We start from the raw sequence: 1,153,433 nt of genomic DNA on the forward strand, positions 1-1,153,433 counted from the left end.
AATTTGTTGGTCACTTCAAAATCTGATATTTGTATTTGCATAAGAGTCTTATGGTACACATTTAAGAGTTATACCCTTCTAAGTCCACTGAAATGAGTAATAGGAATTGTCATAGCACAAACCTATGCCAAGTTATTGCAGCCTAGCTCCATTGATCTCAATGGGCTCAGAACACAGTAATGGTGCATAGATTGCACTGTTAAAACTTAAAGGTAGAAAGAAATAGATGCAATCAGCAGAACTTCTGAGTTGGAAAGTGTGTTTATGTGGAATTGTTTCAGTTGCTAGATAAGCAAGTCATAATAGATCTACACATTGGCAATGTGTACAGTTCTGCTCCTGAAACGATTGCCAGATGCAAATGGAGGAACACATGCTCCATTCCACTGTTTCCCAGCAGACGTCATCATGAGCCAACAGTACAAGAGAGCCAAAGTGTCATGGCAACTAAGGTAAGCAGATAAACCATCAAAGATGCAGAAGAGAAAGAGGAGAGCTTTAAATCAAAGGAAGGATCTTAAAATAGAAAGAGGTGCTTAAAAATGCAGTAATTTTATTCTTCAACACAAAGTCAAAAAAGATTATAAACAAACAGCCAAAAATTACTGTACATCAATGCAATGGAAAATATTTGTTCTAAAATAGGTATTCACAGTACTTTATTTCTGTCATCAAGCATTTTTGTTCCCTCAAGTACTAATAAAAATCCAGAACCCAATAAGCAAGGTGCTGCAGTTTAAAGTTTTACGTAAACTAGAGTGATGCTTAAAATCAATTACATGATATTCTTATTCCCCTCCCCCAGTCAAACCATTACCAATATCATATTGTGGACCTATATCATGCACAGTGCTGTTGACTATTTTCCAATGGCAAGGTCATTCAAATGTTGCTATTTTTTTTAAAGGATTTCTGGGGAAATGCAAGCAGATGCATTTTAAAGAGTTCTCCTCTTCTGTGTAAGCTCCACAGTTGTGAAGTCATAATGGCAGAGTAAAATATTATCAGTTATCTACACTGTGGGGAATACCAGGTCTATGTTCTGGCTTCTGCAGAATTATGTTAAGACCAGTTTTATTAAACAAATTAACTTAACTAATCAAATACAGTTTTTTAAAATTAATTCCCTACTAGTAATACTACCCACACAGGCAATTATGTTGACATATCTTCTACTGCCAGAAAATGCTTAGATACCCTATCTTAATGCAGTGAGTAACAAAGGCCTGTGTTTTCTTTTGACAGCCTTCCTTCCCCTCACTAAAACTGCAGCAAAACCAGGGTACACATGACAGAAAGGAAGAGTAGCAAGACCTCAGACTCCCCCAACCTTCTAGAACTGTACTGTGCAATCTGGCCATTTCATCACATTATCAGCTCACAACCTGATTTGGGATTGTTGCCTCTGAGGTGTCCAACTGCTTTATGGAGGAGGTCAGTCACATTCTCCTCCACAGCAGAGGACCCCCTACCATCTTTGCTGCTGTGGTATTGGTACTTATAGTGGCACATATCCTTCTGTTACATCTTGCTAGAACAGCAATAAAAAAACTGAGCCCAGAGTAGTCATCTCAAAGTAGTTTTGTTTCTCCTTTGGAATATTTATGATAAAAGGAAATAATATATGAAGGATTTTAAAGAAATCCTATGAGGTCAGTCAGCAAAAGAGGCAATATCACTTAATGTGAAAACTTGTAAACATTTTAATGGCCCACAACCATTACACTTTAATGGTCTGTGACCAGATCACTGCAGGTCATGCATAGCTTTCTGCAAAAAAAGAAAACAAAAACAAGGAGCCCGTGGATATCAAAATCTGTTTCCAATTTTCTATACATGCAAAAAAGTGAAAGTCTTATCACTGTTCAGAAAAAAACCCTTTTACAAAATTGTACACAGTGTGAGGGCACTTGCTAGCATTTCTGTAACAGAGATGGCATTATTCCAATTTAAATTGTGCTTTTAGTCTCTTCTAAATGTGTTTTTCCATGTATCTGAAATGCGAGAAACTCATAATACCTTCATGATACAAGTGTTTTTTTTAGAAAAGAGTTGCCTGGAGTGATGATTTAGAATTCTGAAAATACTCTGCATTCAATTGTGTCCTGAGAAGAGATTATTGCAGGTCCTAGCATCTTCAAAGCAAGGCGAGATGCAATGAGATACACCATTCTCATTGCCTCCTCTTGGGGTGTCCCTGAGGGGATTGTTTTAAAGTTACAATTAATTTTGCTTAACCCCAAAATTAAAGCATTAAACAATTATGTACCATAAATACAGAACTCTTAAATATTAGAAAAAATATAGCTGAGAATAATTATGGACTGGATGTCAATTAATGATCAAATATATTCCAGCATCGTATCTATTCCTTTGTGAAACCCTTGGCATCCTTTTTTGCAAACCTTATACTTCAGAGATTCTCCTGGATACCACTGGGAGAGGACCCAAAGAATATATTACTTTCAAATTCTTTCAGCATTAGCTTAGCTGAAGACACTGTGTCCTGAAATTAAACAGCCTGTTTATAAAATCACACACAATATGGAAACAAAAGAGTTCATAATTGGTTCATCGCTATACATTTGTGCTCAATTACATATACTTGAGAGAAACTGAAATCCATGTGGCCCCAAAAAGATATCCAGAGACGCATAGAATGCAATTTTATTAGATGTCCACATGGAATGTAGTCATGAAGGATGAGGTGTGGAATAGCAGGTGGCAGAGAAAAAACCATGATATGGCACAACACGATACCCTTATATACTCAACACTAAAATGATATGCAAAAATCCCTCACATCTGAAATACCATCAACTCATTTATTTATAATAAACTTGACTAAGTCAGAAAACACACATCATATTTGTCCATTAGATTTGTTGCACTGTCTTTTACATAAAACAGTACCTTGGAATTCACAAAAAATAAAGCAGCACTTTCTTTCAATACCAGCACTACTGTAACATACAATGTAGCGTGGCATGCAAATCCACAATGGCAGTCCTTACTGTTTTTGTGTTAACGGAATGGTAAGTTCCTGTTTCAAATATTAGTAGCACAGTAACAAGAAAAGTGTGCCCCCCCCCACTGGCTACAAAGGCAGTATTACACAGTAGTCTCATAAACATGGACCATGATGCTTATATGCAGTACTTTTCTAAAGTACCATAATAATCACCTTTGTAGAACAAGGATTCTGGACTGGACTGGACTGGACTATATTGCCAGCCAGAATTAATGTACATTTTGGTTTTCATTGAGACATCAACATTGCTGTCAAATCCAAGCCACCGATACTATTAAAGAATGTCGTAAATCCACTGCACAAAAATAACTGGTCCTGTTAGCAGAATCCATTGCGCAGCAAAATTTCAATGACATGTGTACACCAGAGAGTCTAAAAGTGTTCCAGATTTGTTACTGTTGGTAAATCAGATCTGTATGATGAGAGTCGTTCAGACTGAGCTGAGTTTCACAAGGCCACGTACTGAGTCTTCATGCAATGAGTCTTGGCTGGCTAGGCTGAGGACATGCATGGTATGGCTGTGTGTCATAGGATTCCCCAATGGCAAGATTCCAGGTGGTGATGGAGCTTCCTCAGGAGTAAGAAACTGATGACTGTCTGGATCCTCCTTCAATGGGATCATGTCTGACAAACCTGTGTCTGAAGTAAGATTTGGCATGGAGGAGGGTGGAGTTGGCTGCCCCAGTGTTAACACAGCACAGGGAGCACCGAGAGTGGTCTTTCCTGGTAAAGATAGCTCTTCACTAGTAATGCTGGGCTCACTCTGGAGTAGTGGTGTGGCAGCAGCCTGCAAAACGAATTTAGTGCTCTGAATGCACTGATCTTGATCACACTGAAGGATTCAAGGATGCCATAATAAAACACACAGCATATGGGAAAGGAAGAAGGAAAGAAATGGAAGGATGTGGGCAAAAGAGGAATGGATTGTGAGGAGAAAGAAGAGAGTTGTTAGCAAACAGTCTTCTGTAAACTTGACAAACAGAGCAAGCACAACATCTCAGTGTTTCAGGAAAGTGACAGCAGATATTAAGACAAGCATTTGTTGTAAGTAAGAGCCAAAGTTGTCATTTATCTCCAAGGAAACCATCTCTTAGTAATACAGATAGTTCACCCACAAGTAATTATTTTTCTGTGTGAGCCTGGTGACTACTCTTGGTCAGAGTATCACTACATAATACCAGGAACCTTTTCTAACAGTAGCTGGACAATGGAATTTGGTTCCAATTTCTCTAGGATGACTTCGCACATATGTCTAACAGACTAGGACCTCTAGGATGCTGCATCTATGGTAACTAGCTCCGTTGTCATTTTTACATGTTCAAAGTTCATGCTTTTGGCAACATGTCCTAGCTAACATGACACAGAAGGAGCTGTGAAGGAGCATGACACCAGCTAACATGATTTTTGATAACATGCTATAGGTAAAGAAAGCACCATACTATGGAAATTCACAGAAAGTGCACATTTAATGTGTCTCTTGATGCATAGTATGAACCATCATGCAGAATGCTGTGGATTTGAACATATGCATGCAAAGATAACCTTAATTATGAGTGATACTGAAACAAAGTTTCTGATTTCTGCCAAAGCTACAAAATAAAAAAGTTTAACTTTATGAAGTCAGTGGGACTACTACATATTAAAGGGCTGCTAAACAGGTTAATTGATTTTGCTGCTGTTAGACAGGACATGGGTTTGATCCATTATGAAAGGTCAAAGTCATACAAAAAAGCACCCAAGTGATTACTGCTTTGTACAGGCATATATAGATATGCCTACAAATAACTGGTACACTATAGAATGAGAACATTATATAGTTATTAGGCTATTCAGTTTCATGAGGGTCAAAAATAACTTACAAAATTAATGAAAATGTATACAGACGTAAAAATCAGCAATCAGCATATATTTCATAATGCAATTGCTTAAAAATAACATGCATACCGTTTTTGCAATTATTTTTAACAGTAGTGTTTCTCTTTATTAGGTTCATAAATAATATTAAAATTGTCATAATTTTGGGTTTTCTCTTAGTGATCCCGTTTTAAAAGTTTGGTTAAATTACAATTATTTTAAAGCAATTATAGCCTGCCTATCCAAAACAATTCCAGACAGATCATTTTGAAGGAGTATATAGTTCCATATTAAATCTGTATATTATTATTATGAATCACCATAATAAAAAATAGCTAGTTACACCCTTCTGGTTCAAAGCACTCCCCACACATTATCTTCAACCCTTAAACACCTGTGTAAATGAGGGAAAGTTGCTTGTCCCAAACCACATTTATAGCTAACTAGAAATAAAACACAGCGGGCACTAGCCGTTCCCAGCGGCCCTGGCAGCATTGGCAGGGCGGCTGGGACGGGCCCCCCCCAGAACGTAACCCCACAGCCTGGCTAGAGGCATTCCCAGGCGGGCAGGAATGCTCCCGGCAGCCTGGGAAGGCCTTTTTCAACCCTCCCAGGTGACAGGCTGTCCCCAGTGGGCGGGAATGTGAGCGCTCGCTCTGAGAGCCAGTGAGTGCGCTTTCGGCCATTGGGGAAGGGCTTTCCCCCCAAGCCCCCCCCCCACCCGGCCAAGACTCACGGCCTTCTCCGGGCCCCAGGAAGAAGGCCGAGGCCACCCCTACCAACCCGGCCGAGACACGCGGCCTTCTCAGGGCCCTGGGAAGAGCCTTGGCGCGTCTGATGTGGTTTACAGATGTGACATTTGAATTGGAATTTTCCGTGTTCACATCTGTAGCCACATTTTCTTGTGGCTTTTTCTGCATGGAGGAAATTGTCCTTATAGTTCATATTGCTACTGTCAATGCAGAGGCATTCACAAGGACAATTTCCACTGCCCTTTTCATGTTTCAACCCTCCACACCTGCCATTTCCACCACAGACCTTTTCAGACTTTTGATCAGTAATATTCATTCACTATATGAGCCTCTTGTGGTGCACAGTGGTAAGGCAGCAGACATGCAGTCTGAAAGCTCTGCCCATGAGGCTCGGAGTTCAATCCCAGCAACCGGCTCAAGGTTGACTCCATCTTCCATCCTTCCGAGGTCGGTAAAATGAGTACCCAGCTTGCTGGGGGGTAAACGGTAATGACTGGGGAAGGCACTGGCAAACCACCCCGTATTGAGTCTGCCATGAAAACGCTAGAGGGCGTCACCCCAAGGGTCAGACATGACCCAGTGCTTGCACAGGGGATACCTTTACCTTTACCTTATTCAATCACTATAATACTATTATAATGATGATCTATTGCAATATAGCCATTCCTAGCTTTCATTTTTTAAACAGTATATATCTAACCCTTTGCCAGGTTATAGAGAAAAATATGCAGCAGTACCTTTCCCTGTATCTTTCTGCAACAAAAAGGGCTAGAGTCTTACTTAAAAACAAATAAATCTAGGAAGCAGTCCATTATTACAATGGATTGTTATAATGCTACAGCAATATACTTACTACCAATTTTAACCCCCCCCCCCCTAAATTCTCCAGTGGAGGGGAAATAGCCAATGCATGCACTGAGGGAAGGATAACAGCACCAAAGTGGACGGGACCTGAAAAATATGCATCATCCTGTACACATGGTAGTCAAAGAAGTTTTGACTGGTCTTTCAAAAAAAATTATACCAAATCAGGACCTACACACTGTTCTTTGCTCGTTTGTTTGTTATCAAGTCACAGATGACTTATAATGACCCTTGGTGGGATTTTCAAGGCAAGAGACTTTCAGAGGTGGTTTTCCATTGCTTTTCCCTGCATCTCAAGCCTGGTATTCCTGGTAGTCCAAATGCTGACCAGGGCTGACTCTGCTTAGCTTCTGAAGTCTGATGTGATCAGGCTAGTCTTGGTTATCCAGGTCAATCCTCATTTCCCACAAAGAGGTGAAACAGTGGTTCTATGAAGATAGATCCAGGTGGGTGGTTGAGTTGGTTTGAAGTATGGTTCAAAGAGTCTGTCTTGAAAGAAATACCCTGTGATTTGATTGAATTGAATTAGGCATTGTAGGATGCCTAAACAGCGTATTCATAAATTCAGTTCTCTGCAGTAAATACATCATTTATTTAACTGTTTATTATATATTATTATAGCCTGAGGAAGAGTGCTTGCACTCGAAAGCTCACACCTTGAATAAATCTTTGTTGGCCTTAAAGGTGCCACTGGACTCTGACTTTATTATATTCCCCTGTTAATATATATATAGTTCCATATATATATGTGTGTGTGTGTTGGTCAAGGGCAGGGTTAATAATTTAAGGATAAAATGAAGAAAAAAAACAATCTTTAATAATTCTATAAGCTCTATGTATTAGTGTGCAGCTTTGTCAGGGGTCATATTTCAAATTTTTTCAGATTTCCTCTGATGAAACTGCTCGCGAAACGTGTAGAGGTTGTACAATTATTAAAGTTTTTTTTCCTCTGCACCAATTTGTTTCTTCATCTTTGTTTTACCTTAGTGAGGCCCCTTTTCCTCCTTGCTGATTAGTGGCATAGAAAGAATGTCTCTGAGAGCAGTGTGCAAAAACATTAGATTATTTATATTAAAATTATTTTGTATTTTGTCTTATTTCTCATTGCTCTTAGAAATGGCTAAGTTTATTTTAACCATAGTAAAAATTAATAATTGATAGTCATTTTTTAAAACGTTCTTTACTGTCACAAAACATTTTATTGTGAATGTAGTTCTCTGTACCTCAGCCTCAGTCCAGAAAAGCACTTAAACGAAAATCAGGGCCAAAATATTTATCATCTTGTACATTAAAGAGCCATCTTGAATAACAATTCACCTTTCACAGTATTCAGCTTAAGTAATAAAATAAGCCACTGTAACCACGTTGAGAAAGCACTAGAAAGCATTTGAAAGCTCTTTGTTTCTTTCAAGTTAATGCCAGATAGGCGATATTTTGAAGATACAATACGAAAAAAGAAATAAAGGTTCAAAACATATACAGAGAAAAAAGAACCTTTCCAAGTCAATTGGTACAATAAATTTTATGTATCAATAATTTTTTAAGGACCAACCAAAACGGTTTCTAGATATACTCCGTTTTCACAATTTTTCTTCAGTGGTTGATTCCTTATACTCTTATCAAACAATTTTATATATAAATAGGCCACCGGCTCTGTAAAGTATTGTGGGGAATGTCAGTCAAAAAACATTTTGAAAGCTCTTTGTTTCTTTCAAGTTAATGCCAGATAGGCGGTATTTTGAAGATGACAAAGGATGCCATTTTTACTAGGTAACAACAACAACAAAAAAAGCACAAACTCTGCATTATAATTTGGTAAAATTATTTTAGGGTTTTAAAATATATGTTCAAAATGTCCTTCTTGCAAGAACCCTGTAAAATGGACAAGGATTACTCTGGAGGACAGATTTTAAGAGTGCACATTATTTAACTCCAAGTATAGATTCATGTTTTGTGCTGAAATAGTTGCTGTATAATTTATATGTCAACAAAATTTGCATTTATTTATAAATGGAATATCTGTTCTTCAATTCAAATTTTTTTTAGTAACTAAGGCTGCTTCCACATGGTAGATTTTCTGTGCCCCAGCTCTCCAACAGGAGAGGGAGGAGTCACATAATCTCATCTTGCATCTGAACTTCTCCCATTACCTTTTGTGTTTTCCCATTGCCCTTATGATGTTCTGGGACAGGCTTTCTCAACTAGGGTTTTGTGAAACCTGGGGTTTCTTAATGTCCCTGGAAAGGTATCCCAAATGGGTGGGAATTAATTATTTTTAAATATATTTTTAAAAATTGTTAAACATTTATTGGGCGATATGACCATAGATGGTCATGTTGACACCCCCCCCCCCACATATTGCCATTGATTGGCCTGGAGGGGATAGGAAGGGGAAGAGCCCCTAGTAGGCATGTACACAGCTATGCTTCTCAACCATATTCTGCACAATTATACCACTTCTAGGATTTCCCAAAGCCTGAAGAATGTTTCAAGTGTTTCTCAATGGTAAAAAAGTTGAGAAAGGCTGTTATAGAACCTTGCTTTGTGTGATTTCCTTCTTGCTTGTTCTTTTGTATTAAACCTCTGAATAACAATACTAAAATGTAACACCAGGGAGAAGCCTTGGCCTCCATAGTCTATGTACCTTTAAGGCAACTGTCTGGATTATATGTGAAAGTGACTCTGCCTTTTATAGGGTTCAGGAGCTCAATCTTCCCTCTTTCTCCATGAGAGCATCAGAAAGAAAAGGTCTTGCATGTGGCCCCATGCATCTGCATGTATACAGGTGTCAATTACAGGAAATCAGATTCTGTGTTAGTAACATTTCACTTCTCCTTAAGGGGAGAAAAATGTTGAAGGTATCCTGCAGCAGGATGGTTATTACACAGGGGAACAAAGCTCCAGGTGGCATTTTAACACATTCCATCAGAAATTCTGCTACATCAGTAGCATTCAATAGCAGTGCCTTCTTTGAAGACATTTGTAAGGCGGCTACAGGATGAGTTCCTTCAATACTTCTTAAGGATTATAAGATCTGTTTTGGCTATAGTAGAGTTGTAGCTTCTCTTGACTGGCAATTAATACTCCCTGGATGGAAGAATGATATTTATTTAATTAATTAATTAATTAATTAATTAATTAATTTATATACCACCCTCCCCCTGAGGCTCAGGGCGGTTTACATGGAACTGGAGAAAAGACAGTACATGCCTGGAGGGAGCCCGAATTTTATCTGCCCTGGCCTCAACCAAAGACCTGGTGGAAGTCTTACAGGCCCTGCAGAACTGTGCAAGCTTGGTCAGGGCCCTCAGCTCTTCTGGGAGCTCATTCCACCAGATTAGGGCTAGGGCCTAAAAGGCCCTGGCCCAGGTCAAGGCCAGGTAAACCTCCCTCTTTTTCTTGCATTATGTTCTTGAATTGAGCTTTGGTAGTAAAGCAAATTCTGTCCTTTCTACACATATCTGACTCAAATTAAGGTTGTATTCTCCTGTAAAGCCTTGCATAATATTAATGTAAATAAGTGCCAGTTTGGGAAATGGTTTTGTAGGGGTGTTTGTCAGCTAGACTGAAGGAAAGTGAACTGTGGCTCATAAATGCTGATACTGAAATAAATATTGTTAGTCTTTAAAGTGCTATTTGATTTATTTTGCTGTAAAAGACTAACATGGCTACCTCTTTGCGGTCTATAAAAGGAAACCAATAATTAAAAGGCCCCTATGCAACAAGGGTCATGATCATAATACCTTTTCTCATACACACTGAATTCTTACCTTTAAAAATCATGTAGTCCCAGAGTAGCTGGATTTTTAATTTGCATTTTCTGAAATATGAAGCTGAAAATCTCCCCTGCTCAGATTTTAGAGTCATACATTGATAGATAAGCTCATAATTTTTATTAACTTGTTTTGAATTTTGCTATGTATAGCCCAAGAGCTTAATCTAAAATCTGTTGTCTTGCAGTCCATATACATGGAAGAATTATATCTGCTTAAAGAACAATTTCTCTTTGGATTTCTTTGTACACATGCAAAAATAAGCTGCTAAATAAGGCAGAACTTTACATTCTCTAGTGATGGAAGAGGGGGAGAAAAGTAATTTTTTTGTCCCTCCCTCACTTCAGTCTGCATATAGGTCTGCAACCCAGATAATAAACTTTCCCATGGTTTGAAGGAATTGTTGGGGAGGGCAGCCTTCTAGTGATGGCTGACTATGTCCATCCCAATGTAAAGTTCTATCCGAAATTGAAAGCCAAGGCTGCTTTCTGGGGTGTTCTACAAGCGAGTATATATAGCTATACATGTCCAGAAGTTAGAGCAGGTATAACAGAATAGAATAATACAAATGGGGAACCCATAAAGACTTGTAGGAAGCACTTCATTTCCCCCTATCCCTTTCACCACACTATTTCCTCTTTTTCTCCACCTGGTGATCACATGTCCTCTCCTTTCCCTACTTTTTTTTCTCCATTCCACCCATCCACCAACTTTTTAAATTACTCCCAATGTTCAGCTTTATTATTTATTTACCTCATTTACTTACCTCACCCTTCTCCCCACTGAGGACCTAGAGCAGGTTATATTGTTCACCTTTCCTCAATTCTATCCTTACAAGAGCCCTGTCAGGTACATTAGACTGAGATAAAGTGACTGGCTCACAGTCCTCTAACAAGCTTCCATGGCAGAGTGAAGAACCTGGGCTTCCCAGATCGTAGTTTCACACTCTTTTATGGAAGCAGTGGTGGTCTGGCCCAAGCAGAACTATCACCATACCACTATTAAAACAGCCCAAAAAACATGGGTCCTCTCCAAAGACCGAGCTAAATAATTCAAATTTGCATTCCCCAAAGAAACTAAAGAAGTCCGGAAGGTTACGGGTGTCATCTAAGAGTGGGTGGGGTCATAAATAGGTAGGTAACTAGATTTTACCTTTGCCCCTACTAAAAGCCTGGCAGAAGAGTCTTACAGGCCCTGCAGAATTGTGATAACTCCAACAGGGCCTTGTGTGCTCCAGGATTCATTCTACCAGGCAGGGGCCAAAACAGAAAATATCCTGGCTCTGGTTGAGGCCAGGCATACTTCCTAGGGGCCAGAGACCACCAGTTGGTATTCAAAAAACAGAGCTTTATTCGGGGGATATAGTGAGGTGGTCTCTCAGATGCTCAGGACCAGACTACAGACAGCCTTATGAACCAGTACCAATATCTTAAACTTGATACAGAATTCGACTGATAACCAGTGCCACAGTTGGAGCACAGGTTGGATGTGTGCCTGTAAGGACCCTGGCTGCTGCACTTGCCTGTTTCCTCTGATCAGAGTGCCACCTGCACAACTGGAGGAGACCGGGGTATTTTTGCTATGATAGGTAAGGAGTGAGTGAGAAGGGAAGGGGGAAGTAGTGTCTGGGTGTCTCTGAGAAGAAGAGAGGAGGTACCAGGGAGGAGGTTGAGGAAGCTAGAGGGAAGGAGGGAGTAGGGAGGTGGAAATGCGGGGAGGAGTCTGTGTGTGTATGTGTGTGTGTGAGGGATGGAGGGATGGAGGAACCAAACAGTACCGGAGCTGTTTTCTGTGTTCATAGATCCGGTATCAAAAAGTATCCAAAAATGGGGTAATGTTGAGAATTATATGTAATGTTATGGAGTTATGCTATAGGTATCATCGATACTACAACAGAACCCATATATTCTTTTTATCACTTACAAAATATTTGGTTTAATTACTAAATGTACTTAGTTTTATTTATTTATTTGGAAATATTGAAAACATAATTCTCAATATCAGAAGAAAATTTAAAAACTGTGTTTAAAAACACACCTATAATCTTACGCATATCACATTCTTGTTATATTTTTACATGACTGCTCAAGCTTGACTGAAATGTATGTCATCACCTAGTTTTTATTCAATCAAGTTAAACAATAAGGCTGGTTATCCATAGCATTGGGGGACAGTAGAGACCAAAAGGGAGAACAGCAATGAAGCTGCCTAGCTGGAAGGAAGATAAGCTATAGACCACAAAGAAGATATCGGAATCAGAACTTCATATGAACAATAAGGGGGAATGGTATACAATATTTAAGCAAGTCTCTTTTAATTCAATATCTAGCAATGTTCCAGAACATGATATAAAAACTATTTCCAGAAATAGTTGGAGAGGCTGTGCTCAATTGGAACTCATATCCATATGTGATAGGATTATCCATTCATTAAATGATTTTTGGGAAATGTTTTTGAGGAAATAGAACTTATAAAAGAAAATATAGAACCATCAGCTCCTTTAGCCCTTCTTAATTTGTTTTTGAATCATAATACATGTTGTAAACAAAAAACCTTTGGTGAACTTTATGATTGTTGATGCTAGAATGGTTATTGCTAGGAATTGGAAAAATGTTGAAAATTTGGTAATAGATATATGGTGCAATAAATTAAAGAAATTTATGATTTCCAGGGAGGGTGGCATATAAATAAATAAATAAATAAATAAATAAATAAATAAATAAATAAACAAACAAACAAACAAACAAACAAACAAACAATTTTAACAAAACTAATAATAACATTAAAGAGATCCAAGTGAATTGTAAAAGGGGTGAATTTAACTCAGTCTGGGAAAACCTAGTTAAATATAAGAAGAAATCTTCAGATTGCAATGTATGGGAAATTATGTAATTTTTATAACAATTAATGTTGGTTATGTTGTGTTGTTATTCATCTTGTGTTGTTTCTTATATATAAGTTTTTTTTAAAGCTATAGACCAGGTGTACTGGTGCTGTGGTTCAATCCAATAACTGACCACTTGTTAACTAGAGAAATACTTCTGTAAATGTTGGAAAATTTCCAGTGTGAGAATGGCTTTAAATCAAAATCTCGGCTCTTCAGTGACTATAAATAAGTCCATGGTAGAGGGACTTGGCCTGAATTTGGAATCTAGATATATTTAGTAACCATTGAATAGTCACCAAGACTGCTAATAACTTGCTTGGCCTAAAGGATTTATGATTTTTCTTCCAACCACCCAGCTAAGGACAGCATAAGATTACAGCAGCAAGGGAGAAAAAACCTCTTAAAGTCAAATGTACAAGAGGAACAGTAAAATAATCTGACACTTGAAGTCAAAGTTTAAATGTACAGATTTATTGGCAATCTCTTAGAGATTTGTATGAAAGCCTACAGAACGACAAAGTTCTCCTATGTAACTGGATTTAAAAGAGAGAACACTATTTAAACTATTTAATATCAAGATAAGGCAAGTGAATAATTCAGCCCTTATTTCCAGTCCCCCCCCCCACACACACACACATTCATGGAATTGCTCTGAAATTAAAATGGCTAAAAGTAGCTGAACAAATACTAAAAAAAATCTTATGAAGGCATATGATTTTGGGAGCCATGTATGTGCATTTGATTTTATAATTTCAGAAACAAATATTGCTAGCAAATATTAAAAACGATAAATTAAGCAATTCCTATCTCTCTAACTACTACATTGAGCAGATGGATTTCAACAAGTACTGTCCTTTTATGGACACAAAATTTAGAATCTCGGTTCTAAAAATAGTATTCTGATATGACACAAGAAGAGCATTTCCACAGCTATCAAAAACCTGCTTTAACAAACAAAGGCCTGACTGGTACTTATTCTCCTTACTCAGAGACTAGGTAGCAATGCATGCATCCAAAATACATAGGGCTGGATCTAATGCTGCCTACTGTTCACAAAATACATTGTTAGATCTAACCTTCATGATCTTGGACACCAGTACAGAGCAGAAGGACCACTCTTAATTCATGCTTAATGAAAATTCTCAATTAAGAGAGTTTCCCTACACTATTATCTATTTCTTGGTCTGGGAAATGAAAATGTACTGTTTTTAAAAGGACATCATAGTGTCATTGGCACAATTTTTCAACACCTAGCAATGCACAACCGGCAAGTACACTGGCCACATTCGTGTTCATAATAAATGCAAAATTCTCTTTGTAAAAATATTTTAATGCTGAAATAGGTTTTATGGAAATGTATCAGAAACAGTACAGCACACTCAACAGCTTATGGAGAAAAGAATTTAAAATATACTACTGGAATATCCAGAGTCAATCTCTGACTCCTGAACAGTCTTGTAAAGTATAGGTCACGCTTCCTGTACACGTCAATTTGCCTCAGTATTTAATATTCAAGATTCTGTAAGCAGAACAGCAGTCAATGTTGTTCATTAGTTTAGATATGGCAGTTTTTTATCAGTGCTTATGAAAACCTTGCTTCCTTACTCCATAAGCTTACCACAGCACACTAATGGAAGGCTTCTGAGAGTATCAGTTGCACAGTTAGTTTAGTGACTTGATTAGTTCACAAGAAAGTGGAGAAGGGAAACATTCAGAGGATTCTTGATCAATGTTATGGGATGGTTCCTACCATATTACTCTGAGACTGTGTTGCCCCATACATTGTAATGCCATTTGAGGGTGCAGTTGGCTGTGGAGTATCTGGCTGTATAAATCCTCTTCTGTCAATCAAACTATAAGATAATGAAAGGTATGGTTATGAAAACTTTTGATTAGAACACTTTAGTTAACAGTAAAACTGGGTTCTATGCTGCTGTGAGTGAGTTAATTAAAAATAGAGATATTTTTGAGTTTTTGCAATGTGTATAGTATGGATATGACAGAGAAAAGTTAACTACAATCTGGAAGTCACTTTCAAATTTATTTCACAGCATTGTCAAAATGACTCAAAGTGAATATACAACATTTTATTTAGTAGTATAAGTTTCTAACACAGTAACAATTAACAGTTTCTGTGATAAAACAAATGTCTGGCAGAAGATACTACAGTTTACTTTTGAGCATATGTTTCCACAGTTGCTGGGGGGGGGGACCTAGCATGACATAACTGTTAATTTATTAAATAGAGCTGTATCAGAAAACAAAAGGATAACTTTTAAGACATAATCTATAAAAACCAAATCAACGGCTGTGCTCTAACAAAAGATTTATTTCCAAATTCTTTGTTTCTGCTGCAGTAGAGAGATAGATGGCACCCAAATAATATGCAGGCCCCTACACAGTATCTGGTTAGCAGCCACCAGGAAAGGTGCATGATCAGCAAGTGGGCCATTCAAAGACTGTGATACCTACAACATAAATGGTCCTGCATGTGAATAATGCAATCCTAAACAGAGCTGCACCCTTCTAAGCTTATTGACATCAATGGGTATAACTCTGCTTATAACTGCATTATGTATTTATTTCTCATTGAGTGAAAGAACAGGACTAGGGTGAAACTCCCCTGACTCCCAAGAGACCCAAATAGTTTTATATGTCTTACCTGGGAGAGAGGGGCCCACAAAGTGCTGAACAACAGTTAGTGAAAATATTGCCATAGCTGTATGGATTGTAGTTTTCTTTACCTCTTTTACTGGACCAAGATCCCTTAATCTGGTAATAAATGAACACAGTACATTATTTATGTTTTTATAGCACTCTCCAGTGTATTTCACTTACAAATATATTTTATTTAAATATGTACATAACCTCTCAAATTCTCCAAAGGGTTTGTAAAAAACCCAAAACATAATATTTCAGCAAAAATAAATATCACTCTATGATTTAATTTATTCTTAGAAACTTGTGAAGTGGGTTACGCTGAGAAACAGCAACTTGCCCGAGATTGGCTTTGCTCTGCAACTTGGTCACCCATGGTCAAACATTCACTGCTTCCCTTCATGTAACAGACGGTGTCCCATACAGTGTCCAAAGGTAAAGGACTTTTCCAGCTGTTTTCCAAAGAACAGCCTTATGGAAGTCATATAACATTGGAAAACCAGCAGAAGAGAGTGCTAGGAAGGCTGAATGTTATTACCCAGAGAGAAGAGAGACTTTGTGTACACCTCTTGGCTCCTGCAGTTCTGCTTCCTAAGCAAGTCTTTTGGAAGCAGCACTGCCTGGGTCAAGAATCAAGAGGATGGCAGAAGAGAGAAGCTGTGGGGAATTAAATGCAGCCTGTACGTCTCCAGTTGCTCTGAAGGAAAACTGTTTGTGTAGTGTATGTCCCCCAGCATAGATCAGCTTTAAGGAAAGGTTCCATGCTGGCAACACATTTATTGGTAGGTTCCCAAAGTCTCCCACAAATAGCAGACAGAATGGTTACATGTGTTTTGTGCTGAACAATATTATTATTACTTTTAATACCCCGCTTTTCCCTCTGTGGGGACCCAAAGCAGCTTATCATATCATTATCCCCTCCTACATTTTATTCCCACAACAAAAATCCTTGTGAGGTAGGTTAAACTGAGAGAGTAAAACAAGCCCAGGGTCTTCTGGCAACCCTTCATGACAGAGCAGATCTTAACCCAGTTGCCCCAGGTCCTAGTCCAACACTCTAATCATACTGCCATGCCAGCTCTCAAACAGCTGTCTGTCTTCTTGTCTGAGGACTAGGATTCCAACCCAGTCTCCTCATGGCCTGTAGGGTAATGAACAAATCACTGTTTGTTATTCTGTCTGAGTTGAATGTAATGACAATGTGGTTTCTTGTAAACCAAGAAGTCCTCAATATTCGAGACACATGTAAGAGGGGAGAGGAGAGAATTTCCAAGGCTCAGTATGTTGAAGAGGGAGACAATTAAACAAGTATAACACTAAATAAAAAACTTACATCCTCATTTGTTGTTTGATTGGAGCTGATCAAATAAGTATGAAAACCTGAGAGTCCAACAATGGACCATACGGAGAAGAAACACACCACAGCTTCCAGCACAGTGAGTGAAAGTCAAGGAATATTACATGGAGTCAGTGATTGCCATTTACACATCATGGGCCAAGTTTAACCATGGTTCCTGGTCACAGAGGTCAAAATGGAAGCCTTGTGTTCACAAATGGTAGAGACAAGGATGTTGGGATAGGCATCATCATGCTGTGTTTGTGAACATGAAGAGTTCTCTTTGGAAGTGCTAGCATGTGGCAATCTTATGCAGAGTCAAGCAGCTAAAACTGGAATAATTCTGCATAGGATTACACTGTGATAGACACTCTAGTCTATCAAGGCATTTCTTATGCTTTTGTGTGCAGAAATACATTTGCCTACAGTCCTAGCTCAAAAAAGCAACTCATGTGGATTAAAAAAAGGACAACAAAAAGTATCAAGGATTTACATGGCTTACTTGAAGCCATGTTCTAATTTAGTAGCAAAGGCAGTACTAGGACAGCAGAAATAATTGCAGTTCCACAATGTTACAGAATGTCTAGATCAGGGGACCCCAACACGGTGCCCATGAGTGCTATGGGGCTAGCTGACTCCTATCCTGTCATGCCAATTATTTTTAGAAAGTGGGCAGTGTCAGGTGGGACTTTGGCAGCAGCTGCCACCACAGCACCACTGTGTGACTGAAGATGAGCTGGCACAACCATTCTACCTCCTCAGCAGCCATTTTGTGGCTGCACTTACCACACTGTGTCTGAATTTCAAAATTCCAAAGCACACAGGCTCAAAAGTATAGGGGTCCCTGTTCTAGGGAGACAGGGTGAGATTTATAAACAGCCTTGACAAGAATTGAAATATATTTGTACAGAGACAGAAAAACTCTTTTATCATCATACTTATGATCATTGTTATGGACTGCAGAGAAAGAAATATTGCCTCCAGTAAGCAGTTTTTACAATATGGTTACAGTTTTTAACTCTGTATATTTTAATGGCAGGGCTACATGTGACAGGGTTCACAGGTCCAACTTATGGACATCACCACAATTGTAAAGGAATCTAAAAGTGCCACCTCCAAAGTGGCAGTGCTACCCTACCCCAAAGCTTTTAAAAAGCAGAAATAGCTGTACACCCCCCACCCGCTATTTTAGGATTGAAAAGGCACAGGGGAGGGGAGAAGAATGCCTCAGTCCGTAATGCTGCAGGCCTGATTAGGACTTGGTCCTCATAGCATTTTAAAGTCCCTTTGAAAAGGTGATGGCAACAACAGGTCAGACCCATAGATGCTATCACTTCCAGTTTGGCCCTAGGCTTCCAAAAGAACATTTTTATCCAGGAGCAAGAATAAGGCAGCTACAACAAAGACAAAACCCAGACTTTTTGTTTGTCTTAAGGTCTTTCAGATGCTTGTAAACTGGCCAAATAACAATCTTATGTGTGTGTGTGTTAGGCTGATGAACTATATATTCAACTAAGGCATCAGAACTGCAACCACTGCCCTTCTCCCTACCATTTAGCATATCAAACTGGAAACACTGTTAAGTGAGCAGGTGAGGGAGAAAGAAATGAAATGAAGTGTGCGTACAACAGTTTTGGTGCCACCATGAATAAGGCAACCTTTAACAACAACAACAACAACAACAACAGCAATAACCATTTACACAGGGAAGAGAAACCAGAGCAAGCATAGGAATTCCAGAACTTGAAATTGGCAACATGAAAAGAATATGCGTCTGATATGACATTGCCCAAACACTTTTCTGATGGAAAGAGCACAAAGCACAATAGAAATTCAAATTTTCCTGTAAAATTCCTCTTTTGTTTCCAGTGAATGGAATGCCATTTTCCCCTCTGAATTCAACTCATGGGTCAAACATTTTATATTTATATTGGATGACGTTTTGGCTTGAAAAGACAACTGTTACAAATATTATGAGCTTGGAATTTTCTACTGGGGACTTGAACTAAAGTGAAAAATTGTAGTCCATGACAAAAGAAAGGGTAATATGTAATATTAGCATGTATGTCCTCAGTGGGTTTAAGTATTAGAAAATGGTTTTAGAAAAGCACCTACCAGGGCTTGGAGACAGTCACTGCTATGAGGTGTACAGCCAGGATTTCTCTCCCTGGGGAACTGAGGAAGAAAAACTGGGCAAAATTGCCTCTTCCTCACTGCCACCATCCATGCTATAGAGAACTGTCTAGTCACTGAAAATAATGTTTATTTTCTACTTATGGCATGGAACTATGTTGATTCAAACCAGAATTTATAATAATGGTGCAATTTTATTCTGTTTTGTTAGCAAAACAGCAACCAAATCATTCAACACATATTCAAATTGATTTTTCCCCTCTCATATACTTTCTTTTCCCAACTGGTACACCCTTCAATGCAAATTAAAACTAAATGGCTAATTGTTCCTGCAGAATAATCCACAAGTGTGGAATCAATTACCTTTTGATTTTAGAACAATGGAACAATGGAAAGGCTCTTTCATTTTCAGAGAGCTGAAAATCCTAATGCATCATTAGAAGGAATTGTAATTCTTTTAATTGTAGGCTATTGTATTTAGGAACGTAGTGTGTTAACATAAGTCATTTAAACAGAGAAGTGCTTGTGTATTAATACATGTTTACCCAATGAATGCACAAATAAGTGAACATGGTAGAAGTTATGCCTACAGACATTGTGTTTTTTAAGGACTGGGGCTGCTTGCAACTCACACTATTATTTATGTTCAACTCAAGTTAATAGCAGTGGCAGCTAGATACAGGTTACTTTGAGCATGATTACAGCTTCAAAATTTACATAAGCTAGAGAAAAGAAGTGCTCCAAGTTTCACAAGAATGCCTGGTATTAGCTTTTTCCTGTTCTCATATGCTGTAGCCTGGGATGCACTGGAGATCCACATAAAATCTAAGCCAATTCCCATTTTAATCTCAGGTAGTCAAAACATAGCATGTTCAGCACAGAGAAGGTGAGGGAGATAGAGATGAACAGTAATATGAGCTGAAAAAACAGTTGGCTGTTTTTTGGGCTGTCAAAAAAAATGGGATTTTTCAGAACTGCTGGATAGCTAAAGTGAAAGGGTGTTACAAAGGATCAGTCTCTTTAAATATCTTCTGGGTGAATTTCTCACTATGATAAGGCATTTAAAGGGACCGAGATAATTTCAAACATATTTGTTTTTGCCCTCAATTGAAAGCAATGGGGGATGGGGGCACCGTCTTGGAGACCCATAGAATTTGACCTCCTGGTCCAATCTAATCTATTTGAATCTTCGGTTTTTTTTTTTGAGGAGTGGCACTACCAGCTATACAGCAAATTTGGTGCCTCTACCTCAATCCCTCCCCCCTGCGAGCCTTGGATACCACCAGATTGATTCCCCATTATATTCTATAGGGACCTTAGGGTATAAGGCAGCTGGAAAAAAATCAGGATTTCCAAAAAATCCAAAATTCCAATACCATACCATACTGAAAAATGCTTGGGGGGGGGAGGTTGTACACCCCTAATAGCTACCTTTTCCATGAAATTCATTTGTATTTTCTTTTTAGATATATAGCTGCCAGTCACAGGTAAGCTGACATTTGCAAGTACTTTTAGCGAGTTCATTTTTATTGCTAGTCACCTTGATAGAACCAGCATATAGGCCTTCTAAATAAACACATTTATGATAATGCTAAATTGCTTCTGTCAATAAATTTAATTCAAGAAAATCATTTCTACTTCTAATGCACCACTAATTTTCTTGCTCAAATAGCATGATACATATTTACATAGGTTTATACAACTGTTTTAAATTTGAACTATAATACAAAACACTGTATATGTGACCCAGACCTTAACAGTGACATGGGTATTCAATTCTCATTCTGTTTGAGACTGCCACTGCTAATTTAACTAATACATTCAAACTTTGTATCACTTCACTATCTGTATGTCATACAAAAAGTATTTCCAATATGCTTAGTACTAACAGCACTCAGGGGCTTTCCGCACCGGGATCCTTGTAGCATATTGTTTGCTGAATGAAAAATCGCCATTTAAAATAGTGGAATTCGTCGTTATGCATACCTGCCTTTGTAGTGGAATCCAGTTGCCTTTCCATCGTTTCCCACAGGCTTCCCGTCTCGGCAAAAATCGCTAGAAAGGAAGCGCTATTGCTGAGCTCATCCTGCCCCTGGCCGTCAAGCAGCCAATGGGCGGCTGTTAGCATGCTCCCAAACAGCCCCTTTCCCTTTAAGAAAGGTTTTTTTAAAAAACACACACACACACCCGTTGCAACGAATATGCGTTGCTTCGTTGCAATGGAGAGACCCATCCAGCTGGCAGGTGTGTTTGAGCTGCCGTTTCATCGTTGCCACGCTCCCCCCGAGTGAAAAAAAAATCCCCCCTCCCTCACGGGCGTGATTTTCGGCCAAAAACAGTGTGAAAAATAAAGGGAAAATAAATCAGCAAACGGGCTTCTCTGTTGTTTGTGCTTAGTGACTGTAAACAGCTCTGGGGAGGGACTGCAGCTGGGGAAGCCTCACTGGCTAAATGGAGGCTCGCCGGTGCGTTGATCTCCGCTCGCTCGGAGAAAAAAAATGGCGATCGCTTCGCCGGAAGATCAGAGGAGAGAGCCAGGGGGAGGGACTTTGTAGAAACCACAACAATGGTAATGCACAGAACTTTCCCGCTAGTGTTGCAGATTGGTTGGAGGAGTGTAGCGCTTTCCGGAGGGTGAATCCACTTTTGGGGATTTCCCTGAAAGCGCTACAAGGAAGCGCTTTTTGCGGATCGGTTTCAGGTGTGTGGTAGATTGTCAACAACGTTGTGCATAACGGCAAATCGTTAGCGTTGGCAACCATTGGCAACCATTGTGCGATTTTGAAGGAGTGCGGAAAGCCCCTCAGCATTGGTATAGCTTTCAGTATGCAAAGCACTTAACATACGTTGTGTTAAGTGTTGTGATCCATATAATAAAGGCCAGTGTTATGCCTATGTTGAAGACAGGGGACTGATGCCGAGAAAGCCTCAGCTTAGTGAGTTACAGAAACAGTCTAAAAAGGAAGTTACACCCTTCTAAGCCTATCAACAACAATGGCTTTAGAAGTGCATAACTGAACTATGCTTCATAGCAGAGGCCAAAGTTGACCATGGGGGCCTCCTGAAGCTTATTTACTATCCACTATAACAGACATTTATTTACTATCCATTATGAAGTTCCTTTAAAATTAATGCAATATTATGAATGCAATGGATTTCAGTAAAAGGATATCTTGCAGGACTATCTTTGAGTGCACTTAAGAACCCTGCGTTCTGAGATCCTGTGAAAAGAAAATGTAAACATTAAATAATAATATAGCCGTGTGAAAAAAATCTAAAAACCATATTTTCAGAATAATTCAGTGTTTATTGCTAAATGTAATCTTGAAATGATGTTAAAACTACTCAGCAAAAATGGAAGTAAAATGGAAGTATCAGAGTTAACACATGCTGATACTTTCTCAGTAATACCAGTTGATGTCTGCATAGTTTCCGATAAATAAGACTTCTGATTATCCTTCTGTTCTTTTCTGCCCTAATATGGAAAGAAAATATTGCAAGCTGATTTTTCCATGAAATGTGTTCATGAACTTAATTTCTCGCAAAAAAAATGTTTCTGTTGGATCAGGAAATCCTGCCAATGATACCATAATGTGATTCAAATTCCAAGCTGTTTACAACATCCACTGGATACAGCTGAAAGAGGATAATCTGAGCCAGCTCTGAATCCCTATTGATAGATCTAGGCTCTGTCTCTATGGAACCTGGATTCCTTTAGTGTGTTTCAGAAGCCAGCTCTGGAAAAGCCTAAGTCCTACACACACAGTAGATCTTAGCAAGGAATTACATTGAAGAGATTGGTTATAAACAAGTCACTCTCACGTATTATCTAAGAACCTAAAAGACAGAGCAGCAGCAAAATATGTATTATTAAAATGCAAATATTTATTTCAATACATGAGCACATATAAAACTTAAAAACATCAACATATATCAGGCACTATTGCACAAATCCAAAACATTTTTGACATGTCTCATGGACTGTCACATGGAATGAGACACAAGAAAATACACTCAGGCTTAGAGAGGGCTTCAATAAGGGTGGCACTTGGAAGAATAAATAAATTGGGGGGGGGGGGGCTCCAAGAGATATATTTGGATACTTTTCATTAGTGTGGGAGCCTCTCCAGTCATATTGTTTACCACCTTATAATCTCCATTATGACATCACATCAGTGCATTTAAATATTAGACCACTGAAGAAGACCCCAAGAGGAGTTGGAGCACACTTGTCAAAATATTTTGGATTTGTACAGTAGTGCGTGATATATGTTGAAGTTTTTAAGTTTTATATGTGCGCATGTATTGAAATATTTTTTGCATTTACCTTAGGCTAAGTATTACAACGAACAATCCCCTTAAGGGGGGTGGCTGCCAGGCAGGGAGGGCGTTCTGGAGTACGTCGCTAATTGTGTATACAAGTTGGCTTACTTTGTTTCCTCTTGTTGTTTCACTCTGATGTACTATTACATATACCCCCAGAAGAGCTCTACGCTCCGCCACCTCCAACTGGCTACGGATCTCTGGCCCTAAAGAGGCACGTCGGGCCTCAACAAGCCTTCTCGGTCCTGGCCCCCACCTGGTGGAATGAGCTCCCCGAAGAGATCAGGGCCCTGCCGGAACTTCCACAATTCCACAGGGCCTGCAAACAGGAGCTCTTCCACCAGGCATTTGGTGGGGCCGACTGAGCCATAACACCTACAGGTGCCCCCCAGACTGAGGGAACGAACCGACTGAGGGATTGTCAAGTTATTGTTGAAGTGCCGTTCTAATTGTTCCAGTTGATGTGTTGTTGTTATTGTTATAATGTTATATTGATTTTGATATTGATTTTGATAGTGTTATATGTGAATGTTCAAAAATATTTTATGTAAACCGCCCAGAGCCATAGGGAAGGGCTGTATAAAAATATAAATATAAATAAATATTTTATTAATATATTTTTATTTTACGTTTTCTGCAAGCAGCTCAGGATACATCGTTCTCTTTTTCTTTCTCTATCCTTACAACAATCAAGACAACTAGCTTAAACTGTGATTTATATAAGAGCATCCAGAGAGCTTCATAACTGAACTTTATAACTGAATGGGGACTCCTGGACTTCAGTCTAGCTCCCTAACCACTATATTACACTGGTTATCAGTATCTTGCAAGCAGACATGCCACAAATTCAAGCTTCGATCATGGAGTACAAGTACCTATTTGATCTGGGATAAAACAGTATGTTCAGTATAGCAAACATAGAACTGTGACACATCTCCATATCTGGGATTAGAAAACCGAGACTCAATAACGTGTAAAAGGAATTAGTGTACAAGCAGAAATGTTGTCTCCCCCTCATGTGCAATGGTGTTTGGTGTATTTTCTTGGAAAACGTTGTATCTCTACAGCTGAAGCATCCCCACTACATCCACAGGGGATCACTCCCTACCAAAGAGGCTCTTATGTGACACAGAAGAAATGCAATAAACTGAAGTAAGCTCCCAGTGATACATGTCAATGCATTTTACACTTATAATATCCTTGGTATGTTACATATTATATACTTTCCATAACAGAAAATACTTCACTTCCTACTCTAATGGGGGAAAAAGATGTAGAGTTGGTTTTATAACCCGCAAGGGAGTCTAAATCAATTTTCCTTCTTCTCCCCACAACAGAAATCCTGTGAGGTAGGTGAGGCTGAGAGCGCTGAAAGAACTGCTCTGTGAGAACAACTTCTAACAGGACTATGACTAGCCCAAGATCACCCAGCTGGCTGCATGTGGAGGAGCAGGGAATCAAAACTGTCTTGCCAGATTAGAAGCCACCACTCTTAACCACTACACCAAGCTGGGTTAAAGGGGGGAAATGTAATTGTGCTCTCATACTGTGGGCTACCCCTCTATGGGTGAAAGATTTTTGCGATCTGAAGAGAAACCAGAGTATGGTCCTCTATGGCAGGGGTCGTCAACCCCCGGTCCGCGGACCAGTACCGGGCCGCCGGCAGCCGCGCCTGCCTCTCCTCCCCCCCACAGCAAGAAGCTCGCCAGGCCCCAAGCAAAGCGGACGCCAAAACGGCTGCTTTGCTCGCGGCCCGGCTAGCTTCTTGCTGTGAGAGGGGGGAAGAGGCAGGCGCGGCCTCTGGTACGCCAGTGGACGCAAACACGCATGCGTGGAGCTGCTGCGCATGCGCATTAGCACCCCCTGCTGGCAAAAACATGCATGTGTGGCGCCCGGGCCGGCAGCTCTCCCCCATTCCCAGAGGCGGTCCTCAACTGGAAAAAGGTTGGGGACCGCTGCTCTATGGGACACAGAACACGAGCACAGTTTGAGAATAAAATTCTAGGAAAAGGCAGACTCTTGAGGCAAATGAAGCCATTTTCCTTACAGCAGTCATGACATAAGTTGTTTGAATGTCTCCTGATAAAGGACTCTCACTGATCCATATTGTGGTGTAACTGCTCTTCCACTGTCACCCCCCCCCAATCTTTGTGAAGTACTGCTTTGTTTTAATGCTATTTCCTGATCTAGAACTGGAAGGAGATATCTTGTTATATTTGTCTTCTAATATCAGTATTTGGATTATTATCCCAACCCCAGATCCTTGAGCAAAGCTATGATTACATGCTTGTACACAAGATGTCCACACACTTTCTAGTACAATAAGTTGTATTGAGAAAACAGAAGTATAGAAAAGGGCCTAAAACTATTAAAAACCCACAAGCCTAAAGACACTTTCATATGAGTAAGCCCATGATTTATTTCTGAGTAGGCCCATGATTTATTTCTGTACTGGCTACAAATAATGACTTGGGTCTGAGTGGAGAACATCTTTTCGTCTGCAAAGCAAAATCATATCCATACAAGATAGAATAGTTTAACAAGTATTAGTCATAAACCCTTACTATAGGAATTTTTAAAACTGGCAGGTAATTTACAAAAACTCAACATGCTATATGAACTGAATAACTGGGAGAATGTCCAGTCCACAGGATGACAGAAAATGCTGCTGCTTTAGTTATGCATTTGATACCAAACAGCAGTCACTGGAGGGGTACTATGGACATGTGCACATGATGGGAGAGAAATCTCAGGAAAACAACTGGGCTTGACTAAACAGCTTGCACGTAGCCAGTATGGACTAAAAATCTTTTTAAAAAGAATATGGAGCTTAAGATTCCTGTCAATCAAAGCAGAGCTCCTCAACTATCTCTGTAATACTTGCCAAGGCAGAAAAAAGACCCATGGAAAGACAAAATGCCTTCCATTGGTGCTCAACCTATTTCTGTGTTACTCCATTAAAAAATATACAAGGAATTATAGCTAACAAAACCATTTAGTTACATCATTCATATTAAGGCTGGCCAAGATCTGATTATGAATAATGAGAAAGCTTTACACATACCCAAACCAGGTACACCATTTTGAGACTCATATTAAGAAAAAAGTAAAAATATCCTGAATTATCAAAAGATTACTATTAAGAATAAAGCATCTCAAGCAAATAGGTATATGCATAATCTGATTTTTACTTTATTTTTTCTAGCATACTTACGATGGATGACGTGGGTGATAACAAATGCAAATATAAAAACTGTCAGAAAAGACAGAGATAAAATGAACATATAAAAAAATCTGTAGTTTCTTTTTCCCACACAGTTGCCTACCCAGGGACAGTGGTGATCAAACCGTTCTGGAAAAAAAAACAAGATAAAAAAATGGAACACAATTAAGAAAAACAGATTATTTTGAGGGAACTGTTTTGAGAGTCATAGCAAGTAGTACTAAAGTTTCTGTCAAAAAGATGCCAATTATTTTACCATGCATAGTGTTCTTTTCTTATCCTGAACCGAAACACAATGATGTAATCATAACACTCAACATGCTGCTAAATATTCCTCGAAACAGCCGGAACACTGGCCATCCCCATTTACATCAAGAGCCCAAAATGCTGGATGCTTGAGGTATGTTGAACGGGGATGGGGTACTTTCTTCGCTCCCGGGGGTTCGTTTTTATGACTGTAAATTAATTGTTTAAGTACTATGGGGATTTTATTCTGTAGCCCGCTGAGCACCAGCTTGTTTGGGAGGTAAAAAATCAAATCATTAATTAATAGAAATTGTTTTCACATGAAAATTTTGTGAACTTTTGAGTAGAGTACAATATGTCATGCAAGTTCCTTGTGCACAATGCAACTGGTCATGGCCTTTTCCCATGTCAAATACATTCTGCATGTCATTCAACCTATACATTGCCTATTGACAGTTCTCTACTCTCCCATCTCATACAAGATCCACAAATTCTCCCACATTTTTCTCATGTCAGTTTGCTTTAAATAATTGTATCAAAGCTTCCTCTTCCAGGATTCAGTGAAAAACCCTTGGACTGGATCCAGTGGAGGACTTCCACTGACAGATGGATGAGGGTACTTTTGCTGATTCTCTTACATTGCTGCAAAATCTCTACTCATGTTATTCAGGGGGAGTGGAATTGTCCCTGTCTTGTCCCCTTAGATTAGAACAACATTTAAAGGGGCATTAGGGGGCTGCAATTAATAACAAATTAATAATAAATATTATTAATACCAAGGCGGTAGACAAAAAACAACTATCTATCTATTCCCCCCCCCCCCATTCAGCCAAGGGACAACCATCGTGCTGTTCTCCTAGTGGGAGTGAGGCACCAGATCAATCAGAAGGATACAGGGAGTCCTAGATTGAATGTCAGGACCCCACCCTGGCCTCAACCATATGCCTGGCGGAAGAGCTCCGTCTTAGAGGCCCTGCAGAAAGCTGACAACTCCAACAGGGCCCTTAGCTCTTCTGGGAGCTCATTCCACCAGACTGGGGCCAGGGCCAGAAAGGCCCTGGCCAGGGTCAAGGCCAGGCGAATGTCCTGAGGGCCCGGGACTACCAGTAAATTCATACCTGCAGAGCGAAGAGCCCTCCAGGGGACATAAGCCACCTAGCGGTCCCGCAAGTAAGCAGGACCCAGGCCACGTATAGCCTTAAAGGTCAATACCAAAACCTTGAACTTGACCCGGAAACACCGGCTGGATATGGGCCCTCCATGATGTCCAAGTGAGGACCCTAGCAGCTGCGTTCTGTACCAGTTGTAACTTCTGGATCAAAGACAAGAGCAGGCCCACGTAGAGCGAGTTACAGTAGTCTAGTCTGGAAGTGACCGTTGCATGGATCACTGTGGCCAAGTGGTCCAAGGAGAGGTAGGGCACTAGTAGCCTGGCTTGGCAAAGATGGAAAAATGCCATCTGGGCTACTTTCGTGACCTGAGCCTCCATGGAAAGGGAGGCATCAAAGGTCATGCCCAAATTCCTGGCAACTGGGACAGGTATTAGTAGTAGAAGAAGAAGAGTTGGTTCTTATATGCCGCTTTTCCCTACCCGAAGGAGGCTCAAAGCGGCTTACAGTCGCCTTCCCATTCCTCTCCCCACAACAGACACCCTATGGGGTGGGTGAGGATGAGAGAGCCCTGATATTACTGCTCGGTCAGAACAGCTTTCTCAGTGCCGAGGCGAGCCCAAGGTCACCCAGCTGGATGCATGTGGGGGAGTGCAGAATCGAACCTGGCATGCCAGATTAGAAGTCCGCACTCTTAACCACTACACCAAACTGGCTCTCTAGTAGCACTCCATCCAGGCATGGGAGGTACGCTTCCTGGTTCTGCCCTCTTCTACCCAGCCACAGGACCTCCATCTTGGAGGGGTTGAGTTTCAGGCAACTCTACCTGTGTCATCCAGCCACTGCTTCCAAACAACTGGCAAATATATTTGGGGGGGGGGAGTCTGGCCAGCCGTCCATTAGGAAGTAGAGCTGGGCGTCATCCGCATATTGGTGACATCCCAAGCCCATAGCCCCGGACCAGCTGGGCTAGTGGGCGCATATGGGTGTTAAAAAGTGTGGGGGAGAGTATCACCCCCTGCGGAACTCCACATGGGAGTTCACGAGGGTCAGATAACTCATCCCCCACTGCAACCCTCTGCATCCAGTTTCAGAGAAAGGAGACCAGCCATTTCAGCGCTGTCCCCCCAATCCCAGTTCTGTATTGTTTAACGCCTTTCCTCGAGGGCAGTAAGAGACCGAATTAATCTAAATAATTGTGTCGGGCAAGAGCTCATGGACGGGTAGAAATCTCGTTTTGCCGCTTTCACTGCATTCTCATATGCCTTCATAAGCGTGTGATGAGATGTTCTTGTAGCTTTGTCACGAATCTTCCTCCACACTCGCTCAAGCCCTCTCACTTCCTTCTTCCTCTCTCAAAGCTCCTGGGTATACCATGGAGCCTGTTTGAGGTGAAGGCAGAGAGGGTGCCTAGGAGCAATCTCATAAATAGTGGCTGTCAGGTGGGACTGCCAGTCCTCCACCAAAGCCATTAATGAGACACCGGTGGGCATCGGGTCCCACAGAGCATTCAGGAATCTCCATGGGCAGACTAATCCATGTCTCCATGGGCAGACTAAAATCTGTCCGTTACCCAAACGGGAAGGGGATGGTACCCTCAGTCGAGCCTTCATGGCGTGGTGGTTTGACCATGGAACAATGTTGTTCACCACCAGATCTACTGCTACACATGCACCAAAGATCAAATCGTGGATGTGACCAGCCTGATGAGTAGGACCATCAACAAATTGCGAGAACCCTCTCCATGGCTGACACTAGGTCCAGGCCAAGTCCTGAAGGCGGCACATCCACACGGACATTGAAGACATCCAGAACCAGAGGTTTTGGGTACTACAATGTCCAGGCAGCCACCACCTAAACAGGGAATCTGGAGGTGCAGTGGGTGATTGGTACACCAACCAGATAACCAGTTCTTGACCAACTCCTACTCTAGGCCGACACACACTGTCCCAGGGATCGATGGCGCAGGGAGAGCCCTGAAGGAGAAAGACTCTTTAACCAGGGTTGCCATCCCCCTCACCTCCCCTGGAGCCGGTGTTGGTGCAGGACTGAAAACCCGGGTGGTGCAAGATCTTTCAAGGTGACAGTCTCACCCTCATGCACCCAGCTTTCGGTCATGCAAGCCAGGTCCGCCTCATGCCTTGTGAAGTAGTCCCACAAGGCTGAAGAGGGATGCAGACAAACTGGAGTGTGTCCAGAGGAGGGCAACAAAGATGGTGAGGGGTTTGGAGATCATGACATATGAAGAAAGGTTGGGGGAGCTTGGTCTGTTTAGCCTCGAGAGGAGACGCTTGAGAGGAGATTTGCTAACCATATTCAAGTATTTAAACAGCTGCCATATAGAGGATGGAGCAGAGTGGTTCTCTCTTGCCCCAGAGGGACGGACCAGAACCAATGGGATGAAATTAATTGAAAAGAAATTCCGTCTAAACATCTGGAAGACGTTCCTGGCAGTGAGAGCGGTTTTTCGGTAGAACAGGCTTCCTCAGGAGGTGGTGGGTTCTCCATATTTGGAAATTTTAAAACAAAGGCTGGATAGCCATCTGACAGAGAGGCTGCTTCTATGAAGGCTTAAGGGGGTGGCAGGTTACAGTGGATGAGTGATAGGCTTGTGAGTGTCCTGCATAGTGCAGGGGGTTGGACTAGATGGCCCATGAGGTCCCTTTCAATGATTCAATGATTCTTATTTGGTTAGTTTTAATCCATTGATTAAAAAAAAGATTTTGGATATTTCTGCAGCTCTGGATCTTCCTTCAGTTTTGCAGAAAATCCCACCACCCAAGTCTACTCCATGTCCATTTTGTGGCTCTATTGATTGTACCCTTGGAAATATATTGATATAGCCAATAGCTGTAACGTTAAACCTTTTAACTTTCAAATATAGCCCTTATTCTTTCTTTTTGTTTCCTAGATTCAAGACATTATAGATTGTAATTAATTTAGCCATCTTTCCCTACCTGCAAATGGACAGAGTCTAGTAGAAGACATTTCATTTCAGTGTAGTGGTTAAACATTTGATTCCCCACTCCTCCCCCACATGCAGCCACATGGATGGCCTTGGGCCAGTCAGTTTTCTTAGGGTTGTTCTCATACTACAATTCTGTTGGAGTTCTCTCAGCCCCACCTAACTCACAGGGTGTCTGCTGTGGAGAGAGGAAGGGTAAGAGATTGTAGCCTCTCTTGAGATTCATCTGGTTGCAAAATGTGGGGTACAAAAAACTAGCATTCTCTCTCTCTCTCTCTCTCTCTCTCTCTCTCATATGTGACAGATGTTAAGTCCTGATTTGTATAAGTTTTTTGCAAGAGTTTATCATGAAAAGCAGGATCTTCTGCTTAGCTTTGAATTAGCCATTTCTTGCTGTCTTCCTAAAGGGATGCAAGACAGTTATATTTCATCAGCTATTTGGGGATTTAATAGTTTAGTAACCTGGAGGCTGTTCATACAATTACTGTTCATGTTGATAATGAACTCTTTTTATATATTATACTAGAAATATAGGGAATGGTAGAGGAGAGGAAGGCCTGGAGGATCATTGTCCATGGGGTCGCAATGGGTCGGACACGACTTCGCACATAACAACAACAACTAGAAATATAGCCCATTGCAGTCCGAAATGCAATGGGCGCTAGCAGCCCCCAGGAGTGAGAGTGGGTATGGGGGGGGGACTACCTGCAGTCCTTGCTGGAGTCCTGGGCTTTCGGCGGCGGTGGCCTGACGTTTGAGTCAGGTTGTTATGGGGTTGTTATGTATGAAGGCTGAATTGTACTTTATATGTATGTTCAATTGTCTGTGATGTGATTAAGAGTATGACTTGAAAATTTCCAAGAATATGCCTTGTAAAATTAACTAAAGGGGGGGGCAAAATATGACCTAATGAAACTGTGCCTGTTTTTGAAACATTGAAATCTCCTAATAAGTAGAAATCTTCATCTGGTTTGTGGGCGGCTTTCTTATCATAAGGACCAGCCACTTAATTATCAGATATAGTGATGAAGAATCATGAAGGTGGTAGGGAATTTGGATTCTTTCTGAGGCTTCATCTGGAAATTTTTCCACTCTCTTTTTTGTTTTAATGGACACTGACTTGTTCTCAACATTCCACAAACATTTTCAGTACTTATCAAGCCATTTTCAAGGCTCCCCCCACCCTTTGATCTATCTACAAAGCCATATGGGGGTAGCTCCATTATACAGCTTTAGTAATCCACAAAAAAACAACTACTGTTTTATTAGATATCATGGTAATTGCCTTTTATCAAAACAATGAGTGATACCTGTTGTTTATCAAATTGAGTTATCTTACTCATCATTCAGTACTTCAACACGAACTCTATATTGCTGTTAACTGAGCTTAACAGGGCTGAAAGAGCAGCTGCTATGTCTCATTAACCCAATGGAAATGCCTCACTGGTTTAGGGGGTATTTTTTATTTTTAATTTTGCCAAAGGAAACAAAGAAATGCCTGTCCCAATTCTCTTCCTACCTTGTTCTTTCTGGCATCCACTGTGTTTGCATGCAGCTGGAGAGCAGGGAAAGCAGCCAATGCTAGAGAGGTGATTGCAGAACAAATAAGGAACAACGACAACAGCTCGCTGCTGTTTGGTGGGAAAACTGACGCGGCAAGAGGCGCGAAGGACTCGGCGGCGGTGGCGGCCATCCTGAGGCGATTCAAGTCTTTAGGCCCCCCCGCCAGGCGACGCTGGCCCCCACGGCGAGGGCGCTCCGCAGGCCGGGAGAAGGCTGCCCGGCCCACCCCCCACCCGAAGCTCTCCCGAGCCTTCTTCCGGCCCGCAGAGCGCCCTCGCTGCGTCTACGACGCGGCGAGGGCGCTCCGCAGGCTGGGAGAAGGCTGCCCGGCCCACCCCCCTACCAGGCCGGGAGCAACTGCGAGCCGCGCTGCCCGCGGCTCGCAGTTGCTGGGGCTGGGAATCAGAGGGACCAATCGGCAGGCGCTTTGCACCTGCCGATTGGTCCCTCCGATTGTCTGTCATGAGGAAGGGTCCAATCCAGACCCTTCCTCATCCCGGACACATCCCGCCTCAGAACGGCTTACTCTTTTATTTAGTCCGTGGTGCCCGCGGCGCCACAGGCGGTGTACAGATGCTGCTCTGAGGGCTTTTCCGCACGCCATAAATATACTGAAATGCTTACCTGGTGCAGATACTACATTTTTGGCGTTTTGCATGACATCGCCAACATCCAGCGTCCAAGCAGCAAACCACTAGCTACATCCTCCATTTTAAAGCACTTGCTGGGGAATAGCATAAGGTGGATTTCCCAATCAAAAAAGCACAAGCTACAGGAGAGCAACTAGCAGGCCACACGCTAAAGAAATGTATGGATGAGAAGAAGCGCTATCGCCGTCTCCAATGTCCTGCCCTTGCACCTCCCTCCCTCTCTTAGAATCATAGAATTATAGAGTTGGAAGGGTCCATACAGGCCATCTAGTCCAACCCAGACTCTTCTCCTGGTGATGGGATTTTTTTTTTAAGCAAACTGCCTGGAGCAACAAATAGGTGTTCAAGTGTGCAGGCAAAGCAAAAAAATAATTATTATTTCCCAAGTTGTCATACCTCTTTAAATTTTCTCCTCCAATCAGGAATGATTCTTTCCCTCCCACCCAATCAAAGGACTTGAATCACCAAGGGCCTGATCTGGCCACCTGGGCTTCGGTGCCCATGAAAGTATCCTTAGGTCTGCAGTTATAATGCAGCAGTCTTTGGATTCCCCAAGGTTGCCAACAGGCCTGGAGAAAAATGTTCCATCCTTCTGAAACAGGCTGTTTACCAGATAATATTAGTTATCTCCATGCCATTTACAAGCTTCAGCTGCTCTTTTTCACACATTATGTCACTATTAAAGGGACAGGACATTTTCCTGTAGGACTGCCTACAATATTCTTTTTGGTTTATATGGAGCTTGGCTGGCTATATGGAAGATTTACACTTGCTCTGACACTGTGCCAAGTAGGCTGAGTCAAGCTGACTTCCTCCATCTCCATAGCCATCTAGGCCTAGCAGTTAAAATGGCCTCCTTCTGAAGTTTGCAGAGTTGAGAGGGTGTACAGTAAGCTTTTACACACAAAGGTCAATTAGCATTATCAAAAGTCACTGCTGAAAAAAATACAAAGAAGAAGAAGAGTTGGTTCTTATATGCTGCTTTTCCCTACCCGAAGGAGGCTCAAAGTGGCTTACAGTCGCCTTCCCATTCCTCTCCCCAGAACAGACACTTTGTGAGTGGGTGAGGCTGAGAGAGCGCTGATATCACTGCTCGGTCAGAACAGTTTTATCAGTGCCATGGTGAGCCCAAAGTCACCCAGCTGGTTGTATGTGGGGGAGCGCAGAATCGAACCTGGCACATTGACACATAAAACACAAAGGTCATAGTGCAAAACACTGGCAGCCTGGCTAGTACCATGAAGATTACATACCTCTGTGTTTGTTCAGCATTGTTGCCTCTTGTGGCCCCATTTGTACCACCATGATTTCATGATGTTTGACTACATGCATTTTGGATAATTTCCCACTTAATTTGAATAGAGATCTGTAGTATTTCATGCCTCCCATTACAATACAGTTGGGTTTTATTAATGTTTTAAACCCAGACTATGCAATATAAGTAAATATAAATAAAGTTTTTCCAATAAATATTGAAGACATAGTGACATCATTATGTCAGTTATTTTCCACTCTATCTCGTGAGAGAGCAGGTTACAGAACAGGTAAAAACATTGTAATACAGAAATGAAATAAAATACAATTATAAGTATTAAAACAAGAGTTAAGACTAATTGCCCACTCTTCTTATCATGAGAAAGAGGGGGAGGGTCATAAAGATGGCCATTTGAGTTGGTTGGTGGATTATGGTAGGGAGGCCAGCAGATCAGATGTTTTTAGGCCTCGACAATAGTTCTGGTGGAATGGCTCTGTATTACAAGCCCTGAGGAACTGTCTAAAGTCCCAGCAGAATTGTCCAAGGTCTTGGTTGACAGAGTATTCCAGCAACTCTGGCCAAAAAGGATCTGGCTCAGGTTGAGGCCAATCCGATCCCTTTAGGGCCAGGAATCCTGAACAGGTTCTGCTGACTGGATCTTAATGCTCCCTAGGGAACATTGTGAGAAAGGCTGTCCCAGAGGCGCTTAAATTCAATACCAGGTAGTAATTTGCAATGGCATCAATTGCCCTTGCAGAGTTAATTATTTTTTAAATCAGTTAAATTTCCTCCTGTAAAAACAGGATTCGCACATATTGACTCACCTTGATATCTGGCTATGTGATCATAACACAGGTAGTCAGAACCCCCAGCTCTCTCTCTTTCTCTCAATATGAATATGCCACAAACAGTGCTCACTGAGGAAATACATTTTTGCTACCAGTGAGCAAGGAAGGGCACTTGTGAACTCCCAGAAAAAGGCATTTTTCCCAGCCAGAAAGCCATGATAGGCTTCCTATATATCATAGGTCACCATTGAGTATAACAAGCACAAAGCAAACCCCCCACCCCAGGGTGGGGGAAATCAATAGTTTAATAGGCTACTACATTCAAGCTACATTATTTTCAGGGACAAATGCTCTGATTATGTTTATACAGCATTAAGAGACAATGTACTGATGGCTATATGTTAATTTGCCAAGCAGTTTCCAAGCTTTCTTTTTAAAGCAAGCTTCACTTGTGGGTTTCTACATTTACCTTTACTTCCCTCCACAAAAATTTCCAGAGTTATATTGTTCACAATCAACCACTTCAATCCACTTAGCGGTATCTCCTGCAGCAATAATAAGCTATTTGGGAATCATTCATCCAAGATGCTTTGTCTCTGGGCAAATTCCAAACCATTAAGAGCTAACAATCCTTCCATAAGTGGACATTTTTCCATATTTGAATACTATTCTTTTATATCTGGATATGTGGCGCTCAATCTGTTTACTGATAAAGACATGATATTCACTGAGATGCACTATGGATGGAAGAAGAAATCATAATTTCTTTATAGCAGTTACAGTCTCCCCTTCTTCTCAAAGACAAATTTAGGGCAAGAGAAATTGAAGCATTTATTATGTTGAGTTTTGTTCATGGAATCAAGGACACCTAAGCAATAAAATAACAAGCAATAATCAACTTCTCTCTGAAGGTAATAATCCTTCAAGAACAGGCAGAATACTTTAGATACATCTTCAGTGGATGGTAAACCATGACGTGCATAAAGATAATCTCCTATAATCCTATTTGTAACTTTAATTACTTAGATATTAAAAGATCATTCCTTAGAAATTCTGGAGAAATAGTTCCAGCCTTGTTTGACAAGAATGTTTCTCTAAAAACAGATAAACAGAAATAGCAATGACAAAATCCTTTATAACTTCCAGATGTTATGTAAAATGAGTTACCGGTTGTTTATTTCAGAAGCTGAATGCTGGCATTTAAATGTATAAAACGTGTACTTAAATATTTGTGCATTTTAAAGCACTCCTAATGAAAAGCTAGCCTTTTCTGGTTAGGCAAATATTTTAAAAACTGGCATAAAGACTGTATCAATCATTCTGGGCCATGATAATATTGCAGCAAATCATGCTTTGTTGGGGAAACAGCAAAGAGCAAAATTAGAGCAAAAAGTGGACAGAAACTACACAGCAGCAAGCAAGGAGAGATCTTTATTCTACACCTCTTCCCTTTGCTGTAACACTCCATAAACAGTACCTGTTTTATTTTGATGATTGGAGAAAAGAATGAAATAAACATGTGAGAGTACTGTTTGGCACTGCTCACAACTTTGCTAACTGTGTTACGAACTAAACTCATCCCAGCAACATAATATTGCACAAATGGGAAATACAATTAAGGAATATGAGTAGAAATAATCAGGACAGGAGAATAAAAAGGTGGAATTCTCACTTCCCAGTCTGACTTCCAATACAGTTGTGTTCATTTTTGTTCATCATTTTCAGAGAGTGTTTTTAGTACAATAACATGGCATTATGAATTATGCAGCAGCATGATGCAAGATTTCTGTGTCAGGTGTTCATATACTCTCTCATGACCTCACTCCTCATCTCATTAGCAGTCTGAGACAGCTACAGGCTACTCCTGTGGGCACATTAGGAAAAATCCCACCAATGAGTGGTAATGTGTATGGAAACTTTATTTACTTCAATGTTTATACTTCTCTTGATTATGATCTTGAAGCAGTTTACAACAAAGAGCAATTACATCAATTAAACTGGGTACAAAATAGCAAAATACATATCCAATAAAATCCAGTATAGTCATCATATAAAATAATACAAAATATATATAACCAATCTAAACTCAATCCCCCAAACACTTCTCAACTGAGAGATATGAGCACACTGAAATAGGTCTGCATTGCAGATTCTCTGAAGCTTTGTCAGGTCCTGTTGCACACAGGTTTCTTCTGACAGTGTGTTCCAGAGGGAGGGTGCCAGGATCAGGAAGGCCCTCTTCCCAGTGGAAGAAACTCTACCTGGAACACAAGACCACCAGGAAGCCCCGCAAATGAAGGGGGCAGGGGGAATCATAATAGGAGAGGCAGTATGAGACTTGGACTGAAGATTGAAGGCTTATTAAATAATAACGAGTTTGTTTGTTGGCCCTATTTCCCCGTCATGCTTGTCCCTAAAATAATTTCCTTCCAGACCTTATTTCAGAGTACATCCATCTTGATAAATTTTTACAAGTAGTTTAAACTCAAGCATCTTATTCTGTTTTTGTGGTGTTAAAAGTTTATATCTTTCCAAACATCCTATCAATTATTTAATATTTAACTTTTACTTAATACTTTACTTTTACTTAGTAAAAGTATATGTATTATTAGTATAATTGTCGTGCCCCTGCTGCCACCTCCCGTCTCCCAGGAGGTGCCACAGCAACCAAGGCCTGCAGCTGAGCCAATGTTGCAATGTTTAGGTTGCCAACACTGCAAGAATATTGCACACTGAAAAGCAAAATGAAAAATGGTCTACAATCATACAAGTAGGGAACTGTAAGGATTCACGAGAGAGAGGAATTTCTTCCTCTGCTCCTCACACACTAACTTTTTTCCTCTTCAGTCTTCCAGTTTTGTCTAACATGCCCAGTCTTTTCCCCAGTGTCAGTTTCATGTTGGAACAAACAACAACGAAAATCTCCCAAAACTACATGAGATCTCAGCAAAGTTTGCAGTTACTCAGGCAATCAAAAATATCTATGAAAATTTCATGAGGAATCCTTATCAGAACTTTGTGTTCCATTTTTCATCCCCCTTCTTTAAGCTTAGGATATTTTCACAAAGTAGTTTTTTACCCAGGTTGCAGAGACACCCCTGGCCCTGAGTCAGGGTTGTCAAATCTTGGTTGAGAAACTCCTGAAGGTTGAGAGTGGAACCTCTGGAAGGTGGGGACAGGAGAGGGATGTCAGTGGGGTACAATGCCATAGAGTTCACCCTCCAAAACAGCCATTTTCTCCAAAGGAATTGATCTCTGCAGTTTAGAGAGCAGTTATAATTCTTGGAGATCCCAGACCCTATGTGGAGGTTAGCAACTCTACTGGTAAAGCCACACATAGCTATTGTATATATGATTGTAGAGGTATTAGATAGAGACACTGCTTATATGATAATACACTACCTTATATACCTCTCAGCTGTGCTCCCCATATTGGTTATGGTATCTACATTGCGAAGAGGTCCTAGGTTTCAGAGTTTATGAAATGCATATCCACTAACTGTTATGGTTCAAAAGGAACAGCTCAATTTTTTCCAAGAAAAACACCAACTTCCAATTTTATATGAATCGCAGCATTAAATCTTATATGTGCCTATAACAGATACACACTGGGTGGTAAGTAGTTGCCTTATGGTTCTGTTCGAGTTGAGAGGAATTTTGGAAATGAAAGGCTCTGGGATACAGCAGTTTCTGTCCATCCCATGAGAGGATAGATGTACCCTCACTCCCCCAACCACTGAGGAAGAACTGTCACAGTGTACCAATACTGAACTGACTCCACCTAGTTCCTGCTGAGGGAGGCATATTAGGGGTACCAGAGCAATGGGTCACAGGGGGGTAAATATCTCATGAATGTTATGCAACCCAGCTCTATACTATTTAAAGCTGAAGCACAAAACAGTCATCACATAAAAACTGTCCCCCAAAACTTACTGAGACTTCTGTGTTTTGATGCCACAGAAGTTATGATATCAAAAACAACCTCCACCCTTTATTGTTGCTAGTTTCGAGTTCAATAACACCTTAGAGACCAAAATGATTTTTGGAGTATAAGCTTTTGAGAGTCAGAGTTCCCTTTGCCAAATTTGAAGCTTTGACTCTTAAAAGCTTATACCCCCAAAATCTTGTTGATTTCCAAGGTGCTACTGGAGCTAGCAACAATAAAGGATGTTATTACTGAGGCATGCATAAAATATACCATTTTAAATTAACATGCTTAGTTTTCCCTCTCTCTAAACATTCTTCCTAAAAGCCTTAATGCTAAATACAAATTAGTTGCTTTTGCTACTGGCTACATAATTTTTCTCATACTTGAAAATTCTCTCTAAGCACAAAGAGGCAACCTATATTCGAGGAAAGCAAGAGACTTCAGTTATTTAGTGGCATGTGAGAGAGGCTTTTAACATTTTCAGAAGCTTTTCTGTTCCCATATTCCAGGTTGGCTCAGCTCTAGAAAACTTAACCCCTGGAAAGGTCTCAGCTCAAAAATGCCAGACTGTATGAAATGGGCAGAACAACCAAGAAGAACTTGCCTATAAGAACGGGTGAAATGCAAAGTTCTGAAAGAAAGAATGTTTTTAATGTTTCTGAGTCGTGGAAGAAAAATTAGCAGTTGGTTGGTCGACTGAATGTACATGTTTTCTTTTTCTAGTCTGTGGCCCATGGTTAATGCTTTGAGATGTCCAAAGGTTTTTTTTCTAATTCTATGTTATTCTATTTCCTGCTTTTTACATTTAACACATTTAGTTGCATTGAGAGTTACATCCTTCTAAGCCCAATGAAGTCAAATGGGCTTAGAAAAAAGTAACAATGCTTAGATTACACATGACCCACTCATGCAAAGGGGTATTTTCATCTACAAGATGCTGGAGAATATGTAATAGAAGATATATATTTCATTGTATGAATTTCCTATAATATTTGAGGTGTTTCTTCCTATGTTAATAGTGGCACTAACACTACTATAAAGCTACAGTCCAATGGCACTTTAAAAACAAAAACAAAAAACCCACCACCACCATATATTCCAGCATAAACTTTGAGAATCAGAGCTCATTTCATCAGCTGCATTAAATGTACTTCCATAAGGCTGCAAATAACAGAAAGGCATGTGGGGGTGGAAAGATGTTATAAAATCAGGTTAGTTTTAAACTCTGCAGCTTTTAAAATAAATTTACTTTATAGAAACTTTTGTGCATCTGATGAAATGAACTCTGACGCACAAAATCCATGCTGGAATAAATTTTGTTTTATTTTGCCACTCCAGCTGAAACTGGCTACCCATCTAAAAATATTACTGATAACCAGAGTTTTCTAGAGTAAAACTTAGTTCGTTCTAACCAGGTTCTGGCCACTTTCCATGGGTATCTAGGGACTGAACCTATAGCTCCAGACTGTGATGTTAAGAAAAAAGCTTAATAAGCCTTTTATTATGGTAAAATGTCAGAGGTGTGGGTTAACTGAGATGGGTTTTATGTTGTCGGGGTTTTTTTTTTACTTTAATTACCAAAGCAAATACCATAACTTATAAAAATTAATCTAATTTTTGTTTAATTTCCAGCCTACCTTCCTCCTTGGACTCAAGGCAGGTTACATGTAAAAAAATCTGCATAAAACCCTATTCTAAAAAACAGCACAAATCCAACATTTACTAAGATGACAAAATCCCTCCTACCTCCTGCAGTCAGCAAACAAGGGTGTGCTAGATACTATACTAGGACTTGAGGAGGGCCCATTGATCTTGTTAACCTGGCCTCAACCTGGTGGAAGAACTTGGTTTAACAGGCCCTGCAGAACTTTGCCAGCTCCATCAGGGCCCTCAGTTCTCCCGGGAGCTCATTCCATCAGGTCAGGGCCAGGATTGAAAAGGCCCTGGCCCGGGTTGAGGTCAGGCGTTTCTCTCTGGGGCCAGGGACCACTAACAGATTAATACCCACAGAGCAAAGTGCCCTGCAGGAGGCAGAAGCAGACAAGTGGTCCCTCAGATAGGCTGGGCCCAAACCAAGGATAACCTTAAAGGTCAAAACCAAAACCTTGAGCTTGATCCAGGCCAGAACTAGTAACCAATGGAGGATTTTCAGAAGTCTGGCTCAGAAAAGTACAAATGATAGAAGCTTTGCAGTTGTGTTCAAGCTGAACAGAAAGCTTGTGTGATGAATCACTGGGGTTGATAGCAGGCAGAATGTTTGTTTTAGAAGATAACTGGATGGATGTGGAACCTTAGATAGCAAGTATTTGTTTCTGTACTCACCTACACAGTTATCACAAAGGCTGCAATGTGAGGCACGAGGAGGACGGAATATCTTGCAGGTAAAACAGTATTTCAGTTTTACTGTCTGCCCATTAATTACTACTTCTTTTGTTCTGGGAGGGGGACGGTATCCTCCTGAACTGGAACCATTTGCAATATCTAAATGTGGAAATAAAGAAAAAGTTACGCATTAAGATCTCTTTTGGTATGTTTGATATAAACACCTCACTGTAATATATATTGAACACTAGTGAATGTAAAGGAAATCTGAACTATATGTTAAAATCTTTGAAAAAGGAAAATGAATACCCAATGATCAATACAGCTTTTCTGAAAAGACCTCATGTTAATCAAGGGATTCTACTGGAAAATGTATAAGACTCAAAGGTTCACAGCCTCTCCCGTCCTCACCTCCTCAAGACAACACACAGCTAACAAGACAGATGACAAACATATATTCGTTCCCACATTTTCTTTTCATTTGTCCAATGTAGAAATAAACAACATCTTCTCAAAAAATAAGGGTTATTTTCAATTCATATAAGCAATCCTAGATCTACATATGGAGTAGAATGAACTGTTAACCTTTCCAGCCATCAGAATTCTTGTGGCAGATTAGGTACAAAAATACTTTTCCATGTAGCCTGGTCCTACCTCTGATAACTTAAGCATATAAAAGCATCAAGAAGACTCTTGATTTGGGGCTTTTTTCTTTCTTTCTTCAGACGACGAGAACCATAGAGGAACCAGCATATTAGGAAATTAAAGTACAGCTGCTAGGCTGGCCCCCCTCCCTTCACTTTTTAATTTCTTGGCCAACTTTGGGTTAAATATAACAGACTAATATATTTTTAAGAGCCAACAAATCAAAGAAATATATAAATATATACAAACATCTTTTTTCTATTCATTTTAAAATATATTTTTCAATGACAATTAATATAAACAATTTTGAGGGTTTTTTTCCAGAGTATACTAACATTTCAAGATGAAGATAATGGTTTTCGGAGGCATGAATGGAGTTTTAGGTCCACAGAAGGACAGAGCTAGAAATCCTATATTTGGGAAATTACTAAAAAATCCTAAAATTAGAGGTTGCTTGAAGGATCAAACATCCAAAAGATAGAAATTTCATTTTTTAAAGACATCAAACATATTCCATAATAGATATGTATTGGATAAAGCAGATATTCAACCTAAAATATTAGCAGATAATAACTCTATAGAAGTAGTTTGGCAATGAAACAGTATACCAAGAAGAAGATGAAAACTGAATGATGCTCTTTTATTACAAGGTGATATAATAAACAAGTGTACCATATATCTGGAAGAATTGAAAAGGGCCCCCTCCCCTGGCCAGGCAGCTTAAGGTGGTTTTGGGCTGCAGCTGGATCAAGTGGGGTGGGTGGGGACTGGGCAGCTTGTTAGCAGCCAGTCAGCAGGCTGGGAGGCCCTCGTTAGCAATCCCTCCACCACAATCCTTTGCCCAGGGCCCTCTCCCCTTACCTTCTGCTGGCCCCAGGCACTGAGGTGTCTGAGATTAAAGAGGCTAGAGTCCAGGGACGGAGGGCCACTAGGGTCCTTACTAGAACTCCTTGGAGGTTTCTCATTCAGCCAGTATAGAACCAACTTCACTGGTTACTGGTCTGCTTCCGGATCAAGTTTAAGGTTTTGGTTTTAACCTTTAAGGCTATACATAGCCTGGATTCTACCTATCTGAGGGAGCGCTTGTCTACTTATGCCCCCTGCAGGTCCCTCCGCTCTGTGGATAGGAATCTGTTGGTTGTTCGGGGCCCCCAGGAAACCTGCCTGGCCTCAGCCAGGGCCAGGGCCTTTTCAGCCTTGGCCCCTGCCTGGTGGAATGAGCTCCTGGAAGAGCTAAGGGCCCTGATGGAGCTGTTTAAGTTCCACAGGGCCTGCAAGACGGAGCTCTTCCACCAGGCATTTGGTTGAAGCCAGGAGGGGGTTGACTTGAGTTTGATCAGGGGTCTCACCCTTGCTGAGCATCCCTGTTCCAGGAAGAAGTCATTCATAGACTGGCTGCTACCCTGAGAAACATTAAGTTTGAAATGCTGGAGGCTGAACCCAGACATAGTGCCTCTGCAGCCATGCTTACAACTGAGCAGTAGTGCTGCAGCTGGGGAACGGGGTGCTGGGGCCGTGGCGGGGCGTCAGTATAAGCAACCAAGCATGCGTGTGAGTCTGCGCATGCCTGGCTCATTTTTCTGGCATGCCGGCCGGCGCGCAGGACGCACTGGCTGGCGGCGTCGGTGGCAGCAAAAAGGGAAGAGAGGGGTAGGGAGCAAGAGGACTGTCGGGAAGGGGTCTGGGGAGGGTGGGGGGTTAGCGGGTGGCGGGTGGGTGCTGGAGTGTGTGGTTGGGTTTTTGCGTTGCGGGAAGCGGCGGCGGGTCAGGAAAGGGTCTGTGGAGGGTGGGGAGGTTAGCAGGGGCGGGTGTGTGCTGGAGTGTGTGGTTGGGTGGGTTTTTGTGTCGCGGGAAGCAGCGGCGGGTCGGGAAGGGGACTGGGGAGGGTGGGGGGTTAGCTGGCAGTGGCTGGGTACGGCAGTGTGTGTGTGGGGGGGTGTCTGTGCCGTAGGCAGTCGCTGCGGGGCAGGAAGGGGCCTGGAGGGGGGGTAGTAGGACTTAGCCAGTAGCGTGGTGTTGGGGGTGGCGGGAAAGGAGCAGGGACGATGGCCTAGGGCCTAGGGCGATGGGAAGGAGTCCCCTGGCGGGCAAGGCTGGGCCAAGCAGCCAATGGGGAAGCGCCTCCCCATTGGCCGCTTGGTCCAAGAGTGGAACTTGTAGGGGGCAAATCAGGAGCCGCAATTCTCCCCTTCAAGTTTTTATCACGGACAAAGCCCGCCCTAACTCCTCCCCAATAGCCCTTAGGACTTTATTTTATCCATTCCGCAGGAGCAGTTAAAGATCTGGCCCTTGTAAGTAATGAGTTTGACACCTCTGATTTAGAGCTACAATGAAGGGTAGTTGGATGTCTGATTCTGAAACATCTGTAGACTCCCAAGAAAAAAACTGTTCCACTCTCCTAATTAATAAGGCTTTTAAAAACAATGTATTCTATTTGAACAGCTAACATTTAAAGGTTCCTGATATTTCTGCCATTTTGTTTTGCAAGAACATAAACTTAATCAAACTGCATAATGCGTACTTAAATCAACTGCTAACAAAGATAAATCAATAACATGAGAACAATCAACTATTCAAATAGAGGCTCTTGGTGCCAAGCTGCAATTAAATTAAAAACCTTCAAGTGAACTGAAATCTTTGGATTAAATCCAGAAAGATCAGAATGCATTCTATATCGATATCAGAAATTAGTATATGCCAGAAGATGAGTACCCTGCAAACCCAGTGAAGTTATTGGATTTTGTTTCAATCTTCTAGTGTGAATATTTTACATAACTGATTGAAAACATTCTTAACTTTGAAAAAAAAAACCCTACTGAAACACTCAGTCAGATCCTCAATCAGAAAGCCTTTGCTATTAGCCAAATACAAACAAATGAAAAAGTGAAAAATAAAAGTGCCTTCGGGATATATATATATATATATATATATATATATATATATATATATATATATATATATATATATATATATATATATATATATATATATATATATATATATATATATATATATATATATATATATATATATATATATATATATATATATATATATATATATATATATATATATATATATATATATATATATATATATATATATATATATATATATATATATATTCATGCTTCTATTCTAGGGTCCCCCAACCCCTGCTCTAAGAAGCAGAGGAAGAAAAATAAAATAAAAAATGGCTATCAGGCCCAGACACAACGTAAACACCGCTCCAGGAACTGCTAGAAACTCTATGGTGACATGCAAAATACGTTGTTTCAGAATATCTAACTTGTAAAGGATTAAATATATTATTCTAGAGCAGCTGTCCCCAACCCCTGGTCCGGAGACCGGGACCGATCCGTGGATCAGTCGGTACCGGGCAGCGGCTCCTCCTCATCCTCCTCCCCGGCTGCTGCCTCAGGGGCTGTCCTGCCACTCTGCTGCCGGCTCACCTTTGGTGCTCTCCAGTGGCCGCCATGGCTGGGAAGTCAGGGGTGCGGGCGGGAAAGCAAGTGGAACAGGGGCTCAGGCGGCGGTGATGTCCCTTGGTGAAAGACTACCCCCCCCCGGGCCTTAGTAAAATTGTCAAGTGTTGACCGGTCGTCGGTGATAAAAAGGCTGGGGACCACTGTTCTAGAGTCTAGATGGTCTCACAGGTGGAAGTGTTCACAGTACTCTTGTTACAACCAGCACTCTCTCCTTCAACACCCCAGAAAACAATGTAGTAATGGGCTAAATCATGGGAACCTCTGCTTAATTGCATTACATCAAGAGAAGGAGGAAATGAGGAGGAGCTAGCAGCTTCTGGAGGTTTTCCTGAAAAGATCTCTGGATGGGAGACAGACACCATCTGGCTCTAGAGGGTAAAGAGCTATAAATGAGAGCTACAGACTAGTACGAGTTATGCTAGGTTATCCATAAATTATTCTCTGCTACATTTATGCTAAATTATCCTGTGATTCATTATGATTAGCTGCAAGGGATAGAATGATTTCTTGCTGCAACTGACATGCAATCTGTAATGCAGGTATGAAATGTATTAGAAAGGACAGCTTTCTTATTTTCTTTGTTATTAACCTGATGGGATTGTAATGGATAGTTGCTTATAGATATATATGTAACTTAATAAATTTTAATTCATTTTTAAGGGTTTGAGTTTTTTTTTATATAAACCCTACCTTAAGAACTCATAGATAAACTTGACTGGGAAGTTGCTTAAGGGTTCCAAGAGTAACAGCCGAGAACCACAGCGCAGTGGGAGAGCCACATCTACTATTTTTTTTAAATGGCCAGAAGATACATGGGTGTCTAGGGTTGGGCGCTTTGGCATCCGAAGCAGCCATTCGCGCCCAAAGCAGCCAGCGCCACAGCGTGGGAGGAGAGGTGCCAGTGATGGCACATAGGCACAGAACTCTGCACTTGCATGTGCCCGCTGACTGGTGTGCCAGCGCCCGTGCCTCCCCTCCCCCCTGCGCCACAGCACTTGCTGCTTTGGGCGTAAATGGCTGCTTCGGACACCAAAGCCCCCAACCCTAGTGAGCACTCTTGCTTAATATTGCTACAGCTCCTAATTTTTCACAAAGCTTTTCAAAATATAATTATTTATAATTTTTCTTAATGATTCATCTTTAATTTGCAACTGAAACTTAAGTCTAACAAGATAGTAGAAGTGCTACTGGTGGGCAGAAAGTTTGACCCAGGATTTAAGGTGTTATACTCTCTGGATGGGCTTGCACTGCCCACTTTGAACTCCAAAATACTTTGCACTCCAAGGGACTCAAGCAGGTTCCATGAAAGGTGGGATGGAAACAATCAGTGGATACTTACCATGAGGAGTCATTCTCCTCTGGAATAAGGAGGACATCTGAAGAGTGGGTTTTGCCACTGGCATGTCAAGGAGGAGGGAGTTAAAAGGGAATAAGCCCTCTCTCCAGTTCCAGTCATGTGCCATGGTGTCCTTCTCTCTCAAGTTGGGAAACTCTGAAAGCTAAGAAACTGTTTGCTAACTAGGGCAGAGTCTGCACTTACTTTGTTTATTCCATTGTCAATCCTGTTGAATTCAGATCGATTTGAACTCGGGTCTTCCCGTTCTGCACGTGGTTAGGGTAGTTCAGAAAGCGGGGGGAGCCAAGCCTCTTTCTTTTCTTAAAGGGGTAACGGGAGAGAAGCCAAGCAGGGAGTCTCCTTTTTTTGGAGGGGGGGGGGAGAGGATCGAAGAAGGCAGAAAAGGGAGAAAAAATCCAAGACCAACAGAACTTGACAGAAATTAGGGGCTTCTCCTTTAAGGCAAGCTTGTCACATGGCCACCTTTGGCCAATCAGGGCATCTCTACCACAGAAGAGAGCCCTGATTCAAAACAACCTGCTTTCTCTAATCCAGATCTTGAAATATTGAGCATTAAAATCACTCTAAGATATTGCACAATAAAAGTAGGGTCACTCCGGATCAATCCTTCTTGCTGCAGAAGGAAAATTTTAATTGCCCAAAATCAAAATGGAAATAATTCTGTGTAGACGGCAGTAACTGAATTGACCTGGGATTGGAATAAAAGCTCTGAGCAGTTTCACCCAGAATTCTAATATAAACTCCCCAGAAGGAAATAAAGGAGGAAAACCACAACAGAGCAAGAAGGAGGAACTTAAGCTCTATGAACTGTGCTAATGTAAGTCTGCAGGAATCAGGCAAAACCTTCCAACATGTCTAACCGAACAGGAGAAAAAAACACATTAAACAACATATTGCAGCACATTTAGGACTGGGTGTGACCCAGGGGAGCAGAAGTCCTCCTTACTCCAGAGAAGCATGACCCCTCATGGTAAGTGCCCACTGGTCATTCTCCCTCTGGAGCAGAGGACATCTGCAGAGTGGGACCTTCCAGACCTAATCAGTTCTCTTTCCTATTAAGCCTCTTTATACAGTGTTAGGTCATTGGCTCAACTTGCCTACCATGCTCTACCCCAAATGGCAGTCACCCGCCAGTCAATTTTTTTACATTTCTCTTGCCTATGACAGTTAGGAACTTTAGAGTTTGAACAGCAGAAGAGTAGGCTAAATATTAAAATATTAAATATTTAAATATTTAAAAAAAATTTAAATATCAACATTAGTCTCAACTATTATACAAGTTCAGAGCATATTGACACATGGATAAATGACCTGATACAACCCTCCTCCCCAAAACCATATGCGTTTCACTCCCCTTGTGGTCTGCCTCAGAAGGTTGTTGTAAGGATGAAATGGGGGAGATGTCACTTTGGATCCCCATTGGAGAAAAAAGTGGAGCATAAGTAAATAAATAAAGATTATAGTGTCTACATTCAGGTTCTCCTAGGAACTTCTTCAAGATCATTTTCAGTTAAGAAGCCAATGAAATGTGGCCGTTCTCGGAGGGGGGGGGGTGATAGGGATAGTTAAAATGGATTACCGCCACTTAAACCTAACAGTGGACAAGTGAACTTGCCTTGTTGTCAGGCTGGAGGGGGGAGGGAGTAAAATGGAGGGGTGAAATGGATCCCAGCCATTTAAACCTAGCAGTAGGTAGACAACCCTGCCCCTCCATGAGGTTATGATGGCTGGGAGCCATTAAACTTCTCCATTTCCCTCTTCCCCTCAGGAGGAAGGAGAGAGAAAAGGAGGGGGTTAAATGGCTGGCAGCCATTACAGCATAACTGTGGATGGATGCACGTGCCCTTATGTTAGGCTGAAATAGCTGCCAGCCATTCAGCTTTCAGTTTTGCTTCCCCCTGCTTTGAAGTGGAAGGAATGAAAGGGATTGTTTAAATGGCTGGAAGACAGTACATACCACTAAGTAGTATTTGGTGTACTCAATTTCATCTGGAGTGGACCACTGTTCACTATTAACTGAAATTCCTGAGAAGGTATCTAAGATACCTACCTATTTTACAGTAAATTACATTAAAGCCCAAATATACATCATAATCATCTTCAAGATGAAGATAAAAATGTCTAAAAATGTTGACTATTTAGAATTCCATTAGGAAAAAATGGGTGTAGGAGCATCAGAACCCTACACCTTGAGGAACCAGCAGTACCATCCTAAGCAAAGCTACATTCTGTCCACTGAAGTCAATGAGCTCAGAAGCATGCTTGGGATGGCAACACAAGAAACATTAAACACACTGATAATTGAACAGGATACAACTGGGTCTTACATGCAAAATCCTAAGGGCAAATCCACACACCTAATCTGTTCTTGTCCTGTTTGAAAAACAAGCACACCTGCAATCTGGTGTGGAGCAAATAGGACAGCTAAGCAGAGAATCAGTGTCTTCTTGCAAAGTATACTTCATTTTGTGACTATGAAAATTGTTACCACCTCTTCCTTCAATAATCCTTAGATTTTTGTATCTCTTTCTCCAAAAAGCTCATGTAGCATTCATGGTTAGGCTGACACATAGTGCCTGTTACAAAGAGCTTATAAGATAAGAGTTGGGATTTATTACTGTACTAGCCAAAAAGCCCATTGCACGAAAAAATGCAATGGGCGCTAGCAGCCCCCAGGAGTGAGAGTGGGTATGGGGGGGGGGACTACCTTTGCGGCTGGCGAGCGGCTGGCGACTCCTGGTCTTTCGGCTGCAGTCCTGGTATTTCGTCTGGATCAGCTGGATTCCTGCAAAGCGCCTCTCGCTGCATCAGGACGCCGGGCAGGGAGGCTCCGGCAGCTGCGCTCCGTGCGACTGCCGGGGGTTCCCTCGGGCGGCGGCCTGCTGCCCGGCGCACCCCCCACCCGAAGCTCTCTCCAGCCTTCTCCTGGGCCGCGGAGCGGGAGAAGGCTGCCCGGTGCCCCCCCCCCCCGAAGCTCTCTCCAGCCTTCTCCCGGGCCGCGGAGGGCGCTCCGCAGGCCGGGAGAAGTCTGGCCGGACCACCCCCCACCAGGCCGGGAGACCACCCCCCACCAGACCCTTCCTCATCCCGGACACATCTCGCCCCAGAACGGCTTACTCTTTTATTTAGTCCGTGGTGCCCGCGGCGCCACGGGCGGTGTACAGATAAAGTTTATAGAAGAAGATATAATTACTTGGTTCACACTTAATAACCAACCCATCATTTGGACACTGAAGCTTTGCTTTGGCTTGGGCAGTTTCTCTTTCCCCTCTCTACCCTTTCATACTTCAGTTTCTTCCATGACACCCAGGTTCAACACTGCATCCATACTCCACAAATTATTTCTTGTGCAAATCTGAACTACCCTTTAAAAGAAAGTTGAGATTGGGTTCCACAGATTATCGCTGTTCCATAGTTGTAACATTATGGAATCCATTCCTCTTTTTTAACAAATGGATGGTGTTGCCATTCATCACACACAGTTACAAAAAAAGTGAAGGGACAACGACAGACCTTCTGTGTTACCTATTTGTCTTTCCAGATCTGCTGCTTCATCTGGCGTTGCACGGGGTAGGACTCCAGGATCACTGAAGCTAGTACGTAGCAAGGTCCCCATCACAAAAAAGAATAGAACTGCGCCTACTGCAGGTATAGCAGGTGTAATCTGATCTGATAAATATGGACAACTGCAAAATAGGGAATAAAAAATAAATTTAATTTAATTGCTGGGAGGAGGGGAACTACTGCATTGCTCAGAGATAAATCCCACAATTCCTCCTGATAATGATAAGTTAATAAAATATTGTTTTAAATTCTATTCCAACTAATAATGTATTGGGTGACAGATTCCCATCCCGAACATATAAACAGCATAGCTCCAGCTTTATTTCATAATTATCTGGTATATACTGTGATATTAATCTATATAGCATACTTCCCTGTAACCAAGGAGAAATCAGAAGCAGGTTGAGTTTTCCCTTCCCACATTTTTATCTTGGGAATGTCAGAGAGAGGCTAGCTGTATTTAGACATGAGGAACTTAAATCTGGATTTGGATTCCTAGCTGGTAGACAAGAAAACACTACAATTTACGCTATAAACACAATGTCTTCAGTTCCCAAGCTGTTCTGTCTCTTTCCCAAGTACTAGGGGGTAAACTTTTTCTTTCACACAGACAGCCCCCCAATCTCAAACAACTCCTTACCCACAATAATGCAGCATCTTATGAGAACATGGACACTGATACTAGAGCTTGCAAGAAACCCAGATGCCAATTTTGCAGCCATATACAATCCAGTGCCACAATTACTGGACCTAATAACATCACCTATACCATCAAAGGCTTATACACCTGCTCATCTTCCAACTTAGTATATGCCATCAAGTGACAACAATGCCCCTCTGTTCTCTACATAGGGCAAACAGGTCAAACCCTATGCTAAAGAATTGATAGCCACAAGTCTGACATCAAAAACCACAAAATTGAAAATCCTGTGGGGGAACACTTCAACCTTCCAGGACATTCAATAAGGGACCTGAAAGAAGCTGTTTTATTGCAAAAGAACTTCAAGAACAGGCTAGAAAGGGAGATTGCAGAAATCCAAGTTATTAAAGGTAAAGGTAAAGGTATCCCCTGTGCAAGCACCGAATCATGTCTGACCCTTGGGGTGATGCCCTCTAGCGTTTTCATGGCAGACTCAATATGGGGTGGTTTGCCAGTGCCTTCCCCAGTCGTTACCGTTTACCCCCCAGCAAGCTGGGTACTCATTTTACCGACCTCGGAAGGATGGAAGGCTGAGTCAACCTTGAGCCGGCTGCTGGGATTGAACTCCCAGCCTCATGGGCAAAGCTTTCAGATGGCTGCCTTACCACTCTGCGCCACAAGAGGCTCTTCTCCAAGTTATTACAACACTCACAACTGTGACCAAGGACTCAACAAGGACACAGATTTTTTAATCTCACTACACATGCTAACCTTGTTCAACTTGTGTATCCATATTCCTCACAGTTTATTTTGTGATAATGTGGCTGTAAGATAATGGCAATGGAACGGAATTTTGAGTTTGACTCCCTGGCCTTGGGATAAGATAGTTACCAGCAATTCCGTCAGGAATGTTTCACAGTTGTATGGAGACAGATGGGGCAAGCAGCATATGATGAGGTGAGAGCCTTTGATCACTGGCACAGGCAGCTTGGTTTCTCCTTGTGTTTTTGTAAACTACAACTTAATTCCAGGGGATTGATTGGCTTTTGACAAAGAGTTATCATTGGCTGTATTTGGTTGTGTGACACAGTCTTCTGAAGTAAAATAATTGATTTTTGCTATATATCCCCTGTCATGTAAGGGGTTCATAGTCTGAGGAAGAGTGCTTGCACTCGAAAGCTCATGCCCTGAATAAATCTTTGTTGGTCTTAAAGGTGCTACTGGACTCTGATTTTATTTTGCAATGACATTACAAGATTATTGTCATTATGTCCAAATTGTTCAATTAAATAGGTCAGTAGTTCAGCAGTGGAATAGGCTGCCTAAAGAGGTGGTGAGCTCCCCCTCACTGGCAGTCTTCAAGCAAAGGTTGGATACACACTTTTCTTGGATGCTTTAGGTTGCTTTGGGCTGATCCTGCGTTGAGCAGGGGGTTGGACTAGATGGCCTGTGTGGCCCAACTCTATGATTCTATGATTAGGTAAAGGCATCCCCTGTGCAAGTACTGGGTCATGTCTGACCCTTGGGGTGACGCCCTTTAGTGTTTTCCTACAGACAGACTCAATACAGGGTGGCCTTGCCAGTGCCTTCCACAGTCATTACCGTTTTACCCCCCAGCAAGCTGGGTACTCATTTTACCAACCTTGGAAGGATGGAAGGCTAAGTCAACCTTGAGCCGGCTGCTGGGATTGAACTCCCAGCCTCATGGACAGACAGCTTCAGACAGCATGTCACTGCCTTACCACTCTGCGCCACAAGAGGCTCTTCGAATGGCAGCCATTCTATGATGGCGGATTCTATGATTAAATGTGCTCAAATAAACATTGATAAAGATAGAGATTTAATCTAAACAAGAAAGGCTCTTTTTTGTTTCCTTCCAGTTTTGCATCATTTTGTTTAAAAGGTGATACTAAAGTAGAATATTTTATATATTAAAATGACGACTATTAAATGAAAGTCTATAAGAAGATATATACAAAGTTTTATTAATAGGATATACTTATTTTTATGTTCTTCTTATATACAATAATGATTAAATATCCTGTACCCCAACAGTAGCCCTGGTGGAGGCTGGGTAGCCGCTGGCAGGCGCAGTGGGCCAGCAGGCAAGGCAGGGCACCGGAGAAGCACTGCCTCAGTGGCCAGGCAGCATCTAGCCATGAGGCTGGCTGTGCTGGGCATGGCCGAATTGGCCTATGCGAGCGGAAGTGCAGGCCAGACACTGGACCTGTCCCAGACAGTGCTCCACCCACAGAGGCTATTCCAGAATATTAATACTAATAATGATAAGGATTTTATTTGACCTATCCTTAGCACAAGGTATCTCTAAATTAACAATTATACACTTAAATGTCCACATTGAAAAGTTATGCTCTGCTTAATATGTGATCCTATATTAACATGATTAGGCTAAGGCAAAAATCCACCCTGATCATGGCAACGCCTCCCCAACACAGCATTCCCATCCAACCCATGGGGTACGGGGTACACAGGGGCACGGGGTACCCAGGACGGCTGCCAAGATGGCAGCAGCCCTCATTCCAGCTCCTGCATTGTTGAGAAAGGAGCTGGGGGGAGGGACCTCCTTCCTGCCCACTTTTAAAGTTGGCTTACCTGCTGGTTTGTATAATATATAAATATCTATAATTTTACAAACATATCATGCCTGCAGTCTTCCTCCTGTGGATTCTCGACATTGTCAGCCGGTCAAAATTGTCTGTCACCCTCTCAATGCCCAATTTCCCTCTAGAACAGTAGCAGGTATCCCATCATCTCTTATTTTTATTTATTTTATTTCTTATATTTCTATATCACCCTCCCTGAGACTCAGGGCAGTTTACACAAAACATAGTGGTAATACAGCATAATTCATGACATCGCAACATCAGAAACATCAGAAACAATGATAATGGATTCCATATCTGAAGACAAGCAGAATTACAACATTTCTTAATAACAACATTCACTTCTAACCATGATCCCGTAGATGGTTGATTTGGGGTTAAATCATGAAGAGGGGTTTCTGGGGGCCCAGCAGATTCTGTCAGCCTCAACCAAATGCCTGGTGGAAGAGCTCCCTTTTGCAGTCCTTGTGGAACTGTGGGAGTTCAGGCAGGGCCCTGATCTCTTCAGGGAGCTCATTCTACCAGGTGGGGGCCAGGACAGAGAAAGCTCTGGCCCTAGTTGAGGCCCAAAATGCTTCTTTTGGTCCAGGGATCACCAGCCAGTTGGAAGTGGCAGATCATAAGGCTTTTCGGGGGATGTAGACAGAGAGGTGGACTCTCAGGTACACTGATCCTCAGCATTCTGGACCAGTTGAAGGTTCCGGATCAAAGTTTGTGACACTTCTGTTTTTTCCATACACACTCACAAGTGCTCTCTATTTCTAAACTGGATTAGGAAATTTCAGGCTAAAGTAGCTGAATATACAGAAAGTTTCCAGGAGAGATGCAATTTCAAGTTAGCTGTTCCTTCAGACTTAAATGCAAATAATTATAACCAAATTTAGCGAAATGTAGCGAAATTTAGACTTAGATGCCAATGTAGTGAAGCGATTCAAAGAACAGCATCTATTAGCACACAGTATTAGGAACAGAATATAGGTTTCATATTCAACAGATATATAGTTTGATTGTAATATTTTTAGAATATGAGGAAGAGTTTATTTTTATACCGCAATTTTCACTGCCTGAATGAGTTTCAGTGGCTTACAATTACTTTCCCTTCGCCCAGAAACTGGCCGAAGCGGTAACAGCTATGAAATTAAACAAGGCTCCAGGCCCAGATGGCCTTTCTGCAACCTATTATAAGAAATTAAATAATATATTATTACCTGTTCTGACACAGATGCTGAATGAGGTTGTGGCCAATTCTGGAAAATCACTCCCCAAATCGTGGCAGCAAGCGTCGATAACACTCATATATAAAGAAGGCATGAACTCATCATCACCGCATGCTTATAGACCAATATCACTACTTAACGTGGATTATAAAATTTTTGCTAAGGCCTTAGCAGAAAGACTGAAGAAATGCCTTCATGAAATCATTCATCCAGACCAAACAGGATTCATGCCCAAGAGGCATATGAAAAACAACGTCAGATTTGTTCTTAATGCAATGGAGGTGGTACGTGCTAAAGGAATCCAAGCGGCTTTTGTGTTCTTAGACGCTGAAAAAGCATTTGACAAGGTGCAATGGAAGTTTCTATTGGCCACTCTCACCCAACTAAAATGTGGGGATAATTTTTGGAACCTAATTAAGCATGTATACTCTAAGCAGGAGGCAAGAATTTTGGTTAACGGAATGTTAACTAAGGACCCTATTCAAATTGGGAAGGGAACTAGACAAGGATGTCCGCTTTCCCCCCTACTATTCAACCTGGTATTGGAGTCTCTAGCTTGTAAAATTCGAGCAAACACAAAGCTTTCGGGTCTTATGATTGCTGGAGAAGAATTTAAACTCAAAAGTTATGCTGATGATGTTGTCTGTGTATTAACCAACCCACTCTCCACCTTAGAATTGCTGTTTGAAGAGATAAATACTTTGGGGAAACATTCTGGATACAGGGTAAATCTCTCTAAAACTAAGGTTATGTTATTTGGCATGTCTGACTTGAATACAGAGATAATCAAAAAGACATCAAGGTGTGAGATCAACCCCAAGAAGGTGAAATACCTAGGAGTCCAAATTGGAAACCACTCTGAGACCTTGTTTGCAAAAAACTACGGGGAGCTTTGGTTACAAATCCAACAGGACCTTAAGAAGTGGAACAGTTTGAACCTTTCATGGTCAGCAAGAATGGCCACAGTGAAAATGTCAATATTACCAAAATTTAACTTCCTTTTCCAAATCCTACCAATAGATATCAATGACTCCATGGTGAATAAATGGCAGTCTGAAATAAATAAGTTCATCTGGAACTATAAGAGGCCAAGAATTGCATTTAAAATCTTACAAGATGACAAGAAGAGAGGGGGACAGGGCGTCACAAATTTAAAATTATATCTACATGCGGCAACACTGACAGCAGTGGCAGATTGGATAACTGACCCAATGACAAGAGACTTGGTGTTGGAAAAGGCAGATAGCAAGCAAAGTTTTCATGAAATGCTCTGGCCCTCCTTGAAAACAAAAGGAAAGGAAAAACCCAAGGTCAACTTTTGGACAAGATATCTCTTAAAGATCTGGAACCAATACGAAAAAAGACTCTGCTCTCCATCATACCTACTAAAATCGCCAATAGAGGCGTATTTTTCTAGACAGCAGCAAAAAAGAATAACATGCCCAATGTATAAGGACTTGCTAACGAGAACGGGTGAGCTCAAGAGCTTGCAAGTATTAAACAAAGAAGGATATGAGCTATGATGGATGGAGTATAATCAATTGAAATCTAGATTAAAAACAGACTCTGTGTGGTCAAAAACTCGCCTCTTGGTGATTTCGAAAACATGTTATTGCTCAAAAAACCACACCTACAGGGCCAGATCTATAAACTACTTTTGAAATATGAGACCGAGTCGGAACAAGTTAAGAACTGTATGATTAAATGGATGCAAAATTTGGGTTCTATAATTGCTATGGAGGAATGGGAACGAGTATGGATTAAAATTCCTAAACAAACCAACAGTCAGATTTTAAGGGAAAATTGGTATAAGATGTTTTATAGGTGGTATATTACTCCAAAGGTCATTGCAAAAATCTCAGATAGGCTTGATAATAAATGTTGGAAATGTAATAAAGCAATAGGTTTCTTTTATCATTTGTGGTGGAATTGTGAGAAAGCAAAAAAGGATTGGGCTAAAATACATATGGTGTTACAGGAAATATTTAAAATGCGATACCCAATGAAGCCTGAATCTATGTTGCTAAGTTTTCATCCAGGTGCTTTACCAAGTTCCTCTAGAATCCTCTTCTTCCATGCAACTACGGCGGCGCGGTTGGTGTGGGTGAAGCACTGGAAGACGACTGAGACCCCAACTATTTCTACATGGCTAGACAAATTAGTGGACTTAGCAAAAATGGCAAGACTCACTAACATGGTTAATAAGAAACCACCGGAAGAATATGACGAACAGTGGAGCAATTACCTGGACTTTCTTAAGAAAGACAGCAGCAACTGTTAGGTTAGGGCTAATATGCAATGGGAACTGACTACATATTTCTTGAGATAATATCAGACTATACTATGTATAGTATACATGTATAGACTATGTATAGACTATGTATTAATAATTACTTATTAGCTGGTCGCTTTATTCTTTTTTACCTTTCTGTAAACGCTTTATATAACAATATAAATAAAACTTTAAAAAACACACACAATTACTTTCCCTTCCTCTCCCCCCAACAGACACCCTGTGAGGCTAAGAGAGCCCTGAGAGAGAGACTGTGAGAACAGCCTCTAACAGCACTCTGACGAGCCTAAGCTCATCCAGATACATGTGGAGAAATGGGGAATCAAATCCAGCGCACCAGGTTAGAAGTCTCCACTCTACACCAAGCTGGCTCTGCTGAGCATAAATTATTTCCACTTTATATTTCTATACAACAAAAATGTCATTATAAAGAAACCAGGAGGATAAATTATAGCATGTTCTGAATATTTTCAAGACTATGTTTTATGACAGGATAACTGGAATCATTTAGGTGCCTTGAGGAAGTGGTAATATAATTCAAGGCTGATTCTGATCAAATATAAGTCCTCTTCCTAGAGGTAGTTTGTTTCCTTTAATTACAGTGATTACAAATTCACCTTGCTGTTCCCATATACATGGTACAAAGACATCTTGCCTAAAGTTGCGTTACTGTTCCAAATTCTGGGACAAAAACAACTGAAGCCATAAGGAATAGACACGTTTATTTTGATGGTAGTAGAATAAATGTTTGAAGTCTAATTCAACTCACATGCATGACAGAAGACCGAGACATGGAAAATTAATTCCTGAGGAAGGAAAATGTATCCTAAAGCAGCAGTTGGCGGGAGCTAGATACTATGAGATGACAACTAGTAATTATTTTCCTTGAGGACTTAATTCCCCTTCATGGGCTGCTTGAAATCCTACTCAGAATGCTGAAATGGAAAATTCTTCTCCTTTTCCTTCTTGCAGCTATGAGGACTAGAAATTTGCTTGATACAAATAAAATAAACATTTTATGATTTTGTGCAGGTGACTGGGTTTTGCATTCACAGAAATATTCTCTGCTCTTTGGCACAACTTTTGTATATATGCTAAGCTCTGCTTATCAGCAACTAAATTATACAAAGAATTATATATGTAAACCTCAGATATGCAGATGATACCACTCTAGTGGCAGAAAGTGAAGAGGAACTAAAGAGCCTGTTGATGCGGGTGAAGGAGGAGAGTGCAAAAGTTGGCTTGAAACTCAACATCAAGAAAACAAAGATCATGGCATCCGGCCCTCTCAATTCCTGGCAAATAGAAGTGACAGATTTTATTTTCCTGGGCTCCAAGATCACTGCAGATGGGGACTGCAGCAAAGAAATTAAAAGACGCTTGCTCCTGGGGAGGAAAGCTATGGCAAATCTAGACAGCATCCTAAAAAGCAGAGACATCACCCTGCCAACAAAAGTGCGTTTAGTCAAGGCTATGGTATTCCCAGTTGCAATGTATGGCTGCGAAAGTTGGACCATAAGGAAGGCCGAGCGTCAAAGAATTGAGGCTTTTGAACTCTGGTGCTGGAGAAGACTCTTGCGAGTCCCTTGGACTGCAAGGCGAACAAACCGGTCAGTCCTAGAGGAGATCAGCCCTGACTGCTCTTTAGAAGGCCAGATCCTGAAGATGAAACTCAAATATTTTGGCCACCTCATGAGAAGGAAGGACACCCTGGAGAAGAGCCTAATGCTGGGAGCGATCGAGGGCAAAAGAAGAAGGGGACGACAGAGAATGTGGTGGATGGATGGAGTCACTGAAGCAGTAGGTGCAAACTTAAATGGACTCCGGGGAATGGTAGAGGACAGAAAGGCCTGGAGGATCATTGTCCATGGGGTCGCGATGGGTTGGACACGACTTCGCACATAACAACATAACAACAATATATGTAAACCATTTGTCAGGTACATATACATGTTAGTTATTATTGTTTGTAAAATGCCTGGAATGAACTAAGAGAGAATATAAATTTTAAAAGGACAGGGTATTTACAACAAATAAATGTGTATTTATTAATTAGCTGAAGAGCTATAATCTCAATATCCCATTTATCTTTAGAGGGAAAAGATATAACATTGTGTGTTCTTGCTAAGAATTAGCAATCAATGTGGGTATTGTTCAGTTTGCTTTTAATGTCAATGAAGGTTTGATGTGAGCTTGAGGTAGGGACGGTGAACTTATCAGCAGATCATAATAGTAAGGGTGAGTATCTATCTTCTGTTCCCTCAGGACCACAACGAGGTTGATGAGAACCTGTGAGAAAACTCAAGGAGTTAACGACAGACCAAATGGGAGGGCTCTGAATTGAAAATGATCCTCTATGCAGAATTGAAGAAACTTCCTGTGAGCCGGTCTGATGGGAACATGCTGGTACGCTCCCTGAAGATCTAGCAATGTCAAGAATTCCCCTTACTCAGTGGCCTCGACATTGGAGCAAAGTGTTTCCATCTGGAACCTTTTGTATCTGACTAGTCGGTTCAGGTACTTCATGTCCAGAATGGCTTGCCAATTGCCGTTTTATTTTGGGACTGTGAAAAAGATAGAGTACAAGCCTTTTCCCTGGTTGTCTGGTGGGACTGGCTCTAAGGCCTGTATCTGGAAGGTGGTCTATTGCTGCTATTGTGCATTGTCTCTTTTCCAATTGCTTAGTGAGAAGCGAGTTTAGAAATCTTTCCGATGGGGTGCACTGAAATTCGATGACATAACCTTTGGGAACCACCTCCAAGGCCTATTGATTGGTAACTTTGTTGGAACTGTAACTTAGGTGGGACTGAGAAAGTCTACCCCCCACTGGGACCCCATTGTAGTCAGTCTTTCTCTGGCTTGTTGTCTCGCACGATTTTATCTGAGCGACCACCCTTGTTGAATCTGAAGAAACTCCCCTTGCAAAAGTGCTGCCCAGCTTGTGGTCAATTGGCTCTTCTGTCCTGACGGTTCCTAGGGAAGTAACCGCTGGAACAAAAGTAATTATTTGAGTACGGTCTTTTGTCATTCTTCCTAATGAATTTTGGCATGGACCTTCGCTTCTCCATAGAATCTGTAAGAACCTTATCAGTGCGTCTTCAAAGAGCCTCTTCCCCTGGAAGGGGTGAGCCATGTATATAGATTTTGAACACAAATCAGCCTGCCGGGCCCTCAGCCAAAGGACTCTGCATGCAGTGGAAAAGAGGCCTGCAGCTTGCAACACCGCCACAAGTGCATCAGTGACTAGGACCTGGAGAAACTGCTCGGCATAGTCAGGTAATGTATATATCTTATTTATTTGATTTTTATACCACCACTCCCATAACTGGCTCGCGGCAGTTAACACGTAGGAAGGGAACTACTTCTTGGCCATAAGCTTCACCCATTCCTTCCTGTATTGCCTTTCAGAAATAATCATGTAATGGGGAAATTTTGGCACCTGAGTCCTGTGGTGGAAAGAACTCAGAATTCCCTTTGGGCCTTTTAGACTTGCTGGGACTCTCCTCTGCATCCTCTGTGGCTAACTGCTTTAAATCTTAGGCAACTAGAGTTTTATCCAATAGGGAGTGATACTCTTCTATCTTAAAAAAAAACCTTTTGGAAGGTTCTGGTAATTCAATATCAACCTCCAGCTCCTCATCCACTAAAACCACTTTATACTAACGCCTGAAGCATGGGCAATAAAAAGGAAGAGCTGGAACTTCTCATGCTGATGGAAAGGTATGATCTAGTAGGCATCACAGAAACTTGGTGGAATGATTCTCATGACTGGAATGTAATGGTGGATGGATATGAACTGTTCAGAAAAAACAGAATAGATCGAAGAGGTGGAGGAGTGGCACTGTATGTGAGGAAAGGGCTTACCTGTCAGGAAATTCTAGTGAAGGAGAGCATATCTGCAGTGGAAAGCATCTGGGTGAAAATAAGCGAGGGGAAAACAAACAGTGTGGTGGTTGGTGTCTGCTACCGACCGCCTGACCAACAAGAGGATGTGGATGCTGCACTTTGTGAGCAGCTTGAGAAAATATCCAAACGGCAGGACCTTGTCATCATGGGTGACTTCAATTTCCCAGATGTGTGCTGGGAAACTAACTCTGCGAAGCGTCCTCAGTCATGCAAGTTTCTGACCTGCCTGGCTGACAATTTCATTTATCAAATGGTAGATGAACCCACAAGAGGTTCAGCCATACTGGACTTAATACTGACCAACAGGCAAGAGTTGGTGGATGAGGTGAAGGTGGTGGGGACCCTAGGGGGAAGTGACCATGTCCTCATAGAATTCCTTTTGAGATGGGGAGCCAAGGAAGCTTGTAGCCAGACGCGGATGTTGGATTTTCGTAGGGCAAACTTTAATAAACTCAGAGACATGATGAGTGTCATACCATGGACGAGAATGCTGGAAGGGAAGGGAGCATGTGAAGGGTGGGCGCTACTCAAACAAGAGCTATTGCATGCTCAATCAATGACTATTCCAGAAATACGAAAACACTGCAGGAGCTCTAAGAAGCCTATTTGGATGAACAGAGAACTTCAAGAGGAACTAAGAAAGAAAAGGAAAATGTTCAGGAAATGGAGGGAAGGACAGAGCTCTAAAGAAGAGTACCTACAGGTTACTAGGCACTGTAGATCAATCATCAGAAAGGCCAAAGCTGAGAGTGAGCTAAGATTGGCCAGGGAAGCCCATTGTAACAAGAAAAGATTTTTCAGTTATGTGAGGAGCAAACGTAAAGTCAAGGAGGCAATAGGCCCACTGTTGGGTGCAGATGGACAAACTCTAACGAAAGATGCAGAGAAAGCAGAAAGGCTTAGTGCCTATTTTACATGAGTTTTTTCCCACAGGTCAAAGTGTTTAGGCACATCTAGAGATGGCTGTAGCCAAAGGATAGTGTCTGGGTGGCAGGTTAACATGGATAGAGAGGTTGTCGAGAGGCATTTAGCTGCACTGGATGAGTTCAAATCCCCTGGTCCAGATGAAATGCACCCGAGAGTACTCAAAGAAGTTTCCAGAGAACTTGCACAGCCCTTGTCCATCATCTTCAGAACCTCTTTAAGGACTGGAGATGTCCCGGAGGACTGGAAAAGAGCAAACGTTATTCCGATCTTCAAAAAAGGGAGGAAGGATGACCCAGGAAACTACAGACCAGTGAGTCTGACCTCTGTTGTGGGGAAGATAATGGAGCAGATATTAAAGGGAGCGATCTGCAAACATCTGGAGGACAATTTGGTGATCCAAGGAAGTCAGCATGGATTTGTCTCCAACAGGTCCTGCCAGACCAACCTAGTTTCCTTTTTTGACCAAGTAACAGGTTTGCTGGATCGGGGAAATTCAGTTGATGTCATTTACTTGGATTTTAGTAAAGCTTTTGACAAGGTTCCCCATGATGTTCTGATGGATAAGTTGAAGGACTGCAATCTGGATTTTCAGATAGTTCGGTGGATAGGGAATTGGTTAGAGAACCGCACTCAAAGAGTTGTTGTCAATGGTGTTTCATCAGACTGGAGAGAGGTGAGTAGCGGGGTACCTCAGGGCTCGGTGCTCGGCCCGGTACTTTTTAACATATTTATTAATGATCTAGATGAGAGGGTGGAGGGACTACTCATCAAGTTTGCAGATGACACCAAATTGGGAGGACTGGCAAATACTCCGGAAGATAGAGACAGAGTTCAACGAGATCTGAACACAATGGAAAAATGGGCAAATGAGAACAAGATGCAATTTAATAAAGATAAGTGTAAAGTTCTGCATCTGGGTCAGAAAAATGAAAAGCATGCCTACTGGATGGGGGATACGCTTCTAGGTAGCACTGTGTGTGAACGAGACCTTGGGGTACTTGTGGATTGTAAACTAAACATGAGCAGGCAGTGTGATGCAGCGGTAAAAAAGGCAAATGCCATTTTGGGCTGTATCAACAGAGGCATCACATCAAAATCACAAGATGTCATAGTCCCATTGTATACGGCACTGGTCAGACCACACCTGGAGTACTGGGTGCAGTTCTGGAGGCCTCACTTCGACGTAGATAAAATTGAAAGGGTACAGAGGAGAGCGACGAAGATGATCTGGGGCCAAGGGACCAAGCCCTATGAAGATAGGTTGAGGGACTTGGGAATGTTCAGCCTGGAGAAAAGGAGGTTGAGAGGGGATATGATAGCCCTCTTTAAGTATTTGAAAGGTTGTCACTTGGAGGAGGGCAGGATGCTGTTTCTGCTGGCTGCAGAGGAGAGGACACGCAGTAATGGGTTTAAACTTCAAGTACAACGATATAGGCTAGATATCAGGAAAAAGTTTTTCACAGTCAGAGTAGTTCAGCAGTGGAATAGGCTGCCTAAGGAGGTGGTGAGCTCCCCCTCACTGGCAGTCTTCAAGCAGAGGTTGGATACACACTTTTCTTGGATGCTTTAGGATGCTTAGGGCTAGTCCTGCGTTAAGCAGGGGGTTGGACTAGATGGCCTGTATGGCCCCTTCCAATTCTATGATTCTATGATTCTATGAAAACCTCAGTGTCGGCTTTAGTGTTTGAATCACTGTCTGAAGACGGATTTCTCCCTTGGTCTGGACTATAATGCCTTTTCTTGGCTGCTTTAGTCAGGCAAGTGGATCTGGGATGGGAACAATCAGACTCATAAGCCCTGGTGGGGAGGGGGGAAGAATCCAAACAGCCCCTATTCCTGCATCTACAGTTCAGACCCCACTAAATAAGCTGCATCTGATCAGCAATACATTTATTTATCATCAACATCAACTCCTCTGAGGAAAATGAATGCCTATTGGGCCTTAGTGTTGCTGACTCCTGATGTGTGGATGCTGTTTCGGCCTCCTTGGCAGGAGAATAGCTGATCTCCACCTAAACAAGATGGCCACCAGGCTTCTTAGTCGCCTCAGGGGAATTGCACTCAGCCAAGGCGGTGGCAGAAGACTTGGTGCACTTTTTCTCATGCCCTCCACTTTTGGCTCTAACCAGATGTAGGACAGCATGAGAAGGTGTGCCCACTGGCCCTGCGAGCTGCTGATTGCCCTCAATGACCAATATGGCCAGATTGTTTTCGGAGAGCAAATCATCTACCTGCTTGGATGCCGTCATGAATGGGAATCAGGCTGACAAAGCCGCGGCTATGTCAAACTGCTACTGAGGAGGTCCGTTAAGGCACAAGGTACCAGGAACTCTCCAAAAAGAGAAAGGTAGAAATGTAAACTCTGCTAGAAGCGCTCTAAGTAATTAGTAAGTAAATAAGATTAGGAAGTAAGATTATTAGAATTAATAATGGAGTTAATAATAGAATCAAGCTGTTAGCATAACGAAATAGCTGCTCTCCCTGTAACAGAGACAGGAAAGAACTGGGGAATGCTGGCATACCCACACAGGAAACAGGAAGGAGAAAAAAGTCCTGCCTCCCTGAGACAAGGGGAGAGGAACACCCAAGATGTTTTTTGCTTCCTTGGGTGCAATACTGATGAACAACAGATTATGTTTCTACAATCTGGCAAAGAGCAGCCCTTTGCCACTCAAAAGATGTTTTGTGTGAATGTGTATTAATGTATTTATATTTCAGACATTACTCAAGGCTTTTTCTATTCTTTGTGCACCAGAGTCCCAGTGTAAACTGGACGTGTGTGCACCTGAGATGCATGGAACCTCTTCAGCTCTCCATCTGACCTGTGGAAAACATAATATAATCAACAAGTAGAGGACTTCTGACAGAAGGCCATACTACAAGGCAAGAGAAAGGTCAGCTATAATAAAAGTTAAAAGATTAGCAGACAAGCAGACACAGGCCTTATGTTAATTATGGCATGAGATGCTGTGGAAAAGTAAAGGTCTGAAACACTTAAACTAATTCTAAAACCATACAAGTTGACCTTTTAAAACACCTTATGAAACCTTGATTCAGTAAATCTTGGAGTAGGTGCTCAGGAAAGAATGAAAATCTTTCTACAGACTGAAACTAGAAATAAAGAAAAATACTGGTTCCAAACTCCTAATTTCCTCATCATGTCAACATGGATGTAAAACAACAACAACAAATCTTTGAGGGGAGAAAGAACAGCAGAAGTGGGATGACTAGCCACCGGCCAGTTTTCCCTTGTAAATGCCCATTCCCTCCTGTTTACAACAGTATTTTCCTCTTCACGTGGGACTCTTAACACAATATAAATGGGAGAACATGCTTGCAAGTAGTACACACCGCTGCTTTCCCATTACTCAGAGAACATGAAGTTCAGTTTAAGCTACCAGCCTCCAGATGGGGCTTAGAGATTTCTGGGAATTACAACTGATCAAGATCAGAGAGATCAGTTTCCTAGAAGAAAATATCTGCTTTTGCAGGCAGATTCTATGGCACATAACTCGTTGAAGTTCCTCCCCTTCCCAAATCTCTAGCAATTTTTCAACCTAGAGTTGGTGTTGGAATTGCAATCAGCAAGTAATTTGGTGGACAGCCTTGAAGGACAGTTGTTAAGCTGTTTAAACTGCTTCATGTTCACTAGTGCAGTGGTCACCGGTGAGGTTGCAATGGAAAACCCCTGCACACATGTCCTGGGGATTTCTGAGTTTAAGGTGGGCTCCCACCGACTTCCTCTTTCTTCAGGAAGAAGATCAGCATGAATGTGCTCTTATGCAAGGAGGAGCAACATCCTCTATTGGGCTCTGCTCTCTCTGCATCTGCTGCTGTCTGCCTGCAGCCTAGCCACAAGAGGCTTGCAATGTTTCTTTGTAACTACTTTAAGCTTTTGTACTCTGCTTCAGTAAGGGGACTGAAGCAAATGAATATGATATATTTTCTGTAAATAACCATGCAGTAAAGAGTCTCTTTCAAACTTCAGAGTGCTGTGAGTCTATCTGTGCCTCATCCACAAAGTAAACTAATAATTGCATATTTTCAAATGCTCTGCAGTTGTGTTTCTCTGGAGGCACTCAGGACCCAGCCAAGTCCAAAAATCCCAACAGTTGGCAACCCTAAAGTGTGTTCTAAATGCCTAGCTTCATGCTCAGTGAGAGCTGAGGGGCAGAGGTTCAAGCATTAGCAAGTCTAGTTCTACTCAAATACAAAGGAAACAAGGTCTACTCCATAGTGACTATAAATACTAACAAGTTAGTACTACAGTTCTCTGCTTACACAAACATTTTGGTTCTTTAGGACTCCTCCTCCTGAAAGAAGCAGGCCCAAGATTGCCTTGCTTCATCCTCACTTTTAAAAATAGCTTTTCCTGGCTTCTGAACAAGAATAAGTACTGCCAAGAAATAATCTTTCTTTCTCTTAGTTCTATATAGAGAAACTTGGCAAGGCAGCTTTTAAAATGGGGAGTGGGGAGCTAATGCATGCAGACAAGAACAATTTTTTTACACTGTAACATACCTAATAGCAGGATCCTGTACATACTTGCCTCAGAATAATAATAATTATGAAATAAAGCAAATAAAAATAATTGCCAGAAAGTAGATTTAGGTGGATAGAATAAAATCAGAGTCCAGTAGCACCTTTAAGACCAACAAAGATTTATTCAAGGTGTGAGCTTTCGAGTGCAAGCACTCTTCGTCAGACTAAGAACTGACCATCATAGCAGTAGGAATATATAAGCAAAAATTAATCCTGTTACATCAGTAAACTGTGTCACAGCATCCACACACAGCCATGTGATAACTCCCTGCCAAACCAGCCAATCAGAACCCTCGAACCATTGGTCTGGAGCAGTAGGACCAAGTTTGTTCTTAAACCCCACTGAACCCCAACTTATGTTTCAATGGCCAGTAAAATGCAAACAGTAAAGAATTTCTTTTTAGAAACGTTGTAGATATAATCATGCCATTAAAAATTTTTAATTCCAACATGCTATTCCATCACCAGCATGGTATAATGGTTAAAGTGTTGGACTATAATCTGGGAAATCCATGTTTGAATCCCCAACTCATGCCATGGAGTCATGCTCAGTGACCTTCAGCCAGTCACATTAATGTCAGTTAGCCCTGACTTGGGCCTTTTCTGCACTCACATTTCCCCTCCATTCTCAATCCTGCTGAATTCTAATTGGTTTGAAGCTGGATCTTCCAATCGATCTGCAGCCTTCCTTTTTCCCGACCCGAAACAGGTCCCACTAAGTGGCCTTCTGCACTACATTTTGTCCCCAGTGCCGGTTTCCTGTCTCCGTCCTACTTGATTGGGGGTAGGGGGGAATGGTAGTCGTGTGAAGCTCTAGCTGGCATTGAAGGAGCACAAGGCTAGAGAATGCCTTATATCCTGCCTTTTGTCTCCTGACTCAGCCAAACTGGGGGAGGGGCAAGTGGAGCACAAGGCTGCGCGTTTATTTTTATTTTTCTTCCACCTGTGTGAAATGGTGTATGGAGCGTCAGCATCAGGAGAGACCAGAACGAGGGGAGAAGAAACTCCAAAAGGCAAATCTTTGTTCATAGAGAAGTGGGCTTTTGGAGCACAGTCACTTAAAAAAAATCCCAAAAATGACAAAAATTAAACTTACGAGGGAATGTCAACTGGGAACTCCAGTTTTCCCACAGTCTTTGAATTGACATCCTGACCAATCAGAGACAGACTACTGCAATACATCAGCATTGGAGGCGCAGAGAAGGGGAAGGAAGTCAATCCGGCAAAATTCCAACATCTACACTTGTAATACTGGGGCTTTCAGAGTGATTTTCTCAAATGTAGCAAGTTATATGCACTGCGGGATATTGCGGATAAAAGGTATGTCACTGTGTCACTGTGGACTTGATCATAGAGGGAAATTTTAAAGCACCCCAAATCAAAACGGAGATCAAATAAAGTGCAGAGGGGAAGGGTTTATTCAAGCTCAGACAGGGTAAAAACCCGAGAGAAGACTTGACCCTGAATAACCCCTTCTCAAAAGCTAAGCAGGATTACTGTGGACGCAGGCAATGATATAGGCTAGGAAGAAAGTCAACAGGCAGAATAGCAGGGAACAAAGAATGCTGATTTTAAATGCTGTATATGGTTTTTATTAGAACAGTTTTATATCAATGTTTAACATGTATGCCGCTCTGAGCCTTTATAGGGAAGGGGGGTTATACATCTCATTTATCATTATCATCATCTCTTGCCTTGAAATCCCTACAGGTTCACCAAATAGGGGATTTCATGTCAAAAAAAATCATACCACTTGTGTTCAGAGCATGCACTTGGGAAGTCATTTGTTCTCTATTTTGAAGCCCAAGAGACCACCCCAAATATCTACAAGGCATTTTTGAGAACTAGAAATGTGTCTTTGTACTAACTTTTACTAAAACTAGCCAAAGCATCACAAAATAGTAATCACAAGCTTCACAGAAAAAAACATTTGCAACAACATCTTTTTTACAACAGCAGTGCAGGTTTTAAGAGTACTCTCAAACTTTTAACAGAATCTAAGATTCAGAATCGGTAATGCATTCTCTAACAAAACATCAGTCTTATTAGCCAGCACTGCCCGTCTAGAGACAAATTCCATTCCCTTTTAGCTATCTGACCATGGCATCCTACCGTGTTTCCCTAAAAATAAGACCTACTCTGAAAGTAAGACCTAGCCGTACTTTTTCATGCACCGCTAGTATAAGCCCTCCCCCGAAAATAAGACCTACCTCTATTTAGCTCTGCCTCAGTCATGCCACGCCCACTCCCGCCCACCCAGCCGGGGGGGGGGGAGCCTTCTTCCCCCAAGAGCTCAGGCACACCTTGGGGGTGGGGGGAGGTCCTACTAATAAAGCCAATGCCCCTGTAGGGCAAACGGTGGATCATCTTTGCTGGCAGCGCCAGAGAGGAGGACTAAGTCAAAGCTGGAAAGTTCGCCCAGCTTCCTCTTAGCGCCCAAGCTCCAGCTGCTCTCTGCAGGCTTCCTTCCACTGGTTTAACAAGGGGGACACAGGCTGCCCTGCAAAGACAAACCACCATTTGCCCTACACGGGTGTTGACTTTATCTTTAGGACCTCCCCCCCACTCTCAATCCATGCCTGAGCTCTTGGGGGAAGCAGGCTCCAACAGAGCATCTGCCCTGCTGCAGGCAGGGGGGGGGCTGACGCCCCCTTGGCCTTGCAGACGTCTTCTAATGACTTTCGGTTGGAATTTACATAGAAGGGAAAAATAACACTGGAAAGAAAAAAACTGAGGTGCTGTGAGGGCTTCCTGGCCCAACGGGAGCAGGGGGGAGGGGGTGTTTCCCTTTGAAAGTCAAGCTTTTTCAAGGCCATCAGTCAGTCCAGAAACCTGCAATAAGCCTCCGGTAAACTTCCCTTAGGGCTTTCCACACAGAGGCGGGAGGGTTAGAGGGAGATGCTAACATGCTTTGTTGAGGGGCCCGTGTACATTCAAGTGCCGGTGGAGCTGTGTGGAGAGTCCCGGATCAGCAACAGATGCCGCCTCTGCCACCACCACGGGTGAGCCGCACAGCCTTCCCTTTCCCTCCCACCCAACCTTTGCACCGTGTGGATGAGGAGCTGGGGCAGGGGGAGAGGCCCCACTGGCCAGTGGCGGCTGCCCTTCAGCTACATCTGCCAGCTGCTTGGCCAATGGTTATGGGGCTGGGAGATGGGGCAAGTGAAGCTGCTCCCATGAGTTTACAAGCGAGTGAGCGGAGCCACCCTCAATGAACACTGTTGTGAAGTGTCATTGGAGAAATATAAGACCTACCCGAAAATCAGCCCTAGTGCATTTTTTACCTAAAATTAATATAAGACATTGTCTTATTTTCAGGGAAACACAGTAGTATCATCATAATACAAGACACAGCTACTTCAGGAAACTTAAAGAAACATACAGCAGCTTTAGCATATTGATGACAAACAACTTAAAAGTCACAGTCTCATCAGCTAGTGTCACACAGATACTAAAAAAAACTCTGGAGAAAAGATCCAATTAGTACTCTTCAAGTCCAGTCGTATAGAAGGAAGTGAAAACAGTGAAGAATCACTCCTTTCACCCCTATTTGGAGTTCAACATGAATCAAGATGAAATGGATCAAATACTGCAGAAAGTTCCCATGGGACCAGCAATGAAGAATTTTCCATATCCTATTGAAAGTGGGATGGGTTTATTCTTTCACAATACATAAAAGTTTCCTGGTCTGATTAAATAATTGAGTTTTGTTCTATATAAATTTATTATCTTGTTAGACTTCTTCCAAAGGTTAACTATATTTTGACTACTGTCACTAATTAATTAGCATAGGCAAATGCTTTAAAACAGTGGTCCCCAACCTTTTTATCACCAGGGACCAGTCAACGCTTGACAATTTTACTGAGGTCCAGTGGGGGGGTAGTCTTTTGCTGAGGGACGTTGTCGCCGCCTGAGCCCCTGCTCCACTTGCTTTCCCGCCAGCACCCTGACTTCCTGTCACCCGCTGGGGGGGCGCTGCCAGCAGCAGCTGCACAGTGCCACACCGAGGAGGAGCCCTCGAGGCAGCAGCCAGGGAGGAGGACAAGGAGCTGTGGCCCGGTACTGACTGATCTATGAACCGGTATGCGGCCCCGCCTACAGCTCTGCCCCTCCCCCAAACACGATTCCTGCATGGGGGAGCCTGTCTTCTGCACTTGCGCCTTCAACCAACCAACCCGTCCAAACCGCAAGGAAGTCTCAAGGACGGCTCACCGAGGAGAGCCGCTGACTTCCTCCCCTCATGTCCCAGCCTTCTGCGCACAATGCGGGGTGTGGCAGAACACATGCTGTGCCTTCCCCCAGAAGAGCCAGCCCTGAGCCTTCCAGCTGGCCCCCACACCACCCCGCTTCAAAGCTTCTGTTCTCAGAGGCCACTCGCCAGATGAGAAACGCCACCTCCCCGCACCCGCTCCTCAATCCTCCCAACCTCCCCCGTGGGCTCGTCCACACTTCTCCCATGCTCAGATATCACCTGGGGCCACCACCCACTCCATGCCACCATTCCACTGCCCTCCGGGCCCAGCAGCGCCCCCTAGCCCCATACTTCCGTGCCTCTGCCCCTTTCTTTCCTCCCTTCTCTTCCCTTCCTCCATCCTTCCCCAACTTTCCTTGTTCCATTCCTTCTCTCCTCCCTCCTTTCCCCTTCACAAACATCCTCCCTTTACTCCTTCCTTCATTCCTTATTTCCTTCCAACTTCAAGGTGACCAGATTGTCCCACTTTTGGAGGGACATCTGGGGGCACCTGGCAAATTGTACTTATGTTGAAATTCAAAATATATATAATTACAATACTATTTTTGCATTCTATGCATTCTATGATACTTTTTGTTGCTCCATATAGACCAAATTTTGAATCAAGACCCCCCCCCCCCCCGTCAATGGTGTCCTGCTTTACCAATGTTAAAATCTGGTCACCTTATCCAAATTCCCTCCATTTCTTTCCTTCCTCCATCCCTTTCCACGCTGAGAGATGCGAGCATCCATTGTATCCCTAAATGCAACGGGCTTTCTCCCCTAGTACTTTGCTTATTATTCTTGCTTATTGGTTTGCAATATGACCTTCTTTCTGACAAACAATCTTAATAGTTATTCGATGTCTCTTATAAAATGTGTCAACTGACAAAATTAATTATCCAATCTACTACAGTCAAATATTCCATGGAGTTGAACAGCAAAGGGGGGATGCCTTAAGTAGTAACCTCCCTTTTCACTGCATTACAAAATTAACTAGTAGGAGTAATAGAAGAGAGGGCTCTTGTTTTCTATCTCTGCATGTGCCTAAACCAGGGATTCCCAACAAGGGGTCTGTGGGAGCTCTGGAGAGAGTTTACAGCATTTCCCCTCTTCCCTTAATGGACTCTGACACAAGCTAGGGAACTGCCTACTTCAAATGTTTCCCTTCCCTCCCAGTGAGCTTTCTAAAACAGAAGGAAGGGATCCTGAACCCTTCCAGAAGCCAGTAAAGTAGCACAATTTCCTACTTTATGTTATTGACTAGTATCAAAGCCCATTTTAAAAATGGGCTTTGAAAGGGGCGGCAGGCAGGAGGGCATGAAAGGGTGGCCGTGGCTCCCTTTGGTCTGCAAAGCGGGCTAAAGGGAGTGGAAAGCCCCCCCACCGGTGGCAACAGGGAGGCTGCAAACTCCACCCCCCCTGGCTCCCTCCCAGCGGGAGCGTACCTGCAGGCCGCAAAGCCCTGTTGCTGCCTCTCTCCTTGTGGGCGACAATGAAGGCTGCAGCCAAAAGGCTTCTAGCAGGCAAGGAGGGAGAGTGGGAGCTGGAGGGGGAGGGCCAATCAGGGTGGATCTGGACAGACAGGGCCCTGGACAGTCTCCTCCCAGCAGGCTGTTTCCCAAATATATAAGGGAGCAAAGCGAAATAGTGTTAAGGATTTGATTGGATTTACAAAACCACGCCTCTTGGTACAGCCGTCTTGGAGTGGTGTACAATGATTTAAAATCAGTAATACAATAAAACAAGATAAACTCATTTAAAACTGCAGTCGGCATCCTTATAATTCCTGGCCCAATCTGAATTATTGTTCTAGGATATGTGTGTGTGTGTGGGGGGGGATTTATCTTAGATGTTACTTGTATCCTGGCCTCAACTGAATGCTCAGCAGAAGAGCTCTGTCTTGCAGGCCCTGCAGAATTATAAAATGCTTTAAATACTGGTTGGCTATATGGCTGTTATTAGACAGAAGAACAGAGCCCCAGGGTTTGTTATTTTTAACTATGCAAATGCCAACTACAAGCAGAAAATTGAACAAGTTTATCAGAGGGGATGAATCTGTATTAATTCCTAGCTAGAAACATGCTGAAAATCAATACATAATTCCTTGTCTCTGAAACTCTTCCACCTATTCCCTCTCTTATTCCTTCATTTCCTCAGTGAACTCCTCATCCCAGCCTTCAGCCTCCATTTCCTATGCTCCCTGCTAGCCTCCAGGTGGGATCTGGAGATCTAGAACTACAACTGACCTACAAATTAGAGAGATCCCTGGGGATAAAAAACATGCTTTTACACTCTACTGAGGTCCCTCCCATCCCCAAAACCCACCCTCTCTAGGCTACACACACATATTTCAGAAATTTCCCAACCCAGAGTTGAAAACCCTGCTTGCTATTTCCTGATCCCTGAATTCCTGGGCTTCTGCCTGCAAGACCTATTGTTGCCTGCATCATCTGAATAGGTCAGCCAATGTAGGGATGTAAGACCCCCAGTGTGAGTGGGTCTCCTGCTCCCAGGCCCCACCTCCACTTTTGATCAACTAGCTGGTGATGGGGAAGTCTCACCTGACAATGCAACTTCAACATGATTCAAAAGTGATATGGTACTTAAAAAAAAAGGCTAAACAACTCTGTACATCTGAAATGCCTGAAGCACCTCTGAGAATATGTGCATGGGTACAGTAGCTTGTGACAAGTTGTAAAAGGCAGATATGGAAACTGGGAATGTAGTGTGATAGACTGTTGAAAAGAAAGCAATATCCTTGTGAATGGGAGCGATCCAAAATATTCATTTACTTACTTATTGTGGTATTTCTATTCTGTCCAGTCTTTGAAAATGCGGATTATGCATTAAATATAACAACAAATCCCTGTAAAATTCTCAAAAGTAATAACAGTTAAAACAATTCTATAATCTTTTTAAAAATATTTATCTATTTATTTAATTTTATTACATTTGTATACCGTTCTCTCCTAAGGCTCAGGGCGGTTCACATAGAATATATACATATATCAAAATAACCAGTGTTTCCCCTCAAAATAGCAGTGTCACTCTGACTCCCAATGTCATTTTTGGGTAATGTAAGTTATGTAGGGGACATCCTTTGGGTCACTCCTACTTATAAGGAGCATCAAAAAGGATTCTCAAGTATAGCAAAAAAAAAAAAAAAGGGTACTGAGCAAAACCCATAGAAGATCATAGTCTTAACTAATTATGTAGAATGAAAATCTAAATGGATTACTTCTTTGGTTATATGTTCTATAACTGAAAGTAAAGTCTTTGTCACATAAAGAACTGAGGGTTATCTGAAAGAAGAGCTATTTATTCTTTTCCTACGCAGCACCCTTTCATTATCCAAAGATGAAACAGCTGTACTAAATAAATAAATTTATGTTGCCATCCTAAGCAGGGTTTCCTCCTTTTTACAGCCACTAGAGTTAATAGGTTTAGATGAGTGTAACTCTACATAGGATGCCTATGTAATTGCACCTCACAGGAAAAAGGCACATTAGAATACTGGGTGAGCGCGGGGAAAATACTAGTACTAATAAAGCAGAATGATAACGAAAGTATCTTCAGTGATCAACAAAGAGGGAACAAAATAACCCAACCTGTTACAGAAGCTAGGAAACTAAAGGGTTGAGCAGCAAAAGAATATATATTATATATTAAAATGCAAATATTATAATCTATGTGCATATATAAAATTTAAAAACATCAGCATTAGTCATGCATTGTTGCACAAATCCAAACATACTGACACATGGATAAATGACCAAAAAACAAACGCATTTCAACCCCTCTTGGGATCTTCTTCAGTGATTTAATATTTAAATATGCTCATGTGATGTAATAAGGGGGACTATAAATGAAAAGGTTCCCACACTTATAGAATGTGTCCAAATATATCTCTCTTGGAGCCACCCAAATAAAATATTTATACTTCAAAGTTCCACCCTTATCGAAGCCCTCTCTTAACCTGAATGTATTCTCGTGTGTCTCATAGAATTCTACCACATTATAGTCTCCATTATTATCTGTACACTGCCCGTGGCGCCGCGGGCACCACGGACTAAATAAAACTGTAAGCCCTCCTGGGGCGGGCTGTGTCCAGGATGAGGAAGGGTCCTCATGACAGACAATCGGAAGGACCAATCGGCAGGCGCTTCGTGCCTGCCGATTGGTCCCTCTGATTCCCAGCTGCAGCAACTGCGAGCCGCGCGCCACCGCCCGCCCTCTCTAAGGTAAGCTTCCTTGCCGCGCAATGCCCTGTCCCTCCCTATCCCCAACATTCTAGCGCCCACTGTATTTTGTTTACAATGGGCTCTTTTACTAGTATCATATGAATGTATTTAAATATTAGACCACTGAAGAAGACCCCCAAGAGGGTTGAAACATGTTTGATTTTTTTGTCATTTATCCAAGTGTCAATAAGTTTTGGATTTGTGCAATAGTGAGTGACTAATGTTGATGTTTTAGAATTTTGTATGTGCACATGAATTATAATAAATGTGTATTTTAATATATAACATTCTTCTCCTGCTGCTCAACCTTTTGAATTCCTAATGCTGAAAATACTGGACATGATACTTAACTCCTGCTTCCCACTGACGGATTAGTATAGTCTTCTGACAACAACTCTTTTCTAAGTGGACAAATATTTACACATCTCCATCTCCATTATGTTTTAATATGTCAACAACACAAACATCCTGTTACAATCACACATGCCAAGGACCTGAGATGGGCAGGGGCTTCCTGTTATATGAAAATAAGGTAGAAAAACATGCTTCTGTGCCCATGGATGAAGCAGCCCCAAACACTTTCTCCCCCTAGCTACCCTGGTTCATTTATAGCTTATCACATTTATCCAATGAACCTTTCCCTCAGCTTCTGCAAACTAGAAAAAAAATGTTTTCTCATTGTTTATACAACCACTTACTTAGAGAGGAAAAATAAACCTAATTCTGCCAATTCTTTTCATCAGTCCAACTTCTAGTTGATGCATATATAACGCAGACAGAAGGATGCTGTTTTTTATGAGGTGATGGACAGATGTATCTAAATGTATTTAAATTATTTATTTACATTTCTAGACTTTGACTGTTGTAGGATTGCCAGTTCTAAGTGATGAAAAACCAGGAATTTTGGGGTGGAACCAAGGGGGTGGGGGGGATCTCAGGAGGATTCAATGTCATAGAGTCCTCCTTCCAAAGCAGCCATTTTATCCAGGGCAACCGGTCTCTGTTGTCTGGAGATCAACTGTAACAGTGGAAGATCTCCAGGCCCTACCTGGAGTCTGACAACGCTACTGCTCAGGCTACAATTTAAAGAACAAGTCTTCTGTGAGAAGAGGAAGGCAATTTAACTCTTCCTCAAGCTGGTGCCCTAGAACAGATAAAAAGAAACTTGGAAGTAGCAGTATATAGGTGGGGGGAAAGGTAAGGGGACCCTATATCATTTTCTCTTTTAAATCACAGCTTCAACAGCTATACTGTACATATTATAGAACTACATGCCATGTGCAGTTGTGCCCCCAAACTTATCCAAAACAAAATGTGCAAGGCAACTGGCAACAAGAGATCAAAAAGCTGTATAACATATGATTAAATAATTGCATAACAATCCAAGTAAAACTAGTCAACTATAAAAAATATAAATGCAGTCTGCAAACCTCACAAAAATCCAAAGGCTTGTAACAAAAGAGTATTCTCCCTCTCAGGAAAAGGACATAACCAACATTAGTGACAGTAAATCAGAACGAATTACTACCCATTTCAACCAAAAGGCTTGTGGAAAAATCCGCATCTTGCAAGCCCTCATGAACAACAAGGAGAATAAAGTGTGCTACTCCCAGATAAGATGCCGGGAGTTCTGTGATCAAAACTCCCATTAAAACAAAACCAATAATAATAATTATCATCAATAATCCAGTAAATTAACCTTTGGCCTGCCAGCTTTCAGTGAAAGTAATACGCACAGGTAGCAGATTAAAGAAGGTAGCAGATTAAAGATGATGTATAGAAGAAGACAATTTTTGCTATTTTTAAAATTTTGCTACTCAGTTGTTGGCCCATTGCAAAAATGTCCCACATCTATTCACTTATTCCTCCTCAGTCACTTTTTAACTTTAAAAAAAATTACTGCATATGCAATTATGACTATAAACACATCAATATGGGGGGGGGGGAGAAGAAGGTAACTTGAGACATGTCAAAGTAGTTGAGGCTATTCCAGGTCAAAACCAACTCTCTTTATTCCTCAAAAACAACAACAACTAAGGTGCCGCATGTTCATGGATTTACAAAAACTAAGTTGGAACAATACAATAGATGGGGAAATAAATATTGTAAAACATTTGTCCAGACTGATCACAGAAAAGTACTTAACACCTTTTTACAAATAAATAGAGAGTACTAAACCGTGACTGATTTAGGGGGCCAGGGGGCAAGATGCAAAATGCAGTTCCATACCATCCCTATGTCACACAAAACGCAGTGGATACATCTCTTGATATTCAAGATAAAAATGTAATTTGTGTCTTGCATTTGAACGGAAATGTGCAAAACTTGTTCTTTAATAACCCGCTGAGACACTGGGTACTGACAATCTCTTTTCTAAAAGTTGCCCATCCCAACAAAACTTTCAAAAACTCTTTAAAGAAAGGAATACCACCAAACTGTGCTTAAAAGCACAGTTAAAAACTATGTTAATTCTTGAGGAATCACATTTTCCAAAGACAGGTAGCCACCATTGGGTATATTAGTATACTTTATGTTACCTTAAGCACATCTACTTTAAAATTTTACTTGAAACCAAAAGTAGATTATTCAACCTCAAGTCTTCCCACACAGTGCAAACATAATTGTATCAATCTTGCTAAAGTATAACACTGACAGCCAATATCCATAGAGTAAACTGTGCAATAGAAGCCTGCTATATGGGGAGGGGTTGGAAAAACTCAAATGCCACTTACTCAAAGGCAAAGAAGAGTCCACTGGTCACTAAGATTAGAAGAAGTGTCAGGTAGAAGACTCCAGTCTGACGAGCCATCATGATCCTTCCATTGCAAAAGAATTTGTTTCTCCCTGGGAAAATTTCCCATTTTCTCCTAGAATCTGTTTTCTTTTTCTTATGGGGAGACTCCATGGGAGAAGAGGAGCTGTGAGTGCTAATCTGACTGTATTCACAGTCTTTCATGGGCCCTCCAGCACCAGCACCGGGAGTCATCAAGGGAGAATAAGGAGGGGGAACAGTCCCCCAAACTAATCTTGTTCAAGAGAAATATCCCAGAAGCCACTAGTAGTAATTTTAATTCTAAATCTTTTTAATATCATACCCAGTTAACTGTTAAAGCTGTCATTTCAGAAACCGTAAGCAGTCTTTCCCTTCTTCACAACAAAATAAAAAAGTTTAAATACTTTAGAACCTCATAATCATATAACAAAAGGAACTAGAAAAGTTAAAATATAAAGCAAGTGTCTATCCAATCATAAAATCGTAAAATAATTTTGAAGCATCGTGCCTCTTGCTTAAATTGCTCAGTGTGGTCTTGACATCCACATCTTCGAGGAGATCTTGATTCAGCTCTGGAGGCAAGTAATTTTGTAACTCAGTAGCTTCTCTTCACAAAGTCATATCATTCTACAAAAATAAACAATTCCTATTAATTCTTTCAAGTACATTAATCCAGATCCAAGACCAGCTGCTGAGAAACAATCCATAATATCCTCTTTCTTCCAGAGAGCTCTTACTAAACTCTGCACCTCACTGTTATTTTTCTTCTTGTTGCTCAGAATTACAAGGGGAATTATTTCCCTCAAGGTTCCCTAAGCGTGAAAGAGGCTGTTCTATATTACAGTCAAGCCCCATTACTGGGAGGGGGGGATTTAGGGAGGGCACAAGAAGCCAGTTTTCGTCTTTATTTGGCAACAGAAGTACTCTGCTTATCCTATTTGCCCCCTTTTTTAAAGAGGCAGTTGCAAGGTATGGAGGCAAGGTGGTTATTCCTCAGTCACAAGCCAGATCCCTGTTCGCTGGCTCGTTCTTCTGTCGCTCTTCTTTCAAGTGCTCTCAGGAAGCCGTCGTAGGGCTTCAGCTCTCCTTTCTGGCTCGGAAGCAGAAGTTATTCGCGCAGATGGGGGCGGCACGGAGGGCCTCTCTGCCCCGCAGCCATCCTGCCCCCTTTCCAAGAGGAGTTTTGCTCCCACGCCGGTCCACGAGTCCGCTCAGGGCGAGGGCTCCCCGCTGTCAATTGCCTTCCGGCCCCCGGCGCAGGCGCTCGGCGTCCGCTGCCTCTTTATCTGGGCTTGTCCCCCGCAGCCAGCCTCAGCCCGAGCAGAAGCCGCCACTTCTTCCTTCTCATCTCCAAGGGCCCCAGAAACGGCGGGCGGCTGCCGCTCCCCTCCCAGCGCGGCCCCGCTCAAAAGCAGGGGGAGGCGGCCGGCAGGGCGGGCGGGCGCGCTTACACGAGAGGCGGGCTCCTCGCTCCGCCCGGTCGCCGCTCCGAGGGACCTGCCGCCCTTCGGGGTCCTGGCCAGGCGCTGGGCGGCATCGGCGCGGAGCCTGCCTGCCAGGCGGGCGGGGGCTTCGCCGCTCTTTCCCCGTCAAGCGCGTCCGCCGACCCAGCTGTCAGCCTTTGTTCGCCTCACCGCCATCTCCCTCGAAGCACGCCGCGCCGCGATCTCCGCCCGCCCTCGGCAACCGGCGGCGATGTCTCCGGCCGTCCCCAGGCGGCGGCACCGCGAAGCTCTCCCTCTCCTTCCTTCCTTCCTTCCTTCCTTCCTTCCTTCCCTCCTTCCCGGCCGGCCGGCCAGCGAAAGGCCGCCCCGTGATGCTAGTTTACCTCACAGAGGACTCCCGCTCCCTCCCCCGCCCCTTGGCCACGTCTGTCTCTTCCCCTCCCCCTCTGGCCTTCTGGGCAACGTAGTCCTTTCGATTCTTAAAGCGCACGCTCTGGCGGCGATAGAAAGGCAAATGAAGTTCCTATGAGGGCGGAGGACTACAAGTCCCAGAGTGCAACAGACGTTTCCTTTCTTTTAATTTTGCCTGATGAAGCAGATCCTCAGGAAAATGTTTTATAAAGGGGTGTGTGAGAATGGGAGTTGGAAATGGGCGCAGCAGGAAGAACCAAAGGGACATGTATTTATCTGATACGTCATTGCTACAACATACTTCAACTGTGATTACTATTATTCCCGTTAAGTACTCCTAACTAGGTGTGTAGAGTTGCCAGGTTCCCCTTGGTCCCGGGATGGGGATGGGGGAGTAGGGCAGCCGGATCCAGGACGTATCTTTGTAGCACATAAGTAGCGCTTAGGCTGTCATTTCACAAATTGTATCCACTGAGGTATGTTTTGAATTCTTGATACACTTGGTTTTTCAAATGTATATTTAACCAAAAGAACAAACACCCTTTGGCTTTTGAATCCCTGGAGGATAAACTATTGCAGAGCAAAATAAGGCCGTATCTATTAAGCATAGAAAAGACTTCAGAAATGTATGATAGTATTGATGAATAAGACTTTGGCATTTAGTTGCTATTTGTTTATATCCTTTATTTGAGAATGGAGTCTCAAGGTAGGTTACAATAATTTTAAATATAAAACACAATAAATAACAGTAGGCTGATTCTGCACTTACTTTGTTTTTTCCATTGTGGATCCTGCTGAATTCAGATAGATTTGAACTCAGGACTTCCTCTATTTCCCCCCCCCCCCATTGAAAAAGAAAGTGTTCTACAGTTGATTGGGGAAGGTCAGAGCAGGGGGCGGGGAGAGGACTGGAGACAGCAGAGGAGGGGAAAATAAGAGGCAAATATCTGCTGAGAGAAGTTAGGGCTTCTGGAGTGCAGTAACTTTTAGACAGCCTTGCAACCGGGAACCAGGAAGTCTTTGAATTGAATTGACATCCTGGCCAATCAGGGAAGACTGCTTTGCTATGAGGCACAGAGAAGGAAGTTAATTTGCAGAAAGCAGAAACCTGCATACTTACTGATGGTGATTTTCCTAATATTGATGCTTATATCCACTTCTGGATATTGCGGGGGAAAGGTAGGGTCACTCTGGATCAGGGGTAGTCAAACTGCGGCCCTCCAGATGTCCATGGACTACAATTCCCAGGAGCCCCTGCCAGCAAATGCTGGCAAGGGCTCATGGGAATTGTAGTCCATGGACATCTGGAGGGCCGCAGTCTGGCTACCCCTGCTCTGGGTCAATCATGCATATTGCAGAGGGAAAATTTAAATTGCCCAAAATCAAAATAGAAATTGAATTCAGTGTAGACGGGAGGAATTTATTCAGCTGGGAGTAGGTAAAAAGCTGCATACAGACTACACCTAGGTCATAAGTAAATAAATAAATAAACCCTATTTACATTTAAAATGTTGCAAAGCAACAAATTCACAATTCCATAGTCGTCAGCGACTGATATTTGCAAGACCCTTTCAAAGGAGGTTATCAGGAGCTAATAAAGGATAGACAAAGGCAAAGAGGACCAACTTTTTGTGGGAGAGAATTCCATAACTGAGGTGCTGCTAGCAAGAAGGCCCTTTCTCTTATATTGACCGTACTTCAACTGGTGAAGACAAAATAAGGATTTTCAACTATGACCTCAGTGTCTGTGTGATGAGATATTATGGCGCCAGGCTGTTTAGGGCTTTGAAAGACCATCAGTTAATTAATTTAGAAAGCCTATATGTAATTTATGTATTTTATATAATATGTTGTAAGCTGCCCTGAGCCATCATCTCCAGAAGGGGTAGGCTATAAATTGAAAAACAAACCAACTCTGTATGTGCAAATAGCTTACATACCCAACCCTTTTAAATTATTAATATGTTCCACTACTTCATTTCATCCTTTCTTAGATTTTCATTCTACTCCAGTGTTCTTGAGTGGAAATACCTCATACCAACTTCTGGTGACTAGATTTATCTTTTGATTAGCTCTTTTTCTATGTCAGCCTCTCATTGTAACATTTTCCCCCACCACCTTCTGAGCATTTGACCAAGCCTGATGAATGTAGATGTCTTTCCATCTCAGAAATTCTGCTCTGACTCCCAAAACCGTGTTGAAATACTGTTGTTGTTCAAACAGCTGGGGTGGAAGGAATTGTATCTTTTCTACAGGCATAAAGTATATCCAACAAAGCTCCTGTAAAAATACCCAATGTTCCCAAATTTGTGAGGGGCGCAGAAACTCACATAATCAAAGGGACTTTTATTGCTATTTCTCCTAAGGGGTTCCCCTCCCCCCACTGCTAAATTCGGCTAATCTTTCAGGCTCAGACTGTTTGACTGCCAGCATTATCTCTTTCCCATCTTTCATTATCCCTTAGAGAGCAGGAATGACAAATACAAGGTTTTCCTTGCAAGCTGCAATAGAAATGTTGATGTGTAGCCTTAGCACAAATCTGGGTACCACAGTTCATAGCAGCACAAAGTACATCTAACATATTCAGATCAGCGGATCTTGTACTAGCACATGGCCAAGAAGGCTGCACAGGAGCTTCATGCCTTTCACATGAGTACAGTTTAAGAGAATCAGACACCTCTAGAGTGCATGTGTGCTAGGGACAGCTTATGGATGGTCTATTCCTTTAGGAATTGGCGGCTAGCAGTGCCGGTAGAATTTGTAGGGCTTCAGAATTTAAAAAACTGGTAGGAAAAGGAAACTGAACTTTGTGCTTCTCAACCATACAATCATAGAACTTAATTGTAATTATAACATGAGTGGTTTCACCATAATAAATTTGCTTCACAATCTTTTTTTTAAAAAAGCATTGTGGCACCCTACAACTATGAGATCAGACTCAATGACAATACTCTCTTAGTCACTGATTCTTTTTATATACTAATGTTCTAGTCTATTTTTATTTTACTAATTTTATTGCAGTAATGTTTAAAGAGGGAAGAGCAAGGAAATATAAAGCAATGATTCTAATTTGCATCTGAATATTTTTCATTTCTTGTTTGGAAAGCTGTTAAAATATATCTTCACACAAACGTGTACCATAAAATATGGTTGTTTTCAGCACAAAAAGCACATATGTAGAAAAATAAAGCCAATATCTTAAACTATTTGAATGACATGGCTCAAGTCAAATTGGCAATTATGAAGTAAGACGAACTACTGAAAGTATTAATTAGTCCATAAAGGAATTCCATCATTACCGTCAGTCTGAATGATCATACAATTAACTACAGTAGTTGTTTTCTCAGCTTATCTATAGATAGTTTAGTTACTATGGTAACAGGAAGATGAACATTCCAGTCCCAGTCAGTTACTTGGGGGTAAATATCATTGAATTCAGTGGGATTTGCTAGCAATGCCCTTATAACTGGAGCGATAACTACACAGATTAGATTCTAGAAGGCAAAAGTACATATTTTAAAGAGTTTATTTGGATTCTGACTATACAATGTCCAACAAATGTGAAATGCTATGATAATGGGGAATAAAAGCAGTATTTATATTTTCTTCAATGTATTTGTTCTTCCAGTTTATTTATATTTCTTCCAATCCAGTTAGGACTTCTTGGGGAATTTTAATTTAAATATGCATGGTATGTAGAATGTATGTTCTTTATAAGTCTTGCTTCATTAGCTACCGTACGTTAGCCTGAATTAGTGGTGGCTTACTGAATAATCTTATGAATCCCCGTAGCAACTCCAAAAAGCCCCTCCTTCTCATTGTCCTAATGCACAGTTAGCATTCTAGAAAGGTTTCTTCATCAACCATCTCTGATCATTTCTCATATGATTATTATGGTTACTAGTTTTAAAAACAGGCTGTAATACTAGTAACCATAATAGCAACCACATGGAAATGTAAGATGTCACTTTCAATGCATTTTAACATGCAGATTGGCAGGCAGGTGGGCTCCCGCACAGCATGGCAGCTTAGTTGGCACAGGGCTACAGAGTGCAGCCAGCTGGTCTCCTTTCACTCTCTGGTGAGCAGGAGCCCTGCGAGTATAGTGGCCCAGCCATGGGGGCTGGACTGCCAGTGCCATCACTGATCCTGCAGTGGAGTACAGCCAGCCAGTCTCCCCCACTCTTCAGTGGCAAGGAAGAAGAAGAAGAAGAAGAAGAGTTGGTTCTTATATGCCGCTTTTCCCTACCCGAAGGAGGCTCAAAGCGGCTTACAGTCGCCTTCCCATTCCTCTCCCCACAACAGACACCCTGTGGGGTGGGTGAGGCTGAGAGAGCACTGATATCACTGCCTGGTCAGAACAGCTTTATCAGTGCCGTGGCGAGCCCAAGGTCACCCAGCTGGCAGCATGTGGGGGAGCGCAGAATCGAACCTGGCATGCCAGATTACAAGTGCGCACTCCTAACCACTACACCAAACTGGCTCTCTTGGGCCAGGTTGCTTGGGCCAGCCTCCTCCTCCTCGGCTTACCTTCTGCCCACTCTTCCTCCTCCAAAAGGCTTGGAAGCAGGAGGAGGAGGAAGAGGAGGATGGGGGTGGGAAAGACCATGATTGGCTCTCGGTGGGAGAGTGTCCTTTCCCTATTGGATGCATGTCCCTCACTGAGGGCCATTTGGGGTGGGTTGGAGTGTGTTATACCTATGGCAGCCTTTCTGAAAAACCCCTGAAACATTATTCAGGTTTCAAGAAATCCCAGAAGTGGTACAATCATGCAAAAAAAAAAAAGTTGGCAGGCATAGCTGTGTACATGCTCCCCCAGGCCCCCCCTTCCCACTTTCTCTACACCCATTTTTGGTCATTTTGAGAGGGGGGTCAACATAATCATATGGTAATATCACTTGATAGATGTTTAACAGTTTTAAAATATATATATTAAAAATAATTAACTCCCACCAATTTGGGAAATCCTTTCAGGGCTGTCAAGAAAATGGTGGAGTAGTTTTCCACAATTCAGTTCAAAGCAGGAAAGTATTGAAAGAGTTAGGTGGAGCTACTAGCATGGTAAACACAGGTATGTACAATTTTGGGCTGGCACCTGTTTGCTAAGGGTTTGGAATCTGAGAGAATTAAAAAAACATCACAGATAAGGTGACATGTAGAGATCCAAAAGCATGATAAGGAATCATATTAGGAATAATATCTCATAAATTAGATTAGGAGAATGCTGGGTGAAATGGCTCATAATGTAAAATAGTGAAAGAAATGAGGAAGGCAACACATAGGCAAGAAAGGAAAACACATTTGTTAATTTAAAAAACTTACCAAAATCCTTTCCTATTTCAGTTCTTCCAGGCTCTCTTCTTAATGGGATGACTCATAATCAACCTCTCATTTGTTTCTTCTCTGATTTTTATTCTGAATCCTTGCCGGAGAACCCTAAATAGGCATTAATTCTGACTATGTATTGCTCCGATACTCTTGTGAACAAAGAGTTACAACGGTGCTGGATTTTCACATTGTGTCATATTGATGCTGTTTAAGAGACTATGCATGATTTAGAAAAAAAATATGCATTATGTGGATTAAACTTTTACTAAGAAATCTAATGCTGCTAAAGTTATTATACAAGGAAAATCAGAACCACATTATTCAGATACCAATATTATTTTATGCAGCAAAGCATGTATAATTAAAGGTATTATCTTCATCCACAGTGATAATATTTTCTAATATGAGTATGATACTTGACATTTTGTTTTTCTGTCATTAATACTTCCAAAAAGGTACCCTAAGAACTACCGCCAATGTTTTATTTGAAGCTGTAAAAAGTTAATTGTTAGGTTAATTACTTTACTTAAAATTGATTTTATATTTGAATCTGTCACAATATAAAGCTCCATAGCAAATGCTGATATACAATGATTTTGGCTCAGATTTTGACAGATATCATATGCAATTTTATTTATTAATTGATTGATTTATTATATTTATATACTGCCCTCCCCGAAGGCTCAGGGCAGTTCACATAAAACAGAACAGAAACCATATAGAAACTTAAATTAACAATAATGAATGAAATGAAACAACAAGCAACATGGAACAGTAGAGAAAATGTGGGAAACATTAAATTAACATACTGATAGCACAGTGGGTTGGGCAGAGTTATGGTGGGTGCCATAGGAGGGAGGCTCAGGGGGAGGGCCCTTGGGAAGTGATGGCATGGGTCGACCTCAACCAATGCCTGGTGGAGGAACTCCTTTTTGCAGGCCCTGCAGAACTGTTTAAGTTCTATCAGGGCCCTGATCTCCTCTGGGAGTTCATTCCACCAGGTGAGGGCCAAGATAGAAAAAGCTCTGGCCCTGGTTGAGGCCAAGTGAGCTTCCCTGGGGGCCGGGATCACCAGGAAGTTTGAAGTGCTAGAGTGTAAGGCTGGGGGGTATAAGCAGAGAGGCGATCCCTCAGGTACACTGGGTTCAGACCGCGTATGGCCTTAAAGGTGATAACCAGAACCTTAAGTCTGATCCGGAATTCAACTGGAAGCCAGTGCAGCTGCTGGAGGATGGGCTGAATGTGTGTCCTCCAAGGTGTTGCTGTGGGAACCCTGGCGGCTGCATTCTGGACTAGTTGCAGTTTCTGGATCAAAGTCAAGGGCAGGCCTGCATAGAGTGAGTTGCAGAAGTCCAGTCTAGAGGTGACCGTCACATGGATCACTGTGGCTAGGTGTTCCGGAGCCAAGTAAGGCGCTAGTAGTTTGGCTTGGCGAAGGTGGTAGAATGCCAGCCATGCTACCATCGCGATCTGAGCCTCCATTGAGGGGGAGACACCAAGAATCACCCCCAGGTTTCTGGCGGAGTGGGCCATTGATAGTTGCACTCCATCTTTGAAGGGTTGAGCTTATAACTACCCTAGTAGTAACAGCTTAGGCTAGAAGTACCAGTACATGATTGGTCAGCAATTTATGGATCATCTTTCAATTCTGAAACAAGAAAACAGGTAACCAGCTCTGTATTAATATGCCCCTGAGAATAAGCCTGCTGCAGTTACTGAACTTTCTGCAGACTCTGAATGCGTATAATAAGCTTCTTCTTCTGACATGAGTCTGTAGATGATAATGTAAAAAGCTACAGCAAAAACTGTGTGGAACATCCCTTATACAGTCTTAGCATCTACGGTGCTTAGCAGTGACCTAGCACTGCCAACTCTACAGTGTATCCTACCAATCAAAGTCAGCCTCACCCCATGATGTTGTGTCTCCCCCTTGTTTGCTGCTGGAAATGGGGCTGGCCCCTTCTAGCTCACAGGTCAAGCAGAGACTGCTGATGCTTTTCCAAAATCAAACTGGAAATCAAACTGAAGAGGTTAAGAGGGCCTCCGCCAACCAGCTCCTGGCATTCTTGGAAGAAATTTAGGCTCTTGACTCATACCAGTTGGGCTTCTGTCCTGGACAGAGAGTGGAGACTGCACAGGTCACCCTGATGGACGAGCTCCAGCGCCAACTGAATCGGGGCAGTTTGGCTATCCTTGTGCTTTTAGATCTGAAACTCAAACCCCCCCCCCCCAAGACAGAGGTCCTGTGGCTGGGTAGAAGGGGGTAGGACCAGGAAGCATGACTCCCCTGCCTGGATGGGGTGCAGCTTACAGCTGTGCCTGTGGCCAGGAATTTGGGGGTGATCTTTGATGCCTCCCTATTTATGGAGGCTCAGATCACGAAGGTAGCCCAAGTGGTGTTTTATCATCTATGCCAAGCTAGGCTACTAGTGCCCTACCTGTCTTCAGAACACTTGGCCATGGTGATTCATGCAATGGTCACTTCCAGATTACACTTCTGTAACTTGCTCTACCCAGGCCTTCCCTTGTCTCTGACCCAGAAATTGCAGTTGGTGCAAAATGTGGCTGCTAGGGTCCTCATGAGATCATCTTGGTGGGCCCATGTTCAGCCTATGCTGAGGCAGCTACATTGGTTATGAATTGGCTTCCGGATGAGGTTCAAGGTTTAAGGCCAACTGCGGCCTGGGTCCCGCTTATCTAAGGGACCGCTTGTCTCCTTATGCCCCTCACAGGGCATTGCGCTCTGTGGGTAAGAACCTGCTGGTTGTCCCTGGGCCCAGGAGGTTTGCCTGACCTTGACCAGGGCCAGGGCCTTTTCAGTCCTGACCCCAACCTGGTGGAATGAGCTCCCAGAACAGCTGAGGACCCTGACAGAGCTGGCAGGCTTCTGCAGGGCCTGCAAGACAGAGCTCTTCTGCCAGATGTTTGGTTGAGGCAAGGCTAGGGAGATCTGGCCCCTCCCTGGATAGGCCCCGTGAGGCACATGCCTGTCATCTGTGCAGGGCTATCTCGCCCAAGGGTGATGGTGTTTTTTCTTTGGACTTCTGGGGCCTGTGGTCATCAGCCAGTGGTGGGTGAGTGGAAGAAAATAGTTTAGGTCTTCCGTCATTACTGTTGATGGTTATTGTTGTTTGTGTTTTATGTGATTTTATGTATTTTACTAGTAATATAGCCCGCTCTATGCCGAATACAGCGGGCGCTAGAAACTGACCATGTCGGGTGGCGGCTCTCTTGGGCGGCTCTTGGGGCAGGCGGCGGCTCTCTCGGGCAGGGAGCCCCCAGCAGCCGCACTCCGCGTGACTGCTGGGGGTTCCCTCAGGCAGTGGCCTGACGCGGCTCTCAGTTGCTGGGGCTGGGAATCAGAGGGACCAATCGGCAGGCGCTTTGCGCCTGCCGATTGGTCCCTCCGATTGTCATGAGGAAGGGTCCAATCCGGACCCTTCCTAATCCTGGACACATCCCGCCCCAGAACGCCTTACTCTTTTATTTAGTCCGTGGCGTCCGCGGCGCCACGGGCGGTGTTCAGATTGTAACAGTCCTTGTGGGCCACAAGCCGACTGTACAGGAGTGGCGGTTGATAAATACAAGCATAAACAAACAAACAAAGTCACAGCTGACTTATGATGACTGTGTAGAGTTTTCAAGGCAAGAGACATTCAGAGGTGGCTTGTCATTGCCTGCCTCTGTGTTCCAACTCTGGACTTATCTGGTGGTTGCTCATTCAAATACGAAGCAGGGCTGACCCTGCTTAGCTTCTGAGATTGGGCTAGCTTGGGCTAGCGAAATTAGAGCTCCTAGGGAAATACATGTCCCTTGTGTTTGTTTTTTTTTCTAAGTCATAATGCAGTTGACATTTTTCTGCTACATTACAAAGTTAACTGCTATGCCCATGACCCCGTAGTTACTTGGGGGGTGGGGTGGTACTTTAAGTTAGTAAAGTTTAACACTAGGGATGTCAGCCTTCAAGTGACCCCAGGGGATCCCCCAAAATTACAGTTCATCTCCAAGCGACAGAGATCAGTTCCCCTGGAGAAAATGACCATTTAGAGGGTGGGCTGTATGCCATTATACCCCACTGAAGTCCCCCAAAGTATCTTGATTTTTCCAAACCTAGAGCTGGCAACCCTATTTAACACCCAAAGAAACATTTCATGTTCAAGCTCATTTAGCAAATTAGTCAGGCTAACTACAAGGCATTTACAGTTGCAAGTTGATGAGAGAGAGAAAAGAAATTATGTCCCTTTAATAGGCTTAATAGGGTGTTATTTATTAACAGGTGATATTACTTACCTCCCTGACAAGAAAAGCTTCACCTGCCTATTTCCATGCCTTTACCTCTGTCTACAGCTTAGGATCTTTTTCTCCAGGTCTGTTGGAAACCCTAAAGTATCTGTCCATGAAATCAGTTTAGCCAAGGGAGAAGCAAGCTATGCTGTTCCTCCTGACAGTGTTCCCAATGTGCCTCAAGACTGTTCTGGAAAGAGCTATCATATCCAGATGCTGATGTAACAGCTATGGCTTCAGCCCTAAACACATTTGCGCAAGCCAGCTTTCAATAAAGTTTTACATTTGTTTAGGGGCAGAGCTTCCTCTTTCAATTTCTTAGGCTCTTTGAAGAATGTCAACAAGGTAGAATGCAAATACAATTTTTAAAGATGAAATATATACTGAAATTTAGACATTTTCATGTTGAGCCTCAAAATCCTTTGCTAGTTCACAATTTTGTCATAACTCCATACGATATATCACAATATGATAATACAGATAGGGAGATGGGATGAGAACTGTCACTGAAATATAGCGTGACTTATCTAAGAATCCTTAATAAATTAATGGCAGAGACTAGATTCAAACTAGAAACAAACAATGCTGGGCTGGCTCTTGGAAAACCTCAATGGTATCACTTTACAAGGCATCAAAAGTAGCTTTTGCTGCAACATATTCCACTTCCTTCATGCGCAAACATGCACAAATATGCTTCCTATCACTACACATTTCAAGCCTCTGAATTGTTACCCAAATCTGATTTGTAATGGAGGCATTTTGGTCTCAAGGCTTTTAGTATCACCATGGGAGCATTCTGCAAGAAGGATCCCTGTGCGGTGGCAAATGATCTTTAGACTATTTTAAAGTTTCTGAGACGCTTGTCTATAAGCATTACTTTGGTATGTTTGGACCATCCTGGAATGTCTGTGTTTAAAATAAATAAGTAAAATATCTAAACAGAAAATAATATTTTATTTATTACCCACCCTTCCCTGAAGGCTCAGGGAGAGTAACAACATAAATAATAAACAATAAAATAATACATTATTAACATACACATATACTAGGTAAATTTAATCATTAAAATAATAAATTGTGGTTCAAAATTGATTTGGTCTAAAGCCATTTCTTTCCTTCAGTGAGAGAGGAGATGTAAACATGAGATGGTGATATGACTGATGTTTTGAGCATGGAGGCCAGAATTGTGAAAGAGCACATTTGTTAAGCCCATGGATATCCTTACCAATGATAGCATGACCTTTGCTGAAAATTTAAACTAATTGGTACAGGATGCTACAGCAGCAATCCTAAGGTTACTTTCCTGGAAATAAACATCACTAAATATCATGAGGCTTACTTCTGAGTAAGTACTTACTTCGCTCTACGGATATGAACTTACTGGTTGTCCTGGGCCCCTGGGAGGTTCGCCTGGCCTCGACCCGGGCCAGGACTTTTTCAATCCTGGCCCCAACCTGGTGGAATGAGCTCCTGGAAGAGCTGAGGGCCCTGTGGGAATGACCAGCTTTCCGCAGGGCCTGCAAGATGGAGCTCTTCTGCCAGGCATATTGTTGAGGCCAGGGTAGAGCCCGGGTTCTATCTTGGATCCCCAAGACCCATCAAGATCAATCAGTTCCTCCCTCTCTCATGGTCTCTGATTGAACAAGGTGAGGTTAATAGTTAATAAATTGTAATTTTAATGTTTACTGTGAACCGCCGCAAGACCTGTTGGCTAGCGGCGGTATATAAACCCAAAAATAAATAAATAAATACCTCTTTAGGATTGCTCTGGTCTTCATGGTAATATGATGTACCCCTTTAGGGGTTTTTATGATAGTATTATATTTTGATTCTAGTAAACTGCATCACTGGACCCAAGCAATGCGAGACAGAAATTTTAAATATATACAAAAAACAGATAAATCATTTATAGTAATGGGGGAAGCCATTACAGAAGATGAGAAAGTTCTACCTATGTATGTAAAGGTTATGAGATGAGATCCATTTGGAGTCAGCACATTAAGGCAGGAGTTTTATCTTTTAATTGAGTAAAAACATGTGTATTTATGATGCTATAAAACTGACGATCAATGACAGAATTAATTTTTTACTAGAATCTTTAGGTAAGGGGAAATGTTCTGGGAAAGTAATGACAGATCAGTCAAAAGGACTACTTCATATTTTATTTATTCATTTTAGACAGTGATTTGTACCATTTATTCCAAAGGCTCAAGGAAGGTAACAATAAACTGAATATATATACATAAAGTATCCATTTAAAATTAAATAAGTCATAGGAACTCCTTTCTGGCTTTTATGTCTAGACTCCTATGATGCTTTATGTGGGGCTGCCTTTGATCACTCTTGGAAAGCTTAACCCCAACTGCGAAAAGCTAATACAGAAAGAAAGCTTTCATATTGCTGCTGAAATTGTAAAGCTTTAAGTAAATCTCCAGGGGAATGGAATACTAGATTAGAAGAAGCCACTAAGAACATATCACTGTGTGACATTATGCTTCGAATTTCATACAGATTGTATGCAAACTAATGAAGAGCATGATTGGGGGGGGGCACTGCGAGGAATTATTGGAGGGGAAACAATTTGGGTTTCTCACCTTACTGGACAAAATCTCCTCCTCCGGGATTCCTTAAAACTTCACGCTGCAATCCTAAATAATTTTGTGGGATTAGGCTCCATTGACTGAAATGAGATTTGCTTCTGATTAGACCTGCTTCAGACTGTTTAGTCAGATACGGTTTCTGCACTAGGGTTTTGGCTCGGATTTGCATTTGTATAGGTCAAGTTTCTCATCCATTTCCACACTGAACTTCCCTTGGAATGGTAGAGGACAGGAAGGCCTGTCCATGGGGTCGCGATGGGTCAGACACGACTTCGCACCTAACAACAACAACAACAATTTTTATGCAAACCTGGGAAGCCGCCTTTTAGTAGAGGACCCTAGTGGTCCCTTCCAACACTATGATTCTATGATCCCTACTTTGTCTGTGAGTAGCCTTGTTGTGTAGCTTTCATTATTTGTGCAGGGCCAGCCAGCTGCTATTACACATGTTGGCAAGAAGACTGACACTTGAAGATTGGACCCCAGTAATTTCATATTTTAGATATCAAAACTAACATTTTGAATTGTACCTGGAAGGCAACACACAGTTGGTACAGATGTTGGAGTACAGAAGTAGGAAGGTATTTCTGGCTAGGAAACTGAACAACATATCCTAAGCCAGCTGAAGTACCTCCAAAATGATTTTATCTGTCTGTTACATTTGAACCCTGCTTTACCTCCAAGTAGATCATTTAGCCTACATAGTTCTCTCCTTCACGTTATCCTCACAACCTTAATTAGATTATGCTGTGAGAGAGTGCTTGGACAACAGTAACCCACCAAACTTCATGACTAAGTAGAAAATTGAATCTAGGTCTCCTCAGTGATCAACTGGAGGGCAAATAAAGCTCACTATAACTCTCTTCACTTAACATTATAAAAATAACCAAATTTTACAAAAAGCACTCTTAGACCGTTTCTGCACCAGAGGCTTTGCTCTGGGCTGCAGGCTGGAGTTTGAGCCAGGGCAGGTTGTCCCTCCTCTTCCTGCTCCTGCATCAGGGAGCATTTGGCCTGGTGCACCTCATTCATCCCAGATTTGTGCTCTCACACAGGAGCTGAGGCAGTGAAGTTTCCAGTGTGGAAACGGTCCCTATTACCTTTGTGGTTCCTAAGGGCTTTTCTGAATGCTACTGACATCCAGTGTTGTTAATGTAACTAAGGGAGGCTTCAGAGTAATGGTCCTCAATCTTGCCAGATCACAAGATTTACCAATAATGTTTATTTTATTATTTTGTGGGTTCATCTGCTGAAGATTTAAAAAATTAGCTTAAATGGAAACGTCAGTAGAACTAACACAATCAGAAAATAAATACACTTGTTACACATTTTATAGTTCCATCATTTTCCTTTCAAAGATTTGCAGTTAAATGTTAAACGGTGAAATGTCTCATTTGAAACAACTGCTAGCCCTATAAAACTATAATTTCGGCACAAGTAGCAGACTTTGCTGCCAAAAAGCTATGAATCAAAGTTCGAATTTAGAACAGCTGGCAGTGTATGCTGGGGAAAATGATCTTTTTCCTTCAGTCTTCTTAAAGCTGTCAAATTGTACTTAGTTTGAATGCTAATAATCAATGAATTAAGAACTACAATCATACATTTGCATTAAAATATTCCTTTATTTTTATTCTTCCTTTTCTGTAGTTTTTCAAGTTAAAAGTACTTTGTACATCTATAATTGTTTTTATTCTCTACATTTTCACATTTAGTAGTCAAAGGTTACTTTCACACAGGGATACAAATACAACCCCTGCCTAAAACAACAACATGCAAGGTGGAGGCAGACAGGAATGGTGTCCATATAACCCTAAACCTGCTTTGTTCATTGCTGCTGGTATAACCCAAAATCCCAAGTGTGGACAGATTTTTATGCAGAACCCAAATCAGGTATTATAAGGAGAGTTATTATTAGTATATCATTAATAATTATATTGCATATTTAGTGTGAGAAGCTCTTTATTCTGGGATCCAGCTACATGCAGTAATCTGTTTATAAACTAGCCAATTTCACACAGCAATTAAGAGGCTATGAAATCATTAGGGAATTCCAGTAATTTTTCGTGTATATGATGTAATGGCTTTGCTTGAAAGGCTCATGCTATGTCTATATAAACACAAATGTGTAGGTTGTTTACACATGGGGACTGTGACCAACATATAGCTGAATGGCCCGTTCCAGGTTTTTGTAGGCCCTGGGCAAGAGAGTATAATTGGGACTCATTTCCCATTTTGAGTCCCTGTTGGAAAGTAAGAGAGGCATAAATCAAGTAAATAAATAATTCTCTCAAAAGAACTCTGAGAGGTAGGTTAGAAAAAGCTATAGTGACCCAGTCAAGATCACACAATAAGTGTAGAAGGCTGAGTGATGAATTTTAAAACCCAGATTCATGCTGAACACTATCATCAAGAAGTTCTCTCTTTTCAATTCCGATATAGCACATGCTCTTGCTAAACCAGTGCAAAAGCTATTAATTGTTGAGCAGTGTTTTGTTGCAAAACAGAAAAGAATGTTTCCATGGTGTTTTGTTCACACTTAGAATATAAAAATTAGAATTTATGGACCATGCCAATTCATTAAAAAATTAAACAGAACAACAGAAAAATGCCCAATTTATTAGGAATAAAAATCATGACTATATTCTGAACTTTATTTTAAAAATTAATTTTCTCATAATTTGATCATAGATCTGAAATTTAAAATTATCTCATAATGTCACAATCATAGGCCCAAGAGTGGAATGATGGTTCTTGGGAGTAGCAGATGTGTTCTGAGCCTAGAATAACAGCACCAATTCTACCGTTTACCCACTGCTCCATCTGATGCCCTGTCAGGCCTGCTGGAGGCGGCGGCCGCCTGGACACTGCAGTTCAGGCTTTTGGTTCTGGGGGGCATCAATGTCCATGCGGATTCGTTGGCTCCAGGACTTGGTCCGGATCAGATATCAGCTATGTCAACACTGGGGTTCTTGCAAATTGTTGCTGGCCCCACTCATCAGGCTGGCCATACCCTGGACTTGATTTCTGGCGCTGGTGTTGAGGTGGATCTGTTGGCTAACAACACCATACCACGGTCAGACCACCATAACCTGAAGGTTTGGCTAAGGATGCTACCCCCTCCCTGTTTGGGTGATGGACGTATTTTATGGAATCTGAGAGGTTCCTGAATGCTCTGAGGGACCCGATGCCCTCTGGTGACTCATTGGAGGCCTTGGTGGAGGACTGGCAGTCCTGCCTGGTGGCTGCCATTGACGAGATCACTCCTGAGCGCCCTCTGTGCCCTCGCTTCAGACAGGCTCCATGATTTACTGCAGAGCTTCGGGAGAGGAAGAAGAAGGTTAGAGTTGGCTAGAGCGAGTGTGGCGGAAGACTCATGACGAGGCGGCAAGAACATCTCATTGCATGCTTATGAGGGCGTATGAGATGGCAGTGAAAGCTGCAAAGTGTGATTACTCCATGGCGGAAATGACGTCTGCTAGCTCTCACCCGGCCCAATTATTTAGGCTAGTTCCGACACTTACTGCCCTTGAGGAAGGGCGCCAAAATAACAGTATATCGAAGTTAGGCTGTGAGGCTGTAGCGGACTATTTTATGGATAAAGTTTTGTTGCTTCACCGCAACCTTACCACCACAGTTGATACAGAGAGTGAACTGGAAGCTTCGTGGCCATCGCATGGGTTTGGTTTGGTGGCTTCAGGTGGCTCTCTATATCCAAAGTGGCTAAATTGCTGAGGTCAGTGAGGGCGACTATTTGTTCCCTTGATCCCTGTCCATCATGGGGAGCTCTCCGCATTCCATAGAGCCTGCAAAATGGAGCTCTTCCGCCAGGTCTCTGGCTGAGGCCAGGAGGCAAGGAAGATCAGCACCCTTGCCTTACAGAATGGTCACTGCGATTTCTATCAGCCCCCCTCTCCACTTCCCCCCTTTAGATGGTGATGATCAAGATTTTATAGGTGGAGTTTTTGCTGCAATTTTTTGGTTTATAGGATTTTTAAATTATACGTATCAGTTTTATTGGTTTTATGGTGATATATTGGGTTTTTATCTTGGATTGTAACCCGCCTAGAGCCTCCGGGGGGAGGTGGGTAATAAACAAACAAACAAACAAACAAATAATAATAATAGTTGTTCAAGTTGAGCAATCAGCAAATAGGTGATCCCCTGAGGGATATTGCTAATCTCTCCCTCTCTTCGAGGGAATTACCTCAGAGGCTAAAGGTGGCGATGGTTCACCCTCTGCTGAAGAAACCATCTCTGGACCCATGGGACCCCGCCAGCTACCACCCAGTTTTCATGTTGCGTTTCTGGGCAAGGTAGTTGAGAGGGTGGCGGTGGACCAGCTCCTCGCATTTTTGGAGGAAACTTTGGCCCTGGATCCCTACCAGTCGGGCTTCTGTCCTGGCCAGGGAGTGGAGACTACGCTGGTCGCTCTGATGGATGATCTCCAGTGCCAACTGTATCGAGGTGGTTAGGCCATTCTTGTGTTGTTAGACCTTTGAGCTGCATTCAATGTGACCCAGAAATTGCAATTTGTACAGAATGCAGTGGCATGGGTCGTTACCAAGTCTTCCTGGAGGCCTCATGTTCAGCCGCTACTTAAACAACTGCATTGGTTACCAATTTGCTTGTGGATCAGGTTCAAGGTACTATTTTTGATGTTTCAGGCTTTACATGGCTTGGGCCCTACCTATGTATAGGACCGCCTGCCTCCTTATGCTCCCTGCAGAGCACTCTGCAGGTAAGAATTTGCTGAAGGTCACGGGGCTTCAAGAGGCGCACCTGGCCTCAGCCAGTGCCAGGGCCTTTTCAGTCCTGGCCCCTACTTGGTGGAATGAGCTCCTGGAAGAGCTGTGGATCCTGTCAGGACTCTTGGAGTTCCCAGGGCCTGCAAAATGGAGCTCTTCCACCAGGCATTCGGTTGAGGCTGGGTGGGAGCCCTGGGGTATTCTATCGGGTTCCCCCAGCTCCTACTGCAGTGCTAAACTGTGCCAGGAGCCTGATTCTACCTTCCCAGCTGGCTATATTCATCTATATTGAGGCTGATGCCTGGAGTATGGGGTAAGATCTTTTTAGGATTTTTAGTATACCACCATTTTGTATTTGTAGTTGTTTTAATGGGATTTTAAACTGATATTGCTGTATTTTTCTTGTTTTGTGAACTGGCGCGAGCCGATTTCTCAGACTGGTGGTATAAAAATGCAATAATAAATAAATAAACTACTGTGAGATGGACAGAACTGAAATGTGAAGAATTAGAAATGGCCACTTATCTCTGTAGGTCAAGATATAAAAACTAACTCTTCTTCTTACCTGAGAACATTTATCTATCAAAATAGAAGTTTAATTCTATCTCACAAGTGCCTTGATTAACTTATCTGCTAACATACATCAGTGGATATAGTAATTACAATGTCAGGCTAAGATCTGGGAGATCCAGGTGACCTGTGGTTCAAGGACGCTGTCTTCGCTTAAACTGAGCCAGAGTTATTGAGAGGCTAAAATGGAGAAAGGCAGGCTTATTTCCGCCATCCCGAGCTTCTTAGAGAAAAGGCAAGATAAAAATGTACCTAATAAATAAATGATTGTTGGATTTCCAAACCATTGTATTACTCTATCAAAATCAAAGTCTTTATTAATGTGGCCACAGTTCAGCAGAAGTCTTAGCAAAGTTACTGACCCCTAGAATTAGAGAAAAAATTAGCTTCCACACATAAATTAACTTGTAATTCAAAGGGAAGTACATATTAAATAAAATGATTGATAAAATTATTCAACTTCTGCTATGCGTACATATAAAATCTTAAGCCATTAGTATCTGGCAAATTTTACAAGCTTCTACACAAAACCTATGTGCTGAAACCAGTAGGTTTTCGTCTATAAGTAGCATTCTAGCATACACCCAGTCTGACAGATAAGATACCTTCTAAACAAAGAAAGGATAAACTTAGAACAAACCTCTTGATATAAGGGGCAACAAGGGGCAAAAGCTGGAATGACCCGGAACAGGCTGGAATGGGCATTAAACAAACAAGAGTATCACAAAAAAACAGTGGGATGCATTATGGACAGTTGTGAACAATTTTTTAGAAATGAAAAGGCAGAAATCCCACACCTTTATTAATCCTTACCAGGCTGAAAAGCCTCTGGGATGCCCCGGAACAGGCCAGAATGGGCTTTAAACAAACAAAAGTGCCACAAAAGACAGTGGGATGAATTACAGACTCTTGAGAACAATATTTTAGAAATGAGAAAGTGGAACTCTCACCCTCTTATTAACTCATCCCAGGCCAAAATGCGACTGGAACCCCCCGGAACGGGAATTAAACAAACAAGAGTACCGCAAAAAAAAGCAGGATGCATTAAAGACAGGATCAATATTTTAGAATTTAAGAAGTTGAACTCTCACCCTCTTATTAAACCGTTCCAGGCCAAAATGCCTCTGGAATGCCCCTCCCCCAAATGGGCATTAAATAAGAGTATTGCATTACAGACACTCATGGACAATCACTATCATCAGTATCATCACTGCGCTATTATCAGTAATCACTAAATATTATAAAGTTTAAGCTGCGTGCAGAAAATTCACTTCATGCCTCATTGGCTCTCCCCGGGGGTGTGCCACCAACCCATCCTTTGGGAGTGAGGGGGGGGGAGCGGGAAGTCCATGGTCTCATCTGCACAACCACCCTTTACATTTGGCCTCAAGTTCTTTTACCTCCTGTTTCATCTGCACAACCACTCTTTACATTTGGTCTCAAGTATTTCATCTCCACAATAACCTGTGTGGGAGGCTTCAAATGTTTCTTTTGCATAACAGCCCTGTTGTCGTCCCCCCCCCCCAAAAAAAAACACAGTCAATTCTGGCTGGATAGTTGATCTTTATAGACTGGAGATTAGCTGTAATTCCAGGGGATTTCCAGGCCCTACCTGGAGGTTGGCCAACCCTGGGGTGGAAATATTCCTTGACGTTTGAAAGTGGGGCCTCAAAAGGGTATAATGCCTCCGCAGCCACCCAACCAGCCACGTAGCACCCCCTGGCCTATTCCAGGTCAAGAAAACATTGCCTGATGGGTGCAAGTTCATGTTCTGGAATTCTTGAACCAGACATAGGTCAGGACCATGAGCTAGCCCACTGTATTACAGCATGCAATGGGCTTTACTACTAGTATGATATTGAATCTCAGATACTTTGGCCACCTCATGAGAAGGAAGGACTCCCTAGAGAAGAGCCTAATGCTGGGAGCGATTGAGGGCAAAAGAAGAAGGGGACAACAGAGAATGAGGTGGCTGGATGGAGTCACTGAAGCAGTCGGTGCAAACTTAAATGGATTCCGGGGAATGGTAGAGGACAGGAAGGCCTGGAGGATCATTGTCTATGGGGCCACAATGGGTTGGACATAACTTCACACCTAACAACATGATATGATATAAAAAGATAACTATATTAACACTCCACAGAAAATACACATGTTCAAACATACTTATAAACATGTTTGATTAGCTGAGGGAAGTGCTAAGTAGTTGTGCAAGGAGAGTTTTCTAAAAAGAAGTGCCAAGGCACCAGTCTGCTTTGTCTCCTACTCCCTCCCCCCCCTTGCCATATCTTTTAATGAGGTTATGGGGACTAAAGCGAATCACGCTCTGAGACACTCTCTTAACTCGATCCTGTGCACAAGTTATCCTCCGAGTTCACAGTTACTCCGGAGTAAGGAAAGGATTGATGCACCGCAATTTAAGACCACGCACAGCCATCCCGACGTCAGTTCAACAAGCCTACTACTCTACACAGTAACTGGCATCGGGTTCTTTCTGGGGCTGAACGTGATGCGTTCAGGTTTTAGACAAGCGCATAAACAACGCTCCGGGCGGGGGCAGGGGGGGGGGGTCTGAACTTGGTTCGTTTCCGTCGCTGAAGCGGAGCCTAATCTCGGCAGCACAAGGAGTGAATCCGCTTCCCTCCGTATCTCATCCGGGTGGAAGGGAGGAGGGAGCCGTCTGCTTTCCCACTCGCGGCGGCCTTTCGGTCTAGTGAGGCTCGATGGGGAGCACGGGGCCGGCTCTCTCCCAGGCGAGCTGCAGTGATGCCGTTCAGGGGAGCCTCAATGCAGGGACACCTCAGCCCTGGGAGAACCCTAAACCTGCCACAGCCCCGAAGGAAGCGCGGCAACAGCGGCCCTCCTTAATTAAAGGTTCCGAGCCCCATCCGCTCTTTGAGGGAAGGGAGGAATTTCTAAACAACGAGAGGTTTCTGGGGCTTCTGGGCTAGTCCACCCACCCCTTCATTTAGAAGCCCTATTTTCAATTTAAGTGTGTATGCGCATGGTGCTGGTTGTAGCTGCTTGGTGAGCTAATAGCCCTTTGTGCTGTGGGATGCTCTTTACTGTTGGTTCACACGTTTATAGAGTTGAGCTTTCACTTTAAACATAAAAATCAAGACCTGAGAAAGAGTACGGCTACTTCTGTAAGGGGAGTTGGAGCAGTGTGCAGAAAATGTTTTTTCCCTCCTGCTTGCTTAAGGACAAGAGAGCCAATGCACTCTGCAAACGCCTTTCAGTAGCCAGAAGGGAGTGCTTCTGTTGTGGGGGTTGAGATGAGAAGTTAAAAAAAATGCCTGGAAGACATTATGAGTTCTGAGCCTCGAAGTCAGCAGTTTCAGGGGGTTTTCCCTGCTGTATTTAGGATAAATACAGCTAGATCCTATACTTAAAAGTATAGTTTGTAGGTGGGTTCCTGGGTCCTAATCTTCCAAGAACTCGTTCATTTCAAAGTGAGAAAGAACCCTTTTTGCCACACTGCCAGATTCAAGAAAATGGATTGGGCAGAATGTTTGTAGATCAGAAAAATAGATCAAAGAGGGAGTAAGTAAGGCACTTGCAGCTAACATAAATGGGAGTTTTGTGATAATTTAGACAAGAGGACTCGATTGTAAAGTAAACTTTGGAGGGTTCAAGTTCACTTTGTCAGATACACAAAAGTAATTCCTTGTTAGGTAGAATTACATGTGATATATGAGGCTATGAAACAAAAAAAATGTAAATATCAGGCTCAAACAACCATGCTACCCAGGAAATATTCAAATCTAGTCAAGTACCAACCCAAAGGGTCTCAGTATGCGATAGTTGTTAATGTTCTCTCCATTGTTCTACCATTCTATTGTATTATCTAATTGTTACTACTGTATTATTGTTACAACTATTGAGTTACCTGTAAACCACCTTGAGCCCTAGGGGAGGGCGGTACATAATATAACAAATAAATAAATAATTACTAAATTCCTATTCTAGTTTTGCTAATACCTGTGATGGTTGAAGGAGGCTTTGTGATGAAACTTCAGTCTAGACTAAGCAAGATGCTGGTAATATAAGATTAACATGTAAGGGAAATTCGTCTCTCATAAAATGACATTTTAAAAATGCTCAGCTTACATAAATAATCTGAGTGTACATGTGTCTGGGCAATAATTATGCACCTGCAGCAATTGACCAGTGCATATGCACAATGTATGCATGTGTGATTGTATACAGTGGCTGCTAACATTTAGATGCACTCAAAATGTCTGGTTGTCTATACCTGTGAGGAAATGCATTAAGGATTTAGTAGGAGTCTCAGGCACAAGAGGGGCAAAGCCAGAGACCCTGCTTCTGGATGTGACATAGCGTCTTCAAATACCTGTTTTTCAAGGTATTTGTTCAAATAACAGCATGTTCAAATAACAGTTTGGCATAATTAATTCTGTGAAAAACAGGATTATAGTTCAAAAGAGGGAACTGACAGTGTGTAGCAACTCTGCAGAAGCACATGAAAGTGCCAGGTTACCTTGACAACTCTGAGGTGCTACAGGATCAGCCTTCTCCTAAGCTCTACCTCTGTGTGCTTTAATTTGTACCCTGGGCACACTTTGGATCATTCTGTAAGTCGGGCTAGATAGCTGTCCAGGGACTTTGGTTCCACTGGGAATTTTTAGGAATAGTAACATACAGTAGTTTGGCAGATTGACTGTTGCTGCTTTTCTCTTGGGAGCTACTGTCTATTCTTAATTTCAAATGGGTTTTAAAAGCATTTTATTCCTTACTGTGGGGGGGGATCTCATTTTAAAAAATCATTCTCTCCCTCCCTCTACTTGCTGTCTTGGTAGGTGGAGTTTTTCTCGCTACTGTTGCTACTGCAGGAATTCTAGCTGGTTTTGGTACCACACTTGCCATGGCCAAAAAGAAAAATCCTAACTGGTTCAATAAGGTTTGTATTTTTAACTTGTTTGCAATATAAGTTTGAAAATAAATAAATCATTAAAATTTAGCTTCATAATGGTTTAATTGCCTGGTTAGGGAAGCTTTCTTGGGAAACGAGGAAATTGTTTTTTATTTTATAGAAGATGCCATATCCATGCTGTAAAATATAGTTGGTGCTTGGGCCGATAAAAATCATTTTATATAACATGTTTTTTAAAAGCAGTTTAGAATATTTCTAATTTTCAGTTATAACAAACTGCCTGTTCTTATAAATAACTGGGTTTGAAATTCAGTCTGGAGTAATTTAAACATGCTAAAACCTGCATTTTATAAACTTTTAAAACTGAATATTGACCATATGTCAGGCAGGTTGAGTTAAAGACTGTTTCTTTTAATGTGACAAAGAGGAAATACCAGACTTCTGATGGTATTGCCTTGATTACAGCTGGCTTTCTACTAGCAGGGCTGGCAAGTCTACATGCCCTCTGGTCTCCAGGGGATCCTACTCTGTATATCATCATAATCATCTATGGAGCCCTATGGTGATCTTGTAGTCTTATTTTGTGCCCTCCAATTACCTGAGTTCTAAACAGGACTGATTTTATCTTCTTCCACTTCTGAAGGAGACATAGCCAGTGTGGTGTGTGGTACTTGGCTGCAGTTGCTGAGCAGTGACTGAGGGGAAGGAGAACCTCACGTCCTCACCACTTGCTATTGTAAGGTGATGGTAGAGGCAGGGGGCAAAGGGTGCAGCTACTGAATGGCTGTAGTGCCCAGTGTAGGGACAGGCTTATGACATCATTGTGGGGAAGCTTCTTCCTTTGATCTTTGTTTAGCAGCATATCACTTCCCACTCTGCTGGCCAGGTCTGCAGCATCAGTAGAATTAAAGGTAATTCTATATGTTGCCACCTCTGCAATAGCTTTGCAATGTGTTTAGTTGTGAAATTATTATTACTTATTATGAGTCTGCAGTCAATCGGCATAGACTTTAATTCTACCAGAGAAATACCAGTAACTTTCAGCCCTTGCTCAAGAACGCTCCGTACCAACCAATTGGTGGTCTCTGGCCCCAAAGAGGTATGTTTGGCCTCAACCAGGACCAGGGCATTCTTCATCCACCAGGTGGAATGAGCTCCCAGAACATACCTGAGCTCTGTTGGATCTAGCACAATTCTGCAGGCCTTGTAATATGAAGCTTTTCTGCCAGGGTTTGGTGGAGGCCAAAGCTGAATAACCTCTACTTATTCCAATGGCCCCACACATCCATCAACTAGTTGCCAACACTGAGTGGAAGAAAACCCAAATTATTGCCAGACTCATGCCTGCTCTGAGGGATGAAATGCCACTGCTGATTTTAACCTGTTTGTGTCATTGACTTTTAGAATTAATGTTAAGCTCAATTTTACTTGTTTTAACTTTATATTGTACACTACCCAGAGCCAGCTTGCTGGATAGGATAGTATAAAAGTCAGATCAATAAATGAGGAATTCTTGAAAATTACAACCCAATAACATAATGTATTTTTATTTGGAAGTAAGCCTACTTTTTCAGTAAATCTTACTTCGAAACAAGCACATGTAGATTGTAGACTTGGCATTGATGCAATGGGTGATGCTTGTTGCATTTACACAGACAGCATCAAACAGAAATCTGCTTTGTCTCTAAGCATCCCAACACTGCCCGCGGACTAAATAATGCGGTAAGGGGTTCTGGAGTGGGATGTGTCCGGGATGAGGAAAGGTCCGGATTGGACCCTTCCTCCGGACAGCGCCTGCCGATTGGTCCCTCCAATTCCCAGCCCCAGCAACTGCGAGCCGTGCACAGCGCGGCTTGCAGTTGCTCCTTTGCCGGCAGCCTGACGCGTCGGAGGCACAAAGCGCCTCCGACGCGTCAGGCCGCCCAAAAGGGAGCCGCCGTCGACAGACCGCCGCCTGGGGGAGGCCCCGCCGCCTGAGGGAGCCCCCACCGACAGCCGCCGCCACGGAGCACCCGCAGGACTGCAAGTACCTAGCGCCCGCTGTATTGGTCATACAGCGGGCTTGATTACTAGTCCACATATATTTTAGAAGAGAAGAAGAAGAAGAGTTGGTTCTTATATGCCGCTTTTCCCTACCTGAAGGAGGCTCAAAGTGGCTTGCAGTCACCTTCCCATTCCTCTCCCCACAACAGACACCCTGTGGGGTGGGTGAGGCTGAGAGAGCGCTGATATCACTGCCTGGTCAGAACAGTTTTATCAGTGCCGTGGCGAGCCCAAGGTCACCCAGCTGGTTGCATGTGGGGGAGCGCAGAATCGAACCTGGCATGCCAGATTAGAAGTCCGCACTCCTAACCACTACACCAAACTGGCTCTACAAATATATATTATGCCCTAGACATTAAGTATACAGGCAACTAGAAATGCCACTTCATTGAACAATCTAGTGGGCTTTAAATGAAAGAACAGTGTGCTTATGTCACTAAAGGATCAGTTGCAAGTTCCTGAATCACAGGTTATTTTCGATGGGTAGGCCAGCATGGCTAACCAAAAAATGATGTGACCTGACCATCATTTCGTCCTGCTGGCTCTGACTTTCTCTGCTCAGTAGACTGAAACTCCAATAGATTGAGGTTGGTCATTTAGTACTAAATTAAACAAAGCTTATTTCTTTAACTGTCAGAGCCATAACCACGGGGTTGCTTTGGGCCATGGCTAAGCATAATGTTCTCTTAGTTATTGAGGTCCACGAATGGGCAGCGTAGATTTATAGCATCCTAGTCCTAGATTGTTAATAAAGATGTTTGATTTTCCTCATACCACTCCTCTAGCCTGCTGCCTCTAAATTTTAAAAAGCCTGAAAATATGAAATGTTAGCAAGCAACAAAGGATCATCTGTTTTCCCGGGTCAGTCTTTTAGGATTTTAATGGGACTGAAATGCACAAAATGCCCTGAGAGATGAAATTTTAACTTTAAAGACAGCAAGCAATAAACATGTGACTAAAATATCTTTTCTTAAAATAGCAGCTTATAGCAGCTTTTTATCTTTTATCAATGAATTCCTTTCTTCTATGCCAAAGCAGTGGGGAAACTGCAGAGTGTTTTTTCTAGCAATTTGTTCTTCACTTGTTTTGAGGTTCTAAATAGCTTTCATGCACATCATATGACAAAAAGGTTCTGTAAACAAGATAACTCTTTGAGGAGAAATGGACTCAGATTAGTTATTTCATGTACAAACACTTTTTGAAAAGAACTGATAAACCCAGAGTAGTATTCTTCCATTATTACTTTTTTTGAGAATTCACTGTAATAGTATTCAGTAATGCCCAGCTTACTTTTATATGTTCTCTTTATACAAGGATTCATGAGATATTTCACCTATAACTAAATTTATATAGATTGAAGTATACTGTGAACATTATATATTGTGACAACAATTCAGTAAGATGGTTTATGTAGGTATGTAAGCAATAATGTACAGCTCTCATTGTCAACTCAGTCTGGTTGATCCTCTAGACCAGCCTTTTTCAACTTTTTTTTACCCTTGGGAAACCCCTGAAACCTTCTTCAGGCTTCGAGAAACCACAGAAGTGCATGATTAAGGTGACCAGATTTTAACATTGGTAAAGCGGGACACCATCGACCAGGGAGGTTCTTGATTAAAAATTTGGTCTAAATGGAGCAACAAATATTTTCATAGAACACATAGTAAGCAAAAATATTATTGGAATATATATATTTTTTTGCTTGCAACATAAGTATAATTTGCCAGGTGCCCCCAGATGTCCCTGCAAAAGTTGGACAATCTGGTCACTTTAGGCTTGATTATGCAGAATAAGGTTGGGAAGTATAGCTGTGAAGATGCCTGCCAGGGCCCCTCTCCTTTCCCATTCCCTCCGGGCTCATCATTGGCTATTTGAGAAGGGGGCAGGTTGACATGACCATATTTATTTATTTTTTATTCAATTTATACCCTGCCTCTCCTGAGTAAGTCCTCTCAAAGTGGCTTAGCATGATATGGTCGTAGTACCTGATAAAGGTTTAACAAATTAAAAAAATATATTTAAATTAATTAACTCTCACCCATTCAGGAAACCTTTCCAGGGCCATTAAGGAACCCCAGGGTTTCACAAAAATCTGGTTGAAAAAGCCTGCTCATGACAGTTGTGATGTTTTATGTAGTCTTAGGGTCTGATGAATGAGCCTCTTGTGGCGCAGAGTGGTAAGCAGCTGAAAGGCTGTCTGAAAGCTCTGCCCATGAGGTTGGGAGTTCGATCCCAGCAACGGGCTCAAGGTTGACTCAGCCTTCCATCCTTCCAAGGTCAGTAAAATGAGTACCCAGCTAGCTGGGGGGTAAACGGTAATGACTGGGGAAGGGAATGGCAAACCACCCCGTATTGAGTCTGCCATGAAAACGCTGGAGAGTGTCACCCCAAGGGTCAGACATGACTCGGTGCTTGCATAGGGGATTTCTTTACCTTTAGGGTCTTGATGGAGTTTAGCATCTAAAAAGAAGAGTAAGATGAAAGTATGTTCATAGCTTTTGGGTGTGCAATTGTGGTATCCCATAAACTTTTATTTTATTTATTTTTATTTTATTTTTTTATTTTATTTTTTATATTTATATACCGCCCTCCCCGGGGGCTCAGGGCGGTTTACATAAGAACAACAACAGTACATAAAACAATCTATTAACATGTGAATAACTTTACAATGATAGCCGTGTAACAGTATAAATAATATAGGCAGTACAACAATGCAACAATACGAATAGGTCCAGAGCATGTTGGTGGACCCCTGAGGGGGGGCAGGGGGGGAGCAGGGGCCTTCCAGTCGTTGTTGATTGTGTCTGGTCTCAACCAAATGCCTGGCGGAAGAGCTCCTTTTTGCAGGCCCTGTGGAACTGTTTAAGCTCCGTCAGGGCTCTGATCTCCTACGGGAGCTTGTTCCACCAGGTGGGGGCCACGACAGAAAATGCTCTGGCCCTGGTTGAGACCAGGCGGACTTCTTTAGGGCCAGGGATCCTTAACTAGTTGGTGGCAGTGGAGCGCAGAGCTCTTTGGTGGGCATAGGCAGGGAGGTGATCCCTCAGGTACACTGGGCCCTGACCACGTATGGCCTTTTAATGTTAATTTACCAAAATCTGAATGCGTTTCTCCATGATGAGATTAATTGTATAGACTTTTACATTAATGTAAATATTTAGTTATGGCAGGTACCCCAAGGAATTCTAGGGGCCATTTCGCACGGCTTCAAAATAGCACAATGGTTGCTAATTGAAAACGCTACTAATTTGCCTTAACGCACGACGTCGCAGACAATCTGCAACACTCCTGAAACCAATCAGCAAAAAGCGCTTCGTTGTAGCGCTTTTAGGGGAATCCAGAAAAGTGGATTCACCCTCCGGATAGCGATACACTCCTGCAACCAATCTGCAACACTAGCGCTAAAGACCTGTGCGTTACCATTGTTGCGGGTTCTTCAAAGTCCCTCCTCCTGAGCCTGTCCTCCAAACTTCCGGCGAAGCGATTGCCATTTTTTTTCTCCGAGCGAGCGGGGATAAACGCACCAGCGAGCCTCTTTCTGTTTAGAGGCTTCCCTGGCTTCAGTCCTTCACCTTTAGTCACTAAGCACAAACCACATAAAAGCCCGTTTGCTGAAATAAAGTCCCTTTATTTTTTACACATTAATTCAGCCGAAAATCGGGCCCGTGAGAGGGGGGGGGATTTTTTTTTTATCACTCGAGGCAGCGTGCCAACGATCATACAATCAAATGACAGCTCACATTAGGCAGCTGGATGGGTCTCTCCGTTGCAACGAATCTACCTAGATTCGTTGCTATGGGTCTGTTTTTTTTTTTTTAAACCTTTCTTAAAGGGAAAGGGGCTGTTTGGGAGCATGCTAACGGCTGCCCATTGGCTGCTTGACGGCCAGGGGCGGGACGAGCTTGGCAATAGCGCTTCCTTTCTAGCGATTTCTGCCGAGACCGGAAGCCTGTGGGAAACGCTAAAAAACGCAACTGATTCCACTACAAAGGCAGGTATGCATAACGACGAATTCCACTATTTTAAATGGCGATTTTTCATTCCGCAAACAATTTGCAACAAAGATCCCTGTGCGTAAAGGCCCTAGGTGTTGTAGATTTCAAGTAATTACTTATTATACTTATTATATTTTGCTTTTCTCAGAAGAAAAAAGAAAACCACAAGTCAGCTAACAAAAAATATAATTAAAATACAAATGGGTAAAAACTGACCACAGAGAAGACAACTTGATTTAGGTCTTGCTGCCCTTCCCATCCTGCAAAGTAGCAAATTACTGATAGAAGGGATAGGACAGGCAAGCTGATAAAAATTGCCAGGAACCCACTCCCTCTTCTTCGTTTACAGCACTAACAGAACTGGAATAATCAGGGCTTCTTAGAAGGAATAATTTTGAATATGCCATAGGCTTAGCATACGTATATTCACAGATCTGTAAAAGTTTGTACATGGGAGAAAGTGAAGAAAGTTTATCTGAGAGCAGTTTGAATATTCTTGCAGTGCAATCATAAGCAGATTTGCAGTCGCAGACGGATGCTCATCTTAAAATGGCATTGTAAGGGTGAATTTACACAAAATAATCTTCCCCCATTTGCTTGTTTGTTTTTTTAAAAACTATTCTAGGGTGTAGTTGCTACAGCTGCTTTACCAGAGAGTGGTGCATCACTTGCCTTACGAGCTCTAGGATGGGGTTCGTTGTATGCTTGGTGTGGAGTGGGAGTGATCAGTTTCGTTGCCTGGAAGGCTTTGGGCATTCACAGTGTAAGTATCTCTTTACCAACTGAGATTATGAAAACACCTGATTTTTTTGTTAGTCCTGACCTATACTGGTAGTTATTATCTTTTCATAGACTTTTGACAATCCTATTTCATGACACTGTGAATGTGTTTTTGTGTGCTTGACTCTGGCTTTCTTTATTTGACATATTTCTATACTGCTTTTTCTAAAAATCTTATAGTAGTTTCCAAATGTAAAATTGCATATACAATACATAATTAAAGTTGTCATCTAGACTCAAAGAATTGCATATAGACCCAACATTCACCCAAAAGCTCTTCTAAAAAGTTTTGCCTTTGTTAAACTGCAGAAGAGAAGGGGCAACATGTTCCAAAGAGGTGGAGCTGCCATTGAAAACATTCTGTCCAAGCTGAGGCTGTTTTCATCTCCCTAAGGAAATAAAAAGCATGACCTGGCTCATATATAAAGAGGTGGTCCTTCAAGTAAGTGACTAACAGTTTAAGCACCAAAGCGTGTGGATTTGCTAGTCGATTTTCACCCCAAAATGTCACCCCAAAATTTCTGTCAGATGGCTACCCAGCCTCTGTTTAAAAATCTCCAAAGATGGAGAACCCACCACCTCCCAAGGAAGCCTGTTCCACTGAGAAACCACTCTAACTGTCAGGAACATCTTCTGGATGTTTACCCAAAAATTCTTTTGAATTAATTTCTTCCCATTGATGGAAAAAACCCTCTTTTTTCCTTAAAAAAATGGGGTACTGAATCAGGTGCAGGCCTAAGGTGAGATACGCGGAAAGCCAGTTCAGCCTCACTATTTCCATCTATGATAATAACAAATGGTGATTTTGTAAATCTGAATCTCCTACAATCAGGGCTCATGTTTGTAAATCTTTAAATATTGCACTCTAAGTAGAATGACCAATGCTTGGATTTAATTTCTTTCTTTTTTGAATTTTTAAAATTCTGACCAATACTCTTATTAAAGCTTTAGTACAATGGCACCTTTAAGACCAACAAAGATATGCTGGCAAGTTATCTTGTCAGACTTCCAGGATCTCAAAGTAGCTGCTTTATTACAAAGGAACTTCAAGAACAGACTAGAAAGGAAGATTGCAGAAATGCAAATTATCACTACACTCAAAACAATGGCATAACCTGGACTCAACAAGGACATAGGTTTTTTATTTCACTATGCATGCTATCCTCATTCAACTCTTATATCCACATTCCTCACAATCCCCTTTTCTTTTTATTTTATTTTATTTGGGACAATGTGACTGTAATGTAATGTTGGTAATATGTGGTGTAATTTCAAATTTAACTCTCTGGTCTCAGGACAAGATAACTTGCCAGCACAGCTTGTCACTTGTAGGGATGCTTCCATGCTTGGGTGGAGAAAGATGGTGCAAGCAACTAGTCTCTTTTAATTATTTATTTTCACAACTGGGAAAGTGTCTGCCATTAATTACTAACATGGACTGTTTTATTTCTCCAATGTTTTTGTGAGCTACAACTAGAATAATAGAACCATAGAGTTGGAAGGGACCTCCTGGGTCATCTAGTCCAACCCCCTGCACTATGTAGGACACTCACAACCCTATCACTCATCCACTGTAACCTGCCACCCCCTTGAGCCATCACAGAATCAGCTTCTCCGTCAGATAGCTATCTAGCCTTTGTTTAAACATTTCCAATGATGGAGAACCCACCACCTCCCAAGGAAGCCTGTGCCACTGAGAAACCGCTCTAACTGTCAGGAACTTCTTCTGATGTTTAGACGGAATTTCTTTTGAATTAATTTCATCCCATTGGTTCTATGGCACCCTTTTAAATACTTGAACTCAAAAGGACAGATGAACTGTTTTAGCAAAGAATTATCATATGGCATCATATGTATTAATTTGGATATTATGACATAGTTTACTGATTTGCCACAATTTACTTTTGCCTTATATCTGTACGCTTATGATCCTTGTTCCATTTAGTCCAAGGAAGAGTGCATGCACTTGAAAGCTCACACCTTGAATAAATCTTTGTTGGTCTTAAAGGTGCTGTTGGGCTCCATTTTTGTTGCGCTACTTCAGACCAACACGGCTACCCACGAATCTATTAAAGCTTTGGGATTACAGAATGAGAATCATGCTTCTTTCGCTCCTTTATATCTGGCTTTATTGTCTTTATTGTCCCAGCCATTCAGTGTGGTTTCCTCATGGTAGATAGGGCAAGCCATTGGAGTCTTCATCTCAAAATACTGGACACAACCAGAAGTCTTTGGTCTGCCCTAAACTTTTAAGCACAATCCATAGTCTTGAAAGTTTTTTCACAGATATTCTTTTCTTTCTGTAACAAGCCAAAGCAAAACTACAAAGCCCAATAAGTCTAGCTTAAAAGTTAGTAGGGCTTTCTGAACTCCCTTTACAGTAATTCCCCACCCCCAGCCCTTTTGATGTTGATCACTCTAGGTATAAATCTTTCTGTTGAGTTAACAGAACTTCATGTCTCTAAGTAAATGGCTTTTGGTTCACAAAAGTGTATGTGGCAATAAACTAATTAGTGTTTTAAGTTGCTTTAAGACTCTTGTGCTTTAAGACTCTTGTGAGCCTCTTGTGGCGCAGAGTGGTAAGGCAGCCGTCTGAAAGCTTTGCCCATAAGGCTGGGAGTTCAATCCCAGCAGCCGGCTCAAGGTTGACTCAGCCTTCCATCCTTCCGAGGTCGGTAAAATGAGTACCCAGCTTGCTGGGGGGTAAACGGTCATGACTGGGGAAGGCACTGGCAAACCACCCCGTATTGAGTCTGCCATGAAAATGCTAGAGGGCGTCACCCCAAGGGTCAGACATGACTCGGTGCTTGCACAGGGGATACCTTTACCTTTACCTTTAAGACTCTTGTAATTTGGTAGAATTTCTGGTTTTTCATGTACTGCCACATAATCAGTTTTGACCATAAGCCACTTTTATTGTTTGCCACTTTCTGACAAATGAACTGTTATACTTGAAGAATTTGTTTTTTAGTTTCCATGTGAACAGTGATACAAACTCTATAAATGAATTTCTGTTAACTTGCATAATAAGACAAAATTAAATTTCACTACTAATAAATGGAGTATTAAACTTTATAGATAATTATATGCTGTGAGACCAGAAATGCTGGTACCAGCATCTACTGAAGTAATGTTTGATAACTTGAATACCTAAAAAATGATAATGTACAATGTGTGACTTATTTAAGACACTCCCAAGAAATCCCTCGTCTGTCAGTAATAGATCACTTTTGAGCAATGAGCTATTCTGGTGAAATATTCAAAGAAAGAGCCAAAGTTCCCATGTACCTGTTCCCAGATGAATTGGAACATGCACCTGTATTTAAGTGAAAGTTCATCAGGAGAAAAAAAATAGCACTTTGGCACTTCAAAGAAAATCATTGCCCAACTGGAATCTTGTTAAATGTCCTTAGAAGGGTCAAATACTTTGTATTTCAGGATACTTGCCTTCTTGATTTAGGAAGCCAGTTAAATATCTTTGCATTGTAGTTATTGGTCAGATGGCAGTACCTGAGTTTAATGGACAAACTATATGTGTTGCTGCCTTGCCATCTCTGGATTGCCAGAGCTGGATATTTCATAAGTGTTCTCACCTCACAAATTAAGTCCATCAGTTGACTGAAAGGAGGACTAGGTGAAACAATTGGCTGACTAGCCAGTACACATTAAACATTTGTAAAGTGTATGCGCTGGCAGAAGCCTTTGGTTTTCTAAATGCTGTATTGCCAGAAGGGAGCTACCAAAGAAGGAACATGAACTTTCAAAAAGTTTTGACAAGGTACCTCACCAAAGACTCCTGAGTAAAGTTAGCAGTCATGCAATAAGAGGATAAGTTCTGTTATGGTTTAAAAACTGGTTACATGACAGAAAGCAAAGAATAGCAATGGACAGTTCTCACAATGGAAGAAAGAAAGCAGTGAGGCAGCATTGTGGCAGATGAAGGTCAATGTTGGCAAATGTAAGTTGATGCACATTGAGATAAAAATCCTAACGTCAAGTATAGTGCCTGAACTTGTTGAGACTGAGTGGTCATAGTGGATAGCTCGAAGCATCAACCCTTATGCTGTTGCAGTGAAAAAAAAGGAAAACTCTATATTAGGGATAATTAGGAAGGGAATTGAACATAAAATGGCCAATATTATACTGACCCCGTATAGTTTTATAGCGTCACCTCAGTTTTGGCCACTGTATCTCAAAACTGACACTGCAGAGGTGAAAACAGGACAGAAGAGGGTGACCAAGAGAATTAGGGATTTGGAGCATCTTCCCTATGAGGAAAGGCTGAAGAGTCTGGGAATTTTCAGTTTACAAAAGAGATTACATTATGTATGGGGTGAAGAGAGCTAACAAAGAGAACTTTTTCTCCTTCCTCAAAATACTAAAATTTGAGGGAATCCAATCAAGCTGAGCCTCTTGTGGCGCAGAGTGGTAAGGCAGCCGTCTTACAGCTTTGCCCATGAGGCTGGGAGTTCAATCCCTGCAGCCGGCTCAAGGTTGACTCAGCCTTCCATCCTTCCGAGGTCGGTAAAATGAGTACCCAGCTTGCTGGGGGGTAAACGGTCATGACTGGGGAAGGCACTGGCAAACCACCCCGTATTGAGTCTGCCATGAAAACGCTAGAGGGCGTCACCCCAAGGGTCAGACATGACTCGGTGCTTGCACAGGGGATACCTTTACCCTTTACCTTTAATCAAGCTGATGGGAGGTAAATTCTGGATGGACAGAAGGCGATACTTACACTGAGAGTGATTAAAATGTGGAACTCGTTGCCAGGGGATGTGTGATGCTTACAGGTATAGACAGCTTTAAAAGGAGATTAGTGTGGGGATTAGCCATGGTAATTAAGAAGAACCTCCATGTTCAGAGGCAGCCAGCCTCTGAGTCCCAGAGCCAGGAGACAGCATGAAAACAAGGACTTGGCCTCTATGCCTTCTTGTTGGCCCTCCAGAGGAACTGGTTGGCCAGTGTGTGAGACAGAATGCTGGACTAGGTGCACCAGTGGTCTGATCCAGCAGGGCTCTCCTTAAGTTCTAAATAGAGAACTAATTTTGTGCAACATGGCAGCAGTGCTACTGCTTTAGTTCAGCGTAAAAGAGCACTAGGTGTTCTGGTTGCCTTGCAGAACTGTGAAAACAGAGGCAGTGTTGTGACATGCACACACCAAACAATACTGTAGAATACTATTTGGAGAAGTGGAATATCTTCACCAAAGAAATTTTTAAAGGAAATCTTTACTTAGGTGACATTGTAAAGCAAAACACAGTGTGGGAATACACATCGGGAAAATGCAGCCTAAAGATGCAGTTGTCCTTTATTGTACTACAGCTACATCTGCTGGCAGAAGAAGAAAAGAGCCAATTTTTAGACATTTAAATAGCAATGATCCAGTTGTAGTTTTAATTTGCTTTTCTTTATTGTAACATTAACCTTTAACACATTCTTTTTTGCTTTTCAAACGTACTTTATTTATTGGGAAGTCTCTGGCACACTCAGTTCCTAAATACTTTTAAGGCATGAACTGCATGTTGCATGTGATGTTATGCAATGGTGTCCTGCTGCCTTATTTGAAACAGCTAAACTGCTTCAGGAGAAAGAAATTCAAAGTGGAGAAGCAGTAGAGGAGGGGCAAGATACTTAATACTTCCCAGCACAGGATGCTTCTGTCTAAGAAACAGCTTGCTCGGAAACAACTCCCCTTGAAATAATTGGTGCCACGGTGTAGTGCACTGGCATCTGCAGTGCCTTTCTGACCGTTGTAATGAAACATAAGCCGGGTATTTGGTATTTTTGCTGTTTCTGCACTCTATGGCTCCTGAGTTGTGGAGATGTTCACTACATTCAGCTTTATGGCAATTTAATCTTCCTTGCTGTCTCAAGGAAGTATAGAAATATGACTAATAATATAATGCATTATTTCTAGCCTTACTGCATTTGCTTTAGTGTTGTTAATGGTGATAGTCTGTAGAAGTTCTTACCAGGAAAGTGGAGGAGATTCATGCTGCCACTGCCTATTGCAGTACTCCAGTGCAATCACTTGAAGCCAGCACAAAAATTATGGGGATAGAAGACTTTCATCCATCTATAAAGAGTAAACTACAAGTATACATGAGCCCCAATTGGAGGCTGCTTTGGGAGTTTTAACTGCTGTTCTATTTAGCTAACTGAAACTGCTGTACCTACCCGCTGTTGGTTCTTCAAAAGGAAATAAAAATTAATAGCTAGTCATTTTTTTCCCTTTAAAGTGCTAATAAAAGCAGAGATAGAGTTAATAAGCAAAACTAGGCAGAGGCATAAGGGTTAATCCCTCTCCGTACAGTTCCGAATCGAGGTTAGCATATGGCTACAATTTACCTTTACAGATGAACAGAAATCCATCATGATCTCCCAAGCAGCAGTAAATCTTGTTAATTGGACTTTTAAGTTTAGACAATACAAGCAAAAGTTAAATAGAGAAGTGTCTTTTGTTTTCAGGTAAGGGATCTACTGTGCAAACCGAAATGTCACACTACCTTGTACTTTGCCCAGCTAAGGCCCACTGTGAATCTCATGAAACCTTTACTTTATAACCTATATATACTAATGCAGTTGACTTTTTCTCAAATAGTAGTTATGCAGGTATGGCACAAGTGGTACCAGTACACACTGCAGAACATGGGGAAAAATATTCCAAAATCACACTTAACTTCTGGCCTTCAATTAGGTAGCTGGTTAGCTTATTGTAGTTACAAGTAAAACATTTTTCACATTCCCATAAAACTGTAGTTTGTCGTTATGCCAATAAGGGTGTCTTAAGTTTAGTTTGTACACACAGCAAACATGAATTTCCAGCCTCAGGTAGCATGCAGGCACATACCCTGAAGAAGTGACTGGATTGATTCGGATTTGACCCATGTGGATATATGCTGGCAGAATTGTCGTCGTTACTACATAACGCATATAGTAGTTCTGTGCCTAGTATACTTTGGGTCTTCTATTCTTCATTGTTCTTCTGTGTTTAGTAGGGATTTTTTCCTGCTAGCATAGAAAGTGGGACCAAGGATGAGCATATGCGCTACTTCATCCGTGGAGATGCAAGGAAACAGGTTAACTGCCCCAACACATCAGTGTGTGTACTTCTGGTGGGAGAGAAATGTTTACAATATACAAGTCTCATTGCCCTTTTCCACTTCAGGACTCTAGTGTAGCTTATATAGCTATTTTTAGCATCATGCTGTTGCAATATTCACTTTGTCAAAATCTGCTACATTTTGTCTTGTACGGTACTTTGCTCTCTAGAAATATTCATTTGATGATAATTGAACAAGAACATTATGTTCAGCAGAGAGATTAGTGAGAGAGATGTGTGCTGCACAAGAATCTTTGTCTTGAGTCTTGGAGCAAAAACTGCATTTTTCCTCTCCCAGAATAATTATAGGTGAATTGTAAGTATCATTGTGCAGCAGTTATTTTAAGGGAAAGTACCTCATGACTACAGCCTCTGTGCTAGCTCTCAGTTCCCATACAATGATAATAGCTATATTATGTCAACAGAAAAAAACCCACTTGGGATAAATGTGTTATAGTTTTCCAGCATTATGGCTGAATTGCTGTAATTTATTTTTAGCCAGAGGTAGTAAGCAATGTATCTTTATATTTAATTAAAGCTCCAGCTGCAACACTTTCCAGCTATGGAAGCATAACTTTGCCTTTTTGCCACTCCCAGTTAATGCTTTTATTTTTTCTTTAAAAAGGCAAGAACAAAGCTTTCAGAATTTGTAGTGATCCATAGTAATTAACAAGCAAGATAAACTGAGTAATAAAAGCTCTTTTGCTCATGATGCCCTCAGTAAATCAATTTTTATCACCTCAGAAAGCAGATGCTGTCTTTATTTCATAGCAAGGATGATTCATAAAGGATATTTGTGCTTTAAAAAAAATGTTATTACAGCGTATACATCTGCCAAATGTGAACTGAGAAAAATACTGTTAGGCGGGTTTCTCTGACCTTATAATTTATAATCTTCATGACATAATTTCGTATCTTTGTTTTGCACATATGTTAACCTTTAAAATGCTAAAAATAAATAGGCATTGTGTGCTTTGATTATGTGTAATTATAGTAGAGAATAATAATTTAAACTTATTTTGAATATTTATATTCCTACCCTCTTCTTATAACCAGAATTAAAACAATTAAAACAAACAAAAAGCATTGCATTAAAAAATATACATCGCAGTTTACTAAATAGGGGCAAGTTATGTTTAAGTTCTGGAGGGCATCATAATCTTGCTTGAACACAAAATGTTGAGTTTGTTTACTTATCTGCCTGAATATCTGATACTTGCATGAGCTATTAAGGCCTCCTATAGATCTAATGAGAGGAGTTGTTACAGTAGGACTGATTCCATACCATGTTGGTAGCATTGAAGGAAGCTGCCCAGGGGCTGAGATTATCAATAAATTACTGACGGCTAACATGTTGCTGGTGATATCATGTATTAGGCCAACAGATGGGAAAACACCAGTTTAGCTACCCTTGTGACTTGAGCCTCTATTGTTAAGGAGGTGTCAAAGATCACTCCCAGTTTCCTGATTGTGTTGTAAACTGCCCCCTGTCCAGCCTGGGAAGGCACACATCCTGATCTAGTCCCTTCCCAGTCAGAAGATGACTATCTTTAAAAACTGTCTGAGATGGTTTCTGTCACTCCTTCCAGAAAATGGATTAATGTGGTTGGAGGGGCATCTGCCTGATTGTCCATCAGGAAATAGAGCTGGGTTTCATCTGCATATTGGTGGCACTGAAGCCCCAAGCTCTGGACTAGCTGGGCAAGAGGGTGCATAAAGATGTTAAATAACATCAGGGAGGGAATTGCATCCTATGGAACCCCACAAGGTCTCTGTCATTGACCATGGAGAAAGGAGATAACCCACCGAAGGGTGCCCTCAGATTCCTGCGTTGATGAGGCAGTGAGCAAAAAGTTTCTGGTCTACCACATCAAATGGTGCTGTGAGATCAAGCAACACCAGTAGCGCTGACCCACTTCGGTTCATGAAAGTTTTCCACAAAATAGCAATTGGTTAACAAACAGGTAAATAGATCTTTGGGCACCGACTTCTTTTTCCTTCCCTGTTGAAGAGAAAGTGAGTCTTAGAGTGAACAATTAGGTTTGGGAAGAGATTTTAGCAATTGCTTTGATGCAGTGTCTTATGCTTTCCTCTTAATCCAGTGATGTTTTAACAGTTTACATCATCGGAACATAATTATTTCCAAAAAACTCAGAGCCCTAGACAGCCCTCCTCATTTAGATGGTCTGCTGGACTCTCCTGTGGAGTTCCAAGGAAATGGATAATTTCTTGATAACCAGCAAAAATCTCTAGAAATATGTTGCTAAATGTGTATTTTAGATTGTTTCGTGTCTGTGGATTATTAGCATTAGGTTCAGAAGTTTTTACTGTTTCATAATACAAATTTTCTTAAATAGTAACATTCTTAGGTTCTCTTTCTTTCATGCTAAGCAGCCAGCCATGGTCTCAATTGTAGTAGCTCAAGGGAGACTTTTTCAGGCTCATGAACTCCATAAGGGTAGAAGTGATCTTGAAAAATCGCCTTGAGCTAGTGAAAACTTTGGGCAGAGAGCGTTGCAAGGAGTAGGTGAGTGAAGTTTGGGGGACATGCACTTCCATTGATCTTTTAACCAATAATTTTATCCGTTCAACATAAACTGGCAGACTGCAGATTTTAAAGTTTGAGTTGTTCCCCCAAATAAATTCTTATATGGGGCGAGCCACTGTCTGTGGACCTGACTACAATCTCTACTATGATAATAAATTTTAATTTAGACTGAAATCCTCTCTGCAGCTCTTCAACATGGTTATGGGTTCATATGGAGGTGATACCTTTTGGATTCTTAGATCTGTTATTCCAAATAATACATGAATATGTAGAAGCATCTGAGACTTGTAAGGTTTAAAAGGGGATTTTATTTCCTTGTCATTATTAGACATCTTATACATTTGTTTAAAATCATTCCGAAGCAGAGCCAGCTTGGTGTAGTGGTTAGGAGTGCGGACTTCTAATCCAGCCAGGTGAGTTTGATTCTGCACTCCCCCACATGCAGCCTTGGGCTCACCATGGCGCTGATAAAGCTGTTCTGACCGAGCAGTGATATCAGGGCTCTCTCAGCCTCACCCACCTCACAGGGTGTCTGTTGTGGGGAGAGGAAAGGGAAGGCGAATGTAAGCCCCTTTGAGACTCCTTTGCGTAGAGAAAAGCGGCATAGAAGAACCAACTCTTCTTCTTTATTTTAAGTGAATTGGTGAAACTAGAACCCCGCTTAATAAGGATAATACAGTGGTTCTGCATAGGGTGATGACAGCAGTCACATCTGACATTTTTTGGGGGAGGGGAATATGTACGCATCAGCATCTTGCAGCAGTCTTTTAATTAAAACCAAGATTTCCAAACTTAGCAGAGAGCTCCCACTCTCATCTTTATGCAATGCAGTTCAGAGAAGAGCACATCATCTGTTTTTAGTCCCAGTCAGACCTTTGGCTCAGAGAAACTCATCTACTTTCACAGTGGAGCTAAATGTAAGCAGCTCTTAGTGGAATAGAAACTGTTTGCAACCATGTCCCTTTTTTGACCAGCCTCCTTGTGGGTAAATAGATATATGTGGTACCCTTGATGTCAAGTTGCACCTAGTTCCTGTGAGCATGGGGGGGGGGGACAGTTCCTCTGTTGAAATTACAAAGGCCAGCAAATTTAAAAAAATATTTTTGACACCAAATGAGATTCACAGATCTTGTTGGGTGTGAGGAAAGAAATTACTTGCTAGTCATATTAACCATTTTGAAGATAAATTTGAAATGAAGCACAAAATGTAAAGTCCATTAAAGCCATAGTGGGTAGTTTAATCTTGTGTTGTAGTTGAATTCCCCTATGCACAGGCTCTTGCCTGTTCTATTCTCTTCCAGTAGACTAATTTCTTTTGACGAAATGTAATCTCCAAAGCAGAAAAGTTGTTTGCAGCCATGCTAGTTCATATTCCAAAACCTATTTCGATAGTAGAATAATCATTGAAATATGATTACAGAAATTACAAAGCTGTTTCCATCTCAACACTGGTTTACCAGTACTATCCGTATATGTTTTAAACCTAAAAATCCCCATGTCATTTGGGCCTTTCATAGTAGAGAGAATACTTTATCCCCTCAGCCTTATCACAAATGTTAAATCCAGTCATTTTCTTGACTGTTCCATCCATGTGTCATTTTCAGACAGCAAATGCCAGAGATATATTCTTGGTGGATTTTCTCCCAATTGTGGAACATCATTCCCCTAAAGATCCATCAGAATCTGAGCCAGAAGACTTTCTAGATAGAAGAACCATGAAATTTCCCTTATTGAGTTTGGCATCAGATATGGGATAACTTCAGCTACTCTTAAATAGGTATTCAGTTTTTATTGGGTATAAGACTATTGTCATATGTCCTAACTGGGTGTCATTTAAATAACAATAAATACAAAGTAAATCTTACCAGGATCTGAGACATGACCCCTGTAAAATGTCTCACAGAAGAATATTCTGTCGGAGAAGAAAAAACCTAAACAGTCTACTAGACAAGCCATTGCTAACCCTGACACTCCAATGATTATGAATAGATGTAAAAGTGGCACAACTGCACTTTTTCATGTGACATCTTGTCAGTTATATACATTTAAAAAGCCGTATGGAATGAAAGATGCTTTCAGGGTTCTGTATTTTTGAGCAAATAATTTTGTCCTCTAATTTTAAGAATTATTTGAGATGGTATTGGTAGATTATATCCTTTTTATAGCAAGACAGACAGACATCCTGAAGTGGAACAGTTGCCATGATTTTTTTTTCACCCATTGAGGGTAATCCCCCCCTTTTTTTCAGGCAAGCTCCTGACAGAGTGGCTCCTCAGTGGAATAGGCTTCCTCAGGACTTGGTGGGTTCTTCTTTGGAAGTTTTTAATAGAGGCTAGATCAGGGGTAGTCAAACTGCGGCCCTCCAGATGTCCATGGACTACAATTCCCAGGAGCCCTTGCCAGCATTCGCCAGCGAATGCTGGCAAGGGCTCCTGGGAATTGTAGTCCATGGACATCTGGAGGGCCGCAGTTTGACTACCCCTGGGCTAGATAGTCATCTGACATAAATGCTGATTCTCTGATCTTAGGCAGATTGTGAGTGAGTGGGCAGGAAAGGATGTGCCAGTGTTTGTCTCTTGTGGCCCTTTCTTGCATACACAGGAAATTGCTAATTGCTGCTTTGGGATGGTACGTGAATTTCCTCCAGGCCAGGCTAGATTCTGGTGATTTTTGGTGGTGGTGGAGGGATCATTTGGGCATGAAATTGGGATCACTGTGGGTGGGCAGGTAGTTGTGAGTTCCTGCATTGTGCAGGGCATTGGACTACATAACCCTGGAGGTCCCTTCCAACTCTATGATTCTAATATGAAGAAAAGTTCTAAGTGAAATTTTTAGGAATTGAATTGAGATCTTAAGTCGACCATTGTGCACTACCAATAGTTCATATAGGTTTAAGTAAAGAAACAGAATGGTATCAGAAAATTATTTCTGCTAGGCTTAATGTATTGGAGCAGTGGCCTGTCACATGCTAGCAAAGAAAGAGAGGGATTTCACCATTAAGTGCAGTCAAGAAAGGCCCTTCACATCTATTTAAGCAGCCTCTTTAGGGCAAAATATTTTTTTTTTTTTTTTTTTATAATGATTTTTTTATTTTCATAAAGATAGAAATATAATCATCATTTGAGAATATACGACCCCACATTGACTCCACAGTGATATAAACTTTTGCCCAAGACTCTAAGAGCCATGAGTCTAAGAGCCGTCCGCATTTCCACTACATTAAAAAAAAAGAAAAAAAAAAGGCCTGTTTAGATATACAAAAGAAAGGTTATACAATCTAAGAGCTATCCTAGCAGATATTTCTAGGTTTGAGTTAGATGCTTAACATTAAACATTTCTTATAGCACAGTATGAGTTTTGGCCCTGTATCAATACCCTGATGAAGGGAGAGGAAAGTAGGGCTTTGCCTTAAAGATGTACAAAGAAAAAAAATTACAAAAGGATTTCATAATTTCTCCTTATCCTTAATACAGATACATCTACAAACCATTTATACTTGACCCATTCTAAGAGCCATCCTGAAAGGTATAAGTTGAGAGCTTTGCATTTTCTACAGATCAATATGGGCTTTGGCCCTATAACAATACACCAATAATAAAAAATAATAATAAGGGGGGAAAGCCCCATTTTATATTTCCAACGCTAACGATTATATTACCTACTAAGAAAAAGAAACAAGAGAGAAAAAAGGCACTGCTTCCCCTTTTTCATAAAAGTAGCAATGTAGAATATAGTATATGTTGTTAATACAGAGAATAATAAGATTTCCAGGTTTAGATTAAATGCTTAACATTAAACATAAAACAATATAAGCTTTCAGTCTTCTATAGCTTCTCCTTATCCTTGGTTCTGATACATCTACAAAACAATTTATGCTTGACCCATTCTAAGAACCATCCTAACAGATATATTTTCAGATTTAAGTTGAAAGCTTAACATTAAACATTTTCTACAAGTCAGTGTAGGCTTTAGTCCTAGGACAATACACTAATAGAAGAAAGAAAAAATAAGGGGGGAGAACCCCATTTTACATTTTCAGCACTGATGGTTATATTACCTATATGCCTACAAAAGAAAAGAGACAAAAAAAAACAAGAGAGAAAGAGACACTGCTTTCCCTTTTTCATAAAAATGGAAATATAGAATACAGTATAACATTAAACATAAGACAATATGAGCTTTCGGTCTTCTTAAGGGGGTCTCATCTCGAGGCTTGCTACATCTTGTCGTTCCCGTAAAATTATATTCTGTCCCATTGGCCTTTGGCGTAGAAAGTGCAGTTGTACTCTTTCCCGCAGAGTATGCATCGATAAATCTTGAGGCCGTTGCACCTCCTGGACTCCAGTATCAATACAATTTTTTCCCCAGAGAGATCCTTTAAATCGGTTACTTTCACTGCAGATCCATATTTCTTTTGATTGATTTTTGTACACTGTTGCTTTGAGATGGCTGTATGTCTTTTTAAAAAGGGTGTCCTTATTTGGGCTGCAGAACTCCGGCATCCCATTTTCCGTCTCCAGAATTTCAGATTTCTCTTCTACTGTTGGTTTTCCACCTTGTTTAGAGCTGTCATCAGCCACTGTTATTGATCCATTATTCCTGTTAAAGACGTCTTCCTTGGCATCTTGGATCTCCTTGAAGATATGAATTTCAGATTTCTCTTCTGCTGTTGGTTTTCCACCTTGTTTAAAGCTGTCATCAGTCACTGTTATTAATCCATCATTCCTATTGAAGACTTGTTCCTTGCCATCTTGAATCTCCTTGGAGATATTTTTGATCAATCCATCTAAGAATACTTTGTAATCTTGGGTTTGTATCTCTATTAGATGAGCCAATCTTTTTAACATAGACATGATTTTGACTTTTAAAAAACCCGGCCTCAAACAATTTTACAAGTGGCCAGTAGAGGTCCTCTGTTTTATCCTCTAATGTTCCGGCACAGGCATGTGACGTATTAGAGTCAGTTAAGGCACAGAGTTCTCGTGAGATTTTCACATTCACAGCTCTTATCTTCTTATCTTCGAAAACCAAAACAATTACAATAAGAGCTTTTGCCAATTAATTCGAGTTGATTTGAGTCCTTCTTCTGCTTAGTTAGGAGAATTAGCCTGCCTCTTAACGAGGTGGCTTCAGGCAGAGCAGAGTAAGAGGAGGGGGGAAACAAAAGGCTTTGATGCAGGAAGAAAGACGAAGAAAAAAAAAAAACGAGAGATACTTGCAGTAAATGATGTTTTGGAACTCAGCCGATGTCCTCCCCTCAGTTCAAAGCGTTCATTTGTAGTAAATCATCATGTAGGGTTGAAGCAGATACTTTAAGATTAAAGAAAGAAAAGAAAGTCCGAGGTAGAAAATGGCAGTCGTCCTCTGGACCTGGAACGCTGACAGCCTATAATCCAGGGAGATACACTCCCTAAAGGATTGGAGACGGCCCCAAGAACTTCCTGGGTAGAAAGGTGAGGTGGGGTTTGCGTACCCCTCCTCTTTTCTGCCAATTGCTTGCACAATTGACCCCTGTCAGGCTTCAGAGATAGCAGAGCAGATGCCCTGCCACCCTCTCAGGACGACATCTTTAGCCACACCCCAGGGCAAAATATTTTAATCAAGCTGAACAAACTTGGCATGATTGAAGCCCACAAGGGTTCTTTGTTGGGAAATAAATGTCCTTTACTAATATTGGAGGAGCCATGCCCTTTTCCTCTTCTGAGTGCCCTCAGAGGATCCCCTTCTCATTCCCTTCCCACTAATGAGCTCCATTGGGCTTGAAATTCATTTGCCTGTTGTCTTTAAATAAGAGTTTTATATAGTTCTTGTTAGAAGAATCCATTTTCTACTGTTAACACAGCCAGGCTACTGTGATCAGTACGAATCAGAATAGTGAATTATGTCGTAGTGTAATATATATTATTAGAAAAGAGCAATAGCCCAGTAGCATCTTTAACAAAATTTATGGTAGCTTTCGTGAGTCACTGGATTCTTGCTCTTTTCTACTGCTGCAGACAGACTTACACTGCTACCCATATATTATTAGAGTTGAACTTCTACTACATAGAATAAAATAGTGCCCTATAAACCTCTAAGCAGGACAATCCATAACTGCTTTAGGCAACCAGTTCCTTTGGTCAGCTGACCATGCAGACTGGGAATTATTCCTAGGAATCCCATTAACCCTGGACTGCTTGTTTTGGAATCCCTTGACTGCTGTCCAATGCAGAGTTAAGCAATTATATTTAACTCTGTGGAAATTATCCTTGTTCAACTACAGTCTGTAATTAGGCATATTACTTCAGCTGAGACAAAGCTAGTGTTTATTATTGTATTCAAAACTATTGCTTTCTGTGTCTCATATCAATTGTTTCCAATAAGTAAAGCATATGCGAATAAATTCAGATGACTGTATTGGCCCTTATTGTATTGCTTGCCTTTAACCTTCCATCAATTTCCCTTACATCTGGACTATGTGAATGGAAAAGGGCTTTTCATTCTTTTTTTCTGGATCAGCACCACTATTATTATCCCAGACTGAGAGATTGAACCTACTGAGGGAGTGTCAAAGTTATTGTTGAAATACTGTTCTAGTTGGTATGTTGTTATATTGACTTTGGTAGTGTTCAATGTAGTGTAGTGATTTTGGTAGTGTTCTATGTAGGGAAGGGCGGTATAAAATATAAATAAATAAATAATATAATTTCATGGGTATTTGTGTTTTCCCTTCTCTTCCGTTCCCTTCCCCTGGAGGTTTCCTTTAACAAAAGTATACCATTTGTTTTGAGCTTGATTAATACTGGTGACATTGCCTTATAACTGAAGACTGAACCCTATTTCAAGACCAAGTTTCAATCTCTGATTATGCGGGTCATCCTAGTTAGTATTAATCATAGCTAACCTCAAACTTTACGTAACATGACATGAGTAAAACAAACAGTCAAGTCAAAGTTCATCAGTCAAGGGAGCAGTAGGTACACATATGTCACTTGGTGGAGGCTTCCTTTCCAAGAAAGAAGGGGGGAAATACACTGAAATAAGTATCTGCACAAAGAAATCCTTGGGTTTTACTTGTTTGGGTTTCTGTCTCCCCATTAAAACATAAGTATTGATTTATTATTCCAAAGCTCTCTTACATAATGTGTTTAATACATTTATTTCTCTATCCTCTCTTGTAGATAAATGAATTTCGGAACAAAATTCAATCTATAGTTCCATCAGTTCCCAAAAATGCAGAGCATCCAGTTGAATGGGAGGACATACTGAAATCTAAGTGATCAGCACGTGGAGGCACTTAGATTGAACCTCTAAAATTGCTAAGGACAGACATACTGATTATATGAAAATGTGTTGCTTTAAAGACTGAGGAAGAAAAAATCATTGTCAGTTGGATGCACCACAATGAAGCCTTAGTTTACTCAAGCTAAAATTTGCTCTTCGATTGTGGATATTACAAGTGAAGCTGGAAACTAATATGAAGAAGCAAGCTCAATATGTTTCAGCTAAACAAAAGAGGCTAATCTCAGTGGTAAATATCACTACTACAGCTTGCATATGTTCATCTTTTGGGAGGAGTACAGGAGTACAGATCAAAGGTATAGTGTATAAAGGACAAAAGGCTACTGCAAGTCAATGAGCTGATGGGTGGCTACACCTTCTGTCTAACAATGGTGTTAGAAAGGCAATTACAATAAATAAAATACAAAAATATCGAATGTCAACATTCACTGTCTGTATTAGTGCCAGCAACCAAGAGCCAACAAAAACTCAGTACAAGAGATTTTAAATCAAAAGACAGTCAGCTGAAAGAAAGAAAAAAATTAAAAGGGACCACAACCTTACTTATATGGCCATGCCCTGAAAGGAAGCAAAGTCTGTTACTTTGATCCAAGTACCAACAATCTCCTGTATCACCAAGGCATTTTGCTTCCTGCCAGTCAAAGAGCATATTGAATTGACATAAATGGGTGACAAGGGTTAGATGAAGATTTTAAAAAGTCTCCACCCTACAGCCCCTGGTTTGATTTGTAAAAGGCAGGGGTAGGCAAACTGTGGCACTCCAGATGTCCATGGAATACATTTGCTGTCGGGCTCATGGGAATTATAGTCCATGGACATCTGGAGGGCCACAGTTTGCTTACCCCTGGTATAAGGTGTTTGTGGGGAGAAGCCCTAAGCTAATTTGAGTATGTTATGCTAGAGAAAAGCAAAGACAGCAAGCCTCTTCTACACGAGAACAATTTGTCTTCTCCTGGAAGGCTATTTCTATGTTCTTAACATTATTAAAGAAAAGAAAATAACTCTGTGAACATTGTCCTTTAGAAGATATAATTGTGATGTTGTGAGCCAGGCCTTCAGATGAGTAGGACCTTGATCATTTCTAAATGTATTTAATACTCCCAAGTTGCTACATACATTAATTTCAACTGATAGAGGTAAGATGAGTCAACATCATGGAAATTTTCAACCTGTGGTTCTAAAAATACTGTTTCAAATTAATTCAATTTTAGTGTTCCCATCTGGGCAAAATAGTTGTTTCAATAGTTCAATGTTCTGTTGATGGTAAGGGGTCAATTCTGGGGATCTTTTTCCCCCAGTATTGGGAAATTAGTTAATGGGGTAGAGTATTTAAAAGCCAATGTTATCATTTACCATCTGGATATTGCATTCTGATTACATTATGTTTCACCTTTGCCTCCCTTACTGTCATTATCTTGTGCAGAACATGACAAGAAATTACATTTATGTCCTGGAGCATAAAGAGTTATAATCACGCTGTTAACAAGAAAGATATTTTTCATGGACCTAAAGAGGAGCAAACTACACATTATATACCCAAAATAAATCCATTTCACGGATGCTGAGTACTAGAAGCTTTACTGGGTGAAATGTAAAAAACAATCTGTTGTCTTGAAAGCACAGACGTTTTCTGCAGTGCCCCTGATCCTCCACATTTCTTAGTTGGGGGGGGGGGGGGAATGCTGTTCTAACAAATTACAAAGATAATCTGACTCCAGTGGTAAAGAAGAGAAAGAAATCTTACTTACAAAAATAGAAGCACATCTTACATGACGTATTCGTGTACGTACATTGAACTTATAGTGAAGGTTAGTTTGCCGTAGCTACAGCCCAGGTAAGAGAGAGTACAGGAGAGGTTCTACTGACGAGGGAGGTCAGCCAACTGCCATGGGTTTCTAAGTGAGAGGATTCTCGTAACCCATTCCCTCCCAAATATTTTTGCATGCAGAGTTACAATGTCCAGGATACATTGTTCTGGTTTCAATTGTGCAAAAATATGATTAAAAATCTTAAAACCTGTACCTAGTATATTGGAGTATTTTATGCTGTTTAATCCTGTAGGTATGAACTTCAGTGCAGATGAGGCCTTTTGTGTTAAAGCAGCTGGGGGGAAGAGGGGGGAGCAGTAAGTAGACGTTGCTTGCACTGATTTTCTATGTATGTAAATGTTATTGTTGTTAGTTGCGAAGTCGTGTCTGACCCATCACGACCCCATGGACAATGGTCCTCCAGGCCTTCCTGTCTACCCACATGCTTCTCAAAGCTGATGGAGAAAATGTAGCTTCCAGGACTCCTGATTTTGAAGAAACTTAATGGAGTGATCCTGTTTTGTTAGAAGGGGGTTAAGAAGGAAAAAAGTCATGGATTTGGGATAGTTTATATGAAGTAAACTTCAGATATATCTTTTTATGCTAGAGAAACTCTACTGGTTAACTGTTGCACCTTGTTATGACCTTACTACAATCCCTGTGAATATATTTGAAATAGAATTTAGCTGCTTTTTCTGTGGAAAGAGGAAATAAATATTCAGAGTTCCTCACCACAACAGAAGAAAGAAATGTCAGAGCTCTGCTTTTGATATTCTCCCTCTCTAAGGAGCTCAAGGTAGCATAGAAGAAGAAGAGTTGGTTCTTATATGCCGTTTTTCTGTACCCGAAGGAGGCTCAAAGCGGCTTATAGTCACCTTCCCATTCCTCTCCCCACAACAGACACCCTGTGGGGTAGGTGAGGCTGAGAGAGCCCTGATATCACTGCTCGGTCAGAATAGTTTTATAGGTGCTGTGGTGAACCCAAGGTCACCCAGCTGGCTGCATGTGGGGGAGTGCAGAATCAAACCTGGCATGCCAGATTAGAAGTCCACACTCCTAACCACTACACCAAACAGCTCTCAGGACTACTCAGAGGCGGAGACTCAGGGTGCAAAATTCTGAGAGCTTCCTTTTGCTCAAATGTTTTTCATAAAGAGCCACAAATTCATGGGAATTTGTTGTGGTTCTTCAGTTTGGTTCTCTCTGCACATGTTGGATAATGCACTTTCAGTGTGCTTTTGCTGTACAGGAAAATCTAAAATGCATTCAAGGAGCATTACACAATGTGTGTGGAATAAGCCTTTGCAAACCTTGCTTTGTGAGCTACAAAATTCATTACGAACTTTAGTCCATCAGCTGGTTAGTGCCCATCCCTATGGATACCTAGAATGTATTTCAAAGCACATTCCTGAAATTCAGCAGAATCTGGATGCAAAAAAATTCATACTGTTGAACTACAACAGGAATTGAGCTTCTCCATCGACAAGCCGCATCAAGTAAAACAGCCACATCAAGTAAAAAGCATGTTTACAAAGTGCCTAGAGCCTCCTTCTCAGACAATCATGTAACAATATTCTCAGGGCCGGACAGGGTGAGAATAGTTTACCTGAGTAAGAAAGTTCAGGTACTCTGATCTCTCACCCTTTCTGTTGCTTCAACATGTGATGCAAATATGGGAAAAGCCACGTTGACTTTTAAGTATATAAACTCAGCCTTGTTCTGGACAGGGTCCCTCTCAAGAGTCTTCTCCAGCACCAGAGTTCAAAAGCCTCAATTCTTTGATGCTTGGCCTTCCTTATAAAACAATGTATTTATATGGATGCGTGTAAATACATTGTTTTCTTTGTCCACTATCAATGCCATGTTGGGTTTCTTACTAATCTAGGGGATGAGCCCGTTGCATTCAGGAATACAAGTGCTAGATGGTGGGTGGGTGAAAGAACTCTGTGGATGTCCCCTCCCTCCCCCAGGACCTGGAAAGGCTGCAGGCCCCCAGCAGGGGCAGCTCTCATCCAGCAGCCTCTGAGGCTGGGAGGGAAGTGGAAGAAGGGGGGGTGGTCAGCGGAGGGGGATATAAAGCCTCCCTGAGTGGGTATTAAGTGCAGAGTGGCACTTAAGCCATGAGACACACTCCTCCTCCAGGGTCTTACCAAAAATATATTATGTGGAACAGATAGGTTTCAAGGGAACAGGTCTATTATTCATTAAAATATAAGTGGGCCATTTGTTCTCATTCCATCCTGATGTGTTACATGTACGGTCAAAGATATCAAGAAAAGGCTGCAGAAATATGTAATTCAAGCTCTTATGGCTACTTTCCTTCAAGCTCCTTTGATCCAGTGATTTTGAGCAGCAAATAGAGTTTTTATATCTTTAAGGAAAATATGGTGGAGAGATACTTGGCCACTGCCAGCATGGTCTTTTGATCTCTATCTTCCAACGCATAGGGGACTATTGTCTTTTAATGCAGTGGAAAGTAATTTAGTTAAACTAGGGACAATCCATAACTCGCAATAAAATTGTCACAAGGACATTCTAATAGCATATGGGACAGGGAGTCACAGTTTCAAATCACACTGGCAAAACCTATTTGAATTAGGTAAATTACTATGTCTCTCATGTGGGACAGCTGAAGGGGCTGTGGTCAGAAGTGCAAGCATGACCTATGTCTACTAGTACAAAGTCATTTTGAGCCCTCAGGGAAGGGTGGCATATAAATTTTAAAATAAATAAAATGCTGCTAATTGAAGTGAAAAACAACATGGATGGAAGAAGGGAGTAAAATCAACCCCAGACACTCATATCTTTCTCTTATGAAAGCAGTCAGGCCAGCTGAGTTGATTTTCAGCTGAGAAATCGTGTGGTGGGAAAGAGTTAAAGAGCCCTTCCACAACCCCACATCTCAGTCCTGTTTTAAACTACATGGACAACTTGTTAAAAACTGGGATGGCATTTGTTTACCGCAGGTCTAAAAAAAAAAAACGCTGAAAATGCTGGGGGGGCGTCACCCCAAGGGTCAGACATGACCCGGTGCTTGCACAGGGGATACCTTTACCTTTAAAAGAAAAACAGACTCTTTATGCAACTAATTCAAGTAATGTTGGGACTATCTGCTTTTTCATATGATAATGATCAGTAGTATAACTGGATTCAGAAAAGGACTTCAATATAAAAATTTAATGAATTTACTGTGATACTATTTATAATTAAAGTATTAAAATGCTTCATGGACTGTCTTACAAACCTCATTAAAAGTATGTAAGGAATGGTCATTCCCACAGTGCCAATAGGGATTGAATTCGAGGGGCATGGCTTGTCTGAGGTAGTAAAGTGAGATCACAACAGAAACAGGATTTGAACCCAGGAACTCCTGATTTCAAGCTTATTCTCATCCTCTGTGCTTTGCCTTCCCAGCAATGTTCCTGGGAGAGCGAATTGATTTGTGTGATGCTATTGGCAGTTATATTTGCTAATGAGTTAAGAATTAGGCAAAGTTACTTACAACTTTAAGAATCTTGATGCATGCTATCCTTAAACATCCCAATTCTAAACTGGAATTCATTCCTCCCAGTTCATATCACTTGGTAACATAGTTAAAAATCAATGCACTAGCAGGCAGCCTCAAGGTACTAAATGTAGCTTTCTCTAAATGCTAAGCAAATAGAATTGTAGATGAAATCCCCTGCAGTTGTCCACAATAAGAACAAATCATTATAACCTCCTCCCTGTTAAAATCAGTTACTGTGACTGACCTGCTTTTGAAATAGGAAAACTTTTGAGCCCAGCTATTTGTTTAACCAGTATACAAGAGATTGCCCCAGTAACTGTACCTTAGTCTATTTGATATGTATGAGGTTTTGAATATTTTATAATGGCTAAGGTTGTGTTCACTTCAGGCAGTAACTTCAAAAGGCATATACACATACAGATGAATTAAACTCTCAGTGAATTCTTTGTCTTCTAAATCAGCATGGAATAATAGTTTGGATTTTTAACATCTGCTTTGAAGATTTTTCTGGTTGGTAATAGTAACATCCATAAGGATGTTTCATTTTTAAAAAAAGAGAAATTATTTTGGTCCCATTTTTAAAAGATGGATAATTTGTTAATGTTTTATGTAAAGAATCAGGAGACGAATTGGAACTGCACCTTAAAGGAAGACATTGGGAGAAATGTTTGTGAACCATCACAATTTCTCAGCAAAGTATAGGCAAAAATTCAACAAACAACTTAAAGGACATAATGTACTTTGGAAAATGTAGAGATAATGTAACCTGCTATATTCATTGTTTGACTTTGATGTAAGCTTAAGCATTATACCATATGTTTTATTCTAGCATGAAATTAATCTTGGCTGAGTACCATTGTACAGTAATGATCAAATACCGCTAAATCCAGTTGGCTTGTTTTCACAAGGTTATGAGATGTCCACTGAGAGAGCTAGAATCTGATAATGTCACCAAGAACTGCTGTAGCTAAGATGTTAATGTCCCATCGTTGTGACCTTTCCAAGTGTTTGGGTGATTCTTCTCAGAATTTGAAGGAGTTTGAGCATGATGGAGCAAAGCACCAAACTAAGTGGCATGAATGGCAGTGTATCCTCCCACTCTTCTCATCTAAGTGTTGTGCTATTTTGTCTCCTATGCCAAGAGAACTTAAGGGCACCATTCTACATTAGGAGTGGGAAAGTTTCCAGTGGTACTGAAGGAGACCATTGTAACGCCTCCATTGAAAAAGGTACCATAGAGGTATCTTCCAACTCTATGATTCTATATCGATACCCTCTACTAGCCAAAAGTGTATCTCCCATCCAGTATGCATGCTTCTCATTTTTGTGACCCAGAAGTAGAACTCTTCAATTCTCCTTATTGAATTGCATCTTGTTCTCATTTGCCCACTTTTCCAGCATGTTCAGATTTCATTGAACTCTATCTTCTGGGCTGTTCGCTACTCCTCCCAATTTGGTGTCATCCGCAAATTTAATGAGGAGTCCCCCTACCTCCTCATCCAGATCATAGATAAAAATGTTGAAAAGTACAGACCCAGTACCGAGCCCTGTGGTGCTCCACTGCTCACCTCTCTCCACTCTGATAAAATAACATTGATAACCACTCTTTTAGTGCAGTTTTCTAGCCAGTTCCCTATCCACAACCATCCAAAAATCCAGACTACAGTCCTCCAATTTACCCATCAAAACATCATGGGGAACCTTGTAAAAGCCTTACTAAATCCAGGTAAACAACATCCACTGTGTTCCCACGGTCTAATAAGTCCATCATTTGGTCAAAGAAGGAAACCAGGTTGGTCTGACAGGACCTGTTGGAGACAAATCTATGTTGAGTTCCCCTGATCAACAAGTTGTTCTCCAGATCATTGCAGATTGTCTCCTGTAAAATTTGCTCCATTATCTTCCCTGTAATTGAGGTCAGACTCACTGGCCTGTAGTTTTCTGGGTCATCTCCCATTCCTTTTTTTGAAGATTGGGATAACATTTATTCTCCTCCAGCCTTTTAGCACCACTCCAGTCCTCCAAGAGGTCCTAAAGATGTTAGACAATGGTTATGCAAGCTCTGCAGAGCTTCTTTGATCACTCTTGGATGCACACCATCTGTCCCAGGGGATCTGAACTCATCCAGTGGAGCCAGGTGCCTTTCAACAACCTTTCTGTTGCTGTAAATCTGCCAGTCAGACGCTATACCTTGCCTACTATTATCCCTAGATCACAACTAAACATAATAAAGCTGAAGTTGACAATTCACTCCCTAGGTGATTGGCCCTCCCTTGGGGTGTGCCACCATAGGAGAGATCTCTGCCAATGAGGGCCCATCGGTTCAAATTGCACTCTTCCAATGAAAGCCAATGAGATCAAATTGCATGCAGAGAACTCATTCCCTACCTGATTGGCCCTCCCTGGGAGTGTGCCACTAATCAGGAGAGAACACTCTGGAAATGAGGGCCAGTCAGTTCAACTTACACTCTGCCAGTGAGGGCAGATCAGTTCAGTGTGCATGCAGACAACTCCCTATATGACTGGCCATACCTTTGGGTATGCTGCTAGTAGGAAGACAGCACTCTGCTAATGAGGGTCAATCAGTTTAAATTGCACTCTGCTAAAATTGCATGCAGACAATTCACTCCCTACCTCATTGGTCCTCCCTGTGAGTGTGCTGGTAATAGGGGGAGAGGATTGTGGGTGGGCAGGTAGTTGTGAGTTACTGTATTGTGCAGTGGGTTGGATTAGATGACTTTGGCGGTCACTTCCAATTCTGTGATCATCCCAATGAGGGCCAATTGTGGGACTTATCTGTCTTCTTATTCCTCTTCCTGATGCTTGCTGAGTGGAAGAGGTGTTGCTGCTGGTAAGTTGCCCATCCTCAGCTTCTTCCCACATTCCATCTCCCCCAGGCAAGGGAGGGAAGTCAACTGCTTCCTTTGCCTCCTGTGTTGCTCTCTCAGGTTTCAGCTCTCTGCTGGAAGGAAGCACAGACATGCTGCCAGAAAGTCAGAGATAATCATTATTTCAAAAACAAAATGTCAAGGGACAGGCAGAATGCAATGAATGTTTTAATTCTGTCTAATGAGTCAAGGGTTCATTCAGGCAGTCCAAGGGCATCAACAGAAGAAGGAGTTCCACAACACAGATCTCCCAGCCTCAAGTTAATATAGGCTTTAAGCAGCCTCATAGTCCTCATTCTGTAATGACTCCCAGTCTTCTGCAGTTAGCAGCTGTTTTGCTAACTTGGTGTGTGCCTTTCAGACTGGATCTCTCTTCTAGCACATAGCTGGCAGTGCTTAATTGGTTGAGGTGAGCCAGGTGGGCTGAAAAGGCAGGGAGCTGCAACTGGAGGCTGGACAGAGGAATGAGGATATCCTGTAATAACCTTGGAATCTAAGGCCCAGTATATCAACAGCTCCATTCCCTCCTGCTGGTCAGAGCTCTCTGCCTGTTGAACATCTGACTGGGCTAGGCTCTCATCCAGCAGAAGCTTGAGTGAAGCTGGGAGCTCTTGGCAAAGCTTTTTCTTCAAGGAGTCCTCTCTAACAGGACCTGTGCTCACAACACCTCCCTCTGGCCCTGCAGCTGTCCATCAGAGCACCCTTTGCTTTCCTCTACCCCTCCCTCTCGTCAGAAGGGTTGGGCATATCCAGAAGTCTCCCCTCCAGCCTAGCCCTTGGGAGATGTGGAAGGATGGGAAGGAGACACCCCATCACAGACTTACCTGTCCAGCCTGTCCTTTGGGAGATGGGGGGGGGAAGCAGCCCCCCAAAACCTTCCCTGTGTGGCTTCACCTTTGTGAGATGGGGAGCAGGAAGGAGGCAGCCCACCCCCGCATGGCATGCCTGGCTTTTGAAAGATGTGTTGTTAGATAGGAAGGTGGGGATAGTGGTGACCTGTGTTGACACTGTTGTATGGAGGTGGGGGTAGGAGGGACAGTGCCCCTCCAAAACAGCTTGTTTTCTCCAGGAGAACTGATGCCTTCTTTCCCTCCTTCCTCCCCTTCCTGCCTTTCTGTCTTTTCTTTCTCTCTTTTGTGCTCTGTTTCTTACTGTCATCCTTTCTTTCATCTTCCTGAAGGTTTCCAGGCCCCTACCTGGAATTTGGCAACCCAGCTGGCTGCATATGTAGGAGGAGTCAGGAATCAAACCCAGCTCATGAGATTAGAGTCTGCTACTCTTAACCACTTCACCACACTAGATTTCATGTTTGAGCAGCAAGCGGGGGGAGGAGGGCCAGAACCCAAGATGGGCACTGTGCAGGCATATGTGCTAGTACCCATTGTATTCCTGGGTACACCAGGTTTTTCTCTAGTGTTTTCATATTCTTAAGGGAAAACACACAGCCAAAACAAGTACTGAGCCTTTCTGCTTTCTCTCTGTCCTCTGTCAGACCGTTTATGCACTGGGAACTTCATTGCCCCAGCTCCCATGCAGGAGCACAAATCGGGGGCAGATGAATGTGCACCAGGCCAAATGCTCCCCCATGTGGGTGCAGGAAGAGGTGGGGCAACCTGCCATGACTAAAATTCAGCCTGGCATGAAACCTCCAGTGAGTAAATGGTCTCAGAGTTTCTCCATCATCACCCAACAGTGGGCCTATTGCCATGTTTACCTTAGGTTTTTCTCCTCCTGAAAAAGCTTTTGTTATAATGGGCTTTCCTGGCCAGTCCCAGCTCACCCCCAGCTTTAGCCTCTCCGATGGCTGACCTACTGGGCCTTGTAACCTGAATATCCTATTCTTTAGAGGTCTGTCATTCCCTCAATTTCTTGAACATTTCCTTTTTCTTTCTTAGCTCCTCCTGAAGTTCTCTGTTCATCCAAATAGGCTTATTGAGTTTATTGAAGTCTGCCCTATGAAGGTCTAACAGACACGTCTGACTATGAACTTCCTTGGCATGACATCTTATAAGAAATTCTAGGATGACATAGTCTGTACCTCCTTTACCCCATCCGCCAGCTCTTGCTTGTTGGTCAAGTATAGTCGAGTATAGCTGAGGCTCCTGTAGGTTCTTCTGTCATTTGATAAATGAAATTGTCAACCAGGCAGGTCAGAAAGTCGCCCAACTCAGGATGCTTAACAGAGTTTGTTTTCCAGCGCACATCAGGGAAATGAAAGTCACCCATGATTACTAGGTCATGTTGCTCAGATAGTCTATCAAGCGGCTTAAAGAGGGCAGTGTCCACATCTTCACCTTGGTTAGGTGGTCTGTAGCAGACACCAACCACTTAACTATTTGTTTTTTCCTCCCTTATCTTCACCCAGATACTTTCCAACAAAAGTCACTCTTCTCTAATATCTCTTGACAGGCAAGCTGTCTCCTCACATACAGTGCCACTCCACCTCCTCATCAACTTTTTCTATTTCTTTTGAGCAACTCACACCCATCCACTACTGCATTCCAGTCATGCTAATCATTCCACCACATTTCTGTAATGCCTATTAAAATATCTCTGTCTGTCTGAGAAGCTTGACCTCATGCTTTGGGCATGGGTATACAGGCACCTGAAGCCTCTTATCCTTGGTTTTATTTGACCCATACTTCCCAGGCAGGCCATAAGTATTTGCATTCCTATATTAGAATCCCTACATTGGACATCTCCTTCCCCTTGTGACTTTAGTTTAAAGTTTGCCTGATCCATCAATAGATATTAGCTACATAGATGGAGCAAACTTTCTGGGATAGAGATGCTCTGTATTCTTGGTGCTTGGGGGATAACAGTGGGAGGAGTTCTGGTGGTCTGGTCCCATTGATCAACCTCCTGATAGCACCTGTGTTTTTGTCACTGTTTATTTATTATAATGTTTATTTATTATTCGATTTCTTGACTGCACCCTCCCCCAAGTTGGCTTGGGGTGGTTCACAGCAATATTAACATTTAAAACCAGCACTCAGTAAAATACAAAATTTCAATAAAAGTATTGTTTCTAAAAATGCAATGTCTTCTGCTGTTCCACTGTTTTATTCAGATCACCATCATTCTGCTGGCAATTTTTCAGCCATGTTTATAATAATAGGGTGGTGGTGATGAAGGGAAGCCTACAACCGGGTGAAATATTAAGCTTAGGGGAAGACAAAAGGGGAGAGAGACCTGATATAGTTGTAATCTAAATTGCCCTGGCCTCAGCTGTATGCCTGGTGGAAGGCTGCCATTTTACAGGCCCTGTGGAATCTTGACAACTCCATCAAGCCCCTGATGTCCACTGCCAGCTCATTCCACTAGGTTGAAGCCAGGGTCGAAAAGGTCTTGGCTCTGGTTGAGGCCAGGCGAATGTCTCTGGGACTAGGGAACACCAGCAAGTTAGCATTGCTATATGCAATGTCCTTTGGGGAACATACTGGGAAAGTTGGTTCCTCAAATACAGAGTGTCAAACTGAATGGGCCACTGGCCTGATCCAGTATGGCTTCTCTTATGTTCTTCATGCATTTTACATTGGGCTGCCTTTGAAAAAATTTTCAGCTGGTTCAACATGTGGCTGTTTTGAATAGGGGCAAGTGAGATTGCATGCATTACATCTATTTGGATATATATTCCATGGCTTCCAGTTTGTCTCTCAGGCTACGTGTTCTTTTCATTTTTACACTCTTGTACTTCTTGGGTTCACAGTAGTTCAAAGATGACTTTTGCCATCATTAATCTATTCTATTTAATTTAAAACATTTCTATCCTGTTTTACAGCTAGTCCGAGAGGGCTGGTATATAAATGGAAATAATCTTTATCATCTCTTTGAAGTCAAGGCAACAAAAATGTCACAAAGAATATTCTAATTAACAAAATTAAAACAGATTTCAATATACAATTTATGTATTTGAAAGAGTTCTTACTTAAAACAAATAAGAGATAAAAAATAAATAGGATCATCAAACTCACAGACAAATCTAAAGAAATTTACCCTCCACCAAATGCAGGACTGCTTTACATGCAAAAGAAGGCACTGTTATCACCTGCTTCAGCAGGCTGTTTCACAGGACTGGGCCCATCCATCACAGAAAAAACTCATGAGCCAGCGTTGGCTGTATGGATAGTCCTCATGGAGGGCACCTTGAGGAGTGGATCAGCATTAGATTTATATGCTCCAAGTTACTGAACTCAGAGAGGAGCCTCACTGCTGCAATCTGCACCACTTGGAGCTTCCAAAACATCTTTGAAGACAACATAGGAAGTGCTACAGTTGTCCAATCTGGGAATTACAGTACCATAGCTAAGGTAGCAGGAAATAGATGGGGAGCCAGTTCACAAGCTGGATATAATTGAAAGAAGGCTCTTCTAGCAACAGCATTGGTCTTTTTATCTATTTGCATGGCTGGCTCTAGGAACACTCACAATGTCTTCACTCCATCTACCATGAAAATGCAATCTCATCTAAATCTGGTCTATCAGCACCAGTCAAACAGTCTGTCTTCCCAACCGGCCAAAATATCATGCTAAACTGTATCAAATGCATTTAAAAGATCTAGCGGTATAAATAGCAATGGATTTATTCAACTGTAAACAAAGGTTATCAACTAAGGCTCCAAGACCTGACATCATGTAGAGAGGCTTTGATGCATGTTTTCCCACCTTTGATGGTACAAGTTCTACAACATTAGTACTGAGGTTATGGAATTCTGTCCCACATGAGAGTCACTTGACATTATCAATTATTGGAAAATCAATACCGTTTGTATCTAATTCAATGAATTGTGATTTCCTGTTTAAAATATTTTCTGATTATAATACTCTATGAGTCTGTTACACCATTCAGTTCTCTTATGGGCTTGCTGGCAATCAGATGTGTGTTGTGAGTTCAGTGCTGCAGACTTATTCCTAGACATGAGTGGGTCAATTGATTCAGATGGGGAACATGGTATACTTCCCTCCTATACTATTTTCCAGACCAGAAACAGCCCTGAGGAGTCACTATAACCCCTTGAGGGAAACCTATGGGCAGCTTATCAATACTCATGTTTTCCTGAATGCTCCAGATAGTGGCTCCTGGGGCTGTTTCAGGCCAGAAAAACGACACAAGGGGAATATATTTATTTTATATTTATAGCCACCTTTCTGCTTGAGACTCAAGACAGATTGCCCAGAATGAGTCAGTACAGTTAGCAGGATGGAATATTCAATAAACAATGAAATAGGATTAGGATTGTAGAAGTCTGGGATCAACTAGAAATCTAAAAGACAGAACTGAAACATATGTATTAACATGACGTATTAAATGACATGAAAATTATATAGTAGAATTCTAGTTTCAGCAAACTATGAACAGTTATAAATCACAGTCCTTAATTATTTATCCAAGTAATGTATAACATTTTGCAGTGCAAAAATTCGCTTTTGTAGAAAAGCCTTCTTGAAAAATTCAGTTTTGAATAGTTTGCGGCGAGCCTTTCTGACCTCCTCAGGTAGGCCATTCATAAGATGGGGGTCACAGTGGAGAAAGCACATGTGTGAACCATTGTTGATTTTGGAAGGAACTCAGAAGTTGAGCTGTACAATAAAATAATGTAAAAATATTGATTATTTATTATAGTGCACAATTAAAAACAGGATAAAAACTACATAAAAACTATATGTGCTGTTAGTTCTGTATAGTTTTTATGAAGTTTTTATTCTGTTTTTAATTGTGCATTATAATAAATAATCAACATTTTTACATTATTTTATTGTACAGCTCAACTTCTGAGTTCCTACCTGTTAAGGCTGGGTTGTGTTCCTTTTTTTAGTTCTGGTTTTCCATTGTTGATTTTGCCCATTTGCAGGTTGGCAGGCACCTGCTGAAGGCCCTGCTCAGATAAGCAAAGCTGTTGGGTAGAGCAGTGGTCCCCAACCTTTTTATCACTGGGGACCACTCAACGCTGGGGACCACTCAACGCCTTTTACTGAGGCCCTGTGGGGGGGGTAGTTTACTCCTCTACTCTCAACCACTGCCCTAATGCTCTCTGATCGCTATGGTAATGTTTAAACATCCCTTCAAATTAAGATACAGACACGCCACAACAATGAACATAAGGAACATTTTATTTTCATGGAAATTTTAACTCATGACAATGACAAATCAATGGGAACCCTGAGCTTGTTTCTCTGCAACGAGATAGTCCCATCTGGGAGTGATGGGAGACAATGACACCCGAAGTGTGTTGTAAAGGGCCGGGGGGGTGAAGTAAAGGGCCGGGGGGGGGGGGAGAAGGCGTCCTTCGGGGCCCACCTCCAATTAGTCGAAGGACCACATGTGGTCTGCAGCCCACAGGTTGGGGATCGCTAGGGTAGAGCATATGAAGGATTGAGGGCATTGTATGTGATAGCCAGAGCCTTAAATTGAGCCTGGAAACTAACAGACAGCTAGTGGAGTGTCTGCAGAATAGGAGTAACATGCATGCTCTACCTAGTTCCCAATAATAATCACGTTCTGCACCAACTGAAGTTTCCAGGTTGATTTTAGGGGAGACTAACGTATAGTACATTACAGTAGCCTAGTCTTGATGTGGCATGGATCCAGGTGGCCAGATCAACCGTCTCAAGGTAAGGAGACATTTTACAGGCTAGGTGGAACAGGAAGAAAGTATTTTGGGGTTTGTTTGTGTTTTTTGTAGCTGCATTTTTACTTGCTTCTGCAGCAATGATATTTTTATTCTTTCTTATTTTGAAAGAAAGGGAAGAATAAATAAATTTAGTCTTCTAAGTGCTGCATTTTTGTGCCACTGCTAAAACCATAGAAATTGTGATGGTAAACTTACTGTCTCTGTAGGACAGCATGGTGAGCATATGTTTATAGGCCCCTAAGGGACAGCTAAGCACAGCATGATAGCTCCTCCTTATTTCTGAATACTGGATTCCATTAATGAAGATAAATGTACACTGCATTTCTCCCCAATACTACTCTTCCATGTTATGCCATTGCAATTGCTATAGTTGTAACTGCAGGAAAACAGCAATTAACAACAATCATGTAGTTACCACACAGACAATATCCTTCTGGTGTTTGAAGGATGTGATGCACACAGTTACCAACGGGACACAAAATCATCCCTGCATAGAAAAGTGAATTATTCTATGAAACCAATTACAGTCTCCTCTTTAATCTATTTCTTCTGTGCAATAATACTCATCATGAAATGAAGCAAAGCTTTTGAGGCAATCAAAATGAAGAGAGCTCTGGAAGCAAGCAGAGTTTTTCTGTGGCTAGGCATAACCGTTTGGATGTCCGAATTTTGTAAGTATTTCAGTTTAAAGCTGTTGTCCCTACTTTGGTTTCTCATCTCTGAAGTTATTGTGAACATTTTTGCCCCTGTAAAATATCTTCATGTAGTGATGCTATTAGACTACACAGTTTCTAGACCAAACCTGTATGATGAATTTGAGAGTACGGCTGCACAGGTCTTACTGAAGAGACTGGGCTATGCTGTTTGAACACATCTGATACTGTATTCCAGGTCATAAGAATATTTCAGTCTGTGTTAATGGACTACCATTGACTACCACCAACTGTCTGGAGTCAGGAGTTCTTCATCCAAAGTCTGTGTTCAGATGACACTGAAAAACAGAGATCAGTCTTAGCAGCCCTTGGAAATACTGTGGGCCTTACAGGAACTGCCTCAGATCTGAAGGGCCTGCAAAAGGGAGTTCTTCCACAAGGCATTCTGTTGAGGCCAGTGAGTGATCTGATATATTTTAATGGTTTTAATGTCAAATGGTTTTATTGACTATTGTATATTATTTGTTGTAAACCGCCTTGAGATGACTGTGCTGAGAGGGGCAGCTATAGAATAAACAAATAAACAATCACATTTGGATTCCTCCAGAGCACCAATGTCTCTGGCTTGTATGAAGTATAAAGAAGTAGCCATAGCAAAAGTTCTTTAAGGACCCCCACTTTCTAACAGTCTGATCTTCAGCATATTGTAAAGCAAACATTTGAACCATAGAAAATTAGGGTTGGTGCTGTGTAATATGTAAACCAGCTGAATGTCAACGCTGACTTCTGCTGGTTTATCACTACAAAGTCAGAAGCTGTTAAAGAGAGGGCTGAAATTTTTCATACCTTGCATATGTAAATACTGGCTGAATTATATTTTAAATAGGTATATTAAAATGTAAATTATTCATGATCTTTTGGACATGTGTGAAATTTGCCACCAAGTAGCTGGCAGAGAGCAAAGGTACAATAAAGATTGGTTTTGTCTTGCTAAGTCTTATTTTCACAAAATATGGTTGATGAAAAAAAATTGAAATTCAGTCTACTTCTTTCAGCTTGGCTTACTTCAGCTAATAAACAGAAGGGTTAGACCAAAAGAAAAAGACTGGCACAAGGTCAACCAGTGAGTATCACGGCTAAGTCCATATTAAGATTCAATGACATTATTGTGGCCAGGCTATTCTTGCCATAGACATCGTGGGATTGCCCTATATACATATCAAGGATGCTTTAGGCTGATCCTGCAATGAGCAGGAGGTTGAACTAGATGGCCCGAATGGCCCCTTCCAGCTCTATGATTATATAGCAGGTTCTCCTTGAAATCCCATTCACTTTTTCATGGATCCACTACTTAATGGGATAAGTTTAAATTAAAGAAATATCTATTTCATTGTAGCATGAAAATCTACCCTATTCGGCCAAGCAGTTTGATAGTGCATGTATAAGTAGTGCATATAAAAATAAAACTTTTTTTCTGCTTTCATTGAAATAAGCAGTAAAATCTTTGCATGAAGGGAAGTTGTGAATAAAGATCACTGGGCTGGGTTTATAAAAGGGAATTCTTGATTTTCTATGCATGAACATTTTTGTTCCAAATATAATTCTAGATTTTAGTTTATTTCACCAGTTTCCTTTCTAAGATTCTAATATAATTAAGAAAATGAACAGTAATAAGAACATGTACATATGTATGTTTGGACTTATATGTCTGCCCTTTCTGGGATCCTGACTTGGGGTGCTTTGCAGCATAAAACATCACATCCAAAACCACTAAAACAATAAAAACGGTTTAAAAAACCCATAACTGCATTTTGATTCTGTTTTACACTGGTATATGAGTTTACTAGTGGAACTACTACATATTCCAGGGGGGTGGCACCTGAAGGCTCTTGTAGGAGGGGGCCAGCTCTGTTGTTCTGTAGTTAATAGGCCCCAGTCAAATGCCTGATGGAAAAAGAGCACTGCTGGATTGGGCCAACAGTCCATCTACTTCAGCATTCTGTCTCATAGAGTGGTCAGCTAGTTCTTCTGGATGGCCAACAACAGGGAACAGAGGCCGAGGCCTTCTTCTGATGTTGTGTCTTGGCTCTGGGATTCAGAGGCTTAGAGCCTCTGAATATGGAGGTTCCCTTGAGTCACTATGGCTAGTGATTGTGGCCATTGATAGACTTATCCTTCATGAATCTAATGTCCTTTTAAAATCTGTTTACTCCTGTGGCCATCACTACATCATCTGGCAGCATATTCAACATTTTAATCATGTTCTGTGTAAAGTAGTGCTTCCTTTTTTGGTGTTACAGCAAAAGCTCTGTCTCTCTTGATGAAATTAGTAATCAAGTATTACTGAGTTGTTCCACATATTATGTTTCAATTTAACCAGGGAAGAAATCTCTGAACTTTCTCACATTCTCATTTTACCCATTGTTAAGGCCTTGTTTCTTTGTCTCTCTCCCTTCCCACCACCAGTTCAGTGTGTGTTTTGCTCCCTTTAGTGGTCAATTTGACATAAAACAGGTTTATTTCAAGCTTTTCTCCCTGCAATTTAAATCTGCAAAGAGATAAACTGGAAATAAAATCTGTGTTATGTCTAACTGACCGCTAGAGGGAACAAAACATATGCAAAACAAGAACAAGCCCCCCCCCCAAGACATAGGAAGTTATCAATGAGTAAAATGCCATTTCCACACAAGGAAAATGTCTCTGGACAGCCTTTGCATGTTGGCGACATATAGAGCCCCCTCCACATGACATTGCCAACACCCCAAGGCTGTCCAGTAGTTAGGTCACAATTTGGCCATTTTTAACTCACCATTTTGGGAATCCATAAATTGCAAGAACCACCAGCGAGCAACCAGGGATAAGACAGTATGGAGGGGGAAATGCATGATAGTCTGGTCAGCTTTGTCCCATCCTCGCACCCGCCCTCCTCCTCCATTTCCTGCTCCTAGTAATTTTTAAAAAATACATCTGTGTTGTGGCATTACCACATAGCAACATGGACATGCCTTAAAAAAAAAAAAAGATTAATTTCAGGGCTGGGGAGAAAGTTCCAGTCCAGGAGAGAACTGCTGTGCTGTGACTGGTGGCTTGCTGTGATGGACAAGCCAAGGAGTGGAGGGAGAAATTCATGTTTTTTTCCCCTTGCAGCCTCATCAGGATGCAAAAGCCATAATGGGGCAGAGGGAAAACGCGAGAGGAGTCTCCCTGTGAGGAGGGCTGCAAACGCAAGATTTACTATTTGTAAACAGGAAGCCACTCATGTTTTACCCCTCCATGTGGAAATGGCCTAAGAATGTGGAATATCCCTCTATCATAAGTATTACTATTGAATACTGTTATTTTCAGTTTCTGAGTTTGTCTTCATTTTTTGTTATAGCAATTATGTGTTATAGTTATTTTTATATTTTCACTAATTTCCATTGGTTATGGGTAGTACATTTATGCTTGTAATTTTGCATCACTCAATTGGGAAGAAATTCTCAGAGTTTGCACCTCTGACCCAAAGGATCCTTTATGTCAGACTTCAGGTGGATAAGAGAATGTACCCCATTCTGCAGATACTTACAGCATCACTTTAACAGGTATGAATTGGCATATCAATCCCTCCATCTCAGGATCTTCAAGACAGGGATCATCCGTTTCCAAACAACAATGAAATATGCAGGTAAGGAAATTTAATCACATCCTCTTTGACACACATATGTGGTCTCCCATTGTATCCTTCTTGTCAACATTTTTCACCCATTCAAGATGAGTTCTCTTGTGAGCCTGGCCAGGGGAGATATAATTCAGGCAGGGGGGGGGGGGAATAAGGGGAAAGATAGAATTTAGTTCACCTGGTCCAAGCACTGTAGTTTAGTTTAAAAACAGATCACTTGCTTGTCTGCCTGTATGAAATGAAGTGTTTGCCTCTGTTATCCAACATGGGTAGGCATGTTACCTATTGCTGAGACAGAAGACTTCTGCTTTTCTGAATAACTGTGCCTTCTGGTTAGTAGGTAAGAGTAAAGTTGTATCATTCTCTAGTATATGCAGTCCCAGATAACTAGATCATTAACACAAATTGTACTTATGCGTATGAACAATCAGAGAGCTGTTCCAAAGTGTCAAGGTACTGCAGTGATTGGTGGATAATGGAATTGTTAGATATAGAAAAGCCAATCTGAGTCAGCAGAAACATCTGTGCTAACTGTTCCTGTTGCGCAACATTCCTGTCAGATATGTATCCACTGAACCATTTTCTCCCTTTGCTGCCCCTAAGAAACTGAAGGCAGGCAGTAAAGCACCACAATAATGCTTAGATCCAACCATTTCTTTATCAGTACTAAATAGCTAAATTAGTTATAATATTAAAATTGATGCAATTTGAGCCAGATCTTAGTAAGACATTATTGAATGTGCATCCATAGGGATAGGTTTGTGTTGGAAAACTTAATAGGATCATACTTTGGGCCCTTAAACATTAATCTAGCCACATGGAGCCTAGAGAGGAGATCTGAGAGGGGATCTGAGAGGGGATCTGATAACCATCTTCATGTATTTAAAAGGGTGCCATATGGAGGATGGAGCAGAATTGTTCTCTCTTGCCCCGGAGGAACAGACCAGAATGAACGGGATGAAATTAATTCAAAAGAAATTCCATCTAAACATCTGGAAGAAGTTCCTGACAGAGCGGTTTCTCAGTGGAATGGCTTCCTCGGGAGGTGGTGGGTTCTCCATCTTTGGAGATTTTTAAACAGAGGCTGGATAGCCATCTGATGGAGAGGCTGATTCTGTGAAGGCAAAGGGGTGGCAGGTGACAGTAGATGAGCGATTGGTATGTGAGTGTCCTGCATAGTGCAGGGGGTTGGACTAGATGACCCATGAGATCCCTTCCAACTCTATGATTCTATGAATCTATGAATCTATGATGCTATGATTCTATGATTCTATGGAAGTCAATCATGTGGCCATTCCCCATGGAACTGGAACTTCTCCCAATTCAGCAGCTGGGATTCATTTTATGAACCCCACTTTATATGACCTGGTTCTTTACATGTTACGCCATCTATACAGGTCTTTTCCCTCTCCATTTTAGGAACTGTATAATTCTTAAAACCAGCATTCCCTTTTACTCTATATACTCTTACATTTCCCATTGCCTTTCTTTTTTATTTAGAAGTTAAAAGGCCTGGAAATTATCTATTATATCTTAGTTTTGAGAAACTGTAGCTCAAAGTTTCCTATTTTGTTACTCCTTGCTGTTCATTTTGGAAACGTTCTGGCGTTTATTAGCCAAGAGCCTGATAAGTTCAAAAGAAACTGAAGCCTTTGAAAAGACAGCACCAAGTAAAGATCTGAACAACAAGAAAAAGAACTGAATGTTTCTCTAGGGAATCAGACATAATGCACATGGCTTTGTGTAGATCTTGTCTTTGGTTCCGGTTCATATGAATTCATCCCTTTAAAAAGTCAATGTAAAAAGGAGACAAAACTCTTCTCTCACATATTATTTCATTTCAGAACTGCTGGTTTGACTCAGTTGTAATGTCAAAATAGTCATTCAATGTCAATCACAGGTTCAAAATAGATTTGGACATTCTAAAGAAGGGCTGTCTGCCACTGCACAGCCAAATGTGTTTGTAGCCAGCAATGAGGATTCCTAATAAATAATAATAAAAATATTTTCTTTGGGGGGGGGTGTACAGGATTCAGAAGTACCTGCAACCTACATATGTCCTCTGTGCAAGTTTCAGTTCAGACATTACAAAGACACAATGCCAACTACATGTAAAAGTGTATCAGTGCATTCAGTTAGCAACACATGGTATGTTGAACTTTGTTGTTGTTGTTATGTGCGAAGTCGTGTCCGACCCATCGCGACCCCATGGACAATGATCCTCCAGGCCTTCCTGTCCTCTACCATTCCCCTGAGTCCATTTAAGTTTGCACCTACTGCTTCAGTGACTCCATCCAGCCACCTCATTCTCTGTCGTCCCCTTCTTCTTTTGCCCTCGATCGCTCCCAGCATTAGGCTCTTCTCCAGGGAGTCCTTCCTTCTCATAAGGTGGCCAAAGTATTTGAGTTTCATCTTCAGGATCTGGCCTTCTAAAGAGCAGTCAGGGTTGATCTCCTCTAGGACTGACCGGTTTGTTCGCCTTGCAGTCCAAGGGACTTGCAAGAGTCTTCTCCAGCACCAGAGTTCAAAAGCCTCAATTCTTTGACGCTCGGCCTTCCTTATGGTCCAACTTTCGCAGCCATACATTGCAACTGGGAAGACCATAGCCTTGACTAAACGCACTTTTGTTGGCAGGGTGATGTCTCTGCTTTTTAGGATGCTGTCTAGATTTGCCATAGCTTTCCTCCCCAGGAGCAAGCGTCTTTTAATTTCTTTGCTGCAGTCCCCATCTGCAGTGATCTTGGAGCCCAGGAAAATAAAATCTGTCACTATCTCCATTTCTTCCCCATCTATTTGCCAGGAATTGAGAGGGCCGGATGCCATGATCTTTGTTTTCTTGATGTTGAGTTTCAAGCCAACTTTTGCACTCTCCTCCTTCACCCGCATCAACAGGCTCTTTAGTTCCTCTTCACTTTCTGCCATTAGAGTGGTATCATCTGCATATCTGAGGTTGTTGATATTTCTCCCTGCAATCTTGATCCCAATTTGTGACTCCTCTAATCCTGCATTTCTCATGATGTGCTCTGCATACAAGTTAAATAGGCAAGGCGACAGTATACAGCCTTGCCGAACTCCTTTCTCAATTTTGAACCAGTCAGTGATTCCATGTTCAGTTCTCACTGTTGCTTCTTGACCTGCATATAAATTTCTCAAGAGACAAATAAGATGCTCTGGTATTCCCATCTCTTTAAGAACTTGCCACAATTTGTTGTGCTCCACACAATCAAAGGCTTTAGCATAGTCAATGAAGCAGAAGTAGACGTTCTTCTGGTACTCCCTAGCTTTCTCCATGATCCAGCGGATGTTGGCAATTTGATCTCTAGTTCCTCTGCCTCTTCGAAATCCTGCCTGTACTTCTGGAAGTTCTCGGTCCACATATTGCTGGAGCCTAGCTTGTAGGATTTTGAGCATAACTTTGCTAGCATGAGAAATTAGTGCAATGGTGCGGTAGTTTGAACATTCTTTGGCATTGCCCTTCTTTGGGATTGGAATGTAAACTGACCTTTTCCAATCCTGTGGCCATTGCTGAGTTTTCCAAATTTGCTGGCATATTGAGTGTAGCACTTTTACTGCATCGTCCTTTAAGATTTTGAATAGTTCAACTGGAATGCTGTCACCACCACTAGCTTTATTGTTGCTCAGACTTCCTAAGGCCCATTTGACTTCACATTCCAGGATGTCTGGCTCCAGGTCAGTAATTACCCCATTGTGGTCATCAGGGATGTTAAGCTCGCTCTTGTATAGTTCTTCTGTATAATTTTGCCACCTTTGTTTAATCTCTTCTGCTTCTGTGAGGTCCCTACCATTTTGGTCCCTTATCATACCCATCTTTGCATGAAACGTTCTCTTCATATCTCCAATTTTCTTGAAAAGATCTCTGGTCCTCCCGATTCTATTGTTTTCTTCTATTTGTTTGCACTGTTCATTTAAGAAGGCATTCTTATCTCTTCTAGCTTTTCTCTGGAATTCTGCATTCAATTGGGTGTATCTTTCTCTTTCTCCCTTGCCTTTCACTTCCCTTCTCTCCTTAGCTATTTGTAAAGCTTCCTCAGACAGCCATTTTGATTTTTTGCATTTCTTTTTCTTTGGGATGGTTTTAGTTGCTACCTCTTGTACAATGTTGCGAACCTCCGTCCATAGTTCTTCAGGCACTCTGTCTATCAGATCTAATTCCTTAAATCTATTTGTCACCTCCACCATGTATTCGTCGGGGATATTATTTAGCTCATACTTGAGTGGCCTAGTGCTTTTCCCTACTTTCTTCAATTTAAGCCTAAATTTTGCAACAAGAAGCTCATGATCTGAACCACAATCAGCTCCTGGTCTTGTTTTTATTGACTGGATAGAACTTTTCCATCTTTGGCTGCAGAGCACATAGTCAATCTGATTTCTGTGTTGACCGTCTGGTGATGTCCATGTGTAGAGTCGTCTCTTGGGTTGCTGGAAAAGAGTGTTTGCTATGACCATTGTATTCTCTTGACAAAATTCTACCAGCCTCTGCCCTGCTTCATTTTGTACTCCAAGGCCAAACTTGCCTGTTATCCCGGTTATCTTTTGGCTTCCTACTTTAGCATTCCAATCCCCCATGATGATAAGCACATCATTTTTGGGCGTTGCTTCTAGAAGGTGTTGTAGGGCTTCATAGAACTGATCAACTTCATCCTCTTCAGCAGCAGTGGTTGGGGCGTAGACCTGGATCACTGTGATGTTGAATGGTTTGCCTTGGATTCGAACTGAGATCATTCTGTCATTTTGGGGATTGTATCCCAAGACTGCTTTTCTTACTCTCTTATTGATTATGAAGGCTACTCCATTTCTTCTGCGAGATTCTTGTCCACAGTAGTATACCTGATGGTCATCTGAATTAAATTCACCCATTCCTGTCCATTTTAGTTCACTGATTCCTAAAATGTCAATGTTCAGTCTTGTCATTTCTTGTTTAACCACGTCCAGCTTGCCTTGATTCATGGATCTGACGTTCCAGGTTCCTATGGAATAAAAATCTTTACAGCATCGGACTGTCTTTTCGCCACCAGTTACTTCCACAACTGAGCGTCCTTTCGGCTTTGGCCCAGCCGCTTCATTCATTCTGGCGCTACTCGTACTAGCCGTCTGCTCATCCCCAGTAGCATATTGGACACCTTCCGACCTGAGGGGCTCATCTTCCAGCGTCATATCGTTATGCCTATTGGAACTGTCCATAGAGTTTTCATGGCAAAGATACTGGAGTGGTTTGCCATTTCCTTCTCCAGTGGATCACCTTTTGTCAGAGCTCTCAGCTATGACCTGTCCGTCTTGGGTGGCCCTGCACGGCATAGCTCATAGCTTCACTGAACTACGCAAGCCCCCTTGCCACAACAAGGCAGCGATCCTTGAAGGGGGATGTTGAACTTAGCTGACATTAAATCCTTACATGGAATATGAAGATTAATTCCTTTTAAATCAAAGCAACATTTACCAGGGATTCTCTGGGAATGACTGTTAAGTCATTTTCAGGATGTCTTCAACTTTTTGTCACTAAATAGAAGAGAGTCATGGAATAAAAATGGTAATAAGCCCATCTGGAATATATGTCTCACATAAAAATCTAAAAGGTTTCCTCCTTCTGAAAACATTTAGCTAAAAGTAAATATGGTTCAAAGGAGATTTCCAGCCTTGGTAGAAAAGTGCATTAATACGGTGACTCTGCGGACATTAGTCACCAGCTCAGCCTCATTGCTTTCAGTGGGTTTCCTAACGGCATGTTTAGGACTAGAGTTTATAAGGTTGTAATCTTTGTAATATTTCCCTACTCTTCTGCAACAAGGACAAAAATATGCTGTATTATATACTATGGACCATGAAGCCTACTAGAAATTTAATTTTCTACTCAATCCCACTGCTTTTATTCCTTCAGGGAGTCTAGAATTACATAAATTGTACCTTCTTCCAATTCCTTCTCTATAAAAATTACACCATCTTACAATGTCTCTGGGCCACATTCTATTCTTTACATTCAAACTGTGACTAAAACATGTTACCTTATATAAAAAACATGAACTGGAAAAGGAGAATTTTATGGGAGACATTAATCTATGCCAAAGCTGTAAGTCAGTCATGGTAGATGGTATTAAATTTGCATGCTCTGCCCAAAGCGTATAACTTCAATGGTCATTCTGTCCAGAAAGGAAAACTATTATGGAAAGAAAAAGGGATTCATTTTGTGTCTATTTATTTGCCAAGCCTTTGTGCACCATCTCTCCTTATGAGTAACTTACTACACACAGCTCGATAAACAGTAGGAAGCCCAGTCACTCTTCCCCTCAGAAGAATGTGTCCAATGAGCTGCACCTCAGAAAATAGCATTACTAAAAGTATGTGCATATGGCATTATTAGAAATAAACGTCATTCTGTAAATTAATAAAGAAAACGTTTGCCTGATGTTCAGAGGTTTCATATGTGAAAACCTTCCTGGCATTAGCTCATTTCTTTGAGAAAACATTTGACCAGATGTTTTAACCAGAATGACAATATATGTCCATGTTGATAGACATCTGCTGTGTTCCCATTAAGGCGCACTAGGGCCACCATGGGCAGAGGTTTCTGTGTTGTCTTCTCAGTTTGCTTTAAGCCCAGAGTTTATGGAATCCCCACTGCTACCCTGAGGTAGAGATTTCAAAACCACTTAAGATGCTACTATCACTTTTCTTTGATCAAGCTGTCCCATCCTGTCTGACAGCTATGCAAATATTTAATGAGCAGGAGTGGTGTATTCATTTAGAAAGCTTTTTAAAAAACAAAGTATGTCTGGATTTATGTATCATTTCTAAAAACTCACATTTCAAGTACTAGTCCATCTTGTCTTTGCATTATTAAAATCTGATAATCACAATGATAAATCAAAGCACTACAAGAAAAGAGACTCCACTTGGGCCCTTCCTGATGGTCCCTGTGCCACACTGGACCTCTACACGGAATGCTTTTGCCAGAGGGCCCAGACTGCTGTGAACGTTATACCTTGAATAATACTTGGTTGGTCTTAAAGGTGCTATTGGACTCAAACTTTGTTCTACTTTCCATGATAGGAAGACTGTGGTTAAACTAATTGGCAAAGAAATCACCAAGACTTTCAATATTATTTTGTTGTTGTTATTAGGTGCAAAGTCGTGTCCAACCCATCGCGACCCCATGGACAATGATCCTCCAGACCTTCCTGTCCTCTACCATTCCCCAGAATCCATCTAAGTTTGCACCGACTGCTTCAGTGACTCCATCCAGCCACCTCATTCTCTGTCGTCCCCTTCTTCTTTTGCCCTCGATCGCTCCCAGCATTAGGCTCTTCTCCAGGGAGTCCTTCCTTCTCATGAGGTGGCCAAAGTATTTGAGTTTCATCTTCAGGATCTGGCCTTCTAAAGAGCAGTCAGGGTTGATCTCCTCTAGGACTGACCGGTTTGTTTGCCTTGCAGTCCAAGGGACTCGCAAGAGTCTTCTCCAGCACCAGAGTTCAAAAGCCTCAATATTATATTACTAGATTTTTAATGGAGGCAACAATATGCAGCAATTAGGACAAGAACAAATATTCAGGCATTCAGAAAATAACTGAAATTAAGCCAACAAGTGTGTGTGTGTGTTGGGGGGGGGGGGTAGGGAAACATTACGCAGAAAATCAGTAGTAATTTTTTTTTCTCCAGCAGAGGGAGGCCTAAGCATATCATAAAACCCAAAACTGGCCATCTGCTTCATCAGCCATCTCTTCTGCCTTGTCAAACACAGGAATAAAACTTGTGCCTCTGGTTTTCAATAATATTGAAAATTGATGGTCACATTTACCAAAATTTTCTTTGATAAATCATAAGGGCCGATGAAACAAACAATATATACAAAAATAGAGAAAAAGTATCTAGAAGCAGTATCTCTGGCAGTAGGATTGTACCATATAACATAATCATTTAAACTTTCAATTTCTTACCCTTGCAATTTTCTTAGTGACAGGTCGTGTTATACTGTTGTTGTTATATTTCTCTCAAAATTAGTGGACAATCAGTTTCAAAAAGAAAACTAATTAAAACAAGCAACAAAAGAAAATCCAGCCTCTTAATTTATAATTATGTCACTCAGTCTAGTGCTCCTGGAAAAGGGTAATTTAAAAGCACTACAGATTTCCAAACCATAAAATGTGATCATTAAAAAAAATTCCTGCTTCTTGTTGCTACTGCTCATATTGCACACAAGGACAACATTACGAGTAGTGATGTGCAGCCAGAACTTTACTAAGTGCAATGCAGCTTGAATCACAAATCTGGCAATACAAAGAATGTTCTAATAATTCAAGCAGAATTATTTCTGACATTCAGAAATGGTCAGAATCTTCTCAATCTGACAGTATTCTATCATCCAAAGTGCTGCACGAAAAAAATGGACAATTCAAAATAGTGACGAAGGAGAGACAGAACCTATCCAGTGGCTTATTTAGGCATAAGATGATAAAAAGTCTCTTATGTTATTTATTTAGGCTTTGACTCTGCCATTTTCTTATGTTATTTATTTAGGCTTTGACTATGGCAGAGTCAAAGCCTAAATAAATAACATAAGAGACTTTTTATCTTCTTATGCCTAAATAAGCCACTGGATAGATTCTGTCTCTCCTTCGTCACTATTCTGTCATCCAGCAGTGGGAAGGGCTGGAGCAGTGGTGGCAGGAAGGAGTATCTTACCATCAGCAGACAAACCCATGACAGGAAAACTGGGAATCAAACCATCCGGAGTGGTATTTTTGTGCTCAGCAGTTCCACACTCTGCCAATCATTGCACAATCCCAGAGGTTTGGGTGATGATGTCTTTACCATTCTATGTTAGAACTTCTTTGTTTATCTAAGGGATGCCACTATCTGGGGCTGTGCACTTGCTAGATAGATGGGAAAGGTGTTGCTTATATTCTCCAGATATCAACTTAACAGAAGGGGAGATTACAGCTTGTCCTTCTCCATGACAGTCTGATTTGGCATCTTTGGATGTCCGCTTCCTCAGGGTCATGGCACCCTTTGAGAAGTTCTTGAGTATGCTATTAAAGAGAAACTTCTGCATGATCCAGGCAAAGCATGGATACTGAAGAACCCATTTTCTAAAATGGCAGCAGCTAAAACATGTGCTGCTACAACTGTGAATGTAGCATATTGACTGGCTTTCATATGACCTCATCATAAATTATTTTCTTATTTTGTTATTGTACTTTACACTAGTGATACCCTGCCTGTTCATAAAAAGTGATAATATGAAAAACAATTAGAAGTCAATCTATTTAAAAAAATTAATTAGGATTGATAGGAAACATTGATAGGTGCCTTTTCAAAATTACAAGAGAAAATCCTGGACACAGATGATACAACAGGGTTATTCGATCTCTTAGAATGCACCCTTAAAGGCTATACATATCTCCTCAGTATCACTGTGTATATATGCCAAGATCTGCTGAAGTTAGTTAAATGATGCTCTGTTTTTAAATGTTGCAGCAGACAACACACCAATATGTACTGATGCAGAATGTGACCATAATCCAACAAATTCATTTGTATTTTAGCCCAATAAAATCAATGGGCTTAAGATTGGCTATGGTTACATGGGATTGTAGCCCATGTGCATAGATTAATTAGGGCTGAATATCCAGACTCTGCACCACAGGCAGGATCCAACCTTGTGAGGTCTATGCAGGTGTCCATCCATGTGGGCCAGAAGATTGTCATGGGGAAGGGGAAGACCTGCCCCATCCATGAGTAGCCGTCTGCTGACAGGAAGGAATAATTTTTCCTTTCCTATTGCAGCTTCCAGACCATCATGGACATTATACTCAAGTCCCAGAACACTGAGAATAAACTTTCATGGAGTCAGAAATGGCTGCTGGGAGAGGAGAGAGCTGTGAACACCCCCCCCCGCCCCCAAGTCAGCACTTTTTGTTTGGGTGCTACAACCCCACATCCTGGTCTGTGCAGTCTGGTGGCTATTCTGCCATCTACTGTCCTCCAGATTAATCCATTTATTAGTGAGGTTTACATAATTTGTTCATTTATAGTCTTGTAGTATCTGAATTCTCATTGTATTCATTATTGCCAAGTCTCCTGAATGTTCACATTGTATTAACATTTATATGGAATCATTCGCCCTTGGACAGTAGTTTAATTAGCAATGTTTGCAAGGGTTTCCTGGTCTGGAACGTGAACCATCAATTGTATTTACCACTAAATGGAGTTTAAAAAAATATTATAAATAATTCTGTGACTCAGATTGTCCTCTAGATCAGTGGTCCCCAACCTTTTTATCACTGGGAACCGGTCAACGCTTGACAATTTTACTGAGGCCCAGGGGGGGGTATTCTTTTGCCGAGGATGTCACTGCTGCCTGAGCCCCTGCTCCACTTTTTTCCCCACCGGCACCCCTGACTTCCCGCCACCCGCTGGGGGGGTGCTGCCAGCAGCAGCTGCATAGTGCCACACCAAGGGGACCCCCAGCCATGGTGGCCACTGGAGAGCACCAAAGGTGAGCTGGTGGCAGAGTGGCAGGGTAGCTGCTGAGGCAGCAGCCAGCCCTCGAGGAGGAGCCATGGCCCGGTATCAACTGATCCATTGTCCCAGTCCCTGGACCGGGGGTTGGGGACCACTACTCTAGATCATCGAAGAACTCCTCCCAAGACCTACCCATGACTTATTTGGTAGCTTTAGTGACAGCTGTGATGATGGTAGAAGAGGAGAAATAAGCACAAACATCCCTTCTCCTCCAGCTCCAGTGCCTTGACCAGGGGTGGCCAAAATTGTAGCTCTTCAGATGTTCATGGACTACAATTCCCATGAGCCCCTGGCCTAGAGTATAAATGCTACAGTATCCCAAAACTGGGAAAGTAGGGTGCCCCAACAGTCTGATATCTTTTTGTTTTTATACGTGCTAGGCATTTTGGGAACCACATAATTCCATGATTCCTGGTGCTAGGATCCCTGCAATGAACAGAGTCTAGAACATCAGGCATTTTGGGATTAATCAGGTGCATTTCAACAGGTGCCAGGGAGGAAGCAATGTATCCAGCAAGGATATTACCACTTAACAGGGAAGGTGGATTGCAAATTTGAGGGCATGATTTGGGGGACTCTCTGGGAGCTGCTCTCATACTGTCAAGATCCCAATGATATCACCAACAATACAACATAGTTGTAATTGGTTTTTGAATGCATCAACTTACTTTCTGGTTTTCTTAAAAGTTTTATTTGTGCGGGTCATTTCCAACATAGACTAAGGTATGTATTGGGCTTAGAATTAATGTTTTGTTTCAAACCAGATCTAAAAAATCATACATAATAACCATTGTTCATACAACCCTAAAGAGTTAAGAAATCCCATGATGCAATGTGACTGTAAGTAGAACATATGCACATAAGAACACAAGGAAGGGGAGAGTTTTAACTGAAGTAAGAAATAAAAAATACTGAAGGAATCAAAGTATCTATCATGACACGGATCTATCATGACACAACTATTCATGGATGGAATAGTGAAACTAAACACAGAGTTCTGCCTGCAACTATGGCATGTATGCTTTTCCTTAAGCTTATAAGACATAAAACAATCCAAAATCTTTACTACTTCCTTTCCCTGCAGTTGAACATGTATCACTGTTTCAGTTGTATTTAAGGTATACCAGAATTCTCCATCTTAGACTCAGCAACTTCAATAAGATATATATGTTATGATACACAGAAATGTAACTTTAATTTTTGAGCCATTCAAGATATTTCATATTAAAGAGAACAAAGGCTTGTGGAATACAGCGCAGGCCAGGAAGCTTTTTGAAAACTGACCATACAAAATCTTTTTTTAACTGTAAAGAAACAGTAATAGCAGAGGAGGGATGGCCTTTTTTTAAGCCCACTGAATTGACACTCAAAGCTATCCACAGAGATAACAGATATATAGAATGCTTACCTCAGAGACACTGCGGTTTTGAAAGGTGGTAAAAGTATTGACACTAGGTTTTCACTGTCATTGCCGAGGCAGGGCAAACTGTATCAAAAAGTTTTAAAAGCAAAATAGAGGTTAGATCCATTATTGATACTCTAAATTAAAAGAATAAATGAATCACCCAACTGTAGTTAATGGGCAATTAACATAATTCTGGAGTGGTGTAGCTGAAAGATAATGAAAAAGCTGATTGCAAATGAACCAGGAGTAATGTGGGAGGTCATAATAGCCCCATAACTCTGAATGAGAATTCTATTTCCCTTCTGATTCTGGCTGCTTTGATTGGTGAGTGGCTTAATTGGGTCATGAAATTCACCTGTCAATGAAGCATCCATGGAGGGAGGCTTTTGTGGCTCAGTGGAAGGCTACGATTTCACAGTGGGCAGAAGAGGGAAAGCGCCCTCTGTCTCTTGCTCACTGGTGCCCAGTGCTAGGTCTGCCTTGAGTGGTGCAGAAGAAGAGAATGCAAAGGTAAGAGATTGGAAGTGGACTGACCAAAAGATCATGGAGGTCACTGCTGAATATTTTTTTCCGGTGTAACAGCAGCACGAGGCAGACATGTGGCAGGCCTATGCTGCAGGCCTACACATGCTTGGAAGTAGGACTTGTTGAATATAGTGTGGTTTACTTTGAAGAAAACATGCAAAGCCTCAGGCTGCTGGGATCATTTTGGTTGGCCCTAATGAAGAATCTCCTTCCCTTCCTCTCTCCACAACAGACACCCTGAGAGGTAATTTTGACAGGACTGCTCTGTGAGAACAGCTGTAAAAAGACTGTGAACGAGTGGGGAATCAAACCTGGCTCTCCAGATTAGAAACTGTTGCTCTTAGCTGCTATACCAAGACGGCTCTTGATGTCAAGCGCTAAAAGAACTCACAACAAAACTTCTATAAGAAGAAAGCTTTAATGGAAGTTTACTCTAGTCACTATAACTCAAGAAGTCAAATCTACCCCACAATAGAATTGCAAGCCCTTTTCAATACAATTCTCCCGCCCAAAACTTGAATGTTCCCAAGGGGAGGGGTGCCTTCATCCCCAGGTATCAGCCCAGGCATCCTGCCAGAGGTGCTACAATTCGCACGTCCTTGGACTGGCCGGCGCCTATTGATAAGATACAATGTTGTTGTTACAAAAAGCAGAGCTGGCGAGCAGGGATCAAAGCACAAATAATTCAGAGCGGGCACTACAAATCATGATAACATGGGAACAGAAAACAGGCTTCGGTTACATAGAAAGCCAGGAAAAAGAATAGTGGAATACAGACAAGATGGGGTAGCCCCTGTTCATGGACAATTCATGGCAGAGAGCAGGTACTGATCCTGACATTCCTCCAACCCAAAAACAACTTCCCCTCACCCATTGTCCCTAGGTCTAGGGCACATGGGGAATTCCCGATGGAACGCCCAAAGTACTCTGGGAGCCTTGATATCAGAAGTCCCCACCCACTCCCTATCCCCCATAGGGAAATCCTTCCATTCAATCAGGTACTGCAGTTTGCCTTTATACCAGCGAGAGTCCAAAATCTTGTCGACCTCATAGTGGGTGTCTTTGTCAATGAATACAGGCACAGGTGTGGACAAGGGAGGGTGCCAGACATCCGGAGGCGGGGCACGTTTCAGCAAGCTGGAATGAAAAATGGGGTGTACATTTCTATAAGTCTCTGGCAAGGCAAGTTCCACTGTAACTGTATTTATCAATCTGGTTACTCGGAAAGGACCCACAAACTTGGCCCCTAATTTACGGGAGGGTTGCTGGCACCGCAGGTTTTTCGTGGATAAATAAGCCAGGTCCCCCACAGCCCAGGATGGGTTTGCCTCCTGTTTCTTGTTGGCCTGAGCCTTATAAGCCTGCTTGGCTTCCTCCAAGCACTTCACAATCTCTGGCCAGGCTTTGGAGATTTCACCAGCCCACTTCTGCACATCGGGGGCTTCGGGGGAAGAGATTTCCCAGGTGGGCACAGCTAAGAGGTCTGCCCCATAGACGGCTTTGAAAGGGGACACACCAGTCGAAGCATGCACCCCGTTGTTATAGGCAAACTCAACCAACAGGAGTAGGGACACCCAGTCAGTATGTTGATAGTTGATAAAGCAGCGGAGGTACTGTTCATGTATCTGGTTCACCTTTTCAGTTTGGCCATTTGTTTCGGGATAGTAACCAGAGGTGAGGGCTTGCTCCACCCCCAGCAATCTCAAGAGCTCCCGCCAGAACTTGGCAACAAACTGTGAGCAGTCTACTAGGGATTCCATGTAGCCGATATACGTGGTTGACAAACAGGGAGGCCAGCTTCACAGCCGAGGGCATCCCCATGCACGGGACAAAATGTGCTTGCTTGGAAAAAGCATCTACTACCACCCAAATTACACTTTTGCCGTGGCTAAGGGGCAAATCCGTGATAAAGTCCATGGTGACATCTGACCAGGGCCGAGAGGGGGATGGCAAGCTGCACCCAATCGCTTATTTGTCTAAAAAATTATCTGGCCCAGAACAAAACTGGGCAATTTGGGAAAAAGAGGCTGCTGCTGTTATATTGGCACTGGCCAATTTAACTGACTCCCGTGGGATACTACGCTTTCCTGGTCTTCGTCCAGGGTTCCGTCCGGGTCCTTAAAAGTCCCGCCAGCCGGAGCCCCCTCCCTGCCTCCCTCCCTCCCTGCCTCCCAGCCAGCAGGATGGCCGGCAGCGGCGCTTTGCTCTGGCTGGCCCTGTAGCTGGCCTGCATAGGCGCGCCAGGCAGAGGTCCGCCCTCAGTCCCCACCTGACCTGCGCCAATGCTGTGCAGGCACACAAGACAGGCTCATGGGAGAGGCGCATGGGAGGCAAGGTGAGCCCAGTCAGAGGGAGGGAGGGAGGCCGCTGCTACCGCGCGTCCCACCTTACGGTCCCTAAATTCTGGTCACCTTATGATACAGGCTAAATGTTGCCACCCCTGCTTTTCAAAAAGATCCATGTATTAATTTCTTTTTGCTGTTTATAGCTCACCTTTCCTCCAATGGGGCATTAAAGTAACTCAAAGTAATGTTTTCCTCTCCTCCACTTTATCCTTACAGGCTGAGGGCATGTGTGACTGGCTCCATGTCACCCAGCCAGCTTCCACAGCAGAGCAGAGTCTCAAGCCTGGGTCTCCCAAGGTCCAGGTCTCAACTACACATGGGATTCTTCAGTCTACTCATCCATGTGGCAGATAAGAATGAGGGCATGACTAGCACAGGGACCAGCCATGCTCACACACAAGTGACTCTGCATTTCTCTTAGTTTTACCAAGGTAGGCCTTTACTTTCTGTGGGACACATACAGTCTTAGCCTGTAAGGGAAGCACATGGCTGGTGCCAGTGGGATGGGTTAAATGGAATTTGGCTGTAGGTAAAGAAATGGCCCACTTAGACCAACAGGCCAAGTTTCATTATGCCTGAAAAAACAGGGTGTGGTGCTTAGACCTCTCTTCTTCCCCTTACTAGTGGGAGATGATTTTATAAAGGGCTGGGGGAGAAAAATATTAAAATAGGTTAAGGAGGACTGAAGAATTCATGCTGGGAAATATTCTAACATTAGGAGACAACTCTGGTGTAGGAAATTACTTCAAGAGAACACTACTAATAAAGGCCTGGGTATAGGCATTTGATGTGTTGCATTCATTTATGGGTCTTTTTGTCTCCCTTGCCTGTGTCCCACATGAGCACAAAGACTCATTTTGCAAAATGCCAGTGTTTGAAATAGTTTTCATTTAATGATGTTAGTGACAAGATCAAAAGAATAATCATGCCCATTTTTCCTTTGCAGAAGATCCCTATATCCAGATTTTAAAATGGATAAGTATGTCTTTACCTGTTCATTGAAGGGGAAATGGTTCTATTATCCCATTCTAAATTCTACACAAAATGGCAAACAAAATTGCAGTCCTGGAAAAAAGCGTGCACATTAGTTGGATTCATTGAATTTGTTTCTTTTTTAAATGGGCTCGCTGGAAAATGTTCATTTATTGAAAATTGCATGTCATCACCCCAAGTTCCTTTTTGACCAAGCTAAAGTAAACTATCACAGATTTTATGGGAGGAATTTAATAAAAACCTAAATCTGGGTTTAAAATACTATAGTTCATAAGCTGTTGTCTAGATGCCTCCCATTCCTGCTGAAATGCTGAATGCATAGTAAGAATACTATCAAAATGAATAAGCATATCATCAATAACTATTTTCATGACCATGATTGTCTCAGAGTTGCGGCTATATTCAAAAATAGCAGATATAATTCATATCCTGCCCCATCCCTTAAACGCATGTAATTGCAACCAAGAAGCTATTTGCTTACACAGCTATAGCAGATTGCTAGGAATAGGCTGTAATTCCAGGTGCGGGTGGCGGTGCTGGTGGTATACGGATTACTGTACAACCTAATTTCTGGCACATCCATTCCAGCTGTCTCCATTTGCTTCTAGGTTCAATTTTTTCTTTAAAAAGCTGCCCTGATCTAGGATTTCAGGTAAGCAGAATACTTTCTATAATCTTCTACACAGAACAAACATTTTCAGTATTTCCAGATCCCAGGGAAGAATTATTATAACACACATCTGTATGTTCATAGCATTAAAAAGCTAGAAAGCAAAATAAAATAGAGCAAAAGAGCACAAAATGGCAAAGATGTAAACTGATTAATGGCTGCACATGTAACATCAGCAGAGTTCAGCAATACACTTGGACTACCAAGTTTAGAGCATGGGCCAATCATGACAGCTTATTTTGCAGCTTGTAAAAGGAGCAGCTCTACCCAGAAGGCAGATCAGATGGAAACAGATGGATTTCTAAAATCAAACTGAACACCCAGGGCACATATTATGATAGTATCTCTGTGTTCATGTCTATACGCTGAATGCTGCCTTCCCAAATGGAAAAAATTAGTTATAGAAATTCAGTCATACTGGTTAGTGTCAGGAAATCCAGACCCAAATCTCCTGGGTTCCCAAAGCTAGTGTGCACAAAAAAAAACAATCCTTATAAAATATATAGAATGTATTAGACTAATGTTTCAGACAATTTTATTTCTAGACATTAAAGGTAAAGGTAAAGGTATCCCCTGTGCAAGCACCGAGTCATGTCTGACCCTTGGGGTGACGCCCTCCAGCGTTTTCATGGCAGACTCAATACGGGGTGGTTTGCCAGTGCCTTCCCCAGTCATTACCGTTTACCCCCCAGCAGCAAGCTGGGTACTCATTTTACCGACCTCGGAAGGATGGAAGGCTGAGTCAACCTTGAGCCGGCTGCTGGGATTACAGAACTCTAAAATCTGTATTACATGGTACAATCCTAGTCCCAGAATCAAAGGCTACAGTTTGTTTTCTGCATTGTTGTCTAAGGCAATCTTAACATAGTCAGGGCCTTTAGTCCATCAGAATCCAAGCTGGTTTTCTTTTCAAGGTTTGTAGGCCAATTAAAGCTTTCTGGCCAATCTGCATCAGGTGATTGTGGCAATCCAATCAGGATGTGTTATTGCTAGAACCCTCTAGAAGATTCGTTTATCACTCCTGATTCTCCCTCTCCCATCCTGTGTTTTACCAGGATATCATGATGAGCCAATTATCTCATTCCTTATTTTGACCTTGAAGATGATAGGCATGTAGGCAGAGAGGGCCCATTGGTAACACCTGAAAAATGGAATGAGTATGTAACCATACACATTAATCCTTGGGAGGAATCAGGAGTATTTTGCCTCACAGCTAGGCTCCCTGAAAAGCTCAGAAAACTTCTCCAGTACTGATTATGCACAGGGGGGGAGCTTGCATGGCATGGCTGGGCCAGAGCTTGCATGGCAGCGGGGCAAATTCCTGCTCATGCACGACATCAATGTCAGCCTGGTCCCCTCCCAGTGCTGGTCCACATTAGGGCAGCCTATGGCCCACAGAAAGGGAATGCTGATTTTTTTTTAGCATTCCCTTTTTTGCCACAGCCACCATAGGCAGTCATGCCAGGCCTTCCAGGCCTGGCTCCTCCCTTCCCTATGGTGGCCCAGCAGGGACTGTAGAGCCCCTTCTCATTTAACATACTGCTCTGCATGGGGGTTAGCCCCAGCCAAGCCATGTGTATTTCTTCTTTGCAACTCTCTGCAGATTTGAGGCCAATGCACAACGTTATTCTGCAGACAAAACTGGATGCTGTTGTGGAGGTTCTTTTGTCTCCTGTTTCATCTGCACAACAACCCAGTGCAGTAGGCCTCAAGTGTTTCAATTCAACAACAACCTGTGTGGGAGGCCTTAAATGTTTCTTCTCTACCACAACCTTGTCCAAAGTAGCCCTTTCTGCCTGGGGAGCTGATCTTTATACTCTGCAGATGAGCTGTAATTCCAGGAGCTCTCCAGGCTCCACCTGGAGGTTGGCTACCCCTGTGTTAGAAATATTCCTCAAGTTTTGGAGGTGGGACTTCAAAATCGTACAATGCCTCAGAGTCCAGCCTTCAAAGGAGCCATTTTTGCCTGCAGTTGTGAGGGAGTGGTGCAGGTGTGTCCCTCCTGGGCTATGGGCTATGGCCAGCCCTTACCAGCAACTGTTTGTATTCTGGGGCACAGACAGACAGACCAGCATCAGTCCTGTGAGTCTGGAAAGTGCAGGAAGATCTAAATAAATATTTACAGTCTGAAACTGTAAATAGTGAAGAAGTAAATGGCTGAAGAGACATGGAAACTGAGGTGACTTTTTACAACCTTGGCCTGGCAAATAAAAACCAGTATAAAAACCTTACTAAGGTCAATACTGCTGTGCACAGAGAGACTTACTCTTGGGGTTGCCAGCTTTCATGTGAGGCTCTCTACCCCACCTCCCTCATGGAGAGTCTGCTATGGGGAGAGAAAGAGAAGACGATTGGAAAATACTTTGAGACACCTGAGGCCTGCTGGGTCACTGCGGCCCATTCCCAGTTCTCTCAGACCTCTCACAGCCCCACATCTCTCATAGATTGTCTATTGTGGGGAGATGAAGGGAAAAGGTGTTTGTAAACCGCTTTGAGACTCCTTTGGGTAGTAAACAACAGGGTACAAAAATCCAGTTCTTTTTCTAAGGAACAACCATGAAAGAATCATGTGGGCACATAACATTTTATCAACAGTGAAAAATGGAGACTGAAGGAACAGGGTGGACACCTGTGTACTGTGACTACCCCACGTGTATTAGGGCAGGGGGACATTTTGATGTCTGTGGCCTAATTCACACAAGAAGAGAAATGACGCAGTACTGGGAGTAATTGGTTGCCATGTAATCTCCCCCTAAGAAGAGTCTCCAGTCTGATTTTCCCTTCTGAAGACATGGCTCTGGAAAGCTCATCTGTAACCGCTATGCCACAATTCCCAAAGGTCAGTCCTCTCCCACACTCAATGAACATTCCAAACCACAGGTTCTTGACACCCATATCTCCACAGTCATGCCCTCATTTACCTCCACGCCATGACAACCTCCCACACAACACACACATTCAACCCCATGCCCTTACAGACTGGACAACTTCTCCCCTTCCTCTTCCCAGTGCCAAGCTCTAGCGCCCATTGTATTCTTCGATACAATGGGCTTTGCCCCTAGTAATAGAATAAAACAACAACCCTTAAAATCCCCACACTTAAAAGATGGCAATTCATTAAAATTAACCCTCATCTAATGTCATTTTAAAGCTCTTTATTCCTATGACCATGGCAGAGTCTGCACGGGGCTTTTTATCCACCCCCATACTTTGTACTGCACTTGGCTTCTTCACCGGCAGTCAAAAGAGAATGCCAGCTGGACTTCACACATCACCTCTGCCCTCCCCCTTCTGAGCTTCCCCAATCAATTGCAGAACACTTTCTGTTTCAAGTTGGGGGAAAGCAGTGAGAAAGACCCGGGTTCAAATTGACCTGAATTCACAGAATCATAGAGTTGGAAGGGACCATACAGTCCATCTAGTCCAACCCCCTGCTCAACGCAGGATCAGCCCAAAGCTTCCTAAAACATCCAAGAAAAGTGTGTATCCAACCTTTGTTTGAAGACTGCCAGTGAGGGGGAGCTCACCACCTCCTTAGGCAGCCTATTCCACTGCTGAACTATTCTGACTGTGAAAAATCTTTTCCTGATATCTAGCCTATATCGTTGTACTTGTAGTTTAAACCCATTACTGCGTGTCCTTTCCTCTGCAGCCAACGGAAAGAGGATCCTGCCCTCCTCCAAGTGACAACCTTTCAAATATTTAAAGAGGGCTATCATATCCCCTCTCAACCTCCTTTTCTCCAGGCTGAACATTCCCAAGTCCCTCAACCTATCTTCATAGGGCTTGGTCCCTTGCCCCCAGATCATCTTCGTCGCTCTCCTCTGTACCCTTTCAATTTTATCCACGTCCTTCTTGAAGTGAGGCCTCCAGAACTGCACACAGTACTCCAGGTGTGGTCTGACTAGTGCCGTATACAATGGAACTATGACATCTTGTAATTTTGATGTGATGCCCCTGTTGATATAGCCCAAAATGGCATTTGCTTTTTTTACCGCTGCATCACACTGCCTGCTCATGTTTAGTTTACAATCCACAAGTACCCCAAGGTCTCGTTCACACACAGTGTTACCTAGAAGTGTATCCCCCATCCAGTAGGCATGCTTTTCATTTTTCTGACCCAGATGCAGAACTTTACACTTATCTTTATTAAATTGCATCTTGTTCTCATTTGCCCATTTTCCCATTGTGTTCAGATCTCATTGAATCATCGCTATCTTCTGGAGTATTTGCCAGTCTCCCAATTTGGTGTCATCTGAAAACTTGATGAGCAGTCCCTCAATCCCCTCATCTAGATCATTAATAAATATGTTAAAAAGTACCTGACTGAGCACCGAGCCCTGAGGTACCCCGCTACTCACCTCCCTCCAGTCTGATGAAACACCATTGACAACAACTCTTTGAGTCGGTTCTCTAACCAATTCCATATCCACCTAACTATCTGAAAATCCAGATTGCAGTCCTTCAATTTATCCATCAGAACATCATGGGGAACCTTATTAACAGCTTTACCAAAATCCAAGTAAACGACATCATCCAAATTTCCATGATCCAGCAAACCTGTTACTTGGTCAAAAAAGGAAACCAGGTTGGTCTGACAGGACCTGTTGGAGACAAATCCATGCTGACTTCCTTGGATCACCAAATTGTCCTCCAGATGTTTTCAGATCGCTCCCTTTAATATCTGCTCCATTATCTTCCCCACAGACTCACTGGTCTGTAGTTTCCCGGGTCATCCTTCTTCCCTTTTTTGAAGATCAGAATAATGTTTGCTCTCTTCCAGTCCTCCGGGACATCTCCAGTCCTTAAAGAAGTCCCAAAGATGATGGACAAGGGTTCTGCAAGTTCTCCGGAAAGTTCTTTGAGCCCTCTCGGGTGAATTTCATCCAGCCCAGGGGACTTGAACTCATCCAGTGCAGCTAAATGCCTCTCAACAACCTCTCTATCCGTGTCTACCTGCCACCCAGACACTATCTCTTGGCTACTGCCATCTCTAGATGTGCCTAAACCCTTTGACCTGTGGGAAAAAAACAGATTTAAAATAGACGCTGAGCCTTTCTGCTTTCTCTGCATCCTTCATTAGAGTTTGTCCATCTGCACCCAACAGTGGGCCTATTGCCTCCTTTACTTTACATTTGCTCCTCACATAACTGAATTTTTTTTCTTGTTATAATGGGCTTCCCTGGCCAATCTTAGCTCACTCTCAGCTTTGGCCTTTCTGATGATTGAAGAAGATATATACATGGTGCCATGTTGTAAAGCCTTTATTCTAGGAGCTCTGAAATCACGAATAAGTTAACTTTGGATAGGCAATATGATTTACAAGTGGTTTGTATGGCTTTGTGGGTTTTAAAAAAATATTTATTTATGCTTATTCCAGCCATCTCCTAATTCTGTTATGAATTCCCTCACACATTGCCTTGCCCAAATATGTGTTCATCTCACAGAATTTTTTTCTGGAGGTTGTATTTCTTATTTATTGTCACTACCATCTCCACCCAACGTCTCTCTTCTTTTTCTTTTCTACCTCTTTCCATATAATAACCCCCACTGACTCTCAACTTCCCCTCTCAATTGTTTCTCAGTTTTATGGTGTGAAGTCTATCCTTAATGTGAACACAAACAGACTTGTTTCTGTGCTCTTGAACCACTGACCGCTATGTCCCTCGTCAGTGACCAACAAGTTCACTCCAAGAATCCAAAGTGCATTGGACTGTTTAGAAGATGGCATGTCATATACAAAGTCTTTAAGAAGAACAAATGGCAGCCTCTCGTGTCTTTCAAAAGCCTTCCTGGTTGCATAAATGTTAAACAGACTTGGCTTTGCTGAGTTGTCAAAGGTACTTTGGCAGATTTTCAGCAAAGGCTAATGAAACTTGAATACCTAAGATCATGCTATTGTGCTCAGACACTTAATCATTCCATTATGCTTCTTACTGCATTCAGGTGGTTTGCCAGGAACAATTCAACCTATGGATCTTCCTAATTTTTGAACATCAGCCAGGGAATTGTGTGCCATGTAATTGTTGCACTGGTGGTTTTTCAAAGTATTTTCCAAGTATAGCATGCTGCTTTCTAAGGGTGCAGTCCAGTGCACATTAATTTGGCGGTAAGACCTACTGACATAACTTAGACTCTCTTCTCAGTAAATCTACATTGAACTGCAGGTTAACGAAACCTGCTGGACATATGCTATAGGATGCTTTAGTTCCTTCCCAATCCTATCCACTATATACCTTGATTAGCAACAATAAGACAGTATTGTTCCCCAATCCCTACAGTAAGGGTAACTGTGGATGCCATATTTTCTGTTTATATCCCACACTGGGGGCCTTTTTGAGGAACTGCAAGGGAAACACTTAGGAAATCTCCCTCTCCTGTGATTATGTCTGAAGTCTGAGCCGCCTAGCTCCCCTCCCCTTTCCCATTCAACTGACTCTTGGCTCCTGCCAACATTCTGTATCTCTTGGGCATGCATTCTCAGTAGGCTTTTATTTATCTGATAGTTAATTTATAAAGACATAGTTTTCTGTAAAGAGCCTCTTGTGGCGCAGAGTGGTAAGGCAGCCGTCTGAAAGCTTTGCCCATGAGGCTGGGAGTTCGATCCCAGCAGCCGGCTCAAGGTTGACTCAGCCTTCCATCCTTCCGAGGTCGGTAAAATGAGTACCCAGCTTGCTGGGGGGTAAACGGTAATGACTGGGGAAGGCACTGGCAAACCACCCCGTATTGAGTCTGCCAAGAAAACGCTGGAGGGCGTCACCCCAAGGGTCAGACATGACTCGGTGCTTGCACAGGGGATACCTTTACCTTTACCTAGTTTTCTGTATACTGGAAGAAACTTCTGCAGAGTGGCAGTACTCACCCCATAGCCCATTTGGCAACAATCTAAAGAGCCACATAACTATCGTATACCTTCTGTCTCATCCTGCCAAACTTATATGTATTATCGATAGATATTTGAAACTATAATATTTTTAATTACCCAAGTGCATCTGCCCATGTAGAATTGTCTCTCCTCACCACCTTAGCCAGCATTTGGTATGTGGGGAAAAGGGTATGCTTCTTTGACTCCCTTGTCTCCCTTGTGTGGCAGTGGTGGTTTTCCTCTTTCATCTTCGCTGCCAGTTTTCTGTCATTCCAGAAGCTGGCCAGATACTGAAATGAGGGTGGGGAGCTAGAGATGATGGGCCATTTACTTCCATCATTGGCTTGGGGGCTGCAGCTCAAGAATACTCACAGTTTACTTGTCACTCAGTCCCTCCAATGGTGGCTGTTTCAAGGTGGATAACACCTGCCACCTACAAGCCCTACTGGACATGCCTTGCCCAGTTTCCTGGAACATGGGGCAGGAACCACATTGGGGAAACAGTGGGCAGAAGACATCAAACCAGCAGGGCAAAGAGCCACAAGTGACATTGAGCCACTGAGTTAGTATCACTGTTCTACCATGTCTGAGGTGGCCCCCATTGTACTGCTTTCATGATCATAATGGGAGGCAGCTACTCTACTGTTAAAATGAGCTATATGCATTTTGCCCTTCTTCCAATGAATTCAGAGTGGCATACATGTGACTTATCCCATTTTTTTCCATATCACAGTTCCATGAGACAGATCCAGGGTTATCCACCAAGCTTCATGGCTGAGAGGGATTTAATCACCATAGTCTAAAACTCTACCACTATGGCACTTTGGCTCCATGTTGGCAGTCAGGGCCAGAGCATGGGCAAAGGGGTTACAGTGGGGAAAACCTTCAGTTTGGTAGCATTTCGCACATGAAAATTGACACTTGTCTTATTCACTAACCAGTGCAGAACTCTCATCTATGAAAAATCTTGATGTCCCTTTAGGCTAAGAGGAGAAGGATAATTAAAAAAAAATTAAGAGGAAGAACGGCTCAATGGACACTTAGATAGACAAGAATATTCTAATGCCAGTTTAATCTTCCCGCAAAGAAATACACATTATTAGAATGGCAGGAGGATAAAAACATTCTAGTCAGCAGATAAATGCATCAGCTCCTCTTCCGTTATCCCATCTCCACAGCCTCAGAATGCATTTAGTTGTCATCTGGCATTTCTGTTTTCATTCTAATTCTTTCTGCCTTGTTATTCTGTCAGTTTCTTAATCTATTTACACTGACTTTATTTTTAGTATGTCTATTGTGACAGCAAATCCTAGAATCGCCTTCGGTGTTGTCTGAAAATGGCCATTATCAAATCATAATGCCTAGCCAGATGAAGTCCTGTAAGGGCCCTGGGCAATCACTAGGCGTCCTGAGCAGCTGCCTGCATTTTAGTCCTGCATATCAATTCCCACCTCAGAGGGGACCCTGCAGTATTATCAGGAATGGAGGAAGGAGTAAGTGTATTTATTAAAATTTGGATTACAGCTCAGCAAAGTACTCCTTACTTTATTTGTGAAAGATTTTTAGTCTGCACATTAATAAAGCTGCTATCTCAATCTTTTATTGGTAAACTATGTAAAATGCAAATGATCTGGAATCCAATTAATTTTTAGAAAGTTGCAGCTGTTTTGGATCCTATTCACAAAGACATGTGTGTGGATGTGTATGAATATGCCTGCATTTGATTGCTAAGAAAATCAAGCCTTATTATTGAAGCCCTGACTTTGAAAATTTGAGCTATTGTTCATCTACGGTGCTTAATGCAAACAGATAATATCCAAATTGAATTGCGTGTTATTAAAAAGGACGTAAAATGTGGTTAATCCCAGACCAAGTCAAAGTATAGGATTTGAAGAAAGGCAGTTTATTTCATCTAATATCTTCAAAGGCATTTATTGCCCTGAGATACAAGAAATCATGTTTCCTTTATTACATCTACTGTTCTTATCTGCTCACAAACATCATGCCAACATGTGTTGGGAGCTGTATGTCTTATTCCACTGTATCTGTTATGGTGTGATGTTGTGGTTAGAGTGTCAGGCTAGGATCCGGGAGCTCCAGGTTGTTATCCCCACTCTGCTGTGGCAAACTGCAGGGTGGCCTTGGATCAGTAACATACTCTCAGTCTAATCCACCTCACAGGGTTGATGAGAAGATAAAATGAAAGTGAGGAGGACAACTGAAGGACATTTGGATCTCTATTAGGAAGACAGATGGGAAGAAATGAAGTAAAAAAATTATCTCATTGTTATATCTAAGGTAAGATGAGTCTATAAGAGGAACACCTTACTCATGGTGTTCAGGAGATGTGCCATTCAATTCCCTTAGGCTGTATACAGGGAATCTCATCTGAATCATCCGATAGTTTTTTATTCTGATCTTCTCAGGAAAATTTTGGGCATAATAAAAAAAAATTTTTTTACATTGTCTAATCCTTTACGTTGCTGTGAGTGACCCATATTTCGATGCCTTGTTTGCCATGACAGAATGCTTCTCCAACCCTTTGAGAAAACCCCTGGTGAGCACTTAAGCCACCCTTGCTGGAGTTGCTTACTTTATTATAGGCCTGATTCTTTAGAGTCAACAGGTCAGAGAAGATTTTGAAGTGATTAAAATATGGAATTTGCTGTCAAAGGATGTAGTAATGGGCTGATCGTGCACTTACTTTGTTTTTTTCCATTGTCAATCCTGCTGAAAGAGAGCAAACGTTATTCCGATCTCCAAAAAAGGGAGGAAGGATGACCCGGGAAACTACAGACCAGTGAGATTCTATGATTCTTGAATGTATCTTATTTGTGGTGATGCCTTGAAGACCTTGGAGAATTGCCAGTCCTTTGGATAGGTGTGTACTCGGAACTCATCAATTTGAATGTAGCCCACAATCCTTGTGTTGCAGCTAGCTAGCTGCTTTACTTCACAGGTTTTGCATTCTTGGAAAGTGTCAAAACCATTAAGGTTTGACCTCCTAAAATGTGGAATTTGCTGTCAGAAGACATGGTGATGGCTACAGGTATAGACAGTTTTAAAAGAGGATTAGACAGATTCATGGAGGATAGATCTATCAGTGGCTACTAGCTATGGTGACTCCACATTCAGAGGCACAAAACCTCTGATAATCCCAGTGCCAGGAGACAACAAGAAGGCCCCAGCTCTATGCCTATTGCTGGTCCTCCAAAGAAACTGGTTGGTCACTGGTTGGACAGGATGCTTGACTAGATGGACCATTGGTCTGAATCCAGCAAGGCTCTTCTTATGCTCTTATAACCTCTATGTATGGTTGCTGATCTGACCTTGGTTGGTGAACTACAAGATGGAAAGATCTGCTCTGGGAGAAAATGTATGCATCAATTTTGAGAATACTGGATTAAAGACATCTAGTAGGCTGCTGTGGCAAACAGAATGCTTTACTGACTTGTCCTTGGTCCAATCCAGGAAGGCCACTATTTCCCCCCTCTTTTTTATGTTTGTTAGTCACAGGTGTGTTTTTTTCTTGAGCAATAGATACATTCTAATGACACTTACTGGATATTCTTCCCTGAGAAATGCTGGAGAGAAAGCAAAAGGACTAATATCCTCTTACAGAGAAGTAGAGTTATTTTTATCTCTATCTTCTTGTTTGAGACTTTCCACAACACACACATATTCATATACATATATATATATATGCGCTTGTACACACACATATAAAGTGTAAAAGCATTGATATAGATATAAAGTGTTAAATCATTTCTAAATATTTGCTCTGTCTTGGGGGTTCCTCAACAAGCCATACATCTTGCTGTTTTAATTTCTCAAATGCAGGGGCAATGCACCTATCTCAAATGCACCATCTCCTGCCTATCCCTCACATTTGCAAATACAGCTATTTAGGTTAATGCAGTGCCTGGCAAAGACAATTCAATTTCAGTTTGGCTAAAACAACAAGAGTTTTTTTCTTTTTCTTTTTAAGAACTAAGCTTTCCAAAGAGTTAGCATTTTGGTATGAGTATGTTTTAACTTTTGTGACATTTCAGTCAGACATTTAAGGCAAACCGCATTATGTTTCTCTCATTATCAGATTGAGAGGTTTAATTAGAATCAGGGAATCAATGGTGAAAACACACAACTAGAGACTGGTCAAGTAAACCCAGTGAAATACCAGTCAAGCCCCTGCATTCTTTAGCTTTGGCCCTTTGTCTGATTTATTTTTTAAATGACATAATCGTTATGTGTTCCCCTAGAGACCACCTTTGCTTTCTGCTGGTGGTGCAACTGCATTGGTATGACCACATTTCCCTGTCTACGTTCAGAAATAACATTTCAGGAAACCTGAAGAGAAATTTGCTCAAGAACATTTAACCAAGACTGTCCAAAAGAAAAGGAAGCTGGTTTTGTAGAAATTTTGACAGACTAGCTGAAGTCCTTTGATTTGAGAAATTTGCACCACTCTGTCTGCCAGATTTTCCACCCTTTGACTTCCAATTATGGCTAATCCAGAAAACTGCTATGATCACCTTGATGTCTGGCCATCTAGCTGTTGATCGATGCAGAGACCCAGCAATTCTGGATGGGCCTGATCTTCTAATGTAGTCCAATGGCTAGTCCAGGCCTACAATTTACATTATAGAATCTCTTCAGACTTATCTTAGGTAATTTTCTTTAAAATCTTCTCCACCAGTGTTTTACAATTAATTTTAAAGTGTCTATTTCAGCATCATTTTGATGGAAACTCAGCCTGGCTCTATGCATATTCAGAAAATCCCCTTTGCTTAAAATTGCGTAGCTGCAACATCGGTGAGATGTGCATATCCGTTCCCATTGCTTTGCCCTACAGATAATAAGTATGCTTAGAAGATGTTAGATCTGTGCCTAATTTTTCCATCAGTGACTAAGCACCTTTCAGTCATTACCAGAGTCATTAATTTAAGTATCATCATTGCCTAGATGTCCTGCTCTTCTGTAGTGCCAAGGATGTCCAGGCAGCCATTGATTTAAGAGACAATATCACTTGCTTCCAATTTTATGAGGCAATAAACAGCTCCCGCATATTGATGAATGCGAAGGTGTTTGCTCAGCACATTTGCAGAGGCCGTTTATTACCAAGTGCTGTGCTTTAAAAGCAAATGAAACTGCAACTATTCTGTTTTAAGATTTTCGGGGATGGGGGTGGAATGGAGAACGAAGGAAATAAAAACCTGTTGTCTTTCATTCGGTCTTCCGTTTACCTTCCTCTTGCAAGTAATTAATATGACTGACATTACCCTGCTGATTTCCTTCTAGCTGAATGCTATAAGAAAGCACTTGGATTTCTGTTGCTGTTTTGAATGGGGATTAAAAAAAAAGAGTTCCAACACTACAAGAGGAAAAATTGATCATATTTCAGAGCTCAGTAGTCCAATGCTAACTCTAAACTTCTGGCTTTGACCTGCCCTTTGAAAAAACAAACATATTTAATGTATTTTTAAAGCATGTTTCCATAAATGAAGAATAGCTACAGACCCGCCAGCATTTTTCATTGTTCTCCTGGCAAGTGAAAAATATCGTAATGAAATAAGGATCCTGGTGGTTTCTCTAAACCTGACACAGTAGTCTTTAAACTGATGCTCCAACAGGAGAGGGGCTTCTCCTGGTATAATATTCTTTATGCTTCCTCTCAGCTAGCCCATCAGGAGTTGTTATTGCAAGATGATTATTAATTCCTCTTTCAGCATGATGTCCCATTTCACAGCTTTGCAACCAGGCTGATGAGAGTTGGTAAACTACAGGTGAGCCTACAAAAGCCAGCCGAATGCTTTTTGGATTTTGTTTTAGATATTAGGAGGGGGGTTGGGCTGGGAAAGCGAAAAGATTAATTGCATAGCTGTGTGCCAACTGTGTAGCTATGAGCACGCCAACCAAGAAAGAAACCTTTGAAAAATGCATTAGATGATCAAAAACACAAAACTGACTTATAGCTGGAGTAATCTCATTCTATCCTGCCCTCCTCATTTCCATAATAGTGAGAGATTAGGACTTTGTTTTCTTCTAAAATAGTGAGCCTGATCAGGAGATGTAATCTGCATGTGAAAAATGTTTTAAAATCCCTGATGATTTAGTCTATTAATCAATTCTTGAATCCTTTTCATCTACTAGCTATGAGAGTAAACAATACTGCTATAACTCCCTGCTCCACATTAACTCTAGGAATCCTCAGCACCTCTTCTTTCCCCCTTCTGCATTCACACAGACATTCCTAAAAAGCCCATCCACATTCTTCAGCTGTTTGCCATAAACTCCTTAACATTCTGCCTATTCCCATTGACCCAGCTATCTTTTATCCTTTGAACCTCTGCAACATGTAACACATGGACTGTTTCTGCATTAGGGACATACCTTGTTTTAGTCTTGCTTCAAATTTCCTTTGGATGCTCGGAGTCAACTCTAGCGTTTCTGCATTTGGGCTTTCTTCCTCTTATTTCCCAGGATGAAATTGCTACATGCTTTCAACGCTGAGTCTCCCATCATGCTTTATTCCATTCCTGTTTTTTAAATGTTTTTTTTGCAAAATGATGCCTGCTTTCACCTTTGTTTTTGTTGCGCCCCTTAATGACTGAAAATGGCGGGCACAGGGAAAAACCTTATTGCATGGATTTCCACACTGAGCAGCCCCAAATTAGATCCCATTAGACCCTGCTTGAAAATATGAGATTCAGTTTTCTGGGGATTCCTTTGCTGAGGGGCAATTCAGGACTGTGTCTGAAGAAGCAAATTTTAGTGCGGAATCAGACAAAAAGTAGACCCTTTAAAAATGCAGATCTGAACAATATCACTAGTGTGAAAGCAGTCTCAGTTCCAAAAGTTTCTGTTCTGTTCCCCACCACGTCAACTTACTTCTTTTGACACAGATACCATGGACTCTTCACACCCTCAGTTTCTGTGACTGTCCTCAGTTGATTCTCTTCTGGCAGAGTTTAGATATGCAAAGAGGAGCAAAAAAGCAGGCAGATTAAAAGAATAAAAGTTTTATTCTGAAGAGAAACAACTTTGTACAGAAAGAGGAGAAAAAGGACAGTCCCGGCAGTCTGTCTAACTGTTCTGTCTATTCGTTCAATCCATCTGTTCTGGAGGCAAGCAGGGAGGAAACTTCCTCAAAGGAGCAGGAAGTATCCAATGAGTGGATCAGGACACTGGGGGGGGGGGATTATTTGGAAAATATCCGGAAGTTCCTGATCCCACTATGCTGAATACACATCTCCAATGTCCCCTGTAGGATATACCTCATATCCTTTTGAATCATGCATGCTACAAATCTTTCAAAATCCAAAACACTTTTCCAATTGAATGCCTGATATTTCTGCTTGGATGTTTCATTCCCACCACAAATGTAATATGTCCACAACTGAAGTTCTTATCTTTCCTCTCAGGCCTCCCTCTCCTAGATACTCTGTGTCAATTAACAATATCCCATCATCCACCTACCATATGTGACTACACATAACCCCTCCTGCCTGCTTTTTTACTGCCCTCAGCAGACAGGTCAGAGGGCAGCAAGCTGTCAGCTGTGTAATTAGTCTCTTTCTTGACTTGACTTTGTTTAACTCAGCAATACCAGCAAGCAAGTTCTTCCCTGCAAAGATGCAGACAGAGGCCTTTTGTTTGCCCTTTAAAACAGGCCCATCCCTGTACACTAGTTGACTGCTGCAGGGGTCACTGTCCTTATGGCACTCTCTGATCCATAAGAATTCATTGAATAAGACTTTCATTCTTTAGGCCATCACCAAGAGGAGGGAGGGGCTTTTCAGATGGAGAAATCTGATAGTCACTGAAGTCCAAATGAATTTATTCTGTGTTTTTAAATTCTCCATTTCCTACACCCTTCAGTCCTATACACTACACCGGAGCCAGGGCAATTAAAACACACACACACACCAATTTCACTCTGGGCATTCATTACTACCCCTTCAAACCAAATGGAGGGCAGCCATGTTTGTTAATCAGAGGAGAAAGCCTGGAGAGGAAGATTAACACTTGTATGTGGTGGGGTTGACATTACAATAATAATAAATAAAATTATAATGAAATACAATTAACCCCCCCCCCATCCCTGCTTCTATCCCCTTTGTACCTTCTGCCAGTTAGCCCAGACTGGAGATGACATCAAATAGAAATAACATTAAGGGGGCATCAAGAAGGAGAGATGGAGGGAGGCCCATAAAACGTTGGACCCATGCCGCTACATTTTGTACCAGCTGTAAACTCTGGATCGGGGCAAGGGTGGCCCTGCATAGGGCAAGTTTCAGTAATTTAGTCTGGAGGTGACCATTGCATGGATCACTGTGACTAGGTCTTCCATGGCCAGATAGGATGCTAGTAGCTTTGCCTGGTACAGATAGTAAACCGCCTGCGCCCCTATTGGTTACCTCCAAGCTCTTGATGGTGTTCAAAGCTGTTCATTGCAATCTGTTATGGCAGGGGAGACATGCTTCTTCTTTTGGCCCTTTCTTCCCCAGCTACACAACCTCCATCTTCAAGGGCTTCAGTTTCAGGCAACTCTGTTGGAGCCATCCTGCCACAGCCTCCAGGCATCTGACCAATGACACTGGAGATATATTTGGCCAGCCACACATCAGCAGGAAGAGCTGGGTAACATCGGAATACTGGTGTTAACCCAGCCCAGATCCCTGAACCAGCTGTGCAAGAGGGTGCATTTAGATGTTAAATAATATCAGGGAGAGAATTGTACCCTGTGGCACCCAACTAGGGAGTGGGCAATAGCGTAGCTGCTCTTCCCTGATAGCTACCATCTGTCCCTGACCTTGAAGAAAGGAAGTCAGACAGCCGCTGTAAGGCCAACCCTCATATCCTCACATTAGTGAGGCAGCAAGCCAAAAGCTAACGACTGACTGTCAAACACTGCTGTGAGATCTAATAACATCAGTAGCACTGACCTGCCTCAGTCCAGCTGCCTTTGGAGGTTATCAGTGAGGCGACCAAGGCTGTCTCCACCCCATGGTCCTGCCAGAACCAGATTGGAATGGATCCAAGGGTGATGTTTCATCTAGGAAAGTTTGCAGTTTGTCTATATCAGTCCCCCTCAATCACCTTTCCCAGAAACGCTAAATGGGAGGATGGGTGGTAATTGGCTGGGTCCAGCAGGTCTAGGGATGTTTTTTTTCTTTCAGTAAGGGCTGAACCACTGCCTCCTTTAAGCTCCCTGAAAATGTCCCTGAATACAGGGACAAGTTCACAATCTCCTCGAGCTTTCATGAGCCACAAGGGGCAGGAGCCCAGGGGCCATCAAAGCTAGCACCCTATCCACATCAGTCTGTGTGAGAAGGAAAAATTGAAAATGGAAAGACTTACTTCTCACTAAGCAGGAATAAAGGTAAAGGTGAAGGTATCCCCCTGTGCAAGCACCGAGTCATGTCTGACCCTTGGGGTGATGCCCTCTAGCGTTTTCATGGCAGACTCAATACGGGGTGGTTTTCCAGTGCCTTCCCCAGTCATTACCATTTACCCCCCAGCAAGCTGGGTACTCATTTTACCAACCTCGGAAGGATGGAAGGCTGAGTCAACCTTGAGCCGGCTGCTGGGATTGAACTCCCAGCCTCATGGGCAAAGCTTTCAGACGGCTGCCTTACCACTCTGCGCCACAAGAGGCTCGTGCATGGGTTGGATTGCCAGCTTCATGTGGGGAAATACCTGGAGATTTGGGGGATGAAGCCTGAGGAAGGAGAATACCATGCAAATCAATCTACCATGCGTAACCAATGTGGGCAAAGTAGTGCGATCTCTGCCTCCAGCACCTGCCCTTGAGCCTGCCTCCCTCTCCCTTCTACCCAAACGGGGCTTAAAATTTTTATTTTTGAGCAAACAGCATGGAGAAGGGAATATGCGGGAGATGCAGCCTGATGGGGCAGGAGATGCAGCCTGATTGGGCTGGTTGGGTTGTTGGGGGTAGGTGTCAGTGGGGCCGGGCCAATTGGAATGCGCACAAGATCCGGACAGTCTCCGCCCAGGAGGGCTTTTCACAATCATAGAATCATAGAGTTGGAAGGGGCCATACAGGGCCATCTAGTCCAACCCCCTGCTCAACGCAGGATTAGCCCTAAGCATCCTAAAGCATCCAAGAAAAGTGTGTATCCAACCTTTGCTTGAAGACTTCCAGTGAGGGGGAGCTCACCACCTCCTTAGGCAGCCTATTCCACTGCTGAACTACTCTGACTGTGAAAAACTTTTTCCTGATATCTAGCCTATATCGTTGTACTTGAAGTTTAAACCCATTACTGCGTGTCCTCTCCTCTGCAGCCAACAGAAACAGCATCCTGCCCTCCTCCAAGTGACAACCTTTCAAATACTTAAAGAGGGCTATCATGTCCCCTCTCAACCTCCTTTTCTCCAGGCTGAACATTCCCAAGTCCCTCAACCTATCTTCATAGGGCTTGGTCCCTTGGCCCCAGATCATCTTCGTCGCTCTCCTCTGTACCCTTTCAATTTTATCTACGTCCTTCTTGAAGTGAGGCCTCCAGAACTGCACACAGTACTCCAGGTGTGGTCTGACCAGTGCCGTATACAATGGGACTATGACATCTTGTGATTTTGATGTGATGCCTCTGTTGATACAGCCCAAAATGGCATTTGCCTTTTTTACCGCTGCATCACACTGCCTGCTCATGTTTAGTTTACAATCCACAAGTACCCCAAGGTCTTGTTCACACACAGTGTTACCTAGAAGCGTATCCCCCATCCAGTAGGCATGCGTTTCATTTTTCTGACCCAGATGCAGAACTTTACACTTATCTTTATTAAATTGCATCTTGTTCTCATTTGCCCATTTTTCCATTGTGTTCAGATCTCGTTGAACTCTGTCTCTATCTTCCGGAGTATTTGCCAGTCCTCCCAATTTGGTGTCATCTGCAAACTTGATGAGTAGTCCCTCCACCCCCTCATCTAGATCATTAATAAATATGTTAAAAAGTACCGGGCCAAGCACCGAGCCCTGAGGTACCCCGCTACTCACCTCTCTCCAGTCTGATGATACACCATTGACAACAACTCTTTGAGTGCGGTTCTCTAACCAATTCCCTATCCACCTGACTATCTGAAAATCCAGATTGCAGTCCTTCAATTTATCCATCAGAACATCATGGGAAACCTTGTCAAAAGCTTTACTAAAATCCAAGTAAATGACATCAACTGAATTTCCCCGATCCAGCAAACCTGTTACTTGGTCAAAAAAGGAAACCAGGTTGGTCTGACAGGACCTGTTGGAGACAAATCCATGCTGACTTCCTTGGATCACCAAATTGTCCTCCAGATGTTTGCAGATCGCTCCCTTTAATATCTGCTCCATTATCTTCCCCACAACAGAGGTCAGACTCACTGGTCTGTAGTTTCCCGGGTCATCCTTCCTCCCTTTTTTGAAGATCGGAATAACATTTGCTCTCTTCCAGTCCTCTGGGACATCTCCAGTCCTTAAAGAGGTTCCGAAGATGATGGACAAGGGCTGTGCAAGTTCTCTGGAAAGTTCTTTGAGTACTCTCGGGTGCATTTCATCCGGACCAGGGGATTTGAACTCATCCAGTGCAACTAAATGCCTCTCGACAACCTCTCTATCCATGTTAACCTGCCACCCAGACACTGTCCTTTGGCTACGGCCATCTCTAGATGTACCTAAACACTTTGACCTGTGGGAAAAAACAGATGTAAAATAGGCACTAAGCCTCTCTGCTTTCTCTGCATCTTCCGTTAGAGTTTGTCCATCTGCACCCAACAGTGGGCCTATTGCCTCCTTTACTTTACGTTTGCTCCTCACATAACTGAAAAATCTTTTCCTGTTACAATGGGCTTCCCTGGCCAATCTTAGCTCACTCTCAACTTTGGCCTTTCTTATGATTGATCTACAGTGCCTAGTAACCTATAGGTACTCTTCTTTAGAGCTCTGTCCTTCCCTCCATTTCCTGAACATTTTCCTTTTCTTTCTTAGTTCCTCTTGAAGTTCTCTGTTCATCCAAATAGGCTTCTTAGAGCTCCTGCAGTGTTTTTGTCTTTCTGGGATAATTATATAATAGAGCAAAGTGTTAAAGATGGCTGCTGTAAGTGGGAGGGGGATTTCATGATCCTGATTGACTTGCATACCATTTTCCTTAGTTTCCTGACTTTTCCATACTTCCTACACATCCTTTTGTGTCCACATGTGATTATGAAAAACTTTGTACAATTCAGCTGGCTAGTGGCACTTGTATACCTAACAGGATTCTTTACGCCATTCCTTGTTCAGCCTACCCATTCTTTCTGTTTGTAGGAGCCAGAATTCTAAAAACCTCATGGCTAGTTTAAGCCTACTTCTCATAATATAATTTCCATTTTGATGTCTGTGTACGAAAAAAACACCTTCCAAAAAGCCAGCACAAAAGAACATAAAACAGCGAGCTATTTTAAAAATTCTATCAAACAGTATGTTCTAATTACTTCCCAATTCCAGCAAACTGCTTTATCTTGGAAATTTAACATCAGGATTATACTTTATTTCATGGCTTTTGTTATTTTAATCATAAATTAATGGGAGACACTGCCACGTGGAGTGTGCGTCTTTGCAAAGGTAGGTGGTCCTCAAATAACTGATTAAGCATTTAAAAATCTGCACAACCTACTCGGTTTTTAATTAGTTCCATAAATTACCATGAGGCACCATAAATCCAGCACCGTCTTTATTAGAATAATACACTGATACTGAGCTGACTTTTTTCCATTTGTAAAGTATTTTAAGAGGCTCACTAAATAATCCTGTGGGGTAAGTAATTATCTCTATTTGTAGAAGTGGAAACAAAGATCAAGATGAAATTACTTGCCTCAGAACAAAACAGATAGATTCTGGATATACAAGTCTCTTCCTGGATCTCAGTTCTGTCATCCCATCATTAAATTATTCTTCTTTCTTGAAGAATTTATAAAATGTGATAGACCCAGAATTTAGATTCTTTTATTGCCATACTGTGCAAAAGACAATGAATGCTGGACCTTGTCAATCAAATCCATTATGTTGTCCAAATTTTATGGGCAATTTCCACCCTCCCACAGGACTTCTTAGAGTTTCTTCTCCCCACCTGCATGCCACATTTTGAGCAAGTGTGTCTACCCAGCAGCCCGCAGACCCTTATCTTGTAATGTGAGGTTCAAGTGACTCCTGTGTGTATAACTAGATATCCTGTTTCCAATGCACACATGTACATGCTCAGAGCAGAAGTAGCCTGAATATACAGGAAGATATATTGTGCCTATTGCCTTCTTTAAAAGTTTCTGTCTTTTGGATATATGTATGTCTGGGGGTGGCTTCCCCCCTGCACTTACTGCCCTGTGGAGATGACAGGGAAAAGAGGGCCTCTGCAGCTCCACAAAGCCCTTTCCAGCTCACAAAGATGCAGTTTGGGTTCATGGGGTGGCTGCTACCTCCCAGTTGACACCATGCTGACTGGATGTCAATGCACTTGCAGCTGCCTACATCAACAAATTATGTCCTTCTTCAGTCCATCTGGAGACAGTTCCCAGAGCTTTGAACCAGGGCAGTCTTCAAGCTAATCCAGTCAAGAGTTATGTGATCTTCTGGTAGCTGAAGTATTTGTGAGTGAGAATTGGATATACCAAGTACTGGATAAGGAGACATCTTTATAGGACTACCCTCTACCCCAGACAAAGAGGCAAACAAAGCGGTTTGTGGAGCTGTTGAGCTATTATAGTTAGTGTATCCCCCATTATGCCACACATGCCTTGACGGATGCTCTCCGGAGCCAGCTGAATCGAGGTGGTTTGGCCATTCTTGTGATGTTAAAGCTGTCAGACGCATTTTATATGGTTAACCATGGGTTGTGGGCCTGTTGCCTTGCTGGAGCTGGGATACATGGGACAGCCCTTCAGTAGCTGCTCTCCTTTTTCCAGAACCAGACACAGAGGGCTGTGGTGAGGAGGAAACATATCACTCCTTCCGACTCCCTTATGGAGTTCTGCAGGTGGTGATCCTCTCCCCCACACTTTTCGACATTTTATGCACCCTCTGGCCCAGCTGATGCGGAGTTATGGGATGGATTGTCACCCAGCTCTATCTCCTAATGGATGGCTGCCCAGACTCTCCCCCGGAAACATTTGCCAGATGTTTGGAAGCTGTGGCTGGATGGTTGGAGTTGAGCCACCTGAAATCCAACCCCTCCAAGATGAAGGTCCTGTGGTTGGGCAGGAGGGGGACAGATCAGGAAGGGCATTTACCCAGCCTGGCAGGGGTTGCAACTTAACATTGCACCATCGGGATAGAGGTGGGTCAGCCGTGCTGGTCCTTCTGGATCTGTCGGCTGCCTTCGACATTGTGGACCATGAGTTATTAGTCCACCGTCTCGCCAGCATGGGGATACGGGGTACAGCCTTGTGCTGGATATGCTCCTTCCTCCAGCTGGTACGGAGATTTGGGTTGGGTTGCCATCAGTATGCTGATGACACCCAGCTATATCTCCTTATGGACGTCCACCCGGACTCTCCCCCAGAACCATTCCCCAGATGTTTGGAAGCGGTGACAGAATGGTTCGAGCAGAGTCGCCTGAAACTCAACCCCTCCAAGACAGAGGTCCTGTGGCTGGGAAGTAGGGGGCGGGAACAGGAAGCGCGTTTACCCACTCTGGCAGGGGCACATCTTACCATCGCGTCCCAGGCCAGAAACTTGGGTGTGACCATTGATGCCTCCCTGTCTATGGAGGTGCAGGTCAAAAAAGTAGCTGGCCAGGTGTTTTTCCATCTCTGGCAAGCCCCATTACTAGTGCCCTACCCCGAACACCTGACCACTGTGATCCATGTAACGGTCACCTCCAGATTAGATTTCTGTAACTTGCTCTACGCGGGCCTACCCTTGTCCTTGATCCAGAAACTCCAGCTAGTGCAAAATGCAGCTGCTAGGGTCCTCACCGGCACACCTTGGAGGGCCCACATCCAGCCTGTGCTGAGGCAGCTGCACTGGTTACCAATTGCTGTCCAGATCCGGTTCAAGGTTCTGGTTCTAACTTTCAAGGCTTTACGCGGGCTGGGACCCACATACCTGAGGGACTGCCTAGCGCCCTATGCCCCCCGCAGGGTTCTGTGCTCTGCGAGTGAGAATCTCCTGGTCGTTCCTGGCCATAGGAAAGCATGCCTAGCCTCGACCAGGGCCAGGGCCTTTTCGGTCCTGGCCCCCACCTGGTGGAATGAGCTCCCGGGTGAGCTGCGGGCCCTGCGGGCCCTTTCAATGTTCCGCAGGGCCTGCAAGACGGAGCTCTTCTGCCAGGTCTATGGTTGAGGCTAGGGCTGCCGTGGTACATCGACTGCTCTCCCCCGGGCTTCTTCTTGAACACCATTGACCTCCTTCTCCTCTGCCCCCCCCTTTTTAGGAAGGGGATCTTCTTATTGCGCCGCCATGTTGTGATGGTTTTAAGTCTTTTAATGGGAATTTTAATGGGGTTTTAAGACATTGTAACCCACCACAAGCCATTTGGGAGTGGCGGGAAATCAATTGAAATAACAACAACAACAACAACAACAATTTCCCCAGAACTTGGCTGTGACCTTGGAGGCCCAGGTAACAAAAGTAGCCAGACAGGTGTTTTTCCATCTACGCCAAGCAAGGCTACCAGTGCCTGACTGTCCTCTGAGCACCTGGCCACAGTGATCCATGCAACAGTCACCTTCAGGCTTAACTTTGGTAATAAATCTAGCAGGGATCTTCTTAATCTCTTGCTCCTGAAAATGGTTTACATGAGTTCTTCTACAGATTTCTGGGGAATGTGCTCAAGACAGGGGTGGTGACAGCCTGTTTAAGAATTTGTAGGGCCGGTAGCACCAGAGCCAGTTTAAGGATTCACAGGGTGCTGTTACTTATGCTGCAACAGTGGGGTACCCTTACCAAGGATAGTTGGAACTTTTGGAAGCAACTAACAGCTTCTTTTTGCGTTCTTGCAGTCCACAAGCTGCATTAGCATGAATCACAGTATGAAGGCCCCCTATTTGTATGGCACTGCAGGGCCCATGGAGCAGCAGGGCTGGTAGCATGTGCCACATGTGCTATTAAAATAAACCGGCCTCTGGATGGTTGTGGTGAGGATAGTGCCATGCTGCAGATTTAGTGGATTCAACCATTTATCCAAACAGATGGAAATGTATCACTGGGCTGACATTTTTGACAAGTTTTCCACTACATCCCCAATATTTCTTTCAATCTAAGTCTCAGCAGGTTCAGATCACATCATCATATTTCTAAAACATCATGAAGGGCCCATATCTAGCCTGTGCTGAGGCAGCTGCACTGGCTACCAGTTATCTTCTGGATTTGGTTCAAGGTTCTGGTGCTGACCTTTAAGGCCTTACACAGTCTGGGCCCAGCATATCTGAGGGACTGCTGGTTTCCCTATGCCTCCCGCAGGACACTTCATTCTGTGGGTGCTGATTGGTCGTTCCCGGCCCCAGGGAGGTGCGGCTGGCCTCGACCAGGGCCAGGGACTTTTTGGTCCTGGCTCCGACCTGGTGGAATGAGCTCCTAGAGGAGCTTCCATTTTTCCACAGGGCCTGTAAAACAGAGCTCTTCCTCCAGGTCATTGGTTTAGGCCGGGCAACAAGAAAGATCAGGGGGGCCTCATAGGATCAGAGTAGCAATAGTGAATACCGTGACCTCTATCTCCTTCCCCTCCAGTATGTTCCAGAGTGGGTTGTAGTTAGTTGTTGTTTTTCTGCCACAGCTTTGTTCCGTGTTGTATTATGTGTGGGGTTTTTTATTGGGGTTTATACTGTAACTCGCCTCAGGCCTATGGGGAGAGACATGCAATAACAAGGGCCTACCCTTGTCCTTGACCTGGAGAAGCCAGCTGGTGCAAAATGCAGCTGCTTTGGTCCTCAGTAGTACATCTTGAAGGGCCCATATGTACCCTGTACTGAGGCAGCTGCATTGGTTGCCAGTTGCTGTACGGATCCAGTGCAAGGTGCTGTTTTTATCCTTTAAGGTCTTATGCAGGTTGGGACACACATACCTGAGAGACCACCTATTACCCTATGACCCCGCAGGGCTTTATGCTCTGTGGGTGACAACTTATTGGTCGTTCCTGGCCCCAGGGAAGTGCTTCTAGCCTCAACCAGGGCCAGGGCCTTTTCGATCCCGGCCCCAACCTGGTAGAATGAGCTCCCGGGTTAGCTATGGGCCCTGCGGGAGCTTTCGGCATTCTGCAGGGCCTGCAAAATGGAGCTCTTCCACCAGGTTTATGCTTGAAACTGGGGTCAGCAAGGTAGATCAATGTCCTCCCCTCGGGTATGAATAGTACATCATCAACCTCCTTCCTCACCCCTCCTGTAGTAAGGGATGGGTGGGTTTTTTTTCCTGCCATGTTGGAATGTTTTTGTCTTTTAATGGGGCTTTTAATGGGGCTTTAATAAGACTTTGTAACCCGCCACAAGCGAATTCGGAAGTGGCAGGGAATAAATTGAAACAATAACACTAACAAGTTTTTGTTGCTGTTCCAGTATCTCCTGTAGCTGGTTGCACTGGTGGTAATAGAAATGTTTTTGCTCCTCAATTTAATTTATTGTTGATTCAGACTGTTCTTCTTTGTACTGTCAAGACCACTGACTGAGGGGTCTGCTTGTCTTGAAAGAATCAGGAACATTCTCAGTGTCAAGTATTTTTCAGTGTCCAGCCTGAGCATTCCTATCCTTTTAATGTCTTTTTAAAGGGGGATTTCGATATCTTCCAGTCCTATCACCCCAGTTGCTAGGCTTTGTGGGGCCAGGGGGAAAGAGGGCCAAAAGAGAAAAAGAAGAGATTTTTTGGTACCCTGCTTTTCACTACCTGAAGGAGTTTCAAAGCAGCTTACAATCGCTTACTCCTTGTCTCCCACAACACACACCTTGTGAGGTAGGTGGGGCTGAGAGTGTTCTGATAGAACTGTGACTGGCCCAAGGTCACCCAGCTGGCTGCATGTGGAAGAGTAGAAATCAAACCCAGTTCTCCAGATTAGAAACTGCCGTACTTAACCACTACACCAAACAGACCCTGAATTGGTGCAAGCATGGTTACAGCTGAAAGAGCATTGGTGCAGTATGAGGATGGATCCAAATCAGGTGACCTGTCTGCCACCTAATAACCACAATTCCCCAGCCCAGCTGCTGGAGAATGATACTGCAGAGTATCAAGACACTAGGATTCATGTGGGCGCTGGGCCGTGTGCGGCTGCATCCGAATCGGCTGCTCCAGGCTGCTGCAGCCAGCGCCTCACAGCGGGGGGGGGGGGGGGGAGGGAGGGTGCACGGTGCACCCTCCCTCCCCAAAGTGTGGCGCTGGCTGCAGCGGGCTGAAGCAGCCAATTCGGATGCAGCCACGCACAACCCTAGCGCTGGCTGCTGCATGGTCCCCTTGCCACCTGGTGGTGAATTCAGCACACAGCCCAAAAACTGGCCTTGTGGCTAAGTGGTTTTACCCTCAAGATCCATTAAAGGAATCCCCAAACCAGAGGAGGTGGGCCCACAGGCCCAAATTGACTTGTAACAAACAAATTTAAAAAAGGATTGGGGGAGGTGGGACAAATGTGAGCAGATGAACAGGGGGCGATCTTCCTGTGGAGCTGGCCAAAATAGAGGAGGGGATTGCTTTCCCCTGTCACTCAGGGGTTGGCCCTCGCTGATTAAACTAGTTAGCCTCAGTCTGCAGCTGATCTTTTCCCCTCCAAGCTAAGTAGACAACATGAAGATCTTTCTTGCCTTGCACTCCCCCAAACTGCAGATAGCAGAGCTGGGTAAACTTGTTCCATGCTTAGATTTTTATAGTCCAAGAAGTGATTTGAAGTTGCAAATTCGAGCATTATTCCAGCCAAAATTGTGGGATGTATTTATTGTTCTAAGGATAAATATCAGCCAATCCTATCTACTCCATCCCATTTTTGAGAATCAGCAATGTTGTTTTCATTCCAGAGCTGGCTGGCTTGCTATTGCCCAAACATCTTTCTTGACCTTCTTTATGTTTAGAGACATAGGAATGTCATCCAAGTGGCCTTGGTAAGGGATGTTTGTAGAACTTACTGTGGATATACTTTGTCTGCTAATTTTTTCTATAATATTACAGCTTCACTCTGAAAATCCTTTAGTGCAATTTCTCCTGATTCTGAGAAACTGACCAAAAGGTAAATTATCCCACACATGTGGCTGTTAGTGGCGCTCATATCTAAGAAGGGAATTTTTTATCAGTTGTTGTTTTATACAGGCATGTAAAAACATTTTATTATCTCTGAAAACCATATTTTTACACGTACAGCTTTCAAATGATGGGAAGTTGAAAACTATGAGTATATTTTGCTCCTGCTTTTAATAATGTCTACATGAACAGTACAGTCCTGCAAAAGCTGTAATGTATACATCTTCTATTCTAATTGTGTGGGCCCATCTAAGAATTGGGACAATGCTGAGGGAGCACATGATTCTGGAAACCTTGGTAGAAAGGGAGGAAAAGATTCAAAGGGATAGGAAAGGAGTGATAGTAGGTGTGGGAGGGCAGAGTGAAGGAGGGAGAGAGAAAGTAAAAGCAAGGATAAAGGAGGGACCAAGAGAAGAGATGATGGGGAGGGAGGGAACAAAAACAGGGGGAATAGGATGGCCAGTCCAACAAGTTCTTTGCAGGTATCCATTTATATCTATACTGCCAAAACAGTTTCACAAATATGGCTTTAACTATGCTTATAGAGATTTTGGTTTAGTTAGTTATATACCTACTAGGGACCAAGCCCATTGCATTCAGGAATACAAAGGATGCTAGATTAGGTTGGTGGAATGGAAGAACTCAGTGGATAGCCTCCCCCCTCCCCCCAGGACCTGGAAAGGCTGCAGGCAGCTGTTAGGGAACTCACCGGCAGGGGCAGCTCTCAAGCAGCAGGGATCTGCAGCCTCCAAGCCTTAGAGGGAAGTGGAAGGAGGTGGGGGTGGTCAGGGGTGGGGGATGGAAGGTGTCTGGCTGGCCGCTGGACAGACAGGCAAGCCGGTTGGAGGAGGAGGCACTCAATGTGGGATAGCCACCCTGAGTGGGTGGTAAGAGCTGAGACATGCTCCTCCTCCAAGGCCTTACCAAAAATATTACATGGAACAGATATCGGTACATACGTATTTATTTCTGTTCTTTCATTCACCAAGGCTGTAAATATTTCTGGATCTACTGAAATGAGTAAGTGCTTTAAAGACTTCTTGAACAGCAGTCTCTAATCCTTCTAGAATTAACTAAGGTAATATGCTTTTTGAGTAATTACCAATTCCCTAACTTTTAAATATAAAGGAATGGTTTTAAATTATAAATGTTATCACTACAAAGATGGCTTTCAGGAAGCTTTGAAAGATCCCCTTGACTTTCAGTGCAACAATGATATTCTGGGCTGCTTTTCATACATTGGGTTTATCCCATGCTTCTGGCTGACCCCAGGGTACAAACATAGTGCTTGTTCAGTCTTGTTGGCATCATTTCATGTCTCCCTGAACTCACCAACTTCCCAGCTGATACACTCAGAAAGAAAGAATTGTGTTGTACTTGGTAACTGGGCTCACCACAGCACTGATACAGTTGTTCTGACCGAGCAGTAATATCAGGGCTCTATCAGCCTCGCCTAACTCACAGGTTGTCTGTTGTGGGGAGAGGAAAGGGAAGGCGAATGTAAGCTGCTTTGAGACTCCTTCAGATGGGGAAAAGTGGCATATAAGAACCAACTCCTCCTCCTCCTCCTCCTCCTCCTCCTCCTCCTCCTCTGTCTTCTTCAAACTGACAGCATACACACTTTCTCCCACATGGTGATGAGGCATGATTCAGTCAAAGTAAAACATTCTAAATCCCACTGAATCCAGTGAAACAGATTTAATTTAATAAATTCCCTTGGATGAATCTCATCAATTTTGGCTAAATTGTGTCCACAGCCTCTGTGTAGGAAAGAATATTGCATGACTGAATGGTCCTTAACAGTCTTGTTGCTGTGACAGAGGTAGTAACAATAAGCTCGACAGTAAAAAAAAAGTTATTCTTTACATCCTCCTACTCTTCTCTTTTACAGATCAGTCAACTGTGCCAAATACATGTATATGAAAGCATATTTTTAAAGGATACAATGTTAAAAGACTTGAATCTTGTTGGTTTCAATGGGGAGAGAGCTCAGCATGCATGTCTCTTGCTCACTGAAATCAATTGCCCTTAAAAGCACTTACTTGTATAAGATTTACTATAGTGTACATGTAAAAAAAACACAGCTTAAATATATTGAAAACTCTTCCAGTATGTTGACCATTAGTTGGTCTGTTAACTATGTTACCTCAGAGTTTCCATTACACGTATCTCTAAAAATTGTTTTTCCTGGTCCCCCAAACATGGTAATTTTGAATTTATTACCACAGAAGCATGAAGTCTACAATCCTAAACAGGATTGGCTGTGCCTGAGCCCTCTGACCTAACTTTGAAAAGGATTGGGCGGTATGCGTACTTGAAGATATAAATAATATCTTGGTCGCATTAAATAGCTGCCCCCTCCTTCTCCCATCATAAAAGACACCTCCCCTCTACAAGAGCTGAGGGCAAACACCTAATATATAAACTGTTTCAAAGTTTGTTAATTATGAAGGGAGAAATGTAATTAGTCATCATAATTCTGAAGATCAGTTTATAGCCAGTCTTTTTCAATTAAAATTGCAATCTATAATTTTCCTGAAGGAGTTACATGTCTCAGATCTCAGCAGATTAAATTCAGTGTGTATTAAGAAAAATTCCATTAAAAGATGCCATAGAGAAAAGAATTGGCACAGCTTACGTAGTTCATTGGGGGGGGGGGATGATCTGGTGACTTTTTTGAAACTTGCAAGATATTAGCCTCCCTGAATAGAATATTGACCTATCTTAATTATGGCTTTTGCCAACAATTAAATATCTCTGGTATGTACTTCTGAAGATACAATTGTTGTTAGTATCTTGAGGTCCACTTGGCCAAAGTCCCTTTGATACCTGGGGTGAATGACAAGAGGGAACTGACAGATCCATAGGAAAAAGGAATGTGGAAAGTTTAAGAACAATTAATTTACCAACAAAATAGCTACATCAGCCCTGTGCTGGAGGAGATGGAGAGCAATGCTGATCTCTATCATCTTGGGTAGAGGTAACTGAGCCATTCTGTGGTATGTCTCCTCTCCTCCTATAGACCATCTTTTTCTATGGAAAATTATATCCCTTGGCATATGCGAGAAAAGAAACTAGTGGCTTTGGCCCAGTAGAATAGATTACAACTCTTTCTGGTAGCCAACAGTGTAATCTCTTGGGTCCTGTATGTTTGGGGGAGAGTTATAAACATTTCAAATAAATACATACATGCAGTACCCTGCTGGCATGTGATCACTGGACAGACATCATGGAAAAGCAAAGCCACGCTATCAGTGATGCACCTTCTAGGCTTGAGGCAGTGTGTGGGATATCCATTCTCAACCAAAGGAGGGGTTTTATCAATTTAAAAAACAAAGAGAAGATCTTGAAATGAAGAGCATTTTATTTATCACTGGTGATGTCACAAGCACTGCTTAACAGAAGCATACACACTGGTTCAGCCAGGGGTAATTTGAGGGGACTCGGTTCTAGCAGATGTCTTCCAAAACGCTATTGTGAAATGAATGAAACAGAGAACAAAGAAGTGAATATAGCACTAATTATAGAACAAAAGGATTGTGACCACCTTTCTGAAAAGCCTAACAGAACCCAAAGCTATTTTTACTCCCACACTTTCACCAAAGGCCACTTGAAGACTGGAGAGCCAGCACAACTAAACAAAGAGAGCACATGTGAGTGGAGGGTGGGCAGCACTTGTGCTAACTACTCATCTTAACAGACACTTCATATTTATTTTTGCCTTAGATTATCTGATCCATCAAACAAAATCCAGGCATTGTCTCGTACTTGGTTAAGAAGGGATAATTCAATTTTTCCCCAGCTGTACCATGCAAGAACAGAATTTGAGGATGGAGTGTTGGATGAAGCTCAGAAGTGAACAGGTGTGATGGCAAAACAATTTTCAGTTGTCAAGGTGTGGCTCAAGAGTTCTGCATTTCTACTCTCTCCTACATCAATCTGAACTAGAATAAATTGTGTACAATAAGCATAGCCACATATTTTTGTGATTTGCATAGTTCATTCACATCCCATAATTGAGTTTTTTTCTTGGCACAGGTCACCTTGATGAAGAATTTGGATTTTTGTTGGCATTGGTTAGAAGGATGTGCTCTCTTCCGCTGAAACAGATGTTTCCAACACAAAACTAGCCACAGCGATGGTTCTGTTATTATGGGCCCATTACTGGAAGTGCCAGTGGCTATAATTAGTTGGGGAAATTGATTTTGCAGGAAGCAGTGTGTGTTGGACCATGGAGTGTAGGTCGCACGCAGGTTAGTTGAGAGCTATAATTGGAAAGCTAAGAACGTAGGGAAGGCAGCCTCTTTGGGGAGAAAAGGACCAGTTGTCAGATCTAAATATATTTCAGTACAGAGAGGCTACCTACATGCTTCTCAAAGAGCATCTGATAGTCTGATGGAGAAAATGTAGCTTCCGGGACTCCTGATTTTGAGGAAACTTAATGGAGTGATCCTGTTTTGTTAGAAGGGGGTTAAGAAGGAAAAAAGTCATGGATTTGGGATAGTTTATATGAAGTAAACTTCAGATCGATCTTTTTATGCTAGAGAAACTCTACTGGTTAACTGTTGCACCTTGTTATGACCTTACTACAATCCCTGTGAATATATTTGAAATAGAATTTAGCTGCTTTTTCTGTGGAAAGAGGAAATAAATATTCAGAGTTCCTCACCACAACAGAAGAAAGAAATGTCAGAGCTCTGCTTTTGATATTCTCCCTCTCTAAGGAGCTCAAGGTAGCATAGAAGAAGAATTGGTTCTTATATGCCACTTTTCCCTACCTGAAGGAAGCTCAACGGTTTACAGTCACCTTCCCTTTCCTCTCCCCACAACAGACACCCTGTGGGGTAGTTTTATCGGCACGGATAAAACTGTTCTGACCGAGCAGTGATATCAGCACTCTCTCAGCCTCACCCACCCCACAGGGTGTCTGTTGTGGGGAGAGGAATGGGAAGGCAACTATAAGCCGCTTTGAGCCTCCTTTGGGCAGGGAAAAGCGGCATATAAGAACCAACTCTTCTTCTTCTTCTTCTAGGTGAGGCTGAGAGATCCCTGATATCACTGCCCGGTCAGAACAGTTTTATCAGTGCTGTGGCGAGCCCAAGGTCACCCAGCTGGCTGCACATGGAGGAGTGCAGAATTGAACACGGCATGCCAGATTATAAATCCACACTCCTAACCACTACATCAAACTGGCTCTCAGGGCCACTCAGAGGTGGAGACTCAGGGTGCAAAATTTTGAGAGATCCCTTTTGCTCAACTTTTTTTCATAAAGAGCCACAAACTGGATCAAAATTCATGGAAATTTGTGGTGGTTCTTCAGTTTGGTTCTCTCTGCACATGTTGGATAATGAACTTTCAGTGTGCTTTTGCTGTACAGGAAAATCTAAAATGCACTCAAGGAGCATTACACAATGTGTGTGGAATAAGCCTTTGCAAACCTTGCTTTGAGAGCTACAAACTGGACAAAATTCATTACAAACTTTAGTTCATCAGCTGGTTAGTGCCCATCCCTATGGATAACTAGAATGTATTTCAAAGCACATTCCTGAAATTCAGCAGAATCTGGATGAAAAAAAAATCATACTGTTGAACTACAACAGGAATTGAGCTTCTCCATTGACAAGCCGCATCAAGTAAAACAGCCACATCAAGTAAAAAGCATGTTTACAAAGTGCCTAGAGCCTCCTTCTCAGACAATCATGTAACAATATTCTCAGGGCCGGACAGGGTGAGAATAGTTTACCTGAGTAAGAAAGTTCAGGTACTCCGATCTCTCTCCCTTTCTGTTGCTTCAACATGACCCATTATGCACGGGGGTTTTAGCGCACATTCGGGGTGGAATGGTGGAACCGATTCGGGGTGGAACCGATAACGCACGGAGCCGGCTGCAACCGGCCACAGCTTTGGTGCATGCCGCCGAAAAATACGCGTCAGTGAAACGCGGAAGAAAGCACAGCTTCTGGGTGACCGGGGCGCAACCAGAAGCGGCGCCGGGATTGCCGCGTGCATAATCGGTTACTCTGGGTTTTGCTGCCGTCGTGCCCCGCCCCGTACATAACCGGTATGCGTCGCGTCTTCCCCCTCCGCGTTTTCCATGTGACCCGAAATCGCCGTTTCGGCGGCCGTGCATAATGGGAAATATGGGAAAAGCCACGTTCACTTTAAAGTATATAAACTCACCCTTGTTCTGGACACGGTCCCTCACACGATTGATATTTTCAGGCTTCTCTCCGAACTATAGATATACTTAATCATGTGAATTCACCTTGGGGCATCCTTGTTTGAGAAATGTGTAGGCCAAAACTCTCCCCCTGGTAATGTAATATTAAATTGCAGGGGTTGAAGAATACTGTCATATCTAGAGAATCAACTGTAATAATGGTGTCTCCCATCATTTGAAAGCTGCTGACAAATAACCAATGCTTGTATGGAGAGTGTTAGAAAAGCTATATCTCAGTAGGAGCTTAGGCTAGTGAGAAATGCTAAACATAACAAAAAAGAGTTCTTTAGTTGTGTTCAAAGTAAGAAAAAAGAGTAAGGACAGGATAAGACCATTGCGGGGACCAGAAAGTGAAATTGTAACAAGTGATGAAGAGAGGGCTGAACTGCTCCATTCCTACTTCTCCTCAGTCTTCTCTTGCAAGGGAATCATGCTCAATGTGGCAAAAGCTTATCATGTAATGAGGGGTGGGAACTGCAGCCTAGGATCACTGTAGGGGTAGTCCATAAACCCCTAGGTTGAGTCCGCACTTTGCTTTTTATCCTCTCCCAGCTCAAATAAAGCCCCCCTGCACTGTAATTAAGTTCCATTTTGATTTTGGGCACTTTAAATTTTCCCTCTGCAACATCCATGATTGATCCACAGTGACCCTACCTTTTCCCCGCGATATCCAGAAGCGAATATAAGTTGTTATATTTGAAGACCCAACTTTTAAAGCCCTAGTATAGTGTAGATCTTCTGCGTTTTGCTGGATTAACTTCCTGCAATGCTGATGTAGCAAAGCAGTCTTCCCTGATTTGCCAGGGAATCAGTTCAAAAACTTCCTGGTTCCCAGTTGCAAGATTTCCCTCCCAAGACTTATTTTTGCCCTGTTTTAAAGTGACTGTGCTTCAGAAGCCCACACTTCTCTCAGCAGAGATTTGCTTCTTGTATTTTTATTTCCACCTCCTCTGTGAGCTGCTGTCTGCAATCCTCCCCCCTCCACCATTAAGGAAAAGAAGGAAAGAGACTCCTGCTGTGCTTGGCTCCCCTTCACACTTTGAGCTTCCCCAATCAAGTGCAGAATACTTTCTGTTTCAATTTGGGAGTGGGGGGGGGGGAGAACAAGTGAAGTGCCAGAAGATGGGAGGTGGCCAAATGTTGTCCCCATCTTCAAGAAGAGGAAAAAAGAGGATTTGGGTAACTACTGACCTTTAGCTTGATGTTTATAGCTGGCAAAATTTTAGAACAAATAATCAGCCAGTCATTGAGCAGCTAGAGCAGATGGCTGTGATTACTAAGAGTCAGCATGGCTTTCTCAAGAACAAGTCCTGCCTGACTAACCTTATATCTTTTTCTGAGAAAGTTATTACCTTGCTGGATCAGGGGAATGCTGTGGGTGTAGCTTATCCAGATTTCAGTAAAGCTTTTGATATGGTTCCACATGATATTCTTGCGAACAAGTGGGTAAAATGAGGTATTGATCCTATTACTGTTAGGTGGATCAAGAACTAGTTGACAGTTGGAGAGGAGTGACGAGTGGAGTGCCTCAGTGATCTGTTCTGGGGCCTGTGTTGTTCAACATATTCATAAATTAGTTGGATGAAGGAATAGAGGGGGTGCTTATTAAATTTGCAAATGATACTGAACTGGGAAAGGTAGCAAACATACCAGAAGACAGAATCATAATACAGGATCCTGACAGGCAGGAAAACTGGGCTAAATTGTAGGGAGAGGAAAAGGAAGGCGAATGTTAGCTGCTTTGAGACTCCTTTTGGTAGAGAAAAGAAGCATATAAGAACCAACTCTTCTTCTTCTGTAAACATCCTGTTGAATAGGATTTATGGACTTCCCCATTATCCCTCTTGTCAGTCATGCCCACTTGGTGGAATTTAGAATATTTCTGACCACCACTGTACCAGATCTGTGTTCCCTGTGTATAACCTACTATGTTGGCAGCATTGAAAGTTTAATTGCAGCAGCAGTTGTAATTGGTACAGTATCAAAATCTAGTCCAGCATTATAGTTTTTATCCTGCAATAGCCTCTGAGCTCATGTGCTAAATCTTCTACCACAAGCAGAACCCCTCTATCTTGTATGGAGGCACCAACTACCCTATGGGACAGTCAGGCTCTTGTCTTTACAATGCTACATCAGCCTTTCTCAACTTTTTTAACCTTTGAGAAACCTCTGAAACTTTCTTCAGGCTTCAAGAAACCCCAAAAGTGGTCTGATCATGCAGAATATGGTTGAGAAGCATAGCTCAAAGGGGGAGTATCACCTCTGTGTTCTGGTTTTGACACCTCAAAAGGGACCTGATCTTTGTCCAAAGTCTTCTCTCTAAAGGGCAACTTTCAATCTTAAAGCCAATCCAAGTGGGCTTTTGAGGTGAACTGCTTGCACATCGGGTACTAAGAGACATTGTGGAGTTCGTTCAGGCATTGTAGGCAGTGATCAAGGTCTTCCAACTGAGCCAACTGAGCCATTTTTATGCTGCATTCTGCACATTTCTTCATAGATTCCTTTCTTGATCTACTTTTTTTAGGACTGGAGCAAAACAAGGAGAAATCAAGAGAAAAGAAAAAGTCAAGACAGCAAAGATGTTCAATCTCCACATTGGCAAATAAAGGACTGAAGGAATACTTGCTCTGCGCTGTCATTTGCCTGCTGGGCAAGGAGGAGAAGACCTGTGAGGGGAGGGAGCAGGGTGCTCTAAATCAGTGGTCCCCAACCTTTCTGAGGCTGGGGACCGGCAGGGCATCGGGCCGCGCCCACGCGGGCCACGCCCGCGCATCGGGCCGCGCATTGCGCATGCACAAATGCGCCATGCGCGGCCAAATCGCGGCCTGATGCGCGGCCCGGCCCTGATTCCCTCTCCCCGCCCTCCCACAGTAAGAAGCTTCCAGGGCCGCAAACTTGCGGCCTGGGAAGTTTTTTACTGCGGGGGGGGGGGGGCGGGGAGAGGGAACTGCGGCCCAGTGCCATGGCCTTCGCGGCCCGGCACCGGGCTGCTGCCTGCAGGTTGGGGACCACTGCTCTAAATCTTCTAGATAGCTTTTAAAGAAAAAGATCTCTATGGCAGACCTGCACAAACATGGTGTCCATGTGTGTCTGTACAGAGGCCACGAAAGTTAATGAATGGCTTACAGGGGGCTCAGATGGTCACTTGCTGACCATTGAGAGCTACCACAAGGACCACTCATAGTGATGGCTTCTTGCTGGTGAAGGGAGGAGCCTGGAGGAATACACTGAAGAGGAGGGACATGTTGGTGCTCTCTCAGCTCCTCCCTACCCCCCTCCCCAGATTTCCCCTGCAGCCTGCTGTCTACACACAGAAGTGATGGCCTCAGAAATAAAACAAATTTAAAAGGGGATTAGATAGATTAATGGAGGATAGGTCTACTAACCATGATGACTGAGGAGATCATCATGTCCAGGGGCAGTAAACCTCTGAAGCCCAGAGCCAGAAGGCAACATCAGTGGAAGGTCTAATCTCCCCCCCCCCCCACCAATATCTAGCCGATATTGTTCTACACATAATTTAAATCCATTACTGCGGGTCCTATCTTCTGCTGCCAACAGGAACCACTCCCTGCCCTCCTCTAAGTGACAACCTTTCAAATACTTAAAGACAGAAATCATGTATCCTTTCCTCCAGGTTGAACAATCCCAATCCCAAGTCCCTCAGCCTTTCCTCATAGGGCTTGGTCCCCGGGCCCCAGATCATCTTCGTTGTTCTTCTCTGAACCCTCTTAATGTTGTCCATGTCCTTTTTGAAGTGAGGTCTCCAGAACTGCATGTAACATCAGGTGGGGTCTGACCAATGTGGCATACAGTGGCACTATGACATCTTGTGATTTTGATGTGATGCCTCTGTTGATAGTCCAAGACTGCATTTGCCTTATTTACTGCTGCATCACACTGTCAGCTCATATTTAGCTTACTGTCCACAAATACCCCAAAATGATGTTCACACACTGCTATCCAGAAGTGTAGCTCTGATCCAGTATGCATGCTTCTTATTTTTGTGACCCAGATGTAGAACTCTACACTTCTCCTTATTGAATTGCATCTTGTTCTTACTTGCCCCCTTTTCTAGCATGTTCACATCTTGTTGTGCCCTACTTCTATCTTCTGGGATGTTCATTACTTTTCCCAATTTGGCATCTTCTGTGTATTTAATGAGGAGTCCCCCTACCCCCTCATCCAGATAGTTGATAAGAATGTTGAAAAGTACCAGACCCAGTACTGAGCCCCGTGACTCTCTGCTGATGAAATACCATTAACAACCAATCTTTGGGTGCCATTTTCTTGCCAGTTACCTATCCACCTAACCATCTGAAAATCCAGTCTCCAGTTCTTGTATTAGAACTTCTTTTGTATGTCCTTATAACAACATGGATGTTCGAGATATCAGGATATGCCTTATGTTGGTGTGTCATTGTGAATTACTAGCATCAGCATCATTTTTGAGTCTCTGTGATTCAGCAAGAAGTGTGTGGTAATGTCAGATTCCAATCCAAGGTCAGTAAGCTCAATGGGCTGCATTATTTCCTATATTCCCTTCCCTCCAGTCCTTTCTGGCATCAGAAAAGTTTATTCTTGAGTTTACAGAAATTTTGTTGACCAACAATTATGGTGGCTGCTGTAGGAAGAGGGACAAATAGGGATGTCAGCCTATGGATGGGGCCTGGGGATCCCCCAGAATTACAGCTCATCTCCAAGCAACAGAAGTTCTCATGGAGAAAACGGGCATGTAGAAGGTGGCCTTATACCCCTCCCCTGCCCAAGCTGATGTACTTTGCTTCTGCAGACTCCCCCCCCCAAGTCTCCAGGTTTTCCTAACACAGAATTGGCAACCCTAGGGACAAAAATCACCTGAGCTGGGGAAGCCTGACAGACTGTCTTGCCCCTAACCTGATGCTGCTTGTTTCCCACCCACTGGCCTTCATCATGTAGCCCAGAGTGGGGATGCTGACAGTCCTCCTTAGCCACGCTCCCATTCGCTTTCAAAAGAGGCCTGTCACTATTGGCTCCAGCTCTTTTGATCCCAGCCCTGATGTCAACCTTCTAGGATTCTGCCCTTTCCACCTGTTCCATTACTGGGGCTGCACTGATGGGAGTGGAAGGAGAGGCCGATTTTACCTCTTTCTGCCTCACAACCTCCCAACCCTACGTAGCTGTTAGTCCACAGGGGTCCTGCAGCTTTGGGAATAACCTTTCCTAGGATGAGAAATGTCTGCTGGAGGGAGGTGACTCAGGAATCAACTAAGTTTGAGTCCATTGCCACCATTAAGACCAACACAATTTAAGACCAGTGGCACTTTTAAGACCAACAAACTTTTATTCAAGGTATAAGTGTTCATATGCATGCACGTGGTCTTAAAGGCACCATTGGACTCCAACTTTGTTCTGCTGTTTCTGACCAACATAGTTACACACCTGAATCTATCAGGAATAATCTGTGAGCTTTGGTTCTATGGCTCCCTGGATCTACCCCAATGGTTGTTTTAACTGCTAAAGTATCTATGCTGTACCTTCTACTATAAAATATATTTGGAGGTTCAGTTACTTGACTTATGTATCTATTAATTATAGTAACTTATATGACAGGCTTCTTTTTAATAAGAACTGAAAATGCTTGTTGGCAGGGATGTCTAATGAAGCTAGCTCACATATGGGCTACTAGGCATTTCAGCATACAATCTAATTTTGAGCATATAGTCCAGTAATATCTAACTCAGGGGTAGTCAAACTGCGGCCCTCCAGATGTCCATGGACTACAATTCCCAGGAGCCCTTGCCAGCATTCGCTGGCGAATGCTGGCAAGGGCTCCTGGGAATTGTAGTCCATGGACATCTGGAGGGCCGCAGTTTGACTACCCCTGATCTAACTCATGGTTTCCAAATGGGAGCCACAAACAAAATTTGGTCATTTTTTTGGGCTGTGATTACATCCCAAGACGTATTATTAATAGGTAATGACAGTGGCACAGTCAAGTATATTGACTTCAGGAACAGATTGGTAGGGTTATTTCACATGGAATCTGGAAAATTCTTAATTAGGAAGGAAGGAAGGAGTTGGTTCTTATATGCTGCTTTTCTCTACCCAAAGGAGGCTCAAAGTGGCTTACAGTCGCCTTCCCTTTCCTCTCCCCACAACAGACACCCTGTGAGATGGGTGAGGCTGAGAGAGCCCTGATATCACTGCTCGGTCAGAACAGCTTTATCAGTGCTGTGGCGAGCCCAAGGTCACCCAGCTGGTTGCATGTGGGGGAGTGCAGAATTGAACCTGGCATGCCAGATTAGAAGTCCACACTCCTAACCACTACACCAAACTAGCTCTCCAGTTTGAGAACAGCTAGGTAGCAGTTAAAGGATAGAGAATATTCTCTTAGACCGTTTATGCACTGGGACCTTCACTGCCCCACCCCCGTCAGGAGCACAGATCGGGGGTGGATGAGGTGCACCAGGCCAAATGCTCCCCCATGTGGGTGCAGGAAGAGGTGGGGCAACCTGCCACAAGTAAAACTCCAGCCTGCAGCCCGGCATGAAACCTCCAGTGCATAAACGGTCTTAGAGATGCTGGTAGCATTAAGATTATCCAGCGGATAGCGCTCATTGTAACCCCAGAAAGATGGTGGAATTCACTCAAGCAACAATATATAAAGATATCACTGAATGTAACAACACAGAGAAAAATGATCAAAACTGAAACAATGGCAAAACAGTGTCTTCACAGTAGTACTGGCCTATAATCTCGTTTCCTTTCAGTGATAGTCTAATCCTAATGGGATGGATTCTCTGCACTGCTGGTGTACGTTGTACACTAGTATGTCACATGGGCTGATTCATGTGGGAACATCTCCATGCCACTGCTGAGGGTCCCAACAATGTGGACAATCATGGTGAGCCATTTTGTATGGCATGGGGATGCCAGTATCAGCCTGTTTCTGCAAGCCCTTTTGTGGACTGGTCCTAAAATGATACTTAGATTGATCCTAAAACCACAGTTAAAAGTAAAATTGCTGTCCTCACCTGGCCCTCCATTCCAGTCCATTACCTAGTTCTCTTACCTTCAATGCAACATGTTCTTAACCAGAGCCACAGAATGTTCCAATATTATAAGTTCGGCAGGAGAAACTGGAGTGCTGTGGAGAGACTTCGTACTGTCAAAGTGGCATAAATAGGCCTTAGTCAGGGTACCTTCAAAACAGACTTGTTAGCTGATGGTGTCATTCCACAGGCATTGTTCTGTGGCAAATGAGGCTCAACAGGTAAAAGTGCAAAGTAATGCACATTGGAGCCAAAAATTCCTAACTATAAATATACATTGATGGGGTCCAAACTGGAGGTAATTGACCAGAAGAGAGCTCTTGGAGTCCTGGTAGATAACTCACTAAAGATGTCAACTCAGTGTGTGACAGCAATTTTAAAAAGGCAAGTGCTATGCTGGTAATTATTAGGAAGGGGATTGAAAACAAGTGAACCAGTATCATTATACCCCTATATATATCGATGGTGCACCCTCTTTTGGAATACTGTTTTCAGTCCCGGCCACCACACCTCAAAAAAATAATATAGCATTAGAAAAGGAGCATAAAAGGGCAACTCAAATGATTAAGGAGATGGAACTCCTTCCCTATGAAGAACGGTTAAAGGGGTTAGGACTCTTTGACTTGGAGAAACCATAATTTAGGGGTGACAAGACAGGGGTTTACAAAATCATGCATGGGATAAAGTACTTTTCTCTCTTTCTCACTATACAAGAACTCGTGGGCACTGAATGAAAATAATGAACAGCAGGAAGCACTATTTCACCCAAAGAATAATTAGCACATGGAATTCACTGCTTCAAGACTAGAACTTTGAAAAAGACTGGATAAACATGTGGAGCAGAGACCTATCAGTAACTATTAACCAGAAGGTATAGATAAAACACTATGGGACAGTGATGCTCTGTATTCTTGGTGCTTGGGGGGCAACCATGGGAGGGCTTCTGGAGTTCTGGCCTCCTGATGGCACCTGGGGTTTGGCCATGGAGTGACAGAGTGTTGGATCGGATGAACCACTGGCCAGATCCAACATGACTTCTTTTATGTTTCTCTCTTGTCTCCTCCTTTCATTTAAAGGTCACATGTTCATAGATAGGGTTTCCTTTTCTGTCAGCACAAGAAAGGCAAATGACATTGAATAAGATTAGGTGGGTTAAAATAGCACTGAATGAGGATCCCTTTGACTTAGAATCATTCATTCATAATGATGTAAGCTGCTTTGGTACACACTGGGGAGAAAGACTACAGCTTTCCTAGAGGGTGCTGAGGGGGAGGCAATGGGAAACTGAAGACAGAGGGGCAGATAAAGGTAGGTTGGCTGTTTGGTGGGAAGGAGACAGGGCGGCCAGTTCCAGGTTGGGAAGTTCTCGGAGATTTGAGGGGCGGAGTCTGGTTTGAGGAACAGAGGGACCTCGGATAGGTGTCATGTCATAGACCATACCCTACAAAGATGTCATTTCTTCCAGGGAACTAGCACAGGTGAGGGCTGGAGATCAACCTGAATTACAACTGCTCTCCAGATGACAGAGTTCAGTTCCCCTGCAGAAAATGGCTGCTTTGAGGACTGGAACCTATGGTATTATATCCTGCTGAGGATGCTACCATCCTAAGACTCCATTCCCAATCTCCAGGAATTTCCTAACCTGCACCTAAGGAAAACTGATCTCTGGAGAGCTAACATGGTTAAGAGTGGTGGTTTGTAATCTGGCAAGCCAAGTTTGATCCCCTGCTTCTCCACAGGAGGATTGTGCTGTTCTGACCCAGCAGTCCTGCCAGCAGCTCTCTCAGCCTCACCCACCCCACAGGGTGTCTGTTGCAGGGAGAGGAAGGGAAGGCTTTGAAGCTCCTTCAAGCAGTAAAAAGGGAATATAAAAAACAACTCTTCTTCTTGTGTTCCCCCTGTGGTGGGTGGCCAGAAGCAGGTAGGAGACTGGGAGAGCGATGGGGGCATATAGAGGAAGTGACAGGCAGAGAACAGGGGGAGAGGGGAGGAAGCAAAGCTCAGGGGAATGGGCTAGCTGCTCCTGCAAGTTTCCCACTTGTTATATTATAGCAACTGACCATACAACTTGATGCTTTTTTTGCCAGCAGAATTCCCACTTGATTTAGTTTGTAACTGTTAACCTAGCTACTCTATTCTAGGATCTTCAGTCTCTTACAATAACATGCTCAGGTGAGCTTAAAAACACATATGCAAAACCCATTCAAACATTATAGTTTTGAAGGCTCTGCTGGTAGACTAGATATCAGCTAACATTTTCAGTAGATTATAGAATTCCATGGTATATGCTCTCTTATTTAGAGCACTCTACAAAGCGTATTTCCCCCTTTGCAAATGGTAGTGTTAGTACATTTGGTATTCTGATAACTGATCTGTAAAATGAATGCGGAAAGGTTAACATAAGAGCACGTGTGGACATTAGTAGCTAGGCCATTTCAACTGAGTATCCCAGATTATGAACATACTTTCCAAGGTTTCAACTATTTTGTTTTTTTTTTAAAGAGCAACACAAGAAGTGGTGCTCCAGCTGCTGATGATTCAGCTAATGACTTTTGATTATCCTTATGAGAATGCCTTGCTTTCTTCTTCAGTTTGGGTACAATTCTAATGCTTCTTAGCCTCATGGAGCAGGACACTTTCACTTAAGCTGAATGTAAAAAAAAACTACTTAAGGAAATCAATTCACTGGAAGAATACAGGACAGAATGGTAGTCATATTGGGGCTTTGAAAACATCCCGAATCCATGCACTTCTTAAAAAGACTTAAACAATAGGTAACAAGTCAGAAGGACCAGATATAGATTCTCATCACAGAATGCTTTGAAAGATTTTATAGCTCCCTAAATCAGTTTCTTTCTGTGATGTGCGGTTACAAGTGGGCTATAATTTAACATATACTTCTGAATGCATTGTTATACCAGAGACAAAGAGATGGAGACGGTTACTGTGGGTGATATGAAAGTGAGCAGATTACAACAGAAGAACATCTAGAAAATTACCTTTCGTGACACAGGGGAGTCACGTTTCAAGCTTAGATGATAATAGTATGTACTTTGCCTGTCTATGAAATTATCTTCTATATTAATGTGTTAGAGCAAGTTACATGAACAAGATTATTGGGATGCCAACTGGGATAACGTATTTTCTAGCAGCCCTACAGTAAATCAAAGGAAAGATGGAAAAATATGCAACTATTCTTAGTCAAGCCAACGAAGCAGGAAGAAACAGAAAAAAATAGTGTTTGAATGTTGTTCAAAATATAGTATCAAGTGAAAAGAAGGGTCTCTTTTGGAAACTGAGTAATTATTGATATGAACCTGTTAAGTTCTGCTCTGTTGGATCACTTGTTTAAGAGTTCTCAGGGGTTTGCCACAGCAAAATGGGAACTGCTTCCCCACAGCTGCTTCACATTCTGCAACACTATGTGCAAAAAAGAAAGACCTTGGTGCAACCAGTGAGGTGATCTGAATGTGGATTCTGGGGAGGGAAAGACTGATATGCCATTGATTCTGCATTCATGGGAAGAATGTATCATGCATGTTCCCTTTTTTGCTCACCCATGAAATAGATCCCAAACTTTTCAACTATCTGGTTAAGAAGGGTGCTAGTGCTATGGTAATTAAGGCAGTCTTCAGCTTACACAATCCAAAGGTCCACATGTGTGCTACAAGTTGTTTCCATTCATTTCCAGGAAGGAGCCAACTTTGTACACATGACAAAACATGCTTGTGAATTTTTCTTTTACCATGGATATGGAAACAGCAATCATTTGATGGATGAGCTTTGAACATCTGTTGGTCTACAAGAAATCACTGAATCAAATCTCTGGCTGTCTATACCAGGTGCGAAATATGACTCACACAAATTGTACTTGAAGTACAATTACTTCTGCCAGGAAACCCCCCCCAATAAATATTTTAATACTTACAGTATTTGCTGGCGTATAAGACTACTTTTCCTCCCTGAAAAACATGCCTCCAAGTGGGTGGGTCGTCCTATACGCCGGGTGCACTTCAGTTGGGATAGACATAGCTGCCCATAGTGGCCCATAGTACTGTAATGTAATGTAACAAACTCTATATTTTGAGTGGTAATGTTGGGGGTTGTCTTATACGCCCAGTCGTCTTATATGCCGGCAAATACAGTACTTCATTCTTGAATGCAGAACTTTTTGTGGGTGTACAGTGATCATCAACCCAACCTCATCATATGAGCTACTTTAAAACAAAACTGACAGATTCCATTTTTCAAAAGACAGTAACTTATTATGTCCCTTGAACAACAAATGGAAGATAATCCAGGATCAACCATTCTTGGTTGGAGGAAGAGGATATCCGTTGTTGTTACTTATTAAACTGGTTTGATTTCATAGTGAAATGAAACATTATTCAAAAACACCCATCACAGTGCTTAACAAGATTTAATGTACATTTATTCTTAACATGTGGAACATATAAAGATTTTATACTGAATAAATGATATTCATTAAGCCAGAGGAAAAGGAGGAATTTACATCAAGTTTTTTTCTTTGTTTAAACTACATTATTTTGAAATACAAATGCGGATTCTTCTCACTGAAAAATCTTTGAAGTTGTTTCTTCCTTTTTTCCTGTATATGCATTTTTTGTCTGTAGACAGGTAACCATTTTCTTAAATCAATCCATTCATAACCATTTCCACATCTTGATTTATAAAGCAAGTTGTGAGCAATTGCTCTCCCGAAATAGAGCATGACTTTATACATACAGAAACTTGTACATTACCCTCGTGGTGGTGATTTTTTTTTGTTATCATTTTTGGAGATATGGCCCAAACAAAATAATAATAATAATATAATAATAATAAAATTAATTCTACCATCACTTTGTAGTTACCACATCATGAAAAAAGAATTAAATCCTTGTATTTATAAAAAAAGAGATGAGGGTATGTTTAATGTACAACTTCTATATACATCACGGCCCTTAGGCAATAAAAAATATTTTAAAAATGATTAAAAGGAATTGTGAAGAACTGTCATTATGGAAGGTCTAACAATAGATACTGACGAGACAGTTCTGATGAGGAAGCAATTCACGTTGATCATCTTCAGGTTTGTGTTACAACCTTCCCTAAAGAATTTGTTTTGCTCCTACCCTAATGTAACCATTCTCCTGTGGAGAAACCCAAGATAATTTCCTATGCAGTCTATGGACCAGCCCCTTTCCTTTCTCCGCTACGCCTACATCACTAACATTCTTCTATTGCACAGAGCGCTTTGGGCAACGGTGAAAAGGGTGGTTGGGTTGTCTTTCCTTCTTGAAAAATAAACACACAGTAACTTGGTATGTTTCCCCCCGTACACTTTTGCGCTTCAGAGTGGTGAGCTTATTTCTCCCCCATCAAGTGATGTTTTGCAGTAATTTACCTCCCAAATTTCTGTAGTTCGCTTCCCGCCCCCAAATGTGATACAAACATGGAAAAAGGCATTGAAAAGGATATCTATGGAAAAAAGTGTGGCCTTTGAATGTACTAGACAGCAACTTTGGTTAAAAAAATAAAATAAAAGATGTACTTATACACATAGACAGCAAATATTAATTCCATAACTGTTCAAATTAATTATTTCTTTTAATTCCCAATTGGTAAATAGTGAATGGGGCAGAGGAGCAAATATTCTTTTCCCCCCCTTCTTCCTACACTGGATAAACAAGTACGGAAAACAGCCAGTTATATGTGACCCTCTAATCTCCACTCACACATGCTTGGCTTCTCACTTATGTCATAACTGTCCAATCTGAAAAAGTACATCACAGATGACAGATGCAACCAGAGAGTTCAGAACAGCAGATATTGAGATATCCAGCAAACGGCCCTCATGTAGAAGGAACTCTGAGCGGTTCTCCTCCACCCGGGCCATGGCCAACAAAGCCTTGGCTGCCCTGCACATCATGTCTACACTAGGCGGCTCCAGAGGTGGGGGTTGCATGTGCATGAGGTTATGTTGGCTCTGCTGGTACTGGGCCATGGTGACCCCATCCTCAAGGAAGCTTATCAAATTTCCGATGCTTCCCTTTTGCACGGCTATTGCCCTTGCTGCTAATGTGTCCCCCTGGGCAAGGTTTGATAAGAGTGCCATGGACATTTCTCGGCAGACTGGATTTTTGCGGTCCCCAACGTACCTAACTAAAGTAGCATAGAGTTTCTCCTGACGACTGAATGGGGGAGTGGCCAAGATAAGGTCCACATTATTGTCTTGGATACTGAGTTTACACAGGGTTTCCAGTACAAGTCTTTGAGGCGAAAGGACTGAATTGGGCCCCACAGTTGGAAAAGGATCCTGTGCCTCTGCAGATGGGCACACCATCCAGTGCAGTAAGCCATCCAAAATTGGCAAACAGATGCTTTCTGTGTAAGCAGATAAGTCTAGCTGCCCAGAAATATTGGCTAATGTGACCAATGTATTGTCCCTCAAGACTTCAAGGCAATCCCACCACCACTCATCTTTGCTGCAGGCCACCCCTTTGTCCGCTTCTTCCTCTTTTTCATATGTCTGTGGCGCACGTTTTCTTTCTGGGTGTTCATGATGGAGAAGGATCAGCTTTCCCAAGATCAGCACCAAGCCTGGATGTTTTGACATTTCAGCATCATTACCAGGCACAAAAGATAAACTGCGGACAATATTTGACACACAGATGCATCGCTTGGCCAAAGAGTCCTGCCAATGAGTTATGGTGCATAGTGGAGTTTCATCTCGACTCCTTGGCTCATCTTCTAGCAGCTTGATATTCCGATGACTTTTAGCCTGATGGATCCCAAATGGAAATTTACTGCTATCTGTCTGCGAAGCAGAGTCTGAGTCTTCGGACAGTGCTCCTGGACGAGCTGACAAGACATCATCAATAGTGGCTGATATGCTTTTGTCATGCTGCTCTGACTCTCTTTTCCCCTCCCCATTCTTCTTTTTACTTAAATAGTTTGATGGAGGAGGTGGTCTCCTGCAAGGAGGGATCTCCATCTTACTCTCAAAATGGGTCTGGATGTGCTCTGTTGTATCACCCCCACCAAGCTGCCAGTGGAGAAGTCCACTGTTGAATTCCTGAACACGCCCAAGTCTGTCAGATCTGTCAATAACAAAGAGATTATTTTTCTTTACAATTTTTATAGGCAGCTTGTCAAATTTACTGGCTTGTTTTGGCCTCTCAGTTGGTTCAGCAATGGCACCTGGGGGGGCAAGAACAGTGCTTTTTTCTTCTTCAGTTTTCTCGTTTTCCTCTTCCTCCTCTTCCTCTTCTTCCTCCAATTCATCAAAATAAGCAATACATTCATCATCATTCTCCTCTTCTTTTCTGGCATCTTGTATCATAGACTGGCCATCCTCTTTCCGAGCTGAATTATGATTTAGTACTTTTGGTCCTGGATGTCCCACTTCATATTCCATAAGGATTCCAAAAATATCAATCAGGCATTTTCTAAAATACTCCACCAAAAGTTCAAGAAAGCCAGATAACTGAGGAAACAGGGGGGAAAAAACACAAAATGTTAACAGGATAATTACAGAAAATATGGAATGGTGTTAGTAGAAAATGTTAAGATTTTTCAGTTTTTCTTCTAGTCTTCTGGTTTCCAAATGGACATTCAGACTCTTCTTCCAACCTATTCTTCATTCTATACATTAAAAAAACTTACCAATATAAAGGCATGTGCAAGCAATGAGGAAGAGTTGATCCTGATTCTGATTTTCTGTCCCATGGATAAAATATGTCAGTCGTGGTAATAACACTGACCATTTTGGGGCAAAGCAAATTCATTTTCATTGAGAATGTAACATTCATTTATTAACTCCATCATCAACACAACTTAAAGAACTCAGATACTTTGATACAATATCCACACACAAACTGATCTTTCAGAATGTACGGAATTAATTATATAGGCCATTTTAATTGCCAAGCTAAGAAAGAGCTCACAAGACATAAGCAATAGTCACAACCGCTTTCAGAGCTACAGTAAGTTCTCAAAAGTTTTTATCATGCTATTTCATGTTGGAATTTACAACACCCTAGGCATGTGCACCCCCCAAAAAATTTGGACCGTTTCTGGTTTTGAAGAGCCCGATTCGGACTATTAAAGGGCCATCTGAATAAGTGGATTTGGATCCGGCTTCAACTGAATAACCTCGGGGATGTCTGAATGGTGCCATTGAATTTATTGGTAATTCTGAGATTTCTGTCTTTCCCATGGCCTTGGGAGGGAGGAGGGTGAGTTCGAGGCTCCAAACTTTCAGGGTAGCTTCGGGGGTTTCTTCTCTGACTCCCCCCAGATTTCAAAAAGATTGGACCAGGGGGTACAATTCTAGGGGCTCCCAAAGAGGGTGCCCCCCATCCTACCTCCATTATATCCAATGATGAGAACAAATTAGACTTTCTATTCTGATCCTGAATTCTCACCATAAGACATAATGGGCCATTACTTCCAATGGTGAGAATTTATGATCAGAACATGGAGTCTATTTTTTCTCAAAATTTGATATAATGGAGGTAGGATGGGGAATCCCTAGAATTGGACCCCCTGATCCAATCTTCTGGAAACTTGGGGGGGGGGTGTGGAGCCAGAGAAGAGGCTCCTAAAGCTACTCTGAATGTTTGGAGCCCTAAACTCAAACCCCGGCCCCCCAGGCCACAGAGATGGCAGAAACCTGAACATTGACAAAGCAGGGAAATTATTCTCTTGGGTCTAGCATGCAGATGCCACCCTCCAGGAGATTATGGGGATAAACAGGAATTGCAGCTCATCTTCACACAGAGAGGAGTTCCCATCACCATCCCTGCAGAAAAGGGATGTATGTCAGAGCTGCAGAGGAGGGGTGTGGCTGGCTACCCCAGCAATGCTTGCATGCCAGCCTCCAGGTGAGAACTGGAGAATCAATGAAATCACAACACAGTCCACACAGAACTGGAGAGTAGGGGTTGCCTGACAAGGTGTGTTTATGGGGGGAATCTCCCAGCACCACTATGAGTTAAGGGATGCCCAGAGGCCCACCCAGAGGCCCACGGGGGGCCCAGAGGCCCACCAAACAACACAAGAGAGAGAAGGGGGAGGGGATGCCTGCTACTGGCTAGGTGGGGAGGCAGTGGCAGGCAGAAGAAATCCATCATTATGTTTGGTACGCAAATAGAAAATCCATTTGCCTAAAGCAAGCCTCAGAAAGTAAGGGGGTAGTGTCATGTGGACACCTTCCTCCTCAGCAGGACCAGCATGTGCACCAACTCTTATTTTCCCAGTGGAAGAGCTCTGGGTGGTCTAAGTACTGAATCCATGCATCCATCATCACAGGTTCTCCCCTCCAGCCTCCCCCCCCCACCAGAAAAGAACAGTTAAGAGAAAGACTAGCTGGTTTTTATACTCCACTTTTCATTACCCAAGGAAGTTTCAAACTGGCTTATAATTGCCTTCTTTTTCTCCCCCTCCCCCAGAGCAGACACTTTGAGAGGTTGGTGGGGCTGAGAGCTCTGATAGAATTGCTCTGTGAGAACAGCTCTGACAGGAGTTAGACAAGATCACCCAGCTGGCTGCATATCAAACACTGGTGAGGTAACAAATCCAGCTCTCCAGATCACAGAAAACAACAGCTCCCATGAAGATAGATCCTCCAAGGTCCAGTGCAGTAGCAGCCATACCGAGCTAGCCAGCAGACAGTAAACAGGCATCCCCTCCTCTCTGGGGAAGTGATCTCTCTCTGCCATGTGGTGTGATTTCAGTGGGTCTCCAGTGCCATCTGGAGGCTGGTATCCCTTGAGACTCCTCCTAGGGAGGCTCCCCCACACCTTGCTAGGGGAACTGAAGTGATCTTGCTTTGCTGTAATGTGATTTCAGTGAGTCTCCAGGTTCCACCTGGAAGTGGGCACCCCAGAATTGCTGGGGTGTGAAGCCACAGCAACTCTGCATTGGCATGCAGCATCCCTTTTCTCCAGGGGAGGTGATGGGAACTGCTCTGTGTGAAGACTAAGCTGTAATTCCTGTTTATTCCCAACATCTCCTGACTGAAGAGAGGCATCTGCATGTTAGAGATCTCTCCCACCCCTTCCTGCTTTGTTAAAGTTTCCATTTCCATCTTCACAGTGTCCTAGAGGGGGATAGGGGTTTCAATTAGAAGCTCCAATCCTTAAGTGTAGCTTGAAGACCCTCTTTTCTAAAGAGGATCTTTAGAAGATTGGACCAGGGGGTCCAATTCTAGAGGTACCCAAACTGGTAGGCCCCTTCCAGCCTTCATTGTATCCAATGGAACAATGCTTGCACTCGAAAGCTAGCACCTTTAATAAATCTTTGTTGGTCTTAATGGTGGCACTGGACTCTGATTTTGTTTTGTTTTGCTGCTTCAGACCCACTTGAATGTATCCAATGGAGTGAGACTAGACTAGAGAGTCTGAATTTCCACCATGGGATACAATGGAGCTGGATAGGGGCCCCTACTTCGGGTGCCCCTAGAACTGGACCCCCTGGTCCAATCTTCTTGAAATTGGGAGGTCTTTAGAAAAGAGGATCTTAAAGCTTCCCTGAAAGTTTGGAGTCTCTAACTCAAACACCACCCACCCACGACTTGGAGAAGACGGAAATGGAAAAATTCCCATAGAATAGGAAAGGCTGAATCGCTTCGGAGACATATTAATTACGATTCAGACAATTTGGATGGCTGTGATTTGGCCATACAAATCTATGGCATTTGCCACTCTGGACTGTATTCGGCCGTTCTGTGTCCGAAGCAGTCCTGATTCAGCTGCAGTGGCCCAAAGCACACATGCCTATTCTTCTATTGTTCTTGTTGTTAATGAAAGTGATATATATCACAAATGCAGCAGCAGGTAAAAAACTGGGATTTTATAAACTATTGAATATTTAATTTCTAAAGTTTAGTATATTTAATTTCTAAAATTTGACATCAGCATATTTCATATTTCTATCATTCTTCTTACCTGAGAAAGGTTGAAAGTAGCCACAGTACTGTCATCATACAGAAGGATATTAATAGTGTCTAAAGCCCAAGTACTTTCAGCAAGAAGACCTGATTTAAGAGACATCATCACTCTCCAAGCCTCAGGAGTTACTGGAAAAAAAAGAGAAGAATTTAATATGAATGCTTTCCAAATATTTGCAAGGCAGGTTTCAAATGGCAGACATCAGAGTTAAGAACAGATGGTTGTATTCTAGTTAATGGCATGAATTATCATTGCTTCATCACTGTATGCAACAATTCTACCTAATTACTAAGTGTATCACATAAGTCTTTAGATCAAACAAGCCATGCTGCCATTTTTTAAACTGGCTGAAGAAAACAATACACTAGATGGCAAGAATCATATTGTGATGCCAACTAAAGAGGTTGTTCTTCTAAAGATATAATATAATTTAGCTCTCTGTGTAACATTCTATCTCCAAATGGTAAAGATTGAAATCATTTTTGTATGGTCAAATAACTGTTCAGAAGCTAGGAATAATTGCTTTAATTTTGCAGTGTACTTTTCTGCCTATCAGACACCAGGTGCTCTTTCCACCAAAGACAGCTAAGTCTGTACAAACTACCTTGAACTTCCCATGAGAAGAAAAGTGAAAAATGGTCCTAAAGACTAGGGAATGGAACCTGGAGTGCCAGCAGTGGAAAACTGCTTGCAGCCTGAGCAATATTTGGAAATATTTATATTCCTTTATAAGATGCAACCAGATGGTATTCAGATAAGCAAGCATTAAGGGCAAAAAGGACACAATTCCTGCTCCTTCCTTTCAGCTAGCAAACCAACCAACTAATCGACAGACCGACCAACTCCAACACAAAACCATACCCCTTCTATTTTAGAAAGAGAGCTATCAAGCAAAATTTAAAAAGATTTTCGATGCTTTCATTAGCCTGTTCCTATGTGCCCCTGTGCCTAGGAAGCAGCTTCTATAGAGTGCGTTCACCCTGGTTCAATTGCTAGCTATCTGCATTGAACAATGCTAGTTAATATAAATTCTGGTGTGGTTTCTATAATGAAGTCTTACAAGTCTCAAGGAGTATCAAATTTGATAGTACCAAAGTCACAATTATAGAAAGAGCTCATCTGAATATTCAGTAAGCTTTTTTGTGTAGAAAGACTGATTGTTGGAACAATATTTGTCCCATGAAATGGGCTTGAAATTCTTTTAAGAACCATTGCCATTTAGTAGCATTGATATAACCTTGCTGTAAAATTATAGGTCAAAGGAAATAACCTTCCATAAACAGACAACAATATCCTTACCAATGTCTTTTGAGGTAATCTTCCGTCTTGGTTTCAAGACTGGTTGGGATGCTTCTACTGAGCCTGGAGGGAAAGTTATTTCTCGTCTGATTGGCGGTGGCTGAGTTGGAGGACCTGTGACCTGTGAAACTGGAACAGTGGGCATAACTTTCGGCATCTTCATGGAAGGCAGGAAAGGGGATTTACTTGGAGACATACGATTTTCCAAAGAGCGGGGGAACGATGCAGGACTTGGAGCCCGAGATATGTGGTTTGACATTGATGATGGTGCTTGGTAAGATGACTGAGGTCTAGTGATTGGTTGCATGGAAGTGGAGGATGACATGTAAGAAGGCTGGCGCTGGTTGACGTGAGAAGGCCACTGGCTTTCGTGGTTTATCCTCTGGTCAGCCACCATCATATCTTCAGTGCGGTTCATCCCTGGGTAAGGTGGGGCCTGTGCAGGGCCACCAGGGCCTTGCCTATTCTGATATGGGTAAGGCATATCATTTCTTGCAGGCCACATGTTCTGCTGGGGTCCTTCAGTTGAGGCTGATGACTGCATAGGGCCACCAATCATTTGAGGAGGTATTCCATGTTGTTGCATTTGTCCTGGACCCTGCATCCTGTCTCTGTTATAAGGATATGGATATTGTCCTTGTATGGGCCTTCTATCTGGTCCAGAGTAAGCACTGCTATACTGGTTGAACATATCTTGTTGTTGGTTGGTATACTGCATGTTAAACATATCTCCTTCATGGCGTTTTGCGGGAGGCCCATACATGCCATCCATATGACGTTTGTAGTTCTGAAAAGCAATACCAACATGAATAAAGGATACAGCCTAAGATGATGACTTTAGAGGTAGATTTTAAAATGATTGTGAGGCAATTGAGGGAGCATGTTCCTTTTAGGAATCTATTTTGATATGCTTACAATTGTATATTTAAAAGAAAAATCACTTTAGGATAATATTTCTCATGGTGCTGCTGAATCTGAAGTGATTTTTTAAACAATTGGTCACTTTTGACATTTCTAGACTTTTAAAAACTATCAAAGGTTCAAATGGAAGCTTTAAACTAATTATAGCTGGCAGTTCAAGGGAAAACTGACACATTTTAAAACAGATTTAAGGATAAGAAAATATATCTATAAAAATACACTAAGAACAGCATGCCTGTATATGGAATGTGAGAGGACTTTAAAAACATTACAATACAGTTAGAAGCTTGCAAAACAGCTTCTATCCCCATTCCTGGTCTGTACTCTCAGACATTCATGGGAGTCCCTCTATCATCTGAGGCCCTAGTGACTCCGTATCTCTGGAGCCTTGGACATAGGGAAGTTCCTGTGGTATATTGTTTATTGATTTAAGCAACTGGGAATGGCTGAGCTTCCTTGAAGAGCTTTTATCTCTGGATAAGGATGTACCTGGACAGTTCTGAATGGCACTTGATTGCTGGTTACCTGGCAGGCTGGCATATTCCAGGCCACACAGAGGACTCAAACAATACTTTTTGGCATAAATTCTGGCAACAGCTCTATTGTTATGCATATGAGTGTTGGTGCAAACCAAGGGTGGATCTGGCTTCCGAGTGGCCAGCAGACCAAATGCAGCCTCCCACACCAGCAGGCCACCTTTGGGGACCAAGCGATTCCCAGGTCAAGCTCCTCCTAACCACCAGGCCTGCTGGGCCCATGGGAGGGTGGTACTGGTGGAGGCCCCACAGGCGTCAGCCTCTATTAGAGTGCCCACTATCACCTGCACAGCGAGGGAACTCCTTCCGACCAGAAAGGTGCTGCTGCTCAGCATGCACCCAGCCTCTTAAGGAGGCCTCCAGTACTAGCAGAGCCTAGCAAGCAGGTGTGGGCTCCAAATGAAAAGGATCCACCCCTTAACATAACCATCAGCTGTGACAAAAGTAGTAAATAACAAAAATAAATAAGCAAAGGCATAAAAAACACCCAAAATAGGTTGGGAGGGTGGGGAAGCAATTGAAGAGCTGGGAGGCATGAAAGAGGATCAACTTAGGTGCGACCCTGGCTAAATAGCCACCAGGATCGCCCTGCCCAGCCCGGACACCTTGTGCCTTCTTATGTGTCTAGGTGCAAGGGCCCCAGTTGAGCTGGCTGCGCTCCCTCTTTTGTGGCTGGATCAAGCTGCGGTGGTAACTGGCAGTCCACTGCCAAGCCAGCACCTGCATTTGTTGTTTTATATCAATTTGGTAAGAATTAATAATGTATGATATCTGCAGCTATTCCCTCAGAATATAGCTGCTTGAAACACAAGGGCATTTTTCATTGTCATCTGAAAGTTTTCCAGCATCATCCTTTAAGGGTGCATTCACTGATTACTGATACAGATGTAATTGCCCCTTCAAGCCCAACCGCACTGCTAGGCAATAAACCCTGTAAACTGTCAATGCAGTACTCACATACTTGGACAACTGAGAAGTTGGCCTGGCCTTAGCCAGGGTCATTGCCTTCTTGGCCTATAAGAGCTAAGGGCCCTGCTGGAGCTGGTTCAATTTTGCAGGGCCTGTAAGACAGAGCTCTTCTGCCAGGCTTTTGGTTGAGGCCAGGCTGACATCAGATCTGCCCCTCTCTGGAAGTCTCCTGTTCGAATCTGCCATTGGTAACATCAGTCCTGGGGATATGGCAGATGGGGGAATTGTGGAGGGTGTTTAAAGGTCTGGGGAGTTATGAGGTTTTAGGCATTTTTTGTATTTTTAATTGTTGTTAGCCGCTATGAGATGGTAGGCCCAGGAGCAGCCACATATAAGTATAATAAACAAACTCCTACTGGTGTACAAGCTACACTGTCCTGTGTTGCTAATCACTGATTTAGCTCTTTGCAGTTGTGAAATATTCCAAATAAATGTACACAATCATGCATATAGCAATGTCCTTGTTGTCAATCAATTGAATCTATTTTAATATTTTTTTGCGTTGATCAATGTCCAAATACATAGATTTACTGACTGAATTTTAACTAATGTGGAATGATTGCTATAGATGTATACCTGTTGTTGATACAGTCCAGCTTGGTGTCCTCCGTAAGGTGGCTGTCCTGAAGGAGGTGCTTGTGCTGGATACTGCTGTCCATATGGTTCATGCCTGCAATGAAGAATGCACACTGCTAATGAATACTGGTACCAGTACATCAAGTTGGTAGAACATTATAGCTGTCTCTAAGAACTTCTAGAGCTCTTAATGAAATGTACCTTTTATGTTTATCACAGTTGATTTCCACAGCAAACACTTAAATTTAACTAGAAATGATCTGAACTCAGGTGGGTAGCTTATCAGAGTGAATCAGTACCTGCCGCTTTTTAGAATAAATTTTAACTTTCTCTATTGGCTGGTGAAAATCTCCACAATAACTTATAATGTACAACAAGCCAAGGTTTCAGAACTGAACGTATCACTGCAAGTAGAAAGCAATGTATGACCTGGTTGCATAAACTATTCTTATACTTTCAATTTTCTTCCCACTCCTTTGTGAAACATGGATGGATAATGCAACCAGGTGATATAAACATATATTAGTTATACATATCCACTTTGCTGGCCGGAGCCATGCAATTCAATGAGTCAAATCTCTGCCCTATCACAAATATGAGATTACCTCATTTATCAGAAATTGGATATTTCCAAATTAAGAAGATTAAAGGTTTTTTTTGGTTAACCTTACTGTAGGTAAGAACAAAATGAAAAGGGCTGGTTGATTCTGTTTGATCCACAATGTATTAGTAAAATATATGAATATATTGATTTTCTTGTACACACACATGTTGGTGCTTGTGAACTCCATTCATTACTAGCAGGAGGAATGAAACACAGACATAGTACACAATAAGAAGAACCATGATTTTATACTAAAATATTTAATGTGACTAAAGCTGTTGCTTGAAACTTCCATGTACCTCAGTAATACAGCAGAGCACTAGACTGAACATTGATTTTAGATTCCCTACTGAACAGAATCTGGTAGTGTGCTATGATAGCATAATGTATTCAAATCATCCAATTCCTGGTTACAGACACAGTCCTATAACCCATCTATGCAGCAAGCAAGCATATAGGAGTGGCATCAACTTTGATAATAGTGTCAACAGCTGATCCAAGCTGCCATGCTGGTGCAATTAACTAATCAGCACGATTGTGGCAGATGTAGCAGCCCCACCAGTGTCACCACCAGATGACTCATAGGGAGCTATATGCCACCCAAAATAGGGTGGAAGGGAGCAAGAAAAGACGGATGGATGAGGTAACAACCCTAAGGTAGTTCAGTCACAATGGAACCACTGGCACAATGAGTGTGTGTAAAGTGCTGTCAAAGCCCTGCTGATTCATGGCAATCCCAGCAAGGGGCATTCAAGGCAAGTGAGAAGCAGAGATGTCTCTTCTTCTACCCAAGGCCAACTCTTTAAAGGCAACTTTACAAAAGACTGTTCTATAGTGATTGAAGGTGTTTCCTGTAGTATTTAATATCCAATCTTTCATCCATTTTAGTTTAGCAGCTTGGTAATAAGGTTTAAGGTAGTGAACCTCCAAGCCCGTGATTAATTTTTTAATATACATATTACTGGCACCTATCCTAGGTTTCTACTTGTTCCAGATAAATGTATTTAATAGTGTCTGCCAGTTATTTAATAATCTTCTGGAATTTCTGTTGGGAGGTGACTAAATACATTTTTTTATTGTATTTATTCATCCAATGAAAGATAAGTTTAAAGTTTTCCAAGATTGAAGCTGGTTTTTCATTTCATTTATGGTTGAATCACAATTAGCCTTTAATAGTCTAATACTCCTGGGGGACTTCAATGTCCACGTGGATGTGTCATCTTCGGGACCTGGTGTAGCCCATGGCTACACTGGGGCTCCTGCAATTTGTTGCTGGGCCCACCCATCAGGCCGATTACACCCTCAACTTGATCACTGGCACTGGGATAGAGGTTGATCTGGAAACAACGTCAGCCATACCATGGTCAGCCCACTATGCCCTGTGGGCCCGGTTCAGGACACTACTCCTTCCTTATTTGGGCAAGGGGTGTATTTTAGCCCTCCCAGGGAGACTTTTGGATCCAATTGGCTTCCAGAATGCTCTGCGGCAGTGGTCCCCAACCACCGGGCCGTGGCCCGGTGCCGGGCCGCGAAGGCCCCAGCACTGGGCCGCAGCTCCCCCTCCCTGCCCCCTCCGCAGTAATAAACTTCCCAGGCCGCAAGCAAATCGGCCGCCAAAGCGGGCAATTAGCTTGTGGCCCAGCAAGCTTCTTTTTGTGGGGGGGGGGAGAGGGAAGCAGGGCCGCTGGCACAAACGCATATGCGCAGCAGGTCCGTGCATGCACGTTTGCGGCCGCACATGACGCAAATGCGCACACACAGACCTGTCGCGCATGCACGCGTGCGCGGAAGTGCAGCACATGGCGCAAACACACATGCTCGGACCTGCTGCGCATGTGTGGCATGCATGGCCGCCAGATCGCCCCCCCCCCCCCACCGGTCTGCAGCCTTAGAAAGGTTGCAGACCGCTGCTCTGCGGGACCCAATGCCTCCTGGTAACTCGTTAACAGCACTGGTGGAGGCCTGGCAGTCCCACCTGATGGCAGCCATAGACGAGATTGCCCCAAGATGTCCTCTCTGCCCTCGCTACAAATGGGCCCCATGGTACACCAGGGCAAGGTAGATGAAAGGGCCGTGGTAGACCAGCTCCTGGCATTCTTGGAAGAAACTTCAGCTCTTGATCCATTCCAGTCTGGCTTTTGTCCTGGCCACAGGGTGGAGACGCTGTTGGTCGCCCTGATGGCTGATCTCAGGAGCCAGCTGGACCGGAGCAGGTTGGCCATTCTCGTAATATTAGACCTGTCGGCTGCCTTTGACATGGTCGACCATGAGTTATTGGCCCACCACCTTGCCAAGACAGGGATATGGGGTACAGCCCTAGGCTGGTTATACTTTCTCCAGAACTGGACTCAGAGGGTCGCAGTGGGGAATGACCTATCACAGTCCTGTGGGCTCCCTAGTGGAGTTCCTCAGCGGGCAATGCTCTCTCCCACTCTCTTTAACATCTGAGCCCTCTGGCTCAGCTGTTCTGGAGCTTTGGGCTGGGTTGTCATCAATATGTTAATGACACCCAGTTCTATCTCCTCATCGATTGTAGCCTGGACTCCACCCTCATCGACGGCAGCCAGATGTTTGGAAGCCGTGGCTGAGTGGCTTAAGCAGAATCACCTGAAACTCAACCCCTCCAAGACGGGAGGTCCTATGGCTGGGTAGGAAGTGGGCAGATCAGGAAGAGCTCTTACCCGTCCTGACCGGGATGCAACTAACCACCATGCTCCAGGCCAGGAATTTGGGAGTGAACTTGGCTGCCTCACTGACCATGAAGGCACAGGTCAGGAAGGTAGCCCGCCTAGCATTTTTCTGTCTTCCTCAGGAGAGGCTACTAGTGCCCTATCTGTCTTGAGAACACTTGGCCATGGTGAACCATGCGATGGTCACCTACAGAATTGACTTCTGTAACTCCATGTGGGCCTGCCCTTGTCTCTGACCTGGAAAACGCAGCTGGTGCAAAAGGTGTCTGCTAAGGTCCTCACAGGAACACCTTGGAGGGCCCACATTCAGCCTGTGCTGAGGCAGCTGCATTGGTTGCTGGTTGCAGCCCAGATCCAGTTCAAGGTTTTGGTTTTGACCTTTAAGGCCCTATGTGGCCTGAGACCCACATATCTGCAGGACTGCCTGTTGCCCTATGCCCCCCCTGCAGGGCCTTATGCTCTGTGGGTACCAACTTGTTGGTCATTCCTGGCCCCAGAGAAACTCGCTTGGCCTCAACCAGGGCCAGGGCCTTTTCGGTCCTGGCCCCTACCTGATGGAATGAGCTCCCAAAAGAGCTATGGAGCCTTCAGGAGCTTCCAACATTCTGCAAGGCCTGAAAGATGGAGCTCTTCCACCATGTCTATGGTTGAAGCCAGTGCAGGGAGATCTGATTTATTTAACGTTTTCATGTTTAAAATCCAATTACTGCTTTTGCAATCCTTTGAAACTGTATTGAGACAAATCATCTCAGATTTATCGGTATTTAATTTATACCAGAAAGGTTACCGTAATGTGTAATCATTTCTTCAAGAGTTCTGCCAGATTGTTCAATATCTGTTAAAAATATTACAATATAATCTCTATAAAGGCCAATCTTATAATGGTTTCCACTTATTTTGATACCTTGAATTTCTTATTCTTCTCTCACTAAAATTGCAGAGTTCTAAAGAAAGAGCAAAAGGGGAGAAAGAGGGCATCCTGGATGAATTCCCATAGTAATGCCTATTTGTGAAGACAGCTGTACATTTATGCTTACCCTAGCAAAACAGTTTGAATAAATCAGATTTGCCCATTTCCTGAAAATATTACCAATACCAAAACCTGCAAGAGTTTCTAAAAGAAAACTATGTTACGCTCCGAATGACTTTTCCGCATCCGAAAACAGGAAAGTTGACTTAAGTTTCCCCTTCTTAAATATATCAAACAGATTACTAATTTTCTGTATGTTGGTTATATTATGACGATTTGAGATAAAACCTGTTTGGTCAGGAGATAAATACCTACCAATTATTCTCTTCAGGCGATTTGCTAAAATAGATGTTGAAATCTTATAATCAAAGTTCAGAAGGCTAATAGTTCTATACGAAGTGGTGAGGACAAGATCTTTTGAAGGTTTGGGAATAGCTATAATTTTGCTTTCAATCCATGATTGGCCATGGATGGAAAAAGTAAATAGAATTTTTTTTACAGAAATGATAACACTAATATAAATGCAATACCTGCCTATACCCCATTAGAGCTGTACTCTTTGTCACTTCCAACAGGCTGTAGATCCCTGGCCCTAAAGAGGCATGTTGGGCCTCAACACGGGCCAGGGCCTTTTCAGTTCTGGCCCCCACCTGGTGGAATGAGGTCCCCGGAGAGATCAGGGCCATGCCGGAACTTCCACAATTCTGCAGGGCCTGCAAAAGGGAGCACTTCCACCAGGCATTTGGTGGGGTTGACTGACCCATAACATCTACAGGTCCCCCCCACCCCAGACAGAGAGGTCGAACCTACCAAGGGAGTGTCAAAATTATTGTTGTTGAAATACGGTTCTAATTGTTATGTTATTGTTATATTGATATTGAAAGTGTTCTATGTAAATGTTCCAAAATCTTTTATGTAAACCGCCCAGAACCGTAGGGAAGGGCGGTATAAAAATTAAAATAAATAAATAAATAAATAAATAAAATAAATAAATACATACATACATGCATCAAGAAAAATAAATTGTCTCCAAATTTTCTCCTCTAGCATCTGTCATTAATGACATGATTGATAAGTTTAGAATTTACTCCACTGAGAGGCTGGGAAACCTTAGGACTTAGTGATTACTGAAATTCAAGTTATTCCATATAAAACCTGTCCTCAGTTTAAAATCTAATATTTCAGAATTTGAATACTTCCAGATTAGAAGTTACTTGAGTGATCTGATACATTCAGTTAAAGGAAAACCTGTCTTAAGAACATTTATAGCATTTTGATGAGTTATTAATAACACACAATAAAAATGTATATCTATAATCTATTCAATGCTTAAACTGGATAGGGTTTTCCTTGTTAGATGGCAAAAAACTTAGATAATAAACTAGATGATGCAAAATGGAAATTTATCTTTACTCAAGACATTGCCTTTACAGTATGCCTTGCACTGAGAGAAAATGTGATAAAAATGATTCATAACTCCTTTAAGATTGGCAAAGATTTATAAAATTGATTGGTTCTTTAAAGAAAATAAAGTGGATTTCTTCCACATGTCTTAGGTCTACATATGTGCCTCCACATCAGCACTCTGAATCCCCTTGGCACTGCTAGTTGGAATTGTCGTTGCCATTGATAGTTAATTTTTTTTTGTTTTAATTGGGTAATCAATTGTATGTTTTATTAGGGTTTTATCTGTAATCCACCATGAGACAGCTTGCTGGGAGTGGTGGTATATACATAAAATAAATTAATAATAATAAAATAATATATGATGGTAGAATGTGGGAAGGGATAATTTCGCAATGTATCTTATATTTAGCATGTTCAACTTAACTATGTATATAACTTTTCCCTCTTTTTTCTTGAGTGTATTACTGAATTAAATCCAATAATTAAAAAAAAGAGAGGGAAGCAGTGGTGTCTGCAGACTTTTCCTTGGTGGTCTCCTTTCCCTGATTAGCTTCCAAGATCTGATCAAATTGAACTATGCCATCTGCCTTCCTTCACCTGGCACAATAGACTCAGGTACAAATCTAAGAGCCCATCACAATTAGCAACCAGAATAGTATTAATACTCAATAAATGAAATTAACCTACATTACTTTATTCAGTAGTAAAACAGTAAAATGTCATGCTGAGTGTTCCCACTGTAACTTTATGTTTCAGGGGTAAATAAGGAGATAAGGAACTTATCCACCCTGCAGCAATAAAAGGTCTGCATGCATATGATCCCAGATTCACTTCAAGATTTTCTAGTAAATTAATTTTTGCCTATAAAATAATGTTGCCTGAGAGGTGTGCACATATAAGGTGGTTCCATATGTTTCTACAGGGCCTCTTGTATGACACACACCCAGAAAGACATAGCTCTCAAATTCCATATAATCCAGAATACCTCAATGAGTAAAGGTGGTTTCACAAAAGGAGAAAAATAAAAATGAAAGAGTTGAAGGGAATGAGTTCTGAGAAACAAGATAAACAACTCTAAAGGCTTACTTTGACCCTAGAGATCTGACTCTATTTATGCTAACTTGTGTAGGTGACAGAAGCCTGTGCATAAATATGATGACATTGTGGCCCAGGAGCAACATGTGATATGTTATTTGCTATGAGGCCTTGGAGAAAAGGTTAGAGCTGCATATCAAGAAATCCTTTTAAAGTGCTAGATTCGTTTATCTATAAAGGTCACCAAAGAAAGGGGAGCCCCAAAGCTTAGTAGAAGAATTACTGTATCTTGATTCAAAGTAAGACATTGGGAGCAATACTCAGCACAGATACAAAAGGCCTTCTGAAATCTCAAGTCCTTTACACACTCAAAATGAAACAACCAAAAGTTCTGGAAACATTCCAGGAAGCACTGTTGCTATCCAACCTTCACTGATCTCAAAGGAATTTACACCAAGCATTTGCACGCATTTTGGTGATGTGAACCATATCAGTTATGCTTAGTACACTGCAACCTCCTTCAACAGTCTGAAAAGGTAATGTCACCTAGTTCATACAGGTATTTCAAAAATATTGAATTATTGTTCTCCTACATGCTTGGGTCACTGTTTGAAGGCATCAGGTTGCTTAGACCAGGCACTCCCATATTGCCTTCAGGACCTAGACCATGATCCAACCTAAAAATAACAAAGGAAACCAAACGCTGTAACAAGTACTAATTTTCCAGATCTGGGAAGAAAAAAGACTTGTACTCAGCCATATTTTGCTCAAGATCTTTAGTCTGCATTCACAGTCTCACTGAGACCATTGTCGAAGATATTTGATTCTGCTTTGGTAGGGAAAATTCAGCCTACTGAACTGCAAGAAATCTGCAAGCAAATAAACTACTCATCACCAAAGGACACACTGCAAATTACACATACTCCCATGAATTGCTTTTCCAAAGTGGATTTTTTAAAAAATGCAGAAAGAGGGACTATATACTATCCATTTCCAAATATTTATCCTCTCAAAAGAATTTCACCGCAAGCTGTTTTTCTTCCTGTGAAGTAAAAGATACAGAGCTGGGATTGTTTCCCCTTGAGGGAGATAAGCAATGGGTAAGTGCGTAGGATTTAGGGCACACAACCAGATGACCAAGAAAGGACTGAGCAGCCCTTCTGCTAGTGGAAGTTAACTTGAAATGTGTCAAGAAAAAGACTAGTGTGGCTCACTGGGGCCCATCAACACAACAAATCTAAGCTGGCTGGAACTCATTTAATTTCAGTAGCTTCTGACAAAGAACCCTGTTGGAATGTGTAGTATTGGAAAATCTTTTATTCTTTCATAGACTTTCAAGAATTAGTATTTCCTTATTAGGATCAACAGTAGATAAAATAACTTGAAGTTATGCAAATTTGTCATCAAGCCATGGAGTTGTCATGTAGCATAAAACCTCTTTCCTCATTCTAGCTCATCAGTTCTCTTGGCAACTCCAACCGCGGCGGTGGTAGGGTCGGCATGCGTGTGCGCAGGTGCACAACACTCAGGGCAGTGTGGAGGCAGTCACTGCCATAGCTCCTCCTCCGCCTGCCACCGCCACTGCTTGCCACCCACTGCCTGCTACTGTCATCTGCTGCTGCTTGCCGCTGCTCTGCAGGGCTGCGCCGAATTGCTCTCCTGCTCTCCAGGGCTGTGCCGAGCTGCTCTCCATGGCCGCACCAGGCCAAGGTGATGGCGGCCAGAAGTGGTGGTGGGCGGCTGCAGGCAGTGGTGGCGGGCGGTGGCAGAGGAACCATGGCACAGGTCGTCTCCATGCCACCCTGACTGTTATGCACCTGTGCATGCATCTGATACACGCGCAGGCGCACAACAGTCGGGTTGGTGTGGAGGCAGCCATTGCTATGGCTCCTCCACCTCCTCCGCCTGCCACCAACCACTGCTGCTTCTGACTGCTGCCACTTGCAGCCACCCACCGCCACTTTGGCAACAACCAACCTGGGGACTTCACAGAAGGGGCCAGGCGACCCCAGGGTTGAAAACCACTGTTCTAGCTGGTGACATTTTAGTATTCACTGTTGTTCTATATCATTCCTTCCTGCTATAGATTTTTCAATGTGCCCATCCTAATAATTACGGCATCCTAATAATTATAATTCTCTGACTACTAACCTGCAGTATCAGTAGGGGCAAGTTCTTGGTCACTCTGCAGGAGCAATGCTCCTAAAACACAAAGGCAACATCCAGGCAAGAAGCTCAAACTATCAAAGCACTGAAAAGAACAGGCTAAGGAAGTATGATTTGTGTTTATTTGAAGACAGAACAAGAACAATGTTCACAATGTTGTTCTTACTAGTACTGCATCAACTTTTTAGGGAGGCTGAATTTTCATTTTGAAAGTTACTACTTATTATACACCAAAAATATTTGTAGAACCACCCACAAGTCACTTATTTGTACATTTTAATGTTTGTTGCTATTGCTCCCTACCTGTTTTTTGTTTCAAGAGCTTCTTCTTTATATAATCCAAAAAATCAAGGATCATATAGGAAATATGATACCACACAGGCAAGTAAAGCCCTTCTGCTGTCCTCAGTCTGAGAGCTTTGTGTCAGTGTGTGTAGAGGAAGCATATCATCCAGGCAATGAGGCCAGCGTCCCCATGTTTTGTTCTACTAGCTGTTCCATTACCTGTATCTCAAGCACTGCATCTCAAGACTTGCAAAAATCTAGCTGTAGCTGTATGCAGTTAAACATGAGTATTTGTGACATAATGTGTTTTGTGATAGGCACATAAGGGAAAATATTATTAAAGGTACAGTGGTGTAGATGCATGGCATAAAAGAGGCAGTGGTATGGCCATTGCTCAAAAAACCATCCTTGGATCCACAGGAGCCTACCGCCCCGTCTTGCATCTAGCGTTTCTGAGGAAGTTGGTTAAAAGGGCTGTTGTGGACCAAATGTCAGCATTCCTGCAGGAAACCTCAGCCCTTGACCTATTTCAGTCTGATTTCCGGCTTGGCCAGATTCCTGGAAGCAGTGGAAGCAGAGTCATCTTAAGCATGAAAAAACGGAGGTCCTATGGCTCAATGCTGAAAAAACGGAGGTCCTATGGCTCAATGCTGAAAAAACTGAGGTCCTATGGCTGAGTAGGGAGGGACCATGTGAGGAAGTATGTCTGCCCACCCTGGACGGTGTGCCTACCTAAGGGTTCTGTCAGTTACCCTCCCTGTTGAAATATTGTTCTAGTTGATATGTTATGATTGTTATATTTGTTATGATGTTCTGTGTAATTACCCTACGACATTTTATGTAAACTGCCCAGAGCCATATGGAAAGGTGGTATAAAAAGCTAAATATATAAACAAACAAAAAAACAAATAAAATTTTTAAAAATCCACATCTGGACAAGTAATTATTTTAACTGGAATGTGCAATCCAACATTCAACTGAATAAGCCCCTCAACCTATATTCTGCCCCAAATAATGAAGTATACATGCCGAGAGCTGGTTTGATGTAGTGGTTAGGAGTGCGTACTTCTAATCATAGAATCATAGAGTTGGAAGGGGCCATACAGGCCATCTAGTCCAACCCCCTGCAGGCCATCTAGTCCAACGCAGGATCAGCCCAAAGCTGGCAAGCCAGGTTCAATTCTGCACTCCCCCATATGCAGCCAGCCGGGTGACCTTGGGGCTCGCCACAGCACTGATAAAACTGTTCTGACCAAGCAGTGATACCAGGGCTCTCTCAACCTCAGCTGCTTTGAGACTCCTTTGGGTAGAGAAAAGCAGCATATAAGAACCAACTCTTCTTCTTCTTCTAGATTGTGGCAAGGAAGTATTCAGCTGGTTCTCTGAGACATGACCTCTCTTCGGCCACCATCTGCCCTTTGTACGTAGGTTTGCACTCTTTCTGAAAGAGCTGTGAAAGTCACTGAAAAGGGTGGAGGCACATTTTGCAAGGGACTGCATTTCAACGTAGTAATAATTTTGCAGTAGCTGAGTGCTACAACCTGAAAAAGCTATGATCAAATGGTACAGATTATCAGTCTCCTCCCTTTAACTTTCTTCTTTAACCACTCACCATTTACTAATTCCTGTAAAAAACAGAAATCTTATGTTCAGTTATTTTTTAATTAGCTCTGGAATGTACAGGACAGTGAATTCTGTGCCAGAGGCAAATGGAAGAAGGCTAAGAGAGTAGGTTCTTGTTCATTAATAGTCTGCCTTTTGAAGCCATAGAGACACTCACCTCCGGTCATAACCACTTCCATAGGGGAATTGTTGGCGCTGGCCAATGCCCATGTTGGACATTGCTCCAGAGGGAGTCTGGTTGTACATATCCTGCATTCCACTGTTGGGCATTTGTCCAGGGGTCATGAAGGGTTCACTGTTTCCAGGCACTACAAAAAGGAACAAAGAAATACACATTAAATGTATTATTTTAAAGTGCACAATCAAAAAATGACAGTAGCTAACATCATTTAGCTGAAGTCCACAGATCTGACTCTACCAAGGAAAATTGTCTGCTATCTGACAAATGCATGAATCATCACCGGCTCTAAGAAGTAACAGCTTCAAACCCACCTGATTGAAGAACAACTTGTAGTTTAGCATACCTTGGCCAAGGACTCCAGTCCCTTGTGGTTTTATGATCTCATATTTGAAAACAATTGGAACCATGTTAAGACAGTCTTCTGTTCAAGACCCAGTTTGTTAGTGTAAAGCAGCGGTCCGCCACAGGGTGGTGGGAGAGGGCGACCTGGGCCCTGCGCATGCGTGGCAGCCCCGGCGCATGTGCATTTGCATCCGGCGGGGCCACAAACGTGCACGCACGGCAGGGCATGAGTACACAAATGCGATGTATATTGAGTTGCATTTCACTGACTTCGCTGCCATCTCATAGGCTTTCATCTACATTTTATAAGATGTTCTCGATTCTTCGGCGCAAGTCTTCCTCCAAACTCACTCTAGTCGTTCAGTTCTCGCTTCTTCCGGCGCAGCTCCTCAGTATACCAGGGGTCCCGCTTGGGACAAGGGTGGAGAGAACGTCTGGGAGCTATCAATGGAGAAATGCTGGGAGGCATTGGGTCCCACAGAGCATTCAGGAATACAACTGGATCCATAAGTCTCTGCAGGCGAGCTGAAATCTGCTCAATGCTCAACTGAGATGGAGATGGCAACCTTAGCCTGATCTTCAGAGCATAGTGGCCCAGAGATGACATGGCCATAGTCATGACCAGATCTACGTTCAACCCTGACCCGAAAATGAGATCCAGTAACTCTTTCTTTCTTTCTTTCTTTCTTTCTTTCTTTCTTTCTTTCTTTCTTTCTTTCTTTCTTTCTTTCTTTCTTTCTTTCTTTCTTTCTTTCTTTCTTTCTTTCTTTCTTTCTTTCCTTTCCTTTCCTTTCCTTTCCTTTCCTTTCCTTTCCTGCATGTACAGATGAACATGTGATTGAAACCCTATATTTATCCAAGCACTGGCTCCTGGTTTCACTTCTAAAGTAAATGTGCATTGTCTCTTGCTTATACCTGGGTAAATGGACGTACATGCAGTACAAGTGTGCCGTGCAACATGTGAACAGGACTACTGTCAAACTGGAATAAGGTAAGTAGTAAAAACAGTTTAGATGCTGCTCAGCATATACCTTTTCTCATCCCACCAAAAGGGTCCTTGTTCGGTTCATAGGGCATTCTTCCCATCATATCTGGCATATTCATTGCTTGCTGATAGGGTGCATTTGGGGTCATGGAATTTCGCTTTGGGAATGCTGAATCACTTACATCTGAAAAAGGATCATGTACACTAATAGAACTATTCCTAAAGAGAGGGAAGAAAAAGAAGGCATTAATGTCACTAGAACACATTTGTCTGCATTGTGATATTGGATTAGATCAGACTTTCTCAACCAGGTTTTCACGAAACCCTGGGTCTTCTTGATAGCCCTGGTCTGATTTCCTGAACAGGTTGTAGTTAATTAAGTTCTAATGCATATTTTTAATTTTTTAAACATTTATTGGATGATATGACCACATATGATCCTGTCGAATCCCTCAAATTGCCAAGGCAGGCCTGTAAGGGGTGGGAAGGGGAGGAGCCCCGGGTGGGCAGTACACAGCTATGCTTCCCAACCATATTCTGCACAATCACACCACTTTTGAGGTTTCTCAAAGCCTGAAGAATGTATCAAGGGTTTCTCAAGGTAAAAAGGTTGAGAAAGCCTGGATTAGATTGTGGTTCCTGTAGTTCTGTAAGTTAATTGCTCTGAAAATCAACAGTTTTATAGTATAAGCAAGGATATCATTTGCATAAGACAGACAGAGCATTTGATGGCTGAAAGGGCATACAATTAAACAAAAACAGTGGGATACAACAGCAAAAATACTTAGCTTTCAAAGTAGGAACTCCCTCCAAGAGCTGAAACTAATTAGTCTCAAGGCAAAGTCTGATGATACCTACTTTCAACTTCACTTCAGATCTCCAGGCAAGATGGAAAATTTATCATGATGGAAAGATAAACAGTTTCACTGTACTTGGGACTACGCAGTTTCAAGTTCTATGAGAGTACTATCTATGAAGTCTGGGCACTGAGGAATAAGATCACCACTTGGTAGCAGGAAAAAAAGTGAATGGTAAGTGCTATTCTCCAGCACTGATACCATCCAAAGGGTGCCTTTGACACTCCATACAACCCCATACAAAAACTGTTTTCCAAGGAAGGTATGAATCATGGGAAAAGGCAATATGCACAAAACAGTGTTTTTGGCACTAAATCTAGTAACTGAAAGGCTCTAGGAGAGGTAGCCTATTGTACCTGCTGCCTTGTATGGGTGTCATCTGTCCATGAGGTGTAGATGCTGGTGTTGGAGGCTTGAGATCGCCTGGCACTTCTGTCATGGAATTGCTACCAGTCGATTGAGGGGTCTGTGGACCTTGAAGAGAACCTGAGTTTGCTGGCAGATACAAAAACGGAAATGAAAATGTTACATGTATGGTGTCAGTGGTTGAGGAAGGGCGGTAACTATTGAGCAGAGGGATGAAAGTAGCTCTCAATATATCACAAAGAAGTATTTTTGAGTCCCTGGATCCTCCTTGTCCATAAGATAATGTGTACATTATTAACTATTTTCCTTTCTTATATCTAAGAAATCAGCACACTGATTAAACCAGGACAATGGTCAAGTTCCGCAAGGGAGGCAGTATTAGAAAGAACAGTCAATAGATGCTTCACCCTCAAACTTTTTACAAAAACTGATGTATATTCCCTATGTCTAAAACTTCTGACTATTCAGTAGTGATTACTCATTAGAGTATTTAAAATACAACCCCTTCCCTATTTCAGATCCAAAGCAAAGAATCCCAAGGGGATAATTTTCGATTCTTATTACAAACCTCAAAGTAATATTTCAGCCATTGCTCTATTTCAACAGAAGATGCACATAGGCCACTTTCATTTTAATAGCACCCAGTTACAGAACTGTGAAGTGAGAGATCTTCATGCCTAGACTCATGGGCATCAATGTTATACAAATGTATTAGTAACCTATACAAATATGAGAACTAAAACACTTGTGGAATGTGAGATGAGAGGGAGAAACTTCCAGCAGTCTTAAAATATTTTAATGCTTTGTGTACTTGGAAGAACTGCTTGCCACAATTCATTGCGTCCTCAACTTTAATCAATTAATGATAAAAATAGAACTAAAGCATCAAATGCTCACATCTCAATGTATTTATTTATTTATTAGATTTTTACACCCAATGAGCCTCTTGTGGCGCAGAGTGGTAAGGCAGCAGACATGAAGCTCTGCCCATGAGGCTGGGAGTTCAATCCCAGCAGCCGGCTCAAGGTTGACTCAGCCTTCCATCCTTCCGAGGTTGGTAAAATGAGTACCCAGCTTGCTGGGGGGTAAACGGTAATGACTGGAGAAGGCACTGGCAAACCACCCCATATTGAGTCTGCCATGAAAATGCTAGAGGTTGTCACCCCAAGGGTCAGACATGACCTGGTGCTTGCAAAGGGGATATCTTAAGCTTTACCGCCCTCCCATATGGCTCAGGGTGATTTCAGTCAGTTCCATTTAGTCCTACCTCAATTTTTAAATTAGATTTAATTCAGATAAAAAACAAAAGCCAGCAAATATTAAAACATTCCTGCGACATTTATAGAAAAAATATACTTTTCAGGACAGTCAATTCAAATGATATAGTAAGAGAAAGGAAAGTAAGATTGCTGTGAATTTGTAAGTACTTGCTGATTGCTGGTTTTTTTCAAGGACTAGTTATAATAAACAGTTGCTAAATTGGGAGTATGGAATGGGAAAATGATCCAAAAGAGCTCTCTATAGACTTCAGCCAAGATACTGAAGAGGTCATTCTGAATGCCTGATGGTTTTTTGAAGGAACACCATATTCCAATAATGTAAATTAGTTACTTTATTTTAGAACAATTCCCTGTCCTATTTCACCCACAACCTTTATTTGGAAACCACCACAAAACAAAATAAAATAAAATCCCTGGAACACAAAATCATCCTAAAATCTCTCTGGATCATTGTTCATATTTAAGATGGCCTGTTCATTCATTAAAATGGCCTGTTCTTTACCTCCAGATACTAGTCACTCACTCTAGGGGGGGGGGGAACAACCTTACAGCTCCTGTAGACAATGTTCAATGTATGGTGAAAGAAAACAGAATTCTAGGGCACTGGTGCACAACATTTTTGGTATGGGAAACCAAGAGTTCAAATGTACTTGTTATGGTGACTTGCAGATTTACTGTCGCATGAATTTTGGACTGTAGGTTTTTGGCAGCCATAGTTTAATGCATTTTAATTGCAGGATTAATTAGTTCAAGTATAATGGTTAAAAACTAGGCAATCAATTTATATCATGCACCTATTAATATGGGATTTGTTGAAATATACATTGCATTTCCAAAGGTAATTACACTTTTTTCATGATAATGTAACAACACAACTATCTGATTGCTATAAAATGAGCTATAAAAATTAATCTAAAAACTTACAGTTATACAAACAATGTTAGAACAAATCAATAAGGTTTTAATAGTTTTTATTCACAATAATAAAGTCAATTTTGGCTGGTATCAGTGGGATGGCTAAGTTTTCATTTTGTCAACAAGTAATGTGTCATGATGTACAATTTTGTGCTCAGAAGTTAGTCTCTGTATTCAACAGGACTTACTTCCAGGTAAGGACTGCCTTGTAATGAAGACCCATTGAATTAAATAGAAGTTACTTCAGAGGAAACACACAAAAGCAGGCAGAGTGGGGGACCTGGCCAGTTCCTCACCTAGGAATACAGTACCAGGATCCCAGCCCCACTTACTTCTGCTCTAAAGTAGAGAATGTGAAAGCAAAACATGGGAAAGAGGTTGGGGTTTAGTTGGGTTGCTCCCTATTTAGCTGAAAACTTCAGATTCCGAACCGAAACTCCTTTCGCTCACAATGCTGTTTTAGAATGGAAGAATTACTCTGCATCCTGGATATTCCCTTTAAAATGGCAGTGCAGTTTTCTCCTTTTGGGAAACACCTCTATTTCTAAACACCAAGCACCTTTAATTTTTTTCTGACCATCAGCTCAAACCAATATATCCTGTCCAGACACATTTTGTCACTGTCACTAGCTAGTGTGAGGGAGAGAGCATAAGGTTATAAGATACAGGCTCTCATGAGAGGAATGTACAAGAAGATCATTCCATTCCTCCACCAGTACTGCCATGCTGATCACAAGCTCCATCCTGAGAAATGGCAACTTTAGAAAGCCAACCATTGCTAGTCAATCATCAATCAACACAGCAGGCTTAGTTAATTTTAAAAATGAAATGGAGTGTAATGAAATGGAGTTTAAGTTTCATATTTAACAGATGCTAAGTGCTCATCATTTTCCTAAACAGGCATTAAGCTATTCCCCTCATCCTCCAGTCTGCATTGGCTCTTTCTTTGCAGATGGCTGAAGAGCTGGGGCCAGAATTCTCCAGCAACCTAAGGCAATGAGTCAAGGATACTGTAATTCTGATGTTCCTCCCCCATGGACTACCAAAGCATAATAATCTTTGCATTATTTCCCATAGTCCTCCTTCTTCTGGAGGATACTCATGTATACACACAGCCTGGGAACAGGGTCGGAGTAAGCAACAGCAAAGAAGTGGGACAATCTGAAGCAGGCAGGAGCCTGTAGATGGTCATTCTTTGGGCCATTTGTTGCAACTGTCACAGCATGCACAAGGCACAAATGGCTCTAAAAGCACATCCCAGTGACTGACCGCTGAGGAACAACAAGGTGGTATTAACATCAAAGGAAATGAGGAGCAGGCAGTCAAAGGAAAAAAATGCAGCATAGCAAGACAAGGAGATCTGTTAAAAAACAAACAAACCTGGAGCAGCCTAACAAGGCTACATCAAAAGGGAGCCCAAAAGAATTCAGAAGCCTGCACCAAAACACTGTCCCCAGGGAAAATTAGGAAAGCAGCTTCAAAGCAACAGCTCAACTCGCCTAGTCCACTGGTGTGTGTGTGTTAAGGTCTAGGCAGCTCACCATTCACTCCCTCTCCTATGGTAGCCTCATCTCCCTCTTCCACTTCCTATCATGAGATGGCAAATAAAAGGGGAAGCAGAAAATAGTTTTGATGTAGCAGAAATGCTGCACAATGTTTCAAGTGGGTAGCCGTGTTGGTCTGAAGTAGCAAAACAAAAATCAAGTCCAATACCACGTTTAAGACCAACAAAGATTTATTCAAGGCATGAGCTTTCGAGTGTTTGAGGAAGACACTCAAAAGTTCACACACTGAATAAATCTTCGTTGGTCTTAAAGGTGCTAGTGGACTCAATTTTTGTTTTGCCACTGAATGTGTTTTGTAAGCACCTCCGAATTCACTTAACCTGCCCACTCAGGAGGAAGATGACAGAGCAGCAGCTTCTGTGATAGGCAAGACAGCATATGTGATCCTTTCCCAGCAGTTACTACTTCATCCTTTTTCTCTATAGATTGCTGGTTGGCTGACTTACTATGTCCCACTTCTATCACCTCAGAGATTCAGAGTGAGTTCAGCTAGGCTTCAGGCAAGGAGGAGAAGGAAAACTGCCATAAGCCAATAGGAATCCATCAACTAATTCCACAGGCTTTGCAACCCACTTGTGTGTTGGGATCCACAGGTTGGAAAACACTGGTCTAGAACCACCACAGAAGACACCTTTCTACATGCTGTTCCTATTTACTATATTTATATACCACCTTTCTGCCAAATTTTTCTTGTTGACTCATAAACTAAAGATTCAAATGAGTAGCCGTGTTGATCTGAAGTAGCACAATAAAATCAGAGTCCAGTAGCACTATGATCTTCTTACATGAAGATTACATATATTCCCTGTCATGTAAGAAGATCATAGTCTGACGAAGGGTGCTTGCACTCGAAAGCTCACACCTTGATTAAATCTTTGTTGGTCTTAAAGCTCACACCTTGATTAAATCTTTGTTGGTCTTAAAGGTGCTACTGGACTCTGATTTCATAAACTAAAGTTCATGATGAATTTTGGCCGGTTTGTCAACTGAAGTTCATGGCAGATCAACAGGCGTGAAGGGCAACAAATTAGAGATCACACGGGCACAAACTTTCAATGAAGCAGTTCACAAATGGATACATTTCCAGACTGTCTCTGCTCAATCAAAATGTTGACCAAACTTCAAAGCAACAGGGGGTATAGAATTCTCCATCCTTGGAAACCTGCACCTGACGTTTCCCAAAAGCACTTTTATGCAGCCATCTTCTTTTGGGGGGGGGGCATAACTTTGACCTCCTAAGTCCAATATGCACATTATTTGGAAGGCATATAGAGGAGCATCGTGGGAAGATCCCGTTATTTGATGTCTCTAGCTTGGCTGAGTCAATTATTTCCCAGTACATTTGTTGGGGCACCTTCTTTTTTGGGGGGGATAACTTGAACCCCATATATCTAATCCTTACCAAACTTGGAGAGCAGATAGAAGAGTCACCTGGAGCTCCCCTGTGAGTTTGGTGTCTCTAGCACAGGAACCTCACCAATTTGTTTGGCACTACATGAACCAGCTGACAAACTAAAGTTTGTTACAAGTTTTGTTTGTTTACAAAGTGATGTTTTGTTTACAAAGTGATGTTTTGTTTGTTTACAAAGTGATGTTCGCAAACTGAATTCCAGGAATCTTGATGCTGTTTGTGGTGCTTTTGATTTAAATCACTGGGAGTCATTTAAACCCCTGCTTTCTGTACTCAGCAGCCTTTTTCATGAAGTAGGGGTTTCCAGGTTTGAATGGCTCCAAGTATGGTTGGGTGCTTTGTTGCCCAAAGTGGCCATTCGCTCCCGATGCAACCAGTGCTGCGGGGAGGTGCAGGCGTCGGAGCACTGGCGGGCACACACAGGCAGTTGTGGAGCTCCATGCCTGTGTGTGCACCCACTGGTACGCTGACACCTGCGCCTCCCCCCCCCCCCAACACGGCACTGGCTGTGTCGGGAGCTAACGGCCGCTTCAGGCGCCGAAGTGCCCAATCCTAGCTCCAAGTCCTAAATCACAAACCAAACTGCAAAAATGCAGTTCATGTTCACTCCTATTCATGATTTGTGGCTCATGAACCAGGCACACCATGAACCAAAATGAACTACATTTTCCTAGTTTGTGCCCATACCTAATAAGAATTTCCTTACAAAATTGGAGTCCAATGGAAACTTTAAGACCAACATAGATTTATTCAAGCCATGAGCTTTTGTGTGCAAGCACACTTCCTCAGACAAACAGAATTCCTCCGAATTTCCTTATACATTCTTGTGGTCAGAAAACATGCAACAGGATATTAAAATTATGATGAAGTGAGTATGCACTTCTTCTCTTTGGCATCTTTCTGACACTTATTTTAAAACTGAATGTGATGTGAAACTCTTTTTGTGGCTCCTATTCCTTAATGCGGTCTTGAAGCAATTAGTCTGAGTAGCTCATCCACCAAATAAAAAAAGAGGCAACTGGTCACACGTTTGCCATTCTGCAACAGTGTCAGAATACCTTCCTAATATCCAAACTGGGATATAGAACTACAATACAGAAATCGCTTCTACTGTGTGTAGATTTCATTCACTCTAGTGAATAGATTAGAGAATATAAAGCAGCAATACTTGGGCTGCTGGTTTACACCCACACTTTCCTAGCCTGAAAGTGAGAATACATTCAAGCCTTTTATTAATATCCCCCAAACAAGATGAGGGAGGCGGAATGAAGGAAAATAAATATCTTCTACTAGCCAGTATTCCCCCTTCTCAGGATTAAAAAAGAGGAATTAGAAAAAAGAATGAAGCCTCTTGAAACTCCATTAATAAAAAGGCCTAACATGCTCTCTAGGATATCCCTACCTTTTGCCAGAAGCTACAAATGTATACTCTAAAGTAAACAATGGAAAGGTTACTGAAGGTTAAGTACATTCACATACTTCAGTCTTAACAGCCAGACACCACGCTGGGAAGATAATTTACACAGCATGAACTCAGTGCCCTAATTCTGACAAGGGTGGGGGAAGTGGTGGGAGGTTTAGCAGGATACGTCACATGTCCACAGTGAATGGAGGTCAATCAAAGGGCACCTTTGTTTATAACCCAGACCCCTATCTCATTCATCTTCCGCTGGGGATTCCCTGGTTGGCTGCATGACAGATTTTGTGACATCACCTGTCAGCTAATAATAGAAATTCAGTCAGCCACCTGCCAGCAAAGATAGATGGGTTTATGGTTACAGACTTACTAATTAAATGACTGGCTTTTACTCTCTTCCCTTCCAAGCCCCCCCCCCCCCTTTCTCAGCTGCTTGGGAAACTCAGGGAGCAGCTCCTTGGTGCTCTCAGATACAACAGTCTCTCCAAGTTTTACTTGCTATAATGAGCTCTCTGTTGGCAGTATGAAGACAGAAATATTTTGAATTGCCTTTTTCTTCTCTCTATCTTTCTCTACTGAAGTAGAAAGCAATGAATTAATCCACTTATGAAGAACACGTGAAGCTGCTGTCTACCAAGTTGGACCACTGGTCCACTGTCTTTGCTGATTAGCAACAACTCTCCAGGGCCCTAGACAAAGAAGGTCTTTCCTAACATCTGCTACCTGAGCTCTTTCAGCTGGAGATGCTGGGGATTAAACCTGAGACCTTCTGCATGCAAAGTATGTGCTCTACCACTGAACTATGGCTTCTCCCATAAAGAAAAAAAAAACAGTTTGTAGAAGGAGATTTAAATTCCTGCTTGTAGTCTTCTATGTAGTCATAGGGTTCCTATAGGAAGTGCCACAGTGGATATTGTGATATCACTGCCAGAGTAATACTGGGCCTGAGAAAAGCACAGGAATCCTAGAAAACATAGGAATGTTTGCAAGAGACAATCTGTTGTTGTAACATCTTGGCATTTTTTCTTATAATATTTTAGATTGGAGGGAAGAAAACATCATACATACCAGAATACATACTTCACTCTTGCTTTCAAACAGGACATTTACAGGCCAGTCATAACAATGCTTAAGCAGCTGTATGTCCCATTACCTTACAAAAAATTAAGTTTCAAGTCGGAAAATCTGGGTCCATAGTCTTAAAAAGTAAATTAAAGTAACTTGGTAACAATGCTTAAAGGAGTTGCTAGTTTACAAATATTTCTTGCTTGCATGTGGGAATATGTTCCAAAGTGATTTTACCTACAATAGCTCAAATATCCAGTTAACAATGATGAATGGAGGAAGGGGGAAAACCTGCTTCCACTAGTGGTCCTTATTTTCCCTTTTATTGCATGAAATTCATTGTCCTACCCTGCACATTCATACAGTTCAGTTTATCCTTTGGAACCACTGAACAGTAATATTGGCAAGTTCAAATTCACACTAGCCAAAGGATTCTTGTGCATGAAATGGATAAAGAGGCACATATCTGAATATTCCATACAGAAGGTAAAATGTGCTGAGTGGTCTCCATGAATCAAGTACATGTGTTTTGCCTGCAACATACCACATGTACAGGATTCCTAGCTATTGAGTATGAGAAGTAACTCCTGTACCTTCAGCTTAACCAGGTCCATTCTATTTCTTTGTGAGTAGCACAAGAACTCTCTTAGTGAGAGATCAAAATAAAATTTGGTACAAAAGTTCAAGACACCATTCTGGGGCTTAGATTTGGAGATGCAACAACATAAAGATGTTTATTAGCATTATGGGTTCCCTGGGACAAACAGCCATGTTAGATTGGAGAAAAGAGGGGAAGGGAGCAACAATGCTGTCTTCCCTACTCTTCCACTGATGACAAAGGGACAAGTTTGTCCTCTTCCCCAGCCTCATTTCAGCCCCCCCCCCCACCAACTGGCATGGCTGTTTACATGGGTCTCTGCAATTTCAGAAATTTTATTTCTGGGTTCAAATGAGTATGTGTGTGCTGGGAAGCATCTAGAAAACCGGCATCTGCTGATGCCTTATTTATTTATTTATATGTTACTTTTCTCTCCAAAGGGGACTCAAAGTGACTTACAACATTCTCCCCTTCTCCATTTTATTCTTCATGCTGACAGATTACTGGATCCTAGCCTATGTTTCCAGTTTAAGACGAAATTTGTCCTTTCATGTTTTCTTAGTGAAGATAAGAAAAAAGTAAAAAAAAAAATTAGTGTGATAGACATCTTGGGGATTGAGGGACTGGAATAAAATCTACTATAACTATTCTCTTTCTAAAATTCAATCATCCATAGCCATCTTCAATGAAGGGGAAAGGAAAGATACAAAATACACTGAAGCCAGTCTTCTCAAACATAAACTTCTACTAGTGAAATTCATTTATACCCTGAGTGACTCTGCTTGGAGGAAAACAGACGATGTAATTTATTCCAGCATACAAAATGTTTTCTCATTTTCAATACACACTGATGAGAACTCTATTTAGTAATTGACTTTGCATTAGTAAACTGTGATTCAGGGGGTAAAAGCAAAAACACTGATGGTCTGCTGCTTCATATTTTAGTGGGTTTCTATTTTATTTCAAAACCAAAACAGGATTATATAGTGTAGCCGGCAATATGGAGCTACAAATTATTTGAAAACAAAAACAACAAAAACAACAGCTGGATGTGAAAAAAGGTCTTTTGGGGTTGAGGTATATTGAATCTGAAAAATATTGGTATGTCCCAATATTCCTATGGTATTCAGATATATCCAGGAATCATAGAATCATAGAGTTGGAAGGGGCCATACAGGCCATCTAGTCCAACCCCCTGCTCAACGCAGGATCAGCCCTAAGCATCCTAAAGCATCCAAGAAAAGTGTGTATCCAACCTTTGCTTGAAGACTGCCAGTGAGGGGGAGCTCACCACCTCCTTAGACAGCCTATTCCACTGCTGAACTGCTGAATTTTTTTCCTGATATCTAGCCTATATTGTTGTACTTGAAGTTTAAACCCATTACTGTGTGTCCTTTCCTCTGCAGCCAACAGAAACAGCATCCTGCCCTCCTTCAAGTGACAACCTTTCAAATACTTAAAGAGGGCTATCATGTCCCCTCTCAACCTCCTTTTCCCCAGGCTGAACATTCCCAAATCCCTCAACCTATCTTCATAGGTCTTGGTCCCTTGGCCCCAGATCATCTTTGTCGCTCTCATCTGTACCCTTTCAATTTTATCTACGTCCTTCTTGAAGTGAGGCCTCCAGAACTGCACACAGTACTTCAGGTGTGGTCTGACCAGTGCCGTATACAATGGGAATATGACATAGAATCATAGAATCATAGAATCATAGAGTTGGAAGGGGCCATACAGGCCATCTAGTCCAACCCCCTGCTCAACGCAGGATTAGCCCTAAGCATCCTAAAGCATCCAAGAAAAGTGTGTATCCAACCTTTGCTTGAAGACTTCCAGTGAGGGGGCGCTCACCACCTCCTTAGGCAGCCTATTCCACTGCTGAACGACTCTGACTGAGAAAAACTTTTTCCTGATATCTAGCCTATATCGTTGTACTTGAAGTTTAAACCCATTACTGCGTGTCCTTTCCTCTGCAGCCAGCAGAAACAGCATCCTGCCCTCCTCCAAGTGACAACCTTTCAAATACTTAAAGAGGGCTATCATGTCCCCTCTCAACCTCCTTTTCTCCAGGCTGAACATTCCCAAGTCCCTCAACCTATCTTCATAGGGCTTGGTCCCTTGGCCCCAGATCATCTTCGTCGCTCTCCTCTGTACCCTTTCAATTGTATCGATGTCCTTCTTGAAGTGAGGCCTCCAGAACTGCACACAGTACTCCAGGTGTGGTCTGACCAGTGCCGTATACAATGGGACTATGACATCTTGTGATTTTGATGTGATGCCTCTGTTGATACAGCCCAAAATGGCATTTGCCTTTTTTACCGCTGCATCACACTGCCTGCTCATGTTTAGTTTACAATCCACAAGTACCCCAAGGTCTCGTTCACACACAGTGCTACCTAGAAGCGTATCCCCCATCCAGTAGGCATGCTTTGCATTTTTCTGACCCAGATGCAGAACTTTACACTTATCTTTATTAAATTGCATCTTGTTCTCATTTGCCCATTTTTCCATTGTGTTCAGATCTCATTGAACTCTGTCGCTATCTTCCGGAGTATTTGCCAGTCCTCCCAATTTGGTGTCATTCGCAAACTTGATGAGTAGTCCCTCCACCCCCTCATCTAGATCATTAATAAATATGTTAAAAAGTACCGGGCTGAGCACCGAGCCCTGAGGTACCCGCTACTCACTTCTCTCCAGTCTGATGAAACACCATTGACAACAACTCTTTGAGTGCGGTTCTCTAACCAATTCCCTATCCACTTAACTATCTGAAAATCCAGATTGCAGTCCTTCAATGTATCCGTCAGAACATCATGGGGAACCTTGTCAAAAGCTTTACTAAAATCCAAGTAAACGACATCAACCGAATTTCCCCAATCCAGCAAACCTGTTACTTGGTCAAAAAAGGAAACCAGGTTGGTCTGGCAGGACCTGTTGGAGACAAATCCATGCTGACTTCCTTGGATCACCAAATTGTCCTCCAGATGTTTGCAGATCGCTCCCTTTAATATCTGCTCCATTATCTTCCCCACAACAGAGGTCAGACTCACTGGTCTATAGTTTCCCGGGTCATCCTTCCTCCCTTTTTTGAAGATCGGAATAACGTTTGCTCTCTTCCAGTTTTGTTATTAGTTCACCTCATGCATCTTACCCCTGATTCCACCTGACCTTTTCTTTAAGTTAAATAAAATATTTTGTTTAGTTTGAACTTTCAGAAGCCTTTTCAGAAGCTGAATATAAGAAAGTGATTTTGTCTCTTCCCTCAGGTCCCTGAGCTGGACCAGCATGAAAATAGATATATTAACATGGCTGGTTGGACAGCCATAGACAACAAATAAGAAGAAAATAGATATAGGGGATGTTCAGCAAGAAAGAAGAAAAAAGGGAAAAACGTGTGTGACTGGGAGGGAAGAGGGCAAGATTGCCATAAAAAGGCTTTCATTTTATTTCATTTATTCATTTATTCATTCATTCACATTTATATACCGCCCTCCCTGAAGGCTCAGGGCGGTCTACACAGAACTGAAAACTATACAGGAAACATTACATATAACTAACTATAACATTAATATTATCATCAATTGATAATAACAGAGTAACCATATAACATATTTATCCATGGTTCCCTCCTTATATATTTATGAAACCGGCCTTGGGGAGGAACACGTCCAGCTGCCCGAGTAAAAATAGGGCCAATCAGGGTGCGTCCGCTTCCAGAGCAAGCAGAAGGACGTCACAGATGCGGCAGGTGTGCTTGGCGGGACGCGGGGAAGCAGCTGCGGTGGTGGGGGGAGGGGAGGAGGCATTCCTTCCCCGTGGCCTGCCAAGCAAGAGAGAACAACTTTGCTCCATCCTCTATAAGGCACCCTTTTAAATACTTGAAGATGGTTATCAAATCCCCGCTCAGTCGTCTCCTCTCCAGGCTAAACAGACCAAGCTCCCCCAACCTTTCCTCATATATCTTGGTCTCCAAACGCCTCACCATCTTTGTTGCTCTCCAAACGACTCACCATCTTTGTTGCCCTCCTCTGGACATGCTCCAGTTTGTCTACATCCCTCTTCAACTGTGGTGCCCAAAACTGAACACAGTACTCCAAGTGAGGCCAAACCAGAGCAGTGTAAAGCGGTACCATCACCACCTGCGATCTGGACAAGATATTCTGTTTGATACAGCCCAAAATCCCATTTGCCTTTTTAGCCACCAAGTCACACGGCTGACTCATGTTCAATGTATGGTCTACTAAGACTCCTAGATCCTTTTTGCACATACTACTACCAAGTCTCCTTTACATTTAACCCTATTGAATTTCACTTTATTTGTTTTAGACCAGTTCTCGAGCCTATCAAGATCATCCTGTATTCGGATTCTGTCATCTGTTGTGTTTGCTACCCCTCCCAGTTTAATATCATCTGCAAATTTAATAAGTATCCCCTCTAATCCCTCATCCAAATCATTTATAAATATGGTATTAGAGCTCTGTAAAATATTACACTCTCCCCACTGCCATTTTGCAGAGTGACCGCTGGCTCCACACCCCAGTACCTAACAAAGGACATGATACTTGTGATTTTTGTTCTAGAAAGTCACTGTGCAGTCATCACAATGAGTCTCTTTAGGTTTCTAGTTATCAAATCATGACTATCCTTCTCCTGTAAGTATATCCTTGGTGAGACAGGGAATGTCTTCTTTCTCAGTGATTGTTTCCAGATCTCTCAGTATTGTACTTGCATGTTTATCATCCTTAGTATCACTTTGGGATTAATATGGGCAGTTTCTGGGAGGGCGGTATATAAATATAATAAATGAATGAATGAATGAATGAATGAATGAATGAATGAATGAATGAATAAATATCAGAAAAAATAGCCACTTTTTCCTTATCAATTTCCCACCAAAGACTAGAGAAAAAGGATGGTAAGGAAGAATGCTCCTCTTCGAATTATTTCTGTACGGAAGCATCTTGATTCCTATTTACAACATGTCTATTTGTTGTTTAAGATCATATAGCTTTTTGAAAACAACAAACCAACCAAGGGTTTGTTAAACCCATCCCAGTCAGGCTTCCGGCCTGGCCATGGGGTAGAAACAGTGATGGTCACCCTGACGGATGACCTCTGCTGTCAGCTGGACTGAGGCGCCGCTTGTGCTACTAGACCTCACGGCAGCATTTGACTCAGTCGATCCTGAGCTTCTAGCTCACTTCCTTGCTGATGCTGGGATATGGGGGACAGCCTTCTAATGGCTGATCTCCTTCCCCAGTGGTAGCGGACAGAAAGTAGCAATTGGAGAGAGACAATCAAGCTGCCACCAGCTAACATGTGGAGACCCACAGAGAGCAGTCCTCTCCCCAATCTTATTTAACATCTTTATGTGCCCTCTTGTCCAGCTTGTGTGGAGGTTTGGGCTGAGATTTCATCAATATGTAGATGACACCCATTTCTTCTTCCTTATGGATGGCTGCCCTGACTCACCCCCAGAAGCCTTAGCCAGTTGACTGGAAGTAGTGATGAGGTGGCTCAAGCAGAGTTGTCTGAAGCTCAGCCCTTCAAAGATGGAGGTCCTACAGCTAGGCAGGAAGGATCCAAGCGAGGAAGTGCAACTGCCCAACCTGGATGGGGTACAACTATCAGTGGCTCACTCTGCCAGGAACCTGGGTGTGATCCTGGATGCCTCCGTCTGTATGGAGGTACTGATCACAAAAGTAACGTGGCTGGTATCTTACCACCTGCACCAAGCCAAGCTACTAGCACCCTAGTTGGCCCCAGAACACCTAGCCACAGTGGACTTCTGCAACTTGCTGTATGCAAGCCTACCCTTAACCTTGATCCAGAAACTACAGCTGCTCCAGAACACAGTGGCTAGGATCCCCACAGGAACACCATGGAGGTCCCACATCTGGCCCACTCTCCAACAAATGCATTGGCTACCAGTTAAATTCTGGATCAGACTTAAGGTCTTGGTAATTAACTTTAAGGCCATACATGGCCTGGGCCCAGTGTACCTGAGAGTCCACCCTGCTGTCTATACCCACCAAAGGCTCTATACGCCACATCCAACTGGCTGGTGATTCCTGAAGCATATCTGACAACCAGGGACAGAGCTTTTTCTGTCCTGCCTCCCACTTTGTGGAATGAGCTCCCAAAAGAGATTAGGGCCCTGCCAGAACTAGTACAGTTCTGCAGTGCCTGCAAAAAGGAGCTTTTCTGCCAGGGATTCGGTTGAGGCCAACCATAACAGCAACATCTACTGGCCTCCCAAAACTCCTCCCCATAAACTGATCTCTGACCAACCATGGGTTCACAATTAATATGATAATGTTGTTACCAGCAGGTAATGTAATCACTGTTCTTACTGTTGCTTCATTTGATGTTATTATGAATTGTACTGTACTTATGCCTGTGTTTCCCCATGTTCTATATAAACTACCCTGAGCTGAGAGGGAGGGCAGTATATAAATATAAGAAAATAAATACATAAATATTGAGGGAAACAGGTTTGCTGCAAAGTTGCAGAGTACAGTAGTTGTATGCAGTGTTATTCCCAGTCAATAAATATAGACAAAGATTAGAGAGAGAGGGGGGAAAACCCCACCAACCACGAAATACAAAGTTCCTGTTAAATTGCAATTGAATGGAATCTAATTTGCTGGTAAATTCTCATTCAGTCATATCATGCTGATATGTCCCTCTCAACTAATTTTTATTAAAGCATGGAGGTATACACATCAGCAGCATGATGCCCTGGGACACTTTAAATGCTCTCTTACCAGGTTTTTTTTAAAATTATTTTTCATGAAAGAATTTGTGTTTATGCACAGTAAAATTTTGACTTTTATTTAGAGACTAACCTGGGGGGTCATGACAACACAAAGGCACTGCTGAAAAGTGCTAGTGTATATCACACTGGAGGATGAGCAGATGAGTACCCTTCTGATATTCTGGTATTAGGACTAATCCTATTGTTGTCTGCGTAGATATGGGGACAGTTGAGTCTGTTCAAAAACCTAGTCCCTAGTTTTATGTCTCTTATGTCTCTATATGCTAGAGTGACTGTAAAATTAAACAAAGAACTCAAGCAATTCCAGCAAAAGACAAGGATTGCCAACAGGTTCTCTAAAACAGAAACTAAAATCCTGCTGTAATTGTGGTTAAAATACGGTGTTCAGTCTCTGTTCTCTGCATGTGCATCTCTTCACACCCATCCTTTTCTTACCAACTGTTCAGCTCCTGCTTTCCTTTATCTGTCCATCACAACATTTATGGCCCATTCCCTGGATTTCATCACTTCAACATCCTCCAATCTCCTATTCCTTTTCCAGAAGCCACTTCCTTCAAATCCCTGCATAACTTCTTTTTCAAGGTCCTCTGCTTTCATCAAATCTGGACCCTTTCTGCCTTCTGTGACATCACAGTTGCTCAACTGATTGCAACCACAAACACTGCCCCTTTAGTGCATGACCATACAGAATGGAAAAAGAACGTTCTGAATAATAAATACAAGTCTAAACAAAAATGGAAACCAACTAGAAGGAAGCTGGTATTTTTTAAACCATATACAATTTTAAAAGTCAGGAGAACTTTTTTAGCTGAAACTCAATCACAGCAATATCATAATCACTCACTCTCTATACTTTATGGCTATGTTTATAAGTTTCTTCAGCATATCTTCAATCCTTCTGACTTCCCTTCACTCCCCTATCAGCAACAGAACTCTCTCAGTTTGTAATGGAGCTAGATATTACCTTAACATTTTAACAAAGAAGTAAGTTCACATGAAGAAGGGTTTAAGTGCTCATGAAAGCACATATATATTCATATGATTTCCTATGATGTATCACTTATAGCAATTGTCAAACATTACCAAGTGATTACCAAAGATTATTTCACCTAATTTGCCAAATTTTCTAGGAACATTCATTTGTGAGACAGACAAGATGCCCAGAGTATATGTGTATCGCCATCACCACAGCACAACACTTCTAGAAAATAAAGTCTAAGCATTTCTTCTACTTACCAGGAGATGGCGGCTGAATCTTAGGTTGTTTCTTGGTATCTCCGGTGCTGAAGACTTCAGGAGGCGGCTCCTCCCCTCGTTCAATCTTGCATTCAAAAGCAAACAAGTACTGAATATATTGTTTCTTCAGGGAACTGGCTGCGCTGCTTGAAGTGCCCACATTTAGGTTGGTTGCCAGTTCACGCCACTTCTTATTTTTATTAACCTAGAAAAATTAAACAGCAGAATCAGTGAATTGCAGCAAAGTGAATTGATTAAACATGCATGTGTGCGTGCGCACACACAAGCACACACTTAATGCTTTGGCTTTTTTTATTTGCCTCTTTTAACTAATGCTCATTACTCCCACACTCAGTAATGCACAAACAGCATTTACACTTATAAACCCATTAAAGAACCTGCTGATAGCTATGTAAAATGCTCTTGCTTGTGGAGAGGCGTCTTCTGTTTGGCATTACTTCTCTGTTCCTTGCATTTTTGGGGGGTATACTTTGCACAGTTAGCCAATTTGTCTTCTATCTAATGTGTACTTATGCTCTTTGACAGACAAATATACATTCAGGCTCTAATTACAAAACAGATTCTAAAAACTAATTTAAAACGACAATAATCAGACTGTTATTTCACTCTTTAAGTCCTTTAGCACTGATATGAAAGCCAGTTTCTTCTCCAAAATAGCCACCAGATGAAGGATAATTTAGCCAGGGATTCTTGATTCAAATATGTAAATGCTGCTCTATTGGAATGCACCATATGAAACAAAAAACTATGGTTCTAGGTCTAACTATACAAATTATGCTTTTTTATATGCATGGGAGAGCCTCTTGTGGCGCAGAGTGGTAAGGCAGCAGACATGCTGTCTGAAGCTCTGCACATGAGGCTGGGGGTTCAATCCCAGCAGCCGGCTCAAGGTTGACTCAGCCTTCCATCCTTCTGAGGTCGGTAAAATGAGTACCCAGCTTGCTGGGGGGTAAAACAGTAATGACTGGGGAAGGCATTGGCAAACCACCCCGTATTGAGTCTGCCATGAAAACGCTGGAGGGCATCACCCCAAGGGTCAGACATGACCCGGTGCTTGCACAGGGAATACCTTTACCTTTTATATGCATGGAAAAATATACATGTTTTTTTCTTGCATACAAAATTTGTGGCATGCAACCACTTCTAATTCATGTACATGTGGTGATTTAGAAATCTGGGTATTTTTCTTGTATGAAGGCACACCACGTTAAAAATACGTAGTTGTTTTTATAAGCACTTAGTATGGGACAGTGAACACCTGAAAAACTGAGTAATTTTTACAGTACTTCTGTACATTCAGTTAATGGTTCAAATCCAAGTATTCTGATGTATTGTAGAAATAAAACAGAATGGAAAGTCTTGGATTTAAATCACTGCAAACTGGCATACATGTGGTACAGGACATATTGCATGCAGTGTTGTTCTGAAAATAACACTGGCTGTCAAAAGGAACCAAAGTACTGATCCTGAACCCCAGTACTTCAAAGCAAGCGTCACAGACTTCTGTAGCTTATGTGCAAGCTAGTGTGTTTTCAGCATTACAACCTAGATGAGTCTAATAGTTTCAAGCTGAACTGGTTTCTGCATCAAGCTGTTAAGAGTTGCATCCCACTGTGTGAGCCAAATTGACTTTTTGAGTCATATACCGATCAACCTTTAACCAAAATAATTAGATTTCATTATTCCATGTTAGCTGTCAAAGGTGAAGACTTTATTGTAGTTGTTGTTAATAATGATTTGCTGGCCAAGGAGACAGGCATTTATGCTTATTAAAGCCCAAAGAATGCTTGTCCTTAAATACAACTGTAAAACAGTATCAAGAACAGCTTGTCTAAGATAAAAACTGTCCATGTCTTAGACGCTATAATCTATAATCAGCTTCCACTTTTGACAATTATCACTGTTTTCCATAGTCCATTTTGTCAATATAATTAACACTAAACACGTAAACACTAAACATGTAATGAGCTCACTACTATGTACGCAAAAAGACTTCCCCTAAATACTTCAAAACATTTTTGGGGATTTAAAGCCAAGGTAAAAGTACACAGACAATACACCGCCTTCTTTGCACAAACCTATACTGAAATACATCCTATAAAAACTCAACAAGTGAGATCAGTTCTTGCTACCCAGATGGTACACTAGAATATCCAAGATTTTGAGCATTATATTCGTATAGCTCATCCAATCATTAAGGCAGGGACAAAAGGTCTCTTCCCAGTCTTCCAGAACTCATTCAAATCAATTATTTGATTCATTTTTGATAAAACCTCATGATTATGGGGGCAGCTAATGAAAATACCTCATTACAACATAGCTATCTAAACATGGCACATTAAATAATACAAATAAAAGGATACTAAGGGCCAGCTCACATTCTATGGTGGCTTTCATGTATGAGGGAGAGAATGTATGGGGCCACTGCTGACATGCAAAAGCAGGCATCATGTATATAAATCAGCACCTTGAGAAAGATGATGTATACATAGTGGCTGTAATCTGAGCCACTGTGGTGGTTCAAAACGGTGCTGCTGAATTCACAGTGGCCATGCTGGAAGTGCCGTCCCCCTATATGGAAGCACTGAACTGCATGAATGCTACTTCTGCACAAGTAGTGGCCAGTTTTGAGTGCAGTAGCATCCTGTGCACCCCTGTATCAATTGCATGTCCCCCCCCCCGACATTTCTACAGTGAAACAACGCTTGGGCAGTGTTACAAATGAAGATGTAATGGGGTGAGGTACACGAAAAAATGGAAGGTTCATTTACATGAAGCCTCTCTGCTTTCAGGGTCGGATTTACAATATCAAGCTATCAGAAAATAGTCACTTACCTGGGCTAAACCTCCAATTTCTTTAACGCAGACATAAAGCCTAAAAAGATCTAGTGGTTTCTTGCCTACAGCAGGTAGACTGGCTACAGGGGTACCCCTTTCTTCCATGAAGTTGAGATAGCGATCCACCCACAATTTACGCTCTGATTCATTTCCCAGCTCATACATTTTTGTGATCTTCTCTCCAGTTGTGGTGGAGGAACTTGATTTCTAAAGCAAAGACATATCAAAACAAGAGTTGGGGTAGGGACAAGAAGGGGAAAGATAGTAAGAAACTCACACGACTGACAAAGAGAGGATGTTAAACTAAAGCTATCACACAATAGTCAGGAATGAAGGCTACTAGTTCAGGCACAAACAATACATTCTGTCCACATGCTGCAGATTGTTATCTAATTTCTAAAACAAAAGGGCCCAAACTCCCCATTTTATTATTTTTATGATTCATCCATTTGATGAGCTTTGGATCTCAGAAGGCAAGTTCCTGATGATGCCTCAGTTTAAGTAGTTTGCTACTGAGCTATGTGACTTGCGTATAAAACACAAGAAACCTTTGAAACAAAGATCACTCAAAGTTCTGCATTCAAACAAATGACACACAAAAAAAAACAGCTAGAAAAAAATCACACCTTTTGAGAACTAAGAAATACGCAAGACTAAGCATTCCTTTCAAATCTAGATTTGAAGGAAGTCATCACTGGTATTTCAAAACTGCTCGCCTTCTATTAAATTGCAGTACATGAGTTGTCAAACTTCTTAAAAGAGAACAGCATGACATGATTGCCTGATGGAAGCGAGTTGCCAGGAGTACATTATATCATTCCTTAAGGGCCTTCTTTTAGTCTTCCAATTTAAATTCACTTTTGAATTTATGAAGCTTATCTGGCTTGGGTCCTTTATACATTACATACTACCTTTCCCCTTTTGTGTCAAATGTATGTCAAATACATGTGAGAAAAACTCCTAAAGAGAAGTTCACAGTAGCTACCCAACATCTGGAGACTTGCCAAGGTTTGATCCTTTTTTATTGCATGACTTCCCTTCTGTTTAGAGAGTGTATTGAATTCGGGGGGGGGGGGATGTTGATGTGGTGGAGATGCTACTTTTAATTTGGACTCGATTTGGTGAGCTCGTGTCTAGTTATTTGGTGCTTGCTTGTAACCTGCCATGCACTAGACTTAATGAAAATGGACTTCAAATACTGCCACAAGTGTTCTTTATGGTGCTCCCAAACAGAGAGGAACAGAAGGTTTATGATTGGATAATCAGATATAGGGAGTGATCATAAAAGTCACTGGTCCACTGTCAGAGCTAATGTAGTCTTTGGTTTATACCAGAACATGAATAGGTTTTTTATTTCCTTGTATAACCCTCTGGCTGAAACATGGAGAGTATGGAAAACGACCATTAAATATTAAGACTAAGGATAAGGTGGGCCCAGACATTTCACGTGTCACAATTCTTTTCTGTATATGTTGTACAATTCAGCAAAAGTTAAACTGTTCTGCGCCCCCCCCCCTAGACATCATGGGCAAATTACAAATGAGTTTAAATCTCTCTTAAGAATGCTAGGTTGATTGTGCCCCATTTTTTAAAATGAACTCATCCTGTCATTGAAACGTTTTGCTTTATAAGCAGAATCCCAATGTATTCATAGCAATATTTCCTATATATAATATTGTATGACACATAGGCTTATATAAAACCTGTTATCATATTTAATTGACAATAAACTCAATTTGGTTTATTGCAAATATAGGGAGGAGTGCAACAGAAGGCTGTGTTGCTTACCTGGATGTGCTGAATTTATGAGTAATTATATAATAAACCCTTTCATAGTTTCTTAATAAGGCAAACAAAAGACATAAATATTACACATCCTTTTGGAAGCTGAAATTTAGGGACAGCCTTGTATTTTTGAACAGTTACTCAAGTAATTTATTATCCTAGAAGAACAAATTATATTGGCTAACAACAGTGTTGTTAATTTTTATTTTTTCCTCACTTGTGATGTCACATGCTCTATAAGAGCACAAATGCTATCTCTGTTCAATACAACTCATAATAGTTTTTCACTCTGCTACCACACTGCCTATTACAAGAAACATTCAGAAATAATGGCCAAACAAAGGTTTTCAATTTTACACTGTGAAATGCTTTCTCTTATAAGGCTGTATCATCAGAGGAAGAAAGTAGTTTACAGCCTTTTCTCTGCCTGGCACTTGTACTGTCTACATAAAGAAAGTCGCTTTTCAACAAGATGGCAACAGGCCACAAAATGACAACATAATCTGAAAACATCACAATTTACAGAAGGCAAGAAGGACTTCTCACTGCAGGAGCCTTCTGACTGTCAAGTTCAGGGAAGTAGGTACAATTTTCTTCTAAAATGAAATGTTAACTTTGGAAGAATAAGGAAAAAATCTTCCCATAAAGGGTTTGAGTTTCAATTGTCTGCACCCCACAGCTACAGACATTAAAATTTTACATTTTGAGTGTAGTAGTGGTTAGTCAAACATCAATTGTGTAGCCCAGAACATGTTCTTCCTTTAAGAGAAGGTTTATATTAAACTATTATAGTATTTATTATACAGTAAAATTAAAGTCAATTCAACAGTGGTGGAATAAATAGGAGGAAATAGTCATAACTGCATCTATTTTTGTGGATATGTAATTACTTTCTTTTAAATAAAGTAATAATTCATGCTGGTATAAGTCAACCAAAAGTGTTGACAAATGAAGACTTTTGAAACAATATGATTAAGCATATAACCTCTACAAATTTTATTAAAATTACATTTTAGAAATTTGCCTGTTCTTCCTCTATTAAAGATTCTATTAATACTTGTAACACATTTTTTGCTCATGCACATGCAAGAAGTGTGCATGTATGTGCAATTAGAAACAAATGTTATAGGGGAAATAAACTCTTGCAAGGAGAGCAGTGCACCAGCATATTTTTGGCTGCCTGAGGAATTTTGCAGACTGCCTCTCTCTCTCTCTCTCTCTCTCTCTCTCTCTCTCTCTCACTGGAAGAACTGTGACATAGTCATCAGTCTGTTATTTGTATATGTTATTGTGAATGTGCAAAATGCAGAGACTGTTGACTATCACAGGGGAATGTTGACTATCCTGCATGCATCTGGTAAATGTCCAAAATTATGGAGTTATAGTAATTCACTTTGATAGCAATCATTTTGTGACTGCCTAAATTCAGGTCTCTGTCTGAAATAATGACTGCATAAACTAAACTGAAAGAGTAAGGTAATTTCTCCAACCTCCTTTACTCCAAAAATCTAAAGTGGTTATCTTATTTTTTGGTAGAAACAAAACATGCATTTCAAACAGGCTCCCTGGGGATGAATAATAGCTCAAAGAACTAATAAATACATATTTTTCTACTAAGATGTTCTGCACTTCCAGAAATCTTGAAAACATGGCAGTGTATGCACTTAGTATCTCCCTAGCCCCATTTAAGAAGAAACACCAAAATTTAAATAGAAGTCTACGACTAGTTTGTAGTACTCCTCCTTAAACCATGCATATACAGATATGGCCATTTTTAGAGGGAAAACCACCAGATGCCTTCTGAGACTCAAAGCCACTGCCCAGTTGGTCTGAAAACTAGATTGCATATCAATTGTTCTTTGACTTTCTGTACAGATTGTAAACATACAGAGTTCCTTTCTACCATGGTTAAAGCTTTCATATTAAGTATAGAGGGCTTTGAGGAAGAATCTCTGAAACCGCTCTTAAATACATATGGGACTGAGGATCTTTGTCTGTTAAATTTTTATGTAATTTTGCCCAAGAAGAGTAAAGCAGCCTGAGAAGCAATCCAACTGGAAAGACTATTGTTGGGTCAACATATCCTTTTCATCTTCATGGGCCAAACCAGACATTGATATACATAAGTAGCAGCCATGAGTACAGCTTTCCCATCCTGTCACCAAATTTAGTATGGTCTATTAGTCTTGATGCCACAACGTTTCTCTTCTAATGAAAACTGATAATATGAAATGGGGGGCATATATTGTTGTGGAAGCAGGAAAGGAGTACATTTATTATATAGTACAGAAGTGTGGACCAGACCTGTGTGGGTCATGGGAGAAGGCATGCAACATGTTTATCATAATATCTGGCTTGGCTGAACTGTTATCTGGCAGAATCAGGAGGATAAAAATGTTTCTGGAGGATCTTCAAATAGATAATCACACCTTCCTTTCCTTTCCCTTTGAGATATTATCTCCTGGGAGTATCCTGGTAAAAAATCAGGGATTAACTGAGGACACTTTGCTATGTTTACTGAACACTGTAATTGATGAGAGGGATTTCCCACTCTTTGTAGTCAGAAAAATGTTCTCAAAAACGCTATTTCCTTTTCTAATCAAATTAAAAACAGAGGGATTAAGAAAATTGTGATTCTGAATTTTAATTTATTTCCTCTACCTACATTGTTATCTGAAGACCATGTTGGAGTCTTCCAAGTGTGAATCAATATTATTTGGAAAGATTTTTAAAAATAATATTCTTTAAACATACTTAACCATGAACAATGTTTTTATGAATGCCAATATGCTCTGTTATTAGGAAATTAAACTGTATAGAACTGTAATTCACACAACATCTCATAATTTCTCATCTTGATTCATTTCTTTTTGCAATCTTAATAGCAAAGAGGGGGGAAAAAACAACAACAACCAGTTTTGTAAAGAGTTTGGACCCAGTAACAGAGACAGAATGTCTTCATCAACAAAGTTAGCATGCTTTGTAAGCTGATGCATTATGAGAAATACGTTTTCTTTACAACATTTCCTGAATTACATGAAAAGCAAACTTTTGTGATATATATAAATATCAGTTTACTTCTTTAAAAATGTGGATTGGTCCAAATTTTGCCCTCAGTTAATTTGGACCAAATTTTGCCCTCAGTGCAATTCCCAACCAAAGCTGATACAAAGAAGGATTAGCTACATGTATGTAACTAAGGGCAGAATTTAGCCTTTTCTGCATCACAATGAAAGAAAATCCTTTAGTGGATAAATAATGAAGAAAATAATCTACAAAACAAACAAGCAAGCATTAAAATATAATTAAGTACAAAAAAACAAAAAAACAGAAGCCAGAGCCACTTACAGGGCTTGATGGAGTCTTTGGCCAGCCTGGGCTGCCAATGCTATCACTTTCATCTCCATGAAATGAGGAGATGCTAGCAGAACTTGGGGACATTGGGGAAGGGACGGGCAGGTTGCCTGGGGTTGGGGGCTGAGAAATACCCTGAGAGCTGTAGCTATCCTGTGGGAGAGGAATAAAGAAAAAGGACAAAGGCAGGGCAAACTTTATTAAAAATGAAAAAATACATCCGATTTAATAAACTGACCAATTTTCTTTAATTGCATAAAGTTTAAAGAGAGAGACACACACAGAGAAAAAGCACAGACATATATAATATATAATAGTATTAAAATGACATTTGTTAATATCATTCAGAAAGTTTGCTGGATGCGTCGCTTTGCCACCATGCTTCCCTCAAGCTAAAATGGAGTGTCAAGCATGGGTTTCCCCTTATGATATAAAAGGAAAAAAAAAGCTGTTCACCTTATTTGTATCAAATAAGGCAGAAAAGCAAAATATCAAAGTATGCTGCTGCTGAAACGGCCAAAACAGGAAGCTATAACTGAAGTAGAGAAAAATGGTTGGAAGTATCAAGATCAAGGTAAGATCAGTTTTCCCCACCCAGCAGTTTAGCAGAACTCCCGCACAAATTTCTACTCAGATTTCTTTGCCCCCGTGAGTTAAATGCCATAAGAACTAGTAACTTTCAGATCCATACAATGAAGGGGAAAAAAAGAACACAAAATAAAAATAGTTTGCACGTGAATGGAAAACAGCATGCAGGATGGAACAGAAAAAAGGCAGGCTCAAATAAAAGAATGAAGGACAACATAGCAGAGTTCTGCTGTGCTAATCCATGACCACATGCAGCGGAAGGAAGTACCTTTTTGCTCTCAGGCTGAGGAGGCCCTTCTTCTTTTCCATCTGGTTTGAGAGATATGGGTAGCTTGGACTCGCCTGGAGTCATCATATCTGCAAGACCCATAGGTGCTAATCAAAAACAGGAGACACAGTTAAACATTAAATGGTTGGCTTTCCACTGTCTGAAATGGATGAGGCAAGAAATAATGCCCCCCTTAATGATGTATTACCCAGCAATTGGCCCTGAATATGTGTTAAATGTGTAATAGATGGTCAAAGTTTTCAAATCATTGTATTATCAAAACCACTTTATAATAAAATACATTTAAAAGTAAAATGTTCTTTACAAATTATTACATAATTCACTTTTTACTGCTTACTTCTCCCTTTTTCCTTGTCCCCACCCTATTTCCTCTTTCCATTCTTCTGTAACCCCCATACCTTTATGATTCCAGGCTTCCTTTTTTCCTTCTCACCCACTAATCAATTTACAGTTTATCTGCCCCCCCATCCTCAGCTATATTTATTTACTACATTTATACCCCACCTTTCTCTATAATGGAGACCCAAGGCAGCTTACATTCTTTTATTCCATGTTAGCTTCCCAACTCTGTGAAGTAGGTTAGGTTGAGAGTGTATGACTAGCCCAAGGTGATCCAAGCAGGATTGCATTGCAGAGTGGGGATTTGAATCTGGGGCTCTCAGAACCTTGTCTGAACTCTAATTGCTACAACACAATCAGTTTCGTGGGGTGGTTGTTATTGAACAACAGAGAGAAGTTAGACCCAGGTGAATCACTGAACTCAAATGGTATCAAGTCACCTAGTGGCAGCAGCCAGACCTAGCCCTGATTCTCCTGTAAAGGCCCAAAGAGTCCAGGAAAGAACCCCACCCTGCCTCCTTTCCCTGTCTTTTACTGACAAAAACTAAGGCTTTAATTGTCCCTAGTGTTTTGGTTATCTAGCAACACCCATTAAGGGCAATTTTTTTAAAACTTAAGTGTTGCTTGTATTATTTTTTTAAAACACATCGGACCTTTCTGAAAACCCTAGATTTTTGCACAAATATGTAGAAACATCTGTCTTCTCTGTTCATGCTCCAATCTCAGGATTTAAGTATCCACAGCTTTTGCCATACGGACAGTTAGATGTATTGATTATATATAGGGTTCCCATAACTGGCCTTGCAACCTGTAGGAAATGGGGGGGGGGAGTACAACTACTGGCAACAGCTTGGCATCATTTCCATGGAAAGCTCATAAGGGACATCACACCTCTCTAGGAATTGCTGGAAACTCTACCATAGATTCCCACAGAGGCATGACATCACTTAAGGGTTGGTTTTCCCAAGACATGACATCATAACATTGATTTAAATTTTTTCCCGATGCCTGTCAGAGCAAAGGCAGGGAAGAGAGGCTGGGAATGATGGATCCTCATATTGGGAGGCTGGCAACCCTAATGACATATACAAGACTCACTCCTGCCTCCTGCTAATGTCTTTGTTGCCGGCTCATACAGATCTGACTTTGTTCTCTGAACCAAACTCTTACTGCCATGCATCTCGTTATAGCACAGATCTATGGGCCAATAATTCAGATATTACTTTATTAGTGGACAGAGGTGTGAGTGATTCTCATACCAGCCATTCCAGCTAATAAATTAAGGCCTGAATTTGACCTTATGATCTGTTATGTGAAGCACAATGAAATCCTTATTATTATGTAGTAAAATATCTCATAATATATCTCTGAACCTCTTAAATTATCAAATCCCAGGTCTGCAACATACTCAATTGCAGCTACACTCTTCCCCTTGTAAATTATTCTGTAGAGCTGCTCTGTAGTTGACATGGGCATTCAACTCTTTTTCCTTCTTAAGAGAGTCAGCTGGGAACATAGCTGAATAGATAATTCTCAATCAAGGTAACACTTCTGTAACACTCTACAAATGTGTGCCAAATAAAATGTTCATTTCCCCCATTTTGAAGGTGTGAGAACTATATTACAGAACCATTGTTCCACTTTTTCTAAATTCCCATTTCACAACAAAGGCAAACAGAATTATTCAGATCAAAGATCTTTTATATGTTTCCTATGCCCTCACCTATATAAACAGTATGTGATTTTTGCTCCCAAATTCCAAAACACAGTTTTCATTACATAATTTTTATAACAGTTTTAAAAAGTCTTAGTTTATCATGAGCCTTGGGCCACGTCACAATGCTTGCAAATCTATTTAAAGTACTGCCATAAAGGCCTTTTTGGCCTTCTCTGTCACATATTCATTATTCTTCTTTCTATATCAAATTCTATAAGAGCCTCTTGTGGCGCAGAGTGGTAAGGCAGCAGATATGCAGTCTGAAAGCTCTGTCCATGAGGCTGGGAGTTCAATCCCAGCAGCCGGCTCAAGGTTGACTCAGCCTTCCATCCTTCCGAGGTTGGTAAAATGAGTACCCAGCTTGCTGGGGGGTAAACGGTAATGACTGGGGAAGGCACTGGCAAACCACCCCATATTGAGTCTGTCATGAAAATGCTAGAGGGCATCACCCCAAGGGTCAGACATGACTTGGTGCTTGCACAGGGGATAAAGGTAAAGGTATCCCCTGTGCAAGCACCGAGTCATGTCTGACCCTTGGGGTGACGCCCTCCAGCGTTTTCATGGCAGACTCAATACGGGGTGGTTTGCCAGTGCCTTCCCCAGTCATTACCGTTTACCCCCCAGCAAGCTGGGTACTCATTTTACCAACCTCGGAAGGATGGAAGGCTGAGTCAACCTTGAGCCGGCTGCTGGGACTGAACTCCCAGCCTCATGGGCAAAGCTTTCAGACCGCTGCCTTACCACTCTGCGCCACAAGAGGCACAGGGGATACCTTTACCTTTACCTTATATCAAATTCTGCTGCCAAAGATATCCACTTCTCACATCACTTGGGCATGATAACCCACCTTAAATCCCTGCAATGGTTTTTCCATATCTAGCACAGTCTTCTTATAAAAAGGTAAAGGTAAAGGTATCCCCTGTGCAAGCACCGGGTCATAGTTGACCCTTGGGGTGACACCCTCTCGCGTTTTCATGGCAGACTCAATACGGGGTGGTTTGCCAGTGCCTTCCCCAGTCATTACCGTTTACCCCCCAGCAAGCTGGGTACTCATTTTACTGACCTCAGAAGGATGGAAAGCTGAGTCAACCTATACCTACCTTCAAAGTTTCACTGTGTCTAGTCTCATTCTAACTTTCAGCCAGTGCTATTCACTACACAGCCAAAGTTGCCCATGATTTCTTGCTACACCACCTTTACCACCTTCAGCTACCTGAAGGTCTCTTGATCTGTAATGTGCACATTCTCCCTTACTACCTTCTAAATATGGAGCTCCCATTGCTTTACTCCTTTCTCCATGATCTCAACTATAGTCAACTTCATGCATAAACTGCTCACATTCTTCTCTTCCTATCTTCCCCTCTCCTTCCTCATTATTTATCGCTAATAGTACAGTATTTGCCGGCGTATAAGACTACTTTCCCCCCCTGAAAAACATGCCTCCAAGTGGGGGGGGGGTCATCTTATATGCCGGGTGCACTTCAGTTGGGATAGACATAGCTGTCCATAGTGGCCCATAGTACTGTAATGTAATGTAACAAACTCTATATTTTGAGTTGAAATGTTGAGGGGTCGTCTTATACGCCCAGTCGTCTTATACGCCGGCATATACGGTAAGTTAAAGCAAAGAACCTAATTCTTTTTACTATGAACCTGTAATGCACCAGGTACAATGATGGCACTACATAAACATTGTATTAGAAACAGCACATCCCTAATGGCCTTCCAGATTAAAGATCTGGCTGTTGAAGTTGCTAGTTTATGATGTTGCTGCTGATATGGAAAGGCTACTTTTGTCTCATTAATTATGTTGAAGATTTTTGATTATATGTTTTTAAATTGTATTGTGAACAACCATGGGAATGAGATTTGGTTGAAAGATGGTTAAAAATACTACCCCCTAAATAAATAATTATGCATACATATATCTTCAGCTATATCTATATATCATCATCATCAAAGGAATATAAAGCGATAAAACTAAGCATGAATTGTAAGTATATTTTACACAGTGCTTTGTATTAGATATGGAGATACTGTCTCACTACGAGTTACACTTCACTTTCTCTGTTTCCACCCAGAAATCACAACAAGTCAACAAAACAAACAGTTCCATTATTTGGTGGGCAAAAGGCATTGTATATTTCCTATGGAACATACAGACTGTCTAATTAAAACAGCACATTTGTATAACCATACAAAACAAAGGGAGGGATAAATAAAAATGGATGGCAAAATGTCATAGATATTAGAGAATTACAAAAACATCGGCCTGATAGTTATTGAGCTGCTTTGCTTCTCTGCACAACTGCAGCCTTCTCGGCAGCCAACATGTGGGAGAACAAGCCAAAGGGGAAGGGGGAGTTTTAAAAACACTTCACAGATTGCCCACTACAAAATGATTATTGCACATATTCATGTATTACTATGTTTTTGAAAATAATTAGTTTTAATTACAGCAGTGAGAGAGTGAGTAAGACTCTGGCGAATAAGCTGGCAAGCTTCATGGTGCTAATTTGCTAATATCTTTAGCATCACATCACTGCAGGTTGGGAAAATGGCTCTGCCAAAAAACCTACCCAGCCATGTGCCATATGAGTTTATAGCTAACTATGTACTCAATACTCATCCCTGAACTGCCAGAGGTTTCTAAGGGCTCATTTTTATGTTGTTATGGTGCATTTGCAGCGCAATCAAGCCTTAAAAGTCATCATCATGCAGAATTATTACTTAGCTTTTAAAAAATACCACTCAAGAGTCTTAAATACAGTAAGAATGGGAAGAAATTTTATTTTCCAAATAATGAAATGTTGAGTGAGAAAAGTTTATTGGAATCAGTTATTCCATTCTAATCTATGAATAAATGTAAACCCACAGCTAAACAGCTGAAGACAGTGCCAAATGCACAAAGTTACCTGAATTGCAACCCTGGACTAATTTACATGTCCATGGTCAATCTCTGGAGCAGAATCAGAATGGCATTTGGTGGCTGGAACATATTACATATCCAAATTACACTGCTTGTTGCTAGTAGAAATAATTTGTAGACTTCCTTGCAGCAGGTTTGCATGACTTGAGGGGAGTTGTTTGGGCAAATGGCATATTATTGAAGTGGCCACTGCTCACATCTGTAACAGCAGGCTTGCTGTTATATAATAATTTGCAAAGGGATAAGTGGGTGGGGAGTAGGTGTGGCCTGTCAGAGGAAGGGCCCAATTGGGCCCTGTCTCAGGCAGGTCACACCCACTCAGGACTTTGGCCCAATAATTGGGCCAAAATTCTGACAGGACCCACCCAGCCAGCCCAGCCAGGAGCAATCTGGAGACATCACTGCCAGTCTGCCCTTGACCACCGCAGGGAGAGGAGATCGGTAGGGCTGCCGGGAAGGATGAGAACAGAGGCTTAGACAGCCTGTGCCAGCCCTTTTAGCCCCAGGGCTGTCCTAACTGTTGCATCCAACTGTAACTTCCCTCCTTTTCTCCAGACCACTGACAGAGCCTGCAGGAGGCTGGTGAGTGCTCTCCCTCCCACTCCCTTCAGGCCTGCTGTGAAGGACCCCCTGGCTGAGGGGAGGGAGGTATTTCCGAGAGCAATGCAGGGGAGTCTGAGGGCATGGGGGTGGGCATTCCTTTTGGGGGGGGGGAGCGTTCCCCTTCTGCCAAATAGTTGGCTGACAGGGAAGCCACAGAAAATCCCCTTCTCACTTAAAATACTGCTCTGGCTGGTCAAAATGCTAGAAGTTATATGTATTTCTTGTTAGCAACTCTCTGCAGATTTGAGGCCTACTGCACAGCATTATTCTGCAGAAGAAACTGGATGCTGTTGCAGAGGGTTTTTGTCTCCTGTCATCTTCTCAACAACCCTATGCAGTAGGCCACAAGGCTTTCAACTCAACAACAACCTGTGTGGGAGGCGTTAACTGCTTCTCCACAACAACCCCTTCCAAAGTAGCCCTTTCTGCCTGGGGAGCTGATCTTTATACTCTGCAGATTAGCTGTAATTCCAGGAGCTCTCCAGGCCCCACTTGGCTACCCCTGGGTTGGAAATATTCCTGGAGGTTTCGAGGTGGGAGTTCAAAATCGTATAATGCCTCATAGTCCAGCCTTCAAAGGAGCCATTTTTGCCTGCAGAGCTGATCATTATAATCTAGCAATGAGCAATCATTATAATCTAGCCTATGTTAGAGGCTTGCAGACTGCAATTGGGAGGGAGTGGTGCGGGTGTGTCCCTCCTGGGCTATGGGCTATGGCCAGCCCTTACCAGCAACTTTTTGTATTCTGTGGCACAGACAGACCAGCATCAGTCCTGTGAGTCTGGAAAGTGCAGGAAGATCTAAAGAAAGAATATTTCCAGCCTGAAACTGTAAATAGTGAACAAGTAAATGGAGAGACATGGGAACCTTGGCCTGGGAAATAAAGAAACCCAGTATAAAAAACCTTACTTATGTCAAGATTGCTGTGCACAGAGAGACCTCCTCTTAGGGTTGCCAGCTTCCATGTGAGGCTCTCTACCCCACCTCCCTCACAGGGAGTCTGCTATGTGGAAAGGAACACGATTGGAAACTGCTTTGAGATACCTGAGGCCTGCTGGGTCATTGCAGCCCATTCCCAATTCTTTCTGACCTCTCACAGCCCCACATCCTTCACAGGCTGTCTATTGTGGGGAGACGAAGGGAAAAGGTTTTTGTAAACTGCTTTAAGACTCCTTTGGGTAGTAAACAAAAATCCAGTTGTTCTTCTTCTAAGGAGCAACCATGAAATAACCATGTGGGCAAATAACAAAATGGAGACATAAGGAGCAGGGTGGACACCTGTGACTACCCCATGTGTATTAGGGCAGGGGGACATTTCGGTGTCTGTGGCCTAATTCACACAAAAAGGGAAATGACAGAGAACTGGAAGGAATTCTTTGCCATGTAATCTCCTCCCAAGAAGAGTATCTAGTCTGATTTTCCCTTCATATATCTGAAGACATGGCTCTGGAAAGCTCATCTGTAACCACTATGCCACAATTCCCAAAGGTCAGTCCTCTCCCACACTCACCGAACATTCCAAACCACAGGTTCTTTTTTTTAAAAATAATTTTATTGTTTATTATTATATAAAGCATTTACAGAGAAATTGTGAAGAAAAAGCGACCAGCTGATATGGTTTGCCATCTCTTTTAACACAGATATTCAGTTCCCATCACATATTATTCCTAATCTAGAAGTTTTTATCATTTTTCTTAGCCAAGCGATTGTTAATACATATGAGAGTATGATCTGTTATAAGAATACATTCTGTTATTATCTTAAATGATATTAGGTCAGTCTCCTTCATAAATTGGCCCTGACCCAAGAATTACTACTGCCGTCTTATTAATGCCTATGAAATATGGTTTGTCATCCTCTTTTAGCATACATATTGACATACATATTCAATTCCCATCGCATATTAATCCTGATCTAGGAGTTATTACCATCTTTCTTAACAAAGTAGTTGTTGATACATAGGAGGGTATAATCTATTATAAGGATATATTCTATTATTGTCTTAGATGATATAAAGTCAGTTCCCTTCATATATTGGACCTGTCCTAAAAGTTACTACTGCTGTCTTTCCCACAGGAAGCCAGGAGAATACTCCATTGTTCAACTCATCTTTCAGGTGGTCACAGAAAATGAAATTGTGTTTTTTTCCATAGTAGAGTGTTTCTGATTGTCCTTCTGTCAGGGCCAAAGAAATCTCTTACTTGATTCTTGCTTGTAGTCGCCTTTGAGGAGGCTCTGAATCCTTTGTCAATCTGGATCTCTTCCTCTGGTCGCACAGGAATATCTCCTGATAGCTTCCTCGTTGCTGTCGCTTTTGAATAGACTCTTTTTATTTTGCTGATCCAAATCATTTCCTGCTCTGAATAGACTTCCAGGTTTTCGGTACTTTCCTTCCTTGAATCTGTTTTCCCAGGTTCTTCAAAGGTACTTTGGGTTTTTACATCTCTGGCACTCTCTCCCTCCAGTTGATTAACTTCCAGACATTGAAGTTTCACTTGATTTATTGTTAGCTGAGCTACGTCATCAGCTGGTCTCTCCGGACCCTGGGCTCCATCCAAAAGCTCCCCCTTAGTCCCACGAATTTCCTTTTCCAGCTTATTGACTGCTTTCAGTATCTTTGAGTTTCCTTTGCATAACAAATGGAAAAGCTGTGCCTTAGTTAATTCTTCCATAGTTCTAGGCAGTCACAAACTATAAACAGAAAGTCTCGTGAGGTCTCGCGGGAGCACGAGCGATCCCAAATTATCAGTTTGTCGATCTCCGTATCAAGTCAAATTCCCCCACTGAACTTTCACCAATAAATCTTCAAAGCACTCTCTTTGTTTGGTTAATGGGTATAATTAGCTGGGAGTCTCTCACTCGGCGAAAGAAGGAATTCGCTTGTGAATTGGTTGAGGGGGGGGGGAAGAGCTTGTGGGAGAAGAGAGAGAAAAGCCAGAAAGCTTTCAATTCTTACTGTTGCAGATTCCAGCTTCTGTCAGCTTCTGCTCCTGTCGATCTGGTAAATGATGGTCTGGGAAGAATGTAAGGTCAGCTGGTCGTTTCAAGCTTGTAAAGTTGTTTGCGACAAAGACGCCATCGTGACCTTGAGCACAGGCCGCTAATTAATCCGGGGAGTTCAGTCCTCCTACCTCCCCACGGATCTGTAGGACCCTCAGGATGCCGTTCCCGGTTCCTGGGGCGACCGGTGAGCAGATTTGCGTATCTGCTCAGGTCAGCCAGGTGCAGAAGCTCCTGACCCTCGGCATGGCTTAAGAGCTGAACAGAAGTCCAGCTTTTTTATGGCGCCATCTTCAGTCGTCTCCCAAACCACAGGTTCTTGACGCCCATATCTCCACACCCGTGCCCTCATTTGCCACCACACCACCACAACCTCCCACACAACACACACATTCAACCCCATGCCCTTACAGACTGAACAACTCCTCCCCTTCCTATTCCCACTACCAAGCTCTAGCGCCCGTTGTATTCCTGGATACAAGAGGCTTTGCCCCTAGTAGTAAAATAAGAGTGGAAATAAACACTTGGGGGGGGGGGCAGAAGTGGAGTAATTAGTTATGACCCATATCAAGAATCACATGCAATGCTGTTGCCTTGATCCAGCAACATCATGTGCTATAGGTCTTCTATATGTATTACTAATCTGGTTTCTGATGCACATCTCCATCTGCAACTTGGTAGCCATAACTAATTGTCCATTGGTATAGCTGGACTGAGATAACTGTTCTCTAGAGAGGGAGGTATCACGGCATTTTCAAAACATATGATTAGGAAAGTCTTTCTCCATCCTTTGATTCAACCTGACATATGAACATCCCTTTGCTTTCTAGCACAATGAGCATTATTTTGACAGCCCTTCCCAAATAGTGGAACAACACCACTGTACCTATTGTAGTAAATTAAAGCAAGCACGTATACACACAGACACTCATATCCACACTCTTCTTCCCTGATACTAATTATTTCCTCTCACAGTACTGACCATAAGGTTTTTAAATATTAAAAGAAGTTAACAGTAAAAACTGTGACTGAAAACCTATTGCTATTTAGACTCTATAGATTCCAGGAACTAGCTTCAAGCTAGTTGAAAGTAAGAATAAGTTGAAAGTAAGAATAAGAGAAAATACAGGTCAAGGTCCTGAAGCAGCTGTACTGCTCCAAATTTAGAACACTCAACAGCAACTTTGAACTTTGGTCTGTTATTATTATTATTATTATTATTATTATTATTATTATTATTATTATTATTATTATATGAATTGTCACAGTCAAATATTTGATGGTGGATAGTGTTCTGCAATTTGAGATCTAGCCATGTTCATGGTAATTGCTGATGCATCTTCACAGGAATCTTGCTGTTCCAAGTGACACTGTCTCCAGGAGCTGAGCTGCTGTTATTTGCTTTATGACTGACTGCACTATCAATAGTAGAAATTAGTAAAATAGTCTAACAATGTTCAAATTGTCATTCTCATCACAGTTAGTAAACCTTGGAAAGTTTCCCCATCCCTTGAACATTTTTTAAAAGTTAAGAGGTGTGGTTTATATTAATGCGACAATAGCTACATACTACAGTAGATGTAATGTAACAGCTTTAAAGGCATAGACCCAAATACTTTTTATGTACCGCCCTCCCCATATGGCTCAGGGTGGTGTACAAAATAAATTAAAATTAACAATAATTAAAACCAGCAAGACACATCAACAAATTAAAAATATAAACAAATACAAATATAAGTATCCAGTTAGCAGCATTGAGCAATGATGATGATGATGTTATCCGTTCAGTTGTGTCCGACCCTTGGCGATTCTATAGGAAAGTTTTCACCATACGTTGAGCAATAGCAGTCAGAAATTCGCTGCCTGTAAGTCTCCAGACCAGACATCATACAGTAGGGCGTTTTGTACGGGAGGGCCACAGATGTCATTAAGTCATTGGCCCCAACCAAAAGCTTGGCGGAAGAGTGCCACCACTCTGGGCATATATGGCCAGCCTCTTAAAGATAGAGGGACCTGTCTATTTTAGGAATTATGATCAGCCTGTGTATGAATAACCCAAATTCCAGAGGAAATCATATACTCTTTAAGAGGAACTTGGACTTTGAACTCTTTGGATTATAGAGGAGGGTTTGAAGAGTAAGGAAAGAAGTTTCTAGTCACAATCCAGAAAGTTTAACCAGTATTCATGCATTATATTTGTATTCCCTTCTATCTTCAAAGAGCATGGTATCACAGCAACCTTGCGAAGTACTCTGAGAAACAAATGACTTGTGTTCATAGAAACATTAGGGGCCAAGCCCGTTGCGTTCAGGAATACAACAGGTGCTAGATTAGAGGGGTGGAGTGGAAGAACTCTGTGGATGGTTTCCCCCTCCCCCAGGCACTGGAAAGGCTGCAGACAGTTGTTATAGATCTCACTGGCAGGGGCACCTCTCATGTGGCAGGGATCTGCAGTCTCCGAGCCTCAGAGGGAAGTGGAAGAAGGAGGGGGTGGTCAGGGGTGGGGGGTGGAAAGTGACTTGCAGGCTGGTGGACAGACAGGCAAGCCAGCTGGAGGAGGAGGCACTCAGGGGTCGGACTGCCACCCTGAGTGGGTGTTAAGCGCTGAGTGGCACTTAAACCATGAGACATGCTCCTCCTCCAAGGACTTACCAGAAGTATATAGTGGAACAGATATACTGAGTTAGACCATTTAAGTCTAGTATTACATATGCTGACAGTTAGTGGCACTCTAGTATCTTAAGAGTGTTTTCTGTGGCGTGTGGAAATATTTTTAACTGGAGCTGCTGGGGAATGAACATGGGACTGAAAATAATTGGTTTATAACAAGGAACTATGACTAATTGCTGATAGGAAAAACTAGTGCAACAAACAAAAAACAGTGACAATCTTTTTTAACCAGACTATAAGTCTTTCTTTTAAGCATTATTGGAATCAGCTAAACTTAAGTAAAAATATGTTGGATCAGGCCAGTGGCCTATCCAGTCCAACACTCTGTGTCACAATGGCCAAATCCAGATGCCATAAGGAGGTCCACAAGCAGAGCCAGAACTCCAAAAGCCTTCCCATTGTTGTCTCCCCAAGTACCAAGAATACAGAGCATCATTGCCCCAGACTCCGTGTTCCATCTATACCTTGTAGCTAATATCCATCAATGGACCTCTGTTTTATATATTAACCGAATCCCCTTTTGAAGCCATCTACTATTGTAGCCACTACCATCACTTAACGAGGCAGTGAATTTCATATGCTAATTCCTCTTTAATTCCTACAAAGTAATGGACAGAGGATCTATAAATATGCATTCAGAATTCTGAATCAGTTTTATTTGTTAGCCTTCACTGGTTAATTGTTGCCTGACCTAATAATCTTTTTCAAGACACATGAATGTAATAACAGGACTTTCTTATTCTGACACTGAAAACAGTTATGATATATCATAGAATCATAGAATCACAGAGTTGGAAGGGGCCATACAGGCCATCTAGTCCAACCCCCTGCTCAATGCAGGATCAGCCCTAAACATCCTAAAGCATCCAAGAAAAGTGTGCATCCAACCTTTGCTTGAAGACTGCCAGTGAGGGGGAGCTCACCACCTCCTTAGGCAGCCTATTCCACTGCTGAACTACTCTGACTGTGAAAATTTTTTTCCTGATATCTAGCCTATATCGTTGTACTTGAAGTTTAAACCCATTACTGCGTGTCCTCTCCTCTGCAGCCAACAGAAACAGCATATGTATATTTATATATTTATTTTTATTTATATTAGCTTTTATTAACTACCACTCCCGGACCCAGCCGGCTTGTGGAGGTTTACATTCAGTACCCAACAAAATATAATACTAATACAATACAAAAAAATAGCAGCAAGATCTCATTTATATCCTCTCCCCATCCATATCCGGCAACAAACCCCTACCACTGCCACAGCCTGAGGGGTTAATTCCTGCCCAGATGTCTGGCATATGGGGCATATACGGGGAGGGACCTGATTTCCTGGCCTGGCCTCAACCTGGTTGCAGGCAAATCCTTCTTGCAGGCTCTGTGGAACTGTGATAGCTCTGTCAGGGCTCTCAGCTCTTCCAGGAGCTCATTCCACGAGGTTGGGGCCAGGACTGAGAAGGCTCTGGCCCTGGTTAGGCCAGGCATACCTCCCAGGGACCGGGAACAACCAGCAGATTCAAACTTGCAGACCAAAGAGCTCTATGGGGAGCATAAGGAGACAAGTAGTCCCTCAGATAAGCAGGGCCCAGGCCACAGAGGGCCTTAGCGTTAAGAACCAAGACCTTAAACCTGATCTGGATATAATTCTGTTTGCCTAGGTTGGCTGTCCCCCGGGGAGGGTGGTATATAAATATAATAAATAAATAAACAAACAAACAAACAAATAAATAAAATGACTAAGAAGAGGAGCTGGTTTTTATACCCCACTTTTCACTATCTGAAAGTGACTCAAAGTGGCTTCCCTTCCTCTCATCACAACAGGCACCTTGTGAGACAGGTGGGGCTGAGAGAGCTCTAAGAGAACTATGACTGACCCAAGGTCACCATTGTACAAACACAAAGCTCATGATCAGGGCATATATATGCAGTTTGGAACACAGCTCTTGAGGAAGTAAGCGGCAGCAAAATTATAAGACCAAAGACCATTTGGGATCAACTCAGTTTTAAGAAGCAAATGTAAAAAAAGAGTTTTACCTTTTTTCAGCTGTAATAAGAACTAATTAGAAACATCTAATTGCAGTACAGGTATATTGCCATACATTTAGCAATATTACACCGTTTTACCTTTTTCACTTTAAATTTGAATTAATTCCCAATAGGGCGAGCAACTAAAAATCCTGCTCTGCATGGAATAAAATCTTAATATGTGCTTCATGTCTTTAAAAAGAAATTCCCTACTGCTTATCATATTTTTCCCTGGCACAATAACTGAAGAAACAGTTGTCATATTCATATTCACATTCACGCTGACTCTATTTAAATAATTGCTTGCTCATGTAAGCCTGTAACAATTTGTCACTATTCAAGAGACATTTTTGAGGGGGAGGGTATTCTTCTATACTATCTAAGAGCCACTTTTTGTAATGTCTATGTTTTCTTAATGGAACAGAGATTGTCCAAGAGACAGAAGTATAAATGGGAACCTGTAACACCAAATATATCCCACTGGTATGTGTACTACAATGGTTCTTTTGTTTGCCCTTTTCCTTCCCCAGAGCTGTAATTGGGGGCCACTTGATTTATTTTGGAAACCCCTGCAGTTTAGTCTGTATTCATTAAAAGTGTGCAAATTTTGCTATAGGCTACAATTCTATTTAATTTTGGGTCATGATCCTGAGGACTGCATTTGCAGGGGCAGCTTGGTTTTAGTACCTGGTTTTACTATAAAGTACAGCCAAGGTACAAGCACATTTGTTGGAGCCCAAGAACAATTGATTTAGGAATAGAGATTAGCATTAAAACTCCCCCAAACTTTCAGCTCATGTTGGAAACCTGTACTAGACCTATTATGTGCACTGATTTTGAATATGATCATCTTGGGATGGCAACCTTTATCATGAAAGCTTCTGAGGGTCAGAAACTATTTTTTTAAGCAGGTGATTAAAATAGGGTTAATGTGAGTTAGACCTCGATAGCACTGAAACCTGAACCTGCTTTTAGTAATAGAATCCAATCCCTGTCCAATAATAATAAAGGGAATACATGACTAAGTGAAGAGCTCTCTTCAGTGAATAAACTACGTGATAACTGGGATTGGGGCTTCTAGCTTATAGAATAGTACTTCCAGGGAAGCTGAATGTAAACTGCTTTAAATACATACAAATCAGTCTTGCTGAAAACATTGTTTTATTGCCTTCGCCACTTGGTGAGGACATCTATCTGTGCCCTCCACCCATATGGTTGAAAGCCAGCCTTATCATCCTCATGGCATATGCAGATAGCAAGCAAGTTCAGATAGCAAGCCCTTTTTGTATATCAATTTTCTCTCACGTGTTGTAACATATCCAAGCATCCATATTTGGGTAGTATCAACACAACCACAAAGATAAAGTCATCAGACCTAATAAGTGTCATAATATGAGTTAGAAGCATCTAAATTACATCCCTAGTCATCTAACCCTATTCTCGACACTATCTAATCAGTGGAGTAGATTTCAGAATTGGGCCTTAGGCATGACTTTAATTTAGTTGTGCCATAAAGTATAACTTACTGTTCAGGTTCCACCAATTAACTGCCATTGGGTTCTGCCATTAACTCCTTCAGTTCATATCATATGACATATGAATCTACTTAGGCATATTAAAATTCTAGCATTACGGTAAACCATATGCCAGAAGCTAGACTTTCAAGGCTTTGTTAATGTCAATAGCTCTGTTAAATGCCATCAGAGAAAAACTGGTATTACAAAATTGCTCATATTCCATTCCTATAAATACAAAAACATATGTTAAAAGGTACATCACAGTTTCCCCACAAATTATTTTGAGGGTATACAGTTGCTGGCTGCTAAATCAAAATTTAAATAACTATTTGAGTATGCTTTTGTGCAAAGTGATCTTTTTCAATTCAAGAGTCAATTTAGCATGCTGCTACAGTGATGATCAAATTTCATGATGGTGTGAATATTTTTAACTGTCTAAATGCAATTTGAACAGTCCCAGTTTTGCTGACATTTTCACAAATGTCTCCAATACTGCACAATGCTTATTGCGATGAACCTTTTAATATACACAGTTGCATTTGTGAAAAAGGGATACTAGAAGATAGTCACCATGGTATGTTTCTTCATAAACATAACAGATTTCTTTATCAGTTACAAAAAAGATTGTGGAGGCTGGTCAAACTTACAGAAAATAGAATTTCTGTTGGCAAATGAAATAAAGAGGTTTCTAGAAATGTTATCAACCTTTGCCCTGGGTGCTATGACGCATCAGCACAATTACTTTGATTCTCACCTAGTGCACCATAATTTGGATTTCAGCAGCTGTATTATTACTTAAAAGTTACTGCCTCATAGTACATTATTTTAAGTTCTTATTTATGTTTGCTGGACTGTTTTATTGCTTAAGGCCATTACTGTGGTCTGTTGGCTCTTTGTTGTGGCCAGTGGCTGAAACCAATATGCTGTTATTTCTACTACTAATGCTGCTACTACTTTCGTTCACCTGATACTAACTTTCTGCAGGGTAAACTCTGAATTAAGAAAAATGGAAGACAACACCTCAGAGATGCACAAACTGCTTCCTCAGAAGGAAGAAAGATGGAAGGGCCTGATACATAGTTAAATTATTTACAAATCCAATATTTTGGAACATATAACGCAATAAAAATACTATGACTACCTCACACAAAAAGACTGCTAGGATAAATGGCCTTGTACTGAACAGATTTCCACTGTATGAAATAACGAATGGCTGAATTATCTGAACAACCCCCCCCTCCCCCGTGAATCTTCCTTTAAACTGGTTATTCAAATTGCAACACATAAATCTTCGTAGGCAGGGCATTCTGCCATCTGTTTGTTGCTGGTTATTTTTGCAGCTCTGGGGGCCAGAGGAAGAGGGGCAAAAAATTACTACTGCTAAACAGCAAGCCAGAATTTATAGCACAGTTTCAATGTTCAAAAGTAATTTTATTTCAGCCAGGCAGACAAAACACATCACTACAAAACCCAAACACAGTATTACCTGGGACAGCTCTTGTGGGGAAAGCGAGCTATTATCTAATGGTCTGTTCAATAGTTCCTACCCCCACCCCCCTTTTTCATATGGACTAAAAGTGTGGTGCTCGGGTAAACAAATGGCTTTCTGCCTAACACTAAGAAAGGTAATTTTATTTTACATTTAAAAAAAACCTTTCTCTGATGAACCATTTTTTCTTTACCTTACCCTTTCTGCAAACACACAGCAAAACCACAGAAAATAAGTCAAGTAGGAATTCCTCTCTTACAGGTTATAAAAGCAGGGAAACAATTGGGTGTACTTTCAGCTAGCAGAAAATGAACTGCAAAGAGCAAGTATTAGGTTAGGCAACCAACATCTTTAACAAGTTGAAGAAAGGAGAAAATATCATTGTGTATTTCTGTGTGTGCATGCACAAGAAAGTAATCCTCCAGAACTATTCTATGATGTTAGCAATGGCAATAACTGTGCTGTGTTTAATAACGGTAGTTTATTTCACTGTTAGTGTTTAGAAATTTGTCCCATTAAAGATTCCATAATTTAAGCAGAATTTTTAAAATAAATAGGTTCAAATAATAGGAATGTTCTGCAGTATGTGGATTTCTTTTATCTTTGGCGAATGTGTCTAAAAGCACATTATATATGTTATTTTGATTGTTTTAGAAATTACTTGGTTTAGGATGCAACAGCTATATTTCTGGCTCTAGAAAAAACTCATCTCATCCCAGAACGGAAAAAGGCACTACGTTTACAGTGCCTAATTCAGGCATCTTCCATCCGTCACTGAATTGCCACAAGACTCTACTGTATATGATGCGGCAATCTGTGCTCTAGTCTACACGATCATTCCAACACACTCTGAAATGTTGCATCAGAACATTTCAAGGTCTATTCACACTTGTAAATTACCACATGAGGCCACTGATAGCAGCACTGCATGAGCTAAGTGAGTTTGCTACTGTGAATTTGCTAATGTTATATATGACATAACCAGGGTCAACATAGGCATGAAGACAGTTCTAAAATTCACAAAAAAATTTCTTATGATAAAGGAATTGACTTTGATAAAAACTATGAAAAATGTTCTCCACTGTGACCAGAAATCCCCAAGCTAATAAATGTTCAACTTGTACAAAACAGAGCTGTTAGCAACACCTTCTCAAAAGAAAACTCCAGCTAATACACCTCCTTTGCAACTGCAGCGTGTCTACTGGTGCTATTGGTGTTGTAATCAGAGACATAAAGCAGATTTCACTGGTTGCAAAGGGAGCAACATGCAAGAAGTGCAATGAGAAAGACATTTTGCTAGAATCTGTAAATGCTCATTTAACAGCATCTCAAGAATTGCCACGGAGGAGAACGGGCACAATGATCCTTATAATTAAATTCGCAGTGTTATGAAAGCATATTGTTCTCAACATTGCCTAGTGTGAGTCCATGATTCTGGTTCCCAATACACTATAATTCCTAATCACATGTATATGGTACTATTTACTCCTAATTGACTGCCACTGTATTCTTCAGCTGTATGTCCAGGAGAGTATTGTGGGCTTCCCACTGCAATGAAATACAAACACTTTAAGTCTCATTGAAAGAAGTATAAGAACTTAAGAAAAGACCTACTGGATCAGAACAGTGGTCTCTAGTCCAGCATCCTGTCTCACACTGTGGCCAACCAGTTCCTCTGGAAGGCCAAGAACAGGGGACAGAGGCCAAGAACCCCTGATGCTGCCTCCGGGAACTGGGATTTAGAGGTTGACTGCCTTTCAATGTGGAAGTTTCCCTCAGTTACCATGGCTAGTAGCCACTGACCGACATAACCTCCATGAATCTATCTAATCCTCTTTTAAAGTTGTTCATTCCTGTGGCCATTACTATATTGTCAGGCAGCAAATTCCCTATTTTAGTCACTCTCTGTGTAAACAAGCATTCTTTTTGTGCATTCTGAATCTACTGCCCATCAGTTTCATTTGATATCCAATGTATATTTGTGGTCCAAAAGGTTTTTTTTCTACCCCAGAATAGATACCCTAAAATGTCCTGGAATTTCAATAGCATGAAATCTGGAACTATCAAAATTTCTCACATGGACATTTCTGTTGAACTTCCAGAAGTCTTCACTGATAGAAGGACAGCAGGAGTTGTAAGGAGGGCAAAAGAATAAAACCTGGTGTTTTAAATATTGACTTGATTTGTCTCCTTGCCTGCACCAAGATAAAACAAACTGCAATTACCTTTTAAAAGGTAATGCATCACTGACACATTTGGCCCTTCAGAGAGCCAGTTTGGTGTAGTGGTTAGGAGTGCGGACTTCTAATCTGGCATGCCAGGTTCGATTCTGCACTCCTCCACATGCAACCAGCTGGGTGACCTTGGGCTCGCCATGGCACTGATAAAACTGTTCTGACTGGGCAGTGATATCAGGGCTCTCTCAGCCTCACCCACCCCACAGGGTGTCTGTTGTGGGGAGAGGAATGGGAAGGCGACTGTAAGCTGCTTTGAGCCTCCTTCAGGTAGGGAAAAGTGGCATATAAGAACCAACTCTTCTTCTTCTTCTAAGTAACTGAAATAGAAGCTGCTTCTTCAGACTTGGCTCTTAAGCTTGTGCTGCACTTTTTCCAAAGAGGAAATTAGTGTGCAACGTACGACCACCATTACAATCAAGCAGGAACGGCTAAGATGAAACAAGGTTTAGGATCCAAGCAACAGTAGAGGTCAGGATGATAGTTCTAACCTATTCCTTCAGTCACCTCCGTCAGTATTGGCTGCTAATATAAATGAGTTTGTTTGACATCTGCAATCTAGAACAGGCAGAATGGAGACAAAGTACATGTTATCCATACTGAGGATAATGTATGTAGTGGCATATAGTCACAAAATTACTTCTGAATCCAAAACATTGTGAAGTCAAGCTTCATGATTATTAGAGTCCAAATCCCACCCTCTAAATTCTCAGATAATCTGGAAAAGTGCATATACAAACCAATATAATTGTATTTTTAGTTAACTGATATAAAGAATACAGAGTGGTTTTGGACTACAAACTTAAATATGCCATCTGTTCATTACAGGGTGTTGTTTGTCAAAACCCAGTACAAGTCAAACTGGTAATAATATTGATTTGCACAACATTTTAGTATGTTCTTGACAAGTATATATATATTCAAATATGGATGCAATTTACTCCAGATTAATTGCCCTTGCAGTAATTCTCTCAATAGCCAGTTTGGTTATTACAGGAATATTCTGATCTTGTTTGTAGCAAACCCAGTTAAAAGTGTCACACGAGGATGACCGCACTGGTAGCTTTAATAAAAGCTTGAACCTCTGCTGTTCTCCCACAAACATTGTATTGCTATATTGTCTTCAAAACTATCTAGTTATTATGCAATATACACATTACAGCCAGGGTTTCTAGGCCATCCATTGTGGGCAGGATATGCCCCACCCCCATCTGTTGCTTCCTATTGCCATTCAGAAAGGTGGTAGCGTATATATATATTTTAAAGGCTATAGTTATCCCTAGACATCAGCATATCTAGGATTTGCTCAAAACTTGGTTTTAACACAGTATTTCAGACAATTCCTAGACAGGTGTGATGTGATATCCAGATTTTTCTGGAAGTGGCATCAAGCCATTGGCTGATGGCCATGCTGGATCTGGCAACTGTAATTACAATATATGAATGAATGAAAATTTCACACGAGGATGAAAGAAAGCTAGAATTTCAGTATTTACATGACAGAAAAAGAGTATCTAAACAGTCCCACATAGAAGAGACACCATGACAAGGGATTCCTGAAAGGAAAGTAAGTGTAAAATTGTTCCATAGTTAATATTTACATTTTTGTACATTTAATGGACAAAATATAATAAAAAGTAACATTTCAATTCTGAATTTCAACTGAAGTTAACAATTTTTGGTACCTTGATGACTGCTTCCAACCTGATAAACTGTCAATTGTTTTTTGAAATGTAACAAGTATATTGCTAAATTGCAGCGTCATCAGCCTCAGAAATGTGGATGCTTTCTTAGAAAAAGACTTGTCTTCTTTCAGACCAGCAAACTTCCAAAGTGGCCATACTCTGCTTATGTGAAACAATATAAGCAGATCTGAAGAGATAGCAGCAGTGTATTAAAAGTTTGTGCACTTCAATTGCAAACTCTCAAGTATATGGCACAATTACAACTGCCAAGGAGAAACTCTTTGTACCATTCAAGGATTCTGCCTTTGTAAAGGCAGTTACTCCTGCAATGTTACCCACCATTACCTGTGGAACTGTTCACCATGTTTGGTGCCATGCTGTAAGGAGGAGCTTGAGGATTCATAAGGCTGGAATTGTTGTTCATTGGCTGGCTGTAGGGAGAACTGGATCCCATGATGTTACTTTGATTCATGACAGGAAAGCTGCCTTGCCTGTGTGAAGAGAAAGCACACACACACATGCACAAACTCTCATTATCTTTCTTAATGCATAGGAACTTTAATAAGTCAGATAATTCATACCTCTAACACTCATAGATGATCTAAAGAAGTAGCCAGTTAATGTTTGCCTGTAGTGGGGAAGACAACTATTTGTTGGGTGCATCCTAATTTTTAGGCTGAGTCTACAGTCCAAGCAAATATCAAATAACCATGCAGATCTTTCAATGGAATACATGTTAATTTGACATTGATACAGCCTAATATTATGTACCGAGGCTGAGGTTCTTGCATGGCTGGTCACATTTACATTATGATGGAAGCACAGAAGAAAGAAAAGAGTGCTTGCCAGTGGTGTAGGTAGGAGGAGGCTATACAAATTAATATTTTTAAAGAAAAAGTTCTTTTGATTCCACTTCATCTATCATAATACGCAAGCAAGCCATAATAAGAATGAAATAATGTTTTACACACACGTTGTATTTTTTTTGCATGAAAACAATTATATTTGCTTATTAAGTGGGATGTTTTTTTTAAAAAGCACTCTTGCTATCAGCAAAAATTATAGATACACACAGCTGTATCACAAAGCTTTTTGGAGGTTCTATAAGGTTCTCTTGAAATGGCATTAATAGACTGATGATTGAAATCACTGGAATATTGCTCCTTGCTCCCAGAGTAGGTGTTGTAGGACTAATGCTTTCATTATGCTTCAAACATTTGGTATTGTAAAGGGAAGTGCTCTCTAACATCAAGGGAACTATGGTTTTCAATCCACAGGCAGAAATGTTCACAGGATATGATAGTCATGGAGGTGATCATCTTCTATTTTTCTGAACAAATATTTATCTAACATGAGGCCCTAGCCCTTCTCAGATGTTTCTATATAAGAGAGGTTGTATGATCCAATTTTAATACTTTTTGCACCTCTAAACATATATTTCGGGTACGGTGTCACACTCATTGTATGTATCATGACATAAACAGACTTGAACTCTTCTAAGTCCACACACTTAGAAGAATGGAATTGTTTATTACTCTAAAACAAGGAAAATGCCTCAATTCTGATCTCCCCCAGAGTTAGGGTTGCCAATCTCCAAATAGTGGTTGAAGATCTCATGGGATTACAGATCAGTTCTCCTGGAGAAAATTGCCATTTTGGAAGGTGGATTCTCCAGCATTATATCACACTGAAATCCCTCCCATCCCCAAATGCTAACCTCCTCTGGCTACACCCCTAAAATTTCCAGGCATTTCCCAACCTGGACCTGGCCACTCTACTCAGAGTAATTAAATTTGATAAACTCATCAATTTTAAATTCTACTTTACTGAAGCATGTTTTGTACAATCTCTCTATGATAGCTATCTGCCATTTCTCAAAATCAGCAGGATAAACATGATATTATAAAGACTCTGCCATTACCAAGAATACTAAGTAATATCACAAAATATGGGCAGGTCAGATAAAATAAATGCAGCCTACTCTAACTGTACTCTGATTAAAAATATGGTTAATTCCCATTAACCATACAAAGGAAAGGGATGTGTTGTCCTCATCGCCATTAATAGAAAAACACAACACATTTTCCTAAATGCCCTTCCTCAATTCGTTCAAAAGGCTCTACTAATGAAAACACATATAGTTAGTTTTACAATCTAACATTCAGAGTTATGCAGAGAATATTTTATTTATATTATATTTTAATGCTGGGTTAGGAAAATAAAAAACTGGCTTTAATATTTCTGGATGCTATGTGCATTTCTTCAAAGTGACAGAGAAAATGTGAATTTTTAAGATTTTTTTTTCAAGTCAGCTTTGCCCTTTGCTGCACAGAAGAAAAACTTTTCTTCTGTAAAAGAAAGCAAAGGATATTCTTTGATATGAAGGAGACCAATTGACATACAATGTCCTTCTGCTGACAAAGCTTATGATGAACAAGGGGGGATTTATATTTAAAATGCATACTTTTACAATTCTCCAAAGGGAAAAAGACAAAGGGAAAATGGATAACACAATTTGGCAATAACTGAAATATTGTAGTGAAATCAAGCTTTTCTTTATGTAAATATTGCACCTTTAAAAACGTGGTCAAACTGCTATGAAGAACAACCAGAGATGTTACCTCCCTCACATCTATTTATCTAGTCTGCTTTAACAAACATAGGAGTTTATCTATCTATGAAAATAGTGCATTAAGGCAAAACCAGAAATTAAACAATGTCCATCTAACTGAAAATGCTAACTTAGTTTTTATTTCAGGGCAGACACTATATAGATAGCACTTTTGAGCATCCAACACTTTGCATGGATCCATATGCATTTCTTTTTAAGACTTCAAGGAAATTTGACTTAAGGGAGGTTTTAGATCAATATCCAGGTAAGTAACTTAAAGAAAATATTATTCCACCATCAACAAACAGCTACTCCTGATCTTTTAATTTGACAACTTTCATCTCCGATATAGGGTTACCATATTTTAAAAGAAAAAATGGATATATTTCCTGACTGACTACTCCAAACAAGTGATCTCTATGACAAATCTAATTTTAAATACTCCTAGTATTTAAGCTCTGATAACTGCTACTAAATAGGAATATTCCTAACCATCCAAACCCAAAAGAGAATGCCCTCTAGAAAGAGGTTCTCTAATTATGGGGTTCCATGAAGGCAAAAATTTCTGTCTACACTAAGGTGACCAGATTTGAACATTGGTAAAGTGGGACACCATTGACTGGGGGGGGGGTCTTGATTAAAAATTTGGTCTATATGGAGCAACAAAATTTTTCATAGACCGCAAAAATAGTATTGTAATATATATATTTTTAAATTTCAACATAAGTACAATTTGCCAGGTGCCCCCAGATAGCCCTCAAAAAGTGGGATAATATAAACCAGAGTTCTCAAAACACAATACAAAGGTTATTAACTAAATGGCTCTAGGAGGCACAGAATGTCCACGGATCCAAATCAAACCACTGATTAAACTGTATGAAAAAATCAACCCCAATGATTATGCCACAAACAGAAAACTGGGTAGATGCTATATATACTAATACTATTTGTTCCTTCATGTTTAGTAGTGTCCATTCACATAATTCAGGAGGCACTTATAATAATTCAGGAGGCACTTATAATTAACAGAATGTGAAAAACATTCAGATATTTGAAAACATACTTTGAGAATGACAGTTCTTCAACTAATCACTGCAGAAAGACCCAGGTACGAAAACACGTCTGGACTACTGATTGCTTTATTTTACTATATAGAATCATAGAGTTGAAAGGGTCCTCCTGGGTCATCTAGTCCAACTCCCTGCACTATGCAGGACACTCACAACCCTATCACTCATCCTGTCACCTCCTTGAACCTTCACAGAATCAGCCTCTCTGTCAGATGGCTATCCAACCTGTTTAAAAATTTCCAAAGATGGAGAACCCACCATCTCCCGAGGAAGCCTGTTCCACTGAGAAACCGCTCTAACTGTCAGAAACTTCTTCTGGATGTTTAGATGGAATTTCTTTTTAATTAATTTCATCCCATTGGTTCTGGTCCATCCCTCTGAGACAAGAGACAACAACTCAGCTCCATCCTCTATATGGTTGCCTTTAAAATAGTTGAAGATAGTTATCAGATCCCCTCTCAGTTGTCTCCTCTCCAGGCTAAACAGACCAGGCTCCCCCAATCTTTCCTCATATGTCTTGGTCTCTAAACCCATCACCACATATAAACTCGATACCTCCCCCCTTCTGTTTCTGCATGATCCATCTGGTTTACAGACTGTATCCAGAGGCAATCTCACATATTGGCAGGCAGATCTCTTCCTCTTATACCTCTGTTCATGAAGGACCAACCAAGTGATAGGTAAGGGATTTCAATGGCATTGGGATGTGGGTGTGACAAGAAAAATGTTACTGTAACTCTGAAAAGACTAGACCTGAAGAGTCCACTAGGCTTGGCGTTAGATGTTAGCTGAAGGAGGGTGATATACAGCTGTGTTCCTAAACTCAATAAAAACAGGAAAGGAAAAGACAAGGATCCTAATAAAGGGCAGAAGCAGGATAAAGCAGGCTTGTTGTGTGAAAAAGTTGATCAGTACTCAGATGATTTCCATATCAATGTTTTGTCAAGAACACTATATTATCTAAAACTATCACAGCAGCAGAAATGTGTAGACACTGGGCATTTGGAAACAGTCATTAATTATTTCCTTCTCTCAACTACCCCTAGTTCCTGTTGTCCTGCTTTCAGCATATCTCCCTTGACTGCTGCACTGAGTTCTCCACCTTAGCTTCCCAGTAATTAGTATAGAGGTGCTAGGAAGACCTATGTAGCTTTCAGATAAATTACATAAACTCATTGTGTTTAGTATAGTCTAAAAAGCCTTGAGTGAGAAATTATTCAAGTTTATAAGGTATTCTAAGAAAAAAAAAGACATCAGATGTAAAGTGGTATCTTAGCTGACGAAACTGTCCTATGGTAGGCAGCCTATGTCAGGGAGAACAACTCTGCCAGAATTTTCTTTTCATTCTTATTCCACAATGCTTTTGCTTTGAATAAAACGGTAACTGACTGTGACAAACTGCTGCTTCCACTGTATAGTCCATTAAGAACTGAGCTGAGATCACCAGACTCATTTTGATTAACTTCCATGTCCATAAACACCAATAAATGTTCCAAAGACATTGCTAAATATATTTATATATGCATAAGGTCATAGCATTATTTGTTGGTTACCAGAGTTAAGTTTTTAAAAAATAGAGGAGGAGAATCATATGCTTCTGACAACATTTATTTTCAACAAAGGGCTATTTGATCTCGTCTATCTGAAAGACTTAGCTTCAAAACACACTTTCAATCTTGTCCTCTCCAACCTAAACTCTACTGAGGCTAAATTAAGATTAGCTGTAGAGGTGTTTAAAGCTTATTCCTAAACAGGTAGTGGCATTTTCAGATGAAAGCCTAACTGTTCAACTATGGAACAAATTCAATGAGCCACATAAGCAAGCCAGTGGGAGCTTTTTTGAGTAACAGAAGCAGGAGTTTTATCCAAGGTTAGGCAGTGCCAATGATTAAATATAATAAGATTTAGGGGAGGGGGGAGAAAACGTAAAAAAACATAGCACGTAGAATCTGCTGAAAGGAATTAATGGAGCCCCAGAGGTTCTCACACATGCACAATTACTCCCAGGTGAACTCCTGAATTCACAGTAAGATACATCATTTTGTCCATTTCTAAATTATATGAGCCTCTTTCCCAGGTATCTAATTAAGACAGGGCTTGTCCAAGATGCAGGCCGCTGGTGTAAGCTGTTAGGGCCCAGATCCCTCCATGGGCAAAGGGGGAGTTTGCCGTACCTCATTAGCAAACTATCACTTGCCCAGAAATCTATCAAGACTTTTACCCAGGAAGCTGACATAGCCATGTTGCACTCACACAGCTAACAAAATGTACATCCTCTACCTGGATGCCACAGCCCTCCAGGACGATTCTGGAACATGCAGATCATCATTATAGTTTCCACGAAGGCCCTCTACCACTGACCTTTCCCTCTCCTGATGTTATTAATGCTTGTTGATGTGATAATGGCATCTGGGAGCTTGTTCTTTTCCTTGCTAGTCTGCCTGAAGTACTTTCTCACACCTATGGTCACTCTTTCCCTTGATTCATCTCTACCTTAGCTATCCCCCTTTCTTAATTACCAGAGAGTGAAACATTTGGACATCCTTACTAGTCACTCTTTTGTCTTCACTTGGGAAACCCATTAGGGTATATCCTGAAGGTCTATTGCTGTTCTCCCTGACCTGGAATGAACTGGTAATTCAATCAAAGGTGTTTGTCTCGTCAATGACAGAGCCATCTCGTGGTCTCCATTTCTTTGCATCACCCTGGCGAATATATTAATTCTTTTGTTTTAGGGGCTAGCTGCCTGGCCTTGCCCTCCAGTCAAGAAACTGGGCATTTAAACAGAGATACTTAGTCATAGCCGTGTGTACATTGTTCCTGGGTCCTACACACACAACAGGCATGCAGGATATTTTGCTGTTTCTCTTTGGACTTCTCCATGTCATCTTTCTTTGACCCAAATCTTATACCCTCTAACTCTATACTTTCCTCTTGTGTATTTGTGTTAGTTTAAAACTGTGTTTCAATAAAGGTCCTTTTAATTTTATTTCCAAGTTGGTCTCTGTGCAACTCCCTGGTATACATTGGTGGAGATCTCATTTGTTACTCCTTTTGCTCAGTAGTCTCTCAGAATTTTGTAATTTCCCCATCCAATAGAAGTCTATTTTTGGTAACAGAGCCATAGTGAAAGTACTCCTGTCCCTTAGCTGTTAGACTATGGTTCTAGTTGTGATTAAGAGGAGGAAATGCATCCAAGTCACCAACCACCTAATGAGAGGCCTCATCTCTCCTCTTGTTCATGACCTGAGGCCTTTGTCATGGGTGGAAAATCTGTCAGTCAGGCCCAGTTTAAAGATTCGTGGGGCTCATAGCACCAGAGCCAGAGTGGGGCCCTTTTCATTGCTAGGTTCTGTCAAGTCATTTCTGACTCATGGTGATTTTATGAACCAAGGCCTACAATCCAGCTTGGTCTGCAGTCATTTCCTTAAATTTTTGTAAGGTCAATCTACTTGTCTTTAAGATCAACAGCCCTACTCACACCAACACTGAACATAGGCAAACATGGTTAGAATCATACTGCATCCTTCAACAGAGCCATGTGGCAAAACACTCATTTAGCTGAGGTTATCCAAAGCTTTGGAATGGGTTATGACCAATATGTGGATGTCATACAGCTTTATATCTAATTATTATCTATCAATTATGATCCCCTTTCTTACATTATATTGGCTGGCTGGGATGCACTCCCACATATCTGATACAATGTAAGCAGCCACACAACACATAGGAGAAGGCTATTCTGCACCTACTCCCCTATGAAACAGATAGTATAGGTATGGGGGGGATCCATAACACAGTCTGGGATGTACCACATTATTACTCTATTGGCTCAGCTGTGCTGCTGAGGCTCCTTTGCTGTCAGTATGTGTAAAAAAAGAAGTTATATAATATTGAATAACCTATTAGACTGCATACTACCACACTTGTACATGTAATTCCTGATGATAAGTTGCCATGCAGCGGACAATAATGAGGGTAGACCCACAATGAAGATACGATGTAATGTGAAATTAATCTTCCCAGGACCAAAATAAAAAACACTCTTCCTGCAGCAAAGCATGATTTTAAAATAAGATTAGTGTAGACTTTTATTCATGAATATATTAATATACTACTTTTCACTCCAAGCATCACTGTATCCTCACAGCAACGACCCTGCCCATTTGGGCAGGCTGGAAGAGAGTTGCTGGCCCAAGATCACTCAGAGAGCTTCCATTCCAGAATATGGATTTAAATCTCAGTCTCTCAGATCCTAGTTTGACCATAGGATGCTGGCTTAGGTTAGTATTTTGCATGGTCCTTCAGGCATCTGCTCCCTATTTCTACTTTTTTACTGATCGAGACACTAGCTCCTGCCAGTTTCAACAAAGCACATACTGTTGCTTCTACAAGGGGCAATATTTTAAGAAGCAATTAAAAAAAAATCTATGACATGCTATCAGGATGACTATTTGATTACAAACTATGAAAATGACTGTTAGGATGCACTCACAAATCAGAGGGCCCTGACCAAATTACCCTGCACGTTATTCGTGCCAGCTCTGCCATATGACAATATTTCCTTTCTCTTTTAAATGTCAGAGTATGATTTGAAGGGTTGTTATTTAAACACACTGACCTGCACAATAACCAGAAGTACTTAATTTAAATCTGACTTGAGATGGGTCTAGCTGTAAAAAGCTTATAATCTGTCATACCCTGACATCAAATGGGTTATTATAATGAGAGCAATTCAGGGGTTAGATCTGTGAACATATTTTCCCTGCTAGGATTTTCTTAGTGTCTCTTGCATACAATTTTATATAACCTTTCCTTTGTGCCACAACATGAGCGTCTAGGAAGATACAGTTATTAAGGAAAGTGGTAGATATAGAACAGACCGTGAGAGCTTGCATATACATGTGAGAACCATTCTTACTCTGTTACCTGAAATATTGCCAGAAAGCAGGCAGTTTTATGAAAACTGAAATACATAAATCTGCTCTACAGAGAGCTAGAATCATAGAATCATAGAGATGTAAAGGATCTCCAGGATCATCTAGTTCAACCCCCTGCACAACGCAGGAAACTCACAACTATGGGAATGCTAAGAAAGGGATCTTTTTTCAACTATCCTGGTAGAGCTGATGGAGCCTGAACCTGGGACTTTGTTCATGTAAAACAAGCAGTGTTTGACTACAAGCTATGCAGCAGGGGCTTGATATAGATCAGGACTATGGCATGGGGAAAGCAGAGGTTCTTGCCTCTTCCCAATGACATTTTTGGGAGCTGTAAGGTGGTGGGGGGGAATGGAATGTTATTTGTTTGTTAGGGGGATGCTAAGTATTTGTGTGTGAGGGAGGGATAGGAAAGAACTCCTTCCCTGTTACTGCTGTAAATTGCCCACTGCTGCATTTTTACACAGCTGTAGAGGTGGAAGCAATTGTGCATAACATTTCACAGAAAAAAAAAACCCTTCGAACATAAAAAGAGTTCTGCTGGATCAACAAATAGCCCATCTAGTCCAGCATCCCATCTCACATATTGGCCAACCAGTACCTCTAGATAGCAACAACATGGAATAGAGGCAAAGGTCTTCCCCTGCTGTTGCCTCCTGGCTCACAGATTGAGAGGATTAGTGTTTCTGAATGTGGAGGCTCCCATCAGTTACCATGGCTAGTAACCATTGATAGTTCTATCCTCCATTAATCTATCTCACCAGAAAATTCCAGTTTGATTCTGGGTTTTCCCAAACCAAAACTCCAAACTCAACCAAACAAAAGCCTTGAAATGAACCGGCCAGTTCAGGCTAGTCCTTTCTGAATCATAGAATCATAGAGTTGGAAGGGAACTCCTGGGTTATCTAGTCCAACCCCCTGCACAATGCAGAACACTCACAACCCTATCACTCATTCACTATAATCTGCCACCCCCCTGAATCTTCACAGAATAAGACAGAATTTCTTTTGACTTAATTTGATCCCACTGGATCTGAAATGGCTGTCATTCATTTAAATCTAATAGCTTGAGGCTCGCAGCCATTTAAACCATCCATTTTGCTTCTTCTCTTCCAAGCAAGGGAAAGCAAAACTTACTGCTGAAATGGCTGCCAGCTAATTCAACTTAGTAATGGATGGGTGAATCCACCCCACTGCAAGGTTATTACCTCCTGCTTGGAAGTGGGTGAACTGAAACAGATTGATGAAATGGCTTTCAGTCATTTCAATGGTCCGTTTCACTCCTACCCTTGGAAGGGTGGGATGTGAAATAGTGTTTAAATGGCTGATATTTATTTATTTGATTTCTATATCGCCCTTCTATATGGTGCAGAGCAGTTTACATACAACATCATAGGGGCATACATGGAGCAAATCAACATACAACATATTCAAATACCATTTCAGTGATTGATTTTGCTTCCTCCCACTTCCAAATGAGGAGTGTATCCATTTGCTGTTAGGCTAAAATGACTGGCAATCATTTCAGCAGTTCATTTTGGTTTTCCCCACTTGGAAGGAGGGGGACATGAAATGGACATTTTAAATGGCTTACATTCTTGGTGGGGGGATGGCCAAATTTGTGAGGAATTTAGTATTGTGAATTGGTTCATGCCCATCCCTAATTAGAGGCTATCATGCACTTTACACACATATGCAGAAGTTTACTGTATCAGGGCAAGTATCTGCATACATTAAAGAAGGATAAGGGCTGTTTGCATTACTTTGATAAATACAGGTAGCTTATTCTAATGACTAACAGTTCAATCCTAAGGAGAGTTCAGTCCAATCTTAAAAAGAGTTACAGTCTTTTAGATATATTGATGACTTTAGTATGATATAATTCTGCTCATGAACATTTAAACACACAACTTAGAATAGGGAGTCTTTCTTGATATAATGTAAACAGAATTAACCTGAATCAGGTTGCTTAGTGTGAAATTTGCTGTTATCATAAAGAAAATAGTATATCTCTAAACCTACTTCTTAGAAGGGAAATACACTGGCTGTTTGGAATCTGACATCAACAGGCTGGGAGAAGAAGCAAATGCCCTCGTCTGATTTGTTGGAATCCAAGAAATTCTCATCTTTTGACTGAGAAAAAGATTCAGAAGTGTCTCAGTAGTTGTTCAGGCATTGAGATTGGAACAATGGTGGCCCTTCAGTAACTAGAAGTGAAGAAGGCTCAATAAGGACCAATGTAGGTAAAGGGAGTTTTAATACTGGAGGTGATAGTCTGTGCTGAGTATAGTTGCATATTCAGTCCAGAAGACAGAAGCGGCTACAGGAGAGTCTGCCTATACATTTGCAGCAGTTCTGATGGTGGTTAAAAGACTGTTACAAAAAGAGCCGTCCCATGGTTCCTAGGACTGGCACTTTGATGTCAGCAGAGATCCTGTGGCAAATCACATAACAAATCAGGTTGAGGTGGGGAGAGATGGAAGGACATTTTGCAAAGAGTCATTCACTGTCCTTCTTAGAAAATGTGAATTCTCTGGATCTCTGGTGATCAATCCTAATCCACTGATAAAGTGTGAGGAAGTTGGTCCAGAGAAATGCTAAAAAAAAAAAAAAAGAACCAAGATGGTGAGAGGAAAGATGGATCACCAATGATCTTCTTGGATTGATGCTTCTCATGTTTCTTCCACCAACAGACTTGAGGACAATGCTTCTTCTTTGCTCATTTGTTTCTCCTTGACTTGAACCCAGCGCAGTCAAAATCAAAGGCTAAATTGGAGGTGCTGATAGAGACAGCAGGCTTTGCTGACAGAACCTTACGAGTCTCAGATATGACATGGGAAGCTAAGACAACTAATTTCCAAAGGACTTTGGGGGAAAAACACCAAGTCTAAGATAGCAGATGCAGTTATTGGATTGGACCCAGACCAAATTTTCCACTAACAAAAACTTTTGCCAACTCCCCTTTCTGCTGCAGACCCCCCTCATTTGGTCCCCAGCATTCCATATCCTGCAGTTTTTTGTGAACTGTATTTGGAGGGGGAGATAGGAAAGTGCCATTCAAATGATGAAAAACAGTCTGGATTCAACCCAATGTACCCTTCTATGCAAGGCACCTTGCTGCCACACTTCTGACAGTTTTTAAATATTATCTTCCCTATTGTCACAGACTAAAGGGAGAAGAGAAAAAAGAAATAAGACAAAGCTTGCTTTTTATACTATCTCATAGAGAATTCTCTAAGAATAATATTTCCAACTGAAGCTGCCATTACAGTGGAGAAGAGAGCAGAGCAGAAAACAACTCCTCCTCAGACATACATGCGGCTACATGGGCTCAAAAGTGAGGAGGATTTCCAATCTAAAAATCTAGCTCTAGAATGTTCTAAGCTGAGGCTCTCTTCAGGTGTAGAGCCCACTGGCATAAATGCACAGAGGCTATGAAGATGAACCATGCTTGGCCAGTTTCAAAGGGGAAGGGAAAAGGAGGGAAGGAATTCCAGGGCATGGGGACAAAGTATCATGCAAGTTTTAGACTTGCTTATGTAATGGCAAACCACGGTTTAAATGTGCACTAAGCAACAGAGAACTGCCCCTTGCTTAAGTAAAAATGTGACATTTTGTTACTGTTTACCAGCACAGAAACTATCCTATCTTGATATTTTGGCATAACATATATTGACTTTAGTTTTCAGATTAGGTCAGATATGTAGAATACATTTTTCTAAAAGTCACATTAAACATATGGCTGGAGGAAATACACAGAAGCGCAAGACTAAAACCTTTGAACCACATATGTTGTTTTGTCCTCCTCTGGAGAGAACCTTCTGGAGCCCTTTGGAATTCACTTGGGTTTTCACTAGCCTAAATAACTGGTGACATCCCCAGCCCTGGGCACTTCCTGGTTCCTCATTCATTTAAGATAATCTTTGCTGTGTAAAACCTTTATGATCTACTGCATAACTTTAAACATAATGAATTTGGATCATTGTAATGATTCAACAGGAGTTTCCTCTCTTGTTTTGGTATACTAGGATATATTTTTAAAAGACTGCTTTGAGGGAAGGGAACTAAATGAAATAGACAAGACTGAGCCATCTTGTTTATTATCTATAAAGCTCTGAGCTTTTTTTAAACTGCCAAATACGCCTTATATGGTGTGATCTTGAATTCCTCACTGCATTCTATAAAAAGCATGAACAAAAGAAATACTCCTGTTGAGAAAGAAAAAAAAAATCTGAAAGGAAATGGCTGAGTATTTTTGGTAAGGGAAAGGCGTGGGTTTTTAAGAAAATGAATCAATTCTGCTTGCAGATTAGCTAAACACACAATAGTAACTAACACATATATTTTATCTTTACTCTGAAAGCCACTTACAATGACAGGAATCAATTCACCCATTAATGAATTTGAGCCAGCTTTGAGGCAGAGAGCAACAGCTGTTTAACAGTTTATAGTAACACTAAACAATCATTCAGGCCAAAAAGCAAACTCCGCTTCATCCAACTGAGTCTAAAAGGGGATTTGTTTTTGGAAGTAAAACACAGCTGCCCTGATGGGAAGTTATGGCTTCAGCATCCAAGCAATGCTACTGGGACATGTTAGCTTTATTTACTGGATTCTTGCAGAATCCAAAATTTTGGAATTTCAGGATGGGAGTTCAGTGCCTGGGAAGAAAGACTTTAATATTATAGATACTAGGATACTGTGATATTCAACACAATCTATCTTGTTTTATTTTTTCTGTTTCCAGCAGCAGAAGTTTCATATTGAAGTTTTACAGTACGACACTAAATACTAAATGCTGTTCTTTGGTAAGGGGTCATTTAAAACATAATAGCTGAAATCTACCCAATTTCCTTAGCTTAGTGTATTGTAAGGTATCTACAGACTCATTAGTGTCCTGGCTTGCACATATATTCAAATATGAATATTTAATTAATCTTTTTGTCATGCATGGCAATTGCAAATATAAAAAGCATCATATCTCTGCTCAGAGGGAAGGTTAAAAGCAAAAAGAAACCCTCCAATGTCCGAAAGCTTCAACCCCCCCCCTTTGAATAAGATTAACGTGTCACAAGTGTACTTTTTAAAAGTATTATAATTTCCACCTGAGCTTTCAAGATAAAAATGGTTAAACACGCATGCAAAACTGTTGTAGATCAGTATGTTCTGTATTACTATTAAAATTCTTTATGGGAAAATCTAGAACCCCCAATATTAAATATTTTCCTTGAGAATTTTGACTTCTGAAATCTCTTGCCCTATTTTTTCCCTTTGGCATATTAGTGCACCATGCACATTAACTGTATTTTCTTGCTAGTAGCTCATAGTCTATCAGCAGCCTTGCACGCTCAAAGCTCTGGAGGAAATACAGAAAAACTGCTTTGCTGGCATTAGCAAGATAAAATATGAATCACAAATATAGAGGGAGCATTGGGAAATGCTCGTGGAGGGCTCAGCTGTGTATATAATATTATATACATTTAGTTCTATACAGTCTACACAATAGAAGAATCAATATTCTGAACTCCTTTATGCTAAGACCAACATAGTTATTCTGGATTTACAGGGGAGTAAATCAGATGGCTTATATCACTTGAATTATATTTCACCAAAACAAGCTGTTACAGGGTGCTTTGACTGTGCCATACCATGCTTCTTCTTTGGTCACTGGATTATGTACAGACTACGTACAGATTATGTACAGATTATGTATCCACCCTAAATTATCTAGGAGCCTAATATGAACAGAATATATATTCTATAAATAATCTTATTTTATCATGTATTAGCTGGACTGACAGAAGAAAGTTCCACATTTCAATGGATTTTCATTCCAAATAAGTGTGCACCAGATTGCAGTCTGAGAAGGCAGCAGGCATTTATGCCTCCAAATTACATATACTGGAGATTTTCACACCATAGAAATGGATCTTGCCTATGAAAATTCGTGTCACAGTGGAGCACTGAGGGTTCGATCTAGAGTAGCTAGTGCTGATTCCACTTGGACATGGGGGATTGCATCACTTGAAAAGTACCTTAAAGGCCAGATCCTTCTGAAAAAGCATCTAACACAGGGCTAAGAGTTGCTACTAAACACCAAAACTCAGCTACTCTACAGTGTCAAAATAGGTTACCATAAATCAAGCCTTACTTTCTAAGGAGCTTTAGTACTCCTCTGAATTTAACAAGGAAGCTGAAGGTAATGTTAATTTTTAATTATAATACTCCATTCCCACAATTTTCCAAAATTATTTCAGGATAGGACTCCAGCATCCGTAGATCAGAAAAATTACTTTATCACATATGAAGGACACCAACACCACCAAGTGATTCGGTACCACCTTCAGTGCCAGAGAAAATGATTGCTTGGTACCTTCTGCAGGGAAATCCTTGTATTAGAATTTTAGTAGGAGTGCAAATGGCTCTCAGTTCACTGGATAGATGATTTTTTGCCCTGCAGGCCAGGCTAAATGGTAAAATCTGCATGGATAATTTTCCCACAGAAGCTTCTCACGGTCTTTGGAGGCATTTTGTCATGCCACCCAAAAGCTCTGGCTAAAAATGGAGAAAACCAGCTCATACTTAGTGCAATATTTAAATGGGTAAACATTTTTACATGGTTATATGCTTCTCAGGTGAAAGAAAAATTACTATCTGCTACCATTGCATTGCCTAACTGTATCCACCTCAGTATCTAATGACTCTATAGTTCCAAATTGATAGGACATTGAATATTAGTTGTGATAGTTCTGCATTTCATCTGACCTGATGAGATTTGACCTGATTGCCAATGTATCAATGAATTGTGCATAGAGGTGCATGAATCACTATTTGGTCCTTTTTAGTAGATATTGTCAGTTTGTTCTCCTTGACCAGTTTTGATAAGGTTCTCGATGCTGCAAAAGCTCCTACCTGTAGGCTTGATTCCTGCTCTTCTTGGCTATTTTACGGAAGATGACCAGTGCTCCACTTGTGAAAACTGTTTATGCTTCCCTGTTGGAGGAGTTTTCTACAGCCCCTTAAAGAGGAAATTGCTGAACAAGCTGTCTCTGCCCAATTACTGTCTGTTTTTTAACAAAGTTTTAAGAACGGTGATGGACAGAGTGGCAGCTGAACAACTCCAGGGTTTCTTGGATGCCACATCTGCCCTTGACCCTTTTAAACTGGTTCCCAGCCTGATTTTGGGACAGAAAAGCGTTTCTAGTTTTGTTTACATATGGGTATGGATAATACCTCTTTATTGGTGTGGCAGGGTGTTTCTGTTAAAAAAGCATCTATAAAATAAGAAGACTGAAATACTTTAGTATTTTTTATTGGATCTGATCATTGTTGATGAGGGACTCTGTGGCCTGGGACTTGTCTTAGGGGCAATACACAGGTCTTAGTGTTGTCCCTGTTCATTAACTACTGGTGTTACACTTTTAATTGAGACAGTTTGTAGCTTTGAAGTTGGATGTTATCAGTATGCTGATAACACCAAGCTGTATATCTCTTTAAATATGCATCTGCCTCTGTTCTTGGCTGCTGCCTGGTAGCTGCAGTAAAGTGACTGAGAAAAGGTAAAGTAAAATGGAATCTAGACAAGAGCAGGGTGGTGCTATTTCTTAGATTCTGGGAAAAATTAAGGAATTCTATTAGATCCTGCTCTTCTTTTAGAAAAGAGTTCTGTATAGCAGCTTGGAATGCTTTTCCCCCCAGCTGTACCTAGTCCATAAATTATCTCCTTTTTGGATTCAGGTGACCTAGCCATGTTAACCTATGTTACAGTAACTTCAGGGTTGCACTACTGCTATTACATTTATGATGCTTTAATGTTAGATGTCTTAACTGTGTTGTTACCCACCTTGGAATTATAGATTTAAGTTAATTAAAACATTTATATTTCACCTTTTCTCCTGGCTCACAATGGTTTAAAATAAATATACAATTAAAACATCATGCAACAATACCCCTCAACTAATAATAATATTGGCATTCAGTAAAATGCATTAAAATGTTTGCAACCTATGCAACCTTTAAAAGTCTGGAGAATAAAGCAGTTTCATAGATTATCCTAAAAATTCTGAAGAATGGCTCCCTTCCTGGGTTCTCCTGTTTCATAAACTGAAAGTAACCACAGAAGAAGCATGGGTCATCAGTGATGCCAGGTGAGTATCTTTTAATGAGTATAAGGGGCAGTCTGAAGACTTTAGTTGGTGCATGGGGACATACAAGATGATAATTCAGATGAACTGGGTGCTGAACCTTGAAGAATTAAAGGACATAACCAGCAGCTTGAAGGACTAGATCACCTGCAAATACTAAGTTGGAAAAACAACCACTGATGAAAATGCCACTTTGAAAACGGTTCCAATCTGGAGGCCGTTTTGGTTGTTTTATGACGAATGAAAGAATTGTATTTATTGTTAAATTGTTTAAATGTTAATTATAGCCTAGGGTAGGTTCTTTTGTTATCATATTCATTTTGAACTCAAAACCAGCAGTCAATGAAGTTATTTTAAAATTGGTAAGCTGTGTTTCTAACAGCTAGACTCTAGCAACAACTGGGCTGACTCATCTAGTGTGATGGACAACACTAAAAATATAAGGTTCTATAAGTGATGATGTAAAAGTAACAAGAGAGTGAAGGATTGAAAAATCCTCAATAGACAGCTAGACCCAAAGCAGCAGCTTGCTCTGAGGGCAAAAGATGAGAGGGAACTGATATGTGACTGTGTGCTGGAAAGAGATTCATTCAATGGCAATACTCCTGTTTGGGGTCAGCTGTTTGAAATAATATTCCAGCACTCCATCAACTGCACTGCTTACCTATTTGCTTCCAGGCCAAATTCAAAGTGGAAGTAATTACTTCTAAAGCTGAGGGCCCTCATATGTCTCAAACCACATTTCTCTGCGTACTCCCATGCTCCAGCAGGTAGCCTCTGTCAAGATTGTCTATTTGGCAACAGACAGGTTATGAGGTTTTTTGTGTTAGCTCCAGTTGTCTATTTGGCAACAAGACAGGTTGTGAGCTTTTTTGTGTTAGGTCCAGTCTTTTAGAGTTGCTGGCCAGAGTGGGTGCAAATGACACCTTCACTTCCTGCAGGCAAGGAGGTGTATAAAATGGCTTTATTTCAAATGGGATTTATTTATTTATAATATGGCTTTTATACAGCCCTTCCTTGCAAGCAGGTTTGGGGTGGTTTGGAGGACAGATGGTTTGGAGAACTGGCTGTGTTGTTTTTATGTCATTGATGGACTGTGATTTTTTGTATGTTTTATGCTCTAGTAATTTGTTGTTGTTTTGATAAATAAATAATGCAGGATATAAACATTTTAAAAATAAAATAAATATACAGATATTGTCTGAATCACTTTCATGATAGCATTGAATGGTAAAAAATTCCTTTTACAAATCTCTCTGAATCAGAGAACCATGTCATATAATACATTTTGCTAACTGATTTCCCCTGAAGTTGCCTGTCAGTGAAGAAAGGAATAAGAAAACACGAAAAATTTATCAAATGAACTTCTGATGTAATAGATACTACATAACATACTTTTGGGCAGTTTGGGCTAGAAGCAATATGACCTTCTTCTTTTCAGCCTTCTCCCTACACTCAAACGGGTAAATTTCAATTCTGTGAATCTGAATGCATGAATTTTCCTTTTAGCCCCCCCCCCCCCCCCCGGTAGGGTTTTTTTTTCTAAGTTCTCTTTCTTTTCTTCCTGGCTTAAATTGGTTCCTAAATCCTAAATCCTAAACCAGCACAGAGAAAGACAACTAAGGTGCCTTTCTACTCATTCATTTGACCTAGGATAGACTGGGGCAATCTGTGCCTGCAGGTTATAGCTTCCTTCCTTTTCAATGAACATCCCCTTGGTAGGATGTGGACAAAAAATGAGATATGCTTAAAGACCTTTATAGAATCCAGATCACTAAATCTGCTTCTTTTAGAAGTGATAAAAACTACAATGAGTTTGCTCAGCAATGCTTGTGAGGGTCCATTTGTGTCAACTTGGGCAACCATCAAGGGACATTCCAAATTGGAAACCCCTTAAAACTTTAATCCCAAGTTTATTTGTTGCCTTTATTAGTTCTTCATATCCAACCAGTTGAGTCAGTCTAAAGCTCCCTTGTTATTGCCATTCTTCATTTTTATAGTGCACTCACTGTATCCTTCCATGGTAATTGCAGAGATTTGTCACATGTGAGCATATTCTCCTTATCCATAATATACAGTTTCTAAAAGTCTTGGTGAGGAAAAAAAGGAAAGCAATTTAACTCTTGCCTTTTCAAGGTTATTTGCTGCTTCCTGGGAATGGAATTACTCTTTGGCACTGTCCAAAGCACTCAAAAGATAGGCAAGCCTTTTAACTGGCTTGCCTCTACAGAAGTTAAAGTGCTGATCTTATTATAAGTATATTCTAGCACTCTGTTTATTAAAAGCAAAAATCTGCTACCATTCAAAATATTTGCCAAAGAATTATAAAATTGCAAGCAATTTTATTAACAGCAAACTGTTCTTTGGCATGGTCTCCTCTGATCTTAGACTTAAATTAAGTTAAGTACAGAAAATGCTCCTGCAAGTGAAAGATCTGAATCCCTGGCTGGTGTTTGGTCCTGAGAAACTACTCTGTCCCTTTGGGAAACAGACATGTGCTTGCAAAATTAGATTTCAGTTTTTCAACATTCTGTCTAGTCTAGAAATAAAAATGGCACAGTAGCACAGGCCATCAAGCTGAACTTAATGCTAATACATCCTCTGTACTGACAGTTGAATAACTTTTTAAAAATGTAAAACCTTTTTTTTTTTTTAGAGGAGTGGCATTCTGCACTAAATATAGGTTGATATAACTGACTGAAATCTCAGCTCTTGATCGCCCAAGTTCTGGTTAGCTTGCATTGATTTTCTGCCTCAGTAGAAGTGCATTTGCTCTGATGCATGCCATTTAAATTCATTTTCCACAGATGCTTAATGTGATTTGGCAAGGCAAGGCTAAAGTAGCTTTCTGTGCCTAAATAGGACTCCTGAGTTGGTAAGAGAGGCTCCTGTGGATTAGCAAAAGATAAACTCAGACTCCTCACACTAGTATCATGTTAGTGATTTACAATTTGACTTTACAAACATAAACACCATTTATATTTGTATATATAAAAATAAAACAACAAAACTCTGCTCATGCAAGTTCACCACTCATCCATTTCCATAGAATGTGAGTCATTACTGGATTATTTTCTCTGTTTTCTTTTCAAGTCCCAACCAAGGCTGACTGAGATATTACTTAAATGTTCAGAACCTTTACCAGTGACATTCTAAACACAGTTATACCCTTTTAAGTCTATTGATTTCAGTGTGCTCAGAAGGGTGTAATTCTCCTCAGGAAGGCATGATAAGACAGGCAACAGCAACTGCTAGTTCCTACAATTTAAAACTCCAATAGTTTTTCTTGATTTTTCAACATACCATGTTAGCAACAGCAAGTCTCATATATCCTAAGATAATACCTGTGTTCTTAGGTTTCCCAGTTGGACAATATTGGGCCTTACTATGCAGGGAATTCTGCTATACTGAAACAGAATTGAAAATTTCAAAACTAAACAATCTGTAGTTTTCACACACACACATGCACATTTGCACACGTGCACACATACACAATCTATTTTGAAAATGGATTGGGCAATTACAGGATAAAATGAAGGCTAACTGGGGAAAAAAACTGCAGTTAAATCATAATAAATATTTTAAGTCCCACATTCACTTATTTGCCTTGGTAGGGGATTAGCAAGTATACCTCTCCCATTTCAAACACATTGTCTAAACTTTGATATAATGGAACTTTTTGTGAGTCCCATTACTAACTCCTGAGACAGTTTTTGCCATCACAGTCTTTTGTTAAAAATTGAGTGTTATGTTCTGCGGGAGAGGCTTGATGTTGTGGTAACAACACAATGTAAGTATCAGTGTTTTATGATACCCAGACAACAATGACAAAAAATGGACGAAGAACAAGTAATGATGCAGAAAAAAAGACAAGATATTTAACTCATTTCCAGCTGATGAAGATTCTCATTTCCCTCTCAGGCATGAAGGAAATGGAGCCATGCCACAAGCCATGCAGTACGGGTGACATGCAGATTAAAAAAAAATCGAATTTCCTTAGTTAGTAAAAAGAAAAAGAAAATTGCTTCTCAGATGCAAGTATTTTACTGGATTTGGGGCACTTTTAGTAGCTAAAGGGCATGTAACATTTATTTTAAAAAATGTCAATATCCCACAGCAAGTCCAGTTTATGTGGCTACCTACCCGTACTGGTCAGGCTGGTGCATCATGGGAGCCTGAGTGTTGCCATAGTTGGGGTGCTGTGAAGAAAACATGGGGCGTCCGCCAGCCCCAGACTGGCTGGGATAAGCAGGCGACCTAATGTATGGTGGCCTAAAGCAGAACAAAAGAACAGCTTCTTTGGATTTGTACTGGACCATGAGCATGAACTATCTGTCAGCTAATATCCTTCCACAGAAAAGCAGGAATGAGTCTTAGTGTTGAGCAAGTAGCTTTTCATTTTATTTAAGAAATCAAAAAGAAAAGTGCTGTGCTTCCAGACTTCCAAAAACAAAGGGCTTGATGGCAAGTCCGCTGCATTTACTTGTTCCTTTTGCTGTAAAGTCTAATTATTGCACAGTTGTCCTACAGATGTTATATTACTAAAGGGGATACTATATAATGAAAAAGGCTTAAAATGTATTTTGTTACAATAGAAAGCTAAAAATTGAAAAGTAAGGTTTGAGAGGAAGATCTGGGGTGAAAAGGAATCAATTATTTAGTTTTTAAAATCATCATGTGAATCACAACCATATACTGTCAATTAACTTTTCAATTATAACATTTTTCCGATACCCATTTGCACTTTTGTAAGTTATTACTTATTCAAAGTAAAATACATAGAGCTGATAATCTCCACATGAGCCAAGATTTGTTTTTTTGAAAGGCAACTGGAATTTATCATTTTAAGAGAACACATTTAAATTATGTGTGCCTTATTCTTCAGTGTACAAACTTGAAGGTAACCAAGATTTAGCACTCCAGTACTATTTATTTGTTTTCTGACAGTGATAGAATTTCTCACATTTCTAGAATTAAAAATTACATTTTAAAGTTACATATGCATAATTAGTTATAACTGCTAAAATGAACTATCCTCCAAGTAGCCATTTTCCGCCTGAAGTGGCTCTTCCTCCAGAGGAAGCACTGCTTAAGTTGGAAGAAATCTCCTTACACTGGAGGAAGAATTCACGTTTGAGCTGTTAATAAATTCATAAATGAATAAACTTTGCTCAGTGGAGTAATAGGATGATGTAGGGTAGATGGACAGATTCCTACAGAAAATGAATGTGCTGTGTGTATAGCACAGAAGATATTATTTTCATAGGTCTTCTGAACTGTAGACATTCAATACCTTGGTATTCTGGCTTAATCCAGTAGACAGCAAAGGGACATGGAAAATTTATTAAAGTAAGTAGTTTATGGGTGATTATGCCGATGAGTAATTTTTTAAATTATTCAGTGGGAAGCTAACTGGATTACAATAACCACAGGACTATGGATTCATAATTAAACTTTAATCCCAGCTTTGCTATTCGAGTTATAAATCAGATATTCTGGTTAATTTAAATGCTTGTATTCATGACCCCAAGGAATAATGAAATGTAATCTGGAAGCTTCAAATGCTCAGGAGACAACAATGATTCTGTTAAAGCTGCTCTCTCCCCATCCCACTTCCCCCACTCCCCTTTTTGCCATATCCTTTCATAATTGCAGGGGGTAAAATTTGGACGTGTCATCACAAAATTATGACACTTACTGCTGTAAATATTCATATTTCTAGTTAAATACAAGGTTGAAATGGTAAAAACCCACCAGTATCATTCTAATTTCTTCTTTCAGTTACACCACAACCATCTCAAGTATGTCAAATACATTTTCAATTGTTTCAGATCCTTTCTCCTGGAAGCATACCTGCTCTGGGCGGAGTTTGCAGCAGCCTGCATCACTGCTGCAGCTGCCTCCTGTGCCTTACGGTTCACAGTTGGCATGGGTGGTCCCATCCCTGGGCCTCCCTGCTGAGATATGCCTGGAGAACTGGGGGTCATACTGCTCATGTTTCCAGGAAACGGTCTGCTCTGTATCCCAGCGGACGGTATTCTTCCCAGGGGCATGGTACCACAAGGTTGGCCTGGTCCCTGTCCATGCATCTGGTTGTTGGCATTTATACCCATACCAGGTCCTGGGCCACTGTAACTTGTGTTGGTCACTCCAGAGTACGTTGGCTGCCTGGAGTAGTTTCCTAAACAAAACAATATAACAGAGGAAAATGAAGTTACTACTTTTGATTCACTGAAACAGTCTGCTGGAAAATCTGTTGTGCAAAGAAGTTATTAAAGCTATGCAAGATGTGAGCAGGGATACCCCATTGTTTTATCCAGTATTTAGTGAGTATATGTGTTCTCCAGATCCAGCCAAGGCAAAGTGATGCATTTATCTTACTAGCAGTGATATCTGAAGGCTAGAGGTATGAAGAAAAGTAGGACAGACATGGTAACTATAGATGTCTATTCATTCTGCAACACCAGGACCCTGTCTAAAATTATGAGTTAAGCAAAACAATCATCAGAGAGAAAGCAGCAGCATTGTGTAACTGCTAAAGTTTTGGACTAGGTTTGGGTGCAAACCATAATCCCAGGTCTTCTGTGATACGTGCTGCTACCTTAGGCCAGTTGCTTTTTCTCAGTCTAACCATCTTCACAGGGCTATCAGGGTAAAATGTATGCTATCCTGAGCTCCTTGGGTAAGAGTATATAAAAAAGTTCTACGTAAGTAACAAAAACAAACATAAAAAAGGGAAGAAGAAAAGAGTATCTAGCTAGAATGGATGTAATGAAATATAGATTGCGGTGGTAACTGTTTTTTGCTTTTGTACTGTTTGAAAAGGGTTTTCCTACAGAAATTTCCCTTCACTGTCATACTACATATCTTAAGGTAAGAAATGGGCATCATCCCATTCCCCTTCTATTTATTAAAAATGTGATTTATTTTGGCATTGCCAGAATGCTGCCATAATTAGGTCATACTCCGGAAGCATTATGGTGTAGCTACAATTCCCACTGCTACATATACTTTTAAATAAGTGATTCCAGTGAAGATATATTACTTTCAGAGGAAATCAAGCAATACTATACACTTATTTAAAAACCAAGGACATATGTGTGGTTGACACACAGGAGTTCTGCAACATGATTAAACACAAATAGAAGTCTTCAGAATTCTAAAGCTAACATCTTGTTATCCTCCACTTCATGTTCCACTGCATCCCAGCCACAGGTAACACCGCCACAGGTAATCAATGATTCCAATATGGCAGATAAATAATTCCTTGATAGAACTTGTTATACACACTCCACTTCCAAACAGCATTCTTCTATTTCAAACTCTGTGGCCACAATCAAATTCTTTTGTGATATTGTATAGCTTCATTGTTTGCCTTGTATTTGCAAGCGTCAGGTATTACTTATATGGTATTACCTGCAATTTTATCTCGTACTCTACATTAAGCATGAATATCCTCATATATCATACATGCTTGCTGTACCTGACCTAGAAAATTTCCCTGCCTGGAAAAACCCACCAGCTATCATTACACAGAAACAGTGAAGATCTTTGTGGGTTAGGAGGCTATGTGGTACAGCTCACGAGCCTTAGGCAGCATATTACTGTTAATTTCAAGTAATTCAGGCTAACACAAGACAAATAATTCTTCTCTTTGGCAACCATTTGAACCCTTTTGAGTATTAATAGGGATCTTGTGTTCAAGGTTCAGAGATATTCACAATGGATCTTCAGATATGATTATAGTTTTTGAGATTGTAACTACACCTTTCAAATATATTATGAGAAATTGCAGTTAGTTTCTATAGGTAAGACAGATGATCTCCCCTAGCTGTTAAAGCACAAAGGTAGTGTATTATTATTAAACAAGCTATTGACTCACAGTAAACATCAAAAGTGCTGTCTCAAACACCTTCTGCCTTCAGGCAAGAAAGTCTGTTTCAATGCACACATATTTATTTCCCTGAGACACAACACCCTCCCATCTGAATCAAATCATAGCCCACTGCAGAATCAATCATCAATCAACAAGCAGTACTTAAAAAAGCACTTGGAATATCTCATGACCAGGGATGTTAAGGAGCTTGTTACTCTTATTTTTGCTTGTGGGGGTACACAAGAAACCAGTAAAATAAGCACTAAACACATATTGAGGGTGTATTTTTGCTGTAAAAGTGGCTTCGTTAAAATGGGTTGGGGGACAAGAGTGTGGTAACCTTTCAGAATAAAGATAAATATTTCCCCTCAGTACCTCAATAAATGAATGAATGAATGAATGAATGAATGAATGAATGAATGAATGAATGACAGGGGGAAAAAACAGGAATGAGAAGTACAAACGTATTTTCATGTTTCTCTAATAGATTAGTAATTTTTTGGCAATGGCTTTGACAGTAAACAGATGGGTGCAGCATTAGATACAATGAAGGCAGCAGATGCTGAGCCAGCCCCCATCAGCTGGACATATCAGGCAGTCAAGTGCAAGAGCCTACATTCTTCAACTGGGTACAGGTTAGCACAGCAGCTTTTGGACACTTGCAGGCAGCCCCTCTTCTCTTCAGCAAATGGATTCAGATTCCAGTTCATTTCCATAAATTAGCATGGAACCCAGGAACTTTGCAACCTCATAGAAAGAAGAAAGTAACTGAAGTCTCTAGTAAACTGGATAACAGGAATTAGACTAGATGAATAAAGTCATGGAAGATAATGGACATATTAATGTCCTCTACCAAAGACTTGAATACTTAAGCTTCAAAGAGGAAAATCTGGAGGGCTTTTTTGTACCTATGTTCAAGTGACTGGTCTCTTTGTTCATAAAAGTTAGCAGAATTAACAGTGCAATCCTAAACAGAGCTATACCCTCTTAAACCTACTGACCTCACCGCAGGTCAGAAGGATTACAATTGACATTTGCTTCTTTACATAAGTCTGTCTGACAAAAAATCAAACATATTTAATACTGAATGTTATAAATCAAGACTGTAAATCTATTTGGATAGGTTGTTTCATATATGTTTTATACGGTGTCAGTTTTGGATAATTATCAGATGAATCATATCACTATTATTAATAGCAACAAAGCATTTAAAAGTGATATAAATTCTACAAAGGGCTTCCATATTGATCACAGGTAAGACACTCCTAATGAACCAATAGCATTCAACCATAAAATGGCAGTCTGCAAGCACAGCTAATTTGCTAATGAGGAGTTTCTTTTCAGAAATTAAAATAAGAAAAGCATTTATACTCATACATTTGATATTTAAAATGCTGGATGCTGTTAATGAATGAAAAAAATGTAATTGCAATAGTACACAAACTAGCCTTTGCGTACATGCTTACCACTGGGACACATCAATATTTTTACTAACAGCACAGTAAAAATATTTGCCTCCACACTCTGTCATTTATTCAGTAGTATGTTGGCCAAGGCACATAGTCATCCATCCTTTGTACGATATGGTAGAAAGTTATGCTTCATATCTGGTGCAATGTTTACTACATGACACTAATAATAGTTAATGATAGGAATATTTATTTTATTTAGCACTGTGCAAGTTAGCGTTTTCATAGTTCCCTTTCTTGCCTAATAGCCAGAAACTCATTACATAGACCTTTTTAATTCTATCGGAAGAACTGTAGAACTCAACAAGGAAAGGGATATTATGTTTGTTATGTTAATTATATGTGTTTGTTTAGCATTAAAATCCAGTCCATTCACTCAGCTTGAATACTTAAGGTTTTACTATGAAGAAAGTATTTTTGAAACCTGAACAGTTTCAAAATAGATGGGAATCACTATGGTGAATAAAAAATCTAACATCGTATACAGCACATATTGGGAGCTTATTGTTGCTTGGTCTGCCTCATTTAAAGTCTTTACAACTTTTCGAAAAAATATTTTACAAACCAAATAAAATTTTCTACCAATTTGAATTATTTAATTCACAAATGTGACGGTTGCGTCTGTCATCTGCTCCCTCCCTTTCCCTTCTTAGTGGATGTGGAATTGGGTTAGTTATATTGAATTTTGCCACCATTCTTGTCTTAAGAGAGCCAGTTTGGTGTAGTGGTTAGGAGTGCGGACTTCTAATCTGGCATGCCAGGTTCTATTCTGCGCTCCCCCACATGCAGCCAGCTGGGTGACCTTGGGCTCGCCACGGCACTGATAAAACTGTTCTGACCGGGCAGTGATATCAGGGCTCTCTCAGCCTCACCCACCCCACAGGGTGTCTGTTGTGGGGAGAGGAATGGAAAGGCGACTGTAAGCCGCTTTGAGCCTCCTTCGGGTAGGGAAAAGCGGCATATAAGAACCAACTCTTCTTCTTCTTCTTCTTAACTTTTGTATTAATAGTATTATGTTTTATTGTGCTTTTATTGTTTTCGGAGATTGGTTTTTATGTGACCCGCCTCGATCCTCCAGGGGGAGGTGGGATATAAATTAAATAATAATAATAATAATAATAATAATAATAATAATAATAATAATAATAAGTGTAGCAGTGGACAGGTGAAAAGTGAGGCAGAGACATAGATTAATTGGTGAAGAGGCAGAAGAACTAGCAGCATTCAGTGATTACTTGTTCTTATGTCCACATCAGATACTGTAAAAGGACTTCTAAAATAAGGAGAAAATAATAATCCTAATGTTATACTAAAATTACTACTGTCTTGGCTTAAAATTCTATGAAGGAACAGAACTTAAAGGATTTAATTTTTTTTTAAATTACCAAAATATCCACAGACTGCTCCTAGATTTAAAGAAGGGTTCTAGTGCTCAACCTATATAAGACACCTTAAACCACAAGGAAAGACAGGATATAAATGTTTTAATAAATGAATAAATAAAATAATTTTCACAGTCCTTTACAAGTATTTTCACAGTCCTTTACAAGTATTAAGATTTCATTTGGATGTTAGAATTGGACTTGGTAGAACTCAGGAATATGTTTTAGACATGATAAAGGAGACAACGCAATGTTCTAGACTGCCTGATTCTGCACCTATTTTATCATTCGTCTCCTTAAGGCCAAATGGGGGAAAACTATGATTTTGTTCAATATATGAATGGTGGCAAAAGTGCCTTTCCTGCAATGGGTACATAGATCCAGGAGCTAACAGAAAGGATGCTCATGGCACCATTCAAACTATAATCTAATATATAATGTGCATATATGTGTGTGGGAGCAATAGTACAACAGCTGGAAAGCACAAGCAGAAATTTTGTCCAGGTATTCCCACAATACAGTATGCATAAGTTATTTCATTTCCTGGGATATTATCTTTCACAAATAAAAACACTTGATACTTCACCCCTATTTATAGCATGGCAGGAACTGAAGCAGAAGCAAGAGATGACATTACCTATTCCATTTCAAATCTATTCTGGCTGGACTTTAGGCAACTGGGGCTAAGTTTGTTGAAGTGGGGCATAAGGAGTCTACATTTCCTTTCACAGACTGCATATTCAGCCCTATTTTTTGGTATGCCAGACAAACAATATTTTAGGAATACCATAATCTGCCTAAACACTAATATCATTCAACAAATACAATTTTGTTCAATGCATAATTTCCATTGAACGTACAACCCGTTAAATGTAACTATCCAGTATAGAAAATAATTCAGTACGCAGAGACTCAGTCAAAAGGGCTTGTAAGTCAATGGATAACAATTTTTAAAAGGCATTTTGATGACAGATTCTGAATTCCTTCCTGTTCTGACTAAGAAATTTAAAAAATCTTATATCTAACTATAAAACATTTTCATACAAGAGAAAGGGGGAGGAGACCAGATAAAAAACTTAAAAGGAACGTAGAAGAAGAAGAGTTGGTTCTTATATGCCGCTTTTCCCTACCCGAAGGAGGCTCAAAGTGGCTTAGTCGCCTTCCCATTCCTTTCCCATAACAGACACCCTGTGGGGTGGGTGAGGCTGAGAGAGCCCTGATATCACTGCTCGGTCAGAACAGTTTTATCAGTGCCGCAGCGAGCCCAAGGTCACCCAGCTGGCTGCATGTGGGGGAGCGCAGAATCGAACCTGGCATGCCAGATTAGAAGTCGGCACTCCTAACCACTACACCAAACTGGCTCTCAGTTAGGGGGTTGCATTCAGCTAATCAGTTAGGGGGTTGCATTCAACTAATCTGAAAGATATTAATTCTGCAGAATATTTTTTTGCTATCTGAACTGTTTGAGACTGCTTTGTTGTTGTTGTTATGTGCGAAGTCATGTACGACCTATCGCAACCCCATGGACAATGATCCTCCAGGCCTTCCTGTCCTCTGCCACTGTCCTCTGCCATTGAGACTGCTAGATAGCTACAGTTGAAGTACATTTGAAGAACTCTCAATTGCTTTAAATGCCTTCAGAGTGAACTTTTTGGCCCATTCCGCACAAGTTAAATGTAGCAGGTGTGGCAAATTGTAAACGCTACTAATTTGCAGTTATGCACGACGTCGCACACAATCTGCCACACTCCTGAAACAGACCCGCAAAAAGTGCTTCTTTGTAGCGCTTCCGGGGAAATCCCCAAAAGTGGATTCACCCTCTGGAAAGTGCTACACTCTTGCAAACAATCTGCAACAGTTTCGAAAAAGTTCTGTGCACTACCATTGTTGCGGTTTCAGCAAAGTCCTTCCCCCTGGCTCTCTCCTCTGAACTTCTGGTGAAGCGATCGCCATTTATTTTCTTGGAGTGAGCGGAGAGCAACGAGCTGGCAAGCCTTCATTCACTCAGCGAGGCTTCTCCAGCTGCAGTCCCTCCACAGAGCTGCTTTAAAGCTCCCCTCAAGTCACCGAGCACAACACAGTCTCGTTTGCAAGTTCCCTTTATTTTCGGCCGAAAATCGCGCCCGTGCACGAGGGGGGGGGGGTTTCACTTGGGGGAGCGTGGCAACGATGAATTGGCAGCTCACACTCCAGCTGCCAGCTAGATGGGTCTCTACGTTAGGAGGAAGCAAGGAATCAAGGCATATTCATTGCAACGTGTTTTTCTTTTTCTTTTAAACCTGTTCTTAAAGGGAAAGGGGCACTTCTGGAGCATGGTAACAACCGCCCATTGGCTGCTCGTTTGATTGATGGCCAGGGGCGGGACAAAGCACGGTAAAAATCGCTTCCTTTCTAGCGATTTTTGGCAAGACCGGAAACCTGTGGGAAACAATTGAAACGCAACTGGATTCCACTACAAAGGCAGGTATGCGTTACGTCGAATTCCACTATTTTAAATTCCGTTATTTCTTTCTGTAAGCAATTTGCCACATTGATCCTTGTGCGGAATGGGCCTTAGCTTAGAGAAGACATTAAAAGAACTGTGAGCCCTTTAAATGTCTTATGCTACAGCTTGCTACAGCTTGCAAAAGGCATTTAAATATTAAAGGGACTGCATTTCCTTTAAAGTTTAAATTGGGGCACCTTCTTTGGGGGTGCACAGAAACGACCCACTAGCCAGTATTTACCAATTTAGAGTTGTTGTTGTTTTTTTTTTAAAGAGAAGCACAAGCAGCAATGCTGCAAATCTGGTGCCTCTCCTAAAAACAACAACAACAACAAGAAAAACAGCCCCTGAAAGCTCTAGATACCCCTTGATTGATTCTCTATTATAGCCTATGGGAGACCAGTGACTTTAGTGGTCTTCATAGGTTATAATAGAGCCAAAAATATTTATCAAATCTAAATACCATACTTATATTGGGATTTGGGAACATTGGGAATTTTTGATATTTTTGGGGTTCAATGCACCCAGCCCCCCAAAATACCATTTCCCCTCCACAATCGTACGACCAATATCATACATTATACCTAATAACAAAAAGTAATTAGTTAAATGCTGAAACAAAGATCAGTGGGTTTCAACTGAAGCAAGGGAGATAAAGGATTTGGCTAATAAAAAATTGCAGCAACTGCTTCAGAAACTTTACTGTGTGCCTAAGTAAAGTTCGGCAAACATCAACTACACTTTTATTAGAAACTGTATTCAGTCAGAACTAACATTTCAGACAAGCTTGAAAGCTATACACATTCACAAAGGATGAGTCAATAAAACTGCAGTAAGAAACACTGTAGAAATGAAGGTTCCATATCACTGGCTATAGTTCTTCAAATAAGCCTCTGAGGGCCAATTCAAATATTACTGTTTCCGTGCAGAATCTGCTGAAAAGCACTTCCCTTTGGACTGCTCAATGTGGCAGATTCAACTTTTAACAGCCCCTTACCTTCTGCATTGGCCAAATAAGCATAACATTTCCATGCCAGAACCACACGATCCTAGTGACTGCTAGAGCTGGTGTGGAAACATTATAAGTGTTTGGGCTCACACATGGGGCAAGAGCTTTCAAATGTTATACCCATCTTGTAGTGCGAATACAGTGAAGCATTTGGTAACTTCCCCATGGGTACTATAAATTATTCTTGAGTAGTTGCAAGATGGAGTGTGCTTCCATTGACCATCTGCAGAATGCAAGCCTCTTCTTTCTTAGCATTCAAAGAATAGGCTGTAAATCAACACAAAGCCAGATCCTTATTCCAGTTTATCTTATTTGTACTCCAGTTATCCATATCCATACTCCGAGTAAGAGAAAGCAGTCTCTACCTTGATGCTGAGAAAGTATATATTTGCTCAGTGAAAGTGTACTGAGAGACTGCAGAAGTAGGTATCTCTTGCCTTTTCCTTCAATAGCAGCTTCCTTTTTAAAATGTTTTTGAGAGCTGAAGGAACCACAAAAGCAATATGTCACGCATTAGAAGCTGTAGCATGAAGTGGAAACTGGATGCAATTGCCTCCCCTTACATAAGAGGTATTACAAACTTGTGTGTATTAACAAGTTAATGCCCTTTATGTTGGCTATGTTTCATTTGACTACTGTTGTGGAGTATGCATTACAATTATTTATTACACATATTTTCTTCAGGTAGTTATCTATTCTGGACCAAAGTGGTAGCTGTTTGCCATAACTGGACAAGATTGACTGGGCAAAAGTAAGTGGACACAAGAATGTGAGAGCAGTAAACCTGTGCACAGTTTTGGCACACGGTGAAATTCTCTTATAATTGTTTTATTACACATCCAGTTGGTAACTTAAGCCTCTGTTTCTTCTATTACCATAAAGTTACTGAAAATATAATGAGCCATGACACAAAAAAGGGAGTTGAATGGTGAGCTGGTCACTTTGTAAAATTATCTGTGGCTCTTTTATTATAATTCTAGACTATGCAGGAATCCATCCAGAGTCAACATGATTATTTGGCTATATATTGTTCATACCATTTTTATCTTTTACCATTTTAATCTTATAGTGGGCAAAATGGCCATTGCCATATTTTGCTGTGCTACTTTGTCATTTTACTTTATTGTTTATCATTTTATGTTTTGTTTGTTAATCTTCTTGCAGTTCTTTTAATGGAAAGGTGGGAAGACCAGACTAAAAATAAAATAAAGAATGGTGTAGAAACAGGTGAATAAATGCAGAAACAGCATACTTTTTCAGACTAAAGCAGTAATTGCCAATGAACTATCAGTAAGCTGAGCCATCTGTGCCAGACATAAAAAGGCAAACTCTTTCAAAAGACACTTCCTCGGTTAGTGTGCTATCATTTTATAACCACATGGATCTAAGCCAAGCCTGTCTCCTAAGTGCAGTAGTTGTGGCTATTGTTCTACAAGAAAAATCTGCCACATTTTAGAGGTTCAGCTGCAGCAGTGCCAAAATCTGGCACTCATACATTAAGAGCTAAGGTGACATTTATAATGTGGTAGCTCTTGAATATATACAATGTCGTTGTCACCTAAAGATATGAACCCAGCTCATCATTTATTACCAGCTGGCTCCCCCAAGAAAGGAGATGAGAATACTTTATGATAAACTATATTCCGGTGACATTTCTGTGGACCAAAAGGTATTGACCCGCAGCCATTATGACTGCAAGAGTTGAGTAACAAAAAGTACTAAGAAGTGAAGAAAACGGATAGTAACACAATATGCACGCCATCTATTCTTTTAAACAGAACTGCCAACTGCCATTTTGTCCATGCAAATCGCCACCCAGCTTTAGAGTCCTGAGGGTCACAGTGGGATGATGAGCAATGTGGAGAAGTGCTTCCACAGATTCCTCACTTGCAGCTGGTAGGAAGCAACTTACCTTCCTTTATTTAATCCTCTTCAAAAGCTTTTGACAAATTAATGCTACAGCTGAGTGTGAAAGAATATGACTGGCCCAAAAGTCATTTAACTTCTTATGTATATTATATTTACTTATGGACCTAATTGCTATGTAACAAGTTCTCCATAGGAATGCTTTTAGAATAACTCTTTTGAGGATAGTTCTAAAGGGTAGCTGTGTTGGTCTCCAGTAAGAGAGCTCAATTCAAGTCCAGTAACAATATTTGGGGGACATAACCTTTAGAGAGTCAAAGCTCTCTTTGCTGATGGAGCTTTGACTCTCAAAAGCTTGTACCCCAAAATGTTGTTAGTCTCTAATGTCCTGCTAAACTTGAATCCTGAAGATATCCATATATAAATATTCATACAGGAACTTAAAATATACATGAATTTTAAATTCTGAGGTACTCCCTCACCAAAGATCACAAGAACTCCTATGGGGTAAAGTTTATCCAAGACTCGGGCTATTTTATAAGTACAATGAAATCTAAGAATAGTAAAGATGGAGGAATTGAGGAACTTGCTTCTTTCCCCAGATTTTTCATATGGGAGAACACTTTCTCTCTTTCTAAGGAAATGATGATGATGTCATCCGTTCAGTCGTGCCCGACTCTTGGCAATCCTATAGGAAAGTCTTTGCCATGCGTCCCTGTCAATGACCGCCTCTTTCAGTTGGTCCATGGTAATCCCTGTATCGGCCTTGATCGTGTTGAGCCAGCGGATCCTTTGGCGACCATGTTTCCTTTTGCCACCGACCATGCTGAGCATTAATGATTTCTCCAATGAGTTTGATCCAAGGAAATAGCCTTCACTTATTCAGAAGTTATGTCCAGAGTCAAGGATGTACCAACTGCTACCAATCCCAAACTTAATAACTAACAGAGACTTCAAGTCCCAAGCTCAGAATGTATAGTAAGGAGGTGCACAACTGGCACTGATCTGTACTCCCAGCATGGAAAAAGCATAACAAATGTGTGTTTTTTCTCAAAAATGTTAACAGAAAAATACTGTAATACTCCTTAAAACATACCACATCTGTAATCAGGTACTATTAAAAAGAAATCATGAAAGGCTAAGAATGGTTACAATATTTCCCAATATATCCACAAATGAAGCTTTAAACATAAAATTAAAGGTGTGCGTACTGTCTTTTTTGGTGAACAAAATTTTCTATGAAATAAGCAACCTTTTAAAAGGTTGATTAAAGATCGATTAAAACCATGTCACTAATATGTTCATTATTTTACCTTGTGGCCCATATTGGCTTATCTGAGTTCCGTAAGTACCACTTGAATTACTCTGTGGAAAACTACCAATTCCAGAATGCATTTGACCTCCGGGGGAAGGATGTGGTGACATGGAAGGTCCACTTTGTTGAGATGCATACTGAGATAATTGAGGGTTTCTCTGTATGCTTGCCATAAAACCTAAAAAGAAATAAACACAAAAGGACAAATTAAGAACTTTCAAATATGGACTTATTTGCAAAAAGGAATTCATACTACAAGCTGGCTTCTCTGCCACTGAGAAAACTCCTCCCTTGGTGAAAAAGGCACCATAGTAGTATATAACTTATAAGACACCATTTATCTGTGTTGTGGAACCCCCATAGTGATTAGGCGAATGCTCAAAAAAGTTGCCCAACATTGTGAAAAAGAACACCTTGAAATTAACTACCAGAAGACCAAGGCCATGGCATTTGGCAAACATCCAAAATCTAGAACATGGATGCTAAATGGGCACAAAATTGAACAAGTAACCAAATTTAAATATTTAGGTGTATATATTCAAGCCTCTGGAGCAAAGAGCATCCATTATTCATATACATCAGAACTAGGGCAAAGATCAGGAAATAACATACTGAAATTCTATCAAACAAAGGGCAGATTCCTTATACCAGCAGCCCTGAAACTATACTCTGCTAAATCTCTAGCCCAACTCACTTATGGTGCATTTTTGGGTTCTCCGATATCAGATATATCAAGCTTGAAAGGGTCCAGTCTAAATTCTTTCTGGCACTCCTCCAACTTCCATGCTGTGCAACCAACTCTATGGTGCGCCTGGAAACAGGAATGTTAATGGTCCAAGACAAAATCTGCCGGTCAGCAATAGGAATGTGGCTGAAATTAATACATAACCCACATTGTATAGGTTTTTTTTAACCCTGAATGACAACTTCCAATCTTCTTGGACTAAAGCTGTTCACAGAGAAATCCAAAGTCTGGGCTTCTCCATACACTTATTATCCAAATTAGCTAATGATCAAGCTGCATCGTTAGTTAAGCAGCGGATACAAGACGACATCAACTGGACCTGAGTAAAGCTCCAAGTTTTTTGGCCCCAGTTAAAACAAGATATGTTCTGGCCCCTGCCACTTATCTGTCTCAACTGGTATAAGTAAAAAAAGGAGGGCATTTACCCTTGCAAGATGCTCTGTCTTGCCTTCAGCTCTTGTAGAGGGTCGCTATAAGAACATTCCCCTTACACTGAGACAATGTTTTTGTGGGAGTGGCGAAATTGATACAAGAGAGCGTATATTGTTCCACTGCCCTGCTTATGAAGACATTTGTAGCAACTTGATTGAACCACTCCTTAAAAAGTATTTAAAGCCAGCTTGGTGTAGTGGTTAAGAGTTGCGGCCTCTAATCTGGAGAACCGGGTTTGATTCTCCTACTCCGCCACATGAAGCCAGCTAGGTGACCTTGGGCCAGTTACACTTCTCTAAGCCCCATCTACCTCACGGGGCGTCTGTTGTGGGGAGTGGGAGGGAAGGTAATTGGAAGCCGCTTTGAGACTGCTTCAGGTAGTAAAAAGACACCCCCCCCCCCCGCAGCTCTTCTTCTATGAGTTCATTCTACCACCCACTTTTATTCAACCCAACAACTCCTTCTGCTCCTTCCCATCTCCTACTCCTGTCAAGTTACCAAGGAGATTGCATACCATGAGGAAATTTCCTCTACTCTTTCTGGGGCACAACCATGCAGACCCTCATTCCTTTACAATGCGAGTCTCACTGAGGCCACTCAGAGGCAGGGGGAACTAATCTACTGAATCCCAATTAAACCAAGTCACAAATGCAACACTAATCACACATTTATTGAGCAGTACCAAGAGCCTCTTGTGGCGGAGAGTGGTAAGTGGCAGAAATGCTGTCTGAAGCTGTCTGCCCATGAGGTTGGGAGTTCAATCCGAGCAGCCGGCTCAAGGTTGACTCAGCCTTCCATCCTTCCGAGGTCGATAAAATGAGTACCCAGCTTGCTTGGGGGTAAAATGGTAATGACTGGGGAAGGCACTGGCAAGGCCACCCTGTATTGAGTCTGCCATGAAAACGCTGGAGGGCGTCACCCCAAGGGTCAGACATGACTCAGTGCTTGCACTGGGGATACCTTTACCTTTTTACCAAGAATACTAGAAACAAAGTTAGCAACTGGGTAGTTTTCAGCAGTTTTTCTGTGCCTTTGACAGATGCACTGACAGACAGTGGGCAGAGCTGTCCCTATGAGCGCATGCCCACTGTTTGCTAAGCAGTTTGCTAGGGCATAGTAGCCAGTCTAAAAGAAGTGAGTTGGCATTCTACAGCAGAGCAGCTTGATGAACGCTGCTCACTGCAGCTACAGATCATGCAGTAGGCTCAGTAGGGTTGGCATTGCATTGTGAATACAGACATCCTGGTTTCCTAGAAGAAGAAAAGTTGGTTCTTATATGCCGCATTTCTCTACCCAAAGGAGTCTCAAAGTGGCTTCCCTTTCCTCTCCCCACAACAGACACCCTTTGAGGTGGGTGAGGCTGAGAAAGCCCTGCTGTTACTGCTTGGTCAAAACAGCACTATCAGTGCTGTGACAAGCCCAAGGTCACCCAGCTGGCTGCATGTGGGGGAACAAGGAATCAAATCTGGCTGGTCAGATTAGAAGTCGGCACTCCTATCCATTACACCAAGCTGGCTTACATGTTGAATGGATGGATGGCTTCCTGCAAAGACCCCAAAACAGACACAAGGACATTAATAGCAGAAAATGGTAACTGGGCTTTACAACTCTGGATATAAGGATCTTAGAGTTCTCTTGTCTCACCCCCTCATCTGTGATGGTTCCCACATGGTGGAACACATAACTTGGAGGACAATGCATATCCATCGGTTTTAGGAGTTTGTACTGGAACTGTGTCTGCGTTTTCTACTATCAAGGTCTGATCCTTTGAGGAAACAGAAATCATGAGTATTTGGCTAGCAGTAGGAAAAAATCAAGTGGAGTGCATTGTAGTCAGCTGGGACTGGAGCTGTGCCATGTTCCTACCTGCAGAGCAGTCTTTCTCTGTTATACAGGGATAACTTCATGTCAACAGCGTGATGATATGCTGTCAGCATATGTGTATGATAAACCAACTACTGGAGACTTACAGGCTGCTGTAAAAATATGTAAGGGTGAGATTCAAACCGGAGACGCTTAGGATACTGGGGAGAGAGAGTTGGGATACTTCCCCTTTCCTCCTGAAGACACTCTTGGTGCCACCCAGTTCTATGCTGTCACCAGGGTTACAATGATGTGATGCTGTTGTGGTACTATCGTATATTTGATTTACAACCAGCATAAGGTCTAGCTAGTATCCTCAATCAGACACATTACTTTGGATTGCTCCCTTAACAGCTTATGAATACAACCCCAGTGGTGTGGTTTGGATTGTAATTCCCATGTACAAATTGAGTGAAATTCAATATTATTAAGTTAATAAATATTTAAATGAAATAAACTGAAAAAAACAAAAAAAATGGCTAATAAAGAGTGAACAATCAATATTATGTAGAACGTAGCACCTCTAGGCAATTCAAGATAAAATAGATTTCACACAAGGGCAGATGTGAAAGAACTATTCAAGATCTTTGAACAGCATTGTTAGGGGACCTGGACACTTGCTATAAATATTCAAATATAAATTTGACATCTGGATGCCAAGGCAAGTATCACACAAGAACAAAAAAACACCTTTGCTTATTCTTGTTATCTTCTTAATTGCAGGGAAAACATCTCAGATGCTCAGTTTGAAACAAGTGGCTACCAGACGAAAACAACAACCTGCCTGCATATTCCGGAGAGATTAATTGACAATTAAGTTATTTTAGCTTAGTTAATTTGGTTGTAGTTACAATTGATAGCTCTCTGTTACCTTTATCCTGTCACTATAACATAACACAACAAAACATAAGGGCTGCTGTGGACCAAATATCAACATTCCTGGACTAAACTTCAGCCCTTGACACATTCAAGTCAGATTTCTGGTGGGTCCTCCAGACAGCCCCCCCCCCGCCCATGATCTGAATCCAAGCTGATCTCCCCATGGGTACATGTTAGAAGTTATAGTTGTAATGTGAACTATTATAATTCCATTGTTAACTTGGGAACCCACTGTTATGGTTGTTATTGTTATTATGATTGTGATGTACATCCTCTATGTTTTGTGATGGTATATAAATATAAGAAAATAAATAAATAAATAAACAACTTCTTGGGGTTCACAACCTGATACTGATGAAAACATTATAGAGGAAGAGTTTTGATTTGTGAGCAACAAAGAGTGAGTCTGGAACATTCCATGTTGATCCAAGCTACTCCAAATGATAGACAGAGGACTAGTAGGATCAGCATGGGGGAGGGTGGTACAGTCTCAAGAGTCAACTGTTGCTCAAAACAGACATTGTGACTTTCTTTGGGACCCCTCTACTCCAATCCCTACCTCTTTTAGTTGATTCATGATAGTTTGTGAAAAGCAGAATTTCTGCCTTTAGGAGAAACAGGTGAGTGGCTGCGAGCACCCCACAAAATGGCTCAGAGCCATTTAAAGCCTGCTTTTAGCTCCCTGCAGCTTTGCATAGGGAGCTAAAAGCAGGGTCATTTAAATGCTATGTTTCCCACAAAAAGCTGAGGGGAGCAGAAAGAAGGGCTTAAATGGAAGGGGTAAAGTGCCTTCCCAGTGGCTTTTCACATCTACCTTTTTGCTGGCTGTAGCTTGAGATGGTCAGGAGAACAGGAGAAAGGCAACCTCTTCTCCAGTGAACTCTTCTCTTTTTCTACTGGCTGTGCAGCCAAAATAAAGGGCAACCCCTCCTCCCTTTCTCCTGGCTACAGGGCCCGGAAAAACAGAGAAGGGAAGCCACTTCCTGGGCAATCTACACCTTTTCTCCTGGTTGTGGCTAGAAGAACAGGGGAAGTGCTGTTTTTCAGGTTGGCTATTGCACTCCTTTTAAAGCTTCAAGGGACTGCTAACGAAAGCTCAAAACAGCCACATGGCAGTGAGCACCTCCCCACCATGTAACTTTTTTGGGTGTCTTGTGCAGTCTCGTTTCATGTTTTAGTTTCATGTTTTAATGTTTAAAAGAACTACAATCCCTTTTAATGTTTAAAAGGATTGCACAAAACAGCTTGAAACAGCTGTGGGAGGGGGAGTTCCCTTCTATTCAGCTGTTTTGGGGGATTTATACAAAACCCTTTAAAAGGGACTATAGTGCTTTCAATGATGTTTCCAGAGTAACAAATCAGTCCAGTTTGTAAGTAGGCCTCCTGGCTCTGTGCTTGGCTTGTGGGCAGCCAGAGACACTGTACTAAATTGCCTCTTCCCAGCCAGCCCGTGTCGCACTACCCTTAAATAACTAGATTCATAGCATGGGAGTGCTCTTGGACCCAAGCCTCCTGTTGGATAAACAGGTGGCAACAGTGGCCAAGAGTGCCTTTTACCAGCTTTGACTGGTAGGCCAGATACAGTACTTCCTGGGAAGAAAAGATCTTTCAACTGTGGTGCTTGCCCTGGTAACATCTATAGAAGATTGCACTGAACTCTTTGTGGGGCTGCTCTTGACAGACAGGAGTGGGTCATATGAACCATATCACTCTAGTCTTGTTCCATCTACAGTAGCTTCCAGTTTGCTTCTAGGCTCAATTCAAAGTGCTGGTATTCACATTTGAAGCCCTGTAGGTCCTGGGACTAACATACCTTAAGGACCAAATTTTCTCAAACAAACCTATCTGCACACTCTGGTCATTAGAGGCCTATTTCAGTTGCCCCTGTCACTGGAAGCTAGGTGGGTGGCAACCTGAAAAAGAGCCTTCTCTCTCATGGCACCAATACTTTGGGACTCTTTTTCCAGAAAGTTGGTGCCTTTCATCAGCAAGTCAATCTTTTTTGTGTTGTTTTGTCTGGCATACACTTTGGGCTGACTTCTACAGTTATTCATGTATTTTAAACTGAATTTTATATTTTTAATTGTAATTTAGTTGTTTAAATGTTTTTTTAATGTTCACTACCTTGTGAACCCTGACTGGATGGAAAGATGGCATAAAATGTTTTAAATAAATAAACATTTTCCCAGGACTGGCAAAATTAGGCATAACACAGTGTGTTATTGGTGTGTAGATATATGAATCACACTGAAAGCAACTTGTTCAATTTGGAGATGAAGGTGATGCTGGCAGCATTCTCTCCTTGCTCTAACAGTAATGAAAGAAAGCATCCAATGAACCTTCATATAAAGGATCCCCAAGACACTTATTCTGATGAACATTTTGATTATTTTACTTGCTAGCCAAAAAGTAAAAGGGAATCGTAAATTAAAGATGAGATGGATAAACCCATTGTGAAAGTGTTTCAGACTTTCAAACAATGTTGCCTTGAGACATACAGAGCATACAATGATATTTATAGTAGATAAAATGGACCATTAGCCGAATACTATATTTAAACATCCAAATTAGCAATGGATATAACTCAGTTGATAAGTAAAGGCATTACAGAATTAGCTGGAAAAGAGTCAATGAAAAGTGGAGGTAGGTGCTATCCTTATCTAGCCTTTAGTAACACATGAACACACGTGCACATACACATGAAATGGCCTTATACAGAATCAGACTACTGTTCCATCAAGGCCACTTTTGTGTAGTCAAACTGAAGAAGGCTCTCCATAGCCTCAGTAAAGTACCTACTACTTTGATCTTGGACCTAGGGCCTTCTGCATGCTAACAGAGCCTCTACTATTGGGCCTCAGCACATCTCTATTATTCTTCACTTCACAAAATATGAACTACTTCATATCTAATTCTGAGGATGAAGGGTGAAGGCGGCTGGTAAACATCTGTAAAAAGACCATCAGAATACAAGTACCCATCTCTTTAAATTTTACAAACAACCTTTACAGTTTTATCTTCTTTTCAGAAACAGGCAAGAAGTTTTTCTATTGAGCAATTGCATTAACCAATATAAACACTTATATCAATGTTTTTAAAGAGGATTTTTCTAGCTGCCACCCAAACATGCAAGTTTCACAGGCCAATACAGCACATAACATACTTTTGTCTGGCATTCCAACCATTTATTTTCATGTTTGTATCTACTGTTACATACAGAATGACTGATGTGTTTCTTTGCACCAGTTCAACAAAAGATGTTTCTGTACTCATGTGATGAAGCAGTCATGCAGCCCACTGCCTTGGCAAATTTGTCTCCTACTGTACAGGGAGTTAATGCCAAGTCCCTTCCTCTCCAGGGTGTCAAGTTCTTAGTGACTATTCAATTTTTTACATATTTTAAATCTTCTACATTAAAAAAAAACTCTGTAATCTCTTCAGTGCTTATTTGTTTGCACATTTTTCTTCCCAAACTGAATTGCTTTAGTGAAGACAGAAAATAATGACCTAGCTAAAGCTTTAACCCAGACCCCCTAGTGTTCCACCAGCTGTACTATTAAGTTAAGTGCCTGAATTTCTCTCTGAATTCCTTCCCTGATACAACAAAAATCTCATCTATATAAGGAGACAATGATGTTTAAATATTTTACCTCCCCCTTTTTAATCCCCTTCCTATTGAGACTTGAAATTAATATAATCTATCATTGATAAATTGGAATCGAGGGAAGGATTAGACAGATCACCCAGATGGTAGCCTGGGGAAAAAATCCAACTTTCCTTATGCAGACTCTTCTCATATGCTGTCTGATATACATTGTATATTGAAAAACAAGGGACAAAAGGAACAACATTTGTGGGATTTGTCAATACAATGAAAGGGACTAACAACCAGCTGACCATGGAAACTTTAATCAAATAAAGAGCTGTGGATTGCCATTGACTGCCATTGTGTCTGTGCACTCACGCCCAGCACAGTTATTTAGAATACTCCGATCCTTCTCCACCCTTGATGAAGGGCGCCAAAACAATAGCCAATTGGATATTAGCTGTGAGGCATTCATAAGTCATTTCTCAGACAAAATCTTGACTCTCTGCCATGGCCTCCCTCCAATCTTAGACACATAAAGTGAACTAGAGGCCCCTTGGCCATCTTTGGAGAGAACAATGAGTTACTTCAGATGATTCTCATTAGCTGAAGTTGACAGGATGCTAACATCAATGAGGACAACCACTTGCCCAGTACACCCGTGCCCATCGTGGCTCCTAAAAACAACGGACATAAGAATAGGGTCTTCCCTCTTGGAAATAATCAACCTCTCCTTTTCAAAGGGAGAATTCCTGAAATTATTAAAAGAGGCGGTGCTGCACCTGTTGCTCAAAAAAACAACTCTGGACCCATAGGAGCCTAACAACTACCGCCCCATCTCATACCTAGCATTTCTGGGGAAGTTAGTTGAATGGGCTGCTGTGGATCAAATTTTTGGAGGAAACTTCAGCCCTTGACCCATGAGGCAGAAACAGCGCTAGTCACCCTGAGAGACAATCTCTGCCACCAGCTGGACTGAGGTGGGTCAGCGCTGCTGGTACTATTAGACCTGTCAACAGCCCTTGACACAGTTGATCATGAGCTGTTATTTTACTGCCTTGCTGACACCGAGATACGGGGTACAGCGCTCAAATGGCTGATTTCCTTCCTGGACAGAGGGTAGCAATAGGAGAGAAAGTATCTAACCATATGTGGAGTCCCACAGGGAGCAGTCCTCTCTCCTATCTTATTTAATATCTTTATGCACCTTCTTTCTCAGCTGGTATGGAGGTTTGGGCTGGGTTGCCACCACATAGATGACACCCAGCTCTTCCTCCTGATGGATGACTGCCCTCTCCCCTAAATCCTTAGCCAGATGCCTGGAAACAGTGATGAGGTGACTCAAGCATAGTCATCTGAAGCTCAACCCTTCAAAGACAGCAGTCCTGTAACTGGGTAAGAAGGGACCAAGTGAAGAAGCATGCTTTTCCAGCCTGGATGGAGTGTGACTAGCAGTAGCCCACTCCACCAGAAATCTGGGCATGATCCTCGATACCTCCCTCTCCATGGGGGCACAGATCACAAGAGTACCACAGCAGGCCTTCTACCACCTATGCCAAGCCAAGCTACTAGCACTCTACTTGTCCATAGAACACCTAGCCACAGTGATCCATGCACTTCACTAATACATTATAGAGAAACCACATCCGGCCTGTACTTCAGTAACTCAGTTGGCTCCCAATCAAATTCTGAATTAGGCTTAAAGGTTTGGTAATTATCTTCAAGACCATACATGGTTTGGGCCCAGTGTACCTGAGAAACCATGTCTCTTCCCAAACCTCGAAAACAGCCCTATGCTTCACCACTGCCAACTGGCTGGTGATCCCTGGCTCCAAAGAAGCACGTCAGACCTCAACGAGGGCCAGAGCTTTCTCTGTCCTGGCCCCGACCTGGTGGAATGAGCACCCTGAAGAGATTTTTGCAGGGCCTGCAAAAAGAAGCTCCTCCACCAGTTATTTGCTTGAGGCTGACCGATGCATCAATATCAGCTGGTCCCCCCTCAGATACCCCCTCCATTACCTGAATCCAACCTGACCTCCATAGGGGTTCTTATTAAAGTTGTTGTCCCTATTAAAAGTATTCTTCAATCAAACCTGCTGTAAATTCTGTTGATCTTAGAACCACTGTTGGAACTATTATTGTTGTGTTACGTTATAAGTACGATATATGTTTTGATGTTCTATGTTGTTTCATGTAAACAGTTTACGATGCTTCATGTAAACTGCCCTGAGCCTTATAGGAGGGTGGTATAAAAACCCAAGAAAATAGATAAATATTTGAGACAGTAAGAATCTGTAGAAATTATAACTGCTGTTATGCAACTTCTGAATGGGTAAGGCACACATGTGGTACTGTTGATGCAGGCAGGAAAGTTTTGGAGTTTTGAAAAAAGCCAGGTCTGGAGGTCTTGGCTGAGCTGTTGGTGCTTAGATCTGCTTGCTCTTGCCCACCTGGACAGTGTCCCACAAGATACTTGCCCAATGAGAATGCAAGAATGCTTAGGTGGCACAGACTTTTCTGCAGGTAGTCTCAAAGAGAAAAGATTAAAACTACAAAGGCCTGCATTCAATAGTATGGCTTTAAGGGAAAATGGGCAGCTGCCCACTTGCACAGTCATAGATTAATTACATTTAATTGAATAAGTCAAATTAACACATCCCATTCTGGATGCAATTAATAAGTACACAAAAACTGCATTGGAAGGCACCTGAGGTAAACTGTCTCCTTCTGTAATTGCCCACATCTCTTTAGGAAATCCTACATAACAATGAAAATGGAAGGAATACATGCAATCACACAGAACCAGAGGGGTGTTTTTTTTTAAATAAAATATTTATGTACTCTTTGCCTTGAATAAATCTGTTCCCCTTTTCTCTTTGGTTCATAAACATATGTTCTTTCTTACTCAGTTGTGCTCTGAATAACTTTTGCCTTCCTTAGTATTGACTGAAACATCTCAAGATTAAAGGATATGTATTACAACGTATAATTGTTTGATGTTCTTTGAAAATACAGATTCTGCAAAACTGATATCCTGTGTTTGGGTATAAAACTAAATCAATGCAGGTAGATCTTAGATAAGTAGATTCATAGTTTTAGGGAGAAGGAAGGTCAACTAAGGTTTTTTTCTTTGAGTTAAAATGTTTACCAACTGCAAGAGCATAGAAGGCTGAGAGTTCATACGTCATGAAATAAACCTGTCCTAGTAGTCAAATCATAATCAATAAGAGAGTAAGAAAAGCAGTCTTGGGATACAATCCCCAAAATGACAGAATGATCTCAGTTCGAATCCAAGGCAAACCATTCAACATCACAGTGATCCAGGTCTACGCCCCAACCACTGCTGCTGAAGAGGATGAAGTTGATCAGTTCTATGAAGCCCTACAACACCTTCTAGAAGCAACGCCCAAAAATGATGTGCTTATCATCATGGGGGATTGGAATGCTAAAGTAGGAAGCCAAAAGATAAACGGGATAACAGGCAAGTTTGGCCTTGGAGTACAAAATGAAGCAGGGCACAGGCTGGTAGAATTTTGTCAAGAGAATACAATGGTCATAGCAAACACTCTTTTCCAGCAACCCAAGAGACGACTCTACACATGGACATCACCAGACGGTCAACACAGAAATCAGATTGACTATGTGCTCTGCAGCCAAAGATGGAAAAGTTCTATCCAGTCAATAAAAACAAGACCAGGAGCTGATTGTGGTTCAGATCATGAGCTTCTTGTTGCAAAATTTAGGCTTAAATTGAAGAAAGCAGGGAAAAGCACTAGGCCACTCAGGTATGAACTAAATCATATCCCCGACGAATACACAGTGGAGGTGACAAATAGATTTAAGGAATTAGATCTGATAGACAGAGTGCCTGAAGAACTATGGACGGAGGTTCGCAACATTGTACAAGAGGTAGCAACTAAAACCATCCCAATGGAAAAGAAATGCAAGAAATCAAAATGGATGTCTGAGGAAGCTTTACAAATAGCTAAGGGGAGAAGGGAAGTGAAAGGCAAGGGAGAAAGAGAAAGATACACCCAATTGAATGCAGAATTCCAGAGAAAAGCTAGAAGAGATAAGAATGCCTTCTTAAATGAACAGTGCAAACAAATAGAAGAAAACAATAGAATCGGGAGGACCAGAGATCTTTTCAAGAAAATTGGAGATATGAAGAGAACGTTTCATGCAAAGTTGGGTATGATAAGGGACCAAAATGGTAGGGACCTCACAGAAGCAGAAGAGATTAAACAAAGGTGGCAAAATTATACAGAAGAACTATACAAGAGCGAGCTTAACATCCCTGATGACCACAATGGGGTAGTTACTAACCTGGAGCCAGACATCCTGGAATGTGAAGTCAAATGGGCCTTAGGAAGTCTGAGCAACAATAAAGCTAGTGGTGGTGACAGAATTCCAGTTGAACTATTCAAAATCTTAAAGGACGATGCAGTAAAAGTGCTACACTCAATATGCCAGCAAATTTGGAAAACTCAACAATGGCCACAGGATTGGAAAAGGTCAGTTTATATTCCAATCCCAAAGAAGGGCAATGCCAAAGAATGTTCAAACTACCGCACCATTGCACTAATTTCTCATGCTAGCAAAGTTATGCTCAAAATCCTACAAGCTAGGCTCCAGCAATATGTGGACCGAGAACTTCCAGAAGTACAGGCAGGATTTCGAAGAGGCAGAGGAACTAGAGATCAAATTGCCAACATACGCTGGATCATGGAGAAAGCTAGGGAGTACCAGAAGAACGTCTACTTCTGCTTCATTGACTATGCTAAAGCCTTTGATTGTGTGGAGCACAACAAATTGTGGCAAGTTCTTAAAGAGATGGGAATACCAGAGCATCTTATTTGTCTCTTGAGAAATTTATATGCAGGTCAAGAAGCAACAGTGAGAACTGAACATGGAACCACTGACTGGTTCAAAATTGAGAAAGGAGTTCGGCAAGGCTGTATACTGTCGCCTTGCCTATTTAACTTGTATGCAGAGCACATCATGAGAAATGCGGGATTAGAGGAGTCACAAATTGGGATCAAGATTGCAGGGAGAAATATCAACAACCTCAGATATGCAGATGATACCACTCTAATGGCAGAAAGTGAAGAGGAACTAAAGAGCCTGTTGATGCGGGTGAAGGAGGAGAGTGCAAAAGTTGGCTTGAAACTCAACATCAAGAAAACAAAGATCATGGCATCCGGCCCTCTCAATTCCTGGCAAATAGAAGGGGAAGAAATGGAGATAGTGACAGATTTTATTTTCCTGGGCTCCAAGATCACTGCAGATGGGAACTGCAGCAAAGAAATTAAAAGACGCTTGCTCCTGGGGAGGAAAGCTATGGCAAATCTAGACAGCATCCTAAAAAGCAGAGACATCACCCTGCCAACAAAAGTGCGTTTAGTCAAGGCTATGGTCTTCCCAGTTGCAATGTATGGCTGCGAAAGTTGGACCATAAGGAAGGCCGAGCGTCAAAGAATTGAGGCTTTTGAACTCTGGTGCTGGAGAAGACTCTTGCGAGTCCCTTGGACTGCAAGGCAAACAAACTGGTCAGTCCTAGAGGAGATCAGCCCTGACTGCTCTTTAGAAGGCCAGATCCTGAAGATGAAACTTAAATATTTTGGCCACCTCATGAGAAGGAAGGATTCCCTGGAGAAGAGCCTAATGCTGGGAGCGATCGAGGGAAAAAGAAGAAGGGGACGACAGAGAATGAGGTGGCTGGATGGAGTCACTGAAGCAGTAGGTGCAAACTTAAATGGACTCCGGGGAATGGTAGAGGACAGGAAGGCCTGGAGGATCATTGTCCATGGGGTCACGATGGGTCGGACACGACTTCGCACATAACAACAACAACAAGTAGTCAAATTCATTTAGTTTGGAATATCCACTGTCACTTTGTCAAGTCCTTCACCAATGAAAGGTTCCAACCATTATCTGTACCAAAGCCAGGGGCCTAAGGTTGAAAAAAACAATCTTATACAATCATGTAGATTTTTTTTCTACAGGGGTCTATTATTGTTAGCAATTGTATGAGACGGAGATATAATTTAATTCCTTCCCCCAACAACAAACTCCTCCATTTAAACGATAGTAAATAAAATTTATCTTTAAGAACGGAACTATATTTACAAAATAAGCCAGCAAAAATTCCAATAGCCAGCTGCTAGACTATGATATTTGTCTAGAGACTCAATTTTAGGTTTCAATACTGTTGGTATGATTATTTAGCTCAAACCTGTCTTAAACAGTTTACAAAGGTGGCTCCTTCTCTCCTCAGATATATCATTTCCATTTTACTCTTTACTGCTGTATATTTAGCACATGCCAAAACTAATAAACTCAGGCTCAATCTGAAACTGGCTGGAAAGTATAATACATCCAACATTCAAATTCAATCTGAAACTGATAGGTATCAGGTGTTGAAACTAGTACAAAAATTCTCTAAGAACACCCTTGCTTTGGCATTGTAACACCACTTTAAATGCTGCAGAACAAGAAAAACAACTTTCTGCCCTTGATACGCTCTGTCCAACTGAATCAAAAGTTGTAGGCCAATGTTTTCAAGTTGAGATCCTATGTCCAGTAGGAAGAAAAATACTACATTTCCCCCACATCTTCATAGTTTATGGAGCTAAAATGGATTTAAATGGAATGGAAGTCAAGCTACAACTGCTTAATGGCATTCCTTTTACTGTAAGTGGTGACCTTTCAGGTTTCCTGTAGTACTGTGAATTTAGCTCTTGTGAAAATGAGTGTTATAACAGCATGGCTATACAAAATATGGGACTCTTGTTTTGAGCGAGCATAGCTAGGATTCAGCCTGAAAATTTAAAAATAGAATTCTGACAAGAGCTGTATCATTTGTATTCATGATTGTATGACCCATTTAGAAAGCTTCCCAGAACAAAAAGAATCCAGTACCCTGGCAGTTGGTATTCTGGTCCACAAAGTGAGCGTCTTCCTATGAGAGATATACTACATACAATTAAATGTATGACCCCTATAATGTCAGCTTGCACTAAGATAGTCCTTAAAACTGTGGGACCAGTATATTTGAAACAATGTACTTCCTCTCCAGATCATTATGACTGGTTTGAAAAGGCCTTCTTACAGACTTTTTATTTTTACACAAGACATATGTAGCTGGAGAAAAGGGCAAAATTAATTACACCAACAAGTCTGAGATACATTCTAAAGATTAGATAAATATTCTTAGATGCCCCCCCCCCCCCCACAGCAGCTGTAACAGTGGCTGCTCTCTAGGAATCACAATGGATCAAACTATTATAGAAATAAGTTATCCTTAGAGCTTTCAGCTCCAGGTTGGAAAATTACTGAATATTTGGGGATGGAACCATGGGAGTGCTTGGGCCTCTGGCCAGGAGCTTCAGGTCTTCAGAAATCTCAAGGAAGCAGCGTACAAGACCCAGGTTTGCTTACAAGATTTTAATGAGCAATAATCAAGCTAATCGATATAGCAGGCTAAGCTCCCATCTGCTGGACTTGAACACATACTCACACAGAAAAACTTAGTCAGAACTTGAGATGAAATGCATATCTAAAACTAAGCATCTTATGCCCTAATTGCTGGCTATGAGTCAAAAAAACATTAATCAAGGTATCTCAAACACTAGGATTTGCTGCTAACAAGCATGAGAAAGAAGAATATTCTCCTGGGAGCAGCCTGACAGCTGCCTCCGCCCCAAACTCAAAGCAACTAAAGGTCAAGTGCCAGCCTTTTACAAAAATGGAGTTACAAAGACTATACAGGGAGAGAGAGGTTTGGGGACAGAAGCAACTTCAGCAGCCATATTCTCTGCCCCTCTGTTTTCAGATCTCTGTCTCCTTTCCTCCTGCAGCCTCTACCAAGGAAAACTATGTATTTTTACACAGTGGGGATCAAAAACAATTTATATTTTCTCTCCTCCTTTTTATCTGCACAACCCACTAAAGTAGGTTAGGCTGAAAATATGTGCCTGATCCAAAAGCATCCATTCAGATTCCACAGCAAGATGAGGATCCTATACCAAACTGGCTTTCATCAGGTGGCTCCTGTTGAGCAGTAAGAAGTAGCCAGGCCTATTTGTGTTGTGAAAGTCAGGTGGTAAGAAGTCATACACAGGTTGTTGCCAGGCCTAGGAATGTCAGTCTCCAGATAGAACCTGGAGATTCCCCAGAATTGAACTCCAGACAACAGATACCAGCCCCACTGGAGGAAATGGCTCCTTTGGGGGGTGGCATTTGGCTGAAGCTTCTCATCTTCCCTAATCATGCCCTTCTCAGAGTTTTCCACAAAATCTCCAGAAATGTCCCAACCTGGAACTGCCAACTCTAGCCTTCAACCTGCCTCCAATCATTTCACCTTCAAAAGCCAAAAAGTCTCCCCCTGCCTTTTACTCACAGAAACTGAAACATGGAATGCTGTGGTTGCCTAGCAACAGCCATGGAAGGAATCTGTTTTTTAAAGCTACAGGCTTTAAAGCTTTTATTATTTTAGTTTCTTGGAGATTTTTTGGGGGGGAGAGATTTCATATTTTTCTGAAGATTCAGGGCTCTGTTGAAGTTTGCAGAAAGATCTGTCTTGCCCACTCACAGCTCCAGTCCCCTGGTGTATCCAAATATTTGGGGTGCTTTCACTATTAGAATACAAGATTCCAGGTTGCCTGATGAAATAACTGTGGTTAGCATGTGCATACATTTCTCATCACTTGGCCTGTAGTTAAGTATCACGGTTTGGAAGTTTCTTTCAAGTGGTACGGCCCAATATGTTTCTGGTGAAGTTTACAGGCTCATTGGCTGAAATACAACGGTTGTCACAACTTTCAAGGGAGGAATGATAATGATGGGGGAGGTCTAAATAATTTGGCTGAGTGGATCAGGAAGTAATGGATTTTATTCTGTTTCAGTAAAGAATGGTTTAAGATAATCACGATGTGTATTTAAAGTATGAATGCTAAACTATCACCACTGAAACGGTTTGTGTCAACAGAGCATGAGCTAATATGAAGACTTTAATTGGGATTTATTCTGAAGATTAAGCATGTGTAACCCAGCAATCAAACTCACTAGTACATTATAAGCTTTTCTTGTATATAGAAGATATCTGTTTTTTAAAAAATTGATTTTTTTTGTGCTTTAAAATCAGTTTTATATTTTGGTATGTTTGATTAGGATTTTTCTTTCTTTGTATCCCACCTAAAGATGGCAAATAGATGTCAAGAAATAGTCTCTTTATCAAATGTCAATATTAAGTCATAATGATAACTGAGTAGAAAATGTGAGTGAAAAATTCCCTAAGTGATACAAATGACATCCAAAGAGATAAATATGTTTGTGTTTCATTAAATGAAAATAAATGGATGATGAAGTGACAGGATACAAATGATGTAAGTATGGAATATTAAAAGGAATAAGTAAATCAAGAGCTTGTAGTTACAGAAATTCATTGTATGTGTGCACAGGAAAGCACAAAGAGAACATCAAAATGCCTGATCACATCCCATCTGTTTCTGCCTCTTGCTGGATAACAATCTCCACTGCCAAAAAGCCATTTAAATTTACTACATTGCCGCTACTGATAAATATCACTTCTGTGAAGATCTAATACTAAATAAGAACTTGATTTTGAGATAATGCTTACATGCAGCTGTGTCAAATAGATCAAGGTTTTGCTCAGCTCAACACCTGGATTCTATAAGGCTGCAATTTGTTACCCACTGTGAGTATTTGCAGTACACTTTTTAAAGAACAAACCACTTTTCCTTCACCTCCCCCCAATGAAAAAGCCAAGAAACAGAGCAAGATGAAAAACTATCACAGGATGTAGAACATAAATGACAGGGAGAGGGGGGGGAAGACCCTTGAGGGGGAAGGATGAAAAGCAGGATATTGGCAAAGGGTGGCAAAGACAGGGGGCTTTTCGGAAGCACTCATGATGGGTACCTTCCATGCGGATCTGACAAGCACAGAATGGTGCCATGAAACTGCCTCCAGCCATGGAATACATTTTCCAGCACATCACAGCAACTGCAGTGGCATCAATTCTACTTGCAATCTGTGTCCAAACAGAAAAAAAAGTTCTCTGTGGTCCTATTTCAGCACATCTCAAGGACTAATTAAATCCTCATTACTTTCTTCTAATTATTCCAGAGCTCTGGGATTTGACTGAGCAAGTCTCTTATGCTACATCAGATGAAAAGGGTTAAATAACCTGTGCTGATTTTGAAACTCCAGACCTATTCCAGACCTTTAGCATATCATCATCAGCATTATCATGAATATTTAACTACATACTGCTGTGAAGATTATAATGGCGGAACAATTAAAAGGTTTTTTTTAATTAATTCTGACCCATATACATTTTCCTTAATAAATAAAGGCTTTTTAAGCCTCTCCTTCATGATAGTGTGTGCCACAGTAACAGCATGAGACCATTTAATGGTTCCATTATATGCTGTGTTTTTAGCTGCTCCAGATGTACTATTTTCGCTTGAGCATGATGGAAGAAGGGCATGCATACTGCAAACCAAGATCAGAACTGGCAATGCAAAATGGATGGGATCTGACGTGGGTTTCTCAGAATATAAGAAAAAAATAACACTTTCCCTAGCTCCTTTAATAGTGTTGTCAGTTTTAAATGCCAAGTTACAAAACAATATATTGAAATAGTATTAAATTAAGAATTGTGCATATGTGTGAACTAGCATCGGACTTATATAGATAGTATAATTTGCAATCCTATTTTGTAATGTGATCTTTGGGAATGACTTAAGGCAGAACCCTGCAAACTTTGGAGTCCTTGGGCTCTTTTGGAATTCTCACATAGGTGGCAGATGCAACTACAAAATGGCTGCTACAGGAGGCAATCACAGAATAGCTTCTGTGGAAGATGGAGCCATGCACACACACAAGAGGAAGCCCAAGTGCAGAGAAGGTGGTGGATAATTGAAAGATATATACTGGGGAAAAGAAGACGAGTTGATTTTTATCCCACCCTATTTTGTAATCAATTCAGCCCCCTGGATTAACAGAGTCTATTCAGGCCCTTGGCTGGAACAGTTATTGGAAGAAATTTTTAGGAAGTATTATGCTGTCATCTATTTTTCTATTTTTTCACTTCATTTTGATCTGTATTGTTAAGGGGTTTTATGGACTTTTATATATATTGTATTATTATTGGTTTTATTCTGTAAGCTGCCATGAGATGGCCTATCATGAGTGGTGGTATAAAAATCTTAATATGAATAAATAAATAAAATATGCCTGTATGGGCAATGATGCACAAGATATTGTGATGAGTTTAGTGACAGGCCTTTCCTTTCCTCACATAATATATATTTGTATTCCTTTCATAGCGTTAATAAATGGATTGTGTTTTGTTTCTTTTGTTGAAGTAGTAACGCTCTCAAAAACATGTTTACCCAAATTCTTTGTAACTGGGAGGGTCCTGAGTTGGATTCACCTGCTCTTAACTCTAAGAGAGCCAGTTTGGTGTAGTGGTTAGGAGTGGGGATTTCTAATCTGGCATGCCAGGTTTGATTCTGAGCTCCCCCACATGCAACCAGCTGGGTGACCTTGGGCTCGCCACGGCTCTGATAAAACTGTTCTGACCGAGCAGTGATATCAGGGCTCTCTCAGCCTCACCCATCTCACAGGGTGTCTGTTGTGGGGAGAGGAATGGGAAGGTGACTATAAGCCGCTTTGAGCCTCCTTCGGGTAGGGAAAAGTGGCATATAAGAACCAACTCTTCTTCTTCTCTTCTTCTAATAATGAAACAGGGCCCAGGTGCGATGCATCCCTGGAATGAGCAGAGGCAGGTATAATACATCAACCTTGTTTACCACTCATGCTTAGGGATAAAATGTAAGGTATTGACTTAGCATGAAATGCTGCAGTGTAGGCTGGGCCATGTGCTGCACACCTTTTGGCTGGGGTCAATATCTCTGCTACCATCCCGGTATTATCCTGTGAATTACCACTGCCTGCTAAATGTGTTTAATAAAAGATAGTAATTTTTCCTTTCCACTGATGTGCTTATTGTTTCCTAGGCCCTCTCTGCTCTGAGCCCTCTTAAACCTAGAACTAGCCCTGGTTTTAATTCAAGGGAGCATTAAGCACTCAGTACTTCACAGGCAAATCAATGTGGCCAGCTGTCTTTGCCTTCGAGTTCACACTCTGATGTTTTCCCATGCAACAGGATACAGCAACCCTAATTTTCTGAAAGAGCTGGAATTCCTTGATGCAGCTCAAACAGAAGCATGCAGAACTGCAGGCTGTGTTTGTGACCAGAGGAATTAAGCAACTTGTGGAATGGACCAGCTATCATGGGTACACACAAAAGTAAGCTTTAAATGCATTAGAGTCTGTTTTGGCCTGTTGAGAGAAAGAAGAAGAAGAAGAAGAAGAAGAAGAAGAAGAAGAAGAAGAGTTGGTTCTTATATGCCGCTTTTCCCTACCCGAAGGAGGCTCAAAGCGGCTTACAGTCGCCTTCCCATTCCTCTCCCCGCAACAGACACCCTGTGGGGTGGGTGAGGCTGAGAGAGCCCTGATATCACTGCTCGGGCAAAACAGCTTTATCAGTGCTGTGGCGAGCTCAAGGTCATCCAGCTGGCTGCATGTGGAGGAGGAACGGAAAATCAAACCCAGCTTGCCAGATTAGAAGTCTGGACCTCTAACCACTACACCAGCAGCTGCTGCCCAAAACACCACTATTTTAAACTCCACTGTCAACCAGATCTCCAGTGGCCAATCAGAACCATCCCCTTTTGGCACTTGCTGGATGCCAGAAAAAGTGTCAGTGGGCCCCATGGCACCTTCAGGCACCATATAGGGGTTCTGACTGAGGACATGTCTATGTCGCCCTCAGCTGTCATTCATTTTATTAGCCCTGATACAGGAGGACTTCCAGAAATATGGTACCCTTGAGTATTAATTATTCCATTGGCATAACTGTTAGTGACACCAAGAGTTCCAGCAGTATCCCATTGATTATTACATTACCTTTCTCACAGAGGCACTGTGAAGTTTATGTAACTTCCCCATAATGTCTGATATACATATACTTGGATATTGTTTTCTCAGTAAATACAATACCATGAAATACTTTTTGATATTTTCCAGCTCCTTTTTTTTTTCTCCTGAGAAATACTGGAAATATCCAGAATTGGATCAGGAAGCTGTTCACAACAAATGTAGGGTGCAACAGCCATTTAACATATGAAGGGCTATTCTTTTTAAATAGAGTACGTGCCCTTTGAACATTGGAGGCCAGGAATATCTCAATTGAAAATAATGACTATTTAAAGTTTAAAGGGCAAGCACACCAGTGAACAGCTGAGGATGCTCTTAATAATGGGTGGTGGACTTGGGAATCCAGGTCTACTGCCCCAGTGGTCCTCAACCCCCAGTCTGAAGACCGGGACCGGTCCGTGGATCAGTTGGTACCGGGCCGCAATTCCTCCTCATCCTCCTCCCTGGTTGCTGACTTGGAGGCTGCCCTGCCACTCTGCCGCCGGCTCACCTTTGGTGCTCTCCAGCGGCCACCATGGCTGGGGTTCCCGCTCAGCATGGCACTGTGCAGCTGCTGCTGGCAGCACCGCCCAGCAGGTGGCGGGAAGTCAGGGGCGCCAGTGAGAAAGCAAGTGGAGCAGGGGCTCAGGCGGTGGCAGCGACCTCCCTCGGCAAAAGACTCCCCCGGGCCTCAGAAAAATTGTTGTTGATAAAAAGGTTGGGGACTACTGTACTGCCCAACGTTTTCAACAGTAGGTGGACCTTGCCTCCATATTTGGGAGGACAGGTCTATAAAAATAATGCCATTTAAACTTTGAAGGGACTTTATTTTTAATGACAGGCCAGTTCTCAATTCACCACCTTGCAGTCTGAAAGAATAGGAGGAACCCACAGCCAATTACAGAAAATAACTGCCCTTTTAAATTTCAATCTGGAGGCCAGATCTACCTCTACCTACTGAAGATAAGTAAAATAATGTCAAACTCTGAATGAAATAACTGTACATGTAATAGTTGTCCTGTGTGATATGTATTCAGAAATGATGAAGCTTAGTTCTTACATCATTGACCAAAGTCTAGAAAGGAGCTAATAATTTATGACAGGGCACTGTTTTCAATAAACATATCAGTACCCTTTTGTTCATGCATACATTCATTTCTTTACACAAAAAGTGAAGTATTGGAAGGAATAAAACCGGCCTGAAATTGGAGAGTCACTTGGTGTTTTTAACTGGAAATGTTTCTATTGGTGAGCCAAGTGTTTAAATTACTGTAACGGATACCTGCAGTTCAGGTGTCTTCAGCAGGAATGATTTTCTGCTTGGGTTTTTATCAGCAAGTGACAAGCACCTTCCCTTTGAGTCCTTCTACTCTACACTCCTTCCCCTCTCCAAGTTCAATGGAAAACAGTTCAAGCAAGCAAAAGAATCAGCTAATGTAACAGTCTCTTTAAAAGGTGAAATTTTCCATTTCAAAGAAGTAGCTAATCAATGGCAGGGCACAAAAGGGAATGTGCTCATGTTTATAGGCAGAGACCTTACACACGCTTTGGGAAACAAGTTCTGCAAAATCAATATGACCTCACTGGTTACAAATTTCGTATCTGCTGCATGAAACAAATGAACATTTTAAACAAGGAAGGTCACAAAGATTAGCTGTAGTATGACAGGAGTTTCAATAAATATTCTGAATAAAAACACGGTCTCTTGAAGACAAATATCAGAAGAATTTTTTTAGAAACAAAATGGCAGGCAACCTTGTGCCGGCACAGCAATTTGAAAATTAGAGTCTAAATTCTCCAACTGCAGGTCACAATAAATTATTCATCAAAAAATGAACCATTTTTACTTGGCCTTGTGATTAATTGTTGGATGATTCTCTCTAGCCCACTTCATCAGATTCTATAACAGGCAATGAAGACCCTAATGTTTAGCTACAGTTAATAACCTCAGCTGGAAATTTGCTTGATGTAGCTCCAAGAGCAAAGAAAGCACAGCACCAAGAGATCTAAAGTTCTCAGAGACACCAGAACTTGGTGCTAATCAGTAGCAAGGTTTTACACAAGTTAACCACAACGTTAAGGCTCACTGCTCTACTGTGATTTTGACCTCCAATACTCCAACTGAACCCCAAACCAATAACACTTGCAGAGGACTCTACAACCTTTGTCTGGGTTTCTGAATTTTGTAGGACATTCATATGGAATACACACAGTTCTAGCTGACTGTCAGGTGACCAAACACCTGATATAATTGTCTGGACTCCTTCTTTAGAATAAGCCAGGATTTAGTTCTCCTCAACAGTCACTATGACATGTCCACTAAAGCAGGTTCCCAGGAACAAAGGTGAAGCAGACTCCTCATATACTTTGGGTCATCATAATGAAAAACAAACATAAGAAACAACAGGCCCCTATTTTTAATTTATAATTTGCATGTATATGCCGCTGCTCATGAACCTGCTGTCTTGTGGTGATTTTTGAAGATAAACATAAAATACATGGTAAAACAACAGGCCTATATGAAACAAAAAGACAATGTGACATCAATGCCTGTGGAATGACTCTTTAATATCATTATGGGCATTGTCCTAGGGAACACAGCATCTAGCACAGTCCATGATTAAACTCCTGATGGATGCATTTTCAAGGTCAGCACTTAACACATACCCACATGGGAAATTCACAGCAAGGAAAGAGCTTGATCAGTTTCCCAAATGCACAGTGCTGCTAAGCACACTTATTTATGTCTCTGGTTCACTAGTACTCGGAGTCAAGCAACAAAAAAAGGAATACAATACATGGGATTGGCTAACCAATTATTTATTGAGCAGGACAAAGCAAAGAAGGTGCATGCAAAGTTACCACCTTAGTACAACTGTATCCAACCAGGGTCTACAGTGATAGACAGAAAGGCCTCTTCAATTCCAACCTAGTTCTGTGTCACAGTGTATATTACTATGATTTGTCGTTGTTGTTGTTAGGTGCGAAGTCATGTCTGACCCATCACGACCCCATGGACAAAGATCCTCCAGGCCTTCCTGTCCTCTACCATTCCCCGGAGTCCATTTAAGTTTGCACCAACTGCTTCAATGACTCCATCCAGCCACCTCATTCTCTGTCGTCCCCTTCTTCTTTTGCCCTCGATCGCTCCCAGCATTAGGCTCTTCTCCAGGGAGTCCTTCCTTCTCATGAGGTGGCCAAAGTATTTGAGTTTCATCTTCAGGATCTGGCCTTCTAAGGAGCAGGCAGGGCTGATCTCCTCTAGGACTGACTGGTTTGTTTGCCTTGCAGTCCAAGGGACTCGCAAGAGTCTTCGTCAGCACCAGCATGATTTGTACTGTGTCCTTTTAATTATTTGAGAATATGTAATATATGTCTGGAGCCTGTATATTTTACATCTTTATGTATGCTAATATATGCCTGATCACTGAAGAAGGTGATTGTGCCAAAATGCGTTTGGTCTAGGCCAGTGGTCCCCAACTTTTTCCAGGCTGGGGACCAGTCCGAGAGAGGGGGGGGGGAAAGGAGGCCAGGATGCCGGTGTGCGGGGGCAAACGCGCATGCGAGGAGCTGCTACGCAAATGCGCTAGCGTGGAACTGCCACACCTGCTAGCGTGGAACTGCCACACCTCCCCCCCATTGCTACAGTGTAGCGAGTGCCACGCAACTCCCTCTTCCCCCCTGCGTCGCAGGGCTCGCTACGCAGCAGAAAAGCAGCAGAAAAGCCAGGAGCGATTGGCCGACAAAGTGGCCGATTCGCTCAAGCCTAAGCCTGAGGGCCTAGGCTTGAGTGAATCAGCCGCTTCACCAGTCGATTGCTCCGTTGTTGTGAGTGCCGCACTGTGGGGGAGGGGAGAGGGAGGCGTTGGCACCGGCAAACGTGCAGGCGCAGAGCTGCTGCACCTGTGTGTTTGCGCCTCCCTCCCTCCCCGTAGCGCAGCGCTCGATATGCCGGAGCGATCGGCCGACAAAGTGGCCAATTGCTACTGGAGCAGCAAGCACTGCACTGCAGGGGGGGGGAGAGGAGAGGGAGGCGCCTCCCCTCCCCGCAGCCTACTACGAGGCTTTTGCGGTCTGGAACCGGTCTACAGCCCGGGGATTGACAACCCCTGGTCTAGGCCATTTGTTCTGTGTTTATGATTTTTAGAATAAATTTTATAATGAGGCTATAATTGAGGCCTTATACTGCTTTGAACTTTCATTGTAAATAAATACATGTATTGTTCATTTTTTTACATAATATAATATCAGGATGCACTTTGATACTTCTTTAACCTTCTTTGGTTTCTTCATTCCAAATTTTCTGGGTTAAGTATTTTCTCCTCTTTTTCCCTTGGTTCACTAGCACTTGCCCTATTCAGTTCATGACCTTTCCCCTCTCACTCTCTAGCATTTAGTGCATTTTTAGCCATAGGGCATTATTTATTTCCTTTACCATATACTTTAAGCTAGCGATCCCCAACCTGTGGGCCGCAGACCACATGTGGTCCGTCGACTAATTGGAGGTGGGCCGCGAAGGACGACTTCTCCCCCCCCGGCCTTTAACTTCATCCCCCCCTGGCCCTTTACAACACACTTTGGGTGTCTCCCATCACTCCCAGATGGGACTATCTCGTTGCAGAGAGACAAGCTCAGGGTTCCCATTGATTTGTCATCGTCATGAGTTAAAATTTCCATGAAAATAAAATGTTCCTTATGTTCATTGTTGTGGCGTGACTGTATCTTATTTTGAAGGGATGTTTAAACATTACCATAGCGATCAGAGAATGTTAGGGCAGTGGTTGAGAGCAGAGGAGTAAACTATCCCCCCCCCCACCGGGCCTCAGTAAAATTGTCAAGCGTTGAGTGGTCCCCGGTGATAAAAAGGTTGGGGACCACTGCTTTAAGCCATCTTCCATACATCCTTCTTGCTCACAGCAACACATGCAGAAACTATTGATTGTGAAGAATACAATATTTATGAGAGAGCTCACAAACTGGATTAGTAATTTGAGAGGGAAGGCAATATGGTACAGCCTGATTTTGTCAGATCTCAGAATTAAGTAGGGTCAGTACTTGGAAAGGAGACCTCCAAGGAAGATTCTGTAGAGAAAACCAAGGATAAACCATCTTACTGGCCTTGAAAGTCCCTTGGTGGGGTTACCATAAATTGGATGTGACTTGATGGCACTTTACACATACACTTTAGTAATTCACATTTATACATCAAGTAACAGCATTTAAGTTTCATATGGTGTAATTTAAAACTCTACCCAAATTAATTTTTGATCCTCAATGCAACCAGTCCTTGGATGTGACGGCAATCTGACTGTGACATCTGTCACCTCATTGATTGCCAGGGTTGATTTGGCTGATCGGGCTGGCTAGGCAGGTATTCCCTACCTCCCTGACTGCTCCATGTGCATCCCTCCCAAAGCTGCATGCTCGATGGAAGACGACAACCATCCCAAATGAAAGGAGTGTACCATTCTTTAGTCAAGGGCAACCAATCTTTCATAGTTTGTGTAGAGAAATGGCCAGGAATGTAGCCATTTCCAGCCAGCTAATGCACATCCTTATATTTTACTCCCAGAAGCCCAAACCCAGGGGCACAGGAACTCATCCAAGTTTAAAGAACGGTGGGAAAACTGCTGTCTTTAAGAACAGCTAATATTTCTATCCTACAGGGACCAGCTTCTACTTTTAAATAATGTTTCCTGTATCCAGATTTTTAAAAACATATTAAGATTCTCTGATAATGAATATTTTTAGAGCATTCAGCTCTTTGTTTTTAACTAAGCTCTGGTAAAAATCTCATTTTATTGATTCCTCCCCCCAGGAAACAGTTTCAGAAAATATTTCCCTGACAGATGATTACCAGTGAAATTTCCTTGCTGCTGAACAACAACTGAAACACATGAACAAATTATGCCCTTTTCTATCTCAGGCTTTCCTGTTCTATGGCTATCATCCCAGTCCAGGGAGCCAGTTGAGTAGAGGGGGCTAAGAGAATGAGCTGTGATCTTTGAGATTGCTGGTTCAAACGTAAACATAAAAAATACTCATCTTACAGGACTGTTGTAAGGATTGCAACATACTGTTATATAGGTACAGCACTACAAAAATAATTAAAAATGCTATACGGATGCTAACTCCGTCAGTCAGACATGCTAAGTATGGTCATTATCACAAACCTCTATCCTGTGGCATGGGGGACTGGCTTAAGGCAGGATGGGAGCTGGATTCTGGTTGACTACCAGGAGCCTGGGATGGCATCTGGCTACCTGCAACACACAAAGAAAAAGGAAATAAATAATTGACTCTTGATATAGCAAAATATACATTAATATAACACATGCTTAATTATTAAAACTGTGGCATGTGCTTCATGGAAATCCTGCAACAGTTTGGATTTTTCAAAATCTCTGTTTCCTGTAACTCAACAGGAAAGCATGCATAAACATACTGAGCAACTGGCATGCTGAAATGTTCAATTTTGTACTGAGCTTGCTTCCAATCTCACTGACATGATCCAATTTATATCTGGATAATCTCCTGACACATATTTCTGTGAGGGAGTTTAACAAAATCCAAGTCTACTGTACAGTGGGATTCATACTATTGAGCTTAAACTGGCCTCAAGCCCAGAAGACATGGACAGCTGCCAACAAGTGTACCAAAAACAAATTCCATCTATGCTGCTCAGAAAAGATTTTTCAAAGAATCAGTATCAAATGCTGAGGAGGGTTCTGAGAAGCCCACCATAGAAGTAGCACCACAGTACCATTCTGAATACAAAACAACAACAACAAAACCGAAGGCCTATTACTACATGTCAGAGTCCACTCATGCATCCAGGCAAAGTACTATTCCCCCCTCCCACGCTAGAAGAACAAAGGAAGCCCCTACCAAAAAGAATAGTACTCATTTGAAAGCAAAAAGCCTCCCTTCACATACGTAAGCCTGACTAGGATCAGCTCCATTAAAGCAAGGGGTGGAAGCCAACCATAAAGCTCATCAGCTGATGCATGGATCTTATTTTACAACAGATCTTCAAGACAGGTTTTTGTCATATATAAACCCTTAGAAACTGGCTGGACAGCTCCTCTGCTGTTTCAGCAATCTTTCTTTGAACCTGATTCCTGTCTTGGCTGGACAGCTCCCCTGCTTTCTCAGCAGTCTTGCCTTTGATCTTACTCATCCTCATTCTGCCAGGCTTGCTTTGCTGGCAAAATGGTGAATATAAACACTAACTGGCAACATTACTTGAGGGAATAAAACAGTCAACTTGCAATCCTGGTGCAACATGAAATTGCAAAGTTTTACTGGTGCAACACCTCCTTCCTTCTATTCAGTATTATGTCTTGATCATTAGATCTAGGTGTTACTTGACTTGTAATTCAGAATGTCAAACTATACTATGTTGTATACATCAATTTCAGAAGGGAAAACTGAATCCATCAATGGGGTCTTTAGACATGTGAAGGCCTGAGGAGAACATGGGAAAACTTGGGGGAAAATATCCCCCCCTTTTCCGCAAAGAAAAAAATAGAAAATGTGGAAAGCAATGAAAAAATTCAGATGAAATGTTTTCTTTTTAAAGAATGAACACAATATAAGTTAAAGGTTTTCATATTCAAAAAGATTTTTATACTCAAAAGGCTCATGACTTCCCCCAATTTTCCAATGGAAAAAATGGAAATTTGGGACGGCACTAAGAACTCTATGTTTTCTCTTTCTCATTGAGAAAAAATATTGGTTATAAAACTTGAAGGAGTCTGAGAATTTTCTGAAATTTCTTGGGAAATTTTGAGTAGTGCTGGAAAATACTCATACTGTAAATATGAGCAATGCTTTCAATATGTTTTGTTTAAATGTAAATAATTTTGATTAACAACTAATCTGCTATAATGTGCTTATATTATAATCAGTATATTATACATTTTTTAAAAAATTCAGTGTGTCAATGTTGTAAAAGTTTTGTTTAATATCCAGACATGCTGTCACTCTATGAGGGAGTTCATTAACTATAGAATTTGTTGTTGACTACAGAATTTGTTTTCTGTCTTCAATGCTTATTGCAACCTACCTTTCAGGTGACAATTACAGCTGATTCTCATGAATGTATAAGAAAGGATATATTTTTTCAGAAGGACTGCCAAGGCTTACAAGTAATATATAAAATATGTATTGATAGTGATGAGACAGTGAAGGTTTTCTATATTTAACATCTCTAAAGTACAATATTGCCAATAGATGCCATGACACTAAAAATGTGAAGAGAAGAACTTAAATTCAAATACCACCAAATGCAAAAGGATCTGCCTAAAAATGAACCTGTTTTCCTCTGGAAATTTTTTTAAAGGTTTCTTGTTCTGGGTTTTATAAACCATACTGGAGATTTGGGGCTTTAATTTGCTCCTGTCCTTTTGATACACTTAGAGACTTCCACATTCCCAACAGACTGTTTTCTTGTGTTTTATAAACTGGATAAAATAATGAACCATGGTTCATTTTTTTCTCTACAAACCAGTGTTACATGGTTTACTAGTTTGCTTTCATTTCTGACCCATGCTCAAGGCAAGGAGCAGAAACCAAGGACTTTGAAGGATCATTCCTGTATTAACAAACCATGTTCTGTTACTATACACTTATAAATAGCCCCACCACATACACTAATTGTCTATGACACAAAAATGATGCCAGCTCTTTTCAATATACTTTGGTGACCAATTTATGTAAAGCAATCAACTTTCTACATGAGAAAGGAGAACAATTCTGTGTTTTCTCCTGGGATTTTCATTCATTGCTAATTTGAGAAATGACTTGTTTTGTCAGCTGCAACAGCTGAGGAACTGCCAGAGGATAGACAACAGAGATATTATATTAATATATATTATAAGTATAGCTATTTGGAAACTATGCTAGTGAACTGGTATAAATTGCAGAGTGACCAAATCAAGTCTGAGGATTTGCAACACAAACAAGAACTCATTTGCAACATTTTCCTCCCCCACGTCAAAAAAACTAGGAACAGCAAGGCTTCTGATAAAGTCAAAGCATATTAACACTTTTCTTCTTTGTCCAGGAGATTAAGGTAAAAGTCTTATGTCAGCTTCTATACAGAGTTATCTGCCTGTGGAAACTAGAACATGATGCTCAGTCTTTCCTGAATGTTACTCAGAACTGTCACTGAATGCCTGGAGTCAACTGCAAATAGCTTCAAAGTACTGTAAGTGTCTTCTGTTCATCCATTGCATCATTTTAAAGTAATTAGCCAACTGTTTCCACAGCTGACTTTCGAGGAAAGGCATTAGAACTAGATGTAGTATAGGAAATATGCTAGGGCTGTAGACACTCCTAAAGCACTTGCTGGTAATTTAGAGGGAAATAATTTGCTCCCCTGGTGGACAAAATCTATTGGAAATAATCCAATGATTTATTTAGTTTAGCCCCCTACTCTAGGTCAGAGTATCATGTGTGTGTCACCCTCACTACATGCCCATTCCGGCTATGGTTGAAAATATCCAAGAAAGGAGATTCCACCACCCCCTCAGTAGTTTTTCCACAACTGCTCATAGAAATGCATACCTTTTGTAGTTTAAACCAATTGCTCCCTCCCCCCCCTCCATATAACCTGGGTATGATTTTCAACCTTTCCTACAATGGATTGTCTTTGTACAAACACTATACTATTATAAGAGATCACAATGAATACCGTGCCTTTATATTCTGCAAATGCTTGTCTAAAGGAATAGTCCTCCATAAGACAATATGTACCATTGCTATGAAATCTTTCATGCCCACAGCCTAGTTGCCAAAGCTCATTTAAGAACAAGCAAGGAACATCAAAAGAAAATAGAGGCAAAGCCGTTGCACACTGAAAGGCAATGGGCGCTAGCCTGTAGGTCTCTGTGAGTTTAGTTTAATTCAGCTTATTTGTATGAAGGCTCATATTAGGGATGCCAGTCCCCTGGAACTATAGTTAATCTCCAGACTACAGAGATCAGGGTCCCAGGAGAAAATGGCGGCTTTAAAGGTGGACTCCACCTTTAAAGGTGGAACTATACTTCACCAAGATCCCTCCCTGCTCTCAATCCCACCCACTCCCAGCTCCATCCCCCAAATTCACTCCCAGTAGCCAAATTCAGGACTGGAGCTGCGATATTTCCCAACTGACAGCCTCCAGATGTGACCTGGAGAACTTAGAATCACAACTGATCTCCATGTGAGAGAGAAGAAGAAGAAGAAGAAGAGTTGGTTCTTATATGCCACTTTTCCCTACCCGAAGGAGGCTCAAAGCGGCTTACAGTCGCCTTCCCATTCCTCTCCCCACAACAGACACCCTGTGGGGTAGGTGAGGCTGAGAGAGCCCTGATATTCCTGCTCGGTCAGAACAGTTTTATCAGCGCCGTGGCGAGCCCAAGGTCACCCAGCTGGTTGCATGTGGGGGAGCGCAGAATCGAACCCAGCATGCCAGATTAGAAGTCCGCACTCCTAACCACTACACCAAACTGGCTCTCAGAGCAGTTTCCCTGGAGAAAATGGCTAGTTTGGAGTGGGACTCCATAGAACTGCATTCCATCAAGGTCTCTCCCTGCCCCCAATCCTGCCCACTCCCACCTCACCACCAAACTTTCCAGATATTGCCAACCCAGGCCTGGCAACCCTACCCCCTTAAGTAGTCCTCTGCAGCAAGGTGAGCAAGGCCACATTAAAAGAAGAATCACCTAGCAGGGTGAGCAGGGCTGCTGGGCCTGGCCCTCTGCCCATGGAGCTGCCTGACCATAGGTGGCTTACCGCAGAGTGGCACTGAGCCCCCTTCACCTGCTCTCTGGCACACGTGAAGCCTTATCGGGAAAAGAGCAAAGTGATCATGGATGCCAGGGTCAGCCCTCCTCCCACTGTTGTGACTTACTGTTAGGGTTTTGCCATGAAGCATGGCCACAGAGTGGGTTCGGCTCTCTTCCTGCTATGATAATTGTCTGGAGGCAACAAGAAGGAGGAGGAGTGCAGGGCAGAGCTGTGACTGGCCATGAGTGAAGGAGTCCCTGAAGGAGTGAAGGGTGCATATCCCCTACTGAGGGCCAATCACAATGAGTTTTACACAATCCCTCATCATGGACACAAACTGGACATTGTTAAGGGGGAGATGGGATGTAACAAGGGGGAGATGGGACATTGGGGGGGACATTGGGATGTAACAAGGGGGAGATGGGACATTGCATTTCTATATTATAACACAAGATGGATTCAGTAATTTTAGCTGGTATATAAACAGTAACTTTTTGTTAACAGAGGCCAATAAAATTTATCTCGTTTATTCTTGAACAAATTCCATTAGATGGGACATTTAAAGGACACTTGAAAAATCTTTTCCAAAGACATTATATTATAGAGAACCAAGGAAGAAAACTGCAAATGGTCAATCAGGATACCTAGATTAATGATAACTTATGCCCTTTCATTTTTGTAAGACTGTTAGCGTAAGTTCAAATGTGATGATTTTGGCTGTTTCTAGTTTAGACTAAGAGGTAGGCAGAGAGGCACTGTGAAAAAGGTATTGGAGTGGAACTCTCAATCTAAAAGGTTTCCACAGTCCTTAACAAGCTCAAGGCAAGCTTGCTTTTCTTATACAAGGCAAATACAAGGCAAGCTTGCATTTAATATACAGAGATTTATATCATAAGGGATTTTATTTGCCCTAAATTAATATACCGTACTCTAAGATTTTTAGAGTTTTATTTCAAAATGTTAGGAAAACTTACAGTATTTTGTATAAATGTGATGAGATTTTAACTAGGAACTCCTGTATGCCAAACAGATGTTTTATTACTGAACCATGTCCCCTACCTTCCCCTGATACTAACTTCTCGTGCATCAATGGAAAATGTTTTTAAAGCATCCCATAGTGTTGCCAAAGTTTTGGAGTGGTGCAGTGTGTGTTTGTGGGCTGTGGAAGCAAAAGCTGCTGTGAGGCTTGTCCAGGTAACTAATAGTACATTGGTCAATGTATATCACTTATATTTTTACCTGAATAACAGGTACAATGAAAGGTTGTTGAATGCTGGTCATACAATCCAAATAATTCACATATAGGTGGGTGTCTGTGACCATGTGATTTTTCTCATGGTAAAGAAGCTCTACTATAGATAATCACTTGTGAACAACATTACTACAGGATTAAGATGATGTGCCTTTTTATTTGCTTTTTAAAAAACTTAGTAATGTATTCTTTCGACAGAGGAAAAATATAAGTGCCTAACAGACAAATTGCTCTAAACCAGGGGCCCCCAACCGGAGGCCTGTGGGACGCATGTGGCCTCCTACCTCTTTCTGTGCAGCCCTCCAACCAGCTATCACCCTCAGGGCATTTTTCCTCAGACCCATGCTGTTCTTTCTGCCTCAAGAGTCATCATCTACTGCTGTTCATCCTGTCCCTTTCCTGGGGAAAAAAATAGCAACATTGTTTGTTTTGGTCTCCATGGCTCCTTCTGTCAGCCCCCTCTTGTTCTTATCTTCCATAACTACCTGATATATTTATCAACTTAAAGAAATTTGCTGCAGGCATGTTCACAATCTTTGGCACGACATACATCTGTGAACAAACCTTTTAAAACTGAAAATTGTGAAATCTAAGTGTAGGTCAAGGCTTAGAGATAAACATTTACATGACATTTTAAGATTGTCTATCACAAACCTTGACTTGGACATCAAACTTTGGCTAACAGAAAACAGTCATAAAAATCACACTGACTAGGTCAGCGGTTCTCAACCGCTGTCATGCGGACGCGCACACACAGCAGCGCACATGCACACACGCCCCTGTCACTCTTGCTGTAGGGGTCATGGAGCAATGGTGGCAGTGGCCAGAGTGGTGGCGGCATGGTGCTGGCCTCCTTTGCGCTACCTCGGAGCTCACCAAGGCAGCATGCAGGAGGCCAGCGTCACAGGAGTGGCGGCAGTAGCATGGCACTGGCCTCCTCCACACTGCGTGGTGAGCTCCGAGGTGGCATGGAGGAGGCCAGCGCCATGCTGCCGCCGTGACCCCCTGGAAAATGCTCAACGACCCCTTGAGGGGTCACGGGTTGAGAACCACTGGACTAGATAAACATGTGTAGTTAAATAAAAGGATCCCACAGTAAAATATTGTTCCAAAATGGATTGCATTAAATTTAACATTTCTTCATTTGAATGTTTACTTTTGATCTAAATAAGTAGGTTAATAATTTTGTTATATTTTGGTTTAAGATGTGGCCCTCTTTAGGCACCGGGAACACTAATGTGCTAAAGGTTGGGGAACCCTGTTGTAGACACCTATGAAGGATAGCTGCAAAGTAGCAAAATTATTTTCATGTATTCACCTATTCAGAGCAGTGGTGGTTAATCTGGTGGTTAAAAGCCATGGACTCTAATTTGGAGAACCAGGTTTGATTCCCCTCTCCTTCTGCTGGGAGACATGGGCCACAGAACTCTCTTAGCCCTACCAGCCTCACAAGAAACCTGTTTGGGAAGAGAAAGATGGCAAACTGCTTTGAGACTCCAGGTTTGAGAAAACAGGTTATAAAAACCTCTTCTTCATCATCATCATTACTGCATTTACCAAGATGTAGAAGGAAGAAAAGCTTACAATACTCATTTTGCTTTTTGTTTAAAATGTTTAATTTTTGCCACAGCTTCAATACACCTACTAGTCTTTTAAGGTGCCACAAGATTCTTCTTAGTTTCAGATGCAACAGACCAACATGGATACTTCACTGGAATTTATGCCTGATACACCATTTGACCACTAGTATATATTTTCATGAATGGAAAATATACCACAAGGAATAAAATATCAGACAATATTTTAGAAGAACAGCACATAGCTGTTGGTCGGATAGATGCCAATCAAATCAACCACATTGTAAGCCATAATGTCCTTATTATGTATAATATGAGATGGAATGCCCATAAAAATCTTTATGAAAAGCAGCTACTCCTGCTTTCACAATTGAAGTACTTAAATTTAACTACCTCTTCATGTTTGTTGGTGTAATGCCTAAAAGAGGGACTCAACATTATGTCGTAATTGCATGCCAAGTAGTATTTCACATAAAAGTTAAGAAAAACCAGAGCTGGTTTATAAAGTGTTTAATGTGCAAAACATTGCAATTTCCCCATTCTTCACAGATTACTATTGCCCTCTTTGCAATAATATTTTTTCTTCTAAATGTAAATAATGTGAGATAGGAGTTAAACTGAGAAATCTTTTTCAAGACAGTTGGTCCACATGATAATTTTAGCCAAAAAAAAAAAAATCCTGGCTTATGCATGACAGACCATGATTTGTCATTACATGAAGGAAACTGGGGAATCCTCATGCTTGTTGACTCCCTTCCCATTCTGTGGAAAGTGCTTCCTGAAGAGGCAAGGAGAGTCCCCCTGCTGGAGAACATCACATGGATCTACAAGCCTTTTGCTTGCTAGAGGTCTTGATGGATGTCCTGGAATATGAATGGTAGGCATCTTCTGGGAGTGAGGAGATTTTTTACAATTTTATTTTAATCTACAATGTTTTATTACTTGTAAATCTCCTTGAGTCAATAGAAAAAGGGTATAAAATTTAAAATTAATTAATCACAAATTCCTGAGGCTTATATCTGGAACAACAAACTATGGGATGTTTCACCAAGGCTAGTAATGATATGACATATCATTATTATTTATTTGATTTGTATGACCGCCACTCTCGGAAACCGGCTAGCGGCGGTTCACAATGTTTCAATACAAATCAGTACATTAAAACTATTTAAATTCCCCATTAAAACCCCATAAACAATAACTCAGTCACAATGATGGTGATTGAATAAAACTATTCCCACACAGGCCCACTAGATGGGCAGAAAGGAGCGGATGGATAATTGGGTATAGGGTGAAACAATCTGGGGAACCAGGCCAGTCTAATACTGGCCTCCCTCACCGGGGAGAGGGGCCCGATCTTAGCCCCCTGGCCACCACCCGGCCTCAGACAAATGCTCTGAGGCCGTTTTCCAGGTGTGCCTCCCGGGGTCCTGGGATGATCAGCAGATTCTAACCCGCAGAGCGAAGTGCCCTGTGGTGGGCATAAGAAGGTAGGCAGTCCCTCAAGTATGCAGGATCCAAGCCGCATATAGCCTTGAAGGTTAATATCAAAACCTTGAACCTGATCCGGAAACAAACTGGCAACCAGTGCAGCTGCTTCAGCAGAGGCTGAACACGAGACCTCTGGCGAATCTTTCTGAGGGGAGATCCAGCCATCCATCCATCAAGAGATAGAGCTGGGTATCATCAGTGTACTGATGACACCCAAGCCCAACGTACCAGCTGGGCCAGAGGATGCCTACATATGTTAAATAATGTGGGGGAGAGCACTGCTCCCTGTGGCACCCCACATGGGAGTGCAAAGGAGTTGGATAACACCTCCCCCACAGCGACCCTCTGTGACCTGTTCTCTAGAAAGGAGGTTAGCCACTGAAGAGCCACCCTTCCAATCCCAGTATCAGTGAGGCAGTCAACCAAAAGCTCATGGTCAACCACATCAAATGCGGCTGACAGGTCTAATAACAATAAGAATGGCTGACCCACCCCGGTTCAGTTGGCACCAGAGATCATCTGTCAGGGCGACCAGCATGGTCTCCACCCCATGTCCAGGACATAAGCCAGACTAGTATAAATCAAGGGCTGAAGTTTCCTCCAAAAATGATAGGAGCTGGTCTGCGGCAGCCCTCTCAACTACCTTACTCAGGAACCCAAGATGAGATACCGGGCGGTAGCTGGCGGGGTCCCGCGGATCCAGCGATGTTTTTTTTCAGAAGAGGGCAAACCACTGCCTCCTTGAGCCGCTGAAGGAATTCAGGGAGAGGTTTATAATCTCCCTCAGGGGTACACCTATCGGTGGGTCGCTGGTCTTAAGCAACCATGACTTTCAGGTATCAAGGGGACAAGTGGTCACCCTCACTGATCCTAGCAATTGGATAAAGAGAGCTGCCTGAAGCCATCAAACCTAATTCCCCATAACAGCCATGGAGCTTCTAGTTTGCAAACTGTATCAACTGTGGCAGTAAGGTCACAGCAGAGTGACAAGACCTTATATGCAAAACAGCTCACAAAAGCCTCACAGCCAAGTTCCAATTGACTACTATTTTGATGCCCTCCCTTGAGGGCAGTAAGGGTCTGAACTACCCTAAATAATTGGGCTGGGCGAGAGCTAGCGGTCACGATTTCTGCAGCAAAGTAGTCACAAAGTAGAGGTCCATACACTTTAAATCCCCATAAGAAGCACATTTCTGATAACTAAGTGCTTGTGACAAATAAGGCAGGATGACCTTTCCTGATAGCTCTGCTGACTACTTGACCACTGTTAGATATAGGACTATATGGAACCTTTATCTAAGTCTGCATCTCAGTGAATGAAGTGCCTTTAGGCTACATTTTAGGCTACACTGGGGAGTGAGTGGAGTGTAGCAGGTTGGATCAGTCACGCACTATCAGCATCACCTCATAGGGTTGTTGTGGGGATAAAACATAGGATGGAGAACCATGTAAGCTGCTACAAGTGTCCACTGAGAAGAAAGTTAGGGTATAAATGAACAAATGAATAAAATTACACAGCAGAACTGCATCCAACACATAATTCAGACAATAGAAGTAGATTTGCTACCCAAAGTATTTGTCACTCCTTTATCTTTTAAGTTTTTTTTTCTTATTTAGCATGCGGAATAATACATAAACAATGTGTTATTATATGTTAGAAGAATCTGGTCTTATTAGGTTCTTAGAAATGTTTAAACTTTATACTTTGATGCAATGTGATTATATTTAATATGAAAATGTTTGCATCAAACAACATTACGGATTTCCTTAGGATGGTTCAGCACAGCCTCTCAGCCATACCACACATTTTTCTCTCAATTTTCCCACCTGCAGAAACTCTAACAGATCTCCCTCACTGCTTGTGCTTTCCAAAGTACCATTAGTTTTCTAAGAATCATTTTTTTAATCAACACACTTCATGCCAGAAAACCCTTCTGATCTAGAAACTGAGGAAGATCTTGTAACCAAAGTAGTTCTGGCAGCAAGTAAATGACTATTTAACTGGCCATGGTATCAGTCATTCCGAATTCAGCAGACAAATAGCACTGTCTACTAGCTGTTGAAGGCAATGACACAGCTATGGGTAATCATTATGGAGCTGAAAAGAACCCAGAATCCTTAGCTTCCTATCACACTGTGAGGAAATATACCAAAGAAGAAGTAAATGCTGAATGCTTGCTGCTGGGGACAGCCCTCTTTGCCTCTGTTATGGGCCTTCTAGGACATCATCATTCACCTGGTGAACCATAAGTCTAACAAGCATGGCTTTCTTTATGTTCTTAGGTTTGTCCTGAATGTATTTCTAAAGGCTACATTTTGTTTTAGCAGTTCATAGAAGAATTTAGGAAGGTAAATAAGAAATTCAAGATTCAAATATTAAATATGCTAGAATCCTTCTCATACCAATGCCCATTCCAATTTGTCTTTAATAGCTGGGATTTTTTAAACCACTTCTCTCACTTTAGGCATCCTCATGATTATTCACAGCACTTCTTAGAGTCACAAAAGCAAAGCTACGCAAAAAGGAAAGACAGAAGACATTTCCTCCTATGTTATCAAATATTGGTTAAATTTTTTAAAACATCTGTCTTTTAATGCTCAGTTTGCATGGTTAAACCTTTTTGCCACTGATGCTTCACTAATTTCTTGAGCTAACTGATCACTGCCCTGCACTTCTTGGATAAACGTGAGGAAAGAATTAACAAATTTTAGTAAAACACCAAGTGAGTATTTCCTAATTCCATCAGAAGGTTCCCTGAGTCTGCATCCCTGGCACACTAAATCACATTTACTGCATTTCTTTATGTACCCACACAACTGCAAAAAATTAAGCATAATTTTAGGAGAGAACATTCAAGCACATAAATTAGGAAGTATAAAGTGTTTATATATTGAAAACATGCTAAAGTTAGTACCATGTCAGTAAAGGAATAAGCAAAATGAGACTAAACTGTACCAGAATGCTTAACCATTGAAGAATACTGGCCTTGATTCAACCAAATCTGCACAGTGAACTGTGTTACAAATATTAATTCATGAAGCCACATCTTTTGCCCTTCCTTTAATTCCACTGCAGAGCCAAATGGATAGATTTCCCCTTGACAGTGTTTTACTGCTCACCTGGAACTAAGCCTGGGACCCTGATAATTGCAATGCATTACACTGCGACTAAACTGCCTTCTAAGGGTCAGATTACACCTTGGCTGATTGGTGTCATAGCGACAGTACAATGCAGTCATAAACCCTGTGAAATTGGCCATTTAAACTGTGTTTATGGTTGCTTTGTGTGCTGATAGATCTGGAATAGAATTGCCACATTTGCTGTGTAAAAAACTATTATAAAAACACATGCCCCAGGCAAGTCTTTCCCATTATTTGTGCAGCATCTAGCACAATGTGATCATATTCTCACTTCAGCTTGACACCACCAAATTAAAACATGTACCTAAGAATTCCAAATACTAATCCATTTCCTGTGCCAGCTATATTTATCCTTAAGAATAGAATTTAGAGTAGGAAATGGAAACTTAAGCAGTGTGTGATTCTAGCCAGAAATATTTCCAGTGCTCCAGAGAAGCCACATCTTCCAGGATGCTAGAATGGAATTCTTCAGGTTCAGGCTGAAGAGGCCAAAGTGAAAACAACAACAACAACAACAACAGCTAAATACTTATTAATATCACGAGGAACAGGTAGAAAAGGTTTTAAATTACTGTATGGAGATCACAAAAGCTTACAAGAGAGACAATAAATTGATCCCAAATCCAAAATGGTTACAAATTGGCTGGCTTTGGTTGACAGTAATCAAAAGTAATTCCACAAGGAAAATGTAAGATGTTGCACATAGGAATAAACACAAAGAGAATTCATAACAGGGTATGGGAAGTGGTTAGTTTTTACCACTGAGGAATAGGATTTAAAGTTATATGAGGAATCTTTTTTGCAAGTTTTTTTTTTCATTTGTTCTATTTTAATTTGTTGTTTATAGTTACCATTGATACTATCTATGTAAACTACCTTGAAGCATTTGGAAGAGTGGATTATAACAGGCAAGAATAAATAAATAAATATACAAATGCTTTATGGAGGGTATTAGAAAAACATACACCATCATATCAAGCTCTGGCACAAAATGTTAAGCATTGTTTTTATATTGTATCAAAAGGAGTATAATTTCTAAGGAAGTATGATTCTACACCCAGCACTGATCAATACTACATTGTGCTCATAGCTTCAAGAACAATGATGACAAATTGGAAAGGATCTAGAGGAGAGCTACAAAGATGATGAAGGATCTATGAGGCAAGTAATTAAGGGCTGAAGGACTTTATATTTAGACTGGAAAAAAAATACAAGTATGGCAAGATGCCATTGCAAGTGCAGAGAGACAAAAACCCAAGGGGCCACCTACCGCGGGACTCATGGAGCATTTAGGGGCACAATACCGCAGGACCCTCTCACGGAGGAGCAGGATTGCCAGGGATCACCACATAACAGAGGAGAAAGAAAAGGAGGTAAGAGGAGTTATGACATTAAGGGATCATAGGATCAAAGCTGGAGAAAAAGATGTAGGTTTGGTCACCAGACTATCTGGGAGGTAGGAAGTGAAACAATTAAGAAATTTCCCAAATTGGCACAATTCACCTCATTCAAATGGCCTTCATGAACCCTGGTAGCACGATCATAGAAAGGAAGCTGAAGAGGACCAAGCTGGCTGTAGCACATCAGGCCTGCCCTCCACAGCTGTAGCTCTTCTGTCCATAATTTTACTGCTAAGTAGATTTGCTCTTTGGAATACTTTCAGAGAGAGAATTTAGAAGGAAGGAACCAGTGAGCAGTATCCCATTCGAGAAAGGTATTATCATGTTGCTTAGTTTAATTGCACCGTATCTTCACTTCGTACAACTGAGTAGAAACCACATTCCCTAATTTTATTTAGACATGCACAAATTGCAGCAACAGCAACAAATGCTTTTTAGAGAAAATCACAAAAAACACAATTGGCAATAAGATGTTAAAAACAGACTGCTCACTAATTAAAAAAAATCAAAATCAGATAAAAATTAGTTAAAACATCCATCTTGCTGGCAAAAAATACTGGGAAGAGCCAAATTTTCACTTGTCATCAAAGAGCTAAGAATTTAGAGCTTAAATAAGACCTAGTAGCCAGTGTTCCTTACAGCATGTGCATCCACAGAGAAGGCTCCATTCTATTCTATCACAGTCCTGCCATCAAAACAGGAGAGGATGTATTTATGCAGAAGTATATCCCACTGGCTTCAACAGGTCACTGTAAACCTACTACATATCAGAATCAACTAGTATTAAAAATTGCAAATAAAACAATAAAGAAACCTCTTGAAATAGATAGTTAGAAGTATGGGATATGTACAACAGGCATAATAATATGCCCAGGGCTAAAAACGTCCTAACCATATATGGAGTGTATAAAGGCAGAGCTGGACTTCTTATCAATCCATCTCAAGTCATCCACTATTTGACCTATTGATTAGCACTGGATTAGCACTCATTTAAAATTGTTTAGTGGCGTATAATTCTTAGGTAGCAGATACAACTAGGCCTGGAACAGGCAGCCAGTGCTGGTGAGTAACAGGAGTAATATCAGCTCTATTCTCTAGCCCAGACTTTCTCAACTTTTTTACCCCTGAGAACCCCCTGAAACATTCTTCAGGTTTCAAGAAACCCCAGAAGTAGCATGATCATGCAGAATATTGTTGGGAAGCATAGCTGTGTACATGCTCACTTGGGGCCCCTCCTTTTCCCACCCCCTCCAGGCCCATCATTGGCCATTTGACGGATCAGCATGACTATATATGGTCATCTCACCCAATACATTTTTACCAAATTTTAAAAATATACAAAAGATTAATTAACTCCCACTCATTTTGGAAAACCTTCCAGGGCTGTCAAGAAACCACAGGGTTTCATGAAACCCTGGTTGAGAAAGCCTGATAGAGCCTTTTGAGGAATTGAGCTACAGCATTCTCCACTAACTGCTGCTTTTAGTCTTCAAAGACAGCTCCACAAGGAGAGCAGGATCATAATCCAGCTGAGTATTTCTGAAACCTTGGGCCAGATCCCACAAATTAGAATACTGTACTTCTAACCCCTTTGGCTACCTGTGGCCACAGTAGCACAATGTCCAGATGCAGTATACTGAATCTCTGAATCTTGTACTTCAAGACTGTGTAATCTCATAGAGAACTTCAAAAATATTTTGGTTAAATGGCCACCATCACTGTTGCCTGTCGGGATCAAACAACTATGGTTTTGCCCTTGTCTAAGTCATAACAGACTGTTGACTTAGGGAGTCCAATTATGCTTTTGGCTAAAAGCAAAGAAGTGATATCCAGCTGAATTCTATCAACATATTGATAAAATCATACTCTGCAATACTGAATGATCTCTCCAGATAATTGCATGCAGGTTTTTAAAATTATTAGCAATAGGCTGAAATCATACAGAGGTGCTGCAAGTCAATTAATTGGGGTAACAGCAGTTACCCGAAGCTATTTCTGGCACCAGCCGGAATTAAATGGATTCACTTTGAAACAGTGCTCACAATCCACAATTTTTCAATTCATAGATGATCTGTGGCAGCCTTTCACATTTTTGTTTACTGTTGAGAACCTTCTGAAATATTCTTCAGGCTTTGAGAGACCCCAGGAGTGGCATGGTTGTGCAGAATATGGGTGGGAAGCATAGCTGGGAACATGCCCACCTGGGACCCTCACCTTCCCACCCTCTCCAGGCCCATAATTGGCCATTTTGGGAGGAGTGGGTGGGTTAACCCAATCATATATGGTCATATCACCTAATAAATGTTTAACAATTTTTAAAAATATATAACAAATTAACTCCCTCCCACTTGGGAAACGTTTTCAGGGTGTCAGGAAATCCTGATCTATAGTATCCAATGCCACTAAGACATCCAGAAAAGTGAAAAGAATCCCATGACACCTTGGCACTCTAGTTAAAGGTGGCAAATAAAGACAATCAAGGAAAATTTTAAAGAAAATCAGAGTCCAGTGGCACCTTTAAGACCAACAAAGATTTATTCAAGGTGTGAGCTTTCGAGTGCAAGCACTCTTCCTCTTATTCTGAGGAAGAGTACTTGCACTCAAAAGCTCACACCTTGAATAAATCTTTGTTGGTCTTAAAGATGCCACTGGACTCTGATTTTTTTTTGTTGTACTGCTTCAGACCAACATGGCTACCCACTTGAATCTAAGGCAATTTCAGTTTTGCATTCTGCTGCCCTGTATCCTGGTCAACAGAAGTTCAGAAAAGGTACAATACACAACAGCTTCTGTTACTGTTTCACCATTGCCACTTCGATCACCCTGCCTTCCTAAACAAAAGCAGATATGTCTGTTAATTAAAACTGTTTTAAAGATGGATTTAATCAAGGTTATTTGCAGAGGAAACAAATAACAGCATTCTTTAAACTTTGAAGTAGCAATTCATTTACAAAGGGTTTTAAATGCAAAACCAACACAAGCCAAGCTGTTTTTACAAACTGTGATCATTAATTGTCAAGCAAATAAGTGGTGAGCTTCAAATCTCCATGATTTCCCCCATATCCTTAGTAGTTCCAAGATATGAATCTTGTTCCCATACTCAGTAAACTCATGCAGAAAACTGGACAAGCAGATGTTTCAGTCTCCCCCTCTTGATCTGTGCAAACTGTAAGTAGGAGCAGATGTGAGTGAATTTATCCACAAAATGTCTAACAAATTGGTCACAGCCGGCTACCAAGAGTTTCTCTCCCTCCAGGGTACTTGGAAACAACAGCCATTTAACCACTTTAAAAAGCTGTGCTGGATGGCATTAAAGGCAATGGAGATGGGGGAGGATTCTTCTTTGGTATCCCTATCGCCAAAGTGAAGACTCATAATGAGCCCTAAGTTGTTATCAGCCAGATTCTCCACATCTTCCTCTACTTCTATCCAACCTGTCTCTCCTGCAGCTCCGCAGTTTGAAGGTAAATCAACAACCAGCTTCTCTGTCTTTTGTGCGTAGAGTCTTGCAGTGATTGTGTTAAAACCCTCAGAAAAGGCCATTCCACGGATATACTAGCCTAACAAAGGAAAGACGTTATCAATGAACAAATCCATGATAGCATTCAAGCCATCAACTACTAAGGAAGATTTATTTAACAGGACATCAGGTCTACAGATGTTCAGGGATGTAAAAATCTATGTTCTTGCCATGATACAAATCTAGCTGACATTTCCCCATCATCTCAGCAGACTGCCATTATACTGGCTAAGGGAGAAGATCCGAACCATTCATGCTCTTCCATGTGTGGAAAAAAATTTTCCTATTGGAAAAATCCCCTGTTTTATCACATCGTTCATGAAGTCCAATAACAAAAACTACATCAACAACATTTTTGAATGACGTTTGAGTTTAGTGACTCCTTTAAGACCAAGAAAGTTTTATTCAAGGTATCACTTTCATGCGTGCATGTACTTCTTCAGCTACAATGAAAAAAATTCTATATAAGAGAAAGGGTGTGTGTGGACGGGTCTACCTATATATAATGATATATGTCAGCATTACTGTCCCAATCTGAACTCTCAAGAAACAAAACAGCACAGGAAGAACATCCACTGCACAGATACTGGCACGAACATTCCATTTGAGAACTCTACACACACAAAACCCCAGTCAACAAGAGTTCTGATTCTAACCCCAGTTCTCTAAAACAGTAGTTCCCAACCTTCTTATCACTGGGAACTGGTCAACGCTTGACAATTTTACTGGGGAATAGTTTTTTGCCGAGGGACGTCGCCGCCACCTGAGCCCCTGCACTGCTTGTTTTCCCACCGGCGCCCCTGACTTCCTGCCGCCCGCTGGGGGGCGCTGCAAGCAGCAGCTGTGCAGTGCCACGCCGAGGGGAAGCCCCAGCCATGGCGGCCGCTGGAGAGCACCAAAGGTGAGTCAGCGGCAGAGTGGCAGGGCAGCCCCCGAGGCAGCAGCCAGGGAGGAGGACAAGGAAGAGCCGCAGCCCGGTACTGACTGATCTACGGACCGGTACCGGTCACCGGACTGGGGATTGGGGACTGCTGCTCTAAAATATACGAGAATTACAAAAATTAAAATGAATTGTGCCTGAAGATTTCAAACACACACACACACACGTCTAAAGGGGGAGGAAGACATGATGAGAAGCAATGGATTTAAGCTATTAAAAAGTACATATAGAGTAAGGCTTCACTAATATAACAAACCATTCTGCTCCAGGGATTATGGAGTCTCTTGGTATCACAGAAGCCTGGACAAGAATGCTGTGGGGAACAAGGAGTCCATCCTCAGAGCCAGGCTTCCTTCCAGCTCTAAAATTCTATGATTCTATACTTCTATTTTGAGGATAAAATAATAAAAACAAGCATGGCTTTCCCGTCTGCTCATCTATTACTCCTCCTCCCCACTATTTATTCCTTTAGCAATTTTTTTTGTTTGAAAAGCTTAATATTTGGCTACCTTCTGAAGGAAATAGGCATAGTGACAGATGAAAGACTTTATTCATCATATAATTCAGAATAGGGGGAAAAATCAACTGCTGTGCATTTAAGATTCTAACAACCCTGCAATTTTGTATAGACGTTTTCCCCCACCCCCAACCCGTTCTTTCGAAGAAATCTGCTTTTATGCTGCTAATAACTAACCACAGTTAGAGCAGCATGGATCCGATTAGTAGTTCTTAGGGTACAAAGAGGAGGGGAAGAAAGGCTGTGAACAGGGCTGCCAATTTGTCCACCTGGGTCTCTAGGAGGAAGATTAGATGAAAGCTTGCTATTTTATTACCCACTTTGGTCCTGCTCTATACTTAGGCATTTTCAGAGCTGAGGTACTGCATTTTTAAAGGTCTAATTTGACCACTGCAAAAAAAGCTTTCCTTCGATTTTCCCTCAGTGTCCCCAAGAGCAACCTACAGATCCATGCAGCACTGAAAATGGAAAAAAAACTAGAGGCAAAAAATTATATGATGTTCAATACATTCTATCATATTTCCACAGTGATTTTAAATTACTGCTAGCCATTTACAATATGAACTGCACAATGGCTGTGATGGAGAGCATCATGTGCACTGGTAGCTTTTGTTGACTTCTTGACCTAAGCAGTCTGCTGAATTAGAAAGACACTAGCCCTGGATGCAGACACACAACATCTGGGACCATGGAGAATATGTTCACAGCACCAAAATGCAGTAACTGGAGAATTGTGTCTACTTCAAAGTAAAGAGCTAATTCCTGCAGGTTTTATTAACACTTATTATTTCTGAGAAACCCTGGTAGAGTTAGTGTGGTATAGTTGTTAAGTGGCCTCTAAGCTGGGTTTGATTCCCTACTTCTCCATATGCAGCCAGCTGGGTGATCTTCAGCCAGTCACAGTTCTCTTAGAACTCTCTCGGGCCCACCAACCTCACAAGATTGTTTTGGGGAAGGGGAAAGGTAAGCTCTTCTTCCTGTAAATACAGGAAGACGATAGGTAGCTCTGCAGTAGTACCTAACACTTTAATTAAACTTTTGCAAACTTTGCACTTCAGGTGACAGGATATTTGCAAGAGAAAGATATCTTCTTTCTCCTAGCCTCACCTCCTACTTGGCAATTTGGAGGGGTGCTAGTTGCATGGTAGAGCTGGCTAGGAAAATTTTAACTGAAGAGTATCTAACCCATACTTGACAGGTTATGCCTCTTTGGTGGGTGATACAGGTTGCTGATCATCTTCTAGTTTGCTGATATGCATGTATATGAGCCTACAACTTTCTCAGTCTTTGATATCTAATGGAACAGATGGAATAGACTAAACGTTGCCTTCAAGACTCAGGCCAAAGCAAACTAGTACATCTCTAGTACAAACTAGTATCTCATTACTTTTTGTCTTAACAATAACTGAAACAGTAATTACTTAACAATAATTGTAACAGGATCAGTAATTTGTGATACTGGTCTGTGCACCGTACATACTTAGTCCTTCTATATTTGTAATAATTTTAAACACTGATACCGGCACGTGACTGCCAATATATGGAATCACTGTTACATGAACTTGAGTATCTCCAAAAATTTAGGAATATGCATGGGATGCATATGAGGGAATCATGATCAACTCCATGTGGCACTGTACTGATACATGTACCCTCTTCACACTGCATAGTTTACAGAAAACCCATGTAAAAACTTTACTTTGAAAATTTCCCCCAAAGCCAAAAGAGTTCCCTGGAAAAGGGAAGAACCATTGGTGGTAAAGTAACGCAGAAGAGCCCATCTGATATAACTGATCTTCCTCTAGAGAGTTCTGAGATGCCACAACTTAGCCTAAGGCAAGCTACATCCAGAAAGCAGGCTCTGATCTTGAGCCATGAAGTTCTTTGTGTTTCTTTAATAATCACAAAACCTTCATCAACTCAGAATCCTCTGCAAGGTCACACACGCAACACTCGGCCACATGCCTTTGATATGGTTTCGAATTACCAACTCTTATGTCGAGTTCTGTTTGCAAGGGGGAGTAACAGCATTAACAACTCCTGGTTATATCATTTATAAACATGCAGATGTGGATTATTAAAGATTAATGCATTTCAGGATTGGTGTCGGCATTCCGTTTGTCTCATGCCGAAACCAATTCTGTTCTTCATTAGTCAATGACAACCCACATCACCCTGTTGTGGAAGAGAAATCAAAGGTACAAGTGTGAACTGAGAATAAACGATGAAACTGATTACTAAGAAATTTAACAGCTGTAATCAATCAACACATCAGAATAATTTGAGACCACTATTATCTAGGGGTAGACAAGGAAACACCCATACAAACAGGACTACCTGTGACCTCTAAACATTTTAAGAACCCCTTCTCATCTATAAATAACAGTAAATAACGATAGATAACTATAAATAACAAAAAGGGAAAACAAGGGGATTTTGAATTCCTTTCAAAAAAAAATACTGCTCTGAGATCAGAAACACACAGGGCTCACAAGGGGTCTTACACTGGTGCTGACAAGTTCATAGTATGGCAAGTCGGATGTTCACAATACAACATAATACAACATTCATAGTTATTGCCATTTCAAAGACAGGGCCAATATATGTGGAGTCCAGTGAAGCTGAGTGGGTTCCTATATATATAGAAGAAGCAGTGACAGCCCACTCTACTGCAATAAATAAACATATATTTCTGGGCTGAATTCATAAGAAGTTTCACAAAGCTAAAAAGCCCTAGAGCTAACAACAACAAGAATTAGTTGACAAAGTAGGAACAGACTAACTGAATTGCCCTGCAAATGCATCCATCATTTCTTAATATTGTAAAATCGGAAGGAGGGAAAAGACACCTTTCCATTTATGATGCAATAGCATCAATATTTTATTATGAAAACACATGAAATGGGAAAGGGACAGTACAAATCGTTTTGTCTATAAGGCTATAAATGAGAAATGTATAAGACTCACATTTTCATAATGCAATAATCAAAAATACAATATTTTTTTATGAATGCAACAGTTGCGATTGTGAAAGAGTGATGAGATAAGAAATAATATCATAATAAAGGAACATCTTAAAACCTTTTAAATTAAATGAAAAATCTAATGTGCAATGTGAACTGAGCAACAGAGATGGCAAGCAAATAGTACGGCAAATCTGATGTTCATAATACAACATGGGCTTAACATGGGCTGTCATACTTTAAGTAGCCTCTATACAAGGAAATTTATCATACTGCACACACAGTTTCAGGAATAATTTTCAACATAATCCAATAATTTTTGGAGGTTTGACTTGAGGATGGTAATGAGCATCATGTGTTTCATCTGTAACTAGTTTCATTTTAGTCTAGGTCTTATGACACTTAAGGAACGAAACTCCACATATATCCATACACCACACATATGCACAATTCCAACTGAGAGCCAGTGTAGTGCAGTTCTTAGTATATCAGATTAGGATATGGGAGAGCCACATTTGAATCCTCACCCTGCTTGGAACCTTGCTAGATGACCTTGGGCCAGTCACACATACTCAGCCTAAAACAGGGCTGTACTTACGTGTTGTTTATTGAGTGGTCTTCAGTGCAGGCACATATGCAGGCCTGCCATGGAGATTTTTTTCTCAAAAAGCTCGCTAGAAAGTTGGAAGCCCTTAGCCCCCTCTGCTCACAGGCTGGCTCCTTCCTGCCCATCTGACATTAATTCTACTTTTTATTATATTTGTTAACTGGACACTCTCAGCCAGCTGACGTATGAGAGGACGGGGTGAGTGCTCCTTCCCCTAGTCCCTTCTCATTGCTGTGGAAGGCCCTCAAGAGCATGAGGACCACAAAAATGAGGAAAGAAGACTACTTGATAAACAACAGTTGCAGGTAAGTGCAACCCTATTTTCATCTTCGTGGCTTCTATGCAGTCTCACATGGGGGAATAGCAAGTTGACTTCCTGGCAGGAGGTGGGGATGGGATTCTCAACAAAATAAGGACTGCTTTCACCACAGCTGCATCCTATATGGAATCAATATTGACTGCATAGTGCTTGATGAACATCAATGAGATGGATCAAGGCTGCCTTGTCTAAGGGGATGTTGTTGGGGAAGGCCACAGAGGGAGATTGAGACCTGGCTGTGGAAGCTCTGAGATGGACAGACAATCTTGGAGGGAAAATATGCCAACTGAATGGTTTTTAACTACCCAGTGTGAGATGTTTGAGAGGAGGTTGCCTGGTCCTAATGGGGGCCAGTAAAGCAGGCCAGCAGGTTGCCCTCCTTTCACAATGATGTGGCATGGACTAAATGAAAAAGCAGAGACCGATGAACAACTAATATTTGAAGAGTTCATTCCTTGTCTGAAGTGGTGGAAGGAAAAAACACTGGCAGAATCGTCCTGGGAATCGTGAAAAGCACACAAAAACTTTGTTGGAAAACAACCTTATTGAGGTGGAACCTGATAAGTGTCTGGGAAGACTGCAAAGCACTGCGATTTTCTACTCTTCTGGTGGAGGTGATTGCCAGAAGGAAGGCTACCTCATATGAAAGGAAGGACAAGTAACATGTGACAAGGTGCTCAAAGGGCTTGAACATCAGTGCAGAGAGCCTTCTCCACTGGGGAATAGGAGAGGGAGACAGAAGATATAAATCAAACCCTTTTGGAAATTGGAGCTGGGAAAAAAAAACACACAAAGACAGAAAAACCTGCAAGGAGCCATGCAAGGTTAAAATGTCCAACAGATGGACCTTGATCAAGGCAACAGCCAAAACATGGTCTTTCAGGTACAATAGGCATTCAAAAATAAAATTCAAATGCAGGCTTGGGGGGGGGGGGGAGGCCACAGGCAGCTGCTTAGGAGGAAAATCTGGGCCATTTAAAAGTGTAAGATGTCCTTGCTGAGGTGTGCTTCATGGATGCTAACACCTGCACTACTCTGACTACTCTAGTGATCATGTATCAACCAGACTGTTAACTGCAGAAACCGGACATCATTGTGCAGAAGAGGCCCTATATGCTCTGACACCACAGGAAGAGGCAGAGAGCAGCTTTGGGAAGGAAACCACTGTGTTGGGAACCATATCCTTTTGAGCTCGAATGAAGCAATCAGAATGCAACTGGACTAGTCCTCCTGAATCTTGGGACTCTCCTTAGGAGAGAAATTGGGGAAAGGTGCCAGTTGGAAGGCATCCCCAAGGTAATGGACAACTGCCTCTGCCAGAGAGCAGAACTGGGGGCACTTGGTGTTCAAGAAACAGGCAAACAAGTCCACTTAGGGCTGCCCACACAAGTGGAACACAGGAAGCAGGTAATCAGAATTACACAGAGCTGAAAGATACACAGAGGGCCATCCAGTTCTGCCCCCCAACTTCTCAGGGACTTACAAAACACAGGATTCTGACAGGTGCTCAACCAATTTCCTCCTAAAAACTTCCAACGAGGGAGACTCTGAGGCAGCATATTCCATCTATAAAGAGCCCTCACTGTCAGAGAAAGATTTCTAATATTTAAGTGAAACCCCCTTTCCTGTAATTTGAACCCACTGCTCCTTGTCCTTGTCTATGAAGTTGCAGTAAACAAGTTGGCCCCATCTTCAACAGGTCTACCTTGTATTATTATTTGGTAACTCTGGACTCTGCCCTAGCCTCAACCAAACGCCTGGTGGAAGAGCTCCATCTTATAGGACCTGCAGAACCCAGAAAGCTGTCAGGGCCCTTAGCTCTTCCGGGAGCTCATTCCACCAGGTTGGGGCCAGAGCCAAAAAGGCCCTGGCCCTGGTTGAGGCCAGGCATGCTTCCCAGGGGCCCAGGACAACCAACAGGCTTATGGGTTTGGTTATCACCTTTAAGGTCATATGTGGTCTGGGCAAAATATACCCGAGGGAGCGCCTCTCTGCCTACACCCCTCAAAGAGCCTTGTGCTATACTACCTCTAACCTTCTGGTGGTCTCCAAGGAAGCCCGCTCGATCTCAACCAGGGCCAGAGCTTTCTTCATTCTGGCCCCCACCTGGTGGAACAAGCTCCGAAACAGTTCCGCAGGGCCTGCAAAAGGGAGCTCCTCCGCCAGGCATTTGGTTGAAGTCAACTCAAACCATTGCTTCCAACTGGCCCCCAAAGCCCCCTCCTCCTCCTACGACTGCTACTAATCTGCCAAACCCAATGGGTCCCAGTAAGAGTTGAGCTGAGACTCTTTTGCAGTTCCATCATTCTCTAATGTTATTATTGTTAGCATGTTAAGGTTATTGTTATTGCTGTTATTGCTGTTATCACATGTTGTTACCATATGTTATCTGTATCTTTTTCCTGTTTCCTGTAAACTGACCTGAGCCTTCGGGGAGGGTGGTATATAAACAAACAAACAAACAAACAAACAAACAAACAAACAAACAAACAAACAAACAAAATAAAATACCCGCAGAGCAAAAAGACATGTGGGGGGCATAAGCAGATAAGTGGTCGCTCAGATAGGTAGGACCCAGGTATAGCCTTAAGGTCAAACCCAGAACCTTGAACTTGATCTGGAAGCAAACCATCAACCAGTGCAGCTGCCTCAGCACTGGCTGATTATGGGCCCTCCAAGATGACCTAGTGAGGACCCTTGCAGCTGCATTTTGTACAAGTTGTAATTTCCGGGTCAAAGACAAGTGTAGGCCCATGCAGAGTGAGTTAAAGAAGTCTAATCTGGAAGTGACCATTGCATGGATCACTGTGGCCAAGTGTTTTGAAGACAGATAGGGTGCTAGTAGCCATACTTGGCATAGATGGAAAAATGCTGTTCGAGCTACCTTCGTGATCTGAACCTCCATTGAAAGGGTGGCATCAAAGATCACCCCTAAGTTACTGGCTACTGGTGGAGGTATTAACTGCACTCCATCCAGGCAGGGGAGTCGTACTTCCTGAATCCGTCCCCTTTTACCCTCTTTAATTTACATAATTAAATACAGCTATCGTATCACTCCTTGGCTTTGCCTTCTCCAAGGTACACATACCCAACTCTCTGAATCTCTCTTCATGAGGCATGGATTGCAACCCTGCAACCATCCTAGTCACACTTCTCTGAACACCTTCCAACTTGTCAATATCCTTGCTGAGCTGTGGTGCCCAGAACTGGACACAATATACCAAATTAAGTCTAATCATTGAGGTGTAATCATTCCTGAGAGACCATTCATGTGTAGATGTATGGCCTTTGCTGACAATGTCCACAATCCCATTTGCTACCCTGCAATGTGGACAGCTTTCAAGGGGATGGCATGCTGGATGGCTCAATATTAAATGAAAGAAGCTTTCAAACAGAGGGAAGGGGAACCTTATTTATGTAGAACTTTGTTGCAGTGCTGATGTGGCTATTAACACCCTTCTGCTGGAAACTAGATCTGTAAAAGAAAGCATATATTACTACCCTGAGTTCCAGAAGATTAATATGCATGCCACACTCAGAAGGGAACCAATGCCTACTGGCTCTATGGGAGCTGCAACTCATAACGGTTGCATTTATAAAAACCTGGACATCAGGAGGGTATCTGAAACAGGCAGCTTTTTAGCAGATTCTCTTAAGATGATTACTACTCTGGGGAATGGACTGGCACCCTAGGAATAGACAATTTTCACCAGAATGTTTTATCTGACTGTATGGTATACCTGAGGAACCAGTTCTTAAGGAGCCTCATAAATAATTGGGCAAAGGGTGCCACCACAGTAGTGGAGGCAATGAGGCCTCCAATCCTTTGTATGGACTTAATGGACACAAACCTCCTAGCCATCTATTGGAGACAAACCTCTGAGCCATTGCTTGTATGGAGGCTGTTCTGTTCTGAGGAAGAAAGGTCTAGTTTCTATCAGATTTGATGAGAGCTCTAATTAATAGGATGGACAGAGTTGGATATAAGATGGTTTTCCCCCAATTAATCTGGAGATACAGAGAAGTCAGGGAGGAGACATCTACTACAACATTATCTGTCAGTAGATCAGAAGAAGGGTCAGTAAAAAGCCAGTATCTAAGTAGGGATTGATGATGCAACCCCTTGACTACCTTGGGCATGAATTTAGGGAACACTCTAGAAGCTGTGGCCAAGCCAAAGGGGAAGACAGCATACTAGTAGCAGGCCTGGCTGCATTGGAAGCAAAAACAACAACAACAACAAAAACACACACACCTTTCTAGATCTGGAGTTTATAGGAATATGGAAGTAAGAATCCTGAATAATAGTAAACCAGTCATGGGGGTTTAGTCAGGCCTATGATCTCCTGTAATGTGGTCATACAAAAGAGACCACAAGGAACCAGGTTTAAATTCATGCAACAGGTCAGGCTCAATGACCCTTTTATTCAAAAATTGTTCTAATTCTGGGGGTGGCATGGAGGGAAAGGGAACAACGTGTGAAACATGAAACTGAAGAAAATATATATGCTGAATGATTCAAAGAACCCAAGTGTCAGAGAACCAACTCCCAAACAGGGAGATAAAATGATAAACCAGGGGGATAGTCAGGATTGAGGCTTAACCTTGCCAGAGGTCTTCCCCAAGATGAAGCAGGGCCCTGCACAGAGCAGGGGTGACCGTTGTTTTTTTGTCTTGAGGGAACTGGAGTGAAGGACACAAGGAAGAGTCAGAGTAGGGCAGCTGGTACCAATAGAATTGTGATGACTGTGAATGAGACATGTGTTTCAAGAATGTAGCAAGGCTTGTGGGTCTGGATGAGTGGACGGGTGATGCCAAAGGACCTTCTGAAAATCTTCTTTTGCATATGGTCTACGGCATCATCTTTCTGGGGAGGTCCTCAATTTTCACCTTAGTACTGTTGGGGTAGGTGGTGCAGTGAGCTTTTAGAGAAAAGGTTCTCTGTGGCAGGCCTGCGCAAGCACAGTCCCATGTGTACCTGCACAGAGGGCACAAAGATGAACCTACCTTTGCCTAGCCTTCCTTGTGAGGATAAAGTGAAGAAAAGAAGAAAGGTATGTCACTTTGGTTCTCCATTGAGGAGAAAGGTGGGGTGTAAATGTAAATAATTTCTCAACATGTGAAAGTAGGTCCTACTGTCTGAAATCCAGCATATAGTTTGGTTGCTTAAGCTCCAATGGGCCTCACCCATATGCCATTTTACAGGCCCTTTGGACCTTATAGTTCTGATAGGGTCCCGGATATCTGGTGATAGCTTGTTTCACCAGGATGGTGCCAGGGCTGAGAAGTCCTCTGCTTCAAACCAAAAATAGAATCATAGAATCATAGAGTATTCTACTCTATTGCCCATGACATTCTATGCTTAGACAACAACTTGTTGTCCCTATCACAATGGACCTTTCTGGCCCTATGGACAGAATAACCAGGGGCACCTACAACTGGTGGAAATTACTGATTGCTGGGCATTCTGGAGGAATCTACTGTTGGTTACTGCTTATTTTCTTTTCTTTTATTGTTTATCTAGGCTATGTAATTTTATCAATTAATAATAATTATGAATTAGCCTTGTTCTTATGATGTTTTATATGCCATTAAAGGTTTTTGAATTTGAATCATAGAGTTGGAAGGGGCCATACAGGCCATCTAGTCCAACCCCCTGCTCTACGCAGGATCAGCCCTAAGCATCCTAAAGCATCCAAGAAAAGTGTGCATCCAACCTTTGCTTGAAGACTGCCAGTGAGGGGGAGTTCACCACCTCCTTAGGTAGCCTATTCCACTGCTGAACTACTCTGACTGTGAAAAATGTTTTCCTGATATCTAGCCTATATCGTTGTACTTGAAGTTTAAACCCATTACTGCGTGCCCTCTCCTCTGCAGCCAACAGAAACAGCATCCTGCCCTCCTCCAAGTGACAACCTTTCAAATACTTAAAGAGGGCTATTATGTCCCCTCTCAACCTCCTTTTCTCCAGGCTGAACATTCCCAAGCCCCTCAACCTATCTTCATAGGGCTTGGTCCCTTGGCCCCAGACCATCTTCATTGCTCTCCTTTGTACCCATTCAATTTTATCTATGTCCTTTTTGAAGTGAGGCCTCCAGAACTGCACACAGTACTCCAGGTGAGGTCTGACCAGTGCCGTATACAATGGGACTATGACATCTTGTGATTTTGATGCGATGCCCCTGTTGATACAGCCCAAAATGGCATTCGCCTTTTTTACCGCTGCATCACACTACCTGCTCATGTTTAGTTTACAATCCACAAGTACCCCAAGGTCTCGTTCACACACAGTGTTACCTAGAAGTGTATCCCCCATCCAGTAGGCATGCTTTTCATTTTTCTGACCCAGATGCAGAACGTTACACTTATCTTTATTAAATTGCATCTTGTTCTCATTTGCCCATTTTTCCATTGTGTTCAGATCTCGTTGAACTCTCTATCTTCTGGAGTATTTGCCAGTCCTCCCAATTTGGTGTCATCTGCAAACTTGATGAGTAGTCCCTCCACTCCCTCATCTAGATCATTAATAAATATGTTAAAAAGTACCGGGCTGAGCACCGAGCCCGGAGGTACCCCGCTACTGACCTCTCTCCAGTCTGATGAAACACCATTGACAACAACTTTAAGTGTGGTTCTCTAACCAATGCCCTATCCACTTAACTATCTGAAAATCCAGATTGCAGTCCTTCAACTTATCCATCAGAACATCATGGGGAACCTTGTCAAAAGCTTTACTAAAATCCAAGTAAATGACATCATCCATGTTAACCTGCCACCCAGACACTGTCCTTTGGCTATGGCCATCTCTAGATGTGCCTAAACACTTTGACCTGTGGAAAAAAACAGATGTAAATAGGCACTAAGCCTTTCTGCTTTCTCTGCATCTTCCGTTAGAGTTTGTCCATCCGCACCCAACAGTGGGCCTATTGCCTCCTTTACTTTACTTTTGCTCCTCACATAACTGAAAAATCTTTTCTTGTTACAATGGGCTTCCCTGGCCAACCTTAGCTCACTCTCAGCTTTGGCCTTTCTGATGATTGATCTACAGTGCCTAGTAACCTGTAGGTACTCTTCTTTAGAGCTCTGTCCTTCCCTCCATTTCCTGAACATTTCCCTTTTCTTTCTTAGTTCCTCTTGAAGTTCTCTGTTCATCCAAATAGGCTTCTTACAGCTCCTGCAGTGTTTCCGTCTTTCTGGGATAGTCATTGATTGAGTATGCAATAGCTCTTGTTTGAGTAGCGCCCACCCTTCGCATGCTCTCTTCCCTTCCAGCATTTTCGTCCATGGTATGACACTCAGCATGTCTCTGAGTTTATTAAAGTTTGCCCTACAAAAATCCAACATCCGCGTCTGGCTACAAGCTTCCTTGGATCCCCATCTCAAAAGGAATTCTATGAGGACATGGTCACTTCCCCCTAGGGTCCCCACCTCCTTCACCTCATCCACCAACTCTTGCCTGTTGGTCAGTATTAAGTCCAGTATGGCTGAACCTCTTGTGGGTTCATCTACCATTTGATAAATGAAATTGTCAGCCAGGCAGGTCAGAAAGTTGCAAGACTGAGGACGCTTCGCAGAGTTTGTTTACCAGCACACATCTGGGAAATTGAAGTTACCCATGATGACAAGGTCCTGCTGCTTGGTTATTTTCTCAAGCTGCTCACAAAGTGCAGCATCCACATCCTCTCGTTGGTCAGGCGGTCGGTAGCAGACACCAATCACCACACTGTTTGTTTTCCCCTCGCTTATTTTCACCCAGATGCTTTCCACTGTAGATATGCTCTCCTTCACTAGAATTTCCTGACAGGTAAGCCCTTTCCTCACATACAGTGCCACTCCTCCACCTCTTCGATCTATTCTGTTTTTTCTGAACAGTTCATATCCATCCACCATTACATTCCAGTCATGAGAATCATTCCACCAAGTTTCTGTGATGCCTACTAGATAATACCTTTCCATCAGCATGAGAAGTTCCAGCTCTTCCTTCTTATTGCCCATGCTTCGGGTGTTAGTATAAAGACATCTGAATCTTTTTACTTTGGGTTCCCTATGAGCTGGCCTTGCCGGTTGGGCTGCCCCGATCGTTCTCCTTCCTTACACTCCCCATGTTGATTGTCTCCTTCCCCTTGTGGCTTCAGTTTAAAGCTCTCCTGATGAATCTCCCCAGGTTCCTGCCAAACACATTCTTCCCCAGCTTTGATAAGTGCAGTCCATCAGGTGCTAGTAGGCCTTCCTCAAGAAAGCCTATTCCATGGTCCCAGAAACCAAATCTCTCCTGCCGGCACCAACTACGCAGCCACTGATTCACCTCCATTATCTTCCTCTCCCGACGCATTCCTCTTCCCTTGACAGGCAAGATTGAAGAGAATACCACTTGTGCCCCCATTTGCTTGAGCTTCCTCCCCAGATCTTGATAGTCTTTTTTAATAGGAGCGATGGTATTCATGGACATGTCATTCATTCCCACATGGACCATCACAAATGGGTAGCGATCCGTAGATTTGAGGAGTTTGGACAGCCGTTCTGAAACGTCTTTAATTTTCGCCCCTGGCAAGCAACACACCTCTCAGATTAGGGGGTCGGGCCCAGCCACATGGCGATCCATTCCTCTTAGCAGGGCGTCTCCAAATACCAGTACTCTCCTTTTTTTCTTCTCAACACCATTTCCTTCTATCCCCGTGGCCTCTTCCTTTTGTCTTAGACTTTGTTTTAGGACCTCTTTCCTCGTTGACCCTTGCACCTCCTCTGCAGGGGCCTGAAATCTATTCTGGAGTTCCAAAGGCCCCGAGAACTGTCTCGCTCTACGCCGTTGAATCTTTTTCCGAACTGTCTGCAGAGGCTCCGTAGTGAGGTCAATCTCCTTATCCTCTTCAGGACTGGTTGTATCCTCTTTATTCCGAGTTGGACGGCTCTGGTCTATGAACTCCTACCCTTTCTTACTTTGGGTCAGAGTAATAATGCTGTCTTCTAATCCCCTAATACTTTCCTCCAAAAGTCTTACCAGCTTACACTTGTGGCAGATGTAGTCCATCTTGTCTTCTGGGAGGAAGGCAATCATGTCACACTCACTGCAGATGATGGGATGAGTGTTCTGGAGGTCCATTGTAATGTCTAGGCAGTGCAATTACTAGGGAAATATAATCTACTGATTCTAATTGCTCGGCCAAGAACCTCAGGCTAAGAGCCACAGGCCAAGAGCCTTTTGTCTCTCGCGCCTCTGGCTTTTAAATCCTCCCAGCAATCACCTCACCCAGTCAGCTCAATAGCTTCACCTGGTCAGCAGCAACACTCCCCAGTGACTCTCTCCACGTGCTCTCAGTTGTCATACTTCTTTGAGGTCAGGGACCATCAACCAATTTGAATTGCCAGAACACAAGGCTCTTTTGGGTGCATACTCAACAGAGGCAGTCCCTCAGATACTCAGGGCGTGGACTGCACAAGGCTCTGAATGTTAGAAACAATACCTTGAACTTGACCCAGTAATCGATCAGTGGCCAATATAGCTGCTGGAGGACAGGTCAAATATGAGCCTTCCACAGGGTCCATGTAAGGACCCAGGCAGTCGAATTCTGCACCAGCTGAAATTTCCGGATCCTGGGCAGGGGAACGCCCATGTACAAAGAGTTACAGTAATCTAGCCTGAAGGTGACTGTCACATGGTACCCTGTGGTTAGGTGTTCTGGGACCAGACAGGGCACTAGCAGCTGGCATAGATGGAAAAATGCCTGCCGAGCCCATTGTAAGGGAGGCATCAAGGATCACTCCCAAATTCACACACTGGGTAGTTGATTCACCAATCTTAAGAGCAAGAGATGTGATAATGGCCAATGGCTTAGATTAATTTAAAAGGGAATTGATATCTTGTTAGCAATTAGTCATAACAAGAGGGTCCCATGACAAACTGATGGGAAAAGGCACTCACTCTGTTTTTCTCTTCTAGCTATTGATATCCCCTCACACCTTTCTCTGCCTTTTCCTCTCAATGCCACCTCTTCCCATTTTTCCCATCCACATGGTAGTCCTTCTCCTCCCTTTACTCCCAACTCTGGCCCACACCTCCTCTTTGCCCTCCTCTCTGCCCACTCATTCTGCCCACCCACTCCTCCATTTTGCCAACTCCCTTGCTGCCATTCTGCTCACCATAATCTCTCTTCCTTGCCACCACTCTGCTTACTCCCCTTTGTCCTTCTCAACACAGTTTTGGTCATCACCACTGCCCTCTCTTCACTGCCACTCTGCTCACCCCACCTTCCTTTGTCCACACATCCAGCCTCAACAACAGCAATGGCTTCACTGAGTACCTGGCTGCTTCGCTTCCTGTGAGAAGGTGAAGCCCATATTCTTATGTTTTATCAACTGCATGGCTTTTTGTACCTGTATATTACAATCTGGGCTGGAACTGCAAATCCTCTGCTACAGATCTGAAGGAGTCAAGTAGTACACCAGAGATGTGCTGTGGCTTGCAGGAGGCAAGCCACAATTATAAAACAGAACTCACACTGAAAATCATGGATAAGAGGAGTGGGGATCTAGACTGGACCCAGCTAGTGTTGTCAACTTCAGCTTGGGAATTCCCTAAAGGGATGTGAGCAGTGTCTGGTGACGGAATTCAAAGATGTGATGCCACACAGCCCACCTTTCAAAGATACCATTTCCTCAAGGGGGACTGACTTCTGTGCCCTAGAGATTAGTTGTAATGCTCCATTCCAGCCCCCCGTTCTCAGATTTTTCTCCGAACTTGGCTCCCCCATCTTTGTTGAAAAATCTTCCTTCTGTGTAAATGGGCCCTATTGATCTACAGATGGGCCCACAGTTCACTACTTGATACAATATATCAGCATAGGATCTCCAGCTTCAGAGGCATTCTACTGCTGAGGGTCAGATGCTGGAAGAACAGGAAGTAGGCAGGAGCTGATGCTAGTCTGCCCTAATCATCAGCATTCCTATAGTATTTGATTGACCACTGCTGAACTCAGGGTGACGGACCAGAAGAACCACTGGCCAGTCTCAGTGTGGCCCAAGACTGAGTTGTACCTTTTTGCCAAATGCCTTGTTCCCCTTTACTCTGTCAGGCTCCAATAGCAATGCAATTCTTCTCAGTGTCTAAGAGTGCTACCAGAAGTATCAGAAGCATCTCAGCGTAATTATAAGTATATGCTCACAATTAACATATGTGACACAACAAAGTTTGAGCCCAGAGGCATCTTTAAGACCAACAAAGTTTTCGTCACAATATAAGCTTTCATGTGCATGGACACAAAAACTTTATTGGTCTTAAAGATACCTCTGGACTTAAACATTGTTCTGTGCTTCAGACCAACATGAATATCCACCTGAATCTATATAAAACACAGGTTGAGTTCTCCCTGCTATTCAGAGTGCCAGTGAGAAAAGAATTAGACCCTTTGCTTTGTACAGCCCTGACAACTATTGAAATGTACAAAACTGACGAGAATTCTTTACACACTACTAGTGATGACAAAGCACAGTTACATCAACAACACTTTTGCGCTACTTTTCAGTAAAGAACACTTGTCCAACTCAAAATTTTGTTATTTCAACTCCGGAAAGGATTTTAGAGCAAAATGTTTGGAAAGTTTCTTAAAATGTTTCTAAAAAAAGGTTATCATATCCATTTCACTAGCATACAACCCACTGTACTACAAAATCATTTTTAGGTGTCGGTTATATATTGGTAAACCAAAATATCCTTTAGAAAAAAACCCCACAAACTGGATGACGAAAAAGAAATACGTAGGCACTTCCAAATGATAATTTGATTTGATGAACTTGAAGTGAGTCTCAGTACATCTTCCCTTGTTTTATACAAGTTATATGTGCCTTCCCTCAATGGTCTTCTTGATGTACCTTTAAGGCACATCTCAAACTTCTCTGTGTGTCTGAATATTACTGTTCTGGCCAGTTTGTCCATTCCATAAGATGTCTCTGTGGCTTCTGGAGCAGCTGGTGAAGATGTAACTCATGTCATTAATAATGGAGAGAAGGCTATTAAATCACATGCTTCCTCCATTGCCTGAAAAATGTTAGCTATGATAGTAAATGGTAACCTTAGGCTTAAGAGGCAAGACAAGTCATACCAGCATTTATAGATTTTCTAACATCATCATTCAGATATTGTGCCATGTCAAGCTTTGGTAGCCTTAGAGACAGAACTCTCTTAAACAACATGTATCATCCTCTATTAAATATATCAGTAAAAATATTAATATGGTAAAAACTATGTGAGCTACAAATAAAGGAAATTATATTATGTGCAGAAATTCATGTTCAATCTCTAGCTCTAACATGCTTATTAACAATCATATTTATAAAAATCTTCTAAGATTTTTAACTTCCTAAAACACAAATTATATACAGTGGGATTGTTGCAAGGGGAATGACTTCATTAAGAAACTTTATTTATAACATTTTGTAACAACATTATTTTTAATAGTTCATCCCGATGCTATATTTTATTCCCAAAGTAGGAATAGAATGGAGAAGAAAGCTACAGCGATAGCATATAATCTAGCACAAGAAGTACCTGTCCTATTTTTCTGTGTGAACAGGAAGGAAATATCTACTGAGTTTATGGGAAGTTCCAATATAAAAACAGTGCCAAACTATGCTCATACTCACAATGGGTGATCTTAAACAACATGGAAGAGAAAATTTGCAATGAGGAAGAGAAAAAATAAACATCAGATGGGACAAAACAGGTCCTTTGGAAGACAGGTTGGTTGTGCATGTCCCTTTGATATTATGTTAGCTGCCAATTCAATTGCAGCTGAGGAAGGAAAGAGGTAAAGAATATTTCGGTGCCAGAAAACCCTGAGAACACAACACCTTTAGTTTAACAGCCTTCCCAGAAAGGAACCCCCTGCTACATTTTGGCTTTGCCTAGTCATAGTTATCAGCAACACAACAGCTGCTTGTTTTACACTGACTTGATAGAGAGAAAATGATTGAGAGAGCCAATCTATGTCACATAGAGAGGCTTGTAGCAAGACACAGCAGGAGGTAATATAAAAGGACTGAGGTCAGAACAAACAAAGATAGGCTGAGCAGGCAGGGGGGAAAAATCACCAAAGACAGGGAAATAATATATTACAACATCATCCAGCACATGTTCAACCCCCTCAAGTTCAATACTATTTTAAAAAAATGTGAGAGGGAACAAACATGGATGAAATCTACAATTGAATCATTTGGAGAGTTTGAGCCTGGTTTTCCTACTAGAAATTTATCCTGGATTTTGCATTTTGCAATAAGATTGGCACAAGACCATAAAGGCTCTATCTCATGTTTGATTTCTTTAATATACATTACATTTCCCCTGAAATGCAGAAATGGAAACAAATGTACAAGTGCTGAAGCAAATATTTTAAGAACTAAAACAAGAATACAAGAGGTCAGTTGGAAATAATGTTACAGAAAACCCTGCCATTTACCTGGGATACTCGCAGGAGAAATGGGACCAGATCTTGATTGATTGCTTCCGACAGGAGAGCCCACTGGGGAAGGGGATGGGCCCCCAGGGATGCTGGAGAGGTGTGGGGAGGCATGAGGGGAGAAAGGTGACTGTGCTGGATTGCTCTGCTCTCCTTGGCTGCTTGTAGAACCTGATGCACTAACTGCTGAACTCAGTGTTGCTTCTGTTCCTGTAGGCAGGTCATCAATGGAGCCAGATAAATCCTGAGAACAAAGAGGGGAGGAGGGAAACTGATAAAGGAGCAGTAGGAACCAACATCAAGGTAAAGTGTGCAGGATATCAGAAGATGGAGGAACATCTTTTTACTTGGCATTGATGCCGTGGAAATATAGTCCCAAACTAAGGGATTAAAATATTAAACAGATATGATAATTTCAAATAAAATGTGATAAGCCACATCTATCAGAATTTATGGGGAACAAGCTCATCTCATAAGAGATATTTTCTACAAGACTCTAGATGCAAATACTCATCAGAACCTCCAGCTCTATGGTTCATACTGGAGGTGTAAGGATAAAACATACCAAACAGGTAATCAAAAGAATGTCCTTGCCATATACAGGGAACCAACGCCTCAAAAGTATGAACTTGAACAGGTTCCATTGTTCTTGCTAATATGTGGAGAACACTCCAGCATCCACAGCCTGTCTCCTCTTCCCTTTCACTTGCAGTCAGGTGTGAACACACATACAATCCACATGAAGTTTTTCTATACACAGAGTAATGTTTATCGTTACGTTCAGTTTCTGATGAGAGGCAGAATTATTTTTGACAGAATATTTGCTATTGTATTTTTCTATGGAAATTCTTCTGCCCTGCAAATGTAAAATTATAATTTATATTGTCAGGGCTGTAGACGTGTATATCTATCTTGTTAGATCAGTGGTTCTCAGCCTGGGGGTCAGGACTGCTTTGGGAGTCAAACAGCCCTTTCACAGGAGTTGCGGCAGGGTGAGCAACTTGGCCAGGGGAGGGGCACTGCCACTGTTGCTGCTCCTCCTACAGGTGCCCATGCTTGGCTGCCAGTTGCTCCAGCAATGCCTCCAGCACAGCGCAGTCTCCCACCAGGCGCTCCAGCTGGCAGCGCAGCTCAGCGGAACAAGAGCCAGAACTGAGCTGAGAAAACATGGAAAAAATCAATTTATATACAATCATGAACAATGGATCTTCACACCATTGGTCAGTTTTGGTTTAATTTTTGTGAAAGAGCACTTGCATAGTTTTATGGTTGGGGGTCACCACAACATGAGGAAATGTATTAAAGGGTCATGGCATTAGGAAGGTTGAGAACCACTGCGTTGGATTATCTAAATGTGGATTATGAAGCAAGGACAAACCCCAGTACTTTTAGATGGTCCAGACTTGTATTTGTATTTTACTTCTTTTGCTAACATTATTTACATTTTCCTAACACTTTATTTATACTACTAGAAATTAAGCCCCCTGTATAAAAAATACAGTGGGCACTAGCAGGGAGTGGGTGGGTGCGGGAGGCCCCCCTGGGCCCCTCCCCCCCAGGAGGGAGGGAGGGAGGGAGGGAAGGAAGGCAGCCAGGCATAGAGAAAGGGAGAGAGAGAGAGAAAGAGAGAGAGAGAGAGAGAGAAGAAGAGAAATGAGAGTAAGCATTGGGAGAAAGAATGGAAGAAAGGCAGGAGAGAAATGGATGGATGGGAGCGAGAAAGGAGATTAAGGGGTGGGTGGATGGATGGATAGAAGGAAGGAAGGAAGAAAGAGAGGGAGCGAGAGGGAGAGAAAGAGGCAGAGAGAGGCAGAAGGAGAGAGAGAAACGAAGGAAGGAAGGAAGGAAGGAAGGAAGGAAGGAAGGAAGGAAGGAAGGAAGGAAGGAAGGAAGGAAGGAAGGAAGGAAGGAAGGAAGGAAGGCAGAATGGAAAGGGATGGGGCAGAAAAAAAAAGAAAAAAGAAATCATGTTTCCCCCAAAGGAAACATGTTACAAAAATGCACCATACTACACTTAGGGTATCCACTCCATTCAGACATCAGCCAAGAAATTGATAACATTTTTTGAACTGCTAGTAACCTGTTTTATAAAGTCAAGCAATATTTGAAAATATTATTAAGTATGTAACACATTGAAGGATAAAATGATTTGCAGTTCAGGAATCAAGGCAATACTCAAGAGTCCACTATACGGTAACAATTTATCTTTAGCTCCCTCAGTGAACGCAAATGTGGAGGAAGTGAAATGGGAGGGGGAAGTTATCTGGAGTGGTTTATTTTTCTCCCATCAGGTCACATTACAACTTCTCATTTTAATAATCCCCCATGGGGGTTGAGTGAATGACAAGTCCCAGGCATTTGCTCCAGTGCATGTCTTCAAGGGATTTCCTCACAAACCTGACACAGTTCATTCATAAAATCATAAGGGGCACCCATGATGCCTCTCTGTTTAAAGAGCTACGCCGTGTCAAAAAAAAAAAAAAAGCAAACGGGGAAAGAACAAACCAAAATAGAAGAGTTAAGTGCAGCCTTCAAACAGCTGGCGTATTTTTTCAACCTAACCCAGCTGACCATTTCAGTACATTATTCTGCTCCTCCCTTTTTAAAAAGTTGCCTTTCCTTTTGACAGGGACACCCAGCAGACACATTCAACTTGCCCATCAAGGACATTAGTACGGAAAAATATTTCTTGCCAGGAAAAAACACAGCAAGATGTATTGACTGTTTTAGATCCTTTTATCGAAATTGTTATTCCAGTCATAATTACTGACAAGATAAAATCGCCTATAGTGAAGTAATTCATATCTTTTGTCAGAAGAAAAACAGGATTGTACTGTAAATGGAGCCTGTACCCCTTCTGTTGCAGCCTAAACATCCCCCCAGACCCTGGGGGGGGGGTCAGAGATCACACCCCCTCAGGGACAACACTGAGGACAAGGCAAAGTTCTGCAGCCAGATGAGAAAGAAAAAAGAGCCTTGCTCCACAAACAGAAGTGTGCTTCTGCCAACAGAAAATAAGCTCTGGATTCGACCTGTAAACATGTCCATTTTTTGTTTCTCTCTATTTCACAAATCTGCTATTAGAGCATTCTGTCAAAACACTGACTCTAATGAAGACCTACATATAGACATGAACTTCACACATGAAAGCTTATGTACAGGATTCAGTTTCCTAGATACTACCACTGTTTATGAAATTCCATACTGTGTAAAACAATTCTAAAAAGGCAATCAATATATAGCTTACTACTGATCTCACACGCATACACACAGAAACTTTTAAAGTTTAGACTTTTAAAACTTCTCATTCTTTCTGTTTTAATAAAATATTAGATGTGCAATTAATGGCTTGTAAATTGTAGAGGTGTGAATAAAAAGATTAATTTTCTCTTGTCATCACATATATATCTTTTTAAAAAATATATTTTATTTACTCAAATTTGTAAACAACCCTCTCCACCAGAGGAGACTCTCTCTCTCTCTCTCTCTCTCTCTCTCTCTCTCTCTCTCTCTCACACACACACACACACACACACACAAACACACAACTTTTAGATCAACATTTGGTTTTCCAGTATATTTACAAGCTGGTGTTTTCCACAGAATTCTGGGGGTGGGGAATGACAGTATGGAATATCTCTCCCCTTCTTTTTAAACATTTTATTACACTTATAAGGTAAAGGTATAGGTATCCCCTGGGCAAATACTGAGTCATGTCTGACTATTGGGGTGATGCCCTCTAGCGTTTTCTTGGCAGACTCAATACAGGGTAGCCTTGTCCAATCATTACTGTTTTAACCCCCAGCAAGCTGAGTACTCATTTTATATACATCTACAAATAACATCATTACCACTGAACAAAAAAACAACAAAAAACACATACACAAATAACACAAACATTACAATCACAACCTAAAATTTGACTTCCCAACCCAGCTTGCCTTCCTGGACAAATAAACCTTCCTCTGCTGCTTCTCTTTCTTTATGTTTTGTGAAATTTTGCAGAGTCCAGAAAAATGTTCTTCGTGTAGCTCTAGAATGGTGTCCACTGTTCATAGTGTTTCTCCAAGTTTTTGTCCTTTATTAATGCTGTTAATCTAGCTGAGTCTGCAAGACTCAACATCTTAGGGGGAAGTGACCCTAGGGGGAAGTGACCATGTCCTCATCGAATTCCTTTTAAGATGGGGAGCCAAGGAAGCTTGTAGCCAGACGCGGATGTTGGATTTTCCTAGGGCAAACTTTAATAAACTCAGAGACATGATGAGTGTCATACCATGGACGAGAATGCTGGAAGGGAAGGGAGCATGCGAAGGGTGGGCGCTACTCAAACAAGAGCTATTGCATGCTCAATCAATTACTATCCCAGAAATACGAAAACACTGCAGGAGCTCTAAGAAGCCTATTTGGATGAACAGAGAACTTCAAGAGGAACTAAGAAAGAAAAGGAAAATGTTCAGGAAATGGAGGGAAGGACAGAGCTCTAAAGAAGAGTTCCTACAGGTTACTACGCACTGTAGATCAATCATAAGAAAGGCCAAAGCTGAGAGTGAGCTAAGATTGGCCAGGGAAGCCCATTGTAACAAGAAAAGATTTTTCAGTTATGTGAGGAGCAAACGTAAAGTAAAGGAGGCAATAGGCCCTCTGTTGGGTGCGGATGGACAAACTCTAACGGAAGATGCAGAGAAAGCAGAAAGGCTTAGTGCCTATTTTACATCTGTTTTTTTCCACAGGTCAAAGTGTTTAGGCACATCTAGAGATGGCCATAGCCAAAGGACAGTGTCTGGGTGGCAGGTTAACATGGATAGAGAGGTTGTCGAGAGGCATTTAGCTGCACTGGATGAGTTCAAATCCCCTGGTCCGGATGAAATGTACCCGAGAGTACTCAAAGAACTTCCCAGAGAACTTGCACAGCCTTTGTCCATCATCTTTGGGACCTCTTTAAGGACTGGAGATGTCCCGGAGGACTGAAAGATAGCAAACGTTATTCCGATCTTCAAAAAAGGGAGGAAGGATGACCCGGGAAACTACAGACCAGTGAGTCTGACCTCTGTTGTGGGGAAGATAATGGAGCAGATATTAAAGGGAGCTATCTGCAAACATTTGGAGGACAATTTGGTGATCCAAGGAAGTCAGCATGGATTTGTCTCCAACAGGTCCTGCCAGACCTACCTGGTTTTCTTTTTTGACCAAGTAACAGGTTTGCTGGATCGGGGAAATTTGGTTGATGTAATTTACTTGGATTTTAGTAAAGCTTTTGACAAGGTTCCCCATGATGTTCTGATGGATAAATTGAAGGACTGCAATCTGGATTTTCAGATAGTCAAGTGGATAGGGAATTGGTTAGAGAACCGCACTCAAAGAGTTGTTGTCAATGGTGTTTCATCAGACTGGAGAGAGGTGAGTAGCGGGGTACCTCAGGGCTCGGTGCTCGGCCCGGTACTTTTTAACATATTTATTAATGATCTAGATGAGGGGGTGGAGGAACTACTCATCAAGTTTGCAGATGACACCAAATTGGGAGGACTGGCAAATACTCCGGAAGATAGAGACAGAGTTCAACGAGATCTGAACACAATGGAAAAATGGGCAAATGAGAACAAGATGCAATTTAATAAAGATAAGTGTAAAGTTTTGCATCTGGGTCAGAAAAATGAAAAGCATGCCTACTGGATGGGGGATACACTTCTAGGTAACACTGTGTGTGTACGAGACCTTGGAGTACTTGTGGATTGTAAACTAAACATGAGCAGGCAGTGTGATGCAGCAGGAAAAAAGGCGAATGCCATTTTGGGCTGTATCAACAGGGGCATCGCATCAAAATCACAAGATGTCATAGTCCCATTGTATACGGCCCTGGTCAGACCTCACCTGGAGTACTGTGTGCAGTTCTGGAGGCCTCACTTCAAAAAGGACATAGATAAAATTGAAAGGGTACAAAGGAGAGCGCCGAAGATGATCTGGGGCCAAGGTACCAAGCCCTATGAAGATATGTTGAGGGACTTGGGAATGTTCAGCCTGGAGAAAAGGAGGTTGAGAGGGGACATGATAGCCCTCTTTAAGTATTTGAAAGGTTGTCACTTGGAGGAGGGCAGGATGCTGTTGGCTGCAGAGGAGAGGACACGCAGTAATGGGTTTAAACTTCAAGTACAACAATATAGGCTAGATATCAGGAAAACATTTTTCACAGTCAGAGTAGTTCAGCAGTGGAATAGGCTGCCTAAGGAGGTGATGAGCTCCCGCTCACTGGCAGTCTTCAAGCAAAGGTTGGATACACACTTTTCTTGTATGCTTTAGGATGCTTAGGGCTGATCCTGCGTTGAGCAGGGGGTTGGACTAGATGGCCTGTATGGCCCCTTCCAACTCTATGATTCTATGATTCTATGATCTTCTTTAACCAGTCTTCTGTGGTAGTGATTTCTGAACTTCTCCATCTCTCCCCTTCTAACGTTTTCCAAGCTTTCAGATATTTGAATAGTGTGAAATTTCCTGGCTGTCCTCCAGTTTAGCCCTGACCTGGATGGCCCAGGCTAGCTGAATCTTGTCATATCCTGGCAGCTAAGGAGGATGAAGACTACCAAGAAAGTCCATGATTGCCACACAGAGGCAGACAATGGCAATTCACTTCTCAATGGCTCTTGCTTTGACTTGGCTGTGACTTGAAGACTTTCCACTACCCCCTGCATTTTCCCTTTAATTAATGCTCAGCTGCTCTCAACATTCTGTCCCTTCTGTACTACACAGTAGTTACCCAGATACAATTATTATTTTTATTTGTTCATAAAATCAGAAACATACAAAAAAAAAACCAGTATACACCATGAGAATCAGTCAGGAAAAGGCCCATTTGGATAGTACAGCTTTACACTGCTGCCTCAATTGCATGAGAGAAGAGGCAGCCTGTGCTTCAACAGGCACCCCCCATAAGGACAGGGCTACCATGGACCACATTCTTACCATGGCAGTCAGAGATTGTGTCTCTTTTAAAGAGGGCTCATGTGGAGGAAGGTGGACCTTTAAGTTAATCTGTGAGCTATTATTTATAAAGCTGCTAATAAGGGACATTCCAAAACAGTTTAAACAAGAAGCCTTGTTAATGAAGAAGCTCTGTAACTAATACTTCTCTAGAGGTCAATTTAGTCAGCAGGGCACCAACTGTATTCTTTTATAAGTACTATAAGAGATCTACTATATGACTATAAAGAACAAAGGGATCTTCCTTAATGCTTCTCAAATCAAGACACCTTCAAGCTACAGTACTTCCATTTATCTTCTAGGAAAACTGGCAAGTTTGATAATTGAAAGGATTAAAAAAAAAAGTCTCCATACATATCACCCAAGGGCATGGTTGACAATTCTGCCTCTTTACTCAGAGGCCTCATTGGCTAGGACACTGATTTCTTGGAAGTAATAATAGCAAATATACCATCTACACAAATACTTCCATCTGAACAGTTTATTTTCTTGTGCACAAAACATACTTTTCACTATTTTTATGCATTGAAGCTTGAGAATTTGATCCATGGTATAGAGGGGATTTTTTTTCTTGACTCCTACTTGATCATATCCAAAGCTGTGTCAACCTGTACTTTATGCTATTCGTTATATCTTAACCAATGTTCAATACAAGCTTTTCAAGATAAAAAGTTCAACTGTATGCATGCCATCCCTGTTCAGGATTTATACTTCTTAAGCATGGATATTATCTACGGTTATCGTCTCTTTACCCCTTGCTTCCATCCATGAAGAACTTTTATTCTAGTCTATGTGACAAGTACAAGAGCTGAAAAAGAAGAGGATCATGTTGTGCTTAGGATTATAATGTTACGCCTTCCTGGTGGTACATGATGTTATCAGGCTTCAACAAGAGAGCCACTCTTGAAATAGCTTACAGATTTGCAATTGTAGCACAGTCAGCAGGGAAAGTTGTTGGCAGTAAACTGCTTACACAGAGATAGAAAACCCAAGGTTACTTTCCAATGAATTGGAGAGGAGGGGAAATGACAAAGAAACAGAAACACACATGCAATGCTGTAATAAATAAAACAACAAACTCTGAGAGCATTCCTAGAAATCCTCCTTGACTGCATTTCACGTTATTGAAGCCAGTCACAGGTAGGTGTTCTGCTTTTCTGTTTTTATGGAAACAATTAAATAAATTGTATAATAAAACAAACTTTTAAAAATGTGCCTTCCTACAGTACAAAAAGGGAAATATAACATCTAGAGAAGATGGAAAGTGAAAACTGCAGGTGTAATTTATGTGGTGGTATTTAGTCACTAGTTTCTGAATACTGTTCTATCCCTATCCCTTTAACCTCATAAAATGCTCTCATTTTAATACACACACACACACACACGCTGTGAAATGAATGGCTGAGCTGGAGGAAGGAATCAGTAGAAATTGCTGTCCCCTCCAAATAATGTTGATGTTCTTCCATCCACAGAAGGTTGGAGACCAAATGCTGCACATGAAAAATGAAACTAACTCAAAATATGTATTTTTCTTGTGCAACAGGTTGATTAGCATAAAAGCTGCCATAAACCTATATTTAATACCAGTACAATAATTCTTGAACAAGTGTTTGCACTACAGCACCAGTATTTATCTTTCTTCCACTTGTATATTTTTTGAAAACACAATTCACAGTCTCCAAAAGATATTAAACAATGTGCACAGACAATATAAATTATGCATATTTTCTATTTGGAAAACATGCATTTTGCCCAGTATACAAAATGGACCTGTATTTTTGTACCTTAAATAGGCAATATATGAAATATCATTGAACTATTCAGGTTTTCCAACATATTTGATAATTACTCAAACGAGTAGCCGTGTTGGTCTGAAGTAGCACAATAAAATCAGAGTCCAGTAGCACCTTTAAGACCAACAAAGCTCACACCTTGAATAAATCTTTGTTGGTCTTAAAGGTGCTACTGGACTATGATTTTATGTTGATAATTACTCATACATGTTGATCAATATGTAATATTCTGTTTTCCAACTATCCGTTTTTGCATGTTTTTCTCTCTCAGCCTACCCTACCTCACAGAACAGTTGTGCTGAGGATAAAATGGAGGAGGGGAGAAAAAGTGCCTTGGAAGAAGGGTGAGATAAGAATTTACTAAATAAATAAATATTTAAAAGGCATTATAAATGTAGTAAAAATAACCCCACCTTGCAGTAAGTATGTACTTGTATGCTTACAGACTCATATACAATGGCAAAACTAGGAACATATACTTAAATACTATTTACAAGCCATAAGGACAGTGCGGATGGTATATTTGGTAATTTAGGTTTATTTAGAGCAGACAGTTTACCTGACAAGTACACATACACTTAGGGGGAACAGCTACAATAGGTCGATTTAAATGATATTTATAATTGTAAGGTTGCTTTTTATTACATAGCAGCAGCTAACAGTGTATGTCAAGAAGTCTTTGGAGGCCCTGCTGGTTTCATTGTCTAGACGGCAAGTGAGCTAACAGTTTTAAATTTCCTGTTCAACTGAAAAAAAATACAAAGGCACAGGGATTACAAAAGCCTTCAGGAATGTCCTTTTGTATACTACTGCTAGCTCTGTGAAAAGGTAAAGGTATCCCCTGTGCAAGCACCGGGTCATGTCTGACCCTTGGGGTGACGCCCTCTAGCGTTTTCATGGCAGACTCAATACGGGGTGGTTTGCCAGTGCCTTCCCCAGTCATTACCGTTTACCCCCAGCAAGCTGGGTACTCATTTTACTGACCTCGGAAGGATGGAAGGCTGAGTCAACCTTGAGCCGGCTGCTGGGATCGAACTCCCAGCCTCATGGACAGACAGCTTCAGACAGCATGTCTACTGCCTTACCACTTTGTGCCACAAGAGCCTCTCTGTGAAAAGTTATCTTCTTTCAAAATGCACAGATACCTTTAATCCTCATCCAGCCACACTCAGATCTCTGAACTGTAATAGTAAAAAAATCAAACCCATAGCAAAAGTCTATCCAGAATGAGTGTAAACATCTTGATAATTTTTTGCACATCCAATTAAAATTAAAAATAGAAGATATAAAAGGATTTCCTAATTTGTAGCTTCGTGCTGAGATGTTTCTTAAAAACAAAATGTATAGTTTCAACCTTGCACAGTTTTTTTTTAATCTCCAAAGACAGTACCTTTCATAACACTGACAGAAGCAGATTAACCATTAGAAAGATGTTATGTTGTGCACTGCAATTATAATTTAACAGATCTGAACTAAAACTACATGGATGTTTAGATATGTGTGATGGTTCCACAGAAGTTTATTGTGTCAGAAGAGTTCTTTATGAACACTGGCTATTTTAATGTTTCTTTGTACTCTATGCACCAGTATCAAAGAAATGTTGGCAGACAAAGAACTAATACCGTCCCTTAGATGTATTTCAATAGTGTTATCTGTGGTAGCCAGTATGTGTAGTAGTTAAGAGCCTCAAATCTGGAGAACTGATTCCCGACTCCTCCACATGCAGTCAACGTGGTGACCTTAGGTCAGTCTCAGTTCTCTCAGAACTTTCTCAGCCTCACCTGCCTCATAGGGTGTTTGTTGTGTGGAGAGGAAGGGTAGGTGATTGTAAGTCACTCTGACATTTTTCACACTGGGAATTTGCCCTGACTTCCTGCTTGAATAGTGGCAGGATAAATTCCTGATTCTGCTTGATGTCAGAAGTGATTCAGGGCTCCCCAAGGCTTGGCTCAACTCAGGCTCTCCGTTGCCCTGTGGTAGCAATGGGACCTATGTTAGCAATGGGACCTATGTTAGGGCAGGCCCATGCAGCAGGGGAAGAGTTGGGTCATCCAGGCACAGCTCCATCCCTGCCCTTGCCAGATTACTGTGTTCTGGAAGGGACAAAAAAAAAAAAAAGCCCCAGATGGCTCTCTGGTGCTGTGGCAACACGTGGGGCATTTTTCTTTGTTTTGGAATGTGGTATAGTATCCCCACGCAATACAAAAAAAGCCCCCCTCCCCACGTCACAACACAACGGAAACTTGCCATCCTCGTGGGAGCACAAATCCTGGGCAGACAAGGTGCACAGGGCCTACTGCTCCCCCATGTGGGAGCAGGAAGAAGTGGCGCCACGTGCCCCAAGGCAAATGCTGGGTGGCAGTCTGGCACCATGGTGGTTGTGTGGTTAAAGACTTTGAGACACCTTCGAGTAGTAAGAAGTAGGGGTACAAAATGCCAGCTCTTCTAGAACTGAAAACAAGTTCAGGACTAAATCAAAGTGATAATTAGCTTAAGAAAGCAATACTTTAATATGATTTTCAAGAATCACCCACTGTTTTGCTATAATTCTGGCATATTATGATAGTTGAAAATACCCATTCCAACTGATGTGATAATGTGTTCTTAAGACTTATGCTCTTTCAAAAAAAGACCTCTGCTCAAGTCTGACAAAAGTAATAAAGCCAAGATTAAAATTTTTCAAACACACCTACTTTTTAATAGTAAAAATATGAAGAATAAAATCCCTCCAGGCTCTGACTAAGTCTAAATTCTCACGAGGAAGCTTTTAAAATGTTTTAATGATTATATTTCTAAATGATAGTTTTAAAACCTGTTGATCTTCAACCTGAGGTGACCAGGGAAGGGCAGGATACAAATAAAAAATTATTTATTGTTTAAAAATAATTTAAACAGAAAAATCTAATATCCTCTCCCAAAGGAGGAGACTGTTTTTTTATTATAGACTAGGACCAAAGCCTGTTGCATGCAGGAATACAACAGGTGCTAGGGCGTGGGGCTCTGGAGGACTGCTGCTGCTGGAATGGCATGGCAGCAGCACTCCCCAGGTAATGGGGAGGCATGGGGGCCATGGAGGTCTCTCACAGCCTTGGCACCGTGAGAGACTGGGAGCCCAGAGGGGGAAGGGTCCACATGCCCCATTTGGCCACTTAGAGACCGGGGCTGGGAGATTGTGCTGGGGAGGTGGGTGGGTTCACAGCAGGGAGGCCCATCACAGGGTGTGTCATTAAGGAGCCAAATTGGGCTCCCTGAAAGGTGGCAGCAGCCAGCTGAATCAGCGTAGGGTGGGGAAGCAGGTGCCTTGGCAATGCCAGCTGTCAGGTGACAAGGAGGTGGATGGGCAGGGTCCAGGAAAGCTTCTGGCAGCTCCAGCCCCGTGGGACATCAGGAGGGTGTGGGGAAGGGGCCATGCAGCTAATGCAGCTCCTCTGAATGGGCAGCTGAGAGGCAGGCTCTAGGTACATGGACATAGAGGGGCAGGAGGCATTGAGGCTTCATGGCCTTTCTCCCACCCCCCTCGCAGTGCATGCCACACTGTAGACCATACATTGAACATGAGTCAGCAGTGTGACTCAGTGGCTAAAAAGGCAAATGGGATTTGGGGCTGTATCAAACGGAGTACCATGTCCAGATCACAGGTGATGGTACAGCTTTACTCTGCTCTGGTTTGGCCTCACTTGGAGTACTGTGTTCAGTTTTGGGCACCCCAATTGAAGAGGGATGTTGACAAACTGGAACGTGTCTAGATGAGGGCAACAAAGATGGTGTGGGGTTTGTTCTCTCTTGCCCCAGAGGGACAGACCAGAATGAATGGGATGAAATTAATTTTTAAAAATTCCATCTAAACATCCGGAAGAAGTTCCTGACAGTTAGAGCGGTTTCTCAGTGGAACAGGCTTCCTCGGGAGGGGGTGGATTCTCCATCTTTGGACATTTTTAAACAGAGGCTAGATAGCCATCTGATGGAGAGGCTGATTCTGTGAAGTTAAAGGGGTGGCAGGTTACAGTAGATGAGTGATGAGTGAGTCCTGCATAGTGCAAGGGTTTGGACTAGATGACCCATGAGGTCCCTTCCAACTCTATTATTCTATGATTTGATCAAGTATAACCAATAATGTCAAAACATTGCATAATACAATCTTCCATCCACTTACTACTGATTTACCTGTTCCATCTCTAGTTCAGTTTAAGATTTTTCTTTTTCTTTTCTCCCTTCCTCCTGATCATCATCTTTTTATTCTTCTCCTTGGTTCTATTGATCTTTTATTTGCAGCTTATTATTTGCACTTTCTTTCTCTTGCTGCTGGTATTTTTACTCCTTTTGTAACCATTCTTTATTCAAATCATTTGGTTTGCTTCTCTCTCTGTTTATAGACATTGTGCACTTATTCTGTAAGCATGGCTAAATTCTTATTTACAACTCTGTATTTGTTAGAGTTGTCACACTGGCTAATTGACAGTCAAATATTTATTAATAGATTATGGTCAAATGTTCCTTGAAACCAAGAATGTAACTGTGTATATGGGTTTTTTAAAAATTTCACTGTTATTATTTATTAGAAATAGTAGGAATATGGTTTACTTGCCCTCTGGTACTGGAATAATCAGGGCCAAACCTATCAGCACAGTAAAATGTCTACAGTCTACTTATTACAACTGCAGGCATCTTCAAGCAGCCTTTAATCTCTGAATAGCTGCTCTTTTACCCCCAAGTTCCTTTTTCCTCAAACTGTCTTTCCCATCTTTATTTCTCTGTCCAACAGGTAAGATTGTGAAATTTTTAGACACATCGACATTATATTCCTATTATTATTAAACAATTCACAAAACTACAATAACTCACGAAACAACAAAATGTCCCAGTTTCACTTGTATTAAACAGAGCTTGGTCTACATGAGGGATAAACACAGCTTGTTCCCTATGCATATTCTCTTCACTCCTCATACCTTTCTTCTAATATGTGAAGTTGGATTGAACACTTCCTAGTTCTTACCTGGGATTTAACCAAGATTTACAGAACAATCCCAAACAGAGTTAACTTCAGTACAAACCAAAACCAGTGGGCTTAGATGCAAGTATATCTCTATGGGATTGTACAGTTGGAATTCCAATTCAAGGGTGAAAAAATTCCCGCTTTGCCAGGCCTCCTGCATTCAGACATCATGACATATTCCATAACAGAGGTGCTGCCTGAGCACTCTCCTCTAACCCGTTGATGAGTTTTGTCAGGATGAAGGGATTAGGTTTGTTCAAATGAGGCATAGTTCCTATTGCAGTCCTCCCTTCTCTTAATGTAATCTGTCTTGTGACTTAATATACTTGAACTACGAAAACTTTGTATACAAGATTCAAAAAAATACAGTGCCAAGAATTACAAAGCCAGATTCTGCCAACTTCTTGGAATGGTATTTGTCAAAATTAAGGACTGTGTTGAAGCAACAAGCAGGACTTCTGAATTAAGCAAAAGAGTAAATACAAATGAAAAGCTATGTATAAACAGAAGCAGTCATGCTGATCGGCCAGGAGCTGAACTCTTGCCAGCTAGTGAGCCTTAGGGCTCCATAGCATTTCTCAGCGTAGTGCCAAACTACCGCAATATTGTTATGGTTAGAAAGGAATTTCTCACAAGAGCTAACAGAGGCAGAAGGTCATAAATAAACACAGCAGGATTGCCTTGTCAGTTCTCATTATTAGCACTGCAGGCACTTGCTTTTTCATGGGCTGCTTGCAGGTTCATTTAAGTGTAAGTGCTCCTCCTCAGAATTTCTCATGCTCATAAATAAAGAAAGCATTTCTTAGCTGAGGAAATGAAAACCAAAGCACGTATGAATGGATGGGTGGGTGTGCTTTTGCACACATACACAAACAAACATTACCCCCCCAGATGAATCTGAATTTTAGGTCATGCTGAACCTGAACTGTAATTTCTTTTACCGTGGCCTTCATTACAACCCACGGGACCCTGACAGACCTCAGCCATAATGAACAAGAAGCTGTACTTTCTTACTACAATAATGGTCATCAGAATTACATCTGAGCAGAAAATGAAGCTGAGCTCCTAAACCGATCCTGACATCCATTATAATACCAGAAAAGCACAGCTGTGTGATCATTATTGCAATTATACAATGACATTTAGTGTTAACTTACTTTTGTTGCAGAAAAAGATAATAGTGGTATTTGGAAATCCTACAAATATTAGAAAGTATATATTCATATGTTGATGAAATGAGAAAAATGCTTAAGGTCACATAGGTACCGGTTTATGTAACACCTTGCTTATTGTATGATTAATTCTGAGAATGTTCATGTTCACATGAAAAATCATTGCAGTAGATCAGAGTAATGATAATAATTGTTATGGTGCACTTTTTTTTTTAATAAGAGTGGTGGGATTACTTGACCATCATAGGGCTATTTTGTCCAGACTTGTAACGTTTTTGATAGGTTCCCCATGATGTTCTGATGGGTAAATTGGGGGGGACTGCGAATTAGACTCTGGGATAGTTGAGTAGATAGGGAAGTGACTGAAGAATTATACCCAAAGTGTTGTTAGTGGCATATAATTTGATTAAGGGAGATGTCCAGTGGGGTGACACAAGCCTCTGTTCTCAGACTGGTACTTTCCCCGCCTCCTTCTCTCCTTCCCACCCATAAGCCAACCTACTTTTATCGCTTTCCCACCTTCAGTTTTCTTTTTTTCTTCCCCCTTGTTGCCTCACTGAGAAGAGTCTAAGTTGTGCAGTGCTGGTCAGACCCAATATGTAGTAGGGAACCTGCAAGATCTTGCAAAGGACATCTTGGTTTCTCTCTTCCCTCACTATTTCCTCTTTCCTTCTTCCTAACAATCCTCTTTCCTCACTTCCCCCAGGTCCCTTCCCTGTTTTCCATCTATACACCAACCAACTTTTTATCCTTACCCCTATCTTATGTTTATTATTATTTTAATATATTGTAATATACTTAATTTTGCCTCTCTCCAATGTGGACCCAGAGAAGCTTGCATCATTTCCTTCCATCCATCCTTCCTTCCTTCCTTTTTTACAACAACCGTTTGAGATAGGTTAGGCTGAGAGTGTGCTGCTGGCATAAGTCAGCCACCAAGATTCCAAGACACAGATGTAAACATGGTTCTCCCAAATCCTAGTCCGAAACTATGACACATTAGCTTTTATGGGTAGCTGCTGTTAAATGGGAGTGAACAGATGATTTAACCCCCTAAGTGTTTTAAAAAAATATTAAATATTTTCCTACGCCAGTTTGGTGTAGTGGTTAGGAGTGCGGACTTCTAATCTGGCATGCCAGGTTCGATTCTGGGCTCCCCCACATGCAACCAGCTGGGTGACCTTGGGCTCGCCACGGCACTGATAAAACTGTTCTGACTGGGCAGTGATATCAGGGCTCTCTCAGCCTCACCCACCTCACAGGGTGTCTGTTGTGGGGAGAGGAATGGGAAGGCGACTGTAAGCCGCTTTGAGCCTCCTTCGGGTAGGGAAAAGCAGCATATAAGAACCAACTCTTCTTCTTCTTCTTCTTCTTCTTCTTCTTCTTCTTCTTCTTCTTCTTCTTCTTCTTCTTCTTCTTCTTCTTCTTCTTCTTCTTCTTCTTCTTCTTCTTCTTCTTCTTCTTCTTCTTCTTCTTCTTCTTCTTCTTCTTCTTCTTCTTCTTCTTCTTCTTCTTCTTCTTCTTCTTCTTCTTCTTCTTCTTCTTCTTCTTCTATAAACCTGTGGTTTTTCTCAGATTTGTAGAAAAAATCTGTCTTGTCTGTTCATGACTCCAATCTGTGGATTTAGATATCCACAGATTTGGTAATTTGATAACTGCCTATATTAACGCTCTAAAATCAAATGTAAAATAGAATGCTACCTCTAAATGAACAAAGTGGAACTTAGAAATAAAGATATACACCCATATCTAACTCTGTTTGAATCTGGGGCCTAAAGTTTCAGCATATGTATTAGTCTCTTAAAAGAGACCATATTGGCCTCTTTTATCAAAACAAGAATACTAGGGTCAAAGTACCTAAGCCATATTGGGAGGGCAGTATAGAAGTTTAATAAATATAATGATAATAATAACAAGAATATTTAGGATAGTACTGTTAGAAACTAAACATTGAGTATTGAAGTTCTTTGGTAAGCTGTTCTTTCTGCTTTCTTTGTATAGGAACCTACTGCCTTTTCATTATATCCATGCACCTTACCATCTCATATATGCACTAGTAAAACATCATGGAATTCTGAGTACGTGAACAGTATCTCCCAAATGTATATCGGTCATCTCTGGCAAAACCAGGGATTGCTAAATTCCAATTATTTCCTCCTTTGTATTTCTTGCATAATTTCTGCAATGTGTCTCGACATTTCTTTCTGGATATGAAGGGACAAATGTACTCAATTATTTCCATAAAAGCAACAGAATCCTATAGGTAGTACAAAAGTTATTTAAATACAGCAAATTATACATTTGTTGTCTAGTGTAAAACTTCTTAGTCCATATTATAAATTTTAACATTGTGAAAGATGATGTCTTCTTAACAACTGATAAGCGTGTTCACCATCTCTCAAGTTTTGGCCAAGTTTTAATGTTGGTATATCTGCCCTTCTACTGGGTCAATGCATATAACTAATGTATATGGATATCACACTGAGATAATGACTGCTCAGTTTGGGCAAAAAGTCATGTCACAGCAACCAACTAGCTGATATTCCAACAACATCTTGTTGTTTAGGGAGCACAAAATATGGTCCTTACCCTATATACACACAGGAATGTCTAGTAATATATTCTTCATCTCTTTCCAGACTATTGGCATGTCTCAATGCTATAATTATACTTTACTGTTATATATAAACAATTGTTAAATGGGTCTGTAAGCTACAAAATAATGAACAATTCTTAGGGAACAGAGCCCTTATCGTATACATTGTACATCCACAATATTCCCAAGAGTAATATATAAGAGAACTGAATTGTGAAGACAGCCTGTTTTCTGAAATCATATGGCATGAAGTAGACCATCTGTGATCAAAAACAGTTCTTGTCAAATTATGGGTCCCTATATAGTTGGAATATGATAAATAGTTTCTGAGCTGCTGATGGTTTTTTGATTTGTTGTCTCCAGCAAATAAGCATTTCTGAGACTGAAATACCACAAGCTCAACAGAATAAAAAAAGGTTCTTGCTTTATTTTGCCCTTTTAGATTTATAATGCTTTCTGATATATCGGCCTGTCATTTTGCCACAGAACCAATGTAATATATCATGTGATTAAAACATGCACATTCACTAGAATTCTTGCCATGGCTTTTGTAATCAAAACCTTGCATTAATTTTCAGATACGTTTCTTCAGCATATTTGCTTATATTTGTTCTGTCCTATCTTGTTCAGATATGAAGAATTTTAAATACAGTTTGAAATGTATAAGCAAGAAAACACAATATTTATTTATTTGATTATTTTTATATAATCTTTAGGATTATATAAATGCTTTAGGATGCTTAGGGCTGATCCTGCGTTGAGCAGGGGGTTGGACTAGATGGCCTGTATGGCCCCTTCCAACTCTATGATTCTATGATTCTATATTGCCCCTCCCTGTAAGCAGGCTTGAGATGGTTAACAGTAATAATAAGATAACATAGTAAAACAGAGTTTAAACCTTACACATAGCTTCATATGTGTGAGTACATATACAACAAATCAAATAACAGATTCCAATCCTGGTAGAGTGTGTTAATGCTACTGGCTGCAATTTTGACTTGTGTCATTTAACTGATCAATTCTCCAACTTCTGCAGGACACAGCCTCACTAAGGTTAATGGTTCTCACAACTAGGTTGGATGCACCACAGCAGCTCCGCAAACAAAAGGAACTGGAGTGCGTTTTTCATTTCCTATCATCATGTGCATCTTTATCACCTCCTCTCTCAAAAGGTAGCCCCAATGCTTTCCTGGAGGTTCTCTGTCCCCCAAAAGTAGCCTACAGAGGTGTTTTAAGCTGTAGTGAGAAAGCTGTGCTCAGCAGGTGTTTATTCTTCCACTAAAGGAAATGCTCTGGTGATCCAAGACTTAGTTAACTGGAAATACATCACTGTGTATTGCATGAGTCATAAATAACTTGTGTAAGGGGCAATTTCTGCTGATGCCAGATTCCTGTACTGCATCTTGCATTGTTCCTGAGAGTTCTTCATCCCTTGAGATAACTTTACATCAAAATGCACTGAGAAAGGGTAAGCACTACAAATCCATTATGTGAACCAATTATAGAATCACAGAGCCACAGAGTTGGAAGGGGCCATACATGCCATCTAGTCCAACCCCTGATCAATGCAGGATCAGCCTAAAGCATCCCTGATAAGCATCTGTTCATCGGCTGCTTGAAGACCACCAGTGCAGGGGAGCTCACCACCTCCTTAGGCAGCCTACTCCACAGCTGAACTATTCTGACTGTGAATTTTCCCCCTGGTATATAGCTGGTACTGTTCTACATATAGTTTAACTCCATTACTGCAAGTCCTATCCTCTGCTGCTAACAAAAATCAGTTCCTACCTCCTTCAACTGACAACCTTTCAAATACTTAAAGAGAGCAGTCATAGCCCTTCCCAACCTTATCTTCTCCAGGCTGAACTTTTCCAAGTCCCTCAGCCTTTCCTCATGGGGCTGGGTCCCCAGGCCCTGGATTATCCTCATTGCTCTCTACTGCACCCTCTAAATTTTTTCCACATCCTTTTTGAAGTGAGGTCTTCAAAACTCCACACAGTTCTCCAGATGTGTCTGACCAATGTAGTATACAGTGGGACTATGATATATTGTAATTTTGATTTGATGTCTTTGTGGACACAGGGCAAGACTACATTTGCCATCTTTACTGTCACACCCCGCTGTCTGCTCATATATATAGCACACAAGTACCGCAAGATCTTGTTCACACACACACTGCTACCCAGAAATGTATCTCCCATCCAGCATGCATGCTTCTTATTTTTTTGACCCAAATGTAAAATTTTGCACTTATCCTTATTGAGTTACATCTTGTTCTCACTGGCCCACTTTTCCAGGGTATTCAGATCTCATTGTACTCTATCTTTATCTTTTGGGGTGTTTGCTACTCCAATTTGGCATCATCTGCAAATTTAATGAGTAGTCCCCTCCACCCCCTCATCCAGATGCTGAAAAGTACCAGATCCAGCACTGAACCCTGTGCATCCCACTGCTCATCTCCCTCCTTTCGGATGAAATACCACTGACAAATAGTCTTTGGGTGTGGTTTTCTTGCCAGTTCCCTATCCACCTGGCCATCTGAAAATCCAGTCTGCAGTACTCCAGTTTACCCATCAAAACACCATGGGGAATCAAAAGCCTAACTGAAATCCAGGTAAACAATATTAATGGAGTTTCTACAACCTAGAAAGCCTGATTAAAGAACCAAGTTGGTCTGGCAGGACCTGGTGGAGACAAATCCGTACTGACATCCCTGGATCAACAAATTACCCTTCGGATGTTTGCAGATTGCCTCCTTTAAAATCTGCTCCATTATATTTCCTTCAACTGAGGTTAGACTTACTGGTCTATAGTTTAGGATCAAAGCCATAGTGTTAAAAGGATTTATGCTTGCAAGATTTTGACATCATCAATAAATATCTGAGCAAAATGTAGTAGCTTTGAATAAGTCTAGACTCAAATTGAATGAGTAAAACAGACTGGTGACCTAATCAGACTTCTACCAATATATGATAACCTTCCCTGACACTTAACCTATTTTTAGAAGAGCAGTACATTCATTCAAAAAGTTGGTATGAAGTGGAACTGATGGTTTCACCCTTCATTTTCCAACCATACTATTGTTTCTATTGTCTAACAATTTCCCTGCAGGGTTCATTTACTGGTTATGGACCAATATGACCAAGAAGCCAGAGGGAAATATAGGCAACATATATTTCAAAACAAATAGTTAACTTGCACTGCTATGCATTGTTTCAACTGCATAACCAAGGATGATTCCATACAAAAGCATTTTCCCATGGATGTCATGGTGCCAGTGTGATTGTTGCTCAATTTACAGTTGGAACAGAAATTCCACATAGCAACTGTAATCTATTTTAACCCCTGTTAGCCTTGGTTTCCCTTTCACATCAGATGTGGATTGTACTGCCTGCCCTCTCAATGTTGCCGTCACGCTTCTTCACTGTGGGCTTTTTTGAAGTATGTGTAGCACTGCTCAGGAACGGAGAAATACTACATTAATAAAGCCTGTGCATTTATATAGCACTGCTCCAGACTAACACAATACTTGATTCCTTTGATAATGCTAATAGCTGAAAGGTACTAGGTGTTTCATTGTGTTCAACTGCCCCCCTACTGCTTGAGGAAGGAGAAGAGAGCACTTCATGAACTTTTAAAATGTTAAATGAGATAGCGGAAGAAAAATATAATGCAGAACCAGAAGTAGCCACTGCTCCAATCTAAAAACATTTTTTTTTAAATCTTAATTTTGTTGCTGTCAGGAACCAAATCAAAGTAGTGAAAACACAGAGCAGTGGTGAAGAAGGTGTTTCCTTTCATTCAAATGTAAAATGTACTTTCCCTTCTGGACATGTGGAAAAAAATTGTCCCAACAGCGCCATGCAAGGAAAGAGTGGGGTTTTTTTTTTTTTGGAGGGGGGGGTTAAAAACAATTTTTAGCAGAAAAGAATCCAGGTGGTTCATGATTTGTGTAAGAATAGAGGATGACCGGGAGGGAGGGAAATAGCCAGAATTGATGAAAGATTAAAAAAAAAACAACTGTCTAATCAGGCCAAGTTTTACAAGGGTCAGTAACACTAATTGCCATTAAGTATAAGATTCTTTCCTCTGATTTAGATGTACAGGGCAGATGTTAGTTAACCTGTCCCTGTCAAACGTAGACCATACCAGTTGGAAATAATGGATGCCCACATTTTTTGCAAATTCATCTTGATGTGTTTTAATGATTTCTACCTTTGGGAAATGAGCCTCTTGTGGCGCAGAGTGGTAAGGCAGCTGTCTGAAAGCTTTGCCCATGAGGTTGGGAGTTCAATCCCAGCAGCCGGCTCAAGGTCGACTCAGCCTTCCATCCTTCCGAGGTCGGTAAAATGAGTACCCAGCTTGCTGGGGAGTAAACGGTCATGACTGGGGAAGGCACTGGCAAACCACCCCGTATTGAGTCTGCCATGAAAACGCTAGAGGGCGTCACCCCAAGGGTCAGACATGACTCGGTGCTTGCACAGGGGATACCTTTACCTTTACCTTTACCTTTGGGAAAATACAGTAATAAGTTTCCCATTTTAAATTTACGGTCCATTTTTCCTGACTATGAGAGCACAAACATCAGACTAACAGAAATAAATTAGATGTACAAATATATTAAATTCCCTTTCCATTACCTCTCAAGCTCTTTTCATCAACTCTATGTCAAAAGAATCTGTGCTCATTCCATTCTTTCTCTATATACCATATTTTATCTTTTCTTGGTCTTCCTACTCTCACCAGATAGAATTCCACTAATCTATTTCCCTAGACAAGATTTTCTCAACCAAATTTTGTGAAACCCTGGGGTTTTGTGAAGGTTCTGGATGGGTTTCTTGAATGGAGTATGAGCTTCTCTGTGCATGCACACTTCCTCAGATAAAATACAATAACTTATAATCCAGTTACGTAGGAGGTTTATAGAGTTATGCTAGTGTGAAAGAAACAGATTAACCTGAAACATTTTTTGTGAATTAAACTTACAATAACAATGTAATACATAATCATGGAACTCAAATGTATAATATGTAGCCCAATTGCATATATGAATATTAATAGAAAAGAGTAAAAGTCCAGTAGCATCTTAAAGACTAACAAAATATGTGGGAGAGTATGCTCTTTTGTGAATCACTGCTGATATCTAAATAAATGTGCAGTGACTCCTGAAAGCTCATACCCTGCCACAAGTTTTATTAGTCTTTAAGGTGAAGTGGACTCACTCTTAATCTTTTTTACTGCTACAAACAGACTAACATGACTTGACATATCTATTAAAGTAATAGTTGCTGCACAAGAAAAAAACCCTTAAGCTGCTAGGAAGAGATGAAGAAAACAGGATTGTTCTTACCTGTAACTGTTGTTCATCAAGTATGTTCTGTGGCTGAGAAAAAAAGATGTCTAAACTGGTGGTTCATCCAGAGGATTTTGTTTATGTTTCAGTTCGAGATTTAGTTTGTGATCTCCCTGAATCCCAAACCTACTGAAGGCTGCCTGAATTCTGGGTATTTTAAAACCCAATAAAATATCTGATGGCTTTTTAGATTATTCTTCAGGGTTTTTTAAAATTATTATTAACAGCAAACTTGAAATGAGATCTGCATATCTGAGCGATCACCTCTCCTATTATGTTCTCCAAAGAGCACTAGACATGGCAAGCACCAACACGCTGGTGATCCTTGGCCCGAGAGTTATCCGCTTGGTGGAATGAGTTGCCAGTTGAGAACTGGCCCTGATGGAGCTGCCAAAATTCCACAGGGCCTGCAAAATGGCAATCTTTGGCCAGGCCTATGGTTAAAGCCACGGTGGCCATGATTTATTTCCTTCCTCACCCTTATCTCCTTTTTACTTCCATCTTGTGCTTCTCCCCAAGGGTGAGGAAGGAAATAAATCTCCACCAACAAATAAAGAACTCTGAAGACTGAATGGAGGCAGCTGGGAACTGGGTTATTTATTGCTTTTATAATTTTCTTACTGGTTTTATTGATTTTTATTGACTTTCTATGTTATGTTGTAAACTGTCCTGAGCCCGTCTAGAAGAAGGGCGGTATAGAAACCTAATTAATAAAAAATCTAATTAATCAAAGTAAAGCAAAGATAATCCAGAAGCTGAATAAGCTTAGATAGCTATATGCTAATGCAAGAAAGGCAGATAAATTGAACTTGCACAGCCCTGCTGTATCCTTAATGGATTCACAGAACATAGAATAAGTCCAGTGTAGACCAAAACTGCATTTTTGGGGATGTATAGAAGTACCTTACGAGTGCAGTTTAAGTCAGATTGCCTTTTCCTGTGATGGACGGATTTTATGACAAGCAGAAAAATGAACATACTGCTGAATGGTTTGGTAGCCAGCATAATTTAACTGAAAAGCCAGATTCTTTCAGCTGAAGATGCATTTTGCTACATCAGCTTTGCTTGCTGATTCCTCTACTCCTCATTGTTTACAAGCAGTGGGAGCAATTTATTACAACGTCCTTCACATCACAACACTTCCATTTTGCCATTACGTGTGCTTGGGGAGCCTATCACTTGGGCACTTTGTCTGAAGTGCTCTTAACTGGGTTTTCAAAGGAAGAAAGCAGTTTTATACATTTGTCTATAAAACGGAAAGCACTTTTATCTGATAGTTTCTCTTATTTTCAGCCCATCAATAAGAGGCACGAATATTCTACAATTCACTGCCACCACAGAGGGGAAAAAAAGCAATCCACCAAGTACTACCGCTGTGCAGCTGCCATTCATATTAATAGGAGCTCTACACAACCTCCAATTCAATTAAATGAGGCTATGCAGCAGCAATTCTTGGTGGATTGTGCCCACAGGCTATCTATTCAGCTTTCTGAGAATCTGTCATGTCATTTGTTTCATATGCCTTTTTAGGTAAGGATTTGAGAATTCTGTATGTGGCCATTAGAAAAGGAAGCTTCCTATATAAATATTGCTTCTGGGAACAAAATTTTATCAATCAAGAAATATATATAATACACATTTTCAGTATCAGTAACACTAAGAAATAAGACAAAACCAATGTTAAAATTTTTCTTATGTTTAACAGCAATGACATTTCAACACATTCTCTCTAAAGATATACAGTCTAATTTCATGAGCAACTGGTTATAAAGTAAATTGATCATCACACAAACCCTTACAGTGGAATCATCTGCCTGGGAAACAAGGGAATCAACAAACTAGGTGTGGGGAAGAAGTTGCTGCCTATACGGGTGGCTACTACACAGCTGACTCGGGAGTACCTGGAGGATAGATTCGAATGGGTAGCCATGTTGGTCTGAAGTAGCCAACAAAATCAGAGTCCAGTAGCAGACCAACAAAGATTTATTCAAGACGTGAGCTTTTGAGTGCAAGCACTCTTGTTAGTCTGAGGAAGAGTGCTTGCACTCAAAAGCTCACACCTTGAATACATCTTTGTTGGTCTTAAAGGTGCTATTGGACTCTGATTTTGTTCTGGAATACCTGGCAACTGGTTTGAGGTGTCCTGGAGTACCTCTGCAGGAGACAAGAGTAGAATGAAGTGGCCAAAATGGCTAGCTCAGCTCCCGAGAAGTTAGATCATTGTGAGAGGCTAAGCTTGCCATGCTGCCTTTAAAAGGACCCAAGAGAAGACCAATCAGGAGAAACGTGGTGTCTTTCCAAGCTGTGAAGATGAGAACTCAGGAGAGAAGGGGAAACAAGGCAGTAGATATTCTTTCTCACACAATTCTGTGCCTCAGGAGCAGGGACATCAAGTGACAAGAACAACGGAGAGGAGACAGCAACCCCCTTACAATCTTTTCACAAGTATACTTTTGGCTATTGTTTGACAAATTATTAAATCAGTGAAGTTCACTCTATTTTTATGGTTTTTCATATTGTTCTGTATGTTTTCTGCAGCACATTAATACAGCTGAACAAATGCTACTACCATAAAAGCAATCACTATGAAATATGCCAAGAATGGCAATTGTCTTTAAAACTAATTATTACCCCCATAACTGGTACACTCTCACATTCAGTGATCTTAGGGCTGCCAGGTCTGCTGGTCCGGGCAGGAGTTTCCCACTTTCCGGGCACACCTTGCTCCCCAAACTCCCCTCCAAACTTACCCCAACCCACAAATAATGTGCTGATGTCAGCCGGAAGTGACATCTGCATGCTAAAGTCATCGGGAGAGGGGGATGCTCTTTTTAAACACAAAACTCAATGGGCTGAAGCAAATTCTACCATAGAATTTTGCCCAAAAGTCAGAGTGTTGCTTCTCCAGTATCTCTAATGTCACCTTCAGGTGTTGTCAGCATGCTGCAAAGTTCCTGGAAATATTCCCCTCTAACCCCCTGCCGGCAGTGTTGATGGACCTGCCAACTCTCTACTTCCGCTACTTTTTCCAGCATGGAGATTAATGCAAATGCTGCAAAAGCCCCTAAGACATGAAGTTAAGAGAGACTCAAAATACCTCTTTTGCTCTGGGTATTCATGTGGGAAAGCTTATATAAAATGATATTTATATATTTCCACACGCTATTTTACATGCTTTCTTCAGCAAGACTATCACTCTTTGTGTTATGTAGTTCTTTTTTCTCTTAAAGACAAGAGAAATTGCATGTCACATAGATAACACTGGAACTGTGGAAACCATTCTTTGGAATGTTATGGAGCTGGTAAGCTCTCAGAATCATCCATTATTTGATATGAGTCTTTCATATGCTGCTCTAGAAATATTCTCTTGCAATTAAGTCAGACAGTTCTGAGTGGAAGTGAAACATATTCCTTTAGTTTCACAATATATTGTGCACTAACAAGGGTAAGGTGTTTACATGTGTGCATGCACAAACTTATGGCCTCTTTTGTATAGACTGATAGGCTATCTTTAGAGATTTGAACTTATCAGGAGTCTGCTTACTATAGGTATCCAGACAAGCAGTTGGCAGCAACATTTCTTCTGCACTAATTACATTCTTTTCCAAAAGTTCACCCTGCCTGGGTGTCCAGGTAATTGCAATTAAGGGAGGAATCTGGTAATTAGAAATTCAAGTGCCCTGCCAAGAACAATACACTTCCTCTTGACATGCTGCCCAAAGAACTAATTTGCTTGGAAAGGACAGAAGCTGATGTGAAGTGGCAGAATAGATGTTTATTAGGTAACAACCACAGAAACAGATTTCCTCCTTCACCAGTGCCCAAATACCACTAAGGGTTTTTTTTTAAAGGAAACCTATTAATATTCCTTTTGTACCTTTTCTTCCAAAATTCAGATTTCAGATCAAGGATTCAGTATGTGTTACCAACGGATATTAAGTAAATCACAAATATGTCTTTTATATCTTTTAATATGTTATTTATTTATTAGAAGATAATGTTATATTCTACCCTTTCCTGAAGGCTTGTGGTGGATAAATCCTTGATACAAGGCGACTGAAAATAAAAAGCATACACCCAAGACCATAACTAGCAGAGGCAGAGATTACCAACATATTCAAAGTCTAGCATAATAAAAACAAAGTCACCATGAAATTTTCTTGGTATGTCTACATGCAATTTCTTTTAAAAAAATCTATTTATTTAAGAAGACAGAGGGGGTACAAAAATAAAAAAGGGGGTTATACAATATAATTGTGTTTGTTGAGGACAATCATGTAATACAAAATATATTAGAAAATATTTCCCTTACATTCCTTTTGTTATAATTTTTGACATATCTTTAAACCGCCCGTGGCGCCACAGGCGCCACGGACTATATAATTCGGTAAGGGGTCTGGAGGTGGGATTAGTCCGTGATGAGGAAGGGTCCGGATTGGACCCTTCCTCATGACAGACAATCGGAGGGATCAATCGGCAGGCGCGAAGCGCCTGCCGATTGGTCCCTCCGATTCCCAGCTCCAGCAACTGCGAGCCGCGCACAGCGCGGCTCGCAGTTCCTCCTGACCTGACGGAACTAAATATGTCAGCCTTGTAGAGCTTTGTGAAGGTGAATATCAAAGACCAAGTTGACACTTTACAGATGTCGTCGACTGATGCCTGGTTGTTCAGGGCAGCTGTGGGCACTGTGCTACATACAGAGTGTGCTAAGATTCTTCCCAGGACTTGTGCACTTGAGGTCTTATAAGCATCTTTAATATAGTCCTTTAGACACTAATGGAGGATATGGAGATTTTGGATCCTTTATGCAGAGCAGACACGGAGATGAAAATGTTTTCAGTTTTCATGATATCTGCAGTTCTAATTAGAAAAGCATTCAATGCTCTGCACACATCCAAGGTGTGCTACGCTAGCTTCAGGGGATATTTTGAATTGGGACAAAAGGTTGGTAGGTGAATTTCTAGCCACCTATGAAAGGCTGAGTTGGATATGAAAGAAGAGTCCAGTCAAGTGTGACCTTATCCTTGTGGAATATGCACAGTTTTGGATTGAGAGACAAGGACCCAAGTTCTGAAATTCTTCTTGCCAATGTAACAGCCACTAACAACAAAGTCTTCATTCTGAAGAACATCAGATTGATGTCTGCGATAGGTTCTAAAGGTTTCTTTGTGAGGGCCTTAATCACTAACTTCAAGCGCCAGGTCAGAAACGTTGCATTGGTGGAGCTAACTGTGAAACACCCCTAAGGAACTGCAGAATATGGGGGTGATGTGCAAGATGTTTCTTTTCAATCTTGGGGAGAAGTGTTCAGATGCCTGCCACCTGCCGTCTCAGCATCACAGCCCTCAAACCCTGGTCGAGACCATCCTGTGGACATCCTTGACCTTTGGAGATGACACACATATGTTGTCGCCTACACCACCCCCTGAATACTTCCCATGAGTATTTGTAAATCTGGTTCGTGGACTGACGTCAAGTTGCCAGTAGCATGTCAGTGACCTTTGAGCTGTAGCCCTTCTTTATGAGAATTTCCCACTCAGACTTCATGCAGCTAAGTGAAAACACTCCAAGTCTGGGTGCCAGAATGGACCCTGCTGGAGCAGGTCCGACATGGTTAGTAGGGTTTGCTTAACACCATTTGAAGAATGGTGGAGAACCATGGCCTTCTGGTCCAATGCGGGGCGACTAGTATTATCTTGGCTCCCAGGAGTTGTACTCTTCTTAGTAGCTTTAGAAGGACTGGGACTGTAGGAAAAATCTCAGGATCTGATGATTCTGTCTGGAGGTGAACAGGTCCACATCAGGTAGTTCAGATTTTTGCACAATTTGGTGAAATATCACCTTCTTGATGGACCACTCCCCTTCTGACAATCTTTGTTTGCTCAGCCAATCCACCTGTTGATCCTCCACCCCCTGAATGTGTTCTACACAGTGTGTCAACAGATGAACCTTGGCCTAGCGTAACACCCTCAAAGCTTCCAAATGCATCCTTATTGATCAAGAGCCACCCTGGTGATTTATGTAGGCTCTGGTAGCTATGTTCTGCTCTTACCAGAATTAGCTTGTAGACAACTATCAACTTGAGGCTAGTCAGAGCTAGGAAGACTGCTATCATTTTCAAGACGTTTATGGATAGCGTCTTCTCATGTGTGGACCCTTATATCAGTTTTCCCTGTGAGATGGCTCTCCATCCACCAGACTTGAATCTGTGAAGACCTGTATTTCTTGATAAACCAGGAACCTCTTCCTTGCAGACAGATTTGCGAGGAATGCCCACCATTGGAGGCACTGATTGACCTTGTGTGGGACTGATAACTTCAAATTTCTCTTGAGAACAATGCTGGCGTGATGAGGTCTAAAAAAGGACTGTAGTGGTCTAGAATGAAGGCATGCCTGGAAACAGTGACAAAATGGATCAAGCAGAGTCGTCTGAAGCTCAACCCTGCAAAGACAGAGGTCCTGTGGTTGGGTAGGAAGGGACCATGGGAGGAAATGTGTCTGCCTACCCTGGATGGTGTGCAGCTCTTAGCGACTCACTCCACCAGGAACCTGGGGGTGATCCTAGATGCTTCCCTTACAATAGAAGCCCAGGTCACAAAGGTAGCACGGCTGGCATTTTACCACCTCCACCAAGACAAACTACTAGCGCCCTACCTGGAACCAGAGCACCTAGCCACAGTGATCCATGCGATGGTCACCTCCAGACTGGACTTCTGCAACTCGCTCTATGCAGGCCTACCCTTATCCTTGATCCAGAAACTACAACTGGTGCAGAATGCCGCGGCCAGGATTCTCACTAAGCCATCATGGAGATCACATATCCGGCTGGTACTTCAAGAACTTGGTTGGCTCCCAGTTGAATTCCAGATTAAGCTTAAGGTTTTGGTAATCACCTTTAAGGCCATACGCGGTCTGGGCCCAGTGTATCTGAGAGACCGCCTCCCTGCCTATACCCCCAGAAGAGCTCTACGCTCTGCCACCTCCAACTGGCTACAGATCCCTGGCCCTAAAGAGGCACGTCGGAGCTCAACAAGGGCCAGGGCCTTTTCAGTCCTGGCCCCCACCTGGTGGAATGAGCTCCCCAAAGAGATCAGGGCCCTGCCGGAACCTCCACAATTCCGCAGGGCCTGCAAAAAGGAGCTCTTCCACCAGGCATTTGGTGAGGCCGACTGACCCATAACAACTACAGGTCCCCCCCTCCAAGACTGAGGGATCGAACCTACTGAGGGAATGTCAAAATTATTGTTGAAATACTGTTCTAGTTGTTCTAGTTGGTATGTTATTGTTATTGTTATATTGTTATATTGATTTTGATAGTGTTCTATGTAAATGTTCCAAAATGTTTTATGTAAACCGCCCAGAGCCATAGGGAAGGATAGTATAAAAATCTAAATAAGTAAGTAAGTAAATAAATAAGGAAAGAAAAGATATAGTCACCGTTCTTGTGATTCAAGGGATCCAAACCAAAATAGCTGAAGTGAAAATCACCTAACCACCAGTAAGTAAAACCACTTTAATTGCATATACTAAAAGAGCCTACTTTATTTTGTAGAAATAATAATAATTATTAACAAAAGTAAGAAGAGTAGTGACCTTGATTTTAAAATGAGTTTGCATTCGCACGTGCTTTGTTTATTTATTGACTATATACTACCTCTCTCAAAACTGGCCTAAGGAAGCTCATAATGTAAAGAACTATATAATAAAATCATATTTAGAAGAATGATAAATATTAAAACAAGTGATTAAAATAATCCATGGCATAGAAATAGCCTAAAATCATATTCATAAAACAGTCCTCAGGCTAAAAAAGCAGGCTAGAAACTGTTTAAGAGCAACTGGGAAAAAAAGATGACCCCCCCCCCCCCAGTTAAAACCCTGGGTAAAAAGAAATGTTTTGGCCTGAGGCCCATAGGAAAGTAAAGGCACGACAGGACTACAGGCACTAAGTAAGCCTGAAGGGGAAGCTGTAATAATCTTTCCCAAATGGTTGTTTTGACAACTACATAATATTTACATGAGCATATCAAATCTATAAAGCATGAGTTACCATGTGAGCATCACCTAAGTTAATGGAGGCTACAGAAGCAAAGCTGTGCATGCATTCTGCTAGCTTTGGTTCAAAAACAAACACCACAGGCTAACCGTGCTAGGAATCTTCTGTTTCTGCCATTCTTAAGTAGCGGTACGAAATATTTTCATGAACTGATGATGCTGGACTGGTCCAGGAACTACCCAGCAAACTAAGGCTACAAATTACTTTGTAAAAGTTAAACTCTTATTTCATAAAATGAATGTATGCACATATTGGTGTGTGTATGTATACAAACATCTAAATACATCATGCGGCTGCTATGAAACAAAGAAAAGTTGTTTAAGAAATTATAATTAAAAAAAACAGTTCTATAAAACACTCTTATATTTGCACATTTTTCTGGGGTTGTTTTCTGGGGCATTTTTCAAGCTTATAAAATTCATTTGATCTACCACAGAGTCTGCTTTTTATTACCCCAGCGGGCTACAAGGATTCCTCAGATCATAGCCAGATATAACTACTGAAGGAACAAGCTGAGATCATCAAAACCTTATGACTGCAACACCGAAAACAAAAATAAAATGTACAGTTTTAGCGGCCTACCCCAGAAGTACATCAAGAGCACAGTAAGAAAAGCCTACAGTACAAAATTACCTCTCGCAAGCTCCAGCAAAACCTCAGGAGCTAATAATACAAGAAATAAAACCACTGTTATGATTGATAGATCCGTTAACGATTCTTATCACTTATTTCCTACACTGTCAGTCAAACGGCTTCCAATTGTTAGAAATAGGGAAAAAACCCTTCTTCAGCCTTTGCTTAGTGCAAATATATATATTGCTAAAAATGCACATATTTCAAGTGAAACAACTACTGTTTTGTTAAAATATTCCAATTAACTTACAAATATATTAAACATAGACCTAAATAAAGTCTAAAAAGCATTGGATTGTTTTATTTCTTTGTATTCCAGAAGAATGTCATCATTTATCTTACTTTTTACTTGCAAATCAAACTTTTCATGTTGCCAGGTTTTTATTACCATAATGAGAGATGATTCCCTAAAACTAGCATTTTTTTAAATTTAAAAGATGGAAACTTTGTTTTGCATTAGAGCAATAAACAGTCTAACATATATTTGTTATTTATATAAGTTATCTGGACTTAGTCTATCATACATGAGCCCCTGTATCTAGAGGGATCATCATGACAGAGCTCTTTATCTCACCCCCTCTTGCGATGCCATGGACATAAGAAAACTCTGTGGTCCAGAACGTTAGAGCTAAAAGGAAACATGTGCATGCCTCCCACAGGCCCTGTCCATGTCTCTCTTCTTCCTTTGATCAAGGATCTAAAACTCAATTTTTCCCTGATTGGAAGGGATAGGCTGGGTAAGGGTCATGCATTAAAGGTGGAGGAGGGACACTGGCTTGCATTGTTCCTTACAGAGGTCCTATGTACAGTTTTTCACATGTGGTGGACTGGATTCAAGACTATTATGTGTACTACTTACGGCATCACCAGATTAAAGACATCTCAGTAGATCACTCAGATGAGGTTTAATTAATTAATGCTGTATAATTTGGCATATGAACAAGCAATAATTCAAAGGAAGAAAGAAGACTGTTTTTAGAAGCACAGCAGGCAACATCTTAGCAGCCCCCTCCCCCCACTAAGAAGCATCTTAGATACCTGCTGTCCATGGTGGTTGTAGATACTTACATTAATATATATATTTAAAAATCTGGTTAACAATTACTGAAATCAATTTCTTAATTGATTACAAGATTTAAAAAAATCATTTCCTTTAAACACTTGCTTAAATATAAATACATGCATGCATGCATGCATGCATGCATGCATGCATGCATGCATACATACATACATAGATATATACAGTGTCATCAAATCACAGCTGACTTAGGTTACCCCCAAGAATTTTTCAAAGCAAGCGAATAACAAGTGGTTTACCATTGCCTGTCTCTGTTTAACAACCATGAACTCCCATGGTGTTCCCCATCCAAGTACTAATCAAGACCAATTCTGCTTAGCTTTGGAAATCTACAAAGATCAGGTTACCCTGATGTTACTGGAAGATAGAGACAGAGTTCAACGAGATCTGAACACAATGGAAAAATGGGCAAATGAGAACAAGATGCAATTTAATAAAGATAAGTGTAAAGTTCTGCATCTGGGTCAGAAAAATGAAAAGCATGCCTACTGGATGGGGGATACGCTTCTAGGTAGCACTGTGTGTGAACGAGACCTTGGGGTACTTGTGGATTGTAAACTAAACATGAGCAGGCAGTGTGATGCAGCGGTAAAAAAGGCAAATGCCATTTTGGGCTGTATCAACAGAGGCATCACATCAAAATCACAAGATGTCATAGTCCCATTGTATACGGCACTGGTCAGACCACACCTGGAGTACTGTGTGCAGTTCTGGAGGCCTCACTTCAAGAAGGACGTAGATAAAATTGAAAGGGTACAGAGGAGAGCGACGAAGATGATCTGGGGCCAAGGGACCAAGCCCTATGAAGATAGGTTGAGGGACTTGGGAATGTTCAGCCTGGAGAAAAGGAGGTTGAGAGGGGACATGATAGCCCTCTTTAAGTATTTGAAAGGTTGTCACTTGGAGGAGGGCAGGATGCTGTTTCTGCTGGCTGCAGAGGAAAGGACACGCAGTAATGGGTTTAAACTTCAAGTACAACGATATAGGCTAGATATCAGGAAAAAAGTTTTTCTCAGTCAGAGTCGTTCAGCAGTGGAATAGGCTGCCTAAGGAGGTGGTGAGCGCCCCCTCACTGGAAGTCTTCAAGCAAAGGTTGGATACACACTTTTCTTGGATGCTTTAGGATGCTTAGGGCTAATCCTGCGTTGAGCAGGGGGTTGGACTAGATGGCCTGTATGGCCCCTTCCAACTCTATGATTCTATGATTCTATGCCACCATAGCACGAAAGTCTGATGCACCTCTCATGCCATGTTAGAATTCCAAATGTGTCAACAGGCTCAGAAAGGCTACGACCCTATTATTTAATGCTGGACCACACTACCAAAATAGATAGGTTGACTGGAAACAACAGCACAGTATATCTCGGCAACAATTGGGCTGATTTCTTTTTATTTTGCCTGGCAGTTGCTTGGACTACTGCTGTCTCTGTTGCAGAAATGACCCCACTTAGGTAAAATATGCACAGCAATAATCATATCAGGCCTTCTATGATGAAATACTCCATCTGCATTAAGTTTTAGAATATATGTTCATAACTATATAACTGTAAAAAAGTAATTGTAAAAATACCACCCTTAAGTATAAAGGTAAAAGTATCCCCTGTGCAAGCACCGAGTCATGTCTGACCCTAGCGTTTTCTTGGCAGCTCAATACAGGGTGGTTTGCCATTCCCTTCCCCAGTCATTACTGTCTTACCACCCAGCAAGTTGGGTACTCATTTTACCAACCTTGGAAGGATGGAAGGCTGAGTCAACCTTGAGCCGGCTGCTGGGCTCAAACTCCCAGCCTCATGGTCAGAGCTTCAGACTGAATGTTGGCTGCTTTACCACCCTGCGCTACAAGAGGCCTTAGCCTTTCGGTAAGCAGGGGCAGTTCCACCTTCACCGTAACTTCATTCAAAACCGCTCCTACCTTGAAGGGGCCAACGAACTGATAGCTGAGCTTTTTGCAGGGTCTCCGGTTCTTCGGTGCTTGGTGGAAATGAACACCTCATCCCCCACCGCATAGGCTGGGGGGGACTGCCTCTTGCGGTCGGCCCATTTTTTAAAATCTGTTTTCGCCTTGGACAGGGCCTCTGCTACCTCCCCCCATGCCTCCCGAACCCTAGCGGCCCATTCGTCCACCCCCGGGGGAATGGCAGTGGGGTCCCTGGGGGGCTTCGTCAGAGTGGGGAATGGCGGGGAAGCGTATCCATGCACCACCTCGAACAGAGACCTCCCCGTGCTAGCATGCGGGGCGTTGTTGTAGGTGTACTCGGCCAGGGGGAGAAGTGAGACCCAATCATCCTGATGCTAGTTTAGAAAGCACCGCAGGTATTGCTCCAGCACCTGATTCACCCTTTCGGTCTGGCCATTTGTGGTGTGATGGTAAGCACAGCTGAGACTCCAGGATACCCCCGCCAGGTGCATCAGGGCCCCCCAAACCTTGGCAATGAACTGGGCCCACCGATCGCTGATTATCTTACAGGGGAACCCGTGCAGTCTCATGACATGGGAGACAAACAGTTCTGCCAGGCACTGCGCTGTGGGTAGCCCTGTGCATGGCATGAAGTGTGCCTGTTTTGAGAACTGGTCCACTACCACCCAGATCACCGTCTTCCCCTGGCTGAGGGGTAAGTCCGTGATGAAATCCATGGAGATGATCTCCCAGGGGCGGTCCGGGGCCTCTAGGGGTTTTAGAAAGCCTTGAGGCTTACCCGTCCCGCGCTTGTGGGTCAAGCAGACGGGGCATCCTGCAACATACTTCCCTATGTCCCTGTGGGCCCTTGGCCACCAAAATCGGCGCCTCACGAGCCCCCACGTTTTTAGGAACCCGAAGAGCCCCGCCCCCTTGCTGTCGTGACAAAGCTCGAGAACCTGCCTGCGCAGAGATGCGGGGACGTACAAGCAGTCCCCTCATTACCAGATCCCTTCGTGAGCGCGCAGCTGCGACCGAAGATCAGCCAGCTGCGGGTCGGGCTCTAGGGCCACCCGGACTACCGGAAGCGGGACCGGGGGCATGGTTGGCAGGGGAGCCCTCTGGGGATTCCCTCCCGGCCCCCCCACCCCTCGCTTGGCTGCGGGTTTGCATCAGCAGGCCCAGCTGCTCGGGGGTGAATACTGTGTCCACCCGGGGGTTTTCCCTCCCCCTGGGTGCATGCGAGAGAGGGCATCTGCCATGAGGTTCTTCTTCCCTGGGAGTTGTACCAAGGTGAAATTAAACCAGGAGAAGAAGTCAGCCCAGCGAATCTGCTTGGCGTTGAGGGTGCACGGCTTGCGAAGGGCCTCCAGATTTTTGTGGTCGGTCCAGACCTCGAACGGTACTTTGGACCCCTCTAGGAAGTGGCACCAGGTGGTGAGAGCGGCTTTTACTGCGGCCGCCTCCTTCTCCCAGATTGCCCAGTTCCTTTCGTTGGGTGAGAATTTGCGAGAGAGGTAAGCACAAGGCCTCAGCTGCCCCGATTCCCCCCGTTGGAGGAGGACCCCCCCGATAGCCTTGTCGGAGGCATCAACCTGTACCATGAAGGGCTTGTCAGTCTCAGGGTGGGCCAGAATGGGTTCAGAAGTGAAGAGACGCTTGAGGTTTTCGAAAGCGCTCGCACAGTCCGGCGTCCACGGCAGGGGGGCCCCTGGGCGGCCGTCACGGGTGCCCTTCCCCTTGGTTTTGAGGAGGTCTGTGAGGGGAAGGGCCACCCTCGAGAACCCGGGGAGGAAGTCCAGGTAAAAGTTGGCGAACCCGAGGAAGGATTGGAGCTGGTGGGGGGCTTCCCATTCCAGAACTGCTTGGACCTTCGCCGGGTCCATCCCGATCCCCTCCCCGGACACCTGGTAGCCCAGAAAATCTACCTGGCTTTGGTGGAATTTGCATTTAGACAACTTGGCATACAGCTTGTGGTCTGCCAGGCGGCGGAGGACCTCCCGTACCAGGGCAATGTGCTCCTCCTCCCCCCCGGGAATATATCAACAAGTCGTCTAGGTAAACTACCCCCCCCCCCGATACAACAAATCATGCAGTACCTCATTAATTACATTCATGAAAATACCCGGAGAGCCGCTTAACCCGAACGGCATTACAAAATACTCGAATTGTCTCAGGGGGGTGTTGAAGGCAGTCTTCCACTCATCTCCCTCAGCGATTCGGACCCTGAAATAAGTATCCCGTAAGTTCAGTTTAGTGAAGATGCGGCCCTCCCCCAGTTGGCTGAGCAGGTCCATGATCAGGGGCAGGGGGTAGGCGTTGACTCGAGAGACGGCATTGATGGCCCGGCAGTCATTACAGAGCTTAAGGGAGCCGTGCTTCTTTTTCGCGAAGATGACAGCGGCCGCCATGGGCAAGGTTACTGGGCGGATGAAGCCCCGAGCCAGGTTCTTGTCCACGAAGGCGCGAAGCTCCTTGAGCTCTGCTGGGCTCATGTTGTACAGTTTCGCTTTGGGGAGTTTCGCCCCAGGCACCAATTCGATGGCGCAGTCCGTGGGCCAGTGAGGGGGGAGTTGGTTGCACTCCTCCTCGGCCAGATCCTGATAGCAGGGGCGAATTCCCTCATCCTCCCCCGAGTAGAGGCCCAGGGTGCACAACCAAGGGTTGAGGACCGCTGGGCTCGCCGACCAGGGGACCACCGTGCCCGTCACCGCGGTGGGGGGTGCATCGGGTTGGTCCCGATACCAGAAGTAGAGTTTGCAGTTTGGGTGGGAGAAAACGAGGCGTTTCTCGTCCCAGTCGATCTCGGGGTGGTGGAGTTCCATCCAGTCAATTCCCAAGAGGATCGAGAACCCGGCCACGGGGGTGACGGTGAGGGAGAGGCGTTCCCAGTGCGGGCCGATGTTCAGGGCGAGCGTACTGGTGGCATGGCGAATCACTCCTCCCCCCACCGGGGCCCCATCCACTTGCCTCATGACGATCGGCTTGTCCAGCTCTTCTAGCGCTGCCCCTAAGGCCCGGGCAAGCTCCGGCTTTACCAGGGATGTCGCGGAGCCGGAGTCCACGCACACCTGGACTTCGATCCGGGTGTCGGCTTCCTCATTGATTAGTACCGCTGGGAGGACGATGGGGGGGTAGGATTTTTCTGGGGGGCGCCAGCATGCCGATGGGGATGGTCCTCGTTTCCCAAGGTATCCAACAGCGAGGATTCGGAACTGGCCCGGGCTGAGCGGTCGGCCGCGTCTGCTGCCCCCACGGGGGAAAGGAGTGCCCGGGGAGCCCCTGGCTTGCCGCCCTGTTTCTCTGCTGGGCGAGCCCAGTTGGCGGGGGGGCGGCTTTCCCCTCTCTTGCTGGGAGGCAGGTTTGCTCTTGGCCAACTGTGTGGGGCAGACGGAGGCGAAGTGTCACTTGCCCCCACATTCATAGCACAGCCCCAGTTGCCGATGTCTCTTTCGGGCCGGGGTGGGCACTGGGGCCGGCGGGGCCGCCAGGGGTTTAGGAGCCACGGGACATTTGTCAAGGCGGGAGCCCTTTAGAAGGTGAGCGGCTTCCTGGCGGCGGTTGTAGGCCTTGAAATCCACCAGGGTGGTCTCGATCACCCCGGTGGCGTCGATCCACTGCTGTAGAGTCCCCGGTTGTAAATTCCCTTGACGATGGGGCGGTCGAGCCCGTCCACGAACGCTGTCACAATCTGCACCTCGTTCATGGTGGGGATTTTGGCCAGGAGGGAGCGGAAATCAATGACGTAGTCCATCAGAGGTCTCCCCTTCTGCTTCAGCTTGGCCAGGGCCTCTTTCACCTTCCGTTCTCGGAAAGGGTCGCGAAAAGCCTCCTGTAGTTCTTCCCTGAAGGATGCTAAGGAGGTGGCTGTCACCGTTCCATTCTTGTGCTGGTCGATCCACCCATTGGGTGGATTGGGTGCTGGCCCCCATTGGGTGCTGGCCCCCACTATGGGCAGCTATAACTATCCCAACTGAAGTGCACCCAGGGCATAGGACGACCTCCCCACTTGGAGGCATGTTTTTCAGGGGAGAAATTCGTCTTATATGTCGACAAATACAGTACATAAATAAAATAAATCTTTATTCTTTTATAACCTACCCTTCCTGAATGCTCAGGGTAAGGAACAATATAAATCAACAATCAGCAAAAAGATTAAATCATATATATTAATTCCATAAACATTAAAATATTCTATTTCAGTAGCCCTAAACTGCTTTAGGGTTGGGGGAGTCAGATCTTTAGGAGGCAGATAGTTTCTGTTAGCAATAGTGAGACCATGAAAAATAAAACTAGAATTTCAATATAGCTACCCTTCAGAATGCTCCTAGTTTGTCAGAGGATATTAGGGATCAAGTTGTGTCTTGACAAGATATAGAAATATGCCAAAGCACAATTAGAAATTCTTCTATTTGATGAAAATTATATCAGCCAATGCCCATAACAATATAAACTGCACCACAAAAGAAACAAATGGCCTCACAAATTGCTTTTAAAAGTAACCTGCCCGCCCCTAAATTTAATGTTAAGAAAATGCTGAAAATACCTGAATAAGAGGATGAAAGACAAATCACAAGGAAATGTCATTTTACTGCAAAAATAATGTGTCAATTAGTCTGGCCCTAACAGTAAGTGGTTTTCTCAATGAAACTTGGCATCTATTTCCCCCTCCAGACTTATCCATTAAGTATTTAAAATGTTTTTTTAAGACAACTGGTTAATAAAATGTACAACACTGGACAAGTAACAGTTTCAAAACATATGCCGCACTGGATAATAACAGTTTCATAAAAGAATAACTGGGAAACAACAAAGAGCCATTTCTCTCAATCTACAACAAAATAGGTCCTTCACTCAGGATTTGGAATCCACCACAGCTGTTTCAAAGCATTACTCTGATTTCATATATTGCAACCAAAACACTCAAGATAGCTCCATAAATCTCAAGAGTCCACTGAATTATATTTAGCTCAGAGTGGTTTTGATGGATAGGATGGACATACCATTACATAATAAATAAGAACAGTATCACTTTGTATTTAGTGACTTCTAACTTATGTAATTTTATGTGTTTGTAAACTGCATACAAAAATTTAAAAGTCATATCAATGCTTTAAAACAAATAAACATGGAAACACAAACCAGACATATTAATGCACCTTGTGAATATATTCTTAGAAGATTTCCCTGTGCTGTACTGACATCTCTGTAATCCTTGATATGTTATGAAGTTGACCTTACAGTCAAACGTGACCTTTTTGTCAAACGTGAGGGTATATTCCTGCTAACTGTATTTTAGAATTCTTCAGTACCTATGAATATTCATTCCTCTCACTAGTCTTTCATATGCAATGATCATTTATGTTTAAAATCTGTATATGACATAAATAACAGACATGCATCAAATGTAATGGTGGGGGAAAGGGTCCATTCCATTACAACACTTTCACACATTTTTTTTCTTGGTGAAACATATAAATCTACTGAATCTGCATATTAGTATTTAAAGAATACCGTGACTTTTTTTCTTATACATTTAAATTAACAGAGTAAGCAGCCTAAAAGGTCTAGACTTGCTCACTTGCTTCTATCTGTTCCTTTGGTTTTAAAGCATTTCCCTTTATTTCACTTTTCCACAACCCATAAAAAAACCTCATTTCTAATTCATCCGTTCGTTCAGCTTAACCTCTCTTCTCAGCAATTAAAGCACTCTGCGCATCCCTCATCTATCACACAGCCAGCTAAATAATGCATTGCGTCCTCCGCTCATCTTTTATCATCCCAAATGACAGGTATTAGCATATCTCCCCAGTCAATTACAGTGCAGTGGAATAATCACAGCATAATTGGGCGAAAGCCACTCTAATCACCAACCCTGCAAACTCGCAGAATAAAAACTGAGTGGCAGTTCAGACAGGCCTTGCTCTTGTCCATGACTGTAGCCAACAAGCCTGGCAGGTCTCCATTTCCCTTTTTGCCTTTTAAAACTTACTCTCTGAGGTAAACTCTTCAAAAAAGACATAGCAGACACCACACATTCAAAAGGAAAATAACATGTACTTTGATGCCTGAATTCTAGTTCGATGAAGCTAGATAGGCTAGAACAGGTTTTCAGGGTTTCGGGAAATCCTGGGATTTCCTGATGGTTCTGGAAGGATTTCCTAAATGGGTGGGAGTTAATTTTTAAAATTTGTTAAATATTTATTGGGTGATATGACCACGTATGGTCATATTGACCCACCCATTGACCCACCCATCCCTCCTAAAATGGCCAATGATGGGAGTGGGAAGGGAGGGGCCCCTGGTGGGTGAGTACACAGCTATTATTCAAAGATTTTTGGTTTTGAACTAAGTAATTTTTGTATCACACCATGCCCAGATTGTGTTTTAAATCATTATAAAAGTAATTTTTATATTTAAAGAATATTTTAAAATTATTCTGTATGCACATTTTAATTGAATTTATGATTGTATAGTTTACTTTGTATTAGATCCCCTGATGAAGCACATAACAAAACTCACAGGGATCTAGAAGATCTAATAAAACTGCTTCATGTTGCACCTTGTGCCTCTTTTCTCCTACCTAGTTAGTGCAACCTTATCTTCTTCCTGGTTCCTATATCCTCCATGCTTCTAATTAGCTTCCTTCACACACACTGATGTCACAATACAGCCCCACTATTTCTTTGTATAGCCTCATTATTTTTACTTGATTGATCAAGTATTTGGTTTACACTGTACATGGTCAAGGGTATCCAATATAAACATTTTGGTTTTAGTGAATCTTTTTTCAAAGAGATTCAGAGATTCCTTTCATGAAATTTGGATTTTCAGGGAATGGCAAATGAGGAATTAACTTTTAAAATGTTTTAGTTGCAAATATCTAATTTGGCCATTCAACCATTTATACACTGTCAGGATCTGGAAATAAACAGAAACAGAATTGGCTTAGGAAATGGGAAGGGTTTCAGTTCCATTTATGCATCATTTATGTGCAGGTTTTTGGCCATGTCTGGTAGTAGTACTTCCACCTGTGAAGTGTCACCTACAGAAACTGATTAAGTGAGCACAAAATTATTTATTCTCTTACTATTTAAATAATTCCAGGAAGTACTTCAATAGTCTGTATCAGCATTTTCCCAACTGGGTTCAGGAGCATATCATTCTGTTTTGAGTAAACTGCTGAAAAAGAAAGTAATTAAATAATTGAAGAATCCTGTTAGCTCCAAGTATCCTTCCTCAAACGATGCTTCAGGCAAAATCTTTGTGCAATTCTGATTACTTCCAAAGAATCTCTGCTGTAGGTGTTTTATTTTGCCAGAGTGCCAGTACAGAAATGCAGCACAATCACATTTGAAGGAAGTTCTCTGTTGTATAATAGCATTAGATTCTACTATAGCCTTCTTCCAGATAGCACATGTGTACAGGACAGAATTACAGGGGAAGGGAAAGGGTTCTCTGAGGGACACTCTGCTTTCAATTGCACACAAGAAAAGCAAACCTTTTTGTATGTAACAGAATTTCAATAAATTAAAAGTGAAAAAAGCATGCTTGGGCAATTAGAAATTTTTGGAACAATCCATGAGAAACTCCCAAAGCACTGGATAGATTTTAAAATGAAGTACACACAAAAAGCTATGTAGCTACATGAAACAATATCTTGTTAAACTACTGGTAACCAGCACATTTTGTTGCTAATATTATATTTTGTGCCCAGCTGCAAGAAACAAACAAAAAAAGCATCCAGCTTATGACAATGGGCACTTGAGACAGCAAGGAACAGCATCATTTTTTTCCTGTGATAAGGTAGCTGTGGTATGTACACATTCGTACTTCCCCAGACTCTTCCAGTCAACACCCATTTTGAAATCACCTCTTGAGGAAGCCTCATTGATCAAAATTCTGTTAGTGTAAGGGAAAGACAGTGCTGAGCTGAGCGCTGGACTTCATTAAACATGCAGAACATAAACTGCTGACACAAAGCGATGGCAAATTTGCAGCACAGCAGAGAAGGGAAAAGGAGCAAAGAAACAGTGAGGGAAGAAGATGTAGGGAGAAAACACTGCCAAGTACTATTATAGTTTGCTTGCATCTTCCTACCAGACATAAATAAACTACAGAACAATATTCTGTATGGGACTGTACTTGTCGGGAATGTCTGTTGGACATCTGAACGTGTGGGCAGAATTATATATATGTGTGGTTTTGATGTGAGGAACACTTGAAAGTTTAAGTGAGGGTAATGCTAACAGATTTAACCTTCCCTTTCTTCAGATCGCAATGTCAGCAGCCAATGATACATCACTTTGTGAGGTTTCCCTTGTATGAATATGAGAATGAACTAACTCTAAATGTTCCTTTTACTTAAAGGAAAGGAAGCCACTGATGACTTATCCTATTTACAATCTCTGGAGGTAAGAAGTAGTTATTCTTTCAGTCTCCAGTGGGGAGGGAGTGCCCTGTTGGATATTATAACTCTGCATGCAAGAGTATCTGGGAGGGAAAGGGTTAAGAGAATTCTCTCATTCGTCATTGGCCCAGACCTTTAATCAGTTAGATGTTGAGCTTCTTTGGCTGTTGCTTGTCTTCTGTTTCATCTTATACAGAACCTCTCTTCTTCACTTTCTTATCTGGGTTTGGAGTATAGAAAATTAATCTTTCTGATGTTAACATAATTGCAAGTAGAATTTGTTTTTTAAAAATTACCATTGGACTTATGCTATATTTGTAATTTGTTCTAGCAGTATTTTTCACTATTTAACCCAAAAGGTTATGGGCCCAGAGTCAGAAACGCAGAATATTTTTCATTAAAAAAAAATTGATTAGCAGATCTTCCTGTGGTTGTTTTTTTAATGTTTAAAAATTCTCCACTGTGTTTTGCCGCACTGGTATGATAAGGATGGCTGAAACAAACAAATATTTAGAGACCCCCAAATTTAATGCTGAGAACTATAGAAGCTGGCTAAAAAGGTTTCATATATTCTTTAAATCAACAAGAGCTGCTGGAATCTTAGACAAAGAAAAGCCAACAGAAAAAGGCAAGGAATTGTACTCTAGATAATCAAAACGAGAGTTTCATATCTGAAATTCCCAGACAGCAAATGAAATATGAGCCTAGAAGTATTAAATCACAAGATGGATAAGAAAACTTTGCAAAGAAAGGTTACATAATAGTAAATTGTGACAAATGAACTAAGGCAGATGTTTGAAAATCTAGAAATTTTGGCTTCAATTTAACTGATGGACAAAGGGCAAATTTTATGCTTGGGATACTGGGGAAAAGATTTTTCTGTGTTTGTAAGTATGTACTTATAAAGTCAAAAGGGGAAAAAAAAGGAAAACTTTCAATCAGGCACTAAAAAGTGGGAGGAAGGAATCTGAATAACTGAACAGCTCATATTATATTTCTAGATAGAACTTGAAAGAATAAGTCCCTCATAAAGGTAAAGGTATCCCCTGTGCAAGCACCGAGTCATGTCTGACCCTTGGGGTGACGCCCTCTAGCGTTTTCATGGCAGACTCAATACGGGGTGGTTTGCCAGTGCCTTCCCCAGTCATTACCGTTTACCCCCCAGCAAGCTGGGTACTCATTTTACCGACCTCGGAAGGATGGAAGGCTGAGTCAACCTTGAGCCGGCTGCTGGGATTGAACTCCCAGCCTTACGGGCAAAGCTTTCAGACGGCTGCCTTACCACTCTGCGCCACAAGAGGCTCATAAGTCCCTCATAGAGCCAGGGATAAAAACCAATTGCTGTGTAGGTAATTTTTTAAAGAAGCATAGGAACTGAATATAAAATATAAAAAAACAGAGAAGCAATTAAAAAAATCAAAGTGGTCCTAATACAAAGGAAAAATATTTTTACTAGTTGTTCATAAAAATCCTATTTATGATGATGATGCTAAATCAAGAATCAAAAGAAAATAAGTGGCTAATAGACAGTAGAGCATCTAGTCATAGCATACTCTGCAAAGATTTCTTTGATGAACTTAATGAAAGCGGGAAAGGAGAAATAAAAATGGTTAATGATGAATACACATAGGCATAGGAACTGGCACATATGCTGTAGAACAGCTCACAAAAATTTCTGAATGAAACTGTAGATATCCTCTATGCACATGAATCAAGCTGCAATTTATTGAGTGTGTCTGCATTAGACAATAAAGGTTTTGACATTTGTTTTGGAAATAAAAAAACGTACTACTAGCAAAGACAATGTTATATATGCACAAGGTTGTCAAAATGAATTGAGTCTTGCAGATGAACAGATACACCTTGCATATTAAATGAAAGATGAAAAGAACCTGGAATTGTGGCACAGATGCCTAGATATCATAATCCAGACATAATCCTAGTTCCAAGTCCTTCTGCAGAAGAATTTTGACAAAACCTGGTACTTCAGAACAAAGCTCTTGCCAAAGACATCAATGACATAAGCAAATGTGTGGGATATAAGAGCAAAAATTAGATTCAGTTTTTCACAAAAGTTAGACTCTCATTTCCACCCAGAACTAAGAAACATACTAGCAAGCTATTAGAATTAATTTATGGTGATGTCATTGGGCCAGCACATCTAACATCAACTGGTGGAAATAGGTATCATTTAATCTTTCTGGATGACGATTTCTCAAGGTACTCAGTTATATATCTGTTGAAGCAAAACACTGAAGTTCACAAATTTCGCAGGAGAATTGTTGCTACAGATGGATAACGATGGTGAGTTTTTAGCCCATAACACACAAACCTTCTTAGTTGAAGAAGACAACCACTCATTTAGCGGAAGGAAGGCATTCCGCACAGGAAGTTGGTGAGTTTTAGACCTGAGTAGAAAGAAACTGATAAAAGGAAACTCAGATCTTTGCTGGAGAAAGTAAATATATGCTTATGGATGCAGGCTTACTCAGTAAATCGTGGAGCAAAACAATCCTGACTGTATACTGTTTCCAGAACAGACTGCCCACAAAGGAAGCACAAATATGACATGACAAGGTCATGTTAGAATATTTGGCAGCAACGCCTTTGTGTTTGAACCCAATAAGAAAAGACAAGAACTAGACCCCAGAACCAGAGAAAGTGCTTTTGTGGGATATGATTCTGGAAATAAGATGTATAGAGTGCTATATGCCCAAACAGGTGCATTTTACAACAGTTATGTAATTCACTTTGAGAAAAGTAGCGCAAGCCAAGAAGGGACTGCATCACGTGACTCAGAAAAGACATATGACCATTACTGGCATTTGGACTTGAAGCAGTACACAATGAAGAAGCATCAGAAGAAAATGCACAACCTGAGAAGGCAAATTCTGAAGTAACCTGAAGAGGATGCAGGTGAAAATGAAAAGACAGGTGTTCCAGACAACTCTGTGAAAGCAGATGAAAATCGAAGACCACGCTACCAATGCTTATTAGAACTGAATAAAGGCATACCAGCCTCATGCTTGTTTTACCCTGCAAGGCTGGTGGCACCACCTGAACCTTCTATGTGGTAGGAAGTAATATAGATACGAGTAACTGACATTAGTAGGTAAACAAATGCAGTGCAAGAGGAGATTGATGATCTACACAAAAATAAAATATGGACCTTGATGAAGCTACCATGAGAAAACACATCTTATTGGATGCAAGTGGGTATTGCAGTCTTGCAGACTGGCAGTCTTCAAGCAAAGTTTGGATACATATTTTTCTTGGATGCTTTAGGATGATTAGGGCTGATCCTGCGTTGAGCAGGGGGTTGGACTAGATGGCCTGTATGGGCCCTTCCAACTCTATGATTCTATGATTATATGATTTATGGTCAAACAAAATGCAGACGAAAACATGGAAAGGTACAAAGCAAGATTAGTTGTTAAAGGCTTCTTGCAAAAATATGGTCAGGATTTAAAACCACAGTTTAATCAGATTACTTTTGAGTACAGCAGCATCCAAGGAGATGTAGGTCAAACACCTAGATGTAAAAACAGCATTTCTTCACAGGAAAATCTGCACATGGAACAGCCAGAAGGTTTCACAGACTTCAAACAACCACATTTCATCTGCAAACTGCAGAAGGGAATGCAAGGACTTAAACAGGCAGCACGATATCAAAGTTAGTTGAACTTGGCTTAAAGCTACTGCTATGTTGAGGCATCACTGCCGTGGATTAAGTATAGCCACAGCAAGCATTGTACTGTCTGTTCTATTGCTAAGATGGGTTGCTAAGATGGTGGTTGACAAAAACCCCAAACTTCAGAAACAAAGTAAACCAACATATGATGTCTATATACATCTTGTGAAACAAACTCATAAATTGAGAAAGGTATATGAAAGAAGCCTTGTCACATTTAGAATCACAATAATATTATTTTAACTGCAATTTTCTAGATATAGCACCTTATTTTTATATTTTAATGACAGGACATTAATTTTCCCAGACTGATTTCAGGGGTACTAGCTGAAATTCCACTGGGGCGGGGAGGAGGGGGGTTCATGGATGCAGTAGACAGTTAGAACTCTGTGGGAGAAAATTTAAATATGGATTTAGGGGGAGTGGTTATAATAAACAAAATATATTTCATAATTCACTGTAGGCCTGTGGAGAAATGAAGTGACTTTTTACATCTGTAGTTCTGCTCCTGAGCTCAAAATGCTTTTTAATTCAAAGATAGCTGTGTAAAACTGCCTACAGTAGAAAGTTGGATTTAATAGGCAGGAAGCTGAAGGTTGTATAGCATTTTCCTATGATCACAAAGAATGGGCACTTAGCTGTGAGGGATTCACAATGAATCACTGCAGGGTAGAATCAAACACATCACAGGAACATACAAGCCTTTTTATTATTACTATAACAGCTGAAAAACACTTTACAACTTAAGGCCCTGGAAAAATGTATCTTCAACCAACCACCCCTTTACACTTATCAAATTATCCACAGTATATCATACATAATACTGCATTCATACAATATGAGTTGAGACTGGAAAGATGGGAGAAGTTCAACATTTCCTAGAGAAACTGTGAAGGTTTAATAAATATCACTTCCAAGCTGAAATTGGGTATACTGTCTCATGAAACAGAAGTAACTTCTTTATATGCAATTTGAACATGTTCAACTGTATTTTATTTTATTTTATTACTATACCCCCAGATTTTTTAATTGTTATTTAGTAGAATAAACCATGTTTTGTTTTAAAATTAAATTTATTTATGAGCCCAGCTATGTCATTCATCAAGTCACTACTACTCCAGTAAGACTGTTATGATTTATAACAACATAATTATTTTATATGTTTAATTACCTAGCACATGAGAACAATACCAACCTAAATGTGTATTTTTGCTAATACACACGGGGTAACTGCAGGCCTTCTCAGACAATACTGCCTACACTCTGAAATTTACAAGAGATAACTGTTAGTGGGTTCACATACACTTCTCACAGCCTCCTTCCCTGAAAGCCTGAAGAAATTAACGTCAAAACTGGTACTAAGTTTATTTAAACAAAGCAGTTCCCTGATCCTGTGATACAAAGGCTATAAGTTCTGTGGTCAGAAAGTTCCTGCAATTAAATGAAAATGGTTCCTCCCAATTCAGGTGACACAAAAAGGAGGAGAAAACAAGCACATGAATTCAAGATAGATGCCTAGTCACACAGGATTGAGTGTGAATCTGAACATGTCCTAAATTGAGGGACAACTGAAAATTGAGCTTCCCCTTATGCACATAAGCCAAAACATGACATAATGCTCTCAACATCAGAATAAAGACAGTAAAAGAAAATGGAGAAAATGACATGTTTTAAAGTCCCAATAGAAAAAAAAAACAACACAATTTATCAAAAAGAAAAGAAAAAGAAAAGATTGCTCCACTGATATGCCAACAGTGAGAATAAGCACAAGGGATTCAGCAACATTAAATACGGATAACCAACACAGTAGCCAGAATAGTACACTGAAATGCTAGCATTCAGTATTTGTAATTTAAAAGCTATGAACCTTCTTAGTAAGGTCTAGCTTATACCTAGAAAACCTCTGGTTGAAGGGATTTAAATTAGAAGCATCTGAGCCCTTGATGGTTTAGCTTACAATATGACTGTGTGCGGCAATCACAGGGACTGAATGTTTGCCAGACTATTTAGTTTTTAAGTGAACAGTTCCAATTTGTCCAAAGAGAAACTGCCACATATGCAGAATTGTAATCATTTCCCTTACCAATTGTTTAAATAATTTCAAATAAATTAATGGAAAAAAACAATTTACTGGTAGGGTGTGCTTCTATTCAGAGTCTGACCACCTGAAATGACTGCCAAATTGTCATGATACTTGTATTGATACTGTTGTTTGATACTGTTTAATGTTTTAATGGGGTTTTACAGGTTATACTGTGTATTTTTTACTTATATTGTAACCTGCCACGAGAGTAAACTGTCGAGAGTGGTGGGATAAAAAATGAAGTATATAAATATAAATAAACGGGTAAATCATACAGGGTGGTTCATATGGAATCCATGTTGTCACCCTAGTTGACCCAACTGGAGATAAATTCTTGTATTATGATTGCTTCCCAGGATTTTTTTGGATACCCTACAGCTTATGTGCAGCAATGGGGGAAACAGAATGATTTCCATTTTAAACTATGTATCTTTAATGATCCTGTCAGAGGGGAAGACTGAATGTCCTCTACTGTTTTAGAGGGCAGCCATGTTAGTCTTGAATGCTTATATGACCCAAATCTTCTTGGTCTCTAAGTTGCTACTGGAGTTGAATCTGGTTTCCTCTGTTCTAAAGTGCCTGCTTCGTGCAAAAGTGCCTGCTTCGTGCAAAATACAAGTAAGGAAGAAATCTATCTGCAAAGCTTACTGTGCAGCTACAAGGCTGCTCAACTTGGTGTCAAGATAGGCAGCAAATAGAGGCATTGATTAGCTGATCCAATATGCAGCTAGGATTGCACCCTCCACGTGGGACCTGGAAATCTCTCAGAATTAACAATTCCACTGGATAAAATGCCCCAGATATGTCCTTTGATGTGCAAGGAGGAAAAGCAGCAGCTTTCCTCCATCTTTCTTTCTGACAAGTAAACACAGGTCATGCCGGGTATGGCTGCCCATAAGGCCTTGTTTGTGTCAGAAATACATCAACAGGTAGACTTCATGTGAAAACAAGAGACACAGTAGTAATGCAATCTTTTGCACAAAAGGGCAGAACAGTATACTCATCCCCACCTGAGCATCACCAGGACAAAGGAGGAGACTGCACCTGGACCACAGGCATATCTAGTTAACTATCCTATATTGTTTCTTCTTGGTAAAAATCAAATCTTCTAACAACTTTCTTCTGTCTTTAATAACTGGTATATCAAGCTCCTATTAACAGAAAGCTCTCTGCATCTGGATTACCCCTCCCAACCTGAATGCAAATAAAGTCCACTTCTAAGGACTTGCCCAACGTCTTTCACTGACCCCAGAAATACCCTAAATGGCCCATTAGAATTTTGCCCATTAGCAAAATCTGGTTCACCCGTTAACGAACCTCTGCTTCTTTGACTCTTCCTACCCAATAACATCAAGACTTTGTTTTAGGGCTGCCTGGCCCTAGCACCAAGGTTCAAATTTGCTATAAAAATAGGACAAGAACCCATCATTTTTGTTCTTATGTTCCATGAAACCCAGCCTACAATACATGCTGCCACTCTGCTGCTTCCCCCGACCCCTGCTTCTCTTCTGGATCAGGTAAATATTAATATTACCCAGTATTCTGCCATCTCTCCTTTTATTTCTTAGGAACCTGTATATTTTTTCTTGTGTGAGAGTTTTGAATGTACCCCAATATTTTCCCCAAATAAATTTTCTTGAGTGTAAGCTTAATTGACATTATTTCTCCCAACTCTAAATTGGTAGAAGGATCTTGCATTACTTGGCCTCTTGCAATATTAATAATTCCCCATAATTTCCATTGAGGGATCCATTTCTGGTAACAGACCCTGTTGATGTCCTGCAACTGAAAGCAAGCTGTGTATATTCAAGAAAAGTATGTTCAATTTAAAATATACCCTGCTAATTGAATGTTGAAGATTCAGAAGAAGAAGAGTTGGATTTTATACCCTGCTTTTCACTGCCTGAAGGAGTCTCAAAGCGACTAACAATCACTTTCCCTTCCTCTCCCCACAACAGATGTCCTGTGAGGTAGGTGAGGCTGAGAGAGCTTCTGACAGAACTGGTTGGTCAGAATAGGAATTCAATCTAATTTCTCAGCAGCACAAAGAATGTGATGGGGTCGTTTGATAAAGTATAATGTAATTATCCAAGATTACCTGTTGGGTTCCTTAGTTTTTAACCAAGGAAGTGTCAGATATATGCTAAATGGATATTGTGTTTGATGTTCAACTTCATACTAAGAGATCTGCTCTGGAAATTATTTACTAGAACTGAAAAAATGAACAGTATCTTCCAACTGTAATACCTCTCTTCTATAAATATGAGAGTGTAAACCACCCCCCAAATGCATAATAGAAATCAAATGTGTCATACGAAGTGTAAATGACTCACAGTATCATAGGTACATAACAGTGTTGATGTCTTAACAGACTAGCTAGAAATAGAAGCTGCATTAACAGGCTAACATCTGAACCAGTAGTTTAGTAAAATGAGAAAAGCCATAATCCTCTACATGCAAAATGTTACAGGAACTAATTAAACTAGCACAGCAGTGACTAGGGGACTAAAAACTTCATGATAAGAGATATAAGAAGTCAGCAGATGTGGAAAATCTACATAAAATAACTCAAATTGATGCAAAACATTAAACTTACAATATTTGTCTATAAATGTTTGATGTCAATTTATAATATGACATGCAGAGTCTCAGGAATAAATGGAATAATGATCTAGATCACCCTGTAAATGGAATATGACAGGGTTTCTGACCATGGATAGGATGGTGAGACTTTCAAACTTATTCAGAAAAAAATGTTTAGGATATACTGTATACTACAACTCTTTAGCAATGGACTGAGTAAAGTGTCTAACTGTTGGTGTCATAATTTGCAGGACATATTCCTTAAACAAATGCTTTGTGTGTGTCCAATCATTTGGATTTTCTCATAAACATTTTGTATTACAATACATTGATTTTTGAGGATACTTATGAACTTTTAAACTATATCTGCCCATCTCTTGGAGGCTAACTGTAGTCAATGAAAATGGACCCTCCAGGCCAGTGGTCCCCAACCTGCGGGCCGCAGCCCGGTGCCGGGCCGCGAAGGCCATGGCGCCGGGCCGCGGTTCCCTCTCCCCACCCCCCCGCAGTAAAAAACTTCCCAGGCCGCAAGCTTGCAGCCCGGGAAGCTTCTAACTGCGGGAGGGGGGGAGAGGGAATCAGGGCCGCGCCTGCGCATTGCGCCTGCAAAGTTCCGTGCATGCGCAATTTCGGCCACATATGGCACATGTGCGCATGCGCGGCCCGCCCCACGCATGTGCGCATGTGCGGCTTGCCCCGCGCATGTGCGGCCACCCGCGCAATGCACAATGCACGGGCGGGGCAGTTGCCCTGCTGGTCCCCAGCCTAAAAAAGGTTGGGGACCACTGCTCCAGGCCATTACTACAGCTAAAAGATTTGCATCATAACACTAAAAAAAATAACCACCTCTAGTAAATCAAAGGATTGATGTCCTTAGATTCAAATATTGATATTTGAATGCATAGACTAAAGACAATTTTGTATGTACCTATTTTTAGATATTTGGAAACCTTTTATAGGAACTTATGTATAGATCTGCCTCCAATTTATTTTTGATTCTATATATGCTTTATTCTATTTAGTTGATGGATTTTAAGGTTTCAAGTGTTTGCTGGCAGGGGCTCATGGGAATTGTAGGCCATGGACATCTGGAGGACCATATATATATGGTGGCCGTGAGACACCAGGTATGATAGGAGAGGTCTAGAAATGTAACAATAAACAAACAAAGAAATAAAATGCCCCTGAGTCAAGCTGTGGTACAGTGCCATTTGTAATTCTTCTTTGCTTCACAGGATTGCAGGTACCATACTCATTCTGAAAATATGGCCACTTTGGAATTTGATATGTCAAATGCTAAAATATTCCCTAAACTTTTAGCACAATTTGTTTTTCTAGCTCAAGTCCTGATCACTCATGCCTCTTTTTACTGACTATGGTCAGTCTCTTTTGGTTTTCCTGCTGCATTGTAGATACTGCCTCTTATTGACCCATTATGCACGGGCCAGAAAGCCTGTGCTGGCGGCGGCAGGGCATCGGGGAAAATCCCTGATTATGCAAGCCCCCACCAGCCCAGGACCACAGAAGGCCCACGTTATGGAAACGTTGGAACTTCCGCAGCTTCCTGGATACTGCAAGCACCTGCAGGGGCTGGGGCGGGCCAGCGCTGTGCATAATTGCCAGCACTGGGCCTTTCGGCCCACCCAGCCCCAAACTACGGTGTTCCTGTAGTGACACTGCACGCCCCTGTGGGCTCCGTGACATCCCCCTGCCCCTGCCATAGCCTGTGGAAGGGGCACGCACCCCACTCCCCCCAGCCCCACCCCACCTCCCCCCGGATGCTACCACTTACCTTGCTGGCCATGGCACCTGTGCGCGTGGCAGGGCAGCCCCGCCCGTCCCACCCCTGTGCATTCACGAGGAATGGCATGGCAGCCGCCTGACATAGCGGGTGCCGTGAATAAAGGGTCTTAGAGATCAAACAGATTGTCCAGTGAACATAAATATTTGAAGTTCAAAGAGTACAACTGGAGTTCGCTTGCACTCAAAGACAGGAGCATTAAAAATATTAAGGGAAACAGGGGAATGAATTTACGCATACATGAACCTTGTGCCTTGGGGGTATGGAAAATAATGTAAGCCATGTAGATTAGTAGAATATTATCCTTGTGGGAAAGCATACTACTTTGCAATGTGTGCAAGCAGCCATAAGTGCTTTGTGAGTCTGGAAGTATGGTCACCTTTGGTGGAGTTCGCAGTCTTAGAAATTTAGCAAAATCATACAAGATGATCAGAATAACAACAGCAACACAACTCCAAAATATACAGAAATAACTTTGTATCTCTTTCCCACTCTGCTTTTAAATACCATTGTTGCCCTGTCTGTAACTTAATTTCCTAATATCCATAATAACTAGACTCATGCAAAGTTGTCCTTTAAGTCTAGATACGCTCTCCCTGTCCAACAAATATCTTCTTTAAATCTCTTATTTAAAACACTAAAGCCTTTTCAAACTCTATGATTCTAGGCTGGTCCTGCATTGAGCAGGAGGTGGGGGTTGGATTTGGACTAGATGGTCTCTACGGTTCCTTTCACCTCTATGATTCTGTTTATTTATTTATATTTATAGTCTGTGTTTGTCACTAAGGCTTAAAGTAGATTTCACAGTATAACTGGGTACAATCAATATGATGAGCAATGTTAATGGCCTAGTGTAGTATATCAGACATGATACAGAATGCAGATACAAAGCAGAAAAATGTTATTACAAGAAAATGTGGCAGGGACAACAGGTTTTAAATAAATCCTTTACATAGTGATACAGCCTGCAGTGTATTTCCCTTTCTATGGCTTGTATCTCCAGTGGAAACTTATACATATGTAACTGTACTTACTTCTTGCCCTTGCCTTTCCCCTCTGTCTTTGTTGTTTTTCTCATCAATGTTCCAAGTAGTGATCATGGCTACTGGTCACTGATAAAACTTGCCTCCCTTAATTTGTCTAATGTCTTTTAAATATTGAACAAGAGGCCGCCACTGCATCCAGTGGCAGTAGTGGTGAATTTTATGAAGAGCTACTTTCTTTTCCCTGGTCTGAGTCAACGGCCAGTCAATTTTATTAGGAGTGCCGTGATGACAGAGGGAGACAAAAACTTTCTATCTGCTTTCTCCATGAAGAATTTCCCAAGCTTCAGTTATGTTCTCCACATAACATTTCCAAGTTCTTTAGCCTTTCCTTGTATTGAAAATGTTTCAATACTTTTATCACATTGATTTTCCCTTACAACAACTAGTATTCTGACTGTACAATATCCTCCAGCAAATTATGTGGCTTGAACTCTACACAGTCCTCAGAATACATATAGAGACATGCTCATGTTACCCCATTTATCTTCAGACCCATGCATGGAAGTTGCTTTGTTCTATATCTCCACACAATGAGTGGACATTTTCACTGAGCTATCCCTGGCATAATTTATCTTCCTGTCTGGTTACTTCCCAATCAGATTCCATCAATGTATAATATATATAATAATGTTTTGCCTATGTTTAACACTTTAAATATGTTTTTAAAGAAACACATGTGTTATTTATTTTTTAGTCACCAAATCTGGAGAGATTCATTCAGAGCTCTTCAAATTCTGCTTGGTTTTTATGTATTCTTAATTGTTTGCTATCACCTGCCAATCTGGCTACCTCTAGGCCAGGGGTAGTCAACCTGTGGTCCTCCAGGTGTCCATGGACTACAATTCCCATGAGCTCCTGCCAGTGTTTTCTGGCAGGGGCTCATGGGAATTGTAGTCCATGAACATCTGGAGGACCACAGGTTGACTACCCCTGCTCTAGGCCACAACATCATCAATTAAATAATTAAAACTTAGGAACAAAACTTATGCACCTCCCCCCCGAGATATTCCAACCAGTAACACTTCCACCACTACAATTGCAATATACAGGTTTTTTTAAGATAAATGTTTTTTAAAGATAAATAAAAATTATTCATTTTTATGGTCAGCGATGTAGGACAGAGAATTTTCCAGTGCTATATTTTTCTGTGGAAAATTTTATTCCTTGTATATGTAAATATAGTCTGTTTATAGTTGTGATAACTGCTCTGTGGCAAACAAATCACGTTAGATGTGCTAAATGGAGGATATTAAACACAAATCCCAGTGTCTGTATATCATCTAGACTTGTACACTGTATATTTGCTTTCTTTTCCTACCAGTAATTTGCTAACATTTAAATTTTTTTAATTATTTATTTAAATTGTATTAGGAAAACTTTCCAGTTCATATCTTCCCAGAAAAAGCACATCAATGTCCACAGCATAAACCAAAACTACCCACTAGAAGATAATCTGTGCTGTGCATATGTTGTATGCACATTAAAATGCAGTGGAACCATAGAATTTGTTTTAAAGGCTTATCTAGGTAAATCAGACAAAGCTACTGATTAATAATTAGAAATCTGTTCTCACACCTGTGTAATTCTTGAAGTCAGAAAAGGTTACATACAAGGTTACTGCAAAGGCATAATTTAGAAGAGATATACATTAAATATACTCATCAACAAATCAACGGAGTCAACACTTAAAACACTCCATCTGAGAAAGGTTAATTGGCTTTAATAAAATTTCTTTCTTTTCAACATGCAAATGGTTTTAGTAGCCAGCAGATGGCAGAAGCAGAGGCTGCTTCGAGTGTTTCCCAAAGGAAACTAAGTTGTTTAAAAAGTAATATTTAACAGCTAATTTTCTTTCACTTGCCTTGCCGGCTGCAAAATTAGCAACTTTTTGCGCATCAGATTACTTTCATGCAAGAATATTTTGCCAATTTCCCCCTTCATTCTGTTCAGGCCTCCTCCATTCAGTTTGCACCTGCCCTATAATCATTCATGCCATTATTCATGCCAAAAGGACCAAGTTAGCTTCACTTTGGATTTATACAAGTTGTAGCAAACTTATACTCAGATAACGGAATCTGGAAGATGAATAGGTAATCAAGATGGGCTGAGATACAGTGAAATACAGTGACATGTTTACAGCATGAAAAGAGAAGTTGGGTATTTAAACTAGTGCACAAAACACTGGTCTGAAAGAAAGAAAGAAAGAAAGAAAGAAAGAAAGAAAGAAAGAAAGAAAGAAAGAAAGAAAGAAAGAAAGAAAGAAAGAAAGAAAGAAAGAAAGAAAGAAAGAAGGAAGGAAGGAAGGAAGGAAGGAAGGAAGGAAGGAAGGAAGGAAGGAAGGAAGGAAGGAAGGAAGGAAGGAAGGAAGGAAGGAAGGAAGGAAGGAAGGAAGGAAGGAAAGAAAGAAGGAAGGAAGGAAGGAAGGAAGGAAGGAAGGAAGGAAGGAAGGAAGGAAGGAAGGAAGGAAGGAAGGAAGGAAGGAAGGAAAGAAAGAAAGAAAGAAAGAAAGAAAGAAAGAAAGAAAGAAAGAAAGAAAGAAAGAAAGAAAGAAAGAAAGAAAGAAAGAAATTTGCAAGTCTGGAAATCCCTTCTGTAAGCGGTCAAGATTAAGTAAACAGTTTTTATTATTCAGATTATAGAGGAGCAGCCACATTTGCTTCCCGGCAATAACTAAAAGTCAAAATGTTGCTCATTCTTCTATCACCAATTTTGATCGGGACACATCCTGGTGACTGGGGCTTTGAAGTGTTGATTAAAGTTACATTTTATATTGTTACCGCCATGCTGATTGTTGATTGTGATTTTATCGGATGTGAGAATCTATGATTATTTATTTACTTATTAGACATTTATACTGCTCATCCCAGTAAACCAGGATTACCAAGTGACAGAAAATAATCTGAACTATCTAAGGTTAAAAGCTCAAGCAATGCAACAGGCAGCAATAGATACGTAGCATGACTATGCAAAACACAATATACAATCCAAGAAATATGGGTAAGACCTATTCCTTTCTAGTGGCCATTAAAGATGAGAAATCTGAGAAAGACAAATGGTGTAAATGATCACTGAAATAAGACAATTTCTGTAGTGAAACAACCACTCCCAGGTTTTGTTCCATAGTGCCAGCTTTGCCAATGACATATGTAGGTCTCAGCATATAGGTATATAATGAACACAGCTGCATCACCTTCAGCAGAAAGTAGTATTTATATGTCCCTCATACAATCTTGGTGTAGTATCCAGTCTGTGAACTTAATCTATGACATCTATGAACCAATCCAGAGGATGAAAAGGTTACTCATATGTCATAAAAGGAGGATAAATACTTCAGGGATAGGAAGTGTATCTAGGTGTCAGTTATAAACATACCTGTTGGTCTGTGGAGTTGTTTAAGTTCTGAGTCCAGTAAATTTGACTTGAAGTTATAAGCACTCCCCCTATTGCTGTCATACAACATTATCAGAAATAATAGTTACCACTGTATGGATGCTACTGAACAAGTTCATACATTTATAATTACAAAGTGATTTTTCTAAAAGATCATCAACTGGCTATAGTTTTCCCAGGAATTGTGATGTTCGCAAATAACTGAGGAAGGCTGACATATAGGACCTGAGGATAGAGGTTGTATAGTCAGGCTAGTGCTGTCTATGACAATAAAATGCCCAGGATTATCCAGTTTATGGCGAAAGGAGGACAGCTGACTGAGGTCCCTGAACTTAGTAAATTATTTTTCACTTGCACTTTCCTGAATATTTCTTACCGGTTTCTGTAGGGTACAATTTCTTCAGTACACTCTAAAGAACCTATGGAATGTGGGGATGGGTGAACTACCTCCCAGCTTCCAGTATGTTTCAACAGCCAGAGAACCACTTTCCTCTTCCTAGCAGAAAAGACACTGCTCCAATTTCCAGTTATTCAGGGAATGTAGAACTGAGGAGAAGTATACTAACCTCTGGCACTGCCCAAAAGTTTCTTCTGATTGGCTCACAGTGAGCCAGGATAGATATACAGATGCATGAATTGAGAGGTGCAGACTCTTGTTGCACGCTGCAAAACTTTGTGTCTCTTTCTGTACACAATCTAAAGGAGTACTGCAGACAGGTTGCCTTGTTTTTGAAGTCCTGCAAGTGGAAGGTTGACTCCTTATGACAGATTCTAGTGCTCAGAGCTTTTTCTTAATTATCTCTTGCTTACTAATCAGATGGCTCTGCAGTTTCTTAGAGAGCACATAACACACTGTCTTGCCACTTTATGTAATGGATAGATAGACAGACAGATAGAAAGAGTGTCTTCACTTTAAGCCTGTCTTATGGCTTATACTTGGATAAAAAGATGTTGCTAATATCACTCAGTGGGCCATCTTTGAAATTGTCTTACTGTTATAGTAAGAACTCAAGGGAATGGAAAAACTGTCTTAATTTTCTTGATTAATCAATACGCCTAAGAATTATTACAGCAATGTATGATCCACAGCAGCACAAACCCAGTTATGTCAGTGAAGGCTCTGAACAACAACAAAAATCAAATCTACAATTTCACTTCCATACAGAAAAAAGCATTTATTTTATGGTTTTCAATACTGTCTTCCTATGAAAATTAATGAGAGAAAATGGATGTAAATGTCATAGAATATGACAGTGAAACCGATGACCATTAAGACAGATATGAAGGTTAGCTTAGCTGTTTTGCTTCCCTTCCTTGAAGATTTGTCAAAGGCAGAATCTCAACAGTGAAATACAGAGATCTTCAAATATATATTCAAGTTATAGCCCACAAATAAACAGGAGCTCTTTTGATTTCTGGTTCTTTTAGAAATGTATACTGCTGTTAGAATTTAACTTGATTATTTCTAATCACAATGAATATGGATATTTATAATAATAATCTTTTAAAAGCTCTCTCATCAACAAATATAAAAATAAGTCTTGGCAACAAACATGTGTTGTACCGATGTGAACAAGCCTGGGACTCACAGTCTGGGCTTGAGAAGGAAAGCACATGAGCCCATGACCCAAAGGCTCATACATACAGTAGTAAACTACAAGTTACCTTCAGACCTGAACCAAATTTAACGGGCCAATATGAATCTAAATATTTCTATACTGACAAGTTTGTAGTCATTTCTTTCAGCAGATTTTTAATAGCTTAGGCACAATGCATATTCAGTTGCTTTATATAATCCTCACTGGGAATTTCATAACTGAAATTGCTTCTCCATCCCACACATGCATTTATACCCATTCATCATGATTGTAGACACAGTTTTCTTAATGTGACATTCAGTAATATTAGTCTGCCTATATTTATCTTTCTCTTTTAAGGAAACATAAGGCAAAACTAAGTCACTTTTATGAAAACAAAAGATGTAGTTATTAAAATTAAAGAAGCAAGCTTGATGAGTAATTCCATGTATTATTTATATGTTTGATGTAAACCGCCCTGAGCCTCCGGGGAGGGCGGTATAGAAATATAATTTAATAATAATAATAATAATAATAATAATAATAATAATAATAATAATAATAATAATAATAATAATAATAATAATAATAATAATGAGTGACATACAGTTTGGACCTTCAAAATCTAAATTACGTACGGATTCTAATTTTTTAAACATGAGTTTTTCAAAGAGAGGCTGGGTGGGACTTTTGTATACTTAAATACACCTATGATCAAAGCAAGGTTTCCCAAAGTCTGAGGTCCAAATTGGTTTATTGAGGGAACTATGCATTCACAGGTCTTTTAATACAGTTGGCTTAGTTATCTCTAGTAATTCAGGTTGAGTAACTAAGATACTGAATGTAAACTGATTTAAAGGAGTGGGGAGGGTAGGCAGAAGTGATATGCACCTGGGAGAAAAAAAGTGCAATTGGCATAGGATCTGTGTCCAGTATTGTTTCTGAGATGAGGAGAGAAAAATATTAAGAACATAAGAGAAGCCATGTTGGATCAGGCCAATGGTCCATCCAAACCAACACTATATCACACATTGGCCAAGAACAGGTGCCATCAGGTGGTCCACCAGTGGGGCCATAATTTTAGAAGCCCTCCCACCATCCCCTCCCCCAAGCACCAAGAATACTGAGCATCCCTGCCCTAGGCATAGTGTTTCATCTATACTTTGTAGCTAATAGCCACTTACAGAGCTCTGCTCTATGCTGACTGTAACACAGAAACTGCTGTGGTACATTTACACTCATCTCTTTCCCTCAGTACCAGGATCAATAACTAAATCCTGACAAGCCCTGCACAAGTCAAAGCCTTAGAAAAAGAAGTCATTAAACAGGTGGCAGAGTTAAAAAAAAATTCTGATTGCAATATACAAAAATTTGATACTAAAACATACTTTGCACATGAGACAGGTCCTGGATAAAAAAAAATAGTAAGCTCTGAATGCCTGTCATGCATTAATATACTTAAAATACAGGAACATGCCAGCATCATGCCCTGCTAACTGACAATATGCTAAAGGTGCACGGCCCAAAATATGTTCTGAGTGCATTTAAATGTGACGTAGCACAAACTTAACATTTCTATGACTGCCTACCACTCTGTGTACTGTCTAAAACAGGAATAACACTGTTGCCAAACTGCAATATTGCCATAGCATAGCCTTTACCACAATGGGTCAGGCAGTGAGAGCTATTGGCTCCAATAATCTTCAGTAATATTTCTGTTTACTCAGCTAGCATGAAGGATTATGGAGATGAGTTCGTGAGAGCTGACCCTCCAGGTTTATTAAATATTTAGTAAATGTTCTGCATGCGTGCTGTGTAGTAAATAAAAAATGAAAAATGCTGAAGAACACCATATGTTAAATTCTTCAAATAACACTTGGAGCTCTATTTATTTTAATAATTTATTTTAAATCAGTTTATCAGGTATCACAACATAATAAGGGAACAACAGTAAATCATGCTGTCATAAATATTTAGTAACTTTTAAAGTGTTAATTTGGATGTCCCCCCTCCTCTCCAGAGTTAATTCTTATCACAGTTCTCCCTTTTATATTTTGAGAATTTTTTTTCCTACGGATTGTTCCACCTTTGGTGATTATGCCACTGCTATGCCTTTCAGAGGTATCATACCATATGGATAGTCAACTGCAGGAAACTAATGATTTAGCCTCATGTTCAAAGATTCCAATTCCCCTCCCCTTAACCATTCTTTTCTCACTAGCTTGCTATATAGCCCACACACAATCTGCCTAGCCTAGGTTCATCTGTTACTAGCTGTGATTAAGAAATGAGAACAATACCATAATGTGTATTAACCATGGCTTCAAAAATCAATTAAGCCAATGTTAAATGTTATAGAAGTCTACCTAGAGCCCTAACAAGATCTCCAAAACAATCAAAATTCCACAAACTGAGAATGAGAATTTCAAAACTAGTTAAAAATCAATACCTCTCCAAACTAGCAATGGCTAGTATATAAATTACAAGATTCACATTAGCAGAACAAAATCAACAATCTGTAAAATACCAAATTAAAACCTGCTATCCTTCTGTTCCTGGTAGCCTTCTGTTTTTTCAACATGACTCCCCCAAACAAAATTTTATTCAGAAAATGCAGCAATAATATCAAACTGACTGAAAGCCATCACAATAATTTAAAGCCCAAATTATTTTAACTGGCAAACATAAATCATCATCAAATATCCATAAAATGGCCAGGTTAAAAAATAATACTTATGCAAAATAAAATTAACCATCCTAAACTGATGGCAGCTAGGAAATTAAAACTTCATCAACTACAGACCTTGAGTCCAAATGAAGCATCCTCCGAGGCCAAGACTTCAACCTGAAATTATAAGGAGAAATAAGATTTCAAACTTAGCCACTTAAAAGATCTCCTGACCACACCACCAGAATCCTTAAAGAAAATATAATCAATAATAGAATACACTGTATGATCCGATTGTACAATAAGTCCAGATACAGAATGGTCTGTACAGCTATGAACTAATTATACTTCCTGCAAGAACCAATAAAAGCTTCTTTTGTTTAAGAGGAAATAAAAAAAATGTGAATTCCCATATGGTGATCGAAAGCAGCACATCATTATTTTCACATTGTATTGTATGGGAACCAGATTCTATCCGTCCAATGACCTGCCCAAAGAAGGCAAGCTATACCTTGTGGATGGGGAGGATGCCCTGGGCTAAGCATACTAGAAGGGCAGGCTTGACAGGGAATTTTATAGGAAACCTCTGGAGGGCATTCAAAACTACAGTTTTCTTAATGTAGTTGAAACTGTAATGAGTAAAATAATACATAACAATGCCACAAGATATTTTATATCTTGATGTTCAGGTAAAATGATGAAGTCAAGCTGCATATAAAGCAAGACATAATAGTATGTATATGTACACATACAACGTGAGTACACTGAGCACCAGTTAGTCTAGTAATCGAAGACACTGCAAAACTAGAAAAACAATAAATGAAGCTTAACTAAGAGATATGTCCTCCCAGAATCTCGCTCAGTATAAACCCATTGCTGCGGCAGGTTTGCCACAGCAGCAAAACATGAGAGCACCAAGTGCAGAGTCAGTCAGAATTCCCAGCTCCTTTAATGTTTGCTCCACCCATCATATGTTTTTAACTCGGTAGCAGTGGATGGGGGAAACTGGCCGCCACTGTGTCCACTAATACAACTCTATCTGCAGCCAATCATCATGTACCAAAGCACAATTTAAAAACTCTGGTCCTGAATTGGGCAAACTAGAACATCTGAAGGACATTACCAGCATGAAGTCTGGAGAAAGTGATATGTATGACAGCAAATACTACAGATTCTACCAAATCCTGGGAAAAACAACAAGCCATACGCCAACATAGGTGGCACAGATGGACCCCCACTGGCCATGAATGGGGTCCCCAAGGAATACACAGGAGGCAAGCTGCTGAGGACAAAAAAATTTTTTAGTGGACTCAGAAGCAACAATTACAGGGCAATTTAAAAGATGCATGAGGACAGCAGTAGATATTAAAGGGGGCCAGGGGAGAGACACAAAGAGAAGCTACTACTGATCTCCAGTCAGAGGTGGATAGTTTCCGACAACACCAGTCAGAAGTTATCAGCAGAAGCCTCTAACCTTGAGTTCCATGTGCAGAATTATCATGACAAAGCAATGATGACATTTGGCACTATTCAGGACCCCTTGGATTCCCTCCATCTCACCAAGGGAACCTGATTCTGTGCCTTGGAGGAATCACGGCCCTTCTGTGAACATTTCTTTTGTGAGTGACATGTGGAGGTATTATGAGATCATTTAGAGCAGGGTAGTGGTTGGCCACATCTGGGCTCAAAAATAAAGCAGACCAAGATGAACCAAAACAAAATTTACTCATTTATCTACACAAAATATTGTATACAGGGAAAATGGCTACATGGAGAAATGTATGGCACCATAACAGCAAGTTCTGTGTGTCACTACCTGAATATGCCTGGAGAATTCTCAAGGTCATTTATTCTCCCATTCTCTGGTGTACAGTTAAGCTAATGAGTTATTTCCACTCAAGAAATCCAGAATAGAATGCTACATTGAATCCCGATTTGCGGGGAAAGTACAAGCCATGGTTTGCCAATCTGGATGTAATGGAAAACTATGGCATGCTACAAAATCAGAAATAATTCATTCTCTGGCTATAAGCAAGGGGATGAAGGAAAAGAAACGGAAGGAAAGCGCATTCAAACCCAAGCATTCCCAGATTTTATTTTACAACTGTGTCTGAATCATGCCAAAGCTACTAACATAAAAAATGTGAAGAACATTTCAGGCATAACTTCAATTAGGTATTGTATGAATTATTATTTTAAATTAAATAAAGCATAACTTTCCTTTAGGGTAAACAAGGATATATTGACAATACCACCTGTAAAAAGAGCTCTAATTCTCAATTAACCTGTGGAGTAGGAGACCTCAGTACCATACTAGATTCCATAGCTATAGAATAGAATATTGTATATACCTTCAATAATTTATACAATATTAAGCCTGATTCATTAAAAATATTTTCCTGCCAGAACAGAGAACCAAAGAGGCATCAAGCATCAAAAATTGGTGTGTGCTCTATCCATTAAATGCATGCTCTTTCACAATGGAAACTTTTCTCTTTGATGCTTACACACTTAGCTGAGAAACTCAGTTCTACATTACCAGAGTAGATAGAGATAATTGAATTCAACAGCATTGCTGATGCCAATTTTACTTTTTTGGAAGAAATTAAAGCTTCACTTGTCAAGTGCTTAGACTCCATTCTGTGATACAAAATTTCATTTTCATGTCAAGGACAGTCAAATAAAATACTAACTTTCTACCTTTCTCAATCCAGAAGAATTCTGTCCCACATGCCCACCCCGATATCATACACAGTATCTTCTACACAGTTTAATTCTTTACTCTTGCACAGGAAGCTTTAGGAACTGTGAGAGTACATAGTCACAATGTCGCAAAGAATAAGCCCTGCCTGGAACTCAAACAAGGTTACAGAATCATCCAAGGACTGCAGAAACTGCTTTTCTTCAGGATTTACAACCTTGCCTGGAAGGATTCCCCCTCTAGCGGAGACAGGAGGGTACTTCAAAACAGTTCATGAATAGGCCTTGTTAGAAACAAGCACAAGGGCACCTCTCTGATTTCCCCCCCCCCCCATGTGTTGCTGATCAAAGTGGATAATGAATCTGTAGATGACTGGAAAGTAACCTGCTACTAAATAAAGGTACCACATATCAGCTAGTTATTTAACAGCACAGATTCTAAGTCTTTGAACTAATGTTTTCTTCGGGCATAGGTGTTCACACAGGGGGAAAAACCTCCACAGAACACTGTTTTTACATGCTGTTATTACATGCCCCAGCTCTTGATCAGGATGGGGCACCTTTAGCTCTTTGGAACAAAGAAATCGATGCTATGATAGTCTGTTACCTGTGGAAACTACAAAAGCACTTTTTGACTTGCTCCATGTTTTTCACTATAGATTTGTAGTTCCAGCTAAAATTGCTGGTAAGAGTTCTACTGTATTACCTTCTAAGCTTAAACAGATTGCTATGAACTTTTCATTACAGGGGAAAAAAACAGTAAATTAATTTTCAGTTTTACTGTTCAGCAAAACTTCAAAATTATTTCAATCAGGATTGTTTTCCACTATCAAAATGAAAGTTCCAAAATAAAAGCTAAGAATACTATTGAGTTTCAAATGTTGTGGGAATCTGAACATTTGATTTAAATATACAAGTTAGTCCAATAACAATTCAAAGAATGTCATGTGCAGTGGCTCAGGAACTCTTTGACATGTAGCTCTTTGATATGCCACCTGTAGACCATCTGAGCAGCGTTACCCAACATGGTGCCTCTATGTTTCAGGAAAGTAGGCAAGGCCCTTTCCCAGGGGGGTTTGTGGTTGATAGGCAATAAGATATAATTTATAGAACACACAGGGACATGTCTGTGCATAAGTACCTAGCTTTTACAAGTTTGTGGACTAAGGACTGGCAAGGTAAAGACAAGCTCAGTGAACTCCTCACACAATACATACACTATTGAATCAGGTTTTAATAGAGTTAAATTAAGATGGCAATTCAAAACTTAAATTATATGGAACAAGGGTATAGTTAAATGCTCTATCTGAATCAAGTTCTTTTTTTCTGTTTACTGAACAACATGTACACCAAGTAGTTGCCATAACAAATAAAATATACCTGTTGGTAATTTAAACAGAGTCTTGATAGCAGTCAAGAGCAAAATCCAAAACTTCTGGTCATTCCTTCTGCGTGACAGAGGCCCATTAGACATGGGCCAGAATGCTCACACTGGCAGCGGCAGGGCTTTAGGGAAGATCCCGGATAATGCTCACCACAGCTGCTAGCGAGGGCGTGTCCCGGCCCAGGGCTATGGAAGGCCCGCGTTAAGCAAACACGGAAACTTCTGCAGCTTCCTGATTATGCCGGGCGGCAGCAGGGGCTGGGGCAGGCTGGCACTGTGCATAATTGACATCATCGAGCCTTTCGGCCCACCCGACCCGCATATGGTGTCCCTGTAGGGACACCGCATGCCCCTGCCAGCTACGCGGAGCCGGCAGGGGTTACCCCCTGCCCCACCAGGGTGTGTGGAGAGGGCCTGCACCCCCCACCCCTCCCCCCACCGCTGCCACTTACTTTGGCTGGCGGTGCCCCGAGCCTCCTGGCCCCGGCTCCAAACGCACGCACGGACACTACGCCAGGGCAGTCCTGCATGCCCTGCCCCTGTGTGTACATGGAGAACGGCAGGGCATCCTGCCCCGCCGCTACAGCACGGCCGTAGTGCGAAGTAGCTGCTGCTGTGCATAAAGGGTCAGAATTTGTATTTGCTTAAGTCAGGGGTCCCCAACATTGTGCCTTTGGGTACCATGGTACACATCAAATGTTTTAGGAAGTGGGTGGGGCCAGGTGGCTGTGCATGTTTTAAAAAATGTTTCTTAGCAGAAGCTGCCTCCACATCACAGTCACTGAGTGACTGAAGTTAAGCTGTGGCAATCATCTTATGGCAGGCTTCACCTCCCATAGCAGCTGTTTTGCGGCAACTACTTTGTAGTTGTGCCCACTACACTATGTTCACAATTGCAAAAGTGCCTGCTGGCTCAAAAAAGGTGATAAACCTTTGCTTAAAGGACTCCTGGTTGCATTTCCCTCTCTATACAAGACTGAGGTAATAATCCTGAGAGAGTGTACACAGAAGTAAGCCCCATTTTATTCAGTGAGGTTTACTCCCAATTTCTTTTCTTAGGACTGCAACCTTAAGGGCTGCAGAAGAAAGGCTGTATTGCCTACCACGGCAAGCCTAAATCTAAATATTCAAAATATGCACATAATATTCATAATATGCAAAATATACATAGTATTCATAATATGCATCCTTATCCATTGTTCCACTTAATATTTGTGAAAGAGCCTGGGGGGGTGGAATGTTTGAGTTGGAATAGGGTCAATCAGGGTGTCTGAGTTGGAATAGGGCCAATCAGGGTGCGGCCAGCAAAGCTGCCTGCACTCTGATTAGCCCTGCCCCTACAGCTCCCGCCCTCCTTCCCTGGATGCTAGCCACTTTGCTCTAAGACGCCTGAGAGAGAGACACAGAGAGTCCTGCCAAACCGCAAATGACCCCTGATTACCTGCTATGGCTCGTCTGCTGTGAGGGAAAGAGAGAGAGAGAGAGAGAGAGAGAGAGAGAGAGAGAGAGAGAGACAAACTGCCAACGAGCCCCAAATTGCTGACAATTCTTGCTTCCCTGCTGAAGGAACCCTGATTACATCCTATGTCTCCTGCTGCAAGAGAGAGAGATCTGCGCCTGCTGGTGCCCTTGGGTCCTAGCACCCATTGTATTCCTGATTGCAATGGGCTTTCTTGCTAGTAATAGTATAACATGCAACTTGACATCAGCTATTTGAGCCCTATTTTGCTCTTTTACCTACCCACCTCCCAAAAGCAGATTTTGAGTTAAAGTTGTAGTCTCATATACTAGTTGAATCTGTATAAATTTGAAGTAAATTTGGAGGTTCAGCTATGGTTCTAAGATTAGAAAATGTTATGAGAGAAATGGCTGGTGGGTAGTAGTCAAACTATACTTTGCTACTGCCAGTATGCATAAGAATGTATTCAAAGCAAAATTTCAACTAGCAGCATCAACATAATGCAAGGAAATTGTTCATATTGTAGAGAGAAAAAGTCTTGTTTTTGTTTTGTTTTCCAGACATCACTTTAAATTCAAGCTTGGCTTTTTCAGTTGTATTTATTCAGTCTTTACACAGGCCAGCTACTCCAGATTTCTGTGGGAGTCTGCTATTGAGAAGCCTGCCTGTGAATTAACCCTAAGATAATGGCTTACTATTAACAGAAAGGAAGATCACTATCATATACAGTAGAGGCAGCTGGTATGACACATTAATATAAATACATTCAACAAAATATTTAAGTGAAAAGTCTAAATTATTTACATAAAGGACTGAGTGTCATACCCCTTTCTTAAAGTATCCCTGTATTAGTGTTGCCAGGGAGATGGGAGTACAAGAACAATAATGATGGATCCTCTGGGTATTTTTGTTAAAATATCAAACTAAGATAAAGTTTCCAAGCTCAAAAAGAAAGCAATGACTTTTATTCTAGCCTACTGAACTAATCTGTTCATATCCCTCCCTGAAGTAGCTGTTCAATAAAAACACCACCAGTGTATTTGATAATACACAAAATTTGTGCCTGTACCCTCTGCTACAGAAATTCATACTATCACAATGGTATATATACAGATTTGTAACACATATAAGAAGAGCCTCTTGTGGCGCAGAATGGTAAGGCAGCAGACATGCAGTCTGAAAGCTCTGCCCATGAGGCTGGGAGTTCAATCCCAGCAGCCAGCTCAAGGTTGACTCAGCCTTCCATCCTTCCGAGGTCGGTAAAATGAGTAGCCAGATTGCTGGGGGGTAAACGGTAATGACTGGGGAAGGCACTGGCAAACCACCCCGTATTGAGTCTGCCATGAAAACGGTAGAGGGCATCACCCCAAGGGTCAGACATGACCCGGTACTTGCACAGGGGATACTTTTATCTTTACCTTTAACACATATAAGGACTCTGGCTGTTGCACAAGCACATAAACATGTGAGCATACATATATTTGCATCACAGCTCACATGTACTAATGCATAGACTGAATTGTTAAGTCCCTCAAAGGCTGAACTAACTAAATAACTAATGCATAATGTGGACATATGAACATCACTTTTGAATTATATTAAAAAATTCATCAGAATGGAAAGGTACAGAAAAGTTATATTAGTTGTAACCAACACAGTTTGTTCTCTATTCCAAAATCATAGTCCAGGGGGTTGGACTAGACAACCCATGAAGTCCCTTCCAACTTTATTCTTCTATGATTCTATCTCCATCTTTAAACTGCTCCTCCGTTCGACGCGGCGGGGGTCCCTTAGTGCTGGGTAAAGGGGGTCCCTTAATGCTGGGGAAAGGCCGTCTTTTCCCGAGGGCCATGCGGCCGCCTTGGCCATGGAGGGCCCCGCTCTGCAGCCATTTGCCCCCCACGCCCACCCACCCACCCAACACGCTCTTCCACCCCCCCCCCATTGCCACTGCGACCCATGATCTCCCACCGCTCCACCGGCGATTCCCCGCACACAACCACAACCACAACCACACACACACACAGCCACCGCGTTCTTCCCCTGCTCCCCCTCGCCCCCGCAATCGCCGCTCATCTCTGCCGCCACTTTCCTGCACCACCTTCTCCACCACCCCATCTACCCACAGGGACCTGGCTGATGCGTTGGGGACGCTCCGGCCCGGCTCCTGTACCCACCCTGCAGCCACCTAATCAGCCAGCAGGCCCCACTCAATCTGTGGCTAGAATTCACAGTTGAGATCAAATATTTATCATGGATAAACCCACCCAACAACAGATTAGTAGACAGTTTGGAAATCTGCCAGCTTGGCCATTTTCACCCAGCCTTCACAAATGTCCAGGGTTAAGAAAGCCAGCCCTTCGTTTGACATGAGCTGGCAAAGACAGAGTATGCTAGATCTTCAGTGGAAAAGGAATTCTAAATGTCTCAAGAAAAAATACAAGATGTGATCAACTGCATCAGCCCATCAGGTGCAGAGAGGAAAAGCAACAGCACTTTTCTTCACAGAACCAGCAAACTCAAATGTACAAGTCAGTGCTGCAGACATCGTAGGCAGTAGAACCAGCCTTTGCCTCCCTGTCATTATCCCTAGCAGTACTGGTATTCCGACCCAGGATTTTCCAGCAATACTAATTTTTTCTGGGTCCAATAGACTCAAAGCAAAATTTTGTTTTTATTTTACACTCCCTAGCAACCATAATGGCAGCAGTGCATAGTGTCACTGCTGTGTATCTCATGCAATGATGCCACAGTTGAGCCATGTGCCACTTGCAACTTTCCTGGACCATACTCCCCTCTATATGGGGGAAGGTATAATTGGAGAAAGAAACAGGTCCTTGACAGGGCTACTTTTGGCCTCCCATTCTATCCCAGAGACCACAGACCATGTCTCTCAATATTGATGATTTTCACAGCTTAAAGCGATTCCAAGAACGGAACCTGAATGAATGCTAAGGGTCTACTGTAGATGCATCACTTTGCCATAGGTCGGGCTATGTAGGACAGCATCTGGAGATTCTGGGAGGAGTTCTGCTCACAACCTGGGATCTAAACTATGGAAAGTGCAAACCATACTTTGGTACAACACTGGAACCTAGCAATGTAATTTAAAGTTTGTTTTTCAAAGTACATGGAAGAACCAGGGTCATTAGAATTTAACTCTTGGTGTCAAGTATTACAAATATGACGTAACCTCCATGTGCCTTTGCATTTACCAAGACACATGTCAGTAATTTTAGATTCTGTCAAAATGGACAATTTATTTCCATTTCATGGATGAACACTGTTCTGTCTAACCCCTATTTCTGGCAAGTACGTCTGGCAAGTAGTGGAAGATAGAGTTGAATAGGAATTCATAATTTTATATTTGATTTCCCCAGCTGTAAAGATATAAATTTTGTGTGCTGAACCACATGTGGTTATATGACCAAAACCTTTGGTTTATCCTTATAGGCAGCATATGCATACTATTTAGTTACAACTCAGCATGTTTTTAGCAACTAGCCAGTAGGAATACTTTTCTGACGAATATATTAATTGGAAACCCAATTTAAATCAATGATTTAGATTGTTCTTTTTCTTGCTGATTTAAAATGCCTTGATTTAAATCAATCTATCCAGCTTGCTTGCATCTCACACTTGCTTGTTAATTCTCCTCATTCTCCTTATTAGCATGTACAGAAAACACAGCAGCTCAAGGACAGAGCTTGCTGAAACAGCTCTGTACTTAGACTGTGTTACAACAGAAAACAAAATGATGCCTCATATTAAGTCCATTTAGTAGTATTGCTTACTCTCATCTACAAATAATTATTCACTGTCAACAAAATTAGGAATTTAATTCTGAAAATAAATTATCTACATATATCTTTAATACTTTAAGGCAATAAATCTTTAAGGCAATAAAAATTTTGTAAAAAAAGTATAGAAAAATACAAAACTCAAGGTCCAATTATATATAATATTTCCTCAGCAGTTTTTAACTGCCATTTCACTTAATTGACCCAACATCAAAGCTCTGTTGAGTTTATTTTTTCTTGCAAATATTGTAGACACATAAGGCTGCAGCAGCAAATGGAGGTTAAAGTTATCTATTAGTAGTTCATTTTCTCATTCATACTGAGCACAGGGGTCTAACCGCAGGTAACAACAGTAGCTGTATCTGTTTAACCATACACACATCACTAACATATAAAGCAGGCTGTAAATGCTCTGATTTGTATATCAAATGCCCATCATGGAAGAGATCTGAACTCTGCCCTGCCTTACCTCCTCACACTCTATTACTTCAGGTATCTTTCTTCCACCTGCTGCTTGTTTCTGATGTCAGAGCCATGCTGGGGAAAAGTGAGAGAGGGCAGGGAAAGTGACACAAGGGGATGGGGGTCAGATTTAGCTCTTTCTCTCCATCCTTGTATGTTAAAATTAGGCTTCTTCTTCTTTACATGCAATCAGGACAACCCATGGACAAACAAGAAACATTGTTGCAGGTTTGTAATCTAATCATAAAATTCTAACCATATGATTTGTACTAAAGGGCTAGTTTGAGTTCCTAACCACTTATATAAATTATTATATCTTTTTTGAATGGATTGTTTGCAAAGCATTGTTAAATGAAAATAAAATGAAGAAAAGAAATACAAATGCAACTATATTGCAGTAATTCTAGGAATACCCGCACAAATAATCCAGAGGAAACCCAGATATATCACTGATTATATACCTGCAGCCTATTCAGATTCACATTAGATCACCCTAAGACAAACTGAAATACAAAATGTGTGCAATAGTACTTTTAAGACCAAATAACATGACCCAAAATAGCATGCAAGGTTTTGAGTTATCCAGAACTTTTCATCGGAGTGGATATTAATAACAACAAAAATCAATGTTTCAAGCTACAATGCTAAGGCCATCTGACTGCATCTGTACAGAGGTCAGCACATTAAAGGCAGGCTGCAGGATGAAGCTGGTATCAAGCCCTGATGGCACTTTGGAAAGAAGACAATGAGAATAATAGCTTCCACTGTTAATAATCAAATAGTTAATCGGGTGGTTGATTAAATGTTTCACACAGAATACAGAGATCCCTTAAAGGTGAACAGGAAGGGGAAAATATGGCAGTTCCTACAGTAATAATATTGCAATTAATATGAAGGAGTAGGAGCCAAACTGGGGGACATCTGGTGAGTGCAGACTTTCCCTAGGTTTCATAAAGTATTTTATTCATATACATATTTATGAAAGGTTTTGTTTTGTTTTGGGATATAAAAGCAAAAATGTATGGGGAAAATCTAATAAAACATTCTTTTGCTATCATTCATTTTCTTTCCCCTGATTTTATCATAATTAAGTCTAAATGATAGAGTTTACCATGTTTCTGGTCTGGTGTATTTTCCACATGTTCATTGCTACAAATGTTAATCAGTATCACATGGTGTAAAATATTCCCCCCTTCTATATCACCTGCCCCAATCTGAGCGATAGCAGTTTCATATCTGATAAGTTATTGCTAGATTTTTAAAGAAAGTTGGAGAAGGCAGTATTTTAAGAGAACTACACATGGCTCCATTCTCTTCAACAGTTTGGAACCAGAACTTTCTAACAGAAGATATTAAATGCCTCAGTCTCCATAACATGATCTGAACTATCAAAACACCCAAGTTAAAACATCATGTAAAATAATCACAAAATTTTAAAGGTGGTAACACTTTTTATTGAATGATGTCCGAGTACACATCCTAGTAATTTTAAAACCTGGAATATGGTGAGGGTAGTGGAGTTAGCTGTAGTGGCTCTTAATATTTTAGAAAACCCACTGTGGGAGCCCTGTCTGATCTACACCTGGGTGTCCGGACACCGCTTCTGCCTCCATGGGTCAATCCGGGTTTGCCCAGCAAAGCTCGGTGCACCTGGATTGGGCTGGGCCCTGCAGTAGCTGGCTGTGAAGCACGCAGTCTAACAGCCAGATGCTGCCCGGCTGCCAAGGTGGATGCAACTGTGGCATCCTACCCAGCCCCTGCTAACCCACTGCCTGGAGACGAGGTTCCTGCAACTGGCAGGGGGGGCAGAGCTCTGCCAGGGGGTGCACAGGGCTCTGTGGGGTGCCAGAGAGGGAAGGGGGATGCTTGCCATCTCCCCCTGAAGCCCTGTAGAGACCTGCCTAGCCCTCAACAGACGTCTGGAGGCTGGCATGGAGGGAGGGAGGGAGCAATGCTCTCCACCTTGCCCTGATGCCCCATGACAGTCTGCCAGGCCCTCTGTGAACCTCTGGGGGACCACAGGGAGGGAGGGGGAATGCTCACTGCCTTCTCTTGAAGCCCCTCTCCTCTTCCTGGCTGTACACGGGGGTCTGCAGTGAGCCGGGGAGGGGTGGAATGCTTACCGCCTCCTCCCTGCCCCCAAAAGCCCGGGACCTGCCTGTGTGCTCTTTGTGCTACTGGCCCCGCCAGGGGAGGGGAGGAAACACTAGAGCCTGTTGTATTTTCCATACAACAGGCTTTCCAGCTAGTTTCGTAATATTATATTATCACAAAAGCAGCTTATCTTTACCAAGGCTATCCTTTTTCAAGGGAAAGACAGAGAAGTTGTCCAAGGCTCCTGTACTTGAATTTAATAATATGGGAAATTCAAATAGGTATGGGAGAAAAAAATCAGAAGACTGAACAAAAAGGACCACATTTCCCAAGAAAAAGCACCAATTTATAGTCTCCATTAACATCTGTAGTATGAGAAAAGAAACAACTACTTAGTGAGTTGCTTAGAGAGAGCACTATATTTCAACTGGAAAGTCAGAGTTCTACATACCAGGATGGAAACAGCTATCAAGTGTAATGTAGAAAGACTGCAACAGAATAACCAGTTTTTGCCAACTCAAGCCAGTTACTATGTTACTCTGGGAAAGACATTTTAAAAGACAACTGCTATACAATGTACAAACTTTTTCATTTATATTATATTGTTACACGTGAAGGTAGTTTCATGAAAATAAAGCTTGCACTTCTTTAGAAAAAAAAAGGAGCAGTGGCATTCCTAAATAATCAGTGTACCCTTTACACCTTCTCCCTCACCCCAAAAATCTGAGATGCAACAAACATAAACACTAATAAAAGCAAACAAACATAAATTATAATAATAAATATAGCTCCCATATAATAGGCTCAAACACACACGAATGAGGCGCTATATATATATATATATATTGTTGTTGTTAGGTGCGAAGTCGTGTCCGACCCATTTAAGTTTGCACCAACTGCTTCAGTGACTACATCCAGCCACCTCATTCTCTGTCATCCCCTTCTTCTTTTGCCCTCAATCGCTCCCAGCATTAGGCTCTTCTCCAGGGAGTCCTTCCTTCTCATGAGGTGGCCAAAGTATTTGAGTTTCACCTTCAGGATTTGGCCTTCTAAAGAGCAATCAGGGCTGATCTCCTCTAGAACTGACCGGTTTGTTCGCCTTGCACACAGCCCTGACTAGACGCACTTTTGTTGGCAGGGTGATGTCTCTGCTTTTTAGGATGCTGTCTAGATTTGCCATAGCTTTCCTCCCCAGGAGCAAGCGTCTTTTAATTTCTTTGCTGCAGTCTCTATCTGCAGTGATCTTGGAGCCCAGGAAAATAAAATCTGTCACTATCTCCATTTCTTCCCCATCTATTTCCTAGGCATTGAGAGGGACGGATGTCATGACCTTAGTTTTCTTGAGGTTGTGTTTCAAACCAGCTTTTGCACTCTCTTCCTTCACCCGCATCAAAAGGTTCTTCAGTTCTTCTTCGCTTTCTGCCATTAGAGCGGTATCATCTGCATGTCTGAGGTTGTTGATATTTCTCCCTGCCATGATGATGTATATATATATGTCAATTTCCTTCCTGTGAAAAATTTATATTCTCCCCCCACTCCCCCCAATGATGCTATTCCTTACACCTGAGAAATAGCATTTCAGGGGAACATTCAGGGGAGGTTGCAACAGAGGGAGTGTGTGTGTGTGTGTGTGTGTGTGTAAATTTGTCTGTATGCAAAACATGATACTTTACAATGTACTCAACACACTGTCTAAACATCATAACAGAATCTGTATTCTCCAGTTATGTAGTTCTCATAAGTTCTGAAGTACGAGGTTATAAGCACCGACAACTCTGCTTTGACAAATTAGCTCATTTTATGTGACATTTCAAGAAAGACTCAAAGCACTTTTAAGAAAGACTCAAATCTAGTGTTTTACAATGCAATCCTAACAGCACTTTCCAGGGAGTAAGCCCCATTGAATAATCTTGAGTAAACCTGTTTAGGACTGCTCTCTTACAGTGCAATCCTAAACAGCTTAGCCCACATTTGCTTGATGGAGCCTTGCTAGTCTTCCATATTTACTTAACTCCTTTAAAGAAATGTAAAAAAAAATAGAATATATTATTTAAAGAAAAAGGATTTCAGACATTAATGATTATTTAATTCAGCTCCCAAAGGCCTGACAAATAGTTGTGCTATACCAAGACTTCCCATTCAACAGTTTTGGCCTGGCAGCAATGCTTCTGCCCCCCAAATGTGAACAGGTACATTTTCACTTTATTCATCATGTATCATTATAAAATGAAAACTTGGACACAGGTTTGTTTCACATTTTGAAAATACTGTAAAAACATATAGTGGTGGGCAAGTGATTACTATATACAGCAGCCCTTAAATTTTAGCATTTTGTTAAATTATAATAAATATATATACAAGCTTTAAAGCCAGTAAATACAATGGGTGCTAGCATTCCCTTTCCTCCCCCCCCCCCGACAGCCCTCCTGCCAGCACTTGCCCCAAAAGGCCTATCGCAGCCTGTCCAAGCCTCAGCGGAACTTTTTAGGGGGGAAGGCATGGAACTCCCTCCAGGACTCCCCCCCATCCCAAAAAGGCCCACTGAGGCTTGGACAGGCCGGGGCAGGGCTTTTTGAGGCATGGGGGAGTGCTGAGGCGAACCCCATCTATTCCCCCAACCTGGCAGCCCTCCTGCCAGCACACCCCCCTGTCCCGAAAAGTCCTGCCGTGGCCTCTCCTCGGATCTGCAGGCATTTTCTGGGCCAGTGGATGCATGTAGTTCCCTCCAGGATTCCCCCCACCCTGAAAAGGCCCACAGAGGCTTGGAGAGGGCCCGGCAAGACTTTTTGGGACAGGGGGAAACTCCGTGCCTCCCTCACAGCCCTCCTCCCTGCCCTGAGAAGGCCTGCTGTAGCCTCTCCCAGGCTTGGTGGATATTTTGGGGGTCAGGTGGGGAGGCATCAAGTTTCTGCCAGGACTCCCTCCTGGCCCATAAAGGGCCACTGAGGCTGTGAGATGCTGCAGCAGGCGTTTTCAGGGCTGAGGAGAGTGGTGGAGGGAACTCGACCCCCGAGCAGCCCCCCACCAGTCCTGTCCCCTGCGCTAAAAATGCCTGCTGTGGGCCTACCTAAGCCTCAATGGGCCTTTTCAGGGCAGGGAACTCCCAGAACCCCCCCCCCCCAGCTAGCCTGATTGACCTCCTCTCCTGGCAGCAGTGGCAATTACGCCAGACTATCCCTTGCCGGGTTCATTGGGGACTGGTCCAGCCTCTGTTTCCGGTCCATGGGCCAATCAGGATATGCACAGCTTTGCTCTATCCAGGATGCCACTGCTCGAATATTAAGATCAGCTAAGTGTTAAAGATATAACAACTTGCATAAGTGATAGTTCTTTGCTTTGATGAAATTCACATAACTGCCTATACATATGAGTGTAAAAAGATTTGAGCTGCATACTAATGTATTTGGATTCTTGACAAATGTCCAATTTCCTTATGAGTTGTATATATGAAAATTGATTAAATATACATACATGATAATATTATCAGAATGCAGCTCTTCAGTTAACAACAGATATCCAAAGTCTGGCCAGACACTGCATGCCTATATAGGAAATGTAATATAATTGTTGTATTTAATTTAAACATTATTCTGCTTTGTAATGATGGACAATTGAAAGCCTAAACCTTGTTCAAAGCCTATGTCTTGTATTTTACTGCAACAATAATCTCAGACCTACTGTTACCAGAGGGTGTCATCCTAAGCATACTGTAGTGATATGGGAGAAGGGAAGAACAAATGGAAGTCCTCAGAGAATACACTGTTACAAATATTCACGTAGTATCCATCAAATGGAGTTGCAAACATATTTACTTTCTATAATATACTGTTGTTCCATTAGCACTGAATTCACTCCATCTCCCCAACAGGCTCTCTGTCATATACACATAAAGAAATGCACTTCCAAAACAGAGTGAGAAGACATTGCCACTATAATGAAGAAGTCACAAAGTAAAGAGGCTTTGTAGGCCCCAACATATTAACCTGTACCAATTATCTAGCACCACTGAAGACAGTGGCAACTCCTAATCACTACTTGCTCTGTCAGAACATTTGTCCCTCCTACACATTACAAGAGTATCACAAGAAATTGGTGTTTCGTAATTTATATGTCAGTTTTGGGGAAAACAGGTATTTTAACATCTTATTTCACTTTAAAATGAAACAGAGATTCCTCATCAGAAATAGAAAACAACTTAAGAAAAGCAAAACAGACCACTGGATACTCACTGTTAAGGTAAGGATGACATCCTGGTGGGTGCTTCCCACTGTCCTTTCAGGGAGGCAGGAAAAGCCTTTTTCCTCTTCCCATCTGTGTCATGGCAGTCTCCCACATTCTTAGTTTTAATACTCCAAAAAGGAGTTAAATTTTTGTAATGTATTAAAGCAGTATAGAATGGTAACAGGTAGTCATAAAGAACCAAGTAAGTAAAGAGAACTGTAAAGGCAAATGGAAAAAAACAGCTTGTATTCATAGAATCATAGAGTTGGAAGGGGCCCTACAGGCCATCTAGCCCAACCCACTGCTCTAGGCAGGATCAGCCCTTAGCATCCAAAAGCATCCAAGAAAAGTGTGCATCCAACCTTTGCTTGAAGACTGCCAGTGAGGGGGAGTTCACCACCTCCTTAGGCAGCCTATTCCACTGCTGAACTACTCTGACTCTGAAAATTTTTTCCTGATATCTAGCCTGTATCGTTTTACTTGAAGTTTAAACCCATTAATGCGTGTCCTCTCCTCTGCAGCCAACGGAAACAGCATCCTGCCCTCCTCCAAGTGACAACCTTTCAAATACTTAAAGAGGGCTATCATGTCCCCTCTCAACCTCCTTTTCTCCAGGCTGAACATTCCCAAGTCCTATCTTCATAGGGCTTGGTCCCTTGGCCCCAGATCATCTTTGTCACTCTCCTCTGTAGCCTTTCAATTTTATCTACGTCCTTCTTGAAGTGAGGCCTCCAGAACTGCACACAGTACTCCAGGTGTGGTCTGACCAGTGCCGTATACAATGGGACTATGACATCTTGTGATTTTGATATGATGCCCCTGTTGATACAGCCCAAAATGGCATTTGCCTTTTTTACCGCTGCATCACACTGCCTGCTCATGTTTAGTTTACAATCCACAAGTACCCCAAGGTCTCGTTCACACACAGTGTTACCTAGAAGCGTATCCCCCATCCAGTAGGCATGCTTTTCATTTTTCTGACCCAGATGCAGAACTTTACACTTATCTTTATTAAATTGCATCTTGTTCTCATTTGCCCATTTTTCCATTGTGTTCAGATCTCGTTGAACTCTCTATCTTCCGGAGTATTTGCCAGTCCTCCCAATTTGGTGTCATCTGCAAACTTGATGAGTAGTCCCTCCACCCCCTCATCTAGATCATTAATAAATATGTTAAAAAGTACCGGGCCAAGCACCGAGCCCTGAGGTACCCCGCTACTCACCTCTCTCCAGTCTGATGAAACACCATTGACAACAACTCTTTGAGTGCAATTCTCTAACCAATTCCCTATCCACTTAACTATCTGAAAATCCAGATTGCAGTCCTTCAATTTATCCGTCAGAACATCATGGGGAACCTTGTCAAAAGCTTTATTAAAAGCCAAGTAAATGACATCAACCGAATTTCTCCGATCCAGCAAACCTGTTACTTGGTCAAAAAAGGAAACCTGGTTGGTCTGGCAAGACCTGTTGGAGACAAATCCATGCTGACTTCCTTGGATCACCAAATTGTCCTCCAGATGTTTGCAGATCGCTCCCTTTAATATCTGCTCCATTATCTTCCCCATAACAGAGGTCAGACTCACTGGTCTGTAGTTTCCCGGGTCATCCTTCCTCCCTTTTTTGAAGATCAGAATAACGTTGGCTCTCTTCCAGTCCTCCGGGACATCTCCAGTCCTTAAAGAGGTCCCGAAGATGATGGACAAGGGCTGTGCAAGTTCTCTGGAAAGTTCTTTGAACACTCTCGGGTGCATTTCATCCGGCCCAGGGGATTTGAACTCATCCAGTGCAGCTAAATGCCTCTCGACAACCTCTCTATCCATGTTAACCTGCCACCCAGACAGTATCCTTTGGCTACTGCCATCTCTAGATGTGCCTAAACCCTTTGACCTGTGGGAAAAAACAGATGTAAAATAGGCACTAAGTCTTTCTGCTTTCTCTGCATCTTCCGTTAAGAGTTTGTCCATCCGCACCCAACAGTGGGCCTATTGCCTCCTTTACTTTACGTTTGCTCCTCACATAACTGAAAAATCTTTTCTTGTTACAATGGGCTTCCCTGGCCAATCTTAGCTCACTCTCAGCTTGGGCCTTTCTGATGATTCAGCTTGAATACACAATGACCTGGGGGGGTGGGGCACAAGGAAGACAAGGATACTTCATGGCAACTTTTATTTTTATAGAGAGCTATAATACAGGAACACTCTGGAGGGCTCACACTTGGCTTATGCTCCAACAGCTGCACTGGCTACTGGCTGAATTCTGGATCAGGTTTAAGGTCTTGGTAATCACCTTCAAGGCCATATGGTCTAGGGCAGGGGTAGTCAACCTGTGGTCCTCCAGATGTCCATGGACTACAATTCCCATGAGCCCCTGGCAGCATTTGTTGGCAGGGGCTCATGGAAATTGTAGTCCGTGAACATCTGGAGGACCACAGGTTGACTACCCCTGGTCTAGGGTCTGTGTGGAGCTCCTCCACCAAGCCTTTGGTTGAGGTCAATGAAGCAACATCACCAACAAGGACCTAAAAGTATCCACACTACCACCAGCTGCGCCCAGCAGAGAGAAGACAGGGTGACTCCTCACTGGCCACCCATTAACTAAGGTTATACCCAGTTAAGCAGTTAAAGTTGAATGTTATGTTACCTAATGTTATAATGTTGTTGTGTTCAGACTGTTGAATCCTTAACTGTTATTATATTTTCTCTGTTTTGTACCAGCATTCCTACTGTAAATGGCCCTGAGCCACAAAGGAGGGTGCTATAGAAATGTAAACAAACACCAAATGTTTCTAATATTCACACCATTATCTCTTAGATCTTTCCATACTGTCTTTAAGTTATACACAAAAGATCAAATTGATCAGGATGGTCTACTCAGACTAGCTGCAGTTCTCCAGGGTCTCAAATAGAGGTTTTTCATATTACCTATTTCTTAGTCTTTTACCTGGAAATAGGAACCTGAAAGACTGGGCAGCAGCAGAATACATATTAAATATTAAAATGCAAATATTTATTTCAATACATGTGCACATATGAAACTTAAAAACATCAACATATATCGCACACTACTGCATAAAGCATTTTGACACACGGATAAATGACAAGAAACCAGAAAACCAAGTGCGCTTCAACCTCTCTTGCAGTCTTCTTCGGTGGTCTAATATTTAAATGCACTCATGTGATGTAATAATGGGGATTATAAGGTGGTAAACAATATGAATGGAGAGGCTCCCACACTAATGAAAAGTATCCAAATACATCTCTTGGAGCTTCCCAATTAGAACATTTATTCTTCAAAGTGCCACCTTCATTGATGCCCTCTCTCAGCCTGAGTGTGTTCTCTTATCAACTCTCTCTTCTCACACTCAGTTTCCCTTTCACAAAGAAGGTGAGGGGAGCTCATCACTCACTCTTTTTAAACAAAAATATTTAAGTTGTGAGGGGGGGAGGATATTATTCAAGTAAAAAAGAAAAAAGGACCTGATTCAGGGGGGAAATCGGGATCTGATTAAAATAAGCATGCTCCCCAGAGTGACTAATATCCCTTCATGCTTTTTTTTTATAAGTATGAAGCTTGACTAGATGTAATTTGTGCCATCAATTTGTTCCGACCAATGTGTACAGTTTGTTTTGGCATTATAGAATATACTTTATTCCTGTTTCATGTGAACATTTTTTTAAATCAGAGACAGATCCTTATGAAGCTGATATAATTCCAAAATATGAGAGACAGCAGAAAGGAGCAAGCAGTAGTGTGACAAAAAAATAAAGTTTTCAGGCGTAGACAGCACTCTGCTTTATAAAGACACAAAAATGCCCTGACTCGGTTTTCCCGCCAGTCAAGGCTGATGAGCCTGCATTTGGCTCAGACTAGCAGCTATTAAACAAATGGAACCAAGGAGCCTCAGCAATAACTGCCATCCTGTGCTCTGCTCCCACAGCTGCTCTGGAGCCTAGAAAAGAGCCAATGGCAGGGAGCCGCCCCCTCCCCCTCAGCAGATCAACCAGACCTGTTTTTGTCTGCTTCAGCAGTAGTGCTCCAAGGCTCTTATAGCTTCCTCCCTTAGCCAGCCTCCCTCCCCCACCCCCCCATCTTATTTTCCATCCTCTTTCAACCATCATCCACTCATTTTAATTACGCAGAACGAGTTGCAACTCATCCGCCTGGAAGTTATATTAAAGAGGGGAGGGGGAAGAGAAAGAAAGACTCAGAGAGGGATGGAAAGAGGAGGGAGGAAGCAGATGAAGGTGGATTTGTGTGCTTAAAGATAGCACGATAAACAACACTCCTTGCCTTGCAGTAAATTTAAAGCTACATTTTTATTTTAAGCATCCTCCTATGTCATCAGAAGGTTTCGAAAACAACCCCCCCCCCATCCTCTGTGTTTTTATGTGTGCCCACAGAGGCCAGCAGAATTCATGGTATGCAAAGAAAAAAAAAAGGAAGGGGGGGGGAGTAAAATAAAGTAGAAAAAAACATGTTTAAAAGAGCTCACTAAGGCCTGTGAGGCAAGAGCAAAGCTGAGGAGGTGTGGGGGTGGATTTGGTGCCATCACTTTTATATGCATGCCTTCAAGATTCACAGAGAGCTAAACTTCAAAAGCAAACTCTAACCCTAATGCAACAAACAACAATTAAGAGGCACACTGAAAGGAGAGTGAAGGGAGGCACAGAAGGGAGGGATCCCTTTAAGAAAAGAGAAATGGCCTGCCATTTGCATTGGCCCCATCCACAGAGGGGAGGATATTTGCCCTCAGCACGCAAGCCTTCTCAGCATTTATATGGATTTACAAAGGCACATCTGTGCATGTTGGAGGGCCAGCCTGACGTGTTTTCTGCTAGCAGCAGCTGCGGTTTCTGAGGAAACAAGGCTGATTTTCTAGTCAGGCTGGAGGATTTTTTTCTTCCAAGAGCCTATGTGTGGGGGTGGGGGATAAGGCAGAGAAGGAAGGAAGGAAGGACAGAGGGAGGGAGAGAAAGCATTGCAACAAAAATCTCCAGAGCTCAGAAGGGGGAGGGGCAAAAGAGAGTGCTGGGAATTTTCTTGTGCTGTTTTGTTCAACATAGCTTTTTAATGTTGCAATCCCCATTATTTATTTATTTGTCCTGATTCTGAAGATTAAAAGCCTAACTTTTCTGAACACATGTCTGCTTCCTAACTTGAGGCTTACCCCTCCCCCAAACTCCTCATATTTTGTAAAATGACTAGTTCTCTCAGTATGCTTTCCCCAGCAAAACTCACCCCCTGCTTTTTTCCTGTGTTTCTCTGACTTGGGTTTGCTACTTGAAAATATGTTCTGTCTCTTTTTCACAAGATAGCTGTTTCATAAAGGGGGGGGGGGGAGAGAACCAGTCTTGATTCAGGGCAAAGTGAAACAATCTTTTCCCTTTTAATTCACATTTATTCACATCTTTCTTCCCCTAAACCAGATGCCAACAACCAATAAAAGTAGGTAAATTATCATACTGATGAATGATTAACTCTGGAGCTGACATTCAGGCCAACAGGGAGAGAGAAAGGGGAAGGGAAGGACTTAGGCAAGCAACCGAGCAATGAGAGTCACATATACACATTCACTGAGAGAGAAAATAGGCCACTGTTGTATAACAAAAGTGCCTACAATTTGCAACTCTCAAGAAATATCTTCAGGTTTATAACCAGAAACAGGTATTAGTTGCTCATTGTGCTGCCAGTATTTGAAATGAACAACTGTAGTACATGGATAAGACAAGAAGGTGGCACTTGGTAGGCCAGGGGACAAAACTAGGGTGGATGTTTCAGAAAACGCTCCAGCCATTTAAGGTTTACAACAATTACATATTCTTATAAATCCCATGCTACCAAACAATACCATCTGTTCATGAGATCGGATCAACAGATAAATAAAATACAGATCAGAACTGTTTCACAATCAGAAAAAAAAAAAAGACAACATGCATGTGGGGAGCTAGCTTGGCAGCTTCTTATCTGGCGACCCGGGTTTGATTCCTCATTCCCCCATATGCAGCCAGCTGGGTGACCTTGGGCTCGCCACAGCACTGAGCAGTACTATCAGGGCTCTCTCAGCCTTACCTACGTCACAGGGTGTCTGCTGTGGGGAGAGAAAAGGGAAGGAGATTGTAAGCGGCTTTGAGACTCCTTCAGGTAGAGAAAAGCAGCATATAAGAACCAACTCTTCTTCTTCTTCATAACTCAAAAGGAATGACCGTATTTGCTGGTGTATAAGACGACCCCCCAACATTTCCACAAATTACAGTACTATGGGCCACTATGGGCAGCTATGTCTATCCCAACTGAAGTGCACCCGGCATATAAGACGACCCCCCAACTTACTGGCGTGTTTTTCAGGGGGGGGGGGAAGTAGTCTTATACACCAGCAAATACTGTAAGCACAAAGGAAACAAAATGCATAAACACGTTCCCCACATTTCATGGACACATGATACCCAGGGCAACACAACACAGGCCTTTTGTCTTCCTTTTCTAAATGGTGACAGTTCCACTGTAGCTCCTGATGGCCGTATTGCCCTCCTCTGTGTCCCGCAACTAGTTAACTGCTGTGGTTCTGCCACCTGCTCTTCACCTTCCCTGTATGAGGTAGCACGCTGGTACTGGGAAGACACTGGTGCCAAATATACATATACTAGCCAAAGAGCACACTGCAGAAAAAAATGCAGCAGGCGCTAGCGGGAAGTGGGTGGTTGGGCAGTGAGTGCATGGGGAGGCTGGTGCTGGGAGGCACGGAGCAGCCTCCCACCAGCAGGGCATTGGCGCGGTGTCCCTGGGGCTGTGGGTGGCCGAGATGACCTCCGCTGTCATGCTGCTCCACCAGCTCCACCGTTGTCATAGAGGTGCTCTCGCGGTGTGTGAGGCAGGGTGGCAGGGCAAGTGAGAGGCGGAATGGTGGTTGGCGGGCTGGCGGCTGGGTGTGAAGCTGGCGGCAGTGCAACTGTGGCGCTCGGCAAGGCGGGCTGTAGGAGCTACAGAGAGCAGGGCAGGTGGTTGTCAGCAGGGTACCTGGAGGCAACACACAGCTGTGGGCAGTAGGAAGGGTGGGTGGCTTGTGAAGGAGCGGTCCTGGGGGAGGGGCGGCATGAGCTCCACTGGTGGCATGGAGGTGGCCAACTGAAGGCTGAGGCAGTCCTCCAGCGGTGGGCCTGAGAAGGGAGAGTGGTGTTTTGGGCGGCCTGTCAGCAGTTGGAGAGGCAGCAGACCAGTCGTCAGCTGAGTCGTGGGTGGGTCCTTGGTGGGGCCCCTGCCGCATCCTGACTGCTGGCAGCGCATGCGCGAAACGGCCGCACGTGCGCGTTTGCGGCCCCACCTGGCTCATGCGCGTTTGTGAGTTTGTCATGCCGGTGGCCACGCTTCCCTCTCTCCCCCCCTTCCACAGCAAGAAGCTTGCCGGGCCGCAAGCTAATCAGCCGCCTGGTGAGCTTCTCACTGTGGGGGTGGGGTGGGGAGAGGGAGCCGTGGCCCGCTGCCAAGGCTCTCACGGCCCGGCACCAGGCCACAGACCAGGGGTTGGGGACCACTGTCCTAGACGATAATAGCCAGGCCTGCTTAGCTTCTGAGATCAGAAATCAGGCTAACCTGGGCTATTCAGGTTAGCAGAAAAGTACCATAGTTGACAGTGCAAAAGTGAACAAGAAATGTTTTGAGGGGGGGTTTTTTGCCATTGTTATAAATACCTATCCTTCCATTTTTTAAAAAACTGGTATTACATCAAAAAGAGAGTCAGATGTTACTAACGATTCATAAAACCTTATAAGTATCATGTTCTAACTAGTTATTGGTATAAGAATTTATTTCTTTTAAATGAGAAAAAGAAATGTAAATAAATTGTATTTTTAAGTGTTAAAAAGTATTTTATGTGTTAAAAAGTGTACAAAATGCCAAATATTAGCATCTTTTAAAATCATGCACTTATGAAATGTGCATGTCTTTTGTAGCATCTGGATGTATAGGGCCTCAATTTACATAGCAAATTAATTTGTGATGAGAGAAGGTGAACAAAGAAATGACATTATTGTCATAATCCTTTGAGTAAAACAAATTGTAGCATTATTGATGTACTAAATTTGAACTGGGTCTCCAGTGAAGCACTGTATAACTCTGACATGAAGTGTTAAGCTTCTTAATGGACATTTTGTTTGACAACTACCACCATGATTCAACATTTTCATAATGCCAGTCTACCAAATATTTACATATAACACAGAAGTGACAGAAACCCTTTAAGATGGGCACGAAAATATATGGTTTGGAAAAAAAAACCTTCTTAAACAGTAAAGAGGAAAATCTAACTGCAAACTTTCATTTGTATCTGCAAAACCTTTTTTAAAAAAAAAAATGTTTAAAGGCTGATTTAGGCCCTACTTCCAAAATTCTACACAACACTATATATTTTTTCATTGCCCCACTATTTTCAGTTTTCTAGGGAGGGCAGGTACACCAACCTTAGCGACTATATTCCTTAATATTATTCAAAATTCTTAATGTCTAAAATGACTACTGTCTGGTTATACAGTAGCCCAGCGGTTGTCAAACTTTGGGTCCTGACCCCAAGTGGGGTCGTCTCGCCCCGTCCGCGGGGTTGCCAGGTTGGTGGCCATGGTGGCAGGGGTAGCAGGTGGTGGTAGATGGCGGCAGCAGGCAATGGGCAGTGGTGGCGGTGGCTGGCATCAGCAGAACCATGGCAATGGCTGCCTCCACACTGCCTCCAGATTGTTCTGCGCCTGCATGTCTGACCCTGCGCGCACATCTTGCCCCCGCCCTAGTTGGGGTCGCAGCCATAAGGAGGTTGAGAACCTCTGCACTAACCCAACCCTTCTCAACCTTTTGACCACAGAAGAACACCTAAAAACATTTTCAGGCTTCAAGGCATACCGGAAGTGCTAGCAGCTTGACCACATACTCTCTACCATGCCCCCCGGAAGTGACGTGTTTTCCAGATGGAAACACTGTGTCATTAGTGAGTGTTCTGCCACAAATGAGGCACAATAGAATAGGACACCTGGGATCACCATTCATAAGTGGATTTCCCTGTAAAGGCAAGTTTTGGAGTTGCAGAAACCTTCCTCCCCATCACCCAAAGCCAAGAGCTCACCAGGGACTTTCTTCAGACTAATGCCTGGTTGCAGACAGGCAATAGGAAACAGAAGGTCCCTTTTCCCCCTTTCTACCACCCAAGGCCCAGAGTTGGGTAGTGGAGAGGGGGAAATGGGGCCTTTTGTAGCCTAGTGCCTGCTTGCAACCAGTCTGCCACCCATCAAATTTAATTTTAAAAAACCCTCCAAAGAAAACCCCTACCTGCCTCCAACCCCCTGGAAGGACTCATGCTGCTCTACTCCAGCTGCCACCAATGACATGGGTCAATGAAGTAGTAGGCGCCTCAGCTGACCAAGTCTTGAATGGCTAGGCCTCTCCACTTTCCACCCCCTCCAGGCCCATAATTGGCCACTTTGGAAGAGGGTGGGTCAACATGCCCATATAAGGATGCTTAAAAAAATAAAAATCCGAACATGCTACATCGCAACTCGGCTGTACAATAGCACACGCTCTAGTAAGTGCTGACAAATGCAGTGGAACAAAGTTTGAGTACAGTGGTACCTTTAAGATCAAAAGTTTATTCAAGGTGTAAGCTTTTGATGTGCATGCACACTTCCTCAGTACAGCCCTGGCATGACCCAGTCCCATGGTAGTGATGGTGACATTTTAGCTGATATCGTTTCTGATGGTGTGCCTCCATACTGCAGACAGAAAATAAAGATTCCCTATTCGTGCAACAAGGATGCATTACCTACTAAAAACATATTACTCGAAAATATATTCTGAGGAGTACACTATATTTGTTATTTTATTCAATATTTCAATTATAGTACAGGATAATAGTACACAAAAATCTTTATAAAATCAAATAGAATAGAATCATAGAATCATAGAGTTGGAAGGGGCCATACAGGCCATCTAGTCCAACCCCCTACTCAACGCAGGATCAGCCCAAAGCATCCTAAAGCATCCAAGAAAAGTGTGTATCCAACCTTTGCTTGAAGACTGCCAGTGAGGGGGAACTCACCACCTCCTTAGGCAGCCTATTCTACTGCTTAACTACTCTAACTGTGAAAAAATGTTCCTGATATGTTGTACTTGTAGTTTAAACCCATTACTGTGCATCCTTTCCTCTGCAGCCAACGGAAAAAGCATCCTGCCCTCCTCCAAGTGACAACCTTTCAAATACTTAAAGAGGGCTATCATGTCCCCTCTCAACCTCCTTCTCTCTAGGCTGAACATTCCCAAGTCCCTCAACCTATGTTCATAGTGCTTGGTCCCTTGGCCCCAGATCATCCTCGTAGCTCTCCTCTGTACCCTTTCAATTTTATCCACGTCCTTCTTGAAGTGAGGCCTCCAGAACTGCACACAGTACTCCAGGTACTGACCAGTGCCGTATACAATGGGACTATGACATCTTGTGATTTTGATATGATGCCCCTGTTGATACAGCCCAAAATGGCATTTGCCTTTTTTACCGCTACATCACACTGCCTGCTCGTGTTTAGTTTACAATCCACAAGTACCCCAAGGTCTTGTTCACACACAGTGTTACCTAGAAGCGTATCCCCCATCCAGTAGGCATGCTTTTCATTTTTCTGACCCAAATGCAGAACTTTACACTTATCTTTATTAAATTGCATCTTGTTCTCATTTACCCATTTTTCCATTGTGTTCAGATCTCGTTGAACTCTGTCTCTACCTTCTGGAGTATTTGCCAATCCTCCCAATTTGGTGTCATCTGCAAACTTAATGAGTAGTCCCCTCCACCCTCTCATGTAGTTTAGATCAATATGTTAAAAAGTACTGGACCGAGCACTGAGCTGTGAGGTAATCTCTCCTTTGTAAGGTTTTTTTTTGAGGGCTCATTGGTACATTTTTATTTCTAATGCTGTTTAAAGTCTAAGAAAATAAATCAGTGAAAGGACCAAGCCTAGAGTCAGCAACCTAGGTGAACATTCTGTGCTGTCTAGCATTCTTATTCTATCACTGAATAAAACTACCATTAGCAGAGTACCGATACTAATGCACAGCTTAAACAGGAGACAAATCTAGTTAATGTAGCCATCTAAATTGGATCCTTGTTGGAAGGATAACATGATGGTTTCACTAGTCAAGGGATTTTGATTGTACTAGATTTTTTTTCTCATTATGCTCTGAAGGATGCAGTATAATACAAATGTGTATATATTATATACATATACTTAATGTGCTCTGCTTATCTAGGTGTTGTTAGGTATGGCTTCTACAAATCTGTCTATAACAGTATTTTGAGTAATACTTGTGAAGTATGTTACTAAAAGTTTAGATTACAGCAATTTAATCTCTGTATTCAGTGAGTTGACCGACACACAGGGGAACAATCCTTGTGCCTGTGTGCTTCCTCCTGTCCTCACACTTTTCAATTTAAACATTTCTACCTTTCTACAACTACAGATTACATCCAAATCTTGAACTATGGATTGCATTAACTCTGTAAACCAGGATTTCTAACCAGCTTGAAACTATTACTGTGACCTTGGTTTGAGGGATCGGAAGCACAAATCATTGTTCAGTGGCTCAGGTGCACCACTGATTTGTGGCCAAGGAAGTCACTTAATTGACTTTGAGAACACCAGGGGAGAACGGAATGGGAAGAGCACTGTGCAAGCACAAGTCTCATTCCCACAGTACCAAACAAAGGTTTACCAGGTATTAACTGAACAAATGGTATGACATCTTGTTAAGTTAAGCATTCACTCTACAATGACTTCTGTAACACTTTGGCATTTTTGGACTATCGGACCTTGGATGTAGCATCTATATCTTCTATCTTCTATATCTATATAATTCAGAACTGCTGTGCTACAAGTTTAATGCTTTCTGCTTTAATATATTTTAAAGTGTCTTAAAACATTCTGAGTGCTGTGTTCCATAAAATGTCAATAAAATTATCTTCCCAAAGGGAAGGGGGGGAGAGGCAGGTGCAGGCAGAGCGCAGCAGGACAAAGATGCAGCAAACCAAATTCTTGTTGCCAAATAATACAGTCATGGAATTATGGAATCCACGGGATCCTGATTAAGATGAATGAGTCAGTTGAAACCTCCTACTGCTATTGTTTGAAAATCATTCCATTCCAAGATAGGCATCATTGCATGAGTTATACAAAGGGATTTTTAAAAAAATTTACATTCTAGGTTAAAACTCACAAAGTACACTGTCCATTTTTATTGTGTAATTTTAAGAAAATTAATGTATCCTTTTATGTAAATCCTGTATGCTGCAAGCAGAGATTCACATTTCTGGGAGAGTTCTATTAAATTAATTTTAAAGAGTCAATGGCAACTTTGGCTTACAATGATTTTTCTGTTAAGCTGCTTGTCTTGGTACATGCTAAAATGCCAACTTCCATTATGAGGGCAGAGCCCGGGTTCCATCCAAGATCCCTAATCCATCGGCCAGTCTTTCTCTCTTCTCTCTCTTACAGAATTAACGTCCGACCTCTCTCTGAACAAGCGGGAAAAGTGGGAAAAGTTATAGAATAGAATGCCATATTTTATTGTAATAATGGGGTATTTATGGGATTTTATGTGATTTTACTTTGATTTTATATTTTATTGTGAACCGCCGTGAGACCTTTTGGCGAACGGCAGTATATAAATCCAATTATAAATAAACAAACAAACAAACTAACTAACTAACAAACCTCATTGCCTATGTCTTGACTGCATATTTAAAAGATGTTCCATCTTCAGAGGTTTGTATAATCAGCATAGACCTGTACTGACCTATAATACACCATATCTCAACTTCCAATGGACTGGATGTACCTATATAATTCTGGAAGATAATTTGGGTCATTTGTGCCTAGCTAATCTTCTAAAAGTACTCTTTTCAAATTTTTGAAAAATTAGGCTTTTTTGGACCGTATACCGCTAAATTTCAGTTTTATTAGTACCCTGAAAGTACTTTCATTTGCAAGTACAACCCTGAATAGATTTTGTGCAAAAAATGAAGAAATCTAATTCTCATAATCACATTCTTTGATTACATTTGTTCCAATTTCCATCAGTTCTCTGGAATTATGCTATAATCTTAAATCCTCCATATCAACGAAGAAATATAAATATGTCCAGTTAAGAACAGCTAGCCTTCATCTAGGTACCTGTTAAATCTCAGTGTCCCAACCTTAACCATTTCAAGACCCTAAGAGTAAATCTGTGGGTGAATATAATATTTTTTTACCTACCCGTACACCAATATATTTTCGTTTTTACATATGTGCAAGCTACTTGTGCGTTACTTAGTGCAGGACTGGGTTTCAGGCTTAAAAACATCTTTATCAACAGTGTCGTAAAAACAGTGTCAGGTTGCATTTGCTAACAAAACATGTATTCAGCTGTAACTGATCTATACAATGTTTTTTCCCCACAGTTTTTCTTCTTGAACACTTTCAGCTCTTACATATTTCTGTAAAAGCCTGAAGGGAACACTTCAGTTAACATTTGTCACCTCCCTTCCAGGATGACCATCACCATACAGAAAGTTAATTTGTCCCCAGCAATTGCCCGAAACACCAAGAACCCATGGAAGCCTCATTTCACTGTTCTTTCTAGAAAGCACTCAACTACCATTAATGGCCAGTCACTACAGAGGGCTGCTAGGAACCACAGTCGCACCTTCCTAGCAACAACAACATTGAAACCCACATGTTTAGGAGAAGGTCAGAACCCCCTCCAGCTTGGATTAGAGTGGGTTATAAATTTAATGAACAAATATTTTTCCGTCAATATTCATTTTTCTATCACAATAATAAATGTACAATAAAACAAAATCCTACTAAGGTACTCAAACACATGGTGGTCTAGTGTGTTAACTCTACTGGTGTTTAGTATACTGTTAAACCTTTTTAAGAGACTCAAAAAGAGTGTTTTGTTTCAAACATGCTTAGAAGACTCTCATATACATACATAAAAATACTTGTTTGAGTACCCACAGATATATACAGCCAGCCTGAGTACCAGGTTCCTTCTATTCATATAAAATCATCAATGTTTGCAAAAATTACGCTATTCATTTACTTGATATGCGGGAAATGCTATGGTTAAAATGCACAAACACATTGCAGGTTGTAATTTATTATATTTTGAACTAGAGCTACATGATGTCTGGAGAATTATTTGTAACATCCATAAATCTCCTCCTAAGGTAATATATCACCATCACTTTGAATGACTGCCAGCTTTTTATACCCTTAGAGGGGTGGGGTAGGGAATTATTATTTGGAACCTAAGAATTGTTTTTTAAAAGTGGCGAATTTATAAACATAATGACCTGTAGGACTGAGTTAATGAGTAACTATGTAAAATAACAGGATTCAACAAGACATTTTCATTGATAACTATAAAGATTACTCAATATGTTATTTGATATATATTTCCACAGACCAATTAACAATCTTAAAAGGGTTCATTGAAATGGTTGCTTTTAAACCTGTATCTTATTCTAATTCTAGTTCCATCCATATGGTAACATGTTATTAGTTGTGCCAGAATGGATACTGGCTTCTCAAAGTGTATCCAGCTGAAAGTAATGCTGTACAGACAGATGACATCTACATTCAGATGTACATCCAATTTATACTCACATCCCTGTTCCAGCAAATTATGTGCATGGATTGCCACATGACTTTGTTAAAGAACTGTGGAACAATGGTGCTGTTGAAATTTAAGAACTTCTTTTGTACTTTTTCACAGCTAAGAGAACAGAGAATAGGGTGCAAAGAGAGACTTACATGAAATTATTTACAGTGCAATTCTAAATAAAATTACATGATACAAATTAAAAAGGGTACAACTCCATTTTGAGCTCCAAAGAGACAACTCCCCGACAGAGCTATCACAGGTCTCCTTTCTCCAGGACAGGATGGTGGTTTTTCATCTGCGCCAAGCGTGCCTACTAGCGCCCTGTCTTCTGAATACTTGGCCACTGTGATCCATGCTATGGTCACTTCCAGGTTAGACTTCTGTAACCCACTTTACAAGGACCTACCTTTGGCTTTGACTCAGAAATTACAGCTAGTACAGAATGCGGCTGCAAGGCTTTGGAAGGCCCACATTCAGCCAGAACTCTGTCACATCAGTTCTCTCCTAAGAAAATTAAACACAAAGTTCTGGCAAATGCCAAAGTTGGCCTCTGTTCAAGAACTTTTTCTTATGGTTTACAACAATATTTTGTGCAGAGTAACTATGAGAGCTAAATTCAAATGAGCAGACATATTGGTCTGAAGTAGCACAATAAAACCAGAGTCCAGTAGCACCTTTAAGACCACCTTTAAGCGTGAGCTATCAAGTGCAAGCACCCTTCGTCAGACTATGATCATCTTACATGACAGGGAATATATAGCAAAATTCAATTGTTACATCTGTGTCATAACCAAATACAGCCAATGAAAATACTTTGTCAAAACAGCCAATCAATCCCCTAGAATTCATTGTACTTTACAGAGAGAAACCAAAATGCTGTTATCAGAGATCAAAGGCTATCACCTCTCCATATGTTGCTTGCTCCATACAACTGTGAGACATTCCTCCCATGGAATGGCCAACCCTGAGAGCTAATGCCACTGTTATTTATTTAATTTAAACTCTGATTTATATACTGCCACTCCTGGCAATTGCAATCTCATGGTGGTTTACAATATAAAACCAACAAAAACACAATAACCCCCCATAAATACCCCAATAAAAATTACAAAATTAATAAGCAATAAATGATTGCATTGTTGTTGTTGTTAGGTGTGAAGTCGTGTCCGACCCATCGCGACCCCATGGACAATGGTCCTCCAGGCCTTCCTATCCTCTACCATTCCCCGGAGTCCATTTAAGTTTGCACCTACTGCTTCAGTGACTACATCCAGCCACCTCATTCTCTGTCGTCCCCTTCTTCTTTTGCCCTCGATCGCTCCCAGCATTAGGCTCTTCTCCAGGGAGTCCTTCCTTCTCATGAGGTGGCCAAAGTATTTGAGTTTCACCTTCAGGATTTGGCCTTCTAAAGAGCAGTCAGGGCTGATCTCCTCTAGGACTGACCGGTTTGTTCGCCTTGCAGTCCAAGGGAATCGCAAGAGTCTTCTCCAGCACCATAGTTTAAAAACCTCAATTCTTTGATGCTCGGCATTCCTTATAGTCCAACTTTGACAGGCATACATTGCAACTGGGAAGGCCACACCCCTGACTAGACGCACTTTTGTTGGCAGGGCAATGTCTCTGCTTTTTATGATGCTGTCTAGATTTGCCATAGCTTTCCTCCCCAGGAGAAAGTGTCTTTTAATTTCTTTGCTACAGTCCCCATGCGCAGTGATCTTGGAGCCCAGGAAAATAAAATCTGTCACTACCTCCATTTCTATTTGCTAGGCATTGAGAGGGCCGGATGCCATGATCTTAGTTTTCTTGATGTTGTTGTAAAACCAGCTTTTGCACTCTCCCTCCTTCACCCACATCAAGAGGCTCTTTAGTTCCTCTTCACTTTCTGCCATTAGAGTGGTATCATCTGCATATCTGATCTTGTTGATATTTCTCCCTGCAATCTTGATCGCAATTTGTGACTCATCTAACCTCACTTTTCTCATGATGTGCTCCGCATACAAGTTAAATAGGCAAGGCGACAGTATAAAGTCTTGCGGAACTCCTTTCTCAATTTTGAACCAATCAGTCATTCCATGCCCGGTTCTCACTGTTGCTTCTAAACCTGCATATAGCGTATTTGCCGGCGTATAAGACGACTGGGCATATAAGACGACCCTCCAACATTTCCACTCAAAATACAGTACTATGGGCCACTATGGGCAGCTATGTCTATCCCAACTGGAGTGCACCCAGCGTATAGGATGACCCCCCCACTTGGAGGCATTTTTTTCAGGGGGAAAAAGTAGTCTTATCTGCCAGCAAATACTGTAGGCTTTTCAAGAGACAGATAAGATGCTCTGGTATTCCCATCTCTTTAAGAACTTGGCACAATTTGTTGTGCTCCACACAATCAAAGGCTTTAGCATAATCAATGAAGCAGAAGTTCTTCTGGAACTCCCTAGCTTTCTCCATGATCCAGCGTATGTTGGTAATTTAATCTCTAGTTCCTCTGCCTCTTCTAAATCAAGCCTGTACTTCTGGAGGTTCTCGGTCCACATATTGCTGGAGCCTAGCTTGTAGGATTTTGAGCATAACTTTGCTAGCATGGGAAATGAGTGCAATGGTGCGGTAGTTTGAACATTCTTTGGTGTTGCCCTTCTTTGGGATTCTTATGTAAACTAACCTTTTCCAATCCTGTGGCTACTGTTGAGTTTTCCAAATTTGCTGGCATATTGAGTGTAGCACTTTTACTGCATTGTCTTTTAAGATTTTGAATAGTTCAACTGGAATGCTGTCACCTCCACTAGCTTTATTATTGCTCAGGCTTTCTAAGGTCAATTTGACTTCACATTCTGGCTCCAGGTCAGTGACTGCCCCATCGTGGTTATCAGGGATGTTAAGTTCTTCTGTATAATTTTGCCACCATTTTTAAAATATCATCTGCTTCTGTTAGGTCCTTACCATTTTGGTCCTTTATCATACCCATCTTTGCATGAAACGTTCTCTTCATATCTCCAATTTTCTTGAAGAGGTCTCTGGTCCTCCCTATTCTATTGTTTTCTTCTATTTGTTTGCACTGTTCATTTAAGAAGGCATTCTTATCTCTTCTAGCTATTCTCTGGAATTCTGCATTCAATTGAGTGTATCTTTCTCTTTCTCCCTTGCCTTTCACTTCCCTTCTCTCCTCAGTTATTTGTAAAGTTTCCTCAGACAACCATTTTGCTTTCTTGCATTTTTTCCCCCTTTGGGATGGTTTTAGTTGCTCTTGTACAATGTTGCGAACCTCCGTCCATAGTTCTTTAGGCACTCTATCAGATCTAAATCCTTAAATCCATTTGTCACCTCTACTGTATATTCGTCATGGATATGATTTATTTCATACCTGAGTGGCCTAGTGCGTTCCCTACTTTCTTCAATTTAAGCCTAATTTTTATAACAAGAAGCTGATGATCTGAACCACAATTGGCTCATGGTATTGTTTTTCCTGACTGTTTAGAACTTCTGCATCTTTGGCTGCAGAGCATGTAGTCAATCTGATTTCTGTGTTGACCGTCTGGTGATGTCCATGTGTAGAGTCGTCTCTTGGGTTGTTGGAAAAGAGTGTTTGCTATGACCATTGTATTCTCTTGACAAAATTTTACCAGCCTGTGCCCTGCTTCATTTTGTACTCCAAGGCCAAACTTGCCTGTTATCCTGGTAATCTTTTGGCTTCCGACTTTAGCATTCTAATCCCCCATGATGATAAGTACATCATTTTTGGCGTTGCTTCTAGAAGGTGTTGTAGGGCTTCATAGAACTGGTCAACTTCATCCTCTTCAGCAGCAGTGGTTGGGGCATAGATCCGGATTACTGTGATGTTGAATTATTTGCCTTGGATTCAAACTGAGATCATTTTGTCATTTGGGGGATTGTATCCCAATACTGCTTTTCCTACTCTTTTATTGATTATGAAGGCTACTCCATTTCTTCTGAGAGATTCTTGCCCACAGTAGTATACCTGATGGTCATCTGAATAAATGACTGCATAGACTTTACTAAATCTCTCAGTCCCAGCTCTGCTATTCCAGCCTTGGGATCAATACACTGTCCCTAGATGGGTTGATCTCAACACATAACTAGGGCAGGACCCACAGCTGATTACTCCAGTTATCCCTCCGGCCTCAACCAAACACCTGGTGAATGAGATCCATCTTGCAGGCCCCGCAGAACCTAGATAGCTCTATCAAGTAAACTGTCATTAAACTGACAAGTCAAATAACATGCCTAAGAAACTGTTACCATTAAAAAAGACCTGAAAGAATATTTAACAAACTGATCCTTTTGAAATTCTGTGTATTCAAATAAGTATTTAAAACTAGCCCCAATATTTTCTGCACTTGTCTTACAAATCAACTGAAAGCCTGTTCAAGTTGCTTCAAGTGGTGCACAAAAACTGCTATGCTGGCTCCTACCTCATGGCCAGATGCTGTATCATGTCAACAAAGAGAGCTCTTGTGCTCACAGGACCGGCACAGAAGTGGCATGGCAAAGAAGAACACAAGGAAAGCAAGACTAAGGAAGCACGTAGCACAACATACCATGGCATGGCCAGTGGCTCTTCAGCAGCAAGGGAACAACAGGGCAAATTTCTGCCAGCTATAGCATCCTTACTGAGTTTTTGCTTTCTCTTCCTGCTCCATGTATAAAAGTAGGCTGTAGCCAGAAGTAATCTTTATAGAGAGATACATCATTTTATTTATTTATTATATTTATATACCGCCCTCCCCTAAGGCTCATCTGATATTAATTTGTCCCTCAATTCTCCTCCTTTGACAATGCTATTTGCATAATAAAACTGTTTCTGTAGGTGAGATTACCCACTGTAATCTATTCATTTGAAATATTCCCACATATTTGAAATATTCCCACATCAACATCACAAAATCAGTAGGTTGCAGATATATTATTTAATTAAAATATCAAATCAAAAAATGCATAAAAAGTGCATTTTACCCTGTGATCCTTAGTGTTGTATTCTTCCAGGTCAATGGAAGTCCGTGGGCTTATAAGGGTATAACTCTGATTAGGATGGCACTGTAAATAATCATTACAATGAACTGTAATCCATCTCAGACATCATAATAAAATCAGCAAAACTTTGCAGTGTAAACTCAGTGTCAAAGACGTAATAACACCATTCAGTGATGAACAAAGAAACAAAAAAATCAACAAAAAATTCTGGGGAAAAGTTTTGACTAGGCATGCATTATTCATCAATCTTGGCAGCAGGCAAACTGCTGTAGAAGGGAAATTTCATAACTGAGGTTCCACAGCAGAGAACACCATATATCTAGTGTTCATCCATCTTCACTGAGATAAGAAGAGATAGCATGAACTGATGGGCATATTCATAAGGGAGAAGGCAGTCCTTTTATTCCAGAATCTTAATACCAAGCCTATTAGAAACCATCTTCCTATCAGTGTTTATTTGGCACAAATAATCAAACTGATCTGCTTGGCTGACAAGGAGTCATTATCTTATCACAACTTCTATTAATCTCAATAAAGATAAACTAATAATAAATAATTGAGGTGCTTCTTGACAGTAGCACATGGTAAAATGCTCTCTCAGGGGTTAAACTACACAATATTTTAAAAAACAAACTGGGTCTAGGACCCAGGCCATCAGTTTTAAAGCCTTTGGAGGCCCAATTGAGTTCTGAACTCCAGCACAGGAGGGAATGCAACAGCCTCCTTTCTACTATGCTGCAGTGTCAGATCAACTAGGATCCTCACTGGCTTTAAAATGACATTACCCACAGGTGCTGTGTTCTAAGGGGCAAGTCATTCTAATCCAGGGAACTCAGATCCAACTAACAAAATAACATTTAAAGCTAGCCTAAACCATTAAAAACTGTATGTGGACTTTAAATTACATCAAAAGTGAGTGTGGAGGGTAGAAAACATCCTCACATTGCAGCCAAGTTATGATGATGCCATAAGGCTTTCAAGGCAAAAGGCAAGCAGAGGTGGTTTTTGGTTTCCTGGCTCTGCATAGAAACCCTGGACAGCCTGGGTAGACTCTCAAGTACAAAGTAGAGCCAACCCAGCTTAATTTCCAAGATCTCATGAGAACAAAGGAAGATGAGTAGGTACAAGCAAAGATGTAAGACAAGTTATGAAATAGAAAGTAGGGATAAGAAAGTGCATGAGTAGTTGGAAATGGCAGATCTTCTCAAAATTGTTCCTTCCCACACTGAGGCCTAGGGTAGGGAGAGAATGAAACAGAAACAATGCACCAGTCCTATTTGATCCTGGAAGCAAAGGGTAAATATCTGGAAACCTATAATAAAACTAAGCCCAGGAGAGGAGCAATTAAGGAATGTGCTGTCAATATGCAAATTCAAAGGGACAAGGGTGGCATGAAAATAATGACAGTATATTTATCATAAAACTATGTAATCATTATGTATTATTAATGAACTACTTACTTTTATATAGACGTTTTTATATGTCATTAAAGGTTGTTTGAATTTGAATTCTTAAGAATGAATAACAATGCAGTTCCTATTGCTCAATATTTTATAAAGTTAGTAAAAGGTAAGACTAACTTAGTTTTCTTTTCCCTTAATTAAACTGCTTTGAGGCTTCTACAATTAAAGCACTTTAAAAGTTCTACCTTGTGAAGCATGTTGCATGCTTTCTTCTTTGCCTCAGGTTCTTTCTGTCTACTCTCTTATTCCTTCTCCATATTCCAACTGGACTACTAAACAATTAGAAAGTACTTGCCTTACTGTGTGGCATATTTAGGTGAGGTACCTTAGCTTCTGACAGAGGCTTTCCCCCATTCAGATTTATACTTGATTACTCTCAAATCTGGACAGAAGCCCAGAGAAGGTGTTTTATTTCAGGACTAGAATTAAAGCCCATTGTAGCAGATACAACGGGCGCTAACAGGGGGAGAGGGGGAAAATAGCAAAGAAAGAGGGAGGTAAAAAGGAAGAGAGTGATTAAGAGAGAGCTTGGCATTGGGAAGAGTAAGGGGAGGGGTTGTCCAGTCAGTAAGGGAATGAAGTTGAATATGTGTGTTGGGGGGGGGGGTTGTGGTGGTGTGGTGACAAATGAGGGCGTGGGTGTGGAGATGGGGGTCAAGAACCTGTGATTTGGAATGTTAGTTGAGTGTGGGAGTGGACTGACCTTTGGGAATTGTGGCATAGTGGTTTCAGATGAACTTTCAAGAGTTTTCAAGCACCCAGGAGGCCTCAGTTGTCTCAAAGCAGTTTAAAATCGCCATCCCTTCCTCTCCCCATAACACACACTGTGAGGGAGGTGGTGCTGAGAGAACTGGGAATGGGTCACAGTCACCCAGCAGGCCTCAGTTGTCTCTAAGCAGTTTAAAATACCCTTCCTTTCCTCTCCCCATAACAGACACCCTGTCAGGAAAGTGGGGCTAAGATCTCTAAGAGAACTGGAAATGGTCCACAGTCACCCAGCAGGCCTTAGGTGTCTCTAAGCAATTTAAAATCAACTTCCCTTACTCTCCCCATAACAGTTACCTTGTCAGGGAAGTGGGGCTGAGATCTTTGAGAGAACTGGGCCCACAGAGCCCACAGACACCCGGCAGGCCTGAGTTCTCCCTAAGCAGTTTAAAATCACCGTCCCTTCCTCTCCCCATAACAGTCACCCTGTCAGGGAAGTGGGGCTGAGAGCATTGATAGACCTGGGAATAGCCCACAGGTACCCAGCAGACCTCAGGTGTCTCTAAGCAGTTTAAAATTGCCATCCCTTCCTCTCCCCATAACAGTCATTCTGTCAGGGAAGTTGGGCTGAGAGCTTTGTTAGACCTGGGAATGGCCCACAGGCACCCAGCAGGCCTCAGGTGTCTCTCAGCAGTTTAAAATTGCACTCCCTTCGTCTCCCCATAATAAGCACACTGTGAGGGAGGTGGGCCTTAGGGCTGGCCCAATCAGGGTGCGGCCAGCTGCACTGGCCGCACCCTGATTGGCCTGTATTCCCTTGCAGACACCAGGGACACGCTCCTCCCACAGGGCTGTTTCACAAATATATAGAGAAACCATGGATACGATTTTACAATTGTCAGGAAAAATCGCTCTTCATGCATTTGTATTCAGACATGTTCCATTAAAAAAAATACTGTTGAATGTATGAAAGAAGAAATATAATGTATCATTTCTGAAGAAAAAGAAATATTCCCTGATATTCATGATTACAGTATTTGCTGGCGTATAAGGCTATCTCCCCCCCTGAAAAACATGCCTCCAAATGGGGGGGGGGGTCGTCCTATACACCAGGTGCACTTCAGTTGGGATAGACATAGCTGCCCATAGTGGCCTCCCGATGCCCGTCCACCTCATTCTACATACCATCCAGTATCGCGCGGTATCCAGTGTGGCCGCGGTAGGTCTTCAGCATGGCAAGCATTAGCAGCGAGACAGGGGTGCCAGCCTTTTCGCCGTGACCGGCCCATTCTGCTCAGCAGGAAGCAGCAGCGCTCCAGCCCACCCCTTGTCTACACAGAGCTCGCACATGTGCACTTGCGCACTAGTGCCGGTCACAGGGTGATGCAGGGGCAGACCAGAGGTGCTGCGGTCGCGCTGCGGCCGTACAATGGTGACAATGACAGGTACTGTAAAGTAATGTAACAAATTCTCTATTTTGAGTGGAAATGTTGGGGGGTCATCTTATATGCCCAGTTGTCTTATATGCTGGCAAATACGGTAGTTCTTTTCAATCTGCATTATACCTAATACATATACCTTTGACCATTAAGTGAGCAGATGCCAAAAACTCTGGGATCATATCTGAAGACACTCCCATCTCCCAGGAACACGGCACTAAACCTGATCAGAGGTCCCTCACCTGAAATTAGACAGTTTCCGACTGAAGACACAATTGCCATGATCTCCAAATATGGCCCCAGCATTTTTTAAAATACTCTGATTTGGGGGGTGGGTGGGTAACAGATCAAAACACAAATGCAGAATGTAGAAATAAAAAATACCCAAGAACACTCCTCAGAGTACCTTTTCCTAGAGTCTCCCATGAAGCCAATAGGCAAAAGGACTATGGGGATACCAGAAGTTCTCATGATGTCTGTAGGCATGATGTGATATCAGGCCTGCTCAGTGTCTGGAAAGGGGAGTGGCCTATAACTCAATAATAGAGCATTGTTTAGGCCACAGAAAGTCCCAGGTTCAATCCCCAGTATCTATAACTACAAGGAAGCAGAAGATGTGAAGGATGACCACCTGAGATCATGAACAACTGCCCATGTGGTCTGATTATGTATAAGGGTTTCCAAACCTTTTAATTAACATTTGTTTCTTCATATTTTTCATTTTAACACTGACTTATCTTTTCTCTCTGTATCCTATTCCTTTTTGACAGAATTTACAGTTATGTTCCATCCTTTTGCAGTGCTAGTTGGCTCACTTTCTTGAAATAAGTGAAATGGTAACTTGCTGCACATGGGAAGAAATGTAAGCTGCTTGTATTCCAGAGCGCTTTGGGAGAGGGCAAATTGTTTCAGATTTCAGTGCCAGGAAGAAATTCACCATGAAGCTTACCATCATCACAGGAACCAGAAAAACTTTAGCTGTTGAATTTCTGCCTATCATGCAGTTGCTACAGGCAAAACATTTGCTTCATGAGACCTACCTCAGCAAGGTAGATCAAGTAGACTTCTCATATCATAATAACACATTTAATTACAATTAAATATTAAGCAAAACAATCATTTTATTGAAATAAATGGGAAAATGTTCAGAAAGGAACAATAATAATATGAAATATTAACATTATTCTGATTGCTAGAATCTGATACATAACACAGTTTACCCTAAGTTTGCTTTGCCTCTTCTTTATTTTTCCGCCAATAAAGTAGTACTGGAAATCCTGAGCTCTAATCATATCTTAGCTTTGATGATGCCATTGAGACTGCAATGACTTCAGATTCCATTATGAAATGTTGTGTTTTTAAAAAATGGTATCACTTATTGATGCAGATGTCACTTCTGTGTGCCATATTTAATCCATATTTGCACTACAAGGAGAAAGTCTGGTAGGCTTTTCATTCAAAGAACAAAAAATGTAATTTTGTGCATAACACTGACGATCCTGGAAAAAGACTGGTACAGATAGCTGGAAAAGCTCGAACAACATAATATGGTGCCATATGTTATCTCATGATGTGCTCAATCTAGAATTCATTTATATAGTCAATTCCATATTGATGAGAATTTTTATGTTTTTAAGAAGTAATGTTCACAGGCAACAGATTCAAAGTTGAACAATCTAAGTCTACAGTATAAATTTGTCCTTAATTTTCTATTATATTTATATCTCTTGTAACATGAAAGCTAAGTGAAGTATTCCTTTGAATTATAAATTATACAGCCTTTTTGCCATGGAATAATTTTGCTGAGCATGAGTGTAGAATTTTTTTTTTAAGTGATCACTTTTGATTCTGTTTATTACATTGTATGATATGAAAGGAATCTTAAATATTTTATAGGCAGCTTTTTAAAATAAATAATTTTCAAACCTCCAAAGTTTGAACATTTTATGACATCCCCCACCCCCCAAGCAATTCCTTCATACCAACAGTTGTGGAGGAATTTTTGTCCTGTGGCATGAGACGGATAAGCAAGAAGTTAATCAAGGTTAGACTGACCTTTCTTTAAGATGTGTATGTGTGGAAGTGACTTTTTTGGGGGGGAAATTATACTTTAAATCATTTGTCCATTAAACATGTATGAAACACTCTGGTTGATATTAGTTTTAGAACAGTGATTTTCACTCATTGGCACAAGAGGATCTTTGACATTCCTTCTGTGGCTCTTCTGCGCTCTGATCTTCATTGTGGCACATGTTCCAAGAAAATGAGCAAGGCCACTTTGATAGGCCACTGTTGCTCTCTTTGAAACAACTACCACTACAGTGACTAGAAGTTATGTAACCAGTAAGCCTCCCTAAACTGCAGATAAAAGATCCATTCTGTCCAACAACCCCCACCCTTACTTACTACCTATGCATTTTCATGTAGCACCCAGGTAAGTTGCAGCCTGGCCACAGAGAAAATGTGTAATCACTATTACCATGGTAGCCATACAGGAAAGCTGTCTTAAGTGTGTGTGGGGGGGAGCGCATTTGTCTTACTTTTCTTTCTCAAAAAGCAGCTTACTCTCCTCCAAGATCTGTGTCCATTACTCTGAGGAGAGAGCAAAAATGAAGAGAAAGCCTCAACAAGCTCAGAGGTAATCTGGTACTTTTAAATTTTAAAAAGTTTATAATTACATATACTTAACAATAAGATAAGTAATCTTTAAACCTCCCCCCTGCTCCGGAGGAGCGGGAGGAATAAAGGAGTAAGGGCAAGTGGGGAGGAGTTAGGGCGGGCCCTGTCCGTGATAAAAACTCGGAGGGCCCAATCAGGAGCCGCGAAGCGGCTCCTGATTGGGCCCTCCGAGTGTCACTTGGGGGCCAAGCAGCCAATGGGGAGCCGCGCAAAGCGTGGCTCCCCATTGGCTTCTTGGCCCAGCCTCGCCTGGCCCGGCCGGAGAGTCGTCGCTCAGAGGAAGAAGCCTTCCCCAGCGGTAAGTCCTCCGGCCGGCTTCCCCTCGCCCACAGAGCCTTCTGCTGGGCCCTGGGGCAGGCTCGCCTGCCCTTGGGCCCGGCAGAAGGCCACAAAGCCCACTCCCGCCATCCCGAGCCTTCTGCTGGGCCCTGGGGCAGCCGAGACTGCTCCTGGGCCTGGCAGTAGGCCTCAAAGCCTGCCGCCGCCTTCCCAAGCCTTCTGCCCGGCCCTGGAGCAGCCGAGACTGCTCCTCGGCCCGGCAGTAGACCGCAGAGCCCACTGCCCCCGTCCGGAGCTTTCTGCCAGGCCCTGGGGCAGCCGAGACTGCTCCTGGGCCTGGCAGTAGGCCTCAAAGCCTGCCGCCACCATCCCGAGCCTTCTGCCGGGCCCTGGGGTAGCCGAGCCTGCCCGTGGGCCCAGCAGAAGGTCCCAAGGCCACCTACCTTACTCTGTTCCTCCCTTCCTCCCAGCATTCCCTTTGTCCTTCCCTTCCTCCCAGCATTCCCTTTGTCCTTCCCTTCCTCCCTCTTTTCCATCTGCCTCTTTCTGGCTACCTGTTTCTCTCCCTCTTCTTCTGTCTCTATCTTCCTCTCTTTCTTTCTTTCTTTCTGTCTCTCTTTCTCCTTTTCCTCCTTCCTTTGCCCCATCCCTTCACCCACCCATCCATGCTAGGGCCCGCTGTATTTTGGCCACAGCGGGCTTAATTTCTAGTATCTTATAAGTAGGGAAGGGAGTATCATTGTCCAGCAGATGTTTTAAGTCATTAATGAAACTTTGAACCAGCGGAGCTGAGTATGTTGGTTTTTTTTGCTTGTGCCTATCTTGTAACAGGTTAGCCTTGGTATCATTCTGGCTATATTGATCTATTTCTCTGTTACATCAGGTAGGTACTGTGATTCCAAAAAGTCTGCGGTAGATCCTGCAGGTGACAATCTTTGTGTGATTGATTGGAACAGATGCAGCTGTAATGTAGAAGTTAGCTGTAGGCAATGGATTGTTTTGTGTGTTTAGGATGGTGACTGGAGGTGTACAGATATGTTTAGTGATCAGTAGAGTTCTAGTATAAGGTGATTTTTATTCTTCCATTATGCATTTATACAGTGTTGTCTACAAATGTATTTCTTGCATAGATGTGGTAAGGGAGACAATGAGAAGTAGCAGCTTACACAAGGTTACCTAATGTTTGCATAACTGAGGTGAGATTTGAACCAGAGATCTCTCAGCTCAGTGGTCTCCAACCCGCGGGCTGCGGACCGGCGTCGGGCCGCGAAGGCCTTGGCGCCGGGCCGCATCTCCTTCTTCCCTCCACCCCGAAGTGAGAAGCTCGCCAGGCCGCGAGCAAATCGGCCGCCAAAGCAGCCAATTAGCTCACAGCCCAGCAAGCTTCTCACTTTGGGAGGGGAGGGAAGCTTGCCGAGCCGCAAGCTAATCAGCCGCTTTAGCGGCCGATTTGCTCGCGGCCCGGAGGGGCCGGGAGGGGAAGCCGTGGCCGCCAGCATGGCGGCGGGGCAAACGCGCATGTGCGGACTGCCGCGCATGCGCGTTTGCGCCCCTGCCGGGCGCAAACGTGCGTGCGCAGCAGTCCACACATGCGCGTTTGTGCTGGGGCTGCCGCACGTGCGCTGGCCCTCGGACCGCCCTCTCCGCCCACTACTCCATAGCGGTCCGCGGCAAGCGGAAGCCTTCGGATCGCTGTCCTAGCTTATAGCCAACATTTTTAGATGCTGCAGTGTGCCAATTTTTAAGGTAAGAAAAGGACAGGCTAGTATAAGGTAGAGAAGGCAAATGGAAAAACTCAGGCTATGTGGTAACATCTAGCATACCTCACCCTGTGGGGGTGGACAGCTGTGGGGATTGGGGGGGATTATACCACCAATCTTGTTTTATCTTTTTAGCTCATGTTCTGTTTGTTCTGTTTATGGAATGGGGTTTTTATGATGTTTTATATATTTGTATATTGTAACCAGGCACGAGTGTCGAGAGAATGGTGGGCTAAAAATCTAAGTAAGGAGTAAGTAAGTAAGCAAGCAAGCAAGTAAGTAATAAATGGGGAATACAAGTTTCCATGAATTCTTGCGTGAGAAAAATGATAAAAGCAGCTGTTTTTGAAGTAATTAAAAACTCTGTAACATTTAATACTGTAAGATGTAAAGAGCTAGTATTTGTAGATTTCAATATTTGAGTTTAGAGAAGGGTACTATGTAATAAAAAGAACTTTCTTTATGTTGCTTAAGACCTATAGATCTAAGTTTAAGCCATTCTTCCCCATTTAAATGAGATTTGTTTTAAAGTTTTTATTCTACAGATGATTAAAATGAAACCTAAACCAACAACCAGTTGCTATGAAAGTCCAGTATAGCTCTCCACTCCCAAAGGTTTCAATTAAATCCTATCCAGCCTCCATCAGTGTAATTAACATAATTATTAAGCAGCATTTCACCTTCTGCCTTGGAAGTGAACAAGTTTATTTAAAGGGTTGCACCTGTACCCCATGAAGCACTGTAGCAAAACAAAAAGAAATTTGTAATACCCATTTACAAGTCAGCTTCCCTGTATTTCTGTTTGGACTTCTACAGGGCGTCATATTTGTGAAAGTGATGCAATAGTTCTTGATTGTTCATTCCTGTTTTTACAATTCACCTTGGTTATTATGAATAGTAATGACACCACTTCCACACATTAATAATGATTATTATTAGCTATGTCTTGGATCTGCAATCAAAAATGAACAAGTAAGTTTGGGATATATCTTATCTTCTAACTAATCTATCATTTTCTACCCATTGCTCAACAGAAAGATGACCTCAGTTAACATTTTGAAGCTGCAAACCTATTACACCTCCTAAACACTCAGCAAACACATAATTTACCAGGCAGTATTCAATAGAGTTGTCTTGGCATATATTTGGTATACTTAGCATGTGACATTCAATGCAAAGCAAGTTTCCTGGAAAGTAGACTAATGCTAATCAATAGATCTGACTCAGTGAAAAGCCTTGGACTGATAAAAGGAGGCATCAAACATGAAGACAGATCATTACCTCGTCTAGCAGCTGTCACTCATTTACAAAAAGCTGATAAACTGTTTCTTTAAAAAAATCACCTTTATTCAGTTCAAACTGAAACATTTTTTCAAAAATAAGTTGTTGGTCTAGTGTCACTGTTTTACTAAAATTGGTCAGATCCCATTTTGCAATTGCCAGAAACCACTGTTATTAGCACTGTTCAAAGAACTCCAACAAAGACTGTTCGTTTTTAGTTACCACACTGAGATATTCAGCTAAACTCTTTTAAGTCAGATGCTTCAACTGTAAATGGATTGGCAAAAGAATATTTCTCTCTATGTAAAAGACTGCAATAAAAACTGATCAGGTTTTTCCAAAGGCTTTATGTAATATGGGTGTTAATAAAAGGCATGTTTTAATCTTTAAAGTTAATTCATTTCCTGTTCATTTTATGGATATTCTGGCAACCAGTATTAATTTGGATCTATTGGTGATCTTTAAGGTTTCAACATAAAGTAATAAAGAAAATGAAACATTTACATTAAAATGAACGGAAAAATAGTAGTGACGCAGCATATTGGGATGCAGAGGGAAGCCTTTTATTTTTAATTCCTTCCCCAAAACATAAAGCAAGCTTGCGATAGAAGTACATTCAGTGGTACTTTGGAGGATCATCACAGGTACTGATGTGACACCTTGGCTAATATCTGATCAGTATGGCAGAAGTAGCATGGGGATTCTCAAACACAAGATTGTTAAGACAAGTTTCCTTACAAATCTCAAAAACGTCTACCTACTGGGGGGTAAATGGTAATGACTGGGGAAGGCACTGGCAAACCACCCTGTACTGAGTCTGCCATGAAAATGCTAGAGGGCGTCACCCCAAGGGTCAGACATGACCCAGTGCTTGCACAGGGGATACCTTTACCTTTACCTTATATATTACAGATAAAATGGTAAAGCATTTAGAAACTGTACGTTTTAAATATTGCCAGGCCAATATCAATCTACTCATGACAATTACCAAATAAGTTATTCATTGATTAGCTTGTTTTAGAATTTCTAAACAACCCAGCTTCCATAGGCCCAAGGTGATTCAACTATTTTCAGTAACCAACATAAATCATACTTTCAAGACACATTCATACATTCTCATTTTCTTTAAGGTTTCAGAAGAGAAGCAGATCTTTTGTTCTACATTGCCAGCATCCACCCTCTGAAGGAAAGCTGAATAAGCATAATTAAGAACAACATAAAGCTTAAAATTTCAACGTTCTTAAAAAGACTGGTTTTAGGGTACTCTTCCAAACATATATATGTGGTATCCATTTGCTCCTTAAGCTGAACCATTCACTGTCCACATCTGTTAGATGAAAATTTCTATCCTCTCACTCTGTGTTTTCCCTTGGTTTGCTGTAATTCCTTATTCAGTCCACATGCCAGAAAAGAGAACTTTGTTGCTTTGAACTTTTCTCTACAACTTTCAAAGGAGGGAGGGGAGGAAAGGGGAAAACAGGGACACAAGGTTTTGACAGAAAGGACACATCAAGGTGAATTAGATTTCCACATCATTTATCCTACAGGAAAGCACAAGCTTTAATCTACCTTGAACCAGGCAGAAACATCTTTAGAAATGAATTTTGTCTACAAAGCTAAAAGAATAGCAAATGTTATCTTATGCTTCTATGTCAATCTAGTTGGACCAGTTCTACAAGTTCACTCAAAAAGCAAAAGTGAGATTTTCATTTATAGAAGTGTGAACACAGCCTGAGATCATGGCCAGAAACAGGACCCGAAGTGGGGTGGAGGAAATGTTGCATCGCTAGTGAAAGGATCATTTGCATCAACTGGCACACAAAACTTCAGCTATGTGCAGAAAAGTAAGCAAACAAGGGGCTTTATAGAAAAATGTATTCATATTACAGCACTGGCTTCGGAGGAGGAAGACACTTGTGGTAAGAGACATTCCTTAAGCCAGGGATAGGGCTTCTTTTTTAACACCAGGACCACACCAGAAATGCATAATGAGCTGGAGAATTGTAGGAAACATTAACATGAGGATTTTTTTCTTTTAATACTTCGGTTGCCATGTTGGTATTATTTTGGAGGCTCTGGAGGCATATGCATCCTTTACCCATGCCCACTCATCCTCCATCCTGTCTCCATATACCCAGAATAATCTCTGCCAGCGTTGTTCAATATCTAATTGAAAACTTAACGCTGAGAGCTGAAATTTGGAAAAATCAAGTACCATTTTTCAGTTTAGTTCAAGACAGTTAACATTGCAATAAATCCGGCTAACCAGAGAAACTAAGCAGGAAGCTAGACTGAGAGTGGTGTGAGGTGTCCTGGAAGCAGAAATAAACTCTTGTACATGCACACCAACAAAGCCCAGTCCTTTCCGACTTTACTTTGCTGAAAATCAACATGGTAACACTGATGCATGTGATGAGGCTGCATCTAAGGGGACGAAACCTGCTTAATTCCTTTGTCCCTGAATACATCTATCCACTTGAACTTCAGATACCTTCAGTTGCCTGCTGTGACTGGATAATAGCAGTTTTGCATTCCTCCTTGTCAGATTTAATGAATTAAAATACTGATGACCATGTTGTCACAAACACTAACTACAAAATGCTACCTTTTGTTAAGGTATAAAGGTGTTCCCATGTTCTGAGTCAATATTATACAGTTAGCTAGTAAGGCAAGTACAATACATGCAGATAATGTCTCCCATACCCAGAGTTAAGAGCATGGAGGACAGTGAGAAATTCAACAGAGCCCACTAAATGACATATAATTTAATGGATGGAGCAGCAGACATACTTTTTATTTTGGTTCAAATTATTTTATATTGACTGAACAAGCAATCAAGTCTTATGCCTCATTATGAATAATAGTTTTTTCAGTTTACTAACATTTGGTTTGAAGAGGCTTCTGATCCGGTTTGGCCCTGTAGTGCTGCCACTAGTTCTCTAGAAACAAGAGAGATGACTACAGAAAGACCAATCCCAGAGCAGGGGCTGCTTCCAGTGGCTTAGGCTTATCAGTCACCCCCATTCACAACCCATGGCATGGGTACATTGCAAGGCCAGGTTTTCTTCAAAGCGGATTTGAAATATGCCAGAGGACAGACCTGGCAACATAGTGAGCAGACCAAAGCTTTAATTGTACTTCATGTCTCGTTGGACTTGGGATGGGTATCTAGCTTTTACTGTAGTTTAACCCAATCATTAAATGAATGTTTTTGAACCATAACTTCATAAGGTGGAGAAAGTGACAAGTCAGATTATGTTATCTTATGTCATTTTTAAATATTTCATTTTTGTTAACCCATCTTTCATGTCAAGAAGAGAAGACAGGAAGAGCTGGGGTTTTGTACCACACTTTTTACTATCTGAAGGAGTCTCAAAGTGTCTTACAATAGCCTTCCCTTTCTCGGCCAGGGTTTCATGAAACCCTGGGGTTGCTTGATGGGCCTGGAAGGATATTCTGAATGGGTAGGAATTAATCAATTTTAAATATATTTTTTAAAGTTTTATAAGCATTTACCGGATTATATGACTATATATGGTCATGTAGACATTCTACCCGTCTTAAAATGGCCAAAGATGAGCCTGGAGAGCATAGGAAGAGAATGGGTCCCAGGTAGGTATATACACAGCTATGTTTCCAAATCATTATGCATGATCACACCATTTCTGGGGGTTCTTGAAGCCTGAAGAATGTTTCAAGGGTTTCTCAATGGTAAAAAGGTTGAGAAAGGCTGTCTTATGCTAATGATAACTATGTTGTGGAGTAAATGGCTTAAGCATAGGATACTGAGACCCCACTTGGTTTAAGAATTAGTAGCCCCTTTGATAAAGATGCCAGAGCTTTCTAATAAAGTATTTCCAATTAAACTGGGATGTAGGCAAATGTGAGACTCCTAACAATTTAGTGATCGGCTTGTTCTTCTTTATCACAGACAACATAAAAGAGTGGCTTAAGAGTGGCTTTCCCTACCACACTGCCTTGAGTTTTGATGCCCTATCCCCTCTAGCTTTTGCAGTGAAGTGTTGACAGTCCTTACATGTGGGCATACTATGGTTCTTCACCCAGACATAAAGTTGTGTTTGTCAGAAGCCAGTGTAGCTCCAAAATTCTAAAGAAAGTTAATCTCACTAATAGGCTCTAAAGCACAAGATTCTCCATTGGTCATACCTTCTCCTGAGAGTAAAGGGGGTGTTGTTGTGCAGGAACGTGTAGTCCCAGGCAGGAATGAACCTCTGGTTCTGGTGCACAGCAATCCTTTCAGGCTTTTCAGTTATGTTAGTTAGTTAGTTTAGTTTAGTTAGTTAGTTAGTTAGTTAAGACCTATCTGATGGCAGGCCTGCTCATGCACAGTCCATATGTGGAGCTGAACTGAAGGTTGACAATTAATATGACTAGAAGAAACTGCCAGAATGTGCTGGTTGTTTTTAAAGGTTTCATTGGCATGAAGAATACCTCTGTAGAAACCTCTTTATCATCAGTTCATTACATATCAGCTAAAAAAATTATTGCTAATAAATAATTTAAGACATTTTTGATTCCAGCAATCTGCTGTAGGCTGAGTGGACACATCTATCCTATTTGAGGCTCTAAACAGAAAATCCTAAACAGGATAAGAAGGGGAAATAAGAAGAAGTGAGAGAAGCAGTTTACTTAGTTTAAGGAATGTGCATATGTTAAACAGTACATTTTGTTCAAAGTAAGCAAATTTGGGGATTATGTGTCCCAGAGTATGCTGTACGCTGCTGAGCACATGAAATTCAAAATCCTTGGCATGGCACCATACCAAAATACACTGCCAAATTTGCTGGTCCTTTTCCAATCTCATCTTCAAAGACAGAAGGACTTGAGAAGGAGGGTATGACAGAATGGGCACAGGAAAGGAAATTCGTACGGATAACAGCTACCGGACACACTCAAAGCAAGCAGAGACACAGGTGCATGAAATATATAATTATTTTAACAATATTTTAAACACCATAAACCCTTATACTGTGTTCAGTATTAGAAGTTCTTGTACATATTCATTAAAAACACACTGTATATATAAAACTAACTTTTATATTTATGAAAAATAAAATACATTTCAATAATTAATTTCCAAACAATGTTGTTTCATTCTCACGACCTTTGGACAATTCTCCATGGACTTTTGAAACACGTAATCCAGACTAACTGCAGCATATTGTGATGTTGATCCTGCCTGTAGCAGCAGACTGTGGAACATCGATACCGGACTATGACGAGGGTTACCTAGACTCAGATTCCTATGGAGGCAAGAAGCTCACTAAACACATATTCTATGGAGGCATGGCAATTACTAGACAGCTTCTAGACCTGTAACTTTTTTTTGACGTATCAATACCCTACCTACTTAACCTTCTTTTCAATGCTCCACATTAAGCACACAGCACTGAACAACTGTTGCGCTAAACTAAAATTTCAAACAAGAAAGCCACAAATAAGCTTTTTATGATAGCTACAGATTTGCAACAAACCTGCAAGTCAGCAGCTGACACATCTTACAAAGTTATCCTTTCTAACCAGAAGCAACATGTATGTACATAGGAAGAATCAGATCTATTGATAAACAAACCAACAGTAAGATTTTAAGGGAAAACTGGTATAAGATGTTTTATAGGTGGTATATTACCCCAAAGGTCATTGCGAAATTCTCAGAGAGGTTTGATAATAAATGTTGGAAATGTAATAAAGCAATAGGTTCCTTTTATCATATGTGGTGGAATTGTGAGAAAGCAAAAAAATTTTTGCAACAAAATACATATGGTGTTACAGGAAATATTTAAAACGCGGTATCCAATGAAGCCTGAATCTATGTTGCTAAGTTTTCATCCAAGTGCTATAACAAGTTATTCTAGAATCTTCTTCTTTCATGCAACTACAGCGGCGTGGTTGGTGTGGGTGAAGCACTGGAAGGTGATTGAAACCCCAACTATTTCTACATGGCTAGACAAATTAGTGGACTTTGCATAAATGGCAAGATTCACTAACATTGTTAACAAGAAACCACAGGAAGAATATGACGAACAGTGGAGCAACTACCTGGACTTTCTTAAGAAAGATGGCAGTAATTGTTAGGTTAGGGTTAACATGCAATGGGAACTGACTACATACTTCTTAAGATAATATCAGACTATACTATAATATATGTATTAATAATTACTTTACTAGCTGGTTGCTTTTTTCTTTTTTATCTTTCTGTAAATGTTTCATAATAATAAATAAATAAATAAATAAATAATAATAATAATAATAATAATAATAATAATAATAATAATAATAATAATAATAATAATAATAATAATAATAATAATAATAAGGAAGAGTCATGCTGGATCTTCAAAAAATGGAGGAAGGATGACCCGGGAAACTACAGACCAGTGAGTCTGACCTCTGTTGTGGGGAAGATAATGGAGGAGATATTAAAGGGAGCGGTCTGCAAACATCTGGAGGACAATTTGGTGATCCAAGGAAGTCAGCATGGATTTGTCTCCAACAGGTCCTGCCAGACCAACCTGGTTTCCTTTTTTGACCAAGTAACAGGTTTGCTGGATCGGGGAAATTCGGTTGATGTCGTTTACTTGGATTTTAGTAAAGCTTTTGACAAGGTTCCCCATGATGTTCTGATGGATAAGTTGAAGGACTGCAATCTGGATTTTCAGATAGGTGGATAGGGAATTGGTTAGAGAACCGACTCAAAGAGTTGTTGTCAATGGTGTTTCATCAGACTGGAGAGAGGTGAGTAGCGGGGTACCTCAGGGCTCGGAGCTCGGTCCAGTACTTTTTAACATATTTATTAATGATCTAGATGAGGGGGTGGAGGGACTACTCATCAAGTTTGCAGATGACATCAAATTGGGAGGACTGGCAAATACTCCGGAAGATAGAGACGCAGTTCAACGAGATCTGAACACAATGGAAAAATGGGCAAATGAGAACAAGATGCAATTTAATAAAGATAAGTGTAAAGTTCTGCATCTGGGTCAGAAAAATGAAAAGCATGCCTACTGGATGGGGGATACGCTTCTAGGTAACACTGTGTGTGAACGAGACCTTGGGGTACTTGTGGATTGTAAACTAAACATGAGCAGGCAGTGTGACGCAGCGGTAAAAAAGGCAAATGCCGTTTTGGGCTGTATCAACAGAGGCATCACATCAAAATCACAAGATGTCATAGTCCCATTGTATACGGCACTGGTCAGACCACACTTGGAGTACTGTGTGCAGTTCTGGAGGCCTCACTTCAAGAAGGACGTAGATAAAATTGAAAGGGTACAGAGGAGAGCGACGAAGATGATCTGGGGCCAAGGGACCAAGCCCTATGAAGATAGGTTGAGGGACTTGGGAATGTTCAGCCTGGAGAAAAGGAGGTTGAGAGGGGACATGATAGCCCTCTTTAAGTATTTGAAAGGTTGTCACTTGGAGGAGGGCAGGATGCTGTTTCCGTTGGCTGCAGAGGAGAGGACACGCAGTAATGGGTTTAAACTTCAAGTACAACAATATAGGCTAGATTTCAGGAAAACATTTTTCACAGTCAGAGTAGTTCAGCAGTGGAATAGGCTGCCTGAGGAGGTGGTGAGCTCCCCCTCACTGGCAGTCTTCAAGCAAAGGTTGGATACACACTGTTCTTGGATGCTTTAGGATGCTTAGGGCTGATCCTGCGTTGAGCAGGGGGTTGGACTAGATGGCCTGTGTGGCCCCTTTCAACTCTATGATTCTATGATTCTATACCAAAGGCTCTTCTAATTCAACATTCTGTTCACACAGGGGCCACCCACTAAATGTAGGAAGCGCACGAACTGGGCGATTACAGCAGCTTCATCCTGCCTGTGCTCCACAGCAACTGATTTAAAGAGGCATACTATTTCTGGAAATGGTGGGAGTATATATCCATCATAATTAGTAGGCTTTGATAGCCCAGTCCTCCATAATTTGTCCACCCCCCTTTTAAAGCCCTTAAAGTTAGTGGCCATGACCAGCAAGTTCCAGAAATCAAGCAGCAGCAAGTTCCACAAATCAACTACATGCTCTGTGGAGAAATACTTAGTTCCCTATCCTTTTTACAGATGTGGTGAAACCAGAGTAATATTTGCAGTGTAAGAATGATAATAACACAAGTTATTGTCTATCAGTTTGTAGCACTAGGTTTTGGAAAGAAACCTATAAAGCAACAGTACTAAAATGCTGTTTTGTCAATTATCATAATCAATTATCAATTTATTAATATAAAACTTGAGAATCTATTTCTGATCTGCTTGTGACAGAAAACAGAGGCAGTTAGAACTACATGCTCTATTTTCTTTGACTTTAGATAATTCATTTCTCAGTACATCAGTATTTGTAAGTCTGAGTGTGAAGTTAAAAATAAAATCAGTTCGCATCTTTAAAAAGAAGCGAACGGATTATTTTGTTGATTCTCCTGAACAACTAATAAAATTAATATGTTTGTTATTAATAGCTATAAGACCTTTTTCAAGGCCTGGTCACTGAGTGGTAGTAACCTTTTCTTACAATCCTCTACCTACCTTATACTGCTACAAAAGCAATTTTCCAACTCTTTCCACATAATCCCCATTTTGGAAGACTTATGTGAATGTTTTATAACTACACACCTCAACTTTCTAGATCTTTCCCTATGACCTTACCAATCCTTTCACATTTCTCATTAGTCTTAGGATTCCTAATAGGCTTCCTGACAACTATCTCCCCCGGGTCATCTCTCAAGTAACCCCCAAATCATTTAAAACCTAACCACATGATTTGTCTTGTTCCGTGGACCCCCAAAGTAACCAAGGTCTGTAGATTTTTAAGTGGCTCTTCACCCCACCCTTTACGGTTGCTCTAAATTGACATATCTACTGAGGTACAGCATGTTACTGGGTGCATCTATATGCATCAACAAACAACAGTATGTTATGGGAACTGTGAAATGTTCCAAATTGCATGGATTTGATTTCTTGGCTTACAGGCAAAAAAAGAAACCACAGTTTGTGATTTTAACAAGGTACGTTTTTTTGTAAGGGCTAACATCATGAATTTGTGAGCCATGATCTTAGACCATGGGGATGCACTTGAGGGGGTGAATTTTGAAAGCATATTCCCATATTGTTTATAATTCCATGTCAAATCAGTCATGCTATATCCCAATATAATTACTTCACAGGAATAACTGGAGGTTAAAATGCTCCTGTAAGCTCCATGAAGTAAGAACAAGAGACAAATTGAGAATATAACCATACTTTAAGGAGTACTTTAAAGGAATTGAGATTTAAATAAGCTTAGAAAGGAACTAGAATGTAATCAGTGGCCCTGATTCTATTAAAGTTATGAATAAATCCTAGGGATTGAGGCAGACTCAGTTAATTTTTCCACTACTTTCAGTGGGACTTAATTAAAATGCCAACTTTAGTTGGTTAGAGCCTATATACACCATATATTGGTTAAATGTTACAGGAAATATGAACCCTAGGTTCAGTGATGGCTAATATCTTTCCAAATTATGATGACTGGCTGCTGGTATTTTACAATCTGTGAAACGTTTTATTTTAATGTCTTTAACAGGATTGATTAGCTGCCTTCAGCTGTTGTTCAACAAATAAATGAGTATGCATTTATTTATTTTATTTTATATGTATTTATTATTTAGCTTTTTTATGGACAACCTTAAGACAGATGATAGATATTTATCCAAAAGTTGAAGAGTTGGTTTTTATACCCTGCTTTCCACTATTTGAAGGAGTCTCAGACCATTTTCACACTGGGAATTTCGCTGCCTTGACTCCTGTACAGGAGCACAAATCTGTGGCAGACAAGGTACAACAGACCAAATGCTCCCCAATGCAACAGTAGGAAGAGGTGGGCAACCTGCCCCAACTCAAACTCCAACCTGCAGCCTGGTGAGATGCCTCCAGTGTGGAAACAGTCCCAAAGTGGCTTACAATTGCCTTCCCCTCATCTCCCCACAATATACACCCTGTGAGATAGGTGGGGCTAAGAGAGCCCTGACAGAACTGCTCAGTGAGAACAGCTTTAACAGGACTATAAATAGCCCAAGGTCATGCAGCTGGCTGCATGTAGAAGAACACAGAATCAAACAGAGCTCTCCAGATTAAAGGATGCTGCTCTTAACTATCACACCAAGCTGGCTCTTGGGTTATTCTCCTTAAAAAAAATTATTTCATAATAGCAATGAGTTTAGTGATATTCTATAACCCTGACTTTGTCAGCTTGATTATTTTCACAGCCACTAAAAATACTTACACCTGTTATTAACAGGTTGGAAGATCGATGTATTACTCACTGCAAGCTATGCCACAAACGGAAAAACAACAGTAGCATCAAATGAATGAATTACATCTGAACCAGAACTGGAGCTACACCCTTGCCCAGGTGGCTAAGACCTTTGCTGTTGCTTTCATCTGTGACTACCAGCAAGCCATCATTGGCCATTCATTCTCTCCTATATGCCTGTTCACTGAATGTAACAACATTGCGAACTCTTACTGGAGTCAAGAAAACCAGGGGGCAGACACAGGGGGCAGACACATAGACACATAGACACATAGACACCATTCCCTTGTAGACTGCCCAATCAAGCCAATGCTATCTTGGAGGAAGCGGGCTTAAAAAGACTGCAGTGTGGTGCTTAGCTTACTCCTTCAGGAAGCTCCCAGCATCAACAATCCTATGCACTGAATGCATTGACCTGGAATGAGATGTGGCCGAGGCCATGGACATCTGATTTGTGTGCCAGTTACCTAAGGTACCACCAGATGTCCTGTTTGGCCTGCTGAACTCCAAACTGTTGATTCTGGGGGACTTCAATTTCTATGCTGATCGCCTGGCCCTTAGTCATGGCTGGGATTTTGTGTTGTCTATGGCAACACTAGAGTTCTCACAGATCGTTACCGATCACACCCATCAAGCGACCCACACCTTAGATATGATATTTGGTGCAGGGGTGGAAATAGATCTGATGGCAGCAAACCCATCCCATGGTCAGACCACTATGTTCTGAAGACCCGGCTCCATGTACCACCTCCTCCCTGTTCAGGCAGAGGGCACATTTTAGTTTACCCAATGAGACTTATGATTCAGAGTTTCTTGAATGCTCTGTGAGACCCAATGTCACAACCTCCATGATATCCAAGAACTCATGCCCTGTGCAATTATTCAGGGTAATTTGATCCATCACTGCTTTATTTATTTATTTATTTATTTATTTATTTATTTATTTATTCATTCATTCATTCATTCATTCATTCATTCATTCATTCATTCATTCATTCATTCATTCATTCATTCATTCATTTATAGAAAGGGCACACTAGTCAATTGGACATCAGCTATGAGGCATTTGTTTCACAAATAAAGTCTTGTCACTCTGCCTTGACTTTCCACCAACTTTAGACACAGTAAAAGAACTGGAGCCCCATTGGCTGTCTTTGGAGGTTACATTTGATGGTTTCAGACAGCTCTTGCTGACCTAATTGTTCACTTTGATGAGGCTGACCACCTGTCCTCTGGACCCCTTCCTTGCTCAAAACAAGTGACAAAAGGTTAGGAGGCTGCCTCCAAGAAATGGTTAACTTCTTATCCACAGGGTTGTTTCCAGAGATACTGAAAGAGGTGGTAGTTTGACCTCTTCTAAGGAAATAATCCCTGGATCCATGGAGCCCAGCCAACTACCGCCTGTCTTACATCTTGTGTTTCTGGGGAAGGTGGTTGAAAAGGTGATCATGGAACAGCTTTGAGAGGAAGTTTCAGTCTTCGATCCATTCCAGTTTGGCTTCCAACCTGGCCATGGGGTTAAGACAGCTTTGGTGAGCAGACTGACATTGTTTACATGTAGCAGCTACAGGAATTAAACTTTTTAAATGTTTGTAATTGTTATATTGTTTCTATTGAAATGCATTCGTTTAATGAATTGTAAACTGTACCAAGACAGTAGTGCGGGGCAATTATAGAAATCAAATAGATGATGATGATGATGATGATGATGATGATGATGATGACATCTATTATTAATGTAAAAGGAACATGGATTCGGGGGGGGGCAATAATTCCGTTTATAAGACTTCTATACATTTCATCATGTACAAATTCAATGGAATGAAAGGTGCTGAAAGAATTCCCACTTTCCAAAATACATGCTTTGAAAGGTTAGGAGGAACACAGAAAATAAATATGACACATCACATACACCCTATGCAGAAGTCACAAACATTTTCAAAATTATTATTCCATTTTCTTGCTAGACATTAGATTTTTATTTTAGCCACAGCCAGTATCTTGTTAGTAAAAACACTGCTCTGCCTACAGTGCAACTAGTTGCTTCCAGGATGTGATTATTGGGTTGATGTTTGATATAATACTTTGCAATTGTCATCCCCAATTTACTCAAGTTACTAGCAGTTGTGCCATATAATTATACTTGTTTATAGATCCACTGGGAACACGGTGAAGTTCAGGCTAGTCTCTGAGGTCCAGAGGCCTTGAGAAGAAACAGGCCACCTTCTGATCAGTAGATGGATTAGCAGAGAGCCAAGCCAGCTGTTGCAAGCTTTATCAGTATACAGACCCAACAGATGGGAATCCATTCCAAAAGCCTGCAACCGTAAGCAAAGCCCTTGTGCTATCCTTCTGTTTCCTGACGGAAAATATACTAGTGAAACAAATACATTTTTTAAAATGCATACATGTGTTTCTCCTTCCGTTCAGACTTCTAACTTGATCAGTCCAATATAAAATAATGTATGTATTACACTACTACATTAACTTTATTGTTTTAATTTTTGAGTAGTAATTTCCAAAGATTTAGCTTATTTTATTTCTGTTTCAACTAATTCTGAAGTCCAAACTTCTTGACTTTTTACAACCAAAAATAGACAACTGGAAAAATCAATGAACAAGTACCTGAAATCCATTTTCTAAATTTTTACATAGTATAAAACTCAATCAGCAATAAGTCACAAGCTGAAACATATGATTCATTCAAAAACACTCAATATGACCCACTGAGAATCTACTTTCCTGTTTTGTTTTTGTTAAGTTTTATCCAGGGAGACTTAAAAATGACCATTGGACTTACCAAAGAGGGTCCTTCTCCCCTGGAGTAAGGAGGACATCTGCAGCAATGGGTTTTCTTTTCACGCAGGAGGAGGCAGGAACAATTTAAAACACCCTCCTTCTGCTTCCTATTCTGCATGCTGTATCTCCTTTACCAGTCTGGATAAACTGTGAGCAGTAGAGTATACCAACTGAAACTACAATAACTATCCAACTTTTAAGCATTTTTAAAATAACAGTAAGCTAAGAAGGGGACAAGGAGGAAGAAGGAGGACTGATATGTCACTAACCTGTCACTGTGCCTACTACCTTCTGTGCATCATGTAATCATGTAAAGAAGAGTAATCAGATGTCCTTCGTACTCTACGGTAGAAGGACCCTCTTTGATAATTCCAAAGGTCATTCTCCCCCTGGAGCTGAGGACATGGGAATTGTAGTCCATGAACATCTGGAGGACCACAGGTTGACTACCCCTGGCCTAGAAGAATACATTTCTAATTGTTTCTGGTGTTCATATAATTTGATACAATATCTTTTTCCTATATGTAAAATGAGATTTTTCCCAGGCAAGACATTAGGATCCTCATGGTCATAAATAAATTCCTGAGGGTTGACCCGAAAGCAAGCAATGCCTAGTTTTGCTTGCTTTTGGGTGAACCCTCAAGAATTTATTTATGACCATGAGGATCCTAATGTAATGGAATTATTTTAAAATGCATAAATGCAATAAGGTATGTATACTGTGGTTCAAACGCAGAGCTCAGAACCACCTGTTGATCAGGGGGTTTCCTACTAGTTGCTCTCATTCACAAAACCAAGTGGTCGATTTGATTTTTATTCACTGAATTTCATCTACATACCCTCCCTGGAAATGTAAAATTTCCCCCCAAATTTGGACCTAGATGGAAAAATCTATTTTTCCTATCTGTTTTCCTGCAGAAAGAAAAGGAAATAACACTTTGTGCATCTGATAAAGTGAGTTCATAATTTATGAAATAATAAATTAATGGGTTAATCTTTAAGGAACCAAAAATCTTTGTTGTGTGGGTCAGGAAGGATAGTATCTGTTACAATCCAGGATCATTACCAAAGCCCCCTGGGCTGAGCTTAAGTAAGGGCTGGCCATTGTTCCATGAAAGGTGGGTAGCTGCAAATGGACACCCTCAAGCCAGCTTCCAGAACCACATAGGAGGCAGGAGTGGAGTTGCTGCTGGCAAGCCAGCTGCCCTTGTTGAAGAAGCCATATTTTCAACTAAATATATGACTTTAAAGGTGGGTGGCAGAGCTGCAGGACCTTGCTGTGTGTTGATTTGGAAGCACACATTCTCAGCTGGCAGAAATCTGAATAGATGGATGCAACAAACTAACACAGCTACTAGCTATGTTCATAATTTGACAAATAACAACATATATTTGAAATATTTGGAATATTTCCTAAACTAAGTTTTATCATCCTGAATATTTGGAATGCCTATGGTTCCTAAAGGCAGAAAGCTGGGTTGTCTGGGAAATAACTGTAAAACATATTCCCTAAACAGCTGGATCAGAATGTTGTGCGAGTAAGGAACCTGAAGTGTCCCCTGACTGATGCTACAATGAATTTGACAAGGGAGGGGTAGGCCTGGGAATAAGATTCCAAGTAAGTAGATCTACAGATGAATTAGATTGTACAATAACAGGGACATTCTATCTTAGACAAATAGATAATACATTTATGTGTGTATGCATGAGAGAGGTTAGCATATTTTTTGGTTAAACTGCATCAAATGTCTTCTATAGGGAACAATATTTGTGTGAAACATAATAAATTAAAAGCATAGTAGAAGTGACCACATGGGTCAGGATTCATATATATTATTTTCAAAAATGCAAGTCAAAGGAGATAGATCCTTGGCTCAGAGGGGGTGATGTTTGAGAGGACTGGCCAAGGTTACATTAACCAATACATTAACCAATATGCTCAGTGAGCAGATTGTATTACTAATCTACGCTATTTGGCCACTGCTTTCTAGAGATTTTGACTGTTATTTCTATGTGCCATATTTGTTCAGTTTTTAGGACTCTAACAAGTAGTGGAAAATATCAGGGGGTGGAGAGAAAAACTAGGCCTTTTTCTTTTTAGCAGAACATGGCTGTTTCCTACTGACTCTAGTACAGCTCTGAGTATTTAGAAATTGAAAGTTCTCAATTCCAATTCCAAATGGAATCCAAACCTGAATTTGCAATTTGAATATTGCTGCTGATACAACTCCTAATACAGGGGTGGTCAAACTGTGGCTCTCCAGATGTCCATGGACTATTAACTATCTATTAACTCCTAGCTGCATCAGCTCCAAATTGAAGAACAAATTAAGTTCAAGGTTACAGTGCTATCCTACAAAGCCCTAAACATTTTGGGACCGGCATATCTACAGGATCATCTTTTCCTTTATATTCCCCCAAAAGCATTAAGATCTGCAGAACAACATTTGCTGAGGATCCCTAAACAAAAAGAGGTGAGACTGATCCTGGCCTCACCTTGGAAGAATGTGCTCCTGAGGGAGACTCACATGGACTATAGTGTTCAGTTTTGGGCGCCACAGTTGAAGAGGGATGTAGACAAACTGGAGCGTGTCCAGAGGAGGGCAACAAAGATGGTGTGGGTTTGGAGACCAAGACATATGAAGAAAGGTTGGGGGAGCTTGGTCTGTTTAGCCTAGAGAGGAGATGACTCAGAGGGGATCTGATAACCATCTTCAAGTATTTAAAAGGCTGGAACACTACTGAAAAATAAAAAGTGTTAAAATATATATTCATATTGTCCTTCAGCTTCCATGATTTTATACTAAGACATAAGAGCTACGAGAGAAACAGAGAGAGAGAAAGAGAGAGAGAAACATTCCTGTTCTAACTTCTGAGTTTTCCCAAAAGAGCTTATTTAAAAATAAAGCCATTTTCTTTGACTCATCTGATAAAAGTAAAAAAGAGAAGTAAGGAATAATGCCACATAGTTTTATGAAAACTCATTAAACTACTGCCCAGAGGACTTGTACCCTACAGAAAACATTTACTGAGGAAATCTATGTCACAGTAATAGCACTCAGCCCAAAAGGATCTATATGAGTGATCATTATGAAGACAGAACACCATAGTGGCCCACTGTAAGGAAGACTAGCTGTTGATTCATGACTTCAGCTCACCTGGGGTTGTCTTGGGGTGAAGAGGGTAAGGACCATAGTAAAACTCACCCGAGGCTGTCTCCCTAGCTGGAGGAGGTTCCTTGTCTCTATTCCACAGAAGCTACAGAACTGGGAGGAGAGTTACAGTTCACCCATGGTCCCACAAAGCCAGTTTTCCTCACAAGATTTTCCTAGCTAGCAGAAGCCCTTGATGAGCAGGTGAGACTCCTGATGCTTTTTCTTTTGAGGTGCAGAAATACATTAAGTTGGTCGAATTCTGAGAAAACTTCTACTATATTCAATTAGTATGCCCCTTCTGAATACCTTTTCTCATTGAGATTGCCGACAAAAAAAGCACCTTATTTATTCAGGAAAGGATAATAGGTTGCTAAGATTGCTCAGGGGGAAAAATTCAGCATTCTTTCAAAGCATTAGTATTGTATGAAAGAACCATAAGGAGAAGGAGAAGTACTTTTAACTTTTAAGGCTATCGAATTAAAATACAACAGGATGAAACAGAACATAAACCTGCTACAGGGTTTCTCCATGCACACCCATTCACCTGTCATTCTGATGAATAATTTCCCCCCTCAAGATTATGTGCAACTAGTAATCAAGCCCACAGCATGTAAAATACAGTGCGCGCTAGGCATGGGAGCCCCCGGCAGTCGCACGGAGTGCGGCTGCCGGGGGGGCTCCCTTGATCGGCGGCCTGATGCGGCGAGAGGCGCAAAGCGCCTCTCGCCGTGTCAGGCCGCCGGGCAGGGAGCCCCCAGCAGCCGCGCTCCGCGCGACTGCGGAGGGCTCCGTTGGGCAGTGGCCTGACAAGGCCACCGACAAAGGAGTTGCTCCGGCAGGGACTCGGAGGGACCAATTGGCAGGCGCGTCCTTCCAGTAGTCTGTCCAGAGGAAGGGGCCAATCGGCACCCTTCCTCATCACGGACACGTCCTGCCTCCCAAGCCCTTATCCTTTTATTTAGTCCGCGGCGCCCATGAGGGGTCCTCAACCCCCGGTCTGCGGCACAGTACCGGGCCGTGAAGGCCATAGAACCGGGCCGCCAGCAGCCGCACCTGCCTCCCCCCCGCAGTGAGAGGTGGGGAAAAGAGACAGGCGCGGCCGCCGGCATGCCAGTGACGCAACCGCGGAGCTGCCACACCTGCGTGTTTGCGCCCCCTCCTGGCGAAAATGTGCACGTGCGGCAGCTCTGCGTATATGCGTTTGCGCCACCTAGTGGCGAAAACACGCATGTGCGGCAACTGCGCGTGCGCATTTACGTGCAGCTGCAGTGGCCAGGCCACCGGCTCTCTCCCACCCTCGGAGGCAGTCCCCAACTACAAGAAGGTTGGGGACTGCTACTTTAAAGTTTAGTCAGTTCATCTTATGGCATTATCCAGTAAAAGCAAAAAGACCCTGTGCACCTTGGATGGAAGAAGAGGAACTGTTTCAGAATGGCCATCTTGGTAATAACTGTTCAAAATTCCATGATAGGAAAATATTCAGAAACACAAAACATTTGTATAACTTACACTGGGTTGTAGGAATGTGCAAGGGAAAATTTTGAGGTTGTTTCGGATTCACTTTGAAACAATTTGGACTGAATTTGATTCATACAAACTGTCCATGCTTTGTTCTCCAGTCTGTAAATTCTCACCACAGAAAATAACTTAGGTCAGATATGTGCCCTAGACCCACTGGTGTAATATTTTTCAAACATGTGAGTTACTTTGAAGAGAGGCAACTGTAGCAACAATGGAACTATTATGGTGTCGTGGTTAAGAGTGGCAGCTTCTAATCTAGTGAGCTGGGTTTGATTCCCCGTTCCTCCACATGCAGCCAGCTGGACTCATTTCAGCCCTGTCAGAAGCTCTTTCAGCCTCACCTACATCACCAGATGTTTATTGTGGGGAGAGGAAGGGAAGCTGATTGTAAGACATGTTGAGACTCCTTCAAGCAGTGAAAAGCAGTCATAAAAACCAATTCTCATTCTTATTCTTTGACCCCTCCCCCCAGAAAAGACAAAAAGAGGAAATTCCCCCTTCTCTTTAAAGTTTAAACGGCTACCTGTTCAAATTGCCAAATTGTTATTTGGCTATTCGAACAAAGTTGATTCGACCATTTAAACTTATTGGAAAATGACGATTTGGATGATCCGTTCCCAAATCAAGGGTTACCTGGGTACTTCTCAGCCAGTCAGAATCAATTCACACATACATACTGGGATGCACTTATTTAAAAAGTGATAGCAAGATTTCAGCCATTAAGAATCAGAGCATAAATCATTTTTCGTGATGCTAACAATTAAATTGTACAAAAGACCAGCAATATCTGAGGGCCTAAAAAAATTAAAGCTAGATTTTAAAATATGCTTATAATGGTGTAGAAGGAGGTTAATATCAATGCCAATATGTTTCTCTTTGCCCCTTTTATCCTAGTTTATTTATTTTGAAATATATATTCCACCCCGTCTTCAGAAACTTGGGGTGGATTACATATTTATATTTATATCATAAATAAATCCCAGTATAAATCTCAGAGTTAGGAATCAGAATTCCAGAACTAGGTTTTTAAAAATTAAAATCAATTCATAATTTTATAATTTCAGCTTCTTATTACTTTTCTGAAAATATCTCTGCTATATCTTTGATTCTTTTAGTTGAACAGCTTGTTGGATAGAATTGTGGGAAAGAATCAGATAAAAGTATATATGGATCAACAGATTCCCTTATTTCAGAACACAGTGCAAGTAGAACAAAGCAAAAATGTATTTAATGTCAATATTATCATGATGGTATGAGCCACAATGTCCTGGGCCCAAATCTTTCACTGTTCCATGCTGAATGCAGAGGCAGAGTACATATTTAGCATGCACAGAACACCCACTTCCATCTCTTACATTTCTCGTTGAAGGAATGTCAGGTAGCACTGCTGGGGAAGACCTCTGTCAGATCTGAGACAGTCAGTGCCAGAGCAAATGGACTGGGATAGATGGATCAATCTTCTGATTCATTATAAAGAAAATTATGATATTTATTCAAAATGCCTCTGTGCCAGAAACATAATAAATAAATATTTTTCCATTGGAAGTGGTTTTGTCAGTACAGTCTGAAATACAAACAAGAAGTATCTAAAAACGAATTCCATCAGATTCTGAATACCAACAGATAATATTATTATTCTATTTTTATATCTTGTCCTTCCCTGATCAATAGGACCAATATCATCCTATTTAAAACAATAAGTACCAAAATAAATTAAATATATAACAACACTAATAAGTTTAAATTAAAGTTTTAAATTTAATTTAAAAGCCAGCTCCTCTTCCAATTTAAAATCTTATTGAGGGGGGCTGGTCAGTGTTGGATGGATATTACTGGTTGGATGAGTTCTCAAGCAGAGAGGTCAGCATATGTTTGATTTGTGCACTTTATTTATGTATTCAATTATTAGACTTTTATCCCACCAATCCCAGACAAGCTGGCTCGTGCAGGCTCACAATACAGTAAAAACATATACCCCATACAATATCATAAAAAACAGATCAAAAAACTAAAACAACCCAGATGGGGGCCACTACAGTTCTCCATTAGACACATCTATTTCCAGGTTATGACAATCAGCTGTAATATCTGGGGGGGGTAGTAGTCCCCCTCTCAGGAGGAAGGACTCACTCTTATCACCAAGGATACAATCCAGTATGCAACCCGGCCTCAACCAAAAGCCTGGTGGAAGAGTGTCTTACAGGCCCTGCGGAACACAGGGCCTTCAGCTCTTCTGGGAGCTCATTCCACCAGGTAGGGGGCAGGACTGAAAAGGCCCTGGCCCTGGTCGAGGCCAGGCATGTTTCCCAGGGGCCCAGGACCCTCAACAAATTCACACCTGCAGAGTGAAGAGCCCTGTGGAGGGCATAAGAAGAGAGATGATCCCACAGATAGGTAGGATCCAGACCACACCTATTCTTGTCTTGAAGATTAAAACCAGTTCCTTGAATTTGATTCGGAAGCAGACTGGCAGCCAACACAGCTGTCTCAGAATGGCTGGACATGGGTCCTCCAAGATGACCCGGTGAAGACCCGTGCAGCTGAATTTTATACCAGCTACCATTTCCTAGTCAGGGATAAGGGTAGGCCTGCATAGAGCGAGTTACAGAAGTCTAATCTGGAAGTGGCCAATGTTCTGAGGATAGATAGGGCACTAGTAGCCATACATGGCGCAGGTGGAAAAACACCATCTGGGCTACCTTCATGATCTGAGCCTCCATAGATAAGGAAACAATACAACCAGATGGCCATGACTTTATTAAAATATTAATATCAACTTTCAATGTCACACATACAAACTGTCTTTCCACTCATTTTGAAACATTATTTTCTGCTCAACCCAGAGAATGCCAACTTGGAGTAGAATTAGCACAGTTTTTCCATATGGATAGATTCAAATGAGTAGCCGTGTTAAGTCTGAAGTACTATATGAAGTATATATGACTCTTCACCTAGTAGACCCTAGACCCCCTTAAAGATATAATTCTTCAGGGATTCTCCCCTTGGTTTTTGAAATGACCATAAAAATAACAATTAAAGGGATGTGTGCTTTGATTATTTTATGGGGGGGAGAGATGTTTACTTTAATTTTCTTTTTTCACATAATTGTAACCACTCCGACATTCTGCTAACCATATATGTGAAATAAGAAGACTGTTTGCTGGAAATAGCATGTGATAGCTTTAGCTTCTTGTGTTCTAAAAAAGGACATTCAGTAAAAGACGCGTTCATAATATCTCCCTTATGGGATGCTAAAGAGTATGAATAATAATCTCATACAGCTTTATTATTAGAGGACTTTGTAAGATAAAGCTCCCCAAAGACTTTTTTCAAAAGCTACTACAGTCAGTTTGAAGTGATTTGCTTGAAGATTGTCATCCAGGTTATTTTTTTTAATGGCATAAGATTGGTACGGTATTTAAAATACATATGTAATATGTTTTTTATACCAGTACAGAATTCCTTCTTCATAACAATAAGCAACTTACTAAACCAAGCAAAGAAACAAATGAACAATTGGGAGGGGGGGGGGGGCTTGTTTCCAAATGAACAATACATATTTCAGAATCAGCATCCCGTGGGAAATCACTTTTAAATTAGCCCCACAAAAGGTGTGTGGAAAATATTGCAGGAGGATATTCTTTAGCAAGGCAAGGAGGAGGTTTCTGTTGCTTATGCTAGAGCTAATCATTCACTGATAGTGAAAGGCATTCTAACCATAGCTTTTTAAAATGCAAGATGGCAGGTAAAAATAAAAGATATAGATGCTTAAGTTAAAAAAATATACAGAACCATCCGCCAAAGTTAAGGAAGTTTGAATCTTATATAATTCAGTGTAAGAATCCATGAAACTAAGGCCATTTCCGCACTGCATACTTGCTGGTCTGGCTCCTGCGTGGGAGCAGAAATCCGGGGTGGATGAGGTGCACTGGACTAAATGCTCTCTTGTGCAGGAGCAGGAAGAGGCATTGGCAACCTGCCCCGGTTCAAAATTCCGGCTGCAGCACGGTACAAAGCCTTCAGTGCAGAAACCGTCTACAAGTACCTAAGCTTTGGCTGCATTTGCTCTAGTTGTACAAATATTTGTGCCACAGTCTCTGTGCAAGGTAGAAAACAGCTGACCACACTGACAAGTTTTCAAAGAGAAGCATATACAAACAGTAGCTTGCTGAATGAGTCAGTGACACTAAATATAATAATCTTTCTTCTAAAATGAACAATCATTTTTCTTTTGCCATTATGTGAAAACAGTGCTCACTCTCTGCAAAGATGAGTATTATTTGCAAAACTCCATAACGAAAAATATCCTATGTCTTCTATCAAATAGAGGGCGATGGAATCTTTCTAATATAGCTCAAGATGGAAATATAAGACAAATTTAGAGCCCAGTGGCACATTTAAGACCAAAAAAGTTTTATTCAAGGTATGTGCTTTTGTGTGCAAGCACACTTCCTCAGACATTCTTTCTGTGGAAGTGTGGGTGCACATGAAAGCTCATACCTTCTTGTTTCTTTTAAAATCTACAGAGAGTTATGACCATCTCATACTGGGTCCCTCTCTCTCCCTCCCAAAGACATCCACTGACGGGATAGCCCAGTCCCCTTTAATAATCAGCAACTACATGCATTCAGGTGCATACAAAGTTCCCTCATGAATACCTATAATGTCAGGAAAACTCCCACTCTATCCAAATTGACTAATCATCATTCAGATAAATAATTCCTATTAATGAATGTTGGGTGGTGAATTAGATTATAATTCACTGGGGCCCACCTGAGGCAATAGTCCTGAAGTACAGAGGGACCACAAATAGCCCAACTTCTCCCCCACCTTCAGCTGCAGCACCAGATCTTCTTTTTCTAAGGCAAAGCTGCCTTTGGTTAGCACACTTCACTGAATTCTTGGAGCAACTTAGCACAAAGTTCGTCTTTTTTACTTAATCCCCAAGGTAAATGGTTACTCCTACTCCATTGTGAAATGTAATTTTGCCATTCAGACTTGGTATTGTAGTGGTGATAACAGACGGGAGTGGTGTCTGCATGCCAGACACAATATGACCGAACTACAAGAGTAGTAAACAATAAAAATTACCAGGCGTATCAAATGCCCCCAAATTAACTTCTTTTTTTTTTACAGTAAGCTTAGAAAACATCAGCAGGGATGTGAAGAAAACTGATCAGTGAACTGGGAAATATGAGTACAAAATAATTTATTATCACAACCTGAAGCAGATTTAAACTACAGCCATTTGATGCACCAGGTACATGAATGACTGGTGCAGCTGTCTTCTAATGGGTGGAATTCATTTTTATATATTTATATTCTTTAAAATATATACAAGGTGATATAATCATATGTGGTCATGTCAACCCGCCCGCCCAATGGCCAATGGCGGTCCTGAAAGGAGTGGGAAGGGGAGGGACCCTAGGTGAGCATGTACACAGCTATGCTTCCTAACCATATTCTGCACAATTGCACTACTTCTGAGGTTTCTTGAAGCCTGAAGAATATTTCAGGGGTTTCTCAGTGGTAAAAAAGCTGGGAAAGACTGAGCTAGTATTATGCTTTGGTGGGGGTAACAGATAGCCCCATTTAATTAAGCAAGCAGATATAAGAGCAGGGCAGCTATAAATGGCATTCTACAAACAATGGAAAGTCAATAGAAAACTGAAACCAGATTTCTGCCACGTTGAATCTACACTCTTAGGGTGTTGCTTGAATATTGAAGATAATAGTCTAATTTACATATTTCATGTTAACTTCATGCTAGCCTTCATGAGCACCCCTCCCATCTATCGGCCTGCCTCCCCTCTTTCCTTGGCTGACCTAGGGTGTATGTTACCCATCTTGCCTGAGTGCTCTCCTCACAGCCTTGGGTGACTTTCTCAGTCCCAACTCACAACCCTTTTCTTATCAGCCTTACAGTGAGACTTGTGGTGCATGGCTGGCAGGCTTACCAGCTGGCAGGCTTACCAGCACAGACAGGAAGTTATAAGGAGCGCCAATGGGCAGCTGGGGGCCAAATGAGCTATGCTACATGCGTTCAAGTATGGGGGTTGCAGATGCAAGGGGTCATGACTCACACTATAGTACTTGGCTGCACACATCCATTGAGGGGAATGCAACATGTGGGGTCTGTGGAACTGCAGAGCCTGTAGCATATGCTACATATGCTATGAGGATAAACTGCTACTGCCCTTAAGTTAAATCCTAGCTCAAAACCCAAATTTCCCATTAAATCTCTGATCTACCCTCTTCCCCACCTGAAACAAAGTCAATGTCTATGTCACTCTATCAAATACTGGGCAATTCCACACCTGATAAATATAGCGAAATGCTCACCTTATGAAGACACCATACTTTGGGTGTTTTGCAAAACATTGCCAAAATCCCATGTCCATCCAGCAAGCCTCAAGCAACATCCACCATTTTAAAGCGCTAGTTGGAGAATCACATAAAATGGATTCCCCAACCTAATAAGCGCAAGCTCCAGGAGAGCAACCAGCAGGCAACATGCTAAAGAAATGTATGGAGGCAAAGAAGCGCTATCTCTGCCACCAATGTCCCACCCTCGTAACCATCTCTCTCTCCATTCTCCCAGGGACAGAGTTGTTTTTTTTTCAGAGCAAACTTCCTGGAGCAACAAATAGGCATTCAATCGTGCAGGAAAAGCCAAAAAGAATTTCCCCCCAAAATTGTCACACAAAGCATGCCTCTCTAAAGTCCCCCCCCCCAAAAAAAAATCAGGGACGAGATTGTTTAAAGATTCCAGGCTCGTGATTCCATAAGAGGTGGCATTATAAAAAGCACTATGCATCTACGGTTAGATGCATAGGCATTTCAATGGAGAAGTTTTACTTTTAAAAAATTAGCAGGCATTCCGGGCCTTTTAAAACATTGTGAACTGGGATGGGCTGCCTGGATTGATTGACAGGCACATAAAGCACATTGCTCTCTTCCGCCATTTCAAGTAGTGCTTGCGGAGTATAAGAACTATAGAGAAAAAAGTTGTTTATCGATAATGAAAGTAATCACTTATGAGATTTAAAAAGGCATGCAGGTGAAATCTTTTAAATAGCAGCAAATTCCTAACAGGCCTGAATACATTTGTATACTCGTAAAAACAGAGAATGACTCTTGCCAGGTTTGTTCTGATTCCATAGAATCTAGTAAATATTTTCTGTGTATCACCACAGGACAATAATTGCAAGGGATCTCTGTTTAAAAGCACACCTGAAATGGAATTCATGACAAACAATGTTACATTTTAGGGTTTTATTATTATTTTCTGACAAATAGTAAAGCATCTATTAGCTGCTGTGAAATTTTAATGGATTCACCTATCAATTATCACATCTCAGATAAAGAAAAACTTAAAGCTATAAGCTCATACAGCTAAAAACAGTACTTTTATTAGTCTTGTTCTGAACCTTAACGCAAGACTACAGTTAAACAAAGTGTACTTACCATAGAAGACAATGGCACCTGGAAACAAAATAATGTTGTGATTAGGGTTGGGCGCTGACTGCAGCGGGAACGAACGGCCGCTTTGGGCACTGAAGCGTCCAACCCTAGTTGTGATTAATTGTAAATAAAGCAAATAAAGGTATGTCAGTGAGACTCCAGCCCCAATAATTATGTAATCTGGTCCTTGCAAGTTCTGTCATTACCTGAAGATGGCATACACAGAAATTTCAAAAGATCCACTGATATACTCAAATTGTGTGTGTACAATGCTCATGACTGGGAGAGGGGCTGACAAACTATCTAAAGAACTTATTTCAGTCTTAAACATTAATGTTGTATATAGATTGCACTGCTCAGATTCCATAGTTTTCTACTTCACAATTGTCTAAAAGCCCCTTGAAAAGTCCAAAACCTACTTAGGACATGCTTGCAAAGACCTAAACTCTAACAACATTACAATTCACTGGCAGTAAAGGACTGAGAATTTTAACCTCAATGCAGAGCCTAACGATGTTAAATAAATGTTAAATAGTAGCAGCAGTTGCACTTTTTTCACGCATATTCCCCACATAGAGGCAGAATTTGACCATTTATTGTTAAGTGGCGCTCCAGATAGTTTTCAATCAATTGTGCAAGATTACTACCTGTGAAGCTTGGTGCAAAAATGCACTGAAAATGTTATTTTTTTTAAGTTCTTTCTTTCTTCTCACAGTGTAAACCACCCATCAGGAAATATTATGAATATTTTCTAATCCTCCAAAGACTGAAAACAGTGGTGGGAGTGACAAAGAAAAAAAATTAAATGAATTTAAAGCCGATGAAAAATGATGTCTACTATATAAGAAACAAAATAATCATGCACTTGTATACTCAATGAAAAAATAACAGTTATGAAATATTCATTTGAAAAGTAATTAAGGCTTGCAATTGAAAAGCTAACCTTTTACAACACAAAATAATCATGCAGCTTGAAGATTAACACATTTTGTGTCCTCTGGTGTTCATTACAATTTATTTAAGATTTCAGCCACATTGCTTTTCCATCTTCCTCAAATTTTAAATGCAATCTAATCAAAATTAGAGTTTTGCCATCCCTTAATTCTGCCACTTTTACCCTTTTTTACTTTCAGTAATAACCACATGCATTTTTTAAGGTCTTGAAGGGTTGAAAATGAGGTAACTCCAAGCAAAACTTACACTCTGTCAGCTTTAACATATCAACAATAGGTATTTTTAAAATTATGTTTATCTTACACAATCAGTATACCCCAGACTTACAATCAAACCAAGTGGTGTACTATGGGAAAATACAGTTGTATCAATTATTTTAAATTTCTATGTAATCTTCAACTTCAAATTTTTCATCGCATAACTAAGTCTCCTGTAGTATAAATGTGTACAGAAACTTGGGGACTATTCACAAGGGGAAGGAATTAACAGGATTTTAGTCTTCAGTGGCCTGAACATACTATCAGCCTACATTTGGTTATTTGGAGGGTAAGCAGAGCAGTCTCTTAAAGCAATATATTTTTAAAATGTGACTATCCTAATTCTGAGGAAAAGGCTGATTCAGCAGATGTACGGAGTCCATTAGAATCACATACTCAAAAAAAAAAAAAACATCTCTGGACCCACGACAACAGTCCAACTTCCGCCCTGTCTCGCACTTAGCGTTTCTGGGGAAGATGGTTGAAAAGGCTGTGGCAGACCAACTAACAGCATACTTCAAAGAAGCTTTAGTCCTAGACCCTTCTCAGTCAGGTTTCCGGCCTGGCCATGGGGTAGAGACAGTGATAGTCAACCTGATAGATGACCTCCGTTGTCAGTTGGACAGGGACAGGTCGGCGCTGCTTATACTACTAGACCTCTCAGCAGCGTTCAACACAGTCGACCATGAGCTTCTAGCTCACCGCCTTGCTGATGCTGGGATCAGAGGGACAACCCTTCAGTGGCTGATCTACTTCTTCCGGGATCGAGGAAGAGGGTAGGGCTAGGAGAGAGCACATCAAGCCGCCACCAACTGGCTTGAGGAGTCCCCCAGGGGGCAGTTCTCTCTCCAATCCTATTCAATATTTTTATGTGCCCTCTTGGTCAACTGGTGTGGAGGTATGGGCTAGGTTGCCACTAATATGCTGATGACACCCAGCTCTTCCTCCTGATGGATGGCCGCCCTGACTCTCCCCCAGAAGCATTAGCCAGCTGCCTGGAAGCAGTGACGAGGTAGCTCAAGCAGAGTCATCTGAAGCTCAATCCTTCAAAGATGGAGGTCCTGTGGCTGGGGAGGAAAGGCCCAAGTGAGGAAGCGTGCCAACCCAACGTGCATGGAGTACAACTATCAGCGGCCAACTCCTCAAGGAATTTGGGAGTGATTCTTGATGCCTCCCTCTCTATGAAGGCTCAGATCACAATGGTAGCACAAATGGCATTTTACCACCTCTGGCAAGCCAAACTATTAGTGCCCTACTTGACCCCAGAAAACCTAGCCACAGTGATCCATGCAATGGTCACCTTTAGATTGGACTTCTGCAACTCGCTTTACACTGGCCTGCCCTTATCCTTGATCTGGAAACTGCAACTGGTCCAGAATGCAGCTGCCAGGGTCCTCACAGCAACAACAAGGAGGTCCCATATCTGGCTCATCCTCCAGCAGCTGTGCTGGCTTCCAGTTGAATTCTGGATCAGGCTTAAGGTTTTGGTCATCACTTTTAAAGCCATACACGGTCTGGGCCCAGTGTACCTAAGGGTTCGCTTCTCTGCCTACACCCCACAAAGAGCCTTATACTCCACCAGCTCCAACCTCCTGGTGATCCCTGGACCCAAGGAAGCTCGCTTGATCTCAACTAGGGCCAGTGCTTTCTCCATTCTGGCCCCCACCTGGTGGAACTAGCTCCCAGAAGAGATCAGAGCCCTGACGGAGCTCAAACAATTCCACAGGGCTTGCAAAAGGGAGCTCCTCCACCAGGTATTTGGTTGAGGTCGAACTGAACCAGAGCTTCAAATCAGCCCCCCGCAGCCTCCCTCCTCCAACCAGCATTGCAGGCTCACCCAATCCACTGGGCCATCAGTAAGCATTGTGCTTTTGTTCTCTCCAATGTTCTACTGTTCATAATGTTATATTTATTATTATGTTATTGCAGTGGTCCCCAACCTGCGGGCCGCGGCCCGGTGCCCGGGCCGCGGCTCCCTCTCCCCACCCCCCCCGCAGTAAAAAGCTTCCCAGGCCGCAAGCTTGCGGCCCGGGAAGCTTCTTACTGCGGGAGGGCGGGGAGAGGGAATCAGGGCCGGCCGCGCCTGTGCGGACGCGGCCCAATGCGTGGGCGCGGCCCGCAGGCGTGGCCCGATGCGCGGGCACAGCCCATGGGCGCGGCCGATGCGTGGGCGTGGCCCACGCGGGCCGCGGGCCGCGCCCCGATGCCCTGCCGGTCCCCAACCTCAGAAAGGTTGGGGACCACTGTGTTATTGTATACTGAGTTATTTGTACAGTTATCTCTGTCTGATGTAAGCTGCCCTGAGCCTTTGGGGAGGGCGGTATATAAATGTAATAAATAAATTAATAAATCATAAATTAATAAATATATACATATACATACACACACACATATACATACTCTTTTAGTCACCCATAATGCAAGCAATACACAGTGCTGGAGACACAAAGGTCATAACATGCGTTGAAAAACTTCATTTGAGTCCACAGCAGCACAGGCTTACATATTTAGTAATATTCAACAAATCTATGAGAAAACATCCAGCATCCAAGACTGTTTCTCCTTGCTGGAAAGGCTTTGGAAAGTGAAACCAAAGGTTGATGCGTGGGAAGTGGTTCTATTCAAGAGCTCTCGGATCAGCTCCCCAACATTTACGGTTGGTCTCCGAAAAGATTAAAAGACATAGCCACATCCATCCATAACCTATAAAAGGCTCATCCTATATGAGACCACTTAGTATTTAATCCAAATGTATCTGGAAAGTACGGGTCCTTAGAGTATTTTATTCTTGTAGCCAATTACTTCATAAATTCTTGGAGTGGAGACATGGCTAATCTTGCAGATGCATACCTACAAAAGAACCTGAAAACCTTATCACAGGCAAGGGCAATGAGGTATCTTTGACGTAGAAATATCACAAGTAATGCTTTATTTTATTTTATTTTTGATAGTGCCTTTGCAACAACACACTCAAGGTGGTTCACAATTTAAAATACTAAAGAAAACAGAAAAGTTGCAAAAGACAAAACAATAAAACGGAACTCTTTAAGATCACTAGCAATCTCTTCATGAGATGATAGCATGAGCTCCCTGATATGGCCTTCTCCTCACCTTTTATCAAATACCCAAGAGTATCATACACTATTCAAAAGTAAAATCAAGGCTTGCAGCTTGCAAGACAAAATATTAAATGGCTAGAGAGAGTTGAAAGGAGAGAGATAAAAACGAAAGGAATGAGTTTATAATCTACAAGTGCAGCCTAGAGAAAAGCAGGTTATATGGCTCTACATATGTCTCTGCATGCATTGGGGAAGCACTGTAATTGCCCTGAGTATTGTTATGCTCCATGGGGAGTAGCAAGGAAAAAGATGGAAGGAACACTGAACGTTTCCAGCATGCATAGTGGATCTCATCCTATGGATTTTCAAAATCTAGACCTGTATTAATTATTTATTGTTGGATTTATAATTTGCCCCTATCAGATCTGCTGTCTCAAGGTGTTTTACAACATTTAATAGTACATCAGCATTAAAATAATTAAATCATTTTAAATAAACAATTAAAACAGCCAACAACTGATGTTTCCTTGAGGATCTTCTGAGTACAAAATGGACAGGAGAACACATCTAGATTGCAGCGGGGAAGACACTTGATATTAGTATTCTAATTTGTCCGAGCTGGTCTGAACAACAACAACAACAACAACAACAACAACAACAACAACAACAAGATTTGGTTCTTATATTCCGGTTTTCTCTACCCGAAGGAGTCTCAAAGCGGTTTACAATCACCTTCCCTTTTCTTCCCCCACAGCATACACCCTATGAGGTGGGTGAGGCTGAAAGAGCCCTGATATCACTGCTTGGTCAGAACAGCTTTATCAGTGCCATGGCAAATCCAAGGTCACCCAGCTGGCTGCATGGAGTGCAGAATCGAACCCAGCTTGCCAGATTAGAAGTCCACACTCCTACCCACTACACCAAAGCACAGTTCCATAAGCCTGGCAGAAGAGGCTCTGTCTTGCAGGCCTTACAGAACTATGCTAGTTCTGTCAGGGCCATGATGTTCTCAGGAAGCTCATTCCACCAGGCAGGGGCCAGGGCCCCAAAAGCCCTGATCCTGCTTCAGGCCAGTCAGACTACTTTGGAGCTGGAGATTTGCAGTGGCTTAACCTAGCGCCCTCTGGGGGACATATTCAGACAAGCGGTCCTTTGATACGCTGGGACCAGTGTATTAAACGCAAAAATATTTTGTTTTTTTCCCAGTCTACACTGCATTAAACTTAAACAATTAAGAACATTATTATCTTGGGTCTATTAGGAAGTTAAATATCACAGGGGAAAAGTCAGGGTTTAAATGAAGCAAATAATATAATACAAATGCAAAATAAACCAGCCCATATTAATGCCATTGACTATAGGGAAGAATCCTACTGCTCCATGCATATTCCTACAGAAGCTCCAGATCCTCAGAGGGAACACTCCCAGGGTCACAGAACCTACATGGTGGAGTACCCACACATGTTTGGAAAGTACAGGAACGCGGAAGAACAAGCAGGTAAAATTGCTCCTCCCATAGTTTCGCTGAGTTTCACTCATAATTTCTCCACCCCATCAACTCATTTAATTGTTTCTTTGCATGCATCCTATGATCCCAGGAACAATGTGTCCAGGCTGAAAAAATGAGGAGGAATATGGAAACACCCTCTCTGTATCTGTTGTTTATGGGATATTTGGATATACATGATTTTCTGTAAATCTCTTAAATATTAAATAATAAAAGATGACTCCTGGCAGAGTCCATTAAAACAAAGTCCAGCTAAATTAAGCACTTTTTGAGATCTCTTTATTCTAATGGAGGAAATATCAGTGTGTGTTAAAAGTGCTTTACTGTGATTGTCCAAGTAACAATGAACAATAAGATTTCACCCACTTAACATATTTTTCATATTTTAATAAAGAGCTAACACCTGTGAAACTACAATCTTACACTCAAAAGTCAAAAAACTTACACTTGTTCTTTTATTATACTTATTAGGATAGGATAAGATTCTGGCCTCCTTTTCTCCTCTCGTAGTGAACAGAGCACGATTAGTTGAAGATTTCAGTGCCACTTAAAACTAAGGCATCATTTTCAATTGTATTGCTCATAATGTCTTATATTTTTCATATAAATAATAAATGTTAAAGGTAAAGGTAAATTTTTACAGTAGGGAAAAATATTGTGTTCAGATTTATAAACCAAAAAGGTAACTGTTTTCCCCTGTAAATTTCATTTCTACCCAGAAACTGGAATTGGAAGAGAGACTTCTGACAAGTTCAGCTAATAGTTGATCATAAAAGACCCATGCAATGTTGCTACTAGGGTTGGGTGCTTTAGTGTCCAAAGCGGCCGCTCAGGCCCAAAGCAGCCAGCGCCGCATCGTGGGGGGAGGGGAGGTCCAGGCGTCGACGTACCGGTTGGTGCACACATGCAGTTCTTCAGACACTGAAGCGCCCAACCCTAGTTACTACTCCATGTACAATAACAAATTGTAGGATTGACTTCTACAAAGGTCCAATTTTTTTCTCTGTAAATAAAAGCGGAAAAGGCTAAGAAACCTTCCAGAAATTTTAAGACCGATGAAAACTATCTATAGATAGTTTTGCTTTTATAATTAACAATTCCAAACAATTTTTCCTCCCTCTTTAGATTTTAAAGTTTCTAAAAAGCTGCACGTGGATTAAAAATAAGTTGTGAATAGGGATGGGCACAAACTGGTTCATGACCACCAATTCCTCAAGAATCTGGCTGGTTCCCCCCAACCTTTTATCTGGTTGGGTTCAAGACATTTAAACCTGGCAGTTGAGAAGGGCAGTCTACCTATCAGCTATCAAGTTAATTGTCTCTGTTTTACTTCTTCCTTCCAAATGAAGGGAAGCGAAATGGACTCCTGAAATGGCTGCTACCTGCCCTACTAGCCTTTTCAGGAATTGATTTTGCTTCTCCCTGCTTGGAAGCAGGAGGGAGAAAAATGGATCACTGCAACCAATTTAGCTTTATATCGGAGTGGTGTACCCCTCTGCTGTCAGTCTGAAATGGCTGATAGACAAAATTACAACATTGAATACATGATGTAAAACAGTTATAAAGAAGAAACAACCCACCATATAAAGACAACACAATAAGAATTTGTACAGTATAGAAAAAAGCTTTACCAATGCTTTGAAAGCAGAAAACATAATAATACCACAAAGAAGCTGTAGGAATACCACTAGAAATTCCAAATCCAAAAAAGGATCTGGTAAATCCTATATTTCACTCATGAATACTTCCCTCTGTGGAAGCTAACAATTATAACATAAATCTGGAATTTCCAGTGACATTTCTTCAGCTTCTTAATATTTGTAGTATTACTAGATTTATTTATTATATATTTCTATACCGCCCTCCCTGGAGGCTCAGGGCGGTTTACATCAAACATATAACATGACTATATACATATACATGACTATAAATTATTATATTGCTTGTGCTTTCAAAGAATTGGATAAAGCTTTTATTTATACTATATGCAAATCCTTATTGTGTTATCTATACACAGTCAATTGTTTTCTTCTTTATAGCCTGAAATGGCTGGCAGCTATTTCAGCTCTCTATTTTGCTTCCCTCCCTTTAGAAGGAGGGGGAAAGCAAAATAGAGGATTTAAATGGAGGACATTGATTTCAGCACCCCATTTCAATATTTGGAAATGGTAGGGCAGCAGGGTAGATGCACCTGTCTGCTGAGGCTGAAATGGCTGGTGGCCATTTTGGTGCTGTTTTACTTCCTTTCCTTCAGAAAGTGGGGGGGGGGAGCCAAACTGGAGGCGCGAAATGACTGTTTAAACGCAGACAATTCATTTTGGGACTTCTTGGTTGTTTGAGTTCAGGGGGTTGGTTCGGAAACTCCCCGAACCCTAAACTGGAATGTTCTGGTTCGTGACCATCCCTAGTTGTAACTAACCAATACTATATCCATAGCCACCATTGCAGTCTTATTCTTGTATGTAAAATTAACACATCTGGAACAAAAGTTATTGCTGAAAAGAGCAATTCTATCTGGACTATGATCCACATCAGCATCAGTACTGTACCATAAGCCAGAAAGCTAAAGCCAATCTATATATTTTAACTGCATGTAATTAACACTTTCCATATCATACTCACAAACCTGGTAACTAAGCTTCAGCTTCATTTGTGTGGTTTTGTTAATTATTTCTGGGAAAAGCCATAAGCTCAGGGTGTGATCACTGAGTATTGTGTGAGTGCGTGTGTGTCTGTGTGTGTGAGAGAGAGAGAGAGTGAGAGAGAGAGCACTCAGGTCTCACTCAAGGGAAACAGAAATCTTGGGAAGATATTAAAGATGAAGGATTTAATGTTCAATGGCTAATATATTATCAGTCAGTTTCAAGATTAAAGGAAGGAATATGGATGGCAGTGCCTTAAGAGAAAAGACTAAATTTGAACAGATGATTACTAAGCAAAAGCATAATTTGCTACAATGCATATATAAGTAACTTCTTAAATTTGAAACAGAAGAACAAATTAAAAAAATCATTTAAAATGCCAAATTTTAGATTGCAAATACCTATTTCACTATGGGGAAACACTGGAAATGTCAAGAAATAGATGGAACTTGTAGTCATATGAAGAAGAAGAAGAAGTAGTAGAAGAAGAAGAAGAAGAAGAAGAAGAAGAAGAAGAGTTTGTTCTTATATGCTGCTTTTCTCTCCCAGGAGTCTCAAAGCAGCTTATAATTGCCCTCCCTTTCCTCTCCCCACAACAGACACCCTGTGAGGTGGGTGAGGTTGAGAGAGCCCTGATATCACTGCCCGGTCAGAACAGTTTTATCAGTGCAGTGGCGAGCCCAAGGTCACCCAGCTGGTTGCATGTGGGGGAGTGCAGAATCGAACCCGGCATGCCAGATTAGAAGTCCGCACTCCTAACCATTACACCAAACTAGCTCTCCAGTTTGTGGTGGACTTTCAAAATAGAAAGGAATCTAGAAGGAAAAATGTAAAATCTGTTATCATTCAATTTTTCTAAGGATCCTAAGAATATACTTTTAGGAATATTATCTTACAAACTACAGAAAATATTGGAAGAATGTTTGAATATTTGGTGATTGCAGCTATTTGCTGCTATCGCTGCTATTTATGCAGCAAAATGGAAAAGTGCTGACTGTCCAAGTTTAGAGGACTGGAATACTAAAGTGGATGATTATACAGTTATGGCTAGACCAAGTGTATTTAGAAAACAGATCGATTTTGAAGTCTGAAGAAAGATGGAGAGTCTACTATGATAATAGAGCCAGATCTATGAGAAACACTGCAAAAACAGGAAAAAACTATAATTATGTATAGAACTAGAAGTTCTATGAGAACAATTTAAATTTTCTTTAATGTTTTCCTCTTGATATTTGATTTATGAAGAGATGGTCCTTATATGCTGCTTTTCTCTACCAGAAGGAGACTGAAAGGGGCTTACAATTGCCTTCCCTTCTTCTCCTCACAACAGACAACCTGTGTGGTAAGTGAGGCTGAGAGAGACCTGCTATTAGTTCAGTCAGAACAGCTTTATCAGTGCTATGGCAAGGCCAAGGTAACTCTCCTGGGTGCAAATGGGGGAGGAGCAGAGAATCAAACCCGGCTCCCCAGTTTAGAAATTGGTGCTCCTAACCACTACACCAAGCTATGCTGAATAGTTATTCTTAATTATTGTAAAATAATGTTTTTGTTCAAATGTCAATGAAGATTTGTAGAGACTATAAGATATACACAAGTAGTAATAAGGAAAGAATGGCATAGCAACAATATAGCAATAATATTTGTTAAATATTAAATGTTAAGATTCAGATAAGAAGGAAATGGGGCAATTTATGTTATGAATATGATACGAAGAGGAGGATAAGGAAATAATCTAGATGCTTATTAATTCATCTTTTATTGTATTAAATAATGAATAATGATTCCCAATTTGCTATGTTGAGTGTCTTTATTTTCTGTAAGTATTTTTAAATGTATTTTATTTATTGATAAATTTATTTATTTATTTTTATATAATTGTATTTATTTATATAAATTCCAACACTGACCTTCAACAAAAGTAATTTGGAACAGAGGGCCAGGAGAAATTTGTGAGTTTGAGTCTGAAAAAGAGTCTAAACAGACAAAAATGAGATATTTTATTTTGCAGAGGGGATGAACAGATCTATCTTTAAAGTTTCTTAGTAAGTAACGAAAGATTTCAGGGTGGCGGCGACAATGGAAAAGATCTGGAGAAATGAACTTTTGATTGAGGTTTAGTGAAAACATCACGCATACATATCTTACAAACAGAGGTGCCCATGGGGGTTTTGTGCCACAGACTCCAGATGTGATTTCCACAATTTTGTCATTATATGAAACTTAACACATTATTTCCTGTGATCTATTCATAAAAAATTGATTCAAATAGCAAACAGATCATGAACTCTGAAAATTAAAATGGAATTGTGGGCATTCATACATACATACAAGAAAGGGACTGTGCTTCTGATGCATGCCAGACCTCTGATTTGTCCTCAGGTGGGAGGGGGAGGAGGACCAACAAGAGGGCTAGCATGTTGTCAGAAGCACAACCTTGTCCTCAGCTCAGGCCCTGTGCCTTGTGCCAAACTCCTCAAACCCAATGGATGGCCACCAAATCCAGTCATTTCTCTGTCTCCTCAATGCCAGCAGAGGGCAGCTGCCTTACACCATTCTGCCTGGCCTCCCAGCCTTTGCTGGGGGTGAGGAATGGTGCTCACCTCGACTGCATGGCTTCCACGGTGATTACCCTTAGTACTATGACTGGTGTCTAGGTAAGCCCACAAGCTGTGTGTACCCAACCAGCTGTCTTTTGCTGCACTCTAGTATTCATCCCCAGATCTCCAGCATGCAGGGTGACCTCCTGCCACCCATTCAACCCACCTCTTTGCCTGAACTTGCCTACTCTCCCATGTCAATGCTGTAAGGGCGGGCGGTGAGGGGCGACACAAGTCCAGCAAGGTGGCCCTGCCATTGTCCAAACCCTCGTGGTATGGAGACCTCCAACCACCCATCTGCCTTGCCTTGCTTCCTCACCCTCCCTGTTCACCCCTGAGGAAGTCTGGTAACAAGGCCAAAGGATGATGGGGCTCCTGTGCCCCAGCCATGTTGTATTCCCAAGCCTCCCGGCCACTCAGAGAGTTCCCCGTGGCCCTCCAACTGAGCTCGCTACCTGCACACCCCCACTCTCCACCAGCAAGGACTTGAGGCCTCAGGGCAGCTGGCACTCCTCCCGAACCCACTACCCCACTCTGTGCATTCACCCGCCCACCTCAACAGGAGCCCTTCTACCCTCCTGCCTTTCTATTGCCCGTGCAACTAGTATTTTCATGAAGGATAGGTACTTATTTTAGGATTCCTTTAAACTCAATACAAGGACTTGTATTCTACAAGATCAGAAAACAAAGCTCATGAAGTGAGACTTTCTCATCTTCACTTACAGCTGATTAGGACCTCTGAAATTTTGCTCCTAGGAATAAGGGACCCTCATGGATAGTACAGGAGATTAAAAGGGAATTTGAAATGGGTAGGGATAATTGGCAGAAATCATACCCCTGTTGCCAATGGAAGTACCCTTCCATCATTGGAAACAGGCTGCAGAATATAAACCAAATAATAGTTTATTTCAGAAATTAATTGTTCATGGTAATGTTCTATAATATCTTTGGAGATCAACTTGCCAACTACCCCACTGCAGTTCACTGACAGAAATATCAATGTCAAATGAAGTGCAACTTAGGTTCTAATTTCTAGTAATATGTTGATGTCATCAGAGGTGCAGGACAGTAGCAGAGAAGCAAGACAGCATGTCAGAAAATGACTAGGAACACAAGGTAAGGTTTTGAAGAAAAAACACTTGGAGCTCTGTGATGCAGCAGTCCCCTTGCTTCTCATTCAGTAAAAAAGGAAGGAAGGAAGGAAGTCACATTCAGTGTCATTTTAACAGTGAACTCTTATTCAAATACTATTATTTTATCATCTTGAATGAGAGACAGTGCTCTTCATAATCTCATAAATGACCTACATCCGTGTAAGTGTTCTCTCTTAAAGCAACAAAGAGCTATCATAAACCAGAAAAAAGAATTTTGAACTTGCATTTAAATTCATATGCTCCCTGCAAGTACAGAGACTGTCCTCAGGGGTAGCATCTCCTCTTGACAGCACAGTCCTCAAGCAAAGTTGTCATCATCAAGGAGGAGAGGATTCTACCATCTCCAGTCCACATTAGAGCTGTGTGGAAAATTGGTTACTTCTCAACATTTAAAAAAATCTAGGGGATCCAGTGCTGCATTTGCCACCTTTGTGAATAAAAAGATGAGGGGAACTTAAAGCATGAAGCTTGGCCATGAAGGTCTGGGAGGGGGGGTGTTCACAAGATGTCTAAAATCAGCCTCCCTAGTCCAATGTTTTATTATAAAGCTGAAAGAAATACAGAGAATATATATATGGTTCAAATTTATTCTGGAACAAAAATAGTATTCCATGTATTATAAATGCAATCTATTTCTCAATAAATTTCCCTAGCTACTGCTGCTACTTTTTTTTGTTTATTTGTAATTGTTTGTTCATTCTCTTTTAATACCAAGTCTATCAAAATTGTTATATTGAAGGTTTCGGAGAGAACAGTTATTTTAGCTTATAATCTTCCAAAAGTAATGTATTTAAATATCTCAAAAGCAATACTGTTAGATTTTAAAGTTTACAATAAGCTGTTATTTCTTCAGATATCTCTAAAATTTATCAACAAATACATAAGTACAAAATATATGGAAAAAATATCATTTATTAACTGGCACTGCCAACAACAGTAATCTATATTCAAGTCCAGAAGCTCCATTCATCAGAGCAAAGCATCTTTGTGACTAGATGTTACTGGACTTTTCTACTACAGACCAACATAGCTACCCTCTGAAACCATCTTGTAAGCTATATTCATTAAGAAGTCTGATCCAACAAAATGGAATAATTTAAAAATTCCTTTCAAACTTACATTGAGCAGCATTTTAGCTGAATTTTCCTATGTCCACAGCCACTAACCCCTTTCTTTTTCCACGGTCAAGCCATTGCCTGATCTCACTCGCAATCCTTGGTGAAGCACTAAAAAGATTAGGTGAGCTGTTATCTCTGAAAAGTAATCCTTCCTTCCTTCCTTCCTTCCTTCCTTCCTTCCTTCCTTCATGAATAATGATACAGAATTAAGTCAAAGTGATTAAATAATAAAAATGTAAACAAATTAAATAATAAAGATAATTATTTGTTTTTGCTCTCAAGTCACAACTAAGTTATGGCAACGCTATGGGTTTTTCAAGATGCTCAGAGATGGTTTGCCATTTTTCAGGCCTTGAAGTCTCTATTCAGAAGTAAACCCGTCTGCTTTTAATAGGACTTACTCCCTAGTGAGAATGTTTAGGACTGAATCAATAGTGTAGTCACTACACTGATGTCAGTGATTACAAACCCTCATTTAAATTCCCATCAACCATGACACTTACCACGTGGATCTGGGCAAATCACCTTGCCTCAGGATGATGCGGAGTTACAAAAACCACTAGCCTGAGACACTTGAGACTAGAGTAAGTTAAAAATTAAATAAATAAATGATTATTTATACTGAACCTGACATTGCCCATTTAAAAATACAAACATGCCCATTATAACTTGCTTTAATGGATATTAATGGGATAATTGTTTAATTTATATGGAAATAAATGGAAAAAAGATTTATATACTGTTGTTCAGCAGCACAGCAGAGGAGTGGGAGAAAACCTAGGTCTCTTGGATACCACTGTAGTCACTGAGGCTGCTCAGCTATCAGGTAACCTGCAAGGGGATCCAAATTTTATCAGTAATCTTTTCCATTATTGGTTCACGCTCAACACACTGACAGAGCAGATGCTTTGCATGCAAAAGATTCAATTCCTGGCACAACTAACTAAAGGATCTCAGGTAGCAAGGCTAAGAGAAATTTCTGCCTGAGTCCTTGGACATCTGCCGCTTATCAGCATAAAAGTGTGCACTACGGGTTAGCATTTCTTTGCAAAAGGATTTTTCAGTTATCAGCTCCAATTTCCACAATTTGCGAACAGCAATTATTACCAGTTTAAACAAGCATGGGAACAAATTTGCAGAGGTTCTAAAATTCACATCGTCCAAACAAATGCTTTCTTTCCTAAGGTTCTACACCATATTGTGGCAAGATATACTACTGGCCAATAGAGCTCATACTGGGGCTAATCCTTAATACAGACATGCTTTAGATGAGGCTTGGGTAGTGATTATGCATGGAAACACCATCTGGACTACCACTCTGCTCATGTTGTTTTCTGTACTTGTATTCTTTCCATTTTGCTCCAAGTAGATAAGTCCACAGAAAAAAATATTTATGAAGAACCATGCTTAATACAGAAGATAAAATGGCAAGACATATATAAGTTGCTTGTACATACAATCCTTGCTCATGCTAGCATTGTCCCTTCCCACATTCTTCTAGCAAAATAATCTGAAAGACATCAGTTATTCTTAAAGTTCCCATGGTATCTAGTTGAAAAAAGAGCTGGAAAAGAAAATTAAGAAAAACAATGAACTAATAATGAAGATATCCTTAAGGAAATTGGTTACTAATCCTAAAAGTGATTGCTATTTTGTGAGAAAAGATACTTGAACTGAGAAGTATTCATACATGTGGTTTAGCTGAAGTGGGGTTTTTTTTCTAAAAAAACTAATCAAAGCAAATTCAACATATCATTCATTATAGATCTCAGAAGAGACTTATGTGAGGTAGATCAGGGTCACTACCTGTCTGCATATGGTGTTTTGTCTGTGACCCTGAGACAAACCATCTTGTAAAAACAAGATGTTGTTGTTGATTGTGACTCTTACTGTGTCCACCTATATCATCTCACATATGCTGCTGTGGTTAACTGGCTAAATCCAAACAAATTAAAACTAAATCCTCACAAAACAGTGCTAACTCTGGTTGGGAAGGCAGAGGACAAAGGACATTGTGCTCCCCACTTTTGATGAAGGTCAGCTAATCCTTGCTGACCAAGTTAACAACTTTGGAATTATACTGTACCCAACAATATTGATGGAAAAACAAGTTAATGCAGCTGCAAAAAAAAAAAAAAAAAAAAAACTATCTTCCAGCTCAGCCTAGCTCAAAAAATGGACCCTTACCTTGATACCTGATACTCACTCCCAGGGTAACAACACACCATCAGCCCCTCTAAGATAAACCCTCAGCTGAATGGCTGAGGAACCAAGTCTCCAGCCCAACTGGGTTTTTAATTTAAAAACTCAACCCTGCAAGTTAGGACACTTACAAGTTGAGTTCCACAAACAATAACTTGGTAGCTGTACCCCAAATTGGCAAAGGTACTGCACTTAGACTGAAACCCCAAAACACCACAGAAGTATAATTAATAAGTTTTATTTTTAAAAGTGTGCAAATGCATACAAATATAGAAGCAGGGGAAATAGTAAAATGAAATAACTATCTTAAAATATTTATTCAGACTTTAGTTTTTTGACTCAAAAGTTACATGGTCAGACTGAAGGTACAAAGTCTACTCAGAACTCCTAACTCCAGAATCCAATAGGTCATTCTGACCGCACAAAGCTCAACCTAGTTTGTTGCTCTGGTAGACAGAACCATGGTTTCATGTGATTTGCATAGAACTGCCCTACTTGTTCTTGGTGCCATAATCCAGTTTTCCTTCCCTCCCTTTAGGGCTATTCCAGAGCTGGCAACTAAGCCATCCATCACTGGAATTGTTAAGAGGTTAAATATTTTCATTCTTTTAGTCTTCTCCACAGTGGATATGGACGGAGTTGAAGCTCCCAACTCACTCATCCCTCCAGGCACTGCTTCTCTAGAGCCAGTTTGGTGTAGTGGTTAGGAGCACGGACATCTAATCTGACGAGCTGGGCTTGATTCCCTGCTCCTCCACATGCAGGCAGCTGGGTGACCTTGGGCTCACCACAGCACTGATAAAGCTGTTCTGACCGAGCAGTAATATCAGGGCTCACTCAGCTTCACCCACCTCACAGAGTGTCTGTTATGGGGAGAGGAATGCGAAGGCGCCTGTAAGCCGCTTTGAGCTTCCTTTGGGTAGAGAAAATTGGGTAGAGAAGGTAGAGAAAACCTTCTTCTTCTAACCACAGAGGCCTGCTATTGGCCTTACCTGCGGCACTCTAGACTGAGCTGACATTTGCACACGAATTTATTTCTCATCTTCCTGGATGAGTTCAAATCCCCTGGTCCGGATGAAATGCACCCGAGAGTACTCAAAGAACTTTCCAGAGAACTTGCACAGCCCTTGTCCATCATCTTCGGAACCTCTTTAAGGACTGGAGATGTCCCGGAGGACTGGAAGAGAGCAAATGTTATTCCGATCTTCAAAAAAGGGAGGAAGGATGACCCGGGAAACTACAGACCAGTGAGTCTGACCTCTGTTGTGGGGAAGATAATGGAGCAGATATTAAAGGGAGCGATCTGCAAACATCTGGAGGACAATTTGGTGATCCAAGGAAGTCAGCATGGATTTGTTTCCAACAGGTCCTGCCAGACAAACCTGGAAATTCGGTTGATGTCATTTACTTTTAGTAAAGCTTTTGGCAAGGTTCCCCATGATGTTCTGATGGATAAATTGAAGGACTGCAATCTGGATTTTCAGATAGTCAGGTGGATAGGGAATTGGTTAGAGAACAGCACTCAAAGAGTTGTTGTCAATGGTGTTTCATCAGACTGGAGAGAGGTGAGTAGCGGGGTACCTCAGGGCTCGGTGCTTAGCCCGGTACTTTTTAACATATTTATTAATGATCTAGATGAGGGGGTGGAGGGACTACTCATCAAGTTTGCAGATGACACCAAATTGGGAGGACTGGCAAATACTCCGGAAGATAGAGACAGAGTTCAACGAGATCTGAACACAATGGAAAAATGGGCAAATGAGAACAAGATGCAATTTAATAAAGATAAGTGTAAAGTTCTGCATCTGGGTCCGAAAAATGAAAAGCATGCCTACTGGATGGGGGATACGCTTCTAGGTAACACTGTGTGTGAACGAGACCTTGGGGTACTTGTGGATTGTAAACTAACCATGAGCAGGCAGTGTGATGCAGCGGTAAAAAAGGCAAATGCCATTTTGGGCTGTATCAACAGAGGCATCATATCAAAATCACAAGATGTCATAGTCCCATTGTATACGGCACTGGTCGGACCACACTTGGAGTACTGTGTGCAGTTCTGGAGGCCTCACTTCAAGAAGGACGGAGATAAAATTGAAAGGGTACAGAGGAGAGCGACGAGGATGATCTGGGGCCAAGGGACCAAGCCCTATGAAGATAGGTTGAGGGACTTGGGAATGTTCAGCCTGGAGAAAAGGAGGTTGGGGACATGATAGCCCTCTTTAAGTATTTGAAAGGTTGTCACTTGGAGGAGGGCAGGATGCTGTTTCTGTTGGCTGCAGAGGAGAGGACACGCAGTAATGGGTTTAAACTTCAAGTACAACGATATAGGCTAGATATCAGGAAAAAAATTTTCACAGTCAGAGTAGTTCAGCAGTGGAATAGGCTGCCTAAGGAGGTGGTGAGCTCCCCCTCACTGGCAGTCTTCAAGCAAAGGTTGGATACACACTTTTCTTGGATGCTTTAGGATGCTTAGGGCTAATCCTGCGTTGAGCAGGGGGTTGGACTAGATGGCCTGTATGGCCCCTTCCAACTCTATGATTCCTCAGAATTTCAAACTGAAAGAGCTCCAGTTCTGCTATAGAGAAGTAGGCAGTGCTGAAATATGGGTTCGCAGATAGCTATGTCACTCGCTACAGCAATTGCTGGAAATGCCAATAGTGCTAAATAAACAGGGATTATAATAGGCTATTTTGGATAACTTGCTGTCTTCCTTGCTAGCTGGAAACAAACACTTATTGAGACTTTTGAGAAGATTATTCTTTGCTTTCTTAATTTAAACAAATTATTGTTCAGTAGGTCAAAGTGAAGTCTTCTGCAATAAGAAGACAATATCTGCAAAATAAATTCTATATATAGAATTTTAATGAAAATCTATCTATTTATGCATTAAATTTTGAAAACTGTTTACCTGGTTTACTTGTTTTCAAACTTTGCAATGGACAGGAATAGGGAAGATAAAATTTAGATGTAAATCGCAAACCAAAAATTAATTCTGACTTAAACTCCAACTATTCTCTCTTAAGTCAAAACAACCTTAGGAGTTAAGAAACATATTTATTTATATATTTATTTATTTTATTTATATACCGCCCTCCCCGGGGGCTCAGGGCAGTTTACATAATAACATAAAAATAATACATGGAACATATCTTTGATTAGCACTATAGGTGAATAATGCACAACATTTGATAAAGCCATTTCAAGACAAACATCTTAGGTACATTTTCAAAATCCAGATGCTGCTCAAAGCTAGATTCCTAAATTCCAGGGGGGAAAAGTAAGCACAGAAAGGGTTAAGCTCTGAAAATAAAAGAGCAGCAGAGCAAATCAAACTGCATGTTTGAAAAAGCCTATAAAATGTTACAAGCAAAACAAGAAGCTTGTGTTAATAATGCATAAACCAAAGGAGGGAAAAAGCACCCCATTTAATGGAATAATGCTTTTATCCTTGCAGTTAAAATGAAATAAACCATGACTATTAATCTGGTAAAACCGTGTAAAAATGTAATTTTTAAACATTTACTAAAAGGGGATAGTTCAGTAACCACTCTAAAAATCAAGGCCTTGTGTACAGCAGCATTCAAACGCTAAATACCAATCTCCTCTCTGTGGAGGCCATTACCCGCCTTGTCTCTATAGCAACGTTAACAGTGTGCCTGACTTCAAAGACAAAGATGTAATTTCAGACTTCCAGCAGCCAGAGGGAGTGGTAAGAATATGCTACCCAGGCAGTGTCAGTTGATGATAAATAATAAAAAATATCCAGGAAGGTTATGTGTTGGACTGTACCATAATTTTCATCCAGGGATGAGTTTTTGCCTTGTCCAAATATATTCACAGACCTAAACTGAGAAATAACTTAAGAAGAATCTCAGAGGAATGAGATAAATGGGAAAATTACAGAGCAAGTGAGTTTTGGCTCCTTTTTATTTCATTCCCAGGCATAACTAAAAATAGCTGTACCTTCAATTCCAGTGAGAATGACCACAAGATCTGCAGCATAAATGATCTACAAGACTTGCTATTCCTCTACATTCGTGCATTGCCATCATTCAGACTACCATCATTCAGAGTATCTATCCAATGTTCCAGAGTACTAGTCATCTACACAATGAACTGATTATAACAGAAGAAAAATCCACTGAATCCGCCCCCCCCCCCAAATGGTTGATGTTATAGTTTCGGCATAGGCCAAATCCAATGAACACTCAATGCAATGATGAGGAAAGGGAAACAGCTCATTAGCACACTTTTGATTTCACAGAGCTTCAATAACAATGACCAGTAATACACTAAAAATACTCAGGTCCCCAATTTTTTAAAATTTACTTACTTCATTTATACCCTCACCTTTCTTGTCAATAAGGACAAAGGCAGCTTACAGTCTTTTCTCTTCCATATTATCTTCACAATGACACCCAGAGGCAGAGTGTGCATGACTGCCCTAAGGTCACCTATCAAGTTTCCATGGCAGAAGCAGGATTAGAAGCTGGGTGCCCTAAATGCTAGTCAATATTGCAGTCACTACACCATACTGACACATAGATTGAGAGAGACCACCAAAATACTGCATATCCCTAAACCTCTTAGATAGCCTGGAGAAATTAGACACATAGATATTCTTAGTGACCTTCACACTGCCTTTACCTAAAGAGTAACCTAAGCACAATCCCTACCATGTGAGAACCATGTAAGGATCATCAGTTGTTCATGCTTTCCATTCCAGCAGCCACCTGCAGACCCAGAAAAAGTTTATTCCTGAAGCTCCCGGACCTTCATGGACTAATAACCACGTGGATCAGAAGGCTGCATGAAGAGGAAGGGAGAGGAATTGTTTCATTACAGGAAGAGAAAGGAAAGTCAGTCTGTCCCTCCACCTTTATTATGGCCTCCCAATCTACATGGTTTTTACTCCATATGGGACTCACAACCCCAGGAATACATTTTTTGGGGACATGGCTACCGGAAAGGAGGGAAAACAAAAAAGATCAGCAGCTATGAATGCCTTTCAGTAACCACCGATTGTATTCAACAAAAACAGCGAAGATAGAAAGAAAAGAAATTATTATAACCTAAATGGCTGGTTGAACAATTGCGTTACTATGATAATAATATATCAATAAATAAAAATCAAATCTGCCAACTGCATTTACTAACACAGCAGAAGACTAAAGATCTAGATCTGAATAACTTCTTTATTGATCAACCAAAGAAAGCTGCTAATTACAAGGCTGAGAGAATTTCAGGTATGGTTCTGGAATGTCTATGGTCAGATCTCCAGCATTCTTTATTTTTGTAAATACCAGCCACAAGAAGTACTGATTGCATATGGAACACAATAAGTGAACCAGAAGACGTCCCTTCCATTTTGTTTTCCTGACCTCAACCAGTCTCACAGAGCTAATATTTGTACAATAGAGGAAACATATCCAGTGGTCCCCAACCTTTTTATCACCGGGGACCGGTCAACACTTGACAATTTTACTGAGGCCTGGGGGGGGGGGGTAGTCTACTAGAGGACCCGTCATTGGATGGCGCTGGAGGGGTGGCCTTAGCTGGCAGCCGCTACAAATCCCAGATCCTCTGATTGGGCAAATGCACGAGAAGGACGGTGGAGCAACCTGGCCTTTCTTTTTACTGTGGTCGCTGAAGGCAGCGGGCAGGAACCTCGTTGCCACGGAGTTGTGTGGGCTGCCCTGGGAATAAAGTGCTCCTGGATGTGAGATGAGGGAGTCCTAGTCAGAGCAGGAATAGAGAAGGGGAGCTTTGTGACCTGGACTTCTGCAAAGCTGGGTCGACATTAGTGGGCTGAAGCACCTAACTTCGTAGACAGAGCCGCAGCCCGGTACCGACTGATTGACGGACCGAGGGTTAGGGATCACTGATATAGACAACATACAATTTTATTGACATGAACGGTATTTATGTATAAAAGATTCCAAAGAAGACCATATTCAAACAGGAATGCTAGTAGTAAGAGTTCTCATCTTTTGGATTTGGTTTTTGTTTATATATTTATATTTAAAGCATGTTTTATTTATATAAAAAGTATTTTTCTTCCTAAAATCAGTTTTTTTTCTTGTTTACATTTTCAATTGCTAAAAAAGATATGATCTGACTCTATTTGACCCCACGGTTGCATTTGCAATTTCATTTCTACAGAAATCATGAGACCAAATGGGGAACAGTGCATGGAGAATTTTGTTGCACTGGTGTATATCTTTTAAAAAATTGCCACTTTGATCTATTTCTGAACTAACAGGAGGAAGAACTGAAACAAACAAGCAGCCAAGAGCTGTAACTCCATCATCTCATAGATACTGTAAAACAGTAAAATATGTAAAATTGTTGTAAAATGCAACATTTTTTTAAAAAACCCATAGATTTCATTATTTTTAGAGTAGGCTTAATGTAACTCAATTATGTGGCTGATACACAATATGTAAATCAGATCATTGTTATAAATTCAGGTGACTGAATGTTCAATTTCTCATGATTTCTCATGATTACTGAATAAGAAGCTTCTATAGCTCATAAAATGAGAGATGATGTCCTGTATTTTGTAAGATTTCATCAGATCTCCATTTGGTCAGCACATCACAACAAGGAGTAAGGGAAAAAATCAATCAATATTAAATGTCCCTTAAAACGATTGGATTTAAAATTAAATCAAACATAATACAAACAAACTAACACTTGTATACTGACTGAAAGACATGTCATGAAAAAGCACTATTTTGGCCAGAAATGGTCAGCTCATCCTTCTGAAAAATTCTAGGAACAATCTTCAAGTAAGCATTCTTCCTTAAATATACAGGGCCAAGTAGAAAGTCCTAATTTTCTAACTGATCAACTAAAGTAGTAAGGTTGCCAACTCCAAGTTGAGAAATCCCTAGAGATTTAGGTGTAGAGCCTGGGAAAAGCAGTCTTGGGCTCAGTCTGGATGAGATATCAGCATTTACCCTCCAAAGCTACTATTCTTCCTCTGGGGAACTGATCGATTTAGACTGGAGATCATATAATTCCAGGGGAATTCCAGGCTGCATCTGGAGACTGCTTACCCTACTAACAAAATTTCTATTGCACAAGTTAGCCACACAACATCTACTGCTGGGTAGTCTTAAGTCTGCATTTAGATCTGCGTCATATGTTTTAATGGTTTGGGCAACTAGCTCATCTGGATGTTTATTCAAGTTGTTATATGAATTACTAAACTGAAAATGGGATTTAAATTAATCATTTAAATGGGTTCTTTTGCTGATTTAAACTAATCAATTTAACTCATCTTGATTAATTCAACCTGTAACTGGTGTTCTCAATTCAGTATCATCATTCTAAATGGGATCAGCAAGATCCAACACAGGCTTTATTTATGAAATAGGAGAACAAAAAGAGAAGTTGAAAGGCTGGTATATTCAAGGAAGAACGAAAACTTAAAGAGTTTCCAACTTTTTTTCAATCCATAGTATATTAGCTAAGAAAACCACTTCGGAGAGCTTAGTCACTTTCTTTGGAGCTTAAAGCTTTCCCCTTCTTTTATTCTAGGCTTAAACAAAGTTCAGTGGGGCATCAAACTACCTCAGTCTTAAATTACAGTCTGTACTTTAAAATAGAATGGATGCACAATATGTTCCTGAAGCTAGAGGGTGGGAGTGTTATTCACCAAAAATTGAAGGCTTGTTGAGTCAATAATCTTCTTTCGCAGAGTAACAATTTTCAGCTAAAATTTCTTGACCCAAACAAAGGAAAACTAGAGCATTCAGTTATTTTACAACATTGCTGGAGAAAGCAAAATGAAAGCGGGGGGGGGGGGGGGACACACCAATCACTCCACACTGGGGAAAAACAATGTGAAAATTTCAGTCACATGAATTACACAATCAAAAGTTTCCTCTTTTTTAATTTACCATATTCCCAAATAGTTATTTTCAGCTAAAGAAACAAATAGAAGTAAATAACCAGGGGCTATGATTGGTACCCGTGCACTGTTCATGTATCAGTTGCAGGCTACATTTAACTTCCATTACCAAGAACTAGCTTGCTGACCTTTCTGCAAATCAGCAATAACATTTCTAAACGGTACTTGAATTTTTATTAGTTTTGTGTTTTGTTTGTTTGTTCATCCACCTGCAAAGTATTTATTTTCTTTACAGAATAAATTCCAGCCCACTGGCTTTTGCCCACTGAAGACTTTCTTGACTTCATTCTATAGAAAACCTGTCTTTAGAACAGTCTTTATGCAATATGAGCAGAATCCAAGTCAATCATTCCATATGCCTTTGATGCAGCAGAAACACAAACTAATGCCACTTGTGGATGTTCAGGTGATTAAAATGTCTAAATAGCACAACAGAAATCAACAACACGGATGAATCTTTTGCCTCACATCTCTACAAGTATCCCTAACTGGATGAGATGACCCAGAGAAAGATAAAATAAGATGGAGACCCATCCTCTTGCTTCTGAACTAAATAGCAACTGCACAATTGCTTCCCCTGTCATCTCCATACCATCCTCTGGCCAGCATCTAGGTCAAACCCAGAGTTCTTTAACCTTACAAATTTCAAACCACACAGAAATTTATTTGCCTCGTCTTTTCTGAGACTTTATTTACAAAAATGATCTTATTAGGTATATTAAAAAGTTTTAATCCAGTGGCACCTTTACGACCAACAAGGTTTAATTCTGGGTATAAGCTTTTATGTGCATGCACATATCTTAATATACAATATATAAAACATATTTTACATAATATCAGAATAGATGTGTGTGGGCAGATAGTTGTGAATTTCCTGCATTCTGCAGGAGGTTGGACTAGATGACTCTGGAAGTACCTTCCAACTGTTTCTATGATTCTATGTAAATGAAAAAGACAAGGAAAAGAAGTGGATACAGATTCCATAAAATAAGGAAAAGGCGGAATTTACAGATACAGACATTCTAAAAAGTCCATGAATATGTCCCTCAGGTTCCAACAATGAATAATGTTCAAACTGAGTACAGAGGCAGCAGGATGAATGATGGAACAGGAGTGACAATAACAAAATCATCAACCCTAACTATAGAAAGAACAATACCTGGAAATCTATTCCCCAGTCCTATCCCAGGGAAAATTAACCCCCAATAGCTCACCTTCTAAGCTGCAATACATCTCTACTTCATGAATTATTTAGTTCTGTTCTGAAGCTCCATGTTATTGCTACATCTCATGGTTTGTGTAACATAACTGATGCTAGGAGATAAATGCAGGAGCTGTAGTAAATTTCAACAATCAACTTCTTGCTCTGATCTTACTGCCTTTACTCCATCCATCATATGTGGAGTATAACTAAAGCCTTCTTCATTTTGGAATCCTTGACTCAAGCTCCAACTTGATGGAAATTTCTAATAAGGGCACCCAGGGAAACCAAAATTTGTTTTCTCCACCCCAAACTGAGATTTCAAACCATGGCTTAATCCAACTTTGAAATTCTGGTGGACATCACAGAAAACTGAAGTTTAATCAAGTCTTTCAAAACCAGAAACTCTTCAATTGGATTTCCAACATGAAGGGAGGGGGGGGGGGAGACCATGTAATCTAACAAGTCAGATTTTAGTCTATCAACAACAGCACCCATATTTCGCCAGTGCTACGCCATCTGCACTGGTTACCAGTCTGCTTCCGGATCAAGTTTAAGGTTCCAGTTTTAACCTTTAAGGCTATATGCGGCCTGGGTCCAGCTTATTTGCGGGACCGCTTATTTTCTTAAGCCCCGCGCAGGGCTCTTCACTCTGTGGATATAAATTTACTGGTGGTCCCAGGACCCCGGGACATACGCCTGGCCTCGACCAGGGTCAGGGCTTTTTCGGTCCTGGCCCCAACCTGGTGGAACGAGCTCCCGGAAGAGCTGTGGGCCCTGCGGGATTTGTCAGCTTTCCACAGGGCCTGCAAGATGGAGCTCTTCCGCCAGGCATATGGTTGAGGCCAGGGTAACTCTCGGCGTTGTCAGCTGTGGATCTCTAGCCGAAACCAACTAAGTCCCTGGCTCCCAGATAGAGTAATAGATCTTGCTGGATGTGGAAGGGGAGGGGGTTATTATCCACCATCGCAATATTGTTTTTTAATTATGTTTTAATTGGTTTTTATGGGATTGCATTGTTTTTATGAATTTCTGTAAACTGCCGCGAGACTTTGGAGAGTGGTGGTATATAAATATAATAAAGATAAATAAATAAATAAATAAAATTTACTGTTATATATGAATACAGCCAGACTTTTAAAATGTTCTACATTTCAGAAGTTGTTTTTACAGTTTTAATATTTTTTTAATCTGTTAAACATTTATTAGGTGATATGACCATATATTGCCATGTCAACCTGCCTTCCTCTCCCAAAATGGTTAATGATATGCCTGGAGGGGATGGGAATGGGAGGGGGCCCATGTGGGTATGTACATAGCTATGCTTTCCAATCATATTCTGCATGATTGCGCCACTCCTGGAGTTTCTTGAAGTCTGAAGAATGTTTCAGGGGTTTCTTAATGGTAAAAATGTTGAGAAAGGCTAGTCTAGAAAAACATAATGACTGACATGAAAGGCAACTGCTATAGTAAATAACTATAGTTCTGATCATAGAGCCCAAAATATTGTGGGGATGTGGGAATTAATCAGTTAACTGATTTTAACTTACCGTATTTGCTGGCTTATAAGACGAATGGGCGTATAAGACCACCCCCCAACATTTCCACTCAAAATATAGAGTTTGTTATATACTCAACGTATAAGACTACCCCCTCTTCCACACACCAAAAAAATGTAAAAGAGCATCAGAAGGGGGGGGGGGTGAGGAGAGAGGGAGAAAGAGAGCCATAAAAAAAGAAAAGAAAGCAAGAAACTATGCTCAGATTAGTGATTACCTCCCTTCCCCCAAAAAAGGCGAGAGGAAAGGGGTAACACTCTCTCTCTCTCTCTCTCTCTCTCTCTCTCTCTCTCTCTCTCTCTCTCTCTCTCTCTCTCTCTCTCTCTTTAGAGGCGGCACCTCTGTGCATTGAACTGAAACAGCTTCCTCTGCTTATTTAACTGCAAACAAAGAGGGAGCAAGCGAGCAGAGGGCAGATCAAGGAGTAGCATTCCCTGCCTGGCCGTGTGTGCTCTCTTCCTGAATAGGGGCGCCTTCAAAACACCAGAAACCGCAAAAGAAGGGAGGGGAGCAGAGGCTGGCACCTCCCCCCCAGCATCTTCCTCTTTTCCACTCCTTTGCCACTGGCTCGCCCAGCCGGCTCTTCGGGAGCTCTCTCTCTCTCCCCCCTCCCGCTTCAGAGTATTTTGTGGGAGGGAGGGCCTGTCGCTGCCGTGGCGAGGTGGGGCGTGCACGCAGGCACAAGTTTGGCAGGCCCAGCAAGTTCCGAGCCGGGAGGAGTTCACAAGTCAGCAGCAGAGTTGGTGAGCCCAGTGGGGGGGGGGAGCACCGCCGACACGTCCCTTAATTCTGGTCACCTTAAACTATGAGCACCGGGCGAGCATCAGGAGGCCACTATGGGCAGCTATATCTATCCCAACTGAAGTGCACCCGGCGTATAAGATGACCCCCCCCACTTGGAGGCATGTTTATTAGGGGGGGGAACTCGTCTTATACGCCGGCAAATACGGTAATATTCCTCCATGCAATCACAGCTACAGTCTGGATTATTTGACCACTACAATCCTAAAGTAGGTATATACATGAGCATATAAAGGACAACTGCTCCTGAAGACATTTTGTAAGATTTTGCTTCAACGAATCACCCAACTAAACAAGGAAACTGCTTTCAAACAGAAATATTTTCCTAACATTTCTACCAGTTCCTTAGGGGCAATAAAAACTTTCAAAAGACTTTTGGCTGTGTATAGTTCTTCTTTATCCATTAACATGGCAATCTAGAATTATGACCTACTAAAGGCCAAGTCGTCTGAAGCTCAATCCTTCAAAGACGGAGGTCCTGTGGCTAGGTAGGAAGGGCCCTTGCGAGGAAGCGCGCCTGCCTACCCTGGATGGCGTGCAGCTCTCCACGGCTCACTCCGCCAGGAACCTAGGCGTGATTCTGGACGCCTCCCTCACAATGGAGGCCCAGATCACAAAGATAGCGCAGCTGGCATTCTACCATCTCCGCCAAGCCAAACTACTAGCGCCCTACCTGGCCCTGGAACACCTAGCCACAGTGATCCATGCGACGGTCACCTCTAGACTGGACTTTTGTAACTCGCTCTACGCAGGCCTGCCCTTAGCCCTGACCTGGAAACTACAACTAGTTCAAAATGCAGCAGCCAGGATCCTCATGGCAACACCGTGGAGGTCCCATATCCGGCCTATTCTCCATCAGCTGCAATGGTTACCAGTTGAATTCCGGATCAGACTAAAGGTCCTGGTAATTACCTTCAAGGCCATACGCGGTCAGGGCCCAGTGTACATGAGGGACCGCCTCCCTGCCTATGCCCCCAAAAGAGCTCTACGCTCTACTGCTTCCAATCAGCTAAGGATCCCTGGCCCTAAAGAAGTCCGTCTGGTCTAAACCAGGGCCAGAGCATTCTCTGTTCTGGCCCCTACCTGGTGGAACGAGCTCCCAGAGGAGATCAGGGCCCTGATGGAGCTTAAACAGTTCCGCAGGGCCTGCAAAAAGGAGCTCCTCCACCAGGCATTTGGCCGAGACCAGACGTAATCTACAGCGACCAAGGGCCCCTGCTCCCCCCCAACCCCCCTCAGAATTCAGATATGTGGAAAAGTTATTTAGCATAAGCTGTCCCTTAACATCAGCTGGCCCATGAAGATCTAACATTGGTTTTTCCAATAATTCACTTCTCCAGGATACAGTTTAATTTTCCTCCCTCTTCTCCAGAGAACAAAATTCCCTGAATTTATATAAAAGAAAGATACTGCCTTTAACAGTGAGCTAAATAAAAGTGTTATGAACATTAGAATATGCAATGTTTTAATTAGAGACTCAAAACACATTCACATCTTTCTAGGTCAAACTGTCCAGACAGCTGAACAGCAAAAGGAAGGATAATAATTTAGTATAACACTTGACAAGCCATTAGGATTAGCTAATAAAAACTATGAGTTTGTTTGTAGCCATTTGTTCCAACCCACATTACAAATTCGTCTGCTTTGAATTTAACAGGAACATTTGTGCCAGGATTTTTATATACAATGTGTGAAGGAAATGGAACAACTAGTGAACTGTCTAGCTGTGCCTGCTTATGAAACAAAACTTTTAGAAAACCACTCCAAAAGAAATCAGCTGTGTAAAGTACACAAATGGCTTACACCTTTTGAAATTTATCAGCAATCTGTCTTATAACCAAAACCAGTAGGGGACTAATCAAAATCTATTAGGAGTCTTTTATATCTCCACTTGCTACTACTAAGAATTATTTAATTTTGTACAAAACAAAAAACAGCACAATTATGTGCAATATGATAAGTACAAGATCATCACTTTTTAAAAAGCATTATTATTTTTGGTCTTATATTAGAAAATAAAGTATTAACTAAATGGCCCCAAGATCCGCACTGTAAAACAGATGTTTAAAAACAACAGTGAAAAAGACATATTTAAGCATACCGAGGTGATACAGAAAAATAAAGCTTCTTAGCCACAGAAGGTTTCAAGAAATACTATGCAAAGTAGCCTGATTTTTTATATTTGCTAACTAAACTAAAATAGCGTCCGATTAGCTCACGGCCCAGCAAGCTTCTTATTTCGGGAGGGGAGGGAAGAGAAGCTTGCCGAGCCGCAAGCTAATCGGGTGCTTTAGCGGCCGATTTGCTGGCGACCCGGAGGGGCCGGGAGGGGGAGCTGCGGCCGCTGGCATGGTGGCGACGCAAATGAGCGTGCGCGGCAGTCCGCGCAGGCACGTTTGCGCTGGGGCTGCCGTGTGTGCGCAGGCCCCCGGGCTGCCCTCTCCCCCCACTACGCCACAGCGGTCAGCAGCGGGCGAAAGCTTGCGGACTGCTGATCTAGTCCAATCCCCTGCACTATGCAGGACACTCACTACCCTATCACTCATCCACTGTAACCTGCCATCCCGTTGAGCCTTCACAGAATCAGCCTGTCAGATGGCTATCCAGCCTCTGTTTAAAAATTTCCAAAGATGGAGAACCTACCACCTCCCAAGGAAGCCTGTTCCACTGAGAAACCGCTTTGTCAGGAAAATCTTCCGGATGTTTAGATGGAATTTCCTTTGAATTAATTTCATCGCACTGGTTCTGGTCCGTCCCTCCGGGGCAAGAGAGAACAACTCTACTCCATCCTCTACACATCAGCCTTTTAAATACTTGAAGATGGTTATCATATCTTCTCTCAGTCGTTTAAGCATACCAGTAGAGAAGAATATACCATTGAATGCCATCAAAACATCTTACTGGCACCTACCATGTCTCCTCCCCTACTCCTGAGGAAGGCATTGCACGCCTATGTGAAGTTGAATTAGTGCCAGGAAGGTAAATTATAATACAGTATTTAATCATTATAATAATCTTAATGAATGTAATGATTTGTAACAAACTGTTCTTACGATTATGTTTTATAACACAAGTTGTAAACCACCGTGAGCCCACAAGCGAAGAGCAGTATAGAAATGTAATAAATAAATAAACACATGACAATCTCCTACTTTTCTTTCCAACAGGGGCCCAAAAGGGCTTACATCATTCTCATCTTCTCCTTAGGTACGTTCACCACTTGATCACATTGTCAGTTTCTGAGCTGCATTTTGAAAAATCCATAATAACTTCATATCATTTCACATAACCTCAGATGCAACAATCTTCAGAGTCAGTTCCCACATTAAGCTATGAGACATCTTTAATTGTATTGAATACATATCCTGGTCTTTTCAATCCTATTGTAATGGCTGAGTAAGAAGGAAGGTATAGACAGACAATGGCAATCTTTTCTAAAATCAACATGATTCTTCCCTCACTCTTAAAGGCAACACTTTTTTATCTTGTCATGAAACACGCCTTCCCAACATAACCAAGGGGGAGGATTATTTTGCAGAATTTTTTTCATGAAACATGCTCTTTATTGATTCAGACCTACAAATAACTAATTCCTCTTTGAAAAAAAGTTATACTTGGCCACAAATATATTAGAATCATTGTATTTTTATCTCATTCCCTTCAAGTAGTTCAAGGTGGCATTAAATGCTTCCCATTTAATCATCACAATAACCCTATGAGGTAGTATCGGCTGAGAGATAAATGACTGCTCCAAAGTTAACCAGTGAAGTTTATGGCTGAGTGTAAATCTGATGCTTGACATATGTTATATATTCTAACACTCTAGCCATTTTACTGCAATACTGACACATTAAAGACACATTAAAGACCAGATAATAAAATGAATACCAATTAACATATTGATTTATTTAGCCCTTTACCATGATGACAAGGAGGTAACGTTTACTAAGTAGCAACTTGCCAACTACATAACCATACAAAACAATTTAAAATGTTTGCTTCTTTTATAGTATGTTCTCTTCTAATGGCAGAAAGCGAAGAGGAGCTAAAGAGCCTGTTGATGCGGGTGAAGGAGGAGAATGCAAAAGTTGACTTGAAACTCAACATCAAGAAAACGAAGATCATGGCATCCGGCCCTCTCAATTCATGGCAAATAGATGGGGAAGAAATGGAGATAGTGACAGATTTTATTTTCCTGGGCTCCAAGATCACTGCAGATGGGGCCTGCAGCAAAGAAATTAAAAGACGCTTGCTCCTGGGGAGGAAAGCTATGGCAAATCTAGACAGCATCCTAAAAAGCAGAGGCACCACCCTGCCAACAAAAGTGCAATCAGTCAAGGCTATGGTATTCCCAGTTGCAATGTATGGCTACGAAAGTTGGACCATAAGGAAGGCCGAGCGTCAAAGAATTGAGGCTTTTGAACTCTGGTGCTGGAGAAGACACTTGCGAGTCCCTTGGACTGCAAGGCAAACAAACCAGTCAGTCCTAGAGGAGATCAGCCCTGCCTGCTCCTTAGAAGGCCAGATCCTGAAGATGAAACTCAAATACTTTGGCCACCTCATGAGAAGGAAGGGCTCCCTGGAAAAGGGCCTAATGCTGGGAGCGATTGAGGGCAAAAGAAGAAGGGGACGACAGAGAATGAGGTGGCTGGATGGAGTAACTGAATCAATAGCTGCAAAATTAAATGGACTATGGGGAATGGTAGAGGACAAGAAGGCCTGGAGGATCATTGTCCATGGGGTCGGACACGACTTCGCACCTAACAACAACAACAAATATTCTGTTCTTGCTTTTCAAAATGGTGTCTGAGAGTGAATTACTGAGCAGGATCCAGCTAAATTAATCTAAAAGTAAAGAGATGTCACTTTACATTTCTATGTATATCCTCATTTGTTTGATGTAGGCAATTTTCTATTTTTTCATTGTCCCTTTCTTAGGAAGGTAATTTACCATTGCTCTAGCATGAAAACTGAACCTGAGACCACTCTTTCATAAGAAGAGTACCTACAGGTTACTAGGCACTGTAGATCAAGCACCAGAAAGGCCAAAGCTGAGAGGGAGCTAAGATTGGCCAGGGAAGCCCATTGTAACAGGAAAAGACTTTTCAGTTATGTAAGGAGCAAACGTAAAAGTAAAGGAGGCAATAGGCCCACTGTTGGGTGCGGATGGACAAACTCTAACGGAAGATGCAGAGAATGCAGAAAGTCTTAGTGTCTATTTTACATCTGTTTTTTCCCACAAGGAAAAGGGTTTAGGCACATCTAGAGGGTTTAGGCACATCTAGAGATAGCAGTAGACAAAGCAGTAGACAAAGGATAGTGTCTGGGTGGCAGGTTAACATGGATAGAGAGGTTGTCGAGAGGCACTTAGCTGCACTGGATGAGTTCAAATCCCCTGAGCCGGATGAAATGCACCCAAGAGTGCTCAAAGAACTTTCCAGAGAACTTGCACAGCCCTTGTCCATCATCTTTGGGACCTCTTTAAGGACTGGAGATGTCCCGGAGGACTAGAAGAGAGCAAACGTTATTCTGATCTTTAAAAAAGGGAGGAAGGATGACCCGGGAAACTACAGACCAGTGAGTCTGACCTCTGTTGTGGGGAAGATAATGGAGCAGATATTAAAGGGAGCGATCTGGAAACATCTGGAGGACAATTTGGTGATCCAAGGAAGTCAGCATGGATTTGTCTCCAACAGGTCCTGCCAGACCAACCTGGTTTCCTTTTTTGACCAAGTAACAGGTTTGCTTGATCATGGAAATTCGGTTGATGTCCTTTACTTGGATTTTAGTAAAGCTTTTGACAAGGTTCCCCGTGATGTTCTGATGGATATGTTGAAGGACTGCAATCTGGATTTTCAGATACTTAGGTGGATAGGGAATTGGTTAGAGAACCAACTCAAAGAGTTGTTGTCAATGGTGTTTCATCAGACTGGAGAGATGTGAGTAGCGGGGTACCTCAGGGCTCGGAGCTCGGTCCAGTACTTTTTAACATATTTATTAATGATCTAGATGAGGGGGTGGAGGCACTACTCATCAAGTTTGCAGATGACACCAAATTGGGAGGACTGGCAAATACTCCGGAAGATAGAGACGCAGTTCAACGAGATCTGAACACAATGGAAAAATGGGCAAATGAGAACAAGATGCAATTTAATAAAGATAAGTGTAAAGTTCTGCATCTGGGTCAGAAAAATGAAAAGCATGCCTACTGGATGGGGGATACGCTCTAGGTAACACTGTGTGTGAACGAGACCTTGGGGTACTTGTAGATTGTAAACTAAACATGAGCAGGCAGTGTGATGCAGCGGTAAAAAAGGCAAATGCCATTTTGGGCTGTATCAACAGGGGCATCACATCAAAATCACAAGATGTCATAGTCCCATTGTATACGGCACTGGTCAGACCACACCTGGAGTACTGTGTGCAGTTCTGGAGGCCTCACTTCAATAAGGACGTAGATAAAATTGAAAGGGTACAGAGGAGAGCGACGAAGATGATCTGGGGCCAAGGGATTAAGCCCTATGAAGATAGGTTGAGGGACTTGGGAATGTTCAGCCTGGAGAAAAGGAGGTTGAGAGGGGACATGATAGCCCTCTTTAAGTATTTGAAAGGTTGTCACTTGGAGGAGGGCAGGATGCTGTTTCTGTTGGCTGCAGAGGAGAGGACACGCAGTAATGGGTTTAAACTTCAAGTACAACGATATAGGCTAGATTTCAGGAAAACATTGGCAGTCTTCAAGCAAAGGTTGGATACACACTTTTCTTGGATGCTTTAGGATGCTTAGGGCTCATCCTGCGTTGAGCAGGGGGTTGGACTAGATGGCCTGTAGGGCCCCTTCCAACTCTATGATTCTATTTCATGCTTCCAACTCTATGATTCTATGAAATTGCCATGATCACTTACTTGAATGTAATTAAGAGGGTAATCTGAGTATATTCAAATGATTAAAGAAGCCTAACTAAAGGGGCTAAAGCATATTCTATAGGGTCTGAAAAATAATCCAGTAAATATACGGGCGTTTATACTTAATTTATTAGATTTCAGAGCTCTATGATGATCCCAAACATTTACATGCTAAAGTACATGAAAGCACGCAACATTCATGTGGGTTAAATAAAAGGGTGAGTTTTAATCAATTGCAACACAAAATATAAATATTGTTAGACTTTTTAAAGACAAGCTATATAACACAAAGTAAATGTACGTGCTATGTGTGCACATGTGTACTGTATACATATATATTTGAACAGAGAAATCTAATTGAAACTCTTGGTATATTTATTTTAAGTTTCTATATCCAGTGCCTTAACCAGAAGATGGCTAGCATCATATTTTCAAAAGGTATCAAAACAATTAACATTTCAGAAATAAAGTATCTACCTCACAGAAGCAACAACACATCAGAGATTAATAAATAACTCCCTGATTCTCATAGAACACAGATTTGTTAAAATACGGCTCGAAACCAGTCACAAAACTCACATTTATAAAACGATAATCCAACAAATCATGGTAGGATACAAATATCCAGCAATAAAAATTCTTATAATCAAACATTTAAAACATTATCTTTAAACCGCTCCTGTGGAGCGGTAGTAATAAAGCCCTAAGCGCAAGTTGAGAGGAGAATGGGGCGGGCGCCGTCCGTGATAAAAACTCGGGAGGGGTGAATCAGGAGCCGTGAAGCGGCTCCTGATTCGCCCCTCCGAGTGGCACTCGGGGGCCAAGCGGCCAATTGTTGGCTGCTTGGCCCGTCTTTGTCTCTGCACTCCGCCGAGCCGCACGTCCTTGCCTCGTGCTCCAACAACGGTTTCCCCGGGGGGGAAGGAGCCAACACCTGATGCTGCCGCTGCCTCGGGATGCCCGCCTTGCGCCCCTCCCGATACACGCTCCATGGCCACACGCCCGAGGTTAATGCCTGGCCAACGTGAACCCCCGCCAACACACATCCACTCCGCCATGACTACTTTTCCCTGCCTGTTGGGACACCCGCCTCCCCGAATGCCGTCCGCCGCCACCTTCTCTCGCTGCCTCCCCCCTCCACAGCTCCGTTACGGCCTGCCTGCAGCCTCCTGAACACCGTTTCTACACCCAGCGCCCCATGGGGCGCGCCCACCTGCGCCTCGCCCTGGCCTAGCCCTGCCTGCGCTGCCGCTGCCACCCACGCCACTGACTGCGCCCTCCTGCGCACGCCCACCGTTTGCAAATCTGCCCCCACTTCCTGGGACTGCGTCCCCGCGCCAGCTGCGGAGATGATCGCCGACAATGCTACTTCGCTGGTAGGCACCGGAGCCGCGACTAACTCCCACCCCTCTCCAATGCCTTCCCTTCCCCCTCCACTGCCACCCAGTCTCTGGCCACCACGCCAATGCCCAGCCCTCGCCGGCCCCTGGGGGGGCCATGCCCTGCTCCATTCCAGCCCCATCTGGCCCCCCTTGACCCGCATCGCCGCACCGATCCCTGCTGCGGCTTGCCTCATGCGCCCCAACACTGCACAGATTGCCGGGAGAGCCGCCCCTGGTTGCAACGCCTGCCCATGACTTTGTCTCTCCCTTCCAGCGCTGGCCCGCCTCCCACCACCTCCCCAACGCATCCACCTCACCCCATCCTTGCACCCATAGCTTCTCTGCGTGCAATGCCCCCAGCCTCCACATGCCCATTTTTACAAATGGGCTTTATTACTAGTAAACCTATAAAACCACATCAAGATTACCTAAGGCAAATTTCCAATAGCACAGTGATGTCATACTTTGCATACTATGGCACAGCATCTGGCTATTTGTTTTGTATTTGGCTATTTGTTTGGTGACCTCAGTATTTCCCTCAGAGAGGAGGCTCTTAATTTTCCCTTCCTCAAAGTCACCCGAAATCTGGGGCGATGATTTTATTTCATATTCCGACATTGTGTACATTTATCGAACATGCTCTATGGACTCCAATTCCCCGCCTCCACATATACAGATTCTCTCTGCTTTTGGAGTCTTTTTAGAATACCCCTCAAGCAAAGCAGATGGTAAAGCAGAGCACTTCGCAAGAGTAAATGCCTCTTAATCTCCAGAAAGGACAGATAAGTTACTGGTTTCTGATTATATCTGTTTTCTGGAGGGGCCATGAACTTGGACAAACTTGACAGGGCTAGTTGGCACTCTGTGTCATTGATCCTTTCTTTAGTGACTTGCCTTGCTTCGTCATTGCCCAGCTCCAATATAACATGTAGAGAATCTACAATTCTCTACATCCCCTGATTCTAAAAAATAACATGAGGTGAAACTTTAATTTTTTAAAATATTAATATCCCCAATCTTCCATGATTTGATAGCACAATAAATACCTAAAATCAGATAAAATCTAATTTTGCAAAAATACAAGCCGAATAACAGAAGAAAGCAAGTCCTCACAGTAACTGACCTCCACTCAAAAATTACCAAAAGCAAAATCATGATTAGGAACTTCCAGCAAAAAAACAAAAAACAATGGTTCAACCAAGTCTATTAAAAGCAGCCCCATTAAAAAAACAACATGAGGAAGAACAAACTAAAAGAACAGATAATTCAGTGCTAAGGAACTACTGACAGCAAGCATCCAAGGGAAAGACATTCCTTAGCTGGACTGCACTACAGAAAAGTTTCCTAGTTGTCACTTGCCTCACTACAGGGAGAATGAGCTGGTCATCAGAAGATGTCAACAGAGAAGTAGAATATGGCTTTTAAGACATCCTGATCTAAAGACAGAATCTTAAAATAACAAGAATTAGGACCAGACATATAGGAAGCCAACACCAGTGAGATGTGAAACCTTTGGCATTCTTGGACAGAGTTTATATATATTTAATATATATTTTTATACCGTCCTTCCATGCAGCTCTAGACAGTTTGTTTGTTTGTTTGTTTATTATATTTATATACCACCCTCCCCGGAGGCTCAGGGCGGTTTACATAAAAAGCATAAACAATACATGAAACAATCCATAACCTATAAATAACTGTAACATTAATACTAATAATAACTGATAATTGCAAACAGTGCAAACAATGCAACAATGCAACATTGCAAAAAGGTCCAGAGCACATTCATGGAGTTCTGGGAGGGAGGGAGCAGGGGCCCTACAGACGTTGTTGGTTATGCCTGGTCTCAACCAAATGCCTGGCAGAAGAGCTCCTAATTCCCAAATCATTATGTGTAATTTTCAAATAGAGGCAGGCAAAGGCAAACCACCTCTATCCATCTCTTGCTTTGAAAATCTGATGGGATTCCTGTAAATCAGCTGCAACTTGATGGCACATTCCACCACCATCGGATGTGATAAGAGAATTGACGTGGTAAAATCTGGCCTCTCCCAGAAAAGTCACAGCTGGTAAGCCAGTCAAATAAGTACATATTACAGTTGCCGGAGGAGATATAACTTCCACATTATCTGGATTCAGCATTCCCCATCTTCACATAAAACTCTCCATTTTTAGCAGAAGGTAAGAGCAACCTGACACCTCAATCTTTGATTGGCACAATCACTGATTAACAAAATGTCCATTTTATTTGGGTCGTAGTATGCTCTTGGGCTATGCAGTATGCAAACAATCCACTCCTAAGTATTTTTGAATGGAACTGCTAACCTAAATTGGAATTTATTTCCTAATAAATATGCTAGGATTGCAGCCAAGAACAAGTTTTCTTTTTGGTTACAACAGATTTTCTTTTATTATATCAGCCTTTCAAGATTTATTCATGATACTCAATGTTTTCTCACTACATAACAAAATGAAAATTAGCCTATTATCATTCAAAAATGTTTTCCACATTGTCAACGAAGAGCAGACTCACTCAACTAGTTGTAATATTATGTAATATTATTTAGCAAGAATATCACACACAAACTTTCATTCACCACCATCTTCCCCATGCAATCACTCCATGCTTGGATATGATAAAATGAATTGTTATATATATATTATAAATAATCAGGCTACCCAGTAGTATTTCCAGCACTATGGAAAGTTATCCAATGAAACCTTTTTTTTTTTTTGCTGTGAAGTCACAGTTGGCTAATGGTGGCCCTATGAGATTTTCAAGGTAAGGAATCGTTGGAATTGGTTTGTCATTGTCTGCCCCCACATCATGACCCTGGTATTCCTTGGTGGTCTCCCTTCCAAGTACTGACTAGGGCCCACACTGTTCAGCTGGTTTGAAATAAACTGAGGAAAAATTCTGCCAATGCCGAAAGAAGGAAGGGTTTAAAAAAATCTAGTCCATACTATTTTAAAACAAACACTGTAAAATGACCTCATGTAGGCATAAATTGGAAGATCAGTTTTCTGCATAATACCAAGTATGTGTGCACGTGTGTACCCATGCAATGAAAATTGTATATTCTCACATGACTCTATAAAGTTTCATTTATGGAAAGATCACAAATTACTTGTCAAGATATTTGGTAGCAATTATTACGCTACCTTTGAGAAAAAAGGGAATTCCCTTAATCAGTAAATTGAATGTATAATGCCACGTCTCTCATTCTATTTTAGTTTGGATTTGGGCATCAAATACTGCTCAGATTTACAATATATCATTTATTACTATAGTATTAATAATTTTTAGCCTCTTGTGGCGCAGAGTGGTAAGGCAGCAGTCATGCAGTCTGAAAGCTCTGCCCATAAGGTTGGGAGTTCAATCCCAGCAGCCGGCTCAAGGTTGACTCAGCCTTCCATCCTTCCGAGGTCGGTAAAATGAGTACCCAGCTTGCTGGGGGGGTAAATGGTAATGACTGGGGAAGGCACTGGCAAACCACCCCATATTGAGTCTGCCATGAAAACGCTGGAGGGCGTCACCCCAAGGGTCAGACATGACTCGATGCTTGCACAGGGGATACCTTTACCTTTACCTTATTAATAATTTTACTTTCAACACAGAGCACATTACTTTTATATCAAATGACAACTAATCTCTTACTGGTAGGCTTGATGGTCTCTCCTGTTGTATTAGGTTAAGTTCCTCATGGTTAGGCTTGCCTTGGGGAAGAGGTGGCTGGGATCTGGTTCCATAACCTTCCTGAGACATATCCTAAATAAAACAGATATAAAACACACTGTTATTTGTGTTGAAATCTAATAAAGGCAATAAAGAATGGCAGTTTATTTTTTAATTTTATTCCACTTAGACTGTACCTTTCTCACCAATAAGGACCCTAAGGCTCACAATATCATCCTCTCTATCACTTCATCCTCATAATAATCCTGCAAGGTAGGTTAAGTTTAAGATATGTGACTGGCCAAAGATCACACAGCAGGCATCCATGGAAGACAGGGATTTGTACCTGAGTCTCCCACATCCTAGCCTGACACTCTGACTACAACACCATCTTGTATTGTGCCCATGTAATACAGTTCCATTGCCAATTCAATATCTGCATGTGAAGATTTTAATAGGAATCAACAGATCCTGGTTTCTTTACCTATCCCCCCTCAAAGGTGTTTTTGGCCTCCTTGCATTTGCTACAACAGAACTGAAACAGAATCAAGCCCTGAGTCGTTCTGAAAAGGAGCTGGTGAAAAAAGTTAAAATTTACATAGAATGTGTCGCTTATCATTTTCTTAAAATGATAGAACAATTTCTACAGTATTTCTTAAATACTATATATTTCACTATACTCTAAAAATAAACAATATTGCACTTTTTCCCCTTCAGGGGCTAATCTTCACTGGGATTTTAAAGCTGGTTGGGTTCTGTTAAACAAAAGTCATCTGCACCCAACTCCAATTTGTACTCTGATCCTGGTCAGGCTTTCCTTCCCATCTGCACAGCTGTAATTAGACTCTGCAGTCACACTACTTATTTGCCAGCATATCCAGGAATGGATTTTTTCCGCTTCAAGGAGGAAATGTGGGCCCTCAACATTCTCTTGTGCAGAACACAGTGTTTGACTGAAAGCTGCTTCCAGTCAGAAAAAAATGAAATGTTGCAGATCTGTTGTAAAATTCGGGTTCAGATTGATCAGAAGTCAGCAGGATCGCGAATGGGGAAAAATGTGAGTGCAGACAGTACCCTGGATGGCATGAACGTATCTAAAGAAGCTCTCTGGGTTAACGGATGTCCACTTCACATAGCCCTATCGAATCCCATCCCTCTACCTAATGTGAATTACTCATGCTCCAGAGTCATATGTAGGTAAGGTGAGAAGAGGGAAACAGAACCAGGATGCTTGATACATGGATGCTCTGCCCAAGGTAGACTGGACAGTGCCTTATGTTTCTATCTCAATATATTTCAATAGCAAATTGCTTCGGGAGAAGCTTTAATAAGGTGTCGATAATCCTGCAACTAGTTATTCATGCATAAAACCCACTGAAGTCAACAGGATTTATCTTCACATTACTTGCTTGATAGGGGAGACATTTTCAGTACCAAAAGGACAGCAACTTTCTTTGGTGTAAAACAGGATGAGGGATTAGAGGGGATAATTATTAAATTTGCAGATAATACTAAACTGGGAGGGGTAGCAAACACAACAGGAAACAGAATCAGAATGCAGGATCTCAAACATCTCAGGGGGGGGGGGCTTCTCACTAGCAAGTGGATTGCCCTTGCCCTCTGCATTTCTGGAGGCCTGTTATAAAAAAGTGACTAGAGCAGAAAGATTTTGCCCTTACAACTCCAGGGAGGAGGAATCTCCCGTGCATATAATCCTTAGGTGTCCCTTCTATATAGCTGCCAGAACCAGGCTAATTTTCTCCCTACTTAAAAATACTCCTAGTTATATGGAAGAGGAAAAATCAAACTCCTCCTATGGAACGGTAAAGCCTCAAGTATTACACAGGTTGCCAGATATTGCACCTAAAAATACAGAGTGCAAAACACTGAGCTAAGGACCTATAAACGGTGACTTAAAGAAGAATAAATAACTTTAAAAAAAACTTTTAATTTGCATACACAAATGTTAAATTTTATTTAGTTATAAAATTTCAAAAGTGTTAATCTTATTTATCTGCTGTACTTCCCTAGCATACAATAAAATGTTTGTATTTTGTCTTATATCCGGAAATATTTTGTGCTTGTATTTGTTAACTAATATTATTTGGCCAAAGTGTTGTACTGAATAAACTGAATTAAAGAAGTTAATACAACACTCAAAACAATATAATCCCCAGGACTCAATATGGATACTGGTTTGTTATTTCACTACATAATCAGGCCTTCTATCTGCATTCCTAACAATCCCTCAGAAGCACCATACATCTTCTTAATTTTATTTCATGTTTTATTTTGAGTAATATAATTGAATAGTAGATTGTAATGTAATGTAATAAATAGTGAGTAAAGAAATTTGGAATGGGAGATTGGAATGTATTTCTCTTCTTTGAGGACAGGGACATAACTCTACCCAGCCAGTCACTTCACCTCAAAAAATGAGATGCTGTGGGGATATCTCCATGCTTTTTCTTTTTTTGGGGGGGGGGACGGGGGGATGAACAGAATATAGTGACAGGGTCTCAGTTAATTACCCTCAGTGTTCCACAGGTGGGGATCCATCTGTCCATTAGTTTCCAATCTTTTAAAATTATTTTACTATGTTTTCCCCAAAGTTGAAACCAAATAAAAGATGACCTTATCAAGTTATCTTGTTATACTTATATTGTCTTTGAAGTTCATCTTCATTATGTTGTACTAATATATTGCTCACCATCTGCCTATATGTATGTACTGCTAAATTCCCATTTCATTGTGTCTGAGGAAGTGTATGTGCACACAAAAGTTTACACCTTGACTAAAACTTTCTATTTACAAGTGTTTGTTCAGTGCAATACTTTCTGGCAACTCTGTTCAACCTTTTCAGCTTGTTCTGAAATATACAGCCATGAAGGAGGACAGAATGTGAAGTACTTATTTTAGCTTGTGTTAGTAGCACATACAAGTTGAAGGACCAGTTTCCAATTGTAGAAAAGAGATATCACACCTTAATGTTCAAGTGAAGGAGAACTGTTTTGTTGTTTCCTCCCCCGACCCCCAGCATAACAGATTGCTCTCACTTTGTTTTTCCTGTTTTTTTCAGCTTGCAATTTTGATAAACAACTGAATGGGAACAATTATTTTTACATGCAACATTTTTACATGACAATTTATGCACACCTCCTAAAGTGCAATCATAGTTGCACATCTGCTTCTTGGAAAGTATGATATGGACAGCCCAAAGGATCTGTCAGTTCTAGCAGTAGCTACTGCTGGACCAATGACACTAAAAGCTTGTTTAGCCTGAGTAGATTAATTAAATGTGATGTCCCATCCCATCAAAACCTCCAAATATGTAAGAAATCAGAACAAATTCCAGTGAAGTAGCTGTCTTCATGTTGTAAGAAAAACCAAAAAGGAGTCTAGCGTTACAGCTGACGACTAATAGAATGAGAACTCCAAGGCTTTTATTTCAAATAAGTTAAGGATATCTTTGTGTTCCATTTAAATGGAAAATCTCCTAATAAACATTTATTGTTATGTTTAAACATTTATGTCATTCTAACCTCTAATTTGAATGATGTGGGGTGGGGGGTAGATTTATTTTTTAATGCCAACTTTTTTTAAAACAGAGGGTAGCTGTATTGGTCTGCACCAGAACATCCAGGTTCGAATGTAGGCGCACCCTACAAACCAGCAAAATTTTCAGGGTGTGAGCTTTCATGAGTCAAAGCTTCCTTTGTCAGAACATTGTATCTGAAGAAGGAAGCTCTGATTCTCAAAAATTCATACCCTGAACATTCTTGTTGGTCTTTAAAGTACTACTGGATTTGAATCTAACAATAAACTGATGTGTCCATTTATTTTGGGGATGCATAGAACCTTTTACATATATGTCAAGAAAAATCCTTAAAGAAACGCTTCAGTTCAGTTGGTAGTAAAGCAACAATTAGGCTCAAGAGTAAGAAAAGCTGGTGGCTGAATGATCATTATCGACTGTGACGCCCCCTATTCCCCCTTGCAGATTTGTACTTGTGACACAGTTCTCCTGCTGCGTAGGCCAGCAGGTTCCTCTGGATTAATGACAGGATTTAAAATCAACAAATGGCACAACACATTCAGCTGCCTTCCCCGTTATAAGCAACATAAAAGTGCAGGACAGCTTCACAATGGACAAACAAATGAGCAAACCTCTTCTTTTTCTTTGAAATTTAAACACACCCTCACTATTTGTTATCAACACAGAGGTGTCTGTAATAAATTCTCAACTGAAAACAGTAGGTCTTATATTGTTTGTTCAACTAGCCATCTTCTTTTGAGCTTACTATTCTAGCCAACAAACAAACAAGCATTAAAAATAGGACTGACATAAAATGTTGAAAACAGGCTTGCAAAGCGAGGAAGAGACTGACAGCTGCAAATAGAAGGGAGGGGAAGAGTGCAAGAGACAGGAAAGGCTCACAGTTCCTACCCAACATTGCAGACCACCTAAGAAAAAAATCAGTTATTGCAAGGGCTATAAAATTTTCTGATAACTATCCATAGCACAAATAATGTGCCAAGCCACCCGAAGGAGAATTACAAATTATTCACAGGAACTCTTGCATATTCGGTTTGCCTCATTCATTTCAACTTGTCACAGAATTCCATCGCTCCAGAAGAATGTGATCCTTGTGGACATACAATGGCCATTAAAAAAGAAATCACTGGATGGAGAAGCCAGTGTTCTTATATTCAGGCACTCTGGAGACACCCTGCCCCCAAGACTGCTCAATTCCAGGCATGCAAACTTTTTAAAAAATAGACCTAACTGGGAAATGTTTCATTTCATATTATCTAACACAATAGTTCTGTGTATTACCAGAATTTACATGATAAAAATCCCAGAACTCAATTACTACATACATTTGCTAAGCTGTTCATCTCATACTCCTTAACATTTTCATACTCTGGCATTAGAAGGCTATAGACAACTGTTTCTCAAAGAATACAGGCAAAATCAAAGGAGGTACATTACAGCATATGATTAGATCATATTATTACTGAACTGATGAGTTCTGTTTTAGTATACTATTTAACTTGCCTGATAATGTTTATGAAATTGCAATTATTGATTTATTTTAATTCCCCCACCCCCACTGCTTCTCAAGTCTAGGGGCTTCAAAGTGGCTAATAATGAAAAGATAGTAAATACTAAACAATGGTATAAACCATTGGTAAGCGCTATGGAAAGATGCAGCTCTTCATGACAAACAAAAGATGGGAAAGAACAATGCCATCTTAGAGAGAATTGCCCTCTTCTAAATTGATTTAACTCAATGGGCTTAGAATGATGTACATTTTCTTAAGATAGCACTGTATTCCTAGTTGACAACAGAATTGGTACCTGATTTAACCATTTCCCAGAAGGTCTTGATTACTGGGGAGGTCACATAAGTATGGAGGAATTCCCTAAAATACAATATCATCAAAGAAATATATGGCATGTGTGTAAAAGCAGAGGAGAGAATACAGACATGGATCATTAGCACAGAAAACACACACTTTAAAGCTTGGCTAAAAGTTTCCATCTATTTTATATTCTGACACCTGCTTAGAATTCTGAAGTAGCTGAAAGTACAATTTCCAGAATAAATGTATTATTTATTCTGGCTCAGGGCTAGTAACAATTTTGAATTATATGCCTGGGACAATGTCCTTTAGATGTCTATTTGGAAGCTGCCTGAGATACTTTATGGTCAAAACAATACAAATATTCAATAAATACAAATTAGATACAAATCTTCAAGAAATAAAACATTCACAATGAAAAATGACCTGGTGCATTCATCAAGAGAGAAGAGAAACAAGGCTTGACAAAAGCAAACAATATCTATTAGAAACAAATACACAAGTCTATTCTAATGTCTTGTTTCTTTCACTGGGGTTTGTTCACAGAACAGGATTCTTAGGACTACAGCCATAATGATTAGTTCCGAATATGAATATGGAGGCAGAAGAGAATTTAGTAGCAAGAATAAAGTAACTTCTGCCAGTTTTCCTCAACGTTCCAGGAAAGTTCATGTTGAAAACTACCAACGTAGTGAAGAAACAATCAACCCCAGCAGAACCAGCAGAAAGTAAGGTGGAATTAGAAACGTGATCAAGTAATCTGGTATATACTCCAGAACAGGGGTATACTCCAAACTGCGGCCCTCCAGATGTCGATTGGACTACAATTCCCATGAGCCCCTGCCAGCAACTACCCCTGCAGTTTGACCCCTGCTCCAGAATGTATATCACAAATATGAGAGACATTATGAATGCTTGCCTATGCACATCCTGTTATAATGCTTCTGAAAGATCACTCCCACAAGAACATTATGCAGTAAAGAATGATCACCCACACAATCAGGAACAGTTGTTTAGCCACCTCCTTCAGCATATGAGCACCTGGTACACTAATTACAATGGTCTTATATTTATATAAATGATTTACTGCACCTGTACATCGAGGTACTTTATACTGTTTTAGAAAATGCTCCTTAAATATCTATATTTTCTTCTATTCCCACAGAACACAGCACGTACATTTACATCATTTTCAAGATTTGGACTAGAGATTGCATGCAACAGCAGTAAGAAGGGTGAAATCTTTAATAGAGGTCAAGTTGCAGCATAGCAACCAGACAGAGTAATACATGGCACTAATGCAAAAATTATTTTATACAACACTGAAAAGTTTCTCTAAACAGAGAGTAAGCTGTCCAATGAAAATGACAGAATAGAACTTACTATGATCACTAGACATTAATTCGTTCCTAACATCACCCTCCACAGTTATAATCATATGAATACATGTTTTCTTTTTCTCAACTATTCTTCGGACACCATTAAAAAGTAATAACAGTGAATATAATCCATTCTGTCTATGCCACAAAAGAACGAGTTATTAATCTGTAACCATTAGTGCCTGTAATATCTGGGAACAGGCACTAAGGGCGGAGCGCTGTCCGGCCACCGTGGGCAGGTAGGTGCCTGGGACCACCGCCCCCAGCCAAGACTGCCGCTCTGGCCGCCCACCACCAAACCTGCCATCACCGGCAACGCTCCAACACGGTAGGGCACACCGCAGCCACTGTGCCCTCCTCCTGCTAGCACCTGTTGCATCCCTGGGTGCAATGGGCTTTCTTACTAGTTATGTATATTAAAGTTTTTATAGAATTCTGGTTGTTTTATAAATGACAAGGCAACTTGGAGATATGATTATGTGTGGTGTGTATATGACGTTAATCATAACAAAAATATATATGATGTTCTGAAAATGAGGTGAGAATTACAGGCGTTAATCTGGTGTAAATAGGAAGTACCATCACTTGATTTCTTCACTGGAGCAGTTTACATATAAGTCCCAGTGGTTGGAGAAGGACAGTGCCAACTGAATCAATAGGAGGTTGGGCCTTCAACTGCTTATATAATGTTAGTCTGAAGAACAGTACTGCTTATTCATGAAGCAGAAATACTGGGTTAAAGATGGCCACCAGGCCACAAGTCTAGCTTGTTTACAGTTCATTACTGCAATATGTAAGGGATTTGATCCAGTCAGAACTATAGATAAACCACCAGTTCATCCAAAACTCCATGCATATGACTTCCTAAGCTTTCGTAAGGGATACTTCCCTCACCTGCTTTGACCTTCCTGGGAGAAAGAAGGGTTAGAAATAAGATAAATAAAGGCTTCCAATGGTACACAGTTTATTCACAAAAGTATTTCTATAATCTGTATTGTCTGCAATGGCTGCCTGATTACTCTTATGAAAGAAATGTCACACAACAGCAATAAAAAGGGTAAAATCAAGTTGCAGCATAGCATAGCAACCTTGACCAGGGCCAGGAACTTTCTGGTCCTGTCCCCCACCTGGTGGAAGAAGCTCCTGGAAGAGCTGTGGACCCTGAGGGAGTTTGGGGTGTTCCACAGGGCCTACAAGGCAGAGCTCTTCCACCAGGTTTATGGTTGAGGCCGGGGCGGACAGAAGATCAGCTAGCCCCCCCCCTTTGCTAAGAAGCAGTTATGCCTATTGAACATCTATGGCATTTGGCTATGGCTCCTTCTCACCACCCCTGTTGGGTATTGTGTTAGTGGGAAGGGTAAACGAGTTATTTCTTATGTTTTTTTGTATTTTTATGTCCTGTGTTTAATGTTTTTAATGAGGATTTTATTGAGGCTTTAGTGTTGATGAACTACTATGTTGACCAGCCATGAACCGGTCCCCAGTAGTGGCGGGAACTAAAAAACCAAATAATAATAATAATAATAATAATAATAATAATAATAATAATAATAATAATAATAAATAATAATAATAATAAATAATAATAAAAGACTCCCTTAGCTGTTGGGATTCCCCTTGCTCTGGACTAGCATTTCCAAGACAGGAGTGCATTACATGGAACGAAGAACCACAGAAAGCTACAAATTTATAGAAGATTTATTAAAGGAACAATGTTTAAAAGCATATGTTTACCACAGCACAGATTTAAGCAAGAGTTCAAAAGAAATTTGGTTAAATGAAATCTTTCTTTCCCTCTGCTAAAACATATCCTATCAGATGCTAAATATAAAGCAGGCATTTTCTTAAGAGGTTACAAGTTCTATTGTATGTTCCTCAGCAAACCTAGCAAGTCACATGGTCCAATATAGCTGCTCATCTCTTGTCAAATCAGAGCAACCTCCTATTTGGCTAACAGCAGGCAAATAATAATAAAAAACCTGTCCTAGTTCAAGGGGATTAAAATCATCTTCTTTGCCTCCCACCCACCAGATATCTGCTTGTAGAAAGCAAAGAGGCTAGGAGAATTCCTCTGTTTCCTACCTAGACCAATTAGCATTTGAGGGGAGGTGATCAAGCAAGCTAACGCTATCCCTCCTCTCTCTACAAGCTCACAGAAAGAAAAAACTGCTTCATTAAAGAAATTCCCCCAAAAAGACGGGGGGGGGGGAATGATTTCCCCAAACATCCCTATGATGCACCAGTCTACTTCCCTGACTCAGAGGTAAGATTTTATGTGTTTATTTATTTATTTATTTGTATTTATATACAATTATCCCTTACGGCAGTGTTCCCCAACCCCCGGGCCATGGACTGGTACTAGGCCGTGGAGCCTTGGTACGGGGCCATGGCAAAGGAGAGGGAGGCACAGGCAGTGGCGAACCTGAGGGCGCACCTTCCTTCCCCCCACAGCGCAGTGCTCGCAGCGCTCATAGTGCAGCGAGCACTGCTCTATGGGGGGAGGCGCAGGTGCAGGCACGCCGGCAGGCGCAAATACTCAAGCACAGAGCTGCCCCACCTGCATGTTTGCACTCGCCAGCATGCCGGCGCCCGCCCCTCCTTCTCCCCCCCAGTCCCCGGGGCTTCCCTCTCCCCGCCCCGGTCCCCAGCCTGAAAAACGTTGGGGACTACTGCCTTACGGCTCAGGATGGTTTATAGAGAAAATAACTGCATAATACAGTACGACATGTTTCAATAATTGTGTCATTAACAATGCATTAATGTAAACAGTAATCTTAACATGATATAGGAAACAAAAGTTTATTCACAGTGACAGTAAAATTACTGCAGCACCTGCATAAAGTGAGTGTATCTGGATGGGAGGGGATTCTGGGACATTAAAAGTATTGTCATTGGCCTCAACAAAGTACCTGGTGGAAGAGAGCCATTTTTCAGGCCTTGCAGAATTGAGGTAGCTTCGACAGGGCCTGAATATCTTCTAGAAGCTCATTCCCCCAGATGGGACCCAGGACAGAGAATGACCTGACCCTGGTTGAAGCCAAACCTACTTCTTTGGGGTCAGGGATCATTTGCTAGTTGGTGTTAGCTGAGCACAGTGCTCTTTAGGGGGCATGAGCAAAGAGGTAGTCTCTCAGGTACAATGGACATGGTGGCCAGCATTTGGTCATGCCAATCCCTGAGCAGTTCATTTGAGACATGCCTGGAGGCGCTGGGTCCCAAAGAGCAAACAGGAATCCAGTTGTCTCTGTGGGCAAGCTGAAATTTGCTCAGCGCCCAACTGAGGAGGAAGTGGCATCTGAGGCCTTCATAATGCAGTGGTCTGACCATGAGACATTGTTTTCCATGTGTCTTTCTTTTCCTCTATGACTGAGCCATACTAGTTATTTGTCTTTTTCCTGAAAGAATTCTGGCTGTTCTGTTCTGTAACAGTATGTTTTTTTATTGCTAGTACCTCAGGAAAGGGTTAAGAGCCTCATTTAACTTAAATAATTGAAATGATATTGGAGACTTTGGGAAATTCAAAAATAACAAAATATTTTATTCAATATAGAAAAGAAAGGTCCTGTGAGACCAGGGATAAAATTTCTGAGATAATTCAAATAAATAACTGAGGTTAAATCAGCAGATGCACAGACTAAAGTTTATAAGTTTCAGGGTAGTGAGAGTTACTTAAGGCAGTGGTCCCCAACCTGCGGGCCGCGGCCCGGTGCCAGGCCGGGAAGGCCTTGGCGCCGGGCCGCGGCTCCTTCTTCCCTCCCCCTCCGAAGCGAGAAGCTCGCCAGGCCGCGAGCAAATCGGCCGCTTTAGCGGCCGATTTGCTTGCAGCCATGGAGGGGCCGAGAGGGGGATCCGCGGCCGCCGGCATGGCAGCGGCACAAACGCGCGTGCGCGGCAGTCCGCGCACGCGCATTTGCGCTGGGGCTGCCGCACGTGCGCAGGCCCCCGGGCCGCCCTCTCCCCCCACTCCGCCGCAGCGGTCCGCAGCGGCTGAAAGCTTGCGGACCGCTGACTTAAGGTATTCATAGTGACTTTAAATCTTTATGATGAGAGGTTTATATTCAAGTGTTTGCCAAACAGTCTAGTAGATTTTCTTTGAGTATTCACTAACTCTTTTGGTTCCCAGATGGCTGAGACACACTATCTAGTAGCCAAACACCTTCACTAAACACACCAGTACTCTTCCTTAACTTTACTGACTCTTCTGGTTCCACAAAGCAGCATCTAACTACACCAGACCAGAGATCTCACTACTCTTCAGAGCTATACCCTTGTTTAGACTGTGTAGGGGAATTCTTGTCTTACTAGGAGATCTATCCCTTTTCCTTGGCCCGAATGGAAGTCTTCATGTAACTACCCATACTTCCTTGCCAATCTCCTCACTACTTCATCTGTGTTAAATTGTTCTCAGGTCTGATCTAAAACTCTGTCAACACCCAACTCTTCTCGATTAGGACTCCTCAGGGCTGAATTCAGCTCAAGTTTTTCTCTGCTCAGCTGATACTAACCAATCATATTCTTTGAAGTAGACTGTCACTCAAGGCTCTCTGTTACCATGAAGAATTAGCCCTTTGCAGTGCTATATCTGTTTATACTATACCTTTAAGTTTTAAAAAGTGCTCTCCGTCATGCCCCATTTATTCCCTTTTCTCCCTACCCGGCTTTGCTGCAGATATTTGTATTATGTCTTATGAACCAAATGTTCTGTGTTAGGACCCAAATAAGTAAGGCATCTATTCAGTTTTATTATTTATATATATGCATTTACACTGCCACTGAACTATATGCCCTATTTTAATACCTTTTCTTTAATCTCTTCAATAAAGCCTTCTTTTGCTTTAAAGTGTGTGTTACTCAAGAAGCTAACTGAGACAAAAGTCAGGTAAAGCTTGGTTATGTTACCAAGGAAAAGTATATTTAAGAGTCTTCACAAGTTGCTATAGGAATTACTTATGGAAGCCATCCAAAAAAGTGAAATCCATAACTTTGGGAAAGGCCTTAAGCCAACACATGAAAACTGACAACCATTACAGATACAAAACCATTAAAAAGTAATTCATAGCAATCCAAAACAACTCCAACCTCAAATGTTATTTAGACCAGTGACTTACTAATAAAGATTGTTTTGGATTCTAAGAATAAAAAAAGTGCATTTGATAAAATTGAAAGGGTACAGAAGAGAGCAACGAGGATGATCTGGGGCCAAGGAACCAAGCCCTATGAAGATAGGTTGGGGGACTTGGGAATGTTCAGCCGGGAGAAAAGGAGGTTGAGAGGAGACATGATAGCCCTCTTTAAGTATCTGAAAGGTTGTCACTTAGAGGAGGGCAGGATGCTGTTTCCATTGGCTGCAGAGGAAAGGGCGCGCAGTAATGGGTTTAAACTACAAGTACAATGATATAGGCTAGATATCAGGGAAAAAATGTTCACAGTCAGAGTAGTTCAGCAGTGGAATAGGCTGCCTAAGGAGGTGGTGAGCTCCCCCTCACTGGCAGTCTTCAAGCAAAGGTTGGATACACACTTTTCTTGGATGCTTTAGGATGCTTTGGGCTGATCCTGCATTGAACTACAGACCAGTGAGTCTGACCTCTGTTGTGGGGAAGATAATGGAGCAGATATTAAAGGGAGCGATCTGCAAACATCTGGAGGACAATTTAGTGATCCAAGGAAGTCAGCATGGATTTGTCTCCAACAGGTCCTGTCAGACCAACCTGGTTTCCTTTTTTGACCAAGTAACAGGTTTGCTGGATCGTAGAAATTCAGTTGATGTTGTTTACTTGGATTTTAGTAAAGCTTTTGATAAGGTTCCCCATGATGTTCTGATGGATAAATTAAAGGACTGCAATCTGGATTTTCAGATAATTAGGTGGATAGGGAATTGGTTAGAGAACTGCTCTCAAAGAGTTGTTGTCAATGGTGTTTCATCAGACTGGAGAGAGGTGAGTAGCAGGGTAAAGTTCTGCATCTGGGTCAAAAAAATGAAAAGCATGCCTACTGGATGGGGGATACGCTTCTAGGTAACACTGTGTGTGAACGAGACCTTGGGGCACTTGTGGATTGTAAACTAAACATGAGCAGGCAGTGTGATGCAACGGTAAAAAAGGTGAATGCCATTTTGGGCTGTATCAACAGGGGATATCACATGAAAATCACAAGATGTCATAGTCCCATTGGATACGGCACTGGTCAGACCACACCTGGAGTACTGTGTGCAGTTCTGGAGGCCACACTTCAAGAAGGACGTAGATAAAATTGAAAGGGTACAGAGGAGAGCGACGAAGATGATCTGGGGCCAAGGGACCAAGCCATATGAAGATAGGTTGAGGGACTTGGGAATGTTCAGCCTGGAGAAAAGGAGGTTGAGAGGGGACATGATAGCCCTCTTTAAGTATTTGAAAGATTGTCACTTGGAGGAGGACAGGATGCTGTTTCTATTGGCTGCAGAGGAGAGGACACGCAGTAATGGGTTTAAACTACAAGTACAACAATATAGGCTAGATATCAGGGAAATAAATTTCACAGTCAGAGTAGTTCAGCAGTGGAATAGGCTGCCTAAGGAGGTGGTGAACTCCCCCTCACTGGCAGTCTTCAAGCAAAGGTTGGATACACACTGTTCTTGGATGCTTTAGGATACTTAGGGCTGATCCTGCGTTGAGCAGGGGGTTGGACTAGATGGCCTGTATGGCCCCTTCCAACTCTATGATTCTAACATATATGGTATTATGGGGATTTTATTCTACATACTGTTGTAAACTGCCCTGAGACCTTATTGGAGAGGGGTGGCCCAGAAATCCAACAAATGAATAAATGCAGCCTTAGTCACAACACCCACAATTAGTGGTTGCTATGTGTTATAAAATAAGCCTTTTGTGGCACAGGGTGGTAAGGTAGCCAACATGCTGTCTGAAGCTCTGACCATGAAGCTCAAGGTTGACTCAGCCTTCCATCCTTCCGAGGTTAGTAAAATGAGTACACAGTTTGCTGGGGGGTAAAACGTTAATGACTGGGGAAGGGAATGGCAAACCACCCTTTATTGAGTCTGCCAAGAAAACAATAGAGGGCGTCACGCCAAGGGTCAGACATGACTCGGTGCTTGCACAGAGGATACCTTTACCTTTATGTATTATAACTTCTGCAGTGTCTGTAATAACCATGCAAGTTTCACTTCTTATGTCAAATCAGAGAAAGAATGCAAAGTATATATGTACTCTATCAGCTTGGAAGGAATCAAACATAAAATTTACAGGGTTTTTAAGATATACAGGGTTTTTAAATGGCTAGCAGAAAAGGATTATGTCCTTTATTCTCATGTACCTTCCACAAGCATGCATCCTTTAGCCTGACCACTATGTATTTTATCATGCTACAATATCCATATCCGAAACTGAAGGTAATATTCTGCACTGTGTTGTGCATTTTCAGCGAATACATAATAATGTGAATTCTGAATGTATGAGCTTTTTGATGCAGCGCCTGAGGTATAACTGTAGGTTGTATGTAAACTAGATACCGATTTAATTTCACCTAGACATTCCAACATCATTCCAATGTTCTAGACTTTTCTTCAAGTACTACAGGATTACCAAAACAAAATGAAAACTAATTTTAGTAGCCCTCTGTCTTTTCTGATGTACATACACACCCAACTTTTAGTCCTGCCCCATTTGCTAAAAGTCCTTGAGGAAACATTTATGTCTGATCTGTAGAAGGCAGAGCCACGCTGACAATTCAAAAGTCAGCAGCACTACCAATCAGTTCAGGAGCTAAACAAAATTACAATCTGTTGAGGGCAACAGGATTAAAAAGATGCTGCTTCTTTAAGCCTTTTTTTGCTGTGTAAGCAGAGAATTTGGGTCTCACTACAACAAATCCGTCACCAGACTGCCTGCCACCAGCAAAAGAATATCTCTGAACTGCAGGGCTTACTTGCATAAATGAGGTCATTGCAGTGCCCCAAGCTTACAGGAGAGCCAAAATTCTGAAGACAGTTTATGGAATGGGGAGGGGGAAGAGATGAAGCAGCTGGTTCCTCCAGGCTAATCAAGCTAGTGATCCAAAGATGCTACTTCCTGAGAAATGTTTTTATTTGTATTTTTTGGAGGTTATCCGTCTTACTGAAAAAGTAGCAAGGAAAGACACAGAGAATAGGATTTTAAATAATCTTGAATTACAGTTTTGAATTCTTACTTTTGCTATCTTCTCTCATTGATGAATATTGAAAGGAATATATGAGACAGAATGGCATACCGTGGTATAACATGCAGTGAATGGGAAAGTGGATATCTGGTACTGTTACAGACAGCAGATCTCTGCTTTAAATGAATGTATAAAATAATGCGAGTCAGAAATGTGGAATAATAAGGAGGAACAGGCATTAAATCCAAAAAGATAAACAAAAAAATTGAGACTAAACCATATCATAGTTTTATGAGAATTCCCTGAGCACAGAAGTCTAAGAAGACAATTGCGATCTGCCTCAACTTCACATGAAAAGAGACAGCATGAATAATTTAATAAGAGACATGATTTCGTGTCTTAATTTTTTATTTGTTTGTTCTCTTTCTTAGGTGCTAGAACAGCTGAAATTGTATTGTATCAGAAATAAAACTGAACCCTGCTCATTTAGACACATTTTGAGAACTCCTTTTTGCCAGTACAAAGGGTCGTTGAAATAAAGCTAGTCACTAGCTCCAAACCAGAGATGCAATCTGTGCATTCAGAAATACTTCTTTCTTACTTTATTATTAACAAGTCAAATCTTTATTATTACGGTACTAGACCAGTAGTCAAATTACAAGATACATAAAAACATCTGGTATTAATAAGATAAAAGAATCATTGATAACTAAAATATTATAAAAGAAGATAAAAACATTCCAGCTATAAGAATCATTCTGGTTTTAAAACTCACAAGCATTATCTCAAGCAATTGAGACTATCTCTACCTAAGTTGCTCCGAATCCACCCAGGTCTTCCTTGTTTTGATTGCTCTCCAAGCAAATCTGGCCACAACAGAAGTTATTTCTGTGCTTTTGTCTGACAACATGTCTGTGATTGCCTCTGAGTTGGGCTTATTCTGTAGGGAAAGTGTAAGTTCTCCCCTGAGTTGATCGTATAGCCTACATTGGAGTAATACATGTTCAGATGTCTCAATGCTCCCATCCTGGCAGATGCATAAACGATCACAGATGGGTATTTTTTTGAATAAGCTTTCCCTAAAAGCGGATGGGAGCATGTTATATCGTAAGAGAGTAAATGATCTCCTATGTTCTGGGAAAACAAGATTAGATAAATAAGGTAATGGCCTCAAATTATTAAGTGGAGGCATTGGAAAAAGTGGATTTTTTACTTGATTGAAATCCTGTTGGTGATGGATATCTAGGATTCTTTGTTTTATCGTTTCCTTTGCTCAGTTGAAACCCAGAGACAGTATTAACTCTTTCTTAGTTTAACCAACAACAACATGCGTGCAGACACTGGTTCTCAGCATAAATTATAACTATAATAATTAATAATATGCCAGCATGGAGCTGAATGCTAACCACGGTTAGTCTGAAATTGATTTCCAGCTATGATTTTAACTGTAGTTTAAAGTTAACAAGAAACTTATTGCTGACAAAACAATAAGCATAATGCTGAAAAGGAACTGGGGACAGGAGAGAAACAGCATGTGAGCCTAAAGGACATTTCCAATTATTGCAAGGTAATCCGAAAAAGGGCTGTTCCATTCTAAATCCACTTATCAAACTAGTGTGCTAACTAGTGTATTCTATTAAACCATTCAGGCAGGGACTGGACTTCTGTTTCTTGATTTTTTTAAATATGAAAAACACAATACTGCAGAGCTTTCTTATTTGCAAGGTTGAATATTATACCCTCAATGGTTCAACAGGGAAGATTTCTGAAGAAGACTTATTCCGATACAATTTACCCTTATGGCCATAATAAGACTGACACATCTTTTCATGTTTTGTTTGAATTGAGTTTTTTTAAGAATATAAGCGATCATTACATTAAGCCTCAAATTGATCAATTGTTCCCTTACACCCTAGAAACTTTGTCTCCTCTGCTAAATGATAAGGATCCTAAGATAACTCTGGCAACGGCAAAATTCATTTCAGTGCTTTTAGCCCTTGTCAAAAAAATGAGGAATTGAAACCTACTGTTCATGATTTGTTAATCAATTAGCTTCTAAGGGAATCGAGAGAAAGAAAAGGAAAATACTCTGTTCAGAAGTTACAGTGAATGTACATATAATAATCTATATATTGTGTACACGGTATTTCTTTATACATATGTTGAGTAATTCTCATGCCATGTTCAACTGATGCATCATTTGTAAAGCAAATACATATTTGTTCCTTATTACAAAGGTTAAGGAATGCACATTCAGGCTGTTATGTGCATTCAAGGTAACACATGAACAGGGCTAGATTTAGCTTTCCTCACCCGAGAGACGTGGTATATAAATTAAATAAACAAATAATAATTTATTATACCTGAGAAGCAATGATACAAAGCTAATGTGTGTATTATAGGATTCCAAATGAATATAACGAATCACATATGAATAACATAGAAGTCTCAAACACTTTCAAAAAGTCATTTGCTCCCTGTTACATTCTATTTCTTTAATATTTTTTTCTGTAATAGTAATGAGCATCAACATTGTCATATTTTTCCCACTTGTTTTGTTAAGTAAATGGGAATACCTTGGCTAGCCTAACAGAGTCATGAAGTGGGAGTGAATTACTCTTATGAGAAAGGAACGTCCCAAAGCTATTTATCCCTTCTCCCAAATTCTTTCAATAATTAACTTTTTCCAATATTAATGGCACCAGAAAATGAGGGAAATACCCATCACTGATGTCTATCAAATTCTACAGAAAAGGCAAAAAAGAAGAAATAAAGTATTTAGTTATAACTTTCACGGAGGAGTCAAGATAGTTCCCTTTATAACAAGGAAACTATCAGCTCTTGTTCAATAGTTTTATCATCAGGTTAATTAATAGACTTCTATACTAATATCTAAATGCCAAGTAATTGTACTGAACTATAAATGTCTATGCTCTTGCAACAAAATCTTATAAAGTAAATGTAATTCTATCACTTCAGTGATTTAACACAGCATTTGTAAGACTAATATTTGCAAGCAGTAACAGAAGAAAGAGCTATTTTAATTAACCTTCTGTGATTTAAATACTGTAAAACAAAAGTGGAATACTGAAACAACACTGAACATGAAGAAAATATTATCTGGATCAAACTCAAGGCACAGGTATGATTTCTTAGAAGCATTAATTTGTTCCCCTTCCAGAAATAAATGCATTTATTTTTTTTTAATCGAAGCTGCCAGCCCACCCAATACAGTGCCAGGTCAGACTGTAGTCTATCTTAACCACTGGCTCTTAAATAAAGTTGAAACGGCCATCTGGGCAGCGCTGTCTGGGTCTAGAGTCTGCTATCCAGGTCTTGAGTCTGCTGTGTGGGTCTGTCCGGCCCTGGGATAGCAAAGGCAGCGGGCCAATCCAGAGGCGCCCAGCATCGGATTGGGACAGCCCCTATAGTGCTTGCCTCCCCCAGGCATGTGGGTCCGCTCGCACAGTTTTGCCACCACACAGCTCCTGGCCGCCGAGGGCTGCGCTTGCCCGACTCGCCTCCTTCCAGGCTCTAGGGCGCCCCGTGGCCCTCCACTGAAGCACTTGGTCACAAGAACAGTGTCCACCAGCGGCGGCCCACAGCCCTCCGCCCGCCCGCCCACCATGGAGTCAGCCGCACCACACTCCTTCGTCACAAAGGTGCCCCACGGCTGCTCGACACAGAGCAAACGCCTCTACAGAGGCCTTCTTGCCATCAGAGCCATGCCACCCTCTGGCTGCCCACTACCAAGATAGGCGCTCCCGACAGCCCTGGCCTTCAGTATGACGCTCCACAGCTGCTCACTCACTGCCAAGGATGCATTGCTACCACCGCCATTGGACACCTGCTGATCTCTCCCCCGTGAAGATGCCGCTCGCCCCGCTTCCCACCGGCCTGTCCGCAACCCGCCTGCTTGCTGCCACCACTCCCAACACCTCCGGTACGCCCCCCTCTCAGCCACTCTCTCTGCCGCTGCCCACTGGCACCCACTGTATTCCTGAATGCAATGGGCCTTTCAGCTAATTAAGGAATAAAACCTGAGTAATAAGATAAAATACATGGTATGCTTGTTTAGACCAAAGCAGTATGTGTAAGATATGTTACAGTAAATCCCTGATAAAAGATTTATCTCTAAAATATGAAAGAAAAATAAATTGTTAGAAATTGGTAAGTGGGTGTGTTAATTAATTTTTAATATATTTTTTTTTAATTCTTTAAATATTTATTGTAATCTTACCATATATAGTAATCTCCCCCTCCCAAAGCAGCCAATTATGGGCCTGGAGAGGGTGGGAAGGGGAGGGTCCCAGGTGGGCGTGTACACAGCAGCTATGCTTCCCAACCATATTTTGCATGATTGTACCACATCTAGATGAGCCTCTTGTGGCGCAGAGTGGTAAGGCAGCAGAAATGTTGTCTGAAAGCTCTGCCCATAAGGTTGGGAGTTCAACCCCAGCAGCCGGCTCGAGGTCGACTCAGCCTTCCATCCTTCCGAGGTCGGTAAAATGAGTACCCAGCTTGCTGGGGGGTAAACGGTAATGACTGGGGAAGGTACTGGCAAACCACCACGTATTGAGTCTGCCATGAAAACGCAGGAGGGCGTCACCCCAAGGATCAGACATGACTCAGTGCTTGCACAGGGGATACTTTTACCTTTACCACATCTAGATTTCTTAAAGCCTGAATAATGTTTCAGGCATTTCTCAGTGGTAAAAAAGTTAATAAAGGCTAGATCCTCAACTCTAGATCCTCAACTCGACCAGAATTGCATGGGCATAATTTTCATGGATGGGGATCTTATACCTCACAGCCACTACCGCAAAAGGAAGCACCATGTACCTTGCCAAGGTTAAAGTTCTTTTATGGCTATTACTTTCCAAGGTAAAAAGAGAGAGTATGTCTTATTGAGTGGTGACCTGAAAGTGGCAAGGTCAACTTGCTGTCCAGTATCTTGGATAGTCATTTTGTTTAGCTGAATCCAAGCCTAAGAACACTAGAGCGAGGGTCATCAACCCCCCGGCCTGCGACCCACTGCCAGGCTGCGGGATCCTCAGCAACAGGCTGCGGCTCCCTCTCCCTGCCCCCCCCGCAGCGAGAAGCTCACCGGGCCTCAAGCAAATTGGCCGCCAAAGTGGCCAATTAGCTCGTGGTTCGGCGAGCTTCTTGCTATGGGGGGGTGGGGAGAGGGAAGAGTGGGGGGCAGGGAGAGGGAGCTGCTGCGCATGTGCGTTTGCACCCACCTGGGGTGCAAACACGTGCACAGGGGCGGTTTCACCCATGTGTGCATGTTCAGGGCTGCCGTGTGTGCACATTTGCGCCCCCGGGTCGCTCTATCCCCCCACCCCTTGGCAGCGGGCTGCAACAAGAAAAAGGTTGCGGGCCCCTGCACTAGATCATGCGACCAATACAGTCTTCCAAGGCAGCGAATATCAAAAGCAAATATCAATATCAAAACATAAAAATATTTCAAAATTAAAACAACATTTAGAATAAAGTATACATAAAACAAACAGTTACATTAGAAAACAGTATTAACACACAAATACAAAGCCGATGTAGGCCCCTGAAGGTCAGTAGTAGCCCTTCAGATCTCTTCTGGAACCAAACTGGAAATGAATGTTGATACTGCAAGACTGGCATAATATAGACTAGTGGTCCCCAACCTTTTTATCACTGGGGACCGGTCAACGCTTGACAATTTTACTGAGGCCCAGAGGGGAGGGGGAGGTAATTTTTTGCTGAGGGACATCGCCACTGCCACCTGAGCCCCTGCTTCACTTGTGTCCCACCAGGGCCCCTGACTTCCCACTGGGGGGCGCAGAGCCCCAGCCATGGTGGCCGCTGGAGAGCACCAAAGGTGAGCCGGCAGCAGAGTGGCAGGGCAGCCCCAGAGGCAGCAGCCAGGGAGGAGGACAGAGAAGGGCTGCAGCCCAGTACCGACTGATCTACGGACCGGTACCAGTCTCCAAACCAGGGGTTGGGGACAGCTGATATAGACCTTCCAGTCAACGTTCTGGCCCCAACTTTCTGTACCACTTATAGCTTCTAGATCAATATTTCAAGGGCAGCCCATGTAATATGCACTGAAATAATCTAATCTACATTAGGGTTGGGCACTTGGGTGCTTCCGACGCAGCCAGCACTGTGCCGCGGGGGAGGGAGGGGAGGGGAGCCAGTTGGTGCAAACACACAGGTGTGGAGCTCCACACATGCATGTGTGTGCCCGCCGGTGCTCCAGCGCCAATGCCTGCCTTGCCCCCCCCCCCATGGCGTGGCACTGGCTGTGTCAGGAGCGACTGGTGTTTTGAGCGCCGAAGCACCCAGTCCTAATCTAGATGTTAAAAGGGGATGTCCCAAAGTGGCAAGATTAAAGCTAGTTAAAGGAACCTCTGGCCATAGCTGCCACCTGTTTATTGACAAACCTTCCCCCAACCCGTAGCCCAGTTTGTTAGCCCTCATCCATTCCAAAATTTCCATTAAGCACCTGTTCATGGTTTCCACAGCCTCCCTGGAATCAGCACTCAGCTCAAGGTAGAGTTGAGTGCCATCTATATACTGGTATCAACTCATTTACACATGAATATGCTTCTAAGTATTTTAAACAAAATAAAATATCTTTCTGTAGCCTCCTTTGGGGTTGTTTGCCTCTTTTTAGTAAACAAGTATTCAAATTGTAAATATGATTAATTGCTGCTTTATTTCTAGTAGGTTAGAGAGATCATAGTGATATTTATCAAAACAACACAGGCCATTCATTATCCATCATATCTAGAGTAAACAGATATACCTCTAAAGCAATAATTAAGGTCTCCATCCCCTCAGTCTTAAACTACATCTTTATTTATAAGGATTTATTCTATGTTTTATAAGAAGTTATCCTGAGGCTGGGTTGTCACCAATATGCAGATGACACTCAACTCTACCTCCTGATGGATGGCCGAACAGAATCACCCCTGGATACATATGCTAGTTGTTTGTAAGAAGTGGCTGGATGGCTCAGGCAGAACCATCTGAAACTCAACCCCTCCAAGACTGAGGTCCTGTGACTGGGCAGAAGCACATCTTCCCTGCCTGGATGGGGTGCAACTAACACCTGCATCAGCTGTCAGGTGAACTTGGATGCCTCGTCAATGAAGGCTCAGATCACAATAGTAGCCCAAATGGCATTTTTCCACCTTCACTAAGCACGGCTACTAGCACCCTACCTGTCCTCTGATCACTTGACCACAGTGATTCATGCAACAGTCACTTATTTATTTTATTATTTATTATATTTATATACCGCTCTCCCCGGGGGCTCAGGGCGGTTTACATAATAACATAAGAACAATTCCAGATTTTCAGATTAGACTTCTGTAATTCACTCTACGCGGGCCTGCCCTTGTCATTGACCAGGAAATTGCAGCTGGTACAAAATGCAGCTCCAAGGGTCCTCACTAAAACATCTTGTAGGCCCCATATCCAGCCGCTGCTGCAGTAGCTGCACTGGTTACCAGTCTACTTCCGGATCAATTTCAAGGTTTTATTTATTTATTTATTTATTTATATTTATATACCACCCATTTCATTACAGCCCTGGGCAGTATAACCTTTAAGGCTAAACGCAGCCTGGGTCCCACCTATCTGAGGGACCGCTTATCTGCCTGTGACCTGCCCCCCCCCAGGGCCCTTTGCTCTGTGTGTATGAATTTGCTGGCTGTCCTAGGCCCCCAAGATATATGCTTGGCCTTGACGAGGGCCAGGGCCTTTTTGGCCTTGGCCCCAACCTGGTGGAATGAGCTCCCGGAACAGCTGAGGGCCCTGATGGAGCTCTTTGAGTTCTGGGATGGCCGTCAATCAAGAGAAATAGCTGGGTGACATCAGAGTATTGATGACACCCTAGGCCAAAACTCAACACCAGCTGGGCCAGGGGATGGACAAAGATGTTAAATGCGGGGGATGGGAGCGCCCTGTAGAACACCACAGGTGAATTGGAACTAATGTGACTGCTTATCCCCCCCACCTCCACACTCTGTGTTCAGTTTCAGAGAAAGTCCTCCAAATTCCAGCTCCAGTAGCCTGGTGGTCAACAATATCAAACACTGTTGACAGACTGAGCATTGTGAGCAAGGCTGAGCCACCTTGATGCAGCTGGTGATGGAGATCATCTATCAGAGCAACCAGCATCATCTCCAGTAGGTCAATTTGTGCGCTAGCCAGCGCTCCAATGCCCGTGCCTCCCCTCCCTCCAGCAGCGCAGCGTTGGCTGCGTCAGGAGCGAACGGCTGCTTCGGTTGCTAAAGCACCTACTCTCCAAACCGTGGCCAGGCTGGAAGCCAGGCTGGGTTTTTTTTTTAGCACAATGCTCCAGGTTTCTATCTAGAGAAATCCTACTTACAGAGGAGTGCTTGATGGATTTCTTAGTCTACTTCTAGAAATTCAACTAGTCACAACTGCAGATGAAAGTCTGAGAATTTCTTTTAAAATCCCTTGTTATAAAGAAAATCCATACAACACTGAAAGGAATTGCAAATAGCAAATAACAAAAATGAAAACTTAAAAAAAAAACCATTCATTTAGGGTTGCAGTGAATACCCATGATAACAGGAAGCAAAAATTACATATTTATAAATGTGAAGCAGCATGTTTTTAAACAGTTATAAAGACCTATAGAGGGAATCTGTTTTGTTGCAAACAAATAAATGCACCAAATAGGCAGTGTTCTACATCAGTTCTGCTCAGGACATTCTCGGTTTTCCTTTTTGCTTAATAGGCCATTAACATTTTAATATAAGAGGAAGGTGAAGGGAATTGCACCAGCCTTTTTAATATTAAGCAAAAATGAAACTGAGAAGTGAAAGTTATTGTGACTTTGTCTTGCATGTGTGCGTATATACTTGTAACTGTTCTTCTTCACATGGTCACCTCTGCATTCACAATGATGGATTTTAAACCAGGATAGCAATGATTAACGCTACCTTTAATGCACAAAATCTCCTCTCCTCAGAAACTCATCCTCCTTACCACCATGCTACAAAGAGTGGAGTCACATCTCCCACAAAGATCCTTTCAAAAACAACTGAATATATCTCATCAAGATAGGCACCTGTTACAAGGAAGGTCCTGTTGGAGGGGTACAGATAATTGCTCAAAGCAGTGGTCCCCAACCTTTCCGAGGCTGGGGACCGACAGGGCATCGGGCTGTGCCCCCGCATCGGGCCGCGCCCGCGGGCCGTGCCCGCGCATCGGGCCGCACCCGCACGGGCCACGCGCGCACGGGCCGCGCATGCGCGATGCGCGGCCCGGCCCTGATTCCCTCTCCCCGCCCTCCCGCAGTAAGAAGCTTCCAGGGCCGCAAGCTTGCGGCCTGGGATGTTTTTTACTGCGGGGTGGGTGCGGGGAGAGGAAGCCGCAGCCCGGTGCCATGGCCTTCACGGCCCGGCACCGGGCCGCGGCCCGCAGGTTGGGGACCACTGGCTCAAAGAACAAATGGCAGTGTTGTTGCTTTTTTAAATAAGGTTTTACTTCACTGTGCGGTCTGTATTACACTGGTATCTGTATTACACAGAATAGCAAATTAACCAACCTTTAATATGCTCCAACCTTTAGTGGAACACAGGTGTTTCACAAAAATAAAGAATATCTTGAGTTCAGTGAAAATCTGAGACAACCTTCTGGTCTCAAGGTCAGTTTCTCTCTGTGAAACTAGATGTAAAGAGAGTCAGATTGCAGCACAAAGTTGAAGTGCTGCGATCTGACCCTCCTAATTGAAGACAGCAATTTATTTTACAAAAAAGAGTAATGTGAATATTTCTTCTTGAAGGTGATCAGATGAAGATATGAAGGACTTGCTCATTAATTTTATCAAGGCCACCTGCAGACCCCAACTTTGAGTTAGGAAACTGGACTGAACAATACAGCTGAGCAGGTCCCAGAATAACTGCTCATCACAGGATTTTGGCAAATTGAACATCCTTGTAAGAGGATAGACGTTCCAATCATATGTCCAAATAGTCTCTTTGGAATGGAGAAGAGCTCTGACACTGGCCTGGTTTACAGAATAACTTCAAGGAACTTGGTTTCCACAAGATGATAATGTTCTTTTCCGATGTGTTGGCAAAGTAGTCAGAACTGAGGCAGAGATTGGTAACAATGCAATTGTCAGTACTGCAACTGCCAAAGTACTCCTCTTAGGATGCCTGTGTTTCTTTTTTGATCATGAAGCCTCAAGAACCTTCAGCCTCTTTTGTTTCTGCTTCAGCGGGGCAAATTGTTGTTTTTCTCCTATGATATGGCCATTGAGGCTAAGAGAGGTCTTTTCACAGTGAGTTCATAAGGATGGAAGCCCTGTTTTTCTCTAACCTGCTTAGTCAGCTCTAAACAGACAAGTTTAAATGAGTCCCCATTATGGAATTTGACAGGGAAAGAAGACAACAGCTGGGCCTATTTGTAGATGGCATCTTGCCACCATAGGACTTAAGAGTACTTGAAGGTAGTCATGATTGCTATAGGTACAAAGTGCCTACAGATAGTTGGTTTCTCTCTTTCGTACTTGTAGCTATTTGCATGAAAAGCAACACAATGAGAAAATATGGATTCCTACTAAGAAAAGCATGCATTTTAAAAGAACAATCTCAGTCTGGAAAAGGAGATTCTCAGAGTTGTTTACCAATGCCTTTGCCAGTGTGGCAGATTAGAGGAAACTGGGTGGGAGGCATGACTCCACTCTTTACAATGCGTGCAGTCAGTTGCATTCCTGAGGGAGAGAGGTTTTGTGACTAAAAGTTAGCACTAGAGGTTTATGAATTATTGCTTTGCAAAGGCATAACATTTCATCACTGTGAAGCACAGACACCACAAAAAAGCAAGTACCTGTGCAAGGGCCAGTGCATGTGTGACAGTCAGAAAGTTGTTTTCAGTGGTCTTGGAAATTTAATCACCTATCAGCAATTTACACAAGAGAATGAATGGGCACTTTAATAGTCAATTATTGCGTGACCACAATATAAATATGCCAGAACACAATATAAATTCTAGTACTTCACATTTAGATGTTTCACATTAAGAAAATTTTCTACTCCTCCCATCATAATGGAAAAAATACAAAATGTTTATTTTGTTTTGATTTTTGACCAATTCGCTAAAAGCAGAAAAGACACAACCATAGCAGGTATATGTATTTCATAAACAAAAGAGTTGTGCCTTGCAAAGCACAAAATACATACTGTTATTCTGTCTTTCAGCTTGAAGCCGCATGTATATAAAGAATCAAAAGGGCACTAGACCAAGCAGTTTTATAATGGCTTCAAACTGGAGGACGTTGTGCATATTGCATTCAAAGTGCAATATAGCCTGTAACAAATCTGACCTAATTTCAGACTGTGTAGCATACAATAACTTCAGCAAGAGTGTGTGTGGATGTGTGTGTATCTCCACCTAACGATAATACAGAATGAAAATGAAATCAATTCCAGTTCATACCTGCAAGTAACTATTGTGAAAATATATATTATTATTTTAAATATACTTTTCAGTATTTTAATTTAGACCTGAAAACAGATGTGCAAGTTTCCAGTCCATTGTATTATTTTATATTATGATTCTAAACCTAAAAAAACAAGTGTGCCTACTCTCCATAAGTACAACTATATTACCAAACACAGGTAAACTATATATAGACTCGCAAAGAGATGATTAAGAGATAAAAACCTGTAATAAATAAAATTACTAATGTTGTTTTGTATCATCACTAAAAAGTAAACTATGCAGACACAGCTGCCCAATAAACTAATGCCTATTACATCTGCCTTGATCCCATATCTGCCTCGATCCATTTACCCATGTATACTCGAGCATAAGCCAACCCAAATTTTAGCCAATGCACCTAATTTTAACACAATACCAATAATAACAGGTAAGTGGGATCTTCATTCAAGTATAAGTCTAGAGGGGCTTTTTCAGCATTAAAAAATGTGCTGAAAACATAGGATTATACTCAAGTATATAAATACCTTTCAGTTTCTTTTAAGCAATTAACTCTCTTTGCTTTCATATCCTTATCCATGGTTCCTCTATATATTTGTGAAACAGCCTGGGGGGTGGAACGTGTCTGGCTATCCAAGTTGGATATGGGCCAATCAGGATGTAGCCAGCAAAGCTGATTGTCCCTGCCCCTGCAGCTACCACCCTCCATCCCTGGACTCCAGCCTCTTTGCTCTCAGACGCGCCTCAGTGCCTGGAGCCGGCAGCAGGTAAGGGGAGAGGGCCCTGGGCAAAGGGTCGTGGTGGAAGGCGTGCTAACGAGGGCCTATTGGCCTGCTAACAAGGGCCTGCTAACGAGGGCCTCCTGGCCTGCTAGGCTGGGCCTGTTAACAAGGGCCTCTTGGTCTGCTAGGCTGGGCCTACTAACGAGGATCTCCCGGACTGCTGACTGCCTGCTAACGAGGGTTAGCTCTGTCCCGGGCCTGCTAATGAGCTGACCAGCCCCTGCCCACCTGACTTGATCCGGCTGCAAGCTGCAGCCCAAAGCCAACTTAAGCTGCCTGACCAAGGGCCAGGGGAGGGGACCCTTTCAAGGCCCATTCTTGGGAATGGGCTTTGAAGCTAGTCCTTACATATTAGGTTGCACTCTGTGCAAGTTTTCAAAGTGCTTTTCCCCACCTTTGAAATTCTCTCCCATAATCTTTGTATTCTGTTTCCATCCTCACCTCTTACACTAGTTTTATAAAACAAGGCAAGTAGGCCCTAAACACATACTAATCCTGATACATCAGTACAAAGAAACACTACCTGCTCAATCCACCAGTTAAGAATCTTCCCAAGCCCTACTCTTTTTTGCTTCTGCCTGTTGAGGGGAAGCAGCTAGTAATAAGAGGCAGGGGTTCTTAAGTGGTGGCACCCCATCTTTGGAATGCTCTCTTCACTTGCCATCTACCTTACTCTCCCCTAGGTGTGTATATAAAATGCTGTCAAGTTGCTTCTGACTTATGGCAACCCTATGAATTAATGACCTACCTTTAATAGCCTTACTCAGGTATTGCAAACTGAGGGCTGTGGCTTCCTTGAGTGTCATCTCGTAGGGTTGTGCGTGGCAGCGTCCAAATTGACCGTTCCAGGTCAACACAGCCAGTGCCGCGCCATGGTGGGGGGGAGGGGAGGCATGGGCGCCGGTGCATCAGTTAGCACACACATGCAGGCTCCGAGTTCCAAGTGTATGCACCAAGTTGTGCACTGGTGCCCATGCCTCCCCCCCCCCCCCGTAGTGCAGCGCTGGCTGTGTCGATCTGGAACGGCCAATTCGGACACGACCACGGACAACCCTAAAGTTTGGTCTTCCTCTTTTCCTACTGCTTCAATTTTTCCAAGCATTATTGACTTTTCCATTGACTCTTTTTTTTCTCATGTTACCAATGTACAACAACCTCAATTCAGTCATTATAGTTTCTAGGGAAAGTTCAGATTTGATTTGATCTATATTGATTTAACCCAATTTGTTGTCATTTTTGATGGTCCACGGTATCCATTAAACTTTCCTCCAACACCATTTTTCAAATCTGTAAGTTTTCTTCATGGTTCAACTTTCACACCCATACATACAAATACGGAACATTATGATAGAAATTATCTTCATATTGGTCACCAGTGACATACCCTCACTTCTAGCTCCTTCATGGCTGCCCTTTCCCAGTCTAAGTCCTGATTTCTTGGTTGCAGTTTCCCTTTTGGAAGATGATGGACCCTATGAGCAGAAAATCTTTAACCATTTCAATTTTTCCATCATTACCTTTTTCTTCTTGAAGTTCAGCTGTAATACTGCTTTGGCACATTCTGCGATTTAATTAATTAATTAATATACTGCCCTCCCCAGTGAGCTGGCTCAGGGCAGCATACATCATATCTCCACATCAGTCATTAAACCATTTAATTAATTTAAATACAATTATAAAATCCCAGTAAATAAATTTTAAAAATTAAAAATTGAATGGCAGTTTGATTTGCCATCTAATATCAACAGAATAGCAGTATCAGTCACAATCTCATCCCTCCGGTTCTTTTGGAACTAGAATGTGTCTGGGGCAGCTTTCCAATAAGGTGAGCAGTAGATGTTGCTGCTTCAAAGGCCCCAATTGAAAGCCTGGTGGAAGAGGTCCTGTAGACCAAAGGTCCTGTAGGATCTTGCAGGTCCTGTAGACCAAAAGGGTCCAAATGTGTTCCAAAAGGGTAAGTGGTAAGACTCACTGAGGCTAGCAACCTATCCACTTAAGGCAGCGTGAACCTCCAAATCTTCATTAGCAATAGTTTCTTCATTCTTTTTTTCTTTTTGGGGGGGATTGGAGCATGATTTGAATATTTTCAGTTTGTGGACCATTGTTTGGTTTCCCATATTTGTTGGCATATTCTGCTAAGATTTTGATGGGCTCCATTTCTGTGGCTTGGAATAGCTCTACTTATATGCCTTCAACTCCTGGTGATTTCTTTATCACAACCGCTCTCAGACCGTTTCTATACCAGGAATTTGGCCCAACTCACCACTCGTGGATTGCGGCAAATTCCCATTCTGTATGATGTTGGCATTGGGTTGGGGCCATCCCAGGCCTGGACCAAGTCAGGTTCTCATTTGCCTCACAATGGGGCATATTTCAGGCCCTGTCCTGGCCCAGTTCCTCCCAAAGGGGCATTTTTAAAAAACAGAATGCAGTATTGCATTGGTATCCAATACCATGGTCTTAAACATGCCGCCCCACATTGAGGCAGAACCTCACAACCCCAGTTGCCTTGCAGGAGCACAAATCCAAGGCAGGCCAGGTGCAGCAGGCCAAATGCTCCCCCGTGTGGAGCCAGGAAGAGGCAGGGCAACCTGCCCTGAGGCAAAAACTAAGTGGTGGCATTGAGCAACATCTCTCCTGTGGTGAAGGTCTCAGTGAAGCTTTGTCTTCACTTTTTATAACTGTAGGTTCTGTTTTCAAAAGTTTCTTCTTGGAAGGAATCTGTCACATCTTCTTTATAGTTGTTCTGCTTATTCTGCTCAGTTAATATACTTCCACATTGATCTTTCAGCATGCCTATCTGAACTTTAAAATTCCCTTTGATTTTTCAAAGCTTGTGGAAAATAACTCTTGTTGTTCCTTTTCTGTTGTTCTTTTTTTTATATACATTGGTTATTATAGTAATTCTCTTTTGTCTCTATGTGCCAGTTGGTAAAGGTAAAAGGTAAAGGTATCCCCTGTGCAAGCACGGAGTCATGTTTGACCCTTGGGGTGACGCCCTCTAGCGTTTTCATGGCAGACTCAATACGGGGTGGTTTGCCAGTGCCTTCCCCAGTCATTACCGTTTTACCCCCCAGCAGCAAGCTGGGTACTCATTTTACCGACCTCGGAAGGATGGAAGGCTGAGTCAACCTTGAGCCGGCTGCTGGGATTGAACTCCCAGCCTCATGGGCAAAGCTTTCAGACGGCTGCCTTACCACTCTGCGCCACAAGAGGCCCTAACCAGTTGGTAAAACAACTTACTTAACCTTCTGATTCTATTTCTCACCTAGGCTTTTAACTAAAGAGTTCCTTCTTTTTAAAGTAGTTTTTGTGGTTTGCTTCTAACCTATTTTAGAAATATCATTTTGGGCTGTTGAGGAGAGTTTTATGCCTTGGCTTGGGTTTTACTTTTTTCCTTTTCTCGTGTGGCTGAGTCTGTTGCTGTTAGTCCATTAACAATCCAGCCAAAAGTTCCTAGAGATAGTCCTGGCATTTACAGGTCTGCTGGAAAGTGAACTACAAGCTCTGGTCTAGATGCATCTGGACAACTTTTGGAGTGGTCAAAGGCTTTCATGGCCGGCGTCAATTGGTTGTTGTAGATTTTCCAACCTGTGTCGCCATGGTCTGATGGACAAGTTGTTTCTGGACAACTGTCAGGACAAAATCACATTTATCATGGAATGTTGAGGACTCGGGTTCCCACAACCCAAACCTGCCCCACAGCCAACAAGTCTAAGGTATCTGCTTGGGAGCCTCCCAGGTCCCACACCAACAGTTAAACTCCCCCCGTGGCCGTGGCCCAATGCGTGGGCGCGGTCCGCGGGTGCGGGCCAATGCATGGGTGCGGCCGATGCGTGGGCGCGGCCGATGCGTGGGCGTGGCCCGCGCGGGCCACGGGCCGCACCCCAATGCCCTGCCGGTCCCCAACATCAGAAAGGTTGGAGACCTAAGGGATATTAAATGCATTAATTTCACTTTTCCTCTTTCATTATTTCTTTTTCCAGGGAGCCCTTTAAACTGTGGTCATTCCTGGGGTTTTATTTGGAATTTAGCCTACTAACATACTGACCTGAACTAAGGGCAACAAGGTTTCTCCAATGCAACATACTTCTTGTTTGCATTCCTCATATTCCAGCACAGTAGGCTACCCCTTTCACCTTTCCTGAACTTAGATATTTTATAAACAAGGTCCTCTTTCTCTGGCTGGAACACATAAATGCTGTCATGTTCACATTTAATGTTCCACTAAAATAAATGCTTGGTCTGGATAGCATAAATAGATATAACCACAATATAGTACTGAGAAATTCTCTTTTTAGTACATCTAACCTGCAATGCAGAATTACTACTACTTTTTAATCCTTCAATATCCTTCAGTTCCCAGGGAGTTACACAGATGCACACATTGTTATGAACCTGTGGAATGTTTGCCGTTATCACTGTATTATTGGTAAAATGAATTATCTGTATTGTTTCTGTTTCATGTGAACTGCCCTGAGCGTTCGGGGAGGGTGGTATATAAATATAGTAATTAATAATTATAAAATTTAACCACTACACGTACACCTCGGTGGTACATACTATGCAATTCATCACTTCTCCAATCCCTCTGTGACTCCCCTTTAGTCAGAGACTGCTTCTGCACCCAGGTGTTTCCTCAGAAGAACTGTTAAGGCTACAGTTTATCTCAGTTTGTCTAAAATAACAGAGTTCTAGGTTTAAGTGGCTAAGCAGGTGGGTGAGGACTTGTGCAGGCTCTTTCAAGTTAAAATTTATTTCTACAAGGCTCAAATTCAGGGTATTGCAAAAGACAGAATCTATGTGCAGTAAGGAAAATTAACAAAAAGGCAGTCGCCAACTGAAATACTTACAATTCTTTATACATCTAATCTCTGGCAGCCGCACAATATCCCTGGCTTTGATGCAATTGCAACTCTCTTCAGCATCATTCTCCCCTGTCATCTTCCATGGTAAAACACAATATCCAAAGAGTTTCCAAAACAAAGAGCCCCCAAACAAAGGAAAAGTTCTCCTTTTCAATCCTCAAAAGTGTGATCTGGTGCAAATCCTCAAAAGTGTGATCTGGTGCATTCAGCTAATCTGGGTGAAAACTTTGGAGCTCAAACATGGATCCTCCAACCAAGATGTTTCAGCTGGAAAAGGATACACTGTATGTGCCATAGAGCAGGGGTAGTCAACCTGTGGTCCTCCAGATGTCCATGGACTACAATTCCCATGAGCCCCTGCCAGCATTTGTTGGCAGGGGCTCATGGGAATTGTAGTCCATGGACATCTGGAGGACCACTGGTTGACTACCCCTGCCATAGAGCACTTTCCCCCCATCTTCCTAGCTACAGTGATTTATGGACCATCACCATAATTGTGAAAGCATCTCTCTACCCCACACCCCAATCTCACTACAGTAATGCAATCTAAACTACAAACAAGTCTAATTCCTTCTATCTTTATTTTTATACTATATGTAAGAACTATCAAGCTAGTTTGTACATGAAGGTAAAACACAGGACTTACCTGCTGCGGCTGATACCTCTGTTGGGCCTGTGACAGATATTGGGCCTGTGTAGGCAGATGCTGAGGTTGTGGTTGCTGGTTGTAATATGGCTGTTGGCCCGGTTGGCAGTAACCACTTACACCTTGTTGACCATACTGAGGTGGCATCTGTTAGAAAAAATAAACAAATTGGATGTTAACTTAAGGAAAAAAACTAAGTGACACATTTTCTATTATCTTACTGTCTTTTACAAAGATGTTGCCTCCATTAATGTTCAAAGGGCCAAAACGTTTTCCAGGTCACAAACAAAACAAAACCTTCCAAATTTACAAACAAATTATGAAGAGAGAGAGCGAGTGTGTTAGCAAATTAAATCTTTAAAATAACAGTTCTAACTCTGTTTCTATAATGTTCTGTTAAGAGAAGGATACAAGCTAAGTCTTATAACATTGGTTTGCTAAATCAATGTTTGTACCTCAGAAATTTCCAAACAAGTCAATCAATATTTACAAAGAAATATTTAATTGGGCCCATACAGCCTACCTTTCAGAGCCACTTCCATGTAGGGTCAGCATCACAAATTGGCATGGTTGGCACTACTGACCAGAGATCCTGAGTCCATCTGTTCCCATCAGGAAATGGGAAATTGCACTGAAATGCCAACAAGATGGCAATCTCCCATTTTCTGGTCACACGGTCACTATAGGAGGACAGCAGATCTGGATAACAACATTTTAGTAAGAAGCTAAATATAAAAAATCTGAACATGAACAGTGAATTTGCAGTCTGTCGTGATTAAAGGAAATAGGTCCTACATCTTGCCAACTCTTAGATTTCAACAATTGCCCTGGGTTTCTTGGAATGCCTTATATCAAACCAAACACTTGATGTACCCTGTTTGCTTTGTCTTACTTTGTGGTTCTGTCTTATAGTGCTGAAAGTTTATAGCCTGGGGAAACTAGAATTTTGGGGAAGGGGGGAGGCTAGGCAAGAATTCTTTTTTTTCTCTGCAGCATATTAGACAATATACCAAAATAACTTCAATACAAATCATTCCCAGCCAACACAGACAAATTCAAATCCATATCCATTCCTGTGAATACATTCCTTGTGAATTTTTATTGCAACATTATTTAATTAAAAAGTTATTTTAGTAAAGTTATCACAAACTTTTATTTTAGCTCCTCCATGTTATTGTAAGTTTGTTTGGAAAAGATTATTCAAGTTTCCCTCTCAATTTTGCATATGCTGAAAGCTGCAATTAGTAGCTTGAAGTCTAGCACATAAAGAGGAAAACCCCTCTCCATTTCCTACATTAAAATGTCCATATGTAGACAGAGCAAGTAATGCTTCCCTTATAGTCAAGGACATAGGACTGCAGTAGTGCTGCTAAATATTTCATAGGATACAACAATCTGACCAGGAACATGGCTGAGAGCAGGCTTGGTGTGGTGGCTAGAGTGTCAGACCAGGATCTGGGAGAACCAGGTTCGAATACCCACTCTACACTGAAAGTCACTTTGGGACCCAACTGGAGATAAGAGTAATATATAAACATAAATAAATACAATTTAAAAAATCATGTTAAGCAATATTTTCCCATTAGTAGTGATCGTATATTGTCTATTAAAAAACTATCATTTTTAAAGTTAAATGTTTTAAATCTTTTGAAAAAAGAACATCTAGCTCTTCTATTCCAGAAAGCGGATAATTGAGAGGTTACTTTGTAATCCATCCCAATACCTATTTACCCTTTCTTGGTAACGTCACTTCTTAAAAGACAAGCATTTTATTGTATGGTCAAAGACTATACTCTTTAGCTAAGTTACAAAGCTGACGCTCACTGATCTGCTCTGTTCCTTCAGTACAAGACATTAGAATAATCATTCTACACCATTTCAGACGTACAATACTAGTTAACAAGTGTTCACAGCCAGTGCCCACGGGAGTTGTGTTGTTTTTGTACAGTGAATGTAACGTTACTATCTCATCATCATGGGGGTATAGAAACAAGCTTTGCAGCACAGCAAAGTCAAACAGGGCATTTTGTGTCTCTGCAGGAACATCATAGGTTTGGGGAAAGAGCCTGGCTTCAAAGGCCCAGCTGTTTCCTTATGCACAGGACCTCTGTGGCCGGTACTCTACTGGATGCCAAGGTAAGACAGAGAACATCGAAGAATCCACGTTCCTTTGCTGTGGGTCCTCCAAGGCCTTGAGTTAGGCTGGGGCCGAGATGGCATCAATGTCATGCGTATGCAGGGATTAGCCCCAATTCCCTGCCACTGCCAGCCCAGCCTTTCTGCCCCAGAAATAATCTGTCCAACTGATACAAAAGTTCAAGGTCAAGAGTTAGAACTGTTGCAAATGGATTGCAGGATGATTCAAAAACAAGACATGGACATGGTACCCATAAACTACCTGCAAATCTGAATTTACCAGATTGCAGGAAGCAAAAGTGCTTCTTCTCTTGAATGTAAGTGAGGATCAATTTCAAGAAAAAGTCAATCCAGCATGCATCCATGAGGGGTATATATACTTACTTAAGTGATACTATTCATTTACGTTTGTGAGTAGCTCCAGAGTAGTATCCATATAAACCAGGCAAAATAATTTACTACTTTACCATCCCATTTTTGGATGGAATGATCCACAAGTCTCTCACATTTAAAAAAAAGTGATAATCTAGTAAATAATGTTCCATTGAATCAATTTTCCAAGCAGCACATAAGCATAATCTATGAGTGTTATAAAGAGACAACAAAATTTGATTTGTTCCTACACACTAGAGAATGTGATCGGGAAGGAGTTTTGCACTGTTAAACTTAAGAAAGAGTTAATGTTTGGCAGTGGGTTGTTGTTCTTTAATGGCTACTAGGGATGCAGCAGGGAGAGTCTCTATACCTAAACTGAATTATCTTAGCTGCTATAATATTTTAGCAGAGCCTCCTAGGCGGAGCCGGGCCAGCCTCTGCTTCTAATCCATGAGCCAATCGGGATGCGCAAAATTAAGCTCTGTGTGTCCTGATTACCCTGACCCCACTCACAAACGCCACCAACAAACCTGGAAAGGAGCACTCTAGCGAACAAGCCATGAGTCTGCTCCTGATTGCCACTGGGAAAGTAGGTCTGTGGGAATGCTCCACACCAGGAACGGGGGGTTGGGTGGGAAAAGCCAGAGTCTACTCCAGCTCTTCCCACTTCCGCCCCCAAAAATGTCTGCCGAAGGCTCGGTGAGCCTTTTTAGGGCAGTGGAGGGAGGAGCACAGTCCCCGCCACGCTTCCCCCTGCCGCCTCAAAAAAGCTCGCTGAGGCCTCGATGGTTTTTTTCAGAGCGGTGGCAGGGACTCTGTGGATCCCCCTGCTGTACCAGAAAACGCACACCGAGGCCTGTGGAGGCCTCAGCGAGCCTTTTCGGCTCAGAGGAGGGAGGTGCAACATCCATGCCGCCACTTCCTGCTGCCACCCCAAAAAGGCAAATGAGGTCTGTGGAGCTGCCTGGGCATGGGGGAACACGGGAGTTCCTACCTGCCCCGAAAAGCTGTCTCTCTCCCCCACCAACTGGCCTGCCCTTGGGGGGGGGATGGTGGTCCTAGCTCACATTGTATTTCACAATACAATGGGCTTTTTAGCTAGTGCATACATAAACCTGTTGAGTTCCTGCAAAAACATGTGGATTCACTTATTTGATAAACTGGAAGATTATCCCAAATTCTTTTTCTAATGGGTGAGTACAATGACCACTGAAACATAAGCCTACACAAACCAAACATCCCATAGAATGGCACTTTGCCACATGTGTACTGCTAGTGCCTGAATACCTTCATCCCCTTATGCTTCTTCCTTTGGTGTCACAAATGAACGACAAACATAGAATCTTTGGAAGCAAAAATTAAATGGGGGGAAGCTCTTACTTATTTCAGAATAAGTTCAGTTTTTTCTTTCATATAAGCAGATTTTAACAGACGTAAAGGTATGTTGGGTACAGTCCCATGGTCAGAAAGACTTAAAGAGATGGGAGTCCAGGAGGGCTGGGAGTTTCTTAGAAGTGAAATATTGAAGGCTCAATCACCCTCGAGAAGAAAAGATGTAAGGAGTCTAAATAAGTCAAGGTGGTTCCATAAGCACCTGTCAAATGATTTGATGAATAAATTTAGGATTTATTTAGGATAGCAATCCCCAACCTGTGGGCCGCGGACCACATGTGGTCCTTTGACTACTTGGAGGTGGGCTCCGAAGTACGCCTTCTCCCCCCCACCCGGCCCTTTACTTCATCCCCCCCCAGCCCTTTACAACACACTTCATTGTTGTGGCGTGTCTGTATCTTATTTTGAAGGGATGTTTAAACATTACCATAGCGATCAGAAAGTGTTAGGGCGGTGGTTGAGAGTAGAGGAGTAAACTACCCCCCCCCACGGGCCTCAGTAAAAGGCGGTGAGTGGTCCCTGCCGTTGAGTGGTCCCCAGTGATAAAAAGGTTGGGGACCACTGATTTAGGAAATTGAAGTAAGGCATTATTACCAAGGATGAGTATATACAAAAAGTTTGCAGATGTCATCTCTACATTTTAATGGGGTTAGTTGTTGTGACCCGCATCGAGCCTGTCGGCAGAGACGGGAAATAAATCTAATAATAATAATAATAATAATAATAATAATAATAATAATAATAATAATAATAATAATAATAATAATAATAATAAAAAACCTCTCTCCATTATTTATGACACTTCTTGGAGAACAGATGAGGTGCCAGATGACTGGAGGCAGGCAAATGTTTTCCCCATCTTCAAGAAAGGGAAAAAGGAGGATCCAGGTAACTATTGACCTATCAGCTTGACATCTGTAGCTGGCAAAATTTCGGAACAAATATTCAAACAGTCGGTCCTTGAGCACCTGGAACAGCGAGGTGTGATTTCTAAGACTCAGCATGGATTTCAGTAAAGCTTTTGATAAGGTTCAACATGATATTCTTGTGGACAAGTTGGTCAAATGAGGTGTTGTTGTTAGGTGCGACGTTGTATCCGACCCATCGTGACCACATGGACAATGATCCTCCACCCGCCCAGACAGCCACGGGTGGGGGGTGGGCCTTGCCGCCTTCTCCCGGCCGGCGGAGCAGCCTCGCCGCGTCACAGACGCGGTGAGGCCGCTCCGCCGGCCGGGAGAAGGCTCAAGAGAGTCTCGGGTGGGGGGGTGGGCCTGCTCTCAGCCCATCTAGGGCCCATTTCATTTCAAAGTAAAATGGGCTTTAGATCTAGTCTATAATGAATTACTACAATGAGATCTATGTGGCACTGCTCCAGAAAACTATCTAAAAACCACAATCTGTAACCATAAATAAAATGGATAAGGGGTGTAGGTGGAATCTGTAATAATTACGCTCCTGATTAGCCATCCAATGAACGGCCGATCAGATAAGGCTGTCCTGACCCTGGCCACATCCCCATTCTTCTGCCAGCCTCCTTGACTCATCTGACAGCAAGACATGAGGCAGCCAGGGAGCGTGAGCTGGAAGAAGGGGGCAGGGCCTTGTAATGAAGACATTTTAGTTTTGTTTGACTTTTACTTATTGACTCTATCTTCCTATTTAAATTTAAATTTTAAATGCAGTTATATACATGCACTGGTTTGTTTTTAATGTCTTTTTAACTGTGTGCATCCCTGATAGCCTTAGTTTAATGGAAAGGTGTCATAAAATGTTTTTAATAAATGTAAAAAACACAGAGAAGCAACTTTAAAGAATCTAGCTGTGGCCAATGTAAGAAATCCAAAGAGGATCTCTTATATTTCTATGCATGGTACATTCAACAGATGTATGTCCATTACTGTCCTATGACTTCTCAATTCTCCCAAACAAATCCTATAGTTCTATTTTATTTGTGGGAATGATTTATTATCTTTCTGTGAAATGTAACAGCTTAAGCACAAAGTTTAGTTTAAATATAGATATTTAAACAGTATCTATATACTGGAGTCTTTTCACATCTGATTATCTGGATCATTCCTATTCAAGGTTTGCAGTATACCAATATCCCAGTGATTTGCACTATTTAACTAGCTAACCTTCGCAAACATTGATTCTATAATTCACCCATTATATGTATTAATAATTATGCATATGTAAGATATATATATGCATATATTTAAAGAGCATGGAATGTTGCCCAATCCACTAGATGGCTGTGATCTTAAAAATTTTTATCACTGCAGCTAGCACAATATACTAGTATCAGTTTTACAGAGAAATGAAAAAAACTTACATTTTATGTGTCAACATTTTTTCTGAATAAGTTTTCCAGGCTTCACAGTGAGAACCAAATAAATAAATCTACTGCAACAAAACAGCCAGTCATTTCAAAGAAAATGTTATTTTCCTTTCATAAAAACACATGATTTCATTGTCAATGGATAAAACCTGTCTGCGACACGTGGTAGATCTATGTAATTATAAATTCCTTCCTTTTCTGACAGAAACTCAACTAATGCAGATGAACATGCATGCTCACACAAATAGATACATATAACCAGGGGACCTGCTACAAACTTGAGAGGAGGATTTCATTCTCTCTTCCCCCACTTTCTTTTTTTCTTTTCTTTTTTGCTTCTCTGGAAGGTTCTCTAATCTATTTCTTTCTCTCTTTCTCACTCACTAGCCAATCTACTTTTAACTGCACCCCTTTCTTCTCCTTTCCCTCCTTGGAGATTTGGGATCCTACAAAGATATGCAGGGGTATCCCATTGTCTTCTTTATGCCCCCTCGCATACTATTTTCTTTTTCCCTCCTCCTGGCAGCTCCCATATCTTCACCTTTCTTTGTTCCCTTTTATCCTTTCCGCCGACCAAACTACCTACCTTTTATCTGCCCCAATCTTCAAAAATACTTATTATTTATTATACCCCAACCTTTTTCCACAAATGGGACAGAAAGCAGCTTACATCATTCTCCTCTCCTCCATCTTATTCTAACAACACCCTTGCAAAGTAAGGCCCAAGGTGCTTCCAGGGGAGATTGGAGATTTGAATATGGTTTGGATAAATCCTAGTCTGAAAGTTTATTAATCACTACTTCATACTGTGAGCCAGCTTGGTGTAGTGGCTAAGAGTGGCAGCTTCTAATTTAGTGAGCCAGCTATGGTTCCCCACTCCTCCAAATGCAACCAACTGGGTGGCCTTAGACTCATCGCAGCAATGATAGAGCTGTTCTGACCGAGCAGTAATATCAGGGCTCTCACAGCCTCACCCACCTCAGAAGGTGTCTGCTGTGGGGAGATGAAAGGGAAGGTGATTGTAAGCTCTTCTGAGACTCCTTCTGGTAGAGAAAAGCAGCATATAACAACCAATTCTTCTTTCATGGGGTGGCTGCTATAGAACAGCAGCTAGCAGCAGGGCATAAGTAAGTCATGCAAATTACATGGTAGCAAGTTGTCCAGTGATTGCTGCCAAGCGGGGCTTCAATAAGTCCTCCCTCAAAGGCAAAAACAGTCCTAGAAAACGCCAGCCCCCAGCCTTCAGCTAATAGAAACCAAGGCTTGAATGTTGGCAATACTGTTGTGGTTGTATAGCAATAGGCACTGAACATTTTTTTTAGGCTACATTTGCAACTTTCATTATTTTGGAAGCTTTTAAAAAAAAGATTTCAGATTTTTCGGCAAGCCTGGGCCTTTCTAAAGTTTGTAAAAAGATCTGTCTTGTCTGGTCAAGGCACTAATATCCAGATTCAAGTATATACAGATTTTACCATACTGGATATTAAGACATAAAAATATGGGGAGGGGGATATTTGAAAAGGCTGCAGTGGCAGCCAAACTATACAGCTAGTGCGTAGTGATCCCCTTGGGAGCTTGAATGCCTAGAACCCTGTATGCAGGTGCTTGCCTATGGCTAAGGGGGATAGGGCTTTCCCATTGTTGGGAGCAGAAAATGAAAAGTGATTCGTACTGGCATCAACCAGAGCCAGGGAATTCTTGGCACTGGCACCAGCCTGGTAGATTGCTCTTCTGAGTGTGATCAAAGCCCTGCTAGACTTCCACAGGACCTGCAAGACAGAGCTGTTTCAGACCTATGGTTGAAATTTATAGAATACCATCAACTATCCTTCCTTCATAGAAAACAGCATTCATCTGCATCACAGTAACACAGATGCCACACAGTCAACAAAATCATAACACTACAAAATCATAAGACCTCCTTCCCCTCTCTCCTATTACAGAGAAGGAGGTGAATTCTTGGGTTTTAATGTAATTTTGGTATTAAAATGTCTTAATCTTTTCATTGTATTGACTGAGCCCTTGGGGAAGAATGTCATACAAATCTGAAAAATAACTACCGTATATACTCGCATATAAGCCAAGGCACCTAATTTTACCACAAAATCTGGGCAAACATCGACTCTCATATAAGCCAAGGGTGGGAAATGCAGCAGTTACAGGTAAATTTAAATTAATTGAGGCACCAGTAGGTTAAATGTTTCTGAATACTTATTTCAAAGAAAAAAACAGTAAACTAGCTCTGTAAGTGCAAAAGAGGGCCAGCAAACCAGAGCAGAACAACAGTATCCGAAGTTGGCAACCTCCTACACTGAAATAAAGAACTGTAAAACTCAATACTGAAAGGAAGAACTGTAAAAATCAATTTTAAAAGATACGCAACCCCAAGAAGAAAATGCAAACAATGCTGCCCCTCAGAAAAAAGAAGAAATAAACATTAGGAGAAACAGTAAATCCCAAAGCACCCCCAAAATCCACCCCATCCACAGAAACCAAAAGAATAGTTTGGAAGAAGTGAAGGCAAAAGGGAAAAAAAATCAGAGTCTCTCAGTCAAACCGTTGCTGTCCTGCAAGCAGTCACAGCAAGCAAGCTTCAGCTTGCAGAAGCAATATAACGATTGGCTGGCTGGGAGCAGGCTGTTAGTTCAATTACCATATATACTCGCATATAAGCCTAGGAGCACTTTTTCAGTGTGAATAATGTGCTGAAAAACTCTTATACACGCATATATACAGTACCTAAATAAAACAAATCCCACCTCCCCCGTTGCCATCCAGTGACATTCACTTTCAAGCCTGGCTATAGTGACGGCAGTATCTGGGAGCTGCTCCAAGCCTGGGGTGGCTCTCAATGTCCACCACTGCTGTAATCAAGACAAGGGCAGTTTCCAGTCTTTGCTATCAGTGTAGCCAGGTCTCCTGGGACCTCCCAAGCTTTGCCGCCACTGTGGCTGGACCTACTGGGGGCTCTTGTCTCTATTGCTGCATCAGCCAGGCTCTACTGCATCAGCTGCCCCAGGCTTCAGAAAGCCAGCTTGGTGAAATGTTTAAGAGCGGTGGCTTCTAATCTAGTGAGCTGGGTTTGATTATCCACTTTTCCATATGCATCCAGCTGGGAGACCTTGGCCTAGTTACAGTTCTGTTAGAGCTGTTCTCACATATCTCTTGGCTGCACCTACTTCACAGGGTGCCTGTTGTAGAGAGAGGAAGGAAAGGTAATTGTAACTTGCTTTGAGACTCCAGTGGGTAGTAAAAAGCAAGGTATAAGGTATAAGCAAGGTATAAGCAAGGCAAGGTATATGCAAGGTCTATTTCATGACTACAGCAGCCACTATAGACCCCTCTTTACTTCCCAATGGTATTGAATTTAGGGGAAATTTAAACCCCTAATTAATTTTTTAGTCTTTTCAAATTTTTCTGCAAACCAATGGGGACTCCCATGTTGACAGAAAAATCTATTTTGGGTTAGTGTGATCTCAATTCACAGATTTAATACCTGCAGAGGTGGCCCATACCTGGATACACAGTAAAAATATGATTGATTCCATTACTGTAAAGTTAAGTTGGATCTAACCTCTTGACTATTTCTGGTAATTAATACTAACTCTTTGATACCACAAATCTGGAATGTCAAGTGATAAGAAATGTACTGATATTCAGAAAATATCTACTCAGCCCTAAACATAATAGGCAACTACTGAAGTATTTAAACTATTACCTACAGAAGGACAAACTCATATGCATAATTCAATTATTACATGGATTTTGGTATCTTAAAGAGTTTGCATTTCCTATATGTGGCATATTCAGGGAACGGAACAACCTAATTATAAAAACAGAAAGTCATGGGGTTTATAGGAAATCAAAAGACTACTGTGATGCTAAATAATAAAACAGGAGAATGCTACACGGGAATGCTGCTTAACTAAAAAGGAAATATGTTTTAAATCACCAAAATTAATAGTCAGGTATCATGTAATAAAAATTAACCTCTCCTACAGCTGCTCCTTATTCCTTTGGAATCTAAGTTCCTGTTGATGACTGCAAATATCAGATTACACTTTAGAAAGTTGGAGTACACATTCATAGTTTAAATAACATTTTTGACAATGAAAATTTTATTTAATACTAAATAAAGCCCGTTGCAAAAAAAAAAAAAAATACAACAGGCTCTATGCAGTCTGGGCGTCCTTTCATTACTCCCCCTCACCAGCCTGGGGAGAACTGAAACGGAGAGAGGGCTATGCCGGGTCCCTTTAACACTCCTTCCCAACCTGGCAAGGCAAGGAGGGACTATTTGAATGGATCAGGGTCCTCACATGTGTTAAAGCCGATTCTGAGAATCAGATGTAACATGGGATGGTAGTCCTTTAAACAGTCCTTTTCAGAAGGGCAAGGGAGAGGGGTCTTTTTTAACTAATCGGGACCAATGCACGCACTGCAGCCCGTTTCTTTAAACAGTCCTCCCCAGCCTGGCAAGGCAGAGAGGGACTGTTTGAACAGCACGGTATATGGTAACAATTTTATAGGTTATGATGATAATGGCTGATAACCAACCATCTAACATAGAGCTCCATTTGCAGAACAAACTACCCACCTATCCTAACAATCAGCACCCTAATGCTCATTCCAGGGTTCAGAGTCCCATCCCCCAAATGAAGGGCAGAATTTCTGCTGGGGGGGGGGAATAAGGTAATACCAAGCTTTCCATCCATTTTAAAGCCCTGTTGCCAATAGAAAACACACTGGACTCCACAATCCATTAATACAAGGTTTGTGGATCTTTCTTGCATTCTCTTCCCCAGTAGTCCTTTACAACCCTAGGGAATTAATTCTTGGGATTGTGTTACTCATTACCATACTGGTTGGAAGACTTCAGGAAGAGAGAGCAAAATCATTCCTTCCCTCTGTCAGCCCAGACGCAGTTGTGTAAGGTGCATGAGAGAGCAATTTTGCTGCCTCCCCCCTCTCCTCCTCCCCCCTTCCCACTACAGCAGTGGTCCCCAATCCCCGGTCCAGGGACCGGGACCGGTCCATGGATCAGTCGGTAGTGGGCCACGGCTCCTTCTCATCCTCCTCCCTGGCTGCTGCCTCAAGGGCTGCCCTGCCACTCTGCCACCGGTTCACCTTTGGTGCTTTCCAGCGGCTGCCATGGCTAGGGCTCCCCCTTGGCGTGGCACTGCACAGCTGCTGCTGGCAGGGCCCCCCAGTGGGCGGCGGGAAGTCAGGGGCACCGACAGGAAAGCAAGTGGAGCAGGGGCTCAGTGGTGGTAGCGACATCCCTCGGCAAAAGACTACCCCCCCCCGGGCCTCAGCAAAATTGTCAAGCATTGACCGGTCCCCGGTGATAAAAAGGTTGGGGACCACTGCACTACAGGATCCAGAGTTCACATAGCTTGGATAACCAAAATACCATAATCTCTAACATAAACTCTTCCAATCTAATATACTAACAAGTAATGCAAGTGAAACCACCTAGAATGACAGTGAAACTGAGTGTCCAAATGACTTGCATGGACATCAGTTAAATTCTGGTGAATGGACAATTAAAGCTACAGTAAAGATGCAGTTCTTTGATAATAGTATAGCAACAGTTTTCAGTGCCTATGGGTTTCCTCTCTTAAAATTAAACAACATATCCTGCCTTTGATTTTACATGGCTTATTCAAATGAAAAAATGTTCATGTAAAAACTTGAATTTTTCTGGATATAAACATTGAAACCGCATTTGTGTTGCTTTATTTTAACTCCCAATCATGCTGCATCCCAGTGACTACGGGGCTTCAATAAGTCCTCCCTCAGCCAAGGACCAATGTTGTGCATTATTCATCTTCTCTATCCCAGATTCTTCCACACCCTTAGCGTCAATGGATTAGGATCATATGTTTTTTTAATTCCTATTTTGTTGTCCCCCTTTAGAAAATTCCTAGGAAATACTAAGTAGCCTTACTGAATGTATTACTGATTGGCTGTGACCATGTTTGTGTGTGTGGATGCTTCTTTTTTCTACTTGTTAATTTGGCCCCCTAGATTTGATTGCCCCGCCATTCCCCATCTGATTATTTTTGGACTCTGTCTCTATTCCCCTAATAAAAAAATCTAGTGAGAGTCCAACTATCACAGGGTATGAGGAAAACATACCTGCTGCAGGACTCCTTGGTCCTGGTCACTTCCTCTCTGTCTCACACACACACACAGGTTCAGACACTGATTCCTTCCCCCCACTAACACTTCCCTCTCTCCCCTCCTTCCTGATCCCTCACACTGACCCACAAACGCACTCCTCCCGCCACTTCCCTCTTGTCTCTCCCACCAACCTCTCCTTACTGGTCCCCCCCACAAACATGTACACTCTCCCCTTTCCTCCTCCTTACCTGTCGCAACAAGAGTTCTGCGGCTCTCTGCCAGCAGTGCAGCAGAGCTCCAAGTCCCAACTCTGAGTCTCAGAGCTCTGCTGGTGCTGGCCATGGTGTATCCCTACTTCTGAGGCTGGCCTTGCTCTCTGGAGGCCAGGCCAGGCCAGGCCAGGCCAGGAAAGATGGGTGCCACTGCAGCTGAGCTCCAAGTCCCAGCCCTGAGCCTCGCTCTGCTGGTAATGGCAGCAGCATGTCCCCTCTTCCCAGGCCAGCCTCACTCTCTGGAGGGCAGGACAGGCCTGGAAAGACAGGTGCCAACGCAGCAGAACTCTGAGACAAAGCTCTGAGTCTCACAGATCTACTGCTGCAGCCACCATCTAATGATGCGCTCCCTAACGTGGGACAACAGACATCATTTTTGTTATCATTTCCATTTAAGGTAGTGCACCAGTAGATATGTTCCACATAAACAAAGTATTGATCAAACTGAGATCCTGGTACACATGAGACACTGATCTCTTAATAATGATTTGCCCATAAGTACTCATGTTTGAATGCGAGACGGACACTCCAAACACCATCAGAGATAATAACCATTTCTATAACTATCTGCATATGAGCATGCAAATATCTGGAAATGACCATCAAGCATCCGCAGGGCAATACAGTACATCATGGATGTTGTTGCATAATTTCCCACACCCATTTCCTTGTTAATATCATGGCAAACAAGAGAAATTTGAAAGTTTTTAAGGACGGCTTTATTTTTTATACTCCATTTTTCACTACCTGAAGGAGTCCCAAAGTGGCTTAATATCATTATTTTCTTTATCTCCCTGTTCTGCAACAACAGCTCTAAGAGAACTGTAATTTCCCCAAGGTTATCCAGCTGGCTATGTGGAGGAGTGGGGAATCAAACTGTGTGGTCTAATTACCATACTGGTTCAAAATACTGAAAGCCAAGAAATGGTTAAAAACAGTTTATTCAACTAATTCTATTTTTTAAGTCATATGGTATTTTTACACTGTCAGTCTGTTCAACAAGCAGATCATACTGCCAAAGAACTGATCTGTCCCAGTAGGAACGGTACAGCAGAATACCTGAAAGGAAAACAAAGAATTTAACAAATCTTACAAAGGAGAAATATGGAACAATACTACAATGCGCTAATTAAGACAAACTCTCTTGTCTAGACCTAGCAATTCTTCCTTCTGCCATAAGCCTCCATTGCAAATCTTGCATAGAATTCACATTTTGAGACAGAGGGGTCTATCATTTCATGCCAAAGGCAAAATTACCCCGAATTCTTGGAAATGTATTACATTTAATGGTGGAACATTGCTCAAAAGCAAAATGGCACTTTCTTTATGTTTTAATATTTTCATATAGCTCACTTGCTTAAAAGATCATTTCAACATATGTCTCTAACTTCATGTAGAAAAAATAGCTACTTCTAAATAATCTAATATCAATTTTAAGTATCCTAGTCATCCATATGCAGTTCTGCTGCCTGGTCGCATATGAACTGTCATTCATCTTTTCTGAGGATCTTTTCTAATACATAAGTTAGTTAAGCAATCAAAAATACACTTATACTCAAAATAAAAGGTTTCATTCTCAATTACAGACAGTATTGAACTCACATTTGTGTATACAAAAATTAACACACAAGTGTATAATTGTAGCTTTATGCTCAAGTGCCCCAATTATACACTAAAACACTTTCAAAGGATCCATTGAGGCCATTCAATACCTCAGATCCATAAAGCCTACAGAGTATCTTCTAACAAGGCAGCTGCTTAAAAGGGAATTCTCCAAGCTATAAAACAAACACAAAACAAAAAGATTATAAAGGTTTATTCACACTTGAAGGGGAAATTATGCCAACAAGTAAGGTCATGGCTGTACAGGAACAACTGCTGTCCAGTTTGAATGTTATTGTATTATGAAGGAAAGGTTCACTTTTTCTATAAAGGTAATACGGAAATTAAAAGTACACCTTTTTCCTAATTTCAGAGGATTGCAGTCCCTTGGCTCTGCTCTCAATCTCACAAAGTATTAATAGACCTCACTCAGCACCATCATTAAGAAATAGTTTTACTCTCCCCCTAAACCTTAAAAATGCCTTTTCCTGTACATGCATCTCTTTTGAGAGAAGGCAGTATTGGTTAACACTACCGGTGCAATGATAGCAAGAATATTTGGAAGTGATTTACTGAGGGGTTACATTTTTGCACAGTAGACACACATCACTTACCCAAAGGGTTTTTCTCTATAACTATTCTGTTTTATGACCTTGGTGAGTAATCCAGAGAACAAATTGGAGGAAGATGTCTACCTTCCTAGAATCAAGTAGTGCCACAGAAAGGAGTAAAAGAACACACAGGACCCAAAGGATCCAGGAATAGGCAGTAAGATTATTAAGTACCAAAGGAAGAATTTTCTTAACATTAAAAATGGATATTTTGGGAAACGCTTAAAAAAATCCTGTTATATATTTCTGTTTTGGAATGAGTAAAATGATTTTAAGGCCAGGTTTTATTCCCTCAAAATATTTAATATTTAGATTTTTATACTAAACAAGCTATAGCAATAGGGAATAATTCCTTTGTATGCTGTACACATACACCACACTGAAATCCAATAGGTATTTCTGTACCCAGATGGTATTCCCACCTTCATATCAGAGCAGACAGGGCCTTCTTTGCCTACAGACTGTTTGCCTTTCTTTGGAGACGCTACAAGGCTGTATCCTGAATATGCTGTCTTCCTACGTTCAGTCTTTGCAACTTTCTCCTCAAAGGTAAACTGGGGAACAAGTAGTTTCCTTCCTCCTTGATGAAGGCAGTTAGTATTTTTAGTGATATATTTATCAATTAATTGACTCATTTCGTCCATTAGTAATATGCTAAATCACTGTATTATTAGTGTTTCCAATGCTGATATATTAAAATTATGTGTTATTTAAAAACTGGACATTATTAAGATGTCATGCTTATTTTATTGTTTGTATGTACTGTGCTGATTTTACTGCTTTGTTGTACTAATTACTACAGCAGCTGATGACACTAAATAAATGAATTAATAGATAATACATAAGTATAGTTCACTATATTCAGAATTACGAAGTTTAACTCAATCTATGGATGAAGCTGAGGTCAGCGAGGTAGATAAATCCCCCCCTCGGGTATGAGCAGTACATTGACTTCTGACCTCCTTCCTCGCCTTAACCATTGTGAAACATTCTTCAAGCTTTCAGATACTACAGAAGTGGTATTATCAGGCAGAATATGATTGGCAAGTATAACTGTATACATACCCACCTGGGTCGCCCCCCCTTCCCACACCCTCCAAGCCCATCATCATGCCATTTTGGGGAGGACATGAGAAGACATGACCATATATGTTCCATATCACCCAATAAATGATTAATACTTTTTAAAAATATATATTAAAAATTAATTACGTTTCACCCATCTGGGAAACCAATTCCAGGGCCATCTCCCCTACCAGCATGTTCCTGAAACTTGTCAAGCACCAAACTGGTTTTAGAATCATAGAGTTGGAAGGGTCCATACAGGCTATCTAGTCCAACCCCCTGCTCAATGCAGGATCAGCCCTAAGCATCCTAAAGCATCCAAGAAAAGTGTGTATCCAACCTTTGCTTGAAGACTGCCAGTGAGGGGGAGTTCACCACCTCCTTAGGCAGCCTATTCCACTGCTGAACTACTCTGACTGTGAAATTTTTTTCCTGATATCTAGCCTATATCATTGTACTTGAACCTATTACTGCGCGTCCTCTCCTCTGCAGCCAACAGAAACAGCATCCTGCCCTCCTCCAAGTGACAACCTTTCAAATACTCAAAGAGGGCTATCATGTCCCCTCTCAACCTCCTTTTCTCTAGGCTGAACATTCCCAAGTCCCTCAACCTATCTTCATAGAGCTTGGTCCCTTGACTCCAGATCATCTTTGTCGCTCTCCTCTGTACCCTTTCAATTTTATCTACGTCCTTCTTGAAGTGAGGCCTCCAGAACTGCACACAATACTCCAGGTGTGGTCTGACCAGTGCCATATACAATGGGACTATGACATCTTCTGATTTTGATGTGATGCCCCTGTTGATACAGCCCAAAATGGCATTCGCCTTTTTTACCGCTGCATCACACTGCCTGCTCATGTTTAGGTTACAATCCACAAGTACCCCCTAGGTCTCGTTCACACACAGTGTTACCTAGAAGTGTATCCCCCCATCCAGTAGGCATGCTTTTCATTTTTCTGACCCAGATGCAGAACTTTACACTTATCTTTATTAAATTGCATCTTGTTCTCATTTGCCCATTTTTCCATTGTGTTCAGATCTCGTTGAACTCTGTCTCTATCTTCCGGAGTATTTGCCCGTCCTCCCAATTTGGTGTCATCTGCAAACTTGATGAGTTGTCCCTCCACCCCCTCATCTAGATCATTAATAAATATGTTAAAAAGTACCGGGCTGAGCACCGAGCCCTGAGGTACCCCGCTACTCATCTCTCTCCAGTCTGATGAAACATCATTGACAACAATGTTTTAGCCCTGATAGGATCCAGATAGATGTTTTCAAAGTAAATACAAATTTGGAATATTGGCAGGTATATCAGCTGAAGGGAGAAAGTTTCAGGAGGGGCAGCTACAGACAGGAGAGAAACACTCATTTCCTTCCTATATATGGGAAACCTTGAGGGGAGAGGGGTAGACAATTGGGATGAGATTGGCTTGTTACAAAACTTCAAAAATTTTGAGAAATTTTACATCTCTGTTCCTTCCCACCCCTTTTTTGATGGGAACATTCTTTCTCTTGAAGGCAGTTTGTGAAAAGATAAACAAAGAGCCAGCTTGGTGTAGCGGTTTGGAGTGCCAACTTCTAAACTGGCAAGCCGGGTTTAATTCCCCATTCCCTCACATGCAGCCAGCTGGGTGACCTTGAGTTTGCCAAAGAACTGATTGTTCTGACCGAGTAATTATAAGAGCTCTCTCAGCCTCAGCTACCTCACAGGATAAGCCACTTTGAGATTCATTCTGGCAAAGAAAAGTGGCATACAAGAACCAATTCTTATTCTTATTCCTAATGTAGCCTCATTACATAAAGCTGAAATGTAGTCAGTATTCAAATTTGCATTATAACAGTATTAAATAAACATTTCCCCATGAAAAACAAAAATTAAAACTCTCAACAGATACTGTGGAGCACGGAAAAATAAAAGCTCTTTCTTTGATTAGACATATGTGTAGAGGGTTTTCTTTCAATTTTTGTGAGAATGAATGTCAAACGACATTGCAAAATCTTGCCTGTGCATTCTTAGCAACTTTATTTTTAAAATCTGTCAGTCAATCCTATGTTATCAAGTGGGAAAGCAGAACCTGCTATTATTATTAGAGGATATCAAGTTTTCAGCTACACTAACAAGTTTCTTCTTGATTTATACTTATTTCCATATGCAAATATACCAAGACTCTTGTGCAGGGGGGGGGGGATTATCTAGAATAGCGATCCCCAACCTGTGGGCCGCAGACCACATGTGGTCCTTTGACTAATTAGAGGTGGGCCATGAAGGACGCCTTCTCCCCCCCCGGCCCTTTACTTCATCCCCCCAACCCTTTACAACACACTTTGGGTGTCATTGTCTCCCATCACTCCCAGATGGGACTATCTCGTTGCAGAGAAACAAGCTCAGGGTTCCCATTGATTTGTCATTGTCATGAGTTAATATTTCCATGAAAATAAAATGTTCCTTAAGTTCATTGTTGTGGCGTGTCTCTATCTTATTTTGAAGGGATGTTTAAACATACCATAGCAATCAGAGAGTGTTAGGGCAGTGGTTGAGAGTAGAGGAGTAAACTACCCCCCCCCACCGGGCCTCAGTAAAATTGTCAAGCGTGGAGTGGTCCCCGGTGATAAAAAGGTTGGGGACCACTGATCTAGAAGGTTCTGTCAAATAAGCAGCAGCTGAGAAAAGCATCAATTCTCCATCAAACTTCAATTCGTAAATTAACTGTTATATACGAGAAAACAGCAAAACCCTTCATCCGCTATAGAAACATATTTTTTTTAAGAAACACGTGTGTGACACATCATGCTATTTAAAAGCGCACATCAGAATTTAACTAATTTACACTACGGATCATGTTATATGAAAAATAAGGCATGATGTACATTTTAAGAAGATCAAAGATCATCTGGTCTGAAAACTGTAGTTTACACAAGATTTGTAGTCTTATACCATTGATAATTCAGAAGAATGAGAAAGGAAGACCTTATTACAGACTTCTAAAACTGAAATGGACTCCGGGGAATGGTAGAGGACAGGAAGGCCTGGAGGATCATTGTCCATGGGGTCGCGATGGGTCGGACACGACTTCGCACCTAACAACAACAAAAACTGAAAATCTGGATGGTGATATACTATTGGTATACTTAGGCTTGGGAAAATGTTAATTCAGAGTATCTATATCTTATTTGAAACTCATTCAAATTATATGACAGGGTGCAGCTAACAGATTTGTGTAATGTCAGGAATTTGGTGGTGACTTCTGATGCCTCCCTTATAAATCACAAAAGTATATTGCCAGCCATTCTACCAACTTCTCTAGGCAAAGCTTATACCAACCTGACCCCAAAATATTTAGCCTTGCAACAGTCACCTTCAGACTGGATTACTGTAATTTGTTCTATGCAGGACTACCTGTGGCCCTGATCCAGATATTACAACATGTACAAATGTTGTTGCTTTGATGAGGATCCCATGGAGGGCTCATATTCAACCTGCCCTGCAGCATCTGCCAGTAGAATTCCAGATGAGGTTCAATGGTTCTGCATATCTGAGGGGACTGCATCTCCCTATATGTTACCCGGAAATCCTTGTGCTCGGCTAACACCAGTTTGTTAGTAATCCTTGGCCCGAAAAATATCCAACATGTGGAATCAGTTGCTAGTTTGGGGACCATTCCAAGCCCACTTGCAAGGAGGGGTATAAAATCAAATAACATGTCTAACGTATCTGTTCCACATAATATATTTCTGGTAAGGCCTACAATGAGGAGCATGTCTCATGGCTTAAGTGCCACTCAGCGCTTAACACCCACTCAGAACGGCTATCCTGTGCCTCCTCCTCCAACTGGCTTGCTTGACAGACAGACAGACAAGACAAGACAGACAGACAGACAGTCAATTGACCCATATAAATAATGCATCCATAAAAACTGCAATCAATTATAAAAGTTAATCGATATGTGTTGTGAAAAATATTAAGATAATAAAACAATGTTAAAAACAATGCATTGTCCAGCAGCCAGCCAATCGCCTTCCATCCCCCACACCGACCACCCCCTCCTCCTTCCACTTCCCTCCAAGGTTCTGAGGCTGCCATGTGAAAGCTGCCCCTGCTGGTGAATTCCATTCCTGGGGGCCTCCAGCCTGCAGCCTTTCCAGGTCCTGGGGGGAGGGAGAGGACATCTACAGAGTTCCACCCCCCCTCCAATTTAGTGCCCGTTGTATTCCTGAATCCAACAGTCTATATTATATGTTAAATGATTCCATATCAGGTAAAATGGGAAGGGGTGATATAAAAATCAAATAACATGCCTAACATGTCTGTATTAAATGTTAGATGCTTCCATATCAGGTACAACATAATGAACATATTTCTACTGCTTGCCAGACCCACACTGGCTACCTTCTAGCTAATCAAAATGCTGATTTTATTTACAATCTTAACTAATTCACCTAAGCCAAAAAAAATTAGACAGAAATGAGAGAGGTTTGTCAATCCTGTCACTCCCTGAGAGGCAAGAAGAAGACTGGAGCAGGGTATCTCCTAACACGCAGGATAGGAAATAGAATTTAAGTCCTGCCTCCCTGTTAAAGTGGTAGGAAAACACCCACTGAGACATTCTCCTGGATCTCAAGGGAGAACAGTTTATTGAGGAGTAGGGAGAGGAGAAATAGTTGAAACCATTGCAATTTGAGGCAGGAAATCCCTTTCTTGCCTGTGTGGGTTGTACAGCATTGTCTCAGATCATGGAATAATGTCCCAATGGTATGTGTGCCCTGGAATAGAGTACCTGTAAGGGTTCTTGTGGCACAGAGTGGCAAGGCAGCGACATGCTGTCTGAAGCTGTCTGCCCATGAGGTTGGGAGTTCGATCCCAGCAGCCAGCTCAAGGTTGACTCAGCCTTCCATCCTTCCGAGGTCGGTAAAATGAGTACCCAGCTTGCTGGGGGGTAAACGGTAATGACTGGGGAAGGCACTGGCAAACCACCTCGTTTTGAGTCTGCCATGAAAACGCTAGAGGGCGTCACCACAAGGGTCAGACATGACCCAGTGCTTGCACAGGGGATACCTTTACCTTTAAGGGTTCTGAGCACAGCAGTTTTAGTCATATGTAATAGCACATGCTATGGGGTCTTTGCTATCAAAGCTCCCCAATTTGTGCTCTAAATACATATATCATGGGGCATAGTGACTCCCCATGGGACCCAAAAGAGTTTACATTACCATTCTCCCCTCCGCAATTTTATCTTGACATCAAACACCCAATGAAGATAGCTGAGTCTGACACAACAACAGTTCTCAACCCCGAGAGGTTGTTTGGCCTTTCCTGGGGGGTTATGGTGGTGGCGGTGGCACCATGGCGCTGCCCTACTCCACACCACCTTGGAGCTCACCGAGGCAGTGTGGAGGAGGCCAGCACCATGCTGCTGCTGCCGCTCTGGCCACTGCCGCTACCTCTCCTGTGATGCTGGCCTCCTCGGCGTTGCCTCGGTAAGCTCCAAGGTGGTGCTCTGCCCCTTGCATACCCCTGATATTGCCCAATTCTATCCTGGTGGAGAGGATGCACCCATGTAACACCAGTGCAGTGGGACTTGCTGCTGACTTGTTTCCAAAATATTCTGCCATAGGACTTGGCTGCCATAGTAAGCCCTTTGGCCCAGGTCCCTGGAGGCACCTGCTGGTATGAGTAAGAATTATCTTATTGCTGTAGGTCAGATTATGGTAGGATTGGAATTTACACCTAGATGGTAGGTGGGGCTGTAAAATAGTGCTCTTCCGTCAAGCCTATGGTCAAGGCTAAGCAGACGAGAACTACAGCCTCCCTCTGTTTCCCACCTAGTTCAGCTTTTGCAAGAATAATTGTACTACCCCCCACACATAAATATATCCCACCATAGGCTTGAAAAAACAATATAGAATTCCAGGGGAGCTATGGGAAGGTAATAGCAATACATAATATTAAACTGTAATGTTTTTAATAGATTGTATCTATTTTAACAGAACAATGGATAAAAATTCCTTTTTAAGAACAGATATTTGCGTCTGGTGAGTGAATGAGTGTATACATGCCTTTTACTTAAAGTTACTTCTGTTACTTAGTTGAACATGTATGGCTATTTTCATTTAGGAAATGTTTAAAAATTCAGAATCTATATAAAAGGATTTGTTTTTCATCACTTGCGCTTTAATACAGTGAAATGGAGCACTGAAACACCTAATCACTATACATCACAGAAGTCCCTCTTGTTCTTCATTGTAGGTAATGATAGCGTTCTGGCTTAACAAGATCATATTTTTGTAGCCAATAATTTGTTCACATAACTGAGATTCATATTTTATATGTACAGAACAAAAAACACAAAACGAGAAGATATATATAATGGCGAGTCATCACACTTCTGACAAGGCTTAAATCCCTGGAAGCTGAAGTCTGTAAGCCAAGGCAATATAATACTTCGGCACATCTATGAAAATGCTTGTAAATTCTACTGGTCCAATGAACAGAGACATAGTTTTCATAATTTTATCATCATACTCCATGGCTGACTGATTGTCAGACCAGTGCCAAAGCAGAAGTTCCCATTTGAATGACATATGGATTCAACCAACCAGAGAGATGTTAGAACATTAAATACCACAAACAGACAGGACAAGAATACAAAAGACCAAATTAGCACTCACATAACCTATGTGCTTGTAGAGACCTAAGGCTGTTCACTAAATTCTCAAGTCCTTTTCAATGTAATAAATGCTGCCTCCTCTAGATAAACAGCATTACATGTCATAAAGCCATAAGATGATCCAAGAAGCAAAATTGGGAAAAATGCTTTTAAGGGGGAAATGTGGTTTCTAGAGTACTGAGATATGCACATTTTGGAACCAGGGAATTCAGTACAACTTTCCACCAGAATACTATAACTAACACCTTCATGGAAAGCCATTCTTAAATCTGTTATATTTTATATGTAATACACACATTATGTAATTAACTTGAAACTAGGTATTCCATTTGTTAGCCAAATTGTTGTAGAAGTCTTTAAGTAGGAGTAATATAAAAAAAAATGATTTCAGCACTTTCAACTGCACTGGATTCCTACACCCAGGAAAACATGACACCTAAAACAAAAGTTATTTCTTCTGTGCCTGAACCATTAATTTCCCTTAACTCTCTCTCTCTCTCTCTCTCTCTCTCTCTCTTCCACACGCATACACAAGCAACTTTGAATATGAAGCATCATATCAGGTCTCAGGTCTGTGCTGAATTTTAAAATAAGATTTAAAAATTCGTTTTCTACAGCAACCCCCCTCCATGACTAGTAAAAGTGTTTAGCAATGTATAAAACATGAGCTGCTTGTATCCTCACTGTGTGAAGCAATAAAATACAGCAAGAAATGTCCGATTTAAAAGACACTTCACATTTCAGAAAGAATGTTACTCAATTAGCTTAATGTATTCAAAACAGAAATATATCCGCAGCTCACTCCTCCTTCCCAATTGTGTGGAGTAAATACAATGGTTAAAATGTATTCTGCAGCCAAAAAAGGCATGAAAACCTAGCAGCACTCTACATAACTGCTTAGCATATTTTTTTCATGCACTGGCAGTTTTTTCACTTGAACATATTCAAATAGGTAACCTGGGATATGCTGCTTTACTGTATTGAATCCTGCATAAACAAACATCTAATAAAAGAAAACATTTCTACAGCACAAAGGTTATACATTCAATACACTGCCAGTGTATTCCTGATGGAATATTTGTAACCAAATTTTTTTATGCTGCAAGCTGCAAAAATACTTCAAGATCAGCAACTGCACTAAAGGCAATCTGTTCATCTGACTTATAAGACAGGTATCATTCAACTTCTTCTTTTACAGGCTTCTCAATTTAGAAGTTTCTCTAGACATACTGTACTCTATTGTTATTATTTGCTCCTTCGTAACTTTTATTTCCTTTATATCTTAACACAGCCCGCAGCGCCACGGGCACCGCGGACTAAATAAAGCCGTAAGGGCTGTGCGGGAGGAGTTAGGGCGGGCTCGGTCCGGGATGAGAAGGGTGCCAATTGGCCCCTTCCTCTGGACAGACCATTGGCCGAGCCAATCGGCAGGCACGAAGCGCCTGCTGATTGGCCCGGCCGATTCACACCCTACTCACAAGGAAGCAATTGCGAGCCGTGCAAAGCGCGGCTCGCAGTTGCTTCCTTGCAGGCGGCCTGACGCGACGGAGGCGCAAAGCACGCCTGCTGGGGGCTCCCTGCCCGGCGGCTTCACGCGGCGAGAGGTGCAAAGCGCCTCTCGCCGCGTCAAGCCGCAGCACAAGGGAGCCCCCGGCATCGGACTACATGCCGCCTCCATCAAGAAAATGGCCGCCAGCCAGAAGACGCCGCGAGGGAGCCCGCCCGCTCACCGGTAAGCCACCTTTTACTCTGCCCCAGCCTGCTAGCGCCCATTGTATTTCGGATACAATGGACTTTTTTACTAGTCAAATTATAATACAGATATTAAACACTATATTACGTACATATTTTCTTCTGCTTAATTTCCTTCAGAACAGTGAGGGACTGTACAGAAAGAAACTATATAAGCAAAATGAGGTAGCATGGATATACACTAATTTGTGACAATTACAGATTCCAGACCCTAAAGTTAAACAATGGCTTAATTATGAATAGTTGGTAAATCCAGGATTCAGCCAACTAACAGATGATCATTCAAATCCTAGTTTACCTCAACAAATGCAGATTTCATTGCCTTCTCTCCACAGCTTGGGAGGATGTCACCACAGAACCGAAGAGGACTTACCGAAGAGGGTCCTTCTTCCCTGGAGTACGGAAGACATTTGCAAGGATGGGTTTCCCTTCGGCTTCTTAGGGAGGTAGCAGTTAATTAAAACATCCTTCCTTACTTCTTGTCCAGTGTGCGGCATCTCATTCCTCAGTCTTGGCACTCCAAAAACCATAGAATAGAATAACTGAAACTAGAACTTATTAACCTTAAACACATTACTTATCTTAATTTGCAAACTTTTTTTGTTATAGAAAGAACAGGAAGGAAAGATGAAATTTGTGGCATTTCGCTAGGCTCACCTGTGTCTCGCTACCTGAATAATGTTTCATGTTCCAGAATGAGATCAAGTGGGCCAGATGTCCTCCATACTCCAGGGGAGAAGGACCCTCTTTGGTAAGTCCGATGGTCATTCTTCCCCTGGATCAGAGGAATCTGCAAGTAACTGGGTGGGTACTTTAGACTGCTTCCATAGCATGTTGCCAGACTCGCCTGCCAAGGGCAGCGTCAGCCAAACTGTATTGATCAATTTTATAGTGCCTGGTAAACATGGCAATAAATGACCACGTTGCCACTTTAGAGACTTCTAGAACTGATGCTCTGTTTACAAAAGCTGCATTAGTAGATGTACTGGAATGGGATGTGCAGTGATCCCTGTACTGTAGGTACTGACAAGTTAAGTGATTTGCATGTCTCAGCCATTTAGGTTCTCAGATTTCTAGTGATCACTGCCTTGAACATCTTCTGTCCAATGTTTGGAGAAGTTACTGAAAAGAAAAAATTGTCAGATCTTCTTATGCTTTCTGTACAAATTAAATAAGCTTCAAGAGTTCTCAGAACTTCTAATTGTGCCATTCTCATTCTGTAGGATGTTTTGGATCCAGGCAGACTAATATAACATTGATTTATTGCAATCTCAGTAGCATAGTGTCTATCTTAGTTCTGACGGTCGGATCTCGGCTTCCTCCTGCGTGCAGACTGGAGCACTGATGAGAGGCTGCAGGAAGGAGGGGAAGGGAAAAGCGGGTTGCACTGGGTGGTGAGCTGCCAAGGAGACCCCCACAGCTTCCAGACAATGCTCCTCACTTGTTTTGGGGGTTGTCGCCTCCTCCTCCTCCACCCGGCTTTGAACCTTTTGTTCTCTCCGGTTTGGGGTCGAAGCAAAGTGCTGCAACCGCCTATCTATTAGGAAAGTTACAGGAGGAAAGCGGCACAGGCGCTCCTCAGGGATTGGCGGGGCGTTCGGTTGGTGTGATTGGAGGTGAGGTGGATAGCCTAGGTAACGGGAGGAAACAGGAGGGAAAGTTGGGGGTCACGGCATTAGGAAGGTTGAGAAACAGTGGTCTACACTGTCTCCCTATCTTGAGGCAGGAGAAGGAATGGGGAATGAAACAATGCACGCAGGACAGGAAGTGAGGGGGGATATTTTAATTAACCCCTGCCTCCCTGAGAAGCCAAAGGGAAATCCCTTTTTTGCAGATGTCCCCTGATCCAGGGGGAGAACAAGCCAGGATTAAATCAGTAATGAACCACAGTGCCTATATTCAGATACCATGCAAAACCATTGTAAAGATTTATTCTAGAATGATTAAACCATTATTTTTGATGAATAATGATGAACTTCCAAACACCTACTGGGCCCTGCATATCTAAGGGATCACCTATCCCAGTATGCCCCCAGAAGATCTTTAAGATTTTCTAATATCAACATCTCAGTGGTCCCTGACCTGAAGTAAGTACATCTGGCCTCAATCAGGGCAAGGGCCTTCTCGACCATAGCACCAGCCTGGTGCAATGAACTGCCAGCTGAGATCCAAACTCTGACAGAACTACCTAAGTTCTGCTGGGCCTGCAAAATGCACTCTTCTACCAGGCCTTTGGATAAGGCCAGAAGAAACTAGCACCCAATAATGTCTATGGGCCTCCCTGCATTCATCTCCAGGTTATTCCCCCCAACAAGTTAGAACCTGATAGAATATCATTCTGTCCATGAAACGGGCCAGGAGGCTGATCGACAAATCAACAAGTAGAAGGAATGGAACAGATGGTCTGATGGTCCCTAACTAACCATAGTTAATGGAGTGTTCTGCTGTGGAATAATTGCACTAAACATAGTAACTGAGCCACTGTATGCTGGAAAGTCACCATGCTGACTTTAAGAAGAGTTGTCCGTACAGAACTTTACCCAGTAAGGTACAGTATAGCTGGAAGCCATTACAATATCTATGAAACTGGAAAATCGCTGGATCTAAAAATCAATGACCAATAAAGAGGCAATAAACTATTCTCATTCCCCACCCCTCAGCATCAAAACCATGTCACATCTCCACCCTTACTCAAGGGTTGTCTTTTATCCCCGTCCCACAAAAATTCTCCTGCAGAAATGGAAACACATGATCACTTTACGCAAGTGTGGATTCCGATCTGTGCTTCAAGGGCATGAGCTCAGATAAATGGCCACTTCCTTTTTTCTCTAGCAATCACATAACAATATTCTCTTCGTACATTATTTCACACAAAGTGCTAAACAAGATCAAAAGTTTTACAATCTCTATCTCCTACGGAACTATTCCATTCCCAGAAAGACCCATGAGGCCAGATGGCTTCTGATTCCATCCATTACCCTCAGACAGACAACACATAACAATCCATAATGGGAAAACAGTAAAACAAATGAACAAACTGCGAGGAACATCATACAACTGAACAAATACATGATAGGTTCAAGCCATAGGTCATGCAAGACTCCTCTAAATGCACTACAGTATCGTATTTTCTAACTTTTTGCACTATTACTCAGTCACTTACACAATTATATATAGGATTTATTTTTAAATTCCTACTATATATTTAAATGTATTCTTATTTTTATTCAGTGTATTTGTGTGTGTCTGCGTAGTTATTCTACAATTCTTCTAATAACTTGTGCAATTCTGGTTCTTACTCTACTTAGTGCATATCTTATATGTGACTTCTAACTGCATTTTCTCAATTTTGACTAGTCATTACAACTAGGCCATACGCGGCCTGGGTCCTGCTTACCTGCGGGACTGCTTGGTTGCTTATACCCCCCCCCCAGGGCCATTCGCTCTGTGGGTATGAATCTACTTGTTGTCCCGGGCCCCCGTGATTTTTGCCTAGCATCAACCCAGGCCAGGGCCTTTTCGGTCCTGGCCCCAACCTGGTGGAACGAGCTCACGGAGGAGCTAAGGGTCCTGCCGGAATTACCAGCTTTCCACAGGGCCTGCAAGACGGAACTCTTCTGCCAGGCATGCAGTTGAGGCCAGGGCAGAGCCTGGGCTCCATCTTGGATCCCTTAGATCAGTGGTCCCCAACCTGCAGTCCGCGGCCCGCTGCCGGGCCGTGAAGGCCTTGGCGCCAGGCCGCGGCTTCTTCCCTCCCCCGCCCGAAGCGAGAAGCTCGCCAGGCCACGAGCAAATCGGCCGTCGAAGCAGCCAATTAGCTTGTGGCCCAACAAGCTTCTTGTTTCGGGCGGGGGAGGGAAGAGAAGCTTGCCGAGCCGCAAGCTAATCGGCCGCTTTGGTGGCCGATTTGCTGGCGGCCTGGAGGGGCCGGGAGGCGAAGCCGCGGCCGCCAGTGTGGCAGCGGTGCAAACGCGCATGCCTGCCGGGCGCAAACGCACGTTCGCAGCAGTTCGCGCACGCACATTTGTGCTGGGGCTGCCGCGCGTGCGCAGGCCCCCAGGCCGCCCTCTCCCCACTTACAGGAGCAGCGGTCCATGGCAGCCGAAAGGTTGTGGACTGCTGCCTTAGATCCATCGGCCAGCTCCTTCTCTCGTGAGACCAACGTTATGACCTCTCCCTGAACAGACGGGGGTTATAGGATTAGAACGCCATCGTTGTTGTTATTATTGTGTAATATATAATGGGAATCTATGGGGGTTTTATTGTGATTTTAATATTTTATTGTGAACCGCCGTGAGACCTTTTGGCAAACGGCGGTATACAAGTTTAATTAATAAATAAATAAACTGCCCTTTGTACAATGTTACTTAAACATTTAAAATAAAATTCTCATACTTAAAAAAAGGAAATTATTGGAGCACAATCCAGTTAAGCCCTTGAAATCAATGCTGCTTAAGTGACTCTAACTACTGGATTGTGCCATAACGAACAGGCATTAACAATTCTCTGCAAAGCTAATCAGAAAGATTTAGAGAATCCTGCTTGAAATGCAAATAAAATTAGTGATTACTACATTTTCATTCTTTTAATAATAATGTATTCATACTTGCTTCAGGTAGCAACCTTAAATACTTAATTTGTTTTGAATTGCTGCAGCACTGAACAGTACTTTAAAGATATAAGTAAATATTTGTGCCAATTTGTTTCTCAAGAAATAATGAAAAATATTTTTGACCATCGTTTTCAGATATTTTAACATGGTTTCATTAGAAAAGTGGCTGAAGTGTTCTAAATAAATAGTATTAAATGAACAAATAAACATAAACCATGTTAAATAAATATGACCGTGATAAATAGCCAAGATTAAAAATAAAAGAGATAACCACTTATAAAGTTGGAATTTTAAAAACCATGATCTTCTAAACAAAAATGACAGACGACAGTAAGAAATCAGAGTTCTGCTTACATGTCACTGTTGTTCATAAATGCCTTCTTTGCAGACACACTTTTGTACTGTGCTTGTGCAAGCCAGCCATGAACATTTTACTTGCAAATGGGAGTGCCCCATCCCTTTTGGAGCTATAACATTTATTAGATTTCCTACCAAATACATAACGTCCTTCAGCAGCAGCACCCTCTAAATTCCCACCAACCCGACACAACTGTCTGACAAAGTTATCTTCTTACCAGGTTCCTGTACTACCACCCAAGCCATATACTTAGTAAACAATATAGGTAGTCAATCTGAATGGGTGTACTGAAATACTATTGAACATTGTCTGAAACTCAAAAAGATTTCTGTGAGACTGATGAATTGAAATATGAAAATAACAAGAACAGCAAGCCACAAACCTGGGGTTAGAAACTAAATCACAAAGGAAGAGAAACCATTCTGAACACTGAAGCTTTAAAAAACTTTTTTCTAAGCTCCAAAATAAGTTTGCAACATCCTTTTTGTATACAAGGAAAAATCTGGAGTGGAATTCCTGAGAAAGCAGCCCTCCAGGGACCTGCTCCATGGCACCATTTTTGAGCTCTTTCAGTTGAACCTCATGTTCTGGTTAAGGCTTATCCACAGTAGTACATGCTAAGTGACAACATTAAATCTAATCTATAACAATCATTAACAATCAGTAACAGCCAATTATCTCACATTAGCCTGTGCCAGGCATATTCAAATTGTATCAGTCTATCACTACAGTTAAGCATATACTCAATCACTGGTATGGTTAGTCAAAATTCCTTTGGCTGCTAACTCTGTTGATAGAGGTAAGTCCTCATTTACTGAGCTTGCAAGAGGGGTCACTGCATAGGAGCAGCAACTGAGGGGGATTTCCACCACACTGTTCTCAGAACCGCTGGAGGAGTTGGCTGACTCACTGCCTTTCTCCCCACCTTGGCATTCCATCATGTCTCCTGGCAGTCTGAGGTAGCCTGGTTTCCAAATCTCCCTCCTTAAGGCTCCTCCTTCCCTTTTCCACTTGCCTTCTGTTCTCTCCATTCATCTCCACACATCCTCAACTTCCCATTCTACTCCTACACCCAACAATCAACCCGTGCTCCAACTCTCCTTTTATCCTTGCCTACTCCCTGCACCTCCCCATCTGACGCCTCCTCCTGAAGTTATACTAACCCTTCCTTACTGCCTGAGGCTGCCACTTTGCCCACCACCACCAGGGCTTCTCCCGCTGAGGCTGGCTGGATCAGGAAAGGTGGAGCCTCTGTGCTCCACGTCTTCAGCGTGGCAGATGTTGCCTCTTTGCCTGACACAGGCATCATCTCCACAGGGGCTGTGGACCCTGTGCGCATCAGCTTTCAGTGCCCCTGGATTGCTGTGGACCTTAAGCCTACACTGCACAAACCAGGAGGTTCTTCTGAGTAAGAGCGGACTTTGACCAAATGTCCTGGAAAAGGCAAGCATGGCCGATTGGATTCTGACTCCATAGCAACTAAAACTGGCCATCTTTGAAGAAAGTGGGGCTGTCTTGACTGTCAGAGATGATGGTACTAACTAGACAGAAAGAGGTCTGGAACACAATCTAGCAGTTGGAGTCAAAGGAGGGAACCAAGACTGTCAATACCAAGTTCAGAATCAGTATTAATGCAACTGAGGACAGTTCATTTTCCACAGTGCAGCCTTTAGTCACGAGCATTCGGGGTGAAACACTGGCAAATCAGACAAACAAGGGGCAGAGTTTATGGTTATTGTGAATCATTTTTGTTCCACAGTTGAGGCATTTTTCTGGATAATTCCTTGAAGACCATTGTGAGGGACCACAAGCACACGCACTCAGGGAAGGCCTGTTAGGCAAAATGGCATTTCCCCCCAAAAAACAAACAAACACACATGCACACACTTTTGAAACCTGCACTTTGTTAGAATCACTGAATAATTCAACAGCTAGAAATTCTTCCTATCCTCATAGTGGTAAAAATGGAACTGAGGGAAGGGGGTGCAGCCATCAGCGCATGTGACATATTTGGCAGGAAATCCCAAGCATGCACCAGCTCTGAAAAGGGGTGAGTTACCCCCATTTTGGAGTTTTAAATCTAGAAATGAATTATTTACAGCCTGCCTGAACAAGCACAGTCCCAATGTGGAGCTATATCAGAAGAAGGAACATGAACTTGTAACTATAATATTTAGCATCTGTACCTGACTGGTAATTTCAAGATTCAATACATACACTTCACATACGTCACTGAAGTAATCCTTACAAACATTCCTGGATGGTACGACAGCAGCCAAAGAAACACTGCCTATGAGATTATGGCTGTGGTAAGATTTGAGCCAGCACCTTCCACGATGCTCACAGTCGCTATGTTACAATGGTAGCGTTCATTTTCTATTCTAAAATCATCCACCAGAACTGTGAACCTTAATTAATCAGAATTTACTTCCAAAGGTTCATTTAGACAGTAGGAAACCCCACATGTCTATCCTTCTGCTCAATCTGGGGGAAGGGAAAAGATGTTTCAGGCATTAAATAAAATTGATTTGAGGAATGTGGAACATAACACAGTGACCTTGAAAACACAACCTCTTAAATTGTGTCCATATGCTTTGTATGAAGAATGAAACTGGTTTTTGTGTTCACATGGCAGCTAAAAAACCAACTGAAAAAGTCCCTCTATACAAGGCCACATATTCCTGCCTATCTCTATTCATGAATCCATGCACTTTACAAAGCAAATGAATGTCTTAAATCCATATGGTACATTGTCAGTGAAAGGTAACACTGTCCAGAAATGAGGAAGTAGGAGTAAGGAAGGAATATTTTTAATTTAATGTATAGAACATGTAGGAATGTTCATACTTTGATGCAAGCAAAGACACATAGGAGCAACCACATCATGTTAACTGTCCATATGAGAGACTGAACATGGCTTCAGTGAAATTACTTTCAGAAAAATCCAACAAAGCTGCCATAAAACCAGCTGGTTGTCTTCACCTCTGTGGGAAGACCAACCCTGTAACTGGAATTTGATGTTCTGTCTGAATTGAGTGAAATAATTTTATATAATTCCTTTGTCATTATCAGACAGATTTTAGATTAATTCAGGCCTGTTCGAAAACAAATATTTCTCAAAAACAGGTAATTTATCAGTTATCATGGTGGTATAGCCAGCTTGGTGTAGTGGTTAGGAGTGTAGACTTCTAATCTGGCAAGCTGGGTTTGATTCTGCGCTCCCCCACATGCAGCCAGCTGAGTGACCTTGGGTTCGCCACAACACTGATAAAGCTGTTCTGACCGAGCAGTAATATCAGGACTCTCTCCGCCTCACCTACCTCACAGAGTGTCCTGTTGTGGGGAGAGGAAAGGGAAGGAGATTGTAAGCTGCTTTGATATTCCTTCAGGTAGAGAAAAGCGGCATATAAGAACCAACTCTTCTTCTAGATAGGCACTGAAAATGTAAGATATGGTAAGAATTAGTTAATGAGGGTATATTCACCTGCTTAAAGAATACTTGGTTGGATAACAATTACTGATTATTACTGCAGGGCTGGAATTATTTCAGGAGACTGCTCTATATAAACACCTATTTCAATTGTTTCTAATTATCAAATGAATGGCTGGATATGCCTTTGGACTAAGCTCTTTAAAAAGAATTATCAAATTTTGCATGCTCTTTTTACAACAGAATTGCCAAAATATCATTAGTGTAACCTGATTCATCAACATCAGTTGAGTTAAGGCAGTGGTCCCCAATCTGCGGGCCGCGGCCCGGTGCCGGGCCGCAAAGGCCATGGCGCCGGGCCGCGGCTCCCTCTCCCCGCTCCCCCCGTGCAGTAAAAAACTTCCTAGGCCGCAAGCTTGCGGCCCGGGAAGCTTCTTACTGAGGGAGGGCGGGGAGAGGGAATCAGGGCCGGGCCACGCATCACGCGGGCGCGGCCCAATGCACGGGTGCGGCCCGATGCGCGGGCGTAGCCCAATGCCCTGCCGGTCCCCAGCCTCAGAAAGGTTGGGGACCACTGAGTTAAGGCATTAAGATTTTGGTCACATATTCCCAGATTCTGTATTTATTACTCATAACCATGTTCAGTATCTGTCAGCCAAAACTCCTGACTGACAATTAGAATTTCCCAATAGTTGCAGCTAAAGTGTATTTATTAATCCCACCTATTTAATCCTGATAAAACCAATTAACCATGATTGGGAATGATCTGCAGGGTCACATATACCCTTATGGTAATTTGGGGGAGAGATTTTCCCTCTTATCAGAACATGGAGTAAAAGGAGCTGGGAACTGAAAAAACAGTGGAAGCTGCCATCAGATGTCCACATGTACACTTATCTGCTCATTCAGGATAGTAGGCAGCAATCTGTAAACTCCAACAATGAAAAAGAGAAAGAACAAATGTCAACCCCTTTCTTGTTTCCCTATAGCAGCTGTACTGAGAAATGAGAAACAAAATGTTGCACACTTTATGAAGAGGATTCATTTTGCAGAAATAGGAGAAGAGTGCACAGTTCTGCATTTCACTTGCAACTGCAATAAACATGACTGAGCACTTCTGAGTAGTACATGTGCTCTGTCCCTGTTTGTCAAAAGCCATGATTTGTCTATGACTCCTAGTTTGGCAATTCTCACAGTCGATTTAGAAAAAGTACAACAGATTTTTAGCCGTTATTGTTAAAGAGTTTTCCATCAGAGACCAAAAAACAGGGAATATAACAAAATACTATGGCTTAGTTCAGAAATCAGGAGTATGTACTCATCCAAAGTGGAACCAGAAATTTTACCTCTAACAGTGGTTTCCAGTACCGGTTTGAGCCCATCATTTGCCAGCAAACTATAGTTTATGCCAGGGATAGGCAATATTTCTGGCCAAAATGCAAACTGCCCTACTCCTCCTTTACCCATGAACACTGAATTAAATAAATAAACTGTTGATGTGTCACAAAACAAAATGGAGGGGCTAAGGTGAGAGCTGTACTTGGTCAGACATATTTGGAGCAAGACCAGCCTAGCAATGATGCCAGCTTATCAGGATTCAGCTTGACCTCAGATGGTGGTTGTGTAGATTACAAAGGTGATGACAGGCATAAGCCATTACCTGTTGCCTTGTACCTGGCTGCAGCAGGGCTATTAATGCTTAGTTATATGAGATCTGGCCCCAGATGCCCTGCAAAATGGTCTGGCATGCTACTGTCAGCACATATGCTAGGGTTGCCTATCACTGGTTTATTCACCTTGAATCTCAGTAAGAAAGGCAGATTCTAAATGGATCAAACAGACAGACAAGAAACTGAAAGAAGTCATGCAAAAAAGGGGAGCATGAGGAGCACATAAATCAAAATTTTCCTTCCACTATATTTGTAAGATTGTTTGAACTAAGCTAATGACAAGATATTACAGAGTCAGGACATTTCTTTCAAATTGAATTCCAATAGAAAATCAGGGTTTTTAATCAAAGCAATAACTTTACTGCTTAAAAAAAGCTATCACAGTTCAAAATGCTGTTGAATAACTACTGCTATTGAACAGCCTCCTACTGTGTTTGGATGTTGTTGTTGTTGTTCTCTTCTGCTGTGGCTAAGGTGGAAAAGAATGGATATAAATTTTAAAAAGAGAATGGATATTAGATCTAGTGTATGGACCATGAAAAGTCTAACCAAGAATTCCTGATCTTCCCAGATCTTCCCTCCTCACCAACAGCCATTTTTGGCCCCAGGAATTTTTACTCCCAGAATTGAGGTACCCACATAGAATTCAGGCCACATGGGTAAGGAAAACATTGGGGAAGGTGAAAGAGGGGAAACTGTTAACTTCACTCTCATACAGAGCTTCTTAGACGGTCAAGATAATGATGTCACCCCCTTGCCCCCCTCCACTGCTATTATTGGCTATTATTCCACATTGGTCTTAGAATCCCAGAAAAAAATTTTCCTGAGTGTAAATGGTTTTCAGGGGATAGGTGGGAACCTGGATGCCCCACAGTCGATAATGCTTTCCACAGCAGTAGATTATTGTCATATGAATTTTTCCATTTTATATTCACAAATTAAGATGTCCCATTAAATGCAGCTGTTTAGGAGAAAGCTATAGTCAATCAACAGTATTTGATTTGATTGATATAGTCAATCAACAGTATTTGATTTTCCACCAAGAAATTAAAGACTGGAAATAAATATAAAATCAAAAAGATTAACACAAATGCACTACTTTTAACACTAGGTTTTAAAACATTTGCTGTCTCCATCTGCCTTTTCCAAAGAAAAAGCTTACTTGCCAACGAGTCATCGATATGTCATCATTTTGTGTAGTGCCACTGAAACAAAAAATAATAATTTGACAGATTGTATTATTGTAATGGATAATGAGTGAAGGGAGGAGAAACTGATATTACTGTTATTGTGGTTGTTGAGGAAGGAGGGGTGAAGGAAAGTGCAGAAATGTGGTTGTATAGTAGAGAGGCCAGCCAGGAGCTGAGAATTCCAGTAATTGGTGTACGGGAGAAATATGATGGTGTGACGCGGTTTAAACCAAGGGGTGGGAGATATGGTAATACTCACACCCCTTCTAACCTTCATCTCATCCCAAGTCATGAGGATAGTGAGACAAGGAACAACAGCCTTTCTCCAAAATTGGTGTTGTATAACACCATGTCGGTAAGATTGATGTCCTACAGTTTTGTGAAGCAGAATATGGAGTTGATGTGCATATCAGAGACCTGGGCATGAGAGGGTGAGGCAGTTACCTTGAAAAAGTCAGCTCCTGCCCAGGTTTTCAGTCCTTCACAATCCTAGACAAAAGGCCAGGAAGGCAAGAGTTACAGTACTGGTCAGAGAATCTTTTTCCTTTAGGGCACTCCCCATCTCAACGATCCCAGGAACTGAATGAGTGGGCCTATGGATGCAATGGAGAATTAGGCACTAAGCCTTTCTGCTTTCTCTGCATCTTTCGTTAGAGTTTGTCCATCTGCACCCAACAGTGGGCCTATTGCCTCCTTGACTTTATGTTTGCTCCTCACATAACTGAAAAATCTTTTCTTGTTACAATGGGCTTCCCTGGCCAATCTTAGCTCACTCTCAGCTTTGGCCTTTCTGATGATTGATCTACAGTGCCTAGTAACCTGTAGGTACTCTTCTTTAGAGCTCTGTCCTTCCTTCCATTTCCTGAACATTTTCCTTTTCTTTCTTAGTTCCTCTTGAAGTTCTCTGTTCATCCAAATAGGCTTCTTAGAGCTCCTGCAGTGTTTTCGTATTTCTGGAATAGTCATTGATTGAGCATGCAATAGTTCTTGTTTGAGTAGCGCCCACCCTTCACATGCTCCCTTCCCTTCTAGTATTCTCGTCCATGGTATGACACTCATCATGTCTCTGAGTTTATTAAAGTTTGCCCTACAAAAATCCAACATCCGCGTCTGGCTACAAGCTTCCTTGGCTCCCCATCTCAAAAGGAATTCTATCAGAGACCTTGGCTAAAGTCTTGGCTAAAGTCTTGACCATTCCCCCAGTGTGCCTTGCCCTAGCTGGGAAACTAACCCCTGAAGTTATGCTCGTTTCCCAGGCAAGGAGCAGGCAGCCGGGGACATTGTGCTTCCTGTTTGTCTAAATTAGCGATCCCCAACCTGTGGGCCACGGACCACATGTGGTCCTTTGACTAATTGGAGGCGGGCCCCGAAGGACGCCTTCTCCCCCCCCCCGGCCCTTTACTTCATCCTCCCCAGCCCTTTACAACACACTTCGGATGTCATAGTCCCATCTGGGAGCGATGGGAGACAATCTCGTTGCAAAGAAACAAGCTCAGGGTTACCATTGATTTGTCATTGTCATGAGTTAAAATAGTGAATATTTTCATGAATGAAAATAAAATGTTCCTTATGTTCATTGTTGTGGCATGTCTGTATCTTATTTTGAAGGGATGTTTAAACATTACCATAGCGATCAGAGAGCATTAGGGCAGTGGTTGAGAGTAGAGGAGTAAACTACCCCCCCCACCAGGCCTCAGTAAAAGGCATTGAGTGGTCCCCAGTGAGTGGTCCCCGGTGATAAAAAGGTTGGGGACCACTGGTCTAAATCACTGACCTTGGAGATAGGACAGTTAACAAGTTAATGCTGTTCAATCAGTTACTGAACCATTGGAATACTGTTACTGACACAACTGTTACCATGGTTGTTTATTCTACGTTATTATGTTATGCTATACTTGTTCCATGTTGTCTCACTTCTATGTAAACTGCCCTGAGCTGCAGGAGAGGGTGGTATATAAATTTAATAAATAAATATTTAGCATGGTGAACATTATTTTGTCTTCATCAATTTTCATGTTTTGTATGCTGTTTTCACCATACTGTTAGTGCCAATAAATTTTAATTTATGGGTTAGCCATCTCTGACAGGTTGATGAAGACCATTCATGGAAGCCTGATTCCAATGCTTCGAATCCCTGCATCATTCTTCATGACTAAACCAGAGGCAAAGCTGTCCAGGCTTCCTCCAAAGAACTCCTTTACCCAATTCCCAACCATTAGCATGGGGCAGTTGGGGAGACCAACAAAGGTCTCACTATGCTCCTTAGGGGCTCCCCAGGATTGAGGTTCCTGTGAGATGTGGGGGGGGGATGTCAGATGTCCACAGAAGGAAGAGGGGACCTGACCACATTGGTGAAAGCCCTTTCTGCTTCTCAATGAGGAGTGTGTTTCTGCCCCAGGAGGTGGCAAGGAGCTGTGAAGTGCCACCCTTACAGCAAGCTGAGGGAAAGAGCAGTATGTCCAGTGGGTGTGACCTGCAAACCCCAGAGTCCCAGTGGGAGAGTGTCCCTTTGATGACCAAGGAGAGCCAGCTGGTCAAGGAAGACGTTCTGGAAGCTGTGACCCAACAAGCCAGCAAAGATTGTCTTCAGTCTACAAAGAAGGTGACAGCAGCTCGTGTAAGTACTTTAAAAACTGTGGAGATTGTTCTGGGAGTTCAGTGAACCTCTTTTCCCTTCAGCTGAGAAGGATCTGACAGTGGGAAAGTGTGCTTTATCTACTGAGAAGCAAGTCCCACTATGTTCAAAAGAATTTGCTCCCAGGTAAATGTGCACAGGACTTCATCCTTATTTCAGTCTTTATGCCACATGTACACCCACCATGTAAATAAGTCCACAAAGCTCACGAAATTTTAATTAGATCACCTGCTTATACACCTCTCTTAGTTACATTTGCCTTTAAGAAACACTAAATTGTAATCTAGAGATTCTTTCCTTATCTGCCAACCTGTTTACCTACCCACCTCAGTGCTGTCTTGCAAGCTGAGCTGAATTGTAATAAGCTGGTTTCAACACTAAATAGCAATGTCCAAGGAAAGAGACATCATGCTGGTAGAAGCAGTCATCTGCCCACATGGGGTACTGCTAACCATTCATCAACTATGCCAGCAGGTCCCAACCTTTTTGTTATGGTGACCCTCAAGGCCAAATGTACACGGCATGGTAGTATGGTGACTCATCCAGGTTTTTTGGCACTTGGGCAAACTGTCTTTGGTACCCAACCAGTTCAACATTCCATTTTCTACCATGGTTAACCAGATGTTTGAGAAACCAACAAACATCATACAAAAGGCATAGCTCCTCCACTATGAATCCTAAAAAGTGGCATCCTGACAGACAGCCTTTGCATATGAAAGTTACATTCCAGCCTTTGGCCACCCTCTCCTCCATTGCTTCCTCTAATTTGCCCCTAAAATTCTAAGACTCTCACTTAAGTAACCATTAGCATACATTTGATCTGATCAACATGTATATGCTATAGAGAAAAAAAATAATGTATGACATGAATGATACTGTTTTCAGAATAAGATCTTGGTTTCCAATACACAGAAGAAAGCAATGGAAAGAATAGGAGTTGTCTTTAGGGAGGGCTGGCCCATAATCCACTTTCACAGTTCTCACAACCCACTTTTGGGTTCCAACACACAGGTACAGAAGCACTGAAGTATGTAACTATATTATGCAGTTCAAGCCACCACTCGTTCCATCACAATTGTATAAAATATGCTGGAATAAGAATGCCCTCCCACTCCATTGCTACCTGGCCCTGTTTCCAATCCTTTTACACCTCACCCTTTTCCCTTTACTTGTTGTATACACAACACTAAATATGGATGCTCTAGTCTATAGAGTTTTTTTAGGTAAAGGTATCCCCTGTGCAAGCACCGAGTCATGTCTGACCCTTGGGGTGACGCCCTCCAGCGTTTTCATGGCAGACTCAATACGGGGTGGTTTGCCAGTGCCTTCCCCAGTCATGACCGTTTACCCCCCAGCAGCAAGCTGGGTACTCATTTTACCGACCTCGGAAGGATGGAAGGCTGAGTCAACCTTGAGCCGGCTGCTGGGATCGAACTCCCAACCTCATGAGCAAAGCTTTCAGGCGGCTGCCTTACCACTCTGCGCCACAAGAGGCTCAGAGTTTTTTTATGGTGTTATAATTCTTACTGTTTTACTTTCAATTCCAAATTTTTAATCACTGCAGCACACCGTTAATGCAGTCAGTGAGTCATCCAGATGACTAATATATTTTCATACGCAGAATCATGAACATGGCTTAAAATCCACACCTGACAGGTGGCATGGAGCCTGAAATAAGCATGGCAGGCCGAAAACCAGTCTGTTATTTGATATGCCCCTGGCCAGATGAGGAAACTGCAGGAACTTCAGTCCAAAGAACAGAAACTAACAGATTGCTAATTAATGATTCTTTTATGCTTTCAAGTGACCAAGACACTGTACATGAGGAGAGGTTAGAAAAACAAACAAACAGGAATTAGCATCCTAAAGTATCCATATTATTAATTTATGCTTCTTGGAAGGGTCCCTTCAGCACTCATCTTAGAGCAGAGAAAACAATGAGCAAAGAGAGTCATTTTTATAGCTTAGAAATATAGTCAGACTATAAATTTATCTTACTATCTTTACATTGGCATAAACCCCACTTTCTAATGGTTGACTTCTTCCTGCCTATGAAAAATTATTGGGCAGTTTACACTAACTGCTTTCCGTCATGTTTCATTTCTAAATACCATCTTTTGTCAGTTTATTCCAATCAAATTTAAAATAGATCACTAATGGAAATAAAGAAGATCTATCCTCCAACATTGTTAATACAATTCAGAAAGTGATTTCAGTTGCTACTACTGTGAGTCCTTAATGTATATTTTGCAATAGATCCCAAACACATTAAGAAATACAACAGATTCCAAGCACTGGACACATTAAGTAATTTACCTGAAGGACTAAAACTTGTCTTAAGTCCTATGACATGAACATGCAATGGCTGCTTTATCCTTTTGATTACTAATATAGCTGCATCTCAATTATGGCCTTCATATTCACTTTGAATACTCACTTGATGGTAACTCTGAACTAAGAGAAAGAACTGGGCAGCAGCATTGAGAAGCAAATTCTCACAATAGGTTAAAAAAACCATTTATTGAACTGATCACAATGCATTTCAGACACAAAACTCCTTAAGCAGAGGAAACGTTCTTTCACAGAAAGATTGAGGGCTCCCTACACTTCTTCTGAATTGAAGCAACAGCTTTACTAAAGCAGTCTAACGCTGGCATTTAATAAACAGGAGAGGTTGCCTGGAGATATGGATAAGGCAGCATGAATACGCAGATGATATGCAGCCCTGGTTGTCCTGTTCATCTCTTCTTAACAGAAGGGTGTCTTGAACAGAATCCTGAATACAGTAACATACAGGATGAGGCCTCATAATTGTCCAGGCCGGTTGTCAGACACTTCCTAACACTACCTGGTATAAAAGTACAGTCCACTAGATTTCTATGCTGCCTCTGTACCAAAAATTTTCAAATAAACCTACAAACAGTTTTTTTCCCCTGTATATTATGTTTAACATTCAGATAAGGTGAGACAGGAGACTGTTGGTACCTTGGTTTCAGCTTGCACTGACCAAATAAGGGGCAAGATCCAGTATAGAAAAGCCCTGCAATCTCAGATGGAGCTGAGATAACTATGCCAACAGCATAGCAATACACCTGCCCGAGATTCAATGATTTGCGTATTGACTCTGCCAACCTCATCAGACTGCTGAAGGAATAGTCAATCCAGAGGAAGATAAAATATTCTTGTTCAGCACATGGCTTTGAGCAGGAAGTGAAGCCCATGAACATGGAAGAGGAGGCTGTAGTTGAGTAACTCCAAGGACAGGGCAGGATGGAAGTACAGAAGGGTGGTAGATGAAGACAGTCCTCCAAAAAAAGGAGGAGGGAAAACAGAGGAGGAAAATGGCAACAGCAGAGATAAGGCAGCAGAGGAGGAGAGAGAGAAAGAGCAAACATGCCTAAGGAGGAGGAGAATGCCTAGGATCCTGAGAGACTTACATCCTAACAACTCTCCAGGACAGGAGCGGAACAGTATCAACTCCATGGCCAGGAATCCCATAGAGCTATAGTGCAGTTGTTGAAGACCTTAAAACTTTGTGGACATTCCAAACTATTATACTATTCTTGAAATGGGTGAGGGGGGTTCAGTGTACCTCTCGCCTGGGAACCCACTATAGACTACAATTTGTATGTGTAGCATTGGTAACATATCAGGGAATCATCCCTGAAACTGATCTCTACTAAAGAGCTCTAAAGGTGAGAATAGCATAAATCCCAAGTGCAACACCCAGATGAGATTTCATCCTGCTCCTTCCTGTCAAATGTTTTTTTTTAACTTTGGGTTTTATATTAAAGCATCATGAATACATATAAAGTGATAGATACTTCACTATGTAGTTTTATTTTAAATATATATAATGTTATTCCTACCTCCTTAAAATATAACAATATATCACCACAATGTCATGTTCACTGTCTAGAGAAAATTAAAAAATATTTGCAATAATCATTGCAGTATACCATAACATGGCCCCTGGGCATTAAGAACATGTCACTGGCTATTAGTACAGCCAAACTAAATTGTTATAATTAATTTTACAGACTATTTTAATGTGTTTCATTGTGGTCAGCCTTGGAAAATAAGCTGCTAATCAAAAAACTCTGGGTTGGGCAGAGAAGCAAGGAAATAAACATGAAAAAGAACATACTCACCTGACAATCCTAAACACATGCTTTAGAAAATAAGTGCCACTGAACTCAATTGAACATGTCCAGATGAATGCATTTGGCATGTGTTCAGATTTTGCAAAGATCCTCTCTCAATTAGAGACAAGTTGTTTGGAGATGTCCCGTCTACCACATCTGTGCTCAACCTTTTTCCTTCATGGCTGATCACACTGACCTTTATCCAGGTAGACAGAAGGCCTAAGACCCTGTTGATTTTCTTGAACTCTCCACAGCCTTCAGTACTACTTACCATGTCATCCTTGCCAGAATTGGGTTAGGCTTCCCATCTGTCCCTTAGTTATTTCAGAACAGTTCATGGAAAATAAAAGGGGCATCATAACCACAGAAAGTAATTTTAATACATTACAAAGCTGGCATTTTTCAATAAAAGTACAGGTAATATTCTGACATAAATTGTCTTACAGTTGTTTATTTTAGGCCTCTTGAGATGGCAATTCTAGGGCAGCTGGTTCAATTTCTATGTCACAGACCAATACTAAAAAGCGGAGGTAATAAATAGCTCCTCATAGCATTCATGCTGCTTGGACTCAGTGTTCTGTTCTATCCCACTGTTATTCTACATCTACAAGAAATTGCTGGAAGACGACTGGAGATTTAAAATTAGGACTCACTAGAGTGTTTATGTTGTGGAATATTTCTCTTTTATCAGCATCAGATGAGACAATGAAACTTCCAAAGAAGTGTCTTCAGGTGGTGATGGGCTGGATGAGGGGATAATAAACTGAAGCTCAGTACAGGCAAGACTACTGGACAATTCTGTACCAAGCAAGAAGTCTGCCTCTTCTGGACAGTAGTGTGTTGTCCCTTAAAGAACAGGCCTTCAGACTGAGGGGTGCTACTAGATCTGTGGTTACAACTGGAAGCTCATATCTCCTCTGTGGCACTTTTATACCCTTGCCCATGCTCACCAGCTGTAGCCATTTTTGAGAAAGATTTGGCTGATTACCCATGTGTTGGGACATGGCTGCCTGAGCTAAGGATAGCCATGGGCCACACTCTTCCATTCTAGACAGGCTAGAAGAAGGGGCAGTCGAGACCAAGGCAAATCACTCTGACACAGCTGACAAGGCTTTGGGTCAGGCAAGGAGGGAGGTGATCAGAAGGCAAGATTAAGCCTGGACCTGGAGAAGGCATGGAAAAAAGGCTAAAAGGCAGCGCTGAGCAGCAAGGGGAAGGAGCAGAGAAGGGAGACAGTAGGAGGAAGAGACAGGGAAAGCTTGTCTTTCCTTTTACAGACTCTCAGGTAGAACAGATGGAAAAGAATTGGATACAGGCCAGGTGGAGATGGGATCATGGAACACAAAAAAATGGAGAGCTACACCCCCAACCAAGGAGGAAGTAACAGACTGAGTTCAGCCAAGGGAGAGAGCAAGAATGTGGAGAGACAGTGTAGACAAGGAAGAGGACCTGGGTGCCACAACTCCCTCTCCTTTCTAATTCTAAGGCCAGTAGTCCAGATGACAGAACAGCAGAAAGCAGGAAGATCATCTCATTGTTAACAAATCCAAATAGCTCTGTAGAGAAGTTTTTTTAATACCTTGCTTTTCAGTACCCAGAAAGGTGCCAAAGCAGCTTTCAAACACCTTTCCCTTCCTCTCCCCACAACACACACCCTGTGAGGTAGGTGGGGCTGAGAGAACTCTGACAGAACTGCTTTGCAAGAACAGCCCTGAGAGAACTGTGACTAGCCCAAGGTCAACCAGCTGATTGCATGTGGAGGACTAGGGAAGCAAACACGGTTCTCCAGATTAAAGGCTGCTGCTCTTAACCACTACACCAAGCTGGCTCTCACATATATGTATGTGAATCTGTCTTAATTCAGAAACTTCAACTAATTCAAAATTCAACAGCAAGATTATTATCTTGCACAAATTACAGTGCCCATATTTTACGTATGCTGAAGGATTTATACTGGCTACCAATTTACTTCCATATTCAATTAACAGTGCTGATTATGCCCCTTAAAGCCCTAAGCTATCCAGAACTAGAAGATCTGAAAGACCACCTGCTCCCATATGAACCTCCCATGCGAATCAGTCATCATTTGAAGTCATTCACTGAAAAAGTGGGTAGCCATGCAAATCAGCCCCTTTTCTGTGATGGTGACAACAGATATTAAGACAGCCAAGTATACAATGTTTCTGGCACCAGCTGCAAATACATTTGTTTACCCAGACTGTTTCACTGTGAGTGATGCTGCAATTTTAATAAGTTACTGAACTTTGATATGTTTTCTTAGTAATTTTACTGGTCTTTTAATATGTGATTGTTTATATATTGTTAGTTGCCTGTAAAACCATCATTTACTAGAGGGAATGCTCACAGGGGTCCATCAAATTTAGTTAAGGAGAAGACTTTTCTTAATAATTTTGAAAGAAAATTAATCATTAGATAAAAAGTTGAATTGTTATCACAATCCCTCTGATCAGTTTACTGGAGAAGGCAAGATTGTCATGCCCAGTTTCAAAAATCCATTGTATTCTCAAAAGTATTCATCTTGTGACAAGTATTTCTCATGATTATTCTTCCTACAATCAAAACAGATTCAAGTGGCTAGCTGTGTTAGTTTGAAACAGCAGAACAAAGTTTGAGTCCAGGGGCACCTGTAAGACCAATAAAATATTATACAAGGTATACGTTTTCATGTACAAGCACATTCTACTTTCAATAAAATTCTGCTGATCTTAAAAGTGCTTCTGAACTCAAATGGTGTTCTACAATCAAAATAATTGACATTGCCTATGAAAAAAAATTAACAACCCCCCCCCAACAAACACACATATATACATACACACCCTGGCATCTGTACACCGCCCGTGGCGCAGCGGGCGCCAAGGACTAAATAAAAGAGTAAGCCATTCTGGGGCGGGATGTGTCCGGGATGAGAAAGGGTCCGGATTGGAGCCTTCCTCATGACAGACAATCAGAGGGACCAATCGGCAGGCGCAAAGCGCCTACCGATTGGTCCATCTGATTCCCAGCCCCAGCAACTGCGAGCCGCGCACAGCGCACAGCGCAGCTCACAGTTGCTCCTGGCCTGGTGGGGGGTGGGCCGGCCAGCCTTCTCGCGGCCTGCGGAGCGCCCTCGCCACGTCGTAGACGTGGCGAGGGCGCTCCGCAGGCCGCGAGAAGGCTGGAGAGACCTTCGGGTGGGGGGGGCGTCGGGCAGCCTTCTCGCGGCCTGCGGAGCACCCTCGCCGCGTCGTAGACGTGGCGAGGGCGCTCCGCAGGCCGCGAGAAGGCTGGAGAGATCTTCGGGTGGGGGGGCGCCGGGCAGCCCTCTCGCGGCCTGCGGAGCACCCTCGCCACGTCGTAGACACGCGAGGGCGCTCCGCAGGCCGCGAGAAGGCTGGAGAGACCTTCGGGTGGGGGGGGGGGCGTCGGGCAGCTTTCTCCAAGCCCCGAGTCTGCTAGCGCTTTAGAACAGCAGAACTTTAAAGTTCTAAAGTCTGCTAGCGGGGAAAATGAGCTCCCAGCCGAGGAAGTCCCTCTTCCACACGCCGTGGTTGAGCAGCCGGCGGGACGCACGGCGGAGGAAGGGGCCGGGCGCTTGCAAACCAGCCTTCTGAAGGAGACGTGGATCGCCGGCAAGGAGCAGCGGGAGCCTGTCGTGGTGCAAAGGGAGGCGTGAGTACCGTGGCGGAGTCAGAGCTGGAGGAGAGGCCTCAGCTGGCTCAGGCGGGAAATGGCTTCTGCAGACGATGGGGAAGAGTTGCCCCAGGACAGCACGTGAGATGCCTGTCAGCAGCAGCAGCAGCAGCAGGTGAGCGGCCGCCGGCCAGGCATCCGCGGGGAAAGACTCGGGCTCGGCGCTTCCAGACGAGCGCGGCTCTTGCAAAAGCACCTTTGCAGCGCAGCTGGCGGGCGGAGGGGCTGAGGGGAGGCAGCTGTCCGGGAAACTCTGCCGCTGTGTCCCAGGCTTCTTCGAGAGGCTTGCCCAGGAAGGCAGGCAGGAAGAAGAGGGGAGGGCTTCTCCCGGGGGAGGGGGGCGAGGGGAGATGCACGCCTGCAAGGAAAGGGAATTTGGGTGGGTGGGGGGTGTTCGGGCATGGAGGGGGCAGTGCGGGGCTGGGAGCGGGAGGGCTGATCCCCTGGAGGCTGGCAACCTGACCAGAGATCCATTCCCGGGTAGAGATCCATTCCCGGCCAGGGAGCCCCCGGCAGCCACGCTCCACTTGAAGGAAGAGGGGGGGGGGCTCTTAAACCTTTCCACGCCTGCTCACCTCTAGGAGCTGCATTAGATCAGGGGCGGGAAAACTCTTCCTAGATCTCCCCAAGGAGAGCTTTATAATGGAGAGTTCCACACCTCCAAGTGGGGTCTGAGATACTCAGAAAATTTAGGGTTTCCAACCGCTAGGAAACACCTGGATTTTTTTGGGGGGGGGAACAGTAGAGGGCCATATTTGGGATGGGAACAGATCTTAGGGGAGAGGGGGTCATAATGCCCAGAGCCCACCCTCCAAAGCAATCCTTTTCACCAGCTACATTGATGTTTGTAGCCTGGAGCTCAGCTGTTTATCTGGAATCTCCAGACTTCATCTGGAGCCTGGCAACCTGACCAGAGATCCATTCCCCTGGGGAAAATGGCTGCTTGGAGGATGTGTTCTTCAGCATCAGACCCTCCCCAGCCTCCAGGAATTTCCAAATCTGATTTGGAAATGGACTGGGCTTAACTCTTTCCCTGCCTGCCGTTGCTTCCAGCTGTCAGTTGCACACAAGGCAAAAACGTACAGGAGAAACAGAAAGTTCTAATCACAGAACTCTGACCTCTACGTTGCCTCTTACCAGAGCAGATTTAGGGGATCTGTGGCTACTCTGGGGATCTCCCTCCCTCCCCCCCCCGCGAAGTGCCTCTCACAGCGTCAGGCTGCTGCCCAAGGGAGCCCCTGGCAGTCGCGTGGAGCGCGGCTGCCGGGGGCTCCCTTGCCTAGCACCCGCTGTATTTATTTTACAGCGGGCTTGATCACTAGTCAGTAATAATGCTTTAAAATCCCAATAAGGCATTAGGTATTAATACAACTTTAGAACTAGTTTTGTTAAAAAAACACACAAAGAAATGCCAGTTAAAACTTCCTTCCTTTGGTTGCCTATAAGAGGTAAATTCTTTTTGGTACACGAATGCACACACTGGCTCAGGGGAATTTCAAAGAAGCATCCACAGGACCCGCAGACTTGGGTTGTGACATGACATAATTGTTGGGACAAAGGGCATGTAAACAATGCTTTGACAGGTCAGCTCCACTTACTTGAATGATCTCCTGCTAAACTAGGTTATTTCTGGGTCAGGCTGAGGCAACACAGCTGCAACAATACTATCTATAGAAGACCCAGAAATAAATCAAGAATTCTCACATTGGTGTCAGTTCTTACATATGCAGTTACATAACAAGAAAGGACTGACCATTGTGAACACAGAACTCTATTACCTTAAAACAGGAAATGAAACCAAATTATGAATAAATTTAATTTATAGCTCAGTGATTTAGTACATGCCTATCACGGACCGATGTTCAACCCTTGTTGGTGGAAGGGTTGGTATCATCGCCTACCAGATATGCCCACCACATACATTGCAAGGCTATTCCCAGTCCTGCCAACTTGTTAAAGAACAGTTACATGTTAAGTGGTAAATGGTTTACGGTTTAAATGTCCGATACTGTGGATTCAAACCTTACTAAGTTTGATTTTCGGAGTACTGTATTTCATATTACAATGGAAATTGTACACTGTCCTATGTTGTAAACTGCCCTGAGCCACAAGGAAGGGTGGTGTAAAAATACAATCTTTAAACCCCGCCCCGCGGCGCAGCGTATCGCGGAATAAATAAAAGAGTAAGGGCTCTGTGGGAGGAGTTAGGGCGGGACCAGTCCGGGATAAAAACTCGGAGAGGGCCAATCAGGAGCCACGAAGCGGCTCCTGATTGGCCCTCTCCGAGTGCCACTCAGGGGCCAAGTGGCCAATTGGGAGGCGCGCATAGCGCGCCTCCCTATTGGCCACTTGGCCCGCCCCAGACACCTCACACACGCCACTGGCAGCACGCACCTCAGGTAAGTGTGAACCGCCGTTCTCCCAGCTTTCGGGAGGGGGGGGGCGGCAGCCAGCCTCCTGTCACCCCGGGAGCGGCGAGAGGAGGCCGTTTTGGCCTTTCGGGAGGGTGGTGGTGAATCAACTCTACTTAGCTTCCGAGATCCGTTATATCAGCCAAAAGGATCTTAAGTATCAGGGCTAGAGAGATGTCTGCCTAAAACCTGGGAGATCTGCTGTCAGTCAGCACAGGCAGCACTAATCTGGATGGACCAGTCATCTGACTCAATATAAAACAACTTAATTTGTTTGAATCTTAGGGGGTTTCATCCATTACCTCAAAGTAGTCCCTTAATTCCAGCCATCTAGCATATTTGGATCCTTAGAGACTCTGACATTTAAATGTACCTATAATGGTGTCTGGCAACTCTTTCATGTTTCTCTTCGCACACCATCAGAAATCTTGACAGCATTTTCATCCCATCAGACTCTCATCTGACCTTTCATTTCTGAGATTTATTTAAACCAGGAAACTCTGTAAAGTTAAATCAGAAACTCATGGAATATAATGGCAAAGAGGCATTAAGTACTTTAAACTGGATTACATCCAATATTTATTTCCTGCTGTTTTACACACTTCCCCTGAGAATCTTCAAGGGTTTTGTTGATTACTGGAAAATTATTGTTTCAGTAAGGAATAGGGTGTGATAACAAACTGATTACTTTAGCACTACAGTGATATTCAGATAACAACAGATTGCAGACACACGCTGAAGTGCGGAAGCAGATTAAAAAGGCACAGGGGTTCTATGCTGAACCATATTCTAAAGCTCCATGAGTCTCTGATCCCATGCCAGCATTTCAAACAGAGACAGATATACCCGCACAAATGCAGTGAGCCCTCTTTGCCCAGAGCTTCTTTCATTCTTGCCTGTGTTACTCTGCCTTTCACTGGAAATCTACTGCTTTATAATCAGGCTGTATTTAGATGTCGCAACAATCCAACATTAAAATGAGATGTGCCCAAATCCAGCTTGGTGCTAGGACTATTTGTGCACCTCACTCTTCTCTTCTCACAGGGAATTCTGATTAGATACTAACTGTATGATATGCTAATACAGGGGGGTGGGTCAACTAGTATTAACTTCCCCCTACACGCATGAGGGAGCCTCTTGTGGCACAGAGTGGTAAAGGCAGCAGACATGCAGTCTGAAGCTCTGCCCATGAGGCTAGGTGTTCAATCCCAGCAGCCAGCTCAAGGTCGACTCAGCCTTCCATCCTTCCGAGGTTGGTATAATGAGTACCCAGCTTGCTGGGGGGTAAACGGTAATGACTGGGGAAGGCACGGCAAACCACCCCGTATTGAGTCTGCCATGACAACGCTAGAGGGCGTCACCCCAAGGGTCAGACATGACTCGGTGCTTGCACAGGGGATACCTTTACCTTTTACACAAATCAGGAGTCTGAACCCGTGTTTAATCAAGCTTTAGAATTCTGGGGTATTTTTTGTTGTTGTTGGGGGAAGGGTTAACCCAATAACTTCAGAAAGGTAAATGGGATTTTTTATCCTTTAAACAGTAGTCCCTGGGTTATTTCAAACTGTTGCTGTAAGACCCATCAACTTCAAACAAAGCTGTTTAGAATGTGGCATGTACTACTCATGAAGCACAAATCCAAAGTCTCCCTGGTGGTGCAGAACTAATTATACGGTTGTTTGGATCCAACCCTATTGTTCTCTGATGTTCCCTGTTTTTTGTGAATTTTAAAAGAAGTTCAAAACTATTATGGCACATTTATGCTCCCTACACTGAGAAATTGTGGTACAGCAAAAGCCTCCATTCAGCCATGCAAATATGACCAGAAAAGTTAGTATTCCACAAAAACATTCTGCTGACTAGTAGTAATAGTTTACTATGATCATAGACCATCAGGATAAAAAATAATCCACCTGTAATTATAATCCACCTGTTTGTGTGTGTGTGTTCAGTGTCATCCAGTGCTTTCAGTTTAGGAAGACCCCGTGACACACATCTCTTGCCTGTATATAATAATCTGTAGTCTAAGAAGAAAAGTTAACATGCCTACCCTAGAAGAAGAAAAAAGTTAACATGCCTACCCAATTGGAAGTGATTCTCACTTGCCATCAGTGACTTGGTAAATGAATAATTACAAACCTGTCCAAAGTGTATCATATTTAGCATAATCATTCAGCCTCATGCACACATGCCAGCCTCAAATGCATGTCTGTCTTCAGGAACCTTTGCTTCTTCCACAAATGCATGAAACAACACCTTAAACTTATCTGTTGCTAAGGTTACACTATACAGCTTACTGTTCATGGTGAGTTGAATTTTCATGGGGTTTCATTTTGGTACTGATGATGTTGCAATAGGAGGTGTGGAGCTCTCACTAAGCATGTTACTCTCCCTCTTGATAAGCCAGTGGAGGTGATCTGAAGCAATCAGGTCCTTCCACCTCTCTTGGAAAAGTGCACTTGAGATCTACTCCATAAACAAGCATAAGAACTTTAACAGGACAATCCTAAGAGTGAAACCTTTCTACATCAATTGAAATCAATAGGTTTAGAACAGTGGTCCCCAACCTTTTTATCACCGGGGACCACTCAACGCCGGGGACCACTCACCGCCTTTTATTGAGGCCTGCTGGGGGGGGGGTAGTTTACTCCTCTACTCTCAACCACTGCCCTAACGCTCTCTGATCGCTATGGTAATGTTTAAACATCCCTTCAAAATAAGATACAGACACGCCACAACAATGAAGTGTGTTGTAAAGGGCTGGGGGGATGAAGTAAAGGGCCGGGGGGGGGGGAGAAGGTGTCCTTCGGGGTCCACCTCCAGTTAGTCGAAGGACCACATGTAGTCCACGGCCCACAGGTTGGGGATCGCTAGTTTAGAAGACTATAATTAATTGTTAGGATTGCACAGCAAACTAGGAGAACATTTTGCCCCATTTGTGACCCCTGCCCCATTTTGCTCAGCAGCGATTGCTCCCTCTGTTGCTGTTTATATAAGTTTGCCACATTTATATAAATTTGTGAGATTATATCAGTGAGAGCAGATCTTCTGTCTGCTGATTCTTGTGGACATGCACTAATTGATCTTATATGAGGCTAGCCCTATGACATTCAAGTTGTGTATCTTACACAGAGTTATGCTGCAAGAGTTTTCAAAGCATGGGGTTTCTGAGTTTAAAAAGCAGTCTTGGCATGAGAAAGGCTGCCCTATATACTAAAACCTGCTTACTCCCTGCTTGAAGTTGGAATGTTAAATCCTATATATGTCATTACACTTGAACACAGATGAGTTCTGATTTCCTGCCCATTATATGAACGGAGACTTATTAATACAGCTCAGGAAGGAGCCCCAAGCAGGGACTGTCTTTGCCTGCTGTAATGGAAACAAAGCAAAAACAGATTCAAATGAGTAGCCGTATTGGTCTGAAGTAGCACAATAAAATCAGAGTCCAGTAGCACCCAACAAAGATTTATTCAAGGCGTGAGCTTTCGAGTGCAAGCACTCTTCGTCAGACTGACACCTTGAATAAATCTTTGTTGGGCTTAAAGGTGCTACTGGACTCTGTTTTTAAAGCAAAAACAGTTTTATCTGATTCAGTATGTTTGAGAATCTAGTTGTTATTAATTTCATCATAAGACCTCTTGGTTTGTGGTGAAGCTGATGGATGATTGCTTTCCTGGTTAACACAACACTATACTGGTAGATATACAGGAAGTGTTTAGGTATATGTGAGTTTTTTGGAAAACAATGTCATTCTCAATTTTTTTACCATTAAGAAACCCCAAAAATGGCATGATGATACAGAATATGGTTGGGAAGCATAGCTGTATACATGCCCACCTGGGGCCCCTCCCCTTCCCACCCCCTCCAGGCCCATCATTGGCCGTTTGGTGGGAATCACCTGATAAATGTTTAACAAATGTAAAAAGTATATTAAAATTAATTAACCCCTGTCCATTCGGGAAACCCTTCCAGGACCATCAAGATTCCCAGGGTTTCACAAAACCCTGGCTGAGAAAGTCTGATATAAGGATAGTATAACAAGCCTTGGTCAGACAAAAATCATCCCCCAGGAGATCAAGAAGCTTAGGCAACTCATTTAACCTTTAAATGTCCTTACCACAGTAATAAATTCTAACTAGCCATGTTTATTGCAGACAAAGACTCCTTTGGCATCTAAATCTAATGAATTTGTTGCAGCATTACCTATTGTAAACCATATCCCAGTTTGTCATATGCATCTTACAAAATGAGCTCAAAAGCTTATACCCCAATAAATTTGCTGGAGGTGGATTCAGTCCAAATTCCATTAACAAAAGGTATTTTCATCAGTGGAACAGAACTGTTCTAGCAATCTCTCCCACTGTAGCTCATTGAACTCACAAAAATAGCCCCCACTTCAGGGAGATCAATGGACCAAAGCAGAAGTTGCCATAATAAATATAAATAAATATAATAATAAATAAATATAATAATAAATAAATAACAGAACATACAATCTGGAACCAACATGTCTTTAACATGCCACAAGATTATTTGATAGTTCGCCCTTTCTATATGCTCAAGTGAATATCAAATTAGAAAATCCTGAACTCAAATAAACGTGAGGCATTCAAAATGAGTTGTTTCTTTGCAAAGTTAAACATAAAACTGAAGGAAATTGAGGTTTTCTTATGTTCCTGGTTCACAGGTCTGCATGAACCACAAACCATTCCGCTGCCCAAACCAGTTCAGTTAATGATGTGGTAAACTGGCCCCTGCAGGTTAGAGAAACCAAATTCCCTGTGGTGTGTCAGTAGTATCATCTCATCTGCCTGGTGCATATGCTCTGGGGTTGGGAGCACTGGGAGGGGGGCACCTGAGATATACTCCTGCTTGGTATAGTGATTAGGAATGCAGACTTCTAATCTGGCTAGCTGGGTTTGATTCCGCGTTCCCCCACATGCAGCCAGCTGGGTGATCTTGGGCTCGCCATGGCACTGATAAAGCTGTTCTGACCAAGCAGTGATATCAGGGTTCTCTCAGCCTCAACTACCTCACAGGGTGTCTGCTGTGGGGAAAGGAAAGGGAAGGTGATTGTAAGCCACTTTTAGATTCCTTCTGGTAGAAAAAGCATGTGGAGGACTGTGAGAGGCTCAAGTGGACAACATTACATGATCCTCAGCTCCCTAACTACAACTCAGGCAATTTTTGTGATATTATAACGTTCATGTGCCGGGTTATGCCTATCCCTAGTCCTAATCCCTCACCGAGTACAATCCCATGGAAAAAATGTCAATTGGGCATGGCCAAATTTAGAATATTTGGAATATTCTGCTTTGTAACTGAAAGTAGTCATCTGTGAACAGTGAGAATTTATAGAGCCCTCCAGATAAGCTACATACATTTGACAATATAAAATCAAGAGCTGGAAAGGCTTATTTGTGTTAAAAACTCTACGAAGTATCAACCATTTATACCATTATTGGATAACAAGTGACTCTGGATATTTCATGTTTTATACAGTATGTAATGATGCTTCTGAACATACTGTATTCAAAAACAGAAGCCAGTGCAGTAACAAACATGTAGATGTTTACCTGGAATTCATTGTAAGAATATGTCCTAGCTAATCACAAATTATTCTAGCATCCTCAACATTTCCCACTGCTATCTTTCTGTTTTACTATAAGAGCAAAGCAATGGTTCAAAATTAAAGGTCAGTAATTATTTACAGCCCAGTATGCAAATGATAAAATAGTGGCAACATTCTTAGCATATCTGTTTAGATACATACAAGCAAGACATTCTTTCCCAGTGGTAGGCAGCCACATGTCAAGTAACGTATGCTAGAACTTGTCCTGTACTACCTGTTCCAAGTGAACTGTGTAAGAATATTTCAAGTTCTGACACATACTACTTTGTGCAAAATCAGCCACAGGAGTATTACAGGAAAGACAGTAGTGATGTTTCAGCAAATTCTACATGAATTATCTTTACCTTACGTAATCAGTATCAGTTGCATCAATAGCGCTTTCATGAGTTTATCCAGAGCTTCCATTTAGAAGAGCTGGTTTTATACCCCACTTTTCTCTACCAGAAGGAATCTCAAAGCAGCTTACAATCGCCTTCCCTTCCTCTCCCCACAACAGGCACCATGTGAGATAGGTGGAGCTGAAAGCACTATCAGACCTGTGATGAGCCCAAGGTTTCCCAGCTGGCTGCATGTGGAGGATAAGGGAATCAAACCCAGCTACCCAGATTAAAAGCCACCACTCTTAACTACAACAAGCTGGCTCTTAGGATGGTACTGCAACTAGATTATACTAATTTTCACACATAAACCATGGTTTGGCATTACAGCAAGGAGCTTTAGATTCCTTCGGCCTGCATGCTCCCTTCTTGCATAGCAAGAAATCAATCATAATAAGCCATCCAAATTTCAAACTATGGGTACCTGTCCTTCTTCCAGACCATGACACCAAATCACAAGTAAAGTATTGTAGAGACTATTTGCCAAATTTGGTCTCTGCTCTTCACTGTTGGGCACAACCAGGCGAGAAGCAGGCCGAAAGGTCAGTCTCTGGAAAATCACTAGAAAGACATCTTTTCCTGCAATGGGTTGATCACAAGGAAATTCTACGCAAACTCCGTACTACACAGCATCTTACAATCTTCTGATAACAATGGAATGTTCACACAGCTATATGCTTCGGCAAACTATTATATCCTTCAACATGCATGGTAAAGTTTCTATTGATCTGTAAACTGAATAAAAAGCTAGCTGCTCAAAGAGAGAGCAGAGAGACCTAGCACTGAGACAAAGCTTTATGTCTGTTGTTACTTCAAAGTATAATTTGAGTAATAGTTTGAGTAAGAATACAAGCTATAGATTCAGGAGGTAGCCATGTTGTTATGAAGAAATAGAATGAAGTGTGAGTCCAGTGCCAACTTTAAGTGGAGCTAAGTTTAATTCTGGGTAAAAGCTTTCATGTGTATGCACACTTCATCAGATATGACAAAAAAGTTTTCTTCAAGCCTTACATATAGGCAGAGAGAGTGTGGGGGTAGTTGCCAGGAAAGGTTAGAATCAAGGTGTATAAGTAACTGAACAATAGGTATAGCTGAGATTGCATTAAAGCAGTTGTTAAGCTATAGTTTGTAATATAGCTGTAATGATAAATTATGGTTTGCATTCATTCTTGAGCTGACCCTGAGAGAATAGAACGCACAAACCTGAGGATCTCACAAGCTCATTTCTTTAGTAACAAATGATGGGATTAGATACTCACACAGCAGTTATTTCCAACCCTAGGGTAGTTGATTTCCATTGTGGTCAGATTGGCATGGGACTTGCAAACATTTTGGGGGCAGCTAAAGGGAGGAGGAAAAGGAAAGGAGCAAAATCACAGTTCCCTTTCACTTCTTCATGGCAACCTCAATGCATGGATTTCCCATATCATGGACAGAGCCTGCCCATTCTCCTCCCATTTAGCCCTGCTTTATTTTATCCGGTCCACAGGAGCGGTTAAAGATGGAGATATGACAGATTCTCCTTCTTTTTATTTATTTATTTATTATTCTAAATGGTTTCTCCCTATTTTCCAATATGAAGTGTACCCAAATTGGCTAACAGCAGAGCTCTAGCAATCTACCCAACCAGTAACTGGAGGATTGGCCAATGGTCACTCCCTTAGGGAGCCACACAAATCTGCATCGTCCTATCTAAGCAAGCAGAGAGGTAACCAAACAGCTTAGATGACTTCCCCCATTGAAGGAGAAATGTCTCCCAGGCTGATTCCACACAGGCAGAAAAAGCTGGGAGGGCGGTCACATGGCAACAGGGCTAATCCCCGCTTCCACATGATGTCGCCACCGGGACATGCCTCTCCTGGGCCCAACATATGTTAGCTTGCCATTGCCCCACTTAAAGGGAATGTGGATGTTTTCCATGTTACCTTAGGTCAGTGCTTCTCAACCTGGAGACTGGGACACCTCTGGGAGTCAAATGACCCTTTCAGAGGGGTTGTGGCAGGGCAAGCAGCTTAACCGGGGGGGGGGGGGATGAGATAGAGTGTTTGTCTGTCTGGAGCAATGGGAACGAGTGACATTGGCATGGTGGGACAAGAGGTAGAACTGATCTGAGAAACTCCCGGGGGAAAAATAATTTATATACGATCATGACCAATGAATCTTTGTGCCATTAGTCAGTTTTGGTTTAATTTCTGTGAAAGAACACTTGCATAATTTTATGGCTGGGGGTCACTACAACATGATGAACTGTATTACAGGGTTGCAGCATTAGGAAGGTTGAGAACCACTGCCTTAGGTGCTTCAGGGTCTAGCCTGATGGAGGCCTACGTGGAAGAGCCTGGTTTTCAAGGCCTGGCTCCTCCCCATCCTACAGAGACCTGGAGGGGTGAAAAAATGCCCCACTCTGCTCTGCAGTGTTTCGTGCCACCTACTGTGGCATTTCTTTTTTGCAGGTAGATGGAATTGCGTTCTCACGCAATCCCAGATTCCTGCAAATCTACCACCACCACACACAGAGGAACTGTTCTACCCTGGCCAAGTCCATCAAGACACAAAAATCTAGGGTGGACTGGGAACACAGAAAGCACCCGAGCATGCAGTTCTACCACAATGCATCAGTGGCAGCCCAGAATGGTGCCATAGGGCGGAATCACCCCCCCCCCCCGTTTCCAATGCTAGCAAGAGCCTTAAACACACACAGTCAATGAATAATTTTTTATTTTATTTTAAAATTTTTAATATTTTGTTGAAGAAAACTGAACATAACGAAGGAATCATTAAGAACCTTGTAGCTAATAAGGGTGGTCTAAGTTTGTAATACTTCAAATTATACACAACTGTTTTTCTAATTTATTTCAGGTATATTTCCCAGAGGTGATCCAAGGTTCTGTTTCAAATACTAACCTAAGGCGCAGATAAAAGGGTTGGGGAGCCGGCCCCAAACTGACTTGTTGGGAGAGGTTGGGTATAAATTTAATAATAAAAAAAGAAAAAGAAAAGAAAATCTCATCTTCCATTAATGAAAAAAAATACTGTAAAGCTAAATAGACTTCTACAACATTGGCAGTTACAAATTTCCTTTTAAACATTTTTCACTGAAATGATTTTGTTTACAAAATCTGAACTTCTTTGGGACTGAAATACATATTTACTGAAATATATAGATAAAAAATAAAATAGAGTACCTACAGCAAGCTGGATGACCTATTATCTGGGATGAAAAATCCCAAACTTTGCTCTGTGTATGTGAAAGAGAGAGGGGTGGAAGGGGGAGAGTGTGTGTCCAAAAGTTATAACAAAATATGGGAAATTTAGAAATCAGGCAATTTAATGCTATACATTCCAGAGGAATCTTTTTCTTCTATGTGAACAGAATTTTACATAGAAGTGTATAACCAAACTTACATGTGCTGAGGCAACATACAGTTAACTTCAGATGTAATATTGGATTTTATGGATTCAAATACAGCAACTTGTCAAACTGCTGCAAACAACCATCCAGGGAAGACCAGGATATGATATGTTGGATATTTTCCCCTTGTTCTATTTTTATGTGGGTGTCAAGAAGCCTGATCTGGGAAATAAAGTGAAAAGAGATACAATTTGCTCCCTTCATGTAAGTATCACAAACAGATCTCACTTATTTTTCCCCAGAGAGGAATGCTTCAAACTGAAATTGGTTTTCTAATATGCATTATGATATGTTTGAGCCTGCAAAACAGTTAATAGGAAGTCTGACACCTATTTAAGATGCAAACCTGCTTAAATCAATAAATAAGGTAATCTTGCAAGAGCAAAGTGGAATACAAAGACAACATCAAAATATATTGTGCGGGGGAACTGGAGTTTCTCTCATCTTCCTGGGACTACTGAATATTTGTCAATACTGCTGCCATGATTATTTGGTTCTGACCAAACCGTGAGAGAACAAGAACACATCCATGGAAATAAAAAAACTATAACACAACAAAAGACATACAATGTAACTTCAGGAGGTTACAAATATTACATACTTTTCTTTATTCCATCAGCAGTTACTCTCCAAAATTAAACTAAGAAAATTAAGGTCTGCAAAAGAAAATATTTTTTTAAAGGTTTAAGCAAGAACTGTATATAGAATGAAAACAGTAAGATGCTATAACATGAATTCAAAATTAAATTTTTGTTAAATATTTTATTACTGACACTGATGCTACTACCAAATTAGTCTTAACCCTTTAGATAGATGAAGAATATACTATCTTTCCCTGTTATTTGTGTGTCCACTGCAAACTAATTGAAACACATAGGGTTAATTCTCTATCAGCTTTAAAATTACCAGAAATCAGAGTTCAAATGTAAGGAACCAGGGGAGGAAACAGTGGCAAACAATCCAATTATATCTTCCCAACACCCTTTGAAGATGGGGGGGGGGGGGAATGCCCTGTCCAGCAATGCCATCCTAAGCAGAGTTATACCCTACTAAACATGAATGGACACTGTTTAGGACACATCAACTAAACGTGTTTCAAGGCTCAGAGGGCTTTAATGCCTAAAACTACTTGGCTCACACCAGCTCTCTGGTTTTATGCATTACATCACAATGTTTGGCATACTTCTCAAATCTTAATGCCAGGTTTACTAAAGCCTCTCTGTCCATTTCACTCCAGGTAGTGCCATTTATCAGTGACTAGTAATCAAGCCTGCTGCAGGGGAATGCAGCGGACGCTAGGTCCTTACACTAGTCGTCGGCGGGCTGGTCTGCGGCTCCTTCGTCGTCGTCGGCGAGCTTCTGGCGGGCTGGTCTGCGGCTCCTTCGTGGTGGTCGGCGAGCTTCTTTCGGCGGGGGCAGGCTGACTCAGCCTTCCATCCTTCCGAGGTCGGTAAAATGAGTACCCAGCTTGCTGGGGGGTAAACGGTCATGACTGGGGAAGGCACTGGCAAACCACCCCGTATTGAGTCTGCCATGAAAACGCTAGAGGGCGTCACCCCAAGGGTCAGACATGACTCGGTGCTTGCACAGGGGATACCTTTACCTTTACCTTTACCACTAACAAAGGTTAACACTGCCCAAATGACTGGCAAATTTAGAAACAGCTGGAAGATCCCGAGGACTTTATGTCCAGACAGATCCCAAGCAATTTCAGTTCCTCATGTTTCAAGAGGCACTGCTCAAGATAAGAGAAAGTGTACTTCCTTCACTATTCCCTAATTTAAAACATACATATGTCATATAGCGTAGAGCAATATAATTCATCTTTGAGAAAGGGATGTAAATTAATTAATAATAATATGGCACTACATGTTCCTCATGTGACTGCTCCTGGACTGCTTTTCTACATTGAAAGCACAGAGAAAGTACATTCAGAACAGGAAAATCAGATAGTTTTAAATGACAGCACACTGAAGAGAAAAAAATGCCTCTGCCAGTTCAAGAACCTTGAAGGCTAGCGTCTACGACATGGCTTATTGCTACTTGAAGTTCTTCAATTGATTACTTGGCCTTGATCTATAACAGGGGAGGAGTAGCAGGTTATCTCCCACAACCTCCTGCCTTTGCCTTTCCCCCAATAAACCTAGCTAACCCTCTTTTCTGACAAGTTTAGAACATTTATATTCTGATGGAATACATTATGTCTCTGTATGTGGCACAGCAACACATACACCCTTCATTCTGAACAGCTCCTCATCTGAGGCAAGGTGGGCTGTTTGACACAAAGACAGTTAACAAAATACCTCAATAAGCAGCCTATCATTTAACATAAGTACAAAAAGATGATGGAATAACTTGGTCTCAGTGCCTTTTCCGAAGGTACTATGCCATCCAACTGAAAAAGCATTGTTCTCCAAAGACAGCAAGCATTTTCCCTTTAACCTACAATTCCCTAAATCATTTTAAAGAAGAGATCGAAATCATTGTAATGTTTCCATTTTCCATAATAATGCAATTGTACTACTTGAGAGATTTTCTTCAGTAAACAATGTCAGATGACCGTTGTTAAGATGTAGAGCTAAGCTACCATAAAGTTTCTTTTTTGTGTCAAATTTGATTCTGTCATTATCCGTAATCTATGCTCACCTCCCTCTACAGAGCAAATTACACTTAATGGAAAAGATAATTCTAAAGGAGACAATACAACATAAAGCCTTACTCTGCCATGAACCACCTTTTTCAATTTAGTCAATGAGGCTTAGCATCAGACAGAGAGAGGAAAACACTAAACATTTCCCAACAGCATATAAACATACCCATAATTAGAAAACCTTATTTCTTTATAAAACTTTGCAGGACCTTGTGAATTCGGGCTTTATATAAACTACAATACAACTTGATACTGTTATGGATAATCACTAAATGTAAGAATATCCCACTCTTTCCCATTCCAGTTATGGTCTTCGGAAATAATCTTGTGTGATAATCACATCACTGTCGGTAAAGGGGCTCTTCCACTCTCCTGAACATTCACTAGACATGACAACGTACATTAATTTACTGAACCTTTGATAGCTATTCCAGCCAGCCTAAAACCCGGTACAAAAGAATGTTTGATAATGACTTACTGTTGCACCAATGCTTGCAACACCTCAGGCTGATAAACGACTTGTTTCTAGTCAGTGTCTCGATGTCTGGTTGGCATATGGGTTTGGGCACTTTACATTTTTTGAATTAGCACTCAGGTTTGTATGGTTGGGCTGCACAGGGAAGGGGTGAGTGAATGGCTGGTCCTGTTGGTATTGATAGTGCTGCTACTTCAACATGCTGCTCCCCCAGTCACACATCTTTAACCGCTCCTAAGGAGCGGATAAAATAAAGCAGTGAGGGCGGGCTCTGTTCGGGATGAGGAAGGGTGCCGATTGGCCCCTTCCCCTGGACTGACAAGTGGAGGGCCCGATCAGCGCCTCCCAACTGGGCCCTCTGCTTGTCAGTCTAGCCCCTAAGCGCTAATCACCAGCACGGACAAGTTGGGAGGCAACCCCCCACGAGGTCAAACCTTTGCTCCAATGCAGCCAATCCTCTGTTGGCCGCCGAGAGGGCAGGTAGGCCCGCAGCCCCCCATAGCCTGGCTCGGGGGGGGGGAAACCTTCCCAGCTGTCGCGGAGTGCCATCGCCGGCTCTCCGAGCCGCCGATCGCGCTCCCTGGCGCCTGGAAAGGCCTTTTGCCTGGGGGGGCAGGAAAAAGCTTTCCCAGGCGCGGGGGAGCGCGATCGCTGGCTCTCTGAGCCGCCGACCCCGCTCCCGGTGCCTGGGAAGGCTTTAGCCTGGGGAGGTTGGGAGACAGCCCTTCCCAGGAGCCCAGGAGCCCGATCACGGCCTCGGAGAGGAATGGCTTCAGCCTGGGGAGGAGTTCGGGGGGGGGGGCAGCCCTTCCCAGCCACCCGGCCAGCACTGCCAGGGTAGTTGGGAATGACTAGCACCCACTGTATTTCTTTTACAGCGGGCTTAATTACTAGTCTTATTTATAAAAACCCTTGTACTGCACAACAAAATTAAACAGAAATCCGTTTACATGTTAAAGACCAACAAATATTATCCCAACTTATGTGAATGTAAACTCTGACTCATTACCCCCAGCATCTCCAATTAAAAGCCCCAGGCTATAAGTGATATCGAGCCTCTTGTGGCGCAGAGTGGTAAGGCAGCCGTCTGAAAGCTTTGCCCATGAGGCTGGGAGTTCAATCCCAGCAGCCGGCTCAAGGTTGACTCAGCCTTCCATCCTTCCGAGGTTGGTAAAATGAGTACCCAGCTTGCTTGCTGGGGGGTAAACGGTAATGACTGGGGAAGGCACTGGCAAACCACCCCGTATTGAGTCTGCCATGAAAACGCTGGAGGGCGTCACCCCAAGGGTCAGACATGACTCGGTGCTTGCACAGGGGATACCTTTACCTTTACCTTTATAAGTGATATGAAAGATCCTTCTACCCAAGACTAAGTAGCCTGGATGGACCAAGTGATCTGATTCAGTATGAGGCAGCTTCATGTGTGTTGCTTAGCAGTTCTTAAAGATTAACGTAATGTCTGCAACGTCCAGGGTCTTCATTGGCACAAGATCACAACTTGTGACACTAATGTGACTTGGTCCCAGTCTTGTAATTGGATAGATAGTTGTAGTAAGTGTGAGGTTTCACCCAATTGCTTTCAATAAGCAGACTTTGTTGAAGAAAAGTTCTTCATTGAAGAAACAATGATGTAAGCATCTCTAGGTTCTTTCTAAAACTGACCTCTCTGGGAACCATTAATTGTTATCAACCTCAGTCCCCATCACTTCCCCTGATCACCCGTTTGGGCACAAAACTGTCCAGATGCCTCTTGGTGAGTCAAAAGTGAAAACTGATCTCAGCTGGTACCTATGCTGCTCAAGGTTAGAAGCAGAGATAGTGCATCCTTACAATTTTCACAATATCAAACGACCCAAGGGCTGGAATTCCAGAGGTACTAAACTAGCTACTATGACCTTGAATAACAAGAGATCAAAAGGGTTTTATGAAATGTAAAGGTGACAGGCAAAAGCTGGGTACAAGAAACAGAAATGGTAAAATAATCTAAAAGCAGGATATTGAGAGTAAGATCTGTTTCCTGGAGAAGTGCAATGTTTCCTAGTTTTCTCTCCATGCATCACTGCAGTACAGCACTGCCCCCAAACCACTTGCAAAGACACAATTAGCCAAAAATTTATTTTAATTCTTTAGAGAAAATACTCCAAAGCCAGAGAATTTTATCTATACTGCACTGGTCTGCATCCTTCAAGTGGGGTAAGAAGTCCCACCTGCTTAGTCATAAGCTCTTACAGAGATGCCAATTTGTTGCTGCTTTTTGGAAAGACATGCTGCTGGTTTGCTTGAATAGACATCGAGCACTATACCCCCTACTTCACCAAGCACACATACTTAAGAATAGCATGACAGTGAGGCGAGGTCACTAAGTGGTAGAGAATATTCTTCTGACCAAAAGCAAATTCAAAATAATTTTTGCTCTTTCTTTGGCCTGGTTTGACCTCATTTGTCCACCACACAGAAGCTCTTCAATGTTCCATGAACATTTGTAGGGCACAGCCTGTCTTCTCACCAATAGTTATAGCTTCCTCTTCCTATCACATGACTCTGATGTCACAGGACTTCCTGTCACATTCCTGCACATCAGTGGGCTCTATGCTATCACCGGGTAATACATTTGGATCAAGAGTGTGTAAATATTGAAGACTACTGCTCTTGTTGCTGTTGTTGTTAGGTGCGAAGTCGTGTCCGACCCATCGCGACCCCATGGACAATGATCCTCCAAGCCTTCCTGTCCTCTACCATTCCCCGGAGTCCATTTAAGTTTGCACTGACTGCTTCAGTGACTCCATCCAGCCACCTCATTCTCTGTCGTCTCTTCTTCTTTTGCCCTCAATCACTCCCAGCATTAGGCTCTTGTCCAGAGAGTTTCTCAAGAGACAAATAAGATGCTCTGGTATTCCCATCTCTTTAAGAACTTGCCACAATTTGTTGTGCTCTACACAATCAAAGGCCTTAGCATAGTCAGTGAAGCAGAAGTAGATGTTTTTCTGGAACTCCCTAGCTTTCTCCATGATCCAGCATATGTTGGCAATTTGATCTCTAGTTCCTCTGCCTCTTCGAAATCCTGCCTGTACTTCTGGAAGTTCTCAGTCCACATATTGCTGGAGCCTAGCTTGTAGGATTTTGAGCATAACTTTGCTAGCATGAGAAATGAGTGCAATAGTGCGGTAGGTTAAACATTCTTTCGCATTGCCCTTCTTTGGGATTGGAATGTAAACTGACCTTTTCCAATCCTGTGGCCATTGTTGAGTTTTCCAAATTTGCTGGCATATTGAGTATAGCACTTTTACTCCATCATCTTTTAAGATTTGAATAGTTCTACTGGAATTCTGTCACCATCACTAGCTTTATTGTTGCTCAGACTTCCTAAGGCCCACTTGACTTCACATTCCAGAATGTCTGGCTCCAGGTCAGTAACTACCCAACCATGGTTATCAGGGATGTTAAGCTCGCTCTTGTATAGTTCCTCTGTATAATTTTTTCCACCTTTTTAAATCCCTTCTGCTTCTGTGAGGTCCCTACCATTTTGTTCCTACTACTGCTCTATTATGAGACTAATCATGTAAGTAGAAGCCCAGCTATTTTAAGTCCCTCCTTGTGTGTACTGAGTCTGAGCACAGGAAGCAAAAGGAAGACATTCATAATGTAGTATTCCAGGTGCTGTTATTGAAATTTTAAAGCCATAAAGCATGGGACCAGCATACCTTAAAAACTGCCTGCTCCTATATGAACCTGTCCATCTACTCTGGTCTTCTGCAGAGGCCCTGCTTCAAGTACGCTTGCCAGCTGAGACTAAAATCAAGTGGCGACCTGAGAAAAAGCTTTCTTGGTCATGGCACTGAAACTTTGGAACTCCTTCCTTAAGAGGATCTGACTATCTCTCTATCATATTCCAGTAGGTGAGGTATGTTTCACATTTGTATGGAGACAGTTTGGGCCAGCAGCAAATGGTGTGATGGGAGCCACTGATCACTGACTGTTTTATTTCTCCTATGTTTTTGTTAACTACAACTGAATTCGAGGGGATTAATGGGCTGCTTTGAGAAAGAATTATCCTATGTGTATATTTGGATGTGTGACACAGTTTACTAATTCAACAGAATTAATTTTTGCTTTATATTGCTACTGTCACGATGGAAGTTTATAGTCTGAGGAAGAGTGCTTGCCCTCGAAAGCTCACACCCTAAATAAACCTTTGTTAGTCTTAAAGGTGCCACTGGACTCTGATTTTACAGTAGGTGAGGTGTTGTTTTGTTTGACATTTCCCCACTGTCATTGGCCCTCCCACTCTGTTGCTGTTTGGTGTGTTTCTATGTTCTACTGAATTATTTAAATATTCAATATACACTTACATTTTAAATACTGTTTTAACATCTTGAAGTTGTACTATTAAAATATTTTAATGTTTTTATGTTCACTGCTTTGGGGACCCTATCTGGGTAGAAAGGCAGCATACGCAAGTTTTAAGTATCTATTCAGTTGTTCTTAAATATTGGTTTTACTGTATGTCCCAATACATTTACACAACAAAATGTAGTTCTAGTATATTAAATACATAAGGATATACAGAGAATGCTAAGCAACAATTTCGGATGATAAAACTAATAAAATATTGCATTTATTGTCATAAATGTGACAAAGTGGTGTGCTGGCCTTTCAAGTAAGGATGCAGGCTGTCCCCAGCTTTCAGAAAACTGGCCACCCTGATTTGCTGACAGCAGAACTTTACCCAGGGCCATGAAAAGGCCATGAAAGGTTCTTCTTCCTTCCAAAGAAGGAAGGAACTGTGAGACTTCAGTCAAGATTCACTGGCCACACAATATCAGCATGTGTGCAACACTGAATCTTAATGAGTGAGAGCACAAAAGTTTTAAATAATATGAAATTAGTTGACTTTAAAAATCTTTTATCTATTTCTTTTTGCTTCTATGGTTGTAAATTTGCACACATTAATCCCATTAGCTTGTGAATGTGCAACATAATGGTGCAGGGAACTGAAGAAGCTTAATATATTTGGCCTGGTTTTCAAAACTATTGAATACACATTACTCCAGTGTCAATATGCACGCAAATAAAATAAATCAAATAGATCTGGCTTTCCAAACATGGATAGGATGACTGTAACTTTAATAACTACTTTACCACCACTACCACCCCCCCCCCCCAGTGACATTTTTCCTGACTGGGCTTACTTTTATTTACAATGAGAAATGGTGTGCAGTGAGACAAATATGATAGTAAGTTCTGAATCTCTCTCTGTCTGTCATTCATCAACTTCAAACCACTTCCAATCAAACTTTATAGCTCTGGAGCAGACTAGTGTTCTAACACACAGGTCAGCTACATTCACTTCTAGTTAGGGTCCAAGTGATAGAATGTTGGCAGGAGCAACCTGTCATGCAGAAATGAGAAAATCTGCCCCAGGGCATGGTTAGAAGGTACATGATACTGCGAGTTAGGCACTGTGTGCATGAGTGATTTTTCTGGGAATCCTATGACTGCCACCTTGAGTTCCAAAATGGGAGAAAGGCAGGCTATAAAAGCAACAAATGCTCTATTCAGCTTAATTATTGATAGTCCCACAGATCCTTTACAGATTTGAATCAGTTTAATCTATTTGTTTTCTGGACAGAAGTTTTAAGAGCAAGCCCAAACATTCGGCTTCATAATATTGTCATTTTGTGGAACACTTCAAAATCAGAACAGAACGCTTCTGTCTTTAGCAAGTAGATGCTCTGCCTTACAGTGGGGTCTATATTATGCAGGGGTCCTGTCAAGCACATATGATGTGCCTGTTGTAATTCAAGTGGCCAGTTAGTAGAATTATGTCAAATTTCTGAAGACAGAGTGGAATTTAAATCCCTATCCCTAAATAAATAAAATAAATGAATTCCAGGAAAAGCTGACTAGAGTGGAGGGAGAAATCTTTCAAGATTCTTTTGTCTACTAAATCTTGATTAGAATAGTTGAAACTGTTTGGTATCTTCCACAAGAAGTAACATACACCTACATGTACGTGTCCTTACTTTTCACACTAAAAACTGGCTGAATTGTATATAATTATGGGGAAAATCAACAACTTTTAAAATTTAATCATATTATAGATTTTTGATTTGCAAGAATGAAATCATCATTATCTCTTTGAGAAAATTACTTTTCTCAATTTTCCCCCCAACATTATTTATAAGTTATTAAATTATCTACACATTTTTACGACATTTTTGGAACATAAACAAGTCACTGTTAATAGTAAGAATTATTATTATAATTACTGTAATAGCAACAACCTTCAAACTCATATTCTAAAATCTGAATCCTTTATTAAAAGATGATAAATACACAAGTAATTGCTTTAGTTCACTAGAGAGTCACAAAGTAAGACCGTGCTCTTCTGGAGCTTGTCCAAAGCCAACTCATTTGTAGATGTTGATGTCTATGATATCCATTCAAATAAAAATTCACTGTTGTAATTATTGTTTTGTTACTTCCCCAAAGAGTACTACTAGTCATAATCATACTGTTTCTCAGCCTATTATATTTATGTTGCAGAAGGACAGACAGGGCTAGAAGCCAACCGCTGTGCCAGATCACTGCCTACTGATCTATACCTTACAACCCAAAAGCTACCCATCCCAATCCACTACAATTAGAGTGCAATTCACAACTGAAAATGCAATCTTAATCTTAAAACACAGTAAAATCCCTTTTCAAAAACAAAGAGCATATTTTGTTAAATTTACAGTGGCTCTATTTAAGTCAACAAGTAGAGACTCTCTGTATTCCTCTTTGCTTCAAAATAACTGTTGGGTAAAAAAAAAACTTTAACATTATTGTTATTATTATCATTATTATTATTCTTATTATTATTTCCATTTATTTCCCACCACTCCCAAATGGCTCGTGGCGGATTACAGTGTCTTAAAACCCCATTAAAACTCCCATTAAAAGACTTATATGGATTAGCCACACTGTAGTACGCCTAAATAAGTTGCATGTCACAAATCAACCATGCTGGCCTTCTCCAAGCGACTAAGCTCCATGATGCAATCCTGGCAACCATGAAGTCCATACTAAATAGTCCAATTTGTTCCACAACTACAGTAAATATTCTCCGTACAGTAATACAGGCTTATATTTATTCAACACGTATGGTCCATGTTTTCAAAAGATGAAACACTGTACCTCAGCAAAACAGTGAATGTATAGTTACAATCTAATTAGCCACTTGTTGAATATTCTAAACCACAGTAACAGATATACTGGCATGGCAGATCATTATTTTCTATCTTTGTCATATTTAACATCGAATAATAAAGGGAAATTAATTTTAGTTAGCAGTGTGTACAAAGAAAATACTGTTTTCTTTTCACTATCAATACAGCCGTGTGTTAGCAACAGAACACAAGCTTTAATAACAAGCCTGATCAGAGATTTACAAGCACAGTCTCTGGGTAGCTTTCATCTATTATACCTGTTCAAAAAACAATGACTACATCTTTGCTAATGTATGCTGAGAATATAAATAATTAACCCTCTGAGATATGCCACAAAAAATCAAACGAGAATAACAGAGATCCATTCAGCCCACACATCGTGTCTGTACACATGTGTGCATGTTTAAAAGAACAGCTTTGTTTGAAAAAATAGGACGTCTTCTCAGACTAGTCAATATTGTTCTTACTTCAGTTTCTCTTTTGTGGCTTGGATATCATTAAAGGAAATTAACCCCACTCTTCTGACACACAATAAAGGAATGGTGCATGGAATCTCTCCACTAACCTGTTGCTGTGGATACTGCAATCCTCCCATGGAACCTGGAGTCCGGGTCTGCATACTCATTGGATACCGTTGTGATCCTGGAGGTCCATATGACTGCCCTGGATATGGACTGCTTGGCTGTGTCTGGGTGTGAGGGTTGTTGCCCACTGCATACAACTGAGGCCTTTTCATTACCATTGGATCCATTGGGTTGCCCTACCAATGAAAAAGCATATAGACATATTAAATATCCTGCATGAAGAACTGTAATTGTTAAATGTATTTCAAACTGCTACTTTGAAATCAGGTTTTAAAACTTCAACACACAAAAAAAAGCTGTAGAATGATTTGTGATTTATATATATTATATTATCATTATAAAACTACAATCCAGAAGAGGTGTTTATAATGGTCAAAATCTTCCAGCCTATATAATTAACACATATGCATGCCTAGTTCCTCCCGAACAGATTATGCCTGTATATTCTAACTACACTGCTTTCTTACAGTTTTTCTTTACAAATCCATAAGAAAATAAGACATGATTGCAGTTCAAATGACTTTTCTGATTTTTTGGTAGCTCAGTTTCATAAAATAATAAATAAGATTTCATTTTCCTTGCTATGTATTATATAGTGTCCTTATTGTTGTTAGTTGTGACGTTGTGTCCAACTCATTGCGACCCCATGGACAATGATCCTCCAGGCCTTCCTGTCCTCTACCGTTCCCCGGAGTCCTTATACTCACTACTAAATTGAGGTGGGTATCTGACAAAGTGGTGCATGCATATGGAAGCTTATACCTTGAATAAAACTGTTGGTCTTAAAGGTGCCACTGGACTCAAACTCACTGCTAAAGTTACCCATGATAAAGAGACACACATGACTGTACAGAACTACTAAGGTTCTGAACAACATAAACTATTCAGACATCTCACAAGCACTGGACTATAGCATGCAATCCTTTCCGGAAATATCAACTCATTGAACAACTAGAACAGGGGTAGTCAAACTGCAGCCCTCCAGATGTCCATGGACTACAATTCCCAGGAGCCCCCTGCCAGCATTTGACTACCCCTGAACTAGAAGGTTGGGTTCAAATGAGTAGCCATGTTGGCAAGCACTCTAAGTCTTAGTCTGAGGAAGAGTGCTTGCACTCGAAAGCTCACACCTTGAATAAATCTTTGTTGGTCTTAAAGGTGCTACTGGACTTTGATTTTAGAAGGTTATGATCACAGCTATTCAAAGAAAATGTAAAAATATCAATATGTGTTACTGGCTGTTTCCCTTTAAATTGCTACTGTTTGTAAAAGCAAAACTATCTTTTCAGCTCAGCAAATTTAAATTAGAATTTCATGTTTAGATGTGCAACATTACAAAATTAGTGAAATTCTCAAAAAAAATTGACGGTGCATATACTATTATGAAACATTATGAAAAATATTCTAAATTTACTGTTCCTCTACTGGACTTTTCTAAGGCATCTGAAGTTTTAATAATCGCACAAGATCAGAGATGGCCAACCTGTGGCTCTCCAGATGCCCATGGACTACAATTTTCAAGAGCCCATGCCAGCACTAGATCTTACCTACACTAGATCCTACAAACTGCAAAAGTTCCCATCTCCTTCCTCCAACAGCTGTCTGACACCTCTGAAAAATATGTGCTTGTCCTCATGGATACACCATAAAAAAAAATGCTGTGGGCACACAGGAGACTGTGGTAGGTATGGAGATTTTGCCTAGCAAAGGCCCCAACAGTGTAAACAGAAGTTGGGTACTTCCTTCCATAGCAGCCCCTATACTCTGTCACAGTTTGACCATGAGATTCCCATGATACATCACAGGCCTAAAACCACTGCTGGAGAAAGAGGATGTGAGAAAGATCTGCAAACTCGACCACTTATAATACATAGGATCCAGTCCCATGTACTTTAGTGTTTAGAACATGGCATTCCAAGTGAAACAGTTTTGCTGTTCTGAAAAGGTTTCTTTACACAACTGTTAGTATAGCTCAGTCTCTTCAAAATACATGAATATTCTGATTTTCTTGTATTCTATCAAAAATTGCTTATTAAACATATCAGACGCATTTCTTTCCTTAAGTTAGTAATGAACCTCATTTCTCTCATACACTGCATTTTTTCTTTCATATATTTGTTTTATTCTTGCCCAAAACTATTTTCTAATATTTCCTTTTTGTTGTATGTTCTAATAAACACTATGTATTTTTCTACAGTTTTCCTTATCTTCACCTCATTACCAGTCAATATATGATGATGATGTTATCCATTCAGTCATGTCCGACCCTCGGCGATTCTATAGGAAAGTCTTTGCCATGCGTCCCTGTCTCTTACTGCTTCTTTTAACTGGTTCATGGTTATCCCTGTATCGGCTTTGATCGTGTTGAGCAAGTGGATCCTTTGGATATAACCAACCTTTATATCACTGGGGACCAGTCAACGCTTGACAATTTTACTGAAGCCTGGGGGGGGGGGTAGTCTTTTGCTGAGGGATGTCATCGCCACCACCTGAGCCCCTGCTCCGCTTGATTTCCCACCAGCGCCCCTGGCTTCCCGTCGCCCACTGGGGGGCGCTGCTGGGGAGCTCCAGCCATAACGGCCACCAGAGAGCACCAATGATGAGCCGGCAGCAGAGTGGCAGGGCAACCCTCGAGGCAGCAGCCGGGGAGGAGGATGAGGAGCCGTGGCCTGGTACCGACTGATCTACGGACCAGTACCAGTCCCCGGACCAGGGGTTGGGGACCACTGGTCAATATGGTCTGGTCTGCAGATCTTTAGATCTGTAAATCAAGGCCACATTCAGAGAAGGAAGATTTTTCTCCAAGCTTGGGGACCCTTCCAGGTTTGCAGAAAAATCATAAAGCTTAGAAAAAATGGACGTTAAATCCCCCCTCAACCAAAGAAGCACTGTATGTACTTGGACAACATGCCTCCATTGGCTTGTGTGAAAGGGAAAGAGATGGAGTTCCTTCTATCATGGACTTAATTTCAAAATGCTTGGTCAGTCGATGCGACTCCAAGCATTACAAGAGGCAAGAAGGAGCTCCTGCCTTTCCTTTTCAAACTAGGCATCTGTGAAAAAAAACTGTATGTTCTGGATTTGGGTATATTGGACCCAGATTTGGGTATATTGGACCCAGAAAATAATGGTATTTCCAGTGATCCCTTCTGATCCCTTTCATTTGGAAGGGGGGGAGTGAAAGGGAGGGTTTAAATGGTTGTTAGTCATATAAGATTAACAGCTGATGGGAGGACCAATTTCAGCCATTCCTCTGGATCCCTCCCACTTGGAAGTAAGGTATTTTTTCAATTTTCTTTTGTACAGGTGAAATGACTACTCACAACTACTCTGATTTTATGGTTTCTAGCATTTTCCCAAAGATAATTGATCGTAAAATTAACAGGGTTTTTTTAATCAATCTAATTGATAAAGATAAAATCCTTGATGTTTTTAAACAGAGTATCCATTGCTGATGGTGGTAACACAAACTGCGCCAAGACATGAAAGAGGTACAAAACACAAAATAGGGGCCGTTCATATAATAAAACACTAGCCACACTTAAATTAGTTTTTATGCCCTAGTCTGAAAGCTATTACTCCGCATCTGTATTTAGCACAATATTCTAGGAAACATTTCCAGCAGACAATCAGGAAACTACCTAAACTATCATTTTATAACAACCAGCCATCAATAAATTGAGATGTCTTTCACCATGCATATGAAAGACAGCAGTTACAAGGCTTCTGCTCGGCCTATGTGGGTACCAGTAATGTGAATTTTCAAGAAAATATAAATTGGACAATTTCTGGAAAACCTTCTGACAGAGAATCATGATATTTATGTTTATTTAACCTCAAGCCATGGAAACTATTAAACTAATTTTAGGACACCAAAATAATAATACATGGTATGACAAGATCATCTATTGCCATCACTTTCTACAGAATTTGAGTTTCAGATATAGAGTTTTAGCATTAGCCTTGATTTGAATTGTATAATGAATCAGGCAAAGTCTTAATTTGATATTTTATTTCTTCCAATTTACTAATTTATAAAACATATATATGTTTTATTGAGCAAACTCAATTGAGCAAACACAATTGAGCAAACTCTATTGAGCAATTAATAGGGATAATCATCTTATTTTTATTTTTTATTTATAATTTGATTTGTATACTACTGCTCCCTGGCAAGCTGGCTCACAGAGGTTCACAATATACATATAAAATAAAACAATTCACTATTAATATATGTGTATATATATCCTTATCCATGGTTCCTCTATATCAGTGGTCCTCAAACTACACCCTGCATGCCACATGTGACCCGCCGGGGACATTTATCCGGCCCGCTGGGTGTTTTTGCTGCCACTGTCTGTCCTGCTCAGCAGCCGATTCATCCCAAGCGTATGTGTGGAATGTGTGCTCCGACTCCCCTCCTTCTCTCTGTCTCTCAAGTCTCACAGCATGCATGCCATCAGGGCAATCCAGGACCCACCGAGCCTATATAAGGCACCATATGTGTGGGTCCCGGGCCTCTTGCCCAGGACACCATGGACAGTGGAGAGGTCAAGTTGGAGGTCATTCCCACCCCACCCCACCCTGGCCTGGCTGCAGGTGGGGATTGATGGCCCATGGGGGGGGGGCTGGAGCCTGAGGCTACCTCAGAATGGAGTGCTGGCCTCGGAGATGGTGGGGCTCAAAGGGTTTGTGCCCTACTACTCTCTCTTTCAGGCAGTGCCCACACATTGTGCCTCGCCATGTCAGTGCTGGTGGAACGCGAGTGCAACGGGGTTGCTAGCCCATACCGCAGAGCTCTTTCGGAGAGGTGGGCTCACCGCACCAGGTAACAGGCAAGTGTTGGTGCAGCCCAGCCAGGGTCAGCCGCCAGGAGAGCGGTTGGTTTGGAGCCACAGAGCTGAGACTCACAATTTCTCCCGCACTCCCACCCGAGAGGCTCAATTGACATAGAGGGGTAAGTGCAGAAGCGAGCCTGCAGCCTTCCAGTTTTCTTCTAGCTTTGCAGAGCCGGGGGAAGGGACTCGAGGCTGAGGTCGTCATCTCAGGGGAAGAGCAGAGCGTTGCCCTTTGAACCAGTCAGCTTACAGGTTTTTTGCCGCCCCACCCCCATTCGTACAACAGACTTTCAAGCTCAATGGGTGCTGGCTCAAGCCCAGAACACCTCAGGACAGGCAGGCTTGGCAGCCAGGAGAGGGTGAGTTGGGAGGTGGCCTTTCCTGGACAGTAGTTGGAAGGGCAGCTGACTTGGATCCATGAAAATTAGGGTCATGGAAATCTCCCCCCCCCCCCGGATTCTGGGGACATTGAGGGGCTGCTCCATGGAGGTGACTGTGCGGGTGGGCTGGATTTCCCTCCCCCCTGCTTCGTAGCTGCAGGGGGAGGGGGATTGGAAGTTTGGCACAGCTGCTAAGAGCGGGATCCAGCAGCCACTGGGCACCCCCCCTTTTTTTTCCTGGATCCTTTTGGGCAAATGTTGGATGCAGGGGAGCTGGACTACCCCCCCCCCCAGGTTCTCAAGAGCCAGGACATTCAATATGAGGAGCAGGAATAAACATTTTGGGAGGGCAGCTACATGAGATCTTGCAGGCATGCTTTCCAAAACCTTCTCTTGAGCCAGGATGTGGGGGTTATCAGGTGGCCCGACAGCTACATGGCAGCTGGGTCACCTTTGCTTTTCATAGCATTGCAAGCTGTTCCTCTGCAGTATCATCGGGGCTCTCTCAATCTCACCTACCTCACAGGGTGCCTCTTGTGGGGAGCTGAAAGAGAAGGCAATTGGATGCTGCTTTGAGACCCCTTCTGGTAGAGAAAAGCAGCATATAAGAACCAACTCCTCTACAACAGCTTTTAGCATTCAGAGCAGTCAGCAAGTCCATGACAGAACTTATCATTGGAAGCAGATCTCCCAGATTTAACTCACTGCCTGACTGTAGCAGCCAGTGCATTGGGAGGTAGAGAAGCTCACATTTTGTCAGAGCGGGCAAGTTGAGCAGGTCTTGAGGTGGCACCGGGATAGTACACACGTAGCTCCTCTGGAGCATAGAGTTGGAATTTGTTCATAGTTTAAAAAAAAAAAAAAAAACTATAGCCCGGCCCTCCAACAGTGTGAGGGACAGTGAACTGGCCCCTTGTTTTAAAACTGTGAGGACCCCTGCTTTATATATTTGTGAAACAGCCCTGCCAGACCGAACACAAGCCCTCATTCCCTCCTATTGCTACTGCTGCAAGGGAGGCAGAGAGAGACACAGAGACAGCTGCCCCAAGCTGCTGACAAATTCCTGCTTCCCTCCTAAGAATGAGCCCTCATTAAATGCTATGGCTCCTGCTGCCATGAGAGACACAGAGAGAGCTGCTACTGCTGCGACGGAGGGAGAGAGAGACAGAGACAGAAAGCTGCCCCAAACTGTACACCAGCCCTGCTTCCCTCCTAAGAATGAGCCCTAATTACCTTCTATGCCTTCTGCTGCGAGGCACACCGAGAGACACACAGCGAGAGGGAGAGAGAGACACACATAGAAAGATCTGCACCTCCTGGTGTTTCCTGGTTCCTAGCACCCATTGCATTCCTGGTTGCAATGGGCTTTCTTGTTAGTATATATATAAATTAAAATAAAACATCAAGCATAAAACAATCATACCATAATCACATCCTAAAATTCCCCAAATAACAACATCAAGGCAGCAGCTATAAGTAGGGTTGTGTGCTGTGGCATCCAAAGCGGCTGTTCCAGGCCAAACCAGCCAGCGCCACTCCGAGTGTGTGTGTGGGGGGGGGAGAGGTGCAGGTGCCAGTGCGTTAGTCGGCGCGCACACAGGCATGGAGCTCCACACCTGTGTGCATCCCCAGGGTAGCACACCAGCGCCCACACCTTCTCTCCCCCCCCCACAGCGCGGAGCTAACTGTGTTAGCCAGGAACGGCAACTTCAGATGCCGCCGCACACCACCCTAGTTATAAGCTAGTGCCCCCCAACCTCTAAAGCTGTTGACCCATAGGCTGGAGCAATTGGAAATAGTAATAACAAAGGGTGGCTCAAATAGTGGTTCTAGGTCAGTCTAATACCTAACCTAGAAACCGGGGAGGAGGCTGATATCCCCTGTACTCATCATGCCCAATCTCAAGCAAATGCCTGGCAGAACAGCTCCGTCTTGCCGGCCCTGCAGAATCCAGAGAGTTCTGACAGGACTCACAGCTATTCAGGGAGCTCATTCCATCAGGTAGGGGCCAGGACTGAAAAGGCCTGGCCCTGGTTGAGGCCAGGCGCACTTCCTTGTCCCTCAGGACCACCAGCAAATTCATACACAAAGAGCAGAGAGCCTTGCAGGGGAATAGGGAGGTAAGCAGTCCTGCAGATAAGTAGGACCCAAGCCACGTATAGCCTTAAAACATTAATTACTGTTTTGAAACTGATCAGGTTGTCCATTATTGGATTGTCAGTAGCATCCATTCACTGCTGTTAGTTCTGAAATAATCTTTAGAAATGAAAATCTTTCCACAAAAAATATGCAAATTTTCCATTTTTTACCCTACAGTTTCTAAGTGCTACTTCAAGACTTATTCTCAGTGAAAGTTGTCACCAGTCTATATATAGTAGGTACTCATCAATATCCCAGCATCTATTGTACTGGTAAAAAATGACTGTAAACAGTGTTTTTGTAATCAATACATGCAAATATTTTAAAAGATGGTGATACATGTCCAATATTATGAAGTAACTGCACACAAATGTTAGGTATTCACACAGCCCTTCCTCATCACAAATCAGTTACCTACCACTTTATTCAATGGGCCATATTGCTGTTCTGCACTGGCTATCCATGTGTTTTTAAGCAAAATTCAGAGTGCTGTGTCTAACCTTTAAAATCCTAAATAGCTTCTTGCCAAGGTACTTGAAAGATTGCCTTCTTCCATACTGACCAACCTGACACCTAACATCTGCCTCACAAACCCTGCTTTTTGTGCACCTACCTTCAACCGTGTATGTGGGAGGGGGTGGTGGTGGCAACAAACCAAGACAGGGCTTTTTAGTAGTGGCACCTTGCATATGGAATGTGCTTCCCCTTGAGGTTCACCTGGCACCTACGTTACTTTCTTTATGTGCCAGGTCCAAAAATTTCTATTCATCCAGGCTTTTAATTAAAGGGTTATTTTTTAAACCCTATTTTAGCCTGGAAAATGTCAGTGATCTGCATCTATGGTCTTTATTTATATTGGGCTGGGTTTTTTAATTTATTTATTATTTAAATTTATTGCCCGCCTTTGCCCAAAGGCTCAAGGGATGCTGGATTTATAATATTTAATTTGTTGTTATTATTTTGTAAGCAACCTCAGTGGATTCTAAATAAATACAATCTCAGACTTCAGCTAGATTGTCAGAAACAAACAGAGGTTTAGTCACAATGGGTATAAATCTAGCTGATTGTCATGCTTATGCATGAGAAGAAACCCAGTCCAGTTCTGGACAACAATGTATATCTTTAATAAATATGTATGTCAATTTCTCAAATCTATGGGGAAGACAAAAAGAAAAAAAAGGAAGTGTGTGTATTGTAGAAATACTGGTAGTTTTAAATAATCTTAATTATACAGTTAATTACTTTAAAGACTACAATCCATTTCAGCAGGAAAATCACATATTTAACAGGATACAGGATAGAACCTTTAAAAACCCTACTGTACTGTTAACTGACTTGAAAGACATAAACTATGATTACACATTCAAAACAAAGACATACTATAAAACAGATTCTTTACTGCAATATTTTAATAGTCCTTCACTAATTAAAATGTGTCTGTGTGTAAATTGTTGCCAAGTTACAGTCAACCTATAGTGACCTCATGGGAGCTTCAAGACAAGTGATTAAGCAAAGGTGGTTTGCCATTGTTTTCTACTTTGGTGATCTCCCATCCAAATACTGACACTGCTTAGCTTCTGAAGTTTGAATACATCAGGCTAGACTATACCATTCCACATACCATCATTATAGAATTATGTATTATAAAAAATACCATCCAGAGACTATGTTGTATCCATTCAGCTGAAATACTTTAAGTTATTTGGATGTGCATCCCACCTTGTGACCAAATAGTTTTCAAAGCAGGTTACTATTTTCTTCCGTAAGTCAATATTTTTTTCCTTCAGTTCCTCCAGCCCTATATATTCACATAAACACACATGAAGCAGCTTTATACTGAATCAGACCACTAGTCTTTCAAGGTAAGTATAATCTACTCAGACTGGCAACTCACATCCAGGGACTCAGAGACTCACCTACTGCCTGGCCCTTTGAACTGCATATGCCAGGGTTTGATCCCTGGATCTTCTGCATGCAGAGCAAAGTATCTACCACTGGGCCATTGTTCCTTACCCAATATTCTGCCTTGTCATTCATAGCAACTTGACCCATTTCACTGATACTATAGTTTCTATAAGAGATCTGTTGTTCTAGTTGCACTGAATGGGCTATTATTCTGTGATCATCTAAAGATGCAATTGTTTGTGGAAATATGAAATTGGGACCTTTTTTCGGTACTCTGTTTCTTTAATTCAAAATACAGCTGTCCACAAAAGAAGGTTAGTTTTTGTACCCCTATTTTTACTCCCAGAAGGAATTTCAAAGCAGCTTACAATTATCTTCCCTTCCCTTTCCCACAACAGACACCGTCTGAGGTACGTGGGGATGAGAGAGCTCTGACAGAACTGCTCTGTGAGAACAGCTCCAACAGGACTGGTTCAACAGCTCAAGGTCATCCAGCTGGCTACATGTGAAGGAGTGGGGACTCAAACCTGACTCTCCAGATTAGAAACCACTGCTCTTAGCCACAACACCAAGCTGGTTCCTAGGAAGCCACTACATTCAAAATAACACTTTCCCAACCTTGCATTATAAAAAGGGGCTGCTTTTATTTTGCACTACCTGAATTTTCCTTTAATATTTTTAAATGTTACAATCAGCCACTTTCTAGCTATGTATTCAGCTGTTGGATAAGCCTATTATGCCACTGAGCAAATAAATCACAACAACAACAAAAGGAATCTATTTTTAATGAACTACATACAAATTGACTCTTTATGGTACCACCAGAAGTGCAAGCAGAGGCTAAAACAACATTAAAACCCAAGAACATATATTTATCATAGCCCACTGGCCAAAGCAATCCAACATACCAACACAAGCCAACTACATACCTTAATACTGTTGGCTTTAAAGTTATTTTCTCCACAGCAACTGACTTACCACAAAGCCATGTACTAGCCAAGTTCAATTTTTTAAATTCTTATTTGGCTTCACTATTCAACTCGCCCTTCTTTTTATTTTTAACTGAAAGTGCCTGTTTCTAATTGAAATTGGAGCACCCAAACAGAAGTGTTTGTAAGGACCACATACTACAGAGAGTGACTTTTCCCATATAGGGAGAACTCCTGCACTTATTAAGGTCATCTCAGAAGATTTTTCCTTTCCCTTAGAAGTTTCAATTGGGAGATGGGGGTAATTGAAAGCCACCTTAAATTGGGAGGGAGCTCAAAAAGAGATAAAAGTATTCATAGGAAAGCAGTTATCTTTCTAGAGTCTCAAAGCGGCTTCTAATCCCTTACCTCTCCCCACAACAGACACCCTGTGAGGTAGGTGATGCTGAGGGAGCCCTGATATCACTGCTCAGAACAGCTCAATCAGTGCTGTAATGAGCCCAAGGCCACCCAGTTGGCTGCATGTGAGGGAAGCAGGAAATCAAACCCAGCTAGCCAGATTAGAAGCCACCACTTTTAACCACTACACCAAGCTGGCTAGTCAGTATTTTCCAGAAAGCAGAAGCAAAGATGTGGACAAAATTGAGAGGGTGCAAAGGAGAGCGACAAGGATGATCCAGAGACTGGGGACCAAGCCTGAAAGTCAGAGAGGCTTGGGGATATTCAGCCTGGAGGAAGCTGAGAGGGACATGATTATTCTCTTTAAGTATTTGAAAGGAGGGCAAGTGGTTCCTGTTGGCAGCAGAGGATAGGACCTGCAGTAATGGCTTTAAGCTACTTGCAGAACAATATTGACTAGATAACAGGAAAACATGTTCACAGTCGAAGTAGTTCAGCAGTGGAATTGCTATCTAAGGAAGTAGTGAGTTCTCCCTCATTGTTAGTCTTCAAGCAGCAGGTGGACAGATACTTTATCATGGATGCTTTTTGGCAGATCCTGCATTGAGCAGGGGGTTGGACTAGATGGCCTGTATAACCCTTTCAGCTCCATGATTCTATTTGCAAGTTTTATAATTTCCTGCCTCTCACAGAGCAAAACCCAAGATATATGTTTCCAGATAACACAGAATACTGCAGTTTCCAAGAGTCTTACAATATTTGCAACAAAATCTAATTAGTGGTAGGAAAGCTCACTGACTCTTGGTCCCCTCTTCCTAAGGTAGAAAACGCCTTAAGAGGAAAGAGAGACTAACTAGTGGTAGTAATAAAGGCATTCTTGCAAGCATCATCATTAACTGGGAAGGATGCTCCAGCAGGCAGAGCAGTTAATATGTGTTGTTTAGTGAGAGGTTGAGTCTTTTCAACCTGGGGGAACTGATACAGCAAATTCTCTCACATCAATACATAGCATTTGCCAATCAGAGGAGCTGATATTGTACATCAGTACTCTCTTCCATGCCTGAAGAAGGTTCTGAATCCTTAACATTAGACAAGGACCTAGCCTCAGACCCTATTCCTGGTTCATGTTTGGTGGTCCTTGAAACAAGGGGAAGGAAGCCATACTCTTTGGCTAATGAGGCTCATTTCATCAACAGGCATCACCTTAAGGCTTTCAGCAGAAATCACAATGGAATTTGGTAGCAGAATCTGGGCAGGCAGTTATGCTGATGCTTTCAGATTGAACAGAGCATGGCAACAACGTCCAACCATATCAGCATGACAATGTTACAAAAAGCAAACTGCACTGTTAAGTGTCTGGATCCTAAGCAGTCCAAAGCTACATGGTCCTCCCTCCTTTTTTCTCCTCTTTAGCTCCTCTCCTTTCTATTTATTTTATACCATCACCAGTCTGGGTAACCAGCAGAGGAGATAAGAGGGTGAGGGGGGAATTTTTAACTGTGTTTTATTATTGTATTTTATTACTGTGTTAGATTATATGTGTTATGTGGTTTTATTATTGTAAACCGCCTCAAGCCCATTATGGAGAGGGGTGGTATAATAGAAGTAATAATAATAGTACAAGTGGCATGAAGGCCATTGGATGAGGCTTCCCCATTTCCTGCTGCAGCCCATCAAGCCCCTGAAACTCTTGTCCAAAGAAGCATTCAGGAACAGTGAAGGAGGGAAAGTGGGGGACTGCAGTGTGTGTTTGTGTGGAGGGGGGTAACCTGGCAAAAATCACCTACCCCCTCCTTCCCCAATGGAAATGCCATTCCACCATTACAACCGTTATGACACAAGAAGAATGGCATGTTACAATCAAACACTATGTATTTTCCCTAAAAGAAGATGCAACAGTAGTGGTATTGGAGCTCACGCTAAAGAAGAGCATGTACAAAAATACATCTACTTTTTGTAGTCATATATTAACATAGAGGAAAAATGTATGCTGGTCATATATCTGCAGCATTTATAGCAAATTATTAATCAAGTCCCACCTGAAACAATTTGTTAAATTGATTTTAATCACTGGGCCTCTCATGTGAAGCTTTGTATAATCAGCATTTCATTTACAAAATTAATTGCCTGATTGATTCTCAAGAGGCAGTAGCTGTCATTACACTGCTGTCATAACTTTTGAGAAGGGGTGTCACAGCATGGAATTCTGACAGTATGAAAAGCATCGCTATTTAAAACTGGAGGTGGGAATAAAAACAAATGCAGTGCCTTCACCAAGTAGCTGTTCAAACTGAAAGTTGTGTGTGTTTTTTAAACAAGCATTTCCTGACAGTCTTTAGTCTAACTTGTGACTCCCCATTTTCCACTCAGTGAATTAATTTACAATTCTACTGTTCAGCATTCCTCATTGAGAAGATCTGTCAATTTAAGTCAATTATACCATGGCTTTTGGGCCGGAGTATAATGAGGTTGTTTGTAGATTGTGGGGTGGAGGGGGGTCAGATGATGAAAGGTCAGTGCTAAGATGGTCTTTTGTGCAGAAACAGACAAAGCACGGCTTTACTGACAAATTTTGTTGTCTTAAAAGACAGAATGAAAATACATATATATACAATTCTTACTTTCCCTAAGATTTGTGGCTGATGTATGTTGCAATCAAAAGTAATTAAGCTAGCTCTCTTGAGGAAGGCAGACACAGCATTAACAGGTTGACTGAAACACAATTTTTGGATACTAGTTGTTCAATATGCAACTGCAGACAGAAACACCCAGAAGAAATTATTTGAAGACTAGAATTCTTTTCTTTGGCTAAACCAATGCCCTTCTGTATTAAACTTAGATAGCAATTTTGTTTCCTTGTTTACATCTCTCTATAAACTTATAGTAGGTCATATAACTAGCATTTTTAGTAACTAGCCAAAACAAAAAACATTTTGGTAGCAGAGGGGTAGGTGAGGGGAGTTAAGTTACGTTGAGACTGCATTCCAGCCACATGTACAAAAACATTAAAACACCCTTAGTATTTTATACCAGCGGTCCGCAAGCTTTCGGCCGCTGCGGACCGCTGCTCCGTTTGCGTCGCTGCCATGCCGGCGGCCGCGGCTCCCCCTCCCGGCCCCTCCGGGCCGCCAGCAAATCGGCCGCTAAAGCGGCCAATTAGCTTGCGGCTCGGCAAGCTTCTCTTCCGTCCCCTCCTGAAACAAGAAGCTTGCCGGGCCGCGAGCTAATCGGCTGCTTTGACGGCCGATTTGCTCGCGGCCTGGCGAGCTTCTCGCTTTGGGGGGGGAGGGAAGAAGGAGCAGCGGCCCGGTGCCAAGGCCTTCGCAGCCCGGCACAGGGCCGTGGCCCGCGGGTTGGGGACCACTGTTTTATACCTCCCAACCTTTTCCAGGCATGTTTGACTAATTTTTATACTTTTCAGATGGAAGTCAAATTACTCTACTGAGTAAAAGAATCCTAAACTCTATGAAAATGCACTATTAGAGTGCTAATTAATAACTTCCCCTGAAGCTTCTAAAGATTTTCTAAACTCAATGACCAAGAAGTGATATCTGCTGGAGGGAATTTACTCATTCTTCCAGACTGCCTACAGAGCTTGTAATCTCTTAACTGAACACAGGACTTTCCACAAACAGATTCTGCCAGCACTTTTATATGTAATACTAGATTTAAAGCCCATTTTAATTGAAAATAAAATGGGCACTAGATGCCATAGGACCCGGGCCCGACTCCCAAAGGCTTCTGCGTAGGCCTGGACTGGGTCCGTGGGGCCGCAGAAGCCTTAATGCTCCCCCCCCAGCGGATGACAGAAGGCTGAAGCGGGGCCGGCGCTGGATTGGGGGGAAACGGCCTACCTGTCTCCGGCGGCGTCGTGTTCTCATGGGCCGGGAGCTGCGGGGACGCTGGTTGAGAGTGGGCCTGAGTCAGCCGGCCACTTGTCGTGTCACGGGAGTGGCAGCCAAGGCGGCGGGCCCCGGTGGCGATGGCAAGGAGAAGGCGGCGGACCCCGACGGCGAGTTAGCGGCAGCCTTCTCCCGGCTGCTGGAGCGGCCGCTCCTGCAGCCAGGAGAAGGCAGAGTTGGGCAGGTGTGCGGGTGGAAAGGAGCAGGGCCGCCGCGTCTTTGACGCGGCGGCCCTGCTCCTTTCTCCGCATCAAGGCAGAGGCAACGGCGGCCAAGGAGGCAATGGGGAGGCGTGCTTCACGCGCCTCCCCATTGCCTCCTTGGCCGCCATTGCCTCCGGCTAGATGGGGGAAAAGGAGCAGGGCCGCCGCGTCGAAGGGAACGAGTACAGGGCATGAAGGAACAAGCAGCAGTGAGGCGACAATAGGCGAGAAAGGGACTGGTTTTGGATAGAGGAGGATGAAGCAAGTTTCTTTTCCCCGCTGAGGTGCAAAGTGTGTGCATGCAGGCATGGGCTCTTAGTTCCCACCAGGTCTCTTGGCTCCACCTCCTTAGGGCTGCCCTGCACAGCAACCTTTTTTTCCTGGCCCAGCGTTTGATTAGCATCCTCGCACCATAAAAGGCCAAGGGAAAATGGAGGAGGAAAGAAGCTAAAGCCCTGATCCATAGAGGAGAAGGCTCTCATAGGGCTCCTTGAAGCACAGAGCCTGTAGCACATGTTACATGGATAAATCAGTCCGGAGAATACCAATTGAATAAGCAAACAAACCTCTAGGCCTATAACTACCCAGACTGGTATTGCCACTATTTTACTCACTATTTCAGTGGTCCCCAAATTTTGAATCACTGGGGATTGGTCAACGCTTGACAATTTTACTAAGGCCCGGCGGGGGGAGGGGGGTAGTCTTTTGCCGAGGGACGTCACTGCCGCTTGAGCCCCTGCTCCACTTGCTTTCCCGCTGGTGCCCCTGATTTTCCACCGTCCACTGGGGGGTGCTGCCAGCAGCAGCTCAGCAATGTCACGCCGAGGGGGAGCCCCAGCCATGACGACCACTGGAGAGCACCAAAGGTGAGCCGGTGGCAGAGTGGCAGGGCAGCCCCCGAGGAAGCAGCCAGGGAGGAGGATGAGGAGGAGCCATGGCCCAGTACTGACTGATCCACAGACTGGTACCGTTCCCCGGACCGGCGGTTGGGGACCATTGGTCTATTTCACACAAAGTACGTTCTTTATCAAACTGATTTTAAAACAGAATCTATGAGGCAACCCCTTACCACCAACATATTTCTGTTTGCATTAAAAGCTGAAAAGCCTGGCTATAAACTAGACTTCAAACTATTTTGAATGTCTAGGTGACATCCCTAAAAAGTTCCAGAAACAAAACCTGTACACAACTTGGGGGGGGGGATCATGTTCATGACTCTTATACATCATTTAGGCATGCAGAAAAGCATATATTTGGGATTTTTCTAAATTAATTATAATGGGAGAATACAAATATACCATTTAGCGGAATATGCACTTTAAAAAGGAAACAGTGTTTAGTTCAATCTTTTCAGTGTTTGAGGAAACAAAATTAGGAAACTGATTTATACATACCCTTACAGACACTTCATTTGCATTGAATCTTTTGTATAAAGTATCACATTACAATTCTAATTAGGTTTTAGTGAAATCTTATTTATTAAATTGCTTGTCTTATATAGGCATAGCGGCTAATTTGTTTCCAACTAAATCGTGTATCATCTGAAAAGATTATATTTCAACAGTGGAACAACACTCTGGGGAATACATTTCAGCTGGATTTTACAATTTCAAAAAACATATTAAAGAGAAAAATCACAAGGAACTAAGGGGGAGTCACTGAAGTAACCTCTCATTGCTTATGTGTTAGTTGTCACTTTTTACCTGACCTTATACCTTCAAAACACTGGTAGAAATGTAACAAGCACAGTATTTTATATCACTGAATGTACCGCTTTTCCCAGCACGGAGATTCTTGGCTGCCCAACTTAAGTGCACAACAGACCTTTTGTGAAAAACTTGTGACAATTTTAGGGTTGGAAGCTTTGGGGCAGACAACTAAGGCTGCAAACTTTTAGGTACAGAAGCCTTCTCAAGGGAGAATTCCCCCAGATACAGCTTGTCCCATTAATATGAAAACATAGTTCAACAACAAGAAATGAGAAATCATAAAGTCATCTGAAGCAAACTGGCCAAATCTCCTATTTTACAAAGCAAACCCCAGACAAGCTGGGCTTTTTAAATTCCAGTCAGACTTCTGTGAAACATGAGTGTGGGGCACGGTGGCACTGGTGCCAGTTTTCCAGCATCTGGAAAGCACGGTCACTTAGGGTTGAGCGCTTTGGTGCCCGAAGTGGCCATTCACTCCTGATACAGCCAGCGCCAAGCCGCGGAGGAGGCACATGTGTGCACGTGTGCGCCCACCGGCATGCAGACGCCCGTGCAATCCCCTCCTCCCACACAGCGCGGCACTGGCTGCGTCAGGACCGAATGGCCATTTGGGTGCCAAAGTGCCCAACCCTACCATCACTAAGCAGGATCTCTGAGGTAAGAAGGACACAGCACAGAACACATCTCACCTACCTTGCTCTGAAAGACTTTCTGAGGACAAAGGTCACACTTGAAAACCAATCAAAACCATTGCATTTCACAAACACCTCGTTTTATACAACATAAACTCAGAAATACCGTAAACATGATATTTCTATGAAAATGGGAAATACATAAAGTTTCCAATTTCCAGATTTATTTATGATATTTATATATACCGCCCTCCCCTGAGGTGCAGGACGGTGCTCAATATCTTTTGCTGTTGTCCTTTATGGTATTGGCTTATACAATAAAAAACTAGTCTGGGTACTAAACTGCTGTCTCTTGTAAGATTTCTGAAAAATATATTTTCAACAGGCCAATGTTATAAATTCATATAATGATGTCTTCCCTTCAAGGATCACTGCCTTGTCATGGCAAAGGGACTTGCGTAGCTCAGTGAAGCTATGAGCTATGCCGTGCAGGGCCACCCAAGACGGACAGCTCATAGCTGATAGCTCTGACAAAAGGTGATCCACTGGAAAAAGAAATGGCAAACCACTCCAGTATCTTTGCCATGAAAATTCTATGGACAGTACCAAAAGGCAAAACGATATGACGCCGGAAGATGAGCCCCTAAAGTCAGAAGTTGTCCAATATGCTACTGGGGAAGAGCAGATGGCTAGTACGAGTAGCACCAGAATGAGCGAAGCGACTGGGCCAAAGCCGAAAAGACGCTCAGTTGTGGAGGGAACTGGTGGTGAAAAGACAGTCCGATGCTGTAAAGACTTTTTTTCCATAAAGACTTTTTTTCCTGGAACGTCAGATCCATGAATCAAGGCAAGCTGGACGTGGTCAAACCAGAGATAACAAGACTGAACACTGACATTTTAAGAATCAGTGAACTAAAATGGACAGGAATGGGTGAATTTAATTCAGATGACCATCAGGTATACTACTGTGGGCAACAATCTCTCAGAAGAAATGGAGTAGACTTCATCATAATCAATAAAAGAGTAGGAAAAGCAGATTTGGGATACAATCCCCAAAATGACAGAATGATCTGAGTTCGAATCCAAGGCAAACCATTAAACATCACAGTAATCCAGGTCTATGCCCCAACCACTGCTGCTGAAGAGGATGAAGTTGACCAGTTCTATGAAGCCCTACAACACCTTCTAGAAGCAACGCCAAAAAATGATGTGCTTATCATCATGGGGGATTGGAATGCTAAAGTAGGAAGCCAAAAGATAACTGGGATAACAGGCAAGTTTAGCCTTGGAGAACAAAATGAAGCAGGGCACAGGCTGGTAGAATTTTGTCAAGAGAATACAATGGTCATAGCAAACACTCTTTTCCAACAACCCAAGAGATGACTCTACATATGGACAACACCAGATGGTTAACACAGAAATCAGATTGACTATGTGCTCTGCAGCCAAAGATGGAGTAGTTCTATACAGTCAGTAAAAACAAGACCAGGAGCTGATTGTGGTTCAGATCATCAGCTTCTTATTGCAAAATTTAGGCTCAAATTGAAGAAAGTGGTGGAAAGCCCTAGGCCACTCAGATATGAACTCAACCATATCCCTGATGAATATACAGCAGAGGTGACAAATAGATTTAAGGAATTAGATCTGATAGACAGAGTGCCTGAAGAACTATGGATCAAGGTTCGCAATATTGTACAAGAGGCAGCAACTAAAACCATCCCAAAGAAAAAGAAATGCAGAAAGCAAAATGGCTGTCTGAGGAAGATTTACAAATAGCTGAGTAGAGAAGGGAAGTGAAAGGCGAGGGAGGCAGAGAAAGATACACCCAATTGAATACAGAATTCCTGAGAATAACTAGAAAAGATAAGAATGCCTTCTTAAATGAACAGTGCAAACAAATAGAAGAAAACAATAGAATGGGGAGGACCAGAGATCTCTTCAAGAAAATTGGAGATATGAAGAGAACGTTTCATGCAAAGATTTATATCTTGCCTTTCTCCTCAATAGGTCCCAAATTAATTTCCATGGTTCTTCTCTCCTCCATTTTATTATCAGATTTTATTCTCAGACTAACCCTGTGAGGTAGCTTAGGCTGAGTGTGTGTGATTGGCACAAGATCCCCCAGCAAGATTCTGTAGCACAGTGGGAATTCAAACTTGAGTCTCCCAGATCCTAGCCTGACATGTTAACTGATCCTGGCTGTCATATTAACTAAGCAATCGGAAGGTTTGGAAGAATGATTATGCCTTCCCTGGAACCAAAAACCTAGGATGTTTGTTTCGAGCACTTGGTAGTGGGAAGAGCATTTGACACAACTGGGAAGGCCCTGTCTCTGTTTCAGTTTGCCACATAAGTGAAAGAGAAGGTGGGCAAGCTGTTGAACATACTCATTGCTAGGCGTATTGGTATTGTATAGAGAAGTGAGCTTTCAAAATTTTGAAGTCATGAGGGGAAACTGCTTTTTCCATGTGGAGGAGAACAGAACATTGGGGGAAGTTGAAATATATGCAATCATTTATTATGAAATAAAACTGGCATGTTTCTGAAAAGTAAACATATAGATGTCTTAATTTTCCACAAGCATAACTATGAATTACCAAATAACAGAGAAAGAGCTGGAAACTGCAGTATTCTGTATTATCTGGAAACATATATCTTGGGTTTTGCTCTGTGAGAGGCAGGAAATAATAAAACTTGCAAATAGAATCATGGAGTTGAAAGGGTCATACAGCCCATGTAGTCCAACTCCCTGCTCAATGCAGGATCAGCCAAAATATCCATGATAAGTATCTGTCCAACTGATGCTTGAAGATTGTCACTGAGGGGGAGCTTACTACCTCCTTAAGCAGTTGATTCCACTGCTGAATTAATCTGGCTATAAAAAAAAAAATCCTGGCCGGTACCATTCTACACTTAGTTTAAACTTATCACTGTGGGTCCTATATTCTGCTGCCCACCTCCAAGTCACCACTTTTCAAATACTTCAAGAAAGAAATCATATCCCCTCTCGACCTCCTCTTCTCCAGGCTGAACATTCCCAAGTTTCTCAACCTTTCCTCATAAGGCTTGGTCCCAAGGCCCTGGATCATCCCTGTACCTCCCCTCTGCACCCTCTCAATTTTGTCTACATCATTTTTGAAATGAGGCCTACAGAACTGCACTTAGTACTCCCAAGTGTGGTCTGACCAATGCGGTATGTAGCACGGGGGGGAGGCACCAGTGCAGACACCGGTGCACACACGCAGGCGCAGAGGTGTGTGCCTGCGTGTGTGCACCAGCTGGCATGCCGGCACCTCCCCCCCTGCGCCCCAGTGCTGTCTGCTTTGGGCACGAACGGCTGCTTCAGACGCCAACGCACCGAGTTGTTGTCAATGGTGTTTCATCAGACTGGAGGGAGGTGAGTAGCCGGGTACCTCAGGGTTCGGTGCTCGACCCGGTACTTTTTAACATATTTATTAATGATCTAGATGAGGGGGTGGAGGGACTACTCATCAAGTTTGCAGATGACACCAAATTGGGAGGACTGGCAAATATGCCGGAAGATAGAGACAGAGTTCAACGAGAGCTGAACACAATGGAAAAAGGGGCAAATGAGAACAAGATGCAATTTAATAAAGATAAGTGTAAAGTTCTGCATCTGGGTCAGAAAAATGAAAAGCATGCCTACTGGATGGGGGATACACTTCTAGGTAACACTGTGTGTGAACGAGACCTTGGGGTACTTGTGGATTGTAAACTAAACATGAGCAGGCAGTGTGATGCAGCGGTAAAAAAGGGAAATGCCATTTTGGGCTGTATCAACAGGGGCGTCATATCAAAATCACAAGCTGTCATAGTCCCATTGTATACAGCACTGGTCAGACCACACCTGGAGTACTGTGTGCAGTTATGGAGGCCTCACTTCAAGAAGGATGTAGATAAAATTGAAAGGGTACAGAGGAGAGTGACGAGGATGATCTGGGGCCAAGGGGCCAAGCCCTATGAAGATAAGTTGAGAGACTTGGGAATGTTCAGAATGGAGAAAAGGAGGTTGAGACGGGACATGATAGCCCTCTTTAAGTATTTGAAAGGTTGTCACTTGGAGGAGGGCAGGATGCTGTTTCCTTTGGCTGCAGAGGAAAGGACGCCTAGTAATGGGTTTAAACTACAAGTACGTTGATATAGGCAAGATATCAGGAAAAAAATTTTCACAGTCAGAGTAGTTCAGCAGTGGAATAGGATGCCTAAGGAGGTGGTGAGCTCCCCCTCATTGGCAGTCTTCAAGCAAAGGTTGGATACACACTTCTCTTGGATGCTTTAGGATGCTTTGGGCTGATCCTGCGTTGAGCAGGGGGTTGGACTAGATGGCCTGTATAGCCCCTTCGAACTCTATGATTCTATGATTTTATTATTCTGACCCTAGCGGTATACAGTGGGATAATGACATCTTGCGATTTTTATGTGATGCCTCTGTTGATACAGACCAAGACTGCATTTGCCTACTTTATCGCTGCATCACACTGTCTGCTTATAATTAGCTTACAGTCCACAAATACTTCAATATCTCATTCACACATAGTGCTACCAAAAATCTACCTTCCATCCAGTATTCTCATTTTTGTGACCCGGAGTATATCTATCTCCTCATCCAGATAACTGATGAAAAATGTTAGAAAGTACCAGACCCAGTACCCAGCCCTGTGACATCCCACTGCTCACTTCCCTCCAGTCTGATGAAAAGCATTGACAACTATTCTTTGGATGCAGTTTTCTAACCAGTTCCCTATACACCTAACAATCCAGAAATCTAGTCTGTAGTCCTCCAGTTTACCTATCAGGATATCACTGGGAAACTTTTTAAAAGCCTTACTGAAACACAAATTTGTAATAAGCAAACTAAATTGTTTCATATGGATAGGTGCAACCCTAACAGAGTTACATCTCTAAGACTACAGATGTATCACATTGGATAGTCTCATATAGTGGTAGCAGGACTGGCAGACTATTAAGTTAACATTGAAACCATTATACTCTTAAATAATCATCACCGTACACATTAACTGCGGATAAAATTAGCTATGCTATAGGAATTCATTAAGACTTCCAAATTCCCAGTTTTTCTATTGAATAGACTTTTTAAAAAATGCTTCCTAAATATTCGGAAATTTCCTGTTCTTATGTTTGTTGTTATATTTTTCTTCCAGAACTTTGCATCTCTAGTGTCATATAGAGCAGTGGTCCCCAGACTTTTTATCACCAGGGACCACTCAACGCTTGACAATTTTATCGAGGCCTGGGGGGGGGGGGGTTCTACAATTTCTTTTTTTGGGGGGGGAGAAGAATGGGGGTTCATAGCAAAGGTCTGAACTGCTTTGTTGCAAGAGGAGGAACTAGTGGGTGAATTCGTTTACCAGAAAGTAGCAAAGTGTGTTTAAAGAGCCCTAAGCATCCTGGTGAAGGAAGGCAGGGAACAGTGCCAAGCCCTGCTGACCTCCCACCCCCATGCTGGTGAGCTGGTGCCCAGATATGACATTCTGGTCAAGACATCCATATCAAGGATAAAGAATTCTCCTTCTAGGAGTATTGCAGGGAGACGAGAAGAGGAAAATTCTGTTCCACTCGGCAAAGAGCCAAATCTCTTTGCAGATTTGGTGAGGGAACCCTCCCCCCCCCGCCTCGCTGCATGCATGTGTGTGTGTGTGGGTTCGTTTAATTACCATGGCACCTCTTCCCCCTGCCACCCTTTCCTTCCTAAATGCCTTTCGCATAAACTCCAGCTGAGGCCTGAGCCACAGTCTTCCCTCCTCGGGCTGGTATGCGGCGAGAGTGGGGGGGGTGCCTCACTTCTCCCTTCCAGCCACACTCTGGGACTGCAGAGACATCAGAAAGTGAAGAGTCGAAGCCCTGCCCTCTCCAGCTGCCTCCCCCATCCCCGCCCACCTGCCCCTCCTGACAAGAACTCACCCAACAAATTTGCTGTTGCTGTTTTTGCATGAGCTGCCGCCGGCTGCTCCCCTCGCTCTCTCCCGCTCCTGTACCTGGAATGAGCTCACTTTCCCAGCTTGCCTGCTTTCCTCCGAGCTCTCTTAAGAAGCTGAGCCTCAGCTGCTCCGAGCCGCCAGTGCACGCCTTGCCAGAAAAGCAGGGAGGTGGAGAAGCCCAGGCAATTTCTAAGTGCTGGAACTTCCAGGGGGCGGGGAAGCCGGGGCGACGCTTAAGCTCAGGAAGGCAGGGTGGCTGGGGCGGGGGAGGGAGGCACTGGCGTCGGCATTCAAGCAAGCGCTTCTAAGCGCTGGGACTTCTGGGACTTCCAGGCTTTGGCATGCCAGCGGGCGCAGGCGCTGAGCTCTGCGCCTGGACATGTGCGCCCACTGGCTTGTTGATGAGGTAGAGGGTCGGGGGACGGGGGAAGAAGGCATCCTTCGCGGCCCACCTCCAATTAGCCAACGGACCACGTGTGGTCCCCGACCCACAGGTTTAGGATCGCTAATATAGAGCACTCCTTTAAGTACTCTGATCTTAAGTCACTTATGCCAACTATAACCTAGTTATAAGCACACATTAGGTATAATAAATGGGCTTATTATGGTGTCATTTCCCATAGCATTGCACTGAAACAATATGGGATCTGTCTCACTGCCAAGAGTCACTCAACGAGGGAAAAGAGTATAAGTTAAATAAAAAAATAACTGGAATCAAATACAAAACTATAGGAAAATTCAAATTTAGCAATTTTAACCTTGGTCAAAAGGATACTAGATTAGACCCAATGAGATTTTCCTACCTCTCATGCCCTAGTACAGTTTCCTAAATCTCTTCAAAGCAACTGCTGAATACTGAGTGCCCATGATTGGAACAGGACACTGCACTTAAAGAGGGATATAGACAACCTGGAGCATGTCCAGAGGAGGAAAACAAAGATGGTGAGGGGTTTGCCGACCAAGACGTATGAAGAAAGGTTGGGGGAGCTTGGTCTTTTTAGCCTGGAGAGGAGACAACTGAGAGGGGATCTGATAACCGTCTTCAAGTATTTAAAAGGCTGCCATATAAAGCAGCGCCCCCCAACCTTTTTTGGGCCATGGACCGGTCTGGGGGGGGGGGGAGGCCCGGGCGCCGATGGATGCCGCACCTGCATGTTTGCGCTCGCCAGCACGCTGGCGCCTGCGCCTCTCTCCCCACAGCGCTGCACTCGGTGCATCGAGAGCAATCAGCCGTTTCGCCTGCGCCTCCCTCCCACCCCCCGCAGCACAGAGCTTGCAGGCCTGCGCATTTGTGCCTGCCAGTCCTAGGCTTGAGCGAATCGGCCACTTCATCAGCCGATTGCTCCCGGCGCAGCAAGCACCTTGCTGTGGGGGGGAGGTGCCTCCCACACTTCCACCGCGGCCCGGTACCGAGTGTTTCATGGCCCAGTACCAGTCCGTGGCCCGGGATTGGGGACCCCTGATATAGAGGATGGAGCAGAGTTGTTCTCTCTTGGCCTGGAGGGATGGACCAGAACCAATGGGATGAAATTAATTCAAAAGAAATTCCATCTAAACATCTGGAAGAAGTTCCTGACAGAGCGGTTTCTCAGTAGAACAGGCTTCCTTGGAAGGTGGTGGGTTCTCCATCTTTGGAAATTTTTAAACAGAGGCTGGATAGCCATCTGACAGAGAGGCTGATTCTGTGAAGGTTCAAGGGGGTGGCAGGTTACAGAGGATAAGTGATAGGGTTGTGAATGTCCTGCATTGTGTGGGAGGTTGGACTAGATGACCCAGGCGGTCCCTTCCAACTATTTTATTCTATTATTCCAGGGTGGAGAAAGCTGCAGAGTCCCCAGAAATTTAATACCCTCCCCACCCTACACACACTTCTTGTAAGCCTTATTGCTTTCCATCTGAATCAAGCCAATAAATATAAAGTTCACAGAATTTCACATACTACAGGAGGGGGAGAACACACCAAAAAACAAGTCTAGCATAAGCAAAAAGTCATTGTATTTCTGCAAACACACAAAAAAGAATTCAGATTCCCCAAATAATTTTAATTCTATATCAAACTACTGATACATTATCATCTAAAGTTTACACTCAGGAAGTGGAAGTAGTCTCCTCTAATGTTAAGTTTTTCCCTAATATGAAGGTTTTTACAGCGTTAGAACCTAGAGGGAAGCAACTTTTAATCAGGAATGCAATTACTTATTTAATCTGCAATTACACCCTCAGCAATAGCCACAGGATTACATAAAAAGCACTAGACTGATCAGAATGGAAATAAAGTCTCTGCAGAGCCAAAGCACTAGAAAAGGCAGACCGGGCACTTGGAGGATATAAGGAAGGTATTATCAGGAGAACGACTTAGGTGATACTACAAGACACTGAAAAAGTCATGAAGATATTCTAAGCAGTTTTCCTTCATGCAAAGAGACAGTCCCTAACATGCAGAGGCATGGTAGAGGACAAATTCCATTTCTTCAACACTGAATAGATTTATTTACTTTACTTAGCATATTTGTATCCCACCCTTTCTCCAAGGAACCCAAAGTGATGTACATTAGTATACATTTCACCTTCACAATAACCCTTTGTGGTAGGCTAAACTGATAGAGAGATCTACTGGTCCATGATCACACAGCAAGCTTCATGACACAGTGGAGTGAACTGGGTCTTGGGGATCCTAACCCAAGCAACACAACCAAGCCAGCTGTCGTTACAAACATACCTTTCTCTTTTACAAAGTAAGCTGGGGGGGGGGGGGGAAAGGCCTGTTGCCCTATGCCCCCCGCAGGGTTATGCACTCTGGGGGTACCAACTTGCTGGTCATTCCCGGCCCCAGAGAAACTCACCTGGCCTCAACCAGGGCCAGGGCCTTTTCGGTCCTGGCCCCCACCAGGTGTAATGAGCTCCCGGAAGACCTGCAGGCCTTGCGGAAGCTTTTTGCGTTCCAGAGGGCCTGCAAGACGGAGATCTTCCACCAGGTTTATGGTTGAGGCTGGGGTGGAGAGAAGATCAGTTAACCCCCTCCCCTTTGCTATGAAGTAGATACAACCATGAAACACCTAATGGCATTGGGTTATGGCTCCCTCTCACCTCCCCTGTGTAGAAGTTATGTTGGAGGGAAGGGTAGACAAGTTACACCACTATGTTCTATTTCTGATGTTTTTGTATTTTATGTCCTTGTATTAATGATTTCATTAGGATTTATTGGGGTTTTTAGTGTTATGAACTATTCTTGTAACCTGCCATGAGCCGGTCTTCAAAATCAAAATAAATAATAAAAATAAAATATTTTAATGACGGACCTATTTCGGCAGAATAAGAGAATGAGGGAGAGGCGTTACTCTAGCGTTAGTCTCTGAGAGCCATTTTGGTGTAACAGTTAAAGAATGGCAGCCTCTAAACTGGAAAGCTCTCTCAGCCCCACCTCCCTCACAGGGTATCTTATGGGGAGAGGAAGAGAAGGCAATTGTAAACTTCTTTGAGAAACCTGAGGCCAGGTGGCTGACTGTGGCCCATTCCCAGTTATCTCAGAGCCCTCTCAACCCCGCCTCCCTCACAGTGCTATTGTGGGGAGAGGGAGGGAAAAGGTGCTTGTAAACTGCCTCGAGACACCTGAGACCTGCTGGATAATAGTGGCCCATTCCCAGTTCTCTATGAGCTCTCTGAGCCCCACCTCTCTCACGGGATGTCTGCTATGGGGAGAGGAAGGGAAGGTAATTGCAAACTACTTTGAGATACCTCTCCACTCCCACGACCTCATTTGCCATAAGGCCATCACACCCCAGCACAGAACACCCCTTCACCCTGAAGCCCTTGCAGATGGGATACCCCTCCCCCTCCTCTTCCCACCCCCAAGCTCTAGCACCCATTGTACTCCTGGATACAATGGGCTTTACCCCTAGTAAGTAAGTAAGTAAGTAAGTAAGTAAATAAGTAAATAAATAAATAAATAATAAAAGGTATATATAAACTTTGCAGAATATATCTACAGTAGGGGCCAATTTGTATATGTTTTGTGTTTAATATTAGTGTTTTTGTAATGCAGAGACTTTTGTTGTTTTGAGTACCCCATCACAATTATAACGCATGACTGCTAAAGGAGAAAAAAAGGTAGGACGCAAGGCACCGGCATACTCTTGGGGCAGCCTCTTCTCCTGCAAGGGAGGGTCCTTGCCAAGCGAAGAGATGACACATGTGGCCTCTGGGGATCCCCGGAATGCACATGAGATTGCACATGCCTTTTTCGGATGTGTTGCAGGTTCTTCTCAGGAGTGAAGCGGGTTTTTTTTAGGGAGAATCCACTTTTTACAATCCCCCAAAAAGCACTACATTGAAGCGATTTTTGAGGGAGTGTTGCAGGTTGTGTACAACGTCGTGCATAATGTTAAAAAAATAGCGTTACACAACAGTTAGACTTCAGCAACCTTAGTGCTGTGCGGAATGGCCCTGAGTATATGTGCCCGATCACAGAGGCATTCCCTGAAAAGAGCTGGCACTTGGCCTGCCAGCTTAACAATGTGCTGAAGGCCAGGGCAGTAGCTGGGGATGTTGTCACTACTGCTTATGACCAGTATTTTAGAGAGGGCCTCCAATAATATTCAGGCATGCTGGTAACTTAAGAACAGGGATTCATGTATAGTCAAGGTAGGCTCTTACATTCATTATTTAGATTTTTATACCGCCCTTCCATATGGTTCAGAGCCGTTTACATATAATATCATGGGGGGATACATGGAACGAGCTAACGTATAACATAGTCAATACATCAACAATAATCTAACAGTGGTTCTGAATAATACAATTTCAGTGGTCTTGAACAACAACAATATAACAGGAATGGTAGCTAAGGCCCCCAGAGTGATCAGTCTGGTTCAGGCCATGAAGGGGATGTGTGAGGGAAACCTGTGGATGTTATTTGGGTTTGGTCAGTCTCAGGCAAACGCCTGGTGGAGGAGCTCCCTTTTGCAGGCCATGCAAAATTGTGGGAGTTCAGACAGGCCCTGATCTCTTCAGATACCTCATTCCACCAGGTGGGGGCCAGGACAGAAAAAGCTCTGTCCCTTGTTGAGGATCAACGTGCTTGTTTGGGGCCAAGGATCACCAGCCAGTTGGCGGTGGCAGAGCATAAAGCTCTTTTGGGTCACAGGCAGTAAGGTACACTGGGCACAGACCTTGTATGGCGAAGTTAAGAACCAAAACCTTAAGCCTCATCCGGAATTCAATTGGGAGCCAGCTGAGCTGTTGAAGTATAGGCCGGATGTGGGATCTCTACAGTGTATTAGTGAGAATCCTGGCCATACCGTTCTGAACCAACTGCAGTTTTTGGCTCAAGGATAAGGGTAGGCCTACATAGAGTGAGTTGCATAAGTCCAGTCTAGAGATGACCGTTGCATGGATCACTGTGGCTAGGGGTTCTGGTGTCAAGTACGGCGCTAGTAGCTTGGCTTGGGATTGATGGTAGAAGGTCTGTCGTGCTACTCTCGTGACCTGTGCCTCCATGGAGAGGGAGGTGTCTAGGATCACACACCCAGGTTTCTGGTGGAGTGAGCTACTGACAGCTGCACTCCGTCCAGATTGGGTAAGTGCACTTCCTCACCTTGACCCTTCCTACCCAGCCACAGGACCTCTGTCTTTGAAGGGTTGAGCTTCATACGACTCTGCCTAAGCCGTTGCATGACTGCTTACAGGCATCTGGCTAAGGTTTCTGGGGGGAAATTGGGGCAGCCATCCATCAGGAGGAAGAACTGGGTGTCAAACACTGCTGACAGATCTCATAGTATAAGCAGTGCTGACCCGTCTTGGTCGAGCTGGTGGCCATGGCCAGGCCAAAAACCTGACTGAAATGGGCCAGGCCGGAAACCTGACTGAAATTGGTCAAGGGTTGAAGTTTCCTCCAGGAATGATGATATTTGGTCCGCAGCAGCCTTTTCAACTAACTTCCCCAGGAACGTTATATGCAAGATGGAGCGGTAGCTGTCAGGCTTCTGCAGGCCCAGGGAGGCTTTTTTGATCAATGGGCATACCACTGCTTCTTTAAGTCCTTCCAGGAAATCTCCCATTGAGAGAGATTATGTCCTGGAGGGGGGCCCCAATTCTTATGTCCCTTGTGTTTAGGAGGCACAATAGACATGGGTCTAGTGAGCGAGTGTTTGGCCTTGTTGCTGTTAGTAACCTGTCCACTTCAGCTAATGAGAGTCATCTGAAGTAACTCAGTGTTCTCTCCAAAAATGGCCAAAGGGACTCTAGTCCACTTTGTGTCCAAAGTTGGAGGAAGGTCATGGCGAAGAGTCGAGATTTTGTCTGCAAAGTCACTTACAAATGCCTAACAGCTAATATCAAATTGACTATTGTTTTAGTGCCCTTCATCAAGGGCAGTAAGGGATCCAACTACTCTAAATAATTGTGTTGGGCATGAGTGCACAAATGCAATGCATGTCCAGTAAAAGTTGCATTTCACTGACTTCACTGCCATCTCATAGGCTTTCATCTGCATTCTATAAGATGCTCTCAATTCTTCATTGTGAGTCTTCCTCCAAGCTCGCTCTACTTGTCTCAGCTCCCGTTTCTTCCCGTGGAACTCCTCAGTATACCAAGGGGCCCGCTTGAGATGGGGGCAGAGAGGATGTCTGGGAGCTAGCTCATTGATGGCAACCAGCATCCTGTCATGCCAGTCACTGACCAGTCCATCTAGACTAATGCCGGGAGGCATTGGGTCCCACAGAGCATTCAGGAATCCAATTGGATCCATAAGTCTCCACAAGCGGGCTGAAATCTGCTCAACACCCAACTGAGGTGGGGATGGCAACCTTAGCCTGGTCTTCAGAGCACAGTGGTCTGACCATGACATGGCCGTAGTTGTGACCAGATTCACGTTCAACCCTGCACCAAAAAGGGTGTGTGGCCTGCCTGTTGGGTAGGGCCGCCAACAAACTGCGAGAGCCCTAGTATCATTATGGCTGACACCAGATCCAGCCCATTGCCGGAGTGTGACAATTCTACATGGACATTAAAGTCCCCCAGAATTAGCCTAGAGAACTGTAACGCCCAGGAGGCAGCCACCTCCAGCAGGGCTGGCAGGGCATCTAGTGGTGCATTGGGGGTACGGTTCACCATCCAGATGGCCACACTTTTGGTTGTGCCCTACCCGAGGCCCACACGTTCAATTCCTGGGATTAAATTGCAAGGCGAGTTTTAGGAAGGACTAACATGGCATTTACTGAGAATTCAATAGTGGTGGCTGTAAGCAACACAGCTTGCACTATAAGCCCTGTTGGGTCCTGCAGGGGGAATCATGTGAATGCAGACTGCAACTGGGCTGGAGTTAAGTCAGTCGTCCTTTCATAGTAGCTGACTCGCTACTAAAAAATAGGGTGGGTCGGGATCTGACAGTTATTATGGAGAGAATAAGTCCACCTGATCGAGATGGTTCGAATCTTGCTTCACTGGCTGTATCCCTGTTTGTCTGAGATGCTCCCCCTCCGTTTGCTACCCCTTTTCTGTGCATATCCAGTCAGGGTGGGTGTGCCTTATTTCCATTTCAGTCCTTGGACTGGAAGCAAGAAATGTATCTATCATACAGAATGCATAATGTAAATTGCATTCACCACCATAGCATGGTTGTGTATAGTGGTATGCTTAATTATGGTACCATAGTGAGTATTTCCACAAAGAGAAAAATAGTTTAATAATTCATCTTGAGGCTTTAAAACATGTAACTTTCTCAGACACAAGTCATTACATTGAGGTGGCACTAAGTATGTTGCGACCTGGTGAGTTTCACACAAGAGTGTTGAATCTGCACATTAGCATCTGTAATCTACATGGGATCACCATTCTGATACTTGACACTATAAACAGATAATTTAGAAGGGCCTGTATTTCTAGGAATCTCTATTAGGTAGGCACAAAAATGAAAAGGTTTTTTTTTATCATGTACAAGTTATCATCAGCAAGACTAAAATATACTAATACACTTGGAATTTTTTCAGTTCACACAAAGGTGATATCACATGTGAATTTTAACACAAAATGTTAGCAAAATAGCATCACAAAAGATGCTCCTACAACTTATTCTTTTGCTTAATGCATAATTTTTCATGTTTGAGAGGAAGAAAATGATAAAAATGAATTTGCTTAGATGCTTTTTTCTTCCCTTCTATGTTGCCAAGGTTTGAATAGCATCTCCAACAGGGACATCATAAACTAACACTTAGAGAATAGCTGTGACATCTCCTACACAAATTTAGGTCCTTGTAATAATTGTAATAATATATATATATAAGTGGTGAGAAACCAGGTGTAATGAAGGAGAAAGGTGCTCTTTACACATTTACCTGTTAGGCTCACACCTTTTCCAGTACATTGCCAGCTACTTTAAACAGCGAATGCTGCAATAATTTGGCATCCATCCATCTGACAATTTGATTCACACCTCATTTGCTGCTAAAGTTAAAACATTTCAGTCAACCTTTAGAAAGCACCTCTTGTGTCTCCAGAAAAATGCATATTTCTATAACAATGCCAAAGGTCTCAGCAAAAGCTATAAACACACATCTTTCAGAAATCAGTCTTTTCAAACATGCTATTTGAAGAAGCAATATTCTGTTTATATATGCATATACACACACTTGCTGAATTCAGGCTCTGGCAACATTTTGGAAGCTTGTGCTTAAACAGGTAGGCAAGCTTCACATTCAATCTTCACTGAAATTAAAAATGGAAAAGTTGAGGAAGAGTCTGAAACCTTGATAGTTCAAGAAAGACCAAGGTGTTTTAGCTTTAGATTTCAAAGTCTACATCAGGGGTAGTCAACCTGTGGTCCTCCAGATGTCCATGGACTACAATTCCCATGAGCACCTGCCAGCAAATGCTGGCAGGGGCTCATGGGAGTTGTAGTCCATGGACATTTGGAGGACCACAGGTTGACTACCCCTGGTCTACATTATGTATACTTACCCTGGAGTAAATCCCTTGAATGCACATGCACTGGATCAGGCTGTATTTCCCCACATGCTATTTACCATATAGGGAGAACAAGCAAGAACCAGTAAAAGAAGAAAAAGTTTTTAACCCCATCAGTGCCATTCAATCTTGGAGAAGTGATGAAAAGCCAGTATGGTGTACTAGTTAAAAGCCTCTAAATCTGGAGAACTGGGTTTGATTCCCCACTCCTCCACATTCAGTCAGCTAGGTAACCCTGGACTATGACAGTTCTCTCAGAGCTCTCTCAGCCTCACCTACATCACTGGGTGTCTGTTGTGGGGGAGAGGAAGGGTAGGTGATTGTAAGCCACTTTAAAATCCTTCGGGTAGTAAAAAGCAAGGTACAAAAAACAGCTCTTGTTATTCTTATTAATATATGCTTGCTTTTGAAAGAGAGACTGATCAGGCAAGCAAGAAAACAAGCGTTCCTCTGCATTTAATTTGACCCAGAATGTATATCTGAGCAAGCATTCTTTTGAACAGGATTTCACTGCCACAGGGTACCCAATCTTACCACTTTTCCTGAGGAAACTTTCTCTATGCCTCATTAGGACAGCTTCCATCCCTAAAATCTAGAAGTCCATGTATGACTAAAATTTCCGAAATGTCGTGACTCAATCAACTGAAAAACAAATTAGAACACATTTTCATACCAACTGTGTTGCAGTATTGATTGTCAAGCACTTTTATTTCTCCACTACTATCACAACATTATACCATATATAAATTGAATAAACCAACTGTGCTGTACCATCTACCTTCTTCAAGGTTGTGAGGAGGCTTCTATCCATTTATGATAGCAGCTTGGGTGTGGAAGATCTCAAAGACTTTTTGCAAAGTATTTCACAGATTAAATTGTCCGTATCCATTCCATACCATAAATGTATCATTCTTCCACAGTTTTCTATGCTCCGATCATATTTGGGTTAAACTACCCTAATTATCTGCTCTGTGCTCAGAACTGTCCTTCATGGACCCACATCATGTAGTTCCTCCTTATCAGTGGTGTAATTCTGTGGAACATTTCAGACAACAGCAGGACACAGAAGGCAAGGAACTCCCACACCACTGACAGAAATCCAGTTGATCAGCAGACATTCCGTTAATTCTGAAAAAACAAGAGCTGTTTTTTGTACCCTGTTTTTTACTACCCAAAGGAGTCCCAAAGTGGCTTTCAATCACCTACCCTTCCTCTACCCACAATAGACAGACTAGGACGTTGGTGAGACAGAGAAAGCACAGAGAGAACTTTAACTGGCTCAAGGACACCCAGCTGACTACATGTGGAAGAGTGGGAAATCAAACCTGGTTCTCTAGATTAGAGGCCACTCGTAACCACTATATCAAGCTGTTTTCAACAGCAGGATGGTTAATGTGTGTAGGGCACAAAAATTAATACCCAATGTGGCTTACATAATTCTGCCCTGCTCCATTTTATCCTAACAACAACCCTCTTGAGGCTGACTGTGTGACTGACTCAAGGTCACCCTGCAAGGTCATTCTAAAGAAAGTAAATTAGGGTATGTTAGTACTGAAGAGCTATACTGCCAGATACGCAAAATGTATACAAAGATGGAGTGGAAATGACCTTGAAACACACAAACCTGCACTGAATTAATAAACAAACGCTGACTAAAGAAGGAAATGCACACCAAATATAAGCTTTATTAAAAGTTTAATTAGCACTGGATTAGAGCTAGCATTTCCAGGGCTGGCAAGGTATTATGAACACCTTGGGGTAGCAAGGGAGTATGAGTCCTCATCAGAGGAACAGTCGGACAACACATCCCCAGTCTTTGCCTGGCAGACACATCCTGTGAGGCCAGGATCTCTTAGTCTTCCCAAAGGGACCCTGAGTCAGCGCTAATATCACCCCGAGTCATCAGAGCCCTCAGTCCCCAGCAAGGACTTATCCATTATCAGACACATCTCAATCTCCTGAAGCAGTCCAGAAGCAGAGAAGAAGAGCTAAGACTAAGGCATTGACTAGGTACAAGAGTGTGTGCCTATCAGCCCATGGTCTCCCCTCTGCCAAGGCAATGCCAGAAGGGGCTGATAAGTCACCACAGATCCTGTAGGTCCAAATTTTCTTCATGAGGAGCTCTCAAGAGCCTAATATATGAATCAGTGGCACCTGCAGGAAAACTTGTTTTATAAGGCTGCAGCCAGTGTGGAATCAACTTGTCTGAAGTCTTGCTGACTACTCCACCAGTTGCCTGAGCTAGTTTATATCCATTCTGGTTACCTGACTTTTGCACTACTTGTGGTTCCGTCATTGGAATATGTAACCTAACCTTGGACTACCTTCACTTTTGACGGTGTTATCAGACTCTGGACCATGGGACCATGGCCTGTGAACCTTTGCTGTCAGACCCAGTGGTTACGAGGACTTGCCTTCTACCTGGTGGCTAGGGCAAAGAGTCCAACTTTTGTCAGTTCGGCCTCATGCAACACATATTCCCCAGATGCTGGTTTAGGGGAAAGGGTTTCACCTTTCACCTAATATTCATGGATGTGGAGAAGTCCCACTCCACTAAAAGAAATTGCTTCCATCAACAGAGATTTTATATCAGATCCAACCCATTAATTAATTATTATTACTAGATTCTGCAAGAGTTGGAATCAAATTTTAGTGCATTGAAGCTCATGAATGCAGTTAAATTCTACACTGGCTGTGGGCAAGTTGTATTTACATATCTGAATCCATTCCTGCTGTTCTTCTGGTGCGGGAAACTTTAATATCATAAGGTTCAACCCCTAACTTTTGAGAGTCAATACATGCTATCTCTCTATAGAAATGGTGTCTGGACCTTATGCAGAAAGATTAAATAGTGAACTGCGAAAAAAATTCAACCATATTTGAGATTCTTGACATATCCCCAAGAAGTGAATCTCAAAGTGACAGCAGATACATGCTACCAGACTTCCCTGTGGGGGGTGGCAGTTTGAGATATCAAAAGCATTTTTTTAAATGGGAGGGACAGGAACAGAATGTAGCAGGCAGCAGAGAAGAATGAATATCGAAACCTCTGGAAAATGAAAACATCGTAATGTTCTCTGCTACACAGCCTTATTTGAAAATAGTTTTGGGGTTCTACAGACACCATCCCTTGCAATTGTGAAGAAAAAATATTTTTTAAAAAAAGGAATAGCAAACAAATTACAAATTTCCTACTGAAATAACAGCAAATGCCATTTTGATGTTCAAGCATATAGCCTTCCTCTCCACAAGAATCCAAATAAGTTTGGACTTGTAAAAGTTAAATAAAGTGGTATATTTTTAATTAACTCAAGCTATCCCACTGAGTTCAGGGCCTGGCACAGGACATGACAACACTCTAGAGCAGACAGCAAATGGTAAGACACAAAACCCACCTTGAACAGCTGATTCTAAAAATAAATGTCCAAATACATTTAGAAATTAAAGAACTTACAATAAATGTTGTAAAAGATATACACTCCCCTAAACAAGACTATCTTCCATATGCATTTTAATATTTGATATTCATCAAATAAACATTATTGGGGAAGACTAGGAAGAGCAGATTTATACATCTGAAAGAGGGAATTAAAGGTGACTATTTTAATTTGCTCAGAAGACCAGACCTTGCAGGGAGCCCATTCAACAAAAGAAGAACTCCCAAATGGAAATAAGCATATTTCCCTCTGAAAGAAAATAAGAACATAGGAGACTGGCTATATTTTAAATCAAGCTTCTCCTGCAAAGGCAGCCAGGAAATGGAAATGATAAGAAATGGTCAACATTCAACTTCCCTCCTGACAAATTAACAAATAACTTGAAGGGGAAAGGAATATATTCTAGGACTTTTTTGGAGCCACTAATTATTGTCTAACAGGAAAATACAGAAAGATTAATTAATAACAAGAAACCCTTTCAAGAAAAAGACACAACTCCTGCAGTTTCTACTACCAGTAAATCCTTCCTTGGTTAATCCTTACAATTTCCCCCCAAACTCTGTTCTGTGAGTTCACCTTTGCCTCTAGTTCTCCAACGCTACAGTGTGTATATGGAACACTAAGCAGTTGAGACATATTAAGGGTTATAAAAAGCACACAGGAGAAACCACTCCATAAGGGTTCAAGTCCATAACAAGGGGTACAAGAGGAGCTTAAGGTGTGTAGCATAAAGATATAATATATATAAGACTTGCTACAAAAGTGTAACTATTAGAATAATAGAATCATAGAGTTGGAAGGGACCTCCTGGGTCATCTAGTCCAACCCCCTGCACTATGCAGGACACTCACAACCCTATTGCCCATCCACTGTAACTTGCCACCCCCTTGAGCCTTCACAAAATCAACCTCTCCATCGGATGGCAATCTAGCCTTTATTTAAAAATTCCCAAAGATGGAGAACCCACTACCTCCAGAGGAAAGCTTTTCCACTGAGAAACTGCTTTAACTGTCAGGAACGTCTTCCGGATGTTTAGACAGAATTTCTTTTGAATTAATTCCATCCCATTGGTTCTGGTTCGACCCTCTGGGGCAAGAGAGAACAACTCTGCTCCATCTTCTATTGATGTGCCCATGTCCATTTTGATGTATGACACAAATGTTTCTGAAGGGGCGATCTTTAGCCAAGAGCTGTGAAAAGCAGAGGGTTGACAATGTGAAGTATTGGGCACAGATAACTGAGACCTGCTGAGAGCTGATGACATCAAGCTAGCCTGCACTATCCAGGTCAGGGCAGATCCCCCTTTAGGATTACAGAATAAGGTTATAATCCTATGCACACATATCCAGGAGCAATCCTCATTGAACACAACTAGGCTTACCTCTGAGTAAGCATATACAGGATTGGACCATAAGACAACTGCAACATTGTTCATAGAATAAAAACTAAACCCTATTTTTAATTTTATTAGCAAGTGAAAATGCATTGGTGTTATTAGAAAATGCAAGTTTACTCTAAAATATTGTCTAGATATTTGCATGCTGAACTAATGTTTTGCTGCAGTCAGCCAAAAAAAAACCCAGAAATCTGTTTTCTAGCAACAGCTACAGCTGATTAACAGGGAATTTCATTTGCACCCAATCACACTGTATGATTTAACTTCCTTTTTGGTAAATAAATCTCTTGAATTCATACAGTGCTTCTTCAGAACTGACTTCTTCCTTAAAATGTGTAACTTTAAGAAATGCAGGCTTTTGTTGAGGGGGCAGGCTGAAAAAATCATGAATATGCTTAATTTTGTGAGGGTCAATGCAACCATACAAAAGGAAGAAAACCTGAGCTTCATATTATTGTAAAGCCCCTGGTAAGCTCACAACTGAACAACAAACAGCCAGAAACTATTACTCCGAATAAAATATCCTCCAAAACTTCTCTCTTTACTCTTCTTTTTTACAGCATCCACATCAGCAGCTTATCTTTGTCAGTGAATTATTCTTTCCTCTGCCAGGCAGGAGAGCTACTTGTCCATGTATGCTGCCTGTGTGTTATCTATATATGCATTCCATTTGAATCCAATTTCCTTGCATTACCTCTGCCCAGGTCAGGGATGAATGGCTGTCAAATTCCCTCAGGAATAAAAAGAAAAACCCTTTCTTCCTGAGGCAGCAAGTTTCAATTCACAGAGCACATGGCTAATCTACATATGTGAAGGTCACGGCACTTCAGTCAAGGAGGTTAAGAATGGAACAGCTCACGTAAGGGGCTGTCTTAAACATCCTGGCATGGAGCCCAACAACTGAGATTGTTGAAAAGCAATAGATAGCTTCTGGCAGCACCAAGGGTAAAAATATTTTGATCACGTGATGCCATGGAAGCAAACCGCTTCGCTTCATGTGAGAAACTTTTGCAGACTCTAATACATACCACATTTTGAATCAACTCCAAGATTTTTTTTCACCCTCATGCGGTGTAACTGAGCTCAGAGAAAAACAGAAACACTACAGTTACGTTCATGGAGGCTAGTAAGTTCCCAAGTTTAAAAACAAAATCTTCCTGCAAACTGAGTGATCTGAATAACTATGAACATCATTGCAAATGTCACCCTGACAGAAACTTGTTTTGAGCCAATGGAGTCAATTGCTTACCCTCATTTATTACAGAAATAAAATTAGCTCCATCCACCCTAATTTTTTTTTTGCATTGTCTAGTGCTGCACAGGAGTTTTAAAAAATATTTATCCAGCACAGATCCTAGCCACCCATCTGCACTCCTTTTTAAGCGCTTCCTTCACATCCAAAGAAGTAAATACTTAGGACTTATAAGGAAAACAATATACAAAGAATACCACAAAAACATTCCCAACAGAAATTTTTACACATGGATCACACACGTCATGATCAAAACATAGCAAATAAAGCTAACAAACTGCTTATATGTTGACCACAACAAATCTCCCATATTGCATTTCAAAATTAAAGTGGTATTAATTACTTCTTTGCAAGATGCTGTCTTACCATTTCATCTCATCTCATCTCAGTTATAAATAAAGCCTGACAATCTGGTCATCTTTTTTTACATGGAATAATGGGTCACTTTTCAGCAAGTCTGAACTCTTGCTTTTACCGAGACAGCAAATTAATGCTTGGGAACTGACCATGTCAATGTTGTATGAGCACCCCATCCTAACATACTGCCATTATCTAAGAACTGCAGGACACTAATAGCACATGCTCATCATTGGTTTACAGCAGGGGCCGGTCAACGCTTGACAATTTTACTGAGGCCCAGGGAGGGTGGTAGTCTTTTGCTGAGGGACGTCGCCGCCGCCTGAGCCCCTGCTCCATTGGCTTTCCTGCCAGTGCCCTTGAATTCCTGCTGCCTGCTGGGGGGCACTGCTAGCAGCAGCTGTGCAGTGCCACGTCGAGGGGGAGCCCCAGCCATGGCGGCCGCTGGAGAGCACCAAAGGTGAGAGTGGCAGGGCAGCCCCCGAGGCAGCAGCTGGGGAGGAGGACGAGGAAGAGCCGCGGCCCGGTACCAACTGATCCACGGACCAGTCCCGGTCCCCGGACCGGGAGATGGGGACCACTGGTTTACAGCACTTTGGATTAAAAATGCTGCCTACTTTCAGTCAGTCTTTTTCTCTTTCAAAATAATTAATAACCATTCATAGTAGTTAAATGTATTCTGCATGCACGCACTTACCAATTCTGTTTATTCAACTCCAAAGTATTAGTCTAGTGTCAGAATCAGAAAAGTAGATGAACACAGAATAAAATTAATCTCATAATGAAGTTATATGAGGACCCAGTTATAACAGTGCGTACTGCAAGAGTTATGCACAATTTAGAATCTATCAAGTTGGATATGGTCAGCCAACCATGTACCATGGTTACCCAGGTGTTTAATAATCCCTTGTTTCTTCAGCAGCTGGCAACTAGTGAAAATACATTTATTGAGTTCTGGTAGGCCATCATAATTGGCTAGTGGTTGTGTTCAAGCTTATTTTATTGGTTCATGAATGGACGCAATTTGCAGTACAGTGAGACAGATTCAACTGGAAGCCTCCTCTGATAAGGATAAAGGCTCAACAACATTATCCAAACTCTATTTAAGGAAGGCACCTCTTTCAGGAGATTTCAGTTGTTCTCTAGATAGGTATTCATGCTTCCAGATTTCTCTGAAAGATTCCATTACACAGTAGTGTAAAAGCCATTTTGGAATTTAGCACAAAAGCCTGTCTGACACAGAGAAATGGAAACAGACTGCAAATGCTATTTTCCCTTGGAAAACCTGTGTATGCTTATAGATTATGACATTAAACATCTCAGTTTTCTTTATATACTTAACCCAAGAAGTTTCAACAATCCCACTGACTCATATATTATTAACATATATATATAAATAAAATAAAATACATACAGCTGATAACATGACCTTTCACTGCAAACACCAACAATCTTAAATGCCGATAATTTCAATCAAGAAATATCTGAATAGTCATACTATACGCTTATATGCTGATGTTCTGCTTGTTTGTGGAGTTTCATCCTACTTATTCTTGTTACTCTCAAAAATCAGATTTGCATTAAAGACCTCTCTACGTCTGTGAAACATTATTGCAACAATTAGTCTTTTTACTCTTTTACACAATACTTCAAGGTTGCCTTTGTTAGAGAAGACTAAATTGTGTTTTTGACTAGCAAATATATTGTTTTATGGATTCCAGCTGAAATAATTCTTATGAAATCATTTAACCTGGGTGAAAAGGCAAGAGTGTATCATGTCTTAACTTGCAAAAAATGGATAGAGATTTACTTGTCTAAGCAGGCAAGTGATGGCAGCATTAGCACAAACACTGAGCTGGGAAACCGAATAAGAAAATCAAACTAGTAATACAGTAACATAACATTTTCACTGCATATTCATAGGGACAAACATTTTCATTTTTCTGAACTGTAAACAAAATATTTACAGAGAAAATACCTGCTAAAAAGAAACAACTATGTGCGTCTGTGTATTCTTTTGGAAAGATACTTGTCACTAAGATCAATGAGACTAGGGTTTATGTAACTGTGCAAAAAGTAGCTATTCAATAGTTTCCCTGTACAATCAATTAATTATCAGAACACTGATGATTAAAAAACAAATCCCTGATCTTAGCATGCTGCTACAGTAGCACAGATGTCAAACAAAGCAGACTGAGTAGAGGTGACACAAAAAGATGCATCTATTAACTGTAGAAGAAAATATCATAATACTCAAATAAGGAAAAATGGTGGTTGAGAAACGGACCGATATGCACTCTTGTATCTGTCTACAATCCTTACTGTGTCATTTGCAGTAACCCTGTCTCAGTCATTATAAAGAGGAAAGCAATCAACTTGAATAACAGTACGAACTACAAGTTCCTACACAGCCCATTTTAATAGTCCTTAAATAAATGTGCCGCAGCCTTCATCCTTTCATATACTGGCTTTAAATTATGTACTGACTAAGCATTTTCAATAACTAGTACAGCGATTAAGGAGAGAGGAGGGAAATGTGTAAAGCAACAAGCTAACATGGAGTGGATTCACTTGTTTGTTTAACAGAACACGATTAACCCATATAAACCAGCAGAGTTCACACAGGCTTTTAAATAAAAGATCTAAATGTTGGAAGATTGGAGTATAAATGTACTGGGTTCCTAAAACTAAAACTATACTACAAAGTGACATCTTGAAAGAATGAAAATAGACTATATATAAATGTATAGGTTTTTAAAACTTACTTTATCATTTGAAAATATACAGTATTTATTCTCTATTTCTCCATTTTTTCACAGCTACAGAAACATATTAGTTATAAACAATTTCGCCTTTTTGATTAATTACAGTAGCTGATGTGACTGAAATCATTACCCCTTATTATAATAAACTGTTAAAACACCAATTATCATGTCACAATATACAAAGAAAATATCTTTATACTGCCGAATACCTGTTTTTATTGTTAACTCTATTTTACTGGTACACTAAATGCTTTATACAGCATGCATTTTTTACAATAAAATTTTATTCATTTTACCAATTTTGACAGTTTGCATATAAATTAAAAATGACAAATCTGTATCAACATAATCCCACTGTGCAAATGGAATTCAAACCCAATGACGTGAAGATTGTGTAAGTCAACTTTATCCTTCCAAAGAAGGTGCCACACATTAAAACGTAAACAAAATACTAGTATCTTCACCCAGACTAAGAAAACAAGCTCAAGCCCAGATGTCATTTATATCAGTTGTTAGAGCTGAACCAGGATAGACAACTGTAGTTGCTTGTTTATTTGTTCATATATAGTTTTGGGGTCAAATCAAAGTTCTGATATCAAAGAACTTCTAAAATGAAGCTGTTCCCTACAGTAAAGCGTTCCCTACACCACTACATGGTGTCAATGAAGGTGTAATCTCAGAAAAATAAAATGCCTAAATCTGAAGCATAAGCAGAATTATGTCATATTGAGGTGATTATCTAAACATACAGTGGTACAAGCCCATTCAGAGCTCTTATGTGCTGGCAAATAGATTTGAGCAAACTCCATTCCCATTCACTGGAATACTACATAAATTCTATGTCATTATTTCACTCACAGAAATAAACAGCAACAGCACTCCTGTGACAAAATTATAATATGGGGAAAAGAGCATTGGATCAAGATGAAATGTTTAAAGAGGCCCCCAAGTGAAGCAGAAGTAAATTCTATAAATACAAATACAGTTCCAGCCGAAAAAATCAGTTTAATAATCAAGCAGTATTTTTATTATCCAGGTAACTTTTACAGCTTCATGAATAAATGTCTCATATGAATGTTCTTGACAGAAAGAAATCCAAATTTTCATCATTCCTGATAAAAAGCACTGGACAACACAGGACATGCGCCTACTTCTTGGAGCTCAAATTATTTCTATCTTAGTTTTAGAATCAAAATTTAAAATCACTAAGGGATACTGGCAAAGTAAACCTGAATTAATTTCAATCCCTTCTCCACCCTGTTAAAAAAAGCTTTTTTGTGCTAAGTAAATAGCCTTAAAAGTAGAAAATTCAGATTTATCAAATGTTGTAATGATCACAATGCTGAAATTTATTCCAGTGGTTAGGCCTACCACAACTAAATGCTCCTGGGATCTGAAATTCTCCAGCCTTGAGCAGGAACAACAAGTGAGGTACCACTGCTTTACATATCCACAGAGAATCTTTAGTGCCTCCTAATGTGGCTCATTTTTAAATGGTATTGAAATATTAGATAGTATTGATATTGATGTTTTAACAAGTTGAGTATAATTGCATGAAGCAAAATATATATAATTCTGCTTTATCCCTTGCTGCTGATGAACATTTCAGGGATAACCTTCCTACTGGACAATATACTTAACAAGCACAATGAATACAGCTAAAAAAAATCCAATTGTTTGATAATCCAGGAATCTAACTTTTGATGACAGTGCCCAGGAATCTGATTCTCCCCCTTAATGAATTCATGGTTTGCCCTAAACACACACAAAGGGTTGAAGCAGACTTATGGGATTGGGGAGATCCATGTTATGGAATTCCAATAAGCAATCTATTAAACAGGTTTTTGGGAACAGATGACTCTGCTGGATCTGATTCTGTATATGCACAAAGTAATACAAGGGGAAACAAAAATTGTATCCAGTTCATGGGTGGGTGTATATGCCTCCTATTCTTGTACCATGCACACACTCTAAACAGATGGAAGTCATCGTCACCTGCTTGCAGGGTACAGGTGAGACATCCCATTCTCCAAAACAGATTTGATCATGTTTAGAAAGGGGAGGATTCTTGAGCACTTGTATACATCCTCTTCTGTCCACAAGGACCCAAGGATCAAGGCCCATATTTTTTAATGCAGCAGTTATAGGTGCACCTATTAAACTAATCAATCCAAATATGTCTGTAATTTTATACTTTTTCCAAGGGGAAACAAGCACAATATGCAGCTTTTCCTCCAACTTAGTAAAGAACAGAAATCCTACATAAAAAGAATCTATTTTCCACTATTGTTGCATGCATCACTTTTACATACATACCAATTCCATCATCTTACTATCACAGGAACCAGCAATGAACACTGGTTTCCACACTGTTCATAATATTCCAGGGACAGATACTACTAATTATTTATACTGCTCCTTTAGAATACATTTCTAGACTAGACTAGATGAGACACATATTAGAAGATACGTCGTTCTAAATAAAGAGACAGCAAAAAAAGGAGTTCTTTTTGTCTATACCGAGAATCTATAGGCACCAGGATGGCATTTATCAGAAAGTCCCCAGATATTGGTCCTGTACTCTTTTACTTAAGACAATACTTGGACAAAATGGAATGTAGCTGGCAAGAACAGTTGCAAAAGCAAAATCTATTACTAGGCAAACAATCATAGCAAGAACCATGCATTTATAAAAATCATTGCTGAATGGGATTTTTCTAATAATGCTTCAATATTTAGCGGAGCTACATATTCCATTTAAAAACACTGAAAAGGTTAAACATGTAATATTTTATGTTATTTATATTTTATTTATTTATTCATATATGCTAACATGAATTATACTCTTGGAATGTGAACCAGAATGTAAACTAACAACTTAACCACGTGACTCCTAATGGCCACACTATACAATCACAAAAGTGGTAAATAATAAAATAATGGCTGATGTCTTCCACCTAATTACATTATCACAGACCTTGTTTGCAACCATATTCATGCCGCAAAGATGAAGAAGATTCAGTTGGTCTGGGTCTCATTTATGTTTCTTCCATTTTTATGAAACAGGAAATCTCTTTACAATATAAAAAAATAACCAAATTTTATTTACATTTAAATTTGCTTTATAAAGCAAATGAGATAAAACATTTGGCTGATGGTGGAATCAATCTTCCTCCATATTAAAAAGAAGGTACCAATAGACAATAATGCCATCAAGCTACCAGTTAGTCTACTGCATTCTCTTCTCTTTTATATCTTAGGGAAGGCGAAAATGATTATAATTAGTCACCAATTATATTGTGTGCATTGTACATATACAGCTAAACATTAATATGCACACATACACACATGCATTTATAACCAGCTATAACACATACATATTTTGCTAAGTATCAAATCCAAGATGTGACGGTAAATATTCTGTCCTACACATTTTAAATGTTCAGTTCTTTTACCAACAGGGGCACAGGAGCTAAAATTTATGACTGCAATATTAAATATAGTTTTTTGAAAGGAAATATGAGAAAACAGAAATTGTTTTCTGCTTCGATATTATTCTGGTTGTTTTTCAAGAAACAGCATTTTAAGTGTATTGATCTGTTCTTCAAATGCTAAGTTGCAATAAAAAAGAACAAAAAGACAAACTGATGAATGATGTTTGTTACAAATACTATATGAAGTTATCACAGATGCTTTATAATATATATATTTTCTAAATCACATGTTATATATCATAACACAAGAAAAAATTGCTACCTCACCTAGGATGAGAACCACTAAATAAAATAATACTGCTTCTAAGGGTCATGATAAGATCATAATGAATTTGTTCTCATTCCAATAAAAACTAAATACTTGTTACAATTTATTCTATGAAAAAATAGCATACCAATATAGCATATATGCATAATCCTGCTTACTATCTTTTCTCCTTATTCAAGCTATACATGTTAAACAATTCATTGTTTAAAAAAAAGGTAATAAAGCAAATATTTCTAAATTAATTATGGAAGATCGTACATACACATCTTCATTACCTAATGGCTCCTACTACCACTTTCATCTCAAAAATTTAAAGACGGGAAAAGATTAATATTGAATTCTTACTTCCCTTTAAGGGAAAAGAAAATAGCAAAAGAAAATAAAACATTAGATCAGTGGTCTGTCAACAATAGAAAATATTTTTTCCCGTCTATCCACGGTCCAAATTATTTGTTCACTTAGCCCATTGCTCACTACGGCAGGCACTATCTACTCAAAGACACAATCGTTTTAAAACATCTTTTATTTCAAAATCAAGCTTGTTGGAGTCTCCAAAGAGTGCAGATGGGAATTTATTTTCATTACCCTGTTCCTGAAAGACATTTAAGATTTAGTAGTTCATAATAACATCATCTTCGTAAAGAAGAAAAAGGTCCCCAATAAACACTTAAATGCATTACCCCCTTTTAAGCATAATTCACTTCTCTATGAATCAAAGCATAAACTTGTATTTTATATATTTGATAATAAAAAATAATAACTAAACGAAGCATGATGCCTGCTGTTTCTGATCTCTAAAATGCAAATTCAGAACAGATTTAACAAATATATATATGGCTTTCTGGATTTATAAAAATAATAATATAAAACAAAGAGCCCTCCAAACACATCACATTAAATACATATTCCTTTATGTAAGGTACTATATACTATACACCTAAATATGTGGGGAAATATGCAAAATAGGTAACAAATATACAAATAAGGCTAATGGTACTAAACACATCTGGTACTGAAGTAATATATAATCCATCCCACAGAGTTTAAAAATCTGGCATATACTTTCACGATTATGCTACAATTATTATGTTTTAAAGAGATAAAATGGTTTAAACATGTATTGCTTAATTTGAAAAACATTTAATCAAGCCATTAAAATAAAGAAAAACTTCCAAATTGGTTAAGAAGAAAAAAGCAACAAACAAATTTAGAAGCCAAAGAAGATACAATGATCACTTAATTTTTTTTAAAGATTGACATTTTAATGTAGTGGTCATTGTTCTGCTGAAGCCCGCTTAACCAGATATCTGAATAAGGTTGCCAATTATTTCAGCTTCTTCTAAGAATGTGTAACCTTGCATCTGTGAGCAAAACTGCTCAGTTATTATTTGTGGCAAGAATTTTTGTGACTGTACTGCTCAGCAATTCTATTTACATCAGCAATGCTAAATGCCCAATGGTGAGAGAGGAGCCAATCAGATGGCAGATTAGATGTCAACTCAGAGGCAGCTGTCTGGAGACTATTACAGCCAGTTTACCTCCACAATTCAAATTCCAAACCTTGCAAAGGAGATCAAGTCACTTTTTAGGCTCAAACGGCAGAGCAAGAAATATCAAGAATGCCGAGTTATTTACCATGGCTTTGAAGTGGCAAAAAGGCAGTTCATGTAAACTGGACTCAATTATGACCCAATACCATCTGATCTGGCAATTACACTGGATACAACTAATTGGAAACTATGTATTGTTGCCAGAAACATTGACTGTTGAGCTCTTGCAATATTTAGGACTTTTTATTTAGGGGGGGAAATGAACTCTTGCCTGATCATGCAAGAGGTTTCATGTGCATTCACGAAAGAAAAAATCCACTGATTTCCATTGGTAATTTTTTCACATGCTTTTAATAACTAGTTTTAGACTTGCCGAGAAGACTGGAAAAACAAGCCCAAAGAAACAGTCCTTGGAACAACTACAGTGTAAACCTTTTATGACTATGGCACAAACACTTGTACTGTTTTTGTTGGTTTTCAGTATACAATTTTAACCAAGCAAACCAATTTGCCAACAAGCTAAGAGGCCTATTTCCTTACTAAGAGAAATAAATCAGGTCAGGAAAGGAAAGATAGTGGTATTTTGCAGGCTCTGCTGGCTATGACACTGGTTCCTCCCTTTCCTACTCCAAAGTGGTTTTCCTCAGGGCCTTGTGTGTTCAGATTTCTAATAAGTCTAGGGTAGGCACACTGGGTGGGGTGCACTGGTGTATTGTTCAACTGTGTAACTAAATGGTCTTATTTTCAGCTGGAAAGCCCTATGATGTCTCTTCTACCTAATCAGAGTCAGACACTGTGCATTATCCAGTCCTGCTTAGACAGGCAGTAAGGAGTTGAGATGGAGTAGGAGAAAAGTAAACGAGAAAGTAAGTCAGGCTTGCAGAGAACACAGACAAACATAAGCAAAACAACACACTGCTTCCTTTTGGGGTTCTTATTGTTACCTGGCTCCTGCTGATGGTCTGTCCAGGGCTCATAGCTGGATGATTTCTTTGTTGTGCAGCTGCTGCTACCCAGGCTGGGTTTGCAGCTCCATACTGGGAACCCATGTCCTTGCCCATGCCCATGCCCATGCCCGCTGCTGCCTGCTGGCTTCCTGGGGCGGCTGCTGCAGCTACTCCCTGAGCCTGCTGTTGTGATGGGGCAGGACTGGGGTTGGTATAATCAGGGTAGCCGGTGCCATAACTCCTCATCATGGGGCTGGGGGACGTGAGCAGCTGGTTCAAGGTTGGGGTGGCCCCAGACGGGTGCTGGTTTTGCCCGGAGAACCTTTGGAAGCCCGCAGCCCCAGACGCCTTGCCCAGGCTGGCCCCTCCGCCGGGGCCCAGCATCATGCCCTGCTGCTGGTGCTGCTGCCTGGGGGAGCTCAGAACCCCGAAGGCAGAAGACGAGCCCCCATAGCCGCCGCCGCCGCCGCCGCCGCCTCCTCCTCCCGCTGCTGCTGCTGCTGCCGCTGCAGCAGCCGCCGCCGCCGCCGCCGCCGCCGCCGCCACGACTCCCGCTCCTCCTCCCGCGCTGCTGCCGCTGCCAGGCCGGCCGTAAGCGCTCGGATAGTGGTTGTACTGACTGTTGGCGTAGCCTTCGTGCGAGTTGGGCAGGGGGTCCATGCTGTTGGGGGCCGCCGCGGGGTGCATTAGCCCCATCCCGGGGCTTTGTTGTCCGCCATGTTGATCAAAGCAAGGCCCGGCCCGGCTCACTGAGGAGGCGCCTCCGCCGCTGCTGCTGCCAGCGTTGCCGTAATAGCTATTAAACTCCGAGACACCCACCGCTGAGGGGCCGCCGCTGCCGCTGCCGCCGCCGCCTCCGCCGCTGCCCGCTCCCTGAGGTGGTGGTGGCGGCGGCGGCGGCGGAGGAGGAGGAGGAGGCTGCTGCTGCTGGCCGCCCAAAGGTCCCAAGCTGGAGTGGTCGTAACGACTACTAAGGTGCTGCTCGCCCATTTTGTCAGCCGGAGGTGGCGGCGGCGTCGCCTCTTCCTCGTCCCCGCCTTTATTCATCAGGGGCTGAGGCTGCGGCTGCCTCTGGGGCTCGGCCTGTCCCCCCAAACCACCGTCTTTTCCTCCATGTTGCTGCTCCATGTCTGCGCTGCTGGGCTGAGCAGCGCCGCCACCGCCGTTGCTGCTGCTGCCGTTGTTGTTATTCTGCATCGGATGGTGCTGAGGCGGCGGCTGTTGCCGGAATTGATTTAGCTGTTGTTGTTGAAGTGCATGGTGGTGGTGGTGGTGGTGGTGAGCATGGGGGAACTGGGCATGGAGGTGAGCTGGGTGCTGGTGCTGGGCATGAGGGTGGTGGGGAGGTGCGGCGGCAGGGTGATCGCCTCCAACGCTTTTCAACTTGTGGTTGGGGAGCAGCCCTGTCTCCATAGCCGGGGTTGCAGAAGAGGAGGAAGACGACAAACCCGAAGAGCTTCCAGCTTCTTTCAGACCCGATTCCGTGGAAGAGCCGCCGCTGCTAGCGTTGTTGTTACTACCGGTGGTGGCGGCGGCGGCGACAGAAGTTGCATTATTGGCCATGTTCAGTTCATTATGGTGGTGAAGGAGGTGATCTACATTATTCAAGCCGCTGTTGTTGTTGTTGTTGTTAGTCCCATCTCCAACCCCCGGTCCGGCAGCTCCTGTGGTCCCAGGCAAGGGACCCCCGGAGTTCAGATCTTGGCTTAAGTTGCCCGGCAAACTCGGGGATTTGCCCTTGTTCTTGCTCGCACCCGCCGGAGCCGCTGCTACTTGCGCGGCCATGATCATTGCAACATTGCAGGGAAGGGGTGGGGGGGATCAATTAACCTCCCCCAGGCGAGAAACGGGGCAAAACAAACGGGGAGGAAGGTGAGAGGGGAGCAAAAGGCAACCCTCCCACCGAAAAAAAAAAACAGCCCCACGCTGCGGAAACACTAGATGAACTTGAATAAACAAAAAGCTCTGCTGATCATTCCACACGCACGCACGCGATTTGTTTTTTTTAAACACACCCCAAAACTCCCCTCCCCAAGTCCTTGATGGAGATTAGAAATTGTAAGAATGCCTTACGGTCGTTGCCAGTTCCTGCTGTGTGATTTCACGTTGAAAGTTTTTTTGTTGTTGTTCAGGTTTAAATGAAACTTTTTTTCTTTTCCTCTCTAACCCGGATATGGGTAAATACACGTCTGGTTGAGCCTATCTGGCCCAGCATGGCATGAGAGAGAGAGAAGGAGGGAGAGAGAGCTCTAACAACTATTATCCACTTCTCTCTGATTACTCCAGCGCACGTGGAAAACGCGGACTGGATTCTCCCTCCACCTTCTGCTGCAGCTCTAGCAGCTATGGTACATGAAGGGAAGGCAAGACGCAACACAGGGCAGTTGGCACCACTCTGAAAAAAGGAGGAACAGATACTGCCTCCTTCTGTTTTGCATTTAAAGATTCTGAAGTGAGGGGGAGAGACCCCCCTCCTTTGCTAGCAAATGCCTCTGTGGGGGGGGGTGTCAATAATTAAAATTAATTCTGATTACATGCTGTAGACATTTTTTTAGATGACCAGAGTTATACATTTTCATTATCCGTAAATGCTGTTATATGATCAAACTGATAAAACACCCCATTGTCCACAAAATACATGCAAGATAGAGTAATTATGTAATGTAAAGATGCATTCTGGCCTCATCGCACTCTGGTTGTCTACATCAAATTTGAGCTCCAGATAGGGCTGTCTATATTCAAACATATCAAAAGATGCATCCAACCACATGTGAAATCCCTGACTGGACTCAGGGAGATTGTATATAAATTAATAAGCCTGCAAATATTTGCAGTTTTGAACTCCATATAGCAGAAAATTGCAGATTTGTCTATTTGTTGCTAGTAATTTTTAAAATGGCTTAGAAATGAGCACTGCCCATTGCCATTGGGGCTCATAACACTTGCAAACCATCCACAGACGTCATATTGGAAATCAGTTTAACAGCCCCAACCCTAACCACATTTATATAGAAATAATAATAGGGATTTGTTTCAAAGTATGTTCAGAATTGTAGCCCATGTCTTACTTTGGAGTAAATTCAACTTAATCCAATATGATTTCAGAGTGTGCATATAAAACTTTTGGGCTGACAATGAAGGAATAGATATTTTAAATATTTTCTATTCTTGGCTCAATCACCAACCAAAAGGGAGACTGCCACCAAGAAGTCAGGAAGAAGTTGAGACTGGGAAGGGCAGACAGCTAGAAAAGATGCTTTTAAGTGTAAGAATGTGTCACTGACCACCAAGCTCAAGATCTTTCATACTATCATAATTCCCCATTACTATGTATGGGTGTGAAAACTGGAATGTGAAGAAAACTTACAGGAAGAAGGTTGATTCATTTAAAATGTGTTGAAGGATGGTTTTGTGACTATCATGGGCTACCCAAAAGACAAATAAGTGGGTTCCAGATCAAATCAAGTCCGAACTCTCCCTAGAACCTAGAATGATTAAACTGAGGCTATCATTCCTTGGTCACTTTAGGAGAAGGCAAGGGGTTCTAGAGAATACTTAAAGAAGCCATGGCCCTCAGTTTGTAATAACTGAGCACGGCTGTTAATTATAAGTCATTTTTGAGGTCATTCATTCATAGGGTCACCATGAGTCAGAAGCAACTTGATGGCAATTAATACACCGATGCACGCAGGAATTAGAAATTTATTTTAGTTACCATTTCAATTTAGTGCAGCCCACCACATATGAATGCTGTGTTTCAGTGTGGCCTCCTAGTCTTGACACGAAAGAGAGAATGTTTGGTGAATTGTACTTTTTATAAAGCAAAAGTATTATATCATTAAGTGTTTTCAAATTATCATCTGTGATGACATACCTAAAATGTATTTTAGTTGGGTAATTCCTCGATAAAATGTGTTTAAAAGCAAGTCAGGTAGCTGATCAACTGAAAAGCATCAATTGATTGGCATCTCTTGAAAATATGTTAATCTGGATTGTTCAGCCTTTCAAGTACAAAAGAATGCTACACTAGCTACTTAAATAATTGCCATTGTCTAATCATATTATATGAAGATTTATTTTCAAGACAATTTCTGCAGTTTGGAAATATTCATTGCTATTTTACTTTATGCAAACATTTGGATATCAAGTATGTATTTTTAAGAAGAATACGTTGGCTATAAATTAGACATTAAAGAGGTGGGGCACAGTGTGTATAATAATTTCATGGGGGCAGACAGGATAGCAATCTGGTTAACAATATAATTTCTTTAAAAAAACACTCATGATTTTTCAATCACGAATGGATAAATAGCACACTATATCCTCTTTTCCCAATCCTATAACTTTCAGAAGGAATAGTAATTTGTGGCCAATAGCCTGCATTTCTGCAGTTGCTACGTTTCTGCAGTTGCTACAGTGACTAGCAGTCTCAAAGTCCTAATAATCATTTGCATTAATGATGCTTTGAATACAATGATTGTGTATGGGGCTGTTTTCAACATATTCTATAAATCTAATACAATTGGCAACCAGGGCTTTCTGAAAACACTGAAATATTTTCAGCATTATTCTGTCCCTAAAGCAGCCTTTTTCAACCTTTTCAGGCTTCAAGGCATGTATGGTCATACTCGCTGCCACAAACCCCAGAAATGACATGTCACTGGAAGTGACATCACCACCTGTGTTCACAGGCAGTCTCAAGGAAGACTGTGGGGAGAGGGGAGACAGGAGGCAATTTAAGCCAGGAGTAGGCATGCAGGCTCCACCCCCTCCCAGCTGCAGAGACCACAGGAGAACCCAGTCATATTCCAGAGGAGGAGAGGAGCAGTGGAACACCCAGAAGATGATTCAAAGAAGTATCCCTCCCAATGCTCTTAAATTATTGTTCATAAAAATTACCTATGATTATATTGCAAAATGTTGCTTGCACTAACAAATTAAGATTCATCGTGACACAATTAATATACAGAGGTACTAATACAGCATAATGTACAGAGATACTCATACAGCACCATATTCTAATCTCCCAATGAGAGGTATGCTAGTAATTTAAATAATGAGCAACAGATCACCCAGTTTGAAGTCTCATTTATTTAAGTCCAAGAGTTTAAATCCAAAAATGCTGAATTTTCTACCACTGAAATACGTGAACTGGTTTAAAGTACATAGTATCTTTGGTTTTATTGTGCCCAGACTTGGATATTTTTAACCAAAGAATTAACAATACAACAAAAGTCTATATTCTGGATTCTACCCAGAGTATAAACTCTGGCTACAATTCAGCAAAAGATAGCCACACTTAAATATCACAAATGTATTTATTTATGAAATTTAAATCCCATTACCTCAGCCTTGCACAAGACTTGAGGCAGCTATATATATAATGCACTACATAAAACAACACAAAAATGCAGTAAATAAACTTTAAAAATGTAAAATGGCAAAAAATCTCTTACAGTTAAAATCTATCAGCTAACAAGCAGGGTAGGACACAGGGTCTGAAGGCACAGCAGGAACATTTACCAATTGCCTGGTGGATCAAAGTCACCCAAAGGCTGCCTGAAGCCCTCAGAACCTAGGGAGATCTTATAAGGCACATACCTCTTCAGACAGCTGGTTCCACAAGACAGGGACCGCTATCAAGAAGGCTCTTACCCTTGTTGGCACAAGACCTTCATAGACCAAGGTTCTTCAATAAATTCTAAGATGATGATGGGAGAAGATGTGGAGGATCTTGCTGGCAGTCCAAAGGGTATGATGGTCCAAGGCCATTAAGAGACAAGTATCAATACTTTGGATTGGCATCAGAAACTAATTTGGAGCCAATGCAGCTGCCACAGGATAGGGTTTATATACTGACCAGAACATTCCTGTTAGAAAACTGGCTGCTGTATTCTGGACCATTGCAGTTCCTGAAGCATCTTCAAAGGTAGACCACATGGCAGTGGTCCAATCTCAAGGTGATCTTTGTGAATCGCTATAGCAAAATCTACCTGAGACAAGTGGGGAGGGGAGTTGACAGGCTCATCATAGATGGTAAAATGCAGTCTTTGTCATCAAGGATACAAGTTTTATTTATTTAAGGCTTCAAGCCTTAAAGGTTAGAATCAGTACCTTAAGCCTGATCCAGAATTCAATTGGCAACCAGTGCAGCTGTTGGAGAACTGGTTATATGTGTATTTGATTGGACCTGTGAAGCCATGTTCTGGACCAACTAGCTTTTGGACCAGGGATAAGGGAAATTAAAAGTTAATGTAATGTAACCTGGATGCGACGGTCACATGAAACACTGTGAGTAGGTGTTCCGGAGCAAGGTGGGGCTCCAAATTTCAGAATGATTAGTCCAAGGCATCCACTTCTAGGTGCTCCCAAAGAGGGTGACCCCATTCCTCCATTATATCCAATGGAGAGGGCGGATGAGGGCACCCTCTTTGGGAATCCCTAGATGGACCAATCATTTTGAAATTTGGAGGGGAGTCAGGGAAGAGCATCCCGGAACTACCCTGAAAGTTTGGAGGCTGTACCTCAACCCCCTACCCCCAGGTCCCAGGAAATGCAGGAACACTGAAATTCCCAATATAGTCTATGGCACCATTGACTTTCATGGGTGCTAAAGCTGAGGCGGCTGAGTTCCTTGATAAATGACTAAAGGTATATCGTTCCTGATTTGGGAGGGGAAGCTTTTGAGAGGTGCGCTTTGTTTAATGAAATATTATTTTATTTCTAGCATCCCTACATGCTTGTCCACCTATTCATTGCTCCAGGAAGTTAACAATTTTTAAAAACTAATCCTCCTCCCTAGGAACAAGGGAGAGGGTGGCGGGAGTGAGGGTGGGATGCTGCAGACAACTTTAATGCATTTGAGCCTCCATACCTTCGTTCTGCTGGTTGCCTGCTGGTTGCACTCTGTAAACTAGCACTTTTTAGGGTGGTGAATCCACTTTTTGGGATTCCCAGAAAAGTGCTTTAAAATGGAGGATGCAGCGAGCATTTTTTTGCTGCCCAGACGTGGGATGTGTGCGATGTCATGTAGAGGGGCCAGAATATAGTGTATTCATTAGGTAAGCATGAAGCTTGGCTCTGTAGTATACAGATGAACAACGGGGGACTTAGATAGAGTGGTGCTGGCAATGAACTTGTAATGAAAAAACGAGCCCACTTGAAGGCATATGAAGTGACAGTGAAGTGTTCTTACTTTTCTGTCTCCATTCATCCACTGCATCATGTCCAGCTCAAATGTTTAGAGTTATTTGGCTATTTTATGGCTCCAAAAGTGGATACAAATTTGGCTATTAGCTGAAACACATTTGCAACAGGCTTTTTGGGTAAAGGTTTGCTCCTCCAGCAAAATGCAGCTGATAGATTTGGAATCAGCAGGATTCTTGGGGGCCCAGCTGCACAATCATTTTTTGGACTTATTCAACCCACACTCCCAGGCAGATGTTGATCTGGTCCTATTGGCCAGTGGTCCCCAACCTGCGGGCTGCGGCCTGGTGCCGGGCCGCGAAGGCCATGGCGCCGGGCCGCAGCTCCCTCTCCCCGCCCCCACCCAGTAAAAAACTTCCCAGGCCGCAAGCTTGTGGCCTGGGAAGCTTCTTACTGCGGGAGGGCGGGGAGAGGGAATCAGGGCCGGGCCGCGCGGCCGTGTGGGCACGGCCCGATGCGCGGGCGCGGCCCGATGCGCGGGCGCGGCCCGATGCGCGGGCGCGGCCCGATGCGCGGGCGCGGCCCGATGCGCGGGCGCGGACCGATGAGCGGGCGCGGACCGATGAGCGGGCGCGGTCCGCGTGGGCACGGCCCAATGCCCTGCCGGTCCCCAGCCTCAGAAAGGTTGGGGACCACTGCTATTGGCTGTTTGGCCTACTGTCTGCTCCTGAGATCATTGCAATTCCTGGGATGTGGTAGGAAAAACCTTGGAAGACATTATACATCTTTTTCTTTCCTAGGACTCTTTCCCTAGCTTCCTCAAGAATGCAATGGTGAAATCCCCCTGGCTGCCCTGGTGCAACGGCCCCGCACACGCAACGCGGGGCTGGAAGCGCCAGGTGCGCTCAGAAGTGGTGCCAGCAGCAGCAGGGGGGGATCAGGGCAAGCCCCCCCCCACTGCATGATGGTGGGGAGCAGCATGCTGCTCTCCCACGAGGACGGGGGGTAGGAGGATGGCCCAGCCAGCTCTGTGGGGAACCATAGGTTGGGGCGAGGCCTGGTGCTGTCGATTATGCATGGTGCTGGCCCACCCCAGCTCCCACTGGCACTTGCAGTAACTCTGGGACTGCGGAAGTTCCCACGTTCGCCTAATATGGGCCTTCCGTGGGCCTGTTCTGGGACTTGCTCACACTGGCGGCGGCGGTGTGCATAATCAAGGATTTTCCCCAATGCCCGTACATAGTGGGTCACAGAGACCCCAATTTCATGCCCCAGTGATCCCTCCACCAAAAATCTTCAGAATCTACCCTGGCCTGGAGGCAATTCACCTACCATCACACAGTGACAATCAGCAATTCCCTGAGTATGAAAAGAAGGGCAATACGAGACAACCACAGGCACATCCCTTCCTGCTCAGTTACTCACAATCTGCCTAAGTTCCTCTCCCTACAACAGACACTCTGTCGGGTAGGTGGGACTAAGAGGGCTCTGACAGGACTGCTGTCACCCAGCTGGCTGCATGTGAAGGACCAGGCGAATCAAACCCAGCTTGCCAGATCAGAAGCCACTGCTCTTAACCACATACAAAGTTCTTCATTGTCTCTGGGCCTGTAGATATGATTGACCAAGGCCACAAAGGGCTTTGTATGTCAGTTCCTTGAATTGAGCTCAGTAATTACGGGACAGCCAGTAGAGTGACTTCAGAATAGGAGTTACGTACAACTTTGGTTGAATTGTGAGTTCTTCAACTACAAATTCATAATCTTTATTCTTCAATCACATTTTTCCTCTTTTTGTTACATGGTTAGAAACTGATAGAGTAGGGGGGAAAAAGGTAAGTAATTCTAGTAGGAAAATCAGGTGCATACCCAAGGGTCATTATAGTCTGTAACAACAACAAATTACAATTCTATGCAAACTCTTGGAAAGACTATATATATCATCTTTGTAGAAGAAAGAATAACAGAACGGTAAGATGAATTCATGCCAAGCCATCTATCAGCTTTTGCCAAGAGAATACTACATCTTTGTTACTGAGCCTTTTTGACATTTTCTCTGAGATTTTCTTCTTTTCTATATTCAAACACTCACTAATTATACACATTAAACCTCTTAAGTTGATTCTTGAACTCTTTCATATGCAAATATAAATAGAGTTGTCTACATCTATGTATTTATGTACGCGTATATTTGAAAATAAAGTATAAACTTAATTACGTATTCTTTCAGATATTTACATTTAAACTGAAACATGTCATTGAAAATTTCAGATAAGATGCATTGTCCATTGGTCACTGGAGGATTACAGTGTTATTTCACTTACTTTGAAGCAACTTTTATACAGCATAGGAAGATGCAAAGTACTTCCACACACTGAGCATACATAGTTTAAATGAGAAAGTGTTAATCATTTTTGTTCCAGTTTTTCATTGAGGTCCCTAGAATAATGAAATCAACCTGGTATAAAAAGACAAAACATGCTGGTTTTCTTTCCCAATGGCAGCTGCCACACCCTTAAGCAGACAGAAGGCACTACAGTCTGTGCAAGTGGCAAACCACATAAAGCAACTATAATTCTGGGTTGCTTCAGATGGTAACTCACACTGGGATTCTTTACATCATATTAGTTTAAACTGAAAGTAATAGTCTTAAGTTCTGTCTACTTATGAAGAAGATATCATGCATACTCATCACATTATCTTTCTCTGCTTACAGTTCTGAACAGGTTGCTACTTTCCCTTTTTTCAAGCATGTTTTTGCACATCATGGACATCAGGTTTTACAGTCAAATGAACTTGCATGCTCTGCCAGCATTGCATTTAATGGGAATTTTTCAGAAGTTTTAAACAGGCTAGGATTTAATAAATTAATCAATGTAATTAATCAATTTGGTTCTTAATCATATATTTTTAGAAACTTAAGAGAAAACTGATTAGGCTTTTAGTACAAAAATAACCATTATTGAGCCAAGAAACATTGAATCAAGTCCTCTTTACATATAACTTTCAAAAAACTCGTCTTGGTGCCCATATACCTGAAGGATCTCATGTTCCTCTTGTCAGTTCCATTTCCTGTGCCCTCCCAAAGGGAGGCTCATTTTGTGGCCCCCTGTTCCAGAACATTTCCAATAGCTGCACCAGTATTCTGAAATGGATTACCAACAAATATTTGTCTTCCTGACTTGCTTTTAAAAGGTCACATAAAACACTATTATTCCAAAGGACTTTCAGGTGAACTGTAGTTGACTTTAGTGGCATGTGTGTATTATAAATGGGAATTGCAGACTGGTCCTCTGATGTATTGTTTTATAGTTTAAATTGTTTATTGCTGTGCTTAGGCACATTATTATGGATTATCCTGGGTTTAGTAAGTGTGAAAAGACAGAATATACAAGTTATAAACACATACAATATGGGGAAAGGATTATTTTGTAATGTGTAAATGGTGAGAGTTTCCTAAACCAGCTGGAAAACTGGGTCCACTTTTCATTCAAACTTGACAAAAGGAACATCATAAAATATAAGATGTGAAACAGGCCTCAGACAAAAAAAGGACACATGGCCAAGCTGTATTAACACCTTGTTAAAGGGCTGCACTACTGATAATGTAGAAAGTCATATGAAAGCCTGTGTCTTTAAAATTAAACTTGAACACTGAAGCTGAAGAACAACAGCTGATTAGAAGAACAGTTCTGCCAGCTTCTGTCACATGAGTCACCCATCATACTAAAGAGTGCTTGATGTATAAATTTAATGAAAATGAAGAGCACTTCCATTCTTTAAAAAATGAATGGCAGCTTTAAAAAAACCCCTCATATTTTAGAGAACCAGTAAGCTACGTTTAGGACCCTTTGATAAGGTTAAAACCTCCCCATACTACTTGGTTAATTCATTGATTAATAGGTTAAACATCAGATAGTTAATCAACTGGCATTAAGAAAAGAGCAATCGTTACTTCATTATCTATTTATCTACCTGTGCATTCATCCATCTGTAGTTCTCCTTCCTGCTGCTGCTAAGTTGAATAAGAAATGTTTCAGGTATGTGTAAATTTGCTTTTCTTCTCATTACAAACTTTTCACATAATGAATGTACCATGAGTATGTTTTGAGTGCCATCATATTTTGGTTTTATTACATTGAATTAGGAATAAAATCCTAGAAGCTATTTCTGGTGCCAGGATACAGACTCAGAATATTTGGAGTGGTTCCATATTTGGAATCTGCCTCTGGACAGCCTCTGATTGCTGGTGGATTATACAGCCCCCTCCACATGATGTTGCCTGCATCCCAAGGCTGCCCAGGGGCTGGCTTGAGTTTTGCCCGGATTTGCCTTGGGATGAGGGAAATCACCAATAGTGGATTTGCCCCCTTTTGCCACTCTCATTCCATTGGTGAGAAACCAGAGGCAACGCCATATGGAGGGGGAGATATGTGACAGTCTTGCTAGCATTGGCCCGCCCTTGCACCCGCCCTCTCCTCTCCATTTCCTGCTCCAAGAATTTCTTTTTAATGGCATGGTCCATGTTGCTGCAGGACCACAAAGCTAAATTGTCAAAGATAAAATAAAATCTTCTTTAAAGTATCCACAGTCTTTTTGGGATCAGGCAGGCGAAACACAGTCCCATTAGTTTTTTCTGGAGTTGGGGAATTAACAGAGGGGGCGGGGGGCACGAGATGAAGCAGTACTCTCCCGATCATCCAGGCATTCATGCTCCTTGTTTGAAAGCCTACCATTCACACAAAATTACTCTTGCATCTCCAGTTATCATGTCCAACCTCTCACAAATCAGGCAGGCAAAACACAGTCTCATTTGTCTTTTCTAGAGATGGGGAATGAATGAGGAAAGGGGGGGCACAGAATGAAGCAGCCTTCTCTGGATCATCCATGCGTACGTGCACTTTGTTTTTAAGTCCACTGTTCACATACAACCTCTTATCGGGGTCCAGTTACCATTTCCAGCTTCTCACATATCTATCCAGACGTAAATAGAGTCTGAAACACCACAAATCCCACAAAATGGGGGGGGGGGGTGCTGTATCATTCTGACATTTCTCCATAGCAATGTGGAAGTGTTAATTCTGTATTTAAAATGCTTCTGTGTTGTGGCATTACCACATAGCAACATGGAAGTACCTTTAAAAAATAATTTCGGGGCTTGGGGAAGAAAGTTTCAGTCAACAAGAGGACTGCTGTGCTGTGATTGGTGGCTTGCTGTGATTGACAAGCCAAGGAGTGGGGAGGGGGAGTTCATCTTGTTTTCGATTGCAGCCTTGTCAGGAGGCAAAAAGCTACAATGGGGCAGAGGGAAAATGCGGGAGAGGTGCAAACATGAGGTTTACCATTCCATGTTTGCAAGCAGGAGGCCACACATATTATACCCCTCAGTACAAAAACAGCCCTCCAGTAATCAATTTTGAGCATGTGCAAAGTGACTTTCTCTAGCCAGAGAATGGCTCCAGTGACACCTATTATCAACATACAGGGATGAGTAGGGAAAGGTTTGTTGGTCTCAAGAGTGCGACTGCTATATTAAAATTAAAGTGTCTCTTAAATAGATATATTGTTACTTCCTTCATATTCTACAATGTTACAAAGCTCAGTTCTCAGAGTCCTCTTGATTTTATTTATTTATTTGTTTTTATACTGCCCTCCCCAACGGCTCAGGGCAGTTTACATCAAACAGGGATAATTGTACAAATAACTCCGTATACAATAACTATAACATTATGAACAATAGAACATTGGGGAGAACAATAACTCAACACTTGCTGATGGCACAGTGGGTTGGATGAGCCTGCAATGCTTGTGGGAGGAGAGAGGCTGAGGGGGAACGGTTGAAAGTGGTGGAACTGGTCAACCTCAACCAAATGCCTGGTGGAGGAGTTCCGTGGGGGCCCTGATCTCCTCTGGGAGCTCGTTCCATTAGGTGGGGGCCAGAATGGAGAAAGCTCTGGCCCTGGTTGAGGTCAAGTGCATCACCAAGAGGTTGGAACTGGTGGAGCGTAAGGCTCTTTGAGGGGCATAGGCAGAGAGGCGATCCCTTAGATACACTGGGCCCATACCGCGTATGGCCTTAAAGGTTATAACCAAAACCTTAAGCCTGATCCGGAATTCAACTGGAAGCCAGCACAGCTACTAGAGGATGGGCTGAATGTGGGACCTCCTTGGTGTTGCTCTGAGGACCCTGGCAGCTGCATTTTGAACAAGTTGCAGTTTCTGGATCAAGGATAAGGGCAGGCCAGCATAGAGCGAGTTGCAGAAGTCCAATCTAGAGGTGACTGTCACATGGATCACTGTGGCTAGCTGTTCTGGGGCCAAGTAGGGCGCTAGTAGTTTGGCTTGGTGGAGGTGGTAAAATGCCAGCCATGCTACCGTCGTGACCTGAGCCTCCATAGAGAGGGAGGCATCAAGAATCACTCCCAAATTCCTGGCAGAGTTGGCTACTGATAGTCGTATTGCATCCAGGTTGGGTAGGTACACTTCCTTACTTGGGCCTTTCCTCCCCAGCCACAGGACGTCCGTCTTTGAAGGTTTGAGCTTCAGATTACTATGCTTGAGCTACCTCGTTACTACTTCCAGGCAGCTGGCTAATGCTTCTGGGGGAGTGTCAGGGCCGCCATCCATCAGGAGGAAGAGGTTTTTAAATATGAAGATGGTAGTTTTTAGTAACTGCTTAGTGAATTCACGTGTGCGTGTTCACCTTTTGTTCATGTGTTGTTACAGTTCAACATTTCTAGATATCATTTTCCTGACATTTATTTCAAAATAATTCAGGCAGTTGGATCCAGCTGTGAATCATATATATAGTTATCCATCTTTGGAAGACTCGGAAGAGGCCAACTTTGCACCATTTGGGCATAGTGACGCTATGTGAATCCAAGCTGTTATAGCTATAGCTCAGAGGACAGGCCATGAAGTGTAGAGCAATAGCACTCTGGCTTTATGTCACAAACATTTAAGTCACAAACAATATTTTAAGACAGGGAGATAAAGTTATCTCTGCCTACTTTCCCAGCCTCATGCATAACATCGTAAAATTTAGTCATTTTTTTCTTTTTAATATTTTATGAGTCTTGCCACAGTTGTTGCATGAAAAAAAAATCTGCACCATGTTTTGGTATGTTGTTGTTATGTGCGAAGTCGTGTCCGACCCATCGTGACCCCATGGACAATGATCCTCCAGGCCTTCCTGTCCTCTACCATTCCCCGGAGTCCATTTAAGTTTGCACTTACTGCTTCAGTGACTCCATCCAGCCACCTCATTCTCTGTCGTCCCCTTCTTCTTTTGCCCTCGATCGCTCCCAGCATTAGGCTCTTCTCCAGGGAGTCCTTCCTTCTCATGAGGTGGCCAAAGTATGAGTTTCATCTTCAGGATCTGGCCTTCTAAAGAGCAGTCAGGGCTGATCTCCTCTAGGACTGACCGGTTTGTTTGCCTTGCAGTCCAAGGGACTAGCAAGAGTCTTCTCCAGCACCAGAGTTCAAAAGCCTCAATTCTTTGACGCTCGGCCTTCCTTATGGTCCAACTTTCGCAGCCATACATTGCAACTGGGAAGACCATAGCCTTGACTAAACGCACTTTTGTTGGCAGGGTGATGTCTCTGCTTTTTAGGATGCTGTCTAGATTTGCAATAGCTTTCCTCCCCAGGAGCAAGCGTCTTTTAATTTCTATGCTGCAGTCTCCATCTGCAGTGATTTTGGAGCCCAGGAAAATAAAATCTGTCACTATCTCCATTTCTTCCCCATCTATTTGCCAGGAACTGAGAGGGCCGGATGCCATGATCGTTGTTTTCTTGATGTTGAGTTTCAAGCCAACTTTTGCACTCTCCTCCTTCACCCGCATCAACAGGCTCTTTAGTTCCTCTTCACTTTCTGCCATTAGAGTGGTATCATCTGCATATCTGAGGTTGTTGATATTTCTCCCTGCAATCTTGATCCCAATTTGTGACTCCTCTAATCCCACATTTCTCATGATGTGCTCTGCATACAAGTTAAATAGGCAAGGCGACAGTATACAGCCTTGCCGAACTCCTTTCTCAATTTTGAACCAGTCAGTGATTCCATGTTCAGTTCTCACTGTTGCTTCTTGACCTGCATATAAATTTCTCAAGATACAAATAAGATGCTCTGGTATTCCCATCTCTTTAAGAACTTGCCACAATTTGTTGTGCTCCACACAATCAAAGGCTTTAGCATAGTCAACGAAGCAGAAGTAGACGTTCATCTGGTATTCCCTAGCTTTCTCCATGATCCAGCGTATGTTGGCAATTTGATCTCTAGTTCCTCTGCCTCTTCGAAATCCTGCCTGTACTTCTGGAAGTTCTCGGTCCACATATTGCTGGAGCCTAGCTTGTAGGATTTTGAGCATAATTTTGCTAGCATGAGAAATGAGTGCAATGGTGCGGTAGTTTGAACATTCGTTGGCATTGCCCTTCTTTGGGATTGGAATGTAAACTGACCTTTTCCAATCCTGTGGCCATTGATGAGTTTTCCAAATTTGCTGGCATATTGAGTGTAGCACTTTTACTGCATCGTCCTTTAAGATTTTGAATAGTTCAACTGGAATGCTGTCACCACCACTAGCTTTATTGTTGCTCAGACTTCCTAAGGCCCGTTTGACTTCACATTCTAGGATGTCTGGCTCCAGGTCAGTAACTACGCCACTGTGGTCATCAGGGATGTTAAGCTCGATCTTGTATAGTTGTTCTGTATAATTTTGCCACCTTTGTTTAATCTCTTCTGCTTCTGTGAGGTCCTTACCATTTTGGTCCCTTATCATACCCAACTTTGCATGAAACGTTCTCTTCATATCCCCAATTTTCTTGAAAAGATCTCTGGTCCTCCCCATTCTATTGTTTTCTTCTATTTGTTTGCACTGTTCATTTAAGAAGGCATTCTTATCTCTTCTCGCTTTTCTCTGGAATTCTGCATTCAATTGGGTGTATCTTTCTCTTTCTCCCTTGCCTTTCACTTCTCTTCTCTCCTTAGCTATTTGTAAAGCTTCCTCAGACAGCCATTTTGATTTCTTGCATTTCTTTTTCTTTGGGATGGTTTTAGTTGCTACCTCTTGTACAATTTGCGAACCTCCGTCCATAGTTCTTCAGGCACTCTGTCTATCAGAACTAATTCCTTAAATCTATTTGTCACCTCTGCTGTGTATTCGTCGGGGATATGATTTAGTTCATACCTGAGTGGCCTAGTGCTTTTCCCTACTTTCTTCAATTTAAGCCTAAATTTTGCAACAAGAAGCTCATGATCTGAACCACAATCAGCTCCTGGTCTTGTTTTTATTGACCGGATAGAACTTTTCCATCTTTGGCTGCAGAGCACATAGTCAATCTGATTTCTGTGTTGACCGTCTGGTGATGTCCATGTGTAGAGTCATCTCTTGGGTTGTTGGAAAAGAGTGTTTGCTATGACCATTGTATTCTCTTGACAAAATTCTACCAGCCTGTGCCCTGCTTCATTTTGTACTCCAAGGCCAAACTTGCCTGTTATCCCGGTTATCTTTTGGCTTCCTACTTTAGCATTCCAATCCCCCATGATGATAAGCACATCATTTTTTGGTGTTGCTTCTAGAAGGTGTTGTAGGGCTTCATAGAACTGATCAACTTCATCCTCTTCAGCAGCAGTGGTTGGGGCATAGACCTGGATCACTGTGATGCTGAATGGTTTGCCTTGGATTCGAACTCAGATCATTCTGTCATTTTGGGGATTGTATCCAAAGACTGCTTTTCCTACTCTCTTATTGATTATGAAGGCTACTCCATTTCTTCTGCGAGATTCTTGTCCACAGTAGTATACCTGATGGTCATCTAAATTAAATTCACCCATTCCTGTCCATTTTAGTTCACTGATTCCTAAAATGTCGATGTTCAGTCTTGTCATTTCTTGTTTGACCACGTCCAGCTTGCCTTGATTCATGGATCTGACGTTCCAGGTTCCTATGGAATAAAAATCTTTACAGCATCGGACTGTCTTTTTGCCACCAGTTACTTCCACAACTGAGCATCCTTTCAGCTTTGGCCCAGCCGCTTCATTCATTCTGGCGCTACTCGTACTAGCTGTCTGCTCATCCCCAGTAGCATATTGGACACCTTCCGACCTGAGGGGCTCATCTTCCGGCGTCATAACGTTTTGCCTTTTGGAACTGTCCATAGAGTTTTCATCGCAAAGATACTGGAGTGGTTTGCCATTTCCTTCTCCAGTGGATCACCTTTTGTCAGAGCTCTCAGCTATGACCTGTCCGTCTTGGGTGGCCCTGCACGGCATAGCTCATAGCTTCACTGAACTACGCAAGCCCCCTTGCCACAACAAGGCAGCGATCCTTGAAGGGGGATGTTTTGGTATGCATATAAGTAAAATAGTGAACAGCATTTTTTCAGTCTAATGGAAATCTACATTTAAACATAGTATATAGTTTATCATGTGCTTTTATTCCCAAAAATGTAATCAATTTACAATTCCAATACATATGAAAGAAAGACCCAATGGTCTCTTGACATTTCCAACATTTGCCATCAATTTGATTATACATTTGACTTTATTTGTTAGATCTCATCTGTAGAACATCTTATACCATTTTCATGGAATGCCTGACACTGTCAATTTCACATTCCTACACCATAAATGTTCCCATCCCTCTATTGTAATAGTCATACTAACATTTTGCATCCATTTTAACATGCATGCTTTTACTTGTTCTGTCTCAGTTTCAACTCTAAACAGAAGTTTATATATTTCACCCAGGAGGTTGGATTAGGTGACCTTGGAATTCCCAAGCTGAGAGCAAGTTTGGTGTAGTGATTAGGAGTGCAGACTTCTAATCTGGTGAGCCGGATTTGATTATGTGCTCCCCCACATGCAACCATCTGAAGAAGAAGAAGAAGAAGAAGAGTTGGTTCTTATATGCTGCTTTTCTCTACCCGAAGGAGGCTCAAAGCGGCTTACAGTCACCTTCCCTTTCCTCTCCCCACAACATACACCCTGTGAGGTGGGTGATGCTGAGAACAGTCAGAACTGCTCGGTCAGAACAGTTTTATCAGTGCTGTGGCAAGCCCAAGGTCACCCAGCTGGCTGCATGGGGGGGGGGCATCTGGGTGACCTTGGGCTCGCCACAACACTGATAAAGCTGATAAAGCTGTTCTGACCGAGCAATAATATTGGGGCTCTCTCAGCCTCACCTACCGCACAGGGTGTCTGTGATGGGGAGAGGAAAGGGAAGGCACATGTAGGCTGCTTTGAGACTCATTTGGGTAGAGAAAAGTGATATATAAGAACCAACTCTTCTTCTTCCTTCCAACTCTATGATTCTATCAGTCCAAGATTTGGTTTATCTTGTAAAATTAACTCTGTCCTTTCAGAGTTCCTCAGGATACTTTTAATTCTTCTTTCATTTTAGATGTCCATTGCATGTGAGTGAACCCCTCCAGGCCCATCATTGGCCACCTTGGGAGGGTGCAGGTTGACCTGCCCATATATGGGGGGAAATCTTATATTTAACAAGAATAATCCTTCCCATGTCGTGGCACATCTTGGGGTGGGAGTTCCTGGCCTAAACTATGGCAAGTCTGAGAAGACACAACATAACCAAATGAATAGTAAGTTAGTAATTTTTAAACGTTTAGACACTCAAAATCTGGGCCCCTAATCTGGGGGCAAAACTAGATGTGTTGGTGTCTCTGGGTCAGAGACAATAATGCCTCCACCAATTTAAAGCCTAACATGAGCAATTTTAAAATTTTAAAATCCTGATCATGTCCACAGCACAACAGTACAGGGTGGTCTTCTCCTTCCTCCACATAAGGCTTTTCAAGTGCCAAAATGGTCAAAGGGGCATATGATCATTGTGCCACTTGAAGAGGTCTGGGAAGGGTGGGGGAAACAAGAGCAACTTTGGCCATTATCTGTAAAGCTGTATAGGTCTCTTCATAGGAAGGGTAACATTAAAAATATGACTGATACATCATCAAGGAAACAAAAAAGACTGAAGTGCATCTTGGGTCTGACATAAAAGCACTGTAAATGCTTCCACTGATCTCAGAGGTAACTGATCTCAAAGATTCTTCAATGTGCTATCTAAATAATAAAGAAACGTAAGAAAGGGCCATCACACAATGGCAGATCACACAGAAATCACATACATGTAGAAAACTTACCTACCAGAGAACAGACCCACCTTCTCCTTGATATATGACCTTTGAATATAATTAAAGGCTTTACAAATATTCTGAGAGTGAAACAATGTGTGATGTTTTCTGCTGTGTTGTTATTAAAATATTTTACCTTGAAAGTGCAGCTGATGGAGCTGAAGAACAGAAAGGCTCTTTAATTTTTTCCTCTCCTGCTGTTTTCTCATAGAAAACACTCCCCTCTGCCACTTTTATACCCACTGGGAAAAACATATGGGTACCTATAAGTTTTCCTTGGTGGAGGTAAAAGCATCTTCTGAGTGGCTTTTTCAGCAAGAAAACAGCAAAGGAGGGGAGAGCTCTTCTTCTCCCATGTCATTATCTTCCTTTACAAAGCATCCCACAGCAGCATTTGCAAAAGAAGGAAAAATTGAAATGAACACAAAAGAAAATGTAACATGTAGTTTGAGCCCAGAAATTCCAGAAGTCATGACTCAGGGAAAGCACCGTGTCTGTTTCTGAATGTGTGAATCAACTCTGGGATTCACTGAACTAGTAAACCTGTGTCTGGGCTGTATTGCTTTGTAAAGTAGACAAGGTTAATATGACCAAATGTTCTTCTGTACAAAGAAATTCCCCCTTCCCAGAAAACTGGATGTTTGAAGGGAAGATTCTATGCTGCTTCTCTTCCTAACCATTCAATTTGCTAGGCGGGGCGATTTGATTTGTATGCATGGAGATTTGCTTTGCATTTAATGATGTAAGTTCCCTTTTGTAAGGGGATGTGGGGATGGTTGCCAAATCCAGGTTGGGAAACTCCTGGAGATGTGGGGATGGAGCTGGAGGAGGACAGGGACCTCAGTTGGTACAATTCTGCAAAATCCACCCTCCAAAGCATCCTTTTCTCCAAGGGAATTGACCTCTCTAGTCTGGAGATAAGGTGTGATTCCAAGGGATCCCCAGGTCCCACCAGCAGACTGACATCCTTACCTGCAGTACGTGCAAGCAGAGCAGTCCAGATACGGGTTGTTCCTCTCCATAAGATCTGATCAAGGCTTTTCTGGTTCCACAACTATATAACTGCAACATTCCATGTTGTCTAAAAAGTTAAACAGAAAAGAAACACGGTGCTCTTTCCTGTTTCTTTTCTTACACTTCAGGGCTGTTCTCACTGAATCTGATGTTAAGCCTGCTTGTATTAGATGACCTTTTTTTATCTGAGCAAAACTTGCTTCTTAATGAATCTCAGAACATTGCAGGGATGGCTGTACAAAACCATTGCTTTTTCTTTATTGCCCACTAAAGAAACATTTGTGATGAACCAGGAAAAAGAACTAGATCATTCTCTTCAGCTGGAGGCACTGGTGTCCATAATGTCCTCCCTTCATGTATGGCCTGTTTCAACTAACTTGCTAGAATTGCAATATAGCAATTCTATATCAGTGGCACTAACCACTTATGAAGATGAGTAAGATTGCAAGTCATTGCTCAGGTGAGTTTTAGAGAAATTCTTCTCAGCAAATGCATTTTTCACCGGTACCGTAGGGCATCTTGTAAAATGATCATTCCAAAGGTCACAGATGTAAGAGAGCGAGACAATTATGTATTTCCTAGGATCAAATGCTGGAATATTGTTCATTGTGCAGACTTCTAGGTTCAGTTTTTTTCCAGCAGGTAACTCGAAGCCTCATGACAGGTTGCTATAAGTCAGTTGTGATGTGATGACAGTTAATTATTATATTAACTGGGAATAGAGTACATCTGTCAACCAATTAAAAAAATTAGTAGAAGACATAAAGCTGCTTTATATACAGTCAGACTGCTGTTCTACTAAAATTTGTATTGTTACCATAACTGGCAGTGGCTCTCCAAGGTCTTAAGCAAAGAATTTTACATTCCCTGCAAGCTGTTTCTTTTAACTTGAGTTGCCATAGATTGAATCTTGGACCTTCTGCAGTGAACCACAGCTCTTCCCCAATAGTAACATCATCTGCCTTTTCATTCATTTAAATCTATAGAATTACTAAACTCAAGAATTACCATTTGAAGATATTGTTTCAAACATAGCTGTAAAAATAAAATTCTGGGACTTGCACAAGTTATCTAAGTCAGCAATCCTCTATGAAAATTAAAGAGAGAACAGATAATTTACTACAGGGGTAGTCAAACTGCAGCCCTCCAGATGTCCATGGACATTTCCAAAAGCCCCTGCCAGCGAATGCTGGCAGGGGCTCCTGGGAATTGTAGTCCATGGACATCTGGAGGGCCGCAGTTTGACTACCCCTGATTTACTACATAAATCATTCCAAAAAGGGAGATTATGTTTAGCAAATAGTTTTATTTTCTATGTGTGTGCTTTCTACGGATTCATTTATTGATTAATCAATTAAAATCTCAATACTGAAATATTAAATAAAATATGGCATCCTGTGTTCTCATCTTCTGATGGAGAACTCTTTTGTTTCCAGTATAGAGAAGGAAAGAAAGGTGAAGACTCTGGTCAAGGGTGGAGGTGAGCTATTGGTGTGCCATCCATTGACTCTTTCCTATCATTGCAAAAAATATTATCCAACAGAAGAATGCTAAAAAGAACTGGATGAGAAAATGGAGGAATCAGGAGATGAACCTGTGGGATGCCCATCTGCACATTTGGATTTAGAGGCAAAACCAGAACCAGAAAAAATAGCCCCATGGGATAAGAGTTTTTCTTTCTGGCAGGGGACAAAGGAACAGAAATCAGTTTCTAACCTCCAGGATCTCCTGAGCCAGCAGAGCATTATAGATGAAAGGTAAGCTTTACAGCTCAGGAGAGATACAGGAGAGCCAGGCTATTAACACAGCACCACTCAGTCTTGCTTCTTGACACTGAGTTGATGCAGAATGAAGGACTCAATGAATGATGAACACCTAGTTTTCAGGAATTAGAGTGATAAGGACAAAGGTGTGGGAAGAGCCAATCTGTGGAAGCAACACTGAGGGCATTTCCGCATGCCATAAATATAGCTTCATGCTTATCTAACAAAGAAGCTATATTCTGGCTCCTCTACATGACATTGATGACATCCAGCATCTGGACAGCAAATGTCTTGCTACATCCTCCATTTTAAAGTGCTTTTCTGTGGATTCACCACCCTAAAAAGCACTAGCTTACAGAGGGCAACCAGCAGGAGGAAGGTATGGAGACTCAAACGCACTGAAGTTGTCTGCAGCATCCCACCCTCACTCCTGCCTCGTTCTTCCTTATTTGCAGGGAGGAGAATTACTTTAAAAATTAGCTAACTTCCTGGAGCAACGAATAAGTGGACATGCGTGTAGGCAATACTAGAAATAAAAGAATATTTCATTCAAAAAAGCATGCCTCCCCCCAAATCAGGAACAATATATTCCCCCCCAAAAAAATCAGGAACAATATTAATTTACTCATTTATCAAAGCACTCAGCCGCCTCAGCTTCAGCACCCATGAAAATCAATGATGCCATAGACTATAATGGGAATTTTGACATTCCGAACTTTCCTGGGGCCTGAGGGGATGGGGGGTTGAGGTACCGCCTCAAAACTTTCACAGCAGCTCTGGGAGGCTCTTCTTCGTGCGGCTCCCCATTGGCCACTTAGCCCCTGAGTGCGGCGTCCCTGTTCCTTTCCGGCCAACCCCCAAGAACGTGAGTGTTCTCCCGCCCCCGGGTCACTGCCAGGGGTGGGGGGTGGGCTACGGCCTTCTCCCAGCCCCGGGAGCAGCCTTTCCTAACCTAGCAATCTCTTGATTCCTTTGCCATCCAATGGTCCCACTGCTTCTCTAGCTGGTTTTGTACTCTGGATATATTTTTTAATTTTTTTGTTGTTTCTCTTGATTGGCTTAGAGAAATCATACATGGTATTGATCAAATCACATTTGGTATGCTATGCCTTTTTCTTTCACATCACAGAAATCTTAAAAACGAAGGCAAAAACAAAGTAGATTTTAAGTAAAGGATGTGATCAATACTGCCATGGAATAGGTCCATGTTTCCCAGGGAAAAGTCTTCTCAAGGAAGAGATTGTGAGTCACAGATATTTATTCTCTTTTCCTTAACAGGGAGGTGATTGACTCCGATTATGAAATCCTTAGCTTCGTTTCATGACCAAATTCAGACACTTCAGCATCAAGCTAGATGTTTTCTTCAGGACTCAAAATGGCTGACTTGGAAAGCACTCTTCCCAGGCTTTTGAAGCAGAGAGTAGTGGAGACCTCTTGCTAGGAGAGTAGTTTTCTTAACAGCTCTCAAAAGGCAGTGGGATAGATCTAGGACAGCCAAGAGGAAATACTTCTTCATTCTAGTAACTGAATTATGGAATGTATTTCCAGTGGATTAGCATAGATGGCTTAAAGAGTATTAAACAAATTCACGGTGGATAGGTCTATCAGTGGTTACTACCCATACTGACTAAGGAAACCTCCATCTACTGAGGCAGTAAACCCATGAATATCAGTGCTAGGAGACAAGTTCCGGTAGAAGCCCTAGGCAGAGTCTGCATTTACTTTGTTTATTCCATTGACAATCCTGTTGAATTCAGATCGCTTTGAACTCGGGTCTTCCTCTTTCTCCCCCTCCCCATTGAAACAGGAAGGTGTTCTGCACATGGTTAGGGTAGTTAAGAAGGGGGGGGGGAGTCAAGCCTCTTTCTTTTCTTGAAGGGTGGGAGGGAGTGGAGCCAAGCAGGGAGCCTCTTTCTTTTCTTGGAGGGGGGGGGAGATGATCGAAAAAGGCAGAGAAGGGAGAAAAAATCCAAGACCGACAGAAGTTGAGATAAATTAGGGGCTTCTCCTTTAAGACAAGTTTGTCACATGACCACCTGTGGCCAATCACGGGTCTTCTACCACGGAGGAGAGCCCAGATTCAAAACAGCCTTTAAATATTGAGCATTAAAAGCACTCTAAGATATCACACAATAAAGGTAGGGTCACTCCGGATCAATACTTCTTGCTACAGAAGGAAATTTTAAATCACCCCAAATCCAAATGGAAATCGCATTCTGTGTAGAGGGCAGGGACTGAATCGATCTGGGGTTGGAATAAAAGCTCCGTGCAGTTTACACCCTAGTCTCTATTTATTGGCCCTCCTTTCCACTTCCCCAGTTGTTTGCCTCTCCTCCAAAGCATAAGTTTGGGTTTTGAGTGAGACTCAGCCAAAACTGTCTGTCTTATACTGATACAAGAAGGAGAATAATTGATTTCACTTGCTTCTTTTCCTCCTCAGATATTTTGTACATGACATTCTCCTGATCCCCAGAACTATCTTTTCATAGGGATGATCTGTGCTCATGAGCAACTTCATCATTTCATTCACAGGATCTGTCCCATTAAAATTATGCATGCTTTATAAATAGCAGATAGAGTTTGTCTCCCTCTCCTATAATACTAGAATTCAAGGGTATGCAAGGAGGCTGACAGGGAAAGAAAGTACTGCTTCATACAACATGTAAATTAATTTGTGGAACTCAAGGCTGTAGGATAAAGTAAATCATGAATTTAGATGACCTTAGAGGGGGCTTAGATAAATTCATGGATGATCCAATGACTATTGGCCAGGATGTATAATGGGATCTTCATGTGTAGGGAAAGTATACCTATGTATCCCAGTTTGCTGATGGAGCATATACGTTTTGACCTCTTTGCACTTAATTTCAGCTTTTGGGCACATCAGATTTCTTCTGTGAGAAACAGGAGGGTACAATGATCTAATCCAACATTGTTTTTCTTATTTTCTTCACTAGGATCCCAGGGCTAACCCTACAATTTGGCAGAATACAGTAGGTTTGGAAGCAACATTAAAAGCTGGCAAATTGTCACTGAACTATTGAAGCAAGTCTACTCAGAAATGTCCAATTTATCTGGGGCTTACTCCCAGGAAAGAGGATTGTACCATATTGTGCCAGCCTAAGCAGTTACACCCTTCCAAACATATTGACTTCTTGTTATGCTTGTACTAGACATATCATAATTATAAAAAATTATTTCTGTTTTCTGGTTCACATAGCAAAATACCTTGGCCAGCCTGGCAACCAGTGGGAGACTTGAGGGGAATGGGCACATTAAGAGGGGCCATTAGTGATGGTGTGACATCACTTTGGAGAGGATCCAGAAGTGACATTATGCCTCTTGAGTGATTCTGGGACTCAAGTGACCGCCAGTAGCATACCTAGAGTGTACAGGTTTCTAGCTATAGTGGGAGAGTGCCCACTCTGGAGTTTGGGTATTTATCACTACTCAGTAGATTGGTTAGACAGAAAAGGGGGGGGGGCGGATAGGTGCCACAGCAACAGTACAGTGTCACTTCTGGCATGAACTCAGAAATGATATTACCTTGTCGCTACCATCGTCTAAGATTCCACAAAAATTCTTACATAAAATCATAGAGTTTGCGAGAAATCCTAGAGTATCATTCCAACTTTGCACTACAAGTAACATTGTGCCATGAGACATTTTGCATGTCTCTACCCCCACAACCTCATCCAGTTCCTGGAGTTTGGTTGGCAAACATATTTCAAGCTCCATTATGTAAAACAATGGTGTTCTAAACTTTAAAAACACAATTAAAGGGCAAAAATGTCACTAACATAAACATTAATCAGGTCACATTCATTCTTAAAACAGTCCTGTAAGCTGGAGCAGTATTTAGTACCTTTTTATTACAGATGGCTTATTAGTGCCAAGAAATAATTATTTCCAAAGGCTACTCAGTTATTTTGTGATTGAATTTAAATGACTGAGAATCAAGTGTGGCATAGTGGTTAGAGTGTCCGATTAGGATCTGGGAGTTGAAATCTTAGCTATGAAACTTGCTGGGTCATCTTGAGGCAGCCACTCTGTATTTGCCATTAATGAGATCTCCATAACAGACATAAGTGCTTGCACTCGAAAGCTCACACCTTGAATAAATCTTTGTTGGTCTTCAAAGTGCTACTGGACTCTGGTTTTATTGTGCTACTTCAGATCAACATGGCTAACCACTTGAATCTAGATGTAAGATAGGTTTAGGAAGCATAAATGTCTGAGAATTCAACATAGTGTTTTATTACACTAATAATTATATTTGTTATTTACTACAATTCCTATGTTATCCTCTAGCATTTTAGATGAATAATGAAATCAACTCAAATAGTAACTAAATATACACTCTGTGTACAGTAACTATTACTAGTGCCCTTGAATTTTCAAAGCACCATCTAGTGGCTATTTTATTCAACTTCATATTGTGTTTTGGTGAGGTAATAAGTGAAGGGCATGTTGGGAGTAGCTGCCATGTCTAGAAGTGGAGCAAATAAGACAAGGGCAAGATGGAATGATTATTTCTAATTTGTTCTTAACCTTTATTAAATTTACTAAAGCCTTGGTACAATTGATAGTAGTGTAGCTGACTATAACAATGATGCAGTGTTTATTTTCAGTTTGTAGTCACTCAGTTTGTAGTCTTGCATTGTTTTACTTTATTTTATTCAGTACTAAGGCTGCAGATGAGCCATGTGATGAGCTCAAATTTGTGACAGGTTTGGCCTGGTTGAGGCTTGTGAACCAAGATTTGTAGGAGCAGACATCACCAAACATCTCCCCAGATTTTTCTCTGGTTCAGTTTGAGGTCTGGTCTGACTGTCAGATGTTTACCATCCATTTCACTGCCAGCCATTTCAACCTAAGACAGGAAGAGTGCACCTGGATTTTAGGTTGAAATGGTTGCCATCCATTTCACCAATTGATTTCACTTCATTTAGAAGCAGCAGGGAGTTAAACCAATTGCTGAAATGGTTGCCTACCATATAAACCTAACTGCTAGGCAGGTACAGTCATCAGCTGTAAGGTTTAAACCTTCCATTTTGCTAAAGGGACCTCTGAAATGGCTGGCAGCTTTTTCAGCCCATCAACAATTAGGAGCACCTATACTCTGGCAGCATGCAATTTCTGTTACTCATCCATTAAACTGTTATCCTCAGGGATGGGGAACAGAGGAGTTTAAATGGATCCCAAATATTGCAGGATGGATGGGCACAAGTACACTTTCAAACTGCAATCTTTGTGATCCATCCACTATCTTCTAAGGAAGGGGGACAGAGGACAGACCTCAGACTTTGCAGGCTAAAAGTCTGCAGAACTGTTTGCAGAACTGTAGCACCCCCCCTTTCAGGTCCAATCCTCATAATGGGCATGTAGGGGGGCATCCCAGTAACGTGTGCCATGAGTTTGAAAGCTGTAGCTTGCCCAGAATCTATTCTGTCCTGAACCCATGCCTGACATTTCCCCAAAAAGCACCTTTCTGGGTGTACCCTGCTTGTGTGTGTCCATAACTCCCCCTCCCCATGTCCAATCCTCACAAAATGATGGACACGTATCCCAGCATGGTACCCTTCATTATTGGTGCTTCTAGAATCTTGGGGTGCTGCCCCTTGGCAACCTGAATTTTTAATTTTCAAACTAGTTCAATTTGGTAAGCCCCAAAATTCAGGGTTTAGGTTCGGATTTTGGTTCATGACACCCCTAAACCTGAACAGGCATTACCTGGTTTGTGCCCATCCATATGCAATACCCTTTCTGTTTTCAGATAGTAATTTCAGTCATGTCCATATTTTACTTTTGCAATAGAGAAATAAGAGAATTTAGTTATTCACTACAGAAAAAGTTTTCTTTAAATATGAGCCATCACATTTACATTGATGGGCAGTACCTATACATAATAACCAGTAAGGAGCACAACAAAATATTTGTAAAGATCCAATGGATCCATAGCAGACTAAAATTAATTTCATAAGGATACTAAGAAAGAACAAAACTGAGAAGATCAAGGACAATCACAGGTCTTACTTCTATGTATCATATCCGTGGAGTAAAAAACCTGGCTACATCCAATGTCAGCATTGTCTCAGTTCCTAAAAGCAGTAAGTCATGTGTGAGAAGTAGGTGTGCTAGCAAACGCATGTTTTCAGCATACTTGTCTTATTAAAACAGTGGAGGAAGGAGCCATGCTACACACCAAGGCAGAGCAAGGAAGGAAGCAGAACAGACGTTAGCTTTGCTGTAACTTATTTTGCACATTTGCTGTATAAGAACAAGTTCTTCCAACTAGATAGAACAGTCATCTAAATGAGCACAAGGCAGCTTCATAGGTTCACTGTGTGAGTGAGGGCTGTATGCATCTTTCTCCTTCCTCACACACAAGCATCAAGTGCTATTAAAGATGATTCCACCAGCACCAGAGAAAGGGTATCTGAAAAAAAATTAACCAGTCTCTAAATTTGAGTCTCCCTTTGAGCTTGTGTCTCCCCTCCTGGAAATTCCAGTTTTCTGAGGCAGTATATGCATGCACATGCACAAATTATTCCCAATCTTAGCACTTTGCCTACCTTTCCTATTAGCACACATTCAACCATATGACTATGATGAGCCAAGATTTTTTTAAGCACAGTACACAGCCTTGAGAAACCTCTTTCATAATCAATCAAGTTTTAACAAGACTTTGGCAGATACAGGAAGGGTATCAAGGAGAAAAAAGTGAGAAGGTGGATCTGTTTTGACCTTGGTTTGCACAAGATAATGATTAGAATAATATATGTGCTGCCAAATAAAGTACAGGATTAGACAAACTCATGCTGTATAGGCTTATCAATTGGCATTAATCATGACACAGAAGATGATGCAACTGCTGCTTGGCTCATTTGGCTCAAGAACTTTGAATCAAGATTTTTCCAATGAAATGTTTACATCTCTCCAATAAAGGCAACTGCAGGGGCAGGGGGGAAGCAACAGGCATTTTGTTCTCACAGCCATTGTGTCTTATCCTTCTTTCCTACTGCAGAATTGCCCTGACACCACATGTGGGCATAATGAGAAATCAATATACATATTGATAGCAAAGAAAACTCAAGTTGGAACAATTTCTGTCTTTGCACCCACAGATTCTGCCAACTGACTAAGAAAATATGATTTTGACAGTGGAGGACAGGGTACATCCACTGAGACGGTGAAGTACCCCTCCTGCTCACCCTTAATCCCCCTCCCTGGCCTCTTCCCTTGAGGTCAGGCTATGTGATGGCTTTGGGGAGTGGGGAAGCATCCCTCCTCCCTTCTCTCCACCCCCACCCCCAGTCCCCCTATGCTTTGCTGTGGGGTTTCAGATTTCTTCTTTCAAACAGGAAGAACATTCCACCTTTCTTTTCTCTGCCAAGGTAAATTTTTCCTTCTTTGCTACTGTTGCATGAGTGGCCATAACTAGATGTACAGTCAACATAGTGTAATAGGTCATTAGCTCATAAGTCCATACTACAGTCAAACCTTGATAAAACGAGTCCGTCTTAAAGAAGCAATTGCAACCGTGCATTGGTTTAGTTCATTTATTTCAAATTTAGGTGTACACTTACAGGCAGGCGTTGTAAAAATGTTTGAAATGGTCCTCAGAAAAGTAACCTAATCTGCAGTCCTTGTTCTTCCACGGAACAATTCTCTCTTCTGGTCAGTTTCAAATGGACATAACACAATCTGCTATGGACATAGCAGTTCTTTCTTCCTTCTCTTCCATGCAGTCTTCTTTTGATGTTTTGCTTACTTTGCACTTGTATTTCTAGTTGCCACTTTAAAACTTATAGATCAATGGAGTGTTAAACCACTTCAAGAAAGTACCCCTAATGTAAATGGCTACTTACCTATAGAAAGCTTGTCCACCTTTGACCTTCCTGTTCTTTGAGCTTCCCTTTATTGCCCTATTGGGAACAGCTGTGAAAACAAAGTATATCCCCTGATATATCCTTGACACTGATGTGTCAGTGGCAGTCATCAGCATGTTTCAGTATGGTAGAATCTCACATGCAAACGGCATGGAAATAGAGCTTGTTTGTTATTCTGAAATTTTCCTTAGTCTCCCCAAGCTTCTTCTGGTCCTTCAGAAGCCAGCAATGCTACTCTTTACTTCTTTGGCTTGTTTTCCATTTAAAATAATCATAATCTAGAGGAACAGTGCCTCAAGTGCTACTTCTTTACATGCTCACAGTGACACGTGAGATTTACATCATAGTCTTGATTCAGGATCCTTAAGTTATATGGCCAGATTCTCAACAAGGTTTGGGTGCTCACCACTTCAAGTAATTGTCAAGTTATTGTATGCCTTGCCATTAGATTGAAGAACCTTCCACCTCAATGTATTTTCAAAGAATTCTCATTCTTTGATTTTCAAGCTATTTTATGTACTATTTTATTTCGGACTGTATTTCATTAATTTGATGTCAGTCTTGTTTTGGCTTTAAATTCTGATTTTCATTATTATTTTGCATATATATTAAGCTACCTTGAGTTCTACAATGTGGAAAAATGGCTAAAATTTTTAGTCATTATTTTATTATTTTATTATTTGATAGCTCCATCAGGGCCAGGATCTCCACTGGCAGCTCCTTCTACCAGGCAGGGGCCAGGGCCAAAAAAGCCCTGGCCCTGGTTGAGGCCAGCCAAACTTCTCTGGGCCAGGGATGACCAAGAATTTGGTATTTGTTGCATGCAATGTTCTTTGGAGAACATATTGGGAGAGGTGGTCAATCAATCAAATAAAGATTGATTGATTGATTGATTGATTGGGAGAGGTGGTCCCTCAGATATTTAGGGCCCAGACCATGTAAGGCCTTAAAGGTTAATACCAATTAGTATTAGTAGCTAGTTGATCAATAAGCAATTGCGGAATAAGCAAAACAAGCATATCAGACCATGTCTAGAGGAAACAATACCAGATATGGTAGATGTGTCCCCCCACCCTGGGGCTAGTCTAAAGTCAGAATCTACCATCACTATTGTTACAAGTGTGTACAGCGGGGAGTAGGTAGGATGATGAGCAGCACCGAGAAATGAGGAGGGAAGAATGGAAATAAGGAGAGAGAGGGTGGAAGTGAGAAGCAGGAGGAGAACTCAAGGATCCAGACATAACCTGAACTAGTAGTGTCAACATAGTCAGAGAGATTACAAAGTAATGAGGAAAGGTGTCCAGGTAGAAAGAAAGGATTTCTATCCAGTGAGATTTAGCTGTGGAGAAGCAATCCTGAGGAGGGAACTGAAGTTTTACACCACTAAGTCTTGTTCTGTAGTGGTTGTCATGAACTCCAATTCATGCCTTTCTCCTTTCCTGCAGACTGGCAAGGCCAGGCATCATAAAGCTGTAAATCCCTCTTCAGGCTCCAAGCCTCCTCTGCATTCCCAGTGGGATGCCACTATCTCATCTCCTTATCGAACCGCTCTTATGACCTTGCGTAGACAGTAGAGACTCAACAGCAATGTTACTGTTAGGATCAAAAGCCAAGCCATCTGGCTGGGCTTGGGAAAACTTGCACCTCTTGTACTGTGCTCTCCTGCCTAAATTCCTGGTCTCCCCCTCCTCTATCGAATGAACCCTATAATAATCTGGGGACGTCTATTGTGCCTTTGTATCTGCCAAGACCTTTGCTCAAGGGGTCTTGGCCTGTTCCAGCATCCTGTGGTTTTCTGCTTAATAAAGCTCTTCCTTGGACTTTCAACTACCTGTTGAATCCTGGATGTTTCTTTATCACGGACTCTACCGGTTGGCCTCAGCCTGATTCCTCACAGTGGTGTAGCATGGAGAATTGAATCCAATTTGCTCGTGCCAAGATAGTAAATGCATGGGCATTTACTATCAGGGTCAAACTTTTGTATCCTCTCTGCCAGTAGGCCAAATTTTCAGAATTCTTCAAGATCGATAGGATAAAGACAGAATCCTGGATCCTAGTGGCAGATTTTAACTTCTTTTGTGCAAGATGCTGGTAGAAATAAGGCACAGGATGAGATAACGGGAAGGTAAGACGGACTTGGGTAGGATGACTGAATTATTTGAGTGACAGGTATGAAGAATGCCTGTTGATAAAGGCTAGAGGATGGGTTGATGGCATGGACTAGCTATCCCCAACCTGAAGGCCGCGGACCACATGTGGTCCTTTGACTAATTGGAGGTGGGCCCCAAAGGACACTTTCTCTCCCCCCCCCCGGCCCTTTACTTCATCCCCCCCCAGCCCTTTACAACACACTTCATTGTTGTGGCGTGTCTGTATCTTATTTTGAAGGGATGTTTAAGCATTACCATAGCGATCAGAGAGCACTAGGGCAGTGGTTGAGAATAGAGGAGTAAACTACCCCCCCCCCCCACCGGACCTTAGTAAAAGGTCCCCGGTGAGTAGTCCCCGGCGTTGAGTGGTCCCCGGTGATAAAATGGTTGGGGACCACTGGCATGGACGATACTCTCAATCAGATTTCCAGGGAAGTCTGCATTGTAAGACAGATTCTTGGAGGGTCCTAAAAGGCTGATGAGCCCCTAGGAAACCAAGTAATTGTGCCATTGTCAAAATACGTCTAAGCTTCCAGGAGAATCTATTTATTCCCTTTGGCATGAGTACTGATTGCCTGTCGAAGTTTCTCAGTTTTGACTGCTTTTAGCAATTTCTCAGGTTTAATATCAAATGTAGAATCCTTCCCACACCTCAGATATCATGAGGTCTAAAAGTTTTTTTTGGGGGGGGGGGGCAGACCAACACATGGTTTTTTATGGAATGGAGGGTTCTTCATGGGGTAACACTATGGCAAAGGCCCTATGGAGTGGGTGCCACTATTGATGGAGGAGGACACACAGGGAAGGGCCTCAGCAGCTGACCTGAACCATGTGTGTAGCTATTTATCTTTTGGAACCTTGGAGAACTACTGCTCTACACTATATTATTGCAAGACTATCCCCACCTGATTTTTGGGATATTTGGACAATATTCAATATTATTTGTTTGTTTGTTTATTAAGCTTATACCTCACCCCTCTTGACAAGCTGGCTCAGGGTGGCTTACAAATAAAAGGCAAACAACCTTTACAATAATGAATACAATAAAAACACTAAAATATCTGGTGCACCGAGCCTACATTGTCAACTAAAGTAAAAAATCCCTAACTGTCCTGATGGGGATAAATCCTGAGTGATCCATGGACTTTAATGATCCGGTCTGACCCTGTGAAGAGACCGAATTCCTTCAGAGCCAAACCTAAACTTATTTAACATTTTTGTGGTACCTCTTTATAGAGTAGCTGTAAAATGAAGAGTGACTCCTTATATGTAAATCAGTCATGTAGATGCTCTTTCCAAATATGATGTAACCCTCATGGTGATTCATGAGGGATATGACTACTGCACAGAGCAAGTTGCACATCACATGTAACATGTAGCTTGACCCTATTACTGGTAATAGTATTACTATGATGAAACAGGCATGTAACTACCCTTTAATTATCTATGGGTCCTGCTTGTCTCATTTATTTGATGTATATTGCCTTTCAATCAGAAAGGCCCCCAAGGTAGCTAATAATTAAATTTAAAAATTCCAATAGTATATTAATGTTAAAATTAAAAAAAAAACATAATTTCAAATATTTACCAGTAAAATGAACAGGAAACATTATACATTATTTAGCCTTTGAATGGTTCCTTGATTGTAGTAACAAAGAGAAATGAAAGGAAGTTAGAATTCTGAGTGGGCTATTTTCAGTCTCATGCCATCTGAATTAAATTTTTTGGGAAGAGCTGGTAGCAGAAGAGTTGTTTTTTATACCCTGCTTTTCACTGCCTGAAGGAGTCTCAAAGTGGCTTATAATTGCCCTCCCTTCCTCTTCCCACAACAGACAACATGTGAGGTAGGTGGGGCTGAGAGCTGTCAGAACTCCTCTGTGAGAACAGCACTATCAGGACTGTGAGTGGTCCAAAGTCACCCAGCTGGCTACATGCGAATCAAACATGGCTTGCCAGATTAGAAGCTGCCACTTCTAACCACTACACCAACTACTGCTAACAAATTTTTCCTAATGTTAACAAACATTTCTTGGGATGAACAATCTTGCATCTAACTCTAAATTCATTATTTGCTAATAAGTCCCATTGGATGTCGATAAATTCTTCTCAATAAGAGTATGCTAAGTCACATTAGGAATAAAATGTCCATAGCAGAACATTTTCAACCTTTCTTTTCAAACCACCTAGCAATTAGAAACAAATCCCTCTGTGACAATATTGCAACCACTGGGAAGGCAATAAAAAAGTGGCTGTTAGAAGATGCTACATTTTCTGTTGTCTCCTTTTTTCTCAGGCATTTCTTATGGCTCTAATTCCCCCCTGAAGTATGACCCATTTTAAAATCTCTTTGTCTTATTCTGAAATTGTCAGAAGAAACACAAATCTATAGCAAATAGTTTGGCTGGATATATTGTACTCATTATAATAGTATCTGAATGCCTGATTTTTAAAAAAACAATTACATGTAGGGCATATTTGTTTTGCATTCAGTTTTCACAGTTTGCAGAGTTCATTTATTTCACAACCACTATAAAAAGACATGATGTTAAACACATGATGTTCAGAAGCATTTAGAAATTCAGCTGGACTGCATTTGGGGCTTTTCAGTGGCTTATAGGTATATATATATATAAACCTAGTGTGTGTGTATGTGTATATATATATATATATATACACACACACACACTAGGTTTATATATACTAGGTTTAAGGCCCGGTGCTAGCGGGTGCTAGCAGGCAAGCGGCTGGGTGTGGGAGGCAGTCCGGTGGAGGGGTGGAGAGCAATGGGCTTTGAAGGGTCTGCCCTCCAGCCTGTGCCCCCCTGAGTTGGATGGCTCCCGCAGGCCTCGAAAGCTGGGGCAAGGCCTGCGGGAAGCTGCCCCCAGCTGGGCTGCTCCCCAGCGATCCTACTGCTGCATCGAGCAAGCCTGGCGAGCAGCCGTCTGCCTCCACCTGGCACCAGCCGCTGCCTGCCACGCCCACTGGAAGCGAAGTCCAGCCTGACGGTCATGGTGGCGGTTCAATCCACAGCATCTCCAGCTAAAAAGGGACCAGGCATTAGGTGATGCCAAAGACCTCTGCCTGAGAAGCTGGAGAGCCACTGCCAGTCTGAGTAAACAATATTGACCATGATAAACCAACCCTCTGACTCAATAAACAGTGTTGCATTTACCAGTAACTGTTGTTCGTTACATTGTTTTTTTGTGCAGTCCCACATTTAGGATCATGTAGGTTTAGGCCAGCTGGAGAGCCAGTTTGGTGTAGTGGTTAGGAGTGCGGACTTCTAATCTGGCATGCCAGGTTTGATTCTGCGCTCCCCCACATGCAGCCAGCTGGGTGACCTTGGGCTCTCCATGGCACTGATAAAACTGTTCTGAGCAGTGATATCAGGGCTCTCTCAGCCTCACCCACCTCACAGGGTCTCTGTTGTGGGGAGAGGAATGGGAAGGCGATTGTAAACCGCTTTGAGCCTCCTTTGGGTAGGGAAAAGCGGCATATAAGAACCAACTCTTCTTCTTCTTCTTCTTCTTCTTCTTCTTCTTCTTCTTCTTCTTCTTCTTCTTCTTCTTCTTCTTCTTCTATCACTCCTGGCTTTGGAATGAATTGCTGGCACTGATGGCATGGATTCCCATTATGAGCCTCCCTTTGGCAAATAAAGCAGACTATGTTGTCATTGGTTTGAGACATTTTTCTATCATACTGGGTACACATTTTCAACAAAGCTTTTTGAACCAAGCCTTTTCTTTGAATGACAAATAGTATATTTATATTTTTACAATAAGCAAAACAATGGGGGGAACAAGCCCGGGTGTAAGAAGAAGTGGAGATCAACAACTGATGAGGAAGAAGAAGAGCTGAAATAAACCGGCCAGTCTGGGTGGGTCTATTTCCCCCCAACGTGAAAGGGGGGAAGCACAATGGCTGGTTTAAAGGGCTGCTCTCCATTTGTATCTGACAGGGATGCCCATCTACTGTAAGCTTGAAATTGCCGCCAGCCATTTTAGCAAACCATTTAGTTCCTCTCTGCTACTCAGCAAGAGGCAGTGAAATCAATCAGTGCAGTGGCTTGCAGACATTGCAGCCTGAGTGCACCCATCTGCTGTCCACCTGAAATGTCTGCCAGTCGAACCCCTGAAGCAAACTGGACAAATGTTCAGGATAGAATCCTCCCCTGAACCTCAATTTGAAGGGCACAAACCTGGGCATTTACATGGGAAAATTTGGTTCATGCCCCAGTTCATGCCCATCCCTATTTCTGTGTGCTTGAACTTGGGTTAAACGATGCTTAAGATCACAAAGATTGCAATTTTGTTGGTTGGTTTGATCCCCCAAACAACTAATTTTTCCCAAGTAATAGGATCACTATATAGTTAATTTGATTACTGAAATATGATGGTTAATTTTCTTGTAACACTGGAAAGTAGGTGTGTGTAATCCAGGTGATTCAATGTGCGATATCAGCCTTGATTTGGCCATGAATCTCCCCAGTCTGGTCCAAATTGCCATTTCCCAATAAGTTTAAATGGCCAAATCAACCTTGGTCGAATTGCCAAATCACAATTTGATGTTATTCGCCAATTCGAACAGGTGGCTGTTTAAAATTTAAAGGGAAAAAGAAAGGGAAAATTCCCCCTTTTTTGTCTTTCCCAAGCTCTGGTTGGGCAGTGGAGGTTTGAGGTAGAGGCACCAAAATTATAGCATAGTTGCAGGAGCCTCTCCTTAAAAGAACCCCCAAATGGTAAAAAGATACCTTTTATGAAGGCACTCCCTTTGGTCTTCCAAGTTAGGTCATGTGGTTAATAAGTGTAGGGCTCTTGACAAGTTCCTTTCAGCAGAATTTCAGCTGCATGCAGATTTTTGTATCTCAAAGAGTATGTAAAATATGAATGTAAATGGGCAATTTTATCATAATACTAATGTGTTTTGATTTCTAATCTGTGCTTTCCACAATAATTCAGAGTGGATTATTGTTTTTATATAAATGAAAATAGCATAAGTACAAGAATATAATATTAAAATCCGCAAAAGATTCACACACTAATTAATGAAGATAGATTCAAGTGGGTAGCCATGTTGGTCTAAAGCAGCAGAACAAATTTAGAGTCCAGGAGCACCTATAAAACCAACACATTTTAATTTAAGGTATGAGCTTTCATGTGCATGTGCATGAAAGCTCACATGAATAAAAATTTGTTGGTCTTAAAGATGCCACCAATTAATGTAGTTCTCTAGTCCAGTGGTCCCCAACCTTTTTATCACCGGGGACCCGTCAACGCTTGACAATTTTACTGAGGCCTGGGGGCTGCCACTGCCGCTGCCTGAGCCCCTGCTCTGCTTGCTTTCCCGCCGGCACCCCTGACTTCCCACCGCCCACTGGGGGGCGCTGCCAGAAGCAGCTGGGCAGTGTCATGCCAAGGGGTAGCCCCAGCCATGGCGGCCGCCGGAGAACACCAAAGGTGAGCGGGCGGCAGAGTGGCAGGGCAGCCCACGAGGCAGCAGCCAGGGAGGAGGATGAGGAGGAGCCACGGCCTGGTACCGACTGATCCACGGACCAGTCCCCGTCCCCAGCCTGAGGGTTGGAGACCACTGCTTTGATTTCTTAGGAACATTGTTTTTTCCCATTGGAACATTGTTTTTTCTCATTAGCCCAACACTTCAAGTGATTCTTGTGTTCCTTCCTCTTTTCATAAAAAAGGAGCAGATCTATGGACTTAAGTCTCACATCTGCTTCATTTGCTGATAAAGGACAGCAAAGGGGGATCAATGGAAGATAAGATTGAACAGGAATGAATTCATATGAAAGGCTCTCGGTGCTGGGATTGTTCCAGGCCTTGTGTGGTAGCCGTGCCTGTCTTCTAGAGAAATGAAGGAGACCCCACTCAGACACAGAACTGTGAATTAGGCTGTTGTAGGCCTGTTCTTTTATATATTTACAAAGTCACCGTGTATTGTGTCTTTCCACAATACCAGTGTACTTCAGAAAGCCGTGAAATATCAGCAGTTCAAGAAATACAACCATTAAAATGGATATTCAGATTAAAGGAGATTGGATATTTTGAAATCATACCATAAAGCAAATCCTTGAACTGCAAGGTCAAAAGTCTGTGGCAGTGGAAAGAATCAGATTCAACTGATTAGCTGATGGTGAGATGATTTGCACATCATTTGCACTGGTATCACTGCAACACGGAATGTGTTGAGGCCTTGGATCATTACCTAGATAATGAGCCTTATTGATTTTTAAGTGTTGGATTCTTGTTCAGTCACTTATTAGTGAGACAGAAACACTCTGTATGTCTGCATTCATGTGTAGACGCATCAAAAGGACTGGCAACAGAAAAAAGAAGAAATTATCAGTTCTCTGAGTATCTTCTGTTTCTTCAGAAAAGGCTGAACATACACATGGGCTGCACAACATGAACTGTTAGGATGGTTAGATGCATTCTTCAATAGGGAATCCACAAGTGGAGACTGGGGTTTGCTTATAGATGAAGATAGTTAAATAGGATAGAAAACAAGAAAAGTTTTCAGGGATATGCAAGCAGGGCTGTCAACTTTTTAAAATCATTCCTGTTCATGTAACTATTCCAGGCATGCAGTACAGAAATTTAATAAGCAAATCTTTTCCAAGCTGGAGAGCCAGCTTGGTGTAGTGGTTAGGAGCATGGGCTTCTAATCTGATGAGCTGGGTTTGATTCCCTGCTCCTCTTTTACAGGCAACCAGCTGGGTGACCTGTTCTGTCCAAGCAGTAATATCAGGGTTCTTTCAGCCTCACCTACCTCACAGGGCGTCTGTTGTGGGGAGAGGAAAGGGAAGGAGATTGAAAGTCGCTTTGACCGTTTATGCACTGGGAGCTTCACTGCCCCAACTCCCGTGCAGGAGCACAAATCAGGGGTGGATGAGGCACACCAGGCCAAATCCTCCCCCGTGTGGGTGCAGGAATAGTTGGGGCAACCTGCCACGACTAAAATTCCAGCCTGCAGCCCAGCATGAAACCTCCAGTGTGTAAATGGTCTTTGAGATTCCTTCGGGTAGAGAAAAGTGGCATATAAGAACCAACTCTTCTTCTTCCTCGAACAAAGATGTGGTGGGTAAAACTATCAGTTAATAAACTTCTATGTATCAGAATGGGCACTGGAGCATGGACAGTACAAAAGTTGGCCTCTCTGTATGTGAGATGTATCCTACATGCATGGTATGCATGCAGCAACTCACCTAAGTAATTTGATTCATCCAGTCAGCTCCTATAGAGGATAAAATGGAAGTCCAATCAAGCCATATATTTGAGATGGGATAGAACAGAGGCATCACCAGCACAACTCTTTGAATTGTGTAGTTCAAGGGCTAAGGGCTGGGTTTAATGTAATGCTGGCCACAGACAAAGCACTTATCCATGTAAGTATTCATCTGATTTACCCAGGGAGTTAATGTAATTTAAATGCATTTATGATGCATGTTGCTGACTTATCCAAGTGCTGTGGTAGCACATCATTCATCTGTAGTCTGCACCAATGCAGGGCAAGCATGCTAACACTGCAAGCCAGAATACATAGATCAGCTCATGTCACTGTGATGGTAGTCATGTGGAATGCTTATGTGGGTAAGTGAGTTGTTTGTGGCCACCACCACATTCAAATCTGGTCTGTGACTTTAATTTGGCATGAATCTGATCTATAAATACACTTTTATCTTGGCTCCTAGTATTCAGTTGTGCTTTGGTAGCAAACCAGGAACTTGGAAATTGCATATTTACTGAAAATAAGGCCAACTGAACAAAGTGGGATTTACTTAAATTTCATTTGAGAAAACTTAATAAATTGTTAACTTTTGTTCAATGGTTGCAGAAGAAAGTCAAGCAGGGAAGAAAGAAGAAATCTATTTTCAATTGAAAGAGTGATTTGGTTGTCTGCATTTTTGTTATCATTTTTCAAACTTCACACTTTGCAAGGATTAGTAGCTTTCCCATGTTTGAATAAATGTAGCTTATTAATAACAATAAATACCAATAATGCATATTTATAGAGGTCTTTTTATCTTCAAAGAGTTTTACAAATATTAACTTGTAAATTAATTCTCACAACACCCATGTGAGGTAAGCAATTATTATCAAAGGGTATAATGCATATATTCATGTACTGCACTTCATTTCTTGCTAACTGTAAAACCACAGACTTAATCAAGAATTTGGAATTGTTTGTGGCTCTGAAATGTTTATTCATGCTAAACATTATTTGTAACCACAAAATGTAATGGGTGCTATGCACTTCCCCAATCCAAAGCTGCTTGTATTTCTGTTAAAAGAAGAAAAATCTGGATCAAGGCAATTGAAGAAGAAGAAGAAGAGTTGGTTCTTATATGCTGCTTTTCTCTACCCGAAGGAGGCTCAAAGCGGCTTACATTCTCCTTCCCTTTCCTCTCCCCACAACAGACACCCTGTGAGGTGGGTGAGGCTGAGAGAGCCCTGATATCACTGCTCGGTCAGAACAGTTTTAGCAGTGCCGTGGCGAGCCCAAGGTCACCCAGCTGGATGTGGGGGAGCGCAGAATCGAACCTGGCATGCCAAATTAGAAGTCCGCACACCTAACTGCTACACCAAGCTGGCTCTCAAATTCAAATTTTGTTCCCCCCCCCCAAAAATTTGAATTTTGTGATGCAGAGAAATCAAACAAATTGAGCAAATTTACATTTTTTGCATAATTAATTCAACTTCTACTAATAATGATGAGACGCAAAGACCTGTGAAGGCACCAAAGCTCCATCCCCCTAATCAAGATTAATCTTGTCCAGCCATTCTCAGACTGTGGAAATTTCACCAGGGATCGTCAGCATACCTTCAAGGGTATCCCATTCAAAGCTTGATTTTTTTAAAAAGCAAGCTGAGAATCTCAACATGCAATTAGAAGATACAAGTAGGGACTTGCAAGAAACTTGCAGCACCAGCCATCCTACTTCCTTACCTTTATTATTCTCCTCTCTCACCACTCCTCTCAATCTTGCTCTCTCTTTCTCTTACCTTCCGCTATTGCTTTTCCTTTATATCTCTCTAACTGAAGTTTTCTCTCACTTTCTCTTCTCTCTCCATCATGCCTACTATCAGTTCTCTCTTTTCATTTGTCCCTTCCCCCTAGAACTCTTGCTGTTTATTTCCCCCCACCCCCACCACTTGCATTCCACTTGCTGGCAGCCCAGCTGTTCTCCCCTTCTTCATTTCCCTCCAGATGTTTTCCACTGGTTGAGCCAGGGGGCTTGCTGAAGTGTCTCCTTGAGTCCACCCTCCATCTCGCCTCCTTGACTGACCATTGAAGATTTCCCCTGGGTTATCCTCCTGTCTCTGGGGAAGTTCTGAGGGCACACCTTTCCCAGCACTGTCAACAGCCCTTCCTGCCACAACATCCCAGGCAGCAGGTGTGGGACCTGCAAGATCATCTCACTGCCTGCTACCAGTCTTTGCTGGGGACGCCCTGTGTTTCTGTCTCCCTACATGCTCCCAGCCTCCCAGGTTTCCTCCACTGCAGGTGCAGCCAGGGCCAGCACAGCTTCCTGCCAGCATGGCATCCTTCAGCATGACTTCCCCCTTATTTTATTCATCAAACTTATATCCTTCTCCCCTGAATTGGCCTCAAAGTGGCTAATAATATATAAAATATACCTGATAAAACAGTACAAAGGAGACAATAAATAAACTTTAGAAATACAAAATGATTTAAAAATCTATCCCAGTTAAAATCTATCCACTATCGAACAGGGTAAGACGCGTACAGCCTTGACTCACTCTATGAACATCTGTCTCCCTGCCCACCCCATCCTCAATTATCCTATTGATGGGGAAAGCTGCTCCAGGCCCAGCCATGCTGAAGGAAGCCACACCAAGGTCAGTAGTAATGGGGGAAGCTGCACTGGGCCCATGTGTGCCTGAGCTGGAGGAAGCTACAGGCCAGCAGACACTGGTAGTGGAGCTGCGTTGTGTGTACAAGTGCAGACGGCTTCTACCCCTGTTTTTTACCCTAAGTTTTCTGGGTTTTATGCAAACTTGGGGCATCCATTTCCCTTCTCTCCACCTGGTCCCAGTCCATGACTATAAGTCTGCAGGTCAGGTTGGGTTGGCTGTTTGTGTATAGATATGAGAGGTCTTGTGTCCTGCCGCCACCTGTCCAGTCATAAAACCAGCTGAAGGGGAGGCAATTTCTAAGAGGGTAAATGCCTCGGTGACACAACAGCAGTCCAAATTGGCCCCTCCTCTCTGCTGTTTTAAAGCAGGATTTAAGCCATCACATTTAGATGCACCTCTGGAGTTCTGAACTCTTTACTCAGCATCAGTACCAATACTGGTGCAGTGTGATAGCAGAATTACAGCCCTGCTTATAAGCGAGGCTTGCAGCCACCTAGATGTAAATATACTTGTTATCTGTTAGTAAAGCAACTATTATGTTAAGATAAGACTTGCACAAGTCATTACTCAGGGAATGAAGACTATAGAAGCAATGAAGGAGGCTATGAAGAAGCATTCAGTGAGACAACTAATTGAGAGGGCTTTTTTTGGTTTGAAATCCTAACCTTATAGTTAAAGAAAGCATTAAAACACAATATCTGACTCAATGCATCTCACACAATACTAGCAGAGAAAATGCAAACGTAGCTCATTTTCATGCAAAACAAGTAAACAAGTTTTCTACAGGTCCTTTGTGTGCATTTCTGATAGTGATTCTTTTCTTCTCTCAACCACAACAAGCATACATTTTTTGATTGTAGTGGTACCCAGAAGCCCCAGTCTGTGGTCAGAGATTTCATTGAGTCAGATATCATAGGTATAATAAAAGAACACAAATATTTTCATCAGCAAACTTGCAGTCTAACTGTACAGTGATAGACATTATGAACTGCATGGTTTGATTTTGAGATAGTTATTGTAAGGTGTTATTAAGTATCATGCACAGATCACATCAGGGGAAAATGAGTATTTGTAGAGTACTTTGTGATGGTTACAGCTTAAAGACAGCCTGGAAAAAGAAGACTGGTGTGCACAGGCATAAACTTCTTAATTTCCCAAGGATATATGTGTCCAACCCCATTCTTAGCAATATATATTTAATTATTTAAATATGAAAGTATTTATATTTTAAAAACATATGCCTTGAACAATTATCAGTAAACCTTATAAAACCCAAACTGACAAGTCACCCACTACCTGATTGGCCCTCATCCAGGAATGGCCCACCCAGATAGTTTAGACCTAATCAGGAAGCAGCCCTCAGCCAGGAAGGACTTAATAAGAACTCAGCTCTCCACTTCAAACTTCCTGCCGGTTTCAGAAATTTGCTGGGTGAAAGAGGAGCCAACCACAGAGCACGCCCTGCTGCCCGATAGTTGCCCTGGCCTTCTGGCCTCTTTCAACTTGGAGGACATGGGGGGAGAGTTGGGGCAGCCTCTGAGACTCTTCTGGAGGTGAGGGGCTGCAGCAAGGCCCCCTGCCAGCCCTCTGGGATCCAGAGCGTCAAAAAAATGCCTCTGCCCTGGGAATGTTTACTCATTAGTAAGTGATGGCCCTGATCCAGGAATGGCCCACCCTGGTAGTTTAGCCCAAATAAGGAGTCAGCCCTCAGCCAGTAAGTGGGTGGGGCGCAAAAGGGTCAAGAATCCTGACAATTTGGGGGTAAGGTATATCTGGTGGTGGGATGAGATTGGACAAAAGTAGGCATATGAAATATAATTATATTCTCATACTTTCTAATCTCCATCTCATCCCTTGACATGGAGCTTGGTCTGTTTAGTCTGGAGAGAAGATGACTGAGAGGGGATCTGATAGCCATCTTCAGGTATTTAAAAGGGTGCCATATAGAGGATGGAGCAGAGTTGTTCTCTCTTGCCCCAAAGGGACGAACCAGATCCAATGGGATGAAAAAAAGAAATTCCATCTAAACATCTGGAAGAAGTTCCTGACAGTTAGAGCAGTTTCTTAGTGGAAGAGGCTTCCTCGGGAGGTGGTGGGTTCTCCATCTTTGGAAATTTTTAAACAGAGGCTGGATAGCCATCTGATGGGAGAGGCTGATTCTGTGAAGATTCAAGGGGGTGGCAGGTTACAGTGGATAAGCAATAGGGTTGTGAGTTGGACTAGATGACCCAAGAGGTCCCTTCCAACTCTATGTTTCTTTAATTCTATGACATACAGGATGGGTGGCTAAGGATTACATTCTTATACTGATGTTGTAATGACACACTGATCAACAACAAAATCTCTACTCTGCAATCATATTTTGCAGTGTATGAGGCAGACCTGGCAAACTGAGACTGAGACCTGTGTGAGGGAGGGTGAAAGTGTTGCCTTGAAAGAACTCGATCCTCCATTATTCTTGGACTTCAGGCCAGTGAGGGAATGGTGGTGCTGATCCAGAAGGCTTATTCCTTCAGGGTACTCCTTTTGCCAATGACCCTGGCCTTGAATACATTGGCCTTTAGTGGGATGCAGCTAAGAGCTTGACCATCTGGTTGGTATTGGAACCTGCTAAAGAAGGTGGCTGCTTGAACATTGCAATACCAGATTGCTAGTTTTGGGAGATTTCAATGTCCACATGGAATTACCATCCTCTGGAAGTGGCCTGGACCTGGTGTTGTCCATAATGGCACTAGGATTATCACAATTTGTTGTCAATGCCCCTCATCAAGCAGGCCACACCCTGGACCTGGTCCTTTTGGGAAGGGAAGGGTTGAGTCAACATGACCATATATAGTCATATCACCTGAGAAATGTTTAACAAACTAAAAAAACTATATTTAAAAATGAATTAACTCCCACCCATTAAGGAAATGCTTCAGGGCTGTCATGAAACCCCAGGGTTTTACAAAACCCTGGTTGAGAAAGCCTGCTTTAGAGAGTCAAAGCTCTGTTCTTCAGTTACCTGACAAAAGGGAGCTTTGACTGTTGAAATCTTATACTATGAAAATCAGGGGAGTCTCCAAGGTGCTACTGGACTTGAATTTTATTGTCTTCAGATTTTGTTTTCTTTGGATTTTGTCTTTTTGTGAGAAAAAACAGACATTATCAGGATCTTGATTGATTCCCCAAGGACAGTTTTTCATTATGTGTCCTTGAGACTTTTTGACCCCCCCCCCCAAGCCAATATAGAAAGCATCCTGATCTCCTGTCCATTCAAATTGTGACTGTGCATAGGTTGCATAGCTCACATAGTAGATACTGGAGCAATAAAAAAAAAGAATGCTCTGCTGCTTCATGCTTCTTTTTGACATCCTTTCTGTGCTTTTACATTTTACAAATATGTGCCCAAGCTGCAAAAATTTGCCATGTAGTCATGTTCTGAGGAGAAAAGGATGAGCAGAGATATCATTTATTTCTATTATCTTCTCTTCCTCACATTTCACTTCTTAATGCAGCTGACAAATGACATTTACAATATAAACAAACATATTTGTACCACTGAGAGAAAATAATTTTACATGCCACTAACAATGCTTTCTGAAATCTTACATCTAAAAAGCTTTGAAGACTACTAGTTTTCTCCTATACAAAATCTGAACCATCAAAAAATCAGTAAAAATCACATGTGGAATAAGTCATAAAGTGGAAAGAGTAGACAAAAACAGTTCTTAAAAACCCTCTATTCTTCTCTGTATTACCATAAATGACATACTATATTTAATTCTACAGTGCCCCTGGACAAATAATCAAATACTCTAATAACTACATAAACATTAATATTTAAATACAAGATATCCCTTTAGTTATAGAATAATCAGGACTGGGAATTGATAGAATACTAAATGGGAAAATTCTCTTGGGGGGAAGGGGGAGAGGGAGAGGCTGATGCAGTTGTTCCTTGACACAGTAAACGTGGTAGCACTTTAGTATAAAACTTCAAGGAAGGGATATAACCTCAGTGAAGGTTACTTCTCTTATAGCAGCAGCTAACAGTGTCATCTGAAGAAGAGCGATACCCTTTCCAAAAGCATTCCCTTTAATAGTGTCTGTTTAGGATGGCACTGTTACCAACAGAATTTTGCAAAGCTCATCTAGATCTCAGATAAAAATTATTCTGGCTTTTTAAAACGTAGAGAGTCTAGCTGAAGTTGAGATCTTCTCACGCAAAGATGTCGGAACAGATATAACACTGCTGATCTTTTAGCCAGTTAGGAGATTTGAAGTACAATCCTAAGAACCCTTTCCTGGGAGTAAACCTCATTGAATAGGATTCTGAATAGAGCTGCTTAGGATTGTTCTCTTAGACTGCTCTATAGGCCAGCACTCCCCCCCCCCCACCTTCTTTGGCATTAATTCTTCTCTTTCTACCTTAGGGAAGAGATTCCCCCCTCCCCCATTTCTTTCTTTCTTTCTTTCTTTCTTTCTTTCTTTCTTTCTTTCTTTCTTTCTTTCTTTCTTTCTTTCTTTCTTTCTTTCTTTCTTTCTTTCTTTCTTTCTTTCTTTCTTTCTTTCTTTCTTCTGGATCAGATTAATAGTTCAGTATCTTATTCACACAGTGGCCAATCAGTTCCTCTGGGTGGCTAACAGGCTAACGGGTATAGAGGACAATATCTTCCCCTGAAGTTGCCTCCTGTCTCTGGAATTCAGATTAGTGCCTCTGAATGTGGAGGTTCCCCTCAGTCACCATAGCCATTGATAGAATTATCCAATAACTAGTAAAAAAAGCACATTGTATCAAGAAGACAATGGGCGCTAGCAGACGGGGAGCAGAGCGAGGGGCAGGCGAGGGACAGGCTACCTGAAAGAGGAGGCGGGCGGCGGCTCCTCGGCGGCTCGTGGTTTTTGCCGGGGAGTCCCAGGCGTGGTGCGCTGGGCTGCGGCGGCTCCTCTGCGTTTTTTGTTCTTCTGCGGCTTTCCCGGAGGCTCCATTGTGTTCTGGGGCCATGAGGGCAGGGAGCCCCCGGCAGCCACGCTGTGCGCGGCTGCCGGGGCTCCCAGGGCGAGGGCTTGAAGCGGCGAAAGGCTGCTCCGGGTTTTTTTTTTTTTCTGCGGCTTCTCGGCGGCGCGCCGGCTTGAGGCGGCGAGAGGCTGCTCCGGGCTTTTTTTTCTTCTTCTTGGTTCCATGTTGCGGCTGCCGGGGCTCCCAGGGCTGCGGCAACTGCTGGGGGCTCCCTCGGGGCCTCGGAGGCTGTGGCTTTGGAGGTCAGGTGAGCGGCTGGAGTCCTGTTGTTTTCGCGAGCGGCTGGAGTCCTGTGTTTGCGGCGGCGGCTGCCTGATGCGGCGAGAGGCGCGAAGCGCCTCTCGCTGCATCAGGCCGCCGGGCAGGGAGCCCCCGGCAGCCGCGCTCTGCGCGACTGCCGGGGGCTCCCTTGGGGGCCGGCCTGACGCGGCAAGAGGCGCGAAGCGCCTCTCGCCGCGTCAGGCCGGGAGCAATTGCGAGCCGCGCTGTGCGCGGCTCGCAGTTGCTGCGGCTGGGAATCAGAGGGATCAATCGGCAGGCGCGAAGCGCCTGCCGATTGGTCCCTCCAGTTGTCTGTCATGAGGAAGGGTCCAATATGGACCCTTCCTCATCCCGGACACATCCCGCCCCAGAACCCCTTACTGTTTTATTTAGTCCGTGGCGCCCGAGGCGCCACAGGCGGTGTACAGATCTGTTTATTCCTGTGGCCATAGCTATATCCCCTGGCAGTGATTTCCACATTTTAATCACTCTAGGTGTAAAGTGGTTTTCCCTTTTGCCCATCTTGATCTTACTGACCATCTGTTTGATTCGATGCCTTTGAATTCTAGATTTTGGAAGAGGGAGGAAAATTTCTTTGTCAAATGCATAATTTTATAAAACTTTAATGTGTGCTCCCTTAGCCATCTCTTTTCAAAACTGAAAAGTTTCAGACTCTTCAGCTTTTCCTCATAGGGACTCCAAACCCCAGATCATCTTGGTTTTCCTCCTTTTCACTTTCTCTAGCTGCGCAATGTCGTTTTGAGGTATTGGGCTCAGAACTGTACACAGTATTCCAAATAAGGCTGTACTATACATTACAATATTTTCATTCTGTTTTATTCACAGTCCATTTCCTAATCATTCCCAACATGTTGTTGTTGTTGTTATGTGCGAAGTCGTGTCCGACCCATAGCGACCCCATGGACAATGATCCTCCAGGCCTTCCTGTCCTCTACCATTCCCCGGAGTCCATTTAAGTTTGCACCTACTGCTTCAGTGACTCCATCCAGCCACCTCATTCTCTGTCGTCCCCTTCTTCTTTTGCCCTCAATCGCTCCCAGCATTAGGCTCTTCTCCAGGGAGTCCTTCCTTCTCATGAGGTGGCCAAAGTATTTGAGTTTCATCTTCAGGATCTGGCCTTCTAAAGAGCAGTCAGGGTTGATCTCCTCTAGGACTGACCGCTTTGTTCGCCTTGCAGTCCAAGGGACTCGCAAGAGTCTTCTCCAGCACCAGAGTTCAAAAGCCTCAATTCTTTGACGCTCGGCCTTCCTTATGGTCCAACTCTCGCAGCCATACATTGCAACTGGGAAGACTTGACTAAACGCACTTTTGTTGACAGGGTGATGTCTCTGCTTTTTAGGATGCTGTCTAGATTTGCCATAGCTTTCCTCCCCAGGAGCAAGTGTCTTTTAATTTCTTTGCTGCAGTCCCCATCTGCAGTGATCTTGGAGCCCAGGAAAATAAAATCTGTCACTATCTCCATTTCTTCCCCATCTATTTGCCAGGAATTGAGAGGGCCGGATGCCATGATCGTTGTTTTCTTGATGTTGAGTTTCAAGCCAACTTTTGCACTCTCCTCCTTCACCCGCATCAACAGGCTCTTTAGTTCCTCTTCACTTTCTGCCATTAGAGTGGTATCATCTGCATATCTGAGGTTGTTGATATTTATCCCTGCAATCTTGATCCCAATTTGTGACTCCTCTAATCCCGCATTTCTCATGATGTGCTCTGCATACAAGTTAAATAGGCAAGGCGACAGTATACAGCCTTGCCGAACTCCTTTCTCAATTTTGAACCAGTCTTTGATTCTATGTTCAGTTCTCACTGTTGCTTCTTGACCTACATATAAATTTCTCAAGAGACAAATAAGATGCTCTGGTATTCCCATCTCTTTAAGAACTTGCCACAATTTGTTGTGCTCCACACAATCAAAGGCTTTAGCATAGTCAATGAAGCAGAAGTAGACGTTCTTCTGGTACTCCCTAGCTTTCTCCATGATCCAGCGTATGTTGGCAATTTGATCTCTAGTTCCTCTGCCTCTTCGAAATCCTGCCTGTACTTCTGGAAGTTCTCGTTCCACATATTGCTGGAGCCTAGCTTGTAGGATTTTGAGCATAACTTTGCTAGCATGAGAAATTAGTGCAATGGTGCGGTAGTTTGAACATTCTTTGGCATTGCCCTTCTTTGGGATTGGAATGTAAACTGACCTTTTCCAATCCTGTGGCCATTGTTGAGTTTTCCAAATTTGCTGGCATATTGAGTGTAGCACTTTTACTGCATCGTCCTTTAAGATTTTGAATAGTTCAACTGGAATGCTGTCACCACCACTAGCTTTATTGTTGCTCAGACTTCCTAAGGCCCATTTGACTTCACATTCCAGGATGTCTGGCTCCAGGTCAGTAACTACGCCACTGTGGTCATCAGGGATGTTAAGCTCGCTCTTGTATAGTTGTTCTGTATAATTTTGCCACCTTTGTTTAATCTCTTCTGCTTCTGTGAGGTCCCTACCATTTTGGTCCCTTATCATACCCAACTTTGCATGAAACGTTCTCTTCATATCTCCAATTTTCTTGAAAAGATCTCTGGTCCTCCCCATTCTATTGTTTTCTTCTATTTGTTTGCACTGTTCATTTAAGAAGGCATTCTTATCTCTTCTAGCTTTTCTCTGGAATTCTGCATTCAGTTGGGTTTATCTTTCTCTTTCTCCCTTGCCTTTCACTTCTCTTCTCTCCTTAGCTATTTGTAAAGCTTCCTCAGACAGCCATTTTGATTTCTTGCATTTCTTTTTCTTTGGGATGGTTTTAGTTGCTACCTCTTGTACAATGTTGCGAACCTCCGTCCATAGTTCTTCAGGCACTCTGTCTATCAGATCTAATTCCTTAAATCTATTTGTCACCTCTACTGTGTATTCGTCGGGGATATGATTTAGTTCATACCTGAGTGGCCTAGTGCTTTTCCCTACTTTCTTCAATTTAAGCCTAAATTTTGCAACAAGAAGCTCATGATCTGAACCACAATCAGCTCCTGGTCTTGTTTTTATTGACTGGATAGAACTTTTCCATCTTTGGCTGCAGAGCACATAGTCAATCTGATTTCTGTGTTGACCGTCTGGTGATGTCCATGTGTAGAGTCGTCTCTTGGGTTGTTGGAAAAGAGTGTTTGCTATGACCATTGTATTCTCTTGACAAAATTCTACCAGCCTGTGCCCTGCTTCATTTTGTACTCCAAGGCCAAACCTGCCTGTTATCCCAGTTATCTTTTGGCTTCCTACTTTAGCATTCCAATCCCCCATGATGATAAGCACATCATTTTTTGGCGTTGCTTCTAGAAGGTGTTGTAGGGCTTCATAGAACTGATCAACTTCATCCTCTTCAGCAGCAGTGGTTGGGGCATAGACCTGGATCACTGTGATGTTGAATGGTTTGCCTTGGATTCGAACTGAGATCATTCTGTCATTTTGGGGATTGTATCCCAAGACTGCTTTTCCTACTCTCTTATTGATTATGAAGGCTACTCCATTTCTTCTGCGAGATTCTTGTCCACAGTAGTATACCTGATGGTCATCTGAATTAAATTCACCCATTCCTGTCCATCTTAGTTCACTGATTCCTAAAATATCGATGTTCAGTCTTGTCATTTCTTGTTTGACAACATCCAGCTTACCTTGATTCATGGATCTGACGTTCCAGGTTCCTATGGAATAAAAATCTTTACAGCATCGGACTGTCTTTTCGCCACCAGTTACTTCCACAACTGAGCGTCCTTTCGGCTTTGGCCCAGTCGCTTCATTCATTCTGGCGGTACTCGTACTAGCCGTCTGCTCATCCCCAGTAGCACATTGGACACCTTCCGACCTGAGGGGCTCATCTTCCGGCGTCATATCGTTATGCCTATTGGAACTGTCCATAGAGTTTTCATGGCAAAGATACTGGAGTGGTTTGCCATTTCCTTCTCCAGTGGATCACCTTTTGTCAGAGCTCTCAGCTATGACCTGTCCGTCTTGGGTGGCCCTGCACGGTATAGCTCATAGCTTCACTGAACTACGCAAGCCCCCTTGCCACAACAAGGCAGCGATCCTTGAAGGGGGATTCCCAACATAGAGTTTACCTTTTTCACTGCTGAGACTTTAATTGAGTTATCCACTACTATAGCTCAGTCTCAACAAGTTCAGAACACAATAGCCCATACTTGAAGTTGAGATTTTTTATTCCAATATGCATTACCTGATACCAGGATTGAAAATCATTTTCCACATTGTCAGCCACTCACCCAGTTTGTGGAGGTCCTCTTGGAGCTCTTCGAAGTCAGCCTTGATTTTCATCATCCTAAATTATTTTGTGTCATCTACAAACTTGGCCACTATAATACTCACCCCCAGTTCCAGATCTTTTATGAATGAATGAAAGAGTAGTGGCTCCAATACTGATCCTTGTGGGTCCCCACTGCTTACTTTCCTCCATTGTGACAACTGTCCATTGATTCCTACTCTTTGCTTCCTGACACTTGTTAATCTATAAGAGAACCTGTCCCCTTTACTCAGGAGTTTTTAGGGAGGTATGTTGTCATCCTTCCCTGGTGGTCCCACTTTCTGAAAGAACTCCAAAAAGTTGGTGGGGCAGGACTTCCCTTTGTAGAAGCCATGCTGATTTCCTCTCAGCAGGCTTTGTCCCTCCATGTGTCTAAGAATTCTCTCTTTGATTACAGTTTCTACTATTTACCTGGAACAGACATTAGGCTGACTAGCCCACAGTTTCTTGGTTCCCCTCCAGATTAGGGTCAGGCACTTTGGTGTCCAAAGCGGCTGTTTGCGGCCAAAGCAGCCAGTGCTACAGCACGAGCGGGATGGGAGGTGCAGGTTCTGGTGCGCCGGTTGGTGCACACATGCAGGTGCACCTGTATGTGTGCGCTGGTCGTCATGCCAGCACTCATGCCTCCCCCCCCCCCCGTGCTGATGGTTGCTTCGGGTGCTGAAGTACCCAACTCTACTCTGGATCCCTTTTTAAAAATTGATGTAACATTTGCTGCTCTGCAGTCTTCTTGTACAGTGGCTAAAATTAGTGATAGATTACATAAATGGGTTAGTAGGTCAGCTATCTTACATCTGAGTACCTGAGTGTATGCCATCAGAATCTGAACATTTATCCATTTTTAATTTTTTAACTTCATCTATGGTCACCTCTTTTTGGCTCAGTTCTTCAGATTCTCTTCCTGAAAATAGGGACGGTGACATGGGTATAGGCCCCAGAAGTTCCAAAGTGAACACAGAAGAAAAAAAGTAATTGAACTTCTCGGCCATCTTCAGAACTTCCTTTATCAGTCCCTTTATTCCTTTGTCATCCAAAGATCCAACTACTTCTCTGGCTTCCTGCTTCAGATATTTTTTTAAAAATCTTTATTGTTGGTCTGGATGCTTTTAGCAACCCACTCCTCAAAATGTTTTTTGCATGCCTAATTACTGATTTACATTTCTTTTCTCAGAGCCTGTGTTCCCTCCTGTTCAATTCATTTGAGCAGACTTCCCACTGCTTTAAAGAAGCCTCTTTACTTTTTATAGCATCCTTTACTTGCATTGTTAACCATGCAGGCTTTCTTTTAGACTTGGCTGTGCTTTTCCTAACCCATGGTATGTATTTTATTTAGACTTCAGTTAGTGTACTTATAAATTGCTTCCAAACATCCTCAAGGGATTTGACTCTCTTGTGTTTTTCCTTCAGCTTCCTTTTTACTGTTCTCATTTTTGTAATATTCCCATTTTTGAAATAAAATGTTACAGTTTTGGACTTTAGAAATAACTTTACACTGACCTGAATGCTGAACTTAATAGCATTGTGGTTTCCGCCCCCAACAGGTGTAACAACCTCACTCAGAACCAAGTCCAAGATCACTATCCACCTTGTTTTCTCTGTGACCCAATATTCCAGTGCACAGTTATTTATGATATATAGGAATCTCATTTCTATAGGATGATTTGAGCACATGTTTACTCAGTCAATTTGAGGGTACTTTATGTCTCCCAGTATAATATTACCTGCTTTAACTACCTCCCTTATTTTCTTCTCCATCTCAAGATCAGGCTCAAGTGTTTGATCAGATGGGTGATAGTACAACTCCACTTTAAGTAACCTTAAGGACCCGGTATTTCCACCAATTTCTCTGTTGGGGAGTTAATTCCTCTAATTTTTCTTATTTGATTCCATGTCCTTTTAAATGTACAATGGAACACTGCCACCAATGCATCTCTCCCTTTCCTGCTCACAGAGCTTATGCCAAGGGATGACTGTCCTGTAGATTTTCCCCGTTCTACTATGTTTCTGAGATACTTATTATATCTAAATTGTCATTGAACACTCCAACTCCCCCATCTTGGCTCAGAGTCTTCTAGCACCGGCATATAGACACATATAATGTGTTTACGTCTCCAGTAACCCTCACCTCCTTTGGGCTCATAGCTGCCACACATGGACCTCAGTTGATTTTGTACCATCACTCCCAATTTCTATTTTGCTCCTATCAATATTACCCTGAGTGTTTCCACAATCATCCCTTTGGGCTGACTTGTCCTGAACTAGAGACTCTCCAACTCCTATCATCTCATCCCCAGGATTAGTTTAATTGCTGCTGTGATGGACAGCACTGGGAAAACGAGGTCCTGAATGCTGTAAAAACAGCTACAGATACTGATGGGCTAAAAATCCTTACTAGACTGTATGAGCCAAGGCAACAGACTCTAAGCCCTGTGACTGGCTTGCCACAGTTGACTGGGTGCAGTTATACTGGCTGTGGGCAGGAGAAAAGACATTTTAGTCTGGATTCAGGATGAGACTGGTCAGAGGGAAGTCTGACAAAACCTTAGCTGAAACACTCCTCTGAGGAGTTTATCTAGTAAAAAGGTAAAGATTTTGAGTCAGAGCTAATCTATCGTGTCTGGTCAACAAGAGCAGTCATTTGGCAGATAAAGAATTTGGGTAGAAAGGTTTGCTTATTTTGGTTTGCTTCCAAATTAAACCAAAGTATGAGGAGAAACCATCAAAGAAAGAGAAGGTAGAACTCTCCCTAGTTGTAAGGGAAAATAAGAGGTGTATTTCATCAAAACATCTGTCATAGACTCCACCCTCTATATTCCTAATTAGCAAGTCACCCACTATCAAAAAACCATCTCTCCTCAGCCCTCCCCCCAGAGATATCTTCAGAATGAGATATCAGCTGCTCTCCAAGGAAAGGGTCCCTTCTAAGTGATTATATGGTGATCTTGCTCTCTGCCCTCCCTCCCATACAGAATTTCCCTCAGTATATTTTATTTCTTTCTGGATGAGCAGACCCTTTTATCTATTATTTTCTTATTTTATGGTTTATGGCTGTCCCATCCTATCAAGGTGAACCAATAACTCGTGGTCGTCCACATAAAAAGCGGCTGACAGATCTAACATAATGAGAGTGGTGGACCCACCTCAATCCAGCTGGTGCCAGAGATCATCCATCAAGGGCAACCAACACAGTCTCCATCCCACAGCCAGGATGGAAGCCAGACTGGTATGGATCAAGAGCTGAAATATCTTGTAAGAATGCCAGCCCTTTCAACATTCTTGCCCAGAAACACAAGATACAAGACTGGGCAGTAGCTGAACAGGTCCCACAGATCCAGTGATGGCTTCTTGAGGATTTTGTGAACCTCCACCCCCTTCAGCAGCTTAGGGAACTCCCTGGTATATGGGGGGAAATTAACAATATCTCTGAAATTAACAATATCTCTTAACAATATCTCTTATCTGCTGGCCTCCCCCCATGAGCAGCCAAGATGGACAGGGATCAAGAGGACATGTGGTTGCCCTCACCATCCCCAGCAGTTTGTCCACTTCGGTTAATGAGAGCTACCTGAAGCCATCAAACATCACCTCCAAAGGCAACCAACAGGCCTCCAATTCTCTTACTGTATCAACTGTGACAGGAAGGTTGCAGTGCAGCGACAAGACTTTATCCAAAAAGCAGATTGCAAATGCCTCACAGCTCAAGTCCAATATACTAACATTTTGGTGCCCATCTTCAAGGATGGTCAAAGACCGAACTACCCCAAACAATTGTGCTGGCTGAGAGTTAGCAGATCCAATTTCCGTGGCAAAAAAATCCTGTTTTTCCACTTTCACTGCCATCTCATATGCCCTCATAAGCGTGTGATAAGGTGTTTTTGCTGTTTCATTGCGAGTTTTCTGCCACACTCACTCTAGTTGTCTCACTTCCATCTTCCTCTCTTGAAGCTCCCTGGTATACCAGGGAGCCCACTTGAAGTGAGGGCGGAGAGGATGCCTAGGAGCAATATCATCAATGGCTGCCAACAGGTCTTAGAAGCTTAGAATCATAGAATAATAGAGTTGGAGGGGACCTCATGGGTCATCTAGTCCAGTGGTCCCCAACCTTTTTATCACCAGGGACCGGTCAACGCTTAACAATTTTACTGAGGCCCGGCTGGAGGGGGGGGTAGACTTTTGCTGAGGGATGTCGCTGCCACCTTAGCCCTTGCTCCACTTGCTTTCCTGCTGGCGCCCCTGACTTCCCGCCGCCCACTGAGGGGCGCTGCCAGCAGCAGCTGCGCAGTGCCATGCTGAGGGAGAGCCCCAGCCATGGCAGCCACCGGACAGCACCAAAGGTGAGCTGGCAGCAGAATGGAAGGGCAGCCCCCAAGGCAGCAGCTGGGGAGGAGGACGAGGAGGATGAGGAGGAGCCGCGGCCTGGTACCGACTCATCCATGGACCGGTACTGGTTCCCTAGACCGGGGGTTGGGGACCACTGATCTAATCCAATCCCCTGCACTATGCAGGACACTCACATCCCAATTGCTCATCCACTGTAACCTGCCACCCCTTTGCCTTCACAGAATCAGCCTCTCGGTCAGATGGCTATCTAGCCTCTGTTTAAAAATTTCCACAGATGGAGAACCCACCACCTCCCGAGGAAGCCTGTTCCACTGAGAAACCACTCAGTCAGGAACTTCTTCCAGATGTTTAGATGGAATTTCTTTTGAATTAATTTCATTCAATTCATTCTGGTCTGTCCCTCTGGGGCAAGAGAGAACAATTCTGCTACATCCTCCATATGGCATCCTTTTAAACACTTGAAGATGGTTATCAGATCCTCTCTCTAGGCTCCTCTAGAGGAGTCATCTCCTCTCTAGCCTAAACCGACTAAGCTCCACCAACCTTTCTTCAATGTCTTGGTCTCCAAACCCCTCACCATCTTTGTTGCCCTCCTCTGGACATGTTCCAGTTTGTCAACATCCCTCTTCAATTGGGTGTCCAAAACTGAATACAGTACTCCAAGTGAGGCCAAACCAGAGCAGAGTAAAGCGGTACCACCACCTCCCATGATCTGGACACGATACTCCATTTGATACAGCCCAAAATCCCATTTGCCTTTTTAGCCACTGAGTCACACTGCTGACTTATGTTCAATGTATGGTCTACTAAGACTCCTAGATCCCTTTCGTACATGCTACTGCCAAGACAAGTCTCCCCCATCTTTTATATTGGTGTATTTGGTTTTTCCTACCTAAATGCAGAACTTTACATTTGTCCCTATTGAACTTCATTCTATTCAGTTTAGCCCACTTTTCAAGCATATCAAGGTTATCCTGTATTCTGTTGCTGTCTTCAGTTGTGTTTGCTACCCCTCCCAGTTTAGTATCATCTGCAAATTTAATAAGTATCCCCTCTAATCCCTCATCCTAATCATTTATAAATATGTTGTACAACACAGGCCCCAGGACAGATCCTTGGGGTACTCCACTTGTCACTCTTTTCCAAGAAGATGCTGAACCATTAACAGGTACCCTCTGGGTACGATTTGATCCACCTGACAGAATTGATCCACCTGACAGAATTAGGATCCATACCGCATTTTACCAACTTGTCAACAATAATATCATGTGGAACCTTATCAAAAGCTTTACTGAAATCCAGATAATGTCCACAGCATTCCCTTGATCCAGCAAGGTAGTCACTTTCTCGAAAAAAGAGATAAGGTTGGTCTCACATGACTTGTTCTTGTGAAACCCATGCTGAGTGTTAGAAATCACAGCTCTCAGTTCCAGCTGCTCAAGGACCGAGTGTTTGATTATTTGTTCCAAAATTTTGCCAGCTACATATGTCAAGCTGACGGGTCGATAATTACCTGGATCCTTCTTTTTCCCTTTCTTGAAGATGGGGACAACATTTGCCCGCCTCTCGGGACTGCCAGTCCTCCACCAGCACCATCAATGAGTCACTTGGATGCATTGGGTCCCACAGAGCATTCCAGAAACCCACTGAATCCATTTCTCTCTGTGGGTGGGCTACAATGCACTCCTCACCCAAATAGGGAAGGGGTGGTATCCTGAGCCAAGCCTGCAGGGCATAGGGGTCTGTCCATGGAACGACTGTATCTAGAACCACTTCTATCCCAGCGTCGGGAAAGAGAGTCAAGAGTGTGGCCGACCTGATGGGTGAGCCCCGCAACAAATTGCAAGAGCCCTAGTGTCACCATGGATGACACCAGGACCAAGCCATGTCCTGGCAACTGCACATCTATGTGGACACTGGTCCCCCAGAACTATCCGCCTGAGATTCTGCAACGCACAAGCAGCCACTGCCTCTAGTTGGCTTGGCAGGGCGTCTTCTCTATAATTTGTACTTTATAAGATCACCTTTGTAACTTATACTTCATAAAATGCCACCCGAGAGGTTTTTGAAAGCTCAAAAATAAACAAAATATTTTATTCAACCTAGAGCAAAAAAGGTCAAGTGGAATCAAGGATAAAATGTCTGAGATGACTCAATAATAACTGTGAGGTAATATAGCAATTTCACCAACTCTAGTTAATACGTTTTCAACAAATAGATGTTTAAACTTTTCATAAAGTCATAGAGTCTTTGAGATGCTTTGGTTTCAGTGTCTGATAGTTCTTGAGTTTAACTGACTCAGGTATCAGAAGGCTTACGATTGAAGGCATATATTACAAACTGCCCAAATTCTTTCTCTAAACAAACCAGGGATCACTCCACTTTTTAGAGCTATTTCCTTTCCCAACTGGGCAGGGAATTACTTCTCTAAACTAGAACCTATGTCCCTTTTCTGGCCCAAATGTGGTTTTTCAGTGATCCTCCCACTCCTTGCCAACTTCCCAGTCCTCAGTCAGCGCTAAACTGAGTTCTTGTCAGTAGTCAGTTCCCAACTATTTCTTCTCAATTGATGCTATCCAATGAAATGTGTTTGAGCAGCTTAACAGTCAAAGGCTCTGGCTCTGTGAGGCAGTAACCCTTCACAGTCCGTCACATGTTTATGCAGCATTAATGAGATTTTAAAATACAGTCCATCACAATTTACATCCCTCCTTCTCAAATTGACACCCTCCGATATTGAGACTCGCACTCTCCACAAAAGCAGAGTTTCCAGCACAGGAGTGGGATTGTTCTGAGTCCCTAAGGTTCATTTCCCCAAACCTCTTTCTCTTCCTCAGCTTCTCCAGGTCAGTAACATGGAGAACCTCAAAGGAATGAACCATGAGCTCCATGCAATGCACACACATCCATGATTTCAACACAGTGGATAGATAGACAATTTTACATGTGGCACTCTCTGCAAGATACTAGATAGCCCTAATCCCCTCCTGGTTTTCTACCTTCATAACTGGTTAGTGTATCTAGAACGATGCAGGGCCTTAGGCCTGATCCCAAGGCCAAGAGCCATAGGTCAAGAACTTGTTGGCTCTCACCCCAAAGGCTCACACCTCTCCCTAGCTGGTGGAGTCTTACAGTTCAGAGGCCTACTGCTCAAACCTTTTAGCAGCAGCCTGCAATCAACCCCAGGCAAACAGACCTTGCACAGTGAGCAGCAAACCATACAAAAAACCCAAAGAGACCCAGCAGGCTACTATAACCCACTCATTTTCAATCTCTTACAAAGCAATCTCAGTTAAAGCTTCCCAGTAGTTTAGCAGTTTAGGAAAGCAAAAAAAAAAAAAAAAAGGGGGGGGGGGAGGACAAAAAAATCTGTCATTATTTGAAAAGGATCAGATTGATTTTGGGGGGGTAGGGTATTAGAAAGCCCAGTAGAGACATACCAACAACAGTTTGGAGAGTGCAGTGACTGAAGGTTTGATGTTCTGAGACTTCTCTGATTCTTTGCTCGTGTTTGTTCTAGTTAAGAGAAAGTTCCCATTTCCATTATGATTTACATTGCTGAACTAGATGGAAACTTCCCCCGTACAAAATCTTTTCAGATACTTGACTGGCAGTCTACCGTTCCAGGTACACTTTCATAAGAAATGAACTGCTTGCATGCATCATGCAGTGCCAAGTTGTACATATTATTTCTGCCAAAAAATCAAATCATGAGTTACATCAGAGGAACCTTTTCACTTTTATGTATTCTTCCATGAACAGGGAGGCAAGACAAGTGTGAACAAATGGCAAGTATTCCAGAATTTATAAAAGTACAAACATTTATAGTAAAAAGTTACTGGGTGGGGAGGCGGGGAGGGTTCATCTAATCAAATTGTATCCTGTAAATTTAGCCTTCCATTCTAACACTTTGGTAGGTAAAAGAAAAGTTTCAGTCTGGTAGATATAACATTGGGTAGACATTTCAGATATGAACTTGGTAGATGGTCACCTTATCTCATGTTCTAGTGGCAGCCCAGAACACTCACTTGCATACTGACATAACACTTAAAAGAAAAATTAAAAAACCTAACAAATATTCAAATCCCATTGTATATTACTCTGCTTCTCTTGGCTGTGATTCAAAGAAGTGAGGGGAGGGGCGAAATCTGCAAAGGATGTAGCCTGAGCATTTAAAAGCATAATGGCTCTGCTGGATCTAACATACTGTCTTACATAGTGACCAACCAGTTCTCCTAGAGGGCCAAGAACAGAGGCAGAGACCTCCCCTTGATATTGCTTCTTGGTGCTGGGAATTCAGAGGTTGACTGTTTTTGACGCTTAAGTTCCCTTCAGTCATCATGGTCAGTAGCCACTGATATACCTATCCTTCCTGAATCTGTCTTATCCCCTTTTAAAGCTGTTTATGCCTGTGGCTGATTTCAGTTGCTGGTTTTGGTACAAAAATTCCCTCTGACAAAGAGAGAAATTTAACAGCTTGTCTCTTTAGCAATGAAAAAAAATGTGTTTCTTAGAACTACAATCTACATGGATGGCTTGTACAATTACATCCCAGTCTGTAACTCCTCCAGGGAGAGTCTAGGTTACTCATATGTTCTGTGTACAGCACCCAATGCACAGCTGGTATATGATTATAATTGCTTAAATAGTAGCCATAATACATGTTCATGAAATTTGCAGCCTGAACTCTCGTCTTCGACTTGCAGAAAGTCTTATTCAGCATGTTCTGAGGAAATATGTTTAATACTCTTCATAATATACATTACAAATGGCAATTAGAGTAGAAAAGTGAATGTATTGGAATAAATAGCGCAGTTCCCCTTAATGATGCCACTTATGTATCTCTAGCAAATTGTGGGATACTCTCTGGCACTGATCCAAACTTTCTTGATGAGCAGTGAAACAGACTGTTTTATGTGGGTAATTTCGAAAAATCCCCTATTATTTAATATTTACTTAGCATTAACTTTCCCCAAGCAAAAATTGCAGTATATCATTAGAAGAATTTAAACATAAACTGGCACAGGGACATTAAAACACAATAGATGAACATCATTAGAAAAAAGAGTGGTTACCTTTACAGGACAACCCCTAAAGCAAAGTTACCTCCTCCTAAGCCCTTTGTCTTCAAGGGAGTAAATCTGCTTAGAATGGCACTCTCAGCCGATGAAGCCTTCCATGTGTGAATAATAGTATTTCCCTTCCTTAGTGCTCCTCCATCCTTCGATGGGACAGAGCGATCTTTACATCTTCATTGTACTACTACTAAGTGGATTTTTTGTCATCCTACAGAGTTGGTCTCACTTCACTAGTGATTTCTGTAAATAGCTTGCAAAATGATTTGGGATCCTTTGGGATGAAAAGTGTGATAAAAATGTGTAAAATTATTATTGCTGTAAAGAGATGTGTGTGTATGAAGTTGAATGGGAGGAGGTGGTTGTCATGTTAATGAAACGCCTGCTTCGTCCTTATTACACTGGAGAAACTGTGGAAGAAGAGTTTAATCATGTGAAAATATAATACCTATGTTCCCACTGTCATGCATCCAAGGTCAATGAGATGTGTGGCGATCTGCTGAGTAAGTGTTGATTGTTCAGCTTAAAAAAATGCTGAGAGGGGTTGGGGGCACTCTCTAAAATTTGATTTCTCCAAATTTCTTGAGAAACTAAGCAAAATGGAGTGCCCTGATATACATTTTCAAAGCCAAGCTCTAATTTTCTCCACACTTTAAAAATCTCCCATGAGATTCCCTCAGGTCTACAATAAATTCAGTGAGGAAGTGCCCCAACTGTAAATGAAAAGGTTGCACTATGACATATTTATAAAAAAGAAAAGGTAGGTAATACAGAGCTGCTGTCAGGATGCAATAATTTGTTAAATTAAAGCCTAGCTCTTCTTGAGGTGGTAAAAACTGTGGGCTTAATCCTAAACAGTGGCAGTGTAATATGCTGGCAGAAACATCCACCTCCCCCCCCCCCTCACTAGTTGTCTGCTGGCCTCAGAAAGGTGATGCTGAGGTACTGTGTTATGGCTTTTCATCCACCACCTCTTGGGGCTCACAGGCGGCGGCAGCAGCAGCAGGGGGAAGAGGAGAAAATCCATTCTTTCTGACTCATATCCAGATGATACACAGAATTGATAGAAAAGTTGGGATTGTCCTGGTCCTGCCATCATGGCAGCCATTTTCCCTGCTCCTGTTTCTGCTGTAGATATTTCCTATATGTGCTACATGTTATTATATTGTTATAATGTTTTTATGATATAACAACCTGAGCATTGGGTTTGCCGAATTTCCAGCTTTCATTTTTACAAAAAAAGTATGTCTTGATCCCCTTTGATCTTAGAGATGTAAAGAGAAACACAGCTTTTTTGCAACAAATAGGGCTAGAGATGTTCTTTAAAAGAAAAGAATCCAGGACTTCAGAGAACCTGAAACACAGGTTATCACAATGTTGTTAATAATATTCAATCACTGGTTTAAGGAAAAGCCCTTGTGGTGAGTGTGTGTTGGAGGATTGGGGCAGGGAAAATATGGGGAAACCTGCCATGTGGAAGCCCCATTGCCAGTGTGATGTACTGGCAGCCACAGCAGCCACAGGGAAACTACAAAGACATTAACAGCTCAAGCTACTAAAATCTACTGGATTCACATATTGTTATACGGTGTGCAAAGGCATTTTAAGATTTTGATACTGAAAGAGCTTTTGGTAGAAGGCAGCAAGATTCACACAAAGGCATATACCATTTCTCCAGACACCTTCTCCAGGCAGCTCAGAAGTAAAATTAACACTATTAAAATAAATAGCAATCTGTTCTTCTGGAGGAAATGGCTGCTTTGGAGGGTGGACTCAATGTTATTATATCCTGCTGAGGTTCCTCTCCTCCCCAAGCCCTGCCTTCCCCAGACTACACTCCCAAATCTTCAAGAATTTCCTAACACAGAGTTGACACCCCTGGCAATTCAGAATAGAGATGCTGAGCATAGCCATCACTGGCATAGTGACATTTTGCAGGTGGTTCTATAGTATTTTATAATTTTAAAAACTATTAGGTAAAGATATTTTAAAAAATGCTTAGGTAAGCTCTGAAGTTCTGAGGAGGGATAGCCTGGACAATGATAGATACCTTGGAAGGATATACTCTTCTCTTTACCAACTCATCTCTTCACACCTTCACCATTTTCCCAGTGACTCCTTTCCTCTCCTTTAACGGCATGTTTTCCCCCTTTCCCCCTTGTCTCTGTAATTTATCACCTTCTTTTGATTTATATTGGCACGTGTTCAAATAACCTAGCAGCTAAATGAAACAGCACATAACTTCTATACTGCATTAACAGGAATTAATAAATCTCATTATCGTATTCTTTTTGTACACATGTGCACACACGCACGCACGGGCAACCACAGACACAAGATCCATCACTTCTACATTTGAAATAGTAGTTTCATTACATTTTGAGTACTGCCCATCTTTCAATCTTAGCTGGTAGACTGACAAAGCCAAAGCAACCTGGATAAAAATGAAAGGATTTCAACAACTGTGAAATACTGCGTGACATAACGGCCAACATAAAGCCATCATTCTCAATGTTTACATTGGTACTGATTCTTAACAGCATGACATTAGCTCAACATAAAGCTATGCTTTTTCTAAAACAACTCAAGTACAAGGAGAGCCTTTTAACAACCAATCATGTTCCAGGACTATAAAGAATTACACTACCAATCCAAACTGACATGTACATTAAAACTCACCTATGGGCACCTTAAATTTTTACTCCGAGCCAGAGATTTACTCATCCCAAGAATCACAATCCTGCAATGGTTGCATGTGCATACATACATCATTCTAAGAATCAATGGATGTTACTGTGCTAGAGCTCTGAACGTATCCAATTGCTTTGCAATTAACCCACTATGACATTTGAAGAGAGAATTTAAATAAGGAAATTCACGTCACACAGTGTAAATCAATGTGATGAAAAAGAAAGCATTGACAATACTTAACAATTTGGCAGCAAGTACACCAGCCTGTTTCTTTGAAGTTATATATGTCTCTGTGGAATCACAGCAAAGGCTGAGATATGCAAAGCCATAGTGCTGCTTATGCCAGAGCTGACTAGCTGCCAACATATCAGGAAAACAGCTATGTGAAGAGGATTGCTTGCTCTCCAGGATAGGCATGAAGAGCGAAAGAATTGACAGTGGTGGCTAGGACCATTGTAGATTTATCACGCTCCACAGAAACATACCATAGTTTTAAAATGTTCAGCCCAACCTTCTAGTTTGAATTTTTAATATACGAAGATGAATAGCATCTATCAAGCTATTTATCCCTCTGAGTCTCAGACAAAGGTTTTATCCAGCCCTGAAATGCCAGGAGTTGAAATGGGTTATTCTGCAAGCAAAACATGCCTTTTATCATTGAGCTATGGCTTCACCTATGAAATAATGTGGTCTACCTTCTTTTCTCAGGAAAGTTTCTCATTGGATATAAGTCTCTCATATTGCCTTCTTCTCTCTGACTGGTGTGTCATGGCCTATCAGGAGTTCAGCTCCCACTTTAAATGCCTTTCTAGATAGAAATGTGCTATCTGCTTGTCTGATTCTATTAGAAAGGAATCCAATGCAAGCCTACACAGAATTCTACTCAGGTCTTTTCAACAGGCCTTATTCTTATTGTCTTTATAGGATTAAGCTATTACATATTAAGATATTAGATATTGTCTGTTTTATACAATCCGTACAAGAAACCAGGTATTTATATTCTCTACCATTGCTAATCCTATCTACTCAAAAATGTCAGAGAAGGACTGGAGGGCTGATGTAAATGATGATATCATCTGCAGTAAGTTGAAGGATATCATGGTGAACATATCACTGAAAAAAGCCTTCTATTGCTCCATTTCATGCTCATTCTATTCCTGGACGTTGGTTGAGCATCTGTTGACTGTAAAAATCCAGAGATTCCTTGGTGGCATTAATTATTTAGACATATTCAAATACGGCTTTTACTGGTGTTTAGAACAGATACTGTCTTAGTCAGTCCCCAAAGGAAGATCTCTGACCTAGTTGCAGAATGCACCTTTATTAATTCTCCAGACATTTCAGTGGCTTTCACTATCATCAAACATAGTATAATTCTTGATTGCCTGGCCATCTTTCAATGGCTTCAGGTCTACCTTCTCAGAGGTGGCACAAAGCAGCTAATGTTCTGGCCTTTGGTTTGTTGAATATTGCCAAGCTCCATTCTGTCCCTGTATACTTTTTAGCATCCATATGAAGCCACTGTGGAAAGTTATGCAGAGATGTTGGGGGGTTTAATCATCAGTATGCAGATGACACCCAGCTCTAGTTCTCTTCCATTTAATCCTGGCAAGGCAGTGGAAAAAATTGGCAGCAGGAATAACAAGCTCAAAATTAATCTGTATAAGATAGAGGCACTTTTTGGGTTAAAAATGTGGGCCATTCTGCACCAGGATCTATGTAGCAAATTGGTTGCGGAAGGAAAAAACGCCATTTTAAATAGTGGAATTAATTGTTATGCTTACCTGCCTTTGTAGTGGAATCCAGTTGCGTTTCTATCGTTTCCCACAGGTTTCCAGTCTTGGCAAAAATCGCTAGCCAGGAAGCGATATTGCCAAGCTTTGTCCCGCCCCTGGCCATCAAGCAGCCAATGGGCGGCCGTTATCATGCTCCCGAAAAGCCCCTTTCCCTTTGAGGAAGGTTTAAAAAAAAAAACACGTTGCAACGAATCTGCGTTGATTCGTTGCAACGGAGAGACCCATCTAGCTAGCAGGTGGTGTTTGAGCTGCTTTCATCGTTGCCACGCGCCCCCCGAGTGAAAAAAAAATACCCCCCCCCGCACGGGTGCGATTTTCAACCGTAAGTAGAGTGAAAAATAAAGGGAAAATAAACCAGCAAACGGGGCTGTGTGTTGCTTGGTGCTTGGTGACTTAAAACAGCTCTGGGGAGGGACTGCAGCCAGGGAAGCCTCGCTGGGTAAACGAAGGCTCGCCGGTGCATTGATCTCCGCTCGCTCCGAGAAAAAAAAAATGGTGATCACTTCGCCGGAAGATCAGAGGAGAGAGCCAGGGGGAGGGACTTTGCAGAAACCGTAACAATGGTAACGCACAGAACTTTCCTACTAGTGTTGCAGATTGGTTGCAAGAGTGTAGCGCTTTCCAGAGGGTGAATCCACTTTTTGGGATTTCCCTGAAAGTGCTACAATGAAGCGTTTTTTGCGGATCGGTTTCAGGAGTGTTGCAGATTGTCAACAACGTTGTGCATAACAGGAAATCAGTAGCGATTTCAATTGGCAACCATTGTGCAATTTTGAACAAGTGCGGAATGGCCCTGTAACTAACCCAGATGAAATGCTATGCCTTTGTTGAATGGGGTTGCCCCCTCTTGAAAACACAGATCTGAAGCTTAGGAATGCTCCTGATTCCTGGAAGGTCTTTAAGTAGCTGCCTCCATTTCTGGATAAGAAGACTCTGATCTCTGTTCCTTATGCCATGGTGATATCCACACTAGACTATTGTGAAATGCTCTTTGCATTTGCAAAGTATTTGGATATTACTAGTTCAAAATGTGGTCACCAGATTGCTGGTAGTAACAGGACATATTTCTCCCATTTTTGTTAAACTGCCATGTAGATTCCAAGCCCAATCTGAAGTCATATTCTTGAAAGTCCTAAATGGTCTGGGAACACAGTATCTCAAGGACTGTTTGCTTCCATATAGGCTTGCCTAGTCAATGAAGTAATCCTTACTGGAAATCTTTCTCTGTGGCAATACAACAGCTTTGCAATTCTTTTCTGAAGAATGTACACCTTGCTTTGTCCTTGTGATTTTGCACGGAAAGTTCAAGATGTGTTGCCACGGATTCTCTGTACTATACTCCTGTGGCTGGGATTTATTTCAGTTTTTAATTACTGGTTTTACTTCTTGCTGATTTTTCATTAATGCTGTAAAATTAATTAAGGTTTTTAACTTGGTATTGGCTTTAATGCAATGTGCTTTTTAAAAATGATGCTGGCTTTATACTTTATTGTAAAGGTATATTTTGTGCTTTCAATGCTATAATCTGCCCTGAGTGTCTGTATTATGGATAGAAAGTGGGGATAAAAATGGTCTAATACATACACCCATACTTGATATATGGATGAATAGCAATCTGTAACCAAATATAACCAATAGCAAACTATAACCAGTGAAATGAAAGTGAATGTTATGATTGTTATACTTAAGCACAATGGACTTAAATCTAGTCCATAGTATTTCATGTGCCTTTCAAGACCAAGACAAAAGTAGAGGAAAATTAAAGCCTTTTCCTTGCAAATAGTGAATTAAAACTTAATTTCTTCTGCGCTGATACAACTGAAGTCACTTTTGCAAATTGAAATGAGACGGTATTATAGTAGCTAGGCACCGCTAGATCTCAACGTGCTGTTTACTAAGACATTTGTCAGTCAAGACAATACTATTAAGGATTCAATTACAGTGACTTGACTGACAAATGTGATAAAAAAACATGTGCAGAGCACCTATTGAGCAATGTATTTGCATTTCCTTTTGGATGGAGTATACATTACAATTGCATTGAGTGGCGATGTATAAATGCAACCAAACATGGATTCAAAAGTCTTTCAAGTGGCTTTCCACATGATAGCACTAAGGCCAAAAATAGTGGTAGGCCACAAACAGCTACCAAACCACTACAGTGGTTTGCAGTACAACAAAGTGTAAGAACTGCTTGCTTTTAACCATGTTTCCCAACATTTGAAGGATGACATACACATTTTTCCTAAGTGTAGTGAGCAATGAGAAATAGTATATTAGGGAGCAGATCTAAAGAATGAGCCATTTCTTTGTTCTCAGATAATATTCCTCCCCAAATATAATTTGAAAGATTAACTTTAAAATGTAGATTTTCATTTAATGTTCACTAGTTATAGAATTAAAGATGGGAGAAAGATGGAAGGTAGACAACACTAGTTAATATTGGAATAGGCAGATGCTCAGTCTCTTGTGTCTTTTAAGTTGTAACCATTTGGTTGGACTACTGGAATATGGAAGGCTTTCCACCTATCCAGAATTTGCTGTAACAAGTGGAAAAAGAGGTAAAGAACAGGACTTATTTCTAACCCAATGATAATGTCCAACTCTTGCAATTACCATTTCCTCCTTGATAGACATGTTCCAGTCAGATTCAGACTGTTAGCTAGTTCCACAGGGATACTCATTCCACATGTACTCATTCCTTTCTTCCCATAGTGTGCATGACTGAACAGAATATGAAAAGTGTCCTATAGGGAGCATTGGAGATGTGTATTTAGCAAACTTAGATTAGGAACTTCCTGGAATTTTCCATATACTCTCCTCCAGTGTCCTGATTGTCTCATTGGAGACTTCCTAATCCTTTAAGCATACTTTCCCTGCTTGCTTCCAGAATGCAACAGACAAGTTAGACATGACTCTCTCTCCTCTTTCTATACAAAGTTGTTTATGTTCTAAATAAAACTATTTTATTCTTTTAAGCAAACTGGTGCTGCATATATTTTTGCATATTTAAACTTTGCCAACAGGGTTATGGGCCCAGTGTGAGCATTCGGGCTGTAAAATAAGAGTTTTTGATGGTCAAAGAAGAAGAACAAACAGAAAATGGTAGTTTTCTACAAGACTCGGTATAACTATTTACTGGATAGGCTTACTGATCAGGATGGAGAGAATGAAGAGCCTCTTGCCAGAGATTGGACTGTGGCATGTTGTTGAGACCTCTAACTATGAGATGACTAGCAGGCAAGACCAAGGACCTGGGATTCTGATAATGAGAGAGGGTTCCTGATCAAAGGTTTGACAGATAAAGATGTTTTCAGAGTCATGTAAATGCAGACAGAAAAAGCAATATGGTCTGAGTTAGAGAGGTGTTATGTTAATTCCTCTTTGAAAAGGCAGCTCTATTTACAACAGAGACTCTTCAGCATTAAAATTTTAGAGAAAGGAAACATGCAGGACCACTTAGACAAGGTGCTTAGTCTAACTGAACAGTTCAGAAGAGCTGGGAAAGAAATCTCAGAACAGGATCTGTGTTAATTTTAATACGTTTGCCAGAATTATGAAAATACTAGAATTAAAGCCCATTGTAGCTGATACAATGGGCCCTAGCAGTGGGGAGAGGGGAAATACCAAAGAGAGAGGGAGGTAGAAAGGAAGAGAGTGATTAAAATAGAAAGAGCTTGGCATTGGGAAGAGTAAGGGGAGGGATTGTCCAGTCTGTAAGAGCATGAGGTTGAATATGTTTGTTGTTGTTGTGTGTGTGTGTGTGTGTGTGTGTGTGTGTGAGGGGGGGTTATGGAGGTGTGGTGACAAATCAGGGTGTGGGTGTGGAGATATGGGTGTTAAGAACCCATGCTTTGGAATGTTAGTTGAGGGAGAGGATGTCTTCATATATGTGAAGGGAAAATCAGACTGGAGACTCTTCTTAGTGGGAGATTACAAGACAACCAATTCCTCCCAGTTCTTACTCCTTCTGTCTCCATTATTTTACTGTTGATATAATATTATGTGCCCACATGCTTCGATCACTATTGCCGCTTAGAAGAAGAAGAGATGGATTTTTGTACCTGCTGTTTACTACCCAAAGGTGTCTCAAAGCAGTTTACAATCGCCTTCCCTTCCTCTCCCCATAACAGACTCCCTGTGAGGGAGGTAGGGTAGAGAGAGCACTAGCTCATGGTTTGGTGTAGGTTTAGTTCCTCACTTGGAGTGTGGCAACCCTGAGAGGAGGTCTCTCTGTCCAACTGCAGCCCCTGTCTTCAAGGCCAAGCTGTTGCCTAATAAAAGTGGATCATCTAGTTTCCCCAAAGTCTCACTGTACTTTACTGTAAAGCAAACTCCACTTGAAATTCTGGGCCACTTATGCAAAGGCTAGAGGCAGCATAGCAGGGAAGGGAAGGCAAAGCGAGCTGGTGTCCTTCCTCCTTCCTTCCATGCATGTGGGTGAGAGGGAGCCATGGCCTCCACGGACGCTGCACTGGTGTCTGCCTGTAGGCACTGCTGGCTGGCCAGAGGCATGCCAAATGTGTCTTTGAGGTCCAGCAGAATTTCTCCAGCAAAATTGCTCTCTGTGGCCTGCAGAGGAGCTGTAATTCCAGGGGATCTCCAGGCCTCACCTGGAGGCTGGCACCCCAAGAAAGGAACCCTATTCTGCAGTGAGAACTGCTCTCTGTGGACTGCTGTGGCCCCCAGGCCCCATCTGAGGGATGGCATACTAAGAAAGCAGCCCTTACCCCTAGGGAACTGCTCTCTATTGCCTGGAGAGGAGATGGAATTCCAGGTGATCTCCAGGTCCCACCTGGAAGCTGGCATCCTGAGAAATCAGCCCTTTTATGCAGGGGATCTGCTCTCTGTGGTCTTGAGATGAGCTGTAATTCCTGGAGGCTGACATCCCGAGAAAGCAGCCACATTTTCCAGGCAAAACCAGACAAAAGGATCGCGATGCTAAAAATAATTTTATGGTTGGGGGTCACCACAATATGAGGAACTGGTTGTGGAATTCCTGGAGATTTGGGGTGCAACCTGGGGTAACTGGGGTTTGGGGATGAGAAGGACAATACCATAGAGTCTACCCTCCAAAGCAACCATTTTCTCCGGGAGAACTGATCTCTGAGATGTGGAGATTAGCTGTAATTCCAGGACATCTCCAGGTCCCACCTTTGACTAGAAACAGCAAAGTGGAAATTGATCCATAGCTCATACCATTTAAAGAGGCATTTAAAGACTCAGCTGAGAGCTAGTGAGGTCTCAGTGCAGCCTTTTGCACAGTGAGTGGCATGGTACTTGCATGCTTCCTCCACAGGGCAAATGGCAGCTTTGATAGAGTCAGTTATGATCAGTGGCACACACTTTCTGGCTTAGTCTAACTAACCCATCTCACGGAATTTGGATAAGGCTAAAACAAAGAACCCTCTTTGGTGCTCTGAGTTCCCGGAAGACAGGGCCAGGTTGAGGTTCGTGTGAAACTGGGCAAAGTGGACTGATGTGAACTGGGACTCCTAACAGCCCCCATTTACTTTTTACAACCCTGTAGGAGATAGACCTTCTAAATGAAGAGGCCCTAGATCTCCCAGCATCCATTATAATTTCACCCTTTTCATAAATGAGCAGGTCATCTACTCATGTCAGCTGTTCTATGCCTACATCACCTAGTCAAATCTGTGAATTGGAATCCAAATCTTACAGATTTAGGCTGATTAAAATTAATAAAATTGAGCTACATGAGTTAACGTGGACCGATTAATCAAGTCTTGAAAAGCATGCTAGTTCATCTAACAGGAGAAACTGGAAAAATGGGTGCAGTTGATTTTTTTTTTTTTTAGATTGACGATTTCCACGCACCAACTTTATGGAGATACTGCAATCGGTAAACACAACCGGTTATTCATCAATTAATCAGTTGGTTTAAATCGACGGGACTCTTGTCTTCAGCGCTTGAAACACGGCGCTTTTCCTTGTCCCGTTTTGTACGGTAAAAAAAGGAAACACTTTTACAACTTTAGGCAACGCCGCTGCTATCTGCGGGGAGGGACTGACAGGACAAGCTGTTAGATCATATTCTTCGACCAGAGTAAGTGCACCCTCGGCAAAACCTGGACTGCGCTGTGCGGTTTCCTAAAAGGGGAAAGGTTCACTCACTCATTCTTTGGACATGTATACATTTGCCCAATTTCACTGATCTTAATCTAATTGACGGCGTTTACATTTTTGGAGACATAAAACCAAGCCTTTCTCTCCCCCCCCCCCTCCCGAAATGTAGGTGAGAAGCGAACAGAATTCCCTTTTGCGGCAACATCTCTGCTTTTCGCCCAAGCTGGGTAGGCGCTCCATTCCGGCCCGAGTTTTACGTGCCAGGGATTTCCACTCCGGGTTTTACACGCAGTCGGACTGTTCCGCTAGTTCAATCTATTTTTCTACTGCAGCCCAGAGAATGACTGAGGCAGACTCTCACGCAGTCACAGGGCCAGTGGATCCTTACACGCACAGACTTCTGACGACGACCTGAAGGATCCCGTGCCCAGCTACTTTCCGTCGCCCACAGTTCAAAGCCGCCCACTTCCAGGGGCATGTTGGGCAAAGGGCCTTTTTCCTGGGCAGCCAAAAAGAGGAAGGGCTCCCCCTTGTAGAACCAGGGAAGCAGGGACTATTTTCTCTTACTGTGTCCTCTCCTAGGCTGCTGTAATGAACAACATTCCTAGGTTGAAGCCTCTCTTGCTTTGTGCCTATTAGCTGTTCTCGTTCCCTCCCTCTGCTGCTTGTTTTCCGCCCTAATAAAGATCATACAGGAAATCAGGGTTTCAGACCCCCTTGCCAAGTGACTAGGAGTTGAAGTTAAGTGCTGCAGCCTCAAGATCTGCAAGGACGAATGTTTTGGACAGTTAACATAATTGTTTCTCCTACAAAGTGGCCGCAGACGCGGGGGGAGCTGCCTGCAATTGCTTCACATACATCAATAGTTGTCAGTAAAATCAAACTGACGTCATCCCCGGGTAAAAAGAGCTGTCTCTTTTGTTCTTCTCTCCCTCCCCCTCCTTGTATGTGTGTATATTACATATTCTCTCTCTTTCTCTCTAAATGCATACACTATGCTGCCTCCCCGGTACGCCACCTTAATTGGGATGCAAAGGGAGCCGTTGCGCGCGCGAGCTGTGCCTAGGCTGTGCTACATTTTAATGAATGCAAGCGAGCCTTTTGATCTCCCCGAGTCAGTTGGGCGCAGTTGTGCCGGAAGGTTAGTTGCGTATCCTGGCTGATCTGAAATTCGATCAGCAGGGGGGGCAACGAAAAAGAAAAGCGTTTTAATGGAAATCAATAGAGGATCATTGGGTCTTGGAAGGAAACGCGTGTCGATTAAAAATGTTGTGCGAGCGGGGTTTTGGTTTTCTTTTAATTGTACTTGACTTCTTCTTTTTAAATAGCGCCATGCCGGCGAACGATGGATGTGCCAAGAAACAACCAGGGGAGGGGGGAGGAAGATAGGGCTCGGTGCGCCTCGTCCTGCTTTGGTGCCAGATACGGCGCACAGTCAGCAGACTGGGAGGGGGATGCCGTGGTGCTTGAGCCACAGCGGGCACATTGAAAACCCCGCGTGCCCCGAAAGAGATCGCGACTATTATTTATTGCAAACGGCGCCGTGACTCTCAAACAGTACGAAAGACGCGATGCCGACGACTTTAACCCTCGCCCCCCTCCCTCCCGCCCCCGGTGCTGTCGGCTTGACTCGGAGTTGCCTTCTCAAGTTTCAGCTTTCACAAACGACGCATTGGGGTGAGGCGAAAGGAGATGCTTCGCTTTTCTGAAAAGGAAATAATAATATAAAAAACCCGACGATAATTCATGAGTTAAAAATATTTCTGCGAGGTTTTGGGTTTGTTTGTTTTTTTAAAAGAAAAATCAAAGCCATCTGCCAGCTACTATATAAACAGACTTGATTAGCATAAAAATAAATAATCCCCTCATTTTATTTCCATAGTAGTCTAAAATGCACGTTATGTCCTGCAATTGTAGGTGTATATGGAAGCGCACACACACGGAGAGAAAATCGTCCCACGGACTCAAGGGCATTGACTAGAATATGAGATCCAATGTCGAGAGTCACAGGGAGAGGGCATTATTGTCTCGTGGAAGCCTCTTTAATTCAAGCGACAATTAGGTCAACCAGGATTAAAATTGGCAATTGGCGAAATGCGAGGCATTGTGCTGAAACGACTGCGAAATTTACCGGGTCAATCAAATAGCGCGCCTGTGTTCAGCCAGATACAATCTATTCTACATGGTCAAGGTGCAGCACGTAAGCTTTTGAGCTACTCAAAACTCTTCTTCAGGCCGGATGTTCGAGGAACAACAAAAAGAAAAACCGCGGTCGTGGAGATAGGCTTGATTAGGGTTAATTAATAAAACTTGAGCTACATGGGTAAATTTGGAACGATTAACCAAGTCTCAAAAAGCATGCTAGTTCATCTAACAAGAGAAACTGACTTGTAGAATGGGTGCTGTTGATTTAATCTTCAGAACGCTTCCCTCTTAAAATGATAATGACGACCTTGCATAGCTGGAGTGCATACTGGCAGGAGTGGTTTCAGGATTGGTGGGGCCCGTAACACCAGAGCCCATAGCACTAGAGCCAGTTTAAGGATTCGTAGGGCCCTGGCAGAGTACAATTGGGGAGGGAGCAGCCAGACTGGAGGTGGAGGGACTTCCCCAAAGGGAAAGGGGATGTTACTTCGAGTGTCCTTAAAGAGAGGAAAGGGGGGAGGAGAGAGGTCCATGGAGGGAAGGCACTGCACAGGGACTCTGGAAGTGTGGGGCCCGTAGAATGTGCTACACATGCTACCTGGATAAACCAGCCCTGCATGTTCAGGAATAAGTGCAACGATGTTTGGTGAAACAAAATCAGAGTCCAGTGGCACCTTTAAGACCAACCAAGATTTATTCAAGGCGTGAGCTTTCAAGTGCAAGCACTTTTCCTCAGGCATGCTTGCACTCGAAAGCTCATACCTTGACTAAATCTTGGTTGGTTTTAAAGGTGCCACTGGACTCTGATTTTGTTTTGTTGTGCTGTTTCAGACCAGCACGGCTACCCACTTGAATCTGTGTTCGGTGAGTTAGAACATTGCTGGACATTAAACTCTCAAGTTACACATTGACAGCGCTGGAGCAACAAACAACCACCTCAAACCAAAAATCCAACAAGAATGGGGAGGGCTCCCTTTGAAGGAACATGAGGATTTTGGGAACTTTGCAGAATTGTGGAGTGGCTTTGGGAAGTATAAAGGTAAAGGCATCCCCTGTGCAAGCACCGGGTCATGTCTGACCCTTGGGGTGACGCCATCTAGCGTTTTCATGGCAGACACAATACGGGGTGGTTTGCCAGTGCCTTCCCCAGTCATTACCGTTTACCCCCCAGCAAGCTGGGTACTCATTTTACCGACCTCGGAAGGATGGAAGGCTGAGTCAACCTTGAGCCGGCTGCTGGGATCGAACTCCCAGCCTCATGGGCAGAGCTTTCAGACTGCATGTCTGCTGCCTTACCACCCTGCGCCACAAGAGGCTCTTGGGAAGTATAGGAGGCACAAAATCAATAGAAGATGGATAGGGTGGTGTTGCCCTGGCGAGAGTGTGTGGCTTTTTGACCTTATACACACAATGTCAATTCTCTCTTAAAATTTCTATTATGTATTTAGAGGTATTTTTTGACCTAGGATTTTTTTTTAAACCATTTTCACCTCCAGTTCTGGAACATGCTGCCTGAGGAAGTGGTTTGTTTGACCCAAAAGCTTGCACATATATACAAGTTATACCTGCTGACCATAATGAAGGCTTGCTGATCCTGGAAACATTGCTCTATTAGGCCCACATAGTGACTTGATTATTATGTACTTCAAAGACAACTATACTGAGCTGTTCAGAAATGGATTAACATTAAACTGTGCTTAGAGTTTATTTCATTATTTGCCAGCCCTGAAAACCACCCTAAAGGAGCAGTTCTGTGACCTAAAAACTTGCTCTGTTCAGTCCTTATGTAGTCCATCCTGGTACAGGTTTGCTCAGAAATAAATGCTGCTGATTAATTAATTAATCTATTTTAAATACTGATGCCCTCCTTTGTAGGCTTATAACATTTCAGTGGAATTTCCTCTATGTTCGTTTCAATTTGAGCTATAAAAATACTCACACTGTGTGTGTGTTTGTGTGTGTGTGTCTATATATATATATATATATATAATGTTTATGTTAACGTTATTGTTACCACCTTACTGTTACCAGCATGCTGTTACCTGTATCATTTTGTTGTTTCATGTAAACCACCCTGAGCCTTTGGGGAGGGCAGTATATAAACACAATAAATAAATAAATATTTGTTTGTTTGTTTATTTTTGTTACAAAATTCACACTAAAAGCCTAACACACTAAAAGTTTTACATAATAAACTCACCTCTTGGAAAGCATTAAAATCAACAAAAACATATAACTAAAATAATTAAAACCAGAGCTGACATTCATAGAAAAACATCTACGTGCAGCTTGCTGTGATACATTAAGAATTTTTAATTAGAAAAAAACCAAACCAAACTGTGTAAGGTTGCAAAGTGAGGGTAGGAAATTTCCTGGAGATTTTGGGGTGGAGCCTGGGAAGGGTGGCATTTGGGGAATTGAGGGACATCAATTATTGTTGTTATTTATGTTGTGTTATAAATTGTTACTTGGTTGTTATGATGCTTTATTGAAACTGTATGTTATAGATTAAATTATTATAATGTTCCATGTAAACCGCCCAGAGCTGTAAGGAATGGGCAGTATAAAAATCCAAACAAACAAACAAACAAATAAATAAATGGAGCATAATGCCACATAGGAACAATTATCTCCAGTGGAACTGCTCTACGTAGACTACAATTCTGTGTGATCTTCATATCTCACTTGGTGGATGGGGACCCTGGTGACCTTGTCACAGTGGTGCGATAATGCCATGTTACCACAGGGTGTGAAAGATATCTCATTACCTCTTGTGAAATTTTGATAAATTGTGTAGTACATGTTAGGTCAGGCATAATAGTATGTGTGAGGCTTATGCAACAAAGCATCAAGAACATCTTATAGGATGCTTATGAAAGCCTATGAGATGGTAGTGAAATCAGTAAAATGTAGCTTTTACTCGACTTCCATCACATCCACAAACTCACACCCTGCACAATTAAGATAGATCGGTCGTTCACTGTCCTGGAGGAAGGGCACCAAAATAATAGACAATCTGAAATCAGCTGTGAGGCATTTATAAGCTACTTTATGGATAAAATCTCGATACTCCACCATGACCTCCCACTAACCTTGGACATAGAAAGCCAGCCAGAGGCCCCTTGGCCACCTCTAGAGGGAATGATGAAGGACTTCAGATGGCTCACACTCACTGAAGTGGACAGGATGCTAGCTAAGACCGGCCACTTGTCCACTAGACCCCTGCCCCTCATGGTGACTTTAAACTCTGGGACATAATCAACATCTCCCTGTCAATGGGCGAATTCCCAAAAGGGTTGAAAGAGGCAGTGCTGCTGAAGAAACCATCGCTGGACCCATGGGAACCTCCTAACTACTCCCCTGTTTCACACTTAGCATTTATGGGGAAAATGATAGTAAGGGCTGCATTTCTGGATGAAGCTTCAGTCCTAGATCTGTCCCAGTCAGGTTTCCAGCCTAACCATGGGGCATGAGCACACTGATCATGCTGGTAATCAGTAAGGCCATGAATCTGCCAGAATGTAAATTCACTGGAAACAAAAAGGACCTGGTCCCACATACTGTCCCTGGTTAGTACTCTGCTTTATGGATGAAGACAGTACTTGATTTTAAAAGTACTGGCTTCCTCACAGTGCTCTGGTCAAAGCCAAAGTTGCCTACTAGGACAAAGTTACCTACCTGTTGCCCTGCAGGCTGGGATGGGTAAGTGGGAATGCAGAGCCCAATCAGAACCTTCACAGAGGCCCTTAGTGGCTAGTATATTGGGCACATAAGAGTAATGACTTAATTGGTATAAACCAACAACCTGAACAGTTGTTTGCTTTAAATGTGTGCAACTGAGCATATTGGCTAACGTTTTGGAAATGTTTCTGATCTTCCGGTGCCCCAACTTCTGAACCACCTCCTGCTTTTAGTGGAAACTGATGGTGAGTGTGCTATAAACACACAAAGAATGTACATGGATGAGGAGGATATATGCAAAACAAACAAACAAAAAGAAACAAAACAGAACATGGTATAATTGTGTGGAACATCTAGGGCTATTTTTTTTTGGTCCTTTGGCATAGTAGAAGATGTACATAAACATCCCTCTAAAGATTTCTGTTGGAAATAATCAGCTGCATATTACTTTGGGTATACGTAAGGAATAGAGGTCTTTGTATAGGTCAGAATTCATTTGTTAGCTTCTTTTGTTTGTGGTAAGGATGAAACATGGAAGTATCTGCGGAATCTACGTGACATGAGGCTATGTGGTCTTTGAAAGTACTAGATACGTTTAAGTAACAAGAGCAAATAGGTATTCTTTTGTAATCAAATTCCATCAGGGGAACTTGCTTAGGAGAAGTTCCCTGGGGATTGTGCTAATTTACTTGGAAGTAAGTTCCATTAATTTCAATATAATTTACTTTCCAAGTAAATATGCTTAGGTTTGCAGCATCATGTGCTTCTGTATTTTTATCCAGATGTTATAATACATCCATGTAGAATAACAGCATTCTTGTGGGACAGTGAACTTAATACCCCATGCACACTTGGTTGAAGAAGTGCCCTGTGGCAAGTTTTAACGGAAAATGTTTTTACTTTTATTGATTTGTGTCTCAACTTCCATTAATCCTTTGTAGCCCAAGGAACAGTATACATCCATTCAACTGACAGTTTTGAAAATGCCAGCCTTCTAAAGGTTAATTATGTTTTTACATATTTGTTTGGTCTGTAATTTAGTTCATGAAACAGAATTATTCTAAACAGCTCTTTCATATAAATCCTATGTCAGAATTGTTTATTGGTTTCGTCTATGAGATAATAAGAAAATACTTGGTACTCTAAACATTACAGGTAAATAAAAGTCTGTGGTCATCAATGGATTTTGGCTGGTGACTGTGGTGTTCACAGACTACCTCACTGTCCTACAATAAAGCAGATCAGCATCCCTTTGTTCCTCCAGTGACCTCCCCATTGAATCATAGAAGGGATTCCACATTATCTACTGTGAGTGCTGGCCTTTCCCAGAGGCTGGTTACATTCATGCGTGTAGAGCTTTTGATTAGATCTGCTGTTTTGCCTATGGCAGTCCCTGCAAAACACCATTTCTCTATACATCATTTAAGCATTAGATGTGAAAAGATTTCCACCCTTTATTGTTGTATAAAACAGGAGCTATCTTCTAAATATTTCCCCCTCCCCCACTTTTCAGCTTTATTCCTGTCCTAAAGGTGAGAAAGAAAGGAAGAATTCAGGTGTATGAGTAGCCTCTGGGAACTGTTTCCAAAAAGAGGTCAAAACAGATGTCTATAATACCGCATCTCATTGCACTGGGGATCAAAATGATAGGTGAGCAGTATAATGGCCAAGTTTGTGGGTGCTACCCAAATGATTTAGAATGGTGAAAACCAAGAGCTCCAGAAAAATCTTTCTTAATTGGAAAAATTGGAACAATATGGCAAATGAAGTTCAGTATAGGTAAGTATAAGATAGTATACACTGGATGAAAACACTAGAACAAAAAAAGTTAGGCCCATTCCGCACCAGGATCAATGTGGCAAATTGATTACGGAAAGAAAAAATGGAATTTAAAATAGCAGAACTCTGCGTAATGCATACCTGCCTTTGTAGTGGAATCCAGTTGCGTTTCAATAGTTTCCCACAGGTTTCCAGTCTCGGCAAAAATAGTTAGAAAGGAAGCAATATTTTCTGTGCTTTGTCCCGCCCCTGGCCATCAATCAAATGAGCAGCCCATGGTTGTTACCATGCTCCGGAAAAGCCCCTTTGCCTTTAAGAACATGTTTTTTTTTTTTTAAAAGAAAAACACACGTTGCAACGAATATGCCTTGATTCCTTGCTTCCTCCTAACGTAGAGATCCATCTAGCTGGCAGCTGGCCTGTGAGCTGCTGATTCATTGTTGCCACGCTCCCCCGAGTGAAACCCACCCCCCGTGCACGGGCGCGATTTTCGGCCGAAAATAAAGGGAACTTGCAAGCGGGGCTGTGTTGTGCTTGGTGACTTGAGGCGAGCTTTAAAGCAGCTCTGTGGAGAGACTGCAGCTGGAGAAGCCTCGCTGGGTGAATGAAGGCTCGCCGGTTCATTGCTCTCCGCTCGCTCCGAGAAAAAAAAATGGCGATCGCTTCGCCGGAAGATTAGAGGAGAGAGCCATGGGGAGGGACTTTGCTGAAACCGCAACAATGGTAACACACAGAACTTTTTCACTAGTGTTGCAGATTGACTGCAAGAGTGTAGCACTTTCCAGAGGGTGAATCCACTTTTTGGGATTTCCCTGGAAGTGCTACAACGAAGCGCTTCTAGCGGGACTGTTTCAGGAGTGTGGCAGATTGTGTACGACGTTGTGCATAACTGCATTTTAGTAGCAATTACAATTTGCCACACTCCTGCTACATTAAACTTGTGCGGAATGGACCTTAGTATTTACTAATGGGTGTGAAGTGGCCAAGATTGACAAGGAAACGGATCTTGGGGTGTAGCTGACAGCTCAATGAAAATGATGACTCAGGCTGATTCTGCATGGGCAGAAAAGGCCAAGAGGGTTCTCATATGGAAGTGGGGATAGTCCCTGCTTCCACATGATGCAGCAGCCAGGCTGACCCCCCAAGCCTGATGTGTTTTAGGCCAGGGGTAGTCAACCTGTGGTCCTCCAGATGTTCATGGATGACAATTCCTATGAGCCCCTTCCAGCAAACACTGGCAGGGGCTCATGGGAATTGTAGTCCATGGACATCTGGAGGACCACAGGTGGACTACCCCTGTTTTAGGCCACTGTTGCCCTCCTTTAAGGTAACATGGATATTTCCTGCATTCCTTTAAGTGTTCCAGGGACCAATGGTGCCTAGCCCAGTGTTGGCCCTTCCAGTGTTGGCCCTTCCAGGCACAGCTCCGCCTCATCCTACGGAGGCCCAGGAGGGACACACAAAATGCCCCACAGCTCCACAGCGCTTTGCAGCACTGTGGGACTGAATGGGAACATGTTTGGTTTTTTTTGCTGTAAGGTGGGATTGTGTTTCACACAATCCCACTTACCTGTAACAATCCCCCCCCTGCATAGCATAACCATTCCACGACAGCAGCGTTCCCTGGGGGACACATTTCAGTGGCGGACCAGGTACTAGGGTTGTGTGCTTCGGCATCTGAAGCGATCGTTCCATGCTGAAACAGCTTGTGCTGCAGTGTGGGGAAAGGGGGGAGGGATGGTGCTGGCACAGGCATGTCAGTTGGTGTGCACATGCAGGCTCCAGGTTTTGCGCTGCCACTGGAGTCTCCCCTCTCCCCCTACGCTGTGGCACTGGCTGCTTTGGCCTGGAATGGCTGCTTCGGACGCCGAAGAGCACAACCCTACCAGGTACCCTGCTGAGATGTGTCACTTGTGGGGATGCAGAAAGCAGCAGTCCAGCTGCACCGCTGAAATGCATCCTCTGTCGGGACACAAGAAACAGAGGAGCATGTTGCTTTACAGCAACTCACCAGTGGTGTCCCAGAGTGGTGCTGCTGGTGTAGAATCAACCTCAGTGTGCATTAGCAGTGAAAATAGTCAGACCACAATGGCAAGTATTAGGAATGGAAAATAAAATGGCCAATATTGTTATTCAGTGTTGTAATATATACTTTTATTCCTTTTTTATTCTACTGCGGACAATTCTGGTTACTGCATCTCAAAAACAATTTTGCAGAACTGCCCAAAATACTCAGGAGGGCAGCCTAGGTGATTAAGGGATTGGAGCATGAGGATTCATTGTAGAACTGTGCTGGAATAAAAGCCTGACTTCCGTTTGATTTGGTAACTAATCTGTCAATGGCCAGGATAGCTATGAACTTCATGCACAACTGGTTACCTTTAACTTTCTTCAGACTGTTGAGCAAAACCAAACTGATCACCTCAAACATTTGCTAGCAGCTCAAGGTAGTGAGTATTACTGAGCACAATTTTGCTACTATACAATGGCAGCATTTTGCATGGTGGTTGGGTAGCTGCTAATTATGTATGTTGAATTTTGATGCCTTGGACCATCAAGGGATATGTCTTTTCAAGACAACTTTTGTACCTGAGCAGCTGGAGCATTCATCACTCAATGGTATTCCTCCTTCTCTTTCTCTTCCTTCGTTTTCTGAAGTCTGACACCCCCCTCCCCCTGCAAGTGCAACTTGATTCTTTGTTTCTCAAAGATATGCACATATCATTCATGAAAGAACTGGTCAATTTAATTTCAAGATATAGTTGGGACTGTTGCAAACTAATACTTTGTGTATGGGAGGGGAAGGGTCACTCAATAATAGAACATCTTTTTTGCATGATTCAAGCCCTCTGTATTCCATTCTGTCCTAGTCCAACTTCCAGCCTGATCCTTTACCCTCCCCGACACAAGCAGTATTAATTAGCTCAGGTCTTTTACTTTCTTTGCATATCCTCCTAGCTGACCATACTTTGATGTCGCAGGACATGTAATTGTCTGCTATCATCTGTATCTGTTTAGACATTTTACATATCTGCTGAGGAATATGGTGCTCTTATTTTGGAAAACCTGCTGTAAAGTGTGCCATTGAGATGGGAAATGATTTTCCTGGCTAAGCATATTCTGCGAGTCCTTTAATTTTTCTTTCTAAGGTCTGTAACTATGAACTCTATACCTATTAATTTTAGTATGTTTTCTTTTTTGCATGAAATGTCTCTCTTTGTAGATAAGGTATAAGATAAAGTTAGTGGCCTTGGGGAGAGGAAATGGCCAGCCCCGTTATCAAAGGCTACATCTCCACTAATCTGAAAGCAAGACACCAAACAGAATTTTCCTTTTATTACTCTACAAACTAAGGCCCATTGTATTTCCATCCTTGGCTGTGTCAGCAGTGATAGCCCTTTTTTCCAGCATTGATTGTTGACTTCCCCTGACACCATATCACAACCCATTAGTGCTGAAAACTGACAAGTCCAGCTGCAACAGCAAAATGGCAAGTTTAAAAGAAAATGTACCAGGGACAGACATAGAAGGGTATTAGTATAAAATGTCTTTAAAAAATCTTACCTCTGTAAAGGTTAGAAAAGAACATTTATCTTTGTCTAGCATCAAGCGGTTAACTCTAACATCACGTATGTCCATTCCCCCCTCCCTTGTACTAATACTTCTTTTTAGAATTCTTATTTTTGCCAGGGAGTTGTATTGACGGGGTATATTGCAAAACAATTTAAGGAAATATTTTACTGATGTTAACCTGTACATTTCCCCCAGATGTTTCAGATAAATCAGTGCGAGGCAGCTTCCGACTTTGTGGTATGCAACTCTTTCCTTTGGTGCTGTCTCTTAATTTAGGTAAGGCTTTATTTATTTATTTATTGTTCCCAGGGAGTTATGCAGTGACTGCCTGTATTGTGGAAGTTACAATAATGGGGACAGCAAGTGTTCCTAGTGATTGTACAGATGATTGCCCAAGGGAAGTTGGTGACAGCCTCCATAGTTCCAAGAGGCCTTGTGCATGCAGAGATTCAGGGCTTGAGCAAGGACAGGCAACTTGTCAAAATCTTAGAGCCAAGGTCCCTGCTTGATATCACCCTGAGGAGTGCATGAATGCTTTGCTCTATGAACGCCCAAGGGATACTGAAAGCAAACAAATGGAGACTATTAGCAGCAAGCCACTGACTGCTGCAAATGGTTAAAGGGCAACAACAACAGCAGCAGCAGGAGCGATAGCAGTGCCGGGCAACAAGTGAAAGGAATAACAAAACTCTGTGAATCAGAACAATCTTCATTTCTAAAACAAGAGATGAAGGGGTTTGAGCCTGCCTAGAGCCATGCCGTCTGATTGGTACCCTTCATACTTCCTGGGATGAATGTGACAGGAACTATCAGTGGTGAAGAAAAAGCACTCTGGACATGTTTAATGCCACATTGTTTCCTTTACTGTTGCTTCACATATTCCAAGCCTGGGTCTTGATGCTGACAGCAATGTAACTCCCTGGTCCCCTCCCTGGGAATGCCGCCACTGTCATGTTGGTTGGGTTGGACGGTGTATTGTTTTTGTAGGATGTTTTTATGTATTAGGGGTTGTATGGGTTTTATATGTTGTAACCCGCCACGAGCCTTAGGGGAGTGGCGGGCTATAAATCGAAGTAATAATAATAATAACAACAACAACAACAACAACAATAATAATAATAGCTCCCCCAAGTGTACCAGGGTTGAGTTGCAAAGTGCATCGAAACATTCATGTAATATAGCTATTCAAATAATGTTGAAATAGTTCATATATTCTTTTTCAAGTTTTTAAAAAGTTAGGGATGTTTTTACAGTAGTAAAAGAAAAAAGCCAAAGGTATTAGCTTGTTGAGAACCTTGAGGGAAGCATACAAGGTAGAGTTTGCACTGTGATCATCTTGGCTTGCCTGGAAAAGCTACTGCCATTTTTAAAAAGTACCAGACTTCATTTATGGAGTCAGCCCAGCTTGCAGAGTCCTACTTCTTTGTTCTCAAGGAAGCAGCACTTTTTTGTCTAATCTACACAAAATAGTTAATTGCCCCTTAAATAGTCATAAATACTCAAGACGGAACAGACCACATTATCCCAGGAGGGATATGATGTGGGATCCATAATTGTTCTCTTTGTTGAACAATAGATTCAAATCAACCTTCCTTAGCACAAAGAATGAAAATCTAATCTTGTTTGATTGGCTTTTTACAAGTCTTGACTCATGTAGGGTTCATGGCTTACCAGGAATCACCTGGTATACCTGCTGTTGGTGATCTGTGGCCTGAAGGATCCAGACCTGAAGGATTTCACTATAAAAGATGGGTCAGAAGTTAGGGAAGAGATTCTTCAGCTTTCTATTCTTACATTCCTATTCTTAAATAACATGTGCTCATAGTGGATGTTGAAGGCAATTTTGTCCTATAGCTTCCCAATTTCTTGATCTAGTCTTAGAGTGGATTTAGAGCTCAAACTAACTCTAGATTGAGCCCATGGTTAGAGATGCTTTCAGAAATAAATCTTGCCTACCATCGCATAGAACATGCATCTGCTCAAAATTTTGAAGGTTGCTGGAAAGAGGAATCCATAGGGGATCACAGACAAACACAAAGGAAAGCAAAAGCCCATTCTCCCTCTGTTGTTGGTCTCTGCTTATCAGTTTGTTTGTTTATTACTTCAATTTATTAACTGCTACTCCCAAAGGCTCGTGGCAGTTTACAAAGTCCACCTAAACCCATTAAAACCCATTAAAACCCCCATTAAAATGGACTAACATACATCCATAAGAACAGCAAATAAAATAGCAAGTGAAGATGGCGAACCCCTCAACCCCCCCCCACCACACTACTCATCTACGAGAGGGAGGAGAAAGGAGAGATAAGTCAAGATGGTATACGTTGTTGGCAACAGGGGGACCCCAACTGTTCTTCCTGGACTAACCCGGCCTCAACCATAGAACTGGTCAAAGAGGTCCATTTTGCAGGCCCTGCGGAAGGCAGAAAGGTCCTTCAGGGCCTGCAGCTCACCCGGGAGCTCATTCTACCAGGCTGGGGCCAGGACCAAAAAGGCCCTGGCCCTGGTTGAAGCCAGGCGTGCTTCTCTGAGGCTGGGAATGACCAATAAATTCTCACCCGCCGAGCGTAAAGCCCTGTAGGGGGGCATAGGGCAATAGGTATGTGGGGCCCAACCTGCATAAGGCCTTAAAGGTCAAAACCAAAACCTAGAAACAGATCTGGACAGCAACCATCAACCGATGCAACTGCCTCAGCACGAGCTGGATATGGGTCCTCCATGATGTTCTAGTGAGGACCCAAGCAGCTGCATTCTGTACCAATTGGAATCTCTGGGTCAGGGACAAGGGTAGGCCCATGTACAGCGAGTTACAATAATGTATTCTGGAGGTAACCGTCACATGGATCACCATGGCCAGGTGTTCGGGGGACAGATAGGGCACTAGTAGCTGGGCTTGGCGAAGATGGTAAAACTCCTGGCCAGCTACTTTTTTTTACCTGACCCTCCATAATCAGGGAGGCATCGATGGTCACACCTAAATTCCTGACCTGGGTCGTGATCATAAGTTGCATCCCTGCCAGGGATGGTAAGCGTGCTTCCTGGTCTGCTCCCTTACGCCCTAGCCACAGGACCTCCGTCTTGGAGGGGTTGAGTTTCAGGTGGCTCTGCTCAAGCCGCTCAGTCACTGCTTTCAAACATCTGGCAAATGGTTTCAGGGGGGAGTCCGGGTGGCCATCCATGAGGAGATAGAGCTGGGTGTCATCTGCAGCCCACAGTCACGTACCAGCTGGGCCAGAGGGCACATAAAGATATTAAATAACGTAAGGGAGAGGACTGCACCCTGCGGAACCCCACAAGGGAGTCTGTAGGGCCGCGAGAACTCATTCCCCACTGCCACCCTCTGGGTCCAGTTAAGGAGAAAGGAGCGTATCCAGCTTAACGCTGTGCCCTGTATCCCCGTCCTGTAAAGGCAGTGAGCTAGCAGTTCGTGATTGATCATGTCAAATGTGGCTGACAGATCTAATAGAACTAGCACAGCTGACCCGCCTTGATCCAGCTGGCGACGGATCTCGTCCCACAATACGACCAGCACTGTCTCCACCCCATGGCCAGGATGAAAGCCAGACTGATATGGATTGAGTGCTGAAGTTTCTTCCAAGAATGCCAGGAGCTGGTCTGCCACGGCCCTTTCAACCACCTTACCCAGGAACGCTAAATGCGACACCAGGCGGTAGCTGGCTGGGTCCCGTGGGTCCAGCAATGGTTTCTTTAGGGGAGGTTGAACCACTGCCTCCTTTAGCTGCTCAGGGAACTCCCCAGTAGATAGGGAGAGGTTGATGATGTCCCTGAGCTGGCCTCCTAACCGCTGGCCACCCCCTTTGAGGAGCCAAGACGGGCAGAGATCAAGGGGGCAAGTGGTCGCCCTAACCGACCCCAGCAACTTGTCCACTTCAGGCATAGAGAGCCATCTGAAGCCATCAAACGTCACCTCCAAAGGCGGCCAACAGTCCTCCAGTTCATTTACTGTATTAACCGTGGCTGTAAGGTCCTGGCGGAGTGACAAGATTTTAGTATCTAGTCTTCCTTGAAGTTGGCTGAAGCAAAGCAGAATGATTCTGTTGATTTTTAAATTTCCAGTTGTGGCATTGGACATTAACAATACATTTGAAAAATAAATTTGTGAGCATTCTTAAAAATATCCAGCTTATACAATATATTTTCATATAATTGGCAGCTGGAGATCCAAGCATGAAGCTGAATTGGTTGAATAGGTTAAACTGCTTTTAACTCCACACAATCATGGAGTTCTTTCTGCCCTACAGTGGGCTTGAGATGAGCAGAACTCCATAAGTAGCTCTTTTAAACTGGTCTTCATGGGTAAGGAGGAGAGCTGCTTTCTTATAGAATGAGTTGCTGCTTCTCTCACACACATGTTTACTAGACTGGAGGAATAGAGTCACTCTGGTTTTATTATTATGATGTTTATTAATAATAACTAATGATAATTGCATGCCATTTCCACAATATAGAGTCATTATGACAATACAAACTAATACTTAACACAATGAAAGGCTTTTCATGCACTGTCCTCCTGACAGGTTTCTCTTCTGCCAAATCCTTTTCTTCACAAATGGCAAAAACCAGTGAAGAGTTGTAAAATGTCACATTTTAAAAGTGACTTGCTACGTCTAAGTGGTCAGGTGACCAAGAAGCAGTGACACAAACATAATCACAAAATTATAAAAAATGCGCTATCTTTTGACAAGCTTATTTATCAACACTGAGTGACACAAAAAATGCCAGGCAGCTAGAAAATGCACCAAACAGGCAACCTGCAAGATAATTGTAAATTCAAAGAGTATTTATTTCTCCAGAATTTAATCTCCAGAATTTTATACCAGCAGAAAATAAAACAAATAGCTTCAGGGATCTAACCTTTACCACCATTATTCAGTTATGGTTCTGAGACATCAAGGTACTACTGAGTAGAGCAGCAGAGATAATAACTTCATCTTTTCCTCTTTATGCTTCTATTCATTTTCTGCCCTGATGCAGTCTCTTGTAGAAATTGACCTATTGGGCAAGTCACTGTGCCAAACCCCTGGCAAAGAAGGGAAAAAAAGAGGCAAGAGGATTGTTCTTTTCCGAAGGAACCCATGCTGGTAAAAGTCCACATATCACTCAGCAGGGAGGGCTTCAGAAGAGATGCAGGCTGTGCTGTCTTCTCCCAAAGGGAGATTCTTTGTCTTTTTTTTACTCTGATGACATGCACAGCAGATTTCCCTGGCCTAACACCATAGCAGCCTTGAGTTCCTGTCTGAACTCAGCTCCTCCTAGCTCGGAAACCTAATCAGTCAGTCAGGCAGTCAGTCAGAAGTCTAATGTACTTCTGCCCCCCTGCCACCATGGAGTCTTGCCTTCCTCGTGTCTGGGCAATGACCTTTTAAAAGCTTGTTTGCAGCTTCACTGGCTGCTTTTAGATGAAATGTCTCATTGCTATTGACCCCCTTAACAAGTGCCTACCTTCCTTTTGGGTGGGAAACTTTGTTTGGAGGCAAAAAGAGAACAGCTGAGGAGCCTGTTTTAAAGGCATGCTCATATGAGTCTTATACAATCTTTTGTTCTCTTGCTCTCAACCCTTCCATAAACAACCATATGATTCTGTCTCCAAATAGGAAGACAAGTCGAATTCAACTTTGTGTGGCGGTTTGTGGAGCGGTTGTCCTTCAATACAGTCAGTTTATCAGAGGTCATCACCACTTAAATCATATTTAAGTTAAGGTGACCAGATTTCAACATTGGTAAAGTGGGACATCATTGACCGGGGGGGGGGGTTCTTGAGTAAAAATTTGGTCTATATGGAGCAACAAAAAGTTTCATAGAATGCATAGAACACAAAAATAGTATTGTAATATATATATTTTAATTTATACAATTTGCCAGGTACCCTCAGATGTCCCTCCAAAAGTGGGACAATCTGGTCACCTTAATTTAAGTGTATGTAGATTCATTGGTGCTAGAGTAATGATTTAGTCTAAGTAATCAAGGAGTATGGTTTATTTTAAGAGGGCATAGCTTTGCATCTAGTAGGCTTAAGTTTACATCTTAGGGTATCTCAAGGCTTCATAGGTAGGAGGACTTGCAACCCCCCCTTGTCTGAAATTATTTATTTACTTGTTTTATTATTTACTTACTTACCTTGCTCTCCCAAATCATATTGCATTGTTCTCGTTGTCTACATGTAATCCTCCCAACAACACTGTGACACAGGTTATTATTATTATTTATTGGATTTTTTACCTGCTACTCTCAAAGTCAACTCACGGCGGGTTACAAACAAGAATAAAACCCCAATACATAAAAATGTTAAAAACCATAAAAACTGAGCAATAACCTGTTCTGGTAGCAAGAAAATTAAAACTTCCTATAGCCCCCCCCCTTCTATCAGCACCTCAGGGCGCAATTGTTCTTAGTTATGGAGGAGCCCCTTTGATCTTCTGCGCCATGGCCTCAACCAAAAATCTGGGGGAAGAGCTCTATTTTACAGGCCCTGCAGAACCGTGAAAGCTCCTGCAGATTTCTAAGGTTTTCTGGGAACTCATTCCACCAGGTCAGGGCCAAGACCGAAAAGCCCCTAGCCCTGGTTGTGGTAAGGTGAACCTCTTGTTGACCAAAAGGTTAGTACCTGCAGAACGCAAGGCCCTGCGGGGAGGATAAGGCAATAGGTGGTCCCTCAGATATATGAGCCCAGACTGCGAGATGAGAGGCCCAGGTTCACCCAGCAAGCTTTCATGTCAGAGTGGAGATTTGAACCTGGATCTTCTGGTCCTAGTCCAACACTAACCGCTATAGTGTTCTGGATCTCCATTAATTCTTTAACAGCACTAGGCTATACTGTTTGTCAAGAGTCAGATTTCAACAAAATATCTGATGTGTGCAGCAGTATTGTTTTTCAGAAACTGCCTTTTTGGAAATAAATGATTTAAAACTCAAGATATGGTTAGCTTGCTAGTTACATTCCTAATTTGTTTTTTTGGCAGTTGATAGAAACACCTTGCTTTGTAAGACCATGGACCATGGAATGGTAGCCATGAGGGGGATCAGAGAAGAAACTGTCCTCACCATTTAAAAGCCTACTCCAGTTTGTTTTTGAAAAGTGCTGATACTTTATGAGATAAAAATTCCCATTTCTCCTAAAATGAAATCTACTATTCATATAATGCCAAATTTTGGGTCAGAGATATTTTGCTTTGGACTTATACTGGCAGTAGGGCTAAGTAAACAATTTTGACTTGCAGGAAGGCATCTTGGGCTTAAGGAAGATGTGCACACCTTTATTTTGGCTTAGACAGGGCCACAGCTTTATTATCAACTCTGCAAGACTGTTGGCACAGGATGGGAGAGGGACCCTGACTTGCAGTCAGCCAACCACAAGAACCTGGACCTCCACAGTGTCCTGGGCCCCTCCCAGTTCCCCCACTGGGAATGCAGGTACCCTTACCACCTGGCAGCAGCTTGGGAATAGATGCTGGGCTCCTTACATGAGGTGCCTTAAGGCCTGGCATCTCCGCTGTGTCAATGGGTGGCAGAGGTAAGTTTTCAGCCGCATTTGGAATTATCGTGTGATGTCTCAAAGTGAAGGAGAACAGTCACCATCTTAGCCCCCCCAAAATAGTCATCCATTCCAACTAGAGCTTCAGTTAAAACATTAGGCTTAACTGGCAGTTTCTTTGAAACATTTTAATGCTACCTTTCTACCCAATCAGAACCCACAAGATGACAAACATAAAACCATAAAATATTTAAGTACAGTTAAAATTATAAAAAAACAATTAACAACACATAAACAACACTACAAGGAGGGCTAATAACCATTACTGGGGTATGCCAGATGAAACAAAAAAGTCTTCACCAGCTGGTGAAAGACTCCATTAGAGGGTTGTGCATGGCAGTGGCTGAACTGGCCGTTTCAGGCTGACGCAGCCAGCGCCGTGCCGTGGGAGGGAAGGGGAGACGCGGGTGCCGGTGCATAACTCGGGCGCACACATGCAATTGCGGAGCTCCTGGAACGGCCGATTTGGATGCCACTGCAGGGAAGGAGTTCCAAAGTTTTGGTGCCATGGGGGAGAAGATGGTCCTTGTGGTATGTTGGTCTTAGGCTGTATATGGCTTTAAATGTTTTAAGTTAATCATTTTAGTGCTCATCTTGAAATAAACAAACCCTTTCTCAGCCACCTTTAATTATTCTAAGCAGCTCAAAATCTTTTTTAGATTTCCAAGTAATATCATATGCACATTGTCTTCATATTTAAACCTTTTTCATTTTGATGTTTAAAATATTCCTTCCCCATTTAAAGGATCAAGCTAATTAAATGTAGCTGATATCATCCTGCAGTATTAGTGAGCCATGTTTGGTTGTTCTCCTGCTCTAGTACAAGGTCTTTTTATGGTTATAGTCATTACTTCTTGATAACTTTGTACAACATGTTCTGAAGCCATCAGTTGCGTAACTGGACCTGGCCAGCAAGTTCCCCTAATGATGGTAAAAAGATGACAGCCATTTCAGGTCAAGCTGAGCTAAAACAAAGGATCTTCCCCTAGTCCTCCCTCCTCCACTCTATAATGCATATGCAGGTCTTCTGTAATCCAGTAGAGGTCAGATACCTACAAGAAAGCTAATTTATTGCAGCATGATAGATTATAACAGCTTGTTTGGAACTCCATTATATAAATCACTTAAATGTGTATTTACATAACATACCTATTAATTACCACAAAATCAGTAATGATTCTGTCTGAGCAGTTCCAGTTTATCTTGCAAATTTGTGTTTAAGCAATTCAGTAACAGGTAATATTTAATCGATAGACCATAACTGCTCATTTATCATACCAAAGCTGTGTATAAACACTGATGTTTGGACTGGATGGATCTTAATGGACCTGCACAATATATTATGCTGGGACTGCACAATGTTAGTTAAAAATTGCATTGTGGCATGCCTGAAGAGGAATAGATTTTTGTGCTGTAACATGTGATGTGATTTTGATGAAGTTTTTGTCATTACTCAGCAAAAACATTATGTCTAGCCAACCTTCTGATGAAAGGCTTCCTGCCCTTTCTCAGAGCTGAACTCTGCATTCTGCACTGAGCAATGGCAGCTCTAAGTCCAGTTTTCTGCTCCTGACCATAATAAAACTCTCCTGTATCATCATGTATATTTCCCCACTGCCATCTGTGGTAGCCAGTGATGGAGAGCAAGGGCAAGGAAAAGCTATGATGACACCATGACATGGATGAGATTAATTATCCATTGCAGAGGAAGAGGTGTACAACTTGATCCTGGGCCATGAGTTTTGGTGGCAGCCTCATGTTTCTGGCATCCAACCTTTGTAGATAAATGGATTAGACCAGGGGTAGTCAACCTGTAGTCCTCCAGGATGCTGGCAGGGGCTCATGGGAATTGAACATCTGGAGGACCACAGGTTGACTACCCCTGGTTTAGACTTTTGTGGATGAACCAATATTCTGTTAAGCAAGCTTTTATTTTTATTTATTTTTGTGGATGTGTTTTCAGAGCAACCTGGGGAACAATCAGGAAGTCACAGTCAATAGTAATCTTTGAGGTGTTATTATCATCCTGTTTTGGGTATATGTTCCAAAATAGACAATGACTGGCAGAAGAAAGAAAATCCCCCTAACCTTGTGATATAAGTTATTGAAAGGGAAACTTTGTAACAACATTGACTTGTTTTCATCTGATTCTAATGTATTAGCTTAAAGTACACTGCCAGTCTCTGTTCACATCCCTAAAAAGAGACAGTTTGGGAATAGCCCTCCCCAATGCTATCTAAGACAGAATGCATTTGAGCTCATTTATTTAAACGTTCTTAAGTCATTTCTAAATCTTGACTCTGTGGAGTCTGGTTTCTAAATATTTCTTCCAAATGTAGATTTTGTTTTTGCAAGCTGATATGCATACCCAGCTTGCTGGGGGGTAACTGGTAATGACTGGGAAAGGCACTGGCAAACTACCCCATATTGAGTCTGCCATGAAAACGCTGGAGGGCGTCACCCCAAGGCTCAGACATGACCCAGTGCTTGCACAGGGGATACCTTTACCTTTACCTTTTTATGCATATGTGCAAGTTACAAGTCTGTAGAAAAGTCTGGAGAGCAGTTGTGCTGATATAGTTACGTTCTGTGGTTACATTTTCATTTATGTATGATTGTTTTCCCTAAAGGCTTAAAGGACATTAACCGCATAAAACATTGGTAATGTTATACACTGCAAAAACTTATAAAACCTGTGTTCCTAATGCAGTCTTCTAAAAGACATTGCTGTCACTTGGAAATCTGATGTTACCTATGCACCTTACGGCTTGTAAAAGAAAAATGAAGACAGAAATTGCCCCTTTGAGAGCTGTTCATAAGTGATCTTTGGCTGTCTTTCAGAACATTAGTCTCACTCTTTGTGAACTGCACTTGACACCCTGTAAGGGCTAGAGAATTTTCTCCATGCCTTACTATTCTACATGGTTATTTGCCAGTAATTTGTATTTAGAAGAGAGACTGAAAAAAAGAATAGTCAATTTTAGTTCGTAAGAAGTGCATATATGGACCTAATCCTTGCAACCTTTTCCCATCAGCAGAACAGTCCTTATTCAGAAAAACTGTTCTGTTCAAATCAGCGGAACTACTTATATGCTGAATAAAAGTCTCAAGATGGAACTGTTCTCATCAAGTAAAATGCTCATTGATAGTAATATCTGTAGAGGATTCCATTTGCCAAATATCAAATGATTTCATTTGTCAATGAGGCTTTGGAACAGAACAATGGAACTTTCAGACTACAGGATCACAGGGTTAGTAAGTAATAGATCATAGACATCAGCGAGAAACAATAAAGATGAAAAATTCTAAGGAGACTCTGTCCGTTTCCTTAGATATAGGAATGTTTCCTTAATAAAGGCAAGCCAAGTTATTATAGTGGTCGAACTTTCTTGTCAGTTTGGCACAGAAAGAAATATAGTCCTTTTTGCCTGTTCGTATTTCAGTATGAAGGCAAAATGGGGACTCTATATTCTCTGGTGAGGCAGAGTAGGTAAGGACTGAGAGAATAGGAAACTACCACAAGTCATGCCACTAGACCTTAGGAGTTACATTATATAGGGGTGTATGTATGTATGTATGTATGTATGTATGTATGTATGTATGTATGTATCTATGTATGTATGTATGTATGTATGCATGCATGCATGCATGCGATGGATGGATGTATAGATGTAAGGATGGATGGATGGATGGATGGATGGATGTAGTGTACTGTTGGATTGGGATCTAGGAGACACCGGTTCAAATCTGCAGAAGCTTGCTGAGTGACCTTGGAAAAGTCATGTACTTTCAGCTTAAGCTACCTCAAAGGGATGATGTTTTGTGATTACAATGGAGCAGAGGAGAATGATGTAATCAGCTTGGTGTCCTCACTGGAGAGAAAGGTAGAGTATAAATGAAGTAAACTTATTTATTTAAGAAGAGATGACTCCATGATGAGTGAAGAGCATACTTTGCAGACTGTACACATTCCTTCTGTGAAATAGAATGGAAAAGGCCAAATTTTGGAGGTAATAATTGGAATGGACTATTTATTATGGCTGTGCATTAGTTTTCAAATAAAACAAGAATATTAATTAGGACACAATAATAGAGAATGAAAAAAGAATGAGAAAAGCAATGAATTAATGGGCCTTTGGGTTAATGTTAAAATTATTTCTCTTCCCCTCCCCATTCTCCTTTTCAGTTTCTTTCCCTAACCAGAGATATTGAGAGTCTAGGGGCAAAGCCTGTTGCATTAAGGAATACAATGGTGTTAGATTGGGGGGATGGTGGTGGAAGAATTCTGTGGATGGCTTCTCCACCCCCCCAGGACCCCCCCCCCCCAGGCTGCAGGCTGCCGGTAGGGGCAGCTCTGAAACGGCAGGGGTCTGTAGCCTCCAAGCATCAGAAGGAAGTGGAAGGAGGAGGGGGAAGCCAGGGGTGGGGGATGGAAGGCAATTGGCTTTTTTTTAAAACTTCTTGGAGAAAAGGTAAGGTGCCAGATGATTGGAAGCAGGAGAATGTTGTCCCCATCTTCAAGAAAGGGGAAAAGGAGGATCTGGGTAACTACCGACCTGTCAGCTTGACATCTGTAGCTGGCAAAATTTTGGAACAAATCATCAAACAGTCGATCCTTGAGCAGCTGGAACAGAGAGCTGTGATTTCTAAGACTCAGCACAGGTTTCACAAGAACAAGTCATGTCAGATGTCATAGTCCCATTGTATACGGCACTGGTCAGACCACACCTGGAGTACTATGTGCAGTTTTGGAGGCGTCACTTCAAGAAGGACGTAGATAAAATTGAAAGGGTACAGAGGAGAGCGACGAGGATGATCTGGGGCCAAGGGACCAAGCCCTATGAAGATAGGTTGAGGGACTTGGGAATGTTCAGCCTGGAGAAAAGGAGGTTGAGAGGGGACATGATAGCCCTCTTTAAGTATTTGAAAGGTTGTCATTTGGAGGAGGACAGGATGCTGTTCCCGTTGGCTGCAGAGGAAAGGACACGCAGTAATGGGTTTAAACTACAAGTACAACGATATAGGCTAGATATCAGGAAAAAAAATTTCACAGTCAGAGTAATTCCGCAGTGGAATAGGCTGCCTAAGGAGGTGGTGAGCTCCCCCTCACTGGCAGTCTTCAAGCAAAGGTTGGATGCACACTTTTCTTGGATGCTTTAGGATGCTTTGGGCTGATCCTGCGTTGAGCAGGGGGTTGGACTAGATGGCCTGTATGGCCCCTTCCAACTCTATGATTCTATGATTCTGACCAACCGTATCTCTTTTTTTGAGAAAATGACTACCTTGGTGGATCAGGGGAATGCTGTGGTCATAGTTTACTTGGATTTCAGTAAAGCTTTTGATAAGGTTCCATGTGATATTCTTGCTGACAAGTTGGTAAAATGAGGTATGGCTCCTAATTCTATAAGTTGGATTGATAACTGGTAGACAGATTGTACCCAAAGTGTACTTGTAAATGGTTCAGCCAGTTAGGTGTAGTGGTTAGGAGTGCGGACTTCTAATCTGGCATGCCAGGTTCAATTCTGCATTCCCCCACATACAGCAGCTGGGTGACCTTAGGCTTGCCATGGCACTGATAAAGCTGTTCTGACCGAGCAGGAATATCAGCCTCACCCACCTCACAAGGTGTCTGTTGTGGGGAGAGGAAAGGGAAGGCCTACTTCGGGTAGAGAAAAGTGGCATATAAGAACCAACTCTTCTTCTTCTTCTTCTTCTTCTTCTTCTTCTTCTTCTTCTTCTTCTTCTTCTTCTTCTCTTGGAGAGGATCTGTCCTGGGGCCTGTGTTGTTCAACATATTTAGAAATGATTTGGATGAGGGATTAGAGGGGGTATTTATTAAATTTGCAGATGATACTAAACTGGGAGGGGTAGCACACACAACTGAAGACAGCAAGAAAATACAGGATTATCTTGATAGGCTTGAGAAGTGGGATAAACTGAATAAAATGAAGTTCAGTAGGGACAAGTGTAAAGTTCTGCATTTAGGTAGGAAAAACCAAATACACGAATATAACATGGGGGAGATTTGTCTTGGCAGTAGCATGTGCGAAAAGGATCTAGGAGTCTTAGTAGACCACACATTGAACATGAGTCAGCAGTGTGACTCAGTGGCTAAAAAGGCGAATGGGATTTTGGGGCTGTAATCAAATGGAGGTAATAATGGAGTATTGTGTCCAGGTCACGGGAAGTAATGGTACTGCTTTACTCTGCTCTGGTTCAGCCTCACTTGGAGTTCTGTGCTCAGTTTTGGGCACCCCAGGGATGTAGACAAACTGTGTCCAGAGGAGGGCAACAAGGATGGTGAGGGGTTTAGAGACCAAGACGTATGAATGAAGGTTGGGGGGAGCTCAGTCTGTTTAGCCTGGAGAGGAGACGACTGAGAGGGGATCTGATAACCAAGTATTTAAAAGGCTGCCATATGGAGGATGGAGCAGACTAACGAGAACCAATGGGACGAAATTAACGCAAAAGAAATTCCGTTTAAACATTTGGAAGAAGTTCCTGACTGTTAGAGTGATTTCTCAGTGGAACTGGCTTCCTCGGGAGGTGGTGGGTTCTCCATCTTTGGAGATTTTTAAAGAGAGGCTGACGGAGAGGCTGATTCTGTGAAGGCTCAAAAGGGTGGCAGGTTACAGTAGATGAGCGATAGGGTTGTGAATGTCCTGCATAGTGCAGGGGGTTGGAATAGATGACCCATGAGGTGCCTTCCAACTATGAATCTATGGCTGTCTGCTGGACCAATAGGCAAGCTGGTTGGAGGAGGAGGCACTCAGGGGCGGGACAGCCGCCCTGATTGGGTGTTAAGTGCTGAAGCTATGAGACACTCTTCTCCAAGGCCTTACCAGGAATTTATAGTGGAACAGACAAATTGCCAGCCAGGCAATTTAATAGGTGAGTGAATTGGTGAGTCTTCATTTCCTTCCCTACTTCCCCAGCAGCTCTTCAGACATTTCTGTAGCTTCTGAGGTGCTACTCCTTAGAGAACCCTGTCAAATTTAGATCTGACTACATTAAGATGCCAGGCAAAGGGCTGCATTTCACAAGGTACTTATAAGTTATACTATCTCAGATGATGAAGAAACAACAGGGTTCCAGGGTAGGAGTGTGGGGTGGGGGTGGGGGAATGGGGACAGATTCCCTTTCTGCCTGTCTGTGCATTGAGCAACTGCCTGTTTGGTGCAGGAGGCAGGGGAGAAGGAGAAGCAAGGATGCATTACTGTAAGCATCACTCCCTTGGAAAGCACTGGGAATCAGAACAAGTACAATAACAAATATGAACACATAGACTAATTAATATAAAACATACACATTAAACTTTTGACCCTAATACAAAATTTAAAAAAAGATATGCCTCTTATGTCTTCATTTCAAAATGCATCAATATGTATGTGTGTGTGTGTATGTGTGTATGTGTGTGTGTGTATGTATAATTAATGAATACATAATTTGTTGTTGTTATGTGCGAAGTCGTGTCCGACCCATCGCGACCCCATGGACAATGATCCTCCAGGCCTTCCTGTCCTCTACCATTCCCTGGAGTCCTTTTAAGTTTGCACCTACTGCTTCAGTGACTCCATCCAGCCACCTCATTCTCTGTCGTCCCCTTCTTCTTTTGCCCTCGATCGCTCCCAGCATTAGGCTCTTCTCCAGGGAGTCCTTCCTTCTCATGAGGTGGCCAAAGTATTTGAGTTTCATCTTCAGGATCTGGCCTTCTAAGGAGCAGTCAGGGCTGATCTCCTCTAGGACTGACCGGTTTGTTCGCCTTGCAGTCCAAGGGACTAGCAAGAGTCTTCTCCAGCACCAGAGTTCAAAAGCCTCAGTTTTTTGATGCTCGGAATACATAATAATAATATTAAATTAATAAAGGTATTTATTTAATTCATAAAAGTGGTTTTGAAGGAGAAATGCCATCCAGAAGTAATTTGCCCCCTTGGGTTTGTGAAATGGTCTCTGTACATGCTGTATGTTATCCTCTGCAATCCTAAACTATATTTTGGTATAATTAAGTTTGAGTTCAATGGTACCTTCAAGACGAACAAAGTATAAGTTTGATGCCACTTAATGTGGAAAGATGTGAGATATTAATTTTTAAAATCTGTTTGTGATTTTACATTCAAGTTATTTTGTCCTTCAAGATGGCCATGACAATTTTGTTTTATTGCTTATATATTTCATTGCCCAGTTTTGTTAGGGCAGGCTATTACTGCTGCAATTTCGGTTAGATTTCTAATTTTTAAATGTACTCATTTAAAATTTTGTCTCAGTTCATATTTAATGCAAAATTATGGCTTAATTAAAGTAACCAATGTGATTGCCTAAATTGAGAGCCAGCTTGGTGTAGTGGATAAGAGTGGCAGCTGCTATTCAGGACAACTGGGTTTGATTTCCCACTCTTCCATGTGCAGCCAGCTGGGTGATATTGGGGCAGTCACAGTTCTTAGAACTCTCTCCACCTCACCTACTTCACAGGGTGTCTGTTGTGGGAAGAGGAAGGGTACGTGATTGTAAACCACTTTGAGACTCCTTTGGGAAGTAAAAACTGGGGTACAAAAAAACCAGTTCGCTAAATGCAGGCTACACCATAATGGTCAAATAGGGTCTATAAAGCCCAGTCTGAAGTTGGTTAATTAACTATAGGTAGTCTTTATAGTTTCATGTGATCTATGAATGTGAATATTCTGACTTGTTTCCTGGGAACACTCTTGAATGCCCCCAACTGCAGAGAGGCCTAACCATAATAAAAGTACAATAAAATCAGAGTCCAGTAGCACCTTTAAGACCAACGAAGATTTATTCAAGGCATGTGTCTTCGAGTGCAAACACTCTTCCTCAGACTATGAGCTGACCATCATAACAGTAGGAATATATAAGCAAAAATGAATCCTATTCCATTAGTAAACTGTGTCACAGCATCCAAACACAGCAACATGATAACTCCCTGCCAAACCAGCCAATCAGACCCCTCGAACCCATTTGTAGTTCACAAAGACATATCAGAAATAAAACTGTCAATTCCAGTGATCTACGGCTCACGCCCTACTATTTACTGCTGGCCCCATCTGTCTCCATACCAGTGTGAAGCATTCCTACAAGTAGAAGCTAAGCTGGCAGCTATCTTGTCCTGGGACCAGAGAGTAGAATTCAAAATTACACTATATATTATTAACAGTAACATAATCCCAATAAAAATAAATAGTGAGGAATGTGGATACACAAGTTAAACAAGGTTAGCATGCATAGTGAGATAAAAAAATATTTGTCCTTGTTGAGTCCTGGGTATTGAGTGTTGTAATAACTTGCATTTCTGCAATCTCCCTTTCTAGTCTGTTCTTGAAGTTCTTTTGCAACAAAGTGTATACAGCCGCAAAGTTGGCATCTGTGTTTGTGGCAAGCTCTAGTACTAGTGCCCATGTTCACATTCGATGCTGCATTGTTGTGGGTGAGGAGTTGTTTGAGATTGGGGGGCTGTCTGTGTGAAAGAAAAGGTTTACCCCCTAGTGCTTGGGAAAGAGAATTGTCATTATCCAGTAGGGGTTGTAAGTCACTGATGATGTGTTGTACTGTCTTGAGCTGAGAGCTATATGTAACCACTAGTGCTGTTCTGTTGTTTTCTCTTTTGGGTCTGTCTTCTAACATGTTTTCTCTTGGTATCCTTCTGGCTTTGTTAATCTGTTCCTTGACCTCACTAGCTGGGTATTTTAATTCCAAAAAGGTTTGTTGTAGATCATTTAGGTGGGAATCTCTGTCCGTGGGATTGGAGCAGATGCGGTTATAATATAGGGCCTGGCTGTATACAATGGATTGTTTGGTATGTTTAGGATGGTAGCTGGAGGCATGCAGGTATGTTTGTCGGTCAGTAAGTTTCCGGTATAAGGTAGTCTCTAGGCATCCATTGTTTATTTTTACAGTAGTGTCCAGAAAATGCATCTCTTGCGTAGATTGGTTCATTGTCAGGTTGATAGTGGGGTGAAAGTCATTGTATGCCTGTTGGAAAGTATCCAGGGCTTCTTTGCCGTGTGTCCAGACAATAAGAATGTCATCAATGAATCGCAGGTATACGAGAAGTGTGAGTGGGTGAGTATTCAGGAAGTGTTGCTCCAGGTCTGCCATGAAGATGTTCACTTATTGAGACACCATGTGGGTGCCCATGGATGTACCATTGATCTGAAGGAACAAGTCATCACCAAATCTGAAGTGGGTATGGGTGAGAACAAATTGGCACAGTCTGGTGGCTGGGTCAGCTATGGTGTTGTTAGGAATTGTATTCCTAATGGCTTGCAATCCATCTTTGTGTGGGATGTTGGTATATAGGGACTCCATGGTGGCTAAAATGGTGTTCTCTGGAAGGTTGTTCAAAGATTGTATTTTCCTCAGGAAGTCTGTGGTGTCTCGAACATAACTAGGAGCCTTGATGGCATAGGACCTAAGAACAGAGTCCATATAGCCAGATACCCCCGTTGGTAATAGTGTTTATGGCTGACACAATTGGGCCTCCTGGGTTGCCAAGTTTGTGGATTTTGGGTAAAAGTGATGAAACAAGAATTTGTCAAACAAAAGTACAATATGAGAGATCTAAACCAAATCAGAGAAACCATGAGCTACTGTCCTCTAGAACTGGACAGGACCTAGTGTCAACCATGGCAACACTGGGGCTCTCGCAATTTGTTGTTGGCCCCACCCATCAAGCAGGCCACACCCTGGACCTTATTTTCGGTGTAGGTTTGGATGTGGATCTGGTTACAACAACAGCCGTGCCATGGTCAGACCACTATGCTCTAAAGGCTCGGCTAAGGCTTCCACCACCCCCTCAGTTGGGCGCCGAGCAAATTTTAGCTCGCCCGCGGAGACTTATGGATCCAATAGGATTCCTGAACGCTCTGCGGGAACCAATGCCTCCCGGCACTTCTCTCAATGGCCTGGTCAGTGACTGGCATGACAGACTGCTGACTGCCATTGATGAGATAGCTCCCCGACGCCCTCTCCGGCCCCGTCTCAAGCGGGCCCCTTGGTACAGCGAGGAGCTTCGCGACAAGAAACGGGAACTGAGACGGCTAGAGCGAGTTTGGAGGAAGACTCGGGACGAAGCCTCGAGAACATCTTATAGAATGCAGATGAAAGCCTATGAGATGGCGGTGAAGTCAGTGAAACGCAATTTTTACTCGGCTACCATCGCATCTGCAGACTCACGCCCAGCTCAATTGTTTAAGGTAGTTTGATCCCTCACTGCCCTGATTGAAGGGCAATAAAACAGTAGCCAATTGGACATCAGCTGTGAGGAATTTGTGAGTCATTTTGCAGACAAAATCTCGACACTCCGCCACGACCTCCCTCCAACCTTAGATACAAAAAATGAACTAGAGGCCCCTTGGCCGTCTTTGGAGAAAACTATGAGTAACTTCAGACGACTCACGCTGACCGAAGTGGACAGGATACTAGCGACAACAAGACCAACTACATGCCCACTAGACCCTTGCCCATCCTGGCTCTTAAAAACAGCCGGCATAAGAATAAAGGGCCCCCTCCGGGAGATAATCAACCTATCTCTCACAACAGGAGAATTCCCGGAGGGTTTGAAAGAGGCTGTGGTACATCCACTGTTGAAAAAAACATCTCTAAATCCACAAGAGCCTAACAACTACAGGGCCGTCTCGCACCTAGCATTTCTGGGCAAGATGATAGAAAGGGCAGTCGCAAACCAACTGACGGAGTACCTGGAAGAACCTTCGGTCCTAGACCCATCCCAGTCTGGCTTCCGGCCTGGCCATGGGATAGAGACAGCGCTAGTCGCCCTGACGGACGACCTCCGTCGCCAGTTGGATCGAGGCGGGTCGGCACTGCTGATATTATTAGACCTCTCAGCGGCGTTCGACACAGTCGATCACGAGCTTCTAGCTCACTGCCTCATCGATGCTGGAATACAAGGGACAGCCCTTCAATGGCTGATCTCCTTCCTTCAGGATCGTGGACAGAGGGTTGCAATAGGAGAGAAAACATCAGACCGCCGGCAACTTACTTGTGGAGTCCCACAAGGAGCGGTCCTCTCTCCTATCCTATTTAACATCTTCATGCGCCCTCTCGCACAACTGGTACGGAAGTTTGGGCTGGGTTGCCACCAATATGCAGATGACACCCAGCTCTTCCTCCTGATGGATGGCCGCCCTGACTCTCCCCCAGAAGCATTAGCCAGCTGCCTGGAAGCAGTGACGAGATGGCTCAAGCAGAGTTGTCTGAAGCTCAATCCTTCAAAGACGGAGGTCCTTTGGCTAGGTAGGAAGGGCCCATGTGAGGAAGCGCGCCTGCCTACCCTGGATGGCGTGCAGCTCTCTACGGCTCACTCCGCCAGGAACCTAGGCGTGATTCTGGACGCCTCCCTCACAATGGAGGCCCAGATCACAAAGGTAGCGCGGCTGGCATTCTACCATCTCCGCCAAGCCAAACTACTAGCGCTCTACCTGGCCCCGGAACACCTAGCCACAGTGATCCATGCGACGGTCACCTCTAGACTGGACTTTTGTAACTCGCTCTACGCAGGCCTGCCCTTAGCCCTGACCCGGAAACTACAACTGGTTCAAAATGCAGCAGCCAGGATCCTCACAGCAACACCGTGGAGGTCTCATATCCAGCCTATTCTCCACCAGCTGCAATGGTTACCAGTTGAATTCCGGATCAGACTAAAGGTTCTGGTTATTACCTTCAAGGCCATACGCGGTCAGGGCTCAGTGTACCTGAGGGACCGCCTCCCCGCCTATGCCCCCAAAAGAGCTCTGCGCTCTACTACCACCAACCAGCTAAGGATCCCTGGCCCTAAAGAAGTCCGTCTGGTCTCGACCAGGGCCAGAGCATTCTCTGTTCTGGCCCCCACCTGGTGGAATGAGCTCCCAGAGGAGATCAGGGCCCTGACGGAGCTTAAACAGTTCCGCAGGGCCTGCAAAAAGGAGCTCCTCCACCAGGCATTTGGCTGAGACCAGACGTAATCAACAGCGCCCAAGGGCCCCTGCTCCCCCCCCACCCCCCCTCAGAATTCAATAAATAAACCACCCCCCTCAGAATCCCATCAATAAGCCCTGGACCTGTTTGTAGTACTATATTGTTATACCGTTATATTGTGCTGTTATTTTGGTTACAATTATTAGTTATCAGTTATACATGTTACAGACTGTTTTATGTATTGTTCTCTGTTATGATGTAAACCGCCCTGAGCCTCCGGGGAGGGCGGTATATAAGTATGATAAATAAAATAAATAAAATAATAGTGGCTCAGCTCAGACATAATGCAAAATTATGGTTTATTTGGATTATGGATTGGATCTTGTGATCCACTGCAGAAAGACACAAATAGTCATGGACTAGACTGTGCACAAGGTTTATTTAATCCCCAATAAATATTAAATAAAAGAAATAATACAAAAAGCTACTCATTGAATAAATGAGTATGAGATAGAAAAATAATAGAAAAAGAACCAGGGAGGTGGCTGGCAGGAAGGCAGCCAGCGGTACAGATGGAGGCTGCGGTGTCAGCCAAAACAGTGGCTATGTTGCCAGAGTTTGAGGCGACAGTGGCGTCCAAGGCAGTGGTGTTGGTAGAGGAGGTCAGGAAAGCAAGAGGTAAGGCAGGAAAGGTGAGGGGGAGGTCAGAGGAAGGAGGGAGTCTCTCTCTCTCTCTGTGTGTGTGAATGTGTCCATGTGTCTCAGAGAGGGGTAGGGGTAGGGACCAAAGGGGAGGTTGGGGAAGCAAGAGGGAAGGAGGTAGAGGGGAGTTCAAAGTGGGGGTTGGAAGGAGTCTGTGTGTGTGTGTGTGCACATGAGTGTGTCTGCGTCTGTGTGTGAGAGGGAGGGGGCCAGGACCAAGAAGCCCTGGAGTAGGAATGTGTTCCACATAGTCTGTGAGAGTCAGACTGTGGGCCATTCCGCACCAGGATCTATGTGGCAAATTGGTTGCGGGATGAAAAAACGCCATTTTAAATTGTGGAATTCGTCGTTATGCATACCTGGCTTTGTAGTGGAATCCAGTTGCGTTTCTATCGTTTCCCACAGGTTTCTGGTCTTGGCAAAAATTGCCAGCCAGGAAGCGATATTGCCAAGCTCGTCCTGCCCCTGGCCGTCAAGCAGCTATTGGGCGGCCGTTATCATGATCCCAAAAAGCCCATTTCCCTTTAAGGAACTGCGTTGATTCGTTGCAACGGAGAGACCCATCTAGCTAGCAGGTGGTGTTTGAGCTGCCGTTTCATCGTTGCCACGCTCCCCCCAAGTGAAAAAAAAAATAACCACCCCCCGGCACGGGCGTGATTTTCGGCCGAAAATACAGTGAAAAATAAAGGGAAAATAAACCAACAAATGGGGCTGTGTGTTGTTTTGTGCTTGGTGACTTAAAACAGCTCTGCGGCCAGGGAAGCCTCGCTGGGTAAACGAAGGCTCGCCGGTGCGTTGATCTCCGCTCTCTCGGAGGAAAAAAAAATGGTAATCGCTTTGCCGGAAGATCAATTAAATAAAACAGTGAGGGTACAGAAAAGAAAAGGGAAAAAGAAAAAATGGGTTATATAATATAATTTCAATAGTCAAAGACAATAATTTAGTACATAATGTATAGACAGAATAATTTCTCTTTAATCCCCTTCATTATAATTCTTAAGGTATTATCTACAAAATACAATAATTATTATTTCTCTTGGGGTACAATTGTATCCATCATTTAAGTTTTAAGTTCCAAACTTCATAACTATTTTTTTTTTACTACACTGGTTTCATCATTATTATGTATTCAACATAATATATTTCTACCACTACTATGTATTCATGAGTACCTTTAATAGATAAGTAAGAGCCTCTTGTGGCGCAGAGTGGTAAGGCAGCCGTCTGAAAGCTTTGCCCATAAGGCTGGGAGTTCAATCCCAGCAGCCGGCTCAAGGTTGACTCAGCCTTCCATCCTCCCGAGGTCGGTAAAATGAGTACCCAGCTTGCTGGGGGGTAAACGGTCATGACTGGGGAAGGCACTGGCAAACCACCCCGTATTGAGTCTGCCATGAAAACGCTAGAGGGCGTCACCCCAAGGGTCAGACATGACTCGGTGCTTGCACAGGGGATACCTTTACCTTTACCTTTAATGTATCATGATGTAAAAGGAAGTCTGTTATTCATATCATATAGAGAACACATTTATATTCAGAAAAGTACATTTGGAATGAATTTTAATTCTTCTTCTACTTACCATATATTACCATATATTGTACATATATTCTTACTTTGTCTTCTGCTGGCACAATACACATAATACATACTCCATCTTTCCTCAAATTTCATAATAGACCTGTTTTTTTCAAATAGGTTGTTAATGTTGCCATTGCTTCATATTTGCTAGGTTTATTTTCCCATTCTTCTAAACATGGACAAACTTTCCATTTCACTGCATAAATAGTTCTAACCACTGTTACCATGTCACCATGTATTTGAATAGCATTTTGGTGATTTGTTAGGCAGAATACTGAATAGCATTCTCTCGGCTTTCACTGGGAATTTATACTGTAATATATTTTGCATTTTTGGTGTATTTGTTTCCAATATACGTTCACCACTTATAAAAGAAGATTCCCTCAATGTCTTTGACATTTCCAACATTTTCCTTTGTAGTTTTTATGTGCTTTCTCAATGTCTTTTGGAATTATATACCATTTGAAAAACATTTTTGTACCAATTTTCTCTTAGTGTCTTGCTGATGGTAAATTTGATATATTTCCCCATTGTCATTCCCATTGTTGCATAGATACCTATTATTTAAGGTTTTGCATAGAGTGTAAATCTTTCAAGATCATATGTGAACTTTCCTTAGTATCTGCCAGCTTGCTAGTGTGTGGCTTGTTACCATAGACTGTTTTGCGAGAACAGCTGCCTGTTACTAATAATCATGAGTAGTGATAGTACCACATGTTAAATTACAGTGAATGACTCCCAATGAGTGAGTGGTGTTGATTCACGAGCCAGTTAAACAGGAATCTAAGATCAGGGGGGCTTGAAATGATGCTTAAATGGTTTTGTGCTCAAATCATTTCACTTTTTACTGTAGTAACTAAAGGAACATTGATCTAGAGTCTCATCTCTCATCCTAGTACATTTGCTTATTCTGTGCACACCTGGCATACTTATTTCAGAAAAATGCATATATATGTATTTCACTGCTTAAAATAATGACTCCTGGACCAGAACCTTTCCTTCAAATTCTCATTTGAAAAACTCATCACCTCTAGATATACCCATTATTTGCATTGTATCAGGTCTAAAAGACATTTTGCTTGGGGTTGTGCAAGTATATAAAGCAGCATAATTCTTGCAATAAATAACTTAAAGCATATAAAGGAGTTTATATATCTTCCCCCTCAAACGGAGAACTTTTTTCTTTAGAAGGTTTTCAAGATTTTGATTTGGGCACTTAAAGTTTAATGTAAATGTGAACCCTGGACAATTTCCACACAAGAGCGAACCCCTGCACTGGCATTCTTAAAGAATCAAACAATGTAAAACTTTCCATACAAGTAGATCCAAATTTTGCACCCTCTTACCGCATGGTTACCAAATCTTCCTTTACAGCAATGTTTTTCTTTGCGTTAGATCTTCTTGTAGTTTCCCAGTGAGGAATTCCCAAATTTGAATTTAGTTTCCCATCGTGCCACCATAATGTGTTGTCATTTATGCGTGTTCACTCTACCTATTGCCCTCCTGCCCCCCAAGTTGACCATGAAACATTCACAATTTTTAACATTGTATTGATTACATCGTAACACATTGTTTTACATTAATATATAGTGATGTTCTAACATTGGGACAAAACAGGCAGCAAGGTTTCATGTAGCCTTCTCCGTACAATTACTTACCCATTGTATGAAGCTGGGTATTTTTTCTGAGTTTTCCCCTGATCCGTTAATCCCAATTTGATTTGTCACCTAAATTTGTGATCTGAATCTATTTGACTTTTGATTATGGTGCCTGAATCACTGCCTGAAACAGCTGATCTCCAGAGATCAGCTTTTTGTTGGACTGTGTGCTGGGTATGTGTTTAATATCCCTCCAAAACAGCCTTACCAGGATTGGGGGGGCAGGTGTGGAGCTGACCTGTTATATTCACACCTGGGCTTCCTAACCCTGCTTGGGCTGGCTCCTCCAGTCAGAGGAGGCAGGCCAGGATGGTGAGGGATTGTTTGGTGGGGCCGGCTGGGCTGCCCAGTTCAATCCAGGCAACTGAGCAGACTGATCCTGCAGGTCAGCTGCTTGTCGGGCTGGGGTTTGTTTGAACTGGTCCCCCCACACAGCCCAAGCCTATCTGGCAGAGAGTCTCCTCCCGATGGTTCAGCTGTTCATTGGGTTGTGTGTGTGTGTGTGTTTAAACCAGCCCTCCCTACACAGCCCAACAAGCAACTGATCCATGGAGAGAAATTTCTCTGCTAAATCAGCTTGAGTTGCGTGTGGAGTGATGGTGATTTGAACCTCCCCTCCAAAGGCCAACAAATGGCTGATTCATGGTGTGGGGGCCTCTCCCTGACCCAGCAATTAGGGCTACCCCAAGTGCCTGATCCAACAGCTGTGGGTGGGTGGGTTCCCCCTTGCAGAGGGCTCCAAATGAGTGGTGGGGAGGGGTTGTCCCCATCTGATTCTTCCTTTTCTTTTTCCCCTTTGGACTCTAGTGCAGAGTCTGTCTCGAGCTTCAGGTTCCTTCCACAGCTGCTCCACTCACCTACTCCTCTTTGTCCTCTTCTGCTTTCCTAGGTCTGGACCTCTTCTCCTCTGTCCCTCCATAACTCATCTGATCTGTCTCTTCAGTCTCCAGTTTATCTTGCTCGCTCCTCAGTCTTTGGCTCTCCTCTCCCCCCCCCCCCAGCATTCGACCCTCTATCTTCTGCCCACCTTCCTTTTATCTCTCCTCCACTCCCATACCTACTCTCATCCTCAAGTGTTCAAAAATCCCATCCCTATCTTTCATGTCAGCTGGGACTTGTGGAGTCCCTGCCCATGATTCTCGAGTCTCACGCCATCAAGTGCATGTCTGCCTCTGACCCAGAAACCCCTCCTGATGGTCCAGCCGAGGCAGAGCATATTCCAGGCCATCTGTGGCCTGGGCTTAGTCTGGGCTTAGTCTGGCCCAGACTTAGTCTGGCCCAGGAGTGGTAGATGCAGCTTGTGAGCCAGGGTGGCCTTTCTGTGCCGAGGTGAAGACACTAACTGCCAGTGGGTCTCACGGGGGCTGTGTCTCCATCACCAGGCATCACCCACATGTGGAGCAGCAGCCCAATGAAGTGATGGTGGCAATTTCAGCTGTGGCTGTGAAGGCATTTGAAGTGCCCTAGGTCCCTTTAAATACCTCTGCACTGAAACAAACAGATTTCCCGAATCAAGCTGAACCCAAATCCCAGTAGTGATTTGAGATATGAGATGGGATTCAAGATATGAGATGCCACTCATTTAAAGTTCAATGATCGGCAGCCAGTTTGATGATTGCCAGTCTTTTGAAATGGTGGCAACCTTTCTTTTCCCGAGGACGATCACCATCCTTTTAAAACTATGTTATGATTTTATAACAATTCTGCATATGCAAACTAAGAAGGCTCTGTCATTGAAAGTACATGATGACATATTTAGCATACTTCGTAATTATTGAATAACAGTGTTATGAATTGATGTATTCAGTTCAATAATCACCAGCCATCTAAAATGACAGCAACTGTACTGTTCCCCATGATACATCCAGCCATCTTTTACAATGTTATGATGTTATAATATTAGTGCACATGCACAAAGAAAGAAAGGAAAGGAAGTTCCACTGCTGACAACACAGCTGCACAACCCCGTTACAAAAGCAGTATGGAATGTATGGGAAGGATTAGATCTAAGTTCAAGAACCCCCCCCCCCAACATTTGTTTTTCTAAAGGGGTGCCACAAAATTGGAGCATCATCTGGATGTGAAGGTGATCTGACTATGTCATCTGCCACCCCATTGATCACCAGGGTTGATTCGGCTGATCTGGCTGGCTAGGTGGGTGCTCCCTGCCTCCCTCATCACTCCCTATGCGTCCATCTTGAAGCTGCACGGGAGAGGACAACCATCCCAGTAGAAGGAGTGTACCGTTCTTCATTCAAGGATATACAATAGCTGTGCTCTTCTGCTGGAACCTCCAAACAAGCTCAAGTTGGAGTATCAGCTGGGGATTCAACTTGCCAGGAAACATCAGCAACACTGAGGTGCAGAAAAGTACCTGGAGAGTCATTTGTTATCAATGTTGCAGCGTATGTCCTTTGCTCAAAATCATAGACTGGTTCGTATCTTGCACAGGTGACCAGAATATAGAAGTTTTTCATATACATCTGCTCTCTCTGCACATTTCATTTGCATAGGAATCTTTGAGATCCAAGGCTTTGTTTGAGTTTAATTTTTGGTTCTGACATCTCCTCTATTCTGATGCATCAACTGGCTTTTAAAGCTCAAACCAGGGGAGGAGGAGAACACAGAGAGGCAACGATATGTTCTGCTGTCATATCTTTGAGGTACATTGGATTATCTCTTTGGTGCACTGGCACAGCAATTGACTGCACTGTGCCCCAACTAGGCACTGGCGTGACAATGTTGCAGACATTTTAATGGGGTAATTAATGTTTTATGTTTTTATCTGGGGTTTTACCTGTAACTCATCATGAGACACCTTGCTGGGAGCAGTGGAAGAGTTAAGAGCCCTGCAGGAACTTATACAGTTCCACAGGACCTGTAAAATGGAGCTCTTCTGCCAGGTCTTTGGTTGAGGCCAGGGTGTGGGAAATCACATGTGGGAGATCCATAACCAAGAACTATCAGCATCCCCAAAAAGTGGGACCATGAAGCACTGATGGAGGTGGGGCATGAGAGGTTAAGGAAGGTTTTAAATTTTTTTATTTTGCTTTTCGCTGGAATAACTTTTTATTTGTTTTTTATGTTTGTATATTTTGGGGTTTTATTCTGTTACTAGTATTCAAGCCCGCTGTATTCTGAATACAGCGGGCGCTAGGCAAGGGAGCCCCCGGCAGCTGGGCGAAGGGCGGCTGGCGGGGGCTCGTTGGGCTGTGGCCTGATGCGGCGAGAGGCGCTTCGCGCCTCCTGACGCGTCAGGCCGCCAGCAAAGGAGCAACTGCGAGCTGCGCTGCGCGTGGCTCGAAGTTGTTCCGGGGCTTCGTGCCTGCCGATTGGTCCCTCCGATGGTCTGTTCCTTCCTCTGGACTGGACCCTTCCTCATCCCGGACACATCCCGCCCCTAAAGCCCTTACTCTTTGATTTAGTCCGCGGCGCCCATGGTGCCGCGGGCGGTGTTCAGATAACCCGCTGTGAGTCATATTTGAGAGTGGCAGGCAAGAATTCTGATAAACAAACAAACAAACAAAGTTGACTTGAAGGGCCACAATATCAGATGGAACTCCCCTGGGGTAAAACAGCAGACGATGCCCAAGCTCAATAGGTATGGAGTTGGCTGGCATGGCATCTGTGTTGTTTGCTGTCACTGCACTTCTGTTTAGCATCTGTGCAGGTAGTGATTTGGCAGGGAGACCTGGCATTATGACTGGGGTAATTCCTTCCATTCTATTCAGTCACCTGTTCCATCCTGGCCTGTGCAACATCCTGTCCTGGGCAGCCTTCTGTCAAGCAAGTCCACCTTACTCACTGAATCACTTTTTCAGATTTGGCCGAATCCAAAACATTTGAGATTTTGTTGTCTGTGCATACATATTCCCCTCCTTTCTGATAAGGGGGAGAAATGCCAAACAGCTGATAATGACAGGAGTTCCCTTTAAAACTGCTTGTGAGGCTTGGGGAGGCATTTAAACAGCTCGGTGTGCCTGTCAGTATTAGCTCTTTGGCAGCCCATGCCCTTTGAATGCTGCCTCAAGTCTCACAAGCAGCTTTGCCTGTAAGGCTTGTGGAGGCATTTAAGAGGTGTGCTAAGTGGGGATCAGGGAGAATGGAGGCAAGGTAGATGTGTCCACCCCACTCTCACTCTCCCCAATCCCCACTTACAGCCAGTCTGTGAAAACGTGGGAACAGTGAGGACGGGATGGCTACCCTGTCCATGCTCTCCCTGTGCCTTCAGGAGCCAGATCTCTCCCCCCCTTCTCAGGCACTGTCTGCTAAGCAGGGCCCTTTAAATGTCTCCCCCCAGGCAGCGAGAGGTTTAAAGCAGTGGTCCCCAACCCCCGGTCTGGAAACCGGTACCGGTTCGTAGATCAGTCAGTACCAGACTGCGGCTCCTCCTTGTCCTCCTCCCCGGCTGCTGCCTCCGGGGCTGCCTTGCCACTCTGCTACTGGCTCAGCTTTGCTGCTCTCCAGCAGCCACCATGACTGGGGCTCCCCCTCGGCATGGCACTGTGCAGCTGCTGCTGGCAGCGCCCCCCAGCAGGCGGCAGGAAATCAGGGGCACCGGCAGGAAAGCAAGCGGAGCAGGGGCTCAGGTGGCAGCGGTGACGTCCCTTGGCCAAAGACTACACTCCCGGGCCTCAGTAAAATTGTCAAGTGTTGACCGGTCCCTGATGATAAAAAGGTTGGGGACCACTGGTTTAAAGGACCCCCCTGCCTTCTCAGGCACTACCTGAGGAATTGGGGGGAATTAGGCATTTAAAGGGCATGTCAAGCTGCTGATGTTTTAAATGCTTCCTCCCCAAACATTCTCTGGCAGCAGAGAATGCTTTCACATCAGCTGCTTGGTAGGCTATTGAAATGCCTCCCTGTCCCTTCTCCCTTCATTAGTAGGTTCCCTCTCCCCCACCTTCTCACAGGCTGCCTGGGAAAGCAGGGGAGGGGCATATAAACTGATTTGGCTCATTTAAATGGCAGGGATTTAGCTTGGATAGGTTTAGTTTGGCTAGGTCCAAAAAGAACGCAAAATAACCATTGATTTGGGTACTTTTTGGCTTATCCAAACTGAATTGCCCATCTCTATTGTGGAGTGCATGAGCCTCTTGTGGCGCAGAGTGGTAAGGCAGCCATCTGAAAGCTTTGCCCATGAGGCTGGGAGTTCAATCCCAGCAGCCGGCTCAAGGTTGACTCAGCTTTCCATCCTTCCGAGGTCGGTAAAATGAGTACCCAGCTTGCTGGGGGGTAAACTGTAATGACTGGGGAAGGCACTGGCAAACCACCCCGTATTGGGGCTGCCATGAAAACGCTAGATGGCGTCACCCCAAGGGTCAGACATGACCCGGTGCTTGCACAGGGGATGCCTTTACCTTTATACTTCCCAAAGCCACTCCACAATTCTGCAAAGTGTAGTGTGTGTAGTGTCAAGGGACAGGGGCTAGATCAGTGGAAAGTGATTCTCTGTACTTATGTGTGTTGCTCACAGTGTGTCATTGGCTGCCATTGTCTGATTGGTGGATGTTGCTGAAGATGGAGTGGACTCTAGCATACTGGCTATGCTATCGTTGCCTTGTGGAAGGGAGCTTGTTCCTATTTTCCCCATGGGCTGTCCTTAGAGAATGGACCAATGGCAGCTAGTTGCCACTCCCAAAGCAGATTGTGATACAGGTCAGTTTTAAATGCCTAGAGCAAAATCTTGTGATAGGCCCTTCATTGACTTATCACTTCAGGCTGCGAGGGAGGAGAAGGAGTTGTCTGGGTTTTTAAAGCTTTTTTTCTATGTGGAAAATTACCTCCATGCAGAAAGAATATAGTTTAATTCAAAGATCATAGGCAACTTCCAGCCTGCGTGCTGAATAGTGGCATGCTAGACCTTTTTGCTTGACCTAGAGACCAATTCCCTACTCAAGCTGCTGACATGAGCCCCTGAGGTGTTGGCTCAGCTTGCTCACAATATGTCTGGCCAAATACTAACTTTCCCAACCCTTTGTTTGCTGGCTCAACATCTTTACATGTAAAAGTTGCATTTTATATTTCCAAAAGGCAGCCTACCTCTGACCTAGCCCTTTTTCGGGAGTGCTAATTTCTATAATAAGGCAGTTATTTTTCCATCTAGGAGACAAACAGCAAGCAATTGGCTTCCAATTCATATCATATAAATTCAGTTCTCAAAATGTTCACAGTTTTTTTCTCAATGTATTCAATAGTTCAAAATTGGTATTTGATTTTCTTTAATTATTTAGCTTTTAAAAATCTTGCTGGGTATGGATTGATTTGCACACTGATTTAGACTTTTGATTGCATTTTTAAATGTGCAAGTGGTTCCGTTCCATTGTTTTAGTATTTAATTGTTAATAAGAATCTCAAACTTCAGAGCTGATTAAACAGATTATACTAATAGGTTTGTCATAGGGCAGGTGAAAGTACACCTGAGTTGTACCTCCATTTCTAAAATGTAAAATCCTTCTCTTTGGCAACTCATATACTTCATGCAGTTGATTATTTGTATAGAGGGTCATTCAGCCTTCCTGCATTCTGAAGTAGAACAGTCCAGATACAGGTCAGAAACTTATCTGCAGTTTATCAGAATCAGATATAACCCATAAAGTGCCATGTGTTGGATTAATCAGTAGATTAATTGACTAGAATAATGGAATCTTAGAGTTGGAAGGGGCCATAGAGGCCAACCCCCTGCTCAATGCAGGATCAGCCTAAAGCATCCCTGATAAGTGCCTATCCAGCCGCTGCTTGAAGACTAGGCAGTTGATTCAATTGCTGAACTACTCTGACTGTGAAAAATGTTTTCCTGATATCTAGCTGATATTGTTCTCCATGTAGTTTAAACTCATTACTTTGGGTCCCATCCTCTGCTGCCAACAGGACTTTTCCCCTGCCCTCATCTAAATGACAACCTTTCACATACTTAAAGACAGCAATCATGTCCCATCTCAGCCTCCTCTTCTCCAGGCTCAACATTCCCAAATCCGTCAGCCTGGCTTGGTCCCCTGGCCCTGGATCATTCTTGTGGCTTTCCTCTGAACCTTCTCAGTTTTGCCCATGTCCTTTTCAAAGTGAGGCCTCCAGAACTGTGCACAGTAACTGGTGGTGATTTGAGTTTATGCTTATTAGGAAGGGTTATCTTCAGAATAAATATTATCTGAAATAGGTTGCGCTGTGTTTAATTTTGTTGTTTTAAAATGGTAGATATTTTAAAACCATATTTTCCAAATTGGTTACTGGAAAAAATCTGTGCGATTTGTGAAGTAGGAGAATCCTGTTTGTTTCAACCTTGGAAATTATGAGGGCTATATTGCAAAATGTGCAGGTACATACATACGTACCTATGCACATACCTGTGCATTTTCCATGCAGATATTCAAAACCAAGTAAGAAACTCTGTGGGTAAGAGACTACAAAGTACCTATCCTTTAAAACAGTGTTGGGAAATGGCTAATTGCTGTAAAGCAGCTTCCACTGAAGTGTGGAGCAAAGGCACAGATAACAATGTAATGTATTAGTTGCTTTTGTGGCAACATAAAGGGCTGTGTTGAGGGATTAGATTTTTCTCTACAACAAAAGAACAAACTTGCTCCCCCCCCCCCTTCTGACTTTTTCTCCTCTATAGCTAAAAAATCTCCAGATACAATTTGGCAGCTTTAGCAGACGCACAGTTTGACAGCATGTAGAGTGGCACAGTGCTGCCCTGAAGAATAGTTTCCTAGTGCCCTTTTAAAGATTACAATTTAAGAGTTGTACTGTATGCTGAGAATGTTTTAATGGGAACACACAGACAACAAACATAGATGGCTACAATTGTGGGGTCCCCCCCCCAAGAGTAATCAGCACTTGTAAGTAACACAGTTACTGGTGACAATGGGACAACTAAGGTCTATTTTCAGAGGCTCTGATTAGAAGAAAGAAAGAAAACTAACAAGGCATAAAAACAAACACATGGATATTGTTTAATGATATAGCCTCCAAAGCCAGCTCTTTCCCCCCTATTCTCAAGGAAAAAGAAGCCTCAAGTCCTTCACCAAAGCAGTTCTGTTACACAGTTTCTGTACCTTTACATATACTGGACTTTGCTGGACATGATGATGAAATCCATAATTGATTGCAGAGTTAGAATTATTACAATAAATAATACCTGCAAACCCAGCGTGTTTTGAAATAAATATAATTACTTATTTGGGGTTGCCAGGTCTGGGTTGGGGAATTCCTGGAGATTTTAGGGATGGAGCCTGGGGAGGTTAGGATGGATTTTAGCAATATCTACTGCCATAGAGATCAACGTTCAAAGCGTCCATTTCCCCCAGGGGGTCTAATCTCTGTCAACTGGAGACCAGATGCAATTCTGGGAGGTCACCAGCAACCGCCTGGAGATTGTCAGCCTTATATTTATTAGAGGCAAGGCCTAAAGTGAATGTTGGCATAAAGGTATCAAACCAACGGGCAAAGGACCAAAACTGCAGTTTTCTATCAAGTATCAGAATAACTTCATCAGATCCAGAATTTTGTCACTGAATCCTAATTCACATTTAGAGCAAGTTTCAAGTCAATGAAGTGGAAATACAAAATTGTAAATATATAGTCCTGACTGGCTGCAATTCCCTGACTCATGTTCACTTAGAGTTTATACTACATTTGTAAGATTTGGAAAATGTCATTCATCTGCTTGCCTGTGTGCTCCCCTCCCCCAAATTAAACTGAGTGAGGTGACTGAGATATAGGCTGAGTTTCATAAATTAGTTTATTTATTTGTAATGTTTAAAATATTGCATAGTGTAATGATTAATTAATAAGCAAACTATCTTTGCTTGTTATATACTACCAATTCCAACTGAAATCAGTATTATTGAACACAAAATATGTGACCTTAAGTAATATGTTCTGACTTTTTAAAAAGCCTGTTGTATTAGTTTGGGAATGTCTCTTTCTTCATCACAGTCTTCCCTTCCCCTCCCTCTCCCCCCTCCCTCTCCCCCCTCCCTCTCTCCCCCTCCCTCCGTTCCCCAAAATATGACTTTTTTTGATTGCCTTCTCCCTCCCCCAAAGTGTTCTGAATGTAATTAAAAAAAAACAACCCTGAGTTATACAGTTATAACATCATGACACTGCTGTGTAAGACTGCAAGTTTGGTGTAGTGGTTAAAAGTGCGGACTTCTAATCTGGCATGCCGGGTTCGATTCTGTGCTCCCCCACATGCATCCAGCTGGGTGACCTTGGGCTCGCCACGGCACTGATAAAACTGTTCTGGCTGAGCTGTAATATCAGGGCTCTCTCAGCCTCACCCACCCCACAGGCTGTCTGTTGTGGGGAGAGGAAAGGGAAGGTGACTGTAAGCTGCTTTGAGCCTCCTTCCGGTAGAGAAAAGTGGCATATAAGAACCAACTCTTCTTCTTCTTCTTCTTCTTCTTCTTCTTCTTCTTCTTCTTCTTCTTCTTCTTCTTCTTCTTCTTCTTCTTCTTCTTCTTCTTCTTCTTCAAGTTTCCTTTTTAAAAAAACTTAGAAAGAGGCTTGTAACATGATCCCAAAGGAGTGATCATATTACAAAGCTCTTTCTAAGTTTTTTTAAAGCAGTCTTGCAGTCTTAAACAGCAGTGTTATGATGTTATAACAGTATAACTCAGGTTTTTCTATATAAAAATTGTCAATGGATTTTGTGAATGTTAACTCTAAAAAACATCCATTTAAAGGTTTTGCACAAAAGCTGCTTACAAATGTATTTGCTGAACATACATGAGGCTGTGGTAAAGACTCTTAGACCTTATGTAGATACTCGGCTTATAAACAGTTCTGCTGAACATGGGCATTTGTTAGAAATTAAGCTTTCAATTGTGCCAAATTATTTGATGTAAATACTGATCTGTCTGAGGTTGAGCATCTAATTGCTGCACTTTCTCTTTAATAATAAATGACTGGCCATTTTGTAATCCAGTTAAGTGGGCTGTTCTTTTACAAATCTATTTGTGGTGGTGCATGTTTATGTGTTAAGTCCTTTTTGTATCAGGTTTATGAGTCTCCTCCACAGAACTGCTGCATCATCATATTCAGACTGCAAAGATGCTCATGTGAACTTTTCTCATTTAGTGGTTTCCATAATTCTCAAATATTTTCTTTTAATTTTTAAATAGAATTATATTATTCTTAAAAACAACAAAGTAAAACTTATTACAGATGTTATTAATAACGGAACACTGAAATTAGAAAACAAATTGTGCTTAATATTTATGTATTTATTTATTAAATTTATACCGTGCCTTTCTAATGTCATCTATGAAGTCTTAACAACTGAGAGAAAAATGTTTCCAGAGAAAAAATTCAGACTGTTGTGAATTAGGACCGAGCCACAGTCTATAAGTGGTTGCAGTTTGCTGTGTTGTGCTCCAGTCCTAAAATGGTGTCTTGATTCAACAGCATATCAGTGGTTTGGTTTTTTGTTTTGTTTGTTTTTTTGTTCTAAAATTCACAGATCTTATATCTTTGGATAAAGGGGTAATTTCTCTCTGATGAGGAGGGTCACATCCCTTCAGGAAGCTTGGAAACTAAAGCTTCAATCCTGGAGGCTCAGGTAAAGGAGGAAAAATATGAATAGGTAGTTAAAAATCCCTGCATGGTTAATGAACAAAGTAATGGAAGCAGTAAATTGTAAGAAGGGTTCCTTTAAGTGGTGGAAGGCCAGTTGGAGAGAGGTGAATAAAAGGGATCACAGGCCTTGGCAAATAAAACGCAAGTCAGTGAACAGACAGGCAAAAAGGGACTTTGAAGATCATATTGCAAAAAGCAAATACCAACAAAAATTTCTTCAAATACACCAGAAGCAGAAAACCTGCCAGGGAGGCAGTGGGGCCTTTGGATGACCAGGGGGTGAAAGGGTTACTAAAGGGTGACAGGAAATGGCAGAGAAGATGAATGTATTTTTTTTTGGGGGGGGGGCTCTGTATTTACTATGGAAAATAGGAGGTGCTCACTCACTCCAGAACTGCCAGTTTCAGGAAGCATGTTGAAAGACCTGAACTGGATGAGTAAGGAGGTCCTATAACTGATGGAAAGTGATCGCTTCCCCGGGGCCCAGCAAGCACGCTGGGCTCCTCTGCGAGGCACTGGGTGTGCTTGGCCAGACATGAGGAAGCGCTCCCTTCCCCCCCAGCGGCCGGGAGCCTCCGGCCAGTCCTCACCTTCTTGCTGTCTTGCTGCAGTCTGCCACCTTTTCACGCTTCTTACACTCCACATACCTGATTGAAATGGCGGAAGAGAGCAACATGCTTTACAGACGACTCTCTTCTGCCTTTCAAATAAGTCAGGCAGCCAATCCCGTTTCTCTAAAATGAGAATTTTGGCTTTTCTGACTTTTTAACAGCCTGGAGGGATTTAAGGTGCAGTCTCCAAAATTTCAGGGTAGCTCTGGGAGGCTCTTCCATGATTCCCCCACTGAATTTCAAAAGGATTGGTCCATGGGGTTGGCTTCCAGGGGCTCCTGAAATGGGTGCCACATCCCTCCATTCTATCCTATGGAGTCAGGGCAGAACCTCTGAGAGCTACCCTGACATTTTGGAGGCTGGACATCAAACCCCAACTCCCCCAGGCTCCTGAAAAGGTGGAAAAGCCAAAATTGCCATTTTAGTCAATGGTGCCAATGGGAGCTGCAGCCAAAGCTACAGAATTGGGCCCTTGCACAAGCCTCCTGATTTCTTTGATGTGGGGGGGACTTTAGAGAGGCATGCTTTGTGTTTAAACTATGGGAAATTCTGTTTTGCTTTGACTGGACAATTTAACACATATTCATTGCTCCAGGCAGTTTGCTTAAAAAAAAAAAAGCCCTGTCCCTGGGAGAAGGGAAAGGGAGGTAAGCGCAAGTGCAGGAACTGGAGGCAGAAATAGTGCTACTTTGGCTCCACACATTTCCTTGCCATGTGGCCTTCTGGTTGCTCTCCTCTAGCTCGCGCTTTTCAGTTTGGGGAATCCACTTTATGCAATTCCCCAGTTAGCACTTTAAAATGGAGGATGTAGCTACTGGTTTGCTGCTGGGGCACTGGGGCCCATTCCGCACAAGGACCAATGTTGCCAATTGGTTCCTGAAAGTGGAAACGCAATCTCGGCGTTACGCATACTTGCCTTTGTAGTGGAATCCAGTAGCGTTTCAATCGTTTCCCACAGGTTTCCGGTCTCGCAAAAATCACTATCCAGGAAGCAATTTTTTCTGTGCTTTGTCCCGCCCTTGGCCGTCAATCAAACGAACAGCCAATGGGCAGCTGTTATCATGTTCCCGAAAAGCCCCTTTCCCTTTAAGAACAGGGTTTTTTAAAGAAAAGAAAAACACACGGTGCAACGAATATGCCTTGATTCCTCCTAATGTAGAGACCCATCTAGCTGGCAGCTGGCGTGTGAGCTGGTGAGTCATCATTACCACGCTCCCCCCGAGTGAAAACAAAAATCCCCCCCGCCCAGGCGCAATTTTCGGCCAAAAATAAAGGGAATTTGCAAACGGGGCTGTGTTGTGCTTGGGGACTTAGGGGAGCTTTAAAGCACTTCTGTGTAGGGACTGTAGCCGGAGAAGCCTCGCTGGGTGAATGAAGGCTTGCCGGTTCGTTGCTTTCTGCTTGCTCCGAGAAAAAAAAAATGGTGATCGCTTCGCTGGAAGTTTGGAGGAGAGAGCCAGGGTGAGGGACTGTACTGGAACTGCAACAATGGGAACGCACAGGTCTTTTTCACTACTGTTGCAGATTGTTTGCAAGAGTGTAGTGCTTTTCGGAGGGTGAATCCACTTTTCTGGATTTCCCTTTAAGCGCTACAATGAATCGCTTTTTGTGGGACTGTTTCAGGAATGTGGCAGATTTTGTGCGATATCATGCGTAACTGCAAATTAGTAGCGTTTACAATTTGAAAGCCTTTGGCAACATTGAAGTCGTGCGGAATGGACCTGGATGTTGACAAAGTTGTGCAAAATGCCAAAAATATGGTGTCTGCAGAAGGTAAGCATTTCACTATATTTATGGCTTGCGGAAAGGCCCCATGGGTCTCACAAAATTCACACAAAATTGCATGAACTCCCAGTATAGGAGTAAGAGTGTCAGAATCATAACAACTGAAATGGGCCATAGAAATAGATGTGACTGGGAACCATTTAAACAGCAAACTAAATGGTAGCCATTTTGTACCCCACCCTTACTCTCACCAATTTCTAATCACTGATTTATGCACTCCTGATCAATGTTACACTTCTATATCTAATAAGTGGAAAAGATAAATTCTTTTTATTATTGTCCTTTCAGAAACCTATAGCTATGCCTGAAATATTAGATCAAAAGAGGTAAGGGGCATTTATGTCTGAGGGCAAAGGTTTGAGGATATTTATTGTTATCGCTGTATGTCTAGCCTCATCATATCATTTTTCTTCTAACTGATCCTGCCCTGGCAATTAATGTGTAAATTAATTTTCCAGCAATTCAGAAATGCACCTTGTCTTTATGCTCTAATGTGCAGATTAGTTGCTCATATTAAGGTTAGATAGATATTTTTATGCCAGAAGAGAGTGATGGGAAGCAAGTTTGATGACCTATGACTATCAGGAAAAAAATACCATCAGCTTTATCACATTATAACGCTGTCTCCTCATCTTCACTGCAGAGTCTTAAGCAGAAATGTGATCTCTCTCCAAAGTACTACCTTCTGCTAAATACTACAACATATACTTACATGGTCAACAGAAGGAAAAATAACATATTCATATTCTTTAAAAATAATTGTAATCATGACCACAGTGTAAATATACACATCCCCCCTCCATGGTTTATTTATAGAAGTACTCAAATGCTGTAACATTTTAAAGTGAGACCTACAGAAAATGTTTTACCAAGCACTGGGACAAGCTGCAGAAGAGATCTACCCACTTTCTACAGCGAAATAGCCAATTAGTCTACAGCCAAATAACAAAATGGTCGATTGGCACCTTAAAAGGTAACGGGCACCTTAAAAGGTAAAAGGTATCATGGTATAAGCCTTTGTGAGTCATAGCACATTTTAACAGTCTCAAATAGCTTTATGTCTCAAATACCTTGATGTTATACCATGATAACTGTGTTAGGGATGGGCATGAACTGGTGGAGAAACTAAAGTTCATCATGAATTTTGGCTGGTTTGCAGTTCACATATCAAAGTTCGTGAACTGAAGAACTGGTTTGAACTTTGATGCAGTTTATGGCAGTTAGTAAAGAGCAGAAAATGGGTTTAAACTTTAAATGGCTCAGAAACTGATATGAACTGGGTTGGTTTGCCAACCAGTCTTCCGGTTTGTAAGGGTTTGTGGTTCGGTTTGTGGTTCAGCCATTAACTGAATGGAATTGCAAAAATATGACTCACGCCCATCCCTATTGTTAATCTTCAAGCTGCCTCAAGATTCTTTGTTATGTTCTTCCTTTAACTGGCCATCTTCCATCATGTGTCTTTGCTCTGAAACAATTAAGTATATTCACACGTGTTAGCAGTCTTGTGACATTTAAATCACAAGATGAAGAGCCCAAGACAGATGAAAATTCTAAGAATTAAAAGAGGAGGGGCAGCCAGATCGCTGTGACTTCTTTGGATAGTAAAAAAGAGGAGGGGCCAGGCATGCATCAGAGGGGTGGACATTTTCTTTCTATCCTATTTAGCCTAGAAAACTATATCTTTTTTTTTTTTTAATTCAGTTTTTATTGTTATTTGTTCTTATAAAAAGCATTTACAGAAAAGCAGAAAACAAAAACAGAAAAGCAAAAGACAAAAAAAAAAAAAAGCGACCAGCTGATAAGTGTCATCAATACACGTATATCATACTTGATGTAGTCTGATATTATCTCAAGAGATATATAGTCAGTTCCCATTACATATTGTAGAAAACTATATCTTGCTCAAAAATTGTGGTATATGTCTGAATTTTTGTCTGGCTGCCCAAGTTGGATTTGAGAGTCATTTTGAGTCTCATATTGATCACAGACTCACTGTATAGGCTTGAGCAAGTTTGTGGTGGAAAGTGCTCTTGAGTCACAGCTGAATTATGGTGGCCCTGTAGGGTTTTCAAGGCAAGAGATATTCAGAGCTGGTTTGCCATTGCCTGCCTCTGTTCTGCAACCCTGGTACTCTTTGGTGGTCTCCCATCCCAATACTAACCAGGACCGATGCTTAAATTTCGAGAACTGATGAGACTGGGCTACCCAAATGACTATATATCTTTTCTCTGCTTACCTGAAGAAAGTAGAGAAGACCTGAGAGCCACATGAGACAATACTGCAACATGATGCCTAGACTGTAGCTGTGACCTTTCCTGTGTGAGAAAGATCTTCAGTGTAGTAACTAATGTTACAGTACAGCAATGCACTTTGTGTGGGGCTGTATTTGAAGACTGTACAGATGCTACAGATGTTACAGAATCTTGCAGCCAGAGTCTTGACTGAAGTGAGCTGTAAAGACCATATAGTTGTTGTTGTTATGTGCGAAGTCGTGTCCGACCCATTGTGACCCCATGGACAATGATCCTCCAGGCCTTCCTGTCCTTCACCATTCCCTGGAGTCCCCTCAAGTCTGCACCCACTGCTTCAGTGACTCCATCCATCCACCTCACTCTCTGTCGTCCCCTTCTTCTTTTGCCCTCGATCGCTCCCAGCATTAGGCTCTTCTCCAGGGAGTCCTTCCTTCTCATGAGGTGGCCAAAGTATTTGAGTTTCATCTTCAAGATCTGGCCTTCTAAAGAGCAGTCAGGGCTGATCTCCTCTAGGACTGACCGGTTTGTTCGCCTTGCAGTCCAAGGGACTTGCAAGAGTCTTCTCCAGCACCAGAGTTCAAAAGCCTCAATTCTTTGACGCTCGGCCTTCCTTATGGTCCAACTCTCGCAGCCATACATTGCAACTGGGAAGACCATAGCCTTGACTAAACGCACTTTTGTTGGCAGGGTGATGTCTCTGCTTTTTAGGATGCTGTCTAGATTTGCCATAGCTTTCCTCCCCAGGAGCAAGCGTCTTTTAATTTCTTTGCTGCAATCCCCATCTGCAGTGATCTTGGAGCCCAGGAAAATAAAATCTGTCACTATCTCCATTTCTTCCCCATCTATTTGCCATGAATTGAGAGGGCCAGATGCCATGATCTTTGTTTTCTTGATGTTGAGTTTCAAGCCAACTTTTGCACTCTCCTCCTTCACCCGCATCAACAGGCTCTTTAGTTCCTCTTCACTTTCTGCCATTAGAGTGGTATCATCTGCATATCTGAGGTTGTTGATATTTCTCCCTGCAATCTGGATCCCAATTTGTGACTCCTCTAATCCCGCCTTTCTCATGATGTGCTCCGCATACAAGTTAAATAGGCAAGGCGACAGTATACAGCCTTACCGAACTCCTTTCTCAATTTTGAACCAGTCCGTAATTCCATGTTCAGTTCTCACTGTTGCTTCTTGACCTGCATATAAATTTCTCAAGAGACAAATAAGATGCTCTGGCATTCCCATCTCTTTAAGAATTTGCCACAATTTGTTGTGCTCCACACAATCAAAGGCTTTTGCATAGTCAATGAAGCAGAAGTAGATGTTCTTCTGGAACTCCCTAGCTTTTTCCATGATCCAGCGTATGTTGGCAATTTGATCTCTAGTTCCTCTGCCTCTTCGAAATCCTGTCTGTACTTCTGGAAGTTCTCGGTCCACATATTGCTGGAGCCTAGCTTGTAGGATTTTGAGCATAACTTTGCTAGCATGAGAAACTAGTGCAATGGTGCGGTAGTTTGAACATTCTTTGGCATTGCCCTTCTTTGGGATTGGAATGTAAACTGACCTTTTCCAATCCTGTGGCCATTGCTGAGGTTTCCAAATTTGCTGACATATTGAGTGTAGCACTTTTACTGCATCGTCCTTTAAGATTTTGAATAGTTCAACTGGAATGCTGTCACCACCACTAGCTTTATTGTTAGACTTCCTAAGGCCCATTTGACTTCACATTCCAGGATGTCTGGCTCCAGGTCAGTAACTACCCCATTGTGGTCATCAGGGATGTTAAGCTCGCTCTTGTATAGTTGTTCTGTATAATTTTGCCACCTTTACTTAATCTCTTCTGCTTCTGTGAGGTCCCTACCATTTTGGTCCCTTATCATACCCATCTTTGCATGAAACGTTCTCTTCATATCTCCAATTTTCTTGAAAAGATCTCTGGTCCTCCCCATTCTATTGTTTTCTTCTATTTGTTTGCACTTTTCATTTAAGAAGGCATTCTTATCTCTTCTCGCTTTTCTCTGGAATTCTGCATTCAATTGGGTGTATCTTTCTCTTTCTCCCTTGCCTTTCACTTCCCTTCTCTCCTTAGCTATTTGTAAAGCTTCCACAGACAGCCATTTTGATTTCTTGCATTTCTTTTTCTTTGGGATGGTTTTAGTTGCTACCTCTTGTACAATGTCGCGAACCTCCGTCCATAGTTCTTCAGGCACTCTGTCTATCAGATCTAATTCCTTAAATCTATTTGTCACCTCTACTGTATATTCGTCGGGGATATGATTTAGTTCATACCTGAGTGGCCTAGTGCTTTTCCCTACTTTCTTCAATTTAAGCCTAAATTTTGCAACAAGAAGCTCATGATCTGAACCACAATCAGCTCCTGGTCTTGTTTTTATTGCCTGTATAGAACTTTTCCATCTTTGGCTGCAGAGCACATAGTCAATCTGATTTCTGTGTTGACCGTCTGGTGATGTCCATGTGTAGTGTCGTCTCTTGGGTTGTTGGAAAAGAGTGTTTGCTATGACCATTGTATTCTCTTGACAAAATTCTACCAGCCTGTGTCCTGCTTCATTTTGTACTCCAAGGCCAAACTTGCCTGTTATCCCGGTTATCTTTTGGCTTCCTACTTTAGCATTCCAATCCCCCATGATGATAAGCACATCATTTTTTGGCATTGCTTCTAGAAGGTGTTGTAGGGCTTCATAGAACTGATCAATTTCATCCTCTTCAGCAGCAGTGGTTGGAGCATAGACCTGGATCACTGTGATGTTGAATGGTTTGCCTTGGATTCGAACTGAGATCATTCTGTCATTTTGGGGATTGTATCCTAAGACTGCTTTTCCTACTCTCTTATTGATTATGAAGGCTACTCCATTTCTTCTGCGAGATTCTTGTCCACAGTAGTATACCTGATGGTCATCTGAATTAAATTCACCCATTCCTGTCCATTTTAGTTCACTGATTCCTAAAATGTCGATGTTCAGTCTTCTCATTTCTTGTTTAACCACGTCCAGCTTGCCTTGATTCATGGATCTGACGTTCCAGGTTCCTATGGAATAAAAATCTTTACAGCATCGGACTGTCTTTTCGCCACCAGTGACTTCCACAACTGAGCGTCCTTTCGGCTTTGGCCCAGCCGCTTCATTCATTCTGGCGCTACTCGTACTAGCCGTCTGCTCATCTCCAGTAGCATATTGGACACCTTCCAACCTGAGGGGCTCATCTTCCGGCGTCATATCGTTTTGCCTTTTGGAACTGTCCATAGAGTTTTCATGGCAAAGATACTGGAGTGGTTTGCCATTTCCTTCTCCAGTGGATCACCTTTTGTCAGAGCTCTCAGCTATGACCTGTCCGTCTTGGGTGGCCCTGCACGGCATAGCTCATAGCTTCACTGAGCTACGCAAGCCCCCTTGCCACAACAAGGCAGCGATCCTTGAAGGGGGAAAGACCATATCACTTCAGTTTTTTCTATCTATCCTGGCTCCCAGTTTGCTTCCGGGCTCTATTCAAGGTGCTGATATTGTCCTTTAGAACTCTATATGGCTTTTGGCAGTATGCTTTAAGTATCACCTTATCTTGCATGGTCTTTTCAATCCACTCTGGTCATTGTCAGAGGCCCAGCTTCAAGTGATGCTACTTGGATGTTGACCTGAACAAAGGCCTTCTTGGTCATGGCACCAAAACTTTGGATCTCCCTCCCCAGGAAGATTTTTCTGTCTTTCTTTATTACTGTCTTCCACTAATGGGTGCGAAAGATTGATGTACTCCCAATAACTTTTATTGCCCTACCTCCCTGGTTGTGGAATGTGTTTGTATGTCTATGTTTTATTGAATTGAATATATATATTCAATTGGTGTAGTAGTTAGGAGTGCAGACTTCTAATCCGGCGAGCCGGGTTTGAATCTGCGCTCCCCCCCCCATGCAACCAGCTGGGTGACCTTGGGCTCGCCACAGCACTGAGAAAACTGCTCTGAGTGAGCATTAATATCAGGGCTCTCTCAGCCTCACCCACCTCACAGAGAAAAGCGGTACATAAGACCAACTCTTCTTTTTCTTCTTCTTCATACATATACACATACACATACACATACACATACACATACACATACACATACACATACACATATATATGTCCTGGTAAGGGGCCAATCGGAAGGCGCTTCGTGCCTTCCGATTGGCCCCTCCGCTTGTCAGTCCAGGGCCATATTTATATATATATATATATATATATATATATATATATATATATATATATATATATATATATATATATATATATATATATATATATATATATATATATATATATATATATATATATATATATATATATATATATATATATATATATATATATATATATATATATATATATATATATATATATATATATATATATATATATATATGAAGAGCCTCTTGTGGCGCAGAGTGGTAAGGCAGCGACATGCTGTCTGAATCTGTCTGCCCATGAGGTTGGGAGTTCAATCCCAGCAGCCGGCTCAAGGTTGACTCAGCCTTCCATCCTTCCGAGGTCGGTAAAATGAGTACCCAGCTTGCTGGGGGGTAAACGGTAATGACTGGGGAAGGCACTGGCAAACCACCCCGTATTGAGTCTGCCATGAAAACGCTGGAGGGCGTCACCCCAAGGGTCAGACGTGACTCGGTGCTTGCACAGGGGATACCTTTACCTTTACCTTATATATATATATATATATATATATATATATATATATATATATATATATATATATATATATATATATATATATATATATATATATATATATATATATATATATTTCCCTCTTAATAAAACAGTAAGGGGTGTTGGGGTGGGCTCAGTTCGTGATGGGGAGGGGCAACAATTGGTCCCATGGCCCTGGACTGACAAGCGGAGGGGCCAATCAGAAGGCACGAAGCGCCTTCCGATTGGCCCCTTACCAGGACATATATATGTGTATGTGTATGTGTATGTGTATGTGTATGTGTATGTGTATGTGTATGTGTATGTGTATGTGTATGTGTATATGTATGAAGAAGAAGAAAAAGAAGAAGAGTTGGTCTTATGTACTGCTTTTCTCTGTGAGGTGGGTGAGGCTGAGAGAGCCCTGATATTAATGCTCACTCAGAGCAGTTTTCTCAGTGCTGTGGCAAGCCCAAGGTCACCCAGCTGGTTGCATGGGGGGGGGGGAGCGCAGATTCAAACCCGGCTCGCCGGATTAGAAGTCTGCACTCCTAACTACTACATCAATTGAATATATATATTCAATTCAATAAAACATAGACATACAAACACATTCCACAACCAGGGAGGTAGGGCAATAAAAGTTATTGGGAGTACATCAATCTTTCGCACCCATTAGTGGAAGACAGTAATAAAGAAAGACAGAAAAATCTTCCTGGGGAGGGAGATCCAAAGTTTTGGTGCCATGACCAAGAAGGCCTTTGTTCATATATATGTCCTGGTAAGGGGCCAATCGGAAGGCACTTCGTGCCTTCCGATTGGCCCCTCCGCTTGTCAGTCCAGGGCCATGGGACCAATTGTTGCCCCTCCCCATCACGAACTGAGCCCACCCCAACACCCCTTACTGTTTTATTAAGAGGGAAATATATATATATATATATATATATATATATATATATATATATATATATATATATATATATATATATATATATATGATTGCACTTTTTAGGTTGATACAGATCATTTATTTACCTAAGGGTACTATTTACTGGTCATATTGGATTGCTGTTGTGAACTGTCCATACAACAATACACAACCCACAGTAATTTATTCCTTGATGTTCAAGCTCCTTATGCTGACAATTCTGACATCTGAGCAAACGCATTTCATAACAGCTGTACATGTAACACATTAAAATTAAAAGCTATGCTCTGTGGAACATTGACTTTGAGCCATCTTCATAGTTAGGCATGAATAAAAAGAAATTAGTCAAAAGCACACCCACTTAGGGTTTCTCGTTCAGGTTTGTCATACTCTCAGACAGGTTAATAGAGACATGCTTTCTTGAAATCAATAGGCAGTACAAATTTCAGCATTTCCTTAAAATTTTAGGAACACAAAGAAAATAGAACCTTTGCATTGCTATTAAATGCTTGCTGATTCAATCATTTCTGTGTTTTTAATCATATTTAATTCATAATGAATGAAGTAATAAACTTGGCTTCATTTCCATTTCCATTCTTTTATAAGCATGTTGCTGTTTTATATTTGCATCTATCTGCAAGAACTCTCTCTTTCCATTAGAAGATGACAAGCTATGTTCCCATGCATAGATGAAGGAAGTAATAAGCTTTATGGCTTTCTTAATTTTCTGCCCCTGAATTTCATGTATTGTAATGAAAGCCTTATCCTAAGCAATAATTCAGATGTTGGATTTTCTTTTCTATTACCTCCTTCCTATCCTTTCCTTCAAGATTATTTTGTGTATCTTGACATTTTCCATCAATTTCATTTCTAATGCGTACCGTTATATTTTTCTACGTATAGTAAGTGAATAGTAAAAAAATGAGTTGGACTGGAAATGTAATTGTATCATATGTAAATATAAAAATATCCTGCTGAGTTTATAAAGTAGATGGGTGGTCATATCAAATATAATGTATATAATTTCAATATTAACGGATATGAACAGTGAGATGAAATTGAAAAGGCAAGCCATTACCTGGAAACCCTTTAGACAAGTATTCAGAAAGGCTTTTATATCTTGATGAAAAAAATTGATTTATGCTCCTGCCTCAAGTTCTGATTCTGACATTAACACAACCCTCCACATGCCCATTATATCCTATGCTGTTTTCTCATGGTTTATGTGCAGTTTATGCAGCCCATGATGCCATTCCAGCTTGCATTAACATCAGAGTTGTGGATGAAGCTTTAATGTTATGTATGCTCCATGTGGAAATGGGGGTGGCTGGGAAGCCTCAATTCAATATAAATATCCAGACCGAGCTTCTATGAGCCTGAATTCAACATCAACTCCAGGAAAGAACCCCCTGCCCCAGTACCAGGCCCTGTGGGGGAAGCTCAGCCTCTTACTCCAGCAAGAACCACTGTTGCACAACAGACCCTTATACTTTAGACCGAGCAGTGATACCAAGGCTCTCTCAGCCTCACCCACCTCACAGGGTGTCTATTGTGGGGAGAGGAAAGGGAAGGTGACTGTAAGCTGCTTTGAGCCTCCTTCGGGTAGAGAAAAACAGCATATAAGAACCAACTCTTCTTCTTCTTCTTCTTCTTCTTCTTCTTCTTCTTCTTCTTCTTCTTCTTCTTCTTCTTCTAGATGCAGGCATTGTCAGAGAAAGCCTTGTGATGTGGCTCAGGCTGGCAGAAGGAAAGGGCAATTGTACACAGCCCAAGAAAGCCAAAGAGAGCCCCTAATGGAGGCAGACCCAGCAAAGCAGCCTCAGGCAGCAAAAAGACACTTGAGTATTACCAAGGCCCAAGGAAGCTGCAGGGAGACATGGCAAAGGGTTGGGAGCAGCAGGGTCCCAAAGGCAGAAGGGGTAAATGGTGCAACACACCTCCCTATCCTGGAGAGACCTCCCCTCATGAACTGTTGACCGACAAAGTGTTTTGAGGTCAAATGGATACAACAGCATCATCACATTGGCCCAGGCAGGCACACCCCATGCTGAGGGTCAGGACAGTTTGGAGGTTGGAGTTCCATGGTCCCAAGGACATTGGTGGTCCAATGCAGTGGTCCCCAACTTGCGGGCCGCGGCCCGGTGCCGGGCCGCGAAGGCCATGGCGCCGGGCCGCGGCTCCCTCTCCCCGCCCCCCCCCGCAGTAAAAAACTTCCCAGGCCACAAGCTTGCGGCCCGGGAAGCTTCTTACTGCGGCAGGGCGGGGAGAGGGAATCGGGGCCGGGCTGCGCCCGATGTGCGGGCGCGGCTCGCGGGCGCGGCCTGATGCGGGGGCGTGGCCCGCGGGCGCGGCCTGATGCGGGGGCGCGGCGCCAAGGTGCGGGCGCGGCTCGCGGGCGCGGCCTGATGCGGGGGCGCGGCCCGATGTGTGGGCGCGGCCCGATGCGCGGGCGCGGCCTGCGGGCGCGGCCTGCGGGGGCGGCCCGATGTGTGGGCGCGGCCCGATGCGCGGGCGCGGCCTGCGGCGCGGCCTGCGGGCACGGCCGATGTGTGGGCGTGGCCCGCGCGGCACGGGCCGCAGGCCGCGCCCCAATGCCCTGCCGGTCCCCAACCTCAGAAAGGTTGGGGACCACTGGTCCAATGGATAGAGCTGAATTATGACAGGCAGGACCCAGCTAAGGGGGGGCAAGGTGGCTTAAAAGAAAGCTCTAATGACAGACTGGAGAGGATGACATGAAGCCACACAGGATATGGATATGAAAAATCCTTTCTCTCCCTAGTCTGAGACCTGAGGAGTGTCTCTACATGAGTGATGCATGTTGGTGGAAGATGCCACAACCCAAGGAGGGCAGGCCAGGCATCACAATAAACATATACAAATGTAGTGAAGTGTTTGTAATTCCTTGCCACTCATGGTTTAGAGCCATCGAAACTCTGCTTTTAACTTTCAGCAGGGGGGAGTGAAACCAGAGGGTTAAATGGATCTCAGCCAATTAAACCCATCCAGTCTGTTCCCCCCTGCTTCAAGGGGGGGGAACAGAACTGGAGGGTTTAAATGGCTCTGGGCCATTTAAACCTAACATCTGAACAGCAGGTCCCACCACTTGGCAGTTGGGTTTAAATAGTCCCCCAGCCATTTAAACTGCTTTCTGTTCCCCACTGCTTGAGAACCCACCTAACTGCTCACAGACTAACATCATCCAATCACTCAGAAGATCTGAAACTATACAACAGGTGGTTTATAACTTTAATAATTTAAAAATCTAAACAATTTAATGGTTAATTTTGTTATATATGTATTATATCAGCATTATTTTTATCTGATGTTAATTGTCTGGATTCAACTGTGAAGGGCAGTATATAAAAATAAATTTATTACTGCTGCTGGTGGTGGTGGTACAGAACCCACCAAGAGCCAGCTTGGTATAGGGGTTAAGTGTGATAGCCTCTAATCTGGAGAACCATATTTGATTTTCCCACTCATCCACATGCAGCCAGCTGGGTGACCTTGGACCAGTCACAGTTCTCAGAGCTCGGTCAGTCCCACCTACTTCACAGGGTGTCTGTTCTGGGGAGAGGAAGGGTAAGTGATTGTAAGCCACTTGGAGACTCCTTTGGGTAGTAAAACCAGCTTTTCTTCTCCTCCCTGCAGGCTGATCTGCCCATAAAGCCCATCTTGTCCTGTGGAGAGCATTCTCCCTTCAGAAACAGATCCTTTGCAGGCTCTGTTGGGCACTCCAGATGAAAGTGGGCTGCCCAGAAGAACCCTGGCCCAACTTGCAGGGAAAGTTCTCCCTACAGGCTTGGCTGGGACTCTGCTGGTCAGCTCAGTTTAAACTGGATTTCCCAATTGAGTCTGCAAAGCAGCTGATCCTGCAGGGAGAACTCTCTCTGCAGGCTCCACTGGCCAAACAGCCCAAAAGAGCTCTAGCTGGGCTGATGGGGGGAGTGTCCTCCATCAGCTGTTTTGTGGGCTTTCTACAGTCCATTTAAACACCCCCTTTTTAAAGGAATTGCAGAAGAAAGTCCAAAAATGACACAAAAGGAAATCGTATGGGGCTGTGCAGTAATCAAAGAAGAATACGGTGTGGCTTAACAATCAATGCACTAAATTTATTTTAGTCTTTCATTTAATCTGGAAACACTGGTACATCTTCTTACCATAAAGGAGAGACTGCCTTCCTGCCTATACCCCCAAAAGAGTCTTACGCTCTGCCACCTCCAACTGGCTGCGGATCCCTGGCCCCAGAGAAGCGCGTCGGACCTCAACAAGGGCCAGAGCCTTCTCGGTCCTGGCCCCCACCTGATGGAACGAGCTCCCTGAGGAGATCAGAGCCCTGCCCAAACTTCCACAGTTCCGCAGGGCCTGCAAGAGGGAGCTCTTCCACCAGGCATTCGCTTGAGGCCGACCATCTCAGAACACCTGCTGGTCCCCCCAGACGCCTGCCCATGACTCTCCCAAAGTTACTGTTAATTGTTATTATATTATAATTGTGGTTTTGTAATCTTTTGATGTTTTTTAAAGTTGTTTTGATGTTATGTAATGTTCCATGTAAGTTATAATGTTCTGTGTAAACCGCCCAGAGCTGCAAAGAAATGGGCGGTATAGAAATCTAAATAAATAAATAAATAAATAAATAAAATAAAGCAGAGTAAGATGAAAAATATCTCCACTTCAATATCATGGAACAGAGTCGGTAAGAGAGAACTTGTTCTGCGGATGTGAACCAGTTTCACCAGCATTCCTCAACTCATTCATAAGTTACATGTGACCACACAAAGTCAACTTGAGCACATAGTCTCTTAGACAGCACAAAGAAATCCCCAAAACATCTGAGTAGCAGGAGCAATCTGCTCCAGCTCTTCAGCTGTTTTTTGGGTTTGCCGATAATTCCCAAGTATATCTTAAGAAATCCTGGATACTTTTGGATGCTGAAATGTCTCCAAAAATACTGATATTGTATTTTTCAGATGTATTTTTGGTTAAGGTAGATCTAGTGCACTCCCCTAATCAATACACTGTAATAGTCCTCAATTTGTGAAGGGTTCATAGGTTTCTTGTTGCTTTTTTCATACCAAGAATTCTGTTACCTTTTTTGGTCTGTAATGTATTGTCAGTTAAAAAAAAAAAAATTCATAGACATATTCACTATGGATTCTGTGTATTCCTAAACACTTAAGTTTCTCTGGCTTTCATGAGATGTGCTTTTGGATTTGTGGCATGATAGGTGCTTGAAAAACATAGTCCTGTTTTAATTGGCTTTGATAACAAAACTCTCTCTCTAGAACTACAAACCTGAAGTAAAATCATTCTGGCTTCTTCCTATTGTTTGCATATCTACTTCTATTCCCTCTTGGCTCACTGGGGATCTCCTTGACACATTTACTTCACCATCTTAGAGCTTAAGCTTTCTCTTGCATTCTGAGGCAGTCCTCTCAGTCATGTGTGTGAGACTATGAATCTATGAACATATTGTCAAATAGGTAGGTATATTAATAGGGTTGCCGGCCTCCAGATGGGGTCTGGAGGTTTACTGACATTCCAACAGGTCTCCAGTCTACAGAGTATTCACAGGACTGCCTTTCCCAGTATGGCTGGAGACAGGGCCACTAACAGAGAAGAATTTAGAACCAAAATTTGGGGGGCCTTGTCAACTGGAGGGCCCTTGAAGGGAGCCTCATGCAGCATCTAGGCAAATGTCTTTGTTTATTTTATGCAGTTCTCGCTGTCACCACTAGGGGCGCAGAAAAATCTGAACACAGTAAAGGGCATTCTGATATTGGCTAGACTTCCTTTTCTCTAAAACTGAAGCAAATTTGCCTAACAGATCATGCTAAAGCCATCAACTAATCTAGTAATATAGCAAAAGAAGCAACCTCAGCTGATGGATTCTACACTTATTGTTGGCCAGCAGCCTGATAACCAGGGTTATTTCCCTATAACAGTGCCTTTTGTCTCTGCCTTTCTTTGCATCTAGCTCAGACCGGTTTTGCAATTCAGTAGTTAAGGTGTTGCAGCAAGATGCAACACACTTTCTTTCTCTTGTCCTTAATTTCTCCTTATTTTCCACACTTCTTTCATAGAATTATAGAGTAACTAGTAATCAAGCCCGCTGTATCTAAATACAGCGGGCGCTAGACCAGGGAGCCCCCGGCAGTCACACGGAGCGCGGCTGCCGGGGGCTCCCTTTGTTGGGGGCCTGACGCGGCAAGAGGCGCGGCGAGAGGCTCCGCGCGGCTCGCAGTTGCTTCCTTGTCAGCAGGCTGGGAATCGGCCAGGCCAATTGTCTGTCCGGAGGAAAGGGCCAATCAGGCCCCTTCCTCATCACGGACAAAGCCCTCCCCCCAAGGGCTTAACGAATTATTTAGTCTGCGGCGCTTGTGGCGCCGCGGGCGTGTTAAGAATAGAAGTAGTAGAAGAAGAAGAGTTGGTTCTTATATGCTGCTTTTCTCTACCTGAAGGAGTCTCAAAGTGGCTTACAATCTCCTTCCCATTCCTCTCCCCACAACAGACACCCTGTGAGGTGGGTGAGGCTGAGAGAGCCCTGATCGGTCAGAGCAGTTTTCTCAGTGCTGTGGTGAGCCAAAGGTCACCCAGCTGGGTACATGTGGAGGAGAGCAGATTCAAACCCGGCTCACCAGATTAGAATTCCGCACAGCTAACCACTACACCAAGCTGGCGTATATATATAATGGAAATTTGGTTACTAAAATGACTCAATGGCCTAGTCTTCACTGAAATGGTGAAACTATCTCTAGGTTGTAACCTTTCAGACTATATCTGGGGGCTCACGTGATGGGATGCTCCACCTCAAAAAACATTTTGTATATGTTAAAAACGATCACACCATCTTGTTAACTGACCTAGAACTTTTTTCCTTGATTTCTCTATAGATGGAGATTTGTAAGCAGGAACATTCAATTACTTTCACACAACTGTGACTAGCCCGAGGTTTATTGCTTCAGTGAGAACTGAAGTATGGTTATCATATCTTTTCCTATGGGGATACTTCCTTCTGGCAACTCCCACTTCTCACTGCTCACTGTTGCCTGGCAAGAGAAAATTTATTTTAAAAATTCCACTGGTGATGGAATGACATAATTTCCAGGTTTCCTTGGAAGTGAAATCACATGGCCATGCTGATGATGGTCTGCCATACATCCCCACCTCCAGCTCACACCAGGTGCCAGCCATTGGCTGACAATCCTATTTGCTAGGTGCCAGGTGCCAGCCATTGGCTGAAATTGAAATTAAGTTGTTCATCAGAAATGCAGAGAGATATGCCTCAAAGCCTTTCCAAGTTCCAGATTAAATTCAGAAACCCAGAAAGTAAACTGAAAGAAGAAGAAATACTAGGATTTTCCTACAGAAGTTAAACTATAATAAATCTCTCTTGTATTTTTCAACAGTCAGTTGATGTTGTGGGCTGAACTTACAGTGAGCTTCCCTTGGCAGGCATAAAATAATCCTTCAGCTGCATAGGTGAAAGACACTCTTCCTGCTGCCTCAATTTGATAGCTTCATAAAATCAGGGCACAGTCCTTACTTTATGGAAGTCTGACCTCCCGAGAGGAGAAGCAGGCTGCATGCTTTTGAGGTGGCCTAAATCTCTGTCTCCAGGGAGAAAGAGGGTTTGGTGTGTGGCAAAATGGTCTTTAATAACAGTCTTTAGGTTGCTTCTTCCCCCCTCCCCAACATGCCCCAAGCAATTCAAGAAACAGCTTCATGATACAACAGTGATAGATTCTGTGGCGAAGCCAGCCATATGTTCTTTCTTTTTTGTCCCAGGGGGAAAACTCATATGTACTTTCTTTTTGTCTCAGTGGGTGGGGGATGAAAAAAACTGAAAGTGAGCAAAACATCCACTTTACTTTGCATATTAGTTAAAAAATGCAGAACACAGGAAAGAGAGAGACAAGAAGATGATAAAGAACTCTTATTTTACCTCCCCCCCCCCCAGGGTACCAGCTTGCCAATAGTAACCTCGTGATCTGCTGATGTCATCCTCACAAAGCAGCTACTTCTGAAGAGTTAGGTTTCTTCAGATTTTACCTTCTGAGGGAAAAGATTTTTGGGGGAAGTGTTTGAAATGGGGAAAATGTTAAGGTGTCTGTGTTTTACCAAAAGTCTTTGTAGAAGGTTATTAACTTCAAAAGAAACTAAATTTATCATAATGTCTCCCCCCTCCCCTCCTGTGATTTTGAAGAGAGCACTTGCTGGGATTGTCTGAGCTATCAAGGGCTTCTAGAAGGGTGACCAAGTTCTGGGCTCCCATTGTGGCGTGCCTACTGATTTCTAAGACTAGAAGGAAGAAGGTGAAATATACCCTTTGGATACTGATGGGATTAAAAAATGAAATATAATTATTATGTCTGTGTCTCTAGACATAGGAAACAGGAAGATAATTTCAGTTTTAATTACTAGATTTTCTCTCAGAATACCAGAGTTAAGCAAACTCTCTTTTCTCTCCTCTCCTCAATTTAGAGCTCTGTCCCTTCTGTGAACATTTCATTGTAGAAATGGGGAGAAAGAACAAACTATTTAGGTAGCTCTCTAAAGCACTTTCAGCATTGGAAGGTTATGATATAGCATGGAGAATTATTAAATATATATATTACCTGTTGAATTCTAGCTGTTGTATAGCATATTTATGTATGCATTGTTTTAAATATTCATAGATTCCTTAATGCAATTACTAAAAATAAATTATTTAAAATCTACTTATCTATTTATTTGAAAATTGTATATGCTGCTTCTTCAAAAGCAAAAATAATATAGTAATAAGAACAATATAAAATGATCAGTGTTAAAACAAGCTGTAAGATAATCCAAGAGTCCACTAGTATCATAAAAAACAGCATAAGGACAGCATAAAAACATCAGCCTGAAATGGTATTTATAAAGTAGCCTTCAGGTTAGTTACAAAGCCTAATACACAGCTAAGAACTGTGGAAAATATCAGACCATTTCCGCACAAGGAATTTCCCCCTGTACAGCCTCTCATTGCTTGCAGGTTTTTGTGCTGCTTCCTCATGACAGCAACCTGTACAGGAGTTGGTGCGAGTTTTTGTCCAGTTTGTCCCATATAGAGGGAAATTAGAAAATCCTGCTTCCCCTTTTATGTTATGCTGCAAATTGGGCCGCAAACAGGGGCACACCTGTCTGAAAGGAGATACACGCGACAGTCTCGGAAGCATTCTGCTCACCCTCACACCCGCCCTCCCCTCTCTATTTCCGGATCACAATTTTAAAAAATGGTGTAGTCCGGGTTGCTACAGGATCGCAAAGCGACGTGTCCTCAGTTCAAATAAAATGTTTTCTTCAGTGTGCACAGTAATATTGGACCAGGCAGCAACCCAATCCAAAAAACATTCCTGTTTGCCTTTTCTGGCAGTATGGTATGAACAGGGGAAAGAGAGAGGGGGAGTGTGATGAAGCAGCCCTTAGTTTAGTGTCCATATTCTGTGTTTTAAATCTTTACTGTGAACACACAACCATCAGGGTCCAATTACCATGGCCAGCCTATCACAAATGTACTGAAACATAAAGACAAATCATTATTTAAAAAATCCCAAAAAGAGATTTAAAGAAATGTTTTATTGCTGTAGGAATGCAGAAGTGTATATATATTTTCAAAAAACTGTGTTAACATTGTGGCATGTCCCCGTGGTAATTCGGAAGTGTATATATATATATATATATATATATATATATATATATATATATATATATATATATATATATATATATATATATATATATATATATATAAACATATATATATATAAACATATATATAAACATTAATTTTGGGAGCCAGGGGAATTGAAGTTTAAGTCCCCAAAACCACTACTGTGATGGGATTGGTGGCTTGCATTGATTGACAACCCAAGGAGCTGGGGAAAACCTTCAGGTTGTCCATGCATCCTACTTCTCTGCCACCTTGTTGGGAGGCAAAAAGCTGTGATGAAACAGCAGGATAACTCAGGAGGGTTCTCCCATCAGAAAGCCTAGTGAGCAAGGCAGGAGCCAGCAGAAGTGACACCGGGGTGGGGAAGGATTTGGGGAGAGATTATACCTAGAATCTATGGTATACCATAGTGTTTGTCTAAAAGAAATCTTTTGGACTTGGAGGTGGGTGCTCAAATGTCACAAAATGGCACTGGAAGATAATTTGGGAGTTTTCTCCATGTGACAATGATTGACACCTAAAACAAATGGCAGGAAGTGTTGACTTCCTGTCCCTCAGGTCTCTCATGTGTACACAACTCCTGGGGGCAAACAGGGAGAGAGCGGGGCAGGGGCTTCCCATGCAGTTGTGGGAAGAATCAGGGCAACTACCCCCAGGTCAAAAACTAGGGGGCAGCATGGCATGATGCCTCCCATGCAGTAGACATCTATATGTCAGCTTGAATTAGTTGCTCTTTAGGTGGGAACATCACTTACTTATTTCCAGTGATCCTTCCCTGTCCCCTGCCATTGAATGAATGAGCAATGGGGAAAAATGGGAGGGAAAATGGTATTGTATATTGTGTGATGTCACTTCCAGCCAAAAATCAGAATATGGCATCTCCACATTTTGGTCATGCTTTAGGAATCTAATAAATATTTATGGCAAAAACATAGAGACACGTTGAATCACTGCAAAAGTGGTAACATCATTTCCTTTTTTTCCTGCTGAAAGTGATTTCTGCCTTCCCACCCCTTGGAACCTGACACATAATGGTGGTCGTGGTGATGATGATGATGATGATTAACCTTACCTGTAGTGCTGGAGTGTATCAATGGAACTGCTGCAACAGTGGCCAAGCTGTTTGTGCTGTGCACACTATAATAAGTCCCACAGCACTGATAAAGCTGTTCTGACCGAGCAGTAATATCAGGGCTCTCTCAGCTTCACCTACCTTACGGGGTGTCTGTTGTGGGAAGATGAGAGTGAAGGGGATTGTAAGCCATTTTGAGCCTCCTTCGGGTAGAGAAAAGTGACATATAAGAACCAACACTTCTTCCTTTTCTATTTGGCCTGTATCCTATAAGTCTTATATATAAAACTAAGTTTAAGGGCTGCTGTAGCCCAAATACAGTGGGCGCTAGCAGGCAGGCGGCTGGGCGTGGGAAGCCCCCCTACCCCCGGCTTTGTCCTCGGGAAGCCCCCCTCCCCCCGAGGCCCTGGCTTTGTCCCGGGGAAAGGAGCAGGCTGGCCACGTCTCTGACGGGACGGGCCTGCCCCTTTGCCCAGGACAAAGCCTTTCCTGCCCCCCCCCGAGGCCTGGCTTTGTCCCGGGGAAAGGAGCAAAAACCTTTGCTCCTTTCTCCGAGATGAAGCCTTTCCCTCCTCCCCCCCGAGGTCCCGGCTTCCAGGTAGCGAAAGGAGCAGGCCTGTTCATGATGAGATAGAGCTGGCAAAAGGACAGGTGGCCCTGCTCCTTTCGCTGCACGAAAGCCTTCCCCCCACCTATGTCTCAGCTTTGCCGCCAGGAAAGGAGCAGGACCGCCTGCTCCTTTCCCAGCAGTGAAGGCTCTTCCTCCGGCCCCCTCACCTCCCGGACTGACACTTGGAGGCCCAATCAGGAGCCGTTTCGTGGTTCCTGATTGGTCCCTTCGAGTTTTTATCCCGGACTCGCCCCGCCTCTTTCTCCTCCCACATTGCCCTTACCGCTTTATTACTACCGCTTCCACTGAGAGGTTTACAGATGTTTACTTATAGAAGCATCTGCACATTGTATTGACTTTTTTTCCAGGTAGAAAGATAAGTCATGGTAATTAGCATACAGTAGATATTTATTGTTAAGCAACAGTGCTTGTTCCCTCCTGCCGGGATTTGAGTTAAACAGGATGATTGATAAATTGTTATATTCACACAGTGTCATTCAGTGATATAATCATGCCTTTTGTAAATATTTAGTCAAGAGAGCCATCCAGCTGTTCCCAGCTAGGTTTCATCTTCTGTCAGCCAATGCTGATTTATTTCTTGTGCTGCTTAAGTCTTGAATAAGATCACATTTTTATGAACCTCTAAGTAGCTATAATAATAAATAGCAAGAGAGACAGCTATAGAAGTGGCAGCCGAAGTAATTGTTTGGGCAGTTATCCAAAATAAGAGGATCCAAAAATAAGAATATGCAGCTGAAGTTGTTCACATTGCACAGAATGATTGGTTAATAGGACTGAGTCAGCACCAAAAACCTTTCCTTATCTTCAGTTACATTTCTAGGTGAAAAAGAATTGTCACTTGAAGTGGTCAAGATGTATCATTGGTTGGGATAATTTTTCAACCTACATTGTGTAAGTAATAGTGATGTACCAGAGAGGGCTTTTCACTCCATGCAAATAATTCTGAAGTGAAGAAACATTTGCCACGTGCATAGCAAAGCTGAGTGTGAAAAGATATGCTTGACCAGATGTGAAGTGGCACTTGGGCACTAGACCAATATTTTTGCAAGAAGTTAAAAATGAAAAGAAAACCCTATGGAAATCTGTTCTGCAAGTGCTAGGAAATCTACTTCTATAACAAAGTTAGTGCATAGGTGAGAACAAGTTTTTTAAAAAGGGGTTTTGCTGCTCCAATCTTATACATTCCAGCATTTCCCAGAAGAATTTAAGAAAGAGTAAAGATTTGATTTGCATTGCATGCTATGGGCAGTCACCCTTAGAGGGAGCTGAGAACTGTTTGCTAAGTCTGACTCATTCACAGCAAGGGGTCATTATTGTGACCTAAGCACACAGTTCTTATTAGACAAAATAACAAACCTGTCATTTCGGCTACAACTTAATTTCCAGATTCCCTCTATACTCTGAACTTCTTCTAAAAACATTTCTTTAGCTTGTTTTTAGTAGCAGCACATAAATATTACAGTGCTTTCTTTTTTTTTGAGAAACATCAATATTTTACAATAGATCCCGAACACCATGTAATAACGTCAGAAATAGCTGAACAGTTTTTCCTAGACTGACTCACTCTAGCAATGTCTTCACATTAATCAGGCCAGAGCCAATTTCCCTGGACTAGTTGCAATGTGAGCTAGTGACTATCCTTTATAATTGTCCCTAACTACATACTTTTGACTAAGTAATGTGAAAATTCTATTATCTTTTTGTTACTATACTATTGACATAGTATATTATGAGGCATATTATGAGGCATATTATGAGGGGAATTCAATATTGGAAATTATTAGGGATTAAAATGAATTAACAAGTTTCATAATGCTTTTACAGTAAGCAAATCTGTTAGTCATGGTGGGGAGTGCCAAGAAAAAAAATAGTTTATGATTTTTGTATCCAGGGTTCAGAAGAGATTTTTTTTTACTGTGATTGCTTATGTTTGTGAGGGACATTACTGGTTTGGGATTCAAACGAGTGTGGTTTGTTCAGGTGCCATAGGTTTGGGATTGTTACTTTCAATGGGGAATCTTTTGGAGAGTCAGAGGCAGATGTTTATAAAGATAATAGCACCAGATTTGCAAATAACATAGTTCTACCTGTAATCTAAAGACCCCTCCTCCAAGTTTCAAGTGAATTGGACTAAAGCGTTTGATTTTACAGACCCACTAGGTCAGCGGTTCTCAACCGCTCTGACTCGGCGACGGTGGGGTCGGCTTGCGCATGCGTGTGGGCAGTGTGCGCGTCTGTGTGTGAGCACAGGCGCACATCCATGCATGCGTGCAGGCACACAACAATCAAGGCGGTGTGGAGGAGGCCATTGCGATGGATCCTCCACTGCGGGCCGCCGCCACCGGTGGCTGCTGCCTGCTCCTCCCTGCTGCTGCCTGCTGCCGCCTGCCGCCGTCTGCTGCCACCACAGTGGCGTCAACCAATCTGGGGAACTGACAGAAGGGACCAGGCAACCCCAAATGGGGTCGGGACCCCCGGGTTGAGAACCACTGTACTAGGTAAAAGCCTCTTGGAACAGGTACACTTCCCTCCAACAAATCCTCTCAGGGAAAATATCACTAGCCACAAGCATTTGAAATGAAAACCCTTTCTGGATTAATTTCATGTTCCTGCTCTTACAGTGACTGACAACATTTAGACATATATTTAACCCTTTGGCTGAAAGCTGTATTTTCTATCCTTCCTTACTATGGTCTATTGTTTGTTTTCTTTCACATAATGAGGAAGACTTCCTTAACAGAAAACCTCTCAGGTAGACTTTTTTGATACGTATGACTGTATTTCAACCAAGTGTCCAATGAAGGACCCCCAAGTTTCAAGCAAGGACCCCATGGTCCAGTTTTACAGGTCCTTGAACAAGGTGCCCCCAGCCATCACAGTTCGAAGAAAAAAGGTATCTGCCTCTATAAAAGATGGAGGGAAGAAAAACTGCAGCTTTTTACAGTTTGTTTCTAAAGGTGATTGGCTAGGAACACTCTGTGTTCCTCCCTTGTAGGGAATCTGATTGGAAAGAAGGAAAGCCATTGTCCTGGAAAATGGCAGAATCAAAGAAAAATATTAGTGCATGCTGCATGGCTGGTAAAATCACAGATTAGTTGGGGAAATGGAGTTTAATTAGGCATGCATGCAGGGGGGAAATCAGACCATTTTGGATTTCACTGGAATAAATTTGGGCTTAATCCAAATCACCTTTCAGTGGTTCAGATTTTTTCCCTTTGCACATATCGCTCCTCCTTGCCTGCATTTCCACCAAAATATCACGTATCAAAAAAGTGGGAGGAGGCATTTAAAGGGTGTGCTAAGCAGCTGATATGTCATAATCAGCTGCTTGGCAGCCCCTTTAAATACCTTCTCTGCAGCCTTCTCTGGCAGCGGAGATAACAGATGACACATCAGCTGCTTGTCGTGCTTTCTTAGATGCTGCCTGAGAAAGCAGGGAGCAGCATTTAAAGAGCCTGTCAAGGAGCTGCTTGGCATGTTTTCTCCTCCCAGACTTTTTCTTTAAACTGGCCAGATTGTGACTGCATTTCCAAGTCACAATTTGGTCACCACTGATTTGGCTCTTTTAAAGTGCAGGGATGGGTGATTCAACTTAGATAGGCCTGAAAAGTACTTTTTGGTTTATCCAGACCAAATCGCTAATCCCTATTTTCAATTCCCAAGATTTGCAGATTTGTATCTCCATTCTGGGCAATAAGTGTAATGCCCCAAAACAGCAATTTTCATATATATATATATTAGAGATGGGCATGACCCAACCCACAGGTCTCTGTAAACCTGTGTTTGGGTAGTTGGGTAGTTCATGGTTTGTGAACTGAGCTCATACAGCCACGACCTGATGACCATGCATGACCACTTATGGGTCTTACCCTTCTGTGTGCATTCATGGGCTTTTTAGGGGGTAGAGCTTCCTCTCTCAGTAGATGCGTGTAAAGTGCATGAAAATCTCTCTTCTGGCAAAGACAGGGCTTGGGAGGGGTTTCTTTTGGTTTTTGTGGTGACTCCAATGATTACCTATTTAGCTTGATTGACATCCTTGTAAGCCAAGAGTAGTGCTCCCTTTGGTTTCAATGAGAATACCTTGCCCATGAGAACTCATTGCGTTCTTTTGCTCTCTGTGGGAGAGGGTGAAAAGGAGACACACATAGCTATTTGGAGGGAGAGAATTTTGTGGCATAGGTGGGGGGTTTAGAGAGAAGGAGCACATTCACCATTACCTGTGTGTCTTCAGTTACTCATTTCTGGCTGGCATTCAACCCCCCCCCCCCCCAGAGGCTGGTTGTCTTGTCAATTGGAACCTCACTGAGTGCAGGCAGATGTCTTTTAGTTGTCTTTGAAAGGGGGGATTTCCTGAAAACATTTTCTCCTAATTTTCTTTTTGGAAGTGGGGTGAAGGATCACAAATAGATCCTGGGAGAACCTGTCTTCTGGCTTGCCACTGACTTGGTAAATGCCTCCTTTTTTATCCCAAACCCTGGCCTACTTAAACAGGTGTCATCACATTGAAATCCAGCCATCACTGCTCTCTCTGGTGGCCAGTGTAATGGCCTCAGTATTGCATATACATAATCACATATGTACTGTGAAAGGTGGCTCTTTCACTCTTTGACACACATACAAAATGGGTTACTGGGGCACTGTAGGAGGGTCAAAATACATTAAGGGTGGGTAACACTTGATGATCCCATAGATGAAAACCAGGAATGTTTGATAGCATTTAAGATTTCCCATTAACCGGAAGCCCTCTTTCTTTCTACCTCTGATTGTCTTCTCTTCCTCCCCCTTCAAATCTGTTTGCATAGGTCAGGTGGAGTCATGCTGAACAATTGCCCAGAGGCAGATTCCATCATGTTGTTGCTCTGCCTTGGCAGAGTCAAAATAATATTTACGGATGGGCAGGAGTTGATCCCTGTTAAGTAGTAGACTTTCAGTGGTAAAAACAGCAGAGACTGAAGCCACTTCAGGAGGTACCAGTCTTCACTCCCTCCCCCAATGTCCCTAAACTGTGCTTTCAGCTGATGGAAGAAATTAAAACCCATATAATATCCCTTTTGTCTTCATTAAAATCCCTGAGAACTGTTGGCAAGAAGATGGTGGTGCTATAACCCTATGTTCTGGCAACATTTCCATCTAGTTCTCTGCCTTCTACAGATTAAAAATCCCCTTGCTCCTGATTTTGGATAAGAGATTCTTTTCTTCGCTCAATGGTACAGCACCGACTGATAAGCTTGAGCAGCTGCTACATTCCATTCCAGAAATAGCTGCATCTTGGCATTCAGAGCCCCTTAGATGCACATCATCTCCAGCTCTCTGGAAACATTAAGTGCAGTGTGAAAAAATTACAGAAATCCATTTAGTTTTACTTGTTGCTTTAATATGTGTATGAAACTTCTTTTTATAATAAATAATGAGTACTGTGACACGAGACTACTACTAATGCAATAGCTGCATAGAAAAGTGTCAGTCAGCTTTGAGCAAATGAGTGGGAGGCTCAAGACTCAGTATGTATTAAATAGTCAAAAACCAGAGGAACCTACCCATTTTCTAAATTCATTTTATTTTGATCCTATTTTCTAAGCAGCTCTGTATAGCATTTTGGTATCAGAAACAACTCATGAAGTAGGGCTGGCTGAGAAGGATAGACTTAGATGCTACAGACCACTGTCATGAGGGAAAAGATTTTCACCCACTCACTTTCCCCTTCAACCCAATATGTCCCTAAAGATGCTGTCCTGAGGGCTCTTTTATCCCTCAGCACTAGAGTGCCGTTGGAGGACAAAGAGGAGAAAGTCACACTATGGCCTATTATGCACGGCTGCTGAAACGGTGGCATGGAGAATGAGGAGGAGGAAGAAGTGAAGCAAACCGATTATGCACAGGATGGAACACAACGGTGGCAAAACCCAGAGTATCCGATTATGCACGCGGATACTCCGGAGCCGCTTCTAGTTGCGCCCTGGTTCCGGGAAGCTCCACTTTGGCCCATTATGCACGGAGTGGAAAGTCTGCATTCGGGGTGGAATGGCGGCGGCTAAAATCACCAGTTATGCACGCTGCAGGCAGCAACCGGGTGCAGAGTCAACGTATGCCGCCGAAAAAGCCACATTAGCGAGATGCGGAAGAAAGTGGAGCTTCCTGGGACCAGGGCGAAACCAGAAGCGACTCCGGAGTATCTGCGTGCATAATTGGATACTCTGGGTTTTGCTGCCGTTGTGTTCTGTCCCGTGCATAATTGGTTTGCTTCGCTTCTTCCTCCTCCTCGTTCTCCAAGCCACAGTTTCAGCGGCCGTGCATAATAGGCCTTTCTTCCGCATCTCGCTAACGTGGCTTTTTCGGCGGCATATGTTGACTCTGCACCCAGTTGCCACCTGTAGCGTGCATAATTGGTGATTTTAGCCACCGCCATTCCACCCCGAATGCAGACTTTCCACTCCGTGCATAATGGGCCTATGAGAAACTCTCCACTGGAACAGCTTGTCCAAGGATGTGATTGTGCAGGGACTTGAACCCAGGTTTTCTACTTTGTTTCAGTTTATTGTGATATAAATTTAACAGTGTCATTATAATTCAGCCTTATTTAGGGACTTAAGGATCTGCTTATGTATGCTGCATGTCCTCATTTCAAATTTTGTAATGTTGTGTATGATTTTTGAAGAGAGATCAGAGGGAAGCAGAGGGATGTAAAACTGCTCTGATCTTCTGGGGAAGGATATCACACTGGTGCAATATATTGTCAGCAAATCTGTAACTGCTCCTGCAGAGCGGTATTAAAAAAAAGCTAAGGTCAAGTTGGGAGGAGAGAGGGCGGGAGCTGTCCGTGATAAAAACACGGAGGGGCGAATCAGGAGCTTCCCGAGCCTCCCTCACGACCTGCTCTGCCCTGCAAACAATAGTGCCGCTGCCCGGGGAGGAGCACCTCATGCCCCTCCTGAGCTCCAGTACACGTTGCCACGATCTAGGTAAGCGCCGCTACCTGCCCCCCAAAACCCACCCCCCAAATGCCGCGCTCTTGGCCCCCCCCAACCGCCCCGCCCTGCCCCACCGACATGCTGCTCCTCCGCCGCTCCTCCCACCACACTCCCACCCACCCATAAAGCTTCCCTTCTCCCCGCCCACCCACCCCAATGGTCGCCGTGCCGCTTCCCCTCCCTCCGCCGATCAACGCAAAGAGCCCCCATGTCACCTGCACACAAACCCAACCCCACCCCCCCAACCCCCCAGAACTTGCCTGTGATTGCCCCCCCCCCCAAATATTCCTCCATTAGGAGATGGCCTTCAGCCAGGAATGGCCCACCCTGGTTGTTTAGGCCCAATCAGATAGACGCTCACAACTAGGAAGGGCTAATAAGTGGTCCGCTCTCCACCTCCCGCCAGTTTCAGAAGTTTGTTAGGTAAGAGCCAGTCTCAGAGCATGCTCTGCTGCCAGTGACTTGCCATGTTCTCCTGGCCTCTTTCAACTCAGAGGACATGGGGGGGGGGAAGGCAGAGCGAGCTGCTTCCTGGCACAGTCTATGAGCACCTTCTGGGGGGGGGGGGTTGTGGGAGGCCCAGGAACAGCCCCTACCAGGCAAAGCCTCTGTCCTGGGAATGTTTACTCATGAGTAAGTTATGTGAGGCTTGCAATTTGCAAACTGAGACAGGAGGAATGCTTTTGTGGTAACTATTACAGGAAATTGCCGCAGCAAAAATAATACTTTGAGTGGGACTGAGAAGATACAGACTTTCCCTTTCCATGTGCATTCCACCTTGGTCTTGCCGCAGCCTTTTCAAGACCATCCCAACAAAGCATATTTGAAACCTATTTATTTATAATTTAATTTGTATACCACCACTCCCAGACATTCTGTCTCATGGTGGTTCACAGCACATCCTTACCATTGTTCTCCTTAATATTTGCGAAAGGCCCCTGTGGGCACAGTGCTGTCCAGGACACATCCGGTGTCCAGACTGTGCTTCTGCCTGCACGGGCCAATCCGCCCGCGCCCAGCAAAGCTGGGTGTGACCAGATTGGGCTAGCCCTTGGAGCACCCACCTCCAGAAGCCGGTGGCAAGGCGCTCTGGCAGCCTCACACTCAGACCCAGCCTGGCTACCGAGGAGGGCACTCCTGCCCTGCCCTGCCTCGACTGCCAATCAGTGTGTGCCTTGGCAGCCACCGCAGGCTGACTAGCTGCATGGTCATTGCCCCAGCTGGCAGCACCCCTCCTGCCTTGCTCGCTGTGCACCAGGCTGCCTGGCTGCGGGGCCGTCACCCCTGCAGCCAGCTGGAACATGAGGTTGCCCGGCAGCATTGGCAGCAGGGGCTGCAAGCCGCTTGGCTGGCCACAAGGTGCTCGCCATGAGGCACTTATGGCCAGGCCCTGACTACCTGCTGAGGTGGCCATTCCTGCACTGCCCAAGGACTCGCTGGCTGTGCCACTCGGACCAGCTGCACACCCACGGCGCCAGCCCACAAAAGGCCCTCCAGATTGACCACCACCTGCCCGTATGACTGCCTGCAGCCCCATCATCTTGCCCACCAGCAGAAACACTACGCACCCTTGGGGGGGGGGGAGCACTGCTAGCACCCGTTGCATTACTGGATGTAATGGGCTTTAAGGCTAGCATATAATAAAACATCTATCTGTAAAAACATCAATACAACAATAAACATCCTAAAATTACAAGAAGTCCCAATAACAACATCAAGATAGTGGTTACAAAGTACAAAAATCCCTATAGCTTCTAACACAGCTGAACCAATGGGTTGGAACAGCTGGAGATGAAAAGAAACAAAGGGATGGCTCAATGAGTGGTTCCAGGCTGGTCCAATGCCTGATCCAGGAAACCAGGATGACATGGATGATGGGAAAACTTTAGATGGGGCACAGAAACACCATGAGGTGATGGGGACACGTGGAGGGAGGAAGACATTGTTTCCCAGTAGCAACTTCCCAGTAGAAGAAGAGTTGGGTTTTGTACCCTGCTTTTCACTGCCCAAAGGAGTCTCAGAGCGGCTTATATTAGCCTTCCCTTCCTCTCCCCACAACAGACACCCTGTGAAGTAGGTAAGGCTGAGAGAGGTCTGAGAGAAACTGCTCTGTGAGAACAGCTTCTAGCAGGATTGTGACTAGCCCGAGGTCACTTAGCATGTGGAGGAGAAGGGAATCAAATCCAGCTTGCCATATTAGAAGCTGATGCTCTTAACCACTACACCAAGCTGTACAAATTGCCATCGTCTTAAAGAGATGTAGCTAGAGCAGACGCAGAAGAAGCAGTTGCAGAAGAATGGTGTAAGGCTTTTTTGACTCGCTCATTGGCTATTAGGGGATTCTTTTCCTTTAAATTTGGACATTCTGGCCAATGGCTTCTCAGAGCAATCAAAGGAGGGAGACACTCAGGTATTTCCTACATAAAGAGGTCATTGTGTGCTTCATAAAGTTTGCAACTGGAGAAGAGAGGAATGCCTTTGTCTTTTGTGTTCTTTCTCTCTTTCTCTGTGTTAGTGTGTGTCGAGGTTGAGTACTACACAGCCCCCCATCCCAAGTAGCTCTTTCCTCCAGGGGAACTGCAGTCTGGAGAGGAGCTCTCATTCTGGGGGTTCTCCAGGTTCCACCTGGAGGCTGGTATCGCTGGAACCTATAGATCCCACTTCTGGGGTTTCTCGGAACCTGAAAAATATTTCAGAAATTTGTCAATGGCAAAATAGTTGAGAAAAACTGATGCAGAAAGAGTAATTGAGACACCCTCTGTAAGTTCTTTGTCAATGTTTTCATGTTTGATTGTAACATACAACTGTTTTTGATTTACTTAAATATTGAACTGAACTGAAGAACATACAGACTGAACATTTTTCAGTTCTTCAGTTAAATATTTTCTTTGAAGGGAGAAGCTGTGACAAGTTTATGAAATATTTGATGTTTATTGTTATTAGCAATTAACCCTCCCACTGGGCCCGCTGAGGTCTCTGCCAGCATCTGTGCAGGGCCAGGGGGCCTGGGAAAGCCCATCCTCCACCCCACTGAGGTCACTGCTAGCCTGGGATCACCTGTCCACATCTGGGGGTACCAGGATGTGGGTTCAACCTAAGCTGAAAGCAGTTCTAAAAAGACAGGAGAACTGGTAATAATACTTGGCAAGGTGATGTGGGTAGTGCATTGAATCTCCCAGTCATGGCAAATGAAAAGGCATACATCTTTTAGGGAAAGAAAAAAAATCCTTGTCCAGTAAAACAGAGGAATTAGCTCTGAGGGGCTTTACGCACCGGGATCTTTGTTGCAAATTGGTCATTGAATGAAAAATCGCCATTTAAAGTAGTGGAATTCGTCGTTATGCATACCTGCCTTTGTAGTGGAATCCAGTTGCGTTTTGTAGCGTTTCCCACAAGCTTCCGGTCTCGGCAGAAATCGCTAGAAAGGAAGCGCTATTGCCAAGCTCGTCCCGCCCCTGGCCGTCAAGCAGCCAATGGGCAGCCGTTAGCATGCTCCCAAACAGCCCCTTTCCCTTTAAGAAAGGTTTTTTTTTTATAAAAAACACACCCATAGCAACGAATCTGGGTAGATTCGTTGCAACGGAGAGACCCATCCAGCTGCCTGGTGTGTTTGAGCTGTCGTTTGATCGTTTGATCGTTGCCACGCTTCCTCTGAGTGAAACCCCCCCCCTCTCGCGGGCCCGATTTTCGGCTGAATTAATGTGTAAAAAATAAAGGGACTTTATTTCAGCAAACGGGCTTTTCTGTGGTTTGTGCTTAGTGACTAAAGGGGAAGGACTGAAGCCAGGGAAGCCTCTAAACAGAAGAGGCTCGCTGGTGCGTTTATCCCCGCTCGCTCGGAGAAAAAAAAATGGCGATCGCTTCGCCGGAAGATCAGAGAAGACAGCCAGGGGGAGGGACTTTGTAGAAACCGCAACCATGTTAACGCACAGGTCTTTTTCGCTACTGTTGCAGATTGGTTGCAGGAGTGTATCGCTTTCCGGAGGGTGAATCCACTTTTGGGGATTTCCCTGAAAGCGCTACAAGGAAGCGCTTTTTGCAGATTGGTCTCAGGTGTGTGGCAGATTGTCGCCGACGTCGTGCGTTATGGCAAATCAATAGCGTTTTCAATTAGTAACTATTGTGCGATTTTGAAGGCGTGCAAAAAGCCCCTGAGAATTTCCCTGGCCTGGTGTGAAACTGTTTTAGATACTTCAGAAGCTAGAAGGATACTGGTATTTCAGGGAAGAAGAGATTGGGTACTGAGAGAGGTTACCAGCCTTCAGGAAAGTAGAGGAGTTTAAGGAAACTCAAAGAAGAATACTGCAGTGTTTGGGAAGATACAGATATAAATGCTCTCACTATTAAGAACTTAGAAACTAAGGAAATAAGCTTCAATAACTCTCAATAGCCTGAATTTAAGAACTAGACAGATTTTTGCCTCAAAGTTTTCAACTCCTCATTTCACCTGACCTTCCCCTGTTAAATACAATCTTTCATTCTGTTTGCCTTTTCCAATGTCTCAAGAGCCATTCTGAAGGGCTTTCAGTAAAGAGTGTTGCTGCACCTTCCCATAATGGTCCAGGGCTGAGTTAAAAGTCAAATTAACATTCAGACACAGGGTGGGACACTCAGCTTTATTAATCTCAACTAGCTTCAAAGAGGTCCTAAGAATGGGCCTTGAAAGATCCCCGCCCTTGGTCTCCTGCCAGGCATCTTAAGGTGGCTTTGGGTCACAGTTCACTGCTGGATCAAGTGGGGCAGGTGGGGGCTGGCCAGCTTGTTAGCAGGACTGGGACAGAGCTCCTTAGCAGGCAGTCAGCAGGCCAGGAGGCCCTCATTAGCAGGGCCAGCTTAGCTGGCCAAGAGGCCCTCATTAGCAGGCCCTCCACTATGACCCTTTGCCCAGGGCCCTCTCCCCTTACTTGCTGCTGGCTCCAGGCACTGAGGTGTGTCTGAGAGTAAAGAGGCTAGAGTCCAGGGACGGAGGGCAGGAGCTGCAGGGGCAGGTCCAATCAGGGTGCAGCCAACTTTGCTGGCTTTACCCTGATTGGCCCTATTCCAGCTTGAACAGCTGGACACATTCCACCCCCCAGGCTGTTTCACATATATATAGAGGAACCATGGAACCATGGATTGTTGAAATATTATCTGGTTAGATGTAATTGGTTAGTGTTATCAGGGCTTGATAAGGGTCTGTGTGAAGACTGGACAGTTAGGGTTAGAACTGTACAATTGTATAAAAGTCAGGTGTCAGAGGAAGCTCAAGGAGTCTTCTGGCTGGGTTGGCATCTAATCTGGGAACTCTACAAAGAAGAAGAAGTTCCTACTAGCAGCAGGGAGACAGGTAAAGAGTTAGCCTGAGACTTCTTTGCTATCAGGGTAAGGGCTTCTGAAAGCTGCACAGGAAGATAGCAGTCTTACCTGATATGCTATGCTAATATTTGTAATTGGCCTGCTAACTGGGGCTTATTGAAAGTACAGAATATCTTTATTTACCTGTTATACTCATCCATGCTATTTGTTGCTTGCTTCTTATAAAGGATCCTTGGAGAATATTTATTCTTATAAAATGTCCTGGGACCTCTTCTATAAATGTCTCACAGCTCCTGTATTAACAGTCCACCAGGTGAGTGATGAAAGTACATTGATAGTAGGCTCCATACATTCCAGTACTACCCTGGCACTATATAATGCATGAAATGACACCTAGTTAGTATTTTAATGGTAGGCTTTATCATGTTGCTATCAGTAAATACACAGAAATCTCATGGTTGCTTACATTTATGTATCTAAACCTTTGAATTCTGCATATGAAGCTTTCAGATAGCTGGAGAAGATGGAGAATTTTACTAAACCAACTATAGACAGAAGTTATTGGATTGGTTTGTCAGCATCAGTCTTTCCAGTGGCAATGCTGTCCTAAGAACAGTTTCCTGGGAGTAAGCCCCATGGAATAAACCTTCTGAGTAGACCAGTTTAGGATTGCATTTAGACAATCCTAATTGCAATGCTAAACAGGTTGCAGTGAACCAGTGCAATTCAAAATGGGTCTATTCAGAATCCTGTTCAGATCTATGTAGGGGGATTACTCCCAGAACACTTTTTAGGATTGCACTACCATAATACAGCCCTAAGCAGTTACTCTTCTAAGCCTATTGGCTTCAATGAATTTAAAAGGATGTAGCACTGAAAATGTCTTAACAATAAATATCATGTATTTTCTCACACAAAGCTAGATCTACACATATAACATGAGCATGAGATTTGTTACAGTAGTTTTTTATCATTTCAACTATTTATATTGTTATGCAACAGTTATACTGCTCAGAATATAGGTACAACAGAGCCCCACCCCCATTTTTTCTCTTACTGCATTTATTTGGGTTATTTGTCATGGAAGCTATCCTACTTCCCTTCACCTCTGATATCACATATTCTCCTTTCCCAGCACCCACAGTCAGCAATTTGATGACATAACCATAAGTAGTGACCCAGTAACAGAACCGTGCCAATTGTTGCAGAGAAATTGCATTATGTCACTGGGAATACTAAGTACTTCACCATTGTTCTACCTCTATTAGCACAGTGGCAATCTTAATAGTGTATGGATATTAACTATTGTTTCAGTAAACTCTTTCTCCCTTCATTGTTCCATTGGGCATATATAATCTAAAGTTATGATTTGACTTGGCTTGAGTTTGAAGAATTTACTGATCTTTAAAAAAAAACAATGCTTAAATTTTATCCACTTTTGTAAAGGCAAATGTGTTTAAGAATTAAACAGTAAGAGTTTGCTACAATCTATAAACATGACAAGGAGACTATTTCTTCTCATTTGCTAAATATACAGCTGCACGCAGTCTGAGACATAAATAAGAGTGTTGCCTAAGTAGGTCAGATTCGAGCTAGGGCTTTTCAAAAGACATGAAAGCACCCACCATGAATATACACTTCAAAGCTGAAGCCCATTTTGTGTGCACATTTTGTTCCTGAGAAGTTTTCCATCTGTTTTAATGTCATGGCTGTGCCACAGTGGCATGTCCTCAGACTCTGTATCTCTGACAACTCTGAGACTTTACTTTTTCATCTGGCAGGTAAAGGAGATAATTGGAAGACCTTTAGTGCAAGGTGGAGGAGGGGCAAATTTTCAGTGCTAAATAAAGATGAAGGATGTACTTCCTTAACACTTGGTTGTTAGATCTAATTTGATTGGATGCTAAGAGTTGAAAGGCAACGGTGTGCTTTTGAAAGGTTCCTTCAATAGCCAGCCGGAAATTAAAAGACTGATAGTATTTGGAGAAGTTAGCTAAGTCCTGTTCACCTTATCATCCATGGCAGTGCAGTTCTGAATTCAGGGTTTTGACAGCTTTAGTTCCCCCTTTCATCAGAAATAGTGCAACATGATCTGTCTGTCACTTTTCCAAATGATGCATTGCTGACTTCTTCATGTCTCTCTGAAAGGGGAGGAAGGTTTCTCACTTAATGTGTCACTCAAGCCACCCACCCGTCCTCCTACATCTTGAAAATGGTGTGACTTAAAAATATATATACAAACCAAAGACAGCATTCCTTTTGATGTCATTGTAGCTGAGATTTTGTCCTAAGCAAAAGAAATCAAAGTGTGCTACACTTTAAAAAACTGGAACTTTATATTCCTTGCCAGATTATAGTATTTACTTAAAAAGTGATAATACTGCAACAATTTACATTTAAAATTTTAAGGTGTTCATAAGCTGGATCTTACAGATTTCATAGAGTCCAGTTTGACTGATGAATGCCATGTTGAAGCATAAGATAGGACAAAAGGAGCACAGTTTTGCCCTCTGGACCAATGATGCTTATAAAGGCACCATAATTATTATTATTTTATTAATAATAATTATTTTATTATTATTAGATCATTAGATTTTTATTATTATTAGATTTAATAATAATTTTATTATTATTAGATTTAATAAGGCTTTGAGAGGAATGGGGGTCCCATGCAGGATTTCCTAGCTGTATTCATTGTGATTTGGGCCATCAGGCAGGGATCACATGCAGTCTTTAAAATTGTAGGTGCCCCAGAGCAATCAGTCGAGGCTAAGTTAGTGGGTGTCAACATGGCAAATAAGTTTCAATGTGGGCAAGTGCACAGTAATGCACACTGGAAACAAAAATCCTAACTGTAAATACACATTGATGTTGGCCAGACTGGCAGAAAGAGGTCTTGGTGGATAATTCACTGAAGATGTTGACTCAGTGTGCAATGGCAATGAAGAAGGCAAATGCTATGATGGAGATTATTAGGAGGGAAAGTGAACACAATTCAACCAGGACCATAATGCCCCTATATAAATTGATGGTGCAGACTCATTTGAAATACTGTATACCTGGTCATTGCACTTCAAAAAAGATATTGTAGCATTGGAAAAAGTGCAGAAAGCTAAAATGATTAATGGCATGGAAACTTGTCTTATGAAAACAGCTGTTTTTAAATAAAAAATACCATTTATTGCAAGTTCTAATTACGTAAAAAAGAACTGAAATAATAAAGAAAGTTTCAAGCTTAAAATAACAAGAAAAAAGGAAGAAAAAAAGCAATAGCAATAGAAGGAACATACATACAAAGGCCTTATAAAATACAATTCATCAGTCTCTTATTTATTGTACCTATAAAAATGCATTATAGATACCTATGAAGAAAGGTTAAAGAGGTTGGGCCTCTCACCTTGGGTCACTCACACTTCTTTTAGAGTTCTCTCAACCCCACCTACCTCACAAGGGGTCTATTTGTGGGGAGAGGAAGGGAAAGTGATTGTAAGTCACTCCTTTGGGTTATGAAAAGTGGGGTATAAAATCAACTCTTCTTTAGCTTGGAGAAATGATGACTGAGGGACGACACAATAGAGGTTTATAAAACTATACATGAGGTAGAGAAGGTAGAATAAGAAGCCCTTTCCTCCCTTTCTCACAATACAAGAACTCATATGCACCCAATGAAATTAATGAATAATTGGTTTAGAATGGATAAAAGAAAGTACTTCTTTATACAAAGAGTAATTAACATGTGGATTTCACGGCCACAGAAGTGGTGGCTGCTACAAGCATAGACAGCTTCAAGAGTGGAAATTAGCCCCAAAGTATAAATGGATAATTATGTCTTGGACAGTGATGCTCTGTGTTGGGGGACAACAGTGGGGGGGGGGGCTTCTGGAGTTCTAGTCACACTGGTAGGTCTCTTGTTGGCACTCAGTTTTTGGCCACTGGGGGACACAGAGCTTTGGACTGGATAGGCCACTGGCCTGATCCAACATGACTTCTCTTATATTCCTGCTGCTCCCCTAATTCAAGAAGGAACTTCTGAGGCTTTCTCCCCCCCTCATTGCTTTCATTCCCCACTTTGGATCTTCAACAAGCAAATAGGCTAGCTAGGTGACACTCTCCCCAGCAGGGTCTCAGTCCATATTAGCATTCTTCCATTCTTCTTTGTGCTGCTCCTGCTGCCATTTTGGTTGGCTTTCCTTAACACTCTCCTACTCATTTGCTGCTGGAGTTTGAGGATGCACACTTCCCACCATTGGGACAGCCAGGGCAGCTGTGCACCTGAGTATTTTGCTGCCCAGGGCAATGGGCAGGGCTTGATGAGGTGGGGGTGAGGGACTAAAACCCTATAGCTGCTCATACTCTGTCCCACCACATCACCCAACATCTCACTGCCTACTCAGTGGGCAGTACCAGAGGGGTCAGCTGTCTTGGGGCTGCGGTGTCTGGACAGGTATCATGTGTTGCTGTCCTTCACCTGCATGGTCGGGCACCATCATCCTCTGCCTAAAGGGACAGGCATCAGGAGTGTGGGTGGGGGGGGGGGGCTGGGTGGCAGACTCCTGCCAGTGGTGCACTGTCAGAGAGGAGTGCCATGCCCTGCCTCAGGACCACAGTGTCTGAATGGTCACCTCGCCCAGGGAAACCCCATTCCCAAATAACTCAATGCCTGACATGTATTTTCCCCTCCATCTCCCCCCACCCCCTGCAGTTTGGCAGGCAGCTGAAAGTGATGCCAGCTTTGTGGCTGGCTGCTTTTCGTGGTGGTGGTGGTGGTGGGGGGGGGGATGTCCCTTATTGCTCTCCTGTTCCTCTGCCATCTCCAGGTGTCCTTGCTCATGTGTTTTTTGGTGTGGCAAAATCCATGCAGGAGAACCATCAAGGCAGCTCCCCTTTAAGGTGCCCCCTCCCAGTATAGCTGCTTTACTTACCCTCTGCCTTAAATCCCACTGCAGCCAGCATACACCCAGCCCCCGCCTGCTGTTACCGTGGTGACCCTGGCCTGGGCCCTGTAGCATGCCCTCCCTGCTGCTTGCATTGCTTGTGTTCCTTTGGCCAGTGGCTCCCAGGGGAAGCCTCAGCGGAGCAGCCAGCCAGCAAGGAGGGAGGTGGGATAGGCAAGGAGGGGCTGCCTGGCTGGCAAGCTGGCTCCTGTTCCAATAATGTGGAACATAGAAGAAGCGCTAGTTTGTTATACACCTGAAAGAGTGACAAAGCAGCTTACAAGCACCTTTCCTTGCCTCTCCCCACAACAGACACCCTGTCAGATAGGTGGGGCCAAGAGAACAGCTCTAAGAGAACTGAGGTTAGTCCAAGGTCACCTAGCTGGCTGCATGTGAAGGAGTGCAGAATCAAACTTGGCTCTCTAGATTAGAGTCTGATTAGAGTTCTTTAACCAGTACACTATGCTGGCTCTTAAGAGATATGATTGCACTGGGAAAGACTACTTGCATTGGGAAAGGAATGCCTCGAGGAAGAAACCCAAGGACATGTTCTATAGGGGTCATGTGCAGCCCTTGATGTGCTGTGCCAGACTCAAGCCCTTATCAACTTCAGCTTTATGGTCAAATCTTGGAGAAAACTGCAAGTGGCCCCTCAATGAATCAGAAGTAGGTCATGGCATCTCTTGAAAGCAGTAGCTACAGGGTGTCACTAATGCCAAGGACTGCCAAGAAGGGGGGACAATTGAGAAACAAAATTCTAGGGCCCAGCTCCTGTTGGGAGCCTACAACATCAAGCAACTCGTGATTTGTATTATTTCACATGATGATGTGATGTTTGGATTTGGTCTGGGTTCTGAGTGTTGAACCTAGAGAGAATCTTTTGTCTGGAGGTCCATGTGACCCTCAGCACTGAGAAAGCCTTCCTCCTCTATAATTCAAGCATTTCTCCAGCTCACTATTTGGCAGCGGCAAATTCAAACCAAATATCATATTAATACCAGTTTAATTGTCATAGGTTTTCCCAAAGAATCATGGAAACTATAGGCTGGTGAGGATGCTAGGGATGAACTTTCAGAAAGCTGTAGCGCCCCTTACAGAACTACAATTCTTGTGTAAGGAATGACTTTTAACTGACAATAAGTCTGCACAACTAAGGGCCATTCCGCACAAAGACCAATGTTGCCAAGTGTTTTCAGAATGCAGAAACGCTATATTAAATAGTGGAATTTCGTCATTCCGCATACCTTTATTTTTAGTGGAATATAGACGTCCCAGTAGTGTTGTATTCATTCCCCACATGTTTCCGGTCTTGCTGAAATCACAACAAAGGAAGAGATATTGTTCTGTGCTTCTTCCCGCCCCTGGCTGTCAATCAAATGGAACAGCCAATGGACTGTTTTGTTCATGCTCCCGAAAAGCCCCTTTCCCTTTAAGAACTGTTTTTTAAAAAATGCAAACACACCCGTTGCAACAAATCTGTGTTAAATCATTGTGTCGGAAAGAACTTTTTTGCTGGCGTAGGAGCTGGCGCTTAATCATTTACATGCTCCTCAAGTAAAAAAAAAATCTCCCCCCCCCATGGGCACAATTTATGGTCGAAATTACAGCCAGTGTCAAACAGAGGGCTGTGTTGTGTTTGGGAACTTCAAAGACACTTGCAGTAGGGAGCTTTGTTTAACTTTTAATCACTTCTGTGGAAGGACTTTAGCCGGAGAAGCCTCGCTGGTTCATTGCTTTCGCCAGTCTAAGGAAGAGTGGAGGAGGGACATTCTTTCTACCGCTACATTGAGAACGCACATGTCTTTCACTGATATGTTACAGCTTGTTCTCAGAAGTGTAGCGATTTTTTCAGGGGGAATCCACTTCCCCCGATTCCCCGAAAAGTGCTACAATGAAGTGCTTTTTGCGGGAGTGTTGCAGATTGGGTGAGAAATTAGTAGCGTTTACCAAAGGTAAGACTTCTGCTACATTTAAGTCGTGCGGAATGGCCCTAAGTATGCCCACAGTGCAGTAAAAGTTTTTACTCACAACCTCACTCAAAAGAAAGAGTAATTATATGTTACCGTGAGTATTTCATGCTGGTTTTTGTACTGCTATTCTATCTGCATTCTAGAAAGGAGAAGACTCCATCTGGCTCCTAAGGGAATCAATCAGGAAGTATATTTGTTCCCCTCCACCAGCTCCTCCTCATACAGTCCCAAATGCACCAAATCTTCACTGCTGGATGATGCCAAACTGATCCTAGAGCTTGCCCACCCACGCTGTATGTAGAAGGCTTGCTGAGGAATGTAGTGACTCTGAAGTTGTGCTTAAGCTTTGAATCCCACCTAGAGGAATGACAACTGAGCAAAAGGTATTGCCTGTCTGGTAACACTTCACTTATTCCCCAAGAAGAATGGCTCTTATATAATAATGGAATCCTAGTAGTGTGAGCTTCTGCCTCAGTCCTCAATAGAGCCTGACACATATTTAAATAAATGTGCTGGTTTTCCTCTATCTTACTGTACAAGAAAGGAAAATGCCATGTTTTGATTACTTTCGAGGAATGCCTGAAGAATGATTTGTAAAAAGAGCAGAGCCCATAAGCACAGACACTTGAGGGCTGAGACAGCCCCTCTTGACTCTCCTGAAGTAATTGTCTGCAAAGTAAGATATCTGAATGCCTGCCTCTTGCTGCAGGTACACAGCTTGTCTTTGCTTTCCATTCCCTATCTGCTTTAGTAATTGGAATGGAAAAGAAATAAGCTTCTTGTGTTCAAACAATACATCAAATAGCATCTCTGCGACTATCAAAGGGCCTGAGTTGGAGGGAGGCTGCAGAGTGCTCCCTGTTCCATTCATTTCTACAGGAGCAGTGCAGCTCCTAACAGGATCCGATCAGGCATCTTATATCCTGATTTATATACATCAAAGCCAGTGGGGGGAAAAGAAAGTAAGAGAAAGAAAAGAAAATCCACTCCAAACTTGCAGACTGTTGCCATTATTAAACGTTTTCAAGTTTTCCAAAATGGTTAGGCTCTTTAAATCAGAATGACAAATGCATGGCCCTGTCCAATCTAAATTTAGGTGTAACACAAGAAAGCGAGGTAATAAATAAACAGGGTGCAGGGAAAGGTTATTTAAGACACTGAGATCACACGCTTGCTCATGTCACACAATTTTACTTTGATGGTTTCAATAACTGCATTTTATGGTTGCACAAGTATATCCAGATTAATAAATTTAGCTTAGGTATATCATCACAAATAATAAATTGGGTGAACCTGAGAATAATACGTAATTATTTCTTAGGGCTGCCAAAAATGGAGATTAATGGGATCAAATCCCAAGTAAACATGCATAGGATTGCAGCTTCAGTTGCTTACTGGTAGCTTTAGCAACTTAAATTCTAGATTAATTGGTAAGGCTAAAATTGTTATGGATATTTTTGTCTTGTTAGGCTTGGCAGACTGACCCTCCAGTGTTGGTGAGGGGTCTCTTGCCACTGGGTCCGGCCCCCAGCCACCAATCAGTTGGCCAGTGTGTGGGACTTAGCAAAAGAAAGACTTAGCATTACAACAGAAAAGATATCATCATGCCACTGATTTCTGGGTGATACTCTGGTATTCAGGCAAACACTATATGGTAGAAGCTGGTTTTACCACAGAGTTTGGCCCAAATATCAGAGTGTCAGGATCTGGCAACCCTATGGCTGGTGTATTACTGAAGCAGGAATTTTTTTTTAATTACAAATATCTTTTCTTTCTGATGAAAAGCTGACCAGTATCTGGCAACAAGTGGCTGAGGGAAAATACACTGAAATTTAATCCAGACAAGATAGAAGTCATGTTATTTAGTAATTCTGAGGTCCTGCAGGGTACTTTCGTCTTTAAATGGAATGTCTCTAGCAGATTCAGTTAAGAGTCTGACTATGCCATTAGACTCTAATCTTTTGTTAGAGAAACAGGTATGTGTAGTAGCAGAAACAGGCATCCAGCTGTACTTGCCTTGTCAACTGGCATCCCTTTTGAACTTGGCTGAGCTGGCCTCACTAATCCAAGCTGCAATAACCCTAAGGTTTAACTGTTTAAATATACTACAGGTGGGGATGCCCTTGAAGACAATCTAGAAACTACAATTAATGTAAAATGCTATAATGTGTAAATTGAAAGGAGCAACTTGGAGGATGTGCATTACCCTGATCTTGTAATTATTACTGCTGATACTTTTCTGCATTTAATTCAGGGAGTTTACCTTTAAAGCTCTTCCTGACTAGGCTGCCACCTCCCTGAAAGACTGACTCTTCCCCTCTGAACCCATGCAGCAGCTTAGTTCATCTCACTAGTTTCTTCTTGACCCCTCAGGCAGAATTCTGGAGTCCACTCACAGTATATTCTCTTTGTTGCTGTCCCACAGTCCTATTAAGAAAAGTCTAGTTCTTTTGCAGAGAATATTTAAGTCAGAACTTTTAAAGTAAGGCTCTGGGAGAATAGGTGCCCCGAATATGATTTCAATGGGGAAAACGTTTTTTTGCACGATTGAGCTGATTTTGATATAGTTATTGTTATTAATTAATTAATTAATTATTAAAATTGTATACCACCAGCTCCCAGACCAGACATCTTGTGGTGGTTCACAACAAGATAAAGACATAAGATGACATGATGCTCTCTCGCTGATAAAATACAATATACATACAATCCAGTTAACCCAATTTGAATAACAAGATGGCAAGCATAACAATCCCTAAGTAGACCCATATTTGTCAATTTCTCTGTTCCTGGCAGTGTCAGTCTGTTACGAGCTGGGTTATGGTAGGCGCCGGGAGATCCAGATGTCACAAGGGCAGGGGAGGACCCGATCTTCTTAGCCCGATGATCAGCCCAGCCTCAACCAAAAGCTTGGTAGAAGAGCTCTGTCTTACAGGCCCTGCAGAACCCAGAGAGCTCCGATAGGCCCCTCAGCTCTTCCAGGAGCTCATTCCACCAGGTGGGGGCCAGAAATGAAAAGCCCCTGGCCCTGATCAAGGCCAGGCAAGCTTCCCAGGGACCCGGGACCTGCAACAGATTCATACCTGCAGAATGTAATGTCCTGTGGGGAGCATAAGGAGATAAATGGTCCCACAGGTAGGTAGGACCCAGCCCGAGGAAGCCTTAAAGGTCAATACCAATACCTTGAACTTGATTCTGAAATTAATCAGCAACCAATGCAGCTCCCTCAGCAATGGCTGGACATGAGTCCTCCAAGATACCTTAGTGAGGACCTGAGCAGCTGCATTCTGTACCAATTGTAGTTTCTGAGTCAGGGACAAGGGTAGGCCTGTGTAGAGCGAGTTACAAAAGTCTAATCTGGAAGTGACCACTGCATTGATCACTGTGACTGAGTGTTCTGGAGACAGGTCAGGTGCTAGTAGCCGAGCTTGGTGCAGATGGAAAAACACCATCTGGGCTACCTTCATGACCTGAGCCTCCGTAGATAAAGAGGCATCAAAGTTCATGCTTAAGTTCCTGGCCATGGATGCAGATGTAAATGGCACTCTGTCTAGGCATGGGAGATGCGCTTCCTGATCCTGTCCCCTTCTCCCCAGCCACAGTACCTCCATCATGGAGGGGTTAAGTTTCAGATGACTCCACCTAATCCATCCAGTCACTGCTTCCAAACAACTGGCAAATATATTTGGGGAGAGATCCAGCTGTCTATTAGGAGATAGAGCTGGGTGGCATCTGCATATTGGTGACACTCCAGCCTGTAACTCCAGAACAGCTGGGCCAGAGGGTATATGTAGATGTTTAAAAGTGTGTGGGAGAGTATTGCCCCTTGTGGGAGTATGAAGGGGGTGACAACTCTTCCCCCACTGCAACCCTCTGTGACTGGTTCATAAGAAAGGAGGTCAGACTTTTCAAGGTCATTCCTCCAATCCCTGTGTCCCTGAGGTGGTGTACCAATAACTTTTGATCAAGCACATCAAATGTGGCTGATAGATCTAATAAAATGAGAATGGCCAATCTGCCCTAGTCCAACTGGCATTGGTGATTATCCAGTAGGGCAGCCAGCACAGTCTCCACCCCATGGCCAGAATGGAAGCCAGACTGGTATGGGCCCAGGGCCAAAGTTTCCTCCAAAAATGCCAGGAACTGATCCACCATGGCCCTCTCAACTACCTTACCCAGGAACGTATGTTGAGCCATACAGCTAGCTATTGGCTATTGGCATCTAGTCAAGTGGCTGGTAACTCTACACGGGTGCAGCCAAAGTTCTTCCTAGTCCTGCTGACTCTTCCCCCCCTCCCCCCACAAAAAACACCTGTTTTCAATGTCCAGGGTTGAATTTGGAACAGTTAGCATGCACAGCGGTATGAAGCTCTGGTCTCCACCATTCATACTCTCTTCACTGTATAAAACAAAACTATTGTAAGATGTTAGTACCTGACAATTAACTAAGTTAAAATAATTGATTCATGAAGGCCAATGATTAATCAGTTAAACATTTAAAATGCTTTACAGTTCTAATAAAAATGCTGTTCCGTGCCCATATTAATAAAATAAAATGCTGTTTCACTCCCCAAAATTTTCTCCCAGATTGAATGCCTGTATTAGAAATTATGTGTACTTCATAACTATGCCATAATATATGAGAAGCATGAGTATATTTTGATCAGTAGATGTGTGATGGGAAGCAATTTTGATTTTCCATGGTGCAATAGGTTAATTTTTGGGGAGGGGGGCACATTTAGGATTTCACATGTTAATGAAATGAAGAAAAAGAAGAGTTGGTTCTTATATGCCGCTTTTCTCTACCCGAAGGAGGCTCAAAGTGGTTTACAGTCGCCTTCCCTTTCCTCTCCCCGCAACAGACACCCTATGAGGTGGGTGAGGCTGAGAGAGCCCTGATAGCACTGCTCAGTCAGAACAGTTTTATCAGTGCTGTGGCGAGCCCAAGGTCACCCGGCTGGCTGCATGTGGGGGAGCGCAGAATCGAACCTGGCTTGCCAGATTAGAAGTCTGCACTCATAACTACTACACCAAACTGGCTCTCATATCTAATCTTAACTACCAGAGAGTGAGAATATAAAAATATAAAATATATACCAGAGAGTGAAAATATAAAAATGCCTCTGGATAATTTTTCCTCCAGAAATTATTTTAAGCTGATGGGCAGTAGGTTCAGAATAGGTAATACTACTTAATACAGAGGGTGATTAAAATGTGGAATTCACTGCCAGAGGATGTGCTGATGGCCACAGGAATAAACAGCTTGAAATGGAATTAGATAGATTCATAGAAGGTAATTCTACCAATGGCTACTAGCCATAATGACTGAGGGGAAACTCCACATTCAGAAGCACTAAACCTCAGAGATAAGAGAACATCGAAGGAAGGCCAGAGCCTTTATGCTGTTTTGCTTGCTGTTTGGAGGAACTGATTGGCCACTGTGTATGACAGGATGTTGAACTACATGGACTATTTGTATGATACAGCAGGGCTCTTCTTATGCACTGAAGTTTTATGTTCGTTGCACACAACTCTAATTGAAATACAATTATACAATTTCTCTTTCTGTGTGTAGGAATACCATCTACATTCTTGTTTGCCACTGGTGAAGGTTTAAAGTATGGTGTAAATTATAAAAAGCTACTACCGTAACAAAAGAGCCTCTTGTGGCACAGAGTGGTAAGGCAGCAGACATGCAGTCTGAGGCTGGGAGTTCGATCCCAGCAGCTGGCTCAGGGTTGACTCAGCCTTCCATCCTTCCGAGGTCGGTAAAATGAGTACCCAGCTTGCTGGGGGGTAAATGGTAATGGCTGGGGAAGGCACTGGCAAACCACCCCGTATTGAGTCTGCCATGAAAACGCTGGAGGGCGTCACCCCAAGGGTCAGACATGACTCGGTGCTTGCACAGGGGATACCTTTACCCTTTACCTTTACTACCGTAACCTGTATGGTTCCCAGAATTCAATTCAAGATAATTTTGCCTAATCACTCTGGAATTCTGGTAGATATTTAACAGAAAGATGAATAGGATTTTTGGATGCATGTAGGCACCCACAAATAGAATCCTACATGCAACAAACTCTGCCCAGAAGCATTTATTCTTTTTGGCAGAAGCACAGCTACTTCCAGATGTTTGTTCAGTTCATTGCCTTGGGAAGTACAAGCTGCACCTGGGGAAAATTCAAGGCCAACCTGGAAAAAAATGAGACATTTATAAAGTATTGGGCAAGAGAAAAGGAAAATGAGATTCATTTGCATGCACTAGTTGGATTCCAACTGTTTAATTAGAGAAGAACTGAGAGGTTGCCAAACGCTAAGACTGGGTTTTGTTTGGTAGAGTTTTAGCTACAGAGGTGAGCATCTCTAATACTCAAACACAACTTCATCTTCTGCATCTCGTTAGATACTGTAAAATAGTGAGTTCGAACAGGAACAAGCGAGACGCAGTCGTGCAGAACAGCTCTTTTTATTTAAGAAGTGATTTCAGATGGAATCAACCACGTTGACTGGGGCTTGCCTGGTCAAGCCCCTGAATATATACACAGGGCAGAGGTGGACACGCCCGAGGCTGACCCTTGATTGGCTCAGCCGCGCCTGATTAGTTTAAACTCATTGGCTGTTCAACGGGGCAGCTTGGATCCTGTTCCAGACCCCAAGCTCAGCCTTCTGCTGAGTCACATACACAACACCCCTCCCCCCTTAGATAGTCACTCAGGAGGTGGTGAATAAAGTCCTGTAGGTATCTGGGGGGCACGCGGGTCCGCCCCGACCGGCGCGGCTCTGGAGACGGCACGGGTTGACTGACCTCAGTCCGTACTGCCGCGCTCCTAGGGTCCGCCGCCGCGTCGGCTATTGCGGGCTCCGTGCTGGGTGCCCTCGGCTCAGCCGCTGGACTGCAGAGTGGTGGTCTCCCGCCGGGGGTAGCGTCAGGGACGGGGTTGGCGGTGTCGCCTTCCCGATGCACGGAGTTGTCCCGGCGGCGCACCTGGTCCACGTGTCGCCGGAGGATCCGGCCGTCCTCGCCCTGGACCCCGTAGGACACGGGTCCCGTCGCGTGTGTGACGGTTGCAGGGATCCAACTGGGCCCGTCGCTGTAGTTCCGGACGTAAACCGGATCGTCTGGGGAAAAGGCGCGTGGCGCGGAGGGATTCTCGTGGCCCTTCTCCCGGGTTTCGTCATGGTCGGGGTGTAGACGATCCAGGAGGGTTCGGAGTCTCCGTCCCATTAGTAGTTCCGCCGGGCTCTTCCCGGTTGCCGAGGATGGCGTGGTGTGCTGGCGGGCTACGAACTGCGTGAGGCGCGTCTGCCAATCTCCTTGGGGGAGTTTTGACAACGCGTCCTTGGTTGTCCGGACCATCCGTTCAGCCTGCCCGTTAGTTGACGGATGGAATGGTGCTGAGGTCACCTGTCGGATCAGGTGCTGCCCCAAGTACACCCGGAATTCAGTGGACGTGAACTGGGCTCCGTTGTCGGAGACTATCGTGTCGGGGAGCCCGTGGGTCGCGAACAGGCGTTGGAGGCTCCTGATGACCACGGCCGACGTCATGGCCGAGACCGGAACAACCTCCAGCCATTTCGAGAAGGAGTCCACGACGACCAAGAATGTGTGCCCTTGGAATGGCCCCGCAAAGTCGATGTGCAGGCGGGACCAAGGCTTCATGGCCGACTCCCACGTCCGCGGCGGTGCTCGCGGCGCCTCTGGGCGGTTCTCCTGGCAGGTCCGACAGCCGCTTATCCAGGACTCGATGTTCTTGTCCAGCCCCGGCCACCAAACGTAGCTGCGAGCCAGTGCCTTCATATGCACAATGCCAGGATGGCCATCGTGCAGCGCCTCCATGACCCGCTGGCGTAGCTTGGGCGGCACCACCACTCGGTGTCCCCACAGCAGGCACCCCTTGTGTGCCGATAGCTCCGTTTGCCTGGCCGTAAAAGGGGCAAAATCTGGGTCCTGTTTGCCCGCTGGCCATCCCCTCCACACCCAGTTGAGCACTCGGGCGATGAGGCGGTCTTTGGCCGAGTGCGCGGCGATGTCCGCCGATCGCAGGGGTTGCTGAGGCAGGGAGTCGATTAGCAACACCTCAGCAGCAGGGGCCGGGTCTGCGTCGACCTGTGGTAGCGGCAGTCGGCTGAGTGCGTCGGCGTGCCCGATGGACTTGCCAGGCCGATGAACGAGGCTGAAGTCATATCCATGCAAAAAAATGGACCAGCGCAGCATCCGCGGGGACAGGATCTGGGGCGTCTGGCGGTCCGTCGTGAAGAGGCCGAGCAGGGGCTTGTGATCCGTGACGATCGTAAACCGGCGGCCGTAGAGGTAGTCGTGGAATTTCTTAATTCCAGCGACGATAGCGAGCGCCTCCTTGTCGATCTGTGCGTAGTTCCGCTCAGCCGATGACAAGGTCCGCGAGTAGAAGGACACCGGGGCCTCGCGGCCGTCGGGCAGGCGGTGACCTAGGACGGCGCCGATGCCATGTTGCGATGCGTCACAGGCCAAGACGACCGGCTGCGCCTCGTCGAAGTGTGCCAGTACACTGTCGGACGTGAGAAGTCTCTTGACCGAGGCGAACGCGGCCTTCTGTGAGGGACCCCAGACCCAGGGAGTTTTCTTGTCGAGGAGCCTGTGCAAAGGCTCTGCCACGGTGGCCTTGTTGGGCAAGAAGGAATGATAGAAATTCAGGAGGCCCAGGAAGGCTTGGAGGTCGTGCTTGGTCTTCGGCGGTGGCGCGTTCTGGATGGCCTTCACCTTGTCTTCGGTCGGGTGGACCCCTTCCGCGTCGATAAGGAAACCCAGGAACTCCACCTTGGGGACGCCCAAACGACATTTCTCCCGCTTCACCTTCAGCCCGGCCCCGGAGAATCGGTGCAGGACCTCCCGGAGTCGGCTGGCGAGTTCCGGGACGGTTCTCCCGGCCAGGAGGACGTCGTCAAAATATGGGATCACCCCCGGAATCCCCTTGAGAAGGTCCTCCATTAGGTTCTGGAAAATTCCGGGGGCCACGCTGACCCCGAATTGCAAACGCTTAACTCTAAACGCCCCCCGGTGAGTGACGATTGTCTGCGCTTCCGCGGCTGCCGTGTCAACGGGCAGCTGCTGATACGCTTGGGCCAAGTCAAGTTTGGCGAAAACCTTACCCCCGGCTAGGGACGCGAGGAGGTGGCTGATCACCGGTACTGGGTACGCGTGCTGCTGCAACGCCTTGTTCAGCGTGCACTTGTAGTCCGCACAGATTCGTATGTCCCCGTTTGCCTTGATGGGCGTCACGATCGGGGTCTCCCAACGCGCGTTCGGAACCGGCTCGAGCACGCCTTGCGCCTGGAGTTTGTCCAGCTCCGCGTCTATCCGGGGCTTCAGGGCGAACGGGACCCGCCGGGCCTTGAGGCGAATGGGTGCCACCTGGGGGTCGAGGGCCAACGAGATTGGTGGCCCGGTGTAGCGACCGAGCGACGCGTCAAAGACTGTTGGGAATTCCCCGCAGATGTCCTCTAGCGCGGTGGTCTGGAGCCGCTGGATTTGAGTAATACCGCCGATCGTGATTCCCAGCGGCTCGACCCAGTCTAAACCCAACAGGCTGGTGCGCTCCCCTTCCACTATTACAAGGGGCAATTTTCCCGCAAAGTCCCGGAAGCAAACATGAAAATCCCCCACCCCCTTGATCGGCACTCGCCCTCCCATGTAATCCTTGACTATGTAGGGCAAGGGGCGGAGAGGGGGTCCCTCGTGCGGGCAAAGTCGCTTGAGGGTCGCGTTTGAAATTATAGAGAGCGACGACCCTGTGTCCAGTTCCATGGTGCAAGGGGCCCCCTCTATGCTTACCCTCAGCCGTATCTTCTCCTTGGGTCCGTTCCTCGTGGAGTTTAGGATGACGGTCCGGGTGCTATTTGTCTCCAGGCGACGCTGGCGGCTGGTCACCTCACGCTGACCTCTGTTGCCTTGGGCCGCCCTCGGTTGGCGGTAGGCATTTTCGCCGGCCACGGGGTGGGACGCGGAATCCGGCTCTGAGCGGCATGCCCGGGCGATGTGCCCTTTCTTTCCGCAGACCCGGCAAGTCGCGTCGCGGAATCGGCACATGCTGCGTACATGCGGGCCTGCACAGCCAGCGCAGGGCCCCGTCGAGGTTGCTGGACGGCGGTGCGGTCGGGCCACGTTGTGGTCCACCTCGGCCTCCTCTTCCGCGAGGTCTCCGCCCAGGTCCTCGTGGTGGACGGCCGTCGTTGGCTTCTCCACCGGTGGGTGCCTCGACGCCTCGTGTCCGCGGACGGTCCTGGCGCTGCGGTTGGCGGCCTCCGCGTTGGCCGCGTCTTCCAGCGCCTCTTTGAAGGTCAGCCCCTTCTTTCCGAAAAGCCGGCGCTGGGTGGCCTCGTCCCTGAGGCCGCACACAAAACGATCCCGGAGTGCCTCTTCCAGATTGGAGAATTGGCAGTCACGGGCGAGGTTGCGGAGTGCGGCGGTGAATTCTGCAATGGACTCGCCTTCTCGCTGTCCACGCTGGTAGAAAACATACCGGCACGCGATCTCCCCTGGCTGTGGATCGTAGTGTTCTTGGAGGCGGCGGAGGATCTCGTCCAGGTCCGCAGCGTCCACATCGTCGGGCGCAAAGAGGTCCTGCGCCAGGTCGAACGTGGCAGCCCCGCACGTGCTCAAGAAGACCGCCCGTCTTCTTGCGGCCCCGGTGATCTCGTTGGCCGTGAGGAAGTGGCGGAAGCGCTTCTCATAGCTTCTCCATTGGCTCGGGCGGCTGGAGTCAAACTGCTCGATCTGGCCCAAGGTAGCCATGCTGCGGCGTGCGATCTCGGTGCTTGTCGGCCCGGCTTGAGCGATTCAGCTGGCAGCTGGTTCCCCCCTTCAGACGGCTGGGCTCCACTCCAGTGGCTCGTGATGCCGGTCGGGTGCCGCTGGACTCACGCTTGTTAGCTGGCAGAGGGTCCCCGAGGTTGGCGGGCTCTGTCCAGATGCGTGCAGGAGCAGCTTCGTTTCCTTAGGATCCCACCTTCGTCGCCAGTGTAAAATAGTGAGTTCGAACAGGAACAAGCGAGACGCAGTCGTGCAGAACAGCTCTTTTTATTTAAGAAGTGATTTCAGATGGAATCAACCACGTTGACTGGGGCTTGCCTGGTCAAGCCCCTGAATATATACACAGGGCAGAGGTGGACACGCCCGAGGCTGACCCTTGATTGGCTCAGCCGCGCCTGATTAGTTTAAACTCATTGGCTGTTCAACGGGGCAGCTTGGATCCTGTTCCAGACCCCAAGCTCAGCCTTCTGCTGAGTCACATACACAACAGATACAATGATCAGTTCATCTGACCCTGGATTGATGGTATATAAGTGTACAGTTTAAGCATCATGACTGGCTTTAACACCCACAGCCTCCCACCATAGGCACAGTGCAAGTTCTGCCTTTGAATGCTGAAATCATTCTCCCTCATATCTATCCATGGATCTCATTTAGCAGGGGAAGAAAGAGGCCTACTTACAGGTTTCCTTTTCATCTGTGGAGACATAGAAGAAAAAAATGGTGCTTTCCAAAGGGTTTTTTTTTTGGGGGGGGATATAGGGGACATATATTTAGTATGGAAAGAGTGGAGGGGAGAGACTGAGATATTCCTCAAAAGACACCCCCCCTGGATTGTCTACAGATATAAGAATTAGATGGCCTTCCTAATGATGCTTTGTTCTACTATTATTACTACTACAGCTTATTACTTTGCTAGAAAAAAATGTCAATTTAAAATTAAGGGAGGAAGGCTTCTACTTTAACATGAATAAGAGTAGTGCCCTCCAAAGAACATTATGTTCTAGAAAACCACATCTGTTTAGGATCCCTGGCCCCAAGCAAGTTAAATCCGCCAGGCTTTTGTTTGAGGCTGGGCGGACAGAAGATCTTGGCCACCTCTGGAGTAGTCTCTCACTCCAACAGCACCCTCTGGAGACTGGGTGGGTCTGGCAGACTCGGAAGGGAGGGTTGGGGGGGGGGTTAGAGTCTGGGGAGGTTATGGGACTGTATTATTTGTGATTGTTTTATTCTAAATTTGATTGTTAGTTTGATGCCATGAGACAGCAGGTCCATGTAATAAAATAAATATGCAATTAAAAAAATTCTGCTTGGCTGCCACTTATACTAGCATATATGTCCCTTTTCGGGACTCTGCCTCCCAAATACTTGTGCAGGTTGCTAGCAGAGGACTGGCAACCCTATTGGAACTTTGTGACAAAGTAGCAGTTTGAACCTGGGTCTTCCCAAACTTAGGCTGACCGGCACTTGAGTTGTTCGTGGCTATGGTTGCCTAGAAGCTAGAAAATAGAATTGCCATCTCGAGGGTGGAAAATTTCTGGTGATTTTGGGATGAATGCTGAGGATGCCAGTCTCTGGGGAATGTGGGGACCTCAGCAAGGTATATTACCAAAGAGACCACCTTCCGAAGCAGCCATTTTCTCCAAGTGAACTAGTCTCTGTTGTCCGGAGATCACTTGTAAATCTAGGAACTCTCCAGCCCCACCTGGAAGTTGACAAGCCTACAGGAGAAAATTGTCTTGTTCTTCTGGCAGAGACTTCATGCATGGAAATGAGTAGCTGAAGGCAAAGAACATCCCATTTAGTTAAGGTGACCAGATTGTCCCACTTTTGGAGGGACATCTGGGGGTACCTGGCAAATTGTACTTATGTTGAAATTAAAAATATATATATTATAATGCTATTTTTGCGCTCTATGTGTTCTATGAAACTTTTTGTTGCTCCATATAGACCAAATTTTTATTCAAGACCCCCCCCCCCCCGGGTCAATGGTGTCCCGTTTTACCAATGTCAAAATCTGGTCATCTTACATTTAGTCTCTATTAAAAGGGCAGGGAATTCTTTCCCCAGGCTGTTGGCGACCTTAGCATGTCTTGCTTTTGCCAAGAGACCAGGCTCCCCTTTGGATGAAGTTTTCCACATGGGAAGATGAAATCAAGATGTTGTTGTCTGAATGCAAACCCAAACCTACTCAAATTTTTGCTGAATTTATTTCAGCTACTCTTGAACTTACCAAAGCAGTTTATATTTGAACATCTGCCTCAAATGTTGCTTTAGGTGAAATGAGGTGGCAACTCTAACCTCAAGTCTGAACTAGCCTAAAAATACCAGCTGCTTACTATCCCAGTTTCCAAACAATCCTCCTTGTTAAAATACCCTCCATGAGAAATGTTTACGTTTTTTGTTTTCCCTCTTTAAACTGCAGCAGTTTTCTACCTCTCTTTCGCTAACTGGCTATAGTGACTATTTTTAGGCAAAAGGAAGCACAACTTGTATCTAGCTGGTACATTTGCAGAATATTAAACTCCTTTATCGCTATTGTGAAGGCTTTTAACACTTGCTTTAACTAATTTCAGATACTGCACAAAACTTGTATATTAAGGCATTGTAAATAAAACCGAAACTATCATTTATATTTCTTAAATTGCGATCAGGCATGAAAACATAGTGCTGAGATGAGCACTAATAGTATAGCAGTGTGAGACTGGAAAATCTGTGTTGAAAGGTAATGTTAATAGCTCTATTGTTATTGAGCATGGTTTATTTGTGCTGAGGATATCTGAAATATGGGTGTGTTGTCTTGGAGCATTACATAATATAAAAAGGTGTTGCCATAAGCCCTCCCTCCACATTAAAGGTATAATTTTAGGATAATGTTTTTAATGCCAATTTGTTTTGCTGTGGTGATATAGAAATTTTTTTATTTTAATCTAGAATGTAATAATAGTGAAGAGGTGATTCTCATTGTGGTTTCTTTACCATTTTTTTGGGGGGGGTTCACCACATAGTATTGGGCGTATCTCAGCCATACAGTAAGTCAATCTGTATTGCCTATGGACCCTCCTCCCTGTGCTCTATTGCACATATCACTAACTCTCACAAACCTCACCCACTGCCCTCTCCACAGTGTCATCAGCTGTTGTGTTTGTGGTTCTGCTGAGGACAAAGCGTGAGATTGATGCAGGATCAAAGCAGGCAATGAAACTGACCACTGTGTGACTAGATCCCATCTGCCTGATCCAATCAGTTTAAACCGAAACTGACCAATAGTGTGCACTGGTGGGAAGATAGATATATTTAATTAATTAAGTAATTAATTTCTTGCCCGCTACTCTCGGGGCACCGACTCATGGTGGATTACAACACATAAAAATCCCACAATAATAAAATCCCATTAAAACTCCATCAAAACCTCATCATACAACGTTACCAAAATTAGCAGGATGGTGGCAAAACCAATCCTTCCCCCAAAACGGTGCAACTGCCCCAGGGTCGGCAGAGAGCTATGTCGAACAGTTTACACCCATGGAGCCAATGACATGATTTCCTGGGGGGGGGGGAGGGTCAGATCTTTCTTCTTCACTGGCTTCAGCCATAGACCTGGCAGGAGAGCTCCATCTTATAGGCCCTGCAAAATGCCAGCAACTCCTGCAGGGCCCTCAGCCCTTCTGGGGAGCTCATTCCACCAGGTAGGCACCAGGACTGAAAAGGCCCTGGCCCTGGTCAAGGCCAGGTGCACTTCCCTGCAGCTAGGAATGACCAACAAGTTGGGACTCGCAGAGTGCAAAGCTCTGTGAGGGGCATAGGGTGGTGGGCAGTCCCTCGGATATGTGGGTCCCAGACCGTGAAGGGTCTTAAAGGTTAAAACCAAAATCTTGAACTGGATCTGGGCTGCAACTGGCAACCAATGCAGCTGCCTCAGTACAGGCTGGATGTAAGTCCTCCAAGGTGTTCCAGTGAGGACCCTAGCAGCCACATTTTGCACCACCTGCAATTTCTAGGTCAAGGACAAGGGTAGGCCTGCATAGAGCAAATTACGGAAATAAATTCTGGAGGTGACAGTCACATGGATCGCCATAGCTAGGTGCTCAGAGGGCAAGTAGGGCACTACTAGCCTCTCCTGGCATAGATGGAGAAAAGCCTGACGGGCTACTTTCCTGACCTGTGCCATTGTTTGCTACTGTATCTAAGTTGGGGGTTTTCGGGGGTTTCTCAGTTTAGTTTTGCCTTTTGTAACATGTTGAGAGCTTAGTATGAATCATGCAACGTATGCTTTGCAAAAGTGTCTCTGCTGCACTTCAGCTCTCTGATGAATAGAGTGATAAGATAGTTGCAACTTCTCCATCTATTCCTCTTATTATGGACCTCCCTCTTGACCTTGGGTAGCAGGATCAGGGGAGAATCAGATGGGAATTGCTGGTGCCTTCTCCCACACTGCACAGCTGCCAGGTTGCAATGTACCAGCACAAGCAGTAGCCAACAGGTATACAAACACCAGTTTCTATAATGCTTCTAACCCTTTAGACACAGATTGTATCTTGCTCTGGCTACGGACTAGTGTGATATAATGGTTAGAGTGCTGGATCGTCAGGAAGATCTGAATTGAAATCCTCACTCATTGTTGAATTTCCCTCCCTTTTTCTCCATCCAACCTCACAGGTAGTTGTGAGGATAAAATAGCCCCTCCCATTTGATCCTCACAAGGATCTGTTAGGTAGGGCTAAAAGAGAGAGCGAAATTCATATGCTGAGATAGCTCAAGGAAAGAGCAGGATGTAGAAACGGGAAATAATACAGCTTAGACACTCTAAACTGCAGCCAGCTGTGCTGCTTATGGTTGCTGTGCTTTTTCCTGCTTGGAAGTTACATATTTGTCTTGTTTGAAGTGGCCTCAAGAGGATGAACAATTGTCTCTTTCACCCTTTCTGATATGAGTGTATCACTCATGCCAAATAGCCTTCTTCAGATGCACGCAGAAGGGATAAGCTACAGAGGAGCTGAGTTTGCTACAGTTGCTAATTAAATGCTTTAGTTAAGCAGAGCAAGTTTCTCACTGTCAGAGAAATATTCATTCTGGTCCTGTGCCAATCCATCTGCGTAAAAGGGGCGGCAATCGGAACATAAAAGAAATGAGAAATGTTATGTAAGTTAGTTGGGGCCGCTTTGCTTGCTTGTTGGAGGGGTGGGGTGGGAAGGTGTTTATGGGTTATTAGGTTGCTGCCAGCTGTGACTTATTGAAAAATAAATAAAGGTAAAGAAATAAATAGCTTAAAAGTAGGTGAATAATGGCAGTCCTTTGGTTTCATAATGTGATGTTATTTGAATTGGATATGTAACTGAATCAGACAAAATATGTATTTATGCATTAAGGTTTTTGAAATTCCTGGTACAGTTTTTAATGAGATGCAGGAAAAATAAACCATAACTCCCGTCTTTTATTTCCAGACTGTTTGTGACAGACATTCAGCACACCCTGCACTGAAAATGATTCATGTTAGGCATAGACAGCGCATAGAAAGGAGCCTAATCAACAGTTTCTGGAATAAGTGGTGCCTTAACTCAAAAATGCTGATGCATGAATGAGCATAATTCGCTATGCACTGACTTACTGTTGAGGGTACATTCACAATATGGCAACTGCATCTAATCAAATTCAGCGCCATTCACATAAGTATGTTATGAAATCCCAATGTATATTTATTTTTAGATTGTTGAAAGTTCCCCACTTCTACTTCCTCCTGATGGAAAAACTGGAGTCAAATAGTAGGATTAGCGGCAATTTGGTCAGGCACCCGGTAAGGCTCTTTATGCTCCACAATTCTCTCCTAGTTTGCTTCTTTCTTTTTGTTGGTCCACCATGTCTGAGGTGACATGTGGTGATGATGACCAGCCTGCCCCGCCCAGCCTTGTTTCACCACTGGGATGGCCAATTGGATCCTGCTTGCTGGTTAAGTGTGAGGGTGTGCACCAAAAAAAAAAAAATTTTTTTTTGGCGGGGGGGGGGGGGGTTGAGTCAATTCATCCTGAATTGATTTAGTATATGCTGATTCACCCCAATACAAATATTGCTATAGGGATTTGGATTCAGCAAGATTCAGAATTCCCAAACCAATTGGCACCATTGTACCCTATAAAGCCATTAAAGTCAGTGGGAAATCCAGGCTGTTTATTCAGTGGCCTGGTGGAGGTGGGGTTGGCATAGAGGGACCAACTTAAAGTGTTGAGGAAGTCTTGCAGTCAATTTCATTCTTTCATCAGAACTTTCAGCACGTAATTTCCTAAGGTGATTTGCCCATTGTTATCCATCTTGGCACCTTTTGAGATGAAACAAACTGGTGCTTAAAAGGTGACAAAATGTTACTTTGGTTTTACTCATTGTTCTCTATCATGGTTTTAGATGACAACTATGACAATATCTTTCTTTAGCATTTTGTAATATGTAATCATCAACAATGAAAATGATCATCATTGCATTTCTGCTCCATACAAAGACTGCAGACTATAGATCCCATCGGACACTGTACTGTATATGATACAAACTCCTTGTTGGAGTAAGTGACCCAGCATGCCTGGATATTGGGGGAGCACTACTGTTTATAGATGCTATCTCCTTAAATAGGGTGCCTCTCTTTGTTATAACCTGGGAGCTGCCCTCTGCCCTTTCTTCTCCGTCCTGCTTTGTCCTCTCAGACATACACTCCACATAGCCTTCCATGGAGACAATATCTCTGCAAGTCTCTCCTGTAGATACAGGGCCCTTATACTCCCACGCACAGGATGGTGGACAAGCTGGTCATCTGTGACAGGGAAAGTAATCTGAACATGAACTGGATCTACTTGAATAAATGTAAGTTTACCTTTGCTGCAATATGTGCTGCAATAAATTCCTTGGGAGATTTATTTACCACACTCAGTGTTATGCTTCTGTGGTTGGGCAAAACTCTGTTATATTAAGCAAATACCCCAATACCATTTTGGTTGTCTGCTGAATATAACTCTTAGCAATAACAGGATCACAAGCAACTAGAACTTTATTTGTACAGCCTCTCTTTCATATTTAAGATTTCAGGGGCTGCTTTATCATGGCTTCCATATGCACTCAAGGCTGCTTCCTCCCTTCCGTTATTCTCCTGGGGATCTAGCATAATAAAGCTCTCAACTCAATCAAGAAAAATTCAACATGTGGTGTGCGAGAGAGAGTAGCAGGAGAAAAAAGAGGCGAGCAAATAAACAAGCAAGCCCTTGTGTTTACAGACTAATAGCACATTTACTGCCTGCTTTCAGTCTTTTTGGGGGGCATGGATTGTTTCTCTTGTACATCTTTGCTCTGTGATTTGTCTCCTTCTGCTGTACAGGCCTGGAGGTTTAACTGCTACCAAGGGGTGCTGCTGGGACACCAGCAGGTGTCTGAATAATTGGAATAACATTTCTTTAGAAGATAGCACTTGTAGAGAAAGAACACCCGGATTTTTCAGGAAAAAAAATTGATGGGAAGGTTTTTTCAAAGATTTCCCCCCAATGCCATTAATACTGTCAAATGTTTCTTTCTTAAAGATGAAATTAAGTTCTCTCTGTGTATAAATGTAGCTATAGTGGATGATCTATTTTGATGGCCCAAAGTGAACAAGTACATTTTTACACATTCTTTTAACATTTCATTAAGTGAGTATGGTAGAAAGCACTTGAGCTTTAGGCAACGTAAAACAGGGGCTCACACTATTTAAAATAGTGGCCAGCTCCCATGAGGTCGGTGAATCCCAACTGGGTAAATGTCAGGGTGGGCTCAAGTAGAGCAAATGCTCCGAGAACACCTATCTGATGTTATGCTCTTGGGGTCTGTTAGGTTAATAGAAAATATAAATATTTAATATTTAAAAATGTTAATGTTTTATTTTATTTTTATTTAAGTATGCCCCATTTTTCTTCTCACTAGGGACCCAAAGCAGTTTACAACATTTCCTTCCCCTTCTTCATCTATCCCCATGACAGCAACACTGAGAGAGTGAGTGACTGGGCCAAGATTACCAAGCAAGCTTGCATCGCAGAGTGGGAATCTGAATCTTGTCCTAGTCTGACACTAGGTCATACTCCCAGATCCTAGTCTGACACTGGTTCACGCTGATGCTTGTAGCACATTATGGTAGACTGCCACTTGCCTGCTTTGAACAGGTATGGTCCCAGTGTTGGCCCTTTCTGCCATCACCTCCAGGGCTGGTAAGTGAACAGTGGAGGGGTGGAAACGTTGTCATACAACATGTTGATGTGATGTCTGGGGAAAAATTTGACATGATGTCAGTGTGTCAGCTGATGCTCTAAAAATCAGAATATTTCCATAGAATTTCTAGAGCGTCAGTTGCCATGATGTCTGGATTTGCTCCAGGATGTCATGTTGATGTATAACACGACATCAGGTCTGCTTCTTGCTGTTCCTATAAACTTGACCTGGGTAGACCAGGCCAGCCCAATCCTGTTAGATCTTGGAAGCTAAGGTGGTTTGGCCCTGGCAGATATTTGGATGGGAGACTTCCAAGGAATACCAGGGTTGTGACATGGAGGCAGGCAATGGCAAACCACCTCTGAACATCTCTTGCTTTGAAAACCCTATGAGGTTACCATAAATCAGCTGTGATTTGATGGTAAAAAGAAATAAATAAAAGGAAAAGATATAGCTTCCTGGGGTAGCAGGTGGTGGCCTGGCATATCTACTTCTTCTTGAGTTAGAAGTCAACCCCCTATTCCAGCAAAGATTTCTTAAAATCTTCACTATGCATTTTTCCTGAAAGCATGCTGTTTATATTATGGATGCCATTAAAGGTTATTGTATTGTATTGTATTGAAAGCATGCTGTTATATATACATGTCACTGTGGTGAATTAATACTGTGGTGAATGAATGCTTTCTTGTGGTTTTGGTGCTGGATTTATCTCTCTGAATTTTTCAGTTCAGATCTATTGCCCCCCCCCCCCCCCCCAATTAGGAATTTCTGAAAAATCCTATATTTGAGTACTTTACTGCTATTGGGATCAGTGTTTTTTCAGGAATCCCATTAAAAAAAAAAAACAACCAATAGAGACCTGAACGGGAAAAAAAATACTGACAAAAAAAATTATACACCCCTAATAAGCAGTGCAAAGAACTCAGGTTTAAGTTGGCCACCAAATTGTACATCTGGAGTGTGAAATGTTTTTCTCTCTCCAGATATCATGTTAGTAAGAAACCTCAAGGGCTTTTGCCTTTTCAACAGGGTGTGAAATGGCCTATATCCCTGAGCATTCTGGTTTGCTTTACTAAACAGGTCCTTGCTTTAGAAAGATGGCTCTCTATAAAAGGAACAGTACTGTAGTATACGCTTCTGTTATCCTGTTCGTATTGCATTGCATTCTGATTTTTTTTTGTTATTGAAATTCCATTTTCTGCATTGTTTAAGTTGTATCATGTTGGATACATGTTTGTTTTGTGCTGTTTTTCTAACTTCGTAATCCTAACACTATTGCATTGTTGCTTGGATGTCTTGTGCTGTCTGATTACAGTCTTTACTTGATGTGATCTGCCTCGAGTGTCAGCAAAGCTGGCTATAAATAAAGGAAATAAATAAATAGCTTACAGACCATATATAATGTGGTGTAGTTTGGTTGTTTCTACTATATTACCTAGATTCTATGGAGGGGTAGTAGCTCAGCATAGAGCTGAGCAATGTTCATGAAGATGGCATCCAATTAAAAACTGGTATAAAAGGAAAACTCCATGTTGGGAAGTTTTAGGAAGGAGGCTGAAAATAAAATGGGCAATGTTGTAATATCCTTATATGGAGCTATGGCGTAGCCTGATCCGGAATACTACATGCAGTATCTCTAAAAGAACATTGCAGGAGAAGGCAACCAGATCTTTCCTCTGAGAAAAGGCTGAAGAGTCTGGAATTTTCTTCCATCTAGAAAAAAAGTGACTAAGGGGAGATGTGATAGAGGTTTATTAAAATATACATGGGGTGAGAAAGTGGGAAGAGAGAACTTTCTTTCTCTCTCCCAGAATGCTAGAACAATTAATCTGATAGGCAATAGGTTCAAGGACAAAGAAAATACCGACTCAATGAGTTATTAAATTGTGGAATTCACTGTCAGTGCACAAGTTGATAGCCACAAGCATAGGTGGCTTTAAGAAGGAAACAGATTCATCAGTGCTTAGTAGCCAGGGTGACTGAAGAGAACCTCTGTATTCAAAAGTAGTAAACGTCTGAATGCCAGTGCTATGAGACAACCTCAGAGCGAAGCCTTGCTTTCCGGAGCAACTGGGTGGCCACAATGGGAATCAAGATACTGGACTAGGATTGCTCCAACAGGACTCTTCATATGTCATGATGCGAAGTGTTCTCAAGTAGCAATGCTGCGGGAAGGCATCTGCTTGAGATGCAGGAGAATCATGGCCAGCTGGAGCAGATGGCCCAGTGATGTACATCAACTTCTTACATAGCTGTCGGTTTAGTTTGAAGAGCTACTGTTGCAGAAACTGATGAACAAGGTGATTGCTATGAAGCCCCTTGTTGTATGCAGCAACAACAGCAAGTATTACTCAATAGGTGAGCTTCAAATACTTTCCATTCTTTTCTAATTTCTAAACAGATGAGTATGTGAATCTTTACAATCATGTTGTGCCTGATCTAGGAACTGCTAGAAACCCTTTCAAACCTTCAATAGAACTGTACAGAACTGACCACCACTCAAAGCTATTGTCCTTCTCATGCACCACAGTTCTTGTGCTTTGACGAACTCAGATTAGCCCAGAGTTCATCCAGTTTATAGGTGGTGAAATGAACTGGACTTAAACCAGGATGTAAGCTGTAAAGTGTCACAGAGCCTCAGAAAGAAAATTCATCCAAAGCAGTTCTTTTCTTTTTTAGGACAACCTAAAACAACTTTTCTGATTACCTGACAGTCCATTTAATCTCTAGGAAACATTCCTTTGTTACAGTTTCAAGGAGAATTACTTGAAATAATCCTTTGTACAATGCTCCCAGCTCTATTTTAGTTTCAAATCATGTCCCTTTTCTCTTTGAATTTGTTAAAAAAAGAGACATCTAATCAATGCCTATGTGGAAATGCTAAGGCCAAGTTGGAGTTTCTCTAGAATGGGTTGCCTTTTGTGTGTCGACCCTTGTTAAAAAGGCTAAGAGGCTTTGGGGCTGGACAGGAATAAAAACCGAATGTTATAGCCTAACCTAACCATATTTATTGGATGTCTGAGGAGTAGAATTCTTCATGCCTGACTCAGTGTCTCTGGTATGTACTATGGCACGTTATGTTAGCTGTGACCTAGATACAGAAGAAGCTCCAGAATAAAGGTAAATGAAGATGAGAGCTGGTTTATTGCTCTTTACATTCTTTATAGAGAGATGGCATGAATTAGCAAACAGCTATTACCTAAGGGCCTTTCCAGACATCTAAATTCCACACAACAAATGAGCAAAATTGGCCTCGTGTTGCATTATAAAAAGCACAGAGTCAATTGCTGCTCATCTGTTGTGTCAGATCCAGATATCTACACTTGATAAATTACTTCTGAATCAGACACATCACAGTTTCCCAGACTGAAACAACATGTAATTGCTGGGAAAATGTGATTCCTCTCCTCACTAACACAGACTAGACTGTAGTTTTGTGACAGTAATGAACACCAGATAATGGCCATGACATCACATACAATGCACAAGCAGCCCCTGCATCATTTTATCCCCTGCATCAAGTCACATATGACTTCTGGCAACCCCTAGTGGGGTTTTCAAGGCAAGGAACATTCAGTGGTGGTTTGCCATTGTCTCTCTGCAACATGACCCTGGAATTCCTTGGTGGTCTCCTATACAAATACTGACCAAGGTCAAACCTACTTACATTTGGAGATCTGACAATTCTGGTCTTTTAATACTGTTAGTATTTGTTAATGGCAATTATTTTTATGTTGTTCTATGGTTTTATTACTATTTACTAAAAAGAAACTCAAATACTTTGGCCACCTCATGAGAAGGAAGGACTCCCTGGAGAAGAGCCTAATGCTGGGAGCGATTGAGGGCAAAAGAAGAAGGGGACGACAGAGAATGAGGTGGCTGGATGGAGTCACTGAAGCAGTAGGTGCAAACTTAAATGGACTCCGGAGAATGGTAGAGGACAGGAAGGCCTGGAGGATCATTGTCCATGGGGTCATGATGGGTCGGACACGACTTTGCACCTAACAACAACAACATGGTTTTATTATGGTTTTGTTTATAGGTTACACCTTGAGAAGGTTCTCTGAACTGGTAGCATAGACATTTTCTAAATAAACAAATAAATGCGGTGACACTAAAAACAGTGTTTATCTTGTAACAAGTATAGCGGCAATGTGTTAGATTTAAACAGAGATGGGGAAAGAGAGTTCATTTGGAGGAAACTCACAGCAAGTTTGTAAGTATAATCAAGATTAAATTGCAAAAATAAATCAGCATATTTGCAGAGCTGTTTTGCCCCGCCATAATCAGATGTGTAAGTGGCCTACATATACACAGTCTGGACTCAGCAACTATTTTCTCCTTATCACTCAAATATAGTATCTGAAAAAGTATGCATGCACACAGAGGTTGACACCCAGAATTGAACTCTGTTGATCTTAAAGATGCCACTGGACTTGAACTTTGTTCTATTTTCAGACCAACACAACTACCCACCTGAATCTGCAAAGAAACTAGGGATTCTAGGGATGGCAGACTGGCACTCCTGAAAGCTTACAAGGCAGGGCAAGGCAGAGGCATGATGTTGCAAAACATGCCACCATAGCTTCTGGGTAGAACTTTGGATGTGATATCAACCCATTCTGGGAGGGGCTCATGGTAATTGTAGTCCATAGACATCTGGAGAGCCACAGTGTTATTACCTCTGCTCTATCCAAAATAAAGTAAGAGGGGTAGACCCAGTGAAGGGGAAGATACAGGGCAAGTACTGAGGCACTGGGATACAAATATGGCAAATCAAATGTACAAAAGATGACTTTTATAGAGTCTTCAAACTTCCATTCTTCTTTATTCATTTATATAAATCCCAATGCGTTTCGCTCTTTGGCTTTATCAAGGGACTTCAATTTTCATATTTTGAAAAACAACTTTGGTATAGAGAAGTAATCTCCTAACAGAGAGTAAGATGTTGAAACTATATTACTCTCTGTTAGGAGATTACTTCTCTATACCGAAGTTGTTTTTCAAAATATGAAAATTGAAGTCCCTTGATAAAGCCAAAGAGCGAAACGCATTGGGATTTATATAAATGAATAAAGAAGAATGGAAGTTTGAAGACTCTATAAAAGTCATTTTTTTGTACATTTGATTTGCCATATTGGTATCCCAGTGCCTCTGTACTTGCTCCACCTCTGCTCTATGACATGACCATAGAGCACACTTTCTCAATCAGGGATCTGTGAAACCATGGGTTTCTTGATGGCCATGGGTTCCCAAATGGGTGGGAGTTAATTAATTTGTAATATATTTTTAAAATGTGTTAAACATTTATCAGGTGATATGACCATATATGGTCATGTCAACCTGACCCCACTATGGAAAGATAAAGATAAATAAATGGCTGATGATGGGCCTAGAGGGAGTGGGAAGGGGAGGGGCCCCAAGTGGTTGTGTACACAGCTATGCTTCCCAACCATATTCTGCATAATCATGCCACTTTTTTTTTGAGGCCTAAAGAATGTTTCAGGGGTTTCTCAACAGTAAAAAAGTTGAGAAGGGCTGCCATGGAGACATGTTGACAGCATCATCTTATGCAACAACATTTCCACCCCCACATTTCAGTTCTCCCACCATCCAAGAAGCAAGGTTGGGTAGGAGGACTTTATTAGATTAAACATGGCACCAGTTATTTTTCTTGAGAGTTTAGTGAAATGTGGCTATTGCCAAATGCCTGACTCTGTAGTCATCATTTTGCTTATATTGAGCCTGGGGTGTAAACTGCACGGAGCTTTTATTCCACTCCCAGGTTGATTCAGTCCCTTCCATCTGCACTGAAATCGATTTCCAGTTTGATTTCCATCGATGGAAATTTTCCATCTGCAACCGTCATGCCTTGACCCGCATTCACCGTACCTTTGCCTTGGAATATCAGGGAGTGCTTATTTTCCGGAATATCCACCAATCCGCGCCGGATGCACCAAAGGATCCACGTGTAGATGTTCTCGGCACTCGGATTAACCGGCATTCCTCCCCCTGCTCCTCCCCAATGGTGACATTATGGAACTGTCTTTTGCTGATTGGTCAACCAACCCCCGCGTTTCCAATGCTGACACTGCGTGGTTCTCTCTTGCTGATTGGTCGACAACCCCCCCCCCCCCTTTCCAATGCTGACTGAACGTGTTTATCTCCTGCTGATTGGTCGACTCACGGAGTCGAAAGAAAGGGGGAATAATTGTTTCATGGGTAAATACGCTGTTCAGCTCTGTTTTGAGAGCTTAGATTGTTTGAGACAGCACAGAAATGGAAAAGTGTACAAATACGGTAATAAAGAAAACATATCCAGGCGCACTCTGGTGGGAAGTACGTCAGAACTTCAGGAATCGATTTAAACTAACGTGATGCAGATGATGCAAGTATGTTAAAGCTGTTTCGTTTCGGAAATAATGTTTGTTGCACATCACTCATAATGCCCGAGCCCGAATCAGGCGAAGATCGGCAAGAAAAAAGCAGGAAAATCAAGAGATGCAGAATAGGCCCGGGAACGGGAGAGCTGTTAGTAAAGAAAGAAATAATAAAGAAGGCTGGGTCTAAGCAGACAAGCCTGCTGGTTAACCTAGCCTAAACAAATCTGGAATGTGACTTTGGCAAGCAAAGCTTTTTAACAACTTTCCTTCTGGATTAATTCAATGGTGAAGACAAGTTAACTAAAAATAATTAGTTCATGTAGTTGTAAGGTAAAGATATCCCCTGTGCATGCACCGGGTCATGTCTGACCCTTGGGGTGACGCCCTCTAGCGTTTTCATGGCAGACTCAATACAGGGTGGCCTTGCCAGTGCCTTCCCCAGTCATTACCGTTTACCCCCCAGCAAGCTGGGTACTCATTTTACCAACCTTGGAAGGATGGAAGGCTGAGTCAACCTTGAGCCGGCTGCTGGGATCGAACTCCCAACCTCATGGACAGACAGTGTCAGACAGCGTTTCTGCCACTTACCACTCTGCGCCGCAAGATATATTGGGATTCTGTCTGTCAAGGACAACATTTGGCTGAGCTGTTCGTGTGTGTGTGTGGGACAAATGGCCAAGGTCACTCAGCATGCTTCGAAGTAGAGTGGAAGATTAAAGTCAGGTTTCCTTGGTCTAGATCAAATGTCAGCACTCTGTCCTCTATATTACACTGGGCCTCCATTTATGTTGCAAGGTACACTGATAATGTAAGAAAGGGTCAGCAGATTTGAAAAATTAATGTTAAATCCTTGGAAAACAAGTGTTCTTCCCCTTTGGCGGAAGGAGTTTCAAATAGAGGAATAACTTAATAAGTAGTACCCATTCAATATTCCACGTCATTGCTTAGTCACTGTGTATATTTTTTCAGTCCCCTCTTCTTTTTATCATTGTTGTTAAAATGTATTACATTCTTTTGATTTTTAAACAGTTGCACAAGGTGAAATGTTAGGATAATGCTAAAATATATTATGGAGACATGAATAGTGGCCCCGTCATGCTGAGAGTTATACTTTGAGTAGGACTTAAACCTCTGCATCACATAACGCTGATTGAGTTTTGTCTCCAAGATTCAGTGCAAGATGTGTTCAGAGTATAATTGGACTTCCCATGCAGGCGCATTTAGTGCAATGCTGACTTTATGGAAGAAAAATATTTTAAATAACTCCTCTAAATATATTTTAACCAACAGGATCTTTTTGTGCACTTATTAAATAAATATAACACCCCCTCCTTTATTTAAAATGAAGGTTGTGACATACAGGAACACTTTCCCTATCCTATATAAATTCCAGTGGAAGAGCCCATCCATGCATACATCCTTGCATGGTCTCCCTTGAAAGGAAAGAGAGTTCAACTGTGGGTTGGGAAATCTGTGCAGATACCACAACTGAACAGTTGGAGCAAGTACTGTCAGCTGAAATGACTCCACAAACATAAATGAGAACAAGTGTATGCTGAGAAGTCCTACAGAAATTACCATAATAGGCTGTAGAAACATCTTATGATCTAGTACCACAGCCACTTAAAGGAAATTGAATGGCATACAAATAAGTACAAATGTGGCATCTGTTCAACTGGACTGCCGGGTATATAAAATGTGCAGTAGAATATATGGGGCTGGACATCAATACAAAGTTATATATATTAATGGATAATGGATGCTGTAAAATAAACAGAGAACAGAGTAAGTAAGCAGTAAGAACACTCCTAAAAGGACTCAAGAAGGTTGTATCGCAGGATCTTAGGATTTTTCTGCTTCCAAATTCTAGGTTCCAGTAAAAGAAATTGAGCAAATATAATGCAGACTTCTTGAAGATAACAAGAGTGAATTTTAATTTACCCCTAGCATATATTTATTAAAAATAACACAGCACCTTCTTCACAGAGCAGGAATTTTATAACAAGAGGCATTTATCATGCAAAACACTAAATATTTGTGGGAAACTGCTCGCCCGTTATCCTTCTTTGTATCTTTAACCAGGGAGGACTTCACTTGTAGAAATGGCTCTTGACAAACTTAAGTGGCCCTATGTATTGTTTGGGAAATTGCCCCTATTTTGTGTGCTTCTTGTTCCAGTAATGGAACCCATGAGCAGAAGATAATTGCAGCAGCCTCATCTGTCAAATAATATTAGAAGTCAACAGCTATAATCTCAGCCACTTGCTTTACACAGCTTTTCTCTGTATCCTCTGCTCAAATTGTCAGTTGTTACACGTAAGTGTCCCCATTCGCTGTGACTGATAAAAGTAAAAAGATTTAAGTAAATCAACGGTGAGGGCAACGAGAGAGTCTTGGGCAATGGCTCTTAGTACCATAGCACAGTAAATCATATGACAACGGCACACTGGGCATGAAAAATTACAGGCTGAACATAGTGTCACTTGGGGCTATTATTGGAAAAGCAGCACAAAGGAAAGTAGCTCAGTTAGGAGGGATTGCATGGAAAGGAGCTGTTTTTGCTTTTTGGGGGTTTTTTGTCCTGTGCCAAGTTTGGTTGGAAAAAGTTCTCCAGAAAAACTAAGTCGCTCACCCTGAAGCATCAGTAAAGAATGTTTTCCTTGGTCTGGACCTTGTACATTGGATCCATTCATAGAAGAAGAGAGTAATAACATGCAGTGTTGGAGATAGAATACATTCAGTAAAATGAGAGAGAATATAAGACAAAGCAAGGGGTGGGGGAGATTTGAAAAGTATGACATTCTATACAAATGTTTCCATGTATACCTCTCTTTCCATGTATATGATTAACAGTGGTGTATCTAGGGCAGCCTTTCTCAACCTTTTTACCATTGAGAAACCCCTGAAATATTCTTCAGGCTTTGAGAAACACAATAAGTGGTGCGATTGTGCTGAATATTGATTGGGAAACATAGCTATGTACATGTCCACCTGGGGCCCCACCCCTTCCCATCCCCACCAGGCCTATCATTGGCCATTTTGGGAGGGGTGGGTTAACATGACCATATATGGTCATAAAAAGGTAAAGGTAAATGTATCCCCTGTGCAAGCACCGAGTCATGTCTGACCCTTGGGGTGATGCCCTCTAGCGTTTTCATGGCAGACTCAATACGGGGTGGTTTGCCAGTGCCTCCCCCAGTCATTACTGTTTACCCCCAGCAAGCTGGGTACTCATTTTACCGACCTCGGAAGGATGGAAGGCTGAGTCAACCTTGAGCCAGCTGCTGGGATTGAACTCCCAGCCTCATGGGCAAAGCTTTCAGACGGCTGCCTTACCACTCTGCGCCACAAGAGGCTCTTATATATGGTCATATCACCTGGTAAATGTTAAACAAATTTTAAAAAGTATATTACAAATATTATTATTATTATTATTATTATTATTATTATTTAATTTCTAGACCGCCCTTCTCCCAATAGGTCTCAGGGCGGTTTACAACATAAATAGTTAAAATACAATAAAATCCCCATAAAAACCCCAATTAAAAGTTACATATAACATAACATATAGCGGCGGTGGTCACAATTCTGATCTTAGTTCAGCCTGGTGGAGAGAATAATGTTCAGAAGAGGGTGGCACCAATACAATAGATCTAACCATGATCTCGGTGTTAGAGATCTCAATATTGGAGGGGATCCTCTGATGGGTTAGTGGGAGAGCTGCCCTGGCCTCAACCATATGCCTGGCGGAAGAGCTCCGTCTTACAGGCCCTGCGGAAAGCTGGTAGATCCTGCAGGGCCCTTAGCTCTTCTGGGAGCTCGTTCCACCAGGTTGGGGCCAGGACTGAAAAGGCCCTGGCCCGGGTCGAGGCCAGGCGCACATCCCGTGGGCCCGGGACAACCAGTAAATTCATACCCGCAGAGCGGAGTGCCCTGCGGGGGGCATAAGCAACCAAGCGGTCCCGCAGGTAGATGGGACCCAGACCGCGTATAGCCTTAAAGGTCAATACCAATACCTTGAATCTGATTCGGAAACAGACTGGTAACCAGTGCAGATGACGAAGCACCGGCTGAATGTGGGCCCTCAAAGGTGTTCTAGTGAGGACCCTGGCAGCCGCATTTTGGACCAGCTGTAACTTCCGAGTCAAAGACAAGGGAAGGCCCGCGTAGAGCGAGTTACAGAAGTCTAATCTGGAAGTGACCGTTGCATGGATCACTGTGGCCAGGTGTTCCGAGGACAGGTAGGGCGCTAGTAGCCGGGCTTGGCGAAGATGGAAAAATGCTGTCCGAGCTACATTGGTGACCTGAGCCTCCATAGAGAGGGAGGCATCAAATGTCACTCCCAAATTCCTGGCAACTGGTGCAGGTGTTAATTGCACCCCGTTCAGGCATGGGAGGCGCGCTTCCTGGTCCTGCCCTCTTCTGCCCAGCCACAGGACCTCCGTCTTGGAGGGGTTGAGTTTCAGGCGACTCTGCCTGAGCCATCCAGCTACCGCTTCCAAACAGCTGGCAAATGTATCCGGGGTGGAGTCCGGCCGGCCGTCCATTAGGAAGTAGAGCTGGGTGTCATCCGCATATTGGTGGCAACCCAGCCCATAGCCCCGGACCAGCTGGGCTAGAGGGCGCATATAGATGTTAAAAAGTGTGGGAGAGAGTATCGCCCCCTGCGGAACCCCACAAGGGAGCTCACAAGGGCTCGACAAACTCTCCCCCATCGCAACCCTCTGCGTCCGGTTCTGGAGGAAGGAGACCAGCCATTGAAGCGCAGTCCCCCTTATTCCAGCTCCAGCGAGGCGGTGTACCAATAACTCGTGGTCGACCACATCAAATGCGGCTGACAGGTCTAGAAGCACGAGAATGGCGGAGCCGCCCCGATCCAGCTGGCGCCGGATATCATCCATGAGGGCGACCAGCACGGTCTCCACCCCGTGGCCAGGGCGGAAGCCAGACTGGTATGGGTCGAGGGCCGAAGTTTCATCCAAGAAACCTAGGAGTTGGTCCGCTGCGGCCCGCTCTATCACCTTACCCAGAAACGCCAAATGCGAAACTGGGCGGTAACTGGCGGGGTTCTGCGGGTCCAATGATGGCTTTTTCAGTAAGGGGCGTACCACTGCTTCCTTAAGCCCCTTGGGAAACTCTCCAGATGTTAAGGAGAGGTTGACAATCTCCCTCAAGGGGCCTCCTATCCGCTGGTCGCCCGATTTGAGCAACCAGGACGGACAGGGATCCAAGGGGCAAGTGGTTGCCCTCACTGAACCCAGTAACTTGTCCACTTCGGTTACAGAGAGCCGCCTGAAGCCATCAAACACTAACCCCCTTGACGGCCACGGAGCTTCCAGTTCACTAACTGTATCAATCGTGGCAGGTAGGTCACGGCGGAGCGACAGGACTTTGTCCGCAAAATAGCTTGATAATGCCACACAGCTCAATTCCAATTCCCTTATCGTTTGTCGCCCTTCTTCCAGGGCGGTAAGTGATCTAATTACCTTAAATAATTGTGCTGGGCGAGAGCTTGCGGACGCGATTTCTGCGGCGTAGAAGTCTCGTTTCGCCGCTTTCACCGCATTCTCATACGCCTTCATAAGCGTGCGATGAGATGTCCTTGTAGCTTCGTCACGAGTCTTCCTCCACACTCGCTCAAGCCGTCTCACTTCCTTCTTCCTCTCCCGAAGCTCCTGGGAATACCATGGAGCCTGTTTGAGGCGAAGGCGGAGAGGGCGCCTAGGAGCAATCTCGTCAATGGCGGCCGTAAGGCGGGACTGCCAGTCCTCCACCAAGGCCGTCAACGAGGTGCCGAAGGGCATCGGGTCCCGCAGGGCATTCAGGAATTAATTCCCACCTATTCAGGAAACTTTTGCAGGTCCATCAAGAAACCCCAGGGTTTCACAAAACCCTGGTTGAGAAACCCTGATCTAGGCTATGGCAGCCGGGACTCATACCATGGGTTCCATACTTGTTGGGGGTACTCTAGGTCCTGTCACTGCGAATGGTGGGAGTCATGCACACTGACCGGTCCATGCCCCTGACACCTGCCCCAGCAGGCAGACGATGGTTTGTCAGCACACATGCCATCTGTGGGTGGCCCAGCCCCTAGATATTGCAGACTTAAGGCAGGGTGCAGTGACAGCTTCTGATAGTGTGACAACCACTCAGTGCAAACCCTTGCACTTTCCCCTCTGGCATGGATGTCAGTGTAGGCTGCCCCTGACGACTACCAGTCTTCTTTCCCACCTTTCCAATAGTGGGGATAAGCCAAGGGACTTGTGGCCCAGGGTAGTCTGTCCCTTTGCTACCACCCTCATTGGGGGCAGATTATGGGTGGAGACCCTGTCCCTGGGTCACCAAGCCCCACCTACCCTCTTGCCCCAGGTGCCAAATAGGGTAGGTATGCTACTGAAAATTAAACATATATGCACACATATATAGAAGGTGTTAAGAGCCTCTTGTGGCCCAGAGTGGTAAGGCAGCAGACATGCAGTCTGAAAGCTCTGCCCATGAGGCTGGGAGTTCAGTCCCAGCAGCTGACTCAAGGTTGACTCAGCCTTCCATCCTTCCGAGGTCGGTAAAATGAGTACCCTGCTTGCTGGGGCGTAAACGGTAATGACTGGGGAAGGCACTGGCAAACCACCCCGTATTGAGTCTGCCATGAAAACGCTGGAGGGCGTCACCCCGAGGGTCAGACTTGACTTGGTGCTTGCACAGGGGGTACCTTTACCTATAGAAGGTTCAGCATGCAAATCCAGGGCTCAAAATATGCACAAAAATTTCTCTTCTGAGTCAATACCATGATTTTCTAGAATGGTAACACAAATCCAAGATTCTTAAGCTTTAAATTCTCCCTTTGAAAAATCTGTGTTGTGTTTTATTTTCAGGTGCTGTCACACATCTTGTTTTGCTTTGAGCCTCCAGTTTTCCCAAGCAGTGGAATTTTTTTGTTCAAATCAGATCAGGAAATTAATGCTTCTAGTAAATCAACTTTGGAGACAAGCCCCAGAGAAGGAATTTTCATGGAGGAGTCTGTGCTGAGCAGCATCCTCAGACTTTTGCACATAGTATGCCAAAGTTATATGACTAACTACCCACTGAAGAAAAGTGGAGTATAAATAGGAAAGTAAGATATGAAATGATTGATCTAAACTGTGTTTTTCAAAAAGTCCCAGAGAACCCTTGGAGGATGATTGGGGATCAGGAATGATAGAGGAGCTTGCCCAAAAGAAAGAGTGCCCACCACCAATACCAAACCTGCATTGTAGTGTGTGCAACAAAAAGGGGGTACTGGGTTTGCTTATGGAGAACTATTAATTCCTGTGAACTAACAGTGATGGCCAATGAGCTTGACCAGCAGGCCTTATAAACAATATGCATTTAAGAACAGTTCCTCAAACCCTTTGCCATCTACAGAAATTCTGTTGTAGATATGCCAAGGTGCCTTATCAGAGAAGCTGATATAAATATAGGCTTCTTGAATCTAGAAATTCTGAAAACCACTTGTTCAAATAATCCTTTGACACTTTAGTGTGATATACTTTTTGCTTCCCTTGTTTATTACTGGTGCCAGTGAAGATTTATGACTGTAGCATCCTTCTATTTCAGTGCTGCTGTAATAAGTCATTGATCATATCAGATTGGTTGGTTATCCATGCATTGTTCATGTATTCATTGGATAAACTGAAGTTTATATGTGTGTTACCTTTCTCAAAATTGTCATCATGGATGACATTTCTAATATCTGAATGATACTGTTCAAATTTAATGTTCTATATTATGAACTATACTTCATTATGATAATAATTGGAAAAATTGATCTTGCTTTCTGTTACTTATCGCAAGCCTATACACTGTGCTTTGCATTATTGACTTTCCTGGATCGTTTCAGGCATCATCTCTTCAGAAGATGTGGAAATCAATGTTGGTTGCGAAAAGTGTGTGTGCTATTAGACATCAATTTAGGTTTGCATCATCACAAAAGTGGTCCATATCAGATGTCTCAAATAATTGCTGAGCAGGTCTCGTAACAGGGGGGCAATGTTGGAATGTGTCAGGAGTGCCATGGAAAAGTTCGCTTAATTGTTTCCCTGGGTCAGACTTTTTGGATGACTGCATGCATTTTTATGAAGATAATTAACTTTTCAGACTGTTAAGCTGGTGCAGCACCTCAGTGACTGCAGAATGACATACAGTTCAGCTAGGAGAAACCTACACACTGCACAGAGTCAGCAGCAGCAGTATTTCACACTGCCAGTTCTAGGGTGGTGTCCAGGAATAATTTCTGGTTTTTTGCACGTATTATTGGAGCCAGGTTATTTTAAGGTTATGTCACATCAAAGGAACTTTTGACTGGCTCAGCATATCCTGCAATATAGTTGGATGGCATTTTGTGTTTAAATTCAAGGTCAAAAGATCTTTTTGAGAAGCATCCATCGTATTCTTCTTTTTGATGCTCCTTGGCCTACTTCTTCAGCTTTAATGTTTGGTGTCTAGCTCCATTTCTGCCAAAATTCTGCACTACTGTTGACCTAAACTCTTTGAGTATGCTGTCTTGCCCCTCCAACTCTCTTGGCTCAGTTCATGAAAATGACAAGGCCTTTCCATGCACTCTGAATACTATGCATTCTGCTAATTGATGGAAGAAGTTATTTGCTGTTTCTAAGTTTAAAATAGCATAGTAACATACAAGCCATTATTTGTTTGTTTGTTTGTTTATTTATTTATTTATGTTTCAATTTATCTCCTACTGTTCCCATGGCAGATCACAATAAAAGCCCCAATAAAACATACATATAATATGTATGTAGAAGAAGAAGAAGAAGAAGAAGAAGAAGAAGAAGAAGAAGAAGAAGAGTTGGTTCTTATATGCCGCTTTTCTCTACCCAAAGGAGGTTCAAAGCGGCTTACAGGCGCCTTCCCTTTCCTCTCCCCACAACAGACACCCTGTGAGGTGGGTGAGGCTGAGAGAGCCCTGATATTACTTCCCAGTCAGAACAGCTTTATCGGTGCTGTGGCAAGCCCAAGGTCACCCATCTGGCTGCATGTGGGGGAGTGCAGAATTGAACCCGGCATATCAGATTAGAAGTCTGCACTCCTAACCACTACACCAGACTGGCTGGCTGGCTGGCTGGCTGGCTGGCTGGCTGGCTGGCTGGCTGGCTGGCAGGCTGTATGTATGTATGTATGTATGTATGTATGTATGTATGTATGTATGTATGTATGTATGTATGTATGTATGTATGGGATACGCTTCTAGGTAACACTGTGTGTGAACGAGACCTTGGGGTACTTGTGGATTGTAAACTAAACATGAGCAGGCAGTGTGATGCAGCGGTAAAAAAGGCAAATGCCATTTTGGGCTGTATCAACAGGGGCATCACATCAAAATCACAAGATGTCATAGTCCCATTGTATACGGCACTGGTCAGACCACACCCGGAGTACTGGTGCAGTTCTGGAGGCCTCACTTCAAGAAGGATGCAGATAAAAATGAAAGGGTACAGAGGAGAGCGACGAGGATGATCTGGGGCCAAAGGACCAAGCCCTATGAAGATAGGTTGAGGGACTTGGGAATGTTCAGCCTGGAGAAAAGGAGGTTGAGAGGGGACATGATAGCCCTCTTTAAGTATTTGAAAGGTTGCCATTAGGAGGAGGGCAGGATGCTGTTCCCATTGGCTACAGAGGAAAGGACATGCAGTAATGGGTTTAAACTACAAGTACAATGATATAGGCTAGATATCAGGAAAAAAATTTTCACAGCCAGAGTAGTTCAGCAGTGGAATAGGCTGCCTAAGGAGGTGGTGAGCTCCCCCTCACTGGCAATCTTCAAGCAAAGGTTGGATACACACTTTTCTTGGATGCTTTAGGATGCTTTGGGCTGATCCTGCGTTGAGCAGGGGGTTGGACTAGATGGCTTGTATGGCCCCTTCCAACTCTATGATTGTATGTATGTATGTATGTATGTATGTATGTATGTATGTATGTATGTATTTATTATTTAAAACCATGGTGGTCAATATCTCATTAGCCCCTCAAAATCTAATACAGGAGTAGGAGGAGGGAGCAGAGATCACATGGCAGATGCTTATGCTCTTAACAGTGGGGGGCCCATCAGATCTTCCTCGCCACGTTGGCCTCAACCATAGACCTGTTGGAAGAGCTCCGTTTTGCAGGATATGCCTTTCCTCACACTTTCTCTTTTACCATATTAAAGTCAATTTTTGTGAATCAACAGGTTTTGTTCACTTCAGAAAATGCCCAGATGATATTTTTTGCAAAATCTTTGAAAAAGGGTTGTGCTTATGAATCATACTTTTGAAATACACACCAGATGGGTTCAAATCTCCTGAAAAAGTCAACTCACATTGATTTTAAATACATTACAATGATCATATGCATCATATAAAGCTCATAGACATGGCCCTAATCTGTGCAGTTTTCATACATGGCCATATGCAGGATAGGACATAAGGAAGACCCTGCTAGCTTGCCAGCAGCAGCAGCAGACTGAGTAACATCTGGCTTCTCCTCTCCCTGCAGATACGGCTAGAGATGCTCCTGGATATGAGGGGAAGAGGGGAAGATTCTGCTAGCTTGCCACCTGCAACTGAATACTATCTAGGATGAGCATGTACTTATGCCTGGGCACAGCCAGAAGTGGGAGTCCTTTGGAGTGAGCCTAATGACAACAGTCCAAGGCCCTTGGCCCTTAGTGCAGTGGATCTGGTTCCCGTCAGGCTGTGCTTTTGTTTTTGTCTTTTATATTAATTAAATTAGCTTCATTTAATTTATATCACATATATTCGCCAGGAAGGATCCAAGGTGATAATGTTCCTTTTTCTTCTATGTTATCCTCATAACTCTTCTGTGAGACAGGTTGGGCTGAGCCAAGAGTATGGTACTGGCTGAAGGGCACCCAGAAGGCCTCCATGGCAGAGGGTAATTGAAACCTGACACTCTAACCCAAGGGTGGCCAAACTCAAGATGTCCATGAACTACAATTACCACGAGCCCCTGCCAGCAGCAGTAGTAATTGTAGTCCATGGACATCTGGAGAGCTACAGATTGGCCATCCCTGCTCTAAACACTAAAAACACTGATTGTTTTGAAAATTTCTGTAAGCTGCTTTGGGTTCCTTTGAGGAGAAAAACAGCATAGAAATATCCGAATGAATGAATACACATAACACACAGAGCTTTTATGAAATGTTTATATAAGAATGCATTTATAAGGAACAAAAGGAATTTTTCATTGAGTATGACTTGAACTCTGGACTCTCATTGTTGCCTCATGTTCTGGCTTCCACTAGGTCACTCACAGTATTGGGAGAAAAATTGTGCTGTTTAATTCTTTTCAGCATTTGTGCACTGTTCTCTATTAACTCTTCAATACTTGTGAATTGATTTATGCCCATTGATTTGTGGGTTGGATGACTTGTGAGGAGTAACTAATATACAGTAACATTTTGGGGCACTGTTTTGAAAGATCTTTTGGTCCACTTGTAAATACGACTATCTTGGATGAAGAACAAACACATCCTCTTATTTTTGATAAGGCAGATAAAGCTAATAAGGAAAACTGTAGAGGTAAATGAGTAGACTTCTACATTAACCCATTTACATTCTGGCCTATCCACAATTCTTCTTAGCATTATCTTTTTAAAACACCTTTTTATACAGACTTTCATAGTCTTGAGTCTTGTCAAAATCAGTAGTCGTTTTCTGACTAGTATGGGGAGAGGGAAAATTCTAAGTGAGTTTAGATGCCATCTGTCAAACAGCTTTCTCTACCACAGCTTTTCATGTTTGCACATTGTTCCTAGTGAATATGTGAGAGGAAATTTTGGCTGTGCGCTGTATTTTTCCATTCCAAATGGTACAATTAAACTGGAATTAAAATGTCTGTTTTCTATAAAGAAATGGAATGGATATGGTTCCCTGAAGCAGGTTTCATATAACATAACTAGACTGTTCCATGTGCATGGATATATAGCATCACATGCTAGGTGGTACTCCATACAAATACAAATCCACTGAATAATTAAGGTTCCCCCCCCCCCCTGCAGCCATATCTTTATAAGTTATGTGGCTGCATACTGGAATGAGGATATTGTTGCTGGTAACGTATCAAGTTATGGAGCTGCCTCACTACTGTAGTCTAACTGGTGTCCATATCAGAACAAAGTTTGACTACAGAGGCACCTTTAAGACCCACAAATTCAATCCATCAGATGTGTGCATGCACATGAAAACTTATACCCAGTATTAAAGTTTGTTGGCCTTAAAGGTGCTTCTGAACTCAAACTTTGTTCTGTTGCTTCAGACCAGTTAGTACCAGGTATCCATATTGTCATGTTTTCCAGGAATAATCATGTTCTTTTCTAATTTGTTTTGTTGCTACTTTTAGAATTTTATTGTTTAATTGATGTATTGGTTTTATGGAATTTATTGATGTTGATTGATCATTTTGGCTTGTTTCTTTCTGCATCAATCAATGGTCTTTTGCCTGAGGTTGGGCATTACTTATGCCTCATATTTTGTCTTTGAAGTTTTGCACTTATATATCCTTACAAACATTTTATGTTCAGCATTATCCATCAGGATATATGATTTTTAAAAAGCATATAATAATCTGGGGACTGTTCCTTCGTCACAGTCAATAAATTAAACTTTAATTTCCTGAGCAATTTCTTGAATATTAAAGACAGAAATCAACATTAGTAGCTGTTAAGGGGGGGGGGAGGAGACGATGTTTTGGATGATGATGAATCGGAACTGGACACTGACAAAAGAAAATGGTCTTTTTCATATTAAATGGAAATGCAAATAGTGATGAAAGGGAAATAAAAGATCACCTAATTAGCTCTGTTCATCTTTAGTGATCACACGAAGCAAAAGATGGTATGAGGTGGAAAAAAGCAGAAACACTGCAAATTCCTCAAATGTGAGTGAAGAGCTCTGATAAAAACCCAACTTTGTGGTAAGCATTTTAATGGACCTTTAATTAGCTTTTCTGGAAAGCTCACTGATGATATGCTGGAATAATGATCCCATATGCTTGAAACGGTCTCGTCATTAGCTAGCATGGTGGCTGAACATACTAATGCATTTGCCTTTTAGACATTTCAGGAAAGGTTGCTGCTGCTGGTGCCGCTAGTGAGGTCAGCCTTTATTTCATTAAATCACATGTCACAGTCTCCTGTTTGACTCATTTTCTTAGTCACAGTGCAAATGGCAATTCCCGACTGGAAGAGGTTTGGAGTGGGTTGGCCAAAATACACATGGGCACAGTGAAAGAGCAAATGCTGATGCCATTTCTCTAACTCAGCATGGGTTACAGAAACACTAGAATTTAATGACAGATCACCATCACTCAAGAGAATGCTAGAGATTATACTTGGTTAATCTGTCTTCCTTCAGTTTCAGTGTATACTTTTCAAGAAATTAAAAGAGTTGTTTGCTACTTAGAACACTTGAAAGCAGTTCTTACCTTGAAAGTTTTCTGATTATGCCTCACATCAGTTCTGTAATCTAGTTCTGGGCAGAGTCTGCACTTACTTTCTTTATTCCATTGTCAATCCTGTTGAATTCAGATCGCTTTGAACTCGATTCTTCCTCTCCCCCCCCCCATTGAAACAGGAAAGTCTTCTGCACGTGGTTAGGGAGGCTCGGAAGGGGGGAGGAAGCCCAGCCTCTTTCTTTCTTTTCTTGGAGGGGTGGGGGAGAGGATCGAAAAAGGCAGAGGAGGGAGGAAAAATCCAGGACCGACAGAAATTGAGAGAAATTAGGGGCTTCTCCTTTAAGGCAAGTGTATCACATGACCAGGTGTAGCCTATCAGAGGTTCTCTACCATGGAGCTTTCTTTCCCAAATGGATATTCAGGATTAAAAGCAGTCTGGGATATCGCACAATAAAGGTAGGGTCACTCCGGATCAGTCCTTCTTGCTGCAGAAGGAAATTTTAAATCACCCAAAATCCAAACGGAAATCGCATTCTGTGTAGAGGGCAGGGACTGAATCAATCTGGGGTTGGAATAAAAGCTCCATGCAGTTTACACCCTGGTGATGGCTGAAATGGCACTGAAGAGGGTTCGGAGGTACAGAGAAGAAGCATCTAGCTAATGCCACAGTTAATAAGGAAACCAGAAAGCCTTACTGGCAGCTAAAAAGCTCCACCTACTCATGGAAAGAAGATGTCTGCTCTCCTGGCTGTCCAGTTGCAATAGTGATAACAAACCCCCAAATGAATAAGAAACCACCATATAAAAGAGGCACGGGTTATTATGTGTGTGTTTTGAAGCTACTATCACTGCCCATCCCCCTGACTCTTTTAGTTTGTTTGGTGTTTTTCTCGAGCATTTGTGAAAGATATTCCTGCCCAGGAATTAAGTTCATAAGCCCTCTGGACTGTCCCATCAATCAAATAAGATCGTTGGTTGGGTATGCAAGAGAGGGAGTCCCATTGTTATGTATACAGATCTGCTGAGGACCAAGCTTGAGGTCCAAGGCAGGATCCAATCAGATGCAAAACCAGCCAATGTGCTGCGAGGTTCCCCATTGCGGGAACCAAACCTTTGAAATCAGTCAAGTGCAACTGAGCCAATTGGATTCAGCCATGGGAGATTCTTTTGTCTTATGTTTGTATATGTTGGGGTTTTCTTGGATTTTTTTTTTTGCTTGTTGTTGCTTCCTTCAACATGTACTCACTGCTGAGATCACCAATAAAGAGCTGTCTGTTTGCCAAGTAGTCTGTTATTCTTCCTACGAACCCACATATTTTACACCCATGATCATGGAACAACTTGCCCAGAGTGGTGAGCCTGGCCTCGTCACTTCCAGCCTTTAGAAGGCAGCTGAAGATGGTTTTATATAGGACTGCTTTCAACTTACTGAAATGGTGCCCCAGTCAAACTGTCTCCGTGTGGATTGTCTACACTTGGGAATCAACCATCAGCACTGGATGGGATTAACAATGAAGTATATTTTACATGCATTTATAGAATTCCATTCCATATGCCAAGTTTTGATAAGGAAAACATATTTTCATTAAGAAAGTATCAGTATGCAGACTCGGGTGTGCCAGAACTTGGAACTATTGAGAGATGCCACAATATTAAAAAGACCCTTTTGTGTACAGGCTAAACCTTCATTTGATAATATATATGCCATCCAATATTTCATTATAGGACATTCAGTCTTTTGTTACATTTTTTTCACATGTCTCTAACTTTTTAAACTGTTCATTTTCCCCATCTACTTTTTCCTTTAGTTCTTGCTTCCTCATTACTCTAGCCATTAAAAAAAATCACTGTACTTTTCAGTTTGAAGTGATGCTCTTCCTTCTGGAGACCTTGATTTAGCTTCCTGCTCTCCTTTCTATCTTCATCTCCATTAATTTCCCATTCATTCCATTCCCATCCTGCTATGCACCTTCTGCTATTTCTACTTTTATTATCTAATCTGCAGTTGAAGATATTAATAATGGCAGAGACAAATTAGAATGCACTAATGAGCAAAGAGGAACCATTTTTAGATACAGTCTTAAAGGCAAGGATATAATGAAAAGGGGGGCAGCTTCCCACCCCAAAACAGTCTTCCCCTTTTCAAATTAACTGCTATCCAGTCCCAGTGCTTACTGATTGATTATGCAGGAGTCCTTATTGCTTTGATTATATAATAATCTGCTGGATGAGTAGGACTAGCACACTCACCAACAAGGATTGCAAACATATGGCATTGTATTCCTGTGCTCCATGTAGGGTGCTAGTTGCCTGACCCCTCCATCGCTTGGGCCTACTATAAAGGTTTACTACTCCTTTGAGAATGGGAACCACAGGAATACTAGTGGTAATGGCAGCCCCACTCCAGATTTCTCATCCCTTTTTGTAATCATTAGTTTAAAAATGCTCACTGAACTTTACAACAGCATAGTATTATGAATTTATCTTCCCTACCAGCTAACAAGATAGTGGTTCTCAACCTGGGGGTTGGGGCCCCTTTGGGGGTCAAATGACCGTTTCACAGGGGTTGCAGCAGGGCAAGCAGCTTCGCTGGGCGGTGCCATCTACACAACAGCCTTGTGGGGAAGATCGAGATAGAGCGTTCATCTGTCTGGAGCAGTGGAAAAGAGTGAGATGGTGGGACAGAACTGAACTGAGAAACCCGGGGGGTGGGGAAACCAATGTATATACATTCATGAACCAGGGATCTTCATGCCATTGGTCAGTTTCAGTTTAATTTCTGTGAGAGAACACTTGCATAATTTTATAGTTGGGGGACACCACAAAATGAGGAACTGTATTAAAGGGTCACGGGCATTAGGAAGGTTGAGAACCACTGAGATAGAAAGCCCATCTTCCTGACCCAGAGCAGAGCACCAAGTGAGGACTGTATATTCAAATTCTCCCTCCCCCACCTTACTCAGTAGCATATTCACAACAAGCATGTCAACCGTAAAAGCCGTTGTTGAGTCTATTCAAACATAATCCCTGTCTGCAGGCTGGAGCCTGAAATGTATTGCTGAATAAGATGCATATCATGTGATAATGTTCATCATGAAAATAAGCTCTAATGCCACCACCCACTAAATAATTTCAAGCCTTATGCTGCTGATTTCAGTTCCTGACCCACATGTGACGGACAGAAGATAAGAACCTTTTTTCTAATATTCTTGGTTGGATCAAAGGGAGAAGTGAAATTTAAGTAGTCTAAGCTCAGAATTTTGGCATAGAGGTGGTACTTGTCTGGTAATGGAGTAAGGCTGTTGGCAGATCTCTTGTTACTATATGAGACTTACTATAGCAAGGATAGAGGGAAAGTGGCACAGCCTGATCTTCTCAGATCTCCGAAGCAAATTAGGATGAGTACTTGGGAGGGACACCACCAAGGCAGTCTCTGCAGAAGAAGGCAATGACAAACCACATCTGCTCACTTGCCTTGAAAGCTCTTGCTGGGGTCACAATAAGTAAGCTGCAGATTTACAACCTTTTAAAGGTAAAGGTATCCCCTGTGCAAGCACCGGGTCATGTCTGACCCTTGGGGTGACGCCCTCTAGCGTTTTCATGGCAGACTCAGTACGGGGTGGTTTGCCAGTGCCTTCCCCAGTCATTACCGTTTACCCCCCAGCAAGCTGGGTACTCATTTTACCGACCTCGGAAGGATGGAAGGCTGAGTCAACTTTGAGCCGGCTGCTGGGATTGAACTCCCAGCCTCATGGGCAAAGCTTTCAGATGGCTGCCTTACCACTCTGCGCCACAAGAGGCTCACAAGCATATGTACACAATAAATATATGTAATACTCAGTCTGGCCCATCTGTGAAATCCAGATATTGGAGCCATGAACAGACAGATCTTTTTACAAATCTGAAAAAAGCTTCAAGAATACCTCTGAAGGAGGTTAATCCCCTCAAAGTAAGAGAAGCAGCATCTGCTTTGATTGATTGATTGTATTTATATACTGCCCTCCCCAGAGGCTCAGGGCGGTTTACATAAAACGTAGAAAACAATACAAGGAACTTAGTTTTTCTATAATGTATGGAAAACCACAACATTAATACTATTAATTTTAATAACTGTAACAAAGGTGACAGGTCCAGGGACAGAACTCATGAATGGGTTTCTGGGAGAGAGGGAGGGAGCAGGGGCCCTGTAGCTGTTGTTGGTTATGCCTGGTCTCAACCAAATGCCTGGTGGAAGAGCTCCCATTTGCAGGCCCTGCAGAACTGTTTTAGCTCCATCAGGGCCCTGATCTCCTCTGGGAGCTCATTCCGTCAGGTGGGGGCCAGGATTGTCTGACCATTGTAGAGATTGCTAGGAAATCAGAAATTCAGACTGCATTTCTGCTGCCTTACCACTCTGCACCACAAGAGGCTCTACAACCCTTTACACACCCACAAAAAGGATCTTTACCACCAGGAAGATATCCATCTTGGTAAGGTAAACAGACAAAAATAAAATTAAAAAGTAGTGTCAACAGGTAGAGATCCTGTTAATCTGATGAGGTGAACAATGACTTAAAATTCTCATATTGTAGTGATTAGGTGATAGAACGAGGTTTGCCCAGGATATGCTAGTGAAGTAGTAGATCTCAATAAGCTGTATCCTGAAGAGCCTCACTTCTGTTTTTTTCCTAACCTTCATTTAAGTTAAATCAGTGCCCAGGTCTAAATTGCTGCTTATATTCTCTCCCCTCTCCATAAGTTCTGGATCTATTCATACCACTTGATCAGACTTTGTTTTCTTGATAATACAATATATAGCTCAATCATAGGTAATATATTCCATGGGGTAATCTGTGAATAGAATGTAGGGATGTTCACACAATGTGGAGATAGCATGCAGACAAGAGGATCCAGAGGCATGCAGTGCAGATATCTTGTACAAAAAAAAGATATAGCTCAGATTAATTGTGTGAATATACTGTTGCAGGGTATCACCTACATACATTTAAGGGACTAAGTCCTAAAGGAAACAGTGGTAAAGGTAAAGGTAAAGGTATCCCCTGTGCAAGCACCGAGTCATGTCTGACCCTTGGGGTGACGCCCTCCAGCGTTTTCTTGGCAGACTCAATACGGGGTGGTTTGCCAGTGCCTTCCCCAGTCATGACCGTTTACCCCCCAGCAGCAAGCTGGGTACTCATTTTACCGACCTCGGAAGGATGGAAGGCTGAGTCAACCTTGAGCCGGCTGCTGGGATTGAACTCCCAGCCTCATGAGCAAAGTTTTCAGACGGCTGCCTTACCACTCTGCGCCACAAGAGGCTCTTCAAACAGTGGAAACAGTGGAAAATCCCAATTAAATGTACACATTCTTGTTTACATTATCTTAGATCTAACCACCTGATTTACCCCAGTGGGCTTTGCTTCTGAGTAAATGTGCTGTACATTGTTCTCTAGTATTTTATTTATTTATTTTTCATATTTATATACTGCCCTCCCCTGAGGCTCATGGTGGTTTATATGGAACAGTACAAATAACATGATAAATTGAACAATAGCAATACAGTCATAACAGAAGAACAATAAAATAATGGAACAAACATGGTGAGAATATCCATTTAACTGTAACATACTGACAGCCCCGTGGGATGGACATATTGGTGGCGGTTTTCATGGGAGGGGGCTGAGGGGCCAGTGGGAAGTGATTGAATTCAGGTCAATCTCAACCAAATGTCTGGCAGAAGAGCTCCCTTTTGCAGGCCCTGTTTGTGATAAAGTGAGTATACTTGGTCAAAGGCTAATATTAGTTCTGTGCTGGAGTCTGGCAAGCAAAGAAAATGTGGGAGAAGCCATTTATTTAGCTTGAATTATTGCCTAAATTAAAATGACATTCTTTATCTGCCTAGGAGATGTAGCAAATAAAGAATTAAGTAACTCAATTGCTTTTCCGCATCTTTCCCAGATACATCCCTTCTTGATATCCAGCAATGAGGGACATCATGTGATTTTGTGATATTCCTAGGAGAACACCATATACCAATTAATAGATTATAGCCATGATCACCATCCATATATGTAATTTTTTCATCTGTGACAGATGCAATATTGATAATATTCTTCATTGTAATGTTTAATGACAATCTTCATTGAATAATTAATTGCACTATAATTTAATACAAGCTACCCATACTCCACAGAGTGAGAAATATTCTTCATTTCAATTAACTGCTTCACAACACTTGGTCTGACCCTGTGCACACATTTTCCTAAGGAATGATTTGTCCAGGGTCAACGTTGCTGGCAGCTACTGGGAGCTCTAAAGAAAGATTACTGAAGGAGTGGGGATGGAAGAGATGGTGGGAGAAGCAGAGGGATGGTAAGCTGGGCATACGTTGGCAGATTGGTTGTTGCTTGTGGGCAGAACATGGATGTATCAATTTGCAGGAACTTGTGACCCCCCCTCCCCCCCAGAATGAGCACAGCCTTCCAGCCATGCATTGCAACCTGCCAAATGCTTGAAGGTCCTGTCCCTGACACGTTGGCAGTGAAAACAGAAGTTTTGTCAAACTATGACTGATGGGCTGTGTTTAGCTTGGCAAGTTAGAAGTTGTGAAGAGCTGTCCTAAAACATGCAAGGTGAGACTCACTTATTCCCCCACCTTGAGGGGGCTTTTTTGGCTTTGATTTTAGAGGGTTCCTGCTCAGGTAATTTAAATGGCTTTTGAAAGCTCTGTGAGTTTTAATGAAAGCACTTTGGAGATTAGGCACAAAAGATCCATGAAAGGGAACTAATGCCAAGAAGAGGGTGCCATTTTCCTCTCAATTTTCCTTTTAAATAGCTCATGAACTCAATCTTCAAACATTCCTCTGACCTGAATTGCTACCACCACCACCACCAGTCACATATGCATTAGCATATATGGATAATCCTGCCCCAGCCTGTGGATACATACAAGTGGAGAGATGGAAGATTTTTCTTCAATCAGCTACAGGTTTGCAGAAAAGTCTGAAACTCAGAAAAATGAGGTGAGTGATTAAAAAAACAAAACAGAGGAGCTTCTGTCTGTGCTTGCACACACAACATGTCCCTGCTAGTCTGACAGATACCATCCTTCTCCATGTTTGCAACATATATTGAAGGAGGGGGAACTCCCACTTAAGCCAGTGCCCAGGAACCTTTGACACTGCCATGTGCAGTGTGGCTTCCCCCATGAAGGCTGGGAGGAAGAGAGATGGCCGCACAGGGCTCTTACATGCTGCCTGGGATCTCATGGGGGCCTTTTCTCAACCCACTGTTGAGGTGGCCTCATTGTAGTTATGCAGGCTGACAGGGCAAAGCTCCATTGCCCCAGCGCCACCAAAACATCCAGTTGAGATGGTAGAGCTAGTGGAGGGCAGGAGGTTAAATAGTCCCCATTCTCCCATCCTGCTGAAATTCAGGACAGAAGGGAGAGGAAGAAAACCATGCCACCTGAGGTGGCTGAGTCTGGCAACAGAGCTTGGGAGCAATGCCAGCTGATGGCAAAGGCCAGGAGTAAAGCAAGTGAGTTGCACCAAGGGTGATGGTATGCCCAGGTGGGCAGTGAAGCAGCAGAGTTGTACAGTGCCTGGCAGCAGAGGCTGGGAGCCATGCTGGACTCAGTGCAGCTCCTGAGATTCCCAGTGGCAGTACTCCCTTATCCTGCCTGACCCCAGATTTGCTACCTCAACAGCGATGGCAGTGGGAGGGTGTGGAAACACAGCCATGGTAAAGTTGGGGTTGGGCAGGTTTGTTGGGGAATTCCTCCTACAATTCCTGTGGGTCCCAACCATATATCTAATTCTTAATATGCCCAGATATGTGGATACTTAAATCCATAGATTGGACCCATGAACAGACAAAACACTCCAGGTCTTCAGATAAATCTGAAATCTAAAACAAACATATTAATAAATTCATTGGGGGTTGACCCCTACCCTGAAATAATAGAAGGAGCACCTATAGCTTTAAGTCATTTCAATGGCCACTGCTAGGCATCCACAACACTTCTGCCTGTCTTCAAGCCTTGGCTTCTGTATATAAAAGACAGGGGCAGGGGCAGAACCTTTAATGGAGGGCTCATTGTGGCCAGGTCTTGGAGAAACAACTGGGTAAAGTCTACCATGTAATTTTTGACTTACACATGACTGGATGCTTGCTACTGTACTACAGCAGCCACTCCACAAAAGCCAGTGTGGTGTAGTGGTTAGAGTTTCGAACTAGTTCAAGTTTGACTCTCCACTCTGCTGTAAATGGGCCAGTTGCACATTCTCAGCTTAACTGCCAGAGTTGTTGTGATGATCAAATGGAGTAGATGAGAATGATGCAAGTAGTTTTGGGTTCCCCCTGTGGAGAATGGCACAGTATAAATGAAGTAAATAAATTATAAATATCGTTGAAGATGGGGTGGGTGAAGAGGAAAGATAGGTAGATTGGTGGGTGGGAAGAAAATGAGACAGCAGGGAAATATTAGGATATGGGGGTTTCCAGATAGAGGGAAACAAGAAATAGTATGGAGGAGAGATAGAGAAAAGTGAAGTACCTTCTGCAAGTCCTTGCAGGCTTGCTGCTATGTAACTGAGCCCAATCCAGCAGCCAGCACCATGCAACTGGGCCCTGATGTTCTTGGTAGAGGGTGGTGGGAAAGGGAAGGAGAAAGGAGGAAAAGGTAATTTGGCTTGTGGGGAGAAAAAGAGAAAAGAGGGGAGGATTTCAAAGAAGGAAAAGAGGAAATAGCGGGGCAGGAGAAATGAGACGCCCTCTATAAGTCCTTGTGAGTCTCCCACTTGTACTTCTATAATGCCAATTCTGGACAAATAAAATCCCACTGAATTAGGAAAACCACTTATTTTAGGCTGGCAAAATTATGCTGGAACTATTTCTGGAGAACAGGTGGATAACAATGATTTCTGCTGTTTCTGTGTCTAATTTTGACTGTGTTCTGGCTTCTGGTGCAACTTTACCACCACTCTTAGGAAAGATGGTCTGGATGAACATTTCAGTTTTAAATATCTTGAGGATGATGGTGGTGTAACTTCCTTTACAGGGCTGCTGTGAAGTTATAATGGGATAACCCTATGATGCCACCATGAATTCCTTGGAGGAAGGATGGGATATGAGTGATAATTTAATGTGTGAACTTAAAAAGTGGTTCCAAACTGCTAAGTGGGGTTTTTGGTGGGTGTGGGGGAGGGAGAGTGCAGTTTACTCATCTTTGGGTTTATCATTCAAGCTTTCAATCTGGCATTTGGTTACAGTTGGCATCCTGTGAATCTCAGCTTTCATATCGATAAAAACAAGTGTTTTTTAAATCCCTTTCAAACAAGAACACTTGCAAATGCAGCAATCTTGTCTCTTGCTCAATGAGCCAGATTATCTGAAAGCCAAAAGCTTACCGGGGGAATGATGCAAATAAAGAAAAGGAGGCAGTTTTATTTTGATTCTATAACTTCTTTTGATTGCAAGGCCTGGGTTGCCAAATTTGAATTTAATTTAGTGCAGAACTCACACAAGTGGAGGACAGGCTTTCAGCTGATTTAGTTAGTACCACCATGTGGAAATGGAAATCAAAATAACAGGTCACCATCTAGGTACTTCAGAAATCAGGAATAATATTAACTGGTAGGAATATCTTTACAAATCATTGTGTATACTCAGGACTGATCTCCTTCTTATAACATGTGCTCAAAAGATTATTGAGCAGGTTTTGAATGCAGCCCCCATTTTTCTTCCCACAACAGACACTCTGTAAGGTAGATGAGAATGAGAGAGCTCTGAGAGAACTATGAACCTAACCAGAGAAATGTGGCTTTCCCAAGGTCACCCAGCTGGTTGCATATGGAGAAGGGGGACTCAAACATGGTTCTTCAAATTAGAGGCTCTTAATGATCAGTTGTATAGCATGTATAGCATGTAACCTGCTTAGCGGCCCATCTTTGTTTTCACAACAGACCTGACATGTAATGATTGTCCTTCCCTTCCCCTAACATTATTACAGTGAAACTCAAACTAAATGTGACAGTTTCCTCATGGAGACCAAGTTTAGATTGGCTCTGAAGCCACTTCCTGTGAAGACCTTTCTTACTACATGGGATGATCATTTGCACATGTGTCTTGTAAAGTTTCTGGGCAGGTCACTAGATTCTAAGAGCCAGTGCAGAGACTCAGTTGCTGTCTGTACTTTTGTTTCAGCAACTCCTCCTAGCCTTGCTGCTAAGGCATAATTGAATTAAGGAGCCAAGTGAGGTTATGATGAAGATTGGATGGGTGGGGTAAGAAAAGGGAAGGATCTGCTCTAGTCCCTTCATCATGCTGTTGACCATTCTGGTGCAGTGAAGCCAGCAAGAAAGGGAGAAAATGCAACACTGTGCCTGAACCCTGTTCCCAAACACTCCCATGTCTTTCTTTTTTTTTACTTACAGCCCCCATCCTAACTATAGTTACTCATCACATCAATGTATATTGCTTCCTGTTAAAAGTAATGAATCCCAGTATTGTGTTTCTATAGTTTTTCTATAGTTCTTCAAACAGCTAATACCACTAGTAGAAATGCTATTTAAAGCATTCTGTTAATCACCTATGGATCCAGTTGCCCAGGGCATGGAGCAGGACATGGGATTTTCTCCCTGTCTCCTGAAAACTATCCTGTTAGGTTGAGCTGAAAGATATTTGTCCAAAATAAATACTGATTTTTTATTTTTCATGTTTTTTATTTATATCCCTCTTGCTGCCCTAATCGGGGACCCAAGTTGCTTGTCACATCATTGCCCCTGTTCTACTCAGTCTCCACAACCACCACCTTTAAGGGCAGGTTAGGCTGACAGATTGTGATGGGCCCAAGGTTATCTGGCAAGGTTCCATGGTTGAGCAAGAGATTCAAACCGGGTCATTTCTGGTCCCAGGTCCAAATTCTAACCACTAAACCACAGCAGCCCTCCTCTTCTTGAGGAAATCCCATTTCCTGAGCCAGGAATAGGTCATTAGGTTGCACTGGCTGCATTTAGTGGGATTCCTTAAGCAATGATATTCAGATTTCATCCCCAGGCTGGCCTGCTAACTGATTCAGTGTTGTTGATTTTAATAACTTATGGCTATTACTTTTTGTGTGTGAGATTGTGTGGACTCTGTGGACAACCTCCTCATCCTGGTTTCTGCTCTGCCACAACAGCAGCAGCAGAATTCTGCATAAGATATGATATACCCTCACACAATGCCACACAGTGATGCATGATTCTGACATAGTAATGACATGATCATGGCACTCTAGTCATAGACTCCAGTGTAGATATTTAGTAGATGAGAGACCCACAATGAGGCTCTCCCTCTTTCCTGGTTCCTGTTATTCAACATGCAATCTCCTCTTAAGAGAAATAATCATCTCACAATACAGGGGCATATTTCTTTTTCTTTTTTTTAAACACAAGTTTTATTAAAGATTTTTACACAGATTAAAAAAGATATCAAATACAAATGAAGCAAAGAACAGACATAATAAATTAATTACATTATTTTTGAGTCTCTAGCCAACCAGATTATAAACCATAATCAGATTACAGACCATAATGGAGGCATATTTCAGATTCTCCATTGTCTGGATGTATAGATTTGTGCTGTCCTCTGGAGACTGAAGAAAGGATGATCATTTAGACTATTATTAATAATGAATTGCTTCTTTAATTCTTCATGTAATCCATTTGAAATTTACTCCAGAGGATTCATTTTTGAAGTAAAAAAATTAATTCAAATAATTCATCTACAGTATCCAACATTACTACCTGCAAATCTCAACAATTTTACAATAGAAGGCAGCTATCTTATTTTTATAAACATTTTCTTGAATTCACAATGCTTAGGTATGTTAACTTTCTTCTTTAACCCATTGTTAGCTGGTAGCAGCATAATTTCAATATGGAAAAGCTGTTATGCACGTAGAAACACAAATGGATTCTTTCTACCAACATGCCTCCTCTACCACAGTATGTTTATGCTTCAAATCTGTTTTGCTGCATTTTGCTCTAAAGTGGTAATCAATAATCATCACTTGATTTCTCTACACTTGTTTACTCAGCACTTCATAAGTGGTGGCTGAATGTGTGAATTGATGGAGGTGAAAACCATTGTATTTGAGGTGACATTGGGTGAGGTGAAAGTTCTATAGTGGTGTCCCAATAATAGAATATCAATAATTATGAGTCAGTCATCAGGTAAGCAAACATAGGTATGAACCAGTTCTGAGATTTTTTTTAGAATTCAAATTTTATGTTGTAGAAGGCAGTCATAAAGATGCAATAAGTCTAGTGGGTTCAAATGACCTAAAGCAGAATTTATAAATACCACTAATTATGTTTGTCCAGCTAGATTGAAAAACAAGCCCTCATCTACCAATTATTGCCAAAACTGTGGGAAATTAAACTCCTATTCTTCATGGCACAAGTTCCATAAGTTGGCTGCCCATGGAATAATGTATAAAACATGAAATACAAATCTGGGAGATAATGCAACAAATGAGAGAATAGATATGCCAGACATAAGAAACCCTTACATCCAAAGTCAGTTAGTCAGTTAGCCTTCCTTCCTTCCTTCCTTCCTTCCTTCCTTCCTTCCTTCCTTCCTTCCTTCCTTCCTTCCTTCCTTCCTTCCTTCCTTCCTTCCTTCCTTCCTTCCTTCCTTCCTTCGAAAGTTCCATTACAATACTCATACAATATTCAGCATAATCTCTTCCTGCCAAAAACACCCTGCAAACACTACCTTATATTTACTTCCATGGATGATTCATGATTTGTTGTTGTTGTTGTTAGGTGCGAAGTCGTGTCCGACCCATCACGACCCCATGGACAATGATCCTCCAGGCCTTCCTGTCCTCTACCATTCCCCGGAGTCCATTTAAGTTTGCACCTACTGGTTCAGTGCAAACTGAATTCATGATTCATGATTAGGATTTTGAAATTCCTAGAGATCTGGGGATGATCCCTGGGGAGGGCAAAGTTTGGGGAGGAGAGGGAGCTCAGCTAGGAAGTGATACCATAGAGTCTGCCTTCTAAACCTGACATTTGCTCCAAGGGAATTGACTTCTGTAGTATGGAGATTAATTGCAATTCTGGGGAAATTCCAGGCTCTACCTGGAAGTTGGCAATCTTATCTTTTGGTGCAAATTGGTTTATTTCTCTGCTTCATAATGGCATGAGCTGAAATAACAATGTGTGTTATTTCTTTTTCATATGCTTGCATATTTACAAGTTCTGTTACTTTGGCTGTCTCTGGTCATAGACAATTAAAAGGATTTTCCACTGTTGTTCTTTAGTTTTATTGCATTTTCCTTATTCTTATTAGGCTTCATGATGCTTTCATAGATATAAGTATTCAAAATACAGAAGGACTGTTGTTTGAGGGGATATTTTCACAAATAATTTTAGTGTGTTTGCTTTGTGTTGCTTCTCCTGAGGCCTTATTAAACTTTCTATGAGAAGTTACCTCGAGTCTTGGGTCAGCACAAACGCAAATAACAAGGTAAAAGCTGATTGCCTGTGGTCATGAGAATGACAACAGCAACAACAATAAAGGTTGCTGGACATAACTTGTTTCACCTGTGACAATTCTGGAACTGGAAGTGGTAGAGGAGAAATGTATATACTCTATAGTGTTTGGCTTATTTGAAGCAGAAAGAATACTAACACCAAACATACACTAATGTTAAAGGAGAAAAAATGCTGCAAGTGAGATATCATAAAATGTTTTCTTAGACACAAAAGGCATATCAATAACCAATAGCTCCATTACTGGACTGCATCAATCAAGATCCTATGTTCTATTGGACACTAATATTGTAAATGAAAGATTCAAATGAGTAGCTGTGTTGGTCTGAAGTAGCATAATAAAATCAGAGTCAAGTAGCACCTTTAAGACCAACAAAGATTTATTGAAAGCTCATGCCTTGAATAAATGTAAATGGTAAATCGTGTTTCAATTACATTGTAATGGGTTTTATGGGATTTTATTGTTTTATGAAGTCTGTAAACCGCCACGAGACATTTGAGAGCGGCGGTATATAACTATATAACTATATAAATAAATAAATAAACAAACAAACAAATAAATAAATAAAAAAGATATGAAAGCTTTAATTACAGTATGACTAGAATTAAAGCCCATTGTAGTTGATACAACAGGCCCTAGGAGGGTGGAGAGGGGAAATAGCAAAGAGAGCGGGAGGTAGAAAGGAAGAGAGTGATTAAGATAGAAAGACCTTAAAGCTCTTAGATTGTATCAAGCAGTTAATGTGAGGTCTACGATCTCTCAAGTAGTTTGAATATTAACAACTTCTCTTTTGTATATCTAAATGTTTGTAGTGAGGGGGGGGGTTGTGGTGGTGTGGTGACAAATCAGGGTGTGGGTGTGGAGAGATAGGTGTCAGGAACCCATGTTCTGAAATGTTAATAGAGTATGGGAGAGGATGTCCTCAGATATGTGAAGGGAAAATCAGACTGGAGACTCTTCTTAGTGGGAGATTACATGGCAACCAATTCCTCCCAGTTCTTACTGCTTCTGTCTCCATTTTTTTACTGTTAATATAATGTTATGTGCCCACATGCTTCGATCATTATTGCCACTTAGAAGAAGAAGAGATGGATTTTTGTACCCTGCTGTTTACTACCCAAAGGAGTCTCAAAGCAGTTTACAATCGCCTTCCATTCCTCTCCCCATAACAGACTCCCTGTGAGGGAGGTGGGGTAAAGAGCTCATGGTTTGGTGTAGGTTTAGTGCCTCACTTGGAGGATGGCAACCCTGAGAGGAGGTCTCTCTGTCCAACTGCAGCCCCTGTTGTTGTCTGCAAGGCCAAGTCATTGCCTAATTAAAGTGGATCACCTAATTTCCCCCAAAGTCTCACTGTCTACTTTCCTGTAAAGCTAACTCCACTTGAAATTCTGGGCCACTTATGCAAGGGCTGGAGTCAGTGTGGCAGAGAAGGGAAGGTGGAGTGAGCTAAGTGTCCTTCCTCCTTCCTTCCATGCATGTGGGTGAGAGGGAGCCATGGCTGCCACGGACGTCGCACTGGGTGTCTGCCTGGAGGCACTGCTGGCTGGCCAGAGGCATGCCAAATGCATCTTGTTCTATTGGACACATGGTGGCCATAGACATTGATGGTTTGTGGAGGGTGGGCCTGAGGGTGGCTGGCCAATCAGAAAGTGCACAGGATGGACAGGGCCTGCAGGCTGGCAAATCAGAAGGCGCACAGGATGGACAGGGCCCCAGACAGTCTCCACCCAGGAGGCTTAATTAAAAATTAAAGGGAGCAAAAAGTATTAAAGATTAGTAGATTCCAGCTGCAAAGGATGACTAATACGCATTGAAAGTGCATTATCCCATGCATGTGGAATTAGCCACAGATGCCATCAATATTCAGCACAATTTTTAAAAAATCACGGAGGCAACAAAAATAGTGAAAATTATGATTTTCCTTCAGCTATTTTTACTCAGTCTATTGGGAAAGAATACAATCTTTCTTTTGATACTTATGGAGTTGAATGGATTCTACAACTCTCTGGAGGATATACAAATTCATGAAAATGACTATTTTATGTTTTAAAAACATAAGGTTTGGACACCAGCAGAATTTTTTTCCAGTTATCAAGTCATACATATAGTCTTGTGTGCAATTGGTAATCACACTGCAATTTCAAAGAAAGATGAGTTGTATCTTTCTAACAGTATGTGGCCCTTGCCCATGCAACAAAAGCTCAGGGTGGCTAACAACAAAATCCAAAGCATATGACAATAATTTAAATAACCTGAAACTGAACATGAAAGGAAATTAATAACTAGTGAAATTTTCCCTCAGTAAGTTGTGCTACTACTCAAAAGAGAAATTACGATGGTAATTGGAAAGAGTTGTGCCTTTGTGCCTTTTATATCACATGAACCTTCAGAACTATCTTCAAGAGATGACCATCTGGGATTCTTCAGTTTAGAAAAAAGATGTCTAAGAGGGAACATTATGTTTGTTTGTTTGTTTGTTTGTTTGTTTGTTTGCTTGCTTGCTTGCTTGCTTGCTTGCTTGCTTATTTATTTATTTATTTATTTATTTATTTAATATACCGCCCTCCCTGGGGGCTCAGAGCAGTTTACATAATAACATAAGAACAATACATGAAACAGTCTATAAAACATTTGAATAACCGTGCAATAATAACTGGTAATTGTAAACATATAACAGTATAGTAGTATAACCAATAAACAATACAACAGTGCAACAATACAAACAGGTCCAGAGTGTATAGGTGGTGTTCTGAGGGGGGAGCGGGGGGGAGCAGGGTTGCTGTTGGTTGCTGTTGGTTATGTCTGGTCTCAACCAAATGCTTGGCGGAAGAGCTCCTCCTTGCAGGCCCTGCGGATCTGTTTAAGCTGTTATGGCTGTTTATGACATGGAATTGAGAGAGCTGACAGAGATATTTTTTTCTCCCTATCCTAAAATACTAGAACTTGAAGGCTTCTGATGAAAGCGATGGGCAGTAGGTTCAAGACAGCCAAAAAGAAATACTTCTTTAGAATCATAGAATCATGGAATCATAGAGTTGGAAGGGGCCATACAGGCTATCTAGTCCAACCCCCTGCTCAACGCAGGATCAGCCCAAAGCATCCTAAAGTAGTGATCCCCAACCTGTGGGCTGTGGACCACATGCGGTCCTTTGACTACTTGGAGGTGGGCCCCGAAGTACGCCTTCTCCCCCCCTGGCCCTTTACTTCATCCCCCCCAGCCCTTTACAACACACTTCATTGTTGTGGCATGTCTGTATCTTATTTTGAAGGGATGTTTAAACATTACCATAGCGATCAGAAAGCGTTAGGGCAGTGGTTGAGAGTAGAGGAGTAAACTACCCCCCCCACGGGCCTCAGTAAAAGGCGTTGAGTGGTCCCCGGTGAGTGGTCCCCGCCGTTGAGTGGTCCCCGGTGAGTGGTACCCGGTGATAAAAAGGTTGGGGACAACTGTCCTAAAGCACAGAGATCATACAGAGAGTGATTAAAATGTGAAATTTGCTGCCAGAGTATATAGTGTTGATCACAGGAATAAACACCTTTAAAGATTCATGGAATACATGTCTATCAATGAATACTAGCCATGGTGACTGAAGGAAACCTCCACATTCAGAGGCACTAAACCTCTAAATCCCAAAGCCAGGAAGTAAAATTCAGAGAAAGGCCTCAACTTCTATGCCTTAGTTGGCTACTGTGTGAGATAGGATATTGGACTAGATGGACCATTGTTCTGATCCATCATCCTAATTAGGGTTGCCAGCTCTAGGTTTGGAGTACCTGGAGATTTTGAGGGTGGAGCCTAGGGAGGGTGGGGTTTAGAGAGGGGAGGCACCTCAGTGGGGACACGATGCTACCTTCCAAAGCAGCCATTTTCTTCAGGAGATCAGTTGTAATAGAGAGAGATCTCCAGTCCACCCCTGTAGGTTGGCAAGCCAACCTCACTTGCTTACCCAGAGTAGCAGCAACAGTTTTGTGCATTGCCATTTGTAGGCAGAAAGGGGGGGGGGGGAGTGGCTGCTATGACCTAGGAACCTGTGTATGTTCCAGTCTTTGGAAAGTACATTTCTGTCAGAATAAAAGCTCAGGTTTTTCCTCAGCAATATGCCTAAATTAAAAATTAGGGATATGCTTAATTTTGTTACATTAAGCATATCCCTAATTTTTAACTTAAGCATATTGCTGAGGAAAAAACAGCAAATTCATTTAAACTATTACACCAAATAGGCTGCTTTGCACAAAGAATTTAGAATTATGGGTTATGCTAATCCAGCATTAGCGCAGCAGGTGGCGAAGGATGCCATCCTCTGATAGTTCTACCACAGTCTGACATTTTAGTGAGTAACACACTATGTGGCTGGATGAATTATATGCTGGGTAAAATAGACCCTTTTGCATTTCTGAATTAGTTGAGCTGGCTATTTGAACTATAAATTAATATTTTTAAAGCTTTTTTTAAGCCCTCTCTCCCCCTCTGTATTTTCAGGTTTTAGGCCTTGATGGATGTGAGGGACTCGAATAGGGGGGAATGGTGTAATAAAATACAAGTCACATCAGCAAAGGAGAAAGTGAGAGAAACTGCCACTCTGTTAGCTACAGTTGGTGAAGGGGATAAAAAACGGGAATGATTGACACTGGCATACAAACACATGCCCTGAAAAGCATAGCGATATAGTTCAATGGCAAAGTTATAGCCAGTGACAAGTTGAAAGAACATAGACTTTAAAAGTAAAACACTTTGGGAATACAACCACCCTATACATTGCCCCAAGTCTCTAAGGAGCAACAGACTGTTTACCATCCCCCTCAACTCCCCATTTCCCAACAGATCCAAATCTGGCAGTAGAAGATAGTTTCAGAGAAGGTCAGAGTGTGTGCCTATTTGGCAGGAATTGTGCTTTCTGAAAATTGTAAAAAGGTTTTCCTTCAGTTTTCCCACAGTAGGTGGCTGTGGACTATGGCGCTACATCACTTCCTCCTTTGCAGAGAAATTTAATGTAGTTCATATACATAAAAATTAGCATTATTCTTTCTAGAGGCAAAACCTGTTGCAGTCAGGGAAATAACAGGCACTAGGATGCACACCTGCACTGTGGCCTGCCTGGAGACTGGCTACATGGCAAAAACTGCTTCCCAACCCTGGACTCTTAAGGCCCCACCTCCAAGCCTCAAGGAACATTCCTGACCCTCTAGGTGCAGCTTGGAAATCTCCAGGAACTGGAGGTCAACTGCAGACTATACAGATGAGCTCCCCAGGGGAAAATGGCTGTTTTGGAGGGGGGACTCTGCAATGACATCTTCAGGCCCCTGTAAATGAAAGGGCTGCTTGGGAAGGAGTAACTCTATGGCACTGTGCCTCAGAGAGGTTGCAAGATGCCAGTCTCCAGGTGGGATCTGGGGATTTGCTGGAAGAGCAGGTCATTTCCAGGCAACAGAGATTAGTCCCCCTGAAGAAAAGGGCTACTTGGGAGGGGGGATTCCTGAGATCTCATGGAGGTGCAGGGATGCCAGGCTTCAGGTGGGAAACAAAGAGAAATGCTGGGTGGCAGTAACTCCATATAACACATAATTCATAAACTTTCTTCCAATGAAAATCTTTAATTGATAGCAAAATTTCAGACTTTATGTTCAGTTCAATATCAAAGTTATAAAGAAACAGTTGTATGTTACAATCAAACATGAAAACATTGGTTGGCAAGGAACTTACAGAGGATTTCTCAATTACTGCCTCTATGTCAGCTTTTCTCAACTTTACCATTGAGAACCCCCCTGAAATATTCTTAAGGCTTTGTGAAACCCCAGCTGGAAGCTAGCATCCCTGCCACTGTTCACTGACTTGGGGATCCCCTGGAACGACAGCTTATATAATCACGGAGTTGGAAGGAACCTCCAGAGTTATCTTCTCCAGTCCCAATGCAGACACTAATATACCCTGTGACTACAATTTCATGCCTAAATGATCTCCCCACCACCAAAAATTTCCAGAATCCAGTCTGATCTGGGAGAAATTCACCGACCATCCTTTCCAGGCTGCAAAGATCACTTCCCCTGGAGGAAATTGCTGCTTGGGACGGGGACAGAGGACTGTGTAGCACTCCCCTCTCTCTCTATACATGCACACAGACAGAGAGAGAGAGAGAGAGAGAGAGAGAGAGAACACAGAAAAAAACATTCCTCCCTTCTCAAATTGCAAACTTTATGCACGACACAATCCCCTCTCCATGTAGAAAATACTTGACTGTCTCCCTCCCTGGATTGCTCTGAGAAGTCAGTGGTCAGAAAGTCTACATTTAAAAGAAAAGACTCCCATAACAGTTAATGAGCAACAATAACATCAGAGTCCAGTAGCACCTTTAAGACCAACAAAGATTTATTCAATCCATGAGCTTTCAAGTGAAAGCACTCTTCCTCAGACTAAGAACTCCCTATATGACAGTGGGAATATATAGCAAAAATTAATTCTGTTAAATTAGTAAACTGTGTCACACACAAGTCAAAAAAGACTTACATCCTCCTTCTCCAACAGCTTCTTCTGCCTGTGCTCTGGCTCCATCTTCTCAAGGCAATGGCAATTTGTACAGAGGCTTCTAATAAGGTGAGCTGGATTTGATTCCCTGCTCCTCCACATGCTGGGTGACCATGGGCTAGTCACCGTCCTGTTAGAAGCTCTTCTTGCAGAGCAGTTTCTCTCAGAGCTCTTGCAGCCTCACCTACCTCACAGGGTGTCTGTTGTTGGGAGTGGAAAGGAATGCTATTATATTCCACTCTGAGACTCCTTGGGCAGTGAAAAGCAGGGTATAAAAACCAATTGTACTGGGAAAGTGTTATTTCCGCACACCAGGTATGTGTCCTCCCTGCCCCCAAAGGGGCATATTCCAACCCCTCCAGATGACATCACCTATCTCCAGCAGCTGGCTAGCGATTTCTGCCATTTTAACCCACGACTGCAGGAATTGCACAAAGTGGATTCACCTCCTGGAAATGCGGTAAAGGTAAAGGTAAAGATATCCCCTGTGCAAGCACCAAGTCATTTCTGACCCTTGGGGGTGATGCCCTCCAGCGTTTTCATGGCAGACTCAATACGGGGTGGCTTTGCCAGTGCTTTCCCCAGTCATTACCGTTTTACGGTAAGCTGAGTACTCATTTTACGGACCTCAGAAGGATGGAAGGCTGAGTCAACCTTGACCCGGCTGCTGGGATCAAACTCTCAACCTCATGGACAGACAGCTTCAGACAGCATTTCTGCTGCTTACCACTCTATGCCACAAGAGGCTCTATCCCCTAGCAAACAGCCTGCCTGCAAACAGCGGAAAGGTTTGGAGGGAGAAATGCACTGTAGTCTATGTCCTACCCTTGATCCCAGCCTCCTCCCTCCATTCCCTGCCCAGTGACGGCAGATCCTCCCCCCCCCATTGCAAACAGAATTCCTGGCTGAGGGCCATGACTTACTCATGAGTAAACATTCCCAGGGTAGAGGCATTTCCTGGTTGTCAGCATGCAATTTGACCTGACTGGCTCTCAGAGTGCAATTTGAACTGATTGGCCCTGTTTGGCAGAGTGCTCTCTCAATTGGCAGCACACTCCCAAGGAGGGCCAATCAGGTAGGGAGTGAGTGAGCTTTATTATATTTAGTGTTGATAGTAATGGTGATGATGATTATTGGTTCTCCATCACTCTTCTGTCAGATTAATTGAGAAAAATAATCTTGAAAAATCTTTGGACTATAGAAATCCCTTAGACCTGGCTAGGCTGTCACCCAGCCTAACCCTGTAAAAGAAGGGAGTGGGGATAATAAGAAGTTTGACATTAATATGATTGCCAGGCAAACAAACCTTGATAGAACTCCTTATTTATATGTGATTCATGTCTCTTTGCCAGAGTGCCTCACTGTGGCTGTTTGATGTTTGAGCCAAGTGTCATGTTGATCAGCTTTGTGCCTGTGCATTATCCTCCTTAGGTAGGTTTCATTTTTTTCTGTATTATGGCAAACAGCAGGAATATTGGCTGTAAGAAGGCCTTGAAAGAGAGAAGAGCTGGTTTTTTAATACTCTGCCATTCACTATCTGAAGGACTCCCAAAGCTGTTTACCAACACCTTCCTATCCCTACAACAAGTACCCATTGAGGTAGATGGAACTGAGAGAGCTCTAAAAAAAACCTCTCTGTGAGAGCCACCTTAAATGAACTAGGACTAGTCCAAGGTCACCCAGCTGGCTGCATGTGGAAAACTGGGGAATAAACCTCATTCTTCAGATCAGAGTCTGCTGCTCTTAATGGCTCTCGCCATACTTGCTTAAGTCAACTATGTCGTCAGTGGTTAAATATAGGAAAGCTATCATCCAAGGTAGCTGAAGGCTTTGTCCTCCCATATGAGGAAGGAACCCCCACCCCAAATTGTACATAGAACCCCTTATGATCTCCTTTCCCATGCACTATCCTTTGCATATACACAAAAGTGAGCAACCTTGCAATTTCTTTCCATTACTGTTTTCTAAAACAAATTGGTTTGAACAGAAGGAGCAGCAATGAACAATAATTACTTTTATGATAATTTCTTCTGTTAGTTTTCTAATGAGTATTTTTGCTGGTTGCTGCAATGAAGGTAGAGGGGAACTGCAAGAAAATAAGTTATAATATTTTATACAATCTCTAGCCTGTTTATACAGTTACAAAATGCATTTTTTGCAGAAAGTTCCTCTGCTATTTGTTCTTATGAAAAACATTTGTCTCTGTTCCCTTTCTCTTACTCTAGAGTCTTCTGTCTTGGTCCGGAGGTCATAACAAAAGGCAGCTCTACTATCTCCACATGTACACATAGCTCCTTCTCTCAGTCTGCCTCTGCATTCTGGAAGCACCTTGTAGCCTGGCATGAATAAATAGGTCTTATATTTCTTTCTCTGATGTTCTAAGGCTGCTAGAGCAATGTCCAAATAGCACAGAAAGAAATGCTGTTTTCAATGCATGATATGTTCAGAGACATCCCACTTGCGATCTTAGTATTCCCTGGTGGTCTCCCATCTAAATGCAGACAAGGGCCAATCCTGCTTAGTTTCCAAAATCTGATGAGATCAGCCTAACCTGGACTATCCAGATATGGGCAAAAACAAATGTTTAGTCTCTTCTGGGGAAATGTTCTTGGTTGTATATATGTATGACTCCCTAGAGAAAACAGCAGCTTTAAATGTATGCCCTTAATACGCTTCTTGTTGTAGTCCAAATATTCCTCAGATAAATTCCTGCATGGTTAGTTTTGTCTGTACATGAGATACAACATAATGAACCCCAAATAAGTTCTCCTGGGGTACATATCATTGTGAGGATCACACAGCTTGAGAGAGCAAAGACACAGACAATAGTCCTTTGACATTTCTAGCTCACCTTTTCTTCAAGGAACATAGGGTAGTTCTGACAGACAGCATTTAGAAAATAAAGTTTTAAGTGCTGAAACAACAGCAATAGTTAGTGAAGGGTTAAAAACTGTAGTAAGATAGTTATCTTACTGCTGACAGCTAATCCACACAGTCTCTCTACAACTAGGGCAGTTATTTGGCAGTGATCATTTGGGCAGTGAGATGTTCTCCCAAATTAGGCCAAATTGAAAGAAGAATTCTTCTTAGGAAGAGAAAGAGGATACTTCCACAGTTATTAAGAGACAATCAGGTGCATGTATTTCCTCAGATTCCTGTGTGTGTATGAGAAAGTACTTTGGTTAACTCATATAAGAAGAGGGAAAGTGGTGGTCCAAGCTAAGAGTTCCTACTTTCTAGGAACTTGGAAAGTTCAGGGAAACTCAAAATAAAAGACAAAGATAAAGAAAAACAAATGTGTTTTGGGATAAACACAGCAACCCAACCTCTCAGTTTTAAACCTTATTAAGTCCCGGGCGCCGCGGACTAAATAAAGCCGTAAGGGCTTTGTGGGAGGAGTTAGGGCGGGCTCTGTCCGGGATGAGGAAGGGTGCCGATTGGCCCCTTCCTCCGAACAGACCATCGGCCGGGCCAATCGGCAGGCGTGAAGCGCCTGCCGATTGGCCGGGCCGATTCCCGCCCTGCCTACAAGGAAGCAACTGTGAGCCGCACAGAGTGCGGCTCGCAGTTGCTCCCTTGCCAGTGGCGGAGTGCGACCGCTGGGGGCTCCCTTGCCTAGCGCCTGCTGTATTTTTTTTAAAGCGGGCCTGATTACTAGTCTGAAAGAAAAGCCTATGAACATCTTTAAAAATCCTGTAACTAAGAACTAGAACCTGTAAAATAACTTATTTTACAACGACTCTTTCCCTCTTTGTGCCATTCTGAAAAAAGGATTTTTAAGAAAAGAAGGCTCTATACCTTCCCCAAAAGTTCTATGACTGAGTAAAACTAAAGTAATCTAACAGTGACTGGGAGTAAAACTAAAGTAATCTAACAGTGACTGGGGGGGGGGACAGGATGGGGACAGTGACCTTCATTTTTATAACAAAGAATACCACACTACTAGGCTAGCCCAGTGTCTGAGAAAAAACATTTCATTTTGGAAGGAAAATTTACCTCAGAGTGGATGAGTGTGTTGAAGTGACTGTCATAGCAATCTATATAATATTCACCTTCCCATTTTGCCCTCATAATCAGGTTGTGATGAAGGGAGGTAGAGGGCAAGAGAGTTTGGCTTACAATCATATAGACCAATTATGCACAGGGTGGGTAGTCTTGGGTGGTGGCAACAGGGCAGCAGAGCTAATCCCTGATTATATATGATGCTGCCGCCATCCTGGCCCTGACCCAGCACAGTGCCTCAGATGGCCTGAGTTATGCGAACATGGAAACGCCTGCATTCCCTGTGATATTGCAGGGGTCCTTCTGGACCAGCCCTATGCATAACAGTGCCCTTCTGGCCCTTCATGGCCCTTCTGGACCAGCCCTATGCATAACAGTGCATAACCCATGTGCATATCCCCTGACCTACGGTGCCCCTGCAGGGACATCACAGGCCCCTGTCAGCTCTGCAGAGCCATGGAGCTGGATGAGGTGTTCCCCCACCCCCACCTTGGTGGGAGATCAGCATACTTCTCCTCTGCCATTGTGCAGTGGGGCCCCCACTGCCACTGCTGCCACACAGCACACCGGGCTCTCCCAGCCTCTGTGTTGTGCGTGCTCGTGCACTATGCCGGGGCAGTTTGTGTATGCTGGGGGATTCTCTCCTTCGTGCGTACATGGGAAGTGGTGGGGCATGCCATCCCACTGCAAGGACCCCGCAGCCTGACATGGCTGCTGCCGTGCATAATTGGTCTTAGTGAGCTTTATGACAAATTGGATCCTTATTCCTAGGCCTGATATTTCAACCACCACATCACATCACACTACACTGCTCCAAAAATTCTGCACGTTGGCTAAATACACTTTAGTAGTAGATTTTCTTATTTTGTGCAGGAAAACCCAGGTGAAAAAGCACATTTAAAGTGCATTATCCAACCTGTGCAGAAGGGTCTAAATCAAGCATCCTTTTTTTCTTTCTTGATGTACTTGTTTTTTTGTAATTAATCAAATCAACCTGCTTCTTCTTTGAGAGAGCAACTTAAAATCCATTAAGCCCAGACAGACATTCAAGACATGTTTTTGTAGTGTCTGTATAATGTATTGTCTAATGAATCATTGTAAAGGAATAATGTGGAATAAGAATAGATTCTTCTTTCCCAGTGCTGAACATATTTAAATGGAATCCTGGTCCCTCCGTGTGAAGGGAACATAACTGCAGGAATAATCAGGACACAAATTTTCTTGCTGAGATTTTATAGTGTGGATGTGGGTTTGGTGCTGATTTTTACAGTTTTGTGACCTGTGTTAGGGGGATCCTTGGAAGGAGAATAGAAAGCATATATCCTATAAATGAGTGAATGGTTAAGTAGAATTAATCATGACTAAGGCAACTATCTCATTGACACTACTTGGGAGTAAGTAATATTGTATTTATTAACAGTGAGTTACTTTGTGGGATATGTGTGCAGGACTCAGTGTTCTGTTGCATTGATTTAAGTTGGGCTTAGTTGTGATTAACTGAATGTGGGCCGGATATTAAGAGACAGGATCTTTCTTCCATTAGATCAAGGCATGCTATTTTTTAGAAGTAGTGTAAGATATTTTTAAACTTTACATTTTTATTTTTAATAAAGGATTGTGCTCATAATCATAAAAATGCAGTCCAAAGTAACCACATTGTATGAAAAAAGAGGCAGACCGGAGCATATAGCTATTAAAAATATGACTACCTAAAAACTACATATTTCAGCCAAGAGAAATGGCCAGAAAATTCAAAAGTGTGTGAACTACAGATACCTGGTAGAATTTTGTAACATATTAGAACAGGAGAAAATGATAAGTTAATAAATTGTTTCATCAAGTCCTCAAAACTAAAATAATACGTATCTTGCTGACCATACTCTTGTTGTCTGTACTGAAGCCATTTTATTGTTCATGACCTATCTAGTTTATGTGTCGTGTTATGATGTTAGGGATTCCTACCTGGGAATCCCCTAGAATTATGGCTCATCTCCAGGCAATAGAGATACGCTCCCCTGGAGAAAATGGCTGCTTTGGATGGTGGACTCCATAGTGTTATACTCCACTGAGGTCCCTCCCCAACCCACATCTGGCTTACTCACTGATCCACCTCCAAAGTATCCAGGTATTTCCCAACCCAGAGCTGGCAATCCTATATAACGTACAGAAAACGTACAGTGAACTGGAAATTCCTATCACCCATATGTTCATTTCTTCCTGAAGTTCTTATCTGTAGGACCTAATCACAATTATATAACCAACTAGGGGCCAAACCTGTTGCATTCAGGAATACAACGGGTGCTAGATTGGGGGGGGGGGTGGAGTGGAAGAAATCTGCAGATGGCCTCCCCACAGGAACTGGAAAGGCTGCATGGAACTCACCAGCGGGGAACTGCAGCCTCCAAGTCTCAGAAGGAAGTGGAAGGAGGAAGGGGTGGTCAGGGGTGGGGGACGGAAGGTGATTGGCTGGCTCTGGACAGACAGGCAAGCCGGTTGGAGGAGGAGGCACTCAGGGATGGGACAGCCACCCTGAGTGGGTGTTAAGCATTGAGTGGCACTTAAGCCATGTGACATGCTGCTCCTCCGAGGCCTTACCAGAAATAAATTATGTGGAACAGATACTTAATTTCTAGAAATAGGGGAGCCTGGGGATCTCATGGAATTACAGCGGATCTCCAGATGACAGAGATCAGTTTCCCCAGAAGAAAACAGCTCCATTGGAGTATGGACATTATAACATTACACCCTGCTGAGTTTCTTCCTCTCCCCAAATCCTCCCTTCCCCAGACTCCATCCTCAAAATCTCCAGAAATTTCCTACCCTGGAGATGGCAACCTTACCCTGGAAAAACCTCTCTCTGATCTGAAATTCCTTTCCTGATGTATGAGGACTCTAGCAAGAGATAGTGATTCTGCATCTGATCAAAGGCACTTCTATTTTTTCCCGTTGGCTGCCCCCTCCCCCCAAATAGCTGGGATGCTGGTGATAGCAGAAATACCCTGAATAGAAGCAGCCTTGAGAATGACGTCAACTCAGGATGGTAGTGGAAAGGTAGCAGAAGCCTGTGCTTTTTTCTAGGTCTGCTATGTTTTGTCAAAAGGCACTGAATATATCAAAAATCATTGTATTTAATTTATGAGGTGTGAGTATCAAATAACCTATATAAAAATTTATGTCGTATATCAGAATGTCCAATCAAGATTGAAATATGTCTGGGGAAGTTCCAAATAAATTGACTCCTTCCGAGTTTTCTCTCAGGCTACCATGTGATTGAATTTTATAGGTTTAACATTGTGAAATAACACTTTGGAGAGAGCACAACTGTAATAACTGTCCATACCTTTTATGAGGTTTATGTGCTGCTCCTGTTCTACATAAAATGAAAGGGCAGAAATCTCTCAAAACTGCCCTCTATGCAACACCAATATATTTCAGTGGGGTTTTCTTAGAAGCAATGGGGTTGGCAGATTATTAAACTGTTCATTTATTTAAAACATTTATAAGCCTGCTTTTCTTCCATATTAAGACCAAATGTGCTCAAAGGGGCTTATAGTTTAGTTTGACAAACCAAATAATAACATAACACTTGAAATGGGAGAAGAATTGCCAGTGTTGACATGACAACAAAAGTGCATTTGTGTGTGAGGAATTAATTTTATTCATTTATTTCAATTATACCCTGCCTATGCAGACCTGAAGTGGCTTACATTGTTCTCCTTTCCAATATAGCCTTTAAAGAGAATTTTCTTCTTTGTTGTCACCTTCATTTGCACCCAAAGCAATGTGTCTCTTGATCTTCTGCTGAATTTGGAATTATATGCACAAACCAAAGCATATTATGATTCCAGTGTTGCATCTGTGTATTTAACATTCAAGGGTTTTTGCTTGGTTTGCAATTATGGATCACAAGTATTGTGTGAGACTCATATGCAGTATTGCTACCTGAACAGTTTTTAGACATTTATAAAGTGATTGACAGTTTGTAAACAGAAATCTGAGAAATTCTGCTTCTAATGCAATAATAATGTGATCCCCCCCCCTTGGAATGCCATCCACTGTTATGATGAGGAATAGATGGCCTCACATCGCTAACACACAATTTATCTTAAGACAACTGCTCCTTTACAAGTTGTAGAGTTCAGTGTTGATTTCTCTTTTCTCTCAGTCTACCTAATTGGTAAAGCTTGTGTAGCTATGTTGCCCATCTCTCTATCAAAATGTCTGCATAGAAGGTCCTGTTTTCCCAGGAATACAAGTATATATATATTTTAAATTCTATAGTCCCCCAACAAACAAATGAGCAAAGAAATCCATGGGCCAGGTGGAAAAACAAATGTTGTTACAGTGTGGTGATCCTGCTATGGGGATGGGGAGTGTAGGTTAATTGTACTGACAGAGGTCCTATTTGGCAGAGGTCCTCCTAACATGCTAACCTAAGGGTGATCATGTTAGTCTTTTACAGCCAAAAGAGTATTATGGAACCTTACAGACTAACACACATTTCAGCATAATCTTTCATGAGCCAAAGCCCACTTGGATTTGATGAGGTGGGCTCTGGCTCATAAAAGTTTATGTCTCAGTCAGTTCATTAGTCTTTAAGAGTCTTTGGGTTAGACTTTATGGACCAGAAACAGAAGGTACTCAGAAATGTGAATTTTGGTCAGGCTTTCTCCTTCACCACAGAGCTTCTTGTGATCCACAAACAGATGATGCAATGTGTTGGGGAGGTCTATTAGAGTGCTACAGGACATGAATTGAAGAACAGGCCAAACAGGTCCAATTGTATGCAGACAGTAAGGAAAATGGGAATGTTTACTGATGAGTAAGTCATGGCACTCAGACAGGAGTGGCCCACCCTGGTAGTTTAGCCCCAATCAGAAGGAAGCTCTCAGCCAGGAAAGGCTAATAAGGAATCAGCTCTCCACTTCAACTTCCTGCCAGTTTCATAAGTTTGCTGGGTGGAAGAGGAGCTGGCTTCAGAGCATGCCCTGCTGCCAGTTAGTTGCCCTGGCCTCCTGGCCTCTTTCAACTCAGAGGACCAAGGGGGGGAGGGGGACATTCTGGTGCAGCCAAAAGACACATTCTGGAGGGGGGGGGGAATGTGGGAGTCCCATATATGGCTCCCTGCTGGCCCTCTGGGACCCAAAAGAGCCAGGAAAACCTCTGCTTTGGTGATGTTTACTCATGAGTAAGTTATTGAAGTTTGTATTTTGCAATCCGAGAAGGGAGGAATGCTTTGGAGGTAACCATCACAGGCAATTGCAGTCTAGAGAGGAGCTTTCATTCTGAGGATTCTCCAGGTCTCACCTGGAGGCTGGCACCCCTGAACAGTAGCAGTCTCCAGGTGGGACCTGGAGATCTCACTTCTGGAGTTTCTCGAAGCCTGAAGAATATTTCATGGGGTTTCTCAATGGTAAAAATGTTGAGAAAAGCTGACATAGAGGAAGTAATTGAGAAACCCTCTGTAGGTTTTTTGCCAACCAATGTTTGCATCCTTGATTGTAATATGCAACTGTTTTTGATTCACTTTGATATTGAATTGAATTGAAGAATGTACAGACCAAAAAGTTTTCACTTCTTCAAGCAAATTTTGCTATCAATTAAAGATTTTAAATGAAGGAAGAAACTGTGACAAGTTTATGAATTATCTGATGTTTATTGTTATTAGCAATTACTGTCACCCAACATTTCTTTTTGTTTCCCACCTGAAGCTTGGCATCCCTACACCTCCATGGGATCCAAAGTCCCCCCTCCCAAGGAACTCTTTTCTTCAGGAGGACTGATCTCTCTTGCCTGGAAATGACTAGCCATTCCAGCAAATCCCCAGGCACCAACTGGAGATTGGCATCCTGCAACCTTGGTGTAGTGGTTAGGAGTGCTGACTTCTAATCTGGTGAGCCAGGTTTGATTCTGTGTTCCCCCACATGCAGCCAGCTGGGTGACCCTGGGCTCGCCACAGCCCTGATAAAGCTGTTATGACCAAACAGTAATATCAGGGCTCTCTCAGCCTCACCTATATGGAGTCTGCTGTAGGGAGAAGAAAGGGAAGGTGAAAGTAAGCCAATTTGAGACTCCTTTGGAGAGTGAAAAGCAGCATATAAGAACCAACTCTTCTTCTTCTTCTCTCTGGAGCACAGTGCCACAGATTCCCCCCTCCCAAGCAAGCCCTTTTATCTCTAGGAGCCTGAAAATAAGTTGTCACTGAGGAATTCCCCCTGCAAAACAGTCATTTTCTCCCTGGGGAGCTGATTCCACAGGTCAAAAGGTTTAGGCACATCTAGAGATGGCAGTAGCCAAGGGATAGTGTCTGGGTGGCGGGTTGACATGGACCGAGAGGCATTTCGCTGCACTGGATGAGTTCAAATCCCGTGGGCCAGATGAAATGCACCCGCGAGTGCTCAAAGAACTTTCCAGAGAACTTGCACAACCCTTGTCCATCATCTTCAGGAGCTCTTTAAGGACTGGAGATGTCTCAGAGGACTGGAAGAGAGCAAACGTTATTCCGATCTTCAAAAAAGGGAGGAAGGATGACCCGGGAAACTACAGACCAGTGAGTCTGACCTCTGTTGTGGGGAAGATAATGGAGCAGATATTAGAGCGATCTGCAAACATCTGGAGGACAATTTGGTAATCCAAGGAAGTCAGCATGGATTTGTCTCCAACAGGTCTTGCCAGACCAATTTGGTTTCCTTTTTGACGAAGTAACAGGTTCGCTGGATCGTGGAAATTCGGTTGATGTCGTTTACTTGGATTTTAGTAAAGCTTTTGATAAGGTTCCCCATGATGTTCTGATGGATAAATTTAAGGACTGCAATTTGGATTTTCAGATAATTAGGTGGATAGGGAATTGGTTAGAGAACCGCACTCAAAGAGTTGTTGTCAGTGGTGTTTCATCAGACTGGAGGGAGGTGAGTAGCGGGGTACCTCAGGGCTTGGTGCTCGGTCCAGTACTTTTTAACATATTTATTAATGATCTAGATGAGGGGGTGGAGGGACTACTCATCAAGTTTGCAGATGACACCAAATTGGGAGGACTGGCAAATACTCCAAAAGACAACGAGATCTGAACACAATGGAAAAATGGGCAAATGAGAACAAGATGCAATTTAATAAAGATAAGTGTAAAGTTCTGCATCTGGGTCAGAAAAATGAAAAGCATGCCTACTGGATGGGGGATACGCTTCTAGGTAACACTGTGTGTGAACGAGACCTTGGGGTACTTGTGGATTGTAAACTAAACATGAGCAGGCAGTGTGATGCAGCGGTAAAAAAGGCAAATGCCATTTTGGGCTGTATCAACAGGGGCATTACATCAAAATCATAAGATGTCATAGTCCCATTGTATACGGCACTGGTCAGACCACACCTGGAGTACTGTGTGCAGTTCTGGAGGCCTCACTTCAAGAAGGACATAGATAAAATTGAAAGGGTACAGAGGAGAGCGACGAGGATGATCTGGGGCCAAGGGACCAAGCCCTATGAAGATAGGTTGAGGGACTTGGGAATGTTCAGCCTGGAGAAAAGGAGGTTGAGACGGGACATGATAGCCCTCTTTAAGTATTTGAAAGGTTGTCATTTGGAGGAGGGCAAGATGCTGTTCCCATTGGCTGCAGAGGAGAGGACACGCAGTAATGGGTTTAAACTACAAGTACAACGATATAGGCTAGATATCAGGAAAAAAATGTTCACAGTCAGAGTAGTTCAGCAGTGGAATAAGCTGCCTAAGGAGATGGTGAGCTCTCCCTCACTGGCAATCTTCAAGCAAAGGTTGGATACACACTTTTCTTGGATGCTTTAGGATGCTTTGGGCTGATCCTGTGTTGAGCAGGGGGTTGGACTAGATGGCCTGTATGGCCCCTTCCAACTCGATGATTCTATGATCTCTATAGTCTGCAGATGAGCTCCAGTTCCAGGAGATTTCCAGGCTACACTTGGTGGTTGTTAACTGCTGGGTCAGGAATGTTCCTGGAGGTTTGGAGGTGGGGCCTCAAGAGTCCAGGGGTTGGCAGCAACTTTTGCCATGTTGCTAGCCTCCAGGAAGGCCACAGTGTAGGTGGGCATCCTAGCACCTGTTATTTCCCTGGGTGCAATAGGTTTTGCATCCAGTAAAAAGTAAAATGGTTCTCTCCCGTTTCCTGAGTAGATGAGACCAGAGTAGTCCCAAATGATAACTGGGTCTCTTTTCATTTAAAGAGGTAGGAGTATGCATGAACAGATCTGCTGCCAGTTTTGTTGGCAGATTCATTGGCAATACTTTTGTTTAGTCACAGTTTATTTGGAAGCCTGACAGCTGATAGAACACAAACACACTTTGAAAAACTGGCGATGTTCATAAATGCTTTCCTGCATTATAAACGCTCTCTTACATTTACATAATTGTTGTTTTGAAAGGGTGGAAGAACCCTGAAGGTCAAGTTTGAATCTCCTGGACTGAAGCAGGGTCTTCCTCTATATCCAACCACTCTACAAGCTGATCCAAACCATATTCACTCAGCAGTAAATTCTATGGATTTCACTGGGACTTATGTCCAAGCAAAGAGGTTTAGTATCACAATTTTAATTATAACTTCTAAAACAATTGTCTCAAGAGCTTCAGAGAAAGGTAACTAGATTTGTCCTCAGGCCAATCTGGACCACCCACTTTTTCAAATTCCATCCCAGAACAAAATAAGAATTCAGGCTGTGGTAATGAGACTTGTAGACATGGTGCTTTGAAGTATGTATGTGTGTGGTCTAAATCAGAGTCTTGAACCTCAACCTCACTACTATTGACTCAGAGCAAAATTAATATGTGGGAATCTAAAACATTTAGATGTCTCTAACTGCTCAGGTGAGAAACATTTACCTACTCTTAATTTAGGTCACAATATTCTGATTCATACTTCTAGGAATTCATTTGATCATGATGACAAGCAATGTACTTTCCTTTCCACATTCTCTTCTGATGAAATTACTGGAGAGCTCAAGAATTTGTGGGTGACTCATGAAGTCAAATATTCAGAGTAAATAACGGGGCAGCCTGAGAGCTGAAAACACTATGATGACAGCAAGGTCCCACTTCCTCCCTCTTGCTGCCCTTGCTCCTTCCCTATTGGCAAAGAATGATCAGGCAGTCTCAAATAATTAAGGGTGAAATAATAAAAAAGATTTTTTTACACATGCGCATACATACATGCACAATGTGTGTATATCACTTCCAATGCTGCCATGCTGTTGCCATTATCAGAGAAAAGGGTTGGAGATGGAGAATCCATGTCTCCTCACAGTTTGTCCTGATGCTGGTTGCATTTGGCTTTGATGACAGATGATCATTTAACGCTGACAATCATTTCCTTCAAGTGAGCTCTGTTCTTTGTGAGTTGGGGTTCATCAAATAAAATGATAATGATAACAACATGTGACATTGACAAAAATGACAGGGCCTTATGGTCCATAAACACTACAGGGTGGGTTGGGATGGGATGATAAATCTGGGTGTTGAGCTGCTTTTTCGCCTTGTGGTTCCCAAGGGTGTTCTTTGGGGGTGGGGTATATGTGTTGGCTGTTGTTGTTAGCTGTGTTTGTTTATAAAGAACAGTACGTTCAAAGAACTGCAAGAATCAGAGGCTCCATGCCCTGAAATAATAGGAAAGTATGAGTGAGATTGCTGTGGAAAATGCAAATAGGATAAGGATTTAGGTAGATTAATGAGAAATTCCCGCAAGCAGCATTTTTCTTCCCTACCTCTCCTCAGACCACACTTATTTGGCATCATTCTTCTCCCATGTTTCTTAAAATAAATAAGTACTGTTGTGTATGTGGGAGATTCTATTGTTGTATATAAGTTGGGGTTTGTTCTTGGGGTTTTCAGTTTTGTTATTGCTTCCTTCAACATGCACTCACCACTGAGATCAATAAAGAGCTGTTTCTTTGCATAGTAGCCAGCTGTTCATCCTTATGAACCGACATATTTCACACTGGTGGCAAGGATGGCATTCGAACCCACAAGTGCAAAGTACACTGGTAAGCGATCTATAATGGATATTACTACAGATGTGGAGACCAACTGTCAGAGGGGGGACCAGCTGCCAATGTGCAGCCCTGCCTTCCATGAAGGGACAAAGCCACCACGTACCTACTGTCCGGGGAGGGACGTAGAAACTGAATTTCACTGGTGCAGAGCTCAGCCTTCTGAGGGGGGACTGTCCACCAGTTGAATCACTAAAGTGGAGCCCTGCTGCCAAGGAGGGAAAAGCCACCAATGAATCACTTGAGGCCAGCGGTACTCAACCTCCAGGAAAGAGACCAACCGATTGCTGAACATGCTGCCAATGAGCAGACTCAGTAGAATAAAGGCAATGGCCACCTTTGGCCAGTTCAAGCCCTTTGATCTCAGCCACCCAACCCGTTGGCAGTCCTATGAGAAGCGGTTCTGCCATTTGCTCATAGCCAATGGCATCACTGATGGGGCAAGGAAATGGTCAGTGTTCCTGAGCTTGTGTGGACCCCATACCTATGAGATGGCACAAGATCTCTTCACTCCAGATGACATGGATGCTGCAGACTGGAGAAGATCCTCTGGTACATCCGGGAACATTGCAACCCACAGCCAGGGGAGATTGCTGCTGCCATGTATTCTTTCAAAGAGTGCAGCAGGAGGGTGAGTCCATTGCTGACTACACGGCTACCCTCCACAACCTTGCTTGAGATTGCCACTTTGCCAACCTTCAGGAGGCAGTCAGAGATCAATTTGTCTGCAGTCTCTGGACCAAGGTCATCCAGAGCCAGCTTTTTTGTAATAAGGGGTTGTCCTTCAAAGAAAGACACCACCAATGCCCAAGCCGTTGCCTGCAGCATCATGTGTTGCCCCAGTGCTCATGAGCAGTGCAATCAACTACAGCCATCCACCATGAGGACATCAGTGAGGACTCTGGCTCCAAGGAAAACAAGGCTGAAATGGACCACACCACTGCTCATCCACACCACCTTCCAGCAACCCCAATGGGGCCATGTGCTGGCTGTGGAGATGTGCCGTCGCAAATACGGACCAGCCACTTGAGAGGCACCACCGAGCCCAGGAGCTGCAGCCACCATCATGGGTACATGACAGTCCTTCCTGCCTGTCACCACCCAAAATGTATCAGTACAGATTCCAGGTGAAGCAGAGACCATTGTCCTCGGGGTTCCTGTATCTACGCAAGGTGTCATCCAGCTGGTTCCCATGCCAGAGCTACGCCGGTCTGTATGGACTCACATGGCACGCCAGTACCTACAGGATTGTTTTAAATATAGTTTTTATTTTTCCAAAAAGATAGCAATAACATAGATACATATACTAAACATTAGTGAAGCAATTGTTTAGAATCTAAGCATACTAGAACCTACAGGATTTTGTCCACCACCTCTTAAGTGACTGTCTAAGGGAGGAGGGGTCTTGTGTATGTGAATCTGGACAGGACTGAGCTTCAGGTCCCAGGTAGGATTCTAGTAGCCTCAAAAGCATCCAATGCGCTTCAAGGCTCCCCACCATGGGAGCTAATCCTTTAAAACCAATCAAGCACCTCTGAGCCTATCGGGCTCAGCTGCAGGAGCTTCTATTGTTGTTTAAATGTATATAAGTTGGGGTTTGTTCTTGGGGGTTTCAGTCTTGTTGTTGCTTCCTTCAACACGTACTCACAGCTGAGATCAATAAAGAGCTGTTTGTTTGCCTAGTAGCCCAGTGCGAACCCGCATATTTTACAAGTACCCAAAGAATAATTACAGTCTACTCCATGTGCTTAAACAGCAGGGCTGCTTTCTGTACCACACAGAACTCAGTCACTTTCAACAATAAGGAAGATGCACATGGCCAAAGGAATAAGAAAAAAAATGGAAAAAATGGACGAATATCCAAGGTGAGCAACAGTGATTGAGATGTTCATATTTTCAACCACCAGAGTGACTCACGAAAGCCACCAGGTTACAATGGCATAGTATGCCATGACTTTTTATTTTCTGGCTAAGCTAGGACAGTGCTTCATGTATCCATTAATATACTCACAGATGCTGCCAGACAGCTCTGTAATGATTCCAAATTATTCAGATTTCAAAAGCGTTGAGTGGGTCCAGTGTCAGTGTTGTAAATTTACTCAGAAAACAAAGCACAATAGTAGTCGCTGTCAAGAACAATAACAGAGAAGGTCACATAATAAATTAAGCAAAGAAAAAAAAGTCAGCAACTCCGATCTGTGGGGCAGTGCCTCTAATATGTTTTGTGTATATATATATTAATACATATATTAATACATATAATCTAAATAATCTGTCAGTGCTAGTGTCACCCCAGATTTGAGCAGCCCAGTCTATATGCTAAATATCAGGTCTGTATTGTACTGTGTCACTCAGTTGTGGCCTCAGACCAGGGACCTCTGGTGTTCTAGCCTGCCAGGGTTACTCTCTCAGCCATGGGTTGTGCTTCTTTAAGTAATTGGAGAATCACACAAGTCTTACTTATAGCCATCTCCCAGTTATGCTCAGTGCCCTCCCACTGAGTGCAGTCTCTACCACTGCCAGAGTTTCTAGATGCGCACCAAGTTGTGAGCCCTCAAACAAGCTCCAGAGATGAACCTGGCAACACCTGCTGCTGCTGGGTCTGATGCCTCCCACTCCCCCCAGCTTCTGCTTCCCTCATTCTCCTGGCCCTGGTGGGCTTGTGCCTCATTCTGGGATCCCCTCTCCCACTCTGTTTAGCCTTCCTCAGTATGCACCTCCTCTTCTTGAAGCTGTTCTGTCAGCATCCCTGTCCCTGCAGTCCTTCTACCCTCTCCTGGAGCCTCATGCCATCTTCTTGCTAGCTTCACCAATCCACATCTCCCTCAAGCCATCACCTCAATTTGCTGGCATCCTCCATGTCAGTTGCCAATACCTACTCCTCATCTCTGCCATCCTCCACTCCCCCGGTTGGTGGCCTTTAACTCTCTTAGTTGCCAGGATGAGCCTACTCCCCCATCAGCGACACTGTGGCCCATTCTGCACTAGGATCAATGTGGCAAATTGATTACGGAAAGAAAAAACACAATTTTAAATAGTGGAATTCGACGTAATGCATACCTGCCTTTGTAGTGGAATCCAGTTGCGTTTCAATCATATCCCACAGGTTTCTGGTCTCGGCAAAAATCGCTAGAAAGGAAGTGATATTTGCAGTGCTTTGTCCTGCTCCTGGCCGTCAATCAAACGAGCAGCCAATGGGCGGTTGTTACCATGCTCCGGATAAGCCCCTTTGCCTTTAAGAACATGTTTTTTTAAAAAGAAAAACACATGTTGCAACGAATATGCCTTGATTCCTTGCTTCCTCCTAAAGTAGAGACCCATCTAGCTGGCAGCTGGCCTGTGAGCTGCCGATTCATTGTTGCCACGCTCCCCCGAGTGAAAAAAAAATCTCCCCCCCCATGCACAGGTGCGATTTTCGGCCAAAAATAAAGGGAACTTGCAAACGGGGCTGTGTTGTGCTTGGTGACTTAGGGGAGCTTTAAAGCAGCTCTGTGAAGGGACTGCAGCTGGAGAAGCCTCGCTGGGTGAATGAAGGCTCGCCAGTTTGTTGCTCTCCACTCGCTCTGAGAAAAAAAAATGGCGATCACTTCGCCAGAAGATCAGAGGAGAGAGCCAGGCTGAGGGACTTTGCTGAAACCACAACAATGGTAATGCACAGAACTTTTTTGCTAGTATTGCAGATTGGTTGCAAGAGTGTAGTGCTTTCCAGAGGGTGAATCCACTTTTTGGGATTTCCCTGGAAGCGCTACAACGAAGCGCTTCTAGCGGGACTGTTTCAGGAGTGTGGCAGATTGTGTACGACGTTGTGCATAACTGCATTTTAGTAGCAATTACAATTCGCCATACTCCTGCTACATTAAACCTGTGCGGAATGGACCTGTGTGACCTCCGTCCTGGCTGTTTTTAATTCCATCCAGGTTGCAGAAGGCATTCTGCCACTGTTCAGGCTCTGTGGGGCTGCTCTGGGGTCCACATCTGGTTCACGTTTGTAGGACTCTGTGTTTTAGAGGAGGGTCTGCTTTTTCTCTGTGCAACCCCCCTATATTGCCCCATACAACATTGTTACCCATGGCCTCCATTGTTTTACCATGAGTGCTTTCCCCCATGGAGCTAGGTTCACCTTATGAGGACAGGGTAAAATCTGGAACGGATATTAAACAAACAAGAGTATCACAAAAAACTGGGATGCATTATAGACACTTGAGAGCAATGTTTTAGAAATGAAAAGGTGGAAATCCTGCACCTTTAAGACTCTGGAACACCCCAGAACAGGCCACAATGGCCATAAACAAACAGGAGTACCACAAAATTACAAACACACGAGAACCATATTTTAGAAGTGAAAAACTGGAACTCTCACACCTTTATTAACCTGTTCTGAGACAATGCCTTTGGAACACCCCAGAATGGGCATTAAACAAACAACAGTCCCCATAACTGTCAGTCAAAATAATAAATATTGAAGAGATCTGAGTCATAACTGATCTTTAGTAAGTACAACTGTAAGATTGAAATTATTTTCAGGTTTTTTAGAAAGCAAAATTGTTTTAGCTAGTTTACTAAAATGCCCTGATTTAGAAATCAATCTAGTTCTGGATATTGCAGAGTGAAATGAATACAATGTTATAGCAGTCAGAGAAGACTCTTCTGGGGATTGAGTGCTCAATCTGTGATCCTTGGTATGAGAACAGCAGTGTTCTAAATACATGAGTGTCTTAATTTTTATCTGTGAAATAATGGAGAATATGGAACAGTGCTTTAACTTCTAGAAGACTTACCATAAACTTCCCACCCCTTATCTTAAATCAAGCTTGCCTAAACCAGCTACAAGACTAATAATTTTTCCATTAGGAACTTAAAGATGCAGAAGGAAGGCAAGATGTGCCTGAGTCTCTTTGATGACTATAGAAATAGGAGCACTTAGAATTTAAAGTCAATCAATAACTGTGTTGTTCATGCTTTGATAATAAGACATACAAAAAGGTAAACTCATTTTAAACCGCCCACATCTTTAATCATTTGTGCAAAATGTGACCATCACCAGGAAATAAATCTACTTGTTGCAACTCTGACAATTTTTGGATCCCAAGTCCTGAACCACTTAAATGGGGGAATGATTCAGTTTTAGGATTCATAGTCAGCATGGCATCCATGTGCAGTAAATCCTTTCAGGAACAACCATGAATGAAATGAATACATTTAGGGAGTAATGATGGATTTCAGAACATAGCTTGTTAAGATGCCCTGTACCTTTGCATTGCTTTTTTTCTCCTCTGGATACAGCTCGTTCACTGCAATATTGGCGGTAAGGGGACTGACACTTGGGATGGAAGCTAAGGTACAAAAAAAAATCTGATAACCTTTCTGTCTCACAAATTAGCACCAAATTAGATGTGTCATACAAGAACCTCCTGTATGCTAGATGAACTTTCTCCAGAACGTACCTCTTGCCTATATTCCATTTCCTCTGCCCTTTTGAAGACTGTGCAGCATCAAATTGCTTAGAACCTTTGAAAGCAATTTTCTTTTTCTTGAGGGTGAAACATCAGGCAAAGATGTTACCATATCTTAATGAAAATTTTGGTGAGGTCATTTGGGGCCAGATAAAATTGCTTCATGGTGGGCAGTCAGAAAACACTGAAGTTAGGCTAAAATCAGACACAGCACTTAGCAGAGACTTAAAACATGTTATCTAGATGCGCTATAAGTCTATCTTCAAAAAGAAGCTGATGGGTTATTATTAGCACAATGAACCTTGTCTTGAGCCCGTCAATCTTGTTCTTCTCCATTTGAACCTCCTGTTCCTTCCTCTGGTTGTACAAAGCTCCCTACAGACAAGTACTTAAAACATATGAAACTGTGTTATACTGAGTTAGGTCAGTGGTCAGTATTGTCTTCTCTGAGGGGCAGAAACTTTTCAGGATCTCAGCAGAAGTCTTTCACATCACCATTGTGTCAGACATTGGGGCTCAGTTCACATCAACTGAGTTCCAGGAGTTCATGGCCACAAATCTGATTTGGCATGTTACATTGGCACCATTCCATCCTTCCACCTATAGCTAGGCTGCCCATATCGTACCAGGTCCTTCTGATGGCATGTGACCAGATGAGGCGGTGCTTCCCCAAGGCACCCGCAATGCCAACAGTCCCCGCATCCAACCCAACACCAGAGCCACTGATTGCAAAGTCTGCCAACATACTGGACAATGTGACCTCAGAATAGTTGATTCTCCCTGCCTGAAGGAGGTCAAACCCAAGGATGTGCTGATGGCAACTGAGGTCACCTCTAGCCTTGTGGTGAGCCCCCCTATGGAACAATGAGTGTGGTCTCATTCCCAGTACCTCCAAGACTTTGTGTGTCACTTGGTGTTTTCATACTTAAAGGGGGAGCAGTGTTGCGTTTGAGGATACAAAGAGACCTTGAGCTTGGGAGCTGAGACTAGGGCAGAGTCTGCACTTACTTTGTTTATTCCATTGTCAAACACATAGATATCAAAGTTTAGATCTTAAAAGTGAAGTTCCACAAAAATGGCATCCCCTGCCTCACATAAGTAGAAGCGCAGACTGCTCACAGATCAGCTCACAGACCCACCCAGGGATCTTCCTGAGGTAATTTCAAATAATGAAGATCATAGAGACCGTGTGATAATCTGAACATGCAGATTCTGCTACATGGGATGATGTAACAAACACTTCTCAGAGTGATGGTTTGAATTTGGAGTAGGTGTCCTTTGGAATAGATTTCCTGACAGTGCTGTGTTGCTAATCAGATTTGATTACATGATGGCATTGCAAAACCAAATTGGAATGAGGACATTCACTCTGCTGTCACTCTGATTTGGCAGCCATTTTAGCTCCACTGAGCCCTTATCAAACAATTACAGAAATGGGGAAGGGTCATTTCACGGGGCACCTTTTTGTGTGCAAAATATGATCCTTGTTTGGTTCACATATGATAAAAATACAATGGAATTTATGCCTGGCTGCCAAACTGGGAGAGGTTAACCAATTCATGTTTCTTTGGAAATGTTTAAACAGAGGCTAGATAGCCATCTGATGGAGAGGCTGATTCTGTGAAGGCTTAAGGGGGTGGCAGGTTACAATGGATGAGTGATAGGGATGAGAGTGTCCTGCATAGAGCAGGAGGTTGGACTAGATGACCCAGGAGGTTCCTTCCAACTCTATGATTCTATGATTCCCCCTTCCCTATTCTTGAACCTCCACCCCCATGCTAGTATCAAAGGGACAAATTGGTGGTAACTTGAGCCCCATCATTTTCAGTGAGATTTGTTGTATGCCAGCAACTTCCTCCAGGTTGGATTTATTAAGGGCAACTCCTTATTTTGCGGGGGCAGCTGATTTTGTCTACATTACAAGTTTTCATGTTGCCTATATCCCATCCCAACCCCTCTATAATTCCATTCTGGCGTCAGTGTGCTGAATTATTTTAGGTGCCATTGATGACCATCAGAGGAAGAGAAGGAAGCAGCCAGATGACACTCCACAAGGCTTAGATACAAGTTCAGATGAGAGTCCAATTTGTTTAGTTTCCATATTATATTGCGGGGGGGGGGGAGCCAGTCAAAAATTACCTCTTCAAAGAATATTTCATATGAAATTATGTATTGTCTTCTGATTCCTTTGAACAACTTTGGAAGCCGATTTTTAACTGCTAAGCAAGATAAAAATGTAATAAATAAATAAACAAACCTGTGTTGAGTTTTTGGCCAATATATATGGAATTATGTAGCAGTGTTAAGCTCTTAGCTTCAGGCTGTGTTGTTCACAGACAGGAAAATCTATACCCCTCTGAAGTCACTAGCAACACTCCAGTACACTTTAATGCAGTTGGCCTGCACCTTAACATTTTATCTTTCATATGGAAAAAGTACTCCTACAACATTTATAATTTGCATGAGTATGTATTGAGTAAAATATGGAGTAAAGCCATATTCTTCCATATTCTTAATAGCCGCAGTCCAGAGCAAGATACTCATATGTCCAGCTGGAAATTCTGGGGCTAATTTGCATAATCAACTCTTCTAATTTACTTCAACAGGATTTAGGCATGACTAACTTTCTCTGGAGCAGGACTGGGATGAGGAAACATTTTCAGACCCTTTACAAAACATAAAATGTCTAGAAACAAACTTATTTTCTATGAAAAATACTTGGCCCTGTCAACCATGGAGTAACCACTTAATCATTTAAAATTAAGATCATAAAGTGGCATTCATAATAGCTGAGAAAATAGTTGCAGAGTAAATCAATAGGGTATCATTTTGCTCCAAGGTCTCAGTGTACTGGTCCCTGAACTTCTTTTAAAAGATTTATTTTGATGAAGGTAAGTGGCTCTGCATTATCAAACACTAAAGAGGTTGTTTACTACTCTCCAGAAACACAGAAAAGTTGCAGTGAGCATCACTATGGACTGCAGGAATAATAACACTTTTTTTTCTGTTTGAGGCACCCATACTTTGATTTCTTTTTCCTGAAAAGGAGGAGTTCATGACTGACATCTAGAGGTAAGGCACAAGACAGCTCTCTGTCTCTCTTTCTCTCTCTTATGACAGACCAATAGATGTTTGATCTTTATACTACATCAGCAGAAATGAAAGAATCCCCCACCTTTTCAAAAGAATAATAGATAACTGAATCTGCAAACCTGCTTTGTAAAAGCTGAGCGAGGTTCATATAGGGCCCTAATTTTGTGCTAATATTTGAGCAATTAGATGGGGTAGTAAATGCATTTAGAGACAAGAGTGTCACACACATTAGAAATGTTAAATGATCACTGCAGATTAGTTACAGGAAGCAAACTGCAAAGCAATCTCTCTCATGCTCTAATAACATAAAATGAATTCTTGCAAGCTGTTATCAAACCCAGCCAGTAGTATGTACAACGACTTGTGCCTAATATGCCAGTTTTTGTGGGTTTTTTCAAAGAAATATAATTTATATTATGGTAGTAGGTAAAGGGGAAAATGACAATAAAGTTCTCAGGACATTTTCAAAGATTTAACAAGTATTTTCAAATGCTAAATGAGATAAATTTAGCAAAGTCCTGTATACTTGATTATAATGAATACAAACAGCTTTGCAAGCAAAGCCTGGCCTGCTTGAACAACCATAATGTAAGGCATACAGGTATGAACTGGTCATTCAGACTTGTACAGAATTCTCCTTAGTTATATGGATAGGACAAAATTAGAGATTTTCTCTCAAATATCTCTAGCTGAAAAAGAAAGCTAAAGGATGACCTTGCTTTGAAGTCAAGAGCTATGAAGGACAAGAAGCCAAGGAAGAGGTATCTTTAAATTGCTTCATTCATCTCACAGCAGAGTGCTGTAATTGTTTACCATTCATTGTGAGCTTTTTGGCAGTTGTGAACTTTTAAAAGTGAGAATCCAAGAGGAAGGACATTACATAATACTCAGAATATAGTGTCTTATCGATCTCCACATTCTCTGTGGAGCTCCTCTCCTGGTGACAATAAGGGTTCTGAGCACTTTAGCGCCTTGCTCCCCCCCCCCCCCCCCCCAAGATGACTTTTCAAAATGCTCGGGCTCTGTTTGAGGAAGACTTTGAAAAGCAGAATAACCTCTGGTTGAACTGGCATTGTCATAGGAGTTATCACATTCTGGCTTTGGAAGAACAGGAGAATAAGGTAGATAAAATCCTCTTGGGACATGTGGTTTGAAGTTGCAATGTGTTGGAACTCTACATTCTGACACCAGACTGGTTGGGGATTTTGTGGCTGTTTGGTTCTCTCCTGGATGTGTGTCCTTTTAGTTCTCTTTTGACTCTGCATTTGAAAATTTTGTTTCATTCTGCATTTTCTGACCCTCTTAACTTTTCTCTGCCCATTTCCTTTGTGTTTTATTTGGCTTTAAAAACCAGACATTGCTGTAGAAAGCACTAAATGGTTATGAGTCACATTTACACGTAAACCTAATCAGAATAATTTTAAGATTATCCAGTTCTCTTTATGGGAGAGAGAAATGACATCTGCTACCCGGAGTATAAAAATCTAGCAAGGCTACCAGTAAATAGCTCCCTTGACACAATTAATTGCTAAGCTAATTATGTATTAATATATACAAATGACAAAGTTAAACACAATGTCAAAAAGCAAGAAATGTAATCAAGAATGAATTATTCTCCTATTTCAATCTAACTGGGAAAACACAAACTCTGTGAAGTGAGTGAAGGGTGTCACCCCCCACCCAAATACTGGTGTCAAATTACATTTAATTATTGTCTAATATAATACTAGAAGTATCACTTCATACATATAAATATGTTTCTTTGTTTCTCAGTGTAAGCTGATAGGTACAGCTTTTAATGCATGTGTATTACAGAAACAGAGCCAGCATGATGTAGTGGTTAAGAGTGGCAGCCTGGACTGGGTTTGATTCTCCAGCCTTCCATATGAAGCCAGCTGGATGCCCTTAGGCCAGTCACAGTTCTCTCAGAACTCTCTCAGCCCACCCGCCTCACCAGGCCCATGCACAGGATTTTTAAAGGACTGGGTTATAATACATTCCAGAACCTTTGTGAAACTTCTTAATTAGTTCTTTTTCACTTTTTCTTGAATTTTAAACTCTTTTTCTATCTTGTACCATTGTTAATAGGTTCTAACTGATTCAATGAGTAGCTTTTTGTATTATTTCTTTTATTTAATCCCCCTTTTTGTACAGCCTTGTTCTTCACAAGGTGCCTGTTCTGGGCAGAGGAAGGTAATGTGATGGTAAGCCATTCTGAGACTCCTTAAGGCAGGGGTAGTCAAACTGCGGCCCTCCAGATGACCATGGACTACAATTCCTATGAGCCCTTGCCAGCGCTGGCAGGGGCTCATAGGAATTGGAGTACATGGACATCTGGAGGGCCACAGTTTGACTTTCCCTGCCTTAAGGTAAGAAAACCAGGGTATAAAAACCTACTCTTCTTCTGCATACACACTCATATACAGCAAAATCCTAAACAAAGTTAGAAAAGTTTAATTCTGTTCAGGATTACACTGAAGGTGGGCAGTGGAGTGGTTCAAAGAATGATAATCAGCATAATTGTTCATGTTATAGAAATATTCTGTGTAATGTCTTAAACAATTCAAAGTAATGTCAGCTGTGGATTATAAACTTGACCATGAAGTTATTGGATGACCTCTGGCAAGCTCCTATAAAACAGTCAGAGCCAATATTATACTGGTTGTTGAATGGAAGGAAAGATTTCCAGTTATGATGGCCAGTGGGTCAACATTCTAAGAAAGCTTCATGGCAGTGGCTGGCACAGTTGGGGACAACCCAAGGCCTGCAGAGGGCCTGCTGTTGGTAGGAGATTCTTCAGCAATCTGATTTGCCACTACTGATAACTGACAGAGTTAAGTGAAAGTGCAGAGAATGCTACTATACTTTTTGGGGGAGGGAGGGGGGAGATTAAACCCCCCTGGTGTTTTTTTTTTTAGTTTTTCAGTTGTTGTTTTTTGCAAATATGGGTAGACCCTCTTTTCACTGAGGGATGCCCAGAAACACCTTTCCTTTAATTTCATGGTAAAATATAATTTGCTATACATTGCCTGGCCAAAATAACACCAAAAATAGCTTTCAGCCAATTCATAAATTTCAAATGCATTGTCTGTCCAAAGCAGGGCACTATCATGGATGTTGGTTTCCAGGATAAGCCTGGACATATAGTTTAGCTTTTGAGAATGAGAGACTGACCCACTAATGATTTTCTTCTCACATAGGGAGAAACTTTGCCACCATGTACATAACCTTTTTGGTGACCAGATCCTGGTATGGATTCTGCCAGACACCCAACTCAAGTGCAGGTCCATATACATTGTTCTGTTTCTTTCCAGCATACCCCTCATCCAGATCGGTAATTATAAATCTTGTTGTCTCTTATTTCCAAGATCTAGTCCATTTCTTTCTCTATGTTTCTCCTTGTGTAAGTGGGTTAGTGTGATTGCATATCTGTTAGTGCAGTTCATTATTTGTCCTGTGTTTGTGTCCCCATGAAAACCAAATTCTTTTATTTTAATATCTGTTGTTTTCCTCGGATTCCTAAAAGGAGATAATTACCTCATAAAAGATTGGCAATGCTAGTTACCCCTCTCACTTAGCTATTCTCCACTGCCACATGTTTATTAACATGCATTTCGGGTAACAGTAAAGCAATTATAACCATTGTCTATCTCCAGGAAACCCATTGAGGTTTCTCCCAGAGCACTGTCACTTTCCAGACAAACCCATCACATGTTTCCCAGAGTCATTGTCAAACACAGGAGACCTCATCAACTCACTGTTTTGGGAGCTTATCCATCAGCACTGCCGCAGGAACATTTTCCCTACATCAAAAGGCAGATGCCTTCAGGAAGTGCCATCTCTTTCTGCACCTTAAGATCTAGTAGTGACAACTTATTTCAGTGTTTACAAGAAATCAGACAGATCTGAGAATTTGACCCACTTGAAAATAGTTTTATTAAGATTACCTCTGAGATGCTGAATACTGGAATTATTCCTTGTCATTGCTATACAAATTCTTAACTATCATAATAGTTCTTTGTTTTGTGGTTGCAGTGCTAGTAATTATATTGATGTTCTTCTTATTAGGAATATTTTAGTGAAAATCAAATTAAAATTCATATCTGTATGAGATACACACACACATATTTGTCAGACTCTATCTGATATTCCCCAGTAGTTTTGGAGACCATCAATTTTTAATTCTCTACAGCACCCTTTCTCAACTTTTTTACTGTTGAGAAACCCCTGAAACATTCTGCAGGCTTAAAGAACCCCTAGAAGTGGCACAATCAGGCAGAATATGGTTGGGAAGCATAGCTGTGTACACATCCACCAGGGACCCGCCCCCTTCCCACCCCTTCCAGGCCCATCATTGGCCATTTTGAGGGGGGCAGGTTGACGTGACCATACATGATCATATCACCCGATAAATGTTTAACAAATTTAAAAAATATATTAAAATGAATTAACTCCCACCCATTCAGGAAACCCTTCCATGGCCATCAAGAAACCCCAGCGTTGAGAAAACCTGCTCTGCAGTAACAAAAAGAGGTCTGTTCATTTATTTATACCCTAGTTTTCTCACAACAGGACAAACACTACATAAAACCCCCAAAGACAGCTAATACCAAAAGAGACAAGGGCATCTGATATGCTGTCTTGACTGAAGACACAGGCTGCAAACCAAAAGGGCCAAGAGCCCTCCCACATGCAACTCTGCCTATACCAAAGCAGGGGAAAAGATTGGTGAGACTGGGCAATAGTTGACTAGGTTGAATGGATCCAGTGACTTTTTTTCAAAAATGGTCTAACTACAATCTCCTTCAATCTCTGCAGGAGTTAGGGACAGATTGATAATTTCCTGGAGGGCAACCCAAATCTCCTCATCGCCTGTCTCAGCCATGAGGGACACGGGTCCAAGGGGCATACGGTAGGCCTAATAGCTGCCAAAATTCTGTCTATATTAGCCAAAGAGAGCAAACTGAAGTGGCTCTAAATAGGACCTTGAGATAGCAAAGAGGTTTCCAGTTCCATTGCTGCATCAAAGTTAGCATATAGGTCTTGGTGGGGTGACAAGATTTTATCTGCAAAAAAGTTTGCAAAAGCCTCACAGCTAATGTCCAATCATGTAATTTGGGATGATCCTGTAACAAGGGATATCAGTGACTGAATTGTTTTAAATAGTTGAGCTGGGTTTGAGCTAGCAGTGGCAACAGAGAATTCAAAATACTTTCTTTTAGTGGCCTTTACTGCCACCTCATAAGCATCCATAAACATTTTTAAAGTTGTTCTTGAAGCTTTATTATAAGTTTTCCACCAAACTCACTCTAGCCATCTCAGCTCCTGTTTCCAAGGTGTACCAACGAACTCACTTGGTATGGGAGCGGAGAGGGCATCAGGGAGCAATCTCAGTGATGGCCTCAGATACACTGCTGTGCCAGTCTTCTCCCAGCTAATCTACGAGGAGCTAGGGGGCACTAGACTGGAGCAGTACAGAATCCTATTGTACCCGTAGGTCTCCTTGAGTGAGCATAAAACTGCTCTCTGCCTATACAGTGAGGAAGCAGGACATTGACCTGTGTCTTTAGGGCAAAGTGGTCTGCCCATGGTACTATGACAGATTGAACTTGACTCACTTGAATCCCCACCCCAAAGATCAAATCCAGGATGTAGCCTGCTTGATCTGTGTGGGGCCATTCACAATTTGAGAGAGTCCCAGTGTTGCCATGACTGACTCCCGGTCCAAAACCCTGCAATGCCTGGGATTGTTGGAGAGGGGAGTGCCCTACAGGAGAAAGCTTCCCAAATCAATATGGAAACTTGTCTCCCCCCACACACCCACTTTCGTCCATGATTAGCCCTTGGTCTAATATCTGGCAACCCCAGGATGGTTTTCATGAATCAAAATAGATAGTTTTAGGTTTGTTCTAAAAGAAGGGGGATAGCATTCCAATCCCACTTAACTTCAAGCCCTGCTGTGTATATTGTAGGCAGAGAAAACTGAGCTGAATCATATTTTCTTGCACAGTCTTTTTCATGTCAAGGCAATCACTTTTGTACCACATCTCATTACTATAGTTATTCTATTTATGGGAAATGGGTAGCTAAAATGTTGAAAAATTATTGTTCTCCGTATCCACAATTTTTTTATTGAAGAAACAAATCACACAGTAAATTACATCTGATTTGCATGAAATGTTGCATGCACCTAGATCTCAGCATGAACTCAGAAAAAGGCATTGTTTTAATTCCACAGCCCTTTATAGTTCATATTTTTATTAAATTTTCTTATGCTATAATTCTTCCTGTGTTTCTATTACATTCAAGGAACCCTCCTGAGTATAATTTAACATCTGCACATTACTACTGCTGGTAATGAAAGACTAATATTCACTGCCCAGACTGTGAGAGGAATGAAAGGACATGATGTTTTCACTGGTAGTCTGGTTACACTTTTGTGACAGGAAGATTTTAGGAGAATAAAAGACCATGTTCATTTCCTAACTTGAGTCCTGTTTATGTCCTGCCTTTCTCTGTTGGTCAAACAAATAGAAAATTTTTTTAGATATTTTGTGATTTTTCTTTAGATGCCACAACTCCTACGCCCTTAATTGAAATCCATAGTCAGAAATGTGTATGCTGAAGGGCACCACAACACTGGGTAGGGGCAGGATTGCCAGGTCCCCAGTATCATAACCCCTGAGACTCATTGGGCTGGGCTGATCATGAAATGAGGCCACTCCAGGAATTAACAACTGGTATAGTTGCCATTATCTCCAAATTGGAACATTCGTAGAGATTTATTTATTTATTTATATAAGAATTTATATTCTGCACTTTCACCTGTAGGGTGCCTCACAACAATAAAATTTGGGATGGGGGGTCTGAGTAACGTGGAGTTTGGGGGAAAGGAGGGACCTCAATGGTATATGTCATAGACTTCAGCTTCCAAAGCTGCCATCTCTGGAGAATAGTTGTATAATTCTGGGAGATATTCATGCCCCACCTGCGGAATGGTAACCTTTGGATCTGGTGATGTCACAGTAAATAACTGTATTAATAGCAATATGTCCATGCTCCTTAAGTATACAACACATGATGTTTATGTGTAGAGCAGCCTTTCCTAAATTTTTTACCATTGAAAACTCCCTACAACATTCTTCAGGCTTCAAGAATCCTCAGAAGTGGTGTGAACAGGCAGAATATGGCTGGGAATAATAACTGTGTGCACCCCCACCCAGGGCCTCTCCCCTTTTCACTCCCTCCAGGCCCACCATTGGTGTGTGTCAAAATAACCATATATGGTCATAAATGTTTAACAACTTTAATATATATACATAACATTAATTAACTCCCCCCCCCTTTGTGAAACTCTTATAGGGCCCTCAAGGAACCCCAGGATTTCACAAAACCCTGGTTGAGAAAGCCTGTTTTGGACCCATTATGCACGGGGGGTTTAGCGCACATTCGGGGTGGAATGGCGGTGACTAAAATCACCGATAACGGTGCCGGCTGCAACCAGCTGCAGCTTCGGTGCATGCCGCCGAAAAAGCTGCGTTCGCGAAACATGGAAGAAAGCGCAGCTTCCGGATGACCGGGGCGCAACCAGAAGTGGCGCCGGGATCGCCGCATGCATAATCAGTTACTCTGGGTCTACGTCTTCCCCCTCTGCGTTTTCCATGTGACCCGAAATCGCCGTTTCGGGGGCCGTGCATAATGGGCCATATACACGATCAAGTGTCTTCAAGGTTAAAAAAATAACTATGTGCTAATTTTTTTAAAAGTTGAACTTTTAGTGCCAATTATTGCATCCTGTTTTCAATTCACACGTGCTCACAAAATCTTAAAAGAAGCCATACGTATATCATCAGCTCTACAGAGAAAAGTGATTTACTTATCATCATGCTACAAGTCCTCTGTTGACTTGTACCTTTATTCTTCTCTCAAGACCATGGGGTAAGAAGCAAAACTACACTGAGAAAATAAACTAGCACTTTAATTACTAAAATGGGAAAATCCTGAGTTATACCCACTGATAAAGCTGTTCTGAACCAGCAGAGTAATATCAGGGCTCTCTCAGCCCTACCTAGCTCACAGGGTGTCTGTTGTGGGGAGAGGAAAGGGAAGGTGATTGTAAGCCGCTTTGAAACTCCTTTGGGTAGAGAAAAGTGGCATATAAGAACCAACTCTTCTTCTTCTACTTGCCAATCTCTCCTCCAACTCCATAAATTCCTCCCTTAATATCACGTAGGTAGACATGTGAAGTTGGTGTGTAGTGAGGTACAAACCTTCTGTATATGTGCAATATGTCTGAAGTCTTGGCATTCAGAGAAGCGATTATTTATGGCTAAAAGTTTAGATCCTCTCAAAGACGTTGTTTTTGAGAAGGTGCTGGTGCTTAATGCTGCCTGAATATTAAACTCCCTGAGCCATGAGTCTGCGGATTTTCTACTATAAACAGAGGACGCAGCTGCAGAATAGTATAAAACTCACTTCAGTTTTCATCCTGATGTTCTCCTTTATCATTGAGAACATTGAATAAAGAAGCAAAGAGATCTGGTGGTGGTGGTGGTGGTGGGGAGAGATTATAGGAAAGAGCAGAAGAAAATGCAGTTGGTCAGGAATGGGTTAACAGACAATTTTAGCAGATCCTGCTGTTTCCCAGACAATCTGAACAAAAAAACTACTTTGCACATTTCCCCTTGTATCTTTCCAATAAAAAGGGTCAGACCCCCCCCCCCCCCCCCAGATTAAGCTGGGTATTCAGAGGGGAGCATGACATATTTATGAATGGTCACTGAACCAGCATGGTCCCCTGTATTCATAAATCTGCTACTTACTACCCATTTCCCAGCGAGCTTAAAAAAACATCTATGGGGGTTATTTAATTGTATTCTTCCAGTAACTATCTGAAGTAGGTATGCTGAGAAACAATTACTTCTCTAAGGCTTCATAGCTGAGCTTGGTTTAGAATCCAGTTCCTCCCAGCCAAGGAAGTTTATAGTAAAGCATGGATTATAATTTAGGTAATGTCAACCAAGTCAACCACTCTGCTCACTGCATGTTATTGTGGTTGTTAGTTGTGAAGTCATGTCCGACCCATCACGACCTCATGGACAATAATCCTCCAAGCCTTCCTGTCCTCTACCATTCCCCAAGGTCCATTTAAGCTCACACCTACTGCTTCAGTGACTCCATCCAGCCACCTCATTCTCTGTCGTCCCCTTCTTCTTTTGCCCTCAGTCGCTCCCAGGATTAGGCTCTTCTCCAGGGAGTCCTTCCTTCTCATGAGGTGGCCAAAGTATTGGAGTTTCATCTTCAGGATCTGGCCTTCTAAGGAGCAGTCAGGGCTGATCTCCTCTAGGACTGACCGGTTTGTTCAAGGGACCGGCAAGAGTCTTCTCCAGCACCAGAGTTCAAAAGCTTCAATTCTTGGATGCTTGGCCTTCCTTATGGTCCAACTTTCACAGCCATATATTGCAACTGTGAAGACCGTAGCCTTGACTAGATGCACATTCTTTGACAGGGTGTTGTCTCTGCTTTTTAGGATACTGTCTAGATTTGCCATAGTTTTCCTCCCCAGGAGCAAGTGTCTTTCAATTTCTTTGCTGCAGTCCCCATCTGCAGTGATCTTGGAACCCAAGAAAATAAAATATGTCACTACCTCCATCTCTTCTCCATCTATTTGCCAGGAATTGAGAGGGCCAGATGCCATGATCTTAGTTTCTTGATGTTGAGTTTCAAGCCAACATTTGCACTCTCCTCCTTCACCCACATCAAGAGGCTCTTTAGTTCCTCTTCGCTTTCTGCCATTAAAGTGGTATCATCTGCATATCTGAGGTTGTTGATATTTCTCCCTGAAATCTTAATCCAAATTTGTGACTCATCTAACCCCGCCTTTCTCATGATGTGCTCCGCATACAAGTTAAATAGGCATACTCTCATGTAAAGTCATTCTCAGAAATCAAAATCACAATCCAATGGCTTTAGTGTATATAAACAGCTACTATGATGAGCCCCCTTCACACTTCCCCACACAGAGATAAATTTGTTTTCTCCAAAAATAAAGTCAATTCCCATCTTTCCAACTGACAGAAGATTTTGCTTTTAGCTCAGCTCCACAATAACAAGGAATGGTATAGGATCCCTGTTTATTTTAACATTTTCAATTCCACCTTCCTGCAAAAAAAAACAAAAAAACAATTCCCTCGTCTGCCCCACAGCACTGTGAAGCTGACTGGGTTGTCTTTTGCGCAACAGGCCCAGTTTGCCCCTACAGCTAGGAAGGGAACATGGATTCTCCCAAGTTCCCTTAGCCCAGGACAACTGAGTGTTACATCATGTGTGTGCAGAGCCGGGCAAGCCAGGGAGGGAGCCTGCCCAACAACTGCGTCATGTGGAAGTGGGGCTAATTCCCTCTTGGCCTTTTCCATCTGTGCAGAATTGGCCATGGAGAGGCTTTTGTTATCTAAATACTTCAGGGGTTTCCTTTTAGTTCCTTTGAACTTCCATAGTGTTCTTGAAGGCTGGTACCTTGTGTTAGTACCCCAATCTCAATTCCTTAGAAATACCAGTTTGCCTCTAACTTTTGAGGTATCTGAAGAAATGTTTCCACACACCATTCCAGCGAAATCATCAAAGTTAATTTCCCCTCTTTAACTGGGCAGGGATTTGTCTTATCTTTCTAGAAGGTTTCTCACCTTTCCTTTGGCCTGATTTGGAAGTCTCATACTACTACCCAAATCTGCCAAATATCATGCCCAGTTCTCCTGACTGTGTAGAACTGCTTTCAGCTTATTCTGAATCCAAACATTCTAGTCAGGTTGTATTCTTTGAATAAAATCTTCTTAGAATGGTTAGATTTTCTCTCAATGCAGGTTTCTGTCACAATTAACGAACTTCCCTCAGCCCACAGCTCTCTTATCACTTCACTCACAACTGTTATAGGCTGATCAGAACTCTTTCAGCCACTTAAGCTTTTGAGGTTTGCCTTTACAGTGCTGTCTATCACAGCTAAGTTGACCAGAGACAACATTTGCACTGTCAGGGAATGCTCTGCACACACATGATGCAACAATATTCCCCTGCATTTTCTTGCATAGTGTTTACTTATACATATTGGAACCTGGTAAAACTTCAAGCTATGTACACAGTAAAGGTCTCATCTCACAGTGCAGCAGCCCCTGGTTATGATGTCAAGGTACATATAAGGCCATGCACAAACTATGGGCATTTTATAGAAAGTCTCCAGCAAATTGCATGTTCTTCTATTTCTCAAGCAAAAACACAGTGCTAACTGTAGCAGGGTTTGTAACACATGGTATTACCTCAGCTCTCAATTTTAGCTTATGAACTGTTGTAACTATATGTCACAATTCCTGAAGTGCTGCTTTCTACAAATGCCCCAATCATTTCTAACTCAAAGGAGGGAGGTGGGGCAGTTTAAGATTTGGGGTTGTAGCTCTGTTGTTTCCCCTCACAGGAGAGCATAGGAATGACCGTTCTCTTGTCTTTGGTTCCATGGACTCAAGTTTCCTGTTTAGATCTTATTGTTTTTTTTTTCTCAAGTAAAAAGCAGCTTGAATGCAATTTTAGAATAACCTTCCCACGCATCCTCTTTAAAGCTGCTATGATATACCTCCTAATTCACCTAACTTCTAAGGATGGTGAACTTTTTCGTTTGAGAACAATAATGTCACTTAAGACAATGACACAAATCTTTGACAATTTGTTTCTTTTTTCTTTTTGCTAAAAGAAACATTTTGTATACTGATACATTTCTGAGGAAAAAAACAGAATCTGCATTACCAGTATCAAAACCAGCAGTTACCTGCTTATCCAATTTTCCACAGCCTTTACAATGAAAGAATGGAGAACATCAAGACAAGAGCACAGAAAGAACAGAACAAATTATGGTTAAAATGGGGAATTGTCTTAGAACAATATAATCACTGAGAGTGCACTTGAAATGCTTTAATTCTGAAATATTCATTCACGTTTAGTTATCCTAAGTCTGCATATTGACTGGTATTTTTTCTTCTGGTTTCTTTCCTACTGTAACTTAAGCAGAGTCTCCAAACTTTATTTGGGACATACTGATCATGCCAATAAACCAAATAATCTGTTTTACATAAACTTTTTATTCTACTCTATAGTGGCTTTCTGTGATAGCAGGCAGATATATTTCTAAATGCTATTACAAAAAAAAATCCTTAGAAATACAGAGAATTGGTCCTGGGTTTTTATAGCTGCAAACTATTTGTCTTATCACTGAGATGTTCTCATAACCCTTAGGCTGGGGATTGGGAGATCTGTCGGAATTAATCCATGATTCATGTTGGAGGAAGGATAGGAGAAAGGAGAGCCTTCCCTTGTATGCCCTCATTAACTCCTGTCATTCCGTTCATTTAGTTGGCTCTCAAGAGAAGAAGCTCCTGCTGTAAACTCTTTTGGCTTGGCTGAACAAACTGCAGAAACAACATTGGTACATCTCTCTGCTTGGTGACTACCAGAAGCATGTAGTCATGTTGATTCTCTTTCCTCACCCCCTGTGTCAACTATAAAGGATCAAACTTGTCTCAATTTATTCTTCTATGTAAACAAGGGGTAGTTTTCTATATTGTATATATGTCATAGAACATATTCGTGTTTCTTAATCATTCACTTTCATCTAGCATAGTCTCTTGAAAAGAATTCAGTTTATAACACAGGCTAGGGAGCACTGGGAAGTGTTATTGTCACTAGGTAGAAGAAGAAGAGTTCGTTCTTATATGCCACTTTTCTCTCTTATATGCCACTTTTCCCAAAGGAGTCTCAAAGTGCCTTACATTTGCCTTTTGTTTCCTCTCCCCACAATAGACACCCTGTGAAGTGGGTGAGGCTGAGAGAGCCCTGATATGACTGCTCAGCCAGAACAGCTTTATTAGTGCTGTGGTGAGCCCAAGGTCACCCAGCTAGTTGCATGTGGGGGAGTGGGGAATCCAACCCAGCTCACCAGATTAGAAGTCCGCACTCCTAACCATTACACCTAGCTGGTAAACAAATCACTACTGGAACTACAAAGAATTTCTTCACTGAACATTCTCAGTATGAATTACATAGGCATATATGGCTGGACCAGTTCAAGTCTATCACTATGGAGCAGAAACTCACACACATCACTCCCTAATTAAGTCTGAAAATTCAGAACCATTGGAAAAATAGAGGGGAAAAAAACACAAAGTCCTGCTATATTCCAATAATTCTGTGAATTATTTGTAACTGTGACTTGTAAATATAATACCATCCTGTACATTGTCTGCTGAATATTTCTTTTACCATTGTGATTAAAATTTTGTAATATAGTTGGATGTTCATTCTGTTTTAAATTGTGATCATTGTTGTGATGGACAGCACTTTAAAAGTAAGGCTCCAAGTGCTAAAGTGACAAAAGTGAAGTGTTAAATTCTTCACTGAAGCACTTTGTGTGATAGGCTGCTCCAAGTGCTCCGATTGGCCAGTGACAAGAAAAGATCTATCTATGCTTTAGATGAGAAACAGCTATTCTGAAGATAATATAGTCTGGAAAAACAGTCTTGAATAAAAGAGAGATAGTGTGGTGTAGTGGTTAAGAGCAGTGGCTTCTAATCTGGTTAGTGGCTGGGTCTGATTCCTTGCTCCTCCCCATGCAGCACAGATGGGTGACCTTGGGCTCATCATAGCCCTGGTAGTGCTGTTTTGAGCAAGCAGTCCTGTCAGAATCCCTCTCAGCCTCACTTACCTCACAGGGTGTCTGTTGTTGGGAGAGGAAAGGGGAAGGTGATTGCAAGCTGCTTTGAGACTCCTTTGGGCAGTGAATAGTGGGGTATAAAACAATGAATTTTTCTTCTTCTTGGCTGAAAGTAATTCCACATAGTTGAGAGAAAGGGAAAGAGATTTGCTAGAGTTTATTTGGATAGTAATTGTGAGACTCCAAATCAGGCCAAAGGAAAGGGTAGAAATTTTCTAGGGAGAGAAGAATGATCCTTGCCCAGTTAAAAGGGGGAAATTAGTTGAGGATTTTCATGGACTGGTATGGGAAGAAAAAAGTTTCGGACATCTCAAGAGTTTGAGAAAGCTGGGGCCATTTCTGCACGGAGGGGTAAAAAGCAATTGGCTTCCTGCTGGCAAACATGGCATGGTAAATCTGGCATTTGCAGGCCTCCCCACGGGAAGACCTATCCCACATTTTCTTTCTGCCTGATCAATGCCTTTTGCCTGCTGATGAGGCTGCAAGGGAAAGCAACACGAACTTCCCACTCTGCTCCTCGTCTTGTCAATCCCAGCAAGCTACCAATCACAGCACAGCAGTTCTCTTGTGGACTGAAACTTTCTTCCCCTCTCAGCCCCCAAATTATTATTTTTTAAAAAAGGCACTTCCACATTGCTATGCAGTAATGCCATAACACAGATGGATCTTTAATAAAAATCCACACTGCCCCATTGCTATGGAGAAATTTCAGAACGATTTAGCACCCCCCTCCCCACATTGGGATTCATATTTTTTGCACTTTATTTCTGTCTGGCTGGATTTCTGAGATGCTGCACATTGTCCCTGGAGCCCAAGAAGACATTTGGTGCTAATGGTTGGCTTTAAAACAAGCTGCTCAGACCCCTGTATGGTCAGCAGAAGGCAGCCAGATCACCCGGCCCCCTCTTTCCCAGCTCATTTCCCACCTCCAGAAGAGGTGCCTACCCAAGTTGTGAAAACGCTAGACAGGTAACTGAAGCCCCAAAATACATGCTGTGTTAATGGTAGGCTTAAAAACAAAGTGCACACATGGCTGAATGATTGGGAGAAAGCTGCTCAATCACATACCCCTTTCCCACCTCCAGAAAACAGAAAAGGGGTGTGTTTTGCCTGCCTGATCCCAAGAAGACAATGGACACTTTAAAGAAGATTTTATTTCACCTTGGATAATGCAGTCATGCTGCAACACAAACTGACCCTTAAAAAAAATTACTCAAAGCAGAAAATGGAGAGGGAAGGGCAGGAGCGAGGGCAGGACAAAGTTGCTGAGACTATTGCACATTTCCCCCTCCATAAGTCTTATCCCTGGTTGCTCACTTGTGGCATACCGGTGGTTCACATGATTTAGGGTGGTAAATCCAGTTTTTCTGGATTCCCAAAATCATTATTTAAAAATAGCCAAATCATGACCTGGCTACTGGATAGCCTTGGGATATTGGTGACGTCAGGTTGAGGGGGCTATATATGCCACCAATGTCCAGGAAAATTTTCCTTCTGCAGAAATGGCCTGTTATTTCTGATGAAGTGAGATACTAAAGAGGGTACCAGCCTTCATAGAAAATAGGGGAGTTCAACAGAATTCAAAGATTAAATAGAATAGACAGAAATGTTTCGATAAACAGAGAAACAAAAGTCTCTCCATGTAAAAACTCAGTAACAAGAAGTACAAAATATGCAACTGTTTTTTAATAACAAAGCTTTATCTCTTCATTCAATCTACTCTTTTCTTCCATGTAAAATAAAGGGCTCTTACACCTTCCCATAAAGTTCCAGGGCTGAGCTAAAGCCAAATCTGCTATCAGTGACAGTGTGGGATTTATTATTTTATACTCAAAAAAAACACAGTATTTGGCCTGCTCAGTCAGTGAACAAACAACACTGTATTTGAGGAGGGAAAATTTACCTCAGTTTGGGGAAGTATGTAAGAGGCCTATCATATACTTCAGAGAATTAGAAATATATTTCTGTAAAGATGTTACAACTCTGAATGGAATGATCACATGGACTTCATACAGAGGATACAGTAATCACTGCTGGAAAAAATGCAAACAGATAAAAGGATGTATAAATGCCAGAGAGAGGGCTCTCTGATCACAAACATTGTGAAGCTGTGTGAGTTAGTTATTTTGCATGCTATTCTTAGGGGAGTTTTAATCAGCACATGTTGTGCAGTGGCCCAAACGAAATGTGTTTAGCCTGGGGAATGTTCAGCTGATCAAGCCTTTTCTGTTGACATTTTCTCCCACACAACGATACAGTGAAAGAAGGGGAGATACAATCATCTAATGATATCAAAGCAATCAAATCAGAATTGGGCTGAATTTTAGGGATGCTGGCTGTAAACTGCCATTGGCCATGTAACTTAATTTACAGAAAAATGTGCCATCTACCTCAGAAACCTCCTCTCACTTCAGGGGATACTGCATTTGATTGTAATCTGGAGGAACATAAACCATACATCCCTACCATTCTCCTCTCATCCCTATCAACTTTTGAAAATCCAAATGAGAGAGATTCAAGCCTATCTCCCCAGTCAGGGAGAACATCCTGCCCCTCATCAGCACCATGTCAGTTAACATGAAAGTGAAGCTACAGAAGGCAAACTAGATATATGATTAGCTACTTTCATGTATTCTAATACGTAGATGGTATTCACACACATTTAAAATGAAAAAAAAACCCTCAACTCAATTGATGTTTCAAGGTTGAACAGAATATATTCCTTTCACTCTATTTGCAAATTATCATCTAGGCTTGCTTGCAAAGGAGCTACATGAGAATGACTGTATACCTCAGATCTAAGGTCTTGCAATGGCTGCTCATAACAATTGTAGGGCATGAGGTAAAGAATTTGCAGTGAGACATAATTTCAAAATGATTTTGTTTTCATCTAACTAGTTCCCCATGTCTGGAATGTCTGTATCATCCAGTGAATCCATTGGTAGGCTTACTGTTTGCTCCCATGGACTGAGATCAGGAGATGCTGAGGTCCCAAGGGAACAGGCAAGTGAGTGAACAAGCCGAGGTATAGTTCCTCTGAGTCATCGCTGCCATTCTGCCAGACACAGCCCAGGTGAACGAATGAGTGGCAATGGCATCAAAGTGCATAAGGTGCTGGAACCTTGCCCCGTTCTCTGTGGGAAACACAGGAGTGCCGCCTTTCCAGATGCTGGCGCTGCTCTTCTGTTTATCCCAGCACAGTTAGCTCTGGGGAAGAGCTGGCGAACTTGCAAGCTTCTCATGATTCCTGTCTCAACAGAGAAAGGCAAAAGCTCCTGGAGTCCCTTAAAATCCTCATACCTGAAGGAAGAGCGCAGCCCTTTTCATTCCTGTGGGTTGAGAAGGTGCATTATATCTACAGACCCCTGGTGCAGTCTGCTTCAGACAATAAGAGACAGCAGACAAGGTTTATTTTCATCCACTTCTAGTGTAGAATAAATCCCTGGTTGGGAATTGTGTGGCGTTCATTAGCAATTTCCTGACTTGCAAGCAGAATATTTTAGAAATTGAGTGTCTTTGCAGAAAGCGGCTCCAGAATGACTCACTTTATTTCAGGACAATTGATGCCCAGCTCTTCAGGGATCAGGAATAAGCGATGTGCCTCTGAAGCCTTCACGCTGCCTAATTTGTCAAAACTGTATTAAAGTACCGCATGTTTCTTAATCTTGACATGCTTTTGTCATGAAAGAAATGATAATGGGAAGGGTGGAACAGCACAATAGACATCGATTCCTGTGGAAAATGCCAGTTGGAGCTGATGAGAGGCACGAAAGAAGGACACCTACTGGGATATTATTGGATCAAATGGATTGCACATGGATTAATACAAAGATGATCCTGTCTGGCTAATCTCATAGCATTTTTTTATTTTTAGACAAAAGGACAAAAGAACAAACAGCAGGGGGCTACAAATATTATTCACCTAGACAGTGTGATATTCTCACCACAGTGGTATATTTAAAAAGGCTAACCAGCCAGGACAGCTGAATGGGACAGAAGGTGAAAACGCTTGAATGGATCAAGAAGTGGCTTAGATATTGATCGCAACGTGTGCTTATGGATGGAAAAGCAGATTTAGGGGACAAACAGAGTCAAAAATGGAATGAGATTAGAGCCCAGTTGTTCCCTTTGTTCATTGCTCTTTCCAAACAGGAAAAACAGGAAGAAAATGCTCCAAAGTAATAAGAATCATTTCTGTCAGAAGACGCATCCAAGTGAATGAACATGTCATTAATTTCATGTGATTTGCTACCCAATCCTAGTCATGCTTACTCAAAAGTAATTCCCATTCTATTTAATCAGCTTTGGGCTGATCCTGCGTTGAGCAGAGGGTTGTACTAGATGGCCTATATGGCCCCTTCCAACTCTATGATTCTACGATTCTATGATAATAAAGTGGTGCTGATAGAATTTCAGCCTTAAAGGGATTATAAAATTGTGATTCTACAACGTACATAGTTTACAACCTACAGAGTGTACAAATATTACCTGCAACCTGGATAAACAGTTTTCCTGGGAGGAGTCCATTTTGAGTTGAGAAGATTGCGTGAGTAGTGTCCCCACACCCAACACAGGGAAAATTTCAGCAGTCCTCCTCTGCAACAAAATTAATAATAAAAAAATAAAATCCCCCTTACCCCCAACCACTTTGTATCTGACTGTCAGCAATCTGTGTACCAAAACAAGGATTTGCTGACATCACATCTATTTATATCTCAAGGATTGAGTTTCTGATCCTATCTGCACTGCATGTTAAATGGGTGAAGTGTTTTGACTGTGAAACTAACACTGATATGGATGGCACTCATCTTCTAATCTTTGGTCCTTTGAACATGCAGAGTCCAGGCATTAGTAGTCTGAACTATTACTTGACCCAGCAGTGACATCTGCGAATGCACTGCCTGTCAATCTTACAAATAAACTGCTTTCAGGTTCAGATTTCAAGTTGAGAACCAATCCAGGACCTAATGCAGTATAAATGAACAAGCATTGTGGGCATCCAAAACTGCAGGAAGTAACCCTTTCGTACCTGCAATCCATTCCCTTCTGAGTCTTCCCATAATAAATGCATCCCTGAGTGACACTCCATCAAGCCAGGAAATTCAAATGCACACAGAAGGGGGTAAGCAGATTGACACCTGAGTCAGTCTTTTCAATACAGACTAGATGCGCCTGTAACAGCAAATTATTTTTACATAAGTAATTAATAATAGAGAAACAATACGGTGACAGAGAGCATCCCAAGGGGGAGAAATTGTCAGCCTCTTTATTCATTTATTCTTTTCTAACTAAATTGATGGGATAGTCTGATGCCTTTCTGGATTCTTCACAGATGATGGAATGGCAAACAAGTTGCATTTAAATAATGGGCAAATCTACCAATTAGTCAAAGCCTAATCTTCAAATCTTAAAGATGATGAAGTGCCCTGAATGCGGCCTTTGCTAGGTTGAAGATAGCTTTTTTAAAAAGTGAAGAATTTTTTTTTAGTTACAGTTTCAATGGTACATTAATTTAATGGGACCTTTCCTAAGACCAGGGCTGTCACTGAGATTCATTAATTGAAATTTAATGTGATGTCACTGATCCTTTCTTCATATAAGGAGCTTATACTTTAGTCCCTGAAAACATCCAGTCCACTCAAAACAAAGTGTGTGCATAGCTGTAACTATTGCCTTTAAGAAGCTGGACTCTTCAATATGGACTCTTCAATATGCTGGAGTCTTCAATATGGAAATTATCTTTCCATTTAACAAAGTCAAAGCCACCTTTTGACAGTCTGCTGGGATTCTTCCTACAGCTGCAAAAGAATACAATACAAATTAAACTATAAAGCATGTAGATTTGCAGAAAACAGGTGGTTTTTCAGATTTGGTCCCCAAAACAAAGTCAACACAAAGGGGAAAAAAACTGAGATAAGCACAGAAACCTGAAAAATTCCTGCCTCACCTTTTATAAGTGACTAGCCAATTCCTCAGTATAACATGTGTAGGTGGAAGAGCAAATACCTGGCTGGGAGATTCTCTAAGTAGCTACACTGCTGACCCTCCCCTTTGACTAGAACAATTCCAGCCCTGGCCAGCAGGGTCCTGTGCCTCATTTGGCAGAAAGGGACCAGGAGAAATGTATCCATGGCTGCTAGTGCTGTGAATGCCACTGAGAATATTTAAGGGACAGAGACAGAAAGATTAAAGTTTCTTCCCTAACTAAATTGTTGTAATTAAAGGGTATTCTTTTCATAATCAAGGCTACGCTCTTACCACTAGGTCACATCCTCTCCATGTTCTGATGAACATACATGTACTATGAATTCTGTGCTCTGAATTCAATTCCTGGGTGTGGGGGTGACTTTGAAGCAGAACCACAGTATATGAGAAGAGGCGGTATAAGCTTAAGCCTGTGTTATATTTCTGACTACCCTAAGTATAGATTTTACAGCATATGTCTGATTATGAGGACCCAGGGAGGACATAAGGAAAATGCAATGTATAATTAGGCTGTAAATAAAAGTGAAATTGTTTTAGACAAACTGTGCTTACATGGCTAGTAATTTGCCTCATTTGGGTCATGCTTACAAGGCAACTAACTCTACCTTGATATAAAATTGCTGAAAAAAGGTGTGACTCTGGAATTTGGAGTGATATGCAAGAGGAGAGTGGGAATTCTTGTCTAGAAGTACTAAACCTGCAGTGTTTTAGTTTACTAATAGTAGGGTGAAAGAGAGTTATGAAGGGTTTTAATTTGTTGTATGGGAGAAAGGGGGATGGAAGATGAAATGTTCTCATCCCTTTGGTGACCAGTTTGGCACTTTACTTGCTCAGGTAAAGTACCTTGTCATATAAACCCCTAACTCATGCTAATATGGAGATTAAAGTGGAAGTCTTGAAGGGGAAGTCCCCTCGCCATCTAGATGGAGAAAATGTAATTAGCCTATCATATAATGAAGAAAAATCAAGTTGAGTTATGACAAGGTTTTCAAGTGCAGTTGCTGAGTCATCTACTCTTACACCTGAATAGGCAGATGGCAAACAACTCATGTTGGCAGGTGCACCAGGCTTCACAAGAAGACTATTGAAGTTCCAGAAGTCAGCATTGCTTACTCACTCACTTCACAGATAAAATGGCAAATCAAGGGAAAATAAATGGCAAATCACACTCTAAGAAAAGCTATTAAATTGTAAACAGCCTACGGTGAATTGTGACAAGAATCTGTCTCTAGAGTAATCTATATATTCAGTCTCAAAGATGACCGAACGTTTACAGAATTATATTATTACAAATCATACCTTCTGAAATGTCACAACTGGAAAGCATGGGGCAATTATTTGAAGAAGGGGAAAGCATATGGTTGTTGTGATCCACAAAGAAATCTTTACTGTTAATAATGTCAAAATAAGCAAATATCTGAAGTTACCAAACTGAGAATCCATAATGATGGAAACAAGGATGATCATTTACCTCACTGAAGTAATTAAAGACTTGCTTGGCTAATATGAATTCTGGTTCCCAATCAGGAGATGTAGACATTATTATGCCATCCAAGGGTCATCAAATGTAATTAATATGTTGAAGTTCTCCCTTCATCAAATATGTGAGCCTGTCGACTTCCTGTAAACCTGTTCAGAATCAGAAACCTGTAATGGGTTGGTATAAGCCAATAGATTGGTGGCTATCATATAGGATCCTCTCAATGATAACACCACATTTCTGTAGATCCTTCCTTATTCCTGTTTGCCTCACCTAGACTCTGGTGACCTTTCAACATCAAATTTAAAAGTATTGTTTTTAAAAAGTATTTTGTAGTATTCAATTAACTTTTGTTGCTCTTATAGCTTGCTGTTGGTCATCTTTTGTAATTTATGAATATTGGTATTAGTTTAATTTTGTTTTTCCTTGCACTTTGACACAGATCTGCTTGAGAAGTTAGTATTAATAAACAGAAATATTGGGGTGGATATGACCCCAGTCCTCCCATTCAAATCAAAGTTTGAAGCCTTGTTCCAGCCTGAGGAATCTTTCTCCTCCAATGGAAGAGGAGATTTTAGACTCCACAGTTGAATCCACCCTATTACCCAGAAATTATAGCACAACTATATATTTAATTCTCAACATAGGCCCATTTACAAATACTTAAATATGTGGATCAGGCTATGTTGAGAAAGGGGATTATCTTCAAACTTGGGAGAGTATTCCAGGTTAGCAGGAAAATATCACTTTATAACAAGGGGGAATTAATCCACCAAAAAGAAAGCAGTTATCTGTGCTTGTGCAAACAGTTGTCCCTAACCCAATGCTATGAATGGGTGAGAAAGGAAAACAAAGATTCTCCTCTACCCAACATTCACATCCCACACCCACTTCTTATCTGACTACCTCAGTTGATGCCTTATAGAGTTGGGGATAGGGGCAGCCAGAACAGTAGAGAGGAAGGGCAGGTAGTTGAATCAGCAGAGAAGGGTGGGTGAGGGTGCCAAATCCCCGCTCAACAACTGGCATAGAAACAATGCTGTGGGCAGGTGAGGAGGAAGACCAGGAGCCTCAGGTGCTATCCTCCCTGACAATATCATACTTGCCACTGACCTGCTTACCTCCACTGCTGCTTTGGAGGGTGGGCAAGAAGGATCAGGAACATTTACTACCCCTCCAACATTCCTCCTTAAACACTAACAATGATATCTGCTGCCCCAACCATATGTTTGTGGTCCAGAATACTGGAAAAAGGGCCTAGCAAATAATTTTTAAAAATCATTTCAAAGGAGTCATCCATATTTGGTCCCATTTCTAAAGCAGGTTAATATCTTGGGAGAGCTCTTGGGCCCAGCCTTGCCATCTGAAACACAGGCTGGGATAATGCCCAAAAAAGCCTCCTATAAGCTGTATATGGTTCACCAGGTTTCTTCATCCCTAGACTGCCAATCTGGAAATGCTGATCCATGCTTCTGTCACTTCATGGTTGGATTACTGTAGCATGAATATTTGGTGTAGCATATTTGGTGAAGGTGAGAGAGATATTTGGATTGTTATTTTATTTTATTTTGGTTTTAACTGTAGTGTTTTATTACCTTTTAATAAAGCCTTATCCTTAACCATTGTTCCTCTTAATATTTGTGAAACAGCTTGGGGGGGGGAGTGGAATGAGTCCGGGGTGTCCGAATTGAAATAGGGCCAATTAGGGTGTGGTCAGGAAAGCCGGTCACACCCTGATTGGCCCTGCCTGTACAGCTCCTGCCCTCCTTCCCTGGATGCTAGCCACTTTGTTCTCAGATGCCTGAGAGAGAGACATAGAGATCCCTGTCAAACCACAAATGACCCCTGATTACCTCCTATGGCTCCTGCTGCAAGGGAGAGAGAGAGAGAGAGAGAGAGAGAGAGAGAGACAGACAGACAGACAGACAGACAGACAGACAGACAGACATACAGACAGACAGACAGAGACAGCGACCACAAACTGCCAATGGGCCGTGATTCCCTGCTATGAAAAAGCCCTGATTACCTCCTATGGCTCCTGCTACGAGAGAGAGATCTGCACTTGCCAGTGTCCCTGGGTCCTAGTGCCCATTGCATTCCTGGTTGCAATGGGCTTTCTTGCTAGTATTTTAATAAAGAAAGAAATGAACATTCACCCAGTATTTTCCTTTCCTATGCTGCATATATCTCAGAAAATTGAGGGTTAAAATGGAGGATAGAAAAAGAAGATAGAACAAGTGGGGAAGGGCAAAATTACCTGTTCTATATAAGAACAGGAGAAGACTCTTGCGAGTCCCTTGGACTGCAAGGCTAACAAACCGGTCAGTCCTAGAGGAGATCATCCCTGACTGCTCCTTAGAAGGCCAGATCCTGAAGATGAAATTCCAATACTTTGGCCACCACATGAGAAGGAAGGACTCCCTGGAGAAGAGCCTAATGCTGGGAGTGATTAAGGGCAAAAGAAGAAGGGGACGGCAGATGAATGAGGTGGCTGCATGGTCACTGTAGCAGTTGCTGCGAACTTAAATGGACTCTGGGAAATGGTAGAGGACAGGAAGGCCTGGAGGATTATTGTCCATGGGGTCGCCATGGGTCGGACATGACTTCACACTTAACAACAAGAACAACAACATTGTCTAGGGTGACATGCATCCATTTAATGATCTAGATGAGCTTCAGGCCTACACCAGCCTGGCTGACTAACTTAAAACATCTACAGATCACCCCCCCCCCCGACTGAGGGGTTGAATCTCCCTAGGGATTGTCAGTGTTATTGTTTTTGGAAATGCTGTTCTAGTTGGTATGTTGTTTCATGATTGTTATCCGTTATATTGATATTGTTCTATGTAAATATTCTACAATGTTTTATGTAAACCGCCTAGAGTCGTAGGGAAAGGCGGTATAAAAAAACCTAAACAAACAAACAAATAAATAGCTAGGAGCAAACACTTTTTCTGATTCCATTAAGGTGGAAGAAGCTGGGCTGGCACCCTTATGGCAGTGGGGTTAATCCCTGCAGCAAAATGATGTTGGTGCCGAACCATCCCCATGCTGACTCTGGCACAGATCAGGCCCTCTGTTGCCCCATGGGAAGGGAATGCAGAGAAATCCATGTCCCCCAGTCTGCCATGGTCTGTCCCAATGCAGGCCTATGTGGGCAGAGGCAGAGGTGGCCTTTCAGGCCCAGCTCCTCCTCACCTCTGGTGTCCTGGTAGGGACACTGAATGCCCTATTTAGGTGCATGGCACTTCATGGCACCGTGGAGCCAAATGGGGCGTTGCACAATCCCACCTTTGTGCAATGGACCCTCCCCCCTCCATGTGGCAGAACCTTTCTGTCCTGGCTGCACCTGTGGAGATGCAGAAATCTGGGGTGGACAGGGTCTGTTACCGAAATCAATCCCCTTTAGGGATACAGGAAGTGGCAGAGCATACTGCTCAACCACAATGCACTGGTGGTGGCCTGGAGCAGCCACTGCCATGCATAACTAGTATCAAATAATTATTCAGTTGGGTCGCTTCTGAGATCTTCATGGATCGGAAATATATACTATAGAAACCTGTGAGTTTCCAGCTCATAGTATGCTGTTTACATAAATTTGAATCTTGGGACAGTATCCCAATGGAACATTTGAATCAGGCTTCAATTAACTTGTCATTGACACCTATAATGTGTCATTGTCATCTTTCCATAGTATGCTTATGTCTAAAAAATGCCTTTTCCTCATTTTAAGTCTTTTTCTGGATATCTCATCTTAACAAAGCTATTTTTGTTGGTGTTAAGACAAGAAGGCAACAAATGAAAAATGGATTTTCTAGTTCTTCCACTGGGCCATTGAAGGACAAGCATCTTGACAAATGAGGACTACCCTAGGGGTGATGGACAAAACAAACTAGTCTCAAGAGTGCCCACTATAATCCAATGTCTTATTTTACAAACACATTGCAGTACCACTAGTGTTACCCAGCATGGTGAAGGTGAACTGAGTAACCCTGTCTAGGACAGAACAAATATAGTGAAGGCAGAACCAGACATGAGGCCCAAAAAGAGGAAGAAAAGAAAAAGCTCTATGTTAACATCCTCCTCTTTTCCTCTATAATATGTCACAATATTGAAATGACAGTCACCCCGACACCATTCTAGATTGTTGGTTGGGACTGAGGAATGGGGGCAAATATTGTAATGAATTTGGAATTTCAATAAATCCATTGGAATTTCAATAAATCCAACTGTTCATGGTACCCCTTTTTTCAGAGGCTGCCCTTTGCTTTTGGTAACATCTTGTACCACTTTGACTTTATATAGTAAACATTATATTAATTCATTAAAACATTTATATCCCTCCTTTCCTCATGGTTCATGGCATCAGTCATCTAAATAATATTAAAGTACATGTATGAAATACCTATATTCATCCTGATAGTTTTGAAAAGGGTTATCTGAAAGGTGGGGAAGTGGTATATCTAATAATTTCTGAATTCATATATTTCAAAATGCTAGTTATACATCTGTCTAAGAATCCCTATGTTAATACACACACACACATGTACACACACACACACACACTTTTATTACTTATAGCATCAGTTGATATTCCTGCTGTATTAATACAGGGGCTGGGGAAAGGGGCAACCTCTTTTTGCTAGTAGCACAAATAAGGTGGAACATGGAGCAGCACCTTGCCTGTAGAATGCAAGTGGCTTCTATTCTGTGAGCAGAACTGGCTAAAGGGGACTAAAGGCCTATTCAGGAGCAATACAAAAGAGACATACATGGGTATGGCTGGGAAACTGATGATTATGGGCAAACAAAAAGGGAGGCTGAAGAAGAAGGAGTTTTGTGAGGAGTATCTGTGTGTGAGGGGGGATTTTCACATTACCATTCTAAACCTGATGTTATTCATTGTTGGACTGATTTCGAGCAAAGCAATACAAGGGCAGAGGTTTCAGACAGTAACTTCCCTTCTCTTCTGAAGCACCATGGTCATTTCAAACAATGCTGCTTCCTCCCCCCCCCCCCGTCCTTTTTCTTGGCTAAAACTTCCTCAGAGTTTTTAAAATATTCTAAATGGTGCTGCTATAGCACTAAACCAAAATAGCATTTCAGTGCTATAGCAGCACCATTGAGAAAGTTTTTAAAAAGTCAGAGAAAAAATGAGCAGGGAAAAATTGTGGGGGGAAAACAGCATTGCAGAAAACACTTTGAACATTTTAAATAGCACAGCACAGTGATTCAGAAGTGCAATGAAGGAATGAAAAGCAGAAGAAAGTAGTTTCTGCCAAAGCAGCTCAGCCACACTTTGCTAGCCATCTGATGCAAACAGGTTTGTATGAGCAGTTAAATAAATTCTGCTACCAGCCAGTTACTATAACAGGTCTGCTTGAAATGACAGGGAAAAATGTTAGCAACCAGTTACTAAAACAGAAAACAAAGACAGTTTGGAAATGGCTAGAGACTCAGAAGACAAGGGGTAGGATATGGACAATCTCCTTCCTGCTGATTGAGACAAAAGGGACCCATGGTTTGCCCATCCTTTCTTCACAAATAACAACATGATAATACAGTGAAAAATGAAAATGCACAGACTTTCATTCACCTGTTTATGAAATAATAATAAGATATCCAACAATTGATGCCAACACTGGAGTTTAACTGGTTACTTGAAAGGATGCAAGCCCATAACACTTTTCAACTTATTTATGATCTAAAAGTCTCAATGGTGAAGCAAACATAAGGAAATTTATATTAAAGCCATGAATACAATTGGTAAATTAATAAACTCTTGCATCTGCCTATGGCCTGTAACTCTAAGGCTTGTAATAAAATCTGTAGACCATCTCAGATAATTCAGCAAGGCCATGCCGTATAAGGCCATTCTACCAATGAACTGGCAAAAGGACATAGGTATAAGTAGCTTAAAATAGGCTTATATGTGGCATGGGGGAGGTATCTCATATCCTGAATGATGTAGTTACATGCATCACTTCAGTACTGCTTCAGTGCTACAGCTGTATTTAGTGGAGTTTAGAATCCACCCACCAAGACATTATACAAGCCTCAAGTGAGATTTATGGAGCTGAAATTTCACAGAGGATTGTATTAAGATTGCAATTCTAATTCCTCTGGAAACTCTAAGTTTTTGTTATTTTTAAACAACTTTTATCTCAGTATCTCTTTCCTCATCACCTCCCTAGAGATAGGGAAATTATCACTTCACACCTCTTGAGCTGTCTTGAATGTTTCTGGCTGCTTTTCGCACATCTTGCACTCTTCACTTGCTGCCGGAACAGCAAGAAGAGAGAGCAATATGCTTTAGTCTTGTTGCACTTTGGCCTGCCTACCACTGTCAATCACTTGGGGCAACCAATCCCCTCCTGGCATGCCTGATTGGCATAGGAACTTCTGGCAATTCTGGCAATTTATTCGTTTAAACGCCTATCCACATATTCATAGAGGCACAGGCAATCTTTTTTTTTGGGGGGGGGGGGCGGGAGTTCCCAGGCACACAATGAGAATGTTGCATTGGTATTAAATTGGAACCTGTGTGAAATTTGAACCTGTAATACAGAGAATGTGGGAGAAGCACACTTTGTGTCACATCACTGATTATAAAGTGCTTCTGTGTATCTGCAGGCTCGCCGAGGCATGTGTCCGCCTATTCATTGATTCAGGCAGTTTGCCATTTTAAAAAAGAAATAACTTCCTGTCCCTGGGAAGAAGGGAGAGTGAGGCGGGTACAAGGGCGAGACATTGCAGAAGTGAATGTAGTGCTTCTTCGCCTCCATACATGTATTGTGCTGGTGGCCTGCTGGTTGTCCATTGGGTGATAGCGCTTTTAAGGTTGGTGAATCCACTTTTGGGGATTCCCCAACTTGCACTTTAAAATGGCGGATATAGCGAGCAGTTTGCAGGTCAGATGTGGGATGTTGGCAATGTTATGTAGAGCAGCTGGAATATAGTGTCTTCATAAGGTAAGCATGACTATACATTTATGGTATGTGGAAAGGCCCTGGGTGTTGACTTCTCCTTAGTAAACGGCTTCTGAATGGAGCAGCATTGGCTGGGACAGAGGATTCGATAAACTCTCCATGGTCATGCTTATCAATGTCCACAGTGTTTGTATGTAAATTCAACCTCCACTGAGACAGCACAATAAAGTTAGTTGTTTAAAACTGTACTGCTAAAGTTTCCAGAACAATCACTGGTTTTGTTTTGAAAATCTTCATGCTTAAAGAATGTTCCTCACGTATTCCACATTTTCAAAATCCCCCCAAATGTCATTTAAACACATTCTTAGTTAAGTCCTTTTTTCATGATGTTTCTCCATTCAGGAGAAACATAATATGTGAATGTTATAATAAAAGTAAATATTAAACAGTATTATTTATTAATATTAATTTTAAATTTATTAATATTAAATAGTATTAAATATTATAATATTTACACTCAGTTGGATTATATTTCTGAAAATATAAGCAAAAGATGCTTCACTCAAGATGCTTCACTCTATGCCATCAAGGGTGGCACCTTAGTGCATAATTTAGTGTTAAGGTTCAGTCCCTAGTAGCTCCAGAATCAATAGTAGCAATCTGGGAAGGACTTCTGCTTGAGACAGCCTCTAAGTCAAAGTGGACATTACTGTGAGCTAGGTGTGCCAATCAGTACCAGTTTATCCATGTAGCACTTGTAGCACATGCCATTGGCCCCACCGTTCAAGGGGCTCCACCCCTGCCTTGCCGGCAAAGCCCATGAATTGAGTGACAGAGAGCTTGCCAGAGAGCATATGTGCAGAGAACTTACACAACTGAGGTAAAGAGCCTCATTGAAGGCAGTGGGGCAGAAGAGCACCAAAAGAGCACCAAAAGGCAGAAGAACACCAAGGAGTCTCATTGCCTGAATTATCAAGCTGCAGAGGAGGAGTTGGAGAGGAGGAGGAGGAGGCAGGTGGGGGGTGAGTCAGCTGGCTAGATCTGGGGCAGTTTTTGGATTCCATCCCATAAAACACTTTGAAGGAATTTGTTCATTGCAATATTGCAGAAGATAGGCTTTCCAGCCTACCTTTTGCAAGAAGCCCCCCCCCCCCCCATGTGTAGGTGCTCCCCTTTTGCATCAGCCCTGCTGGAAAGCCTGGTTTCAACTAAGATCCAAGAAGAATCACAGAAGTTCACTTTTGTAATGGGGGGAGAATAAATCTATGTGCCTCCTGATTGGCTGTTGGAGCAAAGTCTGGACAATCCCAGACAGGCTCCATCCAGGCTCCACTCAGGGCTTTTCCGAAATATATATAGGAGCAAAGTATTACTGATATTCATGTTAGCAGCAAGCCAAGTGATTTGTTCATTTTGTTATGATATTTGGTTTTGATCAGGGTCATTGAGTGGGGGGGATGAAATCTTTGCCTGGGGGCCCATGGTGGCTCTTGGCAGTCCTGTTCTCACCTTTATTGCATTTGTTTTTTAGTTGTACAATATTATGCAGAGTTATATCCTTTGACTTTAATGGATTTAGAAGGATGAAAAACTGTTTAGGATTATACTGCAGGGCACCCCAGGGAGTTGATCAGAACAAAGGAGATCGGATCTGAAAGCAAAAGAAAGATATCAGCCTCAAAATCAGGTGTCTTCCCCTCCCAGTGGGAGAGCTGGCAGTTTCCCTTCAACATCCCATGTGATTTATAATGGTAATTATACACATATAAGCGCCAAGTCCTGCAATACAGCAAAAACTTTTACATTAAAAAATTGCCAGGAAGCATTTTGCACATGTGACACAGGTCACTAAGCAGCACAATTTCTACCCAAACAAAAAGTTGTACAGAAAAAAAATATTTATGTAAGATAGCTCTTCTGCCCTATCATAAACTGATAGATTGCCTAGCAGAAATTATTTATATGAAAACTCACACCTAAGCATATTTTTCCTCCAGATGACACCTACTTTGAAAATCTAACGTGATTTCATTCTTGAATATAAAAGCTACAGAAATACACATGCACTTTTTTTTTGCTGACACCTTGAGCTATAGAATGTGCTGACGTTTCAAGGGCTGATCACTGCCTCAATCAATTCTAACTAGTCTATAAATCTGTGTGATCTAACAACACTGGAGTAAAGTATAATTGATTTATATAATCTGGATTTTTTGCAATATAATTTTGTGTAATTATGTTTGTTTACGCCTTTCAAGAACAGGCATCCCTGATGCATTTAAATTGTAGGTAGTGTTCCTATTTTATTCGATCCCAGTAGCCCTCCACTGTATATCCTGTGATTTATTAGTTTTGTCTTTGGGGTCGACTGAATTGGTGGAAATACAAAGCCATGAACAAAAAAGATGGAACAGAGTTCAACAGACTCATGAATAAAACCCAAGTGGCTGAGACTTCAGACTTGAAGTGTAAACCCTGAGTTGGCTAAATGCAACCCCTCCCCATTACTTTGCTTGTTTGACACAAAGACAGCTGCAACGGGGTTTGCCTGACTTCAGCATAGCTCTGGATTCCAGTCCAAACTGTTAAGATAAATACATTTAACATAGTTGCATATAATGCACTGTTAAATGAGGCATGTGATTATCTTTATTGTAGAAATAAAATGAGTTCCATCACTCATGGTGTCCTGAAGGCCGGGGCCTGCAGGAGAGATTGGGTCACCTTAGGGTTGAGAAATTCCTGGAGACTTGAGGGGTAGAACCTGGGAGGACATGGTTTGAGAAGGGGAGGGAGTTCAGAGGGGTGTAATGCTATAGAGCCCATCTCCAAAGTAGCCATTTTCTCCAAGGATATTGGTCTGTGTTGTCTGGTGATCAGTTGTAATATCAGGATATCTTCAGGCCTTACTCAGTGGTTTGTACTTTGTAAAAGGTAAAGGTATCCCCTGTGCAAGCACCGAGTCATGTCTGACCCTTGGGGTGATGCCCTCTAGCGTTTTCATGGCAGACTCAATACGGGGTGGTTTGCCAGGGCCTTCCCCAGTCATTACCGTTTACCCCCCAGCAAGCTGGGTACTCATTTCACCGACCTCGGAAGGATGGAAGGCTGAGTCAACCTTGAGCCGGCTGCTGGGATTGAACTCCCAGCCTCATGGGCAAAGCTTTCAGACGGCTGCCTTACCACTCTGCGCCACAAGAGGCTCTTTTGTACTTTGTAGGGACTGTTAAAACTGTGGGGAATTCTTCTAGGATGGCTGTAAACAGTGAGGTTCCTTTATTTGGACACATATTTAGACAGACACTTGTGCTATGGTAAGAAATATATTGTGATTCATAACAGCTTTGGTACCAAATTTTGTACTTTATCATCGCTTTCTTGTAACTCTATTGTATTGCTCATTATGTTAGTTCTGTGAGTTCATTGAAGAAGCAATAACTTGACAAAATAAAGTTTCACCCATTTCTTCATGTGGACAACAGTGTGACATCTGAAATAAGAAATTAACAATTTTGTAAAATTTGCATGCATTTTTTCCTAAGCATTTGAATATAATATTCTTGTAAAAAACATTTTTGATTTCTGATTCTGAGTTTGTCATAGAGGGCTTTTTTGTACAGTGATTTCTGATGTGTTGTGTCATACTCACTGGGAGGGTTGTAGCTCTGGCCGCCCTCAACAATCTTGTAGATCAACATCCCTCATCTTTTCTCTTTTTCTTTTAAAGAACCGGGCCTTTTAATCCCAGCTTGGAATATGAGACCAACTTGTAAATGTTTGCTCTTTAATATCTAACATTTTACAGCATGTCCATAAATGAAAACAGGCTTCTATAAACATCTCCCTAGGTGGATTGTGAAGGGCATTCACAAATGAATACTGTATACATGATTCTCTTACCCAGTCTAGCAGCTGGAACCAAGTGCTTGTTGTCCATTTGGTTATACATTTGGCAGACGGGTATTTTCTGCTACAGGCTACACATACACAGTCCTGCCTGCTATACATGCCCTGTCAGTGGGATTGGACATCATATATACAGATATAAACATTGGTGAAGGTTTTCATTGTAGAACATCAATAATTTAAATAAACTCCCTGCTTCACTCTGGACAATATGTAGCCTGTTTTCAATGGAACTGATTATGCTTGCATAGCATATCAACCTACTGAATCAGTTAAGTAGGTACCAAGGCTGATGTTGTTGAAAAACATACATCATCATTTTACGCACTCTCTTATATCACTTAACTCTGTGCTGGTGACCCTGGGACCTAGCTATCCATACAGCAACCAATAACCATAACTCCACGATCTGTATAGAATGCATGAAAGATGGCAGCAAGGGTATAATTTATAACCTTCTGAAGTCCTGTGTTATTATTATGTGACTGTTATAGCATTCATAGTATGACAGATTCTTATTAGGTAGTCAAGCATGTGGGCTCTAGTCCTAAAGCCACTTATGCATGAATAGCCTTGTTGAACTCATTGGTACTACTGAGTGGCTTAGGGTTCAGAGCTGTGCAATATTAGTTACTCTGTCAACAGACAATTGATAGCAAAAAGATGTGTGAGAGACTATTTTAAACAAATAGCTATTTTCCCTCCTGCTTTAAGGTTAAACAAACCCAGGTCATTTTCACTGGTTAGAAATTTGAGGTTAACTTAAATCAAAAGTAGGCCACTTTTGATTGCCTCAGTCACCCATGTCCCAGTTTGTTATGATGGCCTACCACTGCTGAAACCCATTCAGTAGTCCAAGAAGTGATATAGAAAGTTATTGCACTGAAAACCAAGCCAGACTCTCATGATTTGAGGACTTGTTGAGGCAAGGTCACAACTATTTAGCTGTTCAGTTAGACTTAGTCCACATCTATTAAATGACCTGTTAGGTTACTTCTGGACTCATATAACTCTTATCAGTACTCCTGAGATGACAGGCTGCATCCCTCAGTTATGATTCTGTGGCCATAGAGTTGTCATATAGTCCTGGACAACTGCTGATGTAACAGAGAGAAAAAAACATGATTTTGGAAAGAAATCAAGATATGAGAAAGCAAGCCAAATTAACATTGTTCAGGTGCTAAAACATCATTTGTTAGCATAACTGTGGATTATAATGTCAACTTTGCTTTTTGTGTGTGTCGCTTATTGGAAAGAGTAGAATTACAAATTTCATTTCCTTTTGCCAATGTCATCCTTCAGTATTGAAACTATTATGTGAGTGTCTGTCCTTGGTTGATTTAGAAATTACCATTTTTAGGAATAAGTGCAGAGAAAAAAATTGTTATAACTTTGGAACTGGGATTTTGCTATGATTGCTTATTTTGACTTCTGGTGTTTTGGACCATTGTTTTCAATGGGGAGGGATGTGCAGCAGCTGCTTATAAAGACACCGACACGAAAGTTGCAGAGAGGATACTTCTCCCTGGCATCGTGACCTGCCAAGTATCAAGTGAACTGGACCAACAGAATCAATTCTCTAGATCCGCCCCCAATAGATGCCACTTGGCACAGGTTCAGTTTTCTCCAGCGATTTCTAAAATGACCATCAGGCAGCATCCTGGCAGGAAAGCTCTGCTCTGAAATGGCACTAAAAACCTGCTTGTATTTTCCTATTCTTACAGTGACCAAATTTCTTCCCTTTCCATGGAAAACTTTGCATTTGCCATCCTTTCTTGTTGTGGCCAGTTTCCTTTTAGAATGTACAAGTGGCTTCTTTTACAGACTCTTCCTTCCCGCCAAAGTTCCCTTCTATAGCTGTGCTTTTATAGGGATGTACTAAAATGAATATAATAGAATAACAGAATTGGAAGGGGCCATACAGGCCATCTAGTCCAACCCCCTGCTTAAGTGGGATCAGATTAAAGCATCCATGAATGTCAGGAATGCCTGTTGGGAACAACTGGATATAATTGGAGCTATGAATGCCAATTGATTTGCATAGGCTCCATTGAAATATGTCACAGCATACATAAGTTACAGTGAAATTGTGGAACGGATTATGGGAAACATGCTCTGTCTTGGAATGATGGCCTCCAGTGTGAAATGATGGTCCTTGGGAATTGTCATTACAGATCAAGAGAAGTTTACATGGTCCCAGGAATCATCATTCCACTATAGAGGGCTGTCATTCCCATTCCTGAACATAAATTCTAGACCCAAGCATTGTCTTTCTACACTTGAGGCTGTCATTAAGGTTCCATAACCGCTCATCTAGGACCAAAGAGTATAATTCTTACTCCCAAGGACTGTCATTCTACTCTGGAGGCTGTCATTCCAAATCCAGGGCAGGATTCTTGTACCCTATTACCCATTTTCATTGCCATGATGTCACTGACATGATAATCATAGAATCATAGAATCATCGAGTTGGAAGGGGCCATACAGGCCATCTAGTCCAACCCCCTGCTCAACGCAGGATCAGCCCAAAGCATCCTAAAGCAATGCCGGACATGATGTTACCATGTTGCCTGTGACATAGCTTGGGCCTTCCTCCCTCTCCTGGTAAGTCTCCTTGCTGGCCAGATGATGGAATGTAAGGGATGAAGCCTGGTGGCGGGAAGATCTATCTCCTACCCCCACATTATAGGTACATTATTTCAAGTTTTGTTTTTGTAAACAGAAATGCACTTGGGGTATAGAACAACTCCAGAAATCTATTGGGTTTTCAAAAAAAGTGCAGAGATTAAAAATATGCCCCATGAGTTATTATTTCAGAAAGCAGGCAAGCATGTTTGGCACACTGGGGAGATACAGCCTCTACTGATAAATTATTGACCTCTGTTATTAATATGGAGATCATTTAGCTCATCATGGAGAAGTATGTTCTTGGGGTACAAAAATATTCCTGATGCAAGCAATATTAGTACTGATCAATATTGTTATTTTTTCCACTTGTGAAAGTGGTTTTCAGGTTCTATATGTTTTGGTATTGTTCAATAGAATGTTTTCAGCCACTGCAAACAGTTGTTTTTTTTTAATGGGACCTTTTTCTATCCCCAAATACATAAATGTGACCTGAGGCATGAATATATCCCAAATAATATTTGTGAAACTTGTTTCAGAGTATGGTAATAGGGTCTAAAACAAGTGCTTATATTTTGTGAAGTACTTACGATGCTAAATGATGGCAGATTAATAAGCAAAAGTGTTGTGAATGAGACAATGGTCTGCATTGTGCATACAATTTCTGCTTGTGTTAGAACTCTTGTGCAAGAGAAAGGCCATGGGAGCCAATTATACTAGAACATCATATCTCCACTTGTATTTCTGACACTATGATATAGAAGGAGGATAGTGCTAGGTATTACACAAGATCTTCCACAAGCACAACTGTGTTAAGTCCATTTATGTTTCTGCTTGTGTATTGCTGGATCCAAGCCAAGTTTGATAGTTTTGCTCCACAATCAACATCTTTGTTGCTGTTATTGTTGCTGTCGTCGTCATCGTCATCAATGATGACCATGAAAGAGAGGGCAAGATGAACAGAAGGGGATGTGAAAATATGTGCTTGCAAAGGTTGAAAAATATAAGTACTGCTGATTTCTCTGCAATAAGAGCCTCTTGTGGCGCAGAGTGGTAAGGCAGCCGTCTGAAAGCTTTGCCCATGAGGCTGGAAGTTCGATCCCAGCAGCCGGCTCAAGGTTGACTCAGCCTTCCATCCTTCCCAGGTCGGTAAAATGAGTACCCAGCTTGCTGGGGGGTAAACGGTAATGACTGGGGAAGGCACTGGCAAACCACCCCGTATTGAGTCTGCCATGAAAACGCTAGAGGGCGTCACCCCAAGGGTCAGACATGACTCGGTGCTTGCACAGGGGATACCTTTGCCTTTACCTTTGATTTCTCTGCTGAGCATTTTGTTAACCTGACAGCAGTGCCTAATGGAAAATCCCGAGCTTATTTTCCTCGGATGTCATTGTTCTCTTACAGTGCAACAGCATTTGGCATTGTCCACAGTTATCCAGAAGCAAATAATACGCTTTAACACTACTCTTCCTTCCTTCCTTCCTTCCTTCCTTCCTTCCTTCCTTCCTTCCTTCCTTCCTCCCTCCCTCCCTCCCTTCCTTCGTCTGTTTTCAGGATGCCAGGAAGATACCAAAGGCACTGCCACAAAACACAGCATAGTTAACATATCTGCTTTGGTAACTTGACTCAGTTGGGTGACACTTTAATCGCTTTCTTATTCAGCCTGGTTCAGGGAAGAGACTGGAAGACAGATGCCACTTCCCCACCTTCACTGTGCATTTTCTAGTTTGTTTGGATTTATGTCACAACCTTAATGGGATTTAAATGGAATTTTTATATGTGAATAATACTTGGCATTAATGCAAGAACTTAGGGTTGCTATGCTATCAAGATGATTTGCATAAAGGTTTTAAAATATAAAAGTAGAATAGCCAGGCTATTGTAAATTGTCAGGCAAAATATGACACTGGGATAATAGGAACGAGAAGAAACAAAAACTGTTGAAGCGCACACTTTCCCTCGGGGTTAATTTTTCAATATTAAGGTACAACCCAGGGCTGGGAGAAAAAAAGCTGGTGGTGATATTCTTTGGGGGCATAGTAATTGGAGGATTAAATGGGTGCAGGGGGCACTCTCACATAGTCAGGCTTGTTGGAAGCTTTTTCCAAAGGCAGACCCAGGGTACATCCAGTTCAGCATTTGCTGCCACTGTTACATATTAGAGTAGATAGAATATTTTTGCATTGTTATTAACTCCAGTCTAGTGTGTTACAACAGGGTATATTATGCATGGCAGGAAACCTTGCAAAAAGTCTGCCCAAAAAGACGTTGGGATTTTTATTTCTGCACGTGGAACTGGTTTCACCACAGCATCTTTGATTATGCATGGCATTCCCCCCTCATAGCAGTCACTGCATCTTTTCAGTGCAGTATATAAAATTAGCTTTAAATTTACTTTTCCTTTAGAACAGTCATGAAAACGCCTGTTTTTGAATGTATAAACGCTAGCGTGCTTTTGATCTCCTCCCCTATGCCACTGTACACCAATGGGTGAAGGGACAACTTCTAGTCCCTTGTCCACCAGTGGGAGCTTGAGATGCCCCTTGTTTGGTGCAGACCCTCCCAGCTCTGATATGGCAACATTACAACAGCAGAAATTAATTAATTCAATCCCTCAGAGGCATTTGCAGACATTTCAATCCACTCTCTATGAGAAACAGCATACCTCTGAGGGGGAAAGGTTGTAGTGCTTTCAAAAGGCTGTGTGTCCTGATGGAAATTTCTTGTTGAGATCTCTGTGTCCATGAACTACAATTCCCGTAAGGCCCTGCCAGTAGCATGTTCTGGAGTGGCAGTCATGTGACACTGCATCTTACCATGGCCTGCCAATGAATATCTAGCACAATGGAGGAATTGCCCCTACCCACCATTTGCCATTGTAAGCCCATCTTTCAACTGCATAATCCTTGCAGAAAAACATGACTGCTTATTTATTTATTTATTTATTTATTTATTTATTTATTTATTTATTTATTTATTTATTTATTTATTTATTTATCTATCTATCTATCTATTTACTTATTTATTTATTCAACTTTTATACCACCATTCTCTTAGGCTCACGACGATTTACAAGATAAAAATTACAATAAAACCCATAGTTAAAACCATTAAGACCAATCCACATGATCAATGTTATCAACGTTAGGCAACAGGCGAGCACTTACTAACCCCACTAACTCCCCACAAAACCACCCCACATTAGCCGAAGGACATCAGGTTGCTAATATGGGAGTGAGGCAATCAGATCATTCAGATGAACCCAGGGAGCCCAGATCTAATGTTGGGACTGCCCACCCTGGCCTCAACCATATGCCTGGCGGAAGAATTCCATCTTGCAGGCCCTGCGGAAAGCTGTTAACTCCTTCAGGGCCCTTAGCTCTTCCAGGAGCTCATTCCACCAGGTTGGGGCCAGGGCTGAAAAAGCCCTGGCCTGGGTCGAGGCAAGGCAAACATCCCGAGGGCCCTGAACCACCAGTAGGTTTGCACCTGCAGATCGAAGGGCCCTACGGGGGGCATAAGCAACCAAGCGGTCCCATAGGTAGGCAGGACCCAGGCCGTGTGTACCCTTAAAGGTTAAAACCAAGACCTTGAACTTGATCCGGAAACAAATTGGCAACCATGCAGATGTTGGAGTACCGGCTGAATGTGGGCCCTCCAAAGTGTTCTAGTGAGGACCCTAGCAGCCGCATTCTGTACCAATTGTAATTTCCAGATCAAAGACAAGGGTAGGCCCGCGTAGAGCGAGTTACAGTAATCTAGTCTGGAGGTGACTGTTGCATGGATCACTGTGGCTAAGTGATCTGAGGACAGGTAGGGCACTAGTAGTCTGGCTTGGTGAAGATGGAAAAACACCGTCCGGACTACTTTCATGACCTGAGCCTCAATGGAAAGGGAAGCATCAAAGGTAATGCCCAAATTCCTGACTATTGGTGCAGGTGTTAATTGCACTCCATCCAGGCATGGGAGGCACACTTCCTGACAATTTAATGACAATTTAAAAGGGTCAGTGTGATGACTTTGGTAAAAACTTTTATATGCATAACACACCCAGAAGGGTTTTGGGGTAAGAACTAGGTGGCTGGCCAAATAGCTTTGTAATGGCAACCGATTTACTGGATTGGTACTATGCCTGAAGGAGTGCAAGATGGGCCACTTGGTTGAGTAGTCAATCCTTCAGTTTAATACACCTGGCTAGTGTTCCACTGGTCACTGTGTGTTGCATTAACTTGGTTGAATATTGATCTGTCAGAAAGAAATTTGCTGTGCAAACAGGGTAAAGTTTTACATATTCACATCTGCTTATTAGCTTGCCCTCTGGGTCTATTTTCAAAGAGGGAAGAAGAATACACACTGTCTGGCACAAGTCGATATTTTCCATTGAATGGTGAGACAGCAGAGTGGAAGCTGGTATTCAGAATAATCAAGTATGATCTACTAGGCCTGTTTTCAGGATGCCAGGAAAATACAAAAGGCAGCATCACAAAACACATTGTCTGCCTTGAGGACTTACTAGGAAAGGTGTTGTGGATATTGGACAAGATATTGGATTTCAAGGACAACCCCCCAGTTTTTAAAGATATCAACTCAAGGTGATATCTGCCTTGAAGACTGAGACATGGGGGGGGAATCAGATTGCATGTTCAAGATAACATTTTTCTTTTCAAGTCCAAGAAAAGAATAATTTCCACATTAAAAGTGGAGCACATCAGAATTGATGTGTGCCTTGAAGCCTGAGAGGTTGGGATGAAAGTCACTATGTACAGTTTGTATACTGTTTTCTGTTCCAAGTTTGAACTCCAACTTGACTCCAGAGCTGTTTTTAAAGGGGCCTGGAAAGATATGAACCACATCACAATTTCTCTTAAAGACATCTGAATGAAACCTAGTGAGCACTTCAAAGGTATCATTCTGTATTTCCAGTTCTAGTCTCTCAAAGTCTGTACCCACACATGGCCGAATATTATGCTACCATTGCACTATAGCAGTTATTCATGATGATAATTTCTTGAATAGATTTGTTGTGAATGATAACTATAGCAGCGGTCCCCAACTCCCGGTCCGAACACCGGGACCGGTCCATGGATCAGTTGGTACCAGGCAGCAGCTTCTCCTTGTCCTCCTCCCTGGCTGCTGCCTCGGGGGCTGCCTTGCCACTCTGCCACTGGCTCACCTTTGGTGTTCTCCGGTGGCCAACATGGCTGGGGCTCCCCCTTGGCATGGCACTGTGCAGCTGTGGCTGGCAGTGCCCCCAGCGGGCGGTGGGAAGTCAGGGGCACCAGTGGGAAAGCAAGCGGAGCAGGGGCTCAGGTGGTGGTAGAATACCCCCTCCCCCCGGGCCTCGGTAAAATTGTCAAACGCTGACCGGTCCCTGGTGATAAAAAGGTTGGGGATCACTGAACTATAGCACAATGATAAGGTGTGAATGCTGCCAAGGTTTCTCAAATGTTGTGCTTTACTTTGGTACATCCATTTTTTTCCCATCCCTGATGCTGTCTGGAGGGTACTGACAGATTTGGCAGCCGAACTTTAATAGAGTCCTGCCCTGCATCTAAAAGCCAGCACCCACATAGTCATTGCTTGATTACAGAGCAATCCTAAAGAGAGTTAACCCTTGAAAAGACATTGAAGTCAATGGGTTTAGAAGGGTGTAAGTCTGCTAAGGACTACACTATAAATAACTAGAATTCTATTGGGACAAAGTTTTTTACACAGATACAGATAAATTGGTCTTTCTGTTACTGGATACCTTTGGTTATAATGTGTCATTGTTTGCACTGGCAGCAAGGAAAATTTGAGCCAAACTTAGCCCATCAGAGAGTTAATATTTTTAATCTTTTAGTGCTTAGTATTTACTAGGATATAATTTATTTCCATATCTTTGTTTATACTGTTTTATTGTTTCAGCAGAGATTGATTTTAATCACACACACACACACACACACACACGATATAAATCTATAAGGGGAGTTTTCTGCAGTATTCTGTTTCACTGTAAAAACTCACATATGTCTACAGCAACATCAATTCTGAGTCTTTCGAAGAATGGGTGACAAAATTGGCATTCATCCCTTAACATGAATTATTACATGCTACTCAGGTAACCTTGCGCAGATGAGGAAAGTAAGGAGGGTTGATTCTGTGAAGGCAAAGGGGTGGCAGGTTTCAGTAGATGAGCGATTGGGATGTGAGTGTCCTGCATAGCGCAGAGGGTTGGACTAGATAACCCATGAGGTCCCTTCCAACTCTATTATTCTATGACTAGGAATAAGGCCCATTGTAGTGGGAATACAATGGGCGCTAGCAGGCGGGGCGGCTTCCTATGGGGTGCTGGCAGGGGTCCCTGGAAGTGTCCCTGGAGGAGCAAGCCGGAGTAAGCGAGGGGTCCCAGAGGCAGAGGGAGGAAGAGGGGAGGTGAGGTGTAGGAAGGGAGGATAGCATACAGGCGAGGGCAAGTTGTACCTGAGGGAACAGGCCTGTAGCGGCGCGGCTGTGGCTTGTCCGTGGCTTGCTGTTGAGGGCGTCGGCGGCGTCTCGGGAGCGATCTGGGTGCGTGGGCGACGGCCTGTCTTCGGCGTCTTTGTCAGACCGGCTCGTCGTTGTCGTCGGGGTATCGGGTGCCATCTTGGAGTGTGGGCGGCGGCCCGTCTTCGGGCGCACTGTCTGCGCGGGCCCCAGCAGCGGCGGCAAAGTATCTGAGAGGGAACCGGGTAACGGGGGTGAGGAGTTTGAGGATCGTGACGGCTGCGGCGGGGAAGCTCAGGGACGTTGGGGGAAGTGGCAAGGTGCAAGTGGGGTGGGATTGGGTTTGGGTGGGGGAAGTGTGCGGGTGGCGGCAGGCAGCAGAGGACATCGGGGATGGGGGGTGGAGGGCAGGGAGGGGCATCCTCGGTGCGCGGTGAAGCGGGGAGTGGGAATGTGGGGGGGAGGTCGCGGGCGCTGGCGGTTTGGCTGATGGACGTCTGGGGTGGGGGTGGGAAGGGGGGGATGGGCGCGGTAGTGGGCGGCGGAGCCGGTCACAGGCAGCTTAGAGTCGAAGGGCAGCCGCTTGGTGGGGAAGCAGGTTCCCCAGACCGCAGCGGTGTGGGCCAAGCGTCCTCCCTGGCAGCCATCCGACGAGGATGGCTGTTGGGGAGGACTGCAGAGTTGGAGGCGTGGCATCCGGAAGACGGGCCAAGATTCCAATAGTGAGGCGCGCTTCGCCCTGGATTGGCACTCAGAGCCCGCCCTAACTCCTCCCCACCAGCCCTTACTGCTTTATTTAGTCCGCGGCGCCCGTGGCGCCGCGGGCGGTTTAAAGATTCTGTGCTTCTATTATTCTATGAGGGGGGAGAAGGCCTTGAAGCCTAAATGGTCTGATATTAACTTCTGCCCAAGCCTTTTAGAGTTTATCCACCTATTGAATGATACTGATAGATGAAAGATCAGTTGTACAAGCTGATGTAGGAAGTGGGGTGGGGAAATCTAATGTCTACTTCAAAATATTTTTTCCTTTGGCTCAGATAAGATCTGTCTTATACCAACAAAAGAGAGGCTATAAGTTAGATATTAAATGGGTAGTTTATGCAGCTGCTAGGGTCTGCACAGGTACATCTTGGAGGGCCCATATTCAGCCTGTGCTGAGGCAGCTGCACTGGTTACCAGTTGCTGTCCGGATCTGGTTTAAGGTTCTGGTACTAACCTTTAAGGCCCTTTGCGGTCTGGGTCTTGCATACCTGAGGAGCCTCCTGTCACCCTATGGCACCCACAGGGCTTTATGTGCTCTGCAGGTACCAACTTGTTGGTCATTCCTGGCCCCAGAGAAGTCCAGCTGGCCTCGACCAGGGCCAGGGCCTTTTTGGTATTCGCCGTTACATGGTGGAATGAGCTTCCAGAAGAGCTGTAGACCCTTTGGGAGCTTTCAACATTCTGCATGGCCTGTAAAACGGAGCTCATCTGGCAGGTATATGTTTGAGGCCAGTATGCCCAGGAAGAGCTACATGACCCCCCTTCCAGGTAATTCTGAGACGGTTACAAATGACATTCATACTCTCCTCTCTCCCACTCCGATGCAAATTGCTGGGGTATTGAGTATAGGGATGGTTCCCCCCCCCACCATACCTTCTTTCTTTTGATCTGATTATTGATTGTAATTTTTTATTGTGAGTTTTAATTGGGGTTTTCAAGATTTTCATTTTAATCTATGTAACCCGCCACGAGCCATCAGGGAGTGGCAGGTAATAAATTTAACAACAACAACAACAATAACAACAACAACAACAACAGTTCTGTTTGCTAATAATCTCACAGCAGGAACAATTCCAGAACCTCTTCAATGCTCTATGGTTAGGGGGTCTTCACACAGTGATTGTTAGGGGTCTTCGCATTTATCTAATAAATCTAATAAATAATAATGTGGACTGCACATTATTGGACTGCAACACTGAAGGGGAAAAAAGGATTATATGCATGTTTTGTTAGTAACTGAGCATGCACTTCGCCCATTGAACATACATGCAGACCACAAGCTGCATAAGGGCATTGCACTTCCATGCCGCTTCAAGATTCCAGAAGTGTTTTCAGCAACATGAAGTTGTCACTTGCTTCCCAAGTTCCCACTATTCCTGGGAGCCCCCCCCCCTCTGTTGTTAGTGCAGTACCAGTTGTGCTTTGCTAGTGTCCTGCAAATGCTTACCCTGGCTCTGGAGTTACAGGCCCTGCCAATTGTTAAACCGGGCCTGTGTCACACACTATAGCATTATCTTTGGATATCTATAGAACCCTTTTATAAGACAAATAAGTTTTTCTTTAAAATAAATTTTATTAAATAGGAAAGTAGTTTATCAGCAATGTCCATTGCTTCTGATCTCTCCCCTATTTATGTACAAAGATTTCTTTTTAATCTTGTTTCTTGATCTTCAGGATACAGTGCCAATAATTCTGCTAATGAGTGTGTATGGGCAACGTAGTAAAACATTAAATGCTGTTCCAGTAAGGGATATAGCTGTAAAAGTGCACATGAATCCACTCTACATTCTCAGCTGATTTAGTAGGACACTGTGTTATTGCTACTTATCTGCTTTCCCTGAGACGCTTTGATGGTTATTGTGAAGTGTGCTTATAAGAGAAGAACGGAAATGTTTGGAGAGGGGCAGCAATCACGGATTTGATGACAAAGAGGCCTCTGGGAATCCAAAAGTGAGGAGTTAAAAGTATAGTGGGATGGGATGGAAGGCTGGTATTATCTGGTAGATTTCTATTTAGAGACTTGGTGGCTTAATTACAAGGGTCATATGGCTTACAACACTTATGACATGTATACTGAGCCATAGGTATATTTGTAAATTGAGGAAATAAATGGCCACTTCTGCACATGCAAAATGTAGTTGGGCAGCCTCTGAATGTTGGTGGCATATTCAGGCCCCACCACATGACATCGCCAGCATCTGGAGGTTGCCCAGTAGGTGGCTTGCAATTTCACCATTTATAAAGCATGATATGGTAAATCAAGGAAAGTGAATTTACCACCCTAAAATGCACGAAGAAGAAGAAGAAGAAGAAGAAGAAGAAGAAGAAGAAGAAGAAGAAGAAGAAGAAGAAGAAGAAGAAGAAGAAGAAGAAGAAGAAGAAGAGTTGGTTCTTATATGCCGCTTTGCCCTACCCAAAGGAGGCTCAAAGTGGCTTACAGTCACCTTCCCATTCCTCTCCCCACAACAGACACCCTGTGAGGTGGGTGAGGCTGAGAGAGCGCTGATATCACTGCCCAGTCAGAACAGTTTTATCAGTGCCATGGCGAGCCCAAGGTCACCCAGCTGGTTGCATGTGGGGGAGCGCAGAATCGAACCTGGCATGCCAGATTAGAAGTCCACACTCCTAACCACTACACCAAACTGGCTCTGTCACCAGTGAGCAACCAGCAAAAAACCGTAGGGAGGAGACTGCCTCCATTGATTAACAGGCCGAGGAGCAGTCAGTGAAATAGCGCATTGCTCTTTCTTGTGCTTTTTTCCACACTAGTGAGGAGGGGGAAAGGTGAGACGCAGCAGCAGAGTGTGGAGCGGAGAAATAGCTTCCCCCAATTACAGGCAGGACACAAAGCACAATTTGGCACTCTGTGTGGAAATTGCCAATAGGTGAGCCACTAAATGCTAAACTAGAAGAAAGATCTTCCCCAAGGATCACATATTAGGTTTTTAAAAAATATTTCCAGTCCTTTTAACACATTTCTTTATCTGGCCTAATTTTAATTATTTCTTTGCCAAGTATGGGGTGGGGGGTGGGGTTAGTGGCATGTCAACAGGAAATGTTGGCAGTCAGTATTTCACATGGATACAGGGATAAGAGAAGTCAAGTATAAAAGACCACAATTTTAGTAAGAAAAAGAATAGCTGTTTTTTTATACCCTGCTTTTCACTACCTGAAAGAGTCCCAGAGTGGCTTACAAACACCTTCCCTTCCCTCTCACAGATTCCCTGTAAGGTAGGTGGGGATGAGAGAGCTCTGAGAGAATTGCTCTGCAAGAACAGTTCTGAGAGAACTGTGATTGGCCCAAGGTCACTCAGTTGGCTGCATGTGGACAAGTGGGGGATCAAAGCTGGCTCTCAGAATAGAGGTTGTTGTTCTTAACCAGCACATCAAGTGGGTTCTCAGAAAGTATCTGTGTATTGGGCAGAGCAACCATGAAATCTACACCTCCAGTGGGTATCATTGATAATCTAGAAAACATTACCTATGCTAATCAGCTCACCTTCTGCAACCTCTAGGCAAATGTACATTGGTTCCCAGCCTGAGACAATTGCCTGGACTGTATGAGATCAAGCTATGTTATTCAATGAAGCTTAGGCCTTGGGCCCATTATGCACGGAATGGAAGGTCCGCATTCGGGGTGGAATGGTGGCGGCTAAAATCAGTTATGCACGCTGCAGGCGGCAACCAGGCGCAGAGTCAACGTATGCCACTGAAAAAGCCGTGTTAGCGAGATGTGGAAGAAAGTGGAGCTTCCTGGGACCAGGGCACAACCAGAAGCGGCTCCGGAGTAGCCGCGTGCATAATCGGATACTCTGGGTTTTGCCACCGTTGTGTTCCATCCCGTGCATAAGAGGTTTGCTTCACTTCTTCCTCCTCCACGTTCTCCATGCCGCCCTTTCAGCAGTTGTGCATAATAGGTCTTGGAGAGCATTCCTAGTACTACAGCCAATAAGACTAGAAGAAGAGTTGGTTTTTATACCCCACTTTTCACTGCCTGAAGTAGTTTCAAAGCAGCTTACAATCACCTTCCCTCTCCTCTTCCCACAACAGACACCCTGTAGGTGAGGCTGAGAGAGCCCTGATATTACTGCTCGTTCAGAACAGCACTATCAGGGTTTTGGTGAGCCCAAGGTCATCCAGCTGGCTGTATACAGAGGAGTGGGGAATCAAACCCAGATAGGAAGTCGCCACTCTTAACCACTGTACCACACTGTACCACATGGGCTCTAATCAGTGGCATAGACTGCACATTGTAAGATATGTTGAGAGAGGTCTCTTCAAGTCACTTCCCCTGAGTGTATTAGATCAGAGGTTAGGGAGGTGGGTTTTTCTCAGATTCCCAGGCCACAGAGTTCTAGGGCAGTGGGATGAAAATGATTGCCTCCAGTTTGTAATGGTGCTATAAGGCGTTCACTGGTCTCTTTTACTGCATAGCTATGCTGTCTCTGTCAGCTGTAGTGTTTGTTAAGATTCATAGCGATGACTGGATCAAAAGACTCTGGATCTCTGTCAGCACTGCAGCAATTTTGGTCAAAGGGAGAAAATTCTCTGAATAGCAACCAGCTGATCCCATGCTGAAATATCTGTGAGGTTGAGATGTATTGTGCCTAAGGCTAGAATGCAAGACAAGATTTAAATAACCTTGTCTAGGCTGCCCGTCTCCTCATCCAGGGCTTGGCACAGGTTGCTGCTCTGCCATAATGGCTGTTCTGCAGGTACTTTGCAGAACTAGGATGATGAAGTACTAGAACAGGACCTTCAAAGGATACCCTACTTTGATTCATTGGTTTCCCTGGGAGTTTGAAGATTAGGTATGACAACTTTATGAAAGAGAGTGGATGACAAAATTAATGAATACAGTCAAAAGAGAACACACACATACACATCAACATCAGGTACTATATAAAGAAAGAGAAAGACACATTTTTAATATCTTTGATTTTCATAAGAGGCTATTTTAGGAATGAAATCAAATGGTAGATACTTCACACAAAAATCCCCTGAAATCAATTGTGATATATTACCATCACAACAGAGTGAAACTCTGAGCTGACACACCTAATTGATATTTCTCAATATTATTAAGTAATGTGCCAAAAATCCATTCCCAACTGCGAATGTGGCTATTGGGAAAATTCTGCATGGGAAGAAAAGGTACAGTCAGCACCCATAGGGCAATGGGGCTAATCCCCATGGCCATTCGATGTTGGTTCTGGCGTGGCCCCCTACTGGGCTTGGCACACGTTAAGGTCTCCATTGAACCCGTGCAAAGGGAATGTGGAAATTCAATTCCCAGTCTGTTACAGGAGCCAATGGGGCCTGTCCAAGTTCAGGCCTGTCTAGCCACAGGACTGTCTTCCCCTTCCTACAACAGTCCAGAGGGGACAGAAAATGCTTCACTTGGGCTCCACGGGGCTTTGCGGTGCCATGGCTGAATGGGGCATATTTTCTTTGCACAAAGGTGGAACTGCATTGTGCAAACCCCCCCCCCCCCCGCACACACACAGTGTAACCTTTCTGCCCTGCCTGGGTCCATGGGGACACAATATTCCATGGTGGACAGGGTTCACCATGGAAATCGGTCCCCTGTTGGGACACATGAAGCAGCAGAGCATGCTGCTCTTCCAGAATGCACTGATGATGGCCTGGCGCAGAAACTGCCATGTGGAATTAGCCTTACTGACACTTCAGAGGTAAAAGGTTTCAAGGGGCACACACAAATATTTCATCTACCAAGTGGAAATTTGCAATATCACCACAATGTATTATGCAGCATGGAAAACTCACAAAAAGACTGTCAAAAACAATGTCTTATTTTCAAATTCTTAACAAGGCACTGTGTTCGCTGCATGAAATCCATTATATTATTATTATTTCTGCATTGCAAACATTACCCACAGTTCTGACAGCATTTGATCAGTGAGGCTTCTGAAACTAGTTTTACGGTGACTATTCTTGTGATATGGCACTGAGGATAGTCATTTTATGATGCATAAATGTCAGCATGTTTTTGGTCTCCTCTCCTTTTCTGCTTGCAGTCCCTCATCTACCAATGGGAGCTCAAGTGCATGCTGCTGATAATCTGCCTTTGTCAGCAGTCATGTGAACATGCCATTTCCCCTAGCAATGGAGCCAACTTTGTTACTATTTAAATTAGTCAAAATTACCCTGTGGTATTTATGGCATTTCCTCCTTCTGTGAATGCTCCTGAGACTAAAAGCTCTCCTTCTGATCAGTTGAGGGGGGATCAGGGGCTTGTTTCAAAGTTTATCAGGTTGGCAAAGCAGGGGGATCTGAAATGCTGATTCCGAGTTGCAAGAGAATGAGGAAGCAGAGTTGCTTCAGGCTATGGACAGAGTCTCCTGCTTTGGGCTCGCCAGTGATTAATAAAAACCTTCACGGAGGAAGGGATGGTATGGTGGGGTCTTTAAGTGTGCATGGGAGCCTACAGTCTGCTGTGGTCCATCTTGCCCACTCTCTATGATCCATTATGCACGGGGAAGAACGGCTGCACTGGTGGCGGTAGTGCTTTGGGGAATATCCCTGATAATGTTCGCCGCCGCCGCCAGCACGGGCGTGTCCCGGCCAGGGCTACGGAAGGCTCGCGTTATGCAAATGTGGGAACTTCTGCAGCTTCCACTACATGTCCCTGCGGGCTCCGCGGAGCCATGGAGCCCACAGGGGCAACCCCTGGCCCCTGCCATAGCATATGGAGGGGGCCTAGGCCCCCCACTCCCCCGGTCCCTCCCCACCTCCCCTCCGGCCGCTGCCACTTACCATGGCTGGCAGAGTCCCAGGCCTCCTGGCTCCGGCACAACGTGTGTGTGTGAGCACTATGCCAGGGCAGCCCTGCTCGCCCTGCCCCTGTGCATACATGGGGAATGGCGGAGCATCCTGCCCCGCTGCAACAGCAGTGCGGAGTAGCTGCTGCCGTGCATAATGGGCCTATGAGGAACAGTATACTTCAGAGGGGGAAAGGTGCCTATTTTGGCATTCAGATGCCTGCATGTCTCCATGTCCATGAACTACAATTCTTATAAGGCCCCACCAGCAGCATGAGCCAGGGTGGCAGTCAGGTGACTTTGAAGCACAACAGAGGAAGCTACCCCTTCCACAGTTAGAATGCTTCAGAATGCATAATCGCTTTTTTAAAAAGCATAGAAAAAGAGCACATGCATAAACGGGAATGTTTTAAAAATGTTTTAAAAATTGATGGTTTAAAAAGGTCAGCAAATTGACTGCGGAGGAAAGCCGTACTCATGTAATAGGCCCAGGAGGAGGAGAATGTCAATCCTTATGGAGTTTGTTTCTGTTCCTGTGCTTATGAAGGAAATGAGGAGGCAAAGGAGAACTGAAATTTTCTAAAGGAAAAGTGACTACATTTTAAAAACGAACTGAAGAAAGTGGGTGTGGGCAGTGGTGTGAGGTTGAAAGCAATATTATTTACACTTAGTGAAAAAATTGAAAAGATGAAGAATGTGGTTTGACAGGACATGTGTCTTTCAGCACATTCGATCTCTGCAATGCGTAGGAATCCCTGATTTCTTCCTATGGGAGTCCCATGACCCTCTAGAGATTCCTCTCTGCTGGTGGCAGCAATCATTCTTCAGTGCTGGGAAGAAGAACATTCTAAAGAACAACCATTCCCCAGGAAAGCCTCTTGGCAAGAGTAAACACAATTCGATGGATTACCCAATGCTGTCTCGCCAAACTAGCCAATTCAGACTGGCACAGCTACTTAAATTTAAAAATCTATAATTATGATAACTTATATTACAATAAAATATTAAAATAAAATCTCACATACTTATAAAAACAAGGGATCAGGCAGCATCGTAAAAACAAACAGAAAGAAACAGACCTATCCAATGGCAATACAATAAATATATTCACAAAAGAAAGAAAAGTGTAATTTTTTGTAGTTTTCCTTATTTCTTTATTCTGTAGCACCTCTGTCAAAATGGAATCCAGGTAATATTCGTTTTCAGTGAGATTCTTTCATCAGTGACAAGTCCTGAACATTAAATTATTATTACAATAATAAGAATTATTATTACAATATCAAAATAAATTATTAGAGACAGAGTTCAACGAGATCTGAACACAATGGAAAAATGGGCAAATGAGAACAAGATGCAATTTAATAAAGATAAGTGTAAAGTTCTGCATCTGGGTCAGAAAAATGAAAAGCATGCCTACTGGATGGGGGATACGCTTCTAGGTAACACTGTGTGTGAACGAGACCTTGGGGTACTTGTGGATTGTAAACTAAACATGAGCAGGCAGTGTGATGCAGTGGTAAAAAAGGCAAATGCCATTTTGGGCTGTATCAACAGAGGCATCACATCAAAATCACAAGATGTCATAGTCCCATTGTATACGGCACTGGTCAGACCACACTTGGAGTACTGTGTGCAGTTCTGGAGGCCTCACTTCAAGAAGGACGTAAATAAAATTGAAAGGGTACAGAGGAGAGCGACGAAGATGATCTGGGGCCAAGGGACCAAGCCCTATGAAGATAGGTTGAGGGACTTGGGAATGTTCAGCTTGGAGAAAAGGAGGTTGAGAGGGGACATGATAGCCCTCTTTAAGTATTTGAAAGGTTGTCACTTGGAGGAGGGCAGGATGCTGTTTCTGTTGGCTGCAGAGGAGAGGACACGCAGTAATGGGTTTAAACTTCAAGTACAACGATATAGGCTAGATATCAGGAAAAAGTTTTTCACAGTCAGATTAGTTCAGCAGTGGAATAGGCTGCCTAAGGAGGTGGTGAGCTCCCCCTCACTGGAAGTCTTCAAGCAAAGGTTGGATACACACTTTTCTTGGATGCTTTAGGATGCTTTGGGCTAATCCTGCGTTGAGCAGGGGGTTGGACTAGATGGCCTGTATGGCCCCTTCCAACTATATGATTCTATGATTCTATGATTATTACAATAAATCCAATAAGTAAAGAGAGCTCCCTACCTCTGAGTCTTCAGTATATTTATCAATTTTATAAGTATTGAGAATTTAAACCTGCAAGTATAATACAAGAAGTATATTAATCATTATTAACCTTAAGTCTAAAATATATCATACTGTTGATTCATATCATACATTACCTTATATATATATATATATAATAATAGTATAATACTGGCCACAGGCTCACATCTTAAAAACACTCTTGTCAACTCCCTAAGCCAAAGACCCACAAGTGCTCCTGAAATGGCCAATATTCAAAAGGTTGGAGGAGAGCTATCATAGGTGACTGTCCTGAGAAGGGAGAGAAAGTGAGCTATACATTGCATTATATAAATTATGATACACAGCTAAAGGAGTGTAAGGGCAGTTCCTACAGTACTTGGATCCTCAAGATTTGTGCCACTTTCCCCTAGTGTTAACAGTTGGCAAAGCCATGTCTCAACAGTATTCTCTCTCAAATTCCTTCTTCTCAGAGAACTGTAGTTTGGGAGCATGGAGATGAGCAAACCATGATGTATGACAGAGAATTCTTAGCACCCTCCACATAGAACAATTTCCAGGGTTGTTTCATGACAGTTAAACTGATAGAAAATCAATATAGGCTTGTCATTTAACCATATCCCAAATATATCACAGAATTCTATGTTTGAAGAATTTTAATAGCATAGCTATGAACATAAAAGATATCAGAAAAATTAGTTTGGAGTAAGGATAGCAGCTGTAGCAGCCTCCTGTTCCTCATCCCTAATGGCTGCATAACACTACTCATAGCTAAACTGTAGTAGTATATAGACACCCATACCATCAAAACACACAGACACTGGTAAAAATCCCACATGGAAGACTATTGATCTCATTATAGTTGATGAATATACAACATATGAAGTTTTAAACAATTGAAAACAATATTTTATCAATTGTTTTCATTTTGCCAGATTAATTTGACCCTCCTTTTCAATAAAGAATGACTTTGCATAGGGAATATGAACAGAAATCTCAGTCATGCTTGAAATCTTCACCCCCCCTTACAATTGCGGGCATCTTCTACAAATTCTGAAATACTGCTAGTAACTTTGAAGGAAAGCTAAACTCTTTTAAAAAGCGAATGAAGATTTTGACCGAAGTAGGTAAAGATTTTTGATAAAGTCAAAACACAATGAAACACGTTGTTCAAATGGATTCAGTCAATCAGAGCAATTCTGTTCGGTTGCTGCTGCCAATTTTGATTCCTGAGAGTAGTGCTGCCATTAGCAGAACATAGACTTTTAAATCCAAAGGTGATTCAACCCTCTCACTTATTGCCTTCTGCTTCTTCAAAGGGGCAATAGCTCCTTTTTAATCTTTTTGCCTTGCTGTCAACCCATAGGAAGTTATTGACTTTATAGGCACTTTAAGTACACAGCGCAGCAGAAAGAGGACACTGATGCACTGAGGCTATGAGTTCAAATTCTCATCTCTTTGTGTCAGGCTCCTTTTTGCTCCAAGACAGAGTTTAATAGAGAAGAGAAAGTAAGCTGCAAGCAGCGAGGTTTGATTTCCTTTCTCTCCTTGTTGAGCCAAAACTTTTGTTTCCCTTACAGGGAAGTTCTTTGTTACTATATCACTTCTCAGAGTATTGCTGAAAGATGTTCTCTTAAGTGCAGCAATTATATGAATTTGTGAGAATTGTATGTGATGATATGGATGAGGACTCAGAGTCTCAATTTTGTCTCTCTGTGTGGGTGCCTTTGTCATTTATTTTGATGAAATAATCCAAATAATATAAAGTACTAATTTAAATAAAGACACTTAAGCAGGGGATGAGAAAGTATTTGGAAATGCATAGCTCTCTTGTGCCCATTGTTATCATGGGAAAAACATTGGCCATGTTAAAAAATGCAAGCATCAATAGCAACCAAACTGAAGCCAGTATAAAAGCCATGCTTTCAAGAGCATTGCTCCGTATTTTTTCAAATGAGTGCTTTGGCTTATTTCCAGTGTAACTGGAAACTATCTGATTCGGGCACTTGCCCAGATAGTTTGAAAGCAACATGGGTCAAATGCAACCCCTACAGAAGTGCATAAAATGGTTTCCAATTGATATCTGGAGATTTCCAATGACAGTTTATTTATTTCAACTGCTTACAAACCTACTTTTCTTCCAAAATAGTTGGGGACCATATGAACCTATTCAAGTGCTGTGGGCATTTTCAAAGACCTGATTTAGGTGCTCCTGCCATCTGAGGTGGCAACCTAGAAAAGGGTTTTCTTGGAACACCCTCTTCAGGGGTCTTCTTTGGAACACCCTCTTCAGGGAAATCCATCTGCCTCCCTCTATCTGTCTTCTGCCAATAGGTAAAGACTTTTAAGTTTTGTTTAGAGTATTCACATTAACTCTTATTAACCCCCTTTGTGTTTTAGATGTATTTATATGTTTAGTTTAACTGTTTTAAATGTTGTCAGTCTGTCTAGCTAGCTAGCTGCTTTAATGGTATAATGTTTGCCCCTGAATTAGGCAGAAAATAAATAAACCCGTAATAAAAGCTTGGGTCTAGGTAGCAGCAAAATGTTCTTTGGCTAGATCTGGGACAGCTCAACAGCCCTGTTTGTCAAAGTGAAGTTGACACATGGGTTCTATGAGCTGAAAAAGGTGGTACTTCAACCTTATGGCACTTTGGACACATGGGAGAAGAAATATGGTGGCCAAATGGAAAGGTTTACCCTTTGCCCAGCAGCTAGCTGGGGATCACTAAAACAGAAGGCAGAGGCAAGAGCTGAACCTGCAATTCTCACAGTCAGGAGCATACAACAGGGCACACAATAATGGAACACAACACAGGGGATGAGGTATCGTTCAGCAGCCATGCTATTGGCACTAGACATATGGAGAAGGTCAGGAAAAACTGCAAAGACAGACTTGGCACACTGGAAGGGCAAAGGGATAATATATTCAAGGCCCTCAGTTTGATTCCCTCCTGGTGAGAGCCCTGAAGCAGTCCAGCTAGACTCCTGAGCACCCCTGAAGTTTTGCCTGATCAATTACCACAGCAGGAGATGTGATGACCTGTGTATGCAGATTTGCTGCCCCAGACAATGATCATTTTAGCCAGTGAATCCTTGCACAACTCCCACACTCAAGGAACTCTGTATACCCAGCACTTTTGTACTATGTCCATCTCTACCTACACCCTGACAATGACAGACATGAAGTAAGGATGTGTATACTTGGGAGATCCTTTCCCTTGCAAGAACACATCTGTGTTTCCGCAGACCACCCCCCTCTAAACTCCCTCCCAGTATGAATTGCATGGAAAAGACAGCTGCAGTAAAGAATGAGTGTGTGTGTGTGTGTGTGTGGGGGGGTTTGCATCCAGTGGGTCAAACTCAAATCAAAGACAAAACTGTAGGGCAATCCACACATTTATTGAACAAAGTCAGGCTGCCAAATACCTAATTTTAGTAAGACCCCTGTGCCTTTGCGAGCTGCACTGATAGATCAGAGTTCTTCAAATGTCCATAAGTGGAACTACTGTGCTGGCCTGACATCTGCCTGAAACATAAAGGTGAAAAGCAAAATGTGATGCAGACAGTATAATATCTGTCAGCCACTCTGTCAACATTGCTCACACTTACCACGAGCCACTGTTGTGGGAATCAGGATAGTTAAAGCAATACAGAGTAGGTCTAGTGTGGCTTGGGGAGATGGTTGTAGCAGACTTAGTGGCACCAGATTGAGAATTACCTACATGGGGTACATTGTCCTGAAACCCCGCTCCCATTGCAAGAGCAGAGCCTTTCTTCTGGTATCGGTTGGACCCAGAATTTCACTTGGCGTTCTCTGCTGTGTGGGCCAGGCCCAGAGCAGCTCCCAGTATCCTCCACTGCAGTGGCCAGGCTCAAAGCTCTTTTTTCACTACAGTGCCTGTGCCTGGAGCTTCTCCCAGCATCCTCTACTGCAGCAGCCAGGCCTAAAGTGGTTCTCTGCAGCGGACACTGACAGCAAACAGAAAGTTTAAATTTAGGGGCAATTTAAGCTCATCCTGGTATAATTCTTTTGTTAAAATTTAAGATTTTTCTGCAGACTTAGGGAGTCCCTCAAGTGTGGTCCTGATCCATGAATTTTGGTATCCTCAGATGGGGGGCAGACATTGCTATTAGAAATATAAATCCATGCTCATCTTCCATAGCTTGCATTGAAGACACTTGAGTAGTGTTTCTTCTTTCATAAGTGAGATGCTAAAGCAACTATTTCTAAGCCAGACTTGGGATATTTTCAGTTGGATTCTGTGAAAGTCTTGTGGGAAGAATTAACAGAATAGTTCTTTCCCTGCTACACAATGACCTGCAGCTTGTTCTTAAAATCTTCTCTGTATTTATGGAGATCTTACCCACCCACCCCTTCTTTGTACTGTGGTGCATTTTGTCGATGAACAAGCAACAAGTTGTTGAGGTGGGGTGAGGAGGCAGGGAAACCTTTGCTAATTCCATCCTCAAGCTTTTCTGTTGGTAATTTCATTCATTCATTCATTCATTCATTCATTCATTCATTCATTCAATTTCTATAGCTACCCATCTTGGCACAGCTGTCTCAGGGTGATTTAGAACAATTCAATAAAACAATGTATTTCAGTAGTAACAATAAAACCATTTTTAAACTTTAAATCCTTAAAAATGATTCTGTTCACTGTAGCGACCAAACATAGCAATCAGTTAGCTTGCTCACTAGTCAGTCCAAGATGGGAGAAGTGTACAGAAGGGGGCCCTATTAATTATGTTAACAATTTACCAACAGATTTTATATTATAGCAGATATCCAACATTTGTTCAACATAGATATTTATCAGATTTCTGGCATTCACTGTAATGCATGCAAAGCCATGATATCTTGAATATGAAGTTTTATGTTTGGAACCCAATTTTTGTTTTCAGGTATCATTTTAGTTTTTGTCAACTTATGAGGCAGCAGGATCCAGCAGCCTGATAATCTGTTCTCATGGTTGGGTTTCAGTATTTCAATAACACTCATCAAAGCTTTATTAGATTTTGCCATTTGATTAAGCAAGAAACACCAGCTGTGCATTTCCACCTTCTTACATTTTTGGTTTCTCATCTCAGTCCTCACCACTTTTATGAGATGACATTCATGATTTCCTGTCCTATATTATTCACTTTAAAGCAAAATTGGTCAATTCTGCATCTTTTGCAGGTACATGATTGCATTAGCTATCCCAAGGATGACTTGATAAGAATTTATCAGATCTGGCTAATATCTTTCCTACCCATGTCTCTTAGAATAAGTTCATATCTTTCATTTAAGTAGAAGAAATCATATCAATGGGCCTTAGGCAATCATTGATAGTTTTATCTGCCTTTCTTTAGTCAGATAGTAGAGACACTGCTTGGTGTATCCTCAGTGCTTGCTACATACTAGTAAGCAACATATGGAATCACAATGGTATTAAATATCTGGCATATTTACAGGGACATCTGTGCCCATTCAGAAGTTAATCTCAATAATACTAATGAAAGCATTTCAAACTAGGGGTGCATAGCTGGATTTTGTTTATAAAAGTTGTCCTACTTACCCAGCATTGGATTGGGTAGGTTATATTTGAGGCACTTATGGATCTCTTAATATAGCCAGTTAATTGTTGGTAATTTAATGGGGCCTGTATGCTTGCTTAAAGAAAATATTTCCCCCTTTTCTCCAGGAAACAGCCTGTCTCCCCCTTAGTCTTAGTCATGGGTCCTGTAACAGATGAGTTTCCTTGGCCAATCACACAGAGGGAAGGGACATTTTAAACTGCAGCCAACCTTTACATTGGCCATGTTGCGCTACATGTGTATTGTGTTCTGTCTGTCTGTCTGTCTGTCATTGTCACTGTCACTGTCACTGTCACTGTCACTGTCACTGTCACTGTCACTGTCATCGTCATCATCATCATCTGCCTGCCATCTATCTTTTTGTAAAAAGAATGCACAGATCCTAATAAACATTGAAATATGCAAGTTCTGCAGTGTGCATGATTGAACATAATATCAAGAGTGCCCTGCAGGGGACATCAGAGGAGATGTGTAGTTAGCACAGTTAGGATAAGAACAGCTGGATAATGTTCAAATAATCTCCTCCTTCAAATAATCTCAGCTTGCCTCCAGAAAAGCAGTTGAACAAAAGAATGACTGCAGACTACATTTAGAACACTTACTGTTTCCACACTGAAGACTCACCCAGCCATCATTTTGCAATGATTCCTCTTTTTAAAGTTTGGGATCCCTCCCTGTACAATTTTTGAGTTCCAATTGGGAGCCTTTGCCCCCTTTCACTTCTTTCCCCCTGTAAACTGAGCCTCATTTGTTTCTGCACTGAAGCTGAGGGACAGGAAGTGGAAACTTCCTGGAAGCCTTTAAAAAAAAAATCTTCATCTTCGTCACATATCAAAAACACCCAATCATCTTCCAGTGCCATTTTGTTGCCTTTGAACACCCCCTTCCAAGTCAGAAATCATTGTTTTTTACAACATAACAAAATTGTCCCATTCTCTCTCTCCCCCCCCCCACTGCCACGTACCTCCTCTTCGCTGCCTGGAGCCTCAGGGCATATGTGTGTGTGTCATAATTTAGCTACCTGGAATATATGTGGAGTAAATGGGGATGTTTGTCAAAATTTAGCCATCTGAAGTCACGAAACTGTCTCCCCCCCCCCACCTACCATCAAGTACCTCCGTGCAGGCAAGCCTCCACAGCGATCTAGATGCTTCTCCAGATCACCATGGAGGCTTGCCTGCACAACATGCCCCACTACAACACCCCAAGGCTTCCGGTGGTGAAGAGGAGGCACGTGGTGGGAGGTGGGTGGGGGAACAATTTTATGGCTCTAGGTGGCAAAATTATGACACACATACATAGAACTAAATTATGCCATACACACATAAGTCCTAGGGCTACAGAAGGCAAAGCAGAGGTGTGTGGCTGTGTGTTGGGGGAACCATTTCTTTGTACTGGAAATGCATTGTAATGTAACCAGACATTTTTTAAAAAGGGCAGAGGAGGTTGGGGGAGTTGGCAACAGAAGTGATGCTACAGGGGGGTGGGGAACAATGTTGGACACAGACTGCAAAAGCCCGAATATTTCCACATTGGCCAGCCACATTTAGACCCTGTTAGCCCCCACTTCAAAAAGTGAAAACCAGATTCCTGAGGAGTCCCTTGCTGCAGGGCAACTGATAGGGCAAATAAAGCCTGCACTTGGAAAAGGGGAATTGCATTGTGGAAATGAACAAAAAACTCTACCATATAAACACAAATCCAAGCCAAAACCCTAGTGCGGAAACTGTACGAGTTACGCTTCTCTCTCTATTTCCTTGCTACACAAAGTGGTTCCTCTTCATAATAAAACTATTTTATTCTTTTAGTGTGGCACAACACTCCTTCACATATTCAAATTCTGCCAACAATAGCTCCTAATAATAAGCCCAACCAAATATGAGGATACATAAAATTGGATACAAGTTTATTTCCTAAAGGAGCCTCAAAGCAGCTTAGAATCACTTTCCCTCCCTCTCCCTGTAACAGACAATCTTTGAGGTAGGTGAGGCTGAGAGTGCTCTGAGAGAACTGTGACTAGCCCAGGGTCACCCAGCTGGCTGCATGGAGAGGAAGAGTGGGGAATCAAAGCAGTTTTTCCAGATTAAAGACCACCACTTTTCACCACTACACCAAGCTGGCTCTCAGGGAATAGAGCTGACTGAGCTTTCTGATTCCATAGTTCATGAGCCAATTTGTGCCCATCTCTAATAGAGGAATTAAAAGCAGAGTAAACAAAGGAAAGTGTGGTGCACAATATGGAGCATATGCCATGGTGCTTCCCTTAGATCATGATCTCTACTGCTATGGGGAATAAATATCTGCAGTACTAATAAATTGTGATTTGTTTGCATTCATTAGCTGTGAAAATAATAGCTGCTTGGAAGGGGCAGGAGGTTCCTCCACCATTCCAGGTTCCCTGCTAGGCTCCATGTCAGCTAAAGCAACTTTAAACTGCTTTGCACATGTACAGTACACATAGCCTTAGAAGTAACAACAGTATTATGGTTCTACCATAATTTTGTTAAATGTATTTTATGTTCACCATATCTCTATAGGCACAGGTACACTAGGAAGTATATTTTAAACATGCCATGTATATGTGATTTGGCACCTAGACTGCTTCTTGAATGGTACAGGAAGATGCATTGCCCTTGAGGCCAAGTCCTGCTCTCCTAGAGGTGCCTTTACTTGACTGATTTCTCACTCTCTGTCCCTCCCTCCCACTCGGTCCCTCACTCAGTCCCCCCCCTCTCACATACACACAAAGTGTTCTGCACTTTCTGAAAATTATCAGGACAGGAGAAAGGATGAGAGGCTGGTATGCAAGAGAAGAAACACGTCTCTGAGATCTTTACTTCTGAGAATATTGCAGGAACAATGGAGGGTGTGGTAGACAGGCAGCCTTCTTCATTCTTTCCCTTGTTTCTGCCTCAATAAGTATCCATCCCTATCTTTTTTTCCTAAGCTGTTGAAATATTGTTGGGGGGGGGTATAGAGTTGGAAATTCACTGATCAGCGTCTGAACCAAATGTTTTCTTTAATATCTTTAATACAACTAATCTGATTGCTAAAACTAATGCCAATTGGTAATCTTTAGGGATGCCATGGATTTCCCTGTGAACACGTTGGACAGTCACACACACTGTATTTGACTATGGCAGTCAAATGTAGTCTGATAACTGGGTTTGCTTGGATTGACATCAAACAACTCAAATGACTGCTGATCAGGTTTGCATCAACTTTTTTCAAAACTGCACATGCATGAAAATGCTGCTGATCGGAACAGATTGGCAGTCATTTAACATCACTAAGGACTTCTTAGATGAATACTAAATGGTAGGTTTAAAAAAAAAACAGCATTTATTTATGGACTGATGTATGTGGCTTATGGTTGATTTAACTGCTTATTTAAACAACTGCCTGCTGAACAAAGCAGCAGTGCAGCAAGGATTGGCGTAAGCAGAACTCCATTGGGCTGTGTGAGAACTCATGTGTGTAAAAAACAGATTGCTGTGTACTGTACTGTACTATTTGGAAGGAAATATTAAAGCAGCCTCCTATTGGACTGCACTATTTGGAAAGAAATATTGAAGCAACAGCCATGAAAGAGCTGACAAACAAATAAATAGTTTCAAAAACTCAGTCCACTGTTTGTGACTGGAGAACAGGTCATGAGCTGAGTATGTTTGAGCATCTCCAGTAACCTCTGGAAATCTGGGGGTGTGGGTGAAAGGATCTAAATTCTGCACACTCCATTCATTTTTCTCACGCCAGATTCACCCCCCCCCCTCTCCAGCCTTGCTCCAGTATTGGAAGACAGCTGGAGTGGTGGTGGTTGTGGGAATCTGAAAGTAACCAGTCACCATGGAGTAGGGGGGAGGACAGGAAATAGTTTAGCATTCCCTCACATACACACTCAAGTTTTTTTTAAGCCCCCCCCCCCCATTCTTCCTTGAGGATTCCAAGAAAGGGGAAAAAACTCGCACACTCAAGTTGTAATGCCTAGCTTGAGAATTTTAATCTATAAAATGGGGTATTTGCCTGGAAGGTGTGAGTGCTACAGTTTCTGAGAATTGCATTGTAAAGAATCTGAATAAGGGTCATAACGATGATAAAGAATAAACAATTTTGAAACTAATGTAAACATAATAACATATTGCACAATGGAATCCGATTGATTCCTGAATGCTCTGCGGGACCCGATGCCCTCTGGTGTCTCATTGATAGCCTTGGTGGAGGACTGGCAGTCTGGCCTGTCAGCCGCCATTGACGAGATTGCTCCTAAGTGCCTTCTCCACCTTTGCCTCAACCAGGCTCCCTGGTATTCCCACGAACTCTGGGAGAGGAAGAGGGAAGTGAGACGGCTAGAGCAGGTGTGGAGGAAGACTTCTGAAAAGGTGGCTAGGACATCTCATCACATGCTTATGAAGGCGTATGAGAATGAGGTGAAAGAGGTGAAAAAAGGCTTCTATGCCACGGAAATCGCGTCCGCAAGCTCTTGAACGGCACAATTGTTTAGAGTAATTAGGCCACTTACTGCCTTTGAGGAGGGGCATCAAAAGTTAAGGAAATTGGATTTGAGCTGTTCAGCATTATCGAGCTATTTTGTGGACAAAGTCCAGTTGCTCCGCTGGGACCTTCCTGACACTATTGAGTTAGTGAACTGGAAGCTCCATGGCCATCATGGGGGTTTGTGTTTGATGGCTTCAGATGGCTCTCAATAACCGAAGTGGACAAGTGGCTTCAGCAAGGGTGACCAATTGTCCATTATAACCGGGATAACAGGCAAGTTTGGCCTTGGAGTACAAAATGAAGCAGGACACAGGCTGGTAGAATTTTGTCAAGAGAATACAATGGTCATAGCAAACACTCTTTTCCAACAACCCAAGAGACGACACTACACATGGACATCACCAGACGGTCAACACAGAAATCAGATTGACTATGTGCTCTGCAGCCAAAGATGGAAAAGTTCTATACAGGCAATAAAAACAAGACCAGGAGCTGATTGTGGTTCAGATCATGAGCTTCTTGTTGCAAAATTTAGGCTTAAATTGAAGAAAGTAGGGAAAAGCACTAGGCCACTCAGGTATGAACTAAATCACATCCCCGACGAATATACAGTAGAGGTGACAAATAGATTTAAGGAATTAGATCTGATAGACAGAGTGCCTGAAGAACTATGGACGGAGGTTCGCAACATTGTACAAGAGGTAGCAACTAAAACCATCCCAAAGAAAAAGAAATGCAAGAAATCAAAATGGCTGTCTGAGGAAGCTTTACAAATAGCTAAGGAGAGAAGAGAAGTGAAAGGCAAGGGAGAAAGAGAAAGATACATCCAATTGAATGCAGAATTCCAGAGAAAAGCTAGAAGAGATAAGAATGCCTTCTTAAATGAACAGTGCAAACAAATAGAAGAAAACAATAGAATCGGGAGGACCAGAGATCTTTTCAAGAAAATTGGAGATATGAAGAGAACGTTTCATGCAAAGATGGGTATGATAAGGGACCAAAATGGTAGGGACCTCACAGAAGCAGAAGAGATTAAACAAAGGTGGCAAAATTATACAGAAGAACTGTACAAGAGCGAGCTTAACATCCCTGATGACCACAATGGGGTAGTTACTGACCTGGAGCCAGACATCCTGGAATGTGAAGTCAAATGGGCCTTAGGAAGTCTGAGCAACAATAAAGCTAGTGGTAGTGACAGCATTCCAGTTGAACTATTCAAAATCTTAAAGGACGATGCAGTAAAAGTGCTACACTCAATATGCCAGCAAATTTGGAAAACTCAACAATGGCCACAGGATTGGAAAAGGTCAGTTTACATTCCAATCCCAAAGAAGGGCAATGCCAAAGAATGTTCAAACTACCGCACCATTGCACTAATTTCTCATGCTAGCAAAGTTATGCTCAAAATCCTACAAGCTAGGCTCCAGCAATATGTGGACCGAGAACTTCCAGAAGTACAAGCAGGATTTCGAAGAGGCAGAGGAACTAGAGATCAAATTGCCAACATACGCTGGATCATGGAGAAAGCTAGGGAGTACCAGAAGAACGTCTACTTCTGCTTCATTGACTATGCTAAAGCCTTTGATTGTGTGGAGCACAACAAATTGTGGCAAGTTCTTAAAGAGATGGGAATACCAGAGCATCTTATTTGTCTCTTGAGAAATTTATATGCAGGTCAAGAAGCAACAGTGAGAACTGAACATGGAATCACTGACTGGTTCAAAATTGAGAAAGGAGTTCGGCAAGGCTGTATACTGTCGCCTTGCCTATTTAACTTGTATGCAGAGCACATCATGAGAAATGCGGGATTAGAGGAGTCACAAATTGGGATCAAGATTGCAGGGAGAAATATCAACAACCTCAGATATGCAGATGATACCACTCTAATGGCAGAAAGTGAAGAGGAACTAAAGAGCCTGTTGATGCGGGTGAAGGAGGAGAGTGCGAAAGTTGGCTTGAAACTCAACATCAAGAAAACAAAGATCATGGCATCCGGCCCTCTCAATTCCTGGCAAATAGAAGGGGAAGAAATGGAGATAGTGACAGATTTTATTTTCCTGGGCTCCAAGATCACTGCAGATGGGGACTGCAGCAAAGAAATTAAAAGACGCTTGCTCCTGGGGAGGAAAGCTATGGCAAATCTAGACAGCATCCTAAAAAGCAGAGACATCACCCTGCCAACAAAAGTGCGTTTAGTCAAGGCTATGGTCTTCCCAGTTGCAATGTATGGCTGCGAAAGTTGGACCATAAGGAAGGCCGAGCGTCAAAGAATTGAGGCTTTTGAACTCTGGTGCTGGAGAAGACTCTTGCGAGTCCCTTGGACTGCAAGGCGAACAAACCGGTCAGTCCTAGAGGAGATCAGCCCTGACTGCTCTTTAGAAGGCCAGATCCTGAAGATGAAACTCAAATATTTTGGCCACCTCATGAGAAGGAAGGACTCCCTGGAGAAGAGCCTAATGCTGGGAGCGATCGAGGGCAAAAGAAGAAGGGGACGACAGAGAATGAGGTGGCTGGATGGAGTCACTGAAGCAGTAGGTGCAAACTTAAATGGACTCCGGGGAATGGTAGAGGACAGGAAGGCCTGGAGGATCATTGTCCATGGGGTCGCGATGGGTCGGACACGACTTCGCACATAACAACAACAACAAATATAAGTTAAAATATAAAATAAATAAATAAATAAAAATAAAGTGGATTCACCAATCTATAAAGTGCTAGCACCCAGAGAGCAACCAGCAGGCAACCAGCAGAAAGAAGGTATGGAGCCTAAAATGTGCTAGAGCAGTGGTTCTCTACCTGGGGGCCATGACCCCCTGAGGGGTCATTTGGCCTTTCCCAGGGGGTCATGGTGGTGGTGGCAGCACATAGTGCTAGCCTCCTATGCACTATCTTGGAGCTCAGTAAGGCAGCACGGAGGAGGCCAGCACCATGCCACTTCTGCCACTGCTGTTCTGGCCACTACCGCCGCCTCTCCTGTCACATTGGCCTCCTCAGCACTGCCTAGGTAAGCTCTGAGGTGGTGTGAGACCAATGTTATGGAAGATGGGGAAACTGTAGAAGGGGCACAGAAGCACTTTTGGGGACATGTGGAGAGAGGAAACACTGTTTCCCAGTAGCAACTTCCCAGTAGAAGAAGAGATTTTTTAAAAACCCTGCATTCCCTTTTGGCACTGCAGGGGCTAACGGGGCCTGTCCCATGGCAGGCCCATTAGGATGGAAAGAGCTGGGCCTTTAAAGAACAAAGGGATTGAGTATAATTCCGTCCAGGCCTGGCCCTGCCCCACCCTACAGAGGCCTTCAGGAGACAAACAATGCCCTGGCTAGCTTCACAGAGCTTCATGGTTCTGCATGGCAGACCAGGGCATTGTTCATTCCATTTGCAGGACGGTGGGATTGCACGGATCACTTTTCAGCAGATAGTCAATAGTTTTGCCTATGGTGAGGTTGTCTTTTGCCATTAAATTGTGAACATGGCCTTCATAGCTCTTTGATAGAGAAGCAAGAATAATATTTATTATTAATTTATCTTTAATTAATTTCCCTTAAATCAGTCTGCGTATTCCCAAAGCTGATTTAAATGCTGCTGCATAACTTGTCCCTCTTGTAGCCTTGTGGTCAATCGCTTTACATGGAGAAGTCTCTGGGACATTAAGGAATTGGTTTGATATCTTGCTTCCAGTTTTTCCCACAACTCATTAGCTGCTTTTACAGTTAAGTACAGTGTTGTTTCACAATCTTGCAGGGAGCCCGCTATCATATAAAGCAGTGGTCTCCAGCCTTTTTTGGGCTGGGGACTGGGGGGGAGGAGGAGAGGGAGGCGCGGGCACAAATGCTCAGGTGTGGAACTGCTGCGGCTGCATGTTTGTGCTCACAGGGGGAGGGAGGCATGCCCACTGGTGTGCTGGCGCCCGTGCCTCCCCCCGCTCCCACGGCCCAGTACTGAAGGCCTCACGGCACAGTACCAGGCCATGGCCTGGGGGTTGGAGAACATGGATGTAAAGAGCTGCAGCATTATAAGTTTTAAACTGTTTATATCTTGGGGAGTTCTTCTTTTAAAGTATCATTTAATTGCTGCATTCCCAGTGCATTTTGGACTTTAAATTTCCAGTTTATGTAATTATCTTTACTTAAAGAACCAGTGTGGTGTAGTGGTTAGGCGTGCGGACTTCTAATCTGGCGAGCTGGGTTCGATTCTGCACCCCTCCACACGCAGCCAGCTGGGTGCCCTTGGGCTCGCCACGGCACTGATAAAGCTGTTCCGACTGAGCAGCAATATCAGGGCTCTCTCAGCCTCACCCACCTCACAGGGTGTCTGTTGTGGGGAGAGGAAAGGGAAGGTGACTAAGCTGCTTTGAAACTCCTTCAGGGGGAGAAAAACAGCATATAAGAACCAACTCTTCTTCTTCTTCTTCTTCTAAAACAGGCAAATGCCATTTTGGGCTGTATCAACAGGGGCATTACATCAAAATCACAAGATGTCATAGTCCCATTGTATACGGCACTGGTCAGACCACACCTGGAGTACTGTGTGCAGTTCTGGAGGCCTCACTTCAAGAAGGACGTAGATAAAATTGAAAGGGTACAGAGGAGAGCAACTAAGATGATCTGGGGCCAAGGGACCAAGCCCTATGAAGATAGGTTGAGGGACTTGGGAATGTTCAGCCTGAAGAAAAGGAGGCTGAGAGGGGACATGATAGCCCTCTTTAAGTATTTGAAAGGTTGTCATTTGGAGGAGGGCAGGATGCTGTTTCCGTTGGCTGTAGAGGAGAGAACACACAGTAATGGGTTTAAACTACAAGTACAACGATATAGGCTAGAAATCAGGAAAAACATTTTCACAGTTAGAGTAGTTCAGCAGTGGAATAGGCTGCCTAAGGAGGTGGTGAGCTCCCCCTTACTGGCAGTCTTCAAACAAAGGTTGGATACACACTTTTCTTGGATGCTTTAGGATGCTTAGGGCTGATCCTGCGTAGAGCAGGGAGTTGGACTAGATGGCCTGTATGGCCCCTTCCGACTCTATGATTCTATGATTCTTCTTCTTATTTAGTATGAGGTTGCATTGCAGCAGAGGCTAGTTTAGAAACTGAAAAGCTTACTTCTCTTTGTCCTGCAGTGGCTTTGTTCTCTCCCATCTCTGGTGGTTGCATTCCAAAGCTCTCAGGAGATCACACCACACACACAGGCTGCTCTCATTTCCAAATCAGAAATGGCTGGGCATTGCTAGCAATCATGGGCTCATTTTTCTGCAGTGGTTATGTGGTGGAGTCCATCTTCTTACAAAAAAAAAAAAAATCTCACGACGATCTCCAAAAGAAAAAAAAAACTTTTGCAGAAAAATAAATCTTCCTATCCTGTTTTAGACTTCCCTGCCAGGTCTCTCATTTCAGTCTTGCACAGAAAAACAATCTGGGCTTCCAAAACCTTACATTGGGTATTTTGTATTTTGTCAGTAGCAGAGTTAATATAAATGAGACCAGGCATGGCAATGTTAAAGTATAATATTTTACCAAAACTACTAGGGTAGAGAAATTGGGATCCAAAACAAGCAAATGCATTGCTTCCCATAGCTTATGATCTCTTGACTTGTTATATGGTGGAATTTTAAGATGGATCTCTCACTCTGCCTAGAGCAGTTTAGAGAACAAAGGCAGAAAGGAGAATTCCTTCTCTTCAGTTTACAATTGCTTATGTGAGCACAAACATGTAGACAATGTCCACAAACACTTTACATACCCATAAACAAATCACATGACCCACTTTGCCTGTCCCCACTAGCAACAAGTGTCAACAAACAGTTAACCCTTTTTCTGACGGTCAGTGGCTGACTCCTGCTAAAGACAAAGTCTAACAGTTCTATTAACATCTAGCCAGGGTCATTCCTTTCTTGTTCATAGGGAGTGTCAAAACTGAAGGAGGGTGTAGCGTCCAGTGAGACAGGAACTTTGTAGTTGTCCTTGGTCTGATTCCATGCCAGAATAGAATCAACAGAACCTGTCTCTTTGAAGGGGATGCTCACTAGGCAAGCTCAGGGCTGTATCCACCTCTCAGCAGCATAGTCTTTTGTTCCTGTGGGATGCCATGCTAGAAGCCCTAGCTGTTGATGAAAAATGAATCAAGCCCAGGGAGGAATCAACAGCAAAAGCTGCTGACAGGGCAATCTTTTAAAATTTCATCCTTCAGTTCTTTGGGATGTCATTATTTGCAGGCAAGACCTCACTGACCCAAAGGAAATGGCTTTGGAAACAAGGAGTTAAAGGCCCTGAGACAGCTTGCCAATGTCCCACTGTCAGCAGGTACTTCCTGCCCTTGCTCAGATGGCTGGTGGGGGAAAAACACATGGAAACACTGGGGGATGTCAGCAGAGTCTTGATGCACTAATATCACTCCCAGTGTGCCTAGATGTTTTGTCAGTGCATCACTGGGAATGTCAGGGACTTTCTGGCATTTAGACAAAAATGGGCCTACCAGCGCCAAAGGGACCTGGCAACCCACCCCTGAGAGCTGATGAGAAGGATTCAAAATTCTTTTTCAAAGGCAAGTCAATTCTTTTACTAAATGAATCCCTAAAAGAATCCTGTTGAACTCTGCTGAGTTGCCTGTGTTGGGGCTGAAAGCTGCCCCCAGTGTATTACTAAAGGCAGCTTAAAATAGTATGCTGCCTCTGTAACTACAGAACAGAATTTAGAGATCAGCTTGTGATTTCATTTGGCTCTAGCTGCAGTGTCCAGTTCTGTCAGAACCGGCTTTTTAAATACTGTTGGAAAAGGTGATGATGAGTGCTATTTCTCCCACATAGTTTGGAATATCTCTGAGTGGCAAAGGATTGTCTGCCTTCTCTTCTGTACCTTTTTTTGAGAGAGGACGGAGGGAGCAGGACTGAATGTATGACAGCTCTTTCTCCTGTTTCTGATGGGCAAAATACATGCTACATGTAGTCTGGTTATAGCCTGATTTGTCTCTCAGCCGTATGAAGACTTTTCAGTCACTGTGCATGGCTCCAAATACCATGAGGGTGAATTAGGGGCATCGGGCGTTCTTCCTGCTTTTGCCAGCATAAACTGTCATGAAGAGAGCTGCTTGCCCTTCCTCAGGATCAACATGCCCTGGATGCACCCATGGAGCCTGAGGAATGTGCTAACAGGCCCAGCTCCTCTGTGGAGTTAAGCTGGTGAAAACAGCATTGGAGGGAAGCTTCAAGCTTCTTCTCTCCCCTCACAGCATTTGAAGCCATGTGGAGTGATTGAAAGGTCTTAAAATGTTAGCTCTCACATGAACACATGACTGAGAGATGGGTTGGGTACCTGTGGCCTGACCTGTCAAATATAACATAAATTTTGGCTCTAGATGGCTGCAGGAGTAGCTTTAGTTCAGCAGTGGAATAGGCTGCCTAAGGAGGTGGTGAGCTCCCCCTCACTGGTAGTCTTCAAGCAAAGGTTGGATACACACTTCTCTTGGATGCTTTAGGATGCTTTGGGCTGATCCTGCGTTGAGCAGGGGGTTGGACTAGATGGCCTGTATGGCCCCTTCCAACTCTATGATTCTATGATTCTATGATTCCTTTTGTCTTCACTTCCTGAATTTCTTATGAGACTCTGTTTGCTGCAATGGTACAGTCACTTCACTCCCTGAAAAACTTAAGATAGTCCAAACATACGGACTCTGCACCCTCTTAAGGATGACACCTCTAAACCACATAGGGGAGATGAAGTAGGCGATCTTTGAAGAGGGGAGTGGAAAAGGAGCAGCCCCCATCTCCTGCACTCATGCTGAGGACACATCCCATAACTTTCTGTCTGCTAGCCAGACAGAGCTGGGCTGAGGACTGTAACAGAAGCTCAGTGGTCATCAAAGCCTCTGGACCCTGCTTGTGCATAATAAAGAAGCACCTCAGCAACAGTTAGAATACCCCCCTGGTATTAACAAGCACATTCTTTATTTTCATTTGTGGAAAGGTAGAGATTTTGATAAGAGGCATGTTTTTCTGTCCTCTAAAATGACTTTAAAAACCTTGCGGATTTGTGGACCGTTTTTTATTGTTGCATTGCTTTCTTTGTTTCATCAAGGGGAAGCTCTTGCTGCTAGGAATATGCAGTAATTTTATGTCTTAACAAGTTGTTTATGGTTCTTGGATTTGGAGATTTCTCAAGGGTATGCGATTTCTGATGATATTCAGCAAATTTTCATTTTTGGTATCTGTTTTCCTGCCTAGAGGATTGTGTTTCATAGCTGTAAGATATGTTCTATCGTGCTGAGCAGAGTATTACAAGCTTACTATGATCTCTTCTGATTTATTTCCTAATTCAGAAAACCTTTTTCTAAAAAAAAAAAAAAAAAAAACCTCAAGCAAACCAGAGTAATATTTGTACTATCCCTTCAAGAGAGATCTCAATTATATTTAAAGCACAGGCTAATATCTTGTACTACTTTAGGCTTTCTTCTATTAAAATACTAAAGTACCCATGTCAAGAATCTGAAACAAGTTCATATTTCCCTGGGGCTGAAGTCCACTGAGAGGGAAAACACTCCACAGGAATAGGCATAGGACTAGAAAGTGGACCATTTTATCTATTGCAGCTGTGTCTGTTGATTGCAGGTAAGTGATCTTAGGCTAGTTACTTCTTCTTTTGCCCTTGATGGTTTATAATGGAATTCCCTATGTATCTGAGATGACTGCATGTGTCACCAAGAAAAAGAGGGGCCATGTTACATTTGCATATAAGTTGCAGTTATGCACAGTAGTAAAAAAAATGCCATTAACATTTTTAGGAGGATTATCTTACATTCAGGGCAGGGGTATGCTTAGGATAAGCTTAGGTGGGCTCTTGCTGATCAATGCTGATCTGTGGGCTTCCTCACTCTGCCTTAATCTAGGCTCATTGTGTAATCTTGACCAAGTCACTGAAGCTTTTTCTAAGTTATCTCTCAGGGTTCTTTTACGATATTTATTTAGTTCATTTGCACCGTCATTCTTCCCAAAAGGAGCTCACAGTGAGAAAGGAGGTCCAGTTACAATCTCTCGCCTAGGGCCTACAAAAACCTGCGAGGCTTTGATAGCAAAGACTGTTCTTTCCTAGGTGCCTTTAATGGAGAGAAAAAAAGGATCTAGAAATCTTTCTCCCAAGTAAGGTTGCTCTGACTGCCCCCGCCATACATACACCATGTATATGATTGTTCCTTGTTTGCTGTACCCATCAAATTGAAGACGTCATATCATCACTTCAGCTATTGAAAACAAGCAGCATTTTGAGTAATCTTGCACCTGTGCAGGAAGCAGTCAGCATGGCAGCTGGTCAGGCAGCTACTGCTGGCACATGCTCACACTTTATGGCTTTGCTTTGATTATGTGTACCTCATGGTCACCATGGGTGGGACACGTACTGCTAAAAACCATTAGATTGCATGTGACACTTTTATGCCTTTGCAGTTGTCACCATTCTTTACTCAGCAGCATTCATTAAGTGGCCCAGAACTTACTGGGCAGAATAAAGTTCTCAGATGGCAGTGAAAAAGTGTTTATAGTTCTTTTACACTGAACCAATGCAGCCATTTATTTTGTAAAGGGAGATTTTTTTCCTGTCAGGTGTTTGGGATAAATGGATATGAGAGGACAACCATGGCATTTTCAACCTGGACCCAAAATACATTGAGTATGTATGTGCGTGAACGTGCAAAGATCCAATGAAGACTGAGTCAGCCACTCAAAAAGGACAACACTGGACTAGAGAAATAAGCTACCCGTCCCTCTCATGACAGAATATTTTTAATAAGTTTTTAAATCATATATGAGGACTACACATGAAGCCGCCTTATACTGAATCAGAACATCAGTCCCTCAGGGTTAGTATTATCTCTCAGACTGGCAGCAGCTCTCCAGGGTCCCAAGACGAGGTCTTACACATCACCTGTTATCTGATCTTTTCAACGTGAAGGTACCAGGGACCTTCTGCATGCCAAGTAGATGTTCTACCACTGAACCATGATGACCCAGATCCCTTAAATCAGGGGTAGTCAACCTGTGCTTCTCCACATGTTCATGGACTACAGTTCCCATGAGTTCCTGCCAGTGTTTGCTGGCAGAGGCTCATGGGAATTGTAGTCCATGAACATGTGGAGGACCACAGGTTGACTACCCCTGCCTTAAATGGCAATGGAGATGAGGAAAGAAGCATCCAATTGTACGCATCTAGAATACCTTTGATATAATTTCGAACATTATGTATGTGGATTGATTACTTCTCTCCTGATTTGTGAACAGATGGGTGATGAAGAAGCATCCCCATTCATAGGCTTTCTGGATGATATTGCGATTCCTTAAAAGAGAAAAAAGTAAGCTTGTTTATATGGATGAAATCATCCATAGAACTGTCATTAGTATGGCAACAAATCCCAGAGTAGCGTCTAAAAGCATGTGGTACAGCAGTGTGCCTTTGCTGAAGTTCAGCTGGTTTGGGTCTGATAAATGCCTAGCTGAGAGATCTTCTGAGAATTCTATGTATGTCTCCTTGAGTTTGATGATGGAAAAAAGATGGAATATAAGTACAATAAATAATTAAAACATAGAATTTTCCCTGACCTCACTCTCACAAATGTCCTGTTCATCTTCTGACATCCCTAGCAGGCATCTGCTTTGTTTTTCTTGATTCCTTTTGTTTGACTGATCTGCAAAGGGACTCAGGATATTTCTGTCAGCCACTGGCTTGGGTATCACAGAGCTTTCCAGCCCCAGTACAGGTATGTGATTTTGAGGAGTCTTAGAATATGAACTCCAGGGCCTGTGTTAAGATAAGCTAGGTTGTTAAATCAGTTGACCCTCACCTTTCAAATGACACCCCAATAATCGAGCAGTCTAGGAATCAGGCAGATGCCATTTGAAGCTTATATGTGTGAAAAATGTCACCTGAAAGCCCTATCTGTATAACAATAGACACAATAGCTGTGACTCTTGCAAAAATGGCAAAACTTACTTGCTTAGTCAACAACAGACCTGCAGAAGAATCTGAAGAACACACTATTTGGTTCAATATGTATTAGTGAAATAGCAGAGCAATTGAAATGTTTTTCTAATCCGTATAATTTTTCTTGATCTCTTCTGGTCTTTTCTTTTATAAATTTAATATATGCTGGTGAAAACCAGCAGTTTAAAAAAAAGAAATCCTATTTTCACTTTTTGAAGTGGGGTCTAATGGGGTCTATTTTGGGGCTGTTCAGTGTGGAAGTGCATGCATTCAGTTTTTCATGGCATCTGCCATTTTGAGTGTTTGGGTACGCCTCTTTCCTCATTGTGAGGAATGAGTTGTGAAAGGAAGTAATTAAAAGTAAATAAAACCTCTTTGAACTCTTATATCCAGATTCCTTACAATCCCCTCTTCTTTTTATTTTATTTAGGACAATGAGGCTGTTATGTGATGTAAATAAGTATGCAATGTTATTTAGAATCTAACGCTCTGTTCTCAGGACAGGATAACAAACTCAGCACGGATTGTCATTTGTGGGAATGGCTCCATTATTTGGCGGAAATGGATGAGACTAGCAACAAATTGCTTTTAATTACTTATTTCACAACTGGGAAAATGTCTGCCATTAATCACTAACCTTGTCATTTTTATTGTCTTAATGTTTTTGTGAATGACAATTGAACCCAAAGTACTGATTAGCTGATTTTCTAGTAAAGAATTATCATATTGCATATTTTGGATGTTATGATGCCGTTTATGAATTTGCTTTTCTAGTTCACTTTCTCATTATATCTCTCCTCTTATGATCCCTGTTCCATTGTCTGAAGAAGTGTGCATGCACATGAAAGCTCACACCTTGAATAAATCTTTGCTGATCTTAAAGGTGCCATTGGACTCATATTTTGTTGTTCTGTTATGGTCATATTTCCCACAGAGGAGAATATGGAGAGGTGTGGAAGCCTTCTTGTATTAAGTGGATGAGAACAAAAGCGAATAACTTGATTTGTAGGGAAATCACGGAATGTTCATAACTTATAATTCTGTAAGACTTAATATGCTGTACTTGGAGAGATGGAGGGCATGTCCTTTTCTCCTGAACAGATACAGAGTTACAACCACTTTGCATTTCTTTCTTTCTGTTCCCTCCAATAGCTACTTTTTAAAAAAGGACCGTATGTCTGAATGTCTATTCTGCTGATCTACATCAGGGCTGCATGACATTACAGTCACTATGTCAGGCAAAGGGGTTAAGATAGGCTGACCCCCTACTGTGGCAGGGATAGGAAGGTTGCTCGTGATAGGTGGCGAGGATTGGTGAGCATCCTGAGACATTGGGAGTGATAGAGGGTGTGTCTGAAACAGCGCATCACTGGCCATGGAGTCCCTTTGTTTCTGATCAACATCTTTCCAAATTTGGTAATGGCCATGCAGCACTTCAGGTAAGGGGTGGGGCTCGGCACCTCACGGCATGTTGTGTGCAGATGATGAGAAACCAGGCTGGTGGAAGATACTGGCTAAGTTTGGAGTCTGGGTGGATTAGCCCAATAAAGGCAGTAATGGTCTTAGCACAGCCTGCCAGCTTAAATATATTAGCATATTTAATAGTATGATATAGATCAGCTTAATTAAATGAACTAGCTAAAGCCAAGCTGTTGTTTCATGTTTTCATTTGTGGGGTGCCTGGGGCAAACGTCACTTGTCTTTTTCCAAACACATTTTACCCATATTGGGTTTTCTATCTGAGTGCAGTCTGCTCCTATGACAACATCTCCCCCCTAGAGCTGACACTCACAGCCTGTTTCAACAAGTTATTTTTGTAGATGTTGGTAAACCACTGGGGATTCAATGGCCAAACACAGACACCAAAAACCTATCCTTGTGATAATTAAAGTTTAAATAGAATGGTTAAAGAAGAGGTTATGTGGGAAAATGTGTCATGGTAATTTAAGGTTGTATTCCATCTACAGGAAAATTGATCTATTCTATACACAAACACATGTATAGGTTTATGGAATTCTATAGAAATGGGTATATTGTATGAGGTGCCGATTTGGGAGGGTATGGAACGATGCTCTAGATTCCTGAATACACGTTCTGAAATTTATTTCAGGGACTTAACTTTTGAAGTTAACTGAGGGGGAATCTTTTAAATCCTCTTCAGCACCCATGCTTATGTTATGCAGATTGAGCTAAAATAGCACTTTGTTGGGAGATCTTTTAGCTCTATATAATGCAAAATCAAAGAATGCCCAAATAATGAAATATGTAATAGTCAAAATGGAAAATGAACCAAAGTTGTAGTCTAGAAGATGGAGAGTAAGATTTTCAGTGTGGGATGTGGATGAGTGAAAGGACATGGCTGAATAGGGGCCTAAAAGAGAATAAGAAATAGGGAGGCTTTTCAACTCTTTCCCCTGTTCATATTGTTGTTGTTGTTGTTGTTGTTGTTGTTGTTGTTGTTGTTGTTATTGTTATTGTTATTGTTATCGTCATCGTCATCGTCATCATCATCATCATTATTTGTTTATTTATTTATTTATTTATTTATTTCACACCACTCCTGAGACTGGCTTGTGGTGGGTTACAAGTTGTCCATTCTAAAAACCCCAATAAAACCCCAGTAAAACAATACAAGGACATAAGAAATCATACAACAAAAAAAAAACCCTGAACATAAATGGCGGTATTACTCAATCTCCCATCCCCCCAGTAAAACATCTAATAAAGGGAGTGGGAAGACGGGGGCTGTAGATAACACATGGCCTAACCGCTGCCTAACATCTGGAGAGCCCCAATCTGATCTTCCTGGCTGCCCCGGCCTTAATCATAAAGTTGGCGGAAGGGCTCTGTTTTTCAGGCCCTGCGGATGCCGAAAGCTCCCGTAGGGCCCGCAGCTCTACTAGGAGCTCATTCCACCAGGTAGGGGCCAGGACCAAAAAGTCCCTCCTACTCTCAAGGATGCCGTTCCTGAAGAATTAATACAACCATCCTTATTTAGGAACATTTTGTAAGAATTGGGTGAAGTAAAGGAAGTAGTTCTATTATCATACAAACCTAACATCTAACATATACTAGGTGATTTGGAACTTGCTTTGAATATCGTGTTTAAAACCAGAATTAATGCAGTTTCTACTCAGGTTTATATAACTGCCTTAATGTGTTAAACATCAGTTTATGCTCATGTTGCAAGAGAGGAAAAGTCTCCAGCAATTGGATGGTTTGAATGCAAAATAGGCATTGTTTCCATGTAGGACAGTTCAGGTCAGCATATTGTCCTGGGGAGTCACTTGATTTCTTTGGAGTGAGCTTTTCATTACCAGCTGGATTGCTATCAGCTGGCAGAGGTCACTGGACATGCATAGGAAGGAAAATAACCTATTCTGTATTATCAGCGGAACTATGTCAATGTCAGCTTCAATTATGGGGGAGGGGGAAGAGTGAGAGCTTGTGTTTGAACAATACACACTCTCAGCAAAATAGTCTTCAATTATTTTCTGCATACTTTTTCAAATTTGAAGTATTTTTTCTTAGTGGGGGATAATAATAATAATGCTTAGCATTTATACAGCACTTTAGAGCACTCAAAGTTTATTACAGAAATAACCTCAGTCTCAAGCAAAATGTGATGCTCAGTTGAATGATTCCCCCCTCCACCGCAAGCTTTTTTTTTTTTTTTTTGAACAAAACAAAACACCCTGCAAAGCAGCCTTGGCAGATCTGGCAGAGAGCAAGAAGCAACATATAGAGCTGAGTGATTAGTTCTCTGCCTGCTTTTTGTCTGCTCCGAATCTTCATTCTAAGCTGCTTTTCACAATTAGAAAAGATATGGGGTCCCAGATCTTTCCCCTTTTGGGCAGGAAAATTGTGTGGACGTGATTTTGAAGAGCAGGAAAGGAGAGCGTTGAGCACTTCCTCTTGCCTGCCACTCTTCTTTCTCTCAGTCATTGTCAATTAGTGGTTTTCAGTTCAAAAGAGAACCAAACTGTCAGGGAAGAGCCTCACTCAAGGGAGTCTCAGGGCATTTCCGCACGTACAAAATGTAGTTGGACAGCCTCCGAATGTTGGCGACATATTCACCAACATCACCAACATCCTGAGGCTGCCCACTAGGTGGCTCACGATTTCACCATTTATAAGGCACACTGCGGTAAATCCAGGAAAGTGGGTCTACCACCCTAAAACGTGTGAGCACCTGGTGAGCCACCAGTGAAAAGACTGTATGAAGGGGGAAATGCACAATAGTCTCTGCAGCTTTGTCCTCCCCTCTCCATTTCTTGTTTTGAGTAATTTTTTTTAATGGCACAGTCCATGTTGCAGCAGGATCACAAGCCTAGATTTTCCAGGGTGAAATGAAATCTTCTTTCAAGTGTTCACAGTCTTCTTGGGATCAGGCACGCAAAACACAGTCCAGTTTCTATTTTCTGGAGGTGGGAAATGAACTTGGTAAGTGGGGTGAGAGCGGGTGATCTCCCAATCCTACAGGGGTCTGAGCAGCTTGTTTATAAGCCTCTCATTAGCTTAAACTGCCTTTTTGGTCTTTAGCTACCTGTCCAGCTTTCTCACAACTGGGGCAGGCAGAAATAACCACATTTGCGTCTTTTGGAGGTGGAAAATGAGCTGGAAAGGGGGGGGGGATGGGTGATCTGGTTGCCTTCCACTGATCCTACAGGGGTCTGGACTATGGTTGTGCATAGCGGCATCCTAATTGGGCGTTCTAGGCCAATGCAGACAGTGCCGCACCATGGGGGGGGGGGAGGTGCTGGTGGGTCAATTGGTGCATCCACGCAGGCGTGGAGCTCTGCAGCTGTGTGCCGAGTTGCACACTGCTGCCTACGCCTCCCCTCGCCCCCGCGGCATAGCACTGGCTGCATCAGCCTGGAATGGCCAATTCGGATGCCGCTGCACACAACCCTAGTCTGGGCAGCTTGTTTTAAAGCCTACAATCAGCCCATAATGACTTTTTGGGCTCCAGGAACAATGTGCAGCATCACAGAAATCCACCCCAAAAGAAATAAAGTGCAAAAAAATACAAATCCCCAGAAAAAAGGGGGGGGGGGATGCTGTATTGTTCTGGCATTTCTCCATAGAAATGGAGCAGTGTGGATTTTATTAAAGACTAGAAAGAAAGCCCATTTTAATGTAGAATAAAATGGGCGCTAGAGGTGAGGGCCAGTGTGCAGGAGTGAATAGGAGGCAAGTGGCAGGGCTTCTGGGGGAAGGCGGCACAGGGCAGCGGAGGGAAAGAAGCCTTGCAGTGGTGAGTCTTTGTGGGTGCGGGGAGGAGCGGCAGTTTTTCGTGGCTTTGGGGGTTGAGGAGGTTCGGGCGTTTGTGAGGGTGGTTCAGCGCGGGCTTTTGTCGGAGATGTTGCGGGGCTGGGGAGTTGGCGTTCGTGGTTGTGTGGCACAGTGGGGGCGGTGCTGGGTGGCCAACTTGGCTTTGTGGGGCGGGCGGCTCTGGTGTAAGCAGGCCCCATGCGGCGCAACGATGTTCGGTCTTTGGGCATGCAGGGTGGCTGGTGGCGGCGGGCTGGTGCACAGCGCGATCCAGCAGCGTTAGCGTGGGGCAGCATTAGAGCTGTGGGGCCGGGTGGCTGCGAAGGCGAAGGGAGCGTTGCTAGCGGCGGTGGCTGCGCAGGCTGCTCCCGGCCGCATGGGCCGGTGTTGAGGCGCGAAGTTTGTGGGCGTGCTGTGGGGGGTCGACTGCATGGCGGCGGGGGACGGATCGTTAGGCGGTTCGCGGCTCGCGGCTCCCGCGTCGTCAGGGCGGCGGGAGAAGGCGGTGTAGTCTCTGTCCCAATGGCCAGGGTCCCCGGGGTGGGAAAGGAGCAAAGCGCGGCTCCCCATCGGCGGGGCTTGGCCCTGGATGGACACTCGGAGGGCCCAATCAGGAGCCTAGAAGCGGCTCCTGATTGGGCCCTCGGGGTTTTTATCCCGGACAGGGCCCACCTTAACTCCTCCCCAACAGCCCTTACTCTTTTATTTAATCCACTCCGCAGGAGCGGTAAAGATTCATCTGTATTATGGCATTACTGCATAGCAGCACAGAAGTGCCTTCTTTAAAAAAAATAATTTGGGCGCAGGCGGGGGGGGGGAGTTTCAGTCTATGAGACAACTGCTGTGTTGTGATGGGTGGCTTCCTGTGACTGACAAGCCAAAGAGCAGATGTGGAAGTTCGTGTTTCTTTCTCTTGCACCCTTGTCAGGAGGTCAAAAGCCGCAATGGGGCAGAGGGAAAACGCAGGGGGGTTATCCCACTGAGGAGGGCTTCAAACTTGAGATATACTATCCTGCATTTGCCAACAGGGAGCCACTCATGTTTTACCTCTCCATGTGGAAATGCCCTCAGAAATCATTACAACAACCCTTTAATGTATTTCAGTATCACTGTCATCCTCTTACTGATGGTTCTTTTCTCAGTCTGAAGGCCATATCTTCATGAGGCATACCAGGTCAGCCCTCACATCCTGAACTAAATAATGGAGCAGGCACACTTAGGCAATCTTTCCAGCTCTGGAGTGATGACATCAGGACCTAGAGCTCTTTGTGGAAAGGACTTATTGGGTAAAAGCAATGTCTCCCTACCTTTCAATCCAGCAGTAGTTCCAGCTGTCTTTTGAGGGCAGTTATCTTCTGCAGTTTCAAAAATGCAGCACATACAGCCAAACCTAACCTAGGATCTGCCTTCTTCAGGGCAGTACCTTAGCATGAGAAAGGTCAAACTACAAACACATACACCCCCCCCCCCTAATTCTTAGGAAGAACCCTGCAAACCCTCCTTGATCAACACTTTCCATCCCCCCATCTCTCTTTCCCCTCTTTGATAAGAAAAATAAAAGCTGTTCCAAGGTGTGTGTGTGTGTGTGTGTGTGTGTGTTTTAATACAAAAGAAAATAGTGTCGGGAATGCTGGGGACAAGGTGTTTTTTTCAATGTAGATACAACTAAAATATGAAGTGCCTTGGGAACTTTCCAAAGCTCTTTATAAATGTTAATTACTTATTAATATTAGCATGGATAGCTTTGTTGAGTTTTAAAATAGAACGCTAAGCAGTAGATCTACTTTTGTGCTTGCAAGTTCTCAAATAAGGAAACAGGGAGGACACTTCTAAGGAAGAACAGGCATGTAGGAAGGAAAGATGCTGAACTCTTTTTTGCATCTAGTACTCTTCTGAGGATGCCCCTTTGGGACTTATTGCTCTTCAGATGGACAAATTTAATTTTGGAGCCCAGTTGACCGGGGGTGTGTGGGTTAAGCCAGCATGGGAGGCATGTGCAGGAAAGATTTTTTGGGCAATGGAAGGATTGAAAAACCTTCCTTCACGGTTTGTCCTGTGGGTACCCAGCTCCTCCATGAGTGCTACAAAGGAAACAGGATTTGGTAACACCATATTTCCCTCTTAACGTGTAGTTCCATTTGTCAAAACCACCAGTAAAGGAATGTGTGTTCTACTCCACTGCTCCTTTAAACATTTATTTGAGGAGGTTTTATTCATGTGGGCTTATCTATGATTGACTTAAGTGCTTTGAAACCAAGTTAGAAACATTGAAACAATAAGATGTGAATGAAATCAGGCTGAGTATATTATCACAGCTGGTTTGTAGACTGTAATCTGAACAATCCTTCTTCACATTTTCTCCATCTACTGGGCCTTTCTTTATCACCAACCATTCCTTCTCTGCTCATTGCTTTACATTGGACTGCTTATATCTGTTCTGCCCAAAGTCTTAAGAAGTGAAGAAGAGTATAAACTAACCCTACTTTTAATACTCTTATGTCATTTTTATAGACATGGGAAGATGCTTCTTCCTGACTATTTCTGCGAGACATACCTTGTTTAAGCCTTGCTTTTGATTTCCTTTGGATGCTACAAGCGGATATTAAGTTTTCAGCATTTGGGCTTTCCTCTTCTCATTTCCTAGGCTGAAATTTGGCATATGCTTTCCGCGTCTGAGTCAGAAGGAAGCAACCTCCTATCATGCTTTGCTCTCTCCCCTTTTCCAAAAAGGTGTTGTTGTTTTTTGCAAAATAGTGCCTGTTTTCACCTAATTCCACCATTCTATGCCCTCTATTGCCTCCTGCTTACCCCCAAGTATACTTGATATGATTTCATAGAATCATAGAATCATAGAGTTGGAAGGGACCTCATGGGTCATCTAGTCCAACCCCCTGCACTATGCAGGACACTCACATCCCAATCGCTCATCTACTGTCACCTGCCACCCACTTAAGCTTTCACAAAATCAGCCTCTCGTCAGATGGCTATCCAGCCTCTGATTTGTTTTAAACCCTGTAGGTTATTGCATTACACCACTGCTGCAGCGTAACAAACAACACTGCTGCTATTTTTTAATGCTCAGAGACAGCGTTGTAATGCAAGAACCCTCCTTTTTTAAAGTCAGAACTTTTGGGACAAAGAGCTGGAGGAGGGGGAAGGGTCGGGGGAAGGATGTTGCACAAACACCTCAAAATGGTGGCTGGGGGGGAAACCCAAATGAAAGCATTTCTCCTTTGGGGAGTTCCGAATTAGATTCCACCTTGAAACATGAAATCACTGTATTTGGGAATTCCTTAATCGTGTGGTATGTGAGAGGGCAATTCGGGTCTGCACCTAGAAAGGTGGATATTAGTGTGGAAACGGACAAAAATGTCAGCCCTTTAAAAAGGCCAATCCGAACAATATTGCTAGTGTGGAAATGGCTCCTGTCATGTCCCTCCCTGTCCTTTTAAAAACTCAATATGAAAACTGTTTGGCTTTTCTGTGAGCTTTAGCACACCTCTGTTTTTGATTTTGTGTTTAGGACATGCTCTTTACTGTAATTAAGGATAGCTGGAATCATTCTGAATTGTGGCTAATAGCTGAGCACTCTTATCATGGATGCTTCTGGGCTGGCCATTACCTTTCTGCAGGAGTGTCTTGCAGTTACAAAAGCCAAGTAGTGTTTGCTTCATCTGTTGTACAATACTGTAATTTGGCTGGAACTCAAATTGATCTAGAAATGCAGGTCTGCATATTGTTTTTGGTGCTCCACACATTGCTTTGCAACCCACAGATCACTTTGGAATATAGAGAGTCAATCTAAAAATCTATAACAATGATTTCCACAAGGCATACATTCATACTATCAGTAAACTCTCTCTCTGTGTACTTTTCATTTAAAATTGCATAATTAAGAAAACATAGCACAGATTTGGAAGCAAGAATATATGCCCAACTCTTCTTCTGCTGTTTTTGAAACATTTCTTCCCACTTCATTTTGACATTGTATTTTCTGTTCTACAAACACCCCTTTTTTATCATTAATGAACCAGTTGCTGGGATCTTAGAAATAAACAGAAAGGCTGCTTTGGCCTACCTAGTTGTCCTATTATGATTTTTATTTTTGAGCTAGTATAGTACTTTCACAAATTAATGTTGTTATCGTACAACAACAAAAATCAAGGATGTGTTCAAAACATCAGGAAAAAAAATGCTCGATAAGGCACAGTTAACTCACATTTCATAACACAGTCACATCAGTCCAATAATTAAAAAAACAAACAAATAGCCTTTAGTTCTCTGAATGGAAAAGGTGTGGTAGTTTCAGAGCATCATGTCTAATTCTGGAAATCTTTTTGAATACAGAAGAGATATGCAGCTGCCATAAATTTAAGGCCACAGATTGTTGCCACTCTGGGAACGCTGGGATGAAAAGGAAACATCACAGGTCTGGTGTTTCTCATGGCATGCTGCTTCTGCCATTTTGGGGTTCTCTGCAGCTTTTACCACCACTTGCGGGGAGGAGGCGGACCCTGTGTTGATTGGATATCTGTGTGATCTCATTGGGGGTAATATACACAACTGCTATCTGGATTAGCTGCACTTGGAACAATTAATTTATGATACGGATACCCTAGCACTAGGGGATCAACTTATTAAGAGTACTTGATTTAGATCTTGCAGAGGAGGGCATGATTTTTGCTGGTTTCACTTCATGCTTTAAACTCCCTCTTTATGTTCTTCCTGTTGGAATATGCAAGCTCTGTAGTGAGCATGTTTCAAAAGCATCTGAAGAATATCCAACAGAGGGCATCAGAGGAGATAGAATAAGAATATCATGGTATTTTCAAATAGTCTCAAACAGTGGCCTGATTAGCTCATATGGAGACCTCCTGCTCCTTTGAGTACACTTCCTCCTGCTTGCAGGGGATCTTCTGTCTCAGGAGTAACATTTGGGGGATTGTTATGGGAAGGGAAGTGGAAGGGTGGGAATAAGGATGTCCATTTTGAGTAATATTTCTCTGTATGTTTGGGTTGTCCAAAAGATGCTCATATCTCCTGCAATATTACTCTAATATTCTTGTTAGTATCCCCAAAGCTCATAACCATAGTCATCTCTCTGTTAGCTTTTGCCTTAAAATCCAGGTCACAGACTTGTTCTGCATTCTCTCCAGGAGAACAGAGGTTTCAAGATGCCTGTGAAGCATTTGTGGGATTAAGGCATTTACTGGCATCCCACTTCTTGGCATTGAGGCATCTAGTGTATTTAGGATGGCAGCTTTAAGCTGCTCATCTTTGCTCAAGGCTAATTCCTTTCAAGTAGGTTTTTGCTACTCAGAGGTTCACTTTGCCTATCATTCAGTGAGAGCATGATGTTTTGTAGATGTGATAATAAGACTCTACAAGAGATGTCCTGTTACTGCAACTTCCAGCAATCAAACTCTCAAGTAATACTTCAATTTTTATGAGAGAAATATAACTATGCACCAGACACCCACATCTTCAGCTGAAATAGCCAGTGAAAGTAGCAGCCTAACCAGCTGATCTTGTTGCTGGTGCATTCTGATGAAGGGTCTTGGGGTATATGTACCTATGACTTGAAGTAACATTCTCTGGCCTGCTTTCTGTCCCCAGGGTTGCCAGGCAGCAACATTGCCTTCTAACTTGGTGTGTGGAATCTGGTTTGGTCACAGACTTGCAGCCATTAGAGACAAAGACCCAACTCTGCAGTAACTGCTGAAATGACTCCCAAGCAGACCACAGGTTAAAAGTCCGCAACCTGGATTTTCTTCTTCTGGGTCTCAGCATTTTGGTAAAAGGACATTCAAAAGCATCTCGCATCAGCTCTGCTTTGAAACCCACAGTTTGCCGTGCTGAATCCTAATGCAGTCCTCTGTATTTCCAAACATCAGAGGCACATGCCTTCAGACTTCCGCCCGTATAGGAAGAGTCAAGGGCACTCTTTGGAAGCACAGTGCTTCATTTACATAATTTGTGTAAATGCTACATAACATTTGCTTAACCCCTTGATGGCTAATGCTAAGTTCCCCCATTCACCTGAGCAGCATTTGCTGAGACAAACATCATTCGTTATGCTAATGGAACTGGAAATGTATGGAGACAAGTGCCAGAGTGTCAAGTGAAGATGGCAAAATGTCAATGCAAGCATCAGAACGAATTAGTACGACAACAACAGCAAAGAGAGCTGTGTGAATGTAATTTTGAGGCTTAAGCATTAATTGCAGAGGCTATCAGTGAATCATAAAGCACGTGCTTTGCATACAGAGAACCCTTCATTCAATCACTTGTATTTCCATTTAAAAGGATCTTGTTGGGTTGCAGGGATAGAAGAGTCCTTGGAGAACTACTGTCAGTCACAGTGGACAGTGCTGGCCTAACTGGACCAAAGATCTGATGCTCTGTAAGGCTGTTCATCAAAACCCAGTATTTGGGTCTGTGAACTAGAGACAAGTACATGCGGTGTTTTGTTAAAATGATTCTTATAATTGTGTTCAAATGCAAGTGAGCCAGCCTGTTATACATTTCACCAAACAGGGGACCAGTGAAGTTGACTGGGAAGGATTTCTCCGTCTGATCCCCTTGGCAAAGGTACTTGGCTGTTCGCACCATGTAATCTGTTGAGGTTGTTTTGCCATGAAATTGCCAAGAGTTAAAGGAGATTACATGCTATTTAGATTCACAATTGATTTTTCATTTTGTTTCACCGTGAAAGGTTTTTTCCTCCCCTGCACAGATCCATATCAATAATATCTTGGGATGGCAGGCATCTGTTTCCTTTAGAACGGTAGTCTCCCTTTTGGTCTCAAGCTCACAAAAAACATTATATGTCAAACTTTATGGATGTCAAGTAAAATCTGTCTGAAAAAATGTTAAAAGGAAACCTGAAAGGAAGGAGTAACATTTTCAGGGTATCATTTAGGATGTGCCTTAACTGAAGGTTTATTTTTAAAAAAAATGCTTTATGAATTTAATATTAAATCTTTATAAGTGAAACTATGCTTGCATAAGAAAACACAGAGCAGCATTCTCTGGGTTTATACATAAAATCACATTATAGCAATATGACGAGGCTTTCTTCACCCTAATTTTATTACCTTTTCCAGGGCAAAGAACATGTTACACTTATCCTCAATAACTGCTTAGTCAGTTTAAGTGAAGATACCCACCCAATAAGTTCTATGGCACCACCCAAACAACCTGTACTTCATCTGGGAAAAAGGGAGGCTAAAGTGATCCTAAAGTGCATTCTCATTACCTTTGGAAAAGTACACCTTGCCATTGCTTAGAACTTGGAGCTCACTAAAGGAAATGAAGTATGAATTAAAATATAATGTGCATATGGGCTCCAAATGTTAATTTAGAACCCTTCCTAGTGCATTTCAATCATAGAACCTTCAGATGAAATCTCAATAACATGTTGGCAGTGCACCTAGATTCCTTGCCCATAGTGGTAGATCCAATTTGGTTGGGTTTCCTAAGTTACGGCACAATAGATGTTCAGCCCCTGTCAAAACCAAGGTTAGGTATACACAGCCAGCTTCTGTGTCATGGATGTTTTACATTAGCTTCTGTATTCTTGGGAGGGGGCACTCAGATGTTGGACGGGTGCTAGAAATGTGTTTTGCGATACAAAGTTAACCCCCACAGAGATGGTCAGGCTTTATAATAGAGTTGGCTGTGTTATGAAGGAGACTTACAGTTATGGAGCTCATCTGTAGTTCAGGCACAGCTGGAGCATGGCATACAAGCCCAAGGGGAGATGTAACATTAAAGTATGGAATCTCTCGCTCTTTTTCTCTCTTCCACTCAACTTTTGGAACAATTTTCTTTTTCTTGTGACTAGGACTGCAGAACACTCCTTTTCTACACCTTAAGAAAAATTAGGTATGGTTGGGTAAGGTAAGATAAAATTGAGGGTAAGATCAGGGACCATGAACCTTCAAATTGACCTCTCCTAGCTCAAGGATGTGATTTGTTGTTGTTGTTATGTGCGAAGTCGTGTCCGACCCATCGCGACCCCATGGACAATGATCCTCCAGGCCTTCCTGTCCTCTACCATTCCCCGGAGTCCATTTAAGTTTGCACCTACTGCTTCAGTGACTCCATCCATCCACCTCATTCTCTGTCGTCCCCTTCTTCTTTTGCCCTCGATCTCTCCCAGCATTAGGCTCTTCTCCAGGGAGTCCTTCCTTCTCATGAGGTGGCCAAAATATTTGAGTTTCATCTTCAGGATCTGGCCTTCTAAAGAGCAGTCAGGGCTGATCTCCTCTAGGACTGACTGGTTTGTTCGCCTTGCAGTCCAAGGGACTCGCAAGAGTCTTCTCCAGCACCAGAGTTCAAAAGCCTCAATTCTTTGACGCTCGGCCTTCCTTATGGTCCAACTTTCGCAGCCATACATTGCAACTGGGAAGACCATAGCCTTGACTAAACGCACTTTTGTTGGTAGGGTGATGTCTCTGCTTTTTAGGATGCTGTCTAGATTTGCCATAGCTTTCCTCCCCAGGAGCAAGCGTCTTTTAATTTCTTTGCTGCAGTCCCCATCTGCAGTGATCTTGGAGCCCAGGAAAATAAAATCTGTCACTATCTCCATTTCTTCCCCTTCTATTTGCCAGGAATTGAGAGGGCCGGATGCCATGATCTTTGTTTTCTTGATGTTGAGTTTCAAGCCAACTTTGGCACTCTCCTCCTTCACCCGCATCAACAGGCTCTTTAGTTCCTCTTCACTTTCTGCCATTAGAGTGGTATCATCTGCATATCTGAGGTTGTTGATATTTCTCCCTGCAATCTTGATCCCAATTTGTGACTCCTCTAATCCCGCATTTCTCATGATGTGCTCTGCATACAAGTTAAATAGGCAAGGCGACAGTATACAGCCTTGCCGAACTCCTTTCTCAATTTTGAACCAGTCAGTGATTCCATGTTCAGTTCTCACTGTTGCTTCTTGACCTGCATATAAATTTCTCAAGAGACAAATAAGATGCTCTGGTAAAGGATGTGATAGAGCAGTAGAATACGTTGTGTGAAATTCTATGGGGCAGATCTCCCTTCACCTATGATTTGTTCACTTCATATAATATGTTCCCTTCAATTAAGAATAGGATAATACCTCAAGCACCCTGGCTTGGGCCTGAAATTTATCACAACCTAAACCAGGAAGAATTTTTCAGGAGCTCATTGTAAACATTGGCAGCACTTTGCTGAATCAGAAAGAAGGGGGGGGCGGGGGTTCTTGGAAGTGTCAATAATGTCCCGCATAAGCTCTGGAATTCTGTAGGTTTGAAAGACTGATTGAAAGCTATTTTGCTACAGTGCATGGTGGGGGGGGGGCAGGGGATCATCAAAACTTTTAAAGGAAAATCATATATGTGTCCTGTTGGCAATTTTTTTTTAAAAGCTTGGACTGTTACTAGTCAACATTGTACTTTATCTTGCACTGACATTGAGCTTGTGAAAAGCCATGTTCTAATTCACACTACAGTCTCTCAACATCTCTTGAATGAGCCTATGTAACTCATTAGAGGAAAAGCACAGCTCATTGGCAAAGCAAGCTTTTCTCCATTAAGTTCCTAATTCTTGGATATATCCAGGGCCATGGATTTGATTGGAATAATGAACCTTTTAGTTACTGACTCCTGGCAGTTACATTACTTTGTCTAAAAACTTAAAGCAACTTAAAGCATCGCCACCACAAACTCACCCCCAGCTCACCTTGGAATCCAGTTCCTTCTTCCAGTTTTCTCAGAGTATTCTTAAGGCTCTTTCCAAATAATTTTTTTCAGGGAAAGCATGGTGAGAACTGAACAATTGGTGAAAGTCTCCCCTTGTGAATTGCTTCATAGCCAGATCTCAGTATTTTTTTTGTTTGCAAAGTGGTATTTGCTTGCACCTTTCTTTGAACAGTGCCTCTTCCTTTCAGGATCCCATTCCTTTGATTGCCCCCCTCCCCCAAAGGGGTTTTCTTTAAAAAATGCACCAAAGTTATTACATTACAACACAGTGGCATTGTAACAAGCAAGACTGTTTTTTTGTCCCTGGAGGATTGGAGAAGGCAGGTGGGGACATTCCCCAGCAGCCCTTCTCCCACCCAAGCCAACTTTTGAAGAATGGGGTGGGGCAGCATGGAGGAATCCACATGAACCTTCTCCCAGCGGAGCCCATGCAGCCTCGTGCAGTGTCAGGGAAGGTTCTGCGATGCTGCATGGGGTGGTGTCAGATCACATTGGGGAGGAGGGGCATGGAGAGCTTCTTGCTTTTCTTCCCCGATTTGAGCCCTCAGTCACTTTGTGCATCTTTTGGCACATCTCCAGTCCTCCAAGAGGCCCTAAAGATGATGGACAAGTAATTGTGTCTCTTAAACAACATAAAGGGCAATACTCAACAATCAGAAACATTTCATAATGTCAAGCGGAAACATTCTAATTACTTCCTAAATACACACACAAATATAAATGGATATAGTATAGAGACAGAGTTTATACATTCTTCACTTTCTTGCACTTCTCAGCTTTTTTATCTATTAGCATTCTTGTCAGCAGCTGTCATAAAAAGGTACGAAACACTCATTTCATTATCAAGTCCAGCAATTTGCAAACTCTATGCCCCTTGAATAGCTTATACATATGAACACCTACCAAGCCATCACAGTGAACAAGCAGCAAATTTCAGTTTGGTAGTTGGCATCAAGGAGTAAACCAAGGAGTAAACCATTACGTGCAATGACCCCCATGCAGATTAAGGGCCTTAAATAACACCGCAGCAAAAATTCAAAATGTAGGTCTTTATCAGTATCCCAATAAATAAATAAATAAATAAATAAATAAATAAATAAATAAATAAAGTATTTCACAAGGAGTGACTTGAAGCACCGGGCTGCAATGTACAGACAAGCCAATGAGATAGCCCAGCAGATGTGACTGGCAATTCTGTTGAAATCTTAGTCAGCTTGTTTCTTGGAATGCAGAAAACAGCCTGGACAACTGAAGCAATGTTTCCCATATATATTCTCACTTCCTTAGTGGAAGCACCTTGGATTATGGAGAGGTTTTGTGTACTGCAATAGCAGCAGTGCCCTCCCCCCCATATATTTATAGTGCTTCAATGGACTTAGAAAACTCAATTTAGGATTGCACTGTTGGGGTCACTAAGGAAGATGGGGAAGATTGCCATGGCTACTGTGATTTATGTGCAAGGCACTTCTTAGGTAGTTCTGAAGCAGCTGCCAAATTATAGATAAGGATCTAGTAGCTTATGGGCTTTTGCTTGCTTTGTTGTAATGGATATCTTTCAATTTGTACATCCTGGGGATTTTTGAATACCAGCTTGTTGGAGAAGAAAGGCCTACAAATTGCATGGTCAGTTCTTTGCATCATGATGATTTTTGGTCAGCCTTCAACATTGTTTTCTTATACAAGGTGTTTGAGCAACACAGTTCTGGAGATTCATTATAAATTCATTCCTGACTCATATTTGGAACAGAATCCATCATGGTCACCTGATCCCATTGAGTATTGTTGGGTGAGGGCACGTTGTTGTTGTCGATGATGACGCTAAGCAACTATTGCTGCAATTTATAGTCTTTTTTCTGCAGGGTTCTACAGGGCTCTATCTTGACTCTTTGCTATTCAACATCATAGAATCATAGAGCTGGATCTAGTCCAACCCCTGCTAAATGCAGGAACAGCCTAAAGTATCCATGATAAGTATCTGTCCAACCACTGCTTAAAAACCACAAGTGAGGGGGAGCTCACCACCTCCTTAGGCAACCAATTTCACTGCTGAGCTACTCTGAGCTACTTGAATTTTTTCCCTGCCATCTAGCTGGGAAATTTAAACCCATTACTGCTGTCCTATCATCTGCTGCCAACAGGAACTGTTCCCTGCCCTCCTGCAAGAGATAACCATTCAAATATTTAAAGAGAGCAATCATGCCTCTTAACCTCTTCCCCAGACTGGACATTCCCAAGTCAGCCAAGGCCCTTAGCTCTCCTCCAGTCTTCTGACACATCTCCATGGCCACTGTGTTACACAAGACAGTGACAATGGACAATTAGGATTATCTGGACAAGTTATTTATTTATTTATTTATTTATTTATTTATTTATTTATTTATTTATTTTTTCGTTCGTTCGTTCGTTCATATTTTTATACTGCCCTCCCTGGAGGCTCAGAGCGGTTTACATATAACTGAAACTATACATGAAACCATTTTAATTTAATGAAAGTTAAGTGCACTCTGTGTATATAGCAAAATATTTATTTATTTATTTATTTATTTATTTATTTATTTATTTATTTATTTATTTATTTATTTATTTATTTATTTATCATACTTCTATACCGCCCTCCCTGGAGGCTCAGGGCGGTTTACATTATAACAGAGAACCATACATAAAACAGTCTAACTGTTTTAATAATCATAATGGATATCTGACTAAGAAAAATGAACTGGAATTAGTGAGCAAGATCATTGTATGTAAAACAGGTGTTAACAATGGATGGTGCTGCATCTAATTGTCAGGTACAAAACTGTACCTGCAGCCCTCTGGATTCTTATCCCAGGGCTGATCCAATATAGAGAAGGTCTCTGGGTTCCTTGGTTCCTTCACGCAGCAGTGAACAGATGGAAAGTTCCAGCCAAGGATACTTGAAATGAAGTAAAACTCTATTGAAAAAAATTATGCATCCTGAACAAATTTCATTCTCAATTTCCATTCCCCCAATTTTGGCTACACTGTTAGTTATGTGCAAGGACTGCTGTTGTGTGCTGTTAGTTGTGTGTAAGGAGAGCTTTGATCTTCTCTTTTGTAGGGCTGATGATATCAAAGTCTCTGGTCCTCCTCTGCTCTTTCTTTGCCTCTATTGCCTTCCTCCCCTTGCTCTTCAGCCCACATTTCTGCTTCTTATATCAACTCTTCCCCCACGCACTTGCAAGCACTCTCAATTTTTAAACAGGCTGAAGTTTATGAATGCACAGCAAGTTTGAGGGACAGTTGTAAATATAAGTTCTTGATCTTGCATATAAATGCCATATAAGCATTTAATGAAACATTTCACTGAAGCATAATTGGTTAGCAATCAGTATTAGATATGGGACCTGTATTTCATAGCTGACAATGTAATACACTACAAAAACTCACAGTAGTTTCATATTATGGAACAAAATCAGTTTCTAAAGTTAACAACACTCCTGGCACTGTTGTGTGATCACTCCATTTCCCATATTACAAGATGCTCATCCTTAATGGTACTTTGGTGGCACTTTTTCATCATTGTGACCCCATCACAAGAAAGCATTCTCCAAAATGTCTCTACTGAATTCATATTTTTTAATAAATACAAATACTTGGGGTGGGAAAATTCTGGGCCTCATTGGATAACATGATTAACACTTCAATGTGTCACTATGAAACTATGGGATGTTTCCTTTCTGAATTTATTAAGATTACCATTCCTGCTTCTGAAAGGGAGCGTAAGTTATATGACATTCTCATTGTGAAAATTTTGCCTCCTGTAATAAAGACTCCTTTTCATGCAGTGAGATTTAAGTCTCTTAAAAGGAGTCTCTGATGCTTTTGTGTGGAGCAACGGTCACACCCAGTGGCCAGTTAGGTTAATCACATATATGTATTCCCTATGGATATATCAAACAGTTCACTGGAAGCACCACATCTTATTCACAAACGGGAGCCAGGAAGAAAGCTGGATATAGGCACTCATGCCCCACAAAACAGCACATGCCATGTGATTATCAGGCTGCATTTCCCAAAGGGCCCTAATTGATCTAATTGAAGTTTCAAGAGCTATTCACAAAATTAACCAAGGAAAGTCAGTGGCACCCCTATGGAGCTTAATACTTGTTAAATTAGGACCTGTTAGCAATAATGAGATGGATTTTTACAGGCTCAGGCTAAATAAATCTGAGCCAAAAAGTCTTTTTTCCTCATTTCAAAAACACCTTCCCTTTCAGTTCTGGGCAGCTAGAAACAAGTGACAAATGTGTCTCCTTTGGACAATATCAAGGTAATTTTTAAAAAGTTCTACTCTTTAATATAAAAATGTACCTTGGTGCAGTTTTTAGGCAGCCCTCCCTCCACACAGAGAGAGTAACATTTTCGGTTTTGCTCCACTCTTCTCTTGTGGTGCCAATCTATCAAAATGGAATCGTTGTATTTTTGTGTTTCTTAAGACATTTTTTTTAAAATCAAGAATTTATTTTTCTCTGTAAAATGATAAAAGGATGTGTGGGTTCTTCAGTGAATAGCATATCACTATGCCATTCATTAGGATGGAGAGAGTTGATATGGAAACTGGGGGAAACATGACATTCTTATTACCAATAGACCATAGACAGCCTATAACACTCAGCCTTAATTCTGAAGTTAACCTCCTTCTGTACATTGCTGCAATGGTCTGGCAGCAGCACCACTCGATGTTTGGAAGCCCAAATCCATGTGCCATTAACTGCATACTTTGGACTTACCAAATCATACTACAGTGGAGGTGGAAAAAAGGAAGCTGTGGCAATATCTAAAAGGGCTCTCACTTGTCAAAAAAACCCTTCCTTATTATCAGAATCTACTGTGTATTCATGAATAACAGCATGCTCCCCCTAACAAGGTCATACTGTACTAGTCTAGTATTGAATATATTATAAAATAGGGATGTGGCGGGAAATCAGAGTTGTTTCATACATTATTTTAAAAAATTTGAACCAGATTTTTTAATATTAGAAGTGTAGCAAATCAGTACAACAGTTATTTCCAACAGATTCAATACAAAATACATTTTTGGATGTAATTTCCCTCCCATTACCCAACTGGAGTGAAAGTCTCAGGGACTGCACCCATCATTTAAGGGAGTCTCCCTCCCAAATGTCAAGCAGATATGATAAAGCCATTTTTATAGCCATCTGTAAACAGACTGGTGATTCAGGGTTTCCTGAATGAAATTAATGAAATTCATCTGAATCCATGGTAATGGAATGTAATATGAAAAAAATTTCCCTAGTGAAAGGATCAGTATCTGCTAAAGGGTCAGGCAAAACACTGGGCACTAAAGGTCCACTTGAGAAAATTCTGCTTGGTAAAAAGTATCCACGTTAGATGGCATTCCTGTGATGTACTTATCAATATACTGATTACATTTGTATTAGAGTAATTCACCAACATTTAATACAGATTAGGATTTGGCTTGTTTTTAAATTAAACATTTTGCTAGGATCTAATAATGTTCAGTCATTATTGCATTTGGATGACTTCTGAATGACTTTAATGATCTATAACATTTTGTCTGCTGCACAATTGATAAATTCTTGCCCCCATTGCCCAAGGGATCCTCTCTTTCCGTTTTCATTTACGTAGTCTCCTTCTATGCACTCTCCCAAATTTCATTCCATTTTCCCATTCCAAAGGCAATTAAATTTAACATCAAATGTTTAACAATTGCACTGGTTGCCCATGTCTCCAGATTATTACTATTATTATTATTAAATTATTTAATGCAATTAAAAGTGTGGCTGTTAACTTTCAAGGACCATTCATACCTAGGGTCCTCACATATGAGGGAAAGCCTTTCCCTGTATAGATGCCCAGCCATCCTAAGCCCATATATTGTTTTTTTTAATGTATTGAATATTCCTTTGGCTACCATGTTTTAGCTGATGGCACTTACCTTTTGGAATAATCTTCTAGAAGAGGTGTGAATGGCACCTTGTCTAGATTTTGTCTAGATTTTGTCAGTTATTGCAAAATCACATAATTCCAGTAAGCCTTTGACTGAATTCCTGAGCTCCTGGGTTTTTTTTTCTGATTAAGCATATAGTATCTTAAAATGAGGTCATTTCTTATGGGATGGCATGTCTCTCAAGTGCATACCCTCTGATTTATTTTCTTTCACTTCTGGAAAACACAAGGAAATGAAAGCTTAAAGAAGAGCATAGCTGCAGATTTTATTATTAATAATAATGTAATTTGTACTATATATTTTGCCGGAACTCAAGGTAGTTTATAGCGACAACAAGACGAGACATTGAATAAGCAATGTAGTAGGGTTGAGATCAGAAATTTGAAACCAAGCAGAAATATGAAACAAAGCAAAAGCATTATCATGAGATATCAAATGACACAGAAATTGCATAGTAGGGTAATATAGCAACGGATAGTACATACTATTAACCGAAACCCCTTTCCCTTCATTAAAGCATCTTTAGGTACCATTCCATTGTAATATGGCCTACTACCTATGTAAAAACATCCTCTTGAATAATTAATTCTGTATAGTTTGTAAACTACTGGGAGAATGGGAGAATGGGAACTTTCCTGGCTCTCACCAGGCAGGCAATTTTGTGGAGGCAACAACAGAGAATGTCCCTGTTCCCATTTACAGGGTGGAATCTTGCCCATTTGCAGGGTGCCTGATGAGATGAGGAGGTGGGATGTGATCCCATAACCCATCCTTAGGTGACAAAGTGATATCCTCTTGTACCAAGGATATCTCTCATGGGTTGGGAGGAGGTGAGCTTTTGGTAGTAGGTGATTTCATTATTAGGAATATAGACATTAGGGTCTGTGACAGGCCTTTTGACCACATGGTGACTTGCCTGCCTGGTGCAAAGGTCGAGGACATCATCTGCTATCTTAAAAGTTTAATAGTGCTGGATAGGAGTTAGAAGTCATGGGGTGTGTTGACACCAATGATGATGGGAAATGTAGTTTTGTGGTCCTGGTGGAAAAATTAGGTGCTAGGAATAAAGTTAAATGCCAGGACCTCATGGGTATTATTCTCAGAAGTGCTGCTGGTTCCACACATGTGGTCATGTAGACAGGCACAGATCAGGGGTCTCAAGGCATGGATGAGAAAGTGGCACTGGGAGGGTTAAGATTTAGGTACTGAGGTACTTTCTGGGATAGTCCAAACCTATACAAAAGAGATGGGCTTCCTTGAAGCAAAAGGGTTACTGGAGAGGTGTTTATACAACCATGCTAGAAGTCTCCAAGCCAAGATGGGAGAGCTGGAGTGCTAGGAGCTTAATGGCAATTTAGCAATAGCAGGTATTGAAGAAGTATGGTGGAATGAGGAAAATCTATGAGATACAGTCAGCCCTAAACTCCATAGGCAGGACAAGGAGGGACAAGTTGGAAGAGGTATTGCATTGTACATCAAAGAGGGCATAGAATCCAAAAAGTTAGAAAACATCAGGGAAATTAACTCCCCAATGAAAGTGATATTGATGGAAATAAAGGTCCCTAAAGGTTACTCAAAAGTGGGGGTTGGACTAGATGGCCTGTATGGCCCCTTCCAGCTCTATGATTCTATGATCAAACCTTTGGGACTGATCTTGAGATGGAGAAGAAAATAAGGGAGGTAACTAAAGCAAATAATGTCATTAAATTGGGAGACTTCAATTACCCTCACATTGATTGGATAAACATGTGCTCAAGCCATGCTGTAGAAATGAGTTTCCTAGGTACCTCATCAAATCCAACCCCCTGCAGAATTCTGGAAATTCACAAATACCTGCCCACCAACAGTGATCCCAATTCTATGCCCAGGTGAAGCCCCCCCCCCAAAAAAAAAACAACAACAACTGGTCAGTCTTGTCTGGAGAAAATTCGCCTTCTAATACCAAAGTGGTGATCAGCATTTTCCTGGGCATGCAAGAAAGGGCCACAAGAGCCAAGCTCAGATACAATCCCTTCTGCTCACGCACTTACAATCTGCCTAAGTTCAGAGAATCAGCCTCTCTGTCAAATAGCTATCCAGCCTCTGCTTAAAAACTCTCAAAGAAGGAGAACCTACCACCTCCTGAGGAAGTTCCACTAAGGAACCACTCTAACTCTCAGGAACTTCTTCCAGATGTTAAGCTGAAAATTCTTTTGAATTAATTTCATCACATTGGTCAGACCCTCTGGAGCAACATAAAACAAATCTGCTCCATCATTGATGGGGCAGCCCTAGTAGTTTTTTAAAGGGTAGTTTTTAAAGTAATTTTTAAAAGGGATCCAGATGGGAATCAGGAACTTACAGGCCAGTTAACCAAGGCAAATTCGTAGAAACTGTAATCAAACATAGAATTATTAGGTAAATAGAAGAACAAATCATGCTAGTTTAGTAACCTGACTAGGAAGTTTTCATCTCATTAAAGAACTCCATTTACACTTCTTGTTTATTTATGTATTTATTTATGAGATTTATAGCTCACCTCTCCAGCTATTTGCTTAATATTATAGCGCTTAATATTTTTGCATAACAATATTCAGTGAAACAGCTGCTGAAATTTAGTTCCATTTATTCTGTCTTCTCAAATATGTATATGAGCAGTCATCTCTGAACTCAGATAAGTTGATTCTGTTCCTTTCATTCTGTTTTTATCCTTTACAATGTTTAATAGCGTGACAAAATCCTTTCATTTTACTTGGCTCTTTTCTTCTTCTAAGACCCACTTTTGGCCATCATCCACCAACCTGCCCTGTATGTGAAGTGTTACATTGAAATTGAAAGGTTTGTCCCTACTTTGGTGCATAGAATTCTTTCAAAATTCATCACTTTTAAAGTGAGCTGTAAAGAAATAATAAAAAATGGTGACAAACTTAGCTGTTTCTATTAAACTTCCATCCATCCAGGCAGGGGGTATTCCGTACAGAAATAACTCTATTTCTAAAGTGAATGTTAATTCCTTTTGCAGGAATATTTTCTTGATGATCTGAAGCTCACTGAAAAGAAAAATCCCAGTGTAGCATTTAAGGGTGGTAGAAAATCAAATTATCACCCAGCTAGTGAGGCTGAGTTTCCACTGAAATGGTAAACCTTTGTCCGGACTTATCACTGTAGACTGCAGACAGAGGCCCACACTTTATAGAATGCTCTTCTATACAAAGAATGCCCTTTATATAGAGTAGTAGTGTAGTTAGGAGCAGGCTAGGGTAGAACTTTCGATGTGCAGGACTGTTTTGATAGAGGTGCATTACCTATATCCTCTTCACTACTTCAGTGAGCATTAGTTAGGAATGAACTGGATGTTCCATTAGGTTCAGTTCCATTTCTCAATAATTGATTTAAGAGAATTCCCATCCTATTTTCACAGCTGTTTTTCCATTCATGTGTTGGACTGCTAAGACAGTGACCTTGTTAGGAGGTTGCATCCTGGCATTGACTGTAACTTGCCCTGGCTGGTCTTGCCTTGCTTCTGTGCTGGTTTAGATGACAGGCTTAACAAGCACTGAAAAGCAAAGATTTCCTTCAGCTTCATAGTAAGCTTTATGGAAAGGCCAAGGTCCTTACTGTGCCTTGCTTTTCTGTGCTCCTAGTGACTGTGGCCAGAACTCCATTAGAATTTTTAAAATACTGCCTTCCAGCTGATACCCCAAATTTTCTCTCCCCCAGCCCTCCTCTCTTGGAGGCCCACAGAGAAAGGCCAGTTTCTTGACCTAAACAACAACAGGGCTTTTGCAAAACCAGGCACTATTGCTAAGAAGACTTTTGTGGCAGAGGAGAGGCAAATGCAGTTCAGGCAGGAGTGGTTTAAGGATTTGCAGGGCCCGTAGCTCTACAGCCAGTTTAAGGATTTGTGAAGCCCTGAGTACAATTGTGGTGGAAGCAGCCAGACTGGGGACAGAGAGGCCATCCACAGTGGAAAGAGGTGTCATTTCAAGTGTCTTTAAAGAGGGGAGAGGAGGAGAAAGACTACAGCCCTGATCCATGGGGGAAGGGCACTGTAAGAGGACCCGGGAAGTGCCTGTAGCATGTGCTACATATGCTAAATGGATAAACCGGCCCTAAGTTCAGGTGGCTGACATGTAGAAAGAAAAAGGTGAAATACACTGGCCCATTCCACACAAGGACCAATGTTGCCAATTGGTTTCACAAAGCAATAACGCTATTTTAAATAGTGGAATCTCGGCGTTCCGCATACCTTCATTTGTAGTGGAATCCAGTAGCATTTCATTCATTCCCCACAGGTTTCCGGTCTCGCAGGAATTGCTAGAAAGGAAGCGATTTTTTCTGTGCTTGCTCCCGTCCCTGGCCATCAATTAAACAAACAGCCAATGGGTGGTTGTTATGCTCCCGAAAAGCCCCTTTCCCTTTAAGCACAGTTTAAAAAAACACACACACACATACGTTTCAACAAATATGCCTTGATTCTTCCTAACGTAGTGACCCATCTAGCTGGCGTGTGAGCTGGCGAGTCATCATTACCACGTTCCCCCGAGTGGAAAAAAAATCCCCCTGTACGGGCGTGATTTTTGGCCAAAATTAAAGGGAACTGGCAAACAGGGGGCTGTGTTGTGCTTGGGGACCTAGGGGAGCTTTAAAGCACTTTTGTGGAGGGACTGTAGCTGGAGAAGCCTCACTGGATGAATGAAGCCTCGCTGGTTCGTTGCTTTCCCCGCTCGCTCCGGGGAAAAAAATGGCGATCATTTTGCCGGAAGTTCGGAGGAGAGAGCCAGGGGGAGGGACTTTGTTGCAACCGCTACATTGAGAATGCACAGGTCTTTTTCGCAAGTGTTGCAGGTTGTTGGCAGGAGTGTAGCAATTTTCTGAGGGTGAATCCACTTTTCTAGATTCCCTGGAAATAGCTACAACAAAGTGATTTTCGCGCTAGCGTTGCAGGAGTGTTGCAGATTGCTCACGACATCATGTGGAATGTAGTTTTAGTGGCGAAAACAAAATGCAAGACTAGTGCTATATTAAAGTCGTGCGGAATGGACCACTATTTAGCCAATATTAGAGCCTTATCATCTAAAACTAGTTATTGATAGAGGCACATAGGCACTACAGGAGGTAAAGAAACTATAGAACAGCCTAGTTTCTTCCTTCACTTATAAATTGCTTAGACAAAATAAGTAGTAATGGAATAGAAACTAAAATGGGGTTTGTCTTCCATGACAACCAGGTCGTGGCTGAAGAGGATTTTGACCAGACTTTTCTACTGACTGGAGAATGATGTCAGCAGATCTTTTCTCTGGTAGGATTTGTGATGGTGCAGAGACCATAGATCTAGTGCCTATTATCCAGTGCTCAGAGGCTGTGCCCTGTGATAGTTGATAAGAAAAGCTTTAGAACTGATGTTAACCAAATTAGACATTAGACTGGGGAATTTAGGTTGCAAGAGGGATAACAACAGGATCTCCACCCATGTCTACTCCACCCATGTCTACACACTTACAAACCTGCACAGAGACCAGTTTGAAGAAAAATGTAGCTGCCCAGGAAAGGAAGCAAAGACATGGTCACATCATCTGAATAAGGCAAAAATGCAAATAGTGTCTTGATGACCCTGGGATTAAGCAATGGGAAATGGGCTGGGTATGATAGTTATGTTAATTAGGACTGATGGACTTTTGTAGATGTGCAGAAAGGAAGAAGCACTTAAGGGATGGTATGCCATTGACCTGTTTTTATATATTGTAGACAAAAGTCAGTTGTAGAGTACCCTAGAGGGTTGATAATGTTATCTGAGAAATCCAGGCAGCTCCTAGAAAGAATGGCATCAGGCTGGAGAGTATATTTTTTTCTGCATATGTTTTCTGCATAAATACAGACATTGCTAGTCAGCCTTTTTTTGGCGGGGGGGGGAGGGGGAGGACTGACATACATTTTTACATTTCCAGAACAGAGATGAGAATGTAGGGCAATACACTAGCGAGATGCTGTAACATTGACAAAAGGTGTTTGCAGGCAAACTGTCCCCCAAGGCAAAGAGAGGTCTGATGGCTAACACTGAGACAAAATGTGAACCACTATACCAGCAAACATTGGCTCCTGAGATTTTAGGAGGGAGTTCAGCCATGGGTAAAAGTGTTTGCCCATTTAGAATTAGGACATAAGGCAAGAAGCATTCACTCTGAATTGATTCTGTGGGATTGTGACATCATCACACTTATTACTTGATCCTCGATTGGCTGGAGTGACTAAGTCAGAAAAAGGCATAGGGAGAGGAGGAGAAAGAACAACCCAGTTTTAAAAAAGATAAATGAATCAACTACAGATCTTGCAGTGAATAGGCTACATGTAAAAATAAAAAGGCAGGCAAAGGAAAGATAGGGGGCATTTTATAAAGTACTGATTTTGTGTTGAATATGAGAACTTTTTGGTGCACACCTAAGCATTTTAGAAGAAAATTTATCTCCATATCTATGCTTTCATGATGTTGCTGGTTAAAAAAAGAAATAAACATGAATGAAGATTTTGAAGGAAAACTGTTAAAAAGGGGATGAATGCTGAAGACAATTTTTAGTACATATTTTTTTCACAATGAATGTGCTATTCAACTCCATCTATACTATTTATACAATGGTGGTTTTTATTCTGATGAAGTTTGCTCTTATTACTCTTAATCTTGTTATCCACAAGATCACGTGAGTGCATGTCACAGATTGCAAAGCATATGGTAGTGCTAGCGATGCAAATAATAAAAACTGAACAAGCAGCTTTGAGTTTTCATTATGTGCCTCTTCAGCTTTCCATGCTTTCTTTCTAGGAGAACTTTCACCTATGTCTATTAAATGTTAACACTTCCCATATTGTCCCATTCTATGTGTTACAATTAGTGGTGGCAGCATATGTTTTTCCTTGATCTTTAAGGGTATCTGATCACTATCATCAATGATGATCTCTCATGTTATCATTCAATCAATTCTATCTTAAAAGACTGACAAGCTAGGCCAATACTTCCTCTTGTAGTTAAAGAATTCAGCTTCATCGGGACCCATGCTGTAGTGAGTTCATTAAGTTTATCTGAAAATGCCCTAATTCAATTATGAAACCACCTGTAGTTTAAAGCTTGATTCAGACATTTACCAGTTCATTGAAAATTTCCATATGATAGAAGCACAAGTATATCTCCAACTTCAATATGCAGATTATGGTCTATGGGATGTGGGAGCTTCATGTTAATACCAGTTTGCATCTATGTTGGATGTATGGTTAAAAAGGGGCCCTAGGGAAGCACGCCTGGCCTCGACCAGGGCCAGGGCCTTTTTGGTCCTGGCCCTGACCTGGTGGAATGAGCTCCCGGGAGAGCTGCGGGCCCTGCAGGACCTTTCAACGTTCCGCAGGACCTGCAAAACGGAGCTCTTCTGCCAGGTTTATGGTTGAGGCCGGGGCTGATAACATAGATCTATGCCCCCCCCTGGGATTTGGGGCCTGAAGTGAACACCATCAGGACCTCCTCTCCACCCGCCAGTAGTGGGAGGGGGGAAGCTGAGTTGCCGACCTCCGCCATGTTGGTAATGTTTAATGTTTTTCGTCTTTAATGGGGTTTTAATGGGGATTTTAGGACATTGTAACCCGCCACGAGCCGTAAAGGGATGGCGGAAACAAATCTAATAACAACAACAACAACAACAACAACAACAAGAAAGAAGAAGAAAGAACAAGAAGAAGAAGAAGAAGATCATGAAAGGTATCTACATGCCTGACCATCTAAGAGGGGTTCCCACATGTTCTCTGCATGGAAGAGTTGGACAGTAGGAAAGCTTGTTCCTTTATCATTTACTGGAACTCTCACTGTCCCAATATATGTATGAAATAGACACCACCCTCAGAGCAGTATATCATTACTGGAGTTATGGGTCCCTGAACAAAGATGCACACCAATATGACATGAGAAGAGACAAAAATGAACCTGCAGCATACATGCTCTGGAGTGCCAAACTGTGGCTCTCCAGATGTTCATGTGCTATAATTCCCATGAGCCCATAAACTGGAGGGAATGCCAAGGGAGAATAGCAGATCTAATGCCAAACAAACAGAAGGTGTGACTCAGGGCCATTCCGCACAGAAAAAATAGCAGCACTAGATGAGTGCAATGGCTTAACGCTAAAAAAAAATGCGCCTCCCGGAATTCCTCAACTGCTAGCTCTTCTACTGCTGTCTAGCACTTCCTGCAGTTTCACACACCTCCTTGAAATGGCTGAAGAGGGGAACACGCTAGACAAGCTCCACTCTTCTGCCCGTCAATCAAAACAAGCAGCCAATCACCATCTCCCTCTTTTAAAGGGACTGTGAGCGAATATTTTTTAAAATTACTTGTTTAAATTACTTACTCGTTTAAATGCCTATGCATCTATTCAGAGATGCATTGGGCTCCTTTTACTGCAAGCCTTGAACCTTTAAAAAAATTTGGGAGGGGGCGCTAGTTTCATTTTAATCTAAAACTCTAAGATGTTTAAGAACTGACATAGCCAAACCTTATGCAGTTTTTCCAGTCTGGATTTTTGTTTGGATTGCCTGTCTAGGGACCCAAGTTACTTTGTCTCACTTGCATGCATTCATAAAGAACAGCCCTCAGCATTTTAAAATTATCTCTATACTATTAATGAAGTTTGCTAAATCTAAGGATACTTAAATCCAGTGCTTTAGAACATGGTATGGGAAAGCCAGATCTTTTGATAAACCTGAAAAGGACCCCAGGCTTGCAGAAAAATGTGAAATGTAAAATAAATACATTGGGTGGTCTAAAAAAATAGAAAATTATAGGAGACCTATAGCTTTAAGAAACATTTTCCTTCAATGGCTATTGCTAGGCATACAGATACCACACTCCAAAACAGCCATTTCCTCCATGGGAACTAGAGTTGCCAACCTCCACATAGGTACTGGCAATCACCTGGAATTGCAGCTGCTTTCCAGATGACAATGATCAGTTCCCTTGGAGAAAATGGCTATTCTGTCACACCCCAAGTGAATCTTATGTTCAATACCTGCCAGCTCTGGAAAGAATGAATAACAACAAACATTTCACAGTGGGCCACCAAGGCCAGATCTCATTAAGCCCAATACACTCAAAAATGTTCCACTGAATGACAATGTGCAGATGTAATGGTAGTGAAGCAAGGGTGCTTGGCTGCCATCATTAGCATGGATTGGCTTCTAAAATGAGATCTAGTCAGCGTTCAGTCAGATTTATTCCAGGTTTCCCCTGACTGCATTCCTGCCATTGTCTCTGCAACTCCCCTGCCTGCAGCTCCCCATTATGTCAAGAAATGTGTGGCCTCCTTAGTGGAAGAGGGTCTCAGCCACCTGGGTCACGACTCTGCTGTAGAGACAGACAGACAGACTTGAACTTCAAGTTGTGCCTGACTAGTGAGAGGCACAGCTGTAGCATTCCTTAAAGTAGACGTGTAGTCCGCAAAATCCATCAGTCACAGGGAATGGAGAGGCAAGCAGGCCTTCTCTGCAGCAAGGATTTAAGACCACTAGGACTCTGAAGTTCACCTGGTCATGATAATCTGATACCAGATGTACTCAGTATTGCTTAGAGGCTTTAACAGTGACAATACTGAAGATTAGTGTGGGAAAATAAATATTGTTGGAAGCCATTAATTCCTACAGTCTGCCTTCTAGGTAAGCAAATGTAACACTAGACTTTTGTGATTTCACCCTGGGTGGCAATGCTTCTTGTACACTCCCATGGTTTACAAAAGCAGCAAAAATTACTCTTTGAGCCATTGAAATATGCAAGATATCAGCTTACACAAAATATTTTGTCAGGCAGAACAGGATGATAGCTAAAAGAAGAGAACAGATTGCTTACCAATGTTGTTATGGCAATAGGTCACCCCCACCTTTGCATATGTTCTTCTAAGGACCCAAGATTTCTGTATTCAGCTTCTATATTCACCAAAGATCTTTCACTCTTAGATACATTTTAAAGAGAATGCTGTTTCACTATAACTAGCTCACTGGGCTTGTCAGAATTACGTTTCATTAAAGACATCATTAAAAAATGAAAGGTGAATCTACCCATCAAACTCTGTACAAATAGAAACTATACAGTCTTAACAGAACATATACAAGTATACATCGAAACGTCATCTTGATCTTTTTGTCTCTTTTTCCTCTTGTCTAAGTGTAACTCCACATAAATATAATTTAAAAAAATTATTTGAAATTCTGTTGAACTGCTTGAGTAATATTTCTAAAGAAATATGGGTAAATGGATTGCTTCCTGTCAGCGATTTTACGGCCTTCTTATTTTACATTTGAAACAGATTGACAGATTTGTCCTTGGTTGGCTGATGAAGTACCTAGTTAATCCCACAGTATTCTTTTTTTAAAAACAAAACAAAAAAGCTTGTGAGAAGACAATACTATCTGTGTGCTCTTGGCCCACAGTTCAGCCAACAGACTGTTGTTTATTTTCATGAAATGTAACTGCTGGCAGAGGAATTACAATTGTTAAATCAATTAAACAGTGACCTTTATTAAGAATGTGCTCAAACTGGTCAGGGTAATTTGTTGTCACATTACTGGTATATGTTAAATGGTTTTCCATTCTAAGCCTAATTAACAACAATAATAAAAAAAAAAAACCCTCACGGAACAGAAAGTGCCTATTATATATACGTGTGTAGTAACAAAGTACCAACAAAATGAAGCCTTGGGAGGCTGTGAGTGTGAGCAGAGAGATAATTAACCCTTTATCCACACTGTGTCTCTCCACTGAACATCCTCCCAGCTGCTTTTCATTCCATGGCATTTCTGCTTAAAGTCACAAATTGCCAAGCCTTGACCCAGAAACTCACAGATCTGTATAGTGCTGCTAAGGTTGCCCGGCCTGGGTTGGGAAATAACTGGAGACTTTGGGGGTGGAGCTGGGAGTGGGTAGGATTTGGGACGTGGAGGAATCTCATTGTTGTATAATGCTATGGAGCCATTTTCTCCAGGGGAACTGATTTCTATAGACTGGAGATGACCTGTAATTCTTGGGGATCCCCAGTTCCCTCCTGGGGCAGGCATACCTAACTGCTGCCCTGTATGAAGAACCATCAGAGTAGTGAGCAAAGTGGTTCATGGGAACTGAAGCACTCATCAGCAGGAGGCACTGCTCATCCAGAACATTGGCAAGGGCAAGGAGCAAGTTCCTAGTAGCAAGCTGTCCTTTTAACTCCCCCCTGTCACGAACCCCGATTCATGCCATCTGGGGCTTCTTCCATTCCTGCATTCTTCACACCTTCCTACCCTCCCTGGCCGGCTCTGGCCAAGGCCATAAAGCAATAAACCTGTCCTCTGGGATCCTTACTCCCTTCCTTTCCCAGCAGGAGAGGCTCCATGCGAATGTATCAATCTTACTGTAAGTGTCCTTGAGGAGACAACTCAAAGTCTCAACAATGCGCCAACTGCTTGATAAGATTCTGGGCCATCTGGCGGCTTGGGAACCCATTCTCCCCTGCCATCCTTCTCACTCTCCCGCCGAAATACCTTCGCCCCCTCCCTTATTTGGTGTGCCCTATAACTACCCCACCTGTCCCCCTTGTACTTTGTTATTATCAAGATCTTTGCTTAGGAAGATCTTGGCATGCTTTAGCTTTCTGTCGACTTTGCCTAATAAAGCTCTTCTTGGAAATTTGCAACTGACTGTTGGATTTTGGATGTGCTTTCACTTGGGACTCCACAGGCTGGGCTCAGCCTGATTCCTGACACCCCCCCCCCCATGGTTACTGTGTATATACTGTGATTAAAAACCCATCAGGGAAGCTTTGTAAACTGGAATGTGGAAGGGGGTTATACATAAAAAGGCATCTTAGGAAGGCAATCAGCCAGCCCAGGCCTAAAATGAATATGGGGTGCATGTGTCAAACGAGAGGAGGTGGGAAGGTGAAAGGCATTTTAGAGCATGAATGAAGCTAAGACTTACCTGACTACAAGATAGGGTTGCCAGGCCTCCTGCTATGGCTGGAATTTTCTTGCTGGCATCCCTCTTTTCTGACTCAGAGTGGCAGCGAAAGAATTTTAAAAACAAATAGTGACGTCACTGAGGTTAGTAGGTCACTTCTGGCAGGGGAACAGGGATGGGACCAGAAATGATGTGGAGTAGCGCTAGAAATGGAGTTTCCAGTGTTTTCCCTGGAAGTGTCATGACATTACTGACACTGAAAGACTTACCACCCCAATCCTTCCACCAGTTGCCGGGTCTGGCCTGACAATCATCATACATAGATTACAAAGTCCATGTGCCAGTTACTTTGTCTATTACATTGTGCGGATTTAGGTGTACCTATTAGGGATAGATAATGCCTATATGATATCCAAAACAAGACTCAAATCCTTCTCATGAGAAGTACCTGGATTCTCTGTAGGGTCTCCTAGCTACCATATCCTGCTGGATTTGGTCATTATGCAGGCAGATGTACCATGGCTTTTCTATATGTACCTCATTGTACATATGGAGGGCTTTTCTCTCTTGGGCTAGGGGAAATCAAGAGGGTTATCACTGTGCTTTGATTGTTCATTTCTTTTCATTGATTAGATAGCATCATTCTTGCACAACATGAAGATTTTTGAGCAATAGTGGATATGGGATGTGCTTATGGGATCAACGATGCTACATTTGTTTTTATTTCTGTACCTCTTTTGTTGTTTGTCTGTTGCTGGGTAGGTATAACTTTATCACTACATCAGCCAAGGTGCCAGAGCCACTTTCAGCCCCTTCCTTATCCTTCAAATTTAGAAGAAACTATGATGGACAATTTAATGAAGACCTCACAATCCTGCCTTTTGGACCACCTGAAACCAGCCGTAGGTTATAGTAGTTACTCTGGATTTTGTATGGCAAGGTGTTCTTTCAACTGTGACATGTATCATAAAGATAATTGCTTCTGATTTTTATTTATTTATTTGATTTATTACCCACTGCTATCAACAAGTTGTCTTGTAGCATGTTACAACATGAAATTGATCCTCAGATAAAACATTAAAACATAATCTGAAGGTGAGAATAAGTTCATATATAAAAATTACACATCATCCCCCCTTCCCCCTCCCCCTCCAGTGCCTCAAGTTCAGACTCCCAGGGTGCTGATTATCAGAGTATAGTTGTTCTGAAGTCTATTCTCAGTAGATGTAGAGGGGACCCTAGATCCTCTGTGCCCTGGCCTCAACCAAATGCCTGGTGGAACAGCTCCATCTTGCAGGCCCTGTGGAATCACAGAAGCTCCTGCAGGGTCCTCAGCTCTTCCGGGAGCTCATTCCACCTGGTTGGGGCCAGGACCGAAAAGGCCCTGACCCTAGTTAAGGTCAGGCAAACTTCATGTGAGCTGGGAACCGCCAACAAATTTGTACCTACAGAGCACAAGGCCCTGCAGGGGGCATGAGGCAATAGGCGGTCCCTCAGATATGTGGGTCCCAAACCGCAAAGGGCCTTAAAGGTTAATACCAGAACCTTGAACCTGATTCAGTGCAACTGCTTCAGCACCAGCTGGATATGGGCCCTCCAAGGTATTCCTGTGAGGACCCTTGCAGTTGCATTTGCACCAGCTGCAATTTCTGGATCAAGGGCAGGCCCATGTAGAGCAAATTACAAAATAAATCCTGGAGGTGACTATCATATGGATCACTGTGGTCAGGTGTTCCAGGGACAGATAGGGCGCTAGTAGTTTTGCCTTGCGAAGATGGAAAAATGCCACCTGCACTACTCTTGTGCCTCTGTAGTAAGGGAAGTGTCAAGGATCACTCCCAGATTCCTGGGTGAGATTTAAGTTGCTCCCTGGCCAACTAGGGCAATTGTGCTTCCTGGTCTGGCCCCTTCCTTCCCAACCACAGGACCTCCGTCTTGGAGGGTTAGTTTTTCTGAGAAATTATGGTCACTGGAGAAAAGATGGGCTGTTCTAAAATATAAGTAGGAAATCTACAGAATGTTGACCTTGAGGAACACAGGTCACAACAGCAAGCTGCCTTGTTAGTTACTGCTGTTTTACTATACATGCTTTCAGGGTAGACTGTATTAATAATGTGCACCTACAGCTTTCCCTTCAACTTTGGGAAGGCTGAAAACCTTGTTGAGAAAAGTAGCATTCATGGGTATTCTCTAGGGACAGTTTAGCTTCCACATTTACTCTGTAAAATGGATAAGCTTAGAAAAATAGTAGAAAGTATAACAAAAGTTTCTACATTCATTAGTTTGGGAAAGAAAGTTAAAATATGACTTCAGGTACCTCACAACTACATGGTATTTACTTTGCTATTTAGATACTACCGTAGTTTAACTATTTTGTTACAGACATTTTAGACACATTTTAACTATTCCAGTGGAGTACTATACATTTTAGTTGATAAGAGGAAAAGAAAAAGAGTGGAAGGAGGAAGAGCTTTTTCTGCTAAGAGCGGCTAGGAATTAGCCTACGCCACCATTGAAGAGGGCAGGGGAAGAGGCACGGGCTTTCACGTGGTTGACAGGCCACGTGAAAGCTGGAGAGGAAAGCCATGTGGCCAGTTGCGCCTATAAAGGTAGCAGAGTGCAGCCCCGCAGCCTCTTCCCTCCCAGCAGCAGTGGAGCAAGGATGCTCCCACCCTATGAGTTGGAGTTGGTTATGTTAAGGTTGTTTTACTGCATGATACAGTTCATATTCACTTCTGTCACAGCATTGGGGGTTGGCGGGGCAGGCACGGTTAAGGAGCCTTATATGGAGCTCAGTCAAGGGGATTGAGCTCAGGGAATCCAGGGTCTCCTCTCAGGAGATGGCCCAGGGCAAGTCTGACCATCCTGGAGGGGGAGCTCAGGCTTGCATGGCCAGGTGGCCTGGCATGGGCCAGGCTAGGTCTGCACCTGGCCTGGCATGCCCGGTGGGAACACTTCCTGGGGGGCCCAGCAGCCAGGGAAATCGTCCTCTCAGGGGCTGTGGTGGGTGCGAGTTGCAGCGGCTGCCGCTAGCTGAAGCTCTCTTAAACTGTGCCAGGCTTGGGGCCAAGATCTGTTAAAGTTAATAAAGCTGTGGCCAATTTTCACCCACATGCAAGTGTCAGTGTCCTCCTTCCCTGCCCTGGAAACCTGCCTGCAAGTCAATGTCTTTTCATGTCACTTGGCTATAGGCTCTTTAAAGATTTTCCCCACAGTAATGTCCCTAGTAGATGTTAATACTGAATTAGTGGCATGGGTGCAGCAGTGTCCCCCCCCCCCCCGTGGGTTTTCAAGCAGCCTTCCCTTTTTGTCTTGCTCATCTTCCCTTCAAGCTTTCAAGTGGGAAACATCAAGGGAAATTGTAGGACTTTGGGATCCCACAAAATCCTGACTCCTTAATCGCTACAGGAAGCCAAAGAGAAATTGGGAAGAAAGATGTGCCACCAAAATATGACTGAGAAGAATGCCCTGTGGCTTTGCATATAGCATTAAAGGCCTGAAAGACCAGGCGGAAGACAGAGGTTGGCAGAAAATAAAAGCTTGTTGTTAACCACATGAAGCTCAGAGCTCTGGGCTAAGCCAAATTGAAAATGGGATAGGACACAATTACAAAGATTATAACTAGAGAGATGATTAGAAACATGGGGATGCTTCTTGCAAGGAAATGGGATTGTAATTAGAAGAGGAAATGGAATTAAGAGAAGATTTCTCAAATGTGAAATGAAAAGGATTTGTCAATGGTAAAAACACACATAAAAAGGGAAACACGTCACAAAATATTACATGATAATTTATTTATATTTTTATGTATGAAATTAATAATTAAGTACATTTTGGAGGCAACTAATAGAATACTGGTTTCCTGCTTTCTTCCCTCTTAAAATGTCCAGAAACAACAAGGAAGATGCTACTGTCATGTTATACATGCCATAGTTTATAAATGAGAGCAAAGAGAACTGGAGAAAAAGGCATCACGGAACAAGATGTATTTATTTAATTCATTTATGCTCCGCATTTCTCCCCAATGGGGACCTAAAGTAGCTTACATCATTCTTCTCTCCTCCTTTTTATACTCACAAGAACCGAGAGTATGACTGGTCCAAAGTTTCCCAGCAAGTTTCCATGGTACAAGTGGTGATTCAACCCTGGGTCTCCCAGCTACAACTCTGACACTCTGAACTGTACCAAACCAACAATCAATAACCAGCACAGGCTATCAACTCAAGGAAAATGTTGTGTGGTGTGTCTTTGTATAGAATGAAGAGGCTTGACAAAACGAAAGGCACGCTGGAGCATGAAAGCCCTATGTTAGAGTTGGAGCTTCCTGATATTTTTCAAATAATCTTCTCCTATGTCCTGATTGACTCATTTGGAGACTCCCTGCTCCTCCCAGCTTGCCTGCAGAACAGACTGAATGTAACAACAAAACAGTTAGACAGGCCTCTCCTCTTTCTAAACAAAGTGGTTTCCCTTCTGAATAAAACTGTTTTATTATTTTAAGCAGATTGGTGCTTCAAAACCTTTCTTGCATATTTAAACTCTGCCAATAAGGTTCTGGGTCTAGCATGAACATTTAGGCTGCAAAAGAGGTAGTTCATGATAGGCAGAGTAGAAGAAGAAAGAGAAAATGGTAGTTTTCTTCAACAATCAGCATAACTACCTACTGGATGGGCTTACTGAAGGCAACTACCTGATCTGGAAGGAAAGAATGAAGAGCCACTTGCTAGAGACAAGCCTGTGGCATGGTGTTCGAGGCTGCCACCCCCACCCCCCACCCCACCAGAAGATGACCAGCAGGCAGGACAGAGGACTTAAGATTCTGATAATGAGAAGGCAAGAGGTTTGATTAAAGGGTTTTTGAAAGCCATTGTCGGGAATGGCCCGACTTGCAGCCAAAGATCCTCTCCCCACAGGCAGACTAGCAGTCTCTCGGGAACAGGGGGCAGCGGCCACAGACCCATACGCGGGAGATACGAAGGAGGAAAGTGAACAGAAAGGAAACGAAGAACGCCGACAGACTGGTCGCGCCCGGCTCAAAGTGAGGGCAGAACAGATAATGCAGAACAGGTGTACCCGGAAGAACTGGTGGGAGGTTCTTGAGGGCTCGGGAGGTGGGGACGAGGAGAGGAAGGATATTTAAATGGGGCAGTCGGCGTCTGTGAGGAGGCGGGGTTCAGCATAGTGAGGAAACTATTCTGAACCCAGGAGTCGTGAATGCAAGTCATTCAACAGGACTCCGTTCTGAGACGCTGCCTATCCTGAGAACTATCTTTCCTGGCCTGGTCTTCAGCTCCCGACATCGTGGCGGAGAAGGAACAAGAAACCCCGGACCCTGACAGCCATGCAAATGCAGACAGAAAAAACAGCTTGTTTAGAATTAGAATGGCTATAAGTTAATTTATCTTTAATATTTATTTATTTATGGGACTTGCCTCTCTAAGTTAATTTATCTTTGAAAAGCCAATTCTACTTGCAAAAGAGACTCTTTAGCATTAAAGTACCACAGAAACGGGACTTGCATGACTACTTTGCTAAAGTACTTAACTGAATAACTCAGAAGTACAGTTAAAGAAATCTTAGAATAGGATCTAGTTGTGTTAGTTTTAATAACTTTGCCAAAGACTTAGGCAAATACTGTGTCTGAAATAAAAGGCAAACTGTCTCTAACTGAAGTAATTGGCCATCTTGAAGAGGCATTTAACAGGTGTGTGCCAAACAGCTGATATGTCATGATGAGCTGCTTGGTGGGCCCTTTAAAAGCCACACACACACCCTGCCTTCTCTGGCAGTGGAGAACACTCATTAGCATGTTTAGAAGCATGTTCTCTGCTGCCAGATAAGGCAGGCACTGCCTGAGAAAGTGGAGAGAGGCATTTAAAAGGTGAACCAAGATTATTTGGATACTTTTTGAACCTATTATAGATGAATCGGCCATCTCTGCTCTTTAAATGGGCTGAATCAGCAATGGCCAAATCATGATTCGGCAATTTGGTCATGATTTGGCACATTTAAAGGAAGGGTTGGGGGGAGGGGGCAGAGCATGCCCAAGCAGTTTGCATTTTACAATTCCAAAGCTTACCACTTGTGCAATGACAGACCTTCCATCTGCCAAACTTAGAATCTTCTTTCTACCTTCATTTAAGGCAGGGGCTCATGGGAATTGTAATCCAGGGACATCTGGAGGGCCGCATTTTAACTACCCCTGATTTAAGGTTTTAGAGAAGTCCCTGTGAACACATGTGTTTTGCACATCCATTATTGAAATGGTTTTGGTTGCACCTTACTTTTGCTTGTACTTTGTGTCAATACAAAGTACTTCTTTAAGGAGAAACTCAAGAATAGTGCATTCCTGAAAAAAATTGCTTAGAAGGAAAAAAAAGAATTTCTCCCTAACTGAGATGTGCAGATGCATGTTCCTAGAAATACAGCTGTCTGGAAAATCCGGAGAAGAAGCAATTAACAGTGCTACCCACTATCAGACTACAAAAGATGCCAGAAAGATACCATATAAACTATGGTATGGGCACAAACCAAGCATGAACCTGAAGGTGAGCGAGGCATTTTTGTAGAATATGCCTTACGATGTAAAGGATACAGGATCCTTAATCCGAGAACTGAGAAGGTAAAGATCTGTAACACTGTCTACCTTGATGAGAAGAAATAAACTACAAATGCAGAAAAGACAAACCTCAAATAATCCACATTTATGGAAGAAAACAGAGTAAAACTGATGAAACACCAGCAGAACCCGAAGAACTAGAGGGGATGCAGAAGCTGAGGTCAGAAGATTAACTGAACAAATAAGGAAGTGCCAGTGAGAAGGCTTTGCTATTCAACTAAATCAGGCAGTGACAGAACCTTCCACATGAGAAGACAACAATGAAGCAAATCATTGAAGAAGACTATAGAAGAGGAAATTGGAGCTTGGATTATGGCCCAAACATGGACTTTCATAGACCTGCCTCCAAGAAAGAGAGCAGCAGGAGGCAGATATGTTTTCTAAAAAAAAATCCCAGAGTTCCCTACAGAAAACGACCCTGAAGGACTATGCACACTAGATCTTGAGAAGGGGTGTGTGCTGCCCTAGCCGGGCACACGCAGGGTTAGTGCAAGGGCAAGCACAGTTACTGAGTCAAGCAAGTTCAAAGCGCATACCAGAGAGTAGTCAAAAGCCCACTCCGGGTCTTATCAGGAATTGTTAGCTGACAAAGTCCAAAGGAGAACCGAAAGAGTTGTCGTTTATCTTTACCAAGGTCAAGCCGGGAATCAGTCAAACAGAGCTTCGCCAAAGCATCAGGGAGCAGGAAACCAGTCAAGGTAACGGGTGGACATGTGCACAAGGTTGCAGCCACACTGGGAAGCACTTCTGCTGTGCTTAAGAACAAGCTGAGCTGTCACACCAAGTGGCTGCACCTGGCACTCAGAGCCCCACCTGAGCCCAACCTAGCCTGTTGCTGTAGTGTTGCCAACGTTGTCCTCCTGCATTCCCTCCTGCGCTCTGAAGACGAGTATGGGCTGTTCAGGGGTGTTGCTGCAGGCTGAGGTAATGCTGGTGCAGAGGGCATGGTGCTTGTCTGGCTGGGACCTGGTTGTGGCTCCCTATTGGGACTTGCCTCTCTAAGCAGCACCCTGCTGCTTTGCTCCAGCTCCTCCACTTCTTCCTCCGAGGGAGCTGGCAGAATGAGCTCAGGCAGTGGTGCAGAGGCACCCTCTGGAGACGGGGCCATGACACCGTGTTAGAATATGCAAGATCTATACTGTGCATGATTCAAAAGCATATGAAGAATATCCAATATGGGGCATCAGACTAGAGGTATATTTTACATAGCTAGATTAGAAACTGCCTGATATTTTTCAAATATTATCCTTCTGTGTCCTGATTGGCTCATTTGGAGATTTCCTGCTCCTTGAGCTCACTTCCTCCCATCTTGCATCAAGAACAGGCTGAATAAAATCAACAAAGTTTTATTTAGAAGAGAAACAACTTTCTATAGAAAGATGAGAAAGAAGCCTATTTTATTCCTTCAAACAGCTTGGTATTCATATCTCTTTGCATATTTAAACTCCCAAGTTTGAAAAGTATAGCGAGGAAGACTGCCCTTAAAAGGCATGGGATGGAGCAAACTTAAAAGGAACACCTCATCACAAAAGAAGTCTTGTGCTCTTTTATACCTTGGCCTAAATTTTCATTCCTCTCCTTGAAACTGTTTTTATGTGGCAGATGCAAAGCCTATTGAGGATCTTGTTAAGGCTGTCTGTCTGTCTGTATTAAACACTTGCTCCTACAGCCCCTTCTTGGCAATTATTTGTCGTCAATTGTTACTTGGCAACAGCCTGGCAACTGACCATCAATTCCCCAAGTGGCGCTTGAAAATGGAGGATGTTGCTTGAGGTTTGCTGCTGGGATGCTGGATGTTGATGAGGTCGTGCAAAACGTCAAAAAATGGCATCAGCGAGTGTTAAATATTTCACAATATTTTCTGGGTGCAGAATGGCCCACAGTTTTGCACCCTACCCTGCAACTAGAAAGTAACCTAAGCTATCAGGCTAGGCTGCTGAGTAAGGAGAGAAGGATTCACCAAAGATGTACTGTATAATAGAGGATGAGTCATGGTACACTTTATTGTTCATTTGCCCCAAAGGCATTATGCTGGCTTCATTTTTAAACTGTTTTTTGATCCAAAGATGTTCAGTGGAGCTGCTTTTGCAAAACAAAAAGTTCTGATATTTAGAGATCTGGGGTTTGATTTCACTGAAATGCCATGCTTAGATGCACAGCAGGCAGCACAAGCTGCACAGACTTACCTGTCAGTGCTGATCAATACCTGATCTTTCATAAACCAACATCAGAAGGCTCACAATTTCATTGGAGGTGAAGCCGCTAGTATCACCTGCATCACAGCATACTGCAGATGTGTAACAGCTCTTTGAATCTTCAGGCCAAATACATGGAGGAGAGTTCTGAGCCCTCACAATAATGCTTAGTGAGCTTTGGAAGAGAAAGGCCAAGGCGTTTCAGTCTCATCCTCCTGAGGACCCCAGACCTCATCCGCCTGAGGACCCCAAAGTTGGGGGGTGAGGGGTGGAAGAGAGCCACACAGACGCATCTGTTATCTTATGTCAGAGTATAAGTTGAAAGGACTGAAAGAACCAGATCGATCCTTTTTAGTTGCCACTTCTGATTATCCAAGGGAGTCTTCACTACACTTTCAAGGAACACAACTTTTAGATTTTATGAGATGCACTTGTGCCATGTTTCCAGGTGTCAAGTTCAGACAGAAGAATGCACAATGTCTTGATAGTATTGTTCACTTTGAGATGCTTGTAGCCACTACTAGATTTTTTTGTTGTTGACCTATATAGGAAACATTGGTTTCCTTATCTCTCATTCCCCCTACATTTACATGAGATATTTCCACTAGAAACTGTGACAAGAATGGAAACAAAAAAATGTGTACATATAGTCTGTGGGGAATGGTGTTAAATTAGCAATGCTATAATTCTGTTAATTTCCCCCTCACAAACAGTGATGACAATATGTATTAAAATATCAGATTACTAGAGTACAAGGTATTATTTGAGATAATAATATCCATATTTGACAGTCTAAAGGACATAAAAGCTAAGTTTTCTAAATAATTCTGTGTTGGAGTGCTAGAACTGCTGTGCTCTTATGCAGAGTGGTCAAAGGGCAAGGAAACTATCAAATACTCTGGAGCCTATAACATTCAGTAGGAAAATTCCATTCAGAAGGAATTGGGTAATTTGAGATGTTTTTCTCACACATCATTTCAGCATTAGAATACTGGAGTGCCTAGGGTTGCCAACTGGCTGGTGAAAAAATGTTCTGCACCTTTAATACATACCGGACAGCTGAAGCAGGCAATGGCAAATCCCCTCCAAATGCCTCTTGCCTTGAAAACCTTATGGGGCCTCTGTAAATTGGTGGCAACTTGGTGGCATTTTCCACCACTCCCTTATAGGGATGGTATAAAGACTTCAAAGATAAGGGAGATTAAGGACTCGACGCTATTGGTTCCAGATTTAATTTTAGCAGTAAAACCAGAGTAGTCTAATAGTGAAAAACATCCCCTAAATATTGGTGTTTTGCAATCCTTGGAGAATGAAGCCATAGACTCAGCTGAGTCACCAAATCTTTTCAGCCGAACCACAATCTTTAATTATAGAGTGCCATGAATAAACTGATCTTGGTTACAGGGTTTAGAATTGCACTTGTTGTTCAGCATGCCAGGTGGATACTGCTGTGTGTTCTAAATGCTGAAGGGAGCTTTTTCCTTCCATACAACAAGAAAGAATCCACTATGTTGGCTGTAGCATGCATAGCAAATGCAAGCTCAGTCAAGTGTAAGCCTACCACAGAGGCTTGTTTGTAGGTGTCTGTTTCCGATGATTTGTCTGCGGCACATAATTGTCTGCCTTGCCTAGTGTGGGTTGGTAAGAGATCAATTAAAGTTAGAAAGTTCACAGCCCACTTAAGAAGCAATATTCTCCTTTTTATCTGCTGGGCTGTTGTGATAAATGCTAATGTGAAAGTACTTTACTTGAGGTTAGAGAGATGAGGGGGTTGTGCAAAAGAAGTCCTTAATCCACCTATGAAATACATATATGTTTAATTATTACATCTTCAGGCACTTATAGGCTATGGAATGTATACAGGAAAGGTCTACTAGGATAATTTTTCCTCAAAAAATGTGTTCAGTCTATATCCAAGTTTATCTTCCCTATGCTGTGTCGTCAGTATTCTGGAATTCTGTTCCAGAATTTGACTCCTCTTAAATGGTTTAACTAGAAGAATTTATGAAATATTTCTGGAACTGGAGAATGAACAGGTTTGGCACAGCTTTCAGTCTCTTGTGTTTATCTCCCAGCCATCATTAATGCCACTTAGGGCACAAACTAGAAGCCCATGTGTCATACACTGAAAACTTAGGATTTACCTAAGGGGAATGTTGATCTCCTTCACTTTCCCCTGTTACTCTTTGCTGGTTTTCAAGGGGGGGGGGGGGAGAAGGAAGATTACCAGGGCCCATCCTGCACATGTTGGATAATGCACTTTCAATACACTGAAAGTAGATTATCCTGTTCTGCACTGGAAAACCCAGCTGCAAAAGCACACTGAAAGTGCATTATCCAATGTATGCAGAATGGTCCCAGGTCTCCCACTATAGTGCAACACTACCTGCCAGTAGTTACCTGACCCCTGCTCCCACACAATAGAATAGGGATAGAACAAATAAGGGGGAAATAACCATTGTATTGACAGTATGATGTAGTTTCTAGTGTGACTGCAGAAGTGACATCACACCACACTATGATTCAGCAGATTCATGATAAAAACATAGATATAACTTCCAGATTCAACTCCAAAATGCTGTCATTCTCTCAATATGATGCAACCAGTCATGTCTCTCTCCCCATCTCCCAATCACTTACTGGGTATCAGCTACTGGCTGGCAAATCTAGGGGAGGAGACATGGTTTAACAAACAGTCCTGCAGATGGAGAGGCAGTCAATGTAGATTAGTTGTATAGACATTCAGTCTATTTAGATTAGATGTATAGAAAGGACTGCAAAGAGGGAAATGGGTAATGGACCATACAGGTCAGGGGGTAGCAATACTGACCCAGGAGACTTGCTCCTATATAAGTGGAGGGCGCATTTATACCCACCTACAGAGATTTATGGATCCAGTCAGATTCCTGAATGCTCTGTGGGATCTGATGCCTCTCAGTGACTTGCTAGATGACTTAGTTGATGTCTGACACACCCGGCTGTTGGCTGCCATTGAAAAAATCACTCCTTGATGCCCTCTTCACCCCCATCTCAAACTAGACCCCTGGTACACTGGGAGCTAAGAAAATGGAGATTTCTATGGAGCTTCCATTGTGTCTGCAAGCTTACTCCTGGTTGATTTGTTTAGGGTAATTTGGTCCTTACTGCCCAAGAAGAAGGGTGCCCAAATGCTCAATTGGTTATAAGCGGTGAGGCTTTTGCGAGTCATTTTGCATACAAAATATTGTTGCTCCACTGCAACCTTCTCCCATTGTTAATATAGTAAAAGAACTAGAGGCCCCTTGGCCATCTTTAGGGGATGGGTTGAAAGCTTCAGGGGGCTTTTGCAAACTGAATTGGATAGGCTGCTAGCTTTGATGTGGCCAACCACTTGCCCCTTAGATCCTAGTGCCTTATGGCTCATAAAAACAAGCAATGAGAGGACTAGGAGACTTCTCCAGGAAATAATACATCTGTCCTTATTTTCAGGGACCTTCCCAGGGAGTTTAAAGGAGGCAGTGGTTTGGCCCCTATTGAAGAGACCATCACTGGATCCACAGGAACTGACCAATTACCACCCTGTATTGCACCTAGCATTCCTGGGGAAGGCAATTGAGTGGGCAGCAGCAGACCAGTTACAAATATTCCAAAATGAAGGCTTCATCCTGGACCAATTCCAGTCTAGCTTCCAACTTAGCCATGGGGTGGGGATGGCCCTGGTCACAGATGACCTCTGGAGACAGCTGGACCTAAATAGGTAAGAGCTGCTTGTGTTGTTAGATCTCATGGCAATGTTTGACATAGTAAAACATGAGCTTCTAGATCACCGCTTGTCAATGCAGGGATATGGGGGATATGGGGGTCAGCTCTACAGTGGCTGATCTCCCTCCTCAAAGGCCAAGGACAGAGGGTTGCTTTCGGGGAAGAATACTCATGCCACTGCCAGCTTCTGTGTGGAGTACTGCAGGGCATGATTCTCTCCCTGATATTATTTAACATGTTCATGTGCCCTCTAGCATAGCTGGTCCAGGGATATTAGCTGTGTGTCACCAATATGCAAATGACACACAGCTGTGTGAGCACAGCTGTTAATGAGTAACTGGCCGAATACTCTACCTGAGTTTCTGGACAGGTGTTTGGGAGCCATGTCAGAATGGCTTCAACAAAGCTGCCTGAAGCTTGACCCTCTGAAGACAGAAGTTCTGTGGTTGAGAAGAAAGGGATCAGAAGTGCACCTCCCTCAGGTCACAAGGGTAGCTTGGCAGGATATGCCAGGGATTGAACCAGGGATCTTCTGCATGCTAATCAGAGGCTCTTCTACAGCATAGTTTACTCTAAACACAGGCGAGTAATTCACTCAATTGAGTAACTCACTCAATTTTGATTTATGCTTTAAAAAAAACAATTAGGCATGATTAGCTGCACCAATTTTTGACCTGCATTTGAATCTGCATTTGCCCACAGTTCCTAACCAGCAAGAAATACTCATGTGGATGTCTGTTTATACGTGTGGATATTCTTAGGGTGGATTGAAGTATGCATGAACAACTTCTTTAAAAAAAGACCAACTCATCTCTTTAAAGAGGCACTTTAATTGCCTCTATTCCATCTTTGCCCTTGTGTTGAGTTTGTCGCCATGGTATATGAATTACTATGATCAATAATGCCATGTAATTAGAGGTTCATGGAATACAACCTAACAATTACCCACAATCACTTTCCAGATCTTACAACAAGAGAACCCAATCATAAACAGTGGCTGCAGGATTTTCAGGTTTCCAAATATTTGTTCTTCCAATTAAGCAGATGGAGAGCCTGCTGGTAATGAGCAAGCAGGCTTCAGAACTTCTCTGCAACTAATTTCTGCCTAGGCTGAAGTAAATTATGTTGCAGCAATTTGTTATCAAGGTAAATAACATCATGAGCCACTTGGCAAAGTGCCTAACAACAACAACAACAACAACAGAGAACCCAAGAAGTATTTAAAAGTATCATACCTAGCGGGAGCTATTTTGACACTACCATAACAAATGCAATGCAGCAAAAAGCCAGGAGCAGAAGGGAATGCTTTCTTATCTAAGTGCTCTGGAGGATATTTGCTGATCAATCCTATGAAAGGATGATATGCTTATGTGTGTCCAGGGGATGAAATAACAAGCCGGGGGGCAATAAGGCTCTCATATCATCTTTGTGAATTTTACAAATACAGCATGAAGCTTGGTGTGACTCAGCCGAAATGGAATTCTTAACACATGCATTTTACATGATAGTTCAATGAGGGCTTTTTCAGTCAGTTCTCTAATACCATGGGATGTTGGTTTATAGGCAATTTTTATCACATTGGTATATGCCACAACACATTTTGTGAATCGTTTGAGGCAGGCTGTAAAGCTCTGAAATATGAGAATTTCAAGGCTATTTGATTTGCATCCTTTTGTAAACATTCTGCTCTTTTTGAGCATTGGTAAGAATAAAAAATAACGATAAACTTTAGGAATCCCTGAAGAAATGCTGCTCACAGTATGGTTCTGTGGCTGTTTATGCAGCACCAAGTTCTATTGAGTAAATGTGGGATTGCAGCCCTTGTCTCTTACATGAAGCAAATGATCCTCTGCTGGATCAGGGAGTTTTATTAGCCTGCAAAATTCAGACTGGCATGAATGGCAGCTAATCCCTGAGTCCTCCTGTAGAATGAGCTGAAATCTTGCAGACATCTAGCCGAGAATAAACCTCACTGAACAGAGCAAGACTGACTAAGCACACAATGGATCATAGTGCACGTTTGCACATATCAGACCCTTGTTACCCTTTATTCTTTATCGGGTTTATTGGAAACATTTATTAGCTGCCTTTCTGCCTTGCCAAATTCAAGGCAGCTTATAGAACAACAACTATTCAAAAAGCACATTAAAGATCACAGTTTTGAAAATCTCCAATTAGAATTGCCAGTAAATAAAAAAACTAAATTAGTCAAATGCAGTGCCAAATAAACTGTCTTTATCTGCCTCCAGAAGATAACAATTGAGGGGGCCAGGCACACCTCCCTGGAGGGGTTGTTCCATAATTGTGGGGCTTCTTATGCTCTCCATAACAAAAATGAGAAATATCTTAACCCCCAAAAAAGATCCAGGAACCAAAAAAGGTTTACGTCTGTAGACATAATACCACAGAGTTTCTAAAATATGATGCAATAAAAATGACAGTATTTATCATAACAAATAAAATCATGACCATGCTTCCAACAAAGTACTGGCCTTCTCATTGGCACTGGGTGGGAAGGCCCTTTCCCCCCAAGGGCCATTCAGAGGAGCTGGTGCACCATCCAGAAGCACTGGGGGACCTCTGATTGGCCCTTACTGGGAGGGCCCTCCACCACCAAGGGCCAATAAGAGGCTCTTCCTCAACCCCTCTGATGCAGCCAGCATCATGCTGCCATGCTGCCTTGCTGTCATGGGCAGTGAATGCTAACAGCCTCCACCATGGCAGCCCACTGTTCTTGCTGTCTCCCTGTGATAAGTGGGTAATAATGTGGCAAATGAAGTTCAATGTTGGTAAGTGTAAGGCATTCAAGCATATCATATAATGGGTAGAACCTATTGAGGCACATTGGGTCAAAAAATCCTAACTTCAATATAGGGTAATGGGGATCTGAACTGGGGAAAAGATCTTGGGGTCATAGTGAATAGTGCAAAGAAAGTGTCAGCCTAGTGTGCTGCAGCAATTTAAAAAGGCAAACTCTATGTTAAGGATGGTTAGGACGCAAATTCAAAATGAAATAGCCAGTAATGAGATGCTTCCATAGAGATCTTTATTGTTGTTGTTGTTATATTTATTATTTAATTTATCGTTGTGATTTCATTTGGAGTACTGTGTACAGTTCTGGTCACTATCTCAAAAACCCAAAACATTACAGAGCTGGGAAAAATGCAGAGGACGGCAGCCAAGATTATTAGGTGGGTGGAGCATCTTCTGTATGAGGAAAGGCTGAAAGGCTTAGGACGTTTCAGTTTAGAAAAGAGAAATTATGCATGTGGTGGACAGTGTTGAGAAAAAAACCCCTTTCTCTTCCTTTCCCAAAATACTAGAATTTGAGGACATTTTTATCGCCACTCCCAAGCCAAGCCAGCCTGTGGCGGTTTACAATAAGAATCCCAATAAAACATCCGTAAAAAAATTAACAAATTATAAAATCTCCTGGCAGCATAACCCCAGTCTTCTCCCTCCCAACTCACCAGTCCAGTGCAGGCCGAAGTAACCCTGCCCCAACACCCCTGTCGGCTGACCTTGGGGGGGGGTGCCTCCTGTCCTAGGTGTTCAGGGGATCCTGAGGAGGCACATCCAATGAAACTGACTGGAAGTAGTCGTTTTTAAAAAATTCTCCCAGGCCTCTGTGTATTACTAGTTGATGTTTTTTTTTTAAGTTTAAAGGACATTTTGCAGCTATCTATTTTATTACTTTAAAAAAACCAACAACCTCTTGTATCTGTCCTTGTTTGGTCTTAATATTTTAGCTGTTGGTCTAGTCTATGAATAGAAATTCTGCTTCTTAAAGGGTTGTACAGGGGCTTATTGCTGGTATTGAAAATGATACTGCAATTTTCAGGCTGAAATTTGTTTTTATCTTCATGTCTGGAAAACAGACTTCTACTTAATTTCTTCATGATAGATTATAAGCACTTAAGAAGAGGGCGAGGGAGAGGCAGAACTATCAGAAAGTCATCAGCTTATTCCCCAAACTCTTATCCACTTTTCCAAACCCATCTGGGGAAGCTCTTTGTAATATATTTCAAAAGTGTATCTGTAAAATTATTATTTTGTTTATACATACAAGTTAAAGAAGAGAAGAAGAAGAGTTGGTTCTTATATGCCGCTTTTCTCTACCCGAAGGAGTATCAAAGCAGCTTATAGTCGCCTTCCCATTCCTCTCCCCACAACAGACCCTCTGTGAGGTAGGTGAGGCTAAGAGAGCCCTGATATCACTGCTCAGTCAGAACAGCTTTATCAGTGCTACCCCAAGGTCACCCAGCTGGTTGCATGTGGGAGAGCGCAGAATCAAACCCAGCTTGCTAAATTAGAAGTCCGCATTCCTAACCACTACACCAAGTTGGTTCTCTGTATTAATATGGAAAACTAACAGAACTATGCTACTAAGTCAATTGAAGTCAATACATTAGATCCTGAAGATGAAACTGAAATACTTTGGCCAAGTCATGAGAAGGAAGGACTCCCTGGAGAAGAGCCTAAAGCTGTGAGCGATTGAGGGAAAAAGAAGAAGGGGACGACAGAGAATGAAGTGGCTGGATGGAGTCACTGAAGCAGTCGGTGCAAACTTAAATGGACTCCGGAGAATGGTAGAGGACAGGAAGGCCTGGAGGATCATTGTCCATGGAGTCATGAGGGTCAGACACGACTTCGCAACTAACAACAACAACAATATTAGAAGGGGTAACTCAGTTTAGGATGCCACTACCCGTGTTTTATTCCAGAATATATTTGTTATTTGAGGTGTACTGTTGACAGTGATTGTCTGTGATTCCCCTCCCCTAATTTGAATTATGATGATGCGTTTATTTCTGGTTATTGTGGTGGACCCAACCATATTAGGAACATTTATGTACCCCTCAATACCCTTTATTATTCTGATGAGAGTTGGGATTTTTGCTAATTCTTCCCTCCCACTGCAGCCCCCCTCTGTGTTATTCCTGAACATCTGCTAGGCTACTTGAACAAAATTTCAGGGAATTAAATGGGGTGGAATGTGAGAGGGAAGCAGTGAAACTGCATTTTTCTTAACTGAATGGTTGGATCCATCTTGTTGTATTTTATCTTATTTATAGTTTATTTTTTGCTGTCAATTTTGTTTTATTGCAATCTGCTGGGCAATAATGGAAAGAAAAGAATATTAAACTAAGGTTCTGCAACCTCCTGTGACCGTTTCTGAACTGGGAACTTGGCTGCCCTGGCTTCTGTGCAGGAGCAGGAAGAGGCGGGGCAACATGCCCTGGCTCAAACTCCAGCCTGCATCTCAGTGTGAAGCCTCCGGTGCGGAAATGGCCTGTATACTGAAGCATGACTTTTAGAGCCCTAGAACTGGATATATAGCTCCTCAAAGAGTATGTAGTCAGTTGGAAAAATGCAACCACCATAGCAGAGGTCTGAAGGGCCTCTGAGTTTCTAATTATCCAGGCATTTTAGTTAAACCTTGGACTAGCTTGATAAATGAGGTTCCTCTTCATAAAGCTGTTGATGGAACAGAGTTTAAACTAGAAATAATGCAACAAATTATCAAACTGTCATATGGGGGAAAGGCACATGTGTGGAAAAATAATAGCACCATATGACATATTTGGAACAACACTTGGAATACAGAGATTTGTTACTTGTCACTGAAACTGCATTCAAAATAGCACTCTTCCCTTGAGGCCGCTTTTCATATTAACTACCATTCTGGGGGAGTACATTTTCCTGTTTTTCTGGCAATGGTCAGTACCAAGTTAACCAGAGGAAAGGGATAAAAATATTCAATCCCATGAAGCACTCAATGGTACTGAGTACCAGCAGTTTTTCCGGTGTGGGAGGGGAGGTCTCCCAAGTCTGGAGGGGGAAGTTATTGGAAATCAATGCAGTGGTATATGTGAACACCACTACTGTTAAAAAGATGAAGAAGCACTGACTATTTTGCTGATGATATGGTGTCAGATTGAAGTCTGCCTTTGAGGGCAAGGCTGACTTGAGCCATCAAAGTCCTCAGATAAATATGCCCTTTGGGCTTCCCTCCCACAACCCAAACCTCTGTAATAGTCAGATGCTGTTGAACATCTAAATGTTTGGGTTGGTTCTGTATTGCTGTTAGTGTTCTGGGGACGTTGCCAATTATAGTAACTATTTTTAAAGATCTCTGTTGGAAGCTGCAATGAAGACCACTTAGAAAACTTTGATTAAAACTTGTTCTTGAACAAGTGTGTTATTACTTGTAGTAGCTAATACTTGTATCTCTATGCACCATGATTTCCCTCATTCATTTCTCCCAGGAACTGTGAGTAATCATAAAAGAATCATAGAGCTGAAAGCGGCCATACAAGCCATCTAGTCCAACTCTCTTCTCAATGCGGGATCAACCTAAAGTATCCATGATAATTATCTGTGCAGCTGTTGCTTAAAGACTGCCAGTGAAGGGGAGCTCACCACCTCCTTAGGTAGTAGATTCCACTGCTGAACTACTCTGTGAACACCCCCCCCCCGATATCTAGCTGACTCCATTCTACATGTATCACCCATTACCTCGAGTCATATACTCTGGCGCCAACAGAATCCTTTCCCTGCACTCCTCTAAGTGACAACCTTTCAATCCTTAAAGACAGCAATCATGTCTCCTTTTAATTTCCTCTTCTACAGGCTGAACATTCCCAAATCCCTCAGCCTTTCCTCATAGTCCTTAGTCCTCTGGCCCTGGATCATTCTCATCACTCTTCTCTGTGCCCACTCAATTTTGTCCACATCCTTTTAGAAGTGAGGCCTTGCCCCTACTGTACCCTCATAACAGTTCTATGACATAGATTAGCCTGAGAGATAGTGACTGTCCCAAGATCGCACTTGCCTCTTCCTTTAGTAAAGGGCCACTGAATTCATAGCTGAATACCAGCATCTCCTTGCATGACTTCCTAGGCCCCCAGATATACTAGGGAATTTTCAAAGCAATTAAAAATAGAATTACACCCTTCTAAATCCATGACTGTTACAGACCATAGAAAGCTTTAACTTTGCTTAGTCTAACAACCACACTACCTGCTAAAAACTATGAGATGGAGTGAATGGACAACTACACTGCTTTACAGCCAGTAATATGCACAGAAGTTGATGCATATAATAATTTTGAAAATGCAAACCAGTTGCAATGCTGATTTAAGACATGTTCAACGCAATCCTAAACAGAATAACACCCTTTCAGACCTATCAAATTCAACAGACTTAGAAGGGAGTTGCATTGTTTAGGTTTAATTTTATTTATTTATTGGATTTATTTCCTGCTGTTCTCCAGGATACTGGCTTGTGGTGGGTTACAACTTAATAACCCCATTTAATAAAACCCCGATACAATAAAACCCCAATTTACAGGTAAAGGTAAAGGTATCCCCTGTGCAAGCACCGAGTCATGTCTGAACCTTGGGGTGACGCCCTCCAGCGTTTTCATGGCAGACTCAATACGGGGTGGTTTGCCAGTGCCTTCCCCAGTCATGACCGTTTACCCCCCAGCAGCAAGCTGGGTACTCATTTTACCGACCTCGGAAGGATGGAAGGCTGAGTCAACCTTGAGCCGGCTGCTGGGATCGAACTCCCAACCTCATGGGCAAAGCTTTCAGGTGGCTGCCTTACCACTCTGCGCCACAAGAGGCTCTTACAATTTACAGTTACAGACCTATTAAAGCAGCATAAAACTCCCCCTAATTCCCATCTTTCACCAAACCCTGACCAGCTAGCCTGTATCCTGCGGTTGGCAGTTGATGTCACACACAGTAACATCCCCCCTCCATGAGGAAACGAGGAGGGAGGCCCCAGGATCTTCCAGTCCTAACCTTGATCTGGCAGAAAAGCTCTGTCTGGCAACTGGTCCAGGAGCTCATTCCACCAAAAAAGCCCTGGCCCTGGTTGGGGCTGGGGACCACCATCCTATTCATACCTGCAGAGTGAAGGGCCCTGTAGGGGACCTGAGGAGACATACAGTCCCATAGATATGCAGGACCCAGTCCACAGATGGCCTTGAAGGTAAGTACCAGAACCTTGAACTTGATCTGGAACACCACTGGTAGCCAATGCAGCTGCTTCAGCACTTCCACCTGCACGGCTGAATATGGGCCCTCCAAGATGTTCCAATGAAGACCTTAGCAGCCAGTTCTACCCCCCATATGACATGTTTGAGCACCTTACAATGTTTACGCAAAAGCCTACAAAAACAGTAATCATGTTTGTTTTCATTTTTTAAATATTTATGTTTATTTTAAAATACAGAATAAAATTCCAGTATAAAATGCAAATGGTCCACATTATTTACAAAAATGTTTGTTAAGTTTTCCAGAGAATCTGCCTGAGAAAGATTGCAGAATACAACATTAAAATTATTAATTAAACCCCATCATTAAAAACTCAGGATGTCAAACCTAGCCAAAACATAAAAGTGTAAATGACATACAGAGAATCTCCCAAAAACTCCTTGTGATAGCCAAATTCTGATCTTGTGGGTAGGGATGCCATAAATTTCACTATGGAGTACTTGGCAGCTGACTTTAACATGTTCCTAGGGTTTGCTCAGATGTGAGTTAGTCGGTGGTCCATTTGGTTCATGACAAACAGCTGAGAGTACATTTGGAACAGGTTTGTTTGGGAGTTTTGCAAAAAAAAAAATCCATGCTTAAAGATGCTGCCAATTCAAACCAATCAGCTGCCATCAGCGTTACTAGGAGACTACTCGGACAAACACCAAAGGGAAGGATGTTACTAAATCATAACATTTATTTATGACTGATGTATATGAATTGTGACTGATTTAATTGTCTATTTAAACAGTTGCCCACTGAACAGAGCAGTCATGCAGCAAAGATGAGGGCTAATTGAACTCAGTCAGGCTATGTGAGATTGTGCAGGTGCAAACAGCTGATTGCACCATGCTGCATGTGAGGAAGGAATACAGTGAAGCAACTTGCTGAACAGGTACAAAGGGATCAACAAACACTCAAAGTGATCATTAAAAAGCCAGCTTCCTGTTCACAATGCACACACAGGCTGTGAGCTTGAACAAGTGCAATTGAGCATTTCCAGTTGTGAGTCTGAGATCTCTTATGCACAGCACCAGTTTCTTGTGGTAGAGCAGTGTGCCCTACTGCTTCTCATGTACCAACAGGGGGAGATTTCCCATGCCAGACATGGACTGCCCCGGATTTTTGTGTGTACACACACCAGCTAGGACAGATAGTTTCCACCACGTTTCTCCATGGTGGTAGGGGATGGAGTGGGAGTTACTTCCATGAGAGTGGGATTGTGTGACAATGCAATCCTACCTTTATGGAAGGTAAAAAAAAGTGCCCCATATAGCTCCACAGTATTGAGAAGCCAAATGGGGCATTTTCTGTCCCTGCTGGGACACCATAGGTGGGGGAGGAGCCAGGCCTGAAAGGCCCGACTCTTCCCTGTATGTGCGGGACTGGGCCAACATGGTGTCTGCAGCAAAAAAGGAAACATGAAAAAATCAGCATTCTCTTTCCATGAAGCATTGGAGGCCCTAAAGTGGGCTAGGGGCAAGAGGGTGCCGGGGTGGTGTTGATGTCATGTACAACAGGGTATTTGCCTTGCTGCCATGCGAATGCTGGCCTGGCCTCCCCCCGCCCCCATGCATTATCAGTCTGGATAACTTTGTGGACTATGTGCCCCATGGAGCTATAGGAAGGTTGTCCACTCTGGGTTGGGAAATACATGGAGATTGCGGCAGAAGGGTAGAACCTGAAAATGTGGGGTTTCAGAACAAGAAGGGCTTCAGCAAGGTATAATACCAAAGAAACTACTGTCCAAAGCATTCACTTTCTCCAGGAGAACTGATCTTGGTCATCTGGAGGTCAATTGTAATAGCAAGATATCTCTAGGTGCCACTTGGAGTGTGGCAATCCTAGCTGTAGTGACATAGAAGATGGGGTAAAATTATCCTGCACTATCCCCTCCCCAGTGGCTTCATTAGGGGGAGGCAATTTTGCTTGATCCCCTTTGTTTTCTGCAGCCCCCACCTCATAATCAATGGCATTTTGGCCATGAGGCACCTGCTCCATAGTACCAGTTTTCAGGGGATCACCAGAAGCTGCTTGAGAGTGGTGAGGGCTGGAATTTACACCTGCGAGAGTTTTCCACTCCTGGCTTGCAAAGCCAACCAATAATAATTTATTGACACACATTTATTGACACACAAATAACACCCCCACACTTCTCCATTCTGTTCCTGCTAGTATTACCATTGGAACACCTTTTGCTTTTTGCAGTTCTTTCTGAATGACTTGTTTATCTGTCCCAGATTTTTCTCTCCATCTGAGGTTTTATGTCCTCCTCCTTTGCTGTTCTTCTGTGGGATTTTCCTTCCCTAATGGAAAAGAATCAGGTTTGCTAACTCCAAGTGCAACATTTTGATCTGGCTAATCAGTTTACATTGTTTTAGTCTTCTTAAAAGAGGAAAATTAGAATCCTCCTTTCCATTTGTACTGTTTGTATTTGTTTTCTGTGCTGTTTCTAGTTTGCATGATCAGTGGCATCTTGCTCATCCAATCTAATTAGGAATTCTCCTTATGTTACACTTTGTTTTCTTTCCCCCTGCATTTTTGGATTTATCCTAGTGGCATATAAGTGTGGAGGAGAGGGCCCTCTAGTAATGAAAAAACAGCAGAATAAATGTAACCCTACAATGTGGCAAGGAAGAGGTCCAGCAGAAAGCTCTAGAGTGCCGTGGAAGCATGACATTTCTTTTGCTTACAGCAAATAAGCTAGACAGTTTAATTTGCAAGCTTTCCTTTTCTTTCATCTTATTTTTAAAGCTTCAGAGCCTGGCCTCCACAAATCAGGTTAAGCTGTACATTACAAGGTAACTGGTTGACCTTGAAGCAATCCTTTTTGAGCGAGAGGTGACTAAGGGTTTGACAGGCAGAATTTATGCCACTCTGGGGAATGCAGAGGGAGCACATGAGCATAAATATAATGTGGAAACGGGAGCAGGAATCACAGATGGATCTGGTAGATAAGACTTGGGCCTGTGTTTTTGAGTAAGTAGGTCAAAGTGCGATAGTATCATCTCTTTTAGAAATAACAATTCAGAATCTTGTTTAGCTGAGTACGTGATGTCAGACAGGCCTCATCAGAGAGATAAAAAATTATCTCCATTATGCTGGGGAAGCTGCAGAGTAAGTGGGAAACTAAGCATATATTATGAGACTGAGAGGGTTCTGAGGCAGAAATCAAAGGAAGATGGGATAGGTCACTGGAGACCAATTCTTGCTAAATGCACTGCTAAAGCGGTTGGACGCCTAGGCTCTAGATAAGCACATCACTTACAAAAGCCTTTGCTAGAAGGATGTTATTCATGCAGTTACTGTACACTGTTTCTGTACAGGATAAGGAGCAAGTCCTGTGGTACTACCGCAATACCACAATTGGTGTTCTTTACTAGTATTGTCAGTTGACCTGCTATACTGCCAGATGAATCTTTGAGAGGGGTAGAGGTAGATAAATTGGGTCATTGTGGTAAGGGTAGGGAAGATTTCAGGACAGCTTGATTGAGTGGCATCTGGCCATCACACAACTAGCCAAGTTCCCGCAGTCCTGTCTCCTTCAACTTTTTAACTAGCGCATTTTAACTAGCTCATTATTACGTGCACACCTAGCTTTGTAAGGATACAGGCAACAATGGCGCTCCCTATTTTGCCTGCCCATTTTAGTCCAGCTCTCAGGTTCATTTCAGTGTTTGCTCCTATCTCCTAAAGAGCCTTACTATAAGCTTGGATATGGAGGTAGGGAATTTAGGTCTAACAGAAATAAATAGAAACGTAGGCAGGAGGACAAGAAACAGTAGTTTCTATTACTTCCAGGCCTTATACAGAGACATTAATGAACTCTAACTTTGCTTAATAATATATCTCCAGCCTCTTCTTTAGATATGAACTGATAGACACATTAAACTGCCGTATACTAAATCAGATCATTCATACAGCAAAGTTAGTATTGACTTTTCAGACTGGTAGTAGCTCTCCAGGGTCTTTGGCAGAGGTCTTTCACATCACCTACTTCCTGATCCTTTTTACTTGATGTTTCCAGGGACTAAACCGGTGACCTTCTGCATCCAAAAAAGATTCTCTAACACAGAACCATGGTCTCTCCCTTCTATTATATATTACTTATGCCTTCCACCTGTTATCTTGGGCTGACCAAACTGCCTGTTGTGTAGGCCTATAAAACAAGATTCCCTGGGAGATGTCTATAAAAACTCTAATAATTTAATCGCAATTGCGTGAGAAATTTATAGCCAGAAATGTATTTCCAATTGAAATCAGTGGAAACAAATAAAGACTAGAATAAAGATAATAGTGTAATCTGTACCACATAGTGGCTCTCTATATTTGTAAAAAGCTCCTATGGATGGAACAGTGTCTGGACCCTGTCTGGCCCTTCCACCTGCACGGCCCTTCCCACCCACCCCACATCTCCTAAAGGCTGGGTAGGGAAGGCCGCGGGGGAGTTGCCTCCTTCCCACCCCCCACAACTCCAAGGGGCCATGCTGGGTGGGGAACGCTGCTGGATCCCACCAGGCTCTTTGAGGACACGGAGGGTGGGGGAAAGCAAAGAGCACTCTGACGGCCAGCTGCAGGGCCATGGGGAGGGGTTGTGAGCCCAGGACATGTTAGGAAGGGCTCCTTGAAGGAAAACCCTTGCCAGGAGCTCCCAGCTTCACCCAAGTCTCAACTGGATGACAACTCAGCCCGGCCAGATGTTCAACAGGCAGAGAGCTCTGACCAGCAGGAGGAAATGGAGATGCAGATAAACCAGGGCTTAGATTCCAAAGTAATTGCAGGAGCTCCTCATTCTTCTACCCATTCTCCAGCTGCAGCTCCCTGCTTTGTCAGCTCACCTGGCTCATCTGAGCCAATTAAGCAATGCCAGCTATGTGCTGGAAGACAGCTCCAGTCTAAAAGGCACCACACTGTGTTAGCAAGACAGTTACTAACTGAATAAGATGGTGAGACATCACAGAATGAGGACTGAGAGCCTGCTGACAGTCTATATTAACTTGAGGCTGGGAGGTCTGGGGGTAACCTGCCTTTTTTTGGGGGGGGGGGGCTGATGTCCTTGGACTGCCTCAAGGAACCCTTGACTCACTGAACTGAGTTAAGATATTCATTGCATTCTGTTTTTGAAATACTGATTATCTCTGCCTCCCTTGCAGCTCATCTGTGCTTTCTTCCAGCAGAGAACTGATATCTGAGACCAATACAGGAGGCAAAGGAAGAAGCTAGCTTTTCTCCCTTGTCTTTTAAGGAAGTGTTAGTGGAGATAAGTGGATCAAGGCTGAAAATCTTCTCTAATTCCCCAAAAGAATTTTGAAAAATACAACCATTTGATGGTCTAAAGTTGGGTTTTGAAGGTTCCTTTTTATGCACAGGGGATGAGTATTTTATGGTGTTCTTGGACAACCCATCCCTGTTTGGTAAGAGTAGTGTATCTGGAACAATGGTCCTAATGTCAAGATTTGGGGAGGTAGTGTGTGTTGCATTATAAGGAGGAATTATTTTTCTTTCGTTAAGTGTTGCTTGTTTGCAGAGAGTAATATTCAATTTCATTTCAAGACAAAGGTTCCTTAGATACTTGGGAGATCTCTCTTCTGTCCTGTGCTGCTGGTTCGACAGAGTTAATACTGAACCAAATTGCATGTTCACATGATTGCTGACAATCAGCAGCAGACACCTCAAGCTCCCATTGGTGGATGAGGGATTGCAAGCAGAAAAGGGTTTGTCACAGGGGTGGAGACTAAAAACACGCTAACATTTATTTTTGCCAAGCTAGTTTTAAATACTACACTAAAAAAATGCAGTCGACACTATGAGGAGGGGGCACCATACAGAATCAGAAATACAATGCTGGGTTTCACACAGCAAAAATGCTGCCATGTGCAGTAATAAAAACAATGCCTTTTTGGGCAGATTTTTTGCAAGGTTTCCCACCATGCATAATAAACCTAGGAGAGGCTATCACTTCAGAGAGGGAAGCAGTAAATAGTGGAGGAGTGGGAGATTAGATGCTCTCCAGAATTCCTTGTCTATATTTGTCTATTTCCCATTAAGATATACACCAAATATGAAAGAACCCTACACACTTCCTGAACTAATTTCCCCCATACCAAAATAAAATATCATGCCCTCACAGACTGAGCTAGCCTTGTAGAATGATTTCCTTATCTTAGTTATAAAATGAGCCTCACTGTCCCACCCTGTGAATGTCAAATCATTTTGAGTTTACTCAGCCCTGGATCTTTTGGGGAAGTTGTAAGAGCCCTGTTTTCTTTAACCTTCGTCAGAAATGGCATGGAAGCATTGTTAAAAACAAAAAACAGAAGATTTTATTTTACAAGGGGGAATAGGGTAGTTGCAACGAGGAGGTTAAGCTTTTTCTTACAGATCAAGTATTTTATAGTTTCAAGTTCTTTGTTACAGTTTTTTGAGAAGTTCATAGGGTTTTCTTTCAGATGTTTTCTTTTAAACTGAGAGGTTCCAATACTGTGTTTGTTCAAAAACACATCTGTTTTTTTTTTAATCTTTTTGCTTTCCACTGAACTCCCCTGGTTTTTAGAAGGTGGGCACTCTTGGCTAGTACTACCACTTTGTCTCTTCCTAGAAAAAACAGTATTCCACTGTCTATTCCACTGTCTTTGCACTTTCTCACATGAGTTTGAGGAAAACCTTACAACGAATTTCCTCTTTTTAACTGGGCAGGGATCCTCTTTCTCTCCTTAGAAGAATTTAGCCAGAATTGGGAATATAACCTTACTGCCCAAATTCTCACTGCCAAATATCTGTCTCAGTTGTCCAAACACTGTTTAGATTAGTTGTCAGTAAAAAAAAAATCAGTTTTTGTAACGATTTTCTCCTGAGAGTGGATGGTCAGCTAAGGATCTGAACCAACATCAAAATCAGAATATCAGTTCCCTGTCAGCTATTTCTGGCCAGTTACAGTTATAGACCAGCCTGTCCTTCAGGATCTATCTGCCTCATGATGATTTTTAACCCTTCACTTGTTACTTTTACTTCAGCACATGGTTGTTATGTGGATAAAAAGATGAAAATAATGCATGCTGCTTTGGTATCTACTGTGGGGGAAGGCAGGATATAAATGAAATAAATAAATAACAAATATACCTGAAGATGGGAGGTTGGTGAATTCCTGAGAAAGAGAAAATGGGGCAGGGAACTTGGAACTGTACAACTAAGCCACAGTTTTCCTAGGCAGAGGCTGCTGCAGCCAGGAGTAGAGACTCTTAAGACAAACTGGCAGATAAATATAAATTGTCTGTTAGAGACAAATGAGATGGGGTTGCCAATTTCAGGCAAGGAAATTCTTGGAGATTTGTGTGTAGGGCCTTGGGAAGGTTGAGGATGGGAGGGACTGTAAAAAGGCCATAATGCCATAGACCGCACCTTCCAAAACAGTCAATTCCTCCAGGAGGACTAGGGTAGTCAACTTCCAGGTGGAGGCCGGATATAACCTGGAATTATAACTTCTCTCCAGATGACAGATATCAATTCCCTGGAGAAAATGGCTGCTTTAGAGTGTGGACTCTATGGCATTTACCCCGTCATTTATCCTGTCAACACACTAAACACGATTTGTCTGTGTGGATGGAACTAAAGGAAAAAGGAAGCCATAGATCTTATTCAGAGAATGTATACTGGCATGGACTGTGGCTTGTCTTGGTTGGTCTTGTCTTCCTTCAGTGCTGGCCGATGAGTTCTGAAGGATCTGAGAAGTGGGGGAAGGGGGAAAGGAAGAAGGATGGTGGATGGTGATGTAGAAAGGGGCATTCCCAACCAACTCAAAATGGCAAGCATGGGGAAAAAATCTATTGCATGCATTTACAAATTTACTAGACCTAAATCAGACCTTGTTACTCACTGCTTTAAAAAATGAAAAGTGCTTTTCTGTGGATTTCTTTGCTATGGAGCATGTGAGAAGGCAATTTAGGTCTGCGCCCAAAGAGGTGAATTTTTGTACAGAAATAGACAAGAAACCTCAACCCTTTATTTATTTATCAAATTTTTAGACCACCACTCCCAGAAACACTGGCTCATGGTGGTTTACAGAAATCTAAAACCCCATAAAACAATAAGACCCCAATAAAAATCCAAGATGGTGGAGAGGGTGAACCACTGCCTCCTTAAGGCCCTTGAGGAACTCTCTTGATGTCCAGGAGAGGTTGACAATATCCCTCAAGGGTCCTCTTATCTGGTGGTCACCCGATTTGAGTAACCATGATGGACAGAGATCAAGGTGGCAAGTGGTTGCCCTCACTGACCCCAGCAACTTGTCCACTTTGCTCAAGGGTGGTAAGAGACCGAAGTACTCTAAATAATTGTGCTGGGCGAGAGCTAGCAGATGTGATTTTGGTAGCAAAAAACTCAATATTGCCATCTTAACCACCATCTCATATGCCCTCATAAGTCTGCGATAAGATGTTCTTGCTGCTTCGTCATGAGTTTTTCACCACATTTGCTCTAGCCATATCACTTCCCTCTTCCATTCACGAGGCTCTTGGAAATACCATGGAGCCTGCTTGCGCTGAAGGTGGAGAGGGTGCCTAGGATGGAGTTTGGTGGTGACACCTCCCTACCCCTCACTGTCTGCCGTGCCTGTGCATCCTCATGGTGGCTTCATGAGAATCAGCTTTAAGGCTGGAGGTGGTCCGCTACTCTGATTGCTCCCCCACCATACCTAGTGATTCTGAGGGCCACACATAGCTAGGGTCAGTTTTTAAAAACAGAAATGTGTGTAGAAAAAGGGTCTTGGCAGAATCCCTTCTTTCAGCCATTTGTGCATATGAAAACATGATTTAAGCTGTAGGGAAGGAAGGTGAATAGTTCTTGGGTGGGTGTTAAGCATGTTACCAGCTGCTGCGCAGTTAGGAAATTGTTTGAGTCTATGATGTGTGTGCACATAAAAAGAGCATCACTGAATGAACCCAAAAGATGTATTTTGCAAAGGAAAAAAAAATTGCAGCTACAAAGCATTTTGCACAAATCAACAGGAAACCTGAACCTGATATAATCGTTTTGAAAGGGGACAACTGCTTGAATTCTACCTTTTAACTCAGCTGGCCTATTATATCTCTGAACACTGGAGCTCACAATGCCTTTTTTCCTTCCAATTTCTGAATTGTCAGACAGGAGACACAGTGCCAGAGGGGGGAAAAACCCTTATACAATCTCTTGTTAGCTAACTGCGGTGTTTTGTTCCACAGTTACATGTCTGTACAAGCCGTCATTGTGTCATTCATAATTACCACCTGTTCAGTGGCTCCCTTCAGGTTTCATCACCTTTGCAGCTTTAAGCAGCCAGCTGCAGGAAGCAGAGTCGACTTCCCTGGAGCAACAACCGTCAGAATCTGGGTTTCGGGCTATAATTGCTGCCTGGGCACAAACATCTCCTTTCTGTTCCCAACATATATAAAATATATCCAAAGCCATTCACTCGCACTGGATGAAAACAGAATTTATCAAGTTTGGTTTCTGCCAGAGCTTTACTAATACCCAAGTGCTTGCTACTGATATCTGCATTCATAGTTTCATCCTGCCAGTCTATTCTATTAGGGCTGGCCTAATGCAGTGACTTACATCACGGTGAGCCAGGGCTGTATCAGCCTTGTTAAAGCAAAAGCAGTCTGGATCTGGGTACTACATAGAAGAGAGATTCCAATGGATAGCTGTGTTGCAAGCATCTTCTGCATGGAAGACTTCCTGGGAATTCAGGATGGAATGAAGGTGGATGATAAATGCATCCTGACTCTCAAAGCTGTGATGTGTGATGGCACTTCTCTTGCTGTCCAGAGGGGTGAGCAGGCATTTCTACTTCGGAGCTTCTGACAAGGCCGTAAAACAGGGTTATTTTTAAAAGCCCCAGCTTAACTGTTTAAATTATCCTCTTTAATTACATTGTGACTGTGTTTTAATTGATTTAATATTAATATTTTAGGAGAGAAAAAGTGACTGGTGAAAGGCCATTCAGTGAACTTCATGGCAGACTAAGGATGTGAACCTCCCCTGGGCCTAGCTCAACTCTATAGCGCTATACTGAGATTGAAAGAGGTCTCTGGGTTGTAGAAGGCTTGATGGAAATATCAACTCAGTGTACAACAGCAGTGAAAAACTCATGCTGGAAACTCTGGGAAAGGGACTGAAAATAAAGCAGCCAAATGTGTAATAGCCCTTATATAAAACTATGGTGTGGCCTCATTTGGAATAAGGTGTATAACTATGGATCTTGAAATGTTGAATTATCAGTTCTGTGTTAGGATTTTTAGGAATAAATCTGAGGGTCTGAGGCAGCTGTTCATAAAGATGATTGCACCAAATTCACTCAGAATACACTCCTCCCTCAAATATAAAGACTGCACTCCACAAGAGTCAAGCAGACTGGACCAAGGAATTGAATTCTATATGTCCCTGAACAAGGTCCCCCTCCAAGTTTGCAGAGCCATGGCCTGAGAAGTAAAAAAAAAAAAAAACAGCTGTGGAAAAGGGCCCAACCCCTACAAAGGTTAGGAAGGAGCAAGACAGAACAATACCTCTGCCATTATTCCATATGTCGTTTTGGAGAGGGGGTTGGCTTGTCAACCTAATGACACCAGATTTGCATGGGAGCTTATGTTGCCTGTCCACTAAAGACCCCTCCCCAAGTTTCAAGCAACCAACTTGCAGAGGGAAGAAGTGCTCTGGGCCCACAAAGGTGGGAGGAAGAGGAATGAGCCAGAACCTCAGCAGTGCCAGGTCTTGCACCTCACTTGTGTCAGTTTGGAACCATTTCCCCTGGTGATGGTAAGAACTCAACATGAAAAACTTCATGGGTTTTTCAGATGTGTGTATTTTCATGATGCTTAGAAAACCCAGATTTGTGTAACCTTTCTCAAAATTCATGATAATGATCTGAAAGAGCAATTTAGATGTATATATTTGGCTTGGTTATAATACACATCACTAACAGCAGGTTCCCCCATAGTTTTCCTGCCCCAAGCCACTGTTTTTGTTTTAAATTACAATTTAATATTGTTATATCAATGCACTGTTAACTGTGTGCCAGGTCTTCTGAATTACCAGCTTCCATTAAGAAAAAACAAGAAAACAGTAACTCTTTAGTACCCTTTCATTGCTGGGATATACCTTATATGCTGGTGTGTCAGGGGGTGGGGTATAAATTGAAACATAAAATTAAAAAAACAAAAACAAATAAATGAGCATACCTGACCACTACAGCCATTTTCAGAGACCCTTCTTCTAGTGCCCTTGCCTTCTGTGATATCAAGCAGGTGGCAACCCAGAAAAGGATAAGGCTTGGAAATACCTGGAGACTTGGGGGGATGAGATTTGTGGAGAGGAGGGACTTCAAGGGGGTATGACGCCATAGAGCCTAGCTTCCAAAACAGCCATTTTCTCCATGCTCTCTGTCAATTGTTATCTGTCAATTGTTACCTGGGGATCAATTGTTATCTCAGGAGGTTTCCAGCCACCACCTGGAAGTAGACAAAGAAAAGGAATGACAGCGGCAGTAAAATAAAGAACTATTTAAAACTTCCAAAGTTCATAAATTCTTTTATGTAGTAAAGAGTAAAGGGGCTTCACCAGAATGGACTCTGGAATGTCACTATCGTTTTCCGAAACAATTATCTTTTCATCAGTGACAAAGCTCCTATTCATACAAATCACATATGTCATTACAAAACATAAATGAATTAATAATTTCAAAAAAGGAGGAAAGCCTCCTCTCACATACATTAATCATTTTTCTTATATGTAAACCCCAGTTTACATATGAGCCTCTTGTGGTGCAAAGTGGTAAGGGAACAGACATGCAGTCTGAAAGCTCTGCCCATGAGGCTGGGAGTTCAATCCCAGCAGCCAGCTCAAGGTTGACTCAGCCTTCCATCCTTCCGAGGTCGGTAAAATGAGTACCCCGCTTGCTGGGGGGTAAACGGTCATGACTGGGGAAGGCACTGGCAAACCACCCCGTATTGAGTCTGCCATGAAAACGCTAGAGGGCGTCACCCCAAGGGTCAGACGTGACCCGGTGCTTGCACAGGGGATACCTTTACCTTTAAATCCCAGTTGGTCTTTTTTGTTTCAGCATTTTGGTGCTTTTCCTTCAGTGTCTCTTCCTTGCTGCCCAATATTTTAATTGTTGTTTTTATGTCTTCATGTGTATTTCAGTTCTGATTGGTTTTGATTGTTTTATAATGTGAATTTATGAAGCATTTTTCCCCAAACTATCATAAAAGTCAAGGTAAAGGTAAAGGTAAAGGTATCCCCTGTGCAAGCACCGAGTCATGTCTGACCCTTGGGGTGACGCCCTCTAGCGTTTTCATGGCAGACTCAATACGGGGTGGTTTGCCAGTGCCTTCCCCAGTCATGACCGTTTACCCCCCAGCAGCAAGCTGGGTACTCATTTTACCGACCTCGGAAGGATGGAAGGCTGAGTCAACCTTGAGCCGGCTGCTGGGATTGAACTCCCAACCTCATGGGCAAAGCTTTCAGGCGGCTGCCTTACCACTCTGCGCCACAAGAGGCTCTAAAAGTCAAGGTATAATACCTATTATGTTGCCTATTGGATGTCCTAGTCATTGGTCATGTTTGGCTTACCCTATGTAATGTGCCTTAAATCTCAGGGTTAAAGGCGGGTTATAAATAACAAACAAACAACAGGAAGTTGAGTTTGATCACAGAGGTACATTGTGAGGAAAACTTGATGTGAACTGGCTGCTAGCAAGAGCCGAACTGAAACTGCCTTTGATAAGAGGCAGGATTCCAGCACATCTTAGCATGGCAAGCTGAGAGGGCCAGTTCACCACAGGGTCTTTTGTTTATTTAAGGCACTGTACACTAGCAAAATCCAAATATGTTTCTCAGCCAGCTCTTCATTCCAAACAAAATGAATCCCTTCAGCTGCCAGCCATTTATTTTCACAACATTCCATATGTCCTGTGCAAGTCTGAATACCCCAATGCATATGTGTAAAACCCCAGAACTGGAGACACGTGCTGTCTCCCAGTATTATTATAACATTAGTCCTTTCATTGCTACCTTAGGGCCATATCTAGATAAAATGAAGTTTTAACTTTAGCACAATTAAACTTGGTATTTTGTTAAAATGCAAGGACTCTCTAGTGTCAGACCCAGCTGGTGAATTTTAAAAAAAATCACAATGGAGTGAAATATCTGGAGCAGAATATGTGTCTCTGTTTTTCCTTCCCTGCATGTTCCAGAGTGAAATCCAAGCTCTCTGTCCCTGAAAATTGTGTATTCAGTCACTGAATATGGATTGTGTTTAGAAGAGCTGTGTAACATGTTGACAACCCACTGTGCATAAATATGGATCATTCTTTTTAGCAACAGCCTCACCAAAGCAGAATGAAAACTATTTTTTGTTCTGTTTTTTCCCCCTCAATGCCTAAGCACACTGTAATAGACTTTCTATACAAGAAAGAGATGTAATAGCTTAACTAGCAATCTGAGATAAAGGACCTCAGAATGAGGAACTCTGCTCCCGAATCATATATCTGTCTCTTCCTTACATTTCCTCCAATTATTATTGCCTTTTGCAGCTATTAGCTCCCAAATTGTCTGACTTACTCTGAAAGCTGGAAAGCAGGCAGTGAGGCAGTGGGACCGTTTGGATGACAAAGGTAAAAAAGAAGCACAGAAAGAAGATGGGGATAGAAAAGTTGAATGAATTCTTTGATTCAGTGTCCATAGCTGAAGATGATGGAATAATCTGAATTGCTCTTTTGAAAAAAAGGCAGTACATCTGCAGAACTATATATACTAGAGATGATAAAGGATGAAGGTTTTAGATGTCTCTAACAAAGGAAAAAATAATGTCACCATAGCTTCTTGACATTCTCCCAAGAATTCTTAAAGGACTAAAATATAAAATTATTGAACCACTAATCAAAATATGCAGCTTGTCACTAAAACTTTGTTGGCAGGCTAGTAAGTAGGCATGCTCCCAGTGCAATACCACTTCTAAAAGATTGGTGTGTAGGGGGTGGGTGGGAATGGTCTAGGAAATTACATATCAGGTACAAAATGTCATAGAGATAATTATTATTTAACAAACAGTAGAACAAGCCTTGCTAAGGAACCATCAGCTTGGATTTTATAATGGAAAGTCTTACTTCAAATAATGATGAGAATTCTTTGAGGAATGTACCTAAACAGCTACTGTGAACAGCATACACTGAGATTAAAAAAACACTTTGATAGAAGCCCTTTTCACAATGTAAACATGTTCATTGGAACATATGTATACAGCCTATGAACATAATATGGGAGAGCATTTGGCTGTTTTCATGCAGTATAAAGGGGCTTTTTGCACGCCTTCAAAATCGCACAATGGTTGCCAATTGGAAACGCTATTGATTTGCCATAACGCACAACGTCGTAGACAATCTGCCACACACATGAAACCAATCTGCAAAAAGCGCTTCCTTGTAGCGCTTTCAGGGGAATCCCAAAAAGTGGATTCACCCTCCGGAAAGCGCTACACTCTTGCAACCAATCTGCAACACTAGCGAAAAAGACCTGTGCGTTAACATTGTTGCGGTTTCTTCAAAGTCCCTCCTCCTGAGCCTGTCCTCCAAACTTCCGGCGAAGCGATCGCCATTTTTTTTTCTCCGAGCGAGCGGGGATAAACGCACCAGCGAGCCTCTTTCTGTTTAGAGGCTTCACTGGCTTCAGTCCTTCACCTTTAGTCACTAAGCACAAACCACAGAAAAGCCCGTTTGCTGAAATAAAGTCCCTTTATTTTTTACACATTAATTCAGCCAAAAATTGGGCCCGTGAGAAGGGGGGGGGATTTTTTTTTTTCACTAGAGGCAGCGTGGCAACGATCATACGATCAAACGACAGCTCACATTAGGCAGCTGGATGGGTCTCTCCGTTGCAACGAATCTACACAGATTCGTTACAATGGGTCTGTTTTTTTTTTTTAAAACCTTTCTTAAAGGGAAAGGGGCTGTTTGGGAGCATGCTAACGGCTGCCCATTGGCTGCTTGACGGCCAGGGGCGGGACGAGCTTGGCAATAGCGCTTCCTTTTCTGCCGAGACCGGAAGCTGTGGGAAACGCTACAAAACGCAACTGGATTCCACTACAAAGGCAGGTATGCATAACGACGATTTCCACTATTTTAAATGGCGATTTTTCATTCAGTGACCAATTTGCAACAAAGATCCCGGTGCGTAAAGCCCCAAAGTCTTGCCTTTTGGGGTTTCTGATCACATGGAAAAAGCTTGCATGCAGAAATTCTCCATGCATATGTTCCAAAAGGAGAGCCAGCATAGTGCAGTGGTTAAGAATTGCTGACTCTACTCTGGAGAACCAGGTTTGATTCCCTACTCTTCCACATGCCACCACCTGGGTGACCTTGGGCTAGTCACTGTTCTCCCTGGGCTGTTTTTACAGAGCAGTTCTGTCAGAGTTCTCTCAGCCCCACCTGAGAGGAAGAAAAAGGTGTTGGCAAGCAGCTTTGGGACAAGTTAGGAGAGTGAAAGCAGGATATAATAAACCAACTCTTCTCTCTTCTTCAGAGCTTGTATATAGATTAAGGGTTGGGCTTGTTACCATAAGAACATAAGAAAAGCCCCGCTGGTTCATACAAATGGTCCATCTAGTCCAACATCATATTTCACACAGTGGCCAACCAGTTCCTCTAGACAGCCAGCAACCCAGCATAAAATCTGAGACCTTCCCCTGAGGTTGCTTCCTGGCCCTGGGATTCAGAGGTTTAATGTCTCTGAATATGGAGGTTCCCTTTAGTCACTATGGCTAGTAGTCATTGACGGACTTATCCTCCATGAATCTACCTAATCTATCAAATCCCCATTTAAAGCTGTTCCTGTGGCCATCACTACAACCTCTGGCAGTGAATTCCTCATTTTAATTACTATCTGTGTAAAGCAATAGGCTGTTCTGTCTGTTCTTTGACTGATCTGAACCTACTGTCCATCAGTTTCATTGGATGCCCTCAAGTTCTAGTAATTTGGGAGAGGGAGAAAAAGTTCTTTTTGCCAACTCTTTTCACCCCGTGCATAATTTTATTCCCACTTATCTGTCTCTTTTCTAAACTGAAAAGTCACAGACCAGCCTTTCCTTACAGGGAAGGTGTTCCGTCTCCTAATCATCTTAGTTGTTTTCCTCTGCACTTTTGCCAGCTCTGAAATGTCCTTTTTGAGAAACAGTGACTGGAACTGTACACAGAATTAAAAATGAGGCTGCTCCACAGAGCTATACAGCATCAACAGTTGCTACAACAAACTGTTTATTCTCAATCCCTTCCCTAATAATCCCTAGCATGAAAGTTTCCTTTTTCACCACTGCAACACACTGGGTTGACCTTTTTTTTATTTAACTATTCACTATAATTCCAAGCTATCCACTAAGACTCCAGTCTTAGTGTGTTCAGAACCCAGGAAGTCTATACTTGAAGTCTGGATTTCCCCTCCCTCAATGTGCATCACTGAACACTTACCAACATTGAACTTCATTAGCCACATGGTTGCCCACTCACCCAATTTTTGGAACTCCTCTTGAATCTCTTCTCAGTCAGCCTTGGTTTTCACCATCCAGAATGATTTAGCGTTATCTGCAGACAGGGCCACTCTACTCCTCATCCCTAGTTCCAGATCATTTATGAATAAATTACATAGTACCGGCCCCAATTCTGATCCTTGAGGGATTCCACTGTTTACTTCCCTTCATTGTGATAACTGTCCATTGATTCCTACTCTCTGCTTCCTATCATTTGACCCATTTTTAATCCATAAGGGAACCTGTCCTCTTATCCGAAGACTGCTAAATTTACTCAGGAATATTTGATGAGGTACCTTGTCAAAAGCCCTTTGAAAATCCAAGTGTATAATGCGGGGTTCCTCAACCAGAGTTTCATGAAACCCTGGGGTTTCTTGATGGCCTTGGAAGGGTTTCCCAAATAGGTGGAAGTTAATTAATTTTTAAAATATGTTTTAAATTTGTTAAACGTTTATCAGGTGAGATGACTATATAAGGTCATGTCAACCTGCCTCCCCTCCCAAAATGGCCAATCATGGGCCTGGAGGGGTGAGAAGGGGAGGGGCCCTAGGTGGGCTTGGCGGCATGAGTACGACAGATGAAATAGAAGTACTTCATGTCATGTAACTTGCCGAATATTTTACAGTAAACCTGATGATGACCACTTGCTTAGCAGGTTTTTAAAAATTAGCCTGACACAAAGGAGATAGGCCTTTCAGTAACTTGCTAGTGTTGATGGGTTAGCAAGCCATGAGCAATACAACAGAATCTCCTTGTTCAGCAGTAATGTACCTCTGACTATCAAAGGACTATAGATCATGTGCTGATAGTGAGCTTTCTAGTGACTTCTGCATGAAAGTGTTGGACTAGTATGTCTTTGACCTAATCAAACATGGTAACTGTTGTGCTCAGTTCTAACAGCTTTTGGGTTTCTATCAGATCTACAAGAATGTTATTTCTCTCTTAGCAGGTTTTGTCCTCTCCTGTAATACTGGTATGAAACCTACTACTTCTCCCTGGTTGCCTGATTTCTTCCCCCCCCCATTTATGTAAAAGCTGCCTTTCTTTTTAAGACCAGCTAAAACATTCTTTGTTATATTAGCTGAACTGTACAACAAGGCTTAAAAAAAATCAGTATACCACTCTCATGCATACTGTTCTTTATTGCTTACTGTGAAATAAATAAAAGGCAAGGTTTTGCAATTCATAACCTTGAAGTTCTTTCAGAAGTTTCACCTCAAGGACTCAGTAATGGAGCATTTGAAGACAGCTTAAAGTGAAGAGGGGTGAGAGTCAGAAAAGAGAAAGAGGAGTAAACAAAGATACAATTCTTGATGAAGTGTTAATGATGGGAAAGAATAATTTCTTCACTCTATCTACTGTTATTTGCAGTATGTAAAAATGATGGCATTGATCATAACACACTGGATGTATAAGCACTTTTTCACACAGGGTAATTAGTCCTTCAAGTAGTACATGAAATTTAGAGATGCTTGGACACTGACCAGTTTGATCTGCTCAACAGTTACAAACAGAGAACTGATATCTCATTGTTCATAGAGTATTTGAAGCATGGTTGGACTGCTTTTCACATATTCACATGGTACGGTGAGGTTCAGGGCAATTGTCAGTGTTTCACACAGGGGCCCCCTCACACAAACTAATTTCCCCCTTCCCTGCAGACTAGTTATCACTGCTCAGGGCTCAGCAGCCAATTTTATATATAGTCAGCACATCAATCACCCAGCAATTTTAAATAAACTCTATTTAAAGTCTTCCTGTTGAATGTGATTGACTATCAAACCTGTTCACTACAAGGTTTTGTGGCATGGCTATACACTCTCAGCCCCTTCTCATCTTTCTCTTCCTCCTTTCCCTGTTGTACTTGGAGTAGACCAGGGCTGTTTCTGTACTTACTCCCCCCCCACCACCCAATTGTCAATCCTGCCGAATTCAGATTGATATGAACCCGGGTCTTCTGCCCCCCCCCCCAATTGAAACAGACCTTGCATTCTACACTTAATTGTGTGGCTGCTCTCTTCTTCCCACTTGATCGGGGAAGCCCAGAGGGAGAGATGAAAAGTGATTGTGAAGTTCCAGCTGGCATTGAAGGAGCACAAGGCTGGAGAGGGGTTTATTTCCTGCTATCTCTTCTACAGCCAAAGCAAGTGGGGGGAGGAGGGTGGATCATGAGGCAGCTTGCTTATTTTTCTTTTCCTGAACAAGTGAGTGGGAGAGAGAATGGGGGGGGGGAGACAATCCAAAATGCAGATCTCGGCACATAGAAATGTGGGCTTTTGGACAAGAGCACAGTTACTTAAAAATGAGGGCAAAAATAAATCTTGTGAGGAAATGGCAACTGGGAACAAGCAGTCTTTGAACTGATATCCTGACCAATCAGCGACAGACTATCACAACACATCAGCATCAGCATTGGAATCACGGGGAAAGAAAAGCCAGCAAAACACAGAGATCTACCCTTAAAACTGGGCTTTCAGAGTGTTTTTTTTCAAATGTGGTGAGGTAAACCTGCTCCTGGATATCGCGGGGGAAAGGTGGTATCATCACGGATCAATCATAGTAGACGTTGCAAAGGGAAAATTTAAAGCACTAAATACCAAAATGGGAATCGAATAATGTGTAGATAACTTTAAAAAATTCGAGGTCTCCAGGGATAAAAAGTCCAATGCAGATTCATCCCAGGACCTCTAATGAGCTGCTACCACTCAAGCTGTAATGTTTGTGAACAAAATAGAAACTGATTCACAGTAGATGGGCTGCATGTGCTTGCATGTTTATATTGCTTATTGCTTATATTATATTGTTTATATCATATATTGAAAGGAATGGCAAGGGATTCAGTAGACCCCTATTCTTCCATCTCCTTTTGGAATCTATGCAACCTAGAATACCTGGCTATTACAAGGCCAAGATTTCATGGATGAGGCAAATTGTTTAGATCCTTTTCAGCTATGCTTAGGCTTGTTTATGGAACTGAAACTGTCTTGGTCACCCTGGTGGATGACCTGCTCTGGAAATGGACAGAGGAAGTACAGCTCAGTGGATTTTTCAGCGGCTTTTGATACCATCAATCATGGTAACCATCTGGGCCACCTTTCTGAGTTGTGTTTCAGAAGCACTATTTTGCTGTGGTTCTGGTTCTAGTTGGAGAATAGATTTCAAAGGGGGGTGCTGGGTGGACTGCTGCATGGTCCCTTGGCCTCTGGCTTGTGAGGTCTCACAAGGCTTCAACTTGTCCCCTATGCTTTTTGAAGAAGAGTTGGTTTTATACTACCAGAAGGAGTCTCAAAGCAGCTTACAATCATCTTCCCTTCTTCTCCATACAACAGACACCTTGTGAGGTAGGTGAGGCTGAGAGATTTCTGACAGTACTGCTCTGTGACGACACCACTATCAGGACTTTGACAGGCCCAAGATCACTCAGCTAACTGCATGTAGAGGAAGAGTGGGGAATCAAACCTTGCTCTCCAGAATAGAGCTCCCCACTCTTAACCATTTCATCAGGATTAACATGAAACCTCAAGGTGAGGTTATCTGAAGATTTAGGTTGGGTTGTGACCAATTTGCAGATGACACTTAGATATATCTCCTGTTTCCGGCTGATCCTAGAAAAGCTGTAGATACCCTGAACCAATGCCATGAGGCAGTTTTGGAGTGGACATGGGCTAATAAACTGAACCTTAATCCTGACAAGACTGCTTGTTCCCCATGAGCAGGTGGTTTGACCAGGGATTTCAAGTGTCATCTATTCTGGCTGGTGTAGTAGTCCCCTTGAAGGTACTGACCCATAGTCAGGAGGGTATGCTTGGTCCCAGAGCTCTTGTGGCCAGAAATACCTTTTAGAAATCTTGTCTGGTTGTCTCTAACTGCTGCCTTACCTGGGCAGGATAAGATCTGGTCACTGTGACAAATGCCTGGTGGTTATATCCAGATTAGATTACTGCAATGCACTCCAGTAGGGCTGACTTTGAAAAGTATTTGGAAAGTTCAGTGATGTTGATGCAGAATGGTGAAGCCAAGGTTTTGATTGGAATGTGTCACAGTGTCCATGTCACTCCAGTCTTGGCCCATATACACTACTTTCCAATATGTTTCTGGGCACAATTCAAGATGCTTTATCGACATCTAAAGCTACATACCTGAAGAGCTGCCTGTTTCCTTACGAGCCTACCAACCACTACATTAAACTTCAGAGTCCTGCTTTGGTTGCCTCACCTTCTAAGGCTGGTAGGAGGCAGCCCGGGAGAGGACCTTCTAAGTAGTGGCACCAAACTCTGCAACTCTGTCACCAGGAGATTTACCTCTCACTTTTGTGGCTGTCTTTTGCCACTGGGTGAATATTTCTTCTTGTCATTCCCTCAATGTTCCCATTTTTCTTCCTAATGGTTTATTGTTTTTATATTTTGTCTTCATTCTAAGATGTGATTTTAAATTGTGTAATGATGTACTTGTTTGCTGGTTTTATTGGTTTTTAAGATAAAATTTTGATTTTACAAGGTCTGCCAAGGAGGGCGATAAAAGTAGAAAGGCAGGGTGAAGTGTTGTTAAATAAAAATAATTGAAATGACCAGAATAGAGATGTCTCTGCCCACCTTAGCTATATCTGGATACAAGTTTTGAAATTTTAAAGGCAGGAAATGTAGTATCAAACTGAAATGGCTATGGGTGTGCTTGTGTTAAGCATTCAGCGCATCAATACATGTCACAACTATGTTTAGGTGCTTACTGATTAATCCTTAATCTATCTACCCCTCCCTGTGTATGCATGTGTGTGTGTGTAAGAGAGAGAGAGAGAGAGAGAGAGAGAGAGAGAGAGAGAGAGAGAGAGAGATGCAAATGCAGATGTAGATTGACCTAGTAATGAAAAATCTTCTTATTAAACCCTGCTTTATCTTGGAGCAGCCCTCCTTTTCGGAACACATCCAAGCAGAGATAAAGGCATCTTACCATACTCATTAAACTGTGCATGGTTTGATGCAATCAGACTCATGTCATTTGCATATGATCAGCTTAATCTAGTTCATCTGTTCTCATACCTATTGTTAATCATGCTAGGACTCCTATTCCCTCCCAGCTCTGTCTTGAGTTCTCTGTGCCAACCTTTTGATGCAAGCAGATAAACAAATAGTCATAAGGATATCAACGTCTTTCTGAGGATGAATTTGGAATATCCCATGCCATGCTGATTACACCATTCCATGTGTTCTTGATTGTGTTTATCTTTTCTGGTTTAATAGATGGTATACACTTGGAAAGTGGGAGATAAGACTATTTTAATTGCATAGCAAATGTCTCGTCTGAACATTACAACTCACGTTCAAGATGTCTGCACAATATGTTCCACATATACAAAGATGAGATCTTCCAGTTTATTCAGGAGAACAGAGTTATCATCAAGTTGACTTTGTACACGTTACTCATACTTCATTAGAATTGCTCCCACCCTATTCCCAGTATAGCAGGATTCAGTCTAGAATCACTCATCTCCCAAAACATCAGTGATGGTAAAATGGAAGAAATGAAATGTTAAATTCAGCAGAAAAATGCTTTTAATCATGTATGAAAAGTGATGTACCATTGGCAGATTGAAGAAATCTTGAAATCCCATCATGAAATTGCAACAGGACCAAGCAGTAAAGCAAAAAGTGTGTGTGTGTGTGTGTGTGTGTGTGTGTGAGGGGAATAGCTTGAGGATTGTGCCATTTTGGAAACATTTAGACTGTGCAATGAGAGCAGAGTTACACACTTCTGAAACCAACAGCGTAGGTCTCACAGAGGTGTTCTGCTAGTGAATGTGCAGTATATGGAAACTTTAAGAGAGAGGCCTAGGTCCTGAGTGGAATACCTTCTCTTCACATGAATGGGTGTGTCTTCTGGAATATACTAATTAGAAGTATTTAGTTGGAACACAGGAGGTACAGGCCAAGGCGTCATCTTCTGGCCAAATGCAAGACACTTTTCTGAGTATCTTGCAACAGGGAAGTGTTCCTTCTATGGGAGGAATGTGCCTCCACTAGGAGAATGGCTCTGCAGTGGGCCTCGGTACACCTTGCGGCAGAAAAAATGGCATACAAAATTTTTAAATACTTCTGTATGCCTATACATCTTGAATTATCACTACAAACTGGGCTCTGGCAGAAACAATGGTTTTCTTTAGAGAAACAGCAGGTCTGGAGGATCAGATTCTAGGCTAATTTATCCATCTCAGATAGAAGTTCATAAAGATATTAAGATTAAAGTTTGCTTCAGAAAACATCCATGCTCTAAGTTTGTGTCACAGGGCACCATATCACTATGGCTAATGTTCTCATGTATGCATATCAAATCAGTGTTGTGCTTCTATTATCTTTGTCAAGCAGGAATTAAAAGAGGCAAAGTGTTCCAGTGAAGAACCGAGAGAGAGAGAGAGAGAACCTGTCCTGTCCTCTGGACTGTGGATTTCACAGGTGCACTTTTTCAAAAGAGGCCTTATCCTACATTTTATTTATTTATTTATTTTATTTATCATACTTCTATACCGCCCTCCCCGGAGGCTCAGGTTTGGAATCTTGAACCATGGTTTGGAATCTTGCCTGCCTTCCTCCCTTCTCTTCTCCCATCTGTCCCCTACCCGTTTGTCCTCCATCACAACACAAATTCTGACACAGTGCGGTGCTCCTTTTCTGTAACAGAGAGAATGCCACTGTCAGTTCAGATGAGCCAACACTAGACAGACAGCAATGATCTGAGTCCTGGCAAATACAATCATAAGTTCAGTTTATTAATATTGCAACAGTTGCACTCAATGAGATCACTTGGATAACAAAGCATTTATCAACTAAACGCTGCCACCTACTGAAGTTTTGCAAACAGCCCAGATGATTGGAGAAGATCACAAATTCTCTCTGTCAGAAGCTTATGGTTTTTGCTGAAATGTCTCAGAAGGAGGGGGATGGGAGGGGGGAGAATGATCACCAGTCGAATGAAACCAGACATCTCTTTTCATGCAGTCAGTTTGGAAAGTGTCAGGATAAATCCTAGAGAGCAGCATCCAAAGAGAGAACAGCAGGGTTTGGCTCTTGATGCCATGAAGTTTTCAAATACGGTAGTTAGGAATATTTCCAGTCAACTGTGCAAACTGGCTGCTGGGGGGGGGGGAGTGTATACACTTGCACTCGTATTTCCACATCAGGAATTCTACTCAGCTTGGGCAGCAAGTCACATTTCAAAGAAAGAAAGAAAGAAAGAAAGAAAGAAAGAAAGAAAGAAAGAAAGAAAGAAAGAAAGAAAGAAAGAGCCCTTGTGGCTTCTTATCTGTATGCATGTTGTCATGTTCTAGACCATTTATGTTTTTAAAAGATCATACTGAATATACCTTATGCTGACTCAGATCATTGGTCTTTCCAGGTCAGTATTAGCTATTCTAATTGGCAGTGACTCTACAGGATCTCACCTTTGCATAACCTGCTGCCTGACCCTTTGAACTGGAGATGCCAGATACTGAATCGAGGACCTTCTGTATGTAAAGCAGATGCTCTGCCACTGAGCCATAGCCAATTAAGTTAGTTTATATCTTAGATAATCAGATGAGAACCTGATACTTTTCCTGACAGTAATGATGCCTATTTGGAATAAATTAATGTGGATTAATTACCTGCTATGCAATATTGCCAAAAATGTGAAAATAAATGTGTAGTTGTTAACAGTTATCGTTCCCTGATAGCTCTCTTGCATAGAAAATTCACACTTATTTCAGCTTCTGCTGAATTTCATGGCAGTGTGCAAAATAATCTGAAGGGCTGTATACATGTCACTGAATATTAGTTGTGGTGGTTTTCTGTAAATCTCATTTAATAAGTGAGCCTAGTTCATCCTCTTTTGAAAAGCAGACAGTGGATTGTCTGAACCAAACTGTGGAAAGCTTTTGTCTGGTTTTTTTGGGGGTGGGGAATAAAGGATTGGTTGATGTCCTTTACCTTTTTAAACTTCCTTTGGGTTTTATAACCCCATATATTTCCATTTCATTTTAATTTTTAATTTTTTTAAAAGTCCTTGCTGTTTGTGACTGAGTTACATTTTCACAGTGGTGGTACACTTCTGCAAAAGGTAATTAAAATAAATAAAGTTAAGTAAAGTTATATTCAATGACCTATCTTTTTAGGAAACTACTGTTCTGTTTAGTTTTTTTAAATTCCTCTTGCTAACTGGTTCCTTAAAAGTTGTAAACACTATGGCTATTTCATTTAAAACAAGGTTAGCCCTAGTAAAATACTAAGGGGAAAATTATTTTCAAAAAAAAGTTGGCTGGAACAGTCCATAGATCTACTGTCATTATTAAAAGGAAAAATGTTTTTTTTCTGACACTCAAAGGTTGTATTATCTTCTTCTTGGATTATCCTTTACCCCTTTAAACCAACAGCTTTACTGAGATTGGAATGGCTATTTCCAAGGGATTGGGGAAAGTGTTTTGCTGATGGGGATCTTATCTGTCATAATATGGAATTCAGGAACTATAGACGTGGGATAAGGTGACAGCAATGAAGATTCCATGAGAAAGTCCAAGAGCAATTCTTATTGATTTCATGGATGGCAGCTCTCATATTCGCCTTCAGAGGAGAACATGGTTGCAAAAACTGCCCAATAGTCAACTGGGGTCAGAAAAGAAAATAAGGGGTTTATGGTAGGCAATCAGGAAAGTCCTTGATCCATTTTCATTTCAATTTGGACAGTTCATGAAATTATCACTCCAAATGTTCATTGGTCTCCTTTCCCCAGTTGTGCAAATTCTGTTGAACTAGATAGAGTATTCCTCATGTCATTTCTAAGAACCCCATTAATTTTTAAGGACCTGCTACTTGGCCTTCCCTTCAAGTGTAGTGTGCAGTAGAGCCTATAGAACTTAGACAAGATTTAGTAAGTAGTTCAGCAATAGAAGTAAGTGGGTGGGGATGAGGTTCTTGAAGTTTAACTTCAGTTGCCACATTAAGGACTTAACTTTGCATTGTTGGTAATTGGTTACAAACCATTATTTTATGCTAAATTGAGAGGGGAGAGAAGACTTGTAGGCTGACTGGATTGCTAAAATAATTTATTTTTGGTTCTTGCTTTAAATATCTATACATATACAAAAGCAGGAAATGATACAATGATAAGGCTTTTAACAATCCATTCAACATAATGTATACATTTTATTATTCCTTAGGAGAGCAATGCCAAAGAAAAGACTGGAGTGGTGTGAGCACATACCCACCACACTTGCAGAAGCACTCATTGGAATGTAAGTCTTTGCAATATTTTCAAACTTCAATTTGAAAACTAGGCAGAAGTCTCTTGCATTAGGAAAGATACAAGAGACTTCCTTGATGGGGAATATTCTCTTAAGGGTAAACCTGATAGAGAAAAAGTGTACAATGAGAACCAATAACAAACTCGAATGCCCAAGGGACAAAAATAGAATTTCAATTATAGTTCCACCTGCTTTACATTCTAACTCTTTTTATGCCCCTGCTCATATACCTGCTAGCCTGCTGATTCTTCATATATGGTTTTAGGGAGAAGCCTGGTAAACTACAATTCAGGACCCCACATTACAAGCTTCTAAATAAGAAAAAAGTTAAATCACCTTCATATGGCTACTGCCCCCCCACCCCAGCACTGATGGATTGTGCCACTAATTGCTTGGGCAGCCAAGAAAGAGGAAAATAAGGTCTGGAGGATAAGGTCTGGAGGATAAGGTTGAATTGATGTTGTTTAGGGCTTCATCATGTCATAATCTGGCCCTCCATTTCATCAAATATTGTGTACCACCTACTTATCAAGGATAAGTATGCCATGGAAATAAATTGCTGATTCAAATGAGATATTTTTGATATATATTAGATATGATATTTATATGCCACATAAGATGCATATTCTCCATACATGTATGTTTAGTTTTTATTCCTTTAATACGTGAATGTAATCCTTGAGTGGAATCTTTTCTTGATTACAGTTTACAAGTATTTTGAAATGAGAAACACTAAAAAGAATCATACAGGTGCTTTTCAGATCTGGACTGGTGTGCTCATACTTCATAGTATCATACTCATCAAAATAAAAAGCCTTCTAAGCGTATTCCATTCTTGTTATTGGGTTATGGATTTAAAGCTGGCTGGTTTTCCCTGCTGGAAGAAACAGAATGGAATTTTGGCCACTTTGTTACAAATTCACTTTTGATTCATGCAAACATTTTCCTTCTCTTGTTTTAAGCCAGTTCAGTTGTCCCTTTCAGTCATCTCAGTTGCAACCTGTACTCGCTCAAGTGGTCTTTTGAAGTGAGTTCAGGCTCTGCCCCCTCCCCATGTGACACACACATAAAGGTGCTGTGTGTCCCAGAGAGAAGGCAGAGGGTGGGCAAGACTCCATCCAGTGGAAAAATGCTTCTTTCTCAAATGATAGCCTCTCAAACTGATGGCCTCTTTTCTGGGATTTCCAAAATTTTAGGAACTTTGGCTCAGATTGCAACAATATAGTGTAGCACATTACAAACTATGTACATTGATTGTTTGATGTACAAAGAAAAAATGCAAGAGATGACTATTAATCTTTCAGCAAACAACCTGTTTGAAAATGGCAACCAGCATCTTTAACCGCTCCTAGGGGAGTGGATAAAATATTTCGTTAAGGGCACCAAAGGTGGGCCCTGTCCATGATGAGGAAGGGTGCCCATAGGCCCCTTCCTCTGGAATAACAATCGGGGGGACCAATCGGCAGGGGCGAAGCCCCTGCCAATTGGGCCCTCCAATTGTCAGTCCGGCGGCAAGGGACCAATTACGACCCGCGCGGAGCGCGGCTCCCAATTGGTCTCTTGCCACCGGACTGACTAGTCAGGAAGCGCGAAGCGCCTCCTGATCTGCCCCCCTTCGTCCTCGCCTGCAGCCGGCTGCCCGGCGCCATAACTTCCCTCACCTCCACCAGGCCAGGTCGCCGCCTCGACACGGCCCCAGGTAGCCGGCGACGCGACCGGGGGGCCTCGACGAACCACCCTGTGCCTCACCGCACCACACCCACATCGGCACCGACGACTCCCATGACCCGGCTGCGCCGTCCCGCCCCGCGCCACGCAGCCCAGCGCTGCGCAGCCCAGCCCCACAGCCATGCCGGCCCCGCCGACTCCTAAGCCCCGCTAGCGCCCGCTGCATTAAGACTGCAGCGGGCTTATTTACTAGTAACTGCTATAAATCAATTCTGCTCTGTGCATGCCCATGGGCTTATTGCGATTAACAGCCAACGGAGGGCATTGCCATCTACACACCAAGGTCCCTCTTCCTCATAGCATTGCCATGCACATCTACAAGTCCAATGTATAGGCTTTAAACTGAATATCCTTGCTTGGGTGATTTTATATGCTTCAGCTTAAAGTTTAATAATACGATTTGTCTGCAGTGTTTTATTTTTTCTGCATTAGTCCCCCCCTCCAAAAAAAAGCAAAAAAAAAAAAAAAGTACTGCTCTCCTGGATCTGTTCATTAACATTTTATTAAGTCAGTTCCTGTGGAACTTGCATGCCTGAGCTGTAACTTTCTGACTTGGCTTGCATGTAAAAACAAAACAAAACAAAACAAAAAAACAGCGGGGGGAGGGGGAGAATCACTGCCAGTTTGTATAATAAGGCTTGATGGTTACGATATTAGATCTTTAAATGCCAGCTCATCACACAGGGAAGACGCAACTCCAGCTGAATTGCTAAATGTACAGTGGGTCTTTTCATGTAACAAAGAGAAGGGTGGAGAGCTGGGGGTGGGGGAGAAAAGAGTCTTGTTTACAAAGAGTGCTGTGTAAAAGATGACAATTTTTTAAATGGCAAATAATCTCTTTGGAAGGGTCTGGCACGATACCTTTGTTGCTGCCTGCATCATTTGTAAATTGAATAGCTACATTTTATGGACGGTTCTGAGTGATGCCTGGGGAAATTGAACACCAATGAAATCAGCCTGGGTATAAAGAAATGTGTGCACGCTTTCTGGCTGATGGATTAGTAAACCACAAAAGGACCAGGAGCTCATTAAAGCCAAATTCTCAGACTGTGGCTCGTGGGGATGGGGAAGTGCTCCAGAGAGACTGAAAGATGTGCACTGTTGTCAGTGTGGCCTCCTGAAGCAATGGATCATGGGGAAAAGAACAGTCCTCTAACTGTTCCGATCACCTTTCCCTGGGGAGTACTTGTGTTTCAGCTAGCATACGAATCATGAACAGGGAAGTGTGAAGAATAGCAGTTTAGCCTAACTTTTGACTCCAGCTCTTCTGACCTGGCAGAGTAGCTTTTGAAATGATACCATTCTCTTTATTCCACATTCTTAAACAGCGAAGCAACGATGTTTCCAAGGTATAGACTGACTCTGATCCGATACAGACATATATTGAACATCCATCACAGTTTGCAGCCTCCAGCCTTTGAGTCTGTTCTCCATGCTGCTAAAGTAAGTTACTTGTCTGATTATGTATTATTTGCATTAGTTAATTTCTCATATATATACCCAGGGCCGGATTTTCCTATAGGCTAACTAGGCTTCAGCCTAGGGCCTCAAGATCAAGAGGGGCCTATATTCCACATTTTTTATAAAGGTTAGTACCAATCACAACATGTTTCATTTAACATATTGATATATATCACAGTAATGATGTATTTTATTATCTCTCATGTAATGTACAAACTTAAAAATGGGAGGTGAAAGGGCCACATAAGTGGAATAGCCTAGGGCCTCTTTTCATGTAAATCTGGCCCTGTATACATCCACAATATTGGGTGTTTTCTTTCTGGAGAATACTGGATCTGACACCTAAGATAAGCCACCAAAGCCTGGGAAATGGCCCTCTCAGTATTTGCTTTTTGGGACAATGCAAATTGACATAGGGACCTGAGCCACCATTCCTGTTAACAGATGTCCGTAAAAATTCATAGCAGCCTATTAAATTTAGCAGATCCCATCTTAATTAGATTAGCTTCTGCACAGCATGAAAGATGAATATTTCACTGAGGGGGAATTTATGAACATTTCTGGTGGGAATTCTTTGCTGAAGATAGCCTCTGTTCTCCAATGGGAAAGAAGCCCTGTTAATAACACACCAACACTGGCATGTTAGAACATGAGCAAAAGTTTTGGGTTTTTAAAATTCCCTTTTATTTCCCTCAAGAATATGCAGACTTTCTGTATATTTTCTGTATATTTTGTATGTTTGCAAACAAAGACCAGTTAACATAACAGCCTATACAGTAGTGAGAAATTATAAGCAATTCTTGTCAAATCCTATTACTAAACTATCACTATACAAAACATTTATTAGTTGTCTGACAGTTCAAGAGTTATTATTTTTACCTACATAATGGAAACAGAGTTCTACATTTGATTTGAATGGATTTTGTCCACTGTAATCTAGCATTTTTTCATTCTTTGCCCTTTAAGGCCACAGCATTAAAAAAACAAAACAAAACTCAGCTGTCCGTCAACAGCAAGATAAAACAGGAAGGAAAGTTTGAATGGTGAGTATCAAAGCATATCCCCAGTATTTGTTCTTCAGCATGTTCATTCAATGCAACTGATTCTTCTGAATCTTTCAATATGTCCTGATAAGAGAACTCACAGGGTGGGGATGGGAATAAGCGAGGAGCAAAAATGGCATCCTGAACTTCTGATTGTACACCTCAGACCTAGAGATTTGTTTCTGGGAATGAAGTCCTACTGAAAACAAAGGGACTTGCGTTTAGAGCAACCGGTTCACTTTCCCCAGCAAGGGGGCTGATACTACCTAATAGGTAAATGTCACAAGACATTGAAACCTACAGGTAGAAGGGAGCAATATCATCAGAGGAGAAAGCTTTCCCCTTTCAGGCAAGAAGCAGGGAGGGTCATGTTGGCCAATTCGCCTTCCTTACTTAAGGCTTCTCTGACCCCCAGCACTGACTACTGATGAAATCTTAGGGAGCTGCAGGTTGAATGGGGAAGAAGGAAAGATAATGTATCCAGAAGCTGATTTTTCAGCATTTGGATTTAAGCCATGAAGTGGGAGTATGATATGTGTCAATGTAGGTACACCATATAAACATATCAGGAATCAAAGGACCTCCCTGCTATCCATACATGTAATTTATGTATATGTGTGCATAACCATTTGATGGCCAATCTTTAAAAGAAGGAGAAATGCTAGGAATCTCTGTGCTCACTGAGTGTTACCCAAATAGTCCCTTCCAGGTTTCTAAGCCTGGACATGGACAGAGGGCCATTATATGAGTCAAAGGAACTTCAGCTCCTGGTTCACATGTGGTTAATCTAGCATTGAAATATCAGAATATGATGTATTTGCTGTTATACGTTTGTATTTTGTAATCTTGTTTGAGTTCCTGCTGGAGAGAAAAGCGGAAGAGAAATATTTAATAGCATTATTAGTAGTTTTTCTAGTTTCCACCTGAAGTCCATTTCTATGCAAGCAGAGATCATCTTCTCTTTGAAATGTGTCCTTTCTGGGGAAGGGAGGTAGGGGAAGGGGGAGCTGAAATGTCAGGAAGGACTCCCACTCAGATCACAATGTTCATATAATAGCAAAGGAGCCCTTCAGAACACAAGGATGCATAAACGCAGAGCACGCATGCTGACGGCTGATAAAAAGAAAGGACCGGCATTTGCTCACACTGCAGGCTGATAGCATTCACATCATACCCCATTTGTTACTAGGCAACTGATTAAATATATGTGCTGGTCCTTCAAGCAGTGCTTGCAATTAATTAACCAACCCATTTTCATTTTGACTGCCTTCCTCTCTCCCCCCCCCCCCCCACAAACTGCTGACAGCTGAGAAATGCTAGTTATCTTCTTGAATTGAGACTGCTGGAGAGGTGGGTCAAAACACAAACATAACAGTCACCTGTGAATACAGTTGGACAGTTTAGAGGATACCTGAATAGCACAAAAGACTCCCCTCTTCATATTTGGTCCCACTGCGGGGGGGGGGGGGGACCGAGCTATGGAAGCTGTAGGTCACCTTTCAGAGGGGAAAAATGCCTGTATAAAAACTCTGACAATGTATTTTATTCTGAAGGGCTCTAGTCCTTTCCCTTAAGGCTATAAGGCTCTCATATGGGAAGAATAAGATGCAATCAGAATATATAATCAATCCAATCCCAGTTCTAGGTCAAGATCAAATCTAGAGCACCCTAGAAAAGTGATAGATGACAAACACTACTGAATTTGGAGGCCTAAGGTACCAAAGATCAATATGTAAAACATCACTGCACTGTAATGAATGGAGTGACTAGGTCCTTGAAGGCCAGTATACAGGACTTTATAAAATTTAGCAGCTTGATAGAAGTGATGAAAAGAGCCTTATCTCAAACTGAATGGAGACCAGAGTGGAAAACAGAATACAATCCTCCCTGGATAACTAATCCTGTGATATCTAGAATTGTTATTTTCACCCATCAAATCTTCAGATCAAAACTGAAAACCCTAGTATCCATTTGTTGTGCTTTCCCAGTTAGTCAAATATTGTTGCTCCAAGATTATGAACTTTTCTACCTTCTCATTTCACTTTCTGGTAAGTTCCTGTTTCTTCTGTGCATCCTCCCCCCCTGCTCTGCATGGGATTTGCTCCCTCTAGTGGTCAATTCAATATCACAGAGATTTATTTCCAGCAATCTCCCTGAAAATTAAAACCGCAGAGAGATATGCTGGAAATAAATCTGTATGATATTGAATCAGCCACTAGAGAGGGAGAAAAACAAATGCAGAATCGTGGGGTGGGCTGGGGGGAGAAATGGAAGAAACAGGAACATACCAGCAAGTAAAATGAGAATGCAGAAGAGCCATGTTTCATGTCAGGAAAATGGTATGTGGGGAACACCGAAGACCTTTTTCCTCATGCACCACTGTTGCAATCTAAAACAGGTAACACACATGCAGGAACTGAGGAGAACCTCTCACTCAATTCTGACTGTGAAACAGGGTGGGGGATCATGGACTCATTCATTGTACTCTAAAATGTGCAAAGAGCCACATTACAAACCACCTTTTCTCAGATTTAGCTTCTCATTTGCAATACAGTAATAATAATGCCAGCCCACTTTCAAAGCAAAACAATCTATGAGTCTGCATCTAGCCCACTGTGACCTAAGTCAAAGTGTGCTACAAACAGAGAATAAATGTCACCAAGGTTAAGCAGGCGTGTATACTGCAAATAGCTTCCAATTACTTTATAAATGGAACACAAATAATATTTTGCAGGAGTGTTATAGTGCTCAATATGAGAGCAGAATATTCTTTGCTGTAATTGATTAAGACATTCTCCTTTATCCAGTAATCAGCACATGGAGCAGAGAGGAAGCATCCAAGATACCACTGTTTTCTATATATTTTAACCATAGCTGTAACTCCACTCATGGGACAGAAACACTGGAAATAAAAAAGAGGTTTGCCTTGCTGAAGAATTGGCAGAACACTATAAGCATAAGCGTTAGATTCACTCAAGCTGACAGTTTAAATACAGTTCAGCTAAGGTACCTGATAGACATTGAATGGCTTTTTTAGCATGCAGGCAATTCATGGATATCTAGGTAGTGTGGCAACCATAAATCTATCCATATCAAAGACGGCCATGGTGATATCAGATGTCCTAATTTCTAACTCATAATTTTAGCCTTATTCATTTGTATTTCCAGATTAAGTATGGATTCATAATTTAGTCACATTAGGAAGACTTTTACCTCAAAAAGAGGTTAAAAAAGAACATCCCAGAATATTATGCTAGTATTCTAAGCTATTTTTCTTTGTTTGCTAAGAGAATTTCTTTCTTAAATTTTTAAAAATTTTAAAAAGAAAAGAAAGAGAATTTTTTTATCTTTCTTTTCTTTAAAAAAATACAGAAAAAATATCAAAGGGAAAAATCTCAAAATCCATCAACTAAATGAAATTTTAAAAAAGAAGTAGAAACAAAAATATAACATAGTGATATCCGGTCTACATATAAGTTTCTATAGAAGGTTTCCAAATATTTAAAGACAAGTCCATATGCAATTGTCATTCTAGATGGCATGCATTCGAAGTTTGATAGAGTTCTATAGTCTTCAATCAATTGATTTACCAGACTTGGTAATGTATCTTTCCAGCGTTGCAATGCAAGTGTTTTAGCTGTAGTAAGGGCATGTAGTGTCCACTTTTGTTGACTGAAAGTTAGCTTCCAAGAGATGGGCAGATAGTTTTAAAGTATATAGCATCCTTAAAAATCAATGGACATTCTAATAACTTCTTTCGGAAAACTGAATGACTGGATATACCAAAATATATGTTTAAGGGATGTATCCTGTGAGATACAATGTCTACAGCTGGTCATCTTTTGCTGGAGACTCATTGTGGTGCTCACTTAAAATCCATGGAGAGTACAGCTTTAAGGCCACTGCATTGACAAAATAGGACAAATTAGCTTTTTGTTCCATTCATTCCTGAGACTTCACATGTCATATTTATTAACTGGCCTGATATTTATAGACAAATATTGTAGGTTTTAGCCTAGGTGGATTCTGGTTATCTGTTTTTGTTGTTGTTGTTGTTGTTGTTCTGTTAGGCCCTAGTGGGAGAAGATGTAGCCCATTATATACAGGCTGTAACATTTGGACTGGATGAACCCATCACACTATCCCAGCAGAATAATTGAAACTGTACTTTGAATCAACATACAACCTCTGAATTTGGTGTAGCATGCATAGGATGAAACAGCCTTCACTGTAGCCTCTGAACTTTGCAAGAGTTGCAGAGGACAGCTGAAAGTGTTCTGTTTGGATCATGACTATGTGGATTGGGGACATAGGAGACAAGCTCAGTATCAGGTACAAATATCATCCAAGTGACAACAACAATTTAAACATACGGTGGCAAAGAGATCATCCCTTACATAGTATACATTCTTGGATACTATTATTTGCCAATTGCTACAAGGAATACCCAACACCACAACATGTCATTATCATTATCTCATAGCTCAGTTCTTTATCTTATATCCTTGTAAAAATATTTATTGTTCTAGATTGTATCATTTTTATTCCAATGTTTAATAAATGGTTGCTACTACTGCTATTGCAGATTATTGCCCTTTTCCATCAATGATGGGAACAAGGTTTCTCATTATTTGATCACTCTGAAGGGGATGGAAATGAAGCAGAAGATGACATTATCCTGCTTACTGAGAGCTGAACTGATTTGCTGGATAGGTCTTGGGTGCTCCTTAAGTGGAGTGGAATGTCAGGTCAATATCCCACAGGCACTGGTCATTTATTTTGGTCTAAATGAGTGGTAAGATCCCATGGAGTTCCAAGATAAACCCTTGGCCTGGGAGATTGACACAGTGGCATTTTATTGTGTTTAGTTCCTCCCATGAGATGGAGTTTTCCTACACCTTTGTCTTTATAGGCCACCGGAATATAGGGGCTCTAGGGGTGACAGTATGCTGAATTATATTACTTTCAGCAATTTACCAATTGTTTCCCTACATATGTTTGAAACATGAGGTAAAATGTTGTGCCAAAAGTGAGTTTCAATGGGTTAGTGTAAATAATATGCATCTAGAATAGCCATGAAATAGGACAGCTAACCAACAAAAAAGATCCAGAAAAATTATGGAGGATTTGTTAGTGATTACTCACCAGGCCAGTGAAAGTGCCCAAATTAGTACCTAGGCATTTGCTGTAATGACAATGGTTTCAGCCAACCCTGTATTTTATCTCCTAATACCGTTGTCCTATTAACGTTATATGAAAGAGACTGGAATTACACATGGAAAATAGTGAGCTACTAGGATCTGGGAAGATCTGACTGTTCCTATTATACCTGATCAAATGCAACTGTCAGCAGCTTTGGCAGAGATCGCCTCTGATGAGGAAAAGGAAAGTACTATGTTACATTTAAAGGCAAAACTACTGCTGAAATTTGCAATTAAATGGGAGCAGCTATTGTTCGGCTTTCTAACTGGGAATAGAGCTCAGGTCTTGCTGTTCTGCTCACCTTTAATGAGGACTTCTTAAATCACAGCTACCTATTCCCTCTCAAAAATCTGACTGCATTAAACATAATTTCAGTAATAGAGATATATACATGATGTCATTTTCAGTTGTGTTCCTTTCTTTTCCCCACTGATTTTCTGGATCTTCTCTTTTTTTCTTGTCTGAATCAATAGATTCTCAGAAGTACTATCTAGTACCAGAGTTGAGTAAGCGATGACTAGAGGTGAATTTTAAAAGCACAAAACTACTGAAAATTAAAGAGTTTTTTGGCAGATTGGGTCAAAATCTCAGCTGGCCTAAATTGGAGTAGCTCTTTAACATTGTGAATGGAGTTATTCTGGATATGGACTCATGCCAGTTTTTACGAGCTCATTTTCCAGCCTACTTAATTACTCCATGCAATGAGAGTAAAAAAGGATCGCTTCTTAGTGCAAGCTCATGCAGATGATTCGAAGTCCAGTCCCTGGCATCTCCAGTTAAAAGGACCAAGTGGTAGGTGATGTGAAAGACTCTGTCTGAGACCTTGGAGAGCTCCCACCAATCTAAGTAGACGATACTGCCTCAATAGACCAAAGATCTGATTCAGTGTAAGGCAGCTTCATTAAAAGCTTATTTATTAATTAAGCAAGAAACTCAGAATAATTTACATGTATGCTCTCATCCAGGCACTGCCCATGTTGAGCACTGCTTAGCTGGAAAACTAACTATATCATTTGCCCTCAAACCATTCCGTCATTGTAGAAAGGATAATATATCTTATCTCAACAGTGGAAAGGTAAATTATTGTTATTTTAATTATGCATCACCAGAATTAAAGATGAGTCATCTTGATACATACACGTGATTCATGGATTGAAATCCTGATCTCCCAAGTCAATGTTCAATTTCAGGAAACAAAACTGGTTTTGCAGGGGGGGGGGGGAGGACATTATTTCAGTATGCTTTCTCTATGATGTTCATGCAAACTAAGTTTTCTTTGCTGAATCCCAGATGTGCCTCAGCTTTACTGTGTATGGGCATTCAGATTAAAAGCACTCTTTGGAGTATTTTAAGCAGTTTCAGTATACTGTTCTATGATGACAAGCCATGTGTGTGTCATCAAGTTCAAGCCAATTTATGATGATCCAATAGGTTTTTCAAGGCAAGAGACGAACTGAGGAGGTTTCCCATTGCCTTTCTCTACATAGGAACCTTAACCTTGCTTTGCCATCTCACCTTCAATTACTAACCAGAGCCAGCCAACCCTGCCTTGCTTCTGAGTTCTGATGAGATCATGCTTGCCTGGTCCATCCAGATCAAGGAGAAAATAAAAGACTGTTTCTTGAGCTGGAGCTTATGATTTCTAAATTCACAGTAATCCCTGCAGGTGACATTGTTGACATTTGTGGAAACCTTAAGGAAGACTTAATATGGCTACATGACAACATTTTGGAGGCTCAGTCCATGTGCTCTGTATTCTTTCACCCTAGTACAGTAATTGTTTAACAGAGTTGCAGCCTAATATTTTTAATACCTCCAGAAGATAGGATAGGTAGCCTTGATCAAATAGAATCTGTTTCTTGGTTTTAAATTAGTAATAAAAATATTCTACAAGGATTACTTAAAACTGTTGTTAAACCATATTGTAAACTAGAAATGTACAGATGTGAAATCAGCTTAGTTTAATGGATAACCTGAAAATCGGATTGATGCATTAGATCCATTTTAAAAAGTAGCTTCATATTCCAAAAGCTGAATAGTATTTTCAATCTGATACCAATAACCTAACTGACACTTAGAATCATCTAGAACTTTTCTATTTCGAGCATCAGAAATATAACCAAAAAATCTGCTCTGATCCAGCTTCTCAGATTTAGCAAAGATGTTTTTTCTCATCTTGGATTGGAGGTCTGGTAATGAGATTTTTGTTGAGCCCGTTGGCAGAGTTTAAACATGCAAAGAGGTTGGAGCACCAAGCTGCTAATAATAATAATAATAATAATAATAATAATAATAATAATAATAATAATATATTAAGAACAGAACAAACTTTGTATAGAGAGAGTGAGACCTAGCTAACTGTCTGTTGTCTTCATTCAGTCTGTTCTAAAGGCAAGCAGGGAGGAAGTGTGCTCAAAGGAGCAGGAAGTCTCCAAATAAGGATAGTGGTTATCATTTGAAAAATATCAGGAAGTTTGTATTCTAACTATGCTAAATACATATTTCGTCTGATGCCCCCTATAGGATATTCCCGTATGTTCTTGAATACTGCACATTACAGATCTTGCATATTCTAACAGATTCAGATGATTTATCTCCTGACAGGTATATCTTTAAATATCAATAGCCTCACATAGAAAACATCCATGAATCAAAAACAGTTTATGAAATCAGAACAAAACAGAAGATAGCTGAATAACCCATCAACTAGAGCATCTTAAATTCCAAATGTGCATGTTGAGGCAGGGAAGAACATAATGGATGAGTTTGGGGGCTTGGTTCCTCACTCTGGTTTGTTTGTTGGGTTTTTGTTTTTGTTTTGCCACCACTGATGTGAGATCCTCAATCCTGTTAGCCTATTTGGACTAGCAACAATGAGCAGGGAATATGACAACGGCCTATTTGGATTATGAGATTCAGTGCACCTGATGCTCACTGATCCCTTTGACTGGAAACAGCATTGTGGGTAATCAAAAATGACTGAAAAGAAGCCTTGAAACGTGTAGTATTTAATTCATTGCACTCCAACCTGAATAGCCCAGACTAGCTTAATGTCATTAGACGTTGGAAGCTAAGATGAGTTGACTCTGGTCAGTATTTGGAGAAGAGACCATGAAAAAATACTAGGTTTGGTGTGCAGAGGCAGGCCAAGGCAAATCACCTCTGGACATTTCTTGCCTTGAAAATCAGCTGCTACTTGCCAGCAAATAATCCCAATACATTTTTTCTTACTCAATGGAGTCAAGTTAGCTGTAATTGGGTATCTATACATGCAGGACTTTTTTTTTAATGGTGCTGCATATCAGCACCTTTTTTGGGCACATTCCTATGTTATACATTATTCTGTCCCCCCTCAGGAAGATAAAGAGAGAGAGGACCCCCATGAACAACTGTCATAATCACCCTCCCAATTTCCTTGGGAGTGTTAACTTAGAGGTCTAACGGGCCTCTCCTCCTTCCCCCCATGTTCCTTTCATTTTTTTCTGTGCCTTCCCTCTCACATCCATCCCACGGTTTATGACCTGTAGAGACTCTCTCCCCTGCTGCGAAGAGTTCTCTCTTACCCCATCCTTGGTTTGCATAGTAGAGGTTGGAAATTTACTGCCAGGAATGACAGGGGGAACAGACTGGATGTCTCCTGGATTCGTGCCTTTTAGCTCAAAGCCTCCCCTATGGGAACAGGATCTTCTGATCAAACTGGCCCCCCTATATATAGACCTAAGGGGGCCATCCGTACTTGTCTCTGTCAGTGTTTCTGTTCTTGCCATGCTTTGTTCCGCTGTTCCTTACAAAACCCTTCAATAAAGACTGACTTCTTTGCACCCCATGTGTATGGAGCAGTTCTCTGTGAGGGGGTCTCTTCTGGTCAGCTGGACCAGCCTACAGTTCGTTACAACAACCTAGTAAGGCTCTGCAGAAGGAGAGGACTTGGTGGGAATTAGTGTAACCTTAATATGGCTATGGGCATTTCTTTTTTCTTAAAAAAAAGCACTGCATATCAATGAGTGATGAGAGTCTCATTTGAAAGATATAAAAACTGGGATTGCTGCCTGTTCAGGTATTCCTTCTCAAATTTAGTAATCAAGTGTGTAGGGTGGCAGAGAGAGAGAACTGGAAAACACCTGTATACCTTTTGCATGTCCTTGCATGTTTTTTTCTTTTCAGCCTCCATTTGCCATGCTTTATCTTTAATTTGTTTTTAATTATGCTTTCACTCCGTTTCATCTTGCAAATCCCATGCCAAAGTATAGGCTCTTGCCAATCCCAATTTCTCATCCTGCTTACGAGAGTAAATTCAGTGGGGATGAGAAAGAAAATTGTCTTACCAAGTTCAGGCATGAAGCATATCTGTCAGGGTTGACAAAAGCCTTCATTGGTCCATACAGCTATAGCATTTTAAAGAGGACCTTCTGGCTAGCTGGGGAATATGCATCTACTTTTTCTGTACTAATTACTTGTAGCTGTCTCTGAAATGTTAAAACAAATTGCCTTACCTTCAGTTTAAAAAACAACATTTCATTTGAAAAAAATGCAAAGCAACATAAGCAAGCATGGTAAACAATATCCACAGACACTCAGCAATGCCGACAGATGATCAGGTTTAACACTGTGATCTCTCTCTCTAATCTGGTTTAGCACCACAATATCTCACCGTGATCTCGCTCTCTCTCTTTCTCTCTCTGCCTCAGTGGTGGAAGGGAAGGAATATTTCCTATTCCAGAATTATCATTCAAGTCTTTTCATCCTACTGGTCAACTGGAATAGTCCGATTGTATTTGCAATCCACCTTGAGCCTCAGTAAGAGAGGTGGACTATAAACAAAAATAAATAAATAAAATGTTAAAATAGTATTATATCAAAATCTAATTAAGCTGATGGATTGTAGATTCAGGACAAAAGGAAATTCTTCTTTACACAGAGTGATTAGAATGTGGAAATCTCTGCCAGAGGATTCAATGATAGCTACAGGCACAGACTGCTTTAAAGGGGGATAAGAATCTATCAGTAGCTACTAACCGTGGTGACCACAGAGAATCTCCGCTTTCAGAGGCAGTCAGTTTCAGAATACCAGTGCTAGGAGGTAACACCTAGGACCTCGGTGCTCTGTTGCTGGACCTCCAGAGGAACTAGTTGGCTATTGTGAGATACAGGATGCTGGACTAGATGGACCAGTGGTCTGATTCAGCAAGCTCTCTTCTTAAAATTCTTGATCTGAACTGTAACACAGTCCACATTAGACTGTACTGGGAATGGGAATCAAAATTTATAAAAGTCTGAGTCCCAAATGTGTGAAAGTTAAGTCCCTTTCTCTTCCCAATACATTTCTGAAAAATATGTTATATTGATTTCAATATGTAGTAGAAAAGAGCAAGAGTAAGCACCTTAAAGACTAAAAGGAATATAGCAGGCTATTAATTTTCATGAATCACAGATGTGACTCACAAAAACTGACACCCTGCCAAATTTTTTGTTAGTCTTTAAGGTGCTACTGGACCCCTGCTCTTTTCTACTACTATTGACTTCAATTGAATATAGTTTTAGTGAGGCATCCTTAAGAGGGTTGGTACAGTAAAGTAACTGTGTGAGGTGTGTGAGACTGAAGAGCATTTATACTTTGTGATGCTAATACTTTTAGACCTGTGTATATTGGATACTATAGAACTATTTGGAGAGTGAACCATACACATATCAACATAGGATTAATTTTATAAGAATTCATTTAAAGAGGATTGAGTTTAAAGTTTCCTCATTTAAAGAGGAAAGAGAAAGTTAAAGAGTATCTTATATCACTGATGAAGATACTGAAAACGAAAAAATACCTATGAGTTTGTTTTGATAATTTGGAAGTTTGAGAAATTGTTTTACAGTGGAATAAACTGTTATTTGCCATTGCCCACTTGAAAATCATTATTTTGCTTGTATCATGGCTGACGGGTCTTCACCTGTTGGGTGGTGTTTGACAAGTAACTGTCTCTGTGCCTTAATTCCATATCTCCAGTATATGCTGATCTTCCTTACTAGGTTGCTATAAGGATTTTTTTCCATCTAGATAACGCATGTGTACAACTTCTAAAAGTACTATATGGTCATATTATTTACAGAAATATCAATAGACTGAACTCAGACTTCCTTGAGATATGAAATTATTTCGTTTGAAGCTATTCAGTGTTGTGATAGTAGCTGGGAGACCTGGGGAGGGATGGGCATGAACTGGCCACAAATTATGATACATCATAAATTTTGGACAGTTTGTGATGTGAGGTTTATGAACTGAGCTACTACAAACTTTCACAAATTTTGACACAGTTCATGATGGTTGATGGCACTGGCAGTTCGTGAAAAGCAGAAAGCCATTTAAACCACTACTTTCTGCTCCCTGTGAAAAGCCAGAAGGAACAGAAAGTAGGGGGTGAAATGCCTCCCAACCATTATACCCCCTGATTTTTGCTCCCTACCCAAAGCTGTGGTGAGCAGAAAGCTGGGGATGAAATTTCATGAAACCAAACAGCTGAGTGACAGGGAGCCTTTTGTGAAAAGCATGGCTTTAAACTTTAAATAGCTCTCAAATGAGTTTGATCCACAAACCAGCCTATCTGTTCATGGTTTGGTTTATGGTTCAGTCATGAACCATGAACCACACTGCACCACAAACAAGCAGTTCATGCCTGTTCAGGGTTTAAATCTCCACTCTGCCATGGAAGCATCATAGTAACTTAAGCACTGGTAATTTGGTCCCAATTTTTCTGTATTTTCACTGTTCCCTTTATGGTTGCCAAAAATTAACAGCCACTTCTTAATTTATTCTTTCTGGCTGTGGTTGTGGATGCAGTCTTTCTTGGACTAAAAGCAACCTTCTCTCTCTAAACCATAATATTGGTGTGTGTGTGTGTGTGGGGAGGTCTTTTAAACTATCTTAAATTATCTTCTCACAGTAGTATTGAATTGCTCAAGAACAGGCTCCAGAGAAGGATTCCATCTGTGGGGACTTTTCTGAAAGGCCTTCCAGCTGGATGGTTTATGTAGCCTATAAGCCCTGAGGTAAAGAAACATGAAAAAAGATTAATAGACATAGCCATCTTCCCCAAGATACTTACAGATAAACACAGCCTTGGGCCTTTAGAAAACGGGATGTACTACAGCTTAAAAGAGGTTGCTGGAAAGCATGTCTGTTTTTGCTTAAAGTATGCATCTGAAGGCATACCGTTGTTTAATCTTTCCTGCTTCATGCCAATGAACAAGTCTAGGTACATGTCCCCATCTTTATATATAGACTGGGAACAATGTAAAATAACAACTTTTTTTTCTTTTCTTTTTTTTTTGCTGTGTGATCTGTGCTGAAGCCAAATACATTGATGGAAAACAAACACATTTGCAGAATGTGAGGATTATGCAGGGTGGAAACAAGTATATATCTGATATTAAACTGATAGAAATGGGATAATATTGCTCCCTCCTCCTTTCCCTCACCACCCAAAATACAGGCATCTATATTTCTATAAATAAGTCCAAATGGAGTATCTAATTATTACTTGCAAATCCTTGTATCAGCCTCCTGCTCAGACTGTGTACTGCGTACTGTGATCCCATGTGTATTAGGGCAGGGGGTCATTTTGGTGTCTGTGGCCTAATTCACACAAGAAGGGAAATAACGCAGAACTGGGAGGAATTGGTTGCCATGTAATCTCCCCCTAAGAAGAGTTTCCAGTCTGATTTTCCCTTCACATATCTGAGGACATGGCTCTGGAAAGTTCATCTGTAACCACTATGCCACAATTCCCAAAGGTCAGTCCTCTCCCACACTCAACGAACATTCCAAACCACAGGTCCTTGACACCCATATCTCCACACCCATGGCCTCATTTCCCACCACAACCTCCCACACCACACACACATTCAACCCCATGCCCTTACAGACTGGACAACTCCTCACCTTCCTCTTCCCACCTCCAAGCTCTAGTGCCCATTGTATTCCTGGATACAATGGACTTTGCCCCTAGTAAAAGAATAAACCATTGTTTTTTTTAAAGAATACTATTATGTAGGTTTTAGAATTTTAAGTATTGTAACTTGCTGTTAGCCCAAATTACTAGGAGAATAGAGTTGTTCCATTCATTACATCTGAGCCAAGTGTGGATCTGAAGGAAGAATAAGTTAATGACAAAACTTTCCATTGGGTGTAGGCTTCCCATATAGATTCCTATAATGGGGATCATTACTATTTTTCTTATCAAGTGCAAAATGGTTTAAAAACAGCTATGCAAAAGTGTCTGTTCTGAAGAACAAACAGGAAATATTGATTTGTCCCCACTCAAAAGTATAGTTCTGTATACTTTTTGAAATATAATACTTATTGGATGATGAAGCTGTTGTATGAAATGTTTTTCTCCCTGTAGATACTAGTATTAATTATGTAATATACAATACATAATTTGAAAGCAGCCTATTACAGTTTTACATAGCAGTAACCCCCTAATACGATAGGCTGGAACGACTTTGATAAGCAATTTGCTTTTGTGATGTTCACAATCAGCATAAATTGTATTTTGGCTTGCAGAATTAGGAAAAGCAATATAATCCAGAGCCTGGTTAATTCCTTTATTTCCTTCTAGGGAGACTACAGGTGATTTGATATGCTGGCTACACAAATGGTTTGGGTTTTTGTTTGCTCCACCATGTTTAAGATGTAAATAAATAGATATTACACAAACACCATACATCTCCGGTACTTTGTCTCTCTAGGAAACTGACCTGCAGAAAGATGTATTCCTTGAAATTTTTTACCACCCAGGGAAATGGGCAGCTGTCAACTAATTTTTTGTCTGGCAGCAATCTTAAATATGAAGACCTGCACATTTAGATTTGGGTGTGATTTTCCTTACTCGCTTTGATTTGTCCCTGTTCTGTAGTAGAACTTTCCTTGACACATCCCATACTTCAATTAGTGCTGCATGTCAGTGAACACTCTGGTTTACAAAGTCAGAATGCCAGAGCACGGATCAGGAAAACATGTTGATCAGCCCATATTTTAGATAACAGTACTGTCTTAGAAGCACACTTACTGGCTATTATTGTAGATGTTATTGTGGGCCTTTGAAAAGTAACTTTTCTCTGTGCTAAAATAAGGCCCCTTAATCCATCATTCTGCAAGGGGAAACAGCTCCCACATTGTTGAGTCAGTGTGAGAAGGAGACCTTAGACTAACTCCATGAAGATTTGGCTCACAGGACAATCCAAACAGTAATTAAAAGTCCACAGGGTCAGGGCATTCGGAATGCTGTGTGAGTTTGCCATCAGGGAATGAAATGTTATTTCAGCATTGCAGGTAGGTACACAGGTGTAAACTTTAGATCAGGATTATGTAAGCTATCTATGCTAAATCTTTGAAACCCCATAAAATACAAGGTCTCACACCACAATATTTATTTATTTATTAGCCCGCCGCTCCTGCAAAGCTCATGGCATATCGTAAAAACACATAAACCCCCTAATACAGTAAAATCCTCATAAAATAACAAGCCCAATCAAGCAACCCACCTGATCCAAGTGGCGGTGAGAAATACAACTTGACCCAACCAAGGGGAAGGAATAGTGACGGCCACTGTAACCCTGGAGGGCGGGGGGTCTCAATCCACTGTCTAGGCTCTGGCCTCAACCAAAGACCTGGCGGACAAGCTCCGTCTTGCAGGCCCTGCGGAAAGCTGGCAAATCTCTTTGCTCTTCCGGGAGCTCAATCCACCAGGTAGGGGCCAGGACTGAAAAGGCCCTGGCCCTGGTTGAGGCCAGACATGCCTCCTGGGGACCGGGTACGACCATCAGATTTTTACCTGCTGAGTGCGGGAGGGCATAGTGCAGGGGGCATAGTGCGCAAGGTGGTCCCGCAAGTATGTGGTTCCCGGAACGCGGAGGGTCTTAAAGGTTAAAACCAAAACCTTGAATCTGATCAGGGCAGCAATCGGTAACGAATGCAGCTGCCTCAGCACAGGCTGGATATGGGCCCTCCAAGATGTCCCTGTGAGGACTCTAGCAGCTGCATTTTGCACAAGCTGTAATTTCCAGATCAGGCGCAAAGGTAAGCCTGCATAGAGCGAGTTACAGAAATCTATTATGGAGGTGACTGTCTCATGGATCACTGTGGCCAGGAGGTCGGGAAACAGGTAGGGCACTAGTAGGGTTCTCCAACCCAAGCCTGGAGAAGGTGGAAAAACGCCTGGCTAGCTATCTTTCTGACCTGAGCCTCCAGAGTTAGTGAGGCATCTACTCCCAAATTCCTGGCTTGGGACGGGCGAGAGCTTGCGGATGCAATTTCCGCGGGAAAAAAATCCTGTTTTTCTGCTTTCCCTGCCATCTCATATGCCCTCATAAGTGTGCAATAAGATGTTCTTGCAGCCCCGTCACAAGACTTCCTCCATACTTGCTCTAGGCATCTCAATTCCCCCTTTTTCTCCAGGAGCTCCCCCATGTACCAGGATGCCTGTTTGAGTCGAGGGCAGAGAGGACATCTAGGGGAAATCGTGTTGATGGCATCTGCCAGGCGGGATTGCCAGTCCTCCACCATGGCATCCAATGAATTGCCAGGAGGTATCGGGTCCCACAGAGCATTCCGGAATCCAATAGGATCTATTAGTCTCTGCGGACAGACAAAAATATGTACGCCGCCCAACTGGGGGGGGGGACTTAAGCTGGGCCTGCAGGGCATAGTGGACTGACCACAGAACAGCCAAGGCCGCATCCAGACTCATCTCTATGCCTGCACCAAAGATCAGGTTGAGGGTATGGCCGGCCTGGTGAGTGGGTCTGGCAGCAAATTGTGAAAGCCCTAGTGACGCCATGGCCGACACTAGGTCTGAGCCAAGTCCTGGGGATGGCACATCCACATGGATATGGAAGTCCCCGAGGATGATAAGCCTTGGGTACTGTAATGCCCAGGCGGTTGTGGCCCCAGCAGACTCGACAGGGCATCTGGAGTCGCATTGGACGGATGGTATACCAACCAGATGGCCAAGCTTTCAACCGAGCCCATGCTAATACCGACACATTCCACTCCCCTGATGTCTGGCGCAGGGAGAGCCCTGTAGGAGAAAGCCTCCCAGACCAAGATAGCCACCCCCCTCCTCTACTCTGGATCCAGGATTGGTGCACGACCAAGAATCCTAGGTGGACAAGTTCTTTCAAGGCAACAGTTTCACCGTGCCACACCCAGCTCTCGGTCACGCAAGCAAGGTCAACCCCAGCTCTGCGAAAAATTGCCGCAGAGTGGAGGCCTTGATGTTGATTGACCTTGCGTTGCAGAGGACCAATGTTTGATCCACCCTAACCTCCACCCGCACATGCCTGGGGATGGGATGGAGGTTAGAAAAGCAGCGAGTATGTTCAACTCTTGTTCTCCCTGCCCTTCTCTTGTCCTACCTTTTCCCCCAACCATAATGCCCCTGGTCCGTGAGGGTCCTAATTCCTGTCCCTGTAAGGACCTCCCCCCAAGTGATGATCCTCTCTCCATACCTGAGCAGGGTCAGGAAAAGGAGAAAAAAAAACCTTACTAACCTAACCGACCTGACCTGCTGCACTAATCTACCCTCCCTGCCCTAGCTCGCCCAACCCACACTATCCCACCCACAACCCCACCCAGCCCAAGCCCACTCACCCCCCTCTCACTAGCAGCTGGTGGGACAATAAAGGGAGGTCCCCAACCTTTCCACCCCTGAGCCAACTACTGCCCCCCCTATATTAACTGGCTCCTCCCTATCGCCCTTCAATAAAACTTCCCTTCCCTCCCTTCAACCAAGGTGTCTTCTGAGCCACCAGTTCCAGAAGGAGATTATCAGAGTCTGCCAGTCTTGCCCACCCAGCATAAGCAACAGGAAACTGATCAGCCAGGTGTTATTCCCAGTGCTGGGACCCCCGCACTGTCCTCTAGTCACCACTAAGTGGTGCCTAGAGTCCCGGTTCCTGATTCCAGGGATGAACAGTAAGTTGGCCAACCCAACTGCCCGTCGATGGTGCTGCAGGCTCCTCCACTTCTCCCACTTGATCTTAAAGAGAATATGAAGCCATATAGGAAAGCAGGGCAAAATGTATTGGAAATCAGCACTCTGATAGGAAAGGCTGTGAACAGGTGACCTTCTCAAGGTGAGTGTTTCTGGCTGTTGGACAATATCAACGATGAAAATCATGAACTAGAACTATTATAGGAGTCATAAAAAAATGCCAAAGGAAAAGAAAATAACACAAAACGGATGTAGAACACCAACAATGTGCCAAGACCCTCTCCAGGACAAGAAAGAGAGCCAGTTTGGTGTAGTGGTTAGGAGTGTGGACTTCTAATCTGGCGTGCCAGGCTCGATTCTGCACTCCCCCACATACAACCAGCTGGGTGACCTTGGGCTCGCCACGGCACTGATAAAGCTGTTCTGACCGAGCAGTAATATCAGGGCTCTCTCAGCCTCACCCACCCCACAGGGTGTCTGTTGTGGGGAGAGGAATGGGAAGGCGACTGTAAGCCGCTTTGAGCCTCCTTCGAGTAGGGAAAAGCGGCATATAAGAACCAACTCTTCTTCTTCTTCTTCTTCTTCAAATCTCAGAAAAGCAGCAGACTGTAAAAATGGATGCTACAAATATTATTTAGCATCTATTTAATGTCAACAGACTCTGCCAAGAGAGCTTCCATCTCCATTAAGCAAAGTGACTACTGGAAATGAGTCATTGTTGGTAATGAAGTTCAAGTGGGTTGAAGGGAGAGATCACTTCTTAAGCAAGGATGTAAAGGTGTTGCTTATTATCTGAACACCGCCCGCGTCGCCACAGGCACTGCGGACTAAATAATTCAGTAAGCCCTTTAGGGGCGGGATGTGTCCGGGATGAGGAAGGGTCCGGATTGGACCCTTCCCCCGGACAGACAATCGGAGGGACCAATTGGTCCCTGCGATTTCCAGCCCCGAGCAAATGTGAGGCGCGCACAGCGCGCCTCGCAGTTGCACCTTGGCCGGCGGCCCGGCGTGGCATCTCCCGGCGCCGCAGCCTACCAACTGCCGATGACACAATCACTTCGCCCCCCCCCCCCGGCGCAGCCAGCAACAAGACGGCGGAAATACTAGCTTCGCCACCGCCACCCCAACGGAGCAACCCACAAGCCACCGCCACCGCCAGCTGTGGCCTGCCCCACGACCCACAAGCAACCCAGGACCTGCAAACAGGTAGCCACCGCCCTCATGGCGCGCCCTGCTAGCGCCCGCTGCATTTTGACTGCAGTGGGCTTATTTACTAGTAGATACATAAATATTTGTTTTTAATTTTTATTTACTTTGTAGTCGGCTTTTCTCACTAAGATTTGAGATTCAATTTAGCAATACAATAGGTACAATATAATAAACATAAGGAGTATGAAGACTTGGTTCTATAAAATTTGGTGAAATATTGGTTTTAAGACGAAAGGACTTGACCAATACGTATATTCAGACTATGTCTAAACAATTTCCCCTGGCTGTTATAGCACTTGAAAAGGCGGGAGGAGGAACAAGACCTCCTGAGACTCCTCTGCCTTAGGCCTGATCGGTGTCTTTCAGCAATTTTTAAAATGCTTCTTCTAAAATGGCATCAGAGGCCACAGGATAGACCCATAGGAGGGCACAGCTCCTTGTTTCTAGAGACATAAATCTGCTACTGAAAATAATACTCTTGTACTTTCTCTTCTAATTTACTATTTAAACTAGACTCATTAACCTATGTGTGAACTTCACCAGCATGTCTTGTGCATTTCCCTACCTCTATCTTCATCATTTGCCAGTGATGAGTTGGAAATGAAGAGTAATGTTTGGCTTCATACTATATTGTATTATGATGAGCTTCTGTTTGTAAATCAGGATAATTAGGACTGACCATGACACTCTTCCATTTTCTCCTTCATCTTGGTGTTTTTGAATCAGGTCAGTATATGAGTTTTAAGCCATCACAGATCCAAAATACCAACAGTGAGCAAAAAGGACAGGATTGCACCTAATTTAGTCAAGCTAATTAGAGTAGGATAGTATCCCAGTATCCATCCAGATTACACAGAGTAGTTCTGTAAGATCTCTGTAGGTAGGACTAAGAGAGTTCCAACAGAACTGCTCCATGAGAATATCTCCAACAGGACTGTGACTAGACCAAGGTCACCCAGCTGGATGCATGTGAAGGAGCATGGAATCAAACCCATCTGTCCAGATTAAAGGCTGCTGCTGTTAACTATTACCCCAAGCTGGCTGATTGGTTCATTCTCTGCATCTTTGCACCCCCCCCCCCCCCGGTTGCTGTCACTTACCCTGCCTGGCAGCATCCTGGGTTTTCTGGCCCCAGCGCAAAGCTCGTGTGCATGTGCTATGCCGGGGCAGCCCCGTACACCCCACCCGCATGCATACAGGGGGAACGGCATCCTGCCCCACCACAATGGCATGGCGGCAGCATGAAGGAGCTGCCGCTGTGCATAATGGGCCAATATAAACACTTTCCACTGGCCACTGAGGGGATCCAAGCAGATCATACCTATATTTATAAATGGACATAAGCTGCTTACAGGAGTAAAGTACATGGTGTGATGCTTGGCTGGCCTGGGTCAGATAGGTGCCTCTGCCTGCTGTCCCTGGGAGGCTCCCAGAAGCCCACCTCCATCCCCGGTGACGTCCAACAGCAATATGAAGGTAAGTGGCATCACTGAGTTTGTGGGGGGTGGGCCTGAGTTGGGCTGGCCAGCAAGCTGAGTGCCTTCTGGTTGGTCTCTGGGGTCAGGCCCTGGACAGTCTCCACCCAGGAGGCTGTATCTCAAATATAAGATAACCAAATGTTAAGAATGTACCTAGTATGAAGGCTTCAAAGAAAGCTACACTTCTTATTACTATGGGTACAAAAACATGGAAATAAATAGCTAGGTTGAATTTTAAAATGAACTTAAAATGTAAACTCTGAAACTTAAAGTCTGGGATGGCAAACTGTAGCTGGATAGTAGAAACAAAAACAATGTGATTTTTACAAAGCAGCCCTAAAGGGATGTTGCACCCACAAAGGTTGCCACTACCTAATTGGATATAAAGCTGCATAAATATTCAGATTCAACTCCAGTGTCCAAGGAATTTAAAGTCAGAAATATTGTTGCACTTACTTTAGAAGAGTGGTTTATATTTTTTTTCAGAGAAGAGTATAAAACAGTAAAGTTTATTAATAAGAAATTATGCAGAAGTACTGCAATAATTAGTACATTTTTATTCATGTATTTTAATGTCATAACTAGCACAAGCTCATTTTGCTCAATTTACTTTTCATCCTCAGTCTAAGGATATATATGGACTGGTAACTCCCCCTTCATTGTATCTAACGAAGTGGGCATGCACACAAGAGTTTATCCCTTGAATAAAACTTTGTTGGTTTCAAAGGTGCCACTGGACTCATACATTGTTTTGCAAGCTTATTATTATGTTATCAATACTCCCTCTAGACTATGATCCAACTGTCACAATATGCGAGGTTTTTCTGCTGGCCATAAATAATGTCAGGTCTCAGGGATCTGTCACTGCAGTGTTCTGATTTGTTTGCCCAGATCATACATTCCAAATTCTGGTGGTGGTGGAAAGTGCTGTCAAGTTGCAGCTGGCATAACAACCCTTTGCATTTTTAAGGCAAGAGGCATTCAGAAGTGGGTTACCATTGCCTGCTTCTATTTTAAGCACTAAGCTGGTTCTAGTGGATATCTATTTTTATTGGTCCACAATGGCACAGATTTTCTTAAAGGTATAGAAAGAATTTCCCTGGAAGAAAAACCTCTGATTACCATTCAATCCCATTACTATGTTTATACTCTGATGAGGTTACTCCTGATTTGTGGGGAGCCTAAGTACAGCACAGAGGTTTTATATCTGAAAGCATATTTCTTTGTTCTGAAAACCCAGAATTAACTATTGCCCCCTGTATTCTCTTAGCTTAGCCCCTCTAAAATAAGTCCACAGTAACACAAGAGGTTCCCATAAAGTGCATATTTATTCTGTGCCAGTCAGTTTACAGGCAGTTTAAATATATGGCCAAACTGTTCTGCTGTCTAAAGGGGCAAAATGGTAACATTCGTTAGGTTTTCTGAAGAGCTACATTGACCTCTGATTTTTTCCCTGAGAAACCATTTCTCAAGCTGAATGGTTTGAATTGTCGTCCAGAACTTTTTTAGCCCCACAGTGTTGTGTTTTATAAAGTTACTAGCTTCAAAGCCCATTCATAAGAATGGCTGCGGGTGTGCTTTCCAGGTCTTTGGAAAGCACTGCCTCAGCTCCCCCCCACAGCCAGATGGCTTCCCAGATGGCTCTAGGAGACACCAGGTGTGCTTTCCAGGCCTTTGGAAAGCATCCCCCCCCCCAGCTGGATGGCTTCCCGGGGGCCTGGAAAGCACACCCGCTGCCTCTGTGAGGCCCCGGGTGTGCTTTCCAGGCCTTTGGGAAGCGCTCTCCCCCCCCGCCAGATGGCTTCCCTCTGCAAGGGCCCGGTGTGCTTTCAAGGCCTTTGGGAAGCATTTCCCCCCTCCCCCCGGCCAGATGGTTTCCCAGGGGCCTGGAAAGCATACCCTGTGCTTTCCGGACCTTTGCTTTCCAGGCCTTCCCCCTGCAGCCTCTTACCTGGGGCCTTGGAATTGAAGCAGTGGAGTCACAGACGCCAGGCACGTCTGTGAGGCAAGGGGTGAAGGCTTGGTGAGGGAGTGCGGGAGCTGTAGGGGCAGGGCCAATCAGGGTGCAGCTGGCTTCTTGGGCAAGCCAATTCTTGGGCAAGCCAAGTCATAACATTGGGCTATTACCACTTATAAGATAATGTAATAACACCTTTCCTTTGCAACATCCTAAAATAACAATTTCCGATAAGGCCATATTAAAAATTAATTTGTTTCTATTCTGTCATAGCATTCTGTATTTTATATAGATGATGCCACTGTTCACTCATGGATAATTGTGCTGCTTTCTCAGACTTAGAAAAACACAGAGATTCTTGAATCTCAATAGCTTTTCTCTTTGTAAATAAATACCATTTCAGTACCTTAGTGCAGGGGAAGGATATCTTGATGCTTTCTCTTTTCATCCCCCCCTTGCACCTTTTGCTCCCCTTGACCTTATCTTTGCCATGCTGTGACATGAGGGGATGTGTAATGGTATGGAGTAAACTGATCTTGTCAGATCTTGAATGCTAAACAGGATCAGTACTTGGATGGGAGAAGGCAATGGCTAGCCACCTCTGCTTCTCACTTGCCTTGAAATCCCCTTGCTGAGGTCACCATAGGTCACTTGCAGCTTGACAGCACATACATACATATTATAACAGGAAATGTGCCCACTGGGGCACACAGGCAACATCTGAGTGCCTGCATGTTTTTACCAACAGGGCAAATAGCAACTCTATGGGCACATTCATGTTACAGTATGAAAGAAAAGGGTTAACCCCACCCAACAGTCCAGAGCTGAATCAGTGCCCTGCAGAGCTACTATCCATAAAGAAAAGCTGCTTTGGAATTCCAGTGATGGAACTCCCAATGGCACATCTACCTGAAGGCCTGTAATAACACATCTACAGGTTTCCATTCTCTGACACCAGGCATTGTGTAGTGAAGGAGATCACTGGAATCCTTTTCCTTATTTCCCTTTTGAGTCTGAAATGCCAGCATGGTTGTGATGCAGAAATAAGTGATTTATAACCAAAATTGAGCCTTATGGGTCTGCAAGAAACTGAAGAGTTTATTTGCTGAGTTACTATGCAAATCTGACAATTAAATCTTAACTCATCTCCTGGGGGAATCATAGGGAATTATGAAGGGAAGGAAATTTGACATGATTAAAAAGAGGTGCAGAAAATAGAAGGATACTAGGCAGTTGATTGTTTCTGCTCTGCACCACTAATATTGCAGCTGTCAGTGAAAATTACTTTAGAGAGTTCCAGGTACAATCCTAAAGAAAAAGGAGACAAAATAAATAGTAGAACATAAAAATAACAACTGTGTAAATCTGCTTTTGTGTCTGTTTGCTAAATTGAATTAATGACGGCATCTTCAAAGTTTTGCCTGAAATCTGTGTTCCTTGTTTATATGCACCACCTTGTCAAAATAGCTAGATATCCTAGATTTGGGGGGAGGGGGGATGGACAAACAGCTACCTTTGGTTAGGCTAAGCCAAACCTTTTTTAAAATTGCATCCTGTTTTATTTATTTGCTTATTTTACTGCGTGTACTTTCTAAGCTTTGTAGCTTGAGCAAGAGGCTTGTGTTTTGACAGCTTGTCTCCTGGGCCTCCCCCCTGAAAAGGCCCAAGCTCCCAGCGCACTAGCATTCTCTGTCTTTAAGCCAAAGATGAACACTTCTTGCTTCCCAATGCTGCATGCAAATAAAGGGGCTTCAGAACTATATTGCTTCCACGTGGCCATGACCATTCCAAGTGACCATGCCACAGTCTTTGACTGTGTTCATGACCACTGATCCTGCAGGGCCAGTCACCTGCTGCACTCCTCATTTGCATTTACAGAATTATCCTCATCCACACTCCTGTAGCTTTGCATAAGGCTTTTCTCTCTCTGCCTCCATCTATTCCACAGATCTTGGTGGGCATTGGTCACCTTTCCCAAGACTTAACAGGTTACAGCTCTCTCTTTGTTGTTTCTAATGGAAATACTTGCTGGTCTTCAGAAGAAACCCTTCTCATGGAAAATCACTTATATGACCCCAGTCTTGACCTGGTCTCCTTATTTCAAGACATTTCTTGGTTTTTTCCCTTGCCTGCCCCAAATTATTTGTATGAAACCTACTCCATAACAGGCAATTCTAAAGCACTATGCAAAGCAAACAATTTATTCTATGGGCCAGATTACAGAACTGCAATTAATTTATTGATAACTGAAAATGATTGCTAGTATTTACATTGTTTCATTGGGGAAAGGGGTCTGTCATGAGGCCAGGTGGACACCGTAGCTGTAATGAATGAAAAACCCTTTTCTAGTTAGCTGTATGGAAGGCCTACTGAGAGCCAGCTTGTTGCAGTGGTTAAAGTGGCAGACTCTAATCTGGAGAACCAGGTTTGATTCCCCACTCCTCCACATGGAGTGAACTGAGTGCCCTTGGGCCAGTCACAGTTCTCTTAAGACTGGTCTCACAGAGCAGTTCTCTCAGAGCTTTCTGAGCCCCACTTACCTCACAGGGTATCTGTTGTGAGGAAAGGAAGAGAAAAGTCTTTGAAAGCCACCTTGGGACTCCTTTGGGTAGTGAAAAGCAGGGTATTCTATTTTCTATTTCTTAATCCTCTTAGCTGACTAAAGGCCATTTCACTCACTGCAACAGATCACATACACCTCAAGGAACTGACCTCTAAATAGCTACCATGTATTCTGTCAAGTACCTTCAAGAAGGAAAACAGTGATGCCTCATGCATACTTCATGGACCCAGTGGTGGGCCTAGCCTAGCCTGGGGCAGATAATTTGTATTGCCTCCCTTTCTTTTTTTTGCCATCAAGTTGCAACTGAATTATGGTGACTCTGTAGGCTTTTCAAGGCAAGAAATGTTTGGAGGTGATATGCCATTGTGTGCTTGCACATTGACTCTGCTTAGTTTCTGATATCTGAGCCCACAGGCTCAATTGGGGCTCTTCTGGGTAGCCCAGTGTAAACCGAACTGTCCAAAAGTGCCTGCCAAGTGAACTCTGAAGGAATTTAAAGGGCTTGCTGTCTTTTTAAATGCCTTCTGCAAGTGGTGGATTCAGCCACAAGGCATTTAAAGAGACTGCAATTCCTTTAAATGCCTTTTAAATTTGACTATCCTGTCCTTCCAAAAAATCTTGAACATTTTCAGGATTACTGGAGAGCAGCCATTTTGAATTGCTGAAATTCAGTCCCAATGTATGTCTGGCTGATAGAATAGCTGGAAAATACCAATAATTGGTATTGTTATTGTGCTATTGTTCACAATAGAACTGCTGCTACAAGCCTTCACTTTGGTGGTTTGAATGCTACGTTGCATAATCAATTATGAGAGCGTTATTCATTGACAAAACATTGATAGAAGAATCTCTGGGACACTGACTGTTAGAAACAACATGCAAAAGTTCACAGCCATCAAAGCATTTTTGAAAGTGTGAAATACAAACAGAAGAAACTAAAAGATGGATTACTTGTACCATCAGTGTCTGTATATAATGGAGAGCTTGCAAGAGAGTAACTTCAAAGTGCTTCTGGATTATAGTTGATATAACACATGTAAGAATGTTGTGTGCCAGAGGTGTTAATGGCTGGAATGAATCCATTGCCTATATGCTGTATTTCAGGTTCAGGCTATCAAGAGATTTGAAGGGAAAAAAACACCATCAATGCGGTCTAACTGGACAGCCTTTAATGAAAATTTCCATTTCGATACGCTTGCCATTGACTTGGCTTGAGACCAAACCAGAAGCCTGCTGCAGAATTTCACACCAATTGTATTTCTCCTCATTAAACCCTGTCTGACTTCCACATTACAAAACAATTTGTTTTCAGGATATAACCCACACATAGAAGCAATTACAGTCTGTTTGCTCCATTAGCATTTTTGGCTCCTTTGTTTCCAGTGCTGCGACTGTGGCACATGATGCCTAAAAGGTCTAGAAAGGAGAGCTATGAATTTTGCATTGACAGTATTCAGAATTCAAACTGTATAACTAGGAATTTAAGGACCAGCTTAAAAAAAACCCTATGTATTGATCAAAACAGTTGTCTTGCAAGTTTATTGTACCCCATGGAAGATACTTTAATTGAGAGTCAATGCCTATGCTTTTATAAGTACTTAACTACATCAACTTCTTTTCAGTGGAATATCACTTACCATTTCTGCACTAGTGGCTTCCTGCTTGCAAACGCAGGATTTTAAATCTTCCATTTGCAGCCCTCCTCATGGGGAGACCACTCCCACATTTTCCCTCTGCCCCATTGCAGCTTTTTGCCTCCTGACGAGGCTCCAAGAGAAAACAAGTTGAACTTCTCCATCTACTTCTTGGCTTGTTAATCACAGCAAGCCACAATTTACACCACAGCAGTTCTCTTGTGGACTGAAACTTTCTCACCCCCGGCCCTGAAATTAATTTTTTTTAAAGGTACTTCTGCCTTGCTATGTGGTAATGCCACAACACAGATGCAGTGTTGCTATGGAGAAACGCCAGAATGATACAGCATTCCCCCCCCTTTTTGGAATTTGTGTCCTTTTAAAGTTTATTTCTGTCTGGGTGGATTTCTGGGATGCAGAACATGGTACCTGGAGCCCAAAAAGTAATTTTGTGTAAATTGTTGGCTTTAAAACAAGTTGCTCAGACCCCTGTATGATCTGGAGAAGGTAGCCTGATCACCCCCCTCCCCTATAAAAAAGAAATGGGGCTATATTTGCCTGCACCAGTTGGAAGAAGGCTGGACTGAAGTCCAAAAAGTAAATGATTGGTTTAAAGCAAAGTGCTCAGAGCCCTGTATGATCGGGAGAAGGCAGCCCAATCACCCAGCCACCCCTTTCCCAGCGCATTCCCCACCTCCAGAAAACAGAAAAGGGGTTGTATTTTACCTGCCTGATCTCAGAAAGATGTGGACATTTTAAAGAAGATTTTATTTCACCTTTGACAATGTAGGTTCGCGGTTGCCAGCTTGGTGTAGTGGTTAGGAGTGCGGACTTCGAATCTGGTGAGCAGGGTTTGATTCCCTGCTCCTCCCCCACATGCAGGCAGCTGGGTGACCTTGGGCTCGCCACAACACTGATAAAACTGTTCTGACCGAGCAGTGATATCAGAGCTCTCTCAGCCTCACCTACCTCACAGGGTGTCCGTTGTGGGGAGAGGAAAGGGAAGGAGATTGTAAACTGCTTTGAGACTCCTTTGGATAGAGAAAAGTGACATATATGAACCAACTCTTCTTCTCTTTGCGCTGCAAAATCGACTGCGCCATTTAAAAAATTTACTTGGAACAGGAAATGGGGAGGGGAGGGCAGGTGTGAGGGCGCTACCAAGACTATCACTATTTCCCCCTCCATACGGTCTTATCCCTGGTTGCTTAGTGCTTGCTCACCAATGGGATGCATGGGTTAGGGTGGTAAATCCAGGGGATTGTCACACCCATTAAATGTAGTAAAATGCTTACCTTATATAGTCATTATAGTCTGGCCCCTTCGTATGATGTTGCCAACATCTAGCAGTAACCAGCTGGCTACATCCTCCAATTTAAAGCACTAGTTGAGGAATTGCATAAAGTGGATTCCCCAACCTATTTAGCACTAGCAACCAGAAGAAGAAAGGTATTGGAGACTCAAAAGCACTAAAGGTGCCTGCCTCGTCCCACCCTCACACCTGCCTCCCTCTTCCTTGTTCCTGGGGATGGGAATGTCTTTTTAAAAATGGCTAACATCCTGGAGCAACAAATAGGCAGACAAGCATGCAGGCAATGCCACAAATAATTTTTCCCCCAAAGTTGTAACACAAAGCATGCCTCTCTAAATTTCCCCCCCTCCAAACCAGGATTGAGATTAATTTTTAAAAGTATCAAGACTCGTGATTCCATAAGGGATAGCATTCAGATAGCACTATGCATTTATGATTAGATGCATAGGCATTTAAATGGAGAACTATGATTTAAAAAAATTAGTAGGAATCATGGGACCTTTAAAACATGGATAAAGAGGATTGGTTGCCTGGATTGATTGACTGATTGATATGTGGAAACTGTCACTATTTTCACAGTGGACTACAAACTGATTGGCTGGCTTAACTGATAACTGATAAAAGCCAATGAAATAAGTCTAAAAAATCCTAAATGTTATTCAATGTGAGGCGCTCTTGGGTCCCACCCTCAGCTTCCTCCGCTGTGATGTGAACCTTCCTACATTGCTTTTGGCAAAGATACGCAGCTCACACAGCTCTCCACAGCAACAGTTTATTCAGCATCCGTCCCTACACCCAAGTGTTACCTCCAACCTACACCAGCCAACTCCCATTCCTTTCCCCCTCCTTATATTTCCCCATGCCGACTCCACCCCCTTATTTAGTCACACTCACTCCGTTCTGGCCTCGCCCTACCTGGCTCTAAGCTCTGTTGTGTGTCTTCCCCTTAGCTGTGTTCACCCTTTCTGCCCCCTCTAGCAGTCTTCTCCCTTCTGCTGAGAATTCAGGTAAGTTAATTTTACTGTCTTCTAGGTTCCATCACATTCTGGTCCTGAGTCTGCCCCCCCCCAAGCCTTCCTACAGCTCTCCAGAATGGCCCTTCGTCCCTGGTAAGTATCCTCTGGTCTTCCTTTACCTCTCTCTCCTTATTAGCCTTTCTAACTTCCCCTCTATCTGTCTCTTCAAGTCCGGGAGGGCTTTGGAGCTTCTTCTGGCTACTTTTCCTCCGGCTTGTCTTTCCCTTCTCACATGGGCCCAGCTCGTTTCTAGTGGTACGGTAGCTGCATCTCGTGGGACCTGTCTGGTTTGTTCCTCCTTACTACCTGCTCTTTCTGGGTCTGGGCTACTCCCGGAGGGTTGTCTTCCCCCGTTTCCCCATTCCCCGGAACTCCCTTGATATCCTGGGCGCACTATGGGGTTTTTCTCTCCAGCTACGCCCGTCCCGCACGGACATTCAAATATTATTGTGTGCTGTTTTATTTAATTCTGTTGTTAAGGACCTTCTTTTTCAAGGTCAGCAGCCCCATTTAGTACTCACTAAATTTGAAAACATGTTAAAGTAGGTGGTATCTAAACAAGTTTTAAAAATGAACAAAGTTTACAATTAGTAAGATCCAGCAGTATCTGTTAGGTAAAAGAGCATTTCAGTCATTTTCCATTTGTTTCACATGCCATAACAATTCTAAAGTAGGCATTTAATTTTACTGTAATGAAGGATGCAAGTACATTCTGAAATGGATGTATATCCATCCATCTCCATAGGGAGATTCCTCCTTCCTATACTAGTGTCCTTGGAGTAGGTATCCTTTACCCCAGAGATTCTGCCATCAAACTGCAAGCCTCACTCAAATACCATGCATGCCTGGTTCTCCGACAGCTGCACTAGGTCCCTTTCGAATTAGGTTCCAGTTCACGGTTCTGGTTTTAACCTTTAAGGCCATACGCAGACTGGTCCTTGCATATCTGAGGGACAACCTATCTGTATACGACCCTCAGAGAGGTCAACAATCAGTAAATGCCAATGGTCTGAAAATCCCTGGCCCCAAGGAAGTCTGCCTGGCCTTGACTAGAAACAGGGCCAGGGCCTTTTTTGACCTTTTTGGCCATGGCTCCTGCTTAGTGGAATGAGCTCTCAGGAGAGATCAGGGCCCTGTCAGAACTCAGAGTTCTGCAGGGCCTGCAAGATGGAGATCTTCCACCAAGCATATGGTTGAGGCCAGTAGAAAAAATCACCGAACATCTACCCAGTCCTCCCTCTATCCCCTCCTACTCTCCCCCCTTCTTTTTTTCTTGACCCATGAGGCCAACAACTTTAGACAGTAAATAGATAGTAGAATTTTAATCACTGTTTCAATCTTTATTGACTACTGAAAGGATGTATATTTGTGAGTGTTGTGAACCACCCTAAGGTGACCGTTCATGAGGGTGTGGTATAAACATCTCAAAAATAAATAACTTAATAAATAAAAAACTACACTGAATAAAAGTTTGTTGTTCTTTGCTGTCTTCATTTTGAGTTTGAGTTCTGGGGCAGAATGCATACAGTGTTTAAGAAAGCTTTCCAAATTCTTGTGATTCAAACTGAGAAATTTGGTTAGAAGGATTGTATGGTCACACTTGGATGCATGAAAAATTTCTGAAGAATAAAAGTGCCAAATGTACAGGATATGCCTCACTTATTGAGTGTTGGGACACCTTGCTGTTTCTAGCTTGCATTTCTTTACAGACAAGAGTGACCCTGAAAGGTAAAAGTAAAAGCAACATAGTGTTTTATGTGCCAAGACCACTAGAGGTCATCAGTATTTTAATCACAACACGCAAAGATTATGGTTACTAGACAAAGGGTAAATTATATCATGGTCCTGTTGATATTGATCCTCAGACAGGTAAAAGCATGCTATTAGGCTTCAGTAGTAGAAGGGGGATAATACACTAGTCACTTCTAATCCTGAAATTTGTTCTCAGTGCTTTTTCAATATTGTATCCAAATGCTGCCCTTTATTTTTCTCAACTGGAATGGATGGCAATCATTCACTTACAGAGAAAAACATGACTGAGGTTCATTTTGGGTGTATGTTGGGTGTGTGCTGCATGACTGTTGTCTTCTGAAGTTTGAAACAAGCTTTATTGTCTCACAACCAGAGCTGGTACCACTCCAGAGACCCAAAATTCACTTGTGGAAAGAGGTTGGGCACAGGCTTCCTTGCATATCGTTGCCACCTTGGGCCCAAAAGATGTTACCAACACAGCCTGATTTTGGCTGTGCAGGGGCAGCAGCAGTATGGAAGAGATATGTGACTCCTGCGTAGTTGCTGCTCCAGATCCATCCAAGTTGGGCTACACAGAAAATGTGCTTTCACTGTAGCTTTCAATGTGTGTGTGCGTGTGTGTGTGCAGAGAATGGGAGGAAGGCACAAGAGGTTTACTAACTTGAGCCAGTCCTAACTAGGACTAAGACCAAGATTGCAGGAAGGTTACTTTGTCCCATGTAACTCCCATTGACCACCAAGCAATACTCTGTCTGCATAACCTTGCACTTTGGCTCTGTTCCTTGGTTATTCTAGATCTCGGGCTTATCCTCAAGGTAGCTATAGCAAACTGGAACCAAACAGGAGCCTCAATGGTTAGATTTGTGCCTGTTTCTTAATGCTTAATGCCCAAACTACAATTTGGCTTATTTGAAGGGCAGAATCAATGGTATTAGACCTCACTGAGACCCATTATGCACAGCAGCAGCCACACCAGTCTGCTGCCGGGCATTGCAGCATGCCCCAGGGCAGCATGTCCCAGAGAGCCAGTTTGGTGTAGTGGTTAAGAGTGCGGACTTCTAATCTGGCATGCCAGGTTCGATTCTGCACTTCTCCACTTGCAGCCAGCTGGGTGACCTTGGGCTCCTCACAGCACTGATAAAACTGTTCTGACCGGGCAGTGATATCAGCACTCTCTCAGCCTCACCCATCTCACATGGTGTTTGTTGTGGGGAGAGAAAAGGGAAGGCAACTGTAAACCGCTTTGAGAAAAGCAGCATCTAAGAACCAACTCTTTCCTCTTCCGCTTCCTCTTCCTCCTCCTCCTCCTTCTCCTCCTCCTCCTCCTCTGTAAGCATGGGGGAGGGAATTCCCCCAGTATATGTGGACTTCCCTGGTGTAGTGCGCACATACAAAATGACAGGGTGGCAGCAGCAGTGGGGGGCATGGAGCCCCCACCACATGATGGTGGGGAGCAGCATGCTGATTTCCCACCAAGGTGGGGGTGGGGGACTCCCTAGCTAACTCTGCGGCTCCATAGAGCAGACAGGGGCGCGTGGTGTCCCTGCAGGTGTCCCTCTGCCGATTATACATGGCACTGGCCCAACCTGGCCCCCACTGGTACATGTGGCATCCCAGGGAACACAGAAGATTCTGCGTTCCCTTACCACAGGCCTTCGAGGGCGCTGTGCCAGGCCATGGCTGGGACGGTGGCAGCATCATGTGCAATCAGGGCTGCCCTGCTGCCGACACCGTGGATTACCTGCCCTGTGTATAATTGGTCTGAGGAACCTTCCCAAACTTTGTCTTCCCCACACAAATTTCACATCTCCTGAGATTTTCCCTCCCAGTGTTATAAACCTTATCATGCTCCTAAAGAAGGCAGGTGAACTGCCTGGTTCCCTCCAGCTCCAAAGTAGCTTGTATACTGGGAACCATGTGCCCTAGCTCCCCTTTTAGCATCCCTAGTAGCCTGTTCATGATATGTGCATGCATGGTTTGCCTTGTCTCCACTCATACGGACTGAGATTTTAGGTTTCTGCTATATTATGCTAAGTATGAGTGATCTCTGCTTCCTGCCACCCCATTTCATGAGAAGAATGAACGGACCCATAATGTAAATGGTTGATTCAAAGTTACATTCATAACATCTGATTTCAGAATTTGGGCTAGCTGGTAGGTCTTCAATCCTTTCTGTTATTGGATAAAAAGCTTTTTATCCCACCCAAATGATAACATTCAACAGGAAGTGATATTTTATGTGAACTAATTCAGAAAAACCGAGTTCCTGTTTCTTGCTATCCTCTTTGTTCTAGAAGAATATGGTGACTGAATCCATTTCAAAACAGCCTAAGATTGCTAAAGATCCTCACAGCCATACAATCCACCAATGCTTCTGTTTCTTTTTTCTCATTCAATGCTTGGGGAAGAATTATTAAAATGAGACTGGGAGCAGATGAATACCCTGAACGTGCTTCAGCCCATTACTTTCTGTTAGACCATTTGCCTTTAACTCTCACTTGAGCGACTGTTCGGCAAAGTTAATAGCTGCAAACTCTTTAGGGAAGGTTTATAAAATCATGCCCAAGAAAATAAATAGAATGAATGAACAATCTCCAGAGAAAGCCTTGACATTTAAAAAAATGTAAATGTGTATCTAAAGTATCAGCTATGAAATATCCACAGAACCTTAGGGACTGGGATGTGTATTTCCCCCAGCAATTAGGAGAGGGGCTAACTCTTTCTCCAAAGAAAGAACCACACCAAAACTGGAGGTATACAGTATCCAGGAACCTAAACACGTCTGATTCAAAGTTGCTCTGCTCATAACTTTCTTATCTCACTCTGCCTGCATTTCAATGCACTTCTGCTGCTGTAGAATCAATGGGCTTTGATATGTGGAGAGCTGGAGAGCAGCTTTGAACTCCACTGAACCCAATTATATCTGGCCATTTAAAAGTGCCACCGCTTGGTGATGGTAGGATGCTGCTCTTTGAACTAAGAAACTGAGTTCAAGGCGTACTTTGAGAGCAGCAGCAAATTCATACTCCATCGGGGTATTGCTTTCTCGACTGAACTGGAATCAGTAAAGGGAACGTGAAAGGGGAATTGCATGCATTAACATAAAGGTATGTTGCCAACCAAAGTGAAGAGAATGAATGTGAAACTCTTTTACAGTTCCTTGTTAAAACTTTGAGCTTCTTAAATCTAAAAGACTAGATTATTGTTGTTGTGCAGAATATAAAGCCATGATTATGTGATAGGCCTCTGGGAGTGGGAATTTGCTCATAATAGAACAGTTGCACTAGCATCCTAAGGTGTGTTCACAGATCCCCTGGCATCTTTAGCTAAAGGATCAGATTGTAGATGACTTGAAAGAAGTCATCCCAAAACCCCTACCAGTCTGAGCATTGATTACTTGGATGACTGACTTTGGTAAACCAAGGGTCTAATTTGGTATCAGACAGCTTCATGTGTTCATTATAGTAATCACATAACACTCTCTGAAAGCACTGTATAATGCCAGAGCTAGAACTGCATACACTGACTGCAGTCTGTAAGCCCCCTTTGCATCTAATGATACCCCACCTTCAGATTATTAGCAGTGCAGCAAGTCCAAAATGTCATAGATACGGTTTGTGTCATCTTGGAAAAAGAGTCTGAATGTTATGGAAAAAGAATAGAATCATAGAATCATAGAATTGGAAGGGGCCATGCAGGCCATCTAGTCCAACCCCCTGCTCAATGCAGGATCAGCCCAAAGCATCCTAAAGCATCCAAGAAAAGTGTGTATCCAACCTTTGCTTGAAGACTGCCAGTGAGGGGGAGCTCACCACCTCCTTAGGCAGCCTATTCCACTGCTGAACTACTCTGACTGTGAAAAACTTTTTCCATTACTGCGTGTCCTTTCCTCTGCAGCCAATGGGAACAGCATCCTGCCCTCCTCCAAGTGACAACCTTTCAATACTTAAAGAGGGCTATCATGTCCCCTCTCAGTCTCCTTTTCTCCAGACTGAACATTCCCAAGTCCCTCAACCTATCTTCATAGGGCTTGGTCCCTTTGCCCCAGATCATCCTCGTCGCTCTCCTCTGTACCCTTTCAATTTTATCTACATCCTTCTTGAAGTGAGGCCTCCAGAACTGCACGCAGTACTCCAGGTGTGGTCTGACCAGTGCCATATACAATGGGACTATGACATCTTGTGATTTTGATCTTATGCCCCTGTTGATACAGCCCCAAATGGCATTTGCCTTTTTTACCGCTGCATCACACTGCCTGCTCATGTTTAGTTTACAATCCACAAGTACCCCAAAGTCTCGTTCACACACAGTGTTACCTAGAAGCGTATCTCCCATCCAGTAGGCATGCTTTTCATTTTTCTGACCCAGATGCAGAACTTTACACTTATCTTTATTAAATTGCATCTTGTTCTCATTTGCCCATTTTTCCATTGTGTTCAGATCTCGTTGGACTCTGTCTCTATCTTCTGGTGTATTTGCCAGTCCTCCCAATTTGGTGTCATCTGCAAACTTGATGAGTAGTCCCTCCACCCCCTCATCTAGATCATTAATAAATATGTTAAAAAGTACCGGGCCGAGCACTGAGCCCTGAGGTACCCCGCTACTCACCTCCCTCCAGTCTGATGAAACACCATTGACAACGACTCTTTGAGTGCAGTTCTCTAACCAATTCCCTATCCACTTAACTATCTGAAAATCCAGGCTACAAGCTTCCTTGGCTCCCCATCTCAAAAGGAATTCTATGAGGACATGGTCACTTCCCCCTAGGTCCCCACCTCCTTCACCTCATCCACCAACTCTTGCCTGTTGGTCAGTATTAAGTCCAGTATGGCTGAACCTCTTGTGGGTTCATCTACCGTTTGATAAATGAAATTGTCAGCCAGGCAGGTCAGAAAGCTGCATGACTGAGGATGCTTTGCAGAGTTTAAATTTTGCAGAATATAAATTGTTATAATCCCGCTGTTCAACTTGGAACCCACTGTTATGGTTCTGCTTCTTATTTATTATTGTTATCATGTTTCAATGTATATCCTCCATGTTTTGTGTAAACTGCCCTGAGCCTCATGGGAGGATGGTATAGAAATAAATTAAATTAAATTAATGAATACATAAATAAATATCTGCTTATCCCAGCCACTATTTGCCATTGTCTGCCGATTACTTCTAATAATCTGCACACACGAAATCATGCTCTGAACTAACCAGACATTGCTAATTGAAAAGTAAGCGATAATTTCACTGCTGAAGTACTCTGACGTGAAATCCCCCCCCCCAATATCTTGCTGGTACCATCCACATATAGTTGGAACCCATTACTATGGGTCCTATCCTCTGCTGCCAACAGGAACCACTCTCTGCCCTCCTGCAAATGACAGCCTTTCAAATACTTTGAGAAATCATGCTCCCTCTCAGCCTTCTCATGGAGTTTCCTTTCCCTTCCTTGTTAAGGCTGAAGTATCTTTCTGAGCTTCTGATTAGTGAATCACTTGTTTTGATACAGTCAGTTACTACTTCTTGAGGTTATGGATTTAGTTCCACTTCAGGTTTAAACAATGGAAATATTTTAGAGTAAGTATCATGTTGAGTGATAAACCAGTTTTGGATTTTGATTTTGGATCCAGGGCGGGTTTAGTTTGCATCTGGGAAGCCCTAACTGCTAGCTAGTGCCAAGTATGACCACCCATTAAAGTACTCGGAAATATCCTCCTAGGTCTTAGGGATGTCAGCTTTATTCAGGGAAAATCTGAGGAGGGGAGTCGAGGGGGGAATTTGGGGAGAGGTTTCACCTCGAGTCTATGGTGTACCATAGAGTCTACCTGCTGAATTTTCCCTGCTACCATTTTCCCAGGGAACTGATCCAAAGATATAATTTTGGAAGAAATCTAGGTCCCACTTGGAGGTTACTAATTCCATCCTCCAATCACTGCATGCACAACTGAAGAATACAGAAAAGTTCTAATCCCCAGGCCAGTTTCTATAGCAGATAGCTTGAAATCCTAATATTTGAAGACTAAGCACAACAATAATAATCAAATCTTATGATTTGTAAATTACTACTTAAAAATTGGCCATTTCCCAGAAAACTGGGTTATGTAAACTACACTACAAAATTGCTTGATAATGAGTCTGGCTGAAGTTGATAGATCTTTCTCATTAATGAGAAAATGATTCAGAATGTCCTTTGGAAGACATGAAGTCAGAATTCTGATTTCATGTTCTCATGTTTATCCAACCTGAAAATCTTTGTATAAAAAGACCCTTTAGTAAAAGCCAGTGTTTACGTAATCTTAGTAAAGTAGGGCACATATTAGATGGGCAATATTACTCAAACAGGCCTTGCTGTTCTAATTATATGCTCGGGGATGGATTAACCAGTACATTACGTATTCAATAGAGCAAGGTTCAACTGAAATCCTGCTGTAGTAGCTGGGACAGCCACAATTATTCTTTCTACATAACTCAACAAAGCAGTAGGCGTATTTTCCATTATGAAGAAATTTAAAATACTGGTAGGTAGTGCCATATCAAATCTTTATGAGGAACCAGTGAATCAGAAGGGCAATGCCTATGTCTTAATTGCTTCTAAAAAGTGTGTGTGTGTGAGGAGGGGTTGCTGTATTTTTAGTCCTATACATTATATCCCTCTTCCTGAAGAGATGTCAGAACTTTATTTATTTCCTGGTATTGAGCACAAATCTTGTGTCCCAGCCAAATATTATTCATTTTTATGTTTAAACATTTTTATTTAAAATGAATCTAATCATTCGTGAAATGAGTAAACATAAAAATATCACAATGATACCAAATGTACATGAATATGTCAATGAAATGAGAAATGGAAATGGAAATACATAAATAGCATTCCTTATCTCTTATCCTATCAAAAGATTAAAAGATAAAATACAATTTCTGAGGTTATCGCATAGCATGTTCTAAGAGATTTGGGGGTGCCGTGGGTGGCTATTTTACATAAGCCAAATTAGGTGACACTGAGTCACCTAAGATAGTGGAAAGAGGGATATGTTTTGCAAATTGGAAAACAAAAGCAAACAAGCATATAGCATGTAGTTTGTTCAGTCAATACTGCCAACAGACAAGGATCTGCTAAAATGGTTTAAATTTAAATGAAATTAAAATATGCTTTGGTTCCTTGATGATCACCAGGAGTGATCAAGGAAACAAGCATGAACAAGAAACTACTTGTTGTGTGCAGGCCTTGCAGGAATAAAGTGAGAAGCTTGGACAGGGAGAACATTACAATGCGTTTCTCATCTCCCCACATGGGGTGTAGAGATGAGAATCTGAAGGCAATTGTAAGCCACCTTGAGACTCCTTCAGATAGTGAACAGCAGGGTATAAAAACCAACTCTTCTTCTTCAAGCTTTACAGCCTTCTTGGGATGCTGTGAGTTTTGCTGGCAGACAGGTAAATCAGCAGCCAGAACCCCCCCCTGAAAAAAATCCATGGGTCCCAGCACAACTAGGACACAGCTAAAATGGAGAGCAAAGGCATGGCTTCTGATCTCCAGCTCAGCTGCCAGAGATTTTTTTTCTTGATTGCAGGAGCAGAATTATAGAATCATGGAGTTGGGAGGTACCTCCAGGGTCATCTAGTCCAACCCTCTGCACAATGCAGGATGCTCACAACTACCTGCCCACCCACAATGACCCCAATTCCATGCTCAGATGATACCCCCCCTCACCAAAAAACAAAACAAAACAGGATCCCTTGAGCAGTCTGGCTTGGAGAAAATTCAGCTCCTGACCTCAAGTTGGTGATCAGCATTTCCCTGGCCATGCAAGAAAGGGCCACAAGATCCAAGCACTGACACAGCCCTTCCTGCCCATCCACTTGCAATCTGCCTAAGAAGTCCACCCACAGGTGATCTCCCTCTTCTAATTCTTGAAAGAAAGTTTGCTTGGATGCAACAAGGTTTCCCAGGGTGGGAGCAGAACCTAAAAGAACAAAGCTCTAGCTGGGAGTTTGCTTCTGATCCCCATCTGTCAACTTTGGTGTTTCCCAGCCAGACTGGGATATAGGGAAGTGTTCAGGAATCAGAATAGTGTATCTTGTAGTCATTATCAATGAATATTTATTTCACAGTCATAGACCAATAAATTACAAGAATAAAATGGGACATAATAGCAGTAAGACAATTAAAATATACAAACTAAATACAGGATTAAGAAACACACCAAAAAACTACTAACCTAAAAGCATAAATAGTGCTACAAACCTATCGGTATGCTTAGAGTGGCTATACATTAGTGAACCAATGTTTCCTAATTCTGGAAACTAGCCAAGAAAATCTTGCTATTTTGTTATTTAGAATAGCGATAACCAACCTGTGGGCTACGGACCACATGTGGTCCATCAACTAATTGGAGGTGGGCCGCGAAGGACTCCTTCTCCCCCCCCCCCCGGCCCTTTACAACACACTTCGGGTGTCATTGTCTCACATCACTCCCAGATGGGACTATCTCATTGCAGAGAAACAAGCTCAGGGTTCCCATTGATTTGCCATTGTCATGAGTTAAAATTTCCATGAAAATAAAATGTTCCTTATGTTCATTGTTGTGGCGTGTCTCTATCTTATTTTGAAGGGATGTTTAAACATTACCATAGTGACCAGAGTCAGAGACCGTTAGGGCAGTGGTTGAGAGTAGAGGAGTAAACTACTCCCCCCCCCCACCGGGCCTCAGTAAAATTGTTAAGTGGTCCCCGGTGATAAAAAGGTTGGGGACCACTGATTTAGAAGACTGTTTGAATCTGGTAACAATGGTTGCAGGTGATGTTTTCTCAGTCATCATATTTTGGCATTTTCTGTAAGCCTCTTTGGTCCCTTTGAGGGAGAAAAATGGCATAAAATCTTCAAAAACATATGCAGGTTTTCTTAGTTTATCTGGAAGTCTTTTCCATGGTGATACAGTGGCTTCCAAGAGAGCCCATGACTTAGTGCTAGCAGAGCACACTTTCATGGAGGTCAAAACAAGCAGTATATAGGGTGCCTAGGGTTGCCAGGTCCATCAGCATTGCTGGTGGAGGAATAGGGGCATATTTGGGGAATAATGCAATAAGCTGATGTTACCTAGAAGTGTTATTGGCATGCTGGAAATGTCAAGAACAACATTCTGATTTTTGTTCAAAAACCCTATGGTAGAATGTGTGTTGCCCAAAAATCAGAACATGACCCCAAAATTACAATGACAAAAAATCAGAGACAGCCTCAATTTTTCAACATCATTTCTGGGTAATGGTAGCCATATCATGTTAAAATGTGGCATTCTTCCAGTTTGGGGGGAATCTGGAGAGGGAAAGCTGTAACCAGAATAAAGGGGACTCCCACCTGGACCAGTGGACCTGGCAGCCTTAGTTGCCTATCTGTAAGTGGGGCTTGAAGAGCTATCAAAATTAGAACTGATCTCCCACAGGTCCCATGAAGAAAATTCTCATAGCACCATTCTTGTGGCATAGAAATTGATTTTATTCTTGTTCAGGTTTTATTTTTTTAATTTCTATGATAAATCATTTAATAAGTTCTATATATCAAATATATCAAATAACACTACAAATTAACACTTGGCTAATAATTGCAGGCAGGTTCACCTAGAATTATTTTTCTCCATGACCAATTATGCACAGCTGGAATGCCCGAGATGCCGGTGACAGTCTATGACAGGGCTTCGGGGAAGATCCCCGATTATGCTTGACGTCACGGCCATCTCAGCCCTGGCCTGACCCAGGCCCTCAAAAGACCCGCGTTAAAGAAACACGGATTCTTCCATGTTCCTGGGTCCACCACGGGCACAGGTGAGGGTTAGGTCAGGCTACCCCAATGCATAACTGGAGGAGCCAGGCTTTTGGACCCGGCTCCTCCCCCAATCCACAGCATCCCTGCAGGGATGCCTCTTGCCCCTGCCAGCTCCGCAGAGCTAACAGGGGTGTCCCCTCACCTCGACGATGGTGGGAGAGCAGCATGCAGCTACCCACCATCATGCAGTGGGGGCCCCATGCCCCCAATCCCCCACCACCACAGTTGTGGCTGCGGAGCACTCCCGGCGCTTCCGTCTCTGCATTGTGTGTGTGGGGCCATTGTGTCAGGGCAACCAGCCTGTGCCGGGGGAGCCCCTTCCCCGTGCATATGCAGGGAATGGTGGGGCTTTTTACCCTGCCACAAAGGAATGGCCGCAGCCCAGCATGGCTGCCGCCGTGCAAAATAGGTCCATGTGAGCGTTTTTGTACTCTCTTCTTATGATAGCCCTCAGAAATTAGCTTAGAATGCAAACTCAGTGTGCATGGCTACAACTATGAGAAACTTCCATGACCACAATACCACATTTTTGGCCTCCTTTATCGCTAAACTATCCAAGAAAATGTGTTGCCAAGGATACCCAGAACTGCTTGTGTAAAAAGGAAAACAATAGCACGTGAAGCGATTCTGGATTAAGCAAGAATGTATCAAATGTTTGCCTGTTTAAATGTGAGAAAGAGACTCACATTTCTGTAAATGTAGGGACTAGGCACTTTTTCATGCTTCTAAACCTTTGTTGCATCATTTCCCCATTGGTTTGTTTCCTAGAGCAATACCAGCCAGTTCTGAAACATACAGTAAATGAAAGAAAGAAAGAAAGAAAGAAAGAAAGAAAGAAAGAAAGAAAGAAAGAAAGAAAGAAAGAAAGAAAGAAAGAAAGAAAGAAAGAAAAGGGATATGTGAACCTTTTGATGCTAATAAAAATTTTCAAGAACTCTTCCTCTATAGCTCAGTTTGAGACAAGGAAATATGCAGTGAATTTATTAAAATAACATTATTTTAATTTTTTGTTACTGTGAATGTTTGAGACAGACAGTTAAAAGAATGGATACACTTTTAATACACATAATGTATTTGGGTATCTCCCCCCCCCTAAAATAAAGCAAAACTTTTCCACTGCTGTCAAGCATGAATGACTTCTTCAAGCAGACAACAGCAGAAAGCAGGAAAATATCACAAATCTTTGAAATGCTCCATAATACTTTTAGCTCCTTTATCCACAGTGAGATAGAGAGTTTTATGCAAGACACTTGGTTGCTCTGGAAACATTTCACAACCCCTCTGGCACTTGCACGCAGTAAGGTGTGGACATAATATGCCTCAGTGGTTTTTACCATCTTCAAATGCGGAGAGGAGGATTGGAATATTATCTCAAGTCATTCTCGTGCAAACTGTCTCTAAGGATAAGCAGCCCATAGACAAGCATTATATATTTTTTTTTGTTTATTAAAGCAATTGAATATCATTTTTTTCTGAGTAAAGTCTGTGCTTTTATCTCCAGAGCACAGAGATAGGAAAAGCTTTAAATAATGCATCTGTATAGCAGGTTTTATGTAGGCAGAAGTGTCAGGAAAGGCTGGCCAGGGAGATGAATGAAAAGTGGGACCCAAATGTCAGACCCAACATTGGTTGTGAAACAAGTCAGGACTGCAAAGACAGTAAATGTGGCTGGGGGAGGGGGAATGATCATCCCCCAGTCACACTTGCCCAGTCTAGGGCTGGAGAAAGACAACAGATTCTACAAAGTTTACCAGCTGCTGTTTGTGTTTCTCTCATCTCTGTCAAACACATGGGGGCTTTTCGCACGCCTTCAAAATTGCACAATGGTTGCCAACTGAAAACGCTACTGATTTGCCATTATGCACAACGTCGTTGACAATCTGCCACACACCTGAAACCGATCCGCAAAAAGCGCTTCCTTGTAGCACTTTCAGGGAAATCCCCAAAAGTGGATTCACCCTCCGGAAAGCGCTACACTCCTGCAACCAATCTGCAACACTAGCGGGAAAGTTCTGTGCGTTACCATTGTTGTGGTTTCTACAAAGTCCCTCCCCCTGGCTCTCTCCTCTGATCTTCCGGCGAAGCGATCGCCATTTTTTTTCTCCGAGCGAGCGAAGTTCAACCCACCAGCAAGCCTGTTTAGAGGCTTCCCCGGCTTCAGTCCCTCCCCAGAGCTGTTTAGTCACTAAGCACAAACAACAGAGAAGCCCGTTTGCTGATGTATTTTCCCTTTATTTTTTACACTGTTTTCGGCCGAAAATCGGGCCCATGAGGGGGGGGATTTTTTTTTCACTTGGGGGGAGCGTGGCAACGATGAAACGACAGCTCAAACACACCTGCCAGCTGATGGGTCTCTCCGTTGCAACGAATCAACACATATTCGTTGCAATGGGTGCGTTTAAAAAAAAAACAAAACCTTTCTTAAAGGGAAAGGGGCTGTTTGGGAGCATGCTAACGGCTGCCCATTGGCTGCTTGACGGCCAGGGGCGGGACGAGCTCGGCAATAGCGCTTCCTTTCTAGCGATTTTTGCTGAGACCGGAAGCTTGTGGGAAACGATAGAAACGCAACTGGATTCCACTACAAAGTCAGGTATTCATAATGACGAATTGCACTATTTTAAATGGCGATTTTTTGTTCAGCAAACAATTTGCTACAAGGATCCCGGTGCGGAAAGCCCCATGGTGTAGGTTCCTGTATTCGCTGACAAACCTGTTTGACCAGAAACAGCAGTGAGACAGGAGAAATATGTGCCTTCACTATGGACAATGAGGCTTATTCCAAACCTGTTTCAACTCTCTGAGCTTCCACCTCTTGGTCAGCAGCCAAGAAAGGTAATATTTTTTAATGGGCAGGCATCAGAATTTATACCTCAGAAGAGATTAAAATTTGTCCACATTATCTAGACGAGAGCAGCTATTCGCTGGATGTAGTGGGGATTTCTTGGAAGAGAGCAAACGTTATTCCGATCTTCAAAAAAGGGAAGAAGGATGACCCAGGAAACTACAGACCAGTGAGTCTGACCTCTGTTGTGGGGAAGATAATGGAGCAGACAGCTGGAGGACAATTTGGTGATCCAAGGAAGTCAGTATGGCCTCTTCCAACTCTATGATTCTATGATTCTATGTTACAGTCTATGAGCAATAGGGTTGTGAGTGTCCTGCATAGTGCAGAGGGTTGGACTAGATGATGCAGATGGTCCCTTCCAACTCTATGATTCTATATTACAACAATAGCTTCTATAGCTTCTAACATGAACCCATAGGGTACCCAGTTTAGGTTCAGATCATGTACGGCGATGGTCCCCAACCACCAGGCTGTAGCCCGGTGCCGGGCCGCAAAGGCCCTGGCACCTGGCCGCGGCTCCCTCTCCCCGCCCCCCCCAGTAAGAAACTTCCCAGGCAAAAGCGGCCGATTCGCTTGTGGCCCGGCAAGCTACTTTTTGTGGGGGGGGGAGAGGGAAGCAGGGTCACGCATGCCCAATGTGCAAGCGTGGCCGGGCCGTGCATGCGCTTTTGCGGCCGCCCATGGCACAAACGTGCATGCACAAACCCAGCCATGCATGCGCAGCCGTGCATGCACAACACGCACGGCCAGGCGATCGCCCTGCCCGCCGCCACCAGTCCACAGCCTCAAGAATGTTGCGGGCCACTGATGGATGTCTGGGGGATCAGCAGATGTTGTTCGGTCAGTCAGCCTCAACCAAATATCGGGTGGAGGACCTCCCTTTTACAGGCCCTCATTCCACCAGGTGGGAGCCAGGACAGAGAAAATTCTGGCCGTGGTTGAGGTCTGAGATACTTCTATGGGGCCAGAGATCATCAGCCAGTTGGAGGTGGCAGAGCGTAGGGCTCTTTGGGGGGTATGGGCAGATAGTTGTTTATCATTAAACAGTGAGTCAGTGGTTAACTTTTAATTTTTTTAGAATTTTAATTTAAATAAACTTTGTATTTTTAATCATGTAAATTAAGCCCATTATGGGAGAGAGGCGATATAAAAATATAACAATAATAATAACACTGGTCTGATAACAGATCTAAGAACATAAGTGCCTTGCTGATCATATCAAGGACTGCCAAATTCTTATAATGTTGGCAGCCTGGTGCTTCTGATCACAAGGAAAGCATGAACGATAGTTTAAGGAGGGTAGCCATGTTGGTCTGCAATATAGAAGAGATAAAGCTTTAGCGACTGACAAGATTTTCATGGTAGAAGTTTTCAAGACTCAGTTTCTTATGTCAGATACAAGTAGGCATGGAGATCCCTGAGTATTTACATCCCAGTCAGAAGGTGAGAGGGGTGTTGCAAAGTCAGGATCCAAAGGTGCAATTCAAAATATGATCAGCTTAACCAGAGCAGGAAAGAAAAGCTTAGGGGCAGAAAATCAGCATCTGTAGTGAGACAAAAGGATGTAGTGAGACCAAGCTTATACATTGAATATAACTTTGATAGTCTTAAAGGTGCTACTGGACTCAAATTTTGTAGTGAGACAAGAATGTTGTGGCTCTATTTAGCCTTGGGGGAAGGTTCTATTGTTCTGAATTTGTGCATGAATTCACTTTGTAATCTTCCCTTGACACTTCTCTGTTTGAGGACAGCCACTCTTAGGTCAGCAATGGAATGCTCTGGAAGATTCAAAAGGGCCTGCAAAATAGTTCTCTTTGACCAGGCATTTGGTCGAGGCTAAGGACCACACCCTTACCATCTATATGGGCCCCTGCCAACCCCACCCATCCTAATTAAAGACTCTGGTGGGCTTACAACGAATCACAGGTATTGGGAGGCAAACCTTGCCCATAGACTGCCTTCAAACCTTAAGCGGTCACAATAATACATTTCCTAACATGGACACAGATTCTTGGATCAGGGCCTACAGTAAATGAAGATACCAGCTCTGGTACCATATTCACTCTGACAATAAAATCACCTGACCTAACAACACCATCCCTGGCATCTCAGGTTCATTAATTCACTCATATTCCAGTATTGTATATACCTTTGGGTTTCAGCAATACCCTTATACTCTCTACATTAATACTCTTTGATTCATTCATAATTTTAAAATCACCTCTCACACTAAAAGTATGAAAGTTCTCAGTGCTTTTTTCATAGTAAAAACATCAAACCTTTGATCATTTATTTGCCCTTTTGAACCGTTTCATTTTGTCTGAGGAAGTGTACCTACACACGAAAGCTCACACCTTAAATAAATATATGTTGATCTTAAAGGTGTTATTCGACTCAATTTTTGTTTTGCTACTTCAAACCAACATGGCTACCCACTTGAATCCATGTTCATTTAAGAAAGCGTAATCAGAATTAGAAGCAGTATTGTTTCTCTGGCCATGATACAGATTTACATAACATTTAGCTTGCTGTTTTTTGCTGTGGGGGGGGGGGAGGGACCTGAAAATGTGCTAAAATTGTATTTTCTGTCCTGGAGCCTGTGTTGTTAAACATATTTATAAATGATTTGGATGAAGGGTTAGAGGGGACACTTATTAAATTTGCAGACAATACTAAACTGGGAGGGGTAGCAAAGACAACCAAAGACAGAATCAGAATACAGAATGATCTTGACAAGCTGGAAAACTGGGCTAAAATGAATAATGTGAATTTCAATAGTGATAAATGTAAAGTTCTTCATTTAGGTAAGAAAGATCATATAGAAAGGTGATAGTTCTCTTGGCAGTAGTACATGTGAAAAGGATCTAGGGGTCTTAGTAGACCAAACACTGAACATAAATCAACAGTGTAACTCGATGGCTAAAAAGGCAAATGGGATTTTGGGCTATATCAGATGGAGTATCGTGTCCAGATCATGGGAGGTGATGGTACCACTTTACTCTGCTCTGGTTTGGCCTCACTTGGGCCCATTATGCACGGCCGCTGAAACGGCGATTTCGGGTCACATGGAAAACGCGGAGGGGGAAGACGCGAAGCACACCGGTTATGTACGGGATGGGGCACGATGGCGGCAAAACCCAGAGTAACCGATTATGCACGCGGCGATCCTGGCGCCGCTTCTGGTTGCGCCCCGGTCACCCGGAAGCTGCGCTTTCTTCCGCGTTTCGCTAACGTGGCTTTTTCGGCGGCATGCATCAAAGCTGCGGCCAATTGTAGCCGGCACCGTGCATTATCGGTGATTTTAGTCGCCGCCATTCCACCCCGAATGTGCGTTATTCCCCCCGTGCATAATGGGTCGGAGTACTGTGTTCAGTTTTGGGCACCCCAGTTGAAGAGGGATGTAGACAAACTGGAGCGTGTCCAGAGGAGGGCAACAAAGATGGTGAGGGCTTTGGAGACCAAGACGTATGAAGAAATGTTGGGGGAGCTTGGTCTGTTTAGCCTGGAGAGGAGATGACTGAGAGGGGATTTGATAACCATCTTCAAGTATTTAAAAGGCTGCCCTATAGAGTATGGAGCAGAGTTGTTCTCTCTTGCCCCAGAAGGACAGACCAGAACCAATGGGATGAAATTAATGCAAAAGAAATTCTTTCTAAACATCTGGAAGAAGTTCCTGACAGAGCGGTTTCTCAATGAAACAGGCTTCCTTGGGTGAGTTCTCCATCTTTGGAAATTTTTAAGCAGAGGCTGGATAGCCATCTCATGCAAAGTCTGATTCTGTGAAGGCTCAAGAGCAGGGGTAGTCAAACTGTGGCCCTCCAGCTGTCCATGGACTACAATTCCCATGAGCCCTTGCCAGAGAACACTGGCAGGGGCTCATGGGAATTATAGTCCATGGATATCTGGAGGGCCACAATTTGACTACCCCTGTTCAAGGGGGTAGCAGGTTGCAGTGGAAGAGCGATAGGGATGTGAATGTCCTGCATAGTGCAGGGGGTTGGACTAGATGACCCATGAGGTTTCTTCCAACTCTATGATTCTGTGATTCTATATAGAGTTAGCATATTTACATCAGGAAATTCCTGTAGTTTCCCAGTTATCTAGTCTAGTGTCCTGACTGGCTCAATATGAGACTTCCTCCCTGCAGACAACAGTTAAAACTGTTACTTAGGACTTTCTTCTCTCCTCCTTCTACACATAATTGTTTCTCTTCTTAATAAAAACTATTTTATTCTTTAAGCAGCCTGGTGCTCTGCTGCTTCACATATTTACTAACAGTGCACAGGGCCCTGATTTGGACTAGGTTGTATATAAGACAAAGGAGATTTAATTCTTCTGTCTCACAGCCTTTTATGAATTGAAATTATCCTACCACCATGCTATTATTAGCCTTGAAGGGAAAAAAGATGAGCAGTCATTTTCTCTTGAGGGATAGCAATGGCATATTGATGTCTGGGTATGTGTGTATGGTTTCAATTGACTGAATACTGTAGATATTGTAGTATCTGTAGTACTGTAGTATCTACAGAATACTGTAGATAGAAGAGTTAAACCCCTCTTCCTTTCTGGAAAGTTCCAAGACAGAGAATGTTATCTAGATAAGTCTGGAATTGGCCCAGAATATTTCAGATAGTTTCTATAAAACACTTCTGATCAGACGGATCAAATCAGATGGTGGAAGAATCAGGAATCCGATCAGAGTGGCAATATCTGATATAGTTAGTTAGTTGTGAAGTCATGTCTGACCCATTGTGACCCCATGTACAATGATCCTCCAGGCCTTCCTGTCCTCTACCATTCCCCGTAGTATACCTTTAAATTAGACTATGCCAAACTGAATCAAGCTCCTAAACAGTTTGTGCTAGGACTAAGCTACATCATTTATTCAAACTGTATAAAATATTAACTGAATACTAGAAATTTAACTAACAACCCCCACACACACAGAGATTAAAAGGGGGTAAATCACGTATCTCTAAAAGCTATAAAAGGATATATATCCTCACAATTTGGTGGGAATTCTGCTAATATTATATATTAGATTATCTTGTGTAATTTTCATTTTCTTTCTATATATCTTTTCCCTAGAATCTGGACCTTACCTTTCTTCCTCTCTGTCCCTAAGCATTGGCATAGTGTGAGAACTGTAGAACTACAGAAGTCATCTCTTTTTGCATTCCTCTTCTCTTGTCTCTAGATGCACTAGTACATCAGTACAGGGGGAAAGACGTTAGAATCAATATAAGAATAAATTGCCACACGGTCTTTATTGTGGAGGCAAGATTTCTACAGAAAATCCTTGTAATCAGAAAAAGAGGGAAGATGAGATTAAACTGATTAAACTGAGAAAGTCAAAAAAGGACAACTTGAAAGATTAGCTCTAGGACGGCTGAAAAGCATAATCCTCCATGCATGTTAAGTAGAATAGTCACTCTCTCTTATCCGCTCTTCATCTGGTGACCTTCTGATGTATTTAGCTTAGAGCTACCCGATCCAAGGCAAACAGTGAAAATTGAAAAACCCAGATTCCAATGATTACAACAGGTATAGTTACTACAGCTAGGAAATAAGGACAACTCAGGATTATGTCAAGAGACTAGTTGGAATTTTGGATTCCCTTCCTCCACAGTCAAAGTAATTAGCCAAAGTAAGGGGTTTTTATGGTTCATGTTTAAAAAATGATTATATTCGTGTTTTTGTGAAGTCCAGATGATTTTACACCTGAAACAACAGCTGTTTATTTAGTCAAAGATATCAGATTATTTATTTTTACTCTATAGAATGATGGTTTAATGATTAGTACTCACATTTCCTCCCTGACTCTCCCAAATCAGAATACCAATGCAGACAAGCCATCTCAAAGGGGCCTTTCTCTGGGATTTTTAAATGTTGACATTGTGTTCCCGTGATATTTAGAAAACTAATGATTTCTAGGTCATTATGCACCACTCACAAGATTGCTTCGCCAAGTGAATGTTGATCAGGAGGTCACCTTGGAGTGTTTTTTTCCCACATAAAAACTTGGTTATGTGAATCGGGTTAAAGAATGCTTGTCATGAGAACACCTCGTGGGGCCTCACATTATAATTCTTCCAGGGGGAGGGGGAGGAGGCTGATATGCTATGCAATTAAAAAGTTGGCTTAATTTCCTTTATATCACAGCACACTTTCCACAATCATTCTCATTTTACATCTATCAATCTCTGTCATATTGAAAGGCTAAGTTAAAATTAAAACTTCAGTTCCACCTTGACATGGCTCCCTTTCTCACACATTGGAGACAAATCCAAGCAAAATGTAGAACCAGGTTCACCAACTCAGAAGGAAGGGGCCAAGTTAAGCAAAAAGCCCCACCAAAAAACAGTCAGAATATGTCTCCAGTCACTAAGAATTCAAGATGGCAGGTGCAGAAATTTGGGGATGGCTGAAAAGTGCAAGTCAACTTACTAGCCATTAGGGATGTGTTGCTGGAAATCTACTAATCAATATGTAGCCTGAAATGCCGTAAATTTAATCAGTACTTCACAAGCCAAAGGATTTTTTTTTCAACATTCAGGAGCTCCATCCCCCCCCCCCTTTTTCAGGAAACTTACAATTTGACATATTAGGTGGGAATCCCACCTATATTATCCAAGCCAGACTAAAATATAAGAATTTATCCAGACTGGAGGGAAACAAACCACATCAAAAGCGTGCTTAATGGTTTCATCCTCAATCCATTTAAATGGGAATGTGCTTTTCAAATACAAGGGTATAGCCTGTTATCCCAACCTCCACTGGACTTCTGCCCGCAGTGTTGGCTCTGACAATGCCATTGAGAGATACTCTCTCTCTCTCTCTCTCTCTTTGTCAGGTGTCTACTTCACTAGCATACAGTTAAAACTTTTTTGACCAGGCATGAATATATTTTCTTTGTTATCTTATGAAGACATTGTTTACATGATGACATGCAAACCACTTTAAGGATAAATTTGGGTAAAAAGCAGGACAAAAATATTTCAAAGAAAGAAATACAGAAGTTGTGCTTCTATACCTCTTGTGTACTCTTACAGTACAGACAAACAGTATAACTATTAAGTGCAATTATGGCTAGATTGAGCCCTCTGACTGTACATTGGCAATGTTTACAACAAACATTGGGGCATAAGGATTAATATCACATTGTATGTGGTTCTTCAAAGGTCAAATCATAGAACAATGAATGAACAGAGGGCTCCTTCAAACTATGGTTAAGTGAGTAAGGTGATTAGCCTGGTGGACAAGGGATAATCTAAAGAGGAAGAGGGCAGGGGAAGGTACGTAATTAAACCAGGATTTCTGTTGAAGGAGGAGAGGGTGGGTCAAATGTAATTTGGGAAGAAAAGACTTCCTTGAATCTTGAATATTGAAAATTGGCTTGCTGGGTCACACCACATATGAGTTGAGTGGTAAGAGCTTGGAAGCTAGGAGAATCATCTCCTCTTCACTTGGACTGTCCTTTGTGGAGGTCAAATCCTTTAGAACTGAAGACTAACCTCACAGGAGAGATGAACCAGTTTCATAGATCAGCATTTTCACTACATGCCTATTTCTTTACACTTGAGACTTTGAACAGATGGAAATTCTTTCCATATTTATTTTAAGAAACCTCAAGGTAAATAAATATTGAACAAGCTCTCAGGGTCCCCCCCCAATAAAACCCTCTAAAAAGTGTGTACATTCAAGAAATCCTAAGCACAGAGAAAGTAGGGTGGAATTTATTGTTATTGTGCTTTTAAAAAATGATTGCTGTTACTTACAACAGCTTTATTTTTTGAAATGCAACTGTTGGATCACAATATGCAGTTATACATATTTCACGGTTTTGAAAAACGAACCAACTCAGGTGGGAATACCATTTTAACAGGTAACAATGAAATGAAATGTATTGTTGTTCAGAAGAAATGCAACCATAGCATATTTTAAATGCCACTTTGAGGACCTATGTTCCATAAATTATTTTTTTTTAAGGACAGATATTGTTTGTCTAAAACAAGTAGTATCCTGACACATTAGGTCGACTACTAGGCACCACTATGGACTTTAGGGAAGTTTGCCCTTAGAATAAGTGACTGAAAAGGCATGTGCATTTGTGTACACATACCCATATCCCCCCTCCCAATCATTCTCTCAAGAAATGTATTTGTTTCTCCCCTCCCCGTCGCCGTGCCAGCCCCCCTACTGCTGCGTCGCTTCTCCCGCTGGCCCACCACCTCCACGATTACGCCTCCCCCCGCCTATGTGCAGGGAGAGGACAATGCCATATGCCCCAACTTGCCCGCCTGCACAGCCTCTCCTGGCCTGCCACCCACAGCCCCACGGCCACGCCGTCCCCAACAACAAGCCTCCTGATGCTGGTGAGTGGCGCACGGGTTCCGCCTCCCCTTCCTTTCCATCCCCGCGGCCACCAGTTTCGCCAGGGTGCCTGCGAGAGGTCAAGGTGGGTGTTTGCGCCCAAGTGTCTCCTTTCCCCCTACTCCCCTTTCAAAGCTCATTTTTATAAATGGGCTTTAAAACTAGTATTTTAATAATCAAATTAATACATGTATCAATTCCCTTGGAAAACAACCAGTGAGTAGGATTAAGCATCTCTTTCCCTGGCATCCAGACAAGATTATAATTTCCCAAGGCTGTTTTACACTTTTTTAAAAAATGGGGTAATTTCTGTGGATTGGAAAGATTGGTACATGTCAATAAATATTACAGATCTCTTTGTTACATCTAGTTTGGTCCTTAGGTAATATACAAAACTAGATGTAACAAAGAGAAATTCCTTTTGATTTTGAAATAATTCGTAGTGGCCAAGATAATAGTCCATTTTATAGAAGAAATATCCTGGAATGCAGGCCTAGGATATTTTAGACACAGACATCATGAAATGATTAAGTCAAGGTCTTTGGTAAAGTCATGCTCAGAGGAATAACGGGGCAACCAGAAATGTAAGGAGTCAGTGAAGAAAGGTACTTGGAGGGATCAAGGAGGAAATGATCAAACAGCTCATAGTAGACAGGGTAACCTTGAGAAGGGTATTGGCAGTCATGTCTCCTTTAGGAATATCATTGTAGGAATTAACTTCATGCCTTGTATGGCAATGAATTCTTCAGTCAGAAGAATATTGAATAGCCTGCTATTCAAGCCCAGTATCTTGAGAAAATATAGTTGTCTTTTTACCACCTTGATTTAGAATACTAGGGATGAGTTGAAGTTCTGATAGACTTTGCATTTGCCTGTTAATCCTATGGCTCTATCCTTAATCCCATGTCCTCAATAATTTGAAAAGCAGGAGAAATATGGGGAGGGGAGTAGAGTGTCAGTGGTCTAGGAATTCTCCAAAGACCATAAAGATCAAATCAATTCCTACAGTATCACCTAAACGTGACATGACATCTTCCATACAACCAGCTGGATGTGACATCACATTCTCCATAATAAGATTACTTCATGGATCTTTACCATAGAGATTGGGGAAATTCATAGACCACCACCTGGATGGGCCACCTTTCAAAGGTACCCCTCTCCCCCAAAAAAATGTCTTGGCATTTGCTGGTGTAAGAATGACAATCCTAAATTCTGCCCTTCCAGAATCTGAGTTAGAACACATCCAAGGCTGAAATATTTAAGGAACAAAACTATATGCCTCTTTTTAAGGGATTTCTGAGACTGTAAGGAGAAGAGGAAGAGGAGGAGTTGGTTTTTATGTGCCACTTTCCTCTACCAGTAGTCTCAACATGGCCGTCCCTTTCCCCTCCCCACAACAGACACCCTGTGAGGTAGGTGAGGCTGAGAGAGCCTGGATATTATTGCTCGGTCAGAATAGCTTTATCATTGCTATGACAAACCCAAGCTCACCCAACTGGCTGCATGTGGGGGAGCAGGGAATCAAACCTGGTTTGCGAGATTAGAAGCTGTCACTCCTACCCACTACACCATGCTGGCTGTTACAGAAAAGCATGGCAGGTACATTGGGATTTTGCATGATGGGATGGGATGCAAAATGATATTGCACAATTTGACAACCAGCAGGAGACAAGGGACAGCAGGATGTGGGCAGAAGCCATTGGTGAAAACATGCTGTGACTTCTTTTAAAAAACATGGAAGTGGTGTCATGCCTTTCTAGGAATTTTCTGAAACTGTGTGGTAAAACCAGATTTTCTCTTGATTCCTAGAAAGGGCTGATGTTTTACCTGGCTAGGTTTTACCTGAAGTGAAGTTACACTGTTTTTGTTTTAATTCTTCCCTCACCTTGGGCCATGTGTTTCTAACAGCTCAGTGATATGACCATGCCACCATTTCATAACACTTTCAAGAGTTAACAAGTGGCTTTTAATCTCTCTTTTTTTCTTTGTACTCCAGAAGTGGGCAATTAACAGTTGCATAATATTCCAATCAGTCTGGGCCAGGAGAGACACCAGGGATAAATAAAGTTTGTACTAAAAATGTTGCTTTACTTCTGCTTGTTGTATGGGATTTTTCTAGCTCATAATAAGAAAGAAAAATTCTACAGAGGATACTTTCTGTTAACAGTTCTGTCACCCTGTTGTTAATGTGGTGATCAATATGAACATGCACATATACACCAAAAAGATGACATGCTATAATCCAAGACGAAGCAGAATACTTCAGAAAAAAGAGGCCATCTTATGGAACAGCCACTTTTATTTCGTTTAGTTGAGCATTGCATGTTCCCAGGCTTTAAAATTCCTCATTTTAGAAAGGCAAAAGAGGTCAGCTTTTGAAATAAATGCAAACCAGTCAAGATGATCTGCAGTAGCTGCTCTGTCAGGTCAGCCCAAAACACTGTGAAAATGAGAAATAAATCAAAATGAACTGATTTGGAACCAATTATCATTTCATGTCATATTGACATCAGCTGTGGCACATTATTAAAAACCCACATGGAAGCTGAAGCTGTATAGGCTCAGTACAGTGCCATGAAATTGGAAACCCTCCCTGAAGTGTTCTGGCCTCTTCACCTTCAAATCTAGCCAAATGGCCCATGTATTCAATAATGTCTATCAGCCTATTAACAATGCCTAGACTGAGGAGCAGATGTGCAATGCCTAGTTAATGTACAAGGTTTTAAAAAAAACTGAGACATAATCATAGTGCTATAATTGTAGCTTTACTTCAGGTGGGGAAAGTTACAGTCTGAGACCCATAACACACATCATACACAGATGTCCTTGGTGAAAGGTAATGATTGTATATCTGTTCTGCAAGGACATCTTGCCCTGCCTCCTTAACTTATGAAATTCAGTGCCACAAAATGGCAATAGCCACTAGCTTTTTAAATGATCAGGCAAATTCACAGAGCACAGATTTCTCAGTGTTTGTTTGACAACTATAACCTCCATGTTCAGAAGCAAAATAGCTTCACATTCCAGAGGCTAGGAAAAATAATGGGGGATAGCTATTGTCCAGAGCTATCTGGTTACTCTCTGTTGAAAACAGAATGTTTTTCTAGATTGATCCTTGGTCTCATCATATTATGTACAGAAAGTTGCAAGAAGATTATTACTTCCCAATTATGGGTGTTTTACATACTATGGCTCCGGGAGGCAGTGAACATGATCATTGCTCATTCTGCTCTTTTTAGTCCCCCCCCCATTTATTTTTAATTTACAAAGTTGTATCTCTTCAACATAACTTCAGCAGACCCTCAAGGATATAGCAAACTTTACCTGAAGCTGATCATGTTTTGCTTCAATGCTGAGTGGTAGGGCCAAGGTAGAAATTGCTATGAATTGGCAGGTTCCCCGTTTCCATTATTTTTCTTTTCCCTTTTGTATCATGTCTCTTAAATCCATTCTTGTTAGACATAATTTGACATTATAAACTACCTTGAGTACTTTGGTTAAAATGTAGATTTAGGAAACAGAAATTTTTATTTTTATGTGAAAAAAATGCATATGTAGAATTATTACAACACCTACAAAGATATTAACAGAAATAACAATATGTTTGACAATACATGCTGTCTAATCAAAAGGCACAAATCCATCCTTATGGAAGTTATGTACAACATAATGTATTTCCTTTGTTTAAAGTGAAGTGCATTCTGCATATTGACCTACAAGACTATGGCAGAAGTATAGAATCTAGTCTTCTATATTTTCATTTCTAGCCATCAAAAATTAAGCATAAAAAGAAATAGAGGAGCTGTTTTTTTTTAAAGCACTGCAAATCACAGCAAAACAAAACAAAACAGAGAATTAACATGTATAACAGCCAAATGCAAATGATACCTCATGTATGGAAAATGACAAATGATTTAAAATAACAAGGCTCTGGATAAATTGTCATTTTGTGTAATCTTCAGATTAATGGAAGAATATTTCCGGTAAACTGTATGTCCAATCCTTGTAGTAAATGTTGAGAAAATACAAATGCCAACCCACATGCTGGAAGATACAAACGGAAGATACAAACGGCACCGTGTATACAGCACTGGTCAGACCACACCTGGAGTACTGTGTGCAGTTCTGGAGGCCTCACTTCAAGAAGGACGTAGATAAAATTTAAAGGATACAGAGGAGAGTGACGAGGATGATCTGGGGCCAAGGGACCAAGCCCTATGAAGATAGGTTGAGGGACTTGGGAATGTTCAGCCTGGAGAAAAGGAGGTTGAGAGGGGACATGATAGCCCTCTTTAAGTATTTGAAAGGTTGTCACTTGGAGGAGGGCAGGATGCTGTTCCCATTGGCTGCGGAGGAAAGGACACGCAGTAATGGGTTTAAACTACAAGTACAACGATATAGGCTAGATATCAGGGGGGAAAAATCACAATCAGAGTAGTTCAGCAGTGGAATAGGCTGCCTAAGGAGGTGGTGAGCCCCCCCTCACTGGCAGTCTTCAAGCAAAGGTTGGATACACACTTTTCTTGGATGTTTTAGGATGCTTTGGGCTGATCCTGCATTGATCAGGGAGTTGGACTAGATGGCCTGAATGGCCCCTTCCAACTCTATGATTCTATGATTCTAAACCTGTTTGGATGACTTACCACTGGGATTACTTTTCTCTGTTTTGTATTTATTCAGATGGTAGATTTCTATGGAGACCCAAACTGTATCCCAACATTTTTTGTTTGATGTTGGATGTTTTTCACTGGAAAATTTCATTCCTGAATCTGATAAAAATACAAAATGAGAAAATATCCAGAGTTTTACCATCTGTAAATATTTGTTTTTTAAAATTCTCACTACATAGCTATTTCCTGCACTTGAATAAAAAACTATATGTATAACCTATATGGAAAATTTAACATGTCTAGAAATACCTTGTGTTACATGGGAAATTTTCATTCTGGTTTTTAATGCAACACTGTTAGTGCAGTGTTAAATTCTTTAACTTGTATAGGGCACCTATTTAAGGACATCTGTACTCTCTTCTTATTTTAGGGACCGGATATGTCACTGGACAACTCATCCGTTCCTCTCTGTCCACAGGCATTGGAGATTTAGCCTGCGTTGCTTGTCAAACATGCAAAAGGACTGAGGGGAACGATTATGGGAGCAAGACAAACTGGGTAGCTTACCCCAGTGGCTTCTTTATGTGTTGGATTGACTGAGACGGAGAGACAATTCCTGGGCTTCCAGTAAAGGTAAAGGTATCCCCTGTATAAGCACTGAGTCATGTTTGACCCTTGGGGTGATACCCTCCAGCATCTTCATGGCAGACTCAATACGGGGTGGCCTTGCCAGTGCCTTCCCCAGTCATTACCGTTTTACCCCCCAGCAGCAAGCTGGGTACTCATTTTACCGACCTCAGAAGAATGGAAGGCTGAGTCAACCTATATATATATAGTAAAGCTTTATGCAGGGTCAAAATTAGATTCCCTCATATCTTCACAACCCTCATGTCTTCAGGACCACATCTTCCACTACACCACTACACTCCCTAAAAGAGCACTGAGGTCCAGTGGTCAATATCTGCTTAGGGTCCCTGGCCCTAAAGAGATCAAATCAGCCTCAACCAATTGGCCTGGTGAAATGCTCTGCCAAAGGAGACCAAAGCCCTGCAGGACCTACGAGAGTTCCAGAGGATTTGCTATTCCACCAGGCATCTGCCTGAGGCCTAATAAGAGTTCACATTTAATCTTTAGACCTCTGCATCTACACTTGTATCAATCAGTTGATCAGCAGCAAACTTACATCATGCCCCCTCCCATCCTGAATCAGGATTTTATGGGCAACAACAGTATAGACTGTATTTGAATTTTAATATAAATTAGGTTTTAAAAGGTATTTTATATCATATGAATTTTAAAAATAATGTGATCTACCCTGAGTCACTTGATGCAAAGAGAGAATACCAATTCCCAAAATAAATATAATAAATAAATCTTCCAGAATAATGTCCCACACATTAATATTGTAATTACTAAAGGATAGTTACATTTTTCCAGCTATCACATGAGTGTTTCAAAAAGCCAAGAGGGGCATGTTGCCAACATACCTAGTCCAGAAACATCTTGACATTTCTTTGGTCTGTACAACATTGACATCTTTTTTTCTTGTGGAATTTAACTACAATCTACTGAGGATCATGATAGAGGATTATCTGCCAGATAAACAGCACATTTTGGAAACTGGTGATCTGTTTATCTAATATAGCCTATTTACCTGATAAATTATTACAGCACCATGAAGAACCATAAAGAACATGCAGATCACAATGCATACTTAATTAGGTAAATCACACTTTTTAGACTCACACTTACTAAAATTAGCAGTGATTACAGTTTGGGGATTAATTATTCATCTCAACTACTGACAACATGGTGTTTGGCACCATATGGACACCACTGTGCCCTAACACTTGGTTCTGCTAACCAGTAATATAAAGCTCACTGAGACCCATTTTTCTCTTTAATTTTTCAGGACATGCACTTGACTCTCGAAAAGTAAATAGCTAGGCTATGGGCCAAAATAAATGTGATGGTATCTGTGTGGCCAGCCCAAGGATGCTGCTGCCATTTAAAAGGCACTTTAAAATGCCACATGGGCCTGATCCTCACTGGAATCACATATGGCATTGTTGCCCCCAATGCATTTTTTCAAGTGCCAAAACAGCCACATGAGGGATTATTCCACCCCCCCCCCCATGGTAGTTTAGGCACTTGAACAGGTTTAGGGGGAAATGAGCACCCTTGCAGCATTTTAAAATGTCTTTAAACTTGTCCCTTGTTCAAAGACATCACACCCTGAATGGTAGCAGTGCTGAAAGCCAAATCAATATAATGATGTAAAAAGTGAGGATAGGTTAAGTATAGGAAGATGGAGCTGCTTGTATAGCCCCACCAATAATTAATTACAATGGAGGCTCAGATCACGAACATAGCACACCAGGTGTTCTTCCTTTTCCTCCAGGCAAAGCTACAAGTGCCATATCTGAACCCAGAAAACCTAGCCATAGTCATCCATGTGACTGTCAACTCCAGGCTAGATTATTGTAACTCACTCTATCCTTAGCCTTGACCTGGAAACTGCATCTGGTATAGAAAGCAGCTGGTCCTGCCTTTGAAGAATCAGCTTGTTTAGCCACTGCATCAGAATCCCAAGATTTTCTTTGGGAGCAACTAAGAGTTTAAAGAAAGGAAAATGAACGTGTACATTTGAGACATGCCAGCGGATTCCTTACATACCTGTAGCCACCCTGATCATTAGGAAAAGCTTTGGTTTATGGAATTCTCTAAACAATCGGGGTGCTCATATAACTTGGCCCATTTCACAAAGCAGATTGCCAATGGTGTTGTTTTATTTGGTTTGAATGGTGATATTTAAGCCCATAGACATCAAAAGTAGGGTTACCAATAAAGTGTGATAACTTGTATTCATGAAAATACCAAGTATACATTGGGATGTTGCAAACATAACAGGGCATACACCATATCCATTGAGACAACTATATGAAGAAGAGTGGGAATTAATGGAAGAGAACAAACAAATGTATCAACATATATAATGAGATTATCAAGAATTGGAACATTCCACCTGTGGGTAAGCCTGGGACCAGAGTCAGCTCACTGATGTAGGAACCTGCCTATTTTGTGTCTGATAGGTAAGGTAAAAGTAGGTAGAAAGCAGTATTAGAATAGGGTATTACGGGGGGGGGGGGCTCATAGGGCATGAAAACTTCAGTCATTATGCTAGGACAGTTATGCCTGTCTGTTCCCCAAAGTGTTTATATCATGTGAAGAGACATTAATTAAATAAATATAGCTGGCACTGTAAAATGTTAACAGTGTTAGCAGAATATTTAACATTTGAAACATTCCAATGTGCTTCTGGAGAATACTAAAAATGGCACTTAAATTTTAATCCCCTATAGATGCCATGTGGCAGCTAAAATCAGAATAAGTGCCTACTGTGAACACTTTGAGAATTCTGCTTAGTGATTACTAATATCCTTTGCTTGTTCGCTCGCTTCATCTTAGCGGAAGAGAGGGAAATTGCCTGTGTCTATTTATCTGAATTCAAAAGTAAATTTCATTGGGGTTCCTTAATAGCCTTTTGTGTGCACTTTCCAAACACTGGATCTCAAGTCACAGAAATGTTGGCAAGAAGAGGATTTAAAACTCATTTGGTCAAATATTTGTCCAGTGTCAGTTCAGTTAATTTTTCTTTAAATAACTACAATTTTAAAATCTGCTGGTCTGGTCAGAGAACATAAACAGAACAATATGTCTTTTGTCCAACCCTATTCCAGCACTCAAGTCATCCCAACAACTCAGTTTCTGGTGTAGACTTAGGGAACGTCAACATTTTAGAGCATGTATTGTCCAGCCCCAATCCTGTCTATTCTGTGGGACTTACTTGGGAGGAGGTAGCACTCAAAGAAATAGAAATGGATGGAACATCACACTTTTTACTCCTAGGCAATTAAGTAGAAATGTCACCTTATGCATCTGTTTCTTGCTTGGATATGGTTTGGGTATGTAGGGTGTGAAGCAAGGTAAAAGGTAAAGGTATCCCCTGTGCAAGCACTGGGTCATGTCTGACCCTTGGGATGACGCCCTCCAGCGTTTTCATGGCAGACTCAATACGGGGTGGTTTGCCAGTGCCTTCCCCAGTCATTACTGTTTACCCCCCCCCTCCCCAGCAAGCTGGGTAGTCATTTTACCGACCTCGGAAGGATGGAAGGCTGAGTCGACCTTGAGGTGGCTGCTGGGATTGAACTCCCAGCCCCATGGGCAGAGCTTTCAGACAGCATTTCTGCTGCTTACCAATCTGCGCCACAAGAGGGTGTGAAGTACAAGTCCCTAATTGCTAAGTTTGTAGGTGGAGTGTCGCCTATGAGATTTGAAGAGCCTTACTTTACATAAAATGCCTGATAACAAAACACAAGTTGACTCAGGAAATAAGAACTTTTATTTTACTTTGAAAGTAAACTTGCAGCAAAGTAGGCTGCCTCCTGGGTTTACAAGAACCAGTATTGTGGGAGAGAGTCATCATGAGTCTTTGTAAAAAAACACACACACACACACAAACACACAATTTCATGAAAACCGTCCAGCTATCTCTGATACAGAACAAAAAAATCCTTAACTAATAATAGGTTTGGTGGCTATATATGGACATGGATACAGAAAAATCAATTGATACCTGTCATTCTTGTCAATTTGTACAAGCCGGGCTATGTTTCATATTAGAAAATCACTAGATACTGCTGTTGGAGACTGTGGAAGCCACTCAAACATTGGTTTTTGCTGGCTCTTTTTATGAGACAAAACTTTTTGATATTTGTAGAAGCTATCAAATAACCAGGCATTATCCCTATGTCCTCAGTTAATAGTGACAGTGTCTTTGATTTGAAGTTTCATGAATTACTGCTTCTATCTTTATAACCTGCAGACTGGAGGATTTTTTTGTAGGCTAATAACATTGCTGTTGCCCGATATGGCTATATTTAGACACTGGGGCTGAAATAAGGAAATGAAACATTATTTGGGTAAATTTCAGCTATTATAAATAATTCTCAGAGGAGATAGATTTATATTAGAAAAGAAAACTTCCATATTTAATGAAAAAACATCTCATAGCCTTTCAACATGTATGTACGCACCATGAGGTTGTAACCTCATTGCATGCAGAGCCAAAGACTCTGCTGGGATCCAGAAAAGCACTTCTGACCCTGACAGAACAATGACTGATGGAAATGTTGTAAACAGAACCATGTTGATGCAGTCTGTTTAGGTGGCACATGATCAAAGTATACCTTGCCACAACATTATCTGTGAATCCACTCTATTTTATCCAGTGCCTAAGCATAATTATTGGGCCCCAGGGGAACTGTAATCTCAGATTTTATAGGGTTGCCAACCCTGGGTTGGAAAATTGCTGTAGATTTGGGGTTGGACCCTGGGAAAGAAGACGAGTTGGTTCTTATATGCCGCTTTTGTCTACCTGAAGGTGTCTCAAAGCATTTTACAATCTCCTTCCCTTCCCTTTCCTCACAACAGACACCCTGTGAATAGGTGAGTCTGTGAGAGCCCTGTTATCACTGCTCGGTCAGAACAGCTCTATCAGTGCTTTGATGAGCCCAAGGTCACCCAGCTGGCTGCATGTGGGGGAGTGAGAAATCAAACCTGGCTCGCCAGATTAGAAGTCTGTACTTCTAACCACTATCCCTACTCTTCTCTGTTCGGAGCAGCCCTCAGGGTACAAAAAGATAAAGGGACTCTGCCCAGCCTCAATTGCCTACATTGGAAGGGATTGTAAATTGTTTTATTGGTTTTTATGCGATGTTGCGATCTGCCATGAGCCAGCTGTGCTGGGAATGGCAGAATATAAATGTAATTAATAAATAATCACAATAAATTTCTGGGCTTGAACCACCCCCATTTCTAACTCAGAAATGGTGAGATTTGTGTAAGAAGGTTTGTGTCACATTTTTTCTACTGCTGCTGTCTAATCCATGTATAGATTTCAGTGTGCTAATTGAGGAGAATTCCTGAGGGTTTTTTTTTTAAGAGAGACAATGGAAATCAAGAAGAAGATGTTATATCTTCAGATTGTTTTGTGTGAAATCAACAGTTTATATATCTGGGTTCCAGTTCCTGTTGCCCAAAACAAAAAACACTATCTCAAGCTGAATGAGCTTAATGATGTGAGGAAAAAATGGAATGAAATAGGGGGAAGAACCATGTTTACTTTCCTGAGTTCCTTAAAGGAAGGGAAGATAAAATGTACTATGCAGAATTAGGGGAAGGTTGGCAACTCAGCAGCAGTGCATCTGCTTGGCATACAGAAGGTCTCACGTTCAATCCTTGGCATCTCCAGTGAAAAGAACCAGGTCAGAGGTGATGTGAAAGATCTTAACCTGAGACCCTGGAGAGCCACTGCCAGTCTGAGTGAACAATTCTGACTCTGATGAACCAAGGGTCTGATTCAGTATAAGGCAGCTTCATGTGTTCACGTATGTTCAATCTGGTTTCGGCTCTCAAACCAGTCAATACTGCAGGGGGTGGAAAGTGTCAGGGATTGGAGATGGTTTTGGACTTCGATTGCCTCTGCCCTTTCATTCTCTAGACAACCTCTTGATTTGGTTTAAAATAGGTCAAGATAGTAACAATGAAGGAGGTGACATTCTCCTGTCTCCTTCCTGTTTAGCACCCTGAGCACATCACCAGCCTATTATGCCAGATAAAAACCATGCAGTAGCACTTGGGTTTAGAACTGGAGTTTTCACTCCTCTAACAATGTACCCTTTAATTGCAGTAATGTTTTGTTGCACTCCTTTAGATTAAAATGCTATTTCTAACTGTCAGTTAATAGGTTTTAATGAAAGCAATTTATTAGACATTATGTACTCAGTTTAAATCTAACAGGGTAACTAAACATTAAAGTAACCAAGGATGGGGTGGGAGGAAATCTATATTGCTCTAATTTGTATTGTATGTTCTTCTCACTGAGTATAATTGCTATTGACTGCCTAGAGCAGCACTCACCAAATCACGAATAATCAGAAAAAATATAATTAAGTAAAATGAGCACATTGTGGAAATAAACATGGGGCAGGAAGGCAGGAATTACACATAGCTGAAATCCAAGTATAAATTCTTCAGACCTTTCATAGCTGCATTGTATTAGGCTACACTTTCCATTTTCTTTAAAATAAAATGATAACCTTCTGCCATCAGGGCTGGAGATCTCCTGTAACTAAAATGGATGTCCAGACTACTTAGATTGTGTACTTATTTGTTATTTATTTTTTTAAAACAGTTATTCTACTTCTGCTGGAGAAAGTCTGCATTGGAAGATGAATTATATGACATTATGCCCTGTAGAGGTCCCTCCCCAGGCTCTACCCTCAAATCTCCAGATATTACCATACCTGGAGTTGGTAACCCTCTTCAAGAATAATGTGGATGCTATTTCCTGATTATATGTGAGAACAAAAGAAGACTAGAAGATCAGTATTGGATACAAAAGTCTTGGATTCTAAACATCCAGAAGAAGTTCCTGAAAGCATTTTCTCAGTGGAATAGGCTTCCTCGAGGGGTGGTGGGTTCTCCATCTTTGGAGATTTTTAAACGGAGGCTGGATAGCCATCTGTTGGAGAGACTGATTCTGTGAAGGCTTAAGGGGATGTCAGGTTACAGTGGATGAGCGATAGTGTTGTGAGTGTCCTGCATAGTGCAGGGGGTTGGACTAGATGACCCAGGAGGTCCCTTCCTACTCTATGATTCTATGATTCAACAATCTTTGATAAAGATTCCTCTTAATACATAAGGCATACACACACACACATTTTTGGACATCAATTTATTTCTCATGACTTGCTGATACACTTGATGAATTGCAGTAGAATGTGTGAACTGACTCCTTTTTGGCTGGGAACATTGTGTCTGAAAAGTGTGGCTTCATTTGGAAGTTCTGTCTGTGGAGTCAGAAGAGACAACTTACTTACACAGGCTAGTCATTGAGGTTGCCAGGTCCCCCTGGCAACTGTCAGGGGGCAGGAGGACTTAGTGACAGCTGGAAAAGGTTTAGCCTGGAATGGCAGCAGTTTCACTGACATCATAGCACCATCATTACTAGTGCACACAGTAAGTGACTCCATCACACTGCTAGTGATGTAGGATGCTCTGGTGTGGGGGGAGGGCAAAAACTCTATGGAAGAAGTTGTTTTTATCATAGAGTTTTTGCCCAGAGTGTCCCTCATTGCCAGCAATGCAATGATGTTACTTGTGATACACACCAAAAGTGATGTCAACATGTTGCTGGCAATGGTGCTGCCACACTGGGCTAGGCCTTCCCCACTACTGGTAAATCCCTCTGATTGGACATGGAGTTGGCTTGGTAGCCTTGCTATTGATTATTTAGTGCTTTGGCCTATCAAGTGATAAACATCCACTAGTAAACCAGATGGATTCAGGATGACTTTAGATTTTAATGTTAATTTTTTTGTGGACTGCAACATTTGTGGAGGTCTTGAATGTTTAAAACTGCTATCAAAGCTCAAAACTACAGTGTTTCCATGGAACTTAATTTCATACAAAACACAGTACAGTTCTTCACAAGGTGCAGATTGTGGAGAAATAAATTAAAACTATTGTTTAAAGCATCATTTCAGAATGGGATGTTATTGTTATCTGTGTTTTATTTATGCACTAGGGGCAAAGCCTGTTGTATCCAAGAATACAACGGGTGCTAGAGCTTGGCAGGGGGAAGAGGAAGGGGGGTAGTTGTCAGTCTGTAAGGGCTTGGGATAGAATGTGTGTGTTATGTGGGAGGTTGGTGTGGTGGCAAATGAGGGCATGGGTGTGGAGAGATGGGTGTCAATAACCTGTGGTTTGGAATGTTTGTTGTGTGTGGGAGAGGACTGACCTTTGGGAATTGTGGCATAGTGGTTACAGATGAGCTTTCCAGAGCCATGTGAAGGAAAAATCAGACTGGAGACTCCCCCCAATTCTGCATCATTTCCCTTCTTGTGGGAATAAGGCCACAGACACTGAAATGCCCCTCTGCCCTAATACACATGGGGCAGTCACAATACACAGGTGTCCACCCTGTTCCTTCTTCTCCATTTTTTCAGTGTTGGTAAAATGTTATGTGCCCACATGCTTCTTTCATGGTTGCTCCTTAGAAGAACGGATTTTTGTACCCTATTGCTTACTACCCAAAGGAGTCTCAAAGCGGTTTACAAACACCTTTACCATTCGTCTCCCCACAATAGTCAACCTGTGAGGTATGTGGGGCTGTGAAAGGTCTGAGAGAACTGAGAATGGGCCGCAGTGACCCAGCAGGCCTCAGGTGTTTCAAAGCATTTTCCAATCATCTTCCCTTCCTCTCCCTCTCACTATTTACAGTTTCAGGCTGTATGTATTTATTTATATCTTCCTGCACTTTCCAGACTCATAGGACTGATGCTGATCTGCCTGTCTGTGCCCCAGAATACAAACAGTTGCTGGTAAGGGCTGGCCATAGCCCCTAGCCCAGGAGGGACACACCTGCACCACTCCCTCCCAACTGCAGGCAAGAATGGCTCCTTTGAAGGCTGGACTCTGAGGCATTGTACACATGCGTGTTTGCGTTCACCGGCAGCCATGCCTGCCTCTTCCCCCCCTCTCACAGCGAGAAGCTTGCTGGGCCGCAAGCGAAGTGGACGTTTTGGTGGCTGCTTTGGTAGCCGCTTCGCTTGTGGCCTGCCAAGCTTCTTGCTGTAGGGGGGGAGAGGCAGGCATGGCCGCCGGTGGCCCGGTACCGAGGCCTTTGCAGCCCGGTACCAAGGCCTTCATGGCCTGGTACTGGGCCGTGGCTAACAACCCCCGCTCTAGACCTCCTTATGGCTCCTAAAAAACAAGAAATGAGAAGGTGGGAGGGCCACTTTGGATCATAGTAAACCTTTCCCTCTCTACAGGGGTGTTCCCAGGGGGGCTGAAAGTGGCAGTGTTCTGTCCCCTATTGAAGTAACTATCTCTGGATCTGCAAGACCCTGTCAGTTACCAACCCATCTCACATTTCGCATTTCTGGGCAAGACGATGGAATGGGCAGCTGTGGACCAGCTGCTGGTATTCTTAGAAGAAGCATTAGTCTTGGATCCATTCCAGTCTGGCTTCCAAACTGGCCATGGAGTGGAGATAGCTCTGGTCACTCTGATGGATGACCTCTGCAGAAGGCTGGACCAAGGCAGGTCAATGCTGCTAATATTGCTCGACCACACAGCAGCATTTTACCTAGCAGACCATGACATTCT

General features: G+C 42.2%; 3 protein-coding genes and 1 long non-coding RNA gene across 17 annotated transcripts; 2 read left to right on the forward strand and 2 right to left on the reverse strand.

The window, feature by feature from the left end:
- Positions 1–546: 546 nt before the first annotated feature.
- On the reverse strand, positions 547–79,940 carry ZDHHC14 (zDHHC palmitoyltransferase 14). Of its 5 annotated transcripts, none has more exons than XM_077348800.1 (9): positions 78,071–79,940; positions 50,676–50,836; positions 41,661–41,819; positions 26,826–26,963; positions 22,461–22,509; positions 17,153–17,255; positions 15,824–15,933; positions 14,912–15,014; positions 549–3,863 (listed from the first exon to the last, which is right to left on the reverse strand). In XM_077348800.1, the coding sequence occupies exons 1-9, from the start codon at positions 78,322–78,324 to the stop codon at positions 3,462–3,464; spliced, it is 1,479 nt and encodes a 492-aa protein (XP_077204915.1). In that variant the 5' UTR covers positions 78,325–79,940; the 3' UTR covers positions 549–3,461. The 5 variants fall into 5 exon arrangements, with proteins under 5 accessions (XP_077204943.1, XP_077204915.1, XP_077204923.1 ...); XM_077348808.1 differs by having other exon boundaries at positions 549–3,818; positions 50,664–50,836; XM_077348819.1 differs by having other exon boundaries at positions 550–3,818.
- Positions 79,941–100,128: 20,188 nt separating this feature from the next.
- TMEM242 (transmembrane protein 242) lies at positions 100,129–128,159 on the forward strand. Of its 3 annotated transcripts, none has more exons than XM_077348842.1 (5): positions 100,129–100,368; positions 102,315–102,415; positions 109,052–109,189; positions 120,464–120,636; positions 126,020–128,159. In XM_077348842.1, the coding sequence occupies exons 1-4, from the start codon at positions 100,218–100,220 to the stop codon at positions 120,614–120,616; spliced, it is 543 nt and encodes a 180-aa protein (XP_077204957.1). In that variant the 5' UTR covers positions 100,129–100,217; the 3' UTR covers positions 120,617–120,636; positions 126,020–128,159. The 3 variants fall into 3 exon arrangements, with proteins under 3 accessions (XP_077204957.1, XP_077204966.1, XP_077204974.1); XM_077348859.1 differs by lacking the exon at positions 120,464–120,636 and adding an exon at positions 109,516–109,648 and having other exon boundaries at positions 100,132–100,368; XM_077348851.1 differs by lacking the exon at positions 120,464–120,636 and having other exon boundaries at positions 100,131–100,368.
- Positions 128,160–205,469: 77,310 nt separating this feature from the next.
- On the reverse strand, positions 205,470–694,243 carry ARID1B (AT-rich interaction domain 1B). Of its 7 annotated transcripts, XM_077348871.1 has the most exons (22): positions 692,031–694,243; positions 644,595–644,789; positions 575,791–575,937; positions 543,132–543,242; positions 433,721–433,762; positions 371,794–372,037; positions 336,019–336,108; positions 309,331–309,510; positions 297,784–298,111; positions 296,074–296,202; positions 275,511–275,656; positions 254,943–255,049; positions 254,081–254,239; positions 248,945–249,154; positions 246,089–246,293; positions 229,817–229,955; positions 228,650–228,822; positions 227,253–227,403; positions 216,316–216,409; positions 213,314–214,100; positions 212,012–212,142; positions 205,470–208,548 (listed from the first exon to the last, which is right to left on the reverse strand). In XM_077348871.1, the coding sequence occupies exons 1-22, from the start codon at positions 693,822–693,824 to the stop codon at positions 206,821–206,823; spliced, it is 7,290 nt and encodes a 2,429-aa protein (XP_077204986.1). In that variant the 5' UTR covers positions 693,825–694,243; the 3' UTR covers positions 205,470–206,820. The 7 variants fall into 7 exon arrangements, 6 of the variants coding, with proteins under 6 accessions (XP_077204986.1, XP_077204997.1, XP_077205006.1 ...); XM_077348882.1 differs by lacking the exon at positions 543,132–543,242; XM_077348891.1 differs by lacking the exon at positions 296,074–296,202.
- A 391,875-nt stretch (positions 694,244–1,086,118) lies between these two features.
- Positions 1,086,119–1,128,172, forward strand: LOC143840427 (uncharacterized). Of its 2 annotated transcripts, none has more exons than XR_013232189.1 (3): positions 1,086,119–1,086,390; positions 1,087,375–1,087,451; positions 1,128,138–1,128,172. It is a non-coding gene; the product is annotated as an uncharacterized LOC143840427 (long non-coding RNA). The 2 variants fall into 2 exon arrangements; XR_013232196.1 differs by lacking the exon at positions 1,128,138–1,128,172 and adding an exon at positions 1,101,263–1,101,291.
- The last annotated feature ends 25,261 nt before the right edge of the window (positions 1,128,173–1,153,433 follow it).

Source organism: Paroedura picta, chromosome 1, assembly GCF_049243985.1.
Source record: "Paroedura picta isolate Pp20150507F chromosome 1, Ppicta_v3.0, whole genome shotgun sequence".
Lineage (NCBI taxonomy): Eukaryota > Metazoa > Chordata > Lepidosauria > Squamata > Gekkonidae > Paroedura > Paroedura picta.

Excerpts from the sequence above, each read along its gene's own strand:
- ARID1B (XM_077348871.1), bottom strand. The coding sequence starts at position 693,824 with ATGATCATGGCCGCGCAAGTAGCAGCGGCTCCGGCGGGTGCGAGCAAG. Across the intron at positions 296,203-297,783 it reads GCAAACTCCGCCCAGAGCAG|GCCACCATACATTAGGTCGC; the intron begins GTATGCTTCCAG and ends GTTCTGCTTTAG. Across the intron at positions 212,143-213,313 it reads GATTACCTCAAAAGACATTG|TAACTCCTGAGGCTTGGAGA; the intron begins GTAAGGATATTG and ends TTTTTTTTCCAG.
- TMEM242 (XM_077348842.1), top strand. The coding sequence starts at position 100,218 with ATGGGGAGCACGGGGCCGGCTCTCTCCCAGGCGAGCTGCAGTGATGCC. Across the intron at positions 100,369-102,314 it reads GCGGCCCTCCTTAATTAAAG|GTGGAGTTTTTCTCGCTACT; the intron begins GTTCCGAGCCCC and ends CTGTCTTGGTAG. Across the intron at positions 109,190-120,463 it reads AGGCTTTGGGCATTCACAGT|ACAGCAAATGCCAGAGATAT; the intron begins GTAAGTATCTCT and ends TGTCATTTTCAG.
- ZDHHC14 (XM_077348791.1), bottom strand. The coding sequence starts at position 78,324 with ATGACTCCCGGTGCTGGTGCTGGAGGGCCCATGAAAGACTGTGAATAC. Across the intron at positions 22,510-26,825 it reads TATCACCCACGTCATCCATC|GATCTCAGAACGCAGGGTTC; the intron begins GTAAGTATGCTA and ends TTCTTTTCACAG. Across the intron at positions 3,864-14,911 it reads CACAGTCTCAGAGTAATATG|TGTGATCAAGATCAGTGCAT; the intron begins GTAGGAACCATC and ends TGAATCCTTCAG.